Source organism: Uranotaenia lowii, chromosome 2 (genome assembly GCF_029784155.1).
Source record: "Uranotaenia lowii strain MFRU-FL chromosome 2, ASM2978415v1, whole genome shotgun sequence".
Lineage (NCBI taxonomy): Eukaryota > Metazoa > Arthropoda > Insecta > Diptera > Culicidae > Uranotaenia > Uranotaenia lowii.
The window spans coordinates 277,581,089-278,628,254 of record NC_073692.1 but is presented as its reverse complement, the minus strand read 5'-3'; the positions used below and the strand labels follow the sequence as shown (position 1 = coordinate 278,628,254).

The 1,047,166-nt window shown below is 36.4% G+C and overlaps 12 protein-coding genes, 4 long non-coding RNA genes and 1 pseudogene across 19 annotated transcripts; 6 read left to right on the top strand and 11 right to left on the bottom strand.

Moving 5' to 3' along the window:
• Positions 1-5,255: 5,255 nt before the first annotated feature.
• On the top strand, positions 5,256-9,652 carry LOC129744542 (protein HID1). The gene is made up of 6 exons (XM_055737119.1): positions 5,256-5,458; positions 5,654-6,694; positions 6,777-6,867; positions 6,928-7,868; positions 8,383-8,708; positions 8,764-9,652. Exons 1-6 carry the CDS (start codon positions 5,393-5,395, stop codon positions 8,825-8,827), a joined length of 2,529 nt encoding a protein of 842 aa, XP_055593094.1. The 5' UTR covers positions 5,256-5,392; the 3' UTR covers positions 8,828-9,652.
• A 23,859-nt stretch (positions 9,653-33,511) lies between these two features.
• LOC129742720 (uncharacterized) lies at positions 33,512-34,076 on the bottom strand (annotated as a pseudogene).
• Positions 34,077-54,382: 20,306 nt separating this feature from the next.
• On the bottom strand, positions 54,383-67,155 carry LOC129747108 (uncharacterized). The gene is made up of 3 exons (XM_055741136.1): positions 66,765-67,155; positions 55,500-55,627; positions 54,383-55,430 (listed from the first exon to the last, which is right to left on the bottom strand). Exons 1-3 carry the CDS (start codon positions 66,867-66,869, stop codon positions 55,340-55,342), a joined length of 324 nt encoding a protein of 107 aa, XP_055597111.1. The 5' UTR covers positions 66,870-67,155; the 3' UTR covers positions 54,383-55,339.
• On the top strand, positions 62,141-63,182 carry LOC129747107 (uncharacterized). The gene is made up of 2 exons (XM_055741135.1): positions 62,141-62,722; positions 62,848-63,182. The coding sequence occupies exons 1-2, from the start codon at positions 62,210-62,212 to the stop codon at positions 62,857-62,859; spliced, it is 525 nt and encodes a 174-aa protein (XP_055597110.1). The 5' UTR covers positions 62,141-62,209; the 3' UTR covers positions 62,860-63,182.
• Positions 67,156-93,493: 26,338 nt separating the features above from the next.
• LOC129749643 (uncharacterized) lies at positions 93,494-95,203 on the bottom strand. The gene is made up of 5 exons (XR_008738113.1): positions 94,983-95,203; positions 94,830-94,923; positions 94,642-94,769; positions 94,488-94,583; positions 93,494-94,428 (listed from the first exon to the last, which is right to left on the bottom strand). It is a non-coding gene; the product is annotated as an uncharacterized LOC129749643 (long non-coding RNA).
• Positions 95,204-107,004: 11,801 nt separating this feature from the next.
• Positions 107,005-120,263, bottom strand: LOC129744880 (protein FAM117B-like). The gene is made up of 5 exons (XM_055737624.1): positions 119,630-120,263; positions 108,564-108,905; positions 108,350-108,501; positions 108,039-108,281; positions 107,005-107,806 (listed from the first exon to the last, which is right to left on the bottom strand). Exons 1-5 carry the CDS (start codon positions 119,853-119,855, stop codon positions 107,573-107,575), a joined length of 1,197 nt encoding a protein of 398 aa, XP_055593599.1. The 5' UTR covers positions 119,856-120,263; the 3' UTR covers positions 107,005-107,572.
• Positions 120,264-121,561: 1,298 nt separating this feature from the next.
• Positions 121,562-132,724, top strand: LOC129747419 (uncharacterized). Its single transcript, XM_055741628.1, has 4 exons — positions 121,562-121,690; positions 121,771-122,314; positions 122,378-122,768; positions 131,800-132,724. Exons 2-4 carry the CDS (start codon positions 121,771-121,773, stop codon positions 132,584-132,586), a joined length of 1,722 nt encoding a protein of 573 aa, XP_055597603.1. The 5' UTR covers positions 121,562-121,690; the 3' UTR covers positions 132,587-132,724.
• Positions 132,725-139,401: 6,677 nt separating this feature from the next.
• LOC129746939 (venom carboxylesterase-6-like) lies at positions 139,402-164,214 on the bottom strand. The gene is made up of 4 exons (XM_055740896.1): positions 163,691-164,214; positions 151,487-151,743; positions 150,419-151,422; positions 139,402-139,743 (listed from the first exon to the last, which is right to left on the bottom strand). Exons 1-4 carry the CDS (start codon positions 163,902-163,904, stop codon positions 139,515-139,517), a joined length of 1,704 nt encoding a protein of 567 aa, XP_055596871.1. The 5' UTR covers positions 163,905-164,214; the 3' UTR covers positions 139,402-139,514.
• Positions 164,215-169,763: 5,549 nt separating this feature from the next.
• Positions 169,764-170,243, bottom strand: LOC129745783 (uncharacterized). Its single transcript, XR_008737181.1, has 3 exons — positions 170,139-170,243; positions 169,913-170,071; positions 169,764-169,850 (listed from the first exon to the last, which is right to left on the bottom strand). It is a non-coding gene; the product is annotated as an uncharacterized LOC129745783 (long non-coding RNA).
• Positions 170,244-190,546: 20,303 nt separating this feature from the next.
• On the bottom strand, positions 190,547-191,209 carry LOC129741071 (uncharacterized). The gene is made up of 3 exons (XM_055732772.1): positions 191,100-191,209; positions 190,787-191,036; positions 190,547-190,638 (listed from the first exon to the last, which is right to left on the bottom strand). Exons 1-3 carry the CDS (start codon positions 191,124-191,126, stop codon positions 190,565-190,567), a joined length of 351 nt encoding a protein of 116 aa, XP_055588747.1. The 5' UTR covers positions 191,127-191,209; the 3' UTR covers positions 190,547-190,564.
• A 26,116-nt stretch (positions 191,210-217,325) lies between these two features.
• On the bottom strand, positions 217,326-217,814 carry LOC129742719 (uncharacterized). Its single transcript, XM_055734664.1, has one exon. The coding sequence runs from the start codon at positions 217,812-217,814 to the stop codon at positions 217,326-217,328; it is 489 nt and encodes a 162-aa protein (XP_055590639.1).
• A 69,107-nt stretch (positions 217,815-286,921) lies between these two features.
• Positions 286,922-853,635, top strand: LOC129749632 (uncharacterized). 4 transcript variants are annotated; one of them, XM_055744665.1, is made up of 7 exons: positions 286,922-288,632; positions 695,312-695,508; positions 704,877-705,048; positions 737,069-737,174; positions 771,399-771,580; positions 835,081-835,122; positions 850,879-853,635. In XM_055744665.1, the coding sequence occupies exons 1-7, from the start codon at positions 288,581-288,583 to the stop codon at positions 851,001-851,003; spliced, it is 876 nt and encodes a 291-aa protein (XP_055600640.1). In that variant the 5' UTR covers positions 286,922-288,580; the 3' UTR covers positions 851,004-853,635. The 4 variants fall into 4 exon arrangements, with proteins under 4 accessions (XP_055600640.1, XP_055600639.1, XP_055600638.1 ...); XM_055744664.1 differs by lacking the exon at positions 835,081-835,122 and adding an exon at positions 833,961-834,050; XM_055744663.1 differs by lacking the exon at positions 835,081-835,122 and adding an exon at positions 833,925-834,050.
• LOC129749634 (uncharacterized) lies at positions 402,725-405,224 on the top strand. The gene is made up of 3 exons (XM_055744667.1): positions 402,725-403,415; positions 403,472-403,612; positions 404,187-405,224. Exons 1-3 carry the CDS (start codon positions 402,818-402,820, stop codon positions 404,216-404,218), a joined length of 771 nt encoding a protein of 256 aa, XP_055600642.1. The 5' UTR covers positions 402,725-402,817; the 3' UTR covers positions 404,219-405,224.
• LOC129749635 (uncharacterized) lies at positions 582,429-584,394 on the bottom strand. The gene is made up of 3 exons (XR_008738106.1): positions 584,275-584,394; positions 582,566-582,729; positions 582,429-582,501 (listed from the first exon to the last, which is right to left on the bottom strand). It is a non-coding gene; the product is annotated as an uncharacterized LOC129749635 (long non-coding RNA).
• Positions 853,636-967,057: 113,422 nt separating the features above from the next.
• LOC129742718 (uncharacterized protein K02A2.6-like) lies at positions 967,058-968,431 on the bottom strand. The gene has a single exon (XM_055734663.1). It carries the CDS (start codon positions 968,429-968,431, stop codon positions 967,058-967,060), a length of 1,374 nt encoding a protein of 457 aa, XP_055590638.1.
• A 37,616-nt stretch (positions 968,432-1,006,047) lies between these two features.
• Positions 1,006,048-1,008,448, top strand: LOC129742717 (uncharacterized). Its single transcript, XM_055734662.1, has 4 exons — positions 1,006,048-1,006,205; positions 1,006,418-1,006,553; positions 1,007,178-1,007,954; positions 1,008,026-1,008,448. The coding sequence occupies exons 1-4, from the start codon at positions 1,006,048-1,006,050 to the stop codon at positions 1,008,446-1,008,448; spliced, it is 1,494 nt and encodes a 497-aa protein (XP_055590637.1).
• Positions 1,008,449-1,026,298: 17,850 nt separating this feature from the next.
• Positions 1,026,299-1,027,053, bottom strand: LOC129744207 (uncharacterized). The gene is made up of 3 exons (XR_008736853.1): positions 1,026,900-1,027,053; positions 1,026,614-1,026,844; positions 1,026,299-1,026,544 (listed from the first exon to the last, which is right to left on the bottom strand). It is a non-coding gene; the product is annotated as an uncharacterized LOC129744207 (long non-coding RNA).
• Between the last annotated feature and the right edge of the window lie 20,113 nt (positions 1,027,054-1,047,166).

Below are 1,047,166 nucleotides of genomic sequence, written 5' to 3'. Positions count from 1 at the left end.
TTAAAGGTAGGTAACAAAGTTTCTTAGCTCGAAAGCTGCTAAAAACCGGCTGGCGGAATATCATTTCTCTGAGCTGGGGGCTGGGGGAATAACATTTTTCTGATCATTCAATGTTTTCATTTTATTTCTATTCTAGATGCTTCGACCCAAACCGTGCCGCCTACCCTTTCAGCGATGCATACGAGCTACTGGAGTCGGTCGAGTCATATCAGGCTCCCGGTTGGCGTTCTAGGTGTTGGCCGTCGAGCTTCGGCTCTACCAGGGCGTAGCTATATATACCGTCCGTCAGTACTTGGTCCATGAAGCAACTGGCTCTAACAATTGTGATAAAATTTAGTTGTTTGTAAGATTGTGGAAAAAAACAATTAAAATCTTCAAAAAGCGTTTGAACTTTTTATCCGAAATTCAAGTACATACATATATGAACAAACAATACCTTTGTTTCATTTCAAATTAAAAAAAAAGATAATTTCCAAACTCGCAATTTTCTTTTTAAACCACATTTGTGTTGCAATCTTCACGCAAAAATTTTATTATTTTGAAATAAATCCTGAATCACTTTTAAAAAGGGTGCATTTTATTTTGAATCAATCGATAAGTTTAAAGCAAAACGATACTTTTATTCATTGTGGCCAAAAATATATTTGTGCCTTTTCCCAACCAAAATTTTTATTATTTTCGACCGAAATCTTATTATTTCTAAAATATATTTTTCTGCGTGTATACTTACGAATGCGTGAATTTATTGTACTTTTAAATAGTTTATTCCTGAATTAGGCTCAGCTTAATTGAATTTATTTGTCTAGTCTCTCAGTTTTTCATATCATATTTGACATTATTTACATGATTTTCATTGTGCTTTATTCACGAAAAGTTTATTTGAAAACCTTGCGGCTGAATTGAAACAAGGTAATCGATATTCTTTACACAGTACTTTGAAGAAAACTTTTAAATTATACTGTTCCGCTATGTTACTTGTTAACAAAAAAAAATAGTAGGTACATGTTACAAGACATAATACATTATAACATATTATTGTATATGTATGAACTTCATCTTTCTCAGGTTGATAATTCGAATAGGAAGAATAAAAATTTATATTTATACTCATCTAAAAATAAGTCAAAACTCATAAGATCCATAAATCTGGCATCACTGTCTGAGCGCGCTTTGTTTTGTTTTGCTGCGGTGCAAATTTTTTTGCGTTATCGCGATTTTCGCTGGCGTTTCTGGAGTTTCTGGCCTAGAATCAGCCCCGCTTTCACCCAAATAGAAGCCTCGCAGAAGCAGCTACCCACTTGTGTGAGAAGAACCCGAACGGTGTGAGGCGGAAAAACTAAAAATGGATTTGTTAGTGAAGGGCCCATCCCCCAGTAGCCGGGCCCGAGTGTGTCAGCTATATTTGGTTCCCTTTAAGCTATCGGATGATCACGTAAGTTGAAATGTTAAGTAATCTCTAGCGTGAATGTATATTGACTGTAAATTAATAATTTCAGTTCACCGATCAATCGTAATCCAAAGGAGGATAGCGCTTGAACAACGACGCTGGAGCAGCTATTCACCTATCGTGGGATGGGACCGTCGATCTTTGGCACTTTCTGTTCAAGACGGGTGAGATAGCAGCCGATTGGAACAGATAAATTTCCGCGCACATTCATCGCCTGAAGACGATGGAAACGAAGGTTTCCGGTAGCACAGGAGCAATGATTGCACCAATTCCGTGTACCCGCGACACAGTCGTCGGGTGGGACAGTTGAATTTGTAGCCGATAAAATGTCATTGAATGAAAATGTAAGTAAGAAATTTTAGTTATAAATAAATTCATTTCGTCAACAAAAATGACTTAATAAAAAGATCCGAAACCCCTGTATAAAAATTTGCACATGTGTGCGTGTCACGTTCCCGTATGATTCTATTAAACGTAGGCATACTTTCGGAATAAACGTTTTGTCAAATCGTATTAAGGTACACCGGGGCAAGTGCAAACGGTTTTCACCATAGTTCAACTTTCACATGTCCTAGAAAAATATGTATATGTTCAAAAATTATCAATTATCGTTCGTTGCATCACTAAAATAGTTCTCAACAAATTCTTGTTGGAAGTGAAAAATTAAAAAATGTTGGTAAAAAGTAACGGTGCTTTTGTGAAAAAATTTCAAAATTTGCACTTGCCCCGTTTATGGGGGCAAGTGCAAACGCAATACTTTTTCCAAACTAATTCACAGATGAGTCAGTGTATCGGTCTTAAAATGAATTGAATACATGTTCCGGTACGTTTTATCAACTTTGATTGATATGTTTGCTGTTTTCTTGCAATATTGATAACTTTTTGGAACTCCATTTTTGGTGACTGTTGTTTTAAGCAAAAGACCTTCATTTACTAATGCATTAAGGAGTTTCGAACATCCGCTTCAGATACAACACTTTGGATACCCCTCCTGACCATTTTAATATAATGCTGAACCATTTTGGTGATGAATTTTCTGAAATGGCTTATGTTGCATGGCTTAAAGGTGCGTTTGCACTTACCCCGGTAGTGTCGTTTGCACTTGCCCCACAGTGTGGGTTGACAAGAACAAATATTATTTTCACAACTTTCGGGGTGTAATGAAAATTTATTATAAATTTTCTGCTTTCACTTGAATATCGATCTCAAACACTCACCTTTTAACGAAAATTCGGATTTGAATGCCCTTTTTTGTAGCCAAAATATGCAAAACAAAAACACACTGTTCATGTCTAGTACGAACTTGAATTCGTGTGTGATCAAACAGTGCCGTGTTTTTAGTGAAAAATTCAAAGAAAGTTTTGTTTATCTATGTCAGATTGTTTGTTTGGGTCTAAACAACAATTTCTAGAAGAAGAAATATTTTTTACTTTTTTTGTAACAGAGAAAAGATGAACGTTTGCACTTGCCCGAGTTTGCACTTGCCCCGGTGTACCTTATACCTATTACTGGAAATGTTTGGTTACAAGAGAACTTTAAAAAAACTATAACGGAAACAGTTTGATGACCAGAATACGTTTTCCACAAGCGTTGTTTGGACGTTATCTCAACCTTTTGCAAAACAGTTCTTCCATATAAGTGTTTTAATAGTTTTTAACAGTAACATAACTTAACGCCAAATTCAACAGACCGTCGTTTTGGATTTCACAATTAGTGGAATGTTTTTTACGATGTCAGTTATCGTTTTCTAATAGTATTTTTACGCTGTTCCAAATAGTTTTATAACTATTATAGTAACGGTTTGGTAACAGTATTTTTTTATTCGGGAAGCAAAGCGAGAAAAGTTATAACGTAAATTGTTATGGACTGCTGGTGTCTTCACTTACCCCGCTTTATGGGGTAAGTGTGGATGGCAGATTTTCCCTATGATTTTTCAGGAAATTTTCGACAAATTTGTGTTTTCTTGGTTGAATATGTTACTTTATTGCTCGAAAAGTCGCTGTAAACATCCGTTATTGTCGGAATCGTATCTTTTTCACAGTTATGGGATAGATTACAAGTAAATTGAACATTCTGCATCCAAAGTTGGAAAAAAATAGTGAACACGATTGTTTTAAAAGCGATCGTCCACACTTACCCCGGTGTACCTTATTCATTTTCCATGCATTTTACACTAAACGGTGAGGCGTAGATATCCATCAAACAAACAATACTTAAATAATGTGTGACTATTTGCAGAATACAAACATATAACACACACTCATACATTATGTTTTTGGTGTTTTGCATCAACCGCCAAGATGCTACTAGCCATATAATGCAACAATCATAATAATCGATCATTAATGGTAAATGAAAAAAAAATCTCCTCGAACAGGAATCGAGTTGAATTTGCTGCTAGATGCTACTGCAGAAAACACTCATCGTGCCCCGATTAATTGTGCTCTGATCACCCCGAGTCAACAAATTAAAGTAAAAAAGCGTTTAAAAATTGATTTTAGTAAAAAATCAAAAAAAAAAATTAATGATGGTGAAAATTGAGGAACAATGCGTGTATATCATGTTGCAGTGCGTACATTATAGATATCAAGATGGTTTAAAGATCATAAAAGTCTATTTCCTGGTGCTTGAAAATTATAATGTTTTCCTCATTTAAGAACCTAGATGTTTTTGTTTAAATATTTCTGTAAAGATGATAAGGAGATTTCATTTTTGGTGAAAAATTAAAAAAATATTCCTCATGAAAATTTATTTAAGAAAATGTGAACTTTTGTAGAAAAGAGAATTCCTACTATGTCGCGGGTGCTCGTTATGCCTTTATCTCCCCTATCGTTTTGGAAAGCTTGTTACGCGACTCAAATGTAATTCTCAGACAACACTCAGTTACAATCATTCATTTGAAAGTTATTTAAAATCGAATAATTTTATTAGTATGCTTCGGAAAAGGCTATAAATCAGTCATTAAAAAAAGTTTCCACTTAGTGCATTGATTTGATATTAATAACTGAGTAATTTTTTCAAATGTATATATTTTTATTTTTTTCCTCGGACAGAGAAAGCCGCTGAGGTCTAGTCTTGATTCGATCAAAAAAGTCAATGTTAGTCTAATAAAATTTAATTTATTTAAAGTATGATAATAATGAGCCGTTCCAAACAAAGAAAATGCAAAGAACAGATTTTGATTATCGAAGTTTTTCCAGAGCAATCACGCAGCGAAAAATTTTCGTTGGGAAAATGTATTTTCCTTTGTTAAGTCGCCAAACAAAGGAAAATTACTTTGATTCTGGGACTAATAAAAAATCCTTTGTTTCCAATCTGTTTTCTTTACTTCAAAGAACAAATTCCTTTTGATTCAAAGTATTTTTGTAGTTCAAAAAAGATATCCTTTGTTTCAATTTTTCCTTCAGCATCAAACTCAGAATAATATAATGTTTCAAAAAGAAAAGAGGTTTTTTTAAATAAATTTTGTTTTGGTTCAAACACCAAGTTTTCTCTGAGTGATGGCATGCGAAACAGAACGTATGAAAATTTCCCGAAATGAAAATAGTCTCATTCGATGTTGTTGTTGTTTTCTGTTCAACACACAGAGGCGTTGTCTAACCAAAGGCGTTTAATTTCATCCATTTCCAATGGAATTCGGAATATTTAGTATAGAATAAGCTCAGGCGTTTCCAGGCAGGAGCCAACTCGGGGAAACCCAGTTTTGAGCGGATCTCTCTCAACACAAGTTGTGTATCGATAACTCAGATTTAAAAGTAAGCGGATCATCGTGCATGCGCTCTGTGTTGTCATTTTCTGTCATCAATTTTTCCCCTGCTGCGAAAGTGAAAATTTGTGTATCTCGTCTGTAATTTTTATTCCGTGGTTTCTGGAGTCATTTCACCGATTAGATTTTACGGAGGTAATCGTTTTTAAGGAAAATATAATTCAAAAAGTTTGTCGGAAATGGGTAATACTGATACGAAGCTGAATTTTCGCAAGGCCATCGTGCAGCTCACGAGCAAGAGTCAGGTAAGGCGATTTCTAATTTTGATGACTAGATTTTCCTTTAGCAAAAATGTGAAACCTTTTTACTGCCACGAATTTACGACAAAAGCTTTTCTCAATAACATAGATAATTAGAAACCTACAAAGGTATTTATCTTTTAAAGTTCCTACAAATATGTTAGTTCATTGTTTTGATGTTCCATATGTTTTACATTTCAGCCAATCGATTCCAATGATGACGCATTTTGGGAACAGTTCTGGTGCGAGCATAGCACTACAGTTCAAGATGTGTTTGCGCTGATTCCATCGAATGAGATACGGAAAGTTCGGGATGTTATGCCAGCGAATTTGGCAACTTTATGCTACAAAGCAACAGAACGATTGGTCCGAGCGGTGGACAACAGTTGTCGTACCCAGGGGGAACAGCAAACGGTGCTGAACTGTATCCGTTTGCTTAATCGAATATTGCCATATATATTTGAGGATGTGCAGTGGAAAGATTTCTTCTGGTCTTCACTTCCGGCAAATGATAAAGAAAACGGAGACACTCCATTGGCGCAAAGTCTGTTGAATGCCATATGCGATTTATTGTTCTGTCCCGATTTTACGGTTGTGGGCTTGAGGAAATCGGGCCCGGAAAAGGCCGAAGAACTCAATTCTATTGATAGTTGTGAATACATATGGGAAGCAGGCGTTGGATTCGCTCAGTCGCCCCCCAGGAATGGAAACATGGATGCTCGTCGTACCGAACTTCTCAAATTGATGCTAACTTGTTTTAGTGAAACAATGTATCGAGCGCCGAATATGAGTGACGAGCCCAACAAATGGATTGTACATTTTACAAGTGCTGACAATCGACATGCACTTCCTTTGTTCACTTCACTCCTCAATACGGTTTGCGCTTACGATCCAGTTGGCATGGGAGTGCCCTACAATCATCTGCTGTTTACCGACACGTTGGAACCACTGGTGGAAGTTTGCTTGCAGATTCTCATTGTGACACTTGATCACGACATCACGAGCAACACGCCTACCCAAACCACGTCCTATTCACATGACGATACAACAATTGCAGACAATCTGTTCATAAATTACCTGTCCAGGATTCACCGCGATGATGATTTTCAGTTTATACTCAAAGGTGTCACTCGTCTCTTGAACAATCCTTTGGTACAGAGTTATTTGCCCAATTCCACCAAGCGGCTGCATTGCCACCAGGAGCTGCTAGTATTTTTCTGGAAGATTTGCGATTATAACAAGGTATATACCGAGCTTTGTCATTTCATTTTTCCTTTGATTTAGCATTTATAAGTTACTAACATTTTAATGTTTATATTTTTAGAAATTTTTGTATTTTGTACTTAAAAGTAGTGATGTTCTGGATATCCTTGTTCCAATACTGTACCACCTAAACGATTCTCGAGCCGATCAATGTAAGCGTACTTTTAATTTAATCCAGTTATATATTTTATGACCCTTTCTTTTGTTTCCAGCTCGTGTGGGTCTAATGCATATTGGGGTATTTATTCTTCTACTTCTATCCGGTGAACGTAACTTTGGAGTCCGTCTCAACAAACCTTACACAGCTACCGTCCCTATGGATATTCCCGTATTCACCGGAACACACGCAGATCTGCTGATAACCGTTTTTCACAAAATAATTGCCACTGGACATCAGAGGCTTCAGCCCTTGTTTGATTGTCTGCTGACCATCTTGGTCAATGTATCACCATACTTGAAAACCCTCTCGATGGTAGCTAGCATCAAATTGTTGCACCTATTAGAAGCTTTCAGTACACCGTGGTTTCTCTACTCGGCACCATCAAATCATCATTTAGTATTTTTCTTATTGGAAATTTTCAACAACATTATTCAATATCAATTCGATGGAAATTCCAACTTAGTGTACACAATCATTCGTAAACGACAGGTATTCCATGCCCTAGCAAACCTTCCCACCGATGCTGCTGGAATAGCCAGGTGCATGAGTAACCGCAAAGGTGGCAAGCTTAATAACTCTAGTCATGGAAATCGTTCGGCTGAAATGGGCGATCAACACAATAGGGCACTTCCTCCTGTTACTAGTGCTGGCGACGAAAGTGAGGAAGACATTACTGTGAGGACCAACCAATTGGCCCTAGACGAAAGACAGCATTCCGACGAGGACGACAGCCGCAGTGATGTGGTCGAGGAATCGATGGAAGGTTCGCATCCAGCCCAACCCGCTGAACCGGGTACTCTTAAAGTTACTCTGCTGGATACTCCCAACATAGCGCAGATGACAGAACGCGAATCGGCACACCCTACAGGCGATAGCGCTAGCCCGTCGCCAGTTGACGGCAATGCAAAGTCAGTCGCTGGAGGCTCTGAGTCGCCAAAATCATCCCCGGTCAAGGAACCACAGCAGTCGCCGATCAAACGTTCAGTGGCTCAGGTTAGTGCAGTTTAGTCAAACCTTAAAAGGTAGAGTTCCTAAGTTGGCCTAAGTATTTCAGTACTGTTTCTAGCAAACCTAAACCTTTTGAGCTTAAAAAAAATATTGAAAGTTACAAATCTATCCTAATGACCATAATTGCAAACCATTCAATGTTTTGTTGAAACTTTCGTTATAATTTCCCGGATTGAAACAGAAATTTGCGTCAGGAGTTTTAATAAATCGGTCGGGCGATACATGATTTTACATTTTCGTGTTGAAGGCCAGGAAAGAGTTTGTCCATAAATTCGAATTTATGTTATTTTTGTGTATTAAGCACATGATGGTTTGATGCAACAAACCTACAATATAATGTAACAAACCATTTTCGACTTCATTATCTCTTCCCTAAATTCGGCATTATTGAGCAAGAACATTCTTGTTAAATGCTCAAAAATCTTGTTAAAAATAAACTGGCAATTTTCTCAGAACTGAAAATAACGTTTTTTTAAAATTTCAATCTTCTTCATTCTAGCGAGGAAGTATCCGTGTGACCCCATCCGGAGCTCACGGTTCCCACGTAAAGGTTTGGCAACCGTCTCCGGAATGGGTTCAATCCTGGCGCTCCAAGCTGCCACTGCAGACCATAATGCGATTGCTTCAGGTTCTGGTGCCACAGGTGGAAAAGATCTGCATCGATAAAGGGCTTACCGATGAGTCGGAGATTCTCAAGTTCCTGCAGCATGGAACATTGGTTGGATTGTTGCCGGTACCGCATCCGATTTTGATAAGGAAGTATCAAGCAAACAGTGGCACGACCGCGTGGTTTCGCACCTACATGTGGGGTGTGATCTATCTAAGGTTAGTAAATTTACTTTTTTCTAATACTTTGTCAATATTTGTTGTTGATTTACAGAAACGTAGATCCAGCTATATGGTACGATACAGAGGTTAAGCTTTTTGAGATACAACGTGTTTAAATGTAAAGATGTCTATTAAACTTGTTTGTTAAGCAGAATATTCTTATTTTGATAAGATACAAGTGCACTGTACATTTGTTTTTGGTAATTATTTATCGCAATCAACATTTATTTGAATATTTTAATCCAATTGAAATTTCATCAAAAATATTACAGCAAGATAAACTTAACGTTTGTCTTAAATCAAGACACTAAAGTTAAGTTGTTTGTCGATTTTTTGTTATTTTGTTTTAATATCCCATAGATTTTTATTCTAGAAAAAATAGACCTAATTTAAATTAACGTTAACTTGCGTAATGTATAAAATTTGCACTATATATAATCAATAACCCAACGCTAATATGCTATTACATGAACTTAACGGATTCCGAGAAAATGTATTTTTCTTTTACTTAGCAAAAATGTGATTTACCTTACACGTAAAGAACATAAGCTGAACTGAAAGCCTGCGTAAACATTCATTGATTGGTACCTACCTTTTATTTGGAATTGATTCAACCGAATCAAAAAGCTTAGTGGAAGCATTCCTATCGCCATGGTTCTTCTATAGAATGGTATCGGCAGAGTTCATGATCGAATGATCATGGGCTTCAAAATATTATCTAACCAAGTTCATTTAAACACACTTAGAAAAATGTGATTCGTTCTTACAGTACCTATTTTATTCCTGTTTCAAGATCATAATATCGTGTTTCGAAACAAATATCTCAAAACTAAACAAATAATACATTGCCTGCTTCAACAGTACATATACTGTTGTAATAATGTTAAGATAACTCATAATACCATTTTATGTTAATAACAATTAACAGCTGTGCAAAATAATGTGCTGATATTTTTTTTCTAGAAAATATGAGAATGGCCCCAATGTTCACTGATTTGCTTGTATCAAGTCTCTCACCAGAGTAAGCAAACGTTTTTTCAAAGTTTTTTTTTCACTTTTCCACTTAATAACCCAACTTTAAAAAAGAAATAGGAACTCCAGATGTCAAACCTTCTGTTTCGACAACTTTTTTGTTCAATAAGTTTTGGACATTTCAGTATCTCTTAATCAGGCTGGAACAAATTTGAAATACTCATTTGTCACTTGGAGTTAAAACATCACGAGGGGAGGGGGGCTTGCATGCAATAAACTTGCATACAACCTACTTCGCATAACATAAAAACATCTACTTATTTTAGATCGAAAATTTGGGAAAATCTCGAATACAAAAGGTGATACAATCTCCTTTCTATACAGTTTGACTTTCGCTCTACCAATTGTTTGAATTTTCAACAAATTTATCTAGTTTTTCAATAAAATGAAAATTTGGGTGGATTTAGTTCATAGTGCATTGTTTAAATCCTGCAAATTTTAAAGTCCTGTGATCAAAACTCGCGGAAATGAAGTCGAAAGAACAGCTCGTGCGAGATAAAATCAGGCGCATTCATCACGAGAACAAGGATCTCTCGCATCGTTCCATCGCTAAACCGTTAGGAATCGCGAACTCCACGGTGTCGCGAGTGATTAAGCGGTTCGAGGAACGATTGACCACATATCGGAGGCCCAGAAGTGAAGGAAAAAGTATTCTGTACAACACCAAAAATCACAACCACGTAGTTGGGGCCTTCAACCGAAACCTGAACGCCTCCGTTCGGGATGTGGCTAAGAAGCTGCACCTACACAAGCCGAAGTTTTGTCCAAAAAGCCAAAACTAAGGCTGGGCTTCGAAAGTTCAAGGTACAAAAGGCACCTAATCGCGACGAGAAGCAGAACAAGTCCGCCAAACCCAGTGCCAAGAAGTTGTACATCAACATGCTAACGAAAGTTAAATGCTGCATCTTGGATGACAAAACATATGTGAAGGTCGACTTCAAACAGATCCCCGGTAACCTATTTTTCACGGCCAAGGATAAGTTCAGCGTTCCGGAGCATGTCACCACTCAGAAGAAGTCCAAATTTGCGAATAAATTCCTGGTTTGGCCAGCAATCTGCTCGTGCGGGAAGCGGAGTGCACCTTTCGCGACCCAGGACACAATTAACGGACAGGTGTACATGAAAGAGTGCCTCCAGAAGCGACTGCTTCCTCTCCTGAAGGCCCACAACGTCCCAACAATCTTCTGGCCAAATTTGGCCTTGCCACTACTCCAAGGACGTGCTGAAATCAAATACTGTTGTGAAAGTGCATCGAAAGTCATAGATTCATTGGCCTGGATTATGCCGAACTGCCAAATGGTCCAAAGAGTAGCAAGAGACGTCTCCTTGCGAGCGTAGCACTATCCAAACTACGATACGGAGGAGCGGCCTGGAGCTCCGCGATAGAGGTAGAGCGCAACAGATCCAGATTACGCAGCACAAATCGGCTGATAGCCATGCGAGTTTCCTGTGCATACAGGACTATATCAGCAGATGCAGCTTTTGTCATCGCGGGCATGATTCCCTTCGATATAACTCTTGCGGAGGATATGAAGTGTTACAAAGCAAGACCTGTTAGAGGAGTGCGTAAAATTCCACGAGCAGCGTCAATGCTCAAGTGGCAGGAGCAATTTGACGCATCGAACAACGCAGGATGGACGCATAGGCTAATCCCGCGACTTTCAGACTGGGTAAATCGGAAGTATGGAGAGGTCAAATACTACCTGACGCATTTCCTTTCGGGTCATGGGTGCTTTAAGCAATACCTTCATCGGTTTAAGCTTATTAGCTCGCCGTATTGCCCGGAATGCGTAGAGATGGAGGAATCGGCAGAACATGCTATCTTTGTCTGCCCCAGGTTCATTTCAAGGCGTCAACAACTTCAAAATTTGAACGCTGAAACTATTGTGAGTGAAATGTGTCGCAATGAACCGTCGTGGCGTGCTATAGTCGAAGAAATCTTGCAAATCATGCGCGATTTAATAAGAATCAGGAAAGATTATGAACGGAGAGAGCGAGATAGTCAACCAAATTTGACAAGCTAACGGAAGGTCTTGGGCCTCGTATGACACTACAATTCAAAAGCAACGCGATCTTAGGGCGCGGTATAAGGACGTGTGGTGGGACTTAAAAGGTCTCACGTACTCAGCTACGATCTTTCCTGCAGCAAAAGGAAGCGGAAATACCATTCGGGGTGGTCGTGACGGATTCTAGCTTAGAAGTTTCTCAATCGGCCATGCCTTGGTGGTTAGAAATCCTGCGGGAGTGGATGCTGTGACGGGCGCGAGTTACATTGAAAGCGTTACCTAACCGGCACACATTTCGAGGTCCCCGGGGTAGTGGATGCTGTGACTGGCGTGAGTTACTATGAAAGCGTTACCTAACCGGCACACGTCTCGGGGTCTTCCGTACCAGTCTGAAGTTGGCGGTAGAGGAAAAAGAGAAAGATGATAGAGGAGAAAGACCGAAATTGAGAAAGAGGAAAAGGGTGAGATGTATAAGTGCATGAGCACAGCCTACCCCTTGATGTAGTGTATGATACTGTACATTTTTGCCTCGATTTCCAGCAAAAAAAATTGCTGGAAACGTTCAGCAATCCAAATTTTTGCTAGAAACCAGCAATCGGTTTTCGATTTGCTGGATTTTTCAGCATTCGTTTGTGTTCTTGTCATTTTTGCTGAAAAATCAGCAATCGGTTTTCAAATTGCTGGACTTTCCAGCAATTGATCTAGTTTGCTGGAAAATCAGCAATCGAGTTGTCAATTTGGAGTTTATTTTTGCTTCGTACGCTGAAGCAAGGTGAGATTCTATTTTACGATTTTTGGTTAAATTTATATAATTATTTTATTTTCCTCTATATTCTAGTAACCAGATAACAAGTCAAGGGCGAGTTTTTCTTGGACAGATATATATTCTCTAAAATATTCTAATCAAAGCTATTTTTAAAGGTGGCGGATGATCAACACTTTGGCACAAAGCTGTCAGCCCCGGTGTTATAATATATTGAAAAAAAAAATCGGTTTCTGGAAATAAATAAATCCCTTTATTGAAGAAAGTTAGGAAATAATTGTTTTATTGCTTATTATATGCACAGCCAAATCTAAATTTAATTTCGAATTAAAATATAAATCTGATACTAAATACAGCCGGTTGTGTTGACAGAAATAGCTGGTTTCCAGCAATATGGATGGCTGATTTTCCAGCAATTTGAATTGCTGATTTTCCAGCAATTTAAATTGCTGGAAACCAGCATTAACCTTTGTCGTTTTTTTTCTAGCAAATTAAATTGCTGGAAAGTCAGCGAGACAAAAACCAGCAAAAAATTGCTGGTTTCCAGCAAAAAAAAAAAAAAAAATAGGTGTGTAGGGTGAAACCAAGGGGCACATTTGGCACACGAAGCCCAAGGTGGTTTTAGTGGGATGAACCCACACACGACAGCAAACACCCGGCTGTTATTCAAATTAGTCAAATTTCCATCTTGTAAAAAAAGTGCGGACAATAAGGTAAATTTCGTGCCAAAAATGTTCAATCCTACCAACACTCCGGAGCTCCACCCCATCGAGAAGTACTGGGCTATTATGAAGCGGCACCTTCTTAAACGACGTAAGGTAGTGAAGACAGTCGAGGAACTGAAGAAAGTATGGGTTTACATGCAAAAAACGGTTGATTCACAGGTTGTGCTGAACCTTACAGCCGGTTAAGCCAAGGTGTGTGCATTTACGTATTTTTTTTGTTTCGATTTACCACTGAGTCGTTTTACCATCTATACGGCATTCGCGACTTTATCAACGTTGCAGTTGGCGGATCGTTATTGAAAAACTTATCCGGTACAACTGTGTTCGATGTTTACTCTTGGGCTCGAACTCGCGGACATCGGCTCAGGAGACAACAGACTTGCCAACTGAGCTATATCTCAAGCCCTTGCATTTACGTATGGACTGTAAATGAAGTACGAGTAAACTGGTAAAATGAAATTTAATAGCTATTTTTCAATCCTTGAAAATTCGATGGCAATCGGATGAAAACTTGAATTTTGCGAATCAATTTTGTGTGAGGCAATTTCATCGTGGACACCCTTTAATCTCATACAGGTTCTAGTGATGTACACGGAAAATAATAAAAAGGTAAAATTTACCGAGATAGCCAAGGTAAACGATCGTGAAAGCCAAAAAGGTAGCTTCTACCTCTTCGAGGTGAAACTCACCTCACAGCGAGGTAAAATTTACCTGAATCGAGGTTGGAAAAAAAGTACAATTCACCGAGGAAAAAGGTGAATCCAAAAAAGGTAAATCTTACCTCGTAGCGAGGTGAAGTTCACCTGAATTGAGCTGAATAAAAAAGTATAACTCACCTAGAAAAAAAGGTAAAACCAAATAAGGTAAAACTTACCTCGTAGCGAGGTGAAGTTGACCTGGATTGAGCTAAACAAAACGGTACAATTCTTCTCGAAAAAGTGACTATAGCCGAACCCGTTTATTGAGGTTAAGCTGTTTTGTCATTCAGGAACAAGTTTTGCTTTGTGCATAATATGTGAAAATCGGAATAGAATGGTAAGTGTTTTCTTAGATATCATTTTGTTGTGCTGGTTCTCGTCATTATACATTGCTTTTGTTTCAGATCGACCCATAGAGCTTATAGGTGTATTCCACGTCATCCTCCAGCCGGAAAAGCCGAACCTGACCGGATTAGCCGAACAGAGGAGGTCATGAATGTACGCAACGCAGGAGTATTCAGCGGCCATGGCGGCTCGGAAGAACGCGAAGCCGGATTACCAGTCGCTATTTATCTCCAATAAATATAATTTTTGATAGAATTTTGTATTTTTTATATTCTTATTGAAGAAACCAATCAAACCAACCAGCATTTACCTTTTAAATCACTAAATGGGAAAACGGTATTATTTACTATTTTGCTAGGTGAATGCGAAAAAGGTAAAATATACCTTTTTGCTAGGTGAATTGAAAAAAGGTATAATTTACCTTTTTGATAGGTGAATGAAAAAAAGGTAAAATTTACCTCGAAAGAGGGGTGGAAAAAATTCACCTCGCAAAAAGGTAAATTTTACCTTTTTTTTATTTTCCGTGTAATTATATTGGACATGCGGTGCCTAACAAAAATATTTGATAAATAAAACAGTGAACTTTCTTAATCTTGAAAAGTCAGCAGAAATTTTGAAAGGAAACGAAAAAACAAGCAAGCATTTCTTTTTTTCTGTTTTTTTTTTCAATTCAAAATTAAATATTGAATACATGGGCTGTGCATATAAAAAGCAATAAATAACAATTATTTTCTTCCATTTTCCAATTATGGTTGTATTTATTTTCAGGAACATGATTTTTTTAGTATACCAACATCGGCTCTGGGGTGACAGCTTTGTCCCATATTGTTAATCATTGACCACATGAAAAAGAGTTTTGATTAGTATCTTTCATGAAATATCTACCTATCAGATAAAAACTCACTCTTGACTTGATGTCTGCTTGAATATAGAGAAAATTTAAATAATTGTGTTATTCTAACCAAATTCGTAAAGAGTTTCATCTTGATTCAGCGTATGAAAAGGAACACACTCAAAATTTGACTACTCGCTGTGCTAATTTTCCAGCAAACAAGACCAATTGCTGGAGAGTTGAGCAATATGAAAAATGATTGGAAATTTGATTGCTGGTTTTACAGCAAAAATGACAAGAACACTGTCGAATGCTGAAACATCCAGCAATTAGAAAACCGATTGCTGGTTTCCAGCAAAAATTTAGATTGCTGAACGTTTCCAACATTTTTTTGTGCTGGAAATCGAATGAAAATCTTAGTGTGTACTTATCATTTATGCAAAAACAATCGATGAGAAAGGCTAGTCGTTGTGTTTATGCAAGGATTTTTTTCTGTTCTGGTGTTTTTTTTCTTTAGCGTCCTACTGATGAGTAGCACATCCGCCCATTAACATTATCAGCATTTGACCCTGTCGATTAAAATTTAATTGGAGCCAAAGGTGCTTGCACTTGCACAGACAATCGAAGGAAAATATTTTTAAGTTTGAAGTATGATTACTCTCGTACTACTAGAACAATACGAGCGTTGATAAGGTCGTTGTTTGGAATACAATAAATAAATTATGGTCAGTATCGGGCACACGCAAAGCTGAACGGGCAGGAAACTGGCACGAGAGCGCGAAATCCGGAAGCTTAACGCTTGTGTCCTTCATGGTAGTCGTGCCTCTTACTCCTCTCAAGGATGATTGAACTTCAACATGAATGAAAACTACGAGTCATGCTTGACCGAAATGATTAACTGTCTCGGACTTGAGGTTCGCCGAAGTTAGTAGTTCACCGCTCCTGCGTCATTCTGATTATCTATACCATAGGAGCTGTGAACGGGAAGTTGATAAGAAAACCGAACGCGAGAAATTGAATGGAGTCAACTATTCACGAGTCACGTGATGACGCTTCTGTAAGGTTCGTTAGCATTGCTTTGAAAGCACGAGGCTTTGAGTTAAAATTTTAAACTGATAAGAAATGTGAAATTATTAACTAGGGATGAAAACTTGTCCGTAATTGAGCATAGTTTTGAAAGACTTATAACTTCTGTTAATTTTAAGTTAGTCTTAAGTTGTCCACGTCATTTATTCAGTCTGTAAAGCCTAAATCGGCTAAGACGGTGTTTGTCTTTTCAACTTAAACGTTGAAGCTTTTATCGCGAGAGTGAACTCTGCAAACATAACTACTACTTTACTCAAAAACTGCTTCAATTATGTTTCATATAGATTACCTATGCTAATATTGGATTTTTCTTCTGCGAGTCCGAATGTTAAATGCGAAAGTTTCTTTTCTTTGATGAGGAGTCTACGAAGTGAAAACAGCTCAACGTAGGTTTTAAATTCTTTCCGATTTGTAACTGTTCTTAAGGACTGAAGTTTCGACGAGTTAGTAAGGCGGTTTCAATTTTCACTTCATCTATCTATCTTCATCTATCATGGATTTCGCATCATCCTTAAGATCTGCTAAGCGTCCGGTTTCTAGAAGTCATTTTTTTCCTCGCAGAAAAAATCACAGAAGCTTAGTTTTATGGTTACAAAAAATTTTTGTTCTACGAAAACACCATTAAATCGAAAAACACATGGACTAAAGATTTATGAGGCTATCAAATTGACAATTTTTCAAAAAAAAAGGTTCATTTCCAGTTTTCTCATGTTTTTAAGCTTCTTTAGCTATAGCTTTTGTTAATTGCTTGTCAAACAGTTTTCATTTATATTGATTGTTTAATTAAAATCTATTTAATCATTTAGTGAACAAATTTCATAAAAGTTGTTCATGCCATAAAACCATGTTTTCAGTTAACCCCGTTCATACTCATTTTGGTCTAAGTTCGGGACGATTTTGTCCTGTATTTATAGCAGGTGAAATTGCAGGACGACCTCAGGGCAAAAACACAGCTCAGGAAAATTACCTGCCAAATTGCCCTGTAAGTTAAAACACTTTCCCCTCAGGAGAAACGAACATTTACAATGTTCGCATTTTAAGCCTCGAATTTTCATGCCATCTGCTTTGGAATCATGAACGTTTACAAATGGGGAAATTCGGGTACCCGAATCTTAGGAAAGAAAATGATTTCGCAATATTGTGTGAAGTTCGATGCGAAATATTGATTTTTTTTGGATTCCTTTTCAAATGGCTACTTAAACTGATTTTTCGAAAAGATTTGCTTTTTAAAGCACTTTAAAGCAAAAAGCATGACAGAAACGCCTATCAATCATGTATTTTTCCTGGAATTTTACCTGGTGGCTCCATAGAGTTTTACTGGGACCGAAGATTGATTCTATAATTGATTCGATCTCAGCCCCCTGGACACCATCGGCATGCTTCGAGATATTTCAAAATTAGTGAAACTATCGTAAATTTCTTACTGACTATCAATAGTTTAGGAATTGCATGTAAAAGATTTAGCAAACGATTTGTTTGCTGGATAAATGAACATGTTTTTGTTAACCAATGGAATAGTTTGGAACTTATAATAGAATCAATAAACACACAAAAACTAAAATAAACAAGTAAAGCGTTTTCACGTAAGATTACAATTCTACATGGAAATATCAGTTAAAAAAATTGATTGACATTTCTTACTTCCGACTTTTTGAAAACCATACAGAACATTGATGTGCTACCTTCCGGGATATTTTGAATGAATTCGTGAGGGCTGTTGTTGTATTAGTGAGGCAAGTTTTTCCTAGAGACGGCCAATTTAAGAAACTCATAAAAGGCCAAAATACGGCGCGGGGGCTACAATAAGGAGCATTTCAATCAAAAGTTTGATCAGGTTTATCTCAAATCATCAACCGCTTTCAAGCAAGGACATATTTTTACTGCATTTTAGGCTAGTTAGCAATCATATTTGTCGAAGGACTTTTGAAGGTACCCATTACAGGAAGACTACAATCATGGGAAATCTAGTGAACCACGCCTTAGGGGCCAAGATTGGGTACATTTACCCTAATCAAATTTTCAAAAATTGATAGAATCTTTAGCATTTTATTCATCAAATGCACAGCATAGTCTTTTTCCAGTAATCATTATGCTCTGTTCGTGATTCTTTCTTCTATGTACCTTTTTCATTTCGTGTAAAGCCCAATATGATATCTTATTATTCAACCCCATGATCTTCATGCTTTTGGGAATATCAGTTGGTGATTGGCTTCTTACAGTTATGTAAGATTCAATCCACTTAACATTCAATCCAAAATAATATTTTTTTTAACTGCTCAAACATCTGATGTGCTTTCTTACAGTGCACAATCGGAAAATTTCGACCTAAAATTACAAAAAAATCGAAACAGCATACTTATGTGGAATTTCCTCAGAAGTTAAAATCTGCACAAAACGGGAAAATATTTCGGCATTTTCAGTCAATTCACGGATCCAAAACACCTTCTCTTCTTATTCCGACGTTTCGTTCTTTATTTGAACTTTTTTCTCACAGGAATCTACAACAAACATTACAATCTCTTAATGAATTAATTGACACAAGTAATATCAACAAATTGAATCAACTACTGACTGAATATGCCATCAACAATAGCCCAAGGAAACAACACGAAATTTCTGATCTCAAGGAAAAACGGCTCTATTGCAACATTGCATTGATACAGAACATCGCTTCAATTTAAAAGGTGCTACCACTCTGGATGAAAGCCGTCGTGCCCATACTGGAAGTTTGTTACATCATCAACACAGATGCAACAGTGAATAAGAGATCAGGTTGACCATCTGAGCTCTACATATTCCGGGATCCTCAACATTATCAAGAAAGGAAAAAGACCGAAGAAAAACATACCCAAACAGACCCATACTGCTAAATCACCATCAGCATTTGGTAGTGCAACCTAAGCTAGTGATCGGAGTGTTTGTTTTCTGCGTTTTTGAGATTTTTCTTTCGTATTTGGAGTTTCTCTAGGCAGTAATTTTAATTTTTAAATATTTAAATAAGCTTTTCCTCTAAGTTTTTCTGTCAATATCTTTTAGCGTTTTTAATGGTCAAAAGTGTCCAATTAGTGTATGCGAATTTAATTGTAACTGATCCTCCAGATGAAGAAACACAATTTTCTGTAAATTTTTTTGTGTTTTATGTTGTCAATTTGGTTTATTAAGAGATTGTAATATTTGTTGTAGATTCCTGTGAAAAAGTTAAAATGAAGAACGAAACGTCGAAATAAGAAGAAAAAGTGTTTTGGATTTGAAAATTGACTGAAAAAGCCGAAATATTTTCCCGTTTTGTACAATTTCCCCAGTCGAAAACAATTATCAGTTAAAATCTGCCATCAGATTTGACCGGAGACATCTAAGTGATGCGTTATTTTCCTTTTATTACCCCGAAAAACAAGCCTAACTTCGTGAAAATGATTTTGAGAAACAACAATAAATTAGAACTTTTTTCGGGAAACATTCTGATGTGATGTGAAAGTTTCATGAAGATTAATGAAGTGTTACAGAAGTTATAAACCTTTAGAATGAGGCCTCTCTCATTAAAACGGTTATTTTGATCAATTAATTTCTTGGAACGCTTATCCGAAATTTAAACGTTGTTTAATGCATTCTTAAGCTTTAGTTTGATGCTCATTATTAAAATCGATTTTCGCTCAAGTGAGATATGAACAGGTTAATTTATAACATGACACCATCTTCATATAGAGGTAAAAAGGGGCAAAACAGATCGCTCAAAAAAAATTCCTCATCTGTAGATGGTCCGTTTCAAATAATTTTAAATATTTAAAAACGTTTCAGCTCGTTTTAAAAAATATCAATGGCTTAAAATGTAGATGAGTAAAAGAAGGACAACATCTTATTTCTGGATAATTCAGGTCAAATAACACCTCACTGAGATGTCTCCGGCGGCAGATTTGAATTTCTGAGAAAATTTCACATAAGATAGGTATCTCAGGTCCATAAACCTGCGAAATTTGAACTCAGCTATGAATAATTACAATACCAAAAATGCACAATTTAATAGGGGAAATTGATTTCTTAATCCATTTTTCTACTTAAGGCAATACACAAACTTCTTCGATTCATTTTTCGAAATTTTCCAAAAATTATGATTGATTTAAAAAAGAAGATTCAAATTAACAAAAATAAGTAAAACGTTTATAAAATGTATATCATGAGCAAAATGATGGTGGAAATTGTTCTTGGTTACTAACTTTTGACACTAACTGTAGTTTTTTAATTATTTAAAGACTATGAATCATGAAAATATGTAGAAAAAAATCATTCAATTTACCATTGAAATAATTTCAATCTCAGTAAATATTTCATTTAATTATTTTCTCAGATTATTCCAACAACTTCATTAAGTAATTTGTAACCAATGTCAGTCGATACTATTGAATGAAAAGAGTAATGGTATTTCGTTCTAATACGTGTTGTGAGCCTTCTTGGATAAATAATTCTTCTGAATCAAAGCAATCGAAAGATTCCCGTTCTCGATTGAAAACGCTCTATGAAAAAGATAGTAAGTTGCTATCGAAATACCGGTATCGGAACTTTTCTTTTACCGTGGTTGAATGAAAAGGAATCTTACGATTGCTTTGATACAGTGGTAGCTATTTCATTTTGAGAGACAGTTAGTTTTATAGGGAATGTATGATTTGGTTTTTCAAGATTTTCGGCCAAAACGAGGGTTTTTGATACACCATTTGCTGGTTTTGCTTGCATTGTAGGATGATACTTACCGACTTATTTGTAAAACATTCGCTTTTGTGATATACAAAAAAGAAAACTGCACAATCCACTTCTGGAGTTATTAAATTTATTATTATTTGTAATACTGGAACTGTTAAAATTTGTATTTTGTTGAGGTTTGCTAAGAAATTTAATGTGTGCAATCATATTGACAACTGTTCAAAAAGGACATAAAAACTCACATCAATTTGAAAATATTTTCTAGAACTTTGGATAACCAGTCTCAGTGATAAATTTAATTCATCATTAAGTACGTCACGCAAATTGGCCAGTGCGAATCATAAGTGTCGAATCGGTGGAAAATAATTTATGTTCTGAGTTTTTTTTTTATAAATTGTGTACCTTTATTGAGAAGTTGCAAATACAAAGTGCCCTCGAAGCTAACAGTTCTTCTACATTTCATGCTTAAAACTAATGTTTTACTAGTGATTCAGGGGAATTCCGAAGTATTTAACAGAAACTGTTCTTTTTCGACATCTTGATAACCAAATTTTCCATAGATGAACAATACTCAAAACAATCTTCGAATTGGGTTAAAAAAAACTCAACATGATGGTTTACTCTATCATTCATACAGTAGGTTAAAAGTCATATAGGCATTGAATTTAATAAACAGTTTGAATATTGATCTGTCTACATAAAATAATTTATTTGCAATCAATTCGTCGAAAAAATTGCAGGATTCCTAACTGAACTAACATAACTCCTAAAAGTTTTCAAGGTGAATATTCAAGGAATGTTTTTTGTTTTTTAGAAAAGTTTTGGCATTTTTTGACCTCTTATTTTTATGTATTGCATAAAATCCGTACAAATTCATGCAGATATTGAAAATAACGTCATGAGTGAATTTTAATTCGGAGATTTCTGAGGAAGAAATGAAAAGGGGTTTGCTAAAAAACAACTCTATTGCTTTAGTTTGCCCTGATATGGTTGAATTCTAGATTACTTTTTCACGAGTGCCACACAATTGATAGTGAGTATTCAGTCGGTCACCGAAAAAAGAAATTTCAAGCAATTGCATGTCTTCGAAATAGTTATTTATATGACAAATTGCAAAAAATGGGTTTTTTCAGCACGACTTATAAATTTGACTTGATGTCGAAAAGAAGCACTTTTCGACACGGTTTTAAACAATAGTATTGAAAAGTATTACTTTTATCGGTACAAAAAAGCAGACCTTTTCAAAACCAAACTCCGTAAACACACATTTGTATTTGTTGGAAATCATAGCAGTCAGCGATTTACAGCTATTTGTATATAAGGAGCATAGCAACTCAAGTTGCTATGTACGTAGTATATAAGTATCCTAGACGTTGTGGTTGCTATGGCAATACTAATAACAACGACTAGGGTATAAAAGCAACCAGCCTAGTATCATAAGTTGTCCTGTAATAAACCATCATCGAAAACGTAAAGACGTGTTTCTCAATAGGTTATGGGCCCAGTCACGCCATACCTAAGAGTGCAGTAGAGTTTTAAAGTTCTTGAAGTCTGTGAAAAGTTTCCGGTTCAAGATGAGTAGTCCGAAGAAAGTTGGCATCGTGCAGTTCGCTGGCGAGAACTACGACACGTGGAGGTTTCGAGTGGAGACTCAACTTTCGGCGCATGGAGTGAAGGACACCATCACGGCGGATCCCCCCAGAGAAGCGGCAGCGAATGCAGCGTTTTTCGAGAGGGACGAAAATGCGAAAGCACTCCTGGTGGCGTTTATTGCGGATAGCCATTTAGAGTACGTGCGCGACAAGGAGACGGCCAAAGAGATGTGGACGTCGTTGGCAAGTACCTTCGCTAAAAAAGGTTTTGCCTCCCAGACGTACATTCGGCGGTCCTTGGCTATGCTGCAGATGGAAGAAGGGATGTTGCTGGCAGATCATTTTCGTCGGTTCGATGAGCTGGTGAGACAGCTGAAGGATGCTGGTGCCACGGTGACTGAGCTTGACATGGTGAGTCAACTTTTCATATCGTTGCCACCCAGCTACGACGTCGTAACCACGGCGATGGAAAATTTGGACGATCAACAAATAAGGCTTGATACCGTAAAAGCACGCCTTTTAGCAGAGGAGAGGAAGCGTTCTGGAAGAGAATTCGGACCGGGTGCGTTCAACGGTTCGGACGAGGTGGCGTTTGCGGCCAAATCTGGAAAAGGACGTAGGAGGTCAGCGAATTTTCCCGGAAAATGCTACAATTGTGGAAAGGTCGGGCATAAGAAGCATGCTTGTCCCGAGGCGAGTCGAACGGACGAGGCGCAGGTTGCGAAAACTTCATTCAACAAGGAGGTTGCCCTTGTTTCTGGTGCGAAGGTGTTCAGCCATCAAGACGAAGTCGAGTGGGTTCTCGATTCTGGTGCAAGCTGCCACATGGCCCGAGACGAATGCTTGTTTAACGGAATTCGCAACGTGCGTGAGCCACTCCACATCGACAGCGCAAAGGTTGGTGAGGTGCTGATAGCAACGAAGAAAGGTACCGTGAAAGGCGTGTCGGCCGTTGGGAGAAATCAGTACAAGTTGTCGTTCGGCAATGTGCTGTGCGTCAAGCAGCTCAAGTACAATGTGCTGTCGTTGGCGAGACTACTAAAAGCGGGTGTGCACGTGGAGTTCAAACCTGATCGTGCAATTCTGAGGAAGGACGGCGGCACAATCGGTGTTGCTAAGGCGAAAGGCAACCTCTTCTATTGGCGGATGAGTCGTTCACGCAAGGCCCCAAGTGTGGATGAAAGATTGGTTATTCCGGAGATAATACCACCGTTTCCCGAGCAAGAGGGGGAACATGAGATCGCAAAAGAAGAAGCAGAAGAGGATAATCGAGGATCGGGCGGTAGTAGCACTGCTGGAGAAGATGAAGAAGAAGACGACAGCAACGAGGAAGGCGCAACCGCACTCCCACCACAAAAAGGTAGGAACGAACCTAACGTGGTAGTTCCCAGGTCTAGTGGTCGGGAGTGCAAGAAACCAGGTTGGTTTTCTGATTTTCTTCCACATAGAGCTCTTTCTGCTGCTGTTAATCCCAAACAGGTTCCTGAACGTGGTACCGATGTCGATGGTCATCCAACCGAAGTTGAAAGGCGGCAAGCGATCCAAGGCGAGCAAATGGCGTTGCAGGATCATCAGAATTGGACAGTTGTTGAACGGTCAAAGAAACGTCGTTTCAAAATTGGATGCCCAGCCAGACGGAGCACATGAGGTGTTCAGAGGGGGTGCGACTGTAATCCGACAGTCATCCAGATGTAGGCGGTTTATCTAGTGAAGTTAACAAACGTTGGTTCTAGCTTCAAAGTTAATAGATTCAAATATCTGAGAGGGGGTGTTGGAAATCATAGCAGTCAGCGATTTACAGCTATTTGTATATAAGGAGCATAGCAACTCAAGTTGCTATGTACGTAGTATATAAGTATCCTAGACGTTGTGGTTGCTATGGCAATACTAATAACAACGACTAGGGTATAAAAGCAACCAGCCTAGTATCATAAGTTGTCCTGTAATAAACCATCATCGAAAACGTAAAGACGTGTTTCTCAATAGTATTTGTGTGGAGGAGCAAAAAAATTTTTTTTCGATCATGGTTAATGTTTTTGTTTTTTTGTCTGAAAAAACCTATTAATAAATCGCAATATCTAGGAAAACATTTGAAGTTTATAAATTCAGTTTTTAAACGGAATTCATTGTAACAAGCAGATATGTTTGAAAATGAAAGAAAATTGTATTGATAAAATATACCAAATTCGTGTTATCTGTTTGTTAGACATTGTCAGAAAACCTCAAGCACATTAATGGTAAACATTGGCGCGAAGCTCCTAGCAGTCACTAAATTCGTCATTCCTCGATTCGCTGCTGAAGCCGGTGGGATGTGTCCACTAACGACTACCGATGGCATCTTCCATGTCTGCTTAGCTGCTTTGGGGCTAAGCAACGCTCTATTGGCGATGAAATCTTAGCTTGAGGGCTTGCGGCATCGATAGACGTGCGCTTTCTGCGAAGGACTATCCTCGCTGCGGATACATTGCATCGTTGGGTCACAGACGCATCTAATGAAGTAAAATAGAAACAAAATTAAACAATCAGCATATAAACATGTAAATCTTCTAAAATTGAAACATATACATATGCTTGAAGATATTCAGAATGTGGATTTCTGGTCATACTTACGTATTGGGGATGTAACTGGTGATTTTGTGCGGCTTGAAGTTTTGATAGACTCCATAGCCACATTCGCTATTTTCCGGGCATATTGGATCAGTATTGCGAGCAGTCCGATCAGGATTCTGAAAACGGTAAAAAAATGTTGATGAAAATTTTTCTTGGAAAAACTATTAAGTCTGAATGCAGTCTGTATCTATTTTTCGAAAAGCAGCTACTCTGGTAGAGTAGTTTATTTCATTCGCTGAGAGGCTTAACTGCATTTCAATTGAAATTTGTTGCATACTCCAAGTGTAGCTTAACTAATTCGTCACGAATGAATTTTAATATTTTTGTTTCATACTCAAAAAGTTGAATCCGAAGTCCGAATTTTCCAGGAGAAAAAGTGCCGCCTGGAGGAGGAGGAGCTGAAGCACCTGCATCGTTCCCAAGAAACACGAAAGTTCTATCAGAAACTCAACGCATCCCGCAAAGGTTTCGTGCCGCAAGCTGAAATGTGCCGGGATAAGGACGGGGGCATCCTGACGGACAATCGTGAGGTGATCAAAAGGTGGAAGCAGCACTTCGATGAACACCTGAATGGCGCACATGCAGGAGATAAAGACGGTGGAAGGAGCCACTCCCAATGATGAGTGAAGTCAAGGAAGCCATTCGCCAGCTGAATAGCAACAAGTCAGCTGGGTAGGATGGCATCCCATCTGAACTCATCAAAATGGGCCCGGAAAAGTTGGCCGATTGCCTACACCGGTTGATGGTCCAGATCTGGTACACAAAACAGCTACCGGAGGAGTGGAAGGAGGGGGTAATATGACCCATCTACAAGAAGGGCGATAAATTCGACTGTGAGAACTATCGAGCGATTACTGTCCTTAATGTCGCCTACAAAGTGTTGTCTCGAATCCTACGCCACAAGCAAATAGATTCGTGGGAAGTCACCAGGTCGGCTTCATGGAGGGACGGTCAACAACGGATCAGATCTTCAAATTACAACAAATCCACCAAAAATGCCGTTTATTGTACGTTTTTGCAATAAACGCTCGTGAAGTTGAGTTAAAATAAAACTTGGCTAGGAAACGTCGTAGAATGTTGAAATTTTGTGCAAAACGACGTGTGATTTGAATGCCCCAACAAATGTTCAGAACATCTTATTCATGTAAATCCTCATCTAGCTATAGTTAAGTTAAAAAAACTAACTTTTAAATAACTTTCAAAATAAAACCTTTATAATTCTGATTTGAAAAGAGATAGAGTTTTGATGTATTAAACAAAGTTTCATATTTTCACATATTCTACAACTTTGTAGTATAAAGTATAGCTCTATCTATTGAAATAAAAAAAATAGAATTTTTATTTTTTTTATAAAGGACTTTGACTAACTTTTGATGCTTTTAAGTTATGAAGCATGTTTGAAGAAGCAAATGTTCTGAAGACACTTAAGAGATAAGATAAAAGACAGAGGCGCTACGAAAAAAGCTCCACTTTAAGCCCTTTTGAACCACTGTGCGACTCTAGTTTGTCGTTGACATTTTGTACTCGAAAGGGATGGGACTTCGTTGTCGAGTGAAAATGCCGTTTTGATAGAACCAATCAAGCAGACAGTCAATGTCCTTTTGAAGAGCGCAGCAATCGACTAACAAATAAATTGTTCGAAAAATTTTGAGGTCGTCGGCCTACAGCAGTTTTTTCGACTCAAGAGTAGCATTCAAATCGTCGATGAACAGCAAGAATATCTGAAGTCCCAAGTGACTTCCCTGAGGCAATCCTGAGGTAATTTTGAAAGGTGTCGAGTAAACAGAGTCCAGTCGTCCTACGAGATACGAGGTTATCCAGAAGAAACCCCCAGTCAGGAAACTCCATTCGCCGCAATTTTTCAGCAGCCGAAAGCCTTACTCAGATCTACATACACGGCGTCAACTTGTTTACATTTAAATATCTAGCCTGTCAACCAATTTCGATACGTATGTCATAAGGTTGGTGGTCGTCGATCTGCATATCATGAACCCATGTTGATCTTCAGAGATTTTATGTCGTACAGTTTGGTACAGTGACACTCTCAATTTTCGGAAAACAGCTCAGAATCGATATTCCACGGTAATTTTCAACCAGGTGTATGTTTCCAGCTTTATGAATTGGAGTTATTGAAGCAGCCATCCAAATCCGGGGAAATACAGCCTCCTCTAGCGATTTGTTGAGGACGGTCGAGACAAGAACGGACAACGACCCGGCGCATTTTTATTAACAAAAGCGGTGGGATGCTATCCGGGCCTGGCTCTTTCGTTTCGTCCAAAGAAGCCATCTTATAAAACACATTATTCGGGAAAAAAAAGATTATACAATTGTGCAAACTACTCAAGTAAGATTCTGACAAAGGTGGTTAGATATTACTTAACACACGAGAATAGATTTGCAGCAGCATACGGTGTCTCGGCGGTGGTTTCGTTGCACTTGATGAATTGAGTACACTCTGGGTACCCTTCCGTTTTCTAATTTTTAATCTGTTGTGACCTGCTAAATTCTCAAATAAAAGTTTATTGACTGAATCGAAAGTTGCGTGAGGTACAATTGATCTTTTTTTAATTCATACTAGCTGATTTTACCCGGCCTTGCTCACTTAAAACATTTTAAATTATTAGGAAGCTTGAATGAATTAAGCCTTGCATTTTTGTTATCTTCAAATGATTACAATGTTTTTATCTTTAGCATGTATCGCAAGCTTGTAAACACATACACGGAAAAAAATTGCGTTGCTATTCCAAAGACGTTGTCATTATAATTTTACCATTTCTGCGTTATAGTATTTTCAACCACGCAAATTATAACATCAATTTTGTAAAAGTGCACATGAAAAATTATTGAAATTACTATGTACCTGGTAATTTTCGATAACTGTCAATGTTTGTTGTCGCAAATACTATGGTCATGATGATTTCATCATAATTTCTAAAACAACTAGCGTCCGTATAGTAATTTAGACATTGTGGCACCAATTCATATTAACAAAATACTACGCACATGGTTCTTTTGAGAACAAAACATATTTGACTCAAAAACATCAGTGCGTATGATAATTTTACTATGGGAAACATTCTTGCTGTTTATACTTATTCAGGATCAAACCCGCGAGTAAACAAACAAACTTTGAGCTGCTTTCAAGTTTCATAACTTTGAAAAAATCTTTCCTGAGCATCGGGAGAACACACTAACATTGACCGACGTGTGTCGGAAGTGTGAATTTAAATGTTTTACATGAAGTCTTAATGCATGCATGCAAATAAACAAACAAACATGCATAGTAATTTTACTATTTAAATCAAGCTCCTCGTGCATACTAATCTTCATCATAACACATACTAGTTTCATCATGGGACATATCAATTTTACTAGGCACGAAGTAAAACCATGCATAATTTCATTGACAATTTTACTAAAACGCAGTCGAATTTACTATGCGCAGCCAAATTGAGCACATGGTAAAATAGCTATGCGTAAGGTATTATAAACAACAAAACATATTTGACTCAAAAATATGGTTGAGTGTTGTTCATTTAAACCACGGATTTAGTAGTTTTACTATGCTTTTTTTTTGTGTGTAAGAACGACCTTTTTGAAGATTATCCAACTTTTGTGCTTTAATGCTGTTTAATTTTACATATTAGTTTTAAAGATAAATTGCTAAAAAATATTAAATTTGACAAAAAAACGACTTTAAAAATATATTACTTTGTCTGAATCCGTCTAAGAACATATTTGAGTTTTTCATATTACAGATTCTTATCTATTTTACAACTTTATTCAAGACTTCCAAACGTTTTGATATATGCTCTAGGAAATATCTAAGATTCCATTTGGATAAAATGAAAACTTCTGTAACATTTTACTCTGATTCTGGAATAATGACCGCGAAAAAACCAAAAGTTACCTTTTTTTAAAGAATTCAGAGGATAACCGTTGAAATTTAATAATTTTAGTAAGAAAATAAATTGATTTTTACAATTATTTTTTATTTGAAACATATCTTTTCAAAAAAGCAGTTAGGCTGGAACTGAAAATTAAAAAAAAAATCAAAAACAGTGCTTTGTTGGTTGTAACAAACTGATACTGTTCTGAAATTTTCATTAAGTTTGATCGTATAGAAGAGCAGAAAGTATGGTTTGGTAAAATTAGAACAGTGTAAAAAGTAGGGCGTTATGACGTCACGACTTCTATTTTTCATATTTTGACAACAATTTGTTCAATAAAAATACTTTTTCTTCAAATTGTAAAGCTTTAAATTCTAAACTTAGAGGTAATTTTTTTTTTCAATGTGCTCAATAACCATAAAATTTACTTACAATTTACCAAAAAATTGTTTTGCAAACGTTGTGTAGTCTCGCTGGAATGGGTTACATAGGTTTTGTCTGTTATTTTTATTCTTCGTTCGATTTTGTATTGATTTTTATAAAATTTTGAACCTTTCTTCAGTTTTTGAGTACGTATGTCATTTTTATGATTTTTTTTTTATTGTTAAGGTATATCAAAGACCATATAAAAATAATTTAAGTGAAGAGAGTAATCACCGTAATTTATGTTTGTTACTTTAATTTATCGACCTCATCGGTGAAAAGTGATGTCCTTTCTAGTAGGGATATCTTCGAGGGATGAATGACATCCTGGTGTTAAAATCCTTATGATCAAATAAATAAAAAAAAAGTAGGGATATCTACACCCATAGAAGAGGTTGCAAAAATCCAATGCCTATTTAGCATATCTCTGTGCCGATAATGCGCTGAAATGTGCACTATGCCGAAGACGATATGTTTGAAAACCCGTAACTGCACGCAGAAAAATAGAAATTAGTTTCAAAGGAAAGTGCCGCAAAAACAAAGGATTTTTTCCTTTGATTTTGGGACAAATAAAAATTCCTTTGATTTAAATGCATTTTCTTTTGTTTCGAAGAAATGCTTTCCTTTGAATCAAAACTTTTTCTTTGTTCCAAATAACAAAATGCTTTTGATTCAAAAGCCTTTTCGTTTAATTTTATGAAATTTGCGTTTATTTCAACGGTATTTGGGTTTCAATTTTAAAGCATTTGTTTTTCAATTCTATGTTTTGTTTCTAAAAATTCTAGTACTTTTTATTAATTTTCGTCCAATTGGAAATAAAAGAAATCACTTATGGTTTAAAGCATTTTATTCATTTGTAAGTCCATGTTCACATTATCGATTTTCCCTGTAATTAGACTTTTGAACCGGCACATCTGTAAATAAAGAGGAGAACAAAATGTACACATATATGTAACAATAAAAAAAAAATAAATTAATTTATATACATTGCATGAAAAGTACTTACTGAACGATTTTTGTTGGCGGACAGTTCCTCATGAAGGGTTTCGACGCCAGATGTCTCCTTGGACCAGATCGGGAGCGATTAATTAGATGAATGGTTGCCCTGAAAAAGTTTGTTAGGTTGACGGTTTATTTGAAATTAAATGTATTTCGATAGACTTACCTAGTCCACTATCGTTTGGCCTCTAGCCGTCAAGACTTTCCTGCGCCGGATCTTGTGATTCCGGTGCTGTCTGACTGTTGCGCGGCAGGAAGATTTCCCAGAAAATGAATGGTCTGACTGGTTGTCGGAAAAACTTCTCGCCGACCCGTTTTCCAACAGTAGCTAAAGAAGATGTGTCGACTGTTTGACGGAAAAATACTTTGATTCAAAAGAAAATTCATCTAAATCAATGAATTTTTACATTGATTCAGAATCAAAACAAAAATTCCTTGAATTTAATTTAAATGTTTTGATTCAAAAACTTGGAACATTGGTTCAATAAAATAAAAATTCGCTACAATATAAAATTTACTTGAATTAAGGAAAATGGATTTTGTTTCAATGTACATGAGGTTTTTGAATCAAAGATGCATTTTTTTTATCTCAATGGTACTACTTTTCGCTGCGTGTGGCATAAGGACTCGGTTCCCAACCAAAATGATGCATGACCACTACATTCAAGCGAAACAAGGAACACATTTTATGGGATTTCCTTCCTATTGGATAATTCATCCCAGAAACGAGAAAATAAAATTCAACACCACGGCGCCGAAGGGAGAGTCGAACTCACATCACCAGCTGTATCGTCTTACCAGTCCGACATCTGAACCAGTGTACTGTTTGAGCTTCATGCAGGACGAGGGATATTTGTCATAGGCTTTCTGCCACCGATCAATCACAAAAAACGCACAACAGTGGCTTCCCGGCGTTTGGCCTCCCCGAGCAGACTTTTATGGCAAAATTATACCTAATTTTGCTATCATGCCTTGAAAGTAAAATGAGGTATCATTTTGCCCGAATAAAGGTGGTACAATGCCAAAATTTGGGTCTCACTTTTCATATACCGATACCACAATTATACCAACTGTTGGTTTCACTGAAACCTTAATTATACCTCGTTTAGGCAACGTTTCAAAACCAGTTCCGATGGCATAATGATGCCACTTTTAGGTATAACGCACTGCCAAATTTTGGCATCATTCTGCCATCAAAAATATTAGGAAAAAAAGTAGGCTAAACGAGGTATCATTAAGCTTTCAATAATATCAAAACTAGTCGTATCTGTACTATTCTTATATGAAATATTGGGATCAAATTTTGTTATTGTTCCTTTTATATTTGAATGAAATAATGCCAGATTTTGCTAACAAGGCATGATGGCAAAAATTTGTATTGTTTAGCCTGTTTGCTCACGATTGACCTATTTTTTTGAGTACCGTAATCAAATCCAACTGGTAAATCGGCATTTTATTTGCGGACAAAAAACATGAGCTCCAATGCATGCACATAGAAAGCAAAATGTGTTATCCCAAAATAGTCGTTGCCTATCCAAAGGCGTTTTAAATTTGTTCGTATTGAAAGAACAAAATTTATTCTAGAGAAACAAGAGTTCTAGAGAAGCAAATTATTCAAAAACTCCAATAAAATTACAAAACAATATTTATGGCAGGAAAAAAATATCAACTTATTTTGGCCACAGTTTGTTTTTGTTTATGATATCAAAGTCTGCTCGAAAAGGCTCAATGTAATGCAAAACATTTTAAGGGATGAGCTAGCTAAAAAGAGACCAAGAAATAAAAAAAAAGCCGGAATACGTTGTTTACTTATTCTTAAGAGTTAAGTTTTATAGATGCAACACAAGAAAAAATATCGCATCAATTAAAACAAAATTGCTTTCATGGTTGATTAAATGTTTTAATTGCCAAACAGATCTAAATTCTTCATTAAATTCTACTGAATGGCGAATTGAATAGAGATAATGAGTAAAAATTAAAGCGGTACGAAGACAGTACCACAAAATATTACTGCAAATAGATTGGATTTAACCTTCAGAATTGAAAGTTGAAAAAATGCAAAATATTGTCTGAAAAGCCACCATCTCCACTTACCCCGTTGTACCTTAACACTAACGCCTTCATGCAGATAACGAAATGATGAAGGCTGTCAAGAACATAATTTGTTACCTCATACACATTCTACGCGTTGTATATGCAAAGGCGTTTATAATTTTCAATAGATCATACTGCAAAATTTGATATTGGAGTTTTGGGCAATGTAAGTATCAGTCTGGATTTTGTTTAAGGCTTCATTTCGCTTTGCAGTTGGCAAAGAATCCATTCCATTCGATTTTATAGTATTCCAAATGACAGTAATTACAAAATAAAATTCTGCCTTTTTCCTGATGAACTGTTTTAAGAGTTATTTAAAAAAAAACATAAAGGGCTCGTATGACCTATTTGAGAACAAAATTCAAAATACATTATGACTTGACAATTTTAAATGATTGAAAAAAAAATGGTTTTTTTTATAAGAGACGTTTTTAACCAACTATTCGTTATTCGCGATACTAATAGTTTGAAGATGAAAATTCCTTTCTTTTAATATGTTGATCTAAATGCACCATTTGGTGATTGGCAATTTTACAACTATGTACGTTTATTCGACGTATTAACGTGCGAAATAGAAACACACTATACTCCAGATACAAAATTGTCTTTTAAAAAATTTAGGTGCATTGAATTGGTTAATAAATTAGCTAGACTTTTCCATCAGGCTAAACGCCTGAATTTATACAAAAGGAATATCGATTTTGTCAAGAGTCAAGAGGAAACATTCTGATGAAGATAATCACCCTTGAACAGGAAACACAAAGAATGAGGAAAGCAAAGTTTGTTGAAGAACTAGTCTATGCAAAGGAATTAAATATGCGTTTTAAGAAATAGATCAAACAACAGATAATTTTATGAGGTGATAAAGAACACATTAATACGAATAATAATTACTTGTTGTTTTACAGAAGGATTCCAGCATTGGCCGCAGTATTTGCCAACAAATCCATGCCCCGAAATTCCTAGCAAACCGAACGTTTGCCTTTATCTTTGTGGACAATTGTTCACTTTCCCTAACGCTGACTTCGATATGGATTAATGCGTTCCATTCGATCTAAAGCCAGCTTCGATTTATTCCCCTTAGGAAGATCCGATTCCCTTAAAACATTAACGTGAGGAAGCCCCATTTGGAGCATTGTGTAGGCGACGAAATAAATTTATGCGGTTCTGATATTCTACCAAATGACCGGAAAAAGATGGTAGTTTAAGTAGTCGAGCGAGCTTCTCAAAAATGTTCTTTATAGCGACTTTACTTGACCAGGACAATCAAAAATAAAATACCTTTCAGGCGAGCAGCTTCTCAACTGTTTAAAAAGCCATCCGAAGTTTGTCTCCAAGAGTTCCATGCAGTGAATGAGGGCTTCATTGGGATAGAAATCGCACTTTTTCATCACGTCCTGAAAAATTATGAATTGCATTGTGTCCACACCCGCTTCGTATTCCATGTTGTCATTAACCGGATCCAAGTTGACTAAGATTATCTTCCGTTCCAACTTTTCTAGAAACGTTTTCATCTTGCTACAGTAGCTGGTTTTGCCGGACTCCGGACCCCGGAGAACCTATCACTGGCTGCCCGAAGAGAGGTTTTTAAGCCTTGAGCTTTCAAACTTTTTCTGCAATTTCCGGGATAGCTATCACTTGATTTTCGGACAAATTTACTTAAACTTTTAAGATTTAGAAAAAACTCGCAGAAATTCCGAACGAAAGCAACGTCTAAAAACGACTGGAAATGAACGAATGTAAACAACAACAAACAAAGTTATTTCTACACGCTACTCGCAAAAACATTGAACCGATGTATTGAAAAACTTAAACCAAGGTGTGTACATATTCAGGAGGTGTTACCGAATATCGAATTCCCGATTCAGCCATTTTGGCTATGTAGGCTATGCAACTAAACGGAACTCATGAAGTTTGTTTACCAACAAACCACCGAAAAGCTGAGCAAAAAATAAACAAACTCATTGAGAGCCCCGCTCACTCCTCGCCTACTTACTGTGAAAGTCGGAGAACCTAGTGTATCAAAATACCTTGACTTAAACCTCGTCCACATTCACGTTCCTTTTTTTTAACTTAACGTTAAGTTGTTTTGGTTTTAAAGTGTCAGTGGCAGCCCTCAATTTTGAGTTCGACTGGGTAATTTCAAACTAAGTTCTGAGAGGTATACTCAAAACTCAGTTCGGCAGCCGAACTCGCACCGCAAACTTCTGGATGTTTCTTCCCACGGGAAGTAGCGTCTATAAGTTTCCGGACATTCCAACCGCTTAACATATGATGACAATGACGGAAATGTAGTTTGGTGTTTAATTACGATGTTGTATTGAATTAAATTAATCCTACATGATTTCAAAAATACTTTTTGATGTACAAATTATTTTTTCAAATTCAGTTTATAAAAACGAATGTATTGGAATATTGTATTTTACCGTTGATGCACTCAAATTGATATAATTTAACACTTTGTACAGTTGGAAAACACTGCTCTTTGACTTTTTTTTTGTTTTTTCCCTGAGTTGCATGACTTGTCAGTCATACCTCGTTTACGAATTATCTTTAACAAAATTCAGAGTATCAAAATCTGAGCTATGGTAGTTTGAATTTAATTTAGATAACGTGGAAAAGCAACTCCAGTCTGCTAGAGATTAAAAATCGTTAATAAAGGGCTCTAGCTGACATATTTATGTGAAATTGGAGAACTTTAATCCCGAATATTTATCTCGACTTCACGATTTAGGTATCTATTTCTTATATTTTTTTTATTTGAATTTAGCGTGGACATTCCCAAACCAACTTCAACAACTTTTGTAAACTATAAACTTTGTTTTGGTCTCAGTTTACTATAACGAAATTTTTTAACAATATAAAAAGTCGTTAAATTTATTAATTTTTTTCGTTGAAATTTAAATAACCGATTAAAATTAATGATACCTTGATGATGCCTAGTTTTGGTATTACTGAAAAATCAAAGACCAACTCGAACTTTGCGGGTAACGACTAAAATGTATGTTTGTTTTCAGTTCGAACAAATTTTTGAGTGTTTCGTATTTTTTTTAAAAGCAGAAAATGGAACACCAAATCATGATATCATTTCCATCTCACTTTTCTACACGATGAAAATATTGAAACCTTGGTGATGCCTTGTTTTGTTGTCATGGAATACGCAAAACCAAATAGTGCTTTCAATTTGGTATCAATAGCTTATTCAGGTATTGGTTTGGCATAATTTTTCAACATATTGATGCCTGTAGGGAACCTAATTTTGCCATCGAAAAAAATGTGATACTATATTTTGCTATCATTTTGGCATTGATAGCTCATTTTGGTTACTGGTTGCTATCGATTATGGCATCAAAGTCTGCTCGGGATCCTTTCAAAGCATTCCTTTGTCTTTCGATGGAAACGGGAAAGGGAACGGGAGTGAAGTAACGGGAAACCCATTGAATAAGAACTGTGCTTTGCTATTACATACACACACTACATATACACAGCTGCCAAAGCCGGGCTTGGCCGGTGGAAGAAATATTTTTGTTGTTGCTTTTGCTACACACGCACAGCTTAGCCGGTGGTGTGGTTGTTTGCCGGCGGATTGAATTGAAGCAATGTTTTTTTTGTTGCTTTTACTTCATACACACGCACAGCTTGGCCGTGGTTGTTTGCCGGCGGATTGAATTAAAGGAATATTTTTGTTGTTGTTTTTGCTACTCACGTACAGCGCTCGGTTCGCTGGCTGCCTGGTGTTGGCCGGTATTTATTTCTATCCTTCTTCGTCTTGTGATGCGATAGAGAGGGACGTGAATTCGTTTTTATTTTGTTTCTTTCAGACATACGCAATTCGGTTAACTTGGGAGGTTAATGCCGGTGGGAGCAAATCGAATCAGCACCGGTCGCGTTATCTTCTTGTACCAATGATGTCTTGTACCAATGATGCCGCCATTGGCACAAAGGCTGAATTGTGGGTGTAAGATTATGGAATTTTATAGATGGATAGAACGTTAAGTGAAATGAAAAGATGGTGAAAATGAGCGGGTAGAATTTATTGAGAAGCATTATCATCACATATCAAACTTTTGTTCCTCACGGGCCAACTAAGGAGTGTATCGAAAATTAACTATAAACATATTTGGGCCTTCTACTTACTAACGCGTGAACGCGCACAACTGTGCTCTCCTGTATGTAGCATCTTGATCTGTCAGGAGTGAACCAGCACTTTGTTTACGTTTGAAACATTCGTTTCTCCCGAAATGTCGCGAATAAAAAAAGAAGTAAAAATTCGTGTGTTGGACACTTGGATGCGAGAGAAGGGCATCTCGATGAATGAAGTGGCGAAACGTTTCGGCATTCATCCGGCGAGCGTAATATCCATCATCCACAAGTTCGGGGAACACTATACGTTCGATGATTTGCCAGGAAGAGGCAGAAAACCATCTGACCCAAATCTGGACCGTAAGGTAATCAAGCTCATCAACCGGAATCGATCGATGTCCATACGGGATTTGGCGAAAAAAGCTGGGACATCGATCGGAATGGTACAGCGGATCAAGAAGCGGAACAACCTGAAGACACACAAGAAGCAGAAAGTGTCCAAACAAACGGCTGAACAAAAATCACGAGCCAAAGCCAAAGCCCGGAAGCTGTATCATCGGATTTTGCAGAAGCCAGATGCGTGCCTTCTTATGGACAATGAAACGTATGTAAAAGAGCGATGGAGTGACCACGAGAAGTCGATTGAGGTGAAAAAATTAGGCCAGAAAGTGCTTGTGTGGCAGGCAATCTGCTCCTGCGGATTGAAGTCGGCGTGTTTCTTTACAAAAGGAACAATAAATGCCGATATCTACCAAAAGACGTGTTTGCAGAAAAGGTTGCTGCCACTATATAAGAAACATACGAGTCCACCATTGTTCTGGCCGGATTTGGCGTCAGCCCACTACTCTGAATCCACTCTTAGATGGTTTGAGGATAACTATGTAGATTTCGTCGAAAAAGATATTAACCCACAAAACTGCCCACAGCTTCGCCCCATAGAACGATATTGGGCTATCGCCAAGAGAGTTTTCAAGAAGAATGGTAAGGCCAACAGGACCATGACGGTTTTCAAGAAAAATTGGAATGCTGCGGCCAAGAAGTGTGATCAATCAGCTGTACAAAACCTAATGAAACGCGTCAAGTCGAAAGTCCGAGAATATTACTAATAACTACTTTTTTACTTGTATTTCTTTATAAACTGTAAGAATAAGCTTTTTAAAACACTTCCGAACTGTTTCTTTGTTTGAATCATCAATAAAATCAATACTATGAAAAAAAATGTGTGTATAACTTATTTTCGATACACTCCTTAGAACAAGTTCACTGGTGTCGGGAAAAAGTGGTAGAAATTTTGTCACTTTTAGCACATTTTGAAAATTTTGCCATACAAAAACATTTTCAACATCTGTGGCCTTTTTCAACAAAACGTGTTGTAGTTTCGCATGCTGTGATGCAAAAATTTCATTATTTCCATCACATACGGCTGAAATAGAAACATTGCTGTAAAAAAATACAACGCCCCAAGATCTTGGAAACATTTTTGCATGGTAAAATTTTCAAAATGTCAAAATTTCTACCACTTTTTCCCCACACCAGTGAACTTGCTCTTACTATGAAGTTTTAAATACAGGTAGAGTTGCATCTACCTCCACACATTAGTAGGCCAAGCGTTGTTCGCCTAGTGAGAAAACTTGCAGTGTGAACGAACAAAAAGATGAAAAAACATATTGTTAAAACTCAAAACTTTACATATGTAAAAAAAAACAATTAATTAAACTCCTAACAGTGATTTTCAGGAAAAAGCAAAATGTCTTTTGTTCACCAAACTTTTTCCACTTGAATCCAGTGTGCGCATGTTTACATCCAGCAAACAGCTTACGACTAATCTGACCTTCAAATTCGACCCAAATTAGACTGCGCAGCCAAAACATTCCCGAGCACCCGAGACAGCCAGCAGTGAAAGTGAATACATATTGAATTATGTAATCAAATGCTGTCTAATGCTCTTGTACAACCACCAACATTATTATTCAATTACTGGGTAACGTTTTTGCTGCCCGCGCGGATAAGAAGGATCGTTTTATCACGCTGAGCGATTCTGATTGTTGTAGGTATGCATTGGCAATATTGTTATGCGTTGTCAGCGATGATTGAAGAAGGCAGAAATGTTAACCCATTAGAGGGCTCGCCTTCCCGGAGTCTTATTTTTAAAATAAAAGTACGTTGAAAAGAAGAAAAAAATAATACAAAAAATGGTAATAAACAGGTAATCAGAGGTAATCATCTGTTAGAGAAGACTTTGAATTGAAAAGGAGTAATAAAATAATAATTAAAAAAATCTAATAATTTCACTGAAGAAACTAAAACTGGTGAAATTTATAGGTGATAACAAAGAATAACAAAACAATTAGGAACAGATTAAATTAAAATGAAAATTTCAAACAAATTTTTCTCATTTACTTTTAAGCCATCAACCAAGTATCGAGATTCAAGAATTTCGAAAATCCAACCGATTGGCAATATGCAGAAATTATTCCTTTACTTGAGCTATCCCTTGACTTATAATGGAGTCTTTTTTTCGGTTGAACATCAGGTATTAAAGTTTACAGTCTATTGTTTTGGTAATAATAGTAGTTCGTGTGTGCTTTAAAAAGCGCGCGCTCATCTCTAACTTACCTCTTGCGAAGCCGCTTGGTCCGTTGGCATTCCTTGGACAACCACAAGCAATAAAACCAGCGCAAAGCTGCACATCACAAATGGGCGAGCCATTTCACAGAAATGTCTTTAAAGTCCTTTGATTACTTAAATTCACCGAAAAAAACAGCACTTTGCTTCTCAGGCAGGAAATGAAAACACCAATTAATCACACAACATAGAGCAAAGTCCGGATGCGAACTATTCGTTGGCACAGTCAGCTAGGAAATGGCAATTTTCCAATTGGACAAGTTTATTTTGAGAGATTCAGCAGTTATTTTGCCAGCTCTCCTGCAATCCGCGAACCGGAGATCGGACGAATGAGTTCTGCTGAGATTAAGGATTGGAATTGCTCGCACAAAAATGTGAGTGCAAAATGAATTCTCCAGCATGTGACGAACAACGTGGCTTATCTTCTGGCATTTTATTGTTGTTGGAAAAATCTACTTCATAAAGAACATAAAGTAGTTTTCAATTATACAATCTTTTTTATTGCTATAGAGACGAATCGGCGAGGAAGATTAGAAATTCAGCATTTTAACATGCTAGGACAAGGATACAATATAATATGCGGGTATTTCCTATGAACATTTGTCAGGTTTAAGATTTTTGGTTTGGTTTAAAATAAATCTCTAATTAGGCCGAAACAAATATCAAATTTTTCTTTTGTAACCCTCTCTCCCCTTCGAAATTCCCAAAAAACCAGAAGGGGTGAATAAATCAAGTTTGAAGTATTTTATGGAAATTTCGAAGAAATTGTCAACTTTCCGAAAAAGAAAAAGCAATTAATAAATTGTGTAAGATGGGTGTTTTATCACCTTTGTATTCTTGATTTTATTGAATTTTTCGATAAAAGTTACTTGATTTATAGGTTTTGTGCAATAGTATATTATGTATTTTTTTTTGTATAAAAGCTTTCGTGCAATTTATTCAAAGATGCAAAAACTAATTGCATACCCTTGTGAAAATTAAGTTACGATGTCAGCAGACCACTTTAACAAATTTTATTGACCTCTAATTAAGCAATTTATGCAAAAAAAAAACTCAATTGTATTTAGAATAGTTTTAATTGTTTACACTGAATATATCAGAGTGAGTAGGTACATAGGAAGAGGGAGGTGGGTCCAATACAATTTATGTTATCGAAGTTCTCAATTTATGCTAACGAAGCCAACAAATGGAAATAATTATGGCATGGAAAGGTATTTGGTTACGAGATATGTTCCCTACGATTGTTATAGACTTTAACGTATTACAGTACGGAGAGGGAAGGAAAGGAGGGGTCTCTATATAAATTTTATAGCTAAGCCTAAATACTTATCAACCAACTGAACTATATTTGATATAAGAGGATTTTTGGGTACGAAAAAAATGGGTATGATTATTAAAGATAGCGACCTCTTTTCAGGAGAAAGATGGGAAGGACAGGGGGGCTCTCTTATCAGTTTTTTGCATAAATCGAGAACATATCAAGTAAAGGGGATCATATTTTATAAGTTAGGTTGTTTGTGTACGAATAATTTGAGACCCTCCTATTTCAGATCGGAATCAAAAATTTGAATAATTTTTGAAAATTTGATTTATTTTTGAAAATTTGATTTATTTTTGAAAATTTGATTTATTTTTGAAAATTTGATCTATTTTTGAAAGGTGTATTTTGATACACCGGGTCAGCTAGTAAAAAATAAAACCACTGACCATACTGACTGGACTAGGATTGTTTGATCTTCTGGAAAAGATCGATTCCCAAGATCTATTCATCCAAACGGTTTCAGGATCGATCCACCTAAAAAAATCGAAGCCAAAGGATCGATCTCTGTTAGCTCGATCTTTTCAATTTTGTAAAAGAGAAGTGCAGCCTGAGGGCTACTTCGTGCTGAAGTAACTATAAAAAACAACAGGACAACTCATGAGTTTGAATATTTTCAAAATACATACCATTGGCAACATTCGATTTTTGCTCATGTGCCAAAATCGGACGGATTTTTGAAACGACATTGCCTCAAATGCGTTTATACCATACCATAAATAGAAACGTAGGTTCCTAAATGTTGATAGAGTACAACGACAAAAACAAAAATTAAAAAAAAAATTATAATGTACTCAAAAATGACGAAAATGATGAAAATTTCATAGAATTAAAATCAAACACATTTTGTGTTTGACAAAAAATAACTAAAAAATGATGGAGAATGACAAAATTAGCAAATACGATAAAAAACAAAAAAAAGCTTCGAAAAAAATAGAAATTTCGAGCTGAGTTTTGAATAGACTGCTACTGCTGCTTGAATCAGTGCTGAGTAAGCTTCTAAGTGATCGTTCTATGGAAAAGGTCAAACAGGTTAAGCCGGATTCCATACTTTAAGTGGCTTGGTGGCAATAACTTTGAAAAGCAACATTTCGGATGGTAAGATATTTAAATTCTGCACGAAAATGGGGTGGTCGTTTAGTATAATGGCTAACGTGTCTGGTTTATGAGCCTGAGAACCAGGGATCAAATCCTACCATCCAAAATCTAGGGTATGGAAATTTTGTAAGCCTTCGGACGTAAATTATGACGGAAACAATGTTACAAAAAAATCGGAAATTGTACCCTACGGAGTATAAAAGATCGCAGAGACGAACCAGCCAAAGGCTGAAAATCTCTATCATAAAATCGAAAAAAAATTCATAAAAAGAAAACTTTTAAAATATCGAAAGATCGAATCGAAAATAAAACGAGGGTGAAGAATCGATCCAAAAAAATCGAAAATTAGAGTTCTAAAGATCGATCTCGCATGGATCGATCCAAGATCGACCAATCCTAGACTGGACTCTCGATTTCGTTTCCAGAGTGCGCATCGATCGATTTGAAGAAATGCTATCCCATTAAGTGTCACCCAACTTTAAAAAAAAAGGCAATTTCTACGATATAATCGAAAAAAACACACAATAATTAGCGCAAAATTTTTGGATTTACTTGCAAAAAAAAAAATTATCACATTTTTGTCTAGCATTGCACTGTTAATGTACAAGAACAGGTATAAAACTGCTTTTCTTGTGCATTTAGTTTTATTGCCCGAATCTTACGTAAATATACTCAAAATCCAGTGCAAAGCCGAATTTCGTTGCTAAAAAAGTCTCAGAACATGCAGAGTGATAAAAATTCGGAAATAAAGCTACCTTTCAATAGTCGTCAAAAATTACGTCAACTTTTTAATTCACTTTTCAAAAAATTTCTGTTTTAACTTGAACAGCTTTGGTGGTTAATTCATTGAAAAGTTCGGGTTTTACACCACTTTTCAAATTTTTGTAGCCATGATCGTTAGAATTGTTTAAAATATACTTCCACATGTGCAACATATAACTTCTAATTTCAGTTCAGCTTCAGCTTCTCAGGCGCTACGTCAATTTTGTTTCGAGTACTTAATAACTAACTTAACTTACAGCCTTTTCCCGAAACATGTTTTTTTTTAAAATAAAAATTCTTCGATTTTGAAAAGCATTAAAATAAATGATTGCAGCTTAATATTGTCTGTAAATTATATTTGAGTCACGATACAAGCTTTCCAAAAATATAAGTTTAGTGAAAATCGGTGAAAAAACAAGAGAGTTTTGGCGGAAAAAGTGTTAGGGTAGAGTTGCCATCCATCCCGCATAAGCGCTCTTTGTGATAATGTCACGCCGTCCCGCTTTTTACTCGAAATGTCCCGCTTTTTTTTAACAAGTTTTCAATTAATTTTTTTTTAATGTAACTTTCAATTGCATAACACACAAATAAGATGCTTGGTTTTTCTTTCATCACTTATCACTTTAGAAAAGATATTCCATGATTTGCTTTTATAGTTTAACCCTATCCAGGGCTAGAAGCGACCATGCGGTAAAAAAGTAGGGCATTTTAGTTACTTTGAAGTGAAATTAGGGTAAAATTAGTGACCAGGTCAAGACGAAACTAACTAAAAATGACTTTAAAAACTAAAATAAAACGCTTCAAAGACAAGTGTGTTCATTGAAAAACGTTTTTTGAAAGGCTCTTGGTCTCACTAGTAGAAAAGCAATACGTTGGACAAAAGAGGAACATTTCAAATGAGCTTAGTTAATTTAAGAATAGCGTCCCCAGAATCTTAATGTTCTAAGGAAACAATGGCAGGGAACCAAAAGATCGTACCCGAAGGACTAGGACAACTAAGTCCGACAAGAACTTCGAGTTTATCCATTTTCTTTGAAAATAAAAATCCACATATTTTGAAACTGCACTCTATAAGGCATTTCCTCACTTGGCAGGCGAACAGCTGATTTCTCATGTTTACATTTTCTCGGCATATCGTGGTAGGGTAAACATAATAACAACATTACGCATGTTCAATGGCCAGATAGTAACGATATAAAATTGGCAATGCAATTGTAGTGGTTTTGCAAGCGCAGCTTAGTGAGGAGAATGTAATTCCTCATTTAATTAATTGTAAATTCATAACAAGTAAAGACATGAAGGTATATGTTAATGCTTTTAATTAAAGACGTTTTTTAAAGAAAGTATTGAACAGTGCTTATCATCAAAGATCAAAATGGCGACCGGTTGGTGTTTACATTTTTCAAAACAAAAACAAAAAGTTACCCTACCACAATCTGTCTCAGGAAATACTCTATAGTGTGAACAATGAAAAAATGCGGATTTGGGTGTATGCTATACACCCAAATCCGAATTTTCTGAATGTCACTAAAACAGTTGAAAAAGTCTAAAATTATATTGAAAAAAGTTAACCATTCGAAATAAATTAACAGAAACCAAAAAATTTAATCAAAATTGTTATATGGGAGAAATCTACAAAATCAAATGAAAAACCAACATATTTTCAACGAAAAGTTCTAAGAATATACTTAAAATTGAGTTAAGATTTACATTTACAGAAATTTCTTTTCATGAAGGGTCATAAAATTAAAAATAAGTAGGTCCTCATGAAAAAGTGACAAAATAATGATAAAAGATTGAAAACAGATAAACGACAAAATGTTGACAGAAAATTGACAATGATTAAAAAAAGCTTAGCGAAAAATTGACTTAAGATTCAAGATAATAACACAAAAAAGCTCAAAACATTTACGCGACTAATCTTCAAGGTAGAATAAAATTTTTCGAATTTCAAACTTACTCAAAAAGAATTTACCTTCAAAAATGAAACATTTCCAAAGAGATCCACTGCAGACTTTACTGCACGATTCATATATCAATCAATAGAAATATTTACTAGAAAAAAATAAGGTTCAAAAAGGAAGAAATTTTTGAAAAATTATTCACAAATTATTTAACACGACAATTCTTGAACAAATAACAGATCCAAGAAACACCTAAGAAATTTCTTGGAATATTTTAGAAAATATATCAGTCAACCTCTCAAAAGGTACAGAAATTACTGAAAGTTATCGAAAACTTTAAATATGTTTTGAAATCTTAAATTGATATCTATGTAGGTATCTACCAATCTTTCAAATGTTTCCAAAGTGTCTAGAAATAACGGAACTTAGAAATGAAATATCTGATATTTTCAATTCAATTGAGTCACTTATCACATGTTTACCTTTCATTCAATACAAACAAGAACTTTAATAGCATGGAAGTTTCCTGCCATGTGATGAAGTGCACTGTACAGATTTTGATTGATATTTTAAAATTAATTTCAGAATCATATTTTAACAAACTCAAGCTTTAAAAATCATAATACTTCAAATTTTGGTTGAACATGTTGTAAGAGTGTCTCTTTAGGAAATATCCCAAACAACCAAAAGTTCGGATAACATTCCTCTATCAGGTTTAATCAGCTTAATCGAGTATGCTAATACAACTTCTTTTCAGCTCAATTTTTAAGTAGTTAAACGAACTTTAAAGTTGAAAAAAAGTTCGCATAAATCGCCAAGCAACTTCTAACCAGCTTCAAAATCCACTTTATAAGCAGCATAAAAAATCGAAAAAATTACTCTTCCGCTCCTTCAATTGCCTTCTCAAGTCTGCTATTTTGATTCATATTAATCAACTATATTTGTTACTAACTCACATTACATTTAAAAAACATGTTCTTACCAAGCCTCGAACCCGAGCTCACCGCTTGAAAGTTGAGATCCATACTTGTTGCCCTATATGAACATCATGAGTAGTCAACGATTTTACTCGATGTGATGATTTTCTTTAAAACGACTTTCAGGTTCTTTATTTCTACTAAATTCCCACTTTCAAGCTGTTAAAAAGTTCTTCCGGAACTTAATGTGTACTTCATATAGTTGTTTCCCAAGTAACGATGTGTTTATTTATGCAAACACGTGTTGAAGTTCGAAAAAAGTAGATTTTAGCCTTTAAATCTACTTTAAAGTTTCTATAATACGAAGTTGCTTTTGAACGCCCGTTGGGACTAATTAAAAACTTTCAAGTTTACAAAATAGTACAACAGAGACTTTTTACGAACTATTGAGGTGTACAAAAAGACTTGCAACCCTTTGATAGCAACTTGATTTTGAAAATAAATGAGAAGTACGTAACAAGTAGATTGTTTTTCTTCATACAAACTTTAAAGTTCCCAAAAAGTAGAAACAGAAACCAAAACAGTACTTTAAAGCTTTTTTTGAATATTGGCTGAACTTGATAAAGAATGAAGTTCCATGGACCTCGAAAAAGCATTTTGAACAGCAAAAAAGTTCCACAGAACTTTTGTACAGCTATATATGAACTTATTAGTTCGTTCCTTAAGTGATATTCGAACTTTTGGTTGCTTGGGATTTTAGGTAATAAACCTTTTTTCTTGACACGAATGCCAAAACGTTGATAAACTGTCACAAATTAACATAAAAAAATACATATTTTTTAAGGCAAAAGACCATTTTTGTTTAAATTAAAATTTTTTTATTAAAATAATGTTCAAGAGTTATACATCAAAGCAAAACAAAACAATAATCTTCCTTTACTGAACCGGAGCCATGCTCCCAATTTAGATCGTGTAAATTTCCACAGGACTCGAAAGGAAAGAAAGAAAAAATAACTAAAAAAATAGGCTAAAGAAATTATTTAAAAAAATAGTGACTTTAGTGACCAAATTTCGAAAAAAGTAACTTGTGAGTGACCAGCCTGAAAAAAGTGACAAAGTTACTAAAAAGTGACCAACTTCTAGCCCTGCCTATCTTTGGCCATGATGAGCTGACAACCCTTTGCATACTGTCCATGTGATTCCGCACTGAAAATAATCAAAAGGTAAAATTTACCGAGATAAAAAGGTGAATGCTTGTGAAATCCAAAAAGGTAACTTTTACCTCGCCGAGGTGAAACTCACCTCACAACGAGGTAAAGTTTACCTGAATGGAGCAGACAAAAAGTTAGAATTCACCTATAAAAAAGGTAAATCCAAAGATGGTACTTTCTACCTCTTCGAGGTAAAGCTTACCTCGTAGCGAGGTGAAGTTGACCTGTATTGTGCTGAATAAAACGGTACAATTCACCTCGAAAAAAAGGTAACTATTTTCAAAACCTGTTAATTTAGGTTAAGTTGTTTTTCCATTCAGGAATAAGTTTTGTTTCGTGCGCAAAACGTGAAAATACGATTTCATTTTGTTGTGTTAGTTCTCATCATAAAACTATATTACAGGTTGGCCTACTGAGCTACGAAGTGTTTTCCTCATCATTCCAGAACAGCCAATATTATCCTCCAGCTGGCCGGAGAAGGGACGGACTGTGCTAATTTTAGGATGATACAGTGGCCAATGGCGCGGAAGGACACGGAAAAGGCAGCGTTTGATGGCCGGGAGGATGCAAAAGTGTTTCAAAAAAACGGTGTTTTCCGAGCCGGATCGTCAGAAGGAAGAAATTTATTGAAACATGGATTCCTAAAACAATAATCACAAAGGTCATGAAAAATAAACAAAATTTCAAATGAATTTGTGTCTTTGTTTCATTTAATTTGGTGAATAACCAGAACAGCGAAAAAACCCTTTTTAGACAGCGAATGGTAAACCGGTAGAATGTACCTTTTTGCTCAGTGAATCCCAAACTTACTTTTTTTTCTTGGTGAAAAGAAATACGGTACAATTTACCTTTTTGCAGGTGAATGAAAAAAAGGTAAAAAATACCTCGAAAAAGGGGTGGAAAAAAACTACCTCGTAACTCGGTAAATTTTACCTTTTTATTATTTTCCGTGCGGAGATGTTTGGGGGAACAGGGTCACCAGGAAGACTCTAACGCAGTAAAATACTACTTTTTTGTTAGTAAAGTCAGTTTCGTCCACCTTTATGTCCAATATCGACCACAAATTGTCTAAACATTACAAGACGAGACTTTGGGATGTTCCTACCATTGATACAAACCGTGCCATTCGGTAAAATACTAAATTTTTCTTAGCTGTATACTTTGGGTTTTGACCCGAATTATAATTGTTAAAGGATCTTTAATAAATATTAATAATAATAGTAATAATAATGTATATTTTGTGTCAATATATTGATAGTTTGGTTTGTTGCCCTTGAGTATCCATTTGAGCAGAAATTCTTAAAAACTGTTGGCACATAATGTTGATTTTATTATAAGCAAGCATAATACCATTCAATTGATATGATTAAAATTCCTACCCCCGCACAAAATCAATTTCCCCCTCCATACTGCATTCATCGCAGCGCCTTATAAACTGAAAATGATACCCCGTTCTGGAAGACTGGATAGTAGACTGAGTCGATTTGGTGTCATTTTTTAATTTCTCGAACACTGGGGTCTAAAAAGCTCCGTTCTGATCTAAAACTCATCCATGATTTTTGGCAGAATTTTAGAATAACGTTAACATGAGTAAATTTGAACTTTTAAGTGTGTATGGGAAAATTGAATAATCAACATAATTTTTGTTTCTTCTGTGGGACCTAGTCTGCTTATGGTTTTTGTACCAATTTATAAATTCTCTAAAGGAAATTTTCCGCTGAACATTTTGTCCAAGACCGTAACTTCATATTTTACTAGACAAAAAAGTTGTTAGGTGTTGAATGGGGTCATGTCTTTAGGCGTTGAAAAATAATAAATTGAATTGACATCATCAATTGACATCACATCATTGACATGCCTTGCAAAATATTGCATTAAAAGTAATCATGAAATACTTCGCGAGGCTCCAGCAGTGATGTCAATGTCAAATGAATTTATCGTTTATCAATGCGCAAAAACATACCCCTGTTGAACAGCTAATAACTTTTTTGCCTAATAAAATACGAAGTTACGATCTTCAACAAAGTTGTTCAGCGGAAAATTTACTTTAAAGAATTTATAAATTGACACAAAAACCATGAGCTGCCTCGGTTCCACAGAAGAAACAAAAATGATGTTGATTTTTCAGTACAAAATATTGAATTTTCCCATAAACACACAAGTTCAAATTTACTCATGTAAACGTTACTTAAAAATTCTGCTAAAAATCATGGATGAGTTTTGGGACAAGACGAAGCTTTTTAGACCCCAGGGTTTGAGAAATTCAAAAATGACTCCAAATCGACCCAGTCTACTGGAGGGGCCCTTACGCCACACTAAAAGTCATTTTCTCTTTTTAATCAGATCAAAATTGAAGCATGAGTACAGGATCGAGTTGTTTTACCAGAGTTTTACTGCAGTCCGGTCGAACGCAATCTCATGTGTTTGACCCATCCGTGTTTCGATGTGGGTAAGAAGGCGATGGGTTTCTTCGTCACTTCTTATAAACATTGGAACGGCGAGCGGCAAAGAATCATCTAAGTAGTCAAAAAGCTGTTCGTAAAACAAAAGCCCGAGCTCACACTTTCCAACTCCTATTCGATTTCTTCTACCCCAAGCGCTCTATGTAGCTTTGATCTCTCCAACCATCAATGGTTTCATTTCTGTCTAATAATTCTACTTTGAATTTCATAACTCGCCGAATGCCAAAAAATAGATAAGAACAAAATGTATATTGTGCGTTTCTGAAATTCGATGATGAATATTTCCTTCTACATTTATTACCGCTCTTATGCAGGTAGTATAAAACGCCTATGGAATCTGGATTTATTTTTAAAATTTACCCGCTGCACTCAAATTTAAAGTTAGTTCAATTAATATTGACGGAAATTCGAAGAAAGCCATCATGAATTGTTTGTTCTAAATATTTTTAATAATAGGAGAAAATAAGTTGTACGATTTAGAAATCAATTTCTACACCGATGGACGAACCGATTCTCTGCAACGTCCTCATCTACTCGTATACATTCCAAATGGCCGGGGCAGAAACAACTGAAAAACCAAAATGTTGGTTTGATTAATCTACCATGGAGAAACACACTGACGTCTTACGAGGTTCTTCTGAAATCCACTATCTTTTTCGATTCAGATGCACTGCTGTAAACCGCAAATGCACATGGTTCGTTTTCGACACATCTATGAGAATGTTTAGCTCTGCTTGCATGCTCCTGAAAAGATACAACCGGAGAATATTGTTAACATTTTTGAATCATTCAACGGACCTTTTTTTACTAAACGAAGTTGTATTACAGTTACAGTGAAAGAAATTCGTCCAAATTCGTTGGAGGTGCCTTTCACCGTATAACAGATGTTCGTATGAATATGTTGACAGAAGTTTCATTCCTAGAAACTCTACTAATTTTGACTTTAAGTGATGATGATAAGAACTCATGGTTGTTTAAAAAAAAGTATAATCAAATTAAGCAAATCACAATCAATCACGAGTGCGGAAATGTTAGACTTTGCAGATATTAAAAAAAACCTTGTTAAGACTTTGAGCACTATAAAAGTGAAAAAAAAAACAAATTCATAGCTGTGTATCTATTTTCCATTTGTTGTATCATGCGTATGCAATCATATCTTATCTTTAAATTCATGAGCCATGTTCAACATAAGCATTGTGACCCATTTCTTCTAGAAAGCATCGATAAGTGTTCAGCAAATCAAAACGATGCGTGGCCTAATAATGTCGGAACTGAAGAGCTAAAGTTGACCCTTCAAAAGATAACATAGCATCAATATTTACAACAAAAACTCTCTTTTTGTTTAAAAAAAATGATTTTTGATATCGAACGTTTAAAATAAAAGAAAAATGTCTTTCACTCTTGGGTTTTCAGATACCACACTTTGAAATAGAATTCGAAATCTTAACTCGTTACCATTAAAATTTAGATTCAGAACAATTATAAGCACTGTTTTTTTTCCTACGAATCTGATTCACATTCACATTTGGATACTAAAATGATTAATTCATTAAGATTTCCAATGAATAAAAATAAACAGTTCTTATCTCTTCATTTGCTCTTGTTGAAAATGATTAATTCAGGCGAATTAATATTTTATTTACAAATAAGTTTTTAGCAGAAAAACGAATTGTTGGTCGGATGCTTAATTCCATTCCGTGAATTTAATTCTCTTGCTTTTACGTAAACTATCAGTAGATTCGTGGAATCTGATTTCAATCGGGGGAATTCCGAATGTCATCGTTTTGTATTTCGCTGAACATTGCACTAAAAAGAGTTACTCATTGTGTCGCGTTTTATGTTATAGTATATAATTTTATCATTAAAATGATAATTTCTGAGTTCTTCTAATCATAAATACCAAGCCAAAATCGATATATGTTAATGCTCATGGAGTTTACCTGATCCAACGTTTGACAATTTTCGATAACCAATAATACTACAAACAGCACCGAAAATAAAGTGACTTTGGAATTCATATTAATTGGATTGATCCTCTTCGACACTGCACTCACTGACGTCTGCAAACACGTGGACTGATATCGAAAGCCGGTGTAACGCATCGCTTTATACGCATGTTCTTATCTTTCCCCAGAATGAATGCGAAGAAATGAAAATGCACCGAGAGAAATTGGGAGATTCAAGAGAGTATCAGCTACGATTTTGTTTCTCTGAACCAGATAGATTTTCTCTGAGTTCCATATTGGCGCAATTTTTCCAACACACTTTATTTGTTGAAATCATGACTTTTGATCTGTTAGTAAAAAGCATCTGAAAATTGATTAGTTAAGTAGTTTGATATATTTTGTTACCCTGTATTGTTCACCTGAAAATGAATACTAAGCCAAACTATTCAGTTCTTAAGCATGCAGTCCGGAATCAATACAATGAGTTTGAATTTAGGAAGCTAAAAATCCTCTTAAAATGAAGCAATAAGAAAAGAAAAGAGTATGAATTTCGTTAAAGAATTACACGGAGAAAGCATTTTTTCGATTCGAGTATGTATTGTACATACCCCAAACCTAATTTGTAAAGCATCAAAGACGTGTACATACGTGTTGTTATACAGAAATAAGTTAGAAAATATCTTCGTTGAAGATCTTTAATGTTCCTTCTAGGAAAGAAAAAATGGTCCCATCTCATGGGTATAGGAAACGCGTTAATCTATCGGAATAAAATATTTCAAACGCATGCTAAATCTTTCGATTTTACTGACAGTTTTTACACATCTTTTATGAACTCGAAATCTTGCTTAACTTGTGCTTTTCACTTTTTTAAGTCACATTACGCTCATGAAAAATTAAGCTTACTTATAAAGACAAAAAATTGACAAAAACAAAATTTTTCTATCGAAAATCATTTGAGTTTTCTAGCTATGTGATAAGAAAAATGTATTCTTCTCATAGTTATTCCCATACAAAATAAAAAGTCAATGGTATAACTTAGGAATCATTCAAACTATCTCAAATAGGGTATCCCATTATGTATAAGCACGATTTCAAATGAACAATATAAACACAATTTACAAGCAAATCCATTTTTTTAAACTTTTATATTTTCTATCGTTTTTTTTTCTAGTGAATCAATAAAAAATTAAATTCCTTTCAATCGTAGGCCAGTGATCGAATTTTTAAACGAAAACTGCTAATAAGCTTCAGCACAGACTTATTTGCGATGATTTTGACCACTTTTTCAGTCTTTTGCAAAGCTTTCGATGAAATCTGCAATCTTCACATGTTTTCTCAAATAGGATTTGGTATGCACCCAAAAAGTTTCAATCGATTTCGCTTGAGGACAATTGGGTGGATTCAACTCATTCGGTACGATCTGGACATTGAAGGAATGGTACCAAGCCATCGTGTCCTTTGAGTAATGAACGTTTTGGGAAAATTTAGCAGCTCGTCGTCTTTTACATTTTTTGATAGCGTGTTATTACAATTTTATATGCTCCAAAAGTTGGAACGATACATAAACTCGTAGAAGACATAGAAATATTTTCATTAAACTAAAAAATATGTGATCTTTCTTAAGCTACAGGAGACTTGATCCTTCACTAAAGTAGACTTGATCCTTAAGTCAGGGTGCCCTGACCCATCTAGTTAAATGCGCGGATAAAAGGTCTAGTGTCTATTTTTTGCCATATTAGTTCTCATTTCACAATTTGATAGTGTCAGACAAAGAGAACTCTAAAAGTTTGTCTTCTACCCTACAGTCATTGCAAACTTTAAGGCGCAATTTACTATTTTTCAGATAAATTAGGAATTTTTAGACTTTTTCAACAGAAAATTACAGGATAAACATCAGTTATTAAACAGATATTAGTCATTTTATGAAAAACCAGGAACACAATCCATTCAGAAGAAAAATATATCTTTTTGGGCTCTAGGGATCAATTATACCCATAACATATATTTTGAAAAACTTCTTCTAAAAACATGTACAAATTTTAACATTTTTCGATACCGTAAAAAACTTTACCCAATATGACGGATTGGCTTGATAATATTACCTACAAACTTTTTACTGGTTTCCTCATGCTATACTAACACTGATGGTTTAAAAATATTGTTCGAACAATAGCTCAATTTTTTTTAAATAAATATTTTTATAATTCAGTATGGTGTCTGGGGTAAAATGCAACAAAAAGTAAATCAAAGAATCACCTTGTAAATCTCGTTTCTATGTGCTGGAATATGAATGTTTTGCATCACGCTTTTGTAAACATTAAAATTTCTTTCATCCAAACATGTATTTTATGATTTCAGCTTGTAGAATTTTTCTTAGTATTATAACCCCTAAATGTATGCAGCATCCTTATTTTCAGAAAAAATGTGAAAATTTGTTTTTACAGACCAAAAAATTACTGCAATTGCTGTTTTCATGTGTAATGGGCTTTAAGGCATCGCAAATATATTAAAAACTATAAAATTTCATACGTTGCATTTCCACACAGCAGTTGATCATATATCTCGCGTGCTCTTGGTTTGACGGAAGCAGCTTGTTTTTTGACTCCGCTTCGGTTTTTTCTTCTTCTTATATGTTGCCGAAATCAAAGAAAAATCTATAATTTCACAGAATTTTGAGCCAATTTTCATCACAGAATCTGTGACACAGAACACAGAATTTAAGAAATATTCATAGATTTCACAGAATTTTAAAATTTTGGACGTTTTTTTTTAAATTCAATTTTTTATGTCAATATAAATTTTAGATAATTTACTTTGGATTGGAAAAATATTATAAAATTGGTAATGTTAATTGATTTTTCTTAAGTAAAACATAAAAAAGAAACAATCTGACATGACTTGTGGATGAAATTAATGGAAAAAGCATCACAGAAAACCGTCACAGAATTTTTGGGTAAAATCACAGAAAGTCAGATTTTTTTTTCGTCAAAATACAGATTTTTTTTCGGCAACCTTGCTTATATGCCTTCATATCCAATAAGCACGCATGACTTTCCGGTCCCAACTTTTGTTCACAAGGCCCGATATTTTTTTGTCCACGAAGCTGCTTTCCTTTCCATACTTCCGAATCAAATTTGGGACTCCCATCTCATTGGCATTGCACACAATCTTGCAAGGCGTTTGTCTAGATGTGATATGTCGAGGGTTACTAGATGGCGATATGAATTTAAAATTCTACTGCTATTTACGCGGAAAAATGTAATGTTTCATGATTGTGAAATAAAAATCTCTCTTTAGTGTTAACCGTTAAAAGAAGAAGTTGGTTTTTCCCTTTCCGAAATGAATGCCGTCTTCCAACAAACTTGTTTCAAAGCTGGGCAAATTACCAAATGAACGTTTCACGAGTAGATTTGAATACTTTCAAATCTTTTTCGGCTACACATAATTATTATTAATTTAGTACTATGACATACTTACAACTTAGTTTCTTAACAACAGAAATGTGTCACAGGAATAAGTGATATTGAAATAAGTAACTGTAAGTTAGTTATCGTTTTTTTTTTATTTATATAAAAAGCTCCATAGAAGACTGCATTATATCTAACAAGTTTTAAACACACACAAAATAACCAAAATAAAATGTTTTATTGAGTTTGATCAAATGTTTTCAATATAGCTGGCTGGGATCGTTTTTGCAGGTGTTTGAAATATTTTAATACTGTAATATTTTGGTAAAAATAGTGCAAACACGGTTTGAAATGTAGATAGAAGACTCAACCATTAAGTACATTTCCCGATAACTTAGCAGAATAGATTGTGTAACAAAATTACTGTGGAAATGGTCTTAATTTTTTCTTAAATAAACTATTGTTGAAAACTTTGTACTTCATGAAATCGAAACTGTTTGAAAGTAGAATATACCAACCGTGAGTGTTGCGGTTAATGACGCTTCTTCTACCTTAATTGGTCTAGAGTCTGCACAAAACTTCCGTAGTATTGTAGTATGCATACGATTTAATGGTGTTTAGCTTGAAGAATCCAAAACTCAATAAAGTAAACTTACTTCTTAAAAACTTATATAATTATACATGATAACTTAAACTTATTAAAAACTACATCTGCCTCAATCTGATAAAATAGATCCATGAATTGTTTTTAAAAAACATTTTGACTGTTTACTCAGTGTTGATACTGCTAGACGTTAATAGATTTGAATATAAAAGTATTCAAAACATGTAAGAATCTGCTATTTCTTATTGTTGGATGAAACACTAATTGTCTAATTTATTTTTCTTCGGAAGGAGGGCTTGGCCTGTGGCACAGTTTCTAATACAGTTGTGAAAACACGTATTCTCTATGTTCCTCAAAGCATGGAGGAAATAAAATTAAAAGTACATAATAAATTAAAGAGGAGGATAACGATTTTGTGACTGAGAGATGAGTGTATGGAAGTATTCTAGGGGAAAAGAGCTGGCTAGACAAACTATCTGCAAACATTGTGTCAACTTTTCCAGTTTATACTTTGTCCTTGCAAATGTAGACGTAGGCACTCGATGACAGGTCGTCTTCCGTTCGGTAGCAATTTTTTCCTTGCGGACAGGAGCATCTGTTGAAGTAGAAAAAAAGGAACATTGTAGCAATTATTTTTTTCTAGCCCTGTTCAACGAAATCTCACGTGTTAGGCATGTAGGTTGTTACTGTCCGGGTGTATGGTTGATAAACGGCCCAACCGCATGGCGTTTTGTTCAAGCATATTTCTGTATTTTGGGTTGCTGTGGAACGTGGCAAACGCACCAGTGGAACCTGAAATTAGAAAGTAAAACAAAATCGGTAAAGACCATTAATTTATAAATTTATTAATTAATTTAACAATTTTCTACCAAAATCACAGTTTTTATACATAGGTTGAGATGAAAGATCTGATTTATTTTAACTTAATTTTAAAGTGATCAATGCTTATGATTACGTAAAGTCTGCTTCACATAGAATCTCGGTCGCATCTTTTCATTTACTGCAGCGCCCCTAGTTGTAACATTGCGAATCTATTGACAGTGTTTTGATCCGGATGGTTTGTTTACTTAGTGGTGAAAGTTTCATCAAGATTGAAGCAGTCAGTCAAAAGTTATCGACGATGGAACGCGAAAGGCGAGAGAAAATTCTGCACACTCACGTAGAGGAACCGACGTGGTCAGGGGCAATGGTCAGAAAATCAATCAAAATAAACACTCAGGATACGTTTCTTATTTGAAACATTCTGACTGTATAATTGGAAAGCGCCTCTCGCAACTGCTTCGCCCGACTGGTATGCAATCTCGATCAGCGCTCCACTCAGCTATGCAAACCGAGTCGCATCATTCAGAATCATCGATTTTGCAAACATCGCATATCAGAGATGAGTGAGATACAAACTGATCCATTCTGAATGTCATTCACTCAGTATCCGCCTGGTTTATTTGAAATCGAAAACACGGCGGAAGTGAACATCTTTCCCTCACAAAGACAACTACAATTTGATTTTATTCTTACTAGTGTAAAAAACGCTGTAAATCCAAATAAATTTATTAATTGGCTATGTTTAAAAACAAACAACATTTGCTAATGATCGGTTGAATGTATCACTCACTCACTTCCTGAACCATTCACTCCTGATCCTAGACGAACATGATTCGCCATATGCATCGCTCTTTGGTGAGATTCCTATTGGATGATAGTGCTGCACTGTTTTGACAGCAAGCATCGTGCGAGGTGATCTATACGTTAGCGATGAATAGAACGAACGATGATCGGATAGGTCCAGTAGCAATCAATAACAAAACCCGATCGCTATTCGTTCAGTTGCGAAGTGCAATCAGGAACATTCATTGAAAATGAGTGATATTCGGAACCCTGGTCAGGGGTAAAGATCGCGAAATTCCTGAAATATCCAAAATCGACTGAAAATTCGGTGCTGCAACGTTACCGGAAGAACCTTACGGTGGATCGAGCAAAACAAACCAGGCGTAAAAGTGGAACATATGACCGGAAGCTGCGAGCAAAGGTAATTCGATCAGTTCACAATAATCCAGGGCAAGGAAGTTGTACGAGAAAGTGTTGACCAAGTACAACGGATGTATTTAGATGGACGACGAAACTTACGTAAAAATGGATTTTGGACAAATACCCGGTAAAAAATTTTACCTTGCGAAGCATAAAGGGAATGTTGCGGGTAGATTCAAGTTTGTTTTCGCAGATAAATTTGCTCGTAAGTTGATGATTTGGCAAGGGATCTGTAGTTGTGGGAAGAAGACTAAGATTTTCATCACTGGGGACACAATGAATGGAAATGTTTACAAAGAAGAATGTCTTCAGAAGAAGGTTTTGCCATTCATTCGGTCCCACAAAGGTCCGGTGAAGTTCTGGCCGGACCTGGCAAGCTGCCACTACAGCCGGGATGTCGTTAAGTGTTATGGAAGTGGTGGAACAAGATGGCGAATGAGGTTACCAGCAGTACTGTGCAGAAAATCATCACAAAAAAAGTTCGAAAATGCATCCAACAAGCTGACGAACGACATTCTCTCGCAGTCGTTCGATCAGTGCGGATGTGCGTTATCACCGCTGATCAAAGTATAATATATTTTCCTCGCCGTATCAAAGTGGTCAATTTCGTAAACAAAGAGTGCTTCAAGCGGAGTGTTTTTTTTCTCGCTTTATGGTTCGGTCGTTACCAAAGGACTTTTTGTGCTTGGAAATTTTGATCCAGCACAGACGCCATCGCCATCTTACATCGAGGCCGTTATCATTACCACACGGCGCCTTCCTGATAGCTCCTGATAAAGCCGGGTATTGGACACCGTAGGGGCATAACTAGGCTGATCCGGATTTGAGTGCCATAACCGGGTGAATTCGGAACGGATCGATTGGTCTCGCTCTCCTTTTGACGCCGCCATCTTTCTTCAGAGGAAAACCACGTGTTTGGACAGCGGACGGTGGAAACAAAAATTAAAAGAAAAATTGTGAGTTCTTTTTTCATTCTTCCTTCACTTTACTATTTCTATTTTTTCCCTACATTAGTTTTTGAACTTAGTTTGCATCGCTCATATTTTCAACACGGAAGACATTCGTGTCTCCGTAAGAAAATATGAGCGATGGCGGGGGGTTAAACCCGTCTTCGGTGGACGAAGAGGAAGGTATGTTCGAGAATGAAGAGCATCTGGAGGATTCAGATGATGCTGGTCCCTCAAATGCTAATCATTCTCGGACGACTGTTAATTTCTTATCACCCACAGCTGACAGTGTAGCACCCCGGCTCCGAACCTACACAGATGGTACGTCTTTTTCTGGGCCATGGGTGGTTTTCATCCGGCCCAAAGCTAACGGTAAACAGCTCAACGTAGTGCAGATCACGAAAGATCTGGCTAGATGGTCCTCCGTAACCAGCGTGACTAAGGTGCGACCCAACAAGTTGCGCGTTGTCGTGGACAATCGAAAATCCGCTAATGAAATTGTTGCCAGCAAATTCATTACCTTGGAGTACCACGCCTACATTCCGTCTCGAAACGTAGAGATAGAGGGCGTGATCTCTGAAATGAGTCTGGAGGCTGGGTACGTTAAATCCCACGGCGTTGGTAAGTTTAAGAGCCTTGATTCGACTTCGGTCGAAATCTTGGACTGCCGACAACTCAACACTACCACCGTCGTAGAAGGAGTTAAAAAGTACTCGCCTTCAGCCTCATTTCGAGTGACCTTTGCGGGTACCGCCCTCCCTCACTACGTCTTGATTGACGGAGTTTTGAGGCTTCCTGTGCGGCTCTTCGTGCCTCGCCCGATGGAATGCAAAAATTGCATTAAATTGGGGCATACAGCTTCCCATTGTTGTAGCAAGAAGCGTTGCCCCAAATGCGGGGAGGTTCATGGGGATGGAGCGTGCTCAGCAATAGAACAGAAATGTGTCTATTGCGGGGGCTCACCTCATGACATCTCTTTGTGCGAGGCGTTTAAGAGCCGCTGGGATAGTCAAAGGCGCTCTTTGAAGGAACGATCAAAACGTTCCTATGCCGCCATACTAAAGGGCGCGGCGCCTCCGATCCAACCTCAGTCCTCAAACATCTTCTCAGTGCTGCCAGTTGACAACGAGGATACAACAGATGAGGAGAATCCATTTATTTTCGTAGCGAACTCACGAAAGCGTGCTAAAACGAATACCAAGACCCCCAAGATTCCGAATAAAATCCCGACGGTCAGCCCTACAACCAACATCACCAAGAAAGCGATTGCTACAGAAAAGAAGAAACAAATTCCTCCTGGATTCAGCGCGACCTTTTCACCACAGAATAAATCAACAGCAGCGGGGACCTCAAACGCCCCCATTACTGATGCAGTTTGCCCAGAATCAACTCCTCAAGCGGGACTTTTTAAGTTTTCTGACATCCTCGATGGAATTTTTTCGTTTTTCAACGTATCTGAATCTATAAAAAGCATTATTAGTGTAATGCTTCCTATTGTAAAGCTTTTTTGAAGCACTTTTGAAGCAATTGATGCAAACTTGGCCCCTCCTTTCAGTGTTTATCTCTCTCGATGGCTAATTTACGCCCAGAGGTCGGAGATATCACTGTTATACAGTGGAATTGTCGTAGTTTAATCCCTAAATTGGATCCGTTCAAATTTCTTCTTCATGAAACTAGTTGCGATATTTTTGCCCTTTCTGAAACATGGCTTTCTTCTCAATCAAACATCTCATTCCACGATTTTAATATTATCCGTTTGGATCGCAACGATTCTTATGGAGGGGTGCTTTTGGGGATCAATAAGCGCCACTCCTTCTATAGAATCCACCTCCCTTTATCAGGAGGAATTGAAGCTGTTGCATGTCATACAACTATAAGAGGTAAGGACTTATGCGTTGTCAGTTTGTACTGGCCTCATAGAGTTGCAGTGGATCGAAATCACCTAGAGGATCTGTGCTCAGTACTTCCTGAGCCAAGGTTGATCCTGGGTGACTTCAATTCACATGGAACTGTCTGGGGAGAACAAATTGACGATAGTCGTTCTACTCTTATTTATGACATTTGTGATAGTTTCAATTTAACAATTTTGAACACGGGTGAAAAAACACGGGTACCTAAACCTCCTGCAAGACAAAGTGCAATTGACCTCTCACTCTGCTCAAACTCACTATCATTGGATTGCCAGTGGAAGGTAATCTCTGATCCCAATGGTAGTGATCACTTACCAATCAAAATAACAATCACCAATGGGGCCAGCACTTCAAATTCAACATATATGGCATATGACCTTACAAGACACATCGATTGGAAAAAGTATTCGGACAAAATAACAGATGCCATTGATACTATGAATGTTCTACCTCCTTTGGAGGAGTACCACTTTCTTTCACGCTTGATCCTTGAAAGTGCACTTTGTGCTCAAACAAAACCCATCCCAGATTCATCTGTTCTTCGAAGGACCCCAAATCCATGGTGGGACCAGCAGTGTTCCAAGCTCTATAAGGACAAATCAAAAGCATTCAAAGATTTTCGAAAACATGGAACCCTCGTCCTTTTTGAATCATATGTTTCCCTTGAAAATCAGTTCAAAAAATTGATCAAAGGGAAGAAAAAGGCATATTGGAGAAATTTCGTGGGTGGTTTATCACGGGAAACATCCTTGAGTACTTTATGGAAAGTTGCACGAAGCATGCGTAATCGATCATCTACAAATGAAAGTGAAGAATATACACATAGATGGATATTCAACTTCGCACGGAAAGTCTGTCCAGATACTACACCTGTGCAAAAAATAATCCGGAACGTGCCTCCTGATAGGTGTGGTCTGGATTCCAGCTTTTCGATGGTCGAATTTTCACTTGCCCTCCTCTCTTGTAACAATTCAGCTCCGGGAATTGATAAAATCAAATTTAACTTGTTGAAGAACCTTCCGGACGCCGCAAAATTTCGCTTGTTAAATTTGTTTAATCAATTTTTGGAGAACAACATTGTTCCTCAAGAGTGGAGACAAGTGAGAGTTATCGCTATCCAAAAGCCCGGAAAACCAGCGTCCGATGCGAATTCGTACCGTCCAATAGCGATGTTGTCTTGTATACGCAAATTGATGGAGAAAATGATTTTGTTTCGTTTAGACAAATGGGTAGAAACAAATGGTCTCCTTTCAGATACTCAATTTGGGTTTCGAAGGGGCAAAGGAACAAACGATTGTCTTGCTTTTCTGTCTTCAGAGATACAAATGGCGTACGCAAAACGTGAGCAAATGGCTTCAGTGTTTCTAGACATAAAGGGAGCTTTTGATGCAGTCTCAATAGAGGTGTTGTCAGACAAGTTGCACTCCCGGGGTCTGCCTCCTTTATTGAACAACATCTTATACAGCTTGCTTTGTGAGAAACATCTGAACTTTGCTCACGGAGATATTGCAGTTAGAAGAACCTCTTACATGGGCCTCCCCCAGGGTTCATGTTTGAGTCCACTTTTGTACAACTTTTACGTAAGTGACATCGACAGTTGTCTCTCTGAAGGCTGCACTTTAAGACAACTTGCAGATGATGGCGTAGTATCTGTAACAAGTGATACTGAGTCACATCTGCACAGACCTTTACAAGATACTTTAAACAGATTGTCTTCCTGGGCTTTGGGGCTTGGGATCGAGTTCTCTCCAGAGAAAACTGAGTTGGTGGTTTTTTCTAAAAAGCATAGACCAGCTCAACCACAGCTCCAACTTCTTGGCAGAACGATCACTCAATCGAGGTGTTTTAAGTATCTTGGGGTTTGGTTTGATTCCAAATGTACCTGGAGAGCACACATTGAGTATCTGAAAGGAAAATGCCAACAAAGAATCAATTTTCTCCGTTCAATCACTGGCACCTGGTGGGGAGCCCATCCGGAAGATCTTTTAAAATTGTATCGAACAACTATTCTTTCAGTGATGGAATATGGTAGCTTTTGTTTCCAGTCGGCTGCCAAAACTCACCTCATCAAACTCGAGCGTATCCAATACCGTTGTCTTCGCATCGCTTTGGGCTGTATGTCCACAACGCACAACATGAGTCTTGAAGTTTTGGCAGGAATACTTCCTTTGAAAGATCGATACAATCTACTATCACTTCGGTTCCTCATCAGGTGTGAGGTCATGAACCCATTGGTGATCGTTAATTTTGAAAGGTTACTAGAGCAAAATCTTCATACCAGATTTATGTCTATATACCATGTCCTCATGTCAATGCAGGCAAACCCTTCTTCGTACTCTTCAACTCGTGTTTTCATCCCAGACTACGATAATTCTTCTGTCCAGTTTGATTTGTCTATGCAGCAGGAAATTCTTGGAATCCCGGATTCGCATCGCCCACTTCAGATTCCAAGAATTTTCGAAGCTAAATATAGACACGTCGATGCTGACAAAATGTACTTTACCGATGGGTCTCTAATTGAGGAATCAACGGGATTTGGAGTTTTCAACGAAACAACTAGCGCCTCTTATAACCTCCAGTCACCATGCTCTGTATATATAGCAGAGTTAGCTGCTATTCACTGGGCCTTGGACAGCATCGCCTCACGGCCTATTGGGCACTACTACATTGTAACGGATAGCCTAAGCTCAGTTGACGCAATACGCTCAATACGACCGGGAAAGCACTCGCCGTTCTTCCTAGAGAAGATACGGGATATTTTGAGTGCTTTAACAAGACGTCGCTTTTCCATCACCTTTGTTTGGGTTCCCTCTCATTGCTCGATAGTGGGCAATGAGAAGGCAGACTCTCTGGCAAAGGTGGGGGCGACGGAAGGCGACACGTATCCACGTGAAATCGTCTTCAACGAATTCTACTTCTTAGTACGAGGGAACTCTCTTGTCAACTGGCAGCGCAAATGGGACGAGGATGAGGATGGTCGGTGGCTCCACTCGATTATCCCAAAGGTAAGCCTTAAACCATGGTTCAATAGATTGAACTTGAGTCGGGATTTTATTCGTATATTTTCCCGTCTCATGTCCAATCATTGTTCCTTAAACGCGGTACTCTATCGTTTTGACATTGCTGGTAGCAATTTGTGTAGTTGCGGCCAAGGTTACCATGACATCGAGCATATTGTTTGGTCGTGTGAGGTCCATCTTGTCGCCAGAACGAATTTAATAGACTCCCTTAGGGCCCGAGGAAAACCACCTAATGTTCCAGTTAGAGATGTACTAGCTGTGCTAGATTTGGACTACATGTTCGAAATCTACCTTTTTCTAAAAGCTATCGATCTTCGTCTATAATTTCTTTTTTATTTTCATATTTCCCTTTCTATCTTCCTTTCTCCTCTCACAAAGTGTTAAGTTAAGAAAACAATTGTAAACAACAAAATCGGTTTTGGCTCCTTAAAGCCTAAAGGTATGAGCCGTTTCAAATAAAGAATTGTTAAAAAAAAAAAAAAAGCTGACGAACGATTTTTATGTATTTTTTTCCTTAAAGTGCAATAAAAACCCTACAAAATGACATTTAGTTGTACGTTATTTCTTTGCGAAGAAATGATCTATTTTATCCGACCAGATTCTATGTGAAACAGACTTTAGGCTTTATGTCATGAATTTTTTTGCAACTTTATTTCTATCAAAAAGATGTATTTTTCAAACTGCCGTATCTCAGATTGGAACAAACGAAAAAAAAATTAACAAAGACAGCGTTGTGTAGTTCGAATCTATTATTATGCATGCAGAAGAAATCCAAAATATGAGCGCTAATAATCATAGGAGCTTTGCATACTAGCGACATGTCACGACGTTGAAAATATTAACGTCGCATCGGGAGTTTCCTAGAAGACTTGAAGCATGTGATTTATGGCCCAAGGAAAATGTAAAGTGAATAACGTAAACAATGTTCGAGTATTACATCGAAATCACCTACTGGACTGAAAAAAGAACCTGCGAATGACAGGAATCTTGCTAGTAAAAAAGCGTCGTTAGTCGTACTGTCGCTATTCGGTTTGTTGCTTTACACATAATATACAAATAATTCTCTTGTAACGGTGTTGTAGCTCTACTCCTCCGAAATGATCCAAACGATTCAAATGAAATTATTTTTAGAATATTCTGTAGGCATGTGAATCGGTTTGTATCGAATGAAAAAAAAAAACCCGAAGTCGTATTAATCGTCCGTGATAATTAAATTAGAATTTATTTGAATCAAATAAAAGTCATGGCTTCCATTTTTTCGAGATTTTCTTTCGTTTGGCGGGGTTTGTTTTTCTTCTCCATGGTCGAGGCGTGTCGCGAGCAAACGTCGATGTATATTTCTATGATTGTTGCAAACCTGTCTGAATTGCAGTGTGAAGAAGAGAGGGACAAAGGGCGATCTATATAAATTGCGTTGTAAAGCTTGAAAACTTATACACCAATCAGGGATTCCATGCAAGTTTCTTGGCATAAATCGAGAATTTATCGAGGAAAAGGGTTGTTTGCGAACGAATAATTTGGGACCTTCCCTTATTTCTGGGTGGAGTCGGAAAGAAGGAGGCAAGCCTTTATTCATATTATATGGCATAATTTGAAAAATTATCAGACAAATAAAGCGAAATGTTACCTCATTTAGATACTAAAAATGATTTAATAGTAGTTCGTGAGCACTTCTTGCATGGAAAAGGGAAAGAGCTGGAAGTCCATATCATTAAAAACAGAGTTCAAGTTTCAGATTTTGAAAAACAAATCTAGCGATAAATTTTAAGAAAATATTTTTTTAACTCCAGTTGCAGTAAAATAAGACTAAATTTCAGTTATTTTTACCAATTTAATTTATTTTTAGAAGGTGTAGCAAAGCACACCGGGTCAGCTAGTATCAATAATAAATTTCTGGACTTATCTCAGATGCGTTAATTTTTCGAGAAATCCAAAGTTTGCTAATTTGCAACACAAAACAACGAAGGGTTTTTTGCAACCGTCCGGAAAAATCGACAGCTGCATCCGGCACAACCCCAGTGAGTTCAGTAGTGCAGATCGGTAGCTTTCACCGGAAGCAAGGATCGGCACTAATTAAATTTGATTTAAAAAAATGTTTAGTAATGTAACGAAAAAATGGGAAAAATAAATTAATAGTGAAGTGATATGTATATTCTACTCATAAATCAAACATTTCATTTTTGAAAAAACAATAAATTTCGAGTTTTCAGATCCGGTGCGATATTTTTCACCGATTTTTGCTAAAATTTTAGTAAAACATTTCGGCGGCTAACTTTTTCTATGGTTTGCTAAAATATTAATAGAAAAAATTGCTAAATTGGTTGCTAAATTTCTAGCTGATCAAATTTGAGCAAAATTTTGTTAGATTCTGGCCTCGGAAAAATTGTGTTTAGTGGTGATAGACAAAATCTGACAAATTATTCGATTTTAGGGCGCCAAATTCTTCCAAAACCAAAAATGCTTTTTTTTGAGTGTTATCAATCAATATCAAATATTCACAAAGCTCCTACAGTTATTCCAAAGTGTGACTAATTTTTTAATTTTTCTATTGTGTATTTTATTCTGAATTGGGAAATTTTATTCGTTCAAAGCACTGTACCTCTCAAGGAAAACATTAAGGAATAATCTGAACAAAAATAAAACTTTCAAATGCTTTATCACAAAATTAGAAGGAACAGATAAAATCTGACTGAAGAGTGAAGATGCTAATTCAGTACCGTAAAGTCTGTTCGGACTCCTATGAACGTAAAACATGGTTGCAGGAATTTATTAGACCACTTTAAATTTGATTAAAGAATCGATTTTGTCTTAGTTTTGAATTTGATGCTTTGGGGTAACATTGATTAGTTTCTATTTTGACGGTCTTATAGAATTTTCTTGATCATATAGGATACAAAACACCTTTCATAATATTTAGAAATGCTAGTAATTGATACACTAAGACAGTTCGTGTATTAAGGCCGAATAACAATTAAAATCGAAAGATGGATAATTATGCTGTATAAATAAAGGGGTTAAATTTTTTAACATTACTTATAAAAAATTAATTACAAAAAAAATGAAATTTTGCCTTCATTCAATTCCTTAGGCCCTCACACTATTCCCCTTTATTTTTTTCCCTAAAACTTTACCATTTAATAGGGTTTCTAGCCTTTTGTCTTAGACTGGCTTACTCTTGGGAAATTTTCCTATTTTTTAAATATCAAAAATTTTCCACAAAATACAACCATAACTATACCAAAACTATAAATAAACCAAGGAAAAAAAGTTGAACTGTCACGTAAATCAACCTGCCGTGAGCCTTCGAAAAATAGATATTTCAAAATTTTGAAATAACATTTTTACTAACATTTAAAATTTTCAAAAACGAACCAAGTTTTTCCCAATTTGAAACTCAACATGTAGATTTTTACACGTAGAAACAAGTTTTGAGATATTTTAACTTTAGACTTAGTTATTGATGATAAGTTTTTAAACACAAAATCATAAAATGCTGTTCGTAGCTCGTCTCAATCGATGTGAAACTTGAAAGGATCTACGTTGTTTCAAGGTCATACATAGGACTTTTTATTTTTAAATGAATTTTTATAAACATGTAACAAAAACAAACACACCAAACTTCAATAGGTAGTATTTAAATTAAATGTTTTTAACTTATTGTTGCCACCGGTTGGTGTCGAAGGAGCTGATTTAAATAACTGATCCACTAATGAGCGCCGAACTACCTACTAGCAATGAATTTGTCAATTGTGGCAATGATATTGTTAATAATTTTCAACTGTTTTACCAAGGACTTTAAAGGTTTTAATTTCTTTATAGAAACGATCTATGTTTTTGATACATTATTGCAGTAAATGGACAGTAGAAATGAATCAAAAAAGGAACCAAAATGAACCAAAAAACGCCAAAGGATTAAGTCTTCAAATTAATTTTCCACATAAAAGTGCATCATTTTTTCTATACTACCAACAATTTTGGGTAATCTTATTGCGTCTTATTTTGTGCCGAATTGTTTATTTATGCTTACATGGGAGATAACTGATGCTTGTTCGGTCTCTTGGACGCTGCTTAACGCCAGCAAAACCACGAACGCAACAGAGCACATGCTCAGCGCTGTATTTATTTTATTCATGTTGAACAGTTTTTTTTAATCACGATCAACCACAAATTCACAGTCCTAATGATTGATTGGATCGACAGTCCAAATTGCTCGTTTCAAACGAAATCACAATTGTGTTCAGAACAAACCACTTGACACTTTTTGTTTTCCAAGAAGAAACAATTTTCCACAGTTTTAACTTGCTTCAAGATGATCAAGATGTTCAAGTTCAACTGATTCACAATCTTAACAGCTTTCACGCACGCTTTCTTATTGGCGCAAGAGAACTGATCGTCGGCGCGGTTCTTTACAGAATGAACTGAGCGATTCCGAAGGGAAGGATTTTATGTGAGCACTCAATCATTCTACCCTCTCTCGGAGGAGTCATTCACGTTAAGTGTTGCCATGGTAATTGTCACGTCGAATTTCAAAAACAAAATATATTTATTGTACGGTTTAAATGAAATTTAAAATAAATGACGAAAATAAAAACATGCAAAAAGGCTAAAATTAATAAAATGACAAAAACAAAACCAATTGAAAAATAACAAAAATTGAAAATAACTTCAAAAATAAGAAAAGCAGATGAATTTAAAAAAAAAACAAAATAACACGAACTTCACTTAGTCTATATCTATAAATAAAAATGAAGGTTTGTCTGTCTGTTTGTTCCCTATAGACTAGAAAACTACTGAACTGATCAATGTGAAATTTGATATGTAAGAGCTCTAGGGTCGGAGATGGTTTCTTAAATACTTTTAAACCGCTCCGACTGAGGAAAGGGGGCTCCCATACAAAATTACCAAAAAATTGACACAATTCAGAAAATTTTCGAAAACTACTGAATCGATTGACATGAAAGTTGGTATGTAACCGTTTTCAAGACCGTGAATGGTTTCTATAATACTTTCAAACCTCTCCGAATCCAGAAAAAGAAATCTCCCATACAAAATTAACAAAAAATTGACACAATTCGAACTGTTCGACCGTCTGTTCTCTATAGACTCGAAAACTACTGAACCATTCAATGTAAATTTTGGTTTGTAAGAGTTTTTGGGGTTGGAGATGGTTTCTAAAATACTTTCAAACTGCTCCGACGTAAAGAAAGGGGGGAGGGGGTGGTATGCTCCCATACGAAATTAATACAAATATGAGACAATGCCAACAATTTTCTGAAACTACAGAGCCGATTGACGTGAAATTTGGTGTGTAGCCGTTCTCAAGACCGGGAATGGTTTCTAAAATACTTTCAAAGCCCTCCGAATCCGAAAAACGAGAAGGCTCCCATACAAAATTAACAACAAATTGAAAACAAATTTAACAATCCTCGAAGTTAGATGATACAGAGCCCGTTCTTTTTTGGCAACATTCGATTTTGTTAACATTCAATTTTGATACATTAAAGCACTCAAAAATGACGAAAAACATAAAATATATTTAAAAAAAAACTCAAAAACAAATACAAAAAAAAAGAATAGAAATGACAAAAATAACTAAAAAAGGTGCAAAATGACAAAAATAACAAATATGATATAAACAGCAAACTAAACATAAAGAAAAGTTCTAAAATTATCAAAAAATGGTCAAAAATTGAATTTATAATAATAAAAATGGTTTACTTTTATCAATAGGCCAGAAAAATGTTGATGACAAAAATCGTTAGATTTTGGCACGGTTCGATTTTGGCAACACAAAATTCTCGAGCGTGTTGGGTAAAGGTAAAATTTTGCTAAAATTTTGTTTTAAACTTAAATGAATGCCCTTTTTCTCAAAAAAGTGCCAATAAGTATATTTCGAATCAATGGTCAACAAGTGGAAACAATTAGGTGGATATTTATTATTATTAAATCAACAGATCATATATTGATCCAAATGATATTTAAAAATTAAGAGACTAACTACAAATACAAATCTACACTGAACTTAGAACACCAAGAATTCTTCTTCGGAATACAACCCTACGAAACGTCAAAATCAAAATGCTCTGAGAAGCGGTTAAAAGTCTTGATGACGCCAATTATTGCAGAGTTGGCCCCGTTACTGTTTAGTCTAACAGGAACAAAGAGCTTAAGATCCCGATTCCTCAAACCACGAGGTCGGACGCTAAGTGTAAGAACTTCCAAAAGTGCGGGAGAGTCGATTCTTGATGAAAGCAGATCAGCGACGAAAGAAGCACGAGTGGCGGTCCTGCGGGCTTGCAGCGTGTCGATCAGGCGGCAGCGGCTTTCGTAGCTGGGAAGTCGAAAAGGGTCTTGCCAGTTTAAGTGTCGAAGGGCATACCTCAATAAAACGTCGTTGGATGGCTTCGATGCGATCAGAACCGTTTTGATAATATGGGTACCAAACCGCAGAAGCATATTCGAGGATCGATCGAACCAGAATGCAGTAAAGACTCTTCAGGCAGTAGATGTCCTTAAAGTCCTTCGTCATGCGGAAAAGAAGACCCAGGCTTCTGGAGGCTTTGTCGAGGATCACACCAAGATCTTTCACGTGTTGAGCTCGAGAGATTGCATCGTTTCCAAGAAAATAAACGGCTGAGAACGGGCGTCGTTTGCGGGAAATGATATTACTACACATTTATTACGGTTTAAAGGTAGGCGATTGGCATCACACCAGGAGGCAAAGAGGTTAAACTGGTTCTGCAGGAAGTTCACATCTTTGGAGCCATTGATAGAGTAGTACAGTTTCAAGTCGTCGGCATACGCCAATTTTGGTCCATCGAGGAGTTGCAGCACGTCATTGAAGTAGATTAGGAATACTAACGGCCCTAAATGACTTCCCTGAGGCACGCCTGATGAATCTGAGAACTGCCTGGAAAAACAGTTACCCGTACGAACTGTCAATTTACGTCCAGTAAGGTAACTGCGGAACCAGCCAATAAGAGATCCATAAAATCCTAAACGCGCGAGCTTTTCGATGGCAATATCATGGTTCACCTTGTCGAATGCGGCAGACAGATCGGTATAGATGGCATCAGTTTGGGATTTCTTTGCAAAACTTTCATGCACATACGAGGTAACGGTTAGTAAGTTAGTTGTAGTTGAGCGTTGAGGCATAAATCCATGCTGGTCGTTGGAGAGGTTGTGCTTGCAGAACATGAAAATGGGATCTAAAACCACCAATTCGAAAAGTTTGGCTATAGCGCACAGAGCTGAAATTCCTCGGTTATTATTAACATCTTTCCTATCTCCCTTTTTATGAACCGGGAACATGTAAGCTTCTTTCCACAGTGAGGGGAAGGTGGCCTGGTGAAGCGAAGCTTGGAAGATAAGCCTGAGAAAAGGCCAAAGAAGGCATAAAACGCTTCAGGAATTTAGCTGGTATCCCATCCGGGCCCGTAGAGAAGGAGTTTTTGAGCTTAGTGGCTACTTTAGAGATGGTTGTGTCCTCGATTGTATTTTATACCGTTTAAAGAAAAAGCCCAGTGGTGAAACACTCCTGATGGCACAATTCAGTTGGTCGCCGGTTAATTGATTGAGTAGTAGTGCAGAAACTCACAGAACAAAATGAAAAAAAAAATGACCATCATGGTACATTCAATGGTTCCCCCAGATCTTTTGGTGAAGTATTCAGGTCTATCTTTAAGAATTTTGAACCTGAATGAAGCTCAGGGGTGGAAAATAGACGAAAAAAAAACTAAAAAAGCGCTCAAATGTCAAATTAATCTGATGAAATCACCGACCAGTGAGCAGGCATCAAATTTTCATTAGAATGACCAATCTTCAAACTTTTTTGAGGTTGTTGAGAGAGTTTTGCATTGGATAAGTTTACAAGTTTCACTAAACTGAGCATGCCTCATTTATGAAACAACAGCTTTGTTGATTTTGTTTGGTTCCGGCACGAATTTTTATCATAAACGATTACAAATCTTTTCGAAAAGTGCTCATTTTTTCTGTCGAAAAGTAAAAAATGCTGCAAAAATGCTGCAGCAAAATTTCTATTTGTCTGACTGTAACATTTATGTTTTGAATATGTATTCAGCAACAGATTCTGTTCATTCGTAAATACAAAAAAAAAAGAATCTCCACTCGAATCCTCTCAGTGTGGTCCCACATATACTGCAGTTCGAGGCACCCCTCGCTCGACACAAACGTCAGAATCAAAATTATTATATTCAAAACGACACTTGATTCAGTGTGTATAAAAACCGGGAAAAAGTGTGGCATCGGAGAAACCAGAGACCGAAAGAGGACTGCAAGACCAACCAGTCCACTGTCTGCGGCGAATACGGATTCCGGATGGAGTCGGATCAACTGTGCCATCAACGGCTGCTGGTGAGTGTCAAAACTCAGATAAATGACCACGCGTTAACTGTTCTCGGAACATTTGACAGATTATTCCGCTGCACTCGGACCGAAGGCCAGAAAATGGAACAACAGACCATCTTGCTCTAGGGCAAAAGCGCGACACAGCAAGCGGAAATCTTAAACTCAGTCGCAAGCAACAGTCCGGGAGTTTGGTTTGGAACGGAACTTTCCTAGCAACCTTGGGAAAACCAACATCAACCAGCAATAGCCCCTATATAGGGTAAGGCGATAGCAAGTCTAATTGACGATTCCCAATTAACAAGGCGATGTCCTTAGGGCTTTTGGCTTCCATTTCCATCTTTCCCAGCAGTTGCTTTTGATGGTCTCCATACGAGGAACACGATGCCGCTTCGATCGGCATAAGCGAGTGTGGATTGACGTGTCGGGCGAGAGACTAGCTTCCAGGCGGAGAATTCCCGTTAAGATGGGTGTGCTCAAGTCGACCGAGCCTTCATACAGATTATCAGCGCATCACTCCCGAAAACATTGGGCTGAACCGGATACGAAAAGGGCTCTGGATGGCTTGCTAGAAGGATGTGTCAGCAACGAATGCGCCGCGTGCCGCTTATGTGCCATTCCCAGACGTCCAGAGCAGTATTGTCGTAGGAGAGAGTGTGTACGGAGTTCGGGAAGAAGTGCGCTCATCCATCACAACCGTGCATCCCGACCACCCGGGGAGCCTACAGCGCTCTTCAAATTAGGGAAAAGCAAAATCTGGGAGTTGTACATCGCAGCATCGGATTGGTATCACAGCCTGCTGGTGATCCTTCAAATTATCATCACCATCGACGAGCGAATTTATGACAGCGAGCAATAGTGCAACACTACGTGCCGCAAACGTCTGCAGATGACCAAACTGTGAGTTTTTCAATTGATATCGTTTACTGAATACATGATAAAATCGAAGTTGAAGTTGTATTTTGTTGTGGCCCCTATTTTATTATTAGTGCAAGGTTAGCCTTTTCCCTCTGCACTTCTTCCAAACATTGTAATCGTAAATAGCAAATTCGTAACATGACCTAGGATGAAGCTAAGTGGAATTTAGAAAGAACTTTGGCAATATTTCCTCTGGATCCTCAGGAAACGGCCGTATCTTGAACATAATCTTCATTTTCTCAGAGAACCTAACTCGAAATCATAGAACAAATTTGCAAACTAATAAACAAATGCTCTGGCTTCTCAAAAATGTGCTGTATATTGAAAACTTTCGATATTTTTCAAAAACTATCATTCTTCCTTCGAATCGTAATCATTTTGCATTAAGCTGTCATATTTGTTTGCCCAACGGCTTACTAATACTAATGCACTGTGCAAAAGCCCTATTGTATTAAATGACGCTTCTCATTTTAATGCATGAAGACTCTATGATATTCAATAAATATAACATACGTATTATTAATGAAACTCAACATCTAAGTGTTTTCATGAAGTTTGGCACACTTTTTGATTATGTGCAAATTTTACTGTAATTTGCCTGCAATACTCCTCCCGCTTCGAAAAGGGTCGATTTTTTAATTTAAAGGGGTTATTTATTGTAATGAATATCCCTCCTATATTTTCTGAAGGGTGGTTCCTTCAAACTTAAAACCTACAAGTTACGTTGAGATTCAACTTTTTGTCACTATGCCTCAACTTTTTTTTTTCTCAATTTAAATCTAGCCCAAAATCTAAAGAAGAAATTATGTGCGGTTATTTGAGAATTGAGAGGTTTGATTTCACAACTCCAATCTATGGCATTTAAAAAGGAGGAATTTATACTGAAATTTTGGACTTTGATCTGAACTCATCAAGACTCACGCTTACATTTAAAAGTACCTACAAAATATAAAACGTCATGAATATGCAGCTGCTAGTGTGAGTTCTCATGTCCTTGCTAACGGAATCTTTATGTGATAAGCGATGGTGACGCAAATTTTTCCTGAGAACTTTATGGGGATTCACAGCTTAGGAATAAAGGAAAATGAAAAAGGTAGACAATGAAATGCCGATTATGTGATCCGCAATATTCGGTTGTGATGCGCCACATTTTTTACTACGGGTTTACGTTTGTATGATAACGTTAAAGATGCTCTACATTATTGTTTGGAAATGTTAAAAACATTTTGCGTACCAAATGATGGTTACGAAATTAAAACGTATTTTTTTATTTAATTCGATTTTCTATCTCTTTAAAGGTCTTAAGCATTGTTAATTATTCCGAATTTCGATTCATGCATGATGATGGTTCTGCATTAAGGTATACTAATTGAAAAGGATATTTTACTTATTTATGTGAATTAGGATTTATTAGAATAGGATTAATTTATACCAGTACAAATAATATAAGTTCTTTCTTCTGAAGAACTTTCCCTTAGTTATGCGTACTAAATATCCAATATTCCATTCTTTTGGGTTCTCCTCGAAATGGGCAACTCGTTGATTATGCACCAGGGGCTTGACTTTGCATCAGCCAATCAATGATCAATGAAGCTCAACCAGCCGCCACTCGTGTGATGTTGTTTACTAGCGACCTACAAAATAGTGTTTTTGGAATGTTCTCTGTGATTCAGATGTTTACGTATCTTGAGTTGATGACCTGGTCGTGTCGTGGTGATTGATCAGATTGATTAATTGGTTGCTTGATAGGCATCGATTATATAATTTCTATCTTTTTTTTCTCACAACAATAAAAACACTTTAAAAAAATGATAGAAAAAGAAACATACCAACATAACTATATCTTCGACCACAACATGTTTGGCTGGCTGGAGATAATTAAACCAATTATAACTTTCCACAACAATACAATTATACTGTCCCAGAAAGGGTTTAAAAATCTAGATTTTTAATTTTCAATCCTTTCATGCGCATTTGAAAGAATTTCACAACCAACTGGTTTAATTTCAAACAGCGTGGAAGCATTCTTTTAACGTCATTCTTCTGACGCATGTGTTCTATTCGGGAGCAGATCAATTATTATCAGAAACCGATGTAAACAAACTTGTTTGCCGATGTAAATAATGTCTTCGAAATGTCTAAAACGCAAAAAAAAACAATTCAAATTGGTGTAGGGTAGTGCTTTGAAAAATGTTTACGAATGAAATGTATTACATCAGAATAACACATGATCAGATAAGGACACAAACTTACAGGGGAAATAAATCTTTATCAGCTCTCCCTGCTTTCAGTCTGGAGTAAACAGATAATTTAAAATTCGTCAAATAATGGCACATCTACCTTGTTTGTTATTTTTTCGGTATTTTCATTCATTCATCGTATGAGACAAGCCTCTGGAAAACAAACTATTTATTGATGATTAATTTAATTGCGCATCAGGCTCGGCATTCGACGTCCTGCATCTCACGAGAGGCTGGAGAAGTGCTCGATCGTTTATGCTCCGAGGAAGTAGTGTGATGGTGAACATACACGATCAAGCCGATTGTTTGTTTACTAAAGTGTATAAATATTGTTGACTCGTAATCATACTTTTGGTCAACTAGTATTTTTTCTGACCTTAATTGAAAATATGTTCAAAATTTCGGGTGAACTGGTTGATACATACTGGAATTGTAATAAATTCCTTATTGATTTCAGGAATTCAACGCTGTAGGCTTGATGGAAAATCATCAGACTGAGGAATGCGGACAATGCCTGAAGCAAAGGTCATAAAACATATTGATTTTATGTTGGGAAGGGTATGTCATCACTCAGTTGTCTGGCTGATATGGGGAATTGCGTTTGCATCATCAGTTATAAGAATTTTCCATTGTTTTTTTACAACAGTTCTACAGTATCGAACGAAGCTTTACACGAGGAACGAATTAACAAGAAAAAAAAGTCGAATCACCACTAGATTTAAGACGCTCAGGAATATTAACATATTGCGGATCTATTTGGAGAATTCTCTTTTTTCGTTTATCGCAAGTGCTCTTCAATTTAAGGCACGTTGACTCGGTGGGCTTTGCTACACCTTTCACAAATAAATTAAATTTTTTTAAATAAGTGAAATGAAGTTTTATTTCTTAAGCAGCATTTCAAACCAAATTGCCACATAAGCAAACGTTTTAAAAAGAGAGCTGCAACTGGGGGTTGGAATTTCTGTACAAAAATGATTTAATAATATTTTCTTAAAATTGATCTCTAGATTTGTTTTTCAAGATCTGAAAACTTTACTCTGTTTTTATAAGCTACAAAGAATTCATAATGATGTCAAAATGATATGAACTTCCAGCCCTTTCCCTTTTCCAATGCAAGAAGTTCTGACGAACTACTATAAAATCATTTTTAAGTATCTAGAAGACGTAACATTTCGCTTTATTTGTCTAAGTTTTCTAGTTATTTTCTATATATATATCTATATATTCTATCTGAGCTGGTTGTGGGTAGCAATGTGCCTTCTTCGTCACTTGCTACAAACAACCATCTGTTGCTGGGCAAAGAATCACACAGGTAGTATAATGCTGTCGATAAAAACAATACCATAGCTCACATCTTCAAACATCTATTCGTTTCTTCTACCCAAAACGTTCTAGCTTTGATCTGTCCACCTAGTAGTTTCATCATCTTTCAATAATTCTACTTAGTTTCTATAAACTTGCTGAAATGCCAACTTAGATTAAAATTAAATATATATAAATAAATGTGTGTCTGTCTGTCTGTTCCCTATAGACTCGGAAACTACTGAACCGATCATCGTGAAACTTGGCATCTGAGGGTTTTTGGGCCGGAGATGGTTTCTATAATAGTTACAAACCGCTCCGACTTAAATATGCATCATAAGCTTCTTTTATTTACTCAGCTAAAAAAAAGTTAGAAAAATTTACATACATAATTAAAAAACACCCGCTAATTGCATCGATGGAGAACCTAAAGTTCATATCAAAAATATGCTCATACTCTTATGATCTTAGTTTTGTCATGTTCTTTCACGTGAAAGGAATTTTTGATGAAACATCAATAAGTCATAAGTCGCGAATGCCATAAAGATGGTAAAATGACTATAATCGAAACAAAAAAAAATCAATAAGTCACACGAACGCAACCAATTTGCAAACCATAGCTTGTGGGGAACCGTGGGCCACACATCTTGAACCACCTATATTTTTATACACATTCAGAACTAAAAATACGTTTTTCCTACCTGTAAAGTTTCTTATGCCAAATGAAGAGTTATGAGAAATATTTTGTTCATCCTATATAAGAAATTTTGCCAAAACGTTCGCGAGCCAGGTTTTGGAATCTATTCGATCATACACAGCTCTATTTTTTTTATTTCATCATTAGAAATTGCTTCAAAATAACGAAAAGAATTATGAAATCACAGTTTTGGGTCAACTCATAAACTTAAAATGTTATTTGGTCAATTTGGATTTAATGGCCCACGATTCCCCATCATTTTTCAAAATCCAAAAAATTTTGCTTTTTTTAAAACAGTCAGAATTTAGGGAAAATAACTTATTAAAAATTTTAAATAAATATCTTATAATACCTTGAAAATGTAGAAAACCATTCCATTTTTTATTTTCATTTTAACTTTTATAATAAAGAAGTTATGGAACAACGAAAAAAAGTGGCACATGATTCCCCACTCTCCCATACTTTTTAAATCTTCAAATTTTAATTTCATTTCAAAATATTTTAATTTTTTTTTAAACTTTGAGTTTATTTTTAATAATCAATGCTCGATGAATCCCATAAAAGGATTAATAATAGATTTTTTAACTTTGTATGATTGTCTCTCCCAAATTTTTTACAAAAATTAAAAATCATCGAACGGTACTTGAATTCAGTAAAAAAATCCAACCGAACTTTGAACGGTGAGTAAGATCAATCATGCCGAAACAGCCGAATAGTGAGAAGTGTAAAAAAATACGTTCTTCGCATAAAATTTAATTACTCGCCAAACTGATCATCAGACGACAAAGCTGCAAACTCATTGTTATGTCTGCATTTTTTTTCGTTGATTTAACTCAATTTTATAGGTTGAACTGCAGGTAAGAGCAGACCTAACGTGAGCATAAAATTTTACTGCTTCGTTTGAAAAAAAAAAAGGAAATCAACATAATTCGAAATGCTGCTGATGGAAAGGAAAATTGCGCCCGTCTAGTCGTTCTGAGTGTGAGCTGAGGTAGTGAAAATGATTATGATAATCGTCTTTAAAACAGGAAAATTCACCAAAAATAATGAGAATTATTTTTGGTTCGACTTTTACAGCATTGCATTGCGAGTTTATGTTTTACGATGAGCCTCCCGCTTAACCTGAAGCTTGAAATGAATTTGAAACGGGGTTCAAATGTAGAAGGTAGGAACGAATGTAATACAATCGTAGCAAATCGGCACATGACTTCGCCGAAATCACGCGCTTTGAAATAACGTCTATGTATAATGTACTTATTCAAAATGTCGTAAGTGGTGTTGAATAATGACACAATTTTATGTAAACATTTATTTTTTTTTATATAAAAGAAAAAAACCAACTTCTGATGGCTTACTGAAAACAACTATTTATTCGGAGTCACCTTTTCCAAATTTTATATTCGATGAATTGTTACAGTTTTTAGCTGCAATTGTTTTGTCTGGTTCAACCAGACACGCTGAACTGTTTGCGTATATTTACAACTTTGACAAGGGTTGAATCTTCGAACATCATTTAAACTTAACAAAACTGATTTTTTTTTTAACCCTCATCCGCATTAGATTTCATTACCCTAATCAGCACTAGGAGTGTCAATTTGACACCACAAGCTCAAATCGTTATAACTTTTGGCGTGTTAAACCGATTTAAACATAGCTTATATCAATAGAAACCTTGTAATGTCAGTAAAATATGTTTAGAACGTTATATATAGCTAAAGTTACAAGTTTTCTCGTTATTCAGCATGAAAGAAAAAAAATCCGAAAAAACATGCCTCACGAAAACTGCTGTAGTTCATATATTACACGTCCAAAAAAATATTTGCCTTTTGCATATGAAAGCTGAAGTTAATGCCTACATCATGAAGACAAGAAATATTTTTTAAATTTTTTTTTAATGAAATGGTCACAAAAAGTTCAAAAAAGTGGTCTAAAAAACCTACTTTTCATTCGATTGCTAGTAAATATTGTTTGAGCGATGGTAGAGTTTTGAAAAAAAATATGACTACAAAATGTATTAAAATTCCAACATTTTGCTGTCTTTAGATTTTTGATGCAACAAAAATTGAATTTACTAGAATTTTTCAAAGTTCACTACTTTGCGCGATTTTTTAACAAATTGAAATTTCATCTGTTTTTGCGGTCCACCGTCAGGTTGTACCCGGATTTTCAGTGCTTTCTCGACGTTTGAAGCAATCAAAACTATATTCATTGGAAAGCACATTTAATCTTCATTGTAGTGAGGTGCTACAATTCACGCTGTGAGATATCACAAAAATATGAAAATTATATTCCTGAATTTCTAGAACTACAAGCAGCGGTCCAGCAAAACGTGTTTGTTTACTCTCCGAGTAGGTACGGTGGGTGGTTATTCGGGCAGAGAGCGAAGCCGACAGACGAAATAATGATGCGTGTCGTACGTTTCTTGGTTGGAAATTTTTTTTTTTTGTTTTTTTTTTTTTTTTTGTTTCGATTATAGTCGTTTTACCATTTTTATGGCATTCGCGACTTTATCAACGTTGCAGTTGGCGGATCGTTATTGAAAAACTTATCCGGTACAACTGTGTTCGATGTTTACTCTTGGGCTCGAACTCGTGGACATCGGCTCAGGAGACAACAGACTTGCCAACTAAGCTATATCACAAGCCCTAATTGGAAATTTTCTATTGATAGTAGTTCACGTTTGCTTGTCACGACACGCATCATTATTTTATCTCTTGGCTTCGCTCTCTGCCCCAATAACCACCCACCGTACCTACTCGGAGAGCAAACAAACACGTTTTGCTGGACCGCTGCTTGTAGTTCTAGAAATTCAGGAATGATTTTACGTTTATAATTTTCATATTTTTGTGAAATCTCACAGCGTGAATTGTAGCACCTCACTAGAATGTAGATTAAATTTGCTTTCCAATGAATATACTCTTGATTGGTCCAAACAAAGTAAAAGCACTGATAATCCGGGTACAACCTGACGGTGGACCACAAAAACAGATGAAATTTCAATTTGTTAAAAAATCGTGCAAAGTAGTGAACTTTAAAAAATTCCAGTAAGTTCAATTTTTGTTGCATCAAACATCTAAAGACAGCAAAATGTTGGAATTTTAATACATTTTGTAGTCATATTTTTTTCAAAACTCTACCATCGCTCAAACAATATTTACTAGCAATCGAATGAAAAGTAGGTTTTTTAGTCCACTTTTTTTTAACTTTTTGTGACCATTTCATTAAAAAAAATTTTAAAAAATATTTCTTGTATTCATGATGTAGGCATAAACTTTAGCTTTCATATGCATAAGGCAAATATTTTTTTGGACGTGTAATATATGAACTACAGCAGTTTTCGTGAGGCATGTTTTTTTCGGATTTTTTTTCTTTCATGCTGAATAACGAGAAAACTTGTAACTTTAGCTATATATAATGTTCTAAACATATTTTACTGACATTACAAGGTTTCTATTGATATAAGTTTTATATGAAGTTCATAATAATTCAAACGACTTGAATAGATTTTACTTTTGTGGTGTCAAAATGACACCCAAAGTCGGAAAAGGGAGTTTTTTTTGTCCAGGCTTCCAGGGTTCGTCCATAAAAAAAGTAAAGATGCAATATTGAAGAACTTTTGAATTCATTTAGGGTCCCCGAAGAAATTTTTGTATTTTGAAGCTTCTTAAAAAAGTTACAAGCCTTCAAACTTGCAATGGTGTCAAAATGACACCCTAATGCGGATGAGGGTTAAATGAATGCCTATAATGACATGATTCTGATTGTTTTATTTATTGCTTTTTTTTTATTTCCCATCTTTTGAGAAATTACTTTTTGAAACTAGTTTTCTAAACTGATGACAAAAATCATCAAAATATCTTCAATTGTTATTTTTATCTTCATTTTTATCTTTTTTTTTGATACAGAAATTCGATTAATTGTACTTTCAGGTCCATGCAACATGGAATTTTGTAGTGGTGCAAAAAATGTAATCAAGAATGCATTATCATCAAGATCTTGTCGATCAAGAAGTTGATTAGTTCTCCTAACTAGGAACAACATTGCATAACACATACATCCCTGGGCACACATAGCATGAATGGGAGGAAAATACGAGCAATGACTTGATTCTATTTTGAAACGTGAGCGTTTCCACGAGCACCTGTCATCAATGAGCAACCAGCAATCGGAATTGCATCAGAAGGATCAGGAGCTAGTTCATCTTGACGTAGAAGCATGAATATACAATTTTAGTTCCACTATCTATTTTTGTTGGGTTCAAACCGTGGTAGTAGAATTTATTTATAATTGTTCGAACCAATGTGAATTGATAATGGATGAATTCATCTCCCTTTTTCATTCTTTAAAGCGTTCAGGGAGATTTCACGGAAGCATTTTGAAGGTTGAATGATTTGAGAAAAGGAGATCTTAAATTTTCGTTCGATAACCAGAGATATGTATTTTACCAAAATTCATTTTTCGAGTGTATTGAAAAACTGTTCTCTATAGATTTTTACTGATCATATTTTCGAATTCAGAGACCAATTTTACACGAGCCAACAAGAACCATTTTTTCGACTATCACCAACTTGCTGATGCTAGATTATTACCAACCAACTCCAAATGCTTACTACTGCGGGGCATTTTTTTTTCCTCTGTAGCCTTTCTTATCCAAATTGACGGAAGAAATTGTACAATTCCCCAAGTTGAATTTTTAGGTATTTATTGAACTGGTGTTTGCTAACTTTTTCGTTATGAATTCAAGGGCTTTGTTTTTTTTTCCAGGAAGTTATTTATTTGAACAAAATACACAACTTTGCTAAACGAGTCAAATTTCTTAAGTGGCATTCTTAGGAGATACGATAAAATTAAATAAATATCATTGAAAAAACAGACTTTCACCCTCCACTTCATGAATTGCGAGTTTGTTGAGATGATTTTTTTTTTTTCGTAGAAAGACATAACTTTCTTCACCTTTAACTAAAATTAGAGATGTACCGGATATTTGGCTCACCGAATAGTTGAGCTAAGTATTCGGCCGAATAGGCCGAATATTTATTTATTTTTATAAAATTAGAGAGACTTTTAACTTTTTCAGTTAATTCGTCTCTGCGAATATTTATTTATAAAATTAATACAATTACATAATTGTCAAATTTTTCAAAGGATTTTGGAGAATTTATTATCCAAAAATAATGTCGAAAAAGCTACACAATCATCAAAAACTGATGGTTTCTGTAAAACATCTTTATCCGTGTATCTTTCATTGTATATAGCTTTATACTTTGATTATCGTTTATTCCCGATTTGCCTTTTTTTACAAATTAAAAAAAAAATCGTCCTGAATTGCCCGACCATGTGGTAGAAGTATGATATGCTATAGGTTAAAGTTCATAGTTCTTTTCAACAACTTTTTTAAAGATATCTCGATCAAATTCGACTTTCATCGAATTCGATATCAAATAAGCAATTTCAAATTGGTTGGCATCTGTTTCGACGTGTTTCGTCCCAGTTTTCACAGGAACTCATTCTCTTTGGACATAAACGCCCTAGAAGCGACAAGTTATTTAATGTCCTTTCAGTTATTGGTGATATTTTGAAAATCAGAGAATCCTCCATTCCAAAGATCTAATATCTAATTGTTCGATCAGAATGGTATTGGTCACCCTGATAATGCTAGAATGCGCCTTAAAATATAGTGTCCATCTGAGCATCGCTATAATGATGCCAGTAATTCATCTATTGTTATCTCAAGAATGATTTAGCGGGAAAAGCTGTAATTTTGAATGTAGAATAAAATCAAATTCTCTTTTCGTGTTAATTGTCCGCCAAATAAGATGTGTTTTTTTCCTCCGAAAATGGTCTGACCAAACATTGGTGCCGTGACCAGGATGGGAAAGCTTTCGCCAGGAAGCGATATCTCCTGCTACAGCGATAAGCTATCCCTACGAATCATCATGTACCGAACAGAACGATCCTGATCCTGCTAAGTGATCCAAAGTTGAATCCCAGAAGAGTTTTGCAGAGCCGCTGATCCGCAAACCCAATGATCCCCAGAAACGTTGTCCCGAGATGTCCCGAAGAGTTGTTGTCCCGCAGAGTAATTGTCCCGCAGAGTTTCTGAGCCGTTGTCCCGCAGAACCATTGACCCGCAGTGTAGTTGTCCCGCAGAGTTTTTGTCCCGAGAAGTTGTTGTCCCGCAGAGCAGTTGACCCGCAGTAAAGTTGTCCCGAAAATACGATACCAAAAACCGACTTGAACGTCCGATGTCCAGTTTCGAAACAGCGAGTAGCCAGTCTTCAAGTCAAGACCCAATTGTCCAAACCTGAAGTCGTCAGTTATCAAGAGTCCTGAGTCCAGCACTCCCAGCTAGGTGGAATTTGTAGTCCCGTCCGTGGCAACTAACTCCAGTATTGTAAATCTGGTGATTACCGATATAGTGTAAGTCTCTTGAAATCCCAAATACTTCCGTTTTCTCGCTAAAATCAAGTGATTTAAAAGATGAAAGTGATCCTACTGAAGAACTGAGTTAGTGAAACTTCAATGTAAACAAAGCTAGGGCTACCGACGTTAAAACATTTGTTTTAGCTGGCCGGTATGTTCTATCAGAATGGTATTGGTCACCCTGATAATGCTAGAATGCGCCTTAAAATATAGTGTCCATCTGAGCATCGCTATAATGATGCCAGTAATTCATCTATTGTTATCTCAAGAATGATTTAGCGGGAAAAGCTGTAATTTTGAATGTAGAATAAAATCAATTCTCTTTTCGTGTTAATTGTCCGCCAAATAAGATGTGTTTTTTTCCTCCGAAAATGGTCTGACCAAACACTAATACATCATCTTGTTAAAAATTGTGGACTCAAAAATAAGAGGGGCATTAATGATGAAAGAAATAGGAGGAAATTGGAATAATTGACCGCATATTCGTTTGACTGAATAGTTGTAAAGGTATATACCACTATTCGGACCATCTCTTAAAATAAATTTTAAAAAATTGTCATAGGACATTTTTTAAGGTTTTCGGATTCTGAACAAGGTTGCCGAAATCACAGAAAAATCTGTAATTTCACAGAATTTTGAGCAAATTTTCATGACAGAATCTGTGTCACAGAACACAGAATTTTGAAATATTCACAGAATTTAAGAATTTTCAATGGATTTTCAAAATTAGAGTTTTTTGGCCAATATCAAATTTAGATTTCTTACTTCGAATTAGAAAAATACGATAAGATTGGTAATCGTTATTTATTTTGTCCAACTAAAATGTAAAAAAGACCCAATGAATTTTCTATAAAATTCATGGAAATAGCATCATGAAAAACCATCACAGAATTTCGGGTGAAATAACAGAGTCTGAATTTTTTTCTCAAAAACACAAAAAAAAATTTCGGCAACCTTGGTTCTGATTTGTGTTTTCGATGCATTTAAACCGTTTGTACTTTTTTGTGTATGCTTCATTTATAGGAGGATTGGCGTTACGTTTTCACCGAAGTAGGCGGGTGCTAAACCGTAAACGCGCGTTTTTTCCGGCTCCTCAAATTTGATATTAATTTGATAGAAAAATGAAAAAAAAAATAACAACATACAGTTAAAGTGTTAAAATTTCGCCAAAGTAATCATTCATGTGAAAGTTACGACAAGGAATTGGACGCACAAGTACCGTAGGGAAAATTTGTGGTTCAGTGAAAAAATAAAAAAACTTCATTTTAGAATCGTGGGGAAGGTTTTATGTAAATTGAATTGTGTTTCAAAATAGACAGAAGGGTCTATACTGAGGTTGCCTGAATTATTTTTTGAGCACGTATCCGGGCTGGACAAATCTATCTGCCGGGCATTCGATTTCAAAATTGACCACCGGACAATATCCGGACAAATTTGGTCAAAACCCAGGAATTACTCAGCAAAAATCAAGAAAAAAAACTTGAAAAAAAATTGTTTTCATTATAATTTATTAGCACATTTTAATCGTATTTTAAGCTTCAAGAAAACCTTTCTTGGTTTTTTTTAATAAACTTCTCGTTTTGAACTAAACAAAAAATTAAAACACAATTTGTTTTTTTTTGTTGGATTTGGCTATTAAAGTGAATAAATCCAGGCAAAACCCGGGCTTTTTCAACAAAAACCGGGCAACTGGGCTGGACCGGACGCTTCCCAAAACTTTTATTGAATATCCAAAAAAAAAACAGTATAAAACCGGGCAATATGGCAAGCTTAGTCTAAATTAAAATAATTATTCAATTTAGCTGAAGTCATCAATTTAATTCGATTTAATCAATTTATTAACATGAACATATTAACAATCTAATACATGATCAATGATCATACATGATGCTTCTTTCGTCCCCTTGATGCTGTATCTTTTGCGGTTTTCATCACACGCTGGGCCTGGCCGTAGCTGTATCCGCAATGCATTCAATAAGTAACAGATAAAACGTTGAAAATAAAAATGAAGGACGATAATCAATAATAATCCACTTACTTTTTGTTAGTGGTTTAGTTTTGCCGCTAAATTTGTTTCAAGCTAGCGAATTAAAAAGTTTCGCTATTTTTTTGGTTCCGCTAATGAAAGACCGCTAAATACAATTTATTATTGCATGAATTATTGCTGATAGAAGTATAGGGGGAAGTGTTCTTAAATGCGCATGATTATTTCTATGATTATTTGAGACCGCTTCCTCTTTCCAGTAGAAAGGGGGAGGCGGTCTCTTTCATAATTTTTACATAACTCAAAATCTAATCAAGCAAATGGAACTAAATTTGGCATGGGAGGGTATTTGGATACGAACAATATGTCTGTGATAATTTGAGACCACTCCCTATCACCAGTAGGGATACAGAAAAGGGGGAGGGGGCCTCTTCTATAGATTTTACACAATTCAAAAACTAATTAAGCAAATGGAACCAAATTTGGCATAAAGGGTGACACGGTCAAAATTTGGTTAAGGGAAACGCGTGTAAATCGGTGAGATCGTTTATTTAAAAAATCAAATTAAATTTCTTTTTCAAGTTTAATTAGTATAAAATTCAGGAAAAATATTCAGTTAGGCTTCCGCTTTTCCAAATCCGAATTGCCGGGCCTTACGCTTAACCCCTGCCATCAGATTTTGTGCAGCCACCTTGTCCTCCTTCTTCGCCGCAGAAAGCCAGTTTGCCTTGAACTGCTGCTCGTCCTTTGCAGTTTTTTTGGTCTTCTTTAGGTTCCGCTTGACAATAGCCCAGTATTTCTCAATTGGGCGGAGCTTTGGCGTGTTGGGAGGGTTCTTGTCCTTGGGAACCACCTGCACGTTGTTGGCGGCGTACCACTCCATGGCCTTTTTACCGTAATGGCAAAATGCCAATCCGGCCAAAACAGTACGGAACAACCGCGTTTCTTCAGGAAAGACAGCAAACGTTTATTCAAACACTCTTTTACGTAAATTTCTTGGTTGACAGTTCCGGAAGCTATGAAAATGCGGCTTTTCAAGCCACAGGTACAGATGGCTTGCCAAACCAGATATTTCTTCGCGAACTTTGACAGTTTCATGTGCTTGAAAATATCTGCTACCTTTCCCCTTTCTTTTGCCGTATAAAACTCCTGTCCCGGAAGCTGCTTGTAGTCGGCTTTGGCATTGGTTTCGTCGTCCATTACCACGCAGTCAAACTTCGTCAGCATCGTCGTGTACAGCCTCCGGGAACGCGCTTTGGCCGTCGTATTTTGTTTATAATCGCGATTTGGAGTCACTACCTTCTTGTAAGTCGATAGTCCGGCTCGTTTTTTGGCTCGATGCACGGTTGTAGACGATACACCCAGCCAGGCTTGCAATTTCTCTAACGAGAATCACCGATGTGCTCGGTTTTCGATTCTCGGTAGAGATTCTCTGAAACGCACCGCAGAGATTTTTAGCCGAACCTCTGTAGAGAATCTGTAAATCAACACGACAGAGCTAACACACACTACAGTGAAAACATGTTTTCACCACGGAAAGCGACAGCGACGGCAGCTGGCTTGGCTTGTTGCGTTTACCAACACATACGAAGCTGAACCACTCGCCCGAAACATTCATCGTTTGTTGATACTATTATTATGCACACCGTCGTGATTGTTTTTGTCTTTGCTTTTTGGTGGCTTCAACTAGTCGGTTCTGTGTTTTCACCGGGGTGCTCTACAGTGACAAATCGTCGCACGCCGGAGCTATTGAAATTAGGTGTGTGTGGCTTTCGAAACCGGGGTGCGAAAAATGTGTGGAGAGGATCGAAAAATCTCACCCGAGTGATTTGCAACTATCGCACGGGGGTGTTTTTTTCTCCGTTCTCCGTTTTTCTCGGTAGAGAATGGCATCTCTGCACCCAGCCTATTTGCGGCAACTCGGAGAGAGAGGTTAGGGTCAGGCTTCCGAAAAGTACAGCTTTGCTATGACAGCTTTTTCCTTGCCAAACAAACTGTCTCGGTTTTCCTTACCACTCGGTTCGCTGCTGTACCGTCGGTAATGAATCGAAACGCTTCGGCTACATCGCACACGTGCGAGAACCCAGACTGTATCTGAACAATCGGCTCAAAGCATGCGCTGCCGAAAATGTTGTGCTTTAAGCTGTAGCGAACCCAACCTACAGTTCGGTTTTCATCCCTTCATGCCTCCTGTTTCGAAAATAATTTCATCCTAACTGTCGGCTGCAGGCGTGACAGTTTTGGGCAGGACTGTCACGGGTGACTGTCGTTCCCATACCGTACCCATGCCCGATCGTATGCGCTGCTGTTCGGTTCGAATAGATCGAACGAGCCATCTATTCGCTCCGAGCAGCAGCATACGATCGGCGCGTAACGCGATGTGTGGTGCCGGTGCAGGTTAGGCGAAAAGGGAAGGGGAGGGTGATTGGGGTGATCACCACCCGCAGTAGCTTTAAGCAAAAGGAAAATTCATACGTTCGTTCGAAATTAACTCGGCCCGAGCGAATCTCGGCTACAGTCGGACGGAGTAAGTAGTACTGTAACGAAGATTTTCCCAAAACTGTCACGAAGCTTAAAAAACTTTCATACCCACGAACAAACTTTCGCATGAGGTAAAACGAGGCCTCACTGTACATCGCACGACCGCTCCTTTTAAAACTGTCGGGGAAGAAATATTCGGGAAGCTTTCATCGAGGTGCATGTGCGACGTTCGCAAGAATACTGTCGTTCGCCAGTACTTACTTTTCAGAAGCCTGGTTAGGGTTTCACTTGAAACTACCGGCAACTCTCTTTGTTGTCTCAGCGGCTTCCGGTTTTCGATTTCCCCCCGATCCAGACTTCCTGGCTGTCGACAAACGTTCCCCAAACACTTGAATTACATTTGTAATGGTTGATTTGGCAACCTTTTGCGATTTTGCCAGCTTTGCTTGCGAGTAGCTGGGATTTTCGCGATGGGCGAGCAAAATGTTGATACGCTGCTCTTCTTTCTTGGACGGCATTTTGACAACTAAAGAGTGAATTCCAAAATCAAAATAGGAGCAACATTCTACACACACACCTTCAAAATGAGGGGTGTTCAGGTTTTTTAATTGCAAAATTGAAAGAAATACGTCAAGTTGATATTGACCAAGTTTTGATCGTATCACCCTTTAGAAGGGTATTTGGGTACGAGACATGTTCTAATGATTGTTTGAGACCCCTTCTTTCTTCAAGTGGGGAAAAAGGAAAAAGGGTGGGGAGTTTCATAGATTTTTTACTGCATAACTCGAGAACTACAACAGCAAATGGAGCCACATTTTGCATGGGACGATATTTGGGTACGAGAAATCCCTCACTCCTTTAAAGAAATGGATGAAAAGAGGGAGGAGGGGTCTGCTTAACAATTTTCAGGATCACCGAGAAAATAATCGAGGAAATCATCCATATGAACTATGAAACATGAAAAAAAGATGTTCTGGAACTTTTGAAAACTGAATTTTTATAAGTTGGAATTTTTGGAATTAGTAGTTGGTAAATTTACGAATTTGGACCCATGAACATTTGAAAATTTGGAATTGAAAGTTATCTTCAGACTCGAAGAAATTGAATCTACAGATTCGAAAAATTTGAATGTAGGAAACTTGAAAATTGAAATGTTAATATTTTTTTTAATTGAAAATACTAAGAATTTGGAATTCAAGAAAGGAAATTCAGACCTTTTTGAATATTTGAAATATTTGGACTGTAAAATGTAAGATTTAGCAGAATAAGATCAATAACTGAGTGAGTAGTTGATTTTTATATTGTATAATTAAACTAATGCAAAATATCTTAACTCTATTAAATAGGATTTGTGAGGGGTTTGATAGGTCATCGAACGATCGAAAGACTGATATTCAATGGATTGTAGGTTTAAGCCAGCCGGAATATCTCGGCAAATTTGGAATCATGAGAAAGATACTTTTGTACTTCTTCAGAATTCTTCGTTTGTTTCGAACAGTTGGAAGTGAGTTTGGTGATTCAAACCTATCCCAAACCAGTGGTAACGGACCTCTTGGCTGTGTTGCAAATATTGTCGATGAGTTAAGTATAAACGATATTTGAATGTGCGATCGAGACTTCCCGTAACGACTCGGGTCGAAAGATCTATCAGCTACAGGTGGATTCTCATACATACATACATACTAAATTTTGTAATCTATTTCACCACTTTGTAGAGGACTGGAAGCTGATTTGACAAGCAGGTCAAAAATACTTCTCAACCACTGTGCACTGGTGGCTCCAGAGAGAGGAGGATAAATTTTTTGAGTAATTGCTAATTGATCTGTCTTTACAGAATTACAGATAAACAACTAGTTTGGGCTTCCGACAAGGAAGATTTACCTTCGGCAGGAAATAGGCCTACTAGGGACTCCACAAGCAACTGCTGTCGAGAAGACTTAGCCCTCGCCCAAAGTATAACCTGTACACTACGCTCATAAGACCTGTTGTCCTCTACGGGCACGAGACTTGCATATTGCTCGAGAAGGATCTGCACACACTCGGAGTATTCGAGCGATGAGTGTTAAGAACCATCTTTGGCGGCGTACAGGAGAACGGAGTGTGGAGACAAAGGATGAACCACGAGCTCGCGCGACTCTACGGCAAACCCAGTATCCAGAAGGTGGCGAACGCTGGACGGATACGCTGGGCAGGACATGTTGCTAGAATGCCGGAGGACTGTCCTGCAAACCAGGTGTTACCTACGAATCCGGTAGCAACGAGCGAGGTGGTTAGAGCAAGTGGAGCGCGATCTGGCGTATGTGGGATGCCCGAGAAATTGGAGAACGGTTGCCATAGACAGAGTGAATATTGTTCATCAGGTTATGTCGTGAGACACTCCATACCTACCTACAACCATAAATAAAATAAATAAATTTTAAAAAGTTATTGAAATTTATAAATTCCTGACCGCATAACACTAAATTTTGAGAAAAGCTAAAGTAAATTCTAAAGTAATTTAAAGCAGTTAGTAATTTGATCTATTTGTCTAGTAATTTTAAACCTCTAGTTGACAGCTAATCTGATACAGCTATACATACTATCAAAAAATCAGGACTTGAAAACATAAAAATAAACGTATGTATTTTTTTTTTCAAAAGACGTGGTATCATATAGGCAATTGAAGATTGACAATTCGTACAAACAGAAGCTCACGTCAATTATGAAAGATCAAATGATCTTCATTCTCCCACGAACTTGTCCCGTTTGACCTCCCACCACCTTAACTAGAGCGTATGACAAATTGATTCTATCTGCATGCAATTTATCGCGTAGGCATGCTGAAAAACTAATGCGCGTCGTTCGATGCACTAACGCCGAACATCCTGGGGAGACATCGTGACGACCAACTTCATACATATGTATCTATCTTGAAGCTAGTGCAGCCAGAGCGGCTATCGACTCTATAGGTTTAGCAGAATAAACACGCCATGTATCAATTGACTATCTACCCCAGTCAGTTGGACACATGCTGCAGACCGATCGACCATGTGACCGAATGGCCACCTAACTATTTAGTACATAGGTATTGCAATCGAACGATTCCTATCGAACCAGACAGGCGGACGCTACTTCTTCTGGGAACGATCAGGTCCCTCCATCAGGCCGCGAGAACGTTGCCAACAATCGGTGCTCAGTTCCGAGTTTGACTCTGGCGAAATTCCAACCCTAATTCTTCGGAACCTTAGGCAGTTTACGATTGATTGAATCAATCAAATGATGCCATCTACAACATCTTCTTACGAGTTGCGTTTGGATTGGCCGGATCTCACCCGCCCAACCTTGTCTCCAGCGCTGGAAACTGCTCTCGAACCGGATCGTTCTACTCGGCACACAATCTATGGTGTGACAACTTACTTAGTACAATGGATGATTGATCTATCTTGATTGATTTCCCAGAATTTTCGATCAACAGCTGAGAGAAATTTGTATCGTACCTACTAACTTGAGAGCGCATGGCTCGTCTCTCAAGTGGACATTTTATCTGATACGGCATGTGTTGAAAAATGTTATGGTAAATATCATTTGAAGGAGAAATCTATAAAGGCCTTCGAGAATTATCACGAAAGTGTTTATGCTTTCACGATATCAACCCAGGTAATAGCAGAGATTTTCGGAATCCTGTAAGTTAAATATGATGAAACAGATTTTGGGATCTACTCCAAATCAACACTTTTCAAATATTGTGCTTTATTTTGTCCTAGTGAAAAATGACTTTGGCTACAACTATTTACTCTTAAGTGTGAAGACCACATTAAATTTTTGACCTTTTTTCCAGCCGTTAGTGAATCAAATAACTACAATTTATCTGAATATTATAAGTTTATATTCCTTATGTGAAACAAAATCAGAGATTTGAAAGTTTGGATAGCAAGTGTGTACTTGATTTTGTCCAGTGCGTTCAAAAAAGAATTAAATCGGGTAGAGCAGCGCACAAAATTCCACATTTGACAAAATGCCATTTCTCCACAGTCGATACTTTTTTTTATAAAACTTCCACACACAAGCTAGAAAAACTTATTAACTCTTCATTCAATGAACTTCCGAACATTTTACGGGCACTAGGAAGAGAGATACAGCTATTTTAGTAAAAGTGGGGAAAATTGAGATTGCCTCACAAAATTTGCTGTAACTTTGTCAAATTTTACGTTTTTATCTCAAGATTGAGATTATGTAAAAAGGTACATTCAGCATTTACCCTTAAAAAACGTAAGTTTTAGTAGGTATCAGTACTTTTCTTGAGAATCGCACAACAAATGATTTTGGTACGGCACAGAGAACATCCTTCATGGGTGCCTTGCCATTGGTCGGGATTGATTATGATCACAATGATCGAGCTCTTTAAAAAAAATGTGGCTTCTGAAGGACGATAACACTTTCATTGAATTTGACACGAGTTGGCATTCTAGTTTGCAATTTTTTAACGTTGATTAAATAAAGGATATCTCTGATGATCTACAATTTTTGTTAACTGAGGAATCTCTTATTGCATTTGCCCGATTTGTTGTCTAATAATGATGGAAAAATCGAGTAAAAATAGTCAAAAATAGCACTTGAAGTCACATTCAAAGTTGTGTAAAATTTTACAAAATCTATTTGGAACAAATTTACAAACGCTCTAAAGAGAAGCCGTATGGCTCTGAATTCTCATATATCTGTTGAAATGTACCTACATTATTTTACGATCAAACTGAGTTTGAGATATTTTTTCAAAAACTTAACTTGTACCATAAAAAACAGGGGTCCACTTTCTTCTTTCGTGAACATTCCTTATCGGACATAAACTATCAATGATGAAAAAAAAGTTTGAAAGGCTTAACTAAATATCATTCTAATTTTATAAAGATGAGTTGGACTATATATGTTCGTTGGTTGTTTGTTTGTATGCACCTTATTCAGTTCCACACCGCTTAACCGATCAGCCTGTAATTTGATACAGTTATGTATTTGGACCATGGTAAGGTTTTAGTAATAGTTTTTAGTCCCTCCCACTTAAGAAAAGGGACCCTCCTATACAACTTTCGTTTTTATTCACACGAATCAAAAGTCATGGCACTCATTTTGCCAACCGTTTTTTCGTTTCATTTGGAGGGGTTATTGTCAACATCATAAGAGCAAGTTCACTGGTGTTGGGAAAAAGTGGTAGAAATTTTGACACTTACAGCACATTTCGAAAATTTTGCTATGCAAAAACATTTTCAAGACCTGTGGCTTTCAAGTTTTTTTACAACACGTGTTGTATTTTCGCATGCTGTGATGCAAAAATAGCAATATTTCTATTGCATACGGCTGAAATAGAAACAGTGTTGTAAAAAAATACAACGCCCCAAGATCTTGAAAACATTTTTACATGGTAAAATTTTCAAAATGTCAAATTTCCTTCCACTTTTTCCCAACACCAGTGAACTTGCTCTTAGAAAATACCATCCAGAGTTTACGTGTACTGAACAGCAAATCAAAGTCTGCTAATGATTGAAAATTTGATTGCAGAAATTTTGGCGGGATTTTTCTTTCTACTGTTCGTATCGTAGCACAGGGTACAAGCACGTGGTTCTTGGATGAAATAGTAAGTCTACTTTTGGAATAAAAAAAAAATACTCCTACTTGCCTGTTTAGTATATTGATTTGAGCAGAAGTGGTTTTTCAAAATCGTCCCTAACGCTTTTGGAGGGCTTTGAAAAAGTACACAAAAAAAAAAAAACTGAACAGCTAATAATAAATTGACTTCTTCAGCTGAATAACTATTTAGAATCAGCAGTGAAAAACTAATGAACCGATTTTCATGAATTCTAACTTTTAAGAACCAACCATTTTCTTATTTTATTAAAATTTATTAGATTCAGAGTTATGAGTTGAATCATGCAATTTCAACGCTTTGATAACTGACGAGAAAATAAATAAGATTATTAATTATGAGGTTTTTAGTTTTATACCATTCAATTTCATTGGTCAATTTATAACTTTTGAGTTATTTTTGGTCATCAATTCAATTTTACCATCCAATTTTGAGAAAACTTTTTGTGAAACCGTTTAGTACTGCGAATTCAAATACATGATATTTATGAATTTTCACAATAATTAAATGGATGATTGTGTCCAAGAATAGAAAAATTGAAATGAACTCAAATAAAACCTTTTTCATGATATTAAAATGGTAATTTCGGTTCAGAGACGATTTGTTTTTGATAATTTCAAAAAATATTAGTGGAATTGTGACGGAGGCTCACCGTGGTCGATGCCACGAATAAATAAAATATTTCGCAAACATATGATGGCAACATTTATTTAAGGTTGCTTAGTTTTCTACACCCATTTTCTTTCCCACCTCAAATTATGAAAAAGGCGACTTACGTGCATCTTCGCTGTCTTGCGGGTTTCACCTTGGTTGCTTTGAAGCGGCTCCTTGGCTCTGTTCGGTCCACGCCTGGGACTCGCACCAGTCACGCCCACAGCAATCCGTTCCAATGCAATGCGGTGTGTGGATCCACACCTGTTGTTTTCACACACGCTGAACGATTCGTACCACCTTATCGATTCACTCTCGTTCCCTCTTGGCACACGTGTAAGGTAGCTTGCTGACACTCGACGATTCTTGGGCACCGCCAGGTGCACCTCTTGACGTGCACTCTCACTCCTCGTACGAATATTCTGCACACACCCTCGACTTCCGCTCGTGCCACAGTAGGATGTCATCCGCTGACCGATGATGCTGAGATGCCAACGGCCTCGTCGTGCCGAAACCGCACCTTGTCGGCCCACACGAATGAAAGTGCAGCACCTCGTCACTCCTGGCTCTAAGGAGGGTTGTCTTCCAGCGGCTTCCTAACTCTTCGCTGTTCGTCGATCGCCAAGCAAAAACTTAGCACCCCCAGGATGCTTCCAATCGACAAGCCTTATGCCTTTCTAGGCCGTCGAAATAATCCGGGCTGAGATCGAGCTTTCGGTCGCGACACGCATACAAAGAAAAGTATTTTCCAGCAGACTGCGTCCGAGGAACGGAATCGGTTGATTCCTCAATTTGTCGGCTGGCTTGATCCTCTCCACTTTCCGGAACAGGAAGTTCTATCCGGAAGATTCTTGCCAGGCGCGTGGCTACCGGAAAGATTACCAAAGTGTAACAGAAGTTGTTGCCGATGTTGGAGCACAGGCTAATTAAGAAGGAGGCTATGCAAAAAGAAGTTGCGCAAAAGAAAGTTGCACAAAAAGATTGCGTCTAGAAGTTCCGCATAAAAAAGAAAGGGTCCTGTCGAAGGGAAAAGTGTCGGTCAAGCTTGTAACGATTGTTGCGATTCTGTCACTTACGGTTTCCGACCCCTTCGTGATGTTTTTACAACTTTTGCAAGCGATCTTCTTGTTGGTGTAACCGGCAGGTTTTGCTGGAATTCTGGCAGAGCGAATCTGTAAAAGTGCCTTGTTTATTCATCGGCAATGTTGGCGTTTGTTGGCATTCACTTACCTAACCGTTTTCCTTTCCGCTCGCTCGCAAATTTGCAGGTGTTTCCTTTTGAGTTTCCGAGCGCCTCGTGGTTGGTCACCGACAAAATTTTGCGCGATCGTAAGGTGTTTTTTAACCCGACAGCGGTCCTATTTCAAAATTAGTTTTTTGGTCAGGAATGAATCAAATTTAATTTTGCGACTACTCACACTTGGCCTTTTCCGGTCCCGGTTGTTGCCTATCAACCAAAATTTCCCGCTTCGCGGTAGTCTGCTTTTTTGGTTACCAATCGGCGGAGCGAGCCTGTAACGACACGGCTGTTAGAAAGGCTTTTTGGTGGCGGTAAAAAAAGTTTCGCTTACCTGTCGGTTAAGCAATCCCACGCTCGGAAATTCGTTCCGACCGACGAGCGTCTTTCCGACCGATGGCACCTTTTTTGCAAGCTCCTTTTCTTTCTCGCTTTTCACGGAAACTGAACTGACAGATCAATGCTGCCAACACGTCAAATTTTGCTTTTTGCTGTGCTTCTTTATCGACAGCACGCCGAACGATGCCAACTCAAAATTAAAGCGGCTTTCTTTGCCTTTGCCTAATTTCAGTGTTCTTAACACCCAGAGAAATTTATCTGCGCTTTTTCAGTTTCTATATGAGGGGAATGGGTAAAAATGTAACGTTTGCAATTTCGCTCAAATATCGTATCAGAATAATAATGCAAAATATTAAATGTAACAGAATTTAAACGTTTAAGAACAAGAAATCATGAAACAGCGTGAAATAAAAAAAGTAAAAATAGCACACAAACCTGCAAAGTGAGTCTTCAACATGGTTCAACAAGGTTCGGAAGTTTTTCTCAGAAATTTCTAAGTAATTAAATCTTGAATGTACCATCTTGAATGTAGATCATCCATCTTGAATAGTGGAATGATCTCCAAAAGAGATTTTCATTAGATGGGAGATGGGAAAGATAGAAAACAATTTTATCATTTAGTTAGAAAATCAAGCAAATTTGGAAAAAAAATGGATGGTATATATCTCATATGAGAGGAAAAAGTATGAGTTTGCATCAAAAATCACAATTTATATATACACTGCCGGCCAAAAGTTTGGGATCACCCACTAAAAAACATGCAAATTTTGATCGTTCATATCTCAGCCGTCTTAGGACATATTGAAAATCTTCTGATCTCATTTGAAAGATAATGAGCAATACCTATCTCGGAGGTATTTTGCCCAAATATAATGTTTTAGTTTTGAACTTAAAACTTAACCTAAAGTTATAACATTTTCAAAAAATCGCACTCAATATTCAAAGCCGGTCATCTCGGGATAGGGTGGACCAAATCTCAAAATTTGAGTGGCATTAGAATTCCTGTTCTTTACTTCTCAAAACACAATCAAAAAATTTTTTGAAAAAAAAAAAAAGACGGCTGAGATATGAACGATCAAAATTTGCATGTTTTTTAGTGGGTGATCCCAAACTTTTGGCCGGCAGTGTATACTTGCTGACCCGGTGTGCTTTGCTACACCTTCCAAAAGTTATTGAAATTTGTGGTCCCTAGTTATTTAACTTTTCATTTATTTGCACAAAATTCTAAATTCATTTTCAATATCATAAAAATGTTTTTTCAAATAAAATTGCAACGTTTTTTTTAAATGTTAATTCATTTATTTTTGAATCCGTGTTTCCATCCTTTTTATGACTCTGGATTTTTTTGCCTCATAAGTTTATAGCTTATGCCATTTTTTTTTAATCTTCGCTGTCTCTTTATTTGTAGAGCGGGTCTCAAACTATCCTAGAAAAGTTTTTTGTAACAAAATAACATCAGAAGACACTTATTTTACCTATTTGTTCTCGAATTATTATACAAATTGTGAGAGTGACCTCTTCCATCATTTCTTTAACCCTAATGGAAGGAATGGGTTCTCATAACATTAGAAAAACACTTCTTGTATACAAATACGATTTCATGTCATATATGGCGTCATTCTCGATAAGCTCTCGAGCTACTAAAAATGGGTGACCCTCTCCCCACTTTATATCTCCCCTCTGGCGGAGAAGGGAGTCTCGAAACAACATTACCCGTTCACAAATATGTTTCCATGCAAATTTGGTTCCATTTACTCGATTAGTTATCAAAATATTTAAAAAAAAAATCTATGAATGACCCTTTTCCGTTATATCGTTCCACTGAATGGAGAGAGGGGTGCTAAATTACCGAAAAAACATTTCTTGTACTCGACTACCCTCCGATGCAAAATTTTGTTTCGTTTGCTTTATTAGTTGTCGAGTTGTGCCATAAAATTAGTATCGGAGCCCCTCTTGTTGCCTACCTTCCCTACCTGGAAGGAGGGGATCAAGATCAAACATTTCGTGTATTCAAATACATTCTCATGCCTAATTCTGATCCATTTGCTCGATTGTTGGATTGTTCCCATGTCATATTTGGTTCCATTTGTTAGATAAGTGCTTGGTTTATGCAACATAATCGTATATGAGCTCCCGTCTTCTCTAACTGTATCCTCAATTGAAGGAGAAAGAAGTCTCAAATAAACTAATTACCTTTTTACGTATCCAAATGCTTTCCCATGCCAAAGTTGTTTTCATTAGCTCAAGTTATGCGAAAAACTGTAAAGGAGCCCCCTCTCTCCTCCCTATCACGCAACTGGAAGAAGGCAGTAGTACCAAATATTCACAGAAGCTTTCCATGTGCTCAAATACCCTTACAAACCAAATTTCGTTCTGATTTGCTGGGTAAGTTCCCGAGTGATGTAAAAAGTGTATGAAAGCACCCTTAAGATTTTAAAACTTGAAGAACGGAAGGTTCTCAAAATATCATAGAAACATTTCTCGTAATCAAATACCTTCCCACACCAAATTTGGTTCCAATTGCTTGATTAGCTATTAAATTATGCTGAAAATTGTAATGGAGCCCCCCCCCCACTTTTTATCTTCTTACTGGAAGGAGGTAAGGGTATTCAAAGAACTATTTATCGTACCCAAATAAACTTCCAAGCCAAATTTGATTTCATTTGATCGAATAGTTTCCAAGTTATGCAATTAAAAAGGTACGAAAGCCCCCTCCTTCCTTCCTGTATCTTCACTGAAAGGAGGGAGGGGTCTGAAATAATCATAGAACCATTCTTCGTATTCCCCTACCCTCCCATGCCAAATTTGGTTCCATTAGCTTGATTAGTTCTCCAGTTATGTTAAAAATTATAAGATAGACCCCCTCCCTCCTTCATATCTCCTCACTGGAAGAAGGGAGGGGTACCAAATATTCTTAGAAACATTCCTGGTACCCAAATACTCTCCCATGCCAAGTTTTACTTGATTTACTTGATCAGTTCTCGAGTTATGAAGACTTATTACTTTTATATGAAAGGCCCCCTCCCCCCTTCATATTAGGGGGAGGGGTCTCAAACCATAATAGGAACCTTCCCCGACCTCCAATACCCCCACCTGCCAAGTTTCACGTAAATCGGTTCAGTAGTTTTCGAGTCTATAGGGAACAGACAGACAGACAGACAGACAGACAGACAGACAGACAGAAATTCATTTTTATATATATAGATAAATGAATTTCTGTCTGTCTGTCTGTTCCCTATAGATTCGAAAACTACTGAAGCGATTTGCGTGAAACTTAGCATATGAGGGTATTGGAGGCCGGGGAAGGTTCCTATAATAGTTTGAGACCCCTCCCTCTTTTTGGAAGGCGGGGAGGGGTCTCTCATTTAAAAGTAACAAGTCTTTATAACTCAAGAACTGATCAAACAAATCAAACCACACTTGGGATGGTTGGGTACTTGGGTACGAGGAATGTTTCTAAGAATATTTAGTTCCCCTCCCTCCTTCCAGTTGGGAGATAGGAAGGGGGGAGTGGGCCTACCTTACAATTTTTTGTCATAACTTGAGAAGCTAATGGAACTAAATTTGGCATGGGAAGGTAGTGGAATACGAGAAATGGTCCTATGATTATTTCAGATTCCTCCCTCCTTCCAGTGGAGATACAGGAAGGAAAGAGGGGGACTTTCAAACTTTGTTGTTGCATAACTTGACAACTATTCGAGCAAATGAAACCAAATTTGGGTATTTGGGTACGATAAATAGTTCTACGAATATTTGGTATCCCACCCTCCTTCCAGCGAGAAGATAGAAAGTGGGGAGCGGGGGTCTCTTACAATTTTCAGCATTACTGGAAAACTAATTAAGCAAATGGAACCAAATTTGGCGTGGGAAGGTATTTGGTTACAAGAAATGCTTCTTTGATATTTTGAAAACCATCCGTTCTTCCAGTCGGAAAATCTAAAGGGAGGGGGGTGCTTTCATACAATTTTTTACATCACTCGGAAACCTACCCTCCAAATAAGATGAAATTTGGCTTGGGAGGATATTTGAGCATATGGAATATTTCTGTCAATATTTGGTACTACTGCCTCCTTCCAGTGGGTTAAAAAAAGGAGAGAGAAGGACTCCTTAACAATTTTTCCGCATAACTCGAGTACTAATAGAGTAAATGGAAACAATGTTGGCATGGGAATGCATTTAGATACGTAAAATGGTTATTTGCTTATTTGAGACTTCCTTCACCTCCAATTCGGGAATTTATCTAACAAATGGAACCAAATATGACATGGGAACAATCATTCAATCGAGCAAATAGAACAAAATTTGGCATAGGAGTGTAATTTAATACACAAAATGTTTGCGAACATTCATGATTTAATCCCCTCCTTCTAGGTAGGGGATAGGTAGGAAGAAGGGCTCCGTTACAAGTTTTATAGCATAACTCGACAACTAAAAAAAACGATCGAAACCAAATTTGGCATGACAGAGAGTATTCGAGCACAAGAAATATTCTTCCGGTGGTTCAGCAGCTCTTCCTTCATTCAGTGGACCGATGAAAGGTGGGAAGAAGGGTGTTCATACAATTTGTCTTAATATTTGGATAACAAATCGAGAAAATGGAACCAAATTGAGCATGGGAACATATTTATGTACGAGCAATGTTTCTTCGATGGTTCCCCTTCTCTTGGCAGAGGGGATTTAATGTGGGGCAAGGGCCACCTAACTCGAGAACTGATCGAGAATGGAGCCATACATATGACAAGGGATCGTATGTGTTTACAAGAAGTGTTTTTCTGATGTTATGAGACCCCCCATACTTCCATTTGAAATATAGGAATGGGGGAGGCATAATAATTCGAGAACGAATAGGAAAAATAAGTATCCCGTGACGTTATTTTGTTACGCAAAATGCTTCTATTATTGTATGAGACCCTCTCCACATTAAAAAGGGACAACAAAGATTCTATATAATAAAAAATATGTTGGCATAAGTTACAAACCTCTAGAGATCCAGAGTATTAAAAAGGATTAAAACACAGATTTGATAAAAATAATAATAAGGAATAAGGAAAAAAATATATATATATATTTTGATTTAAAATTTTTATGATTTTGAAATTGAATTGAAAATTTTGTACAAATAAATGAAAAGTTAAGTAGCTAGGTACGACAAATTTCAATAATTTTTGGAAGGTGTAGCAAAGCACACCGAGTCAGCTAGTTTCTAATAAAATTTTGTACACAATCACAGTTTTTCATACGGAGTAGATGTATCATAAATTATAATTATAATATAATTTATAATCAGCATTTTATGATAATCGAAAATCATAAAATAAAATCATTATCAGCCTTCAAATTGTTATACAAAAAAAATCTTGAATTAACAAATAAAAAAAAGCTATCTGGGAAAGCATGAAAGTTTATAAACCAAACCTCATGATTGTATGGAAAAACTGGATGTAGAACATTGAGTTGTAGCTGAAATACAAATATTTCATGATTTTTTTAAAGTTCTGGAGTATACACACAATATTACCATAATGAAATTCTTCAGTCATTTTTTTTGTTTGAATGTTCAAGTTGGTTGTGATATATTTGAAATAAAAAGAATTTTCTTGTTATGTACTTTTATATTTACGGAAACAACGTCAAATTCGAGCAAAACCCATTTAAAACCTTTCCTTTTTTCCGCTTTTAACCAAATCTTTCGTTGCATTGGAAGATACATAGAGCCGCATGTTCTAATGCATAAAATGCAATATTAGTCTGACGGGATCGTGTTTCAATCAGTACAGAAATATTTATAATTGCAATTGGAGTTTTTTCAGAAACGCTCAAAAAGTTCGTACTAGAATTAGATATGGAAATCATTCCAAATTGGCTGATTGTATTACTATTAATATAGAAATTTTGATGGGTGACACTGACAATGTGATCATAGATATTAATAGAAGATTTGTTGAGAACTTCGCAACTAAGACGACATCTAGATTGTCCCGAAACTATAAGCAGACCTGGTTAGAGTCAAGTGCTTGGATCGTTTGGGCTCTCCCCTACAAGAAAAAAAAATGGATCTTTTTGCTTAATTTGACGCAGAATCCGTCCTGTATACTTTATTGTTCCATCTCTAGGTGGAGTTACATCGTATGTATCTGTTCGTTTGATTTGAAATCAGAACAACTATCCTTTGTAACCTTTGTTTTTTCTTTCGTATTTATTTTCTTCGTTTTAATTAATCGCTCATCTCGAATCAGTTCTGTTTGTTCTCTCTCTGTCTTGCTGAGTGACTAAGGGTTCTGAAATAATGTTCACCCTAGTATTTGCTGTTGCTGTTATTCGATTTAAACAAAATGCTTTCGCCCCAAATTTAAAAAAAAAATCTTCATTCAGTTTTGTGCATGCTCATCAAACAGCTCACTCCTTCTAATCGTTACAGTATGGATATGTCAGTACCATAAGTACAGCCTATATGCAAAATAAATTAAAAAATATACACGGCTGCATCTATTTTCGACTCGTCACTTTTCTAGTTTGGGTCTCATAAACACGATTCCATTTATTATAAACTATAGAAAGCTGATTTTTTCTTACACACAATGCAATTACTGCTTCTCAGAGTACTTTAGTACATGTAACTATTAAATATGGTAAAATAGGTAATTGGAATTGAAACTCAAACCTGTACTATATATTTGACCACCAATTGTTCTATATGTTTTTAAATTTATAGTCATGTTTAGTTCAATTGGTGCAAACCGTTGGAGAAGTACATACACAGAAACTCGCTTAGCTAGGGATTCAAAATGAGTTTTTACATTGCGCATCATTTATTTTGGTTATAATTTCAATTTATTAAAGCTCCGAAATGTTTCTGTTTCATGGATTGTTAAATATTAACTTTTTTTTTTATTAACAAGACGATAAAATTAATTTATTTTTACTTTTACAAAATAGCCAAAGGCGAGGCACATATTTTTTTTATTTTCAGTTTATTCTCTCTATATTTTTGTCTTTTGTCCGAAAAATATATTGTTTTATTTTCTCTAAATATAAATTTTGAGACTCAATTGTTGTTCATTACATTTCGACGAAAGTTTGGATAGAATCTAACATTCATTTGGTTGGAGACGTGATAGCGTACATACATGTGTTTCTACTCTCGTTTTTCAAGCATCTGTGGCTTTCTTCTGCCTATGCTCGCCATGTCGACGAATGTTGTTCCCCAGATAAGCGAGTTATTGTAGTTGATAATTATGATTGAAAAAAAAACTAAACTGAAATAAATAAGTTATACAACTACAGAGAAAAATTCTCTCGAAAGATTTCCCTAAAACTTTCATGAAAATGTAACAAATAACCTCCAAATGATGTCCGAGGACTTTGACGCCCCCAGCACGCTGAAGCACCGCACAATGAAAAACAATCGGTCATTGTCAAGCGGAATATCAAGAAGACACGAAAGATAAGTTGACAACTGGCTACGTCTTCAAAGAATCTGTAGGGGAGAATGAGGAGACTTGAAACTCGCCGTCTTTTGCATTGCATTGAGATCATGTAATTTCAAGTTAATATGCTTCAAATATTAGAACGATACTTGATTTTATAAATGAATTTGAACCATTTTCGCGGAGAGAAAAAAATAGGATATTTTTAAAGTTACACCCATACAGACAGAGGTCGCAAAAATCCAATGCCTATTTAGCAAATTTCTGTGCCGAAAATGTGCACTGTGCCAAACATGTTTGAAAAAGTACTACTGGCATAAAGACTCGAGCTCCCTACCAAAATGATGCATGATAACTATATATTCAAGCGAATCAAGAAAAACATTTTATTGGATTTTTTTCCTAAATAGTGCCTGCGATGAAATTGCCGCACTATGAAATTGCTCTAACTTTTTAACCGTTGGATAGAATTTAATGAAAATTTGGGTGGAATTAGTTCAAAGTGCATTGATTACATTCTGCAAGTTTTATAGTTCTGTGATCAAAACTCGCAGAAATGGAGTCGAAAGAACAACTCGTGCGCATTCATCACGAGAACAAGGATCTCTCGCATCGTTCCATAGCTTAAACGTTGGGAATCGCGAATTCCACGGTGTCGCGAGTGATTAAGCGTCTCGAGGAACGATTGACCACCGAAAAGTATTCCGTACAACACCAAAAATCACAACCGCGTAGCTGAGGCCTTCAACCGAAACCCGAACGCCTTCGTTCGGGATGTGACTAAGAAGTTGCACCTAAGCCGAAGTTTTGTCCAGAAACCCGTTATAGGTACAAAAGGCCCATAATCGCGACGAGAAACAGAACAAGTCCGCAAAAATCTGTGCCAGGAAGTTATACCTCAACATGCTGACGAAAGTTGAATGCTGCATCATGGACGACGAAACATATTTGAAGGCCAACTTCAAACAGGGCCCCGGCAACCTGTTTTTCGAGAAGATGTCCAAATTTGCAAATAAATTCCTGTTTTGGCAAGCCATTTGCACGTGCGGGAAGCGCAGTGCACCTTTCGTGACCCAGGACACGATGAAAGGACAGGTGTACAGGGTGACAAAAAAGTCCGGTCACACAGAAAAATCCCAATATTTCAAAGAATAAGAAGAAAATCAGAATCTGACTTTCATAGCTTTATTCAGTAACTCATCAAGATACTTCACAGACGATATCTCTGAATTACACCACCTTTCTCTGATCGAACCAGCTTCAGACGTCTCGGAAAGTCGTCGCAAGCGCGCACGCCCGGTCTCGTATAATCTTTTTCAACCTTGGAGTTCTCACAGACCTTGGTCGTCCAGATCGTGTCTTGTCCTCGGTGCCTCTGGTCTCTAGGATCGATTTATGGTCTGGTACACGAATTTCCGGTTGATGACAAGCGGTTTTAGGTGTTTGAATATGTGTCCGGGTTTGTACCCTCTCACATATTCAGCGATAACAGCTGCTCTCAACTCTGCCACTCACAACTTAATGTACACGAGCTGCACAGAAACGAAACTCTGCCACTGTGGGCAGCAAAGTTAGCCCTTTCATTTGACATATAGATGGCACCAGAGAAATACAACGTATAGGCTACAGGCGACCCCGAAAAAAAGTGTGACAGGACTTTTTTGTCACCCTGTACATGAAAGAGTGCCTCCAGAAGCGGCTGCTTCCTCTCTTGGAGGCCCACAACGTCCCAACAATCTTCTGGCCGGATTTAACCTCATGCCACTACTTCAAGGACGTGCTGAAGTGGTATGAGGACAATAAAGTCAATTTCGTTAAGAAAATGTTCAACCCTGCGAATCAATTTTGTGTGTGGCAATTTCATCGTGGATACTCTTTATAGCTGAGGAAATAAGTCACCCCAGGAATCAAGGCTTCTCAACCTCCCCTCAGGAGATTATTTACCACAGGTTGTTACCTGTAAATTGAAGAAAAATTCAAATGAATTCACAATTTTCTCTTATATTTGGATAACGTGCCGCTATTAAGCCTTCACCTTTTTTGACGTGAGTCCTTCTTAAGTGCAACCTTATCAACCATCCAGTTTGAAAATGGAATGCAGGTCAAATTTTTAAAAAAGTACACAACTAAAATTTTTAAACCGTTTCTTAAACACACATAGTGGTACTGGTAAGAACATAAACTGAAAATTAATATAAATTTTACGACCGATGATCAAATGAATTTTGGTGGAATAATCGGTATAATTTGACCAACCAAGGAAGAACTTCAATCGTCTCAAAGCGACCAAGCTGGGAAAAGTTTTTTTTAAAAGAAACATTGGATAGAAACATTAGAAATTTTTTGGATGTTCTAATTTCATATAAAAAATTTGATACACAGAAACATAAAATAAGGAGTAGGAATGAAATAATGAATACAAAAAAAAAATGAATAAAGTAGAAACAAAGTTTTATTTATTGCCTTAATAATACTACGCAACAAAACATTATTTAAATAAAGAAAATCTAAACGAATATAAAACGATGGAACAACTTAAGTCTATAAAAATGAATCAAATTGAAACAAGAAGAATAAAAAAATGCGTTTGGGTCGAACACTTCAAAAGTGCTGCTATTGATGTTTGGCTGTTTGATAATTCACTTTTCTGTTCGTGTTTTCTTTTATTTGCTTTCTTTTATACTTTTTAATCAACTAACTGAAATGCCTACATTTTTCAAATGGTTTTACTTATTAACGCGTCTAATTTTGTTTACAGTAATAAAACACTCAATATGAAACTTGCTCTGTTTGTTGAACTTTTGATCAAACTATGCAGACTGGTTGTTTTTTTTTTTATTCATGTTGCGTTCTTTAAACATAAATCTTAAACTTATTAATTTGTACATTGATTATTTGGGAATAATTATTATGGAATTGTTGGTTGGGCCGGTCGTACTACAGCGGTGAAATTATCGTATTTTTATTTCGGAATATTTTACTAGAAATATAGATTATAAATTGTTTATTCGTCCAAGCCAAAACGATGCTTTGATATATATTATTTGTAATTTTGTTATTCGAACGAGTGTTTTAGTGGGCTTAAAACTGGCGTCACCGGATGGATGCTTTGAGCCAAAAACAAAAATGATCTTTTGTGACGCGTAACACGATTTTTTTCACCCAATTTTATCTTTTTCAACTTGCTTTGAGCATAGAAAGCATCCCATTTTAATACTGGGTTGTATATCAGCTTTTAAAATAACAATTTTTTGTCTTACTCAATGTTACCTGCTTTCAGTTACTGCCCATTACTAACTTGTTATCACGATTTCGTTTTACATGTTTGAATAAATAATTTTAATTTAAACCCTTCATGGGTATGTTCTACAAATTTTAAGCCAAACGTAAACATTCAAACACATAGATAACCGAGAGAAATGAACGTGAAAAGACTGACACAAAATACACGCCTTCGATAAGTTGATTGGTCCTTATAAGGATTTTGCTCGATCCATTAGTAGTCCAAACTTTGCAGAACTTTATAACATTATTAAATCACTGTCTTTCCGGTACCGACATTTTTTTTCCACAAGCTCTGTAATTCGCATTAATACATTCATTCATATGGTCGAACTAAACTGTTGTAGACACGTTTTTAAATTTGTTTGTAGCCCATATTTTATTATTACCTGTGTTTATTGTTTCGAACCGCTTTTTCCAATGATATTCATTTGAAATAGTATGTTTCTATGTATACAATTGTGGCGTAGCAAAATATAATGATTGCAGTTTTGATTCTATGGTTATGCGTTTCGATAATTTTCTGTTATATTTATGTTACTGATTGTGTGAAATGAGTTTTTTTTATCGTAGTCGGTGTTAATGAATAGAGAACAATATTCTGAAACTTGAAGAAGGACTCTTCATATTCCGATGTAACATAAATTTTGGTTCTCAAGATGAAATAGATTTCCATAAAATGGAATAACCTGTTGAACATTGACTGTTTGGAGTGTGATTGACGAAATTTTCCTCAAATTTTAATATAATCCTCTGACGAGATTCTGTCAAAATAGGTCCGCGTAGAACATTATTTTGAAAAAAAAAACTCTTGAACTAGATGCACTAGGTGAAGTGTACACGCATTCCGAGGAATTAGTCATAATCTGAAAAAGCTCATTGGTTATTCCAAAATAATTGAAACTTAGCTTTAAAAAATGAACTTGGATGTGCCAAAAATTGAAAACGAAGTATAGAGCTGTGTCAACCTGACCACTTTCGTATAATATCTTATTTTCTATTGAAGCCTCGCTCATGTACGCCACACACCTCTTATTCATTCTTTATTTTGCATTTCTTTTTCTCCTCATTGTAAAGCGCTATATCAAAGTCATGTCTTTCTTCTAACTACAACACTGTGTTGCAGTTCCAGTCTTGACTTCCGAATCATTATCTTCTACTAATTCATGCTGATTCGTTCTCGAATACTGCCCTATTATTTTACACCAATAATGTGTGATCAGTGAAGTTCAGAGGACCGTCTGCCCATATTGTTAATGATGTTTTGCTGGTGATAGAAAAATGCCTACCAAAACGAGGCGTTTAAAAAAATGTTAAATTACTTTTGAGAGTTAGACTTAATTTCCTGGTAGCTGTTTAAATGAGCTTATCTTTCCTGCATTGCTCTTCTTCCTATTATTTACAGACATGTCACAATATTTTCAACACAACATTTGTAATGTGACCATTTCATTTCTCCGATAATATACGTACATTCGTTTCACATTAAGGGTTACAGTTGAAGGAAAAAAAAGTCTTATTCAAACCCAAACATATATAGAAACGGCGAATCGAATTGTATCCTTTCAATTAAACCAAACATAATGGTGGTTTTCCACTGTCATACAATAAGAAGCACTCTACTTTATAAATATACGATAAATGTGGCGCAGTTTTATTTCAGTTTATCAGTGTCAGAGAAGTTTTTTTTAATGAGTTTACGAAAATAATGTAGTATTTAATCGACAAGAGTGTTGTACCTACCATTTGTGGATGATTTTTCTTATTTTACCTCTTAATGTTGGTGTGTCAGCCATGTGTTGTACCGAGCGTGTGTGAACCGGAAAGTGCTACGATTTTCATAAGTGCCCTAGCTCTTGGTTTGCATAAACATAACTCATTTACCGTCGTCTTCGCCGATGAAGGCCGATACAGGCTTTTGTTGGGAAACATCCGAGTCGCCGGATGCTTGTTCTTCATCCAGCGTGTTTTCCGGAGTTGTCTTCAATGTCGGAATTGGCTGCAGCGGTTGAAACGCCGAGCCGAGTGACGGTCGCAACTGGAATGCGACGCACGGTTTGAAATGCGTCATGTTTGTATTCGTGTCAGCTTCGGTCAATTTTAAGTTTACCTGAAACGGTTAAGACAATGCTTAGTATTTGATAATTAAAATTTAATTATCTCTCGGTATACTATCGCACATTTTTAAAACCTGATTTAATTCTTCCTACACTTTACAGCGTTAGAGTTTTAAACATTGCAGCTAAACAAATAACTTCACCTAAGCCGAAATCATAACTAGTCACACATGTATCATTATCATGATTTTATCCATAAAAAAGGCAACATAAACAAGGTCTTACCTTCTCACAACCATCCGGAGGTTCTCTGGCCAGAAACTTGTTTATTCTAGGCGAAGCGCTCGAAACAGCCGCCCCATCATCGGGCGAAGTACTCTGGCTTCCATCATCCGATGACAACCGGTCGCCTAGCGGTGTTTGAGTATTGACAGACCGAGTATCGCTAACACCGGTTCCACCACCCCCAGCAGCGTGGAACAGCTCAGCCAGTGGTGCGCGATGTCCCTCGGGTGTGCCCCGAGAATACTGCAATGGAATACAATCACGATATGAGTCGACGACTATCATTTTTAATTCAATCTAACTGAGCCTACCATTTCTAGATCAGATCGACAGGTATGCGGTTGGCTTGTGAACAGGACGAGTTTTTCGATTTCCTGGTTCAATCCTTCTACGGAACTCCGCATAGGACGCATATGAACAGGCGGACAGGTACGTGGAGGTATCGAAACGGGGCTTGCTTTTGCTTAAAACGAAAATACAAAATTAAAAAATTCTCTAACCTAGGAAAAAAAATGCAGAAAATACCATGGTTAGGGCTCAGTGTTTGCGAACTAACGGAATGTTCGCCACGATGCGTACGCTGCAGTCTTTGTCTTATCACTTTTTCCATTTTCAGATCAGTCGGTGTGGTCTCCTCCGATCGGGTTATGATCGGAGAGGATTCAGCCGAGGGACCCATTCCGGCATTGCTGCCGACCCAGGTGCTGCCCCGTGTGCGCTCCAGAAACGATTCTTCCGTCTGGGTTGCTTTGTCAAGCTGAAGCAAAGTAGAGCTGAGCAGACTCCAGGAAGGAGCCGGTCTTAGATACAGGGCATCCAGCGATGCGGTCCTCCGTATAGCTCCTTCGTTTAAATTCAGTACTTTGCCTGCAGAAGAACAAGTTCCAAAAAAGGAGGAATAAAGACATTTCAAGGAAGATGTGCCGAGTTTATTCGTTTCACTAGGTTAGTAGGGAAGGGGCCGTAATAACTTTCTTATTATAAAAAATCAAATCGAATCAATCAATAACTGTAGTAACATTCTTCACTCAGAGAAATCTTGGTGTTTGAACCAAAAAAAAAATTGATTTGATTCACAAAAATATTCTATTGAAACAAACTCTTTTTTATTTGATACGATGTATTATGAGTTTGATTCTAAAGAAAAAAAATTTGAAACAAAAGATTTATTCTTTGAACTAAAAAAATACTTTCAATCAAAGAATTTGTTTGTATTTCAAATTCTTTGAAATGAAGGAAAACAGATTAGAAACAAGAGATTTTTTTATTGTTCCGGAATCAAAGTAATTTTCTTTTGTTTGGCCACTAAACAAAGGAAAATTCCTTTGTCCTAAAAAACTTTTTCGCTGCGTGTTTGGAAACTTGGCTGTTACACCGAAAAAGAAACAAGAATAGGGATTATTTATTCGCACAGGATGGAGATCTAGGAAAAAAAAATCTGTAAAACACTTTACAGGGGTTTCTTCACCAGCGCCAAGATTTTGAGCCACTTCACTATCACCAATTGCTCAAGGAGAGTCAGCAGAAAAATTCTTCAGTAAAAAAATCCGATTTTTTTCATTGGAAAGACCGAACAATCTTTGCGTTGAAGTCGCCCAAATGGATTTGAATGTCACCCTTCGAAATTTTCTCTATCACGCTATTCAGTTGATTGTAAAACTGCTCTTTCTTCTGCAAATCTGCAACGTTAGTTGGCGCATAACAATGGACCATTGTAAGGTTTCTAACCCGTGTTCTAGATCTGGCCACGATTATTCTTTCTTTTATCGCTTCCCATCTTATGAGGTTTGTCCGCGAGTTCGAGCCCAAGAGTAAACATCGAACACAGTTGTACCGGATAGTTTTTCAATAACGATCCGCCAACTGCAACGTTGATAAAGTCGCGAATGCCATAAAGATGGTAAAACGACTATAATCGAAACAAAAAAAAAAAAAAATCTTATGAGGGCCGCATGGGCATGCGGGCTTAACAGGAAACCAACTCCTCGTTCCCGAGTAGCATTTTCTCCTCGTATGCTAGAGTAAAGCAGGACTTGCCCGGATTGTGTCTTCTGTTCTCCAGTGTTAGGCCAATGGACTTCGCTCAGTCCCAGAATTTCAAGCTTGAGGCGGCTAGCTTCTCTAGCAAGTTGTGCCAGCTTGCCTTGTTGGGCAAGGGTAAGAACGTTCCAAGTTCCAATTCTTGTCCGGGTTTTCATGCTAAAAGTCGTCGCCAAAGTTCCAGGTCGGTCATTTCTTTTGGATTCCGTAACAATTTTATAAATCGGGAGCAGTAGGTTGTTAGTCTAAGATTCCTATCCCGCGATGGGGCTTCCATCTTGGACTTAGCTGGCGAGAGAGACAGACGCTGTTTGAGTCGCCCCTGACCTGGAGAACAGACGCGTGCGGACACCTTCTCAGTCTGCATGCATGGCGCATCATGAGGCGCCATGGCCTAGAACAGATGAGCTAAAACGAAGAGCCGCCGCCAATGGAGATATCCGATTACTTTATGACATTTCTCGCCGCCTCAGTGGTGCAAGGACTAATGCAAGAATGCCAAGAAATAACGATTGCCAACAGAATTCGCAGCTCGAAGCGCCAACAGTGCTAGACCTCTGCTTCATAAACGAAGGCTTCAGGAATCCGACTATTGATTTAGCTCCTGCTCCTCTTGTTAAAGTAGTTTCCCATCACCCAGCTTTAGTGGTCTCACTCGATGTCACTAGAGTTAACGCTCCTATAGAGGAAACCGCTCCCTTCTACCAGGACTTCAAAAACGTCGACTACGAAGCTATCTCACTCGTTCGGATTCTATCGAATGGGAGAACGAGCTCGATATGTCTAATCCCAATGCAGCCGCTGCGACTTTTTCAAATATACTGAACTATATAATTGAGCGCCATGTTCCGAAACGTAGCTTACCCTCCAACCCACGAGCTCCCTGGGTCACTGATCAACTGCGACAACTGAAGACGGCAAAAAACCGTGCTCTTCGAAACTTCAGCAAGCACAAGTCCCTCTGCACAAAGGAAGAATACCGCAAGCTAAACACGGCGTACAAAAAAAGCAGTAGGTGTTGCTACCAGAACTATCTCCACCGACTACAGCGTAATTTTAAGACCAACCCGAGATCTTTCTGGATGTACGTTAAAAATCAGCGGAAAGAATCTAGGCTTACGTCTCAAATGTTTTTGAACGGCCACACAGCGAACACCGATCTTGAAATATGCAACCTCTTTGCTGAGAAATTTTCTAGCGTTTTCACAACTGGGTCCATTTCCTCAGAGCAACTGGATATGGCTGTAGGAAATATCACACATCTAGACTGTTCCTTAACCTTCCAAAGTCGTTCGGGTCAATATGACCCGAAGCGCACATTCAAATCATCATAACTCTTCGAGAAAAAATCGCAAAAATTTGATTTTAAAAACCTCCCTGGGGAATCACGAAATACACATTCTGTAGTACCAGGCAACTTCCTGTGACCACCGGAAGTGCTCCCTCAAAAAAATCCGTAATTAGGCTGTTCGGGTCTATATGACCCGAGAGTTTGCGTAAGTTCCCCTGGCCGCAAATATTGACCGATTTCGATGAATTTTAATTCATTGTATAGATAATTTATTCTAGTTTCTCAATATTGAAAAATAAAGTCGAAATATTTTACGAAATCATCAGTAGCTGATTCCGAATGAAAAAAGTCCCGAAAAAGAGCTCTTTTTAGAATGCCTATAACTTGAGACAGGATCCAAATATTGCGCTGATTTTATAATATTTGGAATTATCAAGAATAAATCTATCCATGGATGTATAAAGTTTTGATGGTCCAAAGGAAGTTTTGGCCGCTATCCCGGAACTTCCGGTAGAAAAAATTCTTACTTCAAAAAAGTCACCCAATTTTGGCTTTGCATTGCTGTATCTCAGTTACCAATGAATCGATTCTCTAAATTCAAATTTTAGTTTTTTTCGTTAACTTTATTATTATTTTCGTAGAACATAGTTGGTTCCTCAAAAATCTCAGTTGTTCAGTATATGGTAATGAAACTCACAACTTTTTTGTCATTCTTTAAACTCCCCCTCGTGTCGGTGGGTTTACGCGATTTTGTTAGCGTGATTTCTCCAAAATTTGAACTCAAATTGGTCACTTTTTATATACCTAGAGATTCATTAGAATCTCCTCTTTCGATTGACATACATTTTGTGTGGTGTTTAGAAAATTTGTAGCAACGTTTTTCGATTTTACTGAAAGCTGCCAGATTTCAACCAGTTTGGTCCACGTTTTCAACAGGTTGGTGTACAAATCTCGCACCCCTCACGTAGCTGCGGGAGAAACAAATCCTGTAGCTCTCTTTTTGTCGCTCACCAAATCTACCACCCAACCCAGCAGCAGGAGGAACTGCCGTCTCGCCGCGTGGTTTGTTGATTGATTGTGCTGATGTTGATGCCTCTTTGCGTAGTAAATGTTTTGATTTTAAAATAGAGAAAGATTATTTTTCCAAATTTAAATAAGCTTCTTGAATCTTTTTAAATATTTTATCATTAGAATTCTTCAGTGATGCATTTGTTTTGAATGTTATCATGATTCTTTTCTTTTATTTCAAGCAGTGTCTACTGCAGGAGACACAAAATCTATGATTCAAGTAACAAATATTCTGAAATTTTAATCAGAAACTTTAATCAGAAATCGGAATTTGAATCGGAATCTGAAATTAAAATCTGAAATTGGAAATTGAATCTGAAATCTGAATCTGAAATCTGAATCTGAAGTCTGAATCTGAAATCTGAATCTGAAATCTGAATCTGAAATCTGAATCTGAAATCTGAATCTGAAATCTGAATCTGAAATCTGAATCTGAAATCTGAATCTGAAATCTGAATCTGAAATCTGAAATCTGAAATCTGAAATCTGAAATCTGAAATCTGAATCTGAAATCTGAATCTGAAATCTGAAATCTGAAATCTGAAATCTGAATCTGAGATCTGAATGTGAATCTGAATCTGAAATCGGATCTTGAAATTTAAATCTGATATCTGAATCGGAAATCTGAAATCTGCAATCTGAAATCTGTAATCTGAATTTGAAATCATGGACGTGAACTTTAGAAATGTTGCCCATCCATTAAAATATTAAATCAAAAGAGATTCTAGCAATTCCTACAACAATAAAGCATTCATTTCGTTATCAGCATCAGCACAATCAATCAACAAACCACGTGGCGAGACGGCAGTTCCTCCTGCTGCTGGGTTGGGTGGTAGATTTGGTGAGCGACAAAAAGAGAGCTACAGGATTTGTTTCTCCCGCAGCTACGTGAGGGGTGCGAGATTTGTACACCAACCTGTTGAAAACGTGGACCAAACTGGTTGAAATCTGGCAGCTTTCAGTAAATTCGAAAAACGTTGCTACAAATTTTCAAAACACCACACAAAATGTATGTCAATCGAAAGAGGAGATTCTAATGAATCTCTAGGTATATAAAAAGTGACCAATTTGAGTTCAAATTTTAGAGAAATCACGCTATCAAAATCCCGTTAACCCACCGACACGAGGGGGAGTTTGAAAAATGACAAAAAAGATGTGAGTTTCATTACCATATACTGAACAACTGAGATTTTTGAGGAACCAACTATGTTCTACGAAAATAATAATAAAGATAACGAAAAAAAACTAAAATTTGAATTTAGAGAATCGATTCATTGGTAACTGAGATACAGCAATGCAAAGCCAAAATTGGGTGACTTTTTTGAAGTAAGAATTTTTTCTACCGGAAGTTCCGGGATAGCGGCCAAAACTTCCTTTGGACTACCAAAACTTTATACATCTATGGATAGATTTATTCTTGACAATTCCAAATATTATAAAATCAGCGCAATATTTGGAACCTGTCTCAAGTTATAGGCATTCTAAAAAGAGCTCTTTTTCGGGACTTTTTTCATTCGGAATCAGCTACTGGTGATTTCGTAAAGTATTTAGACTTTATTTTTCAATATTGAGAAACTAGAATAAATTATCTATACAATGAATTAAAATTCATCGAAATCGGTCAAAATTTGCGGCCAGGAGAACGTACGTAAACTGCAGGTCAAATTTATCAAAAATAGATGTGTACGGAAATTTTGCGAACGGCTTTGGAAGGTTAAACGGTATTGCCTTCGATGACGCAGCCATTTTAAAGGCGACAACAAAGCTTAAAAATTCATCATCTACGGGTCCGGACCGGATACTAGCTATCTTCTTGAAACGTTTCATGCAACATTTGCTGACTCCCATCAGACATATTTTTCGAGCTTCGCTGGACTTCGCAACCTTTCCCTCGCTCTGGAAAGAAGCTTACATGCCCCCCCCCCCCACCAGAAGGGAAATAAGAAAGATGTGAACAACTACCGCGGAATATCAGCTCTTTGTTCTATAGCCAAACTGTTCGAGTTGGTTGTTCTGGATCCGATTTTCTCGTCCTCAAAACAATACTTTTCCAACGATCAGTACGGATTTCTGCCGAAACGATCCACGAGAACAAATTTGCTGACTTTTACATCGTTCGTGCAAGATAGCTTCACCATGAAGTCACGAACTGACGCCATCTATACTGATCTGTCTGCTGCTTTCGATAAAGTAAATCACGATATTTCTATTGCTACACTCGAATGCTTAGGATTCTGTGGATCCCTACTGGACTGGTTTCGATATTTAACGGGAAAAAAGTTATCAGTGCAAACTGGAAATTACTTTTCAAGACAATTCTCCGCTTGTTCAGGTGTGCCCCAGGGAAGCCACTTGGGACCGATAATTTTTGTCACCTATTTTAACGATGTTCTCACTCTATTGGACGGGCCAAACTTGCGTATGCCGACGACCTCAAACTTTTCCACACCATCAATGGCCAAGACGATATCGATCTCTTGCAAAGGCAGTTCAACACATTCGCTCACTGGTGTGACACCAACTGCTTGCCTCTGAACCACAGCAAATGTGCGGTCATTTCTTTTTCTCGCAAGCGGAACCCTCTTCGCGCAGAGTACACTCTCGGGAACGAAACCATCGCCCGGGTGGAACACATCAACGATCAAGGCGTTATGCTAGACCATTGGCTGGAGTTTAAAACTCATACGAATTACATCGTTGATAAAGCATCTAGAAGTCTTGGCTTCTTATTTCGCGTAACAAAGGAGTTTAAAGATGTGTACTGCCTAAAAAGCCTTTATTGCAGCATAGTTCGCTCAACGCTTGAATATGCATCTGCAGTTTGGTGTCCATTTAACCAGAACGGAGCTGAACGAATAGAGGCTATCCAGCGGCGTTTCATACGGTATGCCTTGCGACACTTGAACTGGTTAGATCCGTTTCGTTGACCCAGTTACGAAAACCGTTGCCGCCTAATTGATTTAGACACGCTTAAAATTCGTCGTAACGCTGCACGTGCTCTAGTCGTAGCGGATCTCCTTGCGTCGAGGATTGACGCTCCCATGCTGCTGGAGGCTATTCCTCTCAGTGTGCGACCCCGAGGATTAAGGAACCAAAATCTACAGTTCTATGTTCCCATCCGGCTGAATAACTACGGAGCCAACAGCGCTCTTATTGGAATTTTGAGAACTTTCAACCGCTTCGCCGAGTACTTCGACTTCGACGCTCCAAGAGCTTCTTTCCGAAGAAAAATTTTAATGGTTTCGAGAACTTAGTAGATTTAACTAATTTTTAACTCATTTTTTTTATTAAGTTATCATTAGGATCAACATTTGATCCGTTGATGTTTTACACAAATGAAGTAAATTAAAGACATGAAATCCAACAAAGCGCCTGGAATCGATTGCATCCCTGCTGAAATGCTGAAAGCCGACGCTGCCCTGTCAGCACAAATGTTGCACCGTCTTCTCGCTGAAATATGGAATACTGCAACATTCAAGGCCGACTGGATGCAGGGTATCCTTGTAAAGGTCCCGAAGAAAGGAGACCTGACCGAGTGCGGTAACTGGCGGTAACATTGGGTGGTATGAAAAAAACCTAGTAATTGCTTTTGCTAAACTAAATCGAGCAGTCGAGCAGTCGCTTAAAGCAATTGCTTCGGTTGTTATGAATAAAGTTTTTTTGACAGCTGTTTTCTCAGTCAGGAGCTTTTACTTTTAGAACAAGCTAGTTTGGTATGAATAAAGCTCGAATCTAAAGCAATTGCTCGGCAAATCTCCAAGCAATTGCTCTATTTTCTAAGCATGCTCGGTAGCAGACTTTTCCAATAAAAAAAATCTTTAATAACGTTATGAATTTATCAAATTAGCAATATTTCACTTCAAAACAATTCAAAAAGGCATTTTCAACATGGATAAAGAAAAGTCGAAGTGATAACCCAACTTTTTTCATATTCTTGTCGTTGTATAAAATCATTCGTCTAAGATGAAATTAAACAAATCAATTAGTAAATATTTCAAATTAAAAAAAAATCCGGCTATAGTGGATGAAGTCCCAATTGGCTCAAAGTAGGAAATAAATTGTAATAATTTAAAACATTATACAGATCTCTCATTTTTATATAATTCTAAGATTTAAGAAAAAATATCTAAATTAAAATGCGCGCCTATTGCCTATTTTGTATACAAAGGGGGGGAGAACTTATGATAGATATTAAAGTTAGACCATTTTTGTTTGACAATATTTGAATATGTATTCATTTTTCTTTAAACATCAACATACGAGCACAAATTTACCAAAAAAATCCGGTCGTTCTTACACCCACCACCCGATTCGTCGACTTCAAGGCTACTTTAGCCGTACTTTTCAATTTTCTGATTGTCATCTTTCATTTTACTTTAGAAAACTTCAGATTCTGCTGGTTGGATAGCTCTATTTTTCGAAGCAAAAGCTATGTTCTAAGACTTTAGTACACATCCGCTAAGCAAATGTTTATTCATACCAAACTAAGCAAATGCTTTGGACTTTTGCTTTGATTAATTTCGAGCTAAGTCAAAGCTACCGAAGCAATTGCTAAACCTTATTCATACCACTAATTGATCTGTACGAATCTCAAAGTACTCTGCAAAGTAATCCTAAACAGAATCCAGGAGATGATTGACGCAACACTCCGACGGCAATGAGCTGGATTCCGTTCTGGATGATCATGTGTGGATCTGGAACAAATCAATGAATTCAAGGGCGAGAACTTCGAAAGTAGATAGAGAGTGGTGAAAAACTAACAATCCACGGAGAAAAGTCTATCCTGCATTATGTCAAATATATTAAAACAAATATACCTCACTGTCAGCCTTCTCCATACATCCTATCAAGGACACGCATGTCAGCACCACCTACTGACGAAAGTTCCTACTAAAGCCGCTGATCGTACCGCCATCACCATCTCTAGCAGCAACAGCGCCACCTACAAGTCAAAAATCTGCCAGAAGTAGTTCAGATCGTCGATGTTTGTACATGGTAGTTAGAACTTTCTCCATAGGATGGCGTGCTTGATGTGTCGCCTTGTTTTTTGAAGAGTGAGGTATATTAGTTTTACTATATTTGATTATGTTCAACATGGCGCTAGGTGTTTTTTGACCAGCGGTGGGCGAAATGCGAGGCACGATTTTCAACAGATCCATTAACTTATCTGCTTTGCCGATGACATTGATATAGTAGGCAGATCATCTGGAGGCCGTGGGAGAGATCTATCGCAAACTGAAACGCAAAGCAGGAAGGATTGGGATGGTGATTAATACGTCCAAGACGAAGTACATGCTGGCCTGCAGATCCGAGTCCGACCGAACCCGCTTGTCTAGTGATAACAAGGCCACGATCGAAGGCGACGAGCTAGAGATAGTCGAAGACTTTGTCTATCTCGGCTCACTGGTGACCGCAGACAATGACACCAGCAGCGAGATTCAGCGGAAGTCGTGCCTACTGCGGTCGAGAAGACTTAGCCCTCGCACGAAGTGTAACCTGTATATGACGCTCATTAGACCGGTTGTTTTTTACGGGCACGAGTAGTGGATATTGCTCGAGGAGGACCTGCGTACACTCGGAGTATTCGAGCGACGAGTGTTAAGAACCATCTTTGCCGGCGTGCGAGAGAACGGAGTGTGGAGGCGAAGGATGAACCACGAGCTAGCGTGACTCTACGGCGAACCCAGTATCCAGAAGGTGGTAAAGGCTGGCCGGATACGCAGGGCAGGACATGTTGCTAGAATGTCGGACGACTGCCCTTTAAAATTGTTCTCTCCCTGCCTACGCGGAGAAAGCTTGCACAATCAATAATCATGCCCTTTTTCATGTATTGTGATATTGTATACTATCCTACCCTGATCCAGCCTTTAAAGGAAAACTTCATTGAGCCTTCAAATCCGTAATCAGATTCGTTCACAACCTGAGACACAAAGAAAGTACAGGATCTTTAAGAAGGTCCAATACCGGTTGTGACCTTCCAGCCAACTACTCTTTACGCATCTGATGCAGCGGTGTTTAAACTCGCCTCGGAAAGAATCATTCGGCTGATTTTTTCCGAGTTTAACTCGTTGTGTGCAGATTGATTTTATCTTCGTTCCAATCATGACGTGATTGCACACAAAACGAAGAGAACAGTCCCGAGTTGATGTTTTCCCCTCCTCGCAGGAATAAAATCACACCAATGAAACAACAGAACGAAGCTTGCCGTACACGAATGCTCACGAGCGATCGTTGCCCGACGGACCGAGTTAACATTCCTCGCACCCTTCTCTCGCTCGTTTCCCGTTCCCTTGTATCCATCACTTTTAGCCACGCCCCCATGCGTTGTCCGATTGATGTGTTCGGCTGCCGAACGAAAACGATTTTTTCTTTAATTCGCAGAACTGTTCGTTTGCTTCGCTGATGTTTCCCCCCCGATTGCTGTTTACTCCTGCCGAGTTTACCCGAAGCTTACCTCCTGATGCTTTCCGAGGTGAACTTTAGATAGCATCATTGCAGATTGAGTTTAACGAAATAAAATCGTTCTGCAAAGAAGGGCAAAGTGCGAGTATGTAGACTCGCGATTTTAACATCTCTGATCTGATGCTTCATGTTCAAGGCCTACAACAACAACGTTCCGGATTATCTTCTTCAGCACATACAGCGTGGACAGATGGATAGAACTAGAACATTGGTTGTCCCCCAGCATACGAACAGCAGCGGAAAAAGCGTCCTCGTTTCGGAGCATCTAAATGGAACTCACAATTACAATAAGGTTAACATTTGCCATAAAGCCATTTAGCATAAAGGCAATTTGGGATGAAGGCCATTTTGCATAATGGCCATTTGGCATTAAAATGCATTATTCAACTCTTAATTTTTTAAATTTCATACCGGATCGGATACGAAATGAGCTTTTTTCACATTCTTTGGTGTCTGAATTGAACGCGATCAAATGAAGCGACACATATTTCAAGTGATTGTATGGTTAAATAAACGTTTTCCTTAAGGTGGCCATTTTACCCTTACCTCCCCTACGTGAACCAAAATACAGAGGCAGTATGTTTTATCCATATTTTTGTAGTAAGATGTTTAATCGAGGATGGGTGATACAGGGAAACTGTTAACTCTGGTTCAAGTGATAATTCTTTTCAGAACCGGCTATATGTATAACTAAACTTACGATAAGGTATCAGTTTTTAATTGAACTTACCTTTGTAGCTCAGAGCACCAGGACTCCGATTGCCGGAAATTGCATGTTCCGGTGAGATGTGTCTTATCGGAGGGGACAAGTTTGCCGAAAGTGATTTAGATCCGATGGCTCCCCCACTTGCTGCTGCACCCGCACTGTTACAATGCACCGAGCCACGTACCAGCAGTGAACTTACCGGGACAAATGCCTTCATCGGCTCGTTCTGTTTCCGCACTCGACTGGACATTTTGTTAGGATGAAAATTGTCTATTCCAATGTATTTGGAGAAAAAAAAATTAAGGCTTCACAGTCAATCAAATCCCGTTCCACGCTTCGCCTTTAGTCCTGAGAACATGAACCGTCCGAAGGGAAAAGACAAAATTGCTAAACTTAAAAATTTTCCAAACGAAAAAAAACCCTCAACTTGCATTAAGCACTCATAATGGCAGCGGAAAAACACTCGACACAGAGAAAAACTAGCAATACGATGTATGTGCACGATGATGGCAATCACATTCTGCAAAACCGACGGAACGGATTCCGGAATTTTGGAATTAGTCTGGTTGCGCGATCTTTGATGGGCCTTTGTCTTGCTCTTCCGTTGTTCACTCACGACTTGTGGGAGTACGCAAGCCACCAGCCATGCAGCAGAAAGGAAAGATGGATGATCCGATTTTGACACTTTGCTTCGTCTCCCTTTTCGTTTGTTTTGGAGATGTGAGCCGACACGTCCACTCGGTTCACTCTAATAGTTTCAACTCAAAATAGAGTTTCGAGAAACCGAACGTAATTCTGAAATAGCAAACTGAAAACTGAGCTCAATTTTTTCTTGAGGCACTTAAAGATATTCAGTCGAAATACCCGCAGAGATTGTAATTGTAATTTTATTGAGTAACGATAGCCTTCTTTGGTACTACATAAGGTTAAGGAAACTATGAAGAAGCGGTTTAACATTGGAGAATCAACGTAACTACAACACATTATAAACTAGAGTAATAATTTTTTACGGCTTTTTTGAAACAGGTCCTGGTAGGTTTGATTTTGGTTTCCAAGGGAATGGTATTCCAACATGAAGCACCGTGCACCAATATACTCTTTCCGCTCGATGTGGTATGCCTGGGTATGATGAAGTTGCGAGACCTCTCGAGCTGTCCTCTTTGCAGGTGTTGTTGTAGATAACTGGGTAACAAGCCTTGGTACCCTTGCCACATGATGTCTAGTACCCTGGTTTCGAAGTTGTGCAGCAAATCGTGCCCCAAAATGGCTCTGCGTACGTTGGCTGTTGTATCTCGACGTCTGAGATTGAAAACAAATCTCACAGAAGACTTGAAGCACCTATGCAGTTGCTCTCGTAGAGCTCCAGATAGTCCGGGATAATACACGACATCACAGTAGGTGAAAATCGGTACAATTACGGATTGCACCAATTTCAGTCTGGTAGGCTGCGAGAGGACTGAAGCAAAACGTCGAAAAGTTCGAAGGGTGTTGAATACTTTCATTGTAAAGTATTCAACCCCCTTCGAACTTTTCGACGTTTTGCTTCAGTCCTCTCAGTCCTCAGATATGTTCTACAGGAATCGTTTGATCGAACTTGAAGCACAGAGAATTTGAAGTTAAGGAGTGTCGCTGAAGTACTATTCCGGCCACTGTTCAGAGCTAATGTTGAGTTTTATTGACAGCCAATAACACACAATGAGTATATTCACAAAAAGTTAGAAACCGATTCGCTCCAAATCCTCTTCAGAATTATTTGAAATAATTTCAAATTATTCTGAAGAGGAGTGAACCGGTTTCTAACTTTTCGTGAAAGAATAATTGTTCTGTATCTGTTGGAGTTACTCATAACAGAATTCTTCAGCGCAAGTACTCGTTGAAATGGATAAGTCTAAAAAATGACTACATGATTCTGAGCGTGGAAGTAGAATTTTTTTTTGATTTGTTGTTGTTTTTGACAAAAAACCAAAAAAAAAAAACAACAAACACAAGTCGCGAAAAGTGCATCGGATTATTGATTATTGCCGTATAAGTTCATAGTCGTTGTTAATTTCTTTGAGGGAAATATTTGGAATTATACCGAGCCAGGTAAAGTAATTCAATGTCCTTAACGAAAGAAACCATTAGAGCAGTTCAAACCTCACATAAGAATACATTCATCCTTACAGATGTTCGCCCCAGAGAAACCCACAAAGCCCACGGAATTGGCTGCTCACGATGATGCCGCCCTGGCTGCTTCAGCTGCTAATGCCGTGGAACAGTGGCGTACTTATCAGAATACCTACGCCCTGTATCAGCAACAACAAGCGGCATACGAGCAGTATATCGAAAAACAATCAACGCTGACCAGTTTAGAGGAGCAACAACAAGCTTATAACCAATATTTGGAGGCTCACACAAATTACCAGAAGCAGCTGGAAATGTATGAACAGCAAAAATCCTACAACGAATACTATTCGGGAGCCCCTACAGTCGGAGCTTCTGTGGCTGCTGCTCCAGCTCCTTTCTATCCGGCGTCCGGCGGAAATGTTCCGATGCCTTTTCAACCGAACCAGCCGATGCCTGTTCCACCGGCTTTCTCGACTCCGCTGGCTGCAGTTGATCCCTACTACGCCCAAATGAACGAACATCGACGGGATCCTTCGACTCTCAAACATCGATCATCTGATTCCAGTAGAAGATCTAAAGCCTACACAACGACCAATTTCTACGGTACACATTAATTAAACCTTAGTATTTAAAACGAATAAATCCAAATTTTTTTCAACATTCCAGCTAATCCCGAGGATGAGTTCTTGCTCCCCGCCGAGTTGAAGCAACAGTTCAAGGAACTGGAATGCTGCCTGTGCGTCTGCAAGATGAACTCGCACATTTCATCGAACATTCATTACCAGTCGAAAGTACACGAGAAAAAGGTTGTCCTGTGGTTAAAGGATTGGTGCAAGCAAACGGGAACGCCAATGCCGCACCGGGCACGTCGCCAGCAGGAACCGGTAGAACCCGTTGGCCCGAATTCAATGCGCTGTGACGCGTGCGATTTGACGCTGACTTCGATCCAGCATGCCAACCAGCACTACACTGGCAAAAGGCATCGCATGGTGGTAAGCGGCAAAAAGGCCCCAACCGGAAGTGGTTTCGTTAATCGAGAGGGTCGCTGGGTCCGAACGTAAGTAGCAGTTAGTTTTTTCTCCTGCTTTACAAATAGAACATAATATTTGCAACTGTACATTTATCGGATTATGATTTAAGTTCAGACACATTCGCACCAAACATTTTTATCAAAATTGGAATTGATAGATTCGCATAGTTGGAAAGTTAAAAACACAAATGTTTTTCTGGGTTTTTTAAATATGTATATGCAATCTAACTTATGTCATGCTTAGATGAACAGTACAATAATAAAATAAGTACCGAGATCTGATCGAAGCCTATCAGATCAAAACTGACCTTTCTTGAAAAGAGCGCCTATAGGAGTCAGGAATTTGAGATAAAATTTGGCAAATGAAAATATGCATTTACTTAACACATTGCGGACCATGTACGAGATTTGTCGTGCTTTCGGTTGCCGCTAGTTCGCTACTCTATGAAGCAGAACTCCAATGTTAAGAATTAAAAAATATTATAATTTTTAACAAAATTGAACACAATTTTAGTAACACCTCAAAGATACTAAATTTATAAGATTTAGTCCATTGGTTTCTGAGATATAGAATGCTGAGTTTTGGTGTTTTCTGGATCAGGTTTCGTCGCGGTCCTTAATGTTTTAATTTTACCTTTTTCGGTGGATAAAGTTACCATTTTGGATTTAAAAAGCATTCACGTTTTTATCTCGATAAATTTTACCTTTTTATTATTTTCCGTGTATACACCGCGAAAAGAAAATGTAGACGTGCTACTCAAAGGTGATTGTTTCACTCGCAAGTATAACCATTGGATTCGTCTCGCAACACTCGTCGTGAACAGTCGCGTTTTCCAGTTTCTCGATAATCGCGAACAAGTGTGTGAGGTTACGTCCATTATATCCGGGAGTTTGTGCCGTTCGGACGGTTAAACGGTATTTTGTGCCGCGTGGAAGCAAAGATATTAGTTTTCCTGCTAAAAGCAGATGATTGACGGATTGAGTGTTGTTTTTTTTGCCGAGCTGACTGCATTCGCATAGAGCATTTGGTCACCACGAGGGCCGCCGCCATTGTTTGGCGAACCAAGTCCTCCGTCATCACTATCTCGATCATCATCATCATCATCAAAGTGGTCGTTTCCGAACGAGGCTGAATCGAGCCGTGGCAGCCATCTTCAACCAACGAGGAGGACCACGTGGTTGGGATCACCACTAAAGGAGCCAATCAAGACAAAAATAAAGTTTGTGATACTTTTTCTTTCTTTTATCTATTTTCTATTCTGTTTTTTCTCTATTTTATATACATATATATTTCGAACGAATTGAGCTTCGCTTTTATTTTCATAAAATATGAGCGAAGGCGGGGGGCCGGACCCGCCAGATGTAGATGGTGACAAAATCATCTATGAAGATGAGGAGCATCTTGAGGATTCAACTGTAGCTGGTCCTTCGAATGCTCCTCCTTCTTCGGCAGTTGATATTGCTCCTCCATCTGCAGCTGCGGAAAAGACAACCCGACTCCGAGTTTATCCAGAAAGCTCAACCTTCACTGGGCCTTGGGTGGTTTTTATCCGGCCCAAAGCAAACGGAAAAGGTTTAAACGTAGTGCAGATCACTAAAGATCTGGCGAGGTGGCCCTCCGTTACCAGTGTTTCAAAGGTACGGCCAAATAAGCTGCGCATTGTTGTGGCCGACCGGAAGGCCGCAAACGGGATTCTTGCCAGTATTTTTTTTAATTTGGAGTATCAGCTCTATATTCCATCTCGAGACGTAGAGATCGAGGGTGTGATCACGGAATCGAGTTTGGAGGCTGAATACGTTAAGGCTCACGGCGTTGGTAAGTTCAAGAACCTTGATTCGACTTCGGTCAGAATCTTGGATTGTCGCCAACTCAAGACTGCCAACGTCGTTGATGGCGTTAAAAAGTATACGCCTTCAACCTCGATTTGTGTGACCTTCGCGGGAACAGCCCTCCCTCACTACGTCTTGATTGACGGAATTTTAAGGCTTCCAGTACGCCTTTATGTGCCTCGCCCAATGCAATGCAAGAATTGCATCAAGTTGGGGCATACTGCTTCGCATTGCTCCAACAAGAAGCGATGCTTGCATTGTGGGGAGAATCATGAGGAAGGAGCATGCTCAGCAGTAGAACAGAAATGTATCTATTGCGGGGGCTCACCCCATGATATCTCCTCTTGCGAGGCATTTCAGGCAAGCTGGGATAAACAGAGGCGCTCTTTAAAAGAACGTTCTAAACGTTCTTATGCCGCCATACTAAAGAGCGCCTCTCCACCGGCCCAATCTCAATCTGGTAACATTTTTTCAGTGCTGCCAGTTGATAATGATGACACAGATACGGCTGATGAAGTACAACCAATACAACTCTCTGCAGGATGCTCTCGAAAGCGTACTAAAGCGCTTTCTCCCAAAGTACCATCAAAAATTCCGGCTGTTATCTCTCCAAACAGGATTGAGAAAAACAGACTGTTGTTAACAAAGAACATCAAGTTCCTCCTGGTTTCCGCGGTAAAGAATCTCCACAGAACAAATCAACATCGGCGGGAACCTCGCAAAACCACAACATCAAAGAAGTTTTGCCAGAATCATCCACCCAATCTGGGCTTTTTAAACTGTCCGATATTCTAAATGGAATTTTTACGTGTTTTAATGTAGCGGAATCCATCAGAGGCGTTGTTACAACAATGCTTCCTGTAGTAAAGACATTTTTGAAGCAATTGATGCAAACTTGGCCCCTCCTTTCAGTGTTTGTCTCTCTCGATGGCTAATTTACGCCAAGAGGTCAGAGATATCACTGTTCTACAGTGGAATTGTCGAAGTCTTATTCCAAAATTGGATTCATTAAATTATTTACTTCATAAAACTTGTTGCGATATTTTTGCGTTGTCCGAAACTTGGCTTTCTTCTCAATCTAACATCTCTTTCCACGATTTTAATATCATCCGTCTGGATCGTGACGATACTTATGGAGGAGTGCTTCTGGGGATCAATAAGCGCCACCCCTTTTACAGAATTCACCTTCCTTTATCAGGCGGAATTGAAGCTGTTGCATGTCATACAACTATAAGAGGTAAGGACTTATGTGTTGTTAGTTTGTACTGGCCTCAGAGAGTTGCAGTGGATCGAAATCACCTAGAGGACCTGTGTTCAGTTTTGCCTGAGCCAAGGTTGATCCTGGGTGACTTCAATTCGCATGGAACTGTCTGGGGAGAACAAATTGACGATAGTCGTTCTACTCTTATCTATGACATTTGCGACAGTTTCAATTTAACAGTTTTAAACACGGGTGAAAAAACACGAGTACCTAAACCTCCTGCAAGACAAAGCGCAATTGACCTCTCGCTCTGCTCAAATTCACTATCATTTGATTGCCAGTGGAAGGTGGTTCATGATCCTAATGGTAGTGATCACTTGCCTATCGAAATCACAATCACCAATGGGGTCAACTCTTCAAACACAATTAATATGACATATGACCTTACAAGACACATCGACTGGAAAAAGTATTCGGACAGAATATTAACAGCCATCGACTCTATGCATGTTTTACCTCCTTTGGAAGAATACCACTTTCTCTCTTGTTTGATACACGATAGTGCAATTTGCGCTCAAACAAAACCCATCCCGGAATCATCTGTGCGTCGAAGGCCTCCTAATCCATGGTGGGACCCCCAGTGTTCCAAGCTTTATAAGGACAAATCAACAGCATTTAAAGATTTTCGAAAACATGGAACTCTTGTCCATTTTGAGGCATACGTTTCCCTTGAAAACCAGTTCAAAAAATTAATCAAGGGGAAGAAAAAGGCGTATTGGAGGAATTTTGTGGGTGGTTTATCACGAGAAACATCCTTGAGTACCCTATGGAAAGTGGCACGCAGCATGCGTAATCGTTCATCTACGAATGAAAGTGAGGAATATTCACATAGATGGATATTCAACTTCGCACGGAAAGTCTGCCCAGATTCCACACCTGTATGTATGTATGTATGTATGTATGGTTCCCCCATCGGTAGCAAGGTCCTGCCTATGTCTGTGTGGCTTGGCCTTCGAATTTCTTCTAGGGCTTCCACGGTCCGATGGTTCGTCGAAGGAAGGCATCCAACCCTCAGAAACCTACAATGGCCGGCTACCCGTGCCGCTTGCAATAATATCTTTGGGTTATCCCCAGATGCATTCCTTCGAAAAATATAAATATTATAAATTATCTAGTGGAAAGGAAAATTACTTAAAATATTCAATAAATATGCAGTTCTATAGATTAAACAGTTTTCTTTAATAAAAGGATACGGACCTGGAAAGAAATTTTTTAAATATGGCAAATTTTACATGTATATATAGGTATAGTTTATAAGACAAGCAATTTTATAATTTAGTATTGATTATCAAACTTCCCTAAATCAAAAAGTAAATAACGAATATATTGCTAGGAAAAAACTCTAGTTCCTGAGCTCCTATGTTAAATCGGAAAAGTTTTTAAATGAAATGAGCAATAAAAAAGCCATATGCATGTTTGATCATCTATTTTTCAACTATCAAAATTGGTGCGCAAAGTCAATGTTTTGTTATTAAAATCCAAACAAACCGATATTTGTCCTTTTTAAGTCACGCGAGTCGAAATTATTTATAAATTTTAGTACTGTTTTTGTTCATTATGCAAACAATTTTAACCATAAATACCTACAAAAAATTTTAATCATAAATACCAACAATAAAACTTTATAAAATGTTGTCATACCAAAATATCTTCCGCTAGTTGATTATTGAAATGGGATAAAACAATGTGGAAAATATTGAATGAATGAGTCTGCCTTGAACCACCCTAGAAATCTTGTAATCAAAACCATAAATTTCTTATTGGAAATGCCTCACCGGGTTTGTCGTTCTTCTCTCCAAAAATGCTGCCAGCCTACTGCGTTCTTGATGATAACGCTGAAGTCGATGATAGAGATGATGGCAACTGCTGTTATCGAAGTTAGCTCACATTTGAGAGACTAGCAGATGGTAGCAGATTAACCTGTTTTCCCTTGTGTGTGTATTACTATAGCAGCGGTTTCTTACATGGCACATCCGCACGTGTAACTCATTCTCACTTCGTTAAGTTTTCGTTAACTATTCCAACACGCACACTTATGTAGCGAATATCGAATGCATAACGACACCACTTTTGAGAAATGGACGCCATTGATTCTTAGAATTATTAATGCCTTAACCATTTATTCATTGATGGTTTGTCACGAAAACACTTGACACTTGTTCTCCACAATCTTTTTCCCCATCAATTTCTTCTTTTTTCCATCAGCTGAAAATAAAACTAACCCGCCGGCATCGATTTCTTTCTTTGAATAGAAATCAAGTATTTCACAAAAAAAACACGCATCTTATCGAGAATTATTCCTAAAACCACGAATTCATTCATCTCTGCCGACAGCACAAAACAGCATTCGGATCTGTTAAACTTAACTCGCGTTTATTTTCACAGCTAGACTACAACCACAGAGCGAACAGAAGAAATAAACCACTCTGCTTGGTATCTCACAAGCAACTGTCTGCCCAGATTCCACACCTGTGTAAAAAATAATCCGGAATGTGCCTCCAGAAAGGTGTGGTCTGGATTCCAGCTTTTCGATGGTCGAATTCTCACTTGCCCTCCTCTCTTGCAACAATTCAGCTCCGGGAATTGATAAAATCAAATTTAACTTGTTGAAAAACCTTCCGGATGCCGCAAAATTTCGCCTGTTAAATTTGTTCAATCAATTCTTGGAGCACAACATTGTTCCCCAAGAGTGGAGACAAGTGAGAGTCATTGCTATCCAAAAGCCGGGAAAACCAGCGTCTGATCCCAATTCGTACCGTCCAATAGCGATGTTGTCTTGTATACGCAAATTGATGGAGAAAATGATCTTGTTTCGTTTGGACAAATGGGTAGAAACAAATGGTCTCCTTTCAGATACTCAATTTGGGTTTCGAAGAGGCAAAGGGACGAACGATTGTCTTGCTTTGCTGTCTTCAGAGATACAAATGGCGTACGCAAAACGTGAGCAAATGGCTTCAGTGTTTCTAGACATAAAGGGAGCTTTTGATGCAGTCTCAATAGAGGTGTTGTCAGACAAGTTGCACTCCCGGGGTCTGCCTCCTCTATTGAACAACATCTTATACAGCTTGCTTTGTGAGAAACATCTGAACTTTGCTCATGGAGATATTGCAGTTAGAAGAATCTCTTACATGGGCCTCCCGCAGGGTTCATGTTTGAGTCCACTTTTGTACAACTTTTATGTAAGTGACATCGACAGTTGTCTCTCTGAAGGCTGCACTCTAAGACAACTTGCAGATGACGGCGTGGTGTCTGTCACAGGATCTTCCGAGTCTCATCTGCACAGACCTTTACAAGATACTTTAGACAGATTGTCTTCCTGGGCTTTGGGGCTTGGGATTGAGTTTTCCCCTCAGAAAACGGAGATGGTTGTTTTCTCTAAGAAACATAGACCTGCTCAACCTAAGCTTCAACTCTTAGGTAGAACGATCACTCAATCGAGGTGTTTTAAATATCTTGGGGTTTGGTTTGATTCCAAATGCACCTGGAGAGCCCATATTGAGTATCTGAAAGGAAAATGCCAACAAAGAATCAATTTTCTCCGATCAATCACTGGCACCTGGTGGGGAGCCCATCCAGAAGATCTTTTAAAATTGTATCAAACAACCATTCTCTCAGTGATGGAATATGGTAGCTTCTGCTTCCAGTCAGCTGCCAAATCTCACCTCATTAAACTCGAGCGTATCCAATACCGCTGTCTCCGCATCGCTCTGGGCTGTATGCCCTCAACGCATAACATGAGTCTCGAAGTTTTGGCGGGAATACTTCCTCTTAAAGATCGATTCAATTTACTATCACTCCGGTTCCTCATCAGGTGTGAGGTCATGAACCCATTGGTGATTGTGAATTTCGAAAGGTTACTTGAGCAAAATCTTCAAACTAGATTTATGGCTATATACCATGTCCTCATGTCAATGCAGGTAAACCCTTCTTCGTATTCTCCAACTCGTGTTTGTAGCCCAGATTACGATCATTCTTCTGTCCAGTTTGATTTGTCTATGCAGCAGGAAATTCGTGGAATCCCAGTCTCACATCGCCCTCTTCTGATTCCAAGAATTTTCGAAGCTAAATATAGACATTTCGATGCTGATAAAATGTACTTTACCGATGGATCACTTATAGAGGAAGCAACAGGATTTGGAGTGTTCAACGAAATATTTAGCGCCTCTTACAGTCTCCAGTCACCATGTTCTGTGTACATCGCAGAGTTAGCTGCTATTCATTGCGCTCTGGATAGTATCGCTGCTCGACCTGTGGAACACTACTATATTATAACTGATAGTCTCAGCTCTGTTGAAGCAATCCGCTCCATAAAACCAGGAAAATTCACGCCGTACTTCATCGAAAAGATACGCTATGTATTGACTACTTTGTCAAGACGTTGCTTTTCCATTACCTTTGTCTGGGTCCCCTCACATTGCTCGATAGTAGGCAATGAGAGGGCAGATTCCCTTGCAAAGGTGGGTGCGATGGAAGGCAACATTTACCAGCGTGAAATCGTATTCAACGAATTCTACTTCTTGGCACGGAGAAACTCTCTTATCAACTGGCAGCGCAAATGGGACGAGGATGAGCAGGGTCGGTGGTTCCACTCGATTATCCCAAAGGTAAGCCTTAAACCCTGGTTTAATAGATTGAACCTGAGTCGGGATTTTATTCGTATATTTTCCCGTCTCATGTCCAATCATTCTTCCTTGAATGCGGTACTCTATCGTATAAATATTGCTGGCAGCAATTTATGCGGTTGTGGCCTAGGTTACCATGACATAGAGCATATTGTTTGGTCGTGTGAGGACCATCTTGTCGCTAGAACGAATTTAATAGACTCCCTTCGGGCCCGAGGAAAACCACCTGACGTTCCAGTGAGGGATGTGTTAGCTGTGATGGACTTGGACTACATGTTCGAAATATACCTTTTCCTAAAAGCTATTGATCTCCGTCTATAATTCTTTTTATTTTCATATTTCCCTTTCTATTTCCTATTCTCTTCAAAAAGTGTTAAAAAAGTGATCTAGACTTAAGCAAACAATTGTAAAAATCAAAACGAGTTTGGCTCCTTAAAGCCTCAAGGTATGAGCCGTTTCAAATAAACGAATTACAAAAAAAAAAAAAAAATATAACCATTCATTCCAACTTACCTTGTTTTTTAGAGGAAGTAAGGGTGAAAAGGGCGGACAACTAACAGTGTGATGCAGTATTTTTAAGACATTTAATTTTAGTAAATAAGTTGATCGTTATAACTGTAACAGTGCGAATCTATAAAAATTCAATTTTGATAAATGAACCCAAACAAAAGGGCAACGCCTGGACTGTTTTGTCGACATTTTATCATCGTATTAAAATCTGATGCGAACAAACTCGACAACGGTAAGTGAAACAACATCAGATTTTATCGTTATAAAATGTTCAAGCTAGTCCAGGTGTGCCTTCTTTTCCACTGCATAAGCCAGCGTCAGCTACACAAGGTATAACGACGCAACATCGTTGGTTTTTGTTTACCAAGCAGCTATTCGATACAAGTGCGATCTGCCCCGACTCGAGGAGAGATCGACGTAAGCTGACCCAACAAACAAAAATGCGACATTCGGCCGGTCCATTTGCTGCCGTTTATGGAACTGGGCCGAATCTCGGCGATCATGGCTTCATGCTTTGTTGCTGGACAAGCATTTTTTTCTGACTACAGCATCCTATCCTATAATTTTCAGCATGGTTCACCTGTTCACTGCTAACCATTGTATGAAGGTGGAACGTTGAAAGCTGAACATGGAGACTGACTGAGGTGGTATTTTTTATTTTAAAATTTACAGGAGCAGCATTGAATCGATAAACGATAAACTTTATATTGATATGCGATTTGTGACAGTAAAATCTAGGATTCCTGGTGATAGATTTTTTGAAACTTTTCCACTGTTCTTACGCATGTCAATAATCGACCTTGTGAAGCGCATCTAATTATCTCTTATATTTCAGTAAAACGGATGAAAATCCCGGTAGATTTGGCATCGGAACTACATTTGTACAGAAAGAACGTTACAATGTTCATGATGCCAAGCGAATGCGCCTGGAACCACCACCTGAACCTCCGATGTCTGTAAAGGAGGTTTTGACTGACGCTTCTCAAGCTGTCGCAACCAGCAGTAGCGCAACGGTTCTTTCAGCAATTCAGCCACAGTTATTTGTACCACCATCAAAGGCACCGGCTGTCCTTCCGTCAACTCCAGCAACGGTAACGACTCCTGTCACACCAACATTCGCCTATCCTGAGGTTGTCCAAAATACTGTAGAAGCTGAAGTCCTGAAGAAGGAAAGTGCCGACTGCGTCGATAGCAGCGGAGTTTTTTGCAAGGTTTGTCAAATTTCTGTTACTTCGGTCGCCGTAATGGAAACTCACTTAAAAGGAATTAAACACTTGAAAAAGTTGAAATCAGTCGGTCGCATGCTGCCTCCGGATGGCTCGAGCATTAGTGCTATTGGTGGGGACAGTATTCTTTCTTCCCTGAACAAACCGGTGCAACAAAACGATTGGTCTTTGTATCGTATGCCATCTGGCAAGTACTACTGCAAATCTTGCAACACAATAGTGGCGGATGAGAAATTGTTCGCCCAGCATTGGTATGGCAAAAAACACAAGCTCAAGGTTAAGCAAGAGTCAGATGACTCTATGAAATCAACTGGTGCTCCGAAAGCTAAAAAACCTCGTATTTTCAACAAACGCTCGTCCTTCAGAGGTCGATCAATGCCGATATCGCAGTACTAAATTATATATAATATCTACATATTGGACACATTATATTGGAATATATATATATATATTATAAGAACATTTAACATTTGTATTGATTACAAAAAATATTTGTAAGCATTATATTTCAAATAAAATGATCCATTATTGTGTGTGGCAATTTTTCGAATATTATTTTAAATCCTAACTTCCGAAGTCCTAACTTTCAAAATGTATACTTGCCCGACAGAGTGCACCTGGTTCTCGACTTCACGACATTCCGCAGGGTTCGCTTACAAAAATGAGGATATCAAATAATCTCTGCAAATTAGTGGAAAGCTATTTCCAGAACCGTAAGCTACAATACATCACGAGCGAAGGATTTCAGGAAATTGATATTACAGCTGGAGTATCGCAAGGGTCGATACTGGGACCGGTTCTGTGAAATATTACGTACGATGACGTGCTGACCTTGAGCCTGCCAGAAGGAGTAAAGTTGGTTGGTTTCGCGGACGACGTCATGCTACTAGCGACGGGTTACTCAACAGAATTCGTCCAGCTAAGAGCTTCGGAGATTGTAGAAGCGGTAGAGAACTGGATGCACTCCAAGAGTTTGCAGTTGGCTCACCACAAAACCGAGATGGTCCTGATATCAAACCTGATTTCACCGCAAACAGGCAGGATAAGAGTTGGACCATGCACTATCGAAGCAAAGCGCAAGCTTAAATATTTGGGTGTGATGATTGACAACCGGCTCAGCTTTCAAAACCACGTTGAGTATGTGTGCAAGAAGGAGGCAACAGTAACGGCCACATATACTAGGATAATGGCGAAAAACTCGGGGATCCGAAGTAGTCAGCGGAGGGCAATTTTGAGTGTGGTTTCATCAATCCTTCGATTTGGAGGGGCGGTCTTTTTTTAATTAGTACATCATCCAGGTGGTAAATCCTTTTTACGGATTGCATTCCAAGGCACGGCGAGTGACCGAGTCCCCCCAGTATGCTACTCTGGGTCCATGAGTGCAATTGGACGACTCATGATACTAAGTACCCCTACGCCATAAAGTCCACCTGGGGTCTTTGGTCATAATTCCCATCCAGACCTGCAAAGAGAGCTGTACCCGAGATGGGAGACCAAGTCCGCGCTTAAGCGCTCATCGGCTATACCAATTTCAAGTCTAAACTCCGGTATATATCACCTGCCTGTTGTTACGATTCAAAACTAAGGACCTCTCCTCTGACAACTCGAGGTCCGGCCCTTACTCGTAGCTCAAGGCTCGCTTGGTGTGCACGACTATCGTAGGCTCCGCCTCTGTTCGAGACCACTGCAAGAGACCAATGACCTCTCCTCTAATGACTCGAGTACTTGGCTCTGCTTGGTTTGGCTCGAGACCCTCTCCTCTTTGCCCGCCCGTTTGCCGAATCGAGAGCAGCTTATCCTGGACACGCGCCTGTCACAGCACACGTCCGGGGCTTTACGAAACTACTCGGATGATTCCCGGAAAAGACGTCATCCTACACCGACTCAAGTGACTCGCCCGCCGACGACGTGAATTCACCCTACCCGAGAGTATTTCACGGCGTAAATACTCTTCCCCCTGCGAGTTCGAATGCGAAGAAGGTCAAGTCTTATCCCCACAGATTCCGTCGTAGGGAGCGCGTTCTACTCAGATACTACGCGGCGGTGGAGGTATCCCACTCAACGTTCGCGACGTACCTAACAGCTCGGCATATGTAGAAGGTAGAGTCTTATCTTTGTATGCTTTACTGCTAAATAGGCGCTTTACGAGCAGCACCCAACGAGTATGGCTGAGGCAGGCCTGAGAAATGTTTTTTTTTCGTTGATCCAGAGTGAACCGAGCCATACAAATTTCGCACTTTTGAAATGCGGAATATCTTTGATTGTCACTTACCGGTTGCGTTCTGAACGACAGTAAACGATAAAATAAAGCATATTCTATCGTTCAATGTTAAAAATCCTAACACTCCCTTAAGAAAATTAGAAAACAAAATTCAAAGGATTCGGCTCAGTCTGGCTGAACGAGATTTTACCAAATGCTAAAAATTCGCAAGATGGAGTTGTAGTATCAAAGAAAATATCTGCTTTCAACTAAACCGTTAGCTCTTGCTGATAGTTTGAAGTAGAGTGTTTTGTTGTTGTTCCCTATAACATCGAGTGTTGCTTTGATGAACAAAATGAAAAATAGACAACCTTTGAATAAGTGACGATACTACATTTACTTCCCTTTTTTTTTATCATTTATTACTGTTAGTCGTTCAACGATTTTCCATAAGAAGAAAAAACTAAAACTGGATAACTCGTACTTCCCTCAAATCAAACTGCCTGAACTCTCTTGTTTGTTTTTTTTCTTCATAAATCTATGGTGTAAGATTTTCTCTCTCAAGATCAGCATTACAGATCTCAAAACCTTTCTTCTTCTTAAGTTATCATTCGATTTTCCATTATTTCATTTCCAATTTTCTCACCAATAGATTTGTTATATCAGCAAATATTTCATTCCTCATACTTGCAGGGTGTCACATAGATTAAACCCATGCCTAAAATTCAATTTCATTTCTTTTTCCTTATTCCGAACATCTATCGCTTATATCAGATTCTTTCACATGTTAAATATGCATACTACCTCACTTCAATTCTTTGGACACTGTACTTCTCAAATCGCTTTCACTCACTTTGTGTTACGAATGCTTAGTGTAATCTCATTTTGCCAAAATCTACAATTTTACTTCATCACTTCACAAAGGTATTCATCATTTGAACCACTCAAAGTTATCTTGAAAAGCCGAAGTTCAACACGCATCATAAATTGAACCACGTGACCACACAACTGCACGTCTCTTATTAGCTGAGCACAACCAACCAAATCAAAGTAGGTAAACAAATTTTGTTTTGTTTTACCTCACTTTTTTACCACTTCCTGTCAGTAACCAATACCATCCAACTTTTCATCATTTTCCTCCTGGGAACTCCATGTCCCATCAATAGGCACTTCATTTATGCAACTCAATACTCATGCACTAGAATGGAATCAGACTTTCATTAAACAGCATTTAAGCTACTGATCCTTGCTACCATTTTCTGCCCTTTCGCAGAATGAAACCAGACTTCAATCTCCGCATTTAAGCGACTGGTTCATATCAACCTGCCTTTCGGCAGAATGGAATCAGACTTCAACTGCGCATTTAAGCGCCTGATCCATTTCTACATCTTTCTAACCTGCCCTTTGGCAGAATGGCATCAGACTTCCAATGTGCATTTAAGCACCTGATCCATTTCTACTACTATTCCTGCATTTTAGCAGAACGCAACTAAACATACAAGTTCGCATTTAAGCGACTACTTCGTTTCTATTCCTTATTTATCCTTTCTTGAAATGTTCAAGAATTCAGTACTTATAAATTTTCTTTTTTCTGTTTAAATTACTCACCAAATGGATTCGCCATTTTTCTCCTCGTCGCCAAATGTAGTATCCAAGAAAAGGATCTGCTTTTAACTAAACCGTTAGCTCTTGCTGATAGTTTGAAGCAAGGTGAGTATATATTCAGGAGGTGTTCCCCAATAACGAATTCCCGATTCAGCCATTTTGGCTATGTAGGCTATGCAACTATACGGAACTCATGAAGTTTGTTTACCAACAAACCACAGAAAAGCTGAGCAAAAAATAAACAAACTCATTGAGAGCCCCGCTCACTCCTCGCCTACTTACTGTGAAAGTCGGAGAACCTAGTGTATCTAAAAACCTTGGTTTGAAGTAGAATGTTTTGTTGTTGTTCCCTATATAACATCGAGTTTTGCTTTGATGAACAAAATGAAAACTAGACAACCTTTGAATAAGTGAATACTACAGGAGTGTTCAGCCACGGGAACGTTTTTTATCATTTAATTTATCAGATGTTAGTTCTTGACGAGTCGGAGAACTGTGCAGAATAGAAAAAAAAACCAACACACCTAAGATTATTTCGCACAAAATCAGTTTCATGACCAAAATATGCTTTTTATCTTTACCTCTAAGGTGGCTTTCAGTTCACTTTGGGACAACGCATTTTTGCCATTTCCACTGTCTGCAACATTGAAATTTTCTAATAAAACCATACAAATTAGGAAAAATGTTCTGATTTTCATTGGATAGGTCAGTGGTCGGCAACCTTTTGAGTCGACAGAGCCAAAAGCTTCAAATTTTCATAATTTCGGAGTTCGAAAGAGCCACATTAAAGATTTATTGTATTTGTTTTTAATAATAAAAAAAAATCAAAATTTATGAACGATCAATGAACATATGAACAAAAACTTTGAACCCATTATTTTTTTCTAACTCTTGGATTTTTCTTTTAAATCTGTTTCTGATTACTATCAAATACATGAATGGTAAATCAATTTTAATACGTATGCAAATATCGAGTCAAAAAAGTTTTAAATCCATATAAAGCTTTAATCAATACTTTGCAAGATGTTAAAGTGAAATATTTGAACGTATTTAAAAAGCAAATTTATGATTTAATTAAATCTTACTATTCTGTCTTGGTATATTTCGTTCCTAAAAATCATAAAATTTTCAAGGTGATTGAAAATTTTAGAGAATCATGACAGTCAAAAAAAAATTAAACGGCTCACCCATATTTAGTCCTGTTGGTGAGCCGTTGTCTCTTTTTCGAGAAATTCATGATATTTATGGCTTTTTTATTGTAGCGGCTTATGATCACCTTTAAAAATTTGAGAAAATTTATAATCTCTTCGGCAAAGAAAAGCTTTTTATCTTCAAAAATTATGCTCCTGACAACTGGTAGAACTCTTAAAATTCATGACATCAAGCGAACGTGTCTTCAGGATTTTATGCATTTGGAGAATTAAAAAATCTCATTTTATTTATGACATGTGGTTCTTAAGTATTGTGCGTAAATAAAAAATGAAGTTCAATATATTATATCTTATTCATCAATGCTTTCTAAAGCTGCTGCTGCTTGACCAGTATAAATCTGTAACCGTACCTACTCGGAGAGCAAACAAACACGTTCTGCTGGACGTGCTGCTTGTGGTTCTAGAAATTCAGGAATGATTTTACGTTTATAATTTTCATATTTTTGTGAAATCTTACAGCGTGAATTGTTGCACCTCACTAGAATGTAGATTAAATGTGCTTTCCAATGAATATACTTTTTATTGGTCCAAACAAAGTAAAAGCACTGAAAATCCGAGTACAACCTGACGGTGGACCACAAAAACAAATGAAATTTCAATTTGTAAAAAAATCGCGAAAAGTAGTCAACTTTGAAAAATTCCCGTTAATTCAATTTTTGTTGTATCAAAAATCTAAAGACAACAAAATGTCAGAATAAGAATAAAATTTGTAATAATATCTTTTCAAAACTCTACCGCCGCTCAAACAGTTTTTACTAGCAATCTAATGAAAAGTAGGTTTTTCAGACCACTTTTTTGAACTTTTTGTGACCATTTCATTAAAAAAAATTTAAAAAAATATTTCTTGGCTTCATGATGTAGACATTAACTTCAGCTTTCATATGCATAAAGCAAATATTTTTTGAACGTGTCATATATGAACTACAGCAGTTTTCCTGAGGCATGTTTTTTCGGATTTTTTTTTTCTTTCTTGCTGAATAACGCGAAAACTATAAGCTTTAGCTATATATAATGTTCTAAACATATTTTACTGACATTACAAGGTTTCTATTGATATAAGTTTTGTATGAAGTTCAAAATAAATCAAATGATAGATTTTACTTTTGGAGTGTCAAAATGACACTCTAAGTCGGAAAAGGGAGTTTTTTTTTGTCCAGGCTTCCAGGGTTCGTCCATAAATAAAGTAAATATGCAATATTAAAGAACTTTTGAATTCATTTAGGGTCTTCGAAGAAATTTTTCTTTTTTGAAGGTTCTGAAAAAAGTTACAAGCATTCAAACTTGCAATAGTGTCAAAATGACACTCTTATGCGGATAAGGGTTAAACCAAAGGTAAAGTTTTGAAGAGTATTTTATTAAGAAACTAATAATTTATTTTTATTTCAAATGGAGCATGATGCCCAAAACTTGGCCAAAGGTGGCCAACCGACTGGCAGATATTATTTTAAATATTTGGGCTAAAAAATTTAAATAAATGAAGCTCAAGAAAAATGAACAAACCATTTCTTATTCTAAATATGACTGCCATGAGGTTTAAATTCAAATCTAATTTAGAATTCCGAAATTTCCGGTTGTTTTTCGAAAACAAAAAAAAAATGCTGATTTCCAGCAATTGAGATAGCTGCTTTCTAGCAATTGAGATTGCTGGATTTCCGGCAATTGAGTTTGCTGATCGTTTTTAGCAATTCAAATAGCTGGAAAGTCAGCGGGACAAAAACTAGCAAAACAAAATTTGCTGTGTAGAATTAATAATAAATTTGATCCTCGGCGCAGAAAAACTTGTAACAAGTAAATTGGCCTTTAAATATACGTTATTACTGAAAAATGCTGTTTTCCAGCAATTCAAATTACTGGAAACCAGCTATTTATTTTTACTAAACAAAAAAAGTTATTAATTGAAAAGTAAATGGATAAACTCGATACAAAACCTTCAGAAGTGGAAGTGCGAAATAAAATATTTAACTATAAAAAAAGTGTCTCTTTAGTGGCAAGAATAACAGTATTCGCGGTTTATTACAGTTGGAAAGAAAGCATTTCAAAAAGATTTTATTTTATTCGCTCACGGGGGCAGTGCATCAACTGATGATATTAATTTATTTTGTAAAAATCTATATTAATATTCAGATATAAGTTTACTTTTATATTTCTGGTACTCTACTTAGAATGATTTCAAAGATATTTTCGTAAAATCGTCAAAATTTTATTTACTCCAAGCAGAAAGTTGCAACCATATGGAATCTAGTTCCATTGACATTAAATATCACATACAATTTTCCTTTAATAAATAACACAGGTATGATTAGTTATCCTAATAGTATTCCGTTAGGTTTTCCAAAAACTGACACTGGAAATAATACAGACAGTTGAAAACCGTGTTCCACAACTGATAGTAAAAATTTTCCTCGGTTCGGTCCGTCTGTTCCCGGATTTGCTGGTCGATGTGAAGAATTCTACGTTTTGCACCGGATGGATCATTATATGGATGCCACACGATTGTTTGATTGTTTCGCCAGTTGACGGTGTTGTGTGTCGGATTACTGAAACAAATATAAAAAAAAATCAACTTTAATTTTCATTACTTATCATTACTTAGGTTCTAAGGTTATTCTTGCAGTTTATCCGCTAACCTAATAAACCGAGCTTAAAGGTAAAAAACTAGAACTAATGGACGTGCATACGTAAAAAGCATATCACGGTATGTGTAAGCATATCACATATAGAATTTATCTATCTACTTCCTGTAGCACAAACAATTCGATTTACATGTTCCATCAGTTTTTCTATCTCAATCAGGTGTTTCTGCGTCACCCAAACGATGAAGAAAACCGATGTGTGAATGAAATTCAAAACACGCCGGAAAAGCCATTGAAAATAAGTTCGGGTTCGGGTTGAGTATGTTGGGTAATGGGCTGTAATCGAAATGGGTGATGACGAATCTTTTTTTGAATAGAAAATGGTTATGTGTTGTTCACAATTGTAGTCTTCCTCTTCTGAATATTCATGAATGTTTCCATTTGGGACAGAGTGGAACGCTTGAATTTAATAGAAGGAAATGTTTTACTTCTATCAAGTTTATTCCTTTCTTAGCAAAATGGGGTCATAAAACTGTAATTGAATTTGATTAGGCTGCAGCAAGAGATTGCCATATTAGAACGTCCTTTTAACACAGGATAAAAAATTTCAACAAGGTAATGAATTTAACTTAAAATCGTTAGTTATCATTTATAAGTTCTTTATGAATGAAAATAAATCCAAAACCAGGTTAAAACAATTATTTTTGAATGAACTTCATAACCTTCTTTTTGGAAAATGATGAATAAGTTGCTGTAACTTTTATTAAAATTCTTTTTATGAAAAAAAAAAAACATTCTAAATACCCAAAATCACGAATATAGAAAATCAATAATTTAGAAAAACCGTATATAAATCCAGAGTGCTGAGTAATGTACTGTTTATGATATAGCATTCAAGGATGAAAACAAAATATGCAAGGTGTACAAATTGAACAAAAACAACATAGTAAAATTTTGATCACAAAATACAAAATAAAATCTCCAACATGATTTCCCATTAGATGCAGTCGTTCCGAAAGCTATTAAAATCAGAAAATTAGGGTAAAAGTTTTAACTTAACAAACACGGATAAAAAACTCTACAGGTTGTTATCAAAATTCGTATGGTTGACTCTTCCATATCACTAATTTTATTTGAACCCATAATATTGCTAAATCTACATCGATGACTACGAATAAACTAGCGTTGCTGTAAAGTTGTTTGGGCTATCGAGGATTTCTCATCTGCTCATCGCTAATATAAACTAACATATGGCGGATTTGGCTATTTTGTTCAGGTCAACTTAAAGATTCTAAATGTTAGTTTTTGAATGTCACAAAAACAGAAGATGGTGGAAGTTATTTTTTGGAGGACACACATCAGAAAGCGAAAATGTAAGTTCAGTTTGTTGTGTAAGTTGATTTGTTCTAATAACAGTTGTTTTCAGTTTCAGATTCATCCGCTGGGACATATATGTTGAAGCGCGCATACTTTGATCCCGGTAGGCCGAAGCAATGAAAAAAAAAAAAACAAAATCCTCCAAAATGTTTCCATCTAAATTTTACCACGTAAGTAATTTGATATTTTTGAATATTTATAATGTTCTCTCGGTTGAAAAAAAAACGATTTAGATTTTGACGATTTTTTCAAATTTTGTTCGCAAGTCTTAAAAAACATCCTTCTGGAAACGGCGGAGCAGCAGCATCAATTGCATTAGAAAATATGCCACTAATGTGATATATGATAAAATAAAAAAAAACATATGTCTTATTAAAAATAAAAAGGGAAAACAATGCATTTAACTGCTTATATTAATTTTTATTTATATTTGAATCTACTATTTCCGACGTTCATGGGGATCAGCATTACGGGCAAAAACAGCCATACGAATGATTGACTAAAAATTCCTGTTGGATTCTCGAAGCTGATGCGATCGCTAAATCAGCCATTTACCCATTTGTGGCAACGTATAATCAGGTTGTTGGCTTGATTGTTTTTTCGGGTCAGAACCAAACAATCATATTTATGGTCATGTAGACGCGTAATATTACTGATAAATCTATACATTTTTCTCCGTGAAATGACACAAGAAAAATATTAAAAGGAACAGTAAGGTACATTGATAACACAACAAAACAGACACAAAATCACAATAAAATGGCACAAATATGTCAAAAATTACAAATACCACCAAAATGACAACAAAATCATAAAAAAGGAAAAATATCAAAACAATACACAAAAATGTCACAAAATACACCAAAACGACAATAAACACAAAAATTTCACAAAAAACATGTAAAGAACAACGTATAGCAAATTTCGACTGTTTTGTCATTTTTATCATGTTGTTTTATTTTGATCATATTTCCTTACTTTTATAATATATTTTTTTATCATGTGTGCCAATGTTATTTATTTTTCTTCAAATTTGTTGTTGTTTAATTTTTTTTTAATGTTGCCTTCTTTGGTTATCTTTTCGTGTTTTGCAATTTTATGATTTTTGTTATTTTTGTCAATTTTATTGTTATTTTTTGGAACACACTCATGAAAAAATAAAACTGAACATGCCTTTTAATCACTCAAATGGGTTAAATGTGGTTGATACTGCAAACTGCAACTCACAAGTAATTTTAGAGACAAATTTTCAAGTTTCACAAGAAGCACTCGCGAATACCTTCAAACAACAAAAAAAACCTTCAAACAATAAAAAAAACTTGCACCCCTCTGATTCGAATCCCAATAATGTCACGTGCTTTCCTCTGACACCAACATTTACGTTTTTTGACTAGGTCGTGTACATGATTTCAATGTGAAAAGAAGAAGTTTGAAGAAAAAAAATTGTTAAACATGGAGCTTTGACTTTCTGGGACTTTCCACTTGATCGTGCCAACTTTAACCAATGTCGCTATCGTGATCTTGACTGTAGTTATTGATGATTTATATGAACAAAAAGTCGCCCACTGTGGGGCAGAACCTATAAAACCTTGGACAAAACCTCCTTTTCATTTTTTTGGAATAAAAATTTGATATTCATGTTTTTGGGAACTAGATTGATAGCGCATTTCAAATCTTTCATACCTTTTTTTAAATTTGATGATTTGAGCACCTTACTAAGTAGGAGAAGTTGAAGTAAATATTTTGGGAAAAGTTAGATTGAAAAAATAAAGATATCTTTATAGCTATGTAAAAAACTTTTTTTAAGATAATCGTTTACCAGGTAGGGGAGATAAGGGCATAATGGCCACCTCAAGAAGGCTGCTAATTTAACCATAGAAAACAGATATAATTTTTGAGTTACTTCATTGTTTCGTATTCATACACTTAAAAAGTCTATATCCTAACTGGCGAGAACTTTAAAAAGTAGATAAAAATTTAAAGCATTTTAGAAACGTTCGCCAAAAGCTGAAAATCAGTCACTCTAGGGGCATAATGAGAACCCCCACTGGGGCAGTATAAGCACCATAAATCGGGGCAGGATGAGCATTTTCTGCCGCAGAATCTAGCAGCGAATTCAACTCGATGAAGTCAACTGAATTAAAGAGCTACAGGTTGACTTGTTTCATCTGACGATTTGGCCTATTGGTCAGGTGTCGGCGAGGTAGTCAGTGGACTCGAGTTCGATTCCTGATCGAAGTGAATTTTTTTTATTTACCATTAATGATCGATGCATTTTTCACTAAACTTTTTTTTCAGGGATTTTCATCCTATTGGATGATTCATCCCATCCCTATTTGCACTAAACGGTGAGTTGTAGATCCATCAAACAAAGCAATAACAGGAACATGTATTTCTGTTGGTACAATACAAAAAACGTTTTTGGTGCTTTGTTTGGCGGATGATGCTACTAGCTGTATAATGCAACAATCAAAACAGTCGTTCATGAATGGTAAATGAAAAAAATAATCACCTCAACCAGGAATCCAACTCGAGTCTTTTGCTAACCGCTCAGACATGCACCTTATCAATAGTCCAGCTATTTCAACTTTTAAAAGAAACAAAAAGTAGTTGTTCAACTTTTTGTGAGGCATGTTTCTGGTGTTTATAATAAAAATTTAAATAATTTTTCGCAGTGACACGTTCTTGGAATTATATAGTGTGAGATCTTAGTGAGTTAAATAATACTTTCAATTTCAAACTTCAATAATTAAAAAAGTAAGTTTTAGTTTTCATGAAATTTTTTACTCAAACTTTTTTGCCGAAACTTTTGAAAACGCTCATATTTATGAAAGATTCATAGAAAATTTCAATAGCGTGAATCCAATAACTAAATAATCTTTCTGATGAAAATACTTTCGATAGCATAAACCGATGACCTGAGTTATACGCGAAAGGTATTGGAAAAATAAATTTACAAAAGTCAGAAAACAACTTACATTTCTTCTGTTTTTTGAAGCCTAAAAAATCTTTGACACTAAATAACGGCTTATGAAAGGCCGTAGAAAAATTATTTATTTTATTTTGAGCACAAGTTTACAAATAAATAAATTTAGTTTAGTTTAGTCAAGTTTTTTTTAAATTACAACTAGTTTTATTAAGGCATTTAACTCATAAAGTTTTATTTTGTGCCGAGTATTCGTTTCACTTTTGTTTGGTGTTAGTAAGAGGGGGCCGATTTTAGTCAAGTCTTAATAAAAAAAATTGTTGAACATTCTATGAAAACAATTATTTTCAATTCTTTACACAGTTCATATTGAAGAAGATACATTTTGAAAAAAATCTATGATTTGAGCATCTTACTATTGACGTAAGAATTTACAAAATACCTTGTCTAAGTTAGAGCGAGAATAATCTGACATAAAATTGCATAGAATTTCAAACATCTTAAAGTATAGTTTTTATAGTTTGAAGAACTAAGTTTCAACTTAAAGTAGCTTCTAATACATGCTTATATATTCTGCTGAAAAAAAAAATCGGAGTTATAATCATTGATCTGAACCCTGCTGTTTATTTCCGATTCAAACATGCTAAGAAAAAACCTTTTAATAACACAGATTTTAGAAACGTTTATAGTGTTGCTGTAAGCGTTTATGATTATAACGATATTTTTTTTTAAATTTAATTCCAATATTTCAATTAAATCTCAGAATTCTATTGTTTAAAATATTGTCTAAAATTCGTAAAAATCTTTTCAATTTCGGTTTTACGTTGAGTTTGGAAGAATTTTTTAACGTGTATTCTGTATATTTTAACGTGTTATTGTAAATTTGGAATTCGATTTTTTTTGGGATAAAGTAAGGCATAAAGTTTAACGAAAAAACGTGTTTATTTCAAAAGATTGAAATCAAGAGAGAACTCTATGCATTTTGAGTGGTAATGAAAAATATCCCACAACTGCTTCACTAATTGCAACAATTTGCAACAATTAGCACATTTTCACTCTCTCTGAGCACTGGTTTCTCTCATTTGAACTCAAACCTTCTTATTTTCTCTAACAAATTGCCACAAATTACCACAAATTCAATCATTGGCTACACAATTTCTTGACGTGTTTCCTCCCTTTATTTCAGTTCCCCGGTTTATTTACCTACACGAAACTTCAAGAAAAAATTGTTTGGGTTTTAATGTAGAAAAGATCAGATATGTATTTTTTTTTCGTTTTGGAGTTATCGTAATCAAGATAAGAACTTATAATCATTTTACCGACGTGTATGTTAAAATTTGTACTTTTCAAAAATGAATTAGAATATGAGCTGGGATATCAACAACTAGTCGATGAGTTTTCGTTACTTAATTTATCGGCCATATCGTTGAAAATTGATGTCACATAGAATGCACCAAATCCCTTTGTACTCTGCGGGACCCTTGGTTTTCTCGTAAATCGAATAGGTCTATGTTTTAACCGCAAACGGCGAAGTGAATTTCACGTACGGATCAAATGAATTTGTATTAGCTCTAAGTGATTTACGTAAGTTAAACTAAAATTCGCGTGATGTGTGCCTTCATGAAAACCCAGGTAAATTGAACGTTTTAGTGTTAAAATTAAAACCTTAAAAAATGTCATTAAAATATAGAGTTTGAATAGCGCAAAAGGTATGACAAGTGATTAAACAGGGATGAGTATGAATTTACCTTTGAATAAATCATAAAAAAGTAAAAAAATCTTAAAAAACATGTTCTTGGCTTCCCGATAGATTATTTAAAATTGGGGCTTTTTTAAATGAAAGGAAAGGAATGATGCAAAAATTAGCTATGCTAATTTAAATTAAATAAAACTATTCTATCAGTCACATCGACAAAGTTTTAAAAATCTGTTTATCTCAGTTTTTATGAAAAAACACTATCACCCCTCTGATTCTTAGCGCCTCAATTGGAACTATTGTACCAGAAAACTTTAACTGACCAGACAAATTCAACCAAAGAAAATGTTATTGGATCTGTTAAAAATGTTAGAAAATTGTAAATTAATTAGGACTAACATTTTTGTATCGGAAATAAACGTTTTTTTCCATTATTGAATCAGTGAATTACATAAAATACAACAGCAAATCTAAAATTTAAATTTGAAATCCTTGAAAGCTAAAATTGAAAAATCGTTCCAAAACCTGAATCTCGCTTTTTTTTTATTTATCTGCGTTTACACGACTTTGCCTAGCTGGATCTTAAAATTCCAATCCGAATCATAAATCTATTGTAAATCTAAAAACTGAACCTGAATTTGTAACTGATATCTTAGAAATTTGACTACTGAATAGAGGGTATTCGAATGAAATTTGAATCAGAAATCTGAAATCTGAAATCTGAAGCTGAAATTGAAATAAAAGCCGTTTGGTGTCATTTTTAAATTTTCAAAATTCGCATTACTGATTGATCACATTCTAAGGCTAGCTTCATTTAGACTAGGAACAAAATTTTGCTCATATTGTGGTGCTCCTTGTAGACGGATTTGGAAAGTCCTGGTGCCCACGTGTCGGGAATTTTGCCAGCTTTACATATGTTTTTTTGACATTCCGAAAATCGACTGTACTTTGTAAACAATGAACATGGAATCCGAAAGAAGGGAAAAAATTGGGCACAGTTATTTGGAAAATCCATTGCGGTCTGCCTCTAGGCCAACCAAAATTGCCTAGAAATACCGTATGGCGCGTTATCAAACGGCATAAGGAAACATTGAAGACGACGAAGCCTCAGCCAATTGTCGGAGTGGCACTGTCGACCGGAAACTGCGTGTAAGTATTTAAAAACTATTGAGAAGAAATCCAATCTATCTGACCGTGATTTGACTAGAAAATTCGGTGCTCTTCAAACTACCGTGAGGAGAATTCGACTCCGGGAAGGAATCAAATGGTATCGAGCTAGCAAACAGCCAAATCGCACACAAAATAACGTGGCCAAAATACTTGCTCGGAAGTTATACGACCAGGTGCTGACCAGGTTCGACTGGTGTCTTATGATGGACGATGAAACCTATGTCGAGGCTAACTTCGGGTAAAAAAAATTTACTTACCAACGGCTCGGGGGATGTTCAGCCTAATTTAAATTTGTTTTTGCCAACAAATTTGCACGAACATTTATGATTTGGCAGGGCATTTGCAGCTGAGACAAAAAAACCGAAAGTTTTTTTTTCGAGGAAGAATGACCCTAACGGGTTAAACTCCTATCAAAAAGAAAAAAAAAAGAAATTTGTCTTAACAAATAAGACAGTGACGTCGGAACAACACAAAAATTCCAAAAATAAATTTTACCATTCTATCCCACGACCATCCCGTAATGTTTTGGCAAGATTTGGCAAGCTGTCATTACAGCAAAATCGTTCAAGAATGGTATGCAAAGAAAGGGGTCCAATTTGTTCCGAAAAACCTTAACCCACCCAACTGCCCTCAGTTCCGCTCTATTGAGAAATACTGGGCAATCACGAAGAGGAGACTCAAGGCGCAGACACCAGATACCAGATACCAGCCAGATATCTGGTGTCTGCGCTCAAGGCAAAGGAAAGGTTTGTCAAAGGCAGCAATTAGGGTGGTCTAACCGGTTTTACCGAAACCGGTAAAATCGATAAAACTGTCCATTTTCCAATACCGGAAATACCGGCTTTTAGTACGGTAAAAACCGGTATTTCCGGTAAATTATTCATCATTCTTTGGTACTGTAATGACATTTACACAGCTCAATTTTTTTTAAATTATTCATCATTCTTTGGTACTGTAATGACATTTACACAGCTCAATTTTTTTTTTGTATGAATACAAATACTCATATTTTGTTCCATCAGTTCAAAAATCTAAGCTCAATAAACCTTACTGCAAGGTTTATGTGAGATTTGATTATTGCTAAAACGTGCCGATGTAACTTTTTTAATTAAAGCTAGAGTGGCGTTCAAAAGAGCATGGACAAGCTGCCATCTCTCTCTCAGATGATATTTTTCATGAAACTTTACACATTTCAGCTCAGCTATCGAACTAACGTGATCACTGTATTGATAATTGAAAACCGGAATTTGGTCAAAAGATGCAAAAATGTTTTATCTATAAACAGGCCAAGTTTATAAAAATTGTTCTAAGCGGTGCCGGGCAGAAACAGAATCATCATTTAAACACATATTAGAATGTTTGTGTGAAATTTCTCTATCAATATTTTCAAGGTAATTGATGGAACTCTGTTGTTTTTATTTTTAAGATAAAGCAATGACAAAGTTTTGATAAATTTTCAACAGTATTATAGCAACAAAGAGCATATGGATCAGATCCAAACAAATATATTTATTGCCGAATTTTGACTTCTTTTATAATAGATTTTATTTCTATTTGTTCGTTTTGATTTTGGAAAGACAAACTTGATGCGATCACGACCTAGGTCAACCAAAACCTTTGTGATAGTGTTTTGAGTTTTGTTTAGTAAATAATTAAGTGATCTTTTTGTATATCAAATTTCATATCGTTTTCATGAAAGATTATAAAAACATTTACTTAATCTGTCAAATATGTTCTTCAATCTGAATACTGTATTACAGAGCTTAGGACAAAAAATCGTTGAAAGCTATATGAAACTTTTATAATTTCATCAACCTCAATGGGAAATTGTAATATTAAAATGATGATGATAAACATTGTGAATATCATAAGGGTGATGATAGATTTATGACAAAGGGATAATTTAAAGGCACAATACCAAATTTTTCAATTGAAAATGTCGCTAAATCTATTGCGTTACAGATTGTGAGGATTTTATGCCATTACTTCTGCTATTAGACAAAACATTTTCATGAATTCTATATACTTTAAAAAATATCGGTTTTATCGGTTTTATCGGTTATAAATTACACATACCGAAATACCGGATTTGAAAAAAAGGCAAATCTGACCACCCTAGCAGCAATAGATGAAGACCTGGTGGAATAAGATAGCTAAAACAATGAACGAAGAAGGTGTGCACTAGACCGCTGCAAGCTTTGTATGGAAATTTCAAGTTCTTAAATTTTTAAACCTCCCATAACTTTTGTTGGTTGTTTTTGCTGCCAGAAATAGCAAAAAAAAAAAAAATCTGGAAGCGATCCATCCAGTCCTGAATTAGCGCAACGAGTTTTAAGTTTGTATGGAAATTTGTATGGGAAACAAAATTTTTGATTCAAAAATCGCCAGGGATATTCTGAAAGTTCCAAAAAAACATAACTTTGGATGAAAAATGTTCCTTGATTCTTGCAGTACATTTCATGTGAACAAAACACAAACCTATCTTGTTCCCCAGAAAAGTTATTCAATGTTTTATAAAATTTTTCTTTTCAAAATTCATTTTTTTATTTATATCATTTTTGACTGCTTGTTTGAAATCTGTGTAACGGCAGAATGGAAATAAAAAATCTCAAAAAACTGCTTTGCATTGCGAGAGAACTTATTGATTAATAAAGCCTTTGCAAAGACATTTCATGCAATTATTAACAGCTCTAGCAAGCAAAGTCTGCCATTTTTGAATACTTTTCAATGGATTAAGATTTTTTATTTTGAAATGGTTATAACTTTTTTCATGAAATTCTTAGCTACTTGTCATGTAAGCAAAAAATGAAGCTTAAGAATAGTCAAAACTTAAAATTAAAGACCGACTTCATTTCAAGCTTATTTGAATTTGGTGGATAATTTAATGTGCAAAAATTTCTTTTTCCATACAAATTTCCATACAAATTTGAAACGCGTTGCGCTAACTCAGGTATCAACCAAATCATCTCGAATTTTACACTCATGCTTGGTGACCCAAAAGGCAGCGAAAAAACATAATGGAGCAAAAAGGTCTTTTTTTGCAGCGGTCTAGTATGCACCGCCTAATGAACCATGTTACAGGAAAAATTCGAGGATTTCCTCGATACCGTGATGAATAATTTTTTCTTTAAAGTCTGGAGAAAACGCTACATTTGTACAAAAAAATATCTTAGATTCAATTCTAAATAACTGAAATACTAATTGTATTTGTTCCAATTCTATTTGAAGCAAGCTTTAATTTATGGATAATTGGAAAACCTGTTTTGCCTTCTAAGAAAATTCAATCAGGAATCGATTCCGGTGAACTCATAACGGAACGGCATTAGTTAGTCAAGTCAGTATCAATCGAAGGGTGATTGACAGACTTAAGGCACCTGCCAATAGCGGCATCACCTGCTGCTGTAGGTATTCTTATAAATTCGTGTGACTCTATCATCTGACAAATGATTGATTCGAAACTAATAGCTTACCCATGTTTGATGAAGTTGGTCCACAAGCGAACCATCCGGCGTTGGATGCGTAACGCTTTCTTGGCCAGCAGTTCCCGAGTTTTGTTCTCGACATTGGAGGAAGGCGCAACGATGCCTGCATAATTGTACGGCGTGAATAAGTATCCCAGGTCGTCTCCATGCATTGCTCCCGATAACACTGGATATCCCGTCCGGTAGAGGACATTCTTGGCATATCCAAACGGCCCATCGAACGAAAACCGATACCGGTAGATGGGTGCTTTGAAGTGGTTTGAAGCCTGCTCGACAAAATAATGTACACCGAATTTGATGTCAGCCATGGACGCCAACTTTCGATAGAACACTTTGGCTGACCGATTTGAGCCAGTCTGTTCAATGTAACCTTTCACACGCTCGTAGATGGTAACGTTGTCGTTTGGATAATTGAATCGACCCATGACAAATTCGCGCTCGTTGTATAGATTTTCCAGCTCAAGGGCCGTTTCGCCGACCAAAAGTGGCACATCGCTGATGGGGGCCATCGTTTGCACAATTTCGAAAGGATGCCGGGGCGCATAGATTGTGTCCCCACTTGGCATCCAACACAAATAGTCGAATGTAAAGTATCGAAACACGATATTTGGCGCTATAAATTTTGCAGCCCGCGCTTTGAGCTCTTCCTTAGTCGTGGCATCGACTCGGTGAAGAAACTCGTTAGAGCACCATTGGTTAAGGAAATTGTACGCCCAAGGCTGTGACATGGTACCAGACATGGCAATGGCGCGCTGGAACAATCCTTTCGATGCCGGCGAGTACAGATGATAGGTGGCGGATGCTGCCCCGGCGCTCCAACCCATGAGAGTCACCCGAGCCGGGTCACCGCCAAAGCTGCCGATATTTCGCTGAACCCACCGGAGGGCTTCCGTTTGATCTTTCAGCCCGAGATTCGCCGGGATGTTCAGGTCTTCTATCCCCAAAAATCCATACGGACCGAGCCGATAATTGATGGTCACCACTATCAAATTCTGAAAAAAAAAGAATAAACAAAAAAGCCAACGGTTTCAGACGTTTAGTTTTTCGCTCCCTTACCTCATCAAGGAAAAAATCCGAACCGAAAATATCTGTCTCAGAAGAACCTTCTACGAAGCTTCCGCCATGAATCCACACCAGCACCGGCATCGTGAGTAGCGATTTGTGGCTCCTTTTGATTTTGGGCGTGTAGACGTTCAAATACAAGCAGTCTTCCGAACAAGCCAGCTCGTTACATTTGTCGTCATCCTGAAGACATTGGGCGCCTGGTTTGTTAAAATGACCGGTACCGGCAAAGATGAAGGGAACAGGATCCTGTAAAATAAGGGAAACCGAAAACAATGTGTAATCATTTCGTAAAATAATTGAAAAAATATCAGTTATGTTAAACCTATCATAAATAAAAAAAAATAAAAAAATGTGATATTTTTTAAATTTTGAAAATTTGAATTTTGGAAATCGCAGGTTCTCCAGTTCTAAACATTAGGTTTTGGTTGCAAATTAAGGGAGAAGAATAAGTGGACACATTAAATTTTGTTTACACTTTTACACTATTCTATATTCTATTCTACAGTTTAACACTATGAGGGGGATCATATTCTTTCCTGTAGGATTTTTTAACGCAATATTTAAAAACGAGTCCAAATGAATTTAACAACTGTTTCGAAAATAAGAGCAAAATTTTCTTTTGTGAATAACTTTTGAATCCGTGAATGAAAATCTTTGAAATTTTCAGAGTTTCTGCCTAGTAGTGTAATGTTTACGTGTGAAAATTTTTGTGGTGATCTGTCTTTTCAGCTCATCGGCCTTCATTTCAAGACAGAGAAAGGTTGATATGTTTTAGTTAGATTTCCAAAAAATATTTTGGCTTATTGTATATACTATAGTTGTAGCATCCATGCTAACTTCCAAGGGATTTTCCCAACAATCCCAAATTTGTCTGTCATCACTAATTAGGTAAAACCAGCAATCCGCCTAACGGAATGCCCAGCCATAAACATGCATTATGTTTTGCTTCATGCGCGACCTTTACCGGCACGCAGAGGTAAACATTGGTTGCTTTCTTTGAGCGACCCTCGCAAAGGTCTGCTGTGCTTTGCCAGCAGACCGGTCGTCGCCAGAATGGTTTATTATACAAACAGTATACAAACAGATACTGCACTACGCCTGACTGCAGGTAACGTTAACATAGTATATAAGTCATTAGTGAAAAATAAAGTTCAAGCATTCATTCGTCATACGTAACTCAGTGCGGCGGTATGCCGTTGGTGTTATCTTTTCAACAAAAACTAAAACTGTCCGATGTCCCAACGTAAATGAAAGAATTATTAGTTGGCGACCGTGATTAGTTGACAGTAGTGAACCGTTATCGGAAAAGTGTTTCTGTGCAAAGAAAAAAAAAAACAGTGAAAATGGGCTGGTTCGGGGACAATATAGTGAACCACACTGAAGTAAGCACGACAGAAGTGCGAATTCTGTCCGGTGCTGCCGTGGTAGCCGTCGCGATGCTCGTTATATACATGTGCCTACATGCACATTCAAAGTACAATAAGGCAACCACGAAGGAACAAATTCAACGCGAAGTGCGTTTGAACAATCTCAAAATTGAGATTTAAAAAAAAAACTAAAAGTGCGTTTGAACAATCTCAAAATCGAGATTTAAAAAAAAAAAAACTAAAAGTGCGTTTGAACAATCTCAAAATTGAGATTTAAAAAAAAAAAAAAAAAAAAAAACTAAAAGTGATGGAGAAGTGTGAATCAAAGAGACAGTCCATTATAGTGCAGTGCGAATCAAGCCAAGCAGACGGCTTTTGTTAAAAACGTTAAAACCACCTTCAAATATATCGCCTAAATCCCGTTAAGGAGCGTCTGTTTGAATCGCTCTCGCTTGGACTGTATGCCGGTGTTCAGCAACTACACGCCGTCGACGCCGATCTGGATTCGTCGGCACTGGAAAACTACTAAAACGAGATGGACCTGCCAATAAACATCATCAACCTACAAACCACAATAGCACCCCGGAGTCGGAATCGTTAAATGGAAAACATCAGCAGCAGCAGCCGAAATTCTATGGAACCAGGGAATCACCGCCACCGACCGAGCAGAACGAGGAATAAATAAATAAGAAAAAAAAAAATCGAAAGACCAAGGTAAGATGCATGTCTATAAATAAAAGTAATAATTATTAGTATTATAAATAAAAGAAGAAAAGTAATTTTTTTTTCTCTCAATTCATTTCGTTTCCGAATAAATAAATAATAAGAATAATAATAAAAAAAAAAAAAAAAAAAAAAAAAAAAAAAAACTTTTATGCTTGAAAAAAGTTTTTATCATATTATCGATTTTGGTTGATATTTTTCGGTGAAAATTAGGTCAAATCCAAACAACTTCTTTACGTTTCGGCTTACTGTTTTGTTTCGGCCGTCTTCAGAAAGACTGTAATTCAAAAATACAGTTCCCCCGAGAAAAAAGTTCACAAATTTATTTGGCCCTTAATGGAATTTTTCGAAGTCAAACTAGAAAGACTAAGAAAAATCGAGAGAAATCTCAAAAGGGCACCAGGAAGAACCTACACAAAAGTATTCCTGGAGAGTTTATTAAAAGAAACTCATAAATTAAGGAATGATATTACAGATGAACTTGTTCGGTTGGAAGAGGTGATAGATGAGGAAGATCATTTAAGAATTAATTTTGAAGCAAAATTTTTAGCAAGCAGCGCAATTCATATAATTGAATCAAAAATTCCATTTGCAAAAAGTGGATGTAACTACTCATTAAAAAGCATAGCCCGAGTAGCAATTATTTGTAAAAAATTAACAATGACGAATAATACTTTTGATATAAAAACGGCTACGGCTTTAGTCCAGCCATATGATGGTTCGGCAGGAGGATTGAGCGCTTTTATGGATGCGGCTACCCTTCTGCATGAAATAACAGCAGAAGCGCATCAAGCAGTAGCTGCAAGATTTTTAAGAACACGACTGACCGGTAAAGCAAGATTAGGGCTACCGGAAACTGCTACTACCATCACATCAATCGTTCAGAACGTGAAAGCACGTTGCCAAGAGAAAACTTCCCCTGACAACATTCTAGTTAAAATGAAAAATATTCGACAGAAGCAGTCTACACAGACGCTCTGTGACGAAATTGAGAGTTTGACTGTCCAATTAAAGGCAGTTTACCTCGACAAAGGAATACCAGAAGATGTGGCATCGCCTATGGCTAACAAGGCCGGCGTCGATGCCCTAATTGGAGGTATTAACAATAATGACACTAAACTGATATTAAAAGCAGGGACTTTCAACGATATTAAGGATGCCGTGGTAAAGGTACTAGAAAATGATACCACTAGCAACGCTCAGGTATTTGCTTTCTCTGGCAGAGGCAGATACCAATCAAACTATAGAAACAACCAAAATCGGCAATACGGCAATAATTACCGATATCAAACTAACAATTACCAACGAAACTACGACAGAAATCGTAACAACGACAACCGTCAAAACCAAAGAAATTACAATGATAACCAAAGACGTTACAATAACAACCAAAGAGGTTACAATAATAATCATAATGGACGGAATGACAATCGCAACAATAATGGCTCAAATGATCGTGGTAGAAGGCGTAACGTGTATTACGCGGAAAACGATCAGCCGTCAATGGGACAACCCCATCCAGAGACGGACAGAGAACAGGGGGTTGCACATCCCAGAATGTAAAAATTTTTACGTTCAACATGCACTATACAAACTTTATCATTTTAAAGTTAGAAATGTGTGACAAACCGTGCACTTTCATAGTGGATACGGGTGCAGACATTTCTATCATCAAAGAACATATCCTACAACCCACGACGAAAATATATACAAAACATAAATGCATCATAAATGGAGTAACTAGTGGAAAATTAGAAACTATAGGTATAGCTTACACCAATATTCTGTTAAATCATATGAAAATCCCGGCAAACTTTCAAGTAGTTGAGAAAGACTTTCCCATAATTACAGACGGAATTGTGGGACGAGACTTTTTAACACATTATGGCACAAACATCTGTTTAAGATCATGGTTATTATCTTTCGATTACCAAGGTCAAAACTTCGAAATTCCGATCGAAGACAATTTTGAAGATAAGATTATAATACCACCAAGGTGCCAAATAGTCAAAGAGGTGAAGTTAGATGGAGTGTCTGAAGACAGTGTAATAATCGGAGACCAAATTGGTCCTGGAATTTTTTATTCCAACACCATAGTCAGTCCATCTGCAAAATTTGTTCAAATTATTAACACCAATGAACAGCCTGTTACAATTTTTAATAATTTTAAACCAAAGGTACTCCCACTAAGGAAATTTGATTTCAAAGCTCAAGGAAAACAGTCGAAGTATAATAAGCAAAGATTGGAAAAACTGGAAAGAGAAATCAAATTAGATTACTATCCAGAGGCTGAAGATAAATTAAGAGAACTTTGTTTCAAATATAATGATATCTTTTCCTTGGAAGGAGATACCTTAACTGCAAACAACTTCTACAAACAAAAAATCTCGATGCAAGAGGGACATCCAGTTTACATTAAAAATTATCGTACCCCGGAAGCTCATCTCCAGGAAATCGATAGACAAGTTAATAAAATGTTGTCAGATAAAATTATTCAGCCGTCGATAAGTCCATTCAATTCACCGATATTATTAGTTCCCAAGAAGTCGGAAAAAGAGAAAAAATGGCGACTAGTAGTAGATTTCCGTCAGCTGAATAAAAAAGTGATTCCTGACAAATTCCCGTTGCCAAGGATTGATGAAATCTTAGATCATTTAGGCAGAGCGAAATTCTTTTCGACTCTAGACTTAATGTCAGGATTTCATCAAATCGAACTAGAGGAAGAGTCAAAAAGGACAACAGCATTTTCAACGGTCTCAGGGCATTACGAGTTCAACCGTTTGCCCTTTGGACTAAACATTTCCCCAAACAGCTTCCAACGAATGATGCAAATAGCACTAAGTGGATTACCCCCAGAATGTGCATTTTTATACATCGACGACATAATTGTTGTCGGATGTTCAATTAACCATCACCTCTCCAACTTGGAGAAGGTATTTGAAAAATTGCGTTTATATAATTTAAAATTAAACCCATCTAAATGCAATTTCTTCAAAAATGAAGTTACATATTTGGGTCATCACATTTCTGAAGCTGGAATACAACCCGATAAATCTAAATATTCGGTAATTCAAAACTATCCTAAGCCCACTAACATCGATGATGTAAGACGATTTGTAGCTTTCTGTAATTATTACAGAAGGTTTATTAAAAATTTTGCAAATATTGCATACCCATTAAATAAAATGCTGCGGAAAAATGCCATTTTTGAATGGAAACCAGAATGCCAAGAAGCGTTCGACACACTCAGAGGTAGTTTAACCTCTCCTCAAATTTTACAATTTCCAGATTTTAAGAAACAGTTTATTTTAACAACTGATGCGTCCAAAACCGCTTGTGGAGCAGTACTTGCTCAACAACACGGAAATTTTGAACTCCCTATCGCTTTTGCTAGTAAAGCATTCACAAAAGGCGAGTCTAATAAATCAACAATTGAACAGGAGCTAATTGCTATTCATTGGGCAATTATGCACTTCAGACCATATTTATATGGCCGAAAATTTTTAGTCAAGACAGACCATAGACCGTTAGTGTATTTATTCTCAATGAAGAACCCCTCATCAAGATTAACCAGAATGAGAGTAGATCTTGAGGAGTTCGTATTTGACGTTGAATACGTCCAAGGAAAGTTAAATGTGGGAGCAGATGCGTTATCTCGAATAAGCATGGACTCCGACATTTTACAACACATAAATGTTCTTATGGTTCAAACAAGATCCATGAAAAAAATTAAGGAAACAAATCAAGAACTAATACAAGTGACCAACGATACATTTGAGCCTGATCAACTCAAATCGTATGAGGCGTTGAACACGTATGAAATCTTTGATTTACCTAAATTGATTTTAGAAGTTGATCGCGACAACTCTAATTACGGAAACATATTAATACAAATTACCAATAAAACTAAGAAACGTCAGCTAGCGACGTCAAAAGGTAAGCTCATACCGGAAAATTATGAATTAAAAACTATCCTGCAGGAAATTGAAAAAATGGCCACTTATCTCAATATCGATACTCTAGCTCTAGCGCTAGATAGCGATATATTTCAGCTTGTGAGACCACAATTCTTTAAGGAGAAATGTGGACAAGAACTGAAATCAATCGAAATAATACTTTATCAACCGAAAAAATTGATACTTGATGAAAATGAGCAATTGGAAATTATCAAAGCAAATCATGACTCCCCACTAGGAGGTCATATTGGAGCAAATAGACTATATAAGAAATTAAACAATCTTTACAGTTGGCCTAACATGCGAAGAAAAATTGAAAAGTACATTAAATTATGTATAAAATGCAAAGAAAATAAACATGGCGTAAAGACGAACGAAAATTTTGTCGTATCGCCAACGACAACTAAGACTTTCGATACCATCTCCATGGATACAATTGGACCTTTTAACAAATCCAATTCCGGAAATAGGTACGCGCTGACAGTCCAATGTGATTTGTCAAAGTATGTCGTAATTAGACCAATTATAGACAAATCCGCTGAGGCGGTAGCCAAAGCCTTTGTAGAAAGTGTAATTCTGACTTACGGAGCCCCTTCTGTCATTCGGACAGATCAAGGTACCGAATATAAGAATGAACTTTTTGACCGAATATCCAATTTACTTGATTTTAAACATAGACTGAGTGCTCCATATCACCCACAAACGATTGGAGGTTTAGAGCGAAACCACCGTTGTTTAAACGAATATGTAAGGCAATTCGTAAATGAGTCTCAAACAGACTGGGACGAATGGTTACCATACTATGCGTTTTGCTATAACACCACACCAAACACCGATGTAAATTATACACCTTTCGAATTAGTTTTTGGAAGAATTTGTAGTTTACCACAAAATTTGAAAACACCAACACAAATAGACCCACTCTATAACATAGATTCGTATTATCATGAATTAAAATTGAAATTACAAAAAGCTACTTTGATGGCTCAGCAAATAATTGGTAAAATGAAAGATAAACGAGCAATTAACCAGCAGAATAAAGCAAACCCAATCCAAGTAAAAATAGGAGACAAAGTAATGTTGACAAACGAAAACAGAAGAAAATTGGATAAGGTATTCAAAGGACCTTATCGTATTAGTGAAATTATACATCCTAATGTGATCTTAATCGATAACCATAACAACAAAACCACTGTACATAAAAATAGGTTAATCAAAGTGTAACACACAGACGAACTTATACTTCTAAAGGGGGAAGGGATTGTGTTAGGTAATATTTTCTTATAATAAATCGTTATGTGTTAGGTAATATTTTCTTATAATAAATCGTTATGTGTTAGGTAATATTTTCTTATAATAAATCGTTATGTGTTAGGTAATATTTTCTTATAATAAATCGTTATGTGTTAGGTAATATTTTCTTATAATAAATCGTTATGTGAAAAAAATCAATTGTATTATAGCATGCAAAATAAGCATAATATTAAAACATATGAAAACTTTTTCAAATGATGTAATAAACAGTCAGAGGTAGTGCAGTCTTTGAGAATGGCATCCCCACTCACTCAAAAGGGGGTAGGTGTAGCATCCATGCTAACTTCCAAGGGATTTTCCCAACAATCCCAAATTTGTCTGTCATCACTAATTAGGTAAAACCAGCAATCCGCCTAACGGAATGCCCAGCCATAAACATGCATTATGTTTTGCTTCATGCGCGACCTTTACCGGCACGCAGAGGTAAACATTGGTTGCTTTCTTTGAGCGACCCTCGCAAAGGTCTGCTGTGCTTTGCCAGCAGACCGGTCGTCGCCAGAATGGTTTATTATACAAACAGTATACAAACAGATACTGCACTACGCCTGACTGCAGGTAACGTTAACATAGTATATAAGTCATTAGTGAAAAATAAAGTTCAAGCATTCATTCGTCATACGTAACTCAGTGCGGCGGTATGCCGTTGGTGTTATCTTTTCAACAAAAACTAAAACTGTCCGATGTCCCAACGTAAATGAAAGAATTATTAGTTAGTGAGTATAAAACGATTTTTTTCTTTAAATCCTCCTCCTTTCCTATATCCCCACTGGAAGAAGGAAGGGGTCTGACATAATCTTAGAATCTTCTCTCGTACTCTAATACCCTCCCATGCCAAATGTTCCATTAGCTCCATTAGTTCTCGAGTTATATAAAAAATTGTAAGTTATATAAAAAATTGTACGTTAGCCTCCCTCCAACCTTTCTAACCACTGGAAGGAAGGAGGGGTACATAATATTCTTGGAAACATTCCTCGTACCAAAATACCCTCGCATGCCAAAATTGGTTTCATTTGCTTGATCAGTTCTCAATCAATGCAAACATTTGTCTTTTCTTTGAAAAAAACCCCTCCCCTTCCAGTGACAGGAAGGGGTCTCAAACCATCATAATAAGATCCTTCCCAAGCCTCAAAGTTCCGAGTCTATAGGAAACAGACAGACAGACAGAAATCCTTTCAATATGTAGATTGTAGGTAGAGCCGTATTAAGCCATCGGGGGGCAAGGGGCAATTTGTTTTCGGCGGCCCCTATGAATCGATTTTTTTTCATATGCCATCTCAGAGAATACATATTGTTTCGCACATACGAAGGAACTGAAAATGAGTTCAACATAGTGCCTTCAAATAACAATTTTGTCTGCATAGGAGGTTTCAGGTATCTTCAAATAATAATTGTTAAACCACCACGTGCAAACATCGCATAACAGTTAATCGACTAATCGAAATGTAAACTCTGATTAGATCTGTTAAATGCAAAATTCAATAAGCAATTTATTTCACAACTCTATCACCAACTAAAATTCTCGGTTTTGGGAAAATTTAAAGATAAAAAAATAAATGTTTTTCATATCATCATAGTGTATCATAAAGGGTGATACGGTCAAAATTAGGTCAATATCAACTTGACGTATTTCTTTCAATTTTGCATTTAAAAAACCTGAACACCCCTCATTTTGAAGGTGTGTAGAATGTTGCTCCTATTTTGATTTGGGAATTCACTCTTCAGTTGTCAAAATACCGTCCAAGGAAGAAGAGCAGCGTATCAAAATTTTGCTCGCGCATCGTGAAAATACGAGCTACTCTCACGCAAAGCTGGCAAAATCGCTAAAAGTTGCCAGATCAACCGTTACAAATGTAATTAAAGTGTTTGGGGAAATCGAAAAACGGAAGCCGCTGAGACGACAAAGAGAGTTGTCGGTAGTTTCAAGCGAAACCCTAACCTCTCTTTCTCCGAGATGCCGCAAATAAGCTGGGTGTATCGTCTACAACCGTGCATCGAGCCAAAAAACGAGCCGGACTATCGACTTACAAGAAGGTATAGTGACTCCAAATCGCGATGATAAACAAAATTCGACGGCCAAAGCGCGATCCCGGAGGCTGTACTCTAGGGTGGCCCAAAATTGTACTCTGTCTGGGATTTTGGGGGCTCAAGCTTCAAATGATAGCTTAGGGTGTAAGAATCAAACTTTTGTAAGCGACTCAGAAAAATGATGTTAGAGGTCGCACTGGTTCGATTTTTGGAAAAAGGCCATTTTTTTGGCAATTTTTAAATTTTCTTCATAATGTAAGTTTTAAACTAAAAATTTATTGGGACTGTTTTGGACTCTCAATTTGTATGTATGATTTTTTAAATTGCGCACTACTATGAATTTTTGTAAAAAAAATAATTAAAATTAACAAAAAAGTGTACTTTGGATAAAGATTTTTAATCAACAATGAATTCAAAAGATGCGCGACGTTATGATGTGCAACTTTGCTGAAGAAAGTGTATAGCTATGACTTGTCATTGCAAAGTAATTCAAGTTTCACTGTGGAAAAAATTCGCAATTTTAAAATTTTTGCTAAGAATTGCTTTATGTTATGATGAGGATGAGTTTCGAGCAATCTAAACTTCTAATATCAAACTTTTTCATCCTTTTATCGAACCTTGAATCAGCAGAAACAACCATGACTAGTTTCTAGATTTTTATTTTAAATTTATTTAGTGGTTGTAGCCATAACATATTCACCAAAACGTCACCCAAGTATGGGTAACAGGATCTCCAATCAATAAAACGTACGTTTCAGTGGTCGAATGGTTAGCGTGGTACGACGGTAATCGCTGGTCCACTGATGGGATGGGTTCGATTCCCATCTCGGTACTGGGTGTTAAATGTTAATCTTAAGTTGTCCACGTCATTTGTTCAGTCTGTAAAGCCTAAATCGGCTAAGACGGTGTATGTCTTTTTTTTAAAATCTGGATACTTGAAATGGTTCTTTCTGGTGATTTAAGGATCGACAAAAGGATGAAAAAAAATTGATACCAGGAGTTTATTTGGTTCTTAGATAGCTCGAAACTCATCCACATCATAATATAAAGCAATTCTTAGCAAAAATTTGAAAATTGCGTCTTTTTTCCACAGTGAAACTTGAATTACTTTGCAACGACAAGTCATAGCTATACACTTCTGCAAAATTGCTCATCATAACGTCGCGCATCTTTTGAATTCAATGTTGATTAAAAATCTTAATCCAAAGTACTTTTTTTTGTTAATTTTAATTATTTTTTTACAAAAAAATCATAGTATTGCGTAATTTAAAAAATCATACTTAAAAATTGAGAGTCCAAAACAGTCTCAATAATTTTTTAGTTTAAAACTTACATTATGAAGAAAATTAAAAAAATATTAAAGACACATGTTTGATACTTTTTTAAGATCTGAAAATTTTATTAGGACAAAATGTCGAAAAAATGGCCATTTTCAAAAAATCGAACCAGTGCGACCTCTAAACATCATTTTTCTGAGTCGCCGCCATATAAAATATTGTTTCTTACACCCTAAGCTATTATTTGAAGCTTGAGCCCCCAAAATCTCAAACATAGTGCAATTTTGGGCCACCCTACTGTACACGACGATGCTGACGAATTTTGACTGCGTGGTAATGGACGACGAAACCTACGTCAAAGCCGACTACAAGCAGTTTCCGGGACAGGAGTTTTATACGGCAAAAGGAAGGAGAAAGGTAGCAGGTATTTTCAAGCACATGAAACTGTCAAAGTTCGCGAAGAAATATCTCGTTTGGCAAGCCATCTATACCTGTGGCTTGAAAAGCAGCATTTTCATAGCTTCCGGGGCTGTCAAACAAGAAATTTACGTGAAAGAGTGTTTGAATAAACGTCTGCTGCCTTTCCTGAAGAAACATGGTTGTTCCGTACTGTTTTGGCCGGATTTGGCATCTTGCCATGGAGTCGCCGCCAACAATGTGCAGGTGGTTCCCAAGGATAAGAATCCTCCCAACACGCCAGAGCTCTGCCCAATTGAGAAATACTGGGCTATTGTCAAGCGGAATCTCAAGAAGACCAAAAAACTGCTAAGGACGAGCGGCAGTTCAAGGCAAACTGGCTTTCTGCGGCGAAGAAAGTGGACAAGGGGCTGTACAAAATCTGATGGCAGGGGTTAAGCGTAAGGCCTGGCAATTCGGATTTGGAAAAGCGGAAGCCTAACTGAATATTTTTCCTGAATTTTATACTAATTAAACTTGAAAAAGAAATTTAATTTAATTTTTTAAATAAACGATTTCACCGATTTACACGCGTTTAACCTTGACCAAATTTTGACCGTATCACCCTTTATTGGTCAGGTGTCGGAGATATAATCAGATGACTCCAGTTCGATTCCTGGTCGATAATGAATGATAAATGAAAGAAAAAAATTGTCTCGACCAGGAATCGAACTGAAGTCATCTGATTATATCTACGACACCTGACCAATAGGTCAAATCGTCAGATAAAACAAGTGAAGCTGTAGCTCTATAATACAGTTGACTTCATCGAGTTGAATTCACTGCTAGATTCTACGAAAAAAAAACGCTTATCGTGCCTCGATTAATGGTGCTTATACTGTCCCAGGAGGATTCTCATTATGCCCCTACAGTGACTGTTTTCCAGCTTGCGGCACAAAAATTGAAAATGCTTTTTTAAACGTTTTTCAAGTTTCAGCTAGTTAGGAATTTGACTTTTTTAGTGTCTGAACACGAAACAATGATGTAACTCACATTAAAGCTGATTTTTTTTATGATTAATAAGTGTCCTACTTAAGGTGGCCATTATGCCCTTATCGCCTCTACTCGTACTTTCCTCAAACCTCAGCTCTCCAACGGGTGGCTGAACGTATGGTATTCCCAGGTACGCACAATACATCTTCTTGGTGAAGGTTTCTTTCAATAAACCGATTCCGGTGCCTTTGTCAAAATCCACTGAACACATATGAGATTTTAAAACTGCTAAGCATGGCAGAGCTGCTGCCAGCACCAATATTCCACCACAAGTAAATTTGACCATTCTCAACACCATGCCACTGAGCTGATACAATTCGGAGATTATTTTTCTTAATAACCAAATTTTTCCTGCTGCAAACACAGTTTATTCCGGCGATGGATCTAGATAATACTGCATTCTAACTAGTTCTGGGCCGGCGTCGATGAGAACTTAAACTGTCCGCTTAGCATTTGTTTCAATTAGTCCTTGTTCGCTACTCGACCTTGCATGTGCAATTTGGTATAAATTAAGTAGGTATTCGCTTCCAGCTGTGGCTGTGAAAGCGAATTCCAATTTCGTTTGCACATCACAACAGTACCGAATGCACTTTAATTAGCTGTTATAAGAAAGACCTAACAGTAGGTAGGTGTTTAAAAATGGATTTATTGTTGGTTAACTTGTTCAACTTTGTATTCATAGCAATTACTTTACAAATACGGAGAATCAACTCTTGAATTAATTCTACTCCTTCAAGTTTTTGGTAGAAAAGTTGACTGTTTAATAAATTATCGATTGAATTATCTATGTAAATTTTACCAATGATCTATTATTGATTTAGTTGGAGTATGAGTTGTTAATATTTAATAATGTGTAAATGTAAAACAGCCAATCAAACTAAATTTTACATTAAAGTGCTAGGTCCAGTTGCTTATGATAAGAAGTGCAAAAAGTGCAGAAAACAAATCGTTCGGCATCGATTTGAAAGTGTAAAAGAATACTGACCGTTTTCGGTACCGTTATTTGCTTTTATAAGTTCGAGTGAGCTCGGGGTTGAGGAAAGCCGATGCTAATTTGATCCCCGGGGTCTTGTAACGAACGGATTCGGGAACAGTTTTTGCTTTGATCCATATCCAATTGTTCACTTAAATTTGGATACAGTGGTGTTTTAGTATCTACAGAGTTTTATGTTTTTTTTTTACATAAATTCGTGTTACATGATATGTAGTCCAGCAATTGATCGGCAGAGCTCGATTGCTCGTGTTGGCCGGTTTCATCATGTTCACCGTGGTGAAATCATCTCAAGTCTGTCAAGTGATTTATGAGATAGCGTCCAATACTGAAGTTGATTAACAAAATTTTTTGGGCAGAATCGTGAAAAATCTTTAAAAGTCCCATTGGGAGATCCTAAAAACAGCTGGAAATCAACTATTCGACCAAAGTTCGCATAGTAAATCGTTAGTCCTAGCGGATCCAAGTATAAGCTAAAATTTGAATAAAATTGAAAATTATTGATTTCATGAAGTTTAGGAATGTGAGAGTTTTTTTCTAGCTTAAAAGCAGTCTTATAAACAGGCCTGACTTCATTTCTACAAAGTAGAAAAGCTTCCCACCGGTAAAATAAACAAAATACGGTGGCCAAATCGTGCTCAAAATATTTGGACTGCCAGTGGGGAGATATTTTGAAAAATTTCATAATGGACAGCAAAACGAAATTTTAGAGGTGATCTGGCAGGTTTCCAACCAGAAATTTATCGTTGACAAATGGGGATTTTTTTTTATTATCTGACAATTTGCGCCGGGGGTCTTCAGATTTTCCCCAAAATTGAAAATTTGGTTCATTTTTGCGACTTAAAAACACATGTATTTTTTTAGATTTCTAACATTTTTATCTTTTGAGTTAGCTTCGGTTGGATTTTTTTGTCAATAAAAAATAACCATTTTTCAAAGCTACATAACTCTGTTATTTTTTCAACGGAAATTATAAAATAGCACATCAAAATGCATTGAAATTTTATCAGCGTTCCAAATAAAATAGTTTTGAAAAAATAAATAAAGACCTTCAATATGAAAAGTTGAAAATAATCTTTAAATGGCGTCTAAAAGTACCGTCTGCACCACCGAATATTTTGCAAAAAATACCATTGAATAGCTCAATTTATGATGCAACTTTCATCTGAAGACACCAAAGTGGGCCATCAATTCCTTGAAGAGTTATGAAAGCAATAACGACGATAAATCTCTTTTTTTGCGACGAAAACAAACAATGGTCGAACAACTGCGCTCACATATGGAGGAAGCGCGCACTTCTAACAACATGGAAACAAAAGAACTTACCAAAGCAGGTAAAAAACACTACTTTTTCGTGCTTTGTGGAGTGTTTGCAGCATAACTGACTTTAAATTTTAAACCAAATTCTTAGTATCGTATTGTTAATGTGATATAACAAATAATGGAAATGTTCATTTTACAATCTGGTCGTATGCTATATAACTTATTAACTTTTCGATCAAAAATCATTGTGAAGCAAAATCAATGCCAATAGTAAAAGGTTCAGTCCCTGTATTTGGGATCACAAAAATGTGATTAAAAATGAAATATAGACGTGCTTTATATAGTTTTTATATCGGGAGCTAAGTACTGGACATCAAAATCCTTTCCCATTGATCAAAAACAAAGAGTGTGGCACAAATGTAGAAATAATCGAAGAGCTCAGTATGGCCAGCCCAGGCTGTAAAAAGCATCATTCCCATTGTAGGTAATATGACATTGAAAATATGATACTTTTACCGTATACGTTTTCTCCATTCGCCCAGTTTTGAGGTTTACCATACTAGAACGAACATAATTCGTCGTCAGTGTTTTGCTACCTCGATCGCTCACAAACGAATCTTCAGTGTTCCACCGTCCATTTTATCTCCATCAAATCTGGAGAATTACGGATGCAAAACTGAGCGCATAAACTTCTAAAAATGACAGCAAAATTTGCAAAACTTGTTGTGACCTGGTGCAAAACTGGGTATAAACAAATATGTTATTAGATTTTTGGGTATAACATGAAGTCAGTTTAGCTGCAACACACTACCGCCCCTACTTTCATAACAGTCCCATATGCAAAAACAAGCAAGCGAGAAAATCAGCTTTTCCTGTTTTGGAATACATTCTTAAAATGTGATCTCCACTTTCGGCATAATAAATCGTAAGACCTGAAATTTTCGAAATTGGGTTATTGGTAAGGTCGAGAGCACCATTTTTATTCATTATGGGACTGTTAATCGACCATATTTGAAACCTTTTTCAAATCTACTTGCATAACAGTCCCATACAGAATATTTTTTTCACACCAAGCTACTTTATAAGACTTAAATTTGATCAATTTTGAACTTCTAAATGCAATTTTCAGAAAAAGAAACATACAAAATATCGTAAATTCCACATTGTAAGTTGAATCTTTTTACGATTTTTGATTGCATTCGATAGTTTTTCGCTCAGGAAGTCATTCCTAAGGAAGTCAGACCTGCCTTCGAAAACTCGTGTGCATCATTCGACATCAAGTGAGTTATTTTTTTTTTAAAATGAATCAAAGCAATAAATCAAAGACTATTTCGCCGAAAGAAGTATTGAAAAGTAACCAAACCCGTGGTATTTCACATATGGAATTGTAATTCGGGTATATTTTATATAGGACGGCCACAAATTGATATTTTTTTCGAAATTTGTAGAACAAACTCTTTTTTTTAGTGTTTTCTTTTGAATCCCTATGTTCACATAAAATGACGAAAATTCATATGGGACTGTTATGCGAGTAGGGGCAGTCTACAAAGCACAAAAAGTAGTGTTTTTTACCTGCTTTAATAAGTTCTTTTGTTTACATGTTGTTAGAAGTGCGCGCTTCCTCCATATGTGAGTGCAGTTGTTCGACCATTGTTTGTTTCCGATGCAAAAAAAGAGATTTGTTGTCATTATTTCTTTCATAACTCTTCAAGGAGTTGATGGCCCACTTTGGTGTCTTCATATGAAAGTTGCATCATAAATTGAGCTATTCAATGGTATTTTTTGCAAAATATTCGGTGGTGCAGACGGTACTTTTAGACGCCATTTAAAGTTTATTTACAACTTTTCATATTGAAGGTCTTTATTTATTTTTTCAAAACTATTTTATTTGGAACGCTGATAAAATTTCAATGCATTTTGATGTGCTATTTTATAATTTCCGTTGAAAAATAACAGAGTTATGTAGCTTTGAAAAATGGTTATTTTTTATTGACAAAAAATCCAACCGAAGCTAACTCAAAAGATAAAAATGTTAGAAATCTAAAAAAATACATGTGTTTTGAAGTCGCAAAAATGAACCAAATTTTCAATTTTGGGGAAAATCTGAAGACCCCCGGCGCAAACCCGTCAGATAATAAAAAAAAACCCAAATGTCACCTGTATTTACCGGAGATATAGGGTGAGTGCTCCTACTTCGGACCTAGAGCCTACTTTAGTCCTAAAATGTCGAAAATTGTAAATCGTTTTTTTTGCTGGCATAGAATTAATATATTCCTTTGCACACAATGAACGCTTATTCTTCCTGAACCCAACCATACCGTTTTTTGACATTAAAAGCCTTTCTGATTAAATTTTCAACGTTTTTAAAAATGTACCCCCTCATCAGTAGTAAATCAAACAGCTCATTTAGTGGGGCGCGTTTCAAAAAATTAGAGTGTTCAAGGAAAAATCGCGATTTTTTACTGTCCAAGCCAAAGTTTAAAGGAAAATTACTTTCATTGTGAAGAATATGAACCATCCTACCAATTTTTCTTAAAATTCATGAAAATCAATGGAAAACTCGGAAAATTTGCACCGGGTCCAAATATAGGAAACTTTCGACTTTGATGTCCCATGTTTAGACCTAACATCACCAAAACTTTGTATCAATACCAACAAATCAACAAAAATGCGAATTTTTGATTGAGGCATAATTCTGAACCAATATTGAATATTTCTAACAGTTTTTGCCAGCTTTACGCTCATAAACTACAAGAAAGTAGACACAAACAAGTTTCAGCTATTGTTCTGCTGATAGAGCTGACTGGGGATGAAAGTGTTTGTGATATTCATAAAAGAAATTTAAGTTTTTTTTTAATGTTAAAAAGCTGTAATACTTTTGTACGATAATAATTGATTGAAGATTACATTTTCAATAAATTTGTTTATTTATTTCCGAAAAATCATACTTTTATATGAATTTTAGTTCCAGGTCCATTTAAAGGAACCGGTCCAGTACCAAAATATGAACAGTAGGTTCAATGTTGGAACTTTGGATCATTCATATCTTTGCAAATCTCTCAATAACGGTGAAATCTATGTTGAAAATTTTCATTGAAACTTGCAGAGAAGATCATGACTTATAAATGAATATAATAATGGATATAAATTTCCCGTCCATTTTTGAGAAAAACATGATTATTTAAAAACCACCGCTTGAAGGGTCCAAAGTAGGGCAACTAACCCTACAAGGAGAAAAATTGAAAAAATAATGACTAGTACTTGAATAGGCTAACGATCTGCGTAAACTGCAAATTACTCAGTCTTTCATAATGATTGGCACGATTTTTTTCTAAGTTTTATTAACGACACTTTACCATCACGCAGAAAAATATATTTTAAAAATAATAAGATTTCGGCCAAAAATAATAAAAATTTTGGTTGGGAAAAAGCACAAATATATTTTTGATAACACTGACAAAAAACGTCGATTCAATTTAAAATTATCGTTTGATTGAAAATAAAATAGCCCCTTTTTGAAAATGATGCATAATAACTGTCAAAATAACAATAATTTTGGTTCTAAAATAAAAGAAACTCGAATTAAGACAAAAAAGTTGTATTTCGAAATAAAAGTAAAAAAATAGATTGGTTTCTATTTGCATGAATGTTATTTATTGGGTTCCAAAGGAGGAAGAATAAACAAAAACTCATTTTAATTTTTTTTATTCATATATGAAAATTGATGATATTACCACAAAAACAATCAAATTGTCGCCACCAGCAGTGGTTCCCGTCGAAGGTGCATTACGTTCTGCAGCAGCAGTGCGGGGGTAGGTTTGTTCTACCTTCCTAACCGGCTACCATCGGGAGAGCGAGAAGATGTTGATGTCGGCCCAGGAAGGAGCAAAGCGACAATTTGCCAACGCTGATCATACCGGCCCGAGTCCTGGAGTAACGTCATAGCATCCAATTTGCCTGAAGACAGGTGTTTAGGGCATTCACTCAGCACTGTTCAAATAAATAAAAATAATTAGAAAAACTTTCAAATGAGGATATGTATTGAAATTTACCTATGGCCCAGTTACCTATGGCCCCGGACAACTTAACACAGCTTCAAAATAAGCCGGCGCTGCTGAACAAAACATTCCGTCGTCGGGATCGGTGGGAACGAGCTTGAGTTTTTGGCACTGCTTTCATTTCTGCTCAGCCTTTGATTCCGCCAGTCATTCCTGAAACAAAAAATAAAAAAAACACGTAATTAAAATTTAAAAAGAACAGTGAATAATGCACTTTCACCTTTATATCTCAGTTTAATTGGGAACTAAACCGGCTTTTTTTCCTCAGTTCAATAGTTCCATCCTGTTTGCCACTGCAATGGGATTCTTCCCGGGCAAATCTCGGCTAATTTTTTTCGACACGTTGATTGTAATAACCTCTTTTCCATTTAAAAATAAACCAAATTTAAATTCAAAAAAGTAAAAAGGGTGTGTGTGCAAATAACAAAATTTTGAATTTATTTATATTCATTTATTTTGTGAAAGCTATCGAAAAATCTGTATTGAAAATATAAAATAAAATAACAAAACGTTTTGTAGAAACGACTCCCCATTCTTTTTCTGCGTGATCCTTATGGCATTCGGATTGACACGATGAATGGCTAAAAATGTAAAAAAGACTGTCTCCAAATGCGTTTTCTCTGCAAAGCACTTCAATAAGTCCCACTAAGTTTATGCTCTGTTTATGTTGGATCGGAAATCGTGCCATTACGCAAAAACGGTGGTGGAGTGATAGGGTAAATGTACCCGACCTTGGCACCTAAGGCATGGTCTACCCTTTTTTCAATATTCCAACCTTCCTGTTGAGTGCACCATAGAACATCCTTTGAAGAATTTACTTGCTAATATGCTTAGAATTCAACAAAAATATGTTTTCTCTATAGAACTTTCATTATTGTGAGCAAAATGCATGCAAAGTACTCACTACGGTGCTCCAATTACTTGGCCGCCGTACCAATTGTTTGCCGTTTCAATGATCCGATTCTTGGCCACCAGCAATGTGCAATAGATCTTTACCAACAATGCTCAATTGACAGTTAACAGAATCGTTGGCTATTCTGAATATAAGGCCACTGACAGAATGACGTCAGCTGAGCGTAAAGTTCTATGCGACGATGGAACACCGGGCTTCACTCATACAACAAAAAGGCTTTTGAAAACATTGATGAAATTCGGTTGGAAAGGAAGCACAAAAAAAAGCTTTCATTTCAAAAAGTCGGAAGTCCAGAATTTCCACAAATTTTTTTTTAATTTTTGAAACTTTAAACTTATTACTCAAATAAACAAAGTGATGATTATAAACACCTCAAGTTGTTTCAGAAAATTTGTGAACATTGGTTTATGAATGACAACCAAACCTTCATCAGGGGGACCGATTCAGAAACGAATTATGTTCGCGAGTGGTTTGAACTTACTCTTTTTTATGAACATTAAATCCCTTTGATGAAATCTAAACTAACATATTATGTAAGAAAACTTTTTAAACTGAACACTTCCAAAATTTCTCCAATATGTATATAGTAAGTTACTGATAAAATTAATGATAAATTCAATCAAAGCCAATCAATCTAGAAAAAGTATTTCAGATGGCATGGGCTTATCAAGACTAGCCCAGTTTTTCAACGTAGAGTTTTAAAAAAAGTTGGTGTGGGCCAGCTGCCAGAATATTGAGGTAAAATATCCGTTTCTGGCCCCGATTGATTCACATTCCTCGAAATTTTTTAAAGAGATTTCACAGTTCATCACTTTTGCGAAGTTTTTTACGACTTGAAAGGAAGTAATACTGAAAGGTTTGAGCCGTGTCAAATAAAGTAATTATTACAAAAAAAATGACTTGAACGTGGTTGTTGTGAAAGTGGTATTGTAACGTTGAATTGAAATATCTTATTTTGAACTATTCTCATCGATTAGATTTTTCCAAATATTGGAAAAATTGCTTGGATTTTTTTGCTCAGTTTTTTTTTATTTCCTGACTTGAATGCTAACTGGACAAATTCAGGAATGCTAAGCCTAACGACAGATTAATTTACGAAATTTATATCGTTCTGTGCATCATGATGTGTTGTCATTTATAAATCACTAGCTGACCCGGTGTGCTTTGCTACCCCTTTCAAAAACAAATGATATTTTCGGAAATTATTCAAATTTTAATTGTTTAATTGGCATTATTTTGAATCAAATTATAACATAATCCAAAAGAAAACCGCTCTGAAATGTGAGCTGCAGCTGGAGTTTCGAATTGAAACACAAAGATGGCTTAAACTCATTTTCTGAATCTTGATTCATAAGTTCCGATAATTTTAATCTGTTTCTTTAGGCTTCGCCCTGAAAAAGGAAGGTCTCAAATTAATCTTATGCAAACAACTTTAAAAATATGATTGTTTTTGCATGATATGTTCTGGATTTATGCTAAAAATTGATAAGAGAGCCCCTACTGTCCTTTCCATCATCCCTTGCTGTATAGATGTCGTGGTCTTTAATAATCATGCCCATTTTTTTCGAGTACAAAGATCCTCGTAATTTTTTTGTATTGAAATACCATCCCATGCCAAATTTGGTTTCATTTGCGTAGTAAATTCTTGAGTTGTGCATTAACTTTAAATGAAGTACCATCCCCCCTTCCGTTCTTCCCATTGAATGAAGGGAGGAGATTTTAATATTCATAAAAGTATTTTTCGTTCTCAAAAACTTTATGAAACCAAATTTGGTTTCATTTGCTCGATTAATTCTCGAGTTATGCGAAAAAATGGTATAGAAGCCCTCCATTCCCCCTTTAGATCGTTCCGCTGAAAAAAAGGGGCTTCCATTTATAATAGAAACATTTCTCGTATCCGCATACCCTCACATGCCCTAATATGTTTCCTCGATCAACTGTCCAGTTATGCTGAAAATTGTAAGGGAGACCTCTCCTCCCCCTTTTCATCCACCTTTTTGAAGGATTAAGGGATACCAAATATTCAAAGAAGCATTTCTCGTATCCAAATATCGTTCCATGCCAAATTTGGTTCCATTTGCTGTTGTAGTTCTTGAGTTATGCAATAAAAATTGTATGGAACTTCCCTCCCTGTTTTCTTTCTCCCCGCTGGAAGAAGTAAGGGGTCTCAAACAATCATTAGAACATGTCACGTTCTCAAATATCCGCCCATGCCCAAATTGATTCCATTTGCTTGATTAGTATTTGAGTTATTTAAAAATTAAAAAGAGGGCCCTTCCCCCCTTTAGATCTCCCTACTGAAAAGAGGGAGGGGTCTCAAATAATCATAGAAATATTTTTCGTATCCAAATACCTTCCCATGACAAATTTGGTTCCATTTGCTTTATAAGTTTTTGAGTTATGTAAAAAAATATTAAAGAGGCCCCTCCCCTTTTCAACTGCAAAAAGGGAGGGGTTTCAAATAATCATTGAAATATTTTTCGTATCAAAATACCTTCTCATGCCAAATTTGGATCCAATATCTTGAATAGTTTTCGAGTTACATGAAAAATTGTAAGGTAGTCCCCCTCCCCCCTTCTTATCACCCCACTGCACTGAGAGGAGAGAGGGGTACCTTAAATTCATTGAAATATTTTCCATTCCCAAATACCACCCCATGCCAAATTTGATACCATTTGCTTGATTGGTTTTCGAGTTATGCAAAAATTGCCTTTTGTTTGGGAGGCCCCTCCCCCCCTTCCTGTTAGGGGGAAGGGTCCCAAACTATAATAGGAACCTTCCCCGGCCTCCAATACCCCCACCTGCCAAGTTTCACGTAAATCGGTTCAGTAGTTTCTGAGTCTATAGGGAACAGACAGAAAGACAGACAGACAGACAGACAGACAGACAGACAGACAGACAGAAATTCATTTTTATATATATAGATTGTTTAAATTTTTCCTTTTGAGTTTTTATAGACCATAAGTTGATAGTAAAGTACTCTAAGAGACTTGCGGTTGCAACACATAGGGTTATTTTCACTACGAAACAACTATCTTCATATTGTGGAGTTTGGTTTCATAAAATAAGAAATTGAAAAATTCCTTGAATGGTATTTTAAAATTTTGCCCTTTTGGATTTGTTAGCTGAGATTCTGAGCTTCTAGCAAGAGCCATCTCGAATGCCCGGGGCGTTGCGCAGTGGTTTGACACGCCAAAAAGATGTTAGAATGTAAACCTTGCTAAAACATTTTTTTTAATTCGACTCACATCTAATGTTATAAGGAATAATTGGAAGAAAAACGATATTTTCCTGAACTTCCAACTTCTGTTTCCAGGAAAAAATCCGAACAAAAATCCAAAAAATTAAATCTGAGTATTTATATGGTTCCCAAGCAATAGAAAACGATTCCAAAACTCAATGAATTATGTATTTTATATACTAAAGTTATAAATTGCCATTGATCTAACAGTTTTTAGGTAAGCAAAACATCTTAAGTCTTGCGAGTTGCTTAATTTCATTTTTTTTTTTTTTATTTCGAACCACTGTGTTCTGTAGGAGACCACGTGGCTTTTGCTCGGCAGACTGCAATGCAAATGCTGTTCTCACGCACACCAATGTACCTTCGATTCATGGTTCCCACATAGCGATTTTTGCATTTTCAATGCTTGGATATGACTTTTAGTCAGTCGAATCTTTTATGTTCTCCAACTTATTTCGATGCTTAAGTTGATAGAAACGGTCTTATCATACAACCCAATTAGTATGAAAACATTTGTGCGTAGTTTTAAACGAATTTTCAGGGAAAACATCAGCCCAAAAATACCTCTTTAATGAACATGAATTTTTTCTAGCTTCCAACACTGGTGGTGTATTTCGATTGAAGTTGCATGCCAAGAAAAGGAACAAAATTAGTTTTAAATTTTTATTCAATACCTAAATAAATATTAATTCTTTTGTCTTTCTAGTATTTTTAGATTTTTTGCCGTGTTTAACTGTAGGCATGAGTATTTATTGCAATTTTTTCAAATGAATGTCCGCTTTTGAAATCGCATGGGAATTCAACAGTTGCACTAGAAAGGTGAGTTCATCTGATTTTCATACGGTGATTTCCAACATAATTGCCTCGGATGCAGATCGAAAAAAATTAACTACTTCAATAAAGTACAAACAATCAAAAAATTCGGTATGCAGAGATTTGTAACAAATTATTATCTTCGCAATGAAAATATATTCAAAATGTTTTAGCTCAATTTGGACCTAAAAAAACATGAAAAGACATGTTGGCATGCCAAGATAAGGACCATGCCAAAATAGGGCTCACTTACCCTAAAAAAGTCAAATACGTTGCTTTTGTGCCGAAGGAGAACAATCGGCTAAATTCGTTATAACTTCGACCAAATTCAAAATTTTGAGTTATTTTGAAGGTCAAGCTTCATGAAACAGCAAATTTCATCAAAAATAGCCTTTATTTGAAAAAAAAGTTATTCATAGTGTGCATTATAGATGGCGCACGTGTTGCCCAAAAATTAAAGTCGAAAAACTTCTTCATTGGTCGCTATCTCAAAAACCACTATACAAAACATCACAAAAATATGCACATATAAACATTACATTACCAGCTAGCTTCGCTGAAAATTTCCTCAATTTACATCCATGCTTTCAAAAGTTATTCACAAAACATTTGTACGTCTCGGTGGTCGAGTGGTTAGCGTGGTAAGACGGTAGTCGCTGGTCCACTGATGACATGGGTTCGATTTCCATCTCGGTACTGGGTGTTAAATGATAATCTTAAGTTGTCCACGTCATTTATTCAGTCTGTAAAACCTAAATCGGCTAAGACGGTGTATGTCTTTTAAAAAAAACGTTGCATTTTTTTTTCGAACACACTCCTTAGTGTAACAAACAGCTCAAAATTTTTACTGGTCCCTAAAAATCCCTTAACATCGTTTATCTTAAACATGCATTTTTTATGTTTTTTCTGGGAATAACGCATTTTCATTCAAGAACCACTTGCATACTAAGGTATATATTTTCAATAGCCGGAAATCGCCGTTTTTTTTAATATTCGATTTTACCGCTCTTTCGCTCTTTTTATCATCTGTAAATTTTCGCCTAACTTTTCTATCCATCTTTTTCAATATTCAATTCTTATATTCTTTCTCCAAGAATATACATTTTTACTGATATGTCAAAAATAAATTAACAGAATTAATATAAAACTATCAATAACATTTTATTCAAATACCAAAATGTTGGATTTGGTATTTATTACGCCAATACTGTTGCTGGGCCACCAAGTTTATGTTTTAACTATAGGATGATTTGGTTGAATATAATTTTATTCCGAAAATCTTGCGATAATATACTCACAATCCAGTGCAAAGTGGAATTTCTAACACATTTGAAAATCTGAAAAATTGTAATTTGATAAAAAGTTCGAAAAACACCTCCTTTGAAAATTTGTCAAAAATTATGTGCTTCGTGTTTTGGGAATATAAAAATGCGAAAATGTGTCAAATTACATCAACTTACAATCCACCTTCCAAATTTTTCTACTGTTACTGAAACAATTTTAACTTTTCATTGAACAGTCGGTTTTGACACCCCTTTTTTGTATTTTTGTGATCATAATCTGAAAACAAAAAAAAAAACCCGATTTAATACACTTATCAGTGGATTGGAGGCTTTCTTACAGAGTGTCAATTATCTTTGGAAATAAATGACACAATAATGGATTCCTTATTTCTGAATTATTTATTATTAATCTATAAAAAAGATTATGATTAAAGAAAATCGATAGCAAAAATTACTAAACTCAATATAAAAAAAAGGTGCCCAGTACGTTTTTTGGAGGATAAACGAACTTATATTCAACGAGTTCATTTATAATCCAAATAATTCAAACTGTTAAAGTTTGAGAGCCACATATCTCGACGCTCACTAGTGGTCAAGGGGTTAACCTCCTAAACTCTCATGCTAGATGGCGTGGGATCGATTCTCTGCTGTTTTATGAAATTTTTGTCAAATTTTTGATCGCTTTTGTAATTAATTTAGCGATTGCTGGCTACTGCTGCTGAGCAAATGGCTACCTTTTTTGGAGCCAACGTTAGCATGATATGTTCTATGGAATAGAAAAATTTTAAACAATTTTGTTTTTTTTTTGGTTTTGAAATAAGTCCTACAGGAAAAAAAATGCAATTTTTTGATACTAAATTCATCAAAATCGTGAAACCTAGAATAGGAGTTAATGTGTTAAGAACGTTTTTATGGAACATACAAATTCCCGGACATCATCGTAACTCGTCGAGCTGAGTCGATTGGTACCTATAAAGTGGGGTCTTGGACCCTTAATTAATGATATCCCCAACTGACCGTTCCCTATGCCTTTCTGTAAGAAAGCCAATAAGAAAGCCAAAAAGGTGGCCAGTACGTTTTTTGGGGGATAATCGAACTGATAATCAACAAGCTCATTTACTCTTGAAATATTTCAAACTGTTTAAGTTTGAGAGCCACATTTCTCGACGCTCACTAGTGGTCAAGGGGTTAGCCCTCTCAACTCTCATGATAGATGTCGTGGGATCGATTCTCGGCTTATTGATGAACTTTTTGTCGAATTTTCGATCGCCTCTGTAATTAATTTAGCGATTGCTGGCTACTGCTGCTGAGCAAATGGCTACCATGTTCGATATTGACTTTATTATACATTGGATTGCCATAAAAATTTGCACAGAATAATTTTGAGGGCGAACAATTAATTTTAAGACTCAAATTTTTGGCAGGGGTCGGCAAAAGGGATTCTCCATATTAACTGTTCACTTAATTTTCGATATTACCTAAATAAGACATCAAATGAATTTGGGAATTTTCAGGAAAATTTTGATTCACATGTCAAAATAAAGGGGCTGTCCATTTAAAAAGTTTCCTTTTTTGTGGCATTGACTTCATTATGCATCGGATTGAGAAAAAAAATTAGCACATGGGAATTTCGAGTGGAGAAACGGCCAATCGATTTCAGATATCAAATTTTCAGTCACATGTCTGCAAAAGAAGTCGTCCAGATTGACTGTAACCTGTTTAAGAGCCCTTGACGTTATCAACTATCCTTATTAAATGTTTAGTGTTTTGTGATATAATTTTGTGGGATTTCATGAGAAAATTTCTTATCCAATTTTATTGTTAAGGTTTCACATGTGTTTTTTAAAGACTTATTTCTGATTTTAAGTTTAAGAACGAGAAACAGGGTTATTGAATGTTTTATTCCATATTATTCTCATATCACATAATTATGGTTAAGGCTAGTATATCATAAATTATGCTTTACAAAAATAAGGAAAAATAGACGATTTAGAAAAATCAACTCCAAATATATTCTCAGTCGTTTCTGTGTTTCTGTGCAACCCCTTTTTATCGACCGCTGATTGGAAAAAATCATATTGGAAGGTTGTTGCTATTTTTATCTAGGGTTGGTGGTGAAGGGAAAACCTCGTAGTCACCATATGCTGCATTGAAAAATTATAAAAAAAAAAAACAAATAAAAGAGAATCGTATGTTACCACAACAGTGTTGCTATGAAGCAATTTCTGAGTCTAACTTCTCAATATGAATTTTAATTTGTAATCTGAATTCTGAGTTTGAAATTCTATTGATAACTGATTTTTCATAACGGATGAAAATAAATTGAGGTTCAAAAAGTCTTTTTTCCTAAAGAGTGAAGTGCAGTGACGACGATGATCAACTTACGCTGGAGAGAAGGGGTGACGAACTGCATTTAAATTGATGATGTCAACACTGTGAACAGCTTTGGCTAAAGGAAGTGTGCGATTCGTTATGTACTAGCTTTGTAGGAAAATTCTGCTACTGTTTTACTGTTTTCATTCCAATACTTGGTGCTAGAGAGTGAACTTTAAGATAATGTATTGTTAAATAAGAGTTATTGTTTTAAAAGTAGGATGGATCCTCATCCAAAAGAATTAGTTTTTAAAATGAATATTTTCTCATGAAAAATAAATAAATTGAAGTAATACAATATTGATTTAAAATAATAATCTCATTTTTTTATTAGTAATACAAATTTGATTTCCAATGATATTCTCAATGTTTATAATATTTTCTCTTAATCTAACATCTTTACTCTTAACATTGTCTCTGTTCAAAACAAACTTAAATATTTTAATCAAACAAACATGTTTATTTTGTTTCTTCTTGTGTAAATTTTAGATCGAAAAATTCATCAGGTATTGAATCAATGGATACTTTTCTTTTTTTCTTAGGTGCTGAATTTTTGCTGGTAACAAGTGAGTCATTGGCAGCTCGACTACGACGTTTCTTTCGTTTTTGTACATCCATTTTAAGCTGATCAATTTCTTGTTCACACTGGGTTTTATTTGCTTCAACTTTTCCAATAGAAGTCTTGTTTTCAGACACCGATTTTCTATTGCAACTACGAAGAGTGTTCATATTGTGTATACACCTGAAATAAATAAAAGCTCTTAAAAAAGTTTGTACAGTCATAAGGAGTAAAATTGAAAAACGCACCATACACGATTATCTGAACTGTTAGAATATTTTATTTAACAGATGCAAAAAGAAACTATTGTAAACACAACTTTGTTTGTGTTTTTATTTCCATTAAATGTTTTTTACCGAACTAAAAATATCTACGATCAGTTTTTAATAAAAATTTAATTCAAGTTGCATATCAGATGTCAATTATTTTTTAAACCATATTTATATGTGTATGAGAATTTTTCAAAATTTAAAACATAATCTCTAAACAAAGATTAATGATGATGATGATTATAGTGTCCCACCTCATTCCCCTACATCGATTTGAGCTGATCAGTTCATCATCAAAGTTTATATAAATAAGAATTTACATACAGAATACAAATTCGATAATCTCCATTTTACATCTGTGTTTATGTTTACAATCGCATAAAACGTTTTGATTCAGAGTAAATAGTCTAGGTCTAATTATATAAAATTGAAAGAAGAAAGCTTCCAATATTTTTTGACTGACTAAATTTGAAGAACAAAGAGCCTCAATTTCTTGAATTTAGTGGATAAAACCAGTTGTTAAACGACCAAATATAACAAACCATCTTTGCAGTAACTGGAAAAGTAGATTTTGGAACTAAACGTCAAATATATGCACGGGGTTCAAATACATGTAGACAACTCTTAAGTTTATTCTACTGACAGCAAAACGCTGAAAAAACAACAAATTTTATCATAACATAAATTACACCTTGAAATCGATAATTTTCAGACTTAAATTAAAGAACGAGAAACAGGGTTATTGAATGTTTTATTCCATATAATCGAGAAAATGTATCGATTCAATCTGTATGCGCAAACTAATGTTCACATAATTATGGTTGAAGCTAGTTTATCATAAATTATGCTTTACAAAAATAAGGAAAAAAATAGACGGTTTAAAAAAATCAACTCGAAGCAGTCTTCTGTGCAACCCCTTTTTATCGACCGCTGATTGGAAAAAATTCTTATTGGAAAGCTGTTGCTATTTTTATCTAGGGTTGGTGGCGGAGGGAAAACCTCTTAGTCACCGTTTGCTGCATTGAAAAATTATCAAAAAAAAAAAAAAGAAACAAATAAAAGAGAATCGTATGTTACCACAACAGTGTCGCTATGAAGCAATTTCTGAGTCCAACTTCTCAATATGAATTTTAATTTGTAATCTGAATACTGAGTTTAAAATCTTATTAATTATCAATTTTTTAAAACGGATGGAAATAAATTGAGGTTCATAAAGTCTTTTAATCAAACCCCTGTTTTTTTTCTAAAGAGTGAAGGGCAGTGACGACGATGATCAACTTACGCTGGAGGGAGGAGGTTACGAACTGCATTAAAATAGAAAATTTCAACACTGTGAACAGCTATGGAGAAGGGCATCCCAACTTCCAAACTGAAACTTATTTTTACTAGATGCAATTTGCACAACTTTGAAAAATTATCCCGGAGCAAACGAAGCCTACCGGAATTCTTGTGTTATAGCTCCGTCAAAATAAATAAAAAAATAAAATAGATCACAGTCAAATGTGTGGTGGAATAACTAAAGGACCCGAAAATTTTGAAAAACTGCATTTTCCGCATAAAATTATATTTTTCCTTGAAAACCAAACTATTTATTGAAATTGGTAGAATATTGTTCATTAAGTTCTATGTGTGACCTAAATTTAATACAGGAAGGCTCAAAAAGAACGTAGAAAAAATACAAAGACGTGAAAATGATGTTTTAATTCGTAGATATTATTATCTTCGTAGACTGTTAGCATAGTATGTACCATTACCATTCACGGACCAGACACCATTTACCGCCCAAAATCACACATTAATGTGCATTTAAAAAAAAACTGGGATGTTTTCCCCAAAAATAAGACATCTAATCTCTGTTGGCCTCATTTTTCAACCATATCACTGAAAAAAACAACATTCAATTATGCTAACGATAGCCATTAATTATATATTTGAATTTTCATTTTCGGTCAAATTATTCAATTCGATGCCTTTTAGCGAACTGAGCATTACTGTGCTTCTAGTGCGGAAAGGGTTTTTGTTTACCAGGTATATAGTACATATTTGGCTGAAATCGACTTGAAACGATAGATTTATTTTCACACAATAGGTTTACATAGGAAAATTTTCGATTTCTTCAATAGTTGTTGGTTTCTGAAGCGTTTAGTAATGGGCGGTCAAATGTGTAAATTGGAAGTAGCATTTAGTTTGATTATGTTACAAAATGATGAAAGTAATCGGTTACTTGAGGCTGTTTGCCGGGAATCATCATTTTGTCAGTCAACGCACTTTGTTAAAATTTGCGAGAAAATTTTCACAAAATTTATTCTCTCAAGATCCAAAATATAGTTTTGACAGCTCCATACATGGACAATACTACAAAGAACAATTTACGGCTTGTAAGATAGTTTTTCTTAAAAAAAAAACACTACCGGTACCGGAAAAAGTCGAGTGGGCAGGGCCAGTTGAACAACCCCAGGTTTAGTTAGTTATACGTTTTTCGCATTCCACTAAATTTTTATTGAAAGTCGATCAGTTTTGAGATTATTAGAAAAGAAAGCGAATTAAAATCTGCTATCGTTTTCGTATCAAACATGTTTGAAGTTGAAAAATCGCTTAACTGGGCGGTAGATGGAAACTTGACGGTTTTCTCATTTTCACTTGGTTTTCAATTTACGATGATAGTGGTATGATTTGGTTAAAACCATAGTAAAAAAACAAAAAAAAAACGACCCACGTACCTTTATTAAGTGTTACCAAGCAAAGTTGGAAACTATCTTTCACAAGATATTTTAATTTGCACAACTTTTCAACAAAACTTTTAAACACAACAAACGTACACGTACACTTCGAGGGAATTGAAATGGCTACCTAAAGATTTTCATTAGAATGAGCGTAGGGCGCTAGCAACACAAAAATAATATAGTCATCTCACTTGCACTCATGAATACCCGCATACCTATGAGAGACCAACGCGAATGCTGTCAGCTGTCAGTAACCCATCATATACGCTCCCAATTTCATACTCAAAAATTTGTTGTTTTGGTACTAAACAGCAGTTCAGTGGAATCCAGGAGTGCCAGGTGTTCTTTTTTTTTATTATTTATTATAGACATTTTACCACGGTTGTGGCTTTCGTGTCTCACCAGGTGTTCTGGTTTTCAGTATTTGTTCCGGTTTTCGAGGAATAATCATGATTTATTAATGGGCACACGTTTTCATGTTAAATTACAAAGAAATTCATGGTAAATGTTAAGAAAATCTAACATATCTTTATGAAAATAGTTAAACCTGATCATGAGTTAGAACTTAAACGATAATGAACACGATTTTCCTCAAAATACTTTTCAATGGTAATTTCCAATGACAATGAAGAACTCTTGATCTGGGTTATGAATTCTGTCTCTGGATCTTAATTTCGAATCTGAGCTTTGAAACTTAATTCGTAATAAGAGTGACCCACTTCTATTGAATCGGGGACTCTTATACATTAACAAACTTAATATATGTCAAATCAAATGAAAATTGTAATCCATATATATAAAAAGCAATTTCTGTGTGTTTGTTTGTTTGTTTGTCCACTATAGACTCAGCAGTCTTAGAAGCTAGAGGTCTGAATTTTGGCATAGATGCTCATTAGGACCAGGAATGATGAAAAATGTTTTCAGATTTTCGGATGACCCCTTTTGAAGGGGGTCGTCCATACAAGACAAATATTGTTTTCGCGTTTTTTTACGTTATTTGTTGTCGGATCGCCATGAAAATTTGCCTACGGGTGTTTTAAAAGATAGGAAATCGATTTCAGGTATTGGATTTTGGGTCAGGGGTCGCCAAAAGGGGTCGTCCATATTAACTTTTCAATATTTTTGTCATATTGTCGTTAGTGTACATCGGATTGATATCAAAATTTGCGCTCGGAAGGTTTTGGGGACGGGCAATCGCTTGCCGGTATCAAATTTTGTGTAAGGGGCCAGCCAAAGGGGTCGTCCATATTCACTGATCGCTATTTTTGTCATACTGGTGTTATTATACATCGGATTCAGATGAAAATTAGTACACGAGTGTTTTGAATGACAAGCAATCGATTCCAGGTATCGAATTCTGTGGAAGGGGTCGACAAAAGGGGTCGACAATTTCAACTTTTCAATATTTATGTGATATTGACGTTATTGTTCAACGGATTGAGAAGGAAATTTGCACAAAGAAATTATCAAGGATGAACAATTGGTTCTAATTATCCAATTTTCGGTCAGGGGCGGCTAAAAAAGACGTCCATATTAACTATTCACTGTTTTTTGCGATATTGACGTTATTACCCAATGGATTGGTTTGAAAATTTGCACACGGGAGTTTTGAAGGAAGGGTAATCGATTTTAGAGATCTAAGTTCGGTAACGATCGAGTCGAATTCGCTTTGCAATAGTTACGTGAAATTCATAAACGGGGGTGTTTTGGCACGATGAATTGATTCTTGATTTCAATTTAAATAGGAAATGACAGAAAAAGTGATCGTACATATAACGTGTTCAATATTTGTGCAATTATTCGTTAAAAATGCATTCGGAATTTGTCTCTGGAAAATGCATGTAAATTGACATTCATTCAAACTGTTGATGACATATTCTAAATTGAAAGCGAAACGGAGTTCCTATGGGATCAGCTAGTATTACATAAATAATACCAAGCGAAGTTGGAAAATATTCTTCACTAGATGTTGCAGTTTGCACAACACAAAAACATCGCGGAGCAGATTAATCCCACCGAAATCCAATTTGCATATTGTGACATATATTTGGCAAAAATATCGTAATCTAATTAATAATAAAACATTTTTTTTAACTTGGATAAGTTTAATAAAACTACTAGCACAATGCGTTCATATAGCGGACAATCACGATAAGTGTATTCTGCCATAATAATTGGAGGGTATTGTCAAAACAAAATCAAAACAAGTCCACCTTTCAAGTGAACTCGTTGCAAAAATTTAGAGGGACATATCCCCCAAAGCTTCATTTTTTTTCAGGGATTTTCATCCTATTGGATGATTCATCCCGTTATATGAACAGCCCAAAGTTTCATCTGCTCAAATGCCAGATCTTGGCTCACACCCGGTATGCTCCTACAGCGATTGTCATCTCATGTCAAAATAAGATCAAAATTTTACCCAGATCAGAGAGATCTTATGTTAAAGGTTGGTGCAGGAGAGATTAGAGAGATGATAAATGAAAAGAACTCTTTAACTGTTTTTTAATAGGTCATACACGCCAAAGGTAAAAAAAATCGAGCCAGCTGGGTGACACAGATTCACGGCAGATTGATTTTTTCTATCGAAGTGATTTTTTCTATCGATGCTGGCGTTCGGAAATTAAACAAACTCCATGCAAAAACATTGAAAGGTGCTTTGACATCTAACAAAAAAAATCGATGCATCGCTCAAAAAATCAGTTTACGAACACGCCGTCAGAACACAGAAATGAGATTCATTGTTATTGTTGATATTATCCAAATGGCGGCTTAAGGGAAAATCAACAATTAAAACAGCTTTCTCTTTAAAGGGCACCCAATCGGCCTGACATTGGAGAGGGAGGAGGGTCTTTTAGGACCCCAACTTTCAATCTCAGAATTCAGATTAAAATTTAAATTCATATTAAGAACTTGGACTCAGAAATTGCTTCATAGCAACACTGTTATGGTAATTTACGATACTCTCTCATGGATTTCTCTCTTTGTTAGTTTTGCAATGCAGCAAATGGTGACTATTAGGTTTGCCCTCCGCCACCAATCCAAGATAAAAATAGCAACAGCCTTCCAATAAGAAATTTTCCAATCCGGCGTCGATAAAAAAGGGTTGCACAGTAAACTGCTTCGACTGGGAATATATTTGGAGATGAGTTTTTTAAGCCGTCTATTTTTTTTCCTTTATTTAGTCGAGCATAATTTATGATATACTAGCTCCAACCATTATTATGTTAATATGAGTTTGCGATTGCATATTTATTAAATCCAATGCTTTTTCTCGATAATATTGCATAAAACATTCATATCACAAAACTTTAAACATTTCATAAGAATAGTATATAACGTCTAAGGCTCAAAAACAGGCAACAGTTAATATAGACGACTTCTTTTACAGACACGTAACTGAAAATTTGATACCTGATATCGATTGGCCGTTCTTCAAAACATCCATGTGTTAAATTTATTTTCAATCCGAAGCATAATGGAACAACTCCTCAATCACAAAATCACAAAAAACTCCTCAAAACTCCTTTGTGCAAAATTGTTTTATCAATCCAATTTATAATAACGGAAACTAGCCAGATAGTTTCAGGAGAAAGCGGGATACTTCACGAAAAAAGCGAAACATTCTAGATACTCTTTAAAAAAAAGCTTCGACCATCTCTTAAACCGAAATTTAATACATGGAATCAGTTGCTCGTCTCTCAAAACTCCCTCAAAACTTTCTAAAATCCCCCATGTACAAATTTTCAGATCAATCCGACCAAAAATCACACCAAAAACGCGAAAACCGCGTTTGTTCTGTATGGACGACCCTCTCCTGAAGGAGCTATCCAAAAATCTGAAATCATTATTATTTATTGCTGGTTCTAATGAGCATCCATGTCTCATTTCAGCTCTCTACCTGTTAAAACGACTGAGCCAAATAAAGACAGACAAACAAACAAACCTTGAGCTTTTTAAAATTGAAATTCAGAATAAAGATTCGGATTTGAAAATTTTCTTTTTTTTTATTTTAATATTTCTGTTAGCTAAAGTCTTTGCGAAATATTCAATTTAAAAAATGTAAAAAAAAATGTATTCTGTAAGATATCGAACACAGAATTCAGATTACAAATTTAAATTCATATTAAGAACCTGGACTCAGAAATTGCTTCATAACAACACTGTAATGATAACTTACGATTCTCTCTTATGCAGAAACGGTGACTACGAGGTTTGTCCTCCGCCACCACGCCAAGTTAAAAATAGCAACAGGCTTCCAATAAGAATATTTCCAATCAGCCGTCGATAAAAAGGGGTTGCACAGTAAACTGCTTCGACTGGGAATCAGGACCTTTCAAAATTATTTTTAAGCCAAGTTGTACAGACTATCCTTCATGAAAAATCAACATGACTTCACCATTAGCCACAATTTCGATTCATTTTATTTTTCGAATCGCGAAGCAGATGTAAAAACGCATACACTTGAAGTTCAATAAATATGACAACCTGAGTTTGATTTAATCAATTAACTCCATCGAAGAATCATAGGCGTACAAGAAGTGTTTACGAGCAGAGTTGTTTAAACTATTCTGGGTACTTCAAAATTTTGCACAACTGAGGCTTGGTTCTTTAAAATTCAATAAATATTTTTAAATCAGAATTAATTTAAGAACACGTACACTTGAAATTCAATAAAATGTCAACTGTAAAAAGATTAAATTTCAAATGTATCAGTGATCCACAACGAATTACTCTGAACTAGCTAAATGTATGCTGTTTAATTTACCAAGTTAATCTAGGAAAAATTATCTGACGTATAAGTCAAGTATTTCAAAACGTCTTGGTCTTTAAAGTTTCTAAGTAGGATGCATATGAAAATTTTAAAATCTTTCTTTGCAAAGTACAAGGACGCGAAATTATATTATAGGTTTTTCCGGACACTTTAAGCAAAATATGTGTACTCACTTATCTTAACTTGGTTTTAAAGCTGTGAAAATAGTTGTTTGATTTGATTAAAAAAATTAGCACATAAACAAAAAAAACCGATCCACGTACCTTTAATAAGTGTTACCAAGCGTGGTAGGAAACTATTTCAATTTGCACAGCTTAAAAAAAATCGCGGAGCAGAAGGGTCCTTTTGGAATCCTAAATATTGCCTTGTGTGATAGCTTGGCAAAAAAAACCATAATTGATGTTGAAAAAAGACAAACGGGAGGTAAATGAACTTTGTAAGTACCCGACAATTTTGGAAAACTGCATTTTTTCGCATTCCATCGTATTTTAATTGTAAATTGTAAATTAATTGTAAAGCACCCGAAATTTTGAAAAACTGCACTTTTTCGCATTACATTGTATTTTAACTTTAACCAAACCAAATTTGGTTCATAAAGTTATATTTGTGACCTGAACATACCTCAAATAGAACGTAGAATAATATACAAAGACGTGAAATTAAAATTAAATAAGATTTGTAGACTGTTAGCAGAGTATGCGTACTCATTTTCACTTGATTTCTAAGGTGTGAAAAAAGTAGTTTGATTACATTAAAAGAATAACGCATAAACAAAAAATAACGACCCACTGCTATTGGATTGAGACCTTTTATACTTTTACAATGTTAATGTACGCAAAAAACGAATAAAAATTTTAATATTCGTACGTTTACTTTACATTGAAAATTTTACATTTTTCAATTTATGCAAAGACCAAAGGTATCCTTCGGAAAATCAAAATATCGTCTTGTGTGATAGCTTCGCCACAAAAAAAAACGATGTTAAAAACAAGTGATTGGTAAAATAAATTGTTAAGTACCCGAAATTTTTGAAAAAATGCATTTTTCCTCATTCCATCGTATTTTCTCTTGAAAACTAAACAGTTTTGAAATTTATTGAAAATGGCAAAATAAAGTTCATAAAGTTCTATTTGTGACCTGAATTTAAAACCGGATAACTCAAACAGAACGTAAAATAAAATACAAAGATTTCACGTCTGTATTAGAATAATCCGTTGTTTGCAAAGTATGAGTATTAATTTTCACTTGGTTGAATTTGCTGAATTCGATTAAAAGAATAACGCATAAACACAAATCAACCCACGTACCTTTGAAAGTGTAACCATGCAAGGACGCGAAATTATATTATAGGTTTTTCCGGACACTTTAAGCAAAATATGTGTACTCACTTATCTTAACTTGGTTTTAAAGCTGTGAAAATAGTTGTTTGATTTGATTAAAAAAATTAGCACATAAACAAAAAAAACCGATCCACGTACCTTTAATAAGTGTTACCAAGCGTGGTTGGAAACTATTTCAATTTGCACAGCTTAAAAAAAATCGCGGAGCAGAAGGGTCCTTTTGGAATCCTAAATATTGCCTTGTGTGATAGCTTGGCAAAAAAAACCATAATTGATGTTGAAAAAAGACAAACGGGAGGTAAATGAACTTTGTAAGTACCCGACAATTTTGGAAAACTGCATTTTTTCGCATTCCATCGTATTTTTTTCTTGAAAACCAACTTTGAAATTTATTGAAATTGGAAAATTTTGTTCATTAAGTATTATTTGTGACCTGTGACCTAATTATGTTCGTAGACTATTAGCGAAGTATGTGTAATCATTTTCAATCGGTTTTAAAATTGTGCAAATAGCAGTTTGATTCGATTGAAAGAATAGCAAATAAACAAAAAAAAACGACCCACATACCTTTGATAAATGTTTCCAAGCAAGGTTGGAAACTATCTTTCCTAGGTATTACAATATGCACAACTCTAAAAAAAATCGCGGAGCACCGAAATCCAAAATATCGGCTTGTGAAACATAATCCGTATCTTAAAAAACAAGTGGTTGGTAAAATTAATTGTAAAGCACCCGAAATTTTGAAAAACTGCACTTTTTCGCATTACATTGTATTTTAACTTTAACCAAACCAAATTTGGTTCATTAAGTTATATTTGTGACCTGAACATACCTCAAATAGAACGTAGAATAATATACAAAGACGTGAAATTAAAATTAAATAAGATTTGTAGACTGTTAGCAGAGTATGCGTACTCATTTTCACTTGATTTCTAAGGTGTGAAAAAAGTAGTTTGATTACATTAAAAGAATAACGCATAAACAAAAAATAACGACCCACTGCTATTGGATTGAGACCTTTTATACTTTTACAATGTTAATGTACGCAAAAAACGAATAAAAATTTTAATATTCGTACGTTTACTTTACATTGAAAATTTTACATTTTTCAATTTATGCAAAGACCAAAGGTATCCTTCGGAAAATCAAAATATCGTCTTGTGTGATAGCTTCGCCACAAAAAAAAAAACGATGTTAAAAACAAGTGATTGGTAAAATAAATTGTTAAGTACCCGAAATTTTTGAAAAAATGCATTTTTCCTCATTCCATCGTATTTTCTCTTGAAAACTAAACAGTTTTGAAATTTATTGAAAATGGCAAAATAAAGTTCATAAAGTTCTATTTGTGACCTGAATTTAAAACCGGATAACTCAAACAGAACGTAAAATAAAATACAAAGATTTCACGTCTGTATTAGAATAATCCGTTGTTTGCAAAGTATGAGTATTAATTTTCACTTGGTTGAATTTGCTGAATTCGATTAAAAGAATAACGCATAAACACAAATCAACCCACGTACCTTTGAAAGTGTAACCATGCAAGGATGGAAACTGTATTTCACTGGTTATTACAATATGCACAACTTTGAAAAAAAGAAAATTCGCGGAGCCGACGAGAACGCGTACATTCGAGGTGCTTAAAACGACAACCTTACAAAATTAGCATTAGATTCAGCGTTGGGCGCTAGCAAGACTATAAGAATATTGTCATCTCACTTCCGCTAATGAATACCTGTATACCTAAGTGAGAGCATCACGTCAGCTGTCAGCTGACAGTAATCCATAATGCACCGATCATAAGGTAAAAAACGACCATTTGCTATATAGAAATGCCATTTGCTGTGATGGGACAAAAAATCAGGCCAAGACCCGCATAATCAATTACAATATATAGAGAATATTCTATATTGTCTCTAAACGTTATCGTTTATTGTAAAGTGAACAGTATATGTACAATAACACAGACCATATTAACAATCTGTATTATGATTATCTGTTAAAGTACCATATGGGGAAAGGGCTGTTAAGCATGTTTACCATTCAAAAAGAGCGATTTTTTCGAACAAATATTTCATGCTACATTATTGGATACGGTTAAAATATCATCCACTTTTGGCGAGCAAAACAATCTACCTGAATGTTCTAGCTACGTTGGAATACAAAATCATAGATTTCATCAACTTCAATGGATATAGTTTGCTTATAGTAGTTTTTAGTAAAAATAACGCTCAATCATACGTTCCGCATATTGTAAAATATTTTTAAAAAGAGCTTCCCTGTACCATAACCAATATAGTTCCAATTCTTTCCCACAAAAAATAAAATTAAATTAAAAATTTAAAATGTTGATGTTTTTATTTTTTATTTCTGATATTGCCGAATTGTAAGTACGTTTTGTAAACCAACACGGATGGCAGTACGTTCTGCGATTTTGTCTGAAAATAGAAAGGTTGAATACATGTAAGAACTTTATCTATTGGATTTTAGGTTAGACCCACGAATGCATCGGTTAATCCCCCGGGTACATAAAATGCATCGGTTAATCCCCCGGGTACATAAATTTAATAAAGTAATCAAACTTACTACAGATAAACTGCAACACGTTGGGGTCCAGTTTTTTTGGGGTTGGGTACAAACGAGTTCCGTCTTCTTTTTTCATATTGGCGTACCGATGGCACGCCTGACCGGTTACGCTCATCTTTATCAGGTTATCTGCACCGACCAAGCGAACAGCGAGCAACCCAGCAAACATGCTGTCTGTTGTCGCGCGGCCATTCAGTTCATCCAAATCTGCTACGGTCATCGGAATTCCTTCTTGCTCGGAAAAAGAAGCCTAAAAATAGATTCAAAAATAATGTAAGAAATATGTTTGCAAGGATGTATGAAATTGTTTTACCTCAGGAAACTTATTTTTGTCCTTCATCAATTGGAGTTCTTTCGACAATCGTAGTGCGTGCTCGTCCGAGGACAATTTTCCCCCCTGCACCCTCTGCAGCTTCCGCTTACTGATCCTTAATTGCTCCTTAAGCTTCTTATTTTCAGCCTCCAGAGTGAAACAATTAGTGCAGCTCACTCGATTGGTGTTTTCGACATCTTTAAGCTATAAGGAAACTTTGTCGTACACTGTTAGAGTCCTGGATAAGGTCCAGAGACAATATTCAAAGGTTGCAAATTTTTATTCTCTTATTATACTATACTTACTAAATCATATATCATATTGTCACTGTCACTGATACGATCCTGTCATAATTTATTGAGGTAATAAAATTTTGAACATGTATAATGAAATGATACTTGGAAGATATTTCATACTGGTACTGCTACCAATATATTAAGTTAATAGTTAGTACTATATCCCCAACTGTTTTTAATTATGCGGGGACACCGGGATGAAATTTACTTTTAAAAATGTTTCAAACTGTTTTAGTTTGAACATCGGTATATCAAGCGTTCACTGGTGGTCTAGTGGTTAGCTCTCTGGTCTAACACGTTTCAGGGCGTGAGATCATATCTCTGCACTAGTTTGATGTTTTTTTGTCAAATTTTTGATCGCCTCGTGATTAATTTAGCGATTGCTGGCTACTGCTGCTGAGCAAATGGCTACCTTTTTTGGAGCCGACATAAGCATGATATTTACTATGGAATAGACAAATTTTAAACAATTTTGTTTTTTTTTGGTTTTGAGATAGGTCCTACATGAAAAAAAATCCAATTTTTTGATACTAAATTCATCAAAATGGTGAAACCTAGAATAGGAGTTAATGTGTTAAGAACGTTTTTATGGAACATACAAATTCCCGGACATCATCGTAACTCGTCGAGCTGAGTCGATTGGTACCTATAAAGTGGGGTCTTGGACCCTTAATTAATGATATCCCCAACTGACCGTTCCCTATGCCTTTCTGTAAGAAAGCCAAAAAACATATCCTTATGAGCAAAACCTTTTTGTAGCTGGTCTATAGTTTTTTTTTGCAAAGCTTGTTTTTTCGGCTTATTTTCTAAGACGTAAAAATGAATAATTGTAGCTGAATGTTTTCTGAGAGACATAGTTATATTACAATGTTGCATCATGAAAGATTTCATAAACTCATAAGGGGCCCGGAAGAAATTTGTAGTGAAATTACAAGCCGCCAAATTTCGAATTCTGGCATAGTAGACTGAGTCGATTTGGGTTCATTTTTGAATTTCCCAAACCCTGGGGTTTGAAAAGCTTCGTTCAGGTCCAAAACTCATCCATGATTTTCTGCAAAAAATTTAAGTAACGTTTACATGATTATTCTGAACTTTGGGATTTGTATGGAGGAAAAATTTGATATTTTGTACTGAAAAATCAACATAATTTTTGTTTCTTCTGGGGAACCGAGCCTGATTATGGTTTGTGTGCCAATTTAAAAATTTCTTAAAGGAAACTTTCCTATGAACAACTTTGTTGAAGACCGTTCCTTCATATTTCATTTAACAACAAATTTTTTAGGTGTTGAATGGGGGTATGTCTTTTGGAATTGAAAAATAATAAATTCAATCGACATCAATGCTGCGTGCCTAACGAGGCGTTGCATGACTACTTTACATGCAATACTTGGCGAGGCTCCAGCAATGATGTCAATACAATTTATTGTTTATCAATTTGAAAAGACATACCCCTGTTAAACAGCTCATAACTTTTTTGCCTAATAAGATACGAAGTTACAGGTCTTCAACAAAGTTTATCAGAGGAAAACCAGCGGAACCATAATCAGGCTCGGTTCCACAGAAGAAACAAAAAAGATGTTGATTTTTCAGTACAAAATATTTAATTTTCCCATATAAACCTAAAAGTTGAAATTTACTCATGTAAACCAAGACGAAGTTTTTTTTTAGACCCCAGGGTTTGTAAAATTAAAAAATGACCCCAAATCGACTCAGTCTACTGTCATAGGGAGCCTCAAGAGCGGATAATCAAAATTTGCACAGTTGTTAAAGTTCAAAAGAACTCAAAAAACGTTGAAATTTCAAAATTTTCCTGAATAATGCCTTTTCGCCAAGTAATCAGAAGCTTAGTCTGTCGTTGTAGACTATATGTCCTCTGTGATTGTTTAAAAATGTTTATTCGAAATAATAAAATTATTTTGTTCTTATCTAATGAAAAAACTGAATAAGCTCAGGATGATTAGTTTGTTTTGTTTTGCTTTAAAATTTAAAATAAAAATCCCAAGGTTCATTCGATAAAAACAAAAACCTTCATTACGCTCAACTCATAAACGAAAAAAAACATATAAAAATCGATTGTGAGTTTTTTCTCACGGTTTTGAAATTAACAGGTGGCTAGGAAACTTTCGGCAGCCATCAAAGAAAAATACCGGGAATGCTGTTCAAAATTTAAAGAAGTTCTGCTCCTGTTCATCTATAGAAATGATTTAAAACTGAAAACTTATGTACATATGTACTAATTTTGTACTATCCCCAACATGTCGCTGAGTCAGATAGTGAAAATAGAAGAAGTAAGTATTTTTCATTAAAGTATGGAGAGGAAAGCAGTTTCGCGGTTGAAAAACATCTGGGCTAAAACCGAGTCTGGTGGACAAAACTTTGGACCGGAAAATAACGACTTAGTAACAATCCAAAAAGGCCTGATCATACCGAAGGAGATGAATGCCGCCAAATCGTCCTCAAGCGAGACCGATTAAAACTTTTTGATTTCGGCCCTTACCAAATAGCGTTTGAGAAAAAGTGTGAAGCCTGCAGATTCTACCGAAAACTTCGCAAAAGACTGGACAAAGGACCAAAATCATCGCAAATCAGTCTGTGCTGAAACTAATCAGCAGTCTTCAATCGAAAATTCGATCACTGGTCTAAAATTGACTGGAATGTTTTGTATTGAATTGTATGTTTGTTAGCCACCGTGAGTGCACGGATTCACCGCAGTTTTTGCCAAAGTATGTGCTCACATGCATTCTTAGATTATTAAGTTCGCAAATCTCTAATGAAGCGTGTACACTAGACCGCTGCAAGCTTTGTATGGAAATTTCAAATTCTTGAATTTTTACAACCTCCCATAACTTTTTTTGATTATTTTTGCTGCCAGAAATAGCAATAAAAATTTTGGAAGCGATCATCCAATCCTGAATTAGCGCAACGAGTTTGAATTTTGTATGGAAATCTGTATGGGAAAACTAAAAATTTTATTCCAAAAACACCAGAGATGTTCTGAAAGTTCCAAAAAATATATCTTTGGATGAAAAATGTTCCTTGATTCTTGCAGTACATTTCAAGTGAATAAAGCACAAACCTAAATTGTACCCTAGAAAAAATATTCATTTTTTTTTATGAAATTTTTGTTTTCAATTTTTTTTTTATTTTATCTTTTTTGACTGCTCATTTGAAAGCTGTGTAACAGTAGGATGGAAATAAAAAATCTCAAAAAACTGCTTTACATTACTAGAGAATTTACAGATTTAAAAACGTTTCATGCAATTATTAACAGCTCTAGCAAGCAAAGTCTGCCATTTTTGGATATTTTTCAAGGGATTCAGATTTTTTATTTTGAAATGGTTATAACTTTTTCCATGAAATTCTTAGCTGCTTGTCCTGTTAGCAAAAAATGAAGCTTGGGAATAGTCAAAACCAAAAATCAGAGACCGACTAAGTTTCAAGCTTATTTGAATTTTGTGGATGATTTAATGTGCAAAAATTTCTTCCTCCACACAAAATTCCATACAAAATTAAAACGCGTTGCGCTAACTCAGGAAACAACCAAATCAACTAAAATTTTACACTGATGCTTGATGACCTAAAAAGCTTCATAAAAACATATGGAAGCAAAAAGTCATTTTTTGCAGCGGTCTAAGTGTACACCATACCCGGACCTCATGGCTTCGTATGAACTGTTATGGAGTGAATGTATTGTGTTGATGTAAGGCAGGCATGTCAAACTGGGGCCAGGCATGTCAAACTGGGGACTTTGTCAATGCGGCCCGCGTAACCCTGTCTTAAATTGTCACAAAAAAAACACATCTGATTTTTATGTAAAATATTACTGCAAAAAACTAAAGTTGAATGTAAGGTTTTCAACTTAATGCAAATATTTTTCGATGTTCAAATTTCCTCTTAGAAAAACACGCGTTACATTGTTGCTCTGAACCACAGTTTGAGGCGATTCCCGCTTCCGTGTAAGATTGTGTGTAAACATTCATAGCGTAAGAACATAAATATCTTTCAAGTATTTTAGCTCTATTATTCTTGTTTTACCGAAGGAACAACAGACATATTGTGATATTTTTTAAATTGAGGATATACGTTATCAACAATATTCATTGTAAAAAAGCACATCCTGAATAATCAAACATTTTCCGTAATTAAATTTGTAGCTCTGGAAAATTTTAGTTCAGTGACCACTTGTCTAACGTTCAGTTAATTTTGCGGTAAGTGTGTTTGTTGCACCGGAATTGAACAAAAACATATCCCACCGCTGGAGTCTTCTTATTGTCTCAAACCTATCCGAATACGTGAGTATAAACATCATACATTTTTAATAATATAATATTTTTTATTCGTAAATTGTGAGTCATTTTTAATACCATATCGGTCACTGAATTAAAAAAAATAAAATCCAAAAAGTCTGATTAGAGCACTCAGAGCCAAAGGGGTATACGTGCACAAAAGCTACTTTCGAGATAGCACGCTTCAAAGTTTCTTTGTTGTGCGATTTTCCATATACTTTTTGAGAAGTTGTAGTGTGTGTCCGTTCAAAAAAGTATGAAGATGAAATTATAAAAATCTGAAATAAGCACTGAATAAAGATTTTAATGCAACTAATGGTGCAAAACTGCTTGCGAAAATAAGGGAGACCGATAGCAATTTCAAATTTTCTCATTTTCAATGTATCATTCACCAAGAGGCATTATGCGCAAAGTATTTAAAATTCCAAAATGTACTAATACCAGTTTCAGATACTATAAATTTTATCCGTTCCCGTGGCTTGAATCATCGCCCCTTTTCGACATTTTTGGAAGACATTGGAAATGAATTCGATTGTGTTCCCTACTTCACAGAAGTACGCTGGCTTTCCTGCCACAAAATATTAAAAAGATTTTTTTGCTACGAGAGGAAATAATATTATTTTTGGAAATGGAAGATGAACCTGTTGCACATTTTCAAACATACGACTGGGTTCAGGATTTGGCAACCTGCAAGATTTGAACTTAAAACTTCTAGTAAAATAAAAAAAATATCATCACTGCTCGTGATGATGTAAAAAACTTTCAAGCGAAGTTACGGTTATGGATCAACCAAATTTCCAAGAAAACCTTGTGCACTTCTTTACGTGTCAAGAACTGAAAAGATCAAATGAGGCTGAATCATTTGGTAAATACGTACTTCATCTAGAATCGTTACTAGATGCATTCAAAAGCCGTTTTCTTGACATTAATTCATACGAGCAAGAATTTTCGTTGATTGTATCTCCATTTTCGTTTGCTCCTGAAAATGCTGCTTATAATTTGCAACTAGAGTTGATAGAGCTCCAGTGCGATTCTTTATTAAAAGCGAAATACATTGAAGTGGCTGTACCAAAATTTTACAGCTATTTGCCTAGACGCTACGTTGAGTTACGGAAATTTGTTGCCAGAATTCTTGCTATGTTTGCAAGTATACCTATCTATGTGAGCAGTTTTTTTTCCATAATGAAAGCTACAAAAACTTCTCATCGTTCGAGATTATCTGGTACAAATTTATCGTCAATAATGAAAGTGTCAGTGACAAAAAAAAACTTCAACCTGATATTAATAAACTAGTATCTCAGAAAAGATGTCAAGCATCAGGACAATAGATATAATGCATTATAATATAAGAATGTTAAACATTAGAAGCTTTAATAAAAATTTAACGCATAATTTCATTCCAAGTTTACTTATAACTATATTCCATTGTATTGTATCTAATTTCCACGAATCTAATATCGGTAGTGAATTTTGAAAAGGGCGAATGCGCCAAATGTAAAAAAACCGAGTTATCCGTAGGATAAAAATGTACGTTCTAAGACCTACACTGCCCCCATTCGCATATGAGTCCCATGTGCATTTTCATCGTTTTTGAGTTATCGATGGAAAACGCTTCTTTGTGCTCCAATTTACCTATAAAACAAGTTTTTGTTCGAAGTTTGTTCCCAAAATTCCGAAAAAAATATGACCCCTGATGTGTCCCATGTGAAAAATATTCGCATTTGAGTCCCGACCAAAATTAAGCGCAAGAGCTTACAATTGAAGGAAAGGATAGATAGAAAATGAAGTAAATCAATAATTTAATTCTTAAAACATTAATTTACATAAAAATTGAACTATAGTATCGAAATGATTCCGAAGAAATTTGGTTCTTAGTCACAAAAAACATTAATAAATAACTGGTAATCAAAATTATTTTTTTGACAAAAATCAACCGATGAACAACGCTTAATAGATCAGTCTTCGGTCAGGATGGTTCCTTCGTGGGTAATTTCGTCGATCTAATGTGTGATCGGGTGGGTGGTACTTGAAGTGTTGTTTCGGTAATAAAATGACAAACTTTTTTCAATACTTTTTTCTATGCACAACAATATCAATACCACTGTTTTCGTTTATTACCTAGGAAGATGTTCCCGGAAGAAATCTCCTTTTTTGTCTTGAAACCAGCAGACTTTTGGTCGGTGTTATCTACGTATCCGTAACACACATTGAATTAAATGATGAAGATGTATGATAAATTTGCAGCAATTTCACAGGAATGAAAAAAGTTTTGAGAAAAACACTGGAAAATACATCCCACTTGGCGAATAAACCTTGATTGAAATCAGTTTGGAATCAAGATCTTTCGATAACTTTCTTCTGTCATCAAAAAAAATGGTAAACAAATTAAAAAAATATGTTAGAAAAGTACTTGCCACTTGCCGATAACTTTAACACCAGAGACTCATTTGCGAATAATCTCTATGAATAATCGCATATGAGTCACATGAGTGTTTTATTGAAATTTCTCCGTAATTATTAGTTAGTATTAGCGCAAAAGTAAACAGAAGTATTCTTTGAAGTGTTTTCTATCCGAAGTATTCATAGGTTTTGCCAACAAATGATTTATATGATTGCTTTTATGAAAACAAGTTTCAAACTTCACAAGCGTTTTTCTCGGTTTGCAGTTTTTACACATGGGACTCTAATACGGATAGGGGGCAGTACATTCCGATTATACAAAGGTGAAAGGTATATGGTTTCCGAGAAATAACGAAAACAAAATAATATCTTTGGTGGGAGCTTATGGAGCTGTCAAACTTTGAACGCGTTTTTCTCGAAACAGTGATGTTGGCGCATTCGCCGTATTGTTTTCTAACCGATTTTGGCTGCGGCCCTCTACGTCATAGAAAATTTTTAATGCGGCCCGCACACCTAAGCGAGTTCGACATGCCTGATGTAAGGTATATTTTAGAAGAACGGGTCAATCAGGTTAACTAGTTTACTTACAGGTATTCCAGCAACCGTATGTATACCTGGCCAGCTGGTAGCTGATTGAACATTCTTATTATATAAAGTCTGCTTCATTTAATATTGGGACACAAACAATTGCGTGTAGTTCAGTCATTTATTTACGAATTCATAATTTGTTCATAAAAAAAAATTAAAAAAATTATTCATTGCTGTTTCGAAGAAATTCTCGTACTTTTCTCGTAATACGGCACATTAGGCGGCGCACACCCTTTTCGTCCACCGTTTTGGCGATTTGATTCCACCAGTTCTTCATTTGAGTCATGTTCCTAACAAGTTTTCCCTTTGCCTTAAGCCTCCGCTTCGTGATTGCCCAGTATTTCTCTATCGGCCGGAACTGGGGGCAGTTTGGGGGGTTGAGGTCCTTCGGTATTACGCTGACCCCGTTCGTTGCGTACCATTCCATAACCGTTTTGCTGTAATGGCAGCTTGCGAGGTCCGGCCAAAACATTACTGGACGATCGTGGGCACGAATAAACGGCAGAATCCGTTTCTGTAGGCACTCTTTTTTGTAGACTTCTGATGTCATTGTCTTGTCAGTGAGAAAGACTTTGGTTTTCTGTCCACAACTGCATATCCCCTGCCAAATCATGTACTTGCGGGCGAATTTATCCGCAAACACGAACTTAAATTTTGCAGGTACATCCCCCCGAGCCGTCGCCAAATAAAATTTTTGACCTGGGATTTGCCCAAAGTCCGCCTTCACGTAGGTCTCATCGTCCATCAGAATACATCCGTCGAACTTGGTCAGCACTTGGTCGTACAGCTTTCGAGCACGGATTCTGGCCACATTGTTCTGCTTCAGCGTCCGATTTGGCTGTTTGCTGGCTCGGAATGACCTTATTCCTTCCCGGAGACGAATTCGTCGCACCGTACTGTGAGCGGCCTGGAACTTATTGGCCAAATCGCGGTCTGAAAGATTGGGATTCCTCTTGACGGCCTTGATGACTTTCCCACGCAGTTTCCGGTCGACAGTTCCACTCCGACGCTTCGAATGCGGCTTCCGAGCCGTCGTCAATGTTTCCTTGTACTGCTTGATAACACGCCATACGGTATTTCTGGCCATTTTAAGCTGTTTAGCTAGCTTCGATGCCGACAACAATGGATTTTTCATGAAAACTGTGCACAATTTGATCTCTCCGTTCGGCTTCCATGGCGGTTGTATACAAAATGCTATCGTTTGGTGTTATGACATTAATACATGGTGAAAGGTAATGAATTTCCCGACACGTGGGTGAAAAAAGTTTCGAAATCCGTCCACTAGGAGCGCCACAATGAGCAAAAGAATTTGTTCCAATATTAAATGAAGCAGACTTTAGTCAATTATAAGAGGAAACACATCTTACCTGTCAGTCCTTTATGGGATTCGAACTCAAAAGTTTTCTTTTCGATACCGGAAATCGAACCCAGTACGCCTGGCTGCTAGACTTCATCGGCGCTGGCTGGAATGTTTTGTTTCGAGTTACTGTAAAAAAAGACTATGCAGAACATAAAAGTGATATAAAAATTAAATTTGCTAAAAATGAGTTATATTTTTACTCATGAAAACTTTAGTGACTTCCATTAAGTAAAATGTTTTGTTCTCCAATTAAGGCTGGAACAAATTTCTATTTTTTCTTTTGTCACCTCCCTCCCCCCCCCCCCCTCTTCGAAATTTCCGAAAAACCCGACATAAATAAAGTTTGAAGTTTTTTATGTAAGTTTCGAAAAAAAAATTATATATCCTAATAATTTCAAGACCAAAACACAAATTTTGGAAGATGGGAGATTTTTCACCTTTTCAATTCTTTATTTTATTGAATTTTTAGAAAAAAAAAACTTGATTTTGTGCAATGATATTGTATGCAATTTTGTTTCAAACAAGATTTCGTGCAATCTATTCCAATTTATTTGTTTTTTGCATTATTTTTTATTCCCCCCCTGGCGGTGTTCCAACTCCTAGTGACAAAAGAAGGATTTGAAATTTGTTCCGGCCTTATTTAATTCTGTATTTTTTTGGTTTATTGCGCTGATTAGAACAGGATGGCTCGATTTTAATTTTATTTTTAATCTCGCAGAACGTATCACTTGAATATGTCTTTAATAGTAACATGAATGCTAGCTAAAAAAAAATCTTCTTTTCACTGCCACAAAATAGAAACGGCAAGCGTGATACAGAGCACGCGAGATAAGCCGGGAATCTCTTGAGAGGCATAAATATATCAAGGCAGGATTTCGTTAGCTATGCTCCATATGCATGTTTTACTCTATATTTTTACCGAACAGATCAACAATAGTAGATTACGAGTCTGTAGATTTTGCAATGTAGGACCGCAGCTGTCATACGTTGGTGAATTCAACGGGAAATCCTAAATTGACTGTGTTGCAAACAATGTCTTTGGGGAAAAAATCCAATAGTCTCTTAACGAAATGACAGCCCAATTTGGCCTTGTTGGGACTGCTGTAGGCTAGGTTATTGTCTTGGAAATAACTTTAAGATAGAAATATCTGATAACATATTTTAAATTTGGGATAAAAACAAACTAATAGATAAAATGTCTGAAAGCGGTAAACCATTTTTTTAAATACTCTGTTGCAAAATATATTTTGCTAATCCGAAGCTTGTATGATTAGCCAAAAACTTGGAGTAGTTTTTCTCGGTATCCGTAATTGCATGCCGCATTCAGACTCGAAATGGCTCCGAATCGAATCGAATGTGTAGTCAGATTGTAAATTGGCATTTGCAAATTTCATTCCATTGTACCGGATTTCGACCGAAACGACAGTCGATTTGTACCGTTCGGCTTTGCCAGTCAGTGCCATAAGCGATCTTCCGAAAGAACGTACGAGTTATTTTATGGAAATTGATAAATTAGACATAATCTATTTGCTCTGCTGGCCTTTTCTCAATCCGATTGAAAGCATTCCAGCCCTCCGAAGAGGAAGGGAATAAAATTTTCAATGAACCATACGGAAGCAACGTGGAGTCAAAAGTGTACTTATCGGAAAAACGAATCTCGCTCTATGAATTTCCTTCTGTAAGTGGCGCTTGTTAGCGAAAGCCCTCGTATGTGTGCATCATGTTGGCAGAATGTTTCTAGCTTTTCGCACACATACGGACATCAATCGGTTTCGGGATACAATTGGAATTCCACCATCCGTAATAAATTTGCTCGCTTTGTCAGAACGATCGACATACAAACATGTCCTCGCCCACACCCCATTTTGCCTTTTCCGGGGTGGTGTTCCGGCACTTTCGGTGGCATCGGGTTTGAAATATGAATCCAAATCGTGGCATATTTGAATTAATAACATCAAGGAATTCGCCATAAATCAGCTTGATTAATCCGTAAAACAAAGCCTACACACGAGCTTGATTGATTGGGACATTGCATGAGACTGTGAAACTGTTGCACCTTTTGTATTTATCTATTGATGACTCGTGCTCAGATGTCGTTAGGAACTGTTGACTAAGCACTGGTATGAACTTCCCTAGCTCAGGACTAAATTTTGACGTCCATAGATTTTTACTTATATTTTTCCTTGGGAGCCTCCTTTAAAAAAAGTGGAACGTCTTATAACAGTTTCAATGAATTCATTTGTGCTAAATTTTATTAAAACCGTTAGAAAATTATTCGCGTTCTGAAAACTTTTCATTGAATTTACAGGGTGTTTAATAGATTCGAGTACACTTTTAATCATGTTGATGTGGTAAACTCGTAGCACATATTGTGAATTTTAATGATTTTTTTTAAATGTCGTTGGTGAACTGGCAACAAAACACAGACTTCCGACAATCTAGTACTTCACTTTCCTTTGTCGGAAGTTTTTCGGAAGTCGGAAGTCCGCAAACTTCTGAAGTAAAATTTTGTGCTGGCGCCTTAATATCGTTGATGTTGTGAACGATGAATGAGTACAGAATAAACAAAACTTTAATTCTTCGTATTTGATTCCTAATATCCAAAAAACAGTTACGTCCCAACTGAATTTCATCAAAAAGCTTTGTAAAGCATATAATTATTTCACACCATATATAGAATATAAACATCAAATATATGCTTGAGGAGCTTTGTATAAAGTTTACTTTGGTCAATTATTGTGCTATTGAGTTTGTTTGCATGTCGTGTCCATTTCGATAGACCATCTCACACAAAAAGTATTGATTTTTGCTCATTTGCCTCTTAAAAAAAAGGTCACCAGTTTTCCAACTCTTACTTTCTTGATTTTTTTTTTAAATTTAACATGTTGTCGAGAATAAACAAATACAGGAAACCCATTTTTACTGCATCTAAAATCATTATCGTTCGTTTATATAAGGGACGCAATATCAATAGAAAAGGAACGTGTCGTATGAATTTTAGGAAAACAATTAATATTGTTGATCACTGTTAAATTGTCTAACAATTTGAATAAAAAAATAAATTCTGACAAGTTGATTAAAAAATAACCTGGTTTTAATTTTTATTCGAACTTATTGTACACCCTGTATATTAGATCTGTTTTCTTAATCTTCTTTAAACGAAAAGAGATTGTTTTTTTAACCTTCTAAAGTCGTTCGGTCAATATGACCCGAAGCGCACATTCAAATCATCATAACTCTTGTCACTTCCATCTGTACCGTTGAGCCGTCAACACGTACGCCGGAGCATCGTATCGTTGCTGTGTACCTGCAGGAACATTTTACATTATTTATTTTTTCCTTACCTGTATTTCAATCAGCACTTTTCAGTGCTAAAATTATTTTCATTTTCTTTTATTCATATTTTCTCTTTTCTTTCCAGCATGGGGAAGTCTTCGGCCGGCTCAAGGGCCGGAAGGAAACGGATTGCTGAACCTAATCCAGGGCCATCTGCCAAAAAAGTTGAAATTTCCAATTCATTCGATGTCCTTCATAACATCGGTGATGAGGAAATATTCATATTTAATTCTGATAAGAGTATTAAGAAACCTTCTTCTTCTTCTTATACTCTTAAAAACGAAAAGATTCCACCTATAACGGTCACGATTCCTGACTTCAATGCCTTTCGAAAAGAAATCGTCACTTCCGTCAAGGATGTGAAGATTTCTTTTCAGATCGGTCGAAGGGGAACTGCTCGTATATTGGCGGAATCTTTTAATGATTTTCAAAAATTTTTAAATTATTTGAATAATAAAAAACACCAATTTTTTACGTACGACACTAGAGGTGATCGTCCTTTTAAAGTTGTACTTCGTGGTCTCACCGGCGATCAGACACCGGATGAGATCACAAATGAATTAAATTCTTTGTTAGGTTTTTCTCCAATTCAAGTAATTCAAATGAGGAAAAGAACCAACACGAATAATACCAGTAGTGTTGGTTTTGCTCCTGAACTTTATTTGATCCATTTTAAAAAGGATCAGGTTAATAATTTGAAAATTTTGGAAAAGGCTCGTCTTATGTTTCATTGTCGAGTAAAATTTGAACCTTTTCGTAAATCCCATACCAATTTTTTACAAAATATTACGCAATGTCGTCGTTGTCAAGCTTTTTGTCATGTCACTAAAAATTGTAGAATGAATGCCAGATGCATGTTTTGCGGCTCATTCGATCATGAAAAATCTAAATGCCTTTTTGGTGGTGATAAGCCAAAAACAGAATTTTTTAAGTGTGCGAATTGCGCAGGTAATCATTCCTCGAATTCTCTAGATTGTCCCGTTAGGGCAAAAATTGTTGCTTCTAGGAAAAACCCCAAAGTTTCCAGAAAAGTTTCTTCTCCTCCTTCCTCTTTTTCGTCTACACACGTCAGACCGGCAAACAACCTGCCTGTTCGCAGTCAGCCTCGGCCTACATTGGAATCACGGCTGGGTAATACCCGAAGTGATTTTAATGTTACCTGGGCTGATTCTGCGCCACAGACTCGTTGTTTATCGTTCTCAGAGGTGGTTGAAAATGGGTTGCCCTCTTCAGGTTTAACTAATAAAAATTGGAAAAAAACCAAGTCTCAACGTTCATGCGAAGGCTTGGGAAAATCCCCGAAATTCAAATACTTTTTCTTCTCCTTCCTCTTCTGATTCCAACAATTTTGTTGATTTGGGTGAGATTACTGAGGAAAAATTAAAATTTTTGCACCAAAATTTAATGGAAATGATGCAACTTATGTTGAAAGCAAATTCAATGTTTGAAGCTTTCCAAACATCTTTTAATTATGCTAACAAAATTATTATGACTTTACGATTCCCTCATGGATCCAAATAGATGTTTAAATATTATGAATAGTAACGCCAGATCTTTGCTGGCTAACCAAGACGAGTTCTTTTTATTTTTGAAAACTCAAAACATACATATTGCTGCCATCACTGAAACTTTTTTAAAGCCAGACAATAACTTGAAAAGCAATGCTTTCTTTAAAATTTTACGAAATGATCGACTTGATCGACAAGGTGGGGGTGTAGCTATTGTCATCAATAGTCGTCTCAAATTTAGACTTCTTCCTTCTTTCAATACAAAAGTCTTAGAAACAATTGGAATTGAATTAGAAACTTCTATGGGGAAAATTATAATTGTTGCCGCATATTTGCCTTATCAATGTAGCGGTGAACAGAAAAATTTTTTGAAGGGAGATTTACAAAAACTCACCAGAAATAAATCTAAATTTTTTATTATTGGTGACTTTAATGCAAAACATCGATCTTGGAATAATATTTCATCAAATTCAAATGGGAATATTTTGTTTAATGACTGCTGTGCAGGTTATTATACTATTGAATATCCTAATGGGCATACTTGTTTTTCTTCAATTAGAAATCCCTCCACAATTGATTTGGTTCTAACGGATTTAGGCGAGCATTGTAGTCAATTAGTTACTCATGCGGACCTCGATTCAGACCACCTTCCAGTAACATTTTCTTTATCCCAAAGTCCCATTGAAAACCCTTTAAAATCAACTTTTAATTTTCAAAAGGCTAACTGGGAGCGATATATGAATTTTATTGAACGTAATTTAGATGTAAACGTTCCATTGAATTCAATAGAAGATATTGATTTGGCTGTAGAAAATTTGACAACTTCAATAGTCAATGCTAGAGCCGCTTCAATACCCAAAGTTAAACATAAATTTAATCAACCTTTAATTGATGATGATCTTCAGTTTTTGATACGACTGAAAAACATTCGTCGACGCCAATTTCAACGAACTAGGGATCCTTATTTGAAATTAATTTATTGCGACCTTCAAAAAGAGATCAAACGTCGTTTAAATTTCATTCGTAATGAAAATTTTGCTAAAGCAGTAGAGGACATAAAACCCTACTCAAAGCCATTTTGTAAATTAACTAAAATTCTAAAAAAGCCCCAGAAGCCATTTCCTACTTTGAAAAATGGGGATAAACTTCTTTTAACTAATTCAGAAAAAGCTCAAAAATTAGCCCAACAATTTGAGTCTGCTCATGATTTTAATTTAAACGTTGTAAGTCCAGTTGATGCTCAAATTTCCCTAGAATTTGATGATATTCTTTCTAAGCAAATTGTGTTTGAAAGTTCTTGTGAGACAAATATTGATGAACTTAAATTGATTTTCAAAAAATTTAAAAATATGAAAGCTCCAGGGGAAGATGGGATTTTCTATATTCTTATTAAAAAGTTGCCTGAAAGCACTTTAAATTTTTTAGTTAAAATCTTCAATAAATGTTTTCACTTGGCTTATTTTCCCAATAAATGGAAAAATGCCAAAGTAACTCCAATTTTGAAACCTGGAAAAAGTGCTTCAGAGCCTTCAAGTTATCGACCAATTAGTTTGCTTCCTTCTTTAAGTAAACTATTTGAGAGAGTTATTTTGAATAGAATGATGATTCACATTAATCATAATTCTATTTTCCCTGATGAACAATTTGGTTTTCGTCATGGACATTCTACTACACATCAACTTTTGAGTGTAACTAATATGATTAACGCTAGCAAATCTGAGGGTTATTCAACTGGTGTTGCTCTTCTTGATATTGAAAAAGCTTTTGACAGTGTTTGGCACAAAGGTTTAGTAGCTAAATTAGCTCGATTTGATTTTCCTGTATATCTCACCAAAATTATTCAAAATTATTTGACTAGCCGAACTTTGCAAGTAAGCTATCAAAATTCATGCTCTGAAAGGACACCCATTAGAGCTGGGGTCCCTCAGGGTAGTATACTTGGGCCAATCTTATACAATATTTTTACTTCTGATCTTCCTGATGTACCAGAAGGAAAAGGTAGAAGATTATTTGCTGATGATACTTTGCTTTCAGCCAAAGGTCGAAATTTACGGGTGGTACGCAGTAGATTGCAACAAAATTTAAATTCCTTTTTGAATTACTTGAAAATGTGGAAAATTTCTCCTAACGCTTCCAAAACTCAACTTATTTTATTTCCCCATAAGCCAAGAGCAAATTTTTTAAAACCTAATGAAAATCATTCCATAACTTTTAATGGGGTTTCTTTAGAATGGTCTGATCACGTGAAGTACTTGGGACTCACACTTGATCGGAATCTTTCTTTTAAGAATCACATTGAAGATATTCAATCTAAATGTAATAAATACACTAAATCTCTTTATTCTCTCATCAACAGGAAATTCCGACTTTGCCTGAAGAATAAGATGCTTATTTACAAGCAAGTCTTCCGACCAGCGATAATGTATGCAGTTCCGATTTGGTCCAGCTGCTGCGCGACGAGGAAGAAAGCCATCCAGAGGATTCAGAACAAGGTTCTAAAAATGATTTTGCGGCTTCCACCTTGGCACAGCACCGAAGATCTTCATCGGATTGCAGGCATTGAATCTATCGAAGAGATGGCCAACAAAATCATCTCCAACTTCAGAGGCAAATCGATGCAGTCTTCCATCGCAGAGATTCGCTCTCTCTACAATTAGTTTAATTTTAGGATAGCTTTAGTTTTTAGTTTAAAATATTTTTTTTTTCACTACAGGATGTTCTCCTTTATAAAAATGCTTGATTGTGCTCAGCAAATTTAAGTCGAATAAATAAATTTTAGTGATTATCAAACTATAGGGCTCTGAAAGTTCATTATTGAACTGAACACCTAATTTAATGTATTAATGTAATATAAATGTAATGATGAATTGGTACTAATAAAGATATATTTAAAAAAAAAAATCATAACTCTTGGAAAAAAAATATCAAAAATTTGATTTTAAAAATCTCCCAGGGGAATCACAAAATACACAATCTGTAGTACCAGGCAACTTCCTCTGACCACCGGAAGTGCTCCCTCAAAAAAAATCCGCATACGTTCCCCTGGCCGCAAATATTGATCGATTTCGATGAATTTTAATTCATTGTATCGATAACTAGCTGACCCGGTAAACTTCGTTTTACCCATTATTTAATAAATCGTTGGAAAATGTGTACAGTTATTTAACATCTTCGTGCTCGTGAATCAGTTTTCATGAAAATAGTCTTCAAGTTGTTCGAGTTTTGACCCGTTTCTAGTTGATTTTGTATAGGAGCCTTCCTTCCATAAAAAATTATGTTGTATAGGAACCCCCCTTCCTAAAAAAGTGAGATTCTTGAAACTTCTATACAAACCATCTCTGACCCGAAAAAACCCTCGGATACCAAATTTAACTTCATTCCGACCGATTCATATGTGATGGTGTTAATTGCAAAGAAAACGCCTCCATTTTCATATATAAGATTTATTCTCGTTTCTCAATATTGAAAAATTTAGTCGAAACAATGCCTATAGCTTCTGGCAGGTTTCGAATATTGCGCTGATTTTATAATATTTGAAATTGTCAAGAATAAATCTATCCATGAATGTATAAATTTCTGGTAGCCCAAAGGAAGTTTTGGCCGCTATACCGGAACTTCCGGTAGAAAAAAAATCTTACTTAAAAAAGATACTCAATTTTGGCTTTGCATTGCTGTATCTCGTTTACCAATGGACCGATTCTCTAAATGCAAATTTTAGTTCTTTTTCGTTAACTTTATTATTATTTTTATAGAACATACTTGGTTCCGTAAAAATCTCAATTCTTCAGTAAATTGTATTTTGAGGGTAAAATACTGTTTAAAAAAAAATTACATTTTCCGAACATTCTGCTTGAATCAAATGGATTAACGTCTAATATCATCCATTAAAATATATAAAAACAACCAAGAAAAGTTATGGGAGGTGTAAGAATGTATAAATTTGAAATTTTTATACAAAGCGTTCTAAGCGTTCTAAGGAGTCATACATACTTGAATTGAAACTATTTATATTCAATGCATTTTTTAAATTTTGGCGATTTCATGTTGGTATACAACAATTTTATAAATACGAAAAAATTATCACTTTGTTTAGTCAAATTTGAATTTCGCAATCAGAAACAATTTATCCTATTATTAAGTTCCAATGATCCACACTGTATTTTTAAATCTATTTTATATACCTATCTACTTATATTTCAAATGAAATTAAGTTTTTATGATAACATCATAATGATATAATAAAAGGATTGTTTTTTTCATTTACTTTACGAAGAAAAATAAGCACAGTCTTCAAACATAATTTTTTTTATGAAATAAAGTCTAAAAATAAAGAGAAAAATACTGTCGGGTTTTCTAACCTAGATTTAAACGAGCTCCGTAGATTGTGTTTCTAACTCTAATAAATATAATATTGAAGCCTCAACTCAAAGTCAAACTTGTCAAAATGATGGTTTTATTACAGTTCTAATGAAGCATAATGGGTGATACGGTCAAAATTTGGTCAATATCAACTTGACGTATTTCTTTCAATTTTGCCTTTAAAAACCCTGAACACCCCTGATTTTAAAGGTGTGTGTGTGTAGAATGTTGCTTCTATTTTGATTTTGGAATTCGCTCTTCAGTTGTCAAAATGCCGTCCAAGGAAGAAGAGCAGCGTTCCGAGCTACTCGCACGCAAAGCTGAAAAAATCGCTAAAAGTTGCCAAATCAACCGTTACAAATGTAATTAAAGTGTTTGGGGAACGTTTGTTGACAGCCAGGAGGTCTGAATCGGGGGGAAATAGAAAACCGGAAGCCGCTGAGACGATAAAGAGAGTTGCCGGTGGTTTCAAGGGAAACCCTAACCTCTCTACCCGAGATGCCGCAAATAAGCTGGGTGTATCGTCTACAACAGTACATCGAGCCAAAGAATGAGCCGGACTATCGACTTACAAGAAGGTAATAACTCGAAATCGCGATGATAAACAAAATACGACGGCCAAAGCGCGATTCTGGAGGCTGTACACGACGATGCTGACGAACTTTGACTGCGTGGTAATGGACGACGAAACCTACGTCAAAGCCGACTAAAAGCAGCTTCCGGGACAGGAGTTTTATTCGGCAAAAGGAAGGGGAAAGGTAGCAGATATTTTCAAGCACATAAAACCAGGGGACTGAGATAAACGGAGAATCATCGTCAATGATCAAACAAATTTTGCAGCCGATGATTGAATTTGTTATAATTTGTTGCAATTTGTTAGAGAGAATTAGAAGGTTTCAGTTAAAATGAGAGAAACCGGTTCAGTTAAAATGAGAGAAACCGGTGCTCAGAGAGAGTGAAAATGTGCAAATTGTTGCAAATTGTTACGAGTTGTTAAGCAGTTGTGGAATTTAGATCATTACCATTATAAATTCAAAGAATTCTCTCTCCACTGCAATCCCTTGCATGAAACTGTCAAAGTTTGCGGAGAAATATCTGGTTTGGCAAGCCATCTGTACCTGTGGCTTAAGAAGCAGCATTTTCATAGCTTCCGGGACTGTCAACCGGGAAATTTACGTGAAAGAGTGTTTGAATAAACGTCTGCTGCCTTTCCTGAAGAAACACGGTTGTTCCGTACTGTTTTGGCCGGATTTGGCATCTTGCCATTACGGTAAAAAGGCCATGGAGTGGTACGCCACCAACAAAGCGCAGATGGTTCCCAAGGACAAGAACCCTCCCAACACGCCAGAGCTCCGCCCAATTGAGAAATACTGGGCTATTGTCAAGCGGAACCTAAAGAAGACCAAAAAATCTGCTAAGGACGAGCAGCAGTTCAAGGCAATCTGGTTTTCTGCGGCAAAGAAGGTGGACAAGGTGGCTGTACAAAATCTGATGGCAGGGGTTAAGCGTAAGGCCCGGCAATTCGGATTTGGAAAAGCGGAAGCCTAACTAAATATTTTTCCTGAATTTTATTTTAACTAAACTTGAAAAAGATATTTAGTTTGATTTTTTAAATAATCGATTTCAACGATTTACACGCGTTTTCCCTTGACCAAATTTTCACCGTATTACCCTTTATGTAGGATGTTGTTTGACTTTCGATGGAGTATAAAATGATAGCTAACGAGGAGTTGTTTTGGCCGTAGTAAAAAACAAATTGTTCCACAATCAGGGTTGCAAAATGACAATGAAAAAATCTTCAAATTTTATGATTTGGAGGGTTATTATTTCAACTATAAAGGGTGTCCACGATGAAATTGCCACACTATGAAGTTGCTCTATCTTTTTAATCGTTGAGTAGAATTTAATGAAAATATGGGTGGATTTAGTTCATAGTGCATTGTTTACATCCTGCAAGTTTTAAAGTCCTGTGATCAAAACTCGCGGAGATGGAGTCGTAAAAACAGCTCGTGTGTGATAAAATCTTGCACATTCATCACGAGAACAAGGATCTCTCGCATCGTTCCATCGCTAAAACGTTGGGAATCGCGAATTCCATGGTGTCGCGAGTGATTAAGCGGTTCGAGGAACGATTGACCACTGATCGGAAACCCTGAAGTGAAGAAAAAAGTATTCCATACAACACCAAAAATCACAACCGCGTAGTTGGGGCCTTCAACCGGAACGCGAACGCCTCCGTTCGGGATGTGGCTAAGAGCTGCAGCTAAGCCGAAGTTTAGTTCAGAAGGCCAAAACTAAGGCTGGGCTTTGAACGTTCAAGGTACAAAAGGCCCCTTATCGCGACGAGAAGCAGAACAAGTCCGCCAAAACCCATGCCAGGAAGTTGTACCTCAACATGCTGACGAAAGTTGGATGCTGCATCATGAACGACGAAACATATGTGAAGGCCGACTTCAAAAAGATCCCCGTCAACTTGTTTTTCACGGTCAAGGATAAGTTCAGCGTTCTGGAGCATGTCCGCACTCAGAAGATGTCCAAATTTGCGAAGAAATTCCTGGTTTGGTGTACTTGTTTTGCTTCTTGTCGCTATTAGGGGCCTTTTGTACCTTGAACGTTCGAACCCCAGCCTTACTTTTGGCCTTCTGGAACTGCGCGATTATGAAGCAGCACCTTCTTAAACGACCTAAGATAGTGAAGACAGTCGAGGAACTATGGGAAAGTATGGTTGTGCAGGTTGTGCAGAATCATATGGCCGGGGCTAAGACCAAGGTGCGGGCATTTGCGTATGGACTGTCAAGAAAATATGAATAAAATGGTAAAATGATGTTTAGTAGCTATTTTTCAATCCCTGAAAATTTGATGACAATCGGATGAAAACTCGGATTTTGCGAATCAATTTTGTGTGCGGCAATTTCATCAGGGACACCTTTTAAGTATTTGCTTTACAGAAAAGAATTAACAATTTTTGCTTCAAGCTTTTTAAAACTTTGTAATAAAATGTATTAACTTAGAGAGCCAGAGTTTCCGAGTTCAAATCCTGCACAGTGTTATCGATTATTTTTCACAACATTTTTCTTAAGAAAAAAGGTTTGTTCAATTTCTCTGAAAATTTCTTCCACATAAATTAGTTTTTTCTTGAAAAAAAAATACTATGTCTGACGTCAAGTTCATAATATCTTGGTGGATTTTTTTTTTTAAATATTTGAAGTTATTTTGGTTATTTATAAGAGCTTTAAACAACAATAGTGTGAGCTAATCAATTACGCATTAACCCGAACATCCTGCCTGGGGTTCATTTTCACTCAGCCAGAAAATAATTTTCAATTCTATCCAAACATGAAGGTATCTATGAAAGTGGAAATAAACTGTGGGATGAGTAAGCAGCAGTTTAAATTAGTATCATTAATTTTGTTGCTCACCGCACGTGGTGCTGATTGGAGAAAATAGAATGGACAATTTAATTTCGCCTCAGCTCGTCCAGCGGCGGCGTTCTGTTCTGTTCTGTGGTCTGGTCATCCTGCGCTATTATGTGGCCCTGCGGAAAATTGGACAGGTGATTTCGGGGCTTTCGGTTCGTGGTTGAAATACCGGTGCGGAATGATTTGAACAAATTTAATTCAACCTCAATGGAAAATTAAGCTATACACTAGACAGGTGGGCAACAGAATTAGGTTTAAAATTTTGAAACTCGCACTTCAGTAGGAAAATTTTTAAATCGATATATGTTCTTCCTTAGTAGAAAATAATAGATTGAGACTAAACTTGCTTTTTCGATATCTTTCCATACGACCTACAGAGTTTATTTGGAAATTTCAACATTTTTTTAAATTCTAATATAAGAAGACAACTGATAGAGTCATATATAATCCGCTGAAGGAACTTCATGTTATTCGAATTTTCTGATAATGGCAACAATCCTTCAATATCCTCATCATTGAAATTGATTTAAGTAAGATTGCATCCTGCCGAGCGGAACGCAAACAAATTCCAAAACTTCCGCGCCATTCAAATGCTGGAGGGGACCAACAACCCCTGGGTTTTTCATTCGTGGACGCGCATCCCTTTTCGCAAGATTATTGAAAGGCAGGTACAAATCTCGCTCGATTTTGCACGGGGGAGAATCATTCAATCTGTTGTATTAGGCAGCCAGTTGCTGCTCGCTTATAGCTCTGTTAACAGGCTTGCGCGGGACGGGAAATCCTCTTCGCAAATATCAATTTCCAGGCCAATCGCGGTGAAATTGAAAGTTTGTCGCTGTTTACATTATGTGCAGGATTTATCAAATTTTGCACCCTTTTTGCGCCCTCCCGATTATGCCGGAAAAGGTTTCCCTAGGATTACGGCGCAGGTTGTTAGAACACAGGGAAAGCGTTGGAGAAGAACGTTTTGGGCCATTTTTTTAAAATAAATTCTCTGATGTTAGTCGGATATTTGCTTAAAACATTCAAAATAATGTATGGAAAAAAATTAAGGTTTTTTATAAATTTCAAAATTTGGAAAATTTAAAGGTTCACTTCAAATAATCATACAATTCCAACGTCCGTTTGTTAGCAACTTAACCACTACCAGAGTGAAACCTCAACAAATTCAACGGATGTGGGGTGCCAAATCTCCCCAGCATGGAAAAGAAATCTTAACGACAAATAAACCAGGGGAAGTTTTTCCGGAGATGTTGTGGATTATTTTGGTATGTAGATAAATTTGTTTTCCGCCAAAAGGACGCACTCTATTTTGATGTATACATAGGTACGGTGAAATGATGTACAAGTTGTTTCCAAAGATATTTGACTTTTCTGTATTAATATCAGTTGACTGTTTTTCTTTCAACTGAACTTTAATCTTTTCCCTCTTTATCTCTAATCGTAGACATATTTAAGTTTTTCTTTTTTTTTTTTTATTAAAAATAGGTCCGTTGAAAAGTGTAAGGTGTAAGGATGTCATAGCTTTTGGATAAATAATTGAATTTCCTAGCATTGATTGATGTGCTTATCAGAACGAGTCATCCGAAAACGAGTTTTGATTTTAAATTTGCTATTAATTATCTCTAAGATAACTCAGATAATTCATTTATTCATTTATTACAAATCAACGAAACACATATTGGTCCAAATGATGACTTAAAATTAATATAAAAAGAGTACTGTTCGGGCCCGGCCGATGGGGGGGTTCGGATTTCGGGGTATTTCTTCTCGTCTCTCGTCGACGGCATCCACCAGCAGTAAGAATATCCAGGTAAGTCACCAATTCTTCTACACAGCAGCTGATCGTTCGCTTGGGGGGAGATTTTGTTTGCACTTCGTTGTAGATTTTCTCCCGCACACAACACAATATGATTGGCGATTAATCTGCCACTATTACTGGATCTCGATTTCGGAACTAGTATAGAAAGTCGCTTGCTTGGACTTAACTTTTTAGTTTATTTGAAGACGAAGTGAAATTCCGTGCTATTCGTTTAATTCAATGATCTATTCTAACTTAAAAATGGCTAACCTAAACTATTGTCTGAGTCTCTCTCGGCGAAAGTTTTTTATGCTGCGAGAGAGATCTTATGCTAGGGTACATACACAAGTAATGGTGTTTGCGAACAAATTGATTAAAGTGTCAAGTGAACATAAAAAGGACACATTACAAACAGAAATCAATTAAAATTCCTGATCGCTTTAGTACCGATCATTCCGGCCACCTTGAAACTGCTGCCGCTCGTTTCAATAACCCATATGCCCAACGGGTTGCTGCATGCATCTTCGGCTGGATTCGAAGGCACGGCTGGTATGTTGCTCATCGAGGAAACTGCTTCGCCTCAGCGTCAGAACTAGTGATCGATAATGGGACCCGGGTGATCACTCGGCGAGTACTCATTCGGGTGGACCAGAAGATACAGTTGACACGTCGCACATCGAAGAACTTCGTCTCAACATTGGAACTGGTGCAGAATCTGTGAACGACAAAAGATCTGGTAGAACGAACAACGGAGGATAAGGTTATAGGAACGCTAATCAAATGTTAGCGCCCTTTAAGCGCGTTGAGCAACGTTCGGCGTGCTCTACCGATCTTTGAAGACTCTGCTGTTGATACCGATGATATGGGCCGTTCTCGATGGTGGCCCGTGAGATGCTACGACGGTGTACAATAGCTGGTGATCTGGAATCGACAAAAGACCCGGTAGATGAAACGATAGGAGAAAAATGATAGGAACGCTAATCACCTATTAGCGCTCCGTTAGCGCGTTGAGCAACGTTCGGCGTGCTCTTCCGGTCTTAGTAGATTCTGCTTCGGACTTGTGACTTGGTCAATGGCGACGAATAGAAGAAGATGTAGGATAGTTGTAGGAAAGGATCTGCAATCGACCAAGAACCGGTAGATCGAACAAGAAAATGTGACAGTTTGGAACGCTAATCACTTATTAGCGCTCGACATGCGCAGTGAATCACATTCGGCGTGCTCTGCCGGTCTTTGTAGAAGGATCTCGATGATGGCGGGGTACAATAGGACGTCTAAGGAACTGTAAGCAACAAAGACCCGGTAGATCGAACGGTTGGAGTAAAGTTATAAGAACGCTAATCACCTTTTAGCGCTCTATAAGCGCGTTGAGCACGTTCGGCGTGCTCTACCGATCTTTGTAGCCTTTGACCTTGGCGGCGCTTAAAGGAGTATTGGGCAGCAGGCTGTGTTGAGCAACGTACCCTGAATTGGGCTTACAGGATGCATTGAAAACCACGCTTTCATTGGTGGTTTTGCTGGCTTCCTTGAGCACCGGGTGATGTGGCAGATAGCAGTGTGGTTCGTCCTCAACAGGATCGCTGTTGTGCATAATTCTAGGTTGGATGATGCTTTCAGGTATCTTGTGACTTGTATCTCTGGTGGAGTTCCGGTGTGTGTTCTTCGTGCGAGAATCTCCAAGGGTGGTTTTTGGATCATTGGGCCGGGAATGGCGGGCGAAGCATCCTTGGTTGTAGATTTGAGTGGTGGAGGGTTGAGCTTCTGTTTTCTGACTCCCATCGGCGGTTTCCATTGGCCGGAACTCCCCAGGGATCGTTTCTCGGGTTTGATCAACGGTGGAGAGGTAGCACGCTCGCGGTGCGGTGGTGGAGCTGGAATCCACTTTGCCGGAAACTGTCCAGCCAAAGAGGGTGTCCACCAAAAACGGAAAACCGTTACCAAGGGAGTGGCGTACGCCTGTGTGAAACTCATGGTAACATTCTCCACCGATGATCATGTCGATTGTTGCTGGAACGTTGAACTGAGGATCCGCCAATGGAACCTTCGGCTTTCTCCAGGCAGTTGAATCGATCGGCGACGTGGGGAGATATGATGTTGGTTTCTTCATGACGAGGAAATCGAGTGTGGTGGAGAAGTCGCTGTTCTTGGATATGGTCTTGGCAGCTAACTTGTGCTTGATACGCTTGACTGACTCTTCAATTTCGGCAACTGCGATGTCCACGGGGCTTTGACGGGTGGCAAGCTCGTTCGCCAGCTTCCTGGTTATGAAATTTGACATCGCTGCAGAATCTAGTAGAACTCGTGCTTGGATCTTTCTGCCGTATCGGTCGACTACTAACAGAGAGACTGTCTCCAAGAGAACGGTTGAGTTAGAATGCACGGGAAGATTTACTGTTGGTGGGCTAAGTGAACCGCTCGGACCTGGATTCACTTGTGTGAGATGTGATCTCTCGGGTGAAAGCTCATTCGGTGGTACTGCTGAGTCGTGCAACATCGTGTGGTGCTTCGCTTGGCAAATCCTACACAGGAACTGAGATTGACAGGTTCTAGCCTGGTGGTTCCCGCGGAAGCAATTCCAGCAAAGACTGTGCTGTGTCACAAGATCTCTCCGTTGGGAGCTTGTCAGATTTGAAAATGCTGGACATTGGTGAAGCGGATGTGTTCTCAAACCACAGTGACATGGCAAAGTGCTGGATTGGGTTTCGGAAGTAGCTGTGTTCACGACAGATCGGATGGGAACTGGTTTCTTCGGGATTTGTCCGGCCATCTTGGTAACGGTGTGCACTGAAGAACGATGCTGGAGATCGCTGTCCACGGATTTCAACATCCGGACCTGGTGGATGAGAAACTCGATGAGCTCGTCGTATTTCACCTCATCCTTCTGTCGAGTATCTTGCTCCCATGCGAATCGTCGCCGAATCTAACTTATTCGTCAAGATGAAGATGAGTAGAGTGTCCCAATGCTCGATCGGTTCACCCAATTTTCCCAGTGCCTTGACGTGTCGCTGGAAATCATCAACCAGTGTGTTGAGGTCTTGTGCGGACTCAAACTGTATTGGTGGAAGGTTATACAGGCCTCGAAACAACTCCTTTCTGAGAAATCGCTTGTTGTTGTAGTGCTTTTTAATCGCATCCCACGTCGAGGAATAATTATCGGCTTGGATATCCACCGATTCGAATGGTTTCTTGGCTTCTCGTTCCAGTGACTGTAACAGGTACTGCAGCTTGTTGACGATCGGTATGTCCTCTTTGCAGTGAATCATCGAAATTAAATTGTCGCGGAATGATATCCATCGCGATTCATCCCCGCTAAACTTCGGTAGATCGATTTTCGGCAACCGATGATGGAAACTGGAAGACATGCTATGAGAAGTCGATGCGTGCATGATCGTCGAACTCAGAAGATGCTCCCTGCTTTCCAGTTTAGACAGCAAAAAAATCTTCCGCTCTGCAAAATCGATCCTCAAAATCAGCCCGGAACTCAAGATGACCTTCAAACTTATCCTCGTGATCACCCAGCTCGATGTCGTTCTGCACGTTTAAGAACAACTCGTTGCATTTGTTGAGAGCCTCCAAACGTACCGAAACCTGGAAGCAATTCCGTTCATAGGTGTAGTCCGCGATGAACTTCTCCACCACATCTCGCTCAGCACACGCTCGTCGTCTCGTCAGAAGGTCCGCTGTCAGTTTTTTCTCCGCCTTGCTAGTCATCACTCAACACCACTCAAATCACACGTAATTGCACCAAAAAAGACCGTAAATGCCACGAACGATTGACTTTTTGGATGCGATTTGTATATGAAAATCTTCAAATTATTTTTATTTTGTTCTAATTGCTATCTTTTTGGATGGTACTGTAGTCAGCAACTTGTATTAGCGCCACCCCGCAATGTTTCAATTGCCACAAAACTAACAGCTTAAGCGATTTTTCAATTTTTCCAAAAATCCAATTTTGGAAGTGTTGCTATAATTTTGCACGATACTGTAGTCTAGCCACTTGCCTCTATGGGTCTCGCCAATGCTTCACAGTATCTCAATGACCACTGGAAGTGAATTCCAAATTTTCAAAAAACTTTCGAAATTGTAAGTGCCGATGTAATTTTGAACGACACTGTAGAGTGCACCACCCTTATTGCACTTGAAATTCTCCGTACAACTGACTTCCAACCTCAGAATGTAAATTTCGTTTTAAAATTTTATTTAATTTTGGCTGCTCCAAAACTTTTGCGTGACAGTGTAAAACTGCAAAATTTTGTCGACCAATGTAATCTTGTCGTTTGTTTTGATTCCCCAAATCAATCACCACATTTGATTGTAATTGCTGCTGCTTGCTTACGTTTGCAGCGTAAAATTTGTGCTGATATTCGATGGCCAAGTGAATAATGGGCCAGTATAAAGTATCCACGGTGAGTATATCACTATTGGCCTACCTTGATGTGGCTTTTCACTACAAACCACAGGTGAAATGGCGCTCCAGAAGATGGCGAATTTCCAGTTCCTCTGCCGGTCCTGATGAGATGATGTCCTCGAATCCGGTTCGAAGGACCAAATGTTCGGGCTCGGCCGATGGGGGGGTTCGGATTTCGGGGTATTTCTTCCCGTCTCTCGTCGACGGCATCCACCAGCAGTAAGAATATCCAGGTAAGTCACCAATTCTTCTACACAGCAGCTGATCGTTCGCTTGGGGGAAGATTTTGTTTGCACTTCGGTGTAGGTTTTCTTCCGCACACAACACAATATGATTGGCGATTAATTTGCCACTATTACTGGATCTCGATTTCGGAACTAGAATAGAAAGTCGCTTGCTTGGACTTAACTTTTTAGTTTATTTGAAGACGAAGTGAAATTCCGTGCTATTCGTTTAACTCAATGATCTATTCTAACTTAAAAATGGCTAGCCTGAACTATTGTCTGAGTCTCTCTCGGCGAAAGTTTTTTATGCTGCGAGAGAGTACATCTTATGCTAGGGTACATACACAAGTAATGGTGTTTGCGAACAAATTGATTAATGTGTCAAGTGAACATAAAAAGGACACATTACAAACAGAAATCAATTAAAATTCCTGATCGCTTTAGTACCGATCAAGTACTAATTAAACTAATTACAGGGTTCTCAATACACTTAAAACCTTACTACGGAAAACATCTCTCGAAACGTCGAAGTCGAAGTGCTCAGAAAAACGGTTGAATGTTTCCATAACACGGATGATAGCGCTATAAGCTCCATAACTGTTCAATCGAATGGGAACATACAATCGAGGATCCAGGTTTTTAAGTCCACGGGGTCGCACACTTAGAGGAATGGCTTCTACACCCAAAATTCAGCCTCTGTGCCAATGACGTGTAGTCAATTTCATAGCATCATTGGTACAAGAAGATAACGCGACCGGCACTGATTCGATTTGCGCCCACCGGCATTAACCTCCCAGCGTAACCGAATTGCGTATGTCTGAATGAAACAATATAGAAACGTTTTCGCGTCCCTCCCAACCGCATCACAAGCCGAAGAAGGATGGAAATAAATACCGGCCAACACCAGGCAGCCAGCGAACCGAGCACTGTGCGTGTGAATGTAGCAAAAGCAACAACAAAAACATCCTTCTAATTCATTCAACCGGCAAACACGGCTAAGCTGTGCGTGTGTATGTAGCAAAAGCAACAACAAAAACATTCCTTCAATTTACCGGCAAACAACACCGGCCAAGCTGCCCGGCTTTAGCAGCTGTGTATATGTAGCGTGTGTATGTAATAGCAGGCAGTAAGCAAAGCACAGTTCTCATTCAATGGGTTTCCCGTTCCTTCACTCCCGTTCCCTTTCCCGTTTCCATCTTAAGACAAAGGAATGCATTGAAAGGAGGCCAAACGCCGGGTAGCCGCCGTTGTACGTTTTTTGTGATTGATCGGTAACAGAAAGCCTATGACAAATATACCTCGTCCTGCATGAAGCTTGAATAGTACACTGGTTAGAATGTCGGACTGGCAAGACGCTACAATTGATAATGTGAGTTCGATTCTCACTACAGCGCTGTGGTTTTAATTTTTATTTTCTTGTTTCTGGGATGAATTATCCAATAGGAAGGAAATCCCATAAAATGTTTTTCTTGTTTCTCTTGAATGTAGTGGTCATGCATAATTTTGGTTGGGAGCCGAGTCCTTATGCCAGTTACGGTTTTTCAAACATACCGTCTTCGGCACAGTGCACATTTCAGAGCATTATCGGCACAGAGATTTGCTAAAAAGGCATTGGATTTTTGCAACCTCTTCTATGGGTGTAGGAGCGTGGGGCAGTCAATTCGCAATGTCAAGAGATCGGCGACAAAGGAAGCTCGTGTTGCGTTTCTGCGGGTTTGAAGAGTGTCTATGTCTATGAGACGGCATCGATGTTCATAGCTTGGTAAGTGAAGCGGGTCTTGCCAAGGCAGGTGTCTAAGAGCGGGGGTATTATGTAAAGTTGGGAAGAAAAAACAATAAGAAAACTTCTATTACATTTTTCTCAGAAGTCATAATTAATCGCGAACTTCGAGATAGTTGATTATTGAATTAAAATATTCAGTTTAAAAATCTTTGTAATGTTCTTCAACAGCTTCAACAGTTTTCTATCAAACCTCTACACTTGTGCCTAAAACAGGAAGCCTTCTCATGTGCTATTCGTCTACAGACAGTTGGTCTGTGGCTGTCAAGAAATATCGAAAGATCATCGAGTCATACAAATGTGTGGCCTGAATGAGTTAGATTAAACGAGGTGAATTTAGCGCCAAACGATTTTAAACTCTCGAGTAGTTTTCCCTATATGGGGTTTAAAGTCAAATTTCCTTCTCCTCAAGAATGGTTATCTGGTTTCGTAGAGGTCCAAATGTCCTCTCATATTGTATTCTATAGATACTGACGGTAATGAACCGCAAAAGGCCGTGCAGGTGCAGGAATTTACTGTCACGAGTTGAACATAGAACATGCTCAACCTCTAAGTAAATATTGTACAGTAGACTGAGTCGATTTGGGGTCATTTTTGAATTTCTCAAACCCTGGGGTCTAAAAAGTTTCGTTTTGGTTCAAAACTCATTCATGATTTTTTTGCGGAATTTTTAAGTTACGTTTATATGAGAAAATTTGAACTTCTATTTAGGTTTGTATGGGAAAATTGAATATTTTGTACTGAAAAATCGACATCATTTTTGTTTCTTCTGTGGAGCCGAGCCTGCTAATGGTTTTTGTGCCAATTTACAAATTCTCCAAAGGAAATTTTCTGCTGAACAATTTTGTCGTGGACCGCAACTTCGTATCTTATTAGGCAACAAAGTTATTAGCTGTTTAACATGGGTATATCTTTTGGCATTGATAAACAATAAATTCAATAGACATCGCTGCTGGGTGCCTAGCAAGGTAGGTATTGCATGACTACTTTTCATGCAATCCGGCTCGTTGCCGTTGATTTTAGCATTAGTTTTGTCAGACAAGCGGGCTCGTTCGGTCGCGGATCCGCATGCCAGAATATACTTCGTTTTGGACGTATTTATCATTAATCTTTTCTTCCTGTTAAGCTTTTAAGTTTGCCGACTATATCAATATGGTCGGCAAAGCAGATAAGTTAACTGGATCTGTTGAAAATCGTTCCCTGCATTTCACCCACCGCTCGTCAAATAACACCTTCTAGCGCCACGTTTAACGTCATGTAGGATAGACAATCGCTTTGTTGAAGCCCCCTGCGCGATTAAAATGAACTCGACAATTCACCCGATATCCGCACACAGCTACACACGCAACTTATCTGCTTTGCCGATGACATTGATATAGTCGGCAGATCATCTGCGGCGGTGGAAAACATCTACCGCAAACTGAAACGCGAAGCAGGAAGGATTGGGTTGATGGGTGAATACGTCCAAGACGAAGTACATGCTGGCCTGCGGATCCGAGACCGACCGAACCCGCTTGTCCAGTAATAACAAGGTCATGATCGACGGCGACGAGCTGGAGATAGTCGAAGACTTTGTCTATCTCGGCTCACTGGTGACCGCAGACAATGATACCAGCCGTGAGATCCGGAGGCGAATTATCAGCGGAAGTCGTGCCTACTATGGACTCCACAAGCAACTGCGGTCGAGAAGACTTAGCCCTCGCACGAAGTGTAACCTGTATATGACGCTTATTAGACCGGTTGTTCTCTACGGGCACGAGACATGGATATTGCTCGAGGAGGACCTGCGTACACTCGGAGTATTCGAGCGACGAGTGTTAAGAACCATCTTTGGCGGCGTACATGAGAACGGAGTGTGGAGGCGAAGGATGAACCACGAGCTCGCGCGACTCTACGGCGAACCCAGTATCCAGAAGGTGGTGAAAGCTGGCCGGATACGCTGGGCGGGACATGTTGCGACAATGCCGGACGACTGTCCTGCAAAACAGGTGTTCGTTACGAATCCGGTAGGAACAAAACGAGCGGGGCGCAACGAGCGAGGTGGTTAGACCAAGTGGAGCGTGATCTGGCGAACGTGGGGTGCCCGAGGAATTGGAGAACGGTTGCCATGGACCGAGTGAATTTTAGGAATTATGTTCGTCAAGCTATGTCGTGAGACGGAATACTATATAAATAAATAAATAAATAAATCCGCACACAGCACAGCGTTCCATCCATCGTCGCTTTGATCAGTTTGGTCAGCTTCCCGGAAAAGCCGTTCGGACTCGCTGCCTCTTCCGCTGTTGGTGTTTTTCTACATTCTACGTTCTCTTTGTCCATCACTCTCCAACACTCCTCGTCGAACCAGTAGTTTCGACGAGTTCTTTCCATATGCCCGATGACGTTCTCCGCAACGCTGTTGATGTCAGTCTTGATGGTATCCCAACAGTCCTTAAGAGTGGCTTCGTCAAGCTCGCTCTCTGCTGGCAGCGCTGCTTCGTTGATTGCGCGTAGTCTGCTGCGACCTGTTCACCATCACCAGATGGTGGTCTTTCTCGATGTTAGCGCTTCAACAGGATCTGTCGTCGATGATGTCCGAGAAGTGACGGCTGTCTATCAAAACGTGGTTGATCTGTGAGTGCGTTTAGTACGGTGATCTCAAGGTGTACTTGTGTGGAAGGCGGTGCTGGAAAAAGGTACTACGTGCGGCCATTCGTTTGGGGGCGGCGAAATCTATAAGTCTTAGGCCGTTAATGTTGGTCAGCTGGTGCGTGCTGAACCTTCCAACTGTTGGGTTGGATTCCTCCCCCTGGCCGACCTAAGCGTTAAAATCCTCGATGACGATCTTGATATCATGTTTTAGGCAGCGGTCATATTAACGCTTGTGCGCGTAGAATTCGTCTTTATCGTCACCGGTACTTCGGAGGTTAAGGCTGTACACGTTGATGATGCTGATGATGAAGAAGCGGCTTTTGATTTTGAATCTCAACCGGCACATTCGTTGATCAATCGGTCACCACCCGATCATGCGCTTTTGCATTTTACCCATAACTATAAAAGATGTTCCAAGCTCGTGTGTGTTGCCGCAGCTCTAGTAAATGGAGCTTTTCTAGCATACCTCCTGCAGCGTCACGATGTCGAAAACTTCGGCTCTTCAATTCGTCGGAGAGCACGTGGGTATTGCACAATCGCTAATCCGTTTTCGTCGCATGAGTCTTTGTCGATTCCAATCCAAAATTTCTTGTCCATTACTCGTTGTTGGTTGTTTTTCTTAGTCACGGGCTCGCAAGGCCCGCAGCTAACCCCACTATCTCGCAGGAGGACCGTCGTGATTTTGCTGTTTTGGGTCCCGAACATCACTAGGCCCTCCGCACGCTGCTCCTTACATGGAGAACAGACGCGTATGGAGCCCCCTATCTCAGTTAGCATGTAACCAAAGTATCTACCGGGGTTGGGTACCCGATCTCCGCTAAGGTTGCTCGCACCCCAGCTAGCACCACAGGGAAGTTGAGAATCGTAGTTGAAAGTCAACAGGTGATATGACCACTAGACTGAGTCGATGTGGGGTCATTTTTTAATTTCTCAAACCCTGGGGTCTAAAAAGCTTCGTCTTGGTACAAAACTCATCCATGATCTTTTGCAAAATTTTTGAGTAACGTTTACATGAGTTAATTTGAACTTTTAGGTTTGTATGGGAAAATTTAAAATGTTGTACTGAAAAATCAACATCATTTTTGTTTCTTCTGTGAAACCGAGCTAGCTGATGGTTTTTGTGCCAATTTATAAATTTCCTAAAAGACAATTTCCCGCTGAACAACTTTGTTGAAAACCGTAATTTCGTACCTTATTAGGCAAAAAAGTATTAGCTGTTTAACAAGGGTATGTCTTGGCATTGATGAACAATAAATTCAATTGACATCACTACTGGGTGCCTAGCGAGGTATTGCATGACTACTTTTCATGCAGTACTTCGCGAGGCTCCAGCAGTGATATTGAATTAATAACTTTTTTGTCTAATAAGATACGAACTTACAGGTCTTCAACAAAGTTGTTCAGCGGAAAATTTCCTTTAGAGAATTTTGGCACAATAACCATCAGCTGGCTCGGTTCCACAGAAGACACAAAAAAGACTTTGATTTTTCAGTAAAAAAAATTAAATTTTCCCATACAAACCTAAAAGTTCAAATTTACTCATGTAAATATTACTCAAAAATTCTGCAAAAAATCATTGATGAGTTTTGGACCAAGACGAAGCTTTTAGAGCCGAGGGTTTGAGAAATTCAAAAATGACCCCAAACAGACTAAGTCTAATGACCACAACCCGAAGATTGGGTATATGGGGTCTCGAGTTGCACATTGACTACCATTTCAGCCAATTGAAATGTTTGTATAATTTAGAAAAAAAATCTTTTATAAATATTTCACCAAATCTCTGAAGGGTCGCCTTCAGATAAATTTTTAAACCATTATTTTAAACCACTGATCAATAGACTGAGTCGATTTGGAGTCATTTATCAATTTCTCAAACCCTGGGGTCTTAAAAACTTCGTTTTGGTACAAAACTCATCCAAGATTCTTTGCAGAATTTTCAAGTAACGTTTACATGAGTAAATTTGAACTTTTAGGTTTGCATGTGGAAATTGTACTGAAAAATCAACATAATTTTTTATGTTTCTGTGGAATCGAGCCCGCTAATGGTTTTGTGCCAATTTATAAATTCTCTAAAGGACATTTTTTGCTTAGCAACTTTGTTCGAGACCGCAACTTCTAATCTTATTAGGCAAAGAAGTTATTAGCTGTATAACGGAGGTATGTCTCTTGGCATTGCAAAACAATAAATTCAATTGACACATCTGCTTATGCCCCACGAGGTAGGCCTATTGCATGAAACGTAGTCATGCCATATCTCGCTAGGCGCCCATCAGTTATGTTGATCGAATTTATTGTTTATCAATGCGAAGGGACATACTACTGACATAACTTAATGTTGTTCTTCAAAGAAGAGGATCAGGAATTAAAATCTGAATGTATAATGTGAAATTTGGTTAGCAAAAATGTCTTTCAATTAAACCTAAAGTCTGCTTCATTTAATATTGGAACAAATTCTTTTGCTCATTGTGGCGCTCCTAGTGGACGGATTTCGAAACTTTTTTCACCCACGTGTCGGGAAATTCATTACCTTTCACCATGTATTAATGTCATAACACCAAACGATAGCATTTTGTAAACAACCGCCATGGAAGCCGAACGGAGAGATCAAATTGTGCACAGTTTTCATGAAAAATCCATTGTTGTCGGCATCGAAGCTAGCTAAACAGCTTAAAATGGCCAGAAATACCGTATGGCGTGTTATCAAGCAGTACAAGGAAACATTGACGACGGCTCGGAAGCCGCATTCGAAGCGTCGGAGTGGAACTGTCGACCGGAAACTGCGTGGGAAAGTCATCAAGGCCGTCAAGAGGAATCCCAATCTTTCAGACCGCGATTTGGCCAATAAGTTCCAGGCCGCTCACAGTACGGTGCGACGAATTCGTCTCCGGGAAGGAATAAGGTCATTCCGAGCCAGCAAACAGCCAAATCGGACGCTGAAGCAGAACAATGTGGCCAGAATCCGTGCTCGAAAGCTGTACGACCAAGTGCTGACCAAGTTCGACGGATGTATTCTGATGGACGATGAGACCTACGTGAAGGCGGACTTTGGGCAAATCCCAGGTCAAAAATTTTATTTGGCGACGGCTCGGGGGGATGCACCTGCAAAATTTAAGTTCGTGTTTGCGGATAAATTCGCCCGCAAGTACATGATTTGGCAGGGGATATGCAGTTGTGAACAGAAAACCAAAGTCTTTCTTACTGACAAGACAATGACATCAGAAGTCTACAAAAAAGAGTGCCTACAGAAACGGATTCTGCCGTTTATTCGTTCCCACGACCGTCCAGTAATGTTTGGGCCGGACCTCGCAAGCTGCCATTACAGCAAAACGGTTATGGAATGGTACGCAACGAACGGGGTCAGCGTAATACCGAAGGACCTCAACCCCCCAAACTGCCCCCAGTTCCGGCCGATAGAGAAATACTGGACAATCACGAAGCGGAGGCTTAAGGCAAAGGGAAAACTTGTTAGGAACATGACTCAAATGAAGAACTGGTGGAATCAAATCGCCAAAACGGTGGACGAAAAGGGTGTGCGCCGCCTAATGTGCCGTATTACGGGAAAAGTACGAGAATTTCTTCGAAACAGCAATTAATTATTTTTTTTAATTTTTTTTATGAAAGAGTAAAGAAAATGCTACATTTGTGTGAAAAACAAATTATGAATTCGTTAATAAATGACTGAACTACACGCAATTGTTTGTGTTCCAATATTAAATGAAGCAGACTTTACTTCGATAAACCATGCTTAACAAGTACCTATTTTTTAAATTTTTAAATTAATGTACATTTCAGTTTTTATCATTCAAATTCAATATTTGGGGATGTTTTATTGCAAGTAGTTAGTTAGTTTGTCGTAATAGATAAATTTTATTTTAAGCCTTAAAATTTAAGGTTGAAATATAATCTCATCGTTTAAGAAATACATAAGTTCAGCTTTAGAGTCAAGATATTGAGTTTTAAAATCATTTCAGGGTAAAATTTCAGAACTTAGATTTTTCAGTATACATAATTTTTTTTGTACGTCTCTCCTATTTATATGTATTTCAAATGAACAGTGAAAAGCAAAGTTGCATCATTAGATGCTTTCATATGAAAAGTTATTTATAGAGCTCCATATTATACATTTTTGTTACAGCTCCCATAATAAGATTCACCTCCATCTCGGGATGATACTAAGCATATTTCCCGAAAAGGTCACTCCGAAAATAAAATTCGCCTCCATTTATTCAGTTTTAATCCCACTGAGGATTATGGGAGCTCGTCAAATTGCAAATGTTATGTAGGGCTATTTGAATTTATAACGACGAAAGCTCGACCCCAAATAGACGGAACACGACAGGCGCCTCCAGGTGTGGGACACGTGGGAAATTTCAAAAATGGCTTTCGGATCTGTATGGCTTGTTTTTTTTTATTATTCATGTGATCTTGAAATAATAAAGGTAACAAGTTTTTTTTTATTTTTCTCTATTTTCCCAGGATGATTGAAATGGTCATATTTTAGTTATACGACTGGTCAATTTCCAAAATCCAATTGGAATGTTTGCAGTGCCAGTTTGTCTGAGCTCGTTAATAAAGCTTTTTTTTTATCAAAGTTCCAGGACCGAATCGCCAAAACTCGAAATAACCATGCATTTTCATCAAAATCTGACACGCTATTTCACGATAAATATTCATATCCGATTTCGTTAGTTGGAAAAGTTTTGATCCGTTGTTCAAGGATTTGTGAAATACAAAGTGCCAAAGTGGAAAACGTTTCGCATACATGTATGTGTGAACAGATGCGAAAAACAACATTCGGGTTTTTTCCATGCAAAAAAAAGTAAACTTCATTTCACGGTGGCTCATTGAAATAAACTGTTCGGACGAAACTGGCAGCTGATTGTCCTACAATGGAATGCAAATTATTCCTCTTCTATGCAGCAAAAGATGCAATTCAACTGGATTGCTCTATTGAAAATAACTGGTTCATTCAGGAAAGAGTGCATATATATTTACATGGTTATTTGAGAGTCTCAACCAAAATTTGCCTTCGTTATTTTCTGAAGCTGAAATAATGCGATTTCCAAAGAAGAAATTATGAGGTCTTTTATTCAAATGAATCTCATCTCATTTTTATTTATTATTTCATCACGGGCACCTAGGGCAAATTTTCTTGCGGGCCTGACTTTTTATATTTTTGTGTAGCTAACTAAAAACCGCCTTTATTAATTCAGAACAAATGCTCATTTTATATTTTATACTTAATTCGTGAATAATCGGGAATAATTCAATTAAAAATATTGTTATTACTAGATTCATATTACTCGATTCTACGTAGATTCGATTATCTGTTAAACCTTTTTCCGTGATTATATTAAGATTGAAAATAAATAAGAAACCTATAATGTTGCTATCGTTTTGAATAGAATGTTATTGCAACTAAAGAGCAAAATGTTTTTCAACAAATCATTAAATTTAGGCTGGATGTTAAAGATTATCCACGCAATTTCCACCACTTGGAATTCTGTAAAACTCCTTAAAATGCAGTTATCTATTCAAATAGTTCGTAGAACCATTTATTATTCACTTTTACACAGTAAATTTGAATATATAATCTTGTTTTTGTTGAAAAACTCAAGTGGTACTATTCTTATTTCGCACCCCTTTTTTCACATTTTTGGTCCTCATCGCCAATTGCTACGTCCAAAAAAAAGTAAACTTATGCTTAATTTATCCGTTAAACAATTCAGAACAGACTATAGAAGAAAATTTTCGCGATTTTCAATCATTCATATTTAAACAAGCAAATCACATAGTGGTACTATTCTTTTTTGCTCACTGTACTTATTCAATAATACCAAATTTTTACTATCGTGTTTTCGTGAAGATTGATGACGAAATTGAACAGCCTTTAAATTTAAAAAGATAACATCCGATTTTCCATCAACCCATTCATCTCAAAACCTCTCCTTTCCTTAATTTAAGGGTACCAAGGATGTCGAAAAGGATTAACGGCTTCAATTAAACGGTGCCCGAACAAGTCGTAAAAAATTCAATTAGATAATCATAAAGAGCGCCGAGTGTCAACTTGGGAGAGAAAAAAATGGTCATTAAATTTTTATGCCTTTTTGGTTGCGGGTTTAGCGAGTGAAATGGCTCGGGTTGAGTTGAGTTACTTTGGTGCCGAAAGACGACTTCAGTTGGTTTATATTTTCGCACACGTGGGAACATCTTCATTGTTGAGCACGTGGAGACGTTCACGTCCATCTTCATTATAGTTGACGAAGAAAACGCGATAGAACATTCCGGTGCCGTCATCGTGAGGGATTAGTAAGTATGACAGTTTTTTTTGCTGTTGCTGGCACAAGCATCTTGTAATATGGCTGCTACAGGGAGTACAAAAGAAATCTGTGCGCTCATAAAGTGTTCAGCCAAGAAGTAAAATTTATGGAGTTCCACATGTTACTAAAACATACCGGGAGGAACTATATTTGAAACGCTTCTGATTGTCTCTCGAACAAAGCGTTTCACGTTTCTGTAGCATTTGATAGTTGATGATATAGTGTTTCATTTGAAAGATATTGAAATGAAAAATCCAGATTTTTATTCTAGGCAATTTGAGTCGTTCTACCATTTTGATTTAGTTCGTGCCTTTCTTCACATTAGAAGCAGAAGAGTGTCGAAACGCATCAGAGCCATTTTTTAAACTTCAGGCTTGTTCTGAGTTTTAAAATGTTGGTCAATCCAATTTTACTTTACTAGTTTCGCTTTGAACTTCTAATTTATTATGAGTATGTGTATAAACGGTGTCTCTGGTGGAACGATTTTATTTATAGAAAATTAGCATTGCTGTTTTTAGCACCATTCGAAAGCTGCACAGCAAAAATTATTTCCTGTAAAATTACGCAAATGTCCTGTAACAAAAAAGAAGCAGGACATTTACCGTTATTTTGCAGGTCGAAATCATGATTACGTGACATTTAATTTTTAGTGTATGTACAACTTTTTTACAGGACATTTGCTGTAATAATAAATGAATCTTCGTGCATTGCTTTTCAATTTATTGTCTGGCTTGAAAAAGTTTCAGTGATGGCAGTGATATGTATGTTATGAGTTTTTCTAAAAATAAGAAGAACTCATCTTGGTAAGCCAGCAAAGATCTAGTGTTCCAATTCATAATATTTAAACATCTATTTGGATCCTAGGGAATCTTAAAGTCATAATAATTTTGATAGCATAATTAAAAGAAGATTGGAGAGCTTCAAACATTAAATTTGCTTTCAACATAAGTTGCATCATTTCCAATAAATTTTGATGCAAAAGTTTTAATTTTTCCTCAGTTATCTCACCCAAATCAACAAAATTGCTATAGGATCAGAAAATAAAGGGGAAGAACAGGTATTTGGTAAAATTCTGTTTGTGGTTTACCACCACCAAAAAGGCATTTAGATTTTTAATGATCAAATGAGCCGCAAAGCTGGCTTTCTGGCTTTCATTCTACAATTTTTAGTGCCGTGACATAAAGCTTGACAACGACGACATTGAGTTATATTTTGAAGAAAATTGGTAATAGATTTTCGAAAAGGTTCAAATTTTACTCGACAATGAAACATAAGACGAGCCTTTTCAAGAATTTGCAAATTTTTAACCTGATCCTTTTTAAAATGGATCAAATAAAGCTTAGGAGCGAAACCAATACTACACGGAGAAAAAAGTATAGTATTTCCAACAATAATCCACTTATCATACATGTGATTGCTTCTCGGATAACTATAATTATTAAAATTTCTAGAATACATATAATAGACAATATGATTGATTTCGTTCATTCAACAATGTATATAATACATTCAACATGCAACAATACATTCAACAAATGCTCGGTCGTATCATTTTCTCGTAAGCTACACTCTCTTTATGCGGAGTACGCTCTCGGAGACGGAATCATTTCTCGGGTGGACCACATCAACGATCTGGGCGTTATTCTCGATCAACGACTGGAGTTTAAGACTCACACAAACTACATCGTCGACAAAGCATCCAGAAACCTCGGATTCTTATTTCGCATGGCCAAAGACTTCAAAGACGTGTACTGCCTGAAGAGTCTTTACTGCTGTATAGTTAGTTCCATCCTCGAGTATGCTTCAGCTGTTTGGTGCCCTTTCTACCAGAATGGAGCTGAACGAATCGAAGCCATCCAGCGTCGCTTCATGCGGTATGCCCTACGTCATCTGAACTGGCAAGACCCGTTCCGTTTACCAAGTTACGAGAATCGCTGCCGCCTCATAAACCTAGATACGCTTCAAGCTCGCAGAAACGCTACGCGCGCTCTAGTTGTTGCTAATCTCTTAACGTCCAGAGTCGACTGTCCCGTTTTGCTGGAGGCCATTCCTCTCAGCGTGCGTCCCCGAGGATTGAGAAACCAGCTTTTGCAGCTCTATGTACCTATTCGTCTCAACAATTACGGAGCGAACAGCGCATTTATTGGCATATTGAAAACGTTCAATCGCTTTTCTGAGCATTTCGACTTCGATGTTTCGAGGAATGTGTTCCGGACAAAAATTTTAACTGTTTCAAGAACTGTATAGACCTGTGTTAATTTTTTATCTTGTATTGTTATTATCTACTATTAAGTTATCATTAGGATCTACATATGATCCGTTGATTTTATTGTAATAAACAATAAACCATAGTTGTATGATCAATTTTGTGCATTCAACTATAAACATAATAGATTCAACTATAATGCACGATTGATGTTATACATTCAACAATAATTACAGTAGAATCAACTTTAATTATATGATTGATTTAATCATAGATACCATAGATTCAATTGTAATAATATAATTGATTTAATTATAATTATGATAGATTCAATTTTATTTCTATTATTGATTCGGTCAACTATACATATTGTACATTTAATTTCTGTTTATATTGGAAGTTATCATATCTGAAGCACTTTTTCGGAATAATTTTATGGCTACGTTTTATTTTCCTTTAATTTATTATTTCAGCATTTTGCATCTGATACGTTTTAGCCATGCCATGCCATGATGCTAGAAAACCTGACCGGAAATCCCGATATCCACGTCCTGGTTCCTCTGCTGTTGTTTTTTGTGCTTCTTGATGCATGGTTGCCCAGGAAATTGTGCGTCTTAACTAATCGGTCCCCGAAGACGTCCGTGCTTCTGCACCCGGCGAAGATTGACCTTGTGGGGGGAAAATTTACTCAATATCATGACATAATTCTATCATAAGCTGACTTACCATAATGCTAGTTTCCTGTGGGATCCTGCCAGGATCGTGTAAAAGAACGTCGAGACCCACGTCGATTTCCCGGGCAGCCAACCCCAATTCCAGGAACTTTCGGCCTTCTAGACGACCGCTTCCAGGAGCTGGTGGAGGAAAATGTTTCCCATCACCGGAGAGCGCTTGCGATTTGCCACAGACACCAGGTACTATCGGCTGAGCCCTAAAAACAGCGATACGATCGCTACAGAGAACACGTACTTACTTTTTTTTGTTTTTGCTGATGAACACTATAGTATTCAAGCAACACACAATCTATCATAACAATATAGTTTTATTTACTATATCTATGGTTCAATACCTAGAAACAATCATACATTTGTAGTTGAATCTATCTTCTTCACAATTGAATCAACTATACCACTACAGTTGAATCTATCATATTTACAGTTGAATCTATTATATTTATAGTTGAATGCCTAAAATCAATCATACAATTGTAGTTGAATCTATCATATCTACAGTTGAATCATTTTTTTTAAACGAACACAAACACATACAGGATTTCAATGAAACGTGATGTATCCTCGAAGAGATTTCTTAACTCCTTAATTTCTTTCTTAACTCTAAGCGTACATCTTTCGAGGATATGATGGCTAGCATATTACAAATGCTAAAACCACCAACCCACAGAAAGTGTACTTTGTATGCCGTGACCGGGATTCGATCTCATGCCCGCTGGCTTAGAAGACTTGAAGGCTATCCTCTACACCACGGGCTGCGGCTTAGTTCTACCATTACAATTGAATCAATTATATGTACCATTACAATTGAATCTATTATATTCATAATTGATTGCATAATGTCAATCAGCAGTTTGTAGTTGAATCTATTGTATTTATAGTTGAATGCATAAAATAAAAATCATACAGTTCAATGCATCATTTTGATAGTTGATTGCTTAAGGATAGTTAGAAGTTTGTAGTTTAATCTATTATATAAGTGATTGAATGCGAAAAATCAACTGCATTTCGATTATTGGTATAACAAGCTGAAATAATTGGAACAACTGTCGTCTTTTTTCTCCGTGATACTGGCATCATTCGTGTTGGTTCTTTTCCTCATTTCAATTACTTGAATCGGTGAAAAACCTAACAAAGAACTTGAATCGGAGAAAAACCTAACAAAGAATTTAATTCGGTTGTGATTTAATCCGGTGTCTGATTGCCGCGGCGGTAAGGCCACGCAGTACAACTTTGAAAGGACGATCACTTTTAGTGTCGTAGGTAGAAAATTGATGTTTTTTATTATTCAACTAATTATTCAAATAATACACGAGCAGTTCCCCATTCGACCGATCTGGAAAGAAATCTTCACATCCTTGACGGAAGTGGCGTTTTTTTCCGAAAGGCATTGAAGTCTTAAATCGTGACCGTAATTGATGGAACCTTTTCATTTTTAAGAGTATAAGAAGAAGAAGGTTTCTTAGTACTTATACTTAGTACTTGTTCAGGTGTATTTTTTCGGATTTACGCGTGACCAAAAACTATCTCGTAGCAGTTGTGACTAGGATTGGTCGATCTTGGATCGATCCCTGGAAGATCGATCTTTTCAACTCCGATTTTCGATTTTTTGGATCGATTCTTTGGCCAGTAAAAATCGATTAAATCGGTTTTTTTACGATTCGATCTTCCGATCTTTTTTTCTTATATAGGGAAAAAGGGCATAATGGAAACCTTAAGGCTAAAGCTCATTTAACCATAGAAAACATCATTGTTTCGTGTTCAGACACTGAAAAAGTCAATTTCCCAACTGAATGAAACTTGAATAAAGAAGATATAAACGTTTTGAAATGCACTTTGAATTTTTGAGCCGAAATCTGAAAATCAGTCAGCGTTTTCTGCCGTAGAATCTAGCAGCGAATTTAATTTGATGAAGCCAACTGAATTATAGAACTACAGCTTGACTAGTTTACATCTAACGATTTACTTATTGGTAAGGTGTCGAAGAGATAATAAAAAAAAACTCGAGTTCGATTCCTTGTCGAGCCGATTTTTTTTTTCAATAAGCATTCATGATCAGTTGGAAAATAATTTTAGAATTTTTAGTTTATTGGAATACAATTTTGCAAATTATTTCCAAACCTTGTGAATTGGATGCAGGAAGGTGTTTGTGATTGATTAAGGCTATGATCATTTAGTATCCGGGCAGTTACAAACGTGTGTATTTTAAAAACTATTCATTTGATCGAAAAACTGTCTATGGAGAAAATGATGGTGTAAATATGACATTTAATATAAAAATATAAAAAAAAATATTTATCAAGGATTTCAAGAAATACTCTTACTTTTTCATAAAATCTCTTTTTTATCTTTGCACACTTGTTTCAGTCATGTATTGATCTATTATTTTTACCACAAAAGCAAAACCTTTACAAAATCATGATATTTTACACAAACTCACCTGGAAAAAGCAATTGGAATCTGGGTGGAACCTTTTCAAGAGTAGGCATCTCGAAAAATTTGATCCCTGAAATCCGGTTTTAATATAAATTTCTTCGTCCATCAGGACACATCTGTCACTTTGCGTAAAAACCGGTTGCACATATTGCAATCTAAGGAACTGTTCACTATACGTAATTTTCTTGGTGTCTACTAGTCAGACAACACTTTTTGACTGACGGAAATGGATTAATTGCATTATTTAAGGGGTCTGCATTCAGTTATCCCCAATAACCATAGACTTTTTACCATATTTAAGATCAAGAGTTCCATTCCGATGCTTGATTTGAACTTCGTGTGGATCCTAGAGTGGCTCCTTATACTTCTTAACCATTTGGTTCAAAAAAGAATCAGAAAAAAATCAACAGTTTATGAGTTTTCAAGTCAACAACGAAGAATTTTTGAGGCGCCAATTTGTGCAAAATTATTTTTACCGTGTCTATTTGCATCGTAAATATCTCAAACACACATTAATTTAAAAATCTGGCAAAAATAGACAAGATAGTACTTTTCATAACCAACACAACGCTGCTAAAGTTTTGCATAACCGATCTCTAGTAAAGTAGCTATCACCGAAATTAAATGCCCGTATACTAAATGATCATAGCCTTATTATTAAAAAAAATACTAGAATTCGCTAATCTTAAAAAATAACGGCGATTTTCTAAAAATGACTTTTTCCAAAAAAATTAATTAATTTGATTTTTGATTTTTTTTCTGCATATTTTGTTCGACATCTCTCATATACATTAAAAATCTTAATAAAAAAAACCTTCAAATAAATTGTTTTAAGCTCTTAAATATTTCGTGTAGGTACATTACTTAAAAATATCAAATATACGAAATATATGGAATTTGATTAGTGTTGTTTCAAAACACTAACTCCGGTTCACCTTTCACAAAAGCGCTTGATTTTTTTTTCTTTCTACATGTAGAAAGGTTATAAATTTGAAATTTTGTGTCTTTTAGCATATTTTTAATAAAAAGCAGTTCCTTCTTGTTATAAATGGAAAAGATCGATTAATCGGAGATCGATCTTCTAGCTCCGATTTTTTAGATGGATCGATTCCAGAACCGTTCATCTGGATCGATCTGGGAGATCGATCTTTTCCCGAAGATCGAACAATCCTAGTTGTGACAGCTCAAGCTGAAATTTTTGAAAGTACAATCAAATGACGTTCTGAATCTAAGCGTAATGTTTAGTACTTACAATTAATTAGTATTTGCCTCGCTCTGTGCTATTGAAGTGAGATCTTTTCCATATAACTTCTTGGCTCTTTTTATCTAAATGTACCGAGTAAATCTTCAAGTACAGCTGACAAAGGTTAATTTTTCATGTTTACTTACAATCCGTGTCCGGGAAGAATTTGGAGAGCCTTCAAGATTTCCAAATGATTAGAATTGGGTGTTTTTGTTAACTACTTAACCTCGCTCGAACAAAGTATTTTTGTGATTTTATACCTGTAGTAAATAGTATTCATTTTAACGTTTCGCTGATAAATTATCCGCCGTAACTTACGATAGCACTATACTTGTTGAGCTTTCTTACGAATTTTCCAATAATTTTGTAGGTAGCTGTTGATTTTTCAACCTCTTCTACACAGACGATTCTAACCTGTACAACGGAGGTTCAGTTATTTCGCGTATTATAATAAATAAAGAATTCACCTACCGAATACCAAATATCGATCTTTTAAATGTCGATTGGCAGGGTTTGAGAAACCTTTTTGTTAGCAGGCGCGGTCCTATGGGGGGGGGGGGGGGGGGGGTGATCGGGGTGATCACTCCCCCCAAGCGGCAAAAAACCGTTACGAAATACTCGCAAACGCTGGATTTTATATAAAAACTAAGAACTTTTCCTAGAAGGGGTACTCTCGAATTCTCAAATTTTTCCACTCCGTGGGGGTGTTTATTTAATAAAAGAATTTATTAATCACTCAATAGCTTAAAATTGAAAAAAAAGTCGGTTCGCCGACTAAAACAACTGTAACTTGCAAGTCCCTGGAACGAATTTCACCAAATAACTTTTATTGAGGTACTTACAGCGTTGAATTAGAATTTGCTGACCATATACGCTACAGCCATAAGTTTGGGATCACCCCCCCAAAAACAAAAAAAAAACAAAGTTTTTGGTCATATCTCAGTCTTCTTATGACATGTTGCATTTCTTTTGATCTCAATCTGAAAACAATGATCAAAACCTTTTTCGTATGTTTTGGAAAAATGTATATGTTAACTTAATATGACTTAAACTTGGAAAATTTTCCAAAAAATCGCACTTTAAATTTCATCCCGGTCAGTTCATGGTAGGGTGGACCGAATTTAAAAATTCGAGTTGCATTTGAATCTTTTTTTCATAAATTCCAAAACACATGCCATTTTTTTAAAAATCTTGTGCTAAAAATTTGCAAAGTGCTATAAACAGATAAAATAGCTACTTAAGGTATCGATCAAAAGTTTGGGCTCACCCCTCAGTATGGTGAATCGGCAAAATTTTGGGATCATGTGCAGAACATGCAATTTAATTTTGTGTGTAGTCTGCCATTAAACAACATATCGCTAATCTGATAAGTTGTATTTAATGCTCATGAGTTGTTTTCGGTTTTTGGATATTTAGTAAAATTGTGTTTTCAGACTAAATTCGTTAAAACTTTAGCTATAGTTTGATCATTTTTTGATCATGTTCACCAAATAGTCGGTATATTCAATAAATACCTGCAAACTTTTTTCAACCATAACTTTATTATTTTACGACGAGTTATTGAAGATTGGTTTGGCTCAATGTTTAATGGATCAACATATCTCGATCCTAAAAGTAAAAAAGACTAAAACCTTTAAGTGTTAAATTGCCTCTGGGGCCGTTCAGATACCACGTAGACAGAAAATGACATTTTTACCCCCTTCCCCCTCTCCGTGCACTAGAATGGACATTTGGCAACCCGTACCCCCTTCCCCCAAATGTCCACCTAGACATTGATTTTTGTTGCCTACATCTAAAACTACATTTCCATTTCTTGATTTATTTTTCATTGCAAGCTCCGATTTTCACAGAATGCATCTCAATTTGAGATTCTCAGAAGCCTATATTTTTTTTCTTAAATAAAGTATCGAAAATGTCTAGACAATTCAAATTAAAAAGATACAATTTAATTTCAGAATATTTTATAAAAATAATTTCTTATTTTGTAACGTTTTTGAACAAAATGAGCTTTGATTGTATTAGCCTCGACGTAGAAAAAATGATCGTTTTTGATTTATTGATATAAAACGATTCTTCATAATTCAAACTATATTTGGTAATTTTTCAGATAATTAGGATTTTATTTTACATACTTTTACGTTCGAAAAAGAAATAGAAATATTAGCTAAATATATGGAAAATGGCCAAACACATCAAATTAAAAATGTGTTTCTCGAAATGAGTTTCTTTTTTCTTTCCAATTCTTATTAACTGTGATATTTTACGTCTTTCATTAGCTTTTATGCACTTATACCTTTGGGACCTCATATATTTTGAGCCGTTATCACAATTAAACAATTTTAATAATGATTTATAGTTTTTATGAAAAAAAACCATTCTTTAATTTGAAACTTTCAAATGAAGTTAATTAAGTAAGATATGGTTACAATAAAGTTGTTTTGAGACCAAATTATGATTAAAATTTAAAAAAATTCAATTATGGGGATTATATGGTAATAAAAAATTACATTAAATATGTGAAATTTAGATTATTGGTTGAAACTTGATAACAGTTATGCTTCAAATTCTATACAATGCACGAAAAAATAGTGTTTTTTACCTGCTCTGATTAGTACTTTTGCTTTGCAATTCTATCATCACTTTTAAAATATTACTCACATTGGTATTTTTTGCAGAATATTCGGTGATGCAAACGGTCCTTTTGAACTCATTTAAGCTTTTTAACGATTATTCATGTTCAGAATATTCGTTTCACCGAATACTTGAAAAGGGCCAATAGTCGGTATTCGGCCGTTCGCACTAATCGGTATATCTCTAATGATTCAATCTATTCAATTTTCGAAAAATACTGAAAATACTACTTCTGAAACTAGAGGTGATGGATAAAATCTAAAATCGAGTTTAGAAATTTATTTCCAAAATCATTTTTCAAAGCATAGGCTCAAAAACTTGCCTACGTTTTAATTTTTTCCCAGGTGAAACTATTCTGTCATCCCCGACTATTTTCTCGGAAACAAGGCAATCGCTCAAGTTGAACATTCGGAACACGTTTTAATAATTTTTGACCAACAAGGCTGGGTTTCAGAATTCACACCAAATATATCGCCGATACTTTTTTTAGCTCATCTACACAATATTTTTTTAAAATTTTGAGTCGACATCCTGCTTAATAATTTAGGTTAAAAAATCCACTATGAATCTGAAAGTTTGGTGATTTCAATTGCAATTAATTATGAATTTTTACTGAAATATTGAAATAGTTTTAACTTTCAGAAATAAATTCTATATTCGATATGATTTAATTTAATTTAAACATTATAAAAAAAGTTTAAAAATATTGAGAGCATGAAGAAAAAATACGACTTTTCACTTTTTGCATAAATAAGTTGCTGCAAACCAGTTACCTTTTCTTTAAATTTTCAAGAAAAAAACAAATAAAAATGAAATTCCAAAAGCTTCATACCTAAGAATAAGATTTTGATGATCTTATTTTAGAATCGAATTTAAATTTAAAAATTGAAGAATTTTAATATGAATTAATAATAATTCGATACTTTCGAACAACGATACAGCAAAATACTTCAGAAAAATAATTGAATATTATGTTTTTAATTCAAAGCAATTATTAACAAACACTTTTCTTAAATAATTGTTTTGGAATCGTTGCAAAATGAGAATCATTAAAATTTTGGTGAGAGTCTCACCCTGATATGAATATTCCCAGTAAAAATATTGTGGATAACTTGAAGATTTTTTTTATAACATTTTTTTCTAAGACAATGTGTGTTTAATTTTCATTTGTGAAATAACATTTATATAGGAAAATTAATTAAAGAATTCTTAAAGTTATATTTTTTAAACTGCCAAATGTAAAAAAAACGAAAATTATCTTTTTATCAACACTTTTTCACAGTGAACATCTTAAATTCGCAGATTATTTTGAAAAATTATATCAAAATATGTACATTGAGGAAATTGGTAAAAAGTTTTCACTTTTTTTCTTTAATTTCAAACTTTTTAAATTACAAACCTACAAAATACAAGTCTTATTTGCATCTGCAATCCTCCACCCCCCTATCCTCCATGCTCCACTCTGTTTCTCAAAATAAACGTTTTTTCGCCAGATATTTACAATCCTATTTATTGACTAATTTTTGAAAATTTGGAAAATCACCCCCCCCCCCCAAGGGCCAACTCTAGGACCGCCCCTGTTTGTTAGGCAGGTATAAATAGCACTATAATAAATCAATTTACGTATAAATTTTCATAAATCACCGTGACTTTCGTGTCCACGTTTTCTCGATCTATCTCTATCTTTTTTTATAAGTTCTTCCTTATACCGAATTTGACGTTTCTACAATTTCTTGAGGCAATAATACGTATCGTTAACTGACAACCTTACGCCGTGTCAACAGTACTTGTACTTATTACCGATGTTATGAAGGGCATCGAATGAATTGGAAATTTCAACTTTTTTGGCCAATGGACCTGAATTATATTTGGCAATCCGTTTTCTTCCGATTTTGACACCGGCCGATGATTTTCCCATGCTGGAAAGAAGCGAAAAGATAAAAATATGAATAAAAGAAAATGAAAATAATTTTTTGCACTGAAAAATGCTGATTGAAAAACAGGTAAGAATGAAATAAATAATGTAAAATGTTCCTACAGGTACACAGCAACGATGGAAGTGATTTACGTTGAGCATCAACACACTCTTCTCGTTTTGTTTTTGAACGCGATCTCTATCTCTCACTTCTTCATCAATGTGTACTAATCAGGGCACCTGAGGTAGTCTGTTCCTTATGCGTCTTCCGAACATGGTGAACGACCGGTATTAGTGGTAGGGATATTGGTAGAGAACCTTTCTCCAATCTTGACCCAATTCCTGAGCTATTCTCATTCTCTTCAACAGTGATCTGTTTTGTCTTTCCACTTCACCGTTCTGTTGAGGCCAATACGGAATAGTATTGAACAACCGAACTCCAAACTCATATCAAAATTGTCTGAACTCCTCACAGTCAGATTTTATTTGAGGACCGTTATCTGCTCTCATGCTATTTGGTACCCCGAATATTGCTAAAACTTTCGAAAGCTCGTGAATAGTATCCGATACAGTAGTTCGTTTTATTTCACGTACTTCTACGTAGCGGTTAAAATAGTCTACAGCGACCATTAAAGCACTGACCATACTGACTGGACACTCGATTTCGCTTGTTGGATAATTTTTCCAAAAGTGCGCAATATCGATTCCAGAGTGCGCATCGATCGACTTGAAGAAATGCTATCCCAGCTAGAAAGTGCCACCCAATTTTCAATCAAAAACAGACAATTCCTACGATAAAGTCCGGCTGAACAGGTACCTACATTTTTCCTACAGGGCATTTGTACCGGAAAAATGGTAGGTTCACCACCTACCGTCGGTATTGCGAACCTGCAAAATTAGACAAAAAATAGCCAGAAAATAGTCGAATTTTCGTTCTAAGTGTCCTGTCAGTGCGATCAGTGTTTAAAGTTACACCACAGGCCAAATCATGCCACATGAAAATCACGTGGAACCTACGTGAATTTCAGGTAGCAAACAAAGCTCGCGCAGCAAGCAGAATTCACGCAATTTTCATATGAGTTATATGTAAAATCAACGTAGATTGAACGTGGACAGGGGTGCGTTCTGCTACGTGCAATTCACGTAGATTTCATGGTAATATCAACGTAGGGAGTTTTTATCGAATATTTTAACTAATTTTGTTTTTATTTTTAAAGTAAACTTTTTATTCGACAAAATTACATAATGCATCACATATGCCTTTTCCATTTCCACTTTTAAACTGGCACTCTTAAGAATTCACTTCACTTTATCAATTAAACACAATTGCGTCCATAAATGGCTTTTTGTCGCTTTAGCGGTTGTTTGGCCATCTAAGGTACCTCAATTTCAAATCCTGTTGTAAAAAAAAACAAAGATGTAAATAGCAACCACACAACAAAATTTTATTACTTACGAAATAAATATCAGCGTCTCCATCACACAGGTTTTTTTTATCTTTAAGAACCAACTATCAGATCCGCGCCATATTGAGAACTGGAATACAAATTCCTTCACACAGATTTTACGTGAATGAGCCATTCAGGTTTACGTGAACATCACGTATAATGCACCAAATCCCTCTGTACTTGGCGGTTAACTGGATTCTCACGTAAATCGAATGTGTCTTTGTTTTGACAGCATTCAATTAAGTGAATTTCACGTAAGGTTCAAGTGATTTTTTATTAACTCCTAAGTGCTTCACGTAAACCAAGCAAAAATTCACGTAACGAGTGGCTACGTGAAAATCCAGGTAAATTTAACGTTCCTTTTTCGGCTGAGTGTAGGTTATCAATAAGATTGATAGACAAGGCGTTTTGTCCTCACCAATGGCCATCGAAGGTCGTTGACTGTCTGGCCTGAAACCGTTTTGAAATGGCAACTAGCATGGCTGATTCGCGAGGTCATGGTCCCAAGAGTTTGAGGAAATGGGGAAAGTACATAATGAAGATTGAACTTTCTTCCTACATCGACACAAAAGTCGATTTTTACGAAGTAGCCTTCGTATACATTTTTTTTTGTCGCAATAGTTCATCTGAGCCTGCCTCTCCAGTTAGGGACTAGAAAACAAATAAATTCCCATTGTTTATGCCGTTTCGATTTGGCGCCGGTTCATATTTATATCTATTAGAAGCGGAACGTGATGCACATTTGCAAGCAGGCTTTCCCAGAACGGATGAATGTGCTGAAAAAAAGGAAGTCACCCAGATTGAGAGAAAGCCAGAGCGGATAAAAAACTGTGAATCCAATCCAAAGATGCAGCCTCCCAGTTGTGGCACATAAATTGCGAAGCGCTTTTGCCAAACATGCTCGGAATGTCTGATGCTATCAGCAATTTACAGCACCGACTACAACAATCCACTTGTGCCACCCCCTTCTTGTAACATATATGTATACTCACATACATATACAGAGACCCCGCATAACATCATTTCCGATTTTCGCTGTCTCCACTATTGCCAGGCCATGGAGATATCCTGCCGGCTGCATTGGCTGAGCTGAGCTGAGAGTGCATGCTGCAATTACGCCAATTCACTCGTTTGGTGCTGAAAAAATAGTACTGTACCTTTAAAAGCGAACGGATAAAAATGTAAAACTGTTAACAAACTTTCTGCTCGAGAAAGCGATTTTAATTTTAGTCTATATGTTGCAAACAGGCATTTTATGTACAATTAAACTCCGGGCTTAGAGCCCCTGCCTGTTGTTCGATGCGTGAATGGAATTTAAAATTAAATACTTTCGGCAAAATTTCACACCAGTTGCAGCACACGCTGCATCGAGAGACCGAGAAAATGAACTGAGCGGAATTTTCAAAACCGGAAAATTATCTGTGAATAAATTATACTTTATCGCATATCCTGTTGCTCGCTTGCATGCTTTTCCGGCATTCACTAGAACCTGCTTTCCTCATGCTCTCCGAGTGTGGATGATCAGCTCCCGCTTTTTGGGGTCAAACGCTCTGATATGAGTTTGGGCACATTTCGCAGGACCTTTTGAATGTTACCGAATCTCCGAAAGTTAACATATTTACTAAAAATTACTTTCTATTAAAATGTTAAAAACTATTGTTTTTTTTTTTTAATTCCCTATTGTAACCGTCGTATGAATGAAGCTGTATGTCTTTTTTGGCTGATTTGATGAATTTTTGAACTTTTTATCGAATTCCTCCCATCAATTTCTGTACAACGGTAATATAAACCGTATCGGTCATTTTTTCTACCACTTGCCTAATCAGGCGACGATTTGATTGTTTTACCGCCGTTTTTCAATTAACGCTTGGCTTTTGCACAGTATCTTTCAATTGATCGAAAGTTTGGTGGTTTAAATCTTCATACAAAACATCAAAATTATTCTTTTGGTACCATTACAATATATCCTAGGTGTAAAAAAACAAAAATCGACGCGTAAAAAGTTTTAATTGAGAATAGAGGTGAGAAGGAATGTAGGGATGAGATGAAGGATATGCAGAAAATAAATCAAATTTAATTAAAAATAATATAAAATAATAGATTTATTCGGCAACACTGAAGATAAATAAAATATAATAAATTTCTATGGCAACGTTTTGCTATTTTGGTTTTATTTTCTGCATATCCTTCGTCTCATCCCTACATTTTTTCTCACCTTTATTCTTTTACGCGTCGACTTTTGTTTTTTTCCCTTTAGAACAAAATTTTATTTAGAAAATATTCTTAATTTTTATTCCATATTCCACATCTTTATTCTCCATCCTACAAATTTTATTTAATTTCAGCTTAACCTTCATCTCATCTCTACATTCCTTCTCAGCTCTATTCTCAATATAATCTTTAATTTACAGACTTTTGTTTTTCTAAAATACAAAATTTTATATCCTAAATATTCCTCATCTCAATTTTACATTCCTGTTTGTGCAAAAGCTTTTCATTTCTTTTTTTATTTTTATTTTCTTCATCTTACCTGAAAATATTCTGCACAAAAGCCTTCCCAATTTGTGCTTTTCCTGTCGCTCTGCTTTTGTTTACCAGAGCCGGAAGAATCCGCAAAAAAAAAACATTGTTAACAACAGCTTTCTGAAACTGTGCTTTTCTTGTCACTCTGTCTCTGTTTACCAGAGCCGGAATAATTCGATAGTATTCTTAGAAACAGCCTACCCAACCAGAAGGCTTATTCAAAACAAACAATCAGCAGCAGTAGCCTTAAAAATCCAAATCAAATTAAAAATCAGAAGCAGCAGCCTTAAAAATCTGTGCTTCTTAAGCCAATTCTGTCTTTTCCACCAGATGGCCAAATCAAAACAAACAATCAGCAACAGCAGCTTTAAAAATCTGTACTTCCTTACCCATCTCCGTTTTTTTTCACCGGATGGCCAAATTGAAGCAGATAATCAACAACAGCAGCCTTAAAAATCTGCGCTTCCAAAGCCAATTCCATCTTTTCCACCGAAAGACCAAATCAAAGCAAACAATCAGCAAAAGCTGCATGGAAAACTGCGCTTCCAAATCCTTTCCGCCTTTTACACCGGAAAGCCAAATCATAATAAACATGACAGAACAATTTCGGCTTATTCCACCGGAAGGCCAAATTAAAACAATGAGCTGCAGCAGCCTTAAATATCTGCGCTTCCTAAGCCAATTCCGTCTTATTCCACCGGAAGGCCAAACCTAAACTATCAGCAGCAGCAGCCTTAAATATCTGCGCTTCTAACGCCAATTCCGTCTTATTCCACCGGAAGGCCAAATCAAAACAATCAGCAGCAGCAACAGCCTTAAATATCTGCGCTTCTAACGCCAATTCCGTCTTATTCCACCGGAAGGCTCAATCAAAACAATCAGCAGCAGACTTAAATATCTGCGCTAGCTAGATCAGGTAAGAACCTCACGGGGCCTTCGTATGACTAGATACACGGCAAAGCTATCTCCTGAAGACATTTCTACTTGAAAACTTGTGCATGTGCAGTGCATACATGGTTGCCACAGTGATGAAAACTGTTGGCTTTATTCAATTGCCAAATTTACAATTGTCAAATATATAGCTTAGCTTGCCAAATCATCAATTGGCGGGCTATTTTATCCGTGAAAATAAATTTAAACCTACCTGGAGCATTCTCCCTTTTTTTATTCGGGAGCCACTGAGACTCTCTAATGGTTTCTACAACAACTACAACAGACAATAAATTTCGTCTCACACCAAAAACTTAAGTTGCCTAGTGTAGACATGGCTGTACAGATCAAAACGCTGTATCTTTTCTCGGTACGACAACTAGAGGTATGGTACAGTAAACAAATATAACATCCAGGTACAAGCCTGAATTTCACTTACAAATAACTCAACACCCTCATTTGTGTTGTGTACAAACAGTGACCGGCACAAATAAAAATCCCCTTTCCTGTTAAATCTTAAAATGCCGATATTTTCGGTTTGTCACCAGGTCGAAATGAATCCTCCTGCCGAGCTAGATCGGTTATGATATGACTAGTTTCGATCAATTTCAACTTGCTTCGTTGAAATACGACCTATCTAAAGCTTAGTGCATTTAGAAATGGGACAGTTACGAATGCGTGTATCTAAAAAAACATTCGTTTGATCGAAATACTTTCTTTGAAGGAAATGAAGGCATTTTTATGATAGTTCATGAAAAAATTAAAAAAAATTATTTATCGTTTCTTGTGAGAAACATTTCTACATTATTCTAGGTGTCTCCCATCGATCGGCGCACACTTTTTTGTCATGATTTTGTTAAGTTTTTCAAACTTATACTTCGTCTAATCTGTATTTTTGGTGGTTGCGTCCTGTTTCTTCAATTTCTGCTAGTTTTCGCTACAATATTTCTCTTTTTGAATGAAACTAGGGGCAATTTCGTGGATAAAGATGTTTCGAAATTAACAAAACTTAATCATTTTTGAGCCATCAAAAGCATATTTATTGGAATTTCTGCTGAAAAAATCTGTCACTAACGAAGTAGCTTTTACTTCATGAGATTGAACTTAAAGTATAATCGATTAGTATAGATCATAGTTTGTTAAGGGTACATACGATTAATCTTCTTTTTTGACTTGTATAAACAGCGAAAGCTTGGTTTTGAAAATTCTTGTACTTTTCCACAAAAGCAGAATTTTTACAAATCGTTATATTTTATGCAAAAAACAGCAAAAACGAACTTTAATCTGCTTGGGACCTAGCCTCGAGCAGAAACGTTGTAGGATTCAATCGTTAGAAATAGGGTTTCTCATAAATTTTGTCGTCCATTAGAAATCACCTGTGTATAGCCTTGGCACCGGATATACAGTTTACGAGCTCTGGAACTAGCAAAAACTTGTTGTTTGAGGTAAAGTTTAAATCACTCATAACTAGGCAACATTTTTGCCTTATCAGAGAAAAAATTGTGGTATATTTCAGCGATATACGCTTTGTTTTTCGCTAATTCAATTAAAAAATTCTGGCATGAGACTTGACTTGCCTGATGAACTTTAACCGTAGTTTCCGATCATGTGTGCAATCAAGTAAATTTAAAATTTTGCGAAAAATAGGTCTGATAGTACTTTTTACAGGCAGCAAAATGCTGTCAAAATTTTGGATTTCTGATCACTAGTAAAAGAGCTATCAGCAAAAGAAAGTGTCCCATTTCTAAAAGAACCAAGCTTTAGTTTCGACCATAACATTGGCTCAAGGGGCTGAAAGAGAAGAAAATTTCCAATGGTACCAAATTGCCATTGAAATCAAAAGGGAACTTACGTTCTGGTTTTAAAAAGTCAGTACGGTCCGTTTGTATGTAATTTGACAGTTTCTGTCCTTTGCATTGAACAACTACCTGTTAACAGAAACCAGTTGAAACCAATTTCTACCTAATATAACGTTTGTTATGATTATGGTTTTTTTCGGTATTTTTGAGCCAAATAAATGATGGCATGGATTTTTTGACAAACAAATGGACGATATTCGATAAGTTAAGACCGATTAACAAAGTTCGGTATAGAAGTACTCTGCAAAGTGATCCTGAATAGGATCACGGAGAAGATCAACGCTACACTCCGACGGTAACAAGCTGGATTCTGATCCGGACGATCATGTGTGGACCAAATCACAACGATAAAAATAATACTGGAGCAAATCAACCAATTCCAGGACTCTCTTCTGCTGGTGTTCGTTGATTTCGAAAAAGCATTCGACCGCCTGAACCATGAAAACATCTGGGCGGCTCTAAGGCAACGAGGAGTCCCAGAGAATTTAGTCCATCTAATATAACCACAGTACGAGGCATTCTCGGGCAAGGTCCTGCACGGCGACGGTCTCTTGCCTGGTCCAAACCCGGTAACTGCTGCAGTGAGACAGGAATGTATCTCATCACCGCTACTCTCCCTCGTCGTAATAGATTCTGACTGGATCGATTGACTGTAGACCAAACCGAGGTCATCAATTGAGCAACTGAATGACCTTGACCTGGCAGACGATATTGTTTTGCTCGACAATAAAGAGCAAAGTAAACTCGACGACCTCTCTGAAATCTCCAAGACAGCAGGTCTCAAAGTCAATGTCGGAAAGACAAAGTCGATGGAAATCAACATAGAAAAGCTGGGCAACAGATTTTGAAAGTGGAGTGGTTTCAGTAACTTGGCAGCCAGATAACGCCCGATAGAAAGACATCGAAACCCGGATCAGAAAAGCCCGATTTGCCTCTGCGAGTTTCCAAAAAACCAGTCAACGCTCGAACGTCGATGCAATCACACATGATTAAACTGTTTTCTCTATTCAGCGAGATAATATTTTTCTTCCTTCAACTTTAACGGAATCGATTTTGGAGTTTTTCTAGATGGATATGAGCAGCTTTATGAGCAAAATGGAAGTCGAATATCCATTTTTTTACCATGATGGGACAAAAATTACGGTCAGACTGGATGTTGCCAGTTGTATTTTCGATATGTGCATGTTTTCAACCTACCGCCCGAAATCGAGGATAAGGAGAACGCTGCGGTTTTAGGACAATTCGGTACGATTCGGAAACTAAATAGTAGGGGAAAACTGTACAAAACGCACCAGTTAAGCATAATTGCTATTTACAGCGATACCAATGATCTTAGAACCAAACTGAAAGTTTTCCCTGCGTGAGAAGTTTGCTGCGCGCTCGGGCTTCCCCGTTTTCAGCGACATTCGAGGGGTACATATGGAGGTCGCCAAAGAGCTTCCTCGAAATATCTTCATCACGCACTTTAAAATGAGGTTGTTCTATGAGGTATTAACAAACCAATGCTTTTTCGGCAAGTCCGAGGGTCATCTCAAGGCTGATTGTACCAAACTAGCAAGCCTTAAAGCAGGAGAAAACGATAAAAGTGCGCAAAAACTATCCGAACCACCATCGTTTCGCCAAGTTCTGATGAACGCGACGATCGACAAAATCGCTACGAACATGACTACATTGCCGATGAAATCTAAAAGTAGACAAGCCCCGATACAGCTCACTTCTCTCGGTGAGATTGAATTCACATAATCACATCATCAGTTGCCACGAAATCGGTACCATCGGTGGAAACAGTGAGCAGCGCCCGCAGTCGGGGATGAACACGACGACGATGATGGAGTGGATAGCGACGACGATGACGATGGCGGTGAAGCTGAGATGGACTCAGTGAACGTTAACCCAACGATCTCCAAGTATCAAGATAGTCGGGCTTTTGTTTTTTCGAATGAATCGTTGGCGTCACCTACACAATGTTAATGGTGATGCCGTCCTGCGAGATGGGATCCGAGCTTTGCAGTTTTCCACACAAGCATTGCAGCTTTGCATTCAAGCTTTGAGTGGAAGCACATCATCACACTAATACTTTGAAAATCAAGCGTAACTTCACTCACACAATGTTTACGTTTATATTGTTTACAACAATGCAATTTGCACTGGTGCATGTGTGTGCGTGAAAAAAGTTCAAACTCGAGCTTGGATCTCAACCCGTCATCCCTCATTTGGCGCTAGTGTTTTGTCGGCAGAATTCCGTGGAAGCCGATAGCGCCTGTTTTTAATGAAATGGTTGATGGCATGGAATTTTTTAACAAACAAATGGACGATATTCGGTATGTTAAGACCAATTAACGAGGTCCGGTAGATAGAAGATGTCATATTCATAAACCACCGAAATGTCTCAAATTGAAGCACTACCTACTATGAAAATAAATAATCGAATTCGTAGTTTCTCGGTTACTGTGTATTGACTAGAAAAATATTAAAAACGTCTCTAAACTTTATAATGCTCTAAATTTACGCAAGTTTTAATACAACTTCTGATTTCATTGTAACTCACTACCATTTACGGATCACATATCCAAAATAAAAATGTGGATATTAATATTTCGCATCTTTATAGTCACCTTCGGCACTAAAAGCCAAAGACAACGATTATCGTAACGTAACCCATTTGAACCCGAAACGATGGCTTCCGGATGTGCCTTGGTAGCAGCAAGAAGCCAGCCCTATTTAACAGGAATGTTACTGGGATGTGAAAACACCCCTCGATGGGCTGCCGGAAAAGTACGGGAAAATAATCGATCCATCGACTCCCCAAAGTGTGAATGTGGAAGGTAAGCAGAAATGTCCGAAGTTGTCGAGGAGGTCGATAGTAAATATGATAATTTAATGATTATTTTATGACAGGCAATTTGCATACTAAGAAGACAGTCAAACTGCAGCAAGCCCAGCCACATGGCACAAAGTCACTTGTTATCATTATTATTATAAATATTTAATGGCACCGCTTATGGATGTCGCACGCAGTAATTAATCGTGTCTAGAAGAGAGAGAGACAAAGAGTGCTTCCCATTCGCTGGGCTGCTCCGATTTTGAGCGGCAGCGCTTGTTACGAAAATTTAATAATGCTTGAAAGCACTTTAGTCTCATGTCAACAGCAATAATGGGTTGATTAAAAGGCGTTAATCACAAATTTTGCGAAAGATAAATTTCATTCATTAAAACCAAGCCTTTAAATTGAATTCCAAACTGACTTCAACAATGTGCTGGTAGCCAACTTCGTGGCGATTCAAGAGAATTGTTCAATGCAAACAGTAAATTTAAAAAAATGCCGAAAGTATGTTCCGTATTATACAAAACATTTAATGACTCATAGTAGAACACATAGGTATCGAATGTCCTGAGTTACAAGTACCCAGAGACGTTGGAATTAGAATATATTGGACAGTAGTCTAAGTCAACTTGAGGTCATTTGCGAATTTCTCAAATCTTGCTGTATGTATGTATGTATTGTATCCACCTTGGGTTTACGGCAGCGCCGCGGTTGTGGCAAAAAAAATAACCCGCACGTCCATCTTGGCTACCATGCAACACAATAATAACCACTCAATGAGACTTCTAAGGGAATGGAATCGTAAGCAGAGGCACTAACGATATCCAGGGTAAAATTGGGAAAAGTCTCGAGAAGCTATAACCATGTTGTTGACTAACCAAGATAGCATGCAAATTATAATCCCGCCGCCAAGGCTTCCGAAAAAAGAGTGCGTCCTTATTTTACAAAAAGTAATCAAATACTTTATTTTTCTCAACCATGCCAAATTCCCTTGACATAAATTGAGGAACGTCTAGTATTCAATGCGGTACTAGCATACACGGTAACCCGCTCTTTTTGTAAAACGAGGATACCCAGATGCCCCTGCCCTTGTTGTTAAAATATATCATCGATAAAATGAATAAAATGTAGTCAAACAAAGTTATATAATATAATACAGTATATTGTAATAAAATATAATTAAAAATAAAACAAAGTAATATAAATTATAATTTTATATAAACCATAAAACAATTGAAAAAAAATGCAATATGATATAGAAGGTATGAAAAAATATAATATCTATGAAAATATAAATATGAACATTTATAAATATGAATAGGTTTTTGCATTGCTTGACTGTACCTTTGTACTTAATCTGAAAAATTGCTATTTATATAGAAACGAAAATTTATGCAATTACATAATGATGAATATGAATATTTTCTCTGGAAGCATTAAACCTCGTAATATTACAGAAACATAAAAACAACATTATATGAAACTTGAGTGACGTAGGAATAAACTGCAATCTCTAAATGGCACTGAAACTAAAATTTGTTAGTATTAAAATTTGATAGTAAATTCATTGATTTAAATTAGGAAAAAACATAAAGCTAACCTTCCACTGCCTCAATATTTTGAATATTTGGGGGGAAACATGACACATCAAATATACTTAAAAAAAGAGTGTCATTGGACAATTTTTTTTTTTTTTTGAAAAATGAATTAGCATGTTCGATAAAAAAGCGCTCGGCTAAACGCGCGTTTTATTTTTTAATAAAATAAACAAAAAAAAAATTAATTGAATATTCATTGTTGCATGAATTTTCTTTTCCAATAACAGGGTACAATTGAGGAATTAGTATAAAAAATAAAACATTAAAAATTGCCTGAAAAATAAATATTTATTATTAAACTATTGTTCATCAATACGATCAGCTGAAAGGAAAAAAAGATTAAAGTGATTTACTGTATTCGACGTTATGTCGTACGCAATTTTTTACAAAAATTTTGAAAAAGGATAAATCTAGCGTAACATTTCATGAGGGCAAAATTATTTTCACGATTCGAGCTAGCTGCAAGTTTCGCCCTCATGAAATGTTGTGCTAGAAATGTGATTTAAATTAAACACTGATGTTAAGTGTGGACCTCCATTCCGACTAAAAAAAAAAAAAAACAAAAACAAAAAAACAAATTCGTTAAAATAGCGTATTTTACAATGTTTAATATAACTTTTGCAACGAATGTTACCTATCAATCATCTATTAATTGTTGTCCCTTTAAACCTGAAACAATATGATTAATTAGCATTTGACACATTGCATCGTGATTGTTTAGTTTCTCCAAACGCTGCTTACAAATATCCTGTGAAACGGCGTCGCGGAGTGATCGTTCTGATGCTAGATAAAAGGGTTCATAAGAGTTGCTTTGAATATAATTATGTAATGTGAAGTTAACGTATAGATTATGTATGTATATATGTATGTTTGGTAGCAATCATGGGCAATTATGATAAATTAAATATACATAAATTGCCTGAATTTAATTAAAAAAATGAAGCTATATATAAATATATAATATAATGATTTTAAGAATTTTAAGAAATAAAAAAAAACACTACTTTAGATTTAATATAAAATATAATGACATATTCCAATAACGGGATGATAAATTAAATAGTATATTAAAAGACTAAATATTGAAAAACTTTGAACAATAACTTTTTGATGCTTTTTTGACAAATGTGTAACATAATGACTGAAATGAAAATAAAATTAAATTAAATTTAGTGCAGTTCAACTCACATATGTCAGCTCCTATAAATTTCTTCTGTGAAAAAAGAGTATATAAGAAGGACGGCATAATTACAGCGAACACGGATGAAAGCATTTTTAAGCTAAATTAAGATTGCATCCACAAATGAATTGAATCAATTCAAAACAATAAGGATTTGGAATGATAATCAGTTCTTTGCTTTGTTATACGCCAAGATTAACACGGATACATATGACTGAAATTGAAGGAATTAATATATTTTTAATTTTCATTGCTGCAATCCACTATTTCTTTAAAGCTGAAAACAAGAGTATTTATTAATTTCATTCATGATTTTGGAGAATCATGAATAAATCATTCTATTTTAAACAATCTGTTATACTAATGTTTGGGAAAAACAACTGATTATTGAAATATGAGAACAACATTGGGTGAGTTGAGTTGAGAATTATTTACACTGTGGGTAAATTATTGGATATTTCTACATGAGTAAGTTGCGTAGCGTTATGAATCATAGTTACATTCATGGTATAGAGTAATTTCAATTTCAAATGTATCAAATATCTGAAACCAAACAACTTTGTTGCATTTGCGACACATTGATTGAGCGTTAAAACGAAACTAATACATAACAAGAACGAAGTATGAAAACATCAATTGCAAATTATAAAAACTTCATGTAAATGATCTTAATACTGTTCTGGTAACTCTATATTGCATGTGAATGCTAGCGATGTACTCCGACGCGTGAAACATCCAATATGCGCCTGACAGCAACACGTAACCCACTATCGTCTTTACTCTCTAGTCACACACATACCTACGCTATTTATGAAAGAAAAAAAGGCTTTCACTGTCAGTGCCTCCCGCACTCCAACATAACTCCTCTCGCCTCTCAATTAGGACCCGTGCTACAGAGAGAAAAAAAACTGACAGCATAGGTGATACCTCTCTTCCCTCCCCCAAGCCAACAATGACCATTCAGAGTACTATACCTAGCCTAGCGGAAGAAAAAAGACAAATAATAGCAAACAAAAAACGTGATGTGCTCTATTTTACAGGGGATATATCGAAGATTGTGGTTTGGAAGTAAAGAGCAAAAGAGAAGGAGTATTAAAGTAAATTGGAATTTCCTCACCCGATGCGTCCACTCTTGCATGTATTGTTGATGCCGATATTCTCCACCAAGCATGTTCGGACATGTTTCGAAAATGGCAAAAAAGAGCAGGTCAACTTTCGCTGGATTTCCATTTCAATATACTTCCACTTTTGAATAGATCTCACTACACAACACATTAAATAGTAACCCCTCACTCCGATAAAGGGCATTAACTGCCAACTGCATTAAATTCATCAACCAACTCTCGCGTAACACAAAAACCAATCCCAAAAGTGTATTCTGTCTCACTTTTCCCATGCATTTCCATTTCTTTAATCCAAAATCATCCTTTTTAAAACAGTATTTTCATTGATGTCGCACACAATTTTAAGCACCAAATCCCAAAATCATCACTTATTACACAACTAATAATCAATTTTGCCTCCTTTTGGCTCCCACAAAACACAATCTAAGAGACCACGAAAAGCGAACTGTTCTGCTCGGGATCACGCGCGAGACTCCACGAATTTCTCAAATCTTGCTGACTAAAAAGATTCGTTTTGGTTCAAAACTCGTCCATGAAAATTAGCAGTGTTTGAAAGTAACGTAACATGAGAAAATTATAACTTTTGAGTTTGTATGGAAAGCTTTTGAATTGTTGACAGAGCTTTTCAGCAAAAACTAAGACAATTTTTAAATTGGTACAGAATAAATTAGGTAGATGGCTCGTTTCCAGAGCTCAAATAAAAATCATTCTCGTTTTTCAGAACAAAATTTCAAATGTTCCTATACAAACTTTAAAGTTCAGTTTTACTCATGCAAACGTTACATTAGAATTCTGCAAATAATCATGGATAATTTTTAACCGAAAAAAATTTTTTTAGAATTAAGATTTTATGAAGTTCAAAAATATTCTCAAGCCAAGTTTGTAAAGTAGACAGTGCACATGAAAAGTGATAATTTTTCAAAAAATTGTTTGTACAATTTTAACACATTTTTTATACTCAAACAAATACGGAATGCCGAATATGAATATTTGAATCAAATATATCATAATTTTCTCTAAAAGCTCAGTGTTCTGAAGTCCAAGGAACGACTTTGAAAAAAGGTCAAAATACATTTCGAAAGTTTATAAATATTTTTCCACCGTAAAGCGTGTTTGGATCAAAAAGTGGTCAACTTAATTTCACCGTATTTTTTTTATTCTTTCATATAAAAACCTGAACACTCCTCATTTTGTAGGTGTGTAGAATAATGTTTCTTTTGACATTAGTCTTTCTTGAAGAAACATGACTTGTCTGTGTGGTATGCCGCTAACAACATTCAGGTTGTGCCTAAGGATGAGAACCCTCCCAACACACCAGAGCTTCGACCAATCGGAAAATACTGGGCGATAGTTAAACAGAACCTTAAGATGGCTCAAAACACTATTAGCAGCGAGAAGCAGTTCAAAGCAAACTGGCGTTCTGCGGCAAAGATAAGGTGATGTACAAAATCTGATGACAGGCGTCTTACGGAAGGCTCGCTAATTTGGACTCCGTCAACCGGAATCTTAATTGAACATTTTTTTCCGTCTTTTATACCTACATATTGAATTTCATAATGAAAGATACTTAAATTTTTTTTTAAATAAATTCTCGATTTACACGCAATTTAGTCTAACTACTTTTTGATCCGAACACCCTTTTTAGCTCAGAGGTTTTTTTTCAAAAGCATCTGCACAGCCATATATAAGAGGTTGCAAAAATCCAATGCCAATTTAGCAAGTCTCTGTACCGATAATGCGCTGGAAAGTGTACTGTACTAAATATGATATGATTGGCAGTGTTCGGCATTAAAGCGCTAATCGCTAATTTGTCTGCTCCGTTTTTGTTAGATAATTATCGTTTCCATTTATTTTTTCCCCAAACTTTTGTACCAGCAGATAGACAAACGTCACCACAAGTAATCAGTCAAGGAAGAATGCAGATACATGCTTTTTTCTATTGTCTGGCGTTAAATCGCTAATCGCTAATTAGTCCGCTACTTTTTTGTAGACAATTTTTTTTCTTACTGGATTTCAGTTGAAAAAAAAAGCATAAACAAACTGTACTAGATGCAATTATTCAAGCAGAAATGCTGATAAATGTTATTTTCTATGAAGTGATGGAGTTTTTTGAGCCGAAAGTTCTCCAGAAATAAAGTTAAAAAATAAATATTAAAACAAAAATGTAGCGGACTAACTAGCGAATAGCGTTTTAATGGCGACCTCTGATGATTGGGAAAGCACTACTGGCATAAAGACTCAAGCTTCCAAGCAAAACGATGCATGACCACTACATTCAAGCGAAACATGAAAAACATATTATGGGATATTCATTCTAATGGTTAATTAATCCAAAAAAATATACAAGAGAATCGAACTCACTGCAACATTCTCATCTAGGCTTGCCAGTCCGATATCTTACCCAGTGCATCATCTGAGTCGGTTAGTAAACGAAAGATTATTGTCATAGTCTTTCTTCCACCGCCGATTACCAAAAAAAAAACGAACTGAATTGGCTGTCTGCTGTTTGGCCGATGTTTTTTTTTCATCCTCCATTGTCTTTGATGGGAAAAGGATGAGAATGAGGGGGGAATGGGGTGGGAATGGAAAACATGAAACTGCTTCTATTGCCGGCGGTTTACATACACACGCACAGCTCATCTTGGCTGGTGGTTTTTTGCCGTCGGTTCGAAACAAAGAATGTTTTTTTATAGACTGTTCCAGAAATTATTAGCATAGGTAGGACACAAATAATGATACAGTGTGCCAAATAAAATTTATTAAAACAATTTTTTTTTATTATTTTGAAATTGTGCTTATAATTTCTGGAACAGTCTAAAATGCCGGATAAAATGCACATACAGAGCTCGGTAAATTGTTCGGCAATATCCTTGCTGGATGATTGTTTCCATCCTGCTTTGTCTTGTGATAGGATATGAGATATTTTTAATTTGATTTCTGTTAAACATAAAGGGTGTCCACGATGAAATTGCCATAAAATTGATTCGCAAAATGCGAGTTTTCATCCGATTGCCATCAAATTTTCAGGGATTGAAACATAACTATTAAACTTCATTTTACCACTTTATTCGTATTTTATTTACAGTCCATACGCAAATGCCCGCACCTTGGTCTTAACCCCGGCCATAAGACTCTGCACAACCTATGAATCAACTGTTTTTTGCATGTAAACCCATACTTTCTTCAGTTCCTCGACTGTCTTCACTACCTTAGGTCGTTTATGATGGTGCTCCTTCATAATCGCCCAGTACTTCTCGATGGGACGGAGCTCCGGAGTGTTGAACATTTTCGGCCTGAAATTGACCTTATTGTCCGTATACCACTTCAGCACGTCCTTGGAGTAGTGGCATGAGGCCAAATCCGGCCAGAAGATTGTTGGGATGTTGTGGGCCTTCAGGAGAGGAAGCAGCCGATTCTGGAGGCACTCTCCCATGTACATATGTCCGTTCAAACCAGGAATTTATTCGCAAATTTGGACATCTTCTGAGCGCGGACATGCTCCGGAACGCTGAACTTATCCTTGGCCGTGAAAATCAGGTTGCCGGGGATCTGTTTGAAGTCGGCCTTCACATATATTTCGTCGTCCATGATGCAGCATTCAACTTTCGTCAGCATGTTGAGGTACAACTTCCTGGCACGGGTTTTGGTGGACTTGTTCTGCTTCTCGTCGTGATTAGGGGCCTTTGGTACCATGAATGAACGTTCGAAGTCTAGCCTTAGTTTTGGCCTTCTGGACAAAACTTCGGCCTAGGTGCAGCTTCTTAGCTACATCCCGAACGGAGGCGTTCGGGTTTCGGTAGAAGGGTTGTGATTTTTGGTGTTGTACGGAATACTGTTTCCTTCACTTCTGGGCTTCCGATCGGTGGTCAATCGTTCCTCGAACCGCTTAATCACTCGCGACACCGTGAAATTCACGATTCCCAACGTTTTAGTGATGAAACGATGCGAGAGATCCTTGTAGGATCCTTGCAGGATGTAAACAATGCACTATGAACAAAATCCACCCAAATTTTCATTAAATTCTACCCAACGCAAAAAGTTAGAGCTATTTCATAGTGTGGCAATTTCATCGTGGACACCCTTTAAATATGCAATGCGGTTGCGCTGGGAGGGCAATGCCATTAACAAGAAAGCTTGTTTATGCCGGTTCGGTATAGAATCTTATACCGATAATTCCATCTCCAAGGAAGCTCATTATTGGAGTAGAATCTGATTTGTGGGTGTAGAGTTGTGCCTAATGTACGGTTGAGTGAATATGGCATTGAACTGGAATAAGGTGAATATACCAAAAGATCAGAAATGATCTTAAGTTTATTTTCTGAAAGTTTAAAAGGAATCGGTCAAAAAGTAATTTTTTTACAGCGCTATTTCTGTGATGCAATTTGACGTGGGACACTCTTTATGACAAATGTTAAAACTTATACTGCTCTAATTTAAATGGTGCTCGAAAGTTTAGAATTTCAACTGTCGTAAAGGCAAAAGAAAGAACTAACTTGTCCCTCAAGTCGTCTAGTCGACACCGCAGTTCCGGGAAATCATTCAACCACCACACCGTGAGCATTACCCCATGATTTTGCATACCTGTGCCTTGTACCTTAGGGAATTGGAAGAAAGGACACCGAGCCGAGCCGCACAAAGACGATGAAAAATAGACGTCATCCATGAATCAAATTCACGTGATTAGCATTGACAAACGATGGTCGGAAGAAAATGGCTCTAGAAAAGCGCTTCCTCTTCGAGACGGACGTTCATGAGCATGAGTGTGGATCGAGGGGCCAACGACGACGACGACGAAAAATGAACGGATTCCATTTTGCGTGGCGTGGCGCTGCTGCTTCGTATTCGTCGTCATCCATGGGTGGGTGGTATTTTACACCGCGTCCGGATAGAGATCTAAATGCTTTTGAGCTGTTCGAAAGGTTAAATGGTGGTGCGTTTTTTGGCAAGGAGGAAAGGTGGAGTATCCGGTGAGCTTGTTTTATCTTTATTACTCTACTTACCATGATTTATGTCCGAATGCCACGCAATTTTCCGCTTAGCAAAGGTGTACGAGTCGTATAATGAATACTTTCCGACCCCGACCCTTGTGAGTCCCTACCTAGCTGTTATTGGAAAATGTGATCGTAAAAACAAACGCACTGTTTCCGAAAATTTCAAATCATTTTGGAGATTCACTCGCTCGCAAAAGCATGAACGTGGAATTTAATCATAATAGCATATAAATTTTCGCGTTACATTACCGGCAATGTGGATTGAGATGATGGGATCCACTTATATCATCCCAATTGAACATTTCCTGGAAAGTGATAAAATTAATCTCCCGTAATATTAGAGTCTAATTCGAATCAAAATATTCAAAAAAATAATAAAACAAAAAATCGCAAGGTTTCGTATAGCACGCACGCGTCTCAAAATAGAGTAGCTTGACTGTTTTTGCCATGAAGTTTGGTTTACACTTTCCGTGAAAATACGTGAAAAAATCTCATTTTGCCAATAACTTAAAAGCGCGTCACAGCTAGTGTGTGTAACATGATGGAATCGATGGGAAATGGTTGAAAGATGAAAATCCAACTGGTCTTGTTGTTCAAAACTTTCTAATCTAAGAACTGTTTTTATTCCGATTTCCCCGGTTTTCACCGCAGAATTTTCATCATGGCAAGGGAATAGGAATAGATACAGTTCTAAGAGGTTTAAACAACAAGACCAGTCTAATTTTCATCTTTCAACCATTTCCTATCGATTCCACCATGTTTCAAAATCTAGTTAGGTCGCATTGTTGAGTTTTTGACAAAATTAGATTTTCCATGTTTATTTTCACGAGAAGTGTAAATGGGCCTTAACCCCCATCCGCATTAGATTTCATTACCCTAATCAGCACTTGTGGTGTCAATTTGACACCACAAGCTCAAATCGTTATAACTTTTGGCGTGTTAGACCGATTTAAACAAAACTTACATCAAAAGAAACCTTGTAATGTCAGTAAAATATGTTTAGAACATTATATACAGCTAAAGTTACAAGTTTTCTCGTTATTCAGCATGAAAGAAAAAAAATCCGAAAAAACATGCCTCACGAAAACTGCTGTAGTTCATATATTCCAGGTCCAAAAAAATATTTGCCTTATGCATATGAAAGCTGAAGTTAATGCCTACATCATGAAGATAAGAAATATTTTTTTAAATTTTTTTTTAACAAAATGGTCACAAAAAGTTCAAAAAAGTGGTCTAAAAAACCTACTTTTCATTCAATTGCTAGTAAATACTGAGCGATGGTAGAGTTTTGAAAAAATATGACAACAAACTTTATTAAAATTCTAACATTTTGCTGTCTTTAGATTTTTGATGCAACCAAAATTGAATTTACTGGAATTTTTCAAAGTTCACTACTTTGCGCATTTTTTTTACAAATTGAAATTTCATCTGTTTTTGTGGTCCACCGTCAGGTTGTACCCGGATTTTCAGTGCTTTTACTTTGTTTGGACCAATCAAAAGTATATTCATTGGAAAGCTAATTTAATCTACATTCTAGTGAGGTGCAACAAATCACGCTGTGAGATTTCACAAAAATATGAAAATTATAAACGTAAAAATTAAAATCATTCCTGAATTTCTAGAACTACAAGCAGCGGTCCAGCGAAACGTGTTTGTTTGCTCTCCGAGTAGGTACGGTGGGTGGTGATTTGGGCAGAGAGCGAAGCCGACAGACCAAGAAATGCACGACACACATCGTTATTTCGTCTGTCGGCTTCGCTCTCTGCCCAAATCACCACCCACCGTACCTACTCGGAGAGCAAACAAACACGTTTCGCTGGACCGCTGCTTGTAGTTCTAGAAATTCAGGAATGATTTTAATTTTTACGTTTATAATTTTCATATTTTTGTGAAATCTCACAGCGTGATTTGTTGCACCTCAGGTATCAGGTATCAGAAAAGGGTTAGGCTTATAAGCGGCACATCTAAAGACAGCAAAATGTTAGAATTTTAATAAAGTTTGTTGTCATATTTTTTCAAAACTCTACCATCGCTCAAACAGTATTTACTAGCAATCGAATGATTTGATTTGATTTGAAATTCGTTTATTTGGAAGGGTGCCGTGAAATCGAATGAAAAGTAGGTTTTTTAGACCACTTTTTTGAACTTTTTGTGACCATTTCGTTAAAAAAAATTTAAAAAAATATTTCTTATCTTCATAATGTAGGCATTAACTTCAGCTTTCATATGCATAAGGCAAATATTTTTTTGGACCTGGAATATATGAACTACAGCAGTTTTCGTGAGGCATGTTTTTTCGGATTTTTTTTCTTTCATGCTGAATAACGAGAACACTTGTAACTTTAGCTGTATATAATGTTCTAAACATATTTTACTGACATTACAAGGTTTCTATTGATATAAGTTTTATTTGAAGTTCATAATAATTCAAACGACTTAAATAGATTTTACTGTTGTGGTGTCAAAATGACATCAACAGTCGGAAAAGGGAGTTTTTTTGTCCATGCTTCCAGGGTTCGTCCATAAAAAAAAGTAAAGATGCAATATTGAAGAACTTTTGAATTCATTTAGGGTCCCCGAAGAAATTTTTGTATTTTGAAGCTTCTGAAAAAAGTTACAAGCCTTCAAACTTGCAATGGTGTCAAAATGACACCCTAATGCGGATGAGGGTTAACGGGAGTTTTTAAGCAAACACTAGCGACACCATGTCCTTCATAGTTAGATTAGTTGGGAAACTTTTAGGATGCTTTTCAGAGCATTTTCTTCTAACTACGAAACGTCAAAGATTTACCTGGCATTGCGGATAGAGGTGTCAAATTTCTTCTTAACACTCATGAGCAGAGCAGACATTTTTCAAGCATCATAGTTGACATGGTTGCTGATTTTCCTTCATCGTCACTCACGTTTCAAATCTCATTAAACTACTAGTCAAGCTTCAATGGACTGGAAAAGCTTGACTATCGTCATGGATTTCTGTTCACGTGACTTACTTACTTACTTAATGATCCCGCGCCGATCCACCGGTGCATAAGGCCGTGGTAAAATACCTCCACTGTTGACGATCCGGAGCCAGCGTCTTCACCTGGTCCCAGTCAAGATTCTCGTCCCAAAGTTCCAGGTCGGTCATTCCTTTCGGATTCCGTAACAATTTCAAGTCGGGAACAGTAGGTTGTTAGCCTAAAGTCCCTATCCCGCGATGGGGCTGCCATCTTGGACTTAGCTGGCGGGAGCCGCATTTCATAAATTCAGCCGCTCGCTGCAAAACAGACGCTGTTTGAGCCGCCCCTGACCTGGAGAACAGACGCGTGCGGCCACCTTCTCAGTCTGCATGCAACCAAAGCATCCACCGGGGCTGGGTACCCGATCTCCGCTTAGGTTACTCGCATCCCATCCGGTACCACGGGGAGGTAGAGATAGGAGTTGTGAATAAGAGGTGATATGAACACTATGGGGTCTCGTGTTGCACATTATCCACCATTTAGGGTAACGGACTTATTTTGGACCAGGTACATATTTTGGACCACCTTGCAGCTTTTTTCCAATTTTCCTCTCATATATCAGGTTAAACATGAAACTTTTGAACAAATATAGTTGAAGCTACTTCTTATGATTCCAGTCATATCTAAGATTCCATTTAAATATGCTGTTAAGGGATAGAAAATTGAAAATAAAGTTTTGATTTTTCGCTGTTGTTCCAAATCAAGTCCATTTCAGGAGGACGTGTCATTATTCGAGTCAACTTCCAAGAAGTTTTCTGCCTATCTGTGATGAATTTAACAACATCAAACATGTTCACAGTTATGATTAAACACTTGAAAACAAGTTTGCAAGCTCGAAGGACCAAAAAAACTTGTTTTCGTAGTAATTTCACCCATGTCGAAAATAGGTCCTACTTAAATCCTCAAGGACTTATTTTGGACCACCCAACATAACCTGAGTATTAAACCGGCTGTTAAATGTTCATGAACGTAATAAAACGTTGTACGTTATATGAAAAAAATAATGCACACTATTTCAATCGCATATAATAAATAAATTTTTGACATTTTGGCTTTATTTTATTCAATCAACTCGCAAAAGTCCAAACCCGTCTTTAGACGAAGTTCACTTCAATCGGCATAAAACCAAGCCAATCATTGTTTTAACTTACTTTTCAAGCACTATGCTTCAAACAACGTTAATCTTACAATCTACATTAATGGCAACTGTTTGATAGATAGGCAGTTTTCAAAAACTACAGCTTAAAGAAGCTTTATAACATAAAAAAAACTGGAAATTCTTCAATTTTTATTAATTCAATATTTGTGATGCTTCATGAAACATTATTGCAAGTTTTGTCTAAAAGTTACAACCATACAGGGTTGATTTTCGAGAAATTAAAAACTTGGTTAGGTCGACGAGACGAAACATTAACCCCTTCTAAAGTAGGGGTTGTGAAAAAAACGACAACAAATCGGAAAATAAATGTGGACCTAATTAAGTTTAATATTTGTAAGAGTCGAAATATCTCAGTTAATATTAGAACAATTTCAACAGATAATATATTCAATTATAGCTATGAGATAGATTAAACATGATTCAAAAGTTAGGAAAAAAAAGTTTAAATGTGTAAATATTTCAATCGAAAAGTACTAAAAATCTTGTTTTTCAGCCCCTGTGGTTATGCAATTTTTGAAAATATAATTGTTGAAGAAATTACGATCACGATAATTTTTTTTCGTATAACAAAAGTTGTTTCGAAGATAAAACTGAACTTTTGTGAAATTTTCAGTGAAAAAAAAACTGGCTTTTAGATGGTTTAAAAGATTGCATAATTCTCGCACATTTTTATCTTTTTTGAATCTATGTATTCTACAGAACTGAAGCTAAATCAAATCCACTAAGGTTCTGGAAGTAAAAATGCATCAAATGATGTCGCGAAGCTGAAGATGTCAGACTTTCTTAACTTTTCATTGAATCGCCGGAAGGAGATTTGCTTTCTAAGAATTGATCTTTAAGATAAGATTACTGGCCAGTATTTAACACTACAGAATAAATTTCGTTGAGATTGCAGTGTGCGGTCGAAATTTTCAAAACATTTAAAACACACTATATCACGGGAGAGTTTTTCTGTTTTTACTCTATTCTTATCGAAAATTACTTCTTTAAAGCAGAAGAAGTTGTAGAAAAATATAGATTGTTGGAGTAGGAAATATTCAAACAAGTGTACCTAAATAGGAGCTGGGGAAAAATTTAAGAAAGTTAGTTCAGGAATGAATTAATATGAACAAAAAAAAACTTGACTACAAGAATTAGAAAGAAAAGGATTAACTGAATTATTCGTATAATGGCGCATCAATCACTAGCGTCAATATAGCAAAATTTAGAAAAAAAATCTTATTTAGTTTAAGGGTGGTCCAAAATAGGTCCAAAGGGTGGTCCAAAATAGAAACCTAGTGGTCCAAAATAGCGACCACAGTAATTATCGAAGAAACGAGTTTTTGGGCTTAAATCTTGTTACATTGCCACAAACAACGATATGTTTCGATAGAAAAAGCCTTGATCTTTGTAATGAACGGATAAAGCAGTTAAAAATTGTAAAATCTACTTTTTTATTTCAGAAAATAGCCTAGCCACTTCCCAAAGCGGTCCAAAATTGGTCCGTTACCCTACCAGCCGTTTATGTTCACGTGACGGATGTTATTTTTCAAACGACGGTCGTCAAGCTAGTTGACGACGTCGGTTCAAAGCATTTTATGTATGATTCGAAAAATTGTGTGTATTTGGGTTGCTTATTGGGCGATTTGCCAGTGTCAAGAACAAATAAAATTCGGATTCAAAAAATACAACCAATTGCGGAATTACAATATTGTAAAGGAATTTTTATATAGATAATTATGAAAGGCAATTTTTTCGCGCATAGTCGATATTGTCCTTTTAGTCCCTAGCGAATTCAGTTGATGTTACGTTCGAAAATGTCCCGGTCCCGAACTATCCTGGACTGATCTCCAAAAACGGAAACGATGATCGTTGTTTTCAGATTTTTTTTTTAATCCACGACCATAACGAAACTTGTGTTTTTCGGCGTTGTCTTAAGATTTTTTTTATCTAAACATTATTCCGTCACAGTCAAAATGACGACGACGGGCTGAAGGCGACTATGATTTTTCCGACCCTTCATTTGACTGAAGGTTGAGGCGAGATTGTTTGGTTTGATTACTCATTTGAAGGCGTCTGTTATGAATGCGACTGCTTTAACTTTTTCCCAGTCACAGTTTTATGACTGATGACGGTGAATTTTGTATGCTCTGCTCATGAGTAACCATGATTGATGCTGCATGAGAAATTTTGACAGTGCGTGAGAAGGTAAATGCATAAAAAAAATCGAAAAATGATGTCTGTTTTTCGATGCATACACTCAGAAAAAGACTCTTAAGTATACCATAAGATTCTTCTATAAACTGGCGCCATAAGAAAAATCATTGATATTCATAAGATTGTCTTATGACGCGAATGAATTCTGAGATGAACACCTACTTCAATGAGAGGTTCCCGCTTTTCATACGAGGGTCTTATGGAAACAGGAAATATCACGTAAAATAATAAAAAATCAAAATATCGGATGATTAAATTTTATTTTTTCGCAAATTTGTGTGGAATAATTTTATGCATAGTGAATTTCATGCGGAAACGACGCGAGAACTGCAAGTAGGTATTTGTGAATCGCTGCCTGCGGAATATTATCCGAGCTTGGCGGACTGGATCTCTCTTCCCCCATCAATCGGTACATACCCAAGATCACTTGGGTATCCTGAGATGGTCGAACAGAAACTCAACTTGACCACATCTGCATCAGCCGAAATGGCGAAGGAGCTTTTTTGATGTGCGTAACAAATGAAGCGCAGACATAGCATCAGTCCATCACATCGGCCTGTCCGCCGGCTGAAGAATCGAGAGGTGAAATGAGCAAACGTTAAACAGCTTGAATCCCGAGTGTCGGAACTGCCGATAAACGGAACAGTCGAAGAACTGTGGTTTGGAATCAAGAAAGCCTTTATCACAACAAGCCATGGTACTCTCGGTAAAGTGTGTGAAAGAAGAAGTGAATGGCTGTCGGATGAAACCTGTTGGATGGTCGATGATCGGAGGAAAACGAAGGTCGGAATTGAGCAGGCATGTACCGGGTCAGCCAAAGCAGTCGCCCGCCTTCGATATGCGGTGCAAAACGAGCTTGAAGACGAGACAAGAGAGCCTGGACTAACTCCCTAGCCGCAGAAGGAGGAAGAGCCGCCTCTATTGGAGGTATCCGATTACTGTATGACATTTCTTGTCGCCTTAGTGGTGCAAGGACTAATGTAAGAATGCCGCTGAAAAGATGCCGAAAAGATCAGTTCAAACGTTGGCGCAAGCGTTCTCGCTGGCTGAAATAGAAGCGGCAATCAAAGACATAAAATCTAACGAAGCGTCTGGAATTGATTGCATTCCTGCTGAGATGCTGAAAGGCGACCCTGTCTTAAGCCAGCACAAATATTGCACCGTTTTCCGACCGAATGGATACACTGTATTCTTGCAAAAGTTCCCAAGAAAGGAGACTTGACCGAGTGCCGTAACTGGCGAGGCATTACTTTGCTCTGTACAACTCTCAAGGTACGCTGCAAAGTGATCCTAAGCAGGATCCAAGAGAAGATTGACGCTTCACTTCGACGGCAGTGTAGCGTCAATCTTCTTTATGAACTTTTCAGATAACGGGCACAATAAATCGTAGGCAACAATGGAGATTTTGATAGTTTCTTACATTTTAATCAGTTTTTACTATTTTGTTCAATTAAGTGCCAACAAAACCTAATTAAAAATATTTGGATTTTTTTCTAAAGTTTGCTCTGAAAAGTTTTTGTTTGTTTACATTTATGTGTTTCTCTAATTTTTACTTACATAAACGTTAGCATAGCGAACCAGTTTTATCGACGCCATCTCTTGGAGAAAATGCTGTAAAACCTCATTCTTTTCGTGATCTATCGTTTAAAAAGGTAATTGAAAACATATTCAACTAATTATTTTATTTTCATAGTGTTTCGTCTCATGACATAACTTAATGAACATAATTTCTAAAATTCACTCGGTCCATGGCAATCTTTCTCCAATTTCTCGGATATTCAGAAATGGTACTATGTATGCCGTGATCGAGACTCGATCTCATGACCTCTGGGTTAGAAGACTTAAACGCTATCCTCTAGGCCACGGTCAGCGGCAATCAACCCAATCGTTCCTGCTTCGCGTTTCAGTTTGCGGTAGATCACCTCCACCGCCGCAGATGATCCGACTGTTAACTGGATCTGTTGAAAATCGTGCCCCACATTTCTCCCAACGCTCTCGTCGAGTAACACCTTCTAGCGCCACGTTGAACATCATGCAAGAAAGACCATCGTCTTGTCGAAGCCTTCTACGTGAATCGAATGGACCCGACAATTTACTCAAAATCCGCACACAGCACTGCTTTCCATCCATCGTCGCCTTGATCAGTCTGGTCAGGTTCCCGGAAAAGCCGTTCTCGTCCATGATTTTCCATAGCTTGCCACGGTCGATCATGTCGTATGCGGCTTTGAAGTCGATGAATAGATGGTGCGTAGGAACTTGGTGTTCACGGCATTTTCGGAGGATTTGCCGTGGTGTTAAGATCTGGTCCGTAGTTGACCGTCCCTCCCTGATGACTTCCGACGAATCTGTTTGCTTGTATAATTAGTAGAAGTATTCAACCAAGTAAGCTCACGACACATATTAGAAAGATCTTTCTTGTTTCTTGGGAACGATGCAGCTGCTCTATGTTCTAGAGCTCCTCTTCCTCCAGGTGGCGCTTTTTCTCGTGGAAAATTAGGACTCGCTGCTTCTTCCGTTGTCGGTGATTTTCCACGTTTCGACGGATGCTTCTTTGCACTACTGCCGCCCACGTGGCATTCTCTTCGTCCATCACCCTCTTAAATACACTCCTCGTCGAACCAGTCGTTCAGTCGAGTTCGTTCCACATGCCCGATGACGTTCTCTGCAAAGCTGTTGATGGCTGTTTTGATGGTATCCCAGCTGTCCTCAAGAGGGGCTTCGTCAAGCTCGCCCTCTGCCGACAGCGCTGCTTCGAGCGATTGCGCGTAGTCTGCCGTGACCTCTGGTTGCTTCAGTCGTGCGATATTTTACCGAGGTGAGCGTCGGTTTCGTATGTGGTTTACTACGGAGAGTTTTGGGCGAATGTTTACCATCACCAGATAATGGCCTGATTCGATGTTGGCATCTCGACAGGTCTGACGTCGATGATGTCTATCGATGTCTATCAAAACGTTGTCGATCTGTGCTTGCGTTTGGTTCGGTGATCTCCAGGTGTACTCGTGTGGGAGGCGGTGCTGGAAAAAGGCTATTCGTTTGGTCTGACCGTCTTAGACCGTTTTTGTTGGTCAGCCAGTGCGCACTGAACTTTCCAATTGTAGGTTTGAATTCTTCTTGCTGGTCGACCTGAGCGTTAAAATCCCCGATGACTATCTTGATTCATGTCTTATTTACGTTCCAGCTACGTGTAAAATTAGTCTTGGTCGTCACCGGTACTTCCGAGGTTAGGGCTGTGCACGTTGATGGTTCTGATGTTGAAGAACCGGCCCTAGATTCTCAACTGGCCGACTCATTCATGGATCGACGAGGCACCACCCGATCAAGCGCTTCGTAATCTTTCCCATCACTATAAAAGCTGTTCCAAGCTCGTGTGTGTTCCCGCAGCTCTAGTAGATGGCATGACCATCTTGAAACGATCGTATAATGGAGCCCTTCCAGCATATTTTCTGCAGCGCTACGATATCGAATTTGGGTTGGAGAGTACGTGAGTACTGCCCATGAAATTTAGAGATCGGCTGTTCTATGTTCCGATTTTCAAATCACTAGTCCCTTTTCGTCGATGGGTCTTTGTCGAATTCCATCCAAAATTTCTTGTTCATTGTTCGTTGCTTGTATTTTCTGTAGTAACGGGCTCGCAAGGCCCGCAGCTGACCCAACTATCTCGCAGTAGGATCGTCGTAATGTTGCTGTTTTGGGTCCCGAACACCACCAGAACGTTGTTGCACTCCGTATGCCGCCTCTGACGTGGAGAACAGACGCGTACGGAGCCCCCTAACTCAGTTAGCATGCGACCAAAGCATTCAAAGCATATTCAACCAAATCAAGCTCGAATAATGCACCTTCTTCTCTAAAGTTTGTGGCATTTTTTTAGACTCCATTATTCCCCTTTGCTGAGATTGATGAACCCATCGTGAGGTGAGCATATTTAGGCAAGCAAATCGCAGAGAATGGCACCGTTTTCGCCATGCTTTAAAATTTATTGCACCATAAATTGTTACCGCATTTTATCTGAATATTAAGCATGTCGGATCTGTGTTGTCATCCTTCCAGCAGCAGCGGGGACTGAAGCGTTTTTCAACATAAAAAAGAAATGAGTTATGAAGTGCTTGATGCTGGTTTCCCATGGTTAATCACAAAATGAAGGTAATAAATAGGGATTCATATCCTCACTCTATAGGTGCGCAATAAAGGCTGAGTTGCTGTCGTTTATTTGTGTAGACGTTATTAAATTGCATAATTTGTCTCTCGTTAATCCGTTTCGACATTATCAATCATAGTGCGGTTGAAGATGTTAGGAACGATATGAAAAGAAGTTGTTGACGATGTAAATCTCCCCGTATCAAATTTCAATTAGTTGCTTATATTTGGTCGAAGGTGTTGCTACAAAAAAGAAGGGTGACTTAATAGTTTCAGCCGCAAATCGCAGGTAGGAACGTGTTTTGATTACATTATGACGTTCTTTCGCTTTTGCAGTCCCTTTTTGGACGTCTCAAAGAGCATTATGTGAGCATATTTCCGTGCACATGTTCTGGCGCGGGTAGTTTAAATTAAATTGTCGCCGTTCAAGCGTTTTTTTGCTTTATACAGGAAAGCACTCAGTAAGTAGCATATGGCTAAATCAAAATCAGACAAGCAGGAAGTTATCAGATATGGTGACACAAGTAGCGTATATTTGATTACAGGAAGATAGCTATTCAATTATGGAAACATGTTTTTTTGTGTTGATTATTTGCAAAAATGCCACCTTTTTGGATAAGATTCTTCCGACAATATTCAGGTTTAAAAATGACTAACCAGAAATTTTGCTTCTAGCTACCCTTCCTTCTTGAATTTTTGGCTTTTTTTAATGATACAAGTGCCAGTCGTTGATGTTTATCAAAACAGCAATTACCTACTACTAGCTGCGAATGACGTGCTCATAGTATTTTGAATGGTTAATGCAAGCAATTTGCATACATTACATTGGATGCCCGTTGAAAAACATTGCCCATTGGATTTGCATTTGAAGAGGGGTAAACAATTTCGCGCTGCTCGCTTTGCAAGCTCTTGTGGCGATCTTACTTTTTTATTCCTGTTGTACCTATTCCTATTTTTAGAATTATTTATTCTCGACGAAAATTGAATATAGCAACCAGACACAATGCAACCTAAAGATTTTTATTATTTGGAATTAAATAGAGAGAGAGAGAGATATGTCTGTTCATATCATTCTAATTTTTAATTATTAATTAAATGATTTAGAAAATTGATACAACAAACAACAACGAAATTGGCCAACAAAACCCGCAGCTCGAAGCGCCAACAGTAAGTCGCATTAATGGCGTCAACTCAGAAGCGCCCTCGCTGACTGCAATAGAAGCGGCAATCAAAGACATGAAATCCAACTAAGCGCCTAGAATCGATTAAATCTCTGCTGAAATGATGAAAGCCGAACCTGCCTTGTCAGCACAAATGTTCCCTGACATCTGGCCAGGGACATCTTTAATTAGATATTATTATTATTATTTATTTAAGTCAAACTATGTAGACTACAATACTTAAAACTACTTAAAACTAATGTAAGCTATTGTTTTGTTGTTCTATGAAGTTGTTTTTGAATGCCTTTTTTAATTGTGTTTTGTTCATCGCTACGTCTATAATTTCACTTTGTAAATCGTATTTGTACAACATTTGATTGATAGGTTGATGTTTTGCACAGTCTTTGTCGTAAAGTTTAATGTAGAACAAATGTTTATTTCTCAATGGACGGGAGGGTGCGTAAAAATTTAGTTTTGAAAGTAATTCAGGACTGTCTATTTTTTGTGTAACAACATCATTTACAAATGCAATTTGGGAAAATTCACTGCGTTTACTGAGAGGTTCTATATCAATAAGCTTACAACGAGATTCATACGATGGCAGAGGAAAAGTGGTCCAATTTTACGTAGCGCATATAACAAAAATTGTTTTTGGACTGATTCGAGACGTTGCTCGTGAATATTTGAATAAGGATTCCATATGATGCTACAATACTCCAATATCGAACGAACATAGGATATATAAAGTGATTTTATGGTGTATGGGTCTTGAAAGTGTTTGCTGAAACGTTTTACAAATCCTAGCATGCAATTTGCTTTATTGATGATATTGTTCTGATGTTCTACAAACGTGAGTTTTGAATCCAATATGACGCCGAGATCCCTTACAATTTTGCATTTTTGTACTGGTTGATTGCCTAATTTTGTTTCAATGATAGGGTAACTTTGCTTTCTGCTAAATGATATAGAGTTGCATTTTTTAACATTCAATTGAAGTAAACTTTTGTTGCACCATTCAAAGAAAACATTGATTTCGTTTTGAAATGTTTCAGCATCTTCGGTTGGTTTTATTTTCTGAATACAAGATAATTTACTTGTTGACCCCCTACACATATAAAAAGGTTGCCAAAATCCAATGCCTTTTTAGCAAATTTTTGTGCAAAAAATGCGCTGAATCACTGTGCTAAAGATAACATGATTGAAAAGGCACTACTGGCATAAAAACTCGAGCACCCAAGCAAAATGACTCATGACCACTACATTCAACCGAAACAAGAAATACATTTTATGGGATTTTCATCCTATTGGATAATTGATCAGAAAAAAAATAAAGTGAGAATTGAAGTCACTGCAACATCCTCAGCAAACATTTTTGTAGGTATATTACTCAACAAATTTGTTATATGTTTTCATATACATTCTAGACTGACCGTATTAAACTCACAAAAACAGCATTTACGTACCAAAGTGGAGGCGGAGGCATTATACATACCGTAAACTGAGGGAACTTTGATCACCGGGGTAACTTTGATGAACATGATATTTTTGCAGATAATCATCATCAACTAAGTAAAAAGTTAAAATATCTGAAAACTGTTTACTACGTTTGAAAGAGTTGAAATTGAGTTACAAATAAGCTAAATTTGATTTTTATTAGAAGATACTAGATTACTTAAAATGTAATTTTAATATTTTAAAATATCTGTTTTTTCGAAGGCTCACAAACGAACATCTCTCCTGAACAAATTTAAGCATTTATGAGCGAACTTTTCTTTGTTTAGGTTTAGTTCAAGTGTTATTTTTATGGTCATTTGGTGAACATTTTTGGATATTGATAAAAAAACGGTAATTTTCCATGAGACAGCGCGTATAGTAAAAATGGCTTAAACCCTATCAAATGGCTCAATTTTAAGAAGAAAAAAAAGAACATGGAAACAGTGAGAGGACCTAGGGAATTGCACGAAGGCAAAATTTCATTTGATGTTGACGCCAAAAAAAGATGAGAAATTTTTATAATTTTTACCCCAAGATTTATGCAGCAACATTGTCCATCTATTGATTATCAATGTTTTGAAAAAAAAGGTTCAAAAAAATCAGTTTAGTCCTAACAAAAATTACTGTTAATAATGTTCATGCCTTCTGTGCTAAATGGCATTATAACAATAATTTTGAAGATGTTGAGGTACGTAAAAACCATACCATAGTGATCAAAGTTACCCCGAAACTCGAAATCTGGTTTTGTAACAAACATTTAATTATAACCACCAATGTCGTTTGAATTTACTGCAATCAATGATCATGTTTTAAACTCCTCACCTCAGTAAGGGTTTTAACACTTTTAAGGTATTACGAAAAAGCAACCCCTTCCAAAATATTCAAAAATGAATGAAAAAAGTGACCAAAGCTCCCCCAGTTTACGGTACCTAATTTTAAATGAAACGAAAAGAACTAAACGAATTGGATGATATTCGACACATAAGTCACACACAGAGATGCCAATGTGCCTGATTTTTCAGGGTTTGCCAGATTTTTCGAAGCTCAGCCTGAAAACCTGATAAGCCATTGAATTTCCCTGATTTTTTAAAATATGCCTGATTTTTGCAAAAGTGATGAAAAATGGGTAGCAAGGAACTGGATTATTTAGGTACCATTGCTGAAGTTAAAAAGAAAAAATGTGGCTGAATTAAAGCAATCCGGAGGTTCTTTTAAATTCTTATTTAAAAAAGGGAATTGAAGGGAATCCTTCGATTGCTTTGATTCAGTGAATAACTCAACCAAGTAGGCTCACAGCACATATCAGAGTGAAAATGTGGAGCGATGACCGAGGCGTCATTCAGCCGATGGACGTTAGGCCAAATGGGCTATCTGGCCGAATGGGTTATTCGGCCGACGGTTATCCAGCCGAATGCTGTTCGGCCGAATGGTTATTATGCCGAATGGTAATTTGGCCAAATGGTCATAAGGCCGAATGGTCACAAGGATTTTTGAACGAATATTATTTGGCCGAATGGATGTTAGGCCGAATGGTCATTTGTCCGAATGGTCATTTGGTCGAATGGATGCTAGGCCGAAAGGTCGTTAGGCCTAATGGTCATTAGGCCGAATGGTCGTTGCATCCATTCGGCCTGGTGACCATTCGGTCTGATGCTAATTCGGCATATCGACCATTCGGCCTAACTACTGATCGGCCTAACATGCAAGAAAGCGATAATATGTCTTATAGGCCTAGCAGAAATTCAGCTCAACGGCTATTCAGCCTAGCAACCATTCGGCCTAGTGGCTATTCGGCCTAACGCCCTTCTAGCATCCATTAAGCTTTACGACTATTCGGTCTATCGTCCATTCTGCCTTACGACCATTCGGCCTAACGACTTTTCGCCCTAGCATCCATTTGGCCTTACGACCATTCGGCTTTACGACCTTTCGGCTATAAGACCATTCGGCCTAATGACCATTCGGCCTGATGTCCATTCGGCTTAATGACTATTCGGCCTAACATCGATTCGGCCAAATAATATTCGGCCAAAAAACCTTCGGACGTCCCATTCGACCTACACTGACAAATCATTGCACACTTTAATGTGTGAAATTTCACACATTGTCGAAATAAGTAGACCAACACATTAAATGTGTGAACTGCTGCGCATTAATGGGAAATACCGTTTAAGGGAACGCAATTCACACATTATGCAAAAAGGGATCAAAACGAGAAATGTGTGAAAATATCACTCTTTTTCAATTCAGGCAAGCGGGAAATGATAGTTTCAATTATTTGGAAATAAAAACATCAATATTTGCCATTTTGACGGTTTTCATTGATGCAAATAAGATATGCGCTTTAAAATGGTTTTTTTTTGGACCGTTTTGGGGGGGAGCAATGCCTAGAGTTATCTTTCCTAGAAAAAAAAAAACAGGCAGGCAGGCGATACCAGGCAGTATCTAAAATATGAAATTCAGTGTTAGATGATACGCTTTTTAAATGAAAATTCTTTGGATTACTTACCTTTTTTTCTCATACGACTTGAGACGCCGAATTAGCCGCTGAAGTTGCGCGATAGAGTGGTTCCTTCGATTGTGATTTCACACACTCTTTCCTTGATCTGCTAATTAGAATAATGCAAGAACTTGCATGGTGTGTGAAAACCACACTCCAGTTTGACAGCTCCATATATTTGCTGATAATGAGTGAATCTAATACAGACCCCGTTCGATTTTGGCAACACGCCCGTACATTTTGTGTTGCCAAAATCTAATGTTGCCAAAATCGAACGGTTTTTTTTCTCAACTTTTTTTCAGTTATTTTTACAAAATAACTGTTATTTTTATCAAACACGTTATTTTTGGTTAACTTTTGACCATTTGTAGTTATTTTTTAATTTTTTTCATCATGTTTTTGTAGCATTTTCCACTTTTCTTGTTTTGTTTATAATGTTTGTTTTCATTTGTCATATTTGCTGTTTTTGTCGTTCTTCATCTTTTTTTAATTGTTTTATGTCATTTTCAGTCTTTAGTTTGAATTTGTTTTTTAACTTTTTGAATTTTTCATCTTTTTGACATTTTTGAGTACTTTATGATTTTTTTTAAAAAACTTTTGTTTTTATTGTTGCATTTTATCACCTTTTTAGAACATAAAAACGTATTTATGGTGTTTGTCTAAATTAAATTGGTCCTACTATAACGAAAACTAAAAGGTAATGTTGATTCTAAAAACCGTTCGATTTTGGCCAAAATCGGATGTTGTCAAAATCGAATGTTGCCAAAATCGAATGTTGCCAAAAACGAACGGGGTCTGTATGTGAAATGTGTGAAATGATTTATCAGTGCATTGTCTTATTCGGCCAAACATCCGTCGGCCTTTTACCTCATTCGGCCTATCGACCATCGGCTTAACATCTTTCGGCCTATCGCCCTTCGGCCGAATGTCCAGCCCCCAATGCAATGGATAGAACAGTAAAAAATTGAAACTTATACTTTTTATTTCAAGAAATAACGTCGCCACTTCCCAAAGCGGTCCAAACTATTTTGGTTACTTCTAGCACCTAAATTTGGCTTCTTCTAACACCTTCTAGTATCTACCTTTGCATGGGAATATTACTATGTTAAGGCATGCTTTAGTGATCTCAAGCAAGATTGACGGAAAATGTTTAATTAAGTAAAAGGATTTAGTAATGCATTCTTAAAAATGAATCTTGGTATTGGAGTAACAGAACCCATTTGAGATGCAATACATCCCAATCGAAAGGGAACAGGGATAGAAGTAAGATGTGTCTATATTCGCCTAACTTTGACTTGATTAGATTTGAAGCTACTTTTGGCGTTTCGCGCCTCCTCGGTTGACCTTAAAATTAAATTTATTATTAGTATAATTTTACATTTACAAGAACTAACTATCATACTTTATCTAGCGATCGTTTTTCTACAGATTCTGGTGTTGTAGTTTCGAGCCTTTTTCCTAAATTTTGGTGTTTTAAAAATCAAAAACATGGCCGTGCTCGATACTATGTTGAGCTAGTCCGATTCCTTAATTTTTTTGGTTTTGACATCGTTTTTATGCTGTTCAAAACTTTTTTGGTATAATTGATTTGTTTCTCCAATGTAGGATTTTTCTCATGTGGTTTATAACATGAAAGGTGGAGAATGTCAATCAATTCTTGAAAAATGGAATTATACAAGTAATAAATTTTATTTTAAGGTCCGTTTGGACAAACTGGCAAGCAATTTCGGATTAAGTGTACTAATTTTGAATTATCCGAATATCCCAAAAAAACGCAGTTAAGTTACCGCAGGGCAGCCACTTAGGACCGCTTATCTTCGTGCTGTTTATAAACGATTTAGCATCATGCCTTCAATCACCGAAACTACTGTTTGCTGATGATTTGAAGATCTATCGAATCATAGATTCAATAGTGGATTGCGCTGCGCTTCAAGATGACATCGACAGATTACTGGCGTGGTGCAATATACATGGAATGGAAGTCAATGGCGGTAAGTGTAAGTGCATAAGCTTCTTTAGAAGTAGATCCTCAATCGTTTACGACTACGCTTTAAGTGGAAGCTCACTCGAAAGGGTAACCTCTATAAAAGATCTTGGGGTTACTCTTGATCAAAAGCTCACTTTTTCCCAGCATGTCGCGACGACTACAGCCAAAGGCTTTGCTTTGCTCGGTTTTCTTCGTCGGAATACGTCAAGTTTTGAAGACCCGTACGCAGCGTCTTAGAATATGCAGTTCCAGTTTGGGCACCCTACCACTCCGTCCACAGCGACAGGATTGAAAGAATCCAGAAAAAATTTCTGCGGTACGCATTACGCCGTCTGCCCTGGCAAGATCCCGTACGGCTACCTCCTTACTCTGAGAGGTGTGGCCTACAATCAATGACGCCTTTGAGTCAAAGAAGAAACTATCTGCAACGAATCTTCATCTACGATATTTTGACCAACGCTGTTGACTGTCCCCAATTGCTCCAGAGTTTAAACCTCTACGCTCCAGCTCGACAACTTCGCAATCAGTTGATTTTTTGGTTGCCAAGAAGCAGAACAGTATTTGGACAAAATCACCCCTTACACCGATGTTGTCAAGCTTTTAATGTTGTCTCACACTTATTTGACTTTCATTTATCTAAATCTTCGTTTAAAAGTGCAATCCGTGATGTAAACTAATTTTTACCTAATTTTTAATAGTATTGTAATCTTATTTATAAGTTAGTTTTCAATATTCAGTCTGTATGGCAGTAGTCAAAGACTCAAATAAATTAAAAAAAAAAGTTCGTCCTAATTAAAGTTTACTAGTCGTCACATTTATTTACATGTTTGTTTCGTACCAATCGATTGAAAACATGATAAAGGAGAGCGAGATTTCAAATTCGTATTGTTGCATTCTCCGAATGAATCCATATTCAATTAAATAGACAAAAAACGATCCAAACAAACAAACGTAACCTGTAGGGCCATGAATTCCCTTTCATATTTTATCGTTTTTTATTTGATCGCCCATCCACGCGTTTCCGATGATTTTACCACGTCTGCGTGACAGTTGCTCGAATTTATACCGGTAGAGAGTGGGTGAAAATTGGCCCAACGTTCGTTGCTGGTTGTCAAATTTTCCTGACCTACTGGCAAGGGGCGAGCTCTTTGGGAAGGTTCTTCCCATGCTGTTCTACGTCCTCGTTTCATTTGAAATGCGATGTTTTCCTTTGCATTTATGTTGCTGTTCGCGGATTATGTTGCGCTACAGAGATTATTGTATTATCATCACTGAATGCTCTCTGTCTCGCATGATTCGTTTCTTTATTTTCATTTTGATTATTCATACAGGTGGTTTGATGTTCAGCAGTGCGGGAAAAATGGTTTTTGACTCATCATAAATATAACTAGAAACCTTGGGCAATGCTGCGAAAAAAAAAATGAAATGCAAAAATCTTCTGTCCTATTCTATCGAAAAAAGGAGACTTGCTTAACGTTCATGCTTAACGTTTGGGTCAATATTCAAAGTATTCAAAGTATTTTGGAACAAGAAATATTTCATGTATTTATTTATGCGAGATTTTCCTCTATATAGGAAGATTCGGGCCGCTATGGTCAACACTTTCATTGGATCCTCTCATATTTATACATGTTCGGATAGATGTATTCTTGAAAATTTCAAAAATGAATAAAAGCCTCAAATACATCTTAGTTCAGACAACAAAATCATGAATTTGAAGATTTACTCGCTCATTGCTCAACGTCAATAAGTCTCAAATCTGTTGGCCTTTGGAGAGCCATAAAAATAAAGTGGCGATATTTAATCGAATTCAAATTTTGACTCGAAAAAAACTAGAAAACTCAAAGTGTATGCAGCGCCATTTTTTGTAATGTTTTTTTTTCTGTGGCAACATACACACGCCTCACTTTTCATTTCTCACGTTTCACTTCATAATTGTCACTGCTGACATCTAACTATTAAATCTATTTTTTCGTACCCAAAACCCTCTTATAGCTTTTTGGTTCCATTGCAATGCACTGGTTGAAAAGTTCTTAAGCTGTAGATACAACAAAATTATGGGGCTCGAACATTCGGCCAAAGGCCACCAGGCCGAAAGATGCTAGGCCGAAAGATGCTAGGCCGAAAATCGCTAAGCCGAATGTGGTTTAACAGGCCGAAGGATGTCCAGCCGAATAGGACTATAGGCAAACGGGACAATTGGACGAAGCTTATTTGGCCGAACGTTTTTTGGTCGAATGGATGTTAGGCCGAATAGTCATCAGGCCGAATGGTTGTTATGCCGAATGGTCGTTAGTCCGAATTGTCGAAGGGCCGAATGGATTTAAGGCCGAACGGATCCTGAGCCGATTGGATATTTGGGCTATAAGACATATTAACGCTTTTCTCCGTGATAAACCGAACGGTCATGAGACCGTTATAAGGTAGAATGCATTATAAGCCGTATGGATGCAAGGCCGAATGGTCGTTACGCCGAATAGTAATCACGCCGAATGGTCATCAGGCTGAATGGTTGTTAGGCGGCAGAGATTTTTTCAAACGTTTGTCTGCATTTTATGCCGAATGCCACTAGGCCGAATGAATATAAGGCCGAATGGTTATTAGACTAAACGGACGTTAGGTCGAATTCGGCCTAGCTGTCATTCGGCCTGATGATCATTCGGCCTAATGACAATTCGTCCTTTTGACCATTCGGCCTTATGACCATTCGGCCTAGCATCCATTCGACCTAACCAGTCCTAGCAACCATTTGGCCTATCTTCCATTCAAAATTATCGTCCATTTGGTCTAGTGACCATTCGGTCGAATGACCATTCTGACTTACGACCATTCGGCCTAACGGTCATTTGGACTCACGACTATTTGGCCAAATGGTCGTTTGGCCTAATGATCAATCGGCCTGATGACCATTCAGCCTGACGACCATTCGGTCTAATAGTCAATCGACCGTATGACCATTCGGCCAAACATCCTCTTAGCCTTGCATCCTTTCGAACTAACAGCTTTCGGTTGGATTACCATTGACCAAATAACCCATTCGGCTTAGTGATATATTCGGCCGGAAAACTCATTCGGCCTAACGTACATTCGAAAGACCTTCGGCCGAATGACCCAGCCTAAAAAAAAAAGAAAAAATGTATGTAAGCCTCCCTTGTCCATTTATCCCCAATTTAAGGATCCAAAACATTTGGCTTTTTTTTTTTTTTTTTTTTTTTTTTTTTTTTTTTTTTTTTTTTTTAATATGTCTTTATTTGTATCAATTCATCATTACATTTATTTTACATTTTTTCATTAAATTAGGTGTTCAGCTCAATAATGAACTGTTCAGAGCCCTATAGTTAACTAGATATTAAAAATTTATTTGTAAGAATTAAATTTGCTTAGCGCAATTAAGTATTTAATGTAGGAGAACATCCTGTAATGGCAAAAATATTTTAAACTTAAAACTAAACACTATCCTAAAATTAAACTAAGGCTATGATCATTTAGTATCCGGGCACTTTATTTTAGTGATAGCTGCGTTAATAGAGCTCGGATATGCAAAAATTTAGTAGCGTTGTGTTGGTTCTGAAAAGGACTATCTTGCCTATTTTTGATAGATTTTTAAGTTTACGTGTGTATGAGATATTTACTATGCAAAAAGACATGATAAAAATAATGTTGCACAAATTTGCTCCTTTTACGCATTTTGTGCCTCGAAAATTCTTCATTGTTGACTCAAAAGCTCATGAACTGTTGATTTTTTGTAATTTTTTTTCGTACCAAATGGTTATTAAGTATAAGGAGCCACTCTAGGATCCACACGAAGCTCAAATCAACTATCGGAGTGCAACTCTTGATCTAAAATATGGTGAAAAGTCTATGGTTATTTGGGATAACTGAATGAAGACTCCCTACATAATGCAAAAAATCCATTTCCGGCAGGAAAAAAGTGTTTCCTGACTAGTAGACACCAATTAAAAAACTAATAATGATCAGATCCAAAGATCGCAATCTGTGCATCCGGTTTTTACGCAATATGACAGATGTGTTCTGATGGACGAAAAAATTTATGTTACAACCGGATTTAAGAGATCAATTTCTTCGAGATACCAACTCATGAAAAGGTTCCAACCAGATTCCAATTGCTTTTTCCAGGTGAGTTTGTGTAAAATATCATGATTTTGCAAAGGTTTTGGTTCTATGGTAAAAAATATAAATCAAAACATGACTGAAAACAGTGTGCAAAGATAAAAAAGAGATTTTATGAAAAAGTTAGAGTATTTCTTGAAATCATTGATAAATATATTTTTTTATATTTTTAGTTTAAATTTCATATTAACACCTTCATTTCCTCCATAGAAAATTTTTCGATCAAATGAACAGTTTTTAAAATACACACGTTTGTAACTGCCCGGATACTAAATGATCATAGCCTTAGTTATAAAGAGAACGAATCTCTGCGATGGAAGACTGCATCGATTTGCCTCTGAAGTTGGAGATGATTTTGTTGGCCATCTCTTCGATCGATTCAATGCCCGCAATCCGATGAAGATCTTCGGTGCTGTGCCAAGGTGGAAGCCGCAAAATCATTTTCAGAACCTTGTTCTGAATCCTCTGGATGGCTTTCTTCCTCGTCGCGCAGCAGCTAGACCAAATCGGAACTGCATACATTATCGCTGGTCGGAAGACTTGTTTATAAATAAGCATCTTATTCTTCAGGCACAGCCGGGATTTCCTGTTGATGAGAGAATAAAGAGATTTAGTATATTTATTACATTTAGATTGAATATCTTCAATGTGATTTTTAAAAGTAAGATTCCGATCAAGTGTAAGTCCCAAGTACTTCACGTGATCAGACCATTCTAATGAAACCCCATTAAAAGTTATGGAATGATTTTCATTAGGTTTTAAAAATTTAGCTCTTGGCTTATGGGGAAATAAAATAAGTTGAGTTTTGGAAGCGTTAGGAGAAATTTTCCACATTTTCAAGTAATTCAAAAAGGAATTTAAATTTTGTTGCAATCTACTGCGTACCACCCGTAAATTTCGACCTTTGGCTGAAAGCAAAGTATCATCAGCAAATAATCTTCCACCTTTTCCTTCTGGTACATCAGGAAGATCAGAAGTAAAAATATTGTATAAGATTGGCCCAAGTATACTACCCTGAGGGACCCCAGCTCTAATGGGTGTCCTTTCAGAGCATGAATTTTGATAGCTTACTTGTAAGGTTCGGCTAGTCAAATAAATTTGTATAATTTTGGTGAGATATACAGGAAAATCAAATCGAGCTAATTTAGCTACTAAACCTTTGTGCCAAACACTGTCAAATGCTTTTTCAATATCAAGAAGAGCAACACCAGTTGAATAACCTTCAGATTTGCTAGCGTTAATCATATTAGTTACACTCAAAAGTTGATGTGTAGTAGAATGTCCATGACGAAAACCAAATTGTTCATCAGGGAAAATAGAATTCTGATTAATGTGAATCATCATTCTATTCAAAATAACTCTCTCAAATAGTTTACTTAAAGATGGAAGCAAACTAATTGGTCGATAACTTGAAGGCTCTGAAGCACTTTTTCCAGGTTTCAAAATTGGAGTTACTTTGGCATTTTTCCATTTATTGGGAAAATAAGCCAAGTGAAAACATTTATTGAAGATTTTAACTAAAAAATTTAAAGTGCTTTCAGGCAACTTTTTAATAAGAATAAAGAAAATCCCATCTTCCCCTGGGGCTTTCATATTTTTAAATTTTTTGCAAATCAATTTAAGTTCATCAATATTTGTCTCACAAGAACTTTCAAATACATTTTGTTTAGAAAGAATATTATCAAATTCAAGGGAAATTTGAGCATCAATTGGACTTACAACGTTTAAATTAAAATCATGAGCAGACTCAAATTGTTGGGCCAATTTTTGAGCTTTTTCTGCATTCGTTAAAAGAAGTTTATCCCCGTCTTTCAAAGTAGGAATTGGCTTCTGGGGCTTTTTCAGAATTTTAGTTAATTTCCAAAATGGCTTTGAGTAGGGTTTTATGTCCTCTACTGCTTTGGAATAATTTTCATTGCGAATGAAATTTAAACGACGTTTGATCTCTTTTTGAAGGTCGCAATAAATTAATTTCAAATAAGGATCCCTAGTACGTTGATATTGGCGTCGACGAATGTTTTTCAGTCGTATCAAAAACTGAAGATCATCATCAATTAAAGGTTGATTAAATTTATGTTTAACTTTGGGTATTGAAGCGGCTTTAGCATTGACTATTGAAGTTGTCAAATTTTCTACAGCCAAATCAATATCTTCAATTGAATTCAGTGGAACGTTTACATTCAAATTACGTTCAATAAAATTCCTATATCGCTCCCAGTCAGCTTTTTGAAAGTTAAAAGTTGATTTTAAAGGGTTTTCAATGGGACTTTGGGATAAAGAAAAAGTTACTGGAAGGTGGTCTGAATCGAGGTCCGCATGAGTAACTAATTGACTACAATGCTCGCCTAAATCCGTTAGAACCAAATCAATTGTGGAAGGATTTCTAATCGAAGAGAAACAAGTATGCCCATTAGGATATTCAACAGTGTAATAACCTGCAGAGCAGTCATTAAATAAAATATTCCCATTTGAATTTGATGAAATATTATTCCAAGATCGGTGTTTTGCATTAAAGTCACCAATAATAAAAAATTTAGATTTATTTCTGGTGAGTTTTTGTAAATCTCCCTTCAAAAAATTTTTCTGTTCACCGCTGCATTGATAAGGCAAATATGCGGCAATAATTATAATTTTCCCCATAGAAGTTTCTAATTCAATTCCAATTGTTTCTAAGACTTTTGTATTGAAAGAAGGAAGAAGTCTAAATTTGAGACGACTATTGATGACAATTGCTACACCCCCACCTTGTCGATCAAGTCGATCATTGCGCAAAATTTTAAAGAAAGCATTGCTTTTCAAGTTAATGTCTGGCTTTAAAAAAGTTTCAGTGATGGCAGCAATATGTATGTTTTGAGTTTTCAAAAATAAAAAGAATTCATCTTGGTTAGCCAGCAAAGATCTAGCATTCCAATTCATAATATTTAAACATCTATTTGGATCCATGAGGGAATCGTAAAGTCATAATAATTTTGTTAGCATAATTAAAAGAAGTTTGGAAAGCTTCAAACATTGAATTTGCTTTCAACATAAGTTGCATCATTTCCATTAAATTTTGATGCAAAAATTTTAATTTTTCCTCAGTAATCTCACCCAAATCAACAAAATTGCTAGGATCTGAAAATGAAGGAGAAGAACAAGTATTTGAATTTCGGGGATTTTCCCAAGCCTTCGCATGAACGTTGAGACTTGGTTTTTTCCCATTTTTATTAGTTAAACCTGAAGAGGGAAACCCATTTTCAACCACCTCTGAGAACGATAAACAACGAGTCTGGGGCGCAGATTCAGCACAGGTAACATTAAAATCACTTCGGGTATTACCCAGCCGTGATTCCAATGTAGACCGAGGCTGAATGCGAACAGGCAGGTTGTTTGCCGGCCCGACGTGTGAAGACGAAAAAGAGGAAGGAGGAGAAGAAACTTTTCTGGAAACTTTGGGATTTTTCCTAGAAGCAATAATTTTTGCCCTGATGGGACAGTCTAGCGAATTCGAGGAATGATTACCTGCGCAATTTGCACACTTGAAAAACTCTGTTTTTGGTTTATCACCACCATAAAGGCATTTAGATTTTTCATGATCGAATGAGCCGCAAAGCATGCATCTGGCATTCATTCTACAATTTTTAGTGCCGTGACAAAAAGCTTGACAACGACGACATTGCGTAATATTTTGAAGGAAATTGGTTGAAGATTTTCGAAAAGGTTCGAATTTGACTCGACAATGAAACATAAGACGAGCCTTTTCAAGAATTTGCAAATTATTAACTTGATCCTTTTTAAAATGGATCAAATAAAGCTCAGGAGCAAAACCAACACTACTGATATTATTCGTGTTGGTTCTTTTCCTCATTTGAATTACTTGAATCGGAGAAAAACCTAACAAAGAATTTAATTCAGTTGTGATCTCATCCGGTGTCTGATCGCCGGTGAGACCACGAAGAACAACTTTAAATGGACGATCACTTCTAGTGTCGTACGTAAAAAATTGATGTTTTTTATTATTCAAATAATTTAAAATTTTTTGGAAATCATTAAAAGATTCCGCCAATATACGAGCAGTTCCCCTTCGACCGATCTGAAAAGAAATCTTCACATCCTTGACGGAAGTGACGATTTCTTTTCGAAAGGCATTGAAGTCAGAAATCGTGACCGTAATTGGTGGAACCTTTTCGTTTTTAAGAGTATATGAAGAAGAAGGTTTCTTAGTACTCTTATCAGAATTAAATATGAATATTTCCTCATCACCGATGTTATGAAGGACATCGAATGAATTGGAAATTTCAACTTTTTTGGGCGATGGGCCTGAATTAGGTTCGGCAATCCGTTTTCTTCCGGCCCTTGAACCGGCCGATGACTTCCCCATGCTGGAAAGAAAAGAGAAAAATATGAATAAAAGAAAATAGAAATAATATTAGCACTGAAAAGTGCTGATTGAAAAACAGGTAAGGAAAAAATAAATAATGTAAAAATGTTCCTGCAGGTACACAGCAACGATACGATGCTCCGGCGTACGTGTTGACGGCTCAACGGTACAGATGGAAGTGAAAACATTTGGCTTTTGTTCTGGAGGCCCCCTCACCTTTTCCTGTGGGGGAAGTTACAATAGGAACCTTCTCTGGCCTGTAATACCTCACCCTGCCTCACACAAATCGGTTAAGCAGTTTCCTTTCTAAAGGGAATATACAGAGAGCAGAAAGACATATAGACAGACAGAAATTCATTTTTCATAAATCATATTTTTATGTATTCTTTTCATGTATTCTCAAAGCTTCTGAATGAGCACGGTCTTTTTCTACACGGTATTCCGCAATGAGCACGGTTTTTCGCAGAGCTCACAAATTCGGAAAAATAATACACGACAGACGGTTTGTTATCAATAAAGAAAGGACACCATCAAAAAAAGCAATGACCGCTGCAAGTCCGTTCAACGTGCCTGCTGTTTTGGGGGATTCATATAATTAGTTTAAGGAACCCTCCATTAAAAAAACCTATCCGAAAGAGAAACTAATAGCACGAAAATAAAAAGAAAAACATGTTATCAACAGGCTGCTTTGAAAGCGCCAAAGGGCATATCCACACTTTGTTTGTAGGGCACCAAAAAGGGAAGAGAAAACCTTCCGCAACCGAAAAAATGCAATGAATATCAAGCAAAACATAGCGCAACAACCAGCACCAACAGCAAAAAGAGTGTGCCGCATGTGCTCATCAGTTATGCTTCGTCGAGCACGTGCGATTTGTGCAGCAGGCAAGCATCAAGAGTCTTTTGTTGTGTTCTCCTCCATGCTTCCGAGTTCCGACTCATCGCATCGGCACTCGGCAGGACTTTTCCAGTTGACTTCCTACCTATGCTCGTTTGTTTGTTTGTTGGGTGTGCGATGTTTCGTCCCTTTTCTCTTTGCGATCTCTCTTGGAGAGCATAAGACAGGGGGTTGTTGTGCAACATTATGTATCATAGAGATCGCACGAGGGGTGCATCAATAGTCTCGGTAGACTGTAACGCGTAGCACCGCACATAAGTATGTTGGACAATTTATGTCGTTCGGTTGATTCGCGCCTTCTCAAGGTGAAGAATTTTCGTGTAATTTCTATGCTCTCGCTCTCTTCCGTCCCGGCATGGTTCTACTGAGGAAATCTTCCATCCTCGTTCGTTGGGGATCCGCGTTCTGGATCGCTAGACAGCAGGTTGTTCGCTCGGTGGCGGCATTTTTAGTCGTATTTTGAACCCCGTTTAAAGTGGACGCGTTTTCGTCGATTCGCAAGAGCAAGTGAGAGCGCGCGCGTTGTGGAAAATACGGAAATTGCGGTATTTATGGCAATCGGTGTTTGAAGTTTTCCCTGCTGCTTTCCGGGAACCCGTTTGGCGATATTCCAACGGATGGTCAAGTTTTGGTTAGTGTTTCGTGGAGCGTGAATTGTACGTGGTCGGGAACGGAAGGGGATTATACCCGGGTGGGCTTGAAGCGTCCTTTTTCGCGAGGATTCTGTTCTTTACGAGTCTGTTGGCCGGCTGGTGTTTAGAGAGCATTGTAGCCTTGTCCGGTCTAATTGGCTCGAAACTAAATTTAGAGAAGAACGAAGATTTACAACTTCGCCGGTTGTGGCTACCACGTCTGGTTGGACTCCTACCGAGCGCGGAGTTTATCGATGGAGAATCGATCGTAGTGGTTTCGTGGTGTTTTTCCGCGAATAATTGCCTTCGGTGGCCCGGAGTGTGAAATTTGCTCTGACGAGAAGAATTTTTCAGTCTACCTACATCGGCAAAAAGTGCACAGTTTGGTTACGCACGGACGAGGAAAATCTTCCTGACCCAGCTGTTTGGCCACTCTCGGTTCGTTGTGCACTTGAATCGCGCTGTGTTGTGGTCGTCAATCTGCTGCTACAGAGAGACGCGAATCACGGGAAATGTGAATGTTGTTAGCTTCTATACGATACATTATAAATTTTCGATCCTAGAGAGATTAAAAAAAAAGTGTAACTAACAAAACCTTCAAATCATAGGATCATTTATTTGTCAGTGTTACAAAAAGTGCATGCTGCATTCTGCATAAAAAATACGGGGAAAATTGCCAACAAGGAATCCTAGAAAAAAAAATTGCATGGGCCCAAACCAGCAAACTATTCACACGCACTCACACGTACATACCGAATAGTTTGCAAAGTGGCAGTGAAAATAGTGTGTCCATTTTTTTTTCGGTGAATCGTGCCTGATGGCCATGTGTTGTGTTCTACAAGAATGAGCGCGTAAATTGTTGGTGTAATAAAAATAGCTAGGCGTGAGTTCACACACCAAAACAAGTGGCGTATTTTCTCCCACATATGTTTGTTCAGCTTTGATCGCACGCACGTGTGCGCTGTCGTTATTTCAAATTACTCCACCACCCCAAATTTTCTATCTACCGAGCTGCTCCGGTGTTCTCGTCGGTGAACGTCATTCTTTTCCTGCGTTATTGGTTGGGCTGTTTTATTTTTTCTTCTTTCTTCAACTGGTGCCGGCTGAGGGAATTCAAACCGTACATAGTGGCGAGCGAGTCCTGGAACAGCATCCTCGAGGCAAGGCAAAGCAAGGTGTTTACTTAGAGAAAGCCTCGGAGAACGACAGCTCAGCACATTAAGTTCTAACCTGAGTGTGTGAACAGCAGCGCGCTCTGGGTTTGGGTGTTGGGTGATCACACGTGTGTGTTTGTGGGCGGGTGTGTGTACATATTCTAGAGTGTGTTTTTTTCGGGAAGGAAAAGGCAAGTACACCTGAACCTCAGATTTTCCGCGGAAAAGCCGGTGTTGAGGAACGACGACGACAACACAACGAGGCCAAAAAGCAGGATTTTCTTCACCGACACCGTAGAAACGGAAACGAGCGCACGCGGAAAACATGGATAAATTCAGCACCGTAAAAATTGGATTACTCTGTTTACTTTTTGGAGGTGAGATGTGTGCATAATATGAATGTAGAATTTTTTCCCTTATACCAAACCAACCTTTCTTCACTACCTGTTTGTTTTCTTCTGAATCGCTCCTTCCAAGTTGAATTCGGTAGGACGAAGACGCGTGATAATTCGCCTTGGCAAAATTAAGGATTCATCGTGATGACGTGCCGAAATTCCGACTGTTTGCATGTTATTATAAGGGATTAAAAGGGCCATCTTTCGCTCTTGGGTTTGATTTCCTGAAATTCAAATGCTTCAAATGAGTGTAATGTGAACAAACAAACATCAACGTTGGAGAGCATACATTTCATAACCATATAACGACAAATAAGCTTGATTGAAGCTGTCACGGCTGCTTAAACTTAATGGTTGACGAATATTTTGTGAAGCATTAGAACGATTTAGATATTTTTGCTTTCTGGGATAGTAGGTTAGCAAAATTACGCGCAGTGTTTGCCTAATAAGACCACTTTTTCATAGAATTCACAACCTTCTTTTGCGTTTGCTATCTAAATTGGGCTCAATTTTGCAAAACGAGAATCGAGGCCACAACTGCGAACGTGATTGGCAAATTACCTACTCGCACCATTCGAGTCGTGGGATCTGAGAATAAGATTTAGGTTCACGTTTTTTTAGTACAAATTGAAATAAAAAAGGATAAACTGTTGAATCAGAATTCACACAATATAGTCGTCATAGTTGGACTTTCATAGCGGGACATAAATATTTGTTTTTATAGGCTTTAAACCATGGGTGGCCAAATCATGACCAACTTTTTGTGGCCCGTGAAGTTCATTTTGGAAAAGCCATGTTCTAAGAACTGAACGTTTTTTTTTTCTTATTCTTCATATATCATTTAAATAAATATACCTGGGTCAACACTAGCATATATCTAAACAAAGATCTGAAAATTTTAATGAAATGATATAATCCAAAGGAATAAAAGTGTATAAAAACTTATGTCGAGAAAACACGCTTTTAAATTGTTATGTTTGGTCATTTTCCATACATTTTTCGAACATTTGCATTTTTCTGTTAAACGTAAAAGTATCCGAATATAATTTAAAAAAATCTGAAAAAAATCACCGAATATAATTTGAAACATGAAGAATCATTTGGCTTTATTTACTCAAAAGCCTCAAATGATTTTACAAAAAAGATTACCGTCACTGAAAAAAAAGAACACAATTACAATTTTTAAATTATCAAAATTGTAAGGTTTTTTTTCTTTATTATAGAGACTTTCAGCCTCGGGCTGATTCGTCTCTGTAAGGTATTTGACACATTTTCTGAAAACTCCATCACACGTTTTTCAATGTTTTACGATTGGTGATTACATTTTATTGGTATGAAGAACGTTCAAGCGAACTCTAGTTTTAATATTGAGGAGTATGGATAGCCTCAGAAAGATAGTTAGACCCTATCAATATCGTTCAAAATTATTTTAAAAATCACCGAACCATAGCATCATCCTTATTAAAATTATACTTTCACTACAACTTCAACCATTCGTAATTAAAATTCTGTTTCAAAACCTTCGTTCATCCATAAAAATTTGATAACTTTTACAAATTATGTAACACTAGCTGATTTTACCCGGCATTGCTCGGGTTAACATGAAACATAAATCTAAATTAATCGTTTGACTATTTAAAATTTTGGAAGCTTTATATTCATCATTATAAGAAATTTGGCCCAAGTTGGGCCATGTAAGTTTTTTAGTCAAGTTTTTATTGAGGTTATTAACTGTCTACTAATCATTTTCATATTATGGTAAAATTTTTAGTTATGAGGTTTTGGTTAATAGAAACCCAAAATAATTTCCCTTGAATTCATACTTTCATCAAATTTTTTTTTTTAATTTTTAGTAAGCTTCAATAGATGTGGCCTTATATTTTTATCTTCAAATGATTAAATTTTTTTTTCGCATTTCCTATCTAGTGAAAATTTCTGTTGGAGATTATCCCATTTTTGAAGATCGATGATCTCCCTGTACAATGATATATTTAAGTTTTATTCACTTAGAAAATTTTAAAAAGATCTGCGAACTTTGTTGAACCATGTTAAAAACTCACTGTTCGCGCCAAAACAGTAGCAGCGCGAGCCAAGCGACGATTAGATATCAAAAACCATCTCAGCAGTAACCAGCATCAATCGTTGTATCTATGCCGCACGCATCTCCAGTGGTCAGGACCAACAATGCGTGTGTGCGGCGTCGTGGGAAACAGAATGACCGATAACCGATCATACTTGATCGGTACCTAATTGCGAGATGATAATATCGAGACAATAGCACAAATCAGAACTTACAAATCACCCGTGTCGGTCGGTCGTTTGCTTTGTTAAATATAGTCCATTTATTCGTCTTGAGTTTGAGCGTTTTTAGTTAGATGATAAGAATAAATCGTCCCCCGTGATCGTATCACCTGCTAAGTGTCGTGTTGTTAATTATCGTCCGTCAAACCTACGTCTGGGAACGAATTTGTGAACCAGCCGTTTTTTGGGGATTGGCCTCAACACTCACATTGCATGTTTGCAATTGTATGTGTGTATTTTTTCGCTTTATAATTTCATACTTTTTTATTATAAGTTTACCTTAAATGTTGAAAGTACCATTTATAGTTTTTTAAAGTTATCGAAACCAAATCATCTCTGAACCAAAATCATCATTTTAATGTTAAGAATAAGGTTTTATTCGAGTTCTGTTTCAGTTTTTTTATTCTTGGGCGCAAACATCCCATTCTTTATTTTGAAGAGTTATCAATGTTTAAATTCTAAGATATGATTTGATTGAACGTGTACTAAACAGTTTTACAATAAGTTTTCTTTAAATTGGATGGTAGAATCGACCACATTGAACATCAATGATAACTCAAAAACTTCAAATAGGCCAATGAAATTGCGATTCGTTGGAATCACATCCTTGGGCTTATAATTCTGAATCGAATAAATTTTTCAACCTCTAAGAGGAATTTCAAAAATATGAAAACGGTTGGCTCTTAAAACCTGGAACTAATGAAACTAATCAGTTCATTAGTTTTTTAGCACTCAGTCCAAATAATTATTCAGCTGAAGAAGTCAATTCATTTTTCGCTGTATGTTTTTGTAGACCCTCAAAGCCCCCCGGCGGTGGTAAAGGGCACTTTGAAAGCCACTACAATTCTAGTCAATATATTCCTAACAGGCTAGTTATGTTTTTCAATCGAAAATGTAGGCTTATTAGTGTATCCAAATATCTCGTACCAGTACCACGTGATTTGAACAGTAGAAGGAAAAAACACGCGCCAAAATTTCCCTTTCAACTTTTTAATGCTGAGCAAGCTTTGATTTGCTTTCCAGTACACGTGAACTCCTGGACGGTCGTTTCTAATGCCCGGCCCATGGTGATGGTGAAAATAACCCCCCGAAAGGAAAAAAAAGCGGTTGCCAAAACGGGTGCCATGACTTTTGGTTCGTGGGAGAAAAAACGAAAGTTGTATGGGAGGGTCTCTTTCTTTAGGTGGGAGGGGCTCAAAACTATTACTAAAACCTTACCATGGTTCAAACACATAACTGTGCCAAATTTCAGGCTGATCGGTTAAGCGGTGTGGATTTGTATAAGGTGCATACAAACAAACATATATAGTCCAACTCATCTTTATATATTAGATATAGAAAGTTTGCTCAGTCCCGAGCAGACTTTGATGCCCAAATCGATAGTAAAATGAGACCTTAATCAGGTGTCAAAAGCAAACCGATAGCAGTTTATGGTGTCAAATTTTTCATTAGAGCAAAATCAGGCATAACTAAGGTCTCAAACAGGTTTCTCTGACAGCAAGCTGAGACCAAATTCAGGCTTCAACAGCAAAGTTTAAGCAAAATTTGGTGTAGAATTTACTGATAGCAAAAAAAGCCATCATAAGAGTATCCAATTTTTACATAAAATTCTAACCTGAGACCAAAGGTATAGCATTATTTGCTGTCAATTTATCCTATAGCAAAATTCAACATCATTGTTTCTTTCATTTTGCAAAAAAAAAACAACCCGAATCTGGAATCAAAATTATAACATAATTTAGTTATTTGAAAACATTGTCAAGGTGTAAACTAACATGGTTTGATACCATGGTAACATCACAGTCACCGATCCATCCGTGCTCGAAAATTAATCAGTTACACGCTCCCGATTACAAACTCAAAATTAGGTTCAAAATTGTGATTGATTGGTGGGCAGAGGTGCCAGGTATTCTCAGAAATTAGTAAACCGCGAAAAAAAAAAATCGGGATTTAGGAATAATGTTCATAAATAAATGCAAAAAATAAGTAAAAAAAACGTTCAACTTCTGCACCACCTTGTCCATTGAAGGGTCAACAAGGCCAGGTTTCCTACTGCTGTTAACTTAGCTTTGCGTATATAATATAAAAAAGTGGTTAACATGTAGAAAATAAAACATTGTACATTGATTTGACAAAACATACTAACACCAAAATGTTGTATCGACAGCAAAAGGCACTATGTAATATTGATTTCTTGACGACAGCTTAACAAGGCATCATCAAGGTTTCATTTACTTTCATGGACCAGAAAAGTGCGATCATATTGTTAGCATGATTTGGTAGTCAAGTTTTTTGGATGAAAAATCAGATTTATTCAGGTGTAAAATTTTATACGAACAGAAAACAAACAGTCATTTTTTCTATACCAGCATAGTGCGTGCATTATTTGGTTAATTGTATGCATAATAAAGAAGAATTAGAGAAATAAATAATAACTTTCATAATTAAAATCCTTTTTTTGTGGAAAAACAATAACATAAAAACTGTTTTATAATATAGTGGATTTTCTACGAAAAGCCGATTTATACCACACAATATAAAATCTCAACCAAGAAACATGGCTCTAATGGGTTAAATACCGCCTGAATCGAGGAAAAAGATCCAAATGGGTTAAATCCCTAAAACAAAAAAGAAATACATTTTTTTTTACTTTAGCTGTTTATTTTTCTATCTGTTATTCAAAGTTCATGGTTTTTAAGTTATCAACTGCAAGATACATTTATGTGATAAAATATACATTTTCATGCACTATGCGCATAATACCTTAAATTAGGACCCTTAACATTTAATTGCAATAAATTTTACATTAATTCTTTATACTTGTTTTTCAAATAAAAAATAAAATGCTTAAGAAAATAGGGAATTCCGCGCCACATGTAAACATTGAAACAAGTTTTCTGAAATGTTTCATTTAAGAACTTTCGTTTTTGCTAAACTTAGTTTCAAGTTTTAATTTCTAACCGTGTACGTTCAACTGCTTGAACACGCTTGATTTACGTAACCATTTACGGATCATATGTAACCATTTCAGATTTTTGCCCGGGTAATTCTATTTTAAGACTTTTCCATGAGAATCCAAAGAGCACTTGAAATATGGTTATAACATCAGAAATAGAAGTGAAGAAGCTAGAATATGATTTTTTACTCACCAAATCCGATTGAACAATTAATTATTTTACTTTTCCTTATATCTTTTATGAGAAAATTGTTTAGAAAGTTATCTATTCAATAAAGAAAAATTGTTGAATAAAATTCATATTGTCATAGAATTCAGCAAAAACCATAAATGGTTATTTTCAGCTATAAATGTTTATTTAAAAACGAGCGTGCACCATACATAACAACAAAAGCGGAATAAGAGGAACATAAACAAACAGCGTAGTTGGCGAGTTCGTTTTAAAGTGAAAAAATCGGTCATGTGTTTCGTTTTCGTATCGTTTGCGTGCCTTTGGATTGTTTGGAATAGGTAACCGCTGATGAAGGTATGATTTGAAAGAATTGTCGGGTCCGTACAATACGTATTTCGTATTACAATGCTTTTGTTTTTTTAAATTTAGGAACAAACAGATGATGATCCGGGATTGGATATCGTGCCGTACGGGTTCCGGTGCCGTTCAGCGCATCCTCCAGAATCATCCTGAATATAATTTGACGACCAAGCTGCCAGAGTAACAAGTAGGAAAAAAACGACAGCCTCTTTTATCGGAATTTCCGCTGCAGATGAAAAGAAACCACCACCCTATGATGCAGTTAAGATGTTCCGGCTTTTGGATCTTACTTCATGCCAACTCCAATACGCTCTCGTTCGAAGGGAAATAGAAATGCAGGAAGGTGTGGAGCCCAGTCGATCCGTTCCTATTAGAGCGATATTTATTGTTGCGGACACTACTTAGCTAGAGTTATATCAGCAGCTAACTTTAGAAACGGTCATATTCAAAACCAAAGGGTTACTTTCCATAACCGTAAGTATTTCTAAACATAAATTTTTGTTAAATTTATCTGATCCATAAGATCCTCTACTTGACCGTTGGCGTATCAAAGCATGGCGCAGTGAAAATATCACGTTTACCCGATTAAAAATTTAATTACTATTACTACTATTACTATTACTACTATTGGAACACTTAAAATCTGTCCAGCAATTTTAGAACAGAAAACGAGTTCACAGTAATGTTGACAGCAATTGTTTTTTTTTGCCAAATCTTTTTGTGGCTGTAGCTTATGAATTTTGGAAACTAGTTCGTGAATAATTCATTCAAAAAATGCTGAAAGTTATTCGGATGGTTTTATCAATATTTTAAATCTTAAAGCAAATATGTGAACAGTTCACCAAAGTGCAATAGTGGTAATAAATTGCGCATTTTAATTTAAAATCACACTACATATTTAATAGAGTGATTGCGCTACTGCAAACTATGTTGCTGACCATAACGAACAGCAGTCCCGTACTGTATGTGAGACCTGCATCTCATTGTAACACCAAAAATAACTCGACCAAGTTTATAAATTTTAGATTTATAAATTGATGTTATAGGCATTATTCGTGAAAGTAATTTATATTAAAAAATCTGAATTTGGGGGGGGGGGGGGGGCAGTGTTGTTTGTTTAAAGACAGAAAGATCACGAAGAACTTATGAAGCAAATTAAACAATTTCAGATTTAAAATAATGATTGGAAATAAAATTTTAGATCATATTTTGAAAATTAAAATTTAATCAATTTAAAATACAAAAATGTTTCGTCTTTGTATTGCATTGAAAACTCAAATTGGATCTTTCTATTTTAAGGAGGTTTGTTTTTGAATGATATTCAAATGTTGTAGGTATAAAACATTAAATTTTAGAGAATTTTCACAAATTTAATTATGTTTTTTTTTATCAAATGTTTATAGCTCTTAAGACTCATTCGAATACAGGTTACCACACTAATTATTAGTCAGCTGTTAACAATAAATTAATTATTGTGATAGACACAATTAATTTTTCCCAACGTATACGGTAGTCGGACACCCTTCGGTCCCAATAGCGTCCGATTGACAAGCGAGTACTGTAGTTTCTGTTACGCCTGAATGTATACAATACGAATTTTTTAGCTTTTGATTGAGTAAATTATTCGATGGAAATTTAATAAGTTCCTTAAAATGAACTTTTCAATTGTGTACACAGATTTTTGTATATCTTGAGCAAATCAATTTAACAATAAAATGAAAAGAAATTTTGTTACCACGTTTTTTAGCAGAATTTTGATCATTTTGCGTTTGCCCTTATAAAGGTGGTAAAATGCCTTCTGTTATGATGCTATCACGCCTTGAAAGTCAAATTTGCTCTCATTTTGTTTGACTTAAAGATGAACACAGCCATAATTAGAGCACAGATTATCATACATGGTAAGCCAAGTGAAGCCAAATTTTTGCTTTTATGACCCAAATCATGCCTCGTATTTTTAATTTTTGAATGTATATTGAGACCAAATTTTGCTTTCATTAAAAATTACGTGACACCTGATATTGGCATGATTGTGCTCTCCAAGCTCTCAGAAAATGAGGTGTAGTTAGGGTCTCAGTTTTACCTAAATTTGGTATCACTTTGCTAACCAAGTATGGAAATTTTTGCTCTCATTTTTGCTGTGTACCAACTTATGTCAAGCAAAATGAGAGCAAGTTTGGCTCTCAAGGCGTGATAGCAAAATTTGCTATAATTTTGCCATAAAAGTCTGCTCGGGGTAATTTTTCCAATTTGTAATTTTTTTCTCAGCTCGCTAGAAAAGGGTATATTTTTTAAAATTAAACCGAATCCCAATACTTTTAATTGGCAACGTGCTTTGTGTACATCAATAATGAAAAATTAGACAGATTTTACAGTTAGGTAGTAGAATTAAACTAGAACCGGTTTGGTACGGACAAATCTCTCAGAAGATCGACTTTTTTACGCAATATTTTTACTTTAAGAAGGTGCAATGATTTAAAATAATCCAATTCGTATTCATCCAGTTCAAAGAAGTCTTCCCCAATACACTTGTCAAATCGAGATACTGGAAAATTTGAAAAGAGTTGAATTGAGTTGATGTTAAGGTCCGTACTTTGTAGAATCAATATTTTTATGATATAGGTAACTAAAGTTTGTTGAATTAATTATTCTTTTAAATGTCAAACGCTTGTGACCGCTACTTTTTTTCAACAATTCTATTCTGAACTTTTTCCTGGTTTGTCTATAAATTTTTTCTAAGGAGAACGATAAACCTTGGAAAATGGGTGGTCATTTCATTTTTAATTTGGACACCATAGAATTGACTTCATGTCAATTGTAGTCACGCGATTTGACATTTTTGGGATGAATAAACCGAGGAGGATTAAACCCCTTGAAAACATACATAAATTGGGAAGGATAATTCATTTCGTATTGCACAATAGCTATTTCTACTATATTTCAAATGGAGCGAAATTTATATTACTATTTATTGTAAAAGCTTTGAAAATATTCAATTTTTTACAAACGCCTTTAAAAGCAACCTTTAAAATCATTGGATGTTAAACGCCCCAGTGTAGGCAAATGATGCTCCAAAACATTGGATCAGAACGACTCAAAAACAGCACAATATTTACAGTGAAAAAATATTAATAATTTTTTTTGATTCGGAAAAAAGTGGAAAAGTTTTTTTCCAAGTTTATCTACACATAAAAACCAGTGTTTTGTTAACTTTTCTCAATAAAAAAAATGAAATTTTTTGAAATTCTTGACTTTATTTTGAACTGTGTCAGTTTCAACCAAGTTTTTCTTGTGCTTTTGGCGACAAATTTAGTGAACCGATTCGATTTTCTACTCAAATCCGATCGAAAGTTATAATTATTATGCATCTTAATGATAATTTAGGACTAAACAAAGAAGAAGATCGACATATCATTTCGATAATCGGTCTGTATTCATAGAAAACTGTATTTCAATATTTAAAATAAAACACGTGGTTTTGTTTACATCTTACCGAACAGCACCTTGAGAGGAGGGCGATTTGTCCATAAATTCATGGGGGCATTTAGATCGGATATTTAAAATTTAATATATCTTCAGTTGGCCATAAATCAACAATTCAACACAGTTTTTCGTTAATTGAGAATTCAAATATAGAGTAAGGTGGGGTAAAAGTACGTTTTGAGATTATTACAAACAGAGAACTGAAAAATTCAGAACTCTGAAGTTGATTGATAGTGATTTGGATTATTCGTGTTTAAATGAATAGCTGGTAATCATTTTTATTAAAATTACAAGGTATTGGTTTTTAAGAACAGATTTGTGTAAAAAGAATCCACTAAAAACTTCACAAATCTCCAAAATTTATCAAAATATAGTCGCTGGCGTTTTACCCCGCAAGGGCATTATGGACAAAAGTACCCTACTCCAGAACAATTTATTTCTGTGGCCCGCCAGCCAATCTCATTTCTGAAGTTTGGTCCGCCTGTTGAAAATGTTGGCCACCCATGCTTTAAACATCAAATACGCAATGACATTTTAGTTATAGTGTTGATGATGTTCTGAAACATTTGGTAAATAATGTTGATATGAGATCTTCAAAGAAAGAAAGAGAAGTGTTTTTTACTTGACGTTGGAAAATAGAAGGATAAAAAATATCTTCAACATCTCATGAACATTGATATTTATTGCATTGATACTATTTAGTATTACACGAGAACTTGTGTGAGTTAAGATCTGTTCAAATTCTTTTCTAGACAAAAGCTGTCCAGTGTTGAACAAACGGTTTTTTTTAAATGAAGTATTGCTTGCATTTGTCTGTTGGTTATCTGTTTGATTGTTTGAGTTGTTTCAAAAAGCGACCAAAAACAGTCTCAAATTTGTGATTTCATGTCACAAAAAATGGATACTTTGGAATTTTACAAGAAAATTTTGACATTTCCAAACAAGAAGATAATAGATCTTCTTTGATAATAACGGGACGATTCTGAATAAGTAATTTAATTTTAGAAAGCGATTGAAATCCAGCTAAGCTACAACAGGGCGAATGAGTGGATTAACATAACAAAGTTTGTCAAAATTTATAAGGAAAACATGCTCTGAAAGCTGTCTAGACTAGGGTTACCAGATCCCGCAATACGAAAAAGAGTACATTGAGATCATTTACCCAAAAAGTCAGGAGAAACGATAAAACTCCGGTTTTCTGAGCTCCCAGCCATCATGTTGATAAAAGATCCATTTAATTATTGAGCTTTGCTCCTAGATGGTATGCAAAATAGATGGAAAAGGATGTACATAGTACCCCTACTACTTCGAATAAGCGGGGTTCTACTGGAAACCGAGATATTTTCATTCAATCAAATTCTGTCAATTTGTTAAGGTTATGCAAAAGTTGGATTATCCGAAGAGACAAACAACAACAAAAAAAAACATTATAAATCAATCCACTTCAAAAAGAGCTTCTTTTTTTTATTGACACGTAAATTAATTTGAAAATAATTATTTGAGATTAGACACGAATGCCATAACGCTGATAAAATGTTAAAAATAAAACCTAAAAAAAAAGGTTGAGATTTGTGCGCATTTAAGCATACCTAATACCTAAATTGTGTACATATCGATTACTGTTTGCATACTCAATTACTCGATTTTATTACGACTTAAAATGCATATCAATGAATAAAAGATGTTAAAGTAATTATTGTAAGTCGTATTCCTTTCGTAATTTTAGCATAATATGTGAAACAACCTCATAAAATGGAAGAAGTACGTAGGTTCTTCAGGTCAAATGTCTTTCAACAAAAAAAAAGAGTACATTTGGTAAAATTTCACAAAAGAAGAGTACGCCCATTTTTCTACTGAGTATTCTTTTAAGAGTACATGTACTCTTAAAGGAATACATATGGTAACCCTAGTCTAGACCCTTCAGATGGTCGGATTCGTACAAATTGAAGATAGTTTTATTATTTTTTAAATGACTTAAAAATTTCAATAACAAAATCAAAACTACGGGGAAAAAAATTATGGTGAATATTCAAATATACACTGTAAGAAACAGGTCTCAATATGTTGTTCGTTATGTAAAAGCGAGTCAAAATAAGGAAATAATTTAAAATTTTAGATTTTACTAGTCAGAATAACAACATATCACTTTGGAAAGTGAACATAAAATCTGAAGGCTATAAAGAAAGGCTCAAAATTACTTGCAATTTCTTGACGGGAATTCGGTTCACAATCAGTTTGGCAAGGACTGAGTGAATTTACGTCACGACTTTAAAGAGGTACAACTTTGTTCGTTTTGTTCAATCAAAAAAAAAAAACTTTCCTACTGGAAGCAAATGTCAGGAAAATGGCTGGAATGTGTCCCATGCAGTGCTGCAAATTTTCTGAAAGCACGAATGATATTGACTGTGATTTTCTATCAGTGTAAAAAGCTTGAACTGAAATGAATGACATAGAAAAGTCAACGAGTATAAAAGCTTCTGATCGGCTCGGTCATGTTCGTGCTTACGGCAAGCTTTGCGAGTATGTCTATCAGTCAGTAAGAAGCCTACTCGTTAACCCGAACTAACGTGTTTCACTCGACTGCTACGAAAGCGTCTTTCGCTTAGGCCTTTCTGTCACTCACTGCATTCGATCAGTGAATGTAGCTTTAGCATTCAATCAGTGTCAGCGAAAGTTGCTGATAATTTCAGTAGGCATTTGTTTTTTGCCATTTTCAAAAATTGTGAAATGGGATTCGAAAAGAAAATACGATTGGAAATTCTAAGACTATACGATTATTCAGAGGGGACGCGAAGAGAGATGAATATAAATTTCTTGATGACGACATGGCGAAAAATGACTAAATTATGACAAATTGTAATAAATATGGTGAAAAAATGACAAAATTATGAGAATATTTAGTATGATCAAAATCTGACAAATATGACAAAATTATGGCCTAATTATGACAAAACATAAACTAAAAATGACAAAAAATAACAAAAACATGATAAAAATCTGACAGATAAGATAAATCTTTGACAATATGACCAAAAATATGAAAAATATTACAAAAATAAAGCGAAATTTGACAATACAAAAAAACTGCAAAATTATGACTAAAATCTGTCAAATATGACAAAAATATGTCAAAATTAAGACAGAAATATGACATTGATTCGACAATTGAATGACAAAAATTCGACAAACCTTAGTCAAAAATATAACAAATGTGTTAAAAATAAGACAAAATTATGGCATAAATCTGATAAATATGACAAAATCATTACAAAAAAAAAAAAATAATAAAATGAAAAAAAAAACATGGCAAATTTGGTAAAAAATGACAACAATCTGAAATATTTGACATTAGGGGATTTTTTTTTATTATCTGACGGGTTTGCGCCGGGGGTCTTCAGATTTTCCCCAAAATTGAAAATTTGGTTCATTTTTGCGACTTAAAAACACATGTATTTTTTCAGATTTCTAACACTTTTATTTTTTGAGTTAGCTTCGGTTAGATTTTTTTGTAAATAAAAAATAACCATTTTTCGAAGCTACATAACTCTGTTGTTTCTCAACGGAAATTATAAAATAGCACATCAAAATGCATTGAAATTTTATCAGCTTTCAAAATAGAATAGTTAAAAAAAATTAAATAATGACCTTCAACATGAAAAGTTGTAAATAAACTTTAAATGGCGTCTAAAAGTACCGTCTGCACCACCGAATATTTTGCAAAAAATACCATTGTGTAGCTCGATTCATGATGCAACTTTCATCTGAAGACACCAAAGTGGGCCATTAACACCTTGAAGAGTTATGAAAGAAATAATGACAATAAATCTCTTTTTTTGCATCGAAAACAAACAATGGTCGAACAACTGCACTCACATATGGAGATAGCAAGCACTTCTAACAACATGGAAACAAAAGAACTTATCAAAGCTGGTAAAAAACACTATTTTTTCGTCCTTTTCAGACTGCCCCTACTCGCATAACAGTCCCATATGAATTTTCGTCATTTTAGGTCAACATAAGGCTTCAACATAAAAGACTTAAAAAGAGGTTTTGTTCTAGAAATTTCGAAAAAAAATTATCAATTCGTGGCTGTCCTATATGAAATATACCTGAATAACAGTCTCATATGTGAAATACCACGGATTTGGTCACTTTTCAATGTTTCTTTCGGCGAAATAGTCTTTGGTTTATTGCTTTGAATCATTTAAACATTTTTTTAACTCACTTGATGTCGAATGATGCACACTAGTTTTCGAAGGCAGGTCTGACTTTCTTAGGAATGACTTCCTGAGCGAAAAATTATCGGATGCAATCAAAAATCGTAAAAAGATTCAACTTACAATGTGGAATTCATGATATTTTTTTGCAAAAGTATGTTTCTTTTTTTGACAATTGCATTTAGAAGTTCAAAAATGATCAAATTTAAGTCTTAGAAAGTAGCTCATTGAGAAAAATATATATTGTATGGGACTGTTACGCTAGTAGATTCGAAAAAGATTTCAAATATGGTCGATTAACAGTCCCATAATCAATAAAAATGGTGCTCTCGACCTTACAAATAACCCAATTTGAAAATTTCAGGCCTAACGATTTATTTTGACAACCTAGAAACGATTTTCGTTTATGCTGAAAGTGGTGGTCATAATTTAAAAAATATATTCCAAAACAGAAAAAGCTGATTGTCTCGCTTTCTTATTTTTGTATATGGCACTGTTATGAAAGAAGGGGCGGTAGATTGTTGCAGCTTAACTGACTTCATGTTATATCCAAAATTCGTTTATACCCAGTTTTGCACCAGGTCACAACAAGTTATGCACATTTAACTGTCATTTCTAGAAGTTTATGCGCTAAGTTTTGCATCCGCATTCCCCAGATTTGATTTAAAATGGACGGTGGAACACTGAAGATTCGTGTGTGAGCGATCGAGGTAGCAAAACACTGACAACGAATTATGTTCGTTCTAGTATGGTAAACCTCAAAACTGGGCGAATGTAGAAAACGAATACGGTAAAAGTATCATATTTTCATCATTTTACAGCCTAGGCTGGCCATACTGAGCTCTTTGATTATTTCTACAACATTTGTGCCACTCTCTCATACTTTTTTGATCAATGGGAAAGGATTTTGGTGACCAGTGCTTAGCTCCCGATATAAAAACTATTTAAAGCACGTCTATATTTCATTTTTTTAATCACTTTTTTGTGATCCCAAACACAGGGACTGAACCTTCTACAATTGGCATTGATTATGCTTCACAATGATCTTTGATCGAAACATTAATAAGTTATATAGTATATGACCAGGTTGTAAAAGCAACATTCCCATTATTAGTTATATCACTTAAACAATACGATACTCAGAATTTTGGTTGAAATTTGAAGTCTGTTTTGCTGCAAACACTCTACAAAGCACGAAAAAGTAGTGTTTTTTACCTGCTTTGGTAAGTTCTTTTGTTTCCATGTTGTTAGAAGTGCTTGCTATCTCCATATGTGAGTGCAGTTGTTCCACCATTGTTTGTTTTCGATTCAAAAAAAGAGATTTGTTGTCATTATTTCTTTCATAACTCTTCAAGGTGTTAATGGCCCACTTTGGTGTCTTCAGATGAAAGTTGCATCATGAATCGAGCTACACAATGGTATTTTTTGCAAAATATTCGGTGGTGCAGACGGTACTTTTAGACGCCATTTAAAGTTTATTTACAACTTTTCATGATGAAGGTCATTATTTAATTTTTTTTAACTATTCTATTTGGAAAGCTGATAAAATTTCAATGCATTTTGATGTGCTATTTTATAATTTCCGTTGAGAAACAACAGAGTTATGTAGCTTTAAAAAATGGTTATTTTTTATTTACAAAAAAATCTAACCGAAGCTAACTCAAAAAATAAGAATGTTAGAAATCTGAAAAAATACATGTGTTTTTAAGTCGCAAAAATGAACCAAATTTTTAATTTTGGGGAAAATCTGAAGACCCCCGGCGCAAATTGTCAGATAATAAAAAAAAATCCCCATTAGTCATATTTTTATCACTTTATCATAATTTTACATAGTTTGACGACATTTTTGTCCCTTGAATTTAATTTTTTTTATATATTTTAATCATAAATCGGTCATATTCGTATTAGTTTTAATCACAATATTTTTTTTTTTTTTTTTTTTTTTTTTTTTTTTTTTTTTTTTTTTTTTTTTTTTTTTTCGTTGTGGTCGGTGGTTTCGTGGTAGGCGGTGTTGAGGTGGGTTGGTGGGCGGTTTCGTGGCGGGTGGTTTTGTGGCGGAGGTGGCTGGCAGAGAAGGAAATACAGAAAATAGTGATATTGTGGAGATTAGTGACGGATATAATACGGGTGAGGAACTTGAGTAAGCAAGGCCCCCAGTGAGATTACACTCTGTTAAGGGGGCTTTTTACGGACTGTGTGTCACCTAGTTCACAGTTTTGTTGGTTTTATTTCTCCATCATACTAAGTAGCTTGCTAAGTTGGTTTTTAGGTAAGCTTTGACTTGGCGTTTAAAGCTTATTTTGTTTGATATGACTTTCAAGTACGCTGGTAGAGCATTATACTTAATTTTGCTGAAGTAGTTTGGAGATTTCTTCATTTTTTCTGTATTAGCTCTTCTATGTATCAGATTTCCTCTTGACCTTGTGGGAAATCGGTGATTTAGCTGCTGGATTTGTTGGTTGTGGTGGAAAAGTGGGTTGTGTAGCTTATTGTGGATTTGAATTACGCTTTGAAGTTCGCGTAATGCGGCTATTGGTAATATGGATGGAGGGGCTTCGTGGAATAGATTGTATGTGGAAAAAAGTCTGGGGCGTTTGTACACAGCTTTGAGGCATCGGTTCTGCATAGCTTGTAGTGGTTTGATGTCATTTTTTCTTGCAGCTCCCCAAATAGAGACCATGTATTGCAGCTTGGATTGCACAAATGCATGATACAGGGTAGCTAGTTGTTTAGTAGGTACAAATCGAGATATCTTCCATATAATACTGTGTATGGCACTAAGGTCTTTTCTGAGACAATCAATATGTGTGTCCCATCTCAAGCGTTCATCGAAATGAAGACCCAGGTATTTAAAGGTTTTCACCTGCTCTATGACAGTTGTATCAACTTGAAGCTGTCCATGGTAGGAAGAGAGCCGATTGGTTGAGCTGAAGATAACGTACTTGGTGTTATCCAGGTTAAGTGAAAGAAGGTTGACATCGAAGTAAGCTTTCAACTTTTCTAGATCCGTTGACATCTGGCAAATTATTGTCGTAGCATCAGAGTTCTCGTATGACAACGATGTATCGTCAGCAAATAACCTAGGCTTACCATGCAAACGTAGTTTGTGCAAATCGTTCACATATAGAATGAAAAGAAGTGGTCCTAGATTACTGCCCTGGGGAACTCCTACACACAGGTCTCCGAGGTCACTAGATGACTGGTTTGTTTGCACGTACTGCTTCCGATTGGCAAGAAAACTGGCGAAAAGAGCATTCGCGTTGCCTCTGATTCCAAGATCACTCAGTTTCCGAAGCATAATGGCGTGGTCAATCGTATCGAAAGCTTTTTTTAAGTCCAGAAACAAGACTCCTAAAAACTTTCGATTGTCAAAAGCTTCATGGATGGTATCGACCAGTTCAGTTGCAGCTGTCAGAGTACTCGATCCTTCACGGAACCCGTATTGGTAACTATACAGTATTCTATGGTGCTTTAAAAAATGTCAAGACACGATCTGCTATAAGCTGTTCCAAAATCTTGCTGAAAACCGAAAGTACTGATATGGGGCGGTAGTTGCTACAATCGGTTTTCTTGCCTGTTTTGAAGATAGGTATAACTCGTGCTATCTTAAGGAACTCCGGAAATTCTCCATTTTGAATACATTGGTTGAAAATTTCGCATATTAAAGGTGCGAAAATAAGATGGTTGGTTTTAACAAACTGAGGTGGAATTCCATCATCCATCATTTTACGTCATGATATTGTCATTTTATTGTTATATATTCGTCATATTATTACCACGCTTGTCTTATTTTTGATTTTTTTTTGCCAATATTTCGTCATATTTTTGTTATAGTTGTCACATTTTTGTCAGTTGTTATATTTTTGCAAAATTTTATCAATTTTGTAAAAAAATATGTCATATCTTTATCACATTTGTTATATTTTCGACAAAGTTGCGTTGGTTTTTTTTATTATATTGTAAAATTTAAGTCAAATTTGTCAGATTTTTGTATTTTTTTTGTCATACTTTTACCATATTTGTCATGTTTTGAAATTTTATTGCCAAAATTCTGCATATTTGTGTCATAACTTTGTTAAATTTTTGTCGTAATTTTGTCTCCCACATTCGTCCCACACGCTCCCTCGCCAGCGTTCTTCTCGCCAACCCGAACACTTATTTCTCAACCTTCCCACCTCTACACACTATCACGTTTTTTTCTAATCAAAATCCTTAAAAAAAAAGGAATCTCAGCAGTAATTATTCAATTTCCGCAAGTCTAGCGCATCGAACAAGCTTTGTCACCATTCAACTAAACTTAATGATAATCGAATTGAGCTTTTTTCACTTTCAGCAATGTTTGCTTGATACTGAAAATGAAGATTGGATAATCTCATGAACCTGCAAAGAGCCTGAATGTATACTGAGCACCGATGTTGACGATTCGTGAATGAGTACGCAGAGTACTTTCGGGATTGAGCTTTCTGTTCATTATCACATGAATGCAGATGGAAATGAACTGAGCGTACACTGCAGTAAATTCAATTGAAAATTGAAAGCTGACACTGATTATTTGCAGCACTGGTCCCATGTGCTTTTTTTCGATGCGTTTTGACTTATAAAGAAACAGTTTATAATATCAGATGATTTGGTTGATTTCTGAATAAGCGCATTGGGTTTTAATTTACTATGGATAAAGAAAATTTAGCATATTAATTCATCCAACCAATTAAGAAAAGCTGGAAATAATATATTTTTTAAATGCTTCTAGTCCATTCTTAAGCTCATTTTTTTTGCTGATACTAGTAAAGTATCGAGCACTGAGGTGGCCTATTGGATTGGCTAGATTGGTTCGAATCCCATTAGTGGCCGACAGGTAAGATGTGTAAGGCTCAATTCTGTAGGTTTGAGGAACCATGGACCTTTTTGTATTGTTTGCATTTTTTTAAATTAAACTAGGGTTAGTAACAGATAGAGAGAAATGTGTTTTTGTGTTTAACTTAAATATACAGTAGGTAATGGACAAAATAATGTATCGACACTTTCAAAATTAAATCCCTTGAATCCTTTGTAGTAGAGGTTATATCAACTCAATTTGGTTGGGTGAATTATAGAATTTTTCATACATTATTGATTTGTGCAGTTATCTTGTTAAGGAACTGTGTATAATATAAATTCCGAGAAGATTGGTTTTCAATAGCGCTCTACCTCTGAGATTCAGCAGAAAATCTTCAAATCAATGTATTTCAGCATTCGTTTATCTTTACAAGTGTCTGATGCAGTACGATAAGTTAATCCAAGAGCCATACCCTTTTAGTGAATTATTAATTAGAAACCGCCAAGAGTATTTTTAAAGTGAAGCAAGAACACGAAAATTAAAATATAACCTTGAGGTGATTCGTTCTGATAGAGGAAGAAAGCGGAAGTCTATAACTAGCAGAAAATATGCTAAAAATACTTACCGCCAAATGACTCTTTAAAATTCCTAATTTAATAACTAAGAATATGAATATGATCTTGTAAAAATAAGCCAAGCAGCTAACTTTCATTGCTGGATCACTTTTTTTTTAAATTGTAGTCATGTTTTTTGTTTCAAATACATCAATTTGTGTAATTCTTCCATTTTTGTTCATTTTATTATTATTTTTGTTGAAATAATTGAAGAACGAGACCTGAGATCTCCTATTTATTCACCGTTTCAACTAAATCTCCACACAAATTGAGCTTATACTTCTTGTCATACATTCATCAGATTAACATAGGAGGGCAATGATGTTTATGGGATGTCACCTTCTCCAGAACCTGTTCAAACCATTATTGTGTTCTGAAATTCCATCTTCTCCAACAACAACGCCTCAATTGCTTCTGCTGAAAAGCTTTCATCATAATGTCACACATCCATAAGAACATTATCCGTTTGCCAGGTTGCTAATTATTTATTGAACCACATTGTCGTTTCCACCACCTTGACTGCTAACCTCAAACCTACTTAGCCCTATGGCAGCGTCAATAAGTTACACTACACACAGCGAATGAGACAAGTAGCAGGCCATGTAGCAAACCACGCCATTAATCGTAACAACGCGCCAAACCGCTCTGTTGTTCAGCTAAATAAGAGCCCAGGCAGCGGCTGGAAGACAACAAGCCCACCTAAACTTAAAGCCACCCGACAAGACGCAATCCCAAGTCTCATCACATTTCATCAATTTCAAACCCAAACAGCCACCGGCAGGCTGACTCACGGAACTTCTTGGCGAAACGTGCCGCTGCTCCTCGTCGTATTGTCGTTAACTTCCAAAGCCACTCTCGGTTCAGCGTCTTCTTCTTGTTCGAGGAAAGCCTCTCTTCGAGTTGTGTACCAACCGAGATGTGTTCACACAACTGACAGCCAGTAACACGCTTCTCAGCGCCAAGACAAGAAACTGGCTGGCTGGCAGGAGTTTCGTTTTTCCGACTGAGAGAGTGGGAAAGTGGTGGGAAAATCAGTGAAGGACGCCGAAGAAATATGGAAATTCAATACACCAATTTCCACATTACAAACTGGCACGAAATTGAACGCCTGGTCGTGCCTCCGTGTATTGGTCGAAACGAGATAGGAAGAGATCCTGGGCCCTAACATGGTTTGTTCTAACTATGCTGCGAGTCGCTGCTGATGTCACGTGATGCAGGCCGAGCTCACTGCATGCATAAGGACGGTGTTCTGGGAGCCAATGGCTATGCATAGCAAAGACGAGCGCCAACCAAATTACTTTGGTGCCATATGGAGTGGCTGACTGGTCCGGACGCTAGTCTAGGTACCTTGTATAGCTTCGTCCTACATCATCGAAAGTTATAACCTGGTGCCGGTGATAGTGCTCACGGGACTGGTTGTGTGTGTGTAAGAAGATGTGTGAGTGTGCATTTGTTCGGAAATTGGCTGAGGTTCACAGCGTTGAACCACACACAACCTACAGGGGCATGGGAAAATTTTAACCCAAAACGAATGTTAACGTGACGTGCAACCAAACGAGATTCTAGCTCTTAAATCATGTTATGGAAAATCATGAGCGTAAAAACGTGTTATGAGTATGAGAAAATTCGTAGGTTATGCACGCAATATCACGCATTCAACCTGTAATGTTGTGAATAATTTTGATGTAATTTTAATCTAGAAATTATGTTTACATTTCAAGTCGGTGCTTGGTTGTTACAATGCAATAGCTTACTTGAAATTAAAAAAAAAATACTTACCTACCTGTTCTCAAATTAGGTCTACTTCGGATGTTCCTTGTTAGATCAGGAGATGTATCAGATTTACTTTGTTTTTTTTTTAGTTTAACCTGATCCTACAATTATTATTAGAAAGCATAAAAAAGTGTTCAATTGACCCTGATGACTTTTAAATAAAGGGGCCCCAGTGAAATAAGAAATCTGGAATAGTTTTTCTTTTTATAAACTAAGATCTCCCCCTCCCCCTCTAGAACAAGCATTGAAGGAGTTCTCCTGCATTTAACAGCATAAAGGGTGATACGGTCAAAATTTGGCCAAGAGAAAACGCGTGTATATCGGTTAAATCGTTTATTAAAAAAACCAAATTAAATTTTTTTTCAAGTTTAATTAGTATAAAATTAAGGAAAAATATTCAGTTAGGCTTCCGCTTTTCCAAATCCGAATTGCCGGGCCTTACGCTTAACCCCTGCCATCAGATTTTGTTCAGCCACCTTGTCCACCTTCTTCGCTGCAGAAAGCCAGTTTGCCTTGAACTGCTGCTCGTCCTTAGCAACTTTTTTGGTCTTCTTTAGGTTCCGCTTGACAATAGCCCAGTTTTTCTCAATTGGGCGGAGCTCTGGCGTGTTGGGAGGGTTCTTGTCCTTGGGAAACACCTGCACGTTGTTGGCGGCGTACCACTCCATGGCCTTTTTACCGTAATGGCAAGATGCCAAATCCGGCCAAAACAGTACGGAACAACCTTGTTTCTTCAGGAAAGGCAGCAGACGTTTATTCAAACACTCTTTCACGTAAATTTCTTGGTTGACAGTCCCGGAAGCTATGAAAATGCTGCTTTTCAAGCCACAGGTACAGATGGCTTGCCAAACCAGATATTTCGTCGCGAACTTTGACAGTTTCATGTGCTTGAAAATATCTGCTACCTTTCCCCATCCTATTGCCGTATAAAACTCCTGTCCCGTAAGCTGCTTGTAGTCGGCTTTGACGTAGGTTTCGTCGTCCATTACCACGCAGTCAAACTTCGTCAGCATCGTCGTGTACAGCCTCCGGGATCGCGTATTTTGTTTATCACCGCAATTTGGAGTCACTACCTTTTTTTAAGTCGATAGACCGGCTCGTTTTTTGGCTCGATGCACGGTTGTAGACGATACACCTAGCTTATTTGCGGTATCTTGGAGAGAGAGGTTAGGGTTTCGCTTGTAACTACCGGCAACTCTCTTTGTCGTCTCAGCGGCTTCCGGTTTTCGATTTCCCCCCGATCCAGACTTCCTGGCTGTCGACAAACGTTCCCCAAACACTTCAATTACATTTGTAACGGTTGATTTGGTAAGTTTTAGCGATTTTGCCAGCTTTACGTGCGAGTAGCTCGGATTTTCGCGATGCACGAGTAAAATTTTGATACGCTGCTCTTCTTCCTTGGACGGCATTTTGACAAATGAAGAGTGAATTCCAAAATCAAAATAGGAGCAACATTCTACACACACACCTTCAAAATGAGGGGTGTTCAGGTTTTTAAATGCAAAATTGAAAGAAATACATCAAGTTGATATTGACCAAATTTTGACCATATCACCCTTTACTGTGAACCTGTGAAATACGATTTCTTTTCGTTCGTTTTCTTTTTATAAGTTAAGATAACCCCCTAAAACAAGCATTGAAGCATTTCTCCTGCATTTAGCAGCTTAAAAATCTTGGTAGGTATTTGATTTCAAAATGTAAATCACAAAGTCTCGACAAATCTTATGTGATACGAATTATGTGATAAATCTAAAAAAAAAATGAGGCAAAACATCTTAAATTTTCATGTCATTTATCGAATCACGTCAGTCAGGATGATTCAAATCGTTTTTCAATTTCTCAAGACATAAAAAATACAATACAGATAAAGCTTGAGAATATAATTAAGGAGGCTTCAGCAAATCAAACATTAGGTATTGATTATAAAATATTTTCTCCACAAAAAAAAAACAAATGTATCGACTATTTATTTCGGGGCACGATCAACTTTTTTTTAATCTTTGTTAAAATTTGAAAATATAACAATAATAACCAGAATTTACTGAAGATATTCAGTACATAATAGGTATACTAAAGAAAAACATTTCCAATTTCATAACATACAAACGCTTTGCACAGTAATAACGTTTATATCGTTAACTTAAACTTCTACAGGAATTTTAAAAATATGTTATTTATAAATATATTACTTAATTAAACTTAAAGTCTTTAAAATAAACATTTCAGATTTTTACTCGGGCAATATCCGGGTTTATGTCGAGTATTATTGAAAGTTTTCGCTTTTCAATCATCTTTTTTGGAATTTCCGATGGTATACATGGTATACATGGTAGTTGCTTTAATTGGACCAATCGACAGTACTGAGTTTCTCTATCGAATTTCCTTCCCAATTTCTGTCTTAGACATGAAATTCGAATTGAAAATTTTCAACTGATTTAGCCGAGATTTTATCCTCTACTCATTTGCATTCCTTGTCTGACTTTTTTCAATGATAACTGATTATGATATTTAATCTTCATTCTGATTTTTTTTGAATCGATCATATTTTCACTTTTACCCCTATTTTTATGTTTTTTTTCCATCTGATGAGAATCATGTTCATTTACATCTCATGAAAACGTTATGTTTTGTGTTTTTTAAAGATATAAAATTGAAATACACATTAGGAGCAATTTCTGCTTTGGGTCTGGTTGTAACTTTGATCCTATTTTTTCAATTTTTTTTTGTTTCTCAAAATTTGATTGGAAATAATGATTTAGATTTGAGACAATGAATTGTGGTTCTGAATACAGCCTGATTTTAAGCTTTGAATTCTTATGTCATACCCGTGGAGTACGCAAATTATAAACTGAGTGCTACTGTGCTAAAAAAAAAAATTAAAATTTTCTTGAAATTATCAGCTTTGTTAGAATGCTCATATTAAACGGGATTGTGCCAACGTAAGAACTTAATTACACAATTAACACACGACGTATTACAGGACACGACACTTAACGTTCTTACAAACGTAAACGTAACGTTTTGTAAGAACGTTAAGTGTCGTGTCCTGTAATACGTCGTGTGTTAATTGTGTTGTTAGAATGCTCATTGAAATTTTGAATGATTCTGAGAAACTGAAAACATTGGCATTTTAAGATGAAAACGATGAGTGGACTTTTATTTGTGCCGGTTACTGTATGTATCTCCATTGAATTTAAATTAAATTTTTTTGTTATTTTTTTAAATTTTGTATTCTTAGTTTGAAATTTCCATGATACTTCCCAATTGTTATAAGGTAAATGTTTCTCGATGACAGTAAATGATGGAATATAACACACTTTAAATATCTATTTATCCGTAATTTTTTTAACCAGAGAATTTCAGTTGGTGATAGAGGTATTAAAGAATTGAGAATTAAATTTTGCATCTAGCAGTTCAAATTGAGCTTTAAATTTTGATAAATTTATAACGCTCGGCCGGAATGTTTGCACGTTATTAATAACATTTTTTTTAAGATATCAGAATCTATTTTTTACGCAGGCAAACTCTGGGGTGGCGTTTCAAAGAAAAAAAAAAAAAACGAATCATAGAGACTCCCCGAGAAAAATTGCCCCGGGCCGCCTGAGGGCATAATCCGGCCTTGGGTTCGGATTTTGCTAAAATTGTTAAAAAAAATCATTTGCTTTGATAATTCTACTTGCTTTGATTATTTTTGCTGTTTCCTGAAGCTTGACCTTCAAAATAACTCCAAATTTTGAATTTGATCAAAGCTATTACAAATTTAGCCGATTGTTCTCCTTCGGCACAAAAACAACATATTTGACTTTTTATCACTTCACCACAATTTTTGAGTAATAGCACAATTTTAGGTCCAATTTAAACAGAGAATAAATTTTGTGGAACCTTTTGAAGAGCTTTGCAGAGAAAACGGTCTTATTTGGAGGCAGTCTTCTTTGTATTTTTAGCCATTCATCCTATCAATCGTTATGAAAGGATCAGTCATTTGTAGTTTTCGCTGATCGTTAGCTTGCTCTTGTACTACACATTTAATTTAAAAAAATTTTTATCCTTGGTTATCTCCGAAAAATACAGACGAAACTTGTCAACGAAAAATTTTTGTTTGGAAACCTGCCAGGTGCTAAAGGGTTCGTTTTGCTGTCCATTAATAAATTTTTCAAAATATCTCTCCACAAGCAGTCCGAATAGTTTGCGCACGATTTTACCACCGTATTTTGTATATTTTACCGGTGAGTAGCTTTTCTACCTTGTTGAAATGAAACCAAGTCTATTTGAAAGTCAGCTAGACACATCAGTCAGAAAAAAATGATTTATTTACCACTTCCTTATTCATATTTTCGGATTGAGCTTGAAAAAACCTCTCACATTCCTCTCATTTCATGGAATCAACAATCTTCACTTTTATTCAAATTTTAGCTCACTTTTGGGTTCTCTAGGACTTCTTAAATGATTAACCTTGTGAATTTTGGTCGAAAAGATGATTTTCAGTTGTTTTTGAGTCTCCCACTGGGACTTTTCTGGATTTTTCTCTATCCTGCGCAATAATATTTGTCAATGAACTTCAGAATCGGACGCTATCTCGAAAACCACTTGACAAATTGTCACAAAATTTTGTGCACGTACACATTACAATACTTGGTAGCTTCACTGAAAATTTCATCAATTTCCTTTCATTTATTCAAAAGTTATTTACGAAACAAAGTGTGTATTTTTTTCACTCCTTATGATAACGGTTTTTTTTGGCATCTATTTCGGCAAAAAAGTTGAAGAATAAACTCAATAGAACACGACGTATTGGATAATGACATAGGGCAGTTCAACATAACTTTAGTTGAATTTCGGCATAACCATTGCATCTGGTGACTCAAATTCATTTCAACGCTCTAAAATTAATAACTTTCCCGTTGAAACAACATTCCTGAAAAATTTCTCAGTGTTGCTAGTTTCTATTCATGAAAAAAGAAACAGTGCTACTTTGGGACTTTATAACTATTATCTCGCTACTTCTACCGCTATGCAGTCTTGGGCAAAGTTTAAGCCTGAAAGTTTTCCTGGCCGCTCAAAATGGTATTTTAACTGCATCTCGCGAAAACAAAATATCCAAGAAAAACCAAAAAAGAGACAATTCAATACAAAACAAAATTAGTAACAATGCTTGAGCTCAGGATCTGAAACTTAAGGGGGGGGGGTAGGGTCTAACGGGTATAAAAAACACCATTTTCACGATTTTTTTCTAGAGCTATCGTTCAAACAAATGTATTCAAATTGTTTGCATTATACAAAGCATTGTTAAAAGAACATTTAGTAATTTTTTCGTAGAAAAATATTGAAAAATGAGCCGGTGACGGAGCATTTTCGAGGATGCCTTTTAAAAACAGGATTTGCGGTGGACACTGTATCTCAGCACAGAACCATCTGAAGTCAAAAAATCAGAGCAAAATATTTGTAATAGATGTTTTTCTGGACCCCAACGTTTTTATTTAACTTAAAAATATTTTTATGAAATTTTTGTGACTGTTTGAAGTAAAAACTACGATTTTTTTCTTAAAAATCAGCCATTTTTCACCTCTAAAATCTCCCCAAAGTAAAAAAATCAAAAAAGAAAAACGATGGGGTCTGGTATTTTATATGTAGAAAATATGTTCCAAATTTGAAAAGAATCGGATAAGTAGTTTTCAAATGACGATGTCCACGGACTTTAAAAATGTGCTTTCGAGAAAAACGCGTTTGAAGTTTCTGCTCTTGCTTTCTTGCAGTATTAGATAGGAGGAAATAAAGGCCTATAACTTCTACAGTTTTGCTTCAATTGACTTGAAAATTTGACACAACATTCTTGAAATGTTCTACAATAAGAAAATAAAAAAATAAAAAAATCGACCCCCCCCCCCTTAAACGAAGTTCACAATCAACGAAGTTATTTCGTTTTTTTGTGGTTTTATTTTTAAATCTTTTTCCAAAATCAAGAATAATATTTTATTCATAAAAATTGAAATTTTAAAACTCAAGACATATTTTCATGAACTTTAGTTTAGTTTGTTTAGTTTTTGTAAATTTTTACAAGGGAGCGAACCAACAGATTATAATCTTTATGAAATCATTATTTTTTACTTTTAACAAAGTTTATGCACTCCACCAAATGTAGGAAAAAAATATTTTCAGCATTTGATTCTCATCATAAAAGTGGTTTAAAAGTTTAATAAATGGTCTTATTTTTGATCTGTCACTTGATTATGTACCTATAGGGGGAAGTTGTCTACTACCGGACACATAGGTTTTTAATCAATAACTTCAAAAATAGATTTTTGTAAATATTTGTTCCTCTACTGGTTTGAAGAGTATCAATATACAGATCACTTAACTATATAAGAAAAAAAAATTGATTTACAACATTTTCATGTGGTAAGAGAAATCATTTCAAGTTAGTTTTCACTCATTTCCAAAAGTGTTGTCTATGGACGGACACTTCGAATTAATTCACCAAAGTTGTCACCAATGGCACAAAAACGTAGCACAATGCCTGAAATCACTTGCACAGGTCTTATGAGTATGTGTTTTCCAATACTGAGCGTTCTATGACGCCAGTCATGAAAGTTTTTTGACAAACCAGAATGAAACATTTGTTTCAAAAAAACTAAAGAAAAATAGTCTATATCCGGACAGCAAAATTTAAAGTTTTTCAGAGGACCAAAATAGTTTCGTTATTGAATCCTTATCTTCTGCTAACCATTTGAGGGTGCTATAGAGATGAAAAAATGAAAGTTTCAAGTTGAAATCATCTATAATCTTGAATATTTTCTTGTCCGGTCATAGACAACAATTTGGTGTCCGGTCATAGACTTCATAGTTCAACTTCCGTTTTGTTATCTTATATCCACTGTAGTCGAAAGATAACCAATCAACGATGTCGTTCATGTGCAGTTCAAATTTTACAAGCCGAAAAAACTGACCATAATACAAATGCAAAATTTAAGCGATTCTCTCTGTACTACTAGGCAAAAGCTTTAGATGGCTATCATTGGTTTACCTTTTCAGATTAGATTACTATATTTTTAACACCATATGAGGCTACTATTTACTTTATTTTCATGGTGTTAGAACATTATTAGGATACTAGCTGACCCGGTAAACTTCGTTTTACCTTCTAAAGTATAAATCGTAATAAATGTTTAATTTCATCTACACGTCCTTAACTGCATTGTGCTCGCCAAAAGATTCTTATGGAAATCGTAACAAATAAAGTTTAATGTGTATTGGGACCCCCTATCATCAAAAGTGAGATCCTTGAAACTATTATACAAACCATCTCTGACCCAAAAAACCCTCGGATACCAAATTCCACTTCATTCCGACCGACCATTCATACGTGATGTTATTACAAAGAAAACGCCTCCATTTTTATATATAAGACGCGAAGAAGAGATGGGAAGAGACAACTTTGTATGGAGACCCCTCTTTCATAAAAAGTGAGATTCTTGAAAGTATTATACAAACCATCTCTGACCCAAAAAAACCCCCGGATACCAAATTTCACTTCATTCCGACCGACCATTCATACGTGATGTTGTTACAAAGAAAACGCCTCCATTTTTATATATAAGATGGGAAGAGATAACTTTGTATGGGGACCCCCCTTTCATAAAAAGTGAGATTCTTGAAAGTATTATACAAACCATCTCTGACCCAAAAAACCCTCGGATACCAAATTTCACTTCATTCCGACCGACCATTCATACGTGATGTTATCACAAAGAAAACGCCTCCATTTTTATATATAAGATGTGAAGAAGAGATAACTTTGTATGGGGACCCCCCTTTCATAAAAAGTGAGATTCTTGAAAGTATTATACAAACCATCTCTGACCCAAAAAACCCTCGGATACCAAATTTCACTTCATTCCGACCGACCATTCATACGTGATGTTATTACAAAGAAAACGCCTCCATTTTTATATATAAGATGTGAAGAAGAGATAACTTTGTATGGGGACCCCCCTTTCATAAAAAGTGAGATTCTTGAAAGTATTATACAAACCATCTCTGACCCAAAAAACCCTCGGATACCAAATTTCACTTCATTCCGACCGACCATTCATACGTGATGTTATCACAAAGAAAACGCCTCCATTTTTATATATATGATGTGAAGAAGAGATAACTTTGTATGGGGACCCTCCTTTCATAAAAAGTGAGATTCTTGAAAGTATTAAACAAACCATCTCTGACCCAAAAAACCCTCAGATACCAAATTTCACTTCATTCCGACCGACCATTCATACGTGATGTTATCACAAAGAATACGCCTCCATTTTTATATATAAGATTGTGTTTTCGTAAAATCTATGTTGTCCGGCCATAGGCGATGTCCGGCCATAGACGACTTCCCCCTACATATAAAAATTGTTTGGCACAAGCAGTGTAGATAATTTTTTCAATGCTGATAGACATGCCCACTCTTTTTACCTGCTAATAATCAGTTTGCTCAAATTGATATGAAATTACGGTCTTTGACAAAACTGTTTAACGGAAAAAAATCTATATAAAAACTAATAATTTCACTTCATTCCGACCGACCATTCATACGTGATGTTATCACAAAGAAAACGCCTCCATTTTTATATATATGATGTGAAGAAGAGATAACTTTGTATGGGGACCCTCCTTTCATAAAAAGTCAGTTTCAAGATAAAAGTCAAGAGTTACTCGTGATTAAGGTTACTTCAAAATTCTTTTAAAAAAACCTGCAAGAGTATTATACCCGATCAATTTTTTCAGACCCCAGGCCCAGCGAAATTCTAAAATATTCTCCAATGAACTAAGTAAAATGATTTAAAATTCATTTGTACGGTCTTATCAGTGAATGTTATGTTCTCATATTGAGAACATTTTTAGATTTGAAAAATATAGATGAATAGAAAGAGATTTCTTCCCGCTCATTTTCAACACCTGTTCTCATTATGAACATTATGAACATAACGTTCACCGATAAGGCCGTAAAAATTAGTTTCAAACAAATTTCACGGTGATTTATCTTAATTAATCTAATAATATAGGTCTTCCAAACTGCTCATGTACTAAACAATGGTCATGAGCCGCGTTGCAACATTACACATCGCATATTATGGAGCCTTTCTTGGACAGGACTAAATGATTTACAAATTAATCCTAGTTATATAATATTTTCCCGAATTCTCCAGCTAAAAAAAATATTTAGAACTATCTAAATCTTTGCAAATTTTATTGAAAAGACGCTGAGATGGATATAAATCAGAAAACTCTCACCACCGAATTTAAGAACATCTTCCCTAACTCAAACGTGCGAATCTCGAACATTTCGCATCCTCACTTCCCAAAGGTATACATTATCGAATCGTCTTATGCAGTTAATAAGCTTACAAACTTTAGAATTTACCGACTAAAGGAGCTCCCGAGTCGATAAGGCAATCGAACGCCATTAACTCTGCACAAGCAAGACACTACCGCGGGGATAATTCCTCGCAGGATCCGATTTATTTACCAAGCAACCATCATTATCAGACCAGACCAGACCAGTACCGGGTTTCGACGACGAGAATTCGATTATGTTTCTCCCGCCTATCAGGTGGAAATCATCCTAAATCTGCCACAATTGGATTGAAACACGCCTTGACAACATTATCATAACCGTCGTCAATTCATCCAAACCAAAGTGAACGATGACGACGACGAAGACGACTCAGCTCAACGAGCGACGGCTCAACTTAGAGCAGCACTTTGGCTGGTTGGCAGCGACAGGCTTATACATCTTTTTCCCCAGCGGGCATCTCCTTAGCGCGTCGCGTGCGTTGTTGTCCTTCTTCCATTCCCATCAACGCAGCGGCTCTTGTTCGCACGAAATTGATTTAACTGAACGGGAATTATGCATGTGTTTACTTACTACGCCGTACTCTCGTGGTTCACAGCTTCCCGATCAGAACAGTGTTCCAAAATGCTGGAAATTTGGATGCTCTTTGTTTTTATTCTTTTGAAAAGTTGAAAAGATTGTGTTGACCACACGACCGCAAGGTTAACGTAGAATTAACCTGTCTTGTATCAATATAATTCTTGTTATTCCTGTACGGGGTTTTAAAAAAGTTCGAATACAAATCAAATCCACATTAGTTTTAAACTAACTGTTAAGAAATAATCAGATTTCATTCGAATTCAAAGGCGATTCATAAATGATCAATCACACCATATGCTTGAGACAAATTCCACTTTTTATCATCATAACGAGCTTCAGATCTTTCTCAAGTTCATCGTAAGCGAAACGCTTCACTATTACGGACATTTTATTCCATGTACGATTGGGAACAGTTTTGGATGAAGCTTGTTTACTCTCGGCAACATGTAAGAATTTTCGAAATTATCCAAGAGAGTCAGATGTTGGCTTTTATCTTTGGCTGAAAAGGCCAAGAATTCTGAAAGGCCGAAAAAAATAGACACTATTTACATACGTTGTTCGTTGCTTATGTTTCTTGTAGTCACAGGCTCGCAAGGCCCGCAGCTAACCCCACTATCTCGCAGGAGGACCGTCGTGATGTTGCTGTTTTGGGTCCCGAACACCACCAGGACGCTGTTGCACTCCGCACGCCGCCCCTGACATGGAGAACAGACGCGTACGAAGCCCCCTGACTCAGTCTGCATACGACCAAAGCATCCACCGGGGTTGGGTACCCGATCTCCGCTAAGGTTGCTCGCACCCCAGCTAGCACCACGGGGAGGTAGAGAATCGGAGTTGCAGACAAGAGGTGATATGACCACTACCCGAAGGTTGGGTGTATGGGGTCTCGAGTTGCACATTGTCTACTTAGCTAGCCACTATTTACATACAGAAAGACCAAAAACACTAGATGTGATTTGCCATTCGTTGCTCAGCTAAATAATTGCAGGATTCAGGTTTTTATGCTGTTTTTCAGTCATTGCTGACTAATCCGCACAAAATTTTAAGTAGATTATTATTGATTGATAACTTTTTTTTTATTTACATAGTTTTTCGTCCTATTCAGCTGGCGAATGGCTGGCTTCCTTCACTCATCGTTATGAGTGGCTCCTCTACGTCGTTGGCTACGCCTGATCCAATAGTTCGAAATTAGTGACATATATTCAAATTCTAAAAAACAAATTATGTAAAATAGAAACAGGTTGTCTGTACCCAATGCCCACGTTAATTTAATATTACTCCTATTGTTGTACGATTTTTTTTCTCTCTGCACATCCCATAAATCTTCAAAAAGCTCAGTCAATCGTGTGAGCTAGGAAGTTGGATCTTGCAATCGAATTTTGAGACGACCCATAGATCACCCATAGATATCGTCCACTAACAATATTTTCATTGATGTTGACCCAAAACTGTGATTTAATAATATACATGACCCATAACAAATGCGAAAATTTTTAGTAGTCTGTTTTGGGTCGTTTTCAAGGATTTTTTGTGGGTGTATTAGCAGCTCTAACCTTCATCTGTCAATTGACGTAAACAAGTGACCAGTTTTCTTCTCCAAAAAAATCTAGGTACCAAGCAAATTGTGGCGGCTGTAGGATGCTATCAAGCAACTGTTTACAGCGTGAAAGTTTTTCTCATTGATGGACCATGTTCACGGAAGCCGGGTCTATGATTATTTGATATGGTCGTGGTTGATCCAACCATTACCTGATTCCATGGTTGTGAACTTTAAACGGTGGTTAACTTATCGTAAAAATCATAGTTATAGGCTTTAAAAATCAAATCAAAACCCTGAACTTTGATTCTTGTTGATTTTAGTCCTTGCTTTCGGATCCTGATTTGGAATTCTGAATGCTTCATTCCAATGCTTCAGTACCCAATTTCAATTCTCAAATCCTGATCCCAAGTTCTGATCCTCGACCCTGGACTCTTTTCTATGTATTGTCCTCATGTAGATTCTTAACGCTGATATTCATATTATTCCTCCATTCTGGATACATGACTATGATCCTGAATCCTGAATAATGGTACTTAATTCTGATCTGTTTCAGATTTCGGATCTTAAATTCTGATCCTGATCACAAAATCCTTGAGATCCTTATCCTCAATCCTGGATCCGGGTCCTGAATCATGATCCTAATCTTGATCCTGGATATTTAAGCTAAATTTAATTCTTGCCCAGCTAACATGAAATCGTGATAGAAATGATAACATTAGTTATTTATGTTGAGATTTTCGAGGCTATCGTATGAATGATAATTCTGAGTGATTTTTCATGATTTGTTACGAGACTCCTTGCGCAAAACATTTGGAATTGAACAAATGAGAACTTTGCTCGTAAATATGTTTTTAAAAGCAAGAATTTATTAAAGTAGGTGGTGTTAAGGCAGCCCTGCTCTAGTATTGGTACAGACTGCGACATCACAATCACAAAAAATGAGTTAATTTACTGTAAAACTTACCTTTTTCGATGATAATTAGAATAATCTGCTAGAAATTAGGTATGTACTTTGAAAACATGTTATTCTAGAAGGTCTCTTATTCTTTAAGATCGGTACAAAAAGTTGGATTTTCGAGTAATATTTCTTTGAAATAGAACATCGAAATTCGAGAAAATGGTGGATTTTTCCAACTCAAATTTGTAAACCTTTAAATTAGTTCAAAGTTGTCCATGAAGTTTTAGCTTATTAAGGCTATGATCATTTAGAATCTGAACAGTTACAAACGTGTGTATTTTAAAAACTACTCATTTGATCGAAAAACTTTCTATGGAGTAAATGAAGGTGTTAATATGATATTTAATGTAAAAATATAAAAAAATAATTTATCGTTGTTTACAAGAAAAACTCTTATTTTATAATAAGAATGCATTTTTTATCTTTGCAAACTTTTTTCAGTAATGATTATGTATTCCACAGAAGTAAAACTTCTGCAAAATCATGATATTTTACACATGAGTAGGCATCTCTAAGAATTTGATCTTTTAAATTTGGTTTAAACAGAAATTTCTTAGTTCATCGGAACACATCTGTCACATTGCGTAAAAATCGGTTGCACAAATTGCGGTCTATGAAACTGCTCACTATTAGTTATTTACTTGATATCTACTAGTCAAAAAGCCTGCCAGAAACGGATTCACTGCATAGGTAGGGATCTACTTTCTATTATTCTCAATAACCTTAGTCTTTTTACCCATATTTGAGATCAAGGGTCCCACTCCGATGCTAGGTTTGAACTTCTTGAGCATCCTAGAGTGGCTTCTTATACTTCTTAACCATTTGGGCCAAAACAAAAATCAGAAAAAATCAACAGTTGCTGAGTTTTCAAGTCGAAAATGAAAAATTTCCGAGGCGCTTGTGTAAAATTATTTTTACCATGTCGTTTTGCATCGTAAATATCTCAAACACACGTAAATTTAAAAATCTGAAAAAATAGGCAAGATGGTCCTTTTCATAACTAACACAAAAATACTAAAATTTTGCATATCTACTCAAATTTTGCATATCCGAGCTTTAGTACCGTAGCTATCACCGAAATAAAGTGTCCGGATGCTAAATGATCATAGCTTTATTACAATAAAGTAATCAAAGTCTAATTTTTTTTTAACAAAACCACAATCTTCTATTGGAATTTCAGTGCACCGAGTTTGATGTTGATTGTTCTGCATAAAAATTATACATGGGAAACAAGGATAAAAATCATGACAATCGGTTGAATTCTCAATTATCCCCAGCTAGATCTTTTTGAAGCTTTTTAAAGCTGAATTCTAAGGAGACATTGCATTCATTAAGAAAATAAGATAAAAAATACATGATGCAATTTTCAAAGGATCAAAAAAATCATAACATAATGAAATAGAGGCCTTAGAACACAATCAAAATAAAGTTATCAATGAAAATAGTCAAAATAAATTTAAATTTATTTTCGTTCTAAAACGTGCTTTTCTATGAAATTTCTACCATTTTCATATAAATTTTCGATACATTACATGTCATTAAAATAAACCTACATGGCTCTTGGCACTACCTTATATAAATATTCGTTGCTCAGAAAGCCATAAATATGTTGAGCAATATCAGGCGATTTATAAGGGTCAATATTTTTTCTGATTTACGACGAATGGGCACTCGATCGGGTCTCTTCCTCTCTTCCCGATTCGAAAAAAAAATTGCATGATGGGACACTATCTTATAAAGAGAAAAGTTTTAATAACTTATTAATTGGACTTCTGGTAAGGTGCTGGAGAGCTGACCCGGAGGCTTGAAGATCGATCCTCGGTCACGGCGATTTTTTTATTTACTTCAAATTGTTCATGATTGTATATTTTGTTTGTTGTAGGAGTAATGAAATCGCCAATATATTTTTGAAATCTACTTATTATGCGCCTACGGTCGTTTGACGAAATGGCTTACAAGGCAACATATCTAATCAATGCATTTTGAGGGTGGTACGCTTCGAAGGTTTCATTATGATTAGAAAGTGGAATAAGATAATGTTTTTGTAGGCCCTCATCATGTTTGTAAAATACATCTATCCTAAAATAACAGGAAAAGAACGATAAATATATGGTTTTCATCATAAAAACTTCGAATCCAAGCTCTAATTAACATCTTAAGAGAGAATTAAAGATATCTTAACAGATATGATAGAATTTGTCCTATGGATGAACTGTCTCAGTAATATGGCAACACTAACTTTTGTTTTATCCATAACATTATAAAAGGTATAGATTTTTATAAAACTTCAGCTTTATCGTATAAAAGTTATCAATTTTGAGCATTTTCAGTAAAATTATAGGGTCACTGTCAGAAAAACAGAAATTTTGCTCAAAAAAATAGGTGTATTAAGCCCGCACGGTTTGAAGTTCGGCATTTTAGACAACAGTTATAATAAAATCGTTTTCTTGAAATCTGTCGGAAGTTTCATCATAAAAATTACTCCAATGTATAGAAAACAGATGCCTGCTCATGTGCGTATAGTTTTTATACACATATTCGATGTGTATATATTTGATTAAATCAGTATTCTGCTTAATTGGCGCGTATAGCATGCGTCTCCCCTTCTATTTTGGTAAGTTTAACACAATTTTTCATTCTGGTATAAGCGTTTTTATATCTTTGTTTCTGCGGTATACCTAGTTAAATGTTTGCTTGGTGGATCCAAAATCCGAATTCGGTTTCCTGATTTAGATTCTGGATTCAAAATCCGGGCTTTCTTCTTTGATACAAATGCTGATCCTGAATTCGGATTACGACTTCTGCTAATGATACTGGATTTGATATTGATTCCCGATCCTGATCTTGAGTCAATCGGTAGTAATCTGATTACCAGTGAAAACGCTGGAGGATTATGCTCAGTTCATATTCTCTTTCGTTTTCTTTCTGTTTCACAAAGATTACAAGACTTTGAGGGACAATTATGTATAAAATTTTGTGTAAGAGATCAATAATCAGTTACATATTACTGCATTAGACTTTTTCATTGTATGTAACTTGTAACATTTGTTAATAAACGTGTTTACAAAAAATGACTTTTTTTTTATTAAATTAAAAAAAACTTACAACTAATTTACAATAAACCTGACATCCTAAGCTACCCTTTTTCTTTACACATACAATTAAAAGCAATTCAAACGATCTCCAAATTCTTTTTCAAACACCATTTTCCCATCTCAAATTGCGCATTTCTCTTTTTAATTGGTACAATGAAGCATTCGGAAAAAATTTAAAGCAATGCGTCATTGCTTTGCTACAAAACCACAGAGCAGCCTTTTCGTTCTTATTATTCGGATCCACTTCTTTTAAGAGAAGATCTTCTAGATTATTAATTTTCATTTTACACCTTTTCCAGATCATTTCTTTTATCCAATCTGACACTTTTTTAGATTCTGTGCATTCAGCAAGCCTGTGATAATTATTATCAGCCATGGAGCACCTTTGACAATTACCATCAACCAAATTTCCAACACCATAAGCAAAAAGCTTCTCTCGATTTGGTACAATATCGTTACAGAACACAAAAATTCTAGCTCGGTCCTCAGATGATAGATATTTTTGATGACAATTTTTCCAAACTATATCCCAGTTAATATGGGGATGATCTAATTTTACTTTTGGAACAATATTTTTTCTATTTAGTATATCTGTATATATCTGAGCACATTCTACTAAATCTGGGTTTGCAACTATAGTTTTAGTTGCTTCAATACTGTTTCTGAAGGAGACAGGAAGTACGTGGGGTTTGGAATAACTTAGAATGTAATTTTCTATCATTATGTTGTTTGCATCTTTAGTCTTCAATTTTTTCGCAAATAAAGCCATTATTTTAGACTCATGATCTACAAGACTCAAACCTCCATCAGTACAGCTTAGATATAATTGATCCCTATTTACCTTAAAAATATATCCAGCCCATAAAAATTTTCCGACTTCTGATTTTATAACTGCTATATGTCTGTTGTTAGGAGGAAAGATTTGGGCCATATACCAGAGCTTGGATAACACAAAAGCGTTAATAAGCCAACATTTTTGATACAAATTAAGATTTCTCGATCCATGTAAATAGAAAAAATACTTTATGTTTTTAATAATTCGATCATAATTTAAATTAATAATATCCAAAATTTTACAGCAAAATTCAACACCTAAAATTTTCAAAGAGTTAACTTCCTTAATCTGTTGGGGTCCTAGATTGCATTTGTTTAATCTAAGAAAAATTGATTTTTTCAAATTGATTTTAATCCTACCAAAAGTTTCAAAATTTGCAAAACAGCGATTTAGCAAGTCAAATTCATTGTCATTTTTTATAAATATGTTGATATCGTCAGCATAGGCCACAGTTTTAACAAACTTATTATATATCAAAATTCCAGAAATTTCTTTGTCTATTTGTCTTAGCAGTGGTTCAATATATAAAACGAATAGTAGCATACTCAAGGGACACCCTTGTCGAACAGAACGCTTGATTCTAAACTCATTAGTCATAAATCCATTAAATAAAATTTTTGATGAAGCATCTTTATAAAGGTTTTTAATGCAATTGATAAGACTTAAAGGAAAACGAATTTTTTTTAAAACATCCCAAAGAAAATCATGGTTTACATTATCAAATGCTTTTTGTAGATCAATACTGACAATTGCTCCTTTTAATTTAGCCGTTTCATTTGCTTTCATAATAATCCTTCTTATATCCATTAAGTTACTTATACATGATCGATCTTTCCGACAAGCTGATTGCTCTGGGCCTAAAACAGAATCTGTAACTAAGGCTATTCTATTTGCAATGATCTTGGTGAATAATTTATAATCGCAGTTGAGAAGGCTTATTGGTCTGAAATTATCTAATTCATGTTTTGATCCTCCTTTATGAATCAAAGTAATCACACCGGATGCAAAACCATCAGGTGGTTGAACACTTCCAAATAAAAAATCATTATATATTTTAACCAAATCTTCTTTAATCAAATCGAAATACTTTAAATAAAATTCGTAGCTTAAACCGTCAATTCCTGGCGTTTTTTTCTTAGCACATGTTTTCAAAGTATCAAAAATTTCTTCCTCTGTTATTAATTTTGTTAAATCTGACTGTTGTTCTTCGTTTAGGCATTTTGAAATATCATTAACCGGATTTTCATTACTATTAAAGTTACAGGATGGATCATAATCAGCAAATTGCTTTGAATAGTGGATAAAAATAATTTCTTTAAGAATGGATGGATTACTGGTAATTTCGTTGTTTTTTAACAATTTTAAGAAACGAGAACTAGAATATTTTTGAATTTGTGCAGATATTTGATAAAGACCTATTTTTTTCGTTTTGGATAATTCCAAAAGCTTCAGATATATGACAACAGTTTTTTATTCTTTTCGCTTCTTCCATTAATCTTGATTTGACTATATGAATGTCTTTGTCTACGATATGTCCCTCATTCTTACGAATTTGCAAAGTGTTTAAACTATTGATGAAGTAACTCTTCTCCTGATTAACCAATTGGTTCTGTTTCCAGTTTTCATTTTTGAAAATTTGTTTGATTTTAACTTTAACCAAGTTACACCACCATTCATAACGATTAGTACAATACAATGACCTTGATTTCAAATTTGAATATTGGCTTTCGATGATATCAGATATTTCTTCATTTCTTCATTTCATTTCTCAACAAATTTCTATTAATTTTCTAGTAACTTCTGCCAACAATAGGTAAACAACTTTGGTTAATTTTTATCTTAATAATGACCGCACAGTGATCTGAGAAGGGAACTGGGATAGTTTCAGCATCAATCACTGATGGAACTAATTGAGAAGAAACATAAAATCTATCAAGTCTTGAAAGGGAAAAACCTCGGGTAAAAATGTATGTATTCTTTTTTAAATGAACTAAAACATCCTTCATATCTAAAGCGTCAACGACTCGTTTCAAACTAACTGAGAAACATCGAGAGCTACTATTCGAATCAAATTGATTGATAATGCAGTTAAAGTCACCCCCAAGTACTGAGTAAAAGGCCCCAGGTTTATTAAAATGCACAGGTAAATCTTCTATGAATAATTTTTCTCTTTCTTTATACTTATTGTTTCCAGAAAAAGCGTAAACATTGACATAATTTATGCCATTAACAACCAGCGAAGATACTCTTCCATTAGGATCCAGAATAATATTGCTGTGCTCGAATGATTTTCGTACTAAAATACCGGTTCCCGTGTTTTGGTCATTAACATTCAAAATCGCAAAATGAGAAGGGATAAAAGAGAAGTTCTCATAGCTTAGCTCTTGTAGAAAAATTAAATCTATATCGTTGTTCCAAATAAAGTCCCTTAAAAGATTTTGGTAAATAGCTGTTCTCGTGCTGTTTAAATTAACAGTTGCTACTTTTGTGATAAAATTCATAGTTATTAAATTAAAAAAAATTCAAAAATATCACTAAACTAATTTATTGTTTAAAGAAAAAAATATCAACAAAAGAAAATAAAAAATAAAAATAAAATAAAAATTGAAATAGAAATAGAAAGATAAAAAAAACCTATCCCTACTTTCTGAATTAATATTACCTAACTTTAAAAACAAAATCAAAAGAAAAATCAAACCAAGAAGAAAAACTTTAATAAAAAAAAATCCTACTGCGACGAAGACGTTTTATTACTCGCTGCTATCTTCTGCTGCTTCGATCTACCACGTGTTATCATACACTGAGACGATGATATTTTTGCCGTTGACTTACCGGGAGATGTACCCGAATTTGACTCGGTTGAGTTTTCGGATACAGTTGGCAAATTTCGAGTCTTCCTTTTCCTACCTTTGCTGTTTTTCGTTTCCTCTAAACCATCGGTCATCTCGGCATCGTTGGATTCCGACAATTCGCTATCAGAAACATCTTCGCTGTCTCGGCCACCATCATCCTCCCGTTGTTGTTCATCCTCCGTTTGTTGAGTGACCATTTGTTTTGTTGCACCGAACACTTCCGGTACAGCAGTCGTGGTCGGCACCATCGTCTTCGGCTCCTCAACCGGCTTCGGCTCATCATTCGACTTCGGTACATCTATCAGCTTCGGCTGGCTATTCGGGTTCGAATTTTTCTTCTCCAACACCTTCCCCAGAACGATCATACCATCACTTTGGTTATCCACGTTGGTTTTGCGGTTTGGAAACCAACGGCTGGTGCTAGCTGCGACATCACTATAGCGTGCTGGAGCATTCTGGTTCAAACGATCGTTGATGTTAATGCCTCGTTTGGGGCATTGTGCTTTGATATGGTCCTTGCATCCGCATACGAAACACTTGTTCATCAGTCCCTCGTAGTAAATACGTGCCTGGAAATTTCGGACGTGCAAAGTTGCTGGAATTTCCTTCTGTATCTCCATATGCACTCCCCTTACTGACGTCCATATTGGGAAGCCAGTGTCCGCGCCGTACTTTTTTTTCACCATCCGATGAATTGTTCCGTATTTAGATAGCACTTCCGAGATTTCTTGGTCCTCAACCTCAGGCGGAAGGTTAAAGATCCGGACATACTTAAAAATGTTGGCCGCTTCAGATATGGTCACCTTTTTCGATTGACCATCATCATATCCAAACTGCATTGTAGATGGAAGCTGCAGTACTTCAATTGCTTTTCCGACTTGAATTTTATATACACGTTGTGCTCTTTGGGCTCTTTATACATGGCCAATAAACTGTCAGGGCTCAGCTCCATCTCAGTCTTCATAAACTGGAAAATACCATTTACAGTTGGTTCGATTTTTCCAGGTCCGAAATGAACTCTAAGCGAGTTGGCACGGGCTTCCTCCATAATTTTCAAAGTTCCGATTAGTCACATATTTACAACACAACGTTGTCGAACTTTCTACAGCACAAACTAGAAGTTTCAAGGCCAAACTACACACTGCCAAAACTTGCGAGCACCTATGAGATTCAGAGCACTATTAAAAAACACAACCTTATAGCTCGGCTGCTCAAGACGAACTGCATTAGACTTTTTCATTGTATGTAACTTGTAACATTTGTTAATAAACGTGTTTACAAAAAATGACCTTGAACTGAATTTTGTCAGATTATCATAATTGAACCTTTCTTCAAATAATAAAAACAACAGTTTTAATGAACATTTTTATCTTTGTAGTCTCTGCGAGTATCAGGGACAGGAACTGAATGATAATCAGGCCATTATTGTAAAACTATCCGTTTGAATATAAAAAAGTAGGGCTCATTCAGTTGCTTAGTAAGTAGACAATGTGATACCTGTTCTTGTAAAGTAACCATTTTTGTAACATTACATTCATTAGGGATATTTGTTTAAAATTCTTGAAGCACAATTATTTCTTTCAAATTATCCTCTGCATCATTATGTTATTTTTCTTTCATCGGGTGTGGGAGGTTTTTCACGGAGCTTTATCGTGTAAAGACATTAGTGGACAAAGTTTCTCACGTAACACGTTCTGATCAGTTTTTGGTACGTTCATTCCGAATAAACAAGAACGATGACTTGCAGAAACTAAGCAAATTTAGGCCTGTCGCCTGATGTGATTTAGTCACTTCGAGAGTAGGTGGTATGTCTTTAGCTGCCTACCTCTTGTGCGATTTCACGGTACAAGTGACTCAAATTCCTGATATCGTTCCCGGGTCCGCTTTCGACAAACAGCCAGTTACTCCCAATAAACTGCGATGTTTGCTTCAAGAAAGTGCCAATAGAGAAGGCGGCAGCCCCAGTGGTAAAGTAATGATTTGTTTACGCTCGCATCTGGTGGCGAGGATGCTGCGGCTGGAAGACTTATTCGGAACGAAAGTCACACGTGGTTCAGAAGCTTCTCTCCCAGAACGGCAAATTTCGGGGGCTTGTTGATAGACGAGAAGGCGTTGAAGTTGGGGGTGTTTCCTCTCAGATGGGGCACCAGTATCTTGCAAAGTGACAGTGATGGGCGAAAAGACTTATCATCATAAAGTATAATCACGCACGAGAGGCGTGTTTTTGGAATATTTGTGTTCACGTTCCGAAGGCAGCAGCAAAACGCACACAGCTCGTTTGCATGAGCTCATATTTTTTTCTGGAGAATAGATTAAGAACACGATATTAAACGGAATATTAAAGAAATTATTACGGATGTTTTGTTTTGCAAATGTATGTAGATGTTTTTAAACGGATTTCTTTATCAATTGAGTAAAGCTTCACACAACTTTTCGGGTTGAATCCTAATGAAGATAATACTAAAATAATGATAACTGTCTTCCAGGTTAATACTTTTTATAGTTAACATCAGAAAGGAAATAATTTACTAGCAGTATTTACAGCTGTTGCCACACATACATACAAGAGATCAATTGGGTACACATGAAAGATCTTTGTTCAAAATTTCGCTGAAGTTCTACTAAAATGTTGATTTTTTTCTAAAATCTTTGCGATATGTGTCTAAGAAACAATCAGTGAGTATATTTCTAATCATATTCTTTCAAATAGAACTGATTTTTCAAAGATCAGCAGTGAGGAACCGAGCAGACCATAATTAAAAAAAATCAAATATTTCCTAAGAGCACTTGACATGAACTCTTTAGATATTTTGTAGGCGGTTTTTGATCAACCTGACACGAGTTTTTTTTATTCGGAGGATGAAGTTAAGTACCCTTTAGAGTGCCCCAAATGACTCGACATTTGAAAAAGTTATGCACTGCAGGCTTAAATTGTTCTTAAGCTTAGTACAAGGTCTCATGCCAAATTTGGGCCAGATCGGATCACGGGAAGGGGTCGCTCAACGAGTCTAAATTTTGTATGGGATTTTGAAACATTTTGTTCGGGAGGAACATGAATATCCAGTTTTTCATGAATTTCTTTGGTTCCCTTCAGCCGATTACTTTTAAAAACGGGTTTTCTTAAAGCCTGAACTATGACAAATATTTTATCCGAAGACTGCATTTCGATTTGAGTTAGTATAATAAAGTCATTAGACTTCAAAAATGGAGTAACTTTTTTCAGGGTAATATTCATCACTATTAATTAGAGACACTGCTTCGAACATTTTGACGCATCATTAACAATGATGAATATCACCCTGAAAAAAGTTACCCCATTTTTGAAGTCTAATAACTTTTTTATCTTAACTCGAATCGAAATGCAGTTATTCATGAAAAACTAGATTTTCATGCTCCTCCCGAACTAAATGCCTCTAAATCCCATACCAACTTTAGGCTCGTTGAGCACCCTTTCCCATTATCCGATCCGGCCCAAATTTGGCATGAGAACTTGTACTAGGCCTAGGATCAGTTTAAGCCTGCAGCGCATAACGTTTCACAAGCTTGAAATTTTCCATACAAATTTGGGGCAGTCTAGACTCATGTTGCGAAATTTGGCAAAAAAAATCAAAATATTTGTTATGTCCGCATTATTGATAAGAGTCGAATTTATAACAAAATCTTCATTTTTACAGGACAGCTAACTTAAAAGTTTAAATAAATTCAAACATTACTGATCAGGCTTCTTAGAAATGAGCCATATTTTAAAAATTTTACCATGATTTGGTCCAATTATTCTAAGAATTAACATTTTCCTTTCGATCCACATTCATTTTACAAGCAGCTATCACTTTTTTCTGTCCAACGGCTCTTTAACACACATTCACTGACCAAGATCCGTATAGGAATGTTAGAAAGGATTGGAGCTTTAACAGTCATGAAGCCAATGACCATGTAACTATTTTTTTCATTCTATAGTACTTGCTTGAATTGAATTGAGTTAAAATATTATTTTCAAACGATACTCTGCAAGCTTTTTTTTGTTTTAAAATCATCAATATTAATCTCCAAACATGCAACGAATAGCTGAAAATCGATAAATCCAAATCATCCGGGACTCTTTAATAACAGGCTACCTGTAGCAGAAAAGAATAAATGTTATCCAAATATTTTCCATGATGGACAGAAACACAAACATGATGGACAGGACCTAAAGTTTATGGATTGTTATTGGATCCCTGAATCTGTTGATTGAACGTCCAGCCTAAAGTTTGGTTTCTTGATGATTTAAAGGCAGTCCCTTATAAATGTCAAGTATTAGTTAACTTAAACAACCTATGCATGAGGCTATATAAATTAATTTTTTTTTTAAATTATCATAGTTGGAAAATAAATAAAGTTTTGCATTTTGCAGAATCTTGACGACAAAGGAAAAAGTTTGTATGGGGGTAAAAGAATCTACCGAGGAAAAAAAGTTGTGAATTCAAGGAAAAAGATAAAAAATGTTCAGCAAGCGGGTTTTGAAAGTCAGCGTTGTACTAATTTAAGATCGAAATTTTTTTTTTGATTTATAACTTTTTTCTCTGGAGTGTTTTTTCTCGTCTTGTTAAGATATTTTGAAAAGTGTATTGGACATCCTTGTACACAAAAACATCGAGTTTCATAAATTTTTGCCCAGGCTCCTTTGTTCTTAACAAAATATTAACAACATTCAGGAGAATGGATTAAATTCATTTCATATTTCGTACACATTGTTCCACATAGGTTAGAAAATGTTGTTTTTGAATTCGGATGTAAGTTTCGATGTATCTTTTATCTTACTTGAAATGCCTGAGAGTTGAACTCTTGATTATTTTGTTTAAACGATATATCTATGAACAATTCAGAAAGCGATCTTTATTTTGGTTTTTTTTATTTATTTATTTGTACCCGATTAGTTAAAAACCATACACTGGATTTTTCGGATTATTCGGTTCTGATTACATTAATAGTGACGATTTCTTTTGGGTCCTTACTAAATGTGCAGTTGCTTAAGACGATTTAAAGTAGTTTGTAAAAGATACGGTTAATCTTCTAAAAAACTGATTAAGAAATTTAGCAACGCGACGATGAGATAAAAAAAATTTCTGGAATTTCTACCGGTACTAACACTAGTAGATTGTACTAGCGAACTCGCGACACTATTTTTCGTCACCTACACTGCCGACCAAAAGTTTGGGATCACCCGCTAAAAAAACATGCAAATTTTGATCGTTCATATCTCAGCCGTCTTAGGACATATTGCAAACCTTCTGATCTCGTTGGTAAGATTATGAGCAATAGCTATTTTGGAGGTATTTTGCCCAGAAATAATGTTTTAGTTTTGTACCTTAAACATGACCTAAAGTTAGAACATTTTCAAAAAATCGAAATCAATATTCTCGGGATAGGGTGGACCAAATTTCAAAATTTGAGTTGCATTTAAAAAAAATTGTGCAAAATATTAAGATTGTACTTTGGCACAATTTTCCCGTATGTTTGGATAACGTGCCGCTATTAAGCCTACCCACATTCTGATAATAAATAAAATAGACACTTAAGTTATCGTCCCAAAGTTGGGGATCACCCCTTAGTGTGGTGTATCGGTAAAAAGTTTGGGGTCATTTTTTGAAGAACAAGCAAATTTATTTCATTCATATCTTTCTCATCTAACATCGTATTGCAGATCCAAAGGGTTCATTTAGAAGCTTATTAATTGTTGTTTTATTTCATAAATTCTTTCTAAATTATATTTTAAAGTGATAATCATAAAAAATTATCTGAAACTAATTGTTTATGAAAGTTCACACTCATGATTCTTAATTTTTTATGATTATCACTTTAAAATATAATTTTTGAATGAATTTATGAAAAACAACAATTCCTAAACTTCCAAATGAACCCTTCAGACCTGGAATACGATGTTAGATGAGAAAGATATGAATGAGATAAATTTACATGTTATTTAAAGAAAGATCCCAAACTTTTAGCTGATACACCATACTGAGAGGTGATTCCAAACTTTTGGACAATAACTTAAGTGTCTATTTTATAAATTAAAAGTATTGTCTATTTTATAAATTAAAAATATTGCACAAATTATTGCACAAAATTTTTTTTATTGAGTTTTGAGTTTTATAATTATTTTACCGAATCTCGTTATCTGATCGGTAATATCTTTAGTTTGGAAATTGACAGCTTGCAAAATAACGAAATTATTTCGTAAAATAACCGATAAATGATCTGTCAGTGTTGACAGTTGGCGATGATCACCAAAATGCCTGCTATTTTTAGCGAAAAACTGAAAAACTTCCGGTAACTTCTGCCCAATGACCTGTGATTAATTACCGAAATGCCTGAATATTTATACATTCATTCTATTATTTTTATTATTATTAAGGCTGGAAAAAATTTCAAATTTTTCGTTTCTCACCTTGATAAAATGTCCCAAACGGACACAAAGATGCTAAAACGACTATGGAATAATTACAAAATTTTATAGAAATCGTTTGAAATCCAACTGAGAAACAACAGCATGAATAAATGAAATAACGTCACCAAATTGGACTTTTAACAAAAATCTTGATACTCACATAGGGGAACTGGGTACAAAATGTACAGAATAGGTAAGAAGTGCCACCATCAGGATTTTAATAAAAATATATTTTTAAACATTTCTGTTTATCAAAGTATGTATTTGATTGAAATTATGTGTAGATATTATCACAACACTTTGATAGAAATGTTTATGTCAAATTGGAAAACATAAACGGACATATTTGAAATTTTAAATTTAATATAGATTTAATTAACTATTCAAAAGAATGACAGTATATCTGGCAGCACTTTTATCAAAGAATTTTTTCCTATGATATTTTTCTCAAACAATTCATGAAAAGAAAAGAAAACTTTAAACTAAAAATCTTATTCTTTGCTCAAATCAAGTCTTCCAAACTCTTTATCAAATTCAAAGATATCAACCATCGAAGAAAATAAAACAACTTCCGAAAGTTGAGGTATGAGATCAAAATTTTGCGGTTCATGTCATATTCTTGTAAACTACAAATTTAATATTAGAGTTTGAAACATTAACAATGTTAGCAATGTTAATCAGTACACAAAAGAGAATATGGAATGTATGTATGTATTAACGTGAAGATTGCATGTTTCTTTATAAGAAAATATAAATTGACACATATGGCAACATTGAACGATTTTTTGCAATGACATCACCTCATAGTTTTCGCTATAACAGGACCATTATAATTTAGAAATGTACCATAAACACGTTTTAACGTTCCTCAATGTAGATAAATTACAACAACAAAAAACCAAAACTAAAAAAAAAAATAATGTACTCAAAAATGAATAAATGATAAAAATTTCATGAAATAAAAACAATTACAAACGGATTACTTAAAATGACACAAAATAACAAAGAAAAAATCGAAAATGACAAAAAAAGCAAATATGACAAAAATAACATAATAAACAATACAATTAGAGTGCTTAATGCATCAAAAACATTATACGAAAAAAAAAAAACTAAAAATGGTCAAAAATATACATAAATTTATGGTAATGATAAAAGTCTATTTTTGTAGATAAACGTCTTCTTGTGTATGAATAAGTGAAAGAAAGTTGAGAGAAAAAACCGTACGATTTTGGCACCATTCGATATTGGCAACAAAAAGTGTTCGAACGTATTTCCAAAATGGAACGAAGTCTGTATGACCCAAAATGTGTAATTCGTTTGTTAAGCCTTAATCATGAATCAATGTTTTAAATTTTGAAATTTTGGGTTTCTATATGAATGGAATTCAAATGTAAATTTCGAACGATGAATCTGAGTTCTGAGTGTTCTGGATCGCCATTTCGAAGATTTTCTATTATGGAATTTTGCATAAAAAATAAGTTCAACATCTTCGAATCTGCTTACGGAACAAAAACACAGGATGGTTTCTACGTTTCGAAAATCAAAATCAAAATACGACATCAAGATTCTATTTTTTCAGGAAATACAGGACATTATGATAATTATGCGAGGTAATGTGTACCTACTGATGTAAAAAAAATATTCATTCTAGCGTGAATTCACATCTTAGAATCTATCGCAACCCAAAATTATTGAATCTCTAAAAAAACCAAATCATACTCAATTGAAAGAAAATGTTATTTGCGACCGTCTGCTACATTTTTTTCATTCTACAGTAATTTGTTCGACCTCTAGAATGCTAACAGTTAAGAATGATGATTGTTATAACGAAAATATGGAATTTCGTTTTACAGGGATGACCCTTAATATTGTTACCATAATCAAATTCCATTTATGTTTTTAAGTTAAAGAATCATTTATTTGGTTAAATTTTGTTAAACCTACGTAAAAAGGTAGATAATTGCAGAGGTCGGCATTAAAACGCTATTCGCTAGTTAGTCCGCTACATTTTTGTTTGTATATTTACAGCGTGACAAAAAAGTCCGGTCACACAGTAAAACCTCAATATCTCAAAGCATAAGAAGAAAATCTTTATCTGGCTTTCATAGCTTTATTCAGTAACTCATAAAGATACTTCACAGACGATATTTCGGAATTACACCACCTTTATCTGATCGAACCAGCTTCAGACGTCTCGGAGAGTCGTCGCAAGCGGCGCGCACCTGTTCCATCGGCATCTCGTCCCAGATTTTCGTGATAACTCGCTAGAATTGCTTCAAATTTGCTATTTTATAGTCGTTCAGCTTAGACATCATGTATCCTTACACGAAATAATCCATTGGATTCAGATCCGGAAACGACGGAGGCCATTCATTCTTCGAAATAAAATCGGTCAAGTTTTCCTCACACCACGCCTGAACAAACTTTGCGGTGTGGGATGCTGCGCCATCTGTCAGGAAACAAGACTGACGTCTTATTTTGGAACCGGGAAACGTTCAGCTTGTCCGCAGGAGCTTGCTGGAGGCTCACACTCCAAACTCGATTATTTTGGGGTCAATCCCCTGTTTGCTCCAAAAACTCGTCCGAAAAAATAAGCTCGTCATCTGCGCGCCAAACCGAGCAGCGATAACAGCCGCCCTTAACTCTGCCATGGCTCACAACTCAATGTAAACAAACTGTACAGGAACGAAACTCTGCCACTTTGGGCAGCAGAGTTAGCCCTTTCATTTGACATATAGGAGGCACCAGAGAGATGCAACGTGTAGGCTACAGGCGACCCCAAAAAAGTGTAACCGGACTTTTTTGTCACCCTGTATTTTTTAACTTTATTTTTGGAGAACTTACGGTTAAAAAAACTGGACCAATTTATAGAAAATAACATTTATCAGCATTCCTGCTTGAATAAATGCACCCAGTGGTGTTTGTTTATCCGTTATTTCAACAGAAATCCCGTAAGAAGATAAATTTGTCATCAAAAAAGTAGCGGACTAATTAGCGATTTAACGCCAGACACTTCAAAAAAGCATGTATCTGCATTCTTCTTCGACTGATTACTTGTGGTGGAGTTTGTCTATCTGCTAGTACAAAAGTTTGGTGGAAAAATAAATGAAAAAGATAATCATCTAACAATAACGGAGCAGACAAATTAGCGATTAGCGCTTTAATGCCGAACACTGGATAGTTGAATAAAAAAAAATTAGAAGGTTTCAATCATCATCGTTTGATGTATTTACATCGAACTCAGGTACATTTACCAGTTGGAAAACTTTTTGCTCACACATTGAACTTCAAGGAAACAGTTTCGTCTATTATTCACCGGTAAAACCTCAATCGTCTCATCGATAGAACCAAAGCACTTTTCTCCAGGTCGTTGGTAGGAACGTGCATAATAACTGAATCAAAGCTACTTGACATACCAAGTCTATCAAATTTTATGATTCCAGTTAAGTACACTACGAACTTTTTGAATAAATCATTCGTGGCGTCTGTTCTGTTTCCCTTTTTTCCTATGGCTGGAACTGTGCATCGGAAACTTTCCACTTTGCTCGATTCGGTATATATCACGTGCCGCTCACTTATGACATTTCATCGATGATAAGACTTCCAATTTTTTTTCGGTTCACCTTCATCAAATATTCGGTACGTTTTACTTTGGTTCCGGTTCAATTTTCTCAATATTTTCTTGGCACACACTGACTGGTTGCCGCGTAAACTTCCCTTTTGGCCTCTGGCATATATGAAATATCCAAACCCCGAAAATGTCTAACTTGAGTGACGGTGTACTGGGCCGGGAAATGCCTCTTTTTTAGGGACAAAGAAAGGATCCCCACAGGTCGGTGTGGAACACGCATCACCTTCCATTTCGGGTTTCTCTGTGCCATGCCGCCGCCCGGGGTCATCCCGTATGGGCCCGATTGAAGGTGATAGGAAAAAAGCCTACAAAGTAAAAAGCAGCATTCGTTATTCATGGTGGCAGCCGGTGATGTCCTTTTTGCCGCCACATCTACCCACACCATCTAGCTGAGCTAGGGCAAGCAGCAATCACTCAGGCACACGTACACCTCCATTCACGCCCACATACACAAACGTCCATGAGCTCTCCTCGGGCTCTTACAAGTAAGCGTTGGATTCTTCCCAGCCAGCTTGAACAAACGAACTTTTTCCGTTTCATAAAGAACGTCAAGTGTTTTTCTTTCGACTTTCAACTAACTATGCGGACTTGGAGCTAGAGCGTGCGAGTGATGAACTTGGGGATGAAAGAACCCGGTCCTACTTACCTAAATATCAAGATCTACGTGGCTGCTAGGTAGAGGTGTACTCGTCCTACGTCCTATTGAGAATGTGGCGTACCGTTTTGTAAATAGGTTTTCGGCTGACTGGTGGGCCGGTGGCATCCGACCTCAATCCACACACACGTTCCGGCACTCCGGAGGTTTTTTTTACTTGCTTCTGACGGAGGAGGACGCCCGCAAAAATTTACCGGAAAGTGGTCTATTTGCTCTCACGAACGACCGGAGGGCCTTTTTACTTTGATTTCGAGTACAAACTTCCAGTACCGGAAGTGATGACTTCGGAACCTAATTGAGATTGGTGGATTTTATTCAGGGCGCAACAGCTGCACGGAATATGGAATCAAGGTTGATTATCATATCTTTTTATATATGTACTTATCTAAGTGTGTTCAAAAGAAAGGATTTTCTTGACTGCTCATCATATTCGATGGTATTTTTTGTATCAATTGATTGTATAATCAATTAATCCAAATTGATTAATTGAAATATATTTAGATGATTTTTTTCAATATCAGTAGATAACATTTTGGCTGGTAAACGGTGGATAATGTGCAACACGAGACCCCATAGTGGTCATATCACCTCTTATTCACAACTCCTATCTCTACCTCCCCGCGGTGCCGGCTGGGGTGCGAGTAACCTAAGCGGAGATCGGGTACCCAACCCCGGTGGATGCTTTGGTCGCATGCAGACTGAGAAGGTGGTCGCACGCGTCTGTTCCCCAGGTCAGGGGCGGCGTGCAACAACAACTGAGCGTCTGTTCTCCAGGTCAGGGGCGGCTCAAACAGCGTCTGTCTTGCAGCAAGCGGCTGAATTTATGAAATGCGGCTCCCGCCAGCTAAGTCCAAGATGGCAGCCCCATCGCGGGATAGGGACTTTAGGCTAACAACCTACTGCTCCCGATTTGAAATTGTTACGGAATCCGAAAGAAATGACCGACCTGGAACTTTGGCGACGACTTTTAGCATGAAAACACGGACACGAATTGGAACTTGGAATGTTTTAACCCTTGCCCAACAAGGCAAACTGGAACAACTTACTAGAGAGGCTAGCCGCCTCAAGCTTGAAATTTTGGGACTGAGCGAAGTCCGTTGGCCTAATACTGGAGAACACAAGACACAATCCGGGCAAGTCCTGCTTTACTCTGGCATACGAGGAGAACATGCTACTCGGGAACGAGGAGTTGGTTTCCTGTTAAGCCCGCAGGCCTACGCGGCCCTCATTAGATGGGAACCGATAAACGAAAGAATAATCGTAGCCAGATTCAGAACACGGGTTAGAAACCTTACAATGGTCCAGTGTTATGCGCCAACTGACGTTGCCGACTTGCAGGAGAAAGAGCAGTTTTACAGTCAACTGAACAGCGTGGTAGAGAGAATTCCGAAGGGTGACATTCAAATCCATTTGGGCGACTTCAACGCAAAGATTGGCTCCGACAATCAGGACCTTGAGCGCATCATGGGGCGCCATGGCCTAGGACAGATGAGCGAAAACGGAGAGCTGTTTGTAGAATTTTGTGGCAACAACAACATGGTGATCGGCGGATCGCTCTTCCCCCATCGACCAGCACATAAGGTCACTTGGGTATCCCGAGATGGCCGAACAGAAAATCAAATTGATCACATCTGCATCAGCCGAAAATGGAGAAGGAGCCTTCTTGATGTACGCAACAAACGAAGCGCAGACATTGCATCTGACCATCACCTCGTCCTTGGCGAGATACGACTGAGAGTTGCGCGTGTCCAACGGCGCGAGGAGAAAGTCGGGTGTCGATACGACGTCCGCCGGTTGGAGAATCCAGAGGTGAAAAGGGCATACGTTGAACAGCTAGAATCCCGAGCCTCGGAGCTGTCGACAGACGGAACAGTCGAAGAACAGTGGTGTGGAATCAAGAATGCCTTTATCACGACGAGCCATGGTACTCTCGGTAAAGTTTGTGGAAGAAGAAGTGAATGGATGTCGGATGAAACTTGGAGGATGGTCGATGATCGGAGAAAGGCGAAAGTCGGAATTGAGCAGGCATGTACCGGGTCAGCCAAAGCAGCCGCCCGCTTACGATATGCGGAGCTGGAAAAGGCAGTTAAACGAGCTTGTAGACGAGACAAGAGAGCCTGGACTAATTCCCTAGCCGAAGAGGGGGAAAGAGCCGCCGCCAATGGAAATATCCGATTACTTTATGACATTTCTCGCCGCCTCAGTGGTGCAAGGACTAATGCAAGAATGCCGCTAAAAGACCGAGCAGGTCAGTTACTGACCGATCGAACAGATCAGCTCAAACGATGGACTGAGCACTTCGAACAACTCTTTCGAGTCACGAATAGCGATGGCCAACAGAATCTGCAGCTCGAAGCGCCAACAGTAAGTCGCATTAATGGCGTCAACTCGGAAGCGCCTTCGCTGGCTGAAATAGAAGCGGCAATCAAAAACATGAAATCCAACAAAGCACCTGGGATCGATTGCATCCCTGCTGAAATGCTGAAAGCCGACCCTGCCCTATCAGCACAAATGTTGCACCGTCTTTTCGCTGATATCTGGGATACTGCAACATTCCCGGCCGACTGGATGCAGGGAATCCTCGTAAAGGTCCCGAAGAAAGGAGACCTGACAGAGTGCGGTAACTGGCGAGGCATAACGTTGATCTGTACAACCCTCAAAGTACTCTGCAAAGTGATTCTGAACAGGATCCAGGAGAAAATAGACGCTACACTCCGACGGCAACAAGCTGGATTCCGATCCGGACGATCATGTGTGGACCACATCACTACGCTACGAATCATACTGGAACAAATCAACGAATTCCAGGACTCTCTTCTGCTGGTGTTCGTTGATTTCGAAAAAGCATTCGACCGACTTAACCATGAAAACATCTGGGCGGCTCTAAGGCGACGAGGGGTCCCAGAGAAACTAGTCCATCTCATCGAAGCACAATACGAGGCATTTTCGTGCAAGGTCTTGCACGACGGTGTCTTGTCCGAACCAATCCCGGTAACTGCTGGAGTGAGACAAGGATGTATTCTATCACCGCTACTTTTTCTAATCGTAATGGATGAGATTCTGATTGGATCGATTGACTGTGCACCGAACCGAGGATTACCGTGGAATCCTTCAACAATGGAGCAACTGAACGACCTTGACCTGGCTGACGATATTGTTTTGCTCGCCCAAACACAACCAGATATGCAGAGCAAACTCGACGACCTCACCGAAAGTTCCAAAGCAGCAGGTCTCAAAGTCAATGTCGAAAAGACCAAGTCGATGGAGATCAACACAGGAAATCCCTCCAGTTTCATGGTAGCCGGGCAACAAGTTGAGAAAGTGGAGTGCTTCCAGTATCTTGGTAGCCAGATAACGCCTGATGGTGGTACCAGAAAAGACATCGAAACCCGGATCAGAAAGGCCCGATTTGCGTTTGCGAGTCTCCGAAACATCTGGCGGTCACGCCAGATCTCTCTACGAACGAAAATCAGAATCTTCAACTCAAACGTCAAATCCGTATTGCTGTACGGGTGCGAAACTTGGTGCACATATGTGGTAACGACGCGAAAACTGAAAGTATTTGTAAACCGCTGCCTGCGGAATATCATCCGCGCTTGGTGGCCTGACAACTGGATCTCGAATGAGGAACATCGCCGGTGTCATCAAAAGGCGCTAGAAATCGAGATTCGGGAACGTAAGTGGAGATGGATTGGGCATACGCTGCGAAGAGATGAAGACGAGATTTGCAGAGAGGCGCTAGATTGGAATCCAGAAGGTCATCGAAGAAGAGGCAGACCCAGAAATTCGTGGCGGCGAAGCCTAGCCGCTGAAATCCGAACAGTCGACGAGAATCTTGACTGGGACCAGGTGAAGACGCTGGCTCCGGATCGTCAACAGTGGAGGTCTTTTACCACGGCCCTATGCACCGGAGGATCGGCGCGGGATCAATAAACTAAACTAAACTCAGTAGATAACAAATTAAGGTTTTCCTATAAACATTCATTGATCACCCATTTTCAACTTTTTGATATTGATAAGAGTGCAATTCAAACTTATTATTCCCGAGCCATTGTGATCTATTTTCCCTTATACAGTGAGCTAAACAAGAATAGTACCACTATGTGTTTTGCTTGTTAAAATATGAACAATTGAAAATCACCAAAATTTCCTTCTACTATTTTACGTGAAAAATCCCGTAGAAATAATTTCTAAATTATTTTGGGTGTAGGTTCGTTTTCGGATCCATTGGAGCCAAAAGTTTCTGGAACACCGTGCAAAACCAAAACACGATTTGTTTTGGTTCTCCACTCTCTTTGTGTTCATTTCGCAATCGAAGAACAATGGATCAATGATTGATGATGACAGGTGACGATGATAAACGCGGTACAAATGTTTACATCATTACACGGTTAAGTGAGGCTACTCAAATTGGGTTCGTGGTAACACAATAGTGTTGCCAGATATTCTGAGTAAAAGTATCGATGTACTCATTGAGAAATGAGTACTCTCCCGGTTAGAGAATATGAGAAGTAGAGTGCGACAATAGCAATCGCTAATGAATTGTGAAGCTATGTAAAGACTAGACTTACGAAACATGAATAAAGATAACTCTATTCCACCACTGAAACCTGCGTTTTCAACAGGTTATGGACCCAGATACGTCTGGATTAGAAACTTTCGAGTTAGTTAGAGAGGGGTACTCTCAAGTTTCGAACTTGCGGTTAGCAAGTAGACCAGCCAGATCAGTCAGAGGACCACCAATCAGAGAAATCAGCCAGCGTAGAGACGACCCAGCCCAGAGGTTCCGCCAGAGATCGAGTCCGGGGAGGTTCGTGGACCGAGAGGGTAACTCTCGATGCCATCACGAGCCAAACTGCGGTTAGCAAGCGTGAGCTCACGACCGACGGCCGGGAGGAGTCTCATTATCCGCAACCGAGATGGTTCAGCGCGAAGGTCGGTAGGTCTACCCCGGAACAATTGGGTGGAGCTGATAGCCGAGAGGGTTATTCTCGTGCTTTGGCTGTGCGCTGCGGTCAGCATACAGGAGCTGATCCTAGCACAGACGACCATGAGCGTAGAGGATTGCCAGCACAAAGGTCACGGAAGCCTAATATCTTTTTTATCTCAACTTTTATCGAAATGCAGTCTTCGGATGAAATATTTGTCATAGTTTAGGCTTTAAGAAAACCCGTTTTTGAAAGAAATCGGCCGACGGAGACCAAAGTTATTGATGAAAAACTGGTTTTTCATGTTTCTCCCGAATAAAATGTCTCAAAATCCCATACAAACTTCAGGCTCGTTGAGCGACCCCTTCCCGTGATCCGTTCTGGCCTTAATTTGGCATGAGATCTTGTACTAGGACTAGGATCAATTTTTGCCTGCAGCGCATAACATTTCACAGGTTTTGAATTTCCCATACAAATTTGGGGAAGTCTAGTGAACATGTTTTCGATGGATGGAAGCTGCTTCGGATGCTTCGGAGGAGGTGGTTCGGGAGACAGTTAGTCACTAGCAAATTCATCCACCTCTTGAATTCTGAGGCATTTCGGATGAGTCCTGTCGATCGAAGTCTGGCTAATTCTCGAATCCACCGAGGAAGGGCCCTGTTAGCAACAAGAGGATGCTTTTCTGGAGTTAACAGAGCGCAACATGCAAGATATGCTGTGCGTTTGCATGCTGAGGTTATCAGCCACCAGAATCAACGAAGATTCGTCCTCGATTCTGGTGCCAGTCAGCATACGTTGGAAGACGAGAGCGACTACGAGAGGAGCGATGGCGAAGATGACGATGATGATCAAGATTCCGTCAATCCCGAAGCTAATAAACGCTACGTGGCTAACGTAGCCGCTGATGATGAGGAAGAGCAACTTCGAATCGTCAGCAATCTCAAGGGCCAAATGGACTGCTTTTTCCGGAAGACCACCATCGACAAGGGAATGGCAGCCATGAAGAAGAACGAGACTCGGGCTGGACGAAGTGAGGATATCACTAGGCAGCCGCTCAACGATTTGATCGATTGTTAGCTGTTTATCGAGGCCGAACATCATTGCTGCTGTTAGCGCACTGAGCAACTATATGCAGCCCCGGATGAGAGCGAGATTTGGGAAGCTGTTAGCTTAACCCAGGATGCAGGAAACCCATTCTGTTTTTGACACGAAGGTTCGATGGAACGATGGTGAGGTTATCACCGAGCAGCCGTTCAACGATCTGATCGGTTGTTTGCAGTCATCTTGGAGATCGAACATCAGTGCTGCGATTAGCGTACTTTGCAAATCAAAAGCCAGGCCAGTGGAAGGCCTGAAGCGTATTCTGCGATACCTTCGAACGTATGACCAATGTGGCGTTGGTATACCGCAAACACGCGAACACAGATCTACTTATGGGAATCTTATTTCGTGGTCAACAAAACGTTAGCGGACGTCGGTCTGTCGTCTACCGAAGCTGAGATAGTAGCCTTTTGCCAATGCGGTCAAGGAAGGTTTGTGGTTAACAGACAGACGAGGATTATGTTGGAGGTGCGGAGAATCCGGTCGCATAGCGGCTAGCTGCAGTAAGCCTACAAATTGGGTGACCGATAGTGCCAATCTGGCCGCAATACGGGTGACAGGAAAGTTTCTCATACAAGAAGTGGTCACATTGAATGAGGAAAGCTTCGTGATAGCCAAAGTCAATGGAATCTTCTTCTCTAGCAGCTACGCTCCACCGAGGTGGAGTCTGGAGAAATTTAGCGCTACGACGGATAAGATAGTCGACGTGCTCACAGGTCGAAGCCCCGTTATTATCGCGGGGGATTTCAATGCGTAGGCCCAGGAATGGGGTAGTTCCCTTACAAACGCCAGAGGACAGAGTCTACTTGAAGTACTTGCAAACCTGCGAACGTAGGTAATACTAAGACCCACCATGGAGAGGGACGTGATTCCATTATAGATATCACATTTGCTAGTCCCAGATGGACAAGTTATTAGAGAGTGAGCGAGGACTATACTCATAGCGACCACTTTGCGATCCGCTGTCGTGTGGGTAAGAGTGCAGAGTCAGTTAGGGGAGAGGAAATAGTAGGTGAGGCTGGAGGACAAAGCAATTTTACCGGAATGTCTTTGTCGAGGTGCTGAAGTGGGAGCGAAACCTGTGTAACTTGTCGACGGAAAACATGACAAAAGTACTTACACGTGCTTGTGACGCAGCAATGGCGAGCTCTCCTCGCCATTGTAGAAACTCACATCCACCAGTTTATTGGTGGACTGAGGAAATCGCGAATTTGTGTGCCAGCTGCATTCATGTCTTTCGATGTCATATTTGACTTTCTAAAATTTTACGCAGTGAAGCTCAAAACAAATAGTAGGGTGGTTCGCTTATTCAAATGATCCTTCAAAGTAAGACAAATTTAAGCTTCCATGATGGTTTCATAATGATTGGAAAGTGAAATAAGAGCAAGGAATATTTAAAGAAGGTAGTGCTAAGGCAGCTCTGTTCTAGTATTGGTACAGACTGTGTCGTCACAATCACGAAAAATCTGTTAATTTACAAGAAAATTTGCCATTTACTTTGATAATCCAAAGAATCTGCTGGAAATTTTCCACTTTGAAAACATGTTATCCTAGAAGGATTCTTGCTCTTCAAGATCGGTACGAGAAAGTGGCATTTTCTAATAATTTTTTTCTAAAATACAGCATCGAAATTCGAAAAAAATCGAGGACTTTCACCACCCAAATTTGCAAAACTTTAAAATGATTTCAAAGTTTTCCATGAAAATGTTCAAGTCAGTGCAGATTAAGCTTCTCATTACAATAATCAAAATATAAAATTTTATAGAAAACCACAATCTTCCTTTGGCGTTTTAGTAAATTAAATTAACAATCATTTATTAAGTTTTATTGTTCTAAATGAGAATTGCGTGTGGTAAACCGGTTGTATAAAAATCATTAAAATCAGTTCAACACTCAATAACTACCAGCTAGACTTTTTAATTGCTGAGTTTTTCTTCATTTTTGCAGGTTTTAGCTTCAAGATGACATTGGGTTAATTAATAAAAATAAGAAAAAATCGTAATGCAATCTTCAAAGGACCAAAAAATTTCATAACAAAGTCAAATAGAGGCCTTACAACACAATCAAAATGAAATTGGAATTCATTTTCGTTCTAAAACATGTTTTTCTTTGAAATTTCTGCCATTTGCATGTAAATTTTCGATACATTCGTTTTTGTGACGTCACAAAAAAATCCAATATGGCTCTCGACACTACCTTATTTAAATATTCTTTGGTTGGCTACAGGTTTTCCAAAACTTGGTAAGGTTCAAAAAGTCGATTTTTAGCCATTTTTTTTTCGAGATTACATCTGGTCTCGAGTTTTTATGTATATTTAGGTCATTTGAAATCAAAACTTAAATTTTGATATTTCCGATGTTTTGTGGTCTCTCTTTTGACGATTGAGGCTACAATAGATCAAATCTAATTGAGCTGGATTTTTGCACAGATTTGGTTTTCTATTCAAAATTTCTTGTAACTTCCAACCAGACTTCATTTTGCTCATCTTGATCAAATGGAGACAGTGAACTTTTTCGCTCCGAATAATTGTGAGTCTATTTTTAATGAGCATTTCACCCTCTGCTGCTGAGAGAGCGGGGAGAATTTTTTTCTCTAACGAATGATCGTTCTTCTACTGACAGAGCACTGTTGGTGTGTGCCTCTGAAAACACTTAATCAGTGCTACGTGTAATCAGTGAAATGAATTGCGATCGTTGATTTCTCAGCCAGCTCAGTTAATGAACATTTCTCCTAGCGAGAATGAGATTGGGTGACTGCGTTATTGAGATGCTCTCCAACAAAATGTGGGTTGCTTGATCGTTTTAAGTGCGAGAAAGCATATTTCTCCCAGGCGATTGACAAGGAGATGAGAAAAACCGAGCAAAAATCAAGAGAATCGAAGAAGCCTGCTTCCAACCCCCAATCTCATTTTTATCATTTATTTAAAATTACTGGCAATTGTAGTTTGCCTAATACTTCATTAAACACTAGATCCACTACAATCTTTTTTTTACCATCCCATTTGTCAATTTCAATTAATTTGATGACTTCGCTGATCCAAAGGCTTCCTTTGTCCTTCATTTTCATCAATCGTCCAGTGTTTCGACATCCATTTAACATAAATCTCCTGACATCGATCATTTAATCCTACAAATCGTGCCCAATTCTGTAGGCAATTTTTCACAACGTCGCCCGTTTTCAATAAATGCGCGTGAACGATGATTATTATCGGAGCCACTCATTGGCACCCGAAGAATCGTCATTATTCATCAGAAAGCAGGACGAACGAGCAAAAAAAAAAAAGTATTCTGTCAGTATTCTGCTTTCTTGTTTCCAGTCGAGAGCTACCAGCCAGGGTCAATTGTTAAGCGACCGGGTTCGGTCGAATCGTTCGCCATTTTTCCAAATTTTCCAGCGAATTACGCTTTTCCCGTTGAGCGTTCGTTTTTCCCTCGCTCTTTAACGAGCACATCGCAGTGCCAAGAAGATGGAAGAACCGACAGGGACAACGACAAAGACAACGAAGCCGGTCCGAACCAATTTTCAAACTTTTATTATTCATAAGAAAATCGAAAAACCGACCGAGCAGCCAAAAGAAGCGAAAGCAATAATGGCAAACGAGACCGGAGACCAAAGATAAGGTTTCGGGGTGGCAATTTTGCATGAAGACAGCCATAAATCATCGTTTCTATAAAGGGGGTGATTTTGTCTATGTGTGTGTGTTTGTGTGCGTTTTTGGGGAGGAAATTGGGGATTCATCTGTCGGTCGCCGGGAAATCGGTCGGATTGATGAGACAGGAGAGGTCGGATTACACTTTTGTTCGGTTTGGTTTGGTTTTTCCCTATTCGATGGCGGCGCGTGGGTACAATAACGAGCACATCCGTCATTATATCGGCCAGGGCAAAGTGGTGGCCATATTTTCCGGAAACCTAACTCAAGCGAATTTTCGTTGAAGTTGGAGGCAAAGTGGAGCGGCTGTAAACAGGTTGCTGGTTCCAGTTGAAAGTGCGGCCAGCCGGGGAAGCCAACAATTTTCGCTAATAAACTTTGTCCAATCTTGATAAAGGAAATATTTTGCAGTTGGCGGCTCGCAGTGATGTGGATAAAGGGTATTTATGTTGGAATTTTGGTGAAGAAATTCGTTTGCCAAATTTTCACTCGCTGCCACGGTTGAGGTTAAATCGTATCGTTGAAAAAGTGAAAGAGCTGGATTAGCGTTCCGGGAAAGATTTATGTCTGTTGTTGCGTTTGAAGTCGGAGGTGAAGATTTATTCTTTCATAATTGTGTTCCTGTGTAAAAGTTCAAAACTTTGCTGTACGTTCGAAGTTGAGCGATTATTCGGTGTAGTTAAACGTTTGAACTTTTGGTGAAACTTTAAACGGTGCGCTTGAAAATATACGGCGACTGTAAAGAAAACAGCCGATAAGATAATTTATGGTACGTCTTGTAGTATGAGGGACCAGTTGCTGGCAATCTTGTTATATCTATCAGAAGTTTATGTCGAAACGTTTGAGAGAGCAGAAAATTGCCAGCAGTGTTTTCTTTTGATGTAATCTAATATTTATAAAATGGAATTAGGACACGAACTCCACAAGGATAGTAAAGTGCCATTAATAAAACCTTAAAAAAATAAAAATAGATTTCTGTCTGTCTGTCTGTTCCCTATAAACTCGGAACCAACTGAGCTTTTTTGCATGAAACTTGACAAGTAGCGGTATTGAAGGCCGGGGAAGGTTCCTATTATGGTTTGAAGCCCCTCCCTCTTACAGGAAGGGAGAGGGGGCCTTGCAAACAATAGACAAATATTTGCATAACTCAAGAACCGATCTAACAAATGGTACCAAATTTGGCTTGGGAAAGTATTTGTGTTCAAGAAAGATTTCTATATTTATTGGAGATCCCTTCCCATTTCCAGTAGGTAGATAGAGAGGGGCGAGGGGGGCTTCCTTACAATATTTGACACAACTCAAAATCTAATCAAGCAAATGGAGCCATATTTTATATGGGATGGTATTTGGATACAAGAATTGGTTTACTGAATATTTGGCACCCATCCCTCTTTCTTATTGGGAGATAGAAAGAGAGGAGGAGGGCTCCCTCATAATTTTTGCACAATTGGAGAACTTATCGAGCAAATGGAACCAAATTTGACATGGGAGGATATTTGGGAACGATAAATGTTTTTATGATTATATATAAGGTTGCCAGAATTTTTTCCACTCCCATCCGGGCCTAGCAATTCCGGGCATTTTTTCAAAAAAACCTGGCAAAATCCGGGCATGGATTTCAATTTTTCAAATCCAAAAACCGGGCAATAACCGGGCAAAATTTAGGTGTTGTTATATATAAAAGCAAAAAAAAAATGAAATTAATATTTTATTAATGTAATTGCAGACTTCCAAAAACTTTTTGGAATACTTAAATATTTAAAGGTTTATAAAAGTAAATCAGCGAAATTATTTAAAACAACCGTTGAAAATGTCCATACCGTTAATCGATTTTGCTGAAACTTACTCAAAAACTATGATTTTTTTGGGTTTCTTTGTGAAAATTGTGAAAAAATCCGGGCAATATCCGGACTTTTTTCTCGATATCCGGGCAACCGGGCCGGACCGGACTTTCTCAAAATTTTGCATCAAATATCCGGGCAAACCCGGATAAAACCGGGCAATCTGGCAAGCTTATTATATAGAACCCACCCTTCTTCCAATGGAGAAATAGGAGAGGTAGAGGAGGGAGTCCATACAAGTTTATAATCAACTAGCTGATCCCGTACGAACTTCGTTTCGCTTTAAATCATTGGTACGTCAAAATGAGTTTAGAAAATGAATTCGAAACATTCTTTCGACAATTTTGGGGAAAAAATTAAACAGTGTTTAAAGTCGCTACTATTACTTTTACTTGAAATTCAAATTAAACGGTTGATTGGCTTTTTATTAAAATTTATGTGAGAGTGTTTTCTTCTCGATCGATTGCAAAATCTAGACATTATGGCAGAAACATGTACTATTTGTTTATGTGCACGACTCTTTTGCTTGACCTTCACACTTAAATTGGTATTAATTAACTGCCTCTAACAAAATTATTGCACAAAACACTGAACTTTCAATGAAACCCTCTTTTTCTGTCCCATGGCCCGAAATTCGATAATTGAAACCAATTTTACGTTCATCAAAACTCCCTTGTGCCATTTTTTCTTTTCAAATTATATGTAAAATAACGTCAGGAACTTGAAAACAGTGAACAGTGAATATAGACGCCCCTTTCGCCGACCCTTGACACGGAGCATGCTACCTGGAGTCAATTGCTCATAGTTTATAACCCTCATCTAAACATTTTCATCTCACTCCGATGCATGATCACGACAATATCGCGAAAACAGTGAGCAACGAACATGGACGGCCTTTTTTCCCACGATTCAAAACTTGACACCTAAAATCAATTATCTTTTCTGTTAAACTACCATGTGTCAATTTTCATTACAATTCTATGCTCAATCAAGAGAATATCGTAAAAACAGTGAACAGATAATAACCCCTTTTGCCGACCCCTGAGGCAAGATTTGAAACCTGAAAGCGAAAGAGCGTCCCTCAAAACTCCTATGCGGAAATTTTCATCTCAATCCAATGTAGAATAACTCATTTGCTAATTTTCATCACAATACGATCTATAGTAACGCCAATATCGCAAAAACATTAATCAATGAATATGGACGACCCCTTTGGCCGACCCCTGACACTAAATTTGAAAACTTTAATCGACTGCTCGTCTCTCAAAACTCTTATGTGCAAATTTTCATCACAATCCGATGTAAAATAAAGCCAATATCCCAAAAACATTAATCAGTGGATATGGACGACCCCTTTGGCCGACCCTGACGCTAAATTCGATAACTGCAATCGATTGTTCGACTCTTGAAACACTCATGTGCAAATTTTCATCACAATCCATTGTAGAATAAAGCCAATATCGCAAAACATTAATCAGTGGATATGGACGACCCCTTTTGCCGACCCCTTACCCTAAATTTGATAACTGTAATCGATTGCTCGTCTCTCAAAACACTCATGTGCAAAATTTCATTACAATCCGATGTAAAATAAATCCTATATTCCAAAAACATTTACCAGTGGATATGGATGACCCCTTTGACCGATCCCTGACCCTAAATTTGATAACTTTAATCGACTGCTCGTCTCTCAAAACACTCATGTGCAAATTTTTATCACAATCCGATGTAAAATAAAGCCAATATCCCAAAAACATTAATCAGTGGATATGGACGACCCCTTTTGCCGACCCCTGACCCTAGATTTGATAACTGTTATCGATTGTTCGTCTCTCCAAAAAAAAAGTGCAAATTTTCATCACAATCCGACGGAAAATAACGTCAATAACGCGAAAACGATATTTGTCTTGTATGGACGACCCCCTTCGGAAGGGGTCATCCAAAAATCTATAACATTTTTCATCATTCCTGGTCCTAATGAGCATCCATGCCAAATTTCAGATCTCTAGCTTTTAAGACGGCTGAGTCTATAGAGGACAAACAAACAAACATACAGATAATTGCTTATTATATATATGACCCATTCCAGCGTGACGTCACAACGTTTGCAAAACAATTTTTTGGTATATTGTATATAAGTTTTACAGGTCATATCGCACATTGTTAAAAACTGTACATTATAAGGTCAAAATTTAATTCTCTACCATTTGAAACCAAAAGTATTTGTATAGAATAAACAGTTAACAAAATATAAGCAAAAGGAATCGTGACGTCACAACGCGCCTCTTTTCCCACTTTTCAGTTTTTTTTACAACGCCGCAATTTTCTGCTCTTCTATTTGATCAAATTTCATGAAAATTTCAGGAAAGTATCGTTTCATTACAATCAACAAAACGCTGTTTTTGATTTTTTCAAATTTTGATTTCAATTTATTTTAGAGCGATTCAGTTTCGTGACGTCACAACGCACCAACTTTTTAAAGCAGGATTTTGCAAAGCGTTGTGACGTCACGAAATTTTATGGTTAGCTACATGAAATAAATCAAAGTAGAATCTTAAAATGAATGCTTAATTTACTTAAAATGCTTAAAAACTTAATAAATAATGTGATTTGGTGATGGAATCGATCCATTTATTCCCAAAAATCAAAAGGAATTAAATCTCAAAGGCCCATATAAGTAGATAAGGTTTGCAACACTGCTCACATAAATGTTATTCGAAGTTTTTTTGTGCGATCATGTGAATATTATTTTGAACAAAGCTAAAACTAGGAAATATTTATTCGTAAAAGTGTTGAAATGTGTTTCTGAATCTTTTTAATTTTTAATTGCAAAGGAAAGGTAAAATAAATGATAATTTCAAAGCCTTCGATCTTTTCAAAGATAGTTAATCGACACTAGAGTGCCTAAATCAGCCATCTAATGAAAATCTTATAAGTTGCAAGCTTAAAAAGATCCTAGGCCTAAGACAAAGTCCAGTGCCAAATTTGGGGATTGGCCCACGGAAATAGAGGACACAATGAGCTTAAAATTTGTATGGAATTATGAGAAATTGGGTTTGGAAGGACATTAAAACCAAGTTATGCACCAATTTCTGAAGTCCCTATCGGCTGATTTGTTTTAATTAAAGTCATTCACAAAACCTTCATTATGACAAAAAGTTTATCTCAAGATCCCATTTCGACAGTGGTTTAGTTAAAAAGGTTTTTGAGTTTCAAAAATTAGCTTCTGATGGGTCAAATACAAAAAAAAACCTGAATGATCGTTAATCGACGCTTATTTTGAACGTTATAGCTGTTTTATGATAACTCTTATCGAAACGCGTTCCTCAGATGAAATATTGTCATAATCAAAGCTTTAAAATACTCAAATTAAAAGAAAATTTGATTGATAAAGACGAATTATTTACGAAAAACGTTGTTTTTATCATGCCGAACAAAATCTACATAATTCCATACAAACTTCAGATGCGTTGCGCAACCCCTTCCCTTAGAATAATCTGACCCAAATTTTGCATGAGATCATGTGCTAGTACATATTTGAATTTATTTAATTTTGTAATTCAGTTCAAAGTCTCTTTTGTGAGATTTTATGTGAACACGGGGTTCGATTTGGATTTTCTAGTGACATTCTTTGAGGTGGAAATTTCAATAAGGGCAGTTTTCTATTAAAATAATTTAATTAATTTTATTAATTAATTTTCTATGAAAATGTCATGATTTTTTTTAATAAAAAAGTTAATCTATTAAGTTTACCATGTTCAAAGATTTTTTGAATCTCATTACATTTATTTCATGGAACTTATTTTGTTTGAACATAATATCAGAAAGAAATAGAAGCTACTAGCAGTGTTTTTCATTCTAACATAGATATATGAAGAACTTGATCTTTTGCAAGATTTTTATTCAAATCACAGATAACTACCTGCTTTATGATTCACAAATATTCTTTTACAAAATCGATGAGGATTTCATTTGTTTTTTAGTTTGTTATTCTTGAATCAAGCGTTTTTAAGCGCTGTTCTATATGCTTGATTAGAAATGTTTAAAAACAACTAAGTTAATGCAAAAAAAAAATTGTTTCTTGAAAACATGATAATAGAATTCGTTTATTGAAGCACATTGTTGTGTTGAACTTGTATTGAAGAAATACTATCCTAGTGTTGAAGTAAAAAGTCTTGAACGTTTTCAAAAAAAAGTAAATAAATTTTCGTGACGTCACAACGCATTCTTTACCCGGGTGCAACTCACAACCTGCTAAACCGATTTTGAATCTAAAAATTGCATCAAACTCCACTCAAAAAGTTTGAAGAGACCTCCAATTTTTGACAATATGTGAAATTTCAGTAAATCGTAAATTTAAAAACAGTAGAATTTTCGTGACGTCACAACGCTTAAAAATAGATACCTTTATCAACGATTCTAGAGGTCAAACTTGCAGTAACTGTAATTTATCTTATACCATGCTTAAAAGATGGCTTTTCTACCATCATTTTGCAGTAATTTTTTTACATAGATAGATTTTTGACAACGTTATGTTATAAATAAAGAATATTTGCAAAAATCAATTTAATTTCATACTAAAATTTTTAAATTTCAACGTTAACATGCTCAATTCTAAAAAAAAGGTGTCTAAAAATCTTTTAATGGAAAATGACACTCAAGAAATAACCTTTCTAACGCTATGTAATTTATTTTTGGATAATGAAAAATAAAAATCGGTTCTCCAGTTGAGGGGTGCTTGGAATGGGTCATATAGATTATTCTCGCTTAAAATCCCTGAACATTTCCAGCTCCTCGAGCTTCCATAACGAACTATCACTTAAAGTTTTGATTGTCCCCACCTAGGGTAACGGACTTATTTTGGACCGGGTACATATTTTGGACCACCTTGCAGCTTTTTTCCAATATTTCCCTCATGAATCATGTTTCTCATGAATTTTTTTTAACAAATATAGATAAAGCTAATTCTAATGATTCTAATCATATCTAATATTCCATTTTAATGAGCTGATAAGGGAGAAAAAATTGAAAATAAAGTTTTGATTTTTCACAGTTGGGCCGAATCAGGCCCATTCCAGGAGGACGTGCCATTATTGGAGTCAACTTTCAAATGTTTTTCTGCATAACTGTGATGGATTTAACATTTACAAACATGTTCACAGCTATGATAAAAAACTTGAAAATTAGTTTGCAGGCCCGAAGACCCCAAAAAAACTTGATTAAGTAGCAATTTGACCCGTGTCGAAAATAGGTCTTATTTAATTCCTTAGGGACATATTTTGGACCACCCATCTTAACCTGAGTATTATACTTGCTGTTTAATGTTCCTGGGCGTGATAAAACGTTGTATTGCGATGTAAAAAGAATTATGCACACTATTTCAATCTTTTATTTTAAAATTAGGAATTTTTGCATTATTTTATTAAATCAACTCGCTAAGGCCCAAATCCGCCTATAGACGAGATTCACTTCAATCGGCAAACTTTCTTTTTGTGTACTATGATTTATACCACGTTAATCTCATAATCCACATTAAAGCCAAAAGCTATAGCTTAAACAAGCTTAAAAACATGAAAAATGGACATGCACAAAGTTTTTATGAAGCCATTATTTTTAATGCTTCATGAAAAGTTATTTACAGTTTGGTCTAATAGTTACAACCACTCAGGGTTGATTTTCGGGAAAAACAATATACTTGGTTAGATAGAAGAGGAAAAATAAACCCCGTCAGGAGAGGTTGGGAAAAAACAACAACAAATCGGCAAATTTGTAACGAGTTTAATTTTTATTTCAGTTGAAATATTTCAGTTAATAGTAGACAAATTAAAAAAAAATTTAACTATAGCTATGAGAAAGCCTAGTAGGTTTCCAAACTAAGGAAAAGAATTGTTGAAATAGGTTAACATTACAAGCGAAAAAGTACTAAAAATCTAGTTCTCAACCCCTGTGGTTATGCAATTTTTGAAAAAAAACTATTGGAAAATTTATTTCAACAATATTTTTTTTCATAGAACAAAAGTTGTTTTAAAGATAGTAGGTTTTGAATTTCTGTGAATTTTTCAGCGAAAAAAGACTTTAAGATGGTTTAAAAAAGGTCGCAAAGTTTTTGTACATTTTTATCTTGGTTGAATCTGTGTATTCTACAGAACTGAAGCTCAACCAAATCCATTAAGGTTTTGGAAGTCAAATGCGTCAATTGATGCCGCGAAGTTGATGATGTCAGACTTTCTTAACTTAAAAATATATCCTAATCTCAAACACATTCCTGCACCAACATAACAAGGTTTTAAAGAAATAAGAAAAATCGTATTGAAATCAACTAAGAATTTCAAAAAATATTTTTCAACTTTGATGGGCCATAATTTTCATAATACTCAAAATAAGGATTTCAAACCTGCTGAGTTTTGTCATTCGAATTTAAATGTTATTATTTCACTGAATCATTAGCTGCAATTCACATTTTAAAAAAGTCATGCATTAAAGGGTTAAAAATAAGAAAAAAAAACTGAAATAAAAAAGAGAACCATGGTTACTGTCCAGAAGTTTTACAAATAGCTTCTGGAAATCAACATTGAAAATTCATTTACTTATATTTTTTTCAGTCTCGTTATTTTAAAACGCGATTTTCGTTCTTTTAAGTTTCACATGCTTTCATCGTTCCACATCATGTCATGGAAATATAAGTCCCTTTAACCTCAACATATTCCCACATAACTCCCACCATAACAATTGTCGGAGAGCCCCATTTCAACAGTAGGTACTACGAATGACAGTCAGCACGTCAAAGCTCAACTCTTGAAATTTTCAGCTTCTCCGCTTGCTCGGCTGTCGAATCAATTGCATTCTTCTCAGGTTCAAATTTCACCACAGTGAATTGTAAAATCTGCTGATTCAATCTGGTCCGGGTGCTGGCTGCTGCATTCATGAATGGCATTCGAAATGGCCTGGCTGGCTGCTGCATCATGGGTCTGTTTTTCCCCCCCGGGAGCTTTGCTGGGATTGCTGGTGGAAATCGATTGTCAAATTTCCACCACCAATGCGATGCACATCTCTGGTTATTGTTAGGGTTGTGCACATTGTCACACATATCGACGGCCAAACGACGTTCCAACTCACCGGCACCATGGCATGGCGCTTTTCGAATCACTCACTAGATGGCGTCCACGGAACCGTGCTGCTGCTCGCTTTTCGCGAAGCTTACCAGGCAAATCCGATTTCCCAAAAGCTCTTAGGACGTGAAACCTCAGTCTCTCAACAGCCGGAACGGTTCTGAATTCTGTAACGTGCCAACTAATGGCGGAAAGGCGCTTCGTTTTCTGTTGCTTCGTGGAGAGGGCTTGGCGGATCTTCTTCTGATATGCAGATGGAAACCGATGTAGTTGAAATATTTATATTCCCAATGGTGGCGGTCCACCAAACACATTCATATCACACACTGCTGGCATTTTGAGGCGCGAATCTTATGGCTTTTCGACAGCGCAGCGTGGGAGTGAATATGTATAACAATACAGTCATCAGCACGTGAAATGAACATGGTTCTTTTTTTTCGATGATGGAAGAAAACTAACACCGATTACCAAGAGATAAAATATGAACTTTGAAGACGATGTATCTTTTGGGAAGCTAGAGTAGATAGACTTTTTAAAATTAGCCGAGGAAAAAAAAAGAGTTTGACAAACAAACGCCTAAATTCTTTTCATGAAAAAAAGGAAATATCTCATTATGAACTTTCTTTTGTGTTTCCGGGATGGATTTATTAAAAACATAGATTTTTGAATGATTTTGTTGCAAATACTGAATATCTGTTTTTTTTTCTTTTACGAAAATGAGCATAACAAATGAACAAGTATTGCGCTATGATTGTTGGTTTTACCAAAATCAATGTTTCCCGTAAACTCTTATAATTTTTCATTTATCTATCAATTGAAATGAAGATATTTATGATTTAAAATAAACCCAGAATGTTTGTTTCCTCTTTTCATGTCCTTTTAAAAAAAGAAAGAAGTTAACAGCTCAAATATCCAATTTCTTAGTTCTAGAAGATCATTTTTTAAAACCCCCTTTTAAAACCTTCGAAAACCTTTGGAATTCTAGAAACCTCCTTAAAATTGCAGTGATCTATTCAAATAATTCGTAGAAGCATTATAATTCACTTTTACACAGTATTTTTTTTTTGAAATTCTTATTTTCTATTCTTATTTTTTTCTTTTTTTTTAAATATTTTTGGTCCTCAACGCCAATTGCTACGTCCAAAAAAAGTAAACTTATGCTTTATTTATCCGTGAAATAATAAAATAAAATGTGGTTTGGTAATTTTCAATCATTCATATTTTAACAAGCAAAACACATAGTGGTACTATTCTTGTTCCGCTCACTGTATATCAAATAGGTTTTATAAGCGCAATTAATACAGAACTTTTTATGATTTGCAAAAGAGAACCAACTGCAATAGGACCGTTCTGTGCTACTGACATTAATATTGTAAAAATTTCGTTAAATGTTTATAGCATAAAATTTTTGAACTTTAGAGGATTTTTTTTAACATTTCGTAAGTAATATCCATGGTGGCCAGCGGGTTTCTATTTTCAAATTCACGGTTTTTTCTCGGTTTCCAGAATTGAGGTTTTATTTATTTTACCGGGTTTTAAACCAAAAGTTAATAAGTTTATGAGGTTTGTTTTTGTAAAAGTTGAACATTAAAGCAAATATACTTAAAACCAATATTCACCACTGTCGTTTTCTCCATGCAAGGAAAAGGCGACAGCATAAGCATCCTCTAGCGGACAAAATGGAACCACTAATTCGAGAAATTCGTGTAATTCGTGACAGTTATAATAAAATTTGTTTTGTTCCAATTTTTGCACCATAACAATTTTAGAAACTTGAATAAATAAAATGATTAAAATATGTTTGAAGAAAATTTGTCGATGTTTTGAAAAAAATACCTACAATCGTACGTAAAAATCGGTTTCAACTGGTTTCTGCCAACTGGTAGTTGTTCAATGAATCAATATTCTGGTCGAAACTAGTCAGGTAGTTGAAACTAATCAAAACCTATCTAGCTCGGCAGGAGGTTTTATTTCGGCTTGGCAGAAATCGGTCGAAGTCAAGTGGAAAGATGATCAGGTGATCAACTGTCAATCCATTTCTAATTGTTTCGACCTATTCCGAGCATACTTTAATGAACACACTAAAAATGTGTATCAGGGCAACTGTTTTCGATATATTACTAAAGAGGTTTTAATGTTGATCACTACATGCCCAGTTGATTAAAAGATTTTGTATGCGACAATACATCACTTTCGAACTAATTCATTTTGATAAACTGTTCAACTTTGCATAAAATGTTTGAAAACTAACAGTATTTTCTGTTGCCATATTATACCTAATACGTATCACTTTTTTCTGTACGAGATGACGGATGAGTTATTTTAGTTAAATGCCAATTTTAAATTGGATAGGGAATAACATAACTAAATATATATATTTTTTTCTATTTGCTACTAGGTACTATAAATTAAAAAAAACCAATACATCTCCAACGAGTATGAATTAACATAAATTCTTCCACTATAATTGTATCATAATATAAAATAAAAGCTGTTCTGACTTACGCCAAATTAACTTAAACGTAAATCTATCGATTACTATTGTTTGTGTCTTTATCAAATGCATGGGTGGCAAAACTCCTCAGATCGACTTGTCCAGTGCAAGAGAGTGCAATTTTTTTTCGTCTGCTCCTCCAATCTCTGCAGGGAGAGATAAATCGCACTGAAATCAAAAGTGAGATTGTCAACACATAAGAGTGAGCGAGAGCATTCACATCCGCTGATGAAGAGAATTTCCTTCTCCGGAAAAATCGTTAGCGCATTGTGTTGAGGAGAAATCTCAGAGCTAACTCAGTTTATTCTTGGTACGTTCACGAGAAAAGATGCTGCTCTCCGAATCAAAGGTCCCAAAGGTGTCTTGATTTTCTAGAAGCCGTTCTGATCTTAATTGCAATTGATTTCGTAATAAAAATAGTTTAACCTCTTAAACGAATGGTAATCTTCGGCTCAGATGATATTTTGAACGGTGTTTTTCGGTAGTAACTACAAGCCATCTAACTTCACATCTCTTCTGTTGCATAATTTAAGGCGTATACTGCACAGCTATTTCGCCTTAATTTATGCAATCTAAGAAGAGCTGCATTGTATTTTCACCTGTCCTGTCCTGAAAAATCCTGTTTTTGTTCTTCGCGATGTCCTGTTTTTTTGACTAAACCACCTGGCGTCTCTTCTTCGAACGCTACCTTTTGCAAAAAAAAGAATCCAAAACAGCTAACAGCAGTGGGCATGGTAGCGATGCAGAAATTGTTGTTATTTTGTCTACGTTGTGTGGTGGGAGTCCAAATATTTTTTTTCTTCATTTACTCTGAGGTGTATGACTGAAACACAGAGCGCTCTTTGTTAAGAATTCTTTTTCTCCCTCTCAGATGCGAATGCTCTCACACTTGCCGTCCGAGTCACTTACAGCTCGTGTAAACTCGGGTAACGAGTGGAGCACGATCAGCGAAAGAGGATTACACTCGAAAGCCGAATTGATAACAGTGATGTTTTCTCCCGGCTCTTTGTTGTTTGAGAAGAGCCGACCAACCCTGATCAAATGAACTATGCTGAATGAATCGATCCCTTCAAAAATTTTCGTGCTGACTAATGAAAGTTGAAAATTAAATCAGATTTCTATTCAAATAATTTTCAATCATTGTACGTAAACTAAAGAAGAAAGTGATGAATATTGATTCGGTCGGCAACCCTGAACAACACTTTTACCATTGATCAACAGAGGTGCCAGGTGGTATTGTCAAATAACAGGATTTGAATTATTTTTCAGGACATCGCTAGATTGCATAATCAATTAACAGATCGAAAAACGCCATTTAAATATCAACTGATCTGAGTATAACCATCGGTTAAACGGGTTCAATAACTTTATTGCAGATTTGCTCGATGTTTTCATAACTTAACGGTTAATTTGATCCTTATAGAGATTTTTTTTTTTGTAAATCAGCACATTTCAAGACCTTTTTTTTTAAAATCAGAACAATTTTAGTTTTAAAAAACGATGCCAAAAATTAGGACAATTTTTTAAAAATCAGGACACCTAGCATCTTTGATCAAAACTCCGAAAAAAAAATCACAGTGTAACACTTCCATTTCTGTCGCCAGATAGCGCTATTTGTGTCTCCCGTTTTCTCGTTGAGTGGTGTATATCGGTTAAAGTATATCTGATTAAAGTGTGAGAGAACTTAAATTTTTAGTAATTTATCTTGCAATAAGGATTTATGCAGAAAATATAGTATTACTTTGTAAGTCTCGTCTAGAATATTGAATCTGTTTTTGATATGGAAAAAATTTTTTTTTTTTCAGAATGCCTGAGTTCCCATAAAGATGGTAAAACGACTTTTATCGAAATCAGTCAGTCAAGTCAGTCAGAATTTAACCTTAATTTTGAAATTGAAATCTGAATTTTAAAAATTGTTCTGAACCCTTTAATACATGACTTTTTTTAAATTAAAATTGCAGTTATTGACACAGTGAAATAATTACATTTTAATTCGAATAACAAAACTCAACAGGTTTTAAATCGTTATTTTGAGTATTTTATAACAATCTCCTATTAATTGGCTGCAGGAAGGTGTTTGTAGCTGATTGAAATTAAAATATTTGTTAGAAATTGCAAATCTGAAGAAATAACAGCGAAATTCCAAAAACTACTCTTTTCAAAAAAATAAATAAATTTAATTTTTGCATTTTTTTGCATACCTTGTTCGATATCTCACACAAACGTTGAAATATCGTAATAAGAATACCATGGGCAATATTATTTTTATCTCTAGAACAATAAGTGTGGGTACATCATGAAAAAATATCCACGTTTTTCCGAGATATTTGGATTTTTATTAGTGTTGGTTTAAAACAACACTATACATTAAAGGGTTAAGCTGAAATTTCCTTATTCCGTAGCTCATACTCTTATGATCTTTTCAACTAATAATGAATATATTTACCAGTAAAAGCACAAAATGTATAGAGGATAACACACTTAATTGGTAACTTGATCCACATTTGGTGCATTTAAATATCAATGAACAAAATATCATGATGGCCATTCAATTTAAATCAATGGCTTCTCGATTTTTTGCCCCCCAAATAGTCTTATGTATTCTCGATTCCCAAAAACTAAAAATCAAGCCGAATTGTGAAAAGATATTTCAAACCATGTAAGATAAATTTCTAGAGGTTTTGCTGCTTGTCAGTAATTTAAACTTTCCCTGCTACATTGTTGCCCAGCTACCATGAAACTGGAGGGATTTCCTGTGTTGATCTCCATCGACTTGGTCTTTCCGACATTGACTTTGAGACCTGCTGCCTTGGAACTTTCGGTGAGGTCGTCGAGTTTGCTCTGCATGTCCGGTTGTGTTTGGGTGAGCAAAACAATATCGTCAGCCAGGTCAAGGTCGTTTAGTTGCTCCATTGTTGAAGGATTCCACGGCAATCCTCGATTCGGTGCACAGTCGATCGATCCAGTCAGAATCTCATCCATTACGATTAGAAAAAGTAGCGATGATAAGATACATCCTTGTCTCACTCCAGCAATTACCGGGATTGGTTCGGACAAGACCCCGTCGTGCAAGACCTTGCACGAAAATGCCTCGTATTGTGTTCGATGAGATGGACTAGTTTCTCTGGGACCCCTCGTCGCCTTAGCCGCCCAGATGTTTGCATGGTTAAGTCGGTCGAATGCTTTTTCGAAATCAACAAAAACCAGCAGAAGAGAGTCCTGGAATTCGTTGATTTGTTCCAGTATGATTCGTAGCGTTATGATGTGGTCCACACATGATCGTCCGGATCGGAATCCAGCTTGTTGCCGTCGGAGTGTAGCGTCGATTTTCTCCTGGATCCTGTTCAGGATCACTTTGCAGAGTACTTTGAGGGTTGTACAGATCAACGTTATGCCTCGCCAGTTACCGCACTCTGACAGGTCTCCTTTCTTCGGGACCTTTACGAGGATACCCTGCATCCAGTCGGCCGGGAATGTTGCAGTATCCCAGATGTCAGCGAAAAGACGATGCAACATTTGTGCTGACAGGGCAGGGTCGGCTTTCAGCATTTCAGCAGGGATGCAATCGATCCCAGGTGCCTTGTTGGATTTCATGTTTTTGGCTGCCGCTTCTATTTCAACCAGCGAGGGCGCTTCCGAGTTGACGCCATTTATGCGACTTACTGTTGGCGCTTCGAGCTGCAGATTCTGTTGGCCATCGCTATTCGTGACTCGGAAGAGTTGTTCGAAGTGCTCAGTCCATCGTTTGAGCTGATCTGTTCGATCGGTCAATAACTGACCTGCTCGGTCTTTCAGCGGCATTCTTGCATTAGTCCTTGCACCACTGAGGAGGCGAGAAATGTCATAAAGTAATCGGATATCTCCATTGGCGGCGGCTCTTTCTCCCTCTTCGGCTAGGGAGTTTGTTCAGGCTCTCTTGTCTCGTCTACAAGCTCGTTTAACTACCTTTTCCTGCTCCGCATATCGTAAGCGGGTTTAAAGAAAAACTTTGGCTGACCCGGTACATGCCTGCTCAATTCCGACTTTCGCCTTTCTCCAATCATCGACCATCCTCCAAGTTTCATCCGACATCCATTTACTTCTTCTTTCACGTACTTTACCGAGAGTACCATGGCTCGTCGTGATAAAGACATTCTTCATTCCGCACCACTGTTCTTCGACTGTTCCGTCTGTCGGCAATTCCGAGGCTCGGGATTCCAGCTGTTCAACGTATGCATTTTTCACCTCTGAATTCTCTAACCGACGGACGTCGTACCGACACCCGACTTTCTCCTCGCGCCGTTGGACACGCGCAACTTTCAGTCGTATCTCGCCAAGGACGAGGTGATGGTCAGATGCTATGTCTGCGCTTCGTTTGTTGCGGACATCCAGAAGGCTCCTTCTCCATTTTCGACTGATGCCGATGTAGTCAATTTGATTTTCTGTTCGGCCATCTCGGGAGGCCACAAAATTCTACAAACAACTCTCCGATTTCGCCCATCTGTCCTAGACAGGCGCCATGGTGCGCTCAAGGTCCTGATTGTCGGAGCCAATCTTTGCGTTGAAGTCGCCCGAATGGATTTGAATGTCACCCTTCGGAATTTTCTCTACCACGCTGTTCAGTTGACTGTAAAACTGCTCTTTCTCCTGCAAGTCGGCAACGTCAGTTGGCGCATAACACTGGACCATTGTAAGGTTTCTAACCCGTGTTCTAAATCTGGCTACGATTATTCTTTCGTTTATCGCTCCCATTTTATGAGGACCGCGTAGGCCTGCAGGCTTAACAGGAAACCAACTCCACGTTCCCGAGTAGCATGTTCTCCTCGTATGCCAGAGTAAAGCAGTACTTGCCCGGACTGTGTCTTGTGTTCTCCAGTATTAGGCCAATGGACTTCGCTCAGTCCCAATATCTCTAGCTTGAGGCGGCTAGCTTCTCTAGCAAGTTGAGCCAGCTTTCCTGGCTGGGCAAGGGTCAAAACATTCCAAGTTCCAATTCTAGTCCGTGTTTTCATGCTAAAAGTCGTTGTCAAAGTTCCAATTCGGTTATTTCTTCTCTCAGTTTCTGTAACAATACAAGATATCAGGAGCAGTAGGTTGTTAGCCTAAAGTCCCTATCCCGCGATGGGACTGCCATCTTGGACTTAGCTGGCGGGAGCCGCATTTCATAAATTCAGCCGCTGACCTGGAGAACAAACGCTCGGTTGTTGTTGCACGCCGCCTCTTACCTGGGGAACAGAGGCGTGAGTCCACCTTCTCAGTCTGCATGCGACCAAAGCATCCACCGGGGTTGGGTACTCGATCTCCGCTTAGGTTACTCGCATCCCAGCCGGTAGCACGGGGAGTAGAGATAGGAGTTGTGAATAAGAGGTTATTAGAGGCCACCCTAAATATCGTACTTTCAACGCGAAGTTGCTTTAAAACTAGAAAAAATAAAATTCATTTTGTAAATTGAGAATGGTTGTAGAGTATGCTTGCCAGAGTACCCGGTTTTTATCCGATTTTGCCCGGATAAACAAAATTTGAGAAAAGTCCGGTCCGGTTGCCCGGATTTCATTGAAAAAAAAACCGGATGTTTTTAATTTTTCTGTTAAGTAAAAACAAAACCAAACTATTTTTTTTTTAAAGATTTGAAAGTTTTATAAATAGATTCATAGAAGGTTTTCTGGTATCCTTAAATACGATTAAAAACGTGTTAAGTTTTAATGAAGAACATTTTTTCAAGTTTTTTTTTCACTTTTCAAGTAATTTCTGGGTTTTGACCAAATTTTCCGGATACTGCCCGGATTTTTGTTGGGTTTTTTAGATAAAATAGCCCAGATTTACCCGGCTCGGATATGTGCTGAGAAAACTCTATCAACTTATTGAAGAGGCTATGTATATGGCACCCTGATTGATTGATGATGTCAACTCTGAGAATGGAACATCATTGTTAAGGGCGCCCTTTAGTTGATCCCTTGAATGTTCTGAATTTTCCAATGATTTTCGTTTTGTTTAGGAAAAGTGGAGGTAGAAAAGTTTATATTCGTCGAAGCCATAGTTGTTTAAAGAAAAACTTTGCCTCCACTAGTTAAGATGTATGTTCTACAAATGAATATGACTAAGAACTCCTATCTTTTTTTTTCGATTATAGTCGTTTTACCCCCTTTGTGGCATTCGCGACTTGAAGAATTCCTTTCGAATTACTTTGTATGCAAAGAATGAAGAAGAAGGTGGCATTGTCTGCTGGGAATATCAGCTGAGAATAGTACCTACTTTTCAAAACTGATACGAACACCTTTTAAAAAATGCTTAATTTCAACGTTAAAAAGAATTTGTACAAAGCTGTAGAAAAAGACAGAGAAACTTTTATCCCCGCGTATTCTAGCGCTGAACAAAATGGTAAAAGGAACGGGCTGAATAATGTTGTTGATTGGGTTGCAACGAAATGTTTAAATTTTCCCCACAATGTTCTACCCCTTTATTGCGGTGTGAGTCTTATTGGCGCATTATTTGCGCTCGTTAAAACAGCTTATAACACAACCGCTGATGATAAGAGTTTTGAAGTCTGGATGCAGATAATGTTGAGTTGAAATTCTCAATGAATAGAAAGAAAGTCGTTCCGGGTTCCATAACCCAAGGATAATTTTGTATTTGATTCTCTTAAATACGTAAAACAATATTTGGTTTACGGTCTGATGAAATTGCCAAAAACTAAGTTCAGCTATATCACGGTTGATTTTAATCTGAAAATTTTGTTAATTTCCATATTGAAGTTATGAACAGTTATTTTTATATGAATAACTTATAAATTGCGTTCATGCGCAAAAAAAGGTTCCTATACAAATAATTCGATCGTAATTGGTTTTTGAATGAATTCAAATAAAATCACAGCATGGTATCAGATGGCACTCAGGATATAATGTTACGCCGGAGCAGAGAGCAGCAGCGGAAGTTATTCGCAGAAGCAGGGTAATCTCCTTCGAAGCGTTCGAATGGCTGCACGAATCCGGAGCAAAACAAAGTGCGAGGTATTATTAATTTCCTCTTGGAGCTCCTCGTAGATACCTACCTAATGATGTTTCTTGGCTCGTGGATTCGGATTGGAAGCAAAAAGGAATGGGCGCTCTGCCTGTCGAAATTGAAACTCGATACTACTTATCCTTAGCAACAGCTGTATGAGCGAGCATTTAATCAAGGTTTTTTTCTTGTCTCCTCGTTTTTATTTTGATTCGCTCACTTTATTCAGCAGGAAATGAACCGAGCTGTTGTTCCGATGACCAAATATCACTGCTAATTCTAGGACTTCATCTATTGCTATGGTTAAGTTAAGCCATCGAAAAGTGACTTCCCGGAGAACATCATTCCACTTGATTCCCATCCGTGTCTTATGATGCTGCTGCTGAACCACTAATTGGAACAATCAACACAATCGCCAAAGTTTGCCAAAATTTTCGTCTGATTCGATAGAGCCAAATTCTGCAAACAGCAAACAGACGTCGTCGCCGAAGTCGAAAAGGATGGGTTAGACTTATATCTAGAACAGAAGATTGCAAAGTTGCAGAAACTAGACAGACAGTTGGTCACGTCGCAGGAACAAAAATAAGAGCTAAAACATTCCAATTTCTGGCTGCTGGACAGCTTCCAATTTCTCCCGGAGCAGGTTGTGATGTAGTGGAACACACAGGGAATCAAAATAGAAGCAAACCCATTTTAGAAGCGAGTCAGCTAAACGCTATCGTTTCCGGCACAGGTATTTATAGCAGGGATTAGATGGGTTCAAGGATTGGATGGTCTTTAGAAATGTAGAAAGTTTTATTAACTAGGATAGTTTAATTTAAGTGTGCAAATTATTACAATTGGGCGAATTGGAAAAGCAGATGACGGTAGCCGTTGATAATGTTCATGCCCAAGCATGAATTGCAAACAGAAAAAATTCTCAGTCAAGTAAGTTGCACAAATTTTTGTCACTTGAATTTGAAATATCTTTAGACAAACACTCAATCCATAAAACCATTAATTATGGGGGAAGAAAATTGATAAAATTGTGATAAATATCTAAGCTTATTTCTGACAAAATTAAAATAAATGACAAAATTGATATCATTTACAAAAATGTCGAAAGAATCTCAATCGATATAATTGATATTATTGACAAAAGTGGCAATTTGACAAAATAACAAAACGTTCACAATATGACCAAAGGGAAAATTTGAAAAAATTTATAAAATTGACCATATTGACAAATATTAATAACACTGTAATATATTTTCAAGAAATTGACAAACTTGCCAAAAACGATAAAATTTATACAATCAACAAAATTTACAATATTGACCTTAAATTTTGACAGTCAATTAAATTGACATCAATGACAAACATATCGGAAAAGACAAAACTATCAAAAATGACAAATTTGAAAATTTAAAAAAAAAACTACAAAAATTACAAAAATGGTTTAAATAACAGCATTTATAAAGATAAAAAAAAAACAATGCTGACAAAAAAACGGCATTGACATGATTGACAAAATTGAAAATGTTCAAGAATTACAAAAATAACGAAAACGACAAATTTGATAAAATTGATTAAATTAAAAAAAATTGTCGTCAATATTGATATTTTTGTCAGTTTTCTTAAGTTTGATAATTTTTTCAATTTTGTCAATTTTAGCAATTATGTCAGTTCTATTAATTTTGTCATTTATGTCGATTTAATCAGTTTTGTATTTTTTTATTTCGTCAATTTCGTCAGTTTTTTCTATTTGTTTATTTAAATAATTAAACTGTAAAAAAATGAAAAAAATGACAAAAATGACAAAAATGACAAAAATGACAAAAATGACAAAAATGACAAAAATGACAAAAATGACAAAAATGACAAAAATGACAAAAATGACAAAAATGACAAAAATGACAAAAATGACAAAAATGACAAAAATGACAAAAATGACAAAAATGACAAAAATGACAAAAATGACAAAAATGACAAAAATGACAAAAATGACAAAAATGACAAAAATGACAAAAATGACAAAAATGACAAAAATGACAAAAATGACAAAAATGACAAAAATGACAAAAATGACAAAAATGACAAAAATGACAAAAATGACAAAAATGACAAAAATGACAAAAATGACAAAAATGACAAAAATGACAAAAATGACAAAAATGACAAAAATGACAAAAATGACAAAAATGACAAAAATGACAAAAATGACAAAAATGACAAAAATGACAAAAATGACAAAAATGACAAAAATGACAAAAATGACAAAAATGACAAAAATGACAAAAATGACAAAAATGACAAAAATGACAAAAATGACAAAAATGACAAAAATGACAAAAATGACAAATATGACAAAAATGACAAAAATGACAAAAATGACAAAAATGACAAAAATGACAAAAATGACAAAAATGACAAAAATGACAAAAATGACAAAAATGACAAAAATGACAAAAATGACAAAAATGACAAAAATGACAAAAATGACAAAAATGACAAAAATGACAAAAATGACAAAAATGACAAAAATGACAAAAATGACAAAAATGACAAAAATGACAAAAATGACAAAAATGACAAAAATGACAAAAATGACAAAAATGACAAAAATGACAAAAATGACAAAAATGACAAAAATGACAAAAATGACAAAAATGACAAAAATGACAAAAATGACAAAAATGACAAAAATGACAAAAATGACAAAAATGACAAAAATGACAAAAATGACAAAAATGACAAAAATGACAAAAATGACAAAAATGACAAAAATGACAAAAATGACAAAAATGACAAAAATGACAAAAATGACAAAAATGACAAAAATGACAAAAATGACAAAAATGACAAAAATGACAAAAATGACAAAAATGACAAAAATGACAAAAATGACAAAAATGACAAAAATGACAAAAATGACAAAAATGACAAAAATGACAAAAATGACAAAAATGACAAAAATGACAAAAATGACAAAAATGACAAAAATGACAAAAATGACAAAAATGACAAAAATGACAAAAATGACAAAAATGACAAAAATGACAAAAATGACAAAAATGACAAAAATGACAAAAATAACAAAAATGACAAAAATGACAAAAATGACAAAAATGACAAAAATGACAAAAATGACAAAAATGACAAAAATGACAAAAATGACAAAAATGACAAAAATGACAAAAATGACAAAAATGACAAAAATGACAAAAATTACAAAAAATACAAAAATTACAAAAATTACAAAAATTACAAAAATTACAAAAATTACAAAAATTACAAAAATTACAAAAATTACAAAAATTACAAAAATTACAAAAATTACAAAAATTACAAAAATTACAAAAATTACAAAAATTACAAAAATTACAAAAATTAAAAAAATTACAAAAATTTCAAAAATTACAAAAATTACAAAAATTACAAAAATTACAAAAATTACAAAAATTACAAAAATTACAAAAATTACAAAAATTACAAAAATTACAAAAATTACAAAAATTACAAAAATTACAAAAATTACAAAAATTAAAAATTACAAAAATTACAAAAATTACAAAAATTACAAAAATTACAAAAATTACAAAAATTACAAAAATTACAAAAATTACAAAAATTACAAAAATTACAAAAATTACAAAAATTACAAAAATTACAAAAATTACAAAAATTACAAAAATTACAAAAATTACAAAAATTACAAAAATTACAAAAATTACAAAAATTACAAAAATTACAAAAATTACAAAAATTACAAAAATTACAAAAATTACAAAAATTACAAAAATTACAAAAATTACAAAAATTACAAAAAATACAAAAATTACAAAAATTACAAAAATTACAAAAATTACAAAAATTACAAAAATGACAAAAATTACAAAAATGACAAAAATTACAAAAATTAAAAATATTCCAAAAATCACAAAAATTACAAAAATTACAAAAATTACAAAAATTACAAAAATTACAAAAATTACAAAAATTACAAAAATTACAAAAATTACAAAAATTACAAAAATTACAAAAATTACAAAAATTACAAAAATTACAAAAATTACAAAAATTACAAAAATTACAAAAATTACAAAAATTACAAAAATTACAAAAATTACAAAAATTACAAAAATTACAAAAATTACAAAAATTACAAAAATTACAAAAATTACAAAAATTACAAAAATTACAAAAATTACAAAAATTACAAAAATTACAAAAATTACAAAAATTACAAAAATAACAAAAATTACAAAAATTACAAAAATTACAAAAATTACAAAAATTACAAAAATTACAAAAATTACAAAAATTACAAAAATTACAAAAATTACAAAAATTACAAAAATTACAAAAATTACAAAAATTACAAAAATTACAAAAATTACAAAAATTACAAAAATTACAAAAATTACAAAAATTACAAAAATTACAAAAATTACAAAAATTACAAAAATTACAAAAATTACAAAAATTACAAAAATTACAAAAATTACAAAAATTACAAAAATTACAAAAATTACAAAATATACAAAAATTACAAAAATTCCAAAAATTCTAAAAATTATAAAAATTTCAAAAATTACAAAAATTACAAAAATTACAAAAATTACAAAAATTACAAAAATTACAAAAATTACAAAAATTACAAAAATTACAAAAATTACAAAAATTACAAGAATTACAAAAATTACAAAAATTACAAAAATTACAAAAATTACAAAAATTACAAAAATTACAAAAATTACAAAAATTACAAAAATTACAAAAATTACAAAAATTACAAAAATTACAAAAATTACAAAAATTACAAAAATTACTAAAATTACAAAAATTACAAAAATTACAAAAATTACAAAAATTACAAAAATTACAAAAATTACAAAAATTACAAAAATTACAAAAATTACAAAAATTACAAAAATTACAAAAATTACAAAAATTACAAAAATTACAAAAATTACAAAAATTACAAAAATTACAAAAATTACAAAAATTACAAAAATTACAAAAATTACAAAAATTACAAAAATTACAAAAATTACAAAAATTACAAAAATTACAAAAATTACAAAAAATTGCAAAAATTAGGAAAATTAGAAAAATTACAATAAAAACAAAAATGACAAAAATTGAAAAATTACAAAAATTTCAATTATAACGAAAAATGATAAAAAAATGCGGAAATGATAAATAACAGCAGAAACCTAAAAAATGTTGAAATATGCTAAAATGGCACCATGTTGACTGTTACATATGAATAAAACTGTCAAAATTCATAAAATAGGCTATGAGGATCACTTGCCGAATTGTTCAATCTTGTTAATTCAGTCAGTTTGTTATTTGTGATAAATTTGTAAATATTGTCATTGGTGCTTTATTTTCCAATTTTGTCTTAATTAAATTTGTCAGTTTGGACAATGTAGTCATTTTGTAAATTTTTCCAAATTTTGTAAAATTTTGTCAGTTGCAACATTTTTGTCCTTTTTATCATCTCTGTTGTTTTTCGAAATTTCTTTTCGGTTTTTCGCCAGTTTTGTCATTTTGGTCATTTGAGTCATTTTTGTCGTTTTAATCAAATAGTCATACTTGTCAATTTTGTAATTTTATGCCAATTTTTTCGTTTTCTATTTCATTTTGTCGTTTTAGTCAGATTTTTTGTTAGATTTGTTAGATTTTTTTTTTGTAGTGTCTATTTTTAAATTTCGTCATAGCAACTTTGACAAAAATATTAAAACTCATAAAACTGCTAGAATACATAATGAATGTTAAAGTTTACAAATATGATAAGTTTTAGTTAGATTATATAATTACAAGAAAAATTAAAATTTTCCAAAACAAACTAAATTGCAAAACAAGGAAATAAATGACAAAATTACTAAAACTTACAAAACTGACAAAAATAAAAAAATGAACAAAAATACAAATTTATAAATATATTTTAACGATCATTGGACTCTACCTCTTACAGTTTATATCCTCCCTTCTTTCACTCCATAGATAACCCAGAGCGAACGATGAATTATTTGAAACACGCGGTTTGGCATCTTCACTAAAATTGTAATTTTTTTTATTTTTTTATTTCTAACATTTTGAACTTGTTATATGCTGTGCTGTGACTGCAAAAATAGTACATTGAAATTAGCTTTATAGAAAAAAAAATTATAGAAACGGGCTCATTTAGGGATTTCCAGGATAAAGCCAATCACCACCAACTGGTTGCGAATTATCTGAAAATTATAATTGTTTTTAAATACCTAAAAATATCCTATAAATAATATCGAATTTTTATTATAAATTCATATTAGGTTTACTGTGTTCAAAATTATTTTATAATAATTTAATGATTAAGAATTTCTAAATCTTTCATTTGTTTATTACTTTGCGTCATATGTAATACAGGATGTAAGGATGGCTACAATCCACTTTCAAGTGTATTAAATGGTTTTTTAAACAAAAATTGTGCGCATCACTCAAAACACTCTAAGGCGAATTCGAGTTTTGCTTGTTGATTTACCAAATATCCGTTATCCTTGCATTTAAAAACAAGTTATCGTTCCCTGCGTCCTAGAAATGCTGGAACTTCTAAATTTCGGTCGTGTGCAGGTCCAAAATGCATCTAGATAAAGTAGGAGGAAGCAGAATTTTGGTCCCGGTCCATCCGGGCACATCCGCTCACTCAGGTTGGTTGGCCTGAAGTTCGGAGGATTTCCGGTTGTTTGAAGCCAAACGAGAAGACCGGATGGATGCTGATAGCTTCATCCCCTCACTCGTTAAACCTATGAATGTCTAAGGTTTTTGGCTTTCCGACAACGACGGACGTCCTGCTGGAACACACTCAAGTGTGTATGTTTCAATTGAGTTGAAATCGAGAAGATGGTGGTGGCTTGCTGAAACAAACTCAATTACGGTTTATTTTCGCTGAGCTCGAGTATTTACTTTGGGGGTGCCAGGCCGGTAGATGCCGTAGTTGGCGTCATCGTCGTTGGTCGTCTCGTTTGTCATTGTTCCGAAAATCGAGAGCAACATTGGAAGGGCCACTTTCATCACTTCAGTCATCAGATAAAGTCGTGACGTTGATTAATTTTTTAAGTATGCAGGTTGGTTTGAAAGGAAGCATGTATGAGTTTGCTGCTATTGACTGAGCCAAAAAATGGCTATGCTGTTGAAGTCAAATTAAGAAAAAATACTCATCACAATGCTTTTTCGGAAAATTCTTTAAACTTTGAATCAACTTTGCATTGCCGATAAATTATTGAAATGCGCTTGTAGTTTATTCAAAATAAGGGAAGATTTAGGAGACTTGATTGCTGAGATGACTTGATAAATCAGGTTAATATCAAAGCTACACTTTCATAACATATCATAAAAAAATTCCACTGTTTTAGAGTCGTAAATTATATTAACGAGTAAATGTTCACAAGTTCGAAAGAAACACCGTGAGCTAACAGCATATTTAGTTGTTTTTTGCGAAATCCAGCACATTTTATAGTACTTACATTAAATCTTTGTATGGGCTTGTGATGTAGCTCAGTTGGAAAGTCTGTTGTCTCCTGAGCCGATGTCCGCGAGTTCGAGCCCAAGAGTAAACATCGAACACAGTTGTACCGGATAAGTTTTTCAATAACGATTCGCCAACTGTAACGTTGATAAAGTCGCGAATGCCAAAAAGATGGTAAAACGACTAAAATCGAAACAAAAGAAAAAACATTTAATCTTTGTGGAAAGTTGATCAACATAAAATGTTTGCAGATAATCATCATTAACTTAGTAAAAAGTTAAACTATCTGAAAATTGGTTTTTATAGGAAGATTTTTGATAGTTCCTAAAATGAAATTTTAAAATCTTAAAATATCTGGTTTTTCGAAGGCTCACAAACAAACATCTCTCCTGATCAAATTTGAGCATTTAGAAGTAAATGGGTACTTCAATGTGAAAGTTCAACTTTTTAAAGTTCAACAAGTTTAAGTGTTATTTTTATGGTCATTTGGTGATAATTTTTGGTTATTGAAAAAAAAACGGTGATTTTCCATGAGAAAGCCCGTATAGTAAAAATGGCTACAATCCCTATCAAATGGTAATTTGAAGAAAAAAAAGAGCATGAGAACATTGACAGGATGTAGGAAATTGCATGATGGTAAAATTTAATTTGTTTTGATCAAAAAAATATTGATAAATGTTTATATTTTTAACCCCTATATGTATGCAGCAACATGGTCCATCTTTTGATTATAAATGTGTGAAAAAAAACGTTGAAAAACTAAGTTTAGTCCTATCAAAAATTACTGTTATTAATGTTAATGCCTTCTGTGCTAAATGGCACAATAAAAGTAATTTTGAAGATGTTGAGGTAATTAAAAACCATAGTGATCAAAGTTACCCCGAAACCCCGAAACCCCGAAAAAATCATAATGTCTTTCTTTTAGAAGCTTATTAATATATATGTCCCATTCCAGCGTGACGTCACAACGTTTGCAAAACAATTTTTTGGTATATTGTTTGTAGATTTTATAATTCATATTGCACATTGAAAAAAATTATACCTCTAAGTTCAGAATTTAATTCGTTACAATTTGAAATAAAAAGTTATCAAAAAATAAGCAGACGAATTTGTGACGTCACAGCGCGCTTCTTTCTTTACTTTGCAGTTTTTTTTTACAAAACCGCATTTTTTTTTGCCTTTCTATGTGATCAAATTTTATGAAAATTTTAGAAAATTATCATTTCATTACAACCAACAAATCGTTTTTTTTTATTTTTTTTTAATGTTGATTTAAATTGATATTAGAGCGCTTCAGATTCGTGACGTCACAACGTGTAATTTTTTTTAAAGCAGGGTTTTTCAAAGCGTTGTGACGACACGAAATTTTATAGTCACCTACATGAAACAAATCAAAATATAGTCTGGGAATAAATGCTTAATTTACTTAAAAATGCTCAAAAACTCAACGAATAATGTGATATAATGATGAAATCGATCCACTTATACCCAAAAAAATCAAGGGAATTGAATTTAAATGGCTCATATAAACAGATAAGGTTTGCAACACGTCGCACATCAATTTTATTCATAATTTATTTGTACGATGATGTGAATATTAATAAAAAAAAACTTATGCTAGGAAATATTTATTTGTAAAAGCGTTGAAATATGTTTCTGAATATTTTCAATCTTTAATTGCAAAGGAAAGAAAAAATAAATGATAAATTCAAAATCCTGCGATCTATTAAACGGTAGGTCATGGACACTAGAGTGCCCAAATCATCCGATTTATGGAAAGCTCAAATAGATCCCAGGCCTCGCACAAAGTCCAGTGCTAAATTTGGGGGATCGGACCACGGCACAATAAGCCTGAAATTTGTATGGAATTAGGGTAAATTTTTCTTGGAAAAAACATGAGCACCCAGTTTTGCACCAATTTCTGAAGTCCCTATCGGGTCATATTTTTTTTTCATTTCAAGCAATGATAAAATTATACGATAGAAATCTTCAACAAAAATTTTTTGTTTGAAAATTTGAGTTTTTGATTCGCAAAAAGGTTAGTTCTGTAGTACTCAAATACTTGGAAAAAATCAACAAGAAAGTTATTTTTGTTCTTGAATAATAACGGTAATGAGAAAAGTTTAATAATTAAGCCTGGGCGAACAATTTTAGATTTCTTATCGGCATGGCCCAGCATACCTGGGTTCTTTACAAAACAAATCTGTAATTCTTTGGTTCTTCCAAAATAGTATTTGATCATTTTTGTGTTGCTGTTTTGAAAAAAAAAAAAATCATTGAAAAATCTTGTCACAATTCGATTAATTTAGACATTTTACTTTGAAATTCGAAATCCACATTACTAAAATCATGAGACTTTCATTAATCAGCTTGCTTACTGTAATTTTGACGAAATTTGATAAAAAATGGATGGATTTTTTATGATTTCGACAACCTTGCTCAACATTCCAATACGTCATCTTATACGAAAATTTTAATTTTAAAACATAGTTTCTGCACCGTGTCTAAGAAAAAGATCGGGACGTTGAGGACAAATTTATGCTGTGGAAGAACTTCTCGAAAATACTCACAGAAAAAAGTAATAAATGTTCAATAGCGATCTAACGTCCAACGCTGAGAAGACAGTGATTTCCACGAATATATTATTCTCACTATCAGCTATTGCTGTTGCTGTGATATTGTCTCAAAAAACTTGGAAATAGAAATGATGGCAAATAGTTACAACGATATGAAGAAACAAGGATTTTTGTCAAATAATGGTCCAAACTTTTTTTATGAACCATGTAAAGGCCTTCAAAAATTTTCGATTTTAATATCAAAGGGTCTCTTTTTCAAAGAATGAATCGGTCTCGAATTCTAAAAACGGCGAATGCGTCAACATCATTGTTTCGAGAAAAAAACAACGAGTTCAAAGTTTGACAGCTCCATAAACTCCCAACTAAAGTTTTATTTTGGTTTCTGAATTTTTCGATAACCAAAAATCAATCTGATTATTTTGCACTCTCCAAATGTAGACCTCCAAAAGTACGTTTTGACCCAGTTAGTAACTTCATTTGTATATATTTGGCGCATTCGCCCTTTTCAAAATTCAATACCGTGATGTTCCGAAGAAGTGCAAATGAATTTTAAAATTATGATTTATATAAAATGATCTATATACCATGGGATGAAGCTATTGAATTTTGGCTGGTATTGTCCACCTTGCATTGAAATAATCGATGTAAAATTTAAGTTTCCTTAAACTGTATCGTTTTACCTCCCATTTTAAAGATTTTATTTTATTAAAAAAATATTTATAGGTTAAGCTCTGTTAGATATTTAAAAATTTTATTTTGAGTGCGGCCCGCCACAAAAAATTCAAGTTCAAATTGGCCCGTGGGTTCAAAAGGTTGCTCACCCCTGATCGAGAAGACTGATCCCAAACTTTTGGCCGTTACACCATACTGGTCCATCCCACCCTGTCATGATCGGGTTTGAAGTTTAAGTTAAAGTAATATAAATTCAACATAAACATTTTTCCAAAAACATTCAGAAAAGGTTTTACTCACGATCTTTGGAATGAGATCAAAAAAATTGCAATATGTCATAAAGGGTGGTACGGTCAAAATTTGGTCAATATCAACTTGACGTAACTCTTTCAATTTTGCATTTAAAAAACCTGAACACCTCTCATTTTGAAGGTGTCTGTGTGTAGAATGTTGCTCCTATTTTGATTTTGGAATTCACTCTTCAGTTGTCATAACGCCGTCCAAGGAAGAAGAGCAGCGTATAAAAATTTTGCTCGCGCACGCAAAGCTGGCAAAATCTCTGAAAGTTACCAAATCAACCGTTACAAATGTAATTAAAGTGTTTGGGGAACGTTAGTCGACAGCCAGGAAGTCTGGATCGGGGAGAAATCGAAAACAGGAAGCCGAGGAATATACAAAGAGAGTTGCCGGTAATTTCAAGCGAAACCCTAACCTCTCTCTCCGAGATGCCGCAAATAAGCTGGGTGTATCGTCTACAACCGTGCATCGAGCCAAAAAACGAGCCGGACTATCGACTTACAAGAAGGTAGTGACTCCAAATCGCGATAAACAAAATACGAAGGCCAAAGCGCGATCCCGGAGGCTGTACACGACGATGCTGACGAAGTTTGACTGCGTGATAATGGACGACGAAACCTACGTCAAAGCCGACTACAAGCAGCTTCCGGGACAGGAGTTTTCTACGGCAAAAGGAAGGGGAAAGGTAGCAGATATTTTCAAGCACATGGAACTGTCAAAGTTCACGAAGGAATATCTGGTTTGGCAAGCCATCTGTACCTGTGGCTTGAAAAGCAGCATTTTCATAGCTTCCGGGACTGTCAACCAAGAAATTTACGTGATAGAGTGTTTGAATAAACGTCTGCTGCCTTTCTTGGAGAAACACGGTTGTTCCATACTGTTTTGGCCGGATTTGGCATCTTGCCATTACGGTAAAAAGGCCGTGGTAAAGGAGTGGTACGCCGCCAACAACGTGCAGGTGGTTCCCAAGGACAAGAACGCTCCCAACACGCCAAAGCTCCGCCCAATTGAGAAATACTGGGCTATTGTCAAGCGGTACCTAAAGAAGACCAAAAACACTGCTAAGGACAAGCAGCAGTTCAAGGGAAACTGGCTTTCTGCGGCGAAAAAGGTGGACAAGGTGGCTGTACTAAATCTGATGACAGGGGTAAAGCGAAAGGCCCGTCAATTCGGATTCGGAAAACCGGAAGCCTAACTGAATATTTTTCCTGAATTTTATACTAATTAAACTTGGAAAAGAAATTTAATTTGATTTTTTAAATAAACGATTTCACCGATTTACACGCGTTTTCGCTTGACCAAATTTTGACCTTATCACCCTTCAAGATGGCTGAGATATAACGAATAAAAATTTTCATGTTTTTGAGGGGGTAATTGAATAGTATTATTTGTTTCAAAATCACTCATTTGGGTAACAGTTAGTGGCTTTGACTATATTGCCCCGTTTGTTATTTCCAGTTTTACAATTTTCTCAATTTTTTTTTCTTTTTACAGGTAAGAACCAGTAACCATGATCAAGGTTGAACTGAATTTGTCTTATACAAGACAAGTCATGTAAGTTACTCTAATAGAACTGAGGTTATGGAAAATTGATCTTATACTTTAGTGCATACGAGCTTATATAATATGTCATCAATGATTTTTTTTTTCACATTGTTTAGCTTTATTCAGTATTGTTAAAAAAATCAAACTACTTTAATGCATTAAAATTTCAAATAGCAATAGAAAACCTGAAATTAATAAAAAAAAACACAAAAAATTGAGTCAGTCAACCCCTTAAATTATTTTAAACAAAAAATAGATCTAGTTTTTACAATTTCCTTTGAATTGATTTTGCTCGGCCATCATCAATTTGAGATGAAGTCCATTGAGAATTTTTCGAAACGTTTTCCTTAGCAATTTAAATAGCTCTAGCCCACAAATCGGGTTGAACCCTATCCCCTGCAGAAGAACCCGTCCCGAAGAGATGTGGTCAATGAATGAGGATACACATTAATGAAAATGGACAAACCCATAAGTGCGGCATGTGGCTTCTTCTGGAGCCAGATCGGCACAACTTCTGCCCAGTCGATAGCTTTCGTCCAGCCAGGGAGCCAGGGTCCTCTTATAGGAAAACCCGACGCGTAAACAGTTGATTGATTAACGTTATCATTGCTCACGTGCTGTGAGGCGTACTATATCGTCACGTGTCTGGCAGCTCATTCATTTTCGGTTACGGGTTGCTGGGTTTCGGCCGAAAGGCAGATCTTGCGTTCTCCACACGCTATCAGCCAGCAGCCGCTGAGTTGTTCGTCCGTCCGGATATCGAAGCGATGCATGGCGTGGGTGAGATGTGGTCTTCCGTTTAGCAGCTGGGACCGAAGCGTGACGTTTAGCCTTAACATATCTGACACTTCCTTTCCAGAGCTTTTCTATGCGTGTAGCTTTGCTATGCTTGGAAATCGAGAAGCCGTCCGTCAGGGTCAGCTGGAGTGTCTATAATAATCTAAGTACTTTGCTTTCGTTGTGGTCTCTTGGCTTGCTCACCCTCCTTGTCTTTAGGATGCTGATGAATTTGCGTACTGTGATGCAGTCTATCATTTGAGTTTCGTTAAGGATTCCCTTCGTTAATTCTTCGGTAGGATGCTGAGAACCCAACAAATAGTTTCAGTGTTGCTTAGTAGCATTTTCATTCAATGATGTTTAATAACAGAGCTAGAGCTGCAAGAACAAAAGTTTCCAACCAGACCTAATCAAGACCCTGTTGATGATGATAGATTGTATTCCACACAATGTTGCCAGCCACATCAGTTCCCTGCACGCAAACACGCATTCAATCAAACAATTCTCCTTTAACTAAACGTTCTTCGACTCGAGTGTGGATGAACTCATGTCCTGAATGCATCGGCACGATTTAAATCAATTAATTTTCTCGTTTTCTTTGCTTTCTTACACATAAAGGGGAAGCTTTTTCCAAGAGTCTTCTACAGAAAGGGTATCCCATATCATGTCTCGTTGTAGAAATAAAGCTGCATCAAGAGGCTAGACCTGGCAAGGCTTCGTTGATAGATTTGTTGACTGATGAAAAGAATCATGATTCTTAAGTATCAATAAGCCGGTGGTGATAGGCTAGGTAATGTTGATTCAATAAAGTGAGGTGTACCTCAAACTGATGACTTCCAAATGAATTCCAGCATAACAATTTAATGTTATTTCATCCTTATACTATCTTCAGATCTTCCAGAAATAACTGTTGCTCAGATTTATTACAACAGACAAGAATATACTTGTATCCGTCCATATTTGAACGATCACTCAATCTTTTCTACATTCCTCAAGTTTGGTAAAATTATTAGTTAATCTTGGGTTTAAATCACACTTCTATCGAATTAGCAAATTAAAGTAATTTGTAAGAACAAAAAGAAAACCAACAAACTACAAAAACTTTCTAAACAGTACTAAACAGTACACCGTTAGGATTGTAGACCATAGCAACAACACCACACACTCCACAAAACACCACAGAACTTCAACAAAGTGGTATGGTAAAAGTTTTTCACAAATTGTTACAAACGAAGTTGGAAGAATGAGACTTCCGCTTGATCTTCCACTTCGTTTCGGACATTTTATTTGGTAGAATTTTAACTTCTTCAAGTCGTTCATCCCTAAAAGTATACAGAGCGGCAGGGAGGCTCTCATACAGTTTTTGCAAAACTAGAGAACTAACCCAAGTAATCAAAAGTCGTAGGTACTTAATCATATGCATTCAAAGTTAACATTTGGCTGAATAAAAGGTATTCGATAAGTGCTCAATTTTGACTTCTGAACGAACATGAAAAGTCCCTAGAAGTACCATGGTACATTTTTGTGCGTTCCAAGCGACTTACAAAATAAGAAAATCATATTCAACTGTCGTGCTTTCCAATGAACTTCTAACGAATTTTTTTAGTTCCATGCGGAACTTCTATGATGACCTAATTTTTCTATGACCTTTGTGCTCAAACAATCATGAATAAAAAAAATATAAAATATTATTTCTAAACACTTTTTGATTTTTCATTTTTAACTTCTTTTACATAAATTGCTTTAGTGTTAAATAGAAACTTTGTAAAATACATCCTTGAATCTTTCAAATGATGACTAACATTTGTATAAAGAATCCTTTAGTAACAAAATAGGAAACTTATTTCCATTGAGATGGTTGAAATCTTAAAATTTGCATCAAAATCTCGCAAACTTAGCTTAAGACTGCCAGAAACTCTTCCTTTTTTTTTAACCTGACAAAATTGAGCATTTAATTTCTAAATTTTAAACCAAAATCAGGGCAATATCTGGAAAAAAATTGACAAAAATCAAGACACTGTCCAACAAAAAAAAAACATTTCAATAATTATTTTTTCATCAAAAAACATAATGAGATTTTGAATCGTACTTCAGGATTTCAAAAAATTTACTAAATCTTAAATTTCAATTTTGAGTAACAAAATTTTAAAATTACAATGATTTTTCAAAAACCTGTGGGTGAATTCCAGATAAAATCGGAATATTTTTCAAAAAAGATCGGTAACCGGGTTGGGCTGAACCTTTCCCTTTTTTTTGAATTAAATTTCCGGGAAATCTTGGTTAAACTGGGTTATCAGGCCAGCTTATTTTTTTATTTAATTTGAACTTACAATAAGTTTTCTTCAAGAAGACTCAACTACGAAAAAAAAAAATCTAATATTAAATTCAATTTTTAAAAGCAAAAGATTAAAATTTTACGGTTCAAATCGGATTTATGGAAACTCATTCCTAGTAGAAGATTTAGTTTGAAATTTGGTTCATAGAAAACTGCAATATCAATAATGTTGAGCAACTAGCCAAAACATATGGAATTCTCTGCAATTTCTTTGAGAAAGAAAACATGTTTCTTTATCATCAATTACTTTAATAAAAAATCAATTCCTGTGAATGTTTTTTTTAAATAAGTTTTTCATAAGACAAAACTTGCAAAATGAACTCAAATTCTACTTTATTTTTTTCAATTTTCAGGTGAACTGTGCAAACAAAAAATCAGAATAGTCAGCCTACAATCTGTTACAATTTAAAATCCTTACCGAAATAGTCATCTTGATAATTTAATTTTAATTATGGAACTCATTTATGAGCTGAATCTGAATCTGAATGTTGAATCTGAACACAAAATTCAAATCTTCAATCTGTTTCGGAATTTCAAAACGTTTTCTGAAATGTTTATAAAAACGGTATCTGAATTTAAAAATTTGAGCCAAGAATGAGAATCATTTTCAAACCCCTAAATCATGAATCCATAATTATAATTCGGATATTTTGAGTTTCGATGATTATTCTTTGTTTCAATTATGTCTGGCTTGCAAATTCAAATGAAAAATAAAAATTTCGAATGATTTTGAAGCTTTGTTTTGTATAAATTGGTATAAGAATAAATTTCATGAACTTCTGAATATGAAAGGAAAACTTAGAAAAAATTTCTAGTGATGAATCATCCGCAAGGATGAAAATCCAGGACAAAGAAAGAAAAAAAAAGGTTTTTTATATTCGGAAAAATATAAACTAAATGTAGAAATGCGTATGAGTTTCGAATACCATGAAACAAATTTGAAAGGAACCAAATTTTAACGAAGATTTCAAATCAAGAATCCGAATCTGGATACATAATCCGAAATATGAAAACACAGAAATACAATTTAGATTTTGGATATGAGAAACCAAAATCTCTGAAAAGAGTTTAAACGTTTTCAAAATATAGTATTAAGAAATGAATAACTAGCAATAAGTGAGAAAATTTTGAAAAACTGTAGCTGAATTATGAACCTGGGATTAGTTTTGTAGGTTTTGACATCAGTTATGAGTCAAAATTGTTCCTATCGAATAACCATACTCCATCATCAAAATTTGATTGAAAGTAACAAATTTTGAGTGTAGGGAAGAATACCTCGCTAGCTTTGGATCAACCCTCATAGGGGAAGGGGGGGTTTAACCCCAAAAACCCCCCTCCCCGTTCCTACGGCCATGGTAGATTCAACCTGTGTATGATAGATAGATTCAACTTTAATCCTATGATTGATTCTTTGCATTTAACAATATGTATAGCAGATTCAACTATACTGGTAAAGTTGATTGGACTATAAATATGATAGATTCTATTATATTCTTATGATTGATTTATTTAGTTCGACTATAGATATTGTATATTGAACTAATTTTTACATTAGAAGTCATCATATTGATTGTAGGTTGTCTTCTGTAGCCGATTACTATAAATTATTCCTGTTCTTTTTTTTAATTTTTTTTTATTAAAATCAACAATACACTTAACAAGAGCCAATTGAAATAATAGCCATAGCTGCCATCTGGAGGTGCCATACATAAACAATATTAGGTATAACATAAGAAACCTGAAATTCAAAAACGGATTGTAAAATATTGAATAAATAAAGTAATGGTCATTTATAACGTCTATCAGCAGTTTATAGTTGAATCTATTATATTGATAGTTGAATGGTTGAATTCAATCATACAATTGTAGTTGAATCTATCATATTGGTAGTTGAATCAATCAAACCAAACCAATCTATCATATTTATAGTAGATTACATAAGACCAATCAGCAGTACATAGTTGAATGTATGACATCTATAGTTGAATGCAAAAAATCAACCATACTTTGAATTTTGGTGTAAAAAGCTAAAATAATTGGAATATTTGTCGCCTTTTTTTATCCGTGGTATTGAACAATCAATCATTAAAATATATTTGAATTCACTATATTTATAGCTAATTGCATAGTTTCAATCATACAATTTAAGTTGAATGTATCATATTTTAAGTTGGAACAATCAGAAATTTATAGTTCAATCTTTTATATTTATAGTTAATTGGGCGAGGACGAACAGAAATCTAAAGTTGAATCTATTAAATTTATATAAGGATGTATTAAATCAATCATTCAATTGCAGTTGAATCTATCATATTTTCATTAGAATCAATTATACCATTACAGTTGAATCTATTGTATTCACAGTTGATTGCGTAAGGTCAATCAGCAGTTTTATGTTGAATCTATTTTATTTAGTGCGAAAAAATCAACTACACTTTGATGCCTGGTATAAAAACCTGAAATAATAGAATCAAAAGTCGCAGGTAGCAGGTTCGGTTCTCACCTCAATGGTTCAGGTGCAAATATTCAAGCGTGCAAAATTTTCAAATATAAGTATAAAATTCAATCTCAGTTAAAATAACTTTAAAATAAAAAGTGTCAAATTTCAAAGTTAGATAAAGTATGTTTTTTTAATCCCTTTTCAAGGTCTCATGTGGAGGCTGAATAGCCTTCTTTTCAGCTCCTGTCATGGACTTTGAAAGTATCGATAAGAACCTAACATTTTCAGCTGAGTAGAATGCTATACAACCAATAAGCAGAGCTGAAAAAGCCTTCAAAAATCCATCCTGAGGAACTTTTGGTTACTTGGGAATCGAACAAATTGGAACCAAATTTGGCATAAGAGGAAATTTGGGTACGAGAAACATTTCTAGATTATTTGAGACCCCTACAATCTTCCATTGAGGAATAAAAAGTGAAAGACCCATAAAATTGTTTTGCATAACTCGAGAACCTATCGAGCGAATGGTACCAAATTTAGTTGAATATAATCATCAACATACAACAAGCATAGGTACATACCAATGAGAATAACTGGAAAAGTATTTCCAAGTTGTTTATAAATACCTTCTTATAAAAAAAGAAATACCCAGTTTGGTAAAGTAAAGATCATTTCGATAGTTTGAGAGATCTTAGAAACAATAGAAGAGCTTCAAAATGTAGTGAAAATATTGAGCGACACTGTAAATGTCGCTAACCGACGCAACTTTGTCAGCACGGTTTATTATTTTATACTTAATGGTGTCAGGTTGCCGCGATGTTTGTATAAACATCCACCCGGCAACTCTAATGCCTGGTCAGCAAAGATGACCACCACGTGTCGTTCTCTATAAGTTTCGCTAAGACTAAAAGTTCTGAATAAAGCAACTCAACCTACAACCGTCCGAGTGTTCAGACGTAAGTTATAATTCACAGCCCACATGGCTGTGAGAACAGAAAAAGTTAAACTTATTATAAAAACTAAATAATTTCTTCAATGCTCATACAAATTCATGGTTTTCTGTTCAAATCAGTATTTTTCAAATTAATGTAAGTAAGCGTAATCATTAATCATAAAATGAAGTAAACCCGTAGAATTTTCTTTCAAAGCGGCAATATTAGGTCAAGATGTATAGTTCATTAATAGGGCCTGTTTGTACTCGCAAAATTCAAAATGGTAATTTTTATTTCTGATTCGTCCAACACACACAAAAAAACAGGTAAATTTTCATATCTACGAGGTAAAAAATCAGTCGAACCTAATCAATAACAGAAATACGACAGCCAAATTAAGTGAATGCTAAGCAGATCTCCAGCCAGAATTTTCGTTTAGCAAGTCTCAATCTGAACAATCCTGAAGAGTTCCGGTGAAAAAAGTTGAAAAGTCAATTATCATTCACTTAACATATTGCGGTCCAAATACGAGATATATCTTATTTTCGTTTGACGCGAGTGCGGTTCATTTTTATCAGTGGTTCATTGAGAAGCATATATGTTATAACTCAAATATAATACGTTTTATATAGAAATTTCATTCTACATTTTGAGTACCTCAAAAATTCTCTTACCTTTCAAAGGTCCCACGAAATTGTTATTGTTTGTTGTCTGTCTCCTTGTTTTTGTAAGTTTTTACAAAAATCATATAACAGATTGTCAACCAATTTTTCGCATGAAAACTTAACATTATCGCACGGCCGATTTTTCCATGCTATCAAAAGTCATTCACAAAGCAAAGATGCGCATTTCTGGCGTGTACACTAGGCCTTAGTATATCAAAATACCTACTGCATCGTGAGAATGTCCACTTCGGCAGAAATGGTATGAGTTTGCCTCTTATTGTAAATAATTTTTTTTTTGTTTATAAAATCTTCTACTGTCTGACTGACGCTTATTGATACCTCAATAATTCAATTATCCACTAGCCAGTGCGTTCAATCAATTAAATCGCTTTTTCAAATATCTCAGGATAATATTTTTGCATGTTTTGGTTGAAAGTCAATTTCTGGGAACGGGTTATCCAGTCTAGATTTGCCGCTCGCTCATGTGGATGTTTAAAGCCCCACTTCAGATTTCCTGAGAAATAGAAGAAAACGATTTTCTCCGGAACCCAATCAGTCGGTGCGAAAGATTCCAGTCATGTTTAAAAGTGCCAGCAAGTACCTTAGTAGATGTGTACAATTCCCGGTGATATGAGCATAAGATGGCATTTCGATGGAAGTCGATGACAAACCGGAAGACACACCATGACAACGTTTTGTGGAACGAAGTGCGAAACTCGCATCTGCTGTACACTGTACACATCTACCGATAATGATATCCATGTCGATATGATTGCTAAGCATTACAACTTCCACTTACATCCAATTCTATGTGTGTGCATGTAAGCGCATGGGCTGAACCGTATCGGAAAACATATTGAAAAGATTTTTTTTTTCATTCCCCCTGACTGAAAAGCAGAGGAAAGTAAATCTACTGAACACAAATGGCCTTTCGTTTTCTACTTGGACGCAATAAATTTGCATCAGCAGATAAGTTCGGTGTAGCGTCTGGCAGAAGTCATGTCTTTTTACGATGTGGATTTGAAAATCCACATACCTACCTAAACCGATAAGATAGAAAAAGCCAGTGAGAGAGGGAATTTTTCGAGTGTTGAATCTGGAAATGCAGATTCGAGTGGTGAGTTTAAATGTCCATACCATCATCGTCGACAACATCTTGGTTCTTTTAAAAGTAAGGTGGATTTTTTTTTCAATTTTATAAATTTAACGTTACGTACCATATTCCATCTCAATTTTTTACAGTGCTTAAGCCACTTAGATTGTAAATACCGTAAAACGGGGTAACTTCTACCATCAATAAATTTTTCAACATTATCATTAATAACTTAGTCTGTAGTTTGAATTTTTGAAAACTGTTTTCAACGTTTGAAAGCCTTCTAGTTAGTATCAAATAGACAAAGTTTGGATTGTATTTGAAATTGTTTTCTGTTAGTAAAAATGTAATTTCAAAATCTTAAAATATCTATTTTTTTCGAAGGCTCGCAAACAAACAAATCCCCTGATGATTATAAAAGTATTTAGTAGCAAAAGGGAGGTTGGATGTGAAAGAACAACTTTAATTCATTGTATATATAAAGTTATAGCGCTATTTTAAAGTTATTTAATGATAATTTTTTTATATTAAAATGTAAGTACATTTTCCAAGATTAAGCCCTTATTGGACAAATAGATAGGAATCCTATCAAATAATTAACTTTGAAGAGAAAATGATAATGGAAATAGTGGGAGGCATAGGGGAATGTGTGAAGGTAAAATTTCATTTGTATTTTGAAGCTTAAACTATATTGCAATTATAATAATTAATATGCCCCTAGATGTATGCAGCATCATTGTTTTTTCGATTATAAATGTTTTTAAAAGAAATCGTTTAAACGCAAGGTGAAATATGATAAATTAGACTTTATAAACAATTATGAAGCTGTTTTGTATCATTTATGATCAAGAAATCTCGTTAAAACCGTCAAAAAGGAGACTGATCAATGTAACACCAAAGCATCGATTCCTAAACAGCGACGAAATCGATTTTTAAATCAAGTTTAAAGTAGTCCAATAAATTTCTGAAACCATATTTTATGTTCATAGGAGTCCAGTACTGGTTTCAAAAATAGAAAACATGCCACATTCCCCTTAACGGGAAAAATTATCGAAAAATATTGAAAAAAGTGATCAATATTACCCAGACGCCCCACAACTTTTTAAATTGAGTGTAATGCCTGTAAAAAAATCCTAACAAAATTTTCATAAATCAAAAAATTTGTCAGCTTTAATCGGCAGACTTTTAACCAAATGTCCCTTAAGCTGCATTTCGTAATGAGATCGAATCCCGGTCACAGCATACATTGAAACACTTTCTGTAGGTTGGTGGTTTTAGCATTTATTAGATGTTAGCCGTCATGTCCTCGGAAGATGTATGCTTAGACTCATGTAAGAGGAATCTCTTCGCATCAAGTTTCATTGAGATCCTGTTCATGTTGTTGGTTTTGTGTTTAATTTTCTAAACAATCTAAGAAGTATAAGAAGTCTAAGAAGTAAGAATTGCCCCGGACCCCTGGCTCAAGGGCCGCCCTCCAAGGAAAAAATGTGTTAACATTACTTTAATCACACTACTTTAATTTTTACAAATCTATGAAAAGAAATCAAAACTATAAAATCGGAATGAAAACTCGAAATATAACAACTAAAGTGGCCCCCGTGAAAATGTATCTAAAATAGTTTTTCTCTTACATAAGTTAAAGGGGCCCTCTAGAGTAAGAAGTGAAGAAATTATCCGGCATTTTGCGGGCTGAGAATTTGAAAAACTTGGTAATGAATTTCAAAATTTTCAACCCTAACTCTGGACAAAATGTTAACCGAATCCGAAGAAAAATCACCTCAATTTTCTTTTTTTTTATCGAAACATGTCCATGTCAGTTAGGATATTCTGTACAGAACAGGTATAATGAAGAAAAACATCTCCTCATTTTCATTACATACAAACGGCTAGCTCAATAATTATGTTTATTATTTCATTAACTTTCTAAGTAATGGTTACTGCACTAAAATAGTAGCTAATTTCGTCAAACTGGCTCACAGTGTTAAGAGAGAACCGAGAAGCTTTATGAAAAACATTTCAGTATTTTACCCCGGCAGTATCCGGGTGAATACCGGGTATTATTATAACTTTTCACTTTTCAATTATTATTATTGAAATTTACCTTGGTTAGAAAATTTCTCACCCTTTTCCCTCTCTATTCTTAAAAAAAAAGCTGTAGTTGCTTAAATTGGACCAATTGACATTACAGAGTTTCTTTATTGAATTTCCTTTTCAATTTCTGTCTTAGACTTAGACATTCTCAACTTATTTAACCAAGATTTTATCATCCACTGAAGTAAATATCCCGAATCCAGCATATCATATTCCAAATGATCATTCTCAAATTATCATAAAAACTGAGTGATTCTCTTCACATGAATATTTTTATGTTTAAATCTTATCTTTTTCCAGATTCAATTCAAGTCTTGTTTTTCAGTTACTGAAATTCAGTTTCATGGTTTTTCTGAATTTTAAGAATTCAATATCTTTGTTTAAGGTACTTAACTGATTTGGATTCCTTATCTGACTTTTTTCAATGATAACTGATTCTGAGCTTTTAACATTTAATTTCTATTCTGATTTTTTTAAATCGATCATTTTTGCACTTATACCCCTTTGGCTTTGAGGGTCTCATTCGATGACTTTGTGTTTTCTTCGTTACAGATATTGGTAAGAGATTTTTGAGTTTTCGGTACAGATGAAAAAGATTTTTTCTATGCGCGGTACAGATTTGGATGTGGCAACACTGCGCAGATCTGTACGTTCGCTTCGCTCATTTTTCTTGCCGAGTTTACCCGAAGCTTACTTCCTGATGTTTTCTGAGCAGAACTATCGATAGCATCATTGCAGTTTGATTTAAACGAAATAAAATCGTTCTGCAAAGAAAGGCAAAGTGCGAGTATGTAGACTCGCTATTTTAACATATCTGATCTTACCAAGATAAGAAAAAATCAAAATGGAGAAAAATTGTATCATGAGAGAAAAAAAAGGTAAAGGTCATTACACTCGAGTGTAAAAAGTTATTTTACCTTTAAATTTAGCACAAAGTCGTCTTTGAGTGTTGTTGACGCCGCCTCACAGTTTTTAAATTAAATTTTTTTAAATTAGATATTAAATGCGGAAAGTTCAATAAAAACTTTCAACGTTTGTTTTTTTTTTTTTCTAAAATTTACAAAACAGGTTTTGAGCCTCAGACTGAATTTTTTTTGTCAGAAATATTTGAATATTTTTGTTAAAATTGAATGTGGGCTCCGAAATTTCTTTAGATTAGTTTAAGCTTGCCAGTTTAACCAGCCCCCCCCCCCCCCCCATGAAGATTTTTCCAAGTAAAATTTTCGAAGTATTAACGAGAAATTACTTGATCTTAAAAGGTGTTAAATAATTGTTAACAAGAAAGTACGTTTATTATTAAATGGGCATAGTAAACAAATTTAGAATCAGATTAATTTTCTGTAACCGTAGATTTTTTTTCTTCATTAGTTATCAATAACCGATTTTACTTAAAACTGATACATTTTAAAGCTTATTAACTCCATATCACCTAAATGCAAGATGTTAGACAAAATTTGACAGAAGATTCGTATTCAAAGTGCATAAATCTATCAGAATCAATCATTCAATCATAGGCACCAAAATGCTGTTCCTTTAAGTTATCAGTTAATTCATTTTTCATTTTTATCGAAAAAAATCCTTTTAAAGTTTTTTTTTAAACTAATCTTTTTCATTATCATATTCTGATTGAATTTTCAACTAAATTTACCAAAGTTTAAAGTAAAACTATTTAAACTTTATGAAATATTTTTCATAAATATGTCTTTGTTTTTCAAATTCGAATTTTTGTGTTCCGGAAACATAATTTTCTGTTTTTGAAACTAAGTTTTTAAAAAGAAAAACATAGTTTTCACCTTCTGTCCTTTTCAGGACCCAAAATGACCCAATTGATAGCTACAAAATATTCAGAACTTGAAATTTTTAACTTTCAAACCTTCAAAATTTATAAAAAAATCATCTTATTTTCATTTTTTTGAATCATGCTTTTTAATCAATCATGATTTTTACTTTATCTTATCTTTAATTGATTTGATTCGAAGTAGCAACTTTTAAGATAAATTTTATTGCGCAATGATTACTAAATTTGTATTATCTTAGCGCTTTCAATATTTACAACAAAACTTGGAATTATTTTTTTTAATCTTATTTTATCAGTTTCTTATTGATCATTTCCCAATCTGTAATTTGTCAGTTGAATTTTGTATTATAAATATAGAAGGTTATAAATTTGAACTTCAGAACTTTTATTGCCTTTTATTTTAAGAACTGGACGATGTTTATTTTAGAAAAGGGTTTTTTCTTTGACTTTAAGCACTGGCAGTCTTGAATTAAATCGAAATATTTTCATCTTTTTATCAGATAAAATTCAATTATCAAATATTGCATATATTTTCCTGAGTTGAAAATGTTTTTTTTCCAAATCAAGAATCAACATTTCTAATCGTGATTATTTTTTTTATTTCAACCCTTCCATTAAAACTGAAGAAAAGAAATGTAAAATGAGATGAATAATAAGTAACAATCAATATAATTTTTCGAAGAAGTTTTAATCATGATTTATCTTTAACGTAATCTTTTATTTACTTCAGAAAATAGATTTTTTTTAAATCTGTGCATTAATTCTTATGTCCGAAGCTTTATTCGAAATTTTGATTTGCATTCTTTTTCTGGTGTTTCGGGAATATTGATTTCAAATTTGAAATCTCCACTTCTTACAATTTATTTTCAAGCAAATTTATAGTTCAGAATAAAAAACATCTTTAAGAAGGATTTAACATTGACTTACTGGAAATAGCATTGATTTGAATCATTCATCATTCATTTTGAATCGTTTGGAAAATTTTGATAAATTTTATTAGTAACATTTTTTTTATTTTGAGCTTGTGGGATAATTATAATGTATAAAATGGTTTAGAAATTAATTTCCTTATTTCTTGTGTATTTTTGTTTTGGTATTCTTATTATTTTTGGCTAAATTTGAATTCTTTAACCAAACAGCATGCCACTCAAAGCAATCGTAATCAAAATAAAGTTAAAACTAGCAGCTGATTTTAGGATATGTTTTTGTTGAGGCTTTCACCTATCCAAAAAATAAATAAATAAAATCTTACAACGGCGATCGGCAGAGTTAGCTTAATGTTTCTTCCGAAAAATAAACAGGGTAAATCAAACTTTTTTATCATCAAATTTTGAATTCTTAACTAAGTGATACTTAGTTATTTAAAAAAAATTTAATGATTTTTTTCTATGTTTAAATTTGGGAATATAAATAACTATTTTTTAATTATTATTTTTTTATTATTTTTTTTTAAAACAGAGGGTACGTGAACACATAAAAATAGGATAGAATAGTTTTTTTTTGTTTAACACGTTCGTCGCCACGTCACCCATATTCGGCAGACGGGTGTATTTCCTGGGGGGCCCCGTCACATCAAAAAGCAGGTGACGCTCTCTTACTTGAGTTTACCGCTCAGCTTCGCCACACGTTTCAAATATGGAAGTTCTCACTCTTTGCTTTCTCTCTCTGAAAATTTCTCTGGGCCCGGCTAGCAAAACTATCAAAATGAGCGTGGTGACAAACGTGTTAATTTGTCGCTCAAGTTTGTTCTATGGAATGTGTACAAACAGCCCTAGAAAGTATCTGATTTCATCGAAACGTTTCTTGAATATTGAAGATTCAAATCCTGACTGAATAAATTGCACTTTTCCCAGCTTTTTGTTGTTGTTTCAATTAAAATTACGAAAAATATATAAAAGAGGTAAATAGTTCTTCATTAACGAGAAATGATGATAAATATCACTTACAACGTTACAAAAAAAAATCAAAAAGATTTCCTTACGGCTCCGGTTGCCATAAAAAGCCTCAATATCCGGGGTGGAGGCGGTGAAATTTTGGCTTTGAAAAATCTCCTTACAGCTAAGGGCCACCCTAATGCATATGCTCCGATTTTTTTTTACAAATGAGCTTATTTCAAACAAAAGCTTATTTGACACACTGCCTTTGAAAATAATACAAGCTACGAAAAAAAACTATCATTGGTAGGAGGGTGGAAAGTCAATCTCAATGGAATGCTTTTTCTTGACAGTCTTCACCACGCACAATTTATACAATTGAACAATTATTAATAGCTGTGAAGGTTGACAAATAACCCAGAATAAATTATATGTTTCAATATTTTCACCACTTCTCATTTTACGCCCTTGCTACACAGGAAGTCTTACAAGTTATGTAACCAGAAATCCATTTCCCATTGCGTCGGTGATCTTTTTCCGCCAAAGTCACTGAAAATGAGACTTTGGGCGGAAATGTGGGTTTGACTGCTCCCTGTACGCCAACTCGATAGGTGCGCGACAGAAATGTATTCCCAGTGCCATTTCTCGACAATTTACTCCCATCGTTTTTCCTCGCAAAAAGTTCCCTCTGTACCCCAACGTGTTTTTTTCTCCATAGGGAACACGACTCAACACGGTACTGCCATTGCAGCCACACTGGAATCAATAAAATATATTTTCACGGAACGAACATTCGTTTTGCATGGAGGAGAGTGTTTTGCTCTTTCGAGGGTTCTCTACATTCATACGAACGTGTAGTACCTTCGAACTCATCATCCCTAATAGGAAAACGGATTTCAATGAAGAAAGTAATCGGTGCGATAATAATGGAAAACGAAGCCCATGAATAGGCGATAAAAGGAACGTGTTCTCACGTTTCGATCCGGGGCTTTTTTGGTAGCAAGGTAGAAGCTCTTGGTGAAAACGAGGGCACATGATTATGTGTGATGGCATTTTGTCAGCTTTGACTTTTCGAAATTTGCCTTTGTCGGTTTGATATTCATCTTCAGCTGAAAATGTCATCAATTGTGGGATTGGGAGCGGAAAAAGGACAATAACTCAACAAGCGCTTTGAGGATTCGGAAAAAGGATTTGCACAGCATTAACCTGCGATAAACGACTGTTAGAATGGAAATTGCTTATTAAAATATGGTTTGATTATTTTGTGATATTGATTTTAGAACTTATTGAAACCCAATCGGAATGAAAGGAAAAGCTAACGACTAACGTATACCAAGGGATTTAAGCAACAATTTCAAAAACAGCGTTTTATAGGATTATTGCTTCAAAGTGACCGTTTTGACACGTACACTGCCGGCCAAAAGTTTGGGATCACCCGCTAAAAAACATGCAAATTTTGATCGTTCATATCTCAGCCGTCTTAGGACATATTGCAAATCTTCTGAACTCATTTGAAAGATAATGAGCAATAGCTATTTCGGAGTTATTTTGCCCAAAAATAATGTTTTAGTTTTGCACCCAAAACTTAACCTTAAGTAAGAGCATTTTCAAAAAAACGCACTCAATATTCAAAGCCGATCATCTCGCGATAGGGTGGACCAAATTTCAAAATTTGAGTTGCATTAGAATCCTTATTTTATACTTCTCAAAACACAAAAAAAAATTTTTGTGCAAAAATTGAACAATGTACTAGTTAATAAAATAGACACTTAAGTTATCGTCCAAAAGTTTGGGATCACCCCTAGTATGGTGTATCGACCAAAAGTTTGGGATCATTTTTTCAAAAACATGCAAATTTATCTCATTCATATCTTTCTCATCTAACATCGTATTGCAGATCTGAAGGGTGCATTTGAAAGCTTAGGAATTGTTGTTTTTTCATAAATTCATTAAAAAATTATATTTTAAATCCATAACCATAAAAAATTCACAATCATAATGGTGAATTTTTAAAAAACAATAAATTTCAAGTAAAGTGTTTAACAGATAATTACTTTTTTGTTTGGTTGGATTCGAAGTTACAGTCTTCGACAAAGTTGTTCAGAGGAAAATTTCCGTGATGAAATTATAAATTGACACAAAATTTTGGTAATGAGTTCCACAGAAGTATCAAAAGCGATTTTTATTTTCCAAATAACTTCCTCAAACTTCGTAGGATCCATTCCCGTACTCAAAAATGTCACCTCGTCGATCTGTTTAACCGTAATCCTCTCTTGAGGGTATATATGTCACTATTGGAAGTATAGCAGCTTGTCACTTTATTCGGGTGCATCCAAATAGAAAAAAAATCTCAATTCTTGAAATCTTTAATGTTGCATCATTACTTTTTTTTATGGATGAAACCGGAAAGCCCAAGAAAAAACTCCCAAATCAGCTTGAATGTCAATAAGACACTCCTTGCTCAAAATCGCTATATCTTGTTTCTCAATCAATTTTTACAAAATTTCTTGTTTTGGAAACCGATTGCCATCCCTTCAACTTACCGGGTGGCAACGACCTCCTTCAAAAGAGGTCATCCGAAAATCTAAAAACATTTTTCATCAATCCTGTTACTATTTAGCACCCATGCCAAATTTCAGCTCTCTTGGCGGCTGAGCTTATTATAACCAGCAAATACATACTTTAATATACTCGGAACCTTGCCACGAGCAGACATGGTATATGATTCAAACGCTGGAATTTGTTTGAAATTGGGTTTTACCGTTCATCAGAAACATCTGTCCCATATCCTCGGTACCGTCTACATAGCTTACGAGCTGTGGAACTAGCAAAAACTTGTGGTTTGAGGTTGGGTTTTAATGACTCATAACTAGACAACACCTTCTGCTCATCGGAGAAATTTTTTTTGGACATTTCAGCGATCTACCCTTAGTTTTTCGCTTATTGAAAATTAAAAATGCTGGTATACGACTTGACTTCCCTGATGAGCCCTAACCGTAGTTGACGATCATGTGCTTCACTACAATGCTTGAATCGAACTTTGTGGACATTTTTGACAGTGTTTGCATACTTTTCCACCACTCATACATACAGTAATGCTTTGCCTCAGATAATCTGAGAAATTGCACATTGACAAAAGTTTCGAAACACATCTTTTTAAAAAAAAACAAACTCGTGAATAATTGTGTGTTCCGTATTTTATAAATCTAAAAATATAAAAATAAAACAATTTTGACTGTTCATTGATTTAAAAGTACGGTTTTACCTCCACTTCTCTGTAACGTTTATTTGTGGTCATGATCTAATATATTTCAAAAAATATACCCTTATGTGCAACGCAGGCCCGTGCGAAGGACCCGTACATGGGGGGGGGGGGTTTCAAAATTCAAAATTTAGCCAAAAATAATAACAATACCAAAAATATACAATAAATAAGGTAATTTATTTTTAAATAATTTTCTTACTTATGATTAACACACAAACTTAAAAAATAATAAATATTACTGATAACATAAATCAAAATTTTCAAAACAAATTAGAATGAATGTTTCAAATCAATGCTATTTCCAGTAAGTCATTCATTTATCAAAATGATGTTCCTTATTGTGAACTAGAAATTTGCTTGAAAATTAATTTTAAGCAGTAAAGTTTTCAAATTTGAAATCAATATTTCCGAAACACCAGAAAAAGAAAGAAAATCAAAATTTCTAGTGAAGCTTCACTACTTCACAGAAATAGAATACCTAAAATTAAACACCAGATTTTTAAAAATTAACCATGATAAAAATTGTTGGAGAAATGATAATGATTGTTATTTACTATTCATTTTATTTCAAATTTCTTTTCTTCATTTTCAGTGGAAGGATTGATTAAAAAATTTCGCTGTACTACCTTGAATTTCAAAAGAAAATAAATCACGAATTAAAATGTGGATTCTCGATGAGGAAAAAAACAGTTCAAACTTATGAGAGTTTATTCAATAGTTGATAATTGTTTTTTTTTTGGAAAAAGAAGACAATATTTAACTTTATTTCAAGACTGCCGGTGATCAAAGTCAAAGATAACACCCTTTTCTATATTTAAATTCTTCCAGTTATTAAAATAAAAGTAAAAAAAGTTCTGAAGTTCAAAATGAAAACTTTATATATTTATAATAAAACATGTTCACTTAAACTGACGAATTACGGATTGGGAAATGATCAATAAGAAATTGATAAAGTAAAAATAAAAATAATGAACTCCAAGTTTTGTAGTAAATATTAAAAGCACAAAGTTTTAAGTTGCTATTTCAAATAATTTTCGAACTTTCCAAAAATAAATTAAAAATCATGATTGATTGGAAAAGTGATTTAATATAATGAAAATTAAAGAAATAAAATTTATGAATTTATAATTTTATAAATTTTTCAATCGAAGGCTTTTAAGTTTAAAATTTCATGCTCTGAGTATGTTGTCGGTTTCATTTGGAAAATTAGGTCCTGGAAAGGATAGAAGGCGGACACTTTATTTCTCTTATTACAAATTAAGTTTCAAAGTCTTCCAAGAAAATTATGTTTTTAGACAACAAAAATTAAGTATTGAATAATTAAATCAATATTATGTAAAAATATTTCATAAAGCTTAAATAGTTTACTTTAAAATTCGGTAAATGGATTTGAAAATTTAAACAAAATATGAAGAAGAAAATGATAAGTTTTTTGACATTTTAGAAGTTTTGTTTTCAATAAACTCGTCTAAACATTTTGAAAACTTATTGACAGAATTTAATTGATCATTCAAAGGAACAGCATTTAGGTACCTATGATTGAATAATTTATTTGGTACATTTAATTTTTAAATTTTAATTTATATAAAAATTTTAATAATTTTTTTCTATTACCTTGCGTTTAGTGATATGGAGTTTATAAGTTTAAAATGTATCAGTTTTAGGTGAAAATAATCTTTGATAACTGATGAAATAACAAATCAACGGTAAAGCAATATCTAATTCTGAATTTGTTTATTATTCATTTAATTCAATTAAGAAATAATATTTTTCTGATATTACTAACTAAAGTATAGAAAACGAAATTGAATTCATTTAACATAATTTGTTAAAAACTGCAAAACAGTTAGTTTTTTTTTGCTTAAAAGTATCTTAAACTCAATTTGATTTCAAGCTTCATCCATTGCTTTCGAATGTGATGTTGAGCATTTAGAAGAACAAGTAACACAAAATTAAATTGTGACTGAAATTGGTTTGTTGAAGAATATTTTTTATCAGCACGATGGTTTGTCAATCAACATTCTTAGTAGTAAAGTAGAGGATATAAGGCTTTAGATTTTATTTTGCTAATTCTGATGAGCATCATAGCTTCCACTTGTTAATGTTTAAAATTTGTATTCCATGAATCAATTTTTATGTTAAAATTGTTGGTTTCAAACTCTGAATTTGTTTCGTTACACTTTTTAATAAACACCCATTCTAAGAACGAGGTAGTGTTTTTGAATGTATTGTTTAAAGTTTTAATACAAAATGATGATTGAATTGCAATCGAAATTTACAATTAAAACTTTGTTTAAATTGGTGAACAGCATATATGTAATTTCGTAAAATAAAATGTCTCAAGTCTAGGGTGAGTGATGATTAATATCCGCCGGAGGCGAGAAAAAATTTGTCATTTCCCTTTACTACGTTGAAAATGTTACTTGAAAAAACCTTCATGGGAGGGGGGGGGGGGGGGGGTTAAACCCCTAATCCCCCAAATTGACACTCCAGTTACTGAAACGGGTTAAAATTTAAGGGACGGAAGAGGGTAAATGTTGTGGATAGAGAGTCATAGCCTTTTATATAAATCAGATTAGCCTTTGTAACATTCAAGAAAAAGAAAGAAATCAAAAATCGATCAATTTTGGTAAACGCTTTTCTACCATCGAAAATTCAAATTTTGTGGCTCCATATAGTGATTCAAGCTTTCTGAAGCCTTGTAACAGGATTTCGGAGGTTCAAAACACTCCGTTTTAAAATCTTTGAAGCACTGGTTTTAGGGTAGTTAGGCTTGAAGTTGCTACATTTACAATTCAAAAGTGAGAGTCTCATGGTTTCAAGGTTAATCTCATTTGGTTCACTCTCTGGAGCCACTACCTGTTTTCAAAAATTTTATACAAACGCGAACAAGTTAAAATGTTTTAATTGCACAACTATTATGTTGATACAAACTTTCTATTTGTAACAAAAAATAGTTATTTAAAATGGATTGAAGTTTGAAATACGACTTTTAATTTGTAAACACAGTAGAATCTATCTATTATATAAAATTCTCTTGTAACGGTGTTTGTAGTACTACTCCTCCGAAACTAGCCAAAGGATGCAAATAAAATTATTTTTAGAATATTCTCTAGCCATGCGAATCGGTTTATATCGAATAAAAATATCAAAAAGTCGCTTCAATTGTCCGTTATAATTGAATTTGTAGTTTTTCGAATGAAATTAAAGTCATGACATCCATTTTCTCGAGATTTTCTTTTCTTTGGGCGCCGGGCGAGCGGTTTGTTTTTCGTCTCCATGGTCGAGGCGTCGCGAGCAAACGTCGGAAGGGGATAGTAACCAAAGCATACTAATCAATGATCGCTAGAAAAATGAAAAATTTTGGCGCCTATTTCTGAACCAAGCATATTTTAATGCACGTGGTGGCAATATGCAACCTAGATGTGGTTGTCTAAAGCACCATCAAAATTTTCAGAAGAACAAAAAAAAATAGCAAGAGCCTTTCTTATTTGGTGGAATTGTTGCCATGAGGTGTTTAGGACGAGTGCCTCGATTACCTACATAGGATTCTTTACAGCGACGCTCACCTGTGTGGTGGTTTATAATGCAACTTAGCAACCACAAACAAAGTGAAAATATAAAAAATACAAACATTTGATCATAAGGAATTTAACGTCTATGGGGTCAGTCATCCCTGACGTGCAAATAACGGTGTCGAGTGGATCAAGTATCAGTTGCGTGGCAGTAAATAGAAAACGACGGGTAAATTTAATCCTCTTTGGTTTGCCATCTGCGTGTACCATCTTATGCAGAAAAATACATAGGCAGGTAAGTCGTAACGTTTAGCATAAATCTAGCATAAATAATAATTGTATTGCTTTCCATTTCAAGTTATTCCATCCTTTATCCATTGGAAACTCATTTCATCATCTACCGGAGTCAAAGGTGAGTTTATATCTAAATATTTATATACCTTAGCCGTGTTAAAAAATCTTAAAAAAATTGAATGAAACACATAATGTTCTCTTATGCATGACACATATATTATTGCCACAATTTTTGTGAACCATCAAATATGTAAGACACGATGTAAAGCCAAATAAGTGAAAAAATACGGAACGACGTTGAACGAGAAAATCTAAAAAAAAAGTACTTTTTCAAATATTTAACGAAGTATATTGAATTTTAAGAATTTGAAACAAGATAACCATTTCCAAGTCCAATTAGTTATGAACAAAATCTGAATTTGAAAAAAAAAACAGAACTAATACTTCTTCGGTTATTACGTTTGCTTTCCGATAGTGCTACTTTACATATCTATCGATTTTATAAAATTTTGCTATTTCATGGACCTATCGGATAGAATGAGGAAGTATCTCGCATGATAACATTAATTAAACGGCATTTTTGTTTTAATGCCTTAGATAGTTCACAGTCATGTGTTAACATGATACCAAAATGGTTAACTTATTGAAGATCATAAAAGTTTTCTCTTATCATGTTTTTTAAAGGTTTTTTTTTTACTTCTTGCCTAAGATAACAGAAAGCGTGAGATTCTAATTCCAATTGAAATCAGTAGGAAATTGAAAAAAACACATTCAATGAAAAATGAATACAAATTTCATATCACAGTTTTCTGCAAAATACATTTAAAAGATTTCGTAACAAGCAACTGCAGCATTTCTATCGTGCACGGCTTTTGTAAGGTTTTATAAACAATGGTTCAAAGTTAGAATCGCGACATATCACCATCTCGGTCATCAAAATAATCTGTGTCTTAGTGTTAAAATGATTTTTATAGCTTTTTTCTTTGAGATGTGAGAATTTGAGGAAAAAAATTATATGCCAAAATGAGAAATAAAGAAATTGGTTTTACTTCTTATAGTGTTTTATTTACAATAAGATATCTCTTTGAGATAACCGTTTTCATTTTCAAAGCCTATGTTTTGTTACATTTTGTCTTTCGTTACATTTTTATGTGTGTATTTCGTTTAAAAAATAAACGTTTAAATGTCAACGATTATTTTGAAAGAACAATTCCATCTAATCAATGCGTGTCCGTGTACATTGCTTATAGTGAATAATGCCACGACGAAAAAGGTCTAATTTAGGCCGTCTATCAAATAGATGTTCTGTTATCCGGAATATCAGATCGCGAAGATCTGCCGTACAAACCCAACAGGATACAAGCAATACGCGGGTCAACATGGCGCAATTCCGTGATTTACTACCACAAGAATCTCGAGCTGAAAGAAATCAACGAAGGCAATCAGAACGACAACAAGCGCGTCGTTACATAACTGACACACGGAGAGATGATGTTCAACAACGTGTACATGAACATCGAGCATTTACTTCGGAATCATTTCTTCGTATAGCATTCGAGTATGAACCTGATATTGACTACTTCTCTCATTCGAAAGTGATGATAGGTACTATGGACAAAGAGTGTCCACATTGTCATGCACTTAAATTCAAAAATGAGCCAGCTGGAATGTGTTGTGCGTCAGGAAAAGTGCAACTATCGGAAATCGAAGAACCACCTGAACCATTGAACGGTTTGCTGAAAGGTACGGATCCAGATTCGGCTCTGTTTCTGAAGTCAATTAGAAAATTTAATTCATCTTTCCAAATGACTTCATTTGGAGCAACCGAAATTGTCAGAAATAGATCAACTAACGGCCAACAATTCAATTCAACTTTCAAAATAAAGGGTCAAATATATCATCAAGTTGGTTCATTCTTGCCAATGCCCAACGAATCATATAAATTTTTACAAATATACTTCATGGGTGGTGAGGATCCTGATAACGCCCTCGATAATCGCGTGAATACACGATGCAGCTACAATAATTTGAATTCTCCATTTGCCAGACGCATTATTGGTGAACTGGATGTTTTATTGAATGAGCACAACGAATTATTGAAATTATTTATTTCACATATGCATCACCTACAAAGCGACGATCATGCTATTGTTATAAATCCTGATAGAACACCAGCGGGAGAGCATATTCGTAGGTTTAATGCACCTGTTGTCAATGACGTAGCTGCAATCATGGTAGGAGACCGTACAGCTCCACGAGAAATTGTGATCCGACGAAGAAATAACACTCTCGATTTCATAGCTGATACACACCGATTGTACGATGCTCTCCAATATCCGCTAATGTTCTGGAAGGGACAAGACGGATATTGCATTAATATTAAACAACGAGATCCATTAACAGGTAAATTAGTCTCTTTGAAAGCGAATAGTTTTTGAATAATAATGATTTTTTTAAAGGAAATGAAACAAACAAGAACGTCAGCTCGAAGGATTTTTATTCTTATCGTCTGATGGTAAGACGCGGTCAAGACAACATTATTTTACGATGTCGAGAGCTTTGTCAACAGTTCATGGTAGACATGTACGTGAAGATCGAAAGTGAGCGGTTGCGATACCTACGGTTTAATCAAAAGAAACTTCGTTCTGAAGAGTATATACACTTACGTGATGCTATTATGAATAACGCCGACACATCTGACATTGGAAAAAGTGTCATTTTACCATCATCATACATAGGCAGTCCACGTCACATGCAAGAGTACATTCAGGATGCGATGACTTTCGTTCGGGAATACGGAAGACCGTGTTTATTCATCACTTTTACATGTAACCCTAAATGGCCGGAAATCACTTCTTTGCTTTTGGAAGGACAAAATTCCACACATCGGCATGATATAACGGCACGAGTGTTCAAACAAAAATTGAAATCGTTAATTAACTTCATAACCAAACTAAATGTATTCGGTCCTACACGCGCCTGGATGTATTCGGTCGAATGGCAAAAGCGAGGATTACCCCATGCACATATTCTTATATGGCTTCAAGACAAGATACATTCTGTGGAAATTGATACTTTGATTTCCGCAGAAATACCTGATCCTTCAACCGACAGGTTACTTTTTTTTCTTTATTTTTTATTTTATTTTATTTTATAATTTTTCTTAACCGATAGGTTATTGTTCGACATTGTTACTAATAATATGATCCATGGGCCATGCGGTAACTTGAATCGTTTATCACCTTGCATGGTAGATGGCAGATGCACCAAGAGTTTTCCGAAATCGTTCACCAAGGAAACTATTACGAATGTGGACGGATATCCGATATATCGCAGAAGAAATATCGACGATGGAGGACAATCATTCACGAAAACAATAAACAACGTTGAATTAGATATTGACAATCGTTGGGTTGTGCCATATTCACCTTTACTCAGCAAAACCTTCAATGCGCACATCAATGTTGAGTTTTGTAGCTCAGTTAAGAGCATCAAATATATATGCAAATATGTGCATAAGGGAAGCGATATGGCAGTCTTTCGAATTGAAAATTCCAACTCAAATGTTTCTCCAGTCAATAAAAACGACGAAATAACGTTGTATCAAACAGGTCGATACATCAGCTCTAATGAAGCTGTGTGGCGTATCTTTGGTTTCCAAATACACGAAAGAGATCCAGCAGTTACACATTTGGCTGTGCATCTAGAAAACGGTCAACGAGTATATTTCACCAACGAATCAGCAGCAGATCGTGCGTTGAATGCACCAAAAACTACTCTCACCGAATTTTTTGAACTTTGTAACCGTAATGACGCTTTTGGTGCTTTTGCCAAAACTCTGCATTATTCAGAAGTACCACGTTATTTTACATGGGCTCCAGCAAAAAAATGGATGCCACGCAAACAAGGCTCACCGGTTGAAGCATGTCCCGATTTGTTTAAATCAAACACTTTGGGACGAATATTTACAGTCAATCCCAGGCAAACTGAATGCTTTTATTTACGTTTGTTATTGATTAATGTAACTGGCCCATTGTCATTCCAAGATATTCGAAAAGTGAACGGACAACAGTATCCAACGTATAAAGATGCGTGCTTGGCACTAGGCTTGCTGGAGGATGATAACCAATGGAATTGTATGCTTTCTGAAGCTGCATTGAACTGTTCTGCAAAACAAATTCGTTTACTATTTGCTATAGTGTTAACAACATGTTTCCCGACCAATGCTCAGACGATATGGGATACCCACAAAGATTCTATGGCTGAGGACATACTGCAGAGATATCGCATACAATGTAATGATCCAATGTTGACATTTAGTAATGCAATGTATAATGAGGCTTTAATTTCCATCGAAGATCATTGCATGATCATTGCTAACTTACGACTTGGTCATTTCGGTATGGGTACACCAAATCGAGATCCATCGGAAATAGCAAACACTGAAATGAATCGTGAACAGCAGTATAATATCAAAGAATTGGATGCAATGGTCACACGGAATGTCCGACTTTTGAATGTGGAACAAAAAAGTATCTACGATCGTATAATGCATTCAATTTTGGCTGGACAAGGGGGTTTCTTTTTTTTGGATGCACCAGGTGGAACTGGCAAAACATTTCTAATATCACTTATACTCGCCAAAATAAGATCAACTAATAACATCGCATTAGCCGTTGCATCATCTGGTATTGCAGCCACTTTATTGGATGGAGGAAGAACGGCACATTCAGCATTTAAACTTCCACTGAACATTCAAAACAATCAAGATGCAGTGTGCAACATAAAAAAACAATCATCAATGGCCAAAGTATTGAAAAAATGTTTAATCATCATATGGGATGAATGTACAATGGCGCACAAACATTCATAAGAGGCGTTGAATCGAACATTAAAAGACATAAAAAACAATGATCATCTTTTTGGTGGAACTCTGTTACTTCTGTCAGGTAATCTATTATATATTCATTACTAGCTGACCCGGCAAACGTTGTTTTGCCATCTAGGACAGTACCAAAACACGTTGATGGAATACATTGTGCGAGATAAAAATTACTGCATGAATTTCAAATTTAAATAACTCATCTAATCATTTAGAGTAAAACTAAATTATAATACCAATTTCTAATTTCAATGTTTTAAAGAGTTTGTATAATTCAAAATTAAATTTAATCTATTTTAATATTTTCTTTCTTCAGCTTTCTAATTTTTTTTTTTCATCCAGATGCTATTCAGAAGCTGAAATCTGAGTCTGAATTCTGAATCTGAATTTCGAATCTAAAATTTGAATCTGAATTACTAATCTAATTCCTGAATCTTAATTCTGAATTTTTAATCTGAATTCTGAATCTTTATTCTGAATCTGAACTCAGAAATTTGATTACTGGCAAATGTTGTGTATCTTATGGTTGTTTTTGCTATATGATTATTTAATATTAGGGAAGTAAATGGTGATGTCTTATTGAAATATCAAAAAGATTATTTTTTAAGGCTTTCAAAAGTAATTTTTTTTTATTAACTTAAAGTATACTACATGAAAACAACACAAACAATGATTATTAATTCTGAAGAACGGTAGAGTGAACAATATTTTTAGTTATTCCCTGATTCGCTAACACGACCAAATTCGATGGCTTACCCACGCGAGAACACGCCACGTAGAGTTGTCCATGTGAAAAACACGGTGTGCTCAGATCGAGACCACAAACGGACATGGTTTGGCCTTGTGCTTTGTTTATAGTGATCGCAAAAGCCAATCGGATTGGGAATTGAAGTCGTTTGAATTCCATGGGCATATCCGTTGGGATCATCGGTATTCTAGGCAGTAGTACATCTTCTCCTCGAAATTTTCCATTTAAAATGGTTACCTCGATAACATTTCTCATTAATTTCTTAATTACTAAACGCGTGCCATTACAAAGCCGTGGAGGGTTTAAATTTCGTAGCAAAATTACTGGCGATCCTACTTTAAGTTGGAGATTGTGTGGTGGCAAGCCTGGACAATCCAAAGAATTTAAAAACTCGGAAGGGTAGTTTACCGTTTCGTTGGCATCGCAAATGGTATCAATAGATTTGTATGACACTAAATCTCCTGGTATTATATGCTGAATCCTAATATTTAGATTGTTTACTACATCATTTTTGGCTGCCAAGATAGCTCTTTCTGCCAACCACTCGTGTCTTAGAAAGTTTTTGTCAAGTTCTGGGAATATGCTGTTAATGAGATCATTCTGGGACTCAACAATTTTGCAGAAGTCTTCCGGTAATTTGATACATCCTGTGTTTTCATGCTCAGCTAATTTCCCATCGCCGATTTCCAGAAGCTTTTTTGAGAATACTTCAGCGGATGGATCTTGAAGCGTTTCTACTCGCATGTTCGTTTTCAAGTGTAATTTTTTAACAAACCTCCACAAATGCGATGATTTTAGGCAAGCGTTCACCTCATCGGCATATGTTGACCGCGGAATAACGGGAAGGGTTTGTCTGAAATCCCCTAAAATTTTAAAATGAATATTCAATATTAAATGAAATTTCTACTCTTTAAACATAATCGTTAAAATATAAAATCATGACGAATGTTCTAAAAAAAAAGTTTTATCATTATTATAATGAATATATAATAGATTACCTGACAGAAGTAACAGAGTTCCACCAAAAAGATGATCATTGTTTTTTATGTCTTTTAATGTTCGATTCAACGCCTCTTATGAATGTTTGTGCGCCATTGTACATTCATCCCATATGATGATTAAACATTTTTTCAATACTTTGGCCATTGATGATTGTTTTTTTATGTTGCACACTGCATCTTGATTGTTTTGAATGTTCAGTGGAAGTTTAAATGCTGAATGTGCCGTTCTTCCTCCATCCAATAAAGTGGCTGCAATACCAGATGATGCAACGGCTAATGCGATGTTATTAGTTGATCTTATTTTGGCGAGTATAAGTGATATTAGAAATGTTTTGCCAGTTCCACCTGGTGCATCCAAAAAAAAGAAACCCCCTTGTCCAGCCAAAATTGAATGCATTATACGATCGTAGATACTTTTTTGTTCCACATTCAAAAGTCGGACATTCCGTGTGACCATTGCATCCAATTCTTTGATATTATACTGCTGTTCACGATTCATTTCAGTGTTTGCTATTTCCGATGGATCTCGATTTGGTGTACCCATACCGAAATGACCAAGTCGTAAGTTAGCAATGATCATGCAATGATCTTCGATGGAAATTAAAGCCTCATTATACATTGCATTACTAAATGTCAACATTGGATCATTACATTGTATGCGATATCTCTGCAGTATGTCCTCAGCCATAGAATCTTTGTGGGTATCCCATATCGTCTGAGCATTGGTCGGGAAACATGTTGTTAACACTATAGCAAATAGTAAACGAATTTGTTTTGCAGAACAGTTCAATGCAGCTTCAGAAAGCATACAATTCCATTGGTTATCATCCTCCAGCAAGCCTAGTGCCAAGCACGCATCTTTATACGTTGGATACTGTTGTCCGTTCACTTTTCGAATATCTTGGAATGACAATGGGCCAGTTACATTAATCAATAACAAACGTAAATAAAAGCATTCAGTTTGCCTGGGATTGACTGTAAATATTCGTCCCAAAGTGTTTGATTTAAACAAATCGGGACATGCTTCAACCGGTGAGCCTTGTTTGCGTGGCATCCATTTTTTTGCTGGAGCCCATGTAAAATAACGTGGTACTTCTGAATAATGCAGAGTTTTGGCAAAAGCACCAAAAGCGTCATTACGGTTACAAAGTTCAAAAAATTCGGTGAGAGTAGTTTTTGGTGCATTCAACGCACGATCTGCTGCTGATTCGTTGGTGAAATATACTCGTTGACCGTTTTCTAGATGCACAGCCAAATGTGTAACTGCTGGATCTCTTTCGTGTATTTGGAAACCAAAGATACGCCACACAGCTTCATTAGAGCTGATGTATCGACCTGTTTGATACAACGTTATTTCGTCGTTTTTATTGACTGGAGAAACATTTGAGTTGGAATTTTCAATTCGAAAGACTGCCATATCGCTTCCCTTATGCACATATTTGCATATATATTTGATGCTCTTAACTGAGCTACAAAACTCAACATTGATGTGCGCATTGAAGGTTTTGCTGAGTAAAGGTGAATATGGCACAACCCAACGATTGTCAATATCTAATTCAACGTTGTTTATTGTTTTCGTGAATGATTGTCCTCCATCGTCGATATTTCTTCTGCGATATATCGGATATCCGTCCACATTCGTAATAGTTTCCTTGGTGAACGATTTCGGAAAACTCTTGGTGCATCTGCCATCTACCATGCAAGGTGATAAACGATTCAAGTTACCGCATGGCCCATGGATCATATTATTAGTAACAATGTCGAACAATAACCTATCGGTTAAGAAAAATTATAAAATAAAATAAAATAAAAAATAAAGAAAAAAAAGTAACCTGTCGGTTGAAGGATCAGGTATTTCTGCGGAAATCAAAGTATCAATTTCCACAGAATGTATCTTGTCTTGAAGCCATATAAGAATATGTGCATGGGGTAATCCTCGCTTTTGCCATTCGACCGAATACATCCAGGCGCGTGTAGGACCGAATACATTTAGTTTGGTTATGAAGTTAATTAACGATTTCAATTTTTGTTTGAACACTCGTGCCGTTATATCATGCCGATGTGTGGAATTTTGTCCTTCCAAAAGCAAAGAAGTGATTTCCGGCCATTTAGGGTTACATGTAAAAGTGATGAATAAACACGGTCTTCCGTATTCCCGAACGAAAGTCATCGCATCCTGAATGTACTCTTGCATGTGACGTGGACTGCCTATGTATGATGATGGTAAAATGACACTTTTTCCAATGTCAGATGTGTCGGCGTTATTCATAATAGCATCACGTAAGTGTATATACTCTTCAGAACGAAGTTTCTTTTGATTAAACCGTAGGTATCGCAACCGCTCACTTTCGATCTTCACGTACATGTCTACCATGAACTGTTGACAAAGCTCTCGACATCGTAAAATAATGTTGTCTTGACCGCGTCTTACCATCAGACGATAAGAATAAAAATCCTTCGAGCTGACGTTCTTGTTTGTTTCATTTCCTTTAAAAAAATCATTATTATTCAAAAACTATTCGCTTTCAAAGAGACTAATTTACCTGTTAATGGATCTCGTTGTTTAATATTACAGTAATACCTCGATATAAAGCAACGAAATTTTTTTTTTCGTTGCTTTATATCGAAGTTACGTTATATCGAAACACTTCTTAAAATGGTCCTTTGGAGCATCGATAGCAGTGATTGAAATCCTCACCAATTTTCTCATCAGAGGCATTCAAAATACACACTTTGAGGCCTCGCATAGCTATACAGAAGACGATACATATACATTCATTCAAACCTCCCCCCATGAGAAGGATCTGCTCTGAGAGACACTATTCGTTTGCTGCCCCGAACGAACTCTCTCAACGTTCGGTTGCTACATGATGCATGAAGAAGACGAGGCACACATACTCATTTACGTTATTGAATTTGATGGACTCAAGCCGATAGCTGTCGTTGAGGAGAACATCTTCAACCTCGCCGCAAAGGTTGAGGCAACAACAAAAACAACCGAACTTATTACGTTGCACGGCCCGCAACGTATAGTGCAAAGAGGAGGGAGGAAAAGAAACGAAAAAACTAGCTGCCTGCGTGCGGTTGCTGTGCAATAATAGCAATAGCAGAAAAACCTCACGCATTCGATCCAGGCACAAACGAGGAGACTCGGGTTGGCTCTGCCTTTTGAATTCGCTTCTCTCAAGCTTGTAACAGGAGATGAGTGAGAGCCATTCGTTTGGTTTTTTGGATTCGCTGCCTCGAATGTATACTGCTTCTTGAAGGCGGGCCATATTGAGAGCGTATGCATCATCGGTTTTGTCGTTTTCGCTGCCTCAAAGCAACCTTTGCTTTCGAGTAAAGCAGTGAGCGAGAGAAGGTTGATCAATTCATGCTCAGAAAATTTCAATCACTGATCGATAGTGATCGTAAATGTGAAAAAGTTGATTTTTAATTCTGTTTGTACGGATTTAAGAAACTGCCCAAACTGCTCAAAAAAAATCTTTAAATGAAGTTTTGGTCATCCAAGCGTTCTTGGAGGACCTGTAGTATACTGGCAGCTCTTTAATGTTTTTCAACGCTTGTGGTTTCGCGGATTTCCCTATCATCATCAATGGAAGTTTGAATCTACCATCCATATTGCTACCAGATCCCTGCAACGTTACACGATTTGTCTATGTATCGTGTGACCAACATCTTTTAAATAAGTGGTCGTGAATCTCGTTTTTAAGCTTTTTTTCCTCCGATTTAAGCTTTTTTTGCCTTGAGAGCATAGGAGACAAAAGTTTAAATCTGAGGCAAAAAGCTTAAATCTGCCAAAACGAGGGGAAAAACAGGGGAAATCTGAGAGATGTGCTCCACACGGTTTGAATAACATTGCCGGGAAGTGATTGCTACATGGCATGAAAGTAATCCTCTCCTACTGACTTTCCGACCAGGTGCTCATCTGGCATCTTGCTCAACTAATGTTTGCGTTGGTGTGCTCTTAAAAAACTACCCACTTTCGTCAGCATTCCAGATTTGAGCTGGAGATAGATTTTTATCTTGGACTTCTTTTGTAAATTTAGCGATATAATTGCTATATTACTGGACAATTTTTTCCGCTTAGTTTAAGAAGGCAGATACCAAACCTTTTCATAGCAAGTGATAAAATCCGTGCATTCGCGATGGTACAGAAGTCTGTACAGTGATTGATCAACTGTCAGCAATCATAAAAACTTATTTGAATAAAAGACTACATGCCCTAACCTCACTTCAGCTCAAGCAACTTATCTGTAGGTGCAAATATAGTCATTAAGTTTTGAAATGAAGATCCCAGCCTAGAGGGATTTTTTAAAGCACATAAGCGACTATCACAATACTGAAAGAACTGGAGTTACATTTCCAACGCTTGCGCTCATTGGCTTTTTATGCATCTGAGAATTTACCGCATGGCTCATAAATAACATTATTATATTTTTATGACAAAAAAGTATTGAAATTAAACATATTTATTCAAATTAGAAACATTTCTAAAAGTTACGTAATATAGAGGCAAAAGTTGCTTTATATTGGATTACGTTATATCGAGGTTGCTTTAAAAAGAAGTTGCTTTATATCGAGGTATTACTGTAATGCAATATCCGTCTTGTCCCTTCCAGAACATTAGCGGATATTGGAGAGCATCGTACAATCGGTGTGTATCAGCTATGAAATCGAGAGTGTTATTTCTTCGTCGGATCACAATTTCTCGTGGAGCTGTACGGTCTCCTACCATGATTGCAGCTACGTCATTGACAACAGGTGCATTAAACCTACGAATATGCTCTCCCGCTGGTGTTCTATCAGGATTTATAACAATAGCATGATCGTCGCTTTGTAGGTGATGCATATGTGAAATAAATAATTTCAATAATTCGTTGTGCTCATTCAATAAAACATCCAGTTCACCAATAATGCGTCTGGCAAATGGAGAATTCAAATTATTGTAGCTGCATCGTGTATTCACGCGATTATCGAGGGCGTTATCAGGATCCTCACCACCCATGAAGTATATTTGTAAAAATTTATATGATTCGTTGGGCATTGGCAAGAATGAACCAACTTGATGATATATTTGACCCTTTATTTTGAAAGTTGAATTGAATTGTTGGCCGTTAGTTGATCTATTTCTGACAATTTCGGTTGCTCCAAATGAAGTCATTTGGAAAGATGAATTAAATTTTCTAATTGACTTCAGAAACAGAGCCGAATCTGGATCCGTACCTTTCAGCAAACCGTTCAATGGTTCAGGTGGTTCTTCGATTTCCGATAGTTGCACTTTTCCTGACGCACAACACATTCCAGCTGGCTCATTTTTGAATTTAAGTGCATGACAATGTGGACACTCTTTGTCCATAGTACCTATCATCACTTTCGAATGAGAGAAGTAGTCAATATCAGGTTCATACTCGAATGCTATACGAAGAAATGATTCCGAAGTAAATGCTCGATGTTCATGTACACGTTGTTGAACATCATCTCTCCGTGTGTCAGTTATGTAACGACGCGCTTGTTGTCGTTCTGATTGCCTTCGTTGATTTCTTTCAGCTCGAGATTCTTGTGGTAGTAAATCACGGAATTGCGCCATGTTGACCCGCGTATTGCTTGTATCCTGTTGGGTTTGTACGGCAGATCTTCGCGATCTGATATTCCGGATAACAGAACATCTATTTGATAGACGGCCTAAATTAGACCTTTTTCGTCGTGGCATTATTCACTATAAGCAATGTACACGGACACGCATTGATTAGATGGAATTGTTCTTTCAAAATAATCGTTGACATTTAAACGTTTATTTTTTAAACGAAATACACACATAAAAATGTAACGAAAGACAAAATGTAACAAAACATAGGCTTTGAAAATGAAAACGGTTATCTCAAAGAGATATCTTATTGTAAATAAAACACTATAAGAAGTAAAACCAATTTCTTTATTTCTCATTTTGGCATATAATTTTTTTCCTCAAATTCTCACATCTCAAAGAAAAAAGCTATAAAAATCATTTTAACACTAAGACACAGATTATTTTGATGACCGAGATGGTGATATGTCGCGATTCTAACTTTGAACCATTGTTTATAAAACCTTACAAAAGCCGTGCACGATAGAAATGCTGCAGTTGCTTGTTACGAAATCTTTTAAATGTATTTTGCAGAAAACTGTGATATGAAATTTGTATTCATTTTTCATTGAATGTGTTTTTTTCAATTTCCTACTGATTTCAATTGGAATTAGAATCTCACGCTTTCTGTTATCTTAGGCAAGAAGTAAAAAAAAAACCTTTAAAAAACATGATAAGAGAAAACTTTTATGATCTTCAATAAGTTAACCATTTTGGTATCATGTTAACACATGACTGTGAACTATCTAAGGCATTAAAACAAAAATGCCGTTTAATTAATGTTATCATGCGAGATACTTCCTCATTCTATCCGATAGGTCCATGAAATAGCAAAATTTTATAAAATCGATAGATATGTAAAGTAGCACTATCGGAAAGCAAACGTAATAACCGAAGAAGTATTAGTTCTGTTTTTTTTTTCAAATTCAGATTTTGTTCATAACTAATTGGACTTGGAAATGGTTATCTTGTTTCAAATTCTTAAAATTCAATATACTTCGTTAAATATTTGAAAAAGTACTTTTTTTTTAGATTTTCTCGTTCAACGTCGTTCCGTATTTTTTCACTTATTTGGCTTTACATCGTGTCTTACATATTTGATGGTTCACAAAAATTGTGGCAATAATATATGTGTCATGCATAAGAGAACATTATGTGTTTCATTCAATTTTTTTAAGATTTTTTAACACGGCTAAGGTATATAAATATTTAGATATAAACTCACCTTTGACTCCGGTAGATGATGAAATGAGTTTCCAATGGATAAAGGATGGAATAACTTGAAATGGAAAGCAATACAATTATTATTTATGCTAGATTTATGCTAAACGTTACGACTTACCTGCCTATGTATTTTTCTGCATAAGATGGTACACGCAGATGGCAAACCAAAGAGGATTAAATTTACCCGTCGTTTTCTATTTACTGCCACGCAACTGATACTTGATCCACTCGACACCGTTATTTGCACGTCAGGGATGACTGACCCCATAGACGTTAAATTCCTTATGATCAAATGTTTGTATTTTTTATATTTTCACTTTGTTTGTGGTTGCTAAGTTGCATTATAAACCACCACACAGGTGAGCGTCGCTGTAAAGAATCCTATGTAGGTAATCGAGGCACTCGTCCTAAACACCTCATGGCAACAATTCCACCAAATAAGAAAGGCTCTTGCTATTTTTTTTTGTTCTTCTGAAAATTTTGATGGTGCTTTAGACAACCACATCTAGGTTGCATATTGCCACCACGTGCATTAAAATATGCTTGGTTCAGAAATAGGCGCCAAAATTTTTCATTTTTCTAGCGATCATTGATTAGTATGCTTTGGTTACTATCCCCTTCCGACGTTTGCTCGCGACGCCTCGACCATGGAGACGAAAAACAAACCGCTCGCCCGGCGCCCAAAGAAAAGAAAATCTCGAGAAAATGGATGTCATGACTTTAATTTCATTCGAAAAACTACAAATTCAATTATAACGGACAATTGAAGCGACTTTTTGATATTTTTATTCGATATAAACCGATTCGCATGGCTAGAGAATATTCTAAAAATAATTTTATTTGCATCCTTTGGCTAGTTTCGGAGGAGTAGTACTACAAACACCGTTACAAGAGAATTTTATATAATAGATAATAATGATAAAACTTTTTTTTAGAACATTCGTCATGATTTTATATTTTAACGATTATGTTTAAAGAGTAGAAATTTCATTTAATATTGAATATTCATTTTAAAATTTTAGGGGATTTCAGACAAACCCTTCCCGTTATTCCGCGGTCAACATATGCCGATGAGGTGAACGCTTGCCTAAAATCATCGCATTTGTGGAGGTTTGTTAAAAAATTACACTTGAAAACGAACATGCGAGTAGAAACGCTTCAAGATCCATCCGCTGAAGTATTCTCAAAAAAGCTTCTGGAAATCGGCGATGGGAAATTAGCTGAGCATGAAAACACAGGATGTATCAAATTACCGGAAGACTTCTGCAAAATTGTTGAGTCCCAGAATGATCTCATTAACAGCATATTCCCAGAACTTGACAAAAACTTTCTAAGACACGAGTGGTTGGCAGAAAGAGCTATCTTGGCAGCCAAAAATGATGTAGTAAACAATCTAAATATTAGGATTCAGCATATAATACCAGGAGATTTAGTGTCATACAAATCTATTGATACCATTTGCGATGCCAACGAAACGGTAAACTACCCTTCCGAGTTTTTAAATTCTTTGGATTGTCCAGGCTTGCCACCACACAATCTCCAACTTAAAGTAGGATCGCCAGTAATTTTGCTACGAAATTTAAACCCTCCACGGCTTTGTAATGGCACGCGTTTAGTAATTAAGAAATTAATGAGAAATGTTATCGAGGTAACCATTTTAAATGGAAAATTTCGAGGAGAAGATGTACTACTGCCTAGAATACCGATGATCCCAACGGATATGCCCATGGAATTCAAACGACTTCAATTCCCAATCCGATTGGCTTTTGCGATCACTATAAACAAAGCACAAGGCCAAACCATGTCCGTTTGTGGTCTCGATCTGAGCACACCGTGTTTTTCACATGGACAACTCTACGTGGCGTGTTCTCGCGTGGGTAAGCCATCGAATTTGGTCGTGTTAGCGAATCAGGGAATAACTAAAAATATTGTTCACTCTACCGTTCTTCAGAATTAATAATCATTGTTTGTGTTGTTTTCATGTAGTATACTTTAAGTTAATAAAAAAAAATTACTTTTGAAAGCCTTAAAAAATAATCTTTTTGATATTTCAATAAGACATCACCATTTACTTCCCTAATATTAAATAATCATATAGCAAAAACAACCATAAGATACACAACATTTGCCAGTAATCAAATTTCTGAGTTCAGATTCAGAATAAAGATTCAGAATTCAGATTAAAAATTCAGAATTAAGATTCAGGAATTAGATTAGTAATTCAGATTCAAATTTTAGATTCGAAATTCAGATTCAGAATTCAGACTCAGATTTCAGCTTCTGAATAGCATCTGGATGAAAAAAAAAATTAGAAAGCTGAAGAAAGAAAATATTAAAATAGATTAAATTTAATTTTGAATTATACAAACTCTTTAAAACATTGAAATTAGAAATTGGTATTATAATTTAGTTTTACTCTAAATGATTAGATGAGTTATTTAAATTTGAAATTCATGCAGTAATTTTTATCTCGCACAATGTATTCCATCAACGTGTTTTGGTACTGTCCTAGATGGCAAAACAACGTTTGCCGGGTCAGCTAGTCTATATATATAAAAAGTAATTTCCGTTTGTTCGTTTGTATGTTTGTCTTCAATAGGCTCAGCTGCCTTAAGAGCTAGAGAGCTGAAATTCGGCATGGGTGCTCATTAGGACCAGGAATGATGAAAAATGTTTTTAGATTTTCGGATTGCCCCTTTTGAAGGCGGTCGTCCATACAACAACGGTTTTATTCCCCCGAACCAAAAGTCATGGCACCCATTTTGTGAACCGACTTACGTTTCCGTTCGTTTCGTTGGCGGGATTATTTTCACCATTACTATGGGCAGGCTATTAGAAACGACCATCCAGAGCTCACATGTACTGGATAGCAAATCAAAGCTTGCTGAGCATTAAAAATTTGAAAGTGAAAATTTTGGCGGGTGTTTTTTGTACCTTCTACTGTTCAAGGCACATGCTACCGGTACGAGATATTTGGATACAATTTTAAGCCTACATTTTGATTGAAAAATACAACTAGCCTGTTAGGAATATATTGACTAGAATAGTAGTGGCTTTCAAAGTGCTCTTTACCGCGGCTGGGGGGCTTTGAGGGTCAACCATTTTTATATTTTTGGAATTCCTAATAGAGAAAGAAAAAATTTTTAGATTCAGAGTTTATGCAGTTGAAAACAAGCAAAGTGAGTTTTCAACATGCTCAACAAAATCATCCATATTGAAAAGTGGGATAATCTTCAACAGATATTTTCATTAGATAAGGGATGGAAAAGATAAAAAAGCAGTTAAATCTTTTTAAGATAAAACTATTAGGCCAAATCTATTCAAGCTTCCTAAGAAATGATGTTTGTCAATATTAAATTTTCAATATTTTAGTTATCTTGCCGTTTTTATGCATCGGATTGGGTTGAAAATTGGCACATAGGGGTTATTTGGGTAAGCTTGCCAGATTGCCCGGTTTTATCCGGGTTTGCCCGGATATTTGATGCAAAATTTCGAGAAAGTCCGGTCCGGCCCGGTTGCCCGGATATTGTGAAAAAAGTCCGGATATTGCCCGGATTTTTTCACAGTTTTCACAAAGAAAAAAAAAAAGTCAAAGTTTTTGAGTAAGTTTCAGCAAAATCGATTAACGGTATGGAAATTTTCGACGGTTGTTTCAAATAATTTCGCTGATTTACTATTATAAACCTTTAAATATTTAAGTGTTTCAAAAAGTTTTTGAAAGTCTGCAATTACATTAATAAAATATTAATTTCATTTTTTTGAATTTTTGCTTTGCTTTTATGTATAATAACACCTGAATTTTGCCCGGTTTTTGCCCGGTTTTTGAATTTGAAAAATTGAAATCCATGCCCGGATTTTGCCAGGTTTTTTCGAAAAAATGCCCGGAATTGCTAGGCCCGGATGGGAATGGAAAAAATTCTGGCAACCTTATATTTGGGACAAACAATTGAATTCACTTATCCAATTAAAGTCAGGGGTCGGCCTAAGGGGTCGTCCATACTAACTATTCACTATTTTTGCGATATTGTCGTTATTATACATCTATTTAGATGAAAATTGGTACACGAGAGTTTTGAGGGACGATCAATCGATTTCAGGTATTGAATTCAGCGTAAGGGGCCGGCAATGGGGTCGTCCAAATTAACCTTACAATATTTTTGAAATATCGTCGTTATTATACATCGGATTGGGATGAAAATTTGCACACGGTAGTTTTCAGAGACGGACAATCGACTTCAGATATCAAAGATTGTATAAGAGGCCACCAAAAGGAGTTTAACTTTTTGGCAATAATTGCGTTGTTATGCGACGATCGACTCGAAATTTTTTTTGGCAATTTTTGCAATTATATCTAAATTTTGCAATTATATCTAAACAATTAATTTGGAAATGCATCTGGAAAATATTTGGCTCTTGACTTTCATACAAACTGTTCATAACATATTCCAAGTTGAAAGCGAAACGGAGTTCGTATGGGATCAGCTAGTAACTCAATAAAATAGCATCACTTTTTTTGGAAAAAATATTTGATTTTAAAATCTTTTATACTTTTTAAATTGAAAGTGAACACGTTATGCAAAAATTTATTTCATAATATTTTAAAAAGGTTTGTTTTGGTAGTTTACTCACAAATGTTGGTTACAATAATAATCAATAAATTTATCAATAACCAAGCATTTTCAAATAAATATTTTCCAAGAAGTGATAGAAAAAAGCTTGGTAGAAAATAATTAATAACGTTAAAAATTAAAAAATTAAAAATTAAATTAAAAATTAAATGAAAAGAGATAAATTAAATGAACAGAATATCTGTCAATCGTTTTGTAGCAAGACGAGAAACATTATAAATTTCGAAATTATTCCAGGAAACATTGATTTCTTTATAATGAAAGTGATTTATAATATTTTGCCTCGATTATTATGACCGTCTGCTAAAGTTTTTTCAGGACAGTCATTTATAAAAAAAATAACACAACACTAAAAATTTATCCTGATATTTTTGTGTAGCTTTGTCAAATTGAGTGAAAAGTTGTTTCCAAATCTGTGTTTGATGTATTAACATTTCAATTCAAGGAAAGGTGTTTAAAGCTCCGAGAACCAACATCAACATAACCAGTTTAAACTCCGCTAAACCCATCCGATCATCCCAATGTAAATCGTTAGAACCTTGCTCCCGCCGATATTTGATTAGATGGATGATACGATTGAGTTTATTTTTGCAATAAAACCCTCCTCGCTCGCGATACCTTGTACCTACCTAACTCCATTACAAAGGTACGGTTAATTTAATATCCACCATCAAAGTTCAACGTCCGTCGTTTGTCTAACATTTGAACTTCGGAACGGTCGGTCTTAGTAATGTATAACTTGGACCGTTGCTGTTGCTGCTCCTGCTCCATTTCAGTCATGTTCCTTTTTGTCGGCCTCGGCCGGATTAGCTTACCAAGGTCAGAGGTAATAAAAAAGAGCATCCCACCATTCATTTCATAGCCGAAAGTGACAGAGAGCTCTGAACCTGATAGGTGTGGGCGAGAGGAAGCTGAAAACTTATTCTTTCCTTTCAGCAACAGAAAACAGAAGGCTAACTGACCTGCCTGGCTGCCATTTCGATCGTAACATTTATTTTATCCCTGACGCATTATCTTGTCCCGTGTATTCTTCTTCGTATTATTTTTTTTCTGTTGGTGTGGCTCTTCTGTTCCCAGTAATGATTTCCTCCCGCGCTCAGGTTATGGCCAAAGGATTTTCGGCTCGGGTTTTTATTTTTAGGCCAAAAGGAGAGGGCGTCCGTCGTCGTGTTGATGTTTATTCGACCTTGATATCAGCTCTGACTGATCTTATTCGATTTCAATGGATTAGCTGAAGCTGCTGTTCTTTTATTTTATGTTTATTTAGTCGATTGTACACAATTTTCGACAGTGTTTACGTTTGAACGCAAATCTGGTCAGTTGCGAGGAAAAGATTAGCTCATACAGAAATTGTTTTTCTATTGGAAAAAGTAAACTTTGCACGTTGTGTTCAAATAAACAGCACCAAAATGCAGTACATTATTTTTGGTTAAAAAAAAAACACAAACCTTTCAAACTTTAAATTTCAACTAATTACTCCCCCACAAAACTGCTCCCAGTATTTTGAAAATTTACTTTGATTTCAATTTTTTTTTACAATCTACTGTTTTGTGACTTGAAAGTAAAAAAACACACAAACATCCAAACTCTAAATTTAAGTGTTCTCCTGTAAGATCAGACATACATATTTACACTTAAATAATTTCTGTTAATTACAGATTACGTTGGTAAGGGATATATGGGAAAAACTTGATCAAATTTTGAAGGCCGATCGTATACATTTCGTTGACTGGCTTAAAATCCCACCTGTGCAAAATTTCAGCTCATCTGGACTTGATTTAGGAGTGCCTCAAGGCGCCCAATGTTTCGTTTTTTTTTTATTCTCAAAAGCTACCAAAGGAATTCCGGAGATAGAATTTTTTATTTTTAAGTCTAATGAATTAGATATGCATGAAATGTCGAGATCTGGTGTTATCCGAAATAAAAAAAAAAAAAACTTGACCAAAATTAGATTTCAGCTTTCTGAAAAAAAGTCAAATCCCAAAAAGTCGATTTTTCACCAAACTTTTTTTTTCGAGATAACACCCGATCTCTACATTTCATGAAATTCTTATTCATTTGGCATCATCATTAAAATTTTGATTTTCTGGTTTCCCTTACGTGGTTTTTGAAATTTTTATGTTGATTTTTGACAAACAAATGCTTGTTCGAGACAACACCAGATTTTGATGTTTCATGCATTATCAAGTCATTTGGTTTCAAAATTAACATTCCAATTTTTCCCGTTTTCTTTGCTGATTTTTGAAGGTAAAAAAATCCGAAACTTTGAGCGCTTTAGGGCACCCCTAAATCAAGTCCGATTGAGCTGCTATTTTGCACAGGTAAATACTGGGTCAAACATCAAAATATATAAGGTCGAAATTTGACATGACCCATTTGGCTGCCACCCTGTTATATACGTTTTGAACTGAACAATATATTTCTCACTGATCATGTTGAAATTTGAGTACTTTTAAAGTACAGCTCATCAAATTGAAGACAGTTTGAGATTATTCAAATCTTTTATTTTTTCAAAACACAGTTTAAGCAATTTTCCAGAAATGCTTTTCATTTTTTTAACGACCCGAATGAAATTTTATAGGGTCTATTGCATGCATTTTATCGGAAAATTATCATTATTCTTTACTAGGCAATTTGTTATACACGTACACAAATAGTAAGAAATTTTTCAGTAATACGTCCTCAGTGTTCGAGAGCTATGAACGATTGAACTCTCATCTGAAGTGAATACAAAAAAAGACAAAAAATGTTGAACACTTGAATAAAAAACAAAATAAATATATAGAGTATGGTGGGGTAAAAGTACGACTATCCTATTTTTAGAAAATTTTGAAGTTGTTTTTGCTTAAACCAAGAACAGCATATGATTCCTTAGACTTTTAACTCTCTTCCAAAATTACGAAGATAATCGATCGACGCATTTGATAGCAGTAGTGATAATGCCTAACTGCTATCGAAACGTACTCTTACGCCACTTTTGGAACGGAATTTATTATCTATTATTAAGTTTTATTAGTGACACTTAACCATCTTCGTGGCATTCGTCGGATGGAATGGGATGATGTGGGGTAAAAGTACGACCATTCAGAATCCCACAATTCTGCACGAAGTCAAGAGGAGAATTATTTTATATCAATCTTTGCTTACAGCAGCAGCTTCTGTGTTCGCTTCTGAAACAAATCCTAAACATGGGCGAAAATTTGGAGCACAGAGAAAAGGCGTACAAGCTCGAACAAAAATGCTTCAAAAAATTGTGTAGAATTTCTAATGCTGACATCAAACAAAATACGTTGAAAATCGACTTGAATCAGTGCCATCTACGCCATTCAAAAGTTACAAATCAAATTACAAATCAATAACCAATTTCGAAAAGGCGTAATAGTATATTAACTCATTAATAAATGAACTTATGCGGCTCTGAGATAGACGGGTCCTATTTGTTGCCAGGTAAATGTCAATAAGAGTTACCTTTTGCTGGACAGAATTTCACTTCCTTTATCTTTGCACAACTGAGGCAGTCAAAATAACTAACAGTTTTGGAATAAGTTTTCTCCCTTCTTGGAAGGTTATCGTCAGAGGGCGAATCGGCTGTATCCAGTCAATACGGGTTACTTTCGAGTATTACTATTGAATCTCATTGTACGTCTCGGTGGCCGAGTGGATAGTGTGGTGACACGGTAATCGCATGGACCACCTGGGTCCGATTCCCATCTTGGAACTGGGTGTTAAATGTTAATCTTAAGTTGTCCACGTTTATTCAGTCTGTTAGCCTAAATCGGCTAAAACGGTGCATATCTTTTTTTTAATGTAGTACTTCTTGCTTGAAGTTAAAAGCGATTAACTTTTGACATATTTATCCATTATGCAACGTGACGAAAGTGTCACGAAACTTTAACAGCGATTTTCTTGAAACATGCCAAGCAGTTCATACGACCTGTTCAAAACTGACCAAAATTGTTTTATCTCATTTTGATTTTGACAGTTCTCTTTGGTGTGTCTGAATGCCCAGCCAAAAATTAGAAAATTGGTTCAAACCGGTCGTTGGGAATTTTACACAAGTTTCGTAAACTAGTTTGTACGTCTGTTCTCTGTGTTTGTAGTTCTCCACTAATTGTGTATATTCAACGTTAAAGAAATTCAGTTTTCATCGTATTTGAGCAATTTTTCGCGCGATGTAGAAATAGAAATAGACGCTGGTGTTACCAGTGCATTTTAAATAGAAGTTCAAAGTTTCCGTTCAGATTTACTTCAGTAGACCATACATATATATTACTCGTACTTTTGCCCCATTTGCAGTTCGTACTTTTGCCCTTCAAGGTTTCTTGTGATTCACAGTTTATTGTGTAAAACAGAGACATATAAATTAAATTCTTTCTTGGGCATTTGATAGTGGTTGAAAACAACTAAACAGACACATTAAAAACTTTTATTAAAACCCACAATTTTGAAAGCTACTTACCTTATTTTTCGGAGTACTTTCGATTTCTACGAAAAAAATCTGGATGTAGGCAGTCCAAATCACTATCAATCCACGCCAGAATTCTGTATTTTACAGGTTCCCGGTTTGTGATAATCTTAAAATGTTCTTTTACAAGACTCGTTCTTCAATCCCACTTTACTCTATTATGAAAAATTTGTAAAAAAAATTTGATATTTTTCGATACCTTTTTCAGTGTAAATTTTCTTTCTCGTGCACATAATTGGTAAACAATGTTTACTATAAACATTGATTTTTTTTCATATTTTTAGAATTTTATTCGAAAAATTATTAAAACAAATATGCATACGATCGAAAAATGTATGGAAAATGGCAAAAACAACATGAAAGCGTTTTATTCTCGAAATAAAGTAGCTTTTATGCACTTATACTAAGGTTGCCAGGTTTTTTTCAGCACGTATTCGGGCCTGACAAATCCGGACTATTTATCTAAAAATCTTGTAAAAGTCGGGCATAAGTAGAGACAGGGTACATAAATTTCTCCCAAAATGTAAACATTCTTTTTCAATTTCTAGTAAGTTATTCCAAACCATTGTATTTCGGTTTATGAAAAAGTTCAACGAAATCTTAATGAATAGACTACAATAACTTCCGAGGGGAGGCCTAAGATAAATGAAAAATCGAACCCGGGGTTTAATTGGTTCAATAGCCTGGAATAGAACTTAACCCTTCGTTTCATAAAGTTACAAATTTGCAACAATTAATTAAAACTGTTCTAAATTTTGCATACACCAAAAATGTCAACTTTATTGTCGATGGAAATAATATTTCTAGCTTCAAGATCACGTTCAAAAAAAAAACTGGCTTTCAGTGTGTAAAGGTATAAACAAGACCAACTTGCATCTGAAGAATACGGATTGTTGTTTTAAGTATTTTAGCCTAGCTTATTCGTATTTTCAGTGAAGTAATTCACGTAGAAAACACATTTTGATGATTTTTTTTTTTTGATATATTGGATTTTAATAATTTTTGAAAATTGGCAACATCATGATAGCACCCTAGCTAGGTGCATGCCAGGGTGGAAAATAGAAAAAAACGCTCAAATATCAAATGGTCTGATTAAATCACCGACCAGTGAGCAGGTATTAAATTTGGTTTCATTAGAATGATAATTATTAAAACTTTTTTTAAGTCTTTGAGAGATATTGGCATTGTACAGGTTTACAAGTTTCACTAAACTGAGCAAGCCTTAGTTATAAAACAATAGTTTTGTTGATCTTGTTTGGTCCCGGCACGAGTTTTAATCTTAAACGATTACAACTCTTTTCAAAAAGATGTCAGTTTTCTATCGAAGAGTAAAAAAATGCTGCACCAAATTTCTATTTGCCTGACCTAGGGTATAAGGATTCCATTGTATGTTTAAGAAATTTGCATCGTTTAAACATTTTATTTGTTAGTATTATAATGATATTTTGAATATATTTCAGATGCATAAGCTTCTGACTGATAAAAATTCTGACATCTGTTGAAATATGGGAAAAACAAATACAAATTCTATTGGTTAGATCATTTACCATTCGTTTTATAAGGTAACAAATTTGCAGCAATCATGAGAACCACTTTTAAATCCTGCAAGAAGAGCTTGAATTTTAAACCAAGAAAAGCATTAAAGTGTTGATTAGATCAGAAAAATTGTACAGACCCCGTCGGTTTTTGGCAACATTCGATTTAAGAAATATCCTATTGTGGCACAAGTGCAAAAATCGAACGGTTTTTTGAAACGATATTATCTTTTAGATTTAGATATAATTTAGACAAACACGTTATAACGTTCTTAGATGATGATAAAATTCAAAAACAAAAAAAAAAAAATAAAACATTAACTCAAAAATGACAAAAATTATGAGCATTTCATACAAACAAAAAATAAGATAAAATATGACTAAAAATGACAGAAAATAACTTGTAAATGATGGAGGACGACAAAAATAGCAAATGCAGGGCTGGTAGCGAGTCACTTTTTAGTGACTTGGTCACTTTTTTTGGGTCAGTCACTAAAAAGTCACTTTTTTCATCATTTGGTCACTAAAGTCACTATTTTCCGAAAAATGGTCACTTTTATCACCAAAAGTCACTTTTTTCACCGAAAATAAACCAATGAAAGGGTAATTTGAATTGCGCGTGTTAATATTGACGGTAGTAACGGTAAATTACTTGATTAGTCAGTCAGAAATTTTTTTCGCCTCCGGCGGAATTTTGGCATGAATCACCCTTGGCTTGAGACATTTCGATCTACGACATTATTTGACGTTCATGAATTGAAACTAACTTTGATTGAAGATTTTAATTTTTAGTTCAATCAACCTTTTGTATTGGAACTCAAAACTTGATATACAAAAACCCTATCTGGTCTTTAGAATGGGTTTTTATTAAGAAGTGTAACTCAGATTGAAATTGAAACGACCCATTTTATTTAAAAAAAAAATCTTTTATGTCATAACAAATGTTATGTTGATATGAAATATTCTTAAAAAAAAAAACAATTTCATACTCAATTTTATTTCGTGTTTTTTTTTCTTCTAAATACTAAGAAAAGGGTTTTAAAAATTTACACAAGGCCACAAAATTTACATTTTTCTTAGGTGCAATGAATTTAAACGGTAATTTCAACTAATTTTGGTTCCCCGAATCTAAATATGTATGCAATATTTCTATCAGCTTTTGTTATTGAAATGACTTTTGAAAATAATTAAAAATCTTTAGAGAAGTTTTGCACTTTTTTTTTCAATAACTCAAATCAAAAATATATTACATATTTAAAAATAAAAGTTTTAGAATCAAGTTTTTTTACACTTTCTGCTGTGATGTCAAAAATACTTGTAATGACATTTTTCCATAATCAGTTATCTATCAATGTTTGATTTTACTAGTAATAAACTCTTTATCACCAAAACTAAATGTGTTCGGCCGAATTTGACAAAATTTCTAGTTTAGGACACTATTTACCAATTCAATAATTTAAAAAATGAGCACCAAAATGGTTATAGTGAAACATGTTTATTGAAAAAAACTCTTCCTGAAATATTTTTAAAAACTAATCTTTTTATTTCCATATTGTTTTTTCAATTTTCAAATAAATTTACCGAATTTTTCTAATCAACTTGCCGGATTTTTTTGAATTCAACTCTTTTAATTTTCAAGACATATTTTTAACAATTGTTTCCTTGTTTTTAAACTCTGAATTTTCGTGTTCTTCAACCATAAGCCTTTAACTCCAAATTTTTAATAATAAAACATAATTTCAACCTGCTGTGCTTTCAGGACCCAATATTTTAATAAAACAGACAAAATACTCAGAGCTTGTAATTTAAAGCTTAAAAACCTGCGATTGCAAATTTAAAAACTTTTTATTAACATGTTTTATATGAAATCATGTTTTTTTGGATCGATCATGATTTTTGAATTAATCTAAAAAGTTTGAAAAATTGTTCTAAGCAGCAACTTTAAAAATAAATTTTAATACGCAGTGTTAACTAACTTAGTATTTGATTTGTGCTTTCAATTTAATAACAAAAGTTTTGAACTCATTGTTTTTAATTTTTCATCAGTTTTTATCATTCACGTAATTACTCATTTTATTACATTTCTTCGTCAGTATAGTTGAACATGAAGTTATTATTTAAGCTAAAAAAAATGAAATTTTGATAACTGGAGGATTTGAATTTATTAAAGCTTTTATGTCTGGCTTATATAACTGGCACTTTTAAAATAATTATAAATATATTCTTCTTTTTATCAAATTAAATTAAACCATCGAACATTGAATAAATTCTGTTCAAAATTCATTTCTTATTCAGTAATTCACATTTTAAATCGTGATTAAATATTTTTTGTTCAAATTAAAAAATTACAGCGGATTTGCTCACTAAACTTCCAGTTGAAAATGAGGAAAAGAATTCCAAATTTAGATTAATAAAAATTAACAATTAGGTATTATCATTTTCCTAACATCTATTCATGGTAAGTTTTGTATAAGATTGGACATTTATTTTAGAATTCAGATTTTTTTTAATTTGGTGTAAGAAAACCCTTTCCTTTTAAATTTTTTATTTTTGGTATTGTTATTATTTTTATCTAAATTTAAATTTCGAAACCCAAACCCCCCCCCCCCCCCCCCATGGACGGGTCCTTAACAACCCAAGCAACCAAAAGTCCCATAAAACAGGTATAAACACGCTTACTCAGCCCCATCATTGATATGAAGTTCGTTCTACGCAGCTCAAAATTTAAGTTCTTATTGATACTTTCAAGTTCCAAAACAAGTTTTAATGATCTTCTATTCAGCTTCCAGTGGCCTCTTAATTCAGCTTCCGAAAAATCACAAAATGAGCAAAAAAATCTCTCTCTATCCCAACTGAACCGTTGGCTTCGGTTTATATCACTTTCTCTTGATTATTTACTGTGTTCTGTACCGGTGCCGCTACGATGCCACGCGCCGGATTTCAAACTCGACAAATTGCTCAATTGCTTCTTTCCTGCATTTCCTACATATATCGCATCGGAATGGTCACTCAAGTACAAAATTACTTATTGAAAAAAAAACTTGCCCGGCTTGGGGATCGAACCCTGACCTTCCTGGTGAGAATCGAACACGCTACCACGAGACTACGCCTAGATGTTGTTCTAACTGAAACTAAAACTCGAAGAGGTGATTTGATTTTGAGAGCACATCAATGCACTTTTTGTGACTTATCAAATCCCGTTTGAGCACTTTTGTGCCCTTTATGTGACTTACCAAATCTCGTATTGAGCACTTTTGTGCCCTTTTTGTGACTTAAGTCCCGTATAACGTACGTATAGATCACTTTTGCAGCTTTCAAGTTCGTTAATGAGTACATATAGTTCAGTAATGGGAATTGGGCAAAACAAGTCACATACAACGTACATATTAATCACTTTTGCAGCTTTCAAGTTCATTAATGAGTTCATAAAGTTCACTGAAGGGAATTGGGCAGTTGATTCTCTTTGTCAGCCAATATGTAACTTTCAATGCCTTCATTCAAGTAATTATGTGACTTTTGGTTGCTTAGGAACGGCCTGATTTGGTCACATTTTTTGTACTTCAAAGTTACTTTTTTCGTTCTACATAGTCACAATTTGGTCACTTTTTTCGGTCCTCAAAGTCACTATTTGGTCACTTTTTTTTCAAATTTTGGTCACTAAAGTCACTACTTCTTCATTGTTAAACCGCTACCAGCCCTGCAAATGCTACAAATCAAAAATTGTATACTTATTATTATAATTTTATTCGAGACACTTATCTGTATGGCATTCGTGTCTAAAAGAAAAAAAAATTATACCTACACATTGTATACTTAACAAGAAAAGTGCTAAATGCATCAAAAACATAGTAAAAATTAATAAAAAACTAAAAATTATCAAAAGTTTACCAAAAATTACGTAGATCATATATATATACATAATATTTTTTCGATGGAATAAGTGAAGAATTTGGCGTGTTGCCAAATCGAATGAAGTGTGTATTGGAAAAAAGCTCCAGCTTTCCATGTAGCACCTTCAAGCAAACGAAAGGAATAAGTTCCTCAGCAGGTGGTATTTTATCCCATAACTATTCCCAGCTAAATTTTCAATTCTTATGTGTCCAGGAAACTAGATTTTTAAGTGTGTATGCTAAAACTATGATTTGAGTAAAGAAATGAAGAGCACGTGTCTAGGCAATCCATTTCGGATGGGTTAAATATAGGTGTTATCGTGTTGATGACAAACTAAAAGAGGACATTTATTTGATTTCCATCAATAACATAAATTCTTCCCGCCGGAATTAAACAATAGATAACAGAAAACAATGACAAACTGGCAACATTTGAGACTTTAATTATAGCAACGATTCTAGGGGGTTTAAACTATTGTGGTGGATTTATTTTTTTTAATTTTTTTTTATTTATTTATTAGGTCAAACTATGTAGACTACAACACTTAAAACTACTTAAAACTAATGTAAGCTATTGTTTTGTTGTTCTATGAAGTTGTTTTTGAATGCCTTTTTTAATTGTGTTTTGTTCATCGCTACGTCTATAATTTCACTTTGTAAATTGTATTTGTACAACATTTGATTGATAGGTTGATGTTTTGCATAGTCTTTGTCGTAAAATTTAATGTAGAACAAATGTTTATTTCTTAATGGACGGGAGGGTGCGTAAAAATTTAGTTTTGAAAGTAATTCAGGACTGTCTATTCTTTGTGTAACAACATCATTTACAAATGCAATTTGGGAAAATTCACTGCGTTTACTGAGAGGTTCTATATCAATAAGCTTACAACGAGATTCATACGATGGCAGAGGAAAAGTGGTCCAATTGATTTTACGTAGCGCATATAACAAAAATTGTTTTTGGACTGATTCGAGACGTTGCTCGTGAATATTTGAATAAGGATTCCATATGATGCTACAATACTCCAATATCGAACGAACATAGGATATATAAAGTGATTTTATGGTGTACGGATCTTGAAAATTTTTGCTGAATCGTTTTACAAATCCTAGCATGCAATTTGCTTTATTGATGATATTGTTCTGATGTTCTACAAACGTGAGTTTTGAATCCAGTATAACGCCGAGATCCCTTACAATTTTGCATTTTTGTACTGGTTGATTGCCTAATTTAGTTTCAAGGATAGGGTGACTTTGTCTTCTGCTAAATGATAAAGAGTTGCATTTTTTAACATTCAATTGAAGTTAACTTTTATTGCACCATTCAAAGAAAACATTGATTTCGTTTTGAAATGTTTCAACTTCTTCGGTTGTTTTTATTCTCAGAAATAGTTTAATTTCATCGGCGTATATTAGGTATTCAATCCGTTTTAGAATAAAGGAAATGTCGTTAACGAACAGTATGAAAAGGAGAGGTCCTAAATGAGACCCCTGAGGCACACCAGAGGTCACATCAACAGATTTGATAATTGACATAATTAAATTTCGGTTCGGGTGACCAATATTGATGAGATTCATTATACGTAATTATTTATAATCGCCTTGGTGCAGAACAGAAAGGTTTCACCGTTTAATGTTGTTGCAAATTTGTAACGTTCAATATTTTGGCTAAATACCCGAAATATGTGAAAATAATGTTTTTCATTATTTAAAAAAAAAATTTTCAATATTAGGAAAAAAATCCTAATATTGAAAAATATTTTTTTTTTTCAAATAAACAAAAAAAAAATATTTTTCAATATTAGGATTTTTTTCGTAAAAATATAATAATCATGACATGATTATTTATTCTTGTATGGAATAGAGTACTCTTTTTTTTTGGAATAGGGTCCTTAATTTTTGAAAACATTTCATGATTTATTTTTTCTTTTGGTTTGACAGCTAGAGTCATACCATGTTTGACCTAATTTTTTTTAGTTTTTTCTCTTACTAATTTTGTAAGTGATGTGAAGATTTTTTTTTGTAATTTCAAAGAAATTTAATTTAATTTCCAATGGAAAAAATATTTTTAGACGTCTGATGACAGGTGAAGACAAGTAACCCGAAACTTTACGTAAAGATAAAAATTTAAATAGTTGTTTTACTCATCGAGAAAAATCAATAAGTGATAGCATAAAGAAGGTGATTAAGTCTCGTTTATAATTATATTTGATCAACGAAAGGATAATGCGAATTTCAAAGGAAATAAGTAACAAGTAAGACTTTCCAGGTAGAAACCTAAATATAAGATCATGCTACGTTATACGTGTACTCCATCAAACGTTTGACCAACATAAATTTGTTAGGTGTTAGTGAATCTCGTTTTCAAGCTTTTTTTATCAGATTTAAACTTTTTTTTTGCCTTGGTAGCATTGGAAATGAAAGCTAAAATCTAAGAAAAAAAGCTTGAACCTGAGAAAAAAAAGCTTAAATCTGACAAACAAAGCTTACATCTGAGAGATGTTCGATGTTACCCACAAGGCAGGTTGCATCTACCAAAAAAACAGCAATCGAAATAGTGAAAACACACATACCCGATTAGAAATTTTTATACAATATTCTCAAACTTAAGATTCTTTAACACATCAAAATTCCCAAAGCTATCAGTCGTATTGGCTCAAATAAACAGATCTATGCTTTCCTCAAAATGGTTCAATCGATGACACAGAAGGGTGTTTGCCCATCGAAGATTACGTGTTGTCATCTTCCTGATGACGCTAAGCCGGCCTCGGCAGCATTAGGGAAACAGACCAGAAAAACATATTTCGCCGGGATTTTTTTTTCGCTCTTTCCGCTTCGTACAGCTATTTCACTTCGTTTCAGATTAACACAACTGGCAAGGAAAAGTTTTATTTCCCGTCCATTTTCCTTACGTTCAGCGTTCGCCTTGCAAGAGCGAAACGTCTGCACGAAGATAGACCAGAAGTGGGAGGGAATTCATGCGATGCCATGACACATTACATACGTCTTGACCGGTTTCACGACGACTCGACTCGAGAGTGGTTTTTATGTTTTCTTTCTAAAATGTTTTTGTTTGTGTATGTTTGGCGAATTTCCTACTTTTTCCTTCCGCATTTTATTCTGCTTATTCGGGGCGAATCGTAAAAAGGCTTGACCGAAAAAAATACATAAAAATATTTGTCCGCCTTAAACTTTCAACGTTTCAGCTTTTATTTCCTTCCGTTCGAAGGAATTGAAAGAGCCCATTTCCCCATTCTGTACGGAGAAAAGGGGGCGGCCAAGAAAGGCAATCCTAGGAACGTCGTGGGTCGAACACAAAACACGGTGAGTTATGTTTCCACCCACTTGGCGCTTCAGGTCCTCGAGGAATTTCGATTCCACCACGTCGCGTTGTTGTCGTTCTCGTCGTCGTCGTCGTTGTTGTTGTCGTCATCGTCCGGAAAAACATGCGGAAAATTAATGTGAGAAGATTGCAATCCGGAATTAATTTGGACGACCGACCGCCAGGGCCCATTATTGCACTTGTTTGCTGCCGGCTTTCCGTTCAACCCTCTTGCCATCGTGGTGATCGTGTAGTAGCTGCAATTATGTGTAATCCATAGAGTTTCCAAGCAGCTGCAGCGTTTCAAAAGAGGAGTGGGTTTAATTTATTCGTTTTGCAATGGGTACAAGAAAGCCAATACAAAAACAAACCTCAAAATTAGTACTTCACGAAGGTGTTATACTTCTATTCCGGTTTGTGAACAAGTAATCGCGGTACTGTTAGTAAAAGGCAAGCTGAAACAGATCAACTTATAAGAAGTTTTTAAAATGGCTGTACATTGTACAGTGTATAGTAAACCAGGCATTCCAGAGGAAACACCTAGAAAAAAAATAAATCATATCATATAGCTAGTCTTAGAATTGAATAGGGGAGATAAGGGCATAACGAACACCTGGGGCATTTTAAGCACTCCATTTTACGAAGAAAGTACGAATTATTTCAAAACTGTTTTTTAGTATTAATTTTTCAGCTAAAAAGAAATCTCTTCATCATCTTAATAAAGATATTTAAAGAAAAACTAATTAGGTTCTCAAGGGACGAAAATATTAGGTTTAATACTTGAGCACCAGAAAATAAGCTGTTATGAGCGTTAAATCACCTTGATCTATGAAATACGCACTGCAACGCACTCGCGGTTCAGGTTCTACAATTCCCGAAACGCTTGTCGAACCCTGATACCTCCGGCGTAATACTGTGCCTCACTGACACTGAAGTGTCTGACACGTCTCTAAGTGTTGACGTAACATGGTCACCACTTTGCGCATCTACTCATTTTGAGAGTCGGGCCTATACCCTCCGAAACGCGAAACGAGTTGGCGATCGCTCTCCCTCCGGTCGCATCCGCAGTTCAGGGACATGACCTTCCGAACGCGTGTTGGACCCTCACCCTCACGCCCGAGTACTAGTATCTAAAAACGCGGGTGCACCACTTCTTCCGCGCGGATTTGGCAGATCCGCTGGCGGCTTCTAGTGGGTTTAGTGATAGTTCTCTTAGCCGTTCTTCTGCAATCGCCAGGACTTGCAGACACGTTTCCGCTCTGGACCACGAGGAGGTGGGACTACCAGCCCAAAGCAAGACTCTACCTTCTTTTTTTTATTAGTTGTTAACCCAGGTGGTAAATCCAATTTACGGATTGCATTCCAAGGCGCGGCGAGCCACCGCGTCCCCCCAGTTTGCTACTCTGGGTCCATGGGTGCAATTGGACGACTCATGATACAATGCTAAGGAGCACTGTACCCCCTACGCCATAAAGTCCACCTGGGGCCACTGACCTTTGTTCCCACCTCGAACTGTTTGACACACTCTGCTTCAATAGGGGGAGGTCAATTCGCGCTAGTGCGCTCCAAGGCAATACTCGTTTCCGAATCCTCTATCAGCAATACCTCATTCTAACACAACTCGATGCGCAACCCCTCCTCTGACGAGTTAGGACCCGACATCTCATCGTGTGAATGAGGTCCCCACGCAGCGCAACTACTAACTTTGTGAATACAGTCCAAGTCCGGAAACACAAAGCGAGTTGTCGACAACACTTTCTCTGTTCAAACACGCGGGTAGGGGGGGGGGGGGGGGGTAAGCCCCCTAAGCCACGTGTAGGACTCAGACTCCTCCGAAGTCACTGGTTGACTTAAGTCACCACTCAGCGCAACTACTCGATCTTCAAGTCGGGCGCTTGACCACCCGAAGCGCAGATCGAGCTATAGACCGCCCTCATCAGGTTACACTCGTGGTTCAAGGGCATCAATTCCCGAAACGCGTGTCGAACCCTCACACCTCCGGCAAACTGTGCCTGTGTAAACACGTCCCTAAGTGATCGGCCCACCATTGGCCACCACTTTGCGCATTTACTCGTTTTGCGAGTCGGATCTATACCCACCGAAGCGCAAAACGAGTTGGCGATCGCTCTCCCTCCGGTCACGTCCGCATATCAGGGCCATGACCCCCCGAAAGCGTGTTGGACCATCACGCACACACCCAAGTACTGGTACCTAAGTACCCGGGTGAACCACTTCTTTCGCGCGGGTTTGGCAGACCCGTCGTCAGCCTCTAGTGGGTTTGGTGTAGTTCTCTTGGCCGTAAATCTGCAATACGCTGGACTTGCAGACACGTTTCCACTCTGCACCACGGGGAGGTGAAACTACGTCGCAGAGCAACGACGTGAACATTGTGTTGAGTAGAACGCGCTCCCTACGACGGAAGCTGCGGGGATAAGATTATACCTTCTTCGCAGTCGAACTCGTAGTGGGGAGAGTATTAAAGCCGCGAAATACTCTCGGGTAGACAGACTTCACGTCGTTCGCGGGTGAGTCACTCGAGTCGGTGTAGGATGACGTCTTCTCCGGGAATCATCCGAGTGATTTCGTAAAGCCCCGGACGTGTGCTGTGACAGGCGCCTATCCAAGATAAGCTGCTCTCGATTCGGCACACGGACGGGCAAAGTGGAGAGGGCCTCAAGCCAAACCAAGCGGAGCCTAGATCTCGAGTCTTTAGAGGAGAGGTCATTGGTCTCTTGCAGTGGTCTCGAACAGAGGCGGAGCGCACGATAGTCGTGTAAACCAAGCAAGCCTCGAGTTACGAGTAAAGACCGGACCTCGAGTCGTCAGAGGAGAGGTCCTTAGTCTTGAATCGTAACAAGAGGAATGGTATATATGCTGGATTCTTGATTTGAAATTGAGTGAGCCGATGAGCGCTTAAGCGCGGACTTGGTCTCTCATCTCGGGTACAGCCTTCGATGCTCGATGCTCGATGCTCGGTCCGAATGGGAACTATGATCAGAGGCCCCAGGTGGACTTTATGGCGGGCGTGTAGAGGCTGCAGGCCTTGAATGTATATTGCTTCGTGAAGTTGGGCCATGTTGACAGCGTTTGCATAATCGGTTTTGTCGTTTTCGCTACCTCAAAGCAATCTTTGCTTTCGGGTAAAGCGTTGAACAAGAGAAGGTTGTTCCATTCACACTCAACCAAATACAATCACTGCAACTAACAGACGAGAACAAAATATAATGGACCGACTATACTGAATTAAATTCTTCATTGATCGGGACTGAAAATCTTAGACAATCATCCCTCGTTCTCCAAAAGACCGAGGTAGCAACCTCGTAAAGTGATCCGACTGACTCCGACTCCGACTGATCCGAAGACTCAACGGGTTTTAGCAATCCGCAGAAGTAATGTGTATAAATTCAAGTAACTTTTGTTCGAAAGAGATTCCCTGGAATTAGAAGCCAAGATTGGTGTTCGACATCCGCTTAACTGCTGAGGCCAGGTGGCGTATTGACAGATCTTCCTTATCCTCAAAGTCCTTATTAAAATAATGTTCATGCTCCGAGAAATCTAGAACAACTTTCGTACAGAATTATTGAACGAAGTAACAATAAACACAGCTAAGAGGTCATCTTTAAATCTTTGATATTGCTTTTCTATATACTCTCAGAATACTTTGCTAACTATGCAGAAGATTTCTTATTATTTTTGTAGTTTAGGATGAACTCTACGGAGATGCTCCTTGAATATCTATCAATCTCTTTCCTAATACTGTCAAATCTTCGTAGGTTACACTGCTAAATCCAATGATGCTTGTCAGGATTGATAAAGTCTAAACATCATTGAAAGTTTGGGTCTGCCTCTACTAATACCTGCTCTATACAGTGACATTTTGGCTGATATGCAGATGGATGATGGTTGATGGTTTTTGCGAAAGAATTTGTTCCTATAGCTTAGGGAATTAAATGATTGCGGTCTTCTTTGCGTCGTTTGGAATGCCATCAAGACCCCGACATTCTTCAGTTGAAGTGACTCGGCGATGTTGCTTTACTGCTCCAATTAAATCAGATCCTCTTAACTTCTCGTACCCCAGTGGTATGTGCCTGGTGGTTAATTGGTAAAGCCGTACTAATGGAGTAGCTCGTTGATAATCTTCCACATCTTAACTGCACATTCCAAGCTGCGTAAAATGTCTTGTAGACATCGCTGACATCGCCGAGTAAAAATTACGGCATCTACATATGACAGATTTTCGTCTCCCTCTATGACCGGTTCTGGTAGTTCTTAAATGTGGTTCTCAGATCAGCCTTTTTGGTTCTTTTAGTAGAGACTTTTTAAGTTGGTAACCACAGGTGATAAATCCCAGTTTACAGATTGTCTTCTAAGGCAGGGCGAGCCACCCCTTTTCTGAAAGTCTAATCCCCGCAGCTTCGATCGTTGGGAACCGCACTACTCATATACTCCTCGATGATGTTGGAGCATCCTTCGCACGAACGCGGCCTACTCACGGCGTCCGCTACGCAGAAGATGTTGCCTTATCTTTGTAGCTTCAATTCGTGGGGTCGGACGCACTCTACTCGACAGCCTCCCGTCGATGGGGTCAGTCTACTCCGACCGTTGTCCAGTTTTCTTGTATCCCTTTGGCTGGCAACTCCAGGATTTTTGGCCCGCAGCTTTTTCTGCCGGTCGTGTGCCAGATCGAGAGCAGCTTATCTTGGGCTCGCGCCTGTCACGGCACACATTCAGGTCTTTGAATGCTACGACTCGGATGTTTCCCGACTTCCTACATCGACTCGAGAGGCTCGCCCGGCATCGAGAACCTCTCTGTCCGTGGGTATCCCCCGACAGTGCAGTGGTTTACTTTCTTCCTACGAGGTCTGCTACGAAGAAAATATTGTCTTATCCCCGCAGTTTCCCCCATAGGAAGTTTATTTGTTTATTTGTTTATTTGTGTAAAAACATCAACGGATCACATGTTGATCCTAATGATAACTTAATAAAATAATGAGTTAAAAACTAGTTAAATCTACAAAGTTCTCGAAACCATTAAAATTTTTCTTCGGAAAGTAGTCCTTGAAGCGTCGAAGTCGAAGTACTCGGCGAAGCGGTTGAAAGTTCTCAAAATCCCAATAAGAGCGCTGTGGGCTCCGTAGTTATTCAGCCGGATGGGAACATAGAGCTGTAGATTTTGGTTCCTTAATCCTCGGGGTCGCACACTGAGAGGAATAGCCTCCAGCAGCATGGGAGCGTCAATCCTCGACGCAAGGAGATCCGCTACGACTAGAGCACGTGCAGCGTTACGACGAATTTGAAGCGTATCTAAATCAATTAGGCGGCAACGGTTTTCGTAACTGGGTAAACGAAACGGATCTAACCAGTTCAAGTGTCGCAGGGCATAACGTATGAAACGCCGCTGGATAGCCTCTATTCGTTCAGCTCCGTTCTGGTAAAATGGGCACCAAACTGCAGATGCATATTCAAGCGTTGAGCGAACTATGCTGCAATACAAACTTTTTAGGCAGTACACATCTTTAAACTCCTTTGTTACGCGAAATAAAAAGCCAAGACTTTGTCATCAGAAGAAATTTCTTCTCGCATGAGACTCTGACAAAAGAATTTATCGACTCACCTGAGGTTTCACCCTGCCATGTGGTTACGAGTCGACCAGGTTCGCGTTCAGCATATTTGACGATTTTCCACCCGATTGCATCCAGGCCCAGGTACAGGAATCAAAGTTTTCCAAAATAAAAAGATGAGTGTTTAGTATTCAAAAAAGTTGTCATTCATTTAAAATGTTTATTTAAAACCTAACCTAGCTACTTAAAACTTATCCTAAAACTTTATATTTAAAAAAAATGTTAAACTTAATACTAGATGTATGTGTGTAAGTGTAGTTGTGTCTTAAGCTAAAGTGTATCCCTCGACGACAGCCATCTTATAAAGCATGCACGCATGCAATCCAAGCCGGAATCCATTTTGTTCGGATAGACTTTTGGCGCCATCAGAATAGCCACTCTGGATACTTGTTTGCAGAATAAAACAAGCTCCGGAAATAAATAGGTCTGCAGGGAAGACCAAGAGGCCAATTAGAAAATCATCAATTTCTTCAAGATTATATTTCTTACCGATCTCATATCCACGTTAATGAACCTAGCCCATAATTGTGGGGTCCATCATGCAAAAAGTGAATACCATGCAGAAAATATCTTTTTTGTTCGGCCAAAACCCGTATTCACTTAGACGGCCCTGTACATAAAACGTGGACTTTAAATGTATATCGGTCATGACAATCATTTCATCCAATTTTACCTTTGTGATCACACTTTTCACCAAACCGCAGAAAATATCAAGGCTCAGCCTAGTAGCTGCGTTATCGGTCAGGCACTAAGATAAAATCTATCACCGGAAGTTATAACTTTATACAATCCGGATTACACGGTTTCAAGAAACTTCAAGTAAAACGGTTGAACACACTTGAAAACCACACGCCTGCTTTACGGTTAACCGACAACTGATGCTGATGTCTGTCTTGCGGTGTGGTTGAGCACCCGATCAATAGATGGTTCCATTTAGTTCGACCCGAGTTCTGGGAGACTCCGACACCTGATGATTACTCTTGAGTATACTATACAATTGCGTATCTTCTACTGAGTAGTGATGAGAGACGTTTGTGGTATCGTACAAATATACTGTCTACTCATGCAATGTAGGTGATGATGATGATTGTCAGTTATTTGGGGCTTGTGGACTCTTGTCATATTTTTGATGATTATTTCGATAAGTGATGAGATCTTATTGAGTTCGAGTGGCTATCCGATTTCACGTTCAATTGTGTGTTGTGATGTATGATGTGGTGTGAACTGTTAGTGTTATGAGATAAGTGTAGGAACAAAGGTTTCTCCTAACTTTCATGCCCTTCTCTGGGTGGAGGGACAATACCATGCCCAAGGCATCGAAGTTAATACCATAGTCGATCGTAGCACTGGATGGGTTACAACACCCTCACACCCAATCCCAACAAAAAAACGAAACTTATGGTTTTCGTTTTTTTGTTGATTTAGCTAGATTCGATTTTTCTTTTGCCATAGTCTTCATGCGCGAGTCAAATTGTACACTTGGTAATAATGAACGTCAGTTGTTGAGAGATTTTTTTTAAATTGTTATTAGCATGATTATTTATGAATCTATTGACTTTTAAGATCAGGTTGAGAGTTAGCGTCGGTAACAATTGCATTTATTTTATTAAGTTTTATAAATGTATATTTTTTTGTTTTTGTTTTTTTCTTGTCACTAGTCACTTTCGACCTGATTGATCCTCTAACTCATATGACGTTGCACCATGACGGGCTATGACTTTGCACGGAATATATACTGGTCCAGTTTTAGCGGAATAGTTTTCATTAGTGTTGGATAGTCTAAAATTCTTTTTATAAACATTTTGACCTATCTCGAAATGTTTGGGAAACGTCTTATGTTTACCATCATAGCTTTTTTTATATTTCTCGTATTGTTCTTTATTTTTCTTAATGACTTCTTCATACAAAGGGCCAATAATTCTTTTTCTTTTTTCCAAAAAGTTATCTGTTGATGGATTCTGATTTTGATTTTCGTTTCTGTGATCTTTGCCATCTATCACCATTTCAGATCCATAAACTATATAAAAAGGAGAAAACCCAGTTGATGTATGCTTGCTACTGTTAATGGCCAATTCAATGTCTGAAAGTTTTGAATCCCATATTTTATGATCATCTTTACTATAAGTTCTAATACATGATAAAATGACACGATTGACACGTTCAACAGGATTGTTTTGACAGTGACGAGTATTTAAAAAATGGTGAATATTGTAATAAGTTAACATTGACTGAAATTCAACAGAAATAAAGGTTTGTGCATTGTCAGATACTAAAACTTCAGGTGCACCGTATTTCATAATCCATTCTTCTTTAATAAGTTTTGTTGTTAATTTGGCATTCATATTTGGAACAGGGAATAATTTAACATACTTCGAAAAAACATCTAAACATACCAGAAGATCACAGTTTCTATTTTTGCTTCTTATAAAACCATTAGTAAAGTCAATAGCTATCATTTGAAATGGTCTGTAGGCGTGCTTCTGTTGACCCATTGGCGGAACAGTAGACACCGTCGCATATTTAGATTGTTTGCAAATTGAGCACTTCTTCAGAATTTGTTTGACTTCAGTGTGCATCTTTGGCCAATAATATTTAAGTTTTATTCTTTCTAATGTTTTATCAAATCCTAAATGCATAATTTTCGCATGTTCCTCTTCTACAATATTCTTAATTTTGTCTGGGGGGACTACTATCTTCCAAACAAATCTCCCATCTTCAAATTCAGACCGTGTAGATACTAATTTAAAAAGCATATCTGATTCTATCTTAAAGTTCGGGTAGCTATCAGGTTCATTTTGAACACTTGTTTTGAGATTTTTAAACCACTGTGAATTCGAATCCTCAAAAATAGCACATACAGCTCTGCTTAATGTATCACACACAACATTTTCCCTGCCTTTTCTATGTTTTAAAGTAATATCAAATTCTTGTAGCTTCATGGACCATCTTGAGAGCCTTGAACTTGGTCTCCATTTTGATTTCAAAATGAAGGTGATAGCAGAACAATCTGTAATTAAGGTGAAATGCGATCCTTCAAGATACGACCGGAAGTGTTCAATGGTTTCTAAGGCAGCGAGGCCTTCTTTATCAGTGGGACCATACTTTTTCTCGCATGCTGTTAGTTTTCTAGAGAAGTAAGCTATAATATGTTCACCACTTTCAGAGGATTGTGTTAGAATACCTGCAATTGCCACATCACTTGCATCTGTTTGTACTACAAATTCTTTATTCCAGTTGGGATTGGCTAGAATCGGATCAGCCATTAAACATTCTTTAAGTTTATGAAATGCTTTTTCAGCCTCCGGAGTCCATTTGATTTTTTTTGGTTGTCCTTTTAAAAGATCTGATATAGGTGCTGTTATACCACTAAAATTATTAATAAAATTCCTATAGTATCCAGCCATACCCAAAAATCTCCTTACTTCTTTTGGAGTTGTTGGTCTAGTAAAATTCGAAATTGATGCTACTCGTTGTGGATTTGGTTGGTAGCCCTCTGAGGAAAGAATAAATCCAAGATATTTGATTCTTTTTAGACAAAACTTGCATTTTATTAGATTTATGGACAGATTAGCTCTTCTCAAACAGTTCGCAACGATTCTAAGATACTTCAGATGATCTTCAAAAGTTGTAGTCGCTACAATTATGTCATCTAAGTAGGAAAAAATATATGGTTCATATAGACCTTCTTTTAAACATTTTTCTAAAATTCTCGACATGGTAGCACTACTATTTATTAATCCGAACGAAAGTCTCTTATATTGGAACAAACCCCTGCCAATTATTTTAAAGCTTGTAAATTTTTTTGACTCTTCATTCAAACGAACCTGTAAAAAGGAATCTTTGAGATCTATCACTGAAAAGTAAACATTTTTTCCTAAGTTGCTTCAAATTCTCATAGAATTTGCTAACGGATATGCATCTCTGATAGTTCGAGCATTTAGCACTCTTGCATCTAAGCATAACCGTAAATCACCATTTTCTTTAGTCACAGGTACTACATGAAGTGACCAATCTGAGTTAGATGGCTCAATTATGTCAAGCTTTAATAGACGATTTAATTCATTATTAATTTTTTTTTGAATGCAGGGAGACCACGGATGTGGATTTAGATGTATAGGAGTTGTGTCATTTAATTTGATTATATGTTCCATAAGGTTACATGCCTCTAGAGAATCCTCTCGAGAACATTTTAATGTAGCAGTAATTTCTTCTTATTGTTGAATTTGAATGTCACTCAACTCGTGTCTATCAACATGCTCATTTTTATCTTTTTGAGATTGAAATATATCGCTTGAACTTTCTACTGAACATGTGAATACTCTGTTGTCATTTTCGAGGGTTAACTTTATATCAAATAGTTTGAAAAAATCATTACCTAGTAAGCATTTGTCCCCCAATCTTGGAACTACTAGACAAGGCAAAATTTTAGTTTTGTTTTCCACAGTAAAGGGTATGTCTACATAGCCAATTATTTCTAAACGATCACCACTTGCACTAGATAGTTTAATCTTTTTCTTTAAAGGTTGAATTTTGAGAAAATCAGTTATATTTCCAAAATGATAACCAACTATGGATGCTTGACTGCCACTGTCAAGAAGGCCTATTAATTTTAAACCTAATATGGAAAATTTTAAAAAATAACGTTCATCTCCTTCAGGCTTGAGCAAAATAGTATCTATGTTGAAAAAGTAATTATCGTATCCTAGGAGTTTCTGATTTGGATTTCCTTCATCATAATATGTATCATTTTCATTGACATCCGACTTATCATCCAACTCTTCTGTTTCAAAAATGTTTTTGTTCGATTTCGCTGAATATCTCAATGAAGGGGGCCTACATGATCTAGGAAAAACTTCCCCCACTAATTTTTCCTCCTCGAGTTTTTTTCATAGCAGAACGGACATTCTTCATAGTGGAAATCGGGTAGTCCGCATATGTAGCAGAAAATTTGTCTCTTGAAATAACAGGAAGAAAAATGATGACCTATTTTGCGACAATTAAAACACACATTCTTGTTTGGGATTTTATAAAATTGTAGAATTTGTTCATGCGTGCAGTCTTTCCAAGAAGTGCTGTAATTTTTCTTTTGGCTCTGATTTTCGTTCTTATTGCGGTGGTTGTAATTAAACTGATTTTCTTGATACATTTTTGATTGATTATCTTGATAATTACTTTGATTTGGAATCTTTTTACTATTTGGTAAGAACTGTGGTGGTAAATTAAAAGACTGTAAATAGTTATTTTCTAATATATCATTTGACTGATTTTCACTTGGGGAGTCCTGAATGTTGATTTCATTAATTCTTTTATTATCAAAATTGATGCAAAACCTATTCATAAGAGTATCATTGTTGGAGTCAATTCTATCACAAACCTCTTCTAAATGTGTTAAACTCTTCACGTCAATAAGTGCTAATTTATCTCTATAACTAGAGTTCATTGTATGCCACAGAATTTCGAATTTTTCTTTTTCGCTAATTGGTATTGTTCTACACAAAAAGAATTGTTCCATCCTCACAAGAAAATTAGAAAAAGTCTCAGACTTAGACTGAAACATAGACATAGATTTAACTTTAATATAGTGGTCAATATTTCCTGGAAGAAATTGTTTTCTCAAAGCATGTACAAAATAATCCCAATTTTGATGTCTAAGTACTGGCCATTTAGTCACAAACCATGCATTCGCTGGGCCTACTAGTAACTGATGAATCGATTGAAACAGGTCTGATTTAGTAACTTTTTCTGATGCCGCAAAGAATTCCACTTGTCTTAAGAATAAGTTAAGACCTATGCCATTATCCATTCCAGCATGTTTGATTGGCCAACGAGAAATTGGCAAAGACTTTTTTGGTGTAGTGTTATTGTAATTCAAATTATAAAAAAGTGGGTCATTTTGTGGAAAGTTAAAATTGTCTTCCAATATGTTAAAACCTGGGGCAAGTAATGATCTCTTTGATTCATTCTTGTTCGGTTTCATTTTTTCGCACCTATTCTCATAATTACGTTGTTGATCGTGTTCGTTTCTGTATGTTAATGCTTTATTTTCTATTAATAATTCAGAAAAGACTTCTTTGTGATTATTGATCCAATCATCATCAATTACTTTGAGTAATTTTATTCCAAAATTTTTAGTAGATTGTGCTTTTTTTTCTGCAGGCGTCAGGTGTGAGTTATAAACTTTTCCCGCCGCATTTTGTTGACTTTCAATAGAGTATTTCTTTTTAGTCCCTGTTGTTTTATTTTCGGTTGTGTCGAACTGACCTACTGAATCTAGATCTACTGAATAAGGGATTTCGAAAATAGCATATTTCGTTTTGCAGGGTTCTTTTTCCATGCTATTGTTTGAATTATCAAAACAGTCATTCCAATTTCCTGACAAATGAGAATAATTTTGATGATCACTGTTTTCAAATTCTAGTGTATCCTTCCAATCTGACCTTATAGGTGGTTCTGGAATGTTCCTATGAAAGTTCGTCTTTTGAAAATTATCATTTACTTTTTTGTATTCTAGCCTGACTGATTCATCCTGGGTTTTTGATAATTTAAGATTTTGTTGTGGCCTTTCAGGACTGTTTTTAGAAGGGCTTAATTTATTTTTAATCATATCTTTTTCAATGTCACTGACTTGAGACGCCTTTTTGGAAAAAATTTCATTGAGTTGATCACGAAACTTAGGGTCAATAGAAAGTCTTCTTCTTTGTTGTTCTGTCATTTTTGAAATATTCATTATCGGCTCTTCAACTTTACTTGATGATATATTTTCAGCCATACTAGTTTTCAATTTTTCAATATTATAGGGGAGATGAGGGCATAATGGGCACCTTAAGGAAAATGCTTATTTAACCATAGAGAACAGCTGTAATATGTGAATTACATCATTGTTTCGTGTTCCGACACTCAAATAGTCTATTGCCTAATTGGATGAAACTTGAAAAAGTAGATAAAAACGTTTAAAAATGCATTTTAAAAAATTTTGCCGAAAGCTGAAAACCAGTCACTGTAGAGGCATAATGAGAAACCCCCCGAGGCAGTATGAGCACCATTAATGAAGGCATAATGAGCATTTTCTGCCGGGGAATCTAGCAGCGAATTCGACTCGATGAAGTCAATTGAGTAATAGAGCTACAGCTCAACTTGTATCGTCTGACGATTTGGCCTATTGGTTAGATGTCGGAGAGATAATCAGTAGGCTCGAGTTCGATTCCTGGTGGAGGTGATTTTTTTTTCTTCATTTATCATTTATGATCATGATTGCACTAAACGGTAGGAGGCGTAGATTCATCAAACAAAGCAAAAACAAAATAATCTAGGTCTGTTTGTAGAATTCAAAGAATTTACACATGTTCATACATTATGTTTCTGGTGTTTTGTTTGACGGATGATGCTTTGATGCTATTAGCCGTAAATGTAACAATAAAAAAAATCAATCATGAATGGTATGTGCAAAAAATAAAATCCCCTCGGACAGGAATCGAACTCGAGTCTACTGATTACCTCTCCGACATCTAACCAATAGGCCAAATCGTCAGACGATACAAGTAAAGCTGTAGCTCTATTATTCAGTTGACTTCATCGAGTTGAATTCGCTGCTAGATTCTCCGGCAGAAAATGCTCAATATGCCTTTATTGAAAGTGCTCTGTTCGCCTCTAGTGAACAAATTAAAGTAAAAACGCGTTTTACAATTGATTAAAGTGAAAAATCAAAAATTTTATGATGCTGAAAATTTAGAAACAATGTGTAGATCATGTTGCAGTGCATACATTTCAGATCAAGATGATTTAAAGGTCATAAAAGCTTATTTGGTGGTGCTCAAAAATTATAATATTTTCGTCACTTGAGAACCTAGCTGGTTATTATTTAATATTTCTGTAAATATGAAAAGGATATTTCTTTTTTGGTGAAAAATTAATACTATGGGTAGTACGAAACAAGTCCTCATGAAAATTTGTTTAAGAAAATACGTACTTATGTAGAAAAATGGACTTCTCATTATGCCTCGGGTGCTCGTTATGCCCTCATCTCCCCTACTACTGCTGCTAATCGTTTAGATAAAAAATCCATAAATTAATTTAACGCTTTAAAAAAAACACACAAAACACTAAATTTTCATAAAAGTGGAAGCGAGAATCGACCTATTTTTTCCATGAGTTTGCAATTATGAGTGACACTTTTTAAATTATATTTAAACTTAGCAATATTAATAATAAAAAAAGACTTAAATTTAATTAATTTATAGAAAAAAATTCAAAAAAAACAAAATTTATATCACAAGAAGAATGAACTTATTTAAATCGAATAAACAATCTTAACATTATTTTTCAAATGTCAATGATTCAAGTTTGGAAACTAAATTCGTTAATTATACATTCTGAACATTCATTTACACGTGGGCGCCATTTTGTCATCAGAAGAAATTTCTTCTCGCATGAGACTCTGACAAAAGAATTTATCGACTCACCTGAGGTTTCACCCTGCCATGTGGTTACGAGTCGACCAGGTTCGCGTTCAGCATATTTGACGATTTTCCACCCGATTGCATCCAGGCCCAGGTACAGGAATTAAAGTTTTCCAAAATAAAAAGATGAGTGTTTAGTATTCAAAAAAGTTGTCATTCATTTAAAATTTTTATTTAAAACCTAACCTAACTACTTAAAACTTATCCTAAAACTTTATATTTAAAAAAAAATGTTAAACTTAATACTAGATGTATGTGTGTAAGTGTAGTTGTGTCTTAAGCTAAAGTGTATCCCTCGACGACAGCCATCTTATAAAGCATGCACGCATGCAATCCAAGCCGGAATCCATTTTGTTCGGATAGACTTTTGGCGCCATCAGAATAGCCACTCTGGATACTTGTTTGCAGAATAAAACAAGCTCCGGAAATAAATAGGTCTGCAGGGAAGACCAAGAGGCCAATTAGAAAATCATCAATTTCTTCAAGATTATATTTCTTACCGATCTCATATCCACGTTAATGAACCTAGCCCATAATTGTGGGGTCCATCATGCAAAAAGTGAATACCATGCAGAAAATATCTTTTTTGTTCGGCCAAAACCCGTATTCACTTAGACGGCCCTGTACATAAAACGTGGACTTTAAATGTGTATCGGTCATGACAATCATTTCATCCAATTTTACCTTTGTGATCACACTTTTCACCAAACCGCAGAAAATATCAAGGCTCAGCCTAGTTGCTGCGTTATCGGTCAGGCACTAAGATAAAATCTATCACCGGAAGTTATAACTTTATACAATCCGGATTACACGGTTTCAAGAAACTTCAAGTAAAACGGTTGAACACACTTGAAAACCACACGCCTGCTTTACGGTTAACCGACAACTGATGCTGATGTCTGTCTTGCGGTGTGGTTGAGCACCCGATCAATAGATGGTTCCATTTAGTTCGACCCGAGTTCTGGGAGACTCCGACACCTGATGATTACTCTTGAGTATACTATACAATTGCGTATCTTCTACTGAGTAGTGATGAGAGACGTTTGTGGTATCGTACAAATATACTGTCTACTCATGCAATGTAGGTGATGATGATGATTGTCAGTTATTTGGGGCTTGTGGACTCTTGTCATATTTTTGATGATTATTTCGATAAGTGATGAGATCTTATTGAGTTCGAGTGGCTATCCGATTTCACGTTCAATTGTGTGTTGTGATGTATGATGTGGTGTGAACTGTTAGTGTTATAAGTGTAGGAACAAAGGTTTCTCCTAACTTTCATGCCCTTCTCTGGGTGGAGGGACAATACCATGTCCAAGGCATCGAAGTTAATACCATAGTCGATCGTAGCACTGGATGGGTTACAACTTCTAGACGCTTTATCGACGATGTAATTCGTATGAGTCTTAAACTCCAGCCGGTGGTCTAGGATAACGCCCAGATCGTTGATGTGGTCCACCCGGGCGATGATTTCGTTCCCAAGAGTGTACTCTGCGTGAAGAGGGTTCCGCTTGCGAGAAAAAGAAATGACCGCACATTTGCTGTGGTTCAGAGGCAAGCAGTTGGTGTCACACCAGTGAGCGAAGGTGTTGAACTGCCTCTGCAAGAGATCGATATCGTCTTGGCCATTGATGGTGTGGAAAAGTTTGAGGTCGTCGGCATACGCAAGTTTTGGGCCGTCCAATAGAGTGAGAACATCGTTAAAATAAATGACAAAAATTATCGGTCCCAAGTGGCTTCCCTGGGGCACACCTGAACAAGCAGAGAATTGTCTTGAAAAGTAATTTCCAGTTTGCACAGATAACCTTCGTCCCGTTAAATAGCTTCGAAACCAATCCAGTAGGGAACCACAGAATCCTAAGCGTTCGAGTTTAGCAATAGCAATATCGTGATTTACTTTATCGAAAGCAGCAGACAGATCAGTATAGATGGCGTCGGTTTGTGACTTCATGGTGAAGCTATCTTGCACGAACGATGTAAAAGTCAGCAAATTTGTTGTCGTGGATCGTTTCGGCAGAAATCCGTGCTGATCATTGGAAATGTATTGTTTTGTGGACGAGAAAATCGGATCCAGAACAACCAATTCGAACAGTTTGTCTATCGAACAAAGAGCTGATATTCCGCGGTAGTTGTTCACATCTTTCTTATTTCCCTTTTTGTGAACAGAAAACATGTAAGCTTCTTTCCAGAGCGAGGAAAAGGTTGCGAAGTCCAGCGAAGCTCGAAAAATATGTCTGATGGGAGTCAGCAAGTGTTGCATGAAACGTTTCAAGAAGATAGCTGGTATCCCGTCCGGACCCGTAGATGATGAATTTTTAAGCTTTGCTGTCGCCCTTAAAATGGCTGCGTCATCGAAGGCAATACCGTTTAAGGAAGAGTCTAGAGGTGTGATATTTCCTACAGTCATATCCAGTTGCTCTGAGGAAATGGACCCAGTTGTGAAAACGCTAGAAAATTTCTCAGCAAAGAGGTTGCATATTTCAAGATCGGTGTTCGCTGTTTGGCCGTTCAAAAACATTTGAGATGGAAGCCCAGATTCTTTCCGCTGATTTTTAACGTACTTCCAGAAAGATCTCGGGTTGGTCTTAAAATTACGCTGTAGTCGGTGGAGATAGTTCTGGTAGCAGCGCCTACTACTTTTTTTGTACGCCGTGTTCAGCTTGCGGTATTCTTCCTTTGTGCAGAAGGATTTGTGCTTGCTGAAGTTTCGAAGAGCACGGTTTTTTGCCGTCTTCAGTTGTCGCAGTTGATTAGTGACCCAAGGAGCTCGAGGGTTGGAGGGTAAGCTACGTTTCGGAACATGGCGGTCAATTATATAATTCAGTATATTTGAAAAAGTCGCAGCGGCTGCATCGGGATTAGACATATCGAGCTCGTTCTCCCATTCGATAGAATCCAGGACAAGTGAGATAGCTTCGTAGTCGACGTTTTTGAAGTCCTGGTAGAAGGGAGCGGTTTCCTCTATAGGGGCGTTAACTCTAGTGAAATCGAGTGAGACCACTAAAGCTGGGTGATGGGAAACAACTTTAACAAGAGGAGCAGGAGCTAAATCAATAGTCGGATTCCTGAAGCCTTCGTTTATGAAGCAGAGGTCTAGCATACGGCCGTTTTCGTTTTCAAAGCTGTTGATCTGGCGAAGAGTCGCGGTGCTCAAAGAGTCCAGGAAGATGTCGGAAGGAGTCGAGAAATAGGAGCGCATAGGATCTGGGAACAAAAAGCCGCCATCGGAAGGACACCATTTCAAGCCAGGCATGTTGAAATCACCGATGACAAGTATGTCACTTTCCGGAATCGATGAACCATCACAAAACAATCGGCAGGGAGCTACGGTTTCTTCGTCGTTATCAGCAAAGGTGGGAACTGGGCGAATTCCACCAACTAAGATTCTTGATTCGTCTATTTCGGGGGCACTGTTGCGGTCGTGGATCGAGCAGTGTTGATTATACTCGGGGTGATGGCTTACGCGGCTGGCTGGATAACTTGAACCGATGGGGCAGGAGTCAATGGCCACCGGTTGAAGTTTTTTGGCTGGTCCACGAATTCACGGAAAAGGATCCCCGTAGGCCAAGTCAATGGACTTAACGCGACATCTTTGACTGCTGGATCTAATCCGATTTTGAACGAAACGAAATTCCTGGTGGAGCCATCCACACCTTTTGGGAGCAATCGTTTTACATCTACCGGCGAAGTAAGGTCCAGGCAGCGGGATACAATTTTGCTGACATCCTCATCCTTTATCTGGGGCTGAAGTCCAGCTAAATAAAGCCAAAACTTCGGTGTCGGAGGAGGAGGTACAATGAACGGAACAGAAAGATCACTGAGATCGACGGACTTGGTCCCAGTCATTGTAGACGACACAAGTGAAAGACCGTCATTGCCACGGCGACGCTTATAGTTCGGTGATGGATGCGCTGGTGGTGTCCCTTTTAGTGGTGGAAACGAGTATATTGTCTTTGGAGGGTTTTGCTTAGAGGCTATACCATCGACCTTTTTCGATAATAAGTCGAGCTGGAGCGTAAGCTTATCGAGAACATTACCGGGGTGATCACTAATTGAAGCGGGATTATCATTCTTCAACGCAAAATCGTCAATATAACAACGAATGCTACGTCCATCGAGCTCAGCACGACAGGGGGTACAAATAAATATTACCTTGCCCTGTGTGAACAGCTCTCTATTGAGCCGGATATTAAACCCACAACACTGTTGGCTGATGTGAAAAAGTTTACCGCAGAAACCACATCCGATCGGCTCAAGATCGTTGATCACCAATTGACATTCCCCACACAGCTTCTTTTCCTTTATATTGGCAATTTGGTTGATGTAAAATGATTTCGAAAAAAAAAATCAAAAATCTTATGCGTAGAAAGTGGCACTACTCAGATACTCCCCGGCGATACAGTTATGCTGCACCCATTTGCAGCGTACCCATGACCTCCACTATGCAGAAGATGATGCCTTATCTTTCTTGTTTCAATGAAGGGACTGGACGCACATTACTCAGATGCTCCCGGGCGAAGGAGTCTTCCTACACCGTTCGTAGACTGCCGTTGACTCCAGTCCCCTCTGCATGGCAGTCATGATCCGGGTGAATCCATCACTGACCGCATACCAAGTGTTTGAGTCCGTACACATCCTCTGCACCACGTTGGCTACTGCGTATCGGGCAAGTATGTTGGTTCGTACCGCCGCAAACCTCGGACAGGCACGTATTTTTTTTTCAAAGTATTTATTCCTTCTTGATACCTATATTGCAGCTGATTTAGCCTTTTCGGTTGGCTTCGCATTGGCGATAGACGTCTGATGCCAGTGCAATGATTAACTTTTCTCAAAAAAATATTCTAGCGGGTTGATATGCTTCGCCACAATCAACGGGTAGAACCGGTGTATCATGGAGTATTCCTTTTTCTCCTAGATTTCTAAGTAAGATATTTTTTACGGTTTAGGGCGATTTCGGCCAGAAAGAGAAGTGCCGGACTTTTTCTTGATATAAATACATATTGTTACCTAATGGCATAAATGCGTTTCTTTAAAAAGGTTTTCCCGATGTTGAAGTTCTTTTTCTTTTCCCTTACTTGACACATACATGGTTTATGTCAAAAATTTTAAGTATTTGGGTGTACTGTACATATAAATCACTGTGTACAAAAATAGCTCTGAACTTCGTTAATGAGTGATACTCATATTATAGTGTGAACAAGTAGAATGGGAAAATTTTCGTGGCTAATTTCATGAAGATCCTTTCGATTTCCAGACAAATTTATGTGCGAGAATCAAAAAGATTATAATTTTGTAATCACCAGCGCATTGCTTTACAACAATCACGTTGGGTTCTGCAATTCCTCGGAGAAAACAAGTTGAACACATGAAGATGCTGATGGTCACACTAGCTGACCTCAAAGTACCGCAACTAATCACTGGAGGAAATGATTGATACTACAATCAACAAGAGTACGACACGAGACTTTAAAAGAAAAAATTCTCACACGCCGAAAGCAAAAATCTTCAGCTGCATATGGCACTGGCACTTCTTGGGCGTGGGTGTGGAAAACCGGCCAGCTAAACGAAGATTTACTTCGTTTTATTCCGCTCGGATGCCATCATCATGCCACCGTTCGCATTCCACCGACTTGGTCCGAATCCGGATGGACTTTTATTGGACCAAGGCAAAATCAACGGAAAACGTTCCGTCTGGCCGCAAAACACTGAAGTTTGTTTATCCGCCTGGCTATAAGTTGGAGTGAGGATTCCGTTAGAGCTGTAGTATTTGTGAATGTACTCGGGGTATTCTGGGTCAGTGCGCATCCGTTACGGGAAATTGGTAATAAATCGTTAGGCTAAAGCACAAAAAGAATGAATATTTTCCAAAGTACATTTCTTCAAGAAGAAATAACCTTGGATTTTTTCGACCGAGTGAAACAATTTAAAGAAAGTAGTTTTGTGAATGAAATCCACATTTGAGTAACATTTTAAACTTCACTAAAACTGGCTTTAAATTTCCTCCCAAGCATACCGCGCACTGGAACACCCGGCGCTGATGTTTGTTTTTATATTCCGTGAAGAGGATTGGAAAAATATTTATCGTCGTTCCAATCCTGGACATTTCGAGAGGCGGGCAGTTGGTGATGGCGAGGGAGAAAACTTTCGAACACTGCACGGAAGAAAAGTTGGATCGTTTAATAGTTGGAAATAAAAATCATATCAACAGACCAATAAAGTCCGGGGAATTGTGTGCAGTATAAAAATCTTTGCCAATTGAGCCAATCGGGGCAATGATATTTAGGATTTTTGTTCGTAATCGTTTTTTTATGATTGATTTTTTTTTTGAGTAAACGTTTTCAAAATGACTTTTTTTTTATTGTCGTAAAAGCTATGAATGTTTTCAAATTATAACTGAAAATATTATCATTTAATTATCGATTTTATTATTTAGCCTCAATGGTTTTTTTCAAAAGCTAGATTTTTGAACGAAAACTTTTAACATCCAGTCATGGTGACAACAGTGATGAAAACTATGAAAAATTGCTCACAGTTGTTTTTTCAATTCTAGTTTCGATAGATATACTGTGAACATATGTTGTGAATCAAAAAAATATATCCAAAAAAATGTCCATTTAGCACTTACTTTAGAATCAAAAAGATAAAAACGTACCTACTTTATGAGCAAACATGAGAGCATGGTGAAATTATGTGATAGTTTTGAGCCTGTGTCATAAAAAGAAAGGGGTTTCCAAACAAAAATAATATCAAAAAACACATAGCTCGAAAAGAAATGAGAAGGTCTTCGACTTTTGTAATTTTTGTAGTTTTTTGTAATTTTTGTAATTTTTGTAATTCCTGTAATTTTTGTAACTTGGTAATTTTTGTAATTTTTGTGATTCTGATGATTTTTCTAATTTTTGTCATTTTTGTAGTTTTTTGTAATTTTTGTAATTTTTGTAATTCCTGTAAATTTTGTAACTTGGTAATTTTTGTAATTTTTGTGATTCTGATGATTTTTCTAATTTTTGTCATTTTTGTAATTTTTGCAATTTTTGTAATTTTTTGTAATTTTTGTAATTTTTGTAATTTTTGTAATTTTTGTAATTTTTGTAATTTTTGTAATTTTTGTAATTTTTGTAATTTTTGTAATTTTTGTAATTTTTGTAATTTTTGTAATTTTTGTAATTTTTGTAATTTTTGTAATTTTTGTAATTTTTGTAATTTTTGTAATTTTTGTAATTTTTGTAATTTTTGTAATTTTTGCAATTTTTGTAATTTTTGTCATTTTTGTCATTTTTGTCATTTTTGTCATTTTTGTCATTTTTGTCATTTTTGTCATTTTTGTCATTTTTGTCATTTTTGTCGTTTTTGTCATTTTTGTCATTTTTGTCATTTTTGTCATTTTTGTCATTTTTGTCATTTTTGTCATTTTTGTCATTTTTGTCATTTTTGTCATTTTTGTCATTTTTGTCATTTTTGTCGTTTTTGTCATTTTTGTCATTTTTGTCATTTTTGTCATTTTTGTCATTTTTGTCATTTTTGTCATTTTTGTCATTTTTGTCATTTTTGTCATTTTTGTCATTTTTGTCGTTTTTGTCATTTTTGTCATTTTTGTCATTTTTGTCATTTTTGTCATTTTTGTCATTTTTGTCATTTTTGTCATTTTTGTCATTTTTGTCATTTTTGTCATTTTTGTCATTTTTGTCATTTTTGTCATTTTTGTAATTTTTGTCATTTTTGTAATTTTTGTAATTTTTGTAATTTTTGTCATTTTTGTCATTTTTGTCATTTTTGTCATTTTTGTCATTTTTGTCATTTTTGTCATTTTTGTCATTTTTGTCATTTTTGTCATTTTTGTCATTTTTGTCATTTTTGTCATTTTTGTCATTTTTGTCATTTTTGTCATTTTTGTCATTTTTGTCATTTTTTTTATCTTTGTAATTTTTGTCATTTTTGTCATTTTTGTAATTTTTGTCATTTTTGTCATTTTTGTCATTTTTGTCATTTTTGTCATTTTTGTCATTTTTGTCATTTTTGTCATTTTTGTCATTTTTGTCATTTTTGTCATTTTTGTCATTTTTGTCATTTTTGTCATTTTTGTCATTTTTGTCATTTTTGTCATTTTTGTCATTTTTGTCATTTTTGTCATTTTTGTCATTTTTGTCATTTTTGTCATTTTTGTCATTTTTGTCATTTTTGTCATTTTTGTCATTTTTGTCATTTTTGTCATTTTTGTCATTTTTGTCATTTTTGTCATTTTTGTCATTTTTGTCATTTTTGTCATTTTTGTCATTTTTGTCATTTTTGTCATTTTTGTCATTTTTGTCATTTTTGTCATTTTTGTCATTTTTGTCATTTTTGTCATTTTTGTCATTTTTGTCATTTTTGTCATTTTTGTCATTTTTGTCATTTTTGTCATTTTTGTCATTTTTGTCATTTTTGTCATTTTTGTCATTTTTGTCATTTTTGTCATTTTTGTCATTTTTGTCATTTTTGTCATTTTTGTCATTTTTGTCATTTTTGTCATTTTTGTCATTTTTGTCATTTTTGTCATTTTTGTCATTTTTGTCATTTTTGTCATTTTTGTCATTTTTGTCATTTTTGTCATATTTGTCATTTTTGTCATTTTTTCATTTTTGTCTTTTTGTCATTTTTGTCATTTTTGTCATTTTTGCCATTTTTGTCATATTTGTCATTTTTGTCATTTTTGTCATTTTTGTCATTTTTGTCATTTTTGTAATTTTTGTAATTTTTGTCATTTTTGTCATTTTTGTCATTTTTGTCATTTTTGTCATTTTTGTCATTTTTGTCATTTTTGTCATTTTTGTCATTTTTGTCATTTTTGTCATTTTTGTCATTTTTGTCATTTTTGTCATTTTTGTCATTTTTGTCATTTTTGTCTTTTTTGTCATTTTTGTCATTTTTGTCATTTTTGTCATTTTTGTCATTTTTGTCATTTTTGTCATTTTTGTCATTTTTGTCATTTTTGTCATTTTTGTCATTTTTGTCATTTTTGTCATTTTTGTCATTTTTGTCATTTTTGTCATTTTTGTCATTTTTGTCATTTTTGTCATTTTTGTCATTTTTGTCATTTTTGTCATTTTTGTCATTTTTTTTTATCTTTGTAATTTTTGTAATTTTTTCCAAACATGATAAGATCATTCATTGCACAGCAGGACTCCTTCTTATAAAGCTCATTTATGACCTCCCATACAAATCTGATACAACATGCTCTATGCAAATACGATAAAGCCCGTTAAACGATTTTTTCAGTCTATGAAATTCGATGCTGTACCGTATTTGGCAGGATGAGACCCTTTCTTGTTGAAACAAACCCCCCTCCACACTTCTAGAACGAGGGCTCCCATATATAGCTTCTAAGTTATAATTTTTTGAGAAAAATTTCAACAAATAATTAAAGAGAAAACTTCCATGAAAGTCTTATTCCTTTCTTGATGAGCCCCTTCAATAAGTGTTCAGTTGTAAAGTACTACTTAAGCCCCACTAGAATCTTTCAAAAGTGGCTCCCATCAACCCCAGTCTGCGATGGCATGTCCCCAAGACAAATTAAATACGCTTGAAATATCATTGTCAGTGCAGTAGTATTCATCGTTCCGTTGTTTTCCGAATTGTCACGTTTGATGTTTCTCTATCATCCCTCGTTCCTCGTCCGTATCTCTTCATTTGCAAAATGTCTGGCACACCCTGACATTTTTATTACAATTTGTGAATCATTCAGACGAGGACGACTGGCAGTGGTAAATAAAGAAAACGACGACAAAAAAATAACGCTTCGCTCGGACCACCACAAAGCATTTTCCCCCCAACGAAAACGCGAACGCAAGGGATTAGTGCCGTGGCAATATGACAACGACCACGGCGACGAAGAAAGAAAAAAAAATGAGTGGTGGAAATATAGAATGATGTCACGAAGACGACGATGATGATGGTGTGATGCGTAGTCAGAAATATTAGTATACGGTTTTTATCATGCTTGATCTGCTCGAAATTTGTTGACTTTTTGCTCTCGTCACAATGCCATCTGGCTTTCACCGGTCAGTCAGCAGAGTTGGTTTTGACATTTGCTCCGAAACAACCACCGAGGGGGTCATCTGAATACATTTTTGGCAGTTATATTTTCATCAACCTTTCTGATGCGGAAAAGGCCAATTTGATTAGAAAATTCAATTTCAATCGAATTTATACATAAATGAAATCAGCAAGAACCCTTCGGAGAATTTAAGATAAAAGATTAAAAAAAATTATTAAAGAACTAATTTTTGTAGTTAATTCAACATAGTAGTTCACGTAACAATTGTTCTTACTTTTGGCCTTACGCAAGACGCGATTTTACCTTATATAAAGGGATTTTTTGTAAGTGTTGAAACTCATCATAGGGCAACCCGCGTATTGACGATTGTTGGTGGCACTAGTAATCACTTGTGTAGAGTGCAGCTATTGAAAGGCTTTATTGGATACGGAAGTAAAGAGTTATCAACTTCCATAGTGTAGCTATGGAAGGACCCTATTGAGATATGGAAATAAACGATAACTCTGTTCCACCACAAACCTGCGTTGCTACTTAGTTTTCAACATGTTACGTGCCCAGACAGATCTCGGTTAAAAGAAAGGGTTAGCTCGAAAGGGGTGCTCTCAAAACTTGCAATTAGCAAGTTACCAGCGCCCAGGGCAGAGGAGTTCGTCAGCCGGAGGAGCCAACCAGCGTATAGAGACCAGCCAGCAGCGCAGAGAACATCCAGCGATGCCAGTAGAGCTCGGAGCCAGCAAGGCGGATTCCGAGAAAGTTACTCCGAATGCCGTCTCAAGCTACACTGCGGTAAGGAGTGTCAGTTTTTTGCTGACGGCCGGGACGAGGACTTCCGGGATTCGAAGTCGGGATAGGTCAGCGCAGTGAAGAAGTGATCCAGCTGGAAAATTAAACCGGAGCGGAGTTTGGATGAAGCTGATAACCGTGCGGATCAATCTCGTGATATGGTGCCAAATACGTTGTAGTCAGTATACTTGGACTATCATTTAAATGCTTGAAGGGTAGTCTGATACTTTGAGTAAGATTGTTTGGGCGACGATCAGTTGCCAGACTCACCTCTATGCGACACATAAGCCAAGCTGGACGACGACTACTGCCGGTGATCGAGATTGGAAGAAATAGGTAGCTAGTGAACTTCATCTAGCGATATTTTCCATAGCTGGAAGAAGTTGTTGGTTCTTCAGGAACAGATCATGTGAATTGAGGGGAGGTGTGGAAAATCACTGACGATTGATGGTGGCAGTCGTGGAGTTATGGAAATAACAACAGGTTATGAACCCAGATACGTGTGGAAAGGAAAACGAGTTAGTTAGAGGGGTACTTTCAAGTTTGATACTTGTGGTTAGCAAGTGCACCAGCTACCAGCACCAGTCAGAGTATCACCAGCGCAGAGACGAGCCAGGGAACCATCGTAGAGGACCAGCCAATAGCCAGAGAACCACCAGCGCAGAGAGCAACCAGCGAGATGGCCATGACCAGCAAGGAGGTTGCAACCAGGATTGGTCACGGTCTAATGACTGATGTCCGATGAAGGATTAGCCCGGATCAGAGTTTTTCATAAGCTGATTGTCGAAAGGGTTATTCTCGTGATATGGAGCTACACTGCGGCTTTGGAGGAGGTCTTAGCCAGGTCAATAGCCAGCAACCTCAGCAACGCATCAGGACCAAACTGGAAGCATGCAGCTGGAAGTTGTCTTCTGGATTTTCGGAGCAATCAGAAACTTTGAAAAACAGGACAAATGGCCATGAATTTACAAGTCGAGAGTATTTTTCTCGGAAGCTGTTTCGGATGCTTCAGAAGAGGTGGTTCAGCCGACGGTTAATCGCCAGCGAATTCATCCACCTCTTCCAACCAATTTTTGAGGCATTTCGAAGAGGTATTGTCAACCTGCATAAAATAGCGTTAAGCAACAAACAGTTGCTTTTCTGGGGTTAACAAAAAGGAACACTCAAGTAATTCTATCCGTATGCTGAGGTTATCAGCCACCAGGACCAACGAAAGATTTCGGTATCGAATTTTGAATACGGCGAATGCGCCAACTGTAAACAAATCCAGATAATCACATAAATGCGTTAAACTATTCATTTTACATCCGAAAATATGATCTCCTTTCAATTTTTCTTATTTTAGTGAAGTTAAATTTAATTTTTTAAATAAGGCGAATAGCTTTTTTTATGAGTGTGTAATCCCACAGTTCATTCGCCCATTTCCCCTCAAAATTTCGTCGCGAACAAAAGGGCCAATAGTTATCTCGAGATGGAAAAAGGGCATTGAAGTATTCGAAAAAAAAAATTTCCAGGACGAGGAGATGCACAAATCAGTATTTATAAGATCGTTGAATGTGCTAATGTGTTAACGTGATCATTTGGACCCGCTTTCAAGCCGAAATTTGCTTGAATATTGCTTCTTTAATGAGTGATCCAAAAGGCGAATAGTCATTCTGCAACTCAAAAGGGCACTCCAATTTGGCGAATGAACAAAATGAGAGCACCAGTCTGTGGTAAAAGGGCCCACAGTTATATTTATTAATTTTTTGTGGTAATTAGTACTGAAAAGCTATATTTATCGATCGGGTGTTGAAATTAAACCAATTTGAAAGCATTTTAGCGACTTCTTCAGGAAAATGATTGTACGCAGCTAAATAGGAAATTGATTTTATTTTCTGAAACTTGGAATGCGTTTTTCTCAAAACAAAGGTCTTGGCGCATTCGCCGTATTCTAAATTTGATAGCGATTTGATCCAACAACAAGAGTAGCGATGACAATGATGGTCAAGATTCCGTCATTTCTGAACCGACCCCGAGACGTAGTCAGCGAACCAGAGAAACTTTTCAGCGCTATGTGGATAACGTAGTCGCTGATTATTTTGATGAGCCTTTTCAGATCATCAACCAGTAGAAGGGCTGGGATTTATGGGAAACTACTATAGACAAGGGAACAGCAGCACCGGATGAGAGCAGGACTTGGGAAGTCGCTAGCTTACCCCAGGTCATTGGATTTCTGACAGGAATGTTCGATGGGCGAATCTAAATAATGATGAGGTTTCAACGAATTCATAGGTTGTTTGCAGTCATCTTCAAGACCAGCTTTCTGTTCTGTGATTTGGCAAGTCCTGAAGCGTATTCTACGAGACTTTCGACATATGACTGATATTGCGTTGGTATACAGGGTTTGTCCGGAAAGCAATAGGTTGCTTTAGCAAGAAGTGGTGTATTTTGCGAGCACCAAGCCTTTTTGAAGGGCTGTGAAGAGGTCTGCGATGAAGACCGTGCTGGAAAACTTTCGACTTCGAAAAACACCGAAAATGTGTCGAAGGTCTTTCAGCGCGGTTTTCATCGCAGATCTCTTCCCGGTCCCCATCTAGGTAAGCCTGCTTAACCCTTCGTTTCATAAAGTAACAAATTTGCAACAATTAATGTATGGAAAATTGGAAAAATCCTATTTTGTTTTATTTTATTTTATTTTTGTGGCTAACAAACTTTCTCGAAAAACTAGGTGTGGTTAGCATTCATTTCACATTAATGGAGGACAACATTCTTTGCATCCAGTACCTGGAGACAGGCGCGGTCCTATGGGAGGGGGGGGGGTGATCGGGGTGATCACCCCCCCCCAAGCGGCAAAAAACCGTTATAAAATACCCGCAGAAGCTAGAATTTCTGTAAAAAGTTGGATCTTTTCTTAGTAGATGTGCTTTAAATTTTCAAAATTTTCCACTCCGTGGGGGTGTTAATTCAACTGAATCAAAGCAATCGAAAGATTCCTTTTAATTCAACCACGGTAAATGAAAAGTTCATATACCAGTATTTCGATAGCAACTTACTACCTTCTTCAGTGAACGTTTTCGATTAATGAATGTGTATCGTTTCCCTCCCTTATATTGTCCGGGTTAGGTAAGCTACTACTAGGTAGCAAAAACCTCCGAATGCTCGGCAGTTGTGCCGTTGTCTGTTTTTTGGGTCTACCTACCCTATTCTTTCTGGTGTTTTCTGGTAGTGCTAAATTATTTTCTACCCGTTTTTGGGCATTGTCAGGTAAATTATTGTATTTCTTTTTACCTAAGAATTTGAACAACCAAGTGTGCCCTGGTCCGGTGTCTCCGTTTAAGAGATGAACTGATTTTTCATTGAAGATTTCAATGCTTTCAGCAACATCCAATTTAAGCGAATTACTATTCAAAGACCGGATCAGCGAGACATTTCCTCGATCAATAGAGTGACCAGATTCACACATGTGTAAAGCTACTGCAGATCTAGGATTCTGTGAAGGAAGAATTTTCTTCTTTGAGTCAGATCTAGCTATAGCCATGTGTTCCTCGAATCTATCAATCAACTTCCTTTTGGTTTGTCCAATGTACACCTTATCACAGTCGGAACAACTGATTTTGTACACACCAGATCTATGAAGGAGCTCCACTGGATCTTTTGTCGATCCTAAGATGGATTTCAGTTGATTATTAGAGCTAGTGAACACTAGTTCAATATCAAACTTTGTCAACTTGTGTCGCAATTCGGCTGCGTTGACACTGTTGAACTCCATGGACCTTCGTTGGAACTCCTTCTGAATAGGAGTTAAAGTAGTGAAAGATTTCCGTTGAAGCAATCTTTCTTTTTTCCTTATAATGGCTTGAATGGATCTACTTTGGTATCCATTTTTATTAGCCGTTTGGAAAATATATTGAAGTTCCTTTCCTCTTCCTTCAGTTGATAGGGGGATGGAGTTCATCCGATGGATCATGTGGTGAAACGCCGCCATCTTATGCTGGAACGAGTGGTTCGAGGTGCTCGGTATTACCCTCATGGTGTTTGTGGGCTTTCTGTAGACTTCGAATTGGAATAGGCCATCATCTCCCCTTACCAGAACATCCAGGAAAGGTAATTTCCTGTCTTCTTCTATCTTGCAAGTGAATTTAATATTCTTATGCAAACCGTTTATGGATGTTAGAAGTTCTTCTAGAAAATCTTTGTTTACTACACAAAAAATGTCATCGACGTATCTCCACCATTTCTCGGGTAATAAATCTTGATTTTCAAGAGTCTCCTCCAAATGAGCCATAAACAGTTCACACAAGAATGGAGACAGAGGATTTCCCATTGGCGCCCCCTTTGTTTGTCTATAGAACAAATCTCTAAATTTAAAGAAGGTTTGTCCCATACACAAATCCACCAATTTCTTGTAGTTTCTAACTTTGAGTTTCCAAGTGCTCCCATTGTGTTGTTGAAGCAACCAATCTTCTAACAGATTAGAAGCTTCTTTAACGGGAACACTTGGAAACAAAGCTGAAACATCAAAAGAAACCATGGCCTCGTCCTCTTCTATGCCTCCCGACGCCTGCAGTCTGTTCACGAACTCTAAGGTGTTGGTCACCGATCACGTTTTAAAAGGTTTTGGCATCCTTTTAAACTCGTTCAGTAACCACTTCGCCACTTTTTCAGTGGGCGCGTTCACTCCTGAAATTATCTCCCTCATCTCATTCCCTGGTTTGTGAATCTTCGGTAAACCTTTGATTCTAGGGACGATTGGGGCAGACACTTTCAGGGCGCCCGGCGCAAACCCTAAGATCGGTCCACAGTCCTTCAGCGTTTTTTCCACCTCCTTAACCATCTCCGGTAGTGGGTCCTCTCTTCGAACTCGATACGGTCCTTCATCCCAAGCCCACAAACACCATGAGGGTAATACCGAGCACCTCGAACCACTCGTTCCAGCATAAGATGGCGGCGTTCCACCACATGATCCATCGGATGAACTCCATCCCCCTATCAACTGAAGGAAGAGGAAAGGAACTTCAATATATTTTCCAAACGGTTAATAAAAATGGATACCAAAGTAGATCCATTCAAGCCATTATAAGGAAAAAAGAAAGATTGCTTCAACGGAAATCTTTCACTACTTTAACTCCTATTCAGAAGGAGTTCCAACGAAGGTCCATGGAGTTCAACAGTGTCAACGCAGCCGAATTGCGACACAAGTTGACAAAGTTTGATATTGAACTAGTGTTCACTAGCTCTAATAATCAACTGAAATTTATCTTAGGATCGACAAAAGATCCAGTGGAGCTCCTTCATAGATCTGGTGTGTACAAAATCAGTTGTTCCGACTGTGATAAGGTGTACATTGGACAAACCAAAAGGAAGTTGATTGATAGATTCGAGGAACACATGGCTATAGCTAGATCTGACTCAAAGAAGAAAATTCTTCCTTCACAGAATCCTAGATCTGCAGTAGCTTTACACATGTGTGAATCTGGTCACTCTATTGATCGAGGAAATGTCTCGCTGATCCGGTCTTTGAATAGTAATTCGCTTAAATTGGATGTTGCTGAAAGCATTGAAATCTTCAATGAAAAATCAGTTCATCTCTTAAACGGAGACACCGGACCAGGGCACACTTGGTTGTTCAAATTCTTAGGTAAAAAGAAATACAATAATTTACCTGACAATGCCCAAAAACGGGTAGAAAATAATTTAGCACTACCAGAAAACACCAGAAAGAATAGGGTAGGTAGACCCAAAAAACAGACAACGGCACAACTGCCGAGCATTCGGAGGTTTTTGCTACCTAGTAGTAGCTTACCTAACCCGGACAATATAAGGGAGGGAAACGATACACATTCATCAATCGAAAACGTTCACTGAAGAAGGTAGTAAGTTGCTATCGAAATACTGGTATATGAACTTTTCATTTACCGTGGTTGAATTAAAAGGAATCTTTCGATTGCTTTGATTCAGTTGAATCATTCGACCAAGTAGGCTCATACCACAACAGAGTGTTAATTCAACAAAAAAATTAATCTATCACTTAAACGACTCAATATTGAAAAAATTCGATCCACCAAACTCAAGCAGATGTAACTTTTGATTCCCTGGACTGAATTATACCAAATAACTTTTGTTGATAAGTAACTTAACAAAAGTGTGTTTTTGAGTGTTGATTTTGAATTAGCTATTAATGGAATGTTAGAAAAACTTTTTTTTAAATTGTCCCTAATTTCCCTCATATGTCTATATTAACAAGAGTAAATCGTAATAAACTTTATATTTGCTTCAAATTCAGAGCAACTAATCCTTTGATTTTTGTTTTGAATTTTAATTAAATGACAAATTTGAAAAAGTCATATAGAGGGGTGAATATGGTTATAACACTTATACTTGAAATATTTGTTTTGCTGTCGTCATACATTTATTGCCTTCATTGCAGTTTCTTTTTTATTTGCTCAGATTTAGAAGGGAACAAAAAAACTTTGAAATATAAACGTACGGAATCATGTGATTTTGAATTTTCTTTATTTTTAGAAATTTTTACCATGTTTGATGGATTAACAGGTGGTTCTAAGAAGTAAAAAAACCTTTGGTCTTCAATTGTTAAATTGCCTTTTTTGTAAGAAATTTAAATTTTATTCAACTTATCCATCGGAGTGTTCAGTTTTCCAGTAGGCGTTTAAGAAACGTATGACTTCAATTGACCGTCTAATCAGATGTCTAATGCTAACGTCATTTTAAAATCTAAAGTAGTGCTATGTTCACTTGCGTTTACGAAGAAGTCATGACTTATTGCAAAATTAGAGTTCCGGTTCTGAATCAGAGTAAAGATTCGTGAGTTTTTTTCACCCTCAATTTTCTACCATTCAAATATTAATTATAAACTTAAAATTAATAACCTTTGTCATGAAATTAAAAAACAAAAATTTAAATTTCAGATCTGATTTTATTAAATTCAGTTTGAAATGTATCATCAAACATTCATATTATGGATGACCATGTAAAAATCCTAGTACTGCCAAACAGAAATCGAATGGCGTTTGCGTTCCCTTTGAGTTTTTAGACCCAAAAAGATACATAAAAGTATTAATAAAAGCTGTTTCAATATGAAAGAGTTGGTGTTGGCAATAGAGATTCAAATTTATCTCCAGAACTCAAAATCTATACTACAACTATATAAAAGGTAACAAAATTCACATTTTTCGATGTGCGAAGAATTTGAAAACTGATTTCGACTTATTTAGGAGCACTAAATGCAAATTTGTATTTTTTTTATCAGCTTTTGTTTCAGGTGTAAATTATGAAAATACATGGTTAATTGAAATAAATTGTTTTACTTTTTTGCAAATATCAAAAAGATTGAAAAAAAGGTTTTAACGTGTTTTAACTTAATGATCAATTTTCATGAAGACTGTGAGTAATTTACCATAAGAAAAAATTATCAAAAAGATTGAAAAAAAGGTTTTAACTTAATGAGCAATTTTCATGAAGACTGTGAGTAATTTAGCATTAGAAAAAATTATAGAAATACAGTAAGTATGGTTCCCATTTTGTAAAATACGAAGATTATCGAGACGAAGTCTGTATTGTTTTTCTGGGAATTTGTCAGTTTTTGGCATTCTTCCCTCTAATCTGTTTCGTGGAATGAATAAAGGATAATAAAAGGGTTTTACACTTTTTTTCATGTTCATGTAGGTTAGTTACTTCCAAAATCAGTTTGCCTCGGTTTTATCTTTTCCCTTGTGAATTAAATCTATCCCCTTATCATTCCACTATTTTTTCGGCATCATGCTGAACAGTCAAAAAATCTTTTAGTGATTTTAAACCAACACTTCTGGATTTCAAGATCTACAGCAATTATGTCAACGATACTTTTTTTAGCTCATATACACAATAATATAGAAATTTTAAGTTAAAATATAGCATAACGTTTGATACCGTGAATCTGAAAACTTGGCTATTTCAATTGCAAATGGTTGAAACTCTTCACTAAAGAAAAGTACTAACTTTCAAAACTAACACTTGATTTAATTTTTTTAAATTATTATTCAAAATTATTTAAAAAATAAGGAATTATGTGTAGGTTCCTACATGAACAATGAAAAAAATTAATGACTCTTTTTGATAATTTATTTGTTGTAGTACAATTAAAATTGAAAATTTTTAAATGATCGCTTTAAATTTAAGAGCAAATCAAATCAAATTAGGTTCCTGAAGCATCGTATTCAGAAACTGTTTATCTGTCAACTGTTTAACTGATTATCAAAATCGTATTTTCTTCTTAATTTATATTTAAAGTGTTGATTTTATATATTTTGTTTCCAAATTAGATAATTATAATAGGGCTAAATTTCCGAATCACGATTCATTAAAATACCCCAATGAAGAGTTCAACGCACGTTAGTTATGTTTGTTAATAAGTTTATCGACCTTATCGGTGCAGAGTAAATACTTCCTAAAAAGTATACAATATCAGAGCGCTTCTATTTAGATGCTCAGGAAAAAATGAAGATAGCCTGTAAATTTTTCTTTACATTTTCATCTCTCAACAACGTGTGTATTATTTTCTTTGAAAAGTTACATTTATAAAGAGAAATGCTTCAAAGAGTTCTTAAAGCGACAATTTTAAAATACCAGATATACCTACAAGTTAAAAAAAATATCCACATTTTTTCGCAGTGGATATTATAGATTCACTGGTTATTATATAAAATGATGTGTAAGTTGTGTAGAAGGATATTGAAATGAATAACTAGAGAAACTTTGATAAAGTTTTCATTATTCATCTCTTGTTTCAAACTTTTTTAAATACTTTGTTCAGTGAAATTCATGGGGGAAGGAGGAGAAGTGTGCAGCTTATATTGTAGACTCATTTGCAACTGACCATTCCCCCCCCCCCCCGCAACCCCTCCCCCTCTTTTCGCTCACTCAAATGATCGTTTTTTCACCAGATATATACGTTCCTTTATATTGACTGATTTTTGAAAAGTTGAAAATCACCCCCCGCAAGAGCCAGGTCTAGGACCGCTCCTGCCTGGAGAAGGGGTGGACGCATCAGCAAATGAAACTCTTGGATGTCAAGTACGAATCCATCAGATAGATCATAAGAAGCAGTCTGCTATTTTTGCAACACAACTCCCCTGCAGATCTGCCAGCTGATGCATTCACGAAGGCGAGCCGAGGGCGAAGTATGTGAAGTTGTTACCAATTTACGAATTGAGGGGAGGTGTTGAACTTACTTTTTTTTTTGGATCCTACACTAGCCCAATGCTGTCGATTGCAGCAGCAGTTTGTTTTGGTTTTCCACGCTTTGCATCAATTCGCAATTGAAAACAATGGTTTGATGATTGTTGATGACAGGTGATGATGATAGACGCGGTATAAATGTTAACATCATCACACTGTAAATCTTACATAACCAAACTGTGGTTAGCAGTTACACTGCAGTGTTGGTAGGAAAACATAAGTAGATCAACGGTATACTCTTTAGGAAAGAGAACTTTCCCGGTTAGGGAATGAAAATATATAGGTAACTAGCTGACCCGGCAAACTTCGTTAAGCCTTTGAATTTCGCTAACATAATGAACATGTAAATAAGCAGAAAATAGATTATAATTATTTGCGCTCATAAAACTGGATTGTTACCTTCAAACCGAGTGAATCGACACAGTTTTTTGACTATTTTCGTAATACTTCTCTCATATTTTGGTAGTGCCTACCTCCAGGGGCAACAATTTTCGAAGAAGATTGACTTCCAACAAAACTGGAAAGCGAATATCTTCTGAGATAGAGTTAAAAATCTGTTTTCTTCCGTTTTACATTTTTTTTTTTACATTTACAGAGGATCCTTGACACCGATATGTTCAATTTCTATTAACCTCAAGATAAGTGCCAAAAAGTGTTTTGTTGAAATGTGTCGTCATTTTAAGCAGTTCTGATCAACTGTCTTTCATTTTTCGCCAAAACCATGTTTGAAATTTTCTTTATCGTATAGGTGCCAAATTTGTAGAAATGGCACAACACTTTTCATGGTATGAAATTTCGCGATTTTTTTATGCTGCAAATATATCAATATCAACAAATTTTCATATACCATTCTGTTTTTCGTTATCTATCATGCATTTGATATGTTCTCTGTATTAGATAATCTCCTCTTAATTTTTAGAATCATCTTTTTTATATTGACTTTAACTTTATCATATTTATCGAGAAATGGATGCTTAAGCACTGAACAAAGAAAATTAGAACATTCAATATATGTGTATGTACTTGGAATTTTTATTCACGACAATTTCAAATCAAACGGTTTTGAAATCTTTTTTTACTTTGAGATCTTGAATTCAAAATCAGAAATGAAATCCAAAAAAGTCTTTGCAAATCTAATTCAGTTTTCAGTATCTCTGTTTTGGATCTTGAATCATATTTTCGTCGAGACAAAAATTTTTATTTTCCAAGCTTCTTGTATTTGAAGATGTTATTAAACCAGTTATCTGTTCTTGATTTCTTGGATCAAATTATGAATTTTATTTTTACAGAGTCAACCCTATTTATATCCTTAATTTTGTTTAGTTTTTTAGCACCTTAGTATGAAAGGAAGAAGTGGATAGTATCTAACATTTCCTTGGTTTTCTGATAAAATTCACATATAATTACAAAGTTAATATCATTCTATTCTCGAACTAACTCATTACATTCTTGACGTTTACAAAAACCAAGTAAATCAATTTATGGTCGTCTTATTCTATTAATTAAAAATTAGACGTTCTCTTGGTGTTATACCATAAATATGAACAGAAGATTCTGTGATGGAATATTTCATTGTTATCTGTTCAGTTGTTTTGGATATGTCAAAACTTCCACAGTCATACGTAGAATATTATTTGTCTTGAATAATATGACAGTCTTTCATTTAACCGGAAAATAAACAAAACAAAATAACGGAGTAAATAAAAGAGATCAGAATATTTTCCGCGCGTATCCTGGTCAGGCAAATTTATTCTATCTAAAAACCTAACAATATCCGGGCATTTGATTTCAAAATTGTCAATCCAAAACCCGGGCAATACCAAGCAAATTTGGGCTAAATTCAGAAACTATTCCAAAAAAATAATAAAACGATAAGCACTTTAATAACTTTTTTTCTTCGAAACACATAAGAAATGTTGAATTGTATTTTAAGCATCCAGAAACCGCGCATGATTGTTATGTTAAAAGTTGCTAAAAAAATTTCGTTTTAGAACGCAATATTAGAAAAAAAAAATTAACTTAATGAGAGTTTTTTTTTTATTTGGCAAATGAAATTACTTAATCCGGAAAATTCGGGTTTTATTTATCAAAATCCGGACAACCAGGCTGGACGACTTGACCGGGCCCTTTAAATTTTGTTTTATTAATTACCCGGTCAAGTCCGGGTAAAACCGGGCAATCCGGCTAGCTTTGGGTTAATTAGCTTAAAAAATGTTAAAGTTGCCTTGATGCTGAAGCAAAAATGACAATTTCCGAAAATAGGTATACTCCATGCCGGCTTATTGCGTTATTTTTTTTTCACCCCATACGGAAGGTGAACAATTACATCCAAGTATCCATTTTACTGGTGCCACGTGAAAAGTACACTTGCAACGAAAATGGGCGCCAAAACTTCCTATAGAGAGATGGATGGACATCAGTAAGCCTTGATTGCTTTTGGCGCCTTCCTACTCTGGGTGATTCGAATGGAAAAAAATGGAAATTGGGTGCCATGACTTTTATTTGATACGAATAAAAACTTAAAATAAATTTTCAAATTCCACAAAAACATTTTCGAAATTATCTCTCCGTTGTGTTATTCTTCGCATGAAGACGAACACAACAAAAAAAATCGCATACAAATCGGATGCTCCAGTGAAGAGTTTTGCGTGTTCGCACATTTCTGTATGGGCTGTCTCTCTCCCTGTTTTATATATATACTAGCTGACCCGGCAAACTTTGTCCTGCGTTCTTTAATTAAAGTTTTTACATTTTAAAGTTTTCTTTATTGTTTTTAAATCTTTTGATGATTTTTTTTGTATATAATGTTTATAAAGTGATTTAAACTGTTTTAAATTTTTTTAAAGCTTCTTTAATAACTACAGATAAACATTGCTTCTCATTTCAGTGCTGTCTGGTACACTATGTTTCTAGTTCTATTGTTCGGTGCAAAAACGAATAAAGAAGATGGTTTTCCTACACGGGAACATGCCACGTAAAGTTGGCCGTGTGAAAAACATGGATATTCTAGGTTAATCCCACAAACATCTTATGTTTGACCCTGCGATTTGTTGACAGTCATTGCGAATGCAAGCCGTACTGGATATTGCGTTCTCTTAAACTCAAATGGTAAATCGTTTGATATTAGTGGGATTCTCGGAATTAGGACATCCTCTCCTTTAAATTTTCCTTTAAGAATAGTCGCTTGAATAATATTCGTTTTAAGATTTTTCACGACCAACCTTGTCCCGTTACACAATTTGGGTTGGTTAAGGTTACGGAGCATAATTATAACACTCCCAACTTTTATGCGTAAATTGTGCGGCGGCATTCATAGAAGATCTAAAGAATTTAAGAACTCGGTTGGGTAGTTCGTAGCTTCTTCTGGATTGGTTATACAATCTACTGACTTGTACGAATGCAATTCTCCAGGAACTGTGTTCTGGATAATAAAATTCAACTCGTCGACATCCTTATTTTTCGCTGCCAGGATTGCACGTGAACTTAGCCAATCATGGTTCACATGGTTTTGAACGATATTCGGAAACACAATTTGCAATGAGTTCCTCTTTTGTCGATACGAAAGAACAAAAACCTTGCGGGAATGAAATTAATCCTGTCGAAACGTCTACTGGTACTTCTCCATTGCCAATAGTCAATAATTGTTTCGAAAAGATTTCTGTGGACGAATCGTTTTGAAGCGCAACTCGCATATTTGTCGTTAACCGCAGCGTCGTTACGTAACGCCACAAATACGAAAGTTTAAGGCAAGCATTTATCTCATCAGCTGCCGTTGACCGCGGTATGACAGGAAGCGTTTGTCGAAAATCTCCTGTAAAATTAAAAAAGTGTGTTCAATTGTTATAATGTATCAGTAAGTCACTAATAAGTCTTTCAGAAACATCCGAATAAAGCAAAAGGCTAATGGGTCTAAATAAAATATACATGCAAACAAACAAACCTGCTAGTAGAATCATGGCGCCTCCAAAATGTCCTGTATGATTTCGAAGATCCTTCATAGTTCGATCGAGTGCCTCTAATGCTCTTTTATGTGCCATTGTACATTCGTCCCAGATAATAATCTTGCAACTCTGCAGCAATTTCGCCATTGATGTTTGATTACATGTTTGTTCCTCGGTCATCTGTAGATTCAATGGCAATTTGAATGCAGAATGAGCAGTTCGGCCACCTTCCAACATTGTGGCTGCAATGCCCGATGAGGCAACCGCCAGGGCAATGTCAGGTCTTGAACGAATTGAAGCCAACAGTAATGGAATAAGGAATGTTTTGCCAGTTCCACCAGGCGCATCGATGAAGAAAATGCCACCATTGCCGTCATCAATCGCTCTCATCAATGTATCGTATACGTCCTTCTGCTGGTGATTCAACAAAGGAATATTCGTTTGGACTACTTGGGCCAACGCGTCTTGATCAAATGAACGTACTCCTCAGACCGCAGTTTAGCCTGATTGAACCGGATAAAGTTCAAACGTTCTGTCTCGATTTTGACATACATGTCGACGTGTTTGTTTGTGGTCGTCAGAAGGCATATGTTCCAATGCCGTCTTAAATAACCGAATTAAAGCGTTATGTTCGTGAAGAAGAATTTGCAATTCACCGATGATCTGACGTTTCATTGCACGATTGATAGCACAACGCTGATCGATTTCTGTTTCATAATTTCCAACGAAATATATTTGTAGAAATTTATGATCTTCGTTCGTTGGTGGCAATAATGATCCTGCTCGATGATGAATTTGACCTTGAATCTGAATATATAAGCTTTGTTAGCATAAAACAAAGTGAAATAGGAAAAAATCATGAAAAAAATGTAGGAAATTTCTCAAAACTATTCATTTTGCTAAAGATTTATTAGGGAGAAAGTTTCGATTTTCGTCTCAGCACCTATATTCATCATTATTCTATTTTGACCATTTTTTAAGCAAATATGTTTATTGCATGATTTTGTCGAGTGATTAATATTTCCATCAAAGAAATGATCAAATTTAGTGTTGAAACCTCTAAATGAGCGAAATGAGATGAAAATAGGTTCTGAGATGGATATCGGATCTTTTACCCTATATATTTTTTAAATAACTGTTCAAGTAATAAATAAGGGAAAAATTATCAATGAAATGGCATTAATGTTTCGATAAATTGTGTCCTTACTATCCAAAATAAGATTTACTAAACAATACCTTAAACGTTGGGTTAAATCCACATTCTGCAACAATATTCGCTCAAATGATGTCATTTGAAAGCAGCTGTTGTAAATTTGGGTATGCGTTAAAAAATGTCCTGCTTCTGGTGAGTCTCTGAATAGCAATGAGCGCAGTGGTTCTGGTGGTGGAGTCAACGGTGGCAACTTTACTTTACCACCTGCGCAACATAAACCTGGTGTTTCTGAGTGAAACTTCAGCGCTTTACAGTATTGGCATACCAAATCCATGGGCCCGATTGTAAGGCAAGGCAGTTTGCTGTAGTCTATTGTACAATCATATTGGAAAGCGGCACGATACAAATTGCAATTCTGTTGCTGTTCAGTATTTATCTAGGCTTCTGCTTCCTCCTCTGTCGTTCGACGGCTACGAATTACCGACATACGTTCTCGAAGCTGTTGATTTGCTTCCGCGCTTTGCTCAGGGGTCTGATTGGCACGGAGCCTCGACAACCTTCGTGCATTGCGGCTGCGTAATCCAACGTACGTTCTCCTTATGGGCGGCATACTGATTCTAGAGTATTGAAGCTGCAAATGCAATTTCAAATTAATTGTTGAATGTACATTAAATATTCAGTGCTTTAAAAATTTCAACACACTTACCAAAACCACCGGAATTCCCACCCCGGGATAATCACAAAACTTCAAATAATGTGTAAATTGTTTGCAAATAACTCACGAATGATCACGCTTTGAAAACTATTTTCTATCAATTCAAAAATGAAAAAACCCAACAACAGCATAAATGTCAAACAACTCCACTTCAAACACATCAATGCCTTCTTAGAACGGTACCATGTTCTCTCTCTCTCCCTAACGCTGCATTCTATGTAAAATGTTTTTTTCTTTTACAAATTTCCCCTTAACATTTTCCAAATTTCGGCTCCGTTGTGACATTCCTTGTGTCAAGACGAACACAACAAAAAAAATCGCATGCAAATCGGATGATCCAGTGAAGAGTTATGCTTGTTCGCACATTTCTGTATAGTCTGTCTCTCTCCCTGTTTTATATATATAGATATATATATATAGGTAATAGTGACAAATAGCTATCGCGTATGTAGAAAGTAGCTGTTTAAAGACACGACAAAGATCATGAATAAAGATATCTCTTTTCCACCGCTGAAACCTGCGTTTTCAATATTAGGGTTAATTGTGCAGTAACGGGTAGCAACTAAAATTTTGGATTTTTTTTGAGGCCCCATTTCTTAAACATATACGAGCTCAGAGAAAAATAAGAGTGTATTTTTTTTTAACTTTTCTTGTCCTCTTTTCGCCATTTTTTTTTGTTTTGTTTATGTTTGCCTAGTTTTGCTCAAAATGCCGTCGGAACAAGAAGCGTTTCACGAGCGGCAGAAAAATATACTGTACAATATTTTAAAAGTGAAAATATGGAGGCTTCCACTGTTTACCATATCCTAAAAACCCCAACAACGAACTCGCAAGCAAGGTAGTCCAGCAAAAATAATGGACGCAAAAGAACTTCATTCTCTTTCACGTGCCTTCAACAACAAGGATTCATTGAGCCAACGGGACGCCCCGCCAAAAAGTACAATTGTTCTCACCAGTACATTGGCAAGACATTGAAAAAAAAGTTGGAATTAAGTGCCAGAAGAAGACAAGAGCCCCAGAATATACTCAGGATCAGATTTCGACTCTTAAATCCCAATGCCGCTGGAGGGTAAAATATTATTCCGGAAAATGTTTTGTTTTGGACGAAGAAAGTTACTTCCCTCTTTCGAAGACGCACATCCTCGGAAACGAACGATACTATTCCAAGGATAGTTCTACTACATCTCCGAACATTAAATACACGTTCAAACATAGGTTTGAACAGAAAGTGATGCTGTACACCACCATTTCCGAGAGAGGTATTTCTAAGATATCGTTCGAGCCGTCTGGTTTGGCTATCAATCAAGATGTGTACCAAAATGAATGTTTAAAGAAAATTTTGATACGTTTCAACACGAATATCATGCAGATGGACTATACGTGTTTTGGCCGGATAAAGCGTCATCGCATTATGTCAAATAAACGCAATCCTTCCTGAATACCCATTCGATCCCCTTTGTACCTAAGAAACACTACTCGACAAATCTGCCTCAATGTCGCCCAATCGATGATTTGAGGAATCTTGAAGGACTTTTGAGCTCACTGGTGTACAAAAATAATTGACGACCTAAGAATTGCAAACAACTGATTGGAAGAATCAAGAGATGTATTCACGAAGTTGAAAGCTCGTGGAACGAAACAGTCCGGCGAACGACTGGCCACGTGCGTGGCGTAATATAGCATCGAGGCGGCTGACGTCGGCGCAAAAATCTGAACTCTACCTTTTCGTGAACGAGAAGACACCTCATCGGAAACTGCTTTTCGTGATGCGGCGAGCTAACGACGAAAATTGCACATTTTGTGATAATGGCGAAACGGAATCTCTAACCCACAAGTTCTGCACATGTACTCGAGTCGGACCGGCTTGGTCGGTTCTTCAGCAGAGAATAGCAGTCATCTTGGGAGGATGGAGGCACATCTATTGAATACAAGGACTTGGATAAGTTTACCACAAATGCAACGCTGCTTTAATTGCTGGGACTTTGACCACCAATCCCGAAGCTGCAACGGACCCGATATACCGGATATTTTTAACAGGGTTATTATCAACACAGAAGGCGAATGTGGACTGTCTGTTTGAAGTTTGAAAGTTGTTTGAAATTCTTTCAATTTAAAAAATAGCATCACAAATCGCAGAATTACAGGTTTTGAAATTTAAAAATATTGATTTTTTTTGCATTCTTGTCATATTCAACATGTAATTTCGAAACATGTAATTTCCTTAAAAATCCACCTAGTTATAAATGACTCTTTGCATCAAAATTATCGCTCCCTTTGAAAACATCTTGTAGGTTGATTTTTTTCCACAAAGTACCAAAGACAAAGGTACGTCCTAAGATTTTTTTTCATTATCAGCCAAATGCAATTACCTAGTCTAAGAGACATGTTTATTACGATTGGTAGTAAGTAGTGCTTCGATTTATTACCAACAACATCGTGCAGACCATGCAGACATCGCTAGAGAGTAACTTCTGTCCAGAACAAAGGAAAACAATCATATAAAACTTCTTCATTTCTAGAGCAAATTGTCATCCGCTCGCTAATGGTCCCTCCGTCCGACCCATTCGGCGGAAACCACGTGGACCCGTAGGGATCTGCTCTTTTCCCGGCTTCCCCCAAGCATATTGGCCAAAGAGTTTAACCAAAACTTTGTACACCGGACAAAAGTCCTTATGTATAATGTATGAATTTAATAAATTCGAATGGCCCAAACGGGCGGCAAAATGGGACGAACGTTCATACGTCCTTTTATATCCAAACGGAGGGAAAAAATCCGCTCGGAAGTGGTTGTTCTGGGGCAGGACGCGGTCACACATGTGCCAACTTTGGACTGACGGACATGCTGGAGAGTCAAAGTGCCAAATGGTACGAGGGTAATATGTCTTTTTTTTTTATTATTATTTTGCGAGTTCATCTCCCACTGGTCCCGGACATATTTCAAATATTCCTTTTTTGCTACCATCATCGCAACTTCTAGAAGACTGAAAAGCGAAGTTGGGGGTGTCTGATGCGCACAAAGTGGAAGCAGTTTGTTTTGTTTGCTTTGAAATGAAATCATCTGGAATAAATTGCGATGATAGTAATTGTTGATTTTTCTCAAATAATAATTTCTAAAAATCGAACTTTAACTTTTTTCTTTCAAATTTAATACTTTCACTGATTGTTTCCTTTAGACTTTTTCATACAATTTTCAAAATGATGACGAGTCCAAAAGGAAACATTTCGAAACCGTTCCCATTCCTCCGAAGAGAAGCAGACGAACGAAGTCTGGTATATGAGGTGCCAATGTGCTCGACTGCAAATAAATCCCTTTGGGGACCGCCGCCAATTCTACTGCGTTTCGGGAAGTAACAGTCTGAGTTGGAACTTTTCGACAGAGATGAGATCTAGACAGGTGGGTATGGGGTTGGGAAAAAAGTAGAAACTTTTCGCTGCTGTCTGAAGAGTTGTCGTGTGCGTATTGGTTAGCTCCACGTTTCTATCCTCCCATTAGCCCCATCTCAAGGAGTTCCGCCAGCTCAACGTCAGTCAGAGAGATGTTTGTCAATTTGATGAATTACGGTTTCCGTGAGTGTTTTATGACAGCAAGGGATTTCCACCCTTATGACAGTGTATTAGCTTGTATTGAAGTTATCAATCTCCTAATGACGCCGTTTGCAGTGTGAGTTGATGTTAAATTTCACGCAGCGAATGAAAAAAAAAACTACAAATTCGGGTGCCTGTCTATGAAAGTTCGATGTTTAAAGGAAAGGTTTGGATTTCAGTTCAATAAATTTCAAATAGTCTTTTATGCAAGTTAGTGCTGAATACTTTTCGACACTATTAATTGCTTGAAAATGTACAGTCCTCGGCCTCAAATTTTCATTGACATGGTCGTCCACATGCGGTTATTTGTTGTGTTAAAGACAATTTTTCGAATTTGCATAAAATTTTGAATGAGACTTGTTGTCAAACTTGAACTTTTCAGCATTCGTTGTAATTATTTATTCAACTCGTTTACAATTCGTGCATAAAGTAATATCCATCGATACAGTTTTCAAATCAGTGTCGAAAAGGGCAACTTTCCGACACTGTTTTGATTTCGAAATTTACAACAGTTGTATTCAGGAATTATTAGTTGATTTTGACGTTTTTTTTCTAACATTGTGAAAAATGTTTATAACACTCGTTGCGAAAAATGGAATGTTTTCATTCGTGTTGGAAAAGTCTACGGTTTTGCTAACATAATGCATAAATATCTATTTTATCGAACATCAATTAGCTTTAATTGTGTAAAATCTTATGTTACATTACATGTTACAAAAAAAACTATTTTATCATGAAAATCATCAGTTCCTACCATTAACCTTTCTTTCCTGTTTTTTTCTCTTTCAGGTATGCTTACGAAAACCACATATCTAAGGAAGGGCTGGCAAATGGATGAACTGAGTAAAAAAAATGCATTAAGATATTTTTAAATTCAAATGATATGTTTGGTTTACATTGACTATGCAATTTTTTGAGCACTGCGGTGCATTTGACGAACGCGGAGAATGAACATTTCATGGCTATAAGTCTAAACTTAACATTTATCACAAAATAAGACATCAGAATACTTGACAAGTGAATGGAAAGATAACAGTAAAATAACATCAGCCGATTGGCGAACCAGCTGATAAACCAACATTCAGGGATTCTCATCTTCAGGTAGTATAATCCTTACCAGATACTTTCAGAAAAAAGCGGAATATTTCAGAAACTATTAAAAATCTAATTTTTAAGACTATTCCTAGAAACTTGTTAAAATAAATTGCATTCTCAAGAAAACTTCCATCTTTGTATACTGATAACACTCATGTCGAAAATATTGTAGTTCTGATAAGTTTGAATTCCGAAATTTGAAGAAAGTTTATAGCTTTTTTAACAGCCGTTGTTTTATCATCTACCAAGTTTATTTAATTTAACTCGTCATTCATTCATTGTTTGATCCAAAAAAAGTGATTTTCGCTCGATAGTATTGTTTTATTTTATCCGGAATTTGAGTCTTTCATTTGCTTTACATTCTAGGGATTCTGCTAGAATGCCGAAGAAACATCTGGAGCCATCATCATTTGGGAGCAACTTATAGAATATTTTCTTCAATCTTAAAAATATTAACATCGCTATAACATGCTCAAAGAACGCTTAACTGAACTAGATTGTTATGATAATGCTGAGATAAGCATGCCAGTAGGGTTTGGAACTAAACCCCCCAACCATGTCATGCTCTTTTGATGCTGTTTTCAAATCCTTGTTCAAATTTGGTTTTGCCTATGATACTGGAAATGATCCATTATTTTCTAAACCCTTATGCGTTTTCATTAATTAGATATTGTTTTTACTTGTAGAAAAAAAAGGAACTGGAAACATCCTAAGTTTTTATTTCAAGAAATTCGAGATTGAAAGTTCTTGAATTTTATTTTTAATGCAGGATTCAAACATCAAAGCGTCATAATGACGATCCAAAACGGAAAACTCAGAACCTGATTCGTTTTTTTTTAATTATTTTTAAAATTCAGTCCACAAGTCGGATTGAAAAACAAATTGAATAATTAATCCAGATGGAAAACGAAAAATCTTAAATCTCAATTTCAAATTAATGAAGGAGGGTATGTTAAGTAGATTTCACATCTTGGTTCACATTCAAATATCTGAGCTGTAATTCAAATTCAGAAATCGTATTGAAATTTGAAAACAGATGAAAATTCATATTTTGAATACAGGTTCAGTATCCATAATTAAAAATTCTGGTTCAGATTAAGCTTGGGGCTTTTCACTAATTATGTAAGCCAATAAAGGGGGGGGGGGTTCACTTTTGCTTACGATATCTTACTAGGTTGTCTAGGGAGGTTGGAGGGAGGGGGGTTTACAAAAATCTCACGTAAGAAATTTTACACTGATAATTCGTCACAGCCATACGAAACCATTTTACTCAGGTTTAATTTTTTTTTCTCGCTACCTTTTTGTTGATTATTTTTGATGGCATGTTATTTATCTTTTAATATCTTTGAATTGATAAAAAAAAATGCTGGTACCATAAAATTTATCGAGAACCAATTCAAACCAACATGCCACAATAACACAAAAGACACATTCCATTCGCTTGTACCGCTCAAAAGTGGTTTTTATGCGTTCTCTTTAAAAATTCTTGAACTTTTCTATAATTTTGATAATTTAAATCACATGTTACGTTTGAATTTATTCGATAATTTTCAAAGTTAATTTGATATGATATAAGCAGTATGGCAACACTTTTTCCCAAAAAATACTCACCCTGGCATTAAAAATGTTTGAACGTGCAACTGAAACAGGAAAAACCCGTTCTAAAAAATTTGAAAAGAAAATCGACAAATCAGATGGAAATTGGTCCGAATTCAGACGAAACTCGCTTGCAAATTTCCCACTGGGAACTCCGATGTTTTTTTTCTCAAAAGTTGGCGACGTTGGAAAGTCGTCTGTCAAAATCCCGTCAAAAAAATCATTCTTTGGGAAGTTCCGGTGCTGAGGCGGTGGGAGCGCTACGGCGAACTGCGGAAAGAGCCATCGCGCCAAAGAGGATCGCAGTGTAATTCCCGGGTGGGAAAGAATCCCTCGAGCAACCAGTCGGCGAAGGAGGAATCCTGACCACAAAGTCCGGCCGCACAAGTTGCAGCAAACCGGCTGTGACTTCTGGGAACCGCAGAGAAAACGGAACCGCAGCTTGCGCCGAGTCCGGCAGATTTCTAAGAGCAACCGGAAGAGGGGTCTAAATCCGCCGTCACAGTGGCATTTCGTGTCGAGCAGCAGCTGCGGCCATACCGTTGGATCCAGGACACGTTGCAGCATCGACAGCAGGCGCGGGATTAAATGCGCATCGTGTACGACCGCATTCGCAGGTTAAGCTAGCGTGGGCAATAAACCGATACTATGGAACTCCAAACGGGTGGTTGCACAGGCGGAAGCATTCGTCTGGCCAGTCGACAAGAAAGCTCCGAACAGGAAGATGCAGATGTACGATTCCGGATCAGCATGCGACGTGGCAACTCCGGATCAAGTGCCAGTTTGTCCGTGACGTCACCGAAAGAAACGGCTGCGACCAAGGTGCATCGCAATCTTTGGTGGATCATAGGGAGAGCGTGTCGTTTTGTTGTGAACGCCCCAGAGGCCTTGGAAAACGTGAGTACTCACAAGCATAATGAGAAATGGGAAAGGTTGCACAATATAAACAAAATTTAAAATGAATGATCTTTATTTATTGGGCTACCGAAAGCCGAAAATCCTTTGTAACACACACACAACCAACGGAAAAAAGAGAAACAGAAAATTTTACACAGGTTTTATATGATTTTGAAAATGAAATTTTTTTGTTAGAAAAAGTGGTTATTTTGACAACATATATATGGATATACAATTTAGAGATGTACCGAATAGTGGTATTCGGCGAACGGCCGAATACCGAATAGTGACCTTTTCAACTATTCGGCCAAATATTCGGTCGAATATTCTATTGAGTTTTCAATGAAAAAACATAAGCGATTATTTTAATTTCCTTATATTCCTTCCATTTTAATGCCCCTCATGTTTTTGAGTCGATTAACTTCAACCAGATAATATTTCCAGATGATATATTAAAAGGTCTTTCTAAAGTAGAGGTCTCTGATTTTCAAAATTTAACTGTTTAACTGAAAGGACATCAGATCGCTTTTAAGGCGGTTATCATCAAATAGATTGGGTTCCTGTGAAATGTTGGACAAAATATGTCGAAACAGGTGCCAATGAACTTGAAATTGCTTATTGGATATAGAAATAGATGAATTTCATGCATCTTCAAAACAGTTGTTAAAAACAACGATCATCTTCAACCTTAAGCATACCATATTTTCAACCACATGTATCCACACGGTCGGGCGATTCCGGATAACTTTTGAACATAATTGTGTAAAGGGGAGGGGGGGGGGGGGAATCTGAGCAAAATCTAAGCATTATTCTAAAACATACAAGGTAATAAAATTACATAAAATGGATAGGTATTTAACGATTCAACGAAAATTTATGTTAATTTAAAAGTCGTTCTTGAACATAAAATGAACCCGGGTAAAGTCCGGATAGCTTTTAACAATACCTGGGCATCACGCCAAGATTTGGCTTTTTTTAAATTTTTTATTTGATTTATGGGCAAGTCTGTATATATCAAGAAAATCTGGAACAAACGATGACCAAAGGATGACTTTGGATTTTTTTTTTTTTTAAATATGTCTTTATTAGTCTTTTAATCATTACATTTAAGTTACATTATTAAAGTTAAATTAAAGTGTTCAGATCAATTATGATCAGTTCAACTCTTTGATACAGTTAATTTTAAACATTGTTTATTTGATTTAAATTTGCTTAAGCAATAAATAATTTGATTTATAGGAGAATATCCTGTTGAGCAAAAAAAAAATGTATAAACTTAATCCTAAATCCTAAAAACTAACTTAATTGTAAAGAGAACGAATCTCTGCGATGGAAGACTGCATCGATTTGCCTCTGAAGTTGGAGATGATGTTGTTGGCCATCTCTCCGATCGATTCTATGCCTGCAATCCGATGAAGATCTTCGGTGCTGTACCAAGGTGGAAGCCGCAAAATCATTTTCAGAACCTTGTTCTGAATCCTCTGGATGGCTCTCTTCCTCGTCGCGCAGCAGCTAGACCAAATCGGAACTGCGTACATTATCGCTGGTCGGAATACCTGTTTGTAGATTAACATCTTATTTCGCAGACACAACCTGGATTTCCTGTTGATGAGAGAATAAAGAGATTTAGTATATTTATTACACTTAGATTGAATATCTTCAATGTGATTTTTAAAAGTAAGATTCCGATCAAGTGTAAGTCCTAGGTACTTCACGTGATCAGACCATTCTAATGAAACCCCATTAAAAGTTATGGAATGATTTTCATTAGGTTTTAAAAATTGAGCTCTTGGCTTATGGGGAAATAAAATAAGTTGAGTTTTGGAAGCGTTAGGAGAAATTTTCCACATTTTCAAGTAATTCAAAAAGGAATTTAAATTTTGTTGCAATCTACTGCGTACCACCCGTAAATTTCGACCTTTGGCTGAAAGCAAAGTATCATCAGCAAATAATCTTCTACCTTTTCCTTCTGGTACATCAGGAAGATCAGAAGTAAAAATATTGTATAAGATTGGCCCAAGTATACTACCCTGAGGGACACCAGCTCTAATGGGTGTCCTTTCAGAGCATGAATTTTGATAGCTTACTTGTAAGGTTCGGCTAGTCAAATAATTTTGAATAATTTTGGTGAGATATACAGGAAAATCAAATCGAGCTAATTTAGCTACTAAACCTTTGTGCCAAACACTGTCAAAAGCTTTTTCAATATCAAGAAGAGCAACACCAGTTGAATAACCTTCAGATTTGCTAGCGTTAATCATATTAGTTACACTCAAAAGTTGATGTGTAGTAGAATGTCCATGACGAAAACCAAATTGTTCATCAGGGAAAATAGAATTCTGATTAATGTGAATCATCATTCTATTCAAAATAACTCTCTCAAATAGTTTACTTAAAGAAGGGAGCAAACTAATTGGTCGATAACTTGAAGGCTCTGAAGCACTTTTCCCAGGTTTTAAAATTGGAGTTACTTTGGCATTTTTCCATTTATTTGGAAAATAAGCCAAGTGAAAACATTTATTGAAGATTTTAACTAAAAAATTTAAAGTGCTTTCAGGCAACTTTTTAATAAGAATATAGAAAATCCCATCTTCCCCTGGGGCTTTCATATTTTTAAATTTTTTGCAAATCAATTTAAGTTCATCAATATTTGTTTCATAAGAACTTTCAAATACATTTTGTTTAGAAAGAATATCATCAAATTCAAGGGAAATTTGAGCATCAATTGGACTTACAACGTTTAAATTAAAATCATGAGCGGACTCAAATTGTTGGGCTAATTTTTGAGCTTTTTCTGCATTCGTTAAAAGAAGTTTATCTCCGTCTTTCAAAGTAGGAATTGGCTTCTGAGGCTTTTTCAGAATTTTAGTTAATTTCCAAAAAGGCTTTGAGTAGGGTTTTATGTCCTCTACTGCTTTGGCAAAATTTTCATTACGAATGAAATTTAAACGACGTTTGATCTCTTTTTGAAGGTCGCAATAAATAAATTTCAAATAAGGATCCCTAGTACGTTGATATTGGCGTCGACGAATGTTTTTCAGTCGTATCAAAAACTGAAGATCATCATCAATTAAAGGTTGATTAAATTTATGTTTAACTTTAGGTATTGAAGCGGCTTTAGCATTGACTATTGAAGTTGTCAAATTTTCTACAGCCAAATCAATATCTTCTATTGAATTCAGTGGAACGTTTACATCTAAATTACGTTCAATAAAATTCATATATCGCTCCCAGTTAGCCTTTTGAAAGTTAAAAGTTGATTTTAAAGGGTTTTCAATGGGACTTTGGGATAAAGAAAAAGTTACTGGAAGGTGGTCTGAATCGAGGTCCGCATGAGTAACTAATTGACTACAATGCTCGCCTAAATCCGTTAGAACCAAATCAATTGTGGAAGGATTTCTAATCGAAGAAAAACAAGTATGCCCATTAGGATATTCAACAGTATAATAACCTGCAGAGCAATCATTAAACAAAATATTCCCATTAGAATTTGATGAAATATTATTCCAAGATCGGTGTTTTGCATTAAAGTTACCAATAATAAAAAATTTAGATTTATTTCTGGTGAGTTTTTGTAAATCTCCCTTCAAAAAATTTTTCTGTTCACCGCTGCATTGAAAAGGCAAGTATGCGGCAACAATTATAATTTTCCCCATAGAAGTTTCTAATTCAATTCCAATTGTTTCTAAGACTTTTGTATTGAAAGAAGGAAGAAGTCTAAATTTGAGACGACTATTGATGACAATAGCTACACCCCCACCTTGTCGATCAAGTCGATCATTTCGTAAAATTTTAAAGAAAGCATTGCTTTTCAAGTTATTGTCTGGCTTTAAAAAAGTTTCAGTGATGGCAGCAATATGTATGTTTTGAGTTTTCAAAAATAAAAAGAATTCATCTTGGTTAGCCAGCAAAGATCTAGCGTTCCAATTCATGACATTTAAACATCTATTTGGATCCATGAGGGAATCGTAAAGTCATAATAATTTTGTTAGCATAATTAAAAGAAGTTTGGAAAGCTTCAAACATTGAATTTGCTTTCAACATAAGTTGCATCATTTCCATTAAATTTTGATGCAAAAATTTTAATTTTTCCTCAGTAATCTCACCCAAATCAACAAAATTGTTAGGATCAGAAAATGAAGGAGAAGAACAAGTATTTGAATTTCGGGGATTTTCCCAAGCCTTCGCATGAACGTTGAGACTTGGTTTTTTCCCATTTTTATTAGTTAAACCTGAAGAGGGAAACCCATTTTCAACCACCTCTGAGAACGATAAACAACGAGTCTGTGGCGCAGAATCAGCCCAGGTAACATTAAAATCACTTCGGGTATTACCCAGCCGTGATTCCAATGTAGGCCGAGGCTGACTGCGAACAGGCAGGTTGTTTGCCGGTCTGACGTGTGAAGACGAAAAAGAGGAAGGAGGAGAAGAAACTTTTCTGGAAACTTTGGGATTTTTCCTAGAAGCAACAATTTTTGCCCTAACGGGACAGTCTAGAGAATTCGAGGAATGATTACCTGCGCAATTCGCACACTTAAAAAATTCTGTTTTTGGCTTATCACCACCAAAAAGGCATTTAGATTTTTCATGATCGAATGAGCCGCAAAACATGCATCTGGCATTCATTCCACAATTTTTAGTGCCATGACAAAAAGCTTGACAACGACGACATTGCGTAATATTTTGAAGAAAATTGGTAGAAGATTTACGAAAAGGTTCGAATTTGACTCGACAATGAAACATAAGACGAGCCTTTTCAAGAATTTGCAAATTATTAACCTGATCCTTTTTAAAATGGATCAAATAAAGTTCAGGAGCAAAACCAACACTACTGATATTATTCGTGTTGGTTCTTTTCCTCATTTGAATTACTTGAATTGGAGAAAAACCTAACAAAGAGTTTAATTCAGTTGTGATCTCATCCGGTGTCTGATCGCCAGTGAGACCACGAAGTACAACTTTAAATGGACGATCACTTCTAGTGTCGTACGTAAAAAATTGGTGTTTTTTATTATTCAAATAATTTAAAACCTTTTGAAAATCATTAAAAGATTCCGCCAATATACGAGCAGTTCCCCTTCGACCGATCTGAAAAGAAATCTTCACATCCTTGACGGAAGTGACGATTTCTTTTCGAAAGGCATTGAAGTCAGGAATCGTGACCGTTATTGGTGGAATCTTTTCGTTTTTAAGAGTATAAGAAGAAGAAGGTTTCTTAGTACTCTTATCAGAATTAAATATGAATATTTCCTCATCACCGATGTTATGAAGGACATCGAATGAGTTGGAAATTTCAACTTTTTTGGGCGATGGACCTGAATTAGGCTCGGCAATTCGTTTCCTACCGGCCCTTGAGCCAGCCGATGACTTCCCCATGCTGGAAAGAAAAGAGAAAATATGAATAAAAGAAAATGAAAATAATTTTAGCACTGAAAAGTGCTGATTGAAATACAGGTAAGGAAAAAATAAATAATGTAAAATGTTCCTGCAGGTACACAGCAACGATACGATGCTCCGGCGTACGTGTTGACGGCTCAACGGTACAGATGGAAGTGGGGATGACTTTGGAATATTTTATTAATTCACTAGCTGACCCGGTGTGCTTTGCTACACCTTTCAGAATCAAATGATATTTTCAGAAGTCATTCAAATTTTTATTGTTTTTAGTATTATTTTAAATCAAATTATGACTAAATTAATAAGCAACCACTATAAAATGAGAGCTTCAGCTGGAGTTTCAAATTGCAACACAAACCATAACTTATATTCTGAATCTTGATTTATAAATTTGTTTTAAAGATCTGATGATTTTCATCTGTTTCCTTAAGTTTCACCCTAAAAAAGAAGGGTCCCAAATTAATCGTTCGCAAATAAATCTAACTTATAAAGTATGGTTGATTTTGGTTGATATGTTCTGGATTTATGCTTAAAAACTGATTAGAGAGCCCCCCCCCCCCTGTCCTTCCCTTCACCCCCTGCTGAATGGAGATTGTAATTTTTAATAAACATTTTTTTCGTTCCCAAAATCCTCTTATACCAAATATAGTTCCATTGGTTGAAAAGTATTTAAGCTTTACAACAAAAAATGTATGGGGCCCTTTTCTTTCTTTCCCTCTCTACACTGTAAAGCATAAGAGTCTGTAACATACGTAGAAACATATCTCGTAACCAAGTACTGTTGCTGTCATGGAGACATTAATGTCAGATGATTAAACTACAAATAAATAAATAAATAAATAAATAAATTGAGAACATATGCTAACAAAATTGTATTGGGCTCACCTCCCTCCTCCCATGTACCTTCTCACTGAAAGGAGGATGATGTGTCAAATACTCATAGAGTCATACCAAAATGATTTTCCATGTTAAGTGTTGTAAATTTCTCGGATTTTGTTAAACAAAAGTTAAATGCAAGCTTCCCTCTTCCCTTCCAATATTCCATGCCATGCCAAATTTGGTTTTATTTAAGTAGTAAATTTTTGAGTTATGTATAAACTTAAAAGGAAGTACCATCCCCCTTTCCGTTCTCTTCTTTCAATAGAGGGGTGATAACTTAATATTCATAAAAGTATTTTTCGTACTCAAATACTTTTTGATGATTATGATGAAATTTGGTTTCATTTGCTCGATTAATTCTCGAGTTATGCAAAAAAAAACTGGAAACCCCTACCCCCCTCCCCCCCCTTTCTTCCTTTATATACCGCTTAAAAGGTACAGCTTCAATTTATAATAGAAACATTTCTCGTATCCAAATACACTCACATGTCAAATATGGTTCAATTTGCTTGATCAGCTCTCCAGTTATACTGAAAATTGTAAGGGAGATCTCGCCTCTCCCTTTTCATCCACCTCTTCGAAAGAGTGAGGGATACCAAATATTCAAAGAAGCATTTCTCGTACCCAAATATCGTTCTTGAGTTATGCAATAAAAATTGTATGAAATTCTCCTCCCTCTTTCCTTCCTCCCCGCTGTAAGAAGGAAGGGGTCTCAAACAATCATTAGAACATGTCACGTTCCCAAATACCCGCCTATGCCAAGTTTGGTTCCATTTGCTTTATTAGTTTTTGAACTATATAAAAAATATGAAAGAGGCCCCTCCCCCTTTCAACTGGAAAGAGGGAGGGGTCTCAAATAATCATTGAAATATTTTTCGTATCCAAATACCTTCCCATGCCAAATTTGGATCAGATATCTTGATTAGTTCTCGAATTATATGAAAAATTGTAAGGTAGCCCCCCTCACCCCTTCCTATCACGCCACTGAAAGGAGGGAGGGGTACCAAATATTCAAAGAAATATTTCTCGTTCCCAAATACCACCCCATGCCAAATATGATACCATTTGCTTGATGGGTTCTCGAGTTATGCAAAAAATTGTCTTTTGTTTGGGAGGCCCCTCCCCCCCTTCATGAAAGAGGGAGGGGTCTCAAACCACAATAGAAACCTTCCCCTGCCTCCAATACCCCCACCTGCCAAGTTTCACGCAAATCGGTTCAGTAGTTTCCGAGTCTATAGGGAACAGACAGACAGACAGACAGACAGACAGACAGACAGACAGACAGACAGAAATTCATTTTTATATATAAAGATTTAAAAAAAAATTGAAAAATCTGTTGTTGTGTAAATTTAAAAATAAATATTCGGCCTATTCGGCCGAATACTTAGCTCAACAATTCGGTGAGCCGAATATTCGGCTTAACGGTTTTTAGGCGGTATGCGGCGCCGAATATTCGGTGTTTTTTAATACGTTTTGAAGCCAAAAAACACTGCTTCATTTTGTGGAAAAAAGATTTTGTTTATCTTCAATGTGGTTGTGGTGGTCACAAAAAAAGGAACCTTGAAATTTTACGAGAAAACTTTGACATATTCTTACATAAAAAAAATGATGTCTTCTTTGAAAATGATAAGACGATTCTAAATCACTAAATATTGTAAAAATCGGTTGTAATCTAGCTGAGTTACAACAGCGCGAATGAATGAATTCACGGCACAAACTTTGATTTTTTTAAAATTTAATTTGGAAAATGGTAGGATTTTTACAAATCGAACATAATTTAGTTAATTTTTTAAAACGTTCGTTATTTTCAAATAAAAATACAAAACGATAGAAAATGTATGATCCCTCAAAATAAGGAAAATTTAGGTGAAGATACCGAAAATTTATTATTTTAAAAGTCGGAACCACAAAATATCGTTTTTGGAAGTGCACATAAAATTTGAAGGCTCTAAAGAATGGTTCAGCATAACTTTATATTTCGTGACGTGAACTCAGTCAATTTCCCTGTTCCGTTTGAACTGAGCGAATTCACGTCACAACTTCAAATAAGCATAACTTCGTTCGTTGTTGTTCAATCGAAAAGTTAAGCACATCAAATTGTAAGTAATTGTTTTTTCTACAACACATTTGAAGACATTGATATTCTATTTCCACAGAGAGAACAGGAAATCAAAGTTGTATGTACTGAAGTCGAAAATGGTAAATTGTAGCGTAAATTCACGTCACAAAAGTAATCGATCACAAAAAAAAACTTGGTTGACTTCTAGAATGACAACAGTTCAGAAAAGTCCGGAAAAGCGATTTCACGTCACGGTGGAATGTGTCTTAATCACATTTTAAAGATCGTCGCTTTGTACTTTTCATCATAACAATCTTTTTAATTGAGATATTTAAAGAAAAAAAAGAACGTAGTGACACCACTATTTGAAGCCATTGTATTTCGAAAATAACTTAATTAAGAAAAATTCTTAAAAATCAATATGAGACGCTTTCGATAATGAATTTCAGACAGGTTTTTCAGTGACAGACACTACCAACTCTAAATTTTTCAAACGATTTACCAAAGATTATTGTTACCCCGAACATGCAACCTAGAGTGTCCATTTCCCGGCTATTTTAGTGTTCCTGGGAATCGGGAAATTTGGCGACTCTTTTCCCGAAAATTCCCGAAAATCTTCATGTTGAAAATGAAGATTTCAACTTGAAGATCTAAATTATCTACTGCGTATAAATACTTATCGATATGGTATTTTTAAATAAAAAAAAAACAATTTTTTTAACGCAAATCATTTCGAACTTTTTAATGCCTCGAAAATTCAATAATTAAACCCAAGACTTAAAACCAAAGTATGTACTTTAATTGACAAACTGGACCGATTTTGGTACAAAAATTTGAAATAATTGACAAAAATGTTTCACTATCTAAAGAAATTAGTAGGTAGACTTCAAGTTATTCATCAAATATCATAAATTTTCAAACAACTATTCATTTCCACAATTTATCATTTTTTGCTGAATATTTAGCTACTGTCAACAGGATCCGAAACGGAAGTTCTAAATGATGAGTGCTGCAAAATAGAACATTCAGAATATTTCCATACCGTTTCATTATTGGAATTGATTGGTTTTATAGTTTCTTGCCGTTTTTCACATTTACACTAAGCTTTCGATCGGAAAAACGTTTTTTTTTACCAAATTCAATGTATGTATCAACCAGATTTAAGAAAAATAATATTTAAGACTAAACCTTGGTAGAACTATCATTTTCCTAGCTCAGTTTGATTCATTTTTCCAATTAAGATCGTGTAAATTTTAAGCAATTTAGAACATTTTATTGAATTCGGGAATTCCCAGGAATTTCTAAGCGTTCCCCAGGATTATTCTCAAGCAATTTAAATGAAAACATGCCAATTTCTCAAAGAAAAAAAGTAAGATCTCACTAGAAGGAGAGAAAGGGTTTTGAAAAATCCTAATTTTCCCACTCCGAGAGATAGAAGAAGGAATTTAAACAAGTTCTGGCCTTATATAGCCTATACTGTTTGGCGACATTTATTGATAAATAAATAAATTGATTAATAAATTATGTCAAAATATTTTCGTGTCAAAAATGTAATGAAATGAAATCAATGCCTAATGATGAATGGGTTTTAACTATTGTAGCCGCAGCCCGTGGCCTAGAGGATAGCATTCAAATCTTCTACGCCAGCGTGTATGAGATCGAATCCCATTCACGGCATACATAGTACACTTTCTTTGGGTTGGTGGTTTAAGCATTTGTAAGATGCTAGCCATCATATTCTCAAAAAATGTACGCTTAGAGCTAAGAAAAAAATGGAATCTCTTCAAGGAAACATCAAGTTTCATTGATATCCTGTTGTATGTGCGTGTGTTCGTTTTTTTAAGAAAACCATTATTGATATGATAAACCCCAAATGTATCCCAATTTGTGTTTCCTTTTATGAGATTCAACTATTCCATCTACTCCACTTTCCGAAAAGACGTCACAAACTTTCTTCTTATACTTTTACATAAATTTGTATGAGTATAATAGGGTGGCAGCCGAACGGGTTATGTCGAATTTGGAAAACGATCATTTTGTAGATTGGCCCAAAAAACTGACTTGTGCTAAATTTCAGTTCAAATGAACTTGATTATGTGTGCCTTGAGGGAACTTTGAAGCGCTCAAAGTTTCAGTATTTTGACTCTCAAGAATCACCAAAGGGTAGAGCAAAGTATATCGGATGAATCGAAATTTAAATGTTGATGCCAAATGTCTTGAAAATGCATAATGCAGATTTGCTGTATATATTCCCTGAAATAAAAAAAAATAGCCAAAAATCGACTTTCTGGGATATAGTCAGTTTTCCGAAAAACCTTGCAGAAAGTGAACGTTTCATCCAAAATTTACAGCATCAAAATTAAAATTTCGATTCCTCCGATTTCCATTGGTTGCTTTTTAGGTGTTTTTTTTTAGGGTCAAAACACAGGAACTTTGAGCTCTTGAGGTACCCCTATATCAAGTCCGATTGAACTGAATAAACATGTTGTTTTTTCAAAAGCATTTTCAAAAGCATTTTCACAAGCCTTATTAACGAAATATTTTATTCTTATGATTTTCCCATCTTAAAAGTGTATTATTCACGGAACGTTGCAAATTGTTTCTAATTTGTGTTTGAAGAGGATGCCAATGGCTAATAGTTTTTCACATTATTGGGTGGCAACTTTTTGTAGCTGCACTTGTATTTTTTGTGAGAAGTTTATAAGCCCATTTCATGTTTTTGGGTAGTTAAGGTAAAAAACGGTTAGTTTCGGTTAAAACCAATGACAGATTCGGATTGGAGAGAATTTCATAAAAGAAAGTATTCTATTGTGAAGTTTTCTTAAGTCAGCTTTCCTACAGCTTTGAATGTTTGTAATTTTTTGTTCCAATTCCTAGAGAAGGTAGGGCAAATTTGTTGTTTTTGTAACGATTTACTAAGTTGAAGGTAAAACGAAGTCAGCTAGTAATATCTTACTTTAACAGAATTTTTATTTTCACATAATATGGTGCAAATATTATCACCTAATTGCGGTTTATCAAAACAAAAGATTGATAAAACGCTGGGATAGATTAATTCATTGTATCTGTAGTTTTAATGTATTCATGTTATCCAGTTCAACTGCATACCAATCTTGTATAATTTTAGACAATCTGGTTCCGAGTATGCAGTTTGAAATGGTTGAGCTTAAGGATTTCGGCGAACATACGTTCCAGTTAATTTTGCAATTCCTCTGCCATGGCAACTTTCCACGATCGGAGGCTAAATTTCAAAACTACTCGACGCAACATCTGATGAGTCGGGCGGACACTTTTGCCTGCCAAATTTTCCCCGGCTCTGAAAACTAAACTTTGTCGGTTTGGGTCCGGGAAGCGTGGAAGCGATATCCAATCGTGAATTGAACATCCCGGCCAATATTGTTCGGTTGGTGCCTGTGCAGAATGTTGGGGGGAGAGTTCAAATTGCTAAGTTAGTGCTAGGACCGGGTTTTCGGTTATACTTATACACATGAATGCCTTTTTCCAACTTCAGAAACATCATCACCCTGGTCTTCTGGGCCGGCAGCTCTGCTGTTTCTCATTTGCATAACACGAAAGATCGTAAAACTTGCCGCACTCATCCTCAATTCGCCGGAAACCAACACAGAGCACCGGAATCGGAACTGGCAGGCAGGCAGCCATCCAGCGTCATCCACCATTAGGCAACAGCGTGGCATGAGCAGAGGGCACATAGAAATGGAAGCGATCCTTCTGCTTTGTTATGGTTTATTTTCCCCAATGCTGCTGAAATCGTTTTCCGCTAAGAGCTTTCGGATGGGCTTTTCAAAAACAGAAATTACATTACAATCCGGCGAACAGATGCTAGTTGTATTTCCGCGTGTACTCTCTTAGCAGCGCTTCCGGAATGTTGGCAAACATGTTGTCTGTGGGCCGCTGCTCAATTCGATACTCGTGTGAAATCCATTTTCCGGAAAATTCCTTTTCCAGGAAACACGAGCGCTTTGAAAGTTATCTTTTATCGCAGCCGCAATCGTCAAATAATCGGAAGGTTGCCAACTGAGAACACAAGACCTTCCGGAAATAGGCTCTAAACTGTTTTAAGTTATGAATATTCAACTTAGCCCATGCAGTGCGTGATTGATTGGTTGGATCCTTTGCTTAACATTTTTGGGATGGTTTATGTTAAGGAGTGTTTGTATATATTCCCCCCGAATCAAATATGATTAACACTTAAATGCCAAGATCGTAAAAAATCATTCCTTCAAATTAAATGCGTTCCTTATATAAAAAGTTGGGACTGAAACAGAATAGAATTGATTCTAAGAAGAGTTAAGGGGTTTTAACTATTTAACTGCCATCAGGGGTAAACAACGAAAGAGTTGGTTAATATGCCATGGGTTGTCCTCTGTCCTATCGTAGCAGAGGGTGAACACAGTAGGGGTTAAGAGATCGGAAAACAGTTCAACACAACTTTTTCTCTGGCTTGTGATATAGCTCAGTTGGCAAGTCTGTTGTCTCCTGAGCCGATGTCCGCGAGTTCGAGCCCAAGAGTAAACATCGAACACAGTTGTACCGGATAGTTTTTCAATAAAGATCCACCAACTGCAACGTTGATAAAGTCGCGAATGTCATTAATATGGTAAAACGACTATAATCGAAACAAAAAAAAACAACTTTTTCTATTACTTGAGAACTTATCCAACAAATGGACCAAATTTGATAAAAAAAATATTCGAGTACAAAAAATGTATCTATTTTTTTAAAGAAAAATTCCATACGGTAAAAAGCCAGGGCTAGGGGAGCTTTTATCGCATAGTTTTATAAACTTTTCAAGCAATAGAAACCGTATTTTACATGAAAGGTTTTTTTTAAGATTCATGACCCCTCCTTTTTTCAGAGGAGGAACGGGAAAAAGGAAAGTATGTAAAGCTTGAAAACTTATCAAGCAAACAGAGCCATATGTGAAATGTGATGTTATTTGATTAAGAAAAATGTTGTTATGGCAGTTCGTGGACCCTCCTCACATTGCTGGGGAGAAAAGCAAATAAAACCGAGTACTAATATCAGATTTCAAAATAATTTTTGAAAAACATGTGATGTGAAAGCTCTCATTGTAAAGATATCAAAAATTCATTTATAATGAAACTATGTTCACATAATTTATTGATTTTCAAAAGGTGCAGTAAAGCACACCGGGTCAGCTAGTGATAAATATTATCAAAACATGTAATGAAACTCAAGAGAAAATTAAAAGAAAAATAATTGATCAATTATAAGGAAAGAATTTTTTTTGACAAATCAGCAACAACTTTGTTAAATTGATACTCATTAATGGGTAAAAATTACCCATGTGCTTGATATTTTTAGCTTTTTTTTTACTATAACTTGAAAAACGGTGCTTTTGGTTGCCTGGAAACTCTTTCGTTGTATTATAAGGACCTAAAACTAGATATTGAAAGTGAAAAGAGTGTGGGACAATGCGGAGCTTTTTATTTACAAGGCTTTAAAGTTTACTTTTGACAAAAATGTCTCATTTTTGTCATAGATCAATATAGTGTGTAAAAATTTTGAACGGTTCAAATGAAAGTTTTTAATTTAAGCTTTCATATGGTGTTCTTTAAATTTAAGAAATAATGTTTTCCATAGAAACATATGTATGTAATTGAAATTGTTTTCTTCATCATACATGTTTTTCAAAGTTTCAAAGTCTGATGTCGTAGTGCGTTCAGTTTGACCAGCTAGAAATTAAGCAATCAATTTGACAATTTATTTTTACTAACATTTTAGCAAAATTGCCCAAAGTGTCTGAACTGGATGTTTACAAATTTTATTGCAAAACAAAATCATTGTTTGCCAAAGTTTTGGCAAAAAAATAATCACCCAAAAATTACTAGAATTTCAGTAAAAATTTAATTTTGAAATATCCGTTGATTTGCTTTCATGAAAGAGGAAAATTTGCAAAATTCCTGCTCCATTAAAGTTTTATTTGACAATAGTTAATCAATAAACTTATCAATAAATCGCATAACTCAAACATTTCTCTCCACAGGAAAGTTTACTCTGACCTAGAGTGAAGTTCGCTTTCGCTGTTCAAAGCTGAAATTAAAACAAATTAAAAAAAATGTAACTAGGTACCTATGTGCATTTCAATGTAAATATTTCAAAAAAAAATATTTCAATGCATGATTCGGAATAACTCTGATCTTACTATCAGAACAATTTCTATAAACAAACTCAGGTTTTTTTTTATCAAAATTTAAGAATTTAATTTTTAACTACCTAGATTTGAAATTCAAATTTAGATTTCATTGAAAAAAAGATTGGGATTTAAGATAAAGATTCAGCCAGATTTTAAGTTTCTAAATTAGTTGAAATACTTTTTTTTTGGTCATACTTTGAGTTTTTTAGGATTCGTATTTCAAAATTAGATTCAGATCTGAAATATCAAATAAATTAAGGTTCAAATAACCTCTTAATTCATTTACTTCGTTAGTGTAACATCAAACAACCAAGAATACAACACACAATAAACGGATTTAAAAATTTGATCATTGAGCCTCATCAATTCCGTCACCGAAATCTATCAGAAGGAATTTCAAAATGCGGTTAAAAACCATTAAATGTTTTTTTTTTCAAATCGATTTTCAATTAAATTTAAAAAAGAACTTAACAGACGCTGCCGATTCTACCTCTGCCCTGGTTCTCGATACCAACAAAGCTACCAAATCTAGTAAAAATGGTCAACCTGCAAATATAGGAAATACTAATAATCAACAATGTTAAGATTTTTTACCACTTCGTAATTCGGCAAAGATTTGGGTTAGTGGTACTGATTCACCGGGGCCAGTTCCTTTACGAATCCACCTACCTACCTATCACAGTCCCAGAAGCAGCTGATATCTTTATGGCTCGTTGAAATTTACTGGCTGGTGACGTTCATCAATTCTTGGTTCACCGTGGTCAAACTCTGAAACTGAAATTTGCAATAATTAACAAACATTGTATATTTTTTGAGTCCCCCAAATGCAACAATAAATACGATCGGGATTCGATCAGACCGAACTGAACGCCATCAGCATTTTTTCGAGGCACTCGAACTTTATGTGAAAATATTTTCATCAAGAGGCTAAACTATTGGTGTTTATGAACCAGAATCGATAGTTTTAAATGTAAGGAATTCTTTTCAGTCTTACATACTAGATTTTTCGATCTAGAATAGGCATTGTACGAGATTCTATTTTGGTTGTTTTGAAATTTTTTCATGGCGCTCAGTTCGGTCTGGTCGAAGCCCGGCCATATAAAAGACAATCTGATTGATTTCGTACATTCAACAATGTATATAATACATTCAACTATAGTTGTATGATTAATTTTGTGCATTCTACTATAAATATAATAGATTCAACTATAATGCACGATTGATGTTAAGCATTCAACAATAATTATAGCAGAATCATCTATAATTATATGATTGATTTAATAATAAATATGATTGATTCAACTATAATAATATAATTGCAAGGGATTGCAGTGGAGAGAGAATTCTTTGCATTTGGAACGGTAATGCTCAAAATTCCACAACTGCTTAACAAATTGCAACAATTTGCAACAATTAGCACATTTTCACTCTCTGTGAGCACCGGTTTCTCTCATTTTAATTTAAACCTTCTAATTATCTCTAACAAATTGCCACAAATTACCACAAAATCAATCATTGGCAGCAAAATTTGTTTGATCATTGACGATGATGTCGATGATTCTCCGTTTATCTCAGTCCCCTGTATAATTGATTTAATTATAAATATGATAGATTCAATTTTATTTCTATGATTGATTCACTGAGGTCAACTATTAATATTGTAAATTTAAATTCTGTTTATGTTGTAAGTAATCATGTCTGAAAGCGTTTTCTCGGAATAATTTAATGGCTACGTTTTATTTTCTTTCAATTTATTATTTCAGAATTTTTCTAGTTCTTTTTTAGCCGCCATGATGATAGAATACCTGACCGGAAATCCCGATATCCACGTCTTGGTTCCTCCACTGTTGTTTTTTGCAACTTGATGCATGGTAGCCCAGGAAATTGTGCGTCTTAACTAATCGGTCTTGGAAAATCTCCGTGCTTCTGCAACCGGCGAAGATTGACCTTGTGGGAGGAAAATATACTCAATATCATGACATAAATCTATCATACGCTGACTTACCATAATGCTAGTTTCCTGTGGGATCCTGCCAAGACCACGTAAAAGAACATCGAGACCCACGTCGATTTCCCGGGCAGCCAGAGTAGGTGTACCTTTCCTAATTTCAACAACTGTTGGCCTACAGAACGACGGCTGCCAGGAACTGGTGGAGGAAAATGTTTTCCCATCGCCGATACGATCGCTACAGGGAACACGTATTGGTTCCACACTTACGATTTTTTTTTTGCTGGTGAACACTATAGTATTCAAGTAACACACAATCTATCATAACAATATAGTTTAATTTACTATATTCATGGTTCAATACCTTGAATCTATCATACATTTGTAGTTGAATCTATCATATTTACGATTGAATATTAATTATACCACTACAGATGAATCTATCATATTGACAGTTGAATAAATTATAATTACAGTTGAATTCATTCCATTCATAGTTGATTGCGTAAAGTCAATCATCAGTTTGTAGTTGAGTCTATTATATTTATAGTTAGATGCGAAAAAATCAACTACGCGTTGATAGTTGGTATAACCAGCTGAAATAATTAGAGCAAATAACCTCAAAAGCGATCATGTCCTTGAACGGACATCAACGTCTTGTAAACTAAAATTTTGGAGGTGATTTTTCCTTTTCTTATCCATATACGTAGGTAACCCAAGCAACTAAAAGTCTCATATCTACTTAAACTCGTTCCTCCAAAGTTCAAATTTTGCTGAATAAAGGTTTCAAAGGGAATTGGTACCAAATTTTCTCGAATGTGAGCATGAAAGTTACAAAAGGTTCCTCAAATAGCCTTCTATGGACTTGAAGTTCCAAAAAAATCCTCAAATAGCCTTTTTGTGACATGTCAATCGCACCCACACAGCATAAAAGTTTCAAATTAGGTCTCAAATAGCCTTCTGCGAACTTCAAGTTCCAAGAAGTTTCTCAATTACCCTATTTTGTGACATGTCAATCGCATCCACACAGTATAAAAGTTACAAATTAGGTCTCAAATAGCCATCTGTGAACTTCAAGTTCTAAGAAGTTCCTCAAAAAGCCTTCTTTGAACTCCAAGTTCCAAGAAGTTCCTCAAATAGCCTTTTCTGTGACATGTCATTCGCATCATTCAGAATAAAAGTTACAAATTGGATCTCGAATAGCCTTCTTTGGACTCGAAGTTCCAGAAAGTTCCTCAAATATCCTTTTATGAGACATGTCCGCCATTTCATGAATATGAAATGTGAACGAACATCACAGAAGGGCATTGAATAAATAAATTATTTTTTGGAGCTTGAAAATTGTTAAAATGTATAATTTGTTTTGAAACTTCAAATCAAAACAACTTAAAGCTAACTCGCAAATGATTGTTTTTGAAAAGAGTAAATACTTTGACTTTATAAAATTTCGTCCAACTGTATTTACTTACCACGAATTTATCACACATTGAAAGTGAGTTGAAGCAATTCATTGATTAAATATCAAGATAAAATCAAGAATTTGTATAATTTTATGCTTAACAGTTGAAAACATGGAATTTTAATTTTTTTTTACCGATATCATTTTAACGGATGATTGATTTATACGCTGTTTCGTGATGTTTTTTGGTACCTAATATGCGTTTTTGCTGTTGGCTGCTGGTTGCCCTTGCGGGTATTCTAGGAAGCTTATAACCACTTCGAATTTTAGCTGCCGGTAAGGCAACATTTAGGCGTGGCGTCGTGGCAGCGTGTTTGGCTATCATCTCGCAGGATCGGGTTCAAATCTGGTACCAGGACTAATTTTTTCCATTAGGTTGTTTGATTGCTTGAGTAAGCAAATCAAATAATTGTGTAGCAGAACTGGCGTGCGTGCCGGCATGTATCGAACAAAATTAGAAGCAAAGCAATTAAGTATGATCAATTGAGGGAGGGGATGGGAGGAATAAAGATGGATGCCGAGAAACCAGCAGCCCCACATGGGCTGGAGATGACCAAAATAAGAGAGGAGAGGAGAATTATTTTTTGTTTTTGCTGATTTAACGTTTATTTGTGGGCTGAATAGAAGGCTGTTCAAACCTGTAATGGAACTTCAAAGTTTCAATAAGAACTTAAATTTTGGGCTGAATAAAAGGAACTTCAGCACATTGATATATGCTGATTAAGCTGTGTTTGACCTTTTTAACGAGACTTTTGGTTGCTTGGGAAGTGTGCGTAAGAACTGTCAAAAACAACTCTATAGTTGATATTATTTCCAAATGTAGCAACCAAAAATCTGATCGATCAAACTTTGCAGACATCAGGACCTGCTGCCGTTAGTCTCTGCTTTCAGGAACATCCATGCCCCCAAAGATGATAAGGTGTAAAAACATAAAATCTGCAACTGAACGTTTCATGATTTTTTATTTTTCCTCGAAAATCATTTCAAACAGTTGAAAAAAATGAGTAAATCAAGAAAAAAAAATTAAAATAAAATACGATTTTTCCATTTTTCCATACATTGATTGTTGCAAATTTGTTACTTTATGAAACGAGTTAACATTTTAACGAGACAATGGGTACCTCCACCACAATTTTCGGTTGTTTTGGATGTACTGGATTAAAAAAACGATACGAAGTGCAAAGCATTTGTATACATTCAAAAGTTGGCTAGTTATTTTTTTCCAAAACTGAGCAGTAAAGTCTATCCTCTCTTTGTAGTCAACCTCACTGGTGGAGTTAATAAAACTGTTCAATTCTTAAATCATGCTACTAAGCCACTGACTTGTTTTTCAAAACTCACAGCAATAAAAAACGCTGTAAGTATTCGATAAGATATAAAGAGAGGATTCTATTCAGCAAACCTTTTCAATAAAATGAAATATAATGATACGTGCTTATTTGTGTTTTAAATGTTTATTTGTTTTAGATTGTTTTTCCATTCACGTCCTTAGATTGATATTTTAATGGATCTTCAAGTGACAAATATGAAATACATTGACGGGTTTCGATGAGTAATGAAGCAGTATACGGTTTAAAATTGGAACTCAAATGATTTCGATTAAATATAATTGAAACTTGTGAAAATAGTTTTTTTACCCGAATATTGTAATAGTTTCCAAATTAATACAGATTTATTTTGGACTGAAAATAAATAAAGTACGATTTTCACAATTCAATTGCTTATGGATTTCTTATCTGATAGAAATTAACAAATGATCATTCCATATCCCCAGCTAGATAAATAAACGTAAATTCAATTCACATTTGTCTCGTTTTGCCTAAGCCTAAGCCAGCCACAAACAGATGTACCTACCAAATTATTTGAACAAACTTTTTTTTTAATTGTCTTCAACATTCTCTGCTGAATTCTCTTCATCTTTATCATCAACATTTTTCCTGTCACAGTTTTTATTTTTCCCAATCACTCAAAAAATTTTGACCATATTTTTTGAAAATTTACATTCCACCCCCCTTAAGAGCAATCTATAGATCCGCGCCTGCTTTAAATGCTGCAGAAGATTCAACAATTTGAAAATAATTTCTATGTGGCTCCGAGTAAAACATTGCTTCCCAACAAATATTAACTATTGACATCCATTTTTGTTTGCTTTTGTTCCACAATTTGAAGCTCACTTACCTCTAAATCACTGTTGCAGGGCTAAATTTATCCACAATCTTAATTGAGCATAAAATTTGCCAAACATGAAAGTGAATAACGCTGAACGCGCCCAGTAGGGAAGTATGTTGTGTTGGGTGTAAGGTAATTGTTCTGTTTGTTTTCCGTGCTCGCCGGCCGTAAGCGCCAAATGGTCGGGACCTCCTAATTGAAGGAAATCAAATCCCTTTAACCTTCCCGGCAGAAAAAGAGAAGGAAAAAAAACAGCAAAAATCCCATCAATTCAAGCTGGATATTAGGTTCTGTAGCCGCAATCCAGTTCCTCCTTTCTGGGCTTCTCACCCTGCATAAAATAACCCGTTCCCCATCTAAAAAAGGGGAGGTGGAAAAGGAGAATTTCGGCAATTTGTTTGATGGGTTGGATACAAATCCGGTCATTCCGGACCAGCCGATGGATATCGGAATTGATGACAGAGATTATGTTATACAGTAGAACTAGTAGTGGCTAGGACTGAGTTGGTTAGCTTAGCATATCGAATTGGGCTGATGAGACTCATTTCCGGGCACTAATTAGGCTTATTGGCTTTATTCCAATGATGATATTCATCGCTTTGGATCAGGACACAATTTTGCACGATTTTATTTGAGCTCGAAATTCGATACTCGTATCTTTATCGCTGAAATAATACCAGCTATTATAATTTACGTACCAATGCAGGTTTTAATTGAATGATTCTTTCTGTGCTTGGTGCTGAAGTTTAAGTTAATAAAACATAATTGCAAGTTACAGTGGATTGAAACGAACATATAAACATAAGCTTTGAAAAATGACAGAACTTACAAATTTATCGAAAGCGAAAAGAAGTAAAAGGAAGCTCCTGACAAAATTAAAAAGATGATCTTTTTGGCTAATGGAAATTCAACTAATGTTAAGCGCCGAGAAATTTTAATCAACAAACTTCAAACAAAAATAGAAATTCCTCAATCTAGAATCTATAGATGATAACTGATAATCGAGAACCGACAACCTACATTCGCTATCGAGATCCCAGAATCTAGAATCATTGCCAGTTGACAAACGAATATCGAGAATAAAAAATCGAGATTCGACAATCAAAAATCAACAATTGACAATCCAGATCCGTACAAAACCGATGGAAATCCACAATCGAAAATCGAGAATCCAGAATCGAGAATCAAAAATCGAGAATCGTGAATCGAGAATCGATGATCGAGAATCGAGAATCGAGAATCGAGAATCGAGAATCGAGAATCGAGAATCGAGAATCGACAATCGAGAATCGAGAATCGAGAATCTAGAATCGAGAATCGAGAACCGAGTATCGAATATCGAGAATCGAAAAGAGGGTTTCGAGAGCCGTGAATCTAGAATCGAGAGTTGAGAATCAAAAATTGAGAATCGAGAAACGAGAATCAAGAAACGAGAATCGAGAATCGAGAATTATGAATCGAGAATCGAGAATCGAGAATCGAGAATTGAGAATCGAGAATCAAGGATCGAGAACCGAGAATCGAGAATCGAGAATTGAAAATCGAGTATTAAAAATCTAGAATCGGCAATCGAGAATCGAGAATCGAGAATCGAGAACCTAGAATCGAAAATCTAGAATCGAGAATCAAGAATCGAGAATCGAGAATCGAGAATCGAGAATCGAGAATCGAGAATCGAGAATCGAGAATCGAGAATCGAGAATCGAGAATCGAGAATCGAGAATCGAGAATCGAGAATCGAGAATCGAGAATCGAGAATCGAGAATCGAGAATCGAGAATCGAGAATCGAGAATCGAGAATCGAGAATCGAGAATCGAGAATCGAGAATGGAGAATCGAAAATCGAGAATCGAGAATCGAGAATCGAGAATCAAGAATCGTGAATCGAGAATCGAGAATCGAGAATCGAGAATCGAGAATCGAGAATCGAGAATCGAGAATCGAGAATCAAGAATCGAGAATCGAGAATCGAGAATCGAGAATCGAGAATCGAGAATCGAGAATCGAGAATCGAGAATCGAGAATCGAGAAAGGAGAATCGAAAATCGAGAATCGAGAATCGAGAATCGAGAATCGAGAATCGAGAATCGAGAATCGAGAATCGAGAATCGAGAATCGAGAAATCGCGAATCGAGAATCGAGAATCGAGAATCGAGAATCGAGAGTCGAGAATCGAGAATTGAGAATCGAGAATTGAGAATCGAGAGTTGAGAATCAAGAATCGTGAATCGAGAATCGAGAATCGAGAATTGAGAATCGAGAATCTAGAACTGAGAACCGAGAATCTAAAATGGAAAATCGAGAACCGAGAATCGAGAATCGAGACTCGAGACTTGAGAATCGAGAACCGAGAATCGGGAACCGAGAATCGAGAACCGAGAATCGAGAATCGAGAATCGAGAATCGAGAATCGAGAATCGAGAATCGAGAATCGAGAATCGAGAATCGAGAATCGAGAATCGAGAATCGAGAATCGAGAATCGAGAATCGAGAATCGAGAATCGAAAATTGACATTCGAGCATTGGGAATCGAGAATCAAAATCGAGAACCAGGAATCGGGAATCGAGAATCCAGAATCGAGAGTCGAGAATCGAGAATCAAGAATCGAGAATCAAGAATCGAGAATCTAGAACTGAGAACCGAGAACGGAAAATGGAAAATCGAGAATCGAGAATCGAGAATCGAGACTCGAGACTTGAGAATCGAGAACCAAGAATCGGGAACCGAGAATCGAGAACCGAGAATCGAGAATCGAGTATCGAGAATCGAGAATCGAGAATCGAGAATCGAGAATCGTGAATCGAGAATCGAGAATAGAGAATCGAGAATCGAGAATCGAGAATCGAGAATCGAGAATCGAGAATCGAAAATTGACATTCGAGCATTGGGAATCGAGAATCAAAAATCGAGAATCCATGATCGAGAATCGAGAATCCAGAATCGAGAATCGAGAATCGAGAATCGAGAATCGAGAATCGAGAATCGAGAATCGAGAATCGAGAATCGAGAATCTAGAATCGAGAATCGAGAATCGAGAATCGAGAATCGACAATCGCGAATCAAGAATCCAAAATCGAGAATCAAGAATCGAGGATCCAGAATCAAGGATCCAGAATCGAGAATCGAGAATCGACAATCAAGAATAGAGAATCGAGAATCAAGAATCGGGAATCGAGAATCTAGAATCGAGAATCGAGAATCAAGAATCGAAAATTGGGAGTCGAGAAACAAGAATCGAGAATCAAGAATCGAGAATCAAGAATTAAGAATCGAGAATCAAGTATCGTGAATCGAGAATCGAGAATCAAGAATCGAAAATCAAGAATCAAGAATCAAGAATCGAGAATCGAGAATCGAGAATCGAGAATCGAAAACCGAGAATCGAGAATTGAGAATCGAGAATCTAGAACTGAGAACCGAGAATCGAAAATGGAAAATCGAGAATCGAGAATCGAGACTCGAGACTTGAGAATCGAGAACCGAGAATCGGTAACCGAGAATCAAGAACCGAGAATCGAGTATCGAGAATCGAGAATCGAGAATCGAGAATCGAGAATCGAGAATCGAGAATCGAGAATCGAGAATCGAGAATCGAGAATCGAGAATCGAGAATCGAGAATCGAGAATCGAGAATCGAGAATCGAGAATCGAGAATCGAGAATCGAAAATTGACATTCGAGCATTGGGAATCGAGAATCAAAAATCGAGAACCGGGAATCGAGAATCGAGAATCCAGAATCGAGAATCTAGAATCGAGAATCGAGTATCTAGAATCGAGAATCGAGAATCGAGAATAAAGAATCGAAAATCGGGAGTCGAGAAACAAGAATCGAGAATCAAGAATCGAGAATCAAGAATTAAGAATCGAGAATCAAGAATTAAGAATCGAGAATCAAGTATCGTGAATCGAGAATCGAGAATCGACAATCAGAATCGACAATCGAGAATCGACAATCGAGAATAGAGAATCGCGAATTGAGAATTGAAAATTGAGGATTGACAATCGACAATCGACAATCGAAAATCGAGAATCAAGAATTGACAATCGAAAATTGACTATCGAGCATTGGGAATCGAAAATCAAAAATGGAGAACCGGGAATCGAGAATCGAGAATCCAGAATCGAGAATCGAAAATTCAGAATCGAGAATCGAAAATCGAGATTTGATAATCTAGAATCGAGAATCGAGAATCTTGAATCGAGAATCGAGAATCGAGAATCGAGAATCGAGAATCGAGAATCGAGAATCGAGAATCGAGAATCGAGAATCGAGAATCGAGAATCGAGAATCGAGAATCGAGAATCGAGAATCGAGAATCGAGAATCGAGAATCGAGAATCGAGAATCGAGAATCGAGAATCGAGAATCGAGAATCGAGAATCGAGAATCGAGAATCTAGAATCTAGAATCGAGAATCAAGAATCGAGAATCGAGAATCGTGAATCGAGAATCGAGAATCGAGAATCGAGATTCGAGAATCGATATTCGAGATTCGAGAATCGAGAATGGAGAATCAAGAATCGAAATTCGAGAATCGAGAATCGAAAATCGAGAATTGAGAATCGAGATTCGAGATTCGAGAATCGAGATTCATGAATCGATAATCCACAATCGAGAATCGAGAATCGAGAATCGAGAATCAAGAATAGAGGATCGAGGATCAAGAATCGAGAATCGAGAATCGAGAATCGAGAATCGAGAATCGAGAATCGAAAATCTAGAATCGAGAATTGAGAATCGAGAAATCGAGAATCGAGAATCGAAATTCGAGAACCGATTATCGAGAATCGAGAATCGAGAATTGAGAATCAAGAATCAAGAATCAAAAACCGAGATTCGAGAATCGAGAATCGATAATCGAGAATCGAGGAATGAAAATCGAGAATCAACACTCGAACATTGAGAATTGAGAATCGAGAATCGAGAATCGAGAATCAAGAATTGAGAATCGAGAATCGAGAATCGAGAATCGAGAATCGAGAATTGAGAATCGAGAGTCGAGAATCGAGAATCGTGAATCGAGAATCAAGAATCGAAAATCGAGAATTGAGAATTTAGAATCGAAGATTTAAAATTGGGAATCGAGAATCGCGAATCGAGAATCGAGATTTGGAAATCAAAAATCGAGAATTGAGCCAAATGTTAATCGAAAATCGTCAATCGAAAATATCACTTGCTATAGTTTAAAAAATTGCCGTTATTAAAACTTTGATAGAAGGAATTTTCATATTGTCTTTCGTCAAGTCCAAGTCAATTAATAGTTTTTTCAATGGGGAGGTGCAAGATTAATTGCTAGCTCTATTGGTTCGAATTGAATTTCACTCTTCGACAGGGCTAGGCAAATCCCTCTCGACTCTGTTTCCTTCCAATTAAATGGAGAACGCTCCACTTTAGGAATTATCACGCTTAACCTCTCTAGAAACTGTGCTGGTAGAGAGCTTCGTTAAAAACGATGGAGGGCTCTCAGGAAGTGGAGATGATTTTCTTGCTATTTGCATTTCAGCTTCCACTAATTGCTGCCAGATTTTAATACCGGAGCTGAAACTGGAAACCGGTGGTGATGATTTAATAATCTTTATTTTTATTCAATTTATTCATAAATTGGATTAAAGAAAAAGTATTCTTACAGAAATGATCGAAATACATTTAAGACGCATTTTAAAACCGGAATTGGAGCGAAAAACTGAGCAGAATTAAGCAAACAAAGGGACAAACAATTTGAATATTTAATGAAAGCGGCTTGATTCTCTGTTGGTGTTGCTAAAAGTGACACTTTTGATTAGCGAAAGCACGTTTCTTGGGAACTTATTTGGTGCGAAATATTCGGAGGCGGATTGGAAAATGCAAATGCGAATCGGGGATTCCAACCGAACAATCGAATCACGCTCATTAATGCAAATCGGGATTTCCTGTGAAGACACCGGAAAAATTGTCCCTTTTTTTGTTGTACTAGAAGAAAATTATTTAATTGCGGAAATTGCTTTTGAATGTTTTTGAAACGATATATTTTGAATTACAAACAACATTTTCGCCTCCTGAAAATAAAGGAATAATTATTGAAGTTGAATTATAAGATTTATTCGGTACCATAAACTGGAGTTGGTTTGATTCAAATGAAATTTATCCATATTAAAATCAACACCAAGTCTTACATTTAAATACCTGAAAACTGTTTTCAACGATTGAAAGCCTACAAATTGAGTTTTAAATAGAGTAAACTTGGTTAGATTTTGGAAATTCTTGCTGATAGTAAAAATACAGTTTCAAAATTATAAAATATCTATTTTTCCCAAGATTCATTTACAAACACCTCTCCTGGTGAAATCAAAGCATTTAAAAGGCAACGGGTTGGTTAATGTGAAAGCTCAACGTCCTTTGCAAGTATTTAGTTTAAATGTCATTTTTATTGTCAATTTGTGATAAATTTTTGGTATTTAAAAAATGAGGATAACTTTTAGTAGCCCTATTAAATGGTCAAGTTTGAAAAAAAAAGAAAATGGGTTTAGGGCTTAGGAATTTGTGTGAAGGTTAAATTTTATTTGTTTATGTAACTAAAATTATGAAGCAATGTTAATAATTTCGCCCCTTATTGTGTGCATAATCATTATCCATCTTTTTTTAAACTTGTGGAATAGCTCAGTTAGAAAATCAGTTGCCTCTTGAGCCGATGTCCGCGAGTTTTTCAATAACTGTCCGCCAACTGCATCGTTGATATAAAGACGCGAATGCTATCAAGATGGTTAAACGACTAAAATTTAAACAAAAACCATCTTTCTATAAACGCTTTCGAAAGAAAACTTAAAACAACACTGAATCAAAGAATCGAAAGATTCTCTTTAATTCAACCACGGTATAAGAAAAGTTCAGATACCGGTATTTCAAAAACGCTCACTGAAGAAGATAGGAATTTGCTATCGAAATACCGGAATCTGAACTGGAAATTGACTTAAAATAATGTTAATGATAATAAAAATAATTATTTTAAATAAGAGAAAAAAACTAGAAAAAAAACTGTTCGAATTCAACAACACTCAATTTTTGCAACACAAAATGTTTGGGCTTGTTGCCCAACTTGAACGGGGTCTGTACTACAAACTGAAATCTAATCATTTCGGATGCATTTGGATATTATAAAGCGACCATATCAAAGATTAATAGTACGTTAAAATAGTGAATAATGTGAAAAAAAATTAAATAACACTACGCAATTATAAATAAATTCATATGTTTTTTTATGGCAAAAGCTACGTTTTTTCAACAGATGAAAAGGTTTAAACTTTTTTTCAGTCTTAATAAATCACGTACAATTTGCTGCACTGAATGATTTAAGAATTGCAGTAATTTGCAAAACTGTATTGAAATAAAATTTAGATTTACAATTTATGTTCGAATTTCGATGAAAGATTGAAAATAACGTATTTATGCTTATTCAGTGGTGTTATTCGAATTTGTTTTATGCTTATTAACTGCATAATATACTGAATGATTTGAAGTTATTTTTGAATTTTTCAAACCCTGGGGTCTAAAAAGTTTCGTTTTGGCTCTAAACTCTTCTATGATATTTTGCAGAATTTTTTAGTAACAATTACATGAGTAAATTTGAACTTTTTTTTTGATAATTTAATATTTTGTACTGAAAAATCATCATAATTTTTGTTTCTTCTGTGGAACCGAGCCTGCTTATGGTTTTTGTGCTTATTTATAAATTCTTGAAATGAAATTTTCCGTTCAATATTTTTGTGGAAGACCGTAACTCTGTGTTTTATTAGGAAAAAAGTTTTTAGCTGTTTAGCAGGGATTTATCTTTTGGCATTTAAAAACTATAAATTCAACTGACATCACTGATGCTGCCTAGCCAAGTATTGCATGAAAAATAGTCATGCAAAAACTTGCTTGGTATCCAGCAGTGGTGTCAGTTGAATTTATACTTTTTCAATTCCTAAAGACATGCTCCTGTTCAATAACTAATAACTTTTTTGTGCAATAATATTCGAAGTTATGGTCTCCGATAAAAATATTGAGTGGAAAATTTCCTTTATGTAATTTATAAAGTAGCACAAAATTCATAAGCAGGCTCGGTTCCTCAGAAGAAACCTTCAGTACAAAATATTAAATTTTCCCAAAAAAAACCTTGAAATTCAAATTTACTCATGCAAATGTTATTTTAAAATTTTGCAAAAAATCATGGATAAGTTTTGAACCAAGACGAAGCTTTTTAGACCACAAGGTTTGAGAAACTCAAAAATGACCCCAAATTGTCTGTAGCTACCGTACAAAGATGTTGAAATGATTGATCTCGTATTTGGCCAAGTTTCATCAAAATCAATTGACGCAATAAAAAATGGCGACGTGAAATTGATTTCAACTTTAATCTTGCTTTGTTTCGAAATAGAAATTGTCTCAGCCGAGTTGGCATTTAAACACAAGAGTGAATATAGTTCTCGCTATAAGTTTGTATCAAATTTGCAATTTTTTTTACATGTTATTTCTGCAATTCTGTTCTTTTTATTTTAAACTCTGTTGAAACATTTTTAGTTTCGAAACAAAACAGGAATAAAAGTTTTAACAGGAATAAAGTTTAATTTCGATGATCAATTTTGATTTTGTTTTTCCCATGCAAACATTCGTTTTAAAAAAAAAAATGAAATCATTTGTTGGATGATAATGAACCTTACTTTTAAACCAATTCCAGCATTCTGCATTGCGTGAATGGATTTCGATAAAACTTGTCCTGGAGCGAGATTAAACTATTTTACATCTTTTGACCAAATTTCAACAGTTTTCAATAAAAATTGTCAAAAATACTTTGATTTTGCGAAGAAATCTGAAATTTTCTCTTTTTCTCGGAAAAGCTATATCTTTTTTTCAGTCCCTATACACTATACAGTCTTCAAATTTTGTGCAGAGTTTGCGTGAATATTTCATGAAAAACTATCAATCGAGAGGGAAATGGCAGCTTGTCAAAGTTGGCAGAGAATGCGCTGCTTCACGCGTTTTTATTCTTTTTTATTCATTTATCGAAAAAAAAAAACATTCTGGTTTCAACTTTTCAAATACCCGTAAAACGAATAAATTATATCATCTGAACAGGGTATCTTATTTTAAGCTACCCTACTCACAGATTTAAGTGGAAAACTATTCGAACTAGCGAATTTTTCCGGACTCATAACTAGATAAACAATTTATTATTTATTATTATTAAATCAACAGATCATATATTGATCCAAATCAAATCCAAATTTGTTAAATTAATCGTGAAAAATCAGACTTTCTCCCTCGAATCTCTTAAAAAACCGTTGCCAACGATTATATTATTATAAAATATTCTTTTTATTACCCTGATGTTGACGTGTTTTGAGCTTATTGGCATCTTCGATTGGTTGTCAGTGAACAGTTTTGTTTCATTTTCGAACGATTGATTGGAAGAAAATCTCGAATATGGACTCTCTGGAGCCACGGTTATAAATGTATGAACTAAAGTTCCAGTTCTTCAAATTCACATGAGATAGTTTTTGTTTACCTGCTTACCGCATCCAGCGGTTTGATTATGAGAACGCAGATGGAAAACAACTTTTTCTGCTAGCTCCAATTACTCTCTGGAGCCACATTTTTGGCACTTAATCGTTTGAAACCACCTTGATTTTTTGCATTTATTATCACAGGGCTTTTCAGTTGTAGTAAATAATAAAATTAGCAGTTCAACGATACAAGCACCAAAACTCAGCCTACCGCTTGCACGAAATGTGAATGATAATACACCTCCTCTCGATGTGTGGCATCCTCCTAAAAATTCCCATCTGCTAAATTTATTAACAGCAAACGTCCCAAAGGTCACGTGTTGCTGGTAATTTAACTGCGTTCGAAGTCAAACCAAAGACTTTGATTTCTTACGAATTTTCATCAGTATTCCAATCTTTGAAATCGATAATCTGAAATGCAAATGGTTATAATGAAAATCTCCATGAAAATAGGTTTTGTATCTTCCGGTTTTCATTGAATGATACGATGCAAACTTTGTTAACAAAATAGATTGACTGATGAAGAAAAAAACACAAATCAAGAAATTATCGATGAAATACGCCAACTAGACACTTTTAGTTAAAACTTGCTCCATGGGGTGGTGCTAATGCAAATGTCCTTGCTGAAGTGTATGAAGCATGCTGAGAGTTACCAACGTTGATTATAAAGGGTGAAACGGTCAAAATTTGGTCAATATCAACTTGACGTATTTCTTTCAATTTTGCATTTAAAATACCCGAACACCCCTCATTTTGAAGGTGTGTGTGTGTGTGTAGAATGTTGCTCCTATTTTGATTTTGGAATTCACTCTTCAGTTGTCAAAATGCCGTCCAAGGAAGAAGAGCAGCGTATCAAAATTTTGCTCGTGCATCGCGAAAATCCGAGCTACTCGCACGCAAAGCTGGCAAAATCGCTAAAAGTTGCCAAATCAACCGTTACAAATGTAATTAAAGTGTTTGGGGAACGTTTGTCGACAGTCAGGAAGCCTGGATCGGGGGGAAATCGAAAACTGGAAGCCGCTGAGACGACAAAGAGAGTTGCCGGTAGTTTCATGCGAAACCATTACCTCTCTCTCCGAGATGCCGCAAATAAGTTGGGTGTATCGTCCACAGCCGTGCATCGAGCCAAAAAACGAGCCGGACTATCGACTTACAAGAAGGTAGTGACTCCAAATCGCGTTGATAAACAAAATACGACGGCCAAAACGCGATCCCGGAGGCTGTACACGACGATGCTGACGAAGTTTGACTGCGTGGTAATCGACGACGAAACATACGTCAAGGCCGACTACAAGCAGCTTCCGGGACAGGAATTTTATACGGCAAAAGGAAGGGAAAAGGTAGCAGATATTTTCAAGCACATGAAACTGCCAAAGTTCGCGAAGAAATATCTGGTTTGGCAAGCCATCTGTACCTGTGGCTTGAAAAGCAGCATTTTCATAGCTTCCGGGACTGTGAATCAAGAAATTTACGTAAAAGAGTGTTTGAATAAACCTCTGCTGCCTTCCCTGAAGAAACACGGTTGTTCCGTACTGTTTTGGCCGGATTTGGCATCTTGCCATTACGGTAAAAAGGCCATGGAGTGGTACGCCGCCAACAACGTGCAGGTGGTTCCCAAGGACAAGAACCCTCCCAACACGCCAGAGCTCTGCCCAATTGAGAAATATTGGGCTATTGTCAAGCGGAACCTAAAGAAGACAAAAAAAAACTGCTAAGGACGAGCAGCAGTTCAAGGCAAACTGGCTTTCTGCTGCGAAGAAGGTGGACGAGGTGGCTGTACAAAATCTGATAGCAGGGTTTAAGCGTAAGACCCGGCAATTCGGATTTGGAAAAGCGGAAGCCCAACTGAATATTTTTCCTGAATTTTATACTAATTAAACATGAAAAAGAAATTTGATTTTTTAAATAAACGATTTCACCGATTTACACACGTTTTCCCTTGACCAAATTTTGACCGTTTCACCCTTTGTGTTGGATCTAAGGCATGGGTGGCCAACATTTTCAACAGGCGGGCCAATTTTCAGAAATGAGATTGGCGGGCGGGCCAGAAGACAAATTATTCTGGAGTATTCAAAGAAATCAAAGATAATCAAATTTAAAAAAAAACGCAATAAAAAACATTTACCTAGGTCACAACGAGTATAGATTAAGCTTGACAGATAGCCCGATTTTTTCTGGGTTTGCCTAGATATTTATATAATACAAAATTTTGGAAAAGTTCGATACGTCCTGGTTGCCCGGATTTCATTGCAAAATACTCGGATTTTGCCCAGATTTAGTGCGTTATTTAAAAATAATATTGATGTAAGCTTTGATGGAAGCTTAAAATATGATTTAAAATTTGCTGATAAGTTTTGATGTTTTTTTTTTACATTTTTATCTTGATTTTGGTTGAGTAATTCCTGGGTATTGACCAAATGTGCCGGATATTGCCCAGATATTGGGTATTAAATTTAAAATCAAATGCCCGGATTTTGCCAGGATTTTAGATATTTATCATTTTGGTTACTCGGAAATTTCACAAATTTTGCTGCATTCGAAAAATAGTAGAAATATTACGCAACACGAAATGAATTATGCCTCCCAAATTAGCCCTTCAATATTTTTCACGCAATTTAAGCATCCTCAGTTTATTCATCCCAGAGATGTCAAATCGCGTGAGGATTGTGGGACATGAAGTCAACATTATGGTCTCCAAATATAAAAAAATGACCGCAAATTTTCCAAAGTTTTCAAGTTCACCGTTCTTCTTAGAAAAATTTTATAGACAAATAAATAAAACAGCACAATGGTATTTTTGAAGAAAAAAAGTAATAATCACTAGCTTTTGACATAAAAAGAATATTTTTTTCCAACGAACTCCAATTATATCATAAATAATATTGATTTTTCAAGGACGGATCTCAACCTCAACTCAATCCAATTCGTTTCAACTAGTTTTGGTTTGACAAGTGTATTGTAGAATACGAATTTGATTCTTTTATAATGCACCTTATTAGGAAAAAAAATCTTAGAAAAAGTCTTTCTTCTGAGAAATATGTCAATACCAAACCGGTTCCAGTTGAATTCTACAACCCAGCTTTAAATTCTGTCTCGTTTTTCATTATTGATGTATATGAATGCAGAACATGATGTCAACAAAAATAAACATGGTTTAGTTTAATTTTCATAAATATACCCTTCCTGTAAATGCTTGAGCACAGAATAACGAATTGGAAATATTTACAGAGCAAACTTTCTATACAATTTACATAATTTGCAAAATTTATTAAATGGTTGAAACGAAATTCAAGTTACGAATGGTTTAAGTTGTTGTTAAAGAATAATTTTTAAACATTAATTTTACGATGTTCATACGATTTTAATACGATCTTCCTTTCTTTTTGAGGCTATCCAAACTCTTCAATATCAAAAGTAGAGTCCGCTTGAATTCTCTTCAAATTAATGATATGAAGTCAAAAAAAAACCAATCGGAAAACATTGGAAAATGTGTGATGGAATCTACAGATAGTGATTCAATTACCGTACAATATTGATAATTTAAAAATTGTAATTGTTTTTATTCAATGATGGTAACTTTTTTTGTAAAATTATATGAGGCCCTCGAAGCCAAAGGGGAATAAGTGCAAAAATGATCGATTTTGAGTGAATAATGCTAAACAATTTTCTAGGTTTCAAATTATACATAGTGTTTTTTCAGATTTTTTAAATTATATTCGCATACTTTTAAGTTTAAACGAGAATTGCAAATGTTCGAAAAATGAATGGAAAATGGCTAAACGAAAAAATTTAAAGAGTATTTTTTCGAAATTAATTTTTCGCCCCTTTTTTTTTGCCCCTTTCACTCATATCAATTCATAGATATTTTCAGATCTTTGTTTTGAATTTAGCTAGTGTAGATATATTTATCCAAATGTATATTCACACCAAGTAAATCGTTCAATTCTTAGAACATGATTATTACTAAAAGAGCTTCGCGGGCCACAAAAAGTTGGTCGCGGGCCACATGTGGCCCGCGGGCCATGATTTGGCCACCCATGATCTAAGGGAAACTTCGTCTTTCTTTAAAGAAATCATTTTTTTTCCTTATCACTTAGCGTACATCTTTCGCGGTTCTGATGGCTAACGTCTAGCAAATGCTAAAGCCACTTAGCGGTAGAAATAGTTCTTACTATTTATACCACGACATCTCATGAACATTGGCATAGATGACATAAACTGTAGCAACTATGCCAAAGCTGCTGGTGGCTTCGAAGTCTTGAAACTTTCAGAAAAACTTCTCTACACTGGTGGAAAAAATCGACATTTTTACTATTTTGTTGAAGTTTTTGCTGTTTTACTATATTTTTCACTATTGTTCTTAACCAATGAATATTCCAAACGATATTAGGAACTATTTTACTCAATTTTTAAGAATATTAGATAGCTCCAATTATTTCTAATACTTTTGAGAGCAAAACATTAAAATAAACATAAATTATAACTCAAAATTTATGAAAAAAATTAATGAAAACTATTTTTGAATAAATTGATTTTCGGCGATTTCAGTCACGAAAAAATCATAAAACGATTTTTATTTCTTCATCCGACGTTTCGGCATTTATTATGCCTTTTTCAAGGAGTCTATTTATATAACATGATTAATGATGTGTTTTAAAAGGTGTTACAATATATGGTGTACTTACTGAAATTTCTCGTTTTAATTGTCCAAAAAGTTTTTTGAATCTGCTAAACTGTCTAATTGGGAAATGTAAGTCCAGTTGTCTGTGGTGTATAACAGAAATATTAAAAGTTGAGCTTTCTACTTGCATGCAATCTTCCTTGGAATCTGTTCTACTTACTATTGATCTGGTTGAGATGGATATAACACTTTTGAAAGTTTTGAATACGAAAACGGATATAAAAATAATTTTCACTGTTTTGGATGTTGTTTTTCACCTAGCCACTACTGATGTTTGTTGTATTTTGTGTGTTTGTTGTATTTTGTGTGTTTGATGTATTATTATGTGTATTGGTGTGTTTTTGTTTGTTTTTGATGGAGTTGAAAATGCCGGCATAGATGACACTGAGCCCTTCAGTATCAGTCTTCTTATTTACCGTGTTGCCATTCCTCGCGATGTGACACATTTCTAAAGTTTGTAGACCGGAAGTATAATTGTGACGATCAATTATTCTCGTGCTGTTCAAATCAAAGGAGTGATCGCGTTTAATGCTGTGATGAAGTAATGCAGTTTGTCCATTCAGATTTGCCATTCGCGGGTCGTCTTTATCCACTCCTTCGCTTCGCAGTTGGTCCAATGCCTTTTTGTTCGATTTGTGTCCGCCAATCCTCTCCTTAAGTGTGTTTGTTGTCATTCCAATATATTGAGAATCGCAGTCATTGCAAGGTATCGAGTAAACGACGTTCGAAAAATCGTCCTTGTGTACCGGATCTTTTACTTTCGTAAAAATCTGCTTTATTTTAGAAATCGTTTTCGTAGCTAACTTTATTGATGAATAGTCTGTTTTTAGAAATTTTCCGATTTTGTCGGTTAATCCAGGAATGTACGAGATGGATTTGTATTTGCATTGCTCAGTTTCAATCAAATCCATTGTCTTTTTACATTTTCGACTGTTAATTAACCTATGTCGCAGTGAAACAGGATAATTGTTTAGTTTGAGATGAGAATCCATTAGCTCGATTTTGGTTTTCTCATCTACTTTCGGAGATAGTCGATCAACACGACTGATGAAGTTTTTCGCGACGTTAATTTTCTGGTGAAGTGGATGAATTGTCAAATAATCCAAAAAGCGGCCACTAGCGATCGGTTTTTGATACCAGCTTGTTATTATTGTCTGATCTTCTTGTCGTGTGAGAAGCATGTCGAGAAACGGTATCTTCCTGTTCATTTCCTTTTCACACGTGAATTGTATATGTTGATTATAACTGTTGAACTTCTCAACGACGTAATCCAGCTTGGATGGTGGAATAGCTGTGATGAGATCATCTACATATTTATTTATGAAAGGCAGAGTAAAGTCCAAACTCGGTACCACATTCTTTAGTAGACCTTCCATAACTAAATCTGCTAGTATTGGAGATAAGGGGTTTCCCATGGCCGTTCCAAATATTTGCTTGTAGAATTTGTTGTCGAACCTGAAGAAACTGCAGTCGAAACAGAACTGTACAATTTCCAGGAAAAGGTCTAAATTTATATTGTTGGCATTATCCCGAATGTCATCCCAGTTGTAGATAATATCATGTAGCACAAGATCCTTTGGGATGCATGTAAATAAAGACACTACATCTAGTGAAATAAGAATGTAATCCTCAGGTAGTGTCATGGTGCCGATAAAATCACAAAATTCGAAACGGCCATGGGAAACCCCTTATCTCCAATACTAGCAGATTTAGTTATGGAAGGTCTACTAAAGAATGTGGTACCGAGTTTGGACTTTACTCTGCCTTTCATAAATAAATATGTAGATGATCTCATCACAGCTATTCCACCATCCAAGCTGGATTACGTCGTTGAGAAGTTCAACAGTTATAATCAACATATACAATTCACGTGTGAAAAGGAAATGAACAGGAAGATACCGTTTCTCGACATGCTTCTCACACGACAAGAAGATCAGACAATAATAACAAGCTGGTATCAAAAACCGATCGCTAGTGGCCGCTTTTTGGATTATTTGACAATTCATCCACTTCACCAGAAAATTAACGTCGCGAAAAACTTCATCAGTCGTGTTGATCGACTATCTCCGAAAGTAGATGAGAAAACCAAAATCGAGCTAATGGATTCTCATCTCAAACTAAACAATTATCCTGTTTCACTGCGACATAGGTTAATTAACAGTCGAAAATGTAAAAAGACAATGGATTTGATTGAAACTGAGCAATGCAAATACAAATCCATCTCGTACATTCCTGGATTAACCGACAAAATCGGAAAATTTCTAAAAACAGACTATTCATCAATAAAGTTAGCTACGAAAACGATTTCTAAAATAAAGCAGATTTTTACGAAAGTAAAAGATCCGGTACACAAGGACGATTTTTCGAACGTCGTTTACTCGATACCTTGCAATGACTGCGATTCTCAATATATTGGAATGACAACAAACACACTTAAGGAGAGGATTGGCGGACACAAATCGAACAAAAAGGCATTGGACCAACTGCGAAGCGAAGGAGTGGATAAAGACGACCCGCGAATGGCAAATCTGAATGGACAAACTGCATTACTTCATCACAGCATTAAACGCGATCACTCCTTTGATTTGAACAGCACGAGAATAATTGATCGTCACAATTATACTTCCGGTCTACAAACTTTAGAAATGTGTCACATCGCGAGGAATGGCAACACGGTAAATAAGAAGACTGATACTGAAGGGCTCAGTGTCATCTATGCCGGCATTTTCAACTCCATCAAAAACAAACAAAAACACACCAATACACATAATAATACATCAAACACACAAAATACAACAAACACACAAAATACAACAAACACACAAAATACAACAAACATCAGTAGTGGCTAGGTGAAAAACAACATCCAAAACAGTGAAAATTATTTTTATATCCGTTTTCGTATTCAAAACTTTCAAAAGTGTTATATCCATCTCAACCAGATCAATAGTAAGTAGAACAGATTCCAAGGAAGATTGCATGCAAGTAGAAAGCTCAACTTTTAATATTTCTGTTATACACCACAGACAACTGGACTTACATTTCCCAATTAGACAGTTTAGCAGATTCAAAAAACTTTTTGGACAATTAAAACGAGAAATTTCAGTAAGTACACCATATATTGTAACACCTTTTAAAACACATCATTAATCATGTTATATTAATAGACTCCTTGAAAAAGGCATAATAAATGCCGAAACGTCGGATGAAGAAATAAAAATCGTTTTATGATTTTTTCGTGACTGAAATCGCCGAAAATCAATTTATTCATTACCCATCCTGTCGATAGAATTTTAATAGAAAACTATTTTTTTTAAAGAAAAAAAAATGGAACAAAATGTCTAATTTTCATTCATTTACAGTGTTTTGGGATCTAGTGATTGAGAAGAGAGCATTTTCTCTATTTTTTTTTACCATCGCAAATTTAGAATGGAGTCTTTTCTTGTTATGGAAAAGAGCAGAGCTTTAAAAATGCCATATTCTTTGATAGAGAACATTTCACAGAGTCTTTTCACATTTTAAATTATGGCTTTTTACGGTCTGAGATTTTAATCAAACAACGTTTTATTTGAAATACCCGACTTTTCAACCATTTTTTGTGGTCTTTCTCAAGGGAACTGGAAGTTTATTTTATTATAAATTATTTTGAGCATTGTTTGTGAAACTACTCTAAAATGTGTAATCTCACTTGTCTGTCTGCTGTTATTGTCAATATATTTTTTTTCCAACGGCTAGGTGTCCAGTATTTGCAGCTCTGTGGGGAGTATTGTTGTTATTACATTTACAGTTCTAATTTTGAATTTAAATCCTACAATTTGAACCGGATAGAAAAGATTATTTTTCATCCGATTTCCTATGGTTGCACTTTTAACGTACTTTTTGAATTATGTTTATTGTGTTATGTGTGGGTATAAAAATTATGTGAGTATCACAAACTATTTAGAGTAACCGTTAATTTGGGGGACTTTGATCAACATGATTTTTTTGCAGATAATCATCATTAACTAAGTCTGAAGTAAAAATATCTGAATACTGTTTTCTACGATTGAAAGCCTATAAATTGAGTTTCAAATAAGTTAAATTTGGTTGGTAGTTGAAGGTTTTTTTATGTTACGTAAAATGTAGTTTTAAAATTTTAAAATATCTGTTTTGTCAAAAACTCACTAACCAACACCTCTCCTGATAAAATGATTGCGTTAAGAAGCAAATGGGTTGTTTCATTTAAAAGTTTAACTTTTTTCCCTGGGATAGCTTAAGTTTTAGAGTAATTTAAATGGTCATTATATGATTATTTTTGGATATTTAAAAAATTGACATTTTCTATGAGAAAGCATGTATAGAACAAATGGCTAAAAATCGTATGGATAAGTTTCAATAAAAGAAAAATAACATAGAAACAGTGGGAGGACCTAGGAAATTGCATGATGGTAAAATTTCATTTGGTTTTGAGGGCAAAAATATTGAGAAATGTTAATAACTTTTGCCCCTAAATGTATGCAGCAACTTTGTCCATCAATAGAGTATATTTGCTTTTGAAAGAAAACGTGAAAAAATTCATTTAAGTCCAAACAAAAATAACTGTTATTGATGTTTAAAGCTTTCTGTGCTAATTGATATCAAAACAATAATTTTGCAGATGTTGAGATACGTTGAAACCATAGTGATCAATGTTACCCCGAAACATGAAATCTGGTTTCTCTTCCATCTGTACCGTTGAGCCGTCAACACGTACGCCGGAGCATCGTATCGTTGCTGTGTACCTGCAGGAACATTTTACATTATTTATTTTTTCCTTACCTGTATTTCAATCAGCACTTTTCAGTGCTAAAATTATTTTCATTTTCTTTTATTCATATTTTCTCTTTTCTTTCCAGCATGGGGAAGTCTTCGGCCGGCTCAAGGGCCGGAAGAAAACGGATTGCTGAACCTAATCCAGGGCCATCTGCCAAAAAAGTTGAAATTTCCAATTCATTCGATGTCCTTCATAACATCGGTGATGAGGAAATATTCATATTTAATTCTGATAAGAGTACTAAGAAACCTTCTTCTTCTTCTTATACTCTTAAAAACAAAAAGATTCCACCAATAATGGTCACGATTCCTGACTTCAATGCCTTTCGAAAAGAAATCGTCACTTCCGTCAAGGATGTGAAGATTTCTTTTCAGATCGGTCGAAGGGGAACTGCTCGTATATTGGCGGAATCTTTTAATGATTTTCAAAAGGTTTTAAATTATTTGAATAATAAAAAACACCAATTTTTTACGTACGACACTAGAAGTGATCGTCCATTTAAAGTTGTACTTCGTGGTCTCACTGGCGATCAGACACCGGATGAGATCACAGCTGAAATAAATTCTTTGTTAGGTTTTTCTCCAATTCAAGTAATTCAAATGAGGAAAAGAACCAACACGAATAATATCAGTAGTGTTGGTTTTGCTCCTGAACTTTATTTGATCCATTTTAAAAAGGATCAGGTTAATAATTTGCAAATTCTTGAAAAGGCTCGTCTTATGTTTCATTGTCGAGTCAAATTCGAACCTTTTCGTAAATCTTCTACCAATTTTCTTCAAAATATTACGCAATGTCGTCGTTGTCAAGCTTTTTGTCATGGCACTAAAAATTGTAGAATGAATGCCAGATGCATGTTTTGCGGCTCATTCGATCATGAAAAATCTAAATGCCTTTTTGGTGGTGATAAGCCAAAAACAGAATTTTTTAAGTGTGCAAATTGCGCAGGTAATCATTCCTCGAATTCGCTAGACTGTCCCATCAGGGCAAAAATTATTGCTTCTAGGAAAAATCCCAAAGTTTGCAGAAAAGTTTCTTCTCCTCCTTCCTCTTTTTCGTCTTCACACGTCGGGCCGGCAAACAACCTGCCTGTTCGCGTTCAGCCTCGGTCTACATTGGAATCACGGCTGGGTAATACCCGAAGTGATTTTAATGTTACCTGGGCTGATTCTGCGCCCCAGACTCGTTGTTTATCGTTCTCAGAGGTGGTTGAAAATGGGTTGCCCTCTTCAGGTTTAACTAATAAAAATGGGAAAAAACCAAGTCTCAACGTTCATGCGAAGGCTTGGGAAAATCCCCGAAATTCAAATACTTTTTCTTCTCCTTCCTCTTCTGATTCTAACAATTTTGTTGATTTGGGTGAGATTACTGAGGAAAAATTAAAATTTTTGCATCAAAATTTAATGGAAATGATGCAACTTATGTTGAAAGCAAATACAATGTTTGAAGCTTTCCAAACTTCTTTTAATTATGCTAACAAAATTATTATGACTTTACGATTCCCTCATGGATCCAAATAGATGTTTAAATATTATGAATTGGAACGCTAGATCTTTGCTGGCTAACCAAGACGAGTTCTTTTTATTTTTGAAAACTCAAAACATACATATTGCTGCCATCACTGAAACTTTTTTAAAGCCAGACAATAACTTGAAAAGCAATGCTTTCTTTAAAATTTTACGAAATGATCGACTTGATCGACAAGGTGGGGGTGTAGCTATTGTCATCAATAGTCGTCTCAAATTTAGACTTCTTCCTTTTTTCAATACAAAAGTCTTAGAAACAATTGGAATTGAATTAGAAACTTCTATGGGGAAAATTATAATTGTTGCCGCATATTTGCCTTTTCAATGTAGCGGTGAACAGAAAAATTTTTTGAAGGGAGATTTACAAAAACTCACCAGAAATAAATCTAAATTTTTTATTATTGGTGACTTTAATGCAAAACACCGATCTTGGAATAATATTTCATCAAATTCAAATGGGAATATTTTGTTTAATGACTGCTCTGCAGGTTATTATACTGTTGAATATCCTAATGGGCATACTTGTTTTTCTTCAATTAGAAATCCCTCCACAATTGATTTGGTTCTAACGGATTTAGGCGAGCATTGTAGTCAATTAGTTACTCATGCGGACCTCGATTCAGACCACCTTCCAGTAACATTTTGTTTATCCCAAAGTCCCATTGAAAACCCTTTAAAATCAACTTTTAACTTTCAAAAGGCTAACTGGGAGCGATATATGAATTTTATTGAACGTAATTTAGATGTAAACGTTCCACTGAATTCAATAGAAGATATTGATTTGGCTGTAGAAAATTTGACAACTGCAATAGTCAATGCTAAAGCCGCTTCAATACCTAAAGTTAAACATAAATTCAATCAACCTTTAATTGATCATGATCTTCAGTTTTTGATACGACTGAAAAACATTCGTCGACGCCAATATCAACGTACTAGAGATCCTTATTTGAAATTAATTTATTGCGACCTTCAAAAAGAGATCAAACGTCGTTTAAATTTCATTCGTAATGAAAATTTTGCTAAAGCAGTAGAGGACATAAAACCCTACTCAAAGCCATTTTGGAAATTAACTAAAATTTTGAAAAAGCCCCAGAAGCCAATTCCTACTTTGAAAGATGGGGATAAACTTCTTTTAACTAATTCAGAAAAGGCTCAAAAATTAGCCCAACAATTTGAATCCGCTCATGATTTTAATTTAAACGTTGTAAGTCCAATTGATGCTCAAATTTCCCTAGAATTTGATGATATTCTTTCTAAGCAAAATGTGTTTGAAAGTTCTTGTGAGACAAATATTGATGAACTTAAATTGATTTTCAAAAAAATTAAAAATATGAAAGCTCCAGGGGAAGATGGGATTTTCTATATTCTTCTTAAAAAGTTGCCTGAAAGCACTTTAAATTTTTTAGTTAAAATTTTCAACAAATGTTTTCACTTGGCCTATTTTCCCAATAAATGGAAAAATGCCAAAGTAACTCCAATTTTGAAACCCGGAAAAAGTGCTTCAGAGCCTTCAAGTTATCGACCAATTAGTTTGCTTCCATCTTTAAGTAAACTATTTGAGAGAGTTATTTTGAATAGAATGATGATTCACATTAATCAGAATTCCATTTTCCCTGATGAACAATTTGGTTTTCGTCATGGACATTCTACTACACATCAACTTTTGAGTGTAACTAATATGATTAACGCTAGCAAATCTGAAGGTTATTCAACTGGTGTTGCTCTTCTTGATATTGAAAAAGCTTTTGACAGTGTTTGGCACAAAGGTTTAGTAGCTAAATTAGCTCGATTTGATTTTCCTGTATATCTCACCAAAATTATTCAAAATTATTTGACTAGCCGAACCTTACAAGTAAGCTATCAAAATTCATGCTCTGAAAGGACACCCATTAGAGCTGGTGTCCCTCAGGGTAGTATACTTGGGCCAATCTTATACAATATTTTTACTTCTGATCTTCCTGATGTACCAGAAGGAAAAGGTAGAAGATTATTTGCTGATGATACTTTGCTTTCAGCAAAAGGTCGAAATTTACGGGTGGTACGCAGTAGATTGCAACAAAATTTAAATTCCTTTTTGAATTACTTGAAAATGTGGAAAATTTCTCCTAACGCTTCCAAAACTCAACTTATTTTATTTCCCCATAAGCCAAGAGCAAATTTTTTAAAACCTAATGAAAATCATTCCATAACTTTTAATGGGGTTTCATTAGAATGGTCTGATCACGTGAAGTACTTGGGACTTACACTTGATCGGAATCTTACTTTTAAAAATCACATTGAAGATATTCAATCTAAGTGTAATAAATACACTAAATCTCTTTATTCTCTCATCAACAGGAAATCCCGGTTGTGTCTGCGAAATAAGATGCTCATCTACAAACAAGTTTTCCGACCAGCGATCATGTATGCAGTTCCGATTTGGTCTAGCTGCTGCGCGACGAGGAAGAAAGCCATCCAGAGGATTCAGAACAAGGTTCTGAAAATGATTTTGCGGCTTCCACCTTGGCACAGCACCGAAGATCTTCATCGGATTGCAGGCATTGAATCTATCGAGGAGATGGCCAACAAAATCATCTCCAACTTCAGAGGCAAATCGATGCAGTCTTCCATCGCAGAGATTCGTTCTCTTTATGTTTAGTTTAATTTTAAGATAGTGTTTAGTTTTAAGTATAAAATATTTTTGCTATTACAGGATGTTCTCCTACATTGAAAACTTGATTGCGCTCAGCAAATTTAAATCTTATAAATAAATTTTTATAATCTAGTTACTTATAGGGCTATGAACAGTTCATTATTGAGCTGAACACCTAGTTTAATGCAATAATGTAATATAAGTGTAATCATGATTTGATACAAATAAAGACATATTTAAAAAAAAAAATGAAATCTGGTTTTGCTACGAACATTTGTGATATGAACATTCTGCTATCAATGATCACGATTTATACTCCTTGCCTCAGTTTATATTTTAAAAAAATTAAGTGTTACAAAAAAGGCAACCTCTTTCAAAATATTCAAAAAGGATTGAAACATATGATCAAAGTTTCCCCAGTTTTCGGTACTTTGAATAAATGAGATGAGTAAACTCATGTCAAATACTTTTGTCCATCAGTCTACATGAGATTTTCTATCTTTTGAAAAAGTTTATTTTGGGTTACTATTAGAAACATGATATAAAGCTCTCTTTGGTAACACAAATTCATTTCCATTTTATTATAGCGGATGCGTTTGAACTCGATACCTTATCTGTGTTCGATAGAATCTGGACAGATTGTATCGGGAGAAAAGTTCTCCGCATTGATTAGTAAAGAAAAGCCTTACCTTGGCGCTTTGAGATATTCCCAAACACTATGGTAATTGAACCGGGAAATCGTTTACCCTCTCTAATCAAAAGTTTTTCGTCTCACTGCTGCCGGTCCTGGCAAGAAATCGGCAATGGGACACCGGCGCGATGGCGATTCAGCACAACAACCAACCGAAGTCTTTGCGGTGTTTGGAATCCGATTTGAAATGTTTCTCACGTTCTTCCACAATTGGACTTTCGCACTCCTGCCTTGGACTACCTCCAAAATACGGGCACCAACCTCAGTCAGACAGGCGGCAGCACAAACATAATGACCGAGTGCGTGAGTGGGGTGGAAAAACAAAAACTTTCTTTAATCCAAATTCCTAAATTTCCTATTCCCCCATTGCTCCAACATATTTATTGGCACTGGCCAATACTCCAGCTACTTTCACAATGTTCACGGTACAGGTATCGATACGCCCCAAGGGTTCCTTCCGATTTCACCCTCCGGGAGCGCTTGGGTGGCCGATTTGTTTTATCGTTTCACCGACCGAGGCAGGGGACGGCGCTGACTTTTGCGATGTCTGATTCTGACTTTTGCTTCGCTTAGAGTGAAATTAATGATCGCCATCAGGAAAAGTTGCTCGGCGAGAAGAAAGAAAAAGTGAATCGAAATCCCGCAGGTGCGAGGAAACACATTTTTCGCACGGAAAGTTCGAATTTTCATGATAGGGCAAGCCAAAGCGAGGGCCAGAATTGTTCTGCTGTAGGCACAAATTTGAATCCAACAGGAAATGATGATGATGGTTTACAAGTTTACAGGTCAAGGTTACCAGGTTCAAGGGTTGGACGAAATAAGTCTAAATTTTGATGTTTTTGGTTTCGTAGCAAAATGGCTAAAGCGATTACTAAGAATAGAAAAAAGCCGTAGGATTGAATCTGAGAGTGTTCAGACATTTTTGATGACTAGAATCCTTTGCGACTTCACTGTTCCATATCTCAATTGTTAACGATATTAAGCCATTTCAGTTTAATCAACTTTATTAAAGAGGTTTGTATGACAGACTCGTCTCTTAATCCGAAACTAGAGTCTTGGCTTGATGCCGGATATGATTTTTGTTGAAATTTATTATTTCTGCAGTTAGCCACGATCTTGTGGATTTACCTTTTCTTCGAGGCCTACCTATTTGATTCCAGAAAATTTGCTGTCTACTGGTCTCACTCCATCTTTTCTACTAAATTCCTCTCCACTTTTGTTTCCAAATTTCGGTTTCCATCCCACGTTTGATTTCCAGTTGGTTTTGAGCTCCTTTTTGTCCAAGAGCATATTTACATATTTTTTTATGGTACAGAAGATCGACTGTGTTTTTTCTTTGAAAATCAATAATTACCTGAAGAAGAAAGTCCTAGATTTCTTTGATTTGTACTGGTTTATCCGTTTATCCATAGAATTGTGATGTAGTCTAAAATAAGTATCCTAGCACGGAGTCCTGCTTATGTTGTTAAGCTATAGTTTAGCTAAACAACCTTAAAGTTAATATTTGTACCACGTATAAAAACACCTATCAAGCTAATTTATAAGCTTCTATAAAACATGCGTTGTTTTATGGGAGCTAATGAACTAGCAATAAGAGATTGCTTTAAAAAATTCTCCTGTCGTCCAGGATTCTCGGTGAAGTATACACTGCCGGCCAAAACTTTGGGATCACCCCTTCAAAAACATGAAAATTTTGATCGGCCATATCTCTGCCATTTTATAACAAATTGGATTTTTTTTTATCTCATTCAAGAGATCGTAACCAAAACCTCCTTCGTATGTATTTGACAAAATGGTAATATTGAGTTTGTATGACTTAAATTTAGCTCAAATTTGTGACATTGTTCAAAAACCGAACAAACAATTCAAACCCGATCATCTCAGGGTGGGGTGGATCAAATTTCAAAATTCGATTTGTTTTCGAATCATTTTTCCATACCTATTGAAAAACATTAGTTGAATTTCGTGCAAAAAATTTGTAATTTACGTAAAAATTATTAAACAGTTACTTAAGTTATCGTCCAAAAGTTTGGGATCACCCCGTAGTATGGTGTAACGGCCAAAAGTTTGGGATCAGTTTTCTAAAACAAGCATTTTTATTTCAAACATATCTCTGTTATCAAACAACGTATTGTTTAGCTGGTAAGCTGATTTGGAAGCTAATGAGTTGAACTTGCTTTATGGATATTTAGTTGAAATATTTTTGAAGGTTAACATCTTTGAAACTTAAGCTAAAGTTTCATAATTTTCTGATGATTTTCACCAAATAGTCCGACCGTTAAAAAATATGAAAATTTGTTTTGACCATAACTTAGTTGACTTACAAGTTATTGCAGATCGGATGGGTTTACTTGCAAGCTTGTGAAATTTAAAATTTTTTTGTCAATATTGAAAGCACAAATCCAATACTTATTTAGTTATATTATTATTTATTGCACATCAAAAGATCACATATTGATCCGAATGATACTTAACATTGCTTTAAAGCTACTTTTTCGAATTATTTTTCGAACTTTTAATAGAATATTTGATAAAATCACAATCGATTAGAAAAAGATTATTTAAAACAATAAAAATAAGTGTAACGTATATAAATTTTCAAGCGCAGGTTTCATAGTTTAAAATTTCATGTTCTTAATATTTTGTTGCCGTTAATTGAAAAGGACGAAACAATGTTTTTCTTATTAACAATTTAGATAAAAACAAAATTTCAGATATGAAAAACAAAGCCAACTTATAGAAGAAAAAAAATCAAAATTTTATGCAGATTGATTATAGAGCTTTAAATGTTAAAAATAAAATAAAATTTTCGATATATTTATTTTAAGATCAAAACACAGTAAAAAGATGACAAAGATCAGATTTTATAACATTTTAGTGTCTGCGTTTTTATGATGTATTTCAAAGATTACGGCATCCTCTAGTTTTGGTGATATAGCATTTATAAGTTCAAAAAATGAATCAAATTTAAGTGAAACCAATCATTGATAACTGAAGAACGAACAAACTTGCATGAATGAAAAAAAAAAACAAATTCTGATTTTTTCTTATGCTTAATTCACTCAAGGAGTAATATCTTGCCTTTGAATATTCTAATTTCAGAAAATTTATTATCTGAAAAAGTTTAATTCTACATATTGAATTGGTTAAAAATTTAAAAAATTTGATAATACTCCCGTATTTTAGAGAATGTTTTGTTTAGAGAAACAAAAAAAAAACTTCTACAATATTTTTTCGCAAAAGTTTAAATAGCTTGGGGTTTAATGGAAAGTTGAAAATTGATTTTAAACCTTTATTTTAAAATGTTGTTATTTTTTTAAATTCAGTCTTCAAAGTGCAGAAATTTTTTGTATGATTTTATTACATTTATAATAATTATATCATGAAAATGATATCATGATAATGTCTGCTCCTCTAAAAAAAAACATACACGTTGACATCCGGAAACTGATTGTTGACCTGAAGAATGACGGTAAAAGCTTGTCCGAATTTGCAAGTATAGTAAAACGGCCACGATCGTCGGTTCAGTATGTCCTTCAGAACTTTAAGAATACTAACTCCCTGAAGACTACTCCAGGGAGAGGCCGCAATCTGAAGCTTACGGATCGTCACCATCGCATCATTGTCAGGGAAATCAGTCAGAATCCTAAAATAAGTGCCCCAAAACTAGCTGAAAGCCTGAATTGTTTTGAAAACATACAGGTTAATCCTCAAACGGTACGGACATACTTCATGACAAAAAATACCGAGGTCATGTTGCTCGTAAGAAGCCGTTTATATCTGCTAAGAATAAGAAAAAGTTACAGAGGTTGTATATAAGAAACGACCGAGAAGTTCACGTAGAATTACAATGTCTTTGTGCGTCAATATGCTTTTCGTCTTAAATTAGCATTCTAGAATAAAGTATGTCGAATTTGTTTTAAAGGAATTTATCTTCAAGAAAAGTCATTCTTCCCTAAATTGTCGTTTGATACCTATTAATGGTCTAAAACGACCCATAAAGATAGTATGCAGCTTTATCAACTGCATAGCAAAAGGCCGTCGAAATGATTGCGCCCGGCAGTTATGCAAGTAATGTGACCAACACACGAGCTTTGTATCAAACGCTTGCGAGAAAAGCTTACAACGACTGCTTTGATCTAAACGCTTGACTCAATGCAAAACTTTCAAACTGTTTAGCCTTATGCGTCTCGTTGGAATCAGTATCTTGTTTTTATTTCCCTTCAGATCACCTAGCAATCACTAGCTAAAAATGTTGCTTTTACCTAGGATTCCGAGGCAATCATTGGATCAACTATGTTTTCATATAATCAAACTTCAATAAACGGCCCTTTTCAGGGCCAAAATCTTAAAAAGAGAGAGTCTTGACTTTTCTGTTAACATTCAGGGATGACGAGTGCGATGGGTGGGTGGTGGTGTGCGATGGGCGTGAGAAAAGGATGGGTGGGTGGTGGCGTGCGATAGGTGGGTGGTGTGCGATAGGTGGGTGGTGAGCGATGGGTGGTGTTGGGAAGTGTGGTGGGGAGGTGTACGGTGGGTGATGGTGGGAAATAAGCTGCGGTGGGCGGGTGGTGTTCCATGAGCAGTGACGGGAGGTGTGTGTGGCATGGCGATGGAAGGTGCTGATGGGAGGTGTGTGTGTGTGTGTGTGTGTGTGTGTGTGTGTGTGTGTGTGTGTGTGTGTGTGTGTGTGTGTGTGTGTGTGTGTGTGTGTGTGTGTGTGTGTGTGTGTGTGTGTGTGTGTGTGTGTGTGTGTGTGTGTGTGTGTGTGTGTGTGTGTGTGTGTGTGTGTGTGTGTGTGTGTGTGTGTGTGTGTGTGTGTGTGTGTGTGTGTGTGTGTGTGTGTGTGTGTGTGTGTGTGTGTGTGTGTGTGTGTGTGTGTGTGTGTGTGTGTGTGTGTGTGTCTGTGTGTGTGTGTGTCTGTGTGTGTGTGTGTGTGTCTGTGTGTGTGTGTGTCTGTGTGTGTGTGTGTGTGTGTGTGTGTGTGTGTGTGTGTGTGTGTGTGTGTGTGTGTGTGTGTGTGTGTGTGTGTGTCTGTGTGTGTGTGTGTGTGTGTGTGTGTCTGTGTGTGTGTCTGTGTGTTTGGTGATTGCTGTCGCGGGTGATCTGAGCTATCACTACTTGCTCCCGCTGCAGTTGGCCATCTCTGTTCTGCTCTGCCCATGTGACAGGTTTGAATTTCTCTGAAAAAGTGAAACAAACCGTCAGTCGACCCCTTCTTTTATTCCTTTCGCTTGAAAAAAAAAAACAAAACTCAGGAAGGGGCGGGGCATCCTAGTTTTCTTTCACTTTCGAATAGCCAATCAACGTTGAGCAGGCTTGGTATGTCTTTTAAGAAAGATGTCTTTGAAAGAGGCGTTTTTCGTGACGCGAGATCCGTTCGCGAATTTCAATTTGCCCCCCTATAGTGTTGCCGTAAGACGTAATTCTACGTCAAAAGCGGCTGGAATACGCTAAAAAGTATGTCCTGGAACCGGAAGAGTTCTGGCAGAATGTCATATTCACTGACGAAAGCAAATTTAATATTTTTGGGTCTGACGGACATGTAGCAGTATGGCGTAATCCAAATACTGAATTGGATCCGAAAAATTTGCGACCGACAGTTAAGCACGGTGGTGGCCATGTAATGGTGTGGGGTGCTTTCAGCGCAAATGGCACCAGAAACTTGACATTCATTAACGGAGAAAAATAAATAGATTTATCAGTCATATTACGCGTCTACAGGAATATAAATATGATTGTTTGGTTCTGACCCGGAAATACGATCAAACCACCATCAGCTTATACCAGTAGTCTCCTGGGAGTTAGTCTCCTTAAAGTTCGGAACTTGCAATTTCGGACAAGCTTTTACCGTCATTGTTGACCTGTTCCGGATGTCAACGGGTATTTTGGGATACTTTGGGATCAAGTAATTTCTCGTTACTACGGTAACTTCATTTCTTGAACTGAAACATTTTACTTTAAAAAATCTCCATGGAGAGGGGGGGGGGGTTAAACCCTTCAACACCCCCCCCCCCCTTGGCAGTGAGCAAAAGACTATGACAAACCTTCGTTTGCTCACCAACTTAGATGGTGCACTGAGTAAGATATCTGACTTGCAAGCTGAGGTGAGAATGTTACAGTGTGTTCGAAAAATCCCATAATCTTTTTTTTGTTCCGCATGAATGTAGTAGTAGCATCACTTTGCTTGGGAGCACGAGTCTTCATGCCAGTAGTGCTTTTCCAATCCTATCATCTTTTGTACAGTACACAGCGCGTTTTCGGCACAGAGATTTTCTAAATAGGCATTAGATGTTAGCAGCATCATCTATGGGTGTGTCGTTGTTGCGCTTTTCCTGCCGGCCTGTAGGCTGGGACTTCTCATGGGTGGTTGAAAACTTCATAGAAACAAATTTCCGTTGAATTTGCCGAACAACCTGGTAACTTTATTTGTTGTTAGCATGCGTTCTCTTTCTAACGGGGAAACTCACCAGCAGCTGAGGTATCAATTGCTCAGTTAGATCCTTTCCGCGATTCTTCTGGCCTCCTGATGCTGGTTGTCGATTTTTAACAGTCCTGAAACTTTTTAGATCATCATCAGCTTTAAATAATCCGCTGAACTACTCGCGCGTGCTTTACGCGACAAAAGATGGTTCTTTGCAAACACCCATCGAATATTTCGAATTTTCGCAGTGGACACTGATTGAAAATTACCGGATCGTACGGGTGACGACATTTTCCAATGTCAGAACTTGACACACAAGTGAATCAAAACAGACAAAACGGCTCGCCTTCGTCGATCATAACTTTGTAAATTCTCTGTATTTATTCCTTGATCAAATCCTCCCTGAATAGCGTACCATCTCGCAATGGATCTTCTCTACCACCAAATTTTATCGACAAATCTGAATTAGGGGGGTATAAGAGCTTGTTTCGCTTTGTGGAGATTCGATAGGAAATCTGAAAAGAATTACTAAGTCCAAAGAAAATTGTGTTAGAGCTAGTTGATCTGTCAACCGACGTTTGCAATGCAGGTTAGACTATCGACTTGTCGAAGCCTTTTGCGGGATTCGAATGAACTCAAATTCCTACCAAAATCAATACACAGTGCCTTGTTCAATTGCTTAAGTTAGAAGCCCTAATCGACTTGCTGGCAATTTATTAATTTCACTCAATCATCTGAGAATACTCCTCTGGCACACACTTTTTTAAGTTATTTCAAAGTGGCGTCCATAAATGACATAACGCAACATTGCAATTTACCCCTTCCGCCATAAGTCACAAATAGAACCGTGTGGCTTAAGCATACCCCCCCCACCCCCCTCACTACCTATTCTTTTATTTTCCATGTTTCGAATAATGTTTTAACGACATAATTTAAAATTTATTCATAATTAAGTGCTTTTGAAAGAATAGCTGCGAAGCCGTGCACTCATAGTGAATTACTTTATTGATATAAGAACTATGATTTCAAACCTTCAATATCAGGTATAATTCAATAATAAGTTGCTGTACGAAAAAATTGAGGGGAAACAGTTAATAATTGTTAACTTATTACACTTATTTAAAATGATTTTTTCCATCGAATACCAATGCGGTTGAACTTCTTGATAATTATTTAAAATATGTACTTATATTATGGCGTACACGCAATCGTCAACTTTGTGAAAATTAGGTGGGTCAGTTCGCCGGTGTATCAGAATCCGGTGTTACGGCTTTGGAATCATCCGATTTGGTTGAATTTTTCCTCTCTTCGAGTAGCTTCATTAACTCTGCCCCAAAAAATAGCATATCCCCGGAAGTATGATTAGTAGATTTAGGAGGATTTCGCCATTGAGTAAATACTTCCCGGCACTCAGTTTGTTTTTTTCCTTGTTCAGCTGCTTCTATGAAGGCAACTGCTAGTGCCGCGAATGTCAATAGGAACATAACTACCTGTAAAAAAAATTTGTATGACTTCGTGTAGTTTAAATCTTAACCTTCGATTGCAACACTTTTCAAACTTACCTTCATGTTTAGATGTGTCAAATTTTAAATTTCAAACCAACCAGCAGCAACTTAGTCAATAATTGAACTCTTTGCAAAGGAATTTATATACGTTCAAAAGTTTCACGGTTATCAAACCAACCAATTTTTTTAAATTAGAAATCAGCTTCCATTACTAATTTGTAACAAATGTTCAGAAAAATGAGTAAAATGGAAATGAAAAAACTTTTTTTCGAAAACAAAAATTAGTTGCAGTGGAATTATTTCGCGCATTTTCGAAGCGAAACTCTGTGTTGAATGCTCAGTAAATGCATTACAAATGTAAATGTAAATAAAATTTTGCATTACTTGAGCATTACGAGTTGTGATTCCAAGCTTTTTTTGGGTGATTCGATTTGTTTGAATCTTTCATCTCAGGAAAACCACTTAGGTTTTAAAATTTTTCACTTCCCAGTAAGCATCTATGGTAAGCAGGTTACCCTATGATGAGGTTCCGAATAAAGTGAAAGAAATTTAAGAATTTTTCCAACTTGCTCTGCCTTAAAGTTCCACGGTTTTTTGGCCCCGGATTCATCCGGTAGGGAATAAAAGGAAATGAAGCCATCAGAAAGTTTTCATGCTAACGGTATATGATTGGTCATTGGGAATCTGAATGGGGCTGATTGATTTTTTGTTCCGATCTTTGTCAAATTTCGGAGTTCAGTTGCTAGCAAGTGCCTTTATATAAGGAGAGAACTCGAAAAAAATGCAACACTTTGTTTCGTGAATAACTTTTGAATGCATGGATGAAAATTGATGAAATATTCAGTGAAGCTATCTAGTAAAATAATGTGTATGTGTTAAAAATTTGGTGACAATCTGTCAAGTGGTTTTTGATATGGCGTTCAATACTAAAGTTTATTGACAATTTTTTTTGGGCAGAATCGTGAAAAATCCAGAAAAGTCCCAGTGACCCTAAAACAGCTGGAAATCGACTATTCGACCAAAGTTCACAAGGCAAATCGTATAGAAAGTCCTAGAGGATCCAAATGCGAGCTAAAATTTGAATGAAAGTTAAGATGATTGATTCCATGAAGTGACAGAAGTGAGGTTTTTCATACTCAATCTGAAAATAAGAATAAAGTAAGTGATAATAAAGTCATATTTTGCTGTCTGGTTCCTCTAGCAGACTTATAAATAGGCCTGGCTTTATTTCTACAAGGTAGAAATGCTGCCCACCGGTAAAATTAACAAAATACGAAGGTCAAATTGTGCCTAAAATATTTGGACAGTTTCTGGCCAGACATTTTGATAAATGTTGCAATGAACAGCAAAACGAACTCTTTAGCGATCACGATCACCTGGCAGGTTGCCAACCAGAAATTTTCGTTGACAAGTCTCGCCTGTATTTCCCAGAGATAATCGAAGAAAAAAATTGAAAAATTTAATGTCTAGTACTGGAGGAGGCTAATTATCTGTGACTATTGACACGATGAATGGCTGAAAATACAAAGCAGACTGCCTTCAAATGTGACCATTTTCTTCCACAAAGTGTATACTTTGTTTAAATTGAATCCGGACTCGTGCCATTACGCAAAAAACGGTGGTGGAGTGATAAAAAGTCAAATTTGTTGTTAACATAACATTACCAGGTAACTGCGCTGAAAATTTCATCAATTTGCATTCATGAATGTCATGAAGTTATTAACGAGATAAAAAGTTGCATTTTTGTCGACCTTATTTAATTCCAAGACTCTTTTTGATTTGAAGTTCTACAGGAATTCCTTTATCTTGCTAGTTTTAGGCTATTACTTCTTTTTATTCTTAGTTTTTTTCCTGAAATGTTGTGCTAGAATATTTTACAACATGTTATCAGTTTAATATAAAGCTTTTCATCAACATGCCCTCTAGCCTAAAATTTCAACACCTATCAAGCTTTCTCCTATTGGCGCACTAATGCCTGTCTATCCACCTTCTTTCAAATTTCTATAAAATAAATTCTCTCTAGTTTTCATTCCGCCGCACATGCCATTAAAATTATAATCAGTTATAAGTTTAATCGCGCATTCATGTTATGCGGCACATCTGTTCGGATCTATGTCTAAAAAACTCCATTCTAAATTGTACGTCTCGGTGGTCAGCGTGGTAAGACGGTAATCGCTAGGTCCACGTCATTTATTCAGTCTGTAAAGCCTAAATCGGCTAAGACGGTGTATGTCTTCTAAAAAAAACCAATGGGAGGAAACTAATATGTTCAAGTGTAGTGCGAAAAATAAAAAAAAAGTTTTCTAGTATCTTTGCTGAATGATTGGATTGATAAAAGTGTAATTAAGAGTTGTAATACTATTGGCCGAAATGTGTTTAATCCTGGGACAATAATCCAAAGGAATCTAAGAAAAAATAAATAGTTTAATTTTCCCTAACTTTGAAAAACAGTATTCCATTAAATTCAAATACTATTGAAAAAAAAATGTTATCGGAATCCTTATTTTATATATAATTTATCTGCTAATGAGATCTTTTAATCACTTCTTCAACTGTTTCATGATATAAAATTTTATTCAATAATCAAATATATCTAACGTCAGTACAGTATTTTTAGTTGTAAATTGATATTTTCTCAATTTAAGCTTTATTTAACGTGCAAATCCTTTAAAATGAGCAATACAGTTTTTCCAATAATTTAAATTGTTTCTTTTTGCAAAAAATGTCATCCTAAATTTCAAATTAAAAAAAAGTTGTAAAGCGGAAAATTTCTTAAAAATTTATATATTGGAACAAAAACCATAAGCATACTCGATTCCACAGAAGAAACAAGAATGATATTGATTTTTCAACACAAAATTAAATTTTTCCCTACAAACTTAAAAGTTCAAATTTACTCATGTGAACGTTACTTAAAATTTGCAGAATTTTTGCAAAAAATCATGGATGAGTTTTAGATCAAAAGATTTCGGATTCATGTGGAAGGCGTCATTTATGATAAACAATAAAACAGTTGAAAGTAGCTTCCGGATGTTACAACACATATGAGGTAAAAAAAAACTACAGATTTTCTAATATTTTCCACTGATGATATTTTTTGTTGTTGGTACACATTAAGGTGCAGATTATTTGTCGGTGAAACCTCAATAAGGTAAGATTTGAATGTGGCAACGTTGATGGCGGGAATAGACTAGTTGTTATTTTTTGTACGTTGTGTGGTGGAAGTAATTGAAAACTTTGCACCAAAACGCAACATCGATTTTGATGTAAAAATTCACCGAAAATTTCACGCCTTTCCCATATTCTGAGTGTTTAATACATTTTCAATCATTTACAGCATTTAGCGCCGTCAAGCCGAAGCCGCCATCTTGGATTTAATGATGGCATCGGATGACGAAATGCGACTTCTACTCGATGAGCCCTTTTGCAATTACCCATATTATGGGTGTTCAAGACAGTTTTTAGTCCTTCCTAGCATTTTGAAGTTAATCGGGAGCCGCCATCTTGAATTTAAAGATGGCGTTGGATGACGAAATGGACATCTACTCGATGAGCCCTTTTCCCCATTACCCATGTTATGGATGTTCAAGATAGTTTTTAGTCATTCTGCGCATTTTGAAGTAAATCGGAAGCCGCCATCTTGGACTTCAATATGGCGTCGGATGACGAAATGCGACTTCTTCTCGTTGAGCCTTTTTACCAGACACCTGTGATGAGCAGGATTCATACCATTTTCAGGTATTTACAGCGTTTTGAAGTTAAGCCGAAGCCGCCATCTTGGATTTCAAGATGGCGTCGGATGATGAAATGTGACTTCTACTCGATGAGCCCTTTTCCCCATTACCAATGTTATGAGTGTTCAAGACAGTTTTCAGTCATTTCTAGCATTTTGAAGTTAATCGGAAGCCGCCATCTTGGATTTCAATATGGCGTCGGATGACGAAATGCGACTTCTTCTCGTTGAGCTCTTTCACCTGGCACCTTTATTGTAAAGGAGTCATACTATTTTCATTCATTTACAACATTTTGAAGTTAAGCCGAAGCCGCCATCTTGGATTTAAAGATTGCGTCGGGTGTCGAAATTCGACTTCTACTCGGTTTTCAGTACCCATATTATGGGTGTTCAAGACAGTTTTCAGTCATTCACAGCATTTTGAAGCTAATCGGAAGCCGCCATCTTGGATTTCAATATGGTGTCAGATCACGGAATTCGATTCGTTGAGCCTTTTCACCCAGTACCCATATTGTGAGGGTTTCATACATTTTTCATTCATGTTTGAAGTTATGCATTTTGAAGTTAATCGGGAGCTGCCATCTTGGATTTCAAGATGGCACTGAAAAGTGAAATTTCTACCAGTTGAGCCCTTTACCCAATACCCATACTGTGGAGGTTTGAGATATAAATTAATTGACCGCATGATCTTTGCATACCTAAGTATCACAGATCAAGCTAACTGGCATTTCGATGTTTTATTATGGTTTTATTATGGCTTTTTTGTGCAGCTCGTTTTATGACGGTTTTATTATGGTCATGTAAAATGCTTATATTCTTGAATCGACCATCTGTTTCCAGATAGTTTTGAGAACGCTCATAAATCTTCCATTAAACATACTGTTTTAGTTATTTAGAAATAGTTAGGAATGCTATGTTTAAACTATAATAAAACACAAACTTAGAAGTTTGCTCCAAGCTTTTTTTTGCATGTTCTATAATAGCACTCAGTGCCTGATTAATTATTAAACCGCCATAAAACTTAGTGACAGTTCTCGATCAAGATGTCAAAACAGGACACGCTCAGATTAGATAGCACATATTTGAATTGGAATTCCCATTTTTACACATTTTTGATAAGTTCTGTGTGTTGATTTTGAGTTAAAATGATAAAAAAATTATAAAAATATATGAAAAAATTACCGGAAGTGGAATGAATAACTCTACAATATGAGTGAAGGTGAAAGTATTGAGTGAAAGGGTTTAAATAGAAGGAACAAAATTTGTTGCTTGACGCCATCATTTATACAAGATGGCGGCTTCCGCTTTTATTTTCAAAGCTGTAAGTAACTGAAAATATCATGAAACCTTCTTAATATTGTTATTAGGTGAAAGTAATAAACGAGTAGAAGTCGAATTTCGCTGTCCGTCGCCATCTTAAATTCCAAGATGGCGGCTACCACTCAACTTGAAAAAACTGTAGATGACTGAACATCGCCTCAAACCCTTACAATATGGGTATTAGTTGAAAGAGATGAACCAGGAAAATTCGAAGTTCGTTATTTGACGCCATCCAAATTCAAGACGGCGGTTGGGAATTTCAAGTGACTTTCAATGATTTCAATCATTTTATATCAAAAAGCGGGTGACGCTCTTTTACTCAAGTTATCCGCTCAGTTTAGCCACACGTTGCAATTTAAAAAGATCTCCCCCTTTATTCTCTCGCTCCGAGAATTTCTTTGGGCCCGGCTAGTTAAACTACCAAAATGAGCGTGGCGACGAACGTGTTAAGACCGCCGAATATTGTGGCTAATGGGAGACGTGGTCGACACACAAGATTCTCTTTACAGCCGACCCCTGATATTATCGCTGGTTGCCGTTGGTTGTTTCTCTCGTTTGCCTTGTGATGGGCTAGAGAGAAATGAAAAAATGTTTCTTTTGTTTCAATGCCATTCATCGCAAAGCTCCTTAACGTCAATATTGTGCCAATCATATGCCAATTGTATGCAAGTATCTTCATGCAGTGAATGGAACAGATCCTTATCTGTTGGTGTATATTTTGAGGTGAATATTCAAAGTAAATTTACAAAATGTAAAATTTTCTCAGTTATTATCATTAAATTACGATTCTACCGGTTTGGCAATCGAGAAAAAAATGCACGCTTTCGGCACCCTGAAGTGCCTAATAATTTAAGTGGTTTTAATTAGCAAATTTGGTGCTATTGACCCAAAATATGTGTGAAAGTTGATGGTATTTAAAGGGTGAAACGGTCGAAATTTGGTCAAGGGAAAACGCGTGTAAATCGGTGAAATCGTTCATTTAAAAAATCAAATTAAATTTCTTTTTCAAGTTTAATTAGTATAACATTCAGGAAAAATATTCAGTTAGGCTTCCGCTTTTCCAAATCCGAATTGCCGGGCCTTACGCTTAACCCCTGCCATCAGATTTTGTACAGCCACCTTGTCCACCTTCTTCGCCGCAGAAAGCCAGTTTGCCTTGAACTGCTGCTCGCCCTTAGCAGTTTGTTTGGTCTTCTTTAGGTTCCACTTGACATAAGCCCAGTATTTCTCAATTGGGCGGAGCTCTGGCGTGTTGGGAGGGTTCTTATCCTTGGGAACCATCTGCACGTGGTTGGTGGCGTACCACTCCATGACCTTTTTACCGTAATGGCAAGATGCCAAATCCGGCCAAAACAGTAAGAAACAACAGTGTTTCTTCAGGAAAGGCAGTAAACGTTAATTCAAACACTCTTTCACGTAAATTTCTTGGTTGACAGTCCCGGAAGCTATGAAAATGTTGCTTTTCAAGCCACAAGTACAGATGCTTGAAAATATCTGCTATCTTTCCCCTTCCTTTTGCCGTATAAAACTCCTGTCCCGGAAGCTGCTTGTAGTCGGCTTTGACGTAGGTTTCGTCGTCCATTACCATGCAGTCAAACTTCGTCAGCATCGTCGTGTACAGCCTCCGGGATCGCGCTTTGGCCGTCGTATTTTGTTTATCATCGCGATTTGGAGACACTACCTACTTGTAAGTCAATAGTCAGGCTCGTTTTTTGGCTCGATGCACGGTTGTAGACGATACACCCAGCTTATTTGCGGCATCTCGGAGAGAGAGGTTGGGGCTTCGCTTGAAACTACCGGCAACTCTCTTTGTCGTCTCAGCGGCTTCCGGGTTTCAATTTTCCCCCGATCCAGACTTCCTGGCTGTTGACAAACGTTCCCCAAACACTTTAATTACATTTGTACACGGAAAATAATAAAAAGGTAAAATTTACCGAGACAGCGAGCATTCACCGCAAATGCCAAAAAGGTAACTTCTACCTATTCGAGGTGAAACTCACCTCACAGCGAGGTAAAATATACCTGAAACGAAGAATGAAAAAAGGTACAATTCACCGAGAAAAAATGTGAATCCAAAAAAGGTATATTTCACCTCGTAGCGAGGTGAAGTTCACCTGAATTGAGCTGAATCAAAAAGTATAATCCACCTAGAAAGAAAGGTAAATCCAAATAAGGTAAAACTTACCTCGTAGCGAGGTGAAGTTGACCTGGATTGAGCTAAACAAAACGGTACAAATCATCTCGAAAAAAAGTAACTATTTGACGAATCCGTTTATTGAGGTTAAGCTGTTTTGCCGTTTAGGAACAAGTTCTGCTTCGTGCACAATATGTGAAAATCGGAACAAAATGGTAAGTGTTTTCTTAGATTTCATTTAGTTGTGCTGGTTCTCTTCATAATACTTTGCTTTTGTTTCAGATCGGCCCACGGAGCTTCGTGTTGTTTTCCCGTCAGCCTTCAGATATTATTCCGGACAAGCCGGACCTGACAAGCTTGGCGAACAAAGGACTTGCCTCAACAATTTTTAAAGAACACGGTGATATATTTTAAAAATAAATATTAGGTAACAGTCCCTATTTATTTCAAATAAATACCAATTTTTTCATGAATTGTTTTTTTTTTAAATTAATTATTATTGAAGAAACCAATCAAACAAACAAGCATTTACCTTTTAAATCAGTGAATGGGAAAGGGGTATTATTTACTATTTTGCTAGGTGAATTGAAAAAAGGTAAAATTTACCTTTTTGCTAGGTGAATGAAAAAAAGGTAAAATTTACCTCGAAAGAGGAGTGGAAAAAATTCACCTCGCAAAAAGGTAAATTTTACCTTTTTTTTATTTTCCGTGTAACGGTTGATTTGGCAATGTCGTAATCTGAGGGATTGCCTAGTCCTGGTCGTTGGCCGTCTTCTCGTGGTTGCCTTCTCCCGTTTCTCTGGAGTGATGTTGCTTTCCAAAATTTGTTTTAAGAATCCCGATTTGCACAAGTGCCGTTCTATTTATAGGTAAAAGTTACCGCACAACAATGAACGCAATGAACATATTTTCCAATCAAAGTAGCCAGATTTTCTCTGATTCCGCATGTTGTTCATTTCTCTGTCAACCATTAGTGCGTGTTGAGAAATTCTGAATTATTAAATTAGGTTCTTTTCTTCTTACATAAATTATTTGGTTTTATATTTTCCATTATCTCATATCTATCCTACAGGCAACTTTTAGCGATTTTGCCAACTTTGCGTGCGAGTAACTCGGATTTTCGCGATGCGCGAGCAAAATTTTGATACGCTGCTCTCCTTCCTCGGAAGGCATTTTGACAACTGAAGAGTGAATTCTACACACACACCTTCAAAATGAAGGGTGTTCAGGTTTTTTAAATGCAAAACTGAAAGAAATACGTCAAATTGATATTGACCAAATCTTGAACGTATCACCCTTTAGATGCCTTGAAATTGAAAAAGGAACATTGATTAAAAGCCAGAAAAATGGCATCATTTATTTGTTTTTTTACGGTAAGGTTATGGTTGTACTATTTTATTTGTTCATCGATTATCAATGATTCAGTCTTCACGGAGCAACCCATGTGCGATGTGCATAAAAGTTTATAAACACACTTGTACCCTACTGGTGAAGTGCGTGTTGAACTTGCTTTGATGAAAACATGCTCGAACTCAAGTGTAGAGTGCAAGTTTAAACTTGGGTGCGCTTTCATGTTTGAAATGTTTTAAAATCAATCACAGCAGTCAGCAGTGATAGTTTTGAACTTTTGTTGCGGTGTCGGTTGACGCGGGGAGACTTCTGAGAACATCCCTGCTATCATTCATGACTGCTGTTTCTCGGGGCAAAAGATCGACTCTGACTAAAATCTAACGGAAGCGATCACCTAAAACTGAACCTTTAAATATACTTATGGAAGACACATCTGATGTCCTGGAAAACTCAGAGGAAAGTAAATAATCAGTGTTAGTTGTGTATTATGAATTATGCCATGTTAAATTTTCTTTGCAGAATTTTCGTTTTGACCGGCTAGTTTTCGAAAAAAAGCTGACAATTTGCGCCTTGCCAACCTCTGCCAGGCCAAACTAAATCCGTTTCTTGCAGTTTTCAGTAAGCCAAATCTCCAACGAATACGTAACGGATATTCGGCACGAGGAGCGATCAACTGTGGACATTCTGTCATAGCTGTGACCCAGGACGCGAAGCGTGTTAATTCAGTTTTCTACAAGCAGTGCATCTGAATATATGCATAACAAAAAATTCATCAATAAATTTAAGTTTGTATTTGCTATGACCTTTTAATTGTGCCTTCGAAATGGAATGAAATTCATAAGAGTTCTTCGCACTTCCATCTGTACCGTTGAGCCGTCAACACGTACGCCGGAGCATCGTATCGTTGCTGTGTACCTGCAGGAACATTTTTACATTATTTATTTTTTCCTTACCTGTATTTCAATCAGCACTTTTCAGTGCTAAAATTATTTTCATTTTCTTTTATTCATATTTTCTCTTTTCTTTCCAGCATGGGGAAGTCTTCGGCCGGCTCAAGGGCCGGAAGAAAACGGATTGCTGAACCTAATCCAGGGCCATCTGCCAAAAAAGTTGAAATTTCCAATTCATTCGATGTCCTTCATAACATCGGTGATGAGGAAATATTCATATTTAATTCTGATAAGAGTACTAAGAAACCTTCTTCTTCTTCTTATACTCTTAAAAACGAAAAGATTCCACCAATAACGGTCACGATTCCTGACTTCAATGCCTTTCGAAAAGAAATCGTCACTTCCGTCAAGGATGTGAAGATTTCTTTTCAGATCGGTCGAAGGGGAACTGCTCGTATATTGGCGGAATCTTTTAATGATTTTCAAAAAATTTTAAATTATTTGAATAATAAAAAACACCAATTTTTTACGTACGACACTAGAGGTGATCGTCCTTTTAAAGTTGTACTTCGTGGTCTCACCGGCGATCAGACACCGGATGAGATCACAAATGAATTAAATTCTTTGTTAGGTTTTTCTCCAATTCAAGTAATTCAAATGAGGAAAAGAACCAACACGAATAATACCAGTAGTGTTGGTTTTGCTCCTGAGCTTTATTTGGTCCATTTTAAAAAGGATCAAGTTAATAATTTGCAAATTCTTGAAAAGGCTCGTCTTATGTTTCATTGTCGAGTCAAATTCGAACCTTTTCGAAAATCTTCAACCAATTTCCTTCAAAATATTACGCAATGTCGTCGTTGTCAAGCTTTTTGTCACGGCACTAAAAATTGTAGAATGAATGCCAGATGCATGCTTTGCGGCTCATTCGATCATGAAAAATCTAAATGCCTTTATGGTGGTGATAAACCAAAAACAGAATTTTTCAAGTGTGCAAATTGCGCAGGTAATCATTCCTCGAATTCGCTAGACTGTCCCATCAGGGCAAAAATTATTGCTTCTAGGAAAAATCCCAAAGTTTCCAGAAAAGTTTCTTCTCCTCCTTCCTCTTTTTCGTCTTCACACGTCAGGCCGGCAAACAACCTGCCTGTTCGCGGTCAGCCTCGGCCTACATTGGAATCACGGCTGGGTAATACCCGAAGTGATTTTAATGTTACCTGTGCTGAATCTGCGCCACAAACTCGTTGTTCATCGTTCTCAGAGGTGGTTGAAAATGGGTTGCCCTCTTCAGGTTCAACTAATAAAAATGGGAAAAAACCAAGTCTCAACGTTCATGCGAAGGCTTGGGAAAATCCCCGAAATTCAAATACTTGTTCTTCTCTTTCATTTTCTGATCCTAACAATTTTGTTGATTTGGGTGAGATTACTGAGGAAAAATTAAAATTTTTGCATCAAAATTTAATGGAAATGATGCAACTTATGTTGAAAGCAAATTCAATGTTTGAAGCTTTCCAAACTTCTTTTAATTATGCTAACAAAATTATTATGACTTTACGATTCCCTCATGGATCCAAATAGATGTTTAAATATTATGAATTGGAACGCTAGATCTTTGCTGGCTAACCAAGATGAGTTCTTTTTATTTTTGAAAACTCAAAACATACATATTGCTGCCATCACTGAAACTTTTTTAAAGCCAGACAATAACTTGAAAAGCAATGCTTTCTTTAAAATTTTGCGAAATGATCGACTTGATCGACAAGGTGGGGGTGTAGCTATTGTCATCAATAGTCGTCTCAAATTTAGACTTCTTCCTTCTTTCAATACAAAAGTCTTAGAAACAATTGGAATTGAATTAGAAACTTCTATGGGGAAAATTATAATTATTGCCGCATATTTGCCTTTTCAATGCAGCGGTGAACAGAAAAATTTTTTGAAGGGAGATTTACAAAAACTCACCAGAAATAAATCTAAATTTTTTGTTATTGGTGACTTTAATGCAAAACACCGATCTTGGAATAATATTTCATCAAATTCAAATGGGAATATTTTATTTAATGACTGCTCTGCAGGTTATTACACTGTTGAATATCCTAATGGGCATACTTGTTTCTCTTCGATTAGAAATCCTTCCACAATTGATTTGGTTCTAACGGATTTAGGCGAGCATTGTAGTCAATTAGTCACTCATGCGGACCTCGATTCAGACCACCTTCCAGTAACTTTTTCTTTATCCCAAAGTCCCATTGAAAACCCTTTAAAATCAACTTTTAACTTTCAAAAAGCTGACTGGGAGCGATATAGGAATTTTATTGAACGTAATTTAGATGTAAACGTTCCACTGAATTCAATTGAAGATATTGATTTGGCTGTAGAAAATTTGACAATTTCAATAGTCAATGCTAAAGCCGCTTCAATACCCAAAGTTAAACATAAATTTAATCAACCTTTAATTGATGATGATCTTCAGTTTTTGGTACGATTGAAAAACATTCGTCGACGCCAATATCAACGTACTAGGGATCCTTATTTGAAATTTATTTATTGCGACCTTCAAAAAGAGATCAAACGTCGTTTAAATTTCATTCGTAATGAAAATTTTGCCAAGGCAGTAGAGGACATAAAACCCTACTCAAAGCCATTTTGGAAATTAACTAAAATTCTGAAAAAGCCCCAGAAGCCAATTCCTACTTTGAAAGACGGGGATAAACTTCTTTTAACGAATGCAGAAAAAGCTCAAAAATTGGCCCAACAATTTGAGTCTGCTCATGATTTTAATTTAAACGTTGTAAGTCCAATTGATGCTCTAATTTCCCTTGAATTTGATGATATTCTTTCTAAACAAAATGTATTTGAAAGTTCTTGTGAGACAAATATTGATGAACTTAAATTGATTTGCAAAAAATTTAAAAATATGAAAGCCCCAGGGGAAGATGGGATTTTCTATATTCTTATTAAAAAGTTGCCTGAAAGCACTTTAAATTTTTTAGTTAAAATCTTCAATAAATGTTTTCACTTGGCTTATTTTCCCAATAAATGGAAAAATGCCAAAGTAACTCCAATTTTAAAACCTGGAAAAAGTGCTTCAGAGCCTTCAAGTTATCGACCAATTAGTTTGCTTCCATCTTTAAGTAAACTATTTGAGAGAGTTATTTTGAATAGAATGATGATTCACATTAATCAGAATTCTATTTTCCCTGATGAACAATTTGGTTTTCGTCATGGACATTCTACTACACATCAACTTTTGAGTGTAACTAATATGATTAACGCTAGCAAATCTGAAGGTTATTCAACTGGTGTTGCTCTTCTTGATATTGAAAAAGCTTTTGACAGTGTTTGGCACAAAGGTTTAGTAGCTAAATTAGCTCGATTTGATTTTCCTGTATATCTCACCAAAATTATTCAAAATTATTTGACTAGCCGAACCTTACAAGTAAGCTATCAAAATTCATGCTCTGAAAGGACACCCATTAGAGCTGGTGTCCCTCAGGGTAGTATACTTGGGCCAATCTTATACAATATTTTTACTTCTGATCTTCCTGATGTACCAGAAGGAAAAGGTAGAAGATTGTTTGCTGATGACACTTTGCTTTCAGCCAAAGGTCGGAATTTACGGGTGGTACGCAGTAGATTGCAACAAAATTTAAATTCCTTTTTGAATTACTTGAAAATGTGGAAAATTTCAACTAACGCTTCCAAAACTCAACTAATTTTATTTCCCCATAAGCCAAGAGCAAATTTTTTAAAACCTAATGAAAATCATTCCATAACTTTTAATGGGGTTTCATTAGAATGGTCTGATCACGTGAAGTACTTGGGACTTACACTTGATCGGAATCTTACTTTTAAAAATCACATTGAAGATATTCAATCTAAGTGTAATAAATATACTAAATCTCTTTATTCTCTCATCAACAGGAAATCCAAGTTGTGTCTGCGAAATAAGTTACTTATCTACAAACAAGTGTTTCGACCAGCGATAATGTATGCAGTTCCGATTTGGTCTAGCTGCTGCGCGACGAGGAAGAAAGCCATCCAGAGGATTCAGAACAAGGTTCTGAAAATGATTTTGCGGCTTCCACCTTGGCACAGCACCGAAGATCTTCATCGGATTGCGGGCATTGAATCGATCGAAGAGATGGCCAACAAAATCATCTCCAACTTCAGAGGCAAATCGATGCAGTCTTCCATCGCAGAGATTCGTTCTCTTTATAACTAGTTTAATTTTAGGATAGTGTTTAGTTTTAAGTTTAAAATATTTTTGCCATTACAGGATGTTCTCCTACATTAAATTCTTAATTGCGCTAAGCAAATTTAATTCTTACAAATAAATTTTTAATATCTAGTTAACTATAGGGCTCTGAACAGTTCATTATTGAGCTGAACACCTAATTTAATGAAAAAATGTAATATAAATGTAATGATGAATTGATACAAATAAAGACATATTTAAAAAAAAATATATATTTCATAAGAGTTCTTCACTGTTCTATTTGTTAATTAATTTTTGAAAACGATTCTTTGAGATAGTCTCTTGTCCAATTAAGATTTTAAACTTTCATAATATGACTCATCTCGTGATGATCGATTCGGAACATCAGCAGGTAGTCACAATCATATCTTCTTGAAATGCTCTCTGCTGAATTTAATTTGATATCCGCCCGCATGCGTTCTAGTTCCCAGTGTTTTGTGCCGCTGATCGCAAAAGATTCATCGAAATGTTTAGCTTGATGCAGGAGGTTCTGTTTGGAAAATCCATTATTGGCTGCATGTTGCCATGTTTCACTAGTGTGGTCAACACAATTACTAAGGACAACTTTCCAGGATCCCTACGTGTAGTGTCAACGAATTAAAACGAATCAATTTCTCTGTGAAAGTTTACGCCCGGTGCTCGGAGACTGAGTATTGATGGTGTTCCTTTTAAGTTTGGCTACTTATGCGTAGTCACACTATTATTTTTTTTTTTTCGCGAGACGTTGTGACAGTCTCAGATGTCACGCAGGCATGACAAAACTCGTTGAAGCAGTCGAAGCACCCAAAATATCGCAGCCGTTGCCTTGTGTGACGTGACTATGTGTACAAACATTAATGTTCGAACCTGAGTACGAACATCGGGTACAACTTGTACGCTCGGGTTACTGTTTTTGAAAAACCTATGTTTTGGATTGTATAAAAATCCAAGGTTAACTTGCACCTAAAATTTTGCACACAAGTTGAACTTGGTGCGTGTTTCCGTGAAGACTGATTATCATATTTTCTTTTCACCTCAAACAAATTTCGAAAGGTTTCTTTGCATGTTGCTTAGATTGTTGCATTCAAAATTCACAATGTGTTGCTTAACATTAAAATTGGGACATCTTTCTTTTGAATGTGTTTTTGACGATAGATAAAATATGTAAATATAAAATATGTTACGTAATGTGATCGTCATGATCAACATTTTAAATATTTCATACAGCACAATTCATGCCATTCAAGCCAAGCTGACCTCAAGCACTAATAACTTCTTATCAAGCAGCAATTGCTAATGCATTTGCAAACAGACGACTTCCGGTTCGCTTTCATCATGGCATGGCGTCTGTGCGGTGGTCTCCGTAGAAAGCCACTCGAAACCACGTAAAGCGGTCCGAAATTAGTTCACTCACTCTGTTTCATCATTATTGGTCTGAAGCTGCAGGGGATCATCATATGATTCATGACAGTTAGTGTCCACCCAGGGCAACATCTGCGCGAATCCTAGTAGATTTGCACATCTGCTAGCTGACCGGCCGTTTTCGATCCGCAAAGCTTGTTTATCAATTCAATTAAGCGCTTCTCACACATCCAACTGGGATCCAGGTAAAACGGGCGGAGGTCGATCTAATACGCCCTCCGACTGAAGCGTGGTCTCCCGGTGAAAGCAAACCAAACTAAACCAGGAGAATCAGAGGGCCTGTGAGCATGTTGAGCAGCCTATTCATTGGAACATGTATATTTCATGATGACAGCGTTCCCGGACAGCTCAGAAACAGCGATGCTGCTTGCTGGACGAAATAATTGAATGAGTTTTCGGTATCAATAACATTCCATTAACCCGTGCCGGTGTGTTCCTGTGGCGATTCGGAATCCACCAAACCACCACTTTGGGTGTATCGAGGGAAATATTGTTACAGCAATCAGTTTCAGCTCAATACTGTCAATAATTGTACCCTCGGTTTCTGCGGTTTGGATCAGGGTGGGTCAGTAGGGTGGGTGCATATTGAGGAAAAGTAGGCAAGGGGTACCAAAAGTTTCTCATTGGTGGGGGGTGGAGACGGAGCGTTTTTTGACAGCGAATTGTTCGTCTACCACTGGGGGAGGAAGACTGAAATTCGCTGTATTGTTTTCTGTATCGTTTTTTTACTGTTCGGCAAAAAGTCAACAATTGTTGAAAAGATTTGTAATCGTAAACTTTAAACTATATAAAAATTTTGTTCGATCAATGAGAACTACCCTAAATCTAAATCTGTTCTTTAAGCTATTTTTAAGAACGACCATTAATCAAACAATTTTTATTTATCAGCTTCAAAAACTTTATCGAAATTTGAGCAACTCAATACGCCTGATCTGCAGAATTCGTCAGAGCAAAAGAAAAACCTAATTAAATCATTGTTTCATGCAAAACAAGTGCTTTTCAGCATCAAAAAAGTTTTATTGAAATTCACTAAATATGAAAGTAAGATTTTGAACCTTCGCACTGGTCGGTAGATTGATGAGAGAAATTTGACGTTTGAAAGATTTTTTTCTTTTTTTATTCAGTCTTCCTCCCCCAGGTCTACCATGCCTACGATTACGATTGCCTGTCACAAGATGGACGATTCCGTGCATTGGTATAAGAACACACCTGAAGCTTTACCCGCCTTGGTTTGGATACAGACGGCGAGAATTTAGTTTTTCGGACGATTTGTTTTGAATTAGGAGTTGGCCTACTTAAATTTGAAAACATAATCAAAAAGCTTCACAACTTGCATTTTCGACACTCAACTCAACACGCTCCTGACTACTGAATGTAATTCCAACTAGCCACCCCATGGCTAGTGAATAGAAGCATGATTCAGCATCCCATGGATTCTAGTAATGGAGAAAAACTAACCGAATAGCAATATATTAATTTCATTTTTGCCCAAACACTTCCGCAACCTAGAAACGAAGCACTAAAAATGGTACAAGAACTGAACTGGCCTGGCCAACCAACTAGAAGAAGAGCAAAAAAGGGAGCAACAACAAGATAACTACAATCCAGCCAGGGCCAGGCCAGGCTAGTGGACAACAACAGAGCAAAACAATCTTTTCCCCATTTCTGTCCCAGCCAGCAACCGACCACATGCAATGAACACGTCTGACAGTCGTCGTCTGACCGAACACATCGGGGCCACAAATTTTGCCGAGAAAATAAATTAATTTCGAACCCTGTGCCAAGTTTGGGCGAGGAATGGGGGGACTCAACTGCGATAGCTGATAGTGAAATTGTTTATTATCTGACTGTGTGTGTGTATATGTTGATTCTTGGAAAACCGGAACTGGTTGCTCGGAACAACGTGGAGGCAAATGTGCCGGGAAACAACTTGTTCCTGTCACAACAACGGAGAACGAGCGCTCGCCTGTGGCCAGTAATGAATGTTTTAATTTCGTATGGATATTGTCGACACGAAGAGCGGACCTACTGACTCATCTGACTGAAGTTCAGGGGTGTTTTACGAATGAAGAATTTGAACATGATTGTAAACTTCTTGAGTATATCCAGAAAATTGTATGGATAAACGCTTAGACATTTTTTATCTCAATTCGTTAGAAATGTGACTAATAAAGCTTAGTTAATTTCGATCTATTTTTTTTAATTTGAAATTTACGCGTTTTCGAGATATTTGCGATGCAAGAGAAAAAATTTTTATTCACAGTTTCCATCAAAATCCATCACTATCAAATCGATAACTGGCAAAACCATTGATTATTTAAAGAATTGCTGTGTGTGAGTGATAAAAAAGTATGCAAACACTGTCAAAAATGTCCACAAAGTTCAAATCAAATTGGAATAAAGCACATGATCGGCATCTACGGTTAAGGGTCATCAGGAAAGTCAAGTCTCAAATAAGAATTTTTAATTTTTTTTAAACGACAAAATAAGTGTAGATCGCTAAATGTCCAGTTTTTTCCGATCACTAATCACTAATCACTAATCGTACTTCCACAGCCAGAACTTAAGTCTGAGTCCCGAAGAATAATAAAAACATGTTATTATTCATCTTGTCTTTGTTTATGCTTTTAATTATGTTAACATAGAAACATTAACATAATTTAAAACATAAAATGGTCGGGCCTACTGTGGAGCAGAGAACGCAGAGACGTCAGGAACAAGAAAAAGGAAGGAGCGTGGACCACCAGTACCATACGCTCCAAGGGGCATTGCGGTGGAAGCACGAGCTAAAAAGTGCTTCTTGATGATAAGGGAACCTATGAAACATGACCTTTCTTTCAACGGCTGGAAATGAGTTATTTTGTACACAGAAATCTTTAAACAAGGTTCATGATCAGCAAACAAGGTTAATCATCTGGAGAAATTAAAATCATTTAATATTAAAAATGGTGATATTATTTATTGATTTCTGTGTACCATCATTTCTGGATATCGACCAAGGATAAAGCGCCTTTACTCGCTCTTGAAAGTAAAAAAGAACAAAAAAAACATTAATAGAACCAAAAACCTTTCGAGGTCTTCGAGAGCTCGAAAGGTTTTTACAATAATTTGGGTAAGATACAAAAGTATTTTACTAAACGATTAAACTGATTTTTTCTGTAAGTTTAGTAAAGTTCAAAGTAAATTCAATATAATCAGACCTATCACAAATAAATTGTGTGATCTGAACACAATGAACAAGTAGAAGCATTCCGTTCAAATTCGAAAAGCAGAATTATTATAAAAGGATTAAATAAACGGCATCTTAGAAATATTTGTTTAAAAAAGTTTTAATAATTTTACATTTAATGATACTTATCTTAGTGCAGCTACCTCCCTCAAAACTTCATTGGAACTTCAGAAAATGCCGTTTGAGCATGATCACCGAGAAAAAACATAGCATGCCTTTAACCTCCGTTGGCAACCAAAGGACAAGCGTGTGGCAAACACGTTTCATGGGAAAGAAACAAAGAAACGCACTACCCAAAGTCACCATAAATTCATTATTTTCAACCGCAGTTCATATCCGGACACTCAAATTTCTAAATATAAGCCCGCACTCTGATATTTTTCGCCTGTTGAATGAATATTGGATACAATCGTGCATTCCCCTGAATTGCACAACACTTTGTTTTCCAGAATCAAAATCTTCGATGCACAAACCCAAAATCACAAAATCACTTTTTTTTTAACATTAGCCTAACACAACTAATACAACCCGCTCCCGATCATTCGGCGACAGTATTTTTCGCGTATACAACTGATAGTTTCACTTGAAGACAGCCTATTTTCCGGAAAAAATGACGAGCACGAAAAAAAAAACACTTTCCTGGCTGGAACCAGATAACAAAAACCACGACCCACCCGTTAAGCTACCCTTTTCATGTCGTTAAATGTGATTAACTATATTTTACCAGGATTTCTCCGGTGAAAACTTTTACACACTATCCCAGCCTTCACTTTGATACACTTTTAAACGATTTTATTCCCACATTTCGATTTTAAATTTAGTATTTTATAGAATTTTCGCGGACAAAGAGAAAAACGCGTTCGGTCGGCAACAGGCATCGCCTACTCTCCGCTAAATGTCCTGTTTTTTCCGATAAGCTGAAAGTGTTGTCTAGTTTTAGGTTGTTCAAACCTAACCTCAAACACCTCAAATTTTTGCTAGTTGCTAAGCTCGTAAGCTGTATAGTCGGTAACGAGGCTATGGGACAGATGATTTGTTATGGACGACAAAACTTATGATAACCCTATTTCAATCAAATTCCAGCGTTTGAATCCTATCACATGTCTGCTCGTGGCAAAATCCCTAGCATAATAATGTATGTATATGCTGATTGTTCTGTAAAAAATATAATGATTCTACTCCTGTGGAGAAAAACATTGATTTTCAAAACTAAAACTTTGGTTTTCGCTGTTTTTAAAGGTCTATTCTTGTATGTACCCTTCACAACCTAAGATCAATACTAACCGATTATTCTTTAAATTCAATCTCATGATAGCTTCCTTTCGTTATTGTCAGATTTTGCCAGCAAACATTCCTTTAGAAACGCCGTGGCTTGAAAAAATCAAGTTTTGTTAATTTCGAAACAGATGAATCCACTTCATAGCCCTCAGTTTCTTAGAGTGGAGTATTGGACTGAAAGTAGCAGAAATGGAAAGAGGAGGATGTAGCTACCTAAAATACAGATTAGACGAAGTATAAGTTGGAAAAACTGATCAATATCATGACTGAAAGAAGTGTGCGCCAGCCATTGGGAGAAACCAAGAATTAAAAAAACCTTACAAAAGACGATAAATATTTTTTTTCAATTTTTTCGATGAATTTTTCATAAGATATCCTTCATTTCCATCATACAAAGTATTTCGATCAAATGGACAGTTTGAGAGATACACGCATTCGTAACTGTTCCATTTCTAAATAAACTAAGCTTTATGTACTATGGTTCAAGGGTGATACAGTCAAAATTTGGTCAATATCAACTTGACGTATTTCTTTCAATTTTGCATTTAAAAAACCTGAACACCCCTCATTTTGAAGGTGTGTGTGTGTGTAGAATGTTGCTCCTATTTTAATTTTGGAATTCACTCTTCACTTGTCAAAATGCCGTCCAAGGAAGAAGAGCAGCGTATCAGAATTTTGCTCGCGCATCTCGAAAATCCGAGCTACTCGCACGCAAAGCTGGCAAAATCGCTAAAAGTTGCCAATTCAACCGTAACAAATGTAATTAAAGTGTTTGGGGAACGTTTGTCGATAGCCAGGAAGTCTGGATCGGGGAGAAATCGAAATCCGGAAGCCTCTGAGACGACAAAGAGAGTTGCCGGTAGTTTCAAGCGAAACCCTAAACTCTCTCTCCGAGATGCCGCAAATAAGCTGGATGTATCGTCTACAACCGTGCATCGAGCCAAAATACGAGCTGGACTATTCTCACAAGAAGGTAGTGACTCCAAATTGCGATGATAAACAAAATACGACGGCCAAAGCACAATCCCGGAGGCTGTACACGACGATGCTGACGAAGTTTGACTGCGTGGTAATGGACGACGAAACCTACGTCAAAGCCGACTACAAGCAGCTTGCGGGACAGGAGTTTTATACGGCAAAAAGAAGGGGAAAGATAGCAGATATTTTCAAGCACATGAAATATCTGGTTTGGCATGCCATCCGTACCTGTGGCTTGAAAAGCAATATTTTCATAGTTTCCGGGACTGTCAACCAAGAAATTTACGTGAAAGAGTGTTTGAATAAACGTCTGCTGTCTTTCCTGAAGAAACACGGTTGTTCCGTACTGTTTTGGCCGGATTTGGCATCTTGCCATTACGGTAAAAAGGCCATGGAGTGGTACGCCGCCAACAACGTGCAGGTGGTTCCCAAGGACAAGAACCCTCCCAACACGCCAGAGCTCCGCCCAATTTAGAAATACTGGGCTATTGTCAGCGGAACCTAAAGAAGACCAAAAAAACTGCTAAGGACGAGCAGCAGTTCAAGGCAAACTGGCTTTCTGCTGCGAAGAAGGTGGACGAGGTGGCTGTACAAAATCTGATGGCAGGGGTTAAGCGTAAGGCCCGGAAATTTGAATTTGGAAAAGCGGAAGCCTAACTGAATATTTTTTCTGAATTTTATACTAATTAAACTTGAAAAGAAATTTTATTTGATTTTTTAAATAAACGATTTCATCGATTTCCCTTGACAAAATTTTGACCGTATCACCCTTTATTTGCCATTATTTGACACCCGATTGTGCTTATTATTCCAATGTTCATTAACCCTAATCTGCTTTTAAGTTTCAATATGACACAAGTGGAAGTTTAGCTGCTTGTATCTATATTAAGGCACATTCAAGAGAAAAATTGGACTGTAAATCAGCTACGAAATGCTGAATCATTTTTTCACTTAGTGTCCAAGAAGTTGAAATTCAAAACTGTACGTTGTGCACAACGATGTATTTTTTGATATTTTTTTAAGATTATGACCTCAGAAATGTAAAAAAAAGTGGTAACAAAACCGTACTGTCTCGTACCGTACTTCATTGAAACGTAAAATTGATTTAGTCATCTTGAAAAGTGGGATAAACTTTAAAAGAGGTCATTTATCTACATATGTTTACAAGATCAAGATATTGGATTTTCATTAGATAACAAATGGAAAAGATGAAAAATACATTATCATTTGAAGATAAAATAAAAAGACTGAATCTATTCCAGCTTCTTTAAAAATGATGAAATTTAAATTCATTTTAAATTTCATTTTAAAATATTTAACCCAAAATTCGGGAAACATCCGAGCAAATTTGGTCGAAACTATGGAATTACTCAAAAAAAAAAAAATCAAGAAGAAAATTCTTTAAATAAATCACATCAACGGATGTTGAATCTTTTTTTAGGCTTTCAAAACACAAGTCAGGATAAAACTTGCATTAAAAATATTCATTTCGAATATAAAAAATGAAAAATTGTGAAACTTAATTTTAATTTTTTGTTACACTTTACAAATAAAGTGAATAAATCCGGGCAAATCCGGGCTTTTTTCAACGAAATCCGGACAAAAGGGCCGGACCGAACTTTCTCAAATTTTGGATCAAATATTTCGCAACCTCAGTTTAAAATATTTTTCATGATAGGATGAATAACCATTCAAGGAAAACTATATTAGCAAACCTCATAACTATAAGTTTTTCATTAATATGGAAACGATAATCTTTTTTATAATCCCTATCAAAATTCTAAAAAAGATCAACAAAACTTACAAACTAACATGGCCAAACATGGTCAAATTTGTTAAAATGATGAAGAAAATGTTTTAAAAATTTCCAAAAGTCAAATGACTTATTTTAATTTATTTTTTATGAGAACCCGTGCAAGGCCGGATAAAATCAGCTAATAATAGATAAATTTTGAAAAGTGGTTTGAAAAATTGACGTAATAAGAAAATCTTTATGAAGGTGATGAATATTTCAATTCCTTTTCGTCTCAATTCAATTTGACACCCTTGATTCTAATCGCTATATCTCCCTCGTTCCTCAACCGATTTATACAAATTTAATGGTTTATGAAACCTTGTAATATAACTGAAATATGAATTAAGACAAGACTCACCTCCAATCAATTATTTTTTCTTTATTCAAGGCATGAGGAAAAAAATAGGAAAACGTACTTCGGAAAAATGGCTGCAGAGCAATTAAACAGAGCCCAACAAAAATTTCACTCAGTGCATAAGTTAGCTGAAGTTAGAAGCTACAGTATTGGACAAAATAAAATATGAATTTGCTATCAAAAATTTCAATTTCAAGTAACTTTTTCCACATAAGGATTATCAACTCATAATATTAAAAAAATGTTTTTATACACTAACGACTGGTGAAAAAATTTTGTCAACAAATTAAATGTGCTCTTCACACTTAAGCGAACGCAATCATGAAAATTGTTCTGTCTGCTTATAAGCTAAAATGGTTTGAATTTCCTGCAAAACCCGTCAGAAGTAAAGATTTTATTTTTCGTTTATCCTTAAAAGGGGGCGATTGAATCCGATAAGATGGTGAAACCGCAGGTTTTTGTAGATATTCTGTTCAGGATCGCCCCTGATGGCAGGATCGATAGCATCAGATATTCCGTGAATAAATAAAACCGCACTCATTCAAACAACATTACAAAAAGTGGACTGTATTTTACCGAACTTGAAACAACTTAGACTAATTACTATTATATCGACATCTGACACAAACTATGGTCCCTTTTGGACCTCTGACTTTGGCCATTCTGGCCTCTGACTTGCCGCTCAGGCCTCTGACTTTGTTACCGTCTCCGATGGTGGTTGGTTGGAAAAAGAGGCCGAACCTGGGGCTAAATTTGTCTCGACCCTTTGGAAAACCCGAGACCCTTTGGAAAACCCGAATGTTTTTGGCGCGCATTACATCCGTTAATGCGCGCAGCATCGCCATGTTGCTACTGGGCCTTTTTCGCATATTAGGGTGATTCAGTGGCTCGTTCGTTCCAGAACATGCCGCCCGCCTTGAAAGGCGACGGGACGTACGCATTTCGAAACCTTTCTTGCTGTGTTGTGCTGTGCTGTGTATTGCGCTGAACCACACCGATGACCTGCGCTCGTTGAATGGTGGCCGCCCGCCATTGATCCACATCGACCTTGGAGTTTGGATACCGACCCTGGCCACTTTTGCAACCTTTCTGGTTGTCCGCCTTCGTCCAGTTGTAGTCTTTGAAGGTGCCTAAGTGCTTGGGAAAGGAAGTATCACTCTTCTAATTTTGTCTGATATTTCAGAATACTTAACCTTTCTGAGCGTGCGCTGGCCTTTGCCACGACCAGCGTTGTGATTCCAACTCATGCTCTGACTTGATTCCGAATGCCTTTCTGACTGTTCAAACTCTGAGCTGTCCAAGCTCTCTGACTTTCAAAAAACTGACATGAGCCGAACAAGCAAGTTCCCAAGCTCTTCTGACACATACTCAGACTTTATAACTGACATACAACTAACATAAAAGCTTACTCAACATACATTTCTTTCCGACTCATTTCTGACAGGTTTTCTGAATGATTTTCCGAATGTTTCTGAATGGGTTTCCGACTTGCTTTCTGAGAAAGTTTCATAGACAAAAATCCGACTCTGAAAAATCTGACACATTCCCAAGTGACTTCTCACCAATATAGTCAAACCGTTTTATCACTGACTCATACTCCGATAGCTTCATTCCGATTGATGTGTATGTAAGTGTATGTGTGTGTGATGCAGAGTTGCGTTAGAGAGTCCTGGTGCTTAATCCAGGATGATGCTTGATGAAAAAACCGCCAAATGCTAGTCCTGATCCCGTCGATCAGACTATCCGAAAACCGAAATCCAACGCAACTCTGAAGTGTACCGAATGATATAACTGACTGATACCGAATAATTGAATCCCTTGGATTCCCGATAACTCCTGATGGAGGAGTGACTGCACAAACAACTTTCGGAAGTAATTTGTGTGTTCGGAGGGGCGCTGAAAAGCCCTGGTATTGCCATGCCCGATTGCAGCAGAAATGACACAGCAAAAAAAAAACCGTCACATAAATGTCCTGATCCCGCGATCAGGTTAACCGAAAAACGAATTCCAACGCCTACTCCGAACATGAACCAAATTGATGACCGAATGTTTACCGAATGGAATCCCGCTTGAATCCCTTTATGATTTTGGCCCTTATTCTGCGCCGCGCATGACGTGATGTTTGTCACCTCACTTCGGAGTCACCGTGAGATTTGTCACCTTATTCCCGAAGTCGATGTGGGTAAAGTGACAGAGGTTCATTCAAGGTGAGTGACCGAATGAACACATCTGTCAAAATGGTCGAATTTGTTCAGTGCTGTTTTGGTTTTGTTACACTTCGGATTTTTAAAAATTAATTTAAAAATTATTAGTTTGAATTTCGGCCAGAGAAGGGCGGCAATAGGATTTTATAGTGCCAGCAAGCTGCTCAGGACAACAAAACGGTCAAGTTTTACGTCCTAGAATACAATTTCGGCAATCACAACTGAGCCTAACAAGCTCCAAATTGGATGGAACAAGCACCGCTGGTCCCGAGTTGTATGAAAAAACAACGAAGGCAGAAGTCATCGGCAATATCCTGCCAACCGATGACCAGGAGGATTTAAATTCAGAACCTTTTTACCAAATTCAGCAGCTTTTTTAGGTGAGTAATATGCGGAAGCGACAGAGGAAGAACAAATAATCAAAATATCATTTTAGACTAACGCTGCTTGGAGGAATTAAAAGTATTTTGATTTTCTAAGTTTTTGTCATTTCATCGTTTTAACGTTTCGCAAATCAAATTTCAATTTAAACTGAATTTTGGATTCCATTAGATCATACTTTCCATTCAGTATTTTAATTCAAATTACATATTTTAGATAGCAATGAAAAATATTCAATATATTTAAAAATTATTTTGCTAATAAATTTGTTTTATTTTGCTTCCAAAACCAACATTCATCAGTATAATTAACTATTTAGAGCCTAACATTCTGATTTAAATAAATTTTCGATTCAATTCCTATCTCGTCACCACCTCAAAAGGTACCGACAATTCTCACCTAAAATCGTCACCTGAATGCGACGATTCTCACCCACGGTGACTATAAGAATAGGGTAAGAACTCACAAAGTTCATCCGAAGTGACGTTCCTCACCTAAACCGACTGCTGGAATAGAGTGACTTGGGTGACTCTACTATTGTCACGTCACTCGAGGCGCAGAATAAGGGCCTTTATCCCAATGATTCTCAGTGTTAATTGTACGTGTATTGTTAGAGTTTATTGAAGTGAATCTGAATGATTAGCTGACCGATGCTGACTGTGTCCACGAATGATTTCTAACCAATTTGAATACAATTGATTCCCAAAAAAATCTGAATGGTTTGCTGACTCCCGACTTCCAGAATGGTTTGCTGACCGATTTGAATCCAATTGATTCACGAAAAACTGAATGATTTGCTGACATTTTCGGGGCGAACCTGATTAGCTGTGCTCAGGCCCCTCTATACTGAATGGTGTTCTGACATAGTTTGAATGATTTTCTGAATCTGACGTTTTATTCCGACTCCAAAGCTGATAAAATACCGACTGACGGAGTTTCAATATTGTCCCAAGATAAATTCGTATTAAGTGCAAAAAACTGTAAATATGATTCCGATTCCGATGTGAGCCGACTGGCTGACTGAAATTCCAAAAACGCATTAACTCCCTAAAAGACTCTAAATGAGTGTCTGACCATCTCGCAAACATCGTATTATCACATTTTATCATACTAAATTTTAATGATTCCGAGTAAAACTTGAATGGATAAGACTGATTCAAACTGAATAATCACCATCATGAATGTTTCCGACCTTGAATAAAGCAACCTGAATGACTTTAATCATAAATGACCAATTTCCAACCGTCATGACTAGTTTCTGATATTTATCTGAATGAATTTCCGTTTGCTCATTAAAGAGTTGACTGAATAGCTGGAGCAAAAAAAAAGTTGTTTCATATTTTTTGTAGATAATGCAAACATAATCCCAGCAAACATTTATGAAGGTATTACGCAGGAACAACCGAATTATTCAAACAAATATACCAGAGGAAAAGATTGTATTAAACTTACCAAAATAGCATATAGCTACAAAAGTGGAGGCGATATATCTACAATGACAAGATTCCAACGATTCGATTTTCCCACAAAAAGCAATATAAAAGAAAAAAAAAATATTCCCGACCGAGACTTGAACTCCAGTCCTCCGAGATCGCTGCCCGATATCCTACCACGATGCCAACTCATCAGTTGGTATGATACACGCTATAGCTCTATAGGTGAGATTTTCTTTTTACGAACCGGTCAAAGGAAGAGACAGGAGAGAGTGTCAATTGAAGAACCGCCCATTTATCGTAAATCAGTTCACTCAAATCGTTAATGTCGAATTAGCATATTCTCAACTTTTTGGAGACATATATTTACGAATTGACTAAACTGCTATCCGATTCAACTATTTTTGAGCAAAGCATGTCGTAAATGAATGATGGAAATTCACTCAATACCAACTTGTTTACGACGGTTATCGAAAATGTGTTACTAATCGATTTGGATTATCATTTCTATTACGATTTCATGTTAGCTGGGATATTATGTAACAGGAAACAACACAACAAGGAATGGTATCTTTAAGAGCTTCTGGTGCTTAAATATCATTTACATTGAAATAAATGAATCAAACACACTGATAAGCTGTAGTTTCATTCATTCAAGCATAAAAAACAAACTATTTGCTCAAGACTGTAGTAGGTAGATGAATTTTTATGATTCACACTTTCACAAAACATCATTGACAAATGAAATCAACTGATGAAACTAGTTCATTGATACATCATCACTGCACATAACTGTAGATCGAACTCGTGAATATTGAACATAAATATGAACATAGCTTCGAACATGAAATCTATGCAATCAATCGAGGGAATGGCGAAACATATTTGATTGCCCATCGTGTTTCGTAGTAAACAAAGTGTAGAAGAGAGATGATTTTTAATTTCTTTTTAGAATCTACCTGTTTTATCATTCGTGTCCTCCTATGTGACGCATTCATTTTCCGTGGTTCCGATTGGTTCTGCCATAGGAATTGAAATACTAGACCACCATTCAACCGTATTTCATGATTCCGGCTATGTTTAAATCGGGTTTCAATCACTACATGGACTTGGTGAAGATGAGATAAACAGGCGTCTCCTGTAATTCTCTCTCCTGTTCAAAACCTTACAACCAAAGGCTGCGCTGCGATGAAGACAACACATGATGGGACGAAACACTTTAAATTTGATTTTGAACCATTTAAGCGAGCACTTGTCCGATTAACTAGAACCACTAGAGCAGACGGATAAAAGTACAAACCGATGAACTGCCAACACGATTTTCGAACATTCATGTACAAAATTTCCCGTAATAACGTGGCCGGGCGAATACATTTGTTTTGGTTCATGTTCGTTTTAACTGACATTTGTTCGAATGGATTCCAACGGTCGTTTTGCTCTAAAAATGTATCGCACGGAGGTGGATTCTGTCAATAGAATTGGATGAGGAGAGTTTTTCACAGACGGTAGATTTAGAGAGTTGACAACATGAATTGCACACATTATTTGATGAACCTTATCGATTGTCAAGTTGGATTCATAAAAAAGCGAAACCGGATATCTTAGTGATGAAGGCAACGTGAACAACGGAGAGATACGAACATTTTTGGATGGGCCAACAGAACAAATATGTGACAGAGCGAATAAAGGATCCAATAATAGAAACAACGACGGTAGATTAAATTATAGCAAGATGAATGATTGGTTTGACGTTTTCTACCCATCCTTTTCTTTGCTTTGTTTTGATAACCAGTGATCTACTATTACACATATCTTTGGTTGATTAGCTACGCTCGAGTTGCAAGTTGGAATTAACTTAACTAACGAAAAACTTCCCACAATTGACAATTGCACTTGTTTACGATGATGGATTGATGATGGAGGACACATAATCTGATGTTAAGAAAGAACTTTTGCGATGTTTCAAGAACGATTATGTACACAGGTACAGTAGCTCGGCTGATAATTGTTCGTATTTTGATGGTGAATGATTTGTGTTGGACATCATTATTTCTAATGGATTGTTTCATAATATTCCTGGATCAATGAAGACGCTGAACACTCGAAATTTGTAAATTTGGGGATGACTTATACAAGATGCCATGATTGATAGTGGTTTTGATCACTTTGAAAACTCTCACACACACTCACAACTCATACATACCGTTTTTTTTTTTTTTTTTTTTTGTAGGGGAGAGCCCACTGCGACCAGTAGTTGATCTATTGTGGTGTTTACCCCGCGTTACTATATGCTGTCAGGTTCACCTGCACTATTGATTGGAGTGACAGTTGATTGCTGATTAAGCATTTTATCCCAATCGGGTATGATATCAAAGATGTATGATATAACCTTCTTAGGGCTGATATGCAACCATATGTCTTGTGCGCTTATTAACTTTGCCCCAAGTATTCGCTCTCTCCTATTTAGGAGGGCGCAGCAGTTGCATAGAAGATGCTCTGCGGTTTCTTTTTCGAACCCGCAGAACCGACAGTCATCGTTCAGAATTATGTTTATCCTTTTGAGATGCTGTTTTGTTGGACAATGTCCGGTCAAGAGACCTGTGTAAGTACTTAATTCGTGCTTACTTAAGTTCAACATGTTTTTTGAGAGTCGTGCGCTTGGTTCAATGAATCTTTTTGCCTGGGTTGCTCCCTCCGCTGTTTTCCAGTTGGAAACAATAGTGGTGCTTTCCCAGTTCTTGAGCTCCATAGTCAAGGCACTTCTCGATACTCCGCAGAAAGGTTCAGGTCCAATCAACAGTCCCTGAGATCCTTCCCTAGCTAGTTGGTCTGCTTCTTCGTTCCCTAGGATACCGCAGTGGCCTGGTACCCAGAATAAAGATACTCTGTTCCTTATGGCCAGGTTTCTTAGTGCAACTATACACTCCCAAACTAGTTTGGAGTAACATGTGAACGTACTTAGTGCTCGGAGAGCAGCTTGGCTGTCAGAGAACATGCAGATACTTGTGTACCTGTATCCCCTTTTCAAACAGGCTAAAGTGCATTCTAGAATGGCTTGAATTTCAGCTTGGAATACTGTTGGCCAGTTTCCCATAGGAATTGAGATCCTGAGTCTAGGTCCGAAAACCCCTGCCCCAGTTCTTTTATCCATTTTTGACCCATCAGTGAAGAATAGGATCGATCTGGGAGGAACCGCAGGTCCACCTGACTCCCACACGTCCCTATCATTGATAGTTACATTGTATGGTATGTCTAGGTTGAAAATGGGCTCCATCCAGTCATCATTTTTCACAATAAGTGAGTTTAATTTAAATTTCTTTAGGATTTTGAGGTGTCCTGTAAGATCTCCTTCATAGAGAGTTTTGTGTTTGGAGAGTCTCAAGGCACTACGTTCCGCCTCTAACTCAATGAATTGATGTAGAGGCAGAATATTTAGTAGTGCATTTAGAGCCTCATTCGGTGTGCTTCGCTTTGCGCCAGTTATAGCTAGCGTTGCTAGTCTTTGGAGCTTCGCTAGTTTTTTCTGGGCAGTAATTTGCATAGTTTTGGTCCACCATACTAAGGAGGCATAAGAGATTTTGGGTCTTATAATAGCTGCAAATATCCAGTAGATAATTTTCGGCTGTAGTCCCCATTTTTTCCCTACTCCTTTGAGGCAGACCCATAGAGCTGTTGTAGCCTTAGCGATTACATGCTCTATCTGTGGGTTCCATGATAGCTTTGAGTCTAGTACTATGCCTAAATATTTCACTTGTGATTCGAGGTTTAACACTTCCCCATCTAATGTTAGAGGTTTTAGTGTAATTTTTCGTCTCCTAGTGAAGGCTATCACAGTAGTTTTGGAAGGGTTTATGTTTAGTCCCTCTTCCCTGCACCAAAATAGTGCGTAGTTGAGTGCAGTTTGCATTCTATTAGACAGCACATTCTCATGTTTTCCCCGAACTATAATAACTACGTCGTCTGCAAAGCCAATAACTTCGAATCCCATGGATACAAGTTTGTTTAGGAGGTCGTCCACTATCAAGGACCACAACAACGGTGATAGAACCCCGCCTTGGGGACATCCCTTCGTTGGTGTGGCTTTGATTGTAAGTCCTCCCAAGCTTGCATAAATGGTTCTGTTTATTAGCATCGCACTAGTCCAGTTAACAATTGCCGAGTGGCACCCTCGTCTTTTCATAGCTGTTTCGATTGAAGTGTGAGATGCGTTGTCGAATGCCCCTTCAATGTCTAAAAAAGAAGCGAGTGCTATTTCTTTTGCCTCTACAGTCTTTTCTAGTTTTTGTGTAAGGGTATGTAAGGCCGTAACCGTGGACATACCTTTTTTGTAAGCGAACTGGACATACCGTACCGTGCATACCGTCTGATGCTTCGATTTGGTTTTATGATCCGGTTCGAAGGACCATGTTCAGGATCGCCCCTGATGGCAGGATCGATAGCATCAGATATTCCGTGAATAAATAAAACCGCACTCATTCAAACAACATTACAAAAAGTGGACTGTATTTTACCGAACTTGAAACAACTTAGACTAATTACTATTATATCGACATCTGACACAAACTATGGTCCCTTTTGGACCTCTGACTTTGGCCATTCTGGCCTCTGACTTGCCGCTCAGGCCTCTGACTTTGTTACCGTCTCCGATGGTGGTTGGTTGGAAAAAGAGGCCGAACCTGGGGCTAAATTTGTCTCGACCCTTTGGAAAACCCGAGACCCGAGGAAAACCCGAATGTTTTTGGCGCGCATTACATCCGTTAATGCGCGCAGCATCGCCATGTTGCTACTGGGCCTTTTTCGCATATTAGGGTGATTCAGTGGCTCGTTCGTTCCAGAACATATTCAAAAAATTTCAAACCAAAATCAGTCAGGAAGGATTTTTCTAAACAGAATTGCTTGAAAATACGATTAAATTTAACCTGGAGCATGAATTATTAGTAAAACTCTTAAAATCAGAGTACCAGAGTTAGAAAAATACAACAATTTATCTAAATTTTATGAATTGATATTTCTAATGTTAAAAAAAAGAAAAAGGGATTTTAAAATATATAGCAAGGGCGTACTTTATTTTGTCTAGTACTGTATGTACGATGCATGTTTTTGATTCATAACCACAACTTAAGTAAAACCGTATTTTTCGATAAATCTACCATCAGAGTTGTTTCAGTCACAACAGAAAAATATTGCTAAATGCGTTTAAAGTTGACGTATTTTGAAGCATTCTGGCATTCGTTGAAATTGTTATCGAAAGGCAAATTAAAACACAAATAAAAATTCTGTCACTTTTTCTAAGAAGTCAAAATAAATTGCAGCCTTCTACCAGGCCCGTTTAAGAACTTCAAGTTTAGCTAGAAATAAAATCAATACTTAAAAAAAAATTAAATAAAAAGAAAATTGATTCTAAAACCATTTTACTAGGTACTAAAAGTCGTCACACAACCTAGAAAAAAAAAAATCTGATTGGATTCAAATTTCATCAGAATCATAGTTGCTATTTCCGGCAAGTATTCAACGATATTTCCGGTATTTCCGGTAAGTTGATGCATTTTTCATAATCACGTTTCTTATTCTTAACTAGAAATTTGCTTGAAAATTAATTTATAAAATATTGGTTAACAAATTTGAAAATAATATTTTCGACTTACTTGTAAACGAACTCGAATTGAAATTTAGAACAAAACCTCAAACATGAGAATCGATGACAATCGATTACTTAAATTATAACCTAGATTTAAAAGGAAATTATTTGAAATGTTTTGTTGATAATTAACCATCTTAGTTTACACTTCTTTTCTTCAAATTCAATTTGAGCGTTATTTGGAAAATTTCACGGTAATGTTTTGAATATGAAAAAAATATTTAATTACGATTTGAAAAATAATTCTTTTTGAACTTAAGATGATTTATCCAAAACACACACAGTTGATGGTTGAGTATAAAATATTTAGTTTGATTTCTAGAGTGCTCAAAGTCAGAAATATAGTTAATAGTTTTTTTTAATTCAAAATCCTTCCATCGTGCATAAAGGTCACCATGAATTCAAATATTTTAGTTAATTGTTCCATACCCCTTGACCTTTTCGCTATAATTTCATTTTAAAGTGTTGCCATTTTGTCACAGTTTAAGTAAGAACACGAAGAATTAGGGCGCCGAGAACTGTAATTATAAGTTTTAATAAAATGAAATACCTCTTCCTGTTTCTCTATTCGACAAGATAAGTCTTGTTTTTATCATTCGAAATGGTCTGCCCAAAAAAAGGCCAATAAGGTCATTTTGTTTAAGGTTCACTATAATAATTTAAAACCCTGACTTGGTTTCATAATTCAACATGTTCAATTCATAATTAAAAGCCTATACTGACTAAGTACAAGGTTTATAAACTTTCAAGAGCAGGTATTATAGTTTATAAAGTCAAAATCTGAATATTCTGTTGCCGTCATTTGAAATATGAGGTCTGGAAAGGAAAAAAGGTACAAAAAATGTTTTTTTAAATAAATTTAAGATGATCATGTTCTCGGCAAACACAAATTTCAAAATTGAATAACAAGACATTCATATAAAAAAAAATAAAAAGATTTATTTGTAGAATTCAATTGATAACTCACGGCAACAGCATTTGGGGGCCTATGTTTTATGATTGATTTGAAAATTTTTCGTGTTCCGAACCCGATTTTTTTTGTCAGGTTTTGTCCATAATCAAATAAAAATTAAACTATATATGCAATTTTATCGATACAAAGTTTAACTTCTACAGTTTCCAACAAATTGGAAATTTATCAATTCAAGTTTAACTAGAATTTCTTTAAACAGTTTAAATAAGATTGATTCCATTCAACAAATTTATTTAGGCCAGGAAAACCATTTGATTTTTTCTTTAAAAACATCTAAATTTTTTTTATTTAAAACTTCGATTTCTATTTGGTTTAAAAATTTGTGAAAATTCCTGTTTTTTACAAAATGGGACAAAATTGACAAAAAACTATATTTACAACTATTTTCTCAGATGTCAAAAAATGTGTAATGGTGTTTTTTCAGAAAATTTAAGACATTTTTAAAATTATTTTTTATCGATTTTCAAAAATCATTTCAAAACCAAAAACAAAAAAAAAACAAAATATTCTCATAATTTCTTTCCATCCCAGAATAAAAAAAAATGAATTTTGTGGCCTTTTGTAAATATTATAATTTTTGAGCACCACGAAATAAGCTTTGATGACCTTCAAATCATCTGGATCTTAAATGTACGCACAGCTACATGATTAACACATTGTTTCTCAATTTTCACTATAAATGTTTGATTTATCACTTTTATAAATTTTGAAACGCGTTTTTACTTAAAGTTGTTGGCTCGGGGCGAACAGAGCACATTCAGTCGGGGCACGATGAGCCTTTATCTGCCGAAGACTCTAGCAGCAAATCTAACTCGATGAAGTCAACTGAATAATAGATGACTTGTTCCATCTGACAATTTGGCCTATTGGTAAGGTTTCGGAGAGAGAATCAAAAGATTCGAGTTCAATTCCGGTTTTAGGTGATTTTTTTTAAACGTTTTACGCTGCAGGCTAAAATTTATCTTATACCTGGTACAATATCTCGTGCCAAATTTGGGCCAGATCACGGGAATGGGTCGCTCAACGAGCCCTTAGTTTGTATGGGATTTTGAGACAGTTTGTTCGAGAGAAACATAAAAAAACAGGTTCTATTCAATAACTTTTGTCTCCTTGGGTCAATTTCTTTTGAATATGATTTTTCTAAAAGTCCAAGATATAAAAAATATTTCATCTCATGACTGCATTTCGATAAGAGTTCAGATTAAAAAGTTATTGGGCTTCAAATATGGGCTAACTTACATCTCTGTAAACGAGGCGTCAATATGTTTGACCGCCCCGAATAATTTACATTAATGAATACTCCCCTGTAGAAAGTTAGCCCATTTCTGAACCCTAATAACATTTTAATCTTAACTCTTTAAGAAATGCAGTCGTCGGATGAAATATTTGTCATAGTTCAAACTTTGAGAAAGCTGATTTCAAATGAAAGCGGCAAAAGGGAACCAAAGTTATTGATGAAAAACTAGTTTTTCATATTTCTCCCAAACTAAATGTCTCAAAATCTCTTACAAATTTCAGGCTCGTTGAGCGACCCCTTCTCGTGATCTGATCTGACCCAAAATTGGCATGAGATTTTGTACAAGGCCTAGGATCAATTTAAGCCTGCAGCGCATAACTTTCACAGGTTTTGAATTTCCCATACAAATTTGGGGCAGTCTGGTGTACACTGTACACTAGGCTGAGTCGATTTGGGGTTATTTTTGAATTTCTCAAACCCTGGGGTCTTAAAAGCTTCGTTTTGGTCCAAAACTCATCCCTGATTTTTTGCAGAATATTTAAGTAACGTTCACATGAGTAAATTTGAACTTTTAGGTTTGTATGGGAAAATTGAATATTTTGTACTGAAAAATCAACATCATTTTTGTTTCTTCTGTGGAACCGAGCCTGCTAATGGTTTTTGTGCCAATTTATAAATTTCTTACAGGAAATTTCCCGCTGAACAACTTTGTCGAATATCAAAACTTCGTATCTTTTTAGACAAAAAGGTTATTAGCTCTTTAACAGGTGTATGTCTTTTGGCATTGATAAACAAGAAATTCAATTGACATCACTTCTGGGTGCCTAGCGAAGTATTGCAAGACCACTTTTCATGCCATACTTCGTGGGACATAAGTAGTGGTGTCAATTGAATTAATGGTTTATCAATCCAAAAAGACATACACCTGTTAAACAGCTAATAACTTTTTTGTCTAAAAAGATACGAAGTTACGATATTCGACAAAGTTGTTCAGCGGGAAATTTCCTGTAAGAAATTTATAAATTGGCACAAAAACCATTAGCAGGCTCGGTTCCACAGAAGAAACAAAAATGATGTTGATTTTTCAGTACAAAATATTCAATTTTCCCATACAAACCTAAAAGTTCAAATTTACTCATGAAAACTTTACTTAAAAATTCTGCAAAAAATCAGGGATGAGTTTTGGATCAAAACGAAGCTTTTAAGACCCCAGGGTTTGAGAAATTCAAAAATGACCCCAAATCGACTCAGTCTACTGTACACACAATTATTCTCAAATTTTAACCGAGATATTGGCTTCTCACGGTCACGAGAATTTTTCATTGATTTTTTTTTTTATCAGATGAGAAAATCATACAGTTGTCACACTATCAGCAATATTGAAATGTTTCTGCACTGAGGTAACCAGATTTTCTTCGGCACGAATCCGGGCCGGACAAATCCGGGCTGTTCTATAAAAAATCCTGGCAAAATCTGGGAATTGAATTCGAAAATCAAAAAAAAAAAGAACATGAAATTTTTTATTCCATCCAAACTTTTTAGCAGATTTTTTATTTATGTATGATTATTTTTATTAAATTAGCTCAAAAAATATCGTTTTGGGCTCAAAAAAAAAAAATTCTTGAAGCCTAAACTATGAAAAATATTTCATCCGAATACTGTAATTTGATTAGAATTAAGATAAAAAATTACTAGGCTTCAAAAATGGGCTAACTTTTTTAAGGGCTGTATTCATTATTGTTAATAAGTTTTGGCGGTCGAACATTTTGTCGCCGCATTAACCGTGATGAGTTCTAAAGGTGATAAAAAAAGTTAGCCGTTACACTGTACACGTTTGAAATTTATGTAATTCAATCATAATAAAAATTATTTTTGAACTTGTTTGTTATCTTATCAAAAAGGTCATCAGCAGCGAATACTGTAATTTCATTCTTATAAAGTTGATCCGTTTATTTTTTGTGATGAATTCAACAAAATAATCATGCAGGTATGATAGCAATTTGTCTGTAATTTTGCGAAAAATACAATCAATAATTTAGCAGTAAGTCAGAAAACAATACTTTTCTTCATAACTTTAAGGCAATACATCGGTAAAATTAGAAAAAAAAAATGGGTGTACCTGTACCTTAACTCAATTTTAGGAGTGACTTTATGGCACAATTAAGAAGTCCTCAATAATTTAGCATTCAAAGATGGTTGCATTAATTAACCCAAGCACGCCTATTACTTTATATTTCCAATCAAAATGAAGCCTACAACCAATGTAAAAAATAAATAAATATTGCTGCAATGTTGAATGTCAATCCATCTATAACTCACGCCCTTAATGTAGTTCATGCATAAATCACGGATGCTCCGATTTTTTTTTCGGGTGAACCCATTTCCGAAACGAATTTATTTACGACATTTATCGAAAGTCCTTCAAGGACATCACATTTGGTGGCTCCGCAATGAATTGAGAGCAAACAAAATGCACGAGTTTTTGCTCCTCTTTTGCTTTTCGATACAAAATAAATGAGCCCCGGATATATTTATGGAACCATTACAAAGCGATTAATTGCTGGAGCGCGATGCTCATCTCGTGAAAAATTAATATTTGATTTCATTCAATATCACATTTCCCGGGACAACCAGACGATCGGCGAATCCATTTATCATCGACATTTTCGGGTTGAGGCTGCTGAATGAGGACTGCTATCTGTTTTGCCGGATCTCCATTAGCCATAAATTCGCAGTCTCATTTTCATTATTTCGGTTTTTCCGCCCAGATTAGAGCTTATCACTCCCGATTTTGGAGCCCTATCTCAGCCCAACAAGCGACATCTCAGGGCAAATCCATATTAGAGAAGGTCCCAGTGGATGTCCATTTTTTTCTTGGTTCCTCCATGACTCTGCTAGAGTTGATTATATCGTATAAACGGCTATTTCTGCCAGTTTCTGAAAGAAAAAAAGCAGGAAGAAGGAAAAAGCCCAAATTCGTATTTTTATCCGTTCTACTTCCCGGCCCGGTGAAAGTTTTCTAAAGATATAAGCTGCCAAAGTTGTCTAAACATGTCATCCTACCCCCAGGACAAGCGAGCGAGGGGTCTTCGGCCGAATGATGGTGGCAGCTGCCGGTTTCTGTTGACACTAAGCCACCCCTCCCTCGACAGCCAGCAGCCGCCTGGTTGATGATGAAAGGCGTGTCAAAACTTTCGCCTCCAAATTCGTGACGATGATGGCCGAAGTTTATTGGCTCCCATCTGGACAAATGGCCGATTAAGGGGGGAGGCCTTTTTTGATTGGTTGTTTAATTTTATATGATCGAACATGACGAGCGATGATGAGATGAACTCGATCTGTCGTCTTTGCCGTTTTCACACAGTAGGTGAATTTCAAGAATCACGATTTGATACACTTTATATACTGTGTTCATAACGAGAAGTTTTGTCAAGCAAGATCGATTTCGGTGATATTGCCTTCAAAAGAAATCGGAATAAATTCATTCATCACTTATTACTGGTAGCCCTCACACGAAGTGTGACCTTTATATTACTCATTAGACCGGTTGTTCTCCACGGGCACGAGACATGGATATTGCTCGAGGAGGACCTGCGTACACTCGGAGTATTCGTGCTAAGAGTGTTAAGAACCATCTTTGGCGGGCGTACAGGAGAACGAAGTGTGGAGGTGAAGGATGAACCACGAGCTCGGGCGACTCTACGGCGAACCCAGTATCCAGAAGGTGGTGAAGGCTGGCCGGATACGCTGGGCGGGACATGTTGCGAGAATGCCGGACGACTGTCCTGCAAAACAGGTGTTCGCTACGAATCCGGTAGGAACAAGACGAGCGGAGGCGCAACGAACGAGGTGGTTTGACCAAGTGGAGCGTGATCTGGCCAACGTGGGGTGCCCGAGGAATTGGAGAACGGTTGCCATGGACCGAGTGATTTTTAGGAATTATGTTCGTCAAGTTATGTCGTGAGACGGAATACTATGTCATTAAAAAAAAAAATAAATGGTATGAGATAATTGGTAAAGGGGGTCCACGCTGAAATTGCCACATACAAAATTGATTCGCAAAATTCACGTTTATATCCGATTGCCATCAAATTTTCAGGGATTAAAAAATAACTATTAAACTTAATTTAACCATTTTACTCGTATTTTATTTACAATCGTAATGCAAATGCCCGCACCTTCGCTTAACCCCAGCCATAAGATTTTGCAAAACCTGTGAATCAACCGTTTTTTTTTTGCATGCAAACCCATGCTTTCTTGAGTTTCTCTCAATCTTCACTACCTTAGGTCGTTTAGAAGGGTGCTGCTTCATAATCGCCCAGCACTTTTCGATGGGGCGGAGCTCCGAAGTGTTGGGTGGGTTGAACATTTTCGGCACAAAATTAACCTTATTGTCCGCATACCACTTCAGCATGTCCTTGGAGTAGTGGCTTGAGGCCAAATTCGACCAGAAGATTGTTGGGACGTTCTGGCCGCTTCTGGAGGCGCTCTTTCATGTACACCTGTCCGTTCATCGTGTGTGGGTCACGAAAGGCATACTCCGCTACCCGCACGTTCAGATGGCTTGCCAAACTAGGAATTTATTCACAAATCTGGACATCTTCTTGGGCATGCTCCGGAATGCTGAACTTAGCCTTGGCCGTGAAAAACAGGTTGCCGGGGATCTGTTTGAAGTCGGCCTTCACATATGTTTCGTCGTTCATGATGCAGCATTCAACTTTCGTCAGCATGCTGAGGTAGGGTAAAACTGTACAAGACGCACCAGCTAAGCATAAATGCTATTTACAGCGATACCAATAATTTAAGAACCAAATTGAAAGTTGACGACGATTCAAGGATGAAATTTACGTATTATCGAAAAAAAAAAAATAAGATGAAACCACGTTTTTAACTATATTTTTGTAAAAACCAAAAACAGCCAGAAAACAAACCGCGGGGTAGAACGCCAAAACTAGTGGACAGAACGCACCAGACAGGAAGGGTGGTAAGAAATAGAACAATGATTATACGGAATGTAATTATTGAAACACCCAATGTTTTATTACATGTTTATCGTATTTTCTTAAACTACCATTCTTTGGTTAAAAATCATTTAGTATTGCTAAACTCATCAAAAATTTTGCTTTTCAAAATACACTTTTTTATATCCTTATAGATAAAACGCCTTCAAGTAGGCAACGGATTTCAATTTTTTTTTACTGATATAATGATACTGCGACAATCATGGCGGCCGGTAATTTTTTCGAGTCGGATGTTGGTGCACCGTTTCAACTCGAACAAGGAAAAAATATGTTATAACTATGCATTGTTATCGTAATTTGGGAGTCAGCAATTAGAAAGAATGGCATTTTGTGTTGATATTCGGGTTTTCTCAAAAGTTAACAGCATTCAAAATTTGAGCGTAAAACACGCGGTCTTGTGGGCATTCTGCCCCAATTTTCATATGAGTGATTTTTGATAAAATTTGTAGGAAGTTAATAAAATAGAAAAAAATATTTATAGTCTTCCGAAAGTGCACATGAGTGGTAAAACGATAAGCTGTAGTTTGATCAGATTGTGCAGGCTGTTTTACCATAAGACCTTATATGTTATTTATGAAAAATAACAAGATTCACAGTGATTCCATTGATTCATCTGTTTCTAAGAACTAAAGTAGATTTTGTGAACTTTTCATCTATTGAATGATGAAAAAGCTTGATTGCTACAATAAAAATGAAGAAAAGCATCATTCGAAGCCGTAGATTAGTGTATATTTGAGAAAGAATGACATGGGCCATCTTACCCCGCTGGTGCGTCTTGTAAGTTTTCCCCTACAACTTCCTGACACAGGTTTTGACGGACTTGTTCTGCTTCTCGTCGCGGTTATGGGTCTTTTGAACCTTCAAAGCCCAGCCTAATTTTTGGCCTTCTGGACAAAACTTCGGCTTAAGGTTAAACTTTTTAGCCACATCCCGAACGGAGGCGTTCGGATTTCGGGTGAAGGCCCCAACTACGCAGTGGTGATTTTTTTTGTTGTACAGAATACTTTTTCCTTCACTTGTGGGCTATAGGACTTTTAGCGATGGAACGATGAGAGAGGTCCTTGTTCTCGTGATAAATGCTCAAGATTTTATCACGCACGAGTTGTTCCTTCGACTCCATTTCCGCGGATTTTAAACCTTGTAGGATGTAAACAATGCACTATGAACTAAATCCACCCAAATGTTCTTTAAATTCTACCCAACGGTTAAAAAGTTAGAGCAATTTCATAGTGTGGCAATTTAATCGTGAAAACCCTTTACTAAGTAGGTAATAAACGAGTTATTTCATAGCATCGGTATTTTTGAACTATTTATGATTAAAGTGGTTAACAGTTATAAAAAGATTGACAGATTGCCCGGTTTTATCCGGCTTTGTCCGAATATTGAATACAAAACATGAGAACAGCTCGGCCAGGTTGCCCGGTTTTCATTTTATAAAAATGTTCTGATATAGCCCGGCTTCATTCACTTTGCTTGCATATCAAACAAAAAAAATTGTGTTGTTAAATTTTTTGTATATGTCTTCAAAAAGAAATTTTCTGAGCAAGTTTAATAAAAAAAATCGTGAAAGGTTTTTAAAAAGCATTAAATACGATTTAAAATCTGTTGATGAACTTTGATTGATTTTTTTTTTCTTAATTTTTATGAGTTATTTCTGGGTTTTGACTAAATTTGCCCAGATATTTCCTGAATTTTTGTCGTTAATTTTGAAATCAAATGCTCAGATTTTGCCAGTTTTTTATATAAAACTAGCTGACACGGTGTGCTTTGCTACACCTTTCAAAAACAAATGATATTTTTTATTATTCAAATTTTTATTGTTTTATTGGCATTATTTTGATTCAAACTATAACATAATTCATAAGCAACTGCTATAAAATGAGAGCTGCAGCTGGAGTTTCGAATTGCAATACAAGTATGACTTAAACTAATTTTCTGAATCTTGATCAATAAGTTCTGATCATTTTAATCTGTTTCTTTAAGCTTCGCTCTGAAAAAGGAGGGTCTCAAATTAACCTTACGCAAACAATCTAACTTATTAAATATGGTTGTTTTTGCTTGATATGTTCTGGATTTATGCTAAAAACTGATAAGAGAGACCCCCCCCTTGTCCTTCCTGCTGAATGGAGGTCGTGGTCTTTAATAATCATCATTTTTTTCGAGACCAAAAATCATCTTATATCAAATATAGTTCCATTGGTTGATAAGTTTTTAAGCTTAGAAAAAAATTTGTATGGAGCCCCTCCCTTTCTTCCTCTCTCTACACTGTAAAGCATAAGGGTCTATAACAATCGTAGAAATATATCTCGTAACCAAGTGCCTTTCCATGCCATATTTGTTTCCATTCATTGGCTTCGTTAGCATAAATTGAGAACCTATGTTAACAAAATTGTATTGGGTTCACCCCCTCCCCTCCTCCTATATACCTACTCACTAAAAGGAGGATGGTGTGTCAGATAATCATAGAATCATACCAAAATGATTTTCCATGTTAGGTTTTGTCCATTTCTCCGATTCTGTAAAAAAAAAGTAAATTATTCCCAATTCTATCCTCCTACTGCAAGAAAGGAATTGTATCATATAAAAAATTACTCGTATTGAAATACCATCCCATGCCAAATTTGGTTTTATTTGCGTAGTAAATTCTTGAGTTATGCATAAACTCGAAAGAAAGTACCATTCCCCCTTCCGTTCTCCCCATTGAATCTTTCCGCTGAAAAAAATGTGGGGCTTCCATATATAACAGAAACATTTCTCGTATCCAAATACCCTCACATGCCAAATATGTTTCTATTTGCTCGAGCAGCTCTCCAGTTATACTGAAAATTGTAAGGGAGACCTCTCTTCCCCGTTTTCATCATTCTCTTTGAAGGAGTGAGGGATACCAAATATTCTCGAGTTATGCATTTAAAATTGTATGAAACTTCCCTCCCTCTTTCCTTTCTCTCCGCTGAAAGAAGGAAAGGGGCTCAAACAATCATTAGAACATAACACGTTCCCAAATTACCGCCCATGCCAAATTTGGTTCCATTTACTTAATTAGTTTTTGAGTTATGTAGAAAATCATAAGAGAGGCCCCCTCCCCCTTTATATCTCCTCACTGGAAGGAGGGAGGGGTCTCAAATAATCATTAAAATGTTTTTCGTATCCAAATTCCTTCCCATGCCGAATTTGGTTCCAATATCTTCATTAGTTTTCGAGTTATATGGAAAATTGTAAGGAAGCCCCCCTCCCCACTTCCTATCACCAAACTAAGAAGGGGGAGGGGTACCTAATATATCTAGAAATATTTCTCGATCCAAAATACCACCCCATGCAAAATTTGATACCATTTACTTGATTGGTTCTCGAGTTATGCAAAAAAATGTATTTTGTTTAAGAGGCCCCTCCCCCCCTTCATGAAAGAGGGAGAGGTCTCAAACCATAATAGGAACCTTCCCCGGCCTCCAATACCCCCAAATTTGAAAAAAAATCTAATTTTTATACTGAATCAAAGTTAATGAATGGATTAAAAAGTTTTTTTTTTTTTATTTGTGTAGGTTTGTACGATCATCAGTCATGCATTTTTTATTTTACTCAAAATTTATTAATTTCAACAAATTTAATCGTCATATCACCAACACGAGAAGTGATTTATAAAATCTGACAATCCATTCGATTACAGGACTTATTTACGGACATGATTTATAAAAGATAATTACGTCATCACAAACTAAAACCAGAACGTCCCGCCCCTTGTTGGGTTTCGCATATCTCAAGCCCTTTCTACAGAAGGCATAAAAGTGAGGGATTGTCGGTTATTCAAAACAATTTTTCATCGAGTATTGAATACTCCAAATGGGCCAAATCACTGTTTCTAGAAAAACGTGTCTAAAGTTAAACAGCTCTTTATTTTCTGAAAAAGAAATATCCTTCAGTTTACTTTGTACAATCAAAATGTCTGTCTTCAAACGTACTGTTTGAAGTTGAAATCTTCATTTGTTCACATGTATTTATTAATTCATTTATTTAACATGTAGTTTAAGGTAATTCAATTCCTCGTTTTTTTAGTTCAATTAGTACTTCAAAGTCATAACTACTTAAACTAATTTTATCTTCGTTTTTGTTTTATTCATTTACTCCCCCCCCCCCCCTTGAAAAAGCTATTACACTTTCTTCGAAATACGGTTAGATTATTGCAGATTTTTAAACTGGTCGGAAGACTATTCCAAACAGGATACGCTCCTTACAAGTTTCATTTTACTGTAGCTTTCAGTGTAATGTAGTGTCATGTACTGCAAACATTTTTTTTATACAAGTAAGGTGGACTTTCCGCAATTATGACTTTATAGATGAAGATAACATTTCTAAGTTTATGAAGATTATCAAAAGGTGTACTCAAAATATGCGTTTGATGTTGACTAACTCCATGGTAACGAGAAAGATTGAAGGTAAAACGGATGCAGTAATGCAATGCTATTTTAAGTCGGTTCATTAGTATTAAAGGAGTACCAATTAACAATTCTTCTTCAAAAACAAAGTTTGGAAGTATAAGAGATTTTACCAATTTCGATTTAGCCCTAACAGTCTTAGCATGCATAGCGTTTTATTAATTTTGGAGTACTGGGGATGAACAAACAGTCCATTCATATTTTATGGTAAAATCGGTAAAAATGAATCGTCAGCGGTTAAATTTGATGTAAAGTATCGGTTAACCTGATCACTAGAATTGTTAAAGATTCCATCATGACGCATTCGGCTTATCCAAAATTCACTATCGATTTGGTCACTGGCAACCAGAACGGCATCATTTTGAAGCGGCTGGAACTGGCAGACAAAGAAGCAGCTTGTAAAAAGGAATCAGTTATGAAGCCGTAGAAGGTATCTGCTGTCAAGCAAGTAACATTCCAGCCTGTGTCGGTCGGTTTGTGTATTAAAAAGATTAAGATTTTAACCAATTCTTACCAAATGGGTTTGAAACTCGAAACGTCTTCTTTTTAAATTTCATCATATTTTTAATCTTCTCATTAAAAATTTTGTTCGACTTGTCACTCAGCAAACACTCGCATTAACTTTCCAAATTGTCGTTTTCATGCAAATATTCGCACCCGTCTTGCACATCTACCATATTCAAACGCATACACATTCATATAGCGTAACCCTATATAGTGTAGTTTTGATCCGTTACCGGATAAGACTGGGTTAACTGCTTTTCCATATAAAGCCCTTGTACTCTTTTTAGTTTAAATAGGGTTTTCTTTTGACGCCGGGTCAATTCATTTTATTTGAACATGCCGTGCCTTCTGTTTAAAAGTTCATACGGAACGGTTGACAAGCTCTAAAACTACCCGTCTCTACCCGTCTACCCGGGCTGTTCGAAATTATGTGTAATATTGACCCGACAAAATGACTTGTTATTTGACAGATAATATGGGTTCGCTAAAAGGGTCTATTTTACAACTTTCAAGTGTTCCGCCAAATGAGTGTGTACCATACTATTAAGGGTGATACGGTCAAAATTTGGTCAAGGGAAAACGCGTGTAAATCGGTGAAATCTTTCATTTAAAAAATCAAAATAAATGTCTTTTTCAAGTTTAATTAGTACGAAATTCAGGAAAACATTCAGTCAGGCTTCCGCTTTTCCAAATCCAAATTGCCGGGCCTTACGCTAAACTCCTTCCATCAGATTTTGTACAGCAACCTTGTCCACCTTCTTCGCCGCAGAAAGCCAGTTTGCCTTGAACTGCTGTTCGTCCTTAGCAGTTTTTTTTTTGGTCTTCTTTAGGTTCCGCTTGACAATATCCCAGTTTTTCTCAATTGGGCGGAGCTCTGGCGTGCAGGGAGGGTTCTTGTCCTTGGGAACCACCTGCACGTTGTTGGTGGCGTACCATTCCATGGCCGTTTTACCGTAATGGCAAGATGCCAAATCCGGCTAAAACAGTACGGAACAACCGTGTTTCTCCAGGAAAGGCAGCAGACGTTTATTCAAACACTCTTTCACGTAAATTTCTTGGTCGACAGTCCCAGAAGCTATGAAAATGCTGATTTTCAAGCCACAGGTGCAGATGGCTTGCCAAACCAGATATTTCTTCGCGAAATTTGACAATTTCATGTGCTTGAAAATATCTGCTACCTTTCCCCTTCCTTTGCCGTAAAGCTTAGTTCTTTTAGAAATGGGACACTTTCTTTTGCTTATAGCTCGTTAACTAGTAATCGGACATTCAAAATTTTGACAGCATTTTGCTGCCTGTGAAAAGTACTATCCGACCTATTTTTTTCAAAATTTTAAATTTACGCGTTTTTGAGATATTTACGATGCAAGAAAAAATGGAAAAAATAATTTTGCACACTTTCCTTCAAAATCCATCATAATCGAATTGATGGCTGACAAAACCGTTGACTATTCAAAGAATTAATGTGTGTGAGTGGTGGAAAAGTATGCAAACACTGTCAAAAATGTCCACAAAGTTCAAATCAAGCATTGAGGTGAAAAACATGATCAACAACTATGATTAAGGGTCATCTGGAAAGTCAAGTCTCATACCAGCATTTTTAATTTGGAATAAGCGAAAAACTAAGGGTGGATCGCTGAAATGTCCAAAAAAAATTTCTCCGATAAGCTGAAAGTGTTGCCTTGTTATGAGTCAATCAAACCCAACCTCAAAAAATAATGTTTTGCTACTTCCAGAACTCGTAAGCTGTACAGCCAGCACAGAGACAATGGGAAAGATGATGTTTGATTAACGACAAAACTTATGAAATACCCTATTTACAACAAATTCCAGCATTTGAATCCTATACCATGTCTGCTCGTGGCAAGGTCCCGAGCATATCAAAGAATGTATTTGCTAGTTGTTTTGTATAAAATAAAATAATTTGCCCAAATTCTGCTCCTGTGAAAAAAAAACAACAATTTTCAAAACGAAAACTTTGCTTTTCGCTGTTTTTTAAAGCCTAAAAAGAGTAATCTTGTATGTACACTTCACAACCTCCGATCTATACTAACCAATTATACTTGAACTTCAATCTAATGATGGTTTCACTTCGTTATTGTCAGATTTTGCCAGCGGAATTTGCATTAAAAACGCTTTAAAGTTGCTAAAAATAATCAAGTTTTGTTTATTTCGAAACAGCTTTATCACTAAATTGCCCTCAGTTTCTTTTAAAAGAGAAGTATTCAACCGAAAAGTAGCAGAAATTAAAGGAGAAGGTTGTAGCAATCTAAAATTCAGATAAGGCGAAGTATAAGTTTGAAAAACTGATCAATATCATGAATGATAAAAGTGTGCGCCAGCCGATGGGAGGTACCAAGAATAAAGTACATTTTTTTCTTACAAAAAAAGATAAATATTTTTTTTCAAATTTTTTCATGAATTATCATAAGATTACCTTCATTTCCTCCATAGAAAGTATTTAGATCAAACGAATGGTTTTCGAGATACACGCATTCGTAACTGTCCCATTTCTAAAAGAACTAAGCTTTATAAAACTCCTGTCCAGTGTTCAAAATTTTCACAGTCAAAGCTCAATCTTCACTTAACTGACAGCATCCTGTCTTTCAAAGTCAAAGCTTTTAAACAGCTTTCATATTTGTATCTTTCAAAGTAAAGGAGCTTTTTACCGTATTCATTTCCAGTCAAAATCCTTTCAAATTCATTTGAAAGCCGCTCCAATCATATTCAATTGAAAATGATTGAAGTTTTTGTACATGAATATTTTTGCAGGTCTTTGATGGAAATTTTCACTTCCTGAATAGTTTTTCTCTATCATATTCAGAATAATCGGGCACTACAAGATGTACGATATGATATCTGTAATCGAAATCGTGTGGTCCGTCGCCTACTGAGGATATAGTTAGAAGATAATTATTTTTCTAAAAGAAAAATATCCAACCATGTTTTTAATGTTTATTTGTTTATATTATGAATTTCTACTTAATATAGCTTGAATTGATAAGATATATGTATGTGTATGCCAAAACTATCCTTAATTCCGAGTTTATAACAGAAAGTAACACACATCAAAAAAATGTTGTGTGCAATCAAATATGCATACACCGCATCATGTCCTTTACACCACCGCACAGCAGTGTTAGTTGTTGTTGCTGTTTTAAAGCCTTCCTTGGCGCTCTTTCATTCCTTCATGACTGAAAATGTCTGCCTGTCAAATGAATATGAATATGAACAGCGCACACAGTCATCGAAAATTGAAAGGCGGTTTCCAGCTTTCATTCCTATTGGACTGAAAGCCAGGCTAACATTCGTTCGATTGGAAAAGACTGACAGCAACTATAGCTTCATGTGAGCTTGAAAGTCGAAAAGCTTCATTGTGACAGGAATAAGTGTTGCGCGACTTTGAGTTTGTGTTGCGTTCGGCTTTCAATGATTGAAATGAATATTTGTCACTCTGCTCCTGTCCCGGAAGCTGCTTGTAGTCGGCTTTGACGTACACACTTAGAAAAATCCTTGTAACATTACATGCAACTGCATGGGTAGAAGGGAATCGGCTAATTGAATGCGATAAAACATGCCATTTCATGTAAACTTGCTTGAAAAGTAAAAAAACACACATAGCAAAATCCTTGTAACATTACATGCATCTTCATGGGTAGAAGGAAATCGGCTAATGGCATGTGATGAAACATGTCATTTCATGTAATTCTGCTTGAAAAGTAAAAATACATACAACCATTTTTTTGACATACAGAGTGAAATTACATGTCTGTTTTTGCTTATAGTAGGTTTACATTTTCAGCCTCGTCTCAGTTTTGGTTCGTATTAAAAATCAGTTTTTATAGGCAGTTTCATGAATTCGAAATAAAAACACCGATGTTTCGAGAAGTACAATAGCGATTTGTCCATTATTTTATTATAAGGTTTTTTTCTGGTTACTAAATTGGTTTTAAATTTTGAGATTTAGGGTAAATGTACCCGAACTTGGCCCCTAAGGCATGGTTGACTATATTTCCCATGATTGTAGTCTTCCTGTAATATGAACCTTCAAAAGTCCTTCGACAAATATGATTGCTTACTAGCCTGAAATGTTGTAAAAATATGTCTTAGCTTTAAAGCGGTGGATAATTTGAGATAAACCTGATCAAACTATTGATTAAAATGCTCCTTATTGTGGCCCCCGTTCCGAATTGTGGCCCTTTATGAGTTCCTTAAATTGGCCGCCTCTAGAAGAAATTTGCCTCACTAATACAACAACAGCCCCCACGAATTCGTTGATAATATCCTGGAAGGAAGCACAACAATGTTCTGTGTTGTTTTCAAAAAGTCGAAAGTACGAAATGTCAACCAGTTTTTTGAATTGATATTTGCGTGCAGAATTATAATCTTACGTAACTTTTCACTTGTTTGTTTCAGTTTTTGGTGTGTTTAAAATTTCAGAATGACAATCTAGAACAAATAGGTTCCAAAATATTGCATTGGTTAACATAAATATGTTTATTAACCGAGCAAACAAATCGTTTGTTCAATTTTAAAATGAAATCATGATAGATCTGTTTCCATTGAAGTTAACATACGATAGTGAATGTTCATATTTTTTTATTCCACTCCTATAAAAGGAGGAGAGACATTTTAAAAACCATTATGACCGAAGCAAGAAGCAAGCTAAAGCTAAAACTCAAGTAAGCGAACGATTCTTTGAATCATACCTACATATTTAAAATGTCGCCCTTAGGAATTTTCTAGCAATCGTTTGCGTACTCCCGGATAGCAAAACAAGACAAACTATCGCTCACTCCAGCTAGCCTGATAGAAATAGATTGCATCTCACTCGTTCGTTTGGGGACTATAGCCAATGGAAGTGAACAACAAATTTACAAGCTGGGTGATATTCAAGCTGCATTTTGCATGATGCAAAATCATCATCCAAACTCGGCAGCGCTCCTTTCGCATATTCCTTTCCTACGGAAAACAAACGTCGTCACCTCTGCTGATGCACAGTGATTCATAAAATAAAACAAACTTGGTCAAAATATTATTTTTGATTTCACATGAAATTGAAAACAATAAAATTTAGCTCTTAATAACACAATTTTTCAACATTGTAATGCAATTACTTTTTTTAATAAACATAATATTTAGAATGTCATAATTTGAACTTTGCAACCATTCCTTTCAAAGCGACACATATATGTACAGCAAATGTCCATCTCCAGCACAAATAAAATGAAATCAAAATACATTGAACCTTATTTCCCATTGTAGATTTTTTTTTTGGGTATGGATGAAATTACTTCAACGTTGAGATCCAAGATATCGATTCGGATCCGAATCCTGTTGATTTCGTGCTCAGAAGTTGAGAGGAAAAGTTCTAGAAATTTACCAAAAAAAAGCGCAGCTAAACTTTTAGTATTATAATTCCAACTAAGATGCCAAATACGCTTGAGAGATAAATAAATTGGTTATATGTAGTCCAAAATAAATTAATGGTATTTTAAAGTTATTTCAATCATTCTTTTTACTTTCGACCGGTTTTAAATTTCCAGACCACTGTGCACTAACGGCCGACGATTCGGCTGCCGGCTGCCGGCTTCCGTCTGCCTGCTGATTTCGTTCTCACACATACATACAAACCTCAGTTAGTGGAATTTCATGCCAAGATTAGGCGAAAAAAATGTTTATATTTTCTTCAATTTTAGATCGAATATGTACGTTGTTTGGAGTAGGTTGTAATTTTATATTTTTTGCCACGTTTTGCTGTAACCAACGGTATTTTTTAGAGATTTTTTCATAGGGAAGTGTATTTTTAAAATCGATCCGAAGGTGGCAGATGCACTAGCAAGGTAGGTTCATTTCAGATTTTTTCCGAAAATCGTAATTTTACTTCCAGTTCGTCATGTGAAAAAAATTATTACGCAGTTAATTGGATTCAATTGCGGACAAATGCTACGCAGAATGTAGACAAATGCGATTTTCTTTTATGTTTGATTTATTTTATATTTTTAGGAATATGTTTGACATGTAAATTACCAAAATGCATTTTGGCATGCCAAGATAAGGAGCATGCCAAGTTAAGGCTCACTTACCCTAGTTAACAAAATTAATGGTTGTTTGAACAGATCTGCTTGCTCATGAGGATATTTTTAGTGAAGTGTAGTGACAATACAATCAATTTATCACGTAGCACCAAAACGTATAAGAAATAGCAGATCATTAGCCAACGGAGATCCTTGATGCGACCGATAGCGACAAAACATTCTCGACCCGATTATTACTTGTTGAAGCACCCTGCTTGATGTGGAAAGCGATATCATAATTCTTGTCCTGTCTTTTTTCTTCCTGTAGACAGAAAAAAAATAGTTTTCAGGAATTGTACCACCAAAGTGAAAATCGTTTACTTACCAAAACTAGAAAATCGCCAGTTTCCAAAATTACATGACGGTTCTCTCCCACTTGGACTCACAATCAAGACGCGATGATCTCGGTTGTCAGTAATGGCCCCAATGTATTCGAAGGAAGTCTATCGGGAACCTCGAAGAGTCTTTTTTGTAGCACGATTGCACATACAGCAGCATATGATCGATACTTAATACGGTAAGAGTTTCCGTAAAAGCCCCGCAGGTCGTTCGCCGGATCCTCCGACTCATTGATCTCGAAATTGTTATCACTCGTCACCAGTTCCAGCATCTGTAAAAAGAACACATAGAATAATAAAACACCTAATCCGAAAACACAAATGACAAAATTTTACCATTGTTGGAGCTAGTAAATTGTATAACTTTTTCAGTAAGCTGCCACTGAAATCGAAACGAAGTTGTCTTGTTGATATTTACGTTCGTCTGAGTTGAGCCGTCATGAGAAAAAGCGGCGAAGGCGGTGCTGTTAAAAACAAAGCGGCCAGTAGAATTTTTTTTCCTGAAATCAAGTATAATGAACTTTTTTTTTAAATAAGATAAATGCGGTTTTCTTATTGTGTTAGTAAAAAAGACTAATTTGCTAATTGCAAGTAATAAAATATTTATGTTAAGTTTAGCCTCGGAATCTTTGTGTGCGCTAGCCCAACACCAAACTTAAAAAGTTAAACAACCAACAATCGCATTCAATTTAAGCTGATAGAACAAATGGGCTGATGGGAGAAATTTTTTATCTTTGAATGTCGATGATTATATCTGAAAAATGAATGAAGCAAGATGAAAATATGATATTCGATAGATTCTAGAGCATCTATTGATCATTTCATTAAACAAATAAAATAAGTGAATTTGAATCAAATTACTTACGACCATTCGAAAACCAAGGTGGGACAAATATTTTAGGACGAAGAGAACGAAACTTATTAGCAGTGGGTCGAGATTTGACAGTAGCCGAGATTTGACGAAAAATAGTCCCAACTGCCGTAGTACACTAGGTATGGCATTCAATTAATTTTGCATGTATTGGTCTATTTTTTCATCATGATACATTCGTCAACAACCAATATACACTGGATTTGGTTTTCAAACTTTTTGAGTTCGTTGAAATATTCGAAAAAATCTTGCAGAAAAACATCGTTGAACTTAAGAAAACTGGGCTGTAAATTAATCATGGTAAACCAAGGTATCATTCTCAAGTAAAATGAGAAAGCTCGATTAAAAAATCGTTCAAAATAAAACTTCGTGGGAAAAAATCCTTTGGATAGAGAAAACAATCTTATAAAAAAATGTAAAAGTAATGATTTAATTTAAATTTTGTGATTTTTTATTTTTTAATTAATTTTATTAATTAGTAAAATAAAGTAAATTTTTTCATTTAAGGAGTATTAAAATATAGAAATGATTTTCTGAATCATTCTACGCATTTCCACATTTTTGTATTCCCCAACAATACATGCAAAGACCGCGTAACGTACTACCTGAATATATCGAATAGTGTTGTTTTTCGTTGAATATTATTCGAGATGGTTTATTTTTTTTTTTGCAAGACGAATTTTGGTTCGGTCATCCAATTATTTTAAACTTTAAAAAGGAACTAGTTTAGTAAAGCTGTAAGCTTTTACGGTAAGTTTAATAAGTTCAGGCATGTGTTGTCTAGATTATCGAGAAATTTATTTCAGAGCTTTGTCGATCAAAAGTAAGACGGGCATGGTTTTAAAAACTATAATTGATGACTCCAAAAACAGTATACATACGTTACATACGTTCAAAAATCATAAATGGTGGAAATTCGAAGCTAGTCATAGGATGACCAACGAAAATGGTAGAGTTGACCTAAAAACTAGAAAAACTAAATAATGTTTTTAAGACCGAAAAGAAAAAGAAGCGCTACCGTTGGGCTACGTAAGTACCTACGTTAATTACCTATTAATCTTTCTTGGTTTCATTTCAATGCACTTAAAAATCAGATTACTCTATAATATAAAAAATCAATTGCGGAGTTTGAGCTTGCTTTTGAGCAATGCTTAAAAAAAATTAAAATACTTACAGCTTATCAAAGTGGACGTTCATTGGGACCGTATCTTTAAGGTGTTGTTGCATTCATACGTTGTACTCAACACTCGAAAATCGATTGTATTACTGTACCCTTCCTTGGTACCAATCGAATGTATTCTGATTTCTAAATCTTGGTTTTCTGGAAGCTGAAAAGAATTTAACATTTGAATTCAATTTTTTTACCAATTAACTACAGGCAACTAATAACCTGCCCCTAAGAAACTACTTACGGCACAGGTAGCATTCCAGATGTTCAACGATTCAACATGTAAACCATTTTTAAGTTCACAAAAATCACTGATAGAGTGATTTCGCTTTGATTCAAATCAGTAAAATATTTCATAACATGTTTTTCTCCTCATCCAGATCTTTGTTCACGATTGACAATTTCAATAAATGTTGAAAATTAATAAATTCAATATGGCGCTTTTCATCAATGCGCCTTAAGGGCAGGCGCGGTCCTATGGGGGGGGGGGGGGGGTGATCGGGGTGATCACCCCCCCCCCCCCAAGCGGTAAAAAACCGTTATAAAACACCCGAAAAAGCTTGAATGTCTATAAAAAGTTGAACATTTCTTAGTATATGTGCTTTTAAATTTTCAAAATTTTCCACTCCGTGGGGGTGTTTATTCTGCAAAACAGTTAATTTATCACTTAAAAGGCTAAATATTGAAAAAAGTCGGTCCACCAAACTCAAGCAGCTGTAACTTGTGATTCTCTGGACTGAATTATACCAAGTAACTCAAAAAAAAGTGTGTTGTTGAGTGTTGATTTTGAATGTACTTTTAAAGAAATGTAGGGACAATTTTTTTAAAATTGTCACTAATTTCCCTCATATACCTAAATTAACACGATTATTCAGAGCTTCTAAACTGTTGATTTTGTTTTGAATTTTAATAAAATGATAAATTGGAAAAAGTCATATAGGGGGGTGAATATGGTTATAACACTGAAATACTTGAAATATTTGTTCTGTTGTCATCATACATTTATTACCTTCAATATGCAGTTTCTTTTTTATTTGCTCAGATGTAGAAGGAAACAATAAATAAAAACATTAAACTATAAACGTACGGAATCATGTGAATTTAAATTTTCTTTATTTTTTTAAATTTCTACCATTTTTTATGGATTAACAGATCTTGGTCGTTCTAAGAAGTAAAAAAAACCTTTGGCCTTCAAGTGTTAAATTACCTTTATTGTAAGAAATTTAAATTTTAGTCAAATTATCCATCACAGTGATCAGTTTTCCAGTAGGGGTTAAAGAAACGTATGATTTCAATTGACTATCTAACTTCCTAATCTTTATTTTTGTCTTTTAGTCACCAATATTTCACTAAACAAATTCAATCGTTATAAACAACAAGTGTTTATGCCGCATTAAATTCATTTTTGATGAAGTTTTGAGCAGCGAAAAGCTTCCCATTTGGTTTTTTGTATTTCAAAATATTTTTTAAATCGAAGGAAAATCATCAATTCAGAATCAGGAAAAATCAATCTAATGTAACTTCACTTAAAGAAAAAAAAACTAATACATATCAGAAATTTGAATATAAATTTGAATTTAAAATTTTGTTTTTTTCTTTTGTTTACATCTGGTTTATTGAGAATTTTTAAACTTTATAAGGTCATACCAGATGTCTTATGCTTACCTCATTTTAAAATCTAAAGAAGAGCTATTTTCGCTAGCGTTTACAAGGAATTCTAGACTTATTGCAAAATAAGAATTCAGGTTCTGAATCACAGTGAAGATTCTCTTTCGCGAGTTTTTTCACCCTCAATTTTCCACTATTGAATTATGAATTATAAACATAAAATAAATAACCTATATTATGAAATTCATAAACAAAAATTTAAATTTCAGATCTGTTTTTATTGAACTCTGTTTGAAATGTATCACATCAAACATTCATATTATGGATGACCAAAAAAATCAAGTACTGCCAAACAGAAATCGAATATAAAATATTCGTAGTAAAAGTTTTAATTTTAAAAAATCTTTTCAAGAGATTTCAGAAACAATTAATCGAAAAAGGAGATCACATGTTATGACTCGCGTGCGTTCTCTATGAGTTTTTAGAGCCAATAAGGAACAAAAAAGTATATATAAAAGCTGATTCCAGCTGAAGGAATTGGTGTTGGCGATAGAGCTTCAAATTCATCTCCAGAACCCAAAATCTGCATTCAAAACTTTAACACAAGGAAACAAAACTCGTATTTTTCGAGGTGCAAAGAATTTGAAAACTGATTTCGACTTATTTCGGAGCACTAAATGCAAATTTGTATTTTTTTATCAGTTCTTGATTCTCGTATAAATTTTGAAATACAAGGTTTATAAATAATTTTTTTGCACTTTTTAGAAAAAGTATAGAATATAACAAGAAAACAGGTTTTAACTTAATGATCAATTTTCATGAAGACTGTGAGTAATTTACCATGAGAAAAACTGATAGAAGTAAGTATCTTGCCCCATTTTGTAAAATAAGATGAATATCTGGATGAAATATGTATTTTTTTCCTGGAGTTTGTTACTTTTTGCCATTCTTCCCTCTAATCTGTATCGTTGAATGAATAAAGGATAATGAAAAGATTTCACATATTTTTGTTGTTCATGTAGGTTAGTTACTTCATCAATTATCATTGATCGATGTCACTCTACTGCTAAGTTTTAAAATTAATAAATGCCAGAGAATAAGAAGGGGAGAAAAAGTCTGACAAAAACATCGAGTTTGAGACGCAAAAATCTTCCAAAATCAGTTTGCCTCCGTTTAATTTTTCCCTTATGAATTAAAACTATCCCCTTATCATTCCAATATTTTTCCGGCAACAAGGCAATCTATTATGCTAAACAGTCAGAAGATCTTTTAGTGCTTTCAGCTTATCTACACAATAATATTGAAATTTTAAGTTAAAATTTAGCTTAAGGTTTGATATTCTGAATCTGAAAGCTTGGCCATTTCAATTGCAAATGATTGATACTCTTCACTAAAAAAAAAGGATTACATTCAGAATTATTCCTTCACTTCATAATTTTTTATAGTTCAAAATTATTTAAAAATTAGGAATTATGTGAAGGTACCTACATGAACAATGAAAAAGATTAATCATTTTTTATTGTAAATTATTTGTTGTAAATAGTACAATTAAAATTGAAAATTTTTAATGATAACTTTAAATACAAGAGCAAATCTAATAAAATTAGGTTCCAGAAGCTTCATATTTAGAAACTGATTTTGATAAACGGTTTTTCTACTTAATTTATATTTAAAGTGTTGATTTTATATATTGTGTTTCAAAATTTGAAAAAAAATAATACTAAATTTACAAATCACGATTCAGTAAAATACCCCAATGAAGTATTCAATGTCCGTTAGTTATATTTGTTTATTAGTTTATCGACCTTATCGGTGAAAAGTGAAATAGTTCCGATAAATTATAAAATACCAGAGGGCTTATATTTAGAAGCTGAGGGAAAAAAATAAGATAGTTTGAATATTTTTGTCTACATTTTCATCTCTCAACAACGTATTATTTTCATTGAAAAAATTACATTCAAAACGAGAAATTCTTTAAAGAGCTCTTGAAGTGTCAATTTTAAAACGCCAGATATACCTACAAATTAAAAAAAAATTATCAACATTTTTCCGCAGTGGATATTAAAGATTCACTGGTTGTTAAATAAAAGGATGTGTAAGTAGTGTAGAAGAATATTGAAATGAGTAAATAGAGAAACTTTAATAAAGTTTTCATTATTCATCTCTTGTTTAAATACATGTTGTTCATTGAAATTCATGGGGGTAGGAGGAGCAGTGTGCAGCTTATATTGTAGACTCATTTGCTACTGACCATCCCCCCCCGCAACCCCTCCCTGCTACTTCCGCTCACTCAAATGATTGTTTTTTCACTAGATATTAACGTTCCTTTATATTGACTGATTTTTGAAAATTGAAAAATCACCCCCCCCCAAGAGCCAGCTCTAGGACCGCCCCTGCTTAAGGGGCATAAACTATAACACGATTCTTACTATTAATTTTGTCATGCTAACACAATGATTAGTGCTTTAGCAAAGTAAACGATTCCAATAAATAAGCGAGGCACAGATTTCACTGTTTAACACTCTATTCTAGTCAAAATTCGTGGAGACAAACTATTTTCGGCTTGATTCTGTGGGAAATGATGCGGTTGATTGTTTTTTCTTCGTTGAAGTAATTTGAAGTTACATGTAAATAAGTTTACTTGAAATGAGATGCAAATCTATTAGGATGATATCATATGTAAAGTTTCTTTAAATTAAATGTAATAGTACTTGCATATGCATATGAGCGATGCGAGCCACATGATTTTACACGACTTTTCAAGAAATGTTTTTCGATGAACAAAATTGAGAATTTACGTGCAAGTATAGTTACATTTTTACATTTTGAAATGAAACGTGTACGGAAATGTACATGAAACAAACTTCATATTTACATGAAATCACCGGATTCCTTTCTACCCATGTTCTTTCATGTAAAGTCTCATGTACTGTGAATATTCGTTAGTATTTTTACATGTCTTTTCGAGCGATTTTTGTTTTCGAGTTTGAAAACTCAAAATTTCGTGCAACGTAACATTACATTTTTTTTCTGTGTAGGTTTCGTCGTCCATTACCACGCAGTCAAACTTCGTCAGCATCGTCGTGTACAGCCTCCGGGATCGCGCTTTGGCCGTCGTTTTTTGTTCATCATCGCGATTTGGAGTCACTACCTTCTTGTAAGTCGATAGTCCGGCTCGTTTTTTTTGGCGCGATGCACGGTTGTAGACGATACACCCAGCTTATTTGCGGCATCTCGGAGAGAGAGGTTAAAGTTTCGCTTGAAACTACCGGCAACCCTCTTTGTCGTCTCTGCGGCTTCCGGTTGTCGATCCAGACTTCTTGGCCGTCGACAAACGTTCCCCAAACACCTTAATTACATTTGTAACGGTTGATTTGCCTGCTCTTCTTCCTTGGACGGCATTTTGACAACTGAAGAGTGAATTCCAAAATCAAAATAGCAGCAACATTCTACACACACACACAAGATTTCCCAGGATTTTCATCTTTAAGGATGATTCACTCCTCTTACTAAGGAAGAAAACATTACTCCTCTTCCCATGTTCATGAACTCTGTTGCCCCGGAAATTACTCAGTTCGGAAAATGAAATGAACTGGAGAAAATGAAAAACTAGATACGGGAAGCTTAGCTAAATGCCCCGACAATATGGTTTGTGAAATCAATATTTCGATCAATACAGTTGACGGTAATACACTTTTATGAGTAGGCATTAGAGATGGGCAAAATGGATCATTTCAATCACCGGCTCTGAGTCGTTCGCTCAAATCAATGAGCCGTTTCATTTGATGGACTCAAAATTGAACCGTGTCTCGCAGCTCAACTCTGGCATAGAAGCCAACATTTTGATTATTTTATTATCAATTTCTAGAATATCATGATAAATGTTTCATAATTTTCAATGTGCTTTATACGGATGGTCTGTTCATGTGAAATACTTTAAACTATAATTTTATAAGAATCTTCCTTTTTAAAATCGCATGGAATGAATTCAATAAAAATGTAATAAATAATATCTGTAGTGTAAAAATGGTCTTGATGGTAAGCACCTTACAGTATAAAGGATAACTAAATATTAAATCAACTTCAAAATTGAAATTGAAATATACAACATTCGAGTTCTGCAAAATATTCAATGAGATGAACATGTTTGCATTAAAAAAATCTTCACTGTGCAAAAGAAAATTTCCGTTAAAGTTGTTCTGAGATCATGAAAAGAAGAACTTCCACTCTAAATAGTAGATAAATCTTTTCCAATGGGAAGCGCGCCATCCATCCCGCTTTCTGTCAAAACAAAAACAACAAGAAAAAAACCCCTAAAACAACTCAACTCGCCGGCGAAACTAGCAAACCTGAAAAACTTTTAAATAAAACATTAGCATTAAATTCACGAACGCGGACTAAAGTCGACAAAACAGGGAGTATTTCGCCACTTTGCCTGGCTTAGCCTTTCGATGTCGGTTGTGTCGAGGGTTGATGGCGGTTTTTCGGCTTCGTCAAAACTTTTAGAAGGCTCAAAAACGAACCAAACAAACGTTCCATCCTTCTTGGTACCCTTTGGCTTGCGCTTCATTAGAAATTCCACGCGGGTCCTGGAAGCAGTCACAAAGTATTTCTCTCTTGGAGCATACTTTCTTTCCTCCCCCCCCCCCCCCGGTTTCTTTGGGTTTAAAAGTTGTGCAACATGAAAACTGGATTCAGTTGGTCCTTGTTTTGGGGCGGCCAGATCTCTCCCGAACTGCGACTTGTAATTATGTGTAAGCTTTGATTTGAGCTGGAGCTCGGAAAAACCTTGCCTTGCCGTCTGTCACTTGATGATTGAAACACTTGCCGGAATTTAAAGTTGTCGTGCTGAGCAGGGTTGACATGGAGAAACAGTGTTAGATTCAAAGCAAATATAATGAGGGAGCAATGCTATGATTTTGGGTTAAAAAAGGTAAGATTATCACTTCTATTTGAAAGATACATTTCAGTCATGTGTTAGATGAAACGTATTTTTCTCGGAAGTAGTTTTTATTACACCTTCACTACCAAGAAAATACGGGAAAAAAGAATTTACGATTCGACAACAAAATTTAAATCAAGATTTGTAGATTCGAACACAGAATTTAAGTTTGTGTTCACAAATGAAGTGAGATTAGAAACAGAATCAACTCATACATACATTTCAACGAAACGAAAACGAAATAGGATGTTATTTCATTTAAACTAGGTACTCAAGCATTTTAATTTGTATTAATCACCGCTACTGTTTCAATTGCGAATTGACTCAAAGCATGCGGAACCAAAACAAACTGTTTTGGTTTTGCCGACGGAGCGGCAGATTTCCTCTGCTGAAATCGTAAGTATCAACACTTATGAATATTGATGTTATTTTGTAAATTAGTATAAGTGTAAGTAATAAAGTATGAATTTTCACATATAGAATACTAACTCAAATTTCAAAATAGTCAAATCAAACTTACTTACTTGGAGGGAGAACGGATCATCATTCTTGTAAACTCTTTTTTAAATGTATATTTTCCAAATTTTAAAAGGTTTCAAATGTTTTTTTCTAATTATCGTTCTTTGACATTAGAATCAAATAATTATTCATTAGATTTGAATATCCACGGCCCAGACAACCAGAAGACGTATTTTATTATACAGATTATATCGTATACAATGTAATTTAAACTCATTTTCGTAGATCTGCACCTACAATGTGCGGCCCATGCATATTCTTTATCGTATTTGAATACATTGCATGTTTTTATTACGACAATACAATCCAAATCAAGAAACTGTGTGCTAATGTAATATGGACTCCAAAATAATACGTAAATACTGGTTTTGCTGCATTATATACGATATGTTTACACGTAGTTTTGCACGTATATTTGTGTTGCAAATTCGAAAATTCGAAATACCCACCAAATGGTTGTCTGGGACGATGATCATAAAATTATTGGAAATTAAGTTTTTTTTAACATGAAATTCGATGTATATTATCATAACAACCAGGTGTTAGTTCTTAGCAGAAAGATAATAAGCTCGCAACTTTGCTTGCCACTTGGAGATATCTATTATATAAAATTCTCTTGTAACGGTGTTTGTAGTACTACTCCTCCGAAATGACCCAACCGATTCAAATGAAATTATTTTTAGAATATTCTGTGGGCATGCGAATCGGTTTATATTGAATAAAAACAACAAAAAGTCACATCAATTGTCCGTAATTATTAAGTTTGTAATAAATTGAATCAAATTAAAGTCATGGCCTTCAATTTTTTCGAGATTTTCTTTACTTTGGGCGCCGGGCGAGCGATTTGTTTTTCGTCTCTATGGTCGAGGCGTCGAAAACAAACGTCGAGAAAGGATAGTAACCATTGCATAGCATACTGATCAGTGGAAATATTTGAGCGCATATTTCTCAACCAGGCATACTGACAATGCACGTGGTGGCGCTATGAAGCCTAGATGTGATATTTTTCTAATGATTCCCAGCACATTTGTACAGCACATATTAATGAATGCGGCCTATATGTGACCCAGATTTATATTTTGCCGACCCAATCAAAACCATATAAACGATTTAAAAAATTAAAACTATTTTGATTTCGTGTTAATTAAAGCAGCATATTTTGTCTAAAAATATAAATTCAATACTGATAAAGGTATATTTGCGGGCGTTTGAAAAAAAAAGCAAGTGAGAAGATTTACATACAATGGTATAATCCGATACGCCTAGATTCCTATCGATAGCCGTCAAAATAAAAACATGTACTAATTTTTCAGAACCACAACAAAATCTTATGAAAATGTACAAACAAATGGACTGAACAAGAGCCTGTCCTTTAAAATAGATAACAAAATGATTAGCAAACGTTCAACATTTACAAAAAAACGATAAATTATTTCTTCATCTATTAATTGTTGAGCCCATACAAACAATCTGACGAAATAAACTCAACTGTTTATTAAACCATTGACCGAAAACACTGTACTGTTTGTTAACATACAATTCAAGTACGTACTTAACATGAAAAGTGTGTTGTTGTTTTACGTATTTTGCCTACCTAGAAGAGACTTTTTAGAGATTGATGTGCCAGTGGAAGCAGAATTTTTTTTGAAAAATTTGAATATGACCGAAGAGTGTTCAAAAAACTATTACCTCCTGTCATTTTACATGGTGGAACAAGTTCAAACGCGCCTTTTTGCCAGGAAACATCTACTTTTTACTGGAATTTCCTCTCCAAAATGATTCGGCATTATATGAGAAAAGTTTTGAAAAGGGTATCCCGCGTGTTGAATCTGAAGTGGATATTCAAAATTATAAAAAGTGTCTTTGTAAATGAAGGTCTTTTGTTTAAGACAAACTTCAGTTAAAGTCGAGTATCAAACGTTTACTTTAACTGCAAAAAAAAAAACTGCAAATATATCAATGAAATTTGATAAAACATACAGAAACACGAAACTTTGAAAACTGTTAGCCTTCTCGGTGCAGAAATCGTCATTTTAAGGTTTTGTGTGATGTTTACATTAAATGTTTAAAAAAATGTTCATACCACCGTCGAAACATGAACAGACTTTTTCGATCCATTAAATTTTTGATAATCTGCTTTTCATTTGATTGTTAATGAACAGATATGGTCAGTAAGTTTGAACCTTAAAAAGTTTTAAAAATACCCTCAGCAAAAAAAAAGAGAAAATTGCTATAATACAGCCAAATAACAAAATTTGAATATTTTTTTCTTCTTTAAAAACCATTCTTTTCCTTGATTCATTGAAAAGCAGTTTATCAATATGAATTAAATTTGCACTTTTTGCTAAAACAAATCAAAATATAGTAATTTGCAGTATAAAAAGTCGCCAGATTTCATACCATGACAAATTCTGTTTGGCATCACTTTCAAGTTGTAATGTGTCATGTCTACAAGTTTAATATATAGCGAGAAAAATGATAAACATGATTGTAACATGGGAGAGTATTTGGGTACGAGATATGTTTCTATGATTGTTACAAACCTCTCTGCATTGCAGTGGGAAAAAGGGAGTTCAATATAAATTGCGATGTATAGCTTGAAAACTTATCAAACCAATAAGGACATCCATACAAGTTTGTAGGCATAAATCGAGAATTAAATTTGACATAATTTGAAAACTTTTCAGACAAATAAAGCGAAATGCTACGTCATTAAGATACATACATATTATCAACATACAATTATTCATGGAACAAGTAACAAAAAGTGGATTTTTTAGCACGAGGCTTGCCAAGTTGGATGATTACGTCGAGTGCTAAAAAAAAACGAATTTGCAACGAGAACCGGATACCTGATCATTCGGCTATATACAAATAATCCGAATTGAAGATAAGTAAATAAAAAAAGTGTTGAAATTATAATGTTTAATTTCGATAGAACAAAGCGTTGTAAAAAGCGTTAATGTTAAAAAAAAACTAGGACATGTTGACAAAAGCGAGACAATAAACAAATCAATATTTAATGCTTTTTTAAAGTTAATCGTCGAAGAACAAAAATGGAACATGGACATCATATTAAACATGGTAAGACGAAGTTTACCGGGTCTGCTAGTATGCTATAAAATCGTATATAACTGCATTGATTCGTAATAATGTGCATGCAATCGTATACCTACGCAAATAAATTCGCATGTCTGATTTTCTTAAAACGCATTTGCTGGCAATCGTAAAAGAATACAATTAAGTTCAATAAAATCTTTTATGATAATACGACATCGATGATTAGACTCGTATTTAAGGAGGCTTCAAAATGCAGATCTATTTTTAGATCATCGATGACGTGTTCTACGATTTAAAAGATTTTAGTTATAGAATTATACGATTTGCTTTTGGTTTAATGCCTTAAGTGGTCAACTTAAATTCCCCGAAATGTTTCTAATCATTAATGTAAAAAAATCTGAACACCACTTATTTTGTAGGTGTGCGTGTGTAAACTGATGCTTTTATTTTATCATATCATATTTTACTTTAAAAAAAGCCTGACTGGTTGTTACTCTAAGACTTTAATGTAAACAGTTTTTTAATGAAGCTTCCGAAATAAATTTTTTCTTAAAATTGGTCAATTTCCAGATTTCTCATGCATTTTGATTTCTGCTTTTCAAACAACTGCTATTAGTATGGATTGAAAGATGAAAGATTTCAATGCTTTGACACAAACTGTGCACAAAAAGTAAGTTAAAATAATGATTGGCTTTGGATTTAAGCCGATCTTAAGGTGAGGTTGTGTTTAAGAAGGTTAATTTAATACAAAAAGACCACAATTTCATAGTTTATTTATCATAAACGATCGAAATTATATGCCCCATTCTATCCATAGCGTTGTTTCAACATATCTAATGAGATGTTCTTGAACTTTTAACAATAAGTTTAGTACCCTGGTTCAGGTGAGTGGTCTAAAATGAGTCCCTAAGACCAAGCCCACCAATGGTTGCTAAACCTCGAATCGAGTACATTCAGCAACATATCTATCAACCCATCATCGCACCAACAGTCGCTAACTTGATTCGAGAAATAGCATTCGAGCAGTAGGTTGTTAAAAGATGCGTTTATGTAGCAACCCGGTAGCAACGCAGTCGGTCGTCACCTTCAGAAAATAAACAAACTCAAATACCAACCTGGATGGCAACAATGGGTGCGAAAATCAGTAAATAGATAAAACCGCAACCAATCAAACCATCTAAAATACCGACCGAAATAGCAACGCCCGGTGGGCTTGGTCTAAGACCAAGCTCACCAATGGTTGCTAAACCTCGATTCGAGTACATTCAGCAATATATCTATCAACCCATCATCGCACCAACAGTCGCTAACTTGAATCGAGAAATAGCATTCGAGCAGTAGGTTATTACAGGATGCGTTTATGTAGCAACCCGGTAGCAACGCAGCCGGTCGTCGCTATCAAAAAATAAACAAACACAAATACCAACCTGGATGGCAACAATGGGTGCGAAAATCAGTAAGTAAATAAAAACGCAATCAATCAAAACATCCAAAATACCGACCGAAATAGCAACGCCCCACAGTGGTTCAAATCCCCAAAAAAGCCGGAAAAAAGTCCATTTTTCAAGTCAGCGCCAACCACATTTTTTATGTTGGAATCGAATCTCCAATATTCTAGGAACGTTATGATGTATTTAGATATTTTCTAGAACCTTTTATACAGCTTCTATGAAACAAACATGAACGACAACCTTAACACAAGAATTAAAAATAGGAATTTTTTATTCTCAGCCCAAAACAACTTAAAAAAGGATATAAATCTTTAAAAATTTATACATTTTTATACCAAAGTGATGTATTACTATCATTTTCACAGTTTGTAGAAAAAAAAAGTTCCTTAATATCATGAACTAATAAAGTTTCGCTTGATTGAAAACCCAAAATTAGATGATCAAAAATTTTCAATTTTCTCTATTTATTTTTCGGAAGCAAAAATAAAGCTTGCGCTGCCGATCGCCGTGGTAAATTATACACCGTTGGATAGGTGAATGTCTCATCAAAAACATATCTTAAAATCAGCTGCTAGTTTTTGCTATATTTTGAATACGATGTCATTGAGTGTAACGCTGTTTGGTTCAAAAATGCAAATTTTAAAGTATTTTTACAGAGTAAACCAAGCATTGTTTGCTTCGATACATATGCAAATTCATCTTAAAACATCAGTTTTAATATTTATCCAGCCAACCTACAGGAATTTAGGAATTTAGCTTATAACTAATTTGAACAAAAATATTCATAATTAATTGAAAAATATTCAATTTCCCAGTAGAAAGCTCAACCTCGTTTTAGCAATTATTGAAAAAAATAGCAAACTTTGAAAAAAAAAATCTAATTTATTATTTTTTAAACTTTCCGCCTTTAATTTTTATCAAAATAGCTTTTTAATAATTTTTTCCCACTTTTTTTTATTTTGAACCACTGTGCGCCCGGTGAGTTTGGTCTAAGGAAATAAGTAGGACTAATTTTCGACATGGTTCAAATTGCTATTAAAACAAGTTTTTTATGTTCTTCGAGCATGCAAACTAGTTTTCATATGTTTTATCATAGCGTGAAGCGGTCGAAGTGAATACCCAAAATTTCAGTGTTAATGAACAACGCACAGTTCCTGTTTAACCTTGGAAGATTGCACTCAATGGCCGGTAATGCAACAATCCGCAAGCTCGCAGCAGAATATATTACCCGGAATACCCTAGACTAGACACTTCAGATGAGGGAGAAAGCATCAAATTTGTGAAATTCGCCAGTTGAGAAAGTTCAAAGCTAAGTGCCCACCCATTTCTAATTGATTACATATTCTCAAGAATGATTCAGTTGCTCACGAGAAAAATGCATTATGCATATGCATAAGAAGTTTGGTTTAGCTTCTGAATTTTTTGTAGTTTTTATGATAAACTTCTGTAATCTTATAGACCTGAAATTTTACAAAAAATGGGAGCCTATGAAAATTGAGTTTGAATAACGAAAGATACAACGTATTCAAAATACTAACTTTCGCTTCTCGTGATAAGGATAATAACGAGACTCATTTGTGGTAACGTTTTTAAAAAGAAATACATGCTATAACTTTTCAATTTTTTTAAGTGTCTTATTCTCTTTAAATAAAATAATTGGATTAAGATTTAAAATTTTTGATTATGATAGTCAAATTAAATTATTCAGCTTTGTAGTTTTTATCGATATTGAAACACAAGTTATCAGATTTGCCTTTATAAAATCGTATATTTTATTGTATCCTTGAGGATCTTGCTATTTAAAATAATTTTAGCATATGTATGTATGTATGTATGTATGTAGAAAATCCACCATGGGTGCACGGATTCACCGCAGTTTCGCCAACGTATGCGCTAACTTGCATCCTTTAGACTTTTGGTTCGGCCAATCTTCAATGCAAATTACCACATACCCGACACCATGGCTTCGTGTGAACTGTCATGAAATGAAAATGTTTCGTGTAGGTGTATGTCTTATTTGTAGAACGAGCAAACAGTTTCGCAACCGTATAAAATTCATAACATATTTAGAGTTAAGAATCTACGACAGGTATTCCGCATACGTGTAGATACCTGCCCAGCTGGCAACTGTTTGTACGTTCTTATATAATATATTCTTTAAATGCAAAAATTGAACATATAGTGAAATAATCGTACCTTCTTACAAATCTTACCTCAAGACACTTGAAGCTTACCTATATCCATACTGATTTCCACCTGATCTAAAACACTGTTGTGCCATGAAACCAATCCGCATTTCTTCTTCAGCACACGTTCAAACTCTGAATTCTTCTCTTGATACTTAGGGTACGGCCACAGGCATGCACGCACTCCCGCCAAACGCGATATTATAAAGGACAAATTAGGCTTTCCGCACCACGCGCAACACAAACTCTACGAGCTAGTTATCAACAACCGAATTGCAGTAACGGCCGGAGTAACCATGCATTCAAGAAAACCTCGCCCCGCCTGGCTCTTTGGAAGCGATTGAACATTGCTCTTCTAATCGCATTTTGACCTTTACGTCATAGTAGGCCGTAAGCGTGTCACATCATATTTTCACTTCGTATCATTTATTTATTTACAACCAGCTTCAGATACTTTCCAACTACCACCAGTCGCGTATTTTTGTCGCATCACAGCAAGCTGTTCGGAAATTCAAAACTGCTTGTAAATTTCGGGCACCTCTCCGCTTATGATTCTCTCTTTACGTAGTTTCCGTAGCCATGATTCTTCTTAAGCCATACATATTTTGCCGTGGGCAATTTTTCTTTCAAATTTTCTATATAATTTATTAATGTCACCAATTTATAGCATCCTTTTTCACTTGCCAAAATAGGCTGGGAAGTATTCCCTTCACAATTCCCCTGGCCACACCATTACAATAACACCCTTTTTTCACACACGGCTTGACGAAAAAAAAAAACGCCTCCGCCACTCTTTCTTAAATTTCTTTTTTCACATGATTTTTAAGGGCTTTTTCCTCACAAAACATTCTTATGCAAAACAACCATTTCATCAGAATAATAACAAATTTCACTGTTTCCTTTGCAAGCGATTATCACGAAATTCACTACGTATTATACGATAACGCAGCTACCGGGAAATGCGTCTGTTCACAAGCGAAGCACGAGAGCAACTCATTTAAAATAATTTTAGCATATCAGTACAAAATGATAGGGAAGAATTTTTTTTTTATTTTTGGAAAAAGGGCATCGACGCGAAATTCAATATCAATTAATAGTAGAACTTTTTGTTGTTGTTTTCAATTTGACTATTCCCAATTATTTTTAAAGTTTTTAATCAAAACCACCTCGTAGATATTAAATATTAGAAGTTTCCTTAGCAGGCGCGGTCCTATGGAGGGGGTGATCGGGGTGATCACCCCCCCCCCCCTCGAAGCGGCAAAAAAACGATATAAAATACTTGCAAAAGCTCGAATTCCAATAAAAAATGGAACTTTTCTTAGTAGGTAGATGTGCTTTTAAATTTTCAAAATTTTACACGCCGTCGGGGTGTTTATTCAGCAAAACAGTTAATTTATCACTTAAAAGGCTCAATATTGAAAAAAGTCGAACCATCAAACTTAAGCAGCTCTAATTTGCAACTCACTGGTGTTGTGACCGATCAGCAAGTCACGAGTGAGAAGAACTCATCACCATCTGTCGCGTTGACATGCCGCGAATTGTCACTGATAGAGAGAAGATAATTAACCCTTCGTTTCATAAAGTAACAAATTTGCAACAATTAATTAAAGCTGTTGTAACTTTTGCAGAAAACCGAATAGTCAACTTTTTTCTTCATGGCAATAATATTTCTAACTTCAAAATCACGTTGAATTAAAAAAAAATGTCTTTCTGAGTATTCATATAGAAACTAGACCAACTTGAATCTGAAAAATATGAAACATTTAAAAAGGCTTATTTTTCAGAGTTTTGACCTAGTCCAATTCACACTGCGAAAAAAAATTTTGTCTGAAAAAAATATTTTCGCATTTTCAGTAATGTAATTAACACAATTGAATACAATTTGAAGATTTTTTTGATTTTTTGTCTGATATAACGGTCTTTAATTAATTGTTGCAAATTTGCAACATCATGCAACGGTAGCACCTTTCGTTAGGTCAATGGGCTACAAAGTGTGCTTTCTAATGTTTCATCGTTTAAACAGTGTATATGTTTCTGATGAAAGTATTATTATTTTTAATGTTATATTATCATGTTGTCGAGATATTTTTGAAATAATGCAGATGAATAAGCCTCTTACTGAACAAAATGGCTGACAACTGTAATAATTTTGGGGAAAACCGAGAACAAATTCTTTTGGCTAGATCATCAACCATGCGTCACATTTAGTACAAATTTGTGACTTTTGAGAAGTTAAAGTGTTTATATTAATAATTTGAATCTTTAATTTTTCAAATGCAACCAACGATGATTTTAAATATAATTTTATGATCCCCGGAAAAAATTGTATTTGTTCGTAGAAAATATTTTCAAATTTGTAGAATATAATAATTTACATTATTTTTCTGCTCATTACTTAATAATGTTATACCCTAGTGTGAAACATTAGTCCCATAATGTTCTTCAAATACTTTTTATCGTTTGCATAGTATTTATGATAACAGTTTTAATGTTTTCAGTACGAATTTAATCATCATGGTGAGACGAAAATGGCAGTTCCATTTAAGTCCTACTTATAATTCTGTTTACTCTTCCAAACCATATTCAACAAATGTTATGCGGGTAAAACCATTTTTAATGTATTTTATCCATCGGTTTTTTTATTACCAAGGAATAATAAAAATATTTTTTTGTTTTTTATTGTAGGTGTTTGAAGAAAAAACGCAATTTGGTTCATCAACAATTTGTATTTCCTGATTTTCAAGTTACTTGATTCTTTGAATCTAAGTATACCATGCATAAAAATAATTTTTTCATCACAATTTTTAAGGTTTTATAATTCAAACATTGTTGTCAGCCGAGAATGAACTTGTTTCTAGATTGCTGTATATTTCGCTATGAGCACGAAGAATACCATTAAACTTTTCACAAAATATGAAGTAACTGAAAAAGAACTGAATACAAGTCCAAAGCTTGAATGTTATTGTCAAAATATTGATTTTCAGCTTTCCATATAGCACCTTCAGGCAAACGTAATTAATATCATCGCATAACTACCCCCCAGCTCCCAAAATAATACTGTGCTTGGGAGGTCTAGCCGCTAGCGAATACGCTGGCGTGAGTCTGGTTTTGGTATGCTAGGCGTAATGGGTTCGATTACGGGTATCGGCAGAAAACTTTTAGGTCCAAATCACATAAATGGCCAACAGGTGAGATGTGCTTCCTTGAAATTCTCATATATAAGAATATTCAATCCGTTTTCCAGGTCAGCTATACACGGATACCGGAATACATATAGTAAACTAGCCCACCTGATTAACTTGTTCTTCCAAAATATACTTTCATCAACATAAGTAATACATTTACTCGATAACAGATCAAACGAAGCCATAGTGTATAGTGTAAGCTGCATTGGAAATTTGTCGAACTAATTGATCTAAATAATGCATGTAAGCACATGCTTAGGCTGAAACTTAGGTGAATCCGTGCACCCATGGTGGATAACCAACATACTTAGGTACTAACCCCAGCTAAATTGTGTCCAGACACAAGGTTTACAAAGTTCTTGAGCTTTAATTACGATTATTGCTGGATAAATTAGGAATAAGCATTTATTTCTAGATGTCTTGTATGAGGAACGGAAAGGTATAACCATTTCATGTTGTTGCATATTTGCAACAATTAATATTTTGGCTAAATCTTCGAAATATGAGAAAATAATATTTTTTCATTATTTTTCCCTTAATGTACTCATCATTGCGCACTATTGAGAATTTTTTCAAGAGAAAATAAAAAATCATGAAATGAAGGGTTAAGAAGCCTAGGAGTGAAAAGCACATTGAATCGAAAAAGTGCCGTAACAAATTCAGCAACGTGATATTCTTGTTAATTCTGGATTGTCATAGATTTTCTTAGTTAAGTTCTCTGTGAACTTCTTGTAAGTTTAAAACAAAAACAAACCTTTTGAAGCAGTATTATTTCATTAATATTTTATTCTTGATAGCGTTCAATGCGAGGTGTTTCGGCTCAGACCCACTTTAAGAACCACTGTACTTTATTATAGTTATTCTGATTAACCGGATAAGTCTACCTCTTGATCTTTCTATAAAAAATACCCTAACGATAAAATTCCTCCAGCTAGCCGTATTGTTGAAAAGACCGGATAAAGTTGCGCTCAGATTAGCTGGTCGAACAAGAAAAGGGACTAATTTGTAAGTCGATTTAATAGGGTAACGGACTTATTTTGGACCGGGTACATATTTTGGACCACCTTGTAGCTTTTTGCCAATATTTCTCTCATAAATCATGTTATTCATAAAAATTTTAAACAAATCAAGTAAAAGCTATTTCTTTGAATTCTAATCATACCTAAAATTTTCTTTAAGTAAGCTGTTAACGGAGAGAAAATTGAAAATAAAGTTTTGATTTTTCACAGTTGGACCGAATCAGGGCCATTTTAGGAGGACGTGCCATTATTGGAGTCGACTTTCAAGAGGTTTGCGGCATAGATGTGATGAATTTTACAAATACAAACATGTTCACAGCTATGATAAAACACGTGAAAAATATTTTGCAAGCTCGAAAAAGCAAAATAACTGGTTTTAAAAGCAATTTGACCCATGTCGAAATAGGTCCTACTTTATTCCTTAGGGACTTATTTTGGACCACTCAACATAACCTGGGTATTAAACTTGCTGTTAAATATTCATGAACGTTATAAGACGTTGTACGACGATATAAAAGAATTATGCACACTATTTCAATCTCTCATTATGAATAAAATTTGGAATTTAAGCATGATTTTATTCAATCAACTCGCCAAAGCCCCCTAACTCGTTATTAGCTGAGGTTCAATGGCATCAATGGCTACATCAATGGCAATTGTTTAATAAGCAGTTGTTAAAAGCTACAGCTTAAAGAAGCCTCAAAACATGAAAACTTGGAATTGCACCAATTGTTTATTAAGTCATTGTTTTTTATGCTTCATGATAAATTATTGAATGTTTGGTCTAAAAGTTTCAAACATTTAGGATTGCCAGTAAAATGAGTGCATTCAGGAATGATTTTCGAGGAAAAAAACTTGGGTAGGTAGAAGAAACGAAATATAAAACCCGTCTAAAGGAGGGGTTTGGAAAAACACGACAACAAATCGGCAAATATGCAACGAGTTTAATTTTTGGAAAAGTTGAAATATCTCAATTAATATTAGAACAATTTTATCAAATAATATATTCAATTAAAGCTATATATGTTTCAAAACTTGGGAAAAGGTGGTTGAAATGTAAAAATTTTACAAGCGATAAAAGTACTAAAAATCTAGTTTTTCAGCCCCTGTGGTTATGCAATTAAAAAAAACTGTTGGAAAATTACTCCAACGATAAATTTTATCCTAGAACAAAGTTAGTATTAAACTTAAAACTGAATTTTTGTGAAAAAAATCTGGCTTTTAGATGGCTAAAAAGATAACATAAATCTCGCACATTTTTATTTTTTGAATCTATCTATAGAACTGAAGCCAAACCAAATCCACTAAGGTTTTGGAAATCAAAATGCATCAATTGATGTCGCGAAGTTCATGATGTCAGACTTTCTCAACTGATGATAATTGGGTCGCCTGAAGGAGATTTGCGTTCTGAAAATTGAGCCTAAAGATAAGCCAACTGGCCAGTATTGAAACTGCAGAACAAATTTCATCGAGATTTCAGTGTGCTGTCAGAATTTTCATCACATTTGGAACACACTATATAACAGAGGAATTTTACTGTTTTTACTCTATTCTTATCGAACATACAAAACTTGACTAGTCTATAACAATAAAAAAGACTAAATAAATGCGCATCAATCGCTGTCGAAATAGAGCAAAATTTATAAAAAAAAAACTTATTTGGTTTAAGGGTGGTCCAAAATAGGTCCAAAGGGTGGTCCAAAATAGAAACCTGGTGGTCCAAAATACTGACCAGAGTAATGATCGAAGAATCGTGTTTTTAGGCTTAAATCTTGTTACATTACAACAAACGACGATATTTTTCGATAGAAAAAGCCTTGATCTTCGTGATAAATGGATAAAGCAGACGAAAATTGTAACATATGCTTTTTTATTCCAGAAAATAGCATGGCCCCTTCCCAAAGCGGTCCAAAATAGGTCCGTTACCCTACTACTTTTCTTACCTCAAATACTTACCTGTTAAAAATAAATTTCAGTTGAGTTCAATCGAGGACGAACTGCCCAATCCCCAACACCTGGACTGAATTATAACAAATAACTTTACTTACTTACTTAATGATCCCGCGCCGATCCTCCGGTGCATAGGGCCGTGGTAAAAGACCTCCACTGTTGACGATCCGGAGCCAGCGTCTTCACCTGGTCCCAGTCAAGATTCTCTGCATGTCCGGTTGTGTTTGGGCGAGCAAAACAATATCGTCAGCCAGGTCAAGGTCGTTCAGTTGCTCCATTGTTAAAGGATTCCACGGCAATCCTCGGTTCGGTGCACAGTCGATCGATCCAGTCAGAATCTCATCCAATACGATGAGGAAAAGTAGCGGTGATAGGATACATCCTTGTCTCACTCCAGCAGTTACCGGGATTGGTTCGGACAAGACACCATCGTGCAAGACCTTGCACGAAAATGCCTCGTATTGTGCTTCGATGAGATGGACTAGTTTCTCTGGGACCCCTCGTCGCCTTAGAGCCCAGATGTTTTCATGGTTAAGTCGGTCGAATGCTTTTTCGAAATCAACGAACACCAGCAGAAGAGAGTCCTGGAATTCGTTGATTTGTTCCAGTATGATTCGTAGCGTTGTGATGTGGTCTACACATGATCGTCCGGATCGGAATCCAGCTTGTTGCCGTCGGAGTGTAGCGTCGATTTTCTCCTGGATCCTGTTCAGGATCACTTTGCAGAGTACTTTGAGGGTTGTACAGATCAACGTTATGCCTCGCCAGTTACCGCACTCTGTCAGGTCTCCTTTCTTCGGGACCTTTACGAGGATACCCTGCATCCAGTCGGCCGGGAATGTTGCAGTATCCCAGATGTCAGCGAAAAGACGGTGCAACATTTGTGCTGATAGGGCAGGGTCGGCTTTCAGCATTTCAGCAGGGATGCAATCGATCCCAGGTGCTTTGTTGGATTTCATGTTTTTGATTGCCGCTTCTATTTCAGCCAGCGAGGGCGCTTCCGAGTTGACGCCATTTATGCGACTTACTGTTGGCGCTTCAAGCTGCGGGTTCTGTTGGCCATCGCTATTCGTGACTCGGAAGAGTTGTTCGAAGTGCTCAGTCCATCGTTTGAGCTGATCTGTTCGATCGGTCAATAACTGACCTGCTCGGTCTTTCAGCGGCATTCTTGCATTAGTCCTTGCACCACTGAGGCGGCGAGAAATGTCATAAAGTAATCGGATATCTCCATTGGCGGCGGCTCTTTCCCCCTCTTCGGCTAGGGAGTTTGTCCATGCTCTCTTGTCTCGTCTACAAGCTCGTTTAACTGCCTTTTCCAGCTCCGCATATCGTAAGCGGGCGGCTACTTTGGCTGACCCGGTACATGCCTGCTCAATTCCGACTTTCACCTTTCTCCGATCATCGACCATCCTCCAAGTTTCATCCGACATCCATTCACTTCTTCTTCCACAAACTTTACCGAGAGTACCATGGCTCGTCGTGATAAAGGCATTCTTGATTCCACACCACTGTTTTTCGACTGTTCCGTCTGTCGGCAGCTCCGAGGCTCGGGATTCTAGCTGTTCAACGTATGCCCTTTTCACCTTTGGATTCTCCAACCGGCGGACGTCGTATCGACACCCGACTTTCTCCTCGCGCCGTTGGACACGCGCAACTCTCAGTCGTATCTCGCCAAGGACGAGGTGATGGTCAGATGCAATGTCTGCGCTTCGTTTGTTGCGTACATCAAGAAGGCTCCTTCTCCATTTTCGGCTGATGCAGATGTGGTCAATTTGATTTTCTGTTCGGCCATCTCGGGATACCCAAGTGACCTTATGTGCTGGTCGATGGGGGAAGAGCGATCCACCGATCACCATGTTGTTGTTGCCACAAAATTCTACAAACAGCTCTCCGTTTTCGCTCATCTGTAACTTTGGTTGATAAGTAACTCAACCAAAGTGTGTTGTTGAGTTTTGATTTTGAATTTGCTATTAATGAAATGTAGAGACAACTTTTTTAAATTGTCACTAATTTCCCTCATATGCCTAAATTGACACGAGCAAATCGTCATAAATGTCATATTTGTTCTGCTGTCATCATACATTTATTGCCTTCAATATGCAGTTTTTTAATTTGCTCAGATTTAGAAGGAAACAATAAAAAAAATTATTAAACTATAAACGTACGGAATCATGTGATTTTCAATTTTCTTTATTTTTAGAAATTTCTACCATGTTTAATGGATTAACAGATCTTGGTCGTTCTAAGAAGTTAAAAGACCTTTGACCTTGAAGTGTTAAATTGCCTGCCAGAAAGAAACAAAAAAGTACTTATAAAAGTTGTTTCAATATGAAGGAATTCATCTCCAGAACCCACAATCTGCATTCACAACTAAAACACAAAGAAACAAAATCCACATTTTCCGAGGTGCAAAGAATTTGAAAACTGATTCCGACTTATTAAGGAGCACTAAATGCAAATTTGTATTTTTTTATCAGCTCTTGTTTCCGGTATAAATTTTGAAAATACAAGGTTCAAAATTTTTGCATTTTAGCAAAAGTGCAAAATATCAAAAAGATAAAAAAAAGGTTTTAACTTAACGATAAATTTTCATAAAAACTATGAGTAATTTTCATAAAAACTATGAGTAATTTACCATGAGAAAATATTATAGAAGTAAGTATCTTTCCCCATTTTGTAAAATACGCAGATTATCTAGACGACATCTGTATTGTTTTTTTTCCAGGAATTTGTCAATTTTTGGCATTCATCCCTCTAATCTGTATCGTTGAATGAATAAAGGATCATGAAAAGATTTTACATATTTTTTGTTGTTCAAGTAGGTTTCTCATTGATCGATTTCACTCTAAACTGCCATGTTTTAAAATTACTAAATGCCAGAAAATAAGAAAGGAGAGGAAAAATTTGACCAAAAATCGAGTTTGAGTCGCAAAAATCTTCCAAAATCAGTTTGCCGCGGTTATAATTTTTCCCTTGTGAATAAAAACTATTCTCTTTTAATTCCACAAGGCAAGCTATCAAACAAAACAGTCAGAAGAACTTTTAGTGATTTTTAAACCAACACTCCTGGATTTCAAGATCTACACCAATTATGTCACCAATACTGCTTTCAGTTGATCTACACAATAATATTGAACTTTTTAGGTAAAATTATGCTTAAGGTTTGATATTCTGAATCTCACAGCTTGGCTATTTCAATTGCAAATGATTGAGACTCTACACTAAAGAAAAGCTGATATTAACGTTCAGAATCAACCGTTTATTTTATAGTTCTTTTTTTAAATTCAAAATTATTTAAAAAAAATTAGGAATTCTGTGAAGGTACCTACATGAACAATAAAAAGTAATAATCACTTTTTTATAATTTGTTTGTTGTTGTACAATTAAAATTGAAAATTTAGAATGTTAATTTTAAATTTAAGAACAAATCAAATAAAATTAGGTTCCAGTAGCTTCATATTCAGAAACTGATTATAATAATCGGTTTTTTTTTTTCAAAAAAATTATAATACAAAATTTCGAAATAACGATTCAGTAAAATAATTCAATGAAGAATTTTAAGCCCGTATGTTATGTTTATTGATTAGTTAATCGGCCTTATCGGTGAAAAGTAAAATTCTTTCGATAAATTTTAAAATATCAGAGCTCTAATATTTGAAAGCTCAGGAAAAAAAATCAAGATAGCTTGGAAATTTTCTTCTACGTTTTCATCTCTCAACAACGTATGTATTATTTTCATTGAAAAATATACATTTATAACGAGAAATTCTTTAAAGGGATCTTAAAGTGACAATTTTAAAATTCCAGATATACCTTCAAATTAAAAAAAAATATCAACATCTTTTCGCAGTGGATATTATAGATTCGCTGGTTAATTTATAAAAGGATGTGTAAGTTGTGTAGAAGGATATTGAAATGAGTAGGTATATAAGGAAATTTTGATAAAGTTTTCAATATTCATCTCTTGTTTCATACTTTTTTAAATACCTGTTGTTCAGTGCAATTCATGGGGCAAGGAGGAGCAGTGTGCAGCCTATATTGTAGACTCATTTGCAACTGACCATCCCCCGCAACCCCTCCCCCTCCTTTCACTCACTCAAATGATTCACCAGATATTAACGGTCCTTCAAATTGACTGATTTTAGAAAATTGGAAAATCACCCCCCTCCCCAAGAGCCAGCTCTAGGACCGCCTGTTCCTTAGGAAATGTCTAGGAGCATAGGAGGTGTAGGTCCACCAAAGATCGCACCATTTTCCAAAAATGGCTCCTGATCCAAACCTCTCCCTTACTAAAACAACCCTTCCTTCGATACTTGAATATAGATTCGCAGACGTATAGACGGTTTCTATAGCTGGTGACACTGACTTATCATTGTTTCAGAGCTTTTCAAAACAAGCTTTTGAAGAAAACTGGAATAACAGATTTATGGTTGATCCTAAAAAGTATCTTACTAACAATCCTTCCTTCATCCCTCTTTAACTACTAGGACGTGGCCGGCGCCGTTATTGATCTTTTTTTTTTTTTTTTAAAGGGAGAGCATGAGTTTTGTGTATTGAGAATGAGTTGCTAATCCCAAGCTGCATTCTTTTGGCCCTTGTACAAAATTGATGGCCTCGATCAATCACGGAGTAGCAACCATTGGCGATGTGGAACTAGTTCTACTTAGCCACGCCAGCGATCATGAAATTCGAAATGCATTGAATGATTTGATACAATATAATATTAAGTTTTTACGAAAATCATGAGAAAATAATAGTATTTTTGATGACTAATTAAAGCATTTCGGGCTTAATGATTTAAGGTGGATATGAGTAGTCAACCAAGCTAAGCTAACATTATTTTCAATTTTCTCACCCTTATCAGCTTATGAGAATGAAATGTTAGATATAATAATAACGATAGAAAGAAGCTCTTATTATGTTTGTTGAAATTTGCATGATTTAAGAGTAAAATATTGAAAAATAGTTGCAAGGTGGTCCAAAATATGCACCCGGTCCAAAATAAGACCGTTATCCTATGAACCGTTTGACGTGAAAAAGTAAGGTGATATGCGAAAAGCGAGACGTTAAATGTTAACATTGAGATGTGAGTATGTTAAATGCTAGATTTGTAAAGAAAGATATGAGATTTGAAAACTGAGAATAGATACATGAGACGCGAGACGTGAGATGTAAGACATGAGGCAGTGAAGTGTGGATTCATGTTAGTATGATCGACATCAAAACGTTTCAAAAACATAGTTTGAAATTTGCAATATCATACCTATAGATATTTTAACTGGCCTACTTTATATCTAACTCTCGAAAGTTACTTTCCAGACAATTTTCCGGATTTGCCCGGATATTTAATAGAAATTTTGGGAACAGACCGGATTTTGCCCGGATTTATTTACTTCATTTAGCAAATCAAACAAAAAAACTAATAGTGATTTAATTTTTTTTTGCCTCCAGAACGAAATTTTTTGAGCAAGCTTTATAAAAATAATCATGAAAGGTTTTTTGAAAGCCTAAAATAAATACGATTTAAAATCTGTCGATGAGTTTTGTCAATTTTTTTTTTAATTTTTTTGTTGATTTTTGTTATTGGGTTTTGACTAAACTTACTTATATATTGGCCGGATTTTGAGTCGTCAATTTTCAAATCATTAGCCCGGTTTTTATAAAAAACTGTTCGGATTTGTCCGGCCCGGATAAGTACTAAGAAAATTCTGGCGATACCGTTTTGGTGTAATAAAGGTGAATTTTTTTTTGCGAGTCTCATTATCATTCATATGTTTCAAAAAATACTTTGCATGAATATATTAGTTTTTTTTTATAACAAAATGCATAGCTGTGAAGTTTTATGCATTTGAAAACTACTGTAGTAATCAGTCGAAGCTCCGAGCCCAAGCTGAGCCAAAGCAGTAGTGGTAGTGTTGCTCCGTTTTCGGCCGTCAGGATTTGCGAAGCGTCCATAATGTTTTGGTTTTGCAGTAGTCCTACCATGGAAGCAGAAACAACAACATCAGCTCAGTCCTCCTCAGTAACTAAGCGAAACGTGCTAAAGCCCGGACCATTAGCTCCGGGAAAAACTGTCTTTGACGCTGCCTTGCCTGGGTCATAATGAATATAAACGGAAGTGCACAGCTCCCTCGAAAACCCCTTCGCCGTCGTCGCTCTGCGCCTCTTTGTCGTCTGAGTTTTCGCAAGGACGAATCCTCGCTTGTTCAAACAGCTCCCTTCCTTCTTATGTTGTTTTGTTATTGTGTGCATGGGACTGTAACACACAACAATGTGTACCTTCGGCATCATTTGTGCCACCAGGACTTGAACCGTTGTCGGAGTCAGAGTCAGGACCGGATCTGGGATCGGATTTTCCACCTCGGATTACAATCCAAAGCCTAGTGGAAGGGTCGTGGTCGTTAACATAATCCAGATTTTAATACCCTCGGTCGCTGCAAGTTAAATCCGATCGGCCTATAGCAACACTGTGGTAACGAAACGAAACGACGACGGTTTTCCACTGATTTTCCACTATAATCCGATTCTGGTTTTGTGTGCAAGGGTACTCCCATATCCTTAATCGGTTCCTCGTATCTCTCCATGCCCCCATGGTCATGTACTCTTGAACCAGATTATGAGGATGTATGTGTATGTGCGGAATAAATTATACTGCAGCCGCAGAACAGCAGAAGCAATAATTGTACGGCCCAGGAATGGAATGATGGTACATTTGCAGTGTACTTAGTTACCGAGAGCTGGAAAAGCCACACTAAAAAGGTGCTTATATCTGTCGAGAGACGGTACTTTAAGTGAAGTCGATTCTTTTCCGCTGTTTTAACTGTTTTTGTATCGCTATATTTCTAGAACTGCCAGTGGAATTTGTGGCAAAACAAAGTCATGAATCCCAATAAAAGAAGTACCGGAGGAAATTTATTTGGAAACTCAAGCATATTTTAAGCGATCTTTTAAATTTCACAAATTATTTTTTTTTTTGCAGTTTCAGTGACACCTTATAGTCAAAATTTTTTCTGTGTGATCGGATCACGGAAAGGGGTTGCTCAAAGAGCCTGAAGTATGTATGGGATTTTGAGAAATTTTGATCGGGAGAAACATGAAAAAAAAAAAACAGTAAATAAGGCACTGCGTCGAACATTTTGACGCAGCATTAACAGTGATGAAAATCACTGTTTTTTTTATCTTAACTCGAATCAGTATGCAATCTTCGGATGAAATATTTGTCATAACTGAGGCTTCATGAAAAACTGCATTCAAAAGAAATCGGCCAAAGGGGACCAAAGTTATTAGCTTAGCTTAGCTTAGCTTGATTAACTACTCACATCCACCATGAACCGTAAAACTCGAAATGCATGGTTGTAGAAAATTTATGAATTGCTTGTTCCAAAAACATATTATGATAACAATCACTTCGAGTTCCACGATCGCTGGCGTGGCTCAGTAGAACAAGTTCCACATTGCCAATGGTTGCTACTCCGTGATTGACCGAGGCCATCAATTTTGTTCAGAGGTCAAATTAATGGTGCTTGGGATTAGCAGCTCATTCACACTGCACAAAACTGGTGCTCTCTCTTTTAACGTCAATAAAGCGCCGGCCACGTCCTAGTAGTCAATGGATAGATTGGAAGAAAGAGAAAAGGATGAAAGATCTATTTTGTGCTTTAGGACCGAGGTTACCTCTGCATCCTAGCAAAACAATTTTGGTTGGGAGAAGGGTTTAAGGAATTGATTGGGAGACACTATTGACTAGTGTTACGAGGAACCACAAAAATTATTTTCCGAATTCCTATTAGTTCATAAAAAGGCATGAGTAAGTTAAGTTTAACAGCGACAAAAATTTACTATATAGGGCTCTAAAAATTCTTGTTTCTTATTGATTTTTATTTTGAGTGAAAATTTTAATGCATATTGTCTATCAAACTTAAATATGCTCTCATAGTTTTCCCAACTCAAGCAACAAACGTTTGAGCTTTAATACAAAAAAAACTACTTAAAAAAATCCTTCAAATAGACTTGAAGTATGATTCAAAACCCCACAAAGTTTGTATCAGGATCATAGGGCATTTTCTTAATAGCTTTAATGATATAAAAAACTACAACCTAAAAAATAATGCTAAATAAAATTCACAAACGCACAAACGAAGATCACAGTATTCGAATATATTAACCGTGCTATCAATATTTCAATTAACATGAAGTTCTCACCCTGCACAATTCCTGATTCCTACATTATTCAATTCATTCCAAACATCCAACTTTTAGTGTTTGTCTGTAATTCTCTATGTCTGATCACAATTCATAGCTCAAACTGTATTTGGTATAAAATCAATATTTGTTGTTTAGTTTTATTTATTTATTTATTTCACCAAACATCGTAGGCTACATATATATTCTTAAAACTAGAAGTACAATCTTAATATTACTTCAAATACTACAATATTAGGTTCTTTAGTGCCTGTCGCCGTAAAAAGCACTTTTTAGCTGCTGTTTAGACATAGTAAAATCTATGTTCTGGTAGTTTTTATTATAATTCTGCATAAGACAATTGATTGGACTATTTTTACCATAATCAGTTCGAGCAGAGGTTAAAATAAACAGATTTCTGGTTCTCAACTGGCGACTCGGACAATAAAAGTTTAACTTATTTAGTAGATAAGTAGATTGAACACGCTGATTAATTATGTCGTTTACAAAGGAGATTGCAGCAAATTCTCTTCTAACACTTAATGGTTCAATATTTATTAGTAAACAGCGTGATTCGTAGCTTGGTAATTGGCTCTGTGACCATCCTAGATTTCGTAAAGCAAATAGAACAAATTGTTTCTGAATGGATTCTAAACGGTTTTTATGAGAAATTTGAAAGGGGGACCACACAACGCTGCAGTATTCAAGTATGGATCGGACATAAGCTGTGTACAATGTTTTTAATGTATATGGGTCTTGAAAATTATAACTAAAACGTTTTATAAAGCCAAGCATACTATTTGATTTTTGAATTACTGAGTTATAGTGATCTACAAAAGTAAGTTTTGAGTCCAATATAATACCTAGATCTCTTATCTTATTGATTCTCTCCACAGGCTCATTTCCTAATGTGACAATTTCATATGACGGATATTTTTTCCTTGTAAATACAATATGTGAACATTTTTTCACGTTTAGTTCAAGAAGACTTTTACTGAACCATTTGTAAAAAATATTTATTTCATTTTGAAACACCCTGAAATCTTCTTCGTTGTTGACTATCATATAAAGCTTCATATCGTCTGCGTATATAAGCACGTTTAGCTGGTTCAGTAAATAAGTAATGTCATTGACGTATAAGATAAATAATAAGGGACCGAGATGGGAGCCTTGAGGCACACCAGATGTAACGGAGATGCTTTTCGAAAGTGAACCATTGAATCTAACAATTTGTGTACGGTTTGTCAAATACGACTCAATCCATTTCAGCAGTTGTGTACTGAATCCGTTTTTATGTAGTTTAAAAATTAACAAAGGGATGTCGATTCTATCAAAAGCTTTACTGAAGTCCGTGTATAGAGCCTGAACGGAATTTCCTTGATCCATAGAGTGGATATTATAAGAAACGAATTCAAGTAAATTAGTCGCTGTAGATCGTCCTTTAACAAATCCATGTTGCTTTTCAGTTATGAGTGTTTTTATTTGATTATATATTTTTTGATTCACTATTGCTTCAAAAAGTTTCGGTATGCACGATAAGATTGCTATACCCCGGTAATTTTTAATGTCGGACTTTTTCCCCGACTTGAAAATAGGTACAAGAAAAGATTCTTTCCATACTTGAGGAAAAACACCGGATTTCAACGATGAGTTGAACAATAGAAACAAGGGCACACTTAGTTCATTTACAAGATTTTTTAAAAGTAATGGAGGAATTCCATCAGGCCCGGGCCCTTTGGAGCTATCCAGGGAGCAAATTGATTTGTGTATTTCCTCAAGGGTGATTGAATCTACCACAGTCAATGATGCTGAGTCGGAAAAATAATCGAAAAACGCAGTGTCGCGATCGGCTTCCGAAAAACTGGTGTAAACGCTTTGGAAGAAATTGGCAAACAAATTACATATTTCATGGGAATTATTACCGTTAGCGCTGTCCAAGTGCATACGAGATGGAAAATTATTACTTTTCAATTTGGAACTTACATACTTGAAGAAGCTTCTTGGGTTAGATTTAATGTTTTCCTCTGTTTTCCTATTATATTCTTCGAAGGAGGTATTAAGGCATATGGCTAGTTTGTTGCATGCTTCTTGATATTCTAAACTATTAGCTAGCGATGGTGTCTTTTTCCAGTTTTTATGCGCTTTCTGCTTTTTATTTCTAAGATGCTTTAGCTCTTTTGAAAACCATGGCGGATTTTTGTTATTATTCGTTCGTCGCTTTATTTTTATTGGGACATATTTACTCAAGATATTACCAAGAATGTTACAAAAAATAGCTACCTGATTGACAGTTTGGTTTTCGCTTTGAAATGATGATTGCCAATTAACTGATTGTAATTTAGTTTTAATCATTGTGTAATTTGCATGGAAAAAGTCAAGGGTCTCCTCATATTCGTATTCTGGTATTCCTTTGTTGTCAGAACATATAATTGAAAATTCGATAGCTGTATGAAATATCTCATTTTTCCAAATTGGATTAGTAGCTTCCAAAATACAAAAGTCATCAGTCAAGTTTGAAAACAGTAAATCGAGATAGCGATTGCAGGCATTTTTCACATGATTTATTTGATTAAGACATAAGGTAGCAAGATTGTCGAAAAGGAATTGTAATGTTTCATTATCTCCAAAAATCGGTAAAAGGATTGCTTCATTATCTTCATCGGGTAAAAATTGTAGATTCGATTGATTAAAATCGCCATACAGGTGAATTTTGAATTCGGGTTGGAAGCTTTTGAATAGTTCTGTTATGCTCAGTAGAAACTCTTGGAAATAATCTTTACTGGCATATTCTGGAGGAAAGTAGATCGATCCAAAAATATGAGTTTCCTTGAAGATTTGAGCTTTTGCCCACACCTGCTCAAATTCTTTGTGCTTAGTTATTTCAATGAGCTCAGAATCGAAAGCAGAGCTTATTGCTACTACAACGCCTCCGCCTGATTTCTTGTCGGACAAATTGAAATTTCGGTCATCTCTGTAGACATTGTAACGCGATCCAAAAATTTCCTCGCTTTTTATACTATCATCCCAGCTTGTTTCGGTTCCTAAAATGATAGTATAATTACTTGCTACTAAATTTTTATGAATTGTGTTTAGTTTAGATGCGCTTCGCATTCTGTTAAAGTTTTGGCAATATGCCACAATTTCTTTATTATTGATAACTGGGTGATCGCACGAACGAATGGTAACATGATCCGCTTGGTTCATAAATACAGAGGAGCTAGTGCTTACATAGGCACGCGTCGGTTCGGCAGAAAATATGGGTTGTTATACATTACCGGGTTGAAATATAATGCCGATGGGTCGTGGTGACAGCACGGTGCAACTAGAGGTGCGGTGAATGGCTGATTGAAGGTAGCGTATGGATGAGCAGGTGGCACTGTCGTCATCGTGTTACTGTTCTGGTATGTTGATGAGTTCGGAAGGTGTGGAGAGACCGGGGGTGGCGCAGGAATATTTGAAGGCCTTTTTCGATGCCTTAGCACATTTGGTGAAGCAGAACTAGGACCGGGGTTCAATGTTTCTCACCGTTTAATCACCGCACGTACTTATAATCTTTTTTGATTGATATTTTTCGGTGAGCGCAAGACGAAATAAAAATGCTGTTTTTTAACGTTTTCGGTCTACTTAACTTTCGGCCATCCTCAGAAAAACTGTATTTATTAAGTAAAATTAAAAGATGAAATTAATTACAAATTATACTTTTGAATTTGTCAATGCACTGTGCACTCGGAAATTGAAACTCACAAACTTTTTTGCCGCGTGTTTCCTCAACGGCCGACTCACGGTTTTTAAAATCGACGTCAGCTAATTGCTCCTGGTCAGCCGTCGTCCAGTGATGATGTTATCGAGTGCGTTCCTGATTGGTTCGTCGTCGGTTGCGTTTTGGGTTTGTTCGCTCTTTTAAATTGTGGTGTCTCTCTCAGCTTCTAGATTAGCGCGTTGTATATCGAGGAAATTTCTATTGCGTCTCTCTGTATGTTGACTGCCTTCTCCCCTCTCAATTTTATATGCAGAGTTTCCGCAGTTTTCCTCTTGTTGTCATCGCTCATTTTTTCCAGAATCCTGACATCGTTGTAGTTGAACGTGTGATGGTTTTCCACCGCATGTTGTGTAAGGCCGGTTGTGGAGGCATTCGGTTTAAAACTATATTTGTGGTTTTTGATGCGTTTTTCAATAGTTTGAGAGGTTTGTCCACAATATACACGGCCGCATTCGCACGGGATTTCGTAAACCACTTGTGTTTGCTTCATTTTTGGGATTTCATCTTTGAGCTTGGAGAAGATGCAATTTTTGATCTTGTTCACGGGTTTTGATGAAGCAATGATGTCGTGTTTTCGTAGTATTTTGCTCACTTTTTCACTCAAATGGGGGATGTATGTTAAGGAAGCATATCTACCCATTTGAGTGTCTCGGTTTTCGTATTGTAGCGAGTTATAATTTGCATCTGTTCTTGTTTTCAAAATGTGGTTTATAAAACTGTCTGGATAGTTATTGGAAAGAAGGATTCCTTTGACATTCTGGATGCTTTTTACCCTTTCTTCTACGTCAGTCAGTTTTAGTGCGCGATCAATTAAAGCAATCGCTGTGTTCATTTTGTGCGCATGGGGACTGGCGGATGAGAAATCTAGGTATCGTCCGTTCGTTTGTTTTGTGAGCCAATGCTTGTTTATTTTGTTGTTTTTTCTGGTGAGAGTCATGTCTAAGAAGCGAATAGAACAGTTTGTTTCTTTTTCCACTGTGAATTTTATGCTCTCGAAGGGTTTGTTAAATTCGTTTTGGATTTCATCAATTCTATTTTCTTCAGCAATGAGAAGGCAGTCATCAACGTAGCGTTTATAGATGATAAGATTGATTCCTTTGGTCTTCAGTTCAGTGATGACTACCTCCTCAAGGTGTTCTAATAGAATATTCGCCACAACTCCGCTCAGTGGTGAGCCCATCCCAACCAAAAATATTTGCTTGTACATCTTTCCATTGTACTGGAAAAAAGATGCGTCCAGCACGATTTGGAGTGCGCGCAAGAAGTCGAGCCACGGGATGTTTGTGTGGCGACTTATTTCTCCCCATTTTCATTTGATTAGTTCGTATGTGTCTTGTACTGGGATGTTCGTGTTTACGAAATCCCGTACGAATGCGGTCGTGTATATTGTGGACAAACCTCCCAAACTATTGAAAAACGCATCAAAAACCACAAATATAGTTTTAAACCGAATGCCTCCTTAACCGGCCTAACACAACATGCGGTGGAAAACCATCACACGTTCAACTACAACGATGTCAGGATTCTGGAAAAAATGAGCGATGACAACAAGAGGAAAACTGCGGAAACTCTGCATATAAAATTGAGAGGGGAGAAGGCAGTCAACATACAGAGAGACGCAATAGAAATTTCCTCGATATACAACGCGCTAATCAAGAAGCTGAGAGAGACACCACAATTTAAAAGAGCGAACAAACCCAAAACGCAACCGACGACGAACCAATCAGGAACGCACTCGATAACATCATCACTGGACGACGGCTGACCAGGAGCAATTAGCTGACGTCGATTTTAAAAATCGTGAGACGGCCGTTGAGGAAACACGCGGCAAAAAAGTTTGTGAGTTTCAATTTCCGAGTGCACAGTGCATTGACAAATTCAAAAGTATAATTTGTAATTAATTTCATCTTTTAATTTTACTTAATAAATAAAGTTTTTCTGAGGATGGCCGAAAGTTAAGTAGGCCGAAAACGTTAAAAAACAGCATATTTATTTTATATTATAAAATAAATATTTGAAACTTTTTCTTTGAATACTTTTTTAAAGAATCAAATCTGCGATTCTAAAAATGCATAAGAAATTGGCCGTACCATCAATTTTGGTGCATGATTTCCAAAAAGCAATAACAAATGCCTTTTCCGTTACTTCCGGGAGATGCTTAACCACGCAAACCTGAACCCATTACATTCTTACAGTTTTTCACGAGCTTCATAAACTACCGCTTACCATTCGACAATCTCCTATGACAAGTAATATAGTTGAATGATCAAACTGCTATGATAGACTCAAAAAACAAATGAAGACCATTTTATATCAAACACCAACCAATTATGTTCATCATCAAAAAATGTGCCTCTATTTGTTAAAAATGTTATCAACTCTTTTATGTTGAGTAAGCGATAAGTATTTCAAGTTCTTAGAGACAAAGAGGTACAAACGCATGAAAGCTATTTTGAGGAAACACTCACGAAAGTTTCCGTGATGAGTGATTCTCTATGTACATATTTCTCAAAAGATCCAGTCATCTTTCAATTAAAGTAGTAGTAAATCATAACCTTAAAAATCTAAAATTCACACTAGAGAGCCGGATACAGATAGAAATATCACAACCTTTGCCATTAATAACATGAAATTAGTTACTCAAGCGTTTGTCTTCATTTGGTTTCTTTAACCACTATACTTTTTAACGAATAGTCACCGTTGATTATTATTTTTATGAAAGTTTAATGGCATTGCGGTGAACTTGATACTACGAAAATTCTTGATAGAAGAATTAAAGATTGAAATTAAATGACGGATAGACAAAGCAGATGCTTAATAGAAGAAAATTGAAAGATGTTGAAAATGAGCCAAGAGCATATTTTATGGAAAGCTTTAAAGGTGCGTTCTAGACCCTTTGTCCCACATCAATTGAATGGCTGAGAGAAGTAATAGCGAGAGGCGCAATTACGTTCACCCATACATCCAACCCGATGGATTGGTAAAGCACGTGCTTCCCAATCGGACAAAAAGTCTAGACCGCATGGCTCTGGTGAAGCTTCCCTTTTGCTGAACCAGTTCAAGCGATGTGTTATTGGTTGTTTCGGATTCCGTTTTTATCGGCAGCGCTACTTATTGTTTTCACGCAAGTACCGTAAACGTCCCTACTTTTGCCAACTATTTAATTTTTTGAACTGTATTTCGAAATATTTACCCCTTATTTAAACCCTCCAAAGCCAAATGATTTTATTCTTTTTAACGAATAGTCACCGTTGATTATTATTTTTATGAAAGTTTAATGGCATTGCGGTGAACTTGATACTACGAAAATTCTTGATAGAAGAATTAAAGATTGAAATTAAATGACGGATAGACAAAGCAGATGCTTAATAGAAGAAAATTGAAAGATGTTGAAAATGAGCCAAGAGCATATTTTATGGAAAGCTTCAAAGGTGCGTTCTAGACCCTTTGTCCCACATCAATTGAATGGCTGAGAGAAGTAATAGCGAGAGGCGCAATTACGTTCACCCATACATCCAACCCGATGGATTGGTAAAGCACGTGCTTCCCAATCGGACAAAAAGTCTAGACCGCATGGCTCTGGTGAAGCTTCCCTTTTGCTGAACCAGTTCAAGCGATGTGTTATTGGTTGTTTCGGATTCCGTTTTTATCGGCAGCGCTACTTATTGTTTTCACGCAAGTACCGTAAACGTCCCTACTTTTGCCAACTATTTAATTTTTTGAACTGTATTTCGAAATATTTACCCCTTATTTAAACCCCCCAAAGCCAAATGATTTTATTCTTTTTAACGAATAGTCACCGTTGATTATTATTTTTATGAAAGTTTAATGGCCATTCAATTGATGTGGGACAAAGGGTCTAGAACGCACCTTTGAAGCTTTCCATAAAATATGCTCTTGGCTCATTTTCAACATCTTTCAATTTTCTTCTATTAAGCATCTGCTTTGTCTATCCGTCATTTAATTTCAATCTTTAATTCTTCTATCAAGAATTTTCGTAGTATCAAGTTCACCGCAATGCCATTAAACTTTCATAAAAATAATAATCAACGGTGACCATTCGTTAAAAAGGATAAAATCATTTGGCTTTGGGGGGTTTAAATAAGGGGTAAATATTTCGAAATACAGTTCAAAAAATTAAATAGTTGGCAAAAGTAGGGACGTTTACGGTACTTGCGTGAAAACAATAAGTAGCGCTGCCGATAAAAACGGAATCCGAAACAACCAATAACACATCGCTTGAACTGGTTCAGCAAAAGGGAAGCTTCACCAGAGCCATGCGGTCTAGACTTTTTGTCCGATTGGGAAGCACGTGCTTTACCAATCCATCGGGTTGGATGTATGGGTGAACGTAATTGCGCCTCTCGCTATTACTTCTCTCAGCCATTCAATTGATGTGGGACAAAGGGTCTAGAACGCACCTTTGAAGCTTTCCATAAAATATGCTCTAGGCTCATTTTCAACATCTTTCAATTTTCTTCTATTAAGCATCTGCTTTGTCTATCCGTCATTTAATTTCAATCTTTAATTCTTCTATCAAGAATTTTCGTAGTATCAAGTTCACCGCAATGCCATTAAACTTTCATAAAAAAAAAAAATTTAACCACTATAATACAATGAGAAGTTGATATTGATTAAAAAAACTTTTTAAACACTTACCTTTCGACGATCTAAAAAAAATATATCAAACTTAAATTAATCAAACAGACTATAGAGCAGCACATTTTCTACACTTGATAAATAACTAATAAAACAAATTGAATTTATTATGTTTGAAAGTTTATATCTTTTTTGTTACTCAAGGTTTTTGAAAAGTAGCATTAAATAGTAAATTAACTATATGTATCATTTATACAGTGCATGGTTTATCAATGAAACAAAAAAAAACAGTTGTTGCACAGTGTAAATTTGATTTTTAAAATATAATTTCATAAAAAAAAACACCAGTTCCATCCACCATAAGGTATATTTTCAAATAGTTATAAAAAAAAAGCAACTCTATAAAAAAAACGTACTTTCAACTGAAATAATTCACTGGTTTTCTCTCGAAAATCTAACAATATAATAAAGATTAAACCAAACAATTTATAAAAGAAACAATAAGTGCTTCAGAAAATGTGCTGCTAAATAAACAACCAAAACCAATTTGTAAAGGATACGAGTTGTAATTGTTCGTTTAAATTGGAACGCTTTCGGCACTTGATGTAGAATTTTCTGTTTCTTATCGGCTGATGTGGCTCCTGTTAGCTCCGGGTCTAAAGATAATTCCCTCTTTCACCGATGAAACCTATTCCGGCTTCTCAATATGTTGAACGACCTTTTCCTCAACTTAAAGATGCCATTTTCAGTTTAGTTTCTCATTTTGAGAGCTCTTGAAGTTTTTCGGTGAAAAAAAAAACACACCCGTCAACATCGGCCATAGCCTACCAAGTCCCGGCCAAAGGGGACCAAAGTTATTGATGAAAAACTGGTTTTTCATGCTCCTCCCGATCAAAATGTCTCAAAATGCCTTACAAACATCAGGCTCTTGGAGCGACCCCTTCCCGTGATCCGATCAGGCCAAAATTTGACATGAGATCTTGTACTAAGCCTAGGATCAATTTCAGCCTGCAGCGCATAACTTTTTAAAGAATCGGGACATTAGGGACACTCTTATGTATAACTATGCTTTGTTGAAAAGTTCAAAAATAAAAAAAATCTATTTTTAAATTGCGACCCAGAGATGGGTCTTGACCCTGGATATCCAAATACGGCAAAACGCATCATTTCTCATCATAACTGACAACCCGTGCAGGATATGAGAAGGCAATGCAAATCTTGCCGTGCTTAAAAATGTCCAAACTTGATTCCTACTACCATAAGATGAAATGATGGGAATAGAAATAGACCAAGAAAAATGATTATGATCACATGGGAGAACTATTCCCTTCATTCCGATAGACGTCGACACTCAACCAGTATAATATTCATACGCCAGGTTGGTCTCCTGTAGTAGAATGTTAATACACGGGCCCCGGAGAGGCGCAAGATGTGGGTTCAAGTCCTACCGGGAGACAAGGCGAATTTTTTTCGCATGTTTTTCAACATCGATTTTCTCTTATCTAGTCCCTGAAATTTCATCTAAGTTGGATTCATTTCCCTACAAAAATAAAAAAAAAATCCTTATTGAGAATTTTCGTCGTTCTCATAAGTCATTTAAAATCCATTGCTACTCATTCGTTCAAGCTTGTTATGAAAGTGTTTCACTTTTTAAGCCTTCCCGTCTAAGTAGGGTGGGTGAAATAATAAAAGGCGGGAGTGTGCTCCCAGAAAATGATAGGCATATGAATGTGTCTGTGCCTGTGGCTGAATTGCATTGCACGTTTGATCTGTTGGTGACCCGACTCGACTTTAGAACCGCCATTCATTCAAATGGGTCGGCCGTTTCATAACGCTCTCGCATTATGCTCTTAGTGCCTACGAGGTTGTACCAATTTGAAAGTATATGTATGATTTATACTGCCCGGTGTTGTGTTTGCAGACCTGAAATTGAAATTTTAAGGGTCGTATTTTAAGATTTTGTAGGGAACGAAATTGGTGCTAGTAATTGAACACAACTTATTGGTATCGATATTTATGAAAAGCGTTCAAATTTTATTAATAATACATTTCAATATGAAGCTCATTTCAATTGAATAAAAAGGTCATGAAAGGACTCACCTCAGCTTATGGTAATTTGTTTCCCAGAAAAAGAGACTATCCGTTTTTAAGAATCTTCCATATAAGTTTCCCAAGTAGATACCCAAAAATTGAATAGACCAAACTTGAATTGCTGACAAAACATTCAAATTCAATCCCGGGAAAACAGATCCATTACTAATTTACATCACATCGAGACCCAATTGGCAAAAAGAAGCATAAAAGAGGGAAAACCTGGGCTAGGAGCAGCTAAATCAAATCCGGGTCCCGACACAAATTTTGCCCGTCCATTCAGCAATCAGCTTAGCACTTCCTAATCCAATATTTTTCTTTTCTCTTAACTTTTCGCATCTTTTCTTCTCTGTTCTTTCAGGTGAGTGATTTTCAAAAGTTGGTCCTGTGAGAGGGGAGCGCAAAAAAAATGGTAGGTACGGTGCAAATCGAAAAAAGTCTTAGAACCAACCTTTTCCGGGCAGCAGATAAGCAGCCAAGTGGAACCGGAAAAGGGAACCTTAGACTCGGAGGTGGAAGCCGGAAAAGGAACCACACCGCTGCTGTGAGGCTGTCTCTATCGTCCCTATCAATAAAGGTTTGGCTGGAAGAAACGAAAAAGAAAGAACGTAAAGAAAAAAGCAGTGAATAGAGAGTAGTCCCCCAAGACTCGCAGTGTGTCTTCATCTACAAGTGAATGGCGTTCGTTGGCAGCGAGCGGCAGGTGTATTCCAATTGAGTTAGGAAACTTTTGTCAATTTGTTTCTCTCCACAAATGTTTCTTTACTTCGAGGATCCTCTCGTTTTATAATTCAGGAACCATGACATCAGTGAGTAGGGTTTTCAGTTAAACGATGGATTAACAAGTTTGCTGGTGTTTATCTTCTGCCAAGAATGCAAATACGGTACCAGAAAAATAGCAACGAATATTGAAAATGATCAATGATTGTTTTTCATAGTTGAAAAATTTAGTAAAAGCAGAAGCAGAGCAAATACGTTGATTTTTCTAGATTGTTTCACATTATTTGAATACGACCGAACAAATTTACTGTTGATGGACTCTCACCGGTGGTTTATTTTCAGCTTAGAGTATGTTTGCTTTAAAACTGCTTAAAAAGAAAGACAATCTAGGAAATATTGAATGAAAGAAGGATAGGATGGATTAGGCGATAGAAAAAAAATTAAAACCACGTCCTAGCCTTTTCTCTTAAGATCCCAAATGATGAAACAATTTCAAAATGAAATAAAAAAAATGAATGGATTTGTCGCCTAAAAACTGTAGTTTCAAGAATTTTTATGTAATCGCGTTACCAAAAATGTGCGTAAACGTGCATTTTTGAAGGTTGTGAGTTTTTTCACGATTGGCATATTAAAACCTACGCAAAAAATATATTAACTAAAGGGTGATACGGTCAAAATTTGGTCAAGGGAAAACGCGTGTAAATCGGTGAAATCATTTATTTAAAATATCAAATTAAATTTCTTTTTCAAGTTAAATTAGTATAACAATCAGGAAAAATATTCAGTTAGGCTTCCGCTTTTCCAAATCCTAATTTCCGGGCCTTACGCTTAACCCCTGCCATCAGATTTTGTACAGCCACCTTGTCCACCTTCTTCGCCGCAGAAAGCCAGTTTGCCTTGAACTGCTGCTCGTCCTTAGCAGTTTTTTGGTCTTCTTTAGGTTCCGCTTGACAATAGTCCAGTATTTCTCAATTGGGCGGAGCTCTGGCGTGTTGGGAGGGTTCTTGTCCTTAGGAACCACCTGCACTTTATTGGCGGCGTACCACTCCATGGCCTTTTTACCGTAATGTCAAGATGCCAAATCTGGCCAAAATAGTACGGAACAACCGTGTTTCTTCAGGAAAGGCAGCAGACGTTTATTCAAACACTCTTTCACGTAAATTTCTTGGTTGACAGTCCCGGAAGCTATGAAAATGCTGCTTTTCAAGCCACAGGTACAGATGGCTTGCCAAAACCAGATATTTCTTCGCGAACTTTGACAGTTTCATGTGCTTGAAAATATCTGCTACCTTTCCACTTCCTTTTGCTGTATAAAACTCCTGTCCAGGAAGCTGCTTGTAGTCGGCTTTGACGTAGGTTTCGTCGTCCATTACCACGCAGTCAAACTTCGTCAGCATCGTTGTGTACAGCCTCCGGGATCGCGCTTTGGCCGGTATTTCGGTATTTTGTTTATTATCGCGTTTGAAGTCACTTCCTTCTTGTAAGTCGATAGTCCGGCTCGTTTTTTGGCTCGCTGCACGGTTGTAGACAAAACACCCAGCTTATTTGCGGCATCTCGGAGAGCGAGGTTAAAGTTTCGCTTGAAACTACCAGCAACTCTCTTTGTCGTCTCAGCGGCTTCCGGTTTTCGGTTTCCCTCCGATCCAGACTTCCTGGCTGTCGACAAACGTTCCCCAAACACTTTAATTACATTTGTAACGGTTGATTTGGAAACTATTAGCGATTTTGCCAGCTTTGCGTGCGAGTAGCTCGGATTTTCGCGATGCGTGAGCAAAATTTCGATACGCTGCTCTTCTTCCTTGAACGGCATTTTGACAACTGAAGAGTGAATTCCAAAATCAAAATAGGCGCAATGTTTTATACACACACCTTCAAAATGAGGGGTGTTTTTTAATTGCAATATTGAAAGAAATGCGTCAAGTTGATATTGACCAAATTTTGACCGTATCACCCTTTATCAACAAGTAAAAACATTCCAGCGAAGGAAAAATATCCTAATAATAATAAAAATATAAGAAATGCAATTAACAAAAAAATGTGATGTGCAACTAACATAAAAGCAAAGATGAACAGATGTACAATAAAAGCTAAGCTTTGTAAAATGTGTTAAGTCCCAACGACCGTTTTAAGTCAATGTTTTGTTTTTGGTTGAGCCACCAGATGTCTCCAAGGGCACCGGAGTGAACTTTCTAAAACAAGGGTGAGCAACGCGCGGCCCACGAGATGTGTTTGTGCGGCCCGCGAAGCTTATCTCAAATTAAATTTATTTCACGATTTTTTCTACGATAGATTGTTCATTATCATAAAATAGCATTCTCTACTAAACCAAAAAAATATATATATCAACAACTTAACTTGTTTACTGTTGCATTTGTTCTAAAATATAAAGATTATTGACTTTTTTTTGCCGGTTTTATGCTTTTAATTGAGTTCTTTTAAAGGCATGGATGCAATATTATTTATTGGAAAATCGTAATAAAGGAATAAGTTGAGTCATGTTTTTGTTGTTGTTTAAAGTAAAAATTGTAAGATGAAGTGAAATATTTTTGCTCTTAATTTGAAACGGGAAATAAGTTTCGTTTTTTAATAAAGACTGGGTGAATGATGATAGATTTCTTATCGACATGATTCAGCAAAATTCTGGTTTCTCGACAAAAACATTATCTGTAGTTCTGTGTTTGTAATGATTAGTTAGGGGAACAGCATTTTTGGTGCCTATGTTTCAATAACTCATTTTGAAAGATTTCGGCGTTCTGAATTCAAACATTTCACAGATTTTACCTTTCACTTCTAGTTTCGGTGATATGGAGTGTTGAAATTTTTAAATTGATCAATTTTTGGTAAAATCGATCTTTCATAACTGATGAGCCAACAAACCTGCATAAAGACAAAAAAAGGTTTTTCAAATTAATTTTTTACCATTCGTTCAATCAAGGACTCAGATATTGCCAAGATATTCTTGTATCAGAGATACAACGCTTTCAAAAAATTGAATTCTACAATTTATAGAAATTACATAAAATAAGATTATAACTTCTTAAAATTGAATTGAAATTATTGAATATTGAAAATTAACAATTTTAATTTATTCATCAGCTCTGTTCAAGAAAGCGAATTGAGTTGACTTATAGTCTTAAAAATATCAAATTACCGAGGAATAAAATTATACAACACTTTACCAATGGACATTAAGAGAGAAGAAAACTTGACTTGTTTTAAAAATAAATGATTGGCTTTCGTAAAAACTAATATAAGTTTATAGTTTAAGCTAGTAATTAAATAACTTGAAGATGATTGAAAAAACTGAAAAAACGTCTCTGGGCCACACATGACAAATTAGCAAAAGCGACGCGACCTGGAGCGCGGTAAAACCCTGAAAATGGACTCATGTGTGTGTGGGAAGGGGTTTTACCCTAAAATGTCCCTTTTCTCAGATGGTCCCTGTTCAAAAGTTGAATATAACCGGCAGCAAAATACAAGGAAAAAAAATAAAAAGGCAATGATGGATGTACATGGGAATAATATTCAGAGAAATCAAGCAAATCAACAGATCAAAAGGTCAAAAAGACATCATTAAAAATATCTTTTAAGATAATTCAGCCCAAGTTCCCATGTCCGGGGATAGTGGAGGGCCATCATCATCATCATCAAAGAATCAATTAAGTTAAACTTTTCTTTGAAATTTTGTCAAGACTTCCGGTTTTAGCAGGTTTGGAAAACAGAAAGAAAATGTCCATAACTGAAAAAATAAAAATTACTCGCGATCTTTGGGAAAGTTGATCATTGAGTCAACCAGTTTTTTTCACAGTTTTGTCAAAAAAGTACACAAATTAATTATTATTGTTTTACCTTTTTTTGAAAGTTATCTCGAGCTGACGAAAAAATAATTGAATATTTGGATTCAGCATCAGCGAATAATTCAAAATCACTTCTGAGATTCCTTGTACCTCAGAAAAATGTTAATTTTGATTTTTTTTTATATTATGTGTGATGCTATTTTCGGACATTTCATAGGCATATCATGCCAAACATTGATTAAATTGAGTCATTTCAATTCAAAACTAGCAAACCACATTACCAAAGCCATGAGATTTTCATAATTCAGCCTTAGAAAGCCTATCCCAGAGGTATCTAAATTAAACGAGAAAATGTATGAAATCTGTAAAAAAATTAAGATTCAAAAATGTTAACTGTATCACTAACAAACCTAGTTAAAAAATCTGTAAAATAATGAATTTATCATGATTTTGAAACTTTGTTTAACATCTCAATGCATTGATTTCAAACGAAACTTAAAAAAAAAATCATGAAAGCTTCACGATAAAATTTAAATAAATTGTGAAAAAAATGTGAAAATGGGCACACCACATCGCTGTGGTTAATCTCTATGGAAATTTTAAATGGAAGTGATGACGAAAAATACCATTTCATCGATTCGAACGAAAAAGGATTTTTCTCAGAAAAAGGTTCAAGTCTTTTTACAAACCATAGAAAGACTTTCAAAAATTTTCATTTTAAACTAATAGAAATAAAGCAAATAATATTTTTTTCTATGTAAAAATGTATTCGCTAAGAATTTCAATTCAATTAAAACATTATTGAAAAATGACCAAGATATAGTGATGAACAATTTTGGCTGATTTAATTACTTATGTTTATAAAAAATGTTTATGCAAGTGCATGAATTCGTTCTATTTATCCTTTTTTGTTTTGATTTTGTGAAAAATTTGTTGTTATAAAAAAATAATGTGAAGCTCTGCCAACCATTATAACCACAATTTTATTTTCAATGCGGTCCGCCGAAAGAATTTCAAATTAAAAGTGGTCCGTTACTTAAAGTTGTTCACCCCTGCTCTAAAACATTATTCAGTGCAGAGGTGCCAGGTATTCTGATTTTTCGGGATTTGTCCTGTTTTTTTTTTTCGAGAGACCGTCTTGATTTTTATAAACTCTCGAATTGTTTCGATTTTTAAAAATTGGTATTTAAAATTTTCATAAGGGTAACGATTTAAAAAAGACTCTCATATAACCGATGGTAATTTCAGATTCAGATGATATTCAAATGGTGTAATTCGAAACGAACTGCAGGCCTAGGGCAGAAAGACTGGATAATAGATTTATTTCATCAAACTACCGGCCAGTGTGAATGTTAAAATTTTACTTTCTTGTACAATTATTTTCTTTTGAAATTTTCAATGTTGAAAATCACCTGTTTTGCATTCAACAATTATTAAATTAGGATTTGTTTTGTTCTTGAACTTGTTGTTTGAAGCTGATAAATAATAATTGTTGAATAATGTTTGCTGAAAATATAGTCAAAATAACAAAATTTAATTTATGGTAGCTCCCATAGACCGAACGACATTACATATGGTTTAAAATTTTGTATTTTCGACATAGCTCGAAGACTTTTATTGGATAACTAGCTGGTGTATTCGATTTCGATGTTTACTTTTGAACTCAGAATTTAGAAGACTTAAATTTATCATTTGAGATTAATTCACCACCGAAAGTTTAAATTTGAACGATTACAAATCTTTTCGAAAATACCTGACTTTTTGCCAAACAGTAAAAATGCAAATGCAAATGCAGCAAATTGCAGTCTTGCTTCCCTGGCTGTTGCTCTTATCTGTTGAATAAATTAAGCCGTTCAATTCAACTGTATTTCACCAATTTTTTACGCAATTTAAGCATGTTTCCATAAAACGAGAGGTGTCCTGAAAAATCCTGAGTTTTTTCTTCGCAGTGTCCAGATTTTTGACAAAACCACCTGGCACCTTTGATTCAGAGTAAACAAAAACAAATACAAACATCTGTCAGTTATGAAAGGGTCGCATGAAGTAATTGTTTAAGTATTTTTATCACTTGACGAGTTTCGATGAAATTACTGATGAAGTTTTGGAACACATTCATGATTAGGCTTATGATAAATAAAAGTCCAAAACTTTTTCGTTATTTCGTTAAAACTTGCTTGAAGTACTAAATGCTGCAAAATAAGAAACACATAGATCACACGTAAAAGTACACGATGCATAGTTATAACTGCAACGTGCGACTAATCTTCGGTAATGTTTTTAATGAATTAGTCTTGGTTAGATTCTTCTGACACCAATGACCGTTCAAAAGGTACTAAAAGTTTTGATTTCGGCAGTCTCTATAGTAAAAAAAATGTGATGTAATTTTTTCAGCTGAAAATAATTCTTATTATAAAGAAAATTAAAAAAGAGTTGTGCAATCTGTTGAAGTTAATAAAAGCTTATTTATGTATAGTTTCTGAAGATTTTCTTATTGAGCTTGTACATCTATTCATTTGTGATAAAAGCGTGCATCCAATAAGTTGCAAATATATTGACGATTAAGACTATCATAAAAATCTAGCGTACCATTTCATAGGGGCGAAATTAGAAGTTAGCTCGAATCGAGTAAACACGTTTGAAATTCCGGAACATCTAATCAAATCCTAATTAAAAAATCGATTTTGAAATGTTACGCTAGAAATGAACTGAGTTTCGTGGAATGGATTACCCCTATAAGAGCAAGTTCACTGGTGTTGGTAGAAATTTTGTCACTTTTTGCACATTTTGGAAATTTCGCCATGCAAAATCATTTTCAAGATATGTGACCTTCTAGTTTTTTTACAACACGTGTTGTAGTTTCGCATGCTGTGATACAAAAATAGCAATATTTCTATCACATACGGCTGAAATAGAAACAGTGCTGTAAAAAAATACAACGCCCAAAGATCTTGAAAACATTTTTGCATGGTAAAATTTTCAAAATGTCAAAATTTCTACCACTTTTTCCCAATACCAGTGAACTTGCTCTAAACGAATTAAAACAGAAAAAAATCATGTGAGTTTTTACGTTTTCTCAAATTGAAGTGTTGGTCTTGTGTTAAGATGGCGGATAGCGATCTTAAGCCTAGTCCACACTAGGAGACGGTTCGTCTCGAGACGGTTGCTGAGACTTGTTTTTGTTTACATCTTGGTTGCTGAAGGTCTCCCATACTTTTCGGGAGATTTGAGACGTGCATCTCATCAAATGTAAACATAAACAAGTCTCAGCAACCGAAATCGCAGTCCAAGTTGCCTAGTGTGGACTAGGCTTTAGAGAATTCAAGGGCGTAACCCGGTGCGTGATTTTTGTTTCTTTTACTTTAAATATTTCAAAGTTGTATATTTTGGCTCTGATAAGGGTAATGAAAACGCAAATTCGTTGATTGAAATTTAGCTATAGAAAGTTTGTATAGAGTTGTTTTTGACATTTCTTACGCACAGTTGCTGAGCGTGTTCAGATGAGACGGGACAATTAACCTCAAAAACTCTCGGTACAAAAAACGGGCAGCCGGTCGACACACATGGTCGATTTTGAGGTTGATTGTCCCAAAACTGGAAAAGTGTTGGTGAAACAACCAGCATAATATCACGAACACTATCAGCGGCAAATAGGACTATATTGCCTGCTCCATTGTAGCAACATTTCTAGCGTAGCATTTCATAAGGGCAAAACTGCCAAATAAAATGTACGCGGTTGCACTTTACTTAATAAACGCGAATTCATCATCACTTCAAACTTTCAAATTATTGGTAAAATACAACTCGGCGGAAGTTCCTGTTGATGCATTTTAGTTGGAAAGTGAAGTTCCGCCTATTCAAAATGGAGTTAATTTTTCTATTCATGTAGGGCCAAATTATATAAAATTATATGAAATATATGAAATTAGGTGAAAAAAGTTAAAGTTCTTGACAACCAGCAATAAGTGAGTATTATGCACATTTCTTAAATTTCGTGAACAAAAAGTTATCAATTTTTAAAAAAGTATTTGATTAGATGTTCCAAAACTTAAAAAGCGTTTTTCTCATTTCGAGCTAACTGCTAGTTTCATTCTTTTGAAATGTCACGCAAGATTTATGCTATTTTGGTAAATTTAAAACGATTGATTCATCTGACATATTTATGTATCGCACAAAACTCTGAGCATAAAATAATCCATCAAATTGTTGTTGAAAAGTTGGTCGCAGTGGATCTTCTCATACAAAAAAAAAAAAAAAAAAAAAAAAAATCCATCAAATTGTATGTGTATCTACGCTACAATTTATTTTAACAATTTTAACCAAAAAAGAAAAGATATCTCATTATGCCCCTGTTTAAATTTGTAACAGTCCGGTCGCGCGAGCCGCTAATGAAGCGTTTTGTTTTAACATAACATTGTTGGTGTGGGTGTAGTTGCCTAAAGAAAAGGGATTTTCCCTTAAGCTCACTCCACTCAAAATTTTCCACTTGAGCGCTCCTCTCCAGTTCCGATCATAATTGATGGTTCAACAAAACAAAACCTTTAAGTGGGGATAAATGGTTAGCGGAAATGTGACCTTTTTTTTGTTGTTTTTCCTTAGTTTTACTGGAAATCGAAGGCGACGGAGTTTTGCAAAAGCCTTCGCCGCGTCTTCACGTCCTGTGGCTTAGCATCCACAGCATCGGTCTACTGTAAGCTAGAAAGGAGTTTTTGCTTCCTTCAAACACCAAACCCTGCCAACTGGTTAAAGTGCGAGGAACGCCAAAGAAAATCCTTTTTCCCCGAATTTAATTTGGCCGCCGCGCTTCACGGATTTTTTGGGACGGAGGTTGTCTTCTGAAGCCAAAGATTCGTCGGCTGCAACAGAAGAAAAAAAACTCTGAAGCGAGGCCGACGTCCTGTGGCGGTAATCAAACAAACTGAAAAATGGGTGAAAAGGTACAAGGAGTGCTTTTCGCAAAACCGCACAATTATGGCCGCCTTCTGGTGGATAATAAAGAGATTTACGGGAGTCGGTCGATAGGGAAGATAATTAAGGATCCGTTGGTGGGCGGATTTTTCGTGGGAAATCTTAAAATTTGATTACCTTGGCGGGTCTGGATTGCCGAATAGCCAAATTACCAAATCAGATTTCCATTTTGTTGGTGGTTAGTATAAAAAAAGAGGAATTAAAAGAGCTAAAGAAGACAATCCAATTATGCACAACGGTGTACACAATCTTGAAAAAGTAGGCTCTTAAATAAAAAAATATACTTTAAGCAAATCACAACCAAAAATCATTCTAAGTGTGCCGAGAGACATTTTTTCCGGAAATCCCACCAATCCTGTCTGCTTGGACGACCTTTCCGACTTTTGAGAGTCAGAAACCATTCATTAATCAAAAAGGTAGCTGCTGACGCTTTCATCCGGAAGACGGAATTGGCCTTTACTCAAATATTTTTGAATTTTTTTTCTTCTTAAGGCGGAAAGCGAAGAAATGTTTTCATTTGGAAATGCAAAGTTTGTTAACCTAATTAAAAGTAGTAGGGAAGATGGGGGTAACGTGGGCCATGGGGAAAACGTGGCCCACTCTAAATATCTCAGCTGTGTGTTGAGATAAAATTCTCAAGCCAACTGTCATCGTCGTTGCTTTGCGTAAGCATGTTTTTTATATGTTGTTGACTTTAATACGTACCATATGCTTCTTTTATTTATCAAGTTTTAATTTGTTTTTAAAAAATTACTAACATAAATAAAAAAGCTCCCGGTAATTGCATCGCTGGGGACCTAAAGTACATAACAAAAATATGCTCATACGCTTATGATCTTAGTTTTGTCATGATCTTTCACGTGGAAAAGGATTTTTTAAGAAACATCAATTAGTCTCACATCATAGCTTGTGGGGAATCGTGGGCCACACATCTTGAACCACCTATATTTTTATGTTTTTATACGCATTCAGTACTCAAAATACGTTTTCCCTATCAGTTAAGTTTTCTTATGCTAAATGAAGAGTTTTTAAAAATGTTTTGTCCATCCTATATAAGCCATTTTCCCAATTGTTCGCGAACCAGGATTTTGGACCTATTCGATCATACACAATTCCCTTTTTTATTGAATCATCTGAATTTGCTTTAAAATAACGAAATTAATTTTGAAATAACAGTTATGGGTCAACTGATAAATTTTGCATGTTATTTGTTCAATTTGGATTTAGTGGCTCATGATTTCCCACCAATTTTCAAAATTAAAAAAAAATGCCTTTTTTAAAACATTCAGAATTTGAGAAAAATAACATATTCAAAATCTAAAAAAATTGTTTAATGATACCTTAAAAATGTAGAAAACCATACCATTTTTTATTTTCATTTTATCTTTTATAGCAAAGATGTTATGGAACAAAGAAAAAAAAGTGGTCCATGATTCCCCACTCTCCCATACTGTTAGGGGTATTGGGGTGCAAAAACTCAACGAGTAGAAGATGCATGTTATTAAAAAACTAAATAAAAATAAAACCGGTCAAAAAGATGAAAAAATCTGAAACAAGATAGGAAAAGATGGAAAAAGATAAAACAATGAAAACATGATGAAGCAATGTAAATCAATATATAAAAAAAAATTATAAATGTGAAAAAACAATAGAAACATGTTAAATCAAGACAGAACAAAGTGGAACAAAAAAAACAAAAAAAAATTAGATTTAAAATCCTAGATTAGAGAGATTTTCGCACTGATTAGTGACCCAGCAATCATGAAATCAGATTGAAAAATGGTAATTTTATTAGATATAAAGATATTTTCAATCACCATCGTAAAACGTTTCTATTGAGTGATTTTCATGACTTATTTACGACACGCTATGCTCAAAAGCAAGTTTAATCGGGCGAATGATAAGTTTGTTCATTGTGTTGTCAAAAAGTAGCAATTATGTTGATTGGTTTGCACGATTTATTCTATCATGATTAACGATGATTGGGTGTGGCTTCGATTGACACTCAAACTGGTCTGATCCTTCCTTTCCTCGAACCGCTCGAAAACAATAGAGCAATAGCGTGCCCCGGATCAACTGAGAAGTTAGCCTTGTGGGAGGGTGATAGAATGTGAACTTGGAGAGCTCGAGGTCGATTCTTGATCCCTTTTTTTTTTCATTTTATTTAAATAACCCATGAAAACTTATTTGTCATCATGGGTACATCTCCTCCACTTTTTTAGTTATATTCTCATTTAATAATTAAATACGATTTTTTTGGTAAAAACTGTGGTTCCTATCATGGCCGTAGGAACGCAGAGGGTTATGGGAGGTCATGACGGTCCATAAAATGTAAAGCAACATGTTCTTCTGTAAACTCAAAATTATAAATTCTTAATCAAATTTTAATGAACGATAAAAGTAAATTCAGAATAACAATCTTGACTCAGAACTATAACCAAAACCTCAAAATCTTATCCCAAGTTCACAATTTTACTACAGATTTTCAAAAAATGGTCTCACTTATTAATAGACATTTAGGTAAGTCTCTACTCTAAAAACGCTTTTAATAGTTAATTTCAAAAGAAGTTGGTGCATACATTTTGGATACAGTTCTTAGTCTCTAATATCGAATACTAGCTGACCCGGTGTGCTTTGCTACACCTTCCAAAAATAAATGTTATTTGTAAAAATTTATTCAACTTTAGATTTTTGTAAGCTTTTTTTTTAATTAAACCTCATCATAGTTCAGAACCAACAACTTTGAAATGAGAGCGGCAGCTAGAGTTCTGAATTGCAATTCAAAGATGGTATACATTATATACTGGAAAGGGCTTGTGATATAGCTCAGTTGGCAAGTCTGTTGTCTCCCGAGCCGATGTCCGCGAGTTCGAGCCCAAGAATAAACATCGAACACAGTTGTACCGGATAAGTTTTTCAATAACGATCCGCCAACTGTAACGTTGATAAAGTCGCGAATGCCATAAAGATGGTAAAACGACTATAATCGAAACGAAAAAAAAAAAAAAATTATATACTGGAAAACTTGATCTCTAAATTTGTTTTTCAAGATCTGAAATTTGTACTCTGTTTTTAAAGCTTCATAATGACTTAAATAATGTCAAAATTTATGGATTTTCCACCTTTTTTCCCAAAGTGGGAAGTTAGGAACTTCCATAAAAACATTTGTCACATCAATTTTTGATTTGTGCGAAATATCCGTACGCAAAAAGCTCTTTATCTTAAACTTACATGGGAGCTCTCCCATCTTTTCCAATTTTGTCCCACACTGCACAGTGGTCCAAAAGGGTCTGAAATGGAACTTTTTTCCTAGTGCTTTTGTCTTTCATTTTAGCTATTAGATGTCTTCAGAACATTTACTAGTAAGATTGTTTCCCATAACGTGAAAGTATCAAAAATTAGTCACAGCCTACTACGATAAAAATAAAAACACTAACTTTTTTGTTTGAAGAGATAGAGACCAAATTTGTTCTACAAAGTTGTAGATATCATCAAAATATGAAACTTTGCTGGAATAACAAGAGCTCTATCTCTATTCAGTGCAGAGTTATAAAGCTTTTAGTTTAAAACATACTTAAAATTGTTTTTTTGTACTTAACTATTGTAAATTTTGAACTTACATAAATATGATGTTCACAACATTTATTGCGATACTCAATACGCACATTTTGCACTAGGTCTTAAGTCTTTACGACCTTGTCTTCCGAAGTTATCGCAATTTCAAGTTTTATTTTTCCTAAATTTCATCAATTTCTAGGGTAAAATGGGGCAAGTGGATCCATAAACTAAATACTACATCTTGAAGTATAATTCAAGTACTATAAACTAAGCTAGAAACTACTTGTCTCCACGCGCCCGTTTTTGAGTACGGTCGGTATAAATTTGTTGAATTCTTAGATTTTAACGAGAAAATAGAGATTGATTGTTAATAATTCTGTCATATCTTCTCAAGGAATGAACTATCTGTTTTGATGTCTTCAAATGAAAGTTGCAACAACAAACGAGCTATTGAATGGTATTTTTTAGAGAATTTTTGATGATACCGTTTGTAGACTTAAACAATTTTTAAAGCGTTTTTACGGTTTTAACTGGAAATGCTTTTTGTTAATTTTTTTTTAAATATTAAATTTGAAAAGGTGATAAAGTTTCAATGCGTTTTGATGTGCTATTTAATGATTTCAGTTGAAAACTGATAAAGTTATGTGAATTTTAAGCATGTTTTTATTTCAACGATGACAATAAAACTCTATTTTCTCGTTAAAATCTATGTTGACACGGCCTAGGTTTCGTCATTCAGGGAGATACACTATTGTAGTTCTAACAAATCACGGGGATGTCAAAAATTGATGATCAGGCAAAAATGAGAAGATAGGCAGATTTTCAGTAAACGTGGACGACACACAAGTTACTAAAAATTCTAAGCTTATAAATTTAACTATTTGATAGTGTTACTTTGTTCTAAAAAGATAGTCAAAGTTTCGTGAAAGAGTGAAATTCAAACCTACAAATATTTACGGAAAATTACATTGGTATGTAACTTTACAATTTAGAAAAAGAAAACACTTTAAGTAATTGAACGTTTTATAGGTTAGAAATACTCTACGAAAAAGGGCTCGTTAAACTTATCGGCTACCTACAAGGTTAATAGAAAATTAACGAGAAAATCGACAAATTTGTAAGTACGAGCAAATCATTATTCTAGACCTGAAAGTAACATCGGTATTAAAAATCATAGGTATCTAAATCCGAAGAAAGTTGTCGTTGAGATAGGAAGTCATCTGCGAATCATATATTGAATCCGCTTGTGACAATTTGTGAGTATTGATGAGAATTATATTGCCAGGAGCAAGTTGATTATTGTTACAATTATATTTAGATCCTATCAACGCCACCAATTACCGGAAAAGAGTCTATTTAAAACAAGCACTAGGTGTGGCGAATACTAAATAATTGTAAGTATCTCGTTACTCACGATAAAAAGTCTAGGGTTTGTTCAGAACTAATCATTCAAATAAAATTTCAGCTTGAGCTGTACAACTGCTACAAGACGTAGTATTCGTCACGCATAGATCCGAAATAAAACACCCAAATAATCTAAGAACTCATCAAATTTATGCCTACCGTTCTCAAAAACGGGCGCGTGGAGACAAGTAGTTTCTAGCTTAGTTTATAGTACTTGAATTATACTTCAAGATGTGGTATTTAGTTTATGGATCTACTTGCCCCATTTTACCCTAGAAATTCTTAAAATTAAGGAAAAATAAAACTTGAAATTGCGATAACTTCGGAAGACAAGGTCGTAAAGACTTAAGACCTAGTGCAAAATGTGCGTATTGAGTATCGCAATAAATGTTGTGAACATCATATTTATGTAAGTTCAAAATTTACAATAGTTAAGTACAAAAAACCAATTTTAAGTATGTTTTAAACTAAAAGCTTTATAACTCTGCACTGAATAGAGATAGAGCTCTTGTTATTCCAGCAAAGTTTCATATTTTGATGATATCTACAACTTTGTAGAACAAATTTGGTCTCTATCTCTTCAAACAAAAAAGTTAGTGCTGTGACTAATTTTTGATACTTTCACGTTATGGGAAACAATCTTACTAGTAAATGTTCTGAAGACACCTAATAGCTAAAATGAAAGACAAAAGCACCAGGAAAAAAGTTCCATTTCAGACCCTTTTGGACCACTGTGCACTGCTTGAAGAAAGTAGGCTGATTTACCCGGCTCGAGTTTACATAAATTTCAAATTGAAAAAAAAAGATTCGCGTGTTGGAATTTATTGCAAATTGTTTTTTATGGAGATAGAATTTTGAAAATTGATCAACAGCGTGAATCGGGACAGGTTTTTGAGTATATTCCTAATATCCTGTATTTTAATCACTTACAACTCCTGATTTGCTTTAGATGGTGCATTTTCTGTTGTTGAAAAAATAAGCTATAGAAATTTGAAATAAAACGATGAAATGGTTTTTAAATAACCACTTTCAAAAAGCGTTTTTCACCATCCTCACCCAGCAGTTTCAATATCCATCCTTTTTGCGCCAAAATTATGTTAAAAAAATGTTTCGCCATATGCCAAACTCGTGGACATGAGACATTACAACTTGAAGTTTTCCCAAACAGCTCTTGTCATGGTATGAAAATTATCGATTTTATACAGTGCAAATTTCCTTTTTTTTAAATAAATTTATTAAAGCAAAAAATATCAATATTTAAAAAAATATCAGTTATTTTTTTTTTTATTTACATAGTATTCCGTATAACGACATAACTTGACGAACATAATTCCTAAAATTCACTCGGTTCATAGCAACCGTTCTCCAATTTCTCGGGCACCCCACGTTCGCCAGATCACGCTTCACTTGGTCTAACCACCTCGCTCGTTGCGCCCCCGCTCGTCTTGTTCCTACCGGATTCGTAGCGAACACCTGTTTTGCAGGACAGTCGTCCGGCATTCTCGCAACATGTCCCGCCCAGCGTATCCGGCCAGCCTTCACCACCTTCTGGATACTGGGTTCGCCGTAGAGTCGCGCGAGCTCGTGGTTCATCCTTCGCCTCCACACTCCGTTCTCCTATACGCCGCCAAAGATGGTTCTTAACACTCGTCGCTCGAATACTCCGAGTGTACGCAGGTCCTCCTCGAGCAATATCCATGTCTCGTGCCCGTAGAGCACAACCGGTCTAATAAGCGTCATATACAGGTTACACTTCGTGCTAGGGCTAAGTCTTCTCGACCGCAAAATATCAGTTGGAACACGAAATAAATTTTCAGCGTTTTTTATTTTCTCTTTGAAAGTCAAATATTCAAAAATGTTGGCAAAAACAAACATTTTCCCCGTATATAGGGGAAAGTATATATGCAAAGCTTATTTTCAGATGCGTCAGAGTAATAACTTTAAAATGGATTTGATACGTATTTCTGTTTTTTTGTTTTGTCAAGTTTCATAAATTTTTTTATCTGCAGTATTGCTGCAGTACAAATTTATGTTTGTTACTTCACTTTTAACGAATGCTGTTCAAAGCAAATGACCCTCATTACCAAAGACATTTAAGAATTTTAATATCCGCTTCAGTTTCAACATTCGGAATACCCCTTCTGGTCTTTCCAACATGTTGAATCATAGGATGAATTTATTAAAAGTTCGACGTTTGCTCTTGCCAGGAGGGAATATTGTTTTCAAAACTGTAGAAGTTTACTAAAAATTTCTCATAAAAATTTTGCTTCCAGTTGAATATCAGGTCTAATGTCTCACTTTTCAAAAAAGAAGTGGATCAAAAGTTTTTTTATGCAGCCATGTAACACAAAAACACTTTTCATGTTAAGCACGTACTGGAATTGGTATGTTAACAAAAGTACGATGTTTTTTTAAAGAATTATTCAAAATGAAAAGCTCCCATTTTCATTTCTAAATTCGTTTCAGTTGTGTATTAAGGCCGAAGTGACAATTTCTAGATGAAAACATACTTTTTTATTTTTTAGTAACAGAGAAAAGATGAACGTTTGAACATGCCCTAGTGTTCCTTGAATGAAAATTGTTTCGGAAAATGAATTCCCTCACTTTTGTTCAATAAAAATCAGTTTATTTCACTGATACCTTTCACTTATGCACACGTCAGTTCTATTTTCTCTTATTTAAAGAAGAGGCTCTTGATCAGTTCATGTGTCGGATTGGTTTTTTTATCTTCTTTAAATTTGAATGGCGCTTGATAAAACTTCAGTTAAGAACATTTTTACATGTTCAACAAAATGTTTCCGATCTACCTCTGTAGAAAACATCTTATTCATATTTCTGTTATCAATATGATTGAAAAATAACTTTGTAGGCGAAATGGGTTAAAAGATTGTATCAATGTAAATTCTTTACTTTCTGTATTTTTTTTTCAATTGTCCCCAAAGTGTCCTACCATTATTTCATTAGAATCAGAACTAAATTTTTATTTTTAGACAACAAATGCTACCTACATTAACACGAACTAAATTAGCAAAAAAAAATTATATGTTTTATTCGATCATCAAAATGTCAATCTGGGTCACATCTAGGCGTTATTCATAACCATGTGCTGTACAAATGAGCTAGGAATGAAGTAGAAAAAAATTACATCAAGGCTTCATATCGCCACCCCTTGCATTGAAAATATGCTTGGTTGAGAAATACGCGCCAAAATATTCCCACTGATCAGTATGCTATGCCATGGTTACGATCCTCTTGAGACGTTGGCTCGCGACGCCTCGACCATGGAGACGAAAAACAAACCGCCCAAAGGAAAAAAATCTCGAGAAAATGGATGTCATGACTTTAATTTGGTTCGAAAAACTACACATTTTGTATGGAAGCCCCCCCCTCCCTTAAGTCGGATGGGGTTTTGACTATTACAGAAACCATCTCCGGCCTCAAAAACCCTTAGATGCCAATTTTGACGATGATCGGTTCAGTAGTTTCCGAGTCTATAGGGAGCAGACAGACAGACAAACATTCATTTTTATATTTATAGATTAAATAAGATAAGACTTACTGATGTTGCCAGATTGCCCGGATTTTGCCCGTATGTTTTTACTTTATTTGCAATATAAAAAAAATTAAATCGCGCGATAACAATTATATATATTTGCGTCCTAAATAAACTATTTTTTTAAACAAAGTGTATCATACAAATCAGTGTATCATCAAACAAAGTGAAATATAAAACAACTTCTCGAGTTTTATCTTCTCGTTGACATTAATTGAAGAAGTCCGAAATTTTTCCAGATTTTGGGGTGTAAACTTTGAAATCGGATGCAAGCATTTTGCAAGGTTGTAAGATAAAATATATGTCCTAAGCTTAGGTTTGAATCAATTCCAATGTTCTGGTTATAATTTTTTTTTCAAATGTAAATTTGTTTCCTGTGACCGAAGCGGAATTTTCATTCAGATTCAATAGAAATTATGAATAAGTAATTGCAGAAATAATTCACATAGAAAATCAAAGATAATAAATTTAAATAAGAGATTTCTGGTTAAGGGTTCTGTCTGATCTGTTCGTAATTATTGGGAATTTTTGGTTGGAATATAGATTCAGAAATTGATTTCAAATTAGGAATTCAAAATTTTGATTTATGTTTAAAATGCAGAACTCAGATTCGGAATTCTAATTCTAAATTGCCCTGAACAAAACATAAAACCGGTAAAAACCTCTATTAACAAACAAGATCTGAACTCATTTTCAAAATTACGTTCATAGAAAAATCTGAATCTTATTTTTTTAACTGGATTTTAAAGGAAATGAAATGAATTATTAATTATAATTTGTTGTTGATAAAATAACAAACACAAGTTATATCAGGTTCAGAAAAATTCAGCTGGAAATATATTTTATTGTTTTGTTGTTAAACATTATTCATATTAGAGTTGAAGAACCTCAGAAGAACAAATATTTAAACTAAAATCTGAATGTATAGAGTTTACGAAAGTTGAACATAAATCTGATTTGAACCCCAAACAAGTTTTTCTTTCATCCCTCATTTAATTTAAAAGCTTAAAAAAACTGAACACTTATAGGAATTATTTAAAATTACAAATAATATAATCGAACTTAATCCCGAATAGTGAGATACTTTTAGTATCGATTTTTTTACTATTCTTTATGTTTGAATTTTTTAAACAAAAATATTATAGCAAAAATTATGTCACCAAACCAAAACAGAATAAAACATAATACCTAGTACAATTCGAAATAAGTGCTGTGAACAGAAATAGTAAAAACAATCCATCGTTAAATAAAACGTACCGTAAACTGGGGGAACTTTGATCTCCGGGGTAACTTTGATCAGCATGAAATTTTTGCAGATAATCATGATTAACTAAGTAAAAAGTTAAAATATCTGAAAACTGTTTACTACGTTTGAAAGCCTGTAAATTGAGTAACAAATAAGCTTAATTAGGTTTATATTAGGAGATTTTTTATAATACTTACAATATAATTATATAATCTTAAAATATCTGGTTTTTTGAAGGCTCACAAACAAACATTTCTCCTGATCAAATTTAAGCATTTAGGAGCTAATGGGTTGTTTAACGTGAAAATTCAACTTTTTTTGGTTTAGGTTAAGTTTAAGTGTTATTTTTATAGTCATTTGGTGATAATTTTTGGATATAGAAAAAAAACGGTCATTTTCCACGAAAAAGCCTGTAAAGGAAAAATGACTAAAAACCCGATCAAATGGTAAAGTTTGAAGAAAAAAAAATACGTGGGAACAGTACGAGGATTTAGGGAATTGCATGAAGGTAAAATTTTATTTGTTTTCGAGGCCAAAAAATATTGAGAAATGTTTATAATTTTGGCCCCTAAATGTATGCAGCAACATTGTCCATCTCTCGAGTATATTTGTTTTTGAAAGAAAATGATGAAAAATTCAATTTAGTCCTAACAAAAAATTACTGTTATCGATGTTTTGAGCCTTCTGTGCTTAATGGCATCAAAACAATGAATTTGAAGATGTTGAGATACGTAAAATCCAAAGTGATCAAAGTTACCCCGAAACTCGAAATCTGGTTTTGTAACAAACATTTAATTATGACCACAAATGTCGTTTGAATTAACTGCAATCCATGATCCTGTTTAAAACTCCTCACCTCAGTAAGGGTTTTAAAGCTTTTAGGTATTACGAAAAAGCAACCCCTTCCAAAATATTCAAAAATAAATGAAAAAAGTGATCAAAGTTCCCCCAGTTTACGGTACATTAAAAGTAAAATATGCTGATTCTTTGGTACAGTACTAATCAATGGATTTATTTTAGATTTATATAATTCAGGTTTTACTAGATTTACTAGGTTTGCCATCACACAATCTGTGATTTTCACTAAATTGTACTAATTGTAACCAACCGTAACAGACTATTAACTTAAGGTTTTAATATGTTGTTAAAGCAATGTTTGTGTTGATAGAATTCAAACGCGTGCTGTTGCGAAACCATTTCGAATAGCCTACTTGGATAATAGTCCTATTTGCCGCTAGTAGTATTCGTCTCATAATTCAGGGCGTTTCACTTACACTTTTGGATTTTGGGAACATTCACCTTCACCTTCACCGTCGGCCGGCTGCGCGATTTTTGCACTGAAATGGAGGTTAATTTTCCCGGTCTCGTTCGTACACGGCAGTGGGACGCCAGTTAATGTGCGTGAGATTTGTCAAAAACAACTCTATGAAAGAGCTCGCTACTCGAACAGAAACGTCAGTTCATTAAAACAATTTCAAAGAGAGTCGTTAAAAACAGTAAACCCTTTTAAAGAGCGCTGTCTATTGTTTTCAGTATTGATAATGTTAACATTAGGTATAAATAAGCAAGATATATTTAGATATGCATATTTGCCTGTCTGTTTATCTGTTCACTACAAACTCAACAACTGCTCAACCGATGAATCTGAAATTTTGTATATGAGAGTTTTAAATAGCTCCGTCCTAAAAGAAGGGGGCTCTTCCTAATCAACCAAAAGTCCCATAAACAGGTACAAAAAGGCTTACTCAGTCTCATCATTGATCTGAAGTACGTTATTTGCAGCTCAAAATTTAAGTTCTTATTGATACTTTCAAGTTTTAAATTATGTCTAAATGACCTGCTAAAAAAAGTTGTAAAATTAGCAAAAATTCTCTCTCTATCTCCAATTTCACCCTAGGCATCAGATCACATAACTTTTTCTTAATTATTTACTATGTTCAGAACATGGTGTCGCCATGATGCCTAACATAAAATTCCTACCTCGACAAATTGCGATTTGTCCATATTTGTTCAATTTGCTGCTCGATTGCTTCTTTCTTTCAATTCCTACAAATATCGTATCACTGAATAAACTAAACTCGATGTGGTGATACGATTTTGAAACATACCTGCAGGCGTACTCGCCCAACCAGAATACCAGCAAACCAGAAAGCACTCCATTGCACTTTTTGTGATTAGGCAAATCCCGCTTAGAGTACTTTTGTGCCCTTTTAGTGACTTAAGTCTCTTACAACGTACACATAAAGCACTTTTGCAACTTTCAAGTTCATTGATGAGTACATATCGTTCGCTCATGGGGCTTGGTCAAAATAAGTCACATACAACGTACGTATCAATCTCTTTTGAAACTTTCTTCATTAATGGGTGCATACAGTTCACTCAAGAGAATTGGGCTATTGTTTCTCTTTGTCAGCCTATATGTAACTTTTAAAGACTTTTTTTAAGTAAATATGTGAATTTAGGTTGCTTTGGTTATTCAAAATTTATATAAAATATGGCAAAACCAATGTAATTTTAAAGTTATTTTCATCGATTTCTCTACTTAAACAATTTTTTTCTTCATGATATGATTAATTGTATTGTTGAACAAGTTGTCACACAATCAGATGATTTAATGTTTTCAAATCTCCTCATTTAAGTTTTTATGTTAGAAATATATTTAAAATTTTATTAGGTTCAATAACAAATGGAGATCCCAAAACATATGGCAAAACTCAAATAACATTCATTCAAAATCGACGCACGTAAAAGTTTTGATATGATTAGACCGATCCTTTCAGTTTCAGGCTTCTTATTGGCGGTGTTGCCATTCCTCGCGGGCCGTTCCTGGCTTAATTATGCCGGTCATTCAAATCCTTCAAAAACACATCAATACACATAATGATCTATCAAACACACAAAATACAACAAACATCAGTAGTGGCTAGGTGGAAAACGAAATCTTAAGTAGTGCAAATTATATTTTTATTTCCGTTTTAGCTTATCAAAACTTTAAAAAAGTGTTATATCCATTCCAACCAGATCAATATCATCTGGACTTACATTCCCCGTTTGGGCAGTTACGCAGCAAAAAACATTTTGGACAATTAAAACGAAAAACTACAATAAGTACACTAAATATTGTTACACCCTTTCTATACATATTTATTAACTTAGATCAGATTTATATACTCCTTGAAAAAGACAAAATAAATCCCGAAACGTCAGATGAAGAATAAAAATCGTTTTAAGATTTTTCTTGACTGAAATCGCCAAAAATCAATTTAGTCATTACCCAACCAGTTGATAGATTTTTACTCTACACTATAATCTTCACTAAGAGATCAGTAGGATAGCATTCACTAGCATAGAAAATGATCGCATTTCTATGGATGTTTTTATTGAAATAATATATTGATTTCTTTAGAAAAGCCTTTCTTTAACACTAAACATACCGACACTTTGTATATATGTACCTATTTATAAAGCGAGCGGTCAAATGACAGCAAACGGCATTTTCGCTTAAACTCTCTTGTTTCTCGATTTCTACAAAATTTATAGCTTTGGAAAGCTTATATTCTTGTCAAGCATCACACCCCAAACGCAGTTACATCACTACAATCGATATGAAATTTGCTTTCTTTTGAATATAGTTTTATTGCCTAAACCTTACGTTAACATACTCAAAATCCACTGCAAAGCTGAATTTAGGTGTTGGAGTTGTCTCAGAAAACCCAAATCGATAAAACGTTCGAAAAACAGCTACCTTTGAAAAGTCATCATTAACTTTGTATTGCATAATTCAAAATCTAAAGATCCCAAAATGTGACAAATAACGTCAACTTTCCAATTAACTTTTTAAAAATTTTCTACTGTCACAGAAACAGCTTTGGCGGTTGATTGATTGAAAAGTAGGGTAACACAACTTTTTTACATTTTTTGTGGCCATGATCTTAAAAAAAAATTAAAATAATGTTCCTTATGTGCAACATATAGCTTCTAACTTCAGCTTTCTCAGACACTAAGTGAAATTTTTTCGAGCTCTTTATAACTGACTAGCTGATCCCGTACGAACTTCGTTTCTCTTTAAATTTTCTTAATTTTCTAAACTCATTTTGACGTACCAATGATTTAAAGCGAAACGAAGTTCGTACGGGATCAGCTAGTAGTTTATAATCCTCATCTGAACATTTTCATCTCAATCCGATGCATGATCACGACAATATCACGAAAACAGTGAGCAACTAACATGGACGGCCTTTTCTTGACCACGATTCAAAACTTGACACCTGAAATCAATTATCTTTTCTGTTAACCTCCCATGTGTCAATTTTCATTACAATTCTATGCTCAATCAAGAAAATATCGTTAAATCAGTGAACAGATAATAACCCCTTTTGCCGACCCCTGAGTCAAGATTTGAAACCTGAAAGCAAAAGAACGTCCCTTATAACTCCTATGCGGAAATTTTCATCTTAATCCAATGTAGAATAACGTCAAAATCGCAAAAACATTAAAGTTGGGTATGGACGACTCCTTCAGCCAACTTCTGATCCGCAATTCGAAACTTGAAATCGATTGCTGGTCCCTCAAAACACTCATGTGCAAATGTTCATCACAATCCGGTGTATAATAACGCCAATATCGCCAAAACATTAATCAGTAAATATGGACGACCCCTAACCCTAAATTTGATAACTGTAATAGATTGCACGTCTCTCAAAACACTCATGTGCAAATTTTCATCACAATCCAATGTAAAATAAAGCCAATATCGCAAAAACATTAATCAGTGGATATGGACGACCCCTTTGGCCGACCCCTAACCCTAAATTTGATAACTGTAATCGATTGCTCGTCTCTCAAAACACTCATGTGCAAATTTTCATCACAATCCGGTGTATAATAACGCCAATATCGCAAAAACATTAATCAGTGAATATGGACGACCCCTTTGGCCGACCCCTGACCCTAAATTTGATAACTGTGATCGATTGCTCGTCTCTCAAAACACTCATGTGCAAATTTTCATCACAATCCGACGGAAAATAACGTCAATAACGTGAAAACAATATTTGTCTTGTATGGACGACCCCCTTCAGAAGGGGTCATCCAAAAATCTAAAAACATGTTTCATCATTCCTGGTCCTAATGAGCATCCATGCCAATTTTCAGATCTCTAGCTCTTAAGACGGCTGAGTCTATAGAGGACAAACAAACAAACAAACATACAGATAATTGCTTTTTATATATATAGACTAGCTGATCCCGTACGAACTTCGTTTCGCTTTAAATCATTGGTACGTCAAAATGAGTTTAGAAAATGAATTCGAAACATTCTTTCGACAATTTTGGGGAAAAAATTCAACAGTGTTTAAAGTCGCTACTATTACTTTTACTTGAAATTCAAATTAAACAGTTGATTAGCTTTTTATTAAAATTTATGTGAGAGTGTTTTCTCTCGATCGATTGCAAAATCTAGACATTATGGCAGAAACATGTACTATTTGTTTATGTGCACGTCTCTTTTGCTTGACCTTCACACTTAAATTGGTATCAATTAACTGCTTCCAACAAAATTATTGCACAAAACACTGAACATTCGATGAAACCCTCTTTTCCTGTCCCATGGCCCGAAATTCGATAATTGAAACCAATTTTACGTTCCTCAAAACTCCCTTGTGCCATTTTTTCTTTTCAAATTATATGTAAAATAACGTCAGGAACTTGAAAACAGTGAACAGTGAATATTGACGCCCCTTTCGCCGAGTCAATTGCTCATAGTTTATAACCCTCATCTGAAAATTTTCATCTCAATCCGATGCATGATCACGACAATATCGCGAAAACAGTGAGCAACTAACATGGACGGCCTTTTTTTTGACCACGATTCTTGACACCTGAAATCAATTATCTTTTCTGTTAAACTCCCATGTGTCAATATCGCAAAAACATTAAAGTTGGGTATGGACGACTCCTTCAGCCGACTTCTGATCCGCAATTCGAAACTTGAAATCGATTGCTCGTCTCTCAAAACACTCATGTGCAAATTTTCATCACAATCCGATGTATAATAACGCCAATATCGCAAAAACATAAATCAGTGGATATGGACGACCCCTTTAGCCGACCTCAAACCCTAAGTTTGATAACTGTAATCGATTGCTCGTCTCTTAAAACACTCATGTGCAAATTTTCATCACATTCCGATGTTTAATAACGCCAATATCGCAAAAACATAAATCAGTGGATATGGACGACCCCTTTTGCCGACCCCTATCCCTAAATTTGATAACTGTAATCGATTGCTCGTCTCTCAAAACACTCATGTGAAAATTTTCATCACAATCCGGTGTATAATAACGCCAATAACGTGAAAACAATATTTGTCTTGTATGGACGACCCCCTTCAGAAGGGGTCGTCCAAAAATCTAAAAACATTTTTCATCATTCCTGGTCCTAATAAGCATCCATGCCAAATTTCAGATCTCTAGCTCTTAAGACGGCTGAGTCTATAGAGGACAAACAAACAAACAAACAAACAAACATACAGATAATTGCTTTTTATATATATAGACTAGCTGATTTTACCCGGCCTTGCTCGGGTTCACATAAAATATAAATCAAAATGAATCGTTTGACTTTTCGAAATGGAAGTTGGAAGTTATATATTCATCATTATAAAAAATTTGGCCCAAGTTTGGTCATGTTAGTTTTGTTAGTCTTTTAAAAGTTTTTTATTGAGAATATTCACTGTTCATCGTTTTCGTATTATCGAAAAATTTATAGTTTTAAGATTTTAATTAATGGAAATTCAAAAAAAAAATCTGGTATGCTAATTCATCTTTTCATAAGAAATTTTTTCACAACCATCATTTTCTTAGTAAGATTGAATAGATTTGGCCTAATAGTTTTATCTTCAAAAGATTAAACTGCTTTTTTATCTTTTCCATCCCCTATCTAATGAAAATATCTGTTGAAGATTATCTCACTTTTCAATATGGATGATCTCCCTGTAAAATGGTATATTTAAGTTTCATTTGCTTAGAAATTTCTTAAAAATCCTTCGAACTTTGTTGAAGCATGTTGAAAACTCACTTTGTATGTTTTCAATTGCATGTGTGAATATTTTCGCTTTTCAATTTCGCACTGTTTCATTATTAGTTTACCTTAAATGTTGAAAGTTCTACTAATAGCTTTTTGAAGTTATCGAAAACAAATCATCTTGAAAATACCATTTTTTTTATTATGAAAAAGGTTTTTTTTTTAGTTCTGTTTTTTTCATGGGCACAAACATCCCATTAATGAATGGTAGAATCGACCTCATTGGTCATCAAGGATAACTCAAAAGTTAGAAATTGGTCAGTGAAATCAAATTGTATAAAACTCAAAACCTCAAATTTTATTATCTAATCAATTTTCTAATCCCTTATTAAAATCCCAATTGAAGCGTTAAAATCGCAGCCTTGAGCTTATAGCTTTGAATCTAAAAATTTCTCTTTCTATATAAGGAATTCCAAAAATATAAAAATGGTTGACCCTCAAAGCCCCCCAGCGGCGGTAAAGAGCATTTTGAAAGCCACTACTATTCTAGTCAATATATTCCTAACAGGCTAGTAGTATTTTTCAATCAAAATGTAGGCTTATAATTGTATCCTAATTGTATTCCGGTAGCACGTGCTTTGAACAGTAGAAGGTACAAAACACCCGCCTAAATTTTCACTTCCAAATTTTTAATGCTCAGCAAGCTTTGCTATCTAGTACATGTGAGCTCGGGATGGTCGTTGTTTCTTATACCCGGCCCATGCCATGGTGATGGTGAAAATAATCCCGCCAACGAAACGAACGGAAACGAAAATCGGTTCGCAAAATGGGTGCCTTGACTTTTAATTCGTGGGAATAAAACCATTGTTGTTCGGACGAACCCCTTCAAAAGGGGTCATCCGAAGATTTAAAAACATTTTTCATCATTCCTGGTCCTAATAAGCACACATGCCAAATTTCAGCTCTCTAGCTCTTAAGGGGGCTGAGCCTATTGAAGACAAACATACAAACGAACAAACAAACGGAAATTACTTTTTATATATATAGACTAGCTGATCCCATACGAACTCCGTTTCGCTTTCAACTTGTTGTATGAATACGCCAATTGTCAAGCATTTTCCAGATGCACTTCCAAAATCATTGTTAAGTTATTATTGCAAAAATATTGGACGTTCACTTTTCTGGCGTCTGCTACTAAATTTGAAATCAGAAATCAATTGAACGTGCCAAAAAATCTCCGTGTATGAATTTCGACTCGACAGTTTCATAACAACGCAATTATTGCCAAAAAGTTAAACTCCTTTTGATGGCCTTCTATACAATCTTTGATATCTGGAATCAATTTCCTTCCCTCAAAACTCCCGTGTGCAAATTTTCAAAGCAATCTATTGCATAGTAACGTCAATATTGCTGAAAGCAGTGAAAAATTAATGGACTACTCCTGTCGTAGACTCATGGCAAAACATTTGACATCAATAGTCGATTGTCCGTCCCTGAAAACTACCGTGTGCCAATTTTCATCCCAATCCGATGCATGGTAACGACGATATTGCAAAAATATTGAACCGTAATATGGACGCCCACCTTTTGCCGGCCCCTTACACTGAATTCAATACCTGAAATCGATTGCCCGTCCCTCAAAACTCTCGTGTACAAATTTTCATCCCAATCCTTCATCCTTTCATGAAAAACATTTTTTACAACCATAATTTTTCAGGAAGCTTGAATAGATTTGGCTTAATAGTTTTATCTTCGAAAGATTAAACTGCTTTTTTTATCTTTTCCATCCCCTATCTAATGAAAATATCTGTTGAAGATTTTCCCACTTTACAATATGGATGATCTCCCTGTAAAATTGTATATTTAAGTTTCATTTGATTAGAAATTTCTTAAAAACCTCCGAACTTTGTTGTACCATGTTGAAAACCCACTTTGCATGTTTTCATTTGCTTGTTTGTATTTTTTCGCTTTTCAATTTCGCACTGTTTTATTATTAGTTTATCTTAAATGTTGAAAGTTCCACTAATATTTTTTTGAAGTTATCAACAACAAATCATCTCGAACACACCATTTTTATATTATGAAAAAGGTTTTTTTTAGTTCTGTTATTTTTTCATAGGTACAAACATCCCATTAAGAGATGGTAGAATCGACCACATTGTTCATCAACGATAACTCAAAAGTTAGAAATTGGCCAGTAAAATAGAATTGTATAAAACTCAAAACCTCAAATTTGATTATATTATCAATTTTCCCCATTAAAATTCCAATTGAGGCGTTAAAATCGCAGCCTTGAACTTATAAACTCTGAATCTAAAAAATATAAAAATGGTTAACCTTCAAAGCCCCCCAGCAGCGGTAAAGAGCACTTTGAAAGCCACTACTATTGTAGTCAATATATTCCTAACAGCCTAGTTGTATTTTTCAATCAAGATGTAGGCTTATAATTGTATCCAAATATCTCGTACCGGTAGCATGTGCCTTGAACAGTAGAAGGTACAAAAAACACCCGCCAAAATTTTCACTTTCAAATTTTTAATGCTCAGCAAGCTTTGATTTGCTATCCAGTACATGTGAGCTCTGGATGGTCGTTTCTAATAGCCTGCCCTTGGTGATGGTGAAAATAATCCCGCCAACGAAACGAACGGAAACGAAAGTCGGTTCAAAAAATGGGTGCCATGACTTTCGGTTCGGGGGAATAAAACCGTTGTTGTATGGCCGACCGCCTTCAAAAGGGATCATCCGAAAATCTAAAAACATTTTTCATCATTCCTGGTTCTAATGAGCACCCATGCCAAATTTCAGCTCTCTAGCTCTTAAGGCAGCTGAGCCTATTGAGGACAAACATACAAACAAACAAACGGAAATTACTTTTTATATATATAGATAGATAGAAGATAGATTTACGGCCTTTTCCTGAAGCATGTTTTTTCATAAAAAAGTTTCTTGGACTTCAAATAACTTTGAAATAATTGATTGTAGCTGAAAAGTGTCTGAAAAGCATACTTGAGTCACATTATTAACTTTCCAAAACTATAAATTTTGTAGAAATCTGTTGAGAAACAATGTGTAGTGTAAGTGTAAGCCGTCATTTGACCGCACGCGGTAAGAATAGGTATAGCACATGCGTTATTCGAAAACCACCATATGTAGGGTAAGTGAGCCTAATTTTGCTATATTTTGTCAGAGGTTTTTAGATTTGATATTATAACGCCGAATGTTTAATACTTAGATATACATTTTTTTGTAACTAAGTTCTAAATTTTTTGCTGAACTCTGTTTTGGTTTGAAATAATCATTTCAAGCCTAAATTTACGAAAAATATCATGTTTTATAAAATGTGTCGATGTTCCTAATTTGGCACTAATTGTTTCCAATGTTAACAAATGGGTGTTCCTAATGTTAACATATGAGGAAAAATGTATCAGCGTACCCAATATTACACTATTTGTTCCTGATTTTGCATATGGGTATGTTTTTTTAATACTTTAATAAGAAAAATCTCAAAACTCACCTTTTTTTTATAAATTTTTCAACGGTTTTAGAATATGAATAGAGAAATAAGGACTATTTAAATCCTACACAATATTCCTTTACGCTAGTTTTGAAGAAAGTGGATGTTGAGCTTATTAAAATTCAAACTTTTACTTTTCCAATGGATACATTTATTATATTTCAAAAAGTAGAAAATTCATTGTAATGGTTACAAATAAGTACAGTCAAACAGAGCGTCATGCAACAGCATGGTTCGATGCAACATTTGCGTACCACAACACTTAGTTAACATTTATTTTAATATTATGTAATAACATTATCATTTAATGATACAAAACGATGCCGTAAAAAACTTTACACAATGTGACGGATTGGCGCTTAATGATATAACCTACAAACTTTATATTGATTTTACTATCCTATATCAACACTGTTGGTGTATGAATATTTTTCGGGCAATCATTTAATTTTTTAATAAATATTCTTAAAATTCCGTTACCAGTCTGGGCTAAAATGCATCGACATGCAAATCAATGATTCACAGTTTAAATCTTGTTTCCATATGCTAGAATATGATGTAAATTTTTTTTATAGTATTTTTTATCCCTAAATGTATACAGCACCCTTATGCTTTCCCGATCAGGAGAGCATTTCAAAAAAATAACTCAAACGTATCTCACCAAGATATTTACATCTGATTCAGTTATAATTAGGTACTCTAAATTTTCGATTTTAAGTTTCTCCAATCTGAACTATATCTTATTCTGATGGACAAACTTGAATGGGGTTGAGCTCATATTCAATGATCAAAATTTGTTTTCAGATTGTCCTAAAATAAAATGATTATATCTTATTTTGATATAGGTACAACTTTTTCTGAAACACGGACATCGAAGTCAACGGCTCAAACCTTACATCAACGAGTTTCGCTCAACAGGTTCATAAAATTGAATCAAATTTTTGGGAAACCAAAAATGGGGCATGGTTTTATCAAATAATGTGGTTTATTGACCTTCCACTAGAAAATTTTCTCGAAACACTCATATCGTAATAAGTTATAATTTTGATATAATTTGTTCTGTCCAATATCAAACTATGCTATCTGAACGAGATATAATCTTGATAGAAGCATATCGAAAACTGATATAATTTAGCTATGATCTTATAGATTTTTTGATATAATTTGAGATATTTTAACATCCTACGAGTACTGAATTATAACCCATTTAGATAGAAAAAAATAAGTATCAAAATATCTCATTTTGATATAATTTTGTTTTTCCCTCCTGATCGGGTTCATTTTAAAAAAATCTTTGAAAGAAAGAATATAAACTTTAATTCTAACAAAATCAAAAATAACTGCAGATTGTGCTTTATGCGTAACGACATCAAAAATATCTCAAACAATATAACTATTCAAACTTTTTTTTTATAAAAAACAAAGGTTTTTGCAACTTACCCCTTTTTCTTAGTAGGGTGACAATCGCATGTTTTGTAAATTTAAAAATAACTGGTGGAACCAATTTTTTTTCTGAATACGTTAATTCGATGTCCCATGAACCTTAAAACTTTTGATGAACAAATGGTTAGATTATCTGTGGACATTAGGTTTTAATAAGCCATTGATGTTGTTGCATGATGCCCCAGATGACGGTATTCAACGTTTTTTATTGAGAGTTTTTTTTTTCAATTTTTCCTTTCTATTCTGTTCTTGTTGAGAAGCTCTCTGTAACTTGATGGTTTCCTTCTCTGTCGCGAAGGGTGCGTTCTTTACAACCTGGCGAAAATATTTTTTCTACATTTTTAGCTTTGAGATACACTGAAGTAAAAAAAAAAGATGTTTTATTAGCTTGAAACAGTTTATTCTAACAGATCGTTGAAACTAAAGTTAAAACACAATGCAATCAATTAAATTTATTTCAAATACATTCTATGACTTTGATATAGTTCGGAAAACTTTGACTACGTCCATAATTAGGAACACATTGAAAATAGTGTTCCTTATTGTGGACATACGCTTTTTTTAGTTTTTACACGAAAAAAACATGGTTCCAATATATTTATTACTTAAATCATGATAAAAACAATCCGACGAAAAATTTCAAAAAATTCGGTTGAAAAATTCAGCTTTAATATTCCATTTCTTAATTGTTGTTTTTTAAGAAATTTGCTAACAATTCCATTCAATTTAGACATACTTTGAAACAATCCGGATTTAACGAAAAATCCTTTAAGGTAGAAAACTAATTTTGATTGTAAAATGAAAGTTTACATAATTCGTAACATTATCATTTTTTTTATAATTCTGATAAGTGAAAAATAACGTCAAAAACATTCAAAATCGAACGGTATGTTAACAATAGGTGCACATGCCAAATTAGGAACACCTACCCTACTTAGAAAAAATTTATAAATGAAAAAAACACTTGCATTTTATAAATTAAAATAGTTCTGTTGTTAAATTAGCGAAAAAAATACTATTCAAAGCGTAATCATCATTTAAAGTTCAAAAACAGTCATTTAACCGGCTCAGGTACGTTTAGAGTTAAACAAGGTTTTTAATTAGTTAATTTGTTCGACTCTTGCTTGATTTGATTTGTATTTAATATAATTCTTAATGAGGTTTTTAAAATGCAGTATTGAAGCTCATTTAGGAAGAAGCAGCAACAACAAAAAGAGACTCAATTCAATGTTTGTCGTTGTCATGTTTTCTGACTTATGATCAAGACAAAATAATCTACCTATATTGTCAAAAATAGAATTGAATCTTCCCATTTTGTGTGTGATGATTCTCCACTGCAAAAAAAATCATTAACCGATTCAGTGACATACACCTATCCTTGTCAAGTAGTATTTTTTTGTTATCGTTGCTGTCGCTATAATAGTTGACTATTTTTTATTCATCTAAAAGTCGCAACCAAACCAAGAAACGATGCCAACAGTGTGGAAAGAATGTGCTGAACGAAATGTGCTCAACCAATTCTCAAGATGCAACGTGATCGATAGGTGTTCTCTGTTATGAGAAAAGCTTTTCAATACCAGGAATGTAAAATGCACAATTTCCTCCCGAGGACACGGAAGCTTTTCTTTGGCACAAATATATACGGGAAGGAGGTACACAAACACACCGAAAACCCACAACCCGGGCCATTCTTTTCGCAATCTTGCAGGAGTCTAATTTTCTTCCTTCTGCTTTGGTGGCCGCCTAGAATTTTTCCCATCGGCATTATCCACCGATGTTGATGCTGGATGCTGGAAAGCTGTCTTAAATGAAACCCCACACCCTGGACTGGAGCGCTCTCGGGAAAAGACATCCAATACATCCTTTCGACATTGCTTTCGATGGTATTAAAAAATTCCTTTCACTCGTTATCAAGCTCAAACAGCGTCGTAAAATAAAATTTTACTACATTGTCAAATTCCTGGCCACTCCAAGTCTCTCTCTCTCTCTGTCTGTCATCCTGGCAGTTTTGAAGCAGCCAACGAACGTCGGTCTTCGGTGAAAATCCGGTTACTCCTCTAGGCGGATGTACTCGTGTATGTATATGGGAAATTCGAGACACCAACATTTAACGGCAAAAAAATGAAGCAGCAAAGCGGGTGATTGGAAGTAATGGGAGAAAAATCATGTTCTGCAAAATGAGGAAAAGAAAAAAAACGTGAAATCCAAAGGCGACCAACAACTTGCTAGCCACGACCAGGGCAGGAGGAAGAATTCGATGGCATGGACCCGCTCAATCAATGGAAAGATAGTGGATTGGGAGGAGAGCACTAGTAAACCAACATTCAAGTTGCATCTAGCTGCATCAGATCAGCATTTTCATACTGTTGGAAGTCTGGCGGATTGAGTAATCAAATCGAGCAAAAATCTGTCGGAACAAAAGCACTTCATCGATTTATTACATTGCTGTACATCTTTGCATCATTTTATAATATTTTATTGTAAATATTCATAAAATTATCAAAAAAAAAGTAATGATCCGTTTGGATATATGTATTTTAATACCAAATTTTTTATTTCAAAATAAATAAAAAACCAAATTTTCGATAAATTTGGATTATTATCAATTTATCATTTTTTTCAATAAAATACCTTGAACATTATTTATTCTCCCCCTTCGGGATTTTCGGAATAATCGAAGAGGAGAGAGGATGACTTAAGAAGAATTTGATATTTGTTCCGGCCTTAAAAAATTAGAATAATTTTGAAGGCTAAGCTTCAGCAAACGGAAAACGTAAATGTAAACAAAACACCCTTGATTCGGAAAAAGGAAGGTTCAAGATATCCATTTTAAATGGCACTCAAAAATTAAAGGCGATGAACTTCTTCATTGGACCCTTTATTTTATTTACACAGTATTCCGTCTCACGACATAACTTGACGAACATAATTTTTAAAATTCACTCGGTCCATGGCAACCGTTCTCCAATTTCTCGGGCACCCCACGTTCGCCAGATCACGCTCCACTTGGTCTAACCACCTCGCTCGTTGCGCCCCCGCTCGTCTTGTTCCTACCGGATTCGTAGCGAACACCTGTTTTGCAGCAAGGTGTGTATATATAGGAGGTGTTACCGAATATCACTGGGGAACGCATGGAATTTGTTTACAAACAAACCACAAAAAAGCTGAGAAATTAATCTTATGTTTGTAAACAAACTTATTGAGAGCCCCGCTCACTCCTCGCCTACTTACTGTGAAAGTCGGAGAACCTCGTGTATCAAAAAACCTTGTTTTGCAGGACAGTCGTCCGGCTTTCTCGCAACATGTCCCGCCCAGCGTATCCGGCCAGCCTTTACCACCTTCTGGATACTGGGTTCGCCGTAGAGTCGCGCGAGTTCGTGGTTCATTGAACCCTATCATAAAAATCACTTGTCAGAACGTCACAATACTAAGCACATGTACACATTTTATTACAAGACAGCTTCACTGAAAATTTCATCAATTTACAATAATGCTTTCAAAGTTTATTCACAAAACAAAGTGTTGCATTTTTTCGAATAAAGTCCTTAGTTTGAATCGCTAAATTGATTTTTAACAATGATCAAAGTTTCTTTTCAATTTAGTTGTGATTTAGGTCGTTGATAGATTTTGGATCATCTGAAATACCTTGGTTTATGTTTTCAAAGTGAAACTTCTTTATCAAAACCTACTGTTAAAGTCTGCTCAAAATCAAGGTATGTAGATAAACATTTAGCAGAATGTTGAAAACTTTACCAATTTGAACAGATAACTTTCTAGAAATCAAAGTATTTCGAATTCAAAATTCAACACAAGAATCACAATTTAATAAATGGTAAAATCCTGCTGTATTCACTTGTTGACGACGATTTTTATATGTCACAAAAAAAAACTTCAAAAAGAAATTTGAAGATGAACAGCAAGGAAAAAACATGAAAAATTTAAAAACGCAGCTTAGGATAACCGATAAAAATATCATTTACGGAAGAACAATCGTGAACAAAAGCAAGAAAAAAAGAAAACGCAAGTAAAATCGAGAAAAACGATATTTGAAAACTGGTAAACAAATGTACCTACATGAAAATTGGGAAAGAATTGAATTTATTTTAAGTTAATTTCGTGAATAAATTACAAATCTCAAAAAAATATGTTTATTATATCCCTCATTCATTCAAGGATGTGGATCTTGTCTAGATATTTTACAAAGCAAAAAATCTGAATCCTTAACAACACTGAAAGTGAAAACCTTCAATACAACGATGCCACATTTTGATCGGTATTATCAGTGTATCTCTTTCTGTTATATTGAGACTTTTATGGGTGAGAATAAGATACACTGATAATACCGATCAAAATGTGGCATCGCTGCTTCAATATTACATGACAAAGAACGCAATTATTAATGCATATTTACAAATTAAAAATGTTATATCCTTAAAACCAATAATCTCTAATGACACAAATATTACTTGACACGGAACGCGATAATGTGATTTTAATTTATATCACATGTGATGTAAATTTAAAGAAATGTCACATATCACCAAATTTCCAGTAATTTACTGGAAATATCATGAAACCTTCACAATATTATTAGGTTATTAGGTGAAACTAATAAACGAGTAGAGGTCGAATTTCGTTGTCTTGGAATATAAGATGGCGGCTACCACTCAACTTGAAAATATTGAAAATGACTGAAAATCGCGTAAAACCCTTGCAATACGAATATAAGTTGAAAGAGATCAACCGGTAGAAGTTGAATTTCGTTATCTAAGGCTCTCTTAAAATCCAAGATGACGGCTTCCGCTGAACTTTAACACGTTCGTCGGCACGTCACCCATATTCAGACTTGTAAACCATCGACATTTTCTCTGACAGTCGCACAGCCTGCTTTTATCAGTATCATTGTTCGTGCCATCAAACGAATGCGACCGAAAATTTGCTGAACAGTCGACTACCATCAAACGAAACGACATTCATTCTTCTTTGTTTGATTGTCGAACGAAATTTCGTGTCTTGGTACACGAGAGCGATAATTTGATGGTCAAACGACCAGAATTCCCGACAGTTTACGACATCGCCTATCTCTATCACGCATCAGAACTTACAGAATCAATAAGCAAATGCTATCTTTTCTATTCACTCCCTCCAGTTGAAAAAAAAATCGCCACTCTGCAGCGCCGGGTGATGTTTGGATGTGTTGGTCGAGCAATGTGGAATGATTATTTACGCAAGAGCGATGAAAGTCAAACGACTAACCACAAAAAAAGATCAAAATTTCATTCGACCTTTTTTTGCTCTCCGATCAAACGATTGCGCTCTCCATGATTGTCACGAACGATGTGTTGTGGATGTCTCCGAAAAAAATCAAACGATGGTGACCACTTACAAGCCTGCCCATATTCGGCAGACGGGTGTATTTTCTGGGGGGCCCCGTCACATCAAAAAGCAGGTGACGCTCTCTTACTTGAGTTTACCGCTCAGCTTCGCCACACGTTTCAAATATGGGAGTTCTCCCTCTTTGCTTTCTCTCTCTGAAAATTTCTTTGGGCCCGGCTAGCAAAACTACCAAAATGAGCGTGGCGACGAACGTGTTAAAACGTTGTAATTGACTTAAAATTGGATGTTATTGACTTAAACCCATATTGTGGGAGTTTCATGCGATTTTCAGTTATAAACCGCATTTTAAAATTCAGTGGAAACCATCATCTTGGATTGCACCTGATAACGAAATTAGATTTCTGGGACCATTCAAATATTACGTAACGCGTTTAGGAAGGGGGGGGGGGGTATAGCAGTTTGTTACGGTTTGTGAATTTTTGATAGAAAATCTGCACCGAAAAAACTTTTTACATGAACGCTACGTGAAAATGTACATGGATTTTTGCCACCATGAAAATCGCGTGGAACCTACGTGAATTTCAGGTAGCAATCAGAGCTCGCACAGCAAGCAAAATTCACGTAATTTTCATATGTGTTGTAGGTGAGTTCTATTTGAAGGGTATGTGGAAATAACGCAGATCGAATGTGAATAGCGATTCGTTCTGCTACATGCCTTTCACATAAATTTTGTTGAAGATGAACTACGTTAACGAAGTTAGTCTTTTCTTAACAAATAAAAATAAAAATGTTTTGATTTGGCAGAACCAATTTTATTTTTTTGGATAATTTGTATAACATTAAGCACGCACATATTTATAATCACACTATACACTTCACTTCACTATTTTTTATTTAAAAATATTTCGCCGCGACGGGAGTTCACTCTCTGCCTTCGAGCCGACCAGTCGCATTTTAAGAGTGTGCTTATTTCGGATCTAAAAGGCAACTGATTTTTTTTTGTTGGATGCGTGAGTCAGTGAAGCGGTGATGAGTCCTTCACCAGGAGACCATCCTGGGCGGACTGTCCCAGAATGGATGGACACGGAAAACCTGCGAGGGAGACTTTATTATATGTTTTTACGTGCTAAACCTGGTTATACGCTTCCCAAAAACCCGTTCGTGATTGGGAAATCAGTAGAGGAACACGCAGGAAAGGTGGAAGGAGGCTACTATGAAAAACGCAAATCATGGTATGTCATCAAAATTCGTAGCAAGGACCAAGGTAGGAAGTTATTCACTCTAACTGCGTTGAAAGATGGTACGCCTATCGAAATTGGTCGCCATCCAGAGCTGAATTCGCGAAAGTTTGTGGTTTTGTGTAACGAAGTGGATGATATGACTGAAAAAGAAATAGAGGTTGAGCTTGCTCCCCAGAAAATAACAAATGTTCGTCGTATCACTAAGAAGACTGCTAGTGGCATCGTTAACACACCAACTCTGGTGTTGACGATTAATTGTACTGCTGTACCGGAATTCATAAATTTTGGATTACTAAGAGTTCGAACAAGGCCCTATTATCCGCAACCGATGTTGTGCCGGCAGTGCCTTACTTACGGTCACACAAAAGCAAGATGTAATTATCAGATGGCGTGTACAATTTGCTCTTCTAACCACGAAAGCGCAAATTGTACTTCAAAAGTGAAGTTTTGCCGAAATTGCAAGCAAAACCATTCCCCTACCGATAGGTCCTGCCCAATATGGGTTTTTGAAACTGCTGCTTTAAAACTCCAAACCGAAAAGGGAATGACGCTAACAGCCGCACGCAAAATAGTTGACAATAATAATTCCAACTCATCGTATGCCGACATCGTAAAGAGACAAATTGAAGCACACAATCTGCACCGAACAAAACAACCAGACCAGCAAGCGCCACAACGAGAAGTTCCGATCCATCAAGAAGACAATCAACAACAGCAGCAAACAAGCAAGGAGATAGCGAAGAGAGATCGCTTCACTGCAGCCACCGCAAACCCAATTCCCGAGTTGGATGCTGATTCCCCCCCTAGGAAAAGAATCACATCACAGCCGCCCCCTCCCGTGCCGACAGAAAATGTGGAAGACAATCGTCTACCCACAGTTGGAGACAACTGTCCAATTCTGACCCGTTCACGGAGTGCAAATCGCATCAAAACTTACCCTCATTCCTCATCCCTTCCTAAATCCTGACCTTCCGTCGATCCCCCCCCCCCCCCCCGAAATTTTGCTTTGTATAATTGACCCCCGGTCCTAAGAAACTTGTAAAAGTAAATGGCCTTAATAAAGAACTATTTGAATTAAAAAAAAAAATTTCGCCGCGACAATTCCACTGATGTCCCTTGTAAGCCGTTGCCTGTTAGTCCCAGCTGTCAAATTCCAAATTCTGTTGAAAAAGGAAAAGATGTTAACAAAAATCACACAACCGAATTTTTAGCTATATACTTACGAAAATTCAGTTCCATCACCCGTAATATCTTTAACTGCCTGCACCAACTGTTGGATGGAAGCCATATTGAGAATTGTGTTCTTTCACATAGATTTTACGTGAGTAAGTTACGGCGTGTTCGTAAATTGATTTGATCGAAGTGATTTTTTCTATCGATGCTGGCGTTCGTAAATTAAACAAACTGTATGCAAAAGCATTGAAATGTGATTTGACATCTACCAAACAAATCGATGCATCACCCAAACAAATCAGTTTACAAACACGCCGTTATTTAGAGCTACTTGAAAATCACATAAAATGCACCAAATCCGTTTGTACTTGGCGGATCACTGAATTTTCACGTAAATCGAATGTGTCTTTGCGTTGACAGCAAACGGCTATGTGAATTTTACGTACAGATCAAGTGAATTTGTATTAACTTCCAAGGGATTCACGTAACTCAAGCAAAAATTCAAGTAATCAGCAGCTACGTAAAAATCCAGGTGAATTTAACGTTTGCTTTTTGGATGAGTGTGATTAAAAAGTGTTATGTAGGGGTAGGGTGGTTGAAAATGATCGAAAATTGCGTTACGTAATATTTGAACGGCCCTTCTTCTAGCTTAGCCCTTTGGCCAATTCCCATATCGTGGGGATTTCATGCGATGTTCAGTTATTTACAGCATTTTAAGGTTCAGCGAAAGTCGCCATCTAGGATTTCAAGATGGCATCTGATAGAAAAATTCGACTTAAACTAACGAAGCCATTTTACCCAATGACCATATTGCGGGAATTTCAAGTGATTTTCAAATTATTTTAATGTTCAACGAAAGCCGCCATCTTGGATTTCTTCTTCTACTCGTTGATTCTTTTAAACTTATACCCATATTGTGGAAGTTTTTGCGATTTTCAGTAATTAACGCATTTTAAAATTCAGTGGAAGCCGCCATCATGGATTTCAAGATTGCGTCAGACAACGGGTTCCACGGGTCATTCACACCCAATCCCTTTTCATTCAAAAAGTCTGTCCTCATGTACTGTACTAATGATTAACATTTCAGATATGAGGAATTCAACCTAAGCGTGTAATTGATTGGCTTGCGAGAGAAACGTCAGATTTTAGCTTTTTATGTGGCTATTATAAAGCCATTTGTCTGACCATTTAAAAGCTAGTAATCAATTAATTGACTAACGCCATGTTGGTTGCAAAAATCGAAGGGCACAAAATGACAAAATGTTGATGGATTCAAAATGCAAGTATTTGAAAAAATTTTTCAAGGCCTATTTTTAATCAATTCCATCATAATTTATCATCGTATTTGACGAGGCGCATTTATTTCAAGATACTATTTCATACACATTTTGCCTAAATCCTTGACTTGCAGTTGAAAAGATGCTCATAATATGGTTAAAACATCGGTGTTTTGACTATCAATTTTACCAGATCATATCTCAATTATGCAATTATCATTCATCAACCATCATGGTACACACAAAAAAAATCTGAGTTTTACATTTGATGTAAAATTTGATTTCATGTAAATTTTGGTCAGATGTGTTGTATATTATAACGCAGCCCTAAAAAAACCATGCGTTTCCTCATTTGGGTCATTTTGTTGTAATTTTACATGACTTTTGCTTGAAACGATGTTTGGAATCTGACACGTTGCTGTCGCACACAGGGTGTGTCTTATTGTTTGCCAATTTCAATAAATATAAAAAAGTGAAATTCTTATAACAATTTGCACCAAAAACAAGTTATGATTTATTTCTTATTGTAAAAAAAAACACATTTTAAAAATAGTATATTACTCGATAGAATTTTGTAGACCTTATTGGAGAAAAGATATTTTGTTCTAAGCAACAGTTCACCTCTTATCTTTGATTCTTAATATTAAAAAAAATAGAAATAACTCTAACCGATAACATTGATACGAAATCTAAAAATTAAAAATGAATAGCACAAAAAATAGTCAAGCTTTCGATTCTAATAAATATTGCATGAAAAGGTCAAAAATATTCTCAATTTGTTGTTACAAAAGATTCAGCACAATAAAGCTTTTTTTCTCTTTATTCTTCGATTTAAGTATAAACTTACGAATTAAAAAAAATCAAGTTCTTGGATTTATATACAAGTGAATCGTTTTGAATTGTTTAATATTCATACAAACAAATTACAAGCTTCATTACCCTTTCCTCACATTCCATCATTTTGCAAAGGACATTTCAAAGTACAACGAACAAATAACAAGCATTATTAATCAAAAAACATTCTAGATTAACTTAGTGCTACCTATTTTGAAAAGTAATGAAAAACTTTTTTCAAAATCATCCATCCAAAAAGTATTAACGAAACTAAAAGAAAATTCAGATACACCCTGTAGCAGGATCGTTTCACAAACAAACACCGAACGGCCGACCGGTAAGCATCAAGTTCGATTTGATGCGCGAAGAAAATGCTGTTTCAAAGCTGGAGCTCATGGATTTCAAGTATTCATAAACATTATGAACATCTTTTAAACCATTGTCATGCTTTGATATTAATCTGATGGCAAGAATTTGATAAAATAATTATTCAAAAACTAAAAAAACTAAAACTAAAACTAAAACTAAAAAAACAAAAACTAAAAAGGAAGCCATTCGCCAGCTGAATAGAAACAAGTCGGCTGGGAAGGATGGCATCGCAGCTGAACTCATCAAAATGGGCCCGGACAGGTTGGCCGATTGCCTACACCGGTTGATAGTCCGGATCTGGGACATAGAACAGCTACCGGAGGAGTGGAAGGAGGGGGTAATATGCCCCATCTACAAGAAGGGCGACAAATTGGACTGTGAGAACTACCGAGCGATCACTGTCCTCAATGCCGCCTACAAAGTGTTGTCCCGAATCCTACTCCGCCGCCTCACGCCACAAGCAAACAGATTCGTGGGAAGTCATCAGGCCGGCTTCATGGAGGGACGGTCAACGACGGACCAGATATTCACATTACGGCAAATCCTCCAAAAATGCCGGGAACACCAAGTCGCTACGCACCATCTATGCATCGACTTCAAAGCCGCATACGACACGATCGACCGTAACGAGCTATGGAAAATCATGGACGAGAACGGCTTTTCCGGGAAGCTAATCAGACTGATCAAGGCGACGATGGATGGAACGCAGTGCTGTGTGCGGATTTCGGGTGAATTGTCGAGTTCATTCGAATCGCGCAGGGGGCTTCGACAAGGTGATGGTCTATCCTGCATGATGTTCAACGTGGCGCTAGAAGGTGTTATTCGACGAGCGGTGGGCGAAATGCGGGGCACGATTTTCAACAGATCCAGTCAACTTATCTGCTTTGCCGATGACATTGATATAGTCGGCAGATCATCTGCGGCGGTGGAGGAGATCTACCGCAAACTGAAACGCGAAGCAGGAAGGATTGGGTTGATGATTAATACGTCCAAGACGAAGTACAGGCTGGCCTGCGGATCCGAGACCGACCGAACCCGCTTGTCCAGTAATAACAAGGTCATGATCGACGGCGACGAGCTGGAGATAGTCGAAGACTTTGTCTATCTCGGCTCACTGGTGACCGCAGACAATGACACCAGCCGTGAGATCCGGAGGCGAATTATCAGCGGAAGTCGTGCCTACTATGGACTCCACAAGCAACTGCGGTCGAGAAGACTTTGCCCTCGTACGAAGTGTAACCTGTATATGACGCTTATTAGACCGGTTGTTCTCTACGGGCACGAGACATGGATATTGCTCGAGGAGGACCTGCGTACACTCGGAGTATTCGAGCGACGAGTGTTAAGAACCATCTTTGGCGGCGTACAGGAGAACGGAGTGTGGAGGCGAAGGATGAACCACGAGCTCGCGCGACTCTACGGCGAACCCAGTATCCAGAAGGTGGTGAAAGCTGGCCGGATACGCTGGGCTGGACATGTTGCGAGAATGCCGGACGACTGTCCTGCAAAACAGGTGTTCGCTACGAATCCGGTAGGAACAAGACGAGCGGGGGCGCAACGAGCGAGGTGGTTAGACCAAGTGGAGCGTGATCTGGCGAACGTGGGGTGCCCGAGAAATTGGAGAACGGTTGCTATGAACCGAGTGAATTTTAGGAATTATGTTCGTCAAGTTATGTCGTGAGACGGAATACTATGTAAATAAATAAATAAAAAGGAATAATGAGCCGGTACGGTTTCATTGTTATGGTCATGTAAATTCACGATAGCATTTTTTTCTTTTCGGGAATTTACATTACATCATAAATCATGTAAATTTAGTAGAAATAACTTGTTTCAATTATTTGCAGGTTAAAACATGTAAAAATTTAATACTGTGTAGGAGTTACATTCTTTCTTTTATTTTCTTCCCCGAAGTGCCGGATCCAAAATTGATCCAAAATACATCATATGTGATGTAAATTTACATCAAATAATCGCGTTGCTTGTCAAGTAATGCTTATGTCATTAGAATTAAGTGCTGTTAAGGATTCAACTTTTTTTATTTTGTAAATTTACATTAATAAATCGCGTTCCACGTTATGTAATGATAAAGTTTTCTATTTCAGTGTTGTTAAGGATTCAGATTTTTTTCTGTGTGGAATGAGAACCATGTGATTCCCATCAACCTTCAAGCCTCTAAGAGGGTCTTCCTCAAGGACACCGGTACGGTTGTGAACCGACCCGTGCCAAAAACTATCGGTGTGGTAGCCTCGACAGTTGACTGGAAGAGTTGTACCGATGGAGCAGGAGTTTGAGGTCAACGGTTTAAGTTTTTTGGCAGATCCACAAATTCACGGAACTGCATCCCCGTGGGCCAGGTCTTTGTGTTCAGCGCGGCATCTTTTAGCGAAGGATCCAATCCGATTTTAAAAGAAACAAATCTTCTAGTGGAACCATCTACACCTTTCAGGAGCAATCGTTTCACTTCCACTGGTGAGGTTATATCCAAGCAACGAGAAACTATTTTGTTGACATCTTCATCGGTTATTTGCTGTTAAAGTCCAGCTAGATACAGCCAGAACTTAGGTGCCGGAGGTGGAGGAACAACAACGGGACTGAAAGATCACTATGATCGATAGACTTAGTCCCAGTCATTGTTGTAGAGACAAGCGATAGTCCATCCTTACCACGGCGACGCTTGATATTTGGTGACGGATATGCTTGTGGAGTCGCTTTCAGTGGTGGAGACAAAGAAGCTGTCATTGGTGGGTACAGCTTCGAAGCCATATCATTTTTAGACAAAAGGTCAAGCTGATGCGTTAGCTTGTCCAAAGCAATACCGAGGTAATCGGTTTTTGGAGCGGTGCGGTCGATCAAATCGCAGCGAATACTTCGGCCGTTTAACTCCGTACGACAGGGGGTACAGATAAACATAATCTTACCCGGTGTAAACATCTCTTTGTCAAGTCGAATGTTGAATACGCAACATTGCTTGCTGATGTGAGAGAAATTTTCACAGAATCCGCAACCTAGTGGCTCGAGGTCATTGATCGCTAATTGGCACCCTTCACAATGCTTTTTATCCTTCATGTTGGCCATCATGTCGAAAAGACATAGCTTCGAACAAATTCCAATAAGCACCGCTAATATTTATTATATCCAGTACTGTTTCTACGTTAGACAACAGCGCATAGATTAACCTGATTCAATGTTCACCGCTTCTGAGAACCGTGCGAAGCAAAACACAACAGAAACACAACAAAAACAATGCGGTCGGTGCACGGAAACTTTAGCGGGTGTTACCGGGACGGAAAACGTTTTCCGGGAGATCCTCCACTATTCAAGACTCCGCGGACTGATAAACGTTGGTTAGGATAGCACCAGGTCAAATTTCGGGACGATATACAACGCAAATCCCGAAAGCAAACTAGCATACAGTAAGTAACCAAATCAACGTGTGATACTCTTTTCACATCATCATATTGGTAATAAAGTGGTATGCCGCTAACAACATTCAGGTTATGACCAAGTATAAGATATCTTCAAACACACCAGAACTTCACCCAATCGAAATATATTGGGCGATAGTTAAGCAGAACCTTAACACTAAACATACCGACACTTTGTATATAACTATTCATACCGCGAGCGGTCAAATGACGGTTTTTGAACTTTAAACGATGATTACGCCTTATATAATTGTTTTTTCGCAAATTTAACGACAGGACTATTTTTATTTTTGAAATGCAAGTATTTTTGCGTTTTTAAATTTTTTTTTAAGTGTTACGGTTTTCGAATAACGTATGTGGTATACCTATTCATACCGCGAGCGGTCAAATGACGGCAAACACCGTTTTCGCTAAAACTCCCTTGTTTCTCAACCGATTTCTACCAAATTCATAGTTTTGAAAAGCTTATAACTCGACTCAAATATGTTTCTCAGACAATTTTCAGCTACAATCAATAACTTTAAAGTTATTTACAGTACAAGAAAAATTTTATGAAAAAACATGCTTCAGGACAAAGGTTGTAAATCAGTTATTAAGGGCTCGAAAAAAATTTCACTTAGTGCCTGAGAAAGCTGAAGTTAGAAGCTTTATGTTGCACATATGGAAATTTTTTTTAAAAAATTTCTAAGATCATGGCCACAAAAAATGTAAAAAAGTTGTGTAAAACCCGCACTTTTCAATCAATCAACTGCCAAAGCTGTTCCTGTTACAGTAGAAAATTTTGAAAAAGTGAATTGAAAAGTAGACGTAATTTGTCACATTTTGGCATCTTTAGATTTTTAAAATACTAAATACATAATTTTTGACGGCTTTTCAAAGGTAGTTATTTTGCGAACTTTTTATGAATCTGGATTTTCTGAGACAATCCCTACACCCAAATTCAGCTTTGCACTGGATTTTGAGTACGTTAACGTATAGTTTAGGCAATAAAACTATATGCAAAAGAAAGCAAATTTCATGCCGGTTCAAGTGATGTAACTGCATTGGCGGTGCAATGCTTTACAAAAATATGATAAATATATTTCTGAAAGTAAAACTAGAAAATTTGAGCTAATGCTTGTTTGTTTTTTCGTTTCTTTTCATCCGTCTTCGTGTGCAAAAAAGCTTTGAGATATTACCACCCACTGCGCCCGTCTGCCAAGCAAGAATTTGTGCTGTCTTCTCAAAATTCAGAAACTAGTTCACTATTTTATTTATCATATTTTTGCCAAGCATTGCACCGCCAATGCAGTTACACCACTAGAACCGGTATGAAATAAGCTTTCTTTTGCATATAGTTTTATTGCCTAAACCTTACGTTAACGTACTCAAAATCCAGTGCAAAGCTGAGCTTCGGTGTAGGAATTGTCTTAGAAAATCCAAATTGATAAAAAGTTCGAAAAACAGCTACCTTTGAAAAGTCGTCATAAATTATGTACTTCGTATTTCAAAAAATCTAAAGATGCCAAAATGTGACAAATTACGTCTACTTTTCAATTCACTTTTTCAAAATTTTCTACTGTAACAGGAACAGCTTTGGCGGTTGATTGATTGAAAAGTACGGGTTTTACACAACTTTTTTACATTTTTTGTAGCCATGACCTTAGAAATTTTTTTAAAAAAAATTCCATATGTGTAACATATAGCTTCTAACTTCAGCTTTCTCAGGCACTAAGTGAAATTTTTTTCGAGCACTAAATAACTGATTTACAACCTTTTTCCTGAAGCATGTTTTTTCATAAAATTTTTCTTGTACTGTAAATAACTTTAAAGTTATTGATTGTAGCTGAAAATTGTCTGAGAAACATATTTGAGTCGAGTTATAAACTTTTCAAAACTATGAATTTAGTAGAAATCGGTTGAGAAACAAGGGAGTTTTAGCGAAAACGGTGTTTGCCGTCATTTGACCGCTCGCGGTATGAATAGGTATACCACATACGTTATTCGAAAACCGTAACACTTAAAAAAAATTTAAAAACGCAAAAATACTTGCATTTCAAAAATAAAAATAGTCCTGTCGTTAAATTTGCGAAAAAACAATTATATAAGGCGTAATCATCGTTTAAAGTTCAAAAACCGTCATTTGACCGCCTCCGGTACGTTTAGTGTTAAGAAGACCCAAAAAGCTGCCAGCAGCAACATTGTTAAAAACAACAATGGAACAATTTACAGCTTTTCATTTTATGTCTCATGAGAGTTGAAAGAGAAAATAGAAAAATTCTTTAAATCCTTAATTGCAGCAACTGTTGTTCTTGATACAGAGAGAGGACACACAAAATTGTAAAACAATTCGTTTCAATTTCAAGCCAGAAAAAACATCATAAATTGACAAAATAAAAGACTTTAAAAAATAATCCGGAAACAGGTGAAGCCATCATTTACCAGACACAAATCGACACATACGAAAGAAAAGTGACAAAGATCAATGCTAAGCCAATTTTAAAAGTGAATTCATCCCCACCAGCAGCGTTGCATTGTGTATCTGTAGTTGGGTACATTTGAACGTATCGGATGAAAAAAAAAACCCGAAAACCGAAAGACGAAGTTTAGTCTTTCCGGTAGATGCCAAGTCCCTCTTTCTGGTGGTTCCAAACTGCTATAGTCTACTCGACACCGGATGAGTTGGTTAGGTTAGGTTAGGATGCTAAGCTTAAGCTTTGCAAAATGAATCCAGTTTTATGCTGACGAAGAGCTCTGTTGCCGTTAGCTTGCATCGTTGTATTTGTGTGTATGTGTTAGGTTTGTGTGTCCCAATGAAGCGAGTTTGTGTTGATCAGGTTTTTAAAATTGTTTGTCAGGTACCTTGCAAAAAAAGCTTCTCCATTTTAGTGTGACGATGCATATCACACGTCTTCGATGAAAGGATTTGGTGCTGTTTCGCTTCCTTGCCTCGGAGATGGAGAAGGATATGTTGTTTTGGTTTATTTTCTTCTCTATTTTTTCTACAGCGCTTCATCTTGCGGTGTGTGGCAAGATTAGATATTTTACCCTTTCATTTGATATCAAAATAGCATACAAATTTGTGGCGAGGATATTCTATGCTGCATCGCCACGATTAGAGGGCAACCGGAAGCCCGTTGTATGTTTATTCGATATGAGCATAACACAGTCTGTTTCCGCTATAAGCTCAATTTTCTTAAAATCACAACAGAAATATGGCCCTGAAGCATGAATACAAATAAGTTTGACATAGCCACTAGAAGTAATTTGACAGTTTAGCGATACTATTTGCCACAGATTATTTTCGTATATGCTGAAATTATGAGTATTTTTTTAGAGGAATAAATCTCACGGAGAATTATTCAAATTCAACTGTTTGGAAAATGTCATTACTGTTCGAATTTGATTAACCGAACAACAACTTGAGAACATGTGGAAATTTCTGTCACTTAATTTTAATGAAACTTTTGGAAGCCTTTAATTACTATTTAATTTATTAACAACGATTATCACTATCTCTCAGTGAAAGACATTAATTTCAAATAACAATTGTTAACCAGCTGATTAATTTCAAATTCAAAATAAGTTGCATGCAAGTTAATCAACGGAGCTCGAATCATAATACAAAGATCACTACCCAGCATCCATCTCAGGTATTGAGAAGGAAAATTGCTTCTCTAGCATCGCACGAACGATGGATAATATTTCAATTCTTGTGCCAAGGAAAGACACTTTTCTACGGTTTCTTCTTGCTTACAGGTTTTGTTGTTATTTTTTGTTGATGCTGGCGAAGGTATTGTTTGGTAGTCAGTTTTCGACCTGGCGGAAAGTCGGGTTTGTTTTATTATGCACTCAAGATTCATATGTATGCAAATCCGGACCCCTCGTTCGGTTCGTCTTTCGGATGTTGGCTTGGCTGACCTCCGTTTTCCTACTTGGGATACCATATGTATATTGTTGGTTACGGATCGATAGATTCCTTATAAAGAGAATAAACTCATAAGTTAGAGCGGGCGTATACAGCTGATGAACACACGAAAAAGAGTTTCCGAATTTGGGGATTGTCCATCAAGAAATTATTCATCAAATAAATACAAAATGGCTTTGGAAATGAACTTAAGGCTCAATATATTGAATTACACTACATCATGTAGAATTCACAACATTTCATTGCTATTCATTAATTTGCAGTACATTCCATTACGTTCCATTTAATTCAATTTCATTTCATTTCATTTCATTTCATTTCATTACATTTCATTACATTTCATTACATTTCATTACATTTCATTACATTTCATTACATTTCATTACATTTCATTACATTTCATTACATTTCATTACATTTCATTACATTTCATTACATTTCATTACATTTCATTACATTTCATTACATTTCATTACATTTCATTACATTTCATTACATTTCATTACATTTCATTACATTTCATTACATTTCATTACATTTCATTACATTTCATTACATTTCATGACATTTCATTACTTTTCATTACATTTGATTAAATTTCTTTACATTTCATTGCATTTTGTTACATTTCATTACTTTTCTTCACATTTAATCATATTTCATTACATTTCATTGCATTTTATAACATTTCATTATATTTTATTACTTTTCATTACATTTTGTTATATTTAATGACATTACATAACATTCCAATTTTATTACATGTCAATACATTTCATAACATTTCAGTACATTTCAGTACATTTCATTGCATTTTATAACAATTTATTACTTTTCATAACATTTTTACATTTTTATTAGAGTTCATTACTTTGTACCGAACGCATACGGACCGAACAAATTCAATACCAGGTCAAGAAGAAAACACTTAAAATATCTATATATTTCCATCAAACCACATCAGCAGATTTTAAATCGTATTTTAGGCTTCCAAAACACAAGCTATGATTATTTTGATAAAAATTGCCATAAATACCTTTTTGAACGTAAAAATGAAATTTTTTTATAACTCAATTTGAGTTTTTGTGTTATGTTAAGTAAATAACTGGACTTCTTCCAATGAAATCCGGGCAACAAGGACGAACCGGACTTTTCTCAAATTTTGTATCAATCATCCAGGCAAGTCCGTTTAAATCCGGACAGTCTGGCAATCTTATGTACATATAAACCCATTAGCAACGACACATTTTTGCGGTCAAAATTTACTGCATGCCAGAGGTTTCGTTGTAGTTCATCGGTGTCTTCAACAAAGTTACTCGACTATATTTGCGCTATCTTTTGATGGATTTGGATTAGTAGGGGAGAGTGGGGTATCGTGGGCCATGGGGAAACGTGGGCCACTTTTAATATCTCAGATGTGTGTTGAGATAAAAATCTCAAACCAACTGTCATCGTCGCCGCTTTGCGTGGGCATATATTCCTATATGTTGTTGACTGAAATACGCATCATATGCTTCTTTTATTTATCAAGCTAAAAAAAATTGGAAAAATTTACTTACATAATTAAAAAAACACCCGCTAATTTCATCGATGGGGAACCTAAAGTGCATAACAAAAATATGCTCATACGCTTATGATCTTAGTTTTGTCATGATCTTTCACATGGAAAAGGAATTTTTGATGAAACATCAATAAGTCACACAAACGCGACCAATTTACAAATCATAGCTTGTGGGGAATCGTGGGCCACACATCTTAAATCACCTATATTTTTATGTTTTTCTACACATTCAGAACTTAAATTACGTTTTCCCTATCTGTAAAGTTTTCTTATCTCAAATGAAGAGTTATGGAAAATATTTTGTTCATCCTATTTAAGAAATTTTGCCAAAACGTTCGCGAGCCAGGTTTTGGAATCTATGCGATCATACACAGCTCTCTTTTTTATTTCATCATCTGCAATTGCTTTAAAATAACGAAATGAATTAGGAAATCACAGTTTTGGGTCAACTCATAAACTTTGCATGTTATTTGGTCAATTTGGATTTAGTGGCCCACGATTCCCCACCATTTTTCAAAATCCAAAAAATATTGCTTTTTTTCAAACAGTCAGAATTTGGGGAAAATAACTTTTTAAAATTTAAAAAAATATGCCTAATGATACCTTGAAAATGTAGAAAACCATACCATTTTTTATTTTCATTTTATCTTTTATAATAAAGAAGTTATGGAACAACGAAAAAAAGGGGCCCATGATTCCCCACTCTCCCATACTATTATTTTCCACAAGGTTGCGCCAAAATCAAACTTTTTACAGAAGCAAGATACAGGCATGGTTTCTTCTACAAGATGTTCATTATATTTTTCGCATTAACATTGTACAATATTATCAAGCTTTAGGTTGTGTACTTACCTGCAAATATAATAGTTTCAAAAAACTTGGAAAAATGTTTGTTTCTCCTATTTTTGTGTTCCTTGCCAAATGGAGCTCAAATGACGTTTTCCACTTTTCCGCCAAAACTTTCTTGATCTTCAACCGATTTTTACAAAAGTAACAGTTTTGGAAGGTTGACGTGGTGTGACTCAAATATAGTTTTCATACAGTATTCAGCTCAAATAATTTATTTTAATTTCAAAGTCGAAATTAGTATCGAACTCGTTGGGCATATGGCTTAGTTATTATTAAAGGATTTATTATGCTTTTACATTAAGGTTGCCCGGTTTTATCCAGGTTTGCCGGATATTTAAAACAACAAATTTTTTAAACAGTCCGGTTCTGCTCGGTTGCCCAGATTTCATTGAAAAATGCTTAAATTTTACCCGGATTTATTCACTTCATTTGGCAAATCAAACAAAATAACAACGAACGCCTCCAAAAAACGAATTTTTCGAGCAAGTTTTATACAAATTAACGAGAAAGGTTTTTTGAAAGCCTAAAATACGATTCAAAATCTGTCGATGAGTTTTGATGAAAAATTTTTTATTTTTATTTTTGATGAGTAATTTCTGGGTTTCGACAAAATTTGCCTGGTTATTGCCCAGATTTTTGGTCATCAACTTTGGAATCAAATACCCGGATTTTTCCAGGTTTTTATACAATATTGCCTGGTTTGTCCGGCCCGGATACGTGCTGAAAAAATCTGGCAACCTTATTTTTCATACATACACAGGAAAAAATTGTGTCGCTATTTCAAAGACGTGGTCGTGATAATTTTACCATTTCTGCCTTATAGTATTTTCAACCACGCAAAGTTTAATATCAATTTTGAAAAAATTCGCATGAATAATTCTTTGATTTTTACTTTGAAATTAAATTGACATTTTTAAATTACTAGATTTTCATAAGTGTGAAGGTTTGCGATGTGGGTTTTTGAAATATTTTAAAATCGTAAGTATGAAAATATAATTTGCATTTTATATTTTTGATTTCTAATCTGAACTTCAAATCCGTATGATGAATAAAATTTTAGAATAAATGATTCAATGTTCACGATTTATAATTCTTCGTTCACAATTTTTTTTTTTTTCAATGCAAAACTCTTATATCGAAATTGTGAGCTTCTTATTCACTTTCAAAAATTCATGATGAATTTTGAACTAAAAGTCCACAATTTCCCATTATTTTTAAACCCTGGCTTAAAAAAAATAAATTCACGATCGAGAATTCGTGCTCAAAAATTGTTAATTTCATAATCATGATACTTAATTCGATACCTACTATCAATTTTTAATTTAAATTCTGATTTTTGTTGAGTTGTGGATTTATTATTTAGGATAACTATTAGAAAAAATATTAATTTGAATTGCAAGATTCATATACGCAAATTAAAAAATTAAAATAATGAAATCTGCAAAAAATTAGTTAAGAACTCACAATTCGAAACACAGCATTTTGAATCCATTATATCTGAAGTTTGTGCTTATATTATGTTTTACATCAATTTTGGTTAATTTGGAATTAAAATAAAAAATAAAAAAAGTGACAAAAAACCGTTCGATTATGGCAACATTCGATTTTGCCAACATAAAATTTACGGGCGTGTTGCCAAAAACGAACGGGGCCTGTATTATAAACTTTAAGATTTAAATCGTTTAAATATTGGTTGTGATTGTAGTGAATATAACAATATCCACGTGTTTCTGAAATTATTTAAATTAAGTGTCGTGTTGAAACCACAGAATGCATTAAGAATAAAATTATTCCTAAACTAGGGCTCTGTAACTTTGAATATCTTTTAAATTTCGAAAAAGTAAAAAAAAGTAATATACTCATAAAGTGTGTGTTCCAGATTTGCGTATAAGACTTGCGTCGAAGCAACTGCGTGTTTTATCATGGTGGTGCGCTTCAATAGGGAATTATTCAAAGTGATAAATAAACTGTCACAGAGCAATAAAAAAAATCCCTACAGTGTGTTTGAAAAACATATGGGGTGTGCAGTTTTTGATTTCGACGGCTTGCTTCGACTGACTTCGACTTACTTAAACTGACTGACTGACTTCGAAAGATTTGACTAACTTCGAAAGACTTGACTGATTTAGAAAGTCTTGACTGACTCCGAAAGACTAGACTGACTTGACTGACTTCGAAAGACTTGACTGTCTTCGAAAGACTTGATTTTTTTTTTTTTTTTTTTTTTTAAAGCTTAGTTCTTTTAGAAATGGGACAGTTACGAATGCCTGTATCTAAAAAACCATTCGGTTGAACGAAATACTTTCTATGAAGAAAAATAAGGTAATGTTATGATCTTTCATGAAAAAATTTGAAAAAAAATATTTACCGTTTTTTGTTAAAGAAATTTCTACTTTATTCTTGCTTTCTCCCATTGGCCGGCGCACACTTTTTTCAGTCATGGTATTGATCAGTTTCTCCAACTTACACTTCGAAAAATCTATATTTTAGGTGGCTTCACCCTCCTTCTTCAATTTCTGATACTTTTTGGTCCAATACTTCTCTGGAAACTGGAAACTGGAAGCATTTTAGTAAATACAGTTGTTTCGAAATGAACAAATTTGATTATTTTTGACCACATTTTTGAACGTTTTTTTTTCGGTACCGGTTTTACAGCTTAAGAGCTTTGGAACTATCAAAAAATGGTTGTTTGAGGCTGGATTTCAATGAGTCATCACTAGGCAACACTTTCAGCTTATCGGAGAAAATTGTTTTGGACATTTCAGCGATCTACCCTTAATTTTTCGTTTATTGAAAATTAAAAATGCTGGTATGAGACTTGACTTCCTTTATGATCCTTAACCGTTGTTGCCGATCATGTGCTTCTCTCCAATGCTTGATTTGAACTTTGTGGACATTATTGACAGTGTTTGCATACTTATCCACCACAAGAACTCAGTAATTCTTTGAATAATCAACGGTTTTGTCAGCTATCAATTTGATAATGACGTATTTTCAAGGAAACTGTGCAAAATTATTTTTTTCTTTTTTTCTTGCATCTTACATATCTCAAAAACGCGTAAATTTTAAATTTTGAAAAAAATAGGTCGGATAGTACTTTTTACAGGCAACAAAATGCTGTCAAAATTTTCAATATCAAATAACTAGTTAACGAGCTATTAGCAAATGAAAGTGTCCCATTTCTAAAAGAACTAAGCTTTAGTTATTCGTTTATTTCAATCGGCTCAAACCTTTTAGTATTACGGAGCCAAAGTTCCTTTTTTTACATCAATTGCTTAAATCTATGTTACAGATTTGTTTTCCACACTATTTTTCGTTTGCCGGTCAATTATTGGTTTTATGAATTCTGGTTTAAGTATTTACAGTTCATTATTTAAAAACTAATATAGCCAAAAAGAAGGAAGAAAAAGATGAAGAAGATACTTAAACGTGGAGATCGATAGATTTAAGATAAAGATATATTTCGAACATGTAGTCAAGGTCTACCGCAGCCAGCACATCCCTCACCGGAACGCTAGGTGGTTTCCCTCGGGCCCGAAGGGAGTCTATCAAATTCGCTCTGGCGATAAGATGGTCCTCACAAGACCAAACAAGATGCTCGATGTCATGGTAACCTTGACCACAGCGACACAAATTGCTGCCAGCGAGATTCACACGAAAGAGTAGCGCGTCTAAGGAACCATGATTGGACATGAGGCGGGAAAATGTTTTAATAAAATCCCGACTCAGGTCCAATCTATTGAACCAAGGTTTAAGGCTTACCTTTGGGATAATCGAATGAAGCCACCGACCCCACTCATCCTCATCCCATTTGCGCTGCCAGTTGACAAGAGAGTTACTTCGAACTAGAAAGTAAAATTCGTTGAAGGCGGTTTGACGCTGATAAATGTCGCCTTCAACCGCGCCCACCTTTGCCAGCGAGTCTGCCTTCTCATTGCCCATTATTGAGCAATGTGAAGGCACCCAAACAAAGGTGATGATGAAGCAGCGTCTAGATAAAGCACTCAACGTTACCCGTATCTTCTCAAGAAAGTACGGCGAGTGCTTTGCAGGCCTTATTGAACGAATAGCCTCAACAGAGCTAAGGCTATCCGTTACAATGATGTAGTGTCCAACGGGTCGTGTGGCTATATTTTCCACTGCCCAATGTATAGCTGCTAATTCGGCTATATACACTGAGCATGGAGATTGAAGACTATAAGACGCACTTGAAATTTGGTTGAACACTCCAAACCCGGTACATTCGTCTATCAGGGAACCATCTGTAAAGTACAATTTTTCAGCATTGACGTGTCCATATTTTGCATCAAAAAGCCTAGGAACAATAAGAGCACGATGTTGTTCCGGGATCCCACGGATTTCATGCAGCATGGACAAATCAAACTGGACAGAGGCAGAGTCGTATTCCGGGTGAAAAACACGAATGTGAGAGAACGATGAAGGATTAACCTGCATAGACATGAATTCATGATATATAGTCATATATTTTGTATGAGGATTTTGCTCTAGTAGCTTCTCAAAATTTGCAATCACCAATGGGTTCATGACCTCACACCTGATGAGGAACCGGAGAGACAATGAGTAAAACCGATCTCTCAGAGGGAGTACGCCTGCCAAAACCTCGAGGCTCATAGTGTGAGTTGAAGGCATACAACCCAGCGCTATTCGGAGGCAACGATATTGAATACGCTCGAGTTTAATGAGGTGTGTTTTGGCAGCAGATTGGAAACAGAAACTACCGTACTCCATTACTGAGAGAATAGTTGTTCGATACAACTTGATCAGGTCTTCCGGATGGGCTCCCCACCAGGTGCCGGTAATTGAACGGAGAAAATTTATTCTTTGTTGGCATTTTCCTTTCAGATACTCAATATGGGCCCTCCAGGTACACTTGGAATCAAACCAAACCCCAAGATACTTGAAACACCTCGATTGAGTGATCGTTCTGCCTAGGAATTGGAGCTTTGGTTGAGCTGGTCTATGTTTTTTAGAGAAAACAACCAATTCTGTTTTCTCTGGGGAGAACTCGATCCCAAGCCCCAAGGCCCAGAAGGACAATCTGTCTAAAGTATCTTGTAAAGGCCTGTGCAGATGAGACTCGGTAGATCCTGTTACAGATACGACGCCATCATCCGCAAGTTGTCTCAAAGTGCAGCCTTCAGAAAGGCAATTGTCGATGTCGCTAACATAAAAGTTATACAAAAGGGGACTCAAACATGAGCCCTGTGGTAAGCCCATGTATGAAGTTCTTCTTGTTGCAATATCTCCATGAGCAAAGTTCAGGTGTTTCTCACAAAGCAAGTTGTATAAGATGTTATTCAATAGAGGAGGTAGACCTCGGGAGTGCAATTTGTCCGACAACACCTCAATCGAAACTGCATCAAAAGCCCCCTTTATGTCCAGAAACACTGATGCCATTTGCTCACGTTTTGCATATGCCATTTGTATTTCTGAAGACAGCAAACCAAGACAATCGTTTGTCCCTTTGCCCCTTCGAAACCCATATTGAGTATCTGAAAGGAGGCCATTTGTTTCTACCCACTTGTCCAAACGAAACAAAATCATTTTCTCCATCAACTTCCGTATACAAGACAACATCGCTATAGGACGATAGGAATTGAAGTCGGATGCAGGTTTTCCGGGCTTTTGGATAGCTATAACTCTTACTTGTCTCCAATCTTCGGGAACAATGTTATGGTCCAAGAGTTGATTAAATAAATTTAACAAGCGAAACTTTGCAGCATCCGGAAGATTTTTCAACAAGTTAAATTTGATTTGATCAACTCCCGGAGCTGAGTTGTTGCAAGAGAGAAGAGCAAGTGAGAATTCAACCATCGAAAATTTAGAATCCAGTTCACTCCTAGCTGGTGGTACATCACGAATAATCTTTTGCACAGGTGTTGAATCAGGACAGACTTTTCGTGCAAAGTTGAAGATCCAACTATGGCTATATTCATCGCTTTCATTAGTTGAAGTACGATTACGCATGCGTCGGGCCACTTTCCATAATGTACTTAAGGACGTTTCGCGTGACAAACCTCCCACAAAATTGCGCCAATACGCCAGTTTTTTTCCTTTTATCAACTTTTTGAATTGATTTTCAAGGGAATAATATAATTGGAAGTTGTCAAGTGTACCATGCTTTCGGAAGGCTTTCAATGCCTTTGATTTTTCGGTATGCAATTTGGAACACTGGCTGTCCCACCATGCATTGGGAGGTGTTCGACGAACTGATGGGTCTGGGATGGGTTTCATTTGAGATTGAACCGCACTTTCATGAATCAAGCGAGCAAGGAATTCGTATTCCTCTATGGGTGATAAGCCATTCACTGAACCTAGGGCTGTAGTAATCGCATCCGCATATTTCTTCCAGTCGATATGTCTTGTAAGGTCATATGTCGTATTTATTGTGGTTGAAGAATTGACCCCATTGGTGATTGTAATTTCGATAGGCAAGTGATCACTACCATTGGGATCATGAACCACCTTCCACTGGCAGTCCAATGATAGTGAATTTGAACAGAGTGACAGGTCAATTGCACTTGGTCTTGCAGGAGGTTTAGGTACCCGTGTTTTTTCACCCGTGTTCAAAATTGTTAAATTGAAACTGTCGCAAATGCCATAGATAAGAGTAGAACGACTATCGTCAATTTGTTCTCCCCAGACAGTTCCATGCGAATTGAAATCACCCAGGATCAACCTTGGCTCAGGCAAAACTGAACACAGGTCCTCTAGGTGACTTCGATCCACTGCAACTCTCTGAGGCCAGTACAAACTGACAACACATAAGTCCTTACCTCTTATAGTTGTATGACAAGCAACAGCTTCAATTCCGCCTGATAATGGAAGGTGAATTCTATAAAAGGGGTGGCGCTTATTGATCCCCAAAAGCACCCCTCCATAAGAATCGTCACGATCCAGACGGATAACATTAAAATCGTGGAATAAGATGTTAGATTGAGAAGAAAGCCATGTTTCAGACAATGCAAAAATATCGCAATTTGTTTTGTGAAGTAAATAATTGAACGCATCCTTTTTAGGAATAATACTACGACAATTCCACTGCAATACAGTGATATCTCTGACCTCTCTTGCTAAATTAGCCATCAAGAGAGATGAACACTGAAAGAAGGGGCCAAGTTTGCATCAATTGCTGGAAAAGTGTCTTTACGATAGGGAGCATAGAGGTTACAATACTTCTGACAGAGTCAGAAACATTGAAGCACGAAAATAATCCATTTATTATGTCTGATAACTTAAACAGACCTGGTTTGTGTGTTGGAGCTGACAAAAATTCTGTAGATGTTGGAGCTTTCGATGTTCCCGGAACTGCTGTATTATTCAGTGGTGATGTTTTCCCTCGAAAACCTGGAGGGATTTCTCCTTTATCCGTTGAGGTTGGTTTATGACCAAAGCTAAATGCGGGGGGGATCGGGGGGGTTTTCCTGGGTATTTTCGCTGAGGATGCTTTGTTTCGCTTCCTGGAGTTCCCAATCAAGACGAATGGACGCCCTTCATCGGCCGAATCTGTAGCCCCATCGTCAACTGGCAGAGACGCAAAAATGTTGTTTGATGTAGATTGAGTTGGGGGACAAGCGCTCTTTAGGATGGCTGCGTAAGAACGATTGGATCGCTCTTTCAAAGAGCGCCTGTCCTTATCCCAGCGACTCTTAAAAGCCTCGCACACAGAGATATCATGAGGTGAGCCCCCGCAATAAACACATTTCTGGTCTATTGCTGAGCATGCTCTTTCCTCATGATTCTCTCCGCAACGAGAGCAGCGTGCTTTGTTGCAACAATGGGACTCCGTGTGTCCCATTTTTATGCACTTTTTGCAACTCATTGGGCGAGGCACAAAGAGTCGCACAGGAAGCCTTAAAATCCCATCTATCAAAATGTAGTGAGGGAGGGCGGTACCCTCGAATGTCACTCGGAATGAGGCTGACGGAGAATATTTTTTGTCTCCGTTTTCTGTGGTGGCAATTGAAAGTTGGCGGCAATCCAGAATTTTGACCGAGGTCAAATCATGGTTCTTAAATTTGCCCACCCCTTTAGACTTTATATATTCTTCCGACAGACTTATTTCAGTTACTACACCCTCAATCTCTACATTTCGAGAGGGAATAAAGACGCGATACTCTAACTTGAAAAAATCGCTGTCAACAATTTCGTTGGCGGCTTTAAGGTTAGCCACAACAACTCGCAACTTGTTTGGTCTCACCCGAGTAACATCGGTTACGGAGGACCATCTTGCCAGATCCTTTGTGATCTGAATCACATTCAGTGGTTTACCATCGGTTTTAGGCCGGAAGTAAACCACCCACGGACCGGAAAAAGTAGTACTTTCTGGGTAAACCCTGAGTCGGGAGGGCTTCCCAGCAGTTTTGACAGAGTTTTGAGAAACATCCATCGAAACCGCCGGGGTAGAACCCCCGCCTTCGAGCATATTTTATTACGAAGACCGAATAGTCTGCCGTAATAAAATATGCACGAATCTACGAAAATTCAAATCAAAGATGAAAATATAGAATGAGAAAAAAGGAAAAATGAAACAGTAGGAAATAATGAACTTATAAATAAATAAAAAAAAAACTACTTATTTTGAACCAGTCTTATTCTTTGGGGCTCCGACTATTCCTCCGATGACGCCAGGCAGTGTGACCGATCACAATGATGATGACGATGATTAGCCTTTGTATTGTTGCAGCTGTTCGATATGCAAACAATGGCGGCTGTCCAGGAGATGTTGATCGTGGCCAAAATCGATGCACTCACTTGCTACGAGGCAGAATACGTAAGCACCACTAGATTTCCACGCGGTTCTGGCACCATGTACCGGATTATTCGACCCGACGGTGTTCACACCCGAATGTAACGGCCGAAAGGTTGATTTTTTTTTTTTTTCCACTGGCCACTATTTTGCGAAGCGGTTAGAAAAAAACTCAACTGTCTTGCACGAACGATGCTAGACGAATGAAAAAAAGACTTGATTGACTTCGAAAGTCTTGACTAACTTCGAAAGACTTGACTGACTTCAAAACACTTGATTGACTTCGAAAGACTTGACTGACTCCGAAAGACTTGACTGACTCCGAAAGATTTGACTGTCTTTGACAGACTTGACTTATTTCGAAAGATTTGATTGACTTCGAAAGACTTGACTGACTTCGAAAGACTTGACTGACTTCGAAAGACTTGATTGACTTGACTGACTTTACTGAATTGACTGCTTCAAGAATGCCTTTACAAAAATATCGACTTTTTTCTTTGATTACACTAAACATTTAGATTCTTTATTATTTGGCACCGATCTTAAAACACAATTTAATACGTGAGCGGCTTCTAGCTTTTGAATCAGAATGATGATGAAATTATGCATTTTTCATTTATTTATCTTTTTGAAAGACGTACGTTAACTTCAATAAGCGGAACTTAAAATTAAGTGACAATATTTTTATTTTTTTTAAAATTGAGCGGACTTATTTTATAGCATCTTTAGCTAATGGGTACTTTTAACAGTCTACTGAGATTTTTAGTGTCTGTTAAACCGCACAGCCATGTGCGGAGGAAATAAATAAATAAAATCAAATTTTTAATAAACTGAAATCCAATGTCTTATTTTATGGCATTAGAAGAATATTTTGGGAAGTGGTACTTACTCCGTTAATATTTTATGCATTCAACCTTTTATCTGAATATTGAATTTCCTCTCCCTTATGCGGCAGATAAATTTCCTTCTCTCCACCGAAGGGGCCGTTTAAGAACCCTATGCAAAAGAATCGCTTAAAAATCTGATTATTCATCGAATGTTTAAGGAAGCAATGATGGCTCTATACTCATGTTTATTTCATTTATCAAGAATTACAATAGCTCATTCAACCCTCCCTGCTTAAAGCATTCTCAAAAAGATCCACTGAATGCTGATAGCACTACTTTTGCATTTCATTCATTCTAATTCAGGTGCCAAATTATCGGAATCGCAAATCTCTCCCATTCATTCATTGCCACCCGATTTGAGCTGCTGAATGAATTTCCCCGGCCGGACCGTTCCGGTTTTTTTTCGGGTGCTAGCAAAATCTAACCCTGGGATCAGCTTTGATCTGGCTTTGGGGGATAGGAGGCGAAAAATGTGCCTGAAATGAAAAATCAGCCCCAGTGTGAACTGTTGTCTGCTCTGAACGAAAAATTCACACAAGAGGACCACATTTTGGAAGTCAACATCAGTTAGGGGGCAAAGCTACGAAAATTTGAAAATCCGATGGTATTTGGACTATTTGTCCCTTGGAAGGATTGGCCTTTGACTTCCACGGGGAAATTCAAGCCGTTTGGAAAGATTGTTCAAGGGAATGGAAAATAATACGCTTTTTATAAACCAAAGGCATGATAGAAAAACGTGTTAACATTAATGTGCGAAGCTTTTGTAATTTCCAGTAGATTCGATTGGAAAGAACGATGAACAATGTTAATATTTTGTTTCTTATAAAGGAATATTTAGAAATTTAGATTGGTACCGTCAACTGGGGCAACATGCAACAATTTTCAACTTCAATGGCTTCTAAAAAACTTATGTTCACAGTAAATCGTATCCTTTATGCATCAAAAGTTGTAAGGATGCTGGGGCATCAAATTGGCGTAGTTAAAAAAATTATTGGTTTCTTCAGTTATTTTTAATTTTCTAAAAACATGCGATTTTCACACTCCTTACGAAATGGGGTAACTTGCAACAAACTTTGTTTTAAATGAAAAATCTTATGAAAACGTACGAAAATTCATAGTTTTTAATATATTTGCGATGCCTTAAAGACCATTACGCATGACAACACCAATTGCAGTAGTTTTTGGGTCTGTAAAAACAAATTTTCACATTTTTTCTGAAAATAAGGATGCTGCATACATTTAGGGGTTAAATAATACTACGAAAAAATCTACAAGCTGAAATCATAAAAATAAATGTTTGGATGAATGAAATTTAAATGTTTACAAACGCGTGATGCAAAACATTCATATTCCAGCACATGGAAACGAGATTTACAAGGTATTTCTTTGATTTGCATTTTGTTGCATTTAACCCCAGACACCTAACTGAATTTTAAAAATATTCATTTAAAAAAATTGGGTGATTGTTCGAAAAATATTTTTACACCAACAATGTTGGTATAACATGAGGAAACCTGTAAAAAGTTTGTAGGTAATTTTAACAAGCCGATCCGTCATACTGGGTAAAGTTTTTTTCGGCATCAAAAAATGTTAAAATTTGTACATTTATTGCTCGATTTTTCAAATTTTACATAAAAATAAAAAACTTAAGACAACTAGCTTAAAATGCGAGAAATTATGTCATCATCATTTTGTTATCATTAAAAGATAACTTCATTGCAATATATTAAATTAAAAATTGATTCAATGTAGTGTTATATAAATGTTGCATCGAACCCCGCTGTTGCATGATGCCCCGTTTGACGGTATATTTTTCTAGCATTTTCATTATTGCATTTTTTTTAATGGAAAAAATAATCTTAAATCCCATACAATGTGCCTCGTCTCATATTACTTTCGAGCAATCAAGTAAAATCATCAACCGGGGCTCCATCTAAGAGTCGGAAGCCTTCTATCTATTATTCTATGCGATAGAAACTTTGTCTTCTACACAGATGCAAACTTACGTTTGTGCTCGATTTCAGACAAACCCAAGCCTATAATGCGATTAGTTATTCCTCTGCTGGCTTGCAAACAAACTCGATCCGAAAAACTGACATTGGATCTGGTTTTTCCGATTGTTATCACCACACCGCATGTGTTTGCCTTCTTTCAGCAGTTGAGTTTGCACAGATTGCCATTTCCCTCGTTTCAAAATTTACAAATAGATTTTCATTTCCGGAGGCTTATTTGTGCCTTCAATTTTCCGAAACCGAATGGAAACATCCGGGCATTGTGGAATTTAGGCAATGGGAGGTCACAGGGTCACTTTACAGATGTTTCCAAATCGGATAATACTTTTCGGAGCCTTCGGGATCACCTTCTTAAATTTGTGAAAATTTGATAATCCCTAAATTGTGTAAACACTTAAGAAATTCTTTCACTTTTTCCCCTACGTGCATTCGAGAAGGATCCAGGACCTGTCTCAATCCTGATTCGACCGAAGGGTCACTATTCAAATCATTCGACAAAGTTATTTTCTTTATCGTAACTATTCCAATGCCAGTATAACACCTCTTTCGTCGCAGGAAATTTTACACCGAAATTCAGGAAAACCAATTTCGCCATCATCCCCGGTTCCTGCAAAGTTCATACTTACATTCGAAAACCCCTCCCACATACACATATTCGACACAAAATTAAATTTCCCGGCAAATAAAACGAGACAAATCCAATTTGAATGTGACTCCATTGGCTCACACGAATGTGTGTGTATATATTTTCGGTGTTGGTGATAGAAGGGGCTTCCCAACTATGAATTTAAGGAAGGAAGGTTTACGTATCGTCACATGCAAACAGACATTACGTTGTTCAGACGCACGAGCCAGATTCAAATTCAGGTCGGACTTTAATGCTATTTTTTTTCGAAAGGTATACCTGTAAATCCAGCTTTATATTATCAAGATAGCGGAAATGACGAAGGAAGAAACAAACGGTGCCGGAAGAATTTTCTCCCACGTTAAACGTCCGTTTGCCCTCAGTTTTTCTATTTTTCTCAGATGGAATAGCTGCAAGTTGTTTTTGTCACCCTTCGTTCCATACGAATTGAAATAGATTTTAAATTAATATTGAAAATTAGAAATCATAGATTTGTAGTTTTATTTTGTAAGTCATTGAACGATTGATACCTAGTACAGGGTCCGGCAATTGAAATAAACATATAAATTGATCAAAACAACAACTTCTTATTCCAATTCCATTTAATTTCTCTTGAAAACAAATAACTTTTTCAAAATTCACTGGTAAAGTTCGACTTGTTCGCCGTTGAGTTTAACCACTCGCTGCAGATGGTCGAGGAACGCATCGTATGAGGCCCACAGGTGTTCTTGTGGTATTTTATCCCAGGTTGCCACGAGATGTCGCTTCAAACCTCAAAACCTTCATGTTTATTAGAGCAGACTTCGGCCTCCAACATACTCCAAACAGCGAAGTCCATAGGGTTCAGGTCTGGCGAACTCGCCGGCCACTCGGAGCTCGAAATGAACCCTTGAAAATGTTGCGTAATCCAAAGTTGGATTTTCTTCGCTTTGTGAGCCGGCGCCGAGTCCTGTTAGAAAACCCAATACCTGAAACCAAAATGTCGACGTGCCCACGGTTCGACGACATTCTGTAGAACTTGTTCCCGATATGTATTTTGGTTGATTTTCACTCCTTCAGGGACAAAAACCAGCGGAGTTCGACCATCACGGGTGATTCCGGCCCAAACCATCACCGATGCTGGTTTCTGTCGCCGGGTGGCCGTCAGCAAGTCGGCATGGCTTCGTGATCTGTCTGGCAACCAAACTCTATCGTTCTGCTTATTTACGAACTGCTGTACGGTGAAGAGTTTCTTGTCGGTAAACACGATATTCAGCAACGCCTTCGCTCTTTTTACCCGTTCTTGTTTCTGCTTCACCGTAAGGTCTTCAACCTTTTGTATCTTGTAGGACTTGGTCTGAAGTTTATCTTTCAGGATCCGGCGGAGACTTCGATCCGATATGTTGAGATCCTCTGCCAATTTAGTGGCACTACGACGAGGATTTCTCTTAAGGCGCTTCTTGACGATCTTCGCCATGGCAGGTGTCACTACAGTAGGTCGGCGTCTCCCACCATACCGTTTTTTTGCACTTCCGGTCTCCGGATATCTTTTAACTGTACGGTATACAAAACTTCTGCACACACTTATATCGGACAGCTCCTGAACTATGTCCTTGTGCCGTTTGCCAGCTAGGAACAAGGGATCCACAGCGCTACGTTTCTCTTCGAGGTCAATTTTTCCGGACAAAAGTAACACTTACATCCAATGCAATGATAGTTAAGACTTAATGTAAACAAAGCGACGAGGGGTCGTTCAAACTGTTTCGTGTGCAACGAAATAATTACTGTTGAAGTAATGTAGCAGTTCAATTGCCGGACCCTGTTTAACTAATTAAAGAAATTAAGGACTCATTCAATTCAATTTTTTATTCAAAAACAGCACATCTACTCAATTTATAACTTTTCGGTCATGATCATGCAATCTCAGGGAAAGTTTATACTTAATCATAATCGGATGAATAATATTTGAATAGACCGAGAAATGGGAACCTCCTAAAAGAGACTACATTCAACATTTGCAGATCCAGTTTCAGCTCTCCAGTATTTGCAAAGATACCAACCAACACGATATGATACAATTATGCTTCCATATGAGAAGTAATAATATTTTTTTTCCAAATTTCAAAATATCAGTCAAACAAAAGGAACGTAAATATCTATTGGAAAAAAACCGCATATTGAAAGAGCGAATAGTGAGAAAGGGGGTGGGGGTACAGTTACATATGAGTATAAAATAATTGACTGAATACTGTTCCTCCCTCTCCCCTTGAATTTCATTAAACTTAATCACAAGTTGTTTGAAAAATAAGAAATGTTGTAAGAACAGTGAAATTTTTTAACGAATTTCTCGCAATATACTTATTTTTATACCCTTTTATAAAACTCACACATATAATATTCACTGCGAGGAAATATCGATAAAAAGAAAATTTCCATAATCTGCTCAGCAAGAAAAATTCGTGTAATTTTAGATTGAAAACGATGCACAATAACGGAACTTCGATTTTGATCTAAGATTCTACCACTGTGCATTTTTTTCAATGATGTAATTTTGAGAGCGTGTAAATTTAGATCGAAATCGATGCACGAAAACAGACGAAGAAAGCTGCGTGTAAAAATACACAGGCATGTAAATTTCAAGCCTTTCCATCGTTAATATTAAAAAATAATCATCAAAAATATCAGGTTTTCTTTGTTGCGATTCTAATTAATTAAAAAATTATGGGATCTTATTTTTATGTGCTATATATTGACAAAATAATACTTAACAAAAAACGGTCACTCACTAACACGAGAATAATTATTGTATTCTTCTTCACAACACAGGGCTAGGCTGGAGATGTTGTATCTGATGAATTTAAAGTAATTTTACGGGTCAACCATTGTATACCGGACTATTATGATTATTACATGAAACTCTTGATCACACCAATCTCCTGGTCGATTCTCGATGATTGGTTGTTTCTGTAATTCAAAAAGAATTTTTATAATTTCTCATTAAAATACTTACAATGTTTTTATTTCATTTCACTTACCACTTCATAATGCACATATCCGACAAAATTTTGCCTGGGCGGAATGCAACCGAGACTTCCGAGCGACTTTGGCTAATCGTAAAAGAACCACCATCTCGAGTCAAAAGTAAACAAACGTACGCCGCGAAAAAAACATGGCATCTGTTATGTTTCACATAGTTTTCGATGTAATTTTAGATCTTACGTGTAATATCTTATTCAACAGATATAAATTTACACTATTTGTGATATAAATTTCATCGATCGTTTGAACTTTGCATTACAGAATGTAGTTATAAACCAAAAAAAAAAAAAATATTTCTATTCACTTTTTGAAAAATGACTAAAATTACATCAAAAGGAGTTGAAAATTGCATCTTTTTTTAATTACACTTGTGAAAAAATAGATCGCTCGTATTAAGATTGCGTATACTTTTAGAAAATTTTTGCTGTGTGTACCCTTATCTGGTAGTTGAAAAACTATAGCTTCTAAAACTGCTTAATAGAGATGTACCGAATAGTGGTATTCGGCAAACGGCCGAATACCGAATATTGACCTTTTCAACTATTCGGCCAAACGAATATTCGGCCGATTCGGTCGAATATTCGGTCGAATATTCTATTGAGATTGTTATGAAAAAAAACCTAAGCGATTATTTCAATGCTTTCAATTTCTTCCATATTCATGCCCCTCATGTTTTTTAGTCGATTATTCTCAACCAGATGATATTATCGGATGATACATACATTTTTTTTTAAATTGGGGTCTTTGTTGTTGTTGTACGTTTATTTAAATAATAGGGTTTTTAGCCTTAAACTTTTACCTTCAGAAGGGGTTTTCCTGTTTTTTTAAATATCATCAACAACTGAAAAGACATCAGATGGCTAGTCGCTTCTAGGGCGATTATCACCAAAGAGATTGCGTTCCTATGAAATCGGGGATAAAATATGTCAAAACAGGTGCCAATTTATTTGAAATTGCTTCTCTGATATTGCACTAGATGAAGGTTGAATTTTTGCAAGGTATCTTCAAAATAGTTGTTGAAAAGATAAATGATCTTTAACCTTAAGCATACCATACTTTCAACCAAACATATCCACATGATCAGGCATTCAGGACAATTTTTGCAAAGGAAATTTAAAAGAGTTCAAAATTAAAGTTTATTTTGAATTTTTTGAAAAGTCGTCATTGAACACAAAATCTAAAAATTTTTAAAGAGGAATTTTAGTTTCTTATTTGATTTAGCAAATAATCTGAATAAACTCGAGCAAAACTCGGAAAGTTGTTAACAATATCTGAACATCCCGGCCAGATTTGACTTATCTGGATTTTTACTGGATTTATGGGCAAGCCTGAATATATCAGAAAATCTGGAATAAAATATAATCAAAGTATGAAACGATACCGTTCAGCATTCTCCTGAACGATCTACAGTGAAAGATACGCGTATACACCATAGATGGTTTGATGAAACCATAAGTTTTTAATGATTGTGTAGCTTTTACAACATTACTTTTGGATATTTGATGAATTATCCAAAATTATTTGAAAAATTTACAAGTCTGTAGTAGATATTCGGCCTATTCGGCCGAATACTAAGCTCAACTATTCGGTGAGCCGAATATTCAGCTTAACGGTTTTTCGGCGGCATTTGGCGCCGAATATTCGGTCAACCGAATATTCGGTACATCTCTACTGCTTAATAATTCATTTGTTTTGATTTGTTGTTTTTTTGAAATAAAATAACTATGAATAGCTAGAAAACTATTAAAATGAATATTAATTAAATTAAAATTAAATTCCGACAATTAATTACATTCTTTAATAAGGAGTCTTTATTAATTAATGATGGAAAACCGAGTTTCAAATTCAGGGTGGATTTTTCGACTCAACATTTCAATTACAGATTTATTTTTGCACGCAGCGAAAAGATTTTTTTATTTCAAAGGAAAGTGCCTCAAAATCAAAGGACTTTTTTCTTTGATTTTGGGATTAATAAAAATTTCTTTGATTCAAAGGCATTTTCGTTTATTTCAAAAAATTTTTCTTTTGAAAAATCTTTGAATCAAAATCTTAATGCTTTGAAAGAATAACAGTTTCATTTGATGCAAAGTTTTTTTCGTTTGCTACATGTAATTTAGATCTAGATTTAAAAACATTTTTGTTTATTGAACCATTTTTTTTTTATTCCAATTGGAAGAAATATTTTCTGTTGTTCCGAATTAGGAATTTTGAATAATAAAAAGGTAGATTTTTTTTTTATTTTTGTTTTGAATCAAAGTCAGATTTGTATCATTTCAAAATCCAAGTTTTCTCTGCGTGTGTTTATCGCCGCGTTAGATTATGAATTAAATAATCGATTTTTTTTTCGAGTTATCGAATGATTGAAAACTTTTATATCAGTTGTCCATACGTTTCGAGCTACTATGTTATTCGCTCCTCTTCAGTGGACACTAAAATTATATTTCAAACGATTAATTTTAACTTAATTAACAACTTTATTCTTTTTAACGAATAGTCACCGTTGATTATTATTAAATGATAGTTTAATGGCTTTGTGGAGAATTTTTTACTACGAAAATTCTTGATAGAAGAATTAAAGATTGAAATTAAATGACGGATAGACAAAGCAAATGCTTAATAGAAGAAAATTGAAAGATGTTGAAAATGAGCCAAGAGCATATTTTATGGGAAGCTTTAAAGGTGCGTTCTAGACCCTTTGTCCCGCAAAGGGTCTCTTTTAATTTTAATGAAAAAAGTCTCAGCAGTAATTTAAGCATTGTAGCCTGCTACTATTTCTAATATTTTTGTTTTTTCAAAATCAAATAGGTGACCAGTTTCTATACTGTGTTGTAAGGAATATTTAAAGAAGGTAGTGCCGAGGCAGCCCTGCTTTAGTTTTGGTACAGACTGTGTCGTCACAATCACGAAAAATCTGTTCATTTACTAGGAAGTTTGCCTTTTTCGTTAATAATTTGAAGAATTTGCTGAAAACTTTCCACTCTTAAAAAAATGTAATTCTAGAAGAATTCTTGCTCTTCCAGATCGGTTAAAAAAAAGTTGCGATTTCGAGGAATTTTTATGTAAAAAAGACCATCGAAGTTCGAAAAAAATGGTGGATTTTTCTACTCAAATATGCAAAATTTTAAAATTAGTTCAAAGTCTTCCATGAAATTGTTCAAGTCGGTGCAGTTTAAGATCCTTATTACAATAAAGTAATCTATACACAAACTTTTATACAAAACCACTATTTATTATAGGCATTTTAGTAAATCGAGTTAACAATCGTAAATTGAAATTAATTGTTCTACATAGGAATTTAATATGGTAAACCGATTGGATAAAAATCATGAAAATCGGTTGAACACTCATAAACTTCCAGCTAGACCTTTTTAAAGCTGAATTTTTATTCATTGTTGCACGTTTTAGCTTCAAGATGACATTGCATTCATTAATAAAATAAGAATAAAAGCATAATGCAATCTTCAAAGGACCAAAAAAACTCATAAAGTAGTGAAATAGAGGCCCTACAACACTATCAAAATGAAATTGGAATTCATTATCGTTTTAAAACGTGTTCTTTAAAATTTCTGCCATTCGCATATCAATTTTCGATACATTCGTTTTTGTGACGTAACAAAAAAATCCAATATGGCTCCGACACTACCTTATTTAAATATTTCTTGACTGTGTTGTGCTAGTCCTGTACTCATATGTTTTGTTGATACATTTGTATTGTGTTGTTTTATTTGTTTTTCTAAAAATTGACTAGTTTCACCTATGTATGACTTTTCACATTTTTCACATTTAATTTCGTATACAACATTGATATTTTTGTTTTTGGGGGTTTTATCTCAGTTTAAGGATATCTCTTACCGTATTGAGCGTTTTTTCTCTGTATTTTGTATGTGTAAGCCCCATTTACTAAAACGACAACAGTGTTCTTTTTATGGGAAAATGGACTTAAAGAATTGAAGTCCAGATATCGTCGATACAAATTTGGAGTCTGTGAAATGGCATAATAAAACCATTTGAAAATAAATAAAAAAATAGGAATCAGCACTGATATTAGTGTTTTATATCAATTTGATGTTTATTAACTATTATGCAAATTCCTGAATCGAAAATTTGTTACACTGTTTTAATTTTGATTCTGAATTCATTATTTTCCATCCATTTTGAAAATATCTAAAAGTATAGAAAAAATCCTAATAGCCAAATTTCCGTTCCACAAAACTTTTTTTTAAAGACATACACCGTCTTAGACGATTTAGGCTCGACAGACTGAATAAATGACGTGGACAACTTAAGATTAACATTTAACACCCAATACCGAGATGGGAATCGAACCCATGCCATCAGTGGACCAGCGACTACCGTCTTACCACGCTAACCACTCGACCACCGAGACGTACTTCAATGCAACATCAGTATTTTTGTAAATAACTAAAGGCTTTACTGTGAAATATTGCAAAAAGATTTTTTTTTTTTCATACTTCCATTTGCAATTTGGTCTCAGAACATCTTTCGCGTTAGAGTTTTGATAAGTTTTTCCGAAGTTCAAAGAATTTAGGATAATATTTTGATCAATATGAGTGCCTTGTATCCGAATATGCAATAAGGTTGTTTTTCGAATCGCATTTTAATCTGAACTTACTTTTGAAAATGGTACAAAATCATTTCAGGATGTTCTAATCATTGATAAACTTTTTCCTGAATTTCAAATAATTTTAATTTTTGTGAAAAGCTAAAAAAGTTTTCTTTTCGTTAACATTTTTTCCCATCCTGGAAAATTCGAGAGACAAAAGAAATAAACTTTTTTATAGTATATCAGAATAACTATTAAATATTGATCTTTGAAATATTTCCATAAATTGAAGAACTTTTTGAGCATTTCTTTTCCGAAGCATCTTTTTCGATCTTTTTCTATGACTTCGAATAACGTAAAAATGAATTTGTGTAGCTGAATATGAGCATCATATTTGACTTACCGTACGAGGTTTTAACAAATATAAATTTTGAACAAATCGATCAAGAAAAAAGAGAGATACAGTCATTTTAAGCGAGCAGTGTCAAATTGAAACTCAAGATCCCAAACAGGAGTTATCCTGAGCTTTCAGGGAGCGTCCATAAAAATATTGAGGAAAAATTTAAAATTTCAATGGAGTTGCCAGAGGATTTTTTGTAACTTGGATGCGTCTGAATTAAGTTACATGTTACCAAACTTTCAATATTTTTAAATTGACACTCACGAGCGGATGAGGGTTACACCTACATTATCTTTTCGAAATAGCGAAATGATTTTGAAAAATCTTGTTCAAACAGTAACAGTTCAAAACTACATTAATCAAATATTTCACTCAAGCTTGTTGTTCAAGGATTTTTCCTTCAGTTTTTTACATAGTTGCAGTATTTTTAGAAAATTTTGCAAACTGGAACTTTGAAAGAGTGTAACTTCTACAGAATTCCTCATCTAAACTGTAATCCTTTCCACTGAAAAGAAGGCTTACTCGACATCGGAAGTCTATTCGCCAACACGACACCAACGCCAACACCATTAGAAACGGATCCATTAGTCGTCGTTCCAGAAAACGAATCGACATCCTGGCTTCGTTTGCCAAAGCGTTTATGTCCAACGATCACGAAACATATCAACTCGACAGGAAAGGAAAAAAAATAGTTACAAAATTCCCCATCATCTAATCACTAGACAGTCGTCATATGAAGGTAGATATTAGCCAGAGTTGCAATCATCAAAAGATCCGGAAATAGCACAGCATGGGGCACGTTAATGCTACCGGCTCAAAATTGTAATTTCCGGTAAACGTTCGTCACGGAATCACTCTTCGTGTTGGTTGGTGTCAGTTAAATCCGTTTGCCCTGCCACCATCAACCATTTTGTGTCTCCCATCGTTGGTTGTAACAATTTGTCTAATTTGTAATTTTATTCATTTGATGCCCTCCTTTTTCTCACATTTTCTTTTTCTTTTCTGTTCCCGTTGCAGTTTGTGCGGCAGTGAAAATAACGAGTCTGAAAGTGCCATCCACCTACCTGTTAGATAAGACTTCCAAGAATCCGGATCCGCTGATACTGGACTGCGAGTACGATGTGGACGAGAGCGAAAAAGGATTTGTGCTGAAATGGTTCCTCGATGGACAACCCGTTTACCAGTGGATTCCGACAAAGAATCCCTTTCCATTCGTAAGTAATTTTTAATTTGTGAATGCTCACCAGATTAGGTTCGGAGCTCTAGGGGCTAGGTGCTGAATTCGGCACTGATACATGTTTTGAGGGGTGGCAGCGAAAATAACTATGCTGAACTCAAACAATCGACCTTGTATGTACATTAGACCGCTGCCAAAAAAATGACTTTTTGCTCCCATATGTTTTTTCGATACCTTTTGGGTCACCAAGCATCAGTGTAAAATTTGAGAAGATTTGGTTGATTCTTGAGTTAGCGCAACGCGTTCAATTTTGTATGGAAATTTGTATGGAAGAAGTAATTTTTGCACATTAAATTATCCAGAAAATTCAAATAAGCTTGAAATGAACTCGGTCTTTGATTTTTAGTTTTGACTATTCTTAAGCTTCATTTTTGGTTAACATGACAAGCAGCAAAGAATTTCATGAAAAAAGTAATTACCATTTCAAAATAAAAACTGAATCCTTTGAAAAGTATTTAAAAATTGCAGACTTTTCTTGCTAGAGCGTTTAATAATTTCATGAAATGTTTTTGCAAATGTTATGCAAATCAATAAATTTCCTGGCTATGCAAAGCAGTTTTTAGAGATTTTTTATTCTCATCCTAAGGTGTCAAAGCTTTCAAACAAGCTGTTAAAAACGCTAAAATTAAAAAAGTATAAGATTTTCGATCGACTGGTAATTGGATGTAATAGTTTTTATTTACGGCACTTCAGTCTATTATTTTTAAGATGATATTATATTTACTCCAAGCAATATCAAACTTATAGAACAATATGCATCCAAGCTCACGAAGAAGAAGAGGATCAACGAAATCACCGATGGAGAAAAACCAGAGCAAAACACAACACAAGTAACAGCCAAGCAGAAAGACACCACAGCCTTGATCGATCACTGTTTAGAAATGGGACATAGGTTCGACTTAACAAATACTAAAATTATAGACACAAGTTTCAACACACACACACACTAAAATTCTTGGAGATGTGTCACATTTTTAACAATCCAAACACAGTAAATCTCAAAACAGATACAAATAATCTAAACGCAATGTACTCACAAATACTTCATTGTCTCAAACAACAAAAATACAAAACTCAACATCTCTCCGAAATAGTTCCTACCACAAAAGACACTCACTCTCAACATAACCAATAGCCGTCCATTAAACGCCAAAACCAAAATTTAGTACCACAAATCAGACTCCATTTTCAAAATAGCCGTTTACCCATAGTTTTTCAAATTCACTGTGTAGATTTTAATCATATTTATTTGGTAAGACTTTGTATAACAAATTCAAAATCAAAAATCATTATTCAACCATAATTTTACCTTTCATAGAAACAACAAAAATAGTGAACAATCCTGACATTAAACTTAACAAAAGTGACAGAAAAGATGACAATATTGTAAGTAGGACAAAGATTATGCTAAGATCAATGTAGTGTTTTTAAATTTAAGTATTCACAACTTTTGTAGTTTCCCTGAAGATGAGACTAATCAGTCTTGAAACGTTGGAGTAAATATAATATCATCTTAAAAATAATAGACTGAAGTGCCGTAAATAAAAAATATTACATTAAAAAAGTAATTTTGAAAACAAAAAATTTGTGTAACATCGAATATCTTTTCTGGAACAAAATTTAGGTTTGTGGTTTGTTCACATGAATTGTACTGCAAAAATTTAAAAATATTTTTCATTCAAAGTTATATTTTTTGGAACTTTCAGTACAGTTCTGGCGATTTTTGAATGAAAAATTTTGACTCCCCATACAAATTTCCATACAAAATTGAAAATCGTTGCGCTAATTCGCTAAAGTCGCGAATGCCATAAAGATGGTAAAACGACTATAATCGAAACAAAAACAAAAAAGTTGCGCTAATTCAGGACTGGATGGTTTGCTTCCAAAATTTTTATTGCTATTTCTGGCAGCAAAAAATAACCATAAAAAGTTATGGGAAGTGTAAAAATTAAAAAAATTGAAATTTTCCTACAAAGCTTGCAGCGGTCTAATGTACATTTTCATGATTGCTCCAAAAAGCTGGGCACCTCAAAACGCAGAAAGTTTCGATACATTTAACCTTAAAAATCACCCTACGAAATGAGGGAAGGATACAGAACTTGTTAATGCCAAATGATGTAAGATTGCACAAATCTTCGAGATCTGTTGTTACTTCGAATTTTCGATAAATCGACTTTTAGGAAGTGCAAAATAAATCACATTACACTCCAAATCAAAATTTTATAAGACATCCTAAAATATGTTTTTCATCAGTATTGCTCATCAAGACCGTGCGAACGGGGGAGTGGAGAGGGCGGTTCAAGGTCTAACGACACTTTATGCCGTTCAGGAATGGAAACTTATTTTTGATAGAACATAGTTTGAAAAGAAAAAGTATTTAGAAGTGTAACTAAGAAATCATACTTAGCGTTTGAAACCAACAAACCATTATAACTTCAAAATTGATTGATCGAATACTAAGTTTATACATCAACATGTTGGAAGCCAAACAGGTGTGTTTCAGTGATTGAGGTCATCAAAATTTTCAAAAAATCTAGTTACTTTACGTTTTTACTAAAAAATTTGCTTTACAAAAAAATCATTATAAAATTAATGCTGATATGAAATATTTTTCAAGAAACCAATTTCAGTTTCAATTTTATGTTGTGTTTCTTTATTCTTCCGAATGCTCACCATCACATTCGAAAAGGTTTTGATAAATTACACAAGGCCACAAAATTTATATTCTCCGGGATGCAAGGAATTTAACAGTTAATTTTGACCAATTTGGGTGTCCTGATTCTAAGTATGCAATTTTTCCAACAGCTTTTGATTTGAATAACTTTTGAAAACATTTCAATATAGTTCAAGAAATTTTTATTTTATTTACAAATCTTTAAAACTAAAATTAAAGTTTAAATCAATTATCAACTTTACCCAAAACTTTAGATGTTATTTGTTCTGCAAAAAAAAGTTAAAGAATTTTTGTTTACTTTTTCACATTTCTAAAGAGGTTGTAAACCAAATTGAATTTTAAGTATTTTAAAAGCAAAAATATCATCGTTTTGAAGGGTTTCAACAAATTTTTTTGAATAAAATTTTTTTTAAATTTTATTCAGAAATGTCATAAATACTTGTTATGAAATCTTTCAAAATTTTTAAAGAACTGTGTTATTTAACTTTTACAAATATTTACAAATATTACAAATCTTACAAATATTATTCCTAAATTGAATAAAATAGTCATAATAATCAAATTTAGAATAAGGTGTTTTCTTTAATGTTAGTTCGTAGTATTTGTAAGTTCATTAGTTTTCAATGAGTGATTTCACTTAAATATTCAAGCTCAAAATTCTAATAAAAACCCAATGATTTCATGTGCTTTTCAGAATAAATATTTCACATTTTCGAACCATTACAACAAACAAGAAACAAAATTATCAAAATCTGAATAGCTACATATTTGATTATTATGAATATTAACACATTGAGTACCACAAAAACAACTAAGCTGAAAAACATCAAAATTCATCATTGTAATCTCCATGATCCACTGGGACTTATTTTACAAATTTAGTATCATTGAATCACCGAAAATGTTTTGTCAATATTGTAGAATAATGTTTTTTGATTTATAGTTTCTTAATCTTCCAAACAAATTGTTATGTTAGGAAACAGATTTATTGCATTGGAAAGTTAAAAAAAAAATATATAATCAACGAAAATTTCGTTTATTGATTTCAAACAACCAGGAAATCCTTTTTTAAATATTGCATCTTATCCCATGTTATGTTTTTGCTTTTAATCTTTTAAAACAATCATAGCGCTAACGGCAAAATATTATATTTTTTCCATTTAAGTTGCCTTGACTTCTAAAATTATGTTTCAAATTGTTTTGTACCAAAGCGCCGTATTTGCAAATAGCATTGTAAATCTAAAGGTTGTTCACAACATTTTTTACATAGTGTGTTGTGATCATAGAAATACTTTTTTGTAGCTATAACACGAGCTTTAATGCTTTCGGTATTAAAAAGTTTCAATAAATTTCGATCATTAAAGGGATTTCGTACATAAATTATATTTATCGAAGCGTTTGGAGTCGTTCAACTTGGTGGCCGCTAGTGTGGAAAGCTAATTACATTAACATACAGTAAAATGTTCAAAGAATTCGTTGCTAATGATGTTAAAAAATAGGGTAAAAAGTGGGGAATATATCTGAAGATTTCTCTTATGAACTAACCAAAACAAATCTGAATTTGTGATTTTATTCTCTATGTTCAGCAAATTTCATTTGCCATCGAAAGCTTTGAGCATCACAATGACATTCATTGTGCTTCTGAATTGACACTCATTACGGTGAATATCAATTTGAAATGATTTTCTGAAAACTTGTAACTCTGCTTAAAACTGATATATTTTTAAATTAACAAACCCCATTTCATATATGATATATCTAAAGATGAAAGACTAAATTTGACAAAAGATTAGAGCTCATGACGCTTTATCTACTAAATCAATCATTAAATCATAGGCATCAAAAGGCTGTTACCTTGAGTTTTCAATTAAATTCTGTAAATAAGTTTTCATGATGGTTAGACGAGTTTATAGAAAAACATTTTTTTTTCTAAAAAGTTTAAAAACTTAGATTATTCATCTTCATATTTTGTATAAATTTTCACAAAATTTACCGTATTTTAAAGTAAAACTGTTTTAGTTTTTGAAATATTATTAAAAAGTAGTTTTTTTTTTAATTCTAAATTTTATGTTCGAAGTTGGAAAAATCAGGTGTTTTTGGTTGCAGTAGTGATTTGGCTACCAAACCGTGTCGCTTTTTAGTGTTTTTTACTATTAAGTATGGCCAGAAGGTGCCCCCCGAAATTTTTCTTGTGATGCCGTGTGTGGGTTATGAATTAGAAACAAGAAGAGAAATGGTGAAATCGTAGAAGAAAGTATGGTTGCTGTGATGTGTTTCTGGTTTGATTCCGTTTTAATAGAATGGTTCACTTCCATCAATCGGACAACTGCATGGACGACACACGGATGTTCACATTTAGGCTGATACTTCCAAATTAAAGCTAAGTAGAACCATTTTCATTAGTTCACTTGTAAGATTGAATTATGTGATTTTAATGTGGTTTAGAGGAGAGTGTTGTTCAAGAATTTTTAAGCCATTTCGTTAGCGATCCAATAATATTTTTTTAAAGTTTTCCGGAGCTCCGTACAATGAACGCCCTCAACACTTGCCTTATTGTGTGACTATCCATCTTTTTGCTATTTTTGAGACGTTCTACTTTTATTTTTCGTATAGCAAACGGATCGTGTGTGCGTTTCATCCCGCTTTCTGCTTTATTTTATACTCACAACACTTTTCATCATTATGTGAAACGTGGGTGGGTGTTAAAGGAATCTGGTTGTATTGGTTTAGAATGATTTGAGAATCGGAAGTGTTTGAGTGAAGATGAATGAGATACCTAAGGGGAGCGATTTTTTTCTGATTCTCAATTTTAATGTAATTCATACCGATGAAAAAATTGAATGTTGACTGTATACATAAATTTTTCATTGACATTTTCATAGGTTTTCTTTTTTAACACCACTTTTATCTTACTGCCGAACAACGTGACACTTATTTTTCCAGAATTTTGCTACCTTTTATTGATCTGATAATTCTAGCAGATGCCAACCGAATTGTATAAATATCAATACTGGAAACATAACGCAGAACTAATAATTGTTGTTGTTTTAATCATTGTTATTGAATCTAATCATAAATAATAGTTTTAAGTATGTCATCATGTGTATATATTTCTTTTGGTGCTGAAATCTTTTGGAATGGGAAAATTCTAAGGATTTCGGTGCTCTATTAATAATTTCTCTGCTTTTTCAAATCATTTCAAAAGCGAGCAATGGCGCTATAACCATGGTCGATGACCTGAGATGAAGGTACAGGGATCTAGAATAAAACAGTGTATAATAGTCAAAGAAATTTCTTTAACTATTGCATTGTTAAATTTGGGACTCTCTGTAGAAAAACCTCATTTCCATCCCCTGAAGGAAGAACCGCAAGGCCCAACACCAGGAGCATAGAAATATCTTAGCATCTATGCCCCCAACGAATTAATATCAAATAAACATGGGAACGTATGGTACTGTTGTCCACGTTCCTTCCTTCCCTGGTTCCAGCCGTCTCTGCGTCCAATACTGCACAGTGGGCCCGGCCTTGAAAAGATGAATAGTAAATGTATTTTTACTATTCACCGGGATGCTGACAAGATCTGGCTGTGTACGTATCATAAGCATAAGCATAAGCATAAGCAATTCTAAATTTTATGTTCGAAAAACATAATCTTCTTGGAAGCCATTAAATGTAAATTTTTACTAAGAAAAACAAACTTTCCATCTTTTGTCCTTTCTAGGACCCAATATTTTGATTGAAAGCGACAAAATATTCAGAAGTTTAAATTATTAAACTTTTTAAAAACTGTGATTGATCTTTATAAACGTTTTATTTATTTTTATTATTTAGAATCAAGTTTTATGAAACGATCGTGATTTTTTTAAAAATCTTCAATAATTTTGAAAAATAATTTGATAAAACAACTTTAAAGCTTCATTTCAATGCGAAATTTTAACAAAATTTTTGTGAATATTTACAACAAAACTTGGAATTCTTTTTTTCAATATAAAATGTTTTATCTTTGCCTTTGATCACTTTCACTCTTGAAATACAGTTAAATGTTTTCTTCTTTTTATAAAATTGAATTCAATAATAAATTTCTGTTGAATGAATTCTCCAAGTTCAAAATGTGTTTTTCGCTAATCAATATTCAAATTTCAATTCGTGATAATTTTTCTGTTTTTTCAAATTCAAGATGCTACAGTATAGTGGAATTTTTTTCTCAATCCTTCAATCGAATATGAAGAAAAGAAATGTTAATAAAGATGTATAAAATATAACAAATACTATCATTCTCCTAAAAAATATAAATCATGGATTATTGTTCACCCAATCTGACATTTATTTTAGAATTCTTTTTTTTAATGTGTTGTAATGATTTTGTGCATTCTTATAATTTTCATTATTTCTTTTGAAGCATTATTCGAAATTTTTATTCGATTCGTTTCTCTGTCGTTTCGGAAATACTGATTTCAAATTTGAATACTAGACTACTTTTAATTTATTTTCAAGCTTATTTCTAGTTCAGAATAAGGAACATCATTCAAAAAGCATTGATTTGAAACTTTCATTTTGATATGTTTTGAAATTTTTTATTTATTTTATCAGTAATATTTTTTGAAGAAAATTTTGTTAGAAATAAATTTTATGTACTGTGTATTTTTGTGCAGTGATTTATCGATTTAATTACGGCAAAAAAAATTTCACCATAAATTTGGCAAAACTAAAAATTAAAATGGAAAAATGGAATTGTACTGTCTTTAATCAATAATCAACAATGTTTCCAATGGTGAAAACGTTTTGTATCAATAAATTTAGATCATGAGGTGTAATTATGAAAGTTTAATAAACAAAAAGGAAATTTAACAGTCGTTATCTCTTATGTTCATTTTGAAAAAGAATTTAAAGAAAACTGCACCAAAAAATATCTTTTGCAAATTTCTTATTTCAATATTTGAATCTTCACACCTTAGATTAACTGAAAAGTTTACTTTTTCGATTTTTTTTTAATTTGCTCAACTCAGACTTTTAATCTCTTTTCAAAAACGCTAAAGTTCACCCACAACGCAAACCTTAATGGAAAACGTAATCTTATAAGAAAACATGATCAGGCGATGTTTAAGTTTATAAATATATTTAACTTGATTCAATGAATGCATATGACAAAAATAATGTTCCATCAAGTTGGCTAAAAAATAAGTAATAAATAAACTATGACAAATATGACAGAAACGACGATAAATGATAAACATTTTAATCATACTTTTTTGTTATTTTTTAATTCTTTCCTTTTTTCAATTAGTTTTGTGATGTTTTCTTCATTGTCGGTGATAACTTGGCGAAATTCAAATTTAGATATGAATATCAACAATACCAGAAACTTGTTCACTAAAACCATTTTATCCACTCTATCATCACTGACAAAGTTTAAGTTGGAAGATGGGTGATTTTTTGAATGATTAAATTTGGAACTGATAAAAATAAAATTAATAAATTCCAAGTTTTGATTTCAATATTGAAAGCACAAAGGAAGTTTTTATTTAGTTTATATTGCGCATTAAAGTTAAGCTATAAAAATGGTATTTCGAATGATTTTTCAAAGATTTCATTGATTGACTATAAGATCATGATCAAATAAAAACAAAGATTAATTAAGATAAAATAAAGAAAATAAAAACAAGTGAAACAATAAAAATTTTCAAGCGCAGTTAGAGTTTGAAATTACAAAATCTGAATATTTTGTCGCCGCCAGTTGAAATATTGAGTCCTGGAAAGGACAAAAGCAAGAAACGAGTATTTTTTATAAAAAAAAATTAGATTTATATTCTTCCAAGAGAATCATGTTTTCAAAATACAAAAATTCAGAGTTAAGAAGACAAAGCCAAACTTATTAAAGATATTTCAAAAACCTTCATTAGTTTGGCTTTAAAATTTGGTTAATTTATTTGAAAGATTAATTAAAAAGCTTTTGAAATTCGTTTATCAGTAATTTTTTTCCAATGAAAAAGTCTAATCATTTCAAATACAAATTCAAAGAATTTTATTGATCAGTCAAGGGAATACACTTTGGTGCCTAATTTCATGATTGATTAAGTACATTTTGGTGTCCTGAACTCGAGTCGTTTGTCTGATTTTGTCAATCAGCTCTCGATTAGGTAAAATGGAGTTTATAAAATTAAAAATATATATTAGTTTTGAGTGAAATCAATCATTGACGGATTTTTAAAGCAATAATAAAAAAAAGATTTCCTGTAATAGAAAAATGATTAAAAATATGCTCATGCGTTTGGATGAAAACCATGTTTAAAGTGTTTTTTCTTCTTGATTTTTGTTGAATAATTCCTGAGTTTTTGCAGAATTTGCCCAGATATTGTTTGGATTCAGGGTCAAAAATTTTGAAATCAAATGCCCGGTTTTTGTAAGGTTTTTTTGTTTGCTAAAATAGCTAGGATTTGCCCGGCCCCGAGACGCATGGGCAAAATTCCGGTAACTTTATCCAATGGTTTCAAGTATAAATTCAGTTAATCCTAAATTTTGAAATTCAAACCATATCCGTTTAAAAAATAGTTATAAAATGTTATCTACCAAATCCCTATTTTATCATTCAACCCACACTATCGAAGACCCGCATATCGTCCGCTAAATTTTCATTCACGCTCTGTGTTCTCCTGTTCCTTGTTGTTTTGCAGCAATCGTTCAAAAACCGAGTTGATACCAGCTACGTGGTGTCCCAGGAGCGGTTACACAAGCACCGGGCAATGGCAATCATCAAACCGTTGGCCAACTTCACCGGGGAATATGCCTGCATGGTGCAGACATTTGCATCCATCGACCGGAAGTCGGCCAAGCTGAAAATCATCGGTAAGCATCATCATATCAACGAAGCGGGCGCGGTGTCCTACTTTGGGTGGCTATTTCTCTCCCATTCATGGTGGTTCACAGCAGCGGCTGGCTGATCAATCAGTTATGTCATTTGGTTGGTTTTCGGAATCCAAAATCCGATATTTTTGTTTTGATGTCCGTTCCTAGTTTTGCTGCTGTGGGTATAATGGAAAAATGCCCTTTATGTAAGCACGATTTTTTTTGTAATGTTGCCATATGGCGTTAACGCCCTCCAGCAATGTAGCAGCTTGTCATTAGATTTAGAACGAAAGCGCGCGCCATATTTTTACCTTCATAGCATATCACACATGGGAAACCTATTCTCTGTCAGTTTTCTCTGTCGTAGAGCAGTTTTGGGTACCAAGCAGGATTTAGGGAATCCGCTTTTCAGATTACTTTTTCGCGGGTTCATGGGATTAGGTCGAAATTTGCACAAGGATTCGGCTGAAAATGTTCACAACTTGTTTTTCTAACAAGTGCCCTTGTTAAGCCCACGCGCCAAAATTCAGAGAATGCCAATAGCATTTTTTTCAATTAGGTTACCAGGATTCAATCTGTTATCTATGCATAGCTACATTAAACGTGATCTGATTTCCATTTATAACTTATGTAACGTTAATTAAAAGGAAAATGTTTTTGATTCACAACAAATGAGAGCCACTCAATGTTTTATGCAAGATTTGCGCTGTAAAAAATCAAATTATGAGGTAAAGAACTCACATGTATAGGTCTGGGGGAGGAAGACTGAAATTTGCTGTATCGTTTTTTTACTGTTCGGCAAAAAGCCAGCAATTATTGAAAAGATTTGTAATCGTTCAAATTTTAACTTTAGATGATCAGTTTCGTGTAGCGAGTCATGTAACTCAGTTGTTTAGGTGCTAAATTTAGATTTAGCTTTTTTTAGAAAAAACTATTAATCAAACCATTTTTTTTTCATCAGCTTCAAAACTTTAACGAAATTTGAGCGACTCAATACTCCTGATCATGCAAGAATTTGCCAGAGCAAAACAAAACCTAATTAAATCATTGTTTTATGCAAAACAAGTGCTTTTCAGCATCAAACAAGTTTTATTCATAATCACTAAATAAGAAAGTAAAATTTTGAACCTTCGCACTGGTCGGTAGATTGATGAGAAAAATTTGACGTTTGAAGGATTTTTTTGTTTTTTTATTCAGTCTTCCTCCCCCAGGTATAGGTGATGCCTTTTATAACACCTTGCATTATACCACCTATACTTAGTTCAACATGTCTCCTCTCTCTTTTTCTTCTAATAACAACATGGCTAAAACATGGAGGCATACTTAGTTAGACATGTGTTCCAGTCAAATATCACATGCTGCTGTAACTTTTAAAGTACATGAAGATCTGTTAAAATATTTTTTTCAATGCAGAAATACATTTCTATAAGTCTACTTATTTATTATTTTTGGTATTTTTTCATATTTTTATTTATTGGAAATGAATCCGTCACGAAAGGTGAGATTGGGAGATAAGTAAGAATAAGTAAGAATAAAAAATATTTGGAAAATTTCGGAAAAATACTGACTGCACTGTGCTGTATTTGAAAACGCAATCTCAAGCTTTTTAGGCCAACGGTTTACTATAGGAGTCTGTAGTATATCCAAAAATTTCGGGGCAGAGCGTCAATCTTGTCCAGGCAGAGAGAATTATTTCGTCTCCGTCTAAGTTATTTTCATTTCTTTAGTCTCTTTTCTGCCGATCTTGCTTCCCAGAAAGAACTCATGCTTGAATTTTCTGGTGCGCGAAAAATTAACACGATAGATTAACGCGTCTCAGGATCAATTATTGGACATGAGCCTGGAAAACGTTCGAATAAAATTTCGTCTTAGGTCCAACCTATTGAACCAGGATTTGAGACTTACCTTTGGGATAATCGACCCCACTCATCCTCGTTCATTTGCGCTGCCAGTTGACAAGGGCGTTTTTACGAACCAAAGGCCTGATATTAAGCAATGAGAAGAAACTCAAACAAAGGTGATTAAAAATCACCTTTACTGTTGAATATCCTAATGGGCATACTTGTTTTTCTTCAATTAGAAATCCCTCCACAATTGATTTGGTTCTAACTGATTTAGGCGAGCATTGTAGTCAATTAGTTACTCATGCGGACCTCGATTCAGACCACCTTCCAGTAACATTTTCTTTATCCCAAAGTCCCATTGAAAACCCTTTAAAATCAACTTTTAATTTTCAAAAGGCTAACTGGGAGCGATACATGAATTTTATTGAACGTAATTTAGATGTAAACGTTCCATAGAATTCAATAGAAGATATTGATTTGGCTGTAGAAAATTTGACAACTTCAATAGTCAATGCTAGAGCCGCTTCAATACCTAAAGTTAAACATAAATTTAATCAACCTTTAATTGATGATAATCTTCAGTTTTTGATACGACTGAAAAACATTCGTCGACGCCAATTTCAACGAACTAGGGATCCTTATTTGAAATTAATTTATTGCGACCTCAAAAAAGAGATCAAACGTCGTTTAAATTTCATTCGTAATGAAAATTTTGCTAAAGCAGTAGAGGACATAAAACCCTACTCAAAGCCATTTTGGAAATTAACTAAAATTCTAAAAAAGCCCCAGAAGCCAATTCCTACTTTGAAAGATGGGGATAAACTTCTTTTAACTAATTCAGAAAAAGCTCAAAAATTAGCCCAACAATTTGAGTCTGCTCATGATTTTAATTTAAACGTTGTAAGTCCAATTGATGCTCAAATTTTCCTAGAATTTGATGATATTCTTTCTAAGCAAATTGTGTTTGAAAGTTCTTGTGAGACAAATATTGATGAACTTAAATTGATTTTCAAAAAATTTAAAAATATGAAAGCCCCGGGGGAAGATGGGATTTTCTATATTTTTATTAAAAAGTTGCCTGAAAGCACTTTAATTTTTTTAGTTAAAATCTTCAATAAATGTTTTCACTTGGCTTATTTTCCCAATAAATGGAAAAATGCCAAAGTAACTCCAATTTTGAAACCTGGAAAAAGTGCTTCAGAGCCTTCAAGTTATCGACCAATTAGTTTGCTTCCTTCTTTAAGTAAACTATTTGAGAGAGTTATTTTGAATAGAATGATGATTCACATTAATCAGAATTCTATTTTCCCTGATGAACAATTTGGTTTTCGTCATGGACATTCTACTACACATCAACTTTTGAGTGTAACTAATATGATTAACGCTAGCAAATCTGAGGGTTATTCAACTGGTGTTGCTCTTCTTGATATTGAAAAAGCTTTTGACAGTGTTTGGCACAAAGGTTTAGTAGCTAAATTAGCTCGATTTGATTTTCCTGTATATCTCACCAAAATTATTCAAAATTATTTGACTAGCCGAACTTTGCAAGTAAGCTAACAAAATTCATGCTCTGAAAGGATACCCATTAGAGCTGGTGTCCCTCAGGGTAGTATACTTGGGCCTATTTTATACAATATTTTTACTTCTGATCTTCCTGATGTCCCAGAAGGAAAAGGTAGAAGATTATTTGCTGACGATACTTTGCTTTCAGCCAAAGGTCGAAATTTACGGGTGGTACGCAGTAGATTGCAACAAAATTTAAATTACTTTTTGAATTACTTGAAAATGTGGAAAATTTCTCCTAACGCTTCCAAAACTCAACTTATTTTATTTCCCCATAAGCCAAGAGCAAATTTTTTAAAACCTAATGAAAATCATTCCATAACTTTTAATGGGGTTTCTTTAGAATGGTCTAATCACGTGAAGTACTTGGGACTCACACTTGATCGGAATCTTTCTTTTAAGAATCACATTGAAGATATTCAATCTAAATGTAATAAATACACTAAATCTCTTTATTCTCTCATCAACAGGAAATCCCGACTTTGCCCGAAGAATAAGATGCTTATTTACAAGCAAGTCTTCCGACCAGCGATAATGTATGCAGTTCCGATTTGGTCTAGCTGCTGCGCGACGAGGAAGAAAGCCATCCAGAGGATTCAGAACAAGGTTCTGAAAATTATTTTGCGGCTTCCACCTTGGCACAGCACCGAAGATCTTCATCGGATTGCAGGCATTGAATCTATCGAAGAGATGGCCAACAAAATCATCTCCAACTTCAGAGGCAAATCGATGCAGTCTTCCATCGCAGAGATTCGCTCTCTCTACAATTAGTTTAATTTTAGGATAGCTTTAGTTTTTAGTAGTTTAAGGTGATTAAAAAACTGCGTCTATTTAAAGTACTCAATGTAACCCGTATCTTCTCAAGGAAGTGCTCTCCTATTGAACGAAAAGCGTTAGAGCTGAGATTATACGTAACAATATAGTAGTGTTCAACGAGGCTACGTTGACTAGTGCCCAATGAATTTCTGATAACTTCGCTGTATACACTGAGCAAGGGGTGTGTGCCTGAGGCACTATAAATTTGTTTAAACACTCCAAACCCAAATTACTTGTCCAAAAGGTATCTATAGGTAGGTATAGTGATGTACGTTTTGTCAGCATCGATGTGCCCATATTTTACATCAAAAAGCCTAGGAATAATAAGAGAAGGAGGATGTTCGGAATACCACAGATTTCATGCTTCAACACACACGAATAGGAAAATATGACGAAAGATTATGTAGCGGTCGCACCTTTGGTTAAGCAAAAATTCTTCATTTAGCTGAACATTGTTTCGGGTCGCCTTTTAGTATGCAAGCAGCTTTGGTCGATTCGATGGCTTTGTCGATTTCGATCGAAGAATGAATCCCATGCTTACTTTCTTCAAAGTTTTTTCATCTAGTTTGGCGACATGATGTGGAAAGGGAAAGCAAAACCCGAATCACAGTCAATAGCTTAGCTTAGCTTAGCTTGTTTGACTACTCATATCCACCTTAAATCATTAAATCCGAAATGCTTCAATTACAGTTTTCAAAATACGATAATTTTTCATGATTTCTATAAAAATAAAACATTATATTTTATTCATTCATCCAAACGCATTTCGAATTTCATGATCGCTGGCGTGGCTAAGCGGAACAAGTTCCACATCGCCAATGGTTGCTACTCCGTGATTGATCGAGGCCATCAATTTTGTGCAAAGTCCAACAGAATGGTGTTTAGGATTAACAGTACATTCTCAGTGCACAAAACTTATGCTCTCCCTTTAAAAAAGATCAATAACGGCGCCGGCCACGTCCTAGTAGTCAATGAAGGACAGAGGAAGGAATGTTAGAAAGATACTCTTTTGGTTCAACTTACAACCCCTTATCTTCGTGTATCTTAAAAATTTGTTTTAAAGTAATCAAAAACAGAGGTACGCATGTATCACCATCTATGGAAACCGTCTGTACGTCTGCGAATCTATATTCAAGTATCAAAGGAAAGGGTTATGTTAGTAACGGGAGGGTATAGATCAGGATCCATTTTGGAAAATGGTACGACCTTGGGTTTCCCTACACCTTCTGTGCTCCTAGTCGTTTCCTATTGAAACTCCTGATTCTGTCAATGAGGCCTATTGACAAGAAGAATCAATGATGATAGTTCTTTTTCAATAGCACTTGAACAGTGCAAGAGTTCAACCAAAAAGAACTTAGCGATAATAAGGCCTGGTTAAAACTAGCTCATTTTCCTCAAACTGGTTCCTATAACATCAACGAACTTGCAAAACGGCTAAATTATTCTTATTAAGTTTTTAACATTACATATCAATTAAATTGGTGTCAATCAATCAAATACAACAATTGTTTATAGCGACCTTTGATATTATTTTCATTTTGCTCTATCGCTTGATAATTCAAAACAGCCGTTTTGTAGATTCCTTAATGCTTTTCTAAACTCGGCCTCATTATTTTGATATATGTACTTGTTTGAAAAAAAAAAAAAAACAGATATAGCGCAGTTTTAAATATGTAAAATAAATTATTCATTTTGTTGAAATTTCCAAGTTCTTGAGTTTTACAAATACCGTAGTTTGTTTCATGGTTTTTAATGCTTGAGTACTTTAGATAACTTAATCTCTTTTAGACATATTTGAACTTGGAACAAACATTTGTTTTTCTTTTGACGGTAAAACATTGAATCGTGATAATTTTCAAAAATGTTATGAAATTATTAATCAAATTTTAAAGTATTATTCATGAATAATATTGTAGGTTAACATTTGTTGAACCTTATTCTGTTAAATCACCACGGTTTGTTGTACAAAATAGATCGTGAATAGTAAAGCAACGTTATTCGATTTTGAAGTTGTTACGATGATATAATATAAAAATTAAATATGTTGATATAAAGTGTCGAATCAATACTGAGTATCGGATTCATTTCTCTGTTTATTTTCCCGCTTCGAGGTGTCAATGCTTTATATATTATTTATTTAAAATTTGTACTGTTTTGCAATAACAACTGGTTGACTTCATATTATTGTAGTAAACAAGCGAAACTTTAAGAAAGGTGCTGTGAGTTGATTGTAAAAAAAAACGCAATTTTGATTTATGAATTAATCTTCCGTAAGTAATTTTAAAGTTTACTTATTGTGTTCTTATTCTTTATATTTTCATTTCGTTTTACATCCTTATGTAAACAATTACTTTCCCCTAATTTTTTTTGGAATTAATAGCGATGCTTGAATATGAGAACACTAAGCGTTTCAAATTGGATTGACTTCGAAATGTCGTTTAAAAATTTAGAAACATTAGAATCTACCCCGCCTTATTCTGTAAATCAGAATAAATCTATAATAATTTATACAAATAATCAAATTCGAAAAAAAACTATGTTTGGTTCGAACGACGCAATTTGATCATACGAACTTATATCTTGCTGCTTGAAATAAACGCCTAAATATATGCTTAATTTCGAACATGTAAAAGCTTCGCAAGCATTTTTCGGTTTCATACTTTCATGCAAGTTTTTATAACATCCAGTTATTTTCAAAACCCGAATCACAGTCAATAGAACGTGCGACGAACTGAGATCGTCAGAACCCCGAAGAGTTTCTAAAGACTGTTCGGGATTAACGTATTTCCGCTTGGGGTCAACGCCCGATATCGCTTTCCCTGAACTGAGGGTGCACACTTCCAATTACTTGGATCCGATTAGTGATCGCGTGTGGAAGTGCTTTTGATTCGCGATTCGTTTTCTTCACCTTTCTTAAAGAAAAGGTACCTCAATATAGTGATGTAGTTTAGAAATTGTGAATTTTATAACTTTTTATTTCGTGTAGCCCCGTCTTTAGGCTACACATCGCGCCCTAGGCAAAACAGTGCGTGTGGGAAAGGGTTTTAACTAGCCAGGTAAAGACGTGCGAAGATACCGTGCCCGTGCAAGTGCTAATTCCGTTGGCTGCCATACAGGCGCACCTGTTTCATCCACAGCAGTTACACCCAGCATACTTCAGCCACGAACCGGATTCAAGATCGATCACTCGGTTGAACGGATTCCACGCCACGAGGTCGGCCTACAAAATCGCACCGCCAATTCTATTGCGACCGATCGCCCAGCGGGTGTCCGAATCCACGAGTGTACCGAGAGCGAAGCATTGGCAAGAGCTTTTTCACCATACCATCATCATCTTCGTTTGGAAAAGCCACCGCCAAAACCTCACCTAGCTTGCCAGCGGATCAGGAGCGCATCCTCATTAAGAGCTCCAACAGTGTTCGACGTCAGCAGAGACACCGACCGCCAAGCTCTCGCAGAAAGTCGGAGCCAGCTACACCACGGCCACAGGTTTGAACCTTATGCTTAATCGGTGAGTCAATTTTGCATTATTCGCTCTTGCCTTCTCCCCAACAGAGGCCGTACCACGGCAGCCGTAACTTCAGCACATGATTTGCTGTTTTTGCCATCATAGCAAATGTGGCATGGAAAATTAATGTTTCGAGCTTTTAACATATCGAAACATAAATCGTAGGCCTACGTCACTTGATTTATAGACGACCCCTGCGAGACAACATAACTTCTCGCTGTACAGCATTCGATGGATTTTGCCAACTGACCATCGGCAAAAGCACTGCACGGTAGATAGGGAGTAGATTTTAAAACATCGCACGCACTGGTAGGAGAGGATAGGATGAAAAATATGTACATATAGACTAAGTTTAAGAAATGAAAATTGAATGAATTCCAAAATCATACCAACTTACCTCAATTAAAAAATGAACACAAACTCATTGTAAATACACCGTCTTTTCAACTCTACGTGAATTTCCTCATTATGCTAAATACATGTATGAACTAAAACTCCCAGAAAGTTTGATTTTTATGATTTCTGAATTCCATCACTCCGCGTGGCGTGTTCTATTTTGAATTTTGAATGATCTTAGCTTTGTGCACTTCCACTAACGTTCGCGCGTTGGTGATGGGTTATTGGTAGTCCTATGATGATTATCTCAGGAATGAGTGATATCGTACCGGATGTCGTTAGAAATATCTTCTAGGATTTGATAATTTTTGGGAGTGTGACCGAGAATTTCTCGAGTTTTATTGGCTTGCTGATACGGAAGTCAACCTTGATCGGTCCGTTATCTGATCGGATAAATTACCTGGACTCGCCTTGAAGTGGGTCTCAGCCGGGCAACTCAATCTTGGTGTGCTGTCCCTTTTAGGGTGGCGCATAAGCAGCACGCTTACTTCGAATCGATCGAGGCTGACTACAAATTGGCGCCCAACGAAAAGGTTCTTTAGGACATTTCGTAAGTGAAACGGGTGCAGCTGAATTCGGAGCTGAAAAGTTTAAACAAAACAGTTGTTGATAAATTTCTTTTGATTTTTTTTTCCTTCAATTTTTATTTCATTACTTTATTTATTATATTTTTTTACTTTTATTATTTATTTATTATATTTTTGTTTATTACACCTTACATTTTCTATTTTTTCAAATAAACGTTTTTTCAATTATTTTCCAATTTGTGAAGGAAGTAGTCTTTTATTATTTTTTTCAAAAATGGATAGTTTCCCTCGTGTCGACCATTTGTCGAACGACGAGTTAAATTATGAATTATTAATTCGTGGTGAAGTTAAAGCGCTAGAAAGTGACTTCGACGATAAATGCAGGCTTTTAAGAAGGCTGTTTCAAGAGGATTTAAAAGACAATCGCGAATACACATCCCCCTATACAATCGAACAGGAGTTCGATCGCATTGCAGGGTATGTGAATGAGCTACGACAGAAAATGGACGAAAAACCGGACGAAGTAAGCTACTCACGTCTGAAACACTACCTTCAGCGGACGCTTAGAAGCCACGCACCGGATCAAGCGTCGAAGGAAATGGTGAAAGAGCTGGCGGGGGACATTAAGCAAATCTTGGCCAAATACCGACAAACTAGAGCTTCTAAAAAGATGACCTCAGAAACGGAATCGGATAGGGACCCACAAAAAACTTCCACAGTGGGAAAACACAGATCAGCGGTTGGAGCTGGGCGTACTACATCACCTATGTTGCAACATGGGACAGTGGGAGCAAATCAGCAGGTTTCAGTTGAGAACAATCCCCCTCTTTTACCGGTTATGACAACGTATGGGGGGGAAACGTCGGCTGTGAGTATAGACCATTCACTTGGGAATGTGACTATACCACAGTCCTACTACTCTTCGCCATCGTTACCATTTCCGGTAACGGTTCCTAACTTTTACACCGCTCCATCGGCTTGGCCAATTGGGCCATTTCCATTACCACCTCCAGTTCAAACGGTATGGTCACAGGGTGTGAAGCCGTATACTGGAACGATTCCTAAAGTGCAGCAAACAGAACAGAAGCAGAACGGAAACGGAAATGATTTAGAGGATCCAAAAACAGCGGCATTGATTAATCGGATCAAGGAACTAGAAGCACAGCTCGCGAAGTTTCAGAGGCCGAATTGCGACGATGATGCAATCGAGCGAGGACAGAAAACAAGGCCTGTAGCCCAACTAGCACAAGCAGAGAAATCTTTCAGTAAAACTAACCCTCGAAGTCCCGAAAAACGTAGGAAGAATCACGAAACTGCTTTCAAAACCAGGATTCAGGAAACGGAAAGTGGATCGGACTCAGAAGGAGTTTTTGATATCGAACAAACCCGCAGAAGATCGGACTGTTGGAATGCGAGAATGAGCCGAGAAACAGGAGTTTCTAAAGCCAACCGTAGAAGAAGGAACGAAGGGTACAGGAGCGAAAACAGTTGGCGGAACGTTAGGCACTCTTCAGAATCTTCATTTGAAGAGGAACCTCCCGAAATGCAACGAAGGCAGATACAGCGCGTGATCAGTGACGCGGAAATCCAGAGCGCGGACCGAAGGATGGAAAAGTGGCACCTGGCGTTCGATGCGGATCCACGGAACCGATCGTTAGAGGATTTCCTTCTCAAAGTACGTAGGTTGGCCATGATGGACCGAATTGCGGAGGATGTCCTCTTGCAGCGAGTCCACACTATCTTGAGGAAAGAACCATACGACTGGTACTTGTGCTATGCTGATACATTCTTTTCTTGGGCAGAGTTTGAGAAGAGAATTCGTTATATGTACGGAAATCCATGCAAAGATCGGGGAAATTTTCAACAAATTTACGAGCGGAAGCAGCAGAGGAATGAAACATTCCTTTCCTTTAAGATGGATATGGAGAGACGGAACAAAATGCTCTCGAAGCCACTAAGGCAATCGCATTTTTTCGAAGTCGTGTTCGAAAACATGCGACCACATTATAGATCTCGATTGTCATGTCACAACGTTAACAGTCTTAGCAAGTTGGAGTTCTACGCCCACAGGATCGATGCTAATGACCCGGCGTTTCAGAAAGTAGGGACAGGGCACAATTCCAACTTACACCATATCGATGCTGCGGAAAACTCAGACCCTTCGTATTCGGAGTATTCTGAAAACGAGGAGGTAAATGCGATATCCGATAAATTTCAGGACAGACGTCGAGGTACTAATGAATACGCCACACGCAAACCACTTTCTAGAGAAGGCAACCAACCACCGTTAGTGAAAGCAGAGAGACCCGTAATGTACTGCTGGAACTGTCGTAAGCAAGGCCACTTATGGAGGCAGTGCAAAGAAGAAAAGCAGATCTTCTGCTACATATGTGGAAACCCAGGAAAAACGTCGACGTTTTGTGACAAACACCCTAGGAATTCACGGTCGGGAAACTAAAGGCGGAGTGCGTGAGAGGGAACGACAGCATTCCACCGACAAAACCAGTTCCCATGGATGACATTTTTGAGGACCCTTTGATGAAAGTATGCGAGGTGAGGGTTCAGACAGAGACGTGTCCTCATATCAACGTTAGGATTTTCCACGATAACTACGACGCGCTGTTGGATTCGGGCGCAAGCGTTAGCGTGACCAGTGTGAAGGATATAGCGGAGAGAAACGGGCTGAAGTTGCATCCTAGCCCACTAAAAATTGTGACCGCTGACAAGACTATTCACGAATGCTTGGGTTATGTCCAACTACCGATTGAATTTCGTGGAACAACCAGAGTTATTCCGACTCTGGTAGTACCACAAGTCTGCCGGAAATTGATTCTAGGATACAACTTCTGGAAGTCTTTCGGCATCCAACCGATGATCGAAGGAAGGGACGGATACGAACGAGTACCGATTGCAGAAAAGGAAGAAGAAAGACAGCCGACAATCGACACGATCCAGTTCACACTATGCCCTGTAGATACACTTCCAGTTTTGAAGCAGAGCGAACCGGATGAGAGCCTAGACATACCAGCACTAGAACTTCCTGAACCGTCCAGGACAACACCGGAGACTGTGGAGACGGAGCACGAATTATCCACCAGGGATCGAGCCGTGCTAGTGGATACCATTCGTCAGTTTCCGGTAACGACAGAAAACCGTTTGGGCCGTACGACAATGCTGCAGCATGAAATCATCTTAAAAGAGGACGCAAAACCAATTCGTCAACCGTTGTACCGTTGTTCTCCGGCGATCCAAGCCGAAATGGACAACGAATTGGAGAGGTACAGAAAATTGGACGCTATCGAAGAGTGTACGAGTGAGTGGGCTAGTTCGTTGGTTCCGGTCCGAAAATCAAACGGAAAACTACGAATTTGTCTAGACTCAAGGAAAATCAATGCGATGACCAGGAAAGATTGTTACCCCATGAGATCAATGAGTGACATTTTTCATAAGCTGGAAAGGGCGAAGTTTTTTTCAGTTATTGATCTAAAAGACGCCTATTTCCAGATCCCCCTGAAGGAAGAGTCCAGAGACTACACGGCTTTTAGAACCAGCACGGGGTTGTGGAGATTCAAGGTTTGTCCCTTTGGACTTACGAATGCTCCGTTTTCTATGTGTCGTCTCATGGCAAGGGTGATAGGATTTGATCTGGAGCCACATGTGTTTGTGTACCTGGACGATATCGTCATAGCCACAAACACATACAGTGAGCATATTCGTCTATTAAAGCTCGTTGCGGGAAGACTATCCGGAGCGAACCTGACAATTTCGCTAGACAAAAGTAGGTTTTGTAGAAAGCGAGTAACGTATTTAGGCTACCTTCTGACTGAAAATGGAGTTTCTATCGATAATTCGCGCATAGCTCCCATACTCGATTACGCAAGACCGAAAAGCGTTAAGGATATTCGTCGTCTTCTGGGTTTGGCTGGTTTCTACCAACGTTTTATACGTAATTATAGTCAGATTGTCGCTCCAGTCTCAGATCTTCTGAAGAAAACGAAAACGAAATTCTTGTGGGGTGAAGCGGCAGAAAAGGCTTTTACGGAGTTGAAGGGCGCGCTAGTTTCTGCACCCATCCTTGGGAACCCAGATTTCAAACTACCCTTCACTATTGAGTCGGACGCGTCGGATAACGCTGTAGGGGCAGCGCTTACACAAGAGGTGGAAGGACAGACGAAGGTGATAGCGTACTTTAGCAAAAAGCTAAGTAGTACCCAAAGAAAGTACGCAGCGGTGGAGAAGGAGTGTCTGGGAGTACTTCTAGCGATAGAGCACTTCCGACATTACGTCGAAGGAACGCAATTTAGAGTTGTAACGGATGCTCGAAGTTTGCTATGGCTGTTCACCATGGGGGCAGAGTCAGGGAACGCGAAATTGTTAAGGTGGGCGTTAAAAATCCAGTCATACGACATACAATTGGAGTACCGTAAAGGAAAGGCGAATATTCTACCCGACTGTTTATCACGATCACTAGATGTCATTTCAACAACCCCAACGGATAACGAACATCGAGAATTAGCGGAAAGGATAAAAAACGAACCGGCGAAATATCCCGATTTTCGAATCATCGATGGAGACATTTGGAAGTACGTGAAGGCAGATGGGAAGGTTGAAGACCCACGTTACCATTGGAAACACTATCCGGCAAAATCTAAACGAATCGAGATCATAACAGAGATTCACGGAAAGGCGCATCTAGGGGCGGAAAAAACTCTGGCAGCTGTTAAAGAACGTTATTTCTGGCCGTTGATGAGTACCGAGATTAAAAAATTTTGCAGATCTTGTTTAGTTTGTCAAACTAGTAAAGCGACTAATAAAAACACGACTCCACCTATGTCGACACAGAAAAAGGTGGCCGAGTATCCTTGGCAGTTCTTAACAATGGACTACGTTGGTCCATTGCCAGTATCAGGAAGAAAGCGGAACACGTGTCTATTGGTCGTAACGGACATTTTTAGTAAGTTTGTGATCGTTCAACCATTTCGTCAAGCGACGGCTGAATCACTGGCTAGTTTCGTGGAGGATTCTCTGTTTTTGCTTTTTGGGGTACCGGAAGTAGTTCTGTCCGACAACGGAGCTCAATTCATTTCGAGTCGGTTTCAAAACTTGCTACAAAAGTACGGCGTAACGCACTGGCGGACTCCAAACTACCATCCGCAGGTAAATGACGCGGAAAGAGTTAACCGAGTGATTACGACCGCGATTCGAGCATCGATTAAGAAAGATCAAAAGGAATGGGCCAACAACGTACACGAGATTGCCGATGCCGTACGAAATTCGGTACACGAAGCTACCCGTTACTCGCCGTATTTTGTTCTGTTTGGCCGCAATAGGATTTCTGACGGACGCGAATACCGACATCTCAGGGACACGACCGATGGTGGGGAACAGTTAGAACCGAAAGAGAGGGATAAATTGTTCAAAGAAATACAAGAAAACCTGAAAAAGGCGTATCAGAAACACTCGACGTATTATAATCTGAGATCTAATGCAAACTGTCCAACCTATTCCGTGGGTGAGAAAGTTCTGAAGAAGAATACGGAGCAGTCGGACAAGGGGAGAGGGTACTGTGGGAAGCTAGCCCCAAAATATGTCCAAGCAGTCGTCAAGAGGGTGGTAGGAAGTCACTGCTACGACATTGAAAATTTAGAAGGAAAACGTTTAGGAATTTTTCATTGCAAGTTCCTGAAGAAGCTCGCAGATGGTTCATAAGTTGAAACATCAAAGCTATGTAGGCCTATTTAATAGGTTTGACAAGGTACTATGAAGCTCTTGCTCAGTTATTAAAATTAAAAACCACTCGAACAAGATCGCATCATTTGGCTGCCTTCCTCAAATCCTTAAACTACCGGAAGAGATCTTGTATATGAATGTGGGAAAGATAATTTTTAACGAAACTCTTAAATAGCTTATCTTTTTTCAAGAAATGTTGAAACAACTTTTGCGTTCCCCTCGACACGAAAATCAGAGCGAGTTCCACGGTTTACCGCGCGAACGATGACCTTCTATCCATAAAACTCGGAGTCGATGACGTTGATGAGGAGTACGAGCAATCGGAAGCCAAAAGCGTGAGTTCGGTGATGGGGAAAACCGAACGCTGATCGCGGTAAGACTCAGAAGTCTATCAATCAAGTTCAGACGATGTTGAGCAACATAAAGTATGTCGAGCCTGCTTCAACATATTTTGAAATTTAGAAAGTGGTCTAGGAGTGTTCGCAGTCGCTATAGAGAGCAACTACAATAGTAATGAAACGTGGGAGATAAGTTAACGCGAAACTTGCAAACAAAAAAAAAAACCGCGAAAAAAAAAGTGTGTTACCCGATCGCGACATTGTAAATAGTGTAAATATTGGAATGAGATGGAGGTTAGCAAATCTTGCATCCGCTCATTTTCCCTAACCTTAGCCCTAAGTTTTCATAAACCTCATCTCATTTTTCTTTTCAATTCCATTCCTTAAATAATGTTAGTTTTAAGTTCACAATCTTAACCTACTGTTAGACCTAAAATTACTGTGGTATTTTTGTATCCACTTACAGATTTGTTTCTTCCCTTATGAACTAAGATTACAATAGGTCCTTATTGAATCTAACATCGAGTACTTATTGAATCTAGGTGGAAGAATTATTTTTTTGTATATATTATTTTTCAATTTTAGTGGGTTGGTGTTTTTTTTTTGCTTTCGTTGTTTTATTAATTTTGTTGAAAATATTAGTTTAATTTTTAGATTCAGATATTATACGTGGAGTGAGTTAAACAACCTTTCCTACCACGTAATGGTTGGCTGATTCTAAAGCCTTGTCATGGGGTCCAACTTCATGGAATGGGTGAAAGTTTGAACTGGGGGAGGGGCTTCAGTCGTTCTTCCAATGGTTGTTCCACGTCCTGGCACAACACGAGACGATCCGTGGAGGTATTTGGAGTCGCTAATTCTTTCCGGGAAAGGCACGGACGGCTCTGGAAGGAGCAGGACATCAGGAGGAGTACTGGATTATCCTTAGGTTCCTCTAGCGGAAAACCATGAATATGAGGCGTACATAAACGCATGTTTATAAGTTGCTAGGCAACATTTCATCGTTCCGTGTACTAGGAAAAAACAGTGATGAACGGGAATAGGACGTTTCGATGGTCTCCGAAGCCTACATCCTTTGAGCACTCTTCAGGGCCATCCGGGATGGATTATCCGTTGGGAAAGTCATATCGGGAGGAGTTTGTCGTTGTATGCTCCACATCCAATCAAAATCCAATCAGGAACGAGCAGTTGGTAGCCTCTGGGGGAGCACCGGCTTCTGATAGCACCTAAAAAGAAAAAAAGAAAAGATTAGTAATAGTTCGGAATCTTACCTGGGGAACGAATACATTTTCCTTTTCATGGTAGGTGAAAGCGGAGCATTCTTCAAAACGGTCGTACTCCAGTAGCATCTTTCTGACGGTCCAGTATCCAGCGCGTAATATTCCGGCAAACACAAATCCATACCAATTATAGGGGCAGTGATTGGAGTTTACGAAGGTGTCTTAAATATCCGGCAGTAATAATCCGAACGGAAACACCCGTCCTGCACTGTTGCAATTAGCTCAAGTTAGTCGAGGTCGATTGATTTTTCGACAGAGCATAGCAATGTATGGGCAGAACAGCAGCAAATTGCAATGAGAAACCAACAGCAGGAAAACATCGCAGCAACATTTCTTCCCCTCTTCGTAGAATCGTCGTTTCTGGAACCTGGAAAAAGAAAAGTCACATTACTCACCAATATATCGATAGTAGCCACACTTATTACTTGTTTAATAGTATTTTCGGAAAGTTTTTGCAGTTAAAATCCGGGAATAACTCGAAAAAAGGAAAGCACACAAAATTTTCAACTGAACTGTTTTGTTTACACTCGCGTTTGATGCCTTCGCTTGCGTACATGGGTTGCTTGGTTTTTTGAACATGTTTGAGCAACGGGGTTAAGGGTATACGGTATGCAGTTGCAATTCGAATTGTAGTTTTGCACAATCAATCTTGATTGTTCGAGCGGAAATTGCTCGCGTGTCCAAACTTAAGTTTGGAGTAGGAGCTACGGAATAAGCAATTTTGTTTGAGGAGTTTTAAGGCAGCCATTCATTAACCGGTGAATGTACCGGTGTTAGAACATCTGCAATATAGATGTCTGGTAGGTCATCGATTTTGTTACTTGATGAGCGACAAAACGATTGACATTGCGATAAATTCGGCAAGAAGATTTGTTTTCCAAAATAATTATTGGGGTGATCAAGCCGAATTTATCAGTTTTGGGGAAATACTGTTAGGGAATGTTAATGAAGTTACAATTCAGAACCAGATTGTAAGTACGCAAGGGAGGAAATCAAAAACGAGAATAGCTTTTCATTGCATAAAAGACTAAAATATTTGTATATATATAAATCAATTGAAAAATAGTTTATGGAGTTAGGTTTAGTTTTTTTTTCTGTACATAGCCATAGCCATACAATAAGAAATTTAGTTAAATTTCACCCTACGAAAATTTGGATTTGCTCCGAAAACCAAATTTTCGTAAAACAAGTCCGGTGTTATGTAGCGGTCGCACCTTTGGTTAAGCAAAAATTCTTCATTTAGCTGAACATTGTTTCGGGTCGCCTTTTAGTATGCAAGCAGCTTTGGTCGATTCGATGGCTTTGTCGATTTCGATCGAAGAATGAATCCCATGCTTACTTTCTTCAAAGTTTTTTCATCTAGTTTGGCGACATGATGTGGAAAGGGAAAGCAAAACCCGAATCACAGTCAATAGAACGTGCGACGAACTGAGATCGTCAGAACCCCGAAGAGTTTCTAAAGACTGTTCGGGATTAACGTATTTCCGCTTGGGGTCAACGCTCGATATCGCTTTCCCTGAACTGAGGGTGCACACTTCCAATTACTTGGATCCGATTAGTGATCGCGTGTGGAAGTGCCTTTGATTCGCGATTCGTTTTCTTCACCTTTCTTAAAGAAAAGGTACCTCAATATAGTGATGTAGTTTAGAAATTGTGAATTTTATAACTTTTTATTTCGTGTAGCCCCGTCTTTAGGCTACACATCGCGCCCTAGGCAAAACAGTGCGTGTGGGAAAGGGTTTTAACTAGCCAGGTAAAGACGTGCGAAGATACCGTGCCCGTGCAAGTGCTAATTCCGTTGGCTGCCATATAGGCGCACCTGTTTCATCCACAGCAGTTACACCCAGCATACTTCAGCCACGAACCGGATTCAAGATCGATCACTCGGTTGAACGGATTCCACGCCACGAGGTCGGCCTACAAAATCGCACCGCCAATTCTATTGCGACCGATCGCCCAGCGGGTGTCCGAATCCACGAGTGTACCGAGAGCGAAGCATTGGCAAGAGCTTTTTCACCATACCATCATCATCTTCGTTTGGAAAAGCCACCGCCAAAACCTCACCTAGCTTGCCAGCGGATCAGGAGCGCATCCTCATTAAGAGCTGCAACAGTGTTGGACGTCAGCAGAGACACCGACCGCCAAGCTCTCGCAGAAAGTCGGAGCCAGCTACACCACGGCCACAGGTTTGAACCTTATGCTTAATCGGTGAGTCAATTTTGCATTATTCGCTCTTGCCTTCTCCCCAACAGAGGCCGTACCACGGCAGCCGTAACTTCAGCACATGATTTGCTGTTTTTGCCATCATAGCAAATGTGGCATGGAAAATTAATGTTTCGAGCTTTTAACATATCGAAACATAAATCGTAGGCCTACGTCACTTGATTTATAGACGACCCCTGCAAGACAACATAACTTCTCGCTGTACAGCATTCGATGGATTTTGCCAACTGACCATCGGCAAAAGCACTGCAGGTAGATAGGGAGTAGATTTTAAAACATCGCACGCACTGGTAGGAGAGGATAGGATGAAAAATATGTACATATAGACTAAGTTTAAGAAATGAAAATTGAATGAATTCCAAAATCATACCAACTTACCTCAATTAAAAAATGAACACAAACTCATTGTAAATACACCGTCTTTTCAACTCTACGTGAATTTCCTCATTATGCTAAATACATGTATGAACTAAAACTCCCAGAAAGTTTGATTTTTATGATTTCTGAATTCCATCACTCCGCGTGGCGTGTTCTATTTTGAATTTTGAATGATCTTAGCTTTGTGCACTTCCACTAACGTTCGCGCGTTGGTGATGGGTTATTGGTAGTCCTATGATGATTATCTCAGGAATGAGTGATATCGTACCGGATGTCGTTAGAAATATCTTCTAGGATTTGATAATTTTTGGGAGTGTGACCGAGAATTTCTCGAGTTTTATTGGCTTGCTGATACGGAAGTCAACCTTGATCGGTCCGTTATCTGATCGGATAAATTACCTGGACTCGCCTTGAAGTGGGTCTCAGCCGGGCAACTCAATCTTGGTGTGCTGTCCCTTTTAGGGTGGCGCATAAGCAGCACGCTTACTTCGAATCGATCGAGGCTGACTACAATTAGCCAGCAAAGATCAAACTCCGACAGGCCCCGGCAACGATACAGGATTTGTCTATGTATCGTGTGACCAACATGTTTTAAATAAGTGCTGGTGAATCTCGTTTTAATGCTTTTTTCCCTCAGATTCAAGTTTTTTTTGCCTTGAGAGCATAGGAGATGAAAGCTTAAATATGAGGAAAAATGCCTTAATTTGATAGATGTGCTGCATACGGATTGTATATCGTTGCCAAGGCCTGGCATAGATATGAATTCATGATACCTATATGGTCATATATCTTTATTGTACATTTTGATCTAGTAGCTTTTCAAAATTTACAATCACCAATGGGTTCATAACCTCACACCTGATGAAGAACCGGAGAGTAGTGAATTTACATGTAAGAGAAGCGACGTCTCAAGCGCAAAATTCCACTCGAAACAAAAGAACTGTCAAAATCAATTCCAATAGACCCGAGCTTTTATCTTAGTGCTTTTAGCTTTCTAATTGAAAACTCAACCAAGTAAAGTATTGTGATTTCTGTGCAATAAATTGCAAGTTTCTGATTAAAAGCATTTTTTTCACATTTTCTAGAACTCAAACCACCTATCTTTTCCTAGATAGCGTGTACTTACAGGCTTTCAGAAATTTTCAATGTGCTTCTTCCTTCCTCGGATGCCTCGGATTTGGCGGCCATTGGATATTCGCCACTAGGGCGACGATCTGCTGTGCACGGACTTGGCACCTGTCCGCCAGATGTTCGCCCCTGAGGCGGCGATGGAATTCGGTCCGGATTGGCGGCTGTTCCTGCGGACGTTCGCCCCTGATGAGGCGATGGACTTCGGCGGCTGCTCCACCGGATATTCTCCACGGATGCAGCGATTGACTTCGGTTCGATTCGGCGGCTGTGCCAGCGTATGTTCACCACTGATATGGTGATCGAAATTCGTTCTGAATTGGCGGCTGTTCATCGCCTGCTGCGGCGATGGAAAGTGGTTCGATTCGGTGGCTGTGCGGTTCGATTCGGTTCGAATTGGCGGCTGTTCCAACGGATGTTCTTCACCACTGATTGGGCGATGGCTAGCGAAAGGATTCGGCACCGGTACGTCAGGATTTTCTTCGCCTCTGGTGCGGAGATGGAACTAGGTCCAGATCGGCAGCGGTACCACCGGGATTCTTTCGCCACTGGTGCGGCGACGAAAAGCATACGGATTCGGCACCGGTTCGCCGGAGTTACTTCGCCACTAGTGCGACGATCGAACGCCCTCTGATTTGGCGGAGGTATTCCACCGGTTGTTTGCAGGGATTATTTCGCCACTGGTGCGGCGACGAAAAGCGAACCTTTACGGCGGCTGTGTCACCAGATGTTCTTCGCTACGGATGCGGCGATGGAAAGCGGTCCTATTTGCACCGGTTCGCCGGGATTTCTTCGCCACTAGTGCGGCGATCGAATGTTTGCCCCAGCTGAGGCGGTGAAATTCGCTCCGGTTCGGCAGCAGTATCATCGGGATTCTTTCGCCACTGGTGCGGCGATGAAAAACGAACGGATTCAGTACCGATTTGTTACGCCACTGGTTTGGCGATCGGAAGCCTTGGATTCGGCAATCGGAAGCCTCGGATTTGGCGATCGTCTCCGGGATTTTTTCGCCACTGGTGCGACGATCAGAGGCCCTTGGATTTAGCTGAGGTTCCACTGGATGTTATGCCACTGTTGCGGCCATCGAAAGCAGACTGGAGCCGATTGGACGAGTAGAATTGTCGTTTGCCGGCCCTGTGGGAAGTCCCCGAGGAAACCAGCGAGATGAGAGTGTAAATAAAAGAAAAAAGGCCGCCTGAGCGACCTTTTCTTCGATCTTTTTCCTCGCCTCGACCCTTCACAAGCCGAATTTTTTCGGCTGAATTTGCCTTTTCGCTGACACAGAGCCCAATTTGCTGTTAGATGGTCCGGTGTAAAGATGCACGTGGTGCGGTATGGCTGTTTGCCAAGTTTTTTCTTTACTTTCCGGAGCTTATGGCACGCTTCCGTGTCTTTTTCCAGACTTTTCCCCTGGGACAGCACAAGGTTTAGCTCGCGATGATTTTTTGCGTAGGGGAAAGGTTTCCTAAATGGGCCTATCGGGTTAAATGCGCCTACGGTCGTTTGACGAAATGGCTAACAAGACAACATATCTAATCAATGCATTTTGAGGGTGATACGCTTTGAACATAAGGCAAGAAAGAATTTTATGAATAAACCAACTAAAAAAAAATTGAAAATACATACAAGGTTTTGATACATTTAGATGTAATATTTGGACTTTTAAAAATTATACGAAAAGAAGCTTAAAACAATAAGTTGTGTGGTTTTTGTTTCTTATTCAAATGAACCTTGGAAGTTAAAAAAAATTGAAGCTTTTATGGTGGTTTCATAATGATGGGAAAGTGGTATAAGAGAGTGTTTTTGTATGCCCCCATTATGTTTGTAAAATGCCGTTACATTTAAATAACAGATTAAATAGAATAAATATATGATTTTTATCATTAAAACCTCAAATCTAAGCTCGAATCAACATCTTAAGAGCGAATTGAAGATCTCAAAACAGATTTGATAAAATTTATCTTAGGAATGAAATTCTTCCATATGATGAAAACCCTAAATTTTGTTTGTTCCATAAAAATATAAAAGACTTAGATTTTTATAAAACTTCAGCTTTGTTGTATGAAAGTTATCAGTTTCTAGCATTTATAATGAAATTAAACAGAAGAATAGAAATTTTGCCTGAAACATAAATAGGCGCGTTTAGCCAGCACAGTTTGAAGTTCGACAATTTTGACAACAGTTATAATAAAATCGATTTCTCAAAAACGGAAGGAGATTTCAACACAAAAATTACTCCAATGTATAGAAAACAGATGTCTGGTCATGTGTATATAGTTTTTGTACACACATTCGATGTAATATTTGATTAAATAAGTATTCTGCTTAATAGGCGCATATAGCCCGCTCCTCCCCTATGCCGAACTTTCACCTCGCGCACCGGAAACGATTCTGACGTTTCTCTCCAATCCTGCAATCGTTTACTCATTTTCTCTGCACGCTCCATATCGTTTACTCATTTTCTACACGCTCAGGATCCTTCCTTTATTTTTGCGTTTATTCTTTCTACACGCTTACGCTGCTTAATGTGGGGTTGAGTTTTTGGATGAGTTATTGTTGACAATAGATTGAAACGTATCAATTTTAAGACTAATGAAATAAAATAAATTTGAATGCAACAATGATGAAATATTTTTATCGATAGACTGGTCCATTACATACACTGTATCAAAAAATTGTCCGTACAGCACGTACTTTGAAATCCAAACAATCAAAAAGTGCACTTTTTCAGTCAATAAAAATACTACAATTACATCATTCGCTGCAAAAACTAGTCCTTTTTGTAGATCAGTATTACAAATGTTTATGAATTAAACCTTAAAAATAATCCAATTCATTTTGTATAGAAAGTCCCAAAAACGACGTCAAAAAATTGTCCGTACACTGAGGCCTTTGTCAAATATTAGTCAAGTAAACAGTTATGTGTCAGTCTGTGAAACGCTGAAACGTGAATTGAATCTCAACAAAGACAATTTCCAGTGGTCTGAGCGATAAATACGATAAAAAGAACTTTATCTAGCATAAATCAGTAGATTTTCGTGTTTCCGGATGTCAAAGGGTATTTTTTTGTGAAAAGCAAACATTTTCCTGTTAATTAAATCCACAAAAATGAACGAGAAAATGTCTGCTCCTCACAAAAAATACCCGTTGACATCCGGAAACTGATTGCTGACTTGAAAAATGACGGTAAAAGCTTGTTCGAAATTACAGGTATAATGAAACGGCCACGATCGTCGGTTCAGTATGCCCTTCAGAACTTTAAGAAGACTAACTCCCTGGAGACCACTCCAGGAAGAGGCCGCAAACAGAAACTTACGGATCGTCACCATCGCATCATTGTCAGAGAAATCAGTCAGAATCCTAAAATCAGTGCCCCGAAACTAGCAGACAGTCTTAAATTTTTGAAAACATACAGGTTCATCCTCAAACGGTACGGAACATACTTCATGAGAAAAAATACCAAGGTCGTGTTGCTCTGAAGAAGCCGTTTATATCTGCTAAAAATAAGAAAAAGTGGCTGGAATACGCTCAAAAGTATGTCCTGGAACCGGAAGAGTTCTGGCAGAACGTCATATTCGCTGACGAAAGCTAATTTAATATTTTTGGGTCTGACGGAGATGTAAGAGTATGGCGTAATCCAAATACTGAATTGGATCCGAAAAATTTGTGACAGACAGTTAAGCACGGTGGTGACCATGTAATGGTGTGGTATGCCTTCAGCGCAAATGGCACCGGAAACTTGAAATTCATTTATGGAGAAAAATAAATAGATTTATCAGTCATATTACGCGTCTACAGGAATATAAATATGATTGTTTGGTTCTGACCCGAAAATACGATCAAACCAACCATCAGCTTATAGATACGATTAGTCTCCAGGGAGTTAGTCTTCCTCAAGTTCTGAAGGACATACTGAACCGACGATCATGGCCGTTTTACTATTCTATGCGTAATTCGAAGACAAGTAAATAAATAAATTTCGGACCAGCTTTTACCGTCATTCTTCAGGTCAGCAATCAGTTTCCGGATGTCAACAGGTATTTTTTTTTTTGTGAGGAGAAGATATTTTCTAGTTAATTTAATCCACAAATTGTTGAAATCTGCTGATTTGTGCTAAATTAAGTTCATTTTACCGTATTTATCGCTCAGACCACTGGAAATTGTCTTTGCTGAGATTCAATTCACGTTTCTGCGTTTCACAGACTGACACATAACTGTTTACTTGACTGTGGTAACTTTCGGATATTACGGAGCAAATAAAACAACGTGTTTCTCGTTTGCCTACACACGACAGAGTTGCCCGTTATATTTCTTTTTCTCTACATTGATATTTTTAATACACGATCAAATGAAAGTAAGCTTATTGAACATAAATATAAATCTATAGCAATTCTCCCCCTCTCAGCTGAAGTGTTCTAACTTAACAAAATACTCAAATATTCCTACATGGATCAAACTACAGATTTAATCTAGAAGGAGCTTTTATTTGTCTAGCTGAACGTCTTACATTTTGAAACCCAGTAGTTTCTAAGCTTTTTGGAAGCTCTCCTAACGAGGGTTCAGTACCGCTATGAGCATTATTGTCAGGGGATTCAGTTTTCTGAGAAACTTCATGAGATTGAGGAGACAACGTGATGGTTTCTTCAAGGTGAGGAGTCGGAGAAGAGTTATTAGTTTCAAAGGACCTTTCAGGGTTTTCGAAAGAGGGACTTGGTTTATTACCTCTAATGCGGAGGTACTCATCAAAAGAACTTTGGGAAGCATCTAATGGACCAGGTCTCAATTGATCAATATGACGCTTCCATACTCTTCCATCATCAAGTTCAATCTCGTAATGTAATTTCCCAAGCTTATTGCAAACCGTACCAAATTTCCATTTCTCGGAAGCAGAAAGGAAATCACGAGCAGCAACTCTACTGCCAACTTCAAAGGAACGAATGGGAATATCTTCCCCTCTGGTCATGCTATTATTTCGCTGTCGTGGAATCATATGGTCGATACGAGTTTTCATCTGTCTGCCAAAAACAATCATTGATGGGCTTTTCCCAGTTGCAGGATGAACCGTACGACGATATGCTGACAGAATGTCTAACAAGGTCCTTTTAACCATCGAACGCGGACATTTAAGAGCTTTTATCTTATCCTTAAACGTTTGTACGTAACGCTCAGCTTGTCCGTTCGTGGCAGGATGGTAAGGGGCACCAGTCTTATGAGTAACTGTATTTGCTTTCAAAAACTTTTGGAACGCATCGGACATGAACTGTGGACCTCTATCAGTTACCAAAACCGAAGGTATACCGTACCGAGCGAAAAACTCGTGCATATGTTCAATAGTAGTTTCTGTAGTAATATCGTTAACAACTTTTACTTCGGGCCATTTAGAGTACGCATCAACAATTATAAGGAAATATAGACCCATGAAAGGGCCAGCAAAATCAGCATGAATTCTCTCGAAAGGTTCATTTGGTCTTTCCCAACAGTGAACAGGAACAGGTATAGGGTTCTTCCTCACTCTGGCACAATCCAGACAATTTTTGGAAATCTCTTCTATATCGCGATCAATGTTTTGCCACCAACAGTAAGATCTGGCTAGGGATTTCATTCTTGAGACTCCAAAATGCCCTGAATGTAGCTCTTGTAAAACACGATTACGCAAAGAGGGTGGGACATAAACTCGTAAACCTCGCATGAGACAACCATTTTGCAAAGAAAAATAGGTTTGGTCTATTCCAAACCGATCATGTGGTCCAACGAATCGGCCAGTTGATAGAGCTTGCATTAAGTTACGCACTTCGTTGTCTCTCGATGTATGGTGTTGGAGCTCATCAACTGAAACTGGTAATGTTTGTATTCTTTCTAATTCCAATACGTCAGCCACTTCGAGATAGTCTTTGCTAGAAGGATCAGCGATTGGTAAACGTGACATGCCGTCAGCGTTTGCATGTTGCTTAGAGTTACGGTAGCGTATTTCAAAGTTAAAAGACTCTAGAAATAATGCGTAATGTTGCATACGTAGTGCTGATAATGCAGGTAACCCCTTTTCCGGAGAAAATATTTGAGCCACAGCTTTATTGTCTGTTACTAATGTAAATTTGCGGCCAAACAAGTACTGATGAAACTTCTTTACCCCATACACTATAGCGTATGCTTCCTTATCCACCTGTGCATACTTTTGTTGTGTAGAATTGAGTGTTTGAGAAGCATATTGAATAGGCCGTTCATTTCCATCAGGATACATGTGGCTCAACACTGCACCCACGCCATATGGAGAAGCATCTGTTGCTAGTATAAGCGGCAATTTTTCGTTATAATATGCCAAAACTTTATCAGATTGCATTTCGGCTTTTACCCATTTGAAAGCATCTTCGCATTTAGAATCCCAAACAAAAGGAGATTTATCTTTCAACAAATTATAGATTGGATAGATTTTGCTGCTGAGATTTGGTAAAAATCTCCCATAGTAATTTACCAATCCTGTAAAAGCACGAACCTGTTCTCGGTTTAGAGGCCTGGGCATTTCCTGAATAGCAGCTATTTTCTGCTGCATTTTGTGTACCCCATGGCGGTCTATGACGTATCCACAATATTCTATTTTGTCTGTGAAAAATTCGCATTTCGATAAATTTACCCGCATATTATGGTTTTGGAATCTACGTAAAACTTCGAATAGGGAGTTCATATGAGATTCATCATCAACACCAGTTACTTTTACATCGTCTATAAAAACTGAGATCCCTTGAATTCCACTCAAAATCTGAGAAATTTCCCTTTGGAATATAGCTGGACCAGAGGCAATACCGTACATCAAACGAGTGGGTTGAAATAAACCAAGATGAGTGTTAAGTGTTAGAATTGGTTGATGTTCTGAACGCACTTTCATTTGTAAATATGCCTGAGCTAAATCTATTTTAGAGAATTTCACACCTCCACTCATATTTGCAAATAGTTCATCGATGGTAGGTAGGGGATATTCATCAACAAGGAGACATTTATTGACAGTCAGTTTGTAGTCACCACATAATCGAACCTTATCAATCGATTTCATTACTGGAACGATGGGCGTCGCCCATTCACTGTGGTTAACCTTCACCAAAACACCATTTTGAACCATATTGTCAATTTCCTTTTCAACGATACTCCTAATTGAGAATGGTAAAGTGCGAGCTTTGAGAAAAACAGGTCTACTATTAGGTTTTAAAGTCAACGACGCATGGACATTTTGCATAAGACCAATTGTTTTCTCAAACACCGTGGGAAACTTATTCATCAAAACGTGTGTTATATCATTACCATCATAAGAGTAAGATACAATATTATTAATGGTTGCATTCGAACAATTCATTACCTTATTCCAATCCAGGGATAACTCACGCATCCACTCACGGCCGAGTAAGGGATGTCTATTTCCTTCTACTACATACAAACGTAGGATCTTGGATTGCCCATTATAATTAACCTTAACTTTGACCATACCGTATACAGAAATTTTGCTTCCACAATAACTTTTTAACCCAAGCCTTGTTTCGAACAGTGGCACGCCACAGAGGAATTTGTTTTTGTCAACAATGCTCATAAGGGATACTGGTGACCCACTATCTACCTCAAATCTGATTTTGCTATCTCCTGTTTTCAAGTTTACAAAAATCTTAGAATAAAGTTTATCATCATTTATTTCGCAAACATCAAATACACAGATATCATCTTGTTCCCCATTACCTTGTAATTTTTGTTCAGCTTCATCCTCAATCATGTTGGTGTGGTACTTTTTAAAAGGCTTATTTTGAGACTTGTACTGAGAAGACTCTTTTTTGAAACTGGCTCCTTGTCTCATACAAACCTTCTTAAGATGGCCCTTCCTATTGCACCCTCTACAGTATGTTCCAATGTGTACACAACGATTCGCCAAATGTCCTTCTTTTCCGCACCTGTAGCATGTATTGGTAATCTGCTCTCGACGACCCCTCTGTGTAACATGATCCACTTCTTCTGCCTTCTCCGTTAAGTTCAGCTCTTGAAACTTTCGGTTCAACAGAGAGGCTCCCTCGCCGGAAATCTCCATGGAAACGGCCACCTGTTTTGCTTTCTCGAACGTCAAATCCCTTTCTTCAATCAAACGCGCTTTGATTCTTTCATTTTGCAAACCGAACACGAACTGATTTCGTAAACCCTTCTGGAGGTAGTCCTCAAACTTGCAATATTTCGATTCACGTTGTAACATGGTTGCGTATTCCAACACTGATTGATTTTCAAGCTGCTTTAGATGTCGAAATTTCCACAACTCTACCATTTCAAGTGGTTCCGGGTCAAAGTATTCTCCCAACACCGTCACTATTTCTTCATACGTTTTGCACTCTGGTTCTGTGGGGGCTATGTGATCGCACAAGATGTTGTAAGTTTCAGTGCCCATGTAATGCAAAATCAGGTTTTTTCGACTGGCCACTGGAACACCAAAAATCTCTAAAGCGCCCTCAAATCGCTTTACCCATCGCGACCACTTTGTTTTGATTTTATCAAAAGGTTCCAACGCAAATGTTGGAGGCACCACATTAGCAATTCCAGCTCTCGAGTTAGTTGCCATTTCCGAGTAATTCACTCATACACACAAGCAACGTAAACAGCAAAAGTGCAATTGCCAGTACCCACACACTAGAACTGGTTTTCACTTTTCTTCAGCACTAGTCCGCACAAGCAAAATGGCTTCCTAACCAAGCAGCAAACTTCTAGAAATCGGATTTATCAATTTCCGATCACTTTTATTTCCATTTTCAGCCTCGACGACTCGTAACCGTAATAAGCTAATCGTTTCGCGTGTGTCCGAAATTATCTCGTCGCCAAAACTGTGGTAACTTTCGGATATTACGGAGCAAATAAAACAACGTGTTTCTCGTTTGCCTACACACGACAGAGTTGCCCGTTATATTTCTTTTTCTCTACATTGATATTTTTAATACACGATCAAATGAAAGTAAGCTTATTGAACATAAATATAAATCTATAGCATTGACTAATATTTGACAAAGGCCTCAGTGTACGGACAATTTTTTGACGTCGTTTTTGGGACTTTCTATACAAAATGAATTGGATTATTTTTAAGGTTTAATTCATAAACATTTGTAATACTGATCTACAAAAAGGACTAGTTTTTGCAGCGAATGATGTAATTGTGGTATTTTTATTTACTGAAAAAGTGCACTTTTTGATTGTTTGAATTTTAAGGTACGTGCTGTACGGACAATTTTTTGATACAGTGTATGTATCTGAATTTTCAAGAATATCAGGAATGACATTCTTCAGATTTTATCCACGATTGATATTCTCTTAACGTTATGGTTGAAAATTTTACTAGCCATTTTTTCTTCGTTTAGGGGTAACAATAAAGTCTGTTTCACATAGAATCTGGTCGGATAAAATAGATCATTTCGCCGCAAAGAAATAACGTACAACAAAAGTAAAAATGTCATTTTGTAGGGTTTTCATTGCACTTTGAGGAAAAAAATACATGCCTTCTCGCAAACACGGTGTCTTGTCCGAACCAATTCCGGTAACTGCTAGAGTGAGACAAGGATGTATTTTATCACCGCTACTTTTTCTAATCGTAATGGATGAGATTCTGACTGGATCGATCGACTGTGCACCGAACCGAGGATTGCCGTGGAATCCTTCAACAATGGCGCAACTGAACGACCTTGACTTGGCTGACGATATTGTTTTGCTCGCCCAAACGCCACCGGATATGCAGAGCAAACTCGACGACCTCACCGAAAGTTCCAAGGTACCAGGTCTCAAAGTCAATGTCGGAAAGACCACGTCGATGGAGATCAACACAGGAAATCCCTCCAGTTTCATGGTAGCTGGGCAACAAGTTGAGAAAGTGGAGTGCTTCCAGTATCTTGGTAGCCAGATAACGCCTGATGGTGGTACCAAGAAAGACATCGAAACCCGGATCAGAAAGGCCCGATTTGCGTTTGCGAGTCTCCGAAACATCTGGCGGTCACGCCAGATCTCTCTACGAACAAAAATCCGAATCTTCAACTCAAACGTCAAATCCGTATTGCTGTACAGGTGCGAAACTTGGTGCACATATGCGGTGACGACGCGAAAACTGCAAGTATTTGTAAACCGCTGCCTGCGGAATATCATCCGCGCTTGGTGGCCTGGCAACTGGATCTCGAATGAGCTATTACATCGCCGGTGTCATCAAAGGGCGCTAGAAATCGAGATTCGGGAACGTAAGTGGAGATGGATTGGGAACACGCTGCGAAAAGATGAAAACGAGATTTGCAGAGAGGCGCTAGATTGGAATCCAGAAGGTCATCGAAGAAGAGGCAGGCCCAGAAACTCGTGGCGGCGAAGCCTAGCCGCTGAAATCCGAACTATCGACGAGAATCTTGACTGGGACAAGGTGAAGACGCTGGCTTTGGATCGTCAACAGTGGAGGTCTTTTACCACGGTCCTATGCACCGGAGGATCGGCGCGGGATCATTAAGTAAGTAAGTAAGTTCTTGCAAACAAATTCGTCGAGCTGTACTGTGGTTCGTCTTGAACTTTTTCGCCAAATCACGCAAGGAGGTTCCAGGATTGTTGTGAACTGATCGAACTACCTTTGCTCGCAGCTTCCGGTCATATGTTCCACTTTTACGCCTGGTTTGTTTTGCTCGATCCACCGTAAGGGTATCCCGGTAACGTTGCAGCACCGAATTTACAGTCGATTTTAGTTATTTCAGGAATTTCGCGATCTTTACCCCTGACTACGTTGGTTTCTCCACGTGAGTGTGCAGAATTTTCTCTCGCCTTTCGCGTTCCATCGTCGATAACTTTTGACTGACTGCTTCAATCTTGATGACATTTTCACCACTACACGGAAAATAATAAAAAGGTAAAATTTACCGAGTTAGCAAAGGTGAACGCTCGTGAAAGCCAAAAAGGTAACTTCTACCTCTTCGAGGTGAAACTCACCTCACAGCGAGGTAAAATTTACCTGAATCGAGGTTGGAAAAAAGGTACAATTCACCGAGAAAAAAGGTGAATCCAAAAAAGGTAAATCTTACCTCGTAGCGAGGTGAAGTTCACCTGAATTGAGCTCAATAAAAAAGTATAATTCACCTAGAAAAAAAGGTAAATCCAAATAAGGTAAAACTTACCTCGTAGCGAGGTGAAATCGACCTGGATTGAGCTAAACAAAACGGTACAATTCATCTCGAACAAAAGTAACTATTTGCCGAATCCGTTTATTGAGGTTAAGCTGTTTTGTCGTTCAGAAGGGAAGTTTTGTTTCGTGCCAATATGGAAAAATCGGAACAGAATGGTAAGTGTTTTCTTAGCTATTATTTAGTTGTGCTGGTTCTCATCATAATAATTTGCATTTGTTTCAGATCGGCCCAGCTTCGAGGTGTATTCCACGTCATCCTCCAGATATCATTCCGGAAAAGCCGGGCCTGACTGGATAAGTCGCCATTATGGCGCGGAAGAACGAGAAGTCGAATTGCCACGAGCCTGGCGAAAAAAGAATTTACCTCAATAATTTTTTTAAACAAGGTGATATATTTAAAAAATAATATAATGAATTGTCCCTATTTATTTATAAAATAAATATAAATTTTTCAATGAATTTTGTTTTCATTTTTATTGAAGAAACCAACCAAACCAACAAGCATTTACCTTTCAAATCAGTGAATGGGAAAACGATATTATTTACTATTTTGCTAGGTGAACGGGAAAAAGGTAAAATTTACCATTTTGCTAGGTGAATTGAAAAAAGGTAAAATTTACCTTTTTGCTAGGTGAATGAAAAAAAGGTAAAATTCACCTCGAAAGAGGGGTGGAAAAAAATCACCTCGCAAAAAGGTAAATTTTACCTTTTTATTATTTTCCGTGTAAGTAAACAAACCATCCGGATCGAAACAATGTCAATAGATTCGCGATGTGACAACTAGAGGCGCTGCAGTAAATGAAAATATGCTTCCAGATTCTATGTGAAACAGACTTTAGTCAAGAGTCTTTATCGGCATTTAAAATGGGCTTTTAAAACTGAAATGCACAAAAAACTTGAAAAATTGCACTGATACCTACTCGGATAAAATATTTTACTTTTCATACTTTTCACTGTTTTTCTGAACCACCTTGAACAATGATTTTTTTGCACCGACAGTTGCAACCACCATGGATGGCAATGGCAACTGTTTCCGGGAATTAATCTCTGCCGCTGTTGTATTCTCTGTCTCAAGCATCCTTCATTTTTATTAATCCATTTAATCGTTCCTCTTCCATTGTTCTGTAATCGATTTCACAGTTCAGGAGTCCAAGTTCGATCTCAACTACTACCTGAACGGAGACGGCTTCATCACGGTTGACTGCCACGCGCGAGATATCTCGCCGCTGCCGGAGCTGCAGATTCGGTGAGTACCAATTCGTTTAATTCCACACTTACTTTGTCCGATTAAATAATTGACATTCAACAGTTTTAAGCCTCAAAGGATTTTGAAACATACCAGAAAGAAGTTCTCAAATAAATAATTTTGGTTTTATGGTCGTTAAAGCTATTTAAAAAAAATATATGAAAAAAATTATAGGTCTCACCAAGCACAACCAAATTAAAAAAAAAATCTCTCCAAATATTACAAGGAGTTGACAAATATTATTATAACACATTTACCCTACAAAAAAAAACGGATAAGATTTAAATCTGAAAATAAATTCAAGTAATCTGAAGCAAATATTTTTATTGACAATGCTATAGATGTTTATCGCAGCTGCGATCGACGAAATAACAACGAGGCTTCGAAAAAAAACCAAGTAAAAAAGAAGCACAACATAGTGGATTGATTTTATTACCCTGGTGTATTCCCGGTATTGTGCGCGTCCTGGCATTGCTGTCAGGCGTAATTATAGCGGCCAATGCAATCGAACATCGCCGAACCACCCTGTGGAATTAACCGGAAAATATTGGCTCCAAGCGTGTATGTGTGTATTTGTGGGTGTGCGTGGGCTCGATATGGAGAGCGAAAATTTAATTTAAAAATTCCATTTTGATTCGGCACCCTCGGGATGACGATGGCTCGCGAAAATTGTTTGCTCTTTATTTTTGCAGCAACATGGCATCCACCGGCCCACTCCCAATCAGTAACCAGCCGACAATGTAAATTTTAAAATATGTTGTTATTGCATTGCTGATACTATTATGGTTCATTGGCCAGTTTTTACTTTATGCACTAGCCGGAATATATTGAATTACAGGCAGCTTTAGTGGTTATGTTATCTAATTTTCAGGGAATTTTTTTAATCCGATGCAGAAAAAAACTTGTTTTTATTAGCATCAAACTAAGTAAATATGTTTTGTTGGATTGAGTAATAACTAGGAGTATAAAACGCTACACGATTACTCTATTGAAATGTGACCAACATCTATTTTCTAAGTATCAGTGAACCTCGTTTTTAAGCTTTCTATTTATCAGATTAAAGTTTTTTTTTGCCTTGAGATCATCTGAATCTGAAAATAGAAGCATTAATCTGACAAAAAAAGTTTAAATCTGAAAGATATTCTTCACGCGGCTTCTAAAACGTTGCATCAGGGTGGGTAAAACAAAGCACCAGAATAATTATGTATGAGTGCAGGGACCAAACTCTAGCCCACTGAGTTACCTTTCCGATACCCTGCCAGTAGACCAAATCTTCAGATGAAATTAGTCAAATCAGTGAAGCAAAAACGTCAATGGAAAGTTTAAAAAAACTGTATTTTTGTTTTGTTTGACTGCTGACACCATTTCAGTGCTCTAAAAATTTTAAATGACATATTTTTAATCAAAACTTATTAATTACCTAAAAAGAAATTTTCAAATTTGGAAGCTATTTTTAACTGTGATGTTTTTTCTTATTACTGACCATCTTCACATAATTCGGAACTCTGTCTTATCAGTGCCGTTTGTTTTTTTTTTCTTAAAAAAAATAACTCTCTTGGGTACATATGTGGGTGCCGTAGTTTTGTAAAAAATCAGGATGTGATTGTAGGGTAACGGACTTATTTTGGACCAGGGGACCAATTTTGGACCACCATGTCTAGCTCTCTTAAAAAGCAACTAATAATGAAAAAAATAGTGCATTACATTAAGTGCCCGTGCTTCAACAACGCTTGCAAAAAAAAAATCATGATTATTTGTTTTATAAGAGAGCTAGAAAAGGTGGTCCAAAATTGGTCCTCTGGTCCAAAATAAGTCCGTTGCCCTATACGTCTTAGTTTATGCAACTGAAGTCATCAGCTAGCCGAGACAGAGACCAGCCAGCAGTTTATGTCGAAAAACACCAATTTAATATCGTATGACCCAAAGATTATCACCGGTTAAATGGGTTTAACTATTTCATTACCAATTTGTCTGATGTTTTTATGATGAAAATTTCATTATTTAACTACAATTTTGGATTAAATAGAGTTATTTTGTTTAAAATTCGGATAATCGGGAAGTTTTGAAGACCTTCTTTAAAAAATCAGAACAAATCCTGAAAAATCAGGACACCTGGCACCTCTGGGTAGCGTTCGGAGAGCAGCGTCTTTTCTAGAAAACGTGCCAAAAAGCTGTCTCAGCTCTCAGCAGCGTTGCCAGATTGCAAACCACTGGAATCCGTAGGTTTGACGAAAAACGGTAAATGAAACTTTATAAGCTTTTTTAATCGTCAGGTAGAATTTCGTTTATCCGTAGAATTCCTTTATTTTTTGTCGATAATCCATAGAACATTCGTAGAAAATGTTGAAATCCGTAGATTTAGAGCATCGAGCTGTAGATCCGTAGAGGTGCTGAAAATTCGTTGATCTACGGAGAAATCAGTAGATCTAACCACACTGGCTCTCAGATATCACCTGAACACAATGCACAATAGACTTTTTAGGAGAAGCAAATCTCTTCATCAGTGTTGACTCACTAATGCTCTCTCTCGTTGTTATGTGTTGGCAATCTCACACTTGTTCACATTGCGATTGATCTGTCTCCGCCAGGCGGCGGCAACGTTACACGTTTTGTTTATGTATTGTGTGACCAACATCTTTTAAATAAGTGGTCGTGAATCTCGTTTTTAAGCTTTTTTTTCCTCAGATTTAAGCTTTTTTGCCTTGAGAGCATAGGAGACGAAAGCTTAAATCTGAGGAAAAAAGCTTAAATCTGTCATAAAAGGGGAAATCTAAGGGGAAATCTGAGAGATGTGCTCCATACGGTTTGAATAGCGTTGCCGCCGCCTGGTCTCCGCACAGCTTGGGGGAGCAGACGAAAAAAGACAATCTCTTTTACTGGATAAGCCGATCTGAGAAGTTTTGCCTTCCATTGCCTTTCATCAATCTTTATGAAACGTCAACATCACATTGAAATGTTTCTCGAATCATTCCAAATGATAGTATTATTTATCAAACTCATATTCTGGAAGTTAAGATTGTTTTTTTTTTGTGGTAATTAGGCACATATACCTCTTTACTCAAATATCTCCAGTCTATTCCTATGAATTTCAGAGAAAAAAAACACTTGAATAGATGAACAGGTTTTTCAACTTGGGGCTTTGAATATTTTGAGATTTTGAGACCGAATTTCCCGTTTTTGCAGTGTAACAAAAACACTATCACATATAGGAATTTTTAAAACACAATTTCCTCAATAAAGTAAAATTAAAACAACTTTATATGGCCCTGAATCTTTAATCCTAACATGGCCCTGATTGCTCAATTCTTGTCTTGAATCCTGATCCTAACTCTGATTCAGAACTGAAATCTGATCCTAATTCCTATTTTCTTATTTCTTCCTTATCCTTATTCTGATTCTTCCACTGATCCTGAGCGCAACTTTCTTGATCCTGATTCCCATCTTGAACTTGATAGGCATTCCTATGCTGAATATCATCCTGAAAATTGATGTGGAACCTAATACGGTTCAGAATCATGATTCCGAATCTGATATTGTCCTGTTGGTTACGATTAGAAATCCGATCCTGATACATTTTCTTAAGGATCCTTTTTTTTATACTCATTAGTGATCCTGATAGTTGTAGAAATAGAGACCAGTAGGTTCAATAAATAAATCAAACTATTAAAATTTGTATTAAATTGATGTTCAGATAATATCCCTAACAAAAAATTATAAATGTTGTCAGAATTAAAACTTATCGATTGGTACGATTTGTTTTCTCGTTTGCTTCTTGCCCTTCGCTATCCTTGATTCGTTGAGTTCATTTTTAGAATTCCCCTTCGCTGTTTCCCTTTTTTGATTGATTCAGATTGCTCGAAGCATGAAAGCTGTATGAAGCATGAAAGTTATATAACAAACTGATAGTCCTCACGCGAGCTCATCCAGGTGTCGAAAACCGTGAAGTATGGAACAGCAAACCCAACAGCAGCAAGCTGTTCGAAAGCCGAAGACGGAACAGCAGCAGCGAACCGATATAGGAGATGCCATAACCCGTTTCATGCGGCGTTTGCCGAAGGCGGCCAAACTCGTCAAACAGCTGCAACCGGCAATTCACGACAATGCTGCAGCAGGTAGTAGAACGAAAAACAAACAAAAATCTAAAAAGTTAGTATCTATCATATAAAAAGAAAACCATTGAACCCCTATAGGAAAGGCAGTGGTTGTTTGACGGCACCAGCACGAAGCCAGGAATGCCTGAGGAAAAACAGTTTTCGTACTCAAATGCAATCACACGACCGGATGCTCACTTCGGCTCAAGGACATAATATTGTCGCATAGAAGTAAGTTGGCTAATATGGTCCAGAGAGGCGGTGAGTCAAACATGGAGCACGTAGTTAACACGTGTTTCAGCAGCGTCGAAGCTGTGTTGCTACGAGCAAGACGAGGAAGTCGAAGCAATCTCTAGAATGAATGGTGACCCGAGGATCGGTAGATAGTTACGTGAGGACGCTTGCTTTTCGAGTTTATGGATCGTTTGCGCATCCGAGAAGTAGAGATGGAGAACGAGAACGAGAACGACTACCACAGATTACATCATCAGCAGGCCGTGACTGTAGCAGCCGTTTCACGCTATCCGGACGCTCAAGTTTAACTCAATCCGTTTGGATCAAGAGCATACAATAACAGTCGTGGAAGAGGAATCTTTCCGCTGGAGACAAGTGAGAAGGCAACAGGTTGTTCCCTCATGTTGGAGATGATCGAACGCATTTCACTCTGCCGATAAATGCTTCCATGCCGACAAGGTATGTCGTAGTTGCAATATTCGAGGACACCTTATTCGAGCGTACCCAAAACCGAAGAAGCACGAATCTTCCCGACGTTGTTGAACTGGAGAAGAAATGGAACCGCCGACTAAGATCGCAAAGGTTCAAGAAGTAGATCAAAAATCGGAACCTGTAGAGATAACTGAAATTGAACTTTAAGAACTCTAACTTGTGTTGGAATTTTTGTTTAACTACTGAGTTTCATAAATAAAATAGAAATTTGCAACGAGCTCTTTGAAAGCCGAAGACAGAACAGCAGCAGCGAGCCGATTTTGAAGATGCTATTACCTGTTTCATGCGGCGTTTGCCGAAAACGGGCAAATTCGTCAAACCGAATCAATCAAACCGAACAAACTGAACTTTGATCGGCTAACTGGTCCTGGCCATGGAACCTTGAAAATGCTCCTGAAATCTTGTTTCTGGACAGATTTTCTAAAATTGATCCTGATTCCGATCATGATCCTGGATAACGATAAAAATCATAATCTTGATAAGGATTGCCGTAAACCGTGAATGTCATCAGTGAAAATTGCTTGAATGTAAATCTTCTCTTATGTCATTGATAGGTAAGAACTATTGAGTACTGCCTTATTTACTACTTTTTTGACAACGATACGAACATAGACAAGTCCGTTGAAGTAGATACCCATCTTAGACAAAACGGTTCAAACCCCTTTTAAACCGTTGTCTTTTTTTAACTAATAGCTTTACTACCAGTGTTTTTTTTAATTGTTGTCCAGAGCTTGAAAAATAATTACGGAATAAATTTAATGGAATAAAACTTTTAAAATTTTTAAGATCTCTGCTAATAAAGTTTTTAAACATAAAATCAAAATTATCAACTTTTTTGATCTGATTAAAGCATTTATTTTCACTGAAGCTTAAGATTCTTAGATAGGAAGATTTTCCGAAAAACTATTTAGTTTTTTCTTTTACATGCACCAGTACAAATAAATTTAACTAAACTTATCTGGCTAATAAATAAAGGATGAAAACGAAGTTATTGCAACACCGAAAATGTCATTTTTTTTTATAATGTTAAGAATCAAACCAAAATTGAAGGGCAGTTTTATAAATATATTTATTTTAAAAATCAAAAGAAAAGTTATTCGATGGAGTCCATCAAAGTCTTTTCAGTGTCATCCGGTACCAGTTTCTCATTTATTTTTTCCATTTTATTAACATTTCCTTCTCGTCTTTGACTGTCTTCTTGCTCTTCCGAAGTTCCCGCTTCATTATTGCCCAGTACTGCTCCACCGGGCTGCTGCAATAACGGCGAAAGGCGCTTCTCTAGGCACTCAGATTTGTAGATCTCGACATTTACTGTGCACTTTGTCACGAAAGGTTCACTCCTTAGCCCACAAGAGCAAATGGCTTTAAAAAATCTTTCATAATTGGTTTTACAAACCTTGCTAAAAAAAAATCGTTTTGGAAGTAAGAATAAAACAATTACAACACATTTTTTTGTGTTTAATTCGTCAAATAAAGTGAATAAATTCGGAAAAAATCCGGCCAACTTTTAATGAAATCTGGGCAACCGGGCCGGGCCGGACTGTTTTAAAATTTTGTATCAAATATCCAGGAAAATCTGGATCAAGATAAAACTAGGCAATCTGGCAACCTTAGGATAACCGGAAGAGTTTGAAATACATTGACTAAAGATGCGGTAGTTATTTAAATGTTATGAATTGCTAATTGCTGTTATAAAAATTCTCAACAAGAGGTTGTTTTCCTACTTGATATTTTTATTTATCTTCAACCCAATCTTCGGAGTGCCAAACGGTCAATCCAAATGATATTTCATCCGTAATCCAGCAGAAATTATCAATTTCCACAGTTTTGGCAAATGACCGCATAATTGATTGTGACAGGAACCAATAAATTTCAATATTTTAATTCACTCGGGGTTTTTACCCTTCGGGTTGTGAAACCGTTTCTGCGATGATAAACAGAAAACCCGTTTTCCGCACTCAAATAGAAACCACCAACAATCGAAATCAACAAAAAAATAAGTCTAAATAGCCCACCGATCCGCCGGCGATGAGTAAAAAACGTGACAATGCTATAACAGAAATGAAACCTCCGTCAGGAATGCCCGTAAAGGGGATAAAATCCTTCGTTGGTGTTGAGGAGGGGAGCGAGATCCAAAATCGTGATGTTCCGTGCTGTGATGATTATTTATTTTCCTGACCTCACAATCTGAACCCTCCCGATATGATAGAAAGCAAAACCTCGGAAAAACGCGCGATTCGACCCTCGTAATTCGGTTTTCCTCGAACCTCCGTTTGGTTTCACTATTTGGCAGTTTTTCTTTCTCGGGGTTTTTTTTTATTCGTTTGCCTCACTCTGGTCACTACTGTGGTAAGTTGGCTCCAGTTCAGATTTTCGCTAGACAATCGAGATCCGGACTCCGGACTTCTTCCGAATTGGGAAAGGCAGAAAATCGATCGGGATAGTTGTTTTTTTTTTTTAAGGAGTTAGCATTTCGTAGAGCGTTTTGAATTTTTTTATGTTTTCTGTCAGTAATTTCTATACTGAATATTGGTAAGTGAATAAACAGTATGAATTGTGCCTTAAAAATTGTTTCATTATGCATAGTTTGTTCCAAAAAAATAAGTATGTTTGAAAATGCTTGAAATCAGTTGTAGAGTTAAAATCCAATCGGTTTGCGAACTATCCCCAACATCCCTTATTCCATCAAAGCAAGAGAGAACCCGAGAGAGAAAACATCCTAGAGATGGGTTCGTCGCTCGTTTATCCAATCCCCGAGCGATGCAAATGACTCGTAAGTATGGTCAGTGAATTACTAATTTTTATAGAGATCGGTAATAATAGTAAAATTGTTTCTAATCCACTTGTATATTTCTATCGAGTGCAAAGTGTCACTTCCCCCAATTGGCAGATTCTTCATCAGTCAGATTTGAGAACATTCATAATAGATTGTAAGAAACAGTAGTAGTTTTAACGTATATTTTATTATGTAAAACTTGCTCCATTCAGAATTGGAACAAACTTTTGCTCATATTGTGACGCTCCTGGTGGACGGATTTAGAAGTTTTTGGCGCCCACGTGTCGGGAATTTTGTCAGCTTCCCGGAAATTGCGTGCTAATATTTTGAAGACGATAAAGGGGAATTCCAATCTGGCAAACCGTGATCTGATCAGAAAATTCGGTGCTGTCTATGATGTACTGTACAAGACGCACCAGCGGAGTAAAATGGCCCATGTCGTTCTTTCTCAAATATACACTAACCTATGGCTTCGAATGATGTTTTTCTTCATTTTTATTGTAGTAAACAAGCTTTTTCATCATTCAATAGATAAAAAAAGTTCACAAAATCTACTTTAGTTCTTAGAAACAGAGGAATTAATGGAATCAGCGTGAAACTTGTAATTTTTCATAAGTTACATATAAGGTTTTATGGTAAAACAGCTTGCGCAATCTGATCAAACTACAGCTTATCGTTTTACCACTCATGTGCTTTTTCGGAAGACTATAAATATTTTGTTGTATTTTATTAACTTCCTACAAATTTTATCCAAAATCAAACATATGAAAATTGGGGCAGAATGCCCACAAGACCACGTGTTTTACGCTCATATTTTGAATGCTGTTAACTTTTGACAAAACCCGAATATCAAAACAAAATGCCTTTCTTTTTATTTGCTGACTCCCAAATGACGATAACATTGCATAATTATAACAAATTTCGTCCTTGTTCGAGTTAAAACGGTGCACCAATATTCGATTCGAAAAAATTATCGGCCGCCATGTTTGCCGCGATATCACTATATCAGTCGAAAAAGTTGAATTTCGTTGCCTACTTGAAGGCGTTTTATATATAAGGATATTAAAAAGTGTATTTTGAAAAGCGAAATTTTCGATCAGTTTAGCAATACTAAATGATTTTTTGCCAAAAAATGGTAGTTTACAAAACTACGATGAACATGTAATTAAACATTTGGTGTTTCAATAATTACATTCCGTATAATCATTGTTCTATTTCTTACCACCCTTCCTGTTTGGTGCGTTCTGTCCACTAGTTTTGGCGTTCTACCCCGCGGTTTGTTTTCTGGCTGTTTTAGTGTTTTTACAAAAATTTAGTCAAAATAAGGTTTTTTTCATATTTTTTGTTTTCAATAATACGTAGATTTCATCCTTGAATCGTTGTCAACTCTCAATTTGGTTCTTAAATGATTGGTATCGCTATAAATAGCAATTATGCTTAGCTGGTGCGTTTTGTACAGTTTTACCCTACCTGTCGTAACTTTTCAATTCTTTCGAAATGAATTCAAGATTAACACTTTATTTGTTGGCAGCAGTGAAAACTGCTGAACCAACCAAGACTACCTCTTTTATCAATTGTTGCTATCTTCTTGGGAAGATCTTCTCAAAGGGATGTTGCCAGCTCAAGAATAGATAAACGAATGATTGAAGAAAGGCAAAAGTCGGAATTAAGCAGGCATTTGGTAATTCTGTTTCTCAGATTCTCATGCATAGTTAGCTAGTGTAGAGCAAAGGCGGGACAATTCATGGGAGCTTTCATCAACATGCATGCCCTCTAGACTCAAATTTCAACACCTATCAAACTTTCTCCTATTGGCGCAATAATTCCTGTATATCCACCTTTCTTCCATATGTTCTTTAAAAAATTAATTCTCTCTAGTTTTCATTCCGCCGAGCATGCCCCTTAATATTTAATCTTATCCTGTGCTAGCAAAATGAATTATTTACAATTCTTGGCATTTTAGGACTGAAGTAGGCTCTAGGTCCAAAGTCGGAGGATTCACCCTACTAAGTATGTGTTTTAACTACTTATAGGTGTTATTGAAACGAATCGAGAAATGAAATTTGATTTTTCGGGTACCCAGGTGGTAAATTCGAAGAAGGAATTTTACGAATTGGTCCCAATGCACGTTGAGTACCGTGTCTACATGGGAACAATGGGTCGACTCGTTTGTCGTAGCTTCAAACCAAAATCTCGCTATGGAATCTCCCGAATGGAGAAACACGTCACGTCGGTCCAAAACTCGTTTAAAGACTGATTTGATTTTAAGAAATACTGCCACCCGGTTATGTTCATGTTTCCGGTATAGTATCATCATTTTTTTAGTTATGCCACCCTAATATTTTTAATATGGGGGCTGCCATTAAATTAGGTCCATCTTGTTTAACTGGATACTTCACCCAACATTTTTTTTTGTTTTGCCACCCAGGTTATGCTATTTTAATTTTTGGGTCCTTCCACTCATCTATTCTTTTGTTCATATTAATTTTGCTTTTCTTCTAGTGCTGTCATTCTGAAATTTCTATTTATTGCCATCCTAACACAGTTTTTCTCTGTCTGTCATTTATGTTTTTTTTTTCACTGACTACTGCTTCTCTTTTACTTCTTCTTTAACGAAATTCTGCCAACCATAGTATTCATTTTCTTGTGACCATATCATCGTTTTTTTTGCCTCAATACTTCCACGTAACTTTTTTGAAGTCATGCCACTACCTCATCAATAATTTTTTTTTTTTTTGCTCCATTGCAAATTATCATATTATTTGCCTTTTTTTGTGCTGTCGTCCTGAAACCCTCTTTTTTTTTATTTGCCACCCTTACACATATTTTTCATTGTCTGGTCACCTTATCATAATTTTTTTTTTTTTTTTTACCAAATTATCATCTGGATACTCCACCCAAAAATTTTTGTTTCTTTTGAATCCAGCCACCCACCTTTTCAATACTTGTTGAATGTATTCGGCCACCAAGCATTTTCATTTTATTTTTTGTTTTGCCACCCTATCAGCATTTTTTTTTTGGGGATCTAACAACCAACAATGTCTTTTTTTTTCACTGGGTACTGTCACGCTTTTATTTGTTTGTTTTTTTTTTTTTTTGCTTGGATACTGCCATCCAGCATTTTTTCACTGGTTACTGCCACCCTTTTATTTATTTTATTTTTTTTTGCTTGGATACTGCCATCCAGCATTTTTTCTTTTAGGGTTCTGCCACCCAACTTTTTTTTTTGCCTGGGTACTGCCACCCAGCTTTTACTATTTTCATTTTTGGGTCCTGCCACCCATCTTTTTTGTTCGGGTACTGCCACCCATAAATTTTTATTTTGCGTCTATGGGTACTGCCACCCAATCATACAATTCAGCCATAAGAACGGCATAAGTTATATCTACTGACATCGTTCTCGAAATCTTCTTTTTCAAACACACTTTATACTCACCCTATTGTTAGTTTTGCAGTTTTTGTTTCTTTTTAAAATCACGTTGTTGGGAGCGTAAACCACGCCATTGTCGTAGCTTCAAACCAAAACCTCGCTATGGAATCTCCCGAATGGAGAAACACGTCACGTCGGTCCAAAACTCGTTTAAAGACTGATTTGACCAACCGTCATCCAACATCCAACTCCCACCAAATTTTCTTAACCACGATTTACAAATGTAGTAGTGATTCCTTTCCGCTTTTTGTCCAAGCTCACCACTACAAGCAATATACATTCCAACCAATCATAAATTGAACGTTGCGCTCCATCACAGTATTTAAATTGCCACAGTTCATTAAAACATGTATCTGCCATCACAGTATGCGAATTTTCAAACATACACATCCTTTTTATAAAAAGGAATGTTAAGTCTGTTCATTGTTTTCATTTTCGTGCATCTATCTACCACATCGTTATATACTCACCCGCAAGGCTGATAAATTTCAATCAATTTCGTTCGACCCGACCAACGTCTAGTAGTCAATGTTATCGAAAGAATATCAAAGTTATCTACGAGTTGAATGACCAAGCTACAATGTCGGTCAGGCAGCAATGTCAATACTGAATGACATTTTTGTACTCAACTCGCATCACACATACGATCATCTTTCTATTTCATTTTCTGGCTGTTTTGGGAAGGATTTTACATTATAAATTGCGCAACAGCTCAAAATAATAGCAATACCAAAAATAAACCATAAAAAAGGAAAGAAATTTCTAACACCGTTTTTCACTCATGATTACTACACAAACTAAAAATAAATTAGACTGTGAAAAAAAAACAGAGTATTCAATCATACCAGAATGAAAGTTTCAAATTTTTGGTAAGTCATTGATATTTTTTTTTTCAAAATTATGTTATGTTATTCTGAACTAGAAATTTGTTTCAACAGAACTTCTAAGCTAATTTAAAGTAAACGTTTCCAAACCACAGAGCTTAAAAGAAATCTGGATTCTAAAATAAATATCCAATCTGGTAAAAAACTAGCCATGATTAGTTTTTAGGAAAATAATAATAATTGTTCATTTTTATCCATCGTTATCAAAATTCTGTTCTTAATTTTCAACTGAAAGGTGATTGAATAATTCCGCTGTAGTATTTTGAATTTATACAAAAATATTCAATCGCGATTAAAAATGTGAGTTTTTGATAACTGAAAAAAATCTTTTTGAAATTTGGAGAATTTATTCAATTTTTGATGGTTTAATTTAATTTGATAAAAAGAAGAATAGATATATTTATTATTCTTTGCCAGTGCCAGTGCCAGTGAAAGAAGTCAGAGAAAAATCTTATTTATAGAAAAATAAATGGCTTAAATAGTTCATTTTGAAGTTCAAAATACTGACTTCATGTTCAATTATACTTACAAGGAAATGTTAGGAAATGGGTAATTTCATGAATGATCAATGAAAACTGATGAAAATTGAAAGAGTTCCAAGTTACAACAAAGATTGTAACAAAAAGCAAATACAAAGTTAGTTAACATTTCGCATGAAAATTAAGATTAAAGTTGCTACCTACTTCAAATCAAGTTTCAATTAAGACCTAAGGGCTTATGCGTCAAGTACACAAAAATTCAGAATTCAAAAAACAAATTTGTTAAAATTATTTTTAAAATTTAAATATTTCGACTGAAAAATTCGGCAAGTTAATAAAAGAATTGGAAAAAACTGCACTTTAAAATTCCGTTAATTTATTTGAAAATTTAAACAAAATTCAGATAATTTTTTTTGAACATTTCTGGAGGTTTTTTTTTAATAAACACGTTTCACCATAAAAATTTACATAATTTAATTGATGACTCAAGGCAACAGCATTTTGGTGCTTTATTTTTAATGATTGATTTGGTAGATTTTAGGGTTAAGAACTTGAATCTTTTATTAAATTTGGTCGAACATGTTGAGTTTTGGTGATAAGGAGTTTTAAAATATATCAGTTTTAAGTGAAATCAAAAATTGATAACTGATTAACTAACAAGCCTAAATATACGTAAAAATCTAATTCTGATTCTGTTTATCATTCTTCATCCAATTAAAGGATATTATTATGATGAAAATGATGCATGATCTAAAAAATTTAAAATTCAACAATTTAAAAAAGGAAAGATATCATCACAAGTACTTTTAACATAACTGTAAAAAGTGTAAATAAAAATTGATTTTATTTAACACATTTTTTGAAACCTTCAAAAAGATTACATGATTTCTTAGAATAAATTAACAGAATTCTATGTTAATAAAATAAATAATTGATTTCTTAGAAATATTTAAAATTCAGTTTAGTTTAAAACTTTTTAAAAATTTTAAATGAAAAAAAGTTTAAAAAAAAACATAAAACTTTTTTCGCAGAACTCAAAAATACTTGAATTCTTGAGGAAAGTTGATAATCCATTTAAAACTTTAAGTTATGAATGATAGGTTTTGGATTTGATTTTTTGTATAAACAATGCAGAAATTTCTCAAATACTTTTGACTTATTTTCAAATGTCATTTTAATAACAAAAGTTGATAGAAATATTGCATATTCAGATTCAAGGTGTCCAAATTATTCGAAATTACCTTTTTAATTCATTGCACCTCCGGAAAATGAAAATTTTGTGGCCTTGTGTAAATTATGTGTTGTGTTGAACATTCAGAAAAACAAAAACACTTAATAAAATTTAGTCGAAATTGGTTTCTTGAATATTTTATATCAGCATAACATTTGTATTAAAATAACGGTTTTTTAAATAAAAAAAATAGTTCGTTTCAAACTCTGTGCTTATTTAGTTACACTTCTTAATAAAAACTAATTTTGAAGACGAAGTAGGGTTTTTGTACGTCAAGATTTGAGTTCCTATACAAAAGATTAATTTAATTGCAATTTAGAACCAAACTTAGTTTCAATTCGTAAACGTCGAATAGTATCGTAGATCGAAATGTCTCAAGTTAAGGGTGATTTATGATTAAATTCCGCCGGAGGCTAGAAAAATTCTTGACTTTTTTGTTAACCCGAGCAGACTTTGATGCCCAAATCGAAAGCAAACTGAGACCAAAATGAGGAGTCAACAGCAAAATGAGGGCATAATTTGATGTCGGTTTTTCGACGATAGCAAAATAAGGCATAATCATGGTGTTAACAATTTTTTTTGATAGCACACGGAGATCATATTAAGCTATCAACAGCAAGCTGTTAGCATAATTAGAAGTAGAGTTTATCAGATAGCAAAACAAGCTATCAACCAGGTTTCATTTTTATCAACAGAGTGAAAGGTGAGACCAAAATGATATCATTTTTTGATGTCAAACAACAAATAATAAAAGATTTTTGTAACGGTGCTTTAAATTTATCTATATATATAAAAAGCAATTATCTGTATGTTTGTTTGTTTGTTTGTTTGTTTGTTTGTCCTCTATAGACTCAGCCGTCTTAAGAGCTAGAGATCTGAAATTTGGCATGGATGCTCATTAGGACCAGGAATGATGAAAAATGTTATAGATTTTTGGATGACCCCTTCCGAAGGGGGTCGTCCATACAAGACAAATATTGTTTTCGCGTTATTGACGTTATTTTCCGTCGGATTGTTATGAAATTTTGCACATGAGTGTTTTGAGAGACGAGCAATCGATTACAGTTATCAAATTTAGGGTGAGGGGTCAGCCAAAGGGGTCGTCCATATCCACTGATTAATGTTTTTGCGATATTGGCTTTATTTTACATTGGATTGTGATGAAAATTTCCACGTGAGTGTTTTGAGAGACGAGCAATCGATTACAGTTATCAAATTTAGGGTCAGGGGTCGGCCAAAGGGGTCGTCCATATTCACTGAATAATGTTTTTGCGATATTGGCGTTATTATACATCGGATTGTGATGAAAATTTGCACATGAGTGTTTTGAGAGACGAGCAATCGATTACAGTTATCAAATTTAGGGTCAGGGGTCGGCCAAAGGGGTCGTCCATATCCACTGATTAATGTTTTTGCGATATTGGCTTTATTTTACATTGGATTGTGATGAAAATTTGCACATGAGTGTTTTGAGAGACGAGCAATCGATTACAGTTATCAAATTTAGGGTCAGGGATCGGCCAAAGGGGTCGTCCATATCCACTGATCAATGTTTTTGCGATATTGGCTTTATTTTACATTGGATTGTGATGAAAATTTCCACGTGAGTGTTTTGAGAGACGAGCGATCGATTACAGTTATCAAATTTAGGGTCAGGGGTCGGCCAAAGGGGTCGTCCATATTCACTGATTAATGTTTTTGCGATATTGGCGTTGTTATACACCGGATTGTGATGAAAATTTGCACATGAGTGTTTTGAGAGACGAGCAATCGATTACAGTTATCAAATTTAGGGTCAGGGGTCGGCCAAAGGGGTCGTCCATATTAACTGATTAATGTTTTTGCGATATTGGCGTTATTATAGATCGTATTGTGATGAAAATTAGCACATGAGTGTTTTGAGGGACGAGCAATCGATTTCAAGTTTCGAATTGCGGATCAGAAGTCGGTTGAAGGAGTCGTCCATACCCAACTTTAATGTTTTTGCGATTTTGACGTTATTCTACATTTGATTGAGATGAAAATTTCCGCATAGGAGTTTTGAGGGACGCTCTTTTGCTTTCAGGTTTCAAATCTTGCCTCAGGGGTCGGCGAAAGGGGTTATTATCTGTTCACTGTTTTTACGATATTCTCTTGATTGAGCATGGAATAGAATAGAATAGAATAGAATAGAATTGTAATGAAAATTGACACATGGTAGTTTAACAGAAAAGATAATTGATTTCAGGTGTCAAGTTTTGAATCGTGGTCAAAAAAAAGGCCGTCCATGTTAGTTGCTCACTGTTTTCGCGATATTGTCGTGATCATGCATCGGATTGAGATGAAAATGTTCAGATGAGGGTTATAAACTATGAGCAATTGACTCCAGGTAGCATGTTCCGTGTCAAGGGTCGGCGAAAGGGGCGTCTATATTCACTGTTCACTGTTTGCAAGTTCCTGACGTTATTTTACATATAATTTGAAAAAAAAATGGCACAAGGTAGTTTTGAGGAACGTAAAATTGGTTTCAATTATCGAATTTCGGGCCATGGGACAGAAAATGAGGGTTTCATTGAAAGTTCAGTGTTTTGTGCAATAATTTTGTTGGAGGCAGTTAATTGATACCAATTTAAGTTTGAAGGTCAAGCAAAAGAGTCGTGCACATAAACAAATAGTACATGTTTCTGCCATAATGTCTAGATTTTGCAATCGATCGAGAAGAAAACGCTCTCACATAAATTTTTGATAAAAAGCCAATCAACCGTTTAATTTGAATTTCAAGTAATAGTAATAGTAGCGACTTTAAACACTGTTTAATTTTTTCCCCAAAATTGTCGAAAGAATGTTTGGAATTCATTTTCTAAACTCATTTTGACGTACCAATGATTTAAAGCGAAACGAAGTTCGTACGGGATCAGCTAGTATATAATATTTAACAAAATCACACAAAAGTAATTCACGGAAAATGCAGAATTCTAACGAGCAAAACGAGGAGTCATTGAGGTATCATTTTTTTTAAGGTGATATCAAAATGTTATTTAACTTATTTGTTCAAATCTAAGTAAGCAATAAAATGTAGTAGGTATCTACTACAACAACAAATTCTGATGTTATTAGCTAAGTACGAGAATTGATTAATGAACAAGAATAAAATATGGTAACAACAAAAATTAATATCACAATTAGCTGAGATTAAGACGTTCAGAAAAACGAAACTCATATTCTGGATATAAAAGATTGTTTATGTTTCGCTTTCAATAGAAATTATGCCGAAAATATAGTGCTAATCCGCACATATATTAATCACAATCTATTTTTTTATGATTTTTCTCGAGATTTAAAATTTTTATTTAGAATATAAGTTTTTTGAATACTTAAGGTATATGAGACCCTCAGAACCAAAGGGGTATAAGTGACAAAATGGTCGATTTTGAGTTAATGATTTCAAACGATTCTTTATGTTTCAAACTATAGTTGGTGATTTTTTCGTATTTCTAGACATTTTTTTACATACTTTGACATTTGAAAGAAAAATACAAAATCTCGAGAAATATATGGAAAATGGCCAAACACAACAAATTAAAAGCCTGTTTTCTCGAAATTAGCTTTTATGCACTTATACCCCTTTGGCTCCAAGGGCCTCATATTATTTCATTAAATGAGGAATTCATATTTCATTTAAAAAAAACCATTGAAAACTTTCTTTTCTAATTAATTTTGAATTTCAGAGTACTAAGACTGATTTTATAAATTGATTGTATTAATTGTGGTTAATTTTCAATCCAGCAGACTTCGTATAAAAAACTGAAATTTGGGTGCTATAACCGTGTCTCGTGAATATTCTTAACTAAAGATATTTGACTTCCGAATAATTGAGCCGTCGCTATTACGAAAATCTTCCAGGTTGTTGGCGCCCATATTTAGGTTTCTTCATGCATATACAATGTTTATTTACTGTTATTCAAGTTTTCTAAATCTGATTAAACATGCCGCTCTCCCATAAAAATTTGAATTCGGTAGAGTAGAAAAAAAAAACATATCCATCTAAAATATAATAAAATTGGATATATGCACTTTCCATTTCTTAACGGATGAGCTTCAGTGAAAGTAAATTTTGTTTCAACATTTAATACATTGTTATCAACAATTATTTATCCTCGTCCTCTTTAACAGTTTGTAACTAACTCGCTTAGGCATTATCAACTTTAAACCACACACTTTCAATTTTAGTTGATTCACATAAAAAATAGACACTCAATTTCATTGTGTATTTCATTCATAGACATATATCGAGCGTTGCTGGTCCAAAAGTGAATGTAACAAAAATGTAAACAAATTTTTCTTGTTTACCTTTGTTTACGAGTGCAATGATGTGTCGCGAATGCAGTGCAGATCTTGATTTTTCCGTCGCGAATATAGAACGTCGTCCAGTGCCGCGGGTGCTTAATCGTCTGTGGCCAACTACCATTATCTGGACCGTCTGCGGTGCTAGTGGAAGGAAAAAAGAAAAAGGGGATGCGGTCATCCCGAAGCTGGATACCTGCTGCTACGGAAGTCTCGAATCATCCCGTCCAGATCGATGTGAATACTCCGATGAACATATGTACGTCACCCGTTCCGAAGTTTTCTCCGATCAGCAGCTACTGTCCTCTGAAGAACCGATTCTGCTAGAGAGCGACGCTGGTGACGACGTTCTACGGGAATCAAAACTGGTGAAGGGCCTCGGCGAACACTAAATAGTTCCGTTCTAGCAACGAATAAAATGGAGTCACCAGTATACAACTCGCACCGTTACTGGATTCGAAACCAAACCGGGACAGCAAAGAATTGACGCTGGTAATATTTTTTTTTATTTATTTTTTAGTTTTTGAAATCTGCATCACCATAAGCAATATCACACATTTCTTGTTCTATTTTTAATTTAATTTATTTTATTAGAGAGGCTTGTTTGGTAGATTTGCCTTTACTATTTTTAAAAACTGAACTCCTTTATTTATATAAAAATGTGGCGATCAGAAGAATTTTATTAACTCTCTGAATCGATCATCCATTAATATTAAAAAACTGCGTAATTTTGTTTATTAATTTGAAGATGATGTTTCAAATCATACATAAAACCAAAACTTTTTCAAGTGTGGCAATAATAATTAGAACATCAGCGATAACATTTGATTCGTCGGTAATTAAAAATTATGCATAAAGAAACAAATAGGTACATAGTAAATAATCTAGATGAAAACTTTCTCGATCACTGTAATAAGAACATAATAATATCGATATCGGATCTCGATGTTATTCCTCGAAGTGAATCCTTATCGAAAGAAACTGTGGCTGGATTCGTTTTTTAGAATTTAGGGTATTCTAGTACTATCAAAAAGATAACGCCTAGAGGTATTAAAGTTTAGTCTTGAGATCTCTCAGAGAAGATATTTGTATTGCAGAAATACAGGCGTAAAGGGATAGTGTTGTATGTATGTATGGTTCCCCCATCGGTAGCAATGTACTACCTATGGGTGTGTGGCTTGGCCTTCGAACTAAATTCTAGGGCTTCCACGACCGATGGTTAGTCGAGTAAAGGCATTCAACCCTCAGAAGCCTACAATGGTTGGCAATCCACTCCGCTTGCAATAGTTCCCTCACGTTATTCCCCACCCCCCATATGTCACAAATTGTAACGCTGCGACGCACCCCCCTCTGAAAATTACGTAACGCTGATAAATTCCCCCCTCTCATAGTTTTAAATTTTAATGTTCGAAGGTTAAAAAAAATTGAACATAATATTTTTTAGTGTTCTTCAAAATACATACAACATAATAAATTTAGTAAATATCTGTCCAGATCACTTCGAAATACTCAATAATAGCTTCGTTCAATTAATGTGCCAATGTTTTGGTCGAAACTAGTCAGGTAATTGTTCAATGAATCAAGTTGAAACTAGTCAAAACCTTTTTTTTCTTTATTTTGCTCGAAGAGCTCAACTTGTTATGCAATTTTTTTTTACTTAGTTAAATATTCAATATGAATATTCAATATCGATCTTGAGAAGTCTCTCTCAGAATCTTTATACAAGAAAAGATATACAAAACAGCTAAAATCATGTTTTTTAGAAACGAAATACATATAGGATCACAATGAAACTTGATGTTTCCTTGAAGAGATTCCTTTTTCTTAACCCTAAGTTTACATTTTGTGAAGACATGATGGCTAGCATTTTACAAATGCTAAAACCACCAACCCACAGAAAGTGTACTCTGTATGCCGTGACAGGGATTCGTGCTCATGCCCGCTGGCTTAGAATACTTGAAGGCTATTCTCTACGCCACGGGCTGCGGCTTTAAAGCTGTTGGAGATTACAAATTTAACAAATTTGGTTTGCTCGTCATTCCCCTGCGAAAATTGCATGACATCAAAATAGCTGCGATTACAATAAAATTTTTCGAAGTAAAAAATCGTTATGTAACGATGAGCATACCTCCCCCCTTCCCTATGTCACAATTCGTAACGCTCGATCTCACTCCCTCCTCTCCCTAGCGTTATGTAATAAATGGATGCCCCCTAAGCAGATTCGCTTTCCATAAACAAATTATGTTCTTGGATTGCAACATTTGATTGTTAGTATAACTTCAGGCGTTTAATTTAATGATAGAATTTCGTTTCATTTCTTTGCATTCCTCTTCTAATCAACGCGCTACTTGTATAAACTCGACTTGCATGATTGTAAAATGAAACCAAATGTTGCTATCACGCTTCGAGAGGAAATTTTACTTTCATTTTGTTTGACTTAAGGAAAAAAACAGCAAGAATGAAAGCAAAATTTGCATACGCGGACAGCAAAGTAATGTCATATTTTAATCAAAAATAATATATTCCAAGATACCTAGCTCTTAAAATATTTCATATAAACGCCAACGGACAATCTTTTAACAAACCTTAACACCATCTACTGACAGAAAAGGTCAACATTTCTCGATAATTGAATTTTTCACTTGTACCCCTCGTTCCGGGGGGTTCAAATGCACTCTAATATGCTTTTGTTCAAATTTGGAATACATTTGCAAAATGTACTCTGAACTACTTTCGTCAATTTTTGGAGAAATGCTACACGCTCGGCCATATTGAACCATTAATGTTTGAAAAATAACCATAATGGCAGTTTTGTGGATCAAGTCGTTTTATGAGTTTTCAGCGAAAACTCATAAAATGAGATTCCACAGAGAACTTGGATAATGGTTATTTTTCAAGCATGGTCAAAAAAGTAAAAATGGGCCGAAATTAAAGGAAAAAATTGTTTTTTTTATTATGAATCATTTCAAATCTAATTCAAGGGGCTGTTATTGTATTTACTATCTAAAAATCTGGATAGCACAGGAAAACAGAATAAAAGAATTCAAACCGATTTTCAGCTGATTTTTTATTTCAAGACATGATGTTCCTAGTCTCCGTTCACGGGTTGGAAAAAGTAAAAGTGCTGATTGCGTTGATTATCCGGCGGTCACAATTACGGATGCTGCTGCGTTTCCTCCAATAGTTCGCTTCCCGTTCTGCATTTACTTAAGTGCTGGTTTTTTCCGCGCAGATTTTCGGAACCGAAATGTACCTCTTGGTGCAGCAACACGGGGGAGTTCCGGAGCATCCTAGAATTAATTTTTCAAGGCTATTATTCTAGCAACAGCTGATAGGGATTTTCAATAATGACAAGAACTTACCCAAAAATTCAACGGCAACTGGTAACAAAGAATGTTAAAGTTCCGCTGAGTCAACCGACGAAATGCTGTCTGCGGCTGAACTGCTGCTGCTTCCAACTTCACATAATCCATATTTTTTTCACAACTCTCGTCTGCAAATGGAATTGAAAGATAGCGACTTTGGCGGTTCAATTTCTAATAATTTCATTAATAAGTATTATCAAGCGAATACTTACAGTTTTGATTATAAAGAAATTCAGCGGAATTGCAAGTCCAACGCGGAACCAGGAAAAGAACAAAGACTTCTGCGATTGCAAAAATGGCGACTGATTTTCCAATCATTTCATTGTTGAATTTCAACCATAATTGAAATTTTCGTCATGAACTCATAAAATGGTTAAAATTAAACGATTCATTACGATTGAAAAATAACAACTTTAGGGGTTCTACCATAAATACCATAAAATGTATGAAAAACAGTCATTTCTGGTTAAAAAAATATGAGCGTGTATGCCACTGACTCAATTTAATTGAGAACCTGACTCGTTTTTGCGCATTCAGCTTCCTCAATTAAAAATAATAATCTTCAATTTAAACAGATAACTTATTTGTATTGCATCTTAAAATTGCAAAGTTTTCCAGTTTAAGTGATAAATAACATAATTAAGAAATTTAAAATTTATTTCATATCAGGAAACGCTTTTTCGCTTTTTTTCAAAACCAGCCATTTCTATAACAAAAAAGCAGAAAGTAGTGTTTTCTAACTGTCAAATGAGATTTAGAAAAAAAAATTCAAACCTGTCCACGTGGACATCCGAGGACGGGTTTAGGGTTTGCCAAACGTCCACGCTTGTCCACGCAGAGGAAGGAGGGGGTCTAAAATCGCATTTTTCTATCCACGTGGTATCTGAACGACCCCCAAGCAAAAAAAAGCTTTGAATAGCGAATGACGACTCTGATACCGAAAACCGTGCTAATTTTGGAGAGCCAAGTCCACGTAGAGAAAGATCTCAGTGTGTTTGTTGTGCAAATTAACCTTCAAAATGCCAGTTATTTCCGACCGTGTAATATAAATTGTTTTTTTTTTTCTTAGCGTGTTTTACTGAATAGTTGCATTTCTGCCGCAGCATTTGATGGTGGCGCTTTTGGATTTTGTCCGTGGATTTCTGCAAGAGTTCCGAATCTTGTAATGGATAATTTTTGTTTTAATTGTAATGAAACCATAAATATACCACGATACACCTCGTTCTGCTGTCATTTTTTTTTTCAAAATTTTGAATGCAAAATGATGCCAAAGTTTGCTATTACTTGAAATTTTATGATGCCTTATGTTGGCATCATTGTGCTCTCTAAGCTCTCGGAAAATGAGGTGTAGTTGAACTCTCAGTTTTAGCAAAATTAGGTATCACTTTGCTAACCAAGTATTGAAATGTGTGCTCTCATTTTTGCTGTGTACCACCTTATGTCAAGCAAAATGAGAGCAAATTCGGCTCTCAAGGCGTGATAGCAAAATTTGCTGTAATTTTGCCATAAAAGTCTGCTCGGGACACTTATTTTCAAATACATTTTAACATCAAGTAATTTTCCGTCGTTTCGGTGAAAATTTTACTTAGAAAAAATCTTCATGGGGGGGGTTAAACCCCTAAAACCCCCCCCGTTCGCACGGCCTTGGTTCGGGATACCATCTGGACCCGGAGCCTGTTCAGCTGAAGGGATTTGGCAATGTCGCGCAGTTCTTCCAATGATATTAACTCCTCCTCGCTCGTATCCCAGTCGTACGGGAATTGCGGACAGCTATTGACATTAAGATGAGGAAACAGCTTTCTCGTTATTTCCCTCAGTTTGATGGGGCACATTCCAGGTGATATGCTACCGCTTTTGTTTTTTTTTTCCATGAATATCCTGTAGGCAGTTCCGGATGAACGCGACGAAAATAAGCCGATGTTTGGAAGTCGATTCGCGTCGGATTAACATTTACGGTTAATTTGAATTTTCAAATAATTCTAAATCATTTAAATAGTATTTTCAATTAAATAAACCAAATGAAACGTGATAATTTGTTGTGATTTATTTACCAGCATACATTTCCCATAAGCAACAGACTGAGTCGTGCTCCAGTCGAGCGTGGTTGGTTTTTTTTTTCGCTCCGGTTTCTCGTCCGTGTAATTCAAGGGTGTTGGTTTTATTTGTGGTTATTGGTGAAAATCTGTGAAAATAATACATTTTGTTGAAAGTATAATGACGCGGCCGTTTTGAGTCTAGTGAAGTAATCAGTTTCAATGGGACCATACGAAATTCAATCGAGAAGAAAATGCTAATATTTATATGTGCGCTGTGACTCTAACGCGTTTGCTCCGAGTGGATGGTCTTCGGCGAATTGAAATCTATTCGAAACTATTAGAAAAACTCAAAATATTTAGCGATTCATTAAACTCATAAAAGGAGTAGGCGTCGGCTGAAAGTGTAACACGTGTTTTTCGTGGCTGCAAAATTTCGATCTGAAAAAAACAACAAAGTTAAGTGGAAAAATTGTTATTTTTTTGTCGATTAAGTGGACTATTCAACAACTTAGTAGTGTAGCAGTGAATAATTACATTTTTCTTTGAATTGGCGATTGTTCAATTGGTGTGAACTGTGAAAAAAAAATGGCTTTCGAGAATCGCACTCTCTTGATGGAATAAGACTATTATTTTCCAATTTGCATGATGGGATCTACATTTACAAACAATCCGAAATTTTCAAAATTGAAGGACGTTTTGGAGGATTTCTCAGTTTGGCGTGGAATTTTTATATATTTCAGATCATACTACTAATGCGAAAAAAGTCAGTGACGATTGTGTTAAACAATATATCAGCAGAAGAAAAAAGCACTCAAATCCCGAAAATTGATTCATCAACACTTGCTGGATTATCAAGCAACAGTGACTGGTAAGTGCAGGGATGATCACCATTAGTACAACAGGACCATGAAATATAAATCAACCCATGCTGCCTCCTTCCCGCATCGCCTATTAAAGGACTTTGGTGAGATTGTTTCATTTTATTTTTATTATATTTTTACATATTTCGTCCCTCGTATTTGCCAAGTAGGATTTTCCATTTAAACATCCTTTCCCATACCTTTCTGAAACAGCTTTATGGGTCGTATGAGTTCTCTGCACCTAAAGAGTTATTTTTGCTGTTTCAGATAATCCCTTCTATGATTACTTTGACTTGTCACGGTGTGCATCATGTTACCACACTGATCTTGAAGAGCAGCACTTGGAATGAATATTGAATCCAGATACTCATTTTGGCATAGTCACCCTATGCTATGCTATGCTAGCTATGCTATGCTATGCTATTAGAAAAACTCGAAATATTTAGCCTAGAGTCGGAAAATTTAATCGTCTTGTGAGTCACAGTAAATTCAAAGTGAAAATCGAAAATTATATCCGATCCGGTTAATGACTTTTCTTTCTACTTCTTCTTTTTGTAATTTTGTCATTTCTCGATGCAAGATTACTGTTTCTGGTTTCTTTACACCGCCGATGCTGCTAAAACCCGCTGGCGGTGAGTAGCAAAAGTTCTGATAAAAATATAATAGTGTTTTTTTTTGTTTTGCGGGGCAATCAACCGGCGAATTTTCTCTTTAATGCCAAACAAAACTTGAACTTGAAGTTTGAAAAGTTACTAGTTAAGGTGAAAGTGGAGTGCTCTGGTGCCCGGGGGTCTATCGATTGTTTTTGCTTGCCTTGTCGGTAGGCGGTAGCAAGCTCGCTCAATTGCACTGATTGCACTGAGCGAAGAAGAAAGCTCAATTTCTGAAAAACCAGTGTGAGAGAAAGAGAAGGCATTGATGAGAGCAGCGGTAGTCGGTAGACTACGATAAAATCTGTGATTATGTTCAATGAAAGTGTGTTTGTGTGAATGATTGCTTTGGGGGAGGCGAATCCAAATTTTTGAAGTGCTGTAAAGAAGAAATCCAGATTAGAGCGCGCAAACAGCTGCTGGCTGATTTTCGAGTTTATCCGATACCTGGCAGCAAATGTGAAGTCGCTTGAGGTGCGATTGTGTTTTTGGTAATGAAGGGTTGGGTTTTGGGCTGAGTTCGCTAAGTGAATTTATTTTGAGCGAGGCGCGAAGCATGTCTACAAGAAATGAAAGTTATTTGAATAAAAGACAGCAAGAAATTTGAAAAATGCTGCTGCTGTCTAATGTGCAGCATCCTCTACAGCAGAGCTTGGAGAGCACCAGTATTCTTTAAGGCATTGGAATGGTGAAGCTGAACTATGGTGAGATCGTTTCATTATATTGATTACATTGAACATTATTTAAATTGTGTATAAGAATGTTTAATCAGTTGCCAGCTGGCCGGGTATATACACGGATGCCGGAATACCTGAGTAAATGTATAACATAGAAAATGTTCTAGATTTTAACTGTGTAGAGATCCGATTTATCAGATCACAGTAAACTACCTCGTCTGTAAGTTTCCGTACAATTTTCACTTCCATCTTCTGTGCCGGTGTCAACAAAACTCCCCCGTCCACACGCTCGGTCATAACTACTCGTTCTCTCCTCTAATGTAACATATCGCATGGCCTCATATTCTACTGGCGAGTAACACGACATTTGGGCGCGCCTCTACACCCCCCCTAAAACATCCTGATCTAATGTAACTCGTAGGTTTAGAACCACTTACGCCTTTGCTTTATTCCAGGTAACACTCTTGTCTATTGACTAGACCAGCTACTCGATCATCGGTTTTCGCAATTGTTATCTTTAGAATTCCTCCAGACAAACATTCGTTATAAGTCACAATTTCTAAGTTGAATAGTATATTTCTTCTGTACTCAACAACGACTCAACACGACTCAGGGATTAAGGAATACTTACGAGAAGACTAGGACCTTCTTGCGGGGCTCCGCATATCCAGGAGCAATACGTTGCCGCTTAAATTTATTGTGACAGCTCCTATAATCTTCATATTTACAGATGTATTCGACCGATGCTGTGATCACTGATATCAGAATAATATCCAATCCACATTTGCCCACTGCCATAAATTGTTCCATGATATATACTCGTTTTGTTCTTTAGCAATTGTTCAAGCTAGACGCGTTTTCTCTGAGATATGTTTCACTTTCCGGCTTAGCCCCGCTTGTCAACCGGATGCTTTCTCCCCTATATCTCTTTAACAAAAATGGTTCCTAGCAAATTCACTATTCATATGACACTCCATTGTCAAGAGGAACCTCCTGAGATTAAAGAACTTTCGATTATTCATCCTCTTCATACTTCCTCTGTTTTACTCATATTTACTTTACAAGGTCAAAATTGCATTGCAGTGCATTTTATCCCATTTCTGACCAAATCTTTCTAAATCTGAATCCCGAAGCCAGGCTTCAAATAACTTTAAATCAGTAACTTATATGTGTTTTTTTTTTATACAAAACACATTAATGAATTTTAATATCTGTTATCTTTTCTCGATACGAAGATCTTGACCCATATCTATCTTTTTTCTTTTTTTTTTTTGTAATTTGAACTCTTTGGTTGCCAATATCTATCGATTTTTTTTATCTTTAACAATCATTAACATCATCCAGCATTTTTAATGCAACCCCAAAAACCTCGTTAGCGAAAGATTTTGATTAAAAAGTGTATATGTAAATACTTTGTTTGAAAAATGTACTTCGTTTAATATGTGTACCCACTCCGCCACAGCCTGCTGACAATTACTGTCTGTTATATACTGTTATATACTACATTCAATTGCCCCTCACCAAGTATTAACGATCCGCTAAATAGCGGGAAGGCACTCGCGAGAGCCCTTCGCGTCAGGGGACGAATCGTCGTCAGTCAACGGACGCCTCGAGTGACAGGAAGTGAACGTCATGCAGATTTTCCAGTTTTTCCTCGAACTTATCCAACAACCAATGCAAATTTGGCTGTAACGTGAACTGTTTATAACTACATTTCAGGTCTCGTTTTCAGGAACCTAACTACAAAATCTACCGGACACAATTATTAGCTGAGCTTCGGACTATAGTTATGAACTTGGACACAATAAGAGATGACAGACGTTCCTTCTAATTTATATCAGATCCGAATCTAAACTATGCTATCAACATCGCCAAAATCACTCATAAACTATAAGATAGTTTGTGTGTTAAACCAACAATAACTCTATTGCTTCGAATACGATATTCTGTTTTCGTTAAAGAACATTCAGTATAATGACCATTTTTCTTGCCAAAACACCAACCTTTTGAAAAATTCAAATTTGAATGAATACTTAGTATACCTTCAAAGCAGACAAGTTTCCGTTTTATTTATTTTTTTTTTAATTTAGTCGATTTTTACTATCAGGCAGGACTCCTATGACAGGATACGAGAAAATAATGTTTTAAACCGATTTATAAAACAACATGTGAAAACTATTTGCAATTTTCAGGTTGTCAAAATTCTTTTACAATAAACATTTAATTGATTCCTCAGTTATTTAAGTTCATTAGAATAACCATTACTCGCTGGAATCATAACATTTAAAAATTATTTATCGGCACTCATCAGAGTTAGCAGAACTATTGTTAAACTGTTCCTGAACAATAATACTATTGTTATTTTGTGAATTCTCATAATTCCAATGGAAATTTGCAGAACTAGACCCCTAATTATACTTTACACCAATCCCCCTCAGAGGGATCTATTTTTTCTTCTATTTCACATCCTCCTCAGAGGAATCCTCTTTCTACCTCCGCGGAGTAACCCCAACCGTCTTCTAAATGATGTGCTTAACATTTTCTCCCCAGAGTCTGAAACCCATCAGTTTCTCAGAATTACATCACCATAACATTATGTTTGTACCAGTTCGATTGAGTTCTTCAGAATTATCAACACTTTATAAGCACTCGACTTCTCAAAGTCTCCGAACGCAGAAATAGATCCGTGATCCTCAGAACCATCTCCATCGATATCATCATTTGATCATCATGACTTCCCGATCAAATCACCAATTGTTCCTCAATAGTTCCTCAGAACAACTTCTTATTTTTTTTTCCTCAGAACCAATTTCTTATTGCTCCTTAGAACAGCATTTCTCTTATTGTTCCTCAAAACAACCTATTATCATCAGAACAAAATTCTTACTGTTCCTTAGAACAACTCTCTTATTGTTCCTCAGAACAATTTCTTATTTCAGACAATTTTTTCCTTAGAACAATTCTCTTATTGTTCCTCCGAACAACTCTCTTATTGTTCCTCAGAACAATTCTCTTATTGTTCCTCAGAACAACATTTCTCTTATTGTTCCTCAGAACAATTTCTCATTTTCAGAACAAATTTCTTATTGTTCCTCAGAACAATTCTCTTGTTGTTCCGCAAAACAAATCACTTGCAGTTGCTCAAAACAAATTTCTCATTGTTCCTCAGAACCAACTCCTTATTGTTCCTCAGAACAAATCACTTATTATTCCTCAGAACAATTTTTCTCTTATTGTTCCTCAGAACATTTTTTTTCTTCAGAACAAAATTCCTTATTGTTCCTCAGAACAAATCAATTGTAGTTGCTCAAAACAAATCTCTCATTGTTCCTCAGAACCAACTTCTTATTGTTCCTCAAAACAAATTCTTTATTGTTCCTCAGAACAAATTCCATATTGTTCCTCAGAACAAATCACTTATCGTTCCTCAGAACAAATCTCTCATTGTTCCTCAGAACAAATCACTTATTGTTCCTCAGAACAAATTCATCATTGTTCCTCAGAACAAATCACTAATTGTTCCTCAGAACAAATTCCTCATTGTTCCTCAGAACAAATCACTTATCGTTCCTCAGAACGAATCTCTCATTGTTCCTCAGAACAAATCACTTATTGTTCCTCTGAACATATTCCTCATTGTTCCTCAGAACAAATCACTTATTGTTCCTCGGAACAAATCTTTCATAGTTCCTCAGAACAAATGTCTAGTTGTTCCTCAAAACAAATTCCTAATTGTTCCTCAGAACAAGACACTAATCGTCCCCTCGAACGGATCACAAACTATTCTTCGGAAGCAAAAAACACTAGAAGCATCTCTCCCTCTTTCAACAGCAAAACAGCCTTACACCCGATGGATTCCAACCGATTTCCCGCACACAAGCCACTCTCTAGCGAAACGCACTCACATCCACCACTATGCAGAAAAACGCGTTTGGAACATTTGGGTGCTACGTCTCAACAATTTGGTTGCAACTTTTTCCCAGCAATTTCTTCCCATTCAGGTTATAAAAAATGGCTCAACTTACCGAACGATCTTTTATCCTCGTCGCCAGATGTAGAGATCCGATTTATCAGATCACAGTAAACTACCTCGTCTGTAAGTTTCCGTACAATTTTCACTTCCATCTTCTGTGCCGGTGTCAACAAAACTCCCCCGTCCACACGCTCGGTCATAACTACTCGTTCTCTCCTCTAATGTAACATATCGCATGGCCTCATATTCTACTGGCGAGTAACACGACATTTGGGCGCGCCTCTACAAACTGGTTGAGTAGGTGATTGAATCATTCCCCCAAAATATACTTACAAAGACACGAAATACATTCACTCCATAACAGATCATACGAAGCCATGGTACCGGGTATGGTGTACGCTGCATTGAAGATTGGTTAAGATATTTAAATAATGCATATGAAACCATACTTTGGTCAAACTGCGGTGAATCCATGCACCCATGGTGGATTACCAACATACAACATACATACATGAATATCCTGTAGGCATTGCCCCTTGGTCGGTCATTGGCATCAAGACAAAGTTTCCTTAAACATGCCTTTTTACTCTCTTTAATAGCATTGCATAGGTTTCTTTTCGCATTTTTGAAAAGCGGCCTACGCTCGACTCTCTCCATTCGAGTTCGTGCTCTCTGCATGTTTTGTCTAGCGGGAAGCCAGCTGGCTCGCAAATTGCAATTGCCTTAAGTAGACTCTGTCCTCTGGCGTTCGTAAGGGAACTTTCCCATTCCTGGGCCCACGCATTGAAATCCCCGCGATAATAACGGGGCTTCGGCTTGTGAGCAACTCGACTATCCTATCCATCGTAGCGCTTAACTTCTCCAAGGTCCACTTCGGTGGAGCGCACAGTGCGTTGAATGTATGGGATACCGAGACAAAAATCAAAACTGATGGTTTTTGGCACTTTTACTCATACATGAGCTTTTATTGGCATGAGTGGCGTATGTTAGAACAATGTTCACAAAAGTGGCTCATATACATATGGGTCATTCCATGTCAAGTGTGCACAGCGAAAAAAAAAATCTTATCGAAAATTCTTGGCCAACTTGGCCGAAAAACTTTCTGAGGCCTACAAAACAAATCCTCAATTTTTTAGATTGATCCGCCCACCCCTCGTTCCAGGACCCTCCCTTCATTTTTTCAAAATTTTGAAAAATTCATCATTTTTAAAATACAATATCTCCGGACTGGAAAATCATACCAAAATGACAAAATATGCGTTGTGTAGATTTTATCAAAATCTATTAATTGATGTTATTCATTTTTTGAAATAGTAACGTTTTGAACGTCAAAACATAGCTCTAAAAATATAACGTTATTTTTCGCAAGGAAAGTATATTTTTTTTCTTGAATTTTATGATTTCATTGTTTTTTTGAGAAAATTTTACGAACCAAACCAAACCAAACCAAAATCCCAATATAATATTTCTTGTTTTCGAGATATGAAAGATTTAAGTTTTATTGTCCATCATGTATTTTCTTACAGTATCCCCTTAAACTTTTGGTAATCCCATTCACGATTTTCTGAACGAATTCAATTTGAAATCAGCAAACATATTGAAGTTACCTTTTAGTAAGCAGCAAATTTTTGTAAAGATAAGATGCTTAAAAAATAAAATTGTTGAAAACGCAGGTTTCAGTGGTGGAAGAGAGTTATCTTTATTCAGTTTCGTCAGTGAGGTCATTAGAATACAACCATATTAATTAGCGATAGCTAATTGTCACTTCCACATCTTATATTCCCTAACCGGGAAAGTACTCATTTCTTAATGAGTACTTTGATATTCTTACCCAGAATATCTGGCAACACTGTTGTGTTACCACGAACCCAATTTGAGTTGTTTGGCTTCACAGTGTGATGATGTAAACATTTGTACCGTGTTTACCATCATCAGCTGTCATCATCAATCATCACCGCTATTGTTTCAATTGCGAATTGACTCAAAGCATGCGGAACCAAAACAAAGTGTTTTGGTTTCGCCGACGGAGTGGTATCGAAAACCGTAAGTATCAACAAAAATAACACTATTTGTATCATTTTGTTTGCTATTGGATGATAATTTTATTCATTATCAAACTGTTTTAAATCATTAAGCAAGTGCTTCCTTAGCGGATGCTGCGGATGAATTAATGTGAGGATTTAGTTCATTGTTCCAGAAACTGTTAAACTTATTCACAGAAAATGTATAAATGTCGAGAATCTGCTCGTATGTTGATTACCTACTAAACTTACATGAATTATGGCGATATTGATCCAACAATACTGACTATTGACGCACATTATTTGTTCATTGTACATTGCCTTTATTTATGCAAAGCAATCATAATAGATTTTTTTTTTGAGACCGAGTGGAGTTCTAAACAATTACAATTTTTTACTAATTCACTGACCATTGTGAACGAATTGTTGCCGCAACTGCTCGCTTGCTGCTACTAGCTAGTAGTTTTGAATACAACTTCTAAAATCGAAGATTGCGGTTGAAATATCCAGTTGATTTCTGTTATTGCATAAGAACGGAGTTGTCTTAGTGACTTTTATTGTTAAGCTTCTAAATATTCGAACAGTTTTCTGAGCATGGCAAAAGCAACGTGTTCAAATGGAAAAGAACTTCATAAGCGATGTTCAGTGGATACATTTTTCAAGAACACACGACTTTTTACCTCAAGAGGGTAGAATTTGTTCAAATTACGATCAGAAGTGCATAATCTAAAGTCTATCTGCAAAAACCATTCTAACAAGTTCGATAAATTGTATCCTTTTTCGCAAAATGTTGCTTATTTTGAATGCTTTAAAATCAAAATAACATTGACTGGAAGGTTTAGGTTTGATGCATCTGTGGCAATCAAAGACATTCGTTCGTTTCACGCCGCAATCCCTTTAGATGCTGGAAAAATTGGAATGAAAACATTTTCAAGCTCCACGGAATTGAAAATGTTCAATGTATGCAAAAATAAAAGACAATCTAAAGATGATATAACGTACAGTGATGGAACAAAAAAAAAAGGAAAGAAATTATTATATTTCGGATAAAAATATTTCATAAATCGAAAATATTGTTTTTCTTTCATTCAAAATGTTATTTCTAATTTTCTTTTGTTATAAAACAAATCATAAGAACAAAATATTTGTTCAAGCATGGAAGATGTGACTAAAAATTTCGACGATTAATGCACTCTAGTGAAACCACTGAATGCTGCGAGTGTATAATTTTTTCAACTTAAATCTTTCATATCTCGAAAACAAGAAATATTATATTGGGATTTTGGTTGGTTCTTACGTAAAATTTTCTCAAAAGAACAATGAAATCATAAAATTCAAGAAAAAATATACTTTCCTTGCGAAAAATAACGTTTTATTTTTAGAGCTATGTTTTGACATTTAAAACGTTACTATTTCAAAAAATGAATAACATCAATTATTAGATTTTAATAAAATCTACCCAACGCATATTTTGTCGTTTTGATATGGTTTTCCAGTCCGGAAATATTGTATTTTAAAAATGATGAATTTTTCTAAATCTTGAAAAAATGAAGGGAGGGTCCTGGAACGAGGGGTGGGCGGATCATTCTCAAAAATTGAGGATTTGTTTTATAGGCCTCAGAAAGTCTTTCAACCAAGTTTGGCGAATTTTCGATAAGATTTTTTTTATCGCTGTGCACTCATGACATGGAATGACCCATATGTAAGTTATGCTCTTGTCGTGCCGAGCATAATAAAAAAAAACTTTATTATTACTTTTGTTACACTTTTCACTTTTTAACTTTATTCACTTGATCCTAAACTAAGACTGAACTAAGACTGAAGATCTAAGCTGATTCCCTGATTGTTTTATTAAACTATAATTAACGAGTCAGCAATAACCATCATCGCGTCGGTCACCGTTCGAGTCGTCCACGTCGTCCAGGTTGTCCCCTGCGCGGTTGCGCGTGTGTCACCTGATACCATACCATCGTTCACCTGTCTGGCGCGTGGCGCCATTCCATTCTGTTTCACAGGTACCCGGTGGGAAATGTTGTACGTCACAGGTAGCCGGTGGGAAATGTTATAACGTGTATATGCACATTACATTTGTATTTTTTTTGGCTGGAGCAGTTGACAGTTGCTAATGAAATGTTAGTCGATCCTAAAACTCGGGTGTTTTTTTTTATAAGAGCGGAAAATGCTGTAGCATATGTCTGTTTTTTTCATCTGAGCTAAAACAAATTGAAAACTGTCAAAAACTTAGTATTTTACATTCCCTTTAAAAATATCATAAACTGTTGACCCCACTTCACTTTCTATACAAATGCAACAGAAAAAAAGTTAATTATTTTTATTCAATCCAGTGCAGTGGTTTAAATTTAATTGGATGGAAAAGTTCCTCACAGGTTTGTGCAGCAATAAATGAAAACCCACGTTTTTTCCCCTTTTTTTGTCAGTCCAGTAAAAATTTTGCACCACAGCATGATTGCGTCTGGTTTTTCCTGTATGAACGTGTCTATGGGCTACTTGATACAAGTTAGTATACTCTATTCGTCGCTATCAAATCTAAGAAATGAAAAATTCCAATCCGGCAAGAAAGGGCACAAACTGACTTTTGTATTCCTGTTCGTTGCCACCAAGACAAGGCCTATCGTCTGCCACTTTTTCCCTCCGTGCATCAGACTCATGTCAGTTTTTCTTTTTCTTTTCCCCTTTCTCAGAATCAACGATAAATTATTCGAAACGCAAAAGCTCAAGTCGGTGCAGGGTGAGAATAATTTGTACAACGTGTCCATCAGCGGCAGCATTCCGAAGGAGGACCTGGAAAGTCCGACCACGATCGAGTGCTTCCTGATGGTCCCGGAGACGAACTACACCAAGAAGCGGTCGACGATTTATTACGGTAAGTGCCCGGACAGCACGGAAAGCTTGTTATTGTAAACGTTTTTTTCCTTTTTTTCTCTCTATTTCATTTGTTTGGTTTTCGGTTTGTTGCTCGCCATTCTCCCCGCGTTTTTTTTTCAGTGTTCTCTCATTTAACTTCCGTTCGTGTTTATACCAACACCCCCACCCACAATCGTGACGATTTGCTCATTTTTTTCTACTCCCGCTTCGTTGTTATTCTTTTCCTTGCCTGTCTGTTGTTTGTGGCATGTTTGGTTTGATGCGAGACGAGAATTTTTCCTTCATCCTTCAGCGTTCTCCCGGAATGAGTGAGTGAAATTGCGTGCAGTTTAGTTTGTTAAAGTTTCATTTGTCTGTTTGTTTGTCAGTTTTTGCGGGCCTGGTTTGACAGCTTGTCTGTGTTTGATTAAGTTTACACTTCCCGTACTTTGCCGCTCGGAATGTTTCCGGGTCCGCACAGGATTAATGCATGTTTGCAAATTTGTTTACGAACAACTTTGCATTTTTTACCTACCAGGGGTTTAGTGAAACATTTCAATTTGTATCGCTGTTCAGCAGCAGTGTTTGGAAAAAAAAGTTGCGTGCAAAATCGAAAAACAAAGTTTAATTGTTTGTTCTTCTAATTCAAGTGAATTTGGATAAAGTCTGATACAGATATTTGTGCCTTCCGGGTCTATTTTGATCGATCTTCTGTTTTTTGTAAATTACAAAAATGCAAAGTTTATTTGAGGTTCTGACAACTAAGGTGATTTTTCAACGCTGTGGATGATTAAATTCCTCGAAAAGCAAATTATCCGTCAAACAAAACACCAGAAACATAATGTATGAGCATGTGTTAGTTTTTTGTTATTGTTTTTTTGTTCTAGCTTTGTTTGATGAGTCTACGCCTCACCGTTTAGTGCAAAGTTTGTTATTTGTTTGTTATTTATTTCTGATCAACGGATCACATGTTGATCCCAATGATTACTTAAAATTAAGGTTAAAAACAAAACATTTAAATCTAACTATGGGGATCTCAAGGCCCTAATCACTTTTCTTCGGAAAACATCCCTCGAAATGTCGAAGTCAAAATGCTCCGAAAAACGGTTGAAAGATTTCATTGCACCGATGAGGGCGCTGTTAGCTCCGTAATTGTTCATTCGAAAGGGAATGTACAATTGAAGATCCTGATTCCTGAATCCACGGGGTCGTACACTAAGCGGAATAGCCTCCAATAGCGTGGGACAGTCGATTCGCGATGTCAGGAGGTCGGCGACAAATGAGGCACGTGTTGCTTGTCTGCGGGCTTGAAGGGTGTCGATATCTATGAGGCGGCATCGATTTTCGTAGCTAGGCAAGCGAAAAGGGTCTTGCCAGTTCAGGTGTCTAAGGGCATATCGCAAGAATCGCCGCTGAATGGTCTCGAGCCGATCGACACCGTTCTGGTAGTAGGGACACCAGACAGCTGAAGCGTATTCAAGGATGGAACGAACAATGCTGCAGTATAAGCTTTTCAAGCAATACACGTCCTTGAAGTCCTTCGCCACTCTAAAAATGAAACCGAGGCTTCTGGATGCTTTGTCAATCACATAGTTGGTGTGTGCCTTGAATTCCAGGCGCTGATCTAAGATTACGCCAAGATCGTTAACGTGATTCACACGTGCGATGGGTTCGTCTCCGAGGAAGTACTCCGCAATTAAAGGCTGCCGCTTACGAGAAAAGCTGATGATTGCACATTTGCTGCGGTTTAATGGCAGGCAGTTAATGTCACACCACTCAGCGAAGAGGTTGAATTGACGTTGCAGGAAATTGATGTCGTCGTTGTCGTTTATGGTGTAAAATAGTTTTAGGTCATCAGCATAGCCAAGTTTGGGGACGTCGAGGAGTGACAACACGTCGTTGAAGTAAATTAGGAAAATAATCGGTCCGAGATGGCTACCTTGAGGCACACCGGAGGTAGCAGGAAATTGCCTGGAAAAGGTGTCACCCGTTCGAACAATCAATTTACGACCAGTTAAATAACTGCGGAACCAGCCGAGTAGAGTACCACAGAATCCTAAGCGTTCGAGTTTACCGATGGCAATTTCATGGTTCACCTTGTCGAATGCAGCAGACAGATCGGTATAGATTGCATCGGTTTGAGATTTGGCAACAAAACTTTCATGCACGAAAGAAGTGAACGTTAGCAAGTTACTTGTCGTAGAGCGTTTGGGCATGAATCCGTGTTGATCATTGGAGATGTTATTTTTGCAGTACGTGAAGAAAGGATCCAAAACCACCAATTCGAATAGTTTGGCAATCGAACATAAGGCAGAGATTCCACGGTAATTGTTAACATCTCTTCTATCTCCTTTTTTATGTACCGGGAACATGTAAGCTTCCTTCCAAAGTAGAGGGAAGGTGGCTCTATCTAGCGAAGCTTGAAAAATGAGCCGAATAGGGGTCAGCAAGACAGGCATGAAACTTTTTAAAAAAGCAGCTGGTATCCCGTCCGGGCCCGTAGAAAAGGAATTCTTAAGCTTCGCTGCTGCTCTAGAGATGGCTGCCTCCTCGATTTCAATACCATTTATTGAGAAGCCCAATGGCAAAACGTTCCTGACAGCGCTATCTATATGTTCTGAGGATGTTGAAGCTGAAGTGAAGATGCTGGAAAATTTTTGGGCGAAGAGATCGCAGATACCACGGTCAGAGTTCGCCGTTATGCCGTCTAAGAACATGTTTGAAGGTATACCAGGTTCTTTCCGCTGACTTTTTACGTGTTTCCAAAACGATTTCGGGCAAGTCTTGAGGTTACGTTGTACGCGACGTAGATAGTTATGGTAACAACGTTCACTGGCTTTTTTATAAACGGAATTAAGTTTACGATATATATCCTTAGTATGCGATGATTTATGCTTCTTGTAGTTTCGAAGAGCACATCTTTTTGCCGTCTTCAGTTGTCGCAGCTCAGTCGTGATCCAAGGGATTCGCATATTTCTGCTGTTAGAGCGTTTTGGGACGTGGCGATCGATGACGTAATTCAGAATGTGTGAAAAGGTATCAGCGGCAGCGTTGGGATTAGAAAGATCAAGCTCAGATACCCAGTCGATAGTGCCTAGAATGTGAGAGATGTCATCGAAGTTGGCGTTCTTAAAGTCGAGGTAGAAGGTCACTGGTTTTTCTACTGCAGCGTTCAGCCTAGTTACTTCGAGTGATGCCATGAGAGCAGGGTGATGTGGGACTACTTTAACAAGCGGTGCAGGAGCGACTTCGATGGTCGGTAAACGAGGTCCATCATTGGCAAAGCAGAGGTCCAGCGTACGACCGTATTCGTTCACCACATCGTTGATCTGGCGCAAGGTCGCTGCACTCAGGGAGTCCAATATGATGTTTGAAGGCGCCGAAAAAGTAGAGCGTGCTGGGTCTGGGTACAGAAAGCTGCCATGGATGGAGCACCACTTCAAACCGGGCATATTGAAGTCGCCAATGACTAGTAAGTCATCTTCAGGAGCGCAGAAGGAGCTAACTTCGAAGATGCAGCGAGAAAACGACTCGGCGAGGGCAACATCTCTTGAGCGATCGGGTGGCAGATACACTACACATACGTACAATTTCCGGTCTACAAGATCAATGCGAATCCATACAAGTTCCAGATCGCACCAGGAATTGTTGTCGATGAACTGCGCTGGAAGATTCGACTTCACGGCAAGTAGTACCCCGCCTCCACTGGACTTTTTGCTGTTTCGGGCGCTACGGTCACAGCGGAACACTGCGTAATCAGGGCCGAAGATCTGACTTGATAGTGTGCGGTCATTCAGCCATGTTTCCGTGAAGGCGATGACGTCATAGCAGGAACACGAAGTTGCGAGCAGGTAGTCGGTCAGGCAGGAATTGATACCCCCCACATTCTGGTAGTAAAGGGTAATGGTATCTAAAGGACCCGGAGCGGATCTGGTGAGACGTGCACTAGAAGGTGGAACATCATCAGGCACAGGAATACAATCAGGGGTACCATACTTGCCTGAATTCACAGGCTGGAATGCATCGATCATGAATGATAAATGAAATAAAAAAAAAAACCATTTGACCAGGAATCAAACTCGAGTCTACTGATTACCTCTCCGATCGCTCACCAATAGGACAAATCATCAGATGAAATAAGTCAAGCTGTAGCTCTATTATTCAGTTGACTTCATCGAGTTGAATTCGCTGGTAAATACCCCGGCAAAAAACGCTCATCGTGCCTCGATTAATGGTGCTCATACTGACCCAGGGGGGGGGGGGGGGTGGTGTTCTCATTATGCACCTACAGTGACTGGTATTCAGGTTTCGGCAAAAAAATTTAAAATGCATTTTTAAACGTTTTTATTTACTTTTTCAAGTTTCATCCAATTAGGCAATAGACTATTTGAGTTTCTGAGTTCTCTATGGTTAAATGAGCGTTTTCCTTAAGATGGCCATTATACTTTTGTCTCCCCTACGTTTATTTTAATGTGAAGAAAGTATTTCAAATTCAAATAAAAATGGTGTACATAAGCTAAGAACGCCTAAAATATATTCTTTATTTAATATTTATGAGAAAGTGATGCATTATTAACTGTTTTTAACAGATTCCCAGATTGCCATACGGTTCGAATTTCGGCCATTTCATCAAGAAAGTCGAGTTTTCACTGTATGTCTTAAGAAAATTAAAATAAAAAAAAATTGTTTTGTGAAAAACTAACTTTATTTAATATAGGTATATTCAGATAGAAGTTTCAATTCTTGGCAAATCGAAAAAAAAGAAAAACAATCGTCAGTAATGTATATAAGTATTAGTTATCAATTTTTGCAAAGACAAAATAGTCGGAAACTCGAGTATTCCAGTTACGAATAATCGTGTCCGTACCATACAGCTCTAATTTAAATTTATATAAATAAGTGATTGATTCCAATACTACTCAACACAGTTTTTTAAACAAATCCCATTCAAAAAGGACATTAATTTAAGGGGGCCAATATGTCACCTTAAGCCAAAGTGTGATCAATCTTTGTATCAATTTGCTGGAAATCTGTATTCTCCTGGGTTGTGCCGGGTGGTCGGATTCAGCACTGCTGGTGACTCCAGTTTTGCATCGCAACAGAAAACATAATTGATGGAGTGCTCCTGCAGCAGGCAAGTAAAGCAATTAATAAAATTATATCTCCGGAAAATTCCAAAACAGCAGCGGCTCCGGAAAAAAAACATGAGGGAGACCTCGGCCCTAAAAAAAACAAACCGAGTACGTCAACTTTAACATCGTGTCTTTTTTCCTGACGGACTACTCCCACCTCGAAAGCTCAAGTCGGTAACAGATATCATGCAAAACAAATTGAAATAACACATCAATCTTGTCTCGAATTCGTGGAATCCATTTGTGAACTAGGAACGACACGATGGGAAAGGGATGGTCAACATTCCACTTAATCATCCTCCACAAGAGACAGGCTGCAGGCGAAAAAAACCTACTGTATAGGCAAAACCGTGGCAACATTCCTCATCAGCCATCACGCTTGGGGAAAACTGAAACCCACACCCCCACCGCCCCAGCAGCTCATCTTTCGAAGGGTAGGAGGAGGCCATTTATTAAGCCACTCTCTCCCTACTCCATGGGAACGCCTGTAGGTAGGATACGCGCTTTGGTTGCGACACGCAGTTGGAACGGTTCGGTTACCTGCCGTTATTCTGTGTTAGAAACGTCGCACGCCTCAGAAAAAAAGCGAATTGAGGTGAAAGGGCGCGCGAGGTGGGATCCACAGGATATTTGGCGGGATACAAATTGGTACACAACCGCGTGTATTTGGTGGCACATACAAATTACACATTAACTTTTTTGTTGCTCAGCTCATCATTCTGTTGCTGTTAGTTTTTTAATACTTTGTTCCGAGTTGTTGGTGAGCCTAAAGCCTCTAGAATTTAGAGATTCCATTGGTGGTGAGTTGTTATAAAATTTGTTTCAAATAAAATCTACAATACAACAGTTATTAAAGCCAAGTACCAAAATCATCCGAATCTTTAAGACTAAAGTCCTGACCATCTTATTCCGTAATTTAAGAGCGTTCATATTTCATCTTGTTTTTTAGTACCACAAGTGCTGGTACAGGAAAAAGGTTTTTTGAACCAAAATAAGTGGCTCCCAGTTCCCAAAATATGACTCTTTTGGCTGAATTATTTTTAATATTGATGTTTTCGAGAAAGAATTATCGAGTACCGTAAACTGGGGGAACTTTGATCAGCGGGGTAACTTTGATCAACATGAAATTTTTGCAGATAATCATCATTAATTAAGTATAAAGTTAAAATATCTGAAAACTGTTTACTACGTTTGAAAGCCTGTAAATTGAGTTACAAATAAGCTAAATTTGGTTTGTATAAGGAGATTTTTAATATAACTTAAAATATAATTTTAAAATCTTAAAATATCTGGTTTTTTGAAGGCTCACAAACAAACATCTCTCCTGATCAAATTTAAGCATTTAGGAGCAAATGGGTTGTTTAATGTGAAAGTTCAAGTTTTTTCTTGTTTTATGTTAAGTTTAAGTGTTGTTTTTATGATCATTTGATGATAATTTTTGGATATTGGAAAAAACGATCATTTTCCATGAAAAAGCTCGTATAGAAAAAATGGCTAAAAACCCTATCAAATGATTGAGTTTAAAGAAAAAAAGAACATGGGAACAGTACGAGGACTTAGGGAATTGCGTGAAGGTAAAATTTTATTTGTTTTTGAGGCCAAAAAATATTAAGAAATGTTTATAATTTTTGCCCCTAAATGTATGCAGCAACATTATTCATCTTTCGAGTATATTTGTTTTTGAAAGAAAACTTTGAAAAATTCAACTGAGTCCCATCAAAAAATTACTTTTAACGATTTTTTTAGCCTTCTGTACTTAATGCTTTAAAAAAAAATTTGAAGATGTTGAGATATGTAAAAACCGTAGTGATCAAAGTTTCCTCGAAACTCAATTTCTGATTTTGTAACAAACATTTAATTATAACCACCAATGTCGTTTGAATTTACTGCAATCTTCGATCATGTTTAATACTCCTCACCTCAGTAAGGGTTTCAAAGCAATCCCTTCCAAAATATTGAAAAATGAATGAAAACAGTGAAAGCTCCTCCAGTTTACGGTACCTATAGAATACCTAAACTAGTTGCATAAAAATCCTTATTTCTTCGCATTTGGTAAGAAAATTTCCAAAAACAATATGAAATGAATTTCATCAAAATGGTAGATGGCAGTGTTTTTGCAGATCAGATATACAGTACTAGCTTAACCCCTGTGTGCGTTGCAACACACTCATTTATTAAAAATAACAAATGGTAAAGAAATTTTTAAATTATAAATTTCTTGTCTCCTTCCCTAACAGTATATGAAACTTTAATTTTACTTGTTATAAAGTGAAGGCAAAATGTTCGCAATGTTTTCTTGTAATATAAAACATTTTTTTTATTGCACTAAAAAACTAAAAAATACATGTTCACACTCTTATTTCCTAGCACTACAATATCAGATTCAAATATTTCCCGAAAATTTCTTATGTTCGTTTTGTGTACTTCCATTTCCATTCTATCAATCCTTTCTTCAGTTCGTACAAATTTGTATGAGGGAATTTCGAAAGTAGGAAGCTCATAGTATGTATTACCAGCCACTGTCCTGTTTTTAAACATTTCTCCCTGGTTCCAATATTCAAACTCAGTAGGTCTTCAGGTTTCTTGCAATTTATTTTCAATTTTGTTATCAAGGCATCAATCAGCCTATCCCAGACTATTTTGGATGAAGGACAAAATTTCAACCTATGCTCGTTATCGTCATTGCTGATTCCACAATCATTACATAAGCTGTTTTGAAGCCCTCCGATGTTATACAGTTTTAACTTTCCTTTGTTGGGGATCAGATCGTTTAAAAGCATAAACATATTTGAACGATCAGCACTTGGGAGCCATTTCCAATTTACATTCGACTAAATAAGTTTCCAGTCCATCAGTGAAACATTAGGAGCTGAAATTTCAAATTATCCCAATTTAACACCTGCCATAACTCTCTTAGTTGTTTTTACAGCCAGAAAATTCAATATAAATTTTTGGAGCGATTCACTAAGTCCTGAAATAGCGCAAAGAGTCTTTTTTTACATGGAAATTTGTATGGAAAACATTTTTATGGAAAAACACATTGAATATGATCCACAACAAGAATACGAAACTTTTTAGGTAAGTCTCATACGTTTGAAATCGGCAAAATATTTCACAAAAACATATTCTCAGTCCCTGAAGAAGAGCCAAAACAGATTGGAACGTTGGATTTATAAAAACAAAAATCGTTTTAGCTTTAAAAAGACTGCAGACTTTAGAAAAAATATATGAAATTTTAAAGTTTTTTTTTCACAGGATATTACTCTTATTGAAAAAAAAACTTAAAAATTATCAGATAAATAAAACCATGTATTAATATAATTTTTCAATACAGCATTACAGCATTTCAATATGTGTACTGATAAACTGAGATTATTGAGAGACTAATTAGTTTCTTTAGAAATGATAAAGAAATTAACGAGAAAAAACTAAAATTTGAGTTTGGAAAATTGATTAATTGAAAAATGAGATACAGCGAAACAAAACAAAGTTGAATGTCGTTTTTAGGTAAGATTTTTTTTTCTACCGGAAGATTCGAGATAGCTGTCAAAACTTTTATTTGACCCGACAACATTCGGAATCAGTTCATGATAACCTGGATTACTTATATTATTTTGAAATATTGAGAAACTAGAATAAATATCCAACACAATGAATCTAATATCAGCAAAATCGGTGAACATTTGGGGGGAAAGCCATAAAAACTATAATAATTTACTTTTAAAAATTATTTTTTTCTCAGATGATTTTCTTATCTAGAAGATAGAAACGCTGATTTTTTAGATTCATTTTAATCATTCAAACAATTTTGTTACTGTTTAAAAAGATTTTGATAAAAAAACGACTGTTTGACAATTTCAAGGCTAATTGAAGAAGTTTCGTTGTTGCTGTGTCAGGCCCGTGGCATCATTAATAAAGAAAATTGAAACTTGAGTTGAAGTTATAAAGAACAAACATAATATAAGATATCTTGATACGAAAAGTTGAGCCATTGTAGACATAAAGGGCTTATGAATTTGATTGTTTGTAAACAGGTTCTTCTATGATTCCGTCCTAAAGATTTATAGCACAAACACAAAAGATTTGTAATCTTTTTAACTCTACATTACATCACGAGCATAGTTAGTTTTTTCAAGTAGAACCAAATGGAGTATTCGCAAAACCTAAGCAAAACGATTGGTCGGTTAAGCTCAAACTCAAAACGTTCACAACATAATGAATTATGAAATTGTTTGTTTTTAATGAAAATTTGTGAACAAACTTTTTAATTTGTTACTTAAAACTTAGAAGTTTTATGATCAAATTGAGAATTTTGAGTTTTTTACCAAAAAAAAACCAAAATATCCTTTAATGTCGCAACATAGTCGAAGCTTTGTCTTACTTCTTCATTTGAAAAATTAAAATCATGAAATAGTGATAACTCACTCAAATGCCGAAAATTGAAAATACTAGCTGTCGAATTATTCGGATCAATCAACGGAAGCAACATCAATTGCACCTGTAGCTTTCTATAAAGTTCGTTAGTAAACTGAGTTTTTTCGCTCGTTTTTGTATACCTTCAGAGTTGCCATCATTTTTTTTATAATCAGGGACTGGAGAAATAAAAATCAGGGTACGTCAAAGTTACGGAAATATCGGTCTAAGTGATGCCCTTTTTGGACGTCGATCCACATTTTCACTTCAGAAATGGTGTCTAACGCATTACCTTACAACCAATTTTTCATCAAATTCACAAAAATCAAGCAAAATCGGTCTTATTTTCAAAAAATCAGGGAAATCCAATGGCTTATAAGGTTGTAAATCTGAGCCTCGAAAAATCAGGTAAATCCTGATAAATCAGGCACATTGCCATCTCTGTATACCGTTTTAGCTTTCTTACAGAAAGGCATAGCGAACGGTCAGTTGGGGATATCATTAATTAAGGATCCAAGACCCCACTTTATATGTACCAATCGACTCAGCTCGAAGATTTACGATGATGTCCGTGAATTTGTATGTTCCATTGAAACGTTCTTACCACATTAACTCCTATTTCAGGTTTCACGATTTTGATGAATTTAGTAGGTATAAAAAAATCATATCTCAAAACCAAAAAAAAAACAAATTGTTCAAAATTGTTCTATTCCATAGAACATATCATGCTTGCGTTGGCTTCAAAAAAGGTAGCCATTTGCTCAGCAGCAGTAGCCAGCAATCGCTAAATTAATTACCGAGGCAATAAAAAATTTGACAAAAGTTCGTCAAACAGCCGAAAATCGATCCCACGACATCTATCATGAGAGTTTAGGAGGCTAACCCCTTGACCACTAGTGAGCGTCGAGAAATGTGGCTCTCAAATATAAACAGTTTGAAACATTTTGAGAGTAAATGAACTCGTTGATTATCAGTTCGCTTATCCCCCAAAAAACGTACTAACCACCATATTGAGTTTGGTAATTTTTGCTTTCGAATTTCTTTAATCATTATCTAGATAAATCATATATAATTCAGAAATAAGAAATCCATCATTGTGTCATATGTTTTCAAAGTTAATTTACACTCTGTAAGAAAGCCTCCAATCCACTTTTAAGTGTATTAAATCGGGTTTTTAATTTTTTTATCCCTGTTTCTCTCTATCAAATTGATCTCTCATTCGTTTACCGCACGTAACGAAGAATACACGGTGAAATGGGAAATATCAGATTGATTTATTTTTAAATTATCTGACTCATGTAGCGTTTCCATATATTTGTTTGATCGTTTTTTGTTTGTTCTAAATGTATAGGTAGGGTGGCTCCTATTTTCAAACTTACTTGAAACCTAGCTGCCACCCTCCAATCTGGATCCAATCAATGATAAAATAATACCGGCAAATTTAGCTTATTTGGATAACTCTTAGACAATCAAAGACCTTCAAATTTGTATGGAAAAAGTGAAAATATTGTATTAAGTTAAAATTTTTCAAAATAAATAGTAATTAAATCTGCAACACTGCAGAACTACACAAACTTTGTGAGGTAAAGATTTTAACTTGAGGAACAACTTTGTAGAATATTTTGAATCAAAAATCACATGGACTTCAATTGAGCTTTTACTTTTCCATATATTTTCATATAAAATCAATGGATAAGTAACAGCAAAATTATAATGCCGGGAACTATTTCACCTCTTTGCTCAATTGTTTGGTATCTTCGGTTTTTTTTTTCAATTTTATGGCATTTGTTAAACTTTTTTAACTAAAATCTACAGTTCCGCAGCGTTGCCAGATATTGAATTTTACTGTTAAATTACATGAAATCACATAATCATTACCAATATTAGTATTGATCATCACAACACGTGGTAGCTCAAACCAATATATATAAACTGAAAACTAGCAAACTTGAAAAAGCGGCTTCTGAAATTAAAAATTCATTAGGTTTCACCCAAAAACAATAAAGCTACTCTTGGACTTATTGGCTCACGATTCCTTGAAACTGTTATTGGATGATAATGTTCCACCCACAAACACAGTTGGAATGAAAGGTCAAATTATGATTGGAAAGCTCAAAATAAGTCATCCTGATCGGAAAATCAAAAAAGAGGATTTATCAACTTGATTTGTACCGTAACAAGCAACGATTTTACATCTTTGAAAAATTTCTTTTCATATATTTCTTTCCGGATATGATTCCATAAAAAAAACCAAAAAATTTAGAAACAAGTACAACGCTTATATAAACGACTAAATGTTATTGATCAAGTTAGTTGTAAACAACATAACACGAACCGGTTATAAATTCGGTCAGTAAAAACTGGACATAATTCTTTTGAAAAAAAAAAAAAAAATACACAGAAACAATTAAACTATCAATCGTTAAAAAAAGGTATTTGAAAGTGGTTCCTTTATTTTAATTACTATGGATAAACCTAGTATTTATTAATCATTTAACTTAAAGCATTTATGAAGGTTTCATTTTCAAAAGCTCAGGAGAAAGTTGATTGAAGTAAAAAAAAAAAAAATTAAAACGTCGAAAAATACATGAAAATACTTTTGTTTAATTTTTTACTTTATGGCAAGAACAAATATGAAACCCCATCCCCTCCACCCCCTTCGATCTTCACGATAATCCCGAAGGGGGAAATAAATGAATGTTTAGGATTTTATTGAAAAATTTCATGATTTCTTAGAAATATCAAACAGTTGTCAAACTGGAGAAGATTGGAGTTAAATGATCTTTTGTATCCGATTTTTTTTATTCAAATTTTCTATCTAACATAACTAGTTTTATTTATTTATACAATGTACATTTTATGCAATTTTGTTGAATGCAAGCTTTTGTCCAATTTTTCCAATATTTATTGAAAGTTTGGATATGGGAGAGTGGGGAATCATGAGCCATTTTTTTTATTTGTTACGTAACTTCTTTATATTTAAAGATAAAATGAATTAAAAAAATTGTATGGTTTTCTACACTTTTGAGGTATCATTAGGCTTTTTTTTTATTTAAAAAAGTTATTTTCCTTAAGTTTGGACTGTTTTGAAAAAGGAATATTTTTTGAATTTTTAAAAATGGTTGGGAATCGTGGGCCACTAAAACAACATTGACCAAATAGGTATAATGCAAAGTTTATGAGTTGACCCAAAACAGTGATTTCATAAAAGAAATTTCATGGAGAAGAAATAGAATTTTGACATGGTAATAGTAATTTGTTTATTCTGTGAATCACAATTCCCCACAATTATTTACATTTAATTTTAGTTGTCTAAAACTATCTTATAACCGCAAAAAAGGACTGAAGCGCATCCAGAGTTGAAAAAACTTTATTGGGAATACCGCTTTGAGTGAAACCTCTCTCCATGATTGAGTTGATGCTTTGTTTTAGACGTTTTGGATGTATCGAAATCGACCAACATTTCGTCGAAAATATTTTTTTTACTTTAATTCAGGTATATTTTTTGCGGTGTTAAAAACACCTGTTGTTTTGAAGCAGGGAGGGGTTGCGATTTCAAATCCTAAAAAGGATTTTTGTTGTTGCTGTTATTGTTGATTCCTTCTATTGTTTGTACAAGTCAAGCAGCATCCTCGAGAAAGAGTGCAGACTAGAGATGCAGCAGTACAGATCACCGGCAATCGGTATGGCAACGCCAACACTTAAGTAGAAGCAGGAGCAGGCTTCCGAAAAGTACTGGCGAACGACAGTATTCTTGCGAAAGTCGCACATGCACCTCGGTGAAAGCTTCCCGAATATTTCTTCCCCGACAGTTTTAAAAGGAGCGGTCGTGCGATGTACAGCGATTCCTCGTTTTACTACATGCGAGAGTTTGTTCGTGGGTATGAAAATTTTTTAAGCTTCGTGACAGTTTTGGAAATATCTTCGTGACAGTTTTCAATGCGTTGAATTTCGCATGACAGTACTACTTACTCCGTCCGACTGTAGCCGAGATTCGCTAGGGCCAAGTTAATTTCGAACGAACATATGAATTTTCCTTTTGCTTGAAGCTACTGCGGGTGGTGATCACCCCAATCACCCTCCCCTCCCCTTTCCGCCTAACCTGCACCGGCACCACACATCGCGTTGCGCGCCGATCGTATGCTGCTGCTCGGTGCGAATAGATGGCTATTCGAACCGAGCAGCAGCGCATACGATCGGGCATGGGTACGGTATGGGCACTACAGTCACCCGTGACAGTCCTGCAAAAACTGTCACGCCCTGCAGCCGACAGTTAGGATGAAATTATTTTCGAAACAGGAGGATGGGGGGATGAAAACCGAACTGTCGGTTGGGTTCGCTACAGCTTATAGCACAACACTTTCGGCAACGCATGCTTTGAGCAGATTGTTCAGATACAGCCTGGGTTCTCGCACGTGTGCGATGTAGCCGAAGCATTACGATTCGTTACCGACGGCACAGCAGCGAACCGAGTGGCAAGGAAAACCGAGACAGTTTGTTTGGCAAGAAAAAGGCTGTCATAGCAAAGCTGTACTTTTCGGAAGCCTGAGCAGGAGTTTACGTTCAGTGATGGGTGATTTTCATCTTCTGTGTGAATTGTAGGACTAGTTATGCCACCAGCAGAATTGACCGGTCAAGCTTAGTTTTCTTTTTTACGCCCCAATTCCTCGTTTGCTGCTGTTGTTCTGCAACTTGGACCTGACCTGGCAGCAGAAGACTGACTTCACTTTATTCTGTTTCCGTTCCAAGCTACCAGGAATCTTTAGCCCAGCCCAACAGGATTGCGTGTCCTGCCTGGCCATCAACAAGTTCCCCTTTCCTCTAGATTCCAGTCGTCCGTCCGAAGGAAAAATCCTCTGAATTGCGTTTATTTCTCCTCCCTTGTGTCTGCTTTTGCTGAATGTGTGGGTGTGTGTGTATGTTTGCGTGTGCGAAAAGCTGCTTACGAAATGGAATGAAAATAATAAAAGCCCGTCGTCATCACAATGCGCGCCGCCAAAAGCGATAACTTTGCTATTTATTTGCTTTAGGCGACTTTGCGATTTGTGTGTGGGGCTCTCCGGGTTGTTTTCTCCGCTTTTCCCAGGTTTTATTTTTTGCTGGTTTGTTTCAATGGCCATGGACGAATGACGGCGATCTGTGCGGGAGTAGAACGGTTTAGATTGTTTGTGTGACGGCTTAATTCGATGCGACGAATGGTGTTGGACTAATTGAATGATTTGTTATCTTGGCCGCGAGCCGTGAAATCAATAGAGTCGATCCCCGCTCAATTCGGTCGACGTTGGCAAGTTTAATGCACTCCCTCATCTAAACTCTGTTTACAAGCATTCGGGATCTAAAAATCAGGAAAATAATTGGGTTTTTTTGTTGATCAAACAACCACATCATACACATCATATTTTCCCAGCTTATTCGTAAAGCGTTGCTATGATAGCAATACTATCAAAAAGTCTTCAAAACTAGATGGTACATATGCTCCAGCTAACATAAATCGTAATAGAAATGATAATCCAAATCGATTATTAAGACATTTCAATAACCATCGTAAACACGTTGGTATTAAGTGATTTTATATCATTCATTAACGCGACAAGCTTTGTCAAAAAAAAAAAAAATGGATCGGATAGCAATTTAGTCAATTCGTAAATAAAGGGTGATGAACTTGACGTATTTCTTTCAATTTTGCATTTAAAAAACCTGAACACCCCTCATTTTGAAGGTATGTGTGTGTAGAATGTTGCTCCTATTTTGATTTTGGAATTCACTCTTTAGTTGTCAAAATGCCGTCCAAGGAAGAAAAGCAGCATATCAAAATTTTGCTCGCGCATCGCAAAAATCTGAGCTACTCGCACGTGAAGCTGGCAAAATCGCTAAAAGTTGCCAAATCAACCGTTACAAATGTAATTAAAGTGTTTGGGGAACGTTTGTCGACAGCCAGGAATTCTGGATCGAGGGGAAATCGAAAACCGAAAGCCGCTGATACGACAAAGAGAGTTGCCGGTAGTTTCAAGGGAAACTCTAACCTCTCTCTCCGATATGCCGCAAATAAGCTGGGTGTATCGTAAACAACCGTGCATCGAGCCAAAAAACGAGCCGTACTTTCGACTTACAAGAAAGTAGTGACTCCAAATCGCGATGATAAACAAAATACGACGGCCAAAGCGCGATCCCGGAGGCTGTACACAAAGATGCTGACGAAGTTTGACTGCGTGGTAATGGACGACGAAACCTACGTCAAAGCCGGCTACAAGCAGCTTCCGGGACAGGAGTTTTATACGGCAAAAGGAAGGGGAAAGGTAGCATATATTTTCAAGCACATGAAACTGTCAAAGTTCGCGAAGAAAGGTCTGGTTTGCAAAGCCATCTGTACCTGTGGATTGAAAAGCAGCATTTTCATAGCTTCCGGGACTGTCAACCAAGAAATGTACGTGAAAGAGTGTTTGAATAAACGTCTGCTGCCTTTCCTGAAGAAACACGGTTGTTCCGCACAGTTGCCTTTACGGTAAAAAGGCCATGGAATGGTACGCCGCCAACAACGTGCAGGTGGTTTCCAAGGACAAGAACCCTCCCAACACGCCAGAACTCCGCCCAATTGAGAAATACTGGGCTATTGTCAAGCGGAACCTAAAGAAGACCAAAAAAACTGCTAAGGACGAGCAGCAGTTCAAGGCAAACTGAATTTCTGCGGCGAAGAAGGTTGACAAGGTGGCTGTACAAAATCTGATGGCAGGGGTCAAGCGTAAGGCCCGGAAATTCGAATTTGGAAAAGCGAAAGCCTAACTGAATATTTTTCCTGAATTTTATACTAATTAAACTTGAAAATTAAGTTTAAATTGATTTTTTAAATAATTTTACCGATTTACACGCGTTTTCCCTTGACCAAATTTGGACCGCATCACCCTTTATATGCAAAAGAAAGGTAATTTAATTTAAAACATTTTTATTAGAATTTTAAACTTTGAAATAAAAAGGAATTTGAGTACGATTATTTACATAGTATTCCGTCTCACGACATAACTTGACGAACATAATTCTTAAAATTCACTCGGTTCATAGCAACCGTTCTCCAATTTCTTGGGCACCCCACGTTCGCCAGATCACGCTCCACTTGGTCTAACCACCTCGCTCGGTGCGCCCCCGCTCGTCTTGTTCCTACCGGATTCGTAGCGAACACCTGTTTTGCAGGACAGTCGTCCGGCATTCTCGCAACATGTCCCGCCCAGCGAATCCGGCCAGCCTTAACCACCTTCTGGATACTGGGTTCGCCGTAGAGTCGCGCGAGCTCGTGGTTCATCCTTCGCCTCCACACTCCGTTCTCCTGAACGCCGCCAAAGATGGTTCTTAACACTCGTCGCTCGAATACTCCGAGTGTACGCAGGTACGCAGGCTAGTGAACGGTAGACAATGTGCAACTCGAGACCCCATACACCCAACCTTCGGGTAGTGGTCATATTACCTCTTGTCTGCAACTCCGATTCTCTACCTCCCCGTGGTACTAGCTGGGGTGCGAGCAACCTTAGCGGAGATCGGGTACCCAACCCCGGTGGATGCTTTGGTCGCATGCAGACTGAGTCAGAGGGCTCCGTACGCGTCTGTTCTCCATGTCAGGGGCGGCGTGCGGAGTGCAACAACGTCCTGGTGGTGTTCGGGACCCAACACAGCAACATCACGACGGTCCTCCTGCGAGATAGTGGGGTTAGGCGGCGAGCCTGTTATAACAAAAATAAATTATGGCTTTCTTGCCCTTAAACAAAGTACGCAAATCTGAGGTGGCAACTAGGTGTTGCGGAAATTTCAAAGACTCATTTTAAAATGTCTCCCTATCACAGTAAATCAATCAGAGACTTACATGCAATTTGTTCTGGTCGTTTGACGGCCTCTCCGGGCTCTCTTCCGCCGCTGTCATGCACCCCTCGACGTCTATCGCATGCACATGCAGGTTCCCGCGTAGCTTCTGTAGTCCCGAGGGTAGACGGATTTCTGTCCGGATTCCGTTGCGCGCATTTGTCGCCGAATGCTTCCAGGCTCCTGAGGGCTGACGGACCATCGTGTCTCTTGGGGTGCGCATGCCGCACCAGATGCTTTCTGGTATAGATTCCTCCCAGAGATGAAAAGCGTGGACCAAATTGCAACCACACAAAATCTCCACCTGATCCGTCGGATATGAAGCCATTTCGCTCTACTGACGAATCTTTCCGGCAACCACAATCCGAGGAACACTAATCCCCTCGACGACGATGTTTCCGCGAACAAGAATGTTCACACACTATCCTACTGCTTTCTGCACTCGAAGCAGCAGCAGAAAATCAACCAACTAACCTCAAAGCGGCGATGGGATTTTTTTTCTTTTTATGCCCTTTCTCGATCAGATTTCACCCGACATGGGCGACTTTTGTGGGTCGATTTCCAGGATCAATCGGCCTCCGGGATGAATGCACGTTCCAGAGCAAATTGAAAACTTCCTCCCACATGAGCGATGCACTTCGACCGTGAAAAGACTATTTTTGCGACCGAATTTTGGCAGTTTTGCTTTCACGTCACCTCGTACGACCGAACAGCAGCAGATCTCACCCGCGTCTCCCCTCACAATTTTGCTGACTCATTTCTTTTTCCCTCTATTTTCCGTCGACGTCGCCGTCGCCGTCCCGTGTGTTGATTTTTTATATGTCATTCAGGGGTGGTTTCAATGAATGCACGCTCTGTGCCTATTTAGAGGGAATGGGTTTAAAAATAAAAGTTTGCGTATTCGCTCTATACCGTAAGATAAATACAAACGTAACACTGTGACTACAAAAAACATAAGCAACGAACAACGAACAACAAATTTGGAATTTGACTACGAATTGTCAATGGGTATGTAATCCATCGATTTTATCTGGTTTTTACCTAAGGTAAGGGTCCTCTGAATAAGGGATCAAGTCTCATTCAATAAAGTATTAAGTCTCCTTTGACCTTAAAAATTTCTAGGTGTTGATTTCGCTCCACTTAAATTCTTTTCATTGATCTTTGGTATCAATTATCGTTCCAAGTTTTGGAGCATATATACTTGGAATAACATGCTTCCGAAAAATGCAATGAATGGCAAGAAAGTTTGGAAGGGCTTTTATAGATACATCAGGATTATAGCAAATTCTGGAAATTTGTCAACTCAAAACGGAAGGAATCCGGTCTGCCTGCAGTACTCCAACTAAATGATAGAATTGCCACGTCTTCTGCCGAAAAATGCAACCTCTTCGCGATGCACTTCTCCAGTGTTTTCTCTGATCTATCGCCAACTGCTGATCAAACTTTCGCAGCCGTCACACGGTTACCCATAGATGTGTTGAATCTGGATGTTTTTTCTATAAGCGAGGAAATGGTTCTTGAAGCCATTGGTAAACTGAAGTATACTACATCAGCCGGACAGGATGGAATTCCGGCGTGCGTTCTTAAGAAGTGTCGTACTCTTTTAGTGAAACCACTCACTCACATCTTTAACCGGTCCCTAGAACAGCAAAAATTCCCCGACCTCTGGAAAAGATCGTTTATGAGCCCAGTCTATAAAAAAGGTGATAAGCAAAAATTCTGAACTACCGTGGTGTCACATCACTAGCTGCCTGCTCGAAGGTATTAGAGAGGATCGTAAACGATGTTATGTTCTCAGCTTGTCGGAACTGGATCTCTGAAAATCAGCACGGATTTTTCCCTAAACGTTCGGTAACCACGAATTTGACAGTTTTTACATCATATTGCATATCAGAAATGGATGGCGGAAAGCAAATTGATGCAATTTATACTGATATTTCGGCTGCATTCGATTCATTGAATCACGATATTCTCCTGAAAAAATTGCAACGTTTGGGATGCTCTGAACGACTATGTGCTTGGATAAAAAGTTATCTTACGAATCGCCGTTTAGCTGTCAGAATTGGTTCTGCAGAATCTCCTGATTTTATTCCAAAGTCTGGGGTTCCACAAGGCAGCAACTTGGGCCCTTTGTTGTTTACAATGTTCTGTAATGACATTAATTTGCTTCTTATTGGCCGTGGAGTTCTCCTGTATGCGGACGACCTAAAAATATTTTTGGTCATAAACAGTTTAGCTGATTGTTACGAGTTACAAGGCTTCCTGGACATGGTTGTGAACTGGTGTGCTGATAATTTACTGGTTTTAAGCGTTGCTAAGTGTTGTGTTATTACATTCGGTCGGAGGAAACATCAATTAATATATGAATACAGCATACTGGGTGAGTCACTGCAACGTGTGGATCAGATAAAGGATCTTGGAGTTTTATTGGACCGTCATATGACTTTTAAGCCCCATTACTCTGTGGTACTCGAGAAGGCCAACAGGATGCTGGGATTCATTATACGCCTGAGTACAGAATTCACCGATCCCGTCTGCTTGCGAGCTTTGTATTGCTGCCTGGTTCGATCAATATTGGAATCTGCGAATCTGGTATGGTGGCCGTTTGAGGCTTTGTGGGTTGCGCGTTTCGAAGCAATTCAACGGCGATTTGTGCGGTATGCTCTCCGTGAACTACCTTGGGAAAACCCGTTAAATCTACTGCCTTATCCACAACGATGTGCTCTGCTTGGACTCCATACGCTGGCTGATCGTCATTCCATTGGTCGATCACTGTTCGTGGCAAAGATCTTAAGAAATGAAATTGACTGCTGTTGGCTGCTTTCCCATTGTAACATTTATGCTCCAGAACGAACCCTTCGGAATCGAGACTGGCTCTCATTGGAACCACGAAGTACGCGCTATGGCAGTAACGACCCCCTTCGTGCCGCAAAAATATGCTTTCTCCGTAATTATACCCTATTTGATTTTAATGTGTCCATTGCAACTTTCAAACACCGGATTGAGCATAACATGAGTGAACGATTAAGAAACTAGCAAACGATTTATGTAAACCTAGTTTTAAGTTTTATTCATTCAGACACCCACCTTTGTCAGATGATATCAAGATAATAAAAACAATAAACAACAATATTGTGTAACTTGTTAAAAAAATTGTTTTAAACGTTTTGAAGGGCACTCAAAGTATACAATAGTATTAGAATGTATCTTTGAAAGTTTCAATTGGAGGTCAATGTTTATAGGCAGATTTCGAAAATTCAAACATGGGTTTTTTTCATCAACAATATTAATTTTTCAAGCTAATAAAAAGCAATGCATTTTTCAGCAAGCAATTTCTACAAAGTCTCAAAAATCATTGCAGGCTTCTTTAGCAGCAACAAAAAAAAAAAAAAAACAAATATGATAAAATATGACACTTGGTGTACCAGTTTGGCCCGAGGCAGTTCCGGTAAATCATCATTTTTCTTCATTAACCATCCACTTCCCGCAGATCGTGCCTTCGGTTAGCCGAGGCTCCTGGAAATGATATAAACCAAAAACTCGGAACAAAGAAGCCAACCCAAAGCTTAGCAGCTCCCCGGAACCGATGGAAGTGAAAAACGGAAACACGAAAACCAATTCACAATCATAATGAAAAATGGTTCCCCTGCTGGCTGATCGGCCTCTCTTCTTGACTTTGGCCGTATCCATGCTGGATTTTCACCTTCCTTTTTTCTGAGCCGACCAGACCAGACCAAAGTTCGCTGCGAGGTAGAATGAGAACAGGTCAAAAGCCTCAAGTCCAGAGCCGGAAAGCAATGGAAAACGCTAATTAAAACAAGTCTTCCAGGAAATCACTTTCCTATAGAAGGCGGAAGAGATCGTTTCTGCCGCTTTTTGTTCCCCGGAAAAATGAGAAAAGAGGGAAGCTCAGTTTTGTAGGGAACTGGGGGTATAATGCCCAGTATGGGCAAAACGCCCCATTGCGATATCTAGCTAGATATACACTTATTTTAAGAACTCTTTACGTTATTCCGTCCTAATTAACAGTAGAAACCTTTTGTACAAAAAATTAGCATCAAATATGCGATAATTTCCTGCGAAAAACCAAAAATGTTTTTCAAACCATATTCCTTGCAATTTGTGCCTTGACTTTCGTAAGGAATTACGGCATCTATCAGCAAAAAAAATTACCTGACATCTGTTACAATGATGAACATTGGTCTTGAAAATCTTTACAAAACGAAAAATTTCCTTATTCAATTATTTTTTCTTTATTTTGAACGATTTTTAATAAACATGTCGAGGTAGGGCAAAACGCGCCATGTCCGTTTATCTTTAAGCATGTTACATATATGTTTAAACTTATTTGCAGTTTCATCACAACAGTTTTAAAGATATTTATATGTTGTATTGGAAAACATAACTTGAATTTAAACTAATATATTTAAAATTCCTAAATTTAATATAGGTTTAATTAACTATACAGAAGAATTCCAGTATATCTGGCAGCACTGCGCGTAGCAATACATGTTTCCATCTGTGAAGTAGAAAAGGAGTGTTTTTACCTGGCAAACACTTTTGGAGGCACTTGAATCAATAAACACTTATTAAACGTTAAACGGCGCGATTGGGTACACACATATGCGCATTATGCCCCTACTGATTCTGAAATCCAATTTTCAACCTACTCTTCAAACTTCGTTAAATTTGTGGCCTTTTTTGACCTTTCAGTAATTCTTATTGTCAGATTTAGACAAAAAATAAACCAATCTTCCAAACACAATCGAAAATTAAAGTTAATCTTTTCAAATGTACTCTAAAACAAGGCTTTCTTCTTAACGTGGGCATTATGCCCCCTCTTCCCCTATATTATTCCTCCCCAGAAGTTGATATTCTTCTATTCATCTGCCCCGTCAAAATCAGCATACCGGTTCGTGATAAAAATAGAATAGGAAGAATCTCATCGTCTATAAATCGCGAAAATGCCATTCCGGTTTGTAATCGATACCGGGCAAGAATAATGATGAGCGAGAAGATTATGTTCTTTGGCTGTCTTTGACAATATTTATATTTGATACACTCCGTTAGAACCAAGATAGCTCAAAGAATGAAGCAAACAAGTTAAAATAAATTGTTATTTTAAACATGATACACGTGATATTCGTATACTATTGGAAGTGGTACAAATTTGTCAAAAGATGAATGATAGGTTATCGTTTAAATATTCATCTTCAAATTGCTTTAAACTGTTTTACAGAAAATTCGAGCATACATATGTTTACTTTTTTAACGATGAACAAATAGGGGTTGGGGCTCAAAAATTGACGTCCTTGATGTCCAAAATCGACCAGAAATTGTCTAAACAATTCAAGGTGAGACTTTGGAATGTTCCTACTATTAATTTGGACTGTTCCAATCCAAAAAATACAGTTTTTTTTCTTAGTTGTTTACTTTGGGTCTATATTTTAGACACACTAGAAGTCAATGGAATTCCTAGTGATAATTTCAACATTATGTGCCAAGAGTTGGAAGAACGTATGCTTTCATTGGTACTGAAGGGCAAAAGACCAATCTATCAAAATATTGATCCAAAGTATACAGCTATGAAAAATAGTATATTTTCGATTGGCACGGTCGAAATTTATAGAAGGAACATTTTAGAGCCTCGTTTTGGACATCAAAGTGAACGAAGCTGATTTTACAAACAAAGAAGTGGTATTTTACTTCGATGGAGTCTTCCTGGTCACCCTATACCCTCAAACAACCTCCGAAACCACATGAACAATATGCAAAGGGTTATCAGTTTAGTACCATGGCCAAAAATTGGATCAAACTGTGAAAAATGATATCAATACTAATGTTATGAAATCGCTTGGTACATCTTTGTATCTGAAAATAATCAAATTTTCGAAGGTAATGGAAAGTATTAGAGAAACATGAGGTATCCAAAAAAAGAAAGAACATAAGCCGTAAATATCCTGAATTTTTCGAAAAAGATACAACGGCTTACCCGACAGTACTCGAACCCGCAATCTCTGCTTCAGTACGACGGCGCGTTAGCCCATTTCACCACGGTGAATGTGATGGGATCGAACGACACGAGCGTACATGTCGAGCTCCACCGATCAACTGCCGGACCTTCTACTGAAACACCATGTATAACCCGCGTGCAGGGCTGCCAACATTTTTTTTTTTTTTTCAAAAATCAGGGTACTGGTGAAATATAAATCAGCCCAAATTAGCCAACGGTAAAGAAACGGAAATTTTGCTCAAAGTGATGACCTTTGTTTTTGGTCATCGCTCCTCATTTCCACTCTTAAATATGTTGTGAACCTACTTGGTTGAAAATTCTACTATCAAAGCAACCGAAAGATTTCCTTCAATTTCTTTTTTTAACTAAAAATTAAAGGAAACCTTTCGATTGCTTTGATTCAGTCACATTTTCCCTTTTTTACTTTAGCAATTGTACCTAATCCAGTTCCTCACTATCCATTTTTCATCACATTCGCAAAAATCAGACATATTTTAAAAAATCAGGAAATTTTCAATGGCTTATCAGGTTGTCAGACTGAGTCTCGAAAAATCAGGCAAGTCCTGAAAAATCAAGCACATTGGCATCTCTGCCCGCATGTGAATTTTCCCACTATTGATCTCTCTTGTTTCTCTCACCCATCGACTAGGGATTTTGGCCGAGCTTCGTCGATTGCTTCGGGTTTGCCGCAACTCACGGTCAAGCAAGAGCGATCAATATTGGGAAAGATCACATGCAGGATGGTGTTTGCCATACATTTTTTTTTGGTTTCCAGACTTCCAGACTTTTGTCATTTCTTCCAGAAATTTTCATACATTTCCAGATTTTTGAGTTTCGACATGTCTTTTTTGACAAAACAGTCAAAATTCTACATATTCGTCGGGAATGATTCAAATAGGTAATTGAAGAAAGAAGAGTGTCACGAAGATGGTTGTAAAACAGGAAGTTAAGCAGGAAGTAGTACTTCCGACACCACCACAATGGTCTCAGACAGTGATAGTGTATAGCCTGTGTGCTTATTATCAAGTATTGAACATTATTCCCTACACAGCAATAAAAAAAAGTTTGTCACCTGTAAAGTTCGCCATCCAGACTTTTCCAGACTTTTTTTTTTATTTTCCAGTCATTTCTGAAAAAATGTTGGCATCTCTGATAGAAGGTTCAGCATTTGATCGGTGGAGCTCGACATGTACGCTCGTGTTGGTCGATTCCATCACATTCACCTTGGTGAAATGGGCTAACGCGCCGTTGTACTGAAGCAGAGATTGCGGGTTCAAGTCCTGTCGGTGAGCCGTTGTATCTTTTTCGGAAAATTCATGATATTTACGGCTTAAGTTCTTTCTTTCTTTGATACCTCCTCTTTCTCTAACACTTTCCAAAAAATCACTTGATAGAAATTCAGTTCTGCATCTTTATATTGAATTTTCAATGAGATTTTCCTTCTTTCTGAGGGTCTGCTTCAAAATTGTGCTTCTGTTTTCATATTTCGGATACTGTTTAAAATTCGGATTCTGGATTTTCAGTTCGATTTATCTTTACAAATAAGAAATGAAATTTTTAATTGAAATCCTGATTCAAATTTAAATTTGCAATTCATTCAAAATTTGACTCATGATATTCGAAACTCATATGCAGTTTCAACATTTGAATAATAATTTTCAAATTCAATTTTGTAGGTATGTTTATAGGTATAAAACAAAACAAAGCTTTAAAATGGCGATCTTGAATTAAAAACTCAGAATCATCATCCTATTTATATTAAAATTCAGTTTCGCAAGTCAGATTATTTAAAAAAATAATTGAAATTATGAGTTCAGATTGAAACCAAAAACTTCCCAATTTGATTTTTCCAGAACTATTTTCCGAAACTCAGACAGACCAGGAGATTCCGGGCATTTTTTTTAATACCTTGTAAAAACTGTTACCTACCTGATTTAAATAAAACTTTCCAAAACCTGGATAATATCCGGAAAAATCTTAGCAAATTCCAGTTCATATTCTAAAATGAACTAAGGAAAATTTGTAAAAAAATATTTGAAAATTAATTTATTTTTCAAAGCACTTAAGCACGTTCCATTTGCATCCGAAAAAAATAATTTATTTAGATGAAAAAAACTTTGAAAAAAAAAACTATTTTTGTTATTTAAATTAAAACTTAATTAGGGATATTTGTTTTGTTTACCAAATAATATTAATAAAACCGGGCAAATACGGACTTGTCTTGTCTAAAAAATTCCATTGGAAAACCGGGAGAGCCTTGATAAATTCAGACAATCTGGACTGCTTGATCATAATTGAGTCTATTTTGGAGTCAAATTTCACTTTTTGGTTTATTTTTTAAAATCAGAACTGGAATTTGGATTGAAATATTGAAACTTGAAAACAGATCCAAAATCAACTCTAGGTTCAAAATGCAGATTAAGAATTATTATTCAAAATGTAGATTAAGATTGGCTCGTAAATGATGTATATAATCAAGATAAAAAAATGTAGATGATTATTTCGTTGAAGTATTCAAATCGCAATTGATTTTTAATTTAATTCCAAAATTTCAGATTTTCAATCTAAGTCAGTTATCCACAACTCAGCTGGAAATCATAAAGATTAAATAGAATTTAATTTATATTTCAAGTGTTATGTATATTTTTTTAAATAAATCATCTACAGGGTGTATGGAATTGATTTTTTAAACATTTATGATGAAGATATATTAAATCTTCACGTAAAAAAATTGAACAGGGAGTGCCGAATTTCTTCGATTTATTGCAGGGATTTATTAAAAAAAAATTCTCAAAAGTCAAATCCAAATTAAAATCTTAAACTTGAATCAAGTTCGCAAGAATCAAGCTTGAACCGCAAAAGTTTAAGCTCTCATTTTTCTTTTTGATGAATAATTTTTTTTTATAGATGGTTGAAATGTTTGAAATTGTTCAAACATTTTTGTATATTTTTGTTTTGTTTTTTTTCTCAAAGGATTTGAAGGTTTTCTAAAAAAAACTTTCTTTTGCTCAAAACATTACCCAAAATATTTTTTTTTAAATCATGCATTGTTAAGGAAAAGTAACATAGTAAAAAAAAATAAGCCATCAAACCCCACCTGCTCAGTTCGCAGTTCTTCCTACGGCCCTGGCTGAGAGTGTGTAGTGTTGTTATGGAATCTCAAATTAGTTTTTTTTTGTTTGTTCTAAGGCGAAGTAAATTTTGAGTGTTTTAAGATATTAATCAAAAAATAACCCGTACAAATTATATTGGGTAAGAAATGTAACATTGTGAAATGGATTTTAGCACAATAAATTCATATTCACTATTATTTTTTTTCAACAATATTCAATAATTATTCTGTGTTCTACCGCCACCATCATGTGAACCAAAAAAAGTTTTGTGTGACGTTCCCTTGACAATATTCTTTTGGAGACTTCTGGACTTTTTTAATTTGTGAGATAACTAAATCATTAAATAATGAGATTAAAAAACTAACAAGCCCTAAGCAGTTTTATAGGGGAAAAAGTAGTGTGCTCTATGCATAATTTTATCGATTCTTAAAGACGACTGAAGCTACCTTTTTAAGTTTCATTTTTCAACATTATAATGAGAACAAATTTCAGCTTTGCTTTTGGTTTTCTTATATTTTGAGTAAACTAGATTTAATTGTTTTAAAAAAAATTATAAAACCCCAATTCTGGAATTTAAAAAAAACATAACATTCACTTATATCGTAAGACCATCCCACTTTTACTTTAAATAACACATTTCTTAAGAGTTAAAACATTTTCGTTTACACGCAGAACTTTTGCTCGCAGTAAGGTTGCTTATATTGTATTCTATGTAATGCAATGTTAAACCTACATTTGTTTTAAGACAATGAAAGAAAAACCAAGTTCAAGTTTTTTAGATAAAATTGTGATGGATCGATTTCCATTATTTTCCACATGCAGGCAAAAACTTCAAAGGGATTCTTCAAATCAAATAGAGCCAAATCACGCCCTTTAGAAATCAAACACACAACAATACATCGGGTGTTAATTTCGAAGCCAATTAGTTACTCAATTTTCTTCGGCCTCAGTACAAAGGACGGAAACAAAAATTGGTTACGCACTTTCTCCTACGCTACCAAAATAATTTAGTCATCCCTAAATTGACCCCGGCCAGTGTGGTACATTTGCTATTCAAATTTCCATTAACCAGCAGCCCTCCTCAGCCCTCATTCCAGTGAGTGGGGAGACTATTTAAGTGGCTCCAGAGAGAAGGCAGCGCAGCGCATTTGTCCGACTGTATGTATCACCAGAAATTATAATACCCGGTAATTATTCCACCGGCCATCATCGCCGGTTCGTGCCCATGAATGACTGCCGAAGGTAAATTGTATTAATAAATTTATTACCTTGCCCAATTACTATCGATTGAGAAGTGGAATGAGGAATTTGGTGGGGGAGAAGCCAAAATGAGTTTTCCCCTAAACAGACTGGGTCACCTGGTTTATTCACTTCCGAGCAGGATTTTTCCAACGCTCTCTAACATTGTGTGTTGACTGACGGGCAGGAAGTTAGAGCAGAAGAGTGCAATAGGAAAAAGAAGAGGGGAGCAACGAGCCATTTTCCATCTGATGATGTGGCTTGTTAGTGTGTTGGTGCTCCGACAAAAGCGGTCATAATTTTCCAGCGCTCTCTATCTTCTTATTTTGATATTATTATTCCTGCTTTTCGTTACTTTCTTTCGCCGAGCTTTGCTGTGAAATATGGCAGCTCGATTAAAACAATAATAGTAGGGCGATTATCATGGGCAACGTGGAAGGAGAGGGCGTTTTGTTCAACAAACTGGTCGACTTGCTGAGCCGACACCAATCATCCCCCCTTTCCCTTGCTGCTTCTTTTGCTGGATGTTCAGCCGGTAGTACCTCTTTTCTAGCAGAAATTTGATAATGACTTTGTTTAAGGAAGATAGCAGTTCAATTTGTGCTTGTGGGTGTTTGTTTTGAAATAAACTAAAAATTGGAGTTTCTTTAAAATATATCGAATACACCACGTGTGAATTCAAGAAACAACATGTGGAACAATTTGAGTAAATTAACAAATTTTAATAATTTTAATAATTTGAATTATTGAATCATTTGATGAATCTTACTTCTGCAGTGAAGCTTCTGGAAAATGTACTACAATTATTTAACTTAGGGATCACGACATACAGTACTGGTTTGTAATATAGCTCAGTTGAATTATCACTTTGCCTGTTAAAACCGACGCAGGGACAAATAAAAGTTGCATTGTAATAACCTTATAAGATAACTATATCTGAGATCGAAAATCCGGATTTTTTTAAGTTATCTATTTTTTTTCATAGAAGTCAAAACAATCGGTTTCAGTGTTCACTTGTGATCAAAAGTGTGGAGTTCAGTTAAAAAATGATGAAAAAGGTAGGTACCATTGTAGGCAGAAGCAGCCTAAAATCGTTAGTGAAATTTATTATGTTAATTTGGGATTTGATGGTTTTTCCGATCATAACATAACAAATATCTACACTCTACAGCATTTTTTATGATAAGTGACATTCTTATGCAAAAGTTAAAATAATTCGTATTACGTAATGATAATTTCATATTAATGATATGATGAAGGAGATTTTTGGATTTATGTTAAAGAAGGTACTGTAGTTTTCGATTTAACCATGCTACAAAAGTTTGACTTTCTTTCATTCAGTTTCGATAATAAGTTGCATTTATAAAAGTTAACTTTGCAGAAAAAATCCTATCGAGGATATAAAAATGAATTCTGTCTATCTGTCTGTCTGTTCTCTATAGATTTGATAACTATTGAACCGGTTTGTATGAAATTTTCAAGGTGGGGAAATTGAAGACCGAGGAAGGTTCCTATTATGGTTTCAGAACCCTCCTTCTCAGAGGAAGGGGGTTTTAAAAGCAAAAGATTAATGTTTGCATAACTCGAGAACCGATCAAGCAATTTGACAAAATTTGGCATGGTATGATATTCGGGAACGATAAATGATTATATGATTTTTGGAGATCCCCGGTAGGAAGAAAGGAAAGGCCTAGCGAACATTTTTGTAGATATATTTCTCAACCACTTTGTTATACGTTTCATATACATTATAGAATCATCGTATGAAACTCGAAAAAACTGCATTTACCTACCAAAGTGGAGGCAATATACATCATACATATTTTCAACTACAGGCTAAAGCGATAAGAGTATACGATTTGGACGATATTCGACACCATATTCATATATACTGAAAGAATGCAAGAGAACACAAGTTTTTTTTCTCTCAACGCATGTGAACCGTTACCAGCGACAATATTTGCTGCCTCTGTCATTGGGCAATTCTAGCAAATACACCATCGCATTTTTGGCAATCTGGTCGCACTGACACAAAAGACGGTCGCAGAGAGAACAACAAAACTGCTCTCTCACTTGACCCACGCGGGAGAAAAAAAAAGGAACGAAATCGTCTTTAAAATCTGCAAACATGGCGGACTTTTTATCATATCCGACTTAAACCATTTAATCCAAGTTCGAGTAACGATTTTTACGACCTTTAACTTGCGTTAGTTGGAATTTCGACTCGTAGTAACGTTTTTAATGACTTGAGTTATCATTTTTAATTCCATTTTATGTTTGCTGGTTGGGAGTGGATCTCCCTTCAAATTTAAAAAACATATCGAGCAAATGGAGCTAAATTTGGCATGGAAGTGTATTTGGTAGGATAAATGTTTCTGTCTATGAATCTTTAGCACCCCTTCGCTCTTTCAGTGGGGGAGTTAAAAAAGGAAGGGAGTGTCTTCACAATTTCTAGTTATGTTTGAAACTATTCAAGCCAATGGAACGAAATATGGCATGGGAGAGTATTTTAGTACGAAAAGGTTTCTTTGTATCAACGTTGCAGTTAGCGGACGATTATTGAAAAACTTATCCGGTGCAACTGTGTCCGATGTTTACTCTTGGGCTCGAACTGGCGGAGGAGGCAGCTGACTTGCCAACTGAGCTACACTGCCGGCCAAAAGTTTGGGATCACCCGCTAAAAAACATACAAATTTTGATCGTTAATATTTCAGCCGTCTGAGGGCAAATCTTCTGATCTAATTTGAAAGATAATAAGCAATAGCTATTTCGGAGGTATTTTGCACCTAAAACTTAACCTAAAGTTAGAACATTTTAAAAAATCGCACTCAATATTCAAAGCCGATCATCTCGGGATAGGGTGGACCAAATTTCAAAATTTGAGTTACATTAGAATCCTTATTCTATACTTCTCAAAACACGATCAAAAAATTGTGTGCAAAAATTTAAGAATGTACTTTTAATTAATAAAACAGACAATTAAGTCATTGTCCCAAAGTTTGGGATCACCCCTCAGTACGGTGTATCGGCCAAAAGTTTGGGATCATTCTTCTAAAAACATGCAAATTTATCTCATTCATATCTTTCTCATCTAACATCGTAATGCAGATCTGAAGGGTGCATTTGAAAGCTTAGGAATTGTAGTTGTTTCATAAATTCATTAAAAAATTATATTTTAAATTCATAACTATAAAAAATTCACAATCATAAGTGTGAATTTTCATAAATCAATTAATTTCAGGTAAATTTTTTATGGTTATCCCTTTAAAATATAATTTTTGTATGAATTTATGAAAAAACAACAATTCCTGAGCTTTCAAATGCACCCTTCAGATCTGCAATACGATGTTAGATGAGAAATATATGAATGAGATAAATTTGCATGTTTTTGACCGATACACCATACTGAGGGGTGATCCCAAACTTTTGGACGATAACTTAAGTGTCTATTTTATTAATTAAAAGCACATTTTTAAATTTTTGCACAAAATTTTTTGATTGTGTTTTGAGAAGTATAGAATAAGGATTCTAATGCAACTCAAATTTTGAAATTTGGTTCACCATATCGCGAGATGATTAGCTTTGAATATTGAATGCGATTTTTTGAAAATGTTCTAAGTTTAGGTTAAGTTTTAGGTGCAAAACTAAAACATTATTTATGGGCAAAGTACCTCCGAAATAGCTATTGCACATCATCTTTCAAATGAGATCAGAAGATTTACAATATGTCCTAAGACGGCTGAGATATAAACGATCAAAATTTGCATGTTTTTTAGCGGGTGATCCCAAACTTTTGGCCGGCAGTGTATATTCCAAGCCTCAGTAGGAAAGATGAAATGTTTGCATTTCGAAACTCCAGCTGCAGCACTCATTTTGAAATGGTTGCTTTTGAATTATGTTGACATTTGATTTAAAATGACGCTGCAAAAAATAAATCTATATTCAAATAGGTAACTTTTTCAAATTTAAATTATTTTTGGAAGGTGTTGCAAAGTACACTGGGTCAGCTAATAGAATAGAAATTTGTTCAAGCTTTTGAATTATATCATTGAGTGAACTCTTATGGGAGCATGAATTAGGAGAATAGTGTACAAATTTGATAGTGATGAAATCGAAAAAAACTACTGCAATGATTTTGTTATACCAAAATGTTCATATTTTGAGTATAACTTAAAAAAATGTTCTGCTGAAATTTTTGAAGGTTTAATTTTATTTGATTTTTTTTAATGTTTGAAATGTTTGAGAACATCAAAAGAAAAATTTATGAAAAGCTCGATTTTTTTTACTTCTTTCGTACAAGAACTGTTGTAAAATTTTTATTTTACAACAGTTAGTAAAGTTAGTAAAATGCTGTCGAAATCATCAAAACTCAGTCTGAGCTGGAGCCAACGTGCAGTTTTCAAATGAATATTCAATCACTGGCCTGCGATAAATCTGAGTCTAATTTTGTAATGAGTCACTGTACAAGAGGAGTTAAGACTGTAGAGAACATAAAAGTGAAATAAAAATTGCATTTGCTCCTAAATTTTGTTGACCCTGTTCATTTTTAATCTTCCTTAGACATAATGAAAATCCCCATATAATCGACGAAGATAATATTGAAATGAATATACAATAATACACCACAGAGAACAGAGTTCGAGCTGGAGCTCAACACGTGTGTGTGAATACCAACCTAAGTTTCAAACCAAAGTCGTAAGTGGACTAACATCCATAAGATGTCGCTAGCGGTACACCTATTTTTCGACACGCTTAGAAATTAATACTCATCGCTTATCTCAAAGGACACCAATGCAATGTATGACAGTAACACAAATTTTGGTGTAATAAATTTTAAAACATCATGATTAAAAAAAATGCAAATCATATTTCAATCACACTTGAACGCTGTCATTGAAAGTTGAATTCCAAGTGTTTAAGTATGTGTTGGGATTTTACTATCAGTTTTCTAGAAAAGAAAATGTGAACATAAATGTTATAATTGTAAACTATCGCTCGATATTCTGGTTGATGTTACCTGGGATCGATAGATGGGGACTTGTAACTCAGGGTTAGTAATCAGTAGAAATGAATAAAGTTATTATTAAACATTAGTTACTAGATAACATCAACCGGAATACCGACCCATAATTAACAATTATAACATTTATGTTCACATTCTCTGTTCTAGAAAACTATTTTCTGACAGACATTCTTTAAAACTTGGAATTCAACTTCCAATTCAGCGCCAATATTGATTGAACAATATGACAGCGATTAAAGTGTGATTTAAAAATGATTTGCCTTTTTTTTAAATCAAGATGTTCCTAAAAATTATTTCACAAAAGTTGTGTTACTCGCATACATTGCAATGGCCTCATTTGAGATAAGCTATGAGTATTAATTTCTAAGCGTGTCGAAAAAATGGAAAAATATGTGTATTTGTAGCGACATCTTATGGATGTTAGTCCACTTACAAATTTGGTTTGAAACTTAGGTTGGTATTCTCACACACGTTTTCAACATAAATATTTTTGTCCGGGGCCCGATGTATGTTCTCTGTGAATACACTTTATTTGTTCAACAATATCATAATTTGGCAAGGGTTCCTAGAAGTCAAGGGTAGATTTGGATGAATTTCAGGGTACCGTCAAACGGGGCATCATGCAACAGCGGTGTTCGATGCAACATTTATATAACACTACATTGGATCAATTTTTAATTTAATGTATTGTAATAAAGTTATCTTTTAATGATAACAAAATAATGATGACATAATTTCTCACATTTGAAGCTAGTTTTCTTAATTTTTTTATTTTTATGTAAAATTTGAAAATGCAAGCAAAAAATGTACAAATTTTAACATTTTTGGATGCCGAAAAAAACTTTACCCAGTATGATGGATCGGCTTGATAAAATTATCAACAAACTTTTTACTGGTTTCCTCATGTTGTATCAACATTGTTGGTCTAAAAATATTTTTCGAATAATCACCCAATTTTTTAAATAAATATTTTTAAAATTCAGTTAGGTGTCTGGGGTTACGCAACAAAATGCAAATCTAAGAAATACCTTGTAAATCTCGTTTCCATGTGTTGGAATATGAATGTTTTGCATCACGCGTTTGTGAACATTGAAATTTCATTCATTCAAACATTTATTTTTATTATTTCAGCTTTTAGACCCAAAAACTACTGCAATTGGTATTGTCATGCGTAATGGTCTTTAAGGCATCGCCAATATATTAAAAACTATAAATTTTTGTACGTGTTCATAAGATTTTTCATTAAAAACAAAGTTTGTTGCAAGTTACCCCATTTTCTAAGGAGGGTGAAAATCGCATGTTTTTAGAAAATTAAAAATAACTGAAGAAATCTATAATTTTTCTAATTACGCCAATTTGATATCCCAGCATCCTTAAAACTTTTGATGCAAAAGAGGTAGGATTAACTATGAACATAAGTTTTTTAGAAGCCATTGAAGTTGAAAATTGTTGCATGTTGCCCCAGTTGACGGTACTTAAGGTTGTGGTATTCAAAATTAACCTTTGAACAATAGCCAGAAATCCATTTAAATGTTATTAACTGTTTTTGATTTATTGTCGAATATTACCTAGATGTTAAAATTTAAGGTTTAAATTAACGTTCTTGATGATTTTAAGTAATTTTGATTTTTGAGACTAAAGTGCCTAAATTATAAGTATAGACATTTTTAAGAAATTTTGATGCACACTCAAACCAAAACAGCAACAGCATTTCATTTAATTCTAAAAGCGTTAGAAGAACTTTTTTCAAATAATGCGAAGCATTTGGTCTCTGAAACTCGAGACACCATGGGTGCACGGATTCACCGCAGTTTCTGCCTAAGTATGTGCTCTTATACATTCTTAGATTATTAAGTTCGACAAATATCCAATGCAATGCGTTCATCAAACCTGTCCCCCATGGTTTTTTAAGAACTATTAGGGATTGAATGTATAATCCTATTTGCTGCTGGTAGTGTTCGTGATATTATGCTGGAAATTTCACCAACACTTTTCAGTTTTGGGACAATCAACGTCAAAAACGAACATGTGTGGCGACCGGCTGCCAGTTTTTTGTACCGAGAGTTTTTGAGGTTAATTGTCCCGTCTCATCTGTACACGCTCAGCAAGTGTACGTAAGAAATGTCAAAAACAACTATACATTAAACTATTTGATGGTTTGAAATTCATTCAAGAATAAGCGAGAACTTGTAAAAATCAGTAAAACGGATTTTAAACCTGTTCTCATAAATTTTATAGACTTCTGGTTACACTGTGAAGCATTTTCAACAATTTTGTAGTAAAAGTTTGATTTCGAATTAAAACTGGACACTGATTTTCAAGGGATCTAATATAGGTACAATGAATTGGAATAACAAAAATAGATTCGTTTACCTATTTTTTTTTGTAATAGGTACACCCACAAAGCCGACTCTACTCCGAAAATGAACTTTTTTTTAGGTGGAATTAACGGTATAAAATTCTATGCCAAACCGGCGCGGCATTAGTAAGCTTTGCAGTTATTAGAAAGCTTGCTAATGCCGGTCCGGCATAGAATTTTATTCCGGCATTGTCCTCCCAGCGCAACCGCACTGCACATGTCTAAAAGAAATTAAATAAAACATATCCCATATCCCATCACAAGACAAAGCAGGATGGAAACAATCAGTCAGCAAAGATATTGTCTAATGATGTACCAAGTGCTGTGTTTGTATGTAAACCGGCATAAGAAAAATAAAACATTTTTGTTTCCAACCGACGGCAAAGAACCACCAGCCAAGATGCGCTGTGCACGTGTATGTAAACCGCCCGGCAATAGAAAACAGTTTCTAGCTTCTCATTTCCACCCCATTCCCCTGCGATTCTCATCCCTTTCCCATCAAAGACAAAGAAGTTCGAGAAAAACCCCCGACCAACGGCAAACAGCCGATGCAGTGCGTTCTTTGGTAATCGGCAGTGACAGAAACACTATGGCAAAAAAGCTTTCGTTTGCTAACCGACTTAGATGGTGCACTGGGCAAGATCTCGGCATGAGAATGTTGTAGTGAGTTCGATACCCACTATTTTTTTTTACATGAATTATCCAATAGGATAAAAATTCAAAAAATTTTTCGTCCTGCATCATTTTTCTTGGAAGCTCGAGTCTTTATGCCAGCAGTGCTTTTCCAATCATTTCATCTTTGGTAGAATACAGAGATTTGCTTAATATGCATTGGATTTCAATGCATATTGATTATAAAAATCAACAAGCATGAATGTTCAGGTAATGATTTCTGAATATTTCTATAAAAAATATTAATAATTATTTTCAGGCATTGATTTGACCCTAACCATTTTAATCTTACTAAACATATCTCCCGGAATCAATATGACGTTAAAGCCGCCCCGGTTGATTAGAATCAAATTGACTGCTTTAATGCGAAAGTTCTACCGAAGCCTAGTAAACAGTTCAAATATTGATGAAACGTTCATATAAGCCGCACCAAACAATTGACTGGCTGTGGTTTCGCTCCACCCACAACAAACAAGGCGTTGATTTGTGGTGTAATCGCAATAAGGTGGATGTGTCCTACGGGCAATCTCATAAACAAGAAACGACGACGACGAAGGAGCGCGCCGGCTGCAGAAAACCGGGTTTTCCATATTTGCCCCTTCATGTATGCTAAATTAGATGAACGGGATTAAACCATTCATGCTCGTTGATTCTGATCCGAAGAATCAGCCTTGGTACCCCTGCCTATCAGTTTCTGCCGTTAATTTGCCGTGAAGAGGAAATGTGCCAGCAATCCCATAAACGCAGACAACAGAAACATTCATATTCATACAGCACATCGAAGAAGCAGACAGCCAGACGAGGAAGAAGCTGATCTCAATTGCTATGGCTTATAAGCTTCTGAATCGGGAAAAGCAAGGGAAACGCTACGGTTTAAACCCTTCAATCGCACTGGAGTGTAAAATTGCGACTCACGTGAGATCCGGATTCGTGATAGGAAACCGTACACTGCAAAAATTCCACACATTAGGGGTATGTGTCTGCCTATATAGATTTTTGCAATTTGCCTCCCACATATAATATATGTGTCTCACATGGATTCAAGAAATATTTCAGCCTTATGTGTGACACATAAAAATTATAAAATCGCACATATATGATAAAAACGCTTAAAAATAGGCTATAATTTGGGTGTTTAAAAATGAGATGGACAATTGTTTTAATTCCCAATGATATGAATTTTGGATTGATTAGACTTTAGAGCACACAATTTATTTATTTAAAACTAATTTTTACGCCAAACGGTTCCTTCCGGTGGCTCACGATCCGAGATTTGTTTACCGAATCCGTATCCATTTGGTTGGGCCATCCACGATCTGCGTCAGCCGCCAATATTTGCTGTGGGAGAGAGATAGAAATACATTCATGCACTTTGTAGTTTTTGCATGATAAACAATCTTTTCGGAGTTTTTTTATGTAAATTACTTACCTTATGTACCAGAATAAGCTGAATAAAGTTTCCATCATAAGCACCACGTGTTTTTTTCTCAATCGCAGCCATCTTGCAAGTGTGAAATTTTTCAAAGATGATGATCATAAAAGCTATGTGTCAACTGATGAACATCATATTTCGATTACATATGAGCTAAAACTTTAAACATAAAACTTATTTGAATCACATAGTAGAAGATATTTATGAGCTTATGTGTGAAGGAACATAAACAATAAGTGTTGATTTTTTGCAGTGTACCTGTTCATGTTGATTATTATTGTCAGTGCTTTTGTTGATGTTATTATTATTACTGTAAACGGGTCCCGAAAACAATTAATTGTTTGGCGTAATGCGGTTGTCATATGTAGAATACACTTGAACCAGCACAGCGTAGTGGAACTAAGCAGCTAATGCTAATTCCCTGTTGCAGTCCAGACAACATGTATTTACATTTGTATGCTAATTTCATGTTATTTCAATCAAAATAACATTTCCTAAAACTAACGGTAGGTATGTTGGGATTAAGCCAAAAACTTCGATAGTGTTTGACAGCTACAGTCATGAGATTTTGCGTTAAAGTAGAGTGAACATAAGATAATCGGAACAATGAAAGTATCAAAACAGTTTGATTTTGGGCCAGGAAATAGCAGGCTGTGCTGATTAAAGTAGCTCAAGGATTTGGCAAAGAGTTTTGCAATAATTTCAAAATTTGAAGAAGTTTAACACGTTTTGAACAGGCTCTTTTTACATACTAAAGGGTGATACGGTCAAAATTTGGTCAAGGGAAAACGCGTGTAAATAGGTGAAATCATTTATTTAAAAAATCAGATTAAATTTCTTTTTCAAGTTTAATTAGTATACAATTCAGGAAAAATATTCAGTTAGGCTTCCGCTTTTCCAAATCCGAATTGCCGGGCCTTACGCTTAACCCTTGCCATCAGATTTTGTACAGCCACCTTGTCCACCTTTAGGTTCCGCTTGACAATAGCCCAGTATTTCTCAATTGGGCGGAGCTCCGGCGTGTTGGGAGGGTTCTTGTCCTTGGGAACCACCTGCACGTTGATGGCGGCGTACCACTCCATGGCCTTTTTACCGTAATGGCAAGATGCCAAATCCGGCCGAAACAGTATGGAACAACCGTGTTTCTCCAGGAAAGGCAGCAGACGTTTTTTCAAAACACTCTTTCACGTAAATTTTTTGAAAGCTAGGAAAATGCTGCTTTTCAAGCCACAGGTACAGATGGCTTGCCAAACCAGATATTTCTTCGCGAAATTTGACAGTTTCATGTGCTTGAAAATATCTGTTACCTTTCCCCTTCCTTTTGCCATATAAAACTCCTGTCCCGGAAGCTGCTTGTAGTCGGCTTTGACGTAGGTTTCGTCGTCCATTATCACGCAGTCAAACTTCGTCAGCATCGTCGTGTACAGTAGACTGAGTCGATTTGGGGTGATTTTGGAATTTCTCAAACCCTGGGGTCTAAAAAGCTTCGCCTTGGTCCAAAACTCATCCACGATTTTTTGCAAAATTTTAAGTAACGTTTACATGAGTAAATTTGAAATTTTAGGTTTGTATGGCAAAATTGAATATTTTGTATAAGAATAAGACAATATTTTCTGACACATCGATAGAGGAGAATCTAAACTATGATTTTATGCTAAAAAATCATACTGAACTTGCAAAGGTATGCTTTTTATGGGTATGTTCTATCACGGCCCATGCGCTCGTTATAACGCGCCAATCGTAGTAGGCTGAAAATAGCATTAATTTTTCAAAAAGGCCAATTTTCATTGAAAATGAACAAAAAGTCTAAAACCATATTTTGAGCGTTAATTTAGCCCAAAAAATCTACTTTTCATTTTTTTCAAAATTTTGATTAGTCCATTTTGATTTTCTTTTCAGTCAAAGTGTCTGTAAGTATTGGTGTGTTTTTGGTCTTCGGCTGCTTTCGGGTGTGTTCGGCTGCTAGGCGCATATTGAATACACAGCGGCGCGTATTTGCAACACAGTTTTGTTCTGTGGCTTTGAATATGGTTTTTAAAAATCAAGTTTTTGAAGCAACTATAGCAATTTGAGTAATAAAATATCATATGCATTTGTAGAAAACACTTTTCTTCAACGATTGCACCCATTTTCAACACAATTTGTACGTGGAATATATAAAAAAACAGCCATTCGCTTAGGTGGCGCATAATAGGGCATGTTCCCCTACAGCCACCGGAACTGTGCTTTGGTCGTCGTATTTTGTTTATCATCGCGATTTGGAGTCACCACCTTCTTGTAAGTCGATAGTCCGGCTCGTTTTTTGGCTCGATGCACGGTTGTAGACGATACACCCAGCTTATTTGCGGCATCTCGGAGAGAGAGGTTAGAGTTTCACTTGAAACTACCGGCAACTCTCTTTGTCGCCTCAGCGGCTTCCGGTTTTCGATTTTCCCCCGATCCAGACTTCCTGGCTGTCGACAAACGTTCCCCAAACACTTTAATTACATTTGTTACGGTGAATTTGGCAACTTTTAGCGATTTTGCCAGCTTTGCGTGCGAGTAGCTCGAATTTCCGCGATGCGCGAGCCAAATTTTGATACGCTGCTCTTCTTCCTTGGACGGCATTTTGACAACTGAAGAGTGAATTCCAAAATCAAAATAGGAGCAACATTCTACACACACACACCTTCAAAATGAGGGGTGTTCAGGTATTTTAAATGCAAAATTGAAAGAAATACGTCGAGTTGATATTGACCAAATTTTGACCGTATCACCCTTCAATAGCTCTAAGAACTTATTCCCAAGCCCAGTATGGATTATCAGACACAGAAAGTTGTAATGCTGTGTGACAGTTGATTTTGAAACAAGAAAAAATACATTTCTTTTAAACCTCGTCCCATCCTTGAGACACTTTTCCTTAAAATTTCGTAAAAAACGGTCACTACACCAAAATTCTCAAATGTACTCGGAGCTTTTTGATAACGCTTGCACATCCCATATTCTTCCTGCTTCATGCATAGAACTCTATTCCTCCTTTTCCTTCCAGATCCAGTTGAGTTCTACCGGGATCACATTTGGCTTGCTAATGCTATACCCCGAGAGGATTTGTCACGATTGTCTCTGCTTCGGAAAATGGTCCAAATAGTGCATCGACAACAGTCAGGTTTCAGCCTTGATTTTTGTTCTCCGCGTGATTGGTGCTTGATTTGGTCCCGTTTGCTTTTGGTTTTGTTTGTGTGAAGGCTTACCGAAGATTATCTAGGGCTTTGGCGTGCCGTTTGTCGATAACCAATATCAACTCGTTAGGTTTTAGTGATTGGGTTTTTTTCGTTTATCGGAATCAATCAGCAAAGGAAAATCCGCTGCTCACAGCAGCGGAAGTTGTCGTCAAATCACTAAAAGAAACAGAAACCATCCACGGCAGCAGCCAGTGCTCGTAAACTCTTTTAGGTTTGTTTCGCTGGGTTCCGTTTCTCAAACGTAATGTTTTCGGAAGGGGGCCATAAATGTTGATTAGGTCGTTGCGCGAGTTTCTGTTATCAATCAAAACCACGCCAGTCAGTGTGACGAATTGTTGTGACGAATTTCCATTCGGGGTGCTTCCGTTCGCTTCATCAGTGAAGCTTGTAATGCTTCTTCCGGTTTATGAGGTTCTTAAACACAATCTAGTTGGAAAAATGGGTGTGATGTTCAAACATTTTTGTGAAAATGTTTTAACAATAATTGCATTCGAAATAAATACCAAATATTGAAATTAATTATCAAATGACAAAAATGACAAAAATTACACAAAATGACAAATCTGATAAAAATGACAAAATTGAAATCAATTACAAAAATGACAAAAATGACAAAAATGACAAAAATGACAAAAATGACAAAAATGACAAAAATGACAAAAATGACAAAAATGACAAAAATGACAAAAATGACAAAAATGACAAAAATGACAAAAATGACAAAAATGACAAAAATGACAAAAATGACAAAAATGACAAAAATGACAAAAATGACAAAAATGACAAAAATGACAAAAATGACAAAAATGACAAAAATGACAAAAATGACAAAAATGACAAAAATGACAAAAATGACAAAAATGACAAAAATGACAAAAATGACAAAAATGACAAAAATGACAAAAATGACAAAAATGACAAAAATGACAAAAATGACAAAAATGACAAAAATGACAAAAATGACAAAAATGACAAAAATGACAAAAATGACAAAAATGACAAAAATGACAAAAATGACAAAAATGACAAAAATGACAAAAATGACAAAAATGACAAAAATGACAAAAATGACAGAAATGACAAAAATGACAAAAATGACAAAAATGACAAAAATGACAAAAATGACAAAAATGACAAAAAAGACAAAAAAGACAAAAAAGACAAAAATGACAAAAATGACAAAAATGACAAAAATGACAAAAATGACAAAAATGACAAAAATGACAAAAATGACAAAAATGACAAAAATGACAAAAATGACAAAAATGACAAAAATGACAAAAATGACAAAAATGACAAAAATGACAAAAATGACAAAAATGACAAAAATGACAAAAATGACAAAAATGACAAAAATGACAAAAATGACAAAAATGACAAAAATGACAAAAATGACAAAAATGACAAAAATGACAAAAATGACAAAAATGACAAAAATGACAAAAATGACAAAAATGACAAAAATGACAAAAATGACAAAAATGACAAAAATGACAAAAATGACAAAAATGACAAAAATGACAAAAATGACAAAAATGACAAAAATGACAAAAATGACAAAAATGACAAAAATGACAAAAATGACAAAAATGACAAAAATGACAAAAATGACAAAAATGACAAAAATGACAAAAATGACAAAAATGACAAAAATGACAAAAATGACAAAAATGACAAAAATGACAAAAATGACAAAAATGACAAAAATGACAAAAATGACAAAAATGACAAAAATGACAAAAATGACAAAAATGACAAAAATAACAAAAATGACAAAAATGACAAAAATGACAAAAATGACAAAAATGACAAAAATGACAAAAATGACAAAAATGACAAAAATGACAAAAATGACAAAAATGACAAAAATGACAAAAATGACAAAAATGACAAAAATGACAAAAATGACAAAAATGACAAAAATGACAAAAATGACAAAAATGACAAAAATGATAAAAAAAAACAACAATTAAAAATCGTTAACGCATTGTGGACCAAATATGAGATATCTCGTTTTTTGCTTGTCGCGGATGAGCTACATATAGAAACATAAGTCAAAATTTAATAAAGAAACTGTAACGGTAATACAAAGATACTGAGTTTGAAGGATTCGAATCAGTGGATTCTGAAATATAGAATAACGAATATCAATATTTTTTGGATCCGATTTTTAGCGAAAATAGATGGACATTTTTTTAATAAAAAATCCACCTTTTTGTGTGATTTTTATCAAGAAATCAAATGCAGGCACCGCACGCATCGGAAGATGGAGATATAGCTGTTGTCGCCCTCAATTCCCCAAAATTTTTAAATTTATTCAGAAAAACACATGTTTGGACTTGAAAATTTTGAACCAAATGAGACTTTTCTTGTGTGGGTTTTTGAGGAATCGAATAAAAGCTGTTTGAGCTACCGCCCTACTGCATCGAAAACTGAAGTAATGGCCGTTTTACCCCCAATTTCCTAACATTTTTAACATAGTTCAGAAAAAGCTTGTTCGAACAGGAAGATTTTTGAGAAAATGAGATTTATCAAGTATGATTATTTTCTGTAGAATTGAATAAAGGCTGTTTGAGCCACTGCACCCATCGGAAAATGGAGTTATTGCTTATTTTCCCTCCATTGCGCTACTTTTTTCTAAATAGCATGTTTGGACTTGAAAATTATAATCCAAATGAGACATATATTTTGTGATTTTTTTTTTTTTTGAGGAATTAAAAAGGTTTTTTGATCCACCGTTGAGCTATGGCTGTGCTAATCCTCAATAGCCACTTTCACATTTCACTAATCACTAATCACTAATCATACTTCCACAGCCAGAACTTATGTCTGATCCCGGAGAATAATAAAAGATTGTTATTATTCTTCTTGTCTTTGTTCATACTAGAGATGTACCGAATATTCGGTCGGCCGAATATTCGGCGCCGAATATCGCCAAAAAACCGTTAAGCCGAATATTCGGCTCACCGAATAGTTGAGCAAGGTATTCGGCCGAATAGGCCGAATAGGCCGAATATTTATGTTTTAAATTTTTTTCAACTGTTGTTGGTTACTTTATTAAATATTCAGAAGTAATGTTCAAAAACCTTTGAAATCATCAAAAATGTATGGTTTCAGTTAAACACTTAAGATGAATATCTACGTGTATTTTTAGTGTTGATAGCTGCATAATTTTATTATCGTTTATTTCAAATTTTCTTGATACATCCAGGCTTGCCCATAAACTTAATAAAGAATTCGAGAAAAGCCCAGGTTTATTCAGATTTTATGCTAAATCAAATTTAAAAAAATCAAAAATCTTTTTGAAAATTTTTAAATTTTCTGTTACTAAACGATTTTTTGGAGTTAATTTATTCGTTAGATACAATGTGAACACTGCTGTTGTAATTCGATGAATACTTTAAATTTCAAGTAATTTTTTTTTCTCTTGTGTGTTTGAGAATAATGCATAGATCCTGTTCAGATTTTCCCTTCTTTTTTACATTTTTTTAATAAAATGGTTAAGACCCGGCCGTGTGGATACGTGTCGTTGAAAATATTGTATGCCTAAGATTAAAGATCATCGTTCTTTTTGGCAACTATTTTGATGAAATTTAGCAATATTTAGACATTCATCTAATTCGACATAAAAAAAAAGCAATTTAAAATAGCTCGACACCTGTTTTGACATGTTATGTCCCAGATTTCACTGGAATCCAATCTCTTTTGAGATAAACGTCTTAGAAAGGACAAGTTATCTGATGTCCTTTCAAATGATGGTGACATTTTAAAATCAAAGAGACCTCTACTTAAAAAGATTTGATACATCTGGTTGGAAATAATCGACTTAAAAACATGACGGACATAAAGATTTCTATTAGAAATAGCTGTAGAAAAAGAAGTATTTCTATTGAAAACCCAACAGAATATTCAACCGAATATTCGGCCGAATATTCGGCCGAATATTCGTTTGGCCGAATAGTTGAAAAGGTCAATATTCGGTATTCGGCCGTTCGCCGAATACCACTATTCGGTACATCTCTAGTTCATACTTTCCATTATTTAAACATAAAAACATTAAAATAATAGAAAACATAAACCGGCCGGGCCTACTGTGGAGCAGAGAACGCAGAGACGTCGGGAACAAAGAAAAAGAAGAAGCGTGGACCACCAGTACCATACGCTCCGAGGGGCAATGCGTTGGAAGCACGCTAAAAAGTGCTCCTTGTTGATAACAAAAGTAGATATGGCTCTGATCATTCTTCGGCGGCTGAAAATAAGTTATTTTGTTCACAAAAATCACAAAACATGAGGGTCTAATTGTGTTTGAGAATCTAATATCATTAGCGTATAAATCTTGTAATTTCTTTCTTAAAGTACAATTTTCAAATCTAAATTTTTTACAATTTTGGATTTTTGTGCACTCTTATTTCTGGTCATTGACCAAGGATATAGCGCCTTTACTCGCTCTTGAAAAGAAAAAGAACAGAGGAACACATTAGGAGGAAAACAAAACCTTTCGAGTTCTGTTAATAACTCGAATGGTTTTATTGACTTACAATCAGATGTGATACTATAACCGATGTTAAAAATTCAAATATATTCAAATAATTCAAAATCATTATACTAATAAAAAACATAGGACATCGTTAAAATTATACTTAGCTTCTATTATTCCCGCTGAAGATTATTAACCTTCCAAAGCCGTTCGCAAAATTTCCGTACAAATCTATTTTAGATAAATTTGACCTGTAGTTTACGTACGTTCTCCTGGCCGCAAATATTGACCGATTTCGATGAATTTTAATTCATTGTATAGATAATTTATTCTAGTTTCTTAATGTTGAAAAAACAAGTCGAAATATTTTACGAGATCACCTGTAGTTGCTTCCGAATGAAAAAAGTCCCGAAAAAGAGCTCTTTTTAAATTGCTTATAACTTGTGACAGGTTCCAAATATTGCGCTGGTTTTATAATATTTGGAATTGTCAAGAATAAATCTATCCATGGATGTATGAGTTTTTGGTGGTCCAAAGGAAGTTTTGGCCGCTATCCCGGAACTTCCGGTAGAAAAAATTCTTACTTCAAAAAAGTCACCCAATTTTGGCTTTGCATTGCTGTATCTCACTTATTAATGAACCGATTCTCTAAATTCAAATTTTTGTTTTTTTTCGTTAACTTTATTATTATTTTTGTAGAACATAGTTGGTTCCTCAAAAATCTCAGTTGTTCAGTATATTTTAATGAAACTCACATCTTTTTTGTCATTTTTCAATCTCCCCCTCGTGTCGGTGGGTTTACGGGATTTTGATAGCGTGATTTCTCTAAAATTTAAACTCGAATTGGTCACTTTTTATATACCTAGAGATTCATTAGAATCTCCTCTTTCGATTAACATACTTTTTCTGTAGTGTTTTGAAAATTTGTAGCAACGTTTTTCGAATTTACTGAAAGCTGCCAGATTTCAACCAGTTTGGTCCACGTTTTCAGCAGGTTGGTGTACAAATCTCGCACCCCTCACATAGCCGCGGGAGTAAAAAATCCTTTAGCTCTCTTTTTGTCGCTCACCAAATTTACCACCCAACCCAGCAGCAGGAGGAACTGCCGTCTCGCCGCGTGGTTTGTTGATTGATTGTGCTGATGCTGATACCTCTTTGGGTTTTAGCCAGTCGTTTTCGACAAATCCAAAAAGAAAGAAAGATACCTCTTTGGTTAGTAAATGTTTTGATTTTAAAATAAAGAAAGATTATTTCTCCAAATTGAAATAAGCTTCTTGAATCTTTTAAGATATTTTATCATTAGAATTCTTCAGTGTTACATTTGTTTTGAATGTTATCATGGTTCTTTTCTTTTACTTCAAGCAGTGTCTTCTGTAGGAAAAACAATATTGATGTTTTAAGTAACAAATATTTTGAAATTTTAATCAGAAACTTCAATCAGAAATCGGAATCTGAAATCGGAATCTGAAATCCGAAATCTGATATCTGAATCTGAAATCTGAATCTGAAATCTGAATCTGAAATCTGAATCTGAAATCTGAATCTGAAATCTGAATCTGAAATCTGAATCTGAAATCTGAATCTGAAATCTGAATCTGAAATCTGAATCTGAAATCTGAATCTGAAATCTGAATCTGAAATCTGAATCTGAAATCTGAATCTGAAATCTGAATCTGAAATCTGAATCTGAAATCTGAATCTGAAATCTGAATCTGAAATCTGAATCTGAAATCTGAATCTGAAATCTGAATCTGAAATCTGAATCTGAAATCTGAATCTGAAATCTGAATCTGAAATCTGAATCTGAAATCTGAATCTGAAATCTGAATCTGAAATCTGAATCTGAAATCTGAATCTGAAATCTGAATCTGAAATCTGAATCTGAAATCTGAATCTGAAATCTGAATCTGAAATCTGAATCTGAAATCTGGATCTAAAATCTGAATTCTGAATCTGAAATCTAAAATCTGAAATCTGCAATCTGAATCTGAATTTGAAATCATGGACGTGAACTTTAGAAATGTTGCCCTTCCATTAAAATATTTTTAATAGAAAATATCAAAAAAGATTCAATCAATACCTACAACAATAAAACATTCATTTCGTTATCAGCATCAGCACAATCAATCAACAAACTACGCGGAGAGACGGCAGTTCCTCCTGCTGCTGGGTTGGGTGGTAAATTTGGTTAGCGACAAAAAGAGAGCTAAAGGATTTTTTACTCCCGCGGCTATGTGAGGGGTGCGAGATTTGTACACCAACCTGCTGAAAACGTGGACCAAACTGGTTGAAATCTGGCAGCTTTCAGTAAATTCGAAAAACGTTGCTACAAATTTTCAAAACACTACAGAAAAAGTATGTCAATCGAAAGAGGAGATTCTAATGAATCTCTAGGTATATAAAAAGTGACCAATTCGAGTTTAAATTTTAGAGAAATCACGCTTTCAAAATCCCGTAAATCCACCGACACAAGGGGGAGATTGAAAAATGACAAAAAAGATGTGAGTTTCATTAAAATATACTGAACAACTGAGATTTTTGAGGAACCAACTATGTTCTACAAAAATAATAATAAAGTTAACGAAAAAAAAACAAAAATTTGAATTTAGAGAATCGGTTCATTAGTAAGCGAGATACAGCAATGCAAAGCCAAAATTGGGTGACTTTTTTGAAGTAAGAATTTTTTCTACCGGAAGTTCCGGGATAGCGGCCAAAACTTCCTTTAGACCACCAAAAACTCATACATCCATGGATAGATTTATTCTTGACAATTACAAATATTATAAAACCAGCGCAATATTTGGAACCTGTCACAAGTTATAAGCAATTTAAAAAGAGCTCTTTTTCGGGACTTTTTTCATTCGGAAGCAACTACAGGTGATCTCGTAAAATATTTTGACTTATTTTTTCAACATTAAGAAACTAGAATAAATTATCTATACAATGAATTAAAATTCATCGAAATCGGTCAATATTTGCGGCCAGGGGAACTTACACAAACTCTCGGGTCATATAGACCCGAACAGCCTAATTACGGATTTTTTTGAGGGAGCACTTCCGGTGGTAACAGGAAGCTGCCTGGTACTACAGATTGTATATTTCGTGATTCCCCAGGGAGGTTTTTAAAATCAAATTTTTGCGATTTTTTCTCGAAGAGTTATGATGATTTGAATGTGCGCTTCGGGTCATATTGACCCGAACGACTTTGGAAGGTTAACGGAAACTTTTACAACTCCATTCCCGTGGGCAGCAGAACTACTCCTTTTTTAATTATCCAAAAAAAAATCGCAGCAATCAGGAAATTCTTCATTTTCGGTCGCAGTTTGACCGATAGTAAAAATAAATCTTCATCCGTTGTCCATGGAGTAGTTCATCCGTTGTCCATGGAGTAGACAGAACATTTAGCGCGATTCACCCCTCTCCTCCACAGTATCTCGGGAACAACTGTTTAATGCCACCATACAATCACTTTTCCAAATAAATTTTGTTGGTTTTCCAAACCACCCTTTTGTTAATGAAAACTTGCACTTCCTCGATTTCAAATTCAAAGGCGGTTGCCTGTTTTAAGCAACGACTCTGGATCACCAGCCAGTGTACACTTCAATCCTAATTATGTATACTTGATTTCCAAAGGCTTGTTAATAGAACCACAATTTAACACTTTTCCGGCGGTTTCCAATAGGGACAATTAATGCTCGACGGGAAAACAATCCAGAAGATCGTAAAACGATAAAAATTTTTGATGGAACACTTCAATTTCACTTGTATAATCTCAGGACTGGACTGTACACACATTTTTCTTCAAAACTCCATTTTAAAGTAAAACAATAAACATTTATATTAAACCAGAATTAACAATCACATATTTGTATTTCTTCATATTTTCTACCACGAGACACGAAAACGACAAAAAAACGCAGCGACAAAAAACAACGTCCGGTCTCGAGCAAGGATTGCTGCGATCTCCCTAATCCGCAATAGCCAATAATTTTTCAATAAATTCAGACATGTTCGAACTTGAAAATTTTGAACTAAATAAAACCTACCATGTGTGATTTTTTCCTAGAAATCGATTTAAGGCTACTTGAGCACGCATCAGAAACTGAAGGTATGGCTATTTTACCATCAATTTTCTAGAATTTTTCAGTTCTAGCGTAACATTTCATGAGGGCGAAATGCCATCTTTATGGCATTCGCGACTTTATCAACGTTGCAGTTGGCGGATCGTTATTGAAAAACTTATCCGGTACAAATGTGTTCGAAGTTTAGTCTTGGGCTCGAACTCGCGGACATCGGCTCAGGAGGCAACAGACTTGCCAACTGAGCTATATCACAAGCCCCAAGAAAAAAAAAAGAACTTATTGTTCGTTGGTTTTTAAGAACTTTATTTTTTTGACAAAAATTCAAATATTTTCAAGTTTCGTGTTTTTTTTGTTTGTTTTCGATTCCAGTTGTGCCTGCAAATTTCGTCCAATTTATCGGTCGTTTTTGTTTTGATTTTAATGTTTCGCCCTTCGGTTCTACACGAAAAAAAAAATAATTAGTCTGTTTTGTCTCACACCATACGGTCAACTCAGTTACGCCTATAAGGGTATATACGGACGATAGTATTGTCGAAAAATTGGCCTCAGCCATAACCTCAAATATTGAATCGCTGGTGGCCTCACCAGTGATGCTAGGTGCTTTTAAGAATCAGTATTTGCTTGTTTTGAACTCATAATATTTCTGAATTGTTTAAAATGTTTAACTATCAACAGCTAAATGTTTGAATTTATTACGGGTCGTCTCTAAATGGATGAAGATAAGCCATCCTTCGCAAATGAATTTTCAAGGTTGATTCAAAACATCTGAAATAATTTTCATGTACTGCTTGGTAGATTAAACAAGAGTTGTTTCCAACTTCTAAACGAATGCAAAATCATTCACAGGTACAAACAAGTAAATTAATGAATGCCCCGTCTATGTTGACTTTAAAAATAATCGCCTACATGATCTGATTATTTGAAACATATCCACATTAATCGCTACATCATTTAAGTGTGCGATACAGACAGTTATTATTTCGTTCAGATAAATGATGTGTTGAATTTCACATTCGAATAGAAATCTACGGGAAAGTTGCAAATTCTCGGTACTCATGAAAAGATTTTTCAATAACAATGCAATTAAAAAAATAAAATCATTATCCAAATGTCAATGAACTTGGCACCCTTGAACACCCAAATAAAATCAAAACACGAACACAGCTGTTCGCTTTTCCACAGGGCGAATTTGTCGATATTAGTACCGGGAAATCGCGTTTATCGTGCGCCCTTCTCAAAAATCGATTCTGTTCTCCCATGGTTTGAGGTTAGGGCTGAGGCCTCCTGCCAAAGTGGTGTTCGTGTAGAACTGTCAATATATCCTTATTGGCCCTACACGAAAAAAAAAACTAACCCCATTTTGAATTTGCGTAACTTAACGTTCCAACGAAAATGCATCAACAGGAAGTTTCGCCCAGTTAAATTTTATAAATTTTTTGAAAGTTTTAATTCATTTTTAGATCAAACCGAGTTTATTAGTAAAAATGCAACCGCTTACATCCGGAATCACTGTTAACTCGATTTGTTTATATTTGTCAGTTTTGCCTTTTTCAGATGTTACGCTAGAATTTATTCTGATAAAGCTTGTTCTAACTAGAATTTTTTTTTTATCAAATGGGAGGTATCTAGTTTAATTTTTTCCATAGAATTAAATAGAGAGACCCATTGCACGTGTCAGAGAATGGAGTAGAATAAGGTGGGGTTAAAGTACGTTTTGAGATTATCACAAACCGAGAACAGAAAAATTCAAAACTCTTGCATGGATTGATAACTATTTGAAGCACCTCCATCCAGACATTTTTTTCGTTTGGGTTGAAAATAGTCCGAAAAATTAGGTAAAGTTAGTTTTTAGCAAAAATAATGTAAAATCTGAAGAAACGGCAAACCTGTTTAAACGAACAAAATTCATTTGTTCAATTAAAGTGTTAAAGTGTTTGTTTAGTTATTTTTTCATCACTATCGTACGCCGAGGAAAAAATGTCATTGATGTGTTTCTGCTTTACACAATAAACTGTGTATCATAAGAAATCTTGAAAAGACAAAAGAACGAACCGCAAATGAGGCAAAAGTTCGAATGATATACAGGGTCCACTGAAGTAAATCTTAACGGAAAGTGTTTAATTTCTTTAAAAATGCACTGAGAACATCAGCACATATTTAAGCTTCTACTAACACCTGTTCGGGCGAAAAATTGCACAAACATGGACGTAATTCGTTATTTTGTGAAATATGGACAATTGCTGAAGAGCTCCGAACTCGCGCAGCTTGTATAAAATTTGTATAAAAAGCGAATACAGGAGCTGATGCTTTAAGCAAAGATAAAACATGATTTTTGACTCAACCTCATGCGGAATTTTGTTTTATTTTCACATCATTCGAACTTTTACCCCATGGGGTGAGGTAAAAGTACGTTTCGATATCAGTTTGGAATTTTCACTACTGATATCCAATCCGTAATTCGTAATTTAAAAAAAAAGAGGTTAAAGTCTAAGGAATCAAATGCTGTTCTGATTTCTTTTTCCAAAAACAACTGCAAAATTTTCTTAAAATCTGATTTTAAAAAAGTCGCACTTTTATTCCACCCTACTCTAATGGCTGTTTCACTATCAATTCCCCAACAGTTTTCAAATATTTCAAAAAATGCCTGTTTGGAATTGAGAGTTTCAAACCAAATCAGACTTATATTGCGCGATTTTTTCCGAAGATCGAATGAAAGCTCTTTGAGTCACCACATGCATCGGATAATGGAGTTATTACTGAATTACATGAAAAATGTAAAGAAATTCAGAATAAAACCAGTCAATACTCCATTTTCCGATTGGTTCGGTAGTTCGAACAATCTTCATTCGATTTTTAAGGAATAATCACGCAAGACAAGTCTCACTAGGTTTTAAATTTTTTAGTATGAACATGAATTTTCTGAATTAATAGAAAACTGTAGGAGAATTTAGGGTAGAAATAGCCATAACTCCTTTTACGATGTGTGCGGTGGATCAAATAGCTTTGATTCAATTTCTCGAAAAAAAAAATTACTTATGAAAATTCGCATTTGGTTCATAATTTTTAATTCCGAACATGTCTTTTCAGAAATATTCTGAAATATTCTGAAACCAATCAGAAATATTAAAAAAAAAATGATGGGGAGTTGGGGGGAAAACAGTCATAACTACTTCAATACGTTCGGCGACTCAAATATCCTTTATTCGATTCGATAATATCAGCTATAACTCCATTTTCGGAACGTGTGGTGGCTCTAACAAAATTAATTCGATTCGTCGAGAAAAATCACACAAAATGGTCTATTTTCATTCAACATTTTTTGGTTTTAACAAGTTTTTTTTTGCATTGTTTCAAAAACATAGGGAAATCCGAGGTTTGTATCCTCGTGCGGTGTAAACTATGTCCAACCGATTTTGCCGACATTTCCACCTAAGTGAAGTATATTTTCATAGATTTGGTCCGTGTAGGAGTGCGTGTACGTACATGAGTTGCACAGCGCAAATTTCACGGAATTGAAGGCTAGAAACTGATCCAACCCATACGCTCTTTCATCAGACTTTTTTGTTCGAAGTAAAAGCACGGCATTTGCCTAGATTGCTCTATTTCTGGTAGGATATTCTTTGCGTGAAGCAGCTTCAAAGCTTCCATTTCCAGGAAAAACAATAACAATTTATCAACCTTCCATGTACTTCCGATTGATCGTCTGTCAATAGCAGTACAATAAACCTGTTGAAATGAGCAAACATTAACTTGGTAGCGGTTTTCGTCGAGAACTTTACCTTTCTGTAAAAAACGAACCCTTCCTTTGTTCGTCTTTCCCTTCCAACCGCTTCATTCATCATGGAAAAACAAGTAACCAGTAACATAAGTTTGTACGCACCACGCTAAAGAAATTCCGAAACAGTAGCGTAAAATTCAAACAGAAGTTTATTGATCCAGTATTCTGCCCAATCTATGAAGGTGTAGTAGGTTTCACTTCAATCGAAACACCCACCCATCGTCAGGGAAAGCAGGAAAAGAAGCGGTTTCGATGAGCTGGCAATATCCTTGTTCCGTTTGGAATCTGCCTTTCGACTTTTATTGCTTTTTGCTGGAACAGCTGCTAGACAGGCACTAGAGTTTTGCCGAAATGGCTGGTATCTATAGCTATTGCGCGTGGTCCTTACTGGTTACCTTCGGACCATGAATGGATGAGAGTTCGACTGATCTGACTAACAGTTTCAATTCGAAAAGACAGGGATTCTTTCATTTTAATTCACATTGAAATAAAGTCAAATTCCAGTCAATTACTGCCAAGTTGAAAGAATAAGGGCTGAACTACAGAATTCAAATAATTAAGATCTTTCCTTTAAAATTGAAAAACCTTACCAATGTTTTTTTTATGGATAAAGTCAAAAAATGAGATATTGAAGAGAACTTGGATTATGGATATTTTTCAAACGTTCTTCAAATGTGAAAATGGTTGAAAAACAACCGTTTTTGGAAAAAGGACCGAAATTCTTTCTTTTGATTTTTGCGTGAATAATTTCGTATTTTGAAAAGTATTAAAATTAATAATTTGTCATTGTTGTTTTATTTAATTAAAACGATATAGAATTATAATTAACAACCCAGCAAACATTTAAGAGGGTATATCGCAGGATTTCATGTTAGCTAGGCATCTTTTAACAGAATATTATTTTCTTTTTCCATTGATATTTCACAACTTCAGTTGAGGTATGATCACGTATGATGCTGCAGACTCTCACGGCAGGGGGATCCTACAACTTGACAGGAATAATTTCTAATCCGGTTCTCTTGGAGGCTACTGGTTACTTGCTCGGCTTTGTAATAAAAACATACTTCTTGAGCAGTCAAAGTGATTCGGAAAATATTAAAATTGAATTTCAATCCACCATTTCCCGATGGTCTATTTCCGGATCTTGTTTCAGATCGTCCCAGTAACTCCGGAAGTTGAAATCGCATGTCTAGATGTTTTGAAAGAACCTGTTAAAATGGAAACAATTTGTATTTAAATGAATGAAACAGTTTAAAATAAATTTTGTGAAATTTATATTATCCCGCTTTTTTTATCGCCAAAATTTTCTGAAGATTTCCAATAGTATATGAAAAAACTCACCTTTTCCTCAGCTTTTCTTTTTCAAACTGGGTTCCCATATCCGGATCTTCCTTGTTCCTATCGATTGGTTTATTCGGCACATTTTTCCACTGCAATCCAACGATCACGGCGCATTTCTAATTATCGAATTGCAAGAGGATAACGTAGCATTGTTTTGACGAAAATTACCTGACCCGAATGAAAAACGAAAATGTTAGTCCATCATTGAAATTTAAACCATTATTTTGTGTTTCCACAAAAACTTTTTAACATGCTTGAAATTTAACATTTCATTCTGGTTCAAAAATACCAATTTATGACGTTTTTGAAAAAAAAAAAAACCATAGAAGGTTAAAAGAAACTCGAAAATGGCTATAAAAATACAAGCGTGCAGTCCCTTGAGTGCCTATTTGACATTTCTGACCAAAACCAATATATCTCTCTTGTTTCTTAGCCAATTTTTACAAAAGTTATAGTTTTAGAAACTTCGCAACGTACCTCAAATATGTTTCTCAGACATTATTCACATACAACACTTCAGTTTTCCGTTATTCAAAGACGGAATGCTACGGAAAAAAATCTATACATCAGTTACGGAGTGTTGAAAAAATTTCACTTAATGTCCAAGAAAGCTGAAGTCAGAATTTATACTCTGCATATGGAGATAAATATTTTTTTAATATTTTTTTAAGATCATGACCACAAAAAAAGTAAAAAGTGATTCTTACATCGATTAACCCATTCGAGACCGATTGCACACCGTGTGTGCAATGGAATTTTTGTGCCTTTGTCAGAACAATCTTTCATTGTGAGTTTACTATTGCTCGAAAAAATAATATTCTTATACCAATGGAATCCTCAGATGTTAGGCAAAATGTATTGGGAAATGGTTTTGATGAAAATCAAACGACATAAAAGTTATCTAACAGTAAAGTACAATGAGTTCGAATGTCGTGAAAAGGCCTCAGTCTCGAATGGGTTAATTGAAGGCCCAAAAAAAGACTCTGTGCCGTGCGAACGTTGGGTGGAGGTGAGGATGAATTAGGGGTTAAGCCTTCCTGCTCTCTTAGGGAAGTTTATTAAGTTATTGCTCATTATCATTTTCTAAATTCTCAAAAATAAGTGGTGGATTTTGTTTCAGCTTCACTTTTAACATTGTTGATTCAAAGTTGAAATGAAAAACTCTTTTCTTACTTACTATCTTCTTCTTCTTCTTCTTTTTCTTCTTCTTCTTCTTTTTCTTCTTTTTCTTCTTTTTCTTCTTCTTCTTCTTCTTCTATTTTTCTTTTTCTTTCTTGGAGCTTTTCTGCTCCAGGATATTGGGCCAGTGACAATGATTATATACACAAGGAGAAGTTCTGGATTTTTTCATTTGAAGCTTTTTTATATTTTGAAATACTACTCAATTTTTTTTCTTCATTTAAGGACCTTTTTTTGACATTCAGGTCCACTTCTCAAATTGATTATGACATTTTCAATTCGTTTTTTTTTATCAACTTCAAGTTTTAATTAGTTTTGTATCATCATTACCTTATGAATTGACAGTTTCTTTAAACAATCTTTTTGGAAGCATAGGTTGAATTGGAAAGACAATAGTTATATGCTTTTTAAAATTTTAACTGAGCAATTAATGAAAACAAAAAATGTTCAAAGTTTTCAATTGAGTTCGACTATACATGTTTTCCCAACCAAAAAATTAAGAATCTCTACTTCTCAGGCCCGTGTGAAGGATCTTTCCATGGTGGTGGGATGGAAGGGGGTTGTGGAAGGGGTTCGTTATTTAAATTTTGCTAAAAATGATAACAATACAAAAAAAAACACAATTAAAAAGGAAATTAATTTCTAACATCATTTTCTTACTCATTATTATCACACAATCTCAAAAAACAAAAAAACATTTACTGGTAAAATAAATCAAAATTCTGATAACAAATCACAATGAAAATTTCAAATCAATAATATTTTTGATAAGTCATTGATAACTTATGATATTGTTTTTTTAAAACAATTTCGAAGCAGTCTAGTTTTCAAATTTGAAATGAGTAATTCCAAAACACAGATTTAAAAAAAATCTGGATTCTAAAATTAATGTCAAATCAGGTAAAAAAAATAACCATAAAAAATTGTTGGAAAAAAAATGATATTTATTATTCAACTTAATTTATATTTGTTTTCTTCATTTTCAACTGAAGGGTTGAATAAAAAAAAGCTCCACTATAGTGTTTTGAATTAAAAAAAAAATAATCGCGTTTTGAAACGTAAATTTTTGATGAGGAAACAAAATTGAAGGTTGATATTTTTGGAACACAAAAATTCAAGATTGAAAAATATAGACAAACTTATCAAAATATTTCTAAAAATTAAAATAGCTTGACTTTAAAATTCGAAAATTTATTGAAAATTGAAAAAAACTGTACCATAAAATTCGGTAAATTCATTCGATGATTAAAACAAAGCATGAAGATAAAAAATTATTTTTTAACCTTTAAGAAGATTTTTTTTTTTCAATTAACACGTCTCACCATTATAAAAATTTATTTATAGAATTCAATTGAAAACCTAAAGTAACCGCTAATTTTCGTAAATTTTCGCGTCCTGAACTCGAATCTTTTGTCAAATTTTAATTATCACATTTATTTTTGGAGTTCTGAAATGTGTCAGTTTCAAGTGAAATCAATATTTGATAACTGATTAACTATCAAACCCACGTTTAAGAAGAAATTTGATCCCGATGTCGTTTATTATACTTCATTCAATTAAGGAATAATAGTTTAACTATGATGATTCAACAGTTTTTAAAAATTTGGATATATCATTACAAGTATTTTTGACACTCTATAACTTTTTTGCCGAACTCAAGATTACTTGAAGTCTGAAGGAAAGTTGAAAATGGACTCAAAATTTTTATTTAGAAATGTTATGTTTTTGTTAACAAATTTTGTTCAAAAAGTGCAGAACTTCTTTAAATAATTTTCCCCTATTTTGAAAAGTTATTTCAATAGCTAAATTTGATATCAAAAATTGCATATTTAGATTCAGGGCATTGAAATTAGTCAAAATTACGTGTTCAATGTAAATTTTGTGGCCTTGTGTAAAAACCTCAAAACCAAATGTGTTGATGAGTATTTAGAAAAACAAGAATCACATAATGAAATTGCGACTGAAATTAGTTTCTTGAACAATATTTCATATCTGCTTTAGTTTTTGATGACCTAAGTGATTTTTAAACCAAAATTGTATAATAAGGTAGAGGATATTAGATATTAGATTTTTTATTTGCTTATTCTGTTGACCATCGTATCTCCTTGCTTAATTTATTTTGAAGTTGAAATGGTTCGTTTCAAACTCTGTTCTTGTTTATTTACACTTCTAAATAAAACCCCATTCTAAAGACAAGGTAGGGTATTTGTATGTCAAATTTAGAGTTTCAAAAAAAAAAAAGATTTATTGAATTTCAACTCAAAATTTACAAATAAAAGTTAGTTTCAATTTGTATAGTTTTGTAAAATGAACTCTCTAAGGTGATTTAAGAGTAAATCTCGCCGGAGGCGAGCCAAATTTCTGTCATGCTTGTTTTCCGGTACTACTGTGAAAATTTTACTTGGAAAAAATCTTCATGGGAGGGGTTTAAAATTTAATCGCTTCTGGCGAAATTTAATCCCATATCACTTTAAGGTCAACGGTTTGGGTTCAAGGCAGTTAATTTTACGACAAACAGTAGATTGAAAAATCGTAACAATTATTTAAGGTAAATTTTGAATAGCAGTAACTAACTAAACTATCTTACTAAAGTATTCAAATCTAATCTTGATTGTCGAAATCCCTACCTCGTCCGTAGTAGGCGTTTTTCATAGGAAGTTTACTTAGCTTTAGAATTCAAAACCAAACATTTTAACTTTACAATAGATTTGTGTAATCCCCCACCCCAAAAATCATTTGGATAAATAAAAAATATCGAAATTTGAAAAATATAAATCAAATATTTTCAGGAGATGAGTACATATACGTAAAATGTTCTTCAAAAACCAATTTCAGTCGCTCAGTCAGATTTATTATTTATGTTTTTTTTGTTTTTCTTATTGCTTACATGAACATTTTAAAAGGTTTCATAAATTTTGAACTTAAAATTTTTAAAATTGCATGATATTTTAATGTAGAAATATTTCCTTCTAAAATGTTAAACACTAATATTTTTGATTTATTCTAATCCGTTCCAGATTTTTTACCCATTAGAGTTTTGGGAGTGTCAATTTGAAACACCTTCTTGAACCGCTTTACCTACCTCCCTTGTTTCTCACCTGATTTGTACAAAATTTAAAGTGATGTAACTTAAATAAAATTCTCAGACAAAATTAAGCTAAAACAATTAAGTATTTCGTTTTCTAACGTCTTAGAAAAAAAAAAACATCGAAAAAACATGGTTTAGGAAAAAGTTTTTTGATTAGCTGCTGCTTAAAGTGCTTAAAAAAATAGCACTTTCTTAAAAAGTTGAAGTTTATGCGCACAAGTATACATATATTTTTAAAAAAATTTGTTAAAAGATCATAACTACACAAAAATTGTGGGTGTAAAAACCGTAGTATTCGATCAATGAATGATGTTATTTATCGATTTTCTTAATATCGAAATGAAGAGTTGATCACCGTAAATTTATTTTATGAAATTATTTTATCGGCTAAATCGGTGAAATTTTATATTCTTTGAGAAAGAATATTTTAAGAATTGAAAGAATATAGACGGACAGAAGATTGGAATAAGGTGAAAGATGTTGAAAATGAGCGGAAGGGTAATTTTAATTTGAAAAACTTTTCATCACATTTCATCGTTTTGTTCCTCAAAATGCCGTCCAAGGAAGAAGAGCAGTGTATCAAAATTTTGCTCGCGCATCGCGAAAATCCGAGCTACTCGCACGCAAAGCTGGCCAAATTACTAAAAGTTGCCAAATCAACCGTTACAAATGTAATTAAAGTGTTTGGGGAACGTTTGTCGACAGCCAGTAAGTCTGGATCGGGAGGAAATCGAAAACCGGAAGCCGCTGAGACGACAAAAAGAGTTACCGGTAGTTTCAAGCGAAACCCTAACCTCTCTCCGAGATGCCGCAAATAAGCTGGGTGTATCGTCTACAACCGTGCACCGAGCCAAAAAACGAACCGGAGAATCGCGAAGAAATATCTGGTTTGCCAAGTCATCTGTCTTGTGGCATGAAAAGCAGCATTTTCATAGCTTTCGGGGCTGTCAACCAAGAAATTTACGTGAAAGAGTGTTTGAATAAACGTCTGCTACCTTTCCTGAAGAAACACGGCTGTTCCGTAGTGTTTTGGCCGGATTTGGCATCTTGCCATTACGGTAAAAAGGCCATGGAGTGGTACGCCGCCATCAACGTGCAGGTGGTTCCCAAGGACAAGAACCCTCCCAACACGCCAGAGCTCCGCCCAATTGAGAAATACTGGGCTATCGTCAAGCGAAACCTAAAGAACACCAAAAAACTGCTTAGGACGAGCAGCAGTTCAAGGCAAACTGGCTTTCTGTGGCGAAGAAGGTGGACAAGGTGGCTGTACAAAATCTGATGGCAGGGTTAACGTAAGGCCCGGCAATTCGGATTTGGAAAAGCGGAAGCCTAACTGAATATTTTTCCTGCATTTTATACTAATTAAACTTGAAAAAGAAATTTAATTTGATTTTTTAAATAAACGATTTCATCGATTTACACGCGTTTCCGCTTGACAAAATTTTGACCGTATCACCCTTTAGCTCCTCATTTGATATCCAGTTGCCAGGCTACCAAGCGCGGATGATATTCCGCAGGCAGCGGTTTACGAATACTTGCAGTGTTCGCGTCGTTACCGCATATGTGCACCAAGTTTCGCACCCGTACAGCAATACGGATTTTGCGATTGATTTGAAGATTCGAATTTTCGTTCGTAGAGAGATCTGCCGTGAGCGCCAGATGTTCCAAAGACTCTCAAACGCAAATCGGGCTTTTCTTATTCGGGTTTCGATGTATTTCTTGGTACCACCAACAGGCGTAATCTGGCTACCAAGATACTGGAAGCACTCAACTTTCTCTACCTGTTGCCTAGCTATTATGAGCCTGTGTTGATCTCCATCGACTTGGTCTTTCCGACATTGACTTTGAGACCTGCTGCCTTGGAGCTTTCGGTGAGGTCGTCTTTGGGCAAGCAAAACAATATCTTCAGCCAGGTCAAGGTCGTTCAGTTACTTCATTATCGAAAGACTCCACGGCAATCCCCGGTTCGATGCACAGTCGATCGATCAAGTCTGAATCTCATCCATTACGATTAGAAAAAGTAGCGGTGATAGAATACATCCTTGTCTTACTCCAGTAGTTACCGGGATTGGATCGAACAAGATACCGTCGTCCAAGACCTAAATGAAAGTGCCTCGTACTGTGCTTCGATGAGATGGACTAGTTTCTCTGGGAATCCTGGTCATCTTAAAGTCGACCAGATGTTTCACTTTTTCGGAATCAACGAATACTAGCTAAGCGGAAAATAGTCCTGAATTTCGTTGATTTTTCCAGTATGATTCGTAGCATTGTAATGTGGTCCACATATGATCGTCCGGATCGGAATCCAGCTTTTTGCCGTCGAAGTGTAGCGTCGATTTTCTCCTGGATCCTGTTTAGAATCACTTTGCAGAGTACTTTGAGGGTTGTACAGATCAACGTTATGCCTCGCCAGTTGACCGCACTCTGTCAGGTCTATTTTCTTCGGGACCTTTACGAGGATACCCTGCATCCAGTCGGCCGGGAATGTTGCAGTATCCCAGATGTCAGCGAAAAGATGATGCAACATTTGTGCTGACAAGGCCGGGTCGGCTTTCACCATTCCAACAATCGATCCCAGGTGCTTTGTCGAGTTTCATGTCTTTGAATGCCGCTTCTATTTCAGCCAGCGAGGGCGCTTCATAGTTGACGCCATTAATACCACTTCCTGTTGGCGCTTCGAGCTGCGGGTTCTGTTGGACATCGCTATTCATGACTCGGAAGCGTTGTTCGAAGTGCTCAGTCCATCGTATGAGCTGATCTGTTTGATCGATCAATAACTAACCTACACGGTCTTTTAGCGGCATTCTTTCATTAGTCCTTGAACCACTGAGGCGACGAGAAATGTCATAAAGTAATCGGATATCTCCCTCTTCGGCTAGGAAGTTTGTCCAGGCTTTCTTGTCTCGTCTACTCGCCCGTTTAATTGCCTTTTCCAGCTCCGCATATCGTAAGCGGACGGCTGCTTTGGATGACCCGGTACATGCCTGCTCAATTCCGACTTTCGCCTTTCTCCGTTCATGGACCATTCTCCAAGTTTCATCCGACATGCATTCACTTTTTCTTCCACAAACTTTACCGAGAGTACCATTGCTCGTCGTGATAAAGGCATTCTAGATTCACACCACTGTTCCTGACTGTTCCGTCTGTCGGCAGCTCCGAGGCTAGGGATTCAAGCTGAATCTTTGCCGTATTTTTTTTCAATTTTAAGTCATGTAAATATCCACAGTATTCGAGAGGATAAATTTTTTTTCAAATATACGGAGTCTCTAGATCCTATGTAACATAACTGAAATAAACTTCAGCTAAATTTATGGTTAAATTCAAAAGACTATGGTTTGTTTTGTTTCTCAGGACTAAAACAGCTCAAACTATGTACGTTGTTAATAAAACTTTGTATTGTGATTTAAATTTCACTAATGAAACAAAATAATAAACCAATATTGTTTTTTATGTCATATCCCTTGGGTTATTTTTTTAGTAGTTAAACCAATGATTTTTTTTTGTATTATTTGCATGGATGAATAGCATGATCGATGTTATGGTACAAATGTATGGTAGCCTTCTCTTACTCAACACTGCTGAAAAACAAACCCAAACACAATTATTAATCAACTTTTGTTTTGATCATCATATTTTTGTTCGTCGTTTCCCCAATAAATGTAGCACATTGAATGTCATTGTCTGAAGTATTATAATTTTCCAACTTCATTATATTGTTTGCCCTTTGCTGATAAATCCTTTGAAAAAAACTCTAGCTATCATCAGTAAGCATTCTAAACTTTCTTCTTTTTTTCTTGGCCTCCAAACACTGTAACACTAAACAAAACACTGCAAAAATCATAATACCGCAAACAAAAACAAAAACAAAACCTCTCTCAACTTACCCACCTGCCTTTGAAACGCCTTGAAAACACCAAAACCTTGGACAATAACCAAACTCTTTTACCCCAACGAAGCGCGCAAAACTAAAACTAACACTGAACCGCTTCCAGAAACGCTTCTGCGAACAACTACCAGCACAATAGCGACAACTACCCTGATCGGGATGCTTCAGGCGGCACCGGAAAACCTGATTAAAAAGGGTAAGAAGAAAACCTTCATCCCGTGTATGGTTTTTTCTTGCTTTTCGGTTCTGTTCTGTTCAAAATTATCAGCTTTATCGTTTCTTGTGTCATAGTTTGCTTTCGCTTAATTTTCCTTGACTTTATTGCCATTTCTTGATTTGTATGCGAACTTTGTTTTAAATTAAATGACTGTAATCTGATTACAGAGTTTTAAATAAAACTTCGTTCTCGAATCGTGTCTGCCGAGAATCAGATCTTTGCAAAGGGAATTCAAAAGCACTACAGGACGCAGAATTTATTCACCGAATAAAAAATACAACTTTTCATTCAGTGAACCGAGAACAAAACACTTAACAAAACGGACAGTGTAATAACATTAATGAAAATGAAAGTCCGTTTTCGCCGTTTCTCTGTGTGGGTGCTGTTTTCCATTCCAGAGCTTATTCTAGGGCTTTTGCATAGCAGTTATTTTTTACCCATTGATATTTATAGTACCCATTGTTTGCGTTTTCAGTGCTTTTTTTCATCATTTGGATTCAGGTTTAACTGGAGAACCTGGAGATTTTAATTTGCAATCCTGGTTTTTTTCTCTTCTCTGTATTTTTTTCACCAGTTGAGTATTTTTCCGACAATGGACAGGCGTCGGGAGCCAGTTCTTCAGCACAATTTTTCATTAAGATTTCATTTCTAAATTCATGCCCTCGCTTGTGTTGAACAGTTCATTGAAAAGCAGATGAAATTTACAATTTTATGAATTATCACGAAATGAAATGTACAAAAAAAAAAAAAAAAAATTTAATTATTCATGCATAAAAAAAAGTTGCAAAACACATCATAACAAGATAAAAAAGTTGCGGTTGAATTTTCCACTATCGAGATTCATAGCTTCTGAAAACCTCATAGCATAAGCGATAAGAGCCAAGAAATTTTTGGGGCGTTTCCAATTATCGAAACAAAAAATGGAATACAACCGACCCGATCCCGATTGCGAATCATTTCGTTTCCCACATTTTTCACTGGATCTCTTCTGTTTGATTTTCCTTTGCAGATGCAGATGGAGAAACCACAGAAAGTGTTGTTTTTGGTCAGGGTATGAATAGCATGTTGTTTTGATTTGTTTTTTTTTTTATATTTCTTAGCGAGGTTATTTTTTCAGTCATTTCATTTGACTTAAAATGGTTGTTTGGTGCAAACACCTCCTCATACTTTCAAATAAACAAACATTTCCCGGTAGTATTTCATGAAACCTGAGACAATATATCATCTCATACTTGCAAAAAACATTGCTTGACTTCATGAATGAACAAAAAAAGCTTCTGGAAATGCTTTTCGTATCGAAATTTTGTTAACAACGATAAGTTCATGTACTGAGAGTTTAATTCATACTTCATCAACTCATACCAATTGTTGTTATTCTTAATGTTTCGAAAATCTACTACTTTTTTAGTTTGAGCAGGCAGCTCAATTAGTATGAGATGATTTGAAAAATAAAACAAAATCACGCTTCCAAACTTTCCCAGCAAAAGTTTAAAAGAAAACCACTATCGCTGGGATACCTACCTCGCTACCAGAGGGCCCAGCGCCGATTGACCGACGCAGAAGGCAGAGATAAACGATCTCCACTGTTGGCGATCCGGAGCCAGCGTCTTCACTTGCTGCCAGCCAAAAGTTTCGTCAACTGCGTGGATTTCAGCGGCTAGACTACGCCGCCACGAACTTCTGGGCCTGCCTCTTCTTCGATACTCATCTGGAATCTTGTCAAGCGTTTATCTACAAATCTCATTTTCATCCCTTCGCAGCGTGTACCCAATCCATCTCCACTTACGCTCCAGAATCTCGATTTCTAGCGCCTTTTGGTAACACCGGCGATGTAGTTCCACGTTTGAGATCCAGTTGCCAAGCCACCAAGCGCGGATGATGTTTCGCAGGCAGCGATTCCCAAAAACTTGCAGTTTTCGCGTCGTCACCGCATATGTGCACCAAGTTTACAGAACGTATGACGTTTTTATGTACAACAATGCGGATTTGACGTTTGAGTTGAAGCTTGTATTTTTGTTAGTAGAGAGATCTGGTGTGAGCGCCAGATTTTTCGGATACTCACAAACGCAAATCGGACATTTTTGATCCAGGTTTCGATTTCTTTCTTGGTACCACCATCGGACTTTATCTGGCTGCCAAGATACTGGAAGCACTTCACTTGATCTTCCTGTTATCCAGCTACCACGAAACTGAAAGGATTCTCTGGGTTGATTTTCATCGACTTGGTCCTTCCGAAATTGATTTTTAGACGTCCTTCGAGCTTTCGGTGAGGCCGTCGGGTTTTCTCTGCATGTCTTGTTGTCTTTGAGCGAGCAAAGCAATATCGTCATCCAGGTCAAGGTCGTTTGGTTGCTCCTTAGTCGAAGAATTACACGGCAATCCTCAGTTCGGTACATCCTTTGATCGATCCTGAACAGATCTCATCCATTATGATGAAAAAGAGTAGCGGTGATAAAACACATCCTTGTTTCACTCCAGCAGCTACCGTCGGACCTTTATTAGCGCGCGTCAGTTGTGAATTGCTCAATCTTCACTTACACTCAGGTTAAGAGTATATATCCTTCTTCGGGTAGTTCTTACCCAAAGCTCACGCTCAGGACATCACAGTACTGTGTTTCGTTGAGATGAACTTACTTCACTGGAACTCCCCGTCGTCTTAAAAGCAACCCAGATGTAATCGTGGTTCAATCGGTCGAATGCTTTTTTGAAATCAACGAACATCATCAGAAGAGAGTTCGTTGATTTGCAACAATATTATTCGAATCGTTCTGTGGTCCACACATGATCGTCCGGATCGGAATCCGCGGTCGGAGTGTAGCGTCAATCTTCTCCTTGATCCTGTTATGGATCACTTTACACAGGGCTTTGAGACTATTGCAGATCAACGTTATGCCACGCCAGCTTCCGCACTGTGTCAGGTCACCTTTCTTCGGAACTTCGAGGATACCCTGCATCAAGTCAGCAAAAAGACGGTGCAACATATATGATGACAAGGCAGAGTCCGCTTTTGAATTGTGGCCCATTCGAGGCCCAAGACTTTCCATTAGTTTGGCAAGTTGAGTTGACGTGCTCTCTCCCTCTCTCCGTTTCTAATCTTTCCAAATTAGTATTAGGTCGCGCATGATTTACGATATTTCATCGACTATTGCACGCCAAGAATTTTCGTCACGACACATGTCACTTACAACATTTTCAGCGTTCAAATTTTGAAGTTTTTGGCGCTTCGAAACAAACCTGGGGAAGAAAAAGATATCATATTCTGCCGATTCCTCCGTATCCACGCATTCCGGGCAATATGGCGAGCTGATAAGCTTAAACCGATGAAAATATTGCTTGACGCACCCATGACCCGGAAGGAACTGTTTCTGGTAGAAGTTGACCTCTCCATACTTTCGATTTGAATAATCCGAAAGTTGCGGGATTTGGATATGCGTCCATCTACCGTTGTTCGATGCGTCTCATTGCTTCTGCCACTTCAGCATTGACGCTGCTCGTTGAGCTTTACGCACTCCCCTAGCAGCTCTTATTCGTAACACTCCTTGTTCTCCGTCAAAGTTATGTCGATGTAAATCCAGGCTTCATTTTGCTCATCTTGATCAAAAAGAGACAGTAAACTTTTTCGCTCCGAATAATTGTGAGTTAACTTTTAATGAGCAATTTATCCTCTACTGCAGAGAGAGCGGGGAGAATTTTTTCTCTAACGAATGATCACTCTGTAACGGGTCACGAAACGGGGGTAAATATTCAGTTAAACTACTCCACTTTGCGCCAAGCAAATGCGAGAAATCACAGTTGCATGTGGAGAAGCGTGCTATGATATGCCCGGCGAGACTCCCCAAGGCGGGTCTCTGATGATTGAGTAATCTACTCCCACTGATCGCTCCACGACACATCAATTCAGTCCCAACCCGAAATCAAAGAACCAATGGGGCCCAAGTACTTAATTCCGAATGCAAAACCCTCAATCGAACTCCTAACCTTCGTTTCACGATTCCAAAGTTTAGCCCACGGCCCAATTTAAGGGATTTCTACCCTAGGTGCTTGCATTTGGTTCGCTTCGGTTCAATTAAATATGTTCCCCCAGCGGGGCGTAGAATAGTTCGATATCAAAAAGATAGGTAATTGGTAGATCTGACCTGCTTGTTCTCTGCGGCAATGAAGAATCCCCTCTCGGCGACTACTGCTCCGTCGCAATCGATGGCGCGCTTGGTGTCCCGGCTATGTTGGTGCACTTGAAGGCGGCTGAATTCGAATTCTCCCTAATTCGTCGGCGGCTAATTTGACACTTAGCCAGTTGCTCGCGCGAGTCTTGATGTTGGGTTCTAATTCGGCACACGTCCGGCAATTGACAACCGGCCCCGTGAACCGGGAGGATGCGGATTGACCTCCTATGGCCCGTAGGTGCTCTTGGTCCAAGGGACTCTCTTAATGAGGCGGCGTAGACTTTCCCGGCCCCGTTCACCTACCCTGAACAAACACCTTCACTTGAAGGATTTGTCCTGAACCCTGTAACGATTTGTCTTGGGTGCTTGAGGTTGTATCGTATAAGCACCAGTTTTCCTTTTGAAAGGAGAAAACTTGAAAACTCCCGCACTGGGCCTAGCTTGACGTACCAAAAATGATATTATAATATTGACGTTATTATAATACGACCGCAACTGATCTCCAGACAACGTGTTGGTCGGCTCTCTATATCGTTAAGAGTTAACAATGCAGATAACTACGTCTGCCTCATCCACCGATCAACTAGAGAAAAGCAGTTCAACTTTTGGGTCGGTCAAGATATCAACCAAATTCTAAAACCCGATCATTGCCCCCACACACTGGTGTATGTTTTTCTTTTTCAAAATTTTCTTTTTCATTTTTCAATTCGGTTCTTGGACTTTTGGTAGGATCAGAGCCGATGTGCACTACTTCACGACCGATCAAAAATGGTCGGTTCGGAAACCGACCGCTAGAGGCGCTGATGACGTTAAAATGTTGTTCCCCAAAGCTCTACACAAGTAATTGCGTTTCTCTCATTTACCGATCTCGAGAGTTGAACATGAAATTTATCTCATTTGTAACATCGTTACAACTCTTCTACTGACAGAGCACTGTTGGTGTGTGACTTTAAAAACACTTAACCAGTGCTACGAGTGATCAGTGAAATGAATTGCGATCGATGATTTCTCAGCCAGTTACTGAGAAGCTAATGAAAATTTCTCCTAGCGAGAATGAGATCGGGTGACTGCGTGATTAAAATGGTCTCCAACAAAATATGGGCTGCTTGATCGTTTGACAAGGAGATGATAAAAACAGAGCCAAAATCAAGAGATTCGAAGAAGCCTGTGTAAATCATGCCCGCGATGACAAAAGCTGCATCTGCTGATATGGTCCTGTATGCATAGGAAACTCGCATGGCTGTCAGCCGATGTTTGCTCTGTAAATTGGATCTTGTGCGCTCTACTTCTATGGCGAAGCGTATTGTAGTTTCGAAAGTGCAATGTTCGCAAGGAGACGTCTCTTGCTACTCTTTAGACCAGTGTGTAATCCAGGCCAATGAGTCGATTCCATTCGGTGCATTCTCATAACAGTATTTAACATGTGCACCAATACTTAGGCGATTGTTAACCATTACTCCAGTATTTCAGTTGCTGTTTCGAAGATACCGTGTGTCCTCCAACGGTAATCTCCATGTGCGGCACAACTCCTTTTTTGGTCACGAGTAGAACTTTGGTTTTTATTGGGCTATACCTGAAACATAACTCCCTCCATCCAGATGACAAACCTTTCTACGGACACCGTTGCAAGGTCTTCGCATCTTCGCATACTGTAAAGCGCTTGAAACAAGTTGAGCATCACTGACTTTCAGTTTGTGCTGCACGACTAACCCAAAACACAAACACGAAAAACCCAAATCTGTAGCAAATACAATTATTTACTAATACGTTTACTTTCGCAAAAACGGGACTCGCAAACCCAAGATGGCGGAAATCGAGTCCCGAAAAGCGATTGGCTCAGCTCCCAAAAACGACCTATTAATTAATGATCATGGCTTAGCATTTCCATTTTTAGACACAATGTTTCTGCTACTCATCCGCTTGAGGTCGTTTCCGTTATCCAACTTCTAATTTCCACCGTCGGATGAATAGATATAAGGGCTGCGGCTTATGCTCTGTAAAATCGAGAATTTTCAAACACCATTTCCGGGAGGGGATTTTTAGTTTCTTTCACTCACCCTTCTACCTGATTTACGCTGCTTACGATTGTGTAACGATGTCACATATACTTTCCGTGTACTAACAATACCTCAAGCAATTCTCTTAACGTTCCCGGTCTCTGAAAACTACCAAGCAAAGAGATGTCAGGTCGAACTTGGCAGTAGGAATGCGTTTAAGTTTGGGGTCGTCATTAAATGACGAACCCAAAGAAAAAGGAAGTAAAACGGATCCAACGAAGATCCTCGCGTCGGGTTAACAGAATGGGTAAAGAAGCCCCAGTCAAGAAGGTCTCGTCCATTTCAAGCTTGACCACGAAACGAGTGACAAGTAGTGCGACAGTTTTAAGAAAAAACGTGCTTTATATGTGCTATACTTCTCGTGAGGGAACATCCATAAATGACGTAGCTTTTTTTTACGAGTTTTATAAACCCCCCCTCCCCCCTCGTAGCATTTCGTCACAAAGTCATAAACCCCCCCTAGATAATAACGTAGCTTTAATAGACCCCCCTCCCCCCCCATTTCAAAAAATCGTTTTTATCGATTTTGGTTGATATTTTTCGGTGAAAATTAAGTCAAATCCAAACAACTTCTTTACGTTTCGGCTTACTGTTTTGTTTCGGCCATCTTCAGAAAAACTGTATTTCATAAAATTTTAAAAAATAGAATATAATACAAAAAATGTTTTGTTAGAATAATCACACAATTTTCCGTCACTTTTAACTACACTAGAAGCACTTACAATTGTTTCGCCGTGTGCTTTCCTAACGGCTGTCTAACTTACTTTGAGTCAGATTTTGAATCGCTTCTAGTAGCTTGCGTTTTGCGTTCTTGGTGACGTCGTGCAGTCGGTTGTTGTCGTCGTGTTTGGGGTCGTCGTTTTCGAATTCTTTCTTGAGAACTGTGGCGTCGCTCTTAGTTTTTTGATTATTGAGCTGTATATTTTAGAGATCTCGATAGCGTTTTGTTTTATGTTTACTGTATTTCCTTTTTTAAGTTTTATATGTAATGTTTCAGCAGTCTTTCTTTTTCCTTCTTGGTTCACTCTCTCTAAAATATAAGCCTTTTCAAAATCAAATTTGTGGTTTTGCTCAAGAGCATGTTGTGTCAATCCTGTGGCCCTGGAGTTTTGTTTAAGACTTGTTTTATGGTTTTTTATACGTTTTTCCAGTGTTTGCGATGTTTGACCACAGTATTCCTTTCCACATTCACAGGGAATCGAGTGAACTACATTTGTTTGTTTAAGTTTTGGGATCTGGTCCTTCGTTTTGGTGAACAAACAGTTTTTTATTTTATTTATTGGTTTTGAAGATGCAATGATATCATGTTTTCTCAATAGTTTACTGACTTTTTCGCTTAGCCCTGGGATATATGTTAGTGAGACATATTTGCCGTTATTTTCAGTGGGTTTGTTACTTAGCGAATTGTAAATGACATCTACCCTCTTTTTTAGAACGTAGTTGATGAATTCATCCGGGTAATTATTTTGGTGCAATATTCTTTTAACTTTTTTGATGCTCATTTGCCGTTTGTCTATGTCACTAAGTTGGCTCTTGGATGGCTCTTTCCTCGAGTTGTTCCATCAGGAGAGACGCTACTACAGGAGATAGAGGAGAGCCCATCGGTGTACCAAACGTTTGTTCAAATATTTTACCATTGTACTGAAAAAACGTTAAAAGAATATTGCACCAAAATAATTACCCGGATGAATTCATCAACTACGTTCTAAAAAAGAGGGTAGATGTCATTTACAATTCGCTAAGTAACAAACCCACTGAAAATAACGGCAAATATGTCTCACTAACATATATCCCAGGGCTAAGCGAAAAAGTCAGTAAACTATTGAGAAAACATGATATCATTGCATCTTCAAAACCAATAAATAAAATAAAAAACTGTTTGTTCACCAAAACGAAGGACCAGATCCCAAAACTTAAACAAACAAATGTAGTTCACTCGATTCCCTGTGAATGTGGAAAGGAATACTGTGGTCAAACATCGCAAACACTGGAAAAACGTATAAAAAACCATAAAACAAGTCTTAAACAAAACTCCAGGGCCACAGGATTGACACAACATGCTCTTGAGCAAAACCACAAATTTGATTTTGAAAAGGCTTATATTTTAGAGAGAGTGAACCAAGAAGGAAAAAGAAAGACTGCTGAAACATTACATATAAAACTTAAAAAAGGAAATACAGTAAACATAAAACAAGACGCTATCGAGATCTCTAAAATATACAGCTCAATAATCAAAAAACTAAAAGCGACGCCACAGTTCTCAAGAAAGAATTCGAAAACGACGACCCCAAACACGACGACAACAACCGACTGCACGACGTCACCAAGAACGCAAAACGCAAGCTACTAGAAGCGATTCAAAATCTGACTCATAGTAAGTTAGACAGCAGTTAGGAAAGCACACGGCGAAACAATTGTAAGTGCTTCTAGTGTAGTTAAAAGTGACGGAAAATTGTGTGATTATTCTAACAAAACATTTTTTGTATTATATTCTATTTTTTAAAATTTTATGAAATACAGTTTTTCTGAAGATGGCCGAAACAAAACAGTAAGCCGAAACGTAAAGAAGTTGTTTGGATTTGACTTAATTTTCACCGAAAAATATCAACCAAAATCGATAATAACAATTAGCGGTGATCGAAAATCGTCCCCAAAAATCGTTTTTTAATTTTTACTTTTATTATCAGCATTTTGCAATAATAATAAAAAAAATAACAAAAAAGGGAAAGAAGTTATAAATGGAAGTTTAAAAAAGCATATCAATCAGTCAAAAAAAAATCAAGCTACCTTTCAACAAACAGGATAGCTAGTAAGTATTCAATCAGTTGCGTAGGTCCAAATTATCTCCATTCGGGATTCCAATGAAATCGTTGGGCAGCTTTCCTCCATCGTCTGTTCGGCTGGAATAATTGTATCTGCGATGTCAGCTGCCTCCACTCACTCTCTATCGTCCTCCGGAGTGATGACCAGCACTTCGTGTCCTACAATTCGCTTTGGAAAGTTTTTCTATCCGAGACTGGGGTCTTGTGAATTTTGCTATGCTCCTTTTGGAGAACATTTGAAGCATAATATAAATTGCATTTCTTGCATGTACGCTCCTTGATACGCTTGAAAACAGTCGGGCAGTAGGAGCCAAAAGCTACATGTTCAGACTAGATTAAATTAGGCATAATTTTGCTGAATTTTGATTTTTTTTTTTTATATTTAATTAAAGCTACGTAGCTTTACTTGAACCCCTACCCCCCTCTCGTCACACATCGTCACACAAAGTCAAACTCCCCCCCTCCCCATCAAATGCTACGTCATTTATGGATGTTCCCTGAGTTAAATTATCGGGAAAAAAGTAACAATAAGCTAATCTGTTGATTTTTATTCAGGCTTATTATACGTTAGCTAGGTCAACCTTGTAGTGAAAAACAAGTTAGGTGTAAATCACACAACAGGTAATTGAACAACCGATACTAAACTTATTCTGGGCAGTTCGGAAATGTTTTGGCCAAAATGTTGGTTCTAATTCGCTTCTATTTTGTTAAAATGTAAAATCGAAGGTTTCCCTTCGAAAAGGGAATTCCTCTCGGGTGGCAAAAACGAAACTGCAACACCCCTAGTTTCGGAACACCAACGGCTGTTTCCTGGCCGTGCAACATAAACCACCGCGAGCCGCCGAAGAAAGTCGACGATAAGTCACGTGTCGTCGCGGCTAAACCCTCCGTGTCCAGGTGATGTGTCCAGGAAGTGGTGAATAGCATACTCACCTACTTACCCACTTCAATCGTCAAGCCGGGACAACCACCACGATTAAGGCAAGTGGAGCGGGTTCGAGAAAGTTTACCTACCTGTGAACGGTGCCCTGCGTCGTTGCCCAGCGTCGGTGCCAAGCATAGGTGCCGAGCATAGATGCCCAGCGTCGGTACCAGCATCTCGACAATAGCACGTGTAGAACCACCGAAAGAAACGGATAAGCATGCGCATGCCAACGAAGGTTAGATAGCTGTAAGAAAAACTGTACTACTAACAACTTCCCCCACAAAAATCTGATTAAAGGCCAACAAAATTGTAAAATTAACAGAATCCTCGTGTAGTGGTTACTTTGAGTGCCGTGACTTTCTTGCAGTTTTGATTCCGAAATCGTATTTAGCATAGGCTCTGGCAAGGAAAACCTACAAAGGACACCTTGCCACCCTGGTTGTTGTTGTATTTTGCTTTTTTTTGGATTGACGTTGATTCGGGTTGCCTCAGTTTTCGACTCGAACACATTCTTTAAGTCAAGACTCGCCCTGAGGTCTCTTAGCTGGGTACGGGTTTTTCTACAGGGACAAATTGCGACACCACGGTGCTTTCGAGTACTTGGCGCGTGCATGAAGTGGTGGTTCGCTTAAGGGATTGCCTCCTACTACCTTCCCCCCCGTTACAATTGTTCTTTCGTGTTCGATTTCTTTCTCCAAGCGCAACGCTAACCTCAACCTACGATGAGTGGTGAGTTTTGAGAATAAGAACTAAAATGAATTTTGCTGCTTTACCGTTGTTTCCGCTGATTGTCACCTGTAGGAGCGGGCTCGGTCGGTTGTTGCCTCGTCTTACTCAATCCGTCGCCTGGGAGCTGAGAAAATTCCAATTTGTTTATCCGATCCACTGAAAGTGGTTTTATTGGCTCACCTTTCCACCAAGCAGTTCGGGAATGTCCTCCTTATTCGATGACTAAAGCTCTGGGACACCAAACAATTGCGGGTACTGTTGATTTAACGCGCGATGGCGAATCTTACCGCCGTTTTCTTCTGTCGATTGTTTTCGTACGTTGATGTTGTTTTGTTGATTCTTGTTTTCGTGTTTAATTCCACGTGTGCGTTTGACATTTACACTCTAAATTCTAAACACTCATTCTTTGGTAGTTTTTTGACTTACTCACTACACGCTCAAATCAAGATAGCTAGACAAACTTAATTATAATGCTACACGCTTTGGCAATAGCTTCCCAGCTGGCATTGTTGAAGGCATTCTCAATGCAGTGATGAACACCTATTCGCTTCTTTTTATATGCGCGCTTTCGTGTACTTTGTCACCATTCGAATGGCTTCCATCGTAGATCTCCCTTTTTGAAAACCGAACTGTCCGTCCGACAGTCTACTTTCGCCTTCTGTGTAGATAATAAGTCTGTCTTCAGTAGCTTAAGGGTGTCCAGCAGAATACATGGTTATCGCTAGAGTTGTTCAAAATGCTCAGTCCAACGCTTGAGCTTATCTGTTCGATCTGTCAACAGCTGCTCGATCTTTCAGTGGCATTCTATCATTAGTCCTTGCGCCACTAAGGCGACAAGAAGAATCACAAAGTAATCGAATATCTCCATTGGCGGCGGATCTTACTCCCTATTCGGCTAGAGAGTTTGTCCAGGTTTTCTTGTCTCGTCTACAAGCTCGTTTAACTGCCTTTTACAGCTCCGCATATCGTAAGCGGGTGGCTGCTTTGGCTGACCCGGTACATACCAGCTAAATTCCGACTTTTGCCTTTTTGCGATCATCGAACATCCTCCAAGTTTCATTCGACATCCATTCACTTATTCTTCCACAAACTTTACCGAGAGTACCATCTGGATCCGATCCTGGCCATAATTTGAATCCAATGCTGGCTTTTCGATTGTTACTGGATCCTTAAACTATCATCTCTTTTACTTTGATTCTGATTCGGGATCCTGATCCTCAACTCAGATCTTGATCTTAGACTTAATTTGTATGCTGATTTTTATCTTGAATCTGACTTTGACTTTGATCCTAAAAATGTACTTGATTCTAGTTTTGATCATCATTTTGATTCTGAATCATGGCCGTGATCCGGTTACTGCTTATATACCTGATTCTCAACTTTGGATTTCCATTCCTTGAATATTGTTCTAGTTTTGGAGTTTGATTTTCTAACATGATCTGGATCGTCTGATCCTGAGTCCATCCTTTTTTTTAATCCTATTTTGATTTGTGACCCGATTTTGATCCAGATAGTCTCTCGATCTTGATCCTGGTTCCGGAAACTGATCTACGACAGTAATTCTGCTTCTAAACCCGATTTGGAACCTGGATTCTGATCGGATCGGATTCTGTTGCCTGATTCTTTACCAAATACAAGAGGTAACCTAATAGGGCTCAAATTTGTATAGAACTTTTGAACTTTACTCTGGCAAAAGTTAGAAAAACATGTTCAAAAATGTTTGGATTTTCGAAACCAGATAAAGTTTTGAGTATAATCAAACTCAATCACCTACTTAAACGAAGACACATGGTTTGTGTTTATATTTGGAAAATCTCTTACGGAATCCATCCCTCCTGACTAAAACCAATATATATCTCTTGTTTACCAACCGACTTTTACAAAATTAATAATTTGAAAACCTTGTTTTGCAACTCAAATGCAATTTTCAAACAATATTCAGCTACAACACTTCAGTTTTCCGTTATTCTTATTCAAAGTCTAAGAAAAAAATCCGAAAAATCATGCCTCGGAAAAAGATTGCAGATCAGCTACAGAATTAAAAAAATACTTAGTGTCCAAGAAAGCTGAAAGAAGAAGTGGTACATTGCACACGATTAAATTTTTTCTTTTTTTTTTTATTGGTTATGATAATGCCCACAAAAATGTAAAAAAAGTGGTGTAAACGCCGTACTTTTCAATCAATGAACCGTAAAAATTGCTTAAGCCACGCCAGATAAATTTTGAAAAGAGGATTTGAGACTTGATGTAATAAGGTACATTTTTGAAATTTTGGATTGTCAAAATACGAAACACAGATTTTTTCACGACGAAGAAGTTTTCGTAATGTTAACCACACATCACCCCGAAACATCTCATCACACAAGTCATCCAAATTTACGTTTTCCGAGGTGCAAAGAACTTAAGAGTTTAATGTGACTAATTTAGGAACGCTGATTCCAAATATGCAATTAGTTTTTTTTTCTAACGGCTCTTGTTTTCGAGATAACTCTGGAAAATAAATAAAAAAAATCAATACGAAAATTTGTTCACTTTTGAGGCATAACTGTAAAAGATACCAAATATTTCGAAATAGATTAACTAGGTTTCATACAATGATCATCTTTCTCGAAGATCACGTTGTAATTTTGAGTTCTGAGTAAAAAGTTTAATAAGTTTTCTTATTGTTTATTTTTCTCAATTCAACAAAATACGGATATTTTGAGAATTTTTTTTAAGAAATGTCAAGAAAAGATTAATCACCGTAATTTTTTTTAGGGGCAGGTTAAACCCCACCCCCATGAGGATCCAAAAAAACAAGAGAGGTGTTCTATTGAGCACTCAAAATTTTAAATTCAGAACTAAATGATGATAATAGAATAAGGTTAATCAAAAGCGACAAATTTAGACTAAAAACTAATGCCAAAACCTCAAAAATCCATCTCATGTTCAAAATTCTGCTACACTTTTTCAAAATTTCCTCACTTTTTCATAGAAATTCAGGTCTGAATATTAAATTTTAAATTAAATTAAACCCATTTTGGAGGTTCTGATTCCATAATTCCCATAACCAAAATTGTATTTGCGTATTTCGGATTCTGTATCCAGTTCAAGAATCCTGATTTTCAATAATCATAAGAAATAAGAAATGAAAAACTGTTTTGAAATCCTGGTTCGAATTTGGTTTTGCATTTCATATCAAATTTGAACCATGTTTATCGAGATCATATGCATTTTCAATATTTTGATAATAGTTTTCCGATTATGAAGAAAAGAATTTCAAATTCGAAGTTTCTTAACATAATTCTTTCACAAAATTCAAACATTTAAAGCTGAAATTTCAGATTCAGATCATTTTAAATTCATATTATATTTCAGATTCACAATACAGATTAAAATATATAATTTAGATAGATAATTTAGATCAAACATCAACTAAAGAATTTAAGTTATAGGTTCATGAATGAGGACACTTAAACTTGGCTCATAAAATTCTGATCTGCAATAAGATTCGGTACTACTATGTTTTTACATTTTATAAATCGTAAGGAAATTCGGATACATATTCAAAGCGCAATTTTTGAGTTCGGGTTTATAATTCAGATTCAGAATGCAGATCTAAAGTTTAGAAATAGGTAAAGCTTGTAGATAAATTTTAAATCAACATAAATTGTTGAGAAACTAAAAATATCATGAACTTTAGAATGCTTTTCAGTTCAATTTCCAGATTTCAAATTTTTATCAAAATTAGTTCGCTAACACGATTTAGCTGATAATCAAAAATACAAAGGTTAATTTGGTTTTTTGTTCTATGCGAAAAATCCTTTTTTTATTTAAAAAAAATTATCCACAGGATTTTCATAATGGAATTCTTCACAAAACATATTTGTCGAAAAAAAAAACATGTATCTGATCTTCACTCAAAAAATCTGCACAAAATTCTACATTTTGGGTGTATTGCTTAACATTATTGACACATTAAGGACATTAAAATTCGGCATTTTATATGTCAGATACCAATGGACAAATTTTCGCTTATTTAATATACTTGAATAACGGGAAGTTTTATGTATAATTTGAATCATGCTTTTAATTGGAGTGTACTAGCGACAAGCCAAAAAATGATATATCTCGTATTTGGTCCGCAATGTGTTAATATTGAAGTTTTTCTCAAAGCGAAATTATTCAATTAAATCATCCAATTGGTTCAAGTTTGCATCACGCATATTTGATCCGAAAATGTGATGATTTTTACTTTTTTTTAAAATTAATTATTTTTCATCAAAGGTTAAAATCTTTGCATTTGCAAAATGATTTGAAAAACTTGATGGACTTGACTGATTTGAGTATAGAATAAGTTTTTTCGAGAAATGGAAGGTTCTTCTAAAAAACTTATTTGATGCTTAATCAACTAAGTTTGATCTACCAGACTAAAAAAGTTCAAATATTTTAACGATCGATGAAAGCTAATTTAGCATACCTTTTAGGTTTAGGATCAAATTTCTAAAGATGCGATTAAATACGAAAACATTTTATGTAAAAGTACTAAAAAAATGAATAGTCTTATAGTAACAAACATCATTTGTTTTATTTATTATTTATTTTCGTGCATTGTTGGTCAAAAAATCATATGTAAAAATCTGTCATCAAAACACCCCCCATGAGTCGGTTCTTCCTACGGGCCATAAGGTCCGTTTTTTTCGGGTTTGTCCGGATATTGAATACAAAATTTGATAAAAGTCCGATCCGGCCCGGTTACTCGGATTTAATAAAAAAGCACAGGTTTTGCACAGCTTTATTCACTTTATTTGCAATAACAAACGAAAAAAAAAACAAATAGTTTTGTACAATTTTTCATTCTATGAGGCCAAAACGAACTGTTTTGAGCAAGTTTTGTAAAAACATTCATAAAAAGGTATTTGAAAGTCTAAAATACGATATAGAAACTGCTGATGAAAAAAAATATTTTTTTCTGGGGTTTGTAAAACCAGCTTAGATACGTCCAGTTTAACGAACAATTATCTTAATTATCAATTTCTTTTTTACGTTATGAAAAGCTATATAGCTTAATTTTGAGGTTTTCAAAACTCAAATTTTAAATGAAATAATCTCAAAGAGGAGGAGCTGATCGTTCAAATTAGCAAACAAATCGATGTTTACCAGGTTTTTGTCAGTTGATTGTTATATTATTTAAGGTATTGAAAAATCAAAGATTAAACCCATCTAAAAATTCAAATTATTTTCTAAAAGCATTTGATCTTCCTTTAATTCAATCAACATCTAAAAGTTACAGAGTAATTTCTTTCTTTCGTGCCCATATGAACAAATTGATGCTTTCACGTTTCCATATAAAAGAATTAAATCCCAAATAACAAATTAAGTTTTATAGCAGGCTACTAGGCCAAGTATGGGTTTCATAAGAGGCTTGAGGAGTCTTATAAAACAATCGGTGTTTCTTGGGTATAACTTTTGCTACTCACATAAGCTGGTTTTCTCCGGTTTGGCTGTTTCAGTTCATTTTCTTCACATGTTTTTGGGATCATACGTTATTATTTTCATTTCATCTTGCATAATGCTATTTTATTAACACTGATTTTAATGCATTTTTTTAATTATGTGAGTATTGGATTCACTGTGACAAAGTAATACGTGTTTTATTTGTAAACTCTGTTTCAATGATATTTGAGGAATATTCTCCAAACTTTTACCTTTTATGAACTATAATTCCCAGTTAACCAGTTTGAAATCACGGTTTTTTTTTATCCAAGATCATTATTCTCTCGATATTTTGAAATAGTGGCTCCTGAGACTTTTCTATGGAGCCATCGTCAATCTCATAGATTTTATCCTCCTCAGTTTTACCTTAACGGGTTTTCGTTTATTTGTTTGTTACTCTTTGTAACTAATGGATCTTAATTGAAAAAGCACTTGTTATTTCAATTACAATCAGTGTTGAATATCATTTCAATCAATAACTCGAAACCATACGCTTCCGGTTTCCTGGCAGGATATTCTTTCCTCATTTGGTTTGATATTTCACTACGCTGACTTTCAGTTTCCCGATACATCCATATATTCAGCAGTCGATTAACCCATGCTCCCATTTATCTATTCTGTTTCTCTTTTGTTTAGCGCTGAACGCGACCGACGGCAACGGAAGTAGGGCCACCGGGCTTCCGGACCAGCTGCGAACCACTTCCGGCCTGATAGCAACGCTGGCCACCATCCTGCTCATCTTCACCTCGACGCTGTTGTAGACAAACCTGAAGCATTACACGGCCCAGGTCGAGATCCGTGATCGATATCTGCATCATCAGCGGCTACGAGAGGGTTTGTTTGTGGAAAACAAACAGCGAATCGTGGTTGAAAAACGCTGAGTTGAGGGGACTGGGGGGTAACTTTTTTGTGGTATTTTACTGATAAAAAATAGGACTAACAAAAAAAAACATACAACGCGTGTCTTCGAGGCGTAGATTGTGGGAACCAACGTGGATGTGATGATATTTTTTTCGTTTTTCGTTTTCGATGTTTGCGACTAAGCGAATAAACTAAAAGCATCATGATTGGAAAATGCAAAATAAATCGGATGGGGTAGGAACACAAAAATGGTGTGTAGATATCGTAGTAATTGAAAAGTGTGTGGCAGGTGAAGCGAAAATCGAGTTAGGAGTATGTGAATGTGTTATATTGTTATTCATAAACAAAACCACTGAGAGTGCTTGTGATTCGAAATATTTAAAAGAAAACCTATCCTTGGACCTTTAAAAAACTCTAAAACCTAAATCCAAAATTTGAAACCAATCAAAAAATGCTCTGTCTCCAGTAGTCGTAACCAATAAGTGTTGAATTGTGCTAGTTTATATCTGACCATTGAATTTAGTAATTAAGTTTGTCGCAATCAATAATTTAACAGTACCAAAAATATCGAAAGTAAGACGTCTAGATTTCAACATTGATTTTTCTTAGAATGTAGAACGCCATTTATGTTTAAGACGAAGAAACTGGCTAATTCTTTGGTTAATATGAGGAACACTTTTGACTTTTGTTGGTATGATCGTGCCATAATTATTTTAAAAAAATATTAAAAATGTTGGAAAGAATTTATATTTCTCCATAGTTCTTATAATCAAGTATTGAAATTTAAATTTAAAATTAAGACTTCAACGATAGAAAGGTTAAAGTTAAAACTCAAGCTCTCACGATTTTCATTAAAGTTAATTGAAAGCAGATTAAGTTTTTAATCATAAGTCTTTGACATTTTTTATTGCTTGGGGTTACTTCACAATTGAAAGTGCTTTTAATTTTGGAACGATACATAAGAAGATAAAGAGAAATACTGCCTTTCACAGATTGTATAAAATACCATTCTTTGAGAGTTGACATTACTTTTTTGAAGTTCGCATTCGTATCTCAAATTTTGAATACATTTTTTAAGTTTGAATTCACAATCATATCATTGGCTTAGAAATAAAATTTGCAATAAATTAAGAGAAATTTCGAAACTTCACCATGAAATTGACACCTACTCTAGTTGCTTCATTTCATTTGAAATTTAATGTTTCTTCGTCTAGCACAACCTTAAAACCAAAGCCCTATTCTAGATCTATATCGATAATTATTATCATCTCGAAACCAAAAACTAACTAAAAAAGTAGCCAACTATTCTATAAATTTCGAAATGGGTACGCAAAACTCAATAGTCATTCGATCGTAAGTAGTTGAATGTTTTTATATAGATTTTTTATATTTGTACAACGGAACTCATCTCATATTGAAAGCTGTCTAAAAACTAATAAAAAAAAAACCACCACAACCACCACAACAAAATGAAACTAAATTTATGAAAAAAAAAACAATTCATCCACCAAAACTTAAATGAAATACAAAACCTAAGATCTGTTGAACTTCAGTTACCAACCATCAGTTTGTGCAAATGCACATGTGCATCCTAGTAAAAAAAACAAGCCGCGTGATTACTAAACAAAATAAAACGAACCACTGACCTAGCTTAACTGAAACTGAAAAAAAGAACTTCACAACCAGCAAAAGGTGCAGTAGAGAAACGAAACTAAACGAGAGAAACAATTATTGAAATTAATCAAGTATTTTACACAGCCAAGGAGGATGGAAAAAATAAACGATGCCTTACGAACAAAAAATATATATTAAAGAAACCAACTTTTTTAAGCCACTCGAATATTCGCGCCAGTAATTCGAATGAAAGTCTTCGGGAAAGAGGCAGCAAGCAGTTTGAATCGAGAAAAGAAAGATCGTAAAAAGAAGATGGTGTACTAAATTTACCAAAAAAAAAAACCGAAACGAAAAAACGTAACAAAAGCGAATTGGTGATAGTTTACCGAGAAAAAAGTAAAAAAATTAAAACGATTCAGCCCAAAATGTTCTAAATCATGGAAGAAGCGACAGTCATGGGAAGGTCCAAAAAACGGGAGATTTTTCTTGTGGTAAAAAAAATCCAAGCTATGATGAGTAAGGGTGGCAAAAAAAAGCGAAGCGAAAGAACAAACATATGCATCTATATATAGTCATTAATTTATATATATGAACAAGATAAAAACAAAACAAAAAACTCAGCATTCACCTATTCAAGCGACGATGATGATTGTCAAAAAACAAAACAGAAAAGTTAAAAAAAAACACACACACAATTAGAAAACCGCCTATTCAATTGGAAGAAAATATTAAATTTCGCTGCAAGTTCTCTACATATAAAGGTATATTGTAGGTATGTAAAAACAGAAGAAAAAACCAATGCAACAGCAAACAACAAAAACATCACTTATTTTTCGGTTTTTATAAACAGATGTCAAAGATGTCAAGCGAAAGGTTCCAAGAATGCTAAATTGTCAAAATTAAAAGGACGAGCGAAACTCGGGAAATAATAATTGATCTCATTTTTTTTCTTTCAAAAATCAATATTACAGCCATGTTCTTGTAAAGTGGATGACTTGATTTTCTTCGTTAATTTTGAAACTTTTGATCGATGTGAACGTTTTTTAAATGCTTTACCTTTCCACGCCGTGCGCCGAAGCGTAAATAAAAGAGTGTTTGAGTTCAAACACGCAGAACACATCAAATATATGCTTGTTGTATTCAATAATGAGCACGTGAAGACAAATAGCCCCAACATTAGCCCTTCGTTTCATAAAGTAACAAATTTGCAACAATTTATGTATGAAAAAAGTGAAAAAATGTATTTTATTTTAATTTTTTTCCTGATGTACTCATTATTTCAATCTGTTTAAAATTATTTTTGGGGAAAAATAAAAAATCATGAAATGAAGGGTTAATTTGTTGCACTTGGTTCAAGTTTTAATGTGATCTATTTGTTTTGAAAATCCAAGGAACAAAGTTGCATACTATGTCATTGCACAAAACCTACAAATCAAGTAATTTTTTATCGAAAATTCAATTAAATCAAGAATACAAAAAGTGAAATAACCTTCATCTTCCCAAATTTAGTTTTTTGGTCTTGTAATCTTTCGGATAGTTGAGTTTTTTTTTGAAATTTACGTGAAATACTTCAAACTTTATTTATTCCCCTCTTCGGGTTTTTTTTGGAAATTTCGAAGGGGGGGGGGGGTGACGAAGGAAAAATTTGATATTTGTTCCAGCCTAATTAAAAAAAATCACAAACCACAAAATCAATTAAAAGATTTTTGGTTAAGGATTTTTATACAAATTTTAGCTTTTTGGTTTCAAACGCATAGGATTTCTTATCTGGAATCAAGATTCCGGTTTTTAATTTGAGTTCAAAAAGCAAAATCTAAGGTTTGTTTTCAGATTAAGCTCAAATTGAGGTTTTATTATCAATATTTAAAATTCAATTAAGGATTCGAATTGAAGGAGATCGCAATTCATCTCTAAATTTTATTTAATATTATTTACATATGTTGATGATTCTTCAAATTCAAAAGTTCTAACTAAAATCTTAAATTTTATTTGAGTTTACAAGATAAGATAAAAACCATATTTGAACCGTAAACCTAATTTTATATTTTTTTTCTGAATATTTGATACATTTTCAGCCATGCATAAAATAGTTTTTTTGTTTCTGTATTCGATGTTTACTCTTGAGCTCGAGCTCATGGACATCAACTCAGGAAGCAACTGGTTCACCAACTGAGCAATATCACAAATCCTCTTATTTTTATAAGCTTAATGAAAAAAAATAGGCACTTAAAGGACTTATTTTCAAAAATTAATAACTTTTAATGCAAAATAATTTAAACCTGAATTATTTATGCTTAGTAAAGTCTGCTTCATTTAATATTGGAACACAAACAATTGCGTGTAGTTCAGTCATTTATTAACGAATTCATAATTTGTTTTTCATAAAAATGTAGCATTTTCTTTACCTTTTCATTAAAAAAAATTAAAAAAATTATTCATTGCTGTTTCGAAGAAATTCTCGTACTTTTCCAGTAATACGGCACATTAGGCGGCGCACACCCTTTTCGTCCACCGTTTTGGCGATTTGATTCCACCAGTTCTTCATTTGAGTCATGTTCCTAACAAGTTTTCCCTTTGCCTTAAGCCTCCGCTTCGTGATTGCCCAGTATTTCTCTATCGGCCGGAACTGGGGGCAGTTTGGGGGGTTGAGGTCCTTCGGTATTACGCTGACCCCGTTCGTTGCGTACCATTTCATAACCGTTTTGCTGTAATGGCAGCTTGCGAGGTCCGGCCAAAACATTACTGGACGGTCGTGGGCACGAATAAACGGCAGAATCCGTTTCTGTAGGCACTCTTTTTTGTAGACTTCTGATGTCATTGGCTTGTCAGTGAGAAAGACTTTGGTTTTCTGTCCACAACTGCATATCCCCTGCCAAATCATGTACTTGCGGGCGAATTTATCCGCAAACACGAACTTAAATTTTGCAGGTACATCCCCCCGAGCCGTGTCGCCAAATAAAATTTTTGACCTGGGATTTGCCCAAAGTCCGCCTTCACGTAGGTCTCATCGTCCATCAGAATACATCCGTCGAACTTGGTCAGCACTTGGTCGTACAGCTTTCGAGCACGGATTCTGGCCACATTGTTCTGCTTCAGCGTCCGATTTGGCTGCCAGCAACGGAATGACCTTATTCCTTCCCGGAGACGAATTCGTCGCACCGTACTGTGAGCGGCCTGGAACTTATTGGCCAAATCGCGGTCTGAAAGATTGGGATTCCTCTTGACGGCCTTGATGACTTTCCCACGCAGTTTCCGGTCGACAGTTCCACTCCGACGCTTCGAATGCGGCTTCCGAGCCGTCGTCAATGTTTCCTTGTACTGCTTGATAACACGCCATACGGTATTTCTGGGCTTTTTAAGCTGTTTAGCTAGCTTCGATGCCGACAACAATGGATTTTCAAGAAAATTGTGCACAATTTGATCTCTCCGTTCGGCCTCCATGGCGGTTGTTTACAAAATTCTATCGTTTGGTGTTATGACATAAATACATGGTGAAAGGTAATGAATTTCCCGACACGTGGATGAAAAAAGTTTCCAAATCCGTCCACTAGGAGCGCCACAATGAGCAAAAGAATTTGTTCCAATATTAAATGAAGCAGACTTTTTTTACTTTGTGTATGCATTGATCAAGCAAAAATGTTATATGAAAAAAGATTGCCATAAACTCCCCCTTCCCCCATGAAGCAGTTATTCCTACGGCCCTCTATAACTCTGATTTGAACAATGATAGAGTTTAGATATTTTCAACAAAATTTCATATTTTCGCGTTTTCTACAACTTTCTAGAGCAAAATAAAACTGTATCTCTTGAAGCAAAAATGTTAAAATTTTATTTTATTTGAGTAAACTTTGTTTGGACAGACCATGTCGGATGTAAAGGAAAAAACAACTTGTTTAATGAACGATCAAACCTAAAAGAGAGTTTTTATTTTATTTCTATTTAACATTACAACTTTTCCCGCAAATTTTCCACAATACAGGAACACAAAATGTCTGGCATCATTATAGCAGCGAAGGCAAGGTTCAAACTGCTTGTCTACTTTTAGGCGTTTACCTTATTTTCAGGGTGACCAATATATTCGAGATTGAACAGGCTTTTTATGATTTTTTATGCTTTAAATTTCTGAAGCATATTTGAAGAAGGAAATGTTATGAAGACTTTTCAGAGCTAAAATGAAAGACCAAGGCGCTAGGAAAAATTTCAGACCACTTTGCAATGCATTGCAATGGTTGGCAACCTTTTGATTCAGAAGAGCCTTAAATTACAATTTTTTAAACTTTAGAATTTAAAAGAGCCGAATAAGGCCGGAACAAATTTCAAATCCTTCTTTTGTCACTCGGAGTTGGAACATCGCGAGGGGGGGGGACAACAAAAAATAATGTGAAAAACAAATAAATTGGAATAAATTTCACGAAAGCTTGTATGCATCAAAGTTGCAACAATATCATTGCACAAAACCTAAAAAACAAGTAATTTTCTATCGAAAAATCAATAAAATCAAGAATACAAAAGGTGAAATAACTTCCATCTTCCAAAATTAGTTTTTCGTCTTGTAGTCTTTTGGATTCTTGAATTTTTTTTTCGAAATTTACATTAAATACTTCAAACTTTATTTATTTTCCCCTTCGAGTTTTTGGAAATTTCGAAGAGGGAGGGGGGGGGGTGACAAAGAAGAAACTGATATTTGTTCCAGCCTTATTAATTTCTGCAAAATACTGAAAAAATTAAGAAAACTTATTTTTCAACTCAACAATTCTTAAAACTAGGTTTGGAAAAGTGAAATTATGAATATATTTTTATAGATTCATACCAATCATTTGATCGAATTTTTTTTTTAATTTATTAACGGTTTCTTGGCAGTTGGATTAGTCTAAAGACTGTTGTCAACTGCTCATGCCAGTGCTTTTACAGATGTGTACGTGAAAACACTTTTCCTTTGCTTTCTTCCGGGGGATGCTCTGGGTTGCCGGCTAGTGTCTACATTTCACATCTCTATTTTGCTACCTACATGGAATAAGGTTGGATAGGATAGGATAATGGAAGGGTATAAGGATTACAAAGCTCAAGGATAATTTCCTATCCTTTTTGTTGATGATGAAATATAAACATGTTGAAATTACACCAGTAACAATTCGATTGACGAAAAATTATTTTAAATGCTCTATTTATCAGAGAATAGGATGCACCTACAATTTTAGGAAAAAAACTGAAAAAAGAGTTAAATGGTTTAAAAATTTTGCACCGTTGTATAGGTCACACCTTCATTTTGGGCCTTTAAATTTTGGCTAAAAACAACGTTATATACACCGTTAAATACGGTAGTTAACTCTAAGTTTTACCTTTTTCAAAATTAATCTCTCTGGCCTATCTGATAACAAATTTTTTTAAAGTTCTAATGAATTATGGATCTGACGTGTGTGATTAAAAAGACGAATCAGAAGGTATTTTCATGGTGCAGTTTACGTTCCGTAATCCGTTCTTTTTTATTTTATTTATTTAAACGAAATTAGAGAAAATGTTTTTTTTTTTTTAGATTTCGTGAAAAGTTAGTCTCACTCAATTGTGCACTCTCATGGGATGAATATTTTCATTTCAATATTCTGTATGCTTTGGCTTTGAGGAAAAATTGTAAAATTGCTATGCAGCAGAACATTATAATTTTTGTTTGTTTTTTTGTCTTTCTGTAAGGTAAACTTCTCTAAATGCATTGAATGATCAAATCTGATGAATACTTAGCATGCCCACTTCTTATTAAAAACAATAACTCATCATTAAGGACAAACTCAAAAGATTATTTATACACTTTTTTGTTTCGCCAAATTAACGGTTTGAATCGGAAAACTACTGAAAAATATCGGACAAGACAAGAACTTCGTTTAAAATAACATAAGCTGGATTATTTTAAATGAAGTTTGGCATACAGTGGCCTGGAAAACAAACAAAAACAATGTTTTTCAACTTTTTTATAGTTAGACACATGGGACTTACCAAAAAATTTAAGACACCAAAGACGTATTTAATTTCATTTGCATTGTATAAGAACAAAATGTTCAAGAAAAGTTATATTCTCCGAACAAATTTTCACGTTTTTTCCATACAAAACTTCAAATCAAAACTTGGTTACCTAAACCTCGTTTAAAACAAATCTGCAAAAATTCTATCAATTGTTTTGACGAATAAGGATTTTTTATGGATTACCTAGCGGACATGTAAAAATCACAAGTACGGGGAAAGTTCAAATAACGCCATATGTGGCTAATTTGTGCCACTCGTGTTTTGACGAATCTGTAACATTTTAAGCCTGCAAATTATTACCAATACATTTTAGATGCTGTCGTTGGCCATGGCAAGTATGATTTTTCCTTAAAAAATATCCCTGTGTAGTGAAAACTTAACAATTTAGGTTTTTCTTCATTAAGAGAAAAATTTTAAAACACTTTCAATAAGGTGTCACCAAGCAGAGAAAAATGAATAAGAAAATATTTTCTGACATATCGACACAGGAAAAGCTAAACTATGATTTTATGCTAAAAAAAAACATACTGAACTCGCTAAGATATAGGGGAAAAGTTCATATAACGCCCCATGTGGCCAATACGCGCCACCCTTGTTTTGATGAATCTGAAACATTTTAAGCCTGCAAAATATTACCAATTTGTTCTAAATGCTGTGATCGGTCATGGCAAGTATGGATTTTTCCTTAAAATGCTCCTGTGTCGTGATAATTTCACAATTTAGGTTTTTCATCATTTCGATCTAAATTTTAAAACACTTCCAATAAGGTGTCACCAAGCAGAGAAAAACGAATAAGACAATATTTTCTGACACATCGATAGAGGAGAATCTAAACTGTGATTTAATGCAAAAAAATCATACCGAACTCGCTAAGGTATGCTTTCTATGGGTATATCACGGCCCATGCGTTCGTTATAACGCGCCAACCGTAGTAGGCTGAAAATAGCATTAATTTTTCAAAAAGGCCAATTTTCATTGAAATTGAACAAAAAGTCTAAAACCTTATTTTGAGCGTTAATTCAGCCCAAAAAATCTACTTCTATTATTTTTTTAAATTTGGATTAGACCATTTTGATGTTGTTTTCAGTCAAAGTACCTGTAAGTATTGGTGTGTTTTCGGTCTTCGGCTGCTTTCAGGTGTGTTCGGCTGCTAGGCGCGTATTGAATACACAGCAGCGCGTATTTGTAACACAGTTTTGTTCTGTGGCTATGAATAAGGTTTTTAAAAATCAAGTTTTTGAAGCAACTATAGCAATTTGAGTAGAAAAAAATCATAGGGATTTGTAGAAAACAATTTTCTTCAACGGTTGCACCCATTTTTAACACAATTTGTACGTGGAATACATAGAAAATCAGCGATTCGCTTAGGTGGCGCATAATAGGGCATGTTCCCCTACCGTCCGTTGTTTTGGCCCCTGCTCCGTACATTAACACGTTCGTCGCCATGGCACCCATATTTGGGTGAATGACGGGTGTATTTCCTGGGAGGCCACGTCACATCAAAAAGCATGTGACGCTCTCTTACTCAAGTTTGCCGCTCAGTTTAGCCACACGTTACAAATAGTGGAGTTCTCTCTGGTTGCTATCTTGTTCCGAGAATTTCTTTGGGCCAGGCGATTAAAACAACCAAAATGAGTGTGGCGACGAACGTGTTAGAGTAGTACACCATCATTCTGCTTTATTGGTTTCGCTCGATGTTACTAGACTCGCTCCTGTCACAAAATTAGCACCCTTCTATCTTGACTTCAACGACGACTTTGACGAGATTTCTCGTACCCTGGTTACCATCGACTGGGAATCTGAGCTCGACCTATCTGATTCCAACGCTGCGGCCGAAACCTTCTCGCATATCATGAATTACGTTATGGATCGTCACGTACCAAAACACAATACTGAAAAGAATATAAGGACTCCTTGGATCGCGACTAAACTACGACGACTGAATTCGGCAAAGAGATGTGCCCTTAGAATTATAACAAGTCAAGATCCTCCTACACTAAGGATATTTATCGTAGACTAAATTCTGTTTACAAAAAAGTCAGCAAACGTTGTCACCAAAAGAATCTTACTCGAGTTCAGCGTGATCTAAAATCCAGACCAAAATCGTTTTGGAACATGTTAAAACTCAGCGGAATGAACCTGGTCTGCCAACCCAAATGCTTCTGGATGACAATACGACAAACTCTGATCGTCAATTCTGTGATCTCTTTGCCGAAAAATTCTCGTCTATTTATCTATGTATAATACAGCTTCGACATCCCCTGAACATTTGTAAAGTGCAGTCGGGAGCATTGCGCCACTAGGCTTCTGTATAAACAACATTGTAGTTGAGGATGCAATCATCTTAAAAGCAGCAGCTTAGCTCGAAAATTATTTCTCTACGTGTCCAGACGGAATACCTGCTACTTTTAATAAACGTTTCATGCCTGTTTTGCTGACTCCTGTTAGGCTTATTTTCCAAGCTTCGCTTGACAGAGCTACCTTCCCCTCACTCTGGAAGCAGGTATACATGTTTCCGGCGTATAAAAAAGGTAACAGGCGAGATGTCAACAACTACCCAAGAATCTTGGCATTATGCGCAATAGCCAAATTATTTGAATTTCTGGTTTTGGATCCGATTTTCTTGTCCTGTAAGATTTTTTTTTTCGACAATCAACACGGATTCATGCCAAAGCGCTTCACAACAACTAACCTTTTGACGTTTACTTTTCATGTGCATTAAAGTTTCGCTGCGAAGTCTCTAACCGACGCTATTTACACCGATTTGTCTGCGGCATTCGATAAAGTCAACCACGATATTGCCATTGGAAACCTCGAATGCCTGGGTTTCTGTGGAATTCTCTTGGCTGGTTCCGGAACTTTCTATCTGAACGTAAATTTACAATACGCACGGGGGACTCTTTCTTCAGACAATTCTCTGCTTCTCAAGTGTGCCTCAGGGAAGCCATTCAGGGTCGGTTATCTTCTTAATCCACTTCAACGATGCTTTTTCACTCCTCGACTGCCCAAAGCTATACTATGCTGATGACCTGAAACTAACATCAACGGCCAGGACGATATTGATTTCCTACGAAATCAATTTAACCTCTTCGCACACTTGTGTGATATAAGCTGCCTGCCTTTGATTCGCAGTAAATGTGCAGTCATCAGCTTTTCAAGAAGGCGACAGCCTTTTCCGCTGAGTACTTCCTCGGAGATGAGCGAATCGCATGCGTAGAACACATCAATGATCTGGGCGTAATTCTAGATCGGAAGCTGGAATTCAGGACACACACGAACTACGTTGTCGACAAAGCCTCGAGAAGTCTTGGATTCTTATTTCGAGTGTCCAAAGACTTCAAGGATGGGTTTTGCTTGAAAAGTTTGTATTGCAGTATTGTCTCTCTTTCCTTGAATATGAATCAGCTGTTTGGTGTCCTTACTGCCAGAATGGAGCCGAACGGATCGAGGCTATACAGAGGTGCTTCTTGGGATTCGCCCTTACACACCTGGCTTGGCAAGACCCGTTTCACTTGCTAAGGTATGAACATCGATGCCGTCTCCAAGCCCGCAGAAACGCAGCACGAGCTTTCTTCATCGCCAATCTCATAACATCGCGAACTGACTGCCTCACGCTCCTAGAAGCCATTCCTTTAAGTGTGCAACCCCATGAACTTAGAAACCAAGATCTTCGATTGTATGTTCCCATTCGATCAAACAATTATGGAGCTAATAGCGCTATCATGAAAACTGTTATGAAAACATTAAACCGTTTTTCTGAGCACTTCGACTTCAACGTTTCGAGAGATGTTTTCCGTAGTAAAGTTTTAAGTGTATTGCGAACCTCAGTACCCTTTTTATACTAATTTTAAGTCATCATTTAGAAAAATATGTGTTCCGTTGATTTGTAATAAATAAATAAATAAACTGCTGTACCTTTGTGGGGTTCTAAAAAACATTTTAAGTGATCTGTTGAAGTATTTGTTGTATTATCATATTTTTTTCTTTTCGAGGAAGAAAAGTTGAGTAAAGGAAATTTCATTCCCTTCGATAGAGAAAATTCCACAGATTGTTTTCGTATTAAAAAAATATATATGTATAATTTGCGCCGACCGTGGCCTAGAGGATAGCGTTTAAGTCTTCTAAGCCGGAGGTCATGAGATCGAGTCTCGGTCACGGCATACATAGTACTCTTTCTGTGGGCTGGTGGTGTTAGCATTAGTACGATGCTAGCCATTAAACCCTTGAAAGACGTGCGCTTTAGTCTTAAGTTGAATTTAGATCTATTCAAAGAAACATGAAGTTTCACTGAGATCCTATATGTGGATGTTCGTTGAAAAAAAAACTATTAATAGGTAATTTTTAATAAATGCGATGAGTTGCATGTGTCGAATACTTTTGTCCATCAGTGTTCATAGTTAAGATTCCACCACAAACAAAATGTTGTAAATTTGTGATACCTTTTATAAATTAAGCAGTAACTAACGATTTTTATGTTTTGCAAAAAGAAGTATAAATAATGATTTATTTTGCATTTTAATCCATAAGCTAAAAAAAACAATAGGAACAAAATAATTTCCTTCGAAACCGGTTAAAATGTGACCAGACGACCCAGTTACCCACACAAGTCTGTAGACCCAACAACTCACATGCCACGAATGTGTGTGGGTGTGTGGTATCGGTTGGAGGTACCTAATGGAACTGACGGACATAGCCAATGTCGAAGTTTTGGTGCAGCAGCGGCCCATTATTGTGTGTTTGTACGTCACGAGCATCACGAGAAGAACCAAACACACCACAACCGCACATTGGTCTTAGCTTAGCCGAAGTCGTTCATCAGCTTTCCATCGCAGACGGAAGCTGGAAAACCGATGGGTACATGAGTGAAAGGCATGATTTTTTTTTCTTGTTATAATCCCTTTTTTATTGTTAATTTTTCGTTCAGTTTTTCTGTTCTAGTTATTTTGTCGATGTATTCTCTTCTAAACTAAACTAAAATCTTCGATTAATGGTTCCTGTAGAAGAAACAAAGATCATTTTCTTAACATGCTTTTGCAGTGTAAATTATATTGTAGGTATCCATTTGCAACTTTTAATTCTATTTGCAGTTCAAGATGTTTTTAAGTTAATTTAGATGCATTGCTCCACGTTACCCCTAAGTTGCATCCCGGAGGCGAATCTGCGGCTACAATTTTCTCTGCCCGGTCAACCTCAATCAACACGCCTTCGTCCGCCCGGTGTGTGGATCATTGATGCTGCCTCCTGGGCCTGGTGGATGATGGGGTGCAGAGAAATTGTTTGTCGAAATTCTGTTGAAAGGGTTGTTGCTGGATGGAAAAGTTTTTCGGTTAAACTTGTGCGTCCTAAAACGAGGGACTCGGCTTTAGTTAACCGGTCTTTGTTGTAGCTCGGGAGCTATTATGGCCGTTATAAGAAGGATCGAAAAAGATTCCAGTATTGCTAAAAATAGATCATAATGATAAAAATCAAATGAATTATTATTAATCATTGTAGCTATAATTCTTATACATAAGCTCAAATTATAAAACGGGAACAATTGTCATATTTCAATAAATGCACTGAGTCTGCATTCTACATATTCAAAACAATAAAAAAATAATGTTCTTCTTTTTTGCTCAAAATGTCCCGCTTTAACAAAAAACCATCTGGCAAGCCTAATCTAGGGTCACTTGGATGGGTCCAGGGCCCATGTTTTGGGAGCTCATATCTGCAGGTGGGAATTAGATATTATCTTGTTGGCCACAAAACTGGCAACATTTAAGATTAATATCCTTGTAAATTATTCAAGGGGCTTTGATAGGATTACTAATGATGATGATGATGATGATGATGATGATGGTGGCCCTCCACTATCCCCCGTACATGGTAAATTGGGCTGGATTATCCTAATAGATATTTTTTTTCATAAATTGTCTCATGTAGTTTTTGATCAATTGATTCGTTGAATCTTACTGGATTTGTTCCCATGTACGACCATCATTGCCTTTTTTTTATTTATCGCTTTTTCTTTTGCTGTTTCTTTTTCTGTTACAAATTTTTCAACTTAAGAACAGGGACCATCTGGGAAAAGGGACATTTTGGGGTGTAACCCCATCCCACACACACATGAGTCCATTTTCAGGGTTTTACCGCGCCCCAGATCGCGTTGCTTTTGAGATTTGTCATGTGCGGCCCAGAGACGTTTGTTTAGTTGAGTTCATATCATCATGTAATTTAATTACTAGCTCTTATTATAACAAGTACTAGACTCTTATATTGTTTTTCACGAACGCCAAATCTCGCTGGCAAAACGAGTTCCATAGCGATGCAGGTCAGTTCATCTGATTATTCTTTCCTGAAGGTATTTTGGTGCTATTCCTTTTGCAATTTTAAATATCAGGATCATGGTATGATTCTTACGCTAGCCACTCTGTTCTGGGATAAGCAGTTTATACGTGTCAATATAATTTGTTTATTGTTCCTTAACTGCTAACTCCAACACTTTCTCGTACAGAGGAAGCATATTAATTGGACGAAATTCTTCTGCTTTCGATGTTCTATTGACTTTTTCTATTGGGACAACCAAAGATTCTTTCCAAGAGCGGGGAACAATTCCAGTTCGCAGTGACTCATTTATTATGGTTAAAATATTTTCACCGATAGCATCAAATGCATCTTTTAAAACTCCGCAACTAACCTCATCCGCACCAGAAGATGATCCCATTATCCATATAATTTTCTTAAATTTTCAAGCGTGATGGGCGAGAAACGAGTTAATTTGCTTTGGGTGTAAACTCCTCTAAGTTGCATTGGCTTTGGCTCTGCTTTAATAGAGTTGCCAATTTCTTCAATGCTTTGGATGAAATAATCATTGAATTTATTTGCGATTTTGGTTCCGTCTAGTTCAACTTCTCCGCAAAATTCAATTAGACTTGGATTAGGTGTATTTGAACTTAAAAGCCTTCTGAGAGTTTTCCACAAAGCCTTACTATTATTCGAATTATTCCTGTTTTCTTAAATTGTACGCTGAATCCACTCTTGTTTTTTTCTCTGTAAGCAACAGGAGCATTCATTTCTGAACGTTTTATATATGAACCATGTAAAATCAGAGTTATATTGTAGAAATTTTGTATATGCTTTATCTCTTTTTCTTTTCATTTCAACAAGTCTGTAATCATATCACTTATTTGATTGTTTGGCTTTTATAAATTTATAAACCACTAGGTTTTAACACATCTTTTGACAATTTGTATAAGATTATTTGCTTTGTCGTTTAGATCATTGGATAGCTGATCTGAATTTGTTTCTTGCTTGTGTTTTCTCAATAAAGTAAGTAGATTTTCTCGAGAACAGTTTTTTCAACACTTAACCCGGACTAAAGTATCTTCCACATTATTAACATTGCTAGCAACATGTATACATAGAGTTTCATGGTCAGAAATTTTAAAATCATTGACGGCACAAACATTGATATCAAGGACATGAGGACATTTCCTCACTGTAAGCGAAATGATTTATATCCAGGTTCATTTTCCGCACTTTGTTGATGTTTTTGCAATTTATGGAGATCTTAAAGTCTGATTTACAATCGGAAGTTCTGTGATTTAAAGCGCAACGTGAACAGATATCACTGTTTTTACAGTTGCACTCTTATAACCATATCCACAACATTTGAAGCAACGCATTATGCTAAACGATTCGACTACTCTGCAGCTATCCCATCCTATGTTTACACGGCCCATTTCAAGCATAGTTTCTTGTGAGGCCAAGTCGACTTCAATGATTGCTGTATATTGTGTGTAATTCATAAACTTACTTGCAAAACTAGTAACAAGCTTTAAATTTTCAATTTTCAAATATTCGTTTTGGTCTGTAAGGCATTGTTGAAGGATTTCGGCCGATAATTTTTCCGATGATCCTGTTATTTTGAGTCGTGGTTTGATCGGCTTAGACATGGATACATCATAGTTCTCTCCTAATAAATCTTGTACATTTGAGACTACTGATTCTAAGTTGTCGGAACTATTAACACCGAGAATCACCCTACCATTATATCCTTCTCTAACGGTTTGTATTCTAACAGCAGATCTTTCTACTTTGGCACGTGAAGCTTCCTTAGTTTCTCTAGATGTTTGTTCTCCCTCTTTAGGCTTAACTTTAACCATTGGCTCTTTTTTTATCAGGGGCGTTTTTTGGAAAAGCGATTTTTACCTTTTAAAAGATCAGCAAAGGTGGGAGTTTGGTTGTTATCCATTAAAATGGGATCATCTTCTGGGTTTTCATCAGCGCTTTTTTTCCAGACGAGCTCTCTTCCTAGATCGTAAATTAGCACTAGGGCCAGGTGGAGTATCAAGACTTATTATTTTTTTCGATTGTATTGGAAGATTTTTAAAATGTTCTTCCAAAACACTTTTGACTTCATCAAGAATATTTTCGCTCTCTGATTTTAACACGTAACAAATATGTTTTATGTGAAAGTTTTACTTTTTTTTCCTTTGAATATGTTTAGTTTTACTGTTATTTCTGTTAAAATGAGTAATCAACGCAGGTTTTGGTGGTGGAATGGAGTTAACTTTATTCAGGTTTGTTCGTCAAGTCCTTAAACACCTATCAATTACATTAGCGATAGCTACATTGCCGGCCAAAAGTTTGGGATCACCCGCAAAAAAAAACATGCAAATTTAGATCGTTCATATCTCAGTCGTCTTAGTACATATTGCAAATCTTCTGATCTCATTTGAAAGATAATGAGCAATAGCTGTTTCGAAGGTATTTTGCATAGAAATAATATTTTAGTGTTGTACCTTAAATTTATCCTGAAGTTAGAACATTTTCAAAAAATCGCACTAATATTCATAGTCGATCACCTCGCGATAGGATGGACCAAATTTCAAAATATGAAATGCATTAGAATCCTTTTTCTTTATTTTTCAAAACACGATAAAAAAAATTGTGTGCATAAATTTAAGATTGTACTTCTAATTAATAAAATCGACACTTAAGTTATCGTCCAAAAGTTTGAAATCACCCCTTTATATGTTGTATGGGCAAAGAGTTTGGGATCATTGTTTTAAAAACATGAAATTGTATCTCATTCATATCTTTCTCATCAAACATCGTATTGCAGATCTGAAGGGTTCATTTGGAAGCTTAGGAATTGTTGTTTTTTTTCATAAATTCATTCAACAATTATGTATATTTTAAAGTGATATAACCATGAGTTTTCCCCTCCAGCTCTAGCGGTGGAGATTTGATGTAGGAAGAAATGCCAATCGAAAATGTGCATGTGGATTGCAGTAACTTCGAAAAGCGTCTGCGGGCCGATATCGAAAATTGAAATTGAACTTGTTATTTTACTACTTGTAGATGTTATTGAAATCAGGTTGGATTTTATGACACAAATAAAGTGTATCAATTTCACGTTGCCAACCTTTTACCATATCGGACAATATACTATAGAATAGAATACATAGTACCAAATTAAGCTAATGAAAACAAACACAATGTATACTAGTTTTCCATGATTGAAGATGAAGTTTAGTTCTTCAACACAATGCAACATGAGCTTGGTTTTTGATAACAATTTTTTCTTGGTTGTAACAACTACTTATCTCTTTCAATTTGGAATGTCGCAAGATCAGATCAGTTTTTCCGAAGTTGTCATTGAATGACTTTTGAAAGCATTTAAATGTTTTCATAGTTTTTTATCCAAATTCAGTAATATTCATAATTCAATCGTTTCTTCGTTGACCCACTTCCTCAAAAGGAACAAAATGAAACTCCACCCCATATTGAATACACACATTTCCTTGTAGCAAAAAAACCGAGATTAACTAACATAAAACAAAAATCTTACGACAAACCGTATGGTACGAGTGTATACCATGTGGTGCTCTGGTTGTAGCGACGATACGACGACGGTAAGTGGTTATTGTCTTTATAATTTATCGTTTCTCGGTCAAATCCTGTTCCTGTTGATGGTATGTGGTATCGTACTCTATGAATGTAGGTGGTGATGGGGAAGTGAAAAGCCAGAAAGCCCCATATGGCAACTTCAGACCAGAACGATGGCCGATTGCAATAAGCTTAAGCAGTCCCGAGAAGAGGGTGGCAACAAGTCAAGTCTCGAAAGTTATGATTTTTTTCACTATATGAATGGGTTGCCACTAGTCGACAGTAGTCGACACTAAGAAATTAAAATCATCAAATCTCTATATTCCATCAAATTGAATATTTTTAAAACTAAATCATTAACGAATTCGTTCAACTTTCATTCGGGGTGACCCTCATAATCGCTTCAAGTGAGGAGCTAATACATCCACAGCATGAACCATGAATCGCAGGACCGTTGTTTGATGGCCTTTCTCAGTGCAACCCTCGAAACCCTTCATTGAACTATATATTCCAGTTCATTTGAGATTGCCACGACGACGACGACGACACAGCCAAAAGGATGAAAATACTCGACTGCATCTCAAGATGATACAGACCAAGCATCGTCGCGTCGTCGTAGCGTCTATTTTGTGCGAAATCTTTCCCGCCAAAGGGAAGAGATCTGGCAAAGCCAGAAATGGTTACAGATCACGCAATAAGCCAAGTGCTTCTCCGCCACAAGACACAAGTCCTACACGGCCCGAACTGCTGGTTGGTAAACGATATGGTGACATTAATTGAATTTGAGAAGCAATTCTCCTCTACAGCATAATGTGCGGAAGTCAGCGTTTTTTGGTATTTGCGCTCCGGCTGAAGGCAAGAAAGGAAAAAAATCTCCGCTATAGACCAGACGGCTTTTTCGATCTTGAGAAAGAGGTTTGTAAATAATTGATGGAAAGACAAAATCCACCGAGACTCGAGCCAATTATCTTTGGAACGTTTATCTATCGGATTTCGCATACATTCATCGTCGTTGTTGGGTGAAGCTATGGAGTATTGGAGGCTTATTGAAATTGCAATCAATTATAAGGGAAACAATGTTTCAAGCATAAGTCACATGAACTAAATTATTTCGGAAAAGTTAGATACATGTGTATATGAAGTCACTTGAACTCAGATGTCCAAAACGTCAGGCGGATTCGAATGGTTTTCTAGAAAGCTGTTCAAAGTTGGAAATAGCACACATTATAAATCACTAGAATCAGGCTCAATCGCGTCACGTTATCGGACTGAATCGATTTTGGGTCATTTTTGATTTTCTTATACCCTGGGATCTAGAAGCTTTGTTTCGATTCAAATCTAATCCAAGATTTTTTACAGAATTTTTAAGTAACGTTTACATGAATAAATTTGAACTTTTAGGTTTGTATGGAAAAAATTGAATATTTTGTAATGAAAAATCAACCCAATTTTGTTTCTTCTGTTGAGCCGTCCCTTCTTGTGGTTTTTGTGCCAATTTAAAAATTCTCCAAAGGAAATTTTCTGCTCAACAACTTTATCGAAGATCTTAACTTTGTATTTTATTAACCAAAAAATTATTATCGGTTTAACAAAAGTATGTCTTTTGGAATTGATAAACAATCAATTCAATTGACATCACTGCTGGGTGCCTAACGAGGTATTGCTTGACTACTTTTCATGTAATGCTTCGCGAGGCACAAGCAGTGATGTCAATTGAAATTCTTGTTTATCAATGCCAAAAGGCATAACCCTGTAAAACAGTTAATAACTTTTTTGCCTAATAAGATACAAAGTCAAGGACTTGAATAAAGTTGTTCAGTGGAAAATTTTCTTTGGATATTTTATAAATTGGTACAAAAATCACAAGCAGGTTCGGTTCTACAGAAGAAACAAAAATAATGTTGGTTTTTCAGTACAAAATATTCAATTTTCCCATACAAACCTAAAAGTTCAAATTTACTCAAATAAAAGTTACTTAAAAATTCTGTTAAAAATCATGGATGATTTTTGAACCAAAACGATACTTTTTAGACCCCAGGGTTTGAGAAATTAAAAAATGACACCAAATCGACCCAGTCTATCCAAACATACGGGAAAATTGTGTTTGTATATATTTGACAGTTGTAAATTTGGCTGTTCAATGAAGACAAAAGTTTACATCACTGTAGCAAACATGAATGGACAAGTTTTTAAGTAGAAATGTCCTCAGAGATGGTTTTGCTGTTTATCCAGTCATATCAATGCCACGTGAGGCTCAAGCCCCCGATCTATCGAGCTGAAATACATCGATTTATTGTAATGGTATCAGGAAAATAATTTGGATGTTTTTGAATAAAGTTTTAATCCACCTTATTAAAAACAGTTTCGCCCCAACGAAAGAAAATAAACAAAATTCAAGATTGAAAAAGGTTTGCAAATCAATCAAATTATTATCTGATATAGAAAAGTGGTAAAAAAAATGTCCGAAATGGTTCATGCACTGAACAGAAATTGATAGCAGTTATTCGATAAAAAGTTCAAAAGTTCTATAAAACAGCAAACATTTTTTTCCTCACCAGTTTAATAAAAACCCTAAAAAGACATATTTTTTCCAATTTTGAACTTTATATCCTCATGGAGAAATCGGGAATTGTATGAGACCCGACTCAAAGGGGTACAAGCCTTAATGTCAATTTTGTGATTAACTAATACATATGAATGAATGTACCATTATTTTTAGAGATGATTTCCTTAAGGAGACTAGCTTCTTCATTCAGGGAAACTTAACCTTTGTCAAAAATCAACCATAATCAATTTGGAAATACCGCCAACTGGGTCAACATGCAATGCTTTTCAACTTCAATCGCTTCTAAAAACGTTATATTTACGGATATTCATACGGCTTACCCAGCAAACATTTTTGTTGGTGTATTTCACAACAAGGTTTGTTACACGTTTCATATACATTATAGAATCATCGCATAAAACTCGAATAAACAGCATTTACCTACCAAAGTGGAGGCAATATACATACATATTTTAAATTTCTGTCTTAAACGATAAGAATTATACAAATTCGGCGATATTCAACATCTTATTCACACATCTTGGAAGTATGCGAATGATATTAAGTTTGGCTTTAAATGCGTGCAAACCATTGCACAGTGGTCCAGAAATGAAATTTAGCGGGAAACAATTATTTGCGCTCTTGCCTTAGGTTTAAGACATTTGGTGTGCAAGACAAAGTTGTACAACGTTATAAGGCGCTACTTTTGAATGAAACTTTTTTAGGATGGTTCATAAAACTCCTTAGATACGAAAATTATTTTTTTACTGTAATGAGATAGTGCTATATTATGTTCAGCAATTATGTAGAACAACATAATTGATGAAACTTTGTAGAAGACTTTGAATGTCTAACTATTAACGTTTAGGTTTTACGATGATTTTTCGTGTACAAGTTAGGGTGGTCCTACAAAAACAAGTTTTTTTGTTATAACTTTGTTGGGTATCAACTTATCAAAATCATGTGTTCGGCAAGTATTTAGCAAATCATTATGCGCATCTTTTGTAGAAAACAGATTTCTAATATCTGCTTTTGATTTGCAGTTATCATCAGCGGTGTTTAAACTCGCCTCGGAAAGAATCATTCGGCTGATTTTTTCCGAGTTTAACTTGTTGTGTGCAGATTGATTTTATCTTCGTTCCAATCATGACGTGATTGCACACAAAACGAAGAGAACAGTTCCGAGTTGATGTTTTCCCCTCCTCGCAGGAATAAAATCACACCAATGAAACAGCAGAACGAAGCTTACCGTACACGAATGCTCACGAGCGATCGTTGCCCGACGGACCGAGTTAACATTCCTCGCACCCTTCTCTCGCTCGTTTCCCGTTCCCTTGTATCTATCACTTTAAGCCACGCCCCCATGCGTTGTCCGATTGATGTGTTCGGCTGCCGAACGAAAACGATTTTTTCTTTTATTCGCAGAACTGTTCGTTTGCTTCGCTGATGTTTCCCCCCCGATTGCTGTTTACTCCAGCCGAGTTTACCCGAAGCTTACTTCCTGATGCTTTCCGAGTTGAACTTTAGATAGCATCATTGCAGATTGAGTTTAACGAAATAAAATCGTTCTGCAAAGAAGGGCAAAGTGCGAGTATGTAGACTCGCGATTTTAACATCTCTGGTTATCATGAATTTTGTGTTCAAAAATGGCCGTTTTGTATGAGCCATAACTTCAAATGGAGCAAACCGAAAAATTAAAACTTTAGTTCGTTTGAAAGATCATGTTCGAATCTTTATTATATCGAAAAACTGGAGAAGTGTTTTTTGTTTAAAGCTTTTTATGTACATTTGAACTTGACCAAAATTGCCATTTTTCATATAACAAAATATATCACTTTTGCTCTGCGACATGGAAAATCAAATCAAAACCTTCATTAAGGCTTGTCATACGAGTATCCACGTATTGAGCTCTACTCAAATTGTTTCTACAGATGTAACCAATACCTTTTTCTTCAGACATTGGTGTAACATTTGATCTCCTGCGCTCGGTAGATTAAAAAAACCATTAACTTGATTGCCGGAAATAGTTTCTACAGCTTTTCCTGCTAGGCGATGTCCTTCAGCCCTCATACATGATGCCGTAAGAAACCTTAGCTCGTCGTAAGGTTTGATTGTAACTCTCTAACTTTTTTCAGTTTAGTTTTTCGGCAGCTTTCGGAGAAGTTTTGCGATGTTCTTCCTTGTTTTGTAGCTAACGGAAAGTGTATCTGAGCAGAAGCCAGTCCGTATTCAGCTTTTCAAATCGACTTCGGTTACGATTACTTTTCTCCCAGAGTTTCGAAAATTTCAACTTCTCAATACTTAATTTCTTTTTTAATGTTAATTTCGAAAGCTTCGGATCCATTTTTAACAGAACTTCAACCATATCTTTTTCACTAGACCCCTTCAGCCAGTGAACAACAATAACTTTCCTTTGAACGTTCATCACGAATAATCGAATTTCTTGAACTGAAAACTGTGTGGTTTCCTGGGTTTTGATCAAAATGATCACCGGAGAAACAAAAACTGGCTTTCATAGTCAAAAGGACATAAGTGAATAATAACTCCTCCTAAGGAAAATACAATACAAGACTTTCTTGTTGGGTTGTTAGTAATTCATTTTTTTTTCAGTTTATGGTTTTATACATTAATAATCAAGAATCCTATTTTTTTTTCATTTGTGCCCCTCTGGCTATGTTAGTCTTTCAAAATTTTTACAAAAGATTATGAATAGGACACTCTGCTTTTGTAGTGGTAAAAAATTTAGTATGGTTGACTAAGGGTGCGAACGCAAAGAAGAATTCCATGTCGCATAGCAAAAGTGATATATTTTGTTATATGAAAAATGGCAATTATGGTCAAGTTCAAATGTACATAAAAAGCTTTAAACAAAAAACACCTCTCCAGTTTTTCGATATAATAAAGATTTGAACATGATCTTTCAAACGAACTAAAGTTTTAATTTTTCGGTTTGCTTCATTTGAAGTTATGGCTCATACAAAACGGCCATTTTTGAACACAAAATTCATGATAACTGCAAATCAAAAGCAGATATTAGAAATCTGTTTTCTACAAAAGATGCGCATAATGATTTGCTAAATACTTGCCGAACACATAATTTTGATAAGTTGATACCCAACAAAGTTATAACAAAAAAACTTGTTTTTGTAGGACCACCCTAACTTGTACACGAAAAATCATCGTAAAACCTAAACGTTAATAGTTAGACATTCAAAGTCTTCTACAAAGTTTCATCAATTATGTTGTTCTACATAATTGCTGAACATAATATAGCACTATCTCATTACAGTAAAAAAATAATTTTCGTATCTAAGGAGTTTTATGAACCATCCTAAAAAAGTTTCATTCAAAAGTAGCGCCTTATAACGTTGTACAACTTTGTCTTGCACACCAAATGTCTTAAACCTAAGGCAAGAGCGCAAATAATTGTTTCCCGCTTAATTTCATTTCTGGACCACTGTGCATTATCAGCAACAATGAATCCTGCTTCTCTTATTGGGCAATTTTCCCAGATGAATCATATGATTTTGAGCAATCTGGTTGCACTGCTTATCGCAGAGAGAACAATAAGGTTGTTTTCTCACTAGTCACTTGAATCGAACACAGGAGAGCAAATTTTCAAACATGACGGGCTTTTTATCATATATGATTTATGCCGACTTAAAGTTACTACTTTTACGATCGTTTACTTATTTATTAGGAATTGCGAATCGCATTGACATTGTTAATGACTTGAGTTATCATTTCTATTTTATTCGTTTATCTGGGACTTTTCATAAAATGTGATCTCTAGAATTTATGCAGATACATGACAAATGCAGCCTTTTGAAACACAACTCTTCATTTTGCATAAAACTCGTACAATTGCTTCAAATGGATATGCGTCAGTTCGGCGTATAAACGTTTGTTTTGATTTGAAGATTCTCCGTCGGAGTGATATTTATCCTTAGTCTTGTCATGCAATTGGAACACATTTCGTTCTTAAAATGCCCAGGTCGTTGGATCTTCCTGAAAATAACCTTTAATTCTGAACAGTAAATTAAAAAAAAATTCAACAAATCTCACTACATTGCACTATTTAGATGTGGTTTCAATCTAGGAATAAAGCCAATATCAAAAGTCATCACATAACAAGAATCGTTGCAGTGTTCCTAATTACCCCATAGACAAGGGAGTAATTATGAACAAACGGGATAATTATGAACAAGCGTTTTACGCTCACCAGTTGCAACTTAAAAATTAGAAAAAAAAATCTTAAAATGAAGAAGGGAACCACCCAAGTAACCATAAGCACTAAATCATAGCCCTTAATCAACACTATATTCCCATATATAACTCTGAATTAATGCTTGTTTTGCACTATATGCGTATATAAAGCAGATTTATTGCTAAAAAGGCGAAATAGCGGGCTGAATAAATGCTATCACGACATAGCCTTTAATGAGCATTACAAATGCTGAATTAGAGCACCATCAAAACGTCATTTTTCGCCAGCCGTATAAAAGCATTAACAATGCATACTTAGAACACCTTTTATTTTTTAATTGATTGATCATGATTGATGTGAAACGGAAATTCAAAATAGGAAATTATTCTTTGATTTATTAAAATGAATAAAAATTAAAAAATAAAATCATTATCTAAAACATCAATCAACCTGCTGAATGAAGGATTATGCTTGCTTAATGAAGGGTTCTATGAAATGAGAAGTGATTATAATTGAATTATGAATTACTTTTGATGAGTCTCGAACCGAGGATCCCGCAGCAGCCTTTATCTTTCCTTGTGCCTTTACCATTTCGATCACTCTTTATGCTGATAAGGTAGGTGAAAAAACCCGTACTTCAATTACTGTTCGGGTCACACAACTTCATAGACAATTTATGCATAAGAAGGTTTGGAAATGTATTGGAAAATTTCGGGAGAAGACAACTGCAATTGATCGCTCTGTTTGTTTTCGTTTGCTGTCTTGCTTACTCACACGCACCAAATCATAAAATCACTCCTGTTTACATTCGCGGGTTTGACGTTTCTACGCTTTATAAAAGCTTTATATAAGCATTAACAGGAAGTTCTAGTGCTACAGTCTTAATGCTTGTTAACTTTATATAGTAGCTCTATATGTACATATAGTGCTACCATTAGTGCTAATTTTTGTTATTGCTTCTATGTATTAAGGCTATGATCATTTAGTATCCGGGCAGTTTCAAACGATTGTATTTAAAAAAAACTTTTCATTTTATCGAAAAACTTTCTATAGAGGAAATGAAGGTGTTAATATGACATTTAATATAAAAATTTAAAAAAAATTATTTATCAATGATTTCAAGAAATATAATTTAACTTTTTCATAAAATCTCTTTTCAATCTTTGCACACATGTGTCAGTCATGTATTGATCTATTATTTTTACCACAGAAGTAAAACCTTTGCAAAATCATGATATTTTAAACAAACTCACCTGGAAAAAGCAATTGGAACCCGGTTGGAACCTTTTCATGAGTAGGCATCTCGAAAAATTTGATCTCTTAAATTCGGTTTTAACATAAATTTCTTCGTCCATCAGGACACATCTGTCGTATTGCGTAAAAACCGTGTTGGACATATTGCAATCTAAGGAACTGTTCACTATTAGTTATTTACTTGGTGTCTGCTAGTCAGACAACACTTTTTGACAGACGGAAATAGATTAGTTTCATTATTTAAGGAGTCTGCATTCAGTTATCCCCAAAAACCTTAGACTTTTTACCATATTTAAGATCAAAGGTTCCATTCCGATGCTTGATTTGAACTTCGTGTGGATTCTAGAGTTGCTCCTTTTACTTATTAACCATTTGGTTCAAAAAAGAATCAATAAAAAATCAACAGTTTATGAGTTTTCAAGTCGACAATGAAGAATTTTCGAGGCGCAAAATGCGCAAAAGGCGCAAATTTGTGCAAAATTATTTTTACCATGCATTTTGCATATCTCAAACACACAAAAACTTAAAAATCTGGCAAAAATAGGAGATAGTCATTTTCATAACCAACACAACGCTGCCAAAATTTTGCATATCCGAGCTCTATTAACGTAGTTATCACCGAAATAAAGTGCCCGGATACTAAATGATCCTAGCCTTAATAACGCTTATATAAAACTAAAGCGCATTATGAATGTTGATATAATGCTAACTTGTATTAGAAATGTTGATTTAATGCTGATTAAGGGTTATGGCTTAATGCTTATGGTTACTTGGGCAGTTATTCATTTTTGGTTACTTCCCATAATTACAACATTAAAGAGCTACTTTTTTGAGCTGATAGTATGAAAAACTGAGTAATTTTGTTCATTATTACCCCACCTAGCTCTACTGAGGGAAATCAGAATGTTTCAGTTTGAAGCTAGAATGGGTAAACTAGAATGAGCTCTCATGAGACCTTGAGGAGACTGTGCTAGTTCTACACCGAAACTCCTTGTTTGAATACAACCCTGGCTAGTCGAGCTTGTAGTCTGCCTGTAAAGTAATTGCGTGGTCTACTACCATTCTTGAGGAGGTTGGATGCCTTCTTGGTTTAACAGTCGTTTTCTCAAGACGTGGTTGAAACAGCCCGGAGCTAGACTAGTTTAGGTTATGTTTAGAGAATTTGAGGGCAGTGAGTTTAGAATTAGGTTTACACAGTTTGTAACTCAGTTTCCAATAATGCGATGTTTGCAAAACCATTGATCCTGAATGATGCGACTCGGTTGGCATTGCTGAGGGGAGCGCTGATCGAGATTGCATAGGCGAGAGAGGCGCTATTCTATACAGTAGAACCCCGCTAATTTATGTAGTCGGGGGAAGTACTACCGTGGATTACACGAAATACATTGAAAATCCTCTCCTTTTGCTCTGATTTGTATACCATCCAGGCGCATAACTCGGTAAATACATGGATTTTATTTTGTTATTTTATCGACGTTTTTCGGCGAGTTTTGACTTGACAATCCCTAAAACTTTGATTAAATAGCAAAACAACATATCGCGGCGATAAAACACAACTTAACATGAATTTTTTTTATGAAAATGGTTGCTCTGATAAAGTGGAAGCTATGATAAGCGCGGTTCTACTGTATAATCAAAATGTTTCAAATAAGTGTTTGTTTTGGTGATATTCGGAACATTGTTTGAAAATTGATGGGACATCATATTGACGTTGGAAGTCAGAAAAATTATTAGTTTCATCAGTAATTTTAATAACTCAAAGGTTGTTTGCAACAAGATATGTTTGCAATGAAAAATCCAATGAAATCCCATGAAAATTCATAAATTTTGATAAATTTTTGTTGCAAAACAGGACAAAATGCATCAAAACACCAATTGCAGTAATTTTGAATTTTGTTCGAACATTGTTTTACATCTTTTCTGTCCCTGAAGCACATGATAGAGTCTGGAAAACAAGATTAACAAGGCATCTTGCATTTTGTTGTATCTTACCAGAGACATGTGACTGAAAAATAAACGCATTTATTAAAAAAATGGGTGGTTGACTTAAAAATATCATATCTCTAACAGTCTTGGTATAAAGCAATAAAATTAATATAAAATTTGTAGTCTATCCATCATACATGGTAAAGATTTTTAAGGTATAAAAAAATGTTAAAATTTTGACATCATTAGCTAGATTTTGTTTTATTTTTTTTATAAGATCCTAAGTCTTAGAAAAAGCATTAGCTTAAAGTGCGAGAATCTATACCATTGTGCGGTATGCGCCAGTCTAATGAATAACTGTATAAAATAGGGGAAAAGTTCATATAACGCCCCATGTGGCTAATATGCGCCACCCTTGTTTTGAAGAATCTGAAGCATTTTAAGCCTGCAAAATATTACCAATTTATTCTAAATGCTGTGTTTGGTCATGGCAAGTATGGATTTTTTCTTAAAATGCTCCTGTGTCGTGATAATTTCACAATTTAGGTTTTTCTTAATTTCAATCTAAATTTTTAAACACTTTCAATAAGGTGTCACCAAGCAGAGAAAAACGAATAAGACAATATTTTCTGACACGTCGATAGAGGAGAATCTAAACTACGGTTTAATGCTAAAAAATTATACCGAACTCGCTATGGTATACTTTTTATGGGTATGTTTTATCACGGCCCATGCGCTCGTTATAACGCGCCAATCGTAGTAGGCTGAAAATAGCATTAATTTTTCAAAAAGGCCAATTTTCATTGAAAATGAACAAAAAGTCAAAAACCTTATTTTGACCGTTAATTCAGCCCAAAAAATCTACTTCTATTTTTTTTTTAAATTTTGATTAGTCCATTTTGATTTTATTTTCATTCAAAGTGTCTGTAAGTATTGGTGTGTTTTCAGTCTTCGGCTGCTTTCGGGTGTGTTCGGCTGCTTTCGGGTGTGTTCGGCTGCTAGGCGCGTATTGAATACACGGCGACGCGTATTTGCAACACAGTTTTGTTCTGTGGCTTCGAATAAGGTTTTTAAAAATCAAGTTTTTGAAGCAACTATAGCAATTTGAGTAATAAAAAATCATAGGCATTTGTAGAAAACAATTTTCTTCAACGATTGCACCCATTTTTAACACAATTTGTACGTGGAATACATAGAAAACCAGTGATTCGCTTAGGTGGCGCATAAAAGGGCATGTTCCCCTACAGCAGTCTAATGTGTGAGTGACTTTGCTCCCTCCTCTCTCCCGATTTGTGTTATGTTATTGTGAGTTTGGTTGCTAGTTGCTAGCCTCTTTTAATGGATCATTCAGTAGTCGACTGCCTTAGAGGTAAGCCACAGGGTAAGCCGTTAGCAGGAACAATTGCATGTTGGGTGATTCCTTGCAATTGACCATTTAACATAACCATTAATATTTTTTATACATAAGATGATGATGATGATGATATTGCATTAAATTATAAATTGAAAATGCACTGTGATATACAAACGATGCATCTTACCCCTCTATTGTATGATACCCCTTTGCCGGCATTGCTTGTCATATCACAGATTAAAAGCTCAATTTTAGACAAAAATTTTCATGTTTGTTAAAAAATAAAAATGAGTTGGTCATCGTAAAGAATTTAAATTAATTATTTTGTTTAAATTATGAAAACCTTCAGCATAGCAGTAATGTTCCAATTGGTATATTTTTCTACGATATTCGGTCTTTGTAAGGTAATCCGCATACGGTACATAACCGCCGCTGACCGTGGCCTAGAAGAAGCATTCAAGTCTACTAAGCCAGAGGTCATGAGATCGAATCTCGGTCAGGGCACACATCCCAAACAACCAATAGTCCCGTATCTACTTAAACGCATGTCTCCACAGTCCAATGATTCCAAAGGGAATTGGTATCGAATTTTCTCGAAACCGAGCATGAGAGTAATTCGTTACTAATTCGTTCCTCAAATAGCCATTTTTGTGACATGTTAATATCACATGTTCTATCAGTCAGGATTAAAGTTACAGTGCTATGGCCTTGAAGTTACAAATTTTTTCTCAAATAGCCTTTTTAGAAACATCTCAACTCTAGCCTCCATTTCAATTTTTTATTTTCAAATGTTTTTATTTGGCCACAATTCTCATGAATTTTCCTGTGACCAGTCAGAGTGGCTTAAAATACTAAGAATTCAAGAATCAAAACCATCGGTCGTTGAATTGTCATTTGTCCTGTCAAAAGGGTCCAGCTCAATTTGTAAACTTATCTAATGATTTTCTTCCAAGGCTCAATTTTGTATGACATTTTTGTCTTGCAGAACACTACAAATCACTCCGCACTAAACTTTTTGTTTTTCGCTGTAAAACATATTTTAATGACTGTATTTGGAACGACAATGAATCGATGGATAAATACTCATAAATCATTAAAAAAAATACAAGCACGTATATTGCGTTAACCAAAATAATTTAATCAATTTAGTCAAAGTCAAATTGGAAAGCATTGTAACTTTTGCTCTTATGAAAAGTCCTCCGTCATCGACACGAAACCAAAAACTTCTAACGATCACAATGGGGGTTGACATATGGTTGAGTCGAAAAATTAAAACGAAAGCAAACTTTACTATACGATGCGTTAATTTGGTGAAACTAATAACCAAGCTCCTTCCACCACCCACACTTGCCAGTATTTTCACTTTTCCCCCTCTCGTTTCCGGAAAGCTCCCATTTGGAGCCCAACTTTCTTGTTTGCCACATTAGATGCTTCCGATAGGGGAAAGATTAAGTTTTGTTGGTTAAAAGTTTTAATGAACTTGTTCGGTGGATAAGTTTGGGGTTTACTTATTACTATCATATTTCGCACACGGTACCACTAGAGAAGCAACAAAATCGTAGTTCAATTCGAGGTGGTGGTGGCTTTCTGCTGGCGAAGGGAATGAAACATTTAGGAAAAAAATAGCTTCCATTTAAAAGTTATTAACAAATTTGAGTTTGTTTTTTTATTGATTTAATTTTCAGATACTGCTTATACAGGGTGAGAATAAAGTACTTATGAAGATACTTCAACAACCAAGAACATTTTTATATACAATCAAATCGAATCAACCAAACAAAAGTAACTTGTTCTGGAATCTTAGCAACCAGGTTGAACCGAAAAAAAAATTAAGAAAAGCTTGCTATACCTTCTGTAGACTTCAATACGTTTGTTCAGTAAGTGTAAAATGCCTTTGGCGCTACTCGCTACTAAAACTCTTCACAATGTTTTCTTCACCAAGATATTCACAACTTCGAAACTTGTATTCAAATTCCAATGACCAACTTATTCCAAAGCTATTAATAACTATTTTGACTGCTTCGGTAGTGCAAAATTGAAGAAATTTATGTTTTGCCCAGTTGAAAGTAACTCTTATTTCGTTTATCCTGCAATAAATTGGAACCGTCTATTCTAATGAGGCATTGGTTAAATTATTTATGAGTTGAAATAAGATTACGCCATTTTGAAAACTGGGTCCGTCAAACGTTAATTTGTTACTTCTGAATGGCGTATATATTTTCATCAATTTTTTTTTTCAAAATGATATCATTTTTAATTCTACACTCTTTTCTGTAGATTTTTTTGTTCGAGCTTATGCGTCTTCTCTCTGTGACTACTATGCACATAATTATTTAAAAAAATATTAATATAATTTTGAAATAGTTTTTAAAGAACTTATTTAACCCTATCAAAGACAGACATTTAAAACTTCGACTCATATTTAATTTTTAACTCAGGAAGCAGTCCGATTCATTACACTCGCCGATAGTAACTACTTAATTTTACACCTATCCCTCAAAGTTTATGTTTACAGCTGTAAAAGTTTCCCAATGCTCACAACAATTCATTCCTCAATCGACAACTGCCAATCTAGCAATGTTGTGTCAATATGAAAACCCGCTCACCAACAAATTCGATGCTGATTGCAATCTGTGTGCTTCGAAAAGTTGTCGCACGTCGTCAACTTCCATCGAGACCCCCCAATTGAACGATCAAGCTGCTCGAACTAGCTGGAGAGGAAACTATTTGGCAGACAGTTGTACCCCCAAGAACTGAGCAGAGCAAAGCACAAGATGAACTTTGGCTCATCAACAAGAAGGTTGGAAAGATTTTGTCCGCGGGCAGGAAGAATGATATATCAGCAAACTTACTGCTGGCAGATGACAAACTGAATTTTCAAACTAGCGCAATTTCGAAACTTTTCATATCGACAGGATCTTCTCGCGAAGATCCAACCTAGCCAGACCAGCGAAAAATCTGTGAAAGTTTGCGGGAGGAGGATGGGCGATATGAAGTATTTTGCAATCCGTCCAGCATAGATTTGAAAGTTTACAGCATCTTTGGCGCGCTAAGACGGCGACGATGGAAAGCTCCAGGAGACAAACAGGTGGAAGCTGTGCGGTTGGGCATTACAGTGGAAGGCAACTTTCAGTTATCCCAGCCGATAGTGGGAGAAAAATCTTTGCGAAGAAAGTTTCCAACTTCTTCCCACAGTTCTTTAAATGGCAAACAGGGAAATCAGAACGTGCCTGGGTCCCTCGGATCTATTTTACGTTTCTGATTAGGTATTAAAAAAAATGAAAAATATTAAAATAAATTCCATTTTTAATATTTTTTTTATTTTACACAAAATTTAAACAGTTTGAAGGTACAAAATATGTACAAACTTCAAACTAAGAAAAATATTTGAAGTGAAAAACTTAATTTTGAAGGCAATATAAAGTATTTTGCTTGAAAGTTGGCCAACTTCAAATTGTAACATTTTTCACTTATTCACTAGTAATCCGATATTCAAATTTTTGACAGCATTTTGCAGCCTGTAAACGTACTTTTAAAACTATTTTTTTTCCAAAATTTAGCAAAATTTAGAATTCACGCGTTTTTTGAGATATTTACGATGTAAAAAAAGAAGAAAATGTTTGCACAGTCTCCCTCAAAATCCGTCATTATCAAATCGATAGCTGACAAAACCGTTGATTATTCAAAGAATTATTGTATTTGGTGTAGAAGATAAGCTGACGGAATACTATAATCAAAACAGCCGGTAAATTATAACTGAATATTTAGCTCGGTGTTGTATAGAAAACTTGAAAAAGCGTCGCTCATGCTCGAGCAAATTAATTATTTACTCAGAGTCGGGCGGACCAGGAAAGAAGAGAGCTGAAAACGAGAAAAATGGTTGAGTGAGAGAAATGCTCGTCTCGATCCTCGAACGACAAACAAGGACGCGCACGAGCGTCTCGTCAGTTTTAGGAGTGACGTGTTGAGAACGAGATGTGCTTCCAGAAGTGTCCGAAAATCAACACGCGGTGTTAGGCCGAAAATTCGAAGTAGAAGGATACGACATTTGGGTGGTCGAAAAGTATGCAAACATTGTCAAAAATGTCCACAAAGTTCAAATCAATCATTGAAGTGTAGCACATGATCGGCAACTACGGTTAAGGGTCATCGGAGAAGTCAAGTCTCACGCCTACATTTTTAATATTAAATGAGCGAATAAAAAATAATCAAGTTTGGTTAATTTCGAATCAGCTGCCTATCCATTAAATTGCCCTCAGTTTCTTTTAAAAGAGAAGGCTGTTATGTTGCTCCATAGTTGAAGGATTCCACGGCAGTCCTCGGTTCTGTGCCCAGTCGATCGATCCAGTCAGGATATCATCCATTACGATGAGAAAAAGTAGTGGTGATAAAAAAAAACAACCTTGTCTCACTCCAGCAGTTACTGGTAAGACACAGTCGTGCAAGACCTTGCAAGAAAATGCCTTGTACTGTGCTTCGATAAGATGGATTAGTTACTCTGGGACCCCTCGTCGTTCAAAAGCAGCGTAGAGGTTGTGTAGCCGATGATTAGGTTTGCTTCAAACGCTATCATTCGCGGATGACACGACTGCACCTTAGACAACACTGTCAGCAACGGCGAGTCGACAAAAGGTCGACAAAGCTCCTCGCATTATGGTGCGCTCACATTCGGGCTTCATTCGATAGGCAAAAGTGCAAGTGTTCGGTCGGTAGTGCTCGCTGCGCTGGGTGATTCTCAGATGACTCGGATTAACTTCTCTACAATGGCGACCGTCGACAGGCACGCCTCGTAGCGTGAAATTTATGTATGGAAGATCTGAGAATCACCCAGCCCAGTCGGTTTTTAAGTGTTAGTGTTTTCAAAAGTGGAATAGTGATCATTAGGTGTCGGAATTGATTCGAAAAACGGTGGCGTTTGTATTTATTGTTGGATTGTCGTTTTCCAGAATGCGAAACTCGGCCAGGGGCCATTGTTTTTTTCAGCTTGTGCGAACGGCAGTTAAGGTAGGTGAACTCCAGTTATTCAGTGAAAAATGTTATATTCCCTAGACTGTCAGAACCAAGTTGGTTAGTTTTGTCGCTCGTTTCCACTTGCATTGCTTATTAATTTTTGAAAGGGCCGCGAAAATTTAACTAAGAAACAGAAAAGCACAAAATAAAATGCAACGCGTTGCTGTTTGTTCTCTTATATGGCGGTAAATGTTTATGAAAGATGATTTTTATTCATTTTATGACCGTAAACTAATTGTTCCCTATTGGCTGTATAACATTTTAGATGGTGGCAAAAATAAAGTTGAATGATAATAGCTTCGTTCAACGGCTGGTAAAAATCGGTTTCAACTGGTTTCTGTCAACTGGTAGATGTTCAGCGAGCCAATGTTTTGGTCGAAACTAGTCAGATCGTTGTTCAATGGAGCAGGATTCGTTTCGACCTGGTAGAAATCGGTCGAAGTCAATTGGAAAGAGACAGGTCAACTGTCAATCCATTTCTACTTGTTTCGACCCGTTTAGACTAGACTTCATTGAACAGACTAAATGTTTTCCCTCAGTTTGAGAGCAAAAGAAATTTCTTCGAACAGTGGTGGTGGTGAGCTTATTGAACAATTGAAGTTGAGAGCATGATGGTTGCTTAATTTATAGAATTACGGAGTATCTATGAACAAATCTTGTGTACGAAAAAAATGGTTAGTTGGTTCACATACCACGTGGACAACTTAGGGGGAGGAGGGGGATATGGAAATGTCCACGCTTGTCCACGGAGAGGGGGGTAGGGGTTTGGGTTATGTCCACGTGGACAAACTTACTTTCTATTTCTATTTTGTTTATTTATAGAGGATTTTAACCATCTTGGTCATTCTTCCTAAACTTATTTTCAAAATATTTTCTAAAGGTGAATAAATTATTAAGATGTTTAAATCAAAATCTTAAAATTGTAAAGCTTTTCAGTTTAAGTTTAAACAATTAGTAGCTCAGGCGTACTGGGTAAGAATCCCGGTATCGGCAAAAAAAACTTTTGGGTTCGAATCTCATAAGTTGCCGAGGTAAGTAGAGGCCAGTCTCGAACCCACCCTTGTCCTTCCTCCAACTGGTATCAGGAGGGGTTGGTTTATTATCTTGAACTGCATTCTGTCCATATCCAGCCGGAATGGATGTAATGAAGTGCATGATGGTCTAACCAGCGTCTCATGATCGCTTACTATTCTACGCTGTCTCTAAACTTTAAAATTCCCTTCTCCAAACTATCTCTAATTTTCATTTCCAGCGTCAGCTCCCCGAGCTATTTAAACGCCACAAAAAAAAGTTTAAACAATTAGTTACTTGAAACCAAACGCCGACCGTGGCCTTGAGGATAGCGTTCAAGTCTTCTAAGCCAGAGGTCATGAGATCGAGTCTCGGTCACGGCATACATAGTACTCTTTCTGTGGGTTGGTGGTATTAGCATTAGTAAAATGCTAGCCATTATATCCTTGAAAGATGTACGCTTTAGTCTTAAGTAGAATTTAGATCTCTTCAAAGAAACATGAAGTTTCACTGAGATCCTATATGTGTGTGTTCGTTTTTAAATATAATTTAATATTTTAATATTAAATTTTAATATTTTAAATTATTTTATATCAGGAAATTCTATTTTTTTTTTTCAAATTTAGCTATTTCAATAAAAAAGGCAAAAAGTGGTGTTTTCTAACTGTCAAATTAAAGGTAGGTACAAGGGGAGTATATAGTATTTGAATCACCTTGGGTAGGTATTTAAAAAAACTATTTCAAATTTGTCCACGTGGACATCGGGGGGTAGGGGTAAGCCAAATGTCCACGCTTGTCCACGGTGGGGGAGGAGCGGGTCAAAAATCGCATTTTAATGTCCACGTGGTATCTGAACGGCCCCTTACCTTGACAACATGTTCATGAAAAAAAAGGAAAAATTTTAAGTGCGCTTAGGAAAAGAGTAAATAGTATTATTGATTCGCCTTATAAATAATGAAGAATCCTGTGAGTCGTAATTATTCCGGATATTATTGAAATAGTGATTACGTATCGTCTGGGTAGTTTTATATTTAACCGACCGTTTTCAGCAAAGATCACTTGCCAACTGATTTACATAGAAGTGTTTGTAATGAATGTAACATTAAAATTCTCTCTCTCTCTCTCTCTCTCTCTCTCTCTCTCTCTCTCTCTCTCTCTCTCTTTCTCTCGAAGCGCTTTTCGGCTCCCTCCCAAAACAGCAAAAAATTTGGATTACTGAACGTTTCCAGCAATTTTTTTTTTGCTGGAAATCGAGGCAAAAATTTACCGTGTACGTTTAAATTTTTGAAGCTGAAATCTACCGTTTTATTTATTTAATCATTTTATAGACCTCGAGAGCACCAGAGAGATGAATGAACACCGTAATTGAAATCATCTTTAGCTGAATCGTATTTTGGAAGAGTACTTGCGTTTACAAACTAATTCAATATCAAAATTCTGTTTAGAAAAGTAGGTAGGAAACTCGTTTCGGTACCGAGAGAAAACATCGCCCTTAGTCTCTGAAGTAATTTGTTTATTTCATTCACTTTGACTAGCTTTAGCAACAGAAAACGGCAAACATGTACTCGAGCATTGTTCAGAGGAAACATCTGCAACACATTACAAAGACGAGATTTCGAGCAGACTGAACCGAAACAAAAAATTGTAGCAATCAAAGAATGATCCTTCAATTAAATATCACTCGATCTTGATCCAGTCGCGATGGCAGTTCCGACTGAAGTTTGATTGCGACGAGAGTTCCAATCAAAGGTTTAAGTTTCCAGTCGTGATGGGAGTTCCGATCGATGTATGATTGTAATGCACTTTATAAACTAACGTTGAATCGGGAGGACCAACATGAAGAGTGTTCTGAGGGTTCACTTTATAAATTAACGTTGGATCGGGAGGACCAACATGAAGAGTGTTCTGAATGACCATAGCAAAATAAACATGTTAATGAAAAAAGTGGGCTTGATAGACCTTCACTATTGGATCGTGATGAGTGGTGTTCCGAAGGGTTAAACTGAAGTTCTTACTGAGTTAAGTTAATGTGTTGTTTGGAGCGAGATGTTCAATACCGAAGGAAAATTTGAGATACCTCCGGGTTAGGCGGTGCAAAATGACAGTTAACTTCGTTCGATGCAATTGTCATTTATTATTTGTACACAATGATTGCGAGTTCAGTATCGTTGCTAAATGCACTAAAGGCGTTTTCGTCACTTTGCTCATCCTTATTCAAAAAGATCTACATTTTTCTGGTAGATACTACATTCTTTGAAGTAGCCTTCCACTAAATAAGAATGCAGAAATTAATATACGATCATTGCAATGCTTATCTTAGAATGAAGAAAATTAGTTATGCATCCGGGCGATACTGGTCTCGACATGATTCACGCATTAGGGAGGTTTGAACCAAATATCGATGGCTCGAATTTTTAGAATAAGATACTCGGGGTAAGTAGCTTTTCACTGCAAAATAAACTTAAAAATGGTTGAAAGGTAATTATTTGTGGCGTCACGATGCCAATTCCATGAGAAAGGTTCAACCGAATGGTTCGAAGTTTCAACCGGAAACCGGTTTAGATGGTTTGTGAACCTAACTGGTTATAAAGAGTTCTAATGTGTTTAAGTTTTAATGTGATCCAAATTACAGTCAAATGTTGCGTAGGAGTCTGTTGAGCTCGGTTAACTTGACACAATATAAAACAACGATTGGATTAGCGACATAATACAACATGGGGTGATGCTTAGATTTTTAAAACCTTATTGTCATTGAATTACGAACATGGAGGAAATAAAACGTTCCGGTACCAAAATACGTCCGCCAAAATGGTAGTGATTTTCCATCTTAAGTCACCAGATAATAATCATCAAACTGTACTGCTTTGCTTTCCAGAGTAGAGAAGGACAAGAGTTGACTTATATTCACAAAGAACACCTTCAAGAGAAATGCCGGTTATTTAAAATAAAGGCAATATTGCGCTCACATTCGGGCTTCATTCGATAGGCAAAAGTGCAAGTGTTCGGTCGGTAGTGCTCGCTGCGCTGGGTGATTCTCAGATGACTCGGATTAAATTCTCCACAGAGGTTTTCGCTTTTTGAAATCAAACACCAGCAGAAGAAAGTACTGAAACTCGTTGATTTGCTCCAGTATTATTCGTAGCGTTGTGATGTAGTCCACACATGATCGTCTGGATCGGAATCCAGCTTGTTACCGTCGAAGTGTAGTGGCAATTTTGGGGACTTTCACAACCCTTCATCCAGTGTGCCGGGAATGTTGCAGTATCCTTAATGTCAGCTAAAAAGACGGTGCAACATTTGTGATGACGAGGCAGGATCGGCTTTCAACATTTCAGCAGGGATGTAACTGAAACCAGGCGCTTTGTTGGATTCCATGTCTTCGATTAACGCTCCTATTTCAGCCAGCGAGAGCGCTTCCGAGTTGACGCCATCATGCAACTCACTGTTGGCGCTTCGAGCTGCGGCATACTAGCATTAGTCTTTGCGCCATGGTGGCAAAATGTCATAAAGTAATCGAATATCATTGGCTGCGGCTCTGTCTTCCTGTTTGGCTATGCTCTCTTGTCTCGTCTACAAGCTCGTTTAACTGCCTTTTCAAGCTCCGCATATCGTAAGCGGGCGGCTGCTTTGGCTAACTCGGTACATACCTGCTAAACTTCGACTTTTTTCGACCTTTCTCCGATCATCGACCACCCTCCAGGTATCTTCCGACATCCATTCACTTCTTCATCCAGAAACTTTACCGAGAGTACTAAGACTCTTCGTGATAAAGACATTCTTGATTCCACACCACTGTTCTTCGACTGTTCCGTCTGTCGGCAATTCCGAGGCTCGGGATTCTAGCTGTTCAACGTATGACCTTTTGAGATCTGAATTCTCCAACCAGCGGACGTCGTATCGACACCCGACTTTCCCCTAGCGCCGTTGGACACGCGCAACTCTCTGTCGTACTTCCACAAGGTCGAGGTTATGGTCAGATGCAATGTTTGCGCTTCGTTTGTCGCGGACATCAAGAAGGCTCCTTCTCCATTTTCGGCTGGTGCAAATGTGGTCAATTTGGTTTTCTGTTCGGCCATCTCGGGATACCCGTGCTGGTGTGCTGGTCGATGGGAAAAGAGCTATCAACCTACCACCATTTTGTTATTGCCACAAAATTCTACAAACAGCTCTCCGTTTTCGCTGATCTGTCCATGGCGCCCCACGTTCAAGGTCCTGATTGTTGGAGCCAATTCTAGCGTTGAAGTCATCTAAATGGATTTGAATGTCACCATACGGAATTTTCTCAACCACGCTGTTCAGTTGACTGTAAAACTGCTCTTTCTCCTGCAAATCGGTAACAACAGTTGGTGCATAACACTGGACCATTGTAAGGTTCTTAACCCGTGTTCTTAATCTGGCTACGATTATTCTTTCGTTTATCGGTTCCCATCTAATGAGGCCGCATGCGCCTGCGGGCTTAATAGGAAACCAACTCTCCGTTCCCTAGTAGCGTGTTTTCCTCGTATGCCAGAGTAAAACAGTAGGGGAGAATGAGGATACTTGATCCCTGGGGATACTTGATTCCTTAGCTATATCTCGAAACTGGAATGACTTACAAAGATCAAATGTTCTAGAAAAATGTGCCAAAATGAGCAAAATAACAATGCTTGTAGTTTAAAAATTTTTAACAAAATAATTGTTCGAGTAATTGAACTTTGTTTGAAAAGTTTCACAAAATGTAACTTGAAAATCTTTTTTCATCACTTTAAAATGTTCCTTACATGGGAAAATTATGAAAAAAATATTTGTTCCAATAAATCAATCGTTCGAGCGTGAAATGAACTTCATAATGCCATATTTTTAAAGTAATGGAAAACTCTCAACTTTTTTCAGAAAAAGTTTTCTAAAATGTTGATTATGGGTACAATTGATCCCCTAGAGTTGGGTACAATTGATCCCCCTTCCAAACGGCATATTCTTCCTCTGAATTGATCATTATGATTGCTGATTACGAAATTACTAATATTTATCCAAAAACTAATATTTATCAAACAATTGACTGAAGAAAAAAGCAAAAATAATTAATTTTCTTTTAATTATAAAATATAGCGCCTTTAAGTATGCAATGTTATAAGCGTTGAGACAAAGTTATAGAAATTTCTTCTTATGTCTGCTATAAATTGTGAAATGAGAACAAACATGACCAAAATAGTCAATTAACATTCTATCTTGGGGTTTTGTTTGATTTTTATACAAGGATTAGGGCTTCCTGAATAAAAGATCAAGTCTCCTTCAATAGGGGATCAAGTCTCCCCTAACTTCAGAAAAATTGCAATTTTTTTACTCCCACGAAAATGCTTCTAGTTCATCAACGGGTTCAAGTATCGTTCTAATTTTTGGAGCATAGAAACTTGAAGTTACAAGCTGTCAAAAAATGTCAAAGACGGCGAGTTGCTAAATTTTTCCAAAAAGATATGGTGAAAATAAGAAAAGGGGATCAAGTATCACCACTCTCCCCTACTTGCCTGGATTGTGTCTTGTGTTCTCCAGTGTTATGCCAACAGACTTCGCTCAGTCCCAGAAATTCTAGCTGAAGCCGGCTAGCTTCTCAAGCAAGTTGAGCCAGTCGGTACCAAAGTTTCAGGTCGGTCATTTCTTTCGGATTCCGTAACAATTTTATGAATCGGGAGCAGTAGGTTGTTAGCCCAAAGTCCCTATCCCACGATGGAGCTGCCATCTTGGACTTAGCTGGTGGGAGCCTCATTTCGTAAATTCAGCCGCTTGCTGCGAGACAGACGCTGTTTGAGCCGCCCCTGACCTGGAGAACAGACGCTCGGTTGTTGTTGCACGCCGCTCCTGACCTGGGGAATAGACGCGTGCGGCCACCTTCTCAGTCTGCATGCGACCAAAGCATCCACCGGGGTTGGGTACTCGATCTCCGCTTAGGTTACTCGCATCCCAGCCGGTACCACGGGGAGGTAGAGATAGGAGTTGTGAATAAGAGGTGATATGACCACTATGGGGTCTCGTATTGCACATTATCCACCATCTACCAGCCAAGCTTGCTGATCACCAAAGCGAAAAATTCGGATTTCAACTGCATTGGCAATATAAACCATTCTTACTAACGTTCATTTATTTTGGAGTATATGGAAATCGTATGTTTGCTTAAGGCGACCGTGACAGGACGCGAACCAGCAATCTGCAACCTGCCGGATCTTCCCTACAAGTGCATATAAGATTTCCTTATCCGAATAATATCAGCAACATTACTTGAAAAAACACAGAAAACAACTGAAATAACGGTCTTTTGACTTGCATCTTGTTTTCGATTAAATTCTAAAATTTTTGTCCATAAACCTACAATTTTTGGGTTCTAGAAGCTTGATTAGAAATCAGAAATTGCTGTTGAAAAGGTATTAGGTATCTATATAAATTGTACTTATTTAGCTTGATATTTATCTTGATGAAATTCCTTGCTTGCTCTCTCCGCTAGTCGCTAGAGATATTAATTAGTTCTTGGATTTAATTATTATTATCCACAAATTTACTTTCAAAATTAGAGTTCTAAAGCACTTGAAATTTTTTTGCAGAAAAAAAACACTACTGTAATCGACTGTCACAGCCTAGCGAGTCCCCTTTGATTCCTCTTTATTTTGAAAACAATCCAGAAAAAAAAACTTATTTAAACTCGAAAATTTTGAACAAAAAAAGACCTATTTTTTGTGATTTTTTCTTAGGTATCCAACAGAGGCTGCTTGAGCTATCGCATGCTTAGGAAATTAAGTAATGGCTATTTTTACCCTCAATTTCCCAAAAAATTCAATTATTTTAGAAAAAAGCATGTTTAGACTTAAAAATTTTGAAACAAATGGGTCGTGTACGCTTCGAAATATGGAGTTATGGCTGTTTTTACCCTCCATTCCCCTACATTTTGAACCAAATGGAACGTATCTGGTGTGATTTTTTCCGAGGAATTCAACGAAGCCTATTTGAGCCACCGCACGCATTGAAAATAGGGGTTACAACTGTTTCACCTTCAATTTCCGAACATTTTTCAATTAATTCAGAAAATTAAAGGTAAAACAGCCGTAACACCAGTTTTTTTACCGTGCGTTGGCTCATATAGGCTTTGTTGAATTTCTCGGAAAAAAAACACAAAATATACGACCCATTTTGTTCAAAATTTTCTAGTCCGAACATGCTTTTTTCTGAAATGATTGAAAAATGTAGGATTATTAAGCATAAAAACAGCCATAACTCCTGATTCCAATGCATACAGTGACTCATATAGGCTTCGTTGAATTCCTCGAAAAAAATCACTCCAGATACTGCTATTTGGTTCAAAATTTTCAAGTCTGAACATGCGATTTCTTAACTATTTGAAAAATGTAAGGGATTTGAGGGTGTGGAACAGCCATAGCTCCATTTTCTTAAGCGTGCATTGCTTAAGGGGGGGGGGGGGGTAGGGTCTAACACTTTCAAAAAATCGATTTTGTTATTTTTTTATTTTCTTATCGTAAAACATTTCAAGAATGTTGTGTCAAATTTTCAAGTCAATTGAAGCAAAACTGTTGAAATTATAGGCCTTTATCTCCTCCTATCTTAGACTGCAAGAAAGCAAGAGCAGAAACTTCAAACGCGTTTTTCTCGAAAGCACATTTTTAAAGTCCGTGGACATCGTCATTTGAAAACTGCTTATCCGATTCTTTTCAAATTTGGAACATGTTTTCTACATATAAAATACCAGACCCCAACGTTTTTGTTTTTTGTTTTTTTTTACTTTGGGGAGATTTTACAGGAGAAAAATGGCGGATTTTTTCGTGAAAAATCGTAGTTTTTACTTCAAACAGCCACAAAAATTTCATAAAATTTTTTGTAAGTTAAATAAAAACGTTGGGGTCCAGAAAAACATCTATTAAAAATATTTTGCTCTGATTTTTTGACTTCAGATGATTCTGTGCTGAGATACAGTGTCCACCGCAAATCCTATTTTTTAAAAAGCATCCTCGAAAGTGCTCCGTCACCGGCTCATTTTTCAATATTTTTCTACGAAAAAAATACTAAATGTTCTTTTAACAATGCTTTATATAATGCAAAAAATTTGAATACATTTTTTGGAACGATAGCTCTAGAAAAAAAATCGTGAAAATGGTGTTTTTTTTTTATAGCCGTTAGACCCTACCCCCCCCCTTAAACAGCCTCCATTTGATTCCTTGAAAAAAAATCACACAAGATAGGTATATTTTTGTCCAATATTTTCAAGTCCAAACATGTTTTTTTTAAATAAATAATTGAAAAATATAGGGGAATTGAGGGTAAAACAGCCATAACTTCATTTTCCGAAGTGTGCGTTCACCCAAACTGCTTCTATTCGATTCTAGAGGAAAAATCGCTCAAGATTGGTCTATTCTTGTTCAAAATTTTCGAGTTTAAATTTGTTTTCTTCTGGATTGTTTACAAAATATAGCGGAATCTGAGGTTAAAAAGGCACTATAGCTCCGTTTGAAGCTCGTGTGGCTTCTGAAACTACGTCCAATCGATTCTCCGGACATTGTCACTAAAGGAAAGTATTTTTTATACAGTGAGCGAAATAAGAATAGCACCACTATGTGTTTTGCTTGTTAAAATATGAATGATTGAAAATTACAAAAATTTTATTCCACCGTTTGTTCTGAATTACTTAACGGATAAATCAAGCCTAAGTTTACTTTTTTTGGACGTAGCAATTGGCGATGAGGACCAAGAATTTGAAAAAAGTGTGCGAAATAAGAATAGCATCACTTGAGTTTTTCAACAAAAACAAGATTATTTTTAAAAATTTACTGTGTAAAAGTGATCAATAATGCTTCTACGAATAATCTGAACAGATAACTGCATTTAAAGGCATTTTCTAGAATTCCAAAGGTTTTCAAAGGTTTTAAAAGCGGGTTTTAAGGGATGCTCCTCTAGCGTTAAGGAATTTGATATTTGAGCTGTAATTATTTACCTTACTACTTTTTTCTTCATTTAAATGACGTGAAATGATGAAACATATATTTGGGATTAATTTTGAATCAGAAAAAATAGGTTGGAAATCAAAAACTTTGATTTTCTTCAGTAAATCATACTTTTTCCAGTTTCAAATCGTAGATGGCAGCACTATCTTGCAGTTGAAACCAAATTTAGTCTCAATATTGATTTTCCAGGTTTATTTAGGCCGATATTCATCATTTTGAGGTATTTTCTCATCACAGTTTTTTGGAAGTTCACGCTGCAGAAAGCTTTTCCGGATTTGCAAAAGAACCACCAGCACAAAAATGTATAACCGCCAAAATTCCTGCTCATCTTAACTTCCGATTCAATTGCAAATCTTAAAAATTATACTGCTAGCCGTCTGGTCCATCAAGCTCCATCGCAAAGTCTAACTTTATTCTGTAAAAATTATCTTTTAGTGATCTTGATGCAATTTTATTTTTTTTGGATTTAGTGATTCCAAAACGTTCACATGGAACATGTATTTATTTCTTGAATAAAACCATTCAGAACTCCCTAATTAATCCCGAAATATTCGAAAATTGGCATGAATTTGATTAAATGGCAAGATAGTGCTGCCATCTATGACTTAAAACTAGAGAAATAGTGTTTGACTTTTACAAAACATTTGTATTTTGAATTCCAACCTGCTTTTTGGATTCAAACTCAGCCTTAAATCTATGTTTCATCATTTTGCATCATACTTATGAATGTTAATGAAGAAATCAAGCAGTTTGATAAAGTTTTTTAGCTCAAATATCAAATTCCTTAACGCTAGAGGAGCATCTCTTAAAACCTCCTTCTAATACCTTTGAAAACCTTTGAAACTTAGGAAAACTCCTAAAATGCAGTAGTTATCTATTCAAATAACTCGTAGAAGCATTATTATTCACTTTTACACAGTAAAAGTTAAAAAATAATCTTGTTCTTGTTGAAAAGCTCAAGTGGTGCTATTCTTATTTTGCACCCTTTTTTCCCATTTTTGATCCTCAACGCCAACTGCTACGTCCAAAAAAAGTAAACTTATGCTCGGTTTGTCCGTTAAGTAATTCAGAACAAACTATGGAAGAAAATTTTCGAAATTTTCAATCATTTATATTTTAACTTTAAAACACATAGTGGTGCTATACTTATTTCGCTCACTGTAGATTTGTTTTGTGTAGGAGGGAAGATATTGAGTTTCTTCGCGGTTTATACACTTTTTTCCCCATTGCATTGTGCGCTGATTTGCTACCCATCAAACATGAAATCGTATCAGAAATGATAACTTAAATCGTTTACAATGGCGTTGCGAATCGCAAATCCAACTGCATAGTAAAAGATGGTATAAAATGTCGTTTGAAGTCAGTTTAAATCGGACATGATAGAAAGTCCGCCATAGTCGTAAACTTTGAAATAATTTTTCTCCCGCGCGGGTTTCAAGTGAGAAAATTATCGTTATGTTCTCTCTGCAAACAGCAGAGCTAAAAATCAGATGGGAATTGAGAAATATTGACCAATGAGAGAACTGGAAAATATTGTCGCTGGCAACGATTTGCATTCGATGTGAGCCAAATCTAACGATTTTTTGCATTCTTCCGATAGGTACGAACCTATCCGACATCTTAGATAACGCCCAATTGGTGTAGTTTTTGTTGCTTTAGAAAGAAATAAAATTTATATATGTATATTGCCTCCACTTTGGTAGGTAAATGCTGTTTTATCAACTTTCATACGATCTTTCTATAATGTATATCGAACGTACATCAAAACAGAATAAGAACAGAGCTACAAAAATGTTTGCTGGGTAAAGTATGCCACGTTCATTTTGTGTAAAAAAACAAGTGTACTCGTTGAAGAAAAGTGTTTTCTACAAATGCTTGTGATTTTATATTTCTGAAATTCATTCAGTTTCTTTAAAAGCTTGATTTTTAACACCATTTTCAAAGCCATAGAATAAAACTGTGTTGCAATCACGCGCCGTTGTGTATTAAATACGTGTCTAGCAGCCGAACACACCCGAAAGCAGCTGAAGACCGAAAACACACACGCAAAATGAAAAAAAAAGTAAAATTTACCGAGAATCAGAGGTGATTTTTTCCACCCATCTTTATCAGTAAATTTTAACTTTTACACTTGTAATTTAGTTATTATGTCGTAATACAGTCCATTAAGTTGTTAATTATTTTTTGAATGAGTGCGGATTTATGGGAGAAAATAATCGGATGCAATCGATCCGTTCCATCAGGGGCGATCCTAAACAAAATCTGATCATTATTTCTGATGCAGGTCTATCTAAGTTTGTGTGTAATTTTTTTATGAGCCAAAGGAAGAACATACGTTAAATTTACTTGACTGGTTGGGGAAAATCCAGATTCTTTGTCAGACAAAAGACACACATCATCACTCCAATATTCGGTCTTACAAACACCTGATCCAGAGGAAAAACAGCTTTCGAGCAATGCCTACATATGAAAGTCCGAAACAATCTTCATCACTATCAGTCAAATTTTGATGAATGACAAAACCACTGAAGTACAAATCTGCCATGAAAAATCATCACCGAAACACAAAAGGGGGATTGATTCGAATGATTTCATCCGGCTTCTGGGTCCTGGGTGGATCCGATGAACAAGAGTGGCTTGGTCGGTGTGAGTGAATCGGAGAAGTGAAGGTGTAGGTGGATGGAGTCATGAAAACTAATAGCATTCATAAATCATTGCAACCAGCAGCCAGAAGCAGTTTCAAGTTGTTTGATAAAAGCGCAAGCAAAGTGCCTGCAGAAAGATGATGTCGTGTTTGCCTGTTTGCACAATTTATGAGTTATCATGAATGAAAATGACTTTCTCTGAAGGGAAGTTTGTGAGGGCGAGCTTTGCTGGCGTGTTGAACCGAACCATCACCGATATCAACGATACTGTGTGAGAAAATAAAATTGCCATTTTGATCCAATACTTTGTAAATAATAATCGGATCAGTGGCAAACAAAGTTGGGCGAGTTTGAAAAACAGGATGCTACTCGTTTGCTAAGTTTTTTCGTAGGAAGACCTAATCCTCCTATCCTAGCAATGCCTTTAAACTATGAGAAACTAGAGTCAATTCGTTATAATTTTTATTTATTGAAGATTTTTAACGCAATAAAAAATTTTAAACTCTGCGGAATATAAAATTTAGCTTGACTGTACTAGATTTGACTCCCACAATTTTGGGAAAGGCTGAAGATAATCGAAAGGATTCCAAAACTTTTTATTTTATATAGGAAGAACACCTCTACTGACAATAGGATCTGTTTTTTAAGTTCAAAAGCTCTCAACACGCCTAACAAGCAAAGACACAGCAAACGAATTCATGCAACATATTTCTCACCTCAAGTATGTTTGTATACACGAATGCGATCCCTTATATCACCTAAGGAATGTTTAATTTTATTCACCAAGTCCCATTCAGTTCCTGGCTGGCGGCAAAACGGAACAATGCGGAAAGAGGCCCGATTTTCAAAGGAATATCTCTGCTTCAGGTGCTCTGGTTTCAAACCGGAGATGATCAACCATGTTTAAAGTTATTAAGTGTTTAAAAAAAGTTGAAATTTTATTAACCTTCTTCGAAAAATTTTCCGAGGTGTAAAAAATGTTGCAATTGAATGCTCATCCCGCAATGATAAACTTGAAATTAGGAAGAAAAAAAAATCCGATATCATGTTTTGCGAACCCATGCCTGAACATCATCATGTGTTTGAATTCGTATTCACTCCAGAGAAGTGGGATTTTTATTCATCGCTTCCGGGTGAGGAAACACGATTTTCTCAAAACGAAAATGAATGGAACCGAAAAGAATAGAGCTGGCAGAACTATAATATAAAATGTTCCAACCGGGAGGGAAGAGGGTAGAACATTTCCCTCTATTGCTGATGTTACGCATGGGAATTTCCCCCTAAAAGAAAGAAGGAAGCTAACCTGAAAGGAGTCAACCTAGACGTGTTAGGATGTTTTACACCACCACGCATCGTTGTTGTTTGTCTCCGGTTGACTTCTTGTTTTATCTACATTAGTTAAACAATCCTCTAAAAGTCAACATATGTCGTACAATTATTGTCTGCTCTAGTGCTCCCAAAGGTGTTCTCGTGTTATGAAGCTTTCGGAAGGAAGGTTGGAGAAAGAGTTTTTAGAAGGTTTAGAATATGAGCAATCACGATGAACATGATGGTTTTGATCATGCAAAAGAAGGTCTTTGTCTATGTCTAACGAGTTTGGAGAGTTTTAAGGAATGCATCAACGGTACTTTACAAGAAATGGCAATTGATTTTCAAGGGAACAATTTTACCGAGATGCAAATAACTTAAGAGCTAATTATGACTGACTTGGGAGTCCAAATATGCACTTAGTTTTGTTTCTATAAGCTTTTAATCTGAGCAAATTTTTGAAAATAGGTAAACTTCCTTTGAAAAAAGGTACAATTTTTTAGCAAAAATATTGATTATTACAAGGATATGGAAAATAAAGATCAATGAAACCTCTATTTTCCATATTTCAATTTTTCCATTCTCCTGCAAACCACGGAAATTTAAATTAAACTTTGAGAAAGTTTAAAACAAAATTGGATCTTAAATGTTTTTATAAGCATGTTTCAAATCGTTTTGCGGAGACCCCTGAGCCCTTCGACTCAGTCGTGCTGATTCCTGCCAGCGTCATCAGTCGTCCCGGCCTTGAGTTCGATTGTGGCAACGGACTGCTCCAGCCTGTTCTCTCAGGCAAGTATCCATATCGAGTTGACCTTCCTTTTCGTGATGGATCTTCCCGTTCTAGTGTGAAACGACACGATCTGCCTGCTGGAAAAAGCGATCATCTCAACCTTTACTACCAAAACGTTGGTGGTATCAACTCCTGCGTTAGCGATTATCTGCTAGCCTCATCACCCAAGCAACCAAAAGTCTCGTTAAAAAGGTCGAACACAGCTTAATCAGCATAATCAATGTGCTGAAGTTCGTTTTATTCAGCCCAAAATTTAAGTTCTTATTGAAACTTTGAAGTTCCATTACAGATTTGAACGGCTTTCTATTCAGCCCACAAGTAAACGTTTTATCAGCGAAAACAAAAAATAATTCTCCTCTCCTCTCTTATTTTGGTCACTACCAGCCCATGTGGTGCTGCCGGTTTCTCGGCATCCATCTTTATTCCTCCCATCACCTCCCCCAATTGATTTATTTAATTGCTTTGTTTTTAACTTTGAGCAATACATGCCGGCACGCACGCCTGTTCTGCTACACAATTATTTGATTCGCTTACTCAAGCAATCAAACAACCTAATGGAAAAAAATTGTCCTGGTACCAGATTTGAACCCGATCCTCCGAGATGATAGCCAAACACGCTGCCACGACGCCACGCCTAGATGTTGCCTCGCCGGCAGCTAAAATTGGAAGTGATTATAAGCTTCCTAGAATACCCGCAAGAATAGCCAGCGGCCAGCAGCAAAGACGCATATTGATTATTTTTAAGAAACATTACGAAACAGCATATAAATCAATCATCGGCAATAATAATATCGGTTAAAAAAATGGAATTCCATGTTTATAACTGTTAAGCATAAAATTATACAAATTCTTGAGTTTAACTTGATATTTAATTAATGAACTGCTTCAACTGACTTTCTATGTGTGACAAATCCGTGGTAAGTAAATACAGTTGGACGAAATTTTATAAAGTCAAAATATTTACTCTTTTCAAAAACAATCATTTGCGAGTTAGCTTTAAGTTGTTCTGAGTTGAAGTTTCAAAATAAATTATAAATTTCAACAATTTCCAAGCTCCAAAAAATGATTTATTTATTATATGCCCTTTGGTAATGTTCGTTCACATTCCATATTCATGAAATGGCGGACATCCCGATCAGGAAAGCATATCAAAATAATAATTCAAACGTATCTCACCAAGATATTTACATCTGATTCAGTTATAATTAAGTACTCAAACATTTCGATTTCAAGTTTCTCCAATCTGAATTATATCTTATTCTGATTGACAGACTTGAATGGGGTTTAGCTCATTTTCAATTATCAAGATTTTTTTCGGATTGTCCCAAAATAAAATGATTATATCTTATTTTGATAAACGTACAACTTTTTCTAAAACACGGACATCGAAGTCGACGGCCTAAACCGTACGTTTATGAGTTTCGCTCAACAGATTCATAAAATTTAATCCAAGTTTCGGGAAACCAAAAATGGGGCATGGTTTTAGCAAATGATGTGGTTTATTGACATTCCACTAGAAAATTTTCTCGAAGCACTCATATCTTGATAAGGGGCCGTTCACATACCACGTGGACAACTTAGGGGGGGGAGGGGGGTATGAAAATGTCCACGCTTGTCCACGGAGAGGGGGGTAGGGGTTTTGGTCATGTCCACGTGGACATACTTACTTTCAAAATATTTTCTAAAGGTGAATAAATATCAAGATATTTAATTCAAAATCTTAAAATGGCAAAGCTTTCTAGTTTAAGTTTACACAATTAGTAGCTACTTGAAAGCAAGTGATGAATATGATAATTTAGTAATTTAATTTTTTTTATATCAGGAAATTCTTATTCGGTTTTTTTCAAAATCAGCCATATCCATCACAAAAAGGCAAAAAGTGGTGTTTTCAAACTGTCAAATAATAGGTATTTAAAAAAAACTATTTCAAACCTGTCCACGTGGACATCCGGGGAGGGGGGTAGGGGTTTGCCAAATGTCCACGCTTGTCCACGGAGGGGGAGGAGGGGGTCAAAAATCTCATTTTTCTGTCCACGTGGTATCTGAACGGCCCCTAAGTTATAATTTTGATAGGTTTTCTTCTGCCCAATATCAAACTATGCTATCTGAACGAGATATAATCTTGTAAGGAGCATATCTAAAATTAATATAATTTAGCTATGATCGCATGGATGTTTTGATATCATTTGAGATATTTTAACATCCTACGAGTATTGAATAAAAACTCATTTAAATAGGAAAAATATTAGTATCAAAATATCTCATCTTGATCAAATTTAGTTTTTCCCTCCTGATCGGGATGTCACAAAAAGGCTGTTCGAAGAACTTTATGGAACTTGAAGTTTATAGAAGGCTATTTGAGGAACTTCTTGGAACTTGAAGTTCATAGAAGGCTATTTGAAACCTAATTTGTAACTTTTATACTGTGTGGATGCGATTTACATGTCACAAAAAAGGCTATTTGAGAAACTTCTTGGAACTTGAAGTTCACAGAAGGCTATTTGAAACCTAATTTGTAACTTTTATACTGTGTGGATGCGATTGACATGTCACATAAATAGCTATTTGAGGAACTTTTTGGAACTTCATGTCCATAGAAGGCTATTTGAGGAACCTTTTGTAACTTTCATGTTCACATTCGAGAAAATTCAGTACCAATTCCCTTTGGAACCTTTGTTCAGCGGAATTCGATCTTGGGAGGCACGAGTTTAAGTAGATATGAGACTTTTGGTTGCTTGGGCGGGCATGCTCCTGCTACGATATCGCTTTAACAGAAACCTGGCTGAACGATAGAACCCTGTCTAGTCAAGTCTTCAGCTCAGACTACACTGTGTTCCGTTGTGACAGAGGTCCCAACAACAGCACGAAATCCACAGGGTGTGGAGTTCTGATTGCTATCTGATCCACTCTTTCAGCCATCCCCATCTATGACGAATCATGGAACGATCAAGAATTCGTATGGACCCGTATCGATCTTGGCACGAAACATCACCGCGGTCCTTAATATGTTAAAGCCGAGCAACAGTTAAAGTCGAAAGATGGACAATGATGCTGCATAAATTAAGGGGCAATTTTTTTTCACATTATTTATAAAATTTTAACTACAAAAACAAATGAAATATTGCCTTCATTCAATATCCTAGGCCCTCGCAAAATTTCCCTTTTATTTTTTTTCCTTCAAACTTAATTAAGTGATAGGGTTTCTAGCTTTTTGTCCTAGACTCGCTCGCTCTTGGAAAATGTCCCTTTTTTTAAATAGCAAAATTTTTCCTCAAACTATAACAAAAACTACACCAAATTTTAATATTTACTAACGAAAAAAGTAAAACTCGCACATAAATCAACCTGTTTGCTTCTAATCGCTATGATTTTATTAGGAAGGGTGTTTGTTTGTGATCCTTCAAAACAATAGATTACTTCCATTTGAAGTTTTCAAAAACAAAGCAAGGGAAATTTGAAACTCAGCTTAAACCCGATCAGGAGAGCATATCAAAATAATAACTCAAACGTATCTCACCAAGATTTTTACATCTGATTTAGTTATAATTAAGTACTCAAAATTTTTGATTTCAAGTTTCTCCAATATGAATTATATCTTATTCTGATTGACAGACATGAATGGGGTTGAGCTCATTTTCAATGATAAAGATTTTTTTTCGGATTGTCCTTAAATAAAATGATTATTTTGATATACGAACAACTTTTTCTAAAACACGGACATCGAAGTCAACGGCCCAAACCGTCAATAGAATCCAAATTTCAGGAAACCATAAATGGAACATGGTTTCAGCAAATAATGTGGGTTATTGACATTCCACTAGAAAATTTTCTCGAATGTTGCATATCTACACCCATAGAAGAGGTTGCAAAAATCCAATGCCTATTTAGCAAATCTCTGTGCCGATAATGCGCTGAAATGTGCACTGTGCCGAAGATGATATGTTTGAAAAACCGTAACTGGCATAAGGACTCGGTTCCCAACCAATAAGATGCATGACCACTACATTGAAGCGAAACAAGAAAAACATTTTATGGGATTTCCTTCCTATTGGATAATTCATCCCAGAAACAAGAAAATAAAAATATAAAATACAGCGACCGTAGGGAGAGTCGAACTCAAATCACCAACTAAATCGTCTTGCCAGTCCGACATCCTAACCAGTGTACTATTTGAGCTTCATACAGGACGAGGGATATTTGTCATAGGCTTTCTGCCGCCGAACAATCACAAAAAAAAACGCACGACGGTGGCTTCCCGGCGTTTGGCCGCCTTTCAAGGTAGTCCTTTGTCTTGCGATGGAAACGGGAAAGGGAACGGGAGTGAAGGCAAAGGGAAACCCATTGAATGAGAACTGTGCTTTGCTTACTGCCTGCTATTACATACACACGCTACATATACACAGCTGCTAAAGCCGGGAAGCTTTGCCTGTGAATTGAAGGAATGTTTTTGTTGTTGCTTTTCCTACATACAAACGCACAGCTTAGCCGTGGTTGTTTGCCGGTTGATTGAATTGAAGCAATGTTTTTTTTGTTGCTTTTACTGCATACACACGCACAGCTTGGCCGTGGTTGTTTGCCGGTGAATTGAAGGGATTGAATTAGAAGGATGTTTTTGTTGTTGCTTTTGCTACATTCACACGCACAGTGCTCGGTTCGCTGGCTGCCTGGTGTTGGCCGGTATTTGTTTCCATCCTTCTTCGTCTTATGATGCGATAGGGAGGGACGTGAAATCGTTTTTATTTTGTTTCTTTCAGACATACGCAATTCGGTTGACTTGGGAGGTTAATGCCGGTGGGAGCAAATCGAATCAGCACCGGTCGCGTTATCTTCTTGTACCAATGATGCTATGTAATTGACTACACGCCATTGGCACAGAGGCTGAATTTTGGGTGTAGATAAGTTATAATTCTGATAGGTTTTGTTCTGCCTAATATCAAACTATGCTATCTGAACGAGATATAATCTTGAACGGAGCATATCAAAAACTGATATAATTTAGCTATGATCGTATAGATTTTCTGATATAATTTGGGATATTTTAACATCCTACGAGTACTGAATAATAACTCATTTAGATAGAAAATAAATTAGTATCAAAATATCTCGGCCATTATTCTGCGCCGCGCATGAGGTGACGATTGTCACCTCACCTCGAGTCACCGTGAGATTTGTCACCTTATTCCCGGAGTCGTTGTGGGTAAAGTGACAGAGGTTCACTCTAGGTGAGTGACCGAATGAACACATCTGTCAAAATGGTAGAATTTTGCTGGTGTTGTTTGGATTTTGCTCTCGCTTCGGATTTTCCGAAGTAAGTTTTTAGAATTTCGGGCTAGAATTTCGGTTCGAAAATGGCCATCATCGGATGGTACGGTTACAGCAAGCTGCTTCAGGAAGAAAAACGGACGATTTGTGCGACGTAAGTGGAAATTTCGTTCATCAAAGCTAAGTTCGGATCTGGGTCATATTGCCGGGGAAAAAAAATCAGATGGCGACGGCTGCTGCTCCAAAATCCCAGCGCACAAAAAGGCGGTGTTTGTTAAACATTTCCAAAGGTTTATCACGTATGTAAAATAATTTGTGTTTTGTACCTGAAACTGTTCGATCATCCAAGAGAAGTTAAGTTTTTTTTTTCGTTTTCAGTAATGGCGAATGCTGCCGGTTTATATATTTTCCTCAACTGAAGTTACCCCCGTGGCATGCCGGAAGTTGTTTCGCCTGCCAGATAGGAGATCATGGAATGCCGAGCATTTATCGAAACCAACGAAATAGCAGCAGCAGCATCAGATTCAAACGAAAAATTTCGGTCACCTAAACATAAATCCGGTTTCTTAGCATAGCATATTATTAAAAAGTGAAAATAAAATTAAAAGTACTATAATATTTGAATTCCAAAGTTTTCGTCATTTCATCGTTTTAATGGTTCGAAAAACAAACTTCAATTAAATCTGAATTTTAGATTTCATTAGAAGATCATACTTTCCATTCAGTATTCCAATCCAAATTACATATTTGAGATAGCAATGAAAAAGTTTCAATATATTTAAAAATCATATTTACTAATAAATTTGCTTAATTAATTTTATTTCCAAAACTATCATTCATTAGTATAATTAACCATTTAGAGCCTAACATTGTGATTTACATAAATTCTCGATTAAATGGCCCTTATTCTGCGCCGCGCGTGACGTGAAGATAGTCGTGTCACCCAAGTCACTCTATTCCAGTAGTCGGTTTAGGTGAGGAACGTCACTTCGGATGAACTTTGTGAGTTCTTACCCTATTCTCGCAGTCACCGTGGGTGAGAATCGTCGCATTCGGGTGACGATTTTAGGTGACAATCGTCGGTACCTTTTCAGGTGGTGACGAGATAGAAATTCAATGAAAAATTTATGGAACAGGGAATAATTTGGCTCTAAATGTTCAACAACAAAGAATGACCATTTTAAAAACAATTTTCACGAACAAATCTAGAATCGCTGAACTAATTCGGCAATCGGTGAGGATTGTCGTTACCTTTTCAGGTGGTGACGAAATAGAAATTTAACAGAAAATTTATGTACGTGGGAATGAAAGGCCCTTAATAGTTAAATTAAATTGTTAACACTAATTAATTATGTATAAAACGTTTTATTGAAAACGTCTTTTTTTTTTTGGAAGAAATTGCAAAAAGCTTCTCGGACACTAACACCGATAGCAGATTGTGAGGCAGCTCTCCCTCGAGGAACCGGACCGGCTTCAGCGACAGCTACGGATCCAGCAGGGATGTGTTCGGATCGGCGAGGGTCATCACTATACACTTCATGGCATCCTCCCGGGCATAGCTGGTAATTTCGTCCGTGTACTTTCCGAGCATCTCGATCATGACCTTCGAGGCCAGCTCACTGTTTGTTTCCTTGAGGACAATTGATAAAATAATCAGTTAAGGGTAAAAACTTGTTGTTGATGCGAATAATAGCACTTTTTCTGGGATCGCAAGAACTTTTTTGGTGAAATTGAAGGTCATCCAACGAATTTCACGCAAACAGCATTTTTAGCAGCTTGTAGCACAAAACGAAAACCACTTTACTTACCTGATCACACTTTGGAATTTGGCCTTGAATCCGCTTCTTTATGTACCGATTGGTTCGGGCGACATATTCGGGTCTTCGATTTTCACATTCGATGGTTCCTCCTTCAACTCGGTGCAGGTTCCGGAGTCATCCTTGGATAATGCACTTGGACCACATCATTTGGCCCTGTTTTTTGTCAAGCAGCTTGCCATTGCCGTACAATTCGATTTTGGTCTTTTAAAACCCGGAATTCCAACTCGTTTTTTTGAAAATTGATTCGGAAAATCCGAAGCGCGACCAAAATCAAAACAAAACAGAACAAGTTTGGCCATTTTGATAGATGTGTTCATTCAGTCACTCACATATGAATGAACCTCTGTCACTTTACCCATATCGACTCCGGGAATAAGGTGACAAATCTCACGGTGACTCCGAGGTGAGGTGACAATCATCACGCCACGCGCGGCGCAGAATAAGGGCCAATTTCTATCTCGTCACCACCTGAAAAGGTACCGACAATTGTCACCTAAAATCGTCACCCGAATGCGACGATTCTCACCCACGGTGACTACGAGAATAGGGTAAGAACTCACAAAGTTCATCCGAAGTGACGTTCCTCACCTAAACCGACTGCTGGAATAGAGTGACTTGGGTGACTCTACTATCGTCACGTCACTCGAGGCGCAGAATAAGGGCCCTCATCTTGATATAATTTTGTTTTCCCCTCCTGAACGGGAAGGTTTTGAAACGTAGAAAAAGTGTTTAGATATTTTGGAAATTTTGTTAAACATTCTAAGTAGATTAGTTTCTAACTTAAGTTTTCAATAATTTTGTTTGCAGTGTTGTTAATACTATAAATAGATACCTCCTGTGTATTCATGACAAGGCCGTGCGAACGGAATTGGTTTTAGGGGTTTAACTCCCCCATTAAGATTTTTTCTAACTAAAATTTGCATTGTAGTAACGGAAAATTAACAAGCAAGACAGAAATTTTTCTAGCCTCCGGTAGAATTTAATCTTAAATCACCCTTGGCTAGAGACATTTTGATCTATGACACTATTCAATGTTTACGAATTGAAACTAAACTTTGGTTCTAAATTGCAATTCAATTAATCGTCTGTATAGGAACTCAAAACTTGACCTCGTCTTCAGTATTCGTTTTTATTAAGAAGTGTAACTAAATAAGAACAGAGTTTAAAACGAACCATTTTTTTTTATTTAAAAAAAATCGTTTGTTTCATTACAAATGTTATGCTGATATGAAATATTCTTCAAGAAACCAATTTCGACTATTATTTTTTTCTAAATGCTGGATACAACAAATAATTTACACAAGGCAACAAAATTTACATTATTTCTGAAGTGCAATGAATTAATGAATTTAAAAGGTAATTTCGACTAATTTGGGTACCCTGAATCTGAATATGCAATATTCCTATCAGCTTTTGTTGTTTATATACCATATACTTTTGTTTATATACCAAAACTTAAAGTGTTCAACCAAATTTGATCAAAGATTCGAGTTCAGATCATTTAAAACTATTAAATCAATCATAAAAAAATAAGCACCAAAATGCTGTTACCTTGAGTCATCAATTAAAAAACGTGAAACGCGTGTGCATCCTGATTTGTGGAAGTGAGTTTTTAGTTCAGAAGTCACCGAAAAATGGGGGCTCGTACTATGCCCCCGGACCATTACAGAAAGTTTCCACGGAACAGGGACGTCCTAAGAGAGTGGAGCGGAAAGATCCTGTTTCTCAAGATAAGTGAATTATGTTTCGTTACTATCCCATTTCATTTCATTATTTTTCTCTTTATTAATAACACTAGTTTACAAAATTTAAAAAAAATCGTGAACTTGATTAACTGACCAACATTTTTAATGTAAAATCGGGCGCTGAATCCGAAAATGAAATTCAAAAAAATCTCAGTAGAACCGTTTTTGAGTTATGCTCCAATTATGAAATTTTGGAAAAATTAAAAAAGTTTTTGTACTTAGATTAAAATATCTCGGACGGCATAACAGTAATTTGAAATCCCTCTTTTGCATATTGAAGGTGAATAAATTTTCTTTCGATCATCTGAACACTGTTTTTGAGTTTGACCAACAGTATTGTTGATATTAGTGACTTTATGAGAGAAAAAATTATAAAAAACTCATTTTTTAAGAGAAAATTTTGTTTCAACGAAAGTTTTAGACTCAATGGTAGCATTTAAAAAATCTGATTTTCTTTTGCGCTTGAAAACTTATTCAAAACAAAGATTTCAAGTGGTTATTTATCGAAATCGGTTAAAAATTGAAGAAGTTATGGCTACTTTACTATAACTGTAATTTTTGCAGTTTTTAATAATTTAACGAACCACAGTACACTTATTATAGTATAGGAAGAATAACACATGGTAAATCTCACTCGCTCCAAGTCAAAATTATTTATAAGCTTACCAGAAGGTCACATGCCAAGTTTCAGGAAGATCTGACCATAGGGAGGGGTTGCTTGAGTCTCAGACGTGAATAAATTTTTAATGTTTTCTGCCCGGGAGGAACAAAAAGTACTGGTTTTTCATCAATAACTTTTTTTCATCACTAGCCGATTGTTTTTTATGGTTGATTTTCTTAAAGCCTAAGTTAAGACAAATATTTCACCCGAAGACTGCAACACGATTGGACTTGAACTAAAAAAGTTATTGCAGTTCAAAGGCCGTAAATTTTGTCCAACACGCAATGAGTACTTTTTACTCATTGCGTTTTATACGAGAATTTTCGACCAAAATACAATCTTTGAACCGCAATAACTTTTCTGTTTCAAATCCAATCGAGTTACAGTCTTCGGGTGAAATATTTGTCTCAACTTAGGCTTTAATAAAATCAATCATAAAAAACAATCTGCTAGTGATGAGAGAAGTTATTGATGAAAAACCAGTATTTTTCGTTCCTTCCGGGCAAAATACCTCAAAATTTTATTCACGTCTGAGACTCAAGCAACCCCTCCCTATGGTCAGATCTTCCTGAAACTTGGCATGTGACCTTCTGGTAAGCTAATAAATAATTTTGACTTGGAGCGAGTGAGATTTATCATGTTTCATTCTTCCTATACTATGAAGAGTGTACTGCGGTTCGTTAAATTATGAAAAACTACAAAAAATACTATTATGGTAAAGTAGCCATAACTTCTTCAATTTTCAACCGATTTCGATTTATAACCACTTGAAATCTTTGTTTTGAATAAATTTTCAAGCGCAAAAGAAAATCAGATTTTTTAAATGCTACCATTGAGTCTAAAACTTTCGTTGAAACAAAATTTTCTCTTAAAAAATGCGTTTTTCATAATTTTTTCTCTCATAAAGTCACTAATATCAACAATACTGTTGGTCAAACTCAAAAACAGTGTTCAGATGATCGATAGAAAATTTGTTCACCTTCAATATGCAAAAGAGGGATTTCAAATTACTGTTATGCCGTCCGAGATATTTTAATCTAAGTACAAGAACTTTTTTAATTTTTTCGAAATTTCATATTTGGAGCATAACTCAAAAACGGTTCTACTGAGATTTTTTTGAATATCATTTTCAGATTCAGCGCCCGATTTCACATTAGAAATGACCTTCAGTTTACTGAGTTCAAAAATGCTGTAAACTAGTGTAATCAAACATAGCCAATTTTAACCTTCGTAGTATAGACCGAACTTTTTTTTGTATGATATGCATCGTCCTTATTGTATAGAAACTTGTACAGAATGCGGGGTACAAGTCAAAAGCTCGTTTGATACATGGTTCAAACACAGCTCCAAAAGCTTAAATGTTTTAGCAATCATACCGTACGTTGCTAGCGAACGGTAGACAATGTGCAACTCGAGGCCCCATACACCCAACCTTCGGGTAGTGGTCATATCACCTCTTGTCTGCAACTCCGATTCTCTACCTCCCCGTGGTGCTAGCTGGGGTGCAAGCAACCTTAGCGGAGATCGGGTACCCAACCCCGGTGGATGCTTTGGTCGCATGCATACTGAGTTAGGGGGCTTCGTACGCGTCTGTTCTCCATGTCAGGGGCGGCGTGCGGAGTGCAACAACGTCCTGGTGGTGTTCGGGACCCAAAACAGCAACATCATGACGGTCCTCCAGCGCGATACAACAAATTTCGGATGGAAATCGGCAAAGACCCACGCGACGGAAAGGGACTAGCGATTGGAAACTTGGAACATGGAACTGCCGATCTCTAAATTTTGTGGGCAGTACCCACGTGCTCTCCAACGAATTGAAGAGCCGCAAATTCGACATCGTAGCGCTGCAGGAGGTATGCTGGAAGGGCTCCACGATACGAACGTACCCAGATGGTCGTGGCATCTACCAGAGTTGCGGCAACACACACGAGCTTGAAACAGCTTTTAAAGTGATGGGAAAGATGTAAAAGCGCGTGATCGGGTGGTGGCCGATCAACTCACGAATGTGCCGGTTGAGGATCAAGGGCCGGTTCTTCAACATCAGCATCATCAACGTGCACAGCCCTCACCTCGGAAGTACCGGTGATGACAAAGACGAATTTTACGCGCAGCTGGAGCGTGAATACGACCGTTGCCCAAAACGTGATATCAAGATCGTCATCGGGGATTTTAATGCTCAGGTCGGCCAGGAGGAGGAATTTAAACCGACAATTGGAAGGTTCAGTGCGCACCAGCTGACCAACGAAACGAATGGCCACGTTTTGATTGACAGCCGGCACTTTTCGGACATCATCGACGTCAGATCCTGTCGAGGCGCCAACATCGAGTCAGATCACTATCTGGTGATGGTGAAGATGCGCTCAAAACATTCCGTAGTGAACAACACACGCAACCGGCGCCCGCCTCGGTTAAATATCGCATGACTGAAGCAACCTGAGGTCGCGGCAGAATACGCGCAATCGGTCGAAGCAGCGCTACCGGCAGAGGGCGAGCTTGACGAAGCCCCTCTCGAGGACTGTTGGGATACCATCAAGACAGCCATCAACAGTGCTGCGAAGAACGTCATCGGTTATGTGGAGCAAACTCGAGGGAACGACTGGTTCGACGAGGAGTGTAGGAGGGTGATGGACGAAGAGAATGCCGCGCGGGTGGCAGTAGTGCAAAGAGGCACCCGTCGAAATGTGGAAAATCACCGACAGTGGAAGCGGCAGCGAGTCCGAATTTTCCAGGAGAAAAAGCGCCGTCTGGAGGAGGAGAAGCTCGAGGAGCTGGAGCAGCTACATCGTTCCCAAGAAACACGAAAGTTCTATCAGAAACTCAACGCATCCCGCAAAGGCTTCGTGCCGCAAGCCGAAATGTGCCGGGATAAGGACGGGTACATCCTGACGGACAATCGTGAGGTGATCAAAAGGTGGAAGCAACACTTCGATGAACACCTGAACGGCGCACATGCACGAGATCAAGACGGTGGGGGAAGGTACATTGCCGACGTAGCCAACGACGTAGAGGAGCCACTCCCAACGATGAGTGAAGTTAAGGAAGCCATTCGCCAGCTGAATAGAAACAAGTCGCTGATTGCCTACACCGGTTGATAGTCCGGATCTGGGACATAGAACAGCTACCGGAGGAGTGGAAGGAGGGGGTAATATGCCCCATCTACAAGAAGGGCGACAAATTGGACTGTGAGAACTACCGAGCGATCACTGTCCTCAATGCCGCCTACAAAGTGTTGTCCCGAATCCTACTCCGCCGCCTAACGCCACAAGCAAACAGATTCGTGGGAAGTCATCAGGCCGGCTTCATGGAGGGACGGTCAACGACGGACCAGATATTCACATTACGGCAAATTCTCCAAAAATGCCGGGAACACCAAGTCCCTACGCACCATCTCGACCATTCATCGACTTCAAAGCCGCATATGACACGATCGATCGTAACGAGCTATGGAAAATCATGGACGAGAACGGCTTTTTCGGGAAGTCAGCTTCCCGCAGACTGATCAAGGCGACGATGGATGGAACGCAGTGCTGTGTGCGGATTTCGGGTGAATTGTCAAGTTCATTCGAATCGCGCAGGGGGCTTCGACAAGGTGATGGTCTATCCTACATGATGTTCAACGTGGTGCTAGAAGGTGTTATTCGACGAGCGGTGGGCGAAATGCGGGGCACGATTTTCTACAAATCCAGTCAACTTATCTGCTTTGCCGATGACATTAATATAGTCGGCAGATCATCTGCGGCCGTGGAGGAGATCTACCGCAAACTGAAAAGCGAAGCAGGAAGGATTGGGTTGATGATTAATACGTCCAAAACGAAGTACATGCTGCCCTGCGGATCCGAGACCGACCGAACCCGCTTGTCCTGTAATAACAAGGTCACGATCGACGACGACGAGCTGGAGATAGTCGAAGACTTTGTCTATCTCGGCTCACTGGTGACCGCAGACAATGACACCAGCCGTGAGATCCGGAGGCGAATTATCAGCGGAAACGTGCCTACTATGGACTCCACAAGCAACTGCGGTCGAGAAGACTTAGCCCTCGCACGAAGTGTAACCTGTATATGACGCTCATTAGACCGGTTGTTCTCTACGGACACGAGACATGGATATTGCTCGAGGAGGACCTGCGTACACTCGGAGTATTCGAGTGACGAGTGTTAAGAACCATCTTTGGCGGCGTACAGGAGAATGGAGTGTGGAGTCGAAGGATGAACCACGAGCTCGCGCGACTCTTCGGCGAACTCAGTATCCAGAAGGTGGTGAAGGACTGGAGACATGTTGCGAGAATGCCAGACGACTGTCCCGCAAAACAGGTGTTCGATACGAATCCGGTAGGAACGAGACGAGCGGGGGCGCAACGAGCGAGGTGGTTAGACCAAGTGGAGCGTGATCTGGCGAACGTGGGGTGCCCGAGAAATTGGAGAACGATTGCCATGGACCGAGTGAATTTAAGGAATTATGTTCGTCAAGTTATGTCGTGAGACGGAATACTATGTAAATAAAAAAAAAATATAATACGAGGTTTCCAAAACAATTTTTTTTTTAAATGGTTGAGAAACAAGAGTGATATAGCGGTTTTAAGCGAGGAGTGTCAAATTGACACTCAGGTCTGATAAGGAATTTTTTTTGTGGGTGCGTCCTAAAGTAATGATACAAAATTAAATAATTCAAAAATTAGATGAGGATCCCCGAAGAAATTGTTTCATTCGGATGCACCCGCATACAGTTATAAGCCATAAAACTTCAAATAGTTTCATACTGACACTGAAGAGCGGTTAGGGCTAAGCAAGCAAAAACCCCCTTGCATTATTGTTTATAACAGATTTTATTTAACTCTAATCTCAGTTGAACAATATTCCACAGATGTATCTGGTTCACCTCCATAAACTCTTCCACTAAATTCAAAGAATTTATCCTTCGTAAGAAATGAAAACTGTGCCTAGCTCAGTTTTGTTATCAGAATCAAAGTTTAGTCCACGTATTTGATAGTGTTTTAGTTTGCAATATAGCAGCTGATCTCACGGCTCCCATGTGTATTTTAGTTTCTACTCCACATTGCCTTTAAATTCATTCCAAGCAATTTTATGAAGTTCGAGATTTACGATTTCGATCTGGCTGAACTCAGTTCCACCTCTCGAAGGTGCATGAAATCACAATAAACAATGTGTATTATGCATGCCGCTTTCAGCCAGCGGCCTAAGCGTATCTCTTAATTCAAAACTGCAAAACAGTGGCATCTTGCACGTAATCCAATTTACTGTTATCCCGGAAGCCGCTCCAAGGCAACTCTTCCTAGAAAAACTTATACATTTAGCATCCTCGCCTTGGTTGGTGAGAATGTTCAATCGGTGTGTTTGTGCATCAAGAAATTACAGCGCGAACCAAAACTGCAGCAGCATCGTAAGCTTTTGGAAAATAAATTTTCCTTAACTCACTTACACATACACTAGTACTCGTTTGTACAGATCCCAAAGTCCTGCCCTAGCGGTGCATTTTCGTTCCTTGGAAGTGCGAGAAAATGCTATTTCTGTCACCGTTCTGGCTCCATCGTTCGTTCGTTCGTCTTAAAATAAGTCGCGGTTTATCGTCAGGCTTCCGCAGATCCTTTCCCGAAGCAGGACGTGAGTGGCTTATTTTATGACGCGTAATTTAATTAGCCCCGGTGTGGGTTGCCATTAACGGGTACCATCACGTAATAATTAAATGTGACGTATTATACACCTCGGCAAAACTACTAAACCCTGAAGCGGGATTTTCGGATATACAACTTTCTGTTAGGCAGCAGAGAATAGTAAGTATGTTAGCTAGGATGTACCTACTCACACACACACAATAACCGAACTACGGCAAGGAGAAAGTTTTGAGCAATTAGTAGAAATGAGATATATCTGGCTGCGTGCTTCCCCAAAAGTTTTGTGCAACCATTCATTGTGATCATTGTGCTCCCTTAGACTATTATGAGGTTTTATTGGGCGATATTATGCTACATCCCAAGGATTATACGAAGGCAAATGACTGGAAGGGAAAATTCCCTTGATACGTTTTTCTTACAGTTTGATTGTAATTAGGTGTGATTCGGAAACAATCAACAGATATACAGATGATAGGGGAAAATGGGGATACTTGATATCATTTTCTTATTATCAAAAAAAAAAAATAGCAATTCGCCGTCTCTTGCTATTTCTGACAGCGTGTAGTTTCAAGTTTCTTTTCTCCGAAAGTTGGAACGATACTTGAACCGATAGATCAACTAGAACCATTTTCATGAAATTTAAAAAATTTCGATATTCTGATAGTTAAGGAAGACTTGATCCTTCATGAGAGAAGATAACAACTTAATAATATTATAGATTGAAACTCAAGTATTCAAACATCGAAAAATCAGTATGTGTTATATTTTAGAAGGCAACTATATATAATATAGTTTTATGATATCGATATGACGGGTTCAGCCCATATATCCATAAATAAATCAAATCAACGTTAGTGTCATTGCATACTTAAAGGCGCTATTTTCTAAATATAAGAGGAAATCAATTTTTCAGCCCTTTTTGCCAGAAAACTATTGTATAAATAGCAATTATTGGGTAAACATTAGTAATCTCAAACTGAGGTCACAGCAGACTACGCACAATCGCTCGAAGCAGCGCTGCCGGCAGAAGGCAAGCTTGATGAAGCCCCTCTCGAGGACTGTTGGGATACAATCATGACAGCCATCAACAGTGCTGCGGAGAACGTCATCGGTCATGTGGAATGAACTGACTGACCGACTGGTTCGACAAGGAGTGTAGGAGAGTGACGGACGAAAAGCAAGCAGTGCGGCCGGCAGTAGTGCAAAGAAGCATCCATCGAAATGTGGAAAACCGCCGATAGCGGAAGAGGCAGAGAGTCATAAATTTCCAAGAGAAGAAGTGCCGCCTGGAAGAGGAGGAGCTGGAGGAGCTAGAGCAACGGCATCGTTTTCAAGAAACATGAAAGTTCTATCAGAAACTCAAAGCATACCGCACAGGCTTCGTGTCGCAAGCAAAAATGTGCCGGGATAAGGACGGAGGCATCTTGACCTGCAATTGTGAGATAATCAAAAGGTGGAAGCAGCATTTCGATGAACACCTGAAAGGCGCACATGCAGAAAATCAAGACGGTGGGGAAAGATACGTCGCCGACATAGCCAATGATGAAGTGGAGCCACTCCCAACGATGAGTGAAGTTAAGGAAGCCATTAGTCAGCTGAATGGCAACAAGTCTGCTGGGAAGGATGGTATTGCAGCTAAACTCATCAAATTGGGCCCGGACAAGTTGGCCGATTGCCTACACCGGTTGTTGGTTCGGATCTTTGAAACAGAACAGCTACCGGAAGAGTGGAAGGAGGGGGTAATATGCCCCATCTACAAGAAGGGCGACAAATTGGACTGTGAGAACTACCGAGCAATCACTGTCCTAAATGCTGCAATGTGCTGCCCCGAAACCTACTCCACCGCCTAACGCCACAACCAAACAGATTCGTGGGAAGTCATCAGGCCGGCTTCATGGAGGGACGGTCTACAACGGACCAGATCTTCACTCAACGACAAATCCTCCAAAAATGCCGTGATCACCGAGTCCCTACGAACCATCTATTCATCGACTTCAAAGACGCTTACGACACGATCGACCGTGACGAACTATGGAAAATCATGAACGAGAACGGCATTTCCGGACTAATCCAGACTAATCAAGGTGACAATGGAAGGAACGCAGTGCTGTGTGCGGATTTCGGGAGAATTGTCAAGTTCATTCGAATGGCGCAGGGGGCTTCAACAAGGCGATGGTCTATCCAGCATGATGTTCAACGTGGCGTTAGAAAGTGATATTCAACGAGGGACAGATCTAGTCAACTTATCTGCTTTGCCGATGCCATTGATAAAGTCGGCAGATCATCTGCGGCGGTGGAGGAGGTCTACAGAAAACTGAAACGCGAAGTAGGAAGGATTGGGTTGATGATTAATACGTCCAAGACGATATTGGCCTGCGGACCTGAGACCCCGCTTTTCCAGTAATAACAAGGTCACGATCGACGACGATTAGCTGGAGATAATCAAAGACTTTGTCTATCTCGGCTCACTGGTGACCACAAGCAATGACACCAGCAGTAAGAACCGGAGCGAATGATCAGCGGAATTCGTACCTACTATGGATTCCACAAGCAACTGCCCTCGCACGAAGTGTAACCTGTACATGACGCTCATTACATCGGTTGTCCTCTACGGACACGAGACATAGTTATTGCTCGAGGAGGACCTGCGTACACTTGGAGTATTCGAGTGACGAGTGTTTAGAACCATCTTTGGCGGCGTACAGAAGAACGGAGTGTGGAGGCGAAGGATGAACCACGAGCTCGCGCGACTCTACGGCGAACCCAGTATCCAGAAGGTGGTGAAGGCAGGCCGGATATGCTGGGTAGGACATGTTTCGATACGTTTCAAACATTTCCCGGGATCCCAGGAATTCCCGGGAAATTGGCCGTCGGATTTCTCTATTCCCGGGAACGGAAAAATGGCCGGTAAATGGACACTCTTTAAGAGTAGGATAAAAATGCGTCACATCATATTGCATCGCTTTGCAAACGCTATAGAAAATCACTCGTTGGGAATTTTTGGTTGAAAATTTGCACAAAAAATGCTGAAGGTGTGTAGCTTACGAGGATTTTTTTTTTATTTTTTTCTGAATTAAAAAAAAAAAAAAAAAAGCTTATCAAAGAGCAATGAGGCAAAATTATTTTGGAAATATTTTCAGATAGTAGTTAATTCTTAAAACGCGACGTTTCTAAAACAACTTGTTGCTTCAGAAAATGCAAAAGACGGCGAGTTGCCAATTTTTCCAAAAAGGTAGTAAGAAAATAATAAAATGGGATCAAGTATCGCCATTCTCACCTATATTCAGGCAGGTCATTTCTGAAACTCTGTTCATCTTATTTTGAACTCTTTTGAAATAGTTTCTTGTCCTAAACAAAGCACGAATGAAGTTTTTATAAATTTACAACATTCTTCGTGATAAATTTTGAATTTGTGGAAGAAAAAACCAAGAAAAAATATTAATTACGATGTTTTTCAAACAAACATTCGCCCAATTCAGAATGAAATCGTTTGTTGTGCGAAAATGGACCTCATTTTCAGACAGGCACCATTTTTGATCGAGTTGATGAAGCTTGGCCAAATATTTTTTCATCTTTGGCCAAATTTCTAGTAGGGTAAGTGTGCCTAATTTCGCAGGTCAGGGGTTTTTAGATTTGATAAGAGTAAGCCAAATCTTCAACTGCAAGGTATAAAATTTTTAGATTACTAAGTTACAAATTCTTCAAAGCACTCGGTTGGAGTTTTAAACAATCATTTAAAGCTTTAATTTTCGAAAATAAATGTGTTTTTAAGGTGTATCGATGATCCTATTTTGACACTAATTGTTCCAAATTGTTAACATATGTGTTCCTAATTATGCACATATAAAGAAAAAGTGTATCAGTGTACCCAGTATTATTTCCTAATTCTGCTTATCTTTCTTATTCGTTTATTGAGAAAATTCTTAAAGCATACCTTTTCATCATAACATGAATAATATTTTTGGAATACGACCAAAGAAAACATGCTTATACAACAAGTTCGTTTATGTCAGTTTTTGAAGAGAGTAATGGATGTTTAGCTTATAAAATCTAACTTTTAATTTTTCAATTCTGACAGATGAAACTTTAATTTTTTAAACTTCTTTTTTCATTTAACATTTATCATATTTGAATAAATAGAAAATTTTAAGTAATAGATACAAATTAGTTTACAGTGTATTTAATTCAGACTCTTTTTTCAATTTTCCATTTCGATTTTCTTGTTCGATCTTGTTGAGAAGCTTCCTTAAACTTGATGGTTTACTTTTCTAATATTTTTTAGTCTTTCTTCATTCTTTTACTTTTCCCTCTTCTAACTACTTGTTTTCATCCATTGCTTTTGTTAGTTCGTCAATGCGGGTTCCAGCTGATAGAACAGGAAAATATTTTTTTCTGTAGTTACGATGTTTCTTTTTTTTTGTGGTGTCTGAGGTAGCTTCAAGAGCTGCGAAAAATCATCGGCTTTGCAAGTTTGTCACATGTTCAAAGAATTAATAAAAATAAAAATTAATACGGAATTAGATGATATGCTTCGATAAAAGAATAACCTTTCAGTGCTTTTCTATCGTGTGTAGGTTTCTCAGATTGGTCTTCGATTTGAGAACGAATTGAGAAGGTTTGGACTATCATCGCCCATTAAATACATGTGACAAATTTAGATTTTCCTGGTTGATAGCCGACTCCAAGAAATTGTCCTCTTGTTCTTCAATTAGGCCGGAACAAATTTCAAATCCTTCTTTTGTCACTCGGAGTTGGAACATCGTGAGAGGGGGACAATGTGAAAAACAAATAAACTGAAATACAGTATCATTGCACAAAACCTAAATATCAAATAATTTTTTTTTATCAAAAAATTCAATAAAATAAAGAAAATAAAAGATGAAATTACTCCCATCTTTAAATAATTGTTGTTTGGTCTTGTATTCTTTCGAATATTGGAATTTTTTTTTTGAAATTTACATAAAATATTCCAAATTTTATTTATTTCCCCCTTTGGATTTTTTGGAAATTTCGAAGGGGGGTGGGTTAGGGGTGACAAAAGAAGAAATTGATATTTGTTCCAGCCTTATTGGAAGATCAGCTGAAATATGTGTTTAAAAGTTCTAAATACACATGAACAGACATCTGTTCTCTATACATTGGAGTAAATTTTATGTTTACTGGCTAGGAGAGGATCGGAAGGGCCAATGACCGGGCCAAAACCTTTCTGTGGAGTATCAACTAGTGCACTAAACAAAGAACTAAAAACTTGGGAAAATTTAAAAATAAAATTCAAATGGCTTGTAGTTATTGGTGCTAGGCAATCAAAAATATTCATAAAGCCCGATTCAAAGAAAACTCGCGACCTTTTGAGCCTGTCGAAAAGTGATCTGAAAACATTTACAGACCTTTTAACAGGGCATTGTCCATGCAATTACCACCTTAAAAAAATTGGCAAACTTAGTAATGATATGTGCCGGTTCTGTAAAACTGAAGTAGAAACTGCAGAGCACTTAATGTGTGACTGTGGATATCTTATGACACATCGACTAAAAGTTCTTGGTAAGCGAATCCTAACGCCCGATGACATTTGCAAGATCAAGGCCAGTAAGGTGGTGGGATTCATAAGAAACACCATCCCAAACTGGAATTATGTCTTGACTTCGTCTACAACTGACATCTCAATTAATGATGACAGTACGACGTAATCAGACAAATAGTAAATTGGGTTACTCCACAATAGATCAAATAAATTGGTGGCAGTGGATTTGCTCATACAAAAAAAAATTTATGTTGAAATCTCCAACAATTTTCGAGAAAACGATTTTTTTTGTTGAAGTAAAAAACAAATGGTTCAATGATTCAAATTGATTCTTTTGAATTTCGAACAGCTATTTTCTTTGAACATTTGTACAATGGTCATGCCCAGGCTTCCGAAAAGTACTGGCGAACGACAGTATTCTTGCGAATGTCGCACATGCACCTCGATGAAAGCTTCCCGAATATTTCTTCCCCGACAGTTTTAAAAGGAGCGGTCGTGCGATGTACAGCGATGGCTTGTTTTACCTCATGCGAGAGTTTGTTCGTGGGTATGAAATTTTTTTAAGCTTCGTGACAGTTTTGGGAAAATCTTCGTGACAGTTTTCAATGCGTTGAATTTCGCATGACCGTACTACTTACTCCGTCCGACTGTAGCCGAGATTCGCTCGGGCTGAGTTGATTTCGAACGAACGTATTTTCCTTTTGCTTGAAGCTACTGCGGGTGGTGATCACCGCAATCACCCTCCCTTCCCCTCCCCTTTTCGCCTAACCAGCACCGGCACCACATATCAAGTTACGCGCCGATCGTATGCTGCTGCTCGGTGCGAATAGATGGCTACGTCGATCTATTCGAAACCGAGCAGCAGCGCATACGATCAGGCATGGGTACGGTATGGGCACGACAGTCACCCGTGACAGTCCTGCCCAAACTGTCACGCCCTGCAGCCGACAGTTAGGATGAAATTATTTTCGAAACAGGAGGATGGGGGGATGAAATCCGAACTGTCGGTTGGGTTCGCTACAGCTTAAAGCACAACACTTTCGGCAACGCATGCTTTGAGCAGATTGTTCAGATACAGCCTGGGTTCTCGCACGTGTGCGATGTAGCCGAAGCATTACGATTCGTTACCGACGGTACAGCAGCGAACCGAGTGGTAAGGAAAACCGAGACAGTTTGTTTGGCAAGGAAAAAGCTGTCATAGCAAAGTTGTACTTTTCGGAAGCCTGGTCATGCCCATCAAGTCATGAATATGGATAAGTTTTTCTTTTTTAATAGTCACATGGTTTTTATTAATAGCTTCTTTAAATTCAATTATTGCCATGGTTTCTCTAAGCTTTGAAGCTTCATGTCTATTTCCAGAACTTCTTCGGGTTTCTCAAACAGCGCTCAGTAAAATCTTTCAAAAATATATTTTCGACATATAGATATAGCTTTGAAATACACTATAGTTAAAAAAAATAATCATGATTTAAATTTTTATTTTACAGTAAGTTGAAAATAAAGTTAATATAAAACGCTTAAATTTTAGAGTAGTTGAGAACATTTTGACTATGTCTATAATTAGGAACCCACTGAAAAAAGACATAGATTTTTTTTTAAGTTTTTACTTGAAAAAACATGAGTTTAACTGTCTAATTACAAAAATCATTGTGATTAACAATCCGACAAAAAATTTCAAAAAAAATCGGTTGAAAAGTTCAGCTTATACCTTCCATTTCTAAATCTGTGTTTTTTTACGAAACATGCAAAGAATCTCGTTCAATTAGGACATATTAAAAAAAAAAAGTTTTTAATTAAAAATTTTAGGAGTTAGAAAACTAAATTGTGTGTATGATTAAAGTTAAAATGATCCGTTACATTATCAGTTTTTTGTAGTTGTGATAATTAAAAAATATCGTAGCACAAAAACATAATCAAACGGTATGTTAACGTTAGGTACACATGCCAAATTAGGAACACCTACCCTATTTTCAATGTCATTTGTCATGTCAATTGTCAAAGATACGGCGATTTTAGTGAAGCTGCTCCAAATTTTCCCTTTTTTTCTAGAATAGCTGTATCTTCGTTTCTAGTACATAGTACAGTCTCCAAATTCTGTGGTGTGGTAGTTGGATATTCGAACTAAATTGTGTGAAAATTTCATGAAAAAAGCTTGTCAAAGTTGTAAGAGAGTGCGCAACTTCACGTGATTCCATTCTTTACTTAAAGCAATTGGATTTATATTGATAAAAAAATATCGGAGTTTTTGATTTTTGTTTGTTTAATATTATAAACGTTTTACCATCTTTATGGCATTTGCGACTTTATATCAACGTTGCAGTTGGCGGACAGTTATTAAAAAATATATTCGATACAATTCTTGTTTACTTTTGGGTACGAACTCGCGAATATCGGTTCAGGAGGCAACTGACTTGCCAACTGAGCAATGATGAATAACTTGTTTGTTAAAGTGATCCCAAGCAACCAAAAGTCCCATATAACAGGTACAAAAACGCTTACTCAGCCCCATCATTGATATGAAGTATTTTCTATGCAGCTCAAAATTTAAGTTCTTATTGATACTTTCGAGTTCCAAAACAAGTCTTAATGATCTTCTATTCAATTTCCAGCGACCTTTTAGTTCAGCTTGCAAAAAATAGAAAAATGAGAAAAAAAAAATCCCTCTGTATCTCAACTGCATCCTTGGCATCACCTTCTCTTGATTATGTACTATGTTCTGTATATGGTGCCGCCATGATGCCACGCGCCGGATTCCAAACTCGATAAATTGCTTAATTGCTTTTTTCCTACATTTCCTACATATATCGCATCAGAATGGTAACTCAATTACCAAATTACTAATTGAAATAAAAACTTGCCCGACTTGGGGATCGAACCCCGACCTTCATGGTGAGAATCGAACATGCTACCACCAGACCACGCCTAGATGTTGTTCTAACTAAAACTAAAACTCAAAGTGGTGATTTGATTTTTAAAGCACCTCAATGCACTTTTTGTGACTTACAAAATCCCGTTTTGAGCACTTTTGTGCCGTATATGCTACTTAAGTCTCGTACAACGTACGTATTAATTGCTTTTGCAACTTTCAAGTTCATTAATGAGTACATAAAGTTCACTAAAGGGAATTTTGCAGTTGATTCTATTTGTCAGCCAATATGTAACCTTCAATGCCTTCATTCAAGTAAATAGGTGACTTTTGGTTGCTTGGGATATTTCTGAACATTCTTATGAAAATCTGGCACTTTTGCTTAACTCCATTTATTGAAATCTCATTTGCTTTGTACTTTCCAACTGACTTTTCAACTGAGCTTTATCTCAGAATTGTATTATTGTTAACAAGATTTTTTCTTCTTTTTTTTTGTTTACTCTTGAGCTCGAGCTCACGGACAACGGCTCAGGAAGCAACTGACTTGCCAACTCAGCTATATCACGTCACAAGCCCATTATTTAGAAGAAGCAAAGTGCTAGAGGAATCTACAGTGTTTTTTTAAATATTACAAAAAAAGTTGCAATGCACTTTTACCAGTTCAAACAATCAACTTAGGGGTTCAATAAACTGGGACATTTTATGTTGAAGATATTCAATGGATTAGCCACTAACAACATGAATTGACTGAGGGAACCGATGAAGAAATAGACGTTTCATTTTGGAATAAACACTTTGCTACCTATCATATTTCTTTCGCTCCTGATGTCCAGTGTTGAATGAAAAAAAAATCACACATACTTCCAGTTAATTTCATCATCTAAGATACAACCTTTGGAATTCATCACATCGTAATTCTTGTTGACAGCTGACCACAGGGGAGATTTTCTGGATTCCTCAAATTATGATTGTCATTTGCTGCTTCAAATTAAATTAGCATTTTGACTTGGATGTAATCGGATAAAAAGATATGCTATTTTCTTATTCAGAACACATTTCTACTTGATTGACACCCGGTGAGTATCAAAACGTGTAGTGAGTAGTGGTTATGCTTAAATAGATTTTTTCCTGTTTATCCTCTGTCTACACAGTCTACAGGTTCCAAACTTCTACAAAGACGATAAAATGTTTGCAATGAATGACCATTATTTCTTAGCAGAACGATGTATGTCTTCTTTCTTTTTATAGTTCAGTATGCATGGAAAGCATTCATAAAATTTCCAATTTACAATCAATGAGTCCCAACAAACTCGATAGTTTGCTACTGGTAGTAAAATGTTTGAACAGAGTTTAATAGATTATTCATTCGCTATTTTCGACGAAACGGCATCCTCAAGAAACCAATTTGTGAGCTGAAGGTAGTCCAAGGTACCAACATTGTTGATGACGATGACGAGGACGATGATGGTGGAAAACGATTCCATAACTTTCCCGCTTATCTGCTGCTCATCATAATACCGCAATTCTAATGGGAAATTAAAACAACCTTCGGAGCGGTGTGAGTGTGCGAAGGCTGGGCAAACCTAAAGGGGCTTTCCTTTCCCCTTCGTTTTGAACGTGATGGGCTGCTGGCCGGGTACCTCTATTGGATAATGAAATGCTGCTGCAAGAAATTCCGAAAAAGCACAACACGAATGGAATTTCTATATCGTTCAAATCTAAATTAGAAACACGAAGAGGCATCGCTTTCTCCGGCGTCGTCATCGTCGTTGGATTTGTTTCCTTGTTGGCTCGCAGCATGCATGAAACGAACGTTTGCTGGTGCTCATCTTGCGAACCCTTTTAGAGCAGGAACTATTAAAAATATGTACTTTCTATTTCATCGGTTTCCAGTTTTGCGAACGGATTCATATAACCCTAGGCTAACACGACCGAACCAATAATAGTTTCTAATGGTTATGTAATCGACATCGACATGAGCAATTGAGGTTTCTTCAGATATTATGGGGCACGGTTGGACATCAATTTTTTATTCATTACAAACAAAATTTCATACATAATTTCGTTTGAATGCAATGTTTTTTTTTTTGAAATTTGTGATTATTGAGTAACAAAATAAAGATACTTTAAAAAAGATAAACTGTATAGTAAAACCACGTAAAACGGTTGATTTTGTAGCAGATTTGAACGTGATCATCAGATCAAGAAATTCAAGCTGACTATCTACGCCTTGAATTACCAGATTTTCAACAGATCCAGTCAACTTATCAGCTTAGCCGACGACATTGATATCTGCGGCGGCTAAGGAGATCTGCCGCAAACTGAAACGCAAAGCAGGAAGGATTGGGTTGATGATTAAAACTTTCAAGACGAAGTGTATGCTGGCCTGCGGGTCCGAAGCTGACCAAATCGGCTTGTCCAGTAATAACAGGATGACGATAACGACAACGAGTTGGAGATATTTTATTTTCTTTTAACAAGATGAAAATTTGACTTTAAACCTTAACAGCCGGGTGTTTGCTGCCAAACCACCTTGGGCTTCGTGTGCCAGATGTGCCCCTTGGTTTCACCCTATGATACTACATCAAGGGGTAGGCTTTTCCTCTTTCTCAATATTGGTCTTTCTCCTAATCCTCTTCCTCCTTTTCCTCTTTCTCCTTATTCTTTTTCTCCTTTTTCCTCCTTCTCCCTTTCCTTTTCCTCTTTCGCCAACTTCAGACTGGTACGATCTTCCGTGGACCTCGAAACGTGTGCCGGTTACGTAACGCTTCCAAAGTAACTCGCGCCCATCACAGTATCCACTTCTGCAGGATTTCTAATCACCAAGGCATGGCCGATTGAGAAACTACCAAGCTAGAATCCCGTCACGACCGCCCCGAATGGTATCTCCGCTTCCTTTTGCTGCTGGAAAGATCGTAGCTGAGTACGTGAGACCTTCTAAGTTCCACCACTCGTATGAGTCCAGATTAGGGTAAGACCTTCCATTAACTTGTCAAATTTGGTTGACTATCTCGCTCTCTCCGTTCATCATCTTTCCTGATTCTTATTTGATCGCGCATGATTTGCGAGATTTCGTCGACTATAGCACGCCACGACATCGTGACAAATTTCACTCACAATATTTTCATCATTCCAATTTTGAAGTTGTTGACGCCTTGAAATGATCCTGGGACAGACAAAGATAGCATGTTCTGCTGATTTCTCCGTATCTACGCATTCCGGGCAATAAGGCGAGCTGATAAGCTTAAACCGATAAAGGTATTGCTCAAAGCACCCCCCCCCCCCCCCCCCCCGTTGAATGTTACTCACTCCCAATAATAGCTCTTGCTTCGTAACACTCCATATCCTCCAGTTATGTTGATGGGAATCATGCCCGCGATGACAATATATGGTCCTGTATGCACAGGAAACTCGCATGGCTATCATTCGATGTGTGCTCCGTAATTTGGATCTGTGCGCACTAGTTTCGTAGTTTCGACAATGCTACGCTCGCAAGGAAACGTCTCTTGCTACTTTTTGGACCATGGCAGTTCGGCATAATCCGGACCAATGAATTTATGACTTTCGATGCACTTTCACAACAGTATTTGACATGTGCACCAGAACTTAAGCGATTGTTGATCATTACTCCAAGGTATTCCAGCTGCTGTTTTGAAGATGTCGCGAGCAGAACTTCAGTTTTATGGTGAGCTATCTGAAGCTTAACTCTCTTCATCTGGATACAACCCTTTCTACGGACATCTTAGCAAGGTCTTCTACCTCCTCGATTGTTTCGCCGGTAATCATGAGCACGATATCTTCAACAAATCCAACTATCCGCAAGCCTGCTGGTAATTTCAGCGTAAACACCTCAGTATACATGGCATTCCGAAGCACAGGTCCGAGTATGGAACTCTATGGAACACCCGCTTTTAGGGCAGTAGATCGCAACCCAGTTTCGTTTTCGTACGTCAGGACTCGAATTTTTCCGAAGAAGCTGCTATAATCCTGCAGAGGGTATTGGGAACACGCATCCTGTGAAGCGCTATGGCGATCGCTTCGCAGCTGGCATTGTTGAAGGCATACTTAACGTCGATTGTCACAATGGCGCAGTGACGAACACCTGTCCGCTTCTTTTTAAATGCGTGCTTCGCGTACTCTGCCACCATTCGGGTGGCGTCCACCGTAGATTTTCCTTTCCGAAAACCGAACCGTCTATCCGACTGTCTACTTTCGCCTTCTGTGTTGATAATAATTCTGTTATATATTATCCTCTCCAGTAGCTTTACCAAGGGTGTCCAGCAGACAAATGGGTCTATGTAATGATGGATGCCCTGGGGGTTTCCCAGGTTTCGGTAGTAGCACCAACTTCGCCGTTTTCCACGAATTGGGAAAAGATCCCTCGTCCAGATACTTTTGTAGCACCACTCTGAAAGTATCCGAAATGGTCTGTACCGCCACCTTCAGCACTGCATTTGGGATTCCGTCCGGACCAGGGGCCTTAATCACCGCAAGTTTCTTAGCGATAGCCACAAGTTCTTCATTCGTTACTGGCTCGATGTCGTGGGCACCCGCGTCGTACGGGGTAAGTGGCCAGTGCGTCCGACCGTGCTGCGGGGAAAGATGTGCAACGATCTCTCCCAATTTTTCCGGACACTTTTCGGGCGGCGACCTTGGGCCACCAAATCTCGCCAGTGAAACTTCATAGGCTTGGCGCTCTGGCATAACGCTCTGTAGCAGTTATATTTGGTTGTTTTGATAGCTCGTTTAAGTGCCACCCTGGCTGCTCGGTAAACGGCACCTCTCGTTTCTCTATCAGCTTCGTTTCTCGTCCGTTAAGCTCGTCGTCTGGCTTTTAGGCAGCTAGTATGAAGCTCACCTATTTCTGAGGTCCACCAGTAAGCTGGTCGTCGCCACCACTTCGGTGTATTCCTTCTGGGCATGGTCGTGTCGCACACCGCTACCATCATTTCCGTCAGCTGCTCAGCATTATGGACCTGCGATGCTTCCTGCATGTTAATAGCTTTGGTGCACACTTCCTTATCGAAAACTTTGGTCTTCCATCTCCGCTCATGGACTGGATATGGACTTTCTGCCACCGGATTTCGGTCTCCCACGCTGTAACGTTTCGCCTGATGATCGCTTTGCGTATAATCTTCACACACTCTCCAATTCCTGTCAGTTTTTAATGATGGGCTCGCAAAGGTGATATCTATCACTGACGTTCTGTCTGGTATTCCATGCTTGCGATAGGTGCTGATAGAACCAGTGTTGCACAGCTCAACCTCCAGTCTCACGGAGGTCTCTAGTAGTCAATGGCCCCTAGAGTTGTTGCATCTATTACCCCAGCCAACCGCCCAAGCGTTGAAGTCTCCTCCTATCACTTCAGTTGCTTTTTTCAACATTGTGTTGAACTCCCCGATCGTCCCCCTTAGTGAAGCGTAGCAGCTGCAGAAAAAAATGCCATCAATTTTAGCAGTCACGAATCCGTCCCGAGAATCTACCACTATCTCCTGGATAGGAAAACGTCCCGTGGCGTAGATAGCAGCTAAGCCAGACCTGTCCGCTGTCCAATTATCGTTTCCAGATGGAATTTCCTACATCTAATTTTACTGGCTTGCTTTTGCCTTTTTTATGCCTAGTAGTCCAAGCCACCAGTTTCGTGTGCGTTGCCATCCGCCTGCTTGCACAGCATGCATTTCGGTTGATTTTTGCAAACTCTAGCGAAGTGTCCTTCTTCACCACATATTCGGCAACATCGTGACCGGTCGGGTCCGTTGCTGTTTCGGGATTGGTGACTAAAGTCCCAGCAGTTGAAGCAGCACCCGTTGAGGTTTTGATTTTGGGGGTGGTTCTGGCTTCATTACGGCATTCTTTTCGTGTTCTTCTTCCTATTACGAACCATTCGCCAGCCTCCTACACTACTTTCTCCGTCTGCATCTTCGTAGTCCGTACCCCTCCTTATTTTAGAGGAGTCGTTTACGACGGGGGAGTCACGATCTCTTTTCACGGTTCTTCTCGGCTTGGACTCCTTCGAAGGTCCTTGAGGAGCAACCAATTGTGCTTCCTCCAATCCCTTCTCCGCAACCTCGGCTTTCCACACCAGCTCCGTTCGTTCCTTGACGACACTCTGCAGAAGCACCTTCAATTTCGGCACCCAGGTCTTGATTTGCGTGTGCACGTTGTTGGTACTTCGCACAAACTCCTGTATCTTTTCGAACATGTCGGTTGCCTCCATAAGGCCACATTTTTTATGCCCCTTAGTGCATCTCTTTCTGTGACTGGGGCCTGTTCCTCTTGTTGGGAACTACTGAGGTTTTCGGTGGACCCAACTTCGGCCGAGCTTCTCCCCGCTTCCTTGGCAACCTCCCTGCTAATATCCTTTCCTAGCTCCTCTACTACTTTGCATAGTAGAGGAGACATAAGGAGTCCTCTCTTTGCTAAGACCTCTCCACCTCGTCCATAGAGAGGTTCCGTCAGTTCCGTTTGCGTAGTCCATAAGTCTTTATCTGAGGGGTGTTAGTTCCGTTTTAATAATCCATTTACGTTGCATGTGTTATCATTAGAAGGGGGGATGGTTCCAATCTATTCCGAGTGCATAGTTCGAGTTCGTTTGCGTACGTCAGTATAGGGGGAGAATTGCTGAATTTAGTCGCCTCTCACGACATGGGTCAGTGACCCTGTGGTAGTATTCTAATGCCGCTACCCCACAGCATTATTTCGCTGTATAGACATGTAAATGTGCTCTTGTTGGTTTATATTTTGTTTCATCTGGAGAAAGGGGAGAATACTACCGGAATCATCTCCATGTTCGCATCCGGTAATTTTGTTCCACCGGGTTTTGTTTTTCCTCGTGTCAGGATGAGTGAGAGCTTGAAGATTGGAGCCCTCGAGAATTCTCTCTTTATGTGCCATCCCGGTGGATGGAGTAACTCGAACACATGCAGTTTATGGTTCGAAAATTTTTGAAATTCGTGAAACCAACTACTAAACGACCAGTGCACTGCAGCAGTGCTATTGATTTTGGATGGGCACACCAGTCACACAAAAAACATTAGTTTCCTGGAATGCGCAAGTTAGACTCACGTCGGAATTATCACTATACAACCACACACATCACACAAATTGCAGCCTTTGGACGTAGTAGTAAGGGACCGTCCATAAATGATGTCACGCAAAATTTGGAAAATTTTAACCCCCCCCTCCCCCCTCTGTCACATATTGTCACAACTTCCGAAACCCCCTTTTTGTATTACGTCACGTTTTCCTACCCCCCCCCCCCCCCTGGAGTAAAATTTTCAACACTTTAGAAGTTTGATTAAAAATGTTGCTTTTTTAAATTCATCAGTTTTATTCAAAGAATTGAAAGTAAAGGTTAACAACTTTTAACAAGCCTTCAATCATTGCTTAAAACACATTTCAATCATGAGTCCAAGGATTATGTTGATGACTTTCCATATCAATGATCGGGAAAGTCGAGGCAGTAGCTGCAGCATCAGCGACGATGTTGAAACCATCCAAATCTAGTTCCTCTTCTTCAATTCATTCACAATCCAAATCATCTAGCTAAGCAATCCTGTTCACGTTTTGCTACAATTTTAGTGGGACGGACTTTCCTGAGTGTTGCAGTGGAAGTGTTGTTGTAAACTTTCTTATGCTCATAAAATTTACCAAAAGTGATTACGTGAGTATTATTATTCATTAAATGAATGGTGCGAGCATAATTTAATTGAACTTAGGCTAAAATTATTTGTTATTGTATTGCTATTTTCTTTTTTTTTTTTAGTAATGATAAGTGATGTCACGCTCAAGCTGACCCCCTCTCCCCCTCATGTCACAAATTGTCACAAAAATCGAAACTCCCCCTCCCCCCCTAACGCGTGACATCATTAATGGACGGCCCCTAATGGGACTGTTGAAGAAGTTTTACGCTCAGGCAATGGACACCTACTTGAAAAGAACCCGGGATCAGTAGTGAACATACTGAATGTATCCGGTTTGGTGAATGAAGCTTTTCTTGCTGCTGTCACCGAAAAACATGCTGTAAGCAGTTTTCGTGCGACAGGAATTTGCCCATTTGATGACACCATATATTCTGATGAGGGTATTGTTGTTGCTCGAGGTCTGCAAGATGGAATTGAAAAACAGCACTTGAACGATACGAGCAACATGACAACTAATATGTGTGTTGATACGTTAACGTGCGTTAACATCTGTTGAACATCTTGAATCTGTGCCAGCTTACATCGAGTGCTTTGGACAAATGGACGGTTGCTGATCAAATGTATCTTTTTGATCCAGACGAAAACGCTTCCTGCTTTTTGATTTTTGACAGTAGCGGTGAAAACCACCAAATAATAACACTTAACTTAAAAGATACAGCAAGCTTTTTGGTAGCGAAGAGGTTCTAGAACTCGATCCCAATCTCCATTTTCAAGTTGGTGAAAATGGACAAGTCTCTGAGTTGATTAAAGATGTCGAACCATCGCAGACAATCGAATCGGGTTCATTGGCCTGGATTATGCCGAACTGCCATGGTCCAATGAGTAGCAAAAGACGTCTCCTTGCGAGCGTAGCACTGTCGAAACTACGATACGGAGGAGCGGCCTGGAGCTCCGCGATAGAGGTAGAGCGCAACAGATCCAAATTACGGAGCACACATCGGTTGATAGCCATGCGAGTTTCCTGTGCGTACAGGACCATATCAGCAGATGCAGCTTTTGTCATCGCGGGCATGGTTCCCATCGACATAACTCTGGCGGAGGATATGGAATGTTACAAAGCAAGAGCTGTTAGAGGAGTGCGTAATATTCAACGAGCAGCGTCAATGCTCAAGTGGCAGGAGCAATGGGACGCATCGAACAACGCAAGATGGACGCATAGGCTAATCCCGAGACTTTCAGACTGGGTAAATCGGAAGTATGGAGAGGTCAACTTCTACCTGACGCAGTTCCTTTCGGGTCATGGGTGCTTTAAGCAATACCTTCATCGGTTTAAGCTTATCAGCTCGCCTTATTGCCCGGAATGCGTAGAGACGGAGGAATCGGCAGAACATGCTATCTTTGTCTGCCCCAGGTTCAATTCAAGGCGTCAACAACTTCAAAACTTGAACGCTGAAAACATAGTGAGTGAAATGTGTCGCGACGAACAGTCGTGGCGTGCTATCGTCGACGAAATCTCGCAAATCATGCGCGATCTGATAAGGATCAGGAAAGATGATGAGCGGAGAGAGCGAGATAGTCAACCAAATTTGACAAGCTAATGGAAGGTCTTGGGCCTCGTATGACACTTCAATTCAAAAGCAACGCGATCTTAGGGCGCGGTATAACCCTAATCTGGACTCATACGTGTGGTGGGACTTAAAAGGTCTCACATACTCAGCTACGATCTTTCCTGCAGCAAAAGGAAGCGGAGATACCATTCGGGGTGCTCGTGTCGGGATTCTAGCTTGGTAGTTTCTCAATCGGCCATGCCTTGGTGGTTAGAAATCCTGCGAAAGTGGTTGCTGTGACGGGCGCGAGTTACTTTGAAAGCGTAACCTAACCGGCACACGTTTCGAGGTCCCCGGGATAGTGGATGCTGTGACGGGCGTGAGTTATTATGAAAGCGTTACCTAACCGGCACACGTTTCGGGGTCTTCCGTATCAGTCTGAAGTTGGCGATAGAGGAAAAGGAGAAAGAGGAAAAAGGAGAAAAAGGATAAAGCAGAACGATGATCAAGGAGAAATTGAGGAAAAATTGAGAAAGAGGAAAAGGGTGAGATGTATAAGTGCATGAGCACAGCCTACCCCTTGTTGTAGTATCATAGGGTGAAACCAAGGGGCTCATCTGGCACACGAAGCCCAAGGTGGTTTTAGTGGGACGAACCCACTCACGGCAGCAAACACCCGGCTGTCATGGTTTGAAGTCAAATTTCCATCTTGTAAAAAAAAAAAATCGAATCGGGTAACATTTCTCCTGCAAAAATATGTGTTTTAAAATATTTATTTGACTTAATGTAATTATTCTAGCAGACCTGAAAAACAATTCGTTGTCAAACGACGGAGCAACCGCTACGGAAACTTCAGCTGCAATAGAACCAAAGACCAGGCTGGACAAAATTAAGAATCCTGGTAAACCAGCTCCGAGTAGAAATGCCTGTGCGGAGAAGTTGACATCAGTTCAGTAACGGAAGCAGTTAAAAACTGCAAGTGCTACAAGGCGATTAAAAATATTTAAAAAAAAAATCGGAAGATCCATTTGCGGGGATTTTTTCAGCACAACCTTGAATGGAGATGGATGGAAAAAGTGCCTTCGTTTTGAGATTGGGTTTCACGACAACTGCACAGGATCCGACTTTGTAACTTGTAGCTCCTGTGCTTAGTTAAACTAGGGAAAAGAAAAAAAGTGGAATTATCTTTGGTACCGTACGTTTTTCAGCGTATTTTGGACACAGAGATTTGCTAAATAGACATTGGATTTTTGCAACCTCTTCTATGCGTGTAGGCATAGCTTAAAAGTTCGTTAACCTAGTCGTAATCGTGTCATAAAAAGATGACACCTGATAAAATAAATTAAGATTATATCATGCTAAATCAAGATTTAGCATGATTGAACAAGATTAAACAAGAATAAACAGGATACAAATCGTTTTTCGCTTAAGATGTTTATAACGGTACTGAAATTCCAATCGAATAACGAAACAATTGTACGGTGGTATGAAGTCCATTTCAATCGGATTAAATAGAAATTCCATTATGTTTGCAAATTTTGAGTCATTTTCAAACCAGTCAGAATATTTTTATTTTAAACAAAGATTTGTGTTCTAAGAATGTAAAAGTTAAATATTTGATTCATCAACCACAGCAAAGGGTATGAAAGGGTTGAACCACTTTGCAACTTTATGTTGCTCACGTTGATAGCTGCTAAGATGCTTCCTTCCAGCTGGATTTGGCAAAAAAGCAGTCGCAGTTTTTCTCTACGCAGCAGCAGCCAGTCAGAACCTAGGGGTGAAAAGACGGGCTTATACCAACTCGGCTTGGAACGCAAAAGGCAACGCTGGTTGCTACTTGAATAGCACGGAGGAAAGAGAGGCGGATACTGGGAACCAGGTCTCGGTACAGCAACGAGCGCTCTGCGATTTGTGGCTAAATCCTCTCGAGTCACCGACACGCACGTCTCGAAAATGAGTTATGATACCCCTACACTACTTCAGTAGATATTGTATGCGGCCGGCTCTGTGAGCAAGCTTTTGTGTCAAATCTGAGGCCTTTCGAATGGATTGGATTTCTCCCAAGGAAGCAACATCCTTTTCCGGTGGGAAGCTCGAGAAGATTTGGGATATATCACACAAGGGCCATGGCATGGCAGGAGTAACTTGAATGAAGGAGTGATGACAAAGTTTGTCGGTTGACATGCAAATCTCTGCTAGAGAATCCTGATTAGCATAAACCATTATGGAAAATAGCTTGACCTCGATGGCGAATAGATTGGTTGCCATTTCTCAGCCGCCCTGGGAAGAGTCGAAAGTCGCAACTTTGAGGACGGATAAAGATGAGATTTGACGCCCGTGAGGAGCGAGTGAAAATTTAAAAAAAAAATGCGCGCGAAAATGATAAGTTAAGCATGGTGAGAGCCAAAACAGGTGTTGACAGGTAAGACCGAGACTTGGATAGCGTTGATTATTCAATTCCTCATTTGAGAGATAACGATAAGGCACATAAATCCTTTAACTCCATGATAACGGTTGGAAAAAAATAAAGGATACTAGAAATTGTTCGAGATCGTGCTTACTTGTTTCGTCTGGGATTTCAGCGGAATTTGTGTTTAAAGTTGGCCTTGTTTATTTGTTTACAGTTGGCCTTATCGAAGTTAATTATGGTTTTGAGAAATAAAGCTATTCTTAAGCACCGTGTTTAAGATGTTTTAAAATAATTCAACTAGGTAGTATTTATAAAATTTATTCTGTTTTCGTTCTACACGCAAAAACAGGACACGCTCAGGTAAGATTTCACGTTTTCGAGAAGCTATGGGTGTTTCTTTTCATTTTTTTTATGCATATCAAAAATCATCGAAAGTCCAGTGAAGTTGAGTAAAAAGGCTCGACGAAAAGCAATCGAAATGTGTGAAATCCAAGATGGCGACTTTTGCTTTATTTTTCAAAGCTGTAAATCACTGAAAATTGCCTTTCGTTGTTTGGTGCCATCTTCGAATCTAAGATGACGGCTTCCGCTTTTCTTTCAAATTGGTAAATGACTGAAAACCGATTGAAATCCCCAAAATATTATCATTGGGTGGAAGCGCTAAACAAGATCAAGAAGAAGTCACATCGATATCACATTTTTTCAACTAACGTCACTTAACAATTTCTTGATTGAACGAAAAATTTAATCTTAAAAAAACTCGTTTCCAAACATTGAAGGATGGCGGATTGAAATTATGAAAACATATTTAAACATAGAGCCAAATTCTTCAGCACTTATGCTCCCAACGATAATTTCTCTCGAAGTGTAAGGTACTGGTGGTCCACCTTTCTTTTCTTTCTTCATTCCTGACGTTTTTGCGATTCCGGGTCCACATTAGACCAGACCAGTTAATGTTTTTGATTATGTTTTTATGTTGAAATGATTAAAAACATGAACTGTTGCCACCTTCACAGAAAATTCATACAGAGTGTAAGCTTAAGTAGAGTAAGGTGCGGTAAAAGGACAGGTCGGGTAAAAGTAGGTTTTGAGATTATCCCAAACCGAGAACAGTAAAATTCAAAACTCTGACGTGGATTGATCAAGATTTGGACTGCCTTCATCCAGACATAATTTTTATAAGTAGGAGTTTTTTTTGTAAACAGATTTATTCAGATTTTCTTCTCTACATAGCATTCATATTACAAATTTTCACAGTGAAACACAAAATCAAGAGCACCTATCGTCAAATCATGACTAGCTTCTAATATAAAGTTTATATACACTATAAACATTTTTAGCGCTACTTTTCTGTTTGTTGCTCTTGTTTGCTTGAATTCAGGAATTGCAAAATCTCTGTAAACTATTCTCCTATTCAAAGTTGATTCTAATTTTGGTTTCATAGAAGACCATAGGTGAACGATTTTACTACAACTAGAGAATTTATGCTCAAGATCTTCGATCACTGTTGGACAATGCACACAAAATTCACTATCTGATCTATTTTGTCTAAATAGCAATGCTGCATGCGGTATCCTTCGATTCACAAGAAGATAGTACAGAGATTTGTCAGTCGATGAAAGATGTCGGTGTCGTATATTCCGCCAAACTCGTTGCCACTCCACCGTTGGGTTTTCCTCGACAATTTTAGGTAATTTACTTCTTCCTCGGTAGACCTCTAGAAGTGCTGCGGCCGATGGGCTTTCTCAAGCATTAGCAGGGATGTACGCCATCTCTCGAGCGATAGTTTTAAGACACGGATATAAGGCCGGAATGCCTCCAGGAAACGGTGGATTACCCATTAATCCCTCAAATGAGGAAGCAAAAGGAGTGTGCTCTCGACATCGAACGAAACGGTTAAGCAAGAGTGCTCTACATTTCTGCATTGGTAGTTAAAGGTTAAAGTCACCTGTTTCGACTGCAAGACCAATCTGCTCCATTGAAACTCTGGTTGGATGCTGTTCCCAGACAAAGTTTCCTATTTGAGACGTTATCCGAGCTGCTGATGCGTTGGAAATGCCAAGGATCGATGCCATGAACCACAATTTGGACGTTACGAAGGTATTGATGATGGTTATCTTTTGGAGCAAAGAGAGGATTCATGGTTTGAATTTCCACATAAGTTGTGAAGTCTTTCTTTTGACGTCGCCCCAGTTCACTTCAACCATACGCTTTGATGAATTGAAGAAGATGACACCAAGAATTTTCACAGAATCGCAGAGGTTGAACCTACCTGGGGATCTCGTATTCTGTTGTGTTCCGATGTTGATCGCCATTGTTTTGTTTGTGTTCAGGACTGCTCCAGAGCATTGCTCAAACTCACTGAACGCGTCCACAATCCGTTGCAAATTGTCTTCGTTCTCCACGATGATCGAGATGTCGTCAGCATACGCCAACACCAGCTCTTGTGGGTTATTGCAAATGGATCGGAGATTTTCTAGGAGAGGGTGTAAGTAAAGGACAAATATGGGCATACTGAGGGGGTCGCCTTGTCGAACGGAACTTTGGATGGGGAAGGAGGGAGACAGATTTTCATTTATCAACATTTTTTAGGTGGACTTCGACATGATTTTGTCCAATAAAGAAACAAGCAAAGGGTTAAAATGCAAACTTCTCAAAACACACAACAGATAGCTTTGATCAACTCGATCAAAGGCGTGATCGAGGTCGAAAGAGATGAGTCTTCCTGATCTTCTACGACAGTTGTACTCTACAACACGGTCTTTGATGGCTGATTATGCTTAAAATATGTTGTGATTGTTGTTTGATCACTTCTGTGAAGGGTTCAAAATATGATGATGTTGCTTGAGTATTCTTGCGATAAGTTTATAGTCAAAATTCAACGAAGAGATTGGACGGTAATTTTTTTTGGTATCGTCGGTTGTTTTCTTTTTGGTTAATACTATGATTCCTTCCATGAACTTTTCCGATATGTTCCCATTAAGCGCTACATTCAAGATTCAGTTGAGCTGTCGATGAATGAAATCGAATGCCTTCCAGTAAAATTCTTTAGAAATGCCATCGTTACCGGGAGATTTTCGAGAGGCACTTGATTTAATGGCAAAATAAATGTCTTCAGTTGTTATTTCGTTCATTAATTGTTCATTAATTTCAGAATCTGGAGAAATCTCTCGACGGAGCACTAAGTTCGAACTGGCTGCGACGTTCTGTCTACATCAAGCGTTGGAAAGATGTTGAAAATTGGTTCTGGAGTTGCAACATTTTTGCTTTGATCTTATTTACTTCCGTAGTTGATTGAGGATTATTTATTTATTTATTTATTTATTTATTGTCTTCGAGAACAAATGTTTCGCACAGACTAATTATAATGATAGTTGCCTTAATCTATTTTTGTACACCTGTTTTGAGATTCCAAAATCGAAGATGCTAGCACATTGATTGAAGTAGCGGTTGCACGTGTCCAAAGGGTTGTAGAAACCATAAGTAGTCCGATGACCGGGAATCCAGAGAAACTGCTGATGCCGGAGTGACCGTGTAGGGGCGGACAAACTAACATTTTGTAGGAGTTCGCTATTGTCGATGTTCCCGCTTAATATGTCGAATGATGTCCCGCTCAAATACGATGAGAACTGAATTTCGTAAACCTGTTAAATAAGGACAATTTGTGGAGAACTTCAAATTCGCGCAGGTTGTTCGCCCATGTATACGATTTGTATCAGAAGCAAAACAGAAGCTGCTGCTGTAAGCAAAGATTGATACAAAATAATTTTCCTCTTAACTTCATGCAGAATGGTGGAATTTGGAATGGTCGTACTTTTACCCTACATCATTCGAACTTTTGCCCCAGAGGTGGGGTAAAAGTACGTTTCGATTGCAGTTAGGCATATTCACTTCTGCTAGCAGATGCGTCAATCAATTATCTTCGTAATTTTTAAGAAGAGAGATAAAAGCCTGAGGAATCAAATGCTGTTCTCGATTTTTTGGAAAACAACTGTATATTTTTCTAAAAATAGGGTAGCACTAAGGTCGCACTGTTACCCCACCATACTCTATATTATTTTGCAATGAGATAATGTCACTCGGAGTTGGAACATCGCGAGGGGGGGATAATAAAAAATAATGAGAAAAACAAATAAATTGGAATTAATTGCACGAAAGCTTGTATGCATCAAAATTGTATACAATATCATAGCACAAAACATCTAAATCAAGTAATTTTTCATCGGAGAATTCAATTTAATCAAGAATACAAAAGATGAAATAACTCCAATGTTCTACAATTTGTTTTTTTTTGTGTTGTAATCTTTCGGATATTCGAATTTTTTATCGAAATATTCATAACATACTTCAAACTTTATTTATCCCCCCCTTCGGGTTTTTCGTTAATTTCGAATTGAGGGGGGGGGGGGGGGCGAATCATTAAGAACATCAGACTAAAATATAATGGAGAAAGCTTTATTTAAGACTTTAAAATCAATAACTTTCTTGTTAAACTAATATTTCTGAAAATTGGACAAAAATTCTGTCATTTTAACGTTTTTTTCATAAAATCATAAAATCAAAAACCCGGGTACCCAAATCTCATTTTGGAAATCTACGGAACTTTCGGCGTTCGGTTTGACCAAAAAGGAAACATTTCAAACTAGAGGGTTTTTGAAATTCGAGAAAAGTTGCAGTTCGAAACACCCTTCTATTGAGTAACAAAACTTTAAAGCTTTTTTTAAATTCTATCGATATAAATCACTACAAACAAGAAGTGATTGCGAGAGAAAGTTGACACCTTTGTATCAAGGAAAATGTTTTTGAAACATGTTTCACAAAACGTATATTTCAACATGGATGGTGATCAATCCCACCAACCCCCCACCAACCCATTTAGGAAAAACCCGTACAAAATAATATACGAAAATGCTCAAACATCATAAAAATTGAAAATTTTTCCTAGTTGGTATACCCTTGAACTTTCAAAATTTTCTACTCCGTGGGAGCGTTTATCAAACAAATTGCAGTCGAATTTTTCATTGGGGTGATCAATTTTCCAATATAGGCACTTCAGATACGTAGGACTTCTACTGGCAGCCTTACATTTATATCTTTCTTTTAACATTGTAACTATTATTTAATGTTGAAACTCTTAGCCCTTATTGTTTTCGCAGAAAAAATCAAAGAAGTTTAGTTATGACTACTTACCACTTTCGTTCTACGAATAACTTCATCGTTTAGGAAACAATTTTTACATTTTTCTCCAAAAATTGCACAGCTTCATGGGCTTAATGACCTAATTTCAGTATCTACTTTTTTGGTTGCTATCATTTAACATATTTGTTGATATAAAGTTGTTTTTTTAATTCGAACCCCGTCTTAAGACGTGTTTTATATTTCTCTTTTTCAAGGTCCATTTCCAGTTTTCTCATGTCAAACCAAGCAACCTAAAGTCGCGATCTTACTTAAAGATGGAACTCTGAAGATCACATTTGGCTGAAAAAATGTTTTAAGAGACCTTTAGGTGACCCACGTCACGTGAAAATTACTCAAGAACTTCCATCGCCTTTAAAAAGGTTAAAATAACAATAACGTAACTTCTAAGCGCCTTTAATGCAACTTCTTTTGAGAAGGTCGGTTGCGTTCGCTAAGCACTTTCTAAGATACTCCTAGGTGCTGAAAGAAACTTATTTGGGAATTCTAAGACACGTCTAGGTGTTTTAAGAAACTTATTTGGGAATCCTAAGCGACATGTCAAATATGTCTGTCAATTTTATGTCATGGTATTTGTTTTGTTTTTATCAGTTTGTATATTTACAATCGAATTCAAAGCGAAATGAAAAAAATTGTGGTTGAAACAAATACGTAAAAGAATTTTGCGGATTTTTAACACAGTTTTTATATTTTCAGAGCCTTTTCACCATCCAGCGCTGCGATTAAGGAGCTTGCTGCCGGCGATTTAGAAATGCATTCTGGCGCAGCTCGAGAAAAACTCTTGGGAAACCAAATAGCCATAAATTCGTCTCATTTCGGAAAATCTCGGATTTGTGCTGCAGGACCAGGCCACTGCCGTAGGTAATAGTGTCTTTTGTGTAATAATTTTTAAAAGCGATTTATTTGAATAAACTTTTGAATAAAATATGTGTAATAACATATTTATTTGGTGAACTGAAAGTCCTTGAAAAACGAAATGTCTAAACTCTCAACCAACCCATGCGATAATCGCTCATATGAAATTAGTTCAAATACTTATTTATACAGTGGCAATGAGTTATTGCTGAATTGAATAGAATTTTTTTTGACATTCTCTTAGAGGCTGAATAGCATTCTGTATAGCCTTCTAAACGAACTTCAAAGTAGCTTTGAGAACTTTAATTTTGGGCTGATGAGCATTCTCTTCAGACAGAAACAAGAGATGATTAGGCTTCTATAGAACGTTTTTGAGGGAATTCTGGTTGCTTGGGATGGGTTTCTTAGATGTAGCTTTTGAAAACTGCTTGTCATATAGTTGCCACTAGTAAGGATTGCTAGATTAACACATTTTGAATCATTTTGCGCAAAAAGTAAATTAAAATTAGTATAGGGTTGGCTTTAACTTTTCATTTCATGATTTTTTATTTTCCCTTAAAAATCATTTTGAACAGTTGGAAATGATGTGTAGATCAAGAAAAAAAATTAAAATAAAATACGATTTTTCACTTTTTTCATACATTAATTGTTACCAATTTGTTACTTTATGGAACGAAGGGTTAATGACGATGGTAGTAAACTCCGTGTACAAGCAAGTTTAGAGGGTTAACAAAATTCAATTTAAGATATTTTTTCATAAAGTTACAAATCGAAGACAGACATGTTAAACAACAATTATTTCACCACTATGAAACATGAACTTTGAAATAAGAGATATCAATATGTTTTTTTTACTTTCGAAGACTGTATTTTTCTGAAAAATGAGAACTGCCAAAATGCTGAATGGGTCCTAACAAGAATTATTCGATATTTAGTAAAAGTTCGACTTTTAATAGATCGATCTTATCTATTTTTAACAATAAAAAAAACATGTTATTATAATAAGGATACAAAAGAACAAAAAGTTTCTAAAATGCGTTAAACTTCATATAAATGGACTAAAAAACACTTTAGTATAGGTACTTATTATATTGGAAAATTTCAAACATTTCTGGTGTACCTTACAAATTTTTTGAGCCAATCAAATTAACAATAAAAAAAATATCATTGTTGTTTAATTTTATCAAAAGTTGCCTATTAGGCTTTATTTAGTTCTAAATATTTTCAAGATCGAAGAAAAATCATCAATCCAAAATCAAAATCATCATATTGTAACAAAATATTGCTTTCAGATGCGAGTATATGAATTTGAAAAAAAAAGAATAGAATTTTGATTTAAGTATCAAACCTCAGATTTTGAATTCATCATCAGTCGTCATTTAAAAAAAAGTTATGAAACTCAAAAATAAGAAATGTCCTAAATTTATATGTGTGTATTCGTTATAAACTCAAATTTCATAATGCCATCTGATATTCCTTATTCAAAAGAATATATTTTAAATTCTGTTTCCAAACTCGGCTGAATTTAAAGATTCATACCAATCATCAATCCAAATCATTCATACAATAAAAATTAAAATTGAAAGTTATAATCCAGATTCAGATCTGACAAAAAAAGTTTTATTATTGGAAAGAGAACAGTTATTTTAGTGCATATGTTTCAACAACTGCTGAACAACAACGAATGATTTTGGCATCATGAAATATTCCGTCAGATTTTGTCAATCACCTCTAGTTTTTGTTCTATGGATCGTATTATTCTAAAACTAAACAGTTTTTACTGAATTGCAGCTCAATGAAATAAAAAACCTACAAAAAACTAGATACCGATTATAAATATATTTATTATCCTGAATTTTACGAAGGATCAAGATTTTCCCTAGATTTTCGAATTTCAGAGATTCAATATTAAAGTTAGAGGAAAATACGTAATTTAACAATTAAAAAAAATCAATTGAAAATTAAATAACTTTTTCATTTCTGACATCACAAAACCGCGTTTTGAATTTTTTATCGCAAGTTTTTCATTTTCCAGGATGCATACAAGTTTTGGCCATGTTGATGTGAAAAGAAGAAGAAGAAGAAGCATCAGAAAGTCCAAATAATTTGTTTTTGGTAAAACCAGATCTCAACGTTTCATGCATTTCTAAGTTATTTGGCATCAATATTTTAAATTTAATTTTCCGAACTTCCGTCGATCCTCCTGTTTGGTGATTATTTTTTTAAATTTTTAAGGTTTAATACATTTTTAAGTCATTTGACATCTAATTTTCGATTTTTCCGATTTCCTTTCCTTCGCCCTTTGGTGATTTTTAAGGTAAAAAGCCCAAATAAAGGGTGATACGGTCAAAATTTGGCCAAAGGAAAACGCGTGTAAATCGGTGAAATCGTATATTTCAAAAATCAAATTAAATTTCTTTTTCAAGTTAAATAACTATAAAATTCAGGAAACATATTCAGTTAGGCTTCCGCTTTTCCAAATCCAAATTGCCCGGCCCTACGCTTAACCCCTGCCATCAGATTTTGTACAGCCACCTTGTCCACCTTCTTCGCCGCAGAGAGCCAGTTTGGCTTGAACTGCTGCTCGTCCTTAGCAGTTTGTTGGTCTTCTTTAGATTCCGCTTGACAATAGCCCAGTATTTTTCAATTGGGCGGAGCTCTGGCGTGTTGGAAGGGTTCTTGTCCTTGGGAACCACCTGCACGTTGTTGGCGGCGAACCACTCCATGGCCTTTTTACCGTAATGGCAAGATGCCAAATCCGGCCAAAACAGTACGGAACAACCGCGTTTCTTCAGGAAAGGCAGCAGACGTTTATTCAAACACTCTTTCACGTAAATTTCTTGGTTGACAGTCCCGGAAGCTAAGAAAATGCTGCTTTTCAAGCCACAGGTACAGATGGCTTGCCAAACCAAATATTTCTTCGCGAACTTTGACAGTTTAATGTGCTTGAAAATATCTGCTACCTGTCCTCTTCCTTTTGCCGTATAAAACTCCTTTCCCGGAAGCTGCTTGTAGTCGGCTTTGACGTAGGTTTCGTCGTCCATTACCACGCAGTCAAACTTCGTCAGTGTGTACAGCGTCGTGTACAGCCTCCGGGAACGCGCTTTGGCCGTCGTATTTTGTTTATCATCGTGATTTGGAGTCACTACCTTCTTGTAAGTCGATAGTCCGGCTCGTTTTTTGGCTCAATGCACGGTTGTAGACGATACACCCAGCTAATTTGCGGCATCTCGGAGAGAGAGAGGTTAGGGTTTCGCTTGAAACTGCCGGCAACTCTCTTTGTCGTCTCAGCTGCTTCCGGTTTTTGATTTCCCCCCGATCCAGACTTCCTGGCTGTCGACAAACGATCCCCGAACACTTTAATAACATTTGTAACGGTTGATTTGGCAACTTTTAGCGATTTTGCCAGCTTTGCGTGCGAGTAGCCCGGATTTTCGCGATGCGCGAGCAAAATTTCGATACGCTGCTCTTCTTCCTTGGACGGCATTTCGACAACTGAAGAGTGAATTCCAAAATCAAAATAGAAGCAGCCTTCTACACACACACACCTTCAAAATGAAGGGTGTTCAGGTTTTTTAAATGCAAAATTGAAAGAAATACGTCAAGTTGATATTGACCAAATTTTGACCGTATCACCCTTTATGAGAACTTTGAGGCACTCCTAAATCAAGTCGGATTGAGCGAAAACTTTTTACAGTTCAGTTTTTTGGGCCAATCTATAAAATTGATATGGTCGGTTTTCGAAATTCGACATGACCCATTTGGCTGCCACTCTAATTTACATACATAGATTCATTTATTTATTTTTTATATGTTTACAAGCAGTAAACTCCAGCAGACATAAACACGAACTGTAAGATTAGTAATAATTACGTCCGGCCACTCAATAATCTTAGTTCACCTTGGCCAACGAGTTAGTTAGTTGCACCCGTATGGTTTGCCAACCTACATCCTTTTAGAACGAATTAGTGGTTTTGATCGAATTTATCCGAATCTCCGTTGTTCCGGAAGTGGCAAATGCAAAATACGGAAAACAACAATTTAATTCGCCCCGGAAGCTCGACCGCAGAAACGCCAAAACGAACTGAGTTTGAGCGAAATAATTGCTTTTGGAAACCGCGATTCGATGCAAATTGGCAAACGGATTCGGTTGGCAGGCAAATTGCCAGAATGGAGCTTTTACTGTTCGCAGGGTATGGACTTTCATCCAGCGTTAGTTCATTAAAACATAACTTTTGTAAACGAAACATGAAAGTCTAATCGAAATGGATCATATTCAAGATAAAATTAGGAAAATGTACTTACAGTACATATTTTATAAGTTTAGTATTTATATATATTTTGTAATTAGACTGAAATCTCCTGCCTATTGCTTCAAAAAGAAGATTTTTAAATTAAAACCAACAAATTTTACTAAATTGGATATAGTTTTGTTATAAAAAAAAAATAATGAAACGATACTTTATCGCCACCTAAAATAAAGAAAAAGGTTTTATAGTTTTGAACTCACTTAATTAGATTTTTTTAACCATTGAAACTCCGCTTTGAGCTGAACCAATGGACACAAATATTTCAGAATGGTGAATGAATGCACTCATTTATGGACTCGAATATTCCGGCAAGGTCGTTGTGGCAAGAATTAATTTTCCGTATGCATAAATGGTAAAATATGCTCGTTCAAATCCATTGTTACCGGGCGCCGAAACCTATAATTTTCATTGCGGGTTTTTCTTGTGCGTCCGTACTAGCGAACCAAAACTCGATTTGTTTCCGTTGGTTGGATGGTGACGGCAAACCAAAAAGATTGATTGGAAATTCGTTTTAGTTTGGTTTTTTTTTGCTTGATCTGGTTTTCACTACATCAAATATGTATATTTGTTTGTGGTTAGCAGACCTTTTATTTGTATCATGCTTGAAAAGCAGCGTTTGCCTTCATTTACACATCTGTTTAAATTGATAAAATATTCTTTTGAGATGAAATTCCAAGAAATTCGTCAAATTTTATTCAATGAAAATTGAACACTTGTTGATCAAATTTCATATGCATTAGAACATGGCTTGTTTTAAATTTGGGTATTTTGAAAAGTTGATCACCAATGCGAAATTATTCTTTTTGTACAGGTAGTTTTTGTAATTTTGTAATTTGTAATTTATTAACTTAAACGTTAATAAATTAAACTTGGTTGAGTTAACAAAAGTGATGAGTTAAATTTTGTTGAACAAAGTTTCAGTATAAATTTACAACATTAGAGTTATGCATGCAACTACCCTTCCTACAAGTTGAAAAACGAGAATTCTCGTATTGGTTCTGCAATGAGTTAACGTTAGAAATAAGCTCTTCAATTCATCACTTCCATCTGTGCCGTGGAGCTGTCAACACGTAAGCCAGGAGCATCGTAAAGTTCCTGTGTACTTTGAATTTTAACAAAATAATGTTCAAATAATTGGAACTCTATTGATACCCTGTAAAATGAGGTGGTTGGGACATTTTTGGAATGTTTCCGCAGTATTTCTGTCAATTTATATAAGGTGGACCTTAGCAAAACTCAATCAGAAAAGTAGTTCGGATTTGTTTCTATCAATTTTTTAACAACTATTTTTGTTTACCCCCTTAAGTAGGGCGAATAAGAACAGTGGGTTTTTATTCGAGGAATACGTTCATTTGAGTACCATCATATTGGAAGCGGATCAGTGCGTTGTTTTCCGTTTTCCGAAAATATTTTTTATTTAAAGCTTAGTTCTTTTAAAAATGGGACAGTTACGAATGCTTGTATCTCTAAAATCATTCGTTTGATCAAAATACTGTCTATAGGAAATAAAAGTAACCTTATGATAATTCGTGAAAAAAATTTAAAAAAAATATTTATCGTTTTTTGAAAGAAAAAAATTTAACTTTATTCTTAGTACCTCCCAACGGCCAGCGCACACTTTTTTCAGTCATGATATTGATATGTTTTTCAAACTTATACTTCGTCTTATCTGTATTTTAGGCGGCTACATCCTCCTCCTTCAGCTTTTATGCTACTTTTCGATCCAATACTTCTCTTTTGAAAGAAACTGAGGGCAATTTAGTGGATACAGCTGTTTCGAAATTTACAACACTTGATTATTTTTGAGCCACTTTATAACGTTTTTAATGGAATTTCTGCTGGCAAAATCTGACAACAACGAAGTCAAACCATCATGAGATTAAACTCAAAGTATAATCGGTTAGTATATTTAGATCATAGGTTGCGAAGCGTACATACAAGATTACTCATTTTAGGCTTTTAAAAACAGCGAAAACCAAAGTTTTCGTTTTGATAATTATTGTACTTTTCCACAGGAGCAGAATTTTGATAATTCATTACTTTATATAAATCAACCAGCAAATACATACTTTAATAAGCTCTGGACATTGTCACGAGCAGAAATGGTATAGGATTCAAACGCTGGAAATTGTTTGAAATAGGGTATTTCATAAGTTTTGTCGTTTATCAGAAATCATCTGTCCCATAGTCGGTAGCGGATATACAGCTTTCGAGCTATGAAACTAGAAAAAAATTGTTGTTTGAGGTAAGGTTTGAATGACTTATTACTAGGCAAAGCCTTCAGCTTATAGGAGAAATTTTTTTTAGACATTTCAGCGATCTACCCTTAGTTTATGCCTAATAAAAAAAAAAAATTAAAAATGCTGCTATGAGACTTGACATTCCTGATGATCCTTAACCGTAGTTCCCGATCGTATGCTTCACTGCAATGCTTGATTTGAACTTTGAGAATATTTTTGACAGTGTAATCATACTTTTCCACCACTCACACACGGTAATTCTTTGAATAATCAACGGTTTCGTCAGCTATCAATTTGATAATGATGGTTTTTGAAGAAAACTGTGCAAAAAAATTTATATCTTTTTAACTTGCATCGTAAATATCTCAAAGCGCTTGAATTTAAAATAAAAAAAGGTCGGTTAGTAATTTTCACAGGTAACCAAATGCTATAAAAATGTCTGTTCAAATGTCCGATAACTAGTAAATGAGCTATCAGCAAGAGAAAGCGTCTCGTTTCTAAAAGAACTAAGCTTTATCATTTATGAAGGCTATCATGGGAAATTCTCTTCCTTTTTAGTGTATATGAATTAAAAGCATGTAGCGAGATTCATATTATGGAAGGGGTAAAGTCATCCAGCCTTATTTAAGTAAGGCAAACAACAAGAATTGATTTTTTACTGACTCAATGCGATTTATATGAACTTCTTGGTATGGAGACCACACTAAACTGCAGTATTCAAGGAGGGGAATGACATAAAAAGTTTTTATTGTGCAATGATCATTCAATTGCAGACTAAATCCTTCTGATGAAACCAAGCATATTACTTGCTTTGTAGATAATATTATTAAAATGAACAACAAAGGTTATTCTCGATATATCTAGGATAGCACATAAATACAAATAAAATCGAGATAAGTCAAATCTGGCCAAGGTGAAAATGTATTGTTTGAAACTTCCCGGATTTTACCCGGGTTTGTTCAGATTATTTGTTAAATCAAATGAAAATCTGGAAATCCTCTATGAAAATTCTTTTCCAAAATGAATAAAAAAAATTAAAATGAACATATTTGTGTTTAATACTTAGGTACGATTTTAACACTGCTGCTGTGGTTCATCGAGAACTTAAAATCTCAAATAATTCTTTTTCATTCTTCTCTGACAAGTTTTAAAATAATGCCTAGATTTGGTTCAGATTAGCCTTTTTTCTCTTAAGTATCGTTGTTTTAACAATTTTTTTGAAGATATCATGCTCAAATTCGACCTTTATTTAATTCGTTTCACAGGTACCCAATCTTTTTGATGATAAACGCTCTAGAAGCGACAAATCATCTGATGTCCTTTCTGTCATTGGTAACATTTTGAAAATTAGAGAGATCCCCACTTAAAAAATATCTTGTAATACATCATCCGGAAATATCATTTGGTTGAAAATAATCCACTTAATAACATGAGAGGCATTAGAATAAAAGGAATTGAAGGATATTGAAATAATCCCTTCGGAGGATGTGGGAGTATCACTTAAAATTAATAGAAAATTTTACACGACTAGTGCATTTTAAGTCACTTCCATCGAATTTGGTATTCAATTAATTTGTACTTAACTATACGACACGAATCGAATCGAATCGAATTTTCAAGCATTTTTTTTTTAAATTCAATTAAGTATACAAACAAACTTTCAGTAAAATCGGTAAAAAATCCATAGCTGGAATAATTGATATGTTATTTTCATCAAATTTGGAACTTAAACAAGTTTCGAAGCCTTTTTGGGAGATTCTTCTTTTCACTGAAAGACATTCTTTTTTAAAAAAAGAGGAAAGAATGAGTGCTTTTTAAACGGAGTTTTATGAGTGAAAATCACCTTAAAATACTTCACATGGCAAAGAATTTCCAAGAAATTATTAACAAATTTGAAATACAAAAATTTTTCTAACATTGCAAGATGTATAGATGATCCATTGAATTGAAAAACTTTTCACTTTCAAATTCCTTTACGCTAGATGAGCATCTCTTAAAACCCCATTTTAAAACCTTTGAAAACCTTTGGAATTTTGGAAAACTCCAAAAAATGCAGTTATCTATTCAAATAATTCGTAGAAGCATTATAATTCACTTTAACACAGTCAATTTTTTAAAATAATCTTGTTTTTGTTGTAAAACTAAAGTTGTGCTGTTCTTATTTCGCACCCCTTTTTCACATTTTTGGTCCTCAACGCCAATTGCTACGTCCAAAAAAAGTAAACTTATGCTTGATTTATCAGTTAAGCAATTCAGAACAAACTGTGGAAGAACATATTTGTAATTTTCAATCATTCATATTTCAACACGAGAAACACATAGTGGTGCTACTCTTAAAGAGTGATACGGTCAAAATTTGGTCAATATCAACTTGACGTATTTCTTTCAATTTTGCATTTAAAAAACCTGAACACCCCTCATTTTGAAGGTGTGTGTGTGTAGAATGTTGCTCCTATTTTGATTTTGGAATTCACTCTTCAGTTGTCAAAATGCCGTCCAAGGAAGAAGAGCAGCGTATCAAAATTTTGCTCGCGCATCGCGAAAATCTGAGCTACTCGCACGCAAAGCTGGCAAAATCGCTAAAAGTTGCCAAATCAACCGTTACAAATGTAATTAAAGTGTTTGGGGAACGTTTGTCGATGAGATGACAAAGAGAGTTGCCTGTAGTTTCAAGCAAAACCCTAACCTCTCTGTCCGAGATGCCGCAAATAAGCTGGGTGTATAGTCTACAACCGTGCATCGAGCCAAAAAACGAGCCGGACTATCGACTTACAAGAAGGTAGTGACTCCAAATCGCGATGATAAACAGAATACGATGGCCAAAGCGCGATCCCGGAGGCTGTTCACGACGATGCTGTTGAAGTTAGACTGCGTGGTAATGGACGACGAAACCCACGTCGAAGCCGACTACAAGCAGCTTCCTGGACAGGAGTTTCATACGGCAAAAGGAAAGGGAAAGGTAGCAGCTATTTTCAAGCACATGAAACTGTCAAAGTTCGCGAAGAAATATCTGGTTTGGCAAGCTATCTTTACCTGTGGCTTGAAAAGCAGGATTTTTATAGCTTCCGGGACTGCCAACCAAGAAAATTACGTGAAAGAGTGTTTGAATAAACGTCTGCTGCCTTTCCTGAAGAAACGCGGTTGTTCCGTACTGTTTTGGCCGGATTTGGCATCTTGCCATTACGGTAAAAAGGCCATGGAGTGGTACGCCGCCAACAACGTGCAGGTGGTTCCCAAGGACAAGAACCCTCCCAACACGCCAGAGCTCCGCCCAATTGAAAAATACTGGGCCATTGTCAAGCGGAACCTAAAGAAGACCAAAAAAACTGCTAAGGACGAGCAGCAGTTCAAGGCAAACTGGCTTTCTGCGGCGAAGAAGGTGGACAAGGTGGCTGTACAAAATTTGATGGCAGGGGTTAAGCGTAAGGCCCGGCAATTCGGATTTGGAAAAGCGGAAGCCTAACTGAATGTTTTTCCTGAATTTTATACTAATTAAACTTGGAAAAGAAATTTAATTTGATTTTTTAAATAAACGATTTCACCGATTTACAGGCGTTTCCCTTGACCAAATTTTGACCGTACCACCCTTTATAACTATTTAGTTATACTTTTATTATTGCAATATAAGCTCTCAATGTATTGAAATTCATATCAATCAAGAGTTTTTCAATACTATCTTTGGTGCAAAACACTCATTTAGTGAGAACCGTAAAACGGAGTAAGATTGTTTACTTTTTTCAATATTTCTCGATTATTTTTTCTGTTGAAAATCTGTTTCGTCTTTGTTTAGAATTGGATGCTCTGGGGTAATATAGATCATTCTCTTTTTTGACGATTTTAAGGAGTTTTCTTTATCATAAAGGATTCAAAACACCTTCATAATATTGACAAATGCTAGTAATTGATAAACTAAGGCAGTTGGTGTGTTAAGCAACTACAATTAAGATCGAAAGACGGACAATGATGCTGCATAAATTAAGGGGCTAAATTTTTTAACATTACTTCTAAAATTTTAACTACAAAAAAATGAAATTTTGCCTTCATTCAATTCTCTAGGAGTTCACACTATGCCCCTTTAATTTTTTCCTTCAAACTTTACCATTTGATAGCGTTTCTAGCCTTTTGTCCTAGACTAGCTTATTCTTGGAAAATGGACATAATTTTTAATATAGAAAATTAACCTCTAAATACAAAGAAAAAAAGTATACCAAAACTATAAATTTACTAAGTAAAAAGGTTGAACTGTCACATAAATCAACCTGCTGCTTCTGAACGCTTTGATATCTTCAGGAAGGGTGCAATTTGAAACTAAACATGTAGGTTTTTAAACTAAGTTATTGATGATTATGTGACAAAATTCCATGTTGATCAATGGTATCCCGTTTTTCGTAACTTTTTTGCTTTCCGCGAGTTTTCTGAAGACCATAAAAATAAAAGAAACCATAAAAACCATAAAAGGGTACGTTGAATGGAACTGTTATTGAGCTGAGAGTATTCAGGATAGAATCTTTCGACACCGTTTGACTCAGAAAACATAAAGAATCGAGAAGGTTCGATGTGCCAAAATTTTATGTTTTATTTTTGCTTATGTCTGCCTTTAATGCAAAAATATCAAGACATTAGGGGAGATAAGGACATAATAGTAACCTTAAGAAAAACACTTATAAAATCATAGAAATCGGCAAAAATATGTGACTTACATTATTGTTTCGTGTTCAGACACTCAAATAGTCTGTTTCCTAACTGGATTTAACGGGGAAAAGTAGATAAAAACGTTTAAAAATGCATTTCAAAAAAATTTCCGAAAGCTGAAAATCAGTCACTGTAAGGGCATAATGAGAACCTCCACTGGGGCAGTATAAGTAACAATAATCGGGGCACGATGAACGTTTTCTGTTGTGGAATCTAGCAGCGACTTTCACTCGATGAAGTCAACTGAATAATAAAGCTTACAGCTTAAATTGTTTCGTCTGACAATTTGGCCTTTTGGCTAGATGTCGGAGAGATAATCAGTAGGCTCGAATTCAATTCCTGTTCGAGTGATTTTTTTTTTCATTCACCATTCATGACCGATACATTTTACACTAACCGATGAAGCGTAGATCCATCAAACAAAGCAATAACAAAATAATGTATGACTTTTTGTAGAAAACCAGCAATTCGCACACACTCATACATTATGTTTTTGGTGTTTTGCTTCACCCGCCAATATGCTACTAGTTATAAAATGCAACAATCTAAATAATCGGTCATGAATGGTAAATGAAAAAAAATCTCCTTGAACAAGAATCGAACCCGAGCCTACTGATTATCTCTCCGACCTCTCCGACATCTAATCAATAGGCCAAATCGTCAGATTCATACTGGTGAAGCTGTAGCTCTATCATTCAGTTGGCTACATCGAGTTAAGTTCGCTGCTAGATGCTACGGCAGAAAACGCTCATCGTGCCCCGATTAATTGTGCTCTGTTCGCCCCGATTCAACAAATTAAAGTAAAAACGCGTTTTAAAATTGATTTAAGTGATAAATAAAAAAAATGATGGTGAAAATTGAGGAACAATGGTAATATCATGTTGCAGTGCGCACATTATAGATGATTCAAAGATCATAAAAGCTTATTTTCTAGTGCTTGAAAATTATATTATTTTCGGCAGTTGAGAACCTAGATGTTTTTGTTCAAATCTTTCTGTAAAGATGATAAGAAGATACCTTTTTTAATGGAAAATTAATACGATAAAAAGTACGAAACTATTCCTCATGAAAATTGATTTAAGAAAATGCGTACTTTTGTAGAAAAGAGAAGTGCTTACTATGCCCCGTTATGCTCGTTATGCCCTTATCTCTCGTACCTGAAAAAAATGTCTCGAGTTTTTGACTGAAACAAATTATTTGCTATTTTGCAAACTGTTAACGAATTTATTTCAATAACAAATCATAGTGAAGGTGATCAAAGTCAAGAGTTGAAATGGACAATTTTAATAGATTATTCACATCATTGGACAAAGGTTGTCTTGGTTGTACCACTTATGGATTATAGACTTTCACTCAGAAATAATTAATTAGAGTTGAAGGAGAAAGTGCAAAACGTTGTAAAAATTCCAGATCGATCTTAACACCTTAGGTCATTGCCAGCCGGTGTAAAAAAAGAACTCTTGCGGTAAATAGTTTTATAATAGACAAAATTGAACACGAACTAAACGTAGTTAGGTACATAAGTCATAATCCCTATGGCCAACCGCCGTTTGTGGCTTTAACGAGCGTCGTCCCTGTTGTTGAAAATGTATACCCAGTCAGGTAACTTAATGCCAGGAGCCAGCCAACGAGCTAGCAGGAGGGCAGGCCAACACATACACATACACATACAAACACAAATGGCGCGGAGGCACATTGGGAACTTTCCTTTCGCCTCACCTGACTTGGACACGAGCCAGCCAGATTCTGAGCTTTTGGACGTGATAAATTTTGCAAGCTGTAATCTTGCGGCACAATTCTGCTTTCTGACAGCTTTCGTTGTTGCTGTGCAATTTGTGTTACGATGTGTCGCTTTAAGAAGCTTTTAAAATGAATTTCAATCTAATATTTCATAGATCAATGTACGACATCTAAATTATTTGAATATATGTAAACCATGACCTAGAAAATAAAACATAAGTACAGTCACGTTTCTACCCAATTAAATGACACATCCTACTGATGTCATCGTTGAATTTTTCGTTGGTTGCCTTTCTAAAAGTGTTACGGAAAGTGTACTTTTTTACCAGACTATAGTATGTTTCCCATTTTTTGATGTTGCCTTTGGCTTGTGCCGACCAGTTGTTTTGGCATATCCATTGAATAAAATGCAAGCTTTACCTTTAACATCGAGCTTCTCGAGGCTATTTTTTGTCAAACAGAAGAATAAACCTTGGTTTCATTCATTTCATTTATCCTCGTTTGATTTACGTATAATTTCAGTTTTCTAAACGAACAGTTTAAACTCGATATCGACAGATTTAGAGCGGTTTGGTAGCTTCAAAACGTGTTTTGTCGTAACACCGAATGAAAATTTATTTTATATCGTTTACAATCGCAGATAAATCAAATCAAAGATATTCTTAAATTCAACTGCCTATATTGTGTATCCTTATGGATAAAATTTTATAGATTTGTATTTCTTTCAAGTAAGTAGGAAATTTGATGACCGGGATAACTTTGGTCAACATGAAATTTTTGCAGTTAATCATCATTAACTAAGTCTGGAGTTAAAATACCTGAAAACTGTTTTCTACGTTTTAAAGCATATAAATTTAGTTTTAAATAGGCTAAATTGTGTTTGAAGTTGGTGTTTTTTATATAACTTAAAATGTTATTTTAAAGTTTAAAAATATCTGCTTTTTCGAAGACTTACAAACAAACACCTCTTCTGATAAAATAATAGCATCTAGAGGCAAATGGATTGTTTTATATGAAAGTTTAACTTTTTTCCTTTCTATACACATAGTTTTAGATTTATTTGTATGGTCATTCTATGATAACTTTGGATATTAAAAAAGGACATTTTCTATGAGATAGCCTGTATAGAACAAATGGCTAAAAACCTTATGAAATGGTTAAGTTAGTATAATAAAAGAATAAAGAAAAAGTGGGAGGACCTAGGGAATGGCATGAAGGTATTACATTTGTTATTGTGGCCAAAAAATATTGAAAAATGTTTTAAACTTTTGCCCCTAAATTTATGCAGCAATATTATCCATCTTTTGATTTTTGTTTTTTTTTTTTAAGAAAACGTTGAAAAATTGAATTGAGTTCAAAAACAATACTGTCATTATTATGTTTTAAAACTTCTGGGCTAATAAGCATCAAAACAATAAATTTGAAGATGTTGAGATACGTTAAAACCAGAGTGATCAAATTTACTCCGAAACAAGAAACTGGTATTTTAACAAACATGATCATGCTTTATACTCCTTGCCTCAGTAAGCATTTTGAAAAATTTTCGTGTTACAAAAAAGCAACCCCTTCCAAAATATTCGAAAATGAATTGAAAAAGTGATCAATGTTCCCCCAGTTTACGGTACTACAAATAAACACACCTTACAATCTAGCAATATTTTGTACAGTTAATCTTAGGCCAAAATCAACGATCCTATTCTTTGACGAAATTTTCAAACCCGTTCAATAAACAACTTTCTTAAAGTCTTTTAAAAAAGCTGTTATAATGATCATTTTCAAAATAATAAAATTTGTAACCCACCCAGTGGTTGGTGCTTTAATCGGACCAATTTGTCAATTTAACGAGGAAGGACCGAAAACGATTATTCGTTTTTTCAAGATTCAATTTAGGTGGAACAAATATCAATTTCTTGTTTTGTCATCCCCCCCTTTTCGAAATTTTCAAAAAACCCGTAGGGGGGATTAAATGAAATTTGAAAAATTTAATCAAATTTCAAAGAGAAAAAAAATTAAATATCCGTCATTGTCATTGGTCATGTAATCTATGCCCAAGAAACAAATTGTTGAAGATGAAGATTATTTCATCTTTTGTATTTTTGACTTTATTGAATTTTTGGAATTTATTTTTTTGATTTATGGGTTTTGTGCAATGATATAGTATATACAATTAAGTTGCGTACAAGCTTTCAGGCAATTTATTCCAATTAATTTATTTTTTGCAATATTTTTCATTAAACCGCCCCTCCCCTATCGATGTTTCAACTGCGAGTGACAAAAATAAGGATTTTAAAATTGTCCCGTCCTTATCCATGCGAAACAAACGGTTAGATTTCGCCTTATTCTGAAAATCAATGTTTCATTTTTCTTAAATTTTGAAATTTTTTTAAAAGTGAAGTTAAGCCTTTCTATACGTTTGTTCAAATAAGTAAATTTTTTTCTCGGATTTTAATAAGAGTTAACGAGTTTAAAACATTAACAATGAAAAAATCTGAAAATCAAACAATTTGAGAATCTAAGAAACTGCAAATCTGAGAATCTGAAAATTTGAGAATCTGAGAATCCGAGAATCTGAGAAACTGATAATCTGAGATACCTAGAATATGAGAATCTGAGAATCTGGAACTGAGAATTTGAGAATCTGAGAATCTGAAAATCTGAGAATCTGAGAATCTGAGAATCTGTAAATTTGAGAATCTGAAAATCTGAAAATCTGATAATCTGAGAATCTGAGATTCTGAGAATCTTAGAATCTGAGGATCTGAGAATCTGAGAATCTGAGAATCTGAGAATCTGAGAATCTGAGAATCTGAGAATCTGAGAATCTGAGAATTTGAGAATCTGAGAATCTGAGAATCTGAGAATCTGAGAATCTGAGAATCTGAGAATCTGAGAATCTGAGAATCTGAGAATCTGAGAATCTGAGAATCTGAGAATCTGAGAATCTGAGAATCTGAGAATCTGAGAATTTGTGAATTTGATAATCTGAGAATTCGAGAATCTGAGAATCTGAGAATCTGAGAATCTGAGAATCTGAGAATCTGAGAATCTGAGAATCTGAGAATCTGAGAATCTGAGAATCTGAGAATCTGAGAATCTGAGAATCTGAGAATCTAAGAATCTGAGAATCTGAGAATCTGAGAATCTGAGAATCTGAGAATCTGAGAATCTGAGAATCTGAGAATCTGAGAATCTGTGAATTTGAGAATCTGAGAATCTGAGAATCTGAGAATCTGAGATTCTAAGAAACTGAGAATCTGAGATTCTTTGAATCTTAGAATCTGAGAATCTGAGAATTTGAGAATCTGAGAATCTGTGAATCTGAGAATCTGAGAATCTGAGAATCTGAGAATCTGAGAATCTGATAATCTGAGAATCTGAGAATCTGAGAATCTGTGAATTTGAGAATCTGAGAATCTGAAAATCTGAGAATCTGAGAATCTGAGAATCTGAGAATCTGAGAATCTGAGAATCAGTTAATTTGAGAATCTGTGAATTTGAGAATCTGAGAATCTGAGAATCTGAGAATCTGAGAATCTGAGAATCTGAGAATCTGAGAATCTGAGAATGTGAGAATCTGAGAATGTGAGATTCTAAGGATCTGAGAATCTGAGAATCTGAGAATCTGAGAATCTGAGAATCTGTGAATCTGAGAATCCGAGAATCTGAGAATATGAGAATCTGAGAATCTGGGGATCTGATAATCTGAGAATCTGAGATTCTAAGAAACTGAGAATCTGAGATTCTTTGAATCTGAGATTCTTTGAGAATCTGAGAATCTGAGAATCTGAGAATCTGAGAATCTGAGAATCTGTGAATTTGAGAATCTGAGAATTCGAGAATCTGAGAATCTGAGAATCTGAGAATCTGAGAACCTGAGAATCTGAGATTCTTAGAATCTGAGAATCTGAGAATCTGAGAATCTGAGAATCTGAGAATCTGAGAATATGAGAATCTGAGAATCTGAGAATCTGAGAATCTGAGAATCTGAGAATCTGGGAATCTAAGAATCTGAGAATCTGAGAATCTGAGAATCTAAGAATCTGAGAATCTGAGAATCTGAAAAGCTGAGAATCTGAGAATCTGAGATTCTAAGAAACTGAGAATCTGAGATTCTTTGAATCTGAGATTCTTTGAATCTGAGAATCTGAGAATCTGAGAATCTGAGAATCTGAGAATCTGATAATCTGATAATCTTAGAATCTGAGAATCCGAGAATCTGAGAATATGAGAATCTGAGAATCTGAGAATTTGAGAATCTGAGAATCTGAGAATCTGAGAATCTAAAAATCTGAGAATCAGAGAATCTGAGAATCTGTGAATTTGAGAATCTGAGAATTCGAGAATCTGAGAATCTGAGATTCTTTGAATCTGAGAATCTGAGAATCTGAGAATCTGGGAATCTGAGAATCTGAGAATCTGAGAATCTGAGAATCTGAGAATCTGAGAATCTGAGAATCTGAGAATCTGAGAATCTGAGAATCTAAGAATCTGATAATCTGAGAATCTGAGAATCTGAGAATCTGTGAATTTGAGAATCTGAGAATCTGAAAATCTGAGAATCTGTGAATCTGAGAATCTGAGAATCTGAGAATCTGAGAATCTGAGAATCTGAGAATCTGAGAATCTGAGAAACTGTGAATTTGAGAATCTGAGAATTCGAGAATCTGAGAATCTGAGAATCTGAGAATCTGAGAATCTGAGATTCGTAGAATCTGAGAATCTGAGAATCTGAGAATCTGATAATCTGAGAATCTGAGAATCTGAGAATCTTAGAATCTGAGAATCTGAGAATCTGAGAATCTTAGAATCTGAGAATCTGAGAATCTGAGAATCTGTGCATTTGAGAATCTGTGAATTTGAGAATCTGAGAATCTGAGAATCTGTGCATTTGAGAATCTGTGAATTTGAGAATCTGTGAATTCGAGAATCTGAGAATCTGAGAATCTGATAATCTGAAAATCTGAGAATCTGAGAATCTGAGAATCTGAGAATCTGAGAATCTGAGAATCTGAGAATCTGAGAATCTGAGAATCTGAGAATCTGAGAATCTGAGAATCTGAGAATCTGAGAATCTGAGAATCTGAGAATCTGAGAATCTGAGAATCTGAGAATCTGAGAATCTGAGAATCTGAGAATCTGAGAATCTGAGAATCTGAGAATCTGAGAATCTGAGAATCTGAGAATCTGAGAATCTGAGAATCTGAGAATCTGAGAATCTGAGAATCTGAGAATCTGAGAATCTGAGAACATAAAAATCTGAGAATCTGATAATCTGAGAATCTGAGAATCTGAGAATCTGAGAATCTAAGAATCTGATAATCTTATAATCTGAGAATCTGAGAATCTGAGAATCTGAGAATCTGAGAATCTGAGAATCTGAGTATCTGAGAATCTGAGATTCTGAGAATCTGAGAATCTGAGAATCTGAGAATCTGAGAATCTGAGAATCTGAGAATCTGAGAATCTGAGATTCTGAGAATCTGAGAATCTGACAGTCTAAGAATCTGAGAATCTAAGAATCTGAGATTCTTAGAATCTGAGAATCTGAGAAACTGAGAATCTGAGAATCTGGGAATTTAAGAATCTGAGAATCTGAGAATCTGAGAATCTGAGAATCTGAAAATCTGTGAATTTGAGAATCTGAGAATTCGATAATCTGAGAATCTGAGATTCTGAGAATCTGAGAATCTAAGAATCTGAGATTCTTAGAATCTGAGAATCTGAGAATCTGAGAATCTGAGAATCTGAGAATCTGAGAATCTGAGAATCTGAGAATCTGAGAATCTGAGAATCTGAGAATCTGAGAATCTGAGAATCTGAGAATCTGAGAATTTGTGAATTTGTGAATTTGAGAATCTGAGAACTCGAGAATCTGAGAATCTGAGAATCTGAGAATCTGAGAATCTGAGATCATAAAAATCTGAGAATCTGAGAATCTGAGAATCTGAGAATCTGGGAACCTGAGAATCTAAGAAACTGAAAATCTGAGAATCTGAGATTCTAAGAATCTCAGAATCTGAGAATCTGAGAATCTGAGAATCTGAGAACCTGAGAATCTAAGAAACTGAAAATCTGAGAATCTGAGAATCTGAGATTCTGAGAATCTGAGAATCTGAGAATCTAAGAATCTGAGAGTCTGAGAATCATGTGAATCTGAGAATCTGAGAATTGAGAATCTGAGAATCTTAGAACCTGAGCATCTGAGAATCTGAGAATCTGAGAATCTCAGAATCTGAGAATCTGAGAATCTGAGAAGCAGAGAAACTAAGAATTTGAAAATCTGAGAATCTGAGAATCTGTGAATTTGAGAATCTGAGTATCTTAGAATTCGAGATTTTAACAATCTGAGAATCTGAGCATCTGAGAATCTGAGAATTTGAGAATCTGAGAATCTGAGAATCTGAGAATCTGATTATCTGAGAATCTGAGAATCTGAGAATCTGAGAATCTGAGAATCTGAGAATTTGAGAATCTGAGAATCTGAGAATCTGAGAATCTGAGAATCTGAGAACCCGAGAATCTTAGAACCTGAGAATCTAGACATCTGAGAATCTGAGAATCTGAGAATCAGAAAATGTGAGAATCTGAGAATTCGAGAATCTGAGAATCTGAGGATCTGAGAATCTGAGAATCTAAGAATCTGAGAATCTGGGAATCTGAGAATCTGAGAATCTGAGAAACTGAGAATCTGAGAATCGGAGAATCTGAAAATCTGATAACCTGAGAATTTGGGAATCTGGGAATCTGAGATTCTGAGATTTTGATATTTTGAGAATCTGAGAATCTGAGAATCTGAGAATCAGAGAGTCTGAGAATCTGAGAATCTGAGAATCTGAGAATCTGAGAATCTGAGAATCTGAGAATCTGATAATCTGAGAATCTGAGAATCTGAGAATCTCGGAATCTGAGAATCTGAGAATTCGAGATTTAAACAATCTGAGAATCCGAGAATCTGCGAACCCAAGAGTCTGAGAATCTGAGAACCTGAGAATCTTAAAATTTGAGAATCTCAGAGTTTGAGAATCTTGGAATCTGAGATTCTGAGAATCTAAGAATTTAAGATTCTGCGAATCTGTGAATCTGAGAATCTGTGAATCTGAGAATCTGAGAATCTGAGAATCTGAGAATCTGAGAATCTGAGAATCTGAGAACCTGAGAAACTGAGAATCTGAGAATCTGAGAAACTAAGAATTTGAAAATCTGAGAATCTGAGAATCTGTGAATTTGAGAATCTGAGTATCTTAGAATTCGAGATTTTAACAATCTGAGAATCTGAGCATCTGAGAATCTGAGAATTTGAGAATCTGAGAATCTGAGAATCTGAGAATCTGATTATCTGAGAATCTGAGAATCTGAGAATCTGAGAATCTGAGAATCTGAAAATCTGAGAATCTGAGAATCTGAGAATCTGAGAATCTGAGAATCTGAGAGTCTGAGAATCTGAGAATCTGAGAATCTGAGAATCTGAGAATTTGAGAATCTGAGAATCTGAGAATCTGAGAATCTGAGAATCTGAGAATCTGAGAATCTGAGAATCTGAGAAACTGAGAATCTGAGAATATAAGAATCTGAGAATCTGAGAATCTGAGAATCTGAGAATCTGAGAATCTGAGAATCTGAGAATCTGAGAATCTGAAAATCTGAAAATCTGAGAATCTGAGAATCGGAGAATCTGAGAGTCTGAGAATCTGAAAATTTGAGAATCTGAGAACATAAAAATCTGAGAATCTGAGAATCAGAGAATCTGATCATCTGAGAATCTGAGAATCTGAGAATCTGAGAATCTGAGAATCTGAGAATCTGAGAATCTGAGAATCTGAGAATCTGAGAATCTGAGAACCCGAGAATCTTAGAACCTGAGAATCTAGACATCTGAGAATCTGAGAATCAGAAAATCTGAGAATCTGAGAATTCGAGAATCTGAGAATCTGAGGATCTGAGAATCTGAGAATCTAAGAATCTGAGAATCTGGGAATCTGAGAATCTAAGAATCTGAGAAACTGAGAATTTGAGAATCTGAGAATCTGAAAATCTGATAATCTGAGAATTTGGGAATCTGGGAATCTGAGATTCTGAGATTTTGATATTCTGAGAATCTGAGAATCTGAGAATCAGAGAATCTGAGAATCTGAGAATCTGAGAATCTGAGAATCTCAGAATCTGAGAATCTGAGAATCTGAGAATCTGAGAATCTGAGAATCTGAAGATCTAAAAATCTGAGATTTGAAAAATCCTTAAAATCTGAGAATCTGAGAATCTGAGAATCTGAGAATCTTAGAAACTGAGAATCTCAGAATCTGAGAATTTGAGAATTTGAGAATCTAAAAAGGTGAAAATCTGAAAAGTTGAAAATCTGAGAATCAGAAATTCTTAAAATCTGAGAATCTGAGAAACTGAGATACAGAGAATCTGAGAAAACAGAATCTGAGAATCTGAAAATCTGAGAATCTGAGAATCTGAGAATTAGAGAATCTTAGAATTTGAGAATCTGAGAATCTGAGAATCTTATTAACTAAAAATCTGAGAATCTGAAATTCTTAGAAACTTAGAAACTAGATACAGAGAATCTGAGAAAATAGAATTTGAGAATCTGAGTATCTGAGAATCTGAGAATCTGAGATTCTGAGATACTGAGAATCGGAGAAACTAGAATCTGAGTATCTGAGAATCTGATAATCTGAGAATCAGAGAATCTGAGAATTTGAGAATCTGAGAATCTGAGAATCTGAGAATCTGAGAATCTGAGAATCTGAGAATCTGAGAATCTAAAAATCTGAGAATCTGAGAATCTGAAGATCTAAAAATCTGAGATTTGAAAATCTTGAGAATCTGAGATTTCAAAATCCTTAAAATCTGAGAATCTGAGAATCGGAGAATCTGAGAATCTTAGAAACTGAGAATCTTAGAATCTGAGAATTTGAGAAATTGAGAATATGAAAATCTGAAAATCTGAAAAGTTGAAAATCTGCGAATCAGAAATACTTAAAATCTGAGAATCTGAGAAACTGAGATACAGAGAATCTGAGAAAATAGAATCTGAGAATCTGAAAATCTGAGAATCTGAGAATCTGAGAATCAGAGAATCTGAGAATTTGAGAATCTGAGAATCTGAGAATCTTATTAACTGAAAATCTGAGAATCTGAAATTCTAAGGAACTTAGAAACTAGATACTGAGAATCTGAGAAAATAGAATTTGAGAATCTGAGTATCTGAGAATCTGAGAATCTGAGATTCTGAGATACAGAGAATCGGAGAAACTAGAATCTGAGAATCTGAGAATCTGAGAATCTGAGAATCTGAGAATCTGAGAATCTGAGAATCTGGGAATCTGAGAATCTGAGAATCAGAGAATCCGAGAATCTGAGAATCGGAGAATCTGGGAATCTGAGAATTTGAAAATCTTAGAATCTGAGAATTTGAGAATTCAATGATCTGAGAATCTAAGAATCTGAAAATGTGGGAATCTGAGAATCTCAGAATTTGAGAATCTGAGAATCTGAGAATTAGAATTTGAGAATCTGAGAATCTAAGAATTTGAGAATCTGAAAATCTGAGAATCTGGGAATCTGAGAATCTGAGAATCCGAGAATCTGAGAATATTAGAATCCTATAATCTGAGAATCTTTGAATCTGAGAACCTGACAATCTGAATATTTAAGAATCTGGGAATCTGAGGATCTGAAAACCTGAGAATCTGAGGATCAGAATATCTGAGAATATGAGAATTGAGAATCTGAGAATCTGAGAATCTGAGAATCTGAGGAAAAAAGAATCTACAAATTTGAGAATCTGAGAAAAAGAGAAACTGAGTATCTGATAATCCGACAATCTGAGAATCTGAGAATCTTAACATCTGAAAATCTGAAAATCTCAGAATCTTATAAGAAAATTAAGAAAAGGGGATCAAGCATCCCCACTCTCCCCTACTGAATTTAGCTAAAAAAGTGAAAAAAGACCTTATGTGGCTGGTAAAACAAATTATTTCTGAAGTGTTTTGAGGTTCAATTTTTTGTTTTTTTTTGTCTTAAAATGCATCCACTTACTTGTTTGTTTTTACTAAATGATACTCTTGGACAAAGATGATCAGAATAAAATCATTTAAAGGATTTATAAATTGACACAAAACCGATAAAATGCTTTCCATAGTAACATGAAAGATGAAATTTGCTCTTCAAAACAAAATTTTCAATTTTTCCATACAAACCAAAAAGTTACGGTTTTTTCATGATGAGTTTTGAACCAAAACGATATTTTTTACACTTCACGTCCTTAGAAATATAAAAAAAAAGACCAAAAAATGACTCAGTCTGATGCCTGCCTTGTAATACCACATATTTAACTTTTTTTTTTTTGCCAGGAGCTCATAAATCTTGATTAAAAGGCTGTTTTAAAATTGACAAATTGTCGTTCGATATAGTTGGATGCAATTTTTTATGAATTTTTTTACTTGATGTGGTCACTTATTTTTCTCTTATTTCATTTGAAAGTAACTACTATCCCCTACTTTTTTGTTTCACGGTCGCTCACATGGCTGATCAGCTAATTGAAGAGAAAAGATGCAGACAATGTAATTCAGCGCTTGTTTTCAAAGAATAGCAGCATTGGGTGGGATCGTTTAGCACAAACTTAAACGTTAATCTCGTTCGCCTGGATTCGAACGGGATGGTAAAAATTAATATTCCGTTTGCACTCCTAAATCTAATCAGAATGGTTTCACATGTAATTTTCGAAGAAAATGGGACACAATGATGCCGGAACGATTGCACGAACACTAAAAGTCAACTGCCATCACACTGTGGATTATGATTATGACCCTCATTAGCCATCACTTATTAAGAGTGCAGGAGGTCCCCGAATGAGCGAGCAGGCCCAGTCCGCCACGTGGCCTCGTTGCATCCGCGAGGCACTCGAGTTCGAGTCTGGTCGGGCCAACTGATTAAAGCCGTTCCTTTTAATTACAAACTCATAACTGAGTGCTGTAATTGCGAAGTGCTTTCGTATTTCATGAGAACGGTTGGCTGGAACATGTAGGGAGCAAAAAAAAGAGGAAAACTTTCGTCCTCGCTGCAGCTCCGCTGATTTGAAGCACACACACCGTGGACAATAAGTAGAAATGGTGCCAAATGGAAAACTGGCGGCCGGCCGATTCAGCAGAAAAGGTCGGTCACAAATGCGATAAAGCCTTTATCCCGGAAAAAGCGCTGTAATAATCGTCAGCTGTTGAATATATAAAAAGCCTGGTCCAGTTCTGCTCCCGCTATCCTCCAGTTCAGACCGTGCCAATCCGGATCCCAGCTTTGTCGACAGAAAAATTAAGCGACTGACACCCAACTGTACCCTGGCTCTGTTTTTGCGGATGCAGTCGGGAAAAGCTCTATTTCAACTTTCAGGTTCGAGCGCTTTATCTTGGTCGGTAATTGCTGTGGCCAAACGTGACCCGGAAGTTATCAAAGGTGATAGAGAAATAGGATGCAGGGCGTTCGTTGGTTTTCCGTGCGACGATCGGTTTTGTTTTTAATTTGGTACAAACTTTTGTACTTTCGGAACGATTGTTATAACTTTTTGTTAACTTTAATCAATCAAGCTTCAATTATACAAAAAATCAATAATTCGGGTAAATCTTTAATTTAAATAATCATTGCGTTTAAGCTTACAGAAAAAATAAAAACTTGATCTTCATGATATTTTGCCCAATTTTTTTTACCAATAATAATAGCTTTTGACTTAAATTCTGATAATACGTATGTAGTTTCTCCTAGTCAGTGACGGATTCAACCTTCAGTTTTTTCCCGGGGGGACTCTAAATATTCGGAGGAAAAATTCGATGCTCCCCAGCAGAACCGTAAGCAAGCGCGGTCCTATTAGGGGGGTGATCGAGGAGATCACCATCCCCCCTGCGGAGAAACCCGTTAAAAATTATACGAAAACGCGAAATCATTTAAAACTTTCAATCTTTTCTAGTCGGTATACCCTTGAATTTTCAAAATTTTCCACTCCGTGGGAATCTTTCCCAAACAAATTGAAGCCAAATTTTTTTTCTTCAGCATTGCTTAGAAGTAGCCTTTGACAACTCATTGTCAAACAGTTGTTATTAGTATGGATTATAACAAAAATTATCCCTTACAAGATTCGGAACTCTAGCGAAAATCGACGGACAAAATCAAAAAGCGCCACCATCAAATGCTGCGGCAGAAATACAACTATTTAGTAAAACACGCTGTCGTGACCGCGTCTTCCGCGGAGATCCATTTCGCGCCTAACACAAGCTCACAACTCGCAAAACAACGTCCTTAAAATCAATCAAACCGAACTTCACCCGATCCATAATGAATTCCGAATACTTTTTGTAAAACTTTCCGAGACCACAACGTATGTCTCGACTCTTGAGAAACAACGTCCGTAAATCGATCCAACGGGACCACACCCAATACGAAATGAATTCCGAAACGCTGCTTGAATCACTTTCCGACACCACAATGTGTGCTTTGACTCTCGAGAAACAACGTCCGTACGCCGCAACTATCGTTTTCAGAATCTCGAGTTTTCGAACGTCGATCTGATCGTCCGTTAGATGCGGAAGAGAGATAGAATTCTCATTCTCATAGATAGCCATTCTGTTTCTACACTGTCAAACAAAGTATTTATATCACAGTTTATTTGTGGCTTGCAATTTACACTGTTATAGTGATATACTTTAGATATTTAATATTTAACCATCATTATTTCCTACAATGCCCCCCTTCTCCACTCTTGATAATATCTTTCAAAACTTTATTCGAATTGCATTTTGTTAACATAAACACGAGAATTTGACGATTCTTTTTTTTTTGTCAGTGTATCATCAGCCCTGCGAAACATTGAACAACTATTTATACCAGCAGACAGAAACCAGTAAGAACTAATTTCTACCTCCGATTGAACAAAGCTAATATAGACTTACTTAGATTTTAGTTGTGTTTACATTTCGCAACTAAGATCTAATTTTTGTGATTGTTGTGTAGCAGTTGCAGTAAAATTTTACTTTTTATTTTAATCCGTTGAACAGTTCAATCAAGTAACTACGTACTCCGTAATAACCTGGTCCACCTGTAGGATTTACTTGGCGTGCTGAAATCATCGAAACGGAATTAGATAAATTGAAATTCATATAGAGAATTCTGTGAAAACTGTTAGGAATAATTTTATTACTAAACTATAAGAGTGAGCCATCGAAACAAAATTACTTACATGTCGTTTCAATATAGAAATAGAACACTGTATACACGTTTTCATCGTTGAACCGGCTAAGTTTCTTTAATTCTACGACTTCTGAGTTCTCTCGAAGTGGATCGTTGCTCTGTGTCGGTACTAGCATTTAACTCGATCTCATCGTTAACAGTTTCCGGATTAGGAATTTGATCTGTGTTATCCAACAAGTTTGCCTTCTTTAAGTCATCAAGTGTTCTGGTATACTGAACTCCATTTTTGCGCATAACAACTGCTTTTCCGCCGTTTTTTGCCACGATGTGGTAATATTCGGACGAGAAGTTCGGATCCGTTTTGGTTTCCTTTTGTTGTGCCAAAAGAACTTTATCTCCAACTTGCAGATTAGAATCTTTAGCTCCTCTTCGAGTGTCAGCGTAAGATTTACTTGTAAATTTGGCTTCAGTGTCACGATCTTTTACTTCTTCCTTGTTCAAAGACTTAACATTATCCGTATGCCAAAGCGAAGGAAAGGTTCCCCGGAATTTCCAACCAACTAGTAATTTAAACGGGGTAACATTCAGTCTTGCTTGGGGGGTCAACGTGTTATGATTGTGCACGTACTTATGAAGGGCGACTCTCCAGTTTGACACGTCGATTCTCGAAGCAGCCAAGGCTTTGATTATGCCTTGGTTCTGATGTTCTACACAACCATTTGATTGTGGGCTTAACGGAATTGATTTGCGAATCATTACTGCTTTTTCTTCCCAGTAGTTGCAGAATGCAGAACTTTGGAATGGTGGCCCGTTGTCACTCTGTATAATTTTAGGTAATCCCCACAGTTTGAAAACATAGCATAACGCTGCATTAGTGCTATCTGCATCTGTCCGACGCATTTCGCAAACAGACAGAAATCTAGAATACGTATCAACTATAATGAGAAATTCTCCAGTACCGAATCCAGGAATCGAAAGGAAATCAATCTGCAACTCTTCCCAAGGCCCGTCTGGTAGAGTCCGACTGGATATAGGAATGGGTGGATTTTTCTTGGCTAGCATTGTGCAAGTTTTACCTATTTTTACGAACAACTCCGCTTCTTTGGATATACATGGCCACCAGAAAAACTGTCGCAATATTCGCTTCATCGCCACTTCACCAATGTGTCCGGCGTGTGCGGAAGATAACGCTTTTATCCTTAGAGCTTTTGGTAGAATGAGTCTATTATCTTTGTACAGCAGTGAACCTATGTGATGGATACTCTGTCGATGGAGGGCGAATTCGATTAACGAAGACGGCCGCTTTTTCGAGTTTAAGTGAGATAAAATCAGCTGTAATTCGTTATCTTGTTCTATCAAGTTTTCACCACACAGTTCGCATTCGACCGCGTTACCGATCGGACGTTTTTTTTTCCATTCGCTCTGCGTAAAGTGTAGTTTTTTCTCATTGCGTTCTCGTGTATTCTCGATCACGGACATCCTTTTCACGCGAGTTTCCAGTGCCAGTGTGGTGTTTATTCAGCGAAACATCGCAACAAGTGTTTTCTCACTCCGAGATGGGGGAAACTCCCCCAGTGTGGGGCGGGGCACTTAACCCGCCAGGAAATCGAAATATGAGAACTGTTCCTTCATGGATGGACCCGTTTGGAGAGTTTGGCGATATGCAATTTCTCCGAATGAAACCATCCGGCCACCAAAAACTTCCCAAAAACCCCTTCATCATATCGACGTCTGTCGAAAAATACGTCGGAAAAATTGACGGAGGGAATCCAACTGACCGAGGGGAGAGTTATCTCCTTAAAGTTAGGAACCCCGCTCAAATCAACAAGCTGCTCAAACTGGATCGACTGATAAACGGCACTCCGATCACCATCGACCGCCACCCGACTCTTAACCTTTGCCAGTGCGTGGTGTCATGTGAAGATGCTGCGGGATTAAGTAACGACGATCTGCAAAGTTTCCTTGCCGATCAGGGCGTTACGAAAGTGTATCGTTTTCTAAAAAAATCCGGCGAAAAAACGGTTCCAACCAACTCGATGGTACTCACCGTTAAAGGCACCACTCCTCCTCCTCACATCTTCTTCGGATTCATCCGCATCGCAACTCGGCCATATTACCCTCGCCCACTCTTGTGCTACAATTGCGGCACATATGGCCATTCGAAGCTGCGTTGTAAAAATTCCCCCATTTGCATCGACTGTGGTGACTCCGAAGTTCACAAGGATTGCCCCAACGAACCGCACTGTGTCAACTGCCAAGGACCCCATTCATCCATAAACCGGAACTGTCCCATCTTCAAGGAGGAGCAAGCCATTGTCCGCCTTAAGGTTGACTTGGGAATTTCCCAAGGCGAGGCCACCAAGGTGTACAGAAGCAAACTACAGCACCGAAAGGAGGCCACCGAACGGATCCAAGCCGAAACCCAAAAAGATCAGCGGATCCGTCAACTGGAAGCCCAAGTTTCTCAACTATTGGAACAACTGAACCAGCTCAAGGAGAACCTCAACCAATCTACTCTCGTTGGCGACTCCACAACCACTCAAGAAGACTCCGACGACTCCAGCTGCGATTCCGATCGTCAGATGACAATAATCCGCACTCCAAGCAACACGTCCACCCCAAAACGAAGCCGCCAAAATAGTTCCATCGAAAGCCCACCCAACCAGGTAACAACAACAAAGAAGAATAAGCCAGCCATACCAGATAATTCCAATAGCCTTCCACCCAACACAACTGGTAAGTCATTTTAATTCAATTTTTGGGAAATTCTTACCTTCGAAAATCAAACCCCTTTACTCCTAACAATGGCTCACTCAACCCCCAACTCAATATCCCAAATATTTACAAACAACTGCAACATAACATCTACTAGTAAGAGCCCCAAAAAATCTCCAGCCCCCAAGAAATCATTGAACTTTGCCGTTCAATGGAACACACGAGGACTAACGTGCAGACTTCCTGACATCCAATTACTATTGAAGAAATTCTCCCCGCTAGTCTTGTCCATTCAGGACATTCTCTGTAACTCCGTAATACCGCAAAATCTCATTAAGGGCTATCAATTGCACACCACCAGCAACACAAGCTCCCGACAAGGCGCTGGCCTTGCAATTAAAAATGGTATCCCCTACGATCTGATAAATATCAACTCCACAATGAATGTTGTCTGTGCCAAGCTACACTACCCGTTCAACATAACTGCTGTCTCTCTTTACATCCCACCTCAAACTTCCTACTCAGATTTCACCGAAAAAATTGACGACCTTCTTCCACAAATTCCAACACCATATATCATCATGTCAGACCCAAATGCTCACTCACTATCTTGGGGCAGCTCGCACACATCCAGAAAGGGATCTTATCTTGAAAATCTCGCCATAGCCCACAACTTAACCATCCTGAACAACTCTCAACCCACCCGTCTAGACCCTTCCACAGGAAACATGTCCGCCCTGGACCTCACGATGGTCTCATGGGAGCTTGGTCCCAAGTTTTGTTGGAATGTCCTCGACGACTGCTATGGTAGCGACCATTTTCCCATCTTAATAAAAATCCAACATCCTTCTCCGCAAAACACCGCTAGGCCCCGATGGAAGTACGATAATGCCGACTGGCTTGGATATCAACTTGATGTTGACAGTCTCCTGTCCTCTCATAACCCTGCTTGCATTCCCACCTTTTCCACTATAATTTTAAAATCCGCCGAAAAACACATCCCTCGCACTAGTGGTATACCCGGGAAATCCGCCGTCAACTGGTGGACTCCTGAGGTTAGAGAAGCCATCAAATTACGGCGAAAAAGACTTCGTACCCTTAAACGCATCCCCAACGATGACCCTCGAAAAGAAACTGCTCTCGCTGAGTACAAGATCGCTCGGTCCTGGTCAAAGCGAGCAGTTAATGAAGCCAAAATCGCAAGCTGGCAGCAGTTTACCGAAGAAGTACACCCAAATACCCCCTCCAACGTACTTTGGGCCAAAATCAAGACCCTCAGCGGAGACTCCCGTAAAAACCCCTACCATATTCTCCTCAACAACAAGTACACAAATGATCCTTCTACCCTAGCCAATTCCTTTTGCGATCTCTTTTCCTCAGTCTCAGCCTCATCCAACACTCCCTTACCCGACTTCCCTTCCACACCCAGCCACATCAACTCCGACTACAATAGCCCTTTTACCCTCGACGAACTGACGACGACATCTCTTAGAAAAGTGAAGGGCCTATCCGCCGGCCCAGACGAAATAGGATACCCTTTATTAAAAAACCTATCACTTCTTGGCAAAAAATGCTTCCTCAACATCCTAAACCAGATTTGGTCTGAAGGCAAACTCCCCGACAGCTGGAAGACTGGATTAGTAATACCCATACCCAAACCGAAGCAAAACCTACACCTGATCGATAACTATCGCCCAATCACCCTCCTTGATTGCCCCGGGAAAATCCTGGAAAGGATGGTAAACCGACGTCTGCAAGCCATCCTGGAAAAACGAAAACTTCTAGACTCCAGACAGTTTGCTTTTCGGACCGGGAGGTCTACTGACGACTACTTTGAACAACTTGAATCTATCCTATCAACCAACCTAAATCAACACCAACACGTCGAATGCCTCTCGCTCGACCTGTCGAAAGCCTTCGACAGGGTCGATAGATCGGCGATAATTAACCAACTGGTCAAATGGGACCTGGGCGGCAGGATACTCCAATATATTAAAGAATTTCTCACTAACCGATCCATTCAAGTGCTCATAAACGGAGCTCGCTCAATCATCAAACCGATCCTCGGAGGAGTGCCTCAAGGCTCTGTCATCGCTCCCACTCTTTTTCTAATTGCAATTAACTCGCTCTTTGATGCTACCCCTAATAACATCGAAACATTAGTGTACGCGGACGACATACTCCTAATCTCCACCTCTCCCTTTGCCAGAATGGCTCGTAGAAGACTGCAATCGGCCGTAAACTCTGTTGCCGAATGGGCCCCGACCGTCGGGTTTCAGTTTTCTCCCTCCAAGTCATCCCTCCTTCACTTTGGCCCAAATAGAAGAAAACTCAAAAAAATTCCCGCATTAACAATGCTTAATCAAACCATCCCATTGGTGCACTCCACCCGCATCCTAGGAGTATGGGTCGACGATCGTCTAAACTTTAAGTGTCACATGAATCAAACAAGGAAAAACGCCATTAACAAACTCAATATTCTCCGCATTCTAACCAACAAGACCAGTTTTGCCCATCGAGACTCCCTCTTTCGATTTCTCCACGGCTGGCTTATTCCCACTATCCTCTACGGCCTAGGGTTCACCAGCATGGCAATAGACGAAGTCATCAAAAGGCTGGAACCCCTTTATAACGACTGTATCCGGACAATTTGTGCCGCCTTTTGTACCAGTCCTATCGACTCTCTAATGGCCGAAAGTGGGCAACTTCCTTTCAAATTTCTTGTCGCTAAACACCTTTCCTCCAAAGCTATTCGTTCTCTCTCCTATCAATGTCCCCCAGACTCCCCATTGGTCTTAAGAACCAACTCACAACTCATGGAACTTACGGGAATTACCCTCCCACCCATCTGCTCAAGAGAAGGGCTGTTCCACTGTTCCACCAGTGGCTTTACCGCCACAGAAATGTTCATAAAAACATTACGACACGGTGTTCTGCACCTGTCATATTATATTTTAACGGGAGGAATATTGAACTTGGGAAATTCCTCATCATCTATAATAGCCGCAATCTCGCCAGCTTTTGGCTTTGAGATTTTTGAACAAGTTTCCTTAACTATAGGAACTTTTAATCCAAGCATGAGAACGCTATAACGTTGCGCTGTAGTTCTACTTAGAAGAGCCTGTTGTGCGTGGACAACATAAAACTTTTCGATATATAATGGTGTCTCAACAGATATGAACAATGGTGCTTCGAATGTAGAATAAACTTTGATTTCACTGGTGGATGCATATGCTTTCAGTGAACGGTCTGTTTTTGAGCAAACGTTGAATAGATATTCCTTGAATTCATCTCTCGCGCACAGCGCATCAAATATACTCTTTGAAATATTCACTTGTGCACCGTCTATCAAAAATCGAATTGGCATACCCGCCACCTGTGCATCAATCATACCGTCATTCAAACTAGTATAGACGGATGCTATCAGATTACCTGAACTTTGGCCAGGACAATGAGTGTTTGCCTGCAGAATGAAATACTTTTAGTCATATTTTGATAAACATTTTATTTGAAATGAAGAGAACACACTAGAAGTTTTTTTTTCAATAAGATACCATTGATGTTGATTTTTCATTAAAAAAATTAAATACAAAGCAAAGAAATTTGATTTAATAGAATGTTTGTGTTCTTTTCAGATTACTCAGTGTTGTCACCTACATAGTCAACCGGAGATGTTGAACTTTCGGATTTTTCTACGACGGCAATTTTCCTCGGGACCGTGTTTGCATCGGAGTTCTCTACTGGCTCGCCTCTTTGGAAATTATGACACGCACAAACGATGTGACCAATGTATTCGCATTTGTAGCAGTCCTGGTTTTTCGATGGACACTCTTCAGTATCGTGGAACACGTTATCACATCTGATGCATCTATTGGATTTGACATTGGCCTGCAGATCTGAGGCCACACCACGTTCATTTTTAAATGAGGCTTTGAAACTTTTATTTGGAACTCCGCTGTATGGACTTCTACGCATATTATTGTTACCTTGAGCAGTTCTCGAAGACCTATTCCAAGAGCCTCTAGAAGCGCAGTCAAATTTGAAGCGGTTATCATTTTGGCGATAAAACTGCTGAGCCACACATCGATTTCTTGGACCTTTTCCACGGTAGCCGCACCCTCTTGTTGGATACTCAACACGAACCGGAGTAAGCAAAGCTGATTCATTGTTACCGAGCTTTAACTTGAAGTATTCCTCGTTGAGCTTAATGGTTTCAATTTCTTTAACCTTATAAACGATTTCTGGAAAAGTGCCTTTAAGTCGCATCATTTCGAGAGCCATTTTTCGCACATCTTTGTTTATGAAAGTACCCGCAATGGTACTAATGATTTCGGTGTATTCTTTTTCGTCGCCGAAGTTACACATTCTTGCCAGTGACCCAACGCGCATGACGAAGTTCAGGTCAGACTCATCCGCAGCCTGCTCAATCAAAGCCAGTTTACGTCTTTGCATCATCACATCCGAATCAGAAGCAAAGTGTGCGTCCAAGAAATCTTACAAAATCAGGAGTCAATGAGGTTGATCGAGTACTTTTATAAATTAACTTTTTGTAATTCTTTAATCATTTGTTTAGCCTAGTTTAGCTCCCTGACAAGCTCAGCCGTTTTTGCTTTTTGTTCTGCAAGTTCATCAACGATATTTTGTGGCTCAGGGCATGACCTAGCTAGACTGGTCTGAAGCGACCTAATCGTCTGTCCTGCTTTTTCTAGTTCTATGGCCAGTTTGGTAGTTTTGGCTTTTTCCACAGCTAGTTCATTGACCATTGTATCCATATCGTTATTTTTCAACATTTTCCTGTAACATACACACATGAAATTTATCAGTTTTGATTTTATCTTTCGATTCATCTACCAAATACTATTCTTAAGAAACCCAATTGAAAATATGGAACATAAACAACCTTCAAATAAGGTAACGTTAAATACACTACAGAACATTCCAATATTTCTTTCACGTTAAAATCAACTTTAAATTTATTGCAAAATGCTATAATTTCAAACATTAATTGAAAAGGATACAACCTTATTGAACCCTTTTTTGTTGCCTTTATTCTAATAAAAGGTGAAAAGGCTTCAGTCGAAATCTAGAGTATCCACCCTATATCTCTTTTGATACAATTAGTTGTTTTTTCTGCCAGGCATGGTTTTGTGGTAGCGTGCACGCCTCGCAACCTGCAGTTCGAGGTTCGAATCTCCTGGCTGGCACCCAAACTTTTCAAGAATGGCTCAAGTTAGAAACCATGCATGAAAGTTTGAGTACAAGTCCGGAGATAGTCCAACATTGCATACTTCGTAAAACAAAAATTTCATGCAAGCTTGTATACAAGATTCATATTTTTACATTTGAGATGGTCTAAATCCCATCTGATTGAGATATAATCTTGATATCATGGCCGTAGGAACGGGGGGGGTTTTGGGGGTTAAACCCCCCCATGAGGATCCAAAACGGCAAGCGAGGTATTCTACTCTACACTCAAAATTTTAAATTCAGAACCAAATTATGATAATAGAGTAAGGCCAATCAAGAGTCTAGACTAAAAATTTATGCCAAAACCTCAAAAACTCATCTCAAGTCCAAAATTCTGCTACACTTTTTCAAATTTTTCTCACTTGTTCATCGAAATTCAGGTCTGAATATAAAATTTTGAATTTAATGAAACCCATTTTGAAGGTTCTGATTCCATAACTCCCAAAACCAAAATTGTATTCCTTTTCTCGTATTTCCGATTTTTTATCAAGTTCGGGATTCTTGATAATCAGTTCGAATAATCATAAAAAATTAGAATTTAGAAGCTTCTTCAAAATCTTGATTCAGACAGATTTGGTGAATTTCATATCAAATTTGAATCATGTTTTTCAAGATCATCGAGATCGAGTTCTCAAACCTCAAACCAAAATTCTAAAATTTAAAGCTTCGAAATGGCAATCCAAAATTGAAAAGTCAAATTCAAATCTTTGTAAATTCATATTTTAATTCAAATTCACAATACAGATTAACAAAAAATAATTTGAACAGTGAATTAAGATTAAATCTGAACTACAGAATTTAATTAATAGATTCATGAATGAGGGCTCTAAAACTTGGCTCATAAAATTCTGATCTGGAATAAGATTCGGAAATCGTAATCTTTGTACATTTCAGAATGCGTAATTCGTAATCTGAAATCGAATTTTGTCCAGAAGTTTCTGAGATATACAATGCCGAATTTCGGTGTTTCTCGTCATATATTTTTTCGGTCCTTTATGTGTTAAGATTTCTTGTCAATTCAATTACCAGATATCAATTTTTTTGAACAAAATTAGTTTGTGAACACAATTCAGCTGAAAATCACAAATAAAAAGTAGAATTCGAGTCTTCTTCATCTAAAAAATCTGCACAAAATTCTACATTTTCTCAATGTATTGCTTAACAAGCGAACAAGCGAAAATCAAGAGATATTTCGAATTTGGTCCGCAATGTGTTAATATTACTGTTTTTTCAAAGCCAAATTTTATATTTAAACCATTCATTTGGTTCAAGTTTGCATCAAGGATGCCGAAAAAAGTTCTGTGTTTTTCGGAAAAAAAATATGACTTTCTGTGATTTTACCCAAAAATTCTGTGATGGTTTTCTGTGATGCTATTTTTTTTAATTTCATTGAAAGTTCATGATATTTAAATGAGGTCTTTTCAAAATTTTAGTAAGGAAAAATCAATTAACATTACCAACTTTATCATACTTTTCAAATTTAAAGGAAGAAATCTTAATTTTATATCGGGCAAAAAAATTATTATTTTTGAAATCCATTCAAAATTCAAAACTTCTGTGAAATCTGTGAATATTTCAAATTCTGTGTACTGTGACGAAAATTTGTTCAAAATTCTGTGAAACAACAGATTTTTCTGTGATTTCGGCAACCTTGGTTTGCATCGAGAAATTTGCTCCGAAAATCGGATAATTTTTAATTGTACTTTTTTCCATTAAAGATTCAAATTTATTGAACTTGCAAAACAGTTTGAAAGATTAGGCTTGTTTGATTCGAGTCAAGAATAAGTTTTTTTTAAGAAATGGAAGACTCACCTAGAAAAAGATTATTTTATGCCCAAATCAACAAAGTTTGATCTACCAAACTCTTAAAAAAAATCAAAGATTTTAACCATCGATGACATCAAATTCAGCTTACCTTTTGGGTTAGGGACCAATTTTCTAAAGTTACGATTTAATTACGAAAAATTTTAATGTTTAAGTACTTAAAAATTGATATTCATATAGTTACAAACACAATTTTTTTTAAAAATTTTTGTACTCGTGCATTGTTAACATCATTGGTAAAAAATCAGTCACCAAAACCCCCCCCATGAGTCGGTTGTTCCTACGGCCCTGCTTGATATAATGCTATTCTGATTGCTTGGTTAAGAAGTAAGTACTTGGTACTACGTAAGCGCATTGAAAGTTCTAAGATCACTAAAGTGAATTTCTGGGACCGGATATCGGAATAATAATGTATTTGCGGATAAGCTCGATAGAACAGATGGCAAGCAGTATGATTGATATGATTTGAAATTTAATCTAATGTTGAGATGAGTGGAAAGCTCGGCGGGGATATTTTCTTGGGCTGGTGAGTTTCGGAAAACCCGGAAAAGCTTCCTATTTTATCATATAGTTCTCAACGCCAATTGTTTCATCATATGTTAAAAGATTGAAACGAGTTGGTGAAGACAATGTTGACGATTGTTAATCATTCATCATTCATTTCGCTCACTGTATAAGATATTTCAACATGCAAAGGTTTTGAAATTTTGTATTTTGATTATAACATTAGAAAATGTATAATTACTATAGGCTGTCCCGTTGATAATATTTACAAGTAAATGTCAATAAACATTATTTAAAAAAGGGGCTCTTTATAAATCAATTCAAAGATTTATTCTTCTTATAACCAAGTTTTGATAATATAAGTTTGGTTGTTCAGTGCACCGATGTTTGAATTTAATTTTATTTCTTGATCCGGCCTTGCACTGGGTTGTCTTGTGTGGAATAAGATCTTATTTTCATTTTTTATACTAACATGTCTACCTATACCTTACATTTTGCAAAACGTTCTCCAGCCGAAGGCACAAAAGTGCTTGAAAGCTCCAAACATAATTGTTGACGTGGATATCATGTTGACCCTGTTTATTTATAAACATTATGAGAATTTAATTTATAAATTCCATGAGAGAGGCAGTAATGTATCCCTCTTCACGGAATCTGCCGTCGTTTCTGGATAATTTCTCAGAAGTTTTTTCCTATACCTGCAAAAACATGAATGGGAGGTTAACGAAATTAAAATGTTTTAGCATCGCCACAGGAATCACTTACAAAAATTGCTGCGTAAATAAATCACGTAGCACAGCAACTCTGACGGACGGCGAAACCATCGGCGAACATTTCATGCCCCTGTCACTAGAGCGTTTTTCCATAAATATACGCCGTCGTTGTTTGTATCGTGGCAGAAAATTGCTCCTCAAATTCAATTAACGTCACCATTCACGGAACTGGCTGACTGGCTGGAAAAGTCAAAGTTGTCGGTAGAAACGGTCGCCCTTAGGTTTCCTAAACAGAACAGAGTGAGACGTGGATGCAAGGCTGAGATGTCGCGGTTCCAGATCCGGTCAGCTTGGTTTGGTTCGAGTTGACCAAAGCTCCAGAAGATCATTTACGCTGAAATTACACTCCCACAGACAAATGGACTTTTTTAGCTAAATGTTTAACACAATCGGTTCTGAATCAGAACATGTGATACACTAAAAAAAAATTCAAATTATGAATCATAACAGAGCAAAAAGAATATTCTTTCCAAAAGAGCTTTAAATTCCGTAAAAAAAAATCTTCCTAAAGCTCAGTATGAAATCCTTAAATCAATTATTCTGATGTTATTTAATAAGCTAACGAAAGCGATAAGGACCAATTTGAAAACTTAAGTATTCACAAAATCGACATTCAATGTTTAAATCCCTGGGGAAATTCCTTCGCTTTATCTCAAAACCGGCATGTATTACAAAAATCAAATGTTATAGAAAATGTGCTAAATAGAACATAACAACAATGCTGCTATCTCAACAATTTAAAAAAGAAAAGTTATTGAACTTTGTTTGAAATTAAACAAAATGTGACTTGAAGATTTTTTTATTAGTTCAAAATGTTTCTCATATGAAAAAATAGTAATAAAAATATGTTTTTCCATCTGTCAATTGTTGGAGTTAGAGATGTACCGAATAATGGTATTCGGTGAACGACCAAAGCGACCAATCACGTCCCAGCAGATGTGATAGACTTTAATACTTCCACAGTTCATGAAGAGCTCATCGTTTCTGCTGCTAGAGAATTGGCTTCTTTCGCGCCTGGATCGGATGGGATTCCGACTGTTATTTATTCTCGCTGCATCGAAGCTGTTTCATTGCCTTTAACTTGAATTTTCAATTAATCGTTCCAACAACGTAAGATTCCTGACAAATGGAAAAGTTCGTATATGTTTCCTGTTTTTAAGAATGGCAAACGTCTTTGTGTAAAACATTACAGAGGCATAACCAGTTTGTCTGCTGCTTCCAAACTTTTTGAAATCGTCGTTAGCCAAGCTCTTCTACGCGCGTCATCGCATTATATAGCCAATGAGCAGCACGGGTTCATGCCTGGGAGATCAGTTTGTACTAATCTGCTTGAATTTACATCATTCTGCATGAACCAGATAGAAAAAAGAATACAAATTGATGCTATGTATACCGATATAACAGCTGCATTCGACACTATCGACCATGGGATTTTGTTGGCTAAGCTTGGTATTCATAACAACATGATTGTTTGGCTCAAATCCTTCTTAACTAACCGCTGTATTGGAATCAAGCTCGGCGACAGCGTATCATTCCTATTTACGAATCGGTCAGGCGTCCCACAAGGAAGCAACTTGGGGCCCCTTTTATTCGCTCTGTTCTTAAATGATCTGATTATCACCTTAGAAGACGAAACCAAAATTGGATATGCCGATAATCTTAAAATATTTGTTCCTGTTATAGATATCGAAGATTGCGTTCGCTTGCAATCACTCTTGAATAATTTTGGTGAATGGCGCAAACTGAACAAATTATCAGTGTCGAAATGTTCCATCATCACTTTTCATCGAAACAAAACACCTCTCCTCTACGAATATAAAATCGGCAATCAGCTTTTAAACGAGGTATCAGAAGACGATGACCTTGGATCATTCTTGATGCCCAGCTCACGTTTAACAGTCAACGTTCTTCAGTCATCAATGAAGCGGATCGTCAACTAGGCTTCATCACCAAACGACTGTTTTTTACTCCAACGTTTCGATCCGTATTAGATCTTCATCAGGGGCGATAAAGTGTCGTTTTCTTCTTAAGTTTGATTCAGCCTACACCAGTTTGAACGATCAACAAGTCGCTTTATTCGTCAAATACGTCAGTCCAGATTATTTAATACTGTTTTAACTATTCATTTAAAATTTTATGTTCGATGAATTAATAGTAAAATAGTAATACTAATTATAAACTCCCAATTTCTAACAATAAGTTTTCCAAAATGTATGTTATGGGTTCAATTGATCCATAGAATCTAAGTAGATATATTCTTCTTCTGAATGGATGTTGATCATTGCTAAGCACGAAATTATTAGTATTTGTTCAATAACTAATATTTATCCAGTAATAAGCTGCAAAAAAGGACTCAAAACACTGATTTAACCTGAAAATGAGCATAAAGCACCTTTAAGTATGCAATGATTATAGGGGGGGGGGGGGTCTAGAAGACAAACTTTTAGAATTATTTTTGACTGACGCAAACAAACTGTGAACTGAGAACAAATATTTTGCATGATTTTTGGCTCCTTGAACAAAGAAAAAAGTCTCCTCCGCTAAATTAGGTTCACAAAATGGGACTTAGTTTTTTGCTATCCTCAAACTGAGTTTAAGAACACGGGTAAGAAACCTTACGATGGTCCAGTGTTATGCGCCAACTGACGATGCCGATTTGCAGGAAGAAGAGCAATTTTACAGTCAACTGAACAGTGTGGTAGAGAAAATTCCGAAGGGTGGCATTCAAATCCATTTGGGCGACTTCAAATTAAAGATTGCCTCCGACAGATGAGCGAAAACGGAGAACTGTTTGTAGAATTTTGTGGCAACAACAACATAGTGATCGGTGGATCGCTCTTCCCCCATCGACCAGCACATAAGGTCACTTGGGTATCCCGAGATAGCCGAAGAGAAAATCAAATTGACCACATCTGCATCAGCCGAAAATGGAGAAGGAACCTTCTTGATGTCCGCAACAAACGAAGCGCAGACATTGCATCTGACCATCACCTCGTCTTTGGCGAGATAAGACTGAGAGTTGTGCGTGTCTAATGGCACGAGGAGAAAGTCGGGTGTCGATACGACGTCCGCTGGTTGGAGAACCCAGAGGTGAAAGGGCATACGTTGAACAGCTAGAAACCCGAGCCTCGGAATTGCCGACAGACGGAACAGTTGAAGAACAGTCGTGTGGAATCAAGAATGCCTTTATTACGACGAGCCATGGTACACTCGGTAAAGTTTGTGAAAGAAGAAGTGAATGGATGTCGGATGAAACTTGGAGGATGGTCGATTATCGGAGAAAGGCTAAAGTCGGAATTGAGCAGGCATGTACCGGTTCAGCCAAAGCAGCCGCCCGCTTACGATATGCGGAGCTGAAAAAAGGAAGTTAAACGAACTTGTTGACGAGACAAGAGAGCCTAGACAAACTCCCTATTCGGTCAATCGGCGCCGGACTCTTAGGTAGGTAGGAATGTTATATTAAGTAGCATTTGTGACTCGAGTTATGTGCACGATTTTGATGTATCAACGCAACACTTTTTTGCTGTGTAAAAAATCGCCACTAAAATTTGATGATGCATTAAGCGGGCCACAGACTACACAACATTTGTACAAATGCGATGAAATTCGATGAAATTTTGTCGCTGTAAACACGATTTGCATAGTGTATGGACTGCTTGAATGAGCATCCAATCGGTTGGAGTAAAATCGGTCGGGATCGAAATATTTTGTACAAATCATCCTCCCAGCCGGGGTGGAGAGGGTTTTTTTTTGTTGCTGTTGCTGTTTTCGCCAGCAATCTTTTGTGTTCGCGTGAAATATGTTTGTATAGTGTTTGGGCGAGCATAGATCAAACAATCGTCGTGGAATCATCGAATTTGTACAGGCCATTTGTGTAGTCTATAACCCGCTTTAAATTCGACTCCCCTTGACAGCAGAGATGTTAAAATCGCGAGTCTACATACTCGCACTTTGCCCTTCTTTGCAGAACGATTTTATTTCGTTAAACTCAAACTGCAATGATGCTATCTAAAGTTCAACTCGGAAAGCATCAGGAAGTAAGCTTCGGGTAAACTTGGCAGGAGTAAACTGAAATCGGGGGAAACATCAGCGAAGCGAACGTACAGTTCTGCGAACTCAAAATTCAAATCGTTTTCGTTCGGCAGCCGAACACATCAATCGGACAACGCATGGGGGCGTGGCTAAAAGTGATAGATACAAGGGAACGAGAAACGAGCGAGAGAAGGGGCGAGGAATGTTAACTCGGTCCGTCGGGCAACAATCTCTCGTGTGCATTCGTGTACGGTAAGCATCGTTCTGTTGTTTCGTTGGTGTGATTTTATTCCTGCGAGGTATGGAAAACATCAATGCAGAACTGTTCTCTTCGTTTTGTTGTGTGCAATTACGTAATGATTGGAACGAAGATAAAATCAATCTGCACACAACAAGTTAAACTCGGAAAAAATCAGCCGAATGATTCTTTCCGAAGCGAGTTTACTTACACACCGCTGCTTGACAGAAGTCCTCAATCAACGACCTGGGACTACTTCTAGACTCCAAGCTTTGCACATTTCAGCGCATTTTTGACACATAGTAGGCTCCGATCGGTATTGAAATTTTAAAGCCTCTTCTTACATAGATGACCTCCTTACAACCTTACATAGATGATATGAAACATCAGAGGAAAAGAATACTATTCCATAGTAGTCCTTCTCTCGACTATTTCGGATTAGCAGGGCTCTACTGTAATTTTGTTTAGTTTTATTTAAAATGTTATTATGAATTTAAGATTCATAATAACATTCTTGAACATTTTATAAACCTCATAGGAACAGGTTTTCTCTTCTTGATGACAGCTTGCAAACTTTCTCGCATAATGCGTCTGAGATCAGTGGATCTCGATTGTGGTTTAGTATCCCTGAAACTTCTCCAATTGTGTGATGCTTTTGATTGTGGCTCGTTGAGGTCATCCCCGACGACAGAAGGAGCAGTGAGAAACCTTGCAACTAAGCAGATATGGATGAAAAGACAATAAATTATAAAGACAATAACCAGGTTTCGCGGCCAGCACAAATCCATCCTTCCACCCACATCCTTCAATTCGCTGTCTGATGGGGAAGGAGAGAAAAAAAGCCGTCATGGTATCAAAACAACGATAGCTGACACACGACGACGACACGCTGCGATGCGACCACCACTAAGCGCCATCCATATCGCCGTAACGTAGCTAACCCAAGGATCTGCTGGATGATGGGCTTTGCTCTGGCCCACTCTCTGCGATGGAGTTTCTTCTTCGAGTCGAGTCAAGTCGAGTGTCTCCCGCATGCCGGAAATGGAAGTGGCTTTTGGCGTTTAGTCTTCCCATCCCATCCTTCTGCTGACTCTACACAGCTCTGACTGACTGTTGCTTGTGTTGGATTCGGTTGTGTTTCCCTGCAAAGTGCTCTTGGGATCCAATTTACGGAACCTTTTAATATTTTATGACGTTATGATTATTTTATGACGTGCACTCACTCGTTATTGAAATGCATCTAACCGATCTTAGCGATTGGGATATTTGATAAATGCATGAAAGCATGGAGCGGCAAATGCATTCCCGCTTGACATGATAAGATGCCTGCAGGGCTGATAAAAACAACCATTATTATTACACGGAAGACTTGAAATGGTTTGCTTTTAAGGATAAGGTTAAAAGATGTGATCTTTTTACGTTGTTTTGCATTTTTTAGACCATGTGAAGACTTTTTCAATATTGATACTTTGAACAAGGTAAGTTCAAAGCAATGTGTTCTTTTAAATTTTAAAAATGTCATTCTTTGTATCATACTTTTAATTTTTAGATAATATTTGCAAAAAACGCTTAAATTTCAGAAAAGCGAAAAAATTTTACAATGAACATAATTTGTATAGCAAGCAATCTTCAAGTAATCAGTATGCAGTAAATTTACTATCATGTTACAATCGAGATGCAACCACACCAATTTATTTCAGCATCATTTATCAATCGGTGACATTCGGAAAACTGAAACTTTCCTCTCGTTGAGCGCTTTCGAGCTTGTCATCGTAAGTCTAGTTTCCATCTGGCGTTGGTCGCGCAAAAACAACTCAGCAATATGCAAATATTCACACCTTCAATAGGACAGACAGAACAGGGATTGTTGAGTGCAAAGCTCAGGTTCTCGGGACAGGACAAATGCCACCTTGTTACTAACAACAACACCAGAATGATTAATTGGCATGTCGTCGTCTAGTCAGTCAACGAGTGAGTGAAGAGCGAGGTATAAAAGGAGCCGGGAAGTTGCAGCAAATTTGCACCAACTATCTACTGGAGCGACGACACCAAAAAGCAACCAGAGCTTCATTAACTGCGCTGTGTCGACAAATTGTACGACACGTGTCAACTGCAAACTTTTGTTTATGAAAGCAACAGAAAAAAGTTGAAGAGGTTGTATATCAGACATCCACAAGGTTGACGTAGAATTACGGTAAAAACTTGATTTGTTATTTACTATACAAATTTGACTTAAACGATGAAGCCCTAGATGAACTTGCAAGTGTTTAGTTCAAAAGTTGGTGAGCAACTAATCGAATTTTTTTTTTTTTTTTTTTTTTTTTTTCAGGGATTTTCATCCTATTGGATGATTCATCCCATCTCCTACCGTGGCTAGTGTACTTTTCTCTTTAGAGTTTTTTGTTTTTTTTTTGAATATTTTTTTTTGTAAATTTTTGTATTTTTTTTTGTATTTTTTTTTTTGTATTTTTTTTTTTTTTTTTTTTGGGAAAAGGAAAGGAAATGGGTTTTTGGTAGGGACAGATAGGTTGGACCGAATGTTGTTCATATTTCTTCGTAGATGCTGCTGCTCCGGAGAAATGAAAGGACCTTTTCCTCTTCTTCAGGGTCGTTCGACAGGATCTGTCGAAGGTTGTCGGCTAGGTCGCAGTCCAGGCGGGCTTGCTGGTGTATAGGGCATTGCGTGAGGATATGTTTGATGGTGATGGCTACGCTGCAAGCTGGGCAGATGGGAGGGTCCTCTTTGCCCATAAGATAGCCATGGGTCAATCTTGTGTGTCCTATGCGTATTCGGGTTAGGGCTCTCCGCTCAAAGAAGGAATTCCGGTCGTTCCATGCATAGGTGCAGTTTTTGATCTCCCTCAGCTTGTTCTCGGTGATGTTGTTCCAGGTGTTTGCCCAAGAGAGGAGCAGGTGGTTTTTAAGCCAGTGGGAGGCATCTGAGGGAGGGATGGCCGTATTGGGGGGTTCCAGTTGACTACCGTTGAGAGCCAATCGATCTGCTGCCTCGTTGCCGGGAATCCCGGAGTGACCAGGAATCCAGCACAGAGTAATTTTTTTCGTCGCTGCAATGTTGGAAAGTGCAATGATCCATGGGTGTTTTGTGTTGGCTGCCTGGACAGCTCTCAGCACGCTTGCAGAGTCGGAGAAGATGACTGCGCCGGTAGATGGGCAGAGGTCCTGGGCTGCTTTTAGGATGGCGAAAGCTTCAGAGCTGAAGACGGAGCATTTGGGTGGTAGAGAGAGGGCCACACTGTCGGTAGTGCTGAATATGCCACATCCAACCTGGCCATCAGTGGACTTGGAACCATCGGTGAAGAACTTGGGTATGCCCTGGTATTTTCGACTAACGAGTTGGTGATAGTTGGCCAGAGCAACAGTTGAGCTCCCTCCGGCTCGTACCGCGGAGAGCAAGCTTAGATCGACTTTTGGGACAGGAGCATTGAATTTGCGAAGTCTAGGTTCAGGGCGGGTTGATATTACAGGGATAGATGCTTGGTATTTTTGCAGGTAGTTTTCGGTACGCTGGACCATAGGTACTTCGGGGTTTCGGTTGTAGGACAGCCAACGGATCGTTTTAATGGAAAGGTTCTTGGCGATAATATAGTCAAAAGGGATTTGTCCACTTTCTGCCATAATAGAGACGATAGGGCTGCTCCTGAAGGCGCCGCCGATCATGCGAACTGCTTGGTTATATATTGGCTCCAGTTTTTCATTAATGCGGTCACCGCCTCGACTAAATAGGCCCACTCCGTGAAGCATAGTAGGCAACACCCATCCATGAAGGAATCGAAACAGTGAAGAGCGGGAGCCGGCGCCCCGGGCGCTACATAACTTTTTAAGTATATTGAGTTTGGGTGAAGCTGATTTTCGAACTTGGTTAGCATGGTTGATGAATTTGAGTTTGTCATCCACCAGGACTCCAAGGATGCGGGATGCGTGGGCAATGGGGATGAGTTTGTTGCCCATGGTAAGGGGGGGGAGTTTGTTCAGCTTTTTCTTCCTGCTACTAAGATGCATTAGCTTTGACTTTTCGGGAGCGAAGGTGAAACCCATGGAAGGTGCCCAGTTGTCTACCTTGTCCACGGCTATTTGTAGTTGCTTTCGGGATAGTACGGAGTAGGGAGACACGGATATCAGGGTAATGTCGTCGGCGTAGGCCAGAACATTGACGTCTTCTGGAACTACATCAAAGAGCGATTGCATCCCAACAAGAAACAACGTTGGGGCCAAGACAGAACCTTGGGGGACACCATTTGCTATAGTGTGAGAGGATGATAGCTTGCCATCGATGTAGACTCTAGCTTTGCGTTCAGTCAGGAAGCTGCGGATGAAGTGCCCCATTCGGCCCAGAACACCCCATTGTTTTAGTCTGAGCAGAATTTGATGCCGGGAAACCCGGTCAAAGGCTTTAGAGAGGTCCAGACATAGGCACTCCACGTGTTGGCCGTTTTCGATGGCTTCAGTGATGAGACTTTCAAATGTGGTGAGGTGGTCGTCGGTAGAGCATCCAGGACGAAAGCCAAACTGCCTTGTATCGAGAAGATTGTTGGACTCGAGGAAGGAGACTAGGCGGCGTTTAACCAGGCGTTCGAGAATCTTCCCAGCACAGTCCAAAAGGGTGATAGGACGGTAGCTGTTTATGAGATGAAGGTCTTGATGCGGTTTGGGAATTGGTATGATTAAGCCCTCTTTCCATTGGGTTGGGATTTCGCCGACGTCCCAGATATTGTTGAGTATGTTCAGGAACAACATTTTGCCGATAAGTGGGAGGTGTTTTAGTAGAGGATAACCAATTTCGTCTTGACCGGCGGAACGTCCTTTGACCTTACTAAGGGCGGTATCAAGTTCTTGTAAGGTGAAATCGGAGTTGTATTCGAAGTTCGAGGTGGTGCCAAAGTCGACAGCGGCTCCCGGGCTAAGGCCTGGGTCCGCAGAGGAGACGGAGGAGAAGTGTGTGCAGAAGGATTCAGCAAGCAATGCAGGGTCGTTAGAGTATTGTTGACCCAACAACAGATGGAAACGGCTGGTGCGATTGGAGCCACTCAAGCGTTTGATTTTATCCCAAACTTTGGCGGATGGAGTTTCAGGATTGATTTCTTCCACAAAGTCCCTCCAACTATTTCTTTTAGCGGTTCTAACAGCAGCTTTAGCGACAGACCGTGCAGCTTTGTACTCTCTAAGAGCGAGAAGCTTTTGTGGGTGGTCATTAGGGAGGCGACGTAGTGCTCGGAGTTTTTTACGGCGAAGCTTGATGGAGTCTCGAACTTCTGGGCCCCACCATGGAACAGCTTTTTTCCCTGGTACCCCAGTGGTCCGCGGGACGTACAAAGAGGCTGTGTTGAAGAGTAGTCTGGTGAAGGAATCATATGTGTGGTTTGAGCTACTTTTCAAAGCTAGCTCGATTTCGGATTGGTATCCGACCCAGTCGGCGTCCTCATATTTCCACCGAGGTCTTGTGGCTACTTGAGGGGTAGAGTGCTCGAATGATACAATGATTGGAATGTGGTCACTGCCGTGAGTGTCTTCTAGAACTGTCCAGGAGAGTTTTGGGCTAAGGTTCCAGGACACTAAGCTCAAGTCCAGGGCAGAGGTATTCCCAGTTGAGGGGTCAATTCGTGTGGGAGAAGAGTTGTTCAGGATGTACAAATTGTTGGTGGAGCAAAAATTTTCGATGAATGCACCCTTTCTGCTTGTTTGGGAGCATCCCCAGCTAATGGAGTGAGCATTCAGGTCGCCCAAAATTAAGACTGGTTGGGGGAGTTGATCCAGTAGTTCTTCAAGTTCTTGGGTGTATTCATTCAGTGGTTTCATGGGGGGTATATAGAGCGAGACTATGGTGATGTTTGTGGGGGATTTGAGTTGGATGCCAACTGCGTTTAGTGGAGAGTTGATAGGAACAGTTGTGTATGGGTACCCATTTCTGACTGCTATACCGGATCCTTGCCCATAGTTAGAGCTCAAATATAGTTTATAGCCGTTAATAAGGTTATGAGCGATCTGGTTTTGGCGGGTGAGGGTTTCTTGTAAGGCAAGTACAATGGGGGAGAATTGTTTGGTAAGGAGTTCCAATTCAGCTATACGGGCTTTTAAACCCCGTAGGTTCCATTGTAAAGCAAGACATATCTTTCTTCTGGGTGTGGGAGTTCTGGTTGAGACCGGTGAGGTAGTACTTGAGGAGCCATTATTGTTGTGTAGGGATTGGTTCACTTGAGTAGCAATGGGTGGAGCCATTTTTATAGATGGTATTAAAAATTGGTTACTCACCGATCTGAGAAGATGGCTGGGGCTAGTTGTTGCTTCGGGAGTTCCGGTTGTTGGCAGATTTGGGTCCATTTGTTGGTAGGGGCTTTTTCTTTTTCAGGTCTACAGATGTTGGGCTTCGATCCTCTGATGATCCACGGCTCCTGTTCCGTTTGGGCGTGGCCGGAGCGGAGCTGGTTTCTGATGTCATGGTTGCATCAGAGTCGGATGTGTCTCCTTCGGTATCGGTTGTTGGTCTGGAACTTTCTTGATGTTTGTTTAGCAGGGCAGTAAGTTGAGCGACTTGTTTTTCCAATTGTTGGATTCGGCGGTCCTTCTCGTCGTTGACGGTGGCACGTCTGGCTGTGTCTAGACGAAGTTGAACTGAGCTGGCATTTCTGGCGGCAGCACATCGGGACTGGAATTCTTTTATGGCTGCACCCTGGGAAATTCCCAGGTCAACACGGATTCGAACGATTGATTGCTCTTCCTGCTGCTTCGGGCAAGTGCGGTTTATGGCAGTGTGTTGTCCTCCGCAGTTGAGACATTTGGGATCTTTTTTGCAGTCTGGGTGTGGTCCAGGTTCACCACAAGCAAGGCACATTTCGGCATGTTGGCAACGCTGTTTTGTGTGGCCAAATTTGCCACATTTGTAGCACATCATAGGGCGAGGGTAGTACGGTTTTGTGGGAACTCGGACGTAGCCGAAGAAGACGTGGGTTGGGGGTACGGTTCCTCTAATGGTGAGGACCATGGTGTTGGTTGGTTCATCCTTTCCATTAGACTTTTTCAAGAAGCGGTAGACTCGGGTGATACCCTGATCCGCCAGCTCCTCGGTGAGATCCTTGTCTGACATGCCTGCCGCCTCCCGACAGGAGACAACACATTGGGTGGTGTTGAGAGTTGGGTGAGAGATGATAGATACGGGGGTTCCATCGATGAGTTGATCGATGCGAATTAGTTTGGTGGCTTGTTCCTGGCTACGGACCTTCAGTAAGTAGCTGGTTCCACCGTCGGTGGGATTGGCAGCTTCAATTCGGCCAACAGCTTGGTCGATAGTCTTGGCGATGATAAATGGATTAGATGGCAGCTTGGCGTTGGGTGTCGGTTTTAGAACCAAGAACTGGACGTCCCCGTGCATTCCGTCACGGTCCATCCAGGAGGGCATTGTTCTCCGGTTGCTACGACCAGGGGGATCCACCTGGGAGCCCCATGGTGGATTTCCATCCACCGACATAGCACTGGCTGCAGATTGCAGCACTAAAAAGTCTCTTGTTTAGCAAAAACACTTAGGAAAAATCCTTCAAAAATGATGTCCGGGGTAGAGAAAACGCGGCGATAGACTTGGTTGAGAAGGCACTGAAGAGAGCGAAGTTTTAACACGTCTGTACGTGAGCGCATTCAAAACGAGACTGCAACTAATCGAATTCGCTCAAATTTTCATTTTATATGCCTAAAATATCTTAGCGCACGCAAAATGAAGATAAAGTTCTAACAAAGGCTTGCTTTGATCCATTGGGTTTTCATCCGGATCAATTAAAAGTACACCACCGGCCAAAAGTTTGTAGATCACCCCTTCTAGAACATAAAAATATAATCATCAAAAAAATTCGTTAAATTTGGAGCAATAGATTGCCTTTAGATAGAGAAGGTTTCCCAGAATCTATTGACATAAAACGACGGAAATATGATTCTAAACTCTTTTAATTAAGAGAATACAGTCCTGAGGACTGGTTTTAATTGTTATGGCTTTTTGTCTAGAAATTTGCGTGGTGGCCTCTTGCCGTACCACACTCCAAATTTACTTTCACGAGCAGATTTGCTGGTTGAAAAACTTCTAAATGAAAGTTTTGGTCGCTTCAAAAACTTGAATCGGGGGACTACAAGAAAAAATCCTAGAAATAACGTCATACATGGAAACGACTCGCTGCGCTCCTTCCTGACTAGAGTGTCCTACCCGGGATTTCCCGGGAATTAAAAAATTTCGGGAATTCCCGAATCCCGGGAAACGCTAAAAAATCCCGGGAATTCCCGAAACCTATAAAATGTGCTAAATTACTTATAAATTTACACGATCTAAATGGGTAAAATGAATCAGATTGAGCAAGGAAAATGATAGTTTTAACTTGATGGCTAGGTCTTAAATATTTTTTTTTTCTAAATCTGGTTAATACATTGAATTCGATAAAAATTGTTTTTCCAATCGAAAACATAGTTTAAAAGTGAAAAAACGACAAAGAATGTATAAAATCCAAACAATTTCAATAATGAAACGCTACGGAAAGAATCTTGCAACACTCATCATTTAGAACTTTTGTTTGGGATACTGAGTGTTAACAGTATTTAACAAAATCATAAGCAAAAAATGACATATTGTGAAACAACTGGATAGTTATTTGACAATTAACGATATTTGATGAATAACATGAAGTCTAGCAAACTAACTTCTATCGATAGTGAGAAATCTTTCTCAATTCTTTCAAATTTTTGCATCTAGAATCAGACCAGTCGGTTGAGGCACTTTGTTTTTGAGGCTTGTTAAATTAATGAGGCAGTAAACAAATTTGAAATGTTTTGCAATACTACTATCTTAAATTAAAAAAAATATCATATCGATAACGATTCGTACGTTGTAGAGAGTTAAGAGTTTCATGTTTTAAATTTTTCCCGGGATCCCGGGAAAAGAATCCTCAGATTTCCCGATTCCCGGGAACGCTGAAATGGCCGGGAAATGGACACTCTATTCCTGACTGGGTGAGCAGCACCTTGAGCCGCGCCAGCAACTTAGCAAATTGCACCCACTCGTGGTGAAGAATAGCGCGCTATGGGTAGACAACGGCAAAATTGATCGCACATATGCAGCACCAACAAAGCAAATAGCAGCGCTCACAACATTTTTGGTCGCTCCAACCGACCATACGGGAGAATGCCCTAATACCAAATGAAAACGGGACGGCGCAATCCTTGCCCTTTTATAACTTCGGATCTAGTGCAGTTTGGGTCGACGGTCGGGGTTTTCTCGCTCGGGTGTTTTGCGCCCCAATAAGTATTGGCGCTTTATAAGTATTGGTGTACCAACGCATAGCTAACCCAAAATGTTGTAAGGAAAAGATGTCTGTTAAAGAGGCGTTTTTCGTGACGCGAGATCCGTTCGCGAATTTCAATTTGCCCCCCCTATGGTGTTGCCGTAAGACGTAATTTCACGTCAAAAAAGAAATTGATACGTGTGCATGGCTTGATTAACAAATTCACATTCTTTATAATGAAATTAAATCCAGTAAAGTTAATTGAAATGTATGTTGTTTTCAATATTCAAAATAATTTGTACAGCATTTGAAAGATTGTTTCTTGAGCTTCATTGTCCATTAAAAGATAATCATTTACCTTTTTCTAGAATTGAGATGTTGTCGTTGAAATTTAAAAATTTAATATGGAAATAAAGTGATTTTACCAGTTATTCCTTATATCAAACATAACTTTGTCAAAAACCTAGCTATTTAGAAAATAATATTGCAAAATGATTGTACAAAAGCCATTTTTCAAGCGTGATATTGGATTAAGAATAAATCACAGCAAGTTAACGCTCTGGAGTCGGTGATAAAGGTTCTATTTTTAAGCGTTTTGACGTCTCGATAATTCTCCTGTTTTTCAGTTCATGATTGCTTTAAACGTCGCATATTGCCGAAAATTGGCGGTCTCTTTAAACATTTTGAGAGGATATCGATGCATTTTTCAGAATGAAAATCGGTTCAGAAAGTTGTGAGTTCCACCCGAGTAAAGAATGCGTTGTGACATTACGAAAACTGTTTTACTATTTTTCCAAACGTTCATGACTTTCCACTTCAACACTATAACAGTATTTATTCAATGCAAGTTTTACATAACAATAATGCGCTTCAATAAATAAATTCAATTATAAAGTTTTTAACGAAACTAAGAAACATAGTTTTTTCGCATAAACGTGGTTGTTTTAGAACGTCTCTAATAAACAAAATGAAATCGCGCTTGTTGAACACTATAGTGTCCATCCCGGGAATTCCCGATTCCAGGGAATCATGTTTTCATTCCCGGGATTCCCGACATGTATGAAATTATTTCTCTGGAAAAGTCTGATAGCTTCCGGAACAATTCTCATTGTTCTTTTTGAAAATGTTGTCATTAAGAATATTTTGCAGCCGTTTGGTGCATTTTTTTTTATTGAATAGATAAGTTTGAAAAAATTATATGTATTTCCATACCATATTCATTGAACGAAAACCTAGGGTTACCATATCCCGCAATGCTAAAAAGAGTACAATGATAAAAAAAAATGCGAAAAAAATTAAAAAAAAAACTGTATAAAAAAACAGAGCTCTTTAGAGTCATTCAAATACTGACAATTTGTTGGGAGTATAGGTATGACTAAGCATTCCAGAATGCCTGCTTTTTTCAAGACAAAAAAGGAAATACACAGCAAAAAATTTCTAAAAGTATACGAAATCTAAAACACGAGTGATCTATTTTTTTCGCAAGTGTAATTAAAAAAAGATGTAATTTTCAACTGCTTTTGATGTAATTTTAGTTTTTTTTTTTCAAAAAGTGAATTGAAATAAACTGTTTTGGTTTAATTTTACATTCCGGAATGCAAAGTCCAAACGATCGATGAAATTTATATCACAAATAGTGTAAATTTATATTTGTTGAATGAGATATTACAAGTTTGCTCTAAAATTACATCAATAACTATGTGAAACAGAACAGATGCAATGTTTTTTACGGCATAAGTGTTTATTACTTTGACTCGAGATGGTGATTCTTGTACGACTATCCGAAAAGTGTTGCTCGGAAGTCTCGGTTGTTTTCCGCCCATGCAAAATTCTTTCGGATAGGTGTATTAGGTGTATTATAAAGTGGTAGGTATATGAAATTTGAATAAAAGTATTTTAATATAAAATTATTTAAATTCTGTTTATATTATAGAAACGGCTAATCATTGAGAATCGACCAGGGGAATGATGTGAAGTTTCCTGCAATTATCATAGTAGTCAGGTATAATCCGAGCATGCTGAAAACACTGACCCGTAAAAATACTATGTAATAATAAAGGAATCATCATATACAACATCTCCAGCCTAGCCCTGTTCGTGGTAGTGTATAACCGTTTTTTGTTAGGTGTTATTTTGTAAATATATACCACACGGAAATTAAATCCCATGATTTTTTTCATTAATCAGAATCGTAACACCGAAAACCATAATTTTTTACTAATATTTTTTTATATTGACGATGAAAATACTTTTAATTTACATCCCTGTGTATTTTTACACGACAGCTTTCTTCGTCGGATTTCGTGCATCGACTTCGATCTAAATTTACATGCTCCCAAAATTACATCATTGGAAAAATACACCGTGATAGAATTTTAGGTCAAAATCAATGTTCCGTTTTCGTGCATCGTTTTCAATCTGAAATTACACGATTTTTTCTTGCTGTGTATATAGAGTTAAATGCCTGGATTTATCTTATTTTAAGCAAAATTTCAATTTCATTTTAAATTTTTTTCACAATGTATGATTTTCTTGGGCTTGTTTCATCGAAATACACGTGCAAAGACTTTTTTAGAAATGTAAAATTTGAATAGAACATCGCTGATGTGACCCTTTAAAGAATAATTTTTTATGTGTGTGAAAAGTGAAAATTTCCTCTTGAATTTTCATGGGAAAAGCCATGGTCATGGTCTGAATTTCGATATTGCCCGGTTTTTTAACTGAAAATTTTAAAATCCAATGCCCGGATTTTGTCAAGTTTTTGGGTAAAATGCCCGAGTTTCCCGGTCCGAATACGCTCTGAAAATGTCTGGAAAACTTAGGAATGAAATATAATTATAAATTTTCTAATTATTTTTTTTCAACTTATGAAAAGAGAAAAGTCAGGAACTGAATATTCCTTTTTGGATTATTCGAAAGGAAATCAGTATTTGATATTCTGCTGTCCAATCATACCAAATCCTAAAAAATACTTGATTAAAAAAATAGGCACGTATATTTCATTTGAACAAAGTTTTAGATTTGTGCGCTATGGAGCATTTGAGTATATTGCTTTTGTGCACTTTGATAACTGTTTGAGGGTATATTGCATACTCAACGGCGCTCATTGCGCAAACTGTAAATTACGATTTAAAGATGCCTTCATGAATATGGGATATTCAGGTAAGGTATTGAAAGTTGTATTTCTTTCGTATTTCTTGTATAAGATGTGGTAAACACACTTCATGTACAGAAAACAATCAAGCTCATTTTTCTGATTAAATGGCTCTCATAAAAAAGAGTACATTTCGTAAAATTTCACAAAAAGAAGAGTACGCCCATTTCTCGATCGAAAAAGAGTACACGTACTCTTAAAAGAGTACGTAGGCAAATTATGTTTTCAACATTTATGCTCTTGTTTCTCTCTGGTTTCGAAAGTCAGATGAATTTCAAAACTTTAGCACAGGATCCCATGCAAAATTAAAGGGTGATACGATCAAAATTTGGCCAGGAGAAAACGCGTGTAAATCGATGAATTCGTTTATTTAAAAAATCAAATTGAATTTCTTTTTCAAGTTTAATAAGTATAAAATTCAGGAAAAAAAATCAGTAAGGCTTCCGCTTTTCCAAATCCAAATTGCCGGGCCTTACGCTTAACCCCTGCCATCAGATTTTGTGCAGTTCCCTTGTCCACCTTCTTCGCCGCAGAAAGCCAGTTTGCCTTGAACTGCTGCTAGTCCTTAGCAGTTTTTTTTGGTCTTCTTTAAGTTCCGTATTTCTCAATTGGGCGGAGCTCTGGCGTGTTGGGAGGGTTCTAGTCCTTGGGAACCACCTGCACGTTATTGGCGGCGTACCACTCCATGGCTTTTTTACCGTAATGGCCAACCGTAAGATGCCAACTCCGGCCAAAACAGTACGGAACAACCGTGTTTCTTCAGAAAAGGCAGCAGACGTTTATTCAAACACTCTTTCACGTAAATTTCTTGGTTGACAGTCCCGGAAGCTATGAAAATGCGGCTTTTCAAGGCACAGGAACAGATGGCTTGCCAAACCAGATATTTCTTCGCGAACAGTTTCATGTGCTTGAAAATATCTGCTACCTTTCTCCTTCCTTTTGCCGTATAAAACTCCTGTCCCGGAAGCTGCTTGTAGTCGGTTTTGACGTAGGTTTCGTCGTCCATTACCACGCAGTCAAACTTCGTCAGCATCGTCGTGTACAGCCTCCGGGATCGCGCTTTGGCCGTCGTATTTTGTTTATCATCGCGATTTGGAGTCACTACCTTCTTGTAAGTCGATAGTCCGGCTCGGTTTTTGACGATACACCCAGCTTATTTGCGGCAGCTCGGAGTGAGAGGTTAGGGTTTCGCTTGAGACTACCGGCAACTCTCTTTGTCGTCTCAGCGGCTTCCGGTTTTCGATTTCCTTCCGATCCAGACTTCCTGGCTGTCGACAAACGTTCCCCAACACTTTAATTACATTTGTAACGGTTGATTTGGCAACTTTTAGCGATTTTGCCAGCTTTGCGTGCGAGTAGCTCGGATTTTCGAGATGTGCGAGCAAAGTTTTGATACACTGCTCTTCTTCCTTGGACGGCATTTTGACAACTGAAGAGTGAATTCCAAAATCAAAATAGGAGCAACTCCTTCAAAATGAGGGGTGTTAAGGTTTTTAAAATGCAAAACTAAAAGAAATACGTCAAGTTGATATTGACCAAATTTTGACCGTATCACCAGATTATACTACGGAGAGGGGTTGCAAAACAAACCTGAAGTTTGCATTGAATTATGTTGATTTTGTTCGGAAAAAAAAAAGAGGTTTTCATCAAAAATATCGGCTTTTATCAACCGATTTTTCTTTTATAAGGAGTGTTTTAAAGCTTTTTTTATGATAATATTTCATCTGAAGAACGCATTTCGATTAGAGTCATCATAAACATGTATCAGGATTCAAAAACGGGTATATAAGCGTCGATTAATGATAGTTCATGTATTTTTTGTAATTGACCTCTCAGAAGCTTATTTTTAAAACTCATCATCTTTTTTATAATCATAACCCTTATCGAAATGAGACCTTGGGATAATCTTTTTGTCATAATAAGAGCTTTGTGAATGACTTTAATGAAAATAAATTTAGCATAGACCTTTGAACTTGGCCTAGGATCTTTTTTAGCTAGCAACTCATAAGACTGATTTAGGCACTCTAGTATCCATTAATTAACTTTTAATAGATCGAAGGCTTTTGAAATTATCATATTCCCTTTTCTTTAAAAAAAATAATATTAATAAGATTCAGAGACTTATTTGAACGCTTTAACGAATAAATTATTCCAAATGTTAGTTTTTTCTAAATAATATTCACGTGATCGCACAAATAAATTTCGTATAAAATTGATGTGCGCAGATTATGATTCAATGCATTTCGTTTTTGTGAATAAATGGATCGATTTTATCACAAAATCACATTAAGTATTTATTGAGTTTCTAAGCATTTTCAGTAAATTAAGCATTAATTTGAAGATCATTCTTTGATTAATTTCATGCTGACTATAAAATTTCGTGACGTCACAACACTTTGCAAAACGGTGTTTAAAAGAAAATGGCGCGTTGAAATGTAACGAAAATGAATCGCTTTAAAAAAACCAGCGATTTGTTTGTTGCAGAGAATCGATCTTTTATGAAATTTTCATAAAATAGAAGAGCAGAAAAAAACGGTTTTGTAAAAAAACAGAAAAGGGGTCTGTCTGTCTGTCTGTCTGTCTATCTGTCTGACCAAATTTGGCATGGGAAGGTATTTGATTACGAGAAATGTTTCTATAAATTTTGGGAACCCTTCGTTCTTCCAGGTGGAAAATTTTAAGGGAGGACGGTGCTCCCATACAAAGTTTGACATCGCTCTTAATTTTTTAGAATTATTTTTTCTTGATTCAAAATTGTCTAATCTAAATTGTTTTCTTCTTATTTTCTCCATAAATTTCATTGTTGAAAATTCGGCACTTGCCATTATGAATTTTAAGAAATTGATTTAAAAAAATTCCTGATGAAAAACTCATTCTCAAAAAATGTTTTATTAAGTGTTAAAGTTAAACAAAGGTATTTGTCTTCGACCGGACACCATAATTTTATCTGTGACCGGACTATTTAATATTCGAAATGGAACGTGATTTCAACTTCAAACAGTCATTATTTCATCTCTACGGCACCCTCAAACGGTACGCAGTATACTAAGAACTGATCTCGAATATATTTTAGTCCTCGGAGAAACTTTAAATTTAGCTGTCAGGTCAGGTCATAGACAATTTTCTCATAGTTTTTTTTTTGGAAATCAATTTTTCATGCTGGTTTGTCAAAAAATTTAAATGAAAAGCTTGGCACACCAACACATGTATGTAAAATTTTTGTGGTGGCTGTATAATACTATTTACATCATTTAGATGTGTTTGAAACCAACCATCTGAATTCAAAAGAACGTACATTTTCACAAACAGTAGATCGCTAGAAAACATTTACATAAAGAATAGAGAAACTAATCATTTTTTACAAAAACTATTCGCACTTTACCGAAAACTGATTGAATTAGCTTAAACTTTGCATGAGTATTAAAAAGTGCATTAAGAATTATCCAATAAAGTTGGGTTGTGTTCCGGAGAAAAATGGAAAAGCTAAATCAGTCTAAGCACCATTGTCCAAATATTTTTTTAAATTATTTTATGGAATCATAGTCTTAAATAAAATGTTTCTTACGAACGGTTTTATGTGTAAAAAATGCAATAATTGATCATAAGATGGATTGATGCACAAAACGAAGATATTTTGCAACCATTTAAGCTTAAAAAGTGTTTGATATTGACATGGATACTTTTCAAATAAGTCGAAGAATTAACTTCAAAAATTTCAGTCCCCCCACAATCATTAGTCAGTTAACGTATCCTTTCACCACAGAGAAACAGACAGGACACTTAGAAGAAAAATCGTCCAAATTTTCGCAAGGGATTGCACTGCCATCTGGTGTCGGTATTGCCTAACAATCAGTTTTGTATAAAATGAAATGATCGAGGTAACCCAGGTAGCCTAAGATATTGTGATGTTTTTAAAAGTGTAAACAACAAATTTTTCTTTGTGCTGGGAATTTGTCAATTTTCTTCTAAATTTGATGTTTTGCGTGTGATCGAGACATTCCATTTTATTGAAGATCAGAGCGCAAGTTGGTGGTTTAAACGCAAGGCTTTAAGAGAATAAATAAAAGAAACTTCATGAACGGCTGCAGCTCAATAAAAGGAAAGGAAAACGGAACTTCATCATCTCTCACAGATAGATTGTCTGGACCAGATTGATTTTAATCATTCCCTCATTATTTCGTTAGCGTAAGTATTTTAAATTATTCAAACTACAATTTTATGTTGCAGAGTCATGTCATAAAAATTTACGCCCCGGACTAGGTAACCCCTTGAGTGTGAGTGAATCCCGTCGATAGATACCATTTGGTTTTAACAGGGTTTGAGTTGACGACCGAATGAACTATCGAACATTCCTCCAGCCGAAACCGATGAAGACTTATTAAATGAAACTACTACAATTGTGAATGAATATTTTGTTTAAAATACAACTACGATTTGAGAATAATCTTTTTTGGATTTCCTAGTACATATTCCATTTTGTTTTGAGACCTCAGGTGAATTATTAACGTTTTTTCATACTTAGTTTTTACATGTAACCCATTTTTACTGGTCAGGTTTTCAACATTGTTGAGAACTATGTAGGTATCCTGTAATTTGAAGGTGTTGTTTTTAATAAAAAAAATAACTTGAGTTATTGTCAAGTGCCAAGTTCTCAGGTTTTTGTCGGAATAAAAATTTTGAGCCTTCTCTACAATTCTTCAAGAGTTAATTAAGAGGTTAAACTTTATTTGAAAAATCATCTGGTAGTATTTCGGCTCATCCTCGATAAATTCGCTTCCATTTTTTGGCGGTCTTCCAGATTCATTGAGATGACTTAGAATTAATTTGAATTATTTTAAATACATATGTAGTTTTTGATTTGCTGTTTGTACTTTTCGTGAACATAAACAACCATTGATGGAAGAGGGACGAAAAACGGTTGTTTCGGGGATCGGGCATTCTTCTCGTTTTGAAAATGCGCTCCTCCTTATTACACGAATCGATTCGAATGGTGATAACGTAGTGGCCATGTTACACTGGATTTTAACCGTTCCCTATTGCCGTCCGCTTTTCGAACGGATCAACCGCAGTGTGGTAGCGTCTACCCTTGGTAAGGGCAACCGTTGTCGTCGGATTCCAAAAGTCAGATTTCAATCGTCGTCTTCGGTGACGCATCAGCTCCGGAACAGATGTCGTATCAGCCGCGAAACTGGATACGCCCAACTCATCTGCACAACTCTCAGGGAAATAACTCCTAAAATACAAATGCACTGGCTGTTAGAAGCTCGATCTTGCACGAAGACAGGAAGTTTTACATACCGATGGAGTAAGCCTTTGACTGATGTACTGGTTCGATTATTTCTGCAGATTGTTGCGGATAATTTTTCAAAATTATAAATTTCTTCTAAACCGTGAATCAAAATTTTGCTGGATAAAAACAAACGGAAATAAACATACTGTGAACACCATGGTGATGAATATATGTATCATCATAATCACAGCTACCATGATGAAAATTCAGATTTGCTTCTTAGTGATCCTAGTGCACTCTTGTGGCGACATTGCCTAGCTTCGGAACAGGTTTGCGAAAAATGAAAACCGAGTGTCCCGTCTGTTTGTCTGTGCTTTCACCACAAAATGCTTGTTTATTCGAGTGTTAATTGATCAAATGAATTTCAGTTATTAAATGCTTCCTCTTTGAGTTCAAATGTGTTTTTATTTTTAGTTAAGTTAAAAAATAAGATTTCAAAGTAGTCGAAGATTCCTTTGAATTCAGCTACAGTATTTGAAAGACCCAAATACTAGTATCAAGGGGGGTACATAGTAGGTGTACTGATCCTTGAAATTTCCTTATCAGCCATGTTCGTTTTCAAAATTGGCTACCATGGGTACGTTGCGTTTGTTTACATTGCGTTGGATTTACAATTTTCCTTCGTCGCTTTTGTTTATCATCAAAGTAATCAATTTTCCGGTACAAAAGTGAAGTCACTGAAACATTAAAAGTGATTTTTTTTACAATTGTTGGAGCAGAACATCCGGAATACGATCTTTCCACAACTATTGAGCAAGGTACGCACTGATCTGAAAATACTAAATCTTGAACCATGCTTCTCATTTCTATTTCCTTCGATTCTAATTCTAAATGCAGACCACGTACACGAGTTGTATGAACATTTGTGGTTATATTGTGCCACCATATCATTGGGTTCCGGAGGATGGCATGTTCCGGCTGAAGAAGGACGCTAAATCATGGCTAAGTGTTGGCTGAGTCATGAGTAAGAGGCCGATCGAGGTTGATGCACAGCATCATTCCGTTGCCCGTCGAGGGAGACTTATTTATGTCCTGCCTGAAACACCCCGGACGTTCCCGGGCAGTTAGTTAGGAGAGGTGCTGTTAATTTTTTTTGAATGAGTTGTCCTAAAAATTGCAGTTCAAAACTAAAGGACTGAATATAAAGATTGTTACGTATAAAATGTAGTTTAAAATCTCACACTCAAGAGAAAAAAAAAGTGTCTTTCCTAATTTTAATTTAACTGTTATGTTATCAATGTTAACAATCCGAACGCCGACCGGTGGCTAATGGAATCTGACTTGGGGATACTGAAAACCAGTTTTAAAAGATTGATTGAGATTGCCTTACCAAAAAAAAATTTCATATGTTTGTACACAAAGATAACGAGCTCCACCAACCTCTCCGCGCTCTCCTCGCCTACTTACTGCAAAAGTCAGCAAACCTTCTAATATAAGAACCTTGACTAGTATTTCATTAGCTACTTGCTAGCATCCTCAGTGGGTTATCGACTCCGATAACCCACTGAGGATGCTAGCAAGTAGCTAGTGAAATACTAGTATTTGGGTCATTCAAATACTGTAGCTGAATTCAAAGGAATCTTCGACTACTTTGAAATCATAGTTTCATTCAGCTAAGAGGTTCTTCAAACCTTTGATTATTAGTTAAAAAATAACATAATTTACCGAAACAATCAGCGTTTTTCGAAAGCACAACTATGGGTAAAAATTGTAGCCCGTAACAATTATTAGTCAAATTGCTCACAATTATTAGTCACATAGAAGTCCATTCCATGGCAACACCCGAATATCAACATGGAAGTCATCGCGTTTGTGGGAAACATTCAGGGGCATTCTTTGATAGTATAAATTCAAGGTGCATTTGGGTTGAGCTATAGCAACCAAGAAATGTTTTGCTTTGCTAACAAAAAAGTGACCCATGATTGTGTGAAATTTGGTAGATTTTGTAACAATTACGGGTCAATTTTATTTTGCAAATAATTTTGCAATTTCGCGTTTTATTCGATCAGTTTCATTTGTACGTAAACTCGTCCTTTTCGCTTCTATGAGACCTATTTATTTTGTTGGAGTTTTTTAAATACCCGCATAAGGGGCTTAACGGTTTAAGATACCAATGTTATAACAGTGGAAATTTTTGCGATAGTTCAACAGATAATTATAACCGTATGACAAAAACTATTCAAAAAGCAATTTTACTGTTATCAAGCTTACACATAATATATTTAATGAAGTTTGATGATATTATCGATAAACTAAAAATAGTAGTATGAAAAAATTTATTTTAGTTCAGTAGATATCAGCAGTTTAAATGACCGGTGACTAATATTTGTGTGTGACCCATGATTGTGGGGGGACTGTATATTTTAGAAGTAATTGATTTCCCGATATAGTTGAAAAGATTAAAAATTTAAAAAGTAATCAAATAATTTCAATTTGGTCAAGTAATCAGAAGATATGAGAATGTTAAGTTGACATCTTTTTCGGTTTTTTTTTTCGTTCGGAGCACAATTCCGACGGTCGAGTAAGTTGCATCATATTAAGTTCCATACATTTTGAAACAAGATTAAATAACCTTAATAATGAATCTAAAATAATGAAAATTTATGTACGCCGCCAAAGAAGTGACTTTATATTTAAGTCAAACTACCACAAAGTCGCAATAGTTTTCATGTTGCGTCTAAGGGTGACCAAATATTTGGTTTGAAAGATGTAGGTCGAAAGAATTCTGCGAGATAAATTTTAAGGTAGACATTTTAGACTTTATGAAATATAAAGCTGGATAGATCAAACGAGTGTCCTTTGTATAAGAAGTGGAACTGTGGTGAAGATGTAAGCAAGAAAGCTAGCAGCATTTTTGCTAATATTGTACGTAGTTATAAATTAACTGAAAAAAACAATAAGATCTTGTCTTATGGGTTTCTTAATTTTTTTTAGTGTAACTAGTTTTTCAATAATCAAGAGTATCTTATACCTACACTTATACTTACACTTATTTCAAAAACAAAATATGACCCTTTTAAAAAGCAAACCAACTGCATTATCTGTGTCAAGCTCTTCTTATCATACCTTGACTGTCAAATCACCGAGCTCAATCAGTAGCTGCCGTGGACGACAACTATGTAGTTGTGGCATTCAGAAGGAATGGCCCGTGAAGTAAAATAAAAATATGTTTTTCAAGCTTTTAACCAGTATGATAAGGATAACAGAAAACGAAAGGAAAGAAAAAAAACATCCCCTGGTTGTTTTCGTCCCACATGCCAATCCCAGCATAATTCTTCAGGTCTCTCGGAATCTTAGGAGTTAGGATCAGAAGCAGGGAGCAATAGCAGAAGTCCGTTTCCATTTTGTCCCGGGTGATAAAATCCAGAGGGCAAGAATAAAGTGCTTTTTGTTCCACCTTCAATTTATGCCATACCGCAGCCTTTCTCCCTAACGAGCATCGAGCAAAGCTTTCCCGTGGGCCAGTAATCTTCTGCTGCTCATAAATATTTTTTTCCGGAGGATGTTTTGATTCGCCTTTGGAAAATAAATTTTACGATCGCATGAATGTGAACCGTTGTTATTGGTTGCGATTTAATGTAAGGTAGGGCGATTTGAAATAAGTTTTTCCAAGGGCTCAGGAAATAATTGAGTTGTGTCAACCCAAACAACCAACACTAAATCGGAGTTCCATAAAATTCGAAACCGAGATGCTCAGCAGTCAATAAATGCTACGTTTACCATCGTCCATCGTAGGAAATTGCAATCTTTGTCTACGGTAAAATGTAGCGAGCGATAGAATTCTTTGGGAAGCGTAAAAAGATCCCGGGCAAGCAAATCGCGTTCTCCGTTAGCCAATAGTTTTTTAAACAAGCATAAATTGTGGGTCGGAGAAATTATATCTGACAGGATTTTATTTTCTCATCTTGGTTGAAAAATTTACGACTCGCACCAGAATCGAAGTGGTTTTGGGGTTTCATAATTCACTGGCAGATTCCATGGGCTAAACATTTCTGAAAGGTTTGAAATCCTTCAATGCTTAATTTTTTTTGGCATCATTATGATACTTTTGGAAGTTTGACGGCTTATACTTTTTTCAGTTAAATCCGAAAAAATGTGCTGAGAATCCCAATGAATTAAAAATAAATAATTTTGCATCATTTTTTTTTCATGAACACCCCTGAATTTTGAAAGCCCATAGTATCAATTTGACATTTTTATCTGAAAATCGCTCTATATTTATTGTTTATCAAGCTGTACAGCTATTGTGATGTTGATTTAATAACTAAAATATGATTTCAGACAATGATCAGTGTCACTGATAACCCGCCAAGACTGTTTGGGTCATCAACAATCGAAAAGTGGCGAAAATGGCTACATCTTCTTCCGGACGTTGAGAACGTCAGTATTCCACGGTGCTACAGGATGTCTTCATCGATCGGTCATCACACCGAGATCAAGTTGCACACCTTTGTCGACGCGAGTGAAAATGGCACGGCGGTGGCTGTCTATCTCCGATTCGTGGAAGGCGACAACATCGAATGCAGTCTCGTCACCGCTAAGAGTCGTGTAGCACCACTCAAGTATCTCTCGATTCCTAGGTTCGAACTTTAAGCGACAGTAATTGGAGCCAGATTAGCTGCGTTTGTCATGCAGGGACTATCGAACAAGGTTGCCCGTCGAGTTTTTTTGGTCAGACCACCGCAAATACAACGCATTCGTCGCCGCGAGAGTCAGAAAAAATCCTAGATCTCACGAGCGTATCGAGCTGGAAGTGGATCCCAACGAAGTGGAATGTGGCGGACGAAGGCACGAAGTGGCAGTGTCAACCCTCCCTTACGAACGACAGCAGATGGTTCAAAGCTCCAGAATTCCTGTGGCAAGCAGAAAAAGAATTGCCAGATACCCGAAAAAACTGACGGAATCGGTGGAAAAGCTGCGAGCGTGCGTCAACGCGCACTTCCAAACTGAAAGCGAGATGCAACGGGAGGCAGTCGGGCGTGGGTGTAATCGAGGTGCTTAGCGGATGATTTAAATGCGCCACTCCGAAGAGATCATCCCCCTGTTTGGTGCGTGCCCGGCTAAGAGACCCATCAATAGGGTGGGTGTATTCTGTCTGGCCTTTGATTACCGATCACCCTACCGTTCCTCAATCCGTTGACCCTCCATCAAATATCCCCAAATAATTACCGGAGAAAACCAAGGTAAGAAGACAAATCCTAAGTTAGTCCCGAAAATACTAACTGAATAAGAAAACAAGTTCCTTAGGATTTCTTCAACCGACCCACTTTCCCCGTACAAGTTTGCTAAGATCGCGTAGAAGGCAGGAAAGGGGGGAAAAAAACAACAGAAGTCAACCTAGACTTCTAGAAAAACCACGGAACCGGAAAAAACGATGTCTTCAACTCTCCAACAAAAGTCACCAAAGAAAAACTACATAAATATTTCTTTCAAAAAACGAGCTCTATTAGCCATAAAAAGATGATGGTTGTTTTGGTTGTTAGTGGGGGTTTACATTTTTGGTTTTTAGGATGTCCCTACTCTGCTACCTTACATTTCCATTAGCGTGGTTTCCCCTCTAACGCTCAGCGCTCGCAAGCGCTGCCTGGCTATTTGTTTTCCCTCAGAATTTGGAGTGCAGTTTTGGACTTTTAATTGGCCGGCCAAAGTCATAGAGAATTTTTCCTAGGAAATTCTTATCTGATCATGTGTGCAAATTGGGGTTTGGTTTGTTTGGTTGGTTGGTTGTTGGTGATTAATAAAATTTTAATCATGTGCGCGCGCGCGCCTCAACCATGCTGCTCTTGATGATAGAGCATATAAAAATAAAAGATTTTAAAAACCAGAATTCGAACTCGTGACCTCGAGGTTACTGGGTTAACGAGTGCTTAAGCACTGACCGAACCAACTGAGCTGTGGTGGCAGGCTTGGAAGTGAGAGGCTGCATACCAATCTATATCGGAGAGGAATATATGACGAATAGTTCAGTTTTGATGAGTACTCACTCGGTTGGCTGTTCAAACCTGTTATTTTCCGGAAGTTGGATGGTTTTCCGGCCCTGGGTTCTCCAATGGGGTGGAACAATCACTCCTGGGTGGCCGTCGTGCGTATGCCGTTTCGCCGATCTACGGTGTGCTCGTCGGTCGAAACGTACCACGAGTTGTTGGGTGGTTTGATGATGGCGTACGCTCAGCATGATCCTTTCCTTGAACCGTCATGTTTGGGGGGGTAGGTAGATCGGTTCCTCGAGCAATCTATTTTTGGAATTCGATTTAGAAAAAATACCCAATATGCACAATATCGACAAACCAATTACCCGTTTTCAATATCTGAATTGCACTAAATTAACTAACTGCACTTTTATTTGCACTCGGAGGGATCTGAGGGAAAATAGCAACTTTAGTTAAATTGTTGAAAACGTGGTTTTTTTCAATTTTTAGTACCTTTTTGTACTATATCACGCGCGAAATACAAATTAAACCGATCCTGCCTACTTCACAGTCGAAGGAAAAGTGGTCAAGGGATCGCATTAGCCGTCAGATCAAATGCGCTATTGATCTTCGGGACCGGAATTGCGTAATTAATAGCGAACTAATAATTCCGAAATTTCCCGAAGAAAATGTCTTCTTACCCAAACCTTTCCCTTTCATCCATCCGAGGGTTCGTTCTCGGGTGTAAGTTCGGGTGGAGCGATATCGAAAACCCAGTACACCAATACAATCATACTATCCCCGTGATGGGGTTAATGACCGGGTCAGCACCAATCAGCTGGTGGTTACAGGCTTCATCCAAACATGCGCTAAGCGATCACACCCCAGTTGCAGAACAAAAAAAATCTGATTTAAATGCCCGTTCCTTGGTGACGTCATACCTGGAATTCGCTTGGGCGGTGGGGTTTACGTCATTGAGTGACTCGCCAGAAGAGCGGATTTGAGTTTCCCTAAATTTTTCTATGACGTCACTGAGCGACTGATGTTGTGAAGTGCAAACTCTCTGAGTAGTCGCAATCTAAAAATAGCTGAGAGCTCAAGCAAAACGAACTGAAAAATCGATACTTTATCGATACAATTTTATGAGTGCTAGGGGTGTTTAGATAAAATAAGTTTCCGCCAAATCGATACTGCTACACCCGTTAGAGATTTCTCAATCTGGAGACGATTGGTCAACACAACCGCCAACGTTTTCCGATATCTACGCCAGCTTCGACCAAAGAAATTCACCCGCACCATCGAAATCCTTTCGAGCGAGAAGACACACCTAGCTGAAGACTACCTTCTTCGCACAGCACAGCAAGACGTCTTCCGAACCGAGCTAAACATTCTCCGACGCGACGACCGCAACGCAACGATTCCCAAGCAAAGTCAGCTGTACCAGCTCAACCCGTTCATTGATGAAAAAGGATTGCTGCGCATGCACGTGGAAATCGCCAACCCTATCATCCTTCCGCGCGACCATCCGATAACGAATCTCATCGTTGAAAGCTACCACCAGAAGTTTGATCATCAAAACCACGAGTCAGTCATCAACGAAGTTCGCCAGAAATACTGCATCAGTTGTCTACGCAGAGTATACGCCAAGGTCAGGTCCAACTGTCAACGCTGCAGGCTGCGGGAAGCTCGTCCCCGTCCTCCAGCAATGGCTGACCTACCAAAGTGTCGACTAGCAGCTTTTGTTCGACCGTTCACACATACCGGCATCGACTATTTTGGACCGATGGAAGTGGCTATAGGGAGAAGGGTTGAAAAAAGGTGGGGAGTTCTATTGACTTGTCTCACTATTCGCGGGGTCTACCTAGATTTAGCTAGCTCTTTAACAACAAGCTCGTGCATAATGGTGATCCGCAACTTCATTGTGCAACGAGGAACACCTTCCGTTTTCTACAGCGACAGAAGAACTAACTTCATCGGAGCCGATCGGGAGTTGAAGCAAGCCCTACAAGACGTCGACCAGCACAAGATGGCTCAGGAGTTTGTTTCGGTGACCACCACTTGGTGTTTAATCCACCGGCAGCTACCCATGTGGGGGGAAACTGGGAACGACTCGTGCAGTCCGTCAAGCGCACCTTAGTGGAACTGCATCTACCCCATCGCCCCAAAGAGGAAGAACTGAGGAGTGCTCTGGTCGAGATCGAAGGCATCCTCAACGCACGGCAGCTTACCCACGTACCCATCGAAGACGACGCCGCACCAGCGCTCACACCGAACCATTGGTTGCTGGGCAGTTCCGACGGATTTAAACCATGGACCGAACTGGAAGTCAACTCCATCGCTTTGAATCGAGGTTGGCATCTATCGCAGCAGATCGCGAACCACTTCTGGAAAAGATGGCTGCGGGAGTACCTGCCGGAGATCACCAGGCGTTCCAAGTGGCATCAGAACGTACCACCGATCAAAGAAGGTGACATCGTGGTCATCGTCGACTCGGATCTGCCAAGGAATGCTGGCTCGAGTGACGAGTTATCGGAACGGTAAACCGAGACGGGCAGGTGCGTACCGTAACAATAAAGACGGCGAAAGGTGTCTACGAGAGACCGGCGGTAAAGGTTGCAGTGATAGACGTAAGAGCTAAGGAGGAGTTTGCTGACTCAGAGGCGGAGTCAGCAAACTAGGAGGGAGTGTCACTGAACTAACTTTCGAACCCAAATGTGCCATTGAACGCACTCGCGCAATGACAGCTGTAGGATTCGAAGATCAGCTCGATGTAGGTGAGAAGTGAGTTTAGGAGTCTAGGCGGGAAAAATAAAATACAGTTAGCATGAAAACAAAACAAAGATAGTGGAATTTCAATTCAAGTAGTTTGGTGATCCGAAGAAAACTAAGGATAATTAGTGCACAGTGATTTGTGAAATTCATATACTTACCCTAAATTTACGTGCTGAGGCAATTGCAAGTACTTATTAGTACGGAAGGGTGCGAAGTAAAACTGCGCAGGAGAGTTGAACCCAGATCACGATACCACGCAGCGAACGTTTTAAGTTCGGAATCGCCAGATCAAACCAGACTCCAACTAAGGTGTAGGATTTAGTGGAAAGCGAAAGGCTGAACTCGAGGCAGAATAAAACGGTAGAAAGTTCACTTAACGAATTTAAAACGTGTCCCGGTATAGCTTCGAACGGACAAATAAAAGGGAGCGCTGCAAATTTGACAACGAGCTTTCATTGTTACCGCGATCCGGAAGTAACAATTTACAATCAGCTACATTTTTTGTAATTTAGGTTCATGTTCTTTTTTCTTTAAAGTTGATCACAGAAAATTTGGGCATTTATTACCGAAAAACTAAAAAATATATATTTTTTTGAAAAAATGTCATTTTTTTCTGAAAGTTAACCTCTCAAACAGAGCAATATGGTGTGGCAATCTCATCGTGGACACCCTTTATTAGATTTTAGTATTGATTAAAGTTATTCGGCATATCGCTGCATGCGCTATTCATGCAATCTTTCTACCAATGTCTAAGATAGTTATTCATTCCTTATATTCTTTCTCAAAGATTTGATTTCACGAATAGGCCTAAAAACTCATAAAATTTCATATAAATTGTCTTTCAATTTATTTGCTGCTAGATTAATATTTTAGAAAAACACGAATGAGACTTGTAAGCGAGTAATGGAAAAATCTAAAAAACTAACGTTGGTTAAATCAACGACTATAATCTCTAGTGGCGTGGAACTAAAACGAAATTTTCATCGACATCATGGCAATACTGTTTCCCTTCATTGATAGTTATTTTAAGTTAAGAACTATGAGAATTTTGAAACCTATTCGAAAATGCTCAAGATATTATTTAAAATATTAGGCAATACAAATCAAAGCGGTTTGTAGTCAATCTGAAATAAATTTCTAACCATGATGTTGATCATCCCGTTATTTTCATTGAGTACCGTATTAAAAAAGATAGAAATTGAGAGAAAGTTAATTACTGTGTGTGATATTGGGAAAAAAGTTTTCGCAAGAGTAATGAGCTATGATCCCTAGATTAATAAAAGTTCTTACTGATAACCGTTTTTGCATTTCTGTACGAATATATTCTGTTGACACCATAAAAGGACATTAACTGTGTTGATTTTAGCGAAAAAAAAATACAAATGCAATTACAAACTGTTACTTATACCATAAAATTAAATTACACTCTCTGGAGCCACTTTCATTATGGATGAAAAATGGTTAAGCTGATACATAAAATATCCCCAAAACTTTTACCTCAGAACATGCATTGGGAACAAATTGACAACTTTTTTAAGCAGAAAAAAAACTTTGAAGCACCATCCAGCATTAATTCCCAAGTTTTCCCTGAATCCAGACTGTGTTTTCTTCATTCGATCTAATTTGCATTCCGTGAAAATTTCCTCCCGAATGCCATTAGCAAATTATATGTGTGGATGTGTGTTACTGCCTTCATCCATTCTGCCAGCCGGCTTCCAGTCAGTAGTGGCAACGCCAAAATGTTAAATTACATCTGTGTCTACCTTTCGACGATTTCGCGAGGATTACCTACTGCATTCAATACGCCTAGCTATAAAAAACGAACAGTGGGAACGACGACATTTTCCGATTTTTCTTCCGCTAAGTGTATGCCCTCCTCCTCTCCTTCTCTCCTTTCTCAGGTTCAAACATTACATCATTGCATCCGGGATTCGTTCTCCGATTTCCAGATCCGCTTTTTCAACTTCCGCGATTCGTCATTTTGACGACCGCAAAAACAGAACCCGGTGTAATCATTTTTGCACTTCCATCTTAGCTCAGACACACCGGTCGTCGTCCTTCGACGATGGTGTTAGGGTTGAAAAATAGATTGTAATTTAATTTTTTTTTTTTTTTGGTCTTCGACAACTAAGAGAAGGTAGTTTGTTTCGAGTTTCATTATCAAAACGAATTACTAATGACTTTTTTTCATTTTAAGATTTATACTGGAACTTAGAAAATTGTTGAATATTAATAGCAATTAAAATGTTTTATTCATACCAAAGTTTAAAAACGTGACAATATATTTATGTATTTTCGAATATCAAATGTTTACCTACAGTGAGGGGCAAAATAAAGTGTCCAAATTATTTTTTTAAATTTCTTTTATTTTTCTGGTTAAAATTCAACGAAAACGCATCGTAATCATTTTTTTAAATATTGTTTATTATGTTCTTTTCAATTTTTGTTAATGTTGCGCTGTTTAAAAAAAAACTTTTTCTGATAGAAAACAAAACAGTTAATATTCCAAAAAAACAGGGGCAAAATAAAGTGTCCAGATCGGTACAGCTTCAAATTGATTCAAACTGAAGGCAAACAAAAACGATTTAATAATGGGTATGGCCTCCTTCGACCTTAAACACCTCCTACAAGTGCTTCGGTATACTTTCAACAAGGCTGTGCAAGTGTTGTGGGTCGAGTCCCTCCCACGCATGCTCCATGGCATCAAAATAAGTTGAAGACAAGAAGAAGCAATTGGAATTGGTTGATCTGGCATAAGCTCCCACAAATAGAGCAAAATAGAGGTGGAAAACTTACGATATTATTGGAAGTCCTTGGATCGGTGGAAGTATAGCTGACAGCTGGCCCAGGATCTATAACCGCTAAGTATTTCGCCCGACGGAACCAGGTATTTGACCACATTATTTTATTTTAACAATCGGGAAAATAAAATTACACCGCACATCGTAGTCCATTGTTCGCGGCGATCGGAGTATAACTGACAGCTTCTTCACACATATCTCGTGAGTGCTCCATTATACGGTGTTCATTTATGTTTTGAACTAGCTGAGTGCCAACGATCTCGAAATGAGTGCCAACGAAGACGACGAAAATACTACCATATGTTTCATGTGTGATAAAGTGGAACCAAACCCACAAAAAAACACGATTGAATGCACCATTTGCAGTAGGGCGGTTCACTTTAAGTGTAAAAAGCTTCGTGGAAACGCAATTCAAAGAGCAAAAAAACAACCGTTTTTTTGTTCTAACGATTGTTTCGATCGACATTCGCGTGTAAGCCAAAAGGTCACTGAGAATGAGCAGCTGCTGAAAGAAATGCGTGACTTAGGACAAGCCGTGCGTGAGTCGCGCCAGGAATCAGCAACCATGCGTATAGCGTTCGAGAAAACACAGCTCCAAATGCAGGTACAGATAGGCCAACTGATTGAGTCCAATAAGCAAATTGAAGCTTCACAGGAATTTTTAGCCGAGAAGTTTGAGATGCTTAATAGCGGTCTTAAGGAGTTTCAAACTGAATTGGCTTCCTTAAAAAATGAAAATCAGGAACTAAAACAAGAAATGTTAAACTACAAACAACAAAATGTTGCACTTGCAGGCCGACTTGATGGTCTTGAGCTGGAATTAGATACTATACAACGGAAATCGTTATCTAAAAACGCTGTATTCTTAGGTGTACCTATGAATGATACCGAGAGCGTGTTGCAGATCGTTTACCGGGTAGCAGATACAGTGGGTTGCAAACTAGCTGAAGGAGAAATTGTCAGCGCAAAACGACTTATTGGCGCAAAATCTTCTAACAGATCTGCTCCAATACTAGTTGTTTTTCAAGCTGAATCACGCAAGGAAGATCTTTTTGAAAAAAAGCGAGCATACGGGGTACTAAAAGCTTCGGAAGTTGGCGATTTGTTCAAAGGATCAACCCAAACTATATCCATACGAGACGAAATGACCAATTTCGGAAGAGACTTGCTGAAAGAAGCAAGAAAGGTGCAGGAAGCATTGAATTTTAAATATGTCTGGCCCGGGCGTGATGGGAAAATCTTGATTAAAAGAAGCGATGGTGCCAGAATTGAAAAAGTGAGTTCTAAACCGGATCTGCAGTCTTTCATCGAATCGAAAAATAAACGAACCTTAAGTTTCCTAAACAACTCGTCTTTCGTCATGTCATCTCCAAAACGTCTCCAGTCAAGCAACTAATCTTAGGCCGAACGGTCAACCATTGAAATTAATTTATCATGGATAGTGAAAACAATTATCTTTACAATAGTATAGAAGATTTTAATAAAAATATAAAAAGAATCAAAGACAACTGTTTTAATCTTAATATTCTACAATTAAATGCGCGGGGACTTAATAATGGAAATAAAATGGATGATATTAAACTTGCCATTGAACGTATTTCTATGAATCTCGATGTCATAGTCTTGGGTGAAACATGGTTGAAAGAAACCCACATCGATTTGGTACAATTTCCTGGTTACAGAGGGATGTTTTCGTGCAGAAGTAACAGCAATGGAGGAGGTCTTGCGGTATTTGTAAAAGCAACTTTAGATTGTGATGAGCTGGCGAACAGTCATATGAATGGCTATCATCACATTCATGTACGTTTAAAGTCTAGAGGACATGATTTCAATATCCACGCAATATATAGACCTCCCAATTATACGTTTGCGGATTTTTATTCTAATATAGAAGCTATGCTTGCCAGTTCGACTCCTGGATCGTCTTCATTCATAGTAGGCGACATCAACATACCTTTGAACAAATCCAACAATCCTCAAACGGTAGAATACTTAGAACTTCTCAATAGCTATAACTTCCGAGCAACTAATTCTCACATAACGAGACCGGCAAGTGGCAACATTCTTGACCACGTTATTGCCTCAGATACTTTGCATTCGAAAACTATCAACCATACAATATTTTCCGATATCAGTGATCACTGTATCATAGTATCCGCTTTACGCCTAAAAGAGGTTCTATGCGAAAGGAAATTAGAAAAGATTATAACTAATTACACCCTACTGAACGAGCGGTTTAACAACGCGTTTACAGAACTACCTTCATCTTCTGCCGAAGTTCGCCTGTGTAGCGCCATTGATATCTATAAGAAACTAAAAATTGAATGCTCAAAAACAGTCCAAATTACTGCAAAAATTAAAGGCCAATGCCCTTGGATGACCTTGGACATCTGGAAATGGATCAAGATAAAAGACCATGCACTTGCCAAATGCAAAAGATATCCTGCTGATAGTCAAGCTCGAGACATGCTTTCTTATGTGTCCAAAAAACTTCACCAATTGAAACAGCAAACGAAGCAGGAATACTACGGTAAACTTTTCCAAAGATCCGACAGTAAAAATATGTGGAGAACGTTAAATACTCTTGCCGGTAAAAATAATCAGTTGGAAACAGTTGTTAAGCTTGAAATCGATGGAAATGTTGTAAGCGAAGGAGCAGCAGTTTCGAATAAATTCAACCATTTCTTCAGTGACATCGGGCCTCAGCTTGCTTCCACCATCCCGAGTAACCGTGATGCGAATCGGTTTAGAACACTAACGTCAATACCTGAGTCTATCTACATGGAGCCTGCAACTAAGGAAGAAGTGGTTCTCAAAATCAAGAACCTCGACCAAAATAAAAGTGCCGGTCCAGACGGTCTTCAAGCAAACTTCATTAAATACCACCATCAAGTCTTCTCTGAACTTATTCGAGACGTCTTTAATGAAAGTTTAGAAAATGGAAAATATCCTGCTTGTTTGAAAACTGCAAGAGTGATACCAATCCACAAAGGAGGAGCAAAAACGGAGGTTAACAACTACAGACCTATTTCTGTATTATCTGTTATAAGCAAGATATTGGAGCAAATGTTAGTTGGTCGAATCACCAGGTTTTTTCATTCGAAGAAAATATTGTACGAGAGTCAGTTTGGTTTTCGTTCAGGATCCAGTACAGCAACGGCTACGGGAGAGCTGTTCAAAAATGTGTACGAGGCAATAGACTCAAAAAAGCAGGTCGGCCTACTATTCTTAGACTTGAAGAAAGCTTTCGACACGATAAACCACGATATTCTGATCCAGAAATTGATTTTTTATGGAATACGTGGTCGGATTCTTCAGCTCATCGAAAGTTTCTTAGATGAAAGAGATCAGTACGTATCGGCAAACGGTGTAAACAGTACTCGTCGTCCCTTGAGAGTAGGTGTCCCCCAAGGGAGTAATCTAGGACCCTTGTTATTTCTCGTGTATATCAACGATCTTCCGAAAATACCGCTGTACGGGAAACCTCGACTGTTCGCAGATGATACATCATTGTGCTATGAGGATGTTAACCCAAATACTATTGTTCGAAAAATGGCTGATGACATGCGAATACTTAAACAGTATTTTGATGAAAACTTGCTGTCATTGAACCTCACAAAATCGAAGTATATGATTTTACATTCTGCTAGGACAAATAGTCTGCCTCATGATGACCTAGTGATAGATAACACAAAAATAGAGAAAGTCACCCATTTTCGATATTTGGGACTAATTATCGACTCCACACTCAAATGGACCAACCATATTGAAACGCTGCTGAAAGACATCAACGCCGCATGTGGTCTTCTGTGGAAAATTAAAAGTTTTGTTCCCTCGAAGCAACTGCTGTTATTGTATCATGCTTTTATCCAGTCAAAGATGCAATACCTGATGTTTATATGGGGAGCGGCATCCGAAGCCAATCTCAAAAAACTACAAATCGCCCAAAATCGCTGTCTAAAGATAGTCTACAAACGACCAAGGTTGTATCCTACAATACAGTTGTACAGAGAAGCTGATAAATCGATCCTACCGATCAAAGGTATGAGAGAACAGCAGGCATTGACAATTATCCACAACCATCTGAACAATCCTCAGGCCCACCACAATGAATCGTATAATCGACCAAACCATCGATATGGACTAAGAAACGAAACAACGCTTAGAACGAAACGTCCAACGACCGAGTTAGCCAAAAATGCATTCACCTATTATGGAATTACTCGTTACAATTCACTTCCACCGCACATCAAATCGGAAAAATCAAAAGTCAAGTTCAAAAATCTCTTGAAAAATCACTTAAAATCGAAAATTGAAACATATTTCAATTAAAACTCCGCAACTGTCAGCATTGAGATGATCAATTTTATTCCAATTTATGACAGCTGACCTTGTACTCCCTTCAAAGAGATGATTCTCACTGGGAGTGCAACCCGCCCCATATATCCTCTTCATTCTTTATATCCTTCACCAAATTCAACCCCCCATACCAATGCTCCTTAATCAACCACCAAGCCCATACACGACTGTTGCAATAACTCTAATACGCTGAAAACATCTTATTACTCTAATTTCCGCCACCCACCGCCACCACCGCCAACCACCGCAAACCACCGCCAACCACCGCCGCCACCATCCAGCAAATGCCACCACCACCACCGCCACCACCGCCGCCGCTACCTCCGCTAACAACAACATCACTACTATTTCACCAAGAATCGCTAAATCATTTATATGGTTATCATAATGTCATACGAGTGCACAAAAAAGCGATACACCTTTGTAAAACCAATATTCTGAAAAAATGAAATCAAAAAATAAAGAATGATGAGGAGGTTTTATGCCTACGGGAGCATGGACTCGAAAAGAGCTCAACTCCCGCGGGCTTTTCCCTGCTCATAAAAAAAAAAAAAAAAAATTTTTAATTTGTCACACCAGTCTTATCAATCAGAGCATCGAGGATGGCCCATAGATTTTCGATGGGGATCTTGTGGAGGCCATTCAAGGGGTTTGATGCGGCAGGAACGGAAAAATGACTTCATCAGATTGGCCGTATTCTTCGGATCGTTATTCTGCTGTGAAACGAAGCGCTCTTCGAGGCCCGTCTTAATGAGGGATACCTCGAGGTTTTCCCGCAGGATATTGGAATATGCTGAGTCATATCCGTCATGATTCCGTCAATTTTTACCAAATTGCCCACCCCACCCCAAGAAAAGCACCCCCACACCATCACGTTACCTCCTCCGTGCTTGACTGTTCCTTGGATATGACGATCTTGGAGCTCCTCACCCGACTTGCGCCACATAAATATGATCCCGCTTCTTCTGATTGATTAGCTCGAATTTGGATTCGTCGGCCTACAACAATGTTTTCCAGTACTCGAGCCGTATATCGACGTGTTCCTTCTCACTGCGATCTTTCTATGGTACTCCTTTGCATGGATGCGGCCGGACAGTCCGACGCAATACCGAAAATTAGAGCTCTTCCTGTATCTGCCGGATCGTTATTATTGCGTTTTTCTTCACTTCCAGAATGATTTTCTTGTCCGTTCTGGCATCTGTCTTGGGCTTCAGTCCTCTTCCTGGGCGATCCATCTCCGATCGGAACGTTTTCATCTTCTTCATGATTTTTGATACCGCTGTCTTGCTGATTTCGTAGTGCTTGGCCACTTCCCGGTGCGTTTGACCGTAATTCGCATAACGAACAACCAGTTTCCGGATGGACAACGGAATGGAACCAGAAATTTATGCGTTCTCCATATTTTACAACTTATTCGAATGTAGACACCTGCTTGAATACTCCAGAGCCAAGCCAGTTGTTTATGAAACGTCAAAATACACAAAACAAACAAATTCGAGGGGCCTTGCGATGGAAACTTATCGAAATTATATTGATTTTTGAGTTGGACACTTTATTTTGCCCATTTTTTTGAGGCTCTGATTTCTTTTTAATTTTTTATTTGAAAGAGTGGCTGCGCAATCCTGATTGGACAGACTTTAATATTGTCTGAATGGATAATTTAGGATGATCAAAATGAAACTCTGATAGCTTTGCCTTAAAATATGTAAAAAGGGCTAAGATTTCTGTTTTTCTACATATTAAAAAAGAAAAGATCATCTGTCCATACAGAAAATTTCGAAAAACACACTTTAAAAGTCCAAGTTGAGCAAACATCGAAATATATTTTTTCAAAAGGTTAATTTCTTCGTTAATCAATGGTGTGATGATTAAAATATTGAAATTTGCAATTTGCAGAGGAAATTTTTTTGTTGCAGATTCCTTTGATTTCTTTTTCAAAATCGACATAAGAGATAACGACTGTTAAATTTAGCTTAGCTTAGCTTGATTGACTATCACATCCACCTTTAATCATTGAACCCGAAATGCTTTATTTATAGTTTTAAATAAAAAATTAAAATTAAAAATTTCGTAAGTTTTTTAAGTGTATTTTATCAAAATAGTGTATTTTAACAATAGATATGTATGTATTTTAAATCAAATACATTTCGAATTCCATGATCGGAGGCGTGGCTCAGTAGAACTAGTTCCACATCGCCAATGGTTGCTACTCCGTGATTGACCGAGGCCATCAATTCTGTTCAAAGGTCAAACGAATGGTGCTTGGGATTGGCAAGCCATTCTCAATGCACAGAACTGATGCTCTCTCTTTTTAACATCAATAACGTCGCCGGCCACGTCCTAGTAGTCAATAGATAGGTTGGAAGAGAGAGAAAAGGATGAAAGATAAATGTTGTGCTTTAGGACCGAGGTCACCTCTGCATCCTAGCAAAAAAATTTGGTTTGGAGGTTTGGGTGAAAGGATATGATCAGTAGACACTTTTGACTAGTGTGATCTTTTTTAAAGCATCCTTTATTGTCATACTATTTTAAAGGCAAAATGTTTACTAGTGAAAATTCAAGTGAGTTGAAAGTTATTGAAAAAAAAAATTGTTAACATTCCTCGTTGATGTTGAAAATTTTGCATCCCTTACTAAAATTTATATTCTTGGGGTAGTGCATGCTTCTCTTACTGAGTAAGGCCTGATTACAATGGAAAACATAGATTATCTTATGAAATATTCAAAATTTTGATTGTAACACACTAACTATGACGTAATGAATAAAATTTTCAAAAAAAAAAAAAAAATAATCATGTTTTATTCTACATTTGGTACCTTTTAAGATTCACTCTTTGGAACCAACTTAATGTAAAAAGAGACAAATTATAAAAAGGATCTCTTGTGTTCTTCTATTCTTTTTAATTATGTGAATTTTAGTTTTTAAATTAACGATTTTCCTGGATAGAATCCCTAGTAATGATACGTTTCTCACAAACGAAAGCTATTGGTTCGCAAAATCTATGAAATGAAACAATCATCAATCAGGAATTTTAGAAAAAAATGAAAACTAGTAAAATGTGACACGTAAAGCATGTTTTCTAGCACTCAGAAATTGTCACTACCCCAGTTCACAAATCTTCATTAATCTTGTTCAAACCTGTAAGAGGCTTTATACCGTAAGAACTATCAAGCGCAGATCTATACACTTTTACTACGTATGATAAACATTACTTTCAAACTACAACTCTATACAATTGTTTTAGTCCGCACGTCTTTAACAAGAATAACAATAGAAGATTAGACAATTTACAATGAAATGTTATTATTATTTTTTGTTATAAGGATTTCATCGCCTGTGTTCTCACACACCACATAATCACTCCACCTTGTGTGCGCGCGCGCGCACACATACACTAACACACACAAACGCGTACGCACGAATTTAATCAGTTTTCAACTCAACACACAAATTTACATTAAATGTTTCTTTCGCATGTGCACTAGCTAGACTTACATACATTCATTTCTGTAACAATCGTGTTTTCTTTATGAACCCTTCCATAATAAAAAAAAAATCAATTCTGTCACCGTTTACAACAAGATATAAAACTCGTACTTGTAGGATTTAAGAGAATAGTTGAAACAATATTGAAACAGTCAGGCTAGAAACAAAAATGGTAATTCATACGAAAAAAAAATCGATATGATAGAACGATATACAATTACTTGAACCATTCCATTAAATTACTTCCTAATAAAAATCCAATAAGAACTGTTTACAGTTGTCAGATTCGTTAACGTTCACCCATCCGCATGCGTGCGCGTGTATGTGTATGCGGTTGAATGAATAACATGAGCCCTGTTCATCTTGTTGGAACTTTCTTACCTTATCACTCACCGGTGTTTAGACACTCCTACCCACCCGTCGCCCCTCTTCATGGAATAAACTTTCACAATAACACATATGATACACTCCTTAACACTGCCCAGTACAGGATTACACTTCTCCACTGCAGCAAAAACATATTCAACCAATCAAACATATCACATTAAAAGTCACCTCTTTACCGAGACAAAAACGCGACAATTCAAGGCAAAGCCGTTTCATTTCTTCTGCTCCTGACTATTGTGATTCAAACCGGAGAAAAATGTTATCGCTATCTTCAACATTTTAAAACCAATTTTCTTTTGAAACATGGATAAAGAGAAAAATCATCATGCAAAAACGAAAAAAAACAAATACCGGCAGCCGTAATAGCAATCAAACCGATCTTCCGAATATGAGCAGGATGTTTAGTTGAATTTGCGTAAAGGGAATAATAATTCATCCTACACCCACATATACAACGGCTTCGTTCAATCATGCAATGAATTCAAGTCCGAAACATCCACCAGGACGAAAGTGTTCAATAGGAGTTACGCATAAATAACGTAAAATGCATGACCATCTGAATTTTTCACTTTCAAAACAGCAATCTTTAAATTCTAAACCGAATGCTGTTGTTTTCATTTGTATATAAAGTTCCGTGACAATAATATGAACGCATGTTTAATAGAATGTAAATGAAATCACGAAATTTAAGATCTTATATAAAAGTGAGTAATAAAGCATATTGCAATGCCATAACTAATAACTTAAAACAACTACGCTTCATATGCAATGTGTAACTGTAACTGTGTAACTGTAATTTTGATTTATCTGCCAGTATGTAAAAAGCACCCATTATTTAAAGCCACTACGATATTTAAACGTATGAAAATCTAGTGTTACCGAAATAAAAGTAATGGCGAAATCGCAGAAAATATTATTTTACGTTTGTAGTACACCATTTAAAAATTATAGATGAACTTGGAACACAAAAAAAAACGTTTCGGATTCCATTTGCTTAGAGTAAGTTAAACTTATCTTGATTTTTTCAAAGCCGATTCTGTTTTAAGCCCTTCTGAAAAGACAGCCCGGACACTCGGAATAGACGTCATAACTTGAATGAATAATCGAATTTAGCAAAATGAACTCTGAATAAATCCATGATGAAAAACTAAAGAGTAAAAGAGACAACACAACACTCGCGTCGACCGTCCATTAAAATTTTCAAGAACGAACCGATTTCTAATGCTGAAATTTAACTTATTGAGGATTTTTTAAAATTAACTTGAACACTCCTTCAATGGATATTCGAAAGCCTCACAAAATAACACAAATTCGCGCGAAAACTCGGAAGAAATCCCTGCAAAACCTTTAAATTATTGAGACTCTAAACGCGACGCGTGTGGCACAAACCAGGGTTGCCAGATCTCCCCCCCATAAGAGATAACGACTGTTAAATTTCCATAAAAACTAAACAATTCACTTCAGTAAGATGTAGACTATCAAATTGATACACATGATTTTATTTGAAGGAAAAATCTTAAAATTGCTATTGAGAAGAATAATTTGACCTGAAATCGATCCTTTGTTTTAGTTTACTTTGAATATAAAATCTTTTGATCAAAATTTATTGAAACAGAATGTTTCCACTACTGAAAACATTATAAATTATTGATTGACTTTTTTCTACTTTAGTTTTTTGTTTCACCATATTCACGGTGATTTTTTTTGACCGTGATAAAATCGAAAAACTACTGTTTCGGCAAAAAGTTTGGGATCATGCAAAACATGCAAATTAATTTCATGCGTATCTCTGTCATCAAACAGCTTATCGCTAATCTGATAAGTTATCTTTAATTCTCATGAGTCGTTTTCGCTTTTTGGATATTTGGTGAAATTGTTTTTTCAGCCTTTCTTCGTTAAAACTTTAGCTATAGTGGTGTAATTAAACAGATACATTTTAATTTCAGATTTTTTTTAAATAATTTCTAATTTTTGAAATACTTGAGCTTTGATTGTATTTGCCTCGACGTAGCAAAACTGATCGATTTTGATTTATTGATATAAAACGATTCTTCAAAATTCAAACAATATTTGGTAAACTTTCAGATTTTTAGATTTTTTTACATACTTTTACGTTTGAAAAAGAAATACAAATTTTAGATAAATACATGGAAAATGCTCAAACACATCAAATGAAAAATGTGTTTTCCCGAAAAAAGTTTTTCTTTAATTAATCATTTATTGTTCTTTCGAAGGCTCGTTTACTGTGATATTTTACGTCTATCATTAGGTTTTATGCACTTACATATACCCCTTTGGCTCGAAGGGCGTCATACATTTTGAGCCGACATCACAATTAAACAATTTTAATAATGATCAATAGTTTTTATAAAAAAAGTTCACTCTTTAATTTTAAACTATCAAAATTAAGTTAATTGAGGAAGAAATGATCACGATAAAGTTTTTCTGACTCCAAATTATGATTAAAATTATAAAAAAATTCAAATATGAGGATTTTATGGCAATAAAAGTTATATTAATATATGGAAACTTGATATCAGTTATGCTTCAAATTCTTTACAAAGATAGAAAAAATAGTGTTTTTCACCTGCTTTGATTAGTAGTTTTGCTCCATAGCTGTAAGATGCTCGCGTTACCTTTTATGTGAGTGCAGTTGTTCACACATTGTTTGTTTTTATGCAAAAAGTGAAATTTATTTTCATCAATTCTATCATCACTTTTAAAATATTACTCACAATGGTATTTTTCGCAGAATATTCGGTGATGCAGACGGTACTTTTGAACACATTTGAAGCATATTTACTTTCAGAAATTAACTCTTTATTCAATATTATTTTATTTAATTGAAACATTATATAAAAAGTTTGGAAAGATTGAGAGCATGAAGAAAAAATACGACTTTTCACTTTTTTCAAAAATTATTCGTTGCAAATTAGTTACTTCTTTGGATTCAGTCACATTAAAATTCAAAATCTTGTTTGAGAGCTTGAAATTCCAGAAAAAAAAAAAACAAATAAAAATGAAATTCCAAAAGCCTCATACCTAAGAATATGATTTTGATGATCTTATTTAGAATTTAATTTTGATTAAAAAATTAAAGAATTGGAACAAGAATTAATAATAATTCGATACTTTCGAACAACAATTCAGCAAAGACTTCAGAAAAATAACAAACACTTTTTTCAAATAATTGTTTTGAAATTTGCAAAATGAGATTCATTAAAATTTTGGTGAGGGCCTTACGCTGATATGAAGATGCCCAGTAAAAATATTGTGCATAACTTGAAGATTTTTTTTTTCATTTTTTTCTACGAAAATGTGTGTTAAATTTTCATTTTTTGAATAACGTTAATATCGGAAAATTCTTTTAAGAATTTTCAAAGTTATAATTTTTTAGCTACCAATTGTAAAAATATCGAAAATTATCTTTTTATCAACACTTTTTCGCAGAGAATATCTATGATTTGCAGATTGTTTTATAAAAAGATATTAAAATAAGTGAATTGAGAAAATTTGTTAAAAGTTTTCATTATTTTTCTCTAATTTCTAATTTTTCAAATTACAAACCTACCACTATACAAACCTACAAAATACAAGTCTTATTTGCAACTGTAACCCCCCCCCCCCTTCCTCCACTCTGTTTCTCAAAATAAACGTTTTTTCGTCAGATATCCACGAACCTTCTTATTGACTAATTTTTGAAAATTTGGAAAATCACCCCCCCCCCCCCCAAGAGCCAGCTCTAGGACCGCCCCTGGTATTTGGTTTTAACTTTTGCCATAAAATGAACGTTTAATTGTCTTATCCCTATTGTAAATTAAATTCCTACACGCCAGTCAAGGTGATGAGATCCCAGCCTTGAACTTACAATCCTCAGCATAATTAATTTTTTTTTCCCTTTGAGGAATTCCTAAAATAGGAAAAAGATTGATTTTTAGAAGTTGGAACATTAGTTTTCAGTTCCAAAATGTATTCAACTGAAGAAGTCAATTCATAATGAAGATGAATCACCGTATCCATACTTTACACACTGCATATTCTTGTAGATTCTCGACGCCCTCCAGCGACGGTTGAGACCGATTTGAAAATCACTGTTCTTATAAACATATTTCTATTTAAAAGGCGAGCTGTGTTTTTTTTACTCCTTAATGCTCATTATTGCAATCAAATACCTCGCACCGGTACCACGTGCTTTGAACAGAAGAAGGAAAAAAAAGTCCGCCAAAATTTCTCCTTTCTAATTTTTAATGCTCAGCAAGCTTTGATTAGCCTTCCAGTACACGTGGATGTTCATTTCTAATGCCCGGCCCATGGTGATGGAAAAACAACCCCGCCAAAGGAAACGAAAATCAGTTGGCAAAATGGGTGCCATGACTTTTGGTTCGTGGGAATAAATCGAAAGTTGTATGGGAGGGTCCCTTTTTTTAGGCGGGAGGGGCTCAAAACTATCACCTCGACCTTTCTCATGTCCGATTACATCACTGTACCAAATTTCGAGCTGATCGGCCAAGCAGTATGGATTTCTATAAGGTACATATATATATATAAAGGGTGATACGGTCGAAATTTGGTCAATATCAACTTGACGTATTTCTTTCAATTTTGCATTTAAAAACCTGAACACCCCTCATTTTGAAGGTGTGTGTGTGTGTAGAATGTTGCTCCTATTTTGGTTTTGGAATTCAGTTGTCAATATGCCGTCCAAAGAAGAAGAGCAGTGGACCAGAAGGTAGTGACTCTAAATCGCGATGATAAACAAAATACGACGGCCAAAGCGCGATCCCGGAGGCTGTACACGACGATGCTGACGAAGTTTGACTGCGTGGTAATGGACGACGAAACCTACGTCAATGCCAACCACAAGCAGCTTCCAGGACAGGAGTTTTAAATGGCAAAAAGAAGGGGAAAGGTAGCAGCTATTTTCAAGTACATGAAACTGTCAAAGTTCGCGAAAAAATATCTGGTTTGACAAGCCATCTGTACCTGTGGCTTGAAAAGCAGCATTTTTATAGCTTCCGGGACTGTCACCCAAGAAATGTACGTGAAAGAGTGTTTGAATAAACGTCTGCTGCCTTTCCTGAAGAAACACGGTTGTTCCGTACTGTTTTGGTCGGATTTGGCATCTTGCCATTACGGTAAAAAGGCCATGGAGTGGTACGCCGCCAACAACGTGCAGGTAGTTCCCAAGGACAAGAACCCTCCCAACACACCGGAGCTTCGCCCAATTGAGAAATACTGGGCTATTGTCAAGCGGAACCTAAAGAAGACCAAAAAGAAAATGCTACCCGAGCAGACTTTCATAGCAAAATGATAGCAAATTTTGCTATCATGCCTTGAAAGTAGAATGAGGTATCATTTTGCCCGAATAAAGGTGGTACAATGCCAAAATTTGGGTCTCACTTTTCATATCCGGATACCTCGATTATGCCAATTGTAGGTTTCACTGAAACCTTAATGATGCCTCGTTTAGCCAACGTTTAAAAACGTGTTTTGAGGGCATAATGATGCCACTTTTTGGTGTTCATTAGAACCAAAACTTGGCATCGTTGAGCCTTCAAAATTCCTTGCAAAAGTCTGGCTAAACGAGGTATCATTAAGCATTTGTTAAAACAAAATTTGGCACCGTTTCCTACCCGCATTTCAAAATGAGATTTAAATTTTGGTTTTGTATAACCTTTATTATGGCAAAATCATACCAAATTCCATTTGCAAAGCATGATAGCAAAATTTTTTGAAAGAAAGTTGATAAATATTCAGTGGAATCGGATTTTGCCTGCAATAAAAGGAAAGACGGTTATAATTTTGATTGTGTAGGTATACATTCAGGCGTTTCAATGTGTGGTACATGGCAGTGTATTATGAATATAGCCTTCCAATATGTGCAAAAACATACAGAATACCGCACTGGTTTTCTAATTGAACATATTGTGATCAATTCCGATCTGGTTACCAAGTTGAGTTGCGAATGATTTTTATTCGTTGGCATAAAACAATGTCTATTAAATTCTTAGTTTAAAACCGGGAGCTAAATCAAAATTTAAAATACGATAATTACTATGATTATTACAGAATAATATGCATTTAAAAAACAATTTAAAAAAAAATCCAATTTTAATTGATTGTAAGAAATTTGTTAACTTAAATCATTTAAAAAAAAGTCGCCTTTAATTATGCAACTACCCCTATGTAGCTGATTTTCGTAAGGCAAAATAAAACGTCGCGTAAACTTTCCTAATATTCATTACAGTTAGTAAAGACTATAGTTTTTAATTTTGTTATCCGTGAGTAACTTTTCAACAAAAAAGGACGAACAGCAAATCTCGAACAAGTGTGCAAGATCATGGTAAGTCTCGAGGGTAAAAAATGGTAAGTCATAAATGGAAAAACTTGATGTTTGCTGGAGAAATAACTACAACTAATAAAATTGAAAATTATTTTCAGTCAAGATAACTCAGTTAATCTAACTAATAGTGATATTTTCAATACGCAGTGTGATATGGGTGTGTGATCTCGACAAACTTGACCACGAAAGAAAATGCGTCTGCTCATTTTGATAGCATATGAAATGTAGATACTCACCTGCTAATTTTTTAAGAAGATAGTCAGATTTTCCGATAGCTCAAATGATGGGCTTTGCGTTAGGGATCCTGAAGTATACCGCTGGTATATCAGCAAATTGTCCGTCTTGTTCCGGCTTTTCAGTATTATAATGGCACATATCGACTGGAAGCCTCTATTGGCTAGCATAATTGAGCCCAGCGCTATCGGAAGACTTCATTGCCATAAGAAGAACGAATTTAGTGTTACCGTAAAACAGGACCATTTGCAGCAGCTGTTTCTTGGAAGAAAAAAACATTTTATAAATCACTGTTTTGTCATCTTCGTTCATTATTCTATGCACCTGAATCTTGATACTTTGGGTGAATCAAGAAGGTTTTCCATGCTATTTCCGGTATTTGATAATGCTGGTGTATCGAATTTATGGCAGGTAAATCTATTGACACGTTATTCAACTGGTAATATTACCACTATTGATTCCACAAAAACAATCCTCCTAGGGCGCAGTGAAAATCGTCGAAGCCAACATCTGGTGCCATTTTTTCCAGTGTCCAGCACTAACCGGAATATTGCGCTGTTGAAAGTTTTTGCTATTAGTTTATATCAGTAAAAGGATGAAAACTTCTTACCTGATTGAGCTCCTAAGAAGATTAGTCGATAAAAAAAAAGTCGATGGGTCGATACCCATCGGCTTTTTCGGAAAATTCACCACTATCCGTTCCGGTTTGCGCCGTGTGCCTTGGAGCTACAAAGGTTACCTTTAGATGCATTTTTCGCCGCTTCAGGACTACACAACCAGCTTCCTCAACACAAATATAAACTAAAAACTGTATTCCGGACGAGATGACTTCAAAACACAAACAAAACTAACAAAAACAACAAACCGCAAAATAATGACAGCCCACACGCTCCTTTTTTTTAACTCAAAATTAAGTATGACCGTGGTTCAAAACATAGTTCGATTCTATGAACTTATAGTTAGGTACCCTTTTTCCTCCTTGCGATGGTTCAAAACGGAATTCGAACTGCGGTCCGTCATTAACATCATACGGTGAGGGGCTTGAAATGTCCGGAAACTTCCGGATGTTTTTTTACTTCCCGTGGGTTTTTTTTTACTTCCGGAAGTTTTCTTTGACCGGGAGTTTCGAAACTTTCCACCGCTCTGTAATTGCAATGCAATGTACCGGAGCAGCAACATCCGGGTACAAGAAATTTTAATCATCCTTTAATTTCCTGAAAATAAACAACCCTCGAATAAAAAGGATAAATTTGAGTACGGATGTCGAGCTTAGTATTGAGTATGCGTTTTAGAACTTAGTTTTGCAATTGCCCAGTCGAACTCAAAGTTGAGGGCTGCCACTGAAGTGCTGTTTTGAACCAAAACTACTCAGTTTTGAGTTTAAAAAATGGAGTGTGCATATTTTTGTGTACTGGAATGAATCTTTCTTTTATTTTTTAAAGAGTTTAGCACGTGATTTAGTGATGATTGAAAATATATGTATATGATCACGATAATCCAAATCACTAACGGTGAAATAATGTTAAATTTTATGAATTTCTACTGTTTGTAAATGCTAAATATCCTATCAAGAGCATTAGTAATCATATAAGAGGGAAGAAATGAAAAAAATCCGATGATTGCAGATTGACAAAAAACCTACTTCACTAATGGAACGTTTTTGAGAACTTTCTTTAAAAGTATGTAAATTTATTAGAAAATCAAGTCAATGTATATAAGAATAAAATTTGTAGAAGCAAATTCGTTTTAGATTCTAGGTATTCGCTTTTAATTCTTTGGAATGTTATAAGGATTAAGATTCTGAAACAGAACCCTATTTAAATTTATATCTATCTGGTAGTTCTAGTAAGAATACATCCTAAACAATTAGTTAAGGCAAAACTATAGCAGTTTTTATTATATGTGGAAAACCCCGTTGAACCTTTCATCTATTTGGCATTTGGCTGCTAATTGACAAAATTCTTTTTTTTTTTTGAGTTTTTAAATTAGCTGGTTTATTCATCCCATTGACAAAATTCGTTGTTTATTTTCAGTTCGATTTAACAACAGCTCATAAAACTGATTTTTCGTCTCAGAAAATCGAATACCAAATTGTGCAATCATTTTGATCTAACTTTTCTGATCTATATACAATATAATAACACCTTAATGATGTATTATTAAGCTATTGTAGGGAAAAAAGCATTGAACACTCAAAAAATTGATTATCTATTTTCAAAATAATGAAAGCTTAATTATGCCTATTTTTGCAATCATTGAAAAATCAACACTCGGAATGCGCGAACGGTAACGAAAAAAAATGCTGTTTGTGTTCAGTTCGATTAAATTTTAAACACCTTAATAAATCTGATTTTTCATAACAGAAAATTAAATACCAATTCATGCCATCATTTTAATCTCACTTTTCTGCTCTATCGTAATAAATGAAACCTTAATGATGCCTTGTTTTGTTATCTTTGAAAAAACATAACCAAATATTGCTTTCATTTTGGTCTTAATGCCTTACTTAGGTATTGGTTTGGTATTATCTTTCGTCATATTGATGCATTATTGAAACCTAATTTTGCCATCGGAAAAAAACACGATACTGAATTATGCTATCATTATGGCATTGATAGCTCATTTTGGTTACTGTTTGCTATCGATTCAGGCATGAAAGTCTGCTCGGGTAAGGACGAGCAGCAGTTCAAGGCAAACTTGATTTCTGCGGTGAAGAAAATAGACAGGGTGGCTGTACAAAATCTGATGGCAGGGGTTAAGCATAAGGCCCGGCAGTTCGGATTTGGAAAAGCAGAAGCCTAACTGAATATTTTTCCTGAATTTTATTCATTTATTTATATATTTATTTATTTATTCTGATCAACAGATCACAGATAGATCCAAATGATGACTTAAAATTAAATTAAAACAAAACATTTAGGTATAGCTACGGGCTCCTCAACGCACTTAGAACTTTTCTTCGGAAAACATCCCTCGAAACGTTGAAGTCAAAATGCTCGGAAACACGGTTGATCGATTTCATTGCACCGATGAGGGCGCTGTTTGCTTCATAATTGTTCATTCGGATGGGAACATACAATTGAAGATCCTGATTTCTAAGACCACGGGGTCGCACACTTAGTGGAATAGCTTCCAGTAGAGTGGGACAGTCGATTCGCGATGCCAAGAGATCAGCAACGAATGATGCACGGGTTGCATGTCTACGGACTCGAAGAGCGTCAATGTCTATAAGGCGGCATAGATTTTCGTAGCTTGGTAAGCGAAAAGGGTCTTGCCAGTACAGATGCCTAAGGGCGTATCGTAAAAAGCGCCGCTGGATAGCCTCGAGACGTTCAGCGTCGTTCTGGTAGTAAAGGCACCAGACGACAGATGCGTATTCAAGAATGGAACGAACAATGCTGCAATATAGGCTTTTCAGGCAATACACGTCCTTGAAGTCCTTCGCTACTCTAGCAATGAAACCAAGACTTCTGGATGCTTTGTTGACTACGGGAAAAACTGATAACTGCGCATTTGTTACGATTCAATGGCAAGCAATTGATGTCGTACCAATTAGCAAAGAGGTTGAACTGATTTTGCAGAAAATTAATATCGTCGTAGTCGTTTACGGTGTAAAACAGTTTTATTTCATCAGCATAGCAAAGTTTTTGGGGATTGGCATCTCTGCCCTGTGTTGATGGCGTTACTTCCCACAAGAGGAAGAAAAAAAGGTTGATTTTACGGTGAATTTATTGTTTTTCGTTGAGTTTTATTTGTTGGAGCTATTTTTGAAGATATTGTGTTCAGAAGAGTTGTGAAGTTCCAGTGAAAAGTGTTATCTGTGAAGCGCAATTTATGTTTTAATATTTGTATGATTTGTTTTCTTTGTGAGAAGCGAAAATGGCCGCAGTTCGAAAAGCCTTTAGAAAAGTAGCTAGTAATTTTTTGATATAAGATGGCGCTGTTAGGCCTTTTTTCTCAAGAAATTTTCTTCCCGAGATGGCGCTGTTATGGGTTTCCGAAAACTCATCAATTTCAAATGGAGATGGCGCATCTACAGCGCTTTTGAAGAAAGCTCAATATTTTTGTGCTGCCAGTTCATGAAAATTTGATGATCCTTATGGCTTTTTGATGACGACGAGTTGTGTATTTTCACCCGATACCGTTCCCCACAGAAGTTAAGGAAAGTCTTACAACTGGATACTAAGATAAGTATTTTTTTTTTTTTTTCATTTCAATTCAAACTCGAACCATATTATTAATAATTGCTTAAAATATGTGAATCTGACAGATTAAATTTTCTTGCTACGATTTTGAGAGATATTAAGTTCGGCAGTTAGTTGTTAGAAGTGAATTGTTAGGTACGTAGGACGCCTACCCGCCGTGAAATCGAAGGCTTGTACAGCGTTCGATGATGGATAATTTTTCCGCGTTTTATTTCGTACGTACATTGCAAAGCCGCGTTTGGACATGTTTTCTCGTGGTTTACAGCGCGCGATAAAAGTGTTTTGTACGTGTATGATGATTTCAATATAAAAAATTCCAATTTATTTCTCTTCTTCTCCCCGTTTGCATAATGCGTTAGAACGTTTTTACTCGTGATAAAATTCGGTGAATTGCACCGGTGCTAAATGTGTTTGCCAATGCCACGTTAGGATGTTTTGCTCTTCTCGTTATAAGCGCGCGGTAAAATTCGGTGAGTTGCACCGGTACATTGTACGAGTATGACAATGCCACGTTAGGACGTTCTTTCTCTAAAAAAAAAACGCGATGTACTTGATAGTGTGCGACGCGACGATTTTTAACTTTGCTTTGATCACATCCCTTCCCAAAGGGAATCCAGATCTTATTTACCTTCCCCACTAACAAACCACCCTTCCTGTGACGACCGTGGAGATTTAGAGGTGTATTCGGTCTCTAGTAGCAACGGAAGTCGAACTAACAATCCTTCCCTTTCCCCGATGAACCGTAAGGACGTGGCCGGCGCCGTTATTGACCATATAAGATAAGGAACCTTCGAAACGTGCACACAGAAAATGGTAAGCTAATCCTAAGCCCCATTTATTTGGATCTATGTGCAATTTTGATGGTTCTTGTCAATCACGGAGTAGCAACTACTGAAATGTACGGTTTATCTAAGCTCTCAAGCTCAAGCTCAATCAGCATAGCAAAGTTTTGGGCTGTCAAGAAGTGAAAGCTCGTCGTTAAAATACATAAGGAAAATAATCGGTCCTAAATGGCTTCCTTGTGGCACACCGGAAGAGGCAGAAAACTGCTTGAAAAAGGTATCACCAGTCCGAACAGTCAGTTTGCGCCCAGTCAAATAACTGCGAAACCAGCCAAGTAAAGTACCACCGAATCCCAAGCGTCCAAGTTTCCCTATGGCAATTTCGTGGTTCACTTTGTCGAATGCAGCTGACAGATCGGTGTAGGGGAGAACTGTACAAGACGCACCAGCGAGGTAAAATGGCCCATGCCATTCTTTCTCAAAAATACACTTACCTCTGGCTCCGAATCGTGTTTTTCTACATTTTTATTGTAGCAAACGAGCTTTTTCATCATTTTTTATATGAAGAGTTCACACAAACGCCTTTAATTATTAAAAACAGAAGGATTAGTGGATTCTGCCTAAAACTTGATATTTTCTCGGTTAACATATAAGGTTTTATGGTTAACCAGTCAGCGTTATCTCATCAAACTGCAGCTTTTCTTTATAACACTCGTATGCACTTTCGAATGACTATTATTACTTTATTATATTTCACTAACTTCCCACAAATTTTAACTAAAATTAATCATATCAAAAATGGGGTAGAATGCCCGCAAAACCACGTGTTTTGGGCTAAAATTTGGAATGCTGTTAACTTTTGAGAAAAACAAAATGTCAAAATCAAATGTCTTTCTTTTTATTTGCTGACTCTCAAATTACGATAAGAATGCATAATTATAACAAATTTCGTCCTTGTTTGAGTTGAAAAGGTGCACCATTATTTGACTCGATAAAATTATCTGCCGCCATGTTTGACGCGATATCAGTCAAGAAATTGAATTTCGTTGCCTACCTGAAGGCGTTTTACCTATAAGGATATAAAAAAGTGAATTTTGAAAAGCAAAATTTTCGTTAAATTAAGCAATAATAAATGATTTTTTCCCGAAGTATGGTTAGTTTGCAAAAATACGATGAACATGTAATAAAAAAATTAATGTTTCAATTACTATATTCCGTATAATCATTGTTTCTTTTCTCACCACCCTTTCGGAATGGTGCGTTCTGTCCACTAGTTTTGGCGTTCTACCCCGCGCCTTGTTTACTGGCTGTTTAAGATTTTCACAAAAATATAACCAAAATCGTGTTTTTAACATATAATTTCTTTTTGACCAGATGTAAATGTAATCCATGAATCGTCGTGAACTTTCAATTTGGTTCATAGATGATGGGTATCGCTGTAAATAGCGATTATGCTTAAGTGGTGCGTCTTGTACAGTTTTCCCCTATATGGCATCAGTTTGAGATTTTGCAGCAAAACTTTCATGCACAAAAGAAGTGAACGTCAACAAGTTGCTTGTCGTAGAGCGTTTAGGCATGAATCCGTGCTGGTCATTAGAAATGTAATTCTTACAAAACGAGGAGATGGGATCCAAGACCACCAATTCGAATAGTTTGGCTATCGAACATAAGGGTGAGATTCCACGGTAGCTGTTGACATCTCGTCTATCACCTTTTTTTGTGGACCGGGAACATATAAACTTCTTTCCACAGTAATGGAAAGATAGCTCTGTCAAGCGAAGCTTGAAAAATAAGACGAATAGGAGTCAACGAAAGAGGCATGAAACTTTTTAAAAACGAAGCTGGTCTCCCGTCCGGACCCGTAGAAAAGGAATTCTTGAGCTTCGACGCTGCCTTTAAGATGATTGCATTCTCGATTTCAATACCGTTCAATGAATAGCCTAGTGGCGAAATCTTCCTGATAGCACTTGCCAATTGCTCTGGGGATGTGGAAGCTGTAATGAAGTTATTATACTAATTTAAATTAAAAAAGAAATTTAATTTGATTTTTTAAATAAACGATTTCATCGATTTTCACGCGTTTTCCCTTGACCAAATTTTGACCGTATCACCCTTTAGCCTTAGTATGCTCATTTGAACTTAATTTGAAAACTAAATGCACTTGAATTCATTGTTTTGCAAACCCTTGCTTCTTGGCTCATTGGATTCCGGTTTCAATGGCCGAAGCCATCAACAATTCTGTGTCATGAGTTCTCGCGAAAGTAAAACACAAGCCGCCACACCGGCCGAATAAAACTGTGTCCCACTTTTCAGTCTCCGTAATCCGGCAGGTGCTGAACGTAAAATTCAGCACCGTGGAAAACGAAATTTGCAGCCATCAATTTTCGTTTCGTTGCGGCTGCTGCGAAGATGTACAGTACGTTCTACAGTCAGGCGATGGAACCTATAAAAAGGGTCCCCAAAAATGTGGCAATGGATGTGGTGGAACACGAGATACTTTCCAACCTTCCTCTTCTTTTCGAGATAGAAACCAGCCACCAAAAGTAAGGAGGGTCGCCCGCCATCGAAAAGCCGAAGTAACTGGGCCAGCCAGCCAGCCAGCAATCAACGTGGTGAAATCCTTCACCGAATGGCAGCAGTAATTCATTGTGCGCCTACAAATTAAATTTCCCATTAATTTCAATGACAACGTTCGTGGAGTGGAGATAGAAATAAAATGGAAAATGGATTATAGCCGTAGGTAGCACTGGAATAATTAACTTTGGCTGCTTATCCAGGAAGGGATGAAATTTCTTATTATTTTGGCGAAGGAAAAAATAGGTGTCTAAAAATATTGATATTTATATTTTTAGGGACTTGGATATTCCAGCTGAAATTTAAATTCATAAAATCGCAATCATAAGTTTTAAATATTGATCGTCATCCAGGCTCTTGATTCCTAACCCTTTTAGCAAAAAGAGCATACACTGGCGAAAACAGTCGATCCAAATCGGAGAATTTTCAAAGATGTTTTAGATAGCTTTTCAAATCGAAAGAAGTACCATCGTCAGTTAGCGGAAGCAGCAGCAGCAACAGTGACTGCGAAAATTAAAATTTGATTGCCTCAGCAGGCGTATAATAGCTTTAGATTCTGATGATGGTTAAAAATGCTTAATAAAGTAAACCGAAATGTTAACTAAATGGAAGTTATTTTAACATCACCTAGAAAAATCAATCCAAAATCGAGAAGAAATCGAAGGAATAAGTTGGGCCGCATTAAGCCTCGGAGGGCCCGTGGCAATTTCTCTGCGAATATGAATAATTTTTTCATCATATGCCATCCCAAAGAAAACGAAATATTGAAGATTTACTGAGGAACTAGAAATAAGTGCAGAATATTGCCTCCAAATAACAATTGATGTCAATAATTCAATAATTATTTATATATCACGTGCAATTATCGTCGAAGAGTTTATCTCTCTCGGAAGAGTTGAAAACTCTGATGGGAGCTGGTTTATTTAATAACTTTATCATCATTTAAAATTCTATGATTAAATTGTACTTACTTACATATGTACTTATTTAATGTTCCCGCGCCGATCCTCCGGTGCATAGGGCCATGGTAAAAGACCTCCACTGTTGACGATCCGGAACCAGCGTCTTCACATGGTCCCAGACAAGACTCTCGTCGACAATTCGGATTTCGGCGGCTAGGCTTCGCCGCCACGAGTTTCTGGGCCTGCATCTCCTTCGATGTCCCTCTGGATTCCATTCAAACGCCTCTCTGCAAATCTCGTCCTCATCTCTTCGACACCGGCGATGTAGTTCCTCATTTGAGATCCAGTTGCCACACCACCAAGCGCGGATGATATTCCGCAGGCAGCGGTGTACAAACACTTGTAGTTTTCGCCAGGGGTGTTATACTCCTCAAAACAGCACAATGTGTTCTATAAGCACAATGTGAGCTAAAGCTTTCTAGAACTGTGCGCACGACGATAGAATATCTACTGTTGACTCTCTTACTGCGCGCCGATAGTCGAGTTTTCTGAGAAGTTTCTCACAATGATGAAAAATACAATGATTTGATTTGCTCAGTGCTTTGCTTCGATGTGGCACATTGATGGACAGGCAGTGAAACTGGAGGGATTTCCTGTGTTGAACTCGATCGACTTGGTCTTTCCGACATTAACTTTGAGACCTACTGCCTTGGAGCTTTCGGTGAGGTCATCGAGTTTGTTCTGCACATCCGGTTGTGTTTGGGCGAGCAAAACAATATAGTCTGCCAGGTCAAGGTCGTTCAGTGGCTCCATTGTTGAAGGATTCCACGGCAATCCTCGGTTTGGTCTACAGTCAATCGATCCAGTCAAGATCTCATCCATTACGATGAGAAAATGCAGCGGTGACAAAATACATCCTTTTCTCACTCCAGCAGTCACCGGGGTTGGTTCGGACAAGATACCGTCGTGCAAGACCTTGCACAAAAATGCCTCGTATTGTGCTTCGATAAGATGGACTAGTTTCCCTGGTACTCCTCTTCGCCTTAGAGCCGCGCAGATGTTTTCATGGTTGAGTCGGTCGAATACTTTTTCGAGATCAACGATCACCAGCAGAAGAGAGTCCTGGAATTCGTTGATTTGTTCCAGTATTATTCGTAGCGTTGTGATGTGGTCCACACATGATCGTCCGGACCGGAATCCAGCTTGGTACCGTCGGAGTGTAGCGTCGATTTTCACCTGGATCCTGTTCAGTCCTCTTTGCAGAGTACTTTGAGGGTTGTACAGCTTAACGTTATGCCTCGCCAGGTACTGCACTCTGTCAGGTCTCCTTTCTTCGGGACCTTTACGAGGATACCCTGCATCCAATCGGCCGGGAATGTTGCAGTATCCCAGATGTTAGCGAAAAGACGGTGCAACATTTGTGCTGACAAGGCAGTAAATAGTCTAAAACGGCCAATAAAAATAGAATATATACAGCTTTTATCTGTTGCATAGCTATAGGCGATAAAAATACTCATAAAAGCGGCTTCCAAAGAAGTAATGTAATGTGCCTATATTTACGCTATACTCTAAGCCGTTTTAATCCAAAACCAAGATGAAATGCCGCAAAATAGGATGATTTTGACTCCCAGGCTTTGGCTAGTGAACGGTAGACAATGTGCAACTCGAGACCCCATACACCCAACCTTCGGGTAGTGGTTATATCACCTCTTGTCTGCAACTCCGATTCTCTACCTCCCCGTGGTGCTAGCTGGGGTGCGAGCAACCTTAGCGGAGATCGGGTACCCAACCCCGGTGGATGCTTTGGTCGCATGCAGACTGAGTCAGGGGGCTTCGTACGCGTCTGTTCTCCATGTCAGGGGCGGCGTGCGGAGTGCAACAACGTCCTGGTGGTGTTCGGGACCCAAAACAGCAACATCACGACGGTCCTCCTGCGAGATAGTGGGGTTAGCTGTGGGCCTTGCGAGCCTGTGACTACAAAAAACATAAACAACGAACAACGAACAACAAATTTCGGATGGAAATCGGCAAAGACCCACGCGACGAAAAGGGACTAGCGATTGGAAACTTGGAACACGGAACTGCCGATCTCTAAATTTTGTGGGCAGTACCCACGTGCTCTCCAACGAATTGAAGAGCCGCAAATTCGACATCGTAGCACTGCAGGAGGTATGCTGGAAGGGCTCCACGGTACGAACGTACCCAGATGGTCGTGCCATCTACCAGAGCTGCGGCAACACACACGAGCTTGGAACAGCTTTTATAGTGATGGGAAAGATGCAAAAGCGCGTGATCGGGTGGTGGCCGATCAACTCACGAATGTGCCGGTTGAGAATCAAGGGCCGATTCTTCCACATCAGCATCATCAACGTGCACAGCCTTCACCTCGGAAGTACCGGTGACGACAAAGACTAATTCTACGCGCAGCTGGAGCGTGAATACGACCGTTGCCCAAAACATGATATAAAGATCGTCATCGGGGATTTCAATGCTCAGGTCGGCCAGGAGGAGGAATTCAAACCGACAATTGAAAGGTTCAGTGCGCACCAGCTGACCAACGAAAACGGCCTCAGACTTATTGATTTCGCCGCCGCCACCAAACGAATGGCCGTACGTAGTACCTTTTTTCAGCACCGCCTCCCACACAAGTACACCTGAAGCTCACCGTACCAAACGCAATCACAGATCGACCACGTTTTGATTGACAGCCGGCACTTCTCGGACATCATCGACGTCAGATCCTGTCGGGGCGCCAACATCGAGTCGGACCATTATCTGGTGATGGTGAAGATGCGCCCAAAACTCTCTGTAGTAAATAACACGCGAAACCGGCGCCCGCCTCGGTTAAATACCGCGCGACTGAAGCAACCTGAGGACGGCAGTAGTGCAGAGAGGCACCCGTCGAAATATGGAAAATCTGTTACAGTTTTGCTAATATCGGTCTTCGGCAGACCAATCACGCAATTGAAACTCGGAATCGACGAACTGACATTCGATAGCTATGTCAGAAAAGACTCAAATATGGCTCATATATTGGCTCAACCATAAGCTCGAATAACGAAAAAGGCACGTATCAAATTTGGTGATATGATGCTAAAGGCATCTTATAATCTCAAGAAGCATCACAGCAAAATATTGCGTCATAAATCTTAACTGTTTCGACTTAATATTAAGGTACAACTTATGACTAAGCACCTGTACTCCTTGGTACCGCTGCCAATAAATCAGCTTCTCCTGCTTGCAGTCGACGGGGCCCCGGTCTCGAACACTCGTCCAAACGGCAACGTGCTATCCGCTTACACGTGTGAGCAAATCTAGGATGCGTGCAAATCCTATGCATGCGCGCACACTGGCTCGGCTTTCTTTCACCCACTCTCACACGGCTCCGTCACTTCTTCGGGTACTACATGCATATATGCTCGACTTCTGTTCATGCAGTCATGCGCAAGTCTGAGCACAACATTCGATGATGATGATCTCGAGCTGACAATGATGATTTCGCCTCTCTCCGCTCATGCTTCGTTCACAACATTCCAGTGATACGCATGCTTCAGTCCACCCTGGAGAGGTGACTTCGATCAAAACAAATTGCGCCACACGCACACGATTGATGAGGGGTTTGCCACAGTTGATCTGATCCAAGGCGACTCAGATGTTGAACTGTCGTTGCAGCCTTGCAGGCGTTTTCTGTGGGAGTTAGAACCGATTCAAAAAAGGTCCTAAGACAATTTCATTAGTTTCAAGCCTGCAGATCATGATTTGTGAACATCCTACCTCTGTTGAGGACCTTTTCGAATTAACTGGTTCCTGTGCGGTGCTGCTTATGCTCTGTCGACACTCAGCCTCAATTCCTACCTGTGATTGAGAGAATCCGTTGTATGAACTGCGAAAAATATTCCATGTCAGTTTTACCTGGTTGTTAAGGACCATGTATTCATCTGGTCTGTTCAGAAAGTCTGATCTTCCCAGGACACGACGTCGGTTCACCCTGTGAGTGAATTGATTAGATTAGCTCACTGGGAGGTTTATGACATTAATTTGTACCTGTAATGCGGTGGATTCTGGTAGGATTCTCTTTTCAGGTGAGCCGGATGTTGATGCTCCTTTGCCTACGATTGTGAGGCAATAGTCGTTCGACTTCTTGTACCGTGTATAGGTCTGCGATGGTTCCGATGCTTCCCGCGTTCGGTTAGATTGATGTCGTTAGCTTTTCGGTCTTGATGATGTTAGGCACACTAATTAAAATGGGATTAGTTCATCCGGAATAATTCGATGCAATTGTGGATTACCTGATAATGATGTAATAAGCTATTTTTGGCCAGGTTTGCAGTTCTGTCTGCAGGATCAGTCTCGATTTCGGAATCGGTTGAAGTGTGCTTCAGGTGATTCCTGCACGTTATTTACGTACACCTAAAACATAGAGCCCTTGTTTAGGGAAAGGGTTTTGTTTTCATAGTTCTTACTTACTGTAGCAAGAATCATGCATGTGTTCTCCTGAGCAGGAACTATATATCACCGAACAATCGTTATTCACCGATTTTATCGCACATTAAGTAGCGGCACATATTTATACATGGTTTGCATGAGTCGAACTTACTACCGGAAACGGTCTTGATATATGCAGTGACAGTTGATCGTGAGTGACGGTGAGTGTCGGTGATTCTTTGCGGTACAGCTGAACTTCGATTTCAGAAACTATACACGAATGTTTCTTCTCACAACATGTTTGTTAATTTTAATCAGATCCAAGATAATGTAACAAATCACCGACAGCGGAAGAGGCAGCGAGTCCGACTTTTCCAGGAGAAAAAGCGCCGTCTGGAGGAGGAGGAGCTCGAGGAGCTGGAGCAGCTGCATCGTTCCCAAGAAACACGAAAGTTCTATCAAAACTCAACGCATCCCGCAAAGGCTTTGTGCCGCAAGCCGAAATGTGCCGGGATAAGGACGGGGGTATCCTGACGGACAATCGTGAGGTGATCAAAAGGTGGAAGCAGTGGGGGAAGGTACATCGCCGGCGTAGCCAACTACGTAGAGGAGCCACTCCCAACGATGAGTGAAGTTAAGGAAGCCATTCGCCAGCTGAATAGAAACAAGTCGGCTGGGAAGGATGGCATCGCAGCTGAACTCATCAAAATGGGCCCGAACAGGTTGGCCGATTGCCTACACCGGTTGATAGTACGGATCTGGGACATAGAACAGCTACCGGAGAAGTGGAAGGAGGGGGTAATATGCCCCATCTACAAGAAGAGCGACAAATTGGACTGTGAGAACTACCGAGCGATCACTGTCCTCAATGCAGCCTACAAAGTGTTGTCCCGAATCCTACTCCGCCGCCTAACGCCACAAGCAAACAGATTCGTGGGAAGTCATCAGGCTGGCTTCATGGAGGGACGGTCAACGACGGACCAGATATTCACATTACGGCAAATCCTCCAAAAATGCCGGGAACACCAAGTCCCTACGCACCATCTATTCATCGACTTCAAAGCCGCATACGACACGATCGACCGTAACGAGCTATGGAAAATCATGGACGAGAACGGCTTTTCCGGGAAGCTGATCAGACTGATCAAGGCGACGATGGATGGAACGCAGTGCTGTGTGCGGATCTCGGGTGAATTGTCGAGTTCATTCGAATCGCGCAGGGGGCTTCGACAAGGTGATGGTCTAACCTGCATGATGTTCAACGTGGCGCTAGAAGGTGTTATTCGACGAGCGGTGGGCGAAATGCGGGGCACGATTTTCAACAGATCCAGTCAACTTATCTGCTTTGCCGATGACATTGATATAGTCGGCAGATCATCTGCGGCGGTGGAAGACATCTACCGCAAACTGAAACGCGAAGCAGGAAGGATTGGGTTGATGATTAATACGTCCAAGACGAAGTACATGCTGGCCTGCGGATCCGAGACCGACCGAACCCGCTTGTCCAGTAATAACAAGGTCACGATCGACGGCGACGAGCTGGAGATAGTTGAAGACTTTGTCTATCTCGACTCACTGGTGACCGCAGACAATGACACCAGCCGTGAGATCCGGAGGTGAATTATCAACAGAAGTCGTGCCTACTATGGACTCCACAAGCAACTGCGGTCGAGAAGACTTAGCCCTCGCACGAAGTGTAACCTGTATACGATGCTCATTAGACCGGTTGTTCTCTACGGGCACGAGACAGGGATATTGCTCAAGGAGGACCTGCGTACACTCGGAGTATTCGAGCGACGAGTGTTAAGAACCATCTTTGGCGGCGTACAGGAGAACGGAGTGTGGAGGCGAAGGATGAACCACGAGCTCGCGCCACTCTACGGCGAACCCAGTATCCAGAAGGTGGTTAAGGCTGGCCGGATACGCTGGGCGGGACATGATGCGAGAATGCCGGACGACTGTCCTGCAAAACAGGTGTTCGCTACGAATCCGGTAGGAACAAGACGAGCGGGGGCGCAACGAGCGAGGTGGTTAGACCAAGTGGAGCGTGATCTGGCGAACGTAGGGTGCCCGAGAAATTGGAGAACGATTGCTATGTACCGAGTGAATTTTAGGAATTATGTTCGTCAAGTTATGTCGTGAGACGGAATACTATGTAAATAAATAAATAATGACTCCCAGGCTTCGGACAGCTCCTGAGGTGTCGCTCATAGTACAAGAGCAAAGCTTCCCAAAAAGGTGTGGAACCCACACTCTTGTGAGCGGCAAACCGCACCCACTCTGCTCATGCTTCCCGAAAATTAAAAGTTCGACCTTCACTACATGAGTGATGTGTGCTCCGTCAGTGTAGCTCTTAGAGTGAACTCTAAGTGTAAACACTAAGGGAAGTTGAATGTGTTTTAGGAAACCGTCCTTCCCATCGTAACAAAACTCGCAAATGGATTTCTTGGCAGCCCTTTGAAACAAAGCTCGCAGGCGCGTCGTGTAGAGGTTCATATACCAAAAGTTTTATAAAATTTATTTAATGTAAAGCTTAGTTCTTTTAGAAATGGGACACTTTCATTTGCTAATAGCTCGTTAACTAGTTATTGGATATTAAAAATTTTGACAGCATTTTGTTGCCTGTAAAAAGTACTATTCGACCTATTTTTTTCAAAATTTAAAATTTACGCGTTTTTGAGATATGTACGATGCAAGAGAAAAAGAAAAAAATAATTTTGCACAGTTTCCTTTAAAATATGTCATTATCAAATTGATAGCTGACAAAACCGTTGATTATTCAAAGAATTACTGACTTTTTGTGGTGGATAAGTATGCAAACACTGTCAATAATGTTCACAAAGTTCAAATCAAGCATTGGAGTGAAGCACATGATCGGCAACAACGGTTAAGGATCATCAAGGAAGTCAAGTCTCATACCAGCATTTTTAATTTTTAATAAACGAAAAACTAAGGGTAGATCGCTGAAATGTCCAAAACAATTTTCTCCGATAAGCTGATAGTGTTGCCTAGTGATGACTCATTGAAATCCAACTTCAAACATCCATTTTTTGATAGTTCCAAAGCTCTTAAGCTGTAAAACCGGTACCGAAAAAAAACGTTCAAAAATGTGGTAAAAAATAATCAAATTTGTTCATTTCGAAACAACTGTATCCACTAAAATGCTTCCAGTTTCCAGTTTCCAGAGAAGTATTGGACCAAAAAGTATCAGAAATTGAAGAAGGAGGGTGAAGCCACCTAAAATATAGATTTTACGAAGTATAAGTTGGAGAAACTGATCAATACCATGACTGAAAAAAGTGTGCGCCGGCCAATGGGAGATACCACGAATAAAGTAGAAATTTCTTAAACAAAAAACGGTAAATATTTTTTTTCAAATTTTTTCATAAAAGATCATAACATTACCTTCTTTTTCTTCATAGAAAGTATCTCGTTCAAACGAATGGTTTTTTAGATACAGGCATTCGTAACTGTCCCATTTCTAAAAGAACTAAGCTTTATAATAATCGTTTACACTTTAACTCAACCACAAAAATATATATAAGTACGACTGTGGATTAATAAGGAAAATTCCATCATCAAAGTGTAAAAGCAAAACTTGTACATACATGTTGATGACTGTTTGAGGCCAAATGACCTAAAAATAGCATGAAACGTCTGCCTAGGCCTAGTAGAAGATCACATGATATGTGAAAGCCAGATCGGACGTAAATTTTATCGTTTAAGAAATTTTTTGATAATTTTTACTATCATTGCATAACTTCAGGGGCTAAGGAACAAGAGTTTCAGTACTTTTTGGTTGTAGTTTTTACACACTTCAAAATTTTTTCCCTGTAGATCTTCTAAAACTGACTTAAAGTTACATTTTTATATAATTCTTGTCAAAATTGTTTCACAAATAAGACCGGAACATATTAGAATCCTTCTTTTGTCACTCGGAGTTGGAATATCGCAAGGGGGGTGACAATAAAAAAAATGCGAAATACAAATAAATTGGAATAATTTACACGAAAGCTTTTATTCAACAAAATTGCATACTATATCATTGCACAAAACCTATAAAACAAGTAATTATCTATCGAAAAATTCGATAAAAACAAGAAAACAAAAGGTGAAATAACTTCCATCTTCCAAAATAGGGTTTTTGGTCTTGAAAGCTTTCGGATATTTGAATTATTGTTTTTAAATTTAAATAAAATACTTCAAAGTATTATTATTTCGTGAATTTTTGCAAATTTCGAAGGGGGGGGGGGATGACAAAAGAAGTAAGTGATCGTTGTTCCAGCCTAACTAAGACTTTTTTTTTATTTAAAAAAATCATTAAATAAGCAATTTAAAACTTCAACACAAATCACTCTTCCTCTTTTTTATCATTCTCTTTTATCATTTTCATCCTTACATCCATGATTGACACCTTATTCACTCTTATTGGAATAAAAAAAATTGTTTAATTACAGACATGAAAACGATAGTTATCTTCATTCTCTATTTAAAAAAAATCTACACATGTACAATATTTTCTTTCCGTATAAGTTAAATTATCTTAAAAATTTGTGAAACAACTTTGACAAAGTTATATCGAAATGAGTCAGTCATAATTTCGGAAAAAAATTAAAGTGTGTAAAAATACAACCTAAAAAGTACTGAAAGTCATGTTCCTTAGCCCCTGTAGTTATGAAATTGTAAAAAAAATATTAATATTAAAATTCTCAACGATAAAAATATTCTTGAAACAAAAGTTGTTAATAAACGGAATAACATTTCACATCCAGTAAAGAGATGGGAATCAAACTCGTGTCATTAGTGGACTAGCGATTACCATCTTTCCCACATCTTACCATCTCTCGTAAATTTATTATAAAAAAAATTGAATTATCTATTTTTGAAATTTTGTTAAAAAATGTTGCAAAAAAAGTTTTCTTTTAAAAGAAAACAAGAATTTTAAAGAAAAAATTTAATTTTTACTATTTAAGATGGTAGACATTGATTTTAAGAGAAAGTTCAATCTCAGGGAAGGTTTATTTCAACATTTGATTTGAATGGATTTCATACTAGGATGTGTTGCAACGTACATAGAAGCATATAAATCAATCATCAATCAACAAAACTTCAAAATGACAATTTGGCATTTTCAAAAGTTGCAAATTTGGACCTTATCTTGAAGAGATTGCCCCTTGAATGGATAGTTTAAAGGATTTCAGTGAAATAAAAGCTTGTTATTAAATGCCATTTTGTAACCAAAGTTTATTGTTCATTCCGATGTGATGTCTTTTTGATTCATCTTCGGAAAAACAGCAAAAAACGAACCGAAGCGAACATTGCCATCAATTCATTACTTGGACGCACTATGTGTACACCTCCAGAGCGCTCTTTGGGAGACGCACTTAAAGAGTACTCATTTCAATTTTGAGAGTTGTGTGAGTGACGAAAAACGCTCCCTGTGTGTATCGTCACTCTGCTCCAATCAACGACTCTTGCTCCGCTCACAACAACATTAAAAGAGAGGAGCAGAAAGTTGCACCGCTCTCGTAGGGCTCTGAGATGCGTCCGAAGCCTGGGCTCCAGACGAAAATGAGTTTGAGGGGGTTTTCCCAAATTTGAGAATAGACGTCATTCTCGCAACTTAATTTTGGGGCATGTTAAACGGTAGTATGTGTCACACTACACACTTCTCACGGCTCACTTCTTACGTCTCACATCTAACATCTCTGTATAGTGTCTTATGTCTCTTGTCTCATGTCTCATGTCTCATGTCTCATGTCTCATGTCTCATGTCTCATGTCTCATGTCTCATGTCTCATGTCTCATGTCTCATGTCTCATGTCTCATGTCTCATGTCTCATGTCTCATGTCTCATGTCTCATGTCTCATGTCTCATGTCTCATGTCTCATGTCTCATGTCTCATGTCTCATGTCTCATGTCTCATGTCTCATGTCTCATGTCTCATGTCTCATGTCTGATGTCTGATGTCTCATGTCTCATGTCTCATGTCTCATGTCTCATGTCTCATGTCTCATGTCTCATGTATCATGTCTCGTATATCATGTCTTATGTCTCACGTCTCATGTCTCATGCCTCATATCTAATGTTTCACGTTCCACGTCTCATGTCTCACGTCTCACGTTCTCACATCCCATATGTCTCATGTAAAGATCAAACCATTTTTTGCCGTAAGAATAAACTGGTTTGCTTAAATTTCTACTAGGACCTACATGAGAGTTTTTATTAATATTAGATAGAGGGGGAAAAATGTTTATTTACTTTTTGACTTTTTTAAATGTTTCTTGAATTGTTACAAAGAACGAACCCCAAGACTTGTAAAAATCCTTCATCAAAGGCAATAAAATGCTAAAATTTACTTCACCACCTTTGATTGTTTCCCTTGATTTTTCGCTGGTAAACTCAGATTGTTTCGTTTCATTCCTCGAGATAACTTCTATGTTTTGTTTTGTGTTGTTTTTTTTTTCTTACCAATGATGATTTTTTTTACGTTCCCAACGGAATTGGAATCGATTGCTCCAACAGGCAGCCGAAATCCTCAACGAAGCACCCGGAAATTGGTTTTGCTTTGGTTTGATTTCAACCGGTGGTGCCGCTGGGTTTCTTCCAGATGTAGATCTAGGTCGGTGTGCTTCGGTTCGGTTGCTGTTAGCAGATATACCAACCTTGCTTTAGCGATTCTATGCCGGCAGCGAAAACTGGAACACGTTCCGTAGAGTTGAAAGTCGAGAAAAATCTTCGGCGCAGCGGCTCGACCCCAGCCTCAACTTAGCCTTCGCCTTTACTTGGCACCGACTCAGGATGCCTCCCGGCCAAGTGTTTCGATCTGGAATAAAATCAGATTGAAGGAATAAAAAATAAACTGTGCCGAAACCCTCTCAGGGCTGTGAAGCTGTTAAGATTGGAATGACTTTGTTTTTGAAAAACAATTTAAAATGTTTTAATCCTTATTCAATGCCTTTTAAAAGAGCCAGAAAAAGTCTTTAATATAATCTTGAGAGCTATACAATTCCTTGGTCTGTCAAAACTCATGTCGGCTTAGGTTATTCTTATCTGTAAGGGATGAACACGCAAAATAATTTTTACTTAAAAAGTAAGTGACATCTGTAGTAAATTCTCGCCATACGTTATTTCATTGAAATTTTAAGTAATGGGTCAAGTGAATTCACTTAAGTGACCGGTCAAGTAAATAACACTATGACGTTCGAGTGAAATTAATCTGAATTTCTAAGTAAGTTTCAAGTACATTGTCTCTCGCATTTTTAAATAAAAGAACATTTATAGAACACCACTTCGATTTCAAATACTTACATTACGCTTTCGCCATAAATTTATTGATTGGAAAATTCCATCTAAATTCCAAGGAAGATCGGTTACTGCGGATAGTGCGACTTCTAAATCTTCCCTGCTGCAAACCAGAAAATCTGTCCAGTCCAACCCACAAGCTGAAACATGATAACACCTTTAAATAACTTTTTCTTACATCACGTTTAACACAAACTACCGCCAAAATCGCCTAGTAAAGAATTGGGAAAATCCAAATTCAGCATAAGCTTTAAACGCTGCTCTTTAGAATTTGCCATTTGGAACTCTGAAAATAAACACAATTACAACCCGACATTCACTTGAAATTCAAGTGATGGGGAAGTGAATATTTTTTCGCACTTCAAATTCATGTGGCGACTGAAGTGAATGTGGATGAATTCACTTGAAATCTAAGTGACTGCAAAGCAGTGATTGAATTTTGCTGAGCATGAGTTGATCAACCTTCTCTCGCTCACTGCTTTACTCGGAAGCAAAGGTTGCTTTGAGGCAGCGAAAACAACAAAACCGATGATGCATATGCTCTCAATATGGCCCGCCTTCAAGAAGCAGTATACATTCGAGGCAGCGAATCCAAAAAACCAAACGAATGGCTCTCACTCATCTCCAGTTACAACCTTGAGGGAACCGAATTCAAAAGGCACAGCAAACCCGAGTCTCCTCGT

What these genes read in the sequence shown, in the direction of transcription:
- LOC129744542 (XM_055737119.1), top strand. Translation starts at nt 5,393, where the DNA reads ATGGGTAATACTGATACGAAGCTGAATTTTCGCAAGGCCATCGTGCAG. An exon ending in AGATTTGCGATTATAACAAG is followed by an intron (nt 6,695 to 6,776) that starts GTATATACCGAG and finishes TTATATTTTTAG; the next exon opens with AAATTTTTGTATTTTGTACT. An exon ending in TGGGGTGTGATCTATCTAAG is followed by an intron (nt 8,709 to 8,763) that starts GTTAGTAAATTT and finishes GTTGATTTACAG; the next exon opens with AAACGTAGATCCAGCTATAT.
- LOC129747107 (XM_055741135.1), top strand. Translation starts at nt 62,210, where the DNA reads ATGTACTTTACCGATGGGTCTCTAATTGAGGAATCAACGGGATTTGGA.
- LOC129747108 (XM_055741136.1), bottom strand. Translation starts at nt 66,869, where the DNA reads ATGAATAAAATAAATACAGCGCTGAGCATGTGCTCTGTTGCGTTCGTG. An exon ending in AAGCATCAGTTATCTCCCAT is followed by an intron (nt 55,628 to 66,764) that starts GTAAGCATAAAT and finishes TTCTAATTTCAG; the next exon opens with GTTCCACTGGTGCGTTTGCC. An exon ending in ACAACCTACATGCCTAACAC is followed by an intron (nt 55,431 to 55,499) that starts GTGAGATTTCGT and finishes CTACTTCAACAG; the next exon opens with ATGCTCCTGTCCGCAAGGAA.
- LOC129744880 (XM_055737624.1), bottom strand. Translation starts at nt 119,855, where the DNA reads ATGTCCAGTCGAGTGCGGAAACAGAACGAGCCGATGAAGGCATTTGTC. An exon ending in AACACTGAGCCCTAACCATG is followed by an intron (nt 108,502 to 108,563) that starts GTATTTTCTGCA and finishes TTTCGTTTTAAG; the next exon opens with CAAAAGCAAGCCCCGTTTCG. An exon ending in CTCCGGATGGTTGTGAGAAG is followed by an intron (nt 107,807 to 108,038) that starts GTAAGACCTTGT and finishes TAACCGTTTCAG; the next exon opens with GTAAACTTAAAATTGACCGA.
- LOC129747419 (XM_055741628.1), top strand. Translation starts at nt 121,771, where the DNA reads ATGTTCGCCCCAGAGAAACCCACAAAGCCCACGGAATTGGCTGCTCAC. An exon ending in CACAACGACCAATTTCTACG is followed by an intron (nt 122,315 to 122,377) that starts GTACACATTAAT and finishes TCAACATTCCAG; the next exon opens with CTAATCCCGAGGATGAGTTC. An exon ending in GAGGGTCGCTGGGTCCGAAC is followed by an intron (nt 122,769 to 131,799) that starts GTAAGTAGCAGT and finishes CTTATATTTCAG; the next exon opens with TAAAACGGATGAAAATCCCG.
- LOC129746939 (XM_055740896.1), bottom strand. Translation starts at nt 163,904, where the DNA reads ATGGTGTTGAGAATGGTCAAATTTACTTGTGGTGGAATATTGGTGCTG. An exon ending in CGGATTTTTTCCTTGATGAG is followed by an intron (nt 151,423 to 151,486) that starts GTAAGGGAGCGA and finishes TTTTTTTTTCAG; the next exon opens with AATTTGATAGTGGTGACCAT. An exon ending in ACCAACTTCATCAAACATGG is followed by an intron (nt 139,744 to 150,418) that starts GTAAGCTATTAG and finishes TATTTGTTTCAG; the next exon opens with TAATCCGACACACAACACCG.
- LOC129741071 (XM_055732772.1), bottom strand. Translation starts at nt 191,126, where the DNA reads ATGAAGGACAAAAATAAGTTTCCTGAG. An exon ending in ACAAAAATAAGTTTCCTGAG is followed by an intron (nt 191,037 to 191,099) that starts GTAAAACAATTT and finishes ATCTATTTTTAG; the next exon opens with GCTTCTTTTTCCGAGCAAGA. An exon ending in CGTGTTGCAGTTTATCTGTA is followed by an intron (nt 190,639 to 190,786) that starts GTAAGTTTGATT and finishes TTCTATTTTCAG; the next exon opens with ACAAAATCGCAGAACGTACT.
- LOC129742719 (XM_055734664.1), bottom strand. Translation starts at nt 217,814, where the DNA reads ATGTCTTCCAGTTTCCATCATCGGTTGCCGAAAATCGATCTACCGAAG.
- LOC129749632 (XM_055744663.1), top strand. Translation starts at nt 288,581, where the DNA reads ATGGATAAATTCAGCACCGTAAAAATTGGATTACTCTGTTTACTTTTT. An exon ending in ACTCTGTTTACTTTTTGGAG is followed by an intron (nt 288,633 to 695,311) that starts GTGAGATGTGTG and finishes TTCCCGTTGCAG; the next exon opens with TTTGTGCGGCAGTGAAAATA. An exon ending in GGAAAACCTGATTAAAAAGG is followed by an intron (nt 834,051 to 850,878) that starts GTAAGAAGAAAA and finishes TCTTTTGTTTAG; the next exon opens with CGCTGAACGCGACCGACGGC.
- LOC129749634 (XM_055744667.1), top strand. Translation starts at nt 402,818, where the DNA reads ATGACTTCATTTGGAGCAACCGAAATTGTCAGAAATAGATCAACTAAC. An exon ending in ACAACGAGATCCATTAACAG is followed by an intron (nt 403,416 to 403,471) that starts GTAAATTAGTCT and finishes ATTTTTTTAAAG; the next exon opens with GAAATGAAACAAACAAGAAC. An exon ending in CATGTACGTGAAGATCGAAA is followed by an intron (nt 403,613 to 404,186) that starts GTGAGCGGTTGC and finishes CTTAACCGATAG; the next exon opens with GTTATTGTTCGACATTGTTA.
- LOC129742718 (XM_055734663.1), bottom strand. Translation starts at nt 968,431, where the DNA reads ATGTCCGTGATCGAGAATACACGAGAACGCAATGAGAAAAAACTACAC.
- LOC129742717 (XM_055734662.1), top strand. Translation starts at nt 1,006,048, where the DNA reads ATGGGGTGGAACAATCACTCCTGGGTGGCCGTCGTGCGTATGCCGTTT. An exon ending in GAACCGTCATGTTTGGGGGG is followed by an intron (nt 1,006,206 to 1,006,417) that starts GTAGGTAGATCG and finishes TTCAATTTTTAG; the next exon opens with TACCTTTTTGTACTATATCA. An exon ending in TGGCTCAGGAGTTTGTTTCG is followed by an intron (nt 1,007,955 to 1,008,025) that starts GTGACCACCACT and finishes CGACTCGTGCAG; the next exon opens with TCCGTCAAGCGCACCTTAGT.